This window comes from Pleurodeles waltl, chromosome 5 (genome assembly GCF_031143425.1).
Source record: "Pleurodeles waltl isolate 20211129_DDA chromosome 5, aPleWal1.hap1.20221129, whole genome shotgun sequence".
Classification (NCBI taxonomy): domain Eukaryota; kingdom Metazoa; phylum Chordata; class Amphibia; order Caudata; family Salamandridae; genus Pleurodeles; species Pleurodeles waltl.
The window spans coordinates 905399206-906479881 of record NC_090444.1 but is presented as its reverse complement, the minus strand read 5'-3'; the positions used below and the strand labels follow the sequence as shown (position 1 = coordinate 906479881).

Genomic DNA, 1080676 nt, shown 5'->3' with positions numbered 1-1080676 from the left:
GGTGTGATTTTGTATTGGAAAGGGACCTTTGATAGTTGTGGCAAATGGAAGTGGATGTACTGCGGGTATGGCTGTTGAAGTGCTCAGTTTCCTGTTTAGTCTGGATATGCGTTAAGAGCCTTGAGGAAGAAGATGTAACATAGCATCGATTTTCCAAGCTGTATAGCCTACTTTGGAGAGTTTAGAGGCTAATGTAAGGAGAGATGGATTTCCATCCACGTCCGGTGATTGTACTAATATGGCTTTAAGTTTCAAAAAGTCATAGACGTTATTGCCCATATATTGAACACTAACAATGGCCCAGTCGATCATCGTGACCGTATTAGAGAGGGCTAGCGGCATACTGGTTGCACAGCTCTCACTTTTCCATGGTCCTTGCATCTTGCATGAGTACCTCCTTATTTTGTGACTTCTAGTCCCGGTAGTCTTATTAAAAATTATAGGCACAAGACCCAGAATTCAAAGAAACAAACAGTGCAAATGCCAACAGGTCTGGTTTTAAAGGAATGTTGTATGGTAATGTAAAGTATTACAAAATAACATGGCAATGGATATGTATTTGTGTGGAAGCAAAGAACTGTAGAGTAATATTGGTGTAATTGAAAAGATCAAGCGACAGTTGTACTGTCAAGCCAGACTTAACAATCCATGTAGGTTAATGGCTGCCCCACCTCCAATCTGTGCTTCTGCCAGGGAAAGACAAACACAATAATTTATCTAGTTATCTTAAGACACATTATTAATATTACAATACCATGTGTGTGCCCCTGAAAGTTCAACCTCAGGCTCCTTGAAACATAAACAAAACGATCACAGCTGTGAGGAGAGCAAGCACTGTTTTTTGTGGAAACACACAACTTCTGCCCAATCAAAACATGTACTACTGACTCCCAACATGTTGGGGAAGCCAATGCACTTCTATATTGATGCTCACGTAACTGTCTGATGACAGCTGCACTGTCATGCCAGACCATAAAGATCTTGACCTAATGAGGTACTCATGAATGGACCTGGGAAACTTGAGAGCTCGGTGGCTAGGCTTGTAATCTCAGAGTGTCAGGTAGACCGGGTTCCATTTCTAGCTTTCTCAATTGATTCTTTCCATCATCACCCTGCACGACCCCCTCCTCCCAAAAAACAGCAGATTAATGTTCACAGTCAATACACATGTACTAGTGCCCCACATTCCATCATCTACACAAGCTCATGCTCACCATCCCATGCTAGTGTGCAATCACAACAACTCAGTTTCCCACTATCACATATCAGGTGTCGGTGCCCTCAGTTACCATCGCTACCCTTTGACCTCACATACCAGTGTTCCCTGACAAGGGAGTTGCCTCACGCTCTCAGTAAGTACCACTCTGCATCCACTGGATGACAACATGTTTTAATTTTTAGAATTTGCTTCTTTCAAAAACATGTTGCGTCAAGTGTTTGAAGATTTCTATGGCCTGCAAACACCGATCCTTTGACAGTGCCCTATCTCAGCCTCTTGTCGATATTAACAATTTATCCTACTGAGTGAGTGCATTACTCTTTCTAGTTCCATTCAAGGGCACATTACTGCTGTATGATTTATTCCATTGATTTATCCTATTTGGTTTTTACTAGCTCATAATGCAAACATGACATTTTTTCCTCTTCATTTTGGCTGGCCTCTCGACGTAACCCGTCCTGGTGGTAGAGCTTCACAAGGTTTCCAGTTGGCTGTTGCAGTAGTTTATTTTTGTCCTCAGTGGGTTAGCTTTCCACTCCGTTGTTTGACCAAGAATCCTTTGCTTTCTTTTTTTAAGGACTGAATTATAGTCTTCATGGTATTCGACAGGGGGTCGGCCTTCACTACCTAACATTTACGGTGGATCAGCCTTTGCAGGGATGTGACTTTGTAAAGACCAGGTATCAGTTTCTTCCTAGATCTAACCTCACAGTATCCTCACACTAGGGGGCCTAGATTACAACCATAATCTATACTGATTTATCTGGCAACACTTGTATAATTATAACCACAATCCACTGTTAAGTCATTTAAACACATTGAACTAAGGGGAATGCTAATTAGTTTGACTCATTTTCTCTTTTTACGTTGCTACTTCATTTTGGTCCTGATGATGGCCCTGTTTAAAATTGTTTTAGTAGGGTTGAAACATTGACAACTGCACTAGTGGTCTGATATCAGTTATGATAATTTACACACTGTACTCCTATTCTGAGTCATATTGGTGAAAATATACCTTAATATCAGCCCCTAGTATTGTATCACTGGTGTCACTACTCACTTTCACAGCACAGTTTTGTTGGAGCAGTATGAGAACAAATTGCATCATAACAAATATGATGCAATGTGTTCTCATACTAATGAAATGACCATACAGTGAATACATTTAACTGCATTTTATCAAATCATTGGATATCAACATCTGAGTACTCAAGGAAGTCTAGGCTTACACTTTCTCCACGAGACCATTGTCTGTATTGCCCGTTTAGATGGTGGCATGCTTTATTTTTGATCTTTGTTTTGGTGGCATAGACGTACAAGTCACTTACTTGGCTCATTTGGCAGCAGTCTGGTCACGCTTGTCACCTCTGTCATGCTACACTCCTAAAGTGTTATTTGTCAGCTTTAGTCTGCTGACGTGAGCCATTGGTCCCTAAATCAGTTGCCAGCACATCTATCACTCTGCTGGTGCTCATAGTCAACATGTGTTCCCCAACAAGTAATCTTAGTCTTATGAGATTATGTTTCCTACAGTCTAGAAGAATGGTGGAAATAGAAGAAATACTCCAGGAAGCCAAAAACTGGGAGCATGAATACTCTGTCAGATAGCGAATGGCATCATGAGGTGCTGTTAACTAACTCATCCAATTGTTTTACAAAGTGAAACCCCAAAGAAATTATCAACAAAAGTAGTAATAAAGATAGTCTGGCTTTCTTAATTGGTTACAATTACACTGCATTTAAGATATCTAAGAAGATTACTGTACCTGGAGAACAGAGCTTAGTTGTACGGTATGACATTGGCAAGATAATTAAGGTGGTTAACGCACTTGCTAGAGAAATTTGTGTGTAATCTCGTCATAAATCTGATTAATTAAATAGCTATATAGTCCAAGAGTTCTAGTTTATAGAAGGTAGCTCAATGGGATAATTATTTTGTTGCAGAAAACCTTTTTAGCCTACAAGGAATGGGTTTCAATTAGGTGAAATTGTTCAGTTATGGAACCACTGAAAATGTCTGAACGTCAACTAAAAGGCAGGGTTTTCAAAACACTTATTAAGTGTGGAAAGCATTCACTTTGTATTCTGAGCTATATAAGTGATTTGGAAATCACACACTCAGAAAAACGTACCCGACATTCCCGGAAAAATACCAATAAGATGAGTCAAGAGCATGTTTATAAATCATTTGCGTCTTAGAAATGCGTGACGTGACGCCCCAGTGTGCCACCGCTTGCTGAGGAATCTCCGAATCTGGAGGCAAGGTTCCTGATGTGCTGTACTGTTTGAAACTCAACTCGGACAAAACAAATCAGTAATGTCCGCAGATGTGAGACATTTATTGCTGGGTTGCACCCTTCTGGAGACTGCAGCTTCGCGTGGCGAAGTGAACTGAATATGTGTGTGAACCCCAAAATATTTCCTGATGTCAGCACGCTCCGCCAATATATATGTAGGAAGATTTAGTAAGTTTGGCCCTGTTTCAGGTCAGTAATAGCTCGCTCGTGGGACCGCATTCCTGCTGATGTCCACTGTGTGCCGCTGTAGGCACGGAACCTGCGTCAGTAGCCTTGAATGAATGATGGGCTCGCATTGACCACAAGTTGAAAACTGTCTAGTACAATAAATAAAAAAGCCCAGTATACACCGAGAAAAATAAGAAAAACAGCAGAATTTTGGAATAATAGATGGATGCTGTTGCACATGTTCTCCAAAGTACACAGTAGACTGGCTATCTCTAAGAAATTAAAATCTGCGTGTGTGCGACTGGATTGACGGTTTGCAAAGTTCAGCTTTAACTGTAGAAGGAATACTATCGACCACAGGCCTGCCCAGTCCTTTCATGTGTTGATGGGATAAGCCGCCCGTAGGCTTTCCTTTTCAAACAGCACACCTCCTGCAGACTAAGAATGCATCTATCTATTGTCTTTCGTGGCTATCTCAAATCAAGGCATCTGTGAACAGAGTTCTTGAGATAAGGTTGCTTGTTCAAACGGTTACCATGGAATGTGCTGCAAACATTCACTGATAAACAAGGTTGGCTTTTAGAAAATGTATATACACACTGAAATGGGTCATGCACAAGTTTCGACTCAATAACATATTTTGTTTACACGTACCAACTCACAAATGCACATCCGCACAGTCCACCCAACAGCATCCCATGAAAAAAGGCAAGCAGGTTTACCATCAGGCACGCACTGATCGTTTACGCACACCCAGCCTAACACAGAGTCACCCACAAATTAACAGACAAGCAGCTACCAAAACACACAGATTAGCGTCCAACGACACAAAGACAGACCCTTCAACCTGCAGAAAACTTCACTGTGTAAAAGGAGGGAACTTGGAGGGGCGAGACACAAATGAAGAAAGGTACTGTTCCTATAGACAAGAAATCCACAGATGGGACACAGGACACAAGAACTCAAGAGGGAATCCTGTGGATCATATTGTGGTGCCCTCACACACCCAAAGGGATGTCATGCTTCATCATACAGCATGCTCCTTGTAGGACTGTCGCTGCAATGTCCTACGGGACACTGAAGGGTCGCTTTGACAGAGGTCTTTTTAGTAGATGCCATATCATGAGAGATGTTCAAGTGTGAAGGTGTCCATAAGGGGCGGGGTAAGTGTGTAAGGTTTCTATGTGCAAAAACTGAGAAAACTGTCTAAGGGACCCCCTATATTCTTTACTATTGGGGTGCTGCTGACAGGATTAAAATACCATAGAAATGGTTGGGGCTGCTGTGGGGAATCAATGTATCCAAGTAACCTAAATGGCAAAATAAAAAGTGATATTGGGTCAGTATGTTTCGGCCTCTTAGGCCCAAGAAATATGGATGGTAGCCCCCACACCTAAAAAAAAACCCTCTGCGGTAGTGAAGGTAACCCCCTAAAAGGTAATACTTGTAATCTCATGGAATGGTAACGTATATTAGTGTCCCATCTGCAACAGAAAAAAGAAAAAAATACAAGTGATAAAAAGGTGACAGTGGAAGCTCTAATAATGTATTCCTGCATCAGCTTGATAGAATATTCAATATATCATACCAGAATAACAGGCATGCACACGCTGCAAGAAACGGTGCTAATCAGTCACCTTTTGTTGAGGTCAAGTGACCATATGACAGTATACACATCAATTATATAACAAAATGGCCATCCGTTAGCTTAGACACACAGTGGTGTACAAATATCACACAGTGATTAATTGGTGCCGTCAGCAGTTTTTTAGGTTAGAGGGTTCTTACACAATGTTTCAAAGAATTATGCCCCATAGGTTGAGGCTAGCGCTCAGCTGCTAGCTAAAAGAAGACATACAAACACATCATTACATCGGCTCTCATATATTGGGTACGTCATGTGGGAATGGCAGCACTCACAAATCTGTGGCGTTGGGACTGCAGTTAATCTACCCGCCTCTGCTCTCCTGGAATGGAGACGGAGCAGGGAGGGCGGTCCGTTTTTAACCCCTTCGCTGCCAGGCCTTTTCCACCTCCTTTGCCAGGCCTTTTTTTGCCTATTTGGAATAGTTCACGCCTAGGCCCTCATAACTTTTTGTCCACATAAGCTACCCACGCCAAATTTGCGTCCTTTTTTTCCAACATCCTAGGGATTCTAGAGGTACCCAGACGTTGTGGGTTCCCTTGAAGGAAACCAAGAAATTAGCCAAAATACAGTGAAAATTTCGTTTTTAAAAAAAAAATTGGAAAAAAGGGACGCAGAAGAAGGCTTGTGGTTTTTTCCCTGAAATTGGCATCAACAAAGGGTTTGCAGTGCTAAAATCACCAGCTTCCCAGCTTTCACGAACAGGCAGACTTGAATCAGAAAACCCAATTTTTCAACACAATTTTGGCATTTTACTGGGACATACCCCATTTTAACGATTTTTTGTGCTTTCAGCCTCCTTCCAGTCAGTGACAGGAATGGGTGTGAAACCAATGCTGGATCCCAGAAACCTAAACATTTCTGAAAAGTAGACAAAATGTTGAATTCAGCAATGGGTATTTTGTGTAGATCCTACACGGGTTTCCTACAGAAAATAACAACTGAAATAAAAAAATATTGAAATTGAGGTGAAAAAAACAAAATTTTTTCTCTACGTTTTACTCTGTAACTTTTTCCTGCGATGTCAGATTTTTTAAAGCAATATACCGTTACGTCTGCTGGACTCTTCTGCTTGCAGGGATATATAGGGCTTGTAGGTTCATCAAGAATCCTATGTACCCAGAGCCAATAAATGAGCTGCACCTTGCAGTGGGTTTTCATTCTATACCAGATATACAGCAATTCATTTGCTGAAATATAAAGAGTCAAAAACAGGTATCAAGAAAGCCTTTGTATTTCCAAAATGAGCACAAGAGAAGGTGTTGAGGAGCAGTGGTTATTTGCACATCTCTGAATTCTGGGGTGCCCATACTAGCATGTGAATTACAGGGCATTTCTCAAATAGACCTCTTTTTTTACACACTGTCTTATATTTGGAAGGAAAAAATGTAGAGAAAGACAAGGGGCAATAACACTTGTTTTGCTATTCTATGTTCCCCCAAGTGTCCCGATAAAAATAGTACCTCACTTGTGTGGGTAGTCCTAGTGCCCGCGACAGGAAATGCCCCAAAACACAAAGTAGACACATCACATTTTCTCAAAGAAAACAGAGGTGTTTTTTGCAAAGTGCCTACCTGTGGATTTTGGCCTCTAGCTCAGCCGCCACTTAGGGAAATCTACCAAACCTGTGCATTTTTGAAAACTAGAGACCTAGGGGAATCCAAGATGGGTGACTTGTAGGGCTCTCACAAGGTTCTGTTATCCAGAATCCTTTGCAAACCTCAAAATATGGCTCAAAAAACACTTTTTCCTCACATTTCGGTGACAGAAAGTTCTGGAATCTAAGAGGAGCCACAAATTTCCTTCCACCCAGCATTCCCCCAAGTCTCCCGATAAAAATGGTACCTCACTTGTGTGGGTAGGCCTAGTGCCCGCGACAGGAAATGCCCCAAAACACAAAGTGGACACATCACATTTTCTCAAAGAAAACAGTGGTGTTTTTTGCAAAGTGCCTACCTGTGGATATTGGCCTCTAGCTCAGCCGTCACCTAGGTAAACCTACCAAACCTGTGCATTTTTGAAAACTAGAGACCTAGGGGAATCCAAGTGTGATGCTATTAATTGTGTTTGACCAATGACTTTGTGTTTCACCACTGCGCATATTAGTTGCTCAATGTTCACCAATAGCACATTATGGTGGTCATTACAACCCTAGCGGACGGTGTTAAAGCGGCGGTAAGACCGCCAACAGGCCGGCGGTAAAAAAATAGCAATTACGACCGTGGCGGAAACCGCCAACAAAGACAGCCACTTTAACACTCCGACCGCCACGGCGGTACAAACAAACAGCTTGGCGGTCACCGCCAACAGACAGGCGGGAGAAAATGTACCGCCCACACTATTATGACAGGCCAATCCGCCAACTTTTCCGGGGCGGATTCACCGCGGATAAAAACACGGTGGAAACAGGAATTCCGAAGGGAAAACGTTCACCTCTACACACCCCACGAGGACACCATGGAACCGGAACTCCAAATTCTACCTGCGATAGTCTTCCTGCTCCTCTACCAGGAGCACGAACGCCGGCGGAGAAGACCACAGTGAGTACTGCACCTACGACACAGGGGAGGAGGAGGCAAAAAACAGGGACACACACACGCAACACCCCACCCTCACCCTCACCCACTACAACACACACACTAATACATGTTGATACATTACAGTTACACCCCCCAAGCCCACCGGAAGAATGCAAAGACAAAAGGAAATGAGTGTAACCATTGTAATCTATTAAAATACAGTACTCAAAAATATATATACACTATAAACAAATATATATACACCAATAATACAAGTCCAGGTATTGCACCATTTATAGCCCGTGGACCACTGGGCCCAAAATGCATGGGCGAGGCCCACACTCAATACCCGATCAAAACAGAGAGAACATTGGAGGGGCATCAGATAGAAATACAACAGGCACCGAAGGGGGAAGGGAAGGGGGGGGGGGCACCTCAGCCGGATGAGTGCACGACGCCAGATCCACGAGGGGGCTCAATGCCCACTGTTCAATCCTGGGGAGTGCAAAGCCACAGTCTCTCAAGTCTCACAAGTGGGTGGTTTGCCCACTGCCATATCCTGGGGAGTGCAAAGCCACAGTCTCTCAAGTCTCTAAAGTGGGTGGTTTGCCCACTGCCATATCCTGGGGAGTGCAAAGCCACAGTCTCTCAAGTCTCTCCAGTGGGTGGTTTGCCCACTGCATTATCCTGGGGAGTGCAAAGCCACAGTCTCTCAAGTCTCTACAGTGGGTGGGTTGCCCACTGTTCAATCCTGGGGAGTGCAAAGCCACAGTCTCTCAAGTCTCTACAGTGGGTGGGTTGCCCACTGTTCAATCCTGGGGAGTGCAAAGCCACAGTCTCTCAAGTCTCACAAGTGGGTGGTTTGCCCACTGCCATATCCTGGGGAGTGCAAAGCCACAGTCTCTCAAGTGGATAACAGTCTCCACTGGTTCTGGAGGGGGACTGGTGCCCAGAGTGCTTCATCCTGTGAAGGACAGAGGTAGTGGATGGATCTCTCCACTGGTTCTGGAAGGGGACTGGTGCCCAGAGTGCTTCATCCTGTGAAGGACAGAGGTAGTGGATGGATCTCTCCACTGGTTCTGGAGGGGGCCCGGGCCAGCGGTGCCCAGAGTGCTTCATCCTGTGAAGGACAGAGGTAGTGGATGGATCTCTCCACTGGTTCTGGAGGGGGCCCGGCCCAGCGGTGCCCAGAGTGCTTCATCCTCTGAAGGACAGAGGTAGTGGATGGATCTCTCCACTGGTTCTGGAAGGGGACTGGTGCCCAAAGTGCTTCATCCTGTGAAGGACAGAGGTAGTGGATGGATCTCTCCACTGGTTCTGGAGGGGGCCCGGCCCAGCGGTGCCCAGAGTGCTTCATCCTGTGAAGCACAGAGGTAGTGGATGGATCTCTCCACTGGTTCTGGAGGGGGACTGGTGCCCAGAGTGCATCACTAACCCCGTGACGGACCCAGTTGCGTCAGTGCCCCTGCCGCTCATGGGCTAGCGGTGCTTGAGTTGGTGGTGCCCTGTTCAGCAGTGCTTGAGTTGGCGGTGCCCTGTGCAGTGGTGCTTGAGTTGGCGGTGCCCGGCCCAGCGGTGCTTGAGTTGGCGGTGCCCGGCCCAGCGGTGCTTGAGTTGGCGGTGCCCTGTTCAGCGGTGCTTGAGTTGGCGGTGCCCGGCCCAGCGGTGCTTCAGTTGGCGGTGCCCTGTGCAGCGGTGCTTGAGTTGGCGGTGCCCTGTTCAGCGGTGTTTGAGTTGACGGTACCCTGTGCAGCGGTGCTTGAGTTGGCGGTGCCCTGTGCAGTGGTGCTTGAGTTGGCGGTGCCCGGCCCAGCGGTGCTTGAGTTGGCGGTGCCCTGTTCAGCGGTGCATGAGTTGGCGGTGCCCTGTGCAGCGGAGCTTGAGTTGGCGGTGCCCTGTTCAGTGGTGCTTGAGTTGGCGGTGTCCTGTGCAGCGTTGCTTGAGTTGGCGTTGCCCTGTGCAGCGTTGGTTGAGTTGGCGGTGCCCTGTGCAGCGGTGCTTGAGTTGGCGGTGCCCTGTGCAGTGGTGCTTGAGTTGACGGTGCCCTGTGCAGCGGTGCTTGAGTTGGCGGTGCCCGGCCCAGCGGTGTTTGAGTTGGCGGTGCTTGAGTTGGCGATGCCCTGTTCAGCGGTGCTTGAGTTGGCGGTGCCAGGCCCAGCGGTGCTTGAGTTGGCGGTGCCCTGTGCAGCGGTGCTTGATTTGGCGGTGCCCGGCCCAGCAGTGCCTGTGCTGGCGGTCCTTCATGGCCCAGCGGTGCTTGTGCTGGCGGTCCTTCATGGCCCAGTGGGGCTTGTGCTGGCGGTGGCCTCCTTGGCAGCTGGGCTGGGGCTGGCGGGGCCCTCCTGGGCAGCTGGGCTGTGGGGGCCCTCCTGGCTAGCTGGGCTGGGGCTGGCGGGGCCCTCCTGGCTAGCTGGGCTGGGGCTGGCGGGGCCCTCCTGGGCAGCTGGGATGGGGCTGGTGGGGCCCTCCTGGGCAGCTGGGATGGGGCTGGCGGTGGCCTCCTGGGCAGCTGGGATGGGGGTGGCGGTGGCCTCCTGGGCAGCTGGGATGGGGCTGGCGGGGCCCTCCTGGGCAGCTGGGCTGGGGCTGGTGGGGCCCTTCTGGGCAGCTGGGCTGGGGCTGGCGTTGGCCTCCTGGGCAGCGGGGATGATGGCGGTCTTCTCCGCCGTGCAGCTCTTCCCAGACTTTCCGGGTTTCTTGTGGCTCTTCCCCACCTTGGGAGGTGTAACAGCTGACTCCACACTCCCACCGGGACCCCTGGGAGCGACTTTGGTGGCTGGAGTCTTCCCCCTCTCCCGCCGGGCACTGGCCAACTTCTGATGCTTCACAGGGGGGGACTGGCTGTGCTGTGGCTCCGTGCCACACTGGCTGTCCTGGTGGCCGGTGCACTCCACATACCTGTGACAACAGGCACCACTGGTCCCATAGATGTTGTGGCTGAGCTGCTACTTCGGGACCTATGAGATGGACGGGGTGGGGGAGGTGTGGGAAAAAGGTCAAGGCTGGACAGGAAAATTCTTTTGGACACACTGGGACGGGTAGCTGGAGGGGGTTTGGGAGTGGAGGAAGAGGTGGTGGTAGTAGGAGGTATAAGTTTGGTGACTTTGGGTGCAGGTGCATGCGCTGAAGGCTGTCGTGAGGTGGATGGCTCTTGGGTGGGTGGGTGCCTGCGTTTGTGTATCTTCAGAGGGGGCATCACAGACACACTGGGAGAGGACTCAGGGGACATGTGAATGGTAGTGGGGGTGGTGACTGCACGTGAGCGGGGTGTGCTGGTGGGTGTGCTGGTGAGGGACGTAGTGACTGTAGAGGTAGTGCATGCAGGTGTGAGTGTAGACGAGACTGGGAGGGAGACGACGAGGAAGGGGATACAGTGGAGGGAGTGGAGGTTGGTGTGTCTGCATGTGTGTGTTGCTTGCGTGAGTGCCTGTGGGATGTGTGGTGCTTATGTTTGCCTGAGCTTCCCTTGTGTGGTGAGGTGTGTGCAGGCTGGTCTGATGGTGTTCTTGGGATAAGCAGAGGTACAGGGGATTGGGTCTGGGTGGATGAAGTTGGAGGGGGGAGGCTAGAGATGGGGACAATGGCTGCTATCAGTGCTGAGGCCAGAGTTTGAAAAGCTCGGTGAAGGGCCGCCTGACCAGAATGAGAACATTAGTTTGTTGCAACTGCCTTTCTACACCCTGGATGGCATTCAAAATGGTAGACTGCCCAACAGTGAGTGACCTCAGGAGGTAAATGGCCTCCTCACTGAGGGCAGCAGGGGTGACTGGGGCAGGGCCTGAGGTGCCTGGGGCGAAGGTGATGCCCACCCTCCTGGGTGAGCGGGCACGGGGCGAAGGCTGAGGGGCTGCTGGGAGGGCGGTGCTGGTAGGGGGGGTGGCGTCTGTACCTGTAGATGCGGGGGGCACAGATGTTGCTGCCACCACAAGGGAGCTCCCATCAGAGGACGAGTCCGTGTCGCTGGTGTCAGCTCCTGTCCCCGCCGTGGAGCTACCCTCGCTCTCCGTCCCACTGGTGAATTCCAAGTCTGTAGTCTCGCCCTCCAGGGCCCTTTGGGATGCTGCTCCCTCGTGCTCCGGTGCCACTGCTCCTCCGCCTGATGATGCTAATGCACACAAGAACAGGAAGACCACAAAAAGGGGGGGGAACAGAAGAAAGACATGTTCAGTGCATGGATTACCGCTACCGTTGGCAGACAAGACAGACACAGAGGCCCCCTGCACTACGCCGCACTCTTGGGCTCCACAGTGCAATTCCTGGGAAATGGCCTACAAGGCTATGGATGACATCTGCACACATAGATGACACAGGGGCATGAATAGTTGTACTTGGCACTCTACACAGGTGGGCTGGGGGGCCACAGGGCCATGCCTTACGGAGGGGCCCAGCCTACGGAACTCGCCCTGGCCTAGGGAAACCCACAGCCCTCCTCCCCCACCCAGACAACTCCACTGCGCGCAAAGTCAGCAGAATGAGAGTGTACTCACCCCCTTGTGTCTGCTGTGATGCCCTCAAGCGCCCATCCAACTCCGGGTAGGCCACCACCAGGATCCTGAACATCAGGGGGGTCATGGTTCGACAGGCACCCCTCCCACGTTGGGAGGCCATCCCCAGCTGAGCCTCCGCCGTCTTCTTGCTCCAGCGGCGAATGTCCTCCCATCTTTTCCGGCAGTGGGTGCTCCGTCGATGGCACGCCAAATATCTTTCTTCTGGTGGGCGCTGACCTACATGAAATGTACAGGGGAAGAAGAGAAGTAATTACCAACTGCACCGTCAAAGTGAGTGGCCCCCATCCCTACCCTTGCCATGTGGCACATGCACTCACGGTCTTACATGCACGCAGCACTCTGCCCCCTTCCTTCTTACATCCAGCCCTCTCCACACAGGCATAGCCCATACAACATGCTCCCTGTGTACTTACCTGTTTGTCTGGAGGACCGTAGAGTAGCGTGTACTGGGGGAGGACCCCATCAACGAGCTTCTCCAACTCCTCCGATGTGAAGGCAGGGGCCCTTTCCCCAGACGCACGAGCCATTGTCTCTTCCAGACTGAGGTCACAGCAGCACTTGCAGTGTAGGTCCTCTCCTGTCGAAGATCAGGTATCGAGTGATTGAAGTGATAGAAAATGGCGGTCACGTCCGCGGCGGTGCGTACCATCACCGCCGGCGTACATCGTCATTGGCTCCTGGGACCCATAGGGTCCAATGTTAACCAATGCAGCATTGTGCCGTGGTCTCCGACCGCATACTGCGATGGTGTACAACGCCAGCACAGTTACCTCACATCCCATTGTCCCACTTTAGAGGTCAGGCAGCCGCCATTTCAGGGGCCCACATGGCCTCATTTTCAACTGCGTCACACATACCTAGGCCTAGTCTCAATACACATACAGGCCACCTTTTGTGTATGATTGGTGTTCTGTGTAAACTGTGGGTACGTACCTCTGAGTTGTTTTACTCTGTGGTCGCTGTTGTCCTTCATAGGCACCGTCTGCTGGGACATGTGAGGAGATGGCGGCATCCTCCGGTGTACCGACCGTTGGTGGACCTGTCGACAATGGAGGAGCGACATTTGATAATCACCTACAGGTTTGACCGTGCCACAATCCAAGAACTGTGTACCCAGTTGGAGCCAGACCTGGGCGGTCATTCTGACCCTGGCGGTTGAAAACCGCCAGGGCAGAGTGCCGCGGAAGCACCGCCAACAGGCTGGTGGTGCTTCATGGGCAATTCTGACCGCGGCGGTAAAGCCGCGGTCAGAAAAGGGCAACCGGCGGTTTCCCGCCGGTTTAACCCTGCCCCAAAGAATCCTCCATGGCGGTGCTGCTCGCAGCACCGCCATGGGGATTCCGACCCCCTTCCCGCCATCCTGGTCCTGGCGGTAAAAACCGCCAGGAACAGGATGGCGGGAACGGGTGTCGTGGGGCCCATGGGGGCCCCTGCACTGCCCATGCCACAGGCATGGGCAGTGCAGGGGCCCCCTAACAGGGCCCCATAATGATTTTCAGTGTCTGCCTAGCAGACACTGAAAATTGCGACGGGTGCCACTGCACCCGTCGCACACCAGCAACTCCGCCGGCTCCATTCGGAGACAGCTTCATCGTTGCTGGGGCTTTCCCGCTGGGTGGGCGGGCGGCCTTTTGGCGGTCGCCCGCCCGCCCAGCGGGAAAGTCAGAATGACCGCCGCGGTCATTTGACCACAGTGCGGTCTTCTGGCGGTCTTCGGAATGACCCCCCTGTTGTCAGCAATCCGCCATCCCACAGGAATCCCCCCTCAAGTGCAGGTGCTGTCAGTGCTCCATTTCCTTGCAAGTGGGTCTTTTCAAACAACTGTGGCCATGGCATCAGGGATGTCCCAGCCTATGTTTTCCAACATATTGTCCAGAGTGTTGTCTGCCCTTCTGAAACACATGCAGAGCTACATTGTTTTCCCTCAGGTGGAGGATTTGCCTACAGTGAAAGGTGATTTCTATGCCCTGGGACATATCCCCAACATCATAGGTGCCATTGATGGGACCCATGTGGCTTTGGTTCCCCCCCCACAGGAGTGAACAGGTGTACAGAAACCGGAAGAGTTATCATTCGATGAATGTACAGATGGTATGTTTGGCAGACCAGTACATCTCCCATGTGAATGCCATGTTCCCTGGCTCAGTGCATGACGCCTACATCCTGCGGAACCGTGTGTGGCTATTAGGTGAGCCCCTGGAAGCAAGACAGTGGGAATGGTTGTCTGGGGTTATCCCTACAGGTTAGTGTGTGTCTAACAGTTGTCCCTCGCCATTTGCAGGTGACTCTGGTTACCCCAACCTGTCATGGCTACTGACCCCAGTGAGGAATCCCAGGACAAGGGCAGAGGAACGCTACAATGAGGCCCATGGGCGAACTAGGAGGGTGATCGAGCGGACTTTCGGCCTCCTGAAGGGCAGGTTCAGGTGCCTCCACATGACAGGTGGATCCCTATTCTACTCACCAAAGAAGGTGTGCCAGATCATCGTGGCCTGCTGTATGCTTCACAACTTGGCTTTGCGACAACAGGTGCCTTTTCTGCAGGAGGATGGTCCAGATGGCGGTGTTGTGGCAGCTGTGGAGCCTGTGGACAGTGATGAGGATGAAGCAGAGGAAGAAGACATGCAGAACAGGGACTCAGTGATCCAGCAATAGTTCCAGTGAAACACAGGTGAGAATACAATCCTGCCTACTACATGTACTTTTACACTACTACCTCTATCCTGTCTGTCGTTTTCACCCAGTGTATGGTCACTGAGTTGTCACTTTCCCTTAGGGTTTCACAGATGTGGGTCCCACTGTGTGTCATCTGCTTAAATTCTTCATGGACTAGAGCTGTGTGACATAGGTATGTTGACATTACTATTTCAAAAACATTTTTTCACTGTAATTGCAAATACACTATTTCGAAATCACAGAAAGACTCCAGATCATTTTGTGCTTTAGGTGTGTTTATTTAAATGCAAAATATTGGAGGGGAAGTTAAATGGTGAGGGGTGATGGCGGAGGAGTTTCCATGGCAGAGTCCAGTCTATTAGTCTCACAGGTGCATTGCCCATATGGGCATAGGAAGTGGAGCTGGGGCAGTTTAATTATGGACAGGGTGACAAAGTGGGACAGTAGAATGACAATCAGGGTGGTCTCATTTCTTGCCGGGGGTCTTGGCATCGTTCTCTGTCTTGTTCCTGGATCTCAGGGACCGTTTGCGGGGTGGCTCTCCCTCTGCAGGTTGTGGGGTGCTGGTGTGGTGGTCCTGTGGCGGGGCGTCCTGTCCACTAGCGCCGGCGGAGGTGGTGGGCAGTTCATCGTCCATGCTAGTGTCAGGGGCCACTTGTAGTGCCACAGTGTCCCTCCTGGTGTTGAGTACTTCCTTCAGCACCCCTACGATGGTGCCCAGGGTGGAGCTGATGGTTCTGAGTTCCTCCCTGAAGCCCAAATACTGTTCCTCCTTCATGCGCTGGGTCTCCTGAAACTTGGCCAGTACCGTTGCCATCGTCTCCTGGGAGTGGTGGTATGCTCCCATGATGGAGGAGAGGGCCTCGTGGAGAGTGGGTTCCCTTGGCCTGTCCGCCCCCTGTCGCACGGGAGCCCTCCCAGTTCCCCTTTGTTCCTGGGCCTCCGTCCCCTGGACCGTGTGCCCACTGCCCCCAGGTCCCTGCTGTTGTTGGGGTGGTGGGTTAGCCTGGGTTCCCTGTAGTGGTGGACACACAGCTGATTGACGTGTACTGGGGACAGAGGTATGGGCCCGCAGGGTGGGTGCTGTGCTGGTGTTTCCAGAGGGGGGAAGGTCTGTGGTGGCATGTGCCTGTGTGAGGGGAACCGACTGTCCAGAGGTCCCCGATGGTCCGGGCTGGTCATCTAGATCCAGTTGGACAGAGCTGCTGTCATCACTGTGGGCCTCTTCTGTGGGTGGAGTGGACATGTCTGGACCCTCCTGTCCAGTGACGTTGGTTAGGGGTCCTGCAGGGGTGGAAAGGCATGATTATTGCATCTGTGTGTGCCATGTTGTGCAATGGGTGGGTGACCGTGTACCCCAGTGCTGGCATTCCTGTGTGGGAGCTTGTGTGATGATGGTTTAGGGGGGTGTATGGCTATGTGCAGTGTGCATGCTTTGGTGATGGGTGTCCATGCTTTGCTGTTGCATGCAGGGCATGGTGTTGGGATGGGTGGTTTGTGATATTGGTACATTTGTGAGGAGTTGGTGTGATGGGGGTGAGGGCGAGGGTGGGGGTATGTGATAGCATGCAGGTAGGGTGGGGAATGTAATAGTAAAGCTTTGACTTACCAGAGTCCATTCCTCCAGCTACTCCTGCGAGGCCCTCAGGATGCAGAATCGCCAAGACCTGCTCCTCCCATGTTGTTAGTTGTGGGGGAGGAGGTGGGGTCCGCCGCCTGTCCGCTGGACCGCCAGGTGGTGTCTTGAGACCACGGAACGCACCTTCCCCCGTAGGTCGTTCCACCTTTTCCTGATGTCCTCCCGATTTCTTGGGTGCTGTCCCACTGCCTTGACCCTGTCCACTATTCTTCGCCAAAGCTCCATCTTCCTTGCAATTGAGGTGTGCTGCACCTGCGCTCCGAATAGCTGTGGCTCTACCCGGACGATTTCCTCCACCATGACCCTGAGCTCCTCCTCCGAGAACCTGGGGTGTCTTTGCCATGCCATGGGGTGGTGTAGGTGATGTGTGGGGTGGAGTGTGTGGTGATAAGTGTGATGATATGTAGTGGTGTGTTGTGTGAGGTGCGTGGAAGTTGTGTGGGTGATGGTGTTATGTGCCTGTGGATGCTGTTGTACTTGCTGGTGGTGTCTCTCTCTGGCCTTCTTTCTGTATTTTTTGTCGTGGGGGTTTGTGGGTGATGTGGGTGTGTGTTTTATATTGTAATGGGTGTGTGGGAGTGGTGTGTGTATGTGTGTCAGGTGTATGTATTTTGAATCGTCCAATGTGGGGATGTTTTGTAGAAGTGTGTGTATTTTGAGCGCGGCGGTGTGTACCGCCAATGGAATACCGCGGTTGAAAGACCGCCGCGTGGATTCGTGTGTCGTGATAGTGTGGGCGTATATCTGTTGGCGTGACGGTGGAGGTTTTGTTTTCGCCAGTTTATCACTGACTTTTGGTGTGGCGGACTTGTGTGGGTGTCTGAATTTTGGTGGATTCCGAGATGTGGGTCATAATAGCTGTGGCCGAATTCCGCCGCGGTGTGTTGGCGGTCTTCTGCACGGCGGTAAGCGTCTTTTAGCGCCAATGTTGTAATGAGGGCCTATATGTTTTGTTCAGTTTAGCGGCCTATTGGCTTTGACATGGCCTTAGCCATTACATTTTGTATTCAGTTCAGCTGCCTATTGGCTTTGACATGGCATTAGACATTACATTTGGTATTTAGGTTAGCTGTCTATTGGCATTAACGTGGGCTTAGACATTGCAGTTGAGACATTGCAGATGAGCTGTGTTTTTCCAAGCTGTGTTTTTCCACAAGATGGACCAAGCTGTTTTCTTCACACCAGACCTTAGCTGATAAGAGCACGTAGATTTTCTGTTTACCTTGCAATCCAGTCTGAGAGAGCGGGGGCTCGGGAGAATTGGCCACTCTCCAAGGTTCTTCGGCTCTCACACTGAGTTTGCTTTTAAGGATGACTCTGGGCTTCAGGAGGGTAGATTGAATCTGCTTGACCTCAGACAGGAGCTAGACGTCAGTTGCCTGTCTCCCGTTTGGGTAGAAAATCTCTTTCTCGCAGTTGACCGGAGTCATCAACTTGCAGACCCCAGAAAGATTAAGCTGAATATAGGCACTACAGCCTTGCCCATACGGTGATGAATTTTGACTTTTATGCTTTGCTTTGAAGTTATGCTATAATATAATCACATATATTTGCTGTGTACATTGCAACTGAGAAGTACTTTGATGTATTTTGCTTTCATTGCTGCAACTACTTTTGAGCGTGTGCTTCCAATCTACTAATTTTGTCTCTCAGGAACCTCGTGGTGGGGAATTATTAACAATAAATGTCTTCTTTAAACTCAGATGTGCATTCCAGAGAGGTTCTGTAAGCTCGGTTATGAGATAAGAGGGAAAGCAGAACATTTTGTCGTTAGTCGGCAGTCTGGGAGTGAAATTGGAGTTTTGAAGTGCACTATTTAAAAGTGTAATTGTTTTTTTTGTTTAGAGAATTACAGAAGCACGGCAGACCATGTTTGAAAATGCATGTGAAGTTAAACTGCCTTATGAGTGCTGTGATGAAGCATATTTAGAAAATGTGCCTTTTGAAGGAAATTATGTCCCTTTTGTTTTTGACAGAAGGGTTTGGATACTTTTATCTGCTTACAGAAAAATGCAGGACAGATGTAGGCAGTTAGAACATGAAAATAAGAATTTACGTGAGCAAATTAGCCAGAACACATTAATGCAAGATAATGCTGAAATCTATAAAACTGCTGTTTTAGAAGAATCTGGCTTTTCCCATTCCAGTAATGAGGGGGTTAAGACAGCTGTGAGCCAGTCTGAGCCTCCGTGTGAGCAGAGCATAGAGCAAAACACCCCGCATTCCTTAACTGATAACACTGAGAACAGAGCTCAGAATGTTATTTATAGACCGCTTCTGCAAAGAAGAATAAATTACATGGCAGAAGAACCGTCGCAAAATGTGCAGTTACTGGCACAAGTAAAACAAAAGATTTTAGAGTTTCTTACTGTTTGGACTACACCGAGTTTCATTAGTTTGTTTGATTTTTGGAAACAGTATAGCCCTCATCTGAGTGAAATCTTAACACTTTGGTATAAAGTATCTAGGAAAAAATATAAGCAGCTGCGCGCTTTTAATTTGGCAAATGAAATAATTCAGACTTTATGTTTCTGCGCAGTGCAAGAGGGAAACACTGATTTACATGTAAATCAGGAACAGGGGAAGTCAAGAGTGCCCGTGGAACTTTGGAGTATGGAAACCGAAATATCAAGCAAGCAGTGGGTGATGAGTTCACCTAAATCTCACAGTTTAGGACAGGTACAGGAAGCTAGTATCATACACTGGATCTGGTACATGCAAGACAGGGCTAGAGTCACTGCAGCCCCACATGAACAGGTGTCACAAGCCCCTTTTCAGGATGTGGAGAGGGTGCAGGGAGTACCACATGTAAAAGAGTCACCAGTGAAAATGAGTGCACCATTTGAATTTGTGTCCCCTGAGGATAAAAAGCATGTTTGTTTGACTAATGATTCATTGACTGAAAAGTGGTTTTCTAGCACAGGAGAAGGAACAGTGTTGTCAATGTGTGTCAGACTGTAAAGCAAGAGCTGCTTGAGATATGTCATTTTTACACTGATTCTTGGTTCACTGCCAATGGTTTAGCTGTTTGGTTTTCCACATGGCTTGTACATAACTGGTTCAATTGCCTTGCAGATGTTAAAGAGAAATATTCAGAGTCTGAAGTGTGCACCCAGAATTCTGACTTACTGGGGATGGCTAAGTGGGTGCACCAGAAATGTGGACAGCTGGGAGAAACAGCCACTTACAGGGGGGCAGAGATGAGAGAGATGCACATTCCCCTAGATTTGATAAAAACTGTGCAGCACGCACGAGAGCAATCTGTCTCACAAACAGTCAGAGATCAATTGGAGAGAGGAAAGTTACCAGGACAGATATGGCAAATTGATCAGGTTTTAGGGGGAGTGATTGCTGCAGATTACTAAGGAGAAATTACAATTATGCTGATACCTAGAAAATAATCTGATTCATTCATACAAATTGGAGACAGAATGGCCCAACATGTCAAAAGTGAAGTGAATGGAGGTTTGGTAAAGAAGGAGTCTGCCCCAGCCCTTCTGACAGTGCAAGAAAAGGGAAGCTGTAGTGCAGCAGATAAAAACCTCAGTGCTGAGGTGTGGGTTGAAGCCCCAAGTGACCCTCCAGAACCTGCAGAAATCATAACAAAAACGTCCTGCTGATTATAAAATAGGGAAAGGAAGAGGAAGGGCACATTTCAGATGACAAATGTTATTTGCAAGAAAAGTCATACTTTTTTCTTTTGCAGATCCTACCACGTTTCACCACTGACCATGAGTGTGCTGTGTGGTCTCCCTTCGGGTGTGTGCATGTGGGGTCAGGAAGGGACCAAACCCCCAACCTGAACCTGATTGAGTAAAGTACAAGCACCATGGATCCATTTTGCGCAATTGGCGCCTTCAGTTCAAGTTCAACTTGTTTGATTACGTTCTTCCACTGGAACTAAGCAACCTTAACAGTTAACTGTCTGTGTTTTTTGTATGGAACTTACATTCCAGCAAACCTTTCAGGTGGACCGTGCACCTTTACATGAGTATAACTCATGCTACATCAAATTGCTGTTTTAGAGACACTGTTCAATCAGCTGTTATCCCAATCAGAGTATATAAGTTTCAGTCTCTTCTGTGTAGATGTATCTGGTGTGAAAGGTTATGAGATCAATATGTTAATGCACTTCCATTGCTTTACAGTGATTGCTTTTATCATTCAAATCTGATTTGCTTATAATGGTTTTTTTGTGTTGATATTAGTTGTTTTTGTTTGAAATAAGAGGTATGAAACAAAAATTCATTGGTTATAGGGTGGAATGTGATGCTATTAATTGTGTTTGACCAATGACTTTGTGTTTCACCACTGCGCATATTAGTTGCTCAATGTTCACCAGTAGCACATTATGGGGGTAATTTTGCGGGACCGCCGTGCAGAAGACCGCCAGTGCAGGCGGTTTGCCGCTCGGCCTATTATGACCGTTGGCAGCTCTCCGTCCCTTTACGGACGGAGAGCCGCCAACAGCCATACTGGCGGGAGGCGGGGAAGTGGCGGTTGCTCCACCTCCACCGCCACGCCAACAAAACACCGCCCAGCGAATCACGTCTTGTGATTCACCGTGGCGGTGTTCTGTTGGCGGTGTGGTGTCGGCGGGGCTGCCCCCATGGCTCCCGTCCCCTTCCGGAGGATCGACGGACCAGGTAAGTTGATCGTCCGTTAGCGGAGGGGGTGTTGTGTGCTGTGTGCGTGCATGGGGGTGTGCGTCTGAGTATGTAGAGGGGGTGTGTGAGTGCGTGTATGCTTGTGGGGGTGATGCGTGTTTGGGAATGAGTGTGTGTATGTCTGTGGGTATGTCTGTATGGATGTGTGCTTGTATGTTTGAATGTGGGTGTGCATGTCTGACTGTGTGTGTGGATGTTGGCATGTATGTCAGTGTGTGTGCGTGTGTGTGTTGGTGGTGCCTGCATGCGTGTTGGGTGTGTGTGAGTTATGTGATGTTGGGGGTCGGGGTGGGGAGGGGGGACCTGCCACCTTTGGGGGTGGCAGGGGTGGTGGGGGGTGTAGGGGAGGGAGCCGGGGTGGGGGAGACCCCTATCAGTGCCAGGGAAGGAATTTCCTGGCACTGATAGTGCTTACCGCCATGGATTTCATGGCGGTTCAAACCGCTGGAAATCCACAGCGGTAAGCTGGGTCCAAATACCGCTGGCGGTATTGTGACGGCCGCCGGGCTGGAGACCCAGGTCTCCAGCCCGGCGGTCGTCTCCGCCCTGGCGGGCGGAACGGAGAGCCGGCGGATGACCATGGCGGTAACCGCCAGGGTCATAATTCCACAAGGTAAGTCCGCCAGCCTGTTGGCGGTCTTACCGCCGGTTCTCTGCCTTCCGCCAGGGTCGTAATGACCCCCTATATGTTTTGTTCAGTTTAGCTGCCTATTGGCTTTAACATGGCATTAGCCATTACATTTTGTATTCAGTTCAGCTGTCTATTGGCTTTGACATGGCATTAGACATTACATTCTGCATTCAGTTTAGCTGCCTATTGGCTTTGACATGACATTACATTTGCTATTTAGGTTAGCTGCCTATTGACTTTAACGTGGGGTTAGACATTTCAGTTGAGACATTGCAGATGAGCTGTGTTTTTCCAAGCTGTGTTTTTCCACAAGATGGACCAAGAGACCTTAGCTGATAAGAGCACGTAGATTTTGTGTTTACCTCGCAATCCAGTATGAGAGAGCGGCCACTCTCCAAGGTTCTTCGGCTCTCACACTGAGTTTGCTTTTAAGGATGACTCTGGGCTTCAGGAAGGTAGATTGAATCTGCTTGACTTCAGACAGGAGCTAGACGTCCGTTGCCTGTCTCCCGTTTGGGTAGAAAATCTCTTTCTCGCAGTTGACCGGAGTCATCAACTTGCAGACCCCAGAAAGATGAAGCTGAATATAGGCCCTACAGCCTTGCCCATACGGTGATGAAAATGGACTTTTATGCTTTACTTTGAAGTTATGCTATAATATATTCACATATATTTGCTGTGTACATTGCAACTGAGAAGTACTTTGATATATTTTGCTTTCATTGCTGCGACTACTTTTGAACGTGTGCTTCCAATCTACTAATTTCGTCTCTCAGGAACCTCGTGGTGGGGAATTAATAACAATAAATGTCTTCTTTAAACTCAGAAGTGCATTCCGGAGAGGTTCTGTAAGCTCGGTTATGAGATAAGAGGAAAAGCAGAACACCAAGATGGGGTGACTTGTCGGGCTCTCGCCAGGTTCTATTATCCAGAATCCTTTGCAAACCTCAAAATGTGGCTAAAAAAACACTTTTTCCTCACATTTCGGTGACAGAAAGTTCTGGAATTTCAGAAGAGCCACAAATTTCCTTCCACCCAGCATTCCCCCAAGTCTCCCGATAAAAATGGTACCTCACTTGTGTGGGTAGGCCTAGTGCCTGCAACAGGAAATGCCCCAAAACACGAAGTGGACACATCACATTTTCTCAAAGAAAACAGAGGTGTTTTTTGCAAAGTGCCTACCTGTGGATTTTGGCCTCTAGCTCAGCCGCCACCTAGGGAAACCTACCAAACCTGTGCCTTTTTGAAAACTAGAGACCTAGGGGAATCCAAGACAGGGTGACTTGTTGGGCTCTCACCAGGTTCTGTTACCCAGAATCCTTTCCAAACCTCAAAATGTGGCTAAAAAAACACTTTTTCCTCACATTTCGATGACAGAAAGTTGTTGAATCTGAGAGGAGCCACAAATTTCCTTCCACCCAGTGTTCCCCCAAGTCTCCCGATAAAAATGGTACCTCACTTGTGTGGGTAGGCCTAGTGCCCGCGACAGGAAATGCCCCAAAACACGAAGTGGACACATCAAATTTTCTCAAAGAAAACAGAGGTGTTTTTTGTAAAGTGCCTATCTGTGGATGTTGGCCTCTAGCTCAGCCGTCACCCAGGGAAACCTACCAAACCTGTGCATTTTTTAAAACTAGAGACCTTGGGGAATCCAAGATGGGGTGACTTGTAGGGCTCTCACCACGTTCTGTTTTCCATAATCCTTCGCATACCTCAAAATGTGGCTAAAAAAATACTTTTTCCTCACATTTCGGTGACAGAAAGTTCTGGAATCTGAGAGGAGCCACAAATTACCTTCCACCCAGCATTCCCCCAAGTCTCCCGATAAAAATGGTACCTCACTTGTGTGGGTAGGCCTAGTGCCCGCAACAGGAAATGCCCCAAAACACAAAGTGGATACATCACATTTTCTCAAAGAAAACAGAGGTGTTTTTTGCAAAGTGCCTACCTGTGGATTTTGGCCTCTAGCTCAGCCGGCACCTAGGGAAACCTACCAAACCTGTGCGTTTGTGAAAACTAGAGACCTAGGGGAATCCAAGATGGGTTGACTTGTTGGGCTCTCACCAGGTTTGGTTACCCAGAATCCTTTGCAAACCTCAAAATGTGGCTAAAAAACCCTTTTTCCTTACATTTCGGTGACAGAAAGTTCTGGAATCTGAGAGGAGCCACAAATTTCCTTCCACCCAGCATTCCCCCAAGTCTCCCGATAAAAATGGTACCTCACTTGTGTGGGTAGGCCTAGTGCCCGCGGCAGGAAATGCCCCAAAACATAAAATGGACACATCACATTTTCTCAAAGAAAACAGAGGTGTTTTTTGCAAAGTGTCTACCTGTGGATTTTGGCCTTTAGCTCAGCCGCCACCTAGGGAAACCTACCAAACATGTGCATTTTTGAAAACTAGAGACCTAGGGGAATCCAAGATGGGGTGACTTATCGGGTTCTCACCAGGTTCCGTTACCCAGAATCCTTTACAAACCTCAAAATGTGGCTAAAAAACCACTTTTTCCTCACATTTCGGTGACAGAAGGTTCTGGAATCTGAGAGGTGCCACGAATTTCCTTCCACCCAGCGTTCCTCCAAGTCTCCCAATAAAAATGGTACCTCACTTGTGTGGGTAGGCCTTGTGCTCGCAACAGAAAATGCCCCAACACACTATCTAGACACATCAAAATTATCAAATAGAAAACTACCAGTTTTTTGCCGGGGGAGGGGCACCTACATTTTTGGTCCTGGGCTCAGCAGCCATCTAGGGAAACCAACCAAACCCAGACATTTCTGAAAACTAGACACCCGAGGAAGTCAAGTGAGGTGTGACTTGCGTGGATCCCCCAATATTTTCTTACCCAGAATCCTCAGCAAACTGCAAATTTAGCTAAAAAATCACATTTTCCCCACATTTCTGTGTGGGATCACTGCACCGGGACAAATTTCCTACCACCCAACATTCCCCTCAGTCTCCCGGTAAAAATGATACCTCATTTGTGTAGGTGGGCCAAGTGTTTGTGACAGGGAAGAGCCAAAAACACGTCGAAATTGAGGGGGGACCAAAGTGGGTCCAAAAGGGCAGTTTGAAAAAAAATTTAGGCTGACAAGTGCAGCAGAAATATTATCGGTATAGATGAGACAATGCTGGGTGGTAGGAATTTTGTGGATTACTGCAGATTCCAGAAGGTTCCATCACAAAAATGTGGGAAAAATGTGTGCTTTCCAGCAAAGTTGCAGGTTTGCAGGGCATTGTGGGTAAGGAAAGGTGCTGGGTGCATATGAACACACCACCCTGGAATCAACTAGATGTTTTGTTTTCAGATGTGTCTAGGTCTTGTGGATTTTTCTACACGGCAGCGTCCCAAAGTAAAAAAAAGTGCAGCCCTCACCATTCCAAGTGGGACGATTTTGAGAGTTACCAAGCTCTCATGACCCAAATGTAAAACAAAACCCAAAATAATCAAATGTCCTCTTGCATGCCATGGGGTAAGATGTTTTAGTGTGCGGGGAAAGCTGAAAGACTGTTAGCCCCTTCAGTTCGGGTGGGGGCATAACAAGGCCCATACTGGTTGGTAGCCACCACCCCACTATTTTTTTTAATTTTTTGTATTCCCTGGCATCTAGTAGACTTTCTACTTTCTTCTAGGGGGCAGTTATGGCCAACAGTAATGTGCCCCCATGGTGAGAGACCCTTGCTCTTTTGGGGGCAGATTGGCCTAACAAAAATAGGCTGATCTGCCCCCAAGGGGGGCAGAAATGACCTAAATACAATTTGCCCCCCAGGGGAGCGACCCGTGTCTAAGGGGTCGCTCCCCATACATAAAAACATAAAGTAAATATTTTTTTTTTAAAAATATATCCCAGGTGTCTAGTGGTTTCTGCCCCCCCGGGGGGCGGGGGCAGAAATGGCCTAATAATGATTTGCCCCACCGATCGACCCTTGCCCAAGGGGTCGCTCCCCAAACATAAAAAAATACAAGTAAACAATTTTTTTTTATCCCTGGTGCCTAGTGGTTTTCTGCCCTGGGGGGTAGAAATGGTCTAGAAATAATTTGCCCCCTGAAGGAGCGGCCCTTACTTGAAATAGCCCACACAAAAAATATTCCCTGGCGTCTAGTGGTTTCTGCCGATCTGCCACCAGGGGGTGCAGAAATGGCCTAATAATCATTCCCCCCCCCCCCCCCCCCCAGAGCGACCCTTGCCCAAGGGGTCGCTCCCCAAACATAAAAAAAAAAAAAATTATCCCTGGTTTCTGGTGGATTTCTGCCCCACCCTGGGGGCAGAAATGGCCTAGAAATAATTTGCCCCTCAGGAGCAGCCCTTGCACAAGGTGCTGCTCTCCTTACTTCAAATAGCCCACCAAAAAATATATTCTCTGATGTCTCGTGGTTTCTGCCCCCCCGGGGGCAGATCGCAAGGCCGATCGGCCCCCTGTGGGGGGCAGAAATGGCCTAATAATAATTCCCCCCCCCCCCCGGAGCGACCCTTGCCCAAGGGGTCGCTCCCCAAACATAAAAAAACAATAAATAACATTTTCCCTGGTGTCTAGTGGATTTCTGACCCCCCTGGGGGCAGATCGGCCTAATATTTCTAGGCCGATCTGCCCCCAAGGGGGGCAGAAATGGCAAGAAATAAATTGCCCCCGAGAAGCGGCCCTTGCCCAAGGGGCCGCGCTCCCCTTATTTGAAATAACAAAAAAAAAAAAGCCCTGGTGTCTAGTGGCATTTCTGCTGCCTGATCGCATCGCGCAGCAGAAATGCTCAGAGAAGCCTGAAAGGAGAGGAAAGGCCTTTCCTCTCCTTTCAGGCTTCTCTGCCCCCTCCACGTGATTGGAGGAGAAATGCTTTGCATTTCTCCTTCGATCGGGCACTGGAAGCTGAGTTTCCAGCGCCGAGGGGAAGGCCTCTGATGACGTCATCAGACACCACGGGGGTGGCGGGGGTGGAAGGGGAAGTGATTCCCCTTCCATCCCTGCCCAGGGGAGGGGGGTGCCTGGCCATCGGGGGGAGCCCTAGCGCTCCCCCCGTGGGCCTATAGCAGGACGAGGTGGTCTCGTCCTCGGCACCTGGGAACCGGCGCCGAGGACGAGATCACCTCGTCCTTGGCACCCAAGGGGTTTAAGGTCAGCTAATGCAGTAATGCAGTAATCCTTATCAGGTGTGTTAGGAGCTCAGTCAAACTCCCCCCATCATGAACATAAAGGTAGGACTAGTATCAGTGTCAAGCTCCCCTCATCATGAACATAAAGGTAGGACTGGTGTTAGTGGGCAAGTCTCTGTAAAACAGCAGCGGCCATCTTAAGATGGAGGGGGAAGCGTTATATGAGAGACCAAATGTTGCAGACGGAGTTGTTTGAGGTGGGTAGTGTGCAATCCACAGCTACATAATGTCAGACGTGAGCTGTGTCAGCGAATTCAGTGACGTGCCCCTGCTAATAAACATGGGACTCATATGGATGTGAAATACAGTTACAAAGGACGACAGCGGCTGTCTTTTCCCCTTCTGTGTCGTGGACGTAATGGTTACACAGTGCTCATGTGCTGAGGACATAATCATTACATCCTCAGCACTGAGCTCAGAGGGAGCGCAAGCACTCCCTCTGAGGGCTCCCCTCCCACCCCCTCAAAGCAGGGATGGAAGGAGAAGCCCTTCCCCTTCCACCCTCGCCCCTCCCTAATGACATCAGTGCGAGATTGCGCCCTGACATTACAGGGTGCCGGTCACACTGGAAGCCATTTGCTTCCAGTGCAATCTAGGAGAAAGAGGTGAGTTTCTCCTCCGGCAGGTGGGGAGTTTCAAGCAAAGAGGCAGCAGGGGAAAGAAAAGTGTTTTCCTTTCCCCAATTCCCACTAGACACTAGGGATTTTTCTTCTTTTTTTATGTATTTTTGTCCGGGAGCGGCCCCTTGGGCAAGGGTCGCTCCCATTTGGGGGGCACATTTGCTGTGGCCATTTAGACCGACCTATTATTTTTAAGCTGATCTGCCCCCAAGGGGGGGGCAGAAACCACTAGAACACCTGGGATTTTTGTTTAAATGTTTATTTATGTGGGGGGGGGCATTGAACTGTTGGCCATTTCTGCGCCCCTTGGGGGCAGATGGGCCTATTTTGTTTAGGTCCATCTGCCCCCAAGGGGGGCAGAAGCCACTTAGACACCAGGGAAAGTGTGTGTGTGTTAGTGGATGGTGGGCGGCCCCTTGGGCAAGGGTCGCCGTCCCTTTGGGGGCATGTGTACCAAGGCCATTTCTGCCCCCCTTGGGGGCAGATCGGCCTATTAATTTTAGGCTGATCTGCCCCCAAAGAGGGGCAAAAACCACTAGAACGCTAGGGAGTTTTTAAATATGTTTATTTATGTGGGAGGGGCACCCCCCCAAGGGGGGCATTGAACTGTTGGCCATTTCTGCCCAACTTGGGGGCAAATTAGCCTATTTTTTTTAGGCCCATCTGCCCCCCAAGGGGGACAGAAGCCACTTAAACACCACGGATAGTGTGTGTGTGTGTGTTAGTGGATGGGGGGGGCGGCCCCTTGGGCAAGGGTCACCTCCCTTTGGGGGCACATGTACCAAGGCCATTTCTGCCCCCCTTGGGGGCAGATCGGCCTATTATTTTTAGACTGATCTGCCCCAAAGGGAGGCAGAAACCAATGGAACGCCAGGGATGTTTTTTTATTTTTTTATTTATGTGGGGGGGGCACCCCCTTGGGCAGGGGTCGACCCCCAAGGCAGCATAGAACTGTTGGCCATTTCTGCACTGGCCTATTTTTGTTTTAGGCCCATTGCCCCCAAGGGGGGCAAAAACACTTAGGCACCAGGGATAGTGTGTGTGTTTTTTGTTTGGGGGGTGGCCCCTTGGGCAAGGGTCTCTCCCCTGGGGACACACTACTAAAGGTATTTTCTGCCCCCATTGGGGCAGATAGGCCTATTTTTTAATAGGCCCATCTGCCGCCATGGGGGCAGAATCCACTTAGGCACCAATTTCTAAATGCTTGATGGTGGGGTGTTTGTCAACTGGCGAAGTATTTGCATTTGTGATAAATTTGTTTCTCCTTTTTGTTCTAGTTCAAAGCTTTTGCTTTCTTTGCTGTGGCTCCTTGTGGTTTTGGTGGTGGTTGACCTGCGGTTTGCATAGTTGCATGTTTTAGGTGAGTAAAAACAATTTACTCCAAAGAAGTATTGTTGCCAGCATGAATGACATGTTTGTAGGTGGTGTACTAAATGCAGGATTTGTGTGAAATTTTCCTTAGATTTGTGCACAATGATATTTGTGTTGTCTTATTTCTAATTTGCTTTTCTTTCTTTCTTTCTTTTTAGTGGGATATCATTGGTGATTGCTATGTCTGTGCAGAGTAGTTGCTGGGGAGTCAAGCTTTTTCAGGCAAGTGAGCGCTATAGTTTTTGAGTTTATAACTCTTACTGATAAAGCTACACTTTATTACTTAACTTACACTGTGCTTGTTGTTGGTGGTGCATTTGTCCAGTTACTTTTCGTAGGAAAGATCATGGCTAGCCACAGGATGACCGCTCAGCAGGTGGTTGGTATGCTTTTTGAGTCATTGTCTGATCATGATTATGAGACAGAATCTGCATCTGAGGCAGAGGAGGAAGTGAGAGATTCTGGCAGTGAAGTTTCTGTCGGAGAGGAATCTTCTGATGAGGAAGCCACTCTCAGTGCAGATGAAGGGCCTGTTTTAGAGGAGGACACTGATGTGCCATTAGTGCAGCAACCTGGGGCTGAAAGGTTTCCCATTAGAAGACCTGAACTCTGGGTTGCCCCAAACATGGAGCAGCCAGAGTTGCCTGCCTTTACCGGTCTCCCGGGGTGTAGAGTCAATACAGAGAACTTTTTACCTATCAATTTCTTTGAGTTATTTGTGGGTGATGTGTTTTTGGAAGAGACTGTTGAGCAGACTAATTTGTATGTGGGGCAGTATTTGAGGGCCAACGCTGCTGCACTTAGGCCACACTCTAGAGCTACCCAGTGGATTCCCACAAATTTGGAGGAGATTAAAAGGTTTTTGGGTTTGACTCTTTTGATGGGGTTGATAAGGAAGCCGTCACTGGCTTCTTTTTGGTCTACTAGTCCCTTGATGGCAACAGCTATATTTCCTGCAACCATGAGTCGTAATCAGTATTTGCTTCTTCTTAGGATGCTGCATTTTGATGACAATGCATTTGCCTTGCTACGAGATCACCCTGATTCTGACTGTCTTTTTAAGATTAGGCCTGTCCTTGATCATTTTGTAGATCGGTTTTCAGAGGTCTATGTTCCAGGCAAAGAAATAGCTGTGGACGAGTCTTTGGTCCGCTTCAAGGGTAGCTCGGTTTTTAGGCAGTACATTCCTAGCAAGAGGGCCTGATATGGAATTAAATTGTATATGCCTTCTGAGTACAGGATATATGTATAGTTTCCATGTCTACACTGGTAGGGATTCCATTATTGACCCCCATGGTTGTCATCTCACGTTTGGAGTTACTGAGAAAATTGTGTGGGAACTTGGTGGACGGCTGTTCAACAAAGGTCTCCATTTGTATGTAGATAACTTCTACACTGGAGTGCAGTTGTTCAAGGAATTGTTTAGAGTGGACACTGTTGCTTGTGGCATAATTTGTTGTAACCGGAAAGGCTATCCAAGGGAGCTTGTCTGTAAAAAACTTGAGAGGGGACAGTACAGTGCCTTGCGGAATGATGAGCTGCTAGCTTTGACATTTTCAGACAAGAGGGATGTCTACATGGTAAGTACCATCCATTATGAGAGTACTTCCCCATGACTGTTTGGGGCCAGGTTGCTGAAGTGCACAAACCTGTGTGCATTTTAGATTATAATAAGCACATGGGAGGTGTAGATAGTTGATCAGAGGTTGGAACCTTATACTGCTATTCGTAAGTCTTACGTTTGGTATAAGAAGTTAGCAATTCACCTCTTCCACTTGACAACTTTTAATGCTTTTATTGTGTTTAAGGATAGGTCTCCAGAGACAAAAATTACATTTGTGAAATTTCAGGAGTCAGTGATAGAGAGCCTTATTGTGGTGGAACAGGCCAGAGTTCCTAGAGAAGCAGTGGTGGAGGATGTGGCTAAATTGAAAGATTGCCACTTTGCTGAGCACACCCAAAAAATATTTTCCAGCTAAGAAATGTAGAGTGTGTGCTCGAAGAGGTATCCGGAGGGAGACTCGAATGTACTGCCCAGATTCTCCTTCAAAGCCTGGGCTGTGTGTGGGTGGTTGTTTCAAGAATTACCACACCCAGAAGAATTACTGGGAACTACCATGAGTGTAAACTGCCTGTTTTATATTTTCATGTGTTCAGTTTCATGGTTGGCATTTCTGTGATGTACTTAATTAGATTTTTGTGTTAGTAGTTTTGTAATTATTTCTAATTAGTTAGTGGTTTCTTTGTTTTTAAAACAAAAAAATTAAGTGATGCCATTGTGTGTTGAGTGGTGCTTGGCTGACGGTGTACATATTTACTTGCTGTTGGCTACTGCAACACACTGCCAGCCAAATGCCAGGCCACACACTCCCTTCAGCTGGTGTGATTGCTCTATCAGACATGTGGGCATATGCAAGTGTTGGGCCCTTGAGTGGCGCTGTCTGTCGATGCGAGTGTTGTGATGTGCTGGGCCCTTGGCTGGCAGCGTGAATGGTCCTATGCATGTCATGTATGAAAGGTGTGTGAATGGACTGTAAAGCTGTTGGTGCCTTGCCGTGGCTTTGCAGCTCACGAGCTGTGAGTCATTGGTTCAGTTTTTTGGCCTTTCAGTTATTAATAGTGCATTTCATTTTTGTGAAGTCTCTTGTTAATAGAATTTGATCCACTGAACCTGATCTCACCCTCATGCCAAATCCAACCAGTATGTGTGGTAAAAATGACAAAACCTGCTCCGCTGTAATCAGGTGTCGCAGCACACCTGTGACACGCTAGGTGTCTAGGGTGGGACCCCGATGATGAAGCATGCCACCAACTTGGTTGGTGGGTGAGGGGTCTTTTTAACATAACCTAAGTGTGTTTCTTCTCACAATTTTAGTGTTTGGAACATCACATAAGTATGTGGACACACCAAAATGATCTATTGGAAAACTACCTGAGTTTGGGGGGAGGCACATATGTTTTTGATCCCGGGTGCAGCCTTCATCTACGGAAACCTACCAAACCCAGACGTGTTTTAAAAATAGACACCCCAAGGAGTCCAAGGAGGTGTGGCTTGCCTGGATCCCACAACATTTTCTTACCCAGACTCCTCGGCAAACCTCAAAATGTGCTTAAAAAATCATATTTCCCTCACTTTTCTTTGTAGAATCACCGCTGCGGCACAAATTCAGTCTCCCAAGTAAAATGATACCTCACTTGCGTAGGTCCCCAAAGCAGAGTCAGCCTAAAAGATGTATAAAAAAAAATTTGTGATTATCAACTTGCTGTGCTATCCCTTCAATCTCTACAGGTTGCATTTTTCTGTTGCAGGTACCTGGGCCACCCACACAAGTGAGGTATCATTTTTATCGGGAGAGTTGGGGGAGCGCTGGGTGGAAGGAAATTTGTGGCTCCTCTCAGATTCCAGAACTTTCTGTCACAGAAATGAGAGGAAAAAGTGTTTTTTGGGCAAATTTTGAGGTTTGCAAAGGATTCTGGGTAACAGAACCTGGTCAGAGCCCCACAAGTCACCTCATCTTAGATTCCCCTAGGTGTCTAGTTTTAAAAAATGAGCAGGTTTGCTAGGTTTCCCCAGGTGCCGGCTAAGCTAGAGGCCAAAATCCACAGCTAGGCACTTTGTAAAAAAAACAGCTCTGTCTTCTTTGTGAAAATGTGATGTGTCCAAGTTGTGTTTTGGGGTATTTCCTGTTGCGTGCGCTAGGACAAGTGAGGTACCATTTTGATTGGGAGACTTGGGGGAACGCTGGGTGGAAGGAAATTGTGGCTCCTCTCAGATTCCAGAACTTTCTGTCACCGAAATGAGAGGAAAAAAGTGTTTTTTGGCCATATTTTGAAGTTTGCAAAGGATTCTGGGTAACAGAACCTGGTCAGAGCCCCACAAGTCACCCCATCTTGGATTCCCCTAGGTGTCCAGTTTTAAAAAATGCGCAGGTTTGCTAGGTTTCCCCCCAGTGCCGGCTGAGCTAGAGGCCAAAATCCACAGCTAGACACTTTGTAAAAAACAGCTCTGTTTTCTTTCAGAAAATGTGATGTGTCCACGTTGTATTTTGGGGCATTTCCTGTCGTTGGCGCTAGGCCTACCCACACAAGTGAGGTACCATTTTTACCAGGAGACCTGGGGGAACGCTGGGCAGAAGGAAATGTGTGGCTCCTCTCAGATTCCAGAGCTTTCTGTCACCGAAATAAGAGGAAAAAGTGTTTTTGGCCAAATTTTGAGGTTTGCAAAGGATTCTGGGTAACAAAACCTGGTCAGAGCCCCACAAGTCACCCCATCTTGGATTTCCCTAGGTGTCTAGTTTTCAAAAATGTGCAGGTTTGCTAGGTTTCCCCCGGTGTCGGATGAGCTAGAGGCCAAAATCCACAGATAGGCACTTTGTAAAAAACAGCTCTGTTTTCTTTGTGAAGATGTGCTGTGTCCATGTTGTGTTTTGGGGCATTTCCTGTCGCGGGCGCTAGGCTTACCCACACAATTGAGGTACCATTTTTATCGGGAGACTTGGGGGAACGCTGGGCAGAAGGAAATTTGTGGCTCCTCTCAGATTCCAGAACTTTTTGTCACTAAAATGAGAAGAAAAAGTGTTTTTTTGGCCAAATTTTTAAATTTGCAAAGGATTCTGGGTAACAAAACCTGGTCAGAGCCCCACAAGTCACTCCTTCTTGGATTCCCGTAGGTGTCTAGTTTTAAAAAATGCGCAGGTTTGCTATGTTTCCCCAGGTGCCGGCTGAGTTAGAGGCCAAAACCTACAGCTAGGCACTTTGTAAAAAACAGCTCTGTTTTCTTTGTGAAAATGTGATGTGTCCATTTTGTGTTTCCTGACGCGGGCGATAGGCTTGCCCACACAAGTGAGGTACCATTTTTATCAGGAGACTTGGGGGAACGCTGGGTGGAAGAAAATTTGTGGCTCCTCTCAGATTCCAGAACTTTCTGTCACCAAAATGAGAGGAAAAAGTGTTTTTTGGGCCAAATTTTGAGGTTTGCAAAGGATTCTAGGTAACAGAACCTGGTCAGAGCCCCACAAGTCATGCCATCTTGGATTCCTCTAGCTGTCTAGTTTTCAAAACTGTGCAGGTTTGCTAGGTTTCCCGAGGTGCCTGCTGAGCCAGAGGACAAAATTCACAGCTAGGCACTTTGCAAAAAACAGCTATGTTTTATTTGTGAAAATGTGATGTGTCCATTTTGTGTTTCCTGTCGCGGGCGATAGGCCTACCCACACAAGTGAGGTACCATTTTATCAGGAGACTTGGGGGAACACAGGATAGCAAAACAAGTGCTATTGCCCCTTGTCTTTCTCTACATTTTTCCCTTCGAAATGTAAGACAGTGTGTAAAAAAGACATCTATTTGAGAAATGCCCTGTAATTCACATGCTAGTATGGGCAGCCCGGAATTCAGAGAAGTGCAAATAACCACTGCTTCTCAACACCTTATCTTGTGGCCATTTTGGAAATGCAAAGGTTTTCTTGATACCTATTTTTCACTTTTTATATTTCAGCAAATTAATTGTTGCATGCCCGGTATAGAATGAAAACCCACTGCAAGGTGCAGCTCATTTATTGGCTCTGGATACCTAGGGTTCTTGATGAACCTACAAACCCTATATATCCCCGCAACCAAAAGAGTCCAGCTGACGTAATGGTATATTGCTTTAAAAAATCTGACATCGCAGGAAAAAGTTACAGAGTAAAAGGTGCAGAAAAATGGCTTGTTTTTTCACCTCAATTTCAATATTCTTTTATTTCAGCTTTTATTTTCTGTAGGAAACACTTGTAGGATCTACACAAATGACCCCTTGCTAAATTCAGAATTTTGTCTACTTTTCAGAAATGTTTAGCTTTCTAGGATCCAGCATTAGTTTCTCACCCATTTCGGTCACTAAATGGAAGGCGGTTAAAAGCACAAAAAATAGTAAAAATGAAGTATGTCCCAGTAAAATGTCAAAATTGTGCTGAAAAATTTGGTTTTCTAATTCAAGTCTGCCTCTTCCTGAAAGCTGGGAAGATGGTGATTTTACCACCGCAAACCCTTTGTTGATGCTATTTTCAAGGGAAAAAACAACGAGCCTTCTTCTGCAGCTCTTTTTTCCCATTTTTAAAAAAACAAAACAGATTTTCGCTGTATTTTGGCTAATTTCTTGGTCTTCTTCAGGGAAACCCACAAAGTCTGGGTATCTCTAGAATCCCTAGGATGTTGGAAAAAAAGGACGCAAATTTGGCATGGGTAGATTATGTGAAAAAAAAGTTATGAGGGCCTAAGTGCAAACTGCCCCAAATAGCCAAAAAAAGGCTTGGCATAGGAGGGGAAAAGGTCTGGCAGCGAAGGGGTTAAAGTGGGGGAGAGATTGTCATAACAGTCGTGATGGCAGGTGTGTGTGTCGAAAAATCAAGTAGGATCTGTCTGGTCCCTAAGACAAACTCAAAAATGGACTATAGATATTAAGAAACATACTAGAGTAGAGTTTAAGTACTTGATGGCAATCCAATAAGAGTGGTGAAGTGTAAAGAGCTCCTTGGTACCGTGGGTAACAGATACCTAGGATGCCTGCAGGTACCAACTGGCGATATTGGCCTTTCTAGTATTTTATGTGTAAAAAGGACAAGTCCTGAGAGCAGTCTGAAAGTTTGTGAGTAGGATCAACATTTGTCACAAAGTATGAGCCAAGATAACTGTCATGAGATATGTTGTCAAGAGGAATAACGCGCCCTAAGAGCTGGTCAAGGGCAAATAACATTATTACTTTAGGACCTACTCTAAGAGGCGAGGGCTCTCATACTTCATACCAGGGGATGTCATTGTTCAACCCCAATTTATTAGAAGAGAGCCGGAAAGTCCATTGTTGTTCTCTCCTAAAGAGACTGGCATTGCTTCAACATTGGTTGGCTTCCACAATAGCCATCATAATTTTTTAGAAGAGTGTTTTGCGGTTTGGAAATGTTTGCACATCCTGGTCGCATCTAGTCTGCAGCGAATAGTGCTACAGTGTTCCATTATTCTAATTTTTGCTGCTCTGGTGGTCATCCCTATATAGTGAAGTCCACAGGGACAGGTGATGGTGTAAATACAATTCTTGGATTTGCAGTTCGTATGATATTTTTGTCTCCAGACAAGTCTGGAATTCAGAGTGACTTCTTTAGAGTGTTGTGTAAATGAGCAAACGCTACATGATCCAGAAGGGGAAGGTCCCATATTGTTCTCTGCGTTTGGACTCCTTTAGTGTTGGGTCTGGTATAGACAAGAAGATCTCTTAAATTTTATGTGTTTGAATGCAAAAGGAGGGTGGGGAATCTCCAAAATGCCAGCATTGAGGATAGCCCAAAGTTTGTTAATTCTGCATTTGATCTTCTTGGAGCTGGGTGTAAAGGTGGTGACACATGTTATAACATCACTGGTAGGTTTCTCTACCGTCTCCAACAGGGCATCCCTATGGTTATTCCGTGCTCTCTTTTTGGCTTGTTTGGTTATGTTAGATGGGTAATTTCTCAGAATCAAATTCTTACATATTGTTTTTGGTTGTGTATCATAGTCTTGTAAGGTGCTAAATTTCTCCTTGACCGAAGGAATTGTCCTTATAGTACATTCTCCAGTAAGGCTCTCAGGTGATGGCTGTCAAATCACAGTAAGCTGTTGCGGTCAGTAGTCTTCTTGTATGTCTTTGTATTGATGTGTCCATCTTCAAGCCTGATAAGCAGGTCCAGAAAAGGTATCTCCTTGTCAGACGCAGATAAAATGAATTTCAAATATGAATTCAAGGTGTTAATCCTCCTGTTCAATTCCTAGCAGATGGTGTACTGCCCTTTCCAGAACACCAAGGGTTTCATACTTGAAAAAGTTGTTCTTGAGTGCCTTACTAGCACACCCCATAATGAAATCAACTGGGATTGCAGAGGATCAAGGCGTGGTCCTGAGTAGGGCCTCTGTGAGTTTCAGCGTGGTATCCTGGACGATACTGGTGTACAGTGCCTCCACATCTAAAGTTATCAAAAGGTTGCTCTCCTGTTGGTCATTAGAATTGGTAGTCAAGTTGAGGATATTCCTGGTGTTTTAAAAAAAGCTTGGTGTCTGTGGAACCAAGGGTTGGAGATAGCGGCCACAGAATCTGCTGAGTGGTTCCAGGAGTGACCCAATGCCCAAGAATATGGGCCGACCAGGTGGCAGGTTGATCCCTATTTTTGGTAAAATATAAAATTAAGGGATCTTAGGAGAATTATTGACTAAAGATTCTGCTTCATGACTTGAAATCCATTTGAGTGCCTCAGTAGTTGCCACCATAGACAGAATCTGTTTTGACAAGGTAGCAGTTGGATCCTCCTGCAAGGGACAATAATATCTGTCATTAGCTAGTTGGCAGAGGCACTTGGTATCATAGTCCGTGGAATTCATCACCACAATTGCTCTGCCCTTTTCTGCTGATTTTAAAATGATGGAGTTGTCATCATTTAGAGAAGTGATGGCTTCTCGTGTTTTTAAGGCCAAATCATTGTATGTTTTAGGCTTCCCCCCAACACATTGTCTCCTTGAGTATGGCCTTCTCAAAAGTTAGGATCTCGCTTGGTATTATGGCAGCACTGGGGGTGAACCTTGATGGACGTCTCACTGCAGTCTTTTGGATCTGGGATACTCTTATCCTGAAAAATGGCCTGTAGGCGGATCTTATGGAAGAACTGATAGAATTCCCTATTGTTAGACCTGACAACCTTAGGGTGGAAATCCCCCAACATTTTGCCTGCCTCCCTCCATTTTTCTGATCTTGTTTTTGCTGGTTTTAGGACTCTACTCACATTACCACTGCTGAGCTTTGCTAAAGTGCTGGTGCTCTCTCCCATAAACATGGTAAAAATGGCTTCTACAAAATTAACATGTTTAATTTACTTATAAGTCCCTAGTAAAGTCCAATAAATGTGTCCAGGGCCTTTAAATTAAATGCTACTAGTGGGCCTCCAGCACAGATTGTGCCACCCACATAAGTAGCCCCTTAGCCATGTCTCAGGCCTGCCATTGCAAGGCCTGTGTGTGCAGTTTCACTAACACATCGACTTGGCATTTAAAAATATTTGCCAAGCCTTAAATTCCCCTTTTCTTCCATATATGTCACCGCTAAGGTAGGCTCTAGGTAACCCTTAGGGCAGGGTGCTATGTAGGTAAAAGGCAGGACACGGACTTATAACTTTTGCATGTCCTATTAGTGAAAAAACCTCCCAGTCATTTTTCACTGTTGTGAAGTCTGCTCCTCTCCTAGACCAGCATTGAAAATGCCCTTACATACTTTTAAGTGGTAAATTCTGATCTGAGTGGAGCAGACGTGTCATATTTGGTATGGTTGGAATGGTAGTAAGAAATCTGACTTACTGATAACGTTGGATTTTACATTACTATTTCAGAAATGCCACTTTTAGAAAGTAGGTATTTCTCTGTACTTACTGCCAATTGTGCCTTACAGCCTGTCTCCAATACACGTCTGGTCTGTGCTGGTTGACATCTCCCCTTGTGTATTCCACCCAGACAACCATAAACACAGGACACTCAGCTGCATCTGCATTCATCTGCTTATAGATGGGTTTCCCTGGGCAGGAAGGGTGGAGGGGCTCTTACGTACACATCAAAGGCCAGTGGCCTGTCCTCACACAAAGGACTGATAACCCCCCACAGGGCTCCTGGCAGACAGGGCTGGGTTAAATGGGGAACTTGTGCACTTCCAAACCACTCTTTGAAGTTTCCCCCACTTTAAAGCCACTTATAGGTGTATATATACTTTGTCAGTGACCCCCACCACATCAGACACTTCTGGATCTACAACTGGACTCTGTCAGAAGGACTGCCTGGCTGCCCAAAGGACTCATCTGGACTGCTTTGCTGGAAGAACTGCTGCCCTGCTTGTTGCCCTTTTTCCTGCTGGCCCCTGACTCTGGTGGAAGGACTCTGACTTCCCTTCAAGAGCTTAGATTGAGCTTGCCTCCTGTTCTGAAGTCTCACGACCACAAAGACTTCACCAAAGAGAAGAAAATCCATGTGCATCAGAAAATCGACGCAGCGCCTGCCTCACAGCTGAAAAATCGCTTCATCGCCTACCGGATCGAAGCAGCGCCTGCTCCTTCTTACCAGCGCATCAAGGATCTTCAACACATTGTCCCTGGGTGTAGGAAAGTACCATCTTGCCTGGCATGTTACCCCCATCTTTCACTGTATATATGTTGTTTTAGTTGTATGTGTCACTGGGACCCTGGTAACCCAGGGCCCCAGTGCTCATAAGTGTGCCTGAATGTGTTACCTGTGTAGTGACTAACTGTCTCACTGAGGCTCTGCTAATCAGAACCTCAGTGGTTATGCTCTCTCATTTCTTTCCAAATTGTCACTAACAGGCTAGGGACCATTTTTACCAATTTACATTGGCTTACTGGAACACCCTTATAATTCCCTAGTATATGGTACTGAGGTACCCAGGGTATTGGGGTTCCAGGAGATCCCTTTGGGCTGCAGCATTTCTTTTGCCACCCATAGGGAGCTCTGACAATTCTTACACAGGCCTGCCACTGCAGCCTGAGTGAAATAACGTCCACGTTATTTCACAGCCATTTGACACTGCACTTAAGTAACTTATAAGTCACCTATATGTCTAACCTTTACCTGGTAAAGGTTAGGTGCAAAGTTACTTAGTGTGAGGGCACCCTGGCACTAGCCAAGGTGCCCCCACATTGTTCAGAGCCAATTCCCTGAACTTTGTGAGTGCGGGGACACCATTACACGCGTGCACTACATATAGGTCACTACCTATATGTAGCTTCACAATGGTAACTCCGAATATGGCCATGTAACATGTCTATGATCATGGAATTGCCCCCTCTATGCCATCCTGGCATAGTTGGCACAATCCCATGATCCCAGTGGTCTGTAGCACAGACCCTGGTACTGCCAAACTGCCCTTCCTGGGGTTTCACTGCAGCTGCTGCTGCTGCCAACCCCTCAGACAGGCATCTGCCCTCCTGGGGTCCAGCCAGGCCTGGCCCAGGATGGCAGAACAAAGAACTTCCTCTGAGAGAGGGTGTGACACCCTCTCCCTTTGGAAAATGGTGTGAAGGCAGGGGAGGAGTAGCCTCCCCCAGCCTCTGGAAATGCTTTCTTGGGCACAGATGTGCCCAATTCTGCATAAGCCAGTCTACACCGGTTCAGGGGACCCCTTAGCCCTGCTCTGGCGCGAAACTGGACAAAGGAAAGGGGAGTGACCACTCCCCTGACCTGCACCTCCCCTGGGAGGTGTCCAGAGCTCCTCCAGTGTGCTCCAGACCTCTGCCATCTTGGAAACAGAGGTGCTGCTGGCACACTGGACTGCTCTGAGTGGCCAGTGCCACCAGGTGACGTCAGAGACTCCTTGTGATAGGCTCCTTCAGGTGTTGCTAGCCTATCCTCTCTCCTAGGTAGTCAAACCCTCTTTTCTGGCTATTTAGGGTCTCTGTCTCTGGGGAAACTTTAGATAACGAATGCAAGAGCTCAGCCGAGTTCCTCTGCATCTCTCTCTTTACCTTCTGATAAGGAATCGACTGCTGACCGCGCTGGAAGCCTGCAAAACTGCAACAAAGTAGCTAAGACGACTACTGCAACTCTGTAACGCTGATCCTGCCGCCTTCTCGACTGTTTTCCTGTTTGTGCATGCTGTGGGGGTAGTCTGCCTCCTCTCTGCACCAGAAGCTCCGAAGAAATCTCCCGTGGGTCGACGGAATCTTCCCCCTGGAACCGCAGGCACCAAAAAGCTGCATTACCGGTCCCTTGGGCATCCTCTCAGCACGACGAGCGACGTCCCTCGAATCCAGCAACTCTGTCCAAGTGGCCCCCACAGTCCAGTGACTCTTCAGTCCAAGTTTGGTGGAGGTAAGTCCTTGCCTCACCTCGCTAGACTGCATTGCTGGGAACCGCGACTTTTGCAGCTACTCCGGCCTCCGTGCACTTCCGGCGGAAATCCTTTGTGCACAGTCCAGCCTGGGTCCACGGCACTCTAACCTGCATTGCACAACCTCCTAAGTTGTTCTCCGGCGACGTGGGACTTCTTTGTGCGACTTCGGGTGAGCACCGTTTCACGCATCCTCGTAGTGCCTGTTTCTGGCACTTCTCCGGGTGCTACCTGCTGCTGAGAGGGCTCCTTGTCTTGCTCGATGTCCCCTCTCTCTCCTGGTCCAATTTGCGACCTCCTGGTCCCTCCAGGGCCACAGCAGCGTCCAAAAACGCTAACTGCACAATTTGCAGCTAGCAAGGCTTGTTGGCGTTCTTTCGGCGGGAAAACACCTCTGCACGACTCTCCACGGCGAGAGGGATCCGTCCACCAAAGGGGAAGTCTCTAGCCCTTTTCGTTCCTGCAGAAACCTCAGCTTCTTCTGTCCAGTAGAAGCTTCTTTGCACCCGCAGCTGGCATTTCCTGGGCATCTGCCCATCTCCGACTTGCTTGTGACTTTTGGACTTGGTCCCCTTGTTCCACAGGTACCCTAGATTGGAAATCCACAGTTGTTGCATTGTTGGTTTGTGACTTTCCTGCATTATTCCTCTAACACGACTTCTTTGTCCTTAGGGGAACTTTAGTGCACTTTGCACTCACTTTTCAGGGTCTTGGGGAGGGTTATTTTTCTAACTCTCACTATTTTCTAATAGTCCCAGCGACCCTCTACAAGGTCACATAGGTTTGGGGTCCATTCGTGGTTCGCATTCCACTTTTGGAGTATATGGTTTGTGTTGCCCCTATCCCTATGTTTCCCCATTGCATCCTATTGTAACTATACATTGTTTGCACTGTTTTCTAAGACTATACTGCATATTTTTGCTATTGTGTATATATATCTTATGTATATTTTCTATCCTCTCACTGAGGGTACACTCTAAGATACTTTGGCATATTGTCATAAAAATAAAGTACCTTTATTTTTAGTATAACTGTGTATTGTGTTTTCTTATGATATTGTGCATATGACACTAAGTGGTACTGTAGTAGCTTCACACGTCTCCTAGTTCAGCCTAAGCTGCTCTGCTAAGCTACCATTATCTATCAGCCTAAGCTGCTAGACACCCTATACACTAATAAGGGATAACTGGACCTGGTGCAAGGTGCAAGTACCCCTTGGTACTCACTACAAGCCAGTCCAGCCTCCTACATTGGTTGTGCAGCGGTGGGATAAGTGCTTTGAGACTACTTACCACTCTTGTCATTGTACTTTTCATAAGAGAAAAATATACAAAACAAGGTCAGTGTATATACACATAGCCAAAAAGTTTTGCATTTCCTCTTTTCACTCTTTTCTAAGTGCTGAAAAGTACTTCTAAACTTTCAAAAAGTTCTTAAAAGTTTAAAAAGTTTTTTTTCTGTCTTTCTAAAAAGTTCTGAAAACTTTTTTCTCTTTTTCTATCACTTTAACTCTCTCTAAAAATGTCTGGCACAGGCCAAAATGTTGATCTGTCCAAACTTGCATATGGTCACCTTAGCTGGAAAGGAGCAAGGAGTCTCTGCATAGAGAGAGGTTTGAGTGTAGGGAAGAATCCTTCCTTGGAACTGTTACTTAACATGCTTAGAGAACAAGATAAGGCTATAGGTGCCCCATCTGTTGAAAAAGTACCTAATAGTTCCCAATCTGATTCAGGGACTCCCCCAGGAAAAGATTCAGGAAAGAAACTTCCTAGCCTGCCCATTACTAGACAGTCTAGCATAGTTGGTAATGATGATGAGCAACACCATACAAATAGTGTTGTCTCACATCATAGCAAAAGCATTTATTCTCACCATACTGGTAGTAATGTTTCTGTTAGCCAAGCTGTTAGGGTGGCTTCTGTAACGGACAGGTCTCCTTCTGTTCATTCCCATCATACCTCTGTATCTAGGAATGTCCCTCCCACCAACCCTGATGACAGAATGTTAGAGAGGGAACTCAATAAGTTGAGGGTGGAACAAACCAGACTGAAGCTTAAAAAGCAACAGCTGGATTTGGATAGACAGTCTTTTGAACTAGAGAAGGAAAGACAGAAGTTGGGTTTAGAAACCCATGGTGGCAGCAGCAGTATTCCCCATAGTCATCCTGCAAAAGAGCATGATTCCAGGAATCTGCACAAGATAGTTCCCCCTTATAAGGAGGGGGATGACATTAACAAGTGTTTTGCTGCACTTGAGAGGGCCTGTGTTGTACAGGATGTCCCTCAAAGGCAGTGGGCTGCTATCCTATGGCTATCATTTAGTAGAAAAGGTAGGGATAGTCTCCTTACTGTGAAAGAAAATGATGCTAATAATTTCCAAGTTCTTAAGAATGCACTCCTGGATGGTTATGGCTCAACCACTGAACAATACAGGATAAAGTTCAGAGAGACCAAAAAGGAGTCTTCACAAGACTGGGTTGATTTCATTGACCATTCAGTGAAGGCCTTGGAGGGGTGGTTACATGGCAGTAAAGTTACTGATTATGACAGCCTGTATAACTTGATCCTGAGAGAGCATATTCTTAATAATTGTGTGTCTGATTTGTTGCACCAGTACTTGGTGGACTCTGATCTGACCTCTCCCCAAGAATTGGGAAAGAAGGCAGACAAATGGGTCAGAACAAGGGTGAACAGAAAAGTTCATACAGGGGGTGACAAAGATGGCAACAAAAAGAAGGATGGTAAGTCTTCTGACAAGGGTGGGGACAAATCTAAAAATTAGTCTTCATCAGGCCCACAAAAACACTCTGGTGGGGGTGGTGGGCCCAAATCCTCTTTTAATCAGAACAAGGAAAAGAAACCATGGTGCTATTTATGTAAAATAAAAGGCCATTGGACAACAGATCCCAGTTGTCCAAAGAAAAGCACCAATGCTCCTACCACTACAACCCCTACTGCTACCCCTAGTGTCCCTACTAATAGCAGTGGTGGTGGGAGCAAACCTACTAATAGCCAATCCAAGGGAGTAGCTGGGCTCACTATTGGTAACTTAGTTGGGGTTGGCCTTGTTAGGGAGGCCACAGAGGCTGTGTTAGTCTCTGAGGGGGCTATTTATTTAGCCACCTTAGTTGCTTGTCCCCTTAATATGGATAAGTACAAGCAGCTACCCCTAATAAATGGTGTTGAGGTTCAGGCCTACAGGGACACTGGAGCCAGTGTGACTATGGTCATAGAGAAACTGGTCCACCCTGAACAACACCTACTTGGTCACCAGTACCAAGTAACCGATGCTCACAACAACACACTTAGCCACCCCATGGCTGTTGTTAATCTCAACTGGGGGGGGGTTACTGGTCCAAAGAAAGTTGTGGTAGCTTTAGATTTACCTGTAGACTGTCTATTAGGGGATGATTTGGAGACATCAGCTTGGTCAGATGTGGAGTTGGAGGCCCATGCAGCAATGCTGGGCATCCCAGGGCATATTTTTGCTTTGACAAGGGCTCAGGCCAAAAAGCAAAAAGGACAGGGAAGCTTGGATCCTGGAACAATGGACCAAGTGCTCCCTAAAGCTAGGGCTAGTAGAAGCAAACCACTTCCTACTATCCCTCCCTCTACAGTGGATTCAACTTCTGAGGAAGAAGAATTCCCTCCCTGTGCAGAACCTACACCAGAGGAGCTGGAAGCAGACACTGCTGAGCTTTTGGGTGAAGGGGGGCCTGCCAGGGAGGAGCTGAGTGTGGCACAGCAAACCTGTCCCACATTAGAGGGTCTCAGACAGCAAGCTGTCAAACAGGCTAATGGGGATGTCAGTGACTCTCACAGAGTTTACTGGGAGGACAACCTCTTGTACACTGAGCATAGGGATCCTAAACCTGGAGCTGCCAGGAGATTAGTGATTCCTCAGGAGTACAGAAAGTTCCTCCTAACACTGGCACATGACATTCCCCTAGCTGGGCATCTAGGACAAATGAAAACTTGGGACAGGCTTGTTCCCCTGTTTCATTGGCCTAGAATGTCTGAGGACACAAAGGAATTTTGTAAGTCCTGTGACACCTGTCAAGCCAGTGGCAAGACAGGTGGCACCCCAAAGGCACCCCTTATCCCACTGCCTGTGGTTGGGGTTCCCTTTGAAAGGGTAGGGGTTGACATAGTTGGCCCCCTTGACCCTCCTACTGCTTCAGGCAATAGGTTTATCTTGGTGGTAGTGGACCATGCCACAAGATATCCTGAAGCTATTCCTTTAAGGACCACTACAGCACCTGCAGTGGCAAAGGCCCTCCTGGGAATATTTTCCAGGGTGGGCTTCCCAAAGGAAGTGGTATCAGACAGGGGAAGCAATTTCATGTCTGCATACTTAAAGGCCATGTGGAAGGAGTGTGGTGTAACGTACAAGTTCACAACACCCTATCATCCACAAACAAATGGACTGGTGGAGAGATTTAATAAAACTCTCAAAGGCATGATTATGGGTCTCCCAGAAAAACTCCGCAGGAGATGGGATATCCTTCTACCATGCCTCCTTTTTGCCTACAGGGAGGTACCCCAGAAAGGAGTGGGCTTCAGCCCCTTTGAACTTCTTTTTGGACACCCTGTTAGGGGTCCACTCACACTTGTAAAGGAGGGTTGGGAACAACCTTTAAAAGCTCCTAAGCAGGATATTGTGGATTATGTACTTGGCCTCAGATCAAGGATGGCTGAGTACATGAAAAAGGCCAGCAAAAACCTTCAGGCCAGCCAAGAGCTCCAGAAGCAATGGCATGATCAGAAGGCTGTTTTGGTTCAGTACCAACCAGGGCAGAAAGTGTGAGTCTTGGAGCCTGTGGCCCCAAGAGCACTCCAAGATAAATGGAGTGGACCCCACACAATTGTTGAAAAGAAGGGAGAAGTCACCTATTTAGTTGACTTAGGCACTGCCAGGAGTCCCCTTAGGGTGCTCCATGTCAACCGCCTGAAACCCTACTATGACAGGGCTGATCTCACCCTGCTCATGGCAACTGATGAGGGACAGGAAGAAGACAGTGATCCTCTACCTGATCTCTTCTCTTCCATAGAACAAGATGCTCTTGTGGAAGGTGTAGTTTTGGCTGATTGTCTTACTGCTGAGCAGAAAGACCATTGCATAAATCTCCTAGATCAATTCTCTGAACTCTTCTCTACTGTGCCAGGTACCACTTCTTGGTGTGAGCACACTATAGATACTGGAGACAGTTTACCTGTCAAAAGTAAGATCTATAGGCAGCCTGACCATGTCAGGGACTGCATAAAGCAAGAGGTCCAGAAAATGTTAGAACTAGGAGTGGTTGAGCACTCTGAAAGTCCATGGGCTTCTCCTGTGGTACTTGTACCAAAACCCCATTCCAAAGATGGAAAGAAAGAAATGCGGTTTTGTGTAGACTATAGAGGTCTCAACTTGGTAACCAAAACTGATGCTCACCCTATACCCAGGGCAGATGAGCTCATAGATACACTGGCATCTGCCAAGTATCTAAGCACTTTTGATTTGACTGCAGGGTATTGGCAGATCAAATTGTCAGAAGATGCTAAACCTAAGACTGCATTTTCAACCATTGGAGGACATTACCAGTTCACTGAATGCCTTTTGGTTTGAAAAATGCACCTGCCACTTTTCAGAGGTTGGTGAACACAGTCCTGCAAGGGCTGGAAGCTTTCAGTGCAGCATATTTGGACGATATAGCTGTCTTTAGCTCCAGCTGGGATGATCACCTGGTCCACCTATGGAAAGTTTTGGAGGCCCTGCAAAAGGCAGGCCTCACTATCAAGGCTTCAAAGTGCCAGATAGGGCAGGGTAAGGTGGTTTATCTGGGACACCTTGTTGGTGGGGAACAGATTGCACCACTACAGGGGAAAATCCAAACAATTATTGATTGGGTTCCCCCTACTACACAGACTCAGGTGAGAGCCTTCCTAGGCCTACCTGGGTATTACAGGAGGTTCATTAAGAACTATGGCTCCATTGCAGCCCCTCTTAATGACCTCACTTCCAAAAAGATGCCTAAAAAGGTATTATGGACAGCAAACTGTCAGAAAGCTTTTGAGGAGCTGAAGCAGGCCATGTGCTCTGCACCTGTCCTGAAAAGCCCTTGTTACTCTAAAAAATTCTATGTCCAAACTGATGCATCTGAATTAGGAGTAGGGGCAGTCCTATCACAACTTAATTCTGAGGGCCAGGATCAACCTGTTGCTTTTATTAGTAGGAGGTTGAGCCCTAGAGAAAAGCGTTGGTCTGCCATTGAGAGGGAGGCCTTTGCTGTGGTCTGGGCTCTGAAGAAGTTGAGGCCATACCTGTTTGGCACTCACTTCATTGTTCAGACAGACCACAAACCTCTACTTTGGCTAAAACAAATGAAAGGTGAAAATCCTAAATTGTTGAGGTGGTCCATATCCCTACAGGGAATGGACTATACAGTGGAACATAGGCCTGGGAGTAGCCACTCCAATGCAGATGGACTCTCCAGATATTTCCACTTAGACAATGAAGACTCATCAGGTCATGGCTAGTCTTATTGTCCTTCGTTTGGGGGGGGGTTGTGTAGGAAAGTACCATCTTGCCTGCCATGTTACCCCCATCTTTCACTGTATATATGTTGTTTTAGTTGTATGTGTCACTGGGACCCTGGTAACCCAGGGCCCCAGTGCTCATAAGTGTGCCTGAATGTGTTACCTGTGTAGTGACTAACTGTCTCACTGAGGCTCTGCTAATCAGAACCTCAGTGGTTATGCTCTCTCATTTCTTTCCAAATTGTCACTAACAGGCTAGGGACCATTTTTACCAATTTACATTGGCTTACTGGAACACCCTTATAATTCCCTAGTATATGGTACTGAGGTACCCAGGGTATTGGGGTTCCAGGAGATCCCTATGGGCTGCAGCATTTCTTTTGCCACCCATAGGGAGCTCTGACAATTCTTACACAGGCCTGCCACTGCAGCCTGAGTGAAATAACGTCCACGTTATTTCACAGCCATTTTACACTGCACTTAAGTAACTTATAAGTCACCTATATGTCTAACCTTTACCTGGTAAAGGTTAGGTGCAAAGTTACTTAGTGTGAGGGCACCCTGGCACTAGCCAAGGTGCCCCCACATTGTTCAGAGCCAATTCCCTGAACTTTGTGAGTGCGGGGACACCATTACACGCGTGCACTACATATAGGTCACTACCTATATGTAGCTTCACAATGGTAACTCCGAATATGGCCATGTAACATGTCTATGATCATGGAATTGCCCCCTCTATGCCATCCTGGCATAGTTGGCACAATCCCATGATCCCAGTGGTCTGTAGCACAGACCCTGGTACTGCCAAACTGCCCTTCCTGGGGTTTCACTGCAGCTGCTGCTGCTGCTGCCAACCCCTCAGACAGGCATCTGCCCTCCTGGGGTCCAGCCAGGCCTGGCCCAGGATGGCAGAACAAAGAACTTCCTCTGAGAGAGGGTGTGACACCCTCTCCCTTTGGAAAATGGTGTGAAGGCAGGGGAGGAGTAGCCTCCCCCAGCCTCTGGAAATGCTTTCTTGGGCACATATGTGCCCAATTCTGCATAAGCCAGTCTACACCGGTTCAGGGGACCCCTTAGCCCTGCTCTGGCGCGAAACTCGACAAAGGAAAGGGGAGTGACCACTCCCCTGACCTGCACCTCCCCTGGGAGGTGTCCAGAGCTCCTCCAGTGTGCTCCAGACCTCTGCCATCTTGGAAACAGAGGTGCTGCTGGCACACTGGACTGCTCTGAGTGGCCAGTGCCACCAGGTGACGTCAGAGACTCCTTGTGATAGGCTCCTTCAGGTGTTGCTAGCCTATCCTCTCTCCTAGGTAGCCAAACCCTCTTTTCTGGCTATTTAGGGTCTCTGTCTCTGGGGAAACTTTAGATAACGAATGCAAGAGCTCAGCCGAGTTCCTCTGCATCTCTCTCTTCACCTTCTGATAAGGAATCGACTGCTGACCGCGCTGGAAGCCTGCAAAACTGCAACAAAGTAGCTAAGACGACTACTGCAACTCTGTAACGCTGATCCTGCCGCCTTCTCGACTGTTTTCCTGTTTGTGCATGCTGTGGGGGTAGTCTGCCTCCTCTCTGCACCAGAAGCTCCGAAGAAATCTCCCGTGGGTCGACGGAATCTTCCCCCTGCAACCGCAGGCACCAAAAAGCTGCATTACCGGTCCCTTGGGTCTCCTCTCAGCACGACGAGCGACGTCCCTCGAATCCAGCAACTCTGTCCAAGTGGCCCCCACAGTCCAGTGACTCTTCAGTCCAAGTTTGGTGGAGGTAAGTCCTTGCCTCACCTCGCTAGACTGCATTGCTGGGAACCGCGACTTTTGCAGCTACTCCGGCCTCCGTGCACTTCCGGAGGAAATCCTTTGTGCACAGTCCAGCCTGGGTCCACGGCACTCTAACCTGCATTGGACGACCTCCTAAGTTGTTCTCCGGCGACGTGGGACTTCTTTGTGCGACTTCGGGTGAGCACCGTTTCACGCATCCTCGTAGTGCCTGTTTCTGGCACTTCTCCGGGTGCTACCTGCTGCTGAGAGGGCTCCTTGTCTTGCTCGACGTCCCCTCTCTCTCCTGGTCCAATTTGCGACCTCCTGGTCCCTCCAGGGCCACAGCAGCGTCCAAAAACGCTAACCGCACAATTTGCAGCTAGCAAGGCTTGTTGGCGTTCTTTCGGCGGGAAAACACCTCTGCACGACTCTCCACGGCGAGAGGGATCCGTCCACCAAAGGGGAAGTCTCTAGCCCTTTTCGTTCCTGCAGAAACCTCAGCTTCTTCTGTCCAGTAGAAGCTTCTTTGCACCCGCAGCTGGCATTTCCTGGGCATCTGCCCATCTCCGACTTGCTTGTGACTTTTGGACTTGGTCCCCTTGTTCCACAGGTAACCTAGATTGGAAATCCACAGTTGTTGCATTGTTGGTTTGTGACTTTCCTGCATTATTCCTCTAACACGACTTCTTTGTCCTTAGGGGAACTTTAGTGCACTTTGCACTCACTTTTCAGGGTCTTGGGGAGGGTTATTTTTCTAACTCTCACTATTTTCTAATAGTCCCAGCGACCCTCTACAAGGTCACATAGGTTTGGGGTCCATTCGTGGTTCGCATTCCACTTTTGGAGTATATGGTTTGTGTTGCCCCTATCCCTATGTTTCCCCATTGCATCCTATTGTAACTATACATTGTTTGCACTGTTTTCTAAGACTATACTGCATATTTTTGCTATTGTGTATATATATCTTGTGTATATTTCCTATCCTCTCACTGAGGGTACACTCTAAGATACTTTGGCATATTGTCATAAAAATAAAGTACCTTTATTTTTAGTATAACTGTGTATTGTGTTTTCTTATGAGATTGTGCATATGACACTAAGTGGTACTGTAGTAGCTTCACACGTCTCCTAGTTCAGCCTAAGCTGCTCTGCTAAGCTACCATTATCTATCAGCCTAAGCTGCTAGACACCCTATACACTAATAAGGGATAACTGGGCCTGGTGCAAGGTGCAAGTACCCCTTGGTACTCACTACAAGCCAGTCCAGCCTCCTACACTGGGTGTCAAAATATCCCTGTATCGCAATGAGGAACCAAGCTGAGCTCCTGGAAATCAACGCATCACTGTGCAACGTGGAAAAAAACTACCCATCGTCTGTGCCACGCTGGAAAATCTGATGCAGCACCTTATTTTTCAAAGCATCTCCTCCTCTGCGGGCCCAGAGCGGCAACATTTTTTACGCATCCCAGGTACTGTGTGTTACAATGGTACAACCACTGATTCATAAGGACTGAAACTCATTTAAACCTTTAAAATGTAATAATTAGACTTGTGCTTCTTGGATTTTTGTTGTTTTGGTCATATTTAATTCAAATAAATATGATCTATTTTACTAAACAACTGTGGAGTACTTTTTGTGGTGTTTTCACTTTGTTATTATATGAGTTATTGCACAAATACTTTACACATTGCCTTCTGATTTAAGCCTGCCTGCTCTGTGCCAAGCTCCCAGAGGGTGAGCACAGGATCATTTAGGTTGTGTAGTGACTTCCCCTGTCTAGGATTGTGGTCCCTACTTGGACAAGGGTGTATAACTCTGCTAACTAGAGACCCAATTTCTAACACCTCTGAAGTCGAAAGAGGTCTTTATGGTGTGTTGGTACAAAGGTTTCAAAGTTTTACTAGGTAGGTTGACCTCTACCTTTTCTTGGTCTTCTGTCTTCTGGTTTGCATTTGGGTCTCCTCCTGTTGACAGTGTACCTGTTTGTTCCATCCTCTTCTTCAGCCTCTGCCCCAATCTCTGTCCCAAACAATTTGCGGAGCTGACTGTTGGTAGTAGGCTTGCATGGGTTGTGGGGGTCCCTGAAGCCCTGCTTGCCATATCAGTGCTGGACCTGGAAAGGTATGCATGGAGTAGCTGAACATGAGAGATTGCAGGGTTACAGCTATTATTACTTGACATACTCCTAGAGGAGTTAGAAAATCTTCATGATTTATTAGAACTCTCATCTGAGGATATTGCAATACAATCCACAGGATTCTCTCTTGAGTTCTTGTGTCCTGTGTCCCATCTGTGTAATTCTTTGGAGCTGAGGTACTGCACCTTTCATTTTGGTTCTTAGTCCCTTACTCTTTCTTTTTGATTTATACTGATGTATTCAGCTAACACACAAGAGTTGGAAACCAGCTCTCTGCAGTGGTATCTAACTCATGTTGTCTGCTGATATCAGCTTCTCACTCTGGTGACCATGTAAAATGAGTCAATGTTGTGTGACACACAGCATCACCGCCTGAGTTGGAAGGTTTGCAAAGAAGTATCTACCAGAAACAGAATTATCAAAGTTATGGATATGTCTAACAGCAGAGTCCTCACCTTAGAGCAGGAGTCTTCAAACTGGGGGGTGGGGCCTCCTAAGGGGACCTCAAGTGATCCCAGGAGAGTCACCAGGCTCTGGCCAAAAGAAGCATTACACAGATAACAGTGTTTTGTTTTAAGAGGAAACATGTTATTGCATTTTTAAAAAGGCAACAGTACCTACCTGCAATGTTTAAATATGTCTAGACATATTTAAACATTGCCATCTTTATAAAATAATTGTGAAAAATTCTGAAGGGGGGGCGATGATTTTTATTTTTCAACTGGGGGGCATGGCATCAAAATGTTTGGAGACCACTGCCTTAGAGGATATCCCAAAACAGCATCTCCCCAAGATGGATGGTCTGCGTAGTGGGATTAGACCAAAAAAGTCTTGCAGAATTAATCAGGTGAAATGTCCTTCCCGTCAAACCTGGCTGTCAAACAGTAGTGCTTTATGAAGCTATGCACAGACACCAATGTCACAGTCTGGCAGATATTAAGGACAGGCACTCCTCTTGCCAGGACAGTGATACTGGCCCCTCCGACCTTGCACTGCTCTTTGAGCAGTGTTTAGCAGATCTTAAAGCAGAGGACTATCCAGGCTGAGAGAGTCATCTTCTTATTGCTTTTTTTTTCTTTGCGCCAGAAAGACCCACCAAAAGTTGATCTTCTAGTCGATGGTCCTTAGTATGATCAATGTAAAAGCTTAAAGCTTGTTTTAGGTCCAACTGATTGAGCCTCTCCTGCTCTTTCAAGAGGCGAGGATAAGCAAAGAACGCCAGTAGAGTGATTAATTGCTGAGCATGGAAAGGAGACACAACTTTTGGTAAGAAGGCCTTCGGGGTACTCAGTACCAATTTGTACTGCTGCACTGAAAGTGCCTGTAGCATGAGACGAAAAGTTGATGTAATCGCAATAAGGAAGACAGTTTTCAAGGCCACGAGATGCAGCTATCAGCTAAGCATAGGCTTGGAAGGAATACACATGAGGAATGTCAAGACCACGTTAAGGTCCCACCGTGGCATCACACATGTGTTGGGATGGAACATGTGTGTCAAATCTTTAATAAACCTCTTCACAACAGATGATCTAAGCAAAGATGGATGGTGCAGCAAATGCAGAAAGGCTCAACAAACTTTTACAGTTCCCGCTGCAAGATCTTGCTGGGCTAAAGCCAAACCGTCAAAAGACCACATGACTGCTTTTGTCTGTAAGGGGTCAGTGTCCAGGCACCACACCTGGTTAGAAATGTATTCCACCATCCAGCATAATAGATTTTGTGGAGGGTTGTCTTGCAGGGAGGAAGACACTAACCACTTCAGGTGGCAAATTAAATGCAGCTAATTGCTCACGCTCAGGGGTCAAAGGAACCACACTCTCCTGAATGAAACAAGGCCCACTGGAATGATTTGGTCCTGGTTGTTACTGATCATCTTCAGAATTTGGGTGAGGTTAGGTGGTAGTGGGAAGGCATACAGGAGTCATTTGTTTAATTCCAACTGGAATATAACTCTTAACAAAACACTCACACACAAACATGCTGACACTGTGCTTTCTTGACATAATGAAATGGTCTAGCTAGGGCTTTTCCTGCTGGAGAAACACACCCTACTGTATGGTATCTCTGGAAGTACAAGCCATATGTGATCTGCCAAACGTCTGCTCAAGCATTCAGTGACCTTGCCAGGTGGTTGGAGACCAGGAAGATGTGCTGGTCCTTTACCCACCTCCAGAGATGCAAAGCGTCTTGGCACAGGTTCCAGGACTCCAAACTGCCCAGCTTGTTGCAGTCCCACATGGCCATGGTATTGTCCATGAGAACCTGCACCTGGCCCCCCCAGTGGATTTCAGGAAAACTTCAGGATTAGACGAATAGCATGTAGCTCTAAAGCACTGATGTAGAGCCGCCTGTCCATTAGAGATGAAAGGACTCTGACCCTCACTACTACCAGAAGACCTCCAAACCCAGCAGTGATGCATCCATCAATACTGTCAGTTTTGGGTGAGGAAGGGAGTGTCACCTGATGCAATACAGATTGTGACCAGTCAGCCGACATTAAAGATCATGGGCCATCTCCTTGGGACATGGATAGTGTCACAAAGGTGGCTTTGATGCTCAGTCCACTGGGACCCTAAGTTCCCCTGCTTGACTCGCAAATGGCACCTAGCATAGTTGATGAGGAGGATTCATGAGGCTAAGAGGCCAAGAAAACTCAGAGCCATCCTCACTGGGATCCAGGAGAGAGCCTGAAACATCAAGATCATAACCCTTATGTTCTGGAATCATGGCGGAGGAGGAAAGCCTTGAACTCCAGTGTGTTCATAACTGCCCCACTTAAATGAAGCCACTGTGAGGGAATTAGGCGAGACATTGGCTGGTTTGTGGTCAACCTCAATGATGATAAGAGTTCTGCTGCTGTGTGAAGGTGGTTCTCATCTAACTGCCGCAAGCCCTCCTTCAACAACAATCCAGTTATGTAGCTACAGGAATACAAGAACTCCCAACTTCTTAAGATGGGCAGCAATCACACCCATCACTTTTGAAAACACCCAAGGGACGCTGTTTAGGTTAAAGGGGAGCACAGCAAACTGGAAATGGTCCTGGTTCATCAGGAACAGCAATTAGAACCAGTGGGGCTGCAGGATGGGTTTAAGAAAATACCTTTCCTGCAAGTACAAGGACACTATCCAGTCTAGAAGATCCAGAGTAAAAAGAATATGAGCCAATGTGAGCATTTTGAATTTCTCCCTCTGCAGGAAGCCATTCAGGGACAGAGGCCCTTCTAGCTCCCACTGCTGCCAGCCTCACTGCCAGCCTTTCCTCCTGAGAGGTTTTTGACAGCCCCAGCCAGCGCACGCTCAAGGGTTAAGTTCTAGTCCCCAGGGCCACTTCCCCGCTGCTTTCCTCATCACTGCCCAGCCCCGCCATGTCCAGCTTTCTTGCCTCCCATGCTTCCCACCTCCCCTACGCCCCTCCTAGGCCTATTTCATGGAGGCCGCAGCTGAGCCCCTGTGAGCAGGTCCTTCCACCTTTCTCCGCTGCCAGTCTCACTGTCAGGCCTTTGCTCCTCAGACGTTTTTGATAGCCCCCCTCAGTGCAAGCTTAAGGCCCAGGTTCCTGTCCCCAGGGCTACCTTCCCACTGCTTCCCTCCTCGCCACCCAGTCCCGCCAAGTCCTGCTTTCCTGCCTTCCAGCGCTTCCCACCTCCCCTACGCCCCTCCCAGGCCTATATTATGGAGGCCGAAGTGCGGCCCCTGTGAGCTGATCTTTCCAGCTTTCCTCACTGTCAGTATGTAAATTTATCGCTATAATACTTTAGACTCCCCACCTGTGGTGTAGAAAAGTGTTCCCACTGTGTGTAGTTCAGGAGAGGCCTATATCTAGTGGCACGGTGTAGATAGTGATGTCCCCAATTGTTATAGCAGAACATTTCCCCATAATTCATTGTATAATCATATACATCATCACTTTCAAAAGCGGAATAGTCCTTCATTTCAGTTAGCATGGAATCAACTGTTTGGACATCCCAATCATCAGAGACAACATTAGGTGTAACAACATCAGACATTGAAATTTTGAACACGTATGGTATTTGAATAATCTCTGTAGGCCCGTATATATTGAATGGAACTTTGTCCCACACAATCCCATCAGTAATTGGTATTGCTGTAATATTGACAGGGGACAAATCTCTTCGGACCTTATGTGAAGAATGATGTGGTGTTAAAATTTCATCAACAGGCTCCACTGAGGAGCGATCAGGAATATAGTGACCATTTATGAGCAAAAGAAAACAGTCACAAAACCAATCCATAAAAATAATGCAATAAATGTCAAACAGAACCATAGATAGTTCCATGGGTAGATCAAATATGTCTTTTTTTTTTTTATAACCAAATTTGATTGTTTTCAGAGAATTATGGCAACAACAGTTTAGCACAGGTACAACCGAACAATTCAATTGTGGTACATTTACTATGTACATGTTTTTCTTTTCCTTTCGGGGGAAGGCATAGATAGTTCCTTGATCACGTTCGGTGAGGAGGAGGAGGGTGGTTCGATCTAGTCTATGACAGTGTTTCGAGCCCTGGGCCCCATATTTGTTCATATTTCCGGGGACATCCTCTCGATTCATATATTTGTTTCTCTTGGATTGCGCACCAGTCTACTCCCTTTCTCCATTTCTGCAGGGATGGGCCGGTAGGCGAAGTCCACGCCGCGGATATGTCTCTTTTGGCTACCAGCAGAGCCGTTCCGATGAATGCTCGATTGGTTCGTGATCTTAATCTCTCCTCCATGATTCCTAGTAACACCATGGAGGCGGAGAGTTGGAGGTTCGTTCCTATTGTCTCGTTTAGTTCGTTTAGCACTTTTTCCCAGTAGATCTGCAATGTCGGACAAGACCAGACCATATGGAAGAAGTCTGCGTGTTCCATGTCGCAGCGGGGGCAGCGGCTGTTCGGCCATATTCCCGCCTGTGAAAGCCTTTTGGGCGCCAAGTATGCTTTGTGTAGGTAGTAAAATTGTATGGTACGCAGTTTTGCTGATATGGCTAGGGTTTTTGGGGCTTCTAAAGCTTCTGCCCATTCCGAGTCCTCTAAAGCTCCGGTCCAGGTCTCCCACCCCGTCCTCATCGAGCTCGCGTCTCCTGGTGTATTGTTAATCAACATTCTATATAGTTGTGATATCCCTTTCCCTCCCATGTTTCCCATTAAAGTTTTGGCTTCAAGGGGGTTAAATTCCGGTAGTCGGTTTTTGGGGAGCTGCGTTCCTATGGCATGTCTGAGTTGAAGGTATTTAAAAAATTGTGTTCGGGATAGTTGGAACTCTGTCTGTAGTTCCTGAAAGGATTTAAGTGTTTCTCCCTTCCATATGTCTCCCACCAGTGAAATCCCTAGTTTATCCCATTCTGTAAATCCCTCCAGTGTGGCGGTGGCGTTCATCCATTTCCCTCTCCATAGCGGGGTCTGTAGGGTGATTACTGCATTCCATTGGGTGTGTCTCAGTGCAGCCCGCCATGCCAGGAGGGTGGCTCTGGTTGTCTCGCCCATACATTGGGGAAGAGGTGTACCGTACAGCGCATCCAAGATGCGCGGGAAGCTTAGGGTGTTTAATTCCATTTGGTATGCCGGGTCTGACCACCCTCCGTTGAACCAGTCATGTATTGTTAAGATTTGTGTCGCCAAATAGTATAGGTATGGGTCAGACATCCCCAGGCCTCCCTCGTGCGTTCCCTTCTTGCAGTGTTTTGTGGCTACCCGGTGTCTGTTCCCGCCCCAAAGGAATTGTAGTGTCGCTGTTTCTAGAGTTCGAAACCATGAACGTGAGATGGGGAGGGGAAAGTTCTGAAAGGCATATGTTAGTCTGGGTAGAATCATCATTTTATATAAGGCTGTCCGCCCCACTATGTTTAATGGTAGTGTCTGCCATTTTTGTAGGTCTGTCTTGACTCGTGTTAACAGCGAGTCTACGTTCTTTGCCCAGGTTAGTTCCGGTAGAAGGGTTACCCAGACACCCAGGTATTTAAAGCTCAGTCTGCGGAGGGGAATTGTGTCCTGCCAGTCAAAGCAGTCTCGAGTATGTGCCAGAGGGACCAAAGCCGCTTTGGCTGGGTTCATCTTCAGGCCTGAGGCTGTTGCAAAGCTCTTAAGGAGTTGGAGACTGCGTGGGCCAGATGTGCTTGGGGTACCCATATAAAGTAATACATCGTCTGCGTATAGAGCTATTTTGTCTTCTGTGGCGTGTTTCCATTTCCAGCCACAATATTCCGGGTCTGTTCGGAACATCTGGGCCAGGGGTTCTATAGTTAGGGCAAAGAGAAGGGGGGATAGCGGACATCCTTGTCTTGTTCCCCTTCTGACTTCAAAGAGTGATGATAGGGTTCCATTGATTTGTACTCGGGCCGAGGGGTCCGCATATAACGCTCGAGTTAGTTGACAGAATCTTGGTCCCAATCCCGCCCTCTGTAACACCATGAATAGGAAGTTCCAGTCTACGGAGTCAAAAGCCTTCTCAAAGTCAATAAAGAGCAGCGCTAAGTCTCGGGGTAGTTTATGTCTTTCATCGAGGGCCACATGGAGGCGGCGAATACAGTGACGGGTGCTGCGGGCTGTCATAAACCCACATTGGTCTGCGTGTATCAGTTGCGCTAGTACTCTTTTGAGACGTGTTGCGAGTATGTTGGCTAGGATCTTGACCTCGCAGTTGATCAATGAGATCGGTCTATAGTCTGCACAGTGTGGTGATGGAGGGTTAGATTTGGGAATCACCACTATGGTGGCCTCATCTAGCCCTCTCGGGAAACACCCCTGTTGTTCTACTTCTGCGAAAAGGGCCATTAGATGTGGCATCAGCTCCTTCTTGTATTTCTTGTAGTATTCTGCTGGGAAGCCATCAGGGCCTGGGGTTTTTCCAGCTCTCAGTCCCGAGATGGCATTGCTTATCTCTTCTTCTTGCAAAGGTTCATCTAAGATCTGCGTTTCTGGAGGGGGCAGACTGGGCAGGGGGATTGTGTCTAGTAGTCTACGGCCCTGGGCTGGGTCGATGGAGTCTGAGGCCTTATACAATGTTTTGTAATATCGGGCAAAGGCCTCTGCTATATCTTGGCGTTTCTCGACTTTGCCCTTTTCTCCATCCCGTATTTCGGAAATAATGGCTGAGGCTCTGTGATGGGAGATCAGCCAGTGTAGTAATTTCCCTGTTTTGTCCCCCCATCCATATATTCTGGCTGTGCTTGCTCGCCAGAGAGCTTTTGCTGCTTCTAGGGACAGATCTCTGATTTCCTCTCGTATCAGGGACAGCTGTCTTGCGCCCCTTCCGTTGGGGTTCTCTTCTTGCGTTAGTTCTAGCTCTGCTGCTTGTTTCTCTAATGACTCAATATTTTGAGTTTTTTGACGTTCTATCTTTCTTATCAGGCCTCTGGCTGACCCTCTCAGGACAGCCTTGCCTGCCGCCCATAAAATGCCAGGTGAGGACACCGATCCCTCGTTCAGGCCAAAATATTCATTTTGTGCCTCTTGTAGCTGTTCTACGAATTCTTCGTCTTGTAGGTACCAAGCATTTAATCTCCACATGGGTCGGTTTGCCCGTCGGGCCTGACCCAGATCTATGCGTATTGGTGCGTGGTCAGATATGCCTCTTGCCAGTATTTCAATATGTGATGTGGCACCGCAGTCTGCACTGGGTAGTAGTATCAAGTCTATTCGGGATTGCGAGCCGTGCGTTGCTGAGGTGTGAGTGTATTGTCTGTGTCGTGGGTGTCTCAATCGCCAGATGTCACTGAGTCCCATTGCTGTCATCCAGTTCGTAAAGCCCATTGCCATTTCCCATCTGTGAGCGGTTATTGGGCCTTCCACGTCTAATTTAGGGTTTGGGACTGCGTTAAAGTCGCCTCCCAAAACAGTCAGTCCTGAGGGTAGGTCTAGGAGGATTTGTGTTAGTTCCTTAATAGTTCCTCGTTGTAAGGTTGGGGGAATATATGTACTAATTATGTTGATTGTCATTCCCTCTATTGTCCCAGTAATGGCCACGAATCGCCTTGTTTGTCTTTCCAGGTCTGTATCACCTTCAGGGGGAAGGAACGTTGTAAAAGGATCGCTACTCCTCTCGAACCCCTCATGAACCCGGCGTGATATACTCTATCAAATCCCCGTCTCGATAGGAAGGGGCAGTGTTCTCCGGCTAGGTGTGTTTCTTGCAAGAGAAGTATCTCAGGTTTGTGTCTATGTGCGAAAGTGAACACTGCTGTGCGTTTAATCTTATCTAGCAGCCCGTTTACATTCCACGAGATGGCCTGTGTTGGGTGCATCAGGGTTTGATTGTGAGATTGTCTTGGCTCTGCCTTGCGGGCGTGGTTGTTTTAGATACAGGGTGCCTCCCTCCCCGGTCTCCCCACGTGTCTTCGAGAGCTGTTTTACCTTTTCCCCATTTGTTTGTTGGTTGTCCTGTGTTTCTGCCATTTTTAAAATCAACAAGTTTGTCAACGTGACAATGAACAGTGTCTTACCCTTTGCTACTACGTGTAGCGTTTGAATCCCCCCAACTCCCTCCCCACCCCATACTTCCCCCCAGAAGCATCTGTCGCCCTGACCATCGCGCCTTTAACCCAGCGAGATGGTTTTTCAAACTTAAACTAAACTAACTAGCTGGTTGAGCAGTGGTGGACCCCTCCATAGTGTCGGATCAGTGCATTGAAGGCGTTTGCTGGTGTTATTTGTCGGCAGTATTAGTGTTTTGATTTGCTCGCCTTTCTCCCTCTCCTCTCTCTCCCCTTCTAAAGACCCCTCTCAGGCCCCTTGTTATATAGTCGGGCTGCAGGATAGGTCCGTGGTTCCCGGCGAGTCGGCCCCGGCCCGGGGCGGGCTCTGTTGTTTCGAGTCTCTTCCATTAGCTGTCTGTGGTGATCTGTGGCCTCTCGGGCTAGTAGGCGTGGGAGCCGCCGTCGTCGGCGGGGAGTGCGAGCGGGAACTCCGTCCCCCTCTGCGTCTTCTCGACCTCGTGCGGTGTCCCTTAGTGATTGTACGTTTTGGCCGATGGTTGAGTTTGTTTCTGTTCAGTGCCCAATCAGTTTGTTCTCCAGTCTGTCTGAGTGGCAACTCTTCTGTTAGCCATGTCCATGCTGCGGTTGGCTGTTCGAAGAAGTGTGTTCTGTTGCCATAGACTACCCTCAGTTTCGCAGGGAATAGTAGTCGGTATTGGATGTTCATTGTTCTTAGTTTTTGCTTGACTTCTAGAAAGGAGCGTCTCTTTTGTTGTACATCTCGTGTGTAGTCAGGGAAGAGGAGGATTTTATCTCCATTGCAGAGGATATCTCCTCTGTGCGTGCTTCCTGTAGGATCATGTCTCTGTCTTTAAAATTGAAGAAGCGGAGAATTACCGGTCTTGGCGGGGATCCTGGTGGAGGTCTCATCTGAAGGGCTCTGTGTGCCCGCTCAATAGCGAACCACGGGGTAAGACAGTCCTTCGGAATCCAGGAACAAAACCATTCCTCCAGATACTTGGTAAGAGACGCTGTGGCTGTGTCTTCTGGGAGCCCAACCAGTCTGAGGTTGTTCCGCCTTGATCTGTTTTCAGCATCTTCTGCCCTTCGGTGCAGCTCTGCCGTTCGAGATATGAGTGCGGACACTTGTGTTTTAAGGGTCTTTACCTCGTCCTCCACCGTGGATATTCTGGTCTCTGCCTCTGTGATGCGGGCTGTGGCATTGCGTAGGTCTTGGCGCACTAGAGTCACTTCTTCCCTGACCTCTCCGACTCTGGCCTCCACTGCGGCATGGGACGTGTGGATGGCCTGAAGGATTGTTTCTAGGTCTCTGGAGGTTGGTGCTTGATTGTCTCTTTCACCCGGGGTATGGGCCTCTGTTCGGGGCCCCGTTGCGTTTGTGGCATATTGTTCTATCTTTGTCTGGGCTGTTGATTGTCTTGATGTTTTATCTTTGCCCATGGTTTTGTTACGTTGCCAGGATCAGAAGTCGCCCTTGTTTAAGTTCTTGTTGCCTCTGTATATCTAGTTATGGCTGTTTTTTTTACTTTGATCTCCCTGGTTTCACACGCAGTGGGAGGTTGATCGATCTTTTATGACTGGTGTTTGGCTCTGTGTCCCTTCTTCCTCGTGGCCTCAGATTGTAGTGCATGAGCTGTAGATACAAGAGCCCGAGGGGCAACCCAGGTGTTGTGCGTTTTCTTCCCCTCTTCTTTCCGGGGGGAGAGGAGGATGAGGGCCCGATGATGGCAGAAGCAGCGAGGAGGCGAAGGATTGTTTATTCAGAAGAGAGGGGGCTTTTCCGTCAGAGTGTCAGTGCTCCTCCCCGGGTTTCAGTCACAATGGAGACCCCGCGGCCCAGTACCTCTGTTTGTGGTCGTCTCGGTGATGGAACTCTTCCCTCCGATCCACCGCCGCGATCTGGGCCGATCTCCACGTCCCGGCCCTGGGCTTCGGCTTTCCGGCCGGGGAGGGGGGATGCAGGAGAGAAGACGGGGGATACGGCCCCCCCCCCCCAGGATCTACTGCAGCGGGTTCTGCTTTTTTCCGGGGCTTTCGCGCCTCCGGCGCTCTCGGCTTTTCTTCGTGGCCGGACGCGGGTCGCAAACCCTCAGGTCCGCTCGGGCCCTCTGGCCCTCTTACGCTCGCGGCCCGGGCCGCTCTCTCCCCCGCCGTGCGCGCCGACTCTGGGCCTCGTCCTCTGCGTTGGGGAGATGGGGGGGACGCAGGAGAGCAGGTAGGAGGCAGTGGGCCAGAGGCGGCCTCGGCCCCTCTCCCCGGGTCTGTCCCGGTGGGTCTCGCCCCCGTCCGAGGCCTCCGATGTTCCCGGCCACCCCTCGCGGCCGCAACTCCGTGATTCTGCCTGAGCCTCTGGATCGGACTCGGGCCGCGCTTTTTTTTCTCCCGTCTCGGGGCAGGAGGTCTTGGTGTCCCCTCGATGGGAGGGAGACGTCCAGGGGAGGAGGATTCCGGGCGGATTCAAGGCGGATGACGGAGGGGTCCGGAGCACTATGAAAGTGCGTCCGCCATCTTGACGCCTTGGCTATAACCCAAATAGGTCTTTTTAAGCCATCCATACAGCTTACTACTTTTTGAAATATTGTCAATCACTGTAGAGGATGAATCCGAGGAAAAATCATCAATGTCAATGAAATAGCCCGAGGTAGTTCCTGCAAACACAGGAGCCGCTGTATTCTGATCCACCGCTCGTGGAGGCTCTTGATAGACAACGTCATTAGTCGTGGAAGTGTTCGTGTGAAATACAGCCAAATCTTGAAGCGGGGTGGTCACTGAAGATGTGACTGGAACCACCAAAAGTTCATTTTCCGCCCTCCCCATGGTCGAGGAAGTGTCTGGAACAACAGTTGACATAGTTGAATAATCATTAGTAGTGTTATTCATCCTACTATGTAGATGGATGTCCTGTTGGGTAGTGAGAGGGGATCGGGAACCAACCAAGGGACCTCCTGGTCTTCTGTGAAGGATCGGCCACATAGTGTAATTTGATGTCATCAATGGAGATGAATCTGTTCGACTTTGAACCAGACAGTGGTGGTAAGATGACAGTCCTGGTGCCTTTTATTCCCAAGACTGGTACAGGTGCTCTGTATGATGGACCAAACTCCTTTTTCACAGCGATCTTCTCACGAACCAGATCCCCAATGTTAAGAATCCAGCCAGTCGAAGTTTTCACCAATTCCCTTATTCCTAAGGTGGCAGCACTTGCAGATGATTTATCATCCCGAAATTGTTGAAGCTCCTGTAAAACAGTGAGATGTTCTTTTATGTCAAATGGGGTTTCTGCTGCCACCATACCAGGGGCATCAAGATCTGGGACATACATAGGTATCCCAAAGATAACCTCATGTGGAGAGCGTCCCCCCAAGGACCGTCTTGCAGATTATTCAGTGCTCTCTGGACCCCATATAGGTGGTGTAACCAACTGCGGCCTGAACCTAATACTCAAGCTGTTAAGGACTGCTTTAGATCACGATTCCGCCTCTCCACAAGCGAATTTCCCCGGGATGGTATGGTGAGGAGTAATGGAGTTCAACACCCATCGTCCCCATGGTGTCCCTGAATGCTTTATAAGCAAATGCAGGGCCCTGGTCCGAATGGTATGCTGCAACCGCATATGTACCGATAAAGATCAGCAAATCTTTTATAACAGTCCGGGCATCAGTCGACCGCTGTGGCCATACCCACAGGAATCTAGAACAGGAATCCACAGCCACTAAAGTGTATTTGTATGCACCATCAGGCTGTAAAGGACCACAATGGTCTAAGTACACACACTGAAGTGGCTTGTCTGACACTAAGAGGGATGTCTGCGGAGGGCGTTTGATATTCGAGCCCTTAATCTGCTGGCAAATGTCACAGCAAAGGACATACTGCTTAGTTTGTCTGCATAGACCAGGCCACCAGTATCGTTGCTGTAGAATTGTTATCATGGCTTGTATACCAGCATGTGCAGAAGCAACATCCTTATGTGCGGCTGTAATCAGCTCTAATCGCTGGTCTTCATTGGGGATCACTCGATCACCAACCCCAGGAATCGTAGTGTAAGCAACATTCTGTGCACTGATATGGTAAGTATAGTTTGTAGGGTATCCTTTCGGAAGGGGCTTGCCTGCAGCCGAAGCTCTAACGGCAATCAGTATTTCATTATCCAATCTCGTCCGAGAACGAGTCACTGCAGCCACAGAAGCCGTAGCTACTGATGCTTTGGCCGCTTCATCAGCCAATGTATTACCGGCAACGTGTATTCCTACATGTTGGTATCCTAATGTATGACCTACATGGACACATGGCAGCTTATCCTTAAGATCAGCCACCCTTCCCGACAATATTTTGTTTTTAATGGTGTTCCCTTTAGAATCCCTAAACCTGTTCACCTTCCAATGATTGAGATATTCATTGTATGACTGGACGCAGTAATATGAGTCACAGACTATCAAAGTCTGGCTTCCTGTCTCAGTGTGTTCAAGCGCTAGAATAAGAGCTTTAAGCTCAGCCAACTGTGCCGTGCAGTCCCCTAAGGTCTGCGTGTAGGTATTGTGAGGGTGGAAAACTCCATCTTCCATCACTCCGCACACAGCTGTGCAAGCTGCCGAGTATTGATGTTTAGTACCTACAGCCAGTTGTGCTGATCCGTCAGTATAAATGATAGCATTATAACTGTCTAGTGGTAAAATATTTAGAGGAGTGGGGTACTCTTGTTCATACTGGAGAGATTCTTGTGTTTGAAGTCTTGGATCGAATATATAATCGACATCAGTGACGGTCAGAGACGTTGCCCATTGAATCCAACGTGGATGTAATGCCTTAGCGTTTGGAACGCTCGCTTTAGTGACAGCCTCTAAAGCCGGCACCGGGGAGACAACAATAATGCGTTTCCCCCGGGCGAGTGGCCTCTCCTTTATGACAGCCATCTTATCTGCTGTCAGAATTCTTTCTGTAGGTGCAAAACGTTGTTCAGCATTCGAATATAAATGTGATTTATATGCTATCGGCACCGTGTCATCCTCATTAAAGGTGACATAAGTAAATCCAAGGGCACCAGCAATTATTCTGATGACCAAGTTTCTTTTATTGTCACGTGTGTGTAAGTGTTTGGCTTCTAGCATGTCCTGTTGCATGTCCTAAGGATGTGTGTGTGTTCAATCGTCCATCGTCTGCTAGAAAAATTGGGCTGAACTAAGTCATAAAGTGGCTTGATGCGTTCTGCATAATCTGTAATGTATGTTCTGCCAAAATTGAAGAAACTCAGTAATGACTGTAATTTCTTAAGTGTGTTCGAAGGCTGTAGTTGAGCTCACTTTTCTAGGAAGTGCGGGGCCAGGCTCTTTCCCTCGTTTGATAGCTCATATCCCAGGAACAATACACTAAGAAAGGCTATCTTGCTTTTCTTAAAATTAAATTTATAACCGAGGTCTGCAAATCCCAAAATGATCCGATCGACCCTCGCAAGATGAATGTCGAGGGCGTCGTCCGTGAGATAGATATCATCCACATAGGACAATGCATTGGAATCAAGCTCGTGCAAAATTGATGTTACACGGGCTGAAAACAGGCCTGGGCTATTTTTATAGCCATGAGGTAAACGACAAAAGCGTTTCTGAGAGCCAAATGAAAATGCACTTAGGTCCCGACTTTCATGTGCTAAATTCTGGCAGAAAAATCCCTTAGATATATCTAATGTAGTTTTATATTTTTTACGCACTATATTGTTTATCAGTGCAGTGCTGTGTGAATTTTGTATAGCATACGTGCGTGTATGACTATTTAAGTGTCTATAATCCACCACTATTCTATATGAATGATCTGGCTTTGCAATGGGGAATAATGGGTTATTCATTGCGGATGTACAGGGCTCAATTACTCCCTGGTACTCAAGTTGTAATAGTATCTCCTTCACCGGAGCTTTCGCTTCATGTTTAAAAGGGTATTGTGGCTGCGGTTGGGGTGTAGACCTAACGGGAATAATATGCAAAGGGGACTCCTTGTCCCAACCTACATGATTACGGTATAGTGCAGGTGCCTGCGCTAAAGCACATTCAGCAGCATAGGTTTCTTTTGCTGCTTCTGGAACAAGATCGGAGAAAGAAGGCAAAATGACATCTTCCCCATGCGGGAGCTTGCGGACGTGTTCAGGTGGCCAGTCTCTCTCGGCCAATAGGATATCACTAGTAAGTTCATCCCAAAATATTACACTAATAGTGGGATTCATGTCTCCCTCTATCTGAATTGTTAAATCATAAACCCTATCGGGGTGAAGAACACGGCCATCCGCTATTTCAACCGCGATGTAATCGCTAGTTGCTGTCGCATCCAGATGATCTTTCAGACTCCGGCGACATATCGTGACCTCTGCTGCGCTGTCCAACAGAGTCACTGCCCACCTCTTGTTCCTCAACAGTGTTCTCAATACTACTGGCACAGTGCTGCCACCTTCTTCTTTTTAAACTGTGGCTTTTGCTGAGGAGTCTTTTCTTCTTTTTTAATGGTAGACTCTGGTGAGTCTTTCCTTTCTTTCACTTATTCCGGACATCGATCTTGACGGCCCCCTCTCTCGCTACGTCTATCCGGTGCGTCCTGAAAGGAATGAGAGGGACGTGAATCAGTATATCTGTCTGGAGTTCTAATGTGATCCCTATTTCTGAGATTATACCTCCTTTCGTAGTTCTCTGGGTGTGGAGAATCAGCTCTCTTATTTCTTCTTTCTTTGAAATCTTTTTGTTTGTCCCAATGCTTCTTAGAGCCCTCTTGTGCCTGCTTAGTACCCTCCTTATGGGCGGTACTTTGTAGCTCCAATTTTTTAGGTTTGGCTCCCAAACTATCCCGTCCTATACTAGTATAGGTATCGGAAATTATTTTCGGTAGCTGTCTCTCCTGCTCCTGATTTGGAGTTTCCCAGAGACGCTGGCGAATTGCCAGTGCTACCGCTTCCCCTTTAATATTACTCAGTATTATTGAGGAGACAGCGTCAAAGTTACGCATTCATTTCATCCCCAGATCCAGGGCTGGTGCAGCCCCATGCTCATTTTGTATTTGTTTTAACACTTCCGGTAAATTGGCAAGTGTCGGGGTACCATGTGTGGTAGTATAAACGGCAGCAAAGACTGTACCCCATGTGGCACAGTCATCCACCGAGGGAACCATCCCAAACTGCAAGCACATAGTGAGCAATCTATGTTTTTCCTGTGGTCCCGTATGGGGAAACACAGCTTCCAGCTGATTAGTTTTCTGGGCTATCCAGAACGGTATTTTTTCCCGTTCCGTGGGCACTTTACCCATAACAGTATGCACTGTTTGTGGATTGATCCCAGTAGCCAATTGATAACCACCAGCTACTGGCGGTGCTGGACGCGCTGGTGTTGTGTTCAATGTTCGCATTACGAACTGAACCAATCGTCTGTATAATGCCACTAATTCATTATATAAAACTCGTAAATCTGCTATCGGCATATTCTGTATGCCTGGGTGAGGTGTATATGTGGCGAACATAGGCCAGGTAGGTCCCTCATTACTCAAAGGATCTAACCTCACCCTTCGTAGTACATGTGGTAGGGCGCCTTCAAACCAGTTCTGATGCTCTTGATATGTGAGCGATATTTCATGATACTGGTATGCTTCGTACCATACAGGTACGTTCGCATTTTCATATGTGTGAAATGTGTGCGTTCTTTGGTCAACCTCAGGAAAGGTGACCCAACAGTAAAACGTTTTTGTTTGGTATGCTTCAGTTGCTTCTATTATCAGATTAACATCTCCGCCCTCGTCTGGAAGGCTATGCGCTAATAAATGTTGTGTTAGTGCATGTCTAGCATTTGCAGGAATGTCTATGGTATTAGCCATAGTGGTTTAGAGAAACGGAACACCAGATAGGGGAAGTATTTTCCTTTTTATGAGTTCGAGCTCAAACAACCTACAGCTTAATTAGGTGTTACCTGTTCAGCTGAGGAGGATTCTCCCTAGGACCACGGACGTCTCCGTATAACAGTACTTAGGGTACCTGTTGTTTGTGAGACAGTGATAGTCAGGGTATCCGTAAATTAGTGCCTAAACACCATCGTTGGTGGCGCCATGTCGTAGTTTGGACTCTTGCTCTGGGCAAGACTGCTGGTTTAAGGATGACAGTGCTTTTGTTTGTCGGCGCCTGCGTCTTTCCTACAACAAGTCGCAACTGTTATCCCAACCTTACCAGCTCACTAGCAGCACCTCACCAGAAACACAATAGTAAAAGGTGATTTATCGCAGCCGTTTACCCATGGACTTAAAAATAAGACATCTCAGGGAGTGTCGTGGTTAAACAGAGATTACCCTTTTCTCACAGATATATTATCATACAAACACAGGCAATGACACAGATGCAGTAAAGTTATAATAGCTTTTTATTTAACATAACTGCAATTTGCGATAAGTTGCATGGACTGCAATGATTAGGATAATGAATATAGCCAGTAACAGTATTGTGAAGACAAGAGTCATTGTTACGAAGACCCCCACCATTTTGCAATACATAGAAAAGATATATGAGATGTAAGATTCCCTACTATCCTAAGAAAAAGGCCTAACCTCCTACCTAAAGGAGAGCTGGGTTCGTTAAACCTAATCTGCCAATGCCGTGTCCATGAGAGGATCCCCTGACCCTCGTTATCTTGGAATGAGGTCTCTATCTCAGACTCTGCAGGGACACGAAGACTGGGTCAGCGTCAAGACGACTGCAGCATCGGTATCAGCGATGGTGGCGATGCCCTCTGGTCGGAATCCCTCTGGTTATCTGTCTAAAGTGTGATGTATTTATACAGATCTACAAGGTCCCCTGACGTAGGTGTATTCCTGAACAATAGATAACAGGCATGCTTGGGACGGCAATTAATATCAACAATCCCTCGAAAGTATAGAGAGGGAAAATCCCTAAGTGTGAACACTTACTGTTTGTTTGTCTTTGGTGCTTGATCTTGACGCCTTGGCGCGGTGACACTGATAATGTAACTCATAACAAGTGGCCTAACTATAAACAAGGCAGCCATCTTAGAAGAAATAAATAATTAAATGGGCTAATACAGAGCAAGCTAAGTAGGTTAAAAGTCACTAAGTGACGGGGGCACGAGTCTACAAGCCAGAGGCTAAGCTAACTCCTGCTATCCCATTAAAACGAACTAGGATTCACTACACTGTCAGCCTTTGCTCTTGAGAAGTTTTTGACAACCCCCGCCAGGGCTCACTCAAGGCCAAGGTTTCTGTCCCCAGGGCCACCTCCCCGCTGCTTCCCATTTCGCCACCCAGTCCCGCCAAGTCCCGCTTTCTCGCCCACCCAATGCTTCCCGCCTCCCTTTTGCCCCTTCGCCCTCCCAGGCCTATTTCATGGAGGCCGCAGCATAACCGCACAGCGGACACATGTAGTGGGCGTGCCGCTGGTGCGCTGAAGAAGTGTCAGAGGAAAGCCCACCTGCGCCCAGGTCGCGCCCAGCACCAGGAACCATGGCCACAGGTACTCCACCGCGTTCTCCGCTCCCTGGACCCCAGTCACAAAAACAACTCCTGCCTCACATCTTCTCACCTCACAACAGGTCCGTTCATCTGTCTCCGCTTCAGCTTCACTCCAAGACCTACCACCACCACTGGACCTCGCACAACGCCACTTGCGCCGACCAAGAATCCGCCACTCATGCTGACCCCACCTGATCAACTCAGATGCCTCTTGCTCAACGCCAGATCACTCTGCAAACACTCCACCGAAATGTGAGACACAATCTCCACTAGCGCCCCCGACGTAACCATCATCATGGAGACATGGCTCATCCCAGCATTGACCCCAGACATTGCTACAGCAACACTCAGCAGCGATAAGATCAAACACCGGGACCGTGCAAACAGACACAGAGGCGGCATAGCCATTATACACAATGAGACAATCACCTGCACCATCCCAGACGACAAAACCACACCAATCATGAAACAAATTAACTTCCAGCACTGTACCAACAGCAACACCACCATCAAAGGCACCCACACCTACAGACCACGAGGACCACACACCGGACTAGGCAATTCCATTGCTGATTTCATCATTCCTTTCGCTATCGAATCCGAACACTACGTCTTCCTGGAAGATGTCAATTTTTCCACCGACACCAACTCCATTGACCTCCTGGAGAGACTGGGCAACATCAGCCTCAAGCAACTAGTCACTGACCCCATGCACAAAGCAGGACACACGCTGGAACCCATCTTCACGTCTAGGAGCTGAATCCAATACAACCAAACCTTGGAACTCACAAAGTAGGACCACAGCATTGTACACTTCATCATTGCCAGACATGCCTGCCTCACCCCTAAAGAACACGGTACCACCTTCCACAGTTGGTCCAAGGTCACTCAGCAACAATGAATGCATGCCCTCGACAGTACACAGCCTGTAGGAACCACCAACCTGGACCTTGCAGTTCAGAACTTCAACAACTGGATCACCAATTCCACCAACCAAGTGGTCCCCACCAAATCAGCCAAAACACACAGACTCGCCAAACAAGCCAACTGGTGCATCCAGCAACTCAGCACATCAAAACGCAAGTGTAAAAAGCTCAAAAGAAGACGGTGCACTAGCAAGAACTGCACCAACAGTGCCACTTTCAAATCATCCCTCAACAAATACCACCAACAGATCAAAGCAGCAAAGAGAGAGGCCCTGACCCATCGCATCGACACCAACACCAACTAAACCAAGTAACTCTTCACCATTTGTCAGAGAGTTCAACTGGCCATCAGCCACTGAAAATGCGACCCCACTCGCAAGATCTCTGCGTCGTCCTCGCCGACCACTTCCACAACAAGATAGCAACCATCTACAAGAAATTCGATGCCCAACCCTCCAAGCCCGCAGCCCCTGATTGACCACCTCTGCCGACTACCCGCTCAACACATGGGGTCAGCTCAGTGCACAAAACACAGCCACCCTTATCCACTCAGGAGCACCAACTGACCCCTGTTCCCATCAACTCTTCAACCTAGGAAAAGACGAGATCAGCCCCCAACTCACTTCAATCATCAATGCCTCGCTAACCTCTGCCACCTTCCCCGATTTCTAGAAACACGCAGAGGTTAGACCTCTCCTGAAGGAATCCGTGGCTGACCCCAGCGAACTATAGAACTACCGTCCCATCTCACTGCTCCCATTCCCTGCCAAGGTACTAGAAAAAGCCATTAACCTACAACTCATTGACCAACTGGAAAGAAACAACTTGCTAGACCCCTCCCAATCAGGATTCAGAACCAATCACAGCACAGAAACAGCTTTGATCACCACAACCAATGACAGCCACACAGTACTTGTCAGAGGAGAATCAGCTGACCTGATCCTGCTAGACCTTTCCGCCACCTTCAACATGGCCTCCCACCACACTCTTATTAATTGCCTATGCCAGAAAACATGCTCAGATTGATGCCACCCTTTTTCACTGTGCGCACTCAGAAACTCTGCCTCCCCCCTTTACAAAGCAATCCAAGCACATCATATGCAGCGTGCCCCAAGGCTCATCACTCAGCCCCACACTCTTCAACATCTACATGACTCGCAGACATCGTCAGAATGCATGACATCAACATCATCTCCTACGCCGATGACACTCAGCTAGTCCTTTCGCTCTCCGCAATGAAGGTCTACTTCCACAACTGCATGAAGGACGTCTCAGTATGGATGTGGGAAAATTGCCTAAAACTCAACAAGGACAAGACAGAAGTTCTCATCTTTGGCAAACACACTACCCTGTGGAACAAATCCTGGTGGATTTCGGAACTCTGACCCACCCCCACACCAAAAGACCACTCCTGCAACCTCAGCATCATCCTAGACTAAACACTTCATGAAACGACAGGTCAGTGCCTTCTCTGCGTTCAGCTTCCACACATTACGCAAAATCTTCAAATGGCTCCCCATCGACACCAGGAAGACAGTAATTCATACCCTCATCACCAGCTGACTGGACTATAGCAATGCACTCTGAAGGCACCTCCACTGAACTCAGGCAAAGACTACAGTTGACCCACAGCACAGCCGCCAGACTGATCCTCAAACTACCCATGACAACCCACATCTCCCAGCACCTGAAAGACCTCCACTGGCTCCTGGTCCAGAAGAGATGCCAATTCAAACTCCTGACCCATGCCTACAAAGCCCTCTGCGACCAGGGATCTGCCTACATGAACCACCAGCGACACTTCCAACACCCCCCTAGGAACCTCGCTCCACACACCTTGCCCTTGCACAGATCCCCCGGGTATGCCACTGCTGCTCCGTAGGACGCTCCTTCTCCTATCTTGCCGCCAAAGCTAGAACACCAACCACCGCCGCAACTCGCCATCACTGACCAACTTTAGAAAGGAGTTGAAGACCTGGCTCTTTGATTGAGACCTGCAGCAAAGCACCTGGATACCCTCGCGGGTGATAAGCCGCGTTCTATCAATATGACTGGATTGATTGATTGATTGATGGATGTCCAAGACTGGCCTGAGGTCCCAGACTGGCCTGAGGTCCCAGTCCTTTTTCAGGATGAGGAAGTAGCAAAATAACTCCTGCCTTCTTTCAGTCCTGTACCCGCTCTATTGCTTATTCTGAGAGCAACAGACATTACTCCTGTAATATATTTTTGGATGGGGAAGAAGGAGAAGGCTGAGAATAGCCTTTTTGAACAATTTGCAAGACCCATCTGTTGGGCGTGTTGGAATGCCAACCCAGGATTAAGTACCGGGTACTGCCTCCTATTGGTTGGGCATGCTGACCTGAGGGCAAACTAAAGTAGTTTGCTAGTCACTGTAGCAGAGAAAAAGCAGTCCGAGGACTCAAGCCATGGCTGACCTGCATGCTGTCTGCTGGTTCTGCATCTGTCGCCACCCAAAAGAACTGAAGTATACAAAAAGTGATGGACAAATGTTTGAATTAAATTCAGCCACCAGTAATTACTAGGGACCGCATCCCAGTCCATTGTAATTTTGCACACCATGACACCTCAGTTTGGACCCACTTATATGCAAATCAGTCTTGACGCTGCTCAAATGGAAACAGCCCAGCCTTAACTGCCAAGCCAGGTTCTCCCTGAACCGGAACACAAGCAACCCTGGACCGGTTTCCTCATTGTTTTGGGCTTATCAGCAGGTTATAGCTGAGTACCAATGACACAGTGAGTACTGGACCCACATTTGGGCATACCCATCCAACTTAGGGCATGCTAAAGCATACAAAATGTGATGGATGTAATGCTTAAATTAATCTCAGTCACTGGTAATTACTCGGGGCTGCATCCTAGTCCATTGTTTAGACCCAGAAGCCATCACATCGTTAAAATGGAATAAGGGCTCAGATGTTGCTGGCCCAGGGTGCAGAATGCCTATCATTCTGTTTGTTTCGTGGCAGTATCTAGTACACTGGTGTTCCTTAAATTGAGGAGTACAGAATCATATTTATAATAATGTGGTGGGAGTAAGGTACTTCCCTCACTATCATAATCATCATGAATATTCTGGGGTGCACCTTGCTCTGGCACAGATCAGTCAGAACCAAAAACATAATGGAGCCTCTGCTGATAGCTATGTCACTATAGAGACACTGGGTTAGAGGTAGGTTGCATAAGAAGTGGATGCAGATTTGCTATTTCTTAGCACAACATGGGCATTGGCACTAGATCATCCACCAGCACCAGTGGCACCAGGAACAGGCATTGATCGCTAAGTCAGACAGACAGTATGCACGGGAGTCGGTAAAGGCACAGAAACTGATCCTAAGAGGACAGTTGGTGCCGTGGAGTGATCTATTAGCAATAATTAGACTGGAGACCCCTGTGTTTCTTTATGGAGAGATCCAGAAGCACACAGGAGAGTTGTAGAATGGCCTCTTTGAAGGCTTTAATCTGATGAATAGTTGAGAGCAGTCCAGGGAACTAGTTGCTTATCGAGACCAACTGAGAAATTGGTTTGTGGCCAGTGATCTCAATGGAGTGTCATGATTGCCTCATGCCTTCTCTTTGGAAAGAGAGTGGCAGGAGCAAGTCGAGTCCTGCTTTTCTTTGTTATGCTTGGGCTTATCTGAGGATTCTGAGTGGGAAGTAGAGAGGTCGCGGAAAAAGGTCTGTGACTGGAATCGGACCCTCAACTTGGAGCGGAATTTGTGCAATGAAAGCAACTTGTGCCTGTGTTTACTGACACAGTTTAGCCTAACGGTTTGGAATCAACTTTAGGTACATGGAGACACATTTATTACACAACTTAGGGCCAGATGTAGCAAACCATTTGCGACTCGCAAACGGCGAAAATCGCCGTTTGCGAGTCGCAAACGTGGGTTTGCTATGCAGAAATGCATATTGCGAGTCGTTACCGACTCGCAATATGCATTTCCGACTCGCAAATAGGAAGGGGTGTTCCCTTCCTATTTGCGAGTCGCAGTGGGATGCAATACCATTCGCAAATGGCATCGCAGTTACCATCCACTTCAAGTGGATGGTAACCCACTCGCAAATTGGAAGGGGTCCCCATGGGACCCCTTCCAGTTTGTGACTGGACCCAAAAATATTTTTTCAGGGCAGGGAGTGGTCCAAGGGACCACTCCCTGCCCTGAAAAAATACCAAAACTAAAGGTTTCGTTTTTTTTAAAGTGCAGCTCGTTTTCCTGTAAGGAAAACGGGTTACACTTAAAAAAAAAAAAAAATGCTTTATTTAAAAGCAGGTCACGAACATGGAGGTCTGCTGACGTCAGCAGGCCTCCATGTTAGCGAGTGCCTATACTCGCTATGGGGCCACAATTTGCGACACACCTCATGAATATTCATGAGGTGGGTCATTGCGACCCCATAGCGAATTGCAGTCGGTGTCTGAGACACCGTACTGCATACGAATTTGCGAGTTGCAAATTGCGAGTCGCATGGACTCGCACTTTGCAACTCGCAAATTCGTCAGTTGCTACATCTGGCCCTTAGAGTTGTGTCCAGAGCCCAAGCACCAAAGGCATGCATTGTGCGGGTCCATGACAGACGTTGGCTTTCTGCAGACGTTGCACAGTTTTGAATCCTGTTGTTCTCTAGCTCAATGTGGAAAGGTCAGGGAGTCAACGGAAGAACAACAAAGTCAGGAGCAGAGTGGCAAGACTCAACAAATACCTCAAAGTGCTCAATCCTACACAAGCGACAGAAGGAAAGAAGGGAAACAAAGACTGGATCCAATGTCCCCTTTCATAGAACCTGCACTCAACAATTCACACTTATGGTGCAGACTCACAAACAGGGTAAAGGAGAATGGGTTAAGGGAAAAAAAACACAGTGCTGTCTGTTTGCCGGTGGTACTCTGTACTCTCTTGTTCGGACTTCCCTTTGGCCTGGAAAGCTTTCTGCATACAAATTGACAGGTTTTCAATTGATAACCTCTCTGCAACCCTCCCCCTTCCTTGGTTTGAACTCTTATGTTCTTACCATAAAGTGTTACTTAAATAACAACGGAACAGTATCTTCACAAAAGGTGGCATATGACTCTTCTTTGCAGGCAATACTGCATCATTCACACAAAAGGAAAACAGTCACAATATTATTTTTGATTTTCAGGATACTGCTTACCTTATAATGAGTAATTTCCCAAGCACTTTCATAACTCTTTCCCTGGCTTATCACTTGCCAAATAATTCCAGAAACAAAGGATAACCTTAACATAAATGTAGGTGCCAAAAAAGAAAAGAAAGGCAAAGCACGCCACGAAAACCATGGTGGTTGGCCCTACTGGTGACAGGGAATTTCTTCCCTATCACCGATAGGCGGCTCCCCCACCCCCACAACACACACCTGACACCCCCCATCCCATTCCCCCTCCATCCAAACTCCCCACACCCCCTCCGATCCTCACAGACACACCCGCACCCCATCTGATTCTCACACTGCCCCCACCCCCATACACGCACACAGACACGCACCACACATACACCCAATCACACACACTTGCATTCACACAAGCATTCTTCCAGACATGCTCATACACATTTTTAAAAATGATCATACTGACATGCAGACACGCACTCACTTCACCATTCTTACACGTATTCACGCACGCATACAACCACGCAAACACAACACACACACACACTCACACATTCATGCACACACTCAGATGCACACCGGCAGGGAACGGGAAGGGGCGCTGCTACCGCCGGCAGCGCCCTGCCACCAGAACACCGCCAGGCAGTATCACAGGTCATGATACGGCTGGCGGCGTTCAACTGGCGTGGCGGTGCTGGTGGTAGCAGCGCCAGCTTACCCCCATCCGCAAGTATGATCACTGACGGATTTCCGCCCTTCTTGTGGCGGGAGTCTGACAGTGATCATAATATGGTTGACAGATGGTAGCCGCGGTGATGGTATTTTTATTAACAGTTCTTAAAAATAATGTCTTAAGGATAATGTCAATTAAAATGTGCCTAGAGTAGCAGTGCATTCCTAGCCCACAGTTACAAATCTCCTCCCCATTTTCTACATGCCCAGAAAAAACTGGGGGGCATATGTATAAGAGGCTTGTGCCAGCCTTGTGCCACATGGTGTGATGCATGTGTGGCTCATGCAGTAAGTCATATTTGCAGTAACAATGCATCTTTGAGTGAGGCAAAAGCTGCACTGTATTGAACTGCATCACAACTTATTTCATATATGAATCGTAGGCATTCCCCGCAAAATCCAACACAAATGTAATGCAGTGATGGTAATGGGTGTAGCACTGCACCACAGTTCATGTGGAAGCACAACACAAAGCTAGAAATGCGACTGAATTGCTTTGCATCGTCAAACCAGGAATACGAAATGACTCAGTGGCCGTAGTATAAAAAATCAATCTCACAAAACACTTTGGCATGCTCAACTACACCATGGAGGTAATCCTACTGTAACTAAGAGTAGCTATGAGACCACCACCACGTAGACAGTGAAGGAGGAAGCAACATATTTCCTGCCAATGCATATCCCTCAGTGATGACCTCAGGGAGGAGGAGGTGGTCAGACAGTTTTACAGGTTGAAGAGGGAGTAAATCATTGACCTGCTAGAGAAGATAGGGCCAAGTCTCCAGACAGCAACTGCAAGGACCCATACCATTCCAGCATACAGCAAATTGATGTGTGTGCTACACACCTTGGTCTCGCTATCATTCAAAACTACAAGACTGGTAGGCATATCACAGGGAGCATTACCTGCCTTTCTCCCATCTGTGTTGGATGCCATAATTAAATCAACCCTACAGTACCTACTCTTCCCAAAACTAATCAACAGCAATTGGAGATCAAGCAAGGGTTCTGCATTATTGCAGGATTCCCACGTGCTTGGTACCATAGATTGCACACATGTGCAATTTGTGCCACCTGTAGCCACTGCACACCTATACAGGAGCCGGAAACATAATTATTCAATAAATTCTCAGGCAAAAGTGGACCATCAGGTACTCTTCGTAAACATTCTGGCAAAATACCCTGGAAGTGCCCATGATGGCTACATTTTCTGCCACCGTCTCATCAATGAGCGGTTCGAGAATGGCCATTTCAGGAATGGCCTACTCATTGGCAAGGAATGCAGAATTACCAATACTTTTGCCTATTTTAAAAAGAATGACTGAATACCCATCTGTGTTTGGATCATTTGTGATGTGCACCTAGTGGTACTATGCCACTCAAACATGTAGCCAATGATGTTCCAATGTGTGATTACCTCACAGATTCAGCATTTGAAGGTTGAAAAAATACATAGTGCTATGTGTTGTGACCTGTCATGCTGTATGAGCTGGCAGAATCACAAGTGGTGAAATTGCGCTGACAGCAAATGACAAACAGTGTGCCCCACAATTGTTTTGATGCTAACATAGAAAAAACAACCTCTAAAATATGTGCAAAGTTTGTGTGTGCAATGGTGAATCTAGGTGGGAATTTCTTAGGACCACAAAAGTTGAGGGGGCTTCAAATAGCAATGACTGACATGCACTGAAAATGTTGGTTCAAATAATGCAACAAATATGTACTGTAGGTACACAAGTCACACTAAAAGAGCAAATGACAGGTAAATACACCAGCCATTACAACATACAAAGTCATATAATACAATTACATCTTTCACCAAAGTAATAGATGATTATATACATGGTGCAAGTTGCCTACGTTTTCTGCATCTCACTTAATCAAGGTAACTGTCAAACATTGCTTACATAGGCCAGTACAGAAGCCATGCACTAGGAAGAAACTCAGGTCACATAGGGATAAAATAAAGGTATCACAGTGTAATTACCACCAACAAATCATCATACTTATGATCAATAAATAGTACAAGAATCAAGGCCTATAAGTACAAATTAAACAACATTGAAAGTTCACAAACATACATTTTCTGACAGAAACGAACAAGTTACCTACCTTTGGTAATGCCTTATCTGGTAGAGACTATGGAACTCATTTCGGCCATTTGACCGCCAGTGCAGTCAAGTCCCCGCCAGCCCTATTTGAGTTTCCCGTTGTGTCGGCAGGCGCAAACAGTTTTTCCGCCCGCCGTCCCAGCGGGAAACGGGGCCTTAACATTGTAGGAGCCGGCGCCAATGTGGCGGTGTGCCGGGTGCAGCAGCGCGCATTTCACTGCTTGTAATTCGGGCAGTGAAATGATGACAGAGCTGTGCATGGGGGCCCGAGTCCCCCATTCTGCCAGCCTTTCCATGGCGGTGTTAACCGCCATGGAAAGGCTGGCGGAATGGGACTCATAATCCCCAGGGCAGGGCTGCTTGCAGCACTGCCCTGGCGGATTTGAAACGCCGAGACCACCAGGCTGCCTGGTGGCAGCAGCCTGGCGGTGGAAGGGTTTCGACCGTGGATGCTCCGCCACTATCATACTATGGCAGGCGGACGGCTACTACTGCGGCGGCCCACCTTCCACTGTGAGTCTGGCGGTCCATGGACCGCCAGACTCATAATGAGGGCCTATATCTAGCTGCAGATTCCTTACCTTTCAAGTCTCCCCACGCATCAGACTGGATCCGGAAGATTTTTCATGAGCAGTACTCCTGTGGGCCAGTAGGTGGCGTTGAATGGCTCCACATCCGTCCTCGGTGTCATCCAAGCTAGAAATGACGTTGCAGTTCCTATATAGACGCCACTTACATGCTGACTCAGTTTCTTTTCACGAGTTTCTATACCAGAAGCGCAGAGCCATGAAGAACACTGACCACTGGCATGTCAAAACTAGGACCAAAGGAAAGTCCCTGCCTATAAAAATCTATTCGCAGAGCAGGTAGAATCATTGGGTCAGTAAAGAATCTGCAGCTAGATATAGGCCCTCATTACAACCCTGGCAGTTGGTGATAAAGCGGTAGTAATACTGCCAACAGCCTGGCAGTAAATTGTTTTTTAATTATGACCACAACGGTAACCGCCCAGACAGACAGCCACTTTAACACACCGCCCGCCACGGCGGTAGCAACAAGCACTGCAGCTGTAACTGCCAACAGCCAGGTGGAAGACAATGTTCCGCCCACTGTATTACAACAGGCCTATCTGCCACCTTTTCCGGGGCGGTACCAACAACATCAAATGCACGGCGGAAACAGTACACAGAAGGCAAAGGACTCACCTTTGGAGACGCATGTAAGAACCACAACACCATGGAGCCCGAGTTGCACATCTTCCCCATGCTTGTACACCTCCTAATGCACTACGAACAGCAATGGCAGCAAAGACGACCACAGTGAGTACTGCCGCCTAGCACACAAGGGAGGGGGAAGGAAAAAGAGAGTGACACACACATGCAACATCCCCACCCCAACACCATACACCGAAACAGATGCAGTAACATTACATATTTACCCCATACCTCTCAGGGATAATACAAGGACAAAAGGAATTGATTAAAGTGAGTGTAATAAGATATAATACTAGAAAATTGTGCTTCAAAATCAAAACAGTATATACATATATACAAATGGAGGGACACTGCCCAGTCCTCAATGTCCGTGGGCCACAGAGCCACATCACATGGGCCAAGGCCCCACTTGACTCCTGCAACAACACGGAGATAACACTGCCGGGGCATCAGGTCGAAAAAACACAGGCACCTCAGGGGGACGGGGAACGGGGGGCACCTCAGCCGGAAGATGGTACAACACCACTGGTCCTGGAGGGGGCTACATGCCCTGTGCAATGTCCTGGGGAGTGCAAAACTACAGTCTCTCAAGTGGGTGGTTTGCCCACTGCTTGGTCCTGGGGAGTGCAAAGCTACAGTCTCTCTAGTGGGTGGTTTGCCCACTGATTGGTCCTGGGGAGTGCAAAGCCACAGTCTCTCTAGTGGGTGGTTTGCCCACTGCTTGGTCCTGGGGAGTGCAAAGCCACAGTCTGACTAGTGGGTGGTTTGCCCACTGGTTCTGGAGTGTGCTTCATCCTGGGAAGGAGGGGGTGAGTGGATGGCTTCTCAACTGGTTCTGGAGGGGGCCTTGTGCCCAGTGTGCTTCATCCTGGCAAGGAGGGGGTGAGTGGATGGCTTCTGTACTGGTTCTAAAGGGGGCCTTGTGCCCTGTAATGCAGCACTTGGGGAGTGCAAGGTCACAGTCTTTCACCTGGGTTTTACACCTACATGATTTGCAGGGTCCAGGACGCACTACAGCCCATGGAGGCAGGACTACACACTGCCCGCGGGCGGTGATGGCTGCTCAGTAGTGGCAGTGGCGGTGCTGGTGTTGGGGATGCCATTGGTGGGGGGAGGCTCCAGCCCTTCCCCTGCAGCCTCAGACGGCTGCCTACGGGGGCTGCTGCTGCTGGCAGTGGTGATGGTGGCAGTGCTGGTGTCGGGGATGCCAGTGGTGGGGTGAGGGTCCAGCCCTTCCCCGCAGCCTCGGACGGCTGCCCACTGGACCTGCTGCTGCTGGCAGTGGTGCTGGTGAAGGTGCTGGTGGCGGTGCTAGTAGTGGTGCTGGTGGCAGTGCTGATGTCGGGTATGCCAGTGGTGGGGGGGGGGGGCTCCAGTCCTTACCCTTCAGCCTCGGATGGCTGCCCAATGGGGCTGCTGCTGCTGGCAGTGGTGCTGGTGGCAGTGCAGGCAGTGGTGGGGGGAGGCTCCAGCCATTCCCCTTCAGCCTCGGACGGCTGAACCACCATGGTTGGTGGTTGGGGCTCCGAATCAGTCCCAGCACCAGGCCTCCTGTCCTTCCTGCCTGCAGGTGCAGGCCCTTTGCCCTTCACCTTGGCAGCTGGTGGTGCCTCCTTGCCCTTCCCATTGGCAGCTGGTGGTGCCTCCTTGCCCTCCCCCTTGGCAGCTGGTGGTGCCTCCTTGCCCTTCCCCTTGGCAGCTGGTGCAGGCACACTGTCAGTGCTAATGGCTGGTTCTCTGGAACCTCTCACACCTGCAGTAGCTGCCGACACTACTGTGGCCGTGTACTGGGTGGCTGAGGTGCTCGCCTGGATTCTGACCACCCTGGCCCGACATTAAGAACGGGGGGTAGGAAAGAGGTCAACGGCAGAGAGGAAAAGCTTCTTAGGGACACTGGGGTGGGAAGAGGGTGAAGGTTTGGGAGTGGGGGGAAGAGGGAGTGGCTGTAGGAGGTGTCTGTCTGCTATGTTTGGGTGCAGGTGCATGGGCTGGATGCTGTTGTGAGGTGGATGGCTGTTGGGTGTCTGAGTGCTTGCGTTTGTGTACTTTGGGAAGAGGGAGCACAGACACAGTGAGAGAGGACACAGGGGACGTGTGCATGGATGTAGGGGTGGTGACTGCTAGTGAGGGATATGTAATGATAGGTGTGATGGTGATGGAGGTAGTAGATGAGGATGTAGTGCCTGCACGTGTGAGTGTAGACGCTACAGGGAGGGTGGTGGACAAGGAGGAGGAGGGGGACACAGTGGAGGCAGTGGATGTTGGTATGTCTGCATCTGGATGGTGTTTTTGTGAGTGCCTGTGGGATGATGTGTGGTGGTTGTGTTTGCCTGAGCCACTCCTGTGTGTTGTCTTGGGTGCATGCTGGTCTGAATGTGTGCTTGGGATAGGTTGGTGTTGAGGGGAATGGGACTGGGTAGAGGAAGTTGGAGGAGGGGGGCTAGAGACAGGGACAATGGCTGCCATCAGGGAGGAGGCCAGAGCCTGGATTGATCTCTGTTGGGCTGCCATGCCAGAGTGAATTTCCCCCAGGAATGCATTTGTTGTTGCAAATGGCCTGCCAGCCCCTGGATGGCATTCACTATGGTTGACTGTCCAACAGAGATGGATCGCAGGAGGTCAATAGTCTCCTCACTCAGGGCAGCAGGGCTCACTGGAGCAGGGCCTGAGGTGCCTGGGGCGAAGGAGATGCCCACCCTCCTGGGCGAGTGGGGACAGGAAACTCGCTGAGGGGCTGTTGGGAGGGCAGTGCTGGTACGGAGGGCCAGCAGGGAGCTTCCATCGGAGGAGGTATCACTGTCAGAACAGTCCCCTCCTGTCTCCGCCATGGTGCTCCCCTCGCCCCCCGTCCCACTGGTGCCCTCACCGTCAGTGGATTTGGCCTCATGGGCCCTGTGGGATGCAGCTTCCTCCGTCACCAGTGCCCCTGCTCCTCCGCCAGATGATGCTAATGCACATAAGGACAGGGTGACAAAACAAAAAGGTGGGGGAAGAGACAAAGGATACACTTGGTCAATGGCAGCAACAACACCACTGTTGGCGTACACGAGACACACACACACAGGCAATGCACTGCTAGTCACAGTGCTAGTTACCAGCCCATGGACAGAAATACCTAACGCCAATAGCTGCATACCTGACACTCACAGACCCCTACCCAGCAGTGGATGCCTACTAGCTTGTTTGGAGGTGGTTCACATCATACCCTGCCCAACACGGGACCTACACTGCAATGTCCGGCCTGGCCTAGGGGCACCCACAGGCCCACATCCCCCACCCGGAGACCACCCCCTCATAGGCAAGTAGTATATTGGAAAACTGTACTCACCCCCTTGTGGCTGCTGTGATGCCCTCAAGTGCCCATCTTGTTCCGGATAGGCCACCGCCAGTATGCAGACCATCAGGGGGGTTCGACGGGCACCCCTTCCTCGTTGGGAGGCCATCCCCTGCTGGGACTCTGTCATCTTCCTTGCTCAGCGTCTTAGGTCCTCCCACCGGTTCCGACAGTGGGTGCTCCGCTTGCCGTAGACCCCCAGGGTCCGCAAGTCCTTGGCAATGGTCCACCATAAAACCTTTTTCTGATGGGCGCTGACCTGCAGAAAAAGAAACATAGAAAAAGGTATCAGTCATGCCGTCCGGCCTGTTACACTCATGGCCCACCATAGCCCTCACATCCCCTTATGCACAGACATTGCACACCATACACGCAGCACACTGCCCAGAACCCTTCCACCAACCCTCCCCACTACACAAGGCCCTCACACACAGCACTCCATGAATCCATGCCCCTTGCATCCTGCTCACAGTGTACTCACCTGTTGGTCTGAAGGCTCACACAGCATTCGGTACTGGGGTAGGACCCCATCCACCAGTCTCTCCATCTCCACAGCGGTGAAGGCAGTGGCCCTTTTCCCAGTGACACGAGCCATGGTCGGTTCCAGGCACAGGTCACAGCAGCACTTGCAGTGTAGGTCCTCTCCTGTTGAAGGTCAGGTAGCAAGTGAGTGAACAGCTAGAAAATGGCAGTCACGTCTACGGCGGTGCGTACCATCACCACCGGCGTACATCACCATTGGCCACTGTAACCCATAGGGCCCAATGACAACCAATGAGGAACTGCACAGCGGAACTAGACTGCCCCCCGCAACGGCGCACAACGTCAGGGGCATTACATCATTTCCACATGTCCATCCACACAGGACAGGCGGACGCCATTTTGGGAGGGGGAGGGTCAGGCCATGATACCTAACTGCATCACAGTACACATAGGCACCATTTGGGTCTATACAACAACATACTGGTACAGTCACAACATGCAATGCAGTGTAGTGTTTGGAAATGTGGTATACTGACCAGCTGCTCCCCGTTTTGTCCCCTAGTTTACAACCACTGCGGATAAATAGGAGATGGAGACACCCCTCGTGTACAAACCCCTGTTGGACTTGGCAACAATGGAGGACAGGCACATCATCCTCACCTATAGACTGGACAGGGCCACCATCACAGAGCTGTGGGCCCAATTGGAGCCAGACCTGATACCTGATATCTGATATCTGTCAGCCTACCGGGATCCCCCTCTTGTGCACGTCCTATCTGTGCTCCATTTCTTGGCAAGTGGCTCCTTCCAAGTGACAGTGGGCTTGGCAGCTGGAATGTCTCAGCCAATGTTCTCAATAGTGCAGACCAGAGTGTTGTCTGCCCTGATAAAACACATGCGCAGCTACGTTGTTTTCCCCCAGGTGTAGGATTTGGCCACAGTGAAAGCTGACTTCTATGCAATGGGACATATCCCCAATATTATTGGGGCTATTGATGGTACACATATTGCATTTGTCCCCCCCCCCGGAGAAATGAACAGAAATCGAAAGAGCTTTCACTCGATGAATATGCAGAGAGTGTGCCTGGCGGACCAGTACATCTCCCATGTCAATACAAAGTATCCTGACTCTGTGCATGATGCCTATATCCTGAGGAATATCAGCATCCCATATGTGATGGCTCAACTCCAGAGGCACCGGGTGTGGATAATAGGTGAGCCCTGGTTCCCAACAAGTGTATGTTGGTGTATGGGTATGGGGTGGGCCCTAAGGGTTAGTGTGTGTCTAACAGTTGTCTCTCGATATTTGCAGGTGACTCTGGTTACCCCAACCTCTCATGGCCACTGCCCCTGTGAGGATTCCCAGGACAATGGCAGAGGAACATTACAATGAGGCACATGGGCGAACAAGGAGAATTATAGAGAGGACATTTGGCCTCCTGAAGGCCAGGTTTCGTTGCCTCCATCTAACAGGTGGATCCCTGTACTACTCACCAAAGAAGGTGTGCCAGATAATCGTGGCATGCTGCATGTTGCAACACCTTGCCTTGAGACGCCAGGTGCCTTTTCTGCAGGAGGATGAGGCTAGAGATGGGCGTGTGGCAGTAGTGGACCCTGTGGACAGTGAAGATGAGGAGGCAGAGGATGAGGACAACAGCACAGCTATTATACGACAGTACTTCCAGTGACACACAGGTAAGACACTATAACTTCACTTTGCATTGACAGTTTTGTATTTGACATTGTACATGGCAGGCAGATTCTCCCAATTCTATGGCCACTTACTGAACCCTTTGGCATCTCTATTTTCAGATATCTATGCCCCACTCTGGCACCTGTTGTGTTGCAGCCAACTACAGGTCATTCCTCTGTATACGTTACTGTACAGTTGTATTGCAGTGTTTAAACCTTGTTAAACAAATACGTAGTAAAATCATTTGACATACTCCATACTTCTATTTTTTCAAAGGGTGTTTATTTAAGTGCTAATAAGTAGAGGGGTATGTGCAATGGGCTGGGGTGATGGTGGAGGAAAGTCCAGGATAGAGTCCAGTCTATTTGTATCACAGGTGCATTGCCTAAGGGGGCATAGGAAGGGGAGCAATGGTAGTTCAAGGTGGAGAGGGTGACAGAGTGGGACACAAGGGTGACAATCAGGAGAGTCTTATTTCCTGGAGGGGGTCTTGGCAATGTTCTCTGGCTTCTGCCTGGATCGCAGGGACCGTTTGCGGGATGTTTCTCCTTCTGCAGGGGAAGGGGTGCTGGTGGCCTGCTGTTCCTGTGGCGGGGGCCTCCTGTCCACAAGCGGCAGCGGAGTTGGAGGGCTGTTCATCAGTGTGGCTAGTGTCAGGGGCCCGGTGGTGTGCCACTGCCTCCCTCATGGTGTTGGCGATGTCTGCCAGCACCCCTGCAATGGTGACCAGGGTGGTGTGGATGTCCTTCAGGTCCTCCCTGATCCCCAGGTACTGTCCCTCCTGTAGCCGCTGGGTCTCCTGCAACTTGTACAGTATTCACGTCGTCTCCTGGGAATGGAGGTATGCTCCCAGGATGTTGGTGAGTGCCTCCTGTAGAGTCGGTTCCCTGGGTCTGTCCTCCCCCTGTCGCACAGCGGTCCTCCCAGCTTCCCTGTTGTCTTGTTCCTCTGTCCCCTGAACTGTGTGCCCACTGCCACTGACCCCAGGTCCCTGATCGTCCTGTGTTTGTGGGGTAGCCTGGGGTCCCTGTAGTGTTGGACACACAGCTGATTGACGTGTCCCATGGGGCAGAGGTATGGGCCCGCTGGGTGGGTGCTGTGGTGGTGTTTCCTGAGGGGGAGGCTCTGTGGTGGTATGGGAATGTGCCTGGGTAACCGACTGTCAAGAGATCCCTGATGGGCCAGGTTGGTCATCCAGATCCAGGTGCCCAGAGCTGCTGTCATCACTGTAGGCCTCTTCTGCGGGGGGACTGGATGTTGCTGGCACCTCCTCTCCGGTGACGTTGTGTGGGGGACCTATGGGGATGTAAATGCAGTGTTATTGTTTCTGCGTGTGACATCTTGTGCATGGGTGTGTTGCCCTCTATGGTTGTGATTGCCCTGCCAGCATTGCTTGTGTGAGTAGTGATTTTGTGGGCTAGGTGATTGTCTCTAATGTGCATGCTTTAGTGATAGGTGTCCAGGCAGGGCTGTGATTGATGTTCATACATTGGTGGTGCATGCAGGGCTTGGTATTGGGATGGGTGGGTTGTGACGGTGGTGTGTATGTGAGGTGGTGGAGTGATGGGGGTGAGGGTAGGGGAGGGGATATGTGATGGCATGCAGGTAGCGGGGGTGATAGTAATAGAGATTTGACTTACCAGTCCAGTCCTCCTGCTATTACTGCCAGGCCTTCAGGATGCAGTATTGCCAAGATTTGCTCCTTCCATGTTGTTATTTGTGGGGGAGGAGGTGGGGGTCCACCGCCAGTCCTCTGTACAGCCATCTGTTTTTTGCAACCACAGAACGCAACTTCCCCCATAGGTCATTCCACCTCTTCCTGATGTCATCCGTTGTTCTGGGGTGCTGTCCCACGGCGTTGACCCTTTCCACGATTCTCCGCCATAACTCCATCTTCCTAGCAATGGACGTCTGCTGCACCTGTGATCCGAATAGCTGTGGCTCTTCTCGGATGATTGCCTCCACCATGACCCTTAGCACCTCCACTGAGAACCTGGGGTGTCTTTGTGGTGCCATAGGTGTAGTGTGAGTGGTGTGTGTGGGGTGATGTGCTTGGGTGTGTGCTGTAAGGTGCGTGGGTGATGTATAGGTGATGGTGTTCTGTGGCTCTGGTTCTGTGGGTGCTGTTGGTGTGTGTCTCTCTCAGTTGTCAATTTGTTTAAGTCGCAAAGGGTTGTGGGTAATGTGTGTGTGTTTTATAGTGGTGTGGGTGTGTGGGTGTGGTGTGTGTATGTGTGTCAGGTGTTTGTAATTTGAATTGTCCAATGTGGTGTTGTTTTGTATGTGTGTGTGTTTTTTTAGCGCAGCGGTATGTACCGCCAATGGTTTACTGCGGTTGCATGTCCGCTGCGGTGATTCGTGAGTCATAATGAGATGGGCGTAGTTCTGTTGGCGTAACGGTGTGGGTTTTGCTACCGCCAGTTTATCACTGACCTTTGGGCTGGCAGACTTGTGTGTGTGTCTGTATAGTGACGGATTGCTATGTGCGGGTCATAATATAGGTAGCAGTAAACTGCTGCGGCGGCGGTATGTTGGCGGCAGTCGGCATGGCGGATGGCGGTAAGCGGGACTTACTGCCAATGTCATAATGAGGGCCATAGTCTCTACCAGATAAGGCATTACTAAAGGTAAGTAAGTTGTTTATCCGATAGAGACTTCTAGCTGCAAATTCCTTACCTTTGAAGAGATGCCCAAGCAATACCATCTCTAGAGGTGGGTCTGCAAACCAATTTCAAATGAGAAAGTACTGCAGGACCGAACTGGCAAAGATTCCTTCCCTATGTGACCTGACTGTCCAGGCAGTAGTGTTTGGTAAACTTGTGCAGAGATGCCCACTTCAGATGTCCAGGACGAGAACTCTTCATGCTAACGCAGTGGCCTCAGTTTTAGCTCTGTCAGAATGAGCTCACAAGCCATCAGGAGGTTGCTTTTTGGTCAGTGCATAGCAGATCTTAATGCAGAGTACGATCTATTTGGAGATGGTCCCCTTCTGACGGCCCAACCTTTCTTCGCACCCATATATCCCACAAAGAGTTGGTCAATCACCCAGGACTCTTTTGTACGATCAAGGTAGAACACCAACACTCTTTTTGGTTCCAGGCGGTGGAGTCTCTCCTCTTCCTTAGAAGGATATGGTGGAGCATAAAAAGTAGGCAAGGTGATAGATTGGCCTACATGAAGCTGCATGACCACTTTTGACAGAAAAGACGCCCTAGTGCGAAGCACCACTTTGTCAGGATAGATAGAGAGGTAAGACAACTTAGATGATAAGGCCTGCAGCTCACTTACTCTGAGGGCAGTTGTGATTGCCACAAGAAAGGCTGTTTTTAATGTGAGAAGCCTGACAGGAAAGTTTGAAGAGGCTCGAAGGGAGCGCATATCAAAAATGTTAGAACCAAAGTGAGATCCCACTGGGGAATAATGATTGGGTATGGAAGGAAGAGATGAGTAGGACCTTTGAGGAACCTATGTACAATAGGAGACTTGAACAAGGGGGGTTGATCAGGCAACCGCAAAAAAGCAGAAAAACCTCAGAAAGAGGGACAAAAAGGGGATCAACAGAATTTTGTGCACCATGCCACAAATTTCTTCCAACAGGTAAATACCATTTTGAGGGAGGGACACCTGGCTGCCAAGATGACATTACAGACTTCAGGAGAAAGGTCAAAATCTGTCAGTTGCCACCGCTCAATCACAACGCAAGATGGTGGGGAGTGGACAGGTTTGGGTGAAGAACCCTCCCATGCTGTTGTGACAGAAGATCTTTCAAAAGAGGCAGACTGATCAGAGGATCAATGGACAATCTCAGCAGCTCGGGATACCAGACTCTCTGTGCCCAATCCACAGCCATAAGGGTTACTTGGGCCTGGTCATCTATGGGCAGAAGTGATATGGGCAGAAAGACATAAAGGAGGCCTGAATTCCACTCGAGACAAAAAGCGTGTCAGAGCGAGTTTCGCCTTGGACACCCCAGCATGCAAAACTGCTGACATAGCACGTTTTCGGCGGAGGCAAACAGATGTAACTAAGGCTCTCCCCACTGCTGAAGGAGACCCTGTGCCACCTTTGGATAGAGACACCATTTGTGATCTGCTAGGCATTTTTGCTGAGTTCGTCCACTCTGGCATTCAGAGAGCCCACCAGATGTTAAGCCACCAAGGTTATGCCGTGCTGTTCCAGCCATGTCTAGAGGCGAAGAGCCTCTTGACAAAGGGTCCATGACACCACCTCACCCTGCTTGTTTCAGTAACACATGGTGGTGGTGTTGTCCATAAACTCTTGCACTACCTTTCCGTTGGTAGGCAGAAGAAAGGCTTTCAATGCCAGTCGGATCGCACGTGGCTCTAGCATGTTGATGTGGAGTCCTTCTACCACCGGAGACCAGATTCCTCTTATCTCCAGCTCTCCTAGATGGCTGCCGTTAGACCTAACAGCCTTGGGGTTGTCATCCCCCAACTTTTTGCCTGACTCTCTCCATTTTTCTGACCCTGTTTTTGCTGGTTTTAAGACTCTGCTGTCCAGTGGTAAAGTGCATATGCTGTCTCCCCTAAACATGGTAACATTGGTTCCAATCCAATAGGCACATTTAATTTACTTCTGAGTCCCTAGTAAAGTGCACTACATGTGCCCAGGCCTGTAAATTAAATGCTACTAGTGGGGCTGCAACACTGATTTTGCCACCCTCATAAGTAGCCCCTTTAACCATGTCTCCGGCCTGTCATTGCAAGGCCTGTGTGTGCACTTTCATTGCCACTTCGACTTGCCATTTAAAACTACTTGTTAAGCCTTGAACTCCCCATTTTCTATGAATGTCACCCTAAGGTAGGCCCTAGGTAATCCATAGGATAGGGTGCTATGTAGGTAAAAGGCAGGGCATGTACCTATGTGTTTTACATGTCCTGGTATTGAAAAACTCATACATTTGTTTTCAACTACTGTGAGGTCTGCTCCTCTCATAGACTAACATTAAAACTGCCCTCATATACTCTTAAGTGGTAGATTCTGATCTGGAAGGAGTAGCCATGTCTTGTTTGGTATTGCCAGAATGGTAATAGCAACTCCTGCTTACTGGTGAAGTTGGATCTCATATTACTATTTTAGAAATGCCACTTTTAGAAAGTGGTCATTTCTCTTCACTTACTGCCATCTGTTCCTTGCAGCCTGTCTCCAATCCATGTCTGGTCTATGTTGGTTGACAGCTCCCCTTGTACATTCCACTCAGACAACCATAAACATAGGACATTCAGTCGCATCTGCATACTAAATGGGTCTTCCTTGACAGGACGAGTGGAGGGGCTCACACTTACATTTCAAAGGCTTGTGGCCTGCCCTCATACAAAGGACTGATAAACCCCCCATCAGGGATCCTGGCAGACAGGACTGGGCTGAAAGGGGAAATTGTGCACTTCAAAACCACTCTTTGAAGTTTCCCCGACTTCAAAGGCATTTTTGGTAATATAAAATGGGTCTCTGACCCCACCAAATCAGTCATTTCTGGACCTACACATGCACTCTGTCAGAGGAACAGCCTGACTGCCCAAAGGACTCATGTGGACTGCTTTGCTAAGAAAGAATGCTGCCCTACTTGTTGCCCTACTGGCCTCTGACTCTGCTGAAAGGACTCTGCCTTCCTCCTGAAGTGCTTGGATTGAGCTTGCCTCCGGTTTCTGAAGTTTCAGGGCTAACAAAGACTTCACCTCCCCAAGAAAATCCTTGCGTTTTGAAAATCGACGCAACAACTGTAGAAATCAATGCAATGCCTGCAGAAATCAAACCAAAGCCTACATCGTGGCTGAAAAGTTGTGGCACTGCCGACCGGAACGACGCAGCACTGACTTCCTGACTGAAAATTCGACTCAGCACCTGTCTTGTGACGGAAAATTTGACGCATCACCTACCAGATCGATGCAGTGCCTGCTCCTTCTTCCAGCATGTCAATGATTTTCAGTGCATTGTTCCTGTGTGTCAAAATATCCCCCCATCGCAGGAAGGAACCAAGACTGCGCTCCTGAAAAACAACATAACCCCTTGCAGCGTGGAAAGAAGCGAAACGTGTGTGCTGCAAGGAAAATCCGACTCAACACCTTACTTTTCTACGCATCTCCTCCTCTGCGGTCTGCATGCGTAACAAAGAAACAACTTTTGATTTCTAAGGATTGAGACTTTTTTAACCCTTGTGATATTTTAACTTACACTTTTTAGATCTTTGTCGTTATGACCTTATTATATTCAGATAAATGTTATCTATTTTTCTTAACCTGTGTGGTGTATTTTTGTGATGTTTTTACTGTGTTACTGTATGATTTATTGCACAAATGCTTTGCACATTGCCTTCTAAGTTAAGCCTGACTGCTCAGTGCCAAGCTACTAGAGGGTGGGCACAGGATAATTTGGATTGTGTTGTGACTTATCCTGATTAGGATTGTGGTCCCTACTTGGACAAGGGTGTATATCTCTGCCAACTAGAGACTCCCTTTCTAACAGCCGCTCCATCCTAGGAGTGATGTATCTGTCACTACTGTCAGATATAATAGGGAATAGGAGAGGGATCTGTCTCTGGCCCAGTTGCGTCTGAGATCTGGACCCCGTCTGAGAGATTTCCCTGATCCTGTGCCTTCTTGAATTTCAGGTCAAACTGCAGAGACCCTATAGTCCATCAGGCATGCATCACCAGCAGGATGCAGGAGCCTGAGAGTCAGTATCACCGAAATCCAGGCTACAGGCTGAAACATCAGTTTCATAGCCTGAATATCCTGGACTTGCCACTCCGGAGGATAAGTCCAAAACTGCACCATGTCCAAAACAGCTCTAACAAAAAGGAGCACCTGAGAGGGAGTCAGGTGTGACTTTGGCACACTTATACTGAACCCTTAGAGAATGCATGAGGTTCCCCATAGTCTGAAGGTGGAAGACGGCAGCCTGAGGTGAGCCTGCCTTCAACAGCCAGTCATCGAGGTAGGGAAAGACTGATACCCCTGATCTCCACAGATGAGCTGCAACCACCGCCATCACCTTGATGAACACCCGAGGAGAGCTGGTAAGGTCACAATATAGCATGGTAAACTGAAAGTGCTCGTGGCCTACCCTGAACCGCAAGTAACATCTATGGGCAGGCAAGACGGGGGTGTGAAAATAAGCGTCCTTCAAGTCCAACGCCAGCATCCAGTCTGGGTGTCCATGGTGGTAAAGAGGCAGACTAGGAGGGTTAAGAGGTTGCTGTGGAGGATGGCACGACAGACTGACCAGATCACTGGCCACCTGACCTACGAGGTTGGTGGGTCCCACGCCCTCGGCCACGCAGAGGCTGGGCAGCATATGCCGCACTATGGCTGGATGGGAATTGGCACAATTGGAAGCCCCTTCCGTAGTCCAAAATTCAACAGGGGTGTTGATAGGAATGGCGCTCACAAACATCCCACTCCAAATTTTGGAAAGAATGTGAAGCGTATTACACGGTGCACCTGGAAGGAGGATCCACCCCACTCCTCCATAAAATTTAATAGAAGAAAAAGCAATACACAGTCCAAAGCACTCATGTCAAATTAATTGATCATTGTCCATATTCCTGTGTTCACCAAAACAATTATTGTTTGTTTTGATATCTTCAATTCCAACCAATCCAGCCAAGCATTCTTCAATTCCAACAAATTCAGCCAACACGTGTTTCGTCATGCGAACAGTACTCGCTTTGACTTCATCAAGGCTGAAAATCAATATAATTTGAGCACATTATAAATCAAACCAAATTTAAGTTTAAAAATACAGGTCACCCATAACCATTTAAAATAACCAAAGTTTTGTGGTAGTTAATTGACACTCAAAAAACCCTACCGTAGCCATGAAAGGAGTGAAAGGCAAATAGGGGGGTACGAAGGCCGCAGCAAGGCCCAAGGACCTGGCCGTAGCACGAGAATCCTTGAAGCACTTGAGTGACAGTTCTTCCTTTTCTTTGAAGAGATTCAGCCATCGAAGAGCATGTCCATCAGGAAAGCTTGAACATCCTCTGAAAAGCTAGATGTTTTCTGCTGGGGGTGACACCTCAGGGCCACTGTCGTTGAAACCTCTCTGCCTAGCGAGTCAGTCGGGTCCAGTCCGCAACAGACTGTGAGCTTTGCTGCATCCCTCCTGTTGGCACTAGCCTGAGAGAGTACAGGTCGGGCCCTCTGAGAACTGTGGCAGCACTTGCGCAATTGTGTCCCACAGGGTGTGGGAATAACAGCCCAAAAGACATGCAATATTCACAGACTGCAATGCAAGGCTGGTGGAAGAAAACATCTTCGTCCCAAATTATTAGAACTTCATGGATTCCTTATCCAGAGGAGGGGTAGGGAACGGGCCATGGGAAGTAGAGGCTTGGGCTCCCAAGCTCTCAGTGGTGGGGTGTTGCATATGGAAACTTGAGTCCCGAGATGCGGGGCAATGGAGGCGGGCAATCATCCTGTTTACAGGAGGCCCTGTGTTCGGTTTGGACCTGGTACCCAGTAGGACGTAGGAGTAATCTCAAGAAGAATTTGACCAAAAAATCAAAAAAAGACCAGTCAAAAAATGACTGAAGAATAGCTCTCTCTCGGATCAGCGCAGGCTGACGCGGAAAGAAAAGAACTGACGTCGGTGTGCCTGGCTGGCACCTATTTTGGAACCGCGACATAATTTCTGGCGAGGACGATGCTGATGCTGGATGCAGAGCCAATCAACACCACCTACCGACAAACAGGGGTACGGCTCATGAAAAATCTTCTGAATCCATTCTGTTGTCAATTAAAATGAAATATATTTCATAATTCCTGCATACCAATGATACATAGGTAGTAATGTTGAATGCACAAAGAATACAATCTTTGAATTGTGATATTGTCTATTTTGAGGTGACCAGGGATATGGCTTGCAGCTATGGCTGATTACCCCATTCACTAATCCAAAGACACATGGGCAGAAGAAGTACAACACAGCTCTGTCCAAAACCAACAATGTGGTAGAATGAGTGTTTTGGGGTACTAAAGTCACGCTTCATGTGCCTCAACAAGTCAGGTGGCAGATTGCTCTGTTCAACTGCTGTGTTGCACAAAATACCATTAGGTTGTGCAATTCTGCACAATATATGTGTAAGGACGAATGTCTCATGGGACTATGAGGGGACCATCCCACATGAGCAAGAGGAGGCAGATGACTCAGGGCGAGATTGTCCACACAATGGCAGGTCCATGGAGATGGGACCAAATTGTGAAAAATATTTTTGAACAGTAAAATGGAAATTGCATCAATAACGACAGAAACTATTTCAACTTCCCAACCAATAAATATTTGTTTTGAACTCATCCACTGTGTAGTCTATATGTGACTGTGAATGTACATGTATAGTCACTCACATCTTGTCAACTAGATGTGGGCCTCAACATGTATAGATTGTATTTTGTAGCTGTTTTTAAAAACAGGGGCATTGCTCCAACTCAGAACAAATCAAAGCAGCAAGTCAACTGTCTTGCTGTGTTTTGATGCATTAAAGTGTGTTAAGTGTGGCACTCAGTGTATGGTGGATCACAAGTCTCCTAATAGGTCAGTTCCTGAGGCAATCTTAAAATTGATGTGTTTCACACATGGACTAGCATGCAGAGTGATAGCACTTTGGTGGAATATATGTTTCAGCAGATACCATCACAGCTCATGGGAGACATCCTTCATGGCCAAAGGCCTAATCTCAGGTGTAGCTGTCAAAATGTCTTTTGTAAAAAAAAAATGCATTCCTGCACGTTTGGGAATCCACAAAATAGCACTCATGTAACACCTTTCCAGGGCATGCTCTAAATACTACATTTGCCAATACTTGATACTATACACAATTACCATGTTTTGCACAGCAATGCAAGGAGGCTCAAAGGCTGATAACAAAACATAATTAACTGCTAAAGTAGCATTGCATGGCTGTGAAGAGACCCCCTCCTTAACTAGTAATCTGGCCATGATTCCCCATCTCCCCTCCTCCACAGTGTGCGGGCAGGAACAGCTGAAAGGGAAGAAGGACAAAGTGTTAGGGAATGGGAAGCCAATGCAAGAAAGGTCATCAATACTAATGAGGGGCTTGCCCTTTCAGGAAATACAGGGCAGAGTCTAAAAAGAAGAACAGGTCAGCTGGGAAAAGAGACCGCACCCTTGGTTTCGTTGTAGGTGAAGCCGTGCGGGGAACCGGACATGTAAAGAAGAAGCCAGGAAGACACAGAGGAGGCCAGTGGGGAGCGACGTGTGAAAGCCGAGTCCAGAGTGGGGCATGAGCAGGAGGAAGAGGAAGCGAGTCACCTTACAACCCCCAGGACAGGGAAATCGAGACTGAGACAGAAAATCAGGAGTTACTCGAAATCTAGTGTGAGGACTGGTAGACACCACCAGTGAAAACCCCAGAGCCCACCACTACTCTGGAGAGTTGTGGCTAGTGTGGTGAGTGGGGAAGGGGCGGGATCCCAAGGATTTTGTAAAATAAGGAAATGCAAGGGGGGGAGAGACTTGAACTTATACAAAGTAGGAGTATCTTATGTTTTTTTTTTTTTTCTGCACAACCCTGAGGGCATGAAGCACCCCTTTTTCTTAAAACTCTACCTCCCTGATCCTGAACACTATTTGTCGGCTTTTTAACACCACCCACAGAAGCTGGGAAACAGCCCTCATGGAAAACCACTGGGAAACACCTGCAATAAGAAGGAAACAACCTCATCATTTCAGATCCAAGAAAGAGGAGAACAAAGACATTAGATGCATACCAATAGAGACCCTCCCCCAGGGAACTTGGTTGACAATTTTGTTGTTGTAGCTCAATAAAGAAACCAAGATTAAAAAATCAGCCAAGCCTCCAAAGCCATATTTCCGCCCATCCCTCTTACATGTGGTGTAAGAAGTGGGATCGGAAAAAATGGAGGGTATGGTACCCAAAATGGCAGAAAGCCATCAAACACTTGAAAAGCTCATGGAATGCTTCCTTACTGCCGCCATGGAGGTCAGGGAGAATGTCCATGAAGTCATCACCAGTCAGGCTGAGAAATTAGACAGTAACTCAATCCGAGGACAAAGCCACTGGGAAGTTAACAGATGTATTGGGACACCAGCCTATACACACTGCTCTCCCTTCTGCGGTACTCCAGAAATATGTAGAAGGAGAGGATCCGGATTTTATTCAACAACTTCCAACGGGTAGCCAGGCCGCTGCATGGCCTACGGACCATTGGGGACAGCACCATGGGCCACTACTTACAGGGGAGCTACAGATGGCATATCAGGTCGCAAATCTGCAGGACACAAACCCTTATAATGACATTAAGAAGAGTATTTTGGAGAGATTGGGAGTGGACAGTGAAACATATCAGATTAGGCTTGGACAGATCGATCTATGAAGGTCCTCATGAAACCCCCAGAGTACTGTATTACAAGGTGAAGGATATGACAGATAGGTGGCTTAGTCCTGAATCGGCTACCAAAGAGTAGATGATGGAGAAGATATATTTAGAACAATTTTTCCCCTCCCTACACCTATCCAAAAGTAGGTCAGACAGCATAGTACTCTCACACTACAAACTACCATTGAGATCGCCAGTGCTTATAGCCATGCACAGGAATCCTGCAAAGGACGAGAGGATAGTGGGTGGAAAGGTAAGAGTGTAGGCAATGTATGCCCAACCAAACCTACTGTATTGGGGGAGGTGGAAGCAGTCCCTATAATACCAGGGCCTCTTCCCAGACCCCTGCAATCGAGACCCTAATGTTTCATTTGTGGAGAAATATGACGCATAGCTAGGCACTGTCCCCATAAAGAAGAACCAATGGAGATTTGAATAGGATACTCCTATTACACTACAAAATGAGTTAGGCCCACTTACCACTGCCTGAACCATTAGACACAAGATGTCACCAAAGTGTGATAAGGCCACAATGTGTACCGGGAGGGCCTCCGAAGCCTAGTGGGGAAGTGAATATGGGGACAAAAAAGAAAAATCCAGTCTCAGAGATAGTCTTCTATCACAAGGATAATCCAATCCTTCCCCTCCAAGTAGGGATGATACCTCGACTCCCTGACCCGCTCATTGTAGAAACTGATTACCCTAATCTGGGGAGTTGGTTCAGGAATCATGGAAGGGGAGGGTCTTCTGGTGAGGGACAGCCCCGTTTGAACAAGTAGAAGATGAGGAAGAGCCTCTTCCCAAGAACCGCAACAGTTAAAAAAAGAGAATAGTCATCAAGAATAAGGGGCCCAGTGCTATCTAACAGGAAGAATATGTCTGGGAATCAGATAGGAGCTTCCAAGTTGCCTAGAGGGAGGACCCTTAGTTCCAAGAAGCCTGGAGAACGGCAATAGATGAAGAGAACTCTCATGTGGTAGGTCCCCACTTTGTTCTACATCAAGGGCTGCTGTATAGGAAATGGGGGCTAAACAGCCTAAACATTTGCTAATTCCTACTCCCTTTAGGGACAAAGTCTTGCTTTTAGCCCATAATCACCTTTTGGGTGGTTATTTTGGCCCAGAGAAAACTGAAAAAGCCATTATAGACCATTTCTATTGGCCCAGCATATATACCCATATTAAGAAGTACTGCAGAGTGTGTTCTATATGCCGAAACCAGTTCCAGGATGCTTGAATCCTGTCGAGGGAGGACCTAGCTTGGCAGTTTGGGCTGGACTGCTTCCATTGGGAGCAGGGTCAAGACTGATTTGCTTATAGCTGGGTCCGAACTGGGGTGACGTGGCAAGCAAAATAACAATGGATTAAACCCAGATCTGTGACTGGAGTGAGTGTTTGAAAAGTTTCAACACTCAGTCCATCATTTTATTTTGTGATATTGCCTATATGCCGAAGGAACAGCCAGAAAATCCCAAGGAAAGCTCCCTTGCGAACATTACCCACTATCGAAGAATCATTTTCTAGGGTGGAAAAGGACATACAAGGCCCTTGATCCCCTCTAAAATTAGATATCAATAGGTACTGGTGGTTGTGGACTATGCCACCTTATATCCGGAAGCCATACCACTGCACCACCCTACTGATACCCTCATAGCAAAAGCAATGATTAAGATATTTTCCAGGGTGAGGTTTCCCCGAGAAATATTAACAGACCAGGGATACTGCCGCATATCATCTTCAGACAGATGATTTAGCAGAAAGGTACAATGCAACCACATTAAAAAAAAATTATTGGACTGAGAGGCAAGGAAGAGGGAACAAATGCTTCCACTGGCGCTATTCGCTATTAGTTGTAAGGAACAAAGCAGCACAGGATTCTCTCCTTTTGAGCTCGTATTTGGATGTAAACCCCGTACCCTATTAGACACTGCCAGGGAGTCCTAGGAGCTGGAAATGGAAGATTCAAAACCCTTTTTAGAATATGCGACAAGATTAAAAACGCATGTGAACCAGATCAGGGAGATAACCAAGCCAAATCTCGAGAATGCACAGTGGACTCAAAAAGATCAGTATGATACACAAGCTGCCATATGGGAATTCAAGATAGGAGACTGGGTGTTACTAATGCACCCTTCTTCCAGTCACAAAATGCTGTGCCAATGGCAGGGACTCTTTAGGGTCTTGGAGCGAGTGACTCCTGTTACCTATAAATTGTAGATCAACAAAAATAAAAAGGAGACCCAGAACTATCACATAAACCTATTAAAGAGATGGGAGGGATCATACCTGGTCCTTTGTAATCCTCTCTTTGGAGGATGGGACCTACTATGGAACCTACTCAAAATGTGTGTTGATCCGGACCAAGACAAAAAACCTTGGAGAAGAACTGTTTAACCAGTTCAATCCTTATCGAAAAGTGTTTTATTGCGCTCCAGGGAGGACCCGTATGATATTCCACTCGATTAAGACCCAACCAGGAAAAAAGTTGGACTAAAGCCCTATAGAATATTGGAAGCCCGAAGACAGGCTGTTGAGGAGGAAGTACAGTCCATGTTGAAACTAGGAATTATTGAGCTGTCAGTGAGTGAATGCAACTCTCCTATTGGATTAGTTCCAAAGCCTGATGGATCCATACATTTTTGTATTGACTTCAAGGGGATAAACAAGATCTCAAAATTTGACACCTACCCTATTCCTCGGGTAGACGAATGATTGAGGGGCGGAGTCATGTGCCTAAAAAGAGTAATAGGTCAGCTGGGAAAAGAGACCAGGCCATTGGAATTGTTGTAACCGAAGCTGTGTGGGAAAACCGATGCAGAAAGAAGACGCGAAGGAGCCCAGCGGGGAGCAACGCATGAAAGCCAAGTCCAGAGCGGGCCACGAGCAAGAGGAAGAGGAAATGAGTCGCTTGCACTACCCCCAGGACGGGAAAGCCGACACTGGGACAGAGAATGAGGAAGTGCCTGAAATCTGCTGCGAGGACTGGTGGAATTCACCAGTGGAAGTCCCAGAGCCCGCCAGAACTCTGGAGAGGTATGGCGAGTGGGGAAGAGGTGGCATGCTTCAGGCATGTGATGTTAGATACCTCTTTTACCTCCAGCCAGGTGAGCCCTGCAATGTGGCTAGCTGCAATCCATAATCATATAATGTATACATATGTTTGTCAAGAGTGTAGAGTTTTAGAAATACACTGGAATGTCATAGTAGTCATTATAGATTTTGAACTGTGTGTTGTTTCACTATTTACAACGCAATGTCTAAATCTTTGGCTTGTAGGTGGACATAACCCATTCACACGGGGAAAAGTGGACAGCTTCCAAAAATCAAATGCAACCATCAAGCACAAAGAGAACATGGTTGTAGCTCTATGCCATCTGTGTGTGACCCATGATAGTTGTAACATTGTGATGTGTATGGGGAAGTTTTCATCACCTGCAACCAAATTACAGTCAGTGTGCCAACACAACTGAACATGTCCACAGAATCATTTAGAATTGACACGGAGGCATGTTATTGTGAATGTAGGGGCAATATAAGCAGGCCCAAAGGATTTATGCATTTTTGCATCTGTGGTGATGTTTGCAAATCTATAGTTTTGACGCATTTGGCACATGAACCATCAATCTGGTGCTTAATCTGCAGATGTTCTACACAAACAAATGTGGTCGTACTACAAATGGCACTAATATAAGAAACAATGTTTCAACAGATGTTGTAGCAAAGCTTGTCTGGGCAAGTTTCTGTTGCCTATGTCCATATATGAGTATGAAATTGGTGCTAGTGAGGGGCAAACAATTCCTAGCCAGTGTTATCAAGTTTAAACATGTAGGTATTATAAAATCAGAATATTACAAATTAATCAGAATATTACAAAATGTGCGTCATTATGACACATATTTAGCTTTAGCTTGCAGCACACTATGCTCAAGCATGCTGCATAAGTTTAACCACTCCTACTACATAATTCCAGTGTGACTGAATATAGGTGTGGGTAAAGATTCCTGCTGATCAACACTTAAACAAATTGGGGATTCATACCTCTCCCTGTACCTGGTTGTCAGTTCAAAAGCCAAACTGTATAAACACAGAGGACAGTTTCAGCTGGGTAGCCATTACATTCCAACCATTTTTCCAATGGTAGATTCTGGAAGTGTGACACAGGAACAATTACACTGATGCCCTCGAGGCTGCAGGGATGTAGGATGTAGGCCTGCCACTCTATTGATCCATGGTGTTGTACAAATCATTATCAGACTGTCTGACTGTTACATATTGTGTGTTTAGATGTCTATATATCAGGGTTCTAGTCATATGGCTTAGCAGGTGTAAACTAGATTTCAGGCTGCATATCTCAGTGCAATGTGTATTTTTGGAGCACAGTGTGCAAATATCATTGTTGTTAAACCTATGGTACGCCAGTAGGCCTCCATGCATCAATACAGTGTAATTGGCATGAGTGTGCCAACTTGACAAACGCAGTAGTCTGCACATGGATTGGCATTGAAATGCCAGGCTTATGTCTCATGTATCCCCTTTGTGCCATTTCTGTGAGGCATTCATACAATGCAAGATATATAGTCATGTTGCAGCATTGTTTAAAAGTTCACATGCAGGAATGCACAGTGTTAGCAGCATATGGTGCATTATGGTGCTCACCTACTAGTGAGGTGGAATTGCTAGCACCAAAGCAGACACCCATGCATCATGGTGCAAGGGGCCCTGCATTATACGAAACAAAGACCTTGTACAGGCGAGTACTCCTGAATGCATATACACACTCCTGAGATGCATTTTCATATTTTATTTGTGCGCAGATTAATGCAGTTCAGGGACAATGAGTGTACAGAAAAGTAAAAAAATGAAGGTTATCATGGTTTTGGTAAACTCCATGCCAGATGCTTCATGTCATATTTTAATGTAATTGCCTGAGGCTAAATTGGTGAGGTGTTCAATATTAAAGTCTTGCAGGGAGGAGGCCCACACCCTCCATCTATGGAGTGGCTTCCTACCGCAGGGTAAGTCAAGTCAGCAATTTGTGCAGCCTTGTGTAACCCCAGATGATTTATGTAGTGAAGAAGCACACTATAATTACTTACTTTATCACCGCTCACATATGTTTGTGATCAACTTTGCCCCCCCTGCAAGATGCTTTATCAACAGTAACAGTGTACATATCTGGATCATGTCTACAATTTCCTATTGACACATCGAATCACTGTTATTAGTGATATGTTTGTTATCATATTATGACTAACTTTACATATTGTACACCTACACTGACTTGATTTCGGTCAGTTTAATGTGTTGTATTCAGAGATGTCTTCGTACTAATGATGTATTATTTCTATCTCAGTATTTGGTGTAGGCCTGGACTTGCAATTATGATAGCATGACAATGTCATCCAAAGTTTTGAAACATCATGTACATTTGCAACTTGATGTGATATGTGTTTACTTTTATTCCGTAGATAACATGACAGCAGACATGGCAAGGACCTTTGAGGGAAGAAGGGACCTATATAGATACATCCACAGTATTAGAAAGACCTATAGGAAGGTGGGTTGCATATACTAAAGGCAAGTGGAATCTGATAGACTGGAAGCAGGTCGAAACCCAAGACAACAGCAGCAAAACCAAAAACTGAGGGTGACAGGCAGCAGCCACATGTCAGCACACAAGCCATAGCGGGACCCTCAAGTGTATCACACATGCAACCAATGATGCCCAGCTTTGCACATCCATCAGCATACAATTATCTATTGGTTAGAAAAATTCAGAGCTTGATCAGGAGGATCACTGGAATCGAAAAGAAGCAGGCCAGAATTTGACAGATTCTGTTAACTTGCCAGGAGGCCCTGGAATGTATTGCAAGCCAAATATGACTCTCCCCCTCTTATCATTCACTATCCCAGTTGTTTTTTGTATTATATGTTATAGTTAGTAGGCATAGTGTTAGTTCGGGTTTAGTATGGGTGTAGGTTTAGTGTAGTTACTCAATATGTCTGTAGGTAGTAGTTTTTAAGTCAGGTTTATAATGGTATTCTTTTAAGTGAGGGGTTAATGTTTTGTGAGTATAAAAAAACTAAAAATATAAAACAGAAAATACAAAAATATATATATTTGTTTAGGATTACATGTATAGTTAGTATATGTTTAGGATGTAGTTACTGTTTGGATTGTACTGTATGAGTATAAGGGGGTGGGAGATGTATGTTTAACTTGCCTTGTGTGTATCGTGCTCAAGCGAAGTTTGGATTAGCTAAGTTAGTATAGGATAGTCTTAAAGTTAGTTAGTGTAGGGTGGGTAGGCGCAGGTAGTTTTCATAGGTAAATGTTACTTAACATTACATTTTGTTTCATTGTTCTCTAGTTGGTTGGCATTTAATTTAAAAGAGTTGGTACCATTGTGTATACGTCGCTGTCACAGAAGCCTATGGACAACTGTAATTTGTCCTCAGATTTGATTTCTTTAAAGAACCATTTCAATACTTGATCCACAATAAGTGTGACTCAGAAATTGATCTGACACAGCACAAGTATTCACCCACTGAAACACCCTATGAGAAAGTGAGTGGGTATGTGCAAGGATATCTGCATTGTAGTGTAGAATTTACTTGGTCATGAAGTTACACAGGCCTGGGCAACATCCAACTCAAATCAATTTCCATGCTTGCTTTGTGTTCCACATCATGCACCTCACATATCAAAAGACAACCCTGATTTATTTATTAGCATATGTCTCACATTTACCCGTCGTCTTTGGGGGGGGGGGCTGTATCATTAAGGCAGACTCACTGGCATCTCACCAATTGAAAAATGGTAAGGTAAAATGGTGAGATATGTGGATGCACTCACACTCAAGGCATGTGAGGCCACTCTGTGGCAGAGTAACAGCAGACATATATTTAAGCTGAGGTTCAATTACTCAACACTTATGAGTATACACAGGGGAGGCAAGGTGCCCTTGCATGTCTAGGGCACTCTCAAATAGAATATTACCTTGACTTTTCACATTCTTCTGTGGCTTAAGTACAATGCTAAGACATGTTGAAGATGGGCATAGCAATTTGGCTAGTAAGGTACAACAATCAAGACGTTGGTGTTGTTTAGTATTACTTTGTAGACCAGTGCTATTTACTAGTTACTAAATAACGTAGTACTCTTAACATTGCTACATTATTGTTGACACCAGTTACACTGTTTTAACCTCACATGCTTCACACACCTCATGTATATATGGAAATATTGTGTGTAGTTTGTTGATATGTTCTCACTGTGTATCTGTCCAGAAAATGCATGTTATTGATACGGTCTGACATGACATTGCTAAAGTACACATTGTTAATCATGACATCGCAATAGGTGAAATTGGTGAACATGCACCATGTCAAAATCAGTTTAGTTCAATCTTCTTTACATTCACAGAAGGGATATTGCTGTTTATATTTCCAATTTGTTAGTAGATCTTTGGGGCACAACCACACAAAACTTGATATGGTTACTGAAAAACAACTGATGTATTATCTTGTGATGTTCCTAACCTCACATTACATCCTGTGATAGATTTGGCCTCATAGTGTAGCATATACACATAGTTAAAAAAAGACAATTATTGGGTCTAGTTACAATTACATTTTACCACTGGAATAAAAACATTACATTTGTGTCATAACTTCAGTGAGAAGGAGAACATTGCCATTAGGGGATGTTGCTTTGGATTTAGGGGCCCAAGTGGACCGAAACACCACTGAACAAAGAGTACTGTCTGGGGTTCACAAGATGGTTGCATGATGTACTATAGAAAGCAGATTTGAAAACTGACCTTGGGTAGTCACAAATGTTCATTGGGGCGTTCTCTTTTAAAAATTGGGAAATCAACATCTTTTTCCCCTGATGCATGTTCGGCCTCCTCTGGATATTGTGCGGTCTAGATGGAAGGCACACTCACATCAGACATTGAAGATGTGACTCCCCTGTTAGCAACACAAAAGGATGATGGACGGAGTGCTGACAATACAAACACTCACCCCCAGTCACAGATCTGGGTTTAATCCATCGTTTTTTTGCTGCCCATGCCATTCCAGTTTGGACCCAGCCATATGCAAATCAGTCTTGACCCTGTTCCCCATGGGAACAGTCCAGCCCGAATTGCCATGCTAGGTCTTCCCTGGACTGGAAACAAGCATCCTAGGACCGGTTTCGGGGTTTCACCCCTCATCAGCCAGGCTAGCTTGAATCCAGTGGCATGGGAAGCACGGGACCCACGTCTGGGCATACCCTTCCCACTTAGGGCAACATTAGCAACACAGAAGGATGATGGACGGAGTGCTGACAATGCAAACACTCACCCCCAGTCACAGATCTGGGTTTAATCCATCGTTTTTTTGCTGCCCATGCCATTCCAGTTTGGACCCAGCCATATGCAAATCAGTCTAGACCCTGTTCCCCATGGGAACAGTTCAGCCCGAATTGCCAGGCCAGGTCTTCCCTGGACTGGAAACAAGCATCCTAGGACCGGTTTCGGGGTTTCACCCCTCATCAGCCAGGCTAGCTTGAATCCAGTGGCATGGGAAGCACGGGACCCACGTCTGGGCATACCCTTCCCACTTAGGGCGACATTAGCAACACAAAAGGATGATGGACGGAGTGCTAACAATGCAAACACTCACCCCCAGTCACAGATCTTGGTTTAATCCATCGTTTTTTTGCTGCCCATGCCATTCCAGTTTGGACCCAGCCATATGCAAATCAGTCTTGACCCTGTTCCCCATGGGAACAGTCCAGCCCGAATTGCCAGGCCAGGTCTTCCCTGGACTGGAAACAAGCAACCTAGGACCGGTTTCGGGGTTTCACCCCTCATCAGCCAGGCTAGCTTGAATCCAGTGGCATGGGAAGCACAGGACCCACGTCTGGGCATACCCTTCTCACTTAGGGCGACATTAGCAACACAAAAGGATGATGGACAGAGTGCTGACAATGTAAACACTCACCCCCAGTCACAGATCTGGGTTTAATCCATCGTTTTTTTGCTGCCCATGCCATTCCAGTTTGGACCCAGCCATATTCAAATCAGTCTTGACCCTGTTCCCCATGGGAACAGTCCAGCCCGAATTGCCAGGCCAGGTCTTCCCTGGACTGGAAACAAGCATCCTAGGACCGGTTTCGGGGTTTCACCTCTCATCAGCCAGGCTAGCTTGAATCCAGTGGCATGGGAAGCACGGGACCCACATCTGGGCATACCTTCCCACTTAGGACGACATTAGCAACACAAAAGGATGATGGATGGAGTGCTGACAATGCAAACACTCACCCCCAGTCACAGATCTGGGTTTAATCCATCGTTTTTTTGCTGCCCATGCCATCCCCAGATGGGTCATACACACCATAATATACCCTGAAACAGTTGCTCAACACAGACAACCACATTATACATATCTTACCTCTGTGTCAATAAAAAACATTAACCCCCTATCTTATTTGTGCATCAATATTACTTTCAAACCAACAACACAATTCATAAAACCAAATAATTCCCACTGTTATTCATAATGAAGTAAATAAACACCCTTCATAAGTGTGCAATACAACAGTCAGATTGCAGGACATATTTTAGACCTCAAATTTCGTTAAATCTTGTTAAACTTATGTAGAAGCTAAAAAGGTATATAACTTCTCTTCAATACTCAGTCCATTTGGTATCTTAGTGTCCAATTTTATTATATTCCTACTTTTCAGTTGCCTGAACCTGATCTCTCCGTTGCCACCTTTGTCAACTGGTAATTTTGTGCTGCCTACATACCACTGGCCACATTGACATCTCAGTACATAAACTGCAAAATCTGTTCTACAGTGGCATCAGGAGGCCAGCCCAACCACTGTCTTACCACCCAGAACAAGGATCTCCAAATGAAGAATGAAAGTCAGATGACTGGAAGATCAAATAGGCCACCGGGACAGGAGCTCAGGAAGTAGCTGCTGCTCTGCACCGTGATATCTGAATAGTGAGCACTTGGAGCTGGGCTGGCTCCTTTTTATAGAGTCTCGGCCCAGCCCACAACCAGACCCAGGCATGTTGCAGGGAAAGTCTCTAGAAGGCCCTGGAAAGGGACCACACCCTAACACACTCTGAAAGCCTGCAGCAATACATGGCAAATGAACAGCATTTGTAAGCACATTAAAAATAAGTCTTCAGGATTGAACTCTGCAATGCAAAATGTTAAACAACAACATATCAGCACAATGCATAAATTACGTTGTTTTGAGAATACTAGGGCCCGTATTTATACTTTTTGACGCTAAACTGCGCTAACGCAGTTTAGCGTCAAAAAGTTTAGCGCCGGCTAACGCCATTCTGAAGCGCCATGCGGGCGCCGTATTTATTGAATGGCGTTAGCCGGCGCTAGCAGACCGGCGCTGCCTGGTGTGCGTGGAAAAAAACCACGTACACCAGGCAGCGCCGGCGTTGGGGAAAATGGCGTTAGGGCGTCTTAAAAATGGTGCAAGTCAGGTTGACGCTAAAAAATCGCCTCCACCCGTTTTGCGCCATTTTTAACGACGCCCAGACGCCATTTACATGACTCCTGTCTTAGTAAAGACAGGAGTCATGCCCCCTTGCCCAATGGCCATGCCCAGGGGACTTATGTCCCCTGGGCATGGTCATTGGGCATTGAGGCATGTAGGGGGGCACAAATCAGGCCCCCCTGTGCCAAAAAAAAATATAAAAAAAATAAAAATTTATACTTACCTGAACTTACCTGAATGTCCCTGGGATGGGTCCCTCCATCCTTGGGTGTCCTCCTGGGGTGGGCAAGGGTGGCAGGGGTGGTCCCTGGGGGCATGGGAGGGCAGCTGTGGGCTCATTTTGAGCCCACAGGTCCCTTAACGCCTGCCCTGACCCAGGCGTTAAAAAGAGGCGCAAATGCGGGGTTTTTTGCCCCGCCTACTCCCGGGCGTGATTTTTGCCCGGGAGTATAAATACAACGCATTTGTGTCGCAGTAATTTTTTTGGACGGGAACGCCTACCTTGCATCTCATTAACGCAAGGAAGGCGTTCACGCAAAAAAATGACGCTCTTTCCTCATACTTTTGCGCTAGACGCGTCTAACGCCAAAGTATAAATATGGCGTTAGTTTTGCGCCGAATTTGCATCGAAAAAAACGACTCTAATTCGGCGCAAACGGAGTATAAATATGCCCCTAGGTTTTTTCATTCTAGTCGCCAACAGAGCGCGCACTGCCCTGGTGTTGACACTTGCCTTTTTTCTTTCCAGAAAACCCCACAAAGGGCTGATTGTCTACCCGGTGTTCTCTTGTACAATCTATGTAGAAGCTCAGTGCTCTCTTGGGCTCCAAGCAATAACACCGCTCCTCCACATAAGGGTTACAACTTTTGTAAGGAAGAGTTCCCACATCCGCAGAACTAATTTGTCTGGGAAGAAGGAAGTATAGGGTGGATTAACGCAAAGGCCTGAAGCTCACTTGCAACTTGTGTTGAGGTGATTGCAGTGAGAAACACAGTCTTGATGGAGAGGAGCTGTAAGGGACATCCGTGAAGGGGCTCGAACAGAGTGCACATCAGATAAGTCAGGACTAGATTAAGGTCCAAAAGGAGCATGACAAAAGGAGAAGGGGGAAAAGTGCTGCAGCCCTTTTAATAATTGCATCACAACTGGAGACTTAAACAAAGACAGCTGATGTGGCAACCGTAGAAAGGCTGAAATGGTCAAAGGATAACCCTTAACTGTTCCCAAAGCAAAGCCTTGCTCAGCCAGAGACAGAAGGAATAACAGAAGTGCAGACAATTTGGCCTGAAGGGATTCAATCTGTTGAGTTCAGCACCAAGACAAATATATCCCAACAACAGGTGGATACAATTTTCTTTGAGTGATACCTGGCTGCCAAGATGACATCAACCACCTCTGGCAGAAGCCCAATTGTGTTCAGTCATTGGGACATAATCTACATGCACAAGATTGTGATGTCCCAGGTGTAGAACCCTTCCCTGCTGCTATGACACCAGGTCCCCCCAGAGGGGGAGCCTGATTGGAGGTGTTGTAGTCTCCCGTCATAATAATGAGACTGCTGGATTTTGGGTGTCAGCACCACTGACTGTGGATGACTGAGCCTGTTCCCAGACCGTGTGACAGCTCTTGGCCTAACCTTTTCCAGCTAGATTTGTGGAAGCCTATCGCATGACACTCAGACTCCTCATGGAAGTCGTGGTGAAACAAATCTTTTCCCTTTCTTTTAGTTCTACAAGACTCATACATGCAAAGACAAAACAGAAGCCTTTTCTTGGTTCAATAGGTTTTATTGAAGCAACTGCCTTCTATTGAGAAAGTCATGAATTGCGATTATGAGGATAATGAAACCGAGCGTTATTACAACAGCGACCAAAAAAGTGAAACACAAGAAGAGTCCCACCATATTGTCATAATAGTGTGCTTAACATTCTTACTTACACTACTAAGTTTCTACATGAGAGCAAGTAGCAGTGGTAGCCCTAATCTGCTGTTCTGGTCCCGGGAAGGAAGCCAACCCCCATACCTATGCAGACATAACAAAGAGATTAGTCTGCTGAGAGCCCTCCCATGTAGATGAAGAGTAAACAAAAGGTTTCAGCAGAAACTGTGACAGTGTGCAGCATAAGATGGCAAATTGGCTGGAATGTCCTCTCTAAGATGAACAATGTGATGTTTTATAATAATATATCTGTTGTTCTAAGAACTGCCCTGATGTGACAACACATATTTTTCTACGTAGAGTAGACAATGTTCCCTTTGGACCGGCAATACTCGGTAAACATCGTGTACAGCCTTGGGTTGAGCACAGGATAAAAATGTTGTGCAAAGTAATGAATGACAGATTCTGCAAAGAAGGACAACTGATAAAAAGAATAAAACACATGTCCACTAAAATGAAGCTTTGCTATAATAATAAAAGAAACAAAAGTGAAATGTATCTAGGTAAAAAGGCACAGGCCTTAGGCCCAGAGCTAAATAACGTGTCAGTGTAAAATGCTAAAATAACCTCACGACACACTCCCCATTGTCGGTTCAAAGGTACAGAGGTCTATATAAAAACCTGATACTAAAATCACCTATACTAGATTGATTAGTAAAAGCAGCTAAATATAGTGAATGAGATGAATTGTCCATGTCGACAAGCAAAACATACCAAAATATAAAGGTCACATTAAAAAGTTTGCAAAATTCAAACATCAATTGAGGCCAAATGTCAGCAAATCAACAATAATCATGGTCTTTTAGAAAATCCCCAATGTCACCAATTTGTATTGAATCCAGGAAAACCCCACTTCAGCAGAGGGTAAAGAAACCAATTTGTTGACAAGGAAAGCGAGGGAGCACTCATGTTCCGTTGTCTCAGCCATAGTTCCAGCTAAGGCGGCAGCATCCCATGCAGTGCCAGGTGTTGCAGCACAAAGAGCCACTTGATATACAAATGGCAGCTCGTGGCAAGCTTCCCGTAGCAATCGCAATCTCAATGTGCATGTCTGGTAATGAACCCTCATCGAGAACACCAACAGACCAGCATCCAGAGAAGGTATGCGCTGCATGGTGAGGTGCACTTTCAGTGCATGTTCAAAGGGGCACCACAAACATTGAAATACAGGCTGTGTGCAATTCAGAGCCGGTCAGAATGATAAAGACCAGTTGTACTCCAGTTCTTCCAGGAGTGGTGCTCTGAAATATTGCATCATGCATTGATGATACAGCTGGGATGGTGAAAACACTCCTTGTTGAGATGGGGCAGCAATTGCAAAGAAATAATAGCATCAGCAGAATGCTGCCAATTAATGGCAAAGTAACAGGGACCCCCCCCAACCAAAACACTCAAAATAATAGAGTGTATGGCTGAAGGTGTTATGCCAAATATAGAGAAGCAGGTGCTGACAAAAGCAGAACCAACAACCTCAAAGAAGTGTTCAATTCCAGCAGTGTTAGAAAATGTTAAAAATATGACCTACGAGTACACTGAAGTGTCTTGGAAAGTTCGCATTTTAAAGGGACTCCATCTCTGCAGATGACCTCGCCATTTGGAGAGTATGGTCTCGAGGGCAGATGTAAGCACCACATGTTTTTGAAACAAAAGAACCTTTAGTCTGCTGAGCCTGTCAAAATGTAGATTTGAAGTAGCAATACCAGTACAAATTTCTGCTATTTTTATCTCTTGTGTGCAGAAGAAAAACACATTTCTACAACATGTAACAATCTGGGAGATCGAAACTACATAGGCAATTTCATCTTGCATTCCACAACAGCTGATTTAGTTTAGTATCACATAACTCCCACTCGAGAGTACCTGGAACTCTGGATGAATCGAAGGCACAGGACCACCCTTCAGATAATACAGTCAATTTGCAGCTGAAGCATTACACGCTCCATGCAAGGACAGCTGTTTACAAATCATCTAATGACTTTCAGAAGTCCCGCATTTCCTCCCGCTAAGAAAGACCTCTTTCATGCCATTGAAACATTTGTATGTAAATGGTAGCTCCCACACCTCATGGAGCTTTTCAAATCTGCCAACAGGAATGTGCTTCAAGCACGAGGTGAATTGAAGTATTGAAATGGGCAGATTTATAACCCAGTGTATTAACAAAATTGCATATGGTATTTCCTCCACAGTGAAAGGCAACATTTCTAACTTTTCGATGATTAACAAAACATACATTGCTTCTTTCTTAGCCATTATTTGTAGCTGTTGCGTCAAAATAAACACAGCAAACAATTCCCTGGAGCTGATGTATTGCCAGGGCACGCAACCACTTTTCAGAACTTGTAACATCCAACCTAACTGCATAATGGACCTAAGCTGACCCTGTCCATGTTGTAAAAATGACATGCCATTTTGTATGATGTCAATTGCTGATGAAACAATGTTATTCAGAGTGTAAATGTGGTTGGGTAAAGTTTCCATACCATTATCTACAACAGCTACAGCTTTCTGTGTGTTTACATGATCTATTTTCCTGTTCCCATTGTATATAATTATAAACAGTTCTTGGGGTGCTGGCTTTATGTATAAAGTGGTGTCCATATTTATGTTAATGGAACACTTCCCCAAAATTAGCTGTTTTTGGTAAACATCTTCACTTTCAAACATAGTATAATATTCAAGCTCAGAAAGTATCAAATCAACTGTTTTCACATACCAATTATCCAAAACCACCCCAGCTGTTATTATATCATCATAGAGACTTTGAATATATATGGGATTTGAATAATTTGCTTTGTTCCGAATATCTCAAATGATACTTCATTCCAAATGATTCCATCAGGAATCAGTATAGCTGAAATGTTCACTAGGGACAAGTCTCTGCAAACCTTATGGGAGGACAGGTGAGGCTTCAAAACCTCATCCACCAGTTCAACCGCAGAGCGTTTAGGAAGATTATGACTATGTATCAGTAAAAAGAAAACCGATGACAAAACCCATCCAGAGAAGGAAGGTAAGTACCATCAACAAGACCCATAGATAATTTAATGGACGAATCAGATAGTTTTAAGCCATTGAATAGCTTACATGCTTTTGATACAGATGTAGCTGAAGAAGTTGAAGAATTTGAAAAAGAATTATTGATGTTGGCAAAATATTCAAAAGCAGTTTCTGCAAACACTAGAGCCGGTGTAGGAGAAGGAGGACTGTCAGATGTGTCCCTTGGTGGTTCGTAGTAAACAATTTCAACCATTTGTGTTGAATTTGAGTAATATTGTTCAGAACTTTGGACATTTCTTGTCATAGATGTGGTGACCAGTACTAATGAAAGTTCATGTTCCACCCTCCCCAAGCTCAGGGCAGTTTAGTCACTGGTGGTCAAATTTTGAAGAAGCACATCCTGACTGGCAGTGAGAGGGGTTTCGGAACTGCTCAGGATTCCTCATGATCTACTTTGTAGGACTGGCCACGTGGTGTAACTTGAAATTATCAATTGAAACACAGCAACTTTCTTTGGAACCAGGCAGCAGTGGTAGGATGACAGTTCTAGTACCGTGTAGTCCCAGGACTGGAACCAGTGCTCCATATACAGGGCCAAATTCCTTTTTTACAGCAATCTTTTCCCGCACTAGATCCCCAACTTCTGGAATACAGCCAGTAAATGTTGAATCCCTCATTCCCAAGGTGGCGCACATACAGATGAGTTGTCATCACTGAACTGTTGTAATTCCTGCAAGACAGTAACACATTCTTTTATGTCAAAAGGTGTATCCGCTGCCAGGGCCACCAAGATGTGGGACAAACATAGGTATGCCAAACAGAACCTCATATGGGGTGCACCCTCCCATGGACCTTCTGGGCAGAATAGTTAGTGCTCTCTGTACTCCATACAGGTGGTTAAGCCAACTACAACCTGAACCTAATAGTCTAGCTGTTAAGGAATGCTTTAAGTCTTGGTTCTTCCACTCCACAATAGCGTTTCTCTCAGGATGATATGGAGACGAGAAATGTAGTTGGACCTCCATTGTCGCCATGGTGTCCCTAAAATGCCCTGAAGGCAAAGGAATGGCCCTGGTCTGAATGGAAAGCCATAACTGCATGTGTCCCAATAAAGACATGTACATCTTTAATAACAGCTTGAGCGTCAGCTGATCGCTGTGGCCATACCCATAGAAATCTGGAGCAAGAATCAACAGCTACTAAGATGTATTTGTATCCACCGTCAGGTGTTAGTTGGACCACAATGGTCCAGGTATACACATTGTAATGGTTTGTTGGAAATTAGGAGGGGCTGACTGTCGTGGGTGTTTGACGGTGGATTATTTTATTTGTTGACAGATCTCACAACAAAGTACATACTGTTTGTATAGATATGGCCACCAATAGTGTTTTTGCAACATTGTAATTGTAGCCGCCACACCTGTATGGGCAGAAGCAACCCCTTCCTGCGCTGCTTTTATTAAATCTAATCTTTGGTCTTGGTTGGGGATCACGTGATCACCCACCCCTGCTATTGTTATGAATGCAACATTTTGGGCCGTGGGATGGTAGGAATCTTTAGCAGGGTACACCGTTGGCAAGGGCTTGCTGTCAGCCGAAGCTTTCACAGCAGCCGTGTTCCATGATCCATCCTTATCTTGGAACAAGTAATCACAGCAACAGAAGTCGTGACTACTGCTGACTTCGCTGCTTTATCAGCATAGGTGTTTCCTGCAACGTGTATTCTTATATGTTGATGGCCCATTGTATGTACTACATAGGTATTTGGTAGAGTCTCCTTTACATCTGCTACCTTCCCACACCGGAGTCTGTTTGATGGTGTTCCCTTTTGAATCTCTGAATCCATTTTGCACCCGTAAAGCAAGTATTAATTAAAGCACTGGTCACAATAGTACAAATTGCACATAATGAGTGTCAGATGGTCAGGATCCATATGTTCCAGTGCCAATAATAGAGCCTTAAGCTCTGGCAATTGTGCGGTGCAGTCCTCAGAGGTCTGCGTGTATGAGTTCTGAGGGTGGAATTTGCCATCCCTCATGAATCTGCTCACAGCAGCGCAAGTGACGGAGTATTGACGTTTGGCATCTAATGCTGGTTGTGCTAAACCATCAGTATACTTTATCATTTGGTACTGATCAAGAGGCAAAATGTTTGTAGATGTTGGGTATTCAAGTTCATAGTGGAGGAACCCTTGTGTCTGAAGTTTTGGATCAATAACATAATCAACATCAGTGGCAGTCAGAGAGGTGGCCCACTGGATCCATCGTGGATGTAGTGCTTTTGCACTTGGAATGCTGTTTTGTCACAGCCTCTAAGGCTGGTATTGGGATCATGACAACAATGCGCTTTCCCTGGGCTAGAGGCCTCTCTTTTATGACAGCCATCTGAACAGCAGTGGGAGCGAAGCTTTGTTCAGCTATTGAATACAAATGTAATTTGTATGCCATGGGGACAGTATCACCTTCATTAAATGTTATGTAGGTGAACCCAATGGCACCAGCAATTACTCTGATGACCAAGTTTGTTTTGTTATCATGTGTGTAAGTAGCTTGCTTCAAGCATGTCCTGCTGTAATGCTCTGAGAATGCGTGTGTGTTCAACTGTCCAATATTTACTTGAAAACTGCGGATGCATCTAGTCAAAGTGGTTTTATGCGTTGTGCATAATCTGGATTGTAAATTCTGCCAAAATTGTAAAAATCCCAATAATGACTGTAGCTTTTTGATGATGTTTGGTGGTTGTAATTGTGCACACTTTTCTAGAAAGTGCAGCACCAGGATCTTTCCTTCGTCTGATAACTCCCATACCAAGAACAGTACACTAAGAAAGGCAATTTTTGCTTTCTTGAAATAAAATTTGTAGCCTATTTCCGCGAAACCCACCACAATGCGGTCCACCCTTCTTAGGTGTGTGACCTGGTCGTCATCTGTCCGGTAGGTGTCATCTACATAGGATAAACCCTCAGGGTCAATGTCATGTAATATAGATGTTTCGCGTGCTGAGACCAGTCCAGGACTGTTCTTATAACCTTGTGGAAGTCAAGAACATATCCTTGACGAGCCTAATGTGCTGAAGGCGGTCAAATCCCTGCTTTCAGGTGCTATATTTTGGCAGAAAAACCCATTGGAAATATCCAGGGTTTTTTGTATTTTTTGCACACTAGATTGGTAACGAGTGCTGTGCTGTGTGCATTTTATATAGCAAATGTGCGATTGTGACTGTTTAAGTGCCTGTAGCCTAAATCTATTCCATAAGAATGGTCCGGCTTGACTACAGGAAACAAAGTGTTCATTGGTGATATACAGGGTTCTATTATACCCTGGTACTCAAGTAGTGTGAGTATTGCTCTCACTAGTGCTTTAGCCTCATGTTTAATGGGGTTTTGTGGTTGTGGAAGTGGTGTTGATCTAAGTGCTATGATATGGTAGGGTAAGTCTTTGTCCCATCCTACATGGTTGCAATAGAGTGCCAAGGCTTGTGCCAATACCCAATCTACTGTGTAAGCCTGTCTTAGTTCTTCAGAAACCAAGACTGAGACATCTTCTTCTAGCGGGAGTTACGGCCAAATTATGGTGGCCAATCCTTTTCTGCCAATAGGATGTGATAACATAACATCAATTTTTCCCCAGAATATAACTTTAATTGTGCGCTCTATGTCTCCCTCAATTTGTATTTTCACTTTGTAAACCCTATCTTTTATGGGGGTCGACCCGCAAGTCCACTGTTTTAACTTCTAAAAAGTTGTAAGTTGGTGTCACCTCCAGCAGCTCCTGAAGATTCAGACAAACTATTGTGACCTCTGCCACACTGTCTAGCAGAGTAAGTGCCCACTTCCTGTTCTTCAATAAAATTATCACTATGCATGGCATTTCTAGTTGAGACTGATGCCACCTTTTTCTTTTTGAATTGTGCTTTCCATTGGGGTAGTTTCTATTCCATTTTTATAGAAGGTTCAGAGGAGCGCAGTGGATCTTTTCTTTGTTTCTCATACTTGTTTTGTTGTTTGGAAGGCCTACGTCTTACACTGCATTTATCTGGTAAGTCCAAAAAGGAATAAGACTGGTATCCATATGTTGGTATCTATTAGGAGTTTCTAAACTATCTCTATTTCTCAAATTGTAGCGTTTCTCAGAGATCTCCGAATGTGAAGATTCTCTTCTTTGTTATGCACTATATATTTATTTTTTTGTTTATCCCAGTGTTTATTTTTTTTAGAACCGTCTGCCGCTTGCTTGGTAGAATCCTTATTGGATCTACCTTGTAGTCGTGGTTTACTTGGTTTGGTCCCCAGGCTATCCCGACCTATACTTGAATAGGTCTCAGTGATAATCTTTGGCAGTTTGCGCTCCTGATCCTGTACTAACCAAAATAGAATCTCTTCATGTTTGGTGGGTACTTTACCCATAACTAAATGCACAATAGCAGGATTAATTCCTGCTGCATCCACAAGTGGTTGAGCTGGAGCAGTCCTTGGTGAGGCAGTGTTTAAAATCTGCCTTACAAATTGTATTAATCGTCTATATAGTTCTACTAAATTAGTGTATAGGCCTGTATGTCCACCACCGCCATTGTACCCTCATTAGGGTGTGGTGTATGTATAGATAGCCTATTCTGGCTATGTAGGTCCGTCATTACTCAAACGACCTAGTCTAACATTCTGTGGAACATGGGGAAGGGCGCCATCATGCCAATTTTGGTGTTCTTTTTAAGATGGTGTTATCTGTAAATACGCATAAAGTCCATATTGTGCGGGTGCATTTTCTGTAGTGTAATGATGAAATGTATGCGTGTTCCCATCTGCTACTGCAAAGATGACCCAACAGTACAAATATTCTGTTCTGCTCACTGCATGTACTTCAACGACAAATGTAACTTCTCCTTTCTCATCTGTGGGGACATTATTCCTTAAGTGTGTTGTTTGGGGAAGTTTTGGGCCATATTTATACTCCGTTTGCGCCAGATTTGCATCGTTTTTTTTAACGCAAAACGAACTCCATATTTATACTCTGGCGTTAGACGCGTCTAGCGCCAAAGTCCATGGAGTTTGCGTCATTTTTTAGTGTGGACACCTACTTTGCGTTAATGATATGCAAGGTAGGCGTTCCCGTCTAAAAAATTTACTCTGAGGCATGTGCGCCGTATTTACACTCCCGGGCAAAAATGACGCCCGGGAGTGGGCGGGTCAAAAAAAATGACGTCCAGCCGCTTTTGCGTCGTTTTTTAGCGCCTGGTCAGGGCAGGCGTTAAGGGACCTGTGGGCTCGGAAGGAGCCCAGAGGTGCCCTCCCATGCCCCCAGGGACCCCCCCTGTCACCCTTGCCCACCCCAGGAGGACGCCTAAGGATGGAGGGACCCATCGCAGGGAACTTAAGGTAAGTTCAGGTAAGTATATATATATATTTTTTTTGTGGCATAGGGGGGCCTGATTTGTGCCCCCCTACATGCCATTATGCCCAATGACCATGCCCAGGGGACATAAGTCCCCTGGGCATGGCCATTGGGCAAGGGGGCATGACTCCTGTCTTTGCTAAGACAGGAGTCATTTCAATGGGGGTCAAAAAAAATGGTGCAAATCGGGTTGAGGCGAAAATTTTGCCTCAGCCTGACTTGCCCCATTTTTTGGCGCCCAAGCTCCATATTCCCCCACGCCGGCGCTGCCTGGTGTACGTCATTTTTTTTGACGCACACCAGGCAGCTCCGCCGGCTAACGCCGGCTAACGTCATTGAATAAATACGGCGCCCGCATGGCGCTTCAGAATGGCGTTAGCCGGCGTTAGATTTTTTGACGCACAACTGCGTTGCCGCAGTTGTGCGTCGAAAAGTATAAATATGGCCCTTTGTGTTTGCTGCAAATATGACCCTCTTTTGGTCTGCCATTTTTTAAAATGGAATTTAATCGTTCAGAGACAGAAACACCAACTGTGGATTCATTTTAAAAGGTTCAAGCTTGAACAACCTGCAGTGGCAAAGAGGTACTAGCTGAGGAGGATATTCCCTAATACCGCTGATGTCTCCATATAAGGTAATTAGGGTGTCTTTTGCACGAAAAGAGACAGAGATACTTGGGAGATCCGCAAAGTTAGTGCCTAACCAATGTTGGTGGTGCCATGTCTTAGACTCCAGCCAAGGTAACTAGACTGCTGGATGGTGGTCTGACAACATGACCGACAGGACGTTAGCTCCAGAGCTCTCTTCCTGTGCAGTTTTTACTCTGTAAATCCTGCAGAATCCTGCCTTCACAGCAACAATCTGTTAAAGGCACATGATTAGTAAGTGCTGGCGAATACAAATGTGCCTGAAGCAAGCCAATTAAGATAGCCACCGCCAGCGGATCTATTTCGGTGGCCAGGGGGGCGAGGCAACTTGGATCGGTCTCCCAGAGGCCCAGGAGGCTAGCCTGAGCCCACAGTGCAAGCCTGGGTTCCCCCCCTGGACCCGGCGAGCTGGACTGCGGGCCGCGGGCATAGAGGAGCCGGCAGCCCGTCCTTGGTGAGCATGGCGGTCAGGGACTGCTGGTGGGGAGCCGTCGGCCTAATTGGCCCTGAAGGCGAGGGCCGAAGAGATGGTGGCAGCGCCACAAGTGGTCCGGTGAGTGGGGGAGCAGAGCGGCGGAGATTTATCTCCAGCTGTTGGGCCGGAGAAAACTAAGTGGACCCTGCGGGAGAGAGCGGTGAATCATGCTGAACATTGTCGGGAGCGGCTTTGGCAGACCGGCCTTCATGAGTGCACTCCCCACAGGAAGGGAACCCAGATATCCTTCGTAGTGCACAGTGCAGCAGGTGGTGGAGACACGGAGAGGGTTTGGGCTGCCGCTGGAAACCCAACACTCGGAGGTGGAGGACCAGAGAGGTAGGAGCGGACCCTACAGGATTACTTGGCGCATGGTGAGCCGGCCCTGGAGAGAGTAGCTGTCGGGGCCTACGGGCAGTGAATGGAGGGGATGACTGTGATGGCGCTGAAGGAGGCCTGGTGATTTGGGGACCAGGGTGGCCTCTCAGGAGTGGCCTTGTCTGGTAGGACCTGCTGGGTGAATTCCCTTTTTGGTGGGGGGGGGGGGGGGGGGTGCGGCAGGGGGTGTCCCAGCTGTCCTGCAGGAGAGGCACTGAAAGCCCTTTGAGGTGCACAGCTCTGCGGAGGTGGAGAGCCTGGACTGAGAACCAACACCTAACAAAAGGCTTGAGACACTCGGAACACTGTGAATATGGGGAAAGACAGAGCAGCTTGGGCAATGGGGTCGCACTCTATTACACAATATACCACCCGAGGCAGCCCACCCAAAGGCTTATGAGACAGTCTGGTGGGGTTGACAGAAAGGACCCCGGGGAGGGCACAGCGGATCCGCCCCACCAAAGGCTTTTATTGCCAAGGTTCTTAACTATAGGGACAGGGACTGCATATTGAAAGCGGCCCGGGAACAAGAAGTGCCACAATATGAGAACTGTAACATTGCTATTTTCCAGACTATACTAAAAAGTTCCAAGAAAAACGTGAATCCTTCCTGGCCGCAAAACACAAGCTGAGGGCTATGGGACTCAACTATATGCTACTGTACACTGCTAAACTGAAAGTCATACACGATGACAAAATGCATTTATTTGACAGGCCGGAGGAGGTCTAGAAATGGCTCGAGCTTGGGCTCCTGAAGATTGCAGGACGGAACGCCGCTGGAGGAAAGGGAGGGAAGCTCGAGCACCAATAAACACAGATGTCGGCAGAGCTAGTCAGGATCGAACCTCCTCGGCTCCCAATAGAAAACGCATAGGGGAAGGTGGAGCCATGCACTCGACACAGCCGGTTTCGCTGAAGAGAGCCGACAAATCCCCAGGGCAGACACCCTTGACAGAGATTGTGCCATGCTCCCCGAGCCCTACATCGGAGATTATTCCTATTACGGCACTTATTGAGAATGGGCTTCTAGAGGGTTGAGCCACATTTCTGCAGAACGGGGAGAGGCCCCATTTGTTCGGACCCCCTAAGTATTACCCCCTCAGGTGTGAACGTTTCTACATCCGATTGGATCCTCAGACTGATCCTGATTAGATAATTTAAGATGGATGGAGACAGAAAACAATGCTGGTTGGACTCAGCAAAATGATGGTTGTTTCTTTTTGCAATGAATGATCTACTTACAGTATTAAGGCACTTGCTTACAGGTGAAGGTAATAGAGGTGGCAAGCTGGGGGAGAAGCTAGTTTGTGGTTCATGGGTCCTGGTTGGATCAGAGGAGTGGTTGCGAACATCCTGACACAACAGTGGGTGGGCTCCGATAGATATATGATAATACTACAGTATTTCTTGGGTGAGGGGAGAACACAGGGGAAGTTCAGGTTTCTGTTATCTACTTTTAATGCATCAGTTTGTTCTGTACATAATATGGCCGCGATAGCCCAGGGACAATTCTGCAGGGGAGAACCTCAGTATATCTTACACAATGGTAGTTTGCAATACTTATACACTTCTCTCTTGAAATGTGAGAGGACTTGGTACTGCTATGAAATGATATAGGGTGTTGTCATTGCTGAAGCATAGAGCGATGGATATAGCGTGTCTCCAGGAAACCCACTTGACCGATACAGAAGCACAGAGACTAGTTAAAAAATGGAGGGGACAAACCTACTCTGCTCCTCTCTTTTTTTTTTCACCAGGCGGGGTATCGATCTGCATAACCCTGGGGGTGCCTTTTGCCCTGCAATATATATGGAGGCAAATATTGCGGGTAGACTATGATCAGCGGTACATTGGGTGGTCAGGAATGGTAAGTACTGAATTCCTATGCCCCTAAGACAGATGACGACTCATTTTACCCCATGTAAACTAGTGTAATCTCCAGGGTCATGGGGACTGACACGTTCTTGGTGGGAGATTTTAATTGTGTTATAGATTGAGAGTTGGATGGATGCCCCCCTAGACAGGGCACTAAACCCAAAATGACCACAAGTCTGAGAGACATGTCACAGCTGGGGTTTGGCAATGTGAGGAGGGACACACATCCGAGGCACCGGGAATACACCTGCTACTCGACAACACATGGCACATTCAGCAGACTTGATTGCATCAGGCAGCATACAGCTCCCAGGATACAAGAAATAACCCACCTATTTTCAGACCATGCCGCAGTGGCAAGTATATTCCAGTGAGGTGGCAACCTCCCAACCCTATATAAATGGAGATTCCCATTGGAGATTCTCCAAGACCAAGTTGGCAGGGAGACAATAGAACAACCACTAACTGACTACATGGAGGGGAACTGGATGACTACACAATGGCGGGCTACAGAATAGGTGGCCCTTAAGGCTGTGCTCCGGAGCAGCTGAATAGGATTTACATGTGGAGTACCGTGAACATTACAGCCAGAACTGCGCCAAGAGGGAAAACATCTAAGCAGCATGGCAGAGATGACCAGTGGGTGAGGGCAAAAGACAGGGGGATGAAATGGAGCCTCTCAGACAATTGACAGACACCAGAGACAGATTAGAGTATTACACTTTGAACACTTATTGACAACTCCTACATCGCGAGGGGGATAGATCGGGAAAGCTTCTGGCGTGGCTTCTCCAAAGGGAGAAGCTGCACATCCTGGTACTCCACCTCACAAACCCACAGGGGGAGAGGCGCAAACACAGAGAGATATACTGGCAGTGTCCAGGGACCATCTTGAGGCGGTCTATGCCAACCCAAGAGACCCAAGCGGGACCAGTTGTTGGAATACTTGGAGGGAGTGCCAGTGCCCCAACTGGGAGGGGCAGCAGCACAGGCCTTGGACTCAGACATTACTTTGGAGGAGATCGGGGTGGCCATTAAATTCCTCAAATCAGGTAAAAGCCCTGGCAGTGATGGATTTACAGCAGAGTTTTACCAGGCCTTTGCAGTGGAGCTGGCCCCTCACCTTTTTGAAGTGTATAAAGAAGCATTCCCTGCCAAAGTACTCCCATTGTCAATGCATGAACGGGTCATTGCTACAGTCCCAAAGCAAGGTGCTGCTTCCTCCGATCCAGCATCCTATTGCCCCATTACAATGATTAACCTTGACGTGAAGATTCTGTGTAAGATGCTTGCAACCCAGCCGGGCCCGGAGATGAGTCGGTTGGTTCACCCCGACCAATGCGGGTTTATACCTGGAAGGAATATGACCCTGAATATTCGTAGACTGATGCATGTTCTTCATGAGGACAGGGACGAAGAATTGGCACTGGTCTCGGTAGATATTGCTAAGGCATTTGACACTGTGAACCGGAATTACCTATACCTGGGCCTGGCAGTCATGGGGTTTGGACCGCAATTCCAAAAGTGGCTCAGACTTCTGTATACAGCACCTATAGCCAGGATAAGCATGAGTGAGCTATGTTCTGAAGTGCTTCAGAGAGAGAGGAGCCCATGCCAGGGGTGTCCCTTATTGCCACTGCTCTTCGCTATGGCCTTAGAGACATTTTCGCAGTGCCTTTGCCGGTACATGGGAGGGTAGGGCAGAGGTGAAGCACTTAATATCATTATATGCCGATCATACGCCTTTCTATCTGAAAGAGTCAAAATCCTCCCTCCCCATGTTATTGAAAGAGCTGGACACGTTTAGGAGCTTATCTGGCCTACGTATTAATGTGAATAAATCGCTAATATTTCTACTGGGATGCCTGGTTTCGCTCCTGCCTGATGGGCTCCCGAATTTGTGCTTAAGATGGGAAACCAGTCACTTCAGATATCATGGAATAGTGGTGGCCCACATGGTTAGGCAGCGAAACCAACACAATATAGTGCAAGTAAAAATTCAAGAGCCTGATCTCCAGGAATTAATGCAGACCAATGTCCTTCTTGAGGACCAGGAAGTACAGAGAATAGCACCCTCCTCCGGTTCCTGCTCTGGGACTGATAACGCGTCCAGCCCTTATAAATTTCCTGTACCTGGACACGTTGGAGGTCGGTGAATCTTTTAACCGAGTCGGGCTCTCCTCATCCTCAATAGTCGAGTCACTCAGATCAATAATCAATAACTGTTGTAATCGGTAATCAGTACTCAATTAATAGGTCAGTATAACACATCTGAAATCAATAACAGTTGGTATTTCGGCGCACCATGACCTTTCAGTCATGAATAACCACACCAGCTTATTAAAAGTTAGTGAATTTATTTCCCTATATTAACAAAGCTAGCACGATATATATATATATGTCTCAAGACCAATTGATATATGTATATGAACATTACTAGCTGTCCATAACGGCGGAAGATACGCAATCTACGTAAAATCTGGATAATGATACACTCTGTTATAGCAATGCAAATCACCAATGTGACCAACTGTATTTGACTCATTGCATACATTCGGTCAGCATAACAAGATTTCAATTCTTCATGATACATTGAACGAATACCTCGACTAACCTCTAATTAGCATTGGCATGTGGGACTTCATGCAAAACGAATTTAGTCAACACAAATTTGGAAAACTTCTAGCTAGGACCCTATCAAAATAGCAGTTGGTACCTAAAAGGAAAAACACAATGCATAATACATTTATCCTTTCATATTTACCAAATACAATCAGCATTCAAGAAAAGTCTTTGTCCTTCAGGTACCGGTTGATCAGCATGGGGCAAATTTCAAAGGCAAGTTTCCTTGCAGCGGCAAGGAGAATGGGGCAAAGTTACTGCATGGGCAAGACGGGGGCAAATCAAAGTTAAAGTCTCTAGGGTGAGAATTCTTAAAGTCTCTTTCTCTCAGATAGAGAAAAGGGCATCAGGGTGTCGTCCAAAATGGAGTCTGGCATCAGGCTTCAATCTGGCATCGAGGAAAATGGCTGACTTCTCTTTGTCCGGTGGGTTTAAGTAAGAAACATTCCAAATTCTGCAGGGTCTTCCATTGGAGAGTTCATAGGTTGGCTTCAAATTGTCCAATCAAAAATTGTCTTTTACTAGCGCCCATTTATGCATACACTGTCCTTGGAGCCTTGGAACACAAATTGTATCATGGTTTGCCAATTATTTTACTATCTGTACCTTCATTGTCCGCACCTGCAGAGACTGACCTTGTATCAAAGGGGATGTAACCGGCCTAGCACGAAACCTTGGAGATAAGTGTACCAGCCAGTTTCTACTGGAAAAATACAACTTCAAGCAAGAATATATGTTTCATTAGTTCAAGGAAAAAAATCACGCAGTTAGAATTTGAAACCAAGCAACTAGGCCAAAGCCTGTACTAAATTTAAGCTAAGCAAAACAGTATTCAAACAAAAAATCATGGCATACATTTGCGATTATGACGGATTAGTACAATTTTAATACTTCGTGATTAATAAAGCTTGTTTATAATGATGGCGAACTACCCCGAGGGCACAATTTCCCTCGTACATTATTTCTTTTACTAAAATCACACTTCATTATGTATTGATCACACGGTATACATGAATATATGTCGGACCTTCTTTTTCTGCGTCATCAATCCCTCCTCTGATGACTAATTATGTCATCACATCAAATCTACCCACAAATGTTATTCCATTAAAATTCTGTATAGTAATTTGGCACTTCAGTCAATTCCCTTTTTCTTTTAGTCCCTTTTGACTTCTCCCTATATATTTCCACCATTTTGTTCTCTATTTTCTCTTCTCTTTTTCTTTTGTTCCTTGCTTTTAACATTTTGAAAGCTTTCCATGTTCCCCAAGAGCCTAATAAACAAATTAATATTATCAATATTCCCTTTACTATTTTTAGTAACAATCCGTTCCAAACGTTGCTGAGCCAATTTCCCACAGAGGCAAATCCTTTTCCAACTTTCTCCCAAACTCCGGGTTCTTTCAATTCCTTTAAATCTACACTTTCTTTAGTTAAATTTGTAAGCATCGTTCTAATTTTTCCACTGTTGTCTGGTATATATGTACAACAGTGACGCGTGCCAAGCATTTTGCAAACGCCGACATCCTTTGCTAAAAGAATGTCTAAGGCAAGCCGATTTTGAAGAGTCATAGCTCTTTCTGCAGCGAGTTCAGCATCCATCAGGATTATAGCTCCTGAAAACTTTGTCAGCATGTTATCCACAATAGTAGACAACTTTCGTATTTTGATTGAATTCAATATGACTCCTACTGAAGGAATCAATGCTCCAAATATATCTCCTACCACACCAGAAGCTGTCTCCCTTTTCTGAACACAATGTGATTCAGACAGCCTCGGAAATTTCTTTAAGTCGTCTAGTTGGTAAACCTTTGGGAACACTATTCCCAAATAACACCTTCCATACCATCCTTTAGGAAGACGATAATAGGCGTTGAGTCCACAAATATAATATACTCCAGGAATAACTGGGTCTTGTCCATTTAGCATGAACGTCCACTTAGATTGAAATGCATAAGTATGTTTACATTCACTCGTTCCCACAAAAACTGTGTCATAATATGATGGAAATCTATGTATACAAAATCTTCCTACATGCAATGTATCTAAAGCTATTTTCCCTTGTGTCTTTATTGCAGCAAAAGCATAATTATCTACAGACGTCCTTTCGTGTAATTCCCTCTCTAATTTCTCCTTCATTTCATTCTTCCTATCATCAGTGCGGTCTAAAAATTATATTTCTACTGGTGAAAGCAAGCATGTAAGGTTCTCTCTATGTGCGTGAGCTGTGTGAAAAGGTGACATTGGTTCGAAGAATTCCCTCATTAATTTGGCATAATAATCTCGAGCTATCTTACTTAAATGCCCTATTATGGGGACATATGCAAAGGTAACATCGTAATTAGTATAGAAATAGTGAATGTCTTTTTGAGCATAAAATCTGGAAGCTACTATACTACATGTAATTCCATACGTAAGAGGCATGCTGTGATACGTTACCCCCTCCACTACTGAGGTAGGTATTTGTGTACACACATAACAATCTTTCGCATCCATGGTCTCAACATACTCACTCAGTAAGCGATAGAAAACGTTAGATGAAAGTTCCTTCTTATCATGCAAGTGTATCTCGTCTTGCTCGAGTCTCTTCAGAGCTGTTAGTTCAGTAACGATAATAGGTTTAGAAGTAGAAGCATCATTCGTCTCACTCTCACTTTTACCATGCATTCCAAGAACTATTGCTACGATTATTAGTACACATGCTGTTATTAAGCCTATACACATGTATTTACAATACTTCATTTTACGCCCCTGTGTAGTGAAGCTAGTCATGATCTGTATAGAATCAGAAAGCTGAAGACACTTTATCAAAGCGTGTTTGCAGGTATTTACAAAGCTGAACGAGTTCAATGTTCACACAGTTTCTTTGGCAGCTTAGTCTCTTATCGGTTAGCAGCGTTGTCTCAAAATCGGTTTCAAAGTCAATCAAGTTAGCAATGTCTTAGCCGGTTGAAAAATCAATCAAGTGATCAATGGTTTCAATCAACAGAGTCCATAAAGTTTTTACTTCCAAAATGAAGTTCTGCCTCCTCGTTCTCAAGACTGAGGGATACAAATTCGTCTGACCAATCGTTATTGGCTACGTACGCCCACTCCGGACCGGAATACCTCCTGCTTGGTATCCTTTTTCTTTTCAATTTTGCATCTCTCTTTGATTCTTTCTCACTGGTACTTTCCTCTTTGGCCAAGTCCTTTTCTTCACTTGGTGTTGGTACTACAACAGACACTTCCTTTCTTTTCTCCTTCACTCTTGGCCCTTCACTGTCGTTCAACGTTTCTCTAGTTCTTAGTTTTACTGGCGATATGCTTGGTCTTCTTTTTGCACTGTGTCCACTTGATGGACCTGCAATCTCTTCTGAAGGAGCTTGAGCAGCTTCGTTCTGTTCTGCCTTGTCCCCTCCTTCTGGGGAGTCAATCAGGTTTTCCTTTTCTTTTTCTGTATCGTCTGCTTCTGGGAAAGCCCTCCTCTGATCAGGCTCTCCTGCTTCTTCACCTGTTTCGAGCCCTTTGTCACAGTTACTTTCTTCAGGCTCTTTGTCACTTTCAGCTGCTTCAGGCTTTTTGTTACCTTCAGCTGCTTCGTCGCTGTCTGAGGCTCCTCCTTGGTCTTCCCCAAGTGAATCAGTGGCTTCGTCCTCAGAAAATATTTCTCCCTCCTCTATTTCAGCTTGTTCGCTTCTGGTTCTGTTTCGCTCTGCCTCGGCGCTTAGTACTTTGTTATCAGGTACTGGTAACTTCAGCGCTTCAACTTCCTCATCTGTGGGACACAACACCCTCTTTGTGTGACTGGCGTGAATCCAGTTGGGAACTCCCGCACACTTCACAGCGGTGGTAGTCGTCAAAATCACTTGGAAAGGTCCTTTCCAACGGGGTTCCAAACATGACTTCCTCACGTGCTTCTTTATCACGACCCAGTCACCTGCTTTCAGGGCGTGTCCTGGACCTTGGATCGGTGGCAAGGTGGTTGCCTCCACCTGGTGAGAGAAAGATCGAACCACATCAGCTAGACCTTTGCAGTAGTCTAACACCATATCATCTGTAATATTCAAAAGCGCATTTGCAGGAACTGCTGGAAGTCTCATAGCTCTGCCCATGAGAATCTTGTGTGGGGACAGTCCAGTCTTTCTGTCAGGGGTGTTTCTCATTGACATTAGTACCAAAGGCAATGCGTCAGGCCATTTCAAGTTTGTCGATGCACATATTTTTGCCATTCTCAATTTCAATGTGCCATTCATCTGCTCCACTAGACCTGATGCTTCAGGGCGGTAGCTACAATGCAGCTTTTGCTCAATGTTCAGTGCTGCACAAAGCAATTTTATTACTTCATTATTGAAGTGACTTCCCCTATCTGATTCTAAAGAGATCGGGAATCCGAAACGTGGTATTAACTCTCTCAAGAGTAGTTTTGCAACTGTGAGACTGTCATTTCTGCGTGTAGGGTATGCTTCAATCCAGTGACTAAAAATGCACACAACCACCAACACATACTTCAAGCCTCCATGCACAGGCATCTCAATGAAGTCCATTTGCATCCTGCTGAATGGACCCCCTGCTCTTCCAATGTGGCTCAAATTTACTACTGTTCCCTTCCCTACGTTCATCTGTTGGCAAATGACGCAACAGTGGCAAACTGCTTCAGCAACTTGACGGAATTTGGGGTTAAACCAATCAGTTTTAAACAACCTAATCATGGCATCCCTCCCAAGATGAGCTTGTCCATGGTAAAATCTGGCTATCTGTGTCAAAAGGCTATTTGGAAGAACGAATTTCCCTTCACTTGAAACCCACAATTCATCTAGTCTCTTTACACATTGTGATTTGGTCCACGAAAGTTTCTCATCCTCACTGACATCATTCTGTAGGGATTTCAATTCGTCCATCGTATCTATCACCTTTAGAGCAAATATTTCGCTTGGTTCAAGTTCTGGTTCACTTATCAAATTCCATTCATCCCTAAGCAATATACAGTTCAATGCGCAAAACCTTGCGACTTGATCCGCATATCCATTTCCCAGAGAAACATAATCTTGTCCCTTCGAATGTGCACTGCATTTTACCACTGCTACTTCTCCTGGTAGTTGGATGGCATGTAACAATTCCTTTATTCTTTCGCCATTTTTCACTGGCGATCCTGAAGAGGTCATGAAGCCTCTCTGTGACCACAATTGTCCGAAATCATGCACTATTCCAAACCCGTACTGACTGTCAGAGTAAATGGTAACTTTCATTAATGCAGAGAGTTGGCACGCTCTGGTAAGGGCTACCAATTCTGCTACTTGTGCAGAGTAAACTCCTTGAAGCCAAGATGCTTCCAAAACACCTGTTACCGTGCATACAGCGTACCCTGCTTTCAGTACACCCAGTGCATCTCTTTAACATGAACCGTCAACAAAAATAATTTGATCATTTTCTTCCAATCGGGTATCTTTGATATCAGGTCTTGGTTTGGTGCAAAATTCAGTCACCTGAAGACAGTCGTGCTCGATGTCTTCAGCGTTCTCAATTTCAGCATTTTCACTGGGAAACAAGGTTGCTGGATTCAACGTAGTGCACCTTTTCAGCTGCACATTAGGTGATCCCAGAATTATTGTTTCGTACCTTGTGAGTCTAGCACCAGTCATGTGCTGTGTTCGGGAACGTGTCAAAAGTATCTCAACTGAGTGGGGGACCATGACTGTTAAAGGGTGTCCCATCACTATTCCTTCACTCTGTGTGAGGCTGATACCAACTGCGGCTACGGCGCGCAAGCACCCTGGCAGTGCTGCTGCGACCGGATCCAAAGTAGCTGAAAAATACACTACTGGTCTGTTTACGCCACCATGGGCTTGGGTCAAGACAGACAAGGAACATGCATCACGTTCATGACAAAACAATGTGAAAGGCTTTGTGTAGTCAGGCATACCTAAAGCTGGAGCCCTGCACATGCATTCTTTCAATTCAATAAAAGCATCCATCTCTTCTCCTTTCAGTTCAATTTCATCCAATGCATCCTTCTGGGTCAGTTTCAGTAAAGGTTTTGCTAGGGTTGAGAAGTTGGGAATCCATTGGCGACAGTAACTCACCATTCCCAAAAACTTCCTCACCTCCCTCCTCGTCTTTGGGGGACTCATTTGAAGTACACTTGTTATTCTTTCCTTCATTATTCTCCGTGACCCTTTCTCTATTTGGTGACCCAAATATTTCACTTTCTTCTGACAGAACTGTAATTTTGAAGGAGACACCTTGTGTCCATTCCTTCCCAAATGGTTCAATAGGGCAATGGTGTCGGCTGTGCAGTCACTTTCTGTCTTGGATGCAATCAGTAAGTCATCAATGTACTGTACTAGGGTTGACTCGAATGGCAATTCTAACGCTTCCAAGTCTTTCTTTAGAATCTGATTGAAAATTGACGGTGACTCCGAAAACCCTTGAGGAATTCGACACCAACTGTAAACTCTGTCTAAGAATTTGAAACAAAAGAGAAATTGGCTGTCCTCATGAAGAGGCACCGAAAAGAATGCTTGTGACAATTCGATGACTGAGAACCACTCGGCATCGCAAGGGACTTGAAACATTATCACAGCTGAATTTGGTACTACAGGGCAGCATTTAATTATTATGTCATTTATTTTCCTCAAGTCCTGCACAATTCGTACCTTTCCACTTGGCTTTATTAGTCCCATAATCGGTGAATTACATGGACTGCTTAACACTTCTTTCAGTACTCCCTGCTTTACAAACTCATCAATAAGTTGGGCGACTTTCATGAGGGTGTCTTGTGCCATATGGTACTGTGGGGTCTGGGGAAAGGTTACATTGGGTTTTACAGTCACTTTCACTGGTTCCACTCCTTTCACCAATCCCACCTCTTTTCCTGTCATATCCCACACTTCTTTTCCAACTGTTTCCTGTAACTCAGCTGGAATATCTGCTTCAGTGATCATCGGAAAAAGGGTAATCAGAGGATACTCTTCATCGACAGTCTCCATCTCATCCCCTTCTACACTGTCCTCTTCTTCCCCATCACTGCTCGTCTGAATTCTAATTCCATCGTTCGAACACATAATCGAACATCCCAATTTGCACAATAGGTCTCTCCCTAACAGTGATATCGGGCTTGAGTCACATACCACAAAATTATGTGACCCTTGATAGTTACCAATTCTGACTTGTACTGGATCTGTGATTGGGTTCGTCAGGTACCTGTTTGCTACTCCCACTACTTGAACTGTTCTCCCTGAAAGTGGCAAATTTGGCACTTCAATGCTCCTAACAGTGGAACGTGTAGCTCCTGTGTCAACCAAGAATGAAACGCGATGACCCATGACTCTTCCCTCCACATACGGACCCTTTTGATCAACTTCCAAAGATGCTGCAAGCACACAATTTCCCTCCTCATCTGAACTTCCGCTCTCCCATACATCGTTTATTCCATTCTCGCTGTGTAGTGGGAATTGGTGTACTGTGTCATTTTGACTCATTGCCTGACCCGTGACCTGTTGAGGAAGCATTGCTTGCTGCTGATTCATTGGTGCTAAGGGTATTTGCATTTGCTGATTAGGTACCATAGGAAACTGCTGTTGCATTGGCTGCAATTGTGTCATTTGCACACGAGGCATTTGCACCTGTTGCGGTTGCATGGGTTGTAGACCCTGCATCTGGTTTATATTGTTTTGAAAATTTGGGTTCGGACCTCTCAGTTTCGGTCCTCTCATAGTCTGAAATGCATTGACATCATTGTTTTGCTGACCTACACCTTCCTGCACCATCATTGGGCACTCCCGTTTCCAATGCCCGACAATTCCGCACGTGTGACATGGCAACACCTTCTTCATTGCCTGTATACCATTTGGAATCATAACGGTATTCAAATCAGGACCATTATTCACAAAACCTCCTCGACCTCTGCCTCTCATCTGCGGCTGAAACATAACATTTCCCTGTTGCTGCTGCTGCAGCATCTGTTGTTGAAACCCTTGTAAACCTTGTAAACCTGTCTGAGCTGCTCTGAGCTGCATCACCATCACCTTTTCCTTCAATCTTTTCTGCTTTGTCTCAGTCTCATCACTGCAGTATTTTGCATAATTCAACACTTCATCGATTGACTTTGACTGCCAACAAATCAAATGCGATTTAATCATCTGGCTAATTTCGGGTCTCAGCCCTTCTACAAACCTGAACACAAAATGGAGCATGTCCTTTGGCTCAATTGTTTCCGTGCCACTGTAATTTTTGAACACTTTCAACAATCTCTCGTAGTACGCATGTATAGACTCTTTAACCTCTTGAGCGGTCCTGTCAATCCTTTGCCAATCCACATTTTTCGACGCAACCTTGGTTTTCAAGTGCTCGATCACCTTATGGTATAAACTCATTACCATAGGTGATGGCGCACCTGTGTCCCTATCTCTCTCTGGTTCACTCGTCGGCCAACCTACAGCCCTTTTACAATCTTCCCACAAATCAGCCGGAACCACAATTTCAAATAAGGTATTCAGGTCTTCCCAGAGACACTTTGCGAGTTTCACAAATCTATCCGTTTGTTGATACCACTCAATCGGTTTCTCTCTTAGTTTGGGAAAGTCATCCGTAAAGGATTGAATATCGCACCTGTGCCATGGTACATGCACAAGTTTTCCCCCTGCAGTCTCTCTCATTGGTAACATGGTTATCAGATCGTCATTCTGTTGTTTTTTCTCACTTCGTTCTGAAGTATTTTCCTTCTTTTTATCCTTTTTCTTGACCCACCTGCTTTCCCACTTGTCTAAACATCTCCAAACCTGTGCGCTCTGCAGTATCTCTTTAAGGTGTGTTTTCATCCCTGCGGATCTCATGTGTTCAAAATCTTTTGTCTCAAAGTCTAACCTGTAACTTCTGCTTAGGTGTTTGGTCTTACCTATATCGATCTCGTTTCTGTCTGCAATTTCTTGTAATTTCTTATGTATGTTGCTCACTTCTCTTGTAATCCTAGGGCACATGTATCTTAGTTCTTCTTCTGTGTATGATTCTAATCTGTTCAAACCCATTGTTCCCTCTACCAGTTCATCTGCCTCCATACCCAACCTTATTTTATTCAGGTATTCTTCTCCCTTCCCGCTTGATGTACTCTGTGGGGAGTTCAGGCTGTTGAACCATTGTGTTAACTGTTGCGCGTTCAGTCCCATCAATGTGGCAGTTACATCAACTGCCATTGACGGTTTCTGTAATGTTTCAGTCTGTGAAGTTAACGGTACTAATAGTGGTGGATGTGACCTTACCACGGTTGACGGAGCACAAATTGGAATTGGACTGAATTCCGACAAGGACCCAGATCCATTTGGCAGTGCCGCTATCAGAGTTGTCTCTGGAGTAGTTTCTATGCATCTCCTCCCTGTCCCATTCTGCATCATTAACCCTTGGTCGCTGGTGCTTGAATTTGCCTGTATGTACAGTGGTACTGGTGGACCTACAGTGATAGGTAGAGATATTGCATCTGGATTCTGTCTGTTCCCCGAATTCTGTGGCATGTTAATCCCCACATTGCGGTTCATCATTGCTGGCATACCTAACTGGCTTTCTACTACTCGCGCTTCTTGCGTTTGCTTTTGGGGCATCGAGAACTGTGTTGATTCAGCTTGAATCAATGTCGGTCTCTGATAGTTTTGTCCTCCCTGCGCCATTGAATCGGAAGTCATTCCCACATTATGCTCATCACAACAGTGCCTTTGAACCTGTGGCTGATAGTTATCAGCAGGTTTCAATGTTGGCACGTCTGGGTACATTCTCTGAATCCGTGGTATTCGTGGTGAGAAAGGCATGTCAGAGCTGCTCGGCCTCTGAGATCTTCTCAAATTTGGTGTTACATTACCCTGTATTGGTTCTGGAGGGGCAGTACTAATGCTTGAGCCTTTTTCGCTTTCCACATATGGCGGTGGGCGATCATTCAGCAATTGTATAATGAACTCCTCATCATCTGACTCGTCTCCCCTTTTCGAATTTCTATTGCCCTCTCCCTCTCTGGACTGACTCCTGTTTGTCTTACAGGTGGCTTTCCTTCCTTCCGTCTCCGCTTCCTCGGCAATCGCTGGAAACAATTTAATTCCCTGCAATACGTCTGATCTCCAAACCTTTTGTGTGCTGTCCCATCTAGCATCCGCTAGTGTCTTTTGTACTTTTCTTATTCTTGTCTCAAATTTCTTTTGTTGTTGGTTTCTAGCTATTAGCTCCCAAATTGCTAATGCCTCAAACTGTGCTGGCCTTGGGGGTACTTTCATGTCGTATAGCGCAAATCTCAGATTTTCTAAAACCCTTAGGTTAAACGACCCGTGGATAGGGAACGCTACACTTCCATGTTTTTCTGTTAATTTGCACCATTGCTTTAGCCATAGACATGGCGCTACACTCTTTTCTTCAATGACGATGTAAGCTGGTGTACCCTCAGGCGGTGTTTCTTCTCCTACATTTGCTTTAATATAAACGTCTCCCCTCATGGCACTCTTAAATGCTTTGAAAAATTTCATCTTTCCGTCTTTTGTTTTTCGAAAATATGTAATCAATAAGTGACTTTAATTCCCGGAATACTCTTCGCTTGCCTTTCCCCTTCCGATTGCGCTTCACGGACTGCGTCCAATCCGTGCGCGACCCTTCTCACCAACGGACCTATCCCAGCGCGGCTCCTAGTGACGTCACACTCACACACTGCGGCTGACAAAGTCCCGCGGCTTGTCCTCTTTTCATTCGGCTTCACTCATAAACTGATTTTTGCAATATAACGCGAGCACTTAACCAAAAGAATAAAACAGATCTGTCGGTTTACTACAGGAAAGGTAATACAATCGCTTCAGAAACCTTAGGGATTTTTCACTAGCCTCGGCAGTTATTCCATCTTTCTCGGTTTCCCACTTTCGCAAGCAAAATTTGACCCGCAAACTTTACTCTCAACTGATCAATGAACTATTCTAGTGCACTTTAGAATTCGTCAAATCTCAAAGTCGAAATTTTCTTTCACTCTGCAACCTTCATACCGACTTGTTGACCACGCCCGATCAACCTATTAAACCGACCAGATCACAACATCAAACAAGTGTCACATACACTTTTCAACATACTCCGGAGTCTCTTGACCTCGCAGGGCCCGTCTCAACAACAACAACCACGTGGACAATTTTTTTTTCTGCTCAAAGCGCTACACACACGTGAAGTTCGACGACTTCCCTACTCTCACACCTTTGGAGGAACACTCCTCTAATATCTTTTAACCCCTTAAATCCTCACAAACTTCTCAATTAATCTGCGGCGATAAGCTGTGCAAGCGCGAAACCCTAACTTCACTCATACCGTCACTAGAAATGCTGAGACCATTCTCATACCTCCATGTTTCTCATTCGCAAGCTCCGAGATCCCGGGAAAGTCATTGGGGACTTAGGGCATCATCATCTCTCCAACTTGTTTTATCAAAGAAAATTCTAACTTAACTCTGTCTATTGTTCGGATGGGGTCCCAAAGGGCTAAACCATCAATCTCTGCTACCATCTACTGATAACGCGTCCAGCCCTTATAAATTTCCTGTACCTGGACACGTTGGAGGTCGGTGAATCTTTTAACCGAGTCGGGCTCTCCTCATCCTCAATAGTCGAGTCACTCAGATCAATAATCAATAACTGTTGTAATCGGTAATCAGTACTCAATTAATAGGTCAGTATAACACATCTGAAATCAATAACAGTTGGTATTTCGGCGCACCATGACCTTTCAGTCATGAATAACCACACCAGCTTATTAAAAGTTAGTGAATTTATTTCCCTATATTAACAAAGCTAGCACGATATATATATGTCTCAAGACCAATTGATATATGTATATGAACATTACTAGCTGTCCATAACGGCGGAAGAAACGCAATCTACGTAAAATCTGGATAATGATACACTCTGTTATAGCAATGCAAATCACCAATGTGACTAACTGTATTTGACTAATTGCATACATTCGGTCAGCATAACAAGATTTCAATTCTTCATGATACATTGAACAAATACCTTGACTAACCTCTAATTAGCATTGGCATGTGGGACTTCATGCAAAACGAATTTAGTCAACACAAATTTGGAAAACTTCTAGCTAGGACCCTATCAAAATAGCAGTTGGTACCTAAAAGGAAAAACACAATGCATAATACATTTATCCTTTCATATTTACCAAATACAATCAGCATTCAAGAAAAGTCTTCGTCCTTCAGGTACCGGTTGATCAGCATGGGGCAAATTTCAAAGGCAAGTTTCCTTGCAGCGGCAAGGAGAATGGGGCAAAGTTACTGCATGGGCAAGACGGGGGCAAATCAAAGTTAAAGTCTCTAGGGTGAGAATTCTTAAAGTCTCTTTCTCTCAGATAGAGAAAAGGGCATCAGGGTGTCGTCCAAAATGGAGTCTGGCATCAGGCTTCAAACTGGCATTGAGGAAAATGGCTGACTTCTCTTTGTCCGGTGGGTTTAAGTAAGAAACATTCCAAATTCTGCAGGGTCTTCCATTGGAGAGTTCATAGGTTGGCTTCAAATTGTCCAATCAAAAATTGTCTTTTACTAGCGCCCATTTATGCATACACTGTCCTTGGAGCCTTGGAACACAAATTGTATCATGGTTTGCCAATTATTTTACTATCTGTACCTTCATTGTCCGCACCTGCAGAGACTGACCTTGTATCAAAGGGGATGTAACCGGCCTAGCACGAAACCTTGGAGATAAGTGTACCAGCCAGTTTCTACTGGAAAAATACAACTTCAAGCAAGAATATATGTTTCATTAGTTCAAGGAAAAAAATCACGCAGTTAGAATTTGAAACCAAGTAACTAGGCCAAAGCCTGTACTAAATTTAAGCTAAGCAAAACAGTATTCAAACAAAAAATCATGGCATACATTTGCGATTATGACGGATTAGTACAATTTTAATACTTCGTGATTAATAAAGCTCGTTTATAATGATGGCGAACTACCCCGAGGGCACAATTTCCCTCGTACATTATTTCTTTTACTAAATTCACACTTCATTATGTATTGATCACACGGTATACATGAATATATGTCGGACCTTCTTTTTCTGCGTCATCAGGACCAAGTACAGCACTTTCTGCAGTTGTGCTGCCACCTCCTGCTGCAGTATCCACAAATGATCCTCCATTTAAGGGACAGAGAAGGCAATGTGTGGAGGAGCCTTTTCCAGAAGTTAAGGGAAGGGAGTACCCCGGTTCTATTATCTGTATGACCCATTGATCTTAAGTTAAGGCTTTCCCATCCTACAGCAAGAAAGGTAGCTTCCCTCCAACCTACCACACGTGATACTTTAAGGAGGAGCTAAAGCAGCTTTCCAGGAGGTGCTTGGGATAACTCAGCTAGACTGCCTACGCCCATGTAAAGTAGCAGAAGTTGATTTGTCTGCTGAACTAGCGGGGGCTGATTCAAATCCTATGATGAAGCAATTAAAGTTTTGCTATTGCCTGTAGTACTGTGCTGGGGGCTGAAGGCCCAAAGATTCAGTGGTTGCTGTCTGTACAGGTGTGTTTTATTGAAGGGCATTTCCATCAGTGTCACCACCACATCACGGAGAACCAAGTCAACCTTAGCCACACACACAGCTCTGCAGAGCTACTGAAGGACCAGTGGGGCCTTGATTCTAGAATCCAATGTATGCAGGCCCTCTTACAATCTGACTGATAGCATCAAGGACATTTCTTAATACCACACTGAGATGTTCCTTGAGGTAGGCTGGCAAATTTGGTACTACTATGACCACCATATCCACACAAAGCATGAGTATTCCTGGCAAGCTGATAACTGTCATTCATTGACCTAAGAGTTAAACAACCTGCCAGAGACCTGGACCACCAAACAGGCAACTGCTTTAAAGAATGAGAGAAAAGCTTGGTCTCCAGGAGATGGCGAAACACAGTTTTGCTAAGATATGTTTCATGACTGGGGCAGAGGTAGGCTTGTCCCAGGTCACCTTAATAGTGCCTTGTGAAAAGGAAGCAAAGGTTTTGACACACCCAAAATTAAGTAGGATGTCAAGACCTCCGTCAATATGTTAGACCTGTTTTCCACGGTTGGTAAATGTACTTCCAGCATTTCTGCCATCCTTCCTCAGATGACATGGAAATAGGCCATCTCTCTTGAGGGGATGTGGGGACCTGAGTGACACTCCATCTCCAGGGATTTTTCTTGTACACTAACATTCTGTGATGCCTGGTAGTCAATTGTGTCCGAGGATTAGGGCAGCAACAAGGTAGCTGCCTCACTGCTGTCATCCTCATCATAAAACACACCTGACTGCTGAATATGGACTGTCAGAATAAAAAAGCTCCTCTAGGGTCTGTTCCTCCCTATACTTGGCCTTCTTGGCTATGCTTCCCTTCTTTACCTCATCAGGATCGGTATGAGATTTGAGGGTTGTGTTTGTGGAGGTGCTAACACCAGTGGCTGCACCAGTGCCTGCAAAAATAAAAGGACTACTGTTGAGGGCTTAGGTGTGGGGGTTGCTCCAGCTGGAATCGAGGTGCTCCCGGGGGCCGCCAGTGCACTAAACAGGGACCAAAGCTTGCCTAAATAACACCATTATGGTGTTGAGGAATTGATCCCAATTGGCCACAGATATTAGAACATACCAGATAGGCAGGCAATGGTGCAAGCATCAGGGATTGTAGAGGCAAACGCAGGCCCGGAACAGGTCGGTGGCGGATGCTGGATTTGGTGGAGCCACTGGGAAGAGATCCTCAAGCTAAATTATGTTGACAAGCTCTGGCTCCAAAGACACCTGGGGAGTTGGAGTGTATCGGCAAAACTTACTGCAAGATCTTTAGTGATGTCGGCAGGTATCATCCTCCTGTCTCTTCCTCTCCTTGTGTTTCCTCTTTTCTTCTTACAGAATGTCAAGGAACATGACTTCAAGGAAGACTGCAATCACCATCAGTTCCATTGCTCGTCCCATGCAGAGGCCATAAAAAGTGTATTTGCATTCCTTAATGGCCTTTGGTTGAATGAGTGTGTCTCTGTCACATGCATTCGAGTCATGCTTTGGCCCGAGGAAAACCTTGTGTGGGGCACATATGCACATCTATCCACTGCAAGAATGGCAGGGTTTAGGCATTCCTACATAGTGCACTTGAATTGTGAAATATGTTGAAAGAAAACTTTGAAGAAACTTGAAATGTTACAAGGGCGTGGAAAAAAGGGAAATGATGTTGGTGCAATTGGCAGGTGCAATATAACAACAATAATGTATTATCTTACTTATGGCGGGGGCGTGGATTGCAGCTAGCAAGATGGCAGCCTAAAAGGGTAGCTCCAGTCTCTGTGAATGTTATCCTTCACCAACCACCTGTTTGTTCGCCTAGCAGGCACTGGCTACATGACCCCAGAGCCCCTGCCTCCAACTGAGTGTCCAGAAAGAAACTATACCAGTGTATGACCCTCTGTTCCCCTCTGATGCCTCTGGCACGGAGTGGTGCAGCATCTGGGACCTGTACTAGACTTGTGCATGGTGGCTGTGGCGCATGAGCATACTCCCTACTTGTAACCCCCAAACTGCTACATACCACATTCGGAAAGGTGCGGCTGTGTAGCGTAAAGGGATGATGATGCTGGCTGGTGCGCCAACGAAGTGATGGGGTGGCTAATCAGAGGCCACAACCGCCCGGAGAGCAGAAAATACGAATGAGGGACAGACCCAGCCCCCGATGGTTCCTACAGAATGCCAAATGGGCAATCCGTCGCGGTCTGATTTGATGGCAGCCATTCAAGGGTCCCAAACGGAACTGGTCATAAAAAAATGACTCAGTGCCAATAGATATAAATCTACTCAGAACAGACCTCTGAGGAGTCGCAGATCGTGTAAAAACAGTGGAGGGACACGTGGAGGAACTACAGCAGTAGGTGGCTACTTTCCAGGAAACGGTATCCTCACTGCAGACGTTATTGGTGAGACGTGAGGACGGGGTCGAAGATGCTGGAGGAAGATCCAGGAGAAATAACCTGCGATTCATGGAATTCCCTGAGAAATCGGAGGGACAGTCTGCAAAGTGTTCCTAGAACAGTTGCTTGACAAAATTATGCACCCACAGAAGCTGTCCAGGTTCTTCACGGTGGAAAGGGCGCATACAGAGTGCAACAAGTATGGATACGTTGAAGTACTTTGCTGAGCATTATTTTGATGGAACTGTGTGATGGGAGTCCTTGCCTTGAAATGATGTTATTATATGTAGTCAAGTACCCTGGGTTGGTGGACTGATGCTCTGGTGCCAGGAACATACTGTGGGACGGCCTCTACTGTAAGGACATCCATACTTCTCCTGCTTGTTCTCCTTTTTATAGTATTCTTCTTTTAGTTTACTTTGTGGAAGGGGTGTGGGGGAGGGACACTGAGATTATTGATTTCTCCTTAGTCATTATATGGGAAGAGGTGGGTAGGCAGGGGAAATAGGGACCAAGGGTCTGGGAGCGGGGGTTCCAACGGTGAGGAGTTGCCTCGCAGGCGCTACAGGGCACTGCTCTCTAGCGAAGCATGTAGCTACCGGTTATTTGTATTTATGATGTGATAAACCTACAGAATATTGGTGTGAGTGGGGACTACAGGTTCATGTGCTGCCTGGTACTAGGCAGGTTGAGTTACTGCCCAGGGGGTGGGGAAAAGCTGGGGGGGAATGATGTTATGTTGCCTACATTGTTTAGAAGGGGGAAAGTTATTCATTTTTTTGGGTTGCACAAGGAAAGAGATGATGGTATATGACATGTGGACGGGATTGTGCAGGAGCCTGGACCCTGCAATGTGGCAGCAAGCTGTGAATGATGACGGATGAGGTATTTAAAATTCTGACCTGGAATGTCAGGGGACTGGCACGATTGGAAAAAAGATGAAGAGTGTTTGCATACCTCAAATTATATTGTACATCTGTGGCCCTTTTACAGGAAACGTGTGGGGAGCCAGAGTAAAGGTTGCGAGGGCAACTGTATGCTACATTCTACTCTGCCTATGCACAAAGTGTCCTCATTTGGGTGGCTCCGGAGGTATCTTTTCAACATTGGGGACATTTGTTGGATCCGGAGGACCATTTTGTTATACTCAGGGGTCTTCTTGATGGGCGTGAGGTATGCTTTTTGAATGTATATGCCACCAATGCTGACAGTACACAAATCTTTATTGATGGGGCAGCAGCTGCTGAGACTAAGATTATATTAATGGTCATTTGAAATTGTGTGCTTGATGGCATGCTGGACCGTGAACCCTCCTGGGAGAATATGAAACCAAACATTACAGGACAACTGTAAGAAATGATACAAGGCTTCGGCCTCCTTAGAGTACAGAGAGAAAGACACCCGAACATGCAACTGCTTTCCTGCTATATCCCAGCAACAGGGACATATAGTCGACTAGATTACTGTTTGATCACCCCTGGGCTGGCTCAATGAACTCGGGAGGTTTCCTAACTGGCGAGATATATTTCTGACCACTGCCCACTCATGGGGAGCCTGGCAAAGGCCACAAACACCCCGCAGTGCCATATTGGTGCTTGCAACTGAGGCTCTGACAGACCCACAGTTCGCAACCAAGTTACTAGAGGAACTTGATAATTATTTCCAGGAGAACAGGGGAACTTCGAGGAGAAGAACCCATGGCTGGGATGCAATGAAAGTGGTACTTAGAGAGGTCTGCCTGAGAACTAGTAATGGAGTTCTAAAACAGTTAGTTCATGACCAGGCTGACAATGAGACACGCCCGCGTGACAAAAAACATGTGCTCCCCTCCCACCCTCAGAGGCTTGAGGAATGGCGACGTATCCCTAGTGACGTGCTGGAAGACTGCCGGAGGCTGAAAAAGTATAGTTATACTATATACAGACAGAGGTTGCATCTGGAGGGAGATAGGCTAGGTGGCCCTGCCGACACATTTGGTGAGACAGCAGGAGTCCATGGATCCTATAATGGTGCTGCGAGATAGAAATGGTGCTTTGGTAACTCCCAGATGGCCAGAAACAAGGTGATGAAGGTTCACATTGAGGAAGTGTATTCAGAAAGGGGGTCAGGACCCGAGCGACTGCAGGGAGACCTTACTAGCAGGTGTAGATCCCTAGGCTAGCAGAAAGGATGACTCTTGATGAGGACATAACTAGGGAGGAGGTTTTGGCAGCAATACAATGCCAGAAATCAGCAAAAATGCCAGGAAGCAATGGCCTACAGGCAGAATTTTATCATAAATATGCTGAGGTGATGGTTGATAGACTTCTGGAGGTGTATCAAGATGCACACCACCGGGCAAAGACCAGATGGAGGCATCGTAATATAGGCCACTCTCACTACTGAATGTAGATGTCAAAATACTGAGTGATCTTTTAGCTGCAATGTTGCTTCCATATTTGCCAACTCCGATACATGATGAACAGTGTGGCTTACTTCCTCAAAGAAACACCAGGTATAATTTGCATTGACTGTTTCACTTTATCCGTACATCAAGCCTGCAGAAGGGTGTGTGTTGGCATTCCATGATATTGAACAAGTGTTTACTTGGTAGCTTGGACATAACTATGGTGTGTACTGGAGAGAGTGTGCTTTGGGCCCAAATATATCACATGGATTCAGCTATTCTATGCGGACCGGAGATCTAGGATTCGAACGGGAGGTCTAGTATCAGCGGGGTTTTGGCTGCGTCCTGATACTCGGTATGGTTGTCCCTTATCGCCCCTATTGTTTGCCCTTGCAATGGAACCCCTCGTGGCATTCTTGCTCCGTTGCCTGGAACCCTAGGGGAGCTGAGTTAAGGATTCTATTCAGGTGTTGTCTCTAAGTGGATGACACCCTTGTGTACTTGCGAAACCTGGAGGAGTCGACACCAGTGCTACTGAGCGCTTGGAGAGTGTTTGGTGAGGTGTCTATGCGTGAATCCTGGCAAGTACCATTCCTTGCCGCTAGGGGGCCTGTCTGAGATAGACCCTATGTTACTCCTAGAGGTTGGACTGCTGCGGGGTGAAGAAGGCATAAGATATTTGGGCATTAGATCTGCCTATGGGAAACAACGCTTACTAGCTCTTAATATTGGGAGTGTACTTGAGAACTTACGTGAGTTGATACGGTTCTGGAGAGACCTGCCACTTTCACTGAAGGTCAGGGCTTCCCTGGTTAAAATGATAGTACTGCCATGGTGTTTATATATATTGCAGGGCACATTGTATGAGATCTCCAGGAGATACTTCAAAGAGCTAGACAGTTTGATTATAGAACTCTTATGGGCTGATGAACAAAAGTACCTACTTAAAGGTGAAATATTTAAAAATTAATGGAGTTCGTTTTTTGAAGATACTACATCTACCATGATGCAATGGGGCATGGCGCTCCTAACTGTTTGTGACTTTAAAGGCTCCCTTGAGCTATTGGGCTGACGAGCTCTGGAGCAGGCACCAGCAGGCCAGGGAAGAGGTACTGAAACCGGGTGATTTATGGCAGCATTCCCAGCACCCCGCAAATATGTTCTCTGCTGAAGAAGGGACTAACCCAGAAACACATGTGTCCAGAGATGCACAGTAAAGGCTGTACCTACTTAAAGGTGAAATATTTAAAAATTAATGGAGTTCGTTTTTTGAAGATACTACATCTACCATGATGCAATGGGGCAGATTAATTGCTGGGATGTCAGGCAGGTGCGCTCCTAACTGTTTGTGACTTTAAAGGCTCCCTTGAGCTATTGGGCTGACGAGCTCTGGAGCAGGCACCAGCAGGCCAGGGAAGAGGTACTGAAACCGGGTGATTTATGGCAGCATTCCCAGCACCCCGCAAATATGTTCTCTGCTGAAGAAGGGACTAACCCAGAAACACATGTGTCCAGAGATGCACAGTAAAGGCTGTACCTACTTAAAGGTGAAATATTTAAAAATTAATGGAGTTCGTTTTTTGAAGATACTACATCTACCATGATGCAATGGGGCAGATTAATTGCTGGGATGTCAGGCAGGTGCGCTCCTAACTGTTTGTGACTTTAAAGGCTCCCTTGAGCTATTGGGCTGACGAGCTCTGGAGCAGGCACCAGCAGGCCAGGGAAGAGGTACTGAAACCGGGTGATTTATGGCAGCATTCCCAGCACCCCGCAAATATGTTCTCTGCTGAAGAAGGGACTAACCCAGAAACACATGTGTCCAGAGATGCACAGTAAAGGCTGTACCTACTTAAAGGTGAAATATTTAAAAATTAATGGAGTTCGTTTTTTGAAGATACTACATCTACCATGATGCAATGGGGCAGATTAATTGCTGGGATGTCAGGCAGGTGTGCTCCTAACTGTTTGTGACTTTAAAGGCTCCCTTGAGCTATTGGGCTGACGAGCTCTGGAGCAGGCACCAGCAGGCCAGGGAAGAGGTACTGAAACCGGGTGATTTATGGCAGCATTCCCAGCACCCCGCAAATATGTTCTCTGCTGAAGAAGGGACTAACCCAGAAACACATGTGTCCAGAGATGCACAGTAAAGGCTGTACCTACTTAAAGGTGAAATATTTAAAAATTAATGGAGTTCGTTTTTTGAAGATACTACATCTACCATGATGCAATGGGGCAGATTAATTGCTGGGATGTCAGGCAGGTGCGCTCCTAACTGTTTGTGACTTTAAAGGCTCCCTTGAGCTATTGGGCTGACGAGCTCTGGAGCAGGCACCAGCAGGCCAGGGAAGAGGTACTGAAACCGGGTGATTTATGGCAGCATTCCCAGCACCCCGCAAATATGTTCTCTGCTGAAGAAGGGACTAACCCAGAAACACATGTGTCCAGAGATGCACAGTAAAGGCTGTACCTACTTAAAGGTGAAATATTTAAAAATTAATGGAGTTCGTTTTTTGAAGATACTACATCTACCATGATGCAATGGGGCAGATTAATTGCTGGGATGTCAGGCAGGTGCGCTCCTAACTGTTTGTTCTGTGTAACCCACAGGAGATGTTATTTGCCCTGATCCCCACCCCACCTAAGAAGAAGCTTAGCTGTAAGTTTCTGATGCTCGGTTTAGTACTGGCTAAACGACAAATCACTATCAGAGCAATGATTGCATGCCCCCCGGAATACAATGAGTGGTTGTGTGATATGTCTGAGTGGGCAGGCATGATGAGCGGCTGGAAGATGATTTAGCAGCGTGGAGACAGATGATGACAGAGCTCCAGAACGGGATAGAGACTGAATCTGGAGTTCTGCTTGAGCCATAGGAAACTACCATGGAGGTATAATGGATGGCTAGAGCTAAGCTACATTGATACGTTTCTGTTCTGGAGAGAACAGTGTGTCCATAACAGCGACATTGGGGTGACGGGCGACTGGGCCAACAACGCCCACACAATGATGTGAGATATGTTATTTACCCTACATTATTCATAATCTATAAATAAGTGACAAAAATCAAGATTACAATATTTATAACACTAGCAGACAATGGGGCGGGTGGAGTTGGGGATTAAATTAATTTATATGATATTTTGATCAGATCCTGTAATTGTACACTTGTCATAATGCTACAGAAATCGATGTGATGTATATGATGTAATACAACTGATGTTGCACTGTACAAATTTGACAAAATTAATTAAACATATGTAAGATTTTTTTTTAATATGGAGCCAGCTTCTCCTACCAGTGTAGGAGAGATACAAAAAGTTTCCGGATCAAGCCTGGCACCTGGTGATATTCAGAAGGTGAGGAATCTGCAGGTAGAAGCATCCATCAGAAGAGGTACAAGCTGCCTGTCTTCGCACCATATGATAAATTTACATGAGCGGCCATTGCAGTTGGGATGTGTGGATGGGTGGTGAGCTGCAAAAATCACATTCACCACTTCTAGAGGGAAGTAAAAGCCACTCATCTGGTTCAGCTTAAAATCCATGCATAGGCCTGCTGCTTGTGGCAGTTCAGGTGCTCACCTCCAATTTGGGATAGCAGATCATCCCTAAAAAGCATCCAAAATGGATGACAGTCGCGAGAGGTCTGAGTACCAATGTCATTAAGGAAATGGGCCCCGCCCCTCCTGGCCTTCTATAACACCTGTGGAATCATTGACAGAGGCTGAAATGCATAGGAAAGCAAAGTCCACCTCCGATGGAACAAGTTTCTGAGAGAGCCCCTTGGAGGGACCTCCAGGGCACACAAGGATAGACAATGATTGTTCTTGGTGGTAATGAACAGATCTACTAAGCACATGCTCCACTGCACAATATGCCTAAGCCGATGAGCAGACTCCACTTGTGATTGGCAAGAGTTTGTCCACCTTGATCTTTAGGGAAGCCGCAAGGTGTCTGACCACTAGGATAGTCTCTGTGGGCCGAGCCACATGCTCAGAGCCTCTAGATTTGGGGCAGAGCACCCCAGTCCGCCCTGCTTGTTGCAGTACTATATGGTAGTTGCATTGTTTCTCAGTACTGTGAGTAATTTGTTCTTGATGGAAGCCAAAAATGCCTTGTGAGCCAGGTGAATGGCGTGCAGTTCCAGAAACTTGATATGGTGACACTGCTCCACTGAAAACCAGAGGTCTCTCATCTACACGACATCCTGGTGACTTCCCCAGCCCAAAGAAGATGGGTCTGTCCCTACTCTGAGCTCTTGATGGGTAGGCAGAATGGTTTGCTGCCCATCAGACTGGCATCCATTATTCACCATTGAAGGTGTTGGACTGCAACTTCCAATATGAGCATGTTGTCTGAGAAACATCCACAAGGTGAAGGTTACACTACTGTGCCTGCACGTGCCAGCGGCATGAGGTTCAAGCAGTATATACAAGGCCAGATAACAAGAAAGCTCATAATCATCCAAGCCAGACGCAAGGCACCAGTTCTAAAGATTGGGATCATAGCCTGATTGTCACAGATTCATTGAGGAGGTGAAAAAGACCTCTTAAGCCACTATTTCCAGGAAGGCCTCTATAAACATTAAAGTGACATTATAGTTAGGTATGGTAATATTATCTAAGTTTACTTTTTTTTTTTTACTCAGAAATTCACTGAAAAACTACAAAGGTTTACATTTCGTAATAGGTGAAAATGTCAGTTAAAACGTTACATTTTAAATTCCAAATAAAAAACGGAATTCACCAGTTATATTTAAAGAAACTGTACACTTGTGCCCTTGGCATGCACTGCTCAAGACCTCACATATTACATCACTCATGACATGTTTTATGATATCACTGATAGCATGAATTCATTAATTGCCTTTTGTATAGCGCATTACAAGGAAACTGGCGCTGGACATCACTGAAGATATCTAAAATTTCATTTTCACCTAACTATAACGTCACTTTAACCTTTGTTTTGTTCCAAGAGATAGTTATAGTTAGGACAAGAAGAAAGTTATAGTTAGGACCAACTTTTGCCATAGACAAAGAGTTTTTTGTTTTGAGGAATCTTTACCAAAATTTCAAAACTGGTACGCCAGTTAGTTCAGTTGGTGTCTGAAAAGTTTCAGGCTGATTTGTCAAGGGGGGGTTGTGAAAAAGGGGGGCCCCAAACCCTTTTTACCCATGCAGTGTCACTGCCGGTCCTGCAAACCCGCATATGCTCCAGAACCCACATCTAGAGCTTAGTAAAATGTGTCTCTAAGCAAATCACCTGCCCTTGCACGGGCTAATGATTGTTGTTGCCTTTGAGAAATGTTTACTTGAGCAAATGCTTGTTTTAGTACTCGTGTAGGAATCTGGGGCACATGTCAACTCGTTGCCTGTGCTTGTGGCATCCTCATGATTCAGACTGGGTGTGGCCAGGTGACTCAGACTGGGTGTGGCCAGGTGCAGCAGGTGTTTGAAGCAACACCAGGTCTTGAGGCGATTGCTTGCTGTCAGAGGGCTTCAGATGTAGAGTGGGATTCTCTGCTCCTTCAAGCTTGTTCCTGGATTATCTATTCCAATGGATCCCAACCCTTTAACTACTGTGGACCCCCACTTTATGAGTACTGGAACCCAGGGACCCCCACTGTATCATTATTGGAATCCAGCCCCCCCCCCACCAATAAGTCATTACTGAAAGCTGAGGACCTAATCTGTTATTATTATTACATTTTCTAAGCAATCACAGAACCCCGGAGGAGGCTTTGCGGACCCCCAGGGGTCCCCTGACCACAGGTTGGGAATCACAAGTCTATTCCACAGCCCAGCGCCGCAGATGCAAATCCTAGAAAAAAAAGAGAACAAGAAGATTACCATCATAAAAAGTGGTAAAGCGCTGCACACTCTTGAAAGGCTTCTTACTGGTTACCATTGATAGTTGGTGGCCAGATGTTCAGAAAGACAGTGAGCACTAGAAGGGCATGTTATCAGTGTCCTGGTTACTTGAATATCGGCTGTCTGCTGAATTATGCTCATTGTTGTTAGCTTGCAATGACAGTACAGATTTCAGCGTGTGTTGCAAAATTATTTTTTTAACGATGAACTATGCGCATGTTTCTTATAGTTGAGGTTTATGTAGCATTTTTGTGATACCAATCATTGCCAAAAATACATACACTCAGTGCTTGGCACAGACTAGTTTCAAAACGTGAATCAAAAGTCTGTTATTTCCATGCTCAACTGTCACTGTGATGTAACAGTGATGACATCAATTACATACGAAAGTGAGCTTTAGTATATTAACCCTATGCTCTCAGAGTGGTTAAAACAATGAACTGTGTTCTTTTCTATACTATCACGCTGCACTGATTAATCCCTGAATATTTGAGAAATCAAAATACTTAAGAATTGATTTTCATTCTTTATCGCCTATTATGAGTGTGACTGTGTTTTAGAAAGTCTCATCAAGCTTCAATGAGCAAGACGTACACTGAATTTCTGGAACACTTTAGGTAGGTCTTCGAGTGGGGCCACACTGACTTGGGAACAAGGTGCGAATACATGTAGATAGTATTTCAAGCTAGACATTGTGTCTGGTTGCAGGTTCCATACTGTTTCTTGAAGAACCCGAGAGAGAGAGAGGGGAGAGCCATCAAAAGTGGGAAAGGGGACTCTGACAGGTCCACCTAGTTTGTGGGAATTGGTGAAGAGTAGTTTTAGTACATCAATTACAAGAAAGTGTCATTTCAATAAAAGTTTAATACATCATAGGAGATATCTGCTCTTTGTAGACCACTGCTAGCCAACCTGATCCTGCCAGGCTAAATCAGTGTTTTTTTCTCTCTCTCTCTCTCTCATCCCCTTTCTCTTGGAACATTCCTGTGCTGATCACGTACAAGTAAGTGGAAGGCATGCAACGTCTAGGTGAAGTCAAGAACAAGCAACTTGGGTCAGCATTGTGTCTCCGTGGGATAAACAGGTTAGTGCTTGAGAGTCTATGGGGATTCTGCAGTTTTTAGACACAACTACAGCCCAAAGTGCTCAAGGGAATGACACCACATTTGGCAGAAAGCTAGACCTTGGTCTAAAAAAAAAAGAGCCCTTTTTGTAATTTCGTGTAAATCTATTCAGTAGTTCTGATGTAATAAAATGAAAAAAAATATAGATAGCTAGGGATGCTGATCTGTCGCAGAGCACAGGGCATCTGCAGATCCTGACGAAAAGCAAGGAAAAGCAAGACTCTGATTGGCTGGCTAAAACCTGAAAGGAAAGTTGCTGCCACGATTTTGTTTCTCGGCTGGGCACCAAATGAGAAAACTGTTATAAATAAGAACAAATGCAGGTTCCAGTAGTTCAGCCTTTATTCACATTTCCACTGCTCCACCTTGGTCCTTCAGACTCGAGCCCTTCCTTCATCAACATTCTAAGGTAGGCTCCCTGGACAACTGATGGAATGTACTAACATTCTAAAGGTTGGGGGAGTAGGACACACTAACTATAAGGTACAGTTCATGTACTACTGAACGTAAGTGTTCACTTCTAAAGGTCAAGGTGATAAGAAATAGACTACTATTTTTATTATATCATAAGCTACTATATTACAACACATCTTCCCTCCTATAACACCATGAATTAAATATTAAAATATAAAACACCATAATAATTTCCAATAAAATAACTATGGGAGACATGAGAACTGAAAATACGTTTACAAACTCCTAGTGGAACTAAAAGTTATATACGATTTCAACAAAGGCTTTTAGAAGAATTTACCTGCTCATTTTGTATGAGCTTGGATTTTTCTTCTATGTGTTTCTTCCCTGTAAGGCTCACTTTCTGCTTGTTTTGGTGTGACTTTCTCAAGAGAATAAGTTCTTGATTTATCCTCCTCTCTGGATGATGGATTCTGTTTTACCAGTCTATCCATGCTCCAACAAATGGCCATTACAAGCACATTCTGCTTAACTGTAGCGATACACACGGGTTCATAGTATTTTGAATTAGCTCCATATTCCCCTAATGTTTTTTAGACAAATACTCAGTCACCCACCTTCCAGTGTTGATGCATTGTACCATGTTTGATGTCCCATAACGATTTTTATAATTAGCTTAGTGTAGCCAGATTTTGTCTCTAAGCAATGCAGCGTTTTTCCTTACTCTGTCCCCTCCTCCCAATCACAAGGGAAATAGTTTGATACTAGGTTTTCTGCACTTTAAGGCTGAGAAAAGAGATGTCTTAGTAAAAGTACTTGGTGTAGTGTGGTAAGACCATAGATTATCTTGGATAGCATTTTCCACATTCAGGTGATTTATGCTAGCTGGATACACTCTTTGATCATGTGTTTAATTCTTTCTACTAAGCCATTGGCCCATGGGCAGTACACAACTGTTTTGAAATGTGATAGAAAGTCTTCCATAGCCACTGAAGTTAGCTGTACACCACTGTCTGTCACATTGGTAGCTGGTATGCATTCTGATGAAAACGTATCCTTTAGGAATTTAACAAGGGACTCTGTTGTAATTTGAGGAACCATTCTCACAACCACCCGATGTGAATGGTAATCCACTAAAACGAAAGCAAAGCGTTTCATCACCTCCAAGCGATTAATTGGACCATTTATATTGAGGGCCAGTTTTTTCCAGGGATTGGGTGGAATAGTTAGAGGACAAATAGGGACCTTTTGGACAATTCTGGATTCATCACTAGATGCACATAAAGAGCAATCCTTAACCTTGACCTCTATCATAGAATCGATATGAGGGAACCAATAGCGCTCTCTCACACATGTCTTTGTTAAGCTCCTTCCCAAATGACCTTCAGGGCAGGGTCAATAGTCATATTTCCTAACTTTGCGGGCGTACAATTTTGTCATTTCTTAGTATGAAGTGTTTATTCTAATTTATTTCATATCTGACTTCCCAATAACTTTTGATGTTGTCATCTACTTCATTTCTACTGTAGGGCCAACCTTCTATAGCAAACAATTTGAGTTTGTTAAATGATACATCCTCGAGATTAGCTGCCTTCCGTTCCTCACTAGTAATAGCAGAATTATTAATTAAATGTAGGTACACATGGCAGGACAATTTACATGTTTTTACCTGAAATGGTAATACCTCCGGTGGGAAAGGTGAATATAAAATCAAATATCTTATATGAGAAGCTCAATTCGGGGATAAAATTAATATTGTTTTGGAATGCCATAAGTTTTTCTGTCACACTCATGGTAAGCAGGAAAGTGTAACTAACTATGTAGCTGCCCTTAGATGGTTCAGTACTTTGTGTAACTTTGGGTATTTGAACAACTGTCTTATTCGGGATCAATTAGTACGGTGTACTAATAACATAAGAATCCAAGAAAAGTTATTACACAAACGACTGGATTTGCATAAGGCTGTAGAGCTAGCCCAGGAAATTGAGCATGCAGCAATTTGCATGAAGGATATAAGATCACAACCCTCCTTGGAACAGGTGCCAGAAATTAGAAAAGAGAAATCAGATATGGAAGTATTGAAAATAAAGAACTCTAATAATTCCCGTCAGAAAGCAAATATGGGAAATACCCAATTAAAGTGCTACAGTTGTGGAAGTAGCAATCACCTTGCCAATTCTACCCTATTTCAAGCCAGAACAGCTACATGTAGAAAGTGTGATAAAAGAGCCCATAAGACAGCAACAGTGTGGAGTACATCAAAGGGGAGGAGATGTGTTGCCCCCCTTATGCAACTCACTCATCATCAGTGTTATAAATAAGAAAAAATGCAGGTTCCAGTAGTTCAGCCTTTTTTCACATCTACACTGCTCCACCTTGATCCTTCAGACTCTAGCCCTTCCTTTACCAACATACAAAGGTAGACTTCTTGGACAACTGATTGAACGTACTAACATTCTAAAGGTTGGGGGAGTAAGAACATACAAACCGTAAGGTATAGATCATGTACAACTAAATGTAAGTGTTAATTTCTAAAGGTGATAAGAGATAGACTACTCTATTTTTATTATATGATGACCTACTATATTACAACACAAACATAAGAAATATACACATAAGGGGTCAGGCTAGAGATATCCTGACCCCATAAGAGGTTTCTGAGGGACCACTTATAGCCAGGAAATTGCCAAATTTGTTTTCTTCCCAATCCACGGATGCACCACAGTGTGATTCCCAGTGCAAATCTAAGATGGATCGATGGATTCGAAGCCCAATGGGAAAAAAAACCTCACACACCATACCCCCGCTGCATACACCACAGGCTGTGCGCAATGTGGGGTTTGGTACATGTGGGGGTGGGGTTGGCTGACCACCCTGCTGCAAACCCCTGCTGCTCATGGGCAAAAGCTTTGCGTGGCAGTAGTTTACTAACGTGCCGTAATTATATATTACTTCACGTTTAAAAAAACATAGAAAATTACTGAAAAAACAAATGTTACAGGGACATTATAGTTAGATTCATGTTTTACCCACACAAAACCATAGAAATTCAGCCATTATAGTTATAATTATACTTATTTAAAGAAACTATAACTCGTGCTGTTAAGTAACTTGTGGCCATGAGTTATAGTTATACTTAGGTTAAGAAACTATAACTCTAAACACCCGTATCCACATTTGCCAAAGGTCCAGGCACAGACCCACTTCAGTAGAAAATCAAATGTTTATTTGCTGCTCCAATCCGCCATTATGCGTTTCGGCCCTAAACCAGGCCTTGGTCACATGACACGTTGCATCCTCTATACCACATTTAAAGTACAACCCACGTGATATCCACACAATAACTGACATGAAAAATAGACTATCACAACTAAACACACAGATAACTTTGGGGCTATATTTCATTTTAGGGAAATACATACTTTCGTTACTGAATTCAATTCAAATACTTAATTCCCATCAGTAATCACACTATTCGATTGGGTGTTATGATTTTATGCTCTGCATATGGGATAAATAAATAGTATTTCAGCATATCCATAAAGCATATAACTGACATACTCCTCTGTGCGCTTTAATGCTGTCCACCCTAGGCAACTGTTAATAAAATGTCACATTCTGAGTATTCCACAAGGCAGCTCCAACCTCTCTTAGAATCATTTGCAATATATATGTTTGCATGATAATATCAGAAACACTCAATGAGCAATTAAAATATGGTTTACCCCTTTTTTACCAATTCATCAGGCACTAATTTTGATTGAATGAACCATGCATACAATTGTGGTCTCAACCTTGTTGTCTCTTCACAATCATATCCAAGTGGGTTGCAGCCTCACCAAATTGTCACGTAAAACCTAATTTGTTTTTAACTCTCGCCTAAATTATGTTTCCATCAATATTTAACCACCATGCGATCATGCCCAGATGGGTCATACACACCATAATATACCCTGAAACAGTTGCTCAACACACTCAACCACATTATACATATCTTACCTGTGTGTCAATAAAAAACATTAACCCCCTATCTTATTTGTGCATCAATATTACTTTTAAACCAACAACACAATTCATAAAACCAAATAATTCCCATTGTTATTCATAATGAAGTAAATAAACACCCTTCATAAGTGTGCAATACAACAGTCAGATTGCAGGACATATTTTAGACCTCAAATTTCGTTAAATCTTGTTAAACTTATGTAGAAGCTAAAAAGGTATATAACTTCTCTTCAATACTCAGTCCATTTGGTATCTTAGTGTCCAATTTTATTATATTCCTACTTTTCAGTTGCCTGAACCTGATCTCTCCGTTGCCAGCTCTTTGCAGGATGGAAACTGCATCTATTACAAAGTACTGCAGTCCCTCCATGTCACCCATATGTATCTCAGCAATATATCTTGCCACAGAATATGTACTATCTCTATTTGTGATGGCTATTAAATGCTGTAATATTCCTTTGTCAACTGGTAATTTTGTGCTGCCTACATACCACTGGCCACATTGACATCTCAGTACATAAACTGCAAAATCTGTTCTACAGTGGTAGGGTCCCTTAATTTTTATAAATGTACTGCGGAAGGGTGACCTTATTTCATCCATATCAACCCCATATTTGCAGGCTTTACATCTATGACAACTGTGAAAGCCTTTGCTCTTCAACCATGAATGGGATGCTCTCCTTTCTGGACTACCGAAGACTTAAGAGCCTTTCATCGAACGTGCCCTCCTAAAAGTGATTTGAAGACAATTAGGTAGGATGGGGCCTAGTGTGGAATCAGCTTTCAGTAAATGCCAGTATTTGCTCAGGATAGCATGTAGATTTCTATTTTCAGTGCTATAAGTTGCAATGAATCTAGCTTGGGAGTAATAGGTAGTTTTCTGATTCTCTGGAGTGAAAAGTAAAGATTCCCTACTTTTCTCCTCAAACTTCACCACTGCTGCATCAATTATACTCTGACTGTATCCTCTCTAACAGAATCTTTCTATAGTCTCCTTTTTACTCCTCTCCCAGTCAACTCCCTCACTGGTGTTTCTCTTCATTCTCAATAACTCCTCATATGGGATGTTATTAATTGTATGTTTGGGTTGGAAGCTATAAGCGTGCAGTAATGAATTTCCTGCTGTAGGCTTCCTGAATAATTTGGATTGCACTCTTTTCTCACGCACATAAACCTGTCAATCCAAATATTCCACTTGGTTCTTGCTAATCTGTTTAAAAAAATGTAGATTGAGATCATTTTGATTCATCTTCTTTACAGAGTCTGCTGCTTACCCAATGGTGCCATTCCAAACTACAAAGACATATTCAATAAAATGTAACCAGCATACAAGCTTATCAGAATTGCAACAAAACGTTGTCACCCATGAGCAACTGCTCCTCCCACCAGCTCATATGCAAAAAAGCGTAGCTGGGGCGAAGCAGGTGCCCATCGCGGTCCCATGCACTTGCCTGTACATCTTGTTTTGAAATAAAAAGAAGTTATTCTCAGACAACGTTGTATCACTGTTAACAACATTCTAGTATGTCAATACATCTGCAGTGGTCGATTTCTGAGAATATTTAACAGCTCTAAGTCCTTGTTCATGACGTATGCTGGTGTATAAAGAGTTGACATCCAATGTCATCACAGTGTAATCATGACCCCATGGGCTATCATAAATCCTTTTAAGGAAGTCACCCATGTCTCTTACATTCGATGAAACATTGCACATGTACTCCTGAAGGAAATAGTCCAGATATTTTGACGTTTTCTCAAAGAGACCATTTTTGGCAGAAATAATTGGTCTCCCAGGTGGTTGCAAAGCATTCTTATGAATCTTGGGTATTAAGGGCCATATTTATACTTTTTGACGCAAAACTGCGCTAACGCAGTTTTGCGTCAAAAAAATTAGCGCCAGCTAACGCCATTCTGAAGCGCCATGCGGGCGCCGTATTTATTCAATGACGTTAGCGCTGCCTGGTGTGCGTGAAAAAAAATGACGTACACGAGGCAGCGCCGGCGTAGGGGAATATGGAGCTTGGGCGCCAAAAAATGGGGCAAGTCAGGCTGAGGCAAATTTTTCGCCTCAACCCGATTTGCGCCATTTTTTTCTACTCCCAACCCCCATTGAAATGACTCCTGTCTTAGCAAAGACAGGAGTCATGCCCCCTTGCCCAATGGCCATGCCCAGGGGACTTCCGTCCCCTGGGCATGGTCATTGGGCATAGTGGCATGTAGGGGGCACAAATCAGGCCCCCCTATGCCACAAAAAAAAATATATATATTACTTACCTGAACTTACCTTATGTTCCCTGGGATGGGTCCCTCCATTCTTAGGCGTCCTCCTGGGGTGGGCAAGGGTGACAGGGGGTGTCCCTGGGGGCATGGGAGGGCACCTCTGGGCTCCTTCCGAGCCCACAGGTCCCTTAACGCCTGCCCTGACCAGGCGCTAAAAAACGACGCAAAAGCGGCTGGACGTCATTTTTTTTTACCTGCCCACTCCCGGGCGTGAGTTTTGCCCGGGAGTGTAAATACGGCGCACATGCCTCGGAGTCAATTTTTTAGACGGGAACGCCTACCTTGCATATCATTAACGCAAAGTAGGTGTCCAAGCTAAAAAATGACGCAAACTCCATGGACTTTGGCGCTAGACGCGTCTAACGCCAAAGTATAAATATGGAGTTAGTTTTGCGTCGGAATTGCGTAAAAAAAAAACTATGCAATTCCGGCACAAACAGAGTATAAATATGGCCCTAAATACATAGCAGGAATTCATTGATAATCATTCCTGAGGAACAAATATTCCTCCTGACTCAACAAGCTATCATCTCTCCACTTCATAAGCTCTAAATGGTATTGATATTTTACCACCCCCAATGGCCTCTATCACATTCAATGTAGCAGTCAAGGTCTATCAATTGACGGTTAGCTTCAGCTATATACATCTGACAAGGCCATAGAACTACATTACCGCCTTTATCAGAATTACTGACTATTATTTGATTGCCTGATCCAATCTTTCCCATCAAATCATGATAACCTCTATTGACCTCACTATGCCACTTGTTGAACTTCTTCGCAGATTGTGAGAACAACACCTACAAATCTCCTATTACCATTTCATTGAAGACGTCTATAGCATCTCTAGGTTAGGCAGGCACAAATGCTGATACTGGCTTTAACAGTGTTTTACCCACTCCATATACCTTCAAGCCCATTTGATTCAATGACTTGCTGCTCTGATGTGGGGCCTAACACGCCACTGTTCTCATTTTCAAGGTCATGTAGTTCCATTAATACTTGCAAATCAATTGCAAGCAATTTAAAGCCCCCTTTGATGTCTAGGATCTCTTGCAATTGTTTTTCAGAGCAAGGCTTTTTAGGTATCTGTAAATAAAGGTAGTCTACTTTGATCTCCTGATAAACTTGCGAAAATCTACACGAGTTTGACTGTAGTTGGTATTGCTCAAATGGGCAATAAGATAAATCAAGCAAGAAAATCCTTTTATCTTTACCATTTAGTTCTATATCTGATAGATTGATTACGGCTATTCCAATTTGCTGACTTACTTTGTCATCCACATCCTCTGTTTCTGTGTCTTTGTTTCTCCTGTGGGCTATCCTACGTTCCTGCCTTCTCCGATTCCTCCTTTGTCTTGGGGGTATTTTTGCACTTGTGGTCTCAACGACTGCAGACAATCTGCTCTTAAAAAATCCAATTCATCCAAAATGGTGGGTTTGTGAGAGGAAGATATACCACTTGCACCAGCAGTTAGAATTCTCATTCCTCGCTGTACACGTCCCACCTCCATGTATTTCACCATTGATTTCTTTTCGCACCATTTTGCTGTTTCGCTTTTCATTAGCTTCTCAGATGTGCGTAATTTTAAATTCCAATCATCACTTTTCAGAACATTTGGTCCTTGTCCATTACTGATGCTGCTTGCACTGGCCCCATAGTTATTCAAAAGTTAATCTGCAGCTGCCTCACGATCTCGCAGTGCATCGGCGAACATAGCTGCACCAGTGATTATTGCCGCCTGCTTTCAAACTATATAGCTGCGACACAGTCTCTATCCCAACCCGTAAGCTCACAACTTATTCACCGTCACTATCGGGACCAACGATGCCGGTCCTCTGACTCGTCTCAGGATCCCTCCTACTTCTAGGCATGTGGGCAGTGCAGTTACTTCTCCAAAGTGTCTCTTTTGTTTCCAACGGTCGATATACCACGCGCCTCTTCTGGGGAAGGGGTCTGTCACCGGAGTCGACCACTCAGTATATATAACTCCAAACACCCGTATCCACACACACACACACACACACACACATATATATATATATACATATATATACACACACATATATATATATATACAGTGCTTTAAATGGGCTGGTACTCTCCGGTACTGAGTACCAGCACTTTTTTATTTTGAGAGGGAGAGTACCGGCATATCTCAAGGAAAACGTAATACTTTTAATTGGAGAGTACCGGCACTTCTTAGAAACAAGCAGGTACTCTATTACAGAGTACCTGCACTTCTATTTTTCCATTTAAAGCACTGTATATATATATATATATATATACATATACATACATACATACATGCACACACAAACTTACATCTCCTAAGTGAGAGTTACTTAAATTATAAAACAAAAATGAAACTTTTAATATATACTTAAATCTAAGGCTAGGATGTAAAATAAAAATATAATTAAATTAGTAAAACACAATTACAAAGTTGATTAAAGTAACGGTAAGGACAATAAATGTGGGTTATAAACATGTCAGGACATCATGCAGAGAAATGGCTGACATTTGGCCTAAATGGCATTGCTTTGTCAACCTGACGCAGTACTACTGTACACAAGCAGAAGGAAAAGTGAGATAGAAGCGGCTGGCTGCTGACGCTTAATAAGCACAAGTCAAGTACCATGTTCAGTGCTGTTGTGCTGAATGGAAGACTGACTGGCAGCACACTGTTTCCTGGCTGTTTATTCCTCTTTGCCATGCCTGGCTGGTCGGCCATGGTGCCCAGGTGGGGTCCTGGTAAGGGAGGACCCGGACGTTCCCAGCTGGTGCAGTGTCCAGCCAGTACGGCTTCGGCTTATTCCCCTCTGGGGGTGCCGCAGACCCAATGTGCAGCTCCACCACTAGGCGACTCCCAGTAAGCTAGGGCTTCATTGCAAGGTTGGACTGGCTGTACCGGGCATCAGTCGTTTTCCCAGGAGGCTGGAAGGATGGGGGGTGGGGGGGGTGGGGGTACTTTTGTTACTGGGGAACCGGCCTTGTAGCAGTGCAGCAGTTTTAAAAGCACTGCAAGGTTTCCTGTATATCCAACATTTTTCAAATAAAAATAAAAGTGCCAAGATAATTCTGGTGATGAAAGTACTTACTGGAGAGAGAGTGTATTGTTAACTGGCAGCTTAGACTCCTGTAAGATAGCGCAGAAGGTTAATATGCCTGCTGCAAAAAACGTGTACTGTGCAGATCACAGAGCAGTATTTTATGTGCAATGCTCGGTCGAATACTACTTTTGTCACAGAGATCCTTTTGTAAATGTGCAGTTCATATATTCATAATCTAGCATAGTGAGCTATGAACTGCCATCAAAGAACTGCGTGCAAACTGCATGGTACAGGTTAGAAAGTTATGGTTTTTCCCCAGTCTTTGACTATGCTATTTTTGCTAAAAAGGGTTTATTTGGGTGGAAATAAATTATTAGTAAAGTGAACCCCTACTACTGTGCTACGCTCTGAATTCTGAGTTTATGCTTCCCAAGACCAAGCACTCTTTAAAAATGGCTACCAGTATAGATAACATGTGAACACTACACCTTGTAGTATTTTTTGTCTTATGTAAAATTTTCTATACACCGATTTACACACATATGATTCATTGTCTCTGTATGTGTGTGTGATGGAAAGTACTTCAACACCGTACGCTGGTGTAAGAGAGGCGCTGTAAAACAAATAAAATAAATGAGAGAGGCGCTATGGAGAGATGAGAGGCACTGTTAGAGGGCGATGACAAGGGAATTATTGAAGAGGCCCAGTAAAGAGTGCCACATCCTGGTGCACTGTAAGGTCATCATTTACTACGGAGGAACGACTCAGCCTGGTTTGTTTCCTTGTAGGCACACCTGTGCCATGTTAGAAATTGCCTGGCTCCTTAGGTTGGGTGCCAAATATTGTAGTGGGTCTTGTACCCTTTTATTCATTTTATGTTTAATTTTCCTCACAATTGTTTCAGTTTTCACTTATGTTACCAGCATCAAGCCGGCCTGGAGGCTTGAGGGGTTGCTGGACCCGTTTGTGATTCTAGTTTTTCCCACCTGTTCTCGCAGCTATTTGCTTATCGGTGCGGACGCTACAGAGTCTGATCATACCCCTTGGGCAAACACCCCCTCGCCCCTGCTTGGCGGGCTATATCTTGGTAATGACAGCCCATCCACGCAGGGGACGCACACAGTAGGCGTGCCACAGGTAAACCTGTCTGGGCCAGTCCGCAACCAGACTGCTCCATGAGACAGGACCCCTGGCCCATCTCACAAGTATTCAAGGGACTTCTTACTATCTTTAAACAATGAGGGTAAGCGCTTAGCATGCAACGAGTTTGTTTTTGATCTTTTATTGGATAACTATTGTTGTGATACTTGCCAGTTTAGATGTTGGCTTGATCTTGTTCAAGGCACTAACCGAGAAGCGCCTAGAGCTTCCTTGGGGCCCTCTAATAACCAGCCGCACAAGCTTAATTGTGTAATGCTAAATAATGCATCGATGATTAAGCATAAATATGAGCTGTACAACTTTTCAGACTCCCATAGTCCTGACATTTCTTTTTTAACAGAAACCTGGGCTGACACTTTTTCAGCACCAGAAGTATTACCTACTGGCTATGTAATTAGCAGGCTAAATAGAGAAGGTAAGCACGGTGGTGGGCTGGCAATTTCTCAAGCCCACTTAAGTATTACCTCAAATCTGGAAATCATTGCCGATTCCAAATCACTCTTCTTCTGCTTTAAAATAAACTGTAACCACACACTTTAGGGCTTTTGGTTTCTAGAACTCCTGGCCCTAGATCAAAGTTTTTAAAATTCCTTTGTGATTTCCTGGAAGGCAGGGTGCACTTTGGAAACGTTACAGTTTTGAGGGATTTCAATTTTCATTTAGAGTATTTCGATAATAAAGACACACTAGCACTTGGTAATATTCTTAAGGTCTTTGGCCTAAACCAGTTGGTGAAGGCACCGACACATTTAGCTGACCATTCACTTGACAGAAGCTACTCTATTTACCCAGGGCTCGAGTTAAAAACAATTGTTCAGGTTACATGGTCTGATCAAATGGCAGTGCGCTTTGCTTTTAAAGTCTTTCTAAACACATCCTGGATCCAGACATCTCAGGCAAAATGGGTCAGGTCCTGGAGCAAGCTAAAAAGCACAGAGCGGTCAGGAATCCTTGAGGTTTCTCAACTGTCCTTTTCCGGCAATATAAATTCATTGGCCTATTGCTACTTTAACTGGATAAAAAAAGCAGCAAATAAGCTTTCTCCAATAAAAAAAATTAATAATCACATATCCCGCCCCTCCGTTCCTTAGTTCCCTCCCAAGCGAGGGATATATAAAGGAGAGGAAGACAGGAAAGATTCTGGAGGAACAGTTATGCACCAGAAGAAAAAATGAAATACAAATTTATTATTCAGGGATTAAAAAAAGTTGATAATATCCGAAAAAATACAAGCTGTTTCACAGATAAGATCCACTCCGTCATTAATTTGCCCAGAGAATTGCTTCAAACAGTTCGGACATTCTCCACTCCCCCAGCTGCCCAGACCCTACCCCCCCACTCATCAGCATTGTGAAAGTCTAACAGATGTTTTCAGAAATAAAGTTGAAGCAGTGCACTTCAATGTTAACAGCTGTGCTGATTCCCCTCCCATTCTAGATGTCCCAGCGGACTCCGCTACCTGTTTTTTTGTGACTATCCACCTCTCACAACTTAGCGTGTGGTTGAGCTTATGCGTCGCACTAAAACTGAATCTCCAACTGGTCCGTGTCCCGTGAAGGTGCTCCAAAATACAGCTGGTGTTATTGCCCCTTCCCCCTGGCGTTACTTAACAATATTTTGAAAATTGGGTTTTTTCCAGCAGATTGGAACAAAAGCCTCCATTCTTCCCCTACCTAAAAAAGCAACTTTAAATCCTCTGGAAGATAAGAATCACCATCCTATCTCCCGGTTTCCGCTGGCAGCAAAGGTCTTAGAAATGCACCTAAATATTTCCAATCAGAACATTTAGATCATAATGATATTGTGGATGTTGCCCAGTTTAGCTTTTGGAAAGTCCACTGTACGGAAACTGTTTTGGTAGCAGTTACCGAGGAGGTCAGGGATATTTTGGATGAGGGCGGAAAAGCTGTGGTGGTCCTTTTGGACTTATCCACAGAGTTTTACATGGTGAGTCATTCAATTCTAAACCATCGGCTGGTCGAGATTGGAATTCGGGGCCCTGCTGTCAGTTTATTCTCTTTTCTTGAGCAATGGGAGCATTCAGTTTCCCTGGGAGAATTTACCTCCCAGCCTTTCTCCTTACCTTGTGGTGTTCCGCTGAGACTTCCAGTTAGATAACCAAATGATACAAATCCAAAACAGGATAGGTGCCCTATACACTACACCGACGCTTTTGGCACGGTACAACTATTCTTTATTCAGCAGGCTTATCATAGCCCTCGTTGTTACCTGCACTACAATTGATTTACTCTTCTTGAGCCACATTTGTGCTTCATCCTCTACATGAACCTTCAGGACTCATTTGTTTCTCTTCATCCTCATGGGTCCATTTAGCTAAAGCCTTGACAAAGTCTTAAAGACGAAACACGTGTCGGATTTTTTGCTGTTTTGCATTTGTATCATTTGGTCATCTAACTGGAAGTCTGACCTTTTGCTTTCACCTACAATAAATATCCTGTGACACCTACTTACCTGGACTACGACTCAATCCTTGAATACTACATGAACACTATACGTTGGGTGTGCCCTGGCCCGTTTGCTCTGTTTGTTTAGGTATCCACTCACTTTCTTGTGTGTGAACTTTTTACACCTGAGGTGGCAGGTGTTTGGCTAGCCTGGCACCCATTACGAACATTTGCGCAAGAAAAGGACTACTACTGTTGGACATTTATTAAAACATCTATTGATGTGCAAGCACCTTTGGCATTCTCCACCTGTTTTCGTTTTCATTTCAGATTAAGTAGGATTATCAAAGATAGTCAAAGTAAGCCTGACCTTCAAGGGAAGAGGGAACAGCATTTGGGCATGGCTTCCGGCAGTTTTAACAATCAATACATCTGCTCAAAGGGAAACAACTGACTTGAAATGTAGGGAGGGGGGTTGGGCAGCATAACATTTCCCTCTAGTGCATTCAGTCAAGGGAGAGTTTATCGATTAGATCAATAGGGAAAAGAAATTCCAACACACAGAGTTATTAGTTGGAATGTGTGTGGTTTATCAAACAAAATTCACTACATGCTGACGTGAACTTTAAAATTGATTCCTCAAGAGTATCCAGAAAAGGTTTACCTCTGCTCCTCCTCCCTGGAGGTATATAGACATCCAAGATATCCACAGCCATTCCATTAAAAGGGTTCCACCCAATCTAATATACACTATATTGTTCATAATGCATATGGGGACGATAAGACTCGCAAGACAAGGCAATTTAGAGGACACCCATACCCTTGAGTTGCTTAATGGCTGCTCATGGTTTGCCTAATTGCAGAAGCATACTACATATTATGACCCCCCCCAAAGGTATTGCCGTAATTTCCTATGTCTCCTGAAAGCAACATATATAATTGGATCACATCTGCGCCCGTCACTCCTTAACCTTAATTATCACAGCATAATATATTACTTTGCGGAGATTTTAATATTCCAGTGATAGGCAACACAGAAGGTAGTGCACTCCCCGTGGAAGATCTTGTGCAGGGTTTGGCTGAAGCATTTATTGGGAAATATTAGGGTGAGCAACCCCCCACGGGACGGTATAGCCTCAAGTCAATATACCTGTCTTGCAAGGTAAGACAAATGAATAGTAGTACCCTTCCGATATCCCTGCAAATGAGACCTTCTATGGTACTAGAGGATCGTCCATTATTGATTCTATCTGAATTAATATCAAATCATGGCCAGTGGAGAGGGATATGTGGGTTGTGCCCCAGATATTAGCCATAACCCACTTGTTATATCCCTTTATGTCTGACTTATTTTTGAAGCTTGCACGTCCGAAAGAGCAGCCAAGGAAGGAAGGTTTTAGAAGGGCCATTAGGAAGAATCCTGAAAAATATATCTATTTTGAGCAGGATTTGCGGAATTTAATCCAGTCTAGCCTTGAGGAGTTGTTCATGAAAGGGGACATAAGACTTGATGACAAATGGGTATTGCCCTCATTTGAGCAAACAATTGAGAAGATTACACACTTTATGATGACTTGTCAGAGTGTGGAATATTTGAGTATCAATAATCACATTGGTAATTCTTTTGACCATGAATGTAGGACACAAAAGAAGGAGTTATACACCTTGGTGAGGCACCATGACAGTGCCACTTCTGACTGCATATTTATTAGAATGTGAAGGGAATATACAAAATTGCTTAGTCACCTTCCAACATAAGCTTAACAAAGCCATGGGCCCTGATTTTGTTCCCACAGACGTATATAAGGCTGATCTTTCATTATGGTGTTATAACAGATTAATCCAATTACAGCTCAATTTTATTATTAGATGAGACAGGTAAGATCTATGGGAGAGTGCTTTCCAACCGCGTCCAAGCTTGGGCTAAAGACAGGAAAATATTAGCAGACAAGCAAGTAGACTTCAGAAGGGGTATTGGAACGGTGGAACACGCTATGCGATTATATCCTATATGTGTAAAATATACGAGACAAAAAAGGTCCCTTTTTTTTAATTTATTGATTTGAAATTAGCTTTTGATTTGGTAGGCAGGGACTTACTTTAGCTAGCTGTACAACAGCACAGTCTGCATCAGTATCCGATTATAGCCTTTCAGATCTTGCTCAGAGGCACATTTGGTGAAGTGCGTTATGGGTCCAGGTGAGAATACATAGAGAGTTTACAGAAAACTGCTAGTGAAAGGCAAGGGTGTGTGCTGCCCCCCCCTGCTCTTTTCATTATTTTTTTATGATGTTGGACCTTACATAGTCTGAATTTAGACTGCTCGGATATCATCAATTTGTGGATTTCTGTTTTATTGTAGGCTGACAACACAGTTTTGCTTTCTGTTATCGAGCTTTCTATGCATAAACTGATTAAGGGTTTCTGGACTACTGTGCAAGGAAACATTTGACCATCAATGTTTCCAAAACGTAATCTATGATACTGCAGCCAAGGATTGAGTTAAAGTGCTCTTTTTCAGTAAAAAAGTGAGATCTTGGAACAGGTAAATTATTTTGATATCGTGGGTTTGGTGCAACACTAAGCTGACTTAGAAACAACAAAGAGAAAAAGGAGCTACAATTGTAAAGCAGGCAGCAGCCAGTCATGAAATGTAAGCAAAGAATAGGGTGGCAGTCATTACGTACACTACTACATGTTTATAGACCAAAGGCAGTTACAGTAGCTGGAGCAGAAATCTGGGTTTATACAGATTCTTCTTTACTCCAGAAAATTGAAAACAGGTTTCGGTGAGCAATATTGCTGTTGGGTGGGGGCACGTCTTAAGCAGCACTATTGTTGTAACCGGGCATTACACCTATTTTCAACATTATTGCCTTTGCTCCAATAATTTACTGGATTCGCCTACAGAGAAATAGACTAGCAGGAATTTATTTGGATGCCATAAGGGAGGTAGCCCATTATCCCAGACTGCCCGGGATGCCCTGGTGGAACCATGTTCACAGCACGTTAAAGCTACAGAACCTCAATATAACTTGTGAGGACCTCACGCTGATTAATGGGGAAATGGCAACTAACATTAAGAAGGCTTATTGGCAATACAAATGATTTATGAGTCTAGTAGGAGTGGGACCCTGGTACATGGAGTTCTAATGCACACATTTGTTGTTTGCCTTGAACCCTATCTGGATGACATCTAATCTGAGGGCTCACTGTACATAAAATTCAACCTGGGGACACCTTCATTGAAGGCCATTGTTGCCAAATGAAGCAAGGCTGCGGTGACTGTTGAATTGTGCAATTGTGCCAGTGGGGAAATTGAAACTATCACCCATTTAATGCTATTCTGTCCAAATGCAGTGAGCGTAGGTAAGAAGTGGCTTATTCCCTTATTTTCCACCTACAGCCTTTCAAATGATATGGATACCTTAGCTCTCCATCATAGGACATACCATCCAGAGATCTATTGTACATTTTTATGAATATATCTGTATTGCTTGGATTGTACGTGTGAAGTGCAAAAATAATTAATTTTTACCCCTGCATTATTTTAATATCTATTTTTCAATGTTTTTTTTAAATATTATTATCCTAGCAGAAAAAGGCTGGTCGCCTGGTTAGGTTGTTTATGCTGCCCTTGTTTCAAAGAGGATTTTAATGATGTGAACTATTATCTCTCTTGAATTATGTTTGTGCGTTCCATTTTGTTATGGCTAATTCTGAGAACAAATAATACAACGAACTGGCATTGCTTTGCCTTCTTTAGGGCCAGCAAGTACCTCATTTGCAAAAGCATGTAAATAGGACCAGGGTGTTGAACTGTACATATCACAAGAACCTCTATCAACAAAGAGGCAAAACACGCTGTACCTGTAGTGGAACACACAACATCTCTACTAGTTATTTCATAGCACTGCTCACAGCACCAAACAACTGAGCAACAGCTTTTTGTTTCTTCACCACTTTGTCATTTCTCACATATGAGCATCTGCCTCTCAACTAAATTCTTCTGTTCTTGAGGGTGTAGAGCCCTTCTTGGATCCAGGTGGTCTAACTCTTCTTCCCTAGAAGAGCCAAAAGGTAAGAAAAAAAAAATAACTTATTCAGTCTTTCTGATATGTCAGAACTTGTTGGGGTAGGTGGGGGGAGGGAGGGGCGAAGGAGGGGCCAGAGGGCATTTAGGGACTACACAGCCTCAACTGTGGTGGTTGGGACTGTCTAAGACTAGTGTCCTGAGGTCTGTCCTATGACAATACAACAAACTAGGCTAAATACACCCCTACCACATTTAACTCTAAGGGTAGCGATGGCAAGCAGTCCAGGGTGCCTCAGGAAGGAGGTGGTGGGGGTAAAGACTTGAAACTCAAATAGGGGCAATAAGAGAAATGTCCAACACTGCTCTTTTCTTTTAGAAAGGAAAATACTTTTATCACACCGAAGCATTATACAGTACAAAAAGAACAAGTAGCACTCTTGGGATGCACACTATGAGGTTTACTACACAGAGAAACAGACACTCGGACTTAAGAGCAGGTGCAAGCACACTATGGCAAAGTGCAGCAACATTCCTCACATCTGTGATGCATAGACCAGTGCGTAATCCTTGACTAGGCAGTTCTTGTATGTATTTTGCAGTGATCTTTCACAGTCTCATCAAAGTCTTTATAGCCAATTTAAAGTTCATTTCTTTCAGGTATTGTTGCATTACCTGATCATGGTGCGCAAGTGGAACGTTCATGCATGAGTATGCAGTTGTTCACACTGGGATCACTGGAGCTCATTTCAGTGACTCCATCTCCACCTTTCCGCATCAATCACTAAAGGACTGCAGCATCTCGCTAAGGCACACTGAACAGTGGTTCAAACCCTCGTGCTGAGTAATCCTTTCCTCTGGTCCATGCACTGGAGAGAGGTCTACAGGTATTGCATCTCAGTCAGTGCTTAATTTGTGCTTGTTGTAACCGGTGCTAAGCACCGGCACTTATTTTAGATGGCCGGCGCTTATTGTTCTGTCTCAAGCATTTACAGAAAGCAAAAGACACTTTTGGGAAAGACGGAGGAAGAGAAACGCGAAAAAGCTTTACAATGGGAGAAAGCAGAAAGCTGCAAGAGTGAGCTGAAGGCACAAGGAGGGGCTTTAAATGGATTGAAGAGGCCCGAGATGGCTTCGGGATTACGCTGCCTCAGTATTCCGTGTTTGCACATTTAAATGCAGCAGCCGCATGTGTAAGAGAAGGGCTTTGAGCACCGGCACGTTTTTATTTACAAATTAAGCACTGATCTCAGTCTTCCTCTGTGGTGGTCGCTGTAGTGGAAACCACGGTGGATCGTCACTTACAATCTTGGTCAGGCAAGAGGGCCAGGAGTCCCTCGATTTCATGTAGGTTGGCTCAGGGCAATATCCTTGGGTAATTTATTTCTTCAGGGTCACTGCTCTCCCTGGACTTGGCAGCTGAGCTTTCAACCCCACGCAGACAGCTCCTGCTTGATAAGGCACTTCCTTCTCCCCTCTAAGCAGGATTCCGCAAGAAGCTGAAGACCAGGCTTTTGGAGTAGTCCCACTAGGCCACAGATTTGGTTATACGCACACCTGCTCAGCGCACTGATACCCTACTTAGTTGAAAATGCACTGTACAAATCTACATAACATATACCATAACATTACGTAACATAACAGAAAGGCTCCCAGATCTCTGTAAGACTGCCGCTTCTCTAGCAAGATGTTTCAGATGATATCCTCTCACTACTGGGAGCCTAGCTATAAGACATACCATCCCCAGATTACTGAAGTTTTGTGAGTTATCTGCGTATTACCTGCGTCCTTGGTCAGCGAACCTGAACAAAGAGGAAACTTTGGGTCCTACTTTTCCACACAGTTTCCAGGCATGGAATGTGGATCCACGGTCTACAGTTCAGCAACCTGCTTAATGTATAACTTCTTTTAGCTGTGCAGACAAATCTTTGTGTAAGGAGATTACTCTCACAACAAGTAGTGAGGATGCAAGTTCCAAGCTTGAATGCCTGCCCTGCTTCTGGCTTTCATCCGTCTTTCTTGATGAGCCTCTCAAGTAAAGACACGCTCTGCTGTCTAACACAAGCACTTGCTGACACACAATATTTCCCTAACATTAACCAAGTACCAATGCTCAGGAAGGACTAAGTAGGTCGTATAGAATTGCCAAAGCAGCACGGCCTCCTTCCCTCCCACACAAGAGATCCTACAGCTACATTCTCCAGCCTCTGAATGGAGGCAACATACTTCCATTCTCTCGAAAGGCTGTATCAATACCAACAGACACTAAAGAGGAATCTCCTACAAAGAGAGGAGAGACCGCCAGGAAAGGAGGAGAGACCTTCTAAAGATTATTATGGAGGACACAGATATGTTCTCCCACAACATTAACCAAAACAAATAAGTATCCGTATGCCAATACCACAAGACCTCTACACCTAAATAGTTTAGCGTCTAGGATTTCTAAGGGAAAAGCAAATTTGTTCTGGGAGAACAGACAAGAGTCTTCCATAAAAATCTTTAGCAGGTCTGTCCTCCCTTGCTGGCGGTCACTCCTTCCTTTGAAGGGGATTCCTCTTTTGTATCAGTTGGTTTAGAGCAGCACACAGCTCTAAGGACGGGTTTTTTCCAGTGTTTTCTACTGCACTCTTCAACCCTACAGGAGCTTTGGAGGTAAGCTCCTGGTAGGTGTTCACTGCAACATGGCTGAGCAAACAGGCCTGGCGTTCACAGACGAGACGGCATCATTGATCTTAGCAGCACCATAACTATTACAAGATAAGAACGTAACACAGTGTTTGGCCCAATCTCAAAACTGGGACTAGTTTGAAGAATTAAAAACAGCACAGGTGAAAACACTCCTAGATTAAGCCATCTTGACAGTACATGCCGGCAAATGTTGCACAATGAGCCCGGGATTTTTCTTGAGGACCAGCAGTTCAAGGTGGAACAGTCACTCATTGTCTGGCACAGTTTGAGGAATTGGCGGATCCTAATAATAAATACAGTCAAACTTGCATCAGAATCTATGCTGAGCAACATTAAGACAAGTGCGGACTTCCTCAGTGCTCAGTTGAAGATCTGTGTTTAAAAATAAACGTGATGAAGTCAATAACAAAATCACTGAACAGAAAGATTTCTTAATGCAGAGTAAAATACATAAACTCCAAAAAGATATTAAAAAGTTCCCGCACGAGAGAGTTTATCCAAATATGAGGGTAGACTACAAACGACATAAGTCAGATCAGGACTCTATGAAAGGAAGAGGATCCGCATCCTGAAATTCAGATACAAAGGGGTGGTCAAGTGACAATTCCAGTCACAGCAAGAGGGCAATGCAGACCATTCAGAGGGATGGGGACCTTCAACCCCAACTTTAACCCACACCAGATGTTTTCTTGGCAGGGTCCATATGGCTCCCAGGCTTCCTCATGTCCACCATTGTTTCTAGAAGCACAGTTTTTTTCAGGCTAATTGCTCTTTTTAGAGAGAGAAGGGTGACGAGGCATACGAGGAACACGAGGAGGCAAGAAACTACAGTGGACTCCCCTAGAGCAAGAGAAGATGAACACAAGGAGTCAGACGAGGGGACCCCAACCAAAGAAGAGCAGCCTATACGTGGAGTGGTCAATCTCACTACAGAGGTTTTTACAGATTAAGAAATGGCGGTCCTAAACAAGGGATTAGGCTTTGTGCCCATGACACACATGGATAAGTTACAAAGCAGATGCAAACTCGCTGAGTTTTTTGGGGGGAAAATCAGTGTCAAGGTATTTTTTCAGAATGTGCCTATAGGGGAGGCACAGTACGGGTATACAACATGAAGGAGTAAGTCCCACTTCAACCCCTACCCTTGGCCATTCCAGTGGAGGTAGCGGCCTTTAAAAAAGCAGTTAACAAAGAGATCGAATTTATTAATCCCAACAAGAGCACCTACCAGAATCTTTTAAAAAAGGAAAGGGAAGCATTTGGAATCCCTAAGAAATAAGACACACCTGGTTAATAAACCTGCAGCCAAAGGGGGCGCCATTGTTGTGCAAGGTAAGGAAGCCCACAAGAAAGAATTCCTCAGGCTCCTACGGGACAAGAAGAACTACATAGCCCTCAGAGATGACTCTACCAAGCGATTACAAGAAGTCATAAATACCCAACTAGAGGAAGCTAAAGAGAATGGATGGATTTTAAGGAAGGAACAGGACTTCCTGACACCAGTAGAACCATGAATGGCACTATTTTATACCATCCCAAAGATTCTAGAAGGGAGAATACCACCACCGGGAAGACCCATTGTGTCCGGGATCTGATCCATTCTGGAGCCTCTTTCTCAATATACTGATTAATTTCTGTGCCCTCTGTTAACAAGGACAAGGTCTTATATCAAAGACACAAAGCACCTCTTGAACATACTTGAGGATATCGAATACGACCCACCTTGTGAGAATTTGCTATGCCATGATGTTGAGGTGCTCTACATGAGCATTCCCCAAGAGGTAACTCTACGTGTCATGTCAGGCCTCCTACACTCCCAAGAATGGGGCTGGGTGGCTCCTGTTGAAATTGTAATGGATTTGGCACAGCTGGTGCATACAGAAAATGTCTTTAATTGTGAGGATACCATCCACTGCCAATGCCACAGGACACACATGGGTAGCACTTTTCCCCTGAGCCTGGCACGTCTTTACATGCACTGGTTTGAGGAAAATAATGTATGGAATAATAACTCATTTACTGATAAGATACGTTTGTGACAATGGCATATAGATGACATCCTGGTCATATAGCAAAACGAGGACAGAAAGATCGAACAGTTCATGGAGTGGCTCAACGGTATAAACCCACACCTGAATTTTCCCCGACAGGGGATTGACATGTGGTGTCCTTTTTGGATACTACCATAAAGGCCAATGATGGAGAACTTGTGACGACATTATTCACTAAACCTACAGACCGCACTAGTCTCCTCAATTTTAACAGTCCTCACCCATGGTCTCTCAGAGAAAATGTGTCGGTGGGACAATTCCTTTGCATTTAAATGAACTGCTCTGAAGTACAGGATTTTAAAAACAAGACACAGCCATCCTTCCAACTGGAAGATACAGAGCATCAAGGGAAGTTCATTTTGAAAGCCAAAAAATGAGCACGTAATATTCCTAGGCAGGCCTTAATTGTCATGCCTACCGAGCAAACTTCGGAAGCCTTGATCTGTGTCAGTACAAATAATTCCTCCTTGAATGAGATTAGAAAATCATTAATAAGAACTGGAGTACTTTGGCATCTAATAAATTATCCTTTGAGAAACCTTTATTTTGTTTTAAAAGGAACAGGGATATTAGAGACATTCTGGTCCACACAAAAACCATTGATTGAAACACTGACTGCCAGGACACATTATAGAGGATACTTCCAGTGGTAGGGCATTTTCCCTATAGAAACTGCTCCATTTGCAACCTTATAAAACACTTGAATACCCTAGACTTGGGACTAAGGACCCCTTCAGAGCAAAGAGCCCATATTCACTATAATACTGACCATGTGGTGTATCTCATCATGTGTCCATGTGGGTTACAGTGTGTAGTTATGAAGTCCCGAAAAATCAGGAACAGAACAAGTGAGCATAGGAGTACAATTCAGAGTAAAAAGGCCTCCACAAGATTGAAGACCCATTATCTTGAGAAAAATTACTACAACAGCAACCTTTTTTAGGGTATAATTGATAAACTCCAACACCCAACTAAGACGACCCAAGTCCTCTTTGAGAAAGAACAAAAATGGGTATATACGTTAGAGTCCAATAAAGTGAGACTCAAAGAAGGCATCCCCTTCACCAACTAAACTCCTAGATATCCCCATTTTTCTTCTATTAAAACAGCATCAGTAGGCCTGTGATGGCTCTATGCCCCTATACATGAGGAAAACTTGGCTGTGATCGCTCGGATGGATACAGATATAAATATATCTCTTAAGTACCAGGCAGAGGTTTACTTTGTTCAAAATCGACCTCATTACACCCCAAAAGAATTCTGGAGAAAAAAAAGTGGGTTTTTGGTGGTTGTAAGCTTTTACTTCTCTCTAGCCCCCCTTTCTTACACAAGGAAGTTCCTTGTATTTTTATAGGGGCATGTAAACATTCTGTATACATTTATTCAAGTCAGCCTGTACATATATATGAGAGGATGGTCCCCCCCCCATCATTTCACATTGTTGTGTGCACAAAAGATGCATAAATCAAATCTTGCTTTTGTATATACACAGAGTGGCTCTTTTGTTTCTATTGGTGTTGGCGCTCATCGACCTGATGCACACCTTGTTCCGAGTTGTGGTAGCAAGTGGGGGAATACAATCCTCATGATGCCCTCTCGATGTTGATCTCGCCAGAGACGTCATCAAGACGCCCCAGTCACATGAGATGCGTTACATGCTCACCAATATAAACTCCGCCCTCTGGCACCTTTTCGTGCAGCAAGCCAGGACTTGGGGTTTGGCGGTGTGAAACCCTTGGCATTGTAAGTAGACTTTCGCCTGTGATTACATAAGTACTTGGAGCCCTGGGGTAGTGCCCTTGTAAAACATTGATCTTTGCCTCATACCGGCCCGGGTTACCCTGTTTCCCTGAATTGACTATAGCCCATCGAGCAATATGAAGATCCATGACTACTTTAGACGTGATCATCTGTTTTTTGGGCATCAAGCATATAAATGAATGCTGTATGTTTTATTTTTGTTGTGTACATTTCTTATATGGCACATATCCATTGTGAACCCAGTGTGTGACTTCAGGGCAGAACCTGTGTTCCACACCCTGGGGAGATTCACTAATTACACCCATATGGTGAGAGAACATACGGTTGAGTGTGTGTTCGGTTAAAATGCATAGTTTTCCTCAGTTTGGTCTGTTTAGTAATAACGGCTATCAAAAAGCATTAATTACATATATTCCTTCAGTTGTCATGCTTCACAATGAACCATTTTTTGTCTGTGATTTTACATCAGTATGTTTTTTATATCTACAGATTCAGTGACTGTGAAGTGGGCTGCAACACCCAGACAGGCAAGTTGCCTTTGTTGAAGAATGCCATTAATATATACTCATGTTTGCTTCATTTTCGAAGCCTGTATCAACACCTTCATTTTGTGCTATGTGAAAACCATGGGCAATCCGAATTGGAACCCAATGGCTACACCATACATGCGCTTGCACATAACATGGAGTTCTGCTAACAGGCCCCGTACAGCCAATACACACTCAACATACACATGTGCAGGGACTGAGCTTGATTTTACCAAAGCAAACTAGTGGCTTTCCATCAACAAGGAAAAATACCATAAAAGCTCCACCACTAATCGCTGTACATGTGACAAGGATGCAGTCTGCAATGTTATGCCAGATTAGGGGTACTCTTGACACATTATACTTGACTTCAGAGTCAGGATTTTCATGTCTTGGTCAACGTTGGGCCTAGATTTCAGCACACATGCATGATTTTGTGGGGGCAGAGCCACAATTATGTCAGGATACAAGGGTCACTTGCAGTTAGGTAACTCGGGGTCGGGATGCACATCCATCTACCAAGCAGGAAACTTTCCTTTCCCAACATGGCTGAATTAGGCATTGCCAGGCACAGCTTGAGGAGATGGAGATGAAGTGGCTCATAAGGATTAGCCTTTACAAACGTCAGCAAATGAATGTCCGAATGAACATGAACCAAAATGTTTGTCTGAAACAAGGGCACTAAGAGCTTCTAATGTCCAAATAACATTCTACAGTGAATAAAGATAAGAATGCCTTCAGAGCCCAGTAAACTTTGACTGCATTTAAATTAGGGTACTCGTTGGGCCAGTGAACATTTTAGGATCCAAGCTACGAAGACATGAAAAGTTATCGTTTTCGCAACAAATTGAGAATCTGTTCAGTGACTCATACATGTTGCCTTAATAGAAGGCCAGCTTTCCGTAAACACTACATCTATCACATCATCTAGCTAGGTCACGTTTGAAGGGACTAATCTAACACTCTCTGACGGTGAGGGGTCTGAAGCTTTGGATTTAAAATAGGTCCACCTTGCCATGACATCTGGCTAGTCCAGTGCAATTCATCACCTGCAGTAACCTGTGCACTTGAGAGATGAGAAACACACAGTACAACCAGAACTTTAATGAAACATAACACATACAGAAGTTTCAAGCAGAAACTACCTTAAGTACCATCTGGTACTTTGGAGTTTCTAGTGGTCATGAATAAGTCCATTTGAGCGGTTCACCTTCAAAAGCACATATTATGCCATTAGTTGTTAGCCGTAGCTAGGCAGCTCAGATAGTCCTCCTGTAAATTGTTCTTTCCTGGCAAGTGGGCTGTCGACAAAGATCTTATAGTCCATTGCCTGACGTTGAGTCATTTTCATACCCATGCATAGGCATTTGGAGCCACATGTCCCCTCCTGTTCAGATGAGCATGGTAGTGGTTTTTATCTGCTTGAACGTGACCTAATTTACCCAAGAAGAATAGAAGGAAGGACAGGCTCTATAGGCATTAGCCCACTATGGTGGTCTTTTGTGAAGATTTGCCTGTGGCATTTGTCATTGCCATAATGGATTTGAGTACTGTGCACTTCAGAAACCCATCACAAAGCTGATGATAAGGAGGAAAACTCCAGAAGGTCCAATGTCAGGGTCAGAACATTCGATTTTCGGGCAAGTGTTTAGTTACTTGCATTTTGCAAAATCATAAACACAAAACAGTTTTCAGCAAGAGAAGAAGTATCCCTCCCTCATCTGTTGCAGTATTGAGAGGGTCTACCAATTCCAAACAGTCCTTCTTGTACTCTACACAACCTTCATAATACATTAAGCCTAGAGACTTTCTTACCGTGGTTTAGTCAGAAGTGGAAAAGTGGCCAACTCATCTCCAATCTGCTTTAATTCCTAAATAGGGGGCGAGGCTGGTTGTAAGTCAAGATGGTTGTGTTATTTTGAACATCTGTTTTTCGATCCTCTTGGCCACTTCTGAGCCCCGTTAAAGTGGAGCAGCCTTGGAATAACCCCTGCTAGGTGATAAGCCCCAAGAAGAGTCCATATGTGGTGGAAGGGAAGCCTTTGACCCACCATGGTACTCCACAAGTGAACTGCCTGAGCCGGTGGTGGCACTCTTTTTGGCACCCTCCCAGTGTGAGATGTGGAGTGGCTCTGGAGGCACCAGCTATCCTAAGACCAGAGGAGGAAGCAAGATTTTCATGGAGATACCGTAGCATAACTGGCACCCTGCAGAGGATGCCCTCACTGGAGAGAGAGCTTGTAGGCCCAGGAGCTGAGCTGGGGAAGTAAGGTATTTACATCCACAGATGTAGGTTGAGGCCCACATCTGAGCCCTGAATTCAGGCCTCAGCTGGGCCAAGGACCTAGCCTTGTGAGTAGCCCACTGGTGTTGAAAGCTTAGGCCTTAAATGGTTGCATCACTCAGACTGCAGAGCAAGGACTTTGTGGGAGAAATGGAGTAACTCAGTTGTGATCTTTGAGTTGACCTTGAGACTAGTGATTTGAGGAGGCCATGTATGGGGAAGAAAAGGTAGAAATTATTCCTTTTCTTTTTAGAGAGTTGCAATGAAGATTGCACAGGGGACACCCTCTTACAATCAACAAAGGAGGTGGTCATTGTGCAAGAGGAGAGGACTCTCTTGGCCCTACATAATATCTCAAAAGGAAAACAGTCTCTATTAGCTGGATTTGAAGGACTTGGAGAAACAAATGATTGGACTGTCCAGCAGGATGCTAACAGTGGAACAATAAATGTTATATGCCTTAGAGGGTCAAATCTTGAGTAGGCGAAAGCAGTTAACATGAATACCATTGGTCATTACTGGCCCTCAAGGTGAGAACTGAAGTGCTGGATGACCTGCAAATGTACATCACATCAGGATTTTGGGGATCTGTTGGGATTTGTGCAGAGCTACTGAGTATTCCAAAAAATGAGGGCCGATGAATTGTAGTGAAGGCTTTCAGGTTGTACGGTAGGTTGAATCAACACAGAGGAAAAGCTAGTGCCACAGTAATAGTGGTGATGAAATCATCTGAATTGAGGGATCCGATTCTGAGGGCAGGGATGTCGAAAAAGTAGTGAGTGGGTTGGGGTGTGGGGGAGGGTTGCAATGTCAACCAGCAAAGGAATAGTGGAGGCTCTAGGAAGAGAGAGTGTCGTGCCTCAACAGCTATAGCATAGATGTCATGAACTTCAAACTAAGCTGTTACCTAAACTCTCAAGGTGATTTCCACTCATCATGAGTCTGGTCGCTAGCCTGAGAGGTGCTTGAGTCAAGAGAGTGCATTTGAAAGTAATCTCTAACTCCTATTCCTGTGATGCTCCCCTGACTTTGTGATGCCTGGGCTCTGACTTTTGAAAACCAGAAATTATTCAAGGCATACCCTCCTTCAAAGCAACCTGCAAGAGTGATTTTGTCTATTAAGAGCGAGGAAAAAAGACACTTCCCTTTAGATGCATGCTTACATATAACTTACAAACATCAAAAAGTTGTGATCCGGACCGCACAGTCAGTTGGTCGGACACAGTCAACTTGCACTGCAACACTGAACCCAATCTTGAGAACTAAGAATGCTCAAACACGGACATAATTCAAGGATTAAGGTTTTAGAAAACACAGTAGAGCTGTGGAAGACATTTATAATTGGTGTGTGGTGAAAAAGGAACTAATACCACAGATATATGTGGCATCTGTACAGAGCACCAACTTCACTTCTGGGTGACAAAAGCACAGGTTTGCTAAGAAAATGCTTAGGCACATTTCAGTAATTCCTGGACATGTTTGTGAATGTGCAAGAAGAGGTATCAGAAACGAAAACTGTCACCATAAAATGTTCCTGTATTAAAACTAATAATGTTACTGTGAGAGAAGATATTCAAATAAGCATTGCATCCACAATCAGTAAGTGCACAACAGAAACTTACATTTGATTCCATTGCCAATTTATTCACCATATTTCCATTATTTAAATCAACAGCTTATGTTTCAAATTGTGAGCAAAATATCAAGTCATCAATGGGGACTTTGGGTACTTGTACTGGCTGTTTTGATACAGATTTAAAATATCAAGAAACAAAAAGTAAAACTATCCAATTTCAAAACTGTTCATACAATTAAAAGGTTCTGCTGAAACTCCCCAAAACCTATTCTACATATGGCATTTAGGTTTTCACAGATATTCTAGTCCACCCACAGGATTCTCTTAAAACATTAAAAAGCGCGAGACTGTCATTTCAAAGTGAGTCAGTCATTTGTAGTCCTTCACAGACATGCTAAATGTGCTTGATGTCAATGTTCCCTTTACCAAGAAAAGTACAAAACAGAGTTGGATATCAAAGTGAATTTGCAATGCAATGATGCGAGTAAGCTTATTCACAATTTGTAAACATATAAAGAGCCTTTCAACAGGTTTCCTACCAGTCAGATGTTTAGCACATTGTCAACAGATCTCTTGCCACTAACAACTATACTCACCACGATTTGGAAGATTCAGGCGTACTTAGCTGAAGTAGCCTGATACCAGACTGGTCTCTATTTCATACTTATATGTTCCCTTCGCTTTCAGATCTAATTGAACAACTGCCAAAGCTTAAACTAACCTCAGGTAGCTAAATAAAGCAGATATGGTTCAACATTTCAGTGATTCATACACTTTTAGCATCGTTAACAAAACGAAACTGAATGAAAAATGTTCACAGTTAAAACACAAGAATAATTTAAAGGCCCAGAAAACCTTGATTGTGACAAACAAAACAGAGGTATTGCATTTTAAAAGTGCATTCGGAAAATAAACCTGAAAAAGAATTGGCACCTGCAACAGGCAGCTCAATTTAATTTTACTTCATTATTTTGATATCACTGAACATGATTTGCTGGTCTATTTCAAGGAAAGCCTTGGAATTCACGAAGTATAAAAGCAGATTTTTAATGGAAGCCCAAAAATTGCAGTAACCAAAAATGATTCAAGTACTCCATCACTTACTTTTTATTTTAAAAAGTATCAAAAGTAATAAACAACCTGATTTCCTATTACAGTTCACCTTTTTATAAATAAAAAAAGCAAGGCGTCCTGCCCTTCTCTTCTAAAATTACACTAATTGTTATAGTTTCTTTTCACAGCGAGCTGATGCGTCTGTGTTTAGCACCTCAATCATTGTGCGCAATGTAGGAAAGGTCTCCGATATGGAAGGGAGGCTCTTGTAAGACGCAGGAAGTCTATAAAGGAAAAATAAAAGGTCAATGTTTACTTCTTTGAATAATGTACATTTTTTTTTTTTATTACAAATGTTTACTGCTCGGAGTGTGAACAATAGATACGCAGGTAATTACGTTGTGTATCAAAAAGGAATGTGTGTTTTTTTTCTGAACTGTAGCTCATCAAGATTAAAACGTATTAATACAACTACATCAACTGTTGACTAGTCTACTAAAAGATTTATTAGGAAAATACACTCGAAACACTAAGACGGTTACGTTTTAGACTGAGCTTCACCCATCCTTTTATATGTAAGTTAAAACACATCAGTTTTAATCACATTGTTATTTTCACTGTAAAAATGGACAACCTTCTAATAGTTTGAATATTTAAACACAGAAAATAATCCCTGCCTACAAACGAAAAGTGCTTTTATTTGTTATTAAAAATCTGAAATACAGTTAATCATGTTTTAAAATAACTTGCAAATTTAAACGGTTTTGCTTTATGGATCTGGGTTGACACAGGTTTACCTGCTTGCAAGACCTCATGTAAACAAACAAAAATTGGACATTTAGATCAGCTCCCTTCTGTCACTGGTTGCTCTAGGTCAGCTCTCTTGAGCAACTGTTTGGTTGATGTGTTCTTCACTTCTTAGGAGTATTGTGCAGGTTTAGAATTTGCAGTGGTGATTAGCAAAGATGGTAATATCTGGGGCTAAGCTCATGAGAAGACAGCCTTCAGTCCGACAGAGGAGAGTCTCTTTGGATCTTTCCTTTAAAGTGATCTTCTCAACATTTGATAATGCGAGCTCAGTGCAACACTCTGCAACACCTATATAGTCGGCTTCGGACAATAGTGATGAGTAGGGCTCTAGATCAGGTCTTTGCCACCTGGTTACTTGCTTTTGTGAGCTGTGGGTTCCACAGGACTGGATGACAAGGGCATCTGACCCAAAAAGTGTATTTTGTTCTCTCCAGAGAGTACTGGGAGATAGTTTTCCTGGTGGTTGTGGTTAGTGCAATCCTTTTGTTTAGACTATTACACCTGGGTGAACCATACAGGATACATGATTGAGAGGTTTGAGAGTCTCTTTGGGCTCAATACACATATGCAGGAGGGTCACGAGCTCACATAACACTTTTTACTTATTTCCTCATGTGTCTTTTCTCTCAGTCTTATATGTTTCTGGGATACATACGTGTGTAGAGCACCTAGCAGTACAGGGCAATGGAGCAGGCGTTTCCCCCACTGCCTTCCTTAGGGACTATGGAGGTCCGTCATTATGGCAGAGTGAGATAAATCTTGCCCCAGTCAATTACTGAGGTTTTCAGTTCACAAGTTCGAATTCATGCTAGCCCAATTCCGTTTGTCATGTATGGGTTTGTTACCAGCTTTCTGTACGATATGAATGGAAGAAAAATGTCTGTCAATGAAATGTACAAGTGGCTGTCACCTTGAAAGGGTTTAAGTGCAAGAGACTGAGGTCAGCATTACAATCATAACGAAGTGGATGTGGACACATAAAAGCAAAGTTTGTTGTTTTCAGATTACTCTGGTGCTTCTTGATACAGAGTGTGAAGGGGATTTTGGCAGGGAATTTTTAGGAACCCACAACTTATTGACAAATTAATCTGTGAATTTGTGGTGTTATGGAGGAGCGAGTAGATAAATAAAATAAATAGTCAATAAATGGATATGTGACTTAGATATGTGAATTTGCAAGGATAAATTACACAGTGCATGCATGATGACTGAATGCCTAAAGTCAATAATCAATGAAGCTGCGTTTTCAGACCGAATTGTCTTGCTTTACCAATGCATTTTTGGATATATTTTACAGAATGTATACAATATACTTAGCAACATTATACTGCCAGAGAATGTGCACATAATGGTGTGTAAGAAAGCTACTAACCTGGATAATAATTGTTATCCAGGCTACTGTATCTATCTGCATATGCTTAATTTTTTTATTAGCTTTTGAACATTTACTGAAAGCATTGGGAAACTATTGCTCTCCTTCACCAGCAGGTGGCACTGGCTTTTTCCTGGCACTGGACGTACCACAGGTCTTGCAACACTTGAGCCTTATGGCACTCCCTCTATGCCCCGAAGTTCCTCGTCTATTAGTTTCAAGCCCTTAGAGGCAGAGGCAAGGACAGCATCACATCCAACATGAGCGTGTAACGCAAACTAAGAGGGAACATTATTACTTTCAGAAGTGTATGACGATTCTATGGGACCGAGTGCAGGATCAGTGAGGAATTCTGCAGGAAGACGCAGTATTCACCGGAAGAACAAGTTACTTCAGTAATGCTTTATCTGGTAGAGACTATGTAGCCACAGATTTCTTACCTTAGAATTATCCCCAGGAGTCAATCTAGATCGAGAAACTTTTCTGAGCAGTTCTTCCTTCAGTCAGCACCATAACTTCAACATCTCCAGAGAGAAGGCTCAAAAACCCATATCACTTTCCTTGTTACAGTACTAAATTGAAGCCATGTTGTCCATCAGAACCTGAAATTCACCTGCCTTTGATGGAAGGCAAAAAGGTAATGAGAGCCAATAAACTAGCACATCGATTTGAACAGGCTTATGTATTGGCACACATCTGCTGGAGACCGTAGGATCCTGGTCGCCACATCGTCCAGGGGAGCTACTCAGCTAAGAGAGAATACATCCATTAACATTGTAATTTATGATTGGTCTGCAGCAATGTCTTCTTTGCCCCCCTCCATTGGATCCAGATGCCAACTGACAGGCAAAATGAAGGGTTTTGAAGACTGAAGATGAAGATGACTGGTGCTGCTGCTGATCTTGAAATTTGACACTGCCTATGCCTTTGACAGTATGAAACGTCTATGTGGGATGCTGGAGAGCCACAGATTGAGGAAGGAAAGGCCCCTGGAGTAACCACAAAACATTATGTACCACTGGTGCAATTGGTAGTCCCAAGGCAGAGCTGAAGCCTGGCTGTATTTGACATATTCCAGACACCATTCTTTCTTTGATCAAGTGTAGCCTAATAAAACAGCATATTCATTAACAATAAATGGCCCCCTCCTGATACCCAAAGGAGCACATCCAGGTATGTTTTCTGATAATTACACTGGAACCAAAAGCACAAACTAATTCTGTGGGGTCCAGGCCAAAACTTAAATCTCCTTCAATCATTTCTGTGAAGGCATTACATAAGTTCTTTGGCAGTGAAAGAAGAAACTTGTGCACCATATACTAGAGGAGCTCACTGTTGCCATTCAAAAGGCACACAGCATTCAAAGAGCCCAGTACCAGGTTGACTAAAGAAAAAACTTTCCTGCCCATTGTGTCTCTTGGATTCCACGTCTGGAGAAGATCCAGGAAAACAGAGTTACCTTACAAGTGGAGATGTACCACAAAGCTCTCTGGAGTGGGATGTGGAGACAAACATATTGGATTACCAGAACCCAGTTAATGTCATCTACAAACGGGGTGAATCACCATCAGTCAAAAATGATATGATTGGGTCAACCACAGCCTTGTTAAAAGGCAACAGAGGTCCTGCCATAGAAAGTCCAGGTTGCAAAATCTTTGTAAGAAGTCTTGTTAGTGGTGAGGGGTAATTAATTTGTGCACTTTTATCACCCTCCAAACCGCAACAACCTAAAAAAGTACATTTTAGAGCAGTTGGCAGCCTCAAAGGGGAATCAAGGACAGATTCCGGAGCAGTATCCAAAACACTCAGATTCTGTAAACAGAGATATAAGCCTGTAACGAGAAGTAAGGTATCTACCTTATCATTGTCAACATGTTGTGCAGGGTGAAGACACTGTACTGCACCAGACTCATCCTCCCACAGTGTCAGAAAAATTACATGGAATGACTGCGCATCATTGCACCTAAGAGTCCATTGCTGGATTATTGCATTGATACAACAAATAAGGAAGAAACGATAACCCATTGAAAATACTGAAAGGTAGCACTTTCACTTATCTTTATACGTTTTCTTAGCCTTGAGGAAGGGGCATGGCCCTGAAACAGGTGTTGGCTGTAAAGAATTGTGAATAATGAAAGAAATGTGTGGATCTGCCGCAACAATGGAATCTGATGTTTTTTTTTAGTTTTTTTTTTAAGAAGACTTTTGGAGAAATAAAGTGGAATGTTTACTAAGAAAATGGCATTAAGACGTTTTTCAATTCTGTTCAACTCCTAAAAAGTAAAGAGATATCTATATGTATGTATGTGTGTGTGTGGTGTGTGTGTGTGGTGTGTGTGTGTGTGTGTGGTGTGTGTGTGGTGTGTGTGTGTGGTGTGTGTGTGTGTGGTGTGTGTGTGTGGTGTGTGGTGTGTGTGTGTGGTGTGTGTGGTGTGTGTGGTGTGTGTGGTGTGTGTGGTGTGTGTGGTGTGTGTGGTGTGTGTGGTGTGTGTGGTGTGTGGTGTGTGTGCGTGTGTGTGTAATCTTACCTACTGGAGGTCGTCACTAGGTAGTTTTAGTCAGGACCTGGTTTCCAAAGATGGATTTTTTGTTTTGTTACTAACTTTTGCAGTTTCACAAATCTTCGCAAAATTTTCAAAACTATTTTGCCACTCACTCCAGCTCCTGTCTTGAAAGTTTTGGGTGATTCATCAATCTGGGGCCAAGAAAAATGAGGGGGCGGGGTCTCAAAACATGTTTTTCCCATGCAGTTTCCACACAGGGAATCTGAACATGACTACAGCCAGACCACTGAATGGAATTACAATAAACTTGGCAGAAAGCTACAACTTGGTCCAGAAAGAGTGCCTTTTGTAATTTTGTCCAAATCCTTTCAGCCAGAGTCCGAAATAAATTACAAAAAAGTTAAGGAGCCAGGGTAGGAATACCCTGACCTCCTAGGCCTGATGGTGGGGTCCTACAGGGCCAAAAATGTTTTTTTTTTTCTCCATTTTTGCTGCAAATTTGCAGTGGATCCACAAATCCGCAGCAAACATTTAAAAAAAGAACAAGCATGGTCTCCTGTGCTTATTTTTGTCTAAAGCCCCCCCAGGTGGGGGTCATGTCACGGGGGAAATACAAATATATATATTTGGGAGGGGGTGCATGCATCCCCCCCCCAGTCCCCGACCGTGCTTGTTTATGATGAGGTTGGGCCACCTGATCCCCATTATGGAGCCATTAATAGCCCTGGAAGACCCCATCGCCCCCTGGGCCGGCTCCAGCTATGTCCTGGGGTGCCTAACCCCAGGACATAGTGGTTTCCCTGCCTGCACTGTTGAGGGCAGGGAAACCTCTATTTGCTCTTGCTTGGCCAGAGCAATTTTGAAGTTCCAGCCAAGCAAGAACAAACAGTAAGTTCACTAAGAAAGGACTTTTCTCCTGCCCCTAGATGAAAAAATTGATCCACCATGCAGGGACGAGCATTTTTTTTGCTGCTCCTTGCATGCTGGAGCAATGCTGGCTGCCACTGGAGGCGAGGAACTGGCTGGGACCGCAGGGGCATTGGTGCTCCCCTGCCGTCCCCAACAGCCACACACTGCGTGAGGCCAGGGCACCCACCATTGACTGGCTGGGCCCTGGGGCTGAATTCTGCTCGGGGAGGTGGCCCAGCAGGCCCCTTCCTCTTGCTATAATTGGCCGGGCCTCAGGGAATGGGGTCCCCAGGGCTGAAATCGTTCCAGCCCCCTTCCCCAATCAAGAATTGGTGGTCCCGGGTGTTTGAGTCCCCTGGGCTGAAATCAGCCCATGACTTGTTCATAATTTTGCCACATTTTTTTGAATCTGCATGAACCGAGCTTAAAGTGCTTACAATGTGCCGTATTACAGAGATTATTACATTTTTTTATTTATTTTTTTACAGTTTAAAGTGTTAGAGTGGAGTCAAAATTTCATATGTTAAACTTTGACATCCACCCTTCATTTTAGGAGCAAATGACTCCCGCAACAAATGAAAAGCAAGCACTTGATTTGTCTTCTAATCCTGAGAACAAAGTGAAAGAAGGGAAGGAAGCCACCGAGATTGGGAGGAGCCCAATTCCAGGCACAAGGGGTAGAGTGAGGAAACCATGTAGACACAGAACTGAGAATAACGGAAGTCATTCATTTAGGATTACTTTTCACAATCCAAATCTCAAATTTGTAAAATAACAAAATGAATGCAAATACCACTTTTAGACATTTTCCTTGTCTTTATTTTTATTCATGAATGTCCAAAATGTGCTCTCAACACTGTGACACCTTCTTGAAAGCAACATTTTGTTTTTTTGTATATACTCTCTTTAGCCAAAATAAATAATCGGCAAAAAATTGACAGGGGGTTGTTTAGGCGAGCCTGGCTGGCAAGATGGGTGAGCAGTTGCACTTAACCAGTGCTCCCGACCCGCCAAATGCATCCCACATCACCCTCACTACCCAGACGAGCGTCCGAGCCCCAGATGCCCTGCACTCGGTAGCTGAAATCGATAGACACAGCCACTGAACATTTTTGTGGCCCTTAACGCCTCTTTGTAAGTCATCGGCAGGGAGGAGGGCGGAGGACTACAGGCACTGGGCCGAAGACACGGGGTTTCGCTGGGCCTGCCTGGAACCACTGGACGGGACCAGCTGGAGAAGCGGCTGAGGGAGGGACTCTCCGAGAGTTGAGGGTGCTGAGAGCACTACACTTGGGCCGCTGACTGTATCCAGTCCAGGACGGAATACATATCGGGCCAACAGTGGGGAGGGCCCTCTGAGCACTCAGCAGTGCACCGGCTTGGGCCAACAAGGTGAAGCGCTGCGCTGTGGCCACAGAGGCGCTTCACTTGCCACAACCCACTAGCTGAAGCCGAAGGAAGGTGGTGAGCCTGGGCCCCCGGAGATGCCACAAGTCTACTGGCAAGGTGAGTGGCCTGGAGACCTTCTCTGACAAGTGCAGAGACTTGGTGGCGCTCAAGTGATCCCAGGCGGAGCTCCAGGCTCCGGCCAAAAGAAGCATTATACAGATAACAGGGTTTTGTTTTAAGCAGAAGCATGTTATTGCATTTGTTTTCTAAAAAAGGTAACAGTACTTAAGGGGCAATGTTTAAATAGGTCTAGACATATTTAAACATTGCCATCTTTATAAAATAATTGTGAAAAATTCTGAGGGGGGCCCAATGATTTTCATTTTTTAACTGGGGGGGGAAGGGGGTGCGGCATTAGAAAGTTTGGAGACCACTGCTCTAGAGGGAGGGGGACAAGCACCTATAGTGTTGAGGGGGTGACGCTCTCCCGCTCGCCTGGCCTTCTTCTCCTGGGACAAAGCTGACTGCATGTCTGAGCAGCGAAGATAAGGCCCTATGGTGTGACAGGGCCCTTAATTTCATGAAATGAGGGGTGCAGAGGTGCATGTGGCTTGTGGTACTGCTGGGGGCAGAGTGGAGGCCTGTGGAGCAGTGAAATGTGATCCCACACTGAAATATGTAGTACGGAGTACCTGCACGTCGTGGTGAGTGTTCGGGGCACTGAGACTAGACCTGCTTGGTGGCTGGGTCTACGCTCCCCTATGCCCCCCCCAAACGGCCCTGTGAGATCTTCTTTGCACTGAGTCCTGAGGGTTAAGACATTCCCCACCACCATAATTGGAGAACCGCAGGCGAGGCAGATGAACTGTGACCCTTAACATCTGTACTGCTCACATTGCTGGTTGCCCGTGCCAGGAGCTGGTGACCCCCTCCAGCTTGGACTCACCCATAGAGACATTGCAGCTGACCTCGGGGGTGACATTCCTCCCATGGATCGTGATGGTCCGACATAAATAAAAAAAAGAACATACTGCCCAAAAAACCACCATGGACCAGTCTGCTGCCCAAACCTCTACGGAAGTCCTACAGATGGTGAACCATGGTGACCTGCAGTCTCCACAGGTGCCCAAATTCTGGCAGCCATTGAAGCATTCAGTGCCGCAACACAAAGTAAAACTGATGCAATAGCTCTTGATGTGAATTTGCTGCGTGCAGATGTCCAGGAAGTGACGGAAATGTCAGTCGAAAATGAGAAGCAAGTCAGTGAACTTCAATCAGAAATGCAGTCGCTTAAAGCTACAATGGCAGTGCTGGAAACCCAGACACGGAAGATGGAACTACGGGCAGAGGATGCGGAACGAAGTGCCCGTAGATGCAATCTGACATTGGTTTGTCCCAATGTTTTGTGGCAGGACGAGCCCATGGATCCCCCGCCTCCTCCTAAAACCATCAGTGCCAAGATACTTTACTACAGAGACCGTGATGACTACAGTGTGTGTGCAGAAGTGGAGATCCCACCTTTGATAATCATGTCATCTGGATTATCCCAGGACAAACCACATCTGTTCAGCAACAACAGCAGACCTTTGGTGGGGGAAAGAAGAAAAGTTGAGGGTGGTGGGACTCCAATATATGCTATTGTACCTGGCTAAACTCAAAGTGCTCCACGATGGCAGTGCACATTTCCTCACATCGCCGGAAGACGCATGGGATTGCCAGGAGATTCACAGGGTGGCAGGACTGAGCTGAGGGGAGGGGGCAGGGAGGTGCCAAAGGCAGATCAGGAGGTGGCTGGGGGATGACACCGAGACACAGAAGGAAATGCAGATGGAGGTGACAGTCTGGTTCTGGGTCTTGGGTGGTGGTCTGAAAAGATGGCACACTGGACTTGGAGCAACACAACAGGAATGTGGACAAGCCAGGGCCCTGGTGGAGTCGGTCACATCTGCTGAGTCAGCCAGGACAGGCTCTTAATGACTGGAAGATTCACTGCCTACCAATGCTGAACTTGCATGGAATTCACATTATCATTGAGGCCTTTCCTGTCTGGGGGCGGGCCGAGAGGAAACTTCCAGTCAGAGCTGTCTCCTTTATGACTAATGTCCACAGCACTGATAAGACTGCACAGCTGAATTTCACCATACATGCTAGGGTTCTATGTCTAGGCCCTAATTGACAAGTTTAACAACTTATCAAGACGTTTTACTGTGCGGTGATGTCTACGGGGCTCGGCCCCTGGGGAGGGGTCACTCTGCAAGCTGGGTTTTCTACGCATGTTAGATTGTCGGCGCTACCCCCACCCCAAGTACCCCTACCCCTTAGTGTGAGTGATACCCTTCCCTGAGAGTGCCTGGGGTGGTGATTAGTGCTGTTGTGTGGGCATGGGACTGTTATGTATGCAAGTATGTAGGGACACCATAGAGGTAAACCTGGAGCGGAGGCCTGCAGTTGCGACCTGGGTCATTGTTTTGCCTTTCGGAGACAACACAGTTTATAGTGAGAGATTGTTCTCAATATTTTCGCACAAAAGTTCATGTTAAAGCCCTTTTGGGAGGATGCAGTGTGACATACTAGGGAAAACGGTATTAGGGAATAGAGTGTTTAACCGGGAGGGAGGCAGGAGTTTAGTTATTTAAGTAAAGTGGGGGACTTCACTTGTTTTCTCACGTGGAATGTGAGAGGCCTGGGCACTTTCATAAAAAGTTATAGGATACACACCTACTCGAGAAGCACATGGACCCAAATAGCCAAGTTGCAGGAGACACACTTGACAGAATGGCAAGCTCAGAAATGACTAAAAAAGGTAGAGGGGGAAGTTGTATTCATCAACTTATTCTTCCTATGCTAGGTGAGTTACTAGATGGGTGGTACCTGGGTGCCCGTTGCAGCAGCTCAGTTACATACCCAACATTGAAGAGAGATACATTGTGCCTACTTAATGTCTACACCCTCAATACAGATGACGGAGACCTTTTTCCATCTTTACAGAACAAACTCTTACATTATGTGCACAAGGCCATTATATGAGGAGGAGAGTTTAACTGCGTGCTTGACAGTAGGCTAGACTGACACCTGCCAAGATTGGGTGCCAAACCCACCATGACTGCCAGTTTAACTCAGACTATGCATAGACTACAATATAGAGCTATATGGCGAGAACTTCATTTGATGGCGGCAGAGTTGTCCTATTACTCCTCGACTCAATGCTCAAAGCAGACTGGAACAGTTCCTTACTACAACAGGTGGGGTGCTGAATATGCAGGGGGTAAGCTACCAGGTCCAGTTCCTCTTGGACCATGCCGCCTTGCTCCTGGATTGCGATGTGAGCAGGCATGGCCTTCGAGTGTCACTGTGGAGAATCAGACTGAAGGCACTGTGGGACGCAGAGTTCAAGGTGGACATACAGTTGGCCCTACAGGGCTATTTTGCGTTCAACTGGACCTCCATGAAGTCACAGGGTATTGAATGGGGTGCATGCAAGGTAGTGATTGGTGGGGAATGCCTTGGAAAAAGATATGGGACACAGAGAAAAAAGGGCTTACTGAAGGGCAGCGAGGCCCAACTGACCCAACTCCAGCAACAGTCAAGAGGACTCTGTGATAATCTCCTTGACAAAGGCGGGTGGTCAGGTAGTAGTGGGTCAGACTGCTATCAATTTGACACTGTGGGACCATCTGATGGAGGTCTACACGGAGCCCTTCAACAGGTCACAGGACACGGATGCATTTCTAGAGGAAATTGAAATCCCCCGTTTGAGGGCGGAGGACAGGGAAGACTTAGAGGGAGATATTCAACTTGATGAGCTCAGGGCGGCACTCCCAGATATGGAAAGGGGGAAGTCCCCAGGCCCAAGGCCTCCCCAGTAGAGTTTTACCAGGCATACACCACTGACCTCTTGCCCAAGCTCCTGGACAGACTCCAAGAGACAAAAACAGTTGGGGGTTTTGCCTGATCATATGCGGGAAGCGCTTATAATCATGTCGCTGAAACCCAGTAGAGACCCCTGTGAACCGGGATCATACACATCACTGTCCATGCTTAACATTGATGTCAAGCTATTGGCGAAGGTCCTAGCAACACGGATATGTGAGGTGGTCTCCAGAATGGTCTATACAGATCAGTGTGGGGTCATGTCAGGCAAAGGGCACGCACATGTACCTAAGGAGACTTTCTCACGTCTTGCATGCCACCAGAGATACAAGAATAGAGGCACACTGGTGGCTTCAGACATAGAAAAAGCCTTTGAAAGTCTATCCTGGATGTACCTCTGGGAAGTGCTCCAAAGAATTGGATTTGCCTGTTATACTTGGCACCCAGGGCACAAGTGCGCCCAGGCCATGTAGTATCAGAGGCTTTCAACACTGGGATAGGCACAAGACAAGTGTGCCCCCTGTCACCACTCCTTTTTGCCCTCGCCATGGGGTCCCTGGCAATTTATCTGAGGGACAAACTGGGAGACACCACCCATGTAGTATCCATGTATGTGGGCGACACTCTCCTTTATGTGACTGACCCCATCCACACTGTTGCGTAACTACTACAACTTATAATGCACTTTGGAAACGTCTCAGATCTCCAGGTTAACTGCCACAAAACAGTGCTGTTTCCCATGGCAGCATTAGCCTCGTGCTAGGTTACGGATCTCCCAACAGTGGGCCTCCCTTGGGAACCATTTTTGATTCCTGGGAATCCAGGTGACGCATGACGACCTTATGCAATACGATCTGAATATGGGCCGCATGGTGTGGGATCTCACTTGTGCCATGAAATTTTGGAGGACTTTGCCGTTGTCGGTCATGGGACGGGTGGCCCTGGGCAAAATGATTCAGAGTCCTGACGGGTACACCGTTTATAGTATCACAGGCAGCGCATGCCTGGGAGAAGGCGGTGATGCATGTTTTCAAACATGCACTGTAGGCAAAAATGTTCCCCCTCTGGTCACTCTGGTAGCTCACTCCTTTTTTGTGACAGAGAGACTCCATGAATGTAATGCCCTGGATAGCAGGAAACTTCTAAAACCCAGGTGGTCTATACCTGAACAACACATTTATAACATTAGCCGAATATGGTGAGCTGTTTCTTGTTGGCCAGGGACAGTTTTTACAGCATGCAGCCATGGCATGCACGGCCCCTGATGTATGGATTAGTTACCCTGATTAGACAGAGGGATTCCAGGTGCTGAGTGTTATGTTAGACCCAGGTTCACATAGGGGCCTTATTTCTCTCATTTAGGAAGCCCTGAAGGGAGGCAGTCAAATCGATATTACTAAGGCCCTTATTATGAACATAGCGGTAAATACCATTCCCCACCATGACGACTCTGAACAGAATCCCGCCATTGGCGGTGAACAGAAACCCGCCATATAAAGATGCAAAAATCGGAATCCGCCAAAATTTTCACAGCCACCAGTCACCGCCAGGACATTGTCGGCGGAAATGCAGGACATCCCACCCTGCCACAGCCGAGCACACAAACTCCCCGCCCTCTAAATAATGATGCACAAATCAACGCGGCGGTCAGTGGAAGTTGAACGACCATTGGCGGTACAGACCACCACGGCCAGCAATTGAACCCAACAGTAAGAATTGCACACATTGGCAAGTTTGAAACCCACACACCTGACACACATCCACAACATTATAAAACACTCATAGACACACCCCACAATCCTTTGCATAGCGAATAAGACAACTGCGAAAGAGAACACCACAAGCAGACACTGAACGTCACAATACACAAATCACACACCCAACCACACAACAGCACCCTCACCTAGATCCACACAACACACCACTCAACACGCACCATGGCACCCCCAAACACCCGTGCTTTACAGAAAAGGAGCTAAGGACCCTGGTGGGCGAGATACTGAAGGTCAAGCCACAATTATTCGGGGCACAGGTCCAGCACACACCCATCGCAAGAAAGATGGAGTTATGGCAGACAATAGTGAACATGGTCAACACAGTGGGACACCATCCACGCACGAGGGACGGCATACGTAAGAGATGGAATGACCTGCGTGGGAAGGTGAGATCCATGGCATCGAAGCACAACATTGCAGTCCAGAAGACTGGGGGAGAACCTCCACCAAAACCACCCGACTACACTGACTGGGAGGAAAAGGTACTGGCCACCGTGCACCCTGAAGGCCTCACTGGACTCACTGGAGGAATGGACTCGGGTAAGTCGTCTACAATTACCAATTACACACCACACCTGTAATGCATGCACCACCCCACCCTTCCAACATACACCAGGTCCACTACCCCACCCAGGCCATAATCAGTACAGCCAGTCACCCTGCATGCCCACAAATCCATCAACAGGCCCACATACCTCCCCCTGTGCACAGCCACCCACCCCTGCAAGGAATCACAAAGGCACTACACCACCCACAATGCACCACCACATCCTAAGCAAAATGCAATGGCAATCTCAGAAAGGCACCCTGCATTGTCAAAAAGTGAAATTCCTGCACAAAACAGCCCAGCCCTGTTCCCCCACCCGATTATGCAACTGTAGCAGACATGTCCATTCCCCCCAACAGGCACCACCACCCATGCCACCCTGACGGACAGGACAAGGAGTGGCAGTGCCCCTCATGGAGACAGAGGCACCACCCAGGGCACTGGAGAGGGAACCCTGGACAGTGAGGAATGCCCTGGCCCCTCACACAGTCCTGGACTGTCACCATCCAGCAGCCCCACCCAGGACACCACTGACACCCCTACCACCCAGCCACCAACATCAGGCCAAGGCAACCGGCCCCACACCTGTGTATTCAGGCCACAAACTGGTGGAACACCCCCTACCAACAGGCAGGAAGACGATGGCCTCAGTACAAGTGGTACCGCCAGACCTGTGCAGGGGACACAGGCACAGGGGGCTAGGCCCAGTGGGAGGGCATCAGTGGCCCAGGGGGGAGGTCACAGGATGGATGCTGCAGCCCAGGACGTGATCTCCGAGGTCCTGGGAGCATACCACCATACCCAGGACAGATTAGCCCAGATTGTTGCCACCCTGAAGCAGAGCGAGAGGCTGCTGAGAGCCAAACACCAAGAGACCATGGAAACTGCACAATGCCACCATGGCCACCATAGCAGGTGCGCTGCTGCACCTTGTCCCAACCCAGCCTGAGACCCCCACAGACCAGGAAGCCCCTACTACAGGCCAAGATACTGACTGGCCAACAACGGCATCAGCAGTAGCAAATGGACTTGTGCCACCATCCCAGGACAGACAGGAGACCTGCACCTCAACCCGTAGAGGCCAACACCAGGCACCCAAACAGTCCCTCAGGCCCAGCTATGGCACTGGAACGCCTGCCAAGACCAAGGCCCCCTCTAAGAAGTGACTGACAAGAACTGTCCTACAAGTGTGCCACTGAACCACCGTCCACACCTTGCAATAACAATCCCAAAAACTTTAAATAACAGATGGACTTATTACCACTGCCAACAATCGCTGAGACCATGTTGCCAATATGGACATCCACCAGTAGCCAACTTCCATTACTGTAAAGAGCACCATAGCATCCCTGGCACCAAATAAAAAAAAAAACTGTTCACCAATGTAAATGTCCCCCGTCATTATGTTGAATGAAAATGAAGTGTGCATGCAATTGTCCCTGAAATCATTTATCCATATCATAATAGCAGGAACGTCACCCCACGCATAACGTGGTTGTGCCAACAGAATTGTCAAACAAGTTGTCCATAATGTCACATGTTCCATGCAAACCTGGTCACAGGGACAATGTCTATAGACCCAACACCCCCATAGAGGATAAGGCATACTGACAGTATGCTGCACAGACAGCAACAACATCAAATAGTACCACTTAGTTACTGGAAGTACAGTTGCATCAGTTGGTTCCTGGAGTGTACATCTTCCCCCTCCTCATCATCACAGTCACTCTCATCCCCTCTCTGAGGAAGCTGGTCTGGATATACAGCACCCTCCTCCTCCTCCAAGAGGGGAATAGATTTCCTCACAGCCACGTTGTGCAGCATACAACCACTATTCTACACGCCTTTTCAGGCTCATAGGCCAGGGACCCCCCAGATATATGGAGGCAACAGAATCTAGCCTTCAGGAGACCTATTGTGCGCTCTATCACCCTGCTAGTACGTCCATGAGCCTCATTGAAATTCCACTCTGCATCTATCCTAGGATTCCTCACTGGTGTCACGAGCCAACGCATGTTGGGGTATCCAGAATCATCAAAAGGGGGCAAAACAGGACTGTCACTGACAACCCTCATTTACAGACAGCCTGGCTGTCTGCTATGTGCCAAAAAGTGTCAGAAACACTTACCTATGATCCATCCTCTGTCCCCTTGTAGTTGTTCCATCATGTGTGGCACACTGCTGTTCCTCAGCACAAAGGAATCATGGACTGATCCAGGGACATGGCATTCACATGTGAGATGTACTGGTCTGCAGTACACACCAATTGAATGTTCATGGAGAGAAAGTTCTTCCTGTTTCTGTACACCTGTTCACTTACTCGTGGGGGGATGAGAGCTATGTGAGTTCCAGTGATGGCACCCATCACATGGGGCATGTTGGCATAGGAGTCTGACTTGATGGCAGGGAGGTCAGCACTTTGGAGAAACCTCACGTGTCTGCAGGTGTCGTACAAATACATTCAGAAATCTGGATAGTATAATGCTAAACACTGGCTGTGAAAAACCTGCGCCCATGCACACTTTCACTTGAAATGAGCCTGTGGCCAGGAAATGGAGTGCAGAGAGCACTTGCACTTCAGTAGGGATGCCATGCTGTTTCAGATTAGCCAGTCTCCAGTAATGCACAAAGTTCATGAATAGTAGCACAGGTGAATCCGTAATTGATAATGATGTGACGCTCCACCATGGTCCCCAAATCAACAAGTGGTCTATACACCGATGGGGCCCTCCCACGCCACATGGGTCTGTACCTAGGAGTGGAGAACACATGTGAGGAACACACATACATCTGACCACAATGTTAAATGTTCAGCACTGCTGGCATACCAGTCGACGACACATATGCATAGTAGTATGTGACATGTCCTCAATGATACAGGAGGACTGTAGTGGTGAATACATTTATATTTATTAAAGCCTATGGGGGTTGGGGACAATAGGGTCTGCATGGGGCAAATGAGGAAATAATAACTTCGTAGTAATGACCAAAATGTCTGCCCCCTGTAATCTAGAAATGCTGCAGTGGAAGTGACCTCGTACCGCTAGCGGTTGTCGTAATAGCGTAAGGCGGTGTTCACCGCCGTGCGATCATTCATTGGTTAACATGGTTGTCAATGGGGATTTTTAGCGTATCATGATCGCCACCGGTGGTGACGGTGCACACCGCCACGGAGTGTACGCCATCTCGTCACCCAAACTTCACTTGACTCCTGGATTACGTGCATGCAGGTACTCCACTGAGTGTGCTGCTGTGTCCTGCCTCTGGTCCTGGAAATGGCACGAGAAGCAGGGTAAGGGCTCCGTCCTTCACCAGCGAGGAACTGGACAAACTTGTGGACGGGGTCCTGCCCCTGTAAGCCAAGCTCAACGGTCGACCAGAGGTACAGGTGAGTAGGTGGATTTGGGGGCATGGATGTGTGTAATGTTTGTAGATGGCTGTAGATGTGTGCACATATGACACTATACAGTCGTGGGATTCATGACATACTGCGTGTGTGAGGTCGTGTTATGCTGTTGTAGGTGTCCGTTGCATAGGGAGGTATAGCCAGCTGTATCTAATGAGCATTGTCAGACCTCGGTGTTACTTTTTCTGTGTCACCCATATAGGTCAGCGCCCATCAGAAGAGGGGACTCTGGCATGCCATTGCCAGGGAGGTGCGGACCCTGCGGGTCTACAACCGGCGGAGCACCCACTGCTGTGGGAGGAGGACCTGCGGCGATGGGCAAGGAAGACCTACGAAACCCAGCTGGGAAAGTCCTCCCAACGAGGAAGGGGTGCCCGTAGGGCACTGACCACCCTAATGAGGCGGATTCTGGCGGTGGCTTATCTGGACCTGGATGGGCGCTTGAAGACTGCACAGCAGGCACAAGGGGGTGAGTACAGAAACCATTGTATGCCTCCTTGATGGATGTGTGAGTTGGCTGGGGTATGTATGCTGTCCCCCGTGGGGAGTTGGATTGTAAGTGTCAGGTCTGCAGTACTTCAGGTCCTTCAGTGATGTTGGAAATGGCTGTAGAGCAGGGTTGTGGCCACTAGTCAGGTGCATAGCCATGTGTATAGCGGTAGGTGCTGCATGGTGGAATATTTGCAGGGTGGGTGTATGTGTGAACCAGTTATGTACCTCCATTCAGCTATTAACAAGTGTCTCTCCTGTTTTGTCTCCCCATCCCTGTTCTCTTGTGTTGTCTGTGTACCTCAGCATTATCTGGCGAGGGAGCTGAGGCACTGGCGAGTGGGGATGCAGCGGCCCACCGTTCCACGGAGGCAGAGTCGAGCAATGCCAAGGGGACCAGTGGGTTGGAGGGCGAGGGGAGTACCACGGGGGAGGCAACTACCACTGGAGGTAGTGACTCTGATACCTCCTCCGATGGGAGCTCCCTGACAGTGGCGGACCCTAGTGGGCCCACCCATTCTGTGTCATCTTCCGCCACCCCCCATACCATCACCACCCTCCCATTTGCTCTCCACTGAGTTGCCCGTGCCCGCTCACCCAGAAGGGTGGGCGTCTCCTTTGCCCCAGGCACCTCATCCCCTGCCCCAGTCAGCCCTGCTGCCCTCACAGAGGAGGCTATTGACCTCCTGAGGAACATCTCTGTAGAGAAGACAACCATCGTCAATGCCATCCAGGGGCTAGCATCAGAGGTGCAGCAGACCAATGCCTACCTGGATGGCATTTACAGTGCCATGTCTGGCCTACAGAGATCTTTTCTGGCCTCCTCTTTGGTGGCAGCCAGTGTCCCTGGTCATTTCTTCCCCCCTCCAACCACCTCTACCCCTTCCAGGACCCCATTCCCTTCACCCGTCCCAAGCACACATTCTGACAGCCATGCACACACCTCAATACACAAGAAGCACACTGCAAAACACAAGCACCACACTTCCCACCACACGCATACACACAGCCAACATACAAAGGCACACACAACAACATCCACCTCCCCCAGTGTGTCCACCTCTCCCACCTCCCTGTCTGTCACCTCTACATGCACACTCACAGGCACTGCACCCTCATTCACTGTTGCTGACCCCATTCTTGCAGTCACCACAAAATCAGACATACATTCATGCACCCCAGATACCACACCTGCACTCACGACTTTAGATGATACGTGCAGCACACTCACTAAACTTACAGACACACACACAACATACATTTCCACTGGCAGCCTGTTTTGTCCCACTGTGTCCAAGCCCCTCCCCCCAAGACACTCAAACGCTCCAAGACACCTACCCAACACACATCCACCACACTGTAGTCACCTGCACCCACGTCACACACACCTAAACCTGTCACAACCACTCCCTCTACTTCCACTCCCACACCTTCCTCCAAGTCCACCCCGATTGCCCCTAAAAAACTTTTCCTATCCTGTGTTGACCTATTTGAACCCAATGGCCCACCCCCTATCATCCCTAAACGTGCCCACCTTCTTGCCCTGTCCACTCCTCCCACATCACAGCCTGCCCCTGTCCGCCCTTCCTATTCCCGTGCTACCTCACCTGTGAGCAAGAGACCCCGTGCTGGCCCAGGAACATCTGCCGCACCCCAGTCCCAGCCTCCTCCACCAGCTTCTAAAACCAGACCCAAGCCCCCTCCACCTTCCAAACGTAAAGCCAAGCCCCACCTCCCAGTCGTAAGTTCCCACCACCCCCTGCCCCTGTTCCCTGAGGTGCCTGGATGCCCAACTGTTGCCCCTATGAGGTGGAGTACCTTTGCACTTGTGGGATTCAAGTTGGGGCCATTTGGGCCCATCGGACTTCGGAGTACGGACTGGCCATTGGCCTTCTGTTGGACTTCTGTTGCTCATGGAGCTTCATTAAAGTTTGTGTGGGCAGTGTTGGTTTTGGCACACTAAGGATCCGTGGTTCATCATTTCTTTGTGTGGGGGTGTTGTGCACGTGTGTACTTTGGGCAGGTTTAATTTGCCTTGTGTCAGGTTAGTACATCTTGCTGTGGGGTGTATGGCTTGTGCTGTTGTGAGGGGTTGTGGGTGCGTTGCGGGTGGGTGGAGTGGGTAGGATATGTAACTGTGCCCTTTCTTTCCTTGTTAAGTAGGTTGCGGTACTTACCGCCATCGTCTTCGTCGGTGGTTTCGGTCGTGGAGGTATATGGCAAGGAGCTGGACTGGCATGATTTGCAACTCTCTATCCATGTCTGCTTCGGCGTGTTGTGTGTGCCTCCAGTGAGTGTTTCCTTTTATTTGGTTTGTTTCCGCCTGGCTTTGCGTGGCGGTGGTTCCCGCCCCAGACCTGACGGCGGTCTAGTGCTTCATTATTTGATGGGCGGGTAGGGCCTTTCCGTCGGCCTGTGGGCGGCCTCCTCTGTTGGCGGTGAGTGGTTTTTCAGGCTGCCTGTTTTTCATGTGGTTCTTTATTCGGCGGTCCAGACCGCTTGACTGTTGGCTGTAGTTATCGCCACCGCCGGCGGAGCAGTGTTTACCGACATGTTCATAATGAGGGCCTATGTCTCCTCTTCAGTGGGACGGAGACTTGGATACTCCATTAACCGATGGTGAGGAGAGCTAGAGCACAGGTGCGGGAGTCTGCAAGTAAAGCCAGATTTAAGCTAATGCAATGATAATACCTTCATAGAGCGCACCTGACTCCACAGCGCCTTGGCAGGATCTATCCAATGCACGCAGCCGTCTGTGCGCTATGTAATGTCCCCTGTCAGATTTATCCATGTTATGGAGCTGCAGGGCTCTACAGCCATACTGGATGTAGGTCACGGAATCAGTGACCCAGATAACGGGGGTCCATCTGGACTGGAGAGTTCGACACTGCCTTGTAAGCCTTATACCACTCTCTAAAAAAGGCTGAAAAATTAATCATAAATTTTGCTCTCCTGTGTCTACCTCTGGCCCGACGCCATACAGCCATACATTGGGCACAGACAACCCCGCAACTCATGACAGATGGCAAATGGATGTACTAGAATGGGCGGTCCCAGAGAGGGTACGCCTCAGCGGTGTCCGCACAGATGACTATGTGGAGAGAGACCTTGTGCAATGGGATGAGATGGTGGACAGGTGGGGAGGGGGAGGTGGTGACTGAGAGGCGTGTGCAGAGGCCTCCAATGAGCGCCCCCCCCCCTTAGTTTACGTAGATTTTCTCTCGCTCCATACGGCTGAATTGAAGACCAACTGGCGCAGTGGGAGGACTGTATCCCCTGGAGCCAAGAGTACAGTTAGCAGTGGCTAAGAGTAACGTGCCTGTGAGTGAGTGAGGGTGGGTCGAGGAAGGCATTTCCACCCTCTCTGCCATGGTGGGAGCTAAGAGTTTTTCTGGGCCTTTGCCCTCACTCCAGCCTTTATTCTTAGACCCATCCCCCCCAGATTATACAAATTGCGCCTCATTAGATACCCTCGAAGTGCTGTCACTTCCTTCCCTATACCCCCAATGTTCTGTAATTGAATGTCCAAAATAATGTGTTAATTGTAATTATCATTGTGCATGGAACATAGAGCTACTATAGGACACTACAGCATGTTCTTTTGTTTAATATAAAAAAAATGTTAATATAAACATTATTAAATAATAAAAAATAAACAGGGTGATATAATAAGCATTAAAATAGTTAGTATAGCTCTACTGTACACACAAAAGATAGAAATTTGTTTGATCACATTTGCTGAATACCAGGAAAACATGCACAATGTACATCACAGCAAGAAAGACTCAGGCTCCATGTCATACATTAAAATGTAAATGAAGCCTTGATTTACAAAGATTTGTTTGTGAGTAGCCAGCACTAATTACTGACTTACTTCTGAGGTAGTCTGAATTTCCAAGAGTAAGTTACATCGTCTCATGGACAACATATTTGTAAGTCAGGCCTTGTTCAAAGACCTTAGTGTTTTCGTTTCCTGAACAAAGAATCACTGCGAACACAATTACAAAATTGTTTCCTGTTTCATGTGAATATAACTACAATTTGCCCAATAGGATTTTATTCCGTAGCATTTAGAAACAAACTAACTGACAAGTTGCATTAAAATTGGTGCAAATATTTCTGCCACCCATATGAATAATTAAAACATTTTTATTTTACACGATGGAACGCGGGTCAAATACAGGGACCAAGTTAGTCCAGCTGAAAGAGTTACCTTCAAGTCCAGTGCAATGAGTTTTTTTCACAGCGAAAGAGGCAGGAAGAGCATAGCTGATGGCGTTCAAATTAGCGCAAAGAGCAGGCTGGGCATCACGGACTGTCGTTGCTGTAGTGAAAAGTTCCTGTTGACATCAAGGATGGGTCTTGCTGGCACTTTGCGCTGGTGGTCCCCAAGAGCAATTGATGCTGTAGCGCAAAGAGTTCACCAGAACTTCACATTGGTGGCTGGAGCAGGTGGCAACGGTTTGGCACCAATGGGCCTGTTAGCGAATAACCCAAATCTTCAGGAAAGCTCAACTGCGGCCACACCAAAGATTATGGGACTATAGCTCTAAATAGGAGGTCAGCTGGCTGACCATTGGAGTCACTTCAGCCTAGGATGAAGGATGCAGGTCCAATCTTCCTTCTCATCAAGCAGGGCAGCAGAGTAGTAGGGAAGCAGAATGACAGTCTTTTTGGCAGCAAAGCACCTCAGCAGTTTTTTCTCTGTATTATCCACAGTTTCAGGAGTGTTCTGAAATGCTGGTTTCTGAGGTCCAACGTTTTTACCTGGTGCCCCCTTTGAAGTGGGAGAAGCTTCTGGAGGACACCCTTAGAAATACACATAACCCCCCCCTTTTCAGGCTCCAGCCTAACTACTAACTACAGGGGATATGTAATCCTTTGTGTGAAAGTAGGACACAGCCTTTTCAGGTGTAAGTGGGGCTATTGCCTAACTACGCCCTCCCATCCTGTCACAACTAAGCTCTATGTGTGTGGCTTTCTAGGAGGAATACACAAAGGTCGACTGCCAATTGCACCTAGTCATGTGACTCAGTGAAATGCCGCAGGGCACTAAACGGTTAAGGGAGGAAAATACCAATCTTCTAAAAAGGGCATTTTCAAAATTGTAATCAAAAATCCAACTTCACCATAAAAGAGGATTTTTCATTACAATTCCATAGACACCAACCATGAAATGTTTATCTGTTCCCAGTTGGAAGTAACAGCTTATTAAATGTAACAAGGTAACTCCAATGTTATCCTATGGGAACGGTAGGCCCTTTAATAGTTTGCACCACCAGGACAAGTACAACTTAAAATTACATGTCCTGCAATTTAAATACTGTTATTACTGGGGTGTCTAGTTAGCAGACAGTTTACACCCTATCTAAGTAGGAGCCTCACACTATTCAGGATAAGGGAGTCACACACATAAGATAACTCCTGCTCACCCCTTTGGTAGCTTGGCTCAAGCAGTCAGGCTTACCTCAGAGGCAATGTCTAAAGTATTTGTACCCAAACACACACAGTAACACAGAGAAAAAAACACAATAGTACTCCTTACCAGTTTAGACAAATAGCAAACATTTATCTAAGTTAAACAAGACCAAAATAACAAAAATCCAAACTACATATTGTAAAATGCTGGCTCTGTATATACTATATCAAAGTGTGATATAGTGTGTACACAGTCCAGGTGTTTTACACACACAGACAATAGAAGAAACACACACTCAATGACTTAACTCCAGACCAATGGTTTTTATATAGCAAAAATATATTTTCCGAATTTATTTTTAGAACCACAAGATTCAAGTTGCAGGTAAGTACTTCAATTGATTTGTATTTCACACATGTATCAACAGTACTTTGTAATCAATAAGTTATACAGTTTTTTAAATATTGGCAATAATCTGTTGTAAAACTTGACAGTGCCATTTTCAGAAACAGTTCCTGGGGGGGGAAAAAGTTAGATCGATTTGCAGGTAAGTACAACACTTACAGTTCCAGTCTCGAGGGGTTAGGAAGTCCACAGGTTGGGGTTCAGGTTAACAATAAACAACTAGCAGCACGAGGCCGGCTGGGTGCAGAGGTCAAGTGTAGGCAAAATTAACATGGGCTCCTAAGGAGACTGGGTGCACTCAGTTTCAGATTTGCAGGCAGAGAAGTACCTGCGTCTTCAGAGGGCAGACCTGGGGGATTTAGAGGAGCACTTGGGGGTGGGCGGGGGCGCACAAGTAGCACCAAACATACAATCTCAGTGGCGCTGGGGCAGCCGGATGCAGGGTGCAAACAAGGTGTTGGATCTCTAAAGATTCCCAATGAGGGGACCCCGGCGGTCACTTAGATGCTGCAGGTGAGGTCCAGGAGGTTGTCTCGGGCAAACCACAGGCTGGACGGAGGAGGGTCACCTGCTGAATGTTGCTTCACCAGGGGTAGGTTTCTCCAAAGCCTGGGGGCTGCGGGTGCAGTGTGTCTTTAGGCGTCAGAAATCTTCATCTGGAGCTTTCGCTGTTAGGGGGGTCCTCAGGATTCCCTCTACTGGCATCATCGTGAAGGGGTGGAGAGGTCAGCCCAGGGTGGGCACTTGCTCAGAATCGCCTGGGGATCCTCTCTAGCTAGTTGGGCCACTTGGATACGGGCCACGGGCATCGGGTGCAGGATGGTCAGGACTCACACATTTGGAGTGGGGTTGGAGTCCTTAGTTATTGTTTCTTCTATTGGACAGGGCCGCTGTCCACTGGAGTTCTTGGTCCTTTTGGGTGCAGGGCAGTCCTCTGTAGCTTGGGAGGGGTCGCTGGTTGCGCTGGATGAGTTGCTGTTCTTGGGCAGGTTCTATGAAGCAGGAGACAGGCCGGTAGCACTGGGGCCAAGTCAGTTGTCGTCTTTCTTCTTTTCTGCTGGGGGTTTCAGCTATGCAGCCCGTCTTCTTGTCCTGTCACCAGAAATTTGGTGAGCTGGGTTCAGGGAGGCCCTGAAATCCTGGATTTAGGGGCGTTACAGGGGTCAGAGGGTAGTAGCCAATGGCTACTGTCCCTGAGGGTGGCTACGCCCTCCTTGTGCCCACTCCCTATTGGGAGGCAGGCACAACCCTAACCCTTTTGGTCCCTGTCCTCCGAACCAAGATGGAGGATGCTGCAGGGACAGGGTCCCCTCAGCTCTGGACACCTTACGTGTGGTCCTGGCTGGGGTGGTCAATCATCCCTGTTTTCCCTAATTTTCCTGCTGGAGTTCCCGCCAAAAGTGGGGCTTTGTCCGGGGGTCGGGCAACTCCACTAGCTAGAGCGCCGTGGGGTACTTTAATCTGAGGCTTAAAGTGCACAAAGCCTCTCACCCCATGTGGTCAAAAACTTGTCTGAAAGTGGCAGGCTGGCACAGACCAGCAGTCCTGCACTAGCAGGTTGGCCAACATACAGGGAGAATCTCTGAGATGCCCTCTGGGTGCATTTTTTAATAAATCCCACACTGGCATCAGTGGGGGTTTATTGTGCTGAGAAGTTTGATATCAAACTTCCCAGTATTCAGTGAAGTCATTATGGAACTGTGGAGTTTGTAATGACAAACTCCCAGACCACATACTCAATATGGCAACACTGCACTTACAAGGTCTAAGAATGGACTAAGACACTGTAGGGGCATATTGCTCATGCAGCTATGCCCTCACCTGTGGTATAGTGCACCCTGCCTTAGGGCTATAATTCCTGCTAAAGGTAGACTTACCTATGCCACAGGCAGTTGTTTGTGGGCATGGCACCCTGAGAGGGGTGCCAGGTCGACATTGCCTTTTTCTTCCCACCAGCACATACAACCTGCATAGGTAGTGTAAATGTGGGTGGCATAATACATACTGCAGCTTTTGGGGACCTTTCCAGGCCACAGGGCCCTTGGTACCATGGGTACCTTATACAAGGGACTTAACTATGTGCCAGGGGTGTGCCAATTGTGGAAACAAAGGTACAAATTTTGGGAAACAGGATTCCAGCACATTTTTAATCAACACTAGGCAAAAAGTGTGTGTGTGTGTGTGTGTGTGTGGGGGGGCAGAAGGGGGGGGGGGGAAACAATGCGAACAGTGGAACTTTCCTACACAAATGAAATTTTTAAAGTTAAGAGGCTTACTCCATAGAAATCAATAGATGTGTTGTTTTAGCACAAATTACCTGGTATGTGTCACAAATAAAGCAGCAAGCACTGGGTAGGCGACGCGCCAATTCTTTCCCTGCAGGAAGACAATGCATCTATTTCCAGCCATGCAGCCTTGGTTCCTTGAGCTGATGTTGAAGCTTTGACACCCAGAGAGGATGCGTGGAAAATCCAGATGCACAGCAACAATGGATCCATGCTGAAGCAGGCAATGCGTCAATTTCACCGACGCTGTGTCGATTTTTCAGCCACGGTGCAGGCGCTGCATTGATTTTTCGGCTGCAATGGCCGCTGTGCATGGATTTTTCTTTGGATTACCCACTTCCACTTCCAAGGGACTGGATTTGGCACCACTTGGCAAGTCAGGACTCTCAGCAGAAGAGTCCACTCAGTGGCAGATGAAGTCTTTGATGTCCCTCAGATTTCACAACAGGCAAGCTCAGTTCAAGCTCTTGGAGAACGTTGGAAAGCAGGATGTAAAAAGCAAAGTCCTGTACTTTCCCTCCCAGTGCAGAAGTAGCAGCAGCAGGCCAGCACAGCAAAGTAACAGGCAGAGTGGCAGGTCTTTCTCAAGCATTCAACTCTTCTCCCTGGCAGAATGTCCTCAGCCTAAAAGTGGTCTGAAGTTGTCAGGTCAGCAGTCCAATACGTATACTCATTTCTGCCTTTGAAGTAGGCAAACTTAAAGAGAAAGTCTTTGTAGTGCACAAGACCATGCCTCTCACTGTCCTGGCCCCAGACACAGCCCAGGGAGTTGGAGACTCCTTTATGTAAGGACAGGAACAGCCATATTCAGGTGAAGTGTCAGCTCCTCCCTACACTCTAGCCCAGAAAGACCCATCAGGATATGCAGGACACACCTCAGCTCCTTTTGTGTGACCGTATACAGTGAATTCTATGACAGGACTGGAAGCAAGGATTAGCCTTTTCTTTCCTCACTTTATTTCTCACAGCAGCCTTAACCTATTTAGAAAAACTAAAACAAACTACATTTCCCATTAGTCCATGGGGAACAACTCATCCAATCTGATCCGTATAAGCACCATTGCAGGCCGTCTAGCTTACTCTTTCTTCGCTGCTCACAGCAGCTCGAGATAAGTACCTTTCCTTTTCTCTTATGAATGTTTATTGCACACAACGAGTTCGCAGGGTCACTGAGCAGGCGATATGGTTTGTCTTGGTGTCCCCTCAAAGTCGTTGATAAACCTAATTTGTCTTCACAGTGGTAGCCACGGGAACAGTTTTACTCCTACGTGGCCGCCTTTTTTGCTCAGTCAGCCTGGCTCTGTTGTGCAGTGTTCATACCCCTAGGGGGCCCTCACACATTCCCGACGCACTTTGAGCATCTTAACTCCCCGGCGGCCACCATGTCAGTTTCACGCATTCAATGCAGTGAATGGCATCCGGCCACGAATATTCACGGGGGAAGAATCGATTTAGGCTAATAGTAATTTTTATTCAGCCCGGAGCTGAACACCCACGATGTGGGTAAGATTAACCCTGCAGGGCTTGTAGTGTGGGACACCATTCCAGGTGACAAATAGACCAAAATAATTAGGGTCATCACAGGCCTCTTGCCGCCTACCTACCTGTGGTGCCAGTGGGTGCCCAAGATATATTCTTTAGGGCCTCATCCTTCAATATTGTCCCTGTGCACCTACATATATAGATTGATTGGTCTCTTCCCCATACCCTGATCTAGGAGATTGCCTTTAAGTCTGGGGCTACTACAAGGGTTATTCCTAGTACTTGTCATTATGGAGGGATATGAAGAATCTGATTCCTACTTGGAGGAAGAGGGGATTACTTACCTCCCCGTTGATGACCAGTTTTGTCATGTCATGGATGCCTCTATATTTAGAGTGGTCACTCAATTGGTGGCGCCCTTGGAGAAGAAAATTACATAATTACAGGCATACTGGCAGAAACCCCTTAGCCCAAGTGAAGACATAAATAGGCCCTTGGCCCCTCAAACCTCCATGGCAGCCAACTTCAGCCAAATCCGCCACTAAACACAAGCACATAGAGGATTCCGGAGTGGATATTGATGCCTCTGCGCATTTAAAAAAGGGCTTTATGTCCTCTTTAAATATAGACACTCCTAGTACCTCCCTCCCTACCCCAGTTGACGCAGGTGATGAATATGATTCCTCTAACGCTTAGAATGGGGACATGAATCCCATCAGACCTTGGCGCCCATCCTTTAATCCTATATCAATATCTACTGACCCAGCAGCACCTGACTCAGATATACTAAATCCAGATGAACTGGTACACCCCCATTCTTCGGAATGGTGCCCGGTGTAAAAGCTGGCCTCCTATATAGTGGGCAGGCTGTACAAACCCCTTGACAAGGCTCCAGGCGGTTGTGCCAAGATAAGCTCCTGGATATCGCAGGACCCCGGCAAAGATCCTGGACATGGCTGAGGACGCCAAAACATCTGGGACCCTCATTTAACCAGAGGCCTTATCCAATAGGGCTCAGAGAACCATTATTTTCTTGGGGAACGCCAACTGCGCGATCTCCACTCAAAGAAGGAGGTCGCTGTTAATCAAAAGTGACTGCAAGCTCGGGGAGTTGCTTACTTCCGAGGCTGGGCCAGTGGCCCGGAGCAATTTATTGGGGGAACCATTTGTGCAAGAATTGGGGAATTTTGTAAACACATTAAATTCCATCGACAAAGCCCAGTCTTCCATTAATCATATTTTTACCACCCCATGTTTTAGCCACAGCAGGGAGGGAGGGAGGGGGGGGCGCGACCAGACAAACCTCTCATCCAGTCCCTGCTCACAGTGCAGACATAAGAAGGGGGCAGTGGCAAGATTCCTCCAGGTTTGGGGATTTCTACCCCACAAGACGTTTTCCCTGACGTTGAGGTGCCAGAGGTGGTTCCAGGAACACAGGGACCTACAACAACCCTCAAGGTAAGAATACAGATTTACAAGGAGTTAAAGGTCGGGGCAGTTTGGCTCTCTTTCAGCACAATCGGGAGGTTATCGCATCAGATGCGCGGGTCCTCCAAATCGTCAAAGGTTTCCAGATCAAATTTTATGGGGCCCTGTTCAATCACAGAAGCCAAAGTGTCCGGCTCCCCTTGCCACGGCAACCAACACATATCTCTAGGATTGGATCCCTCAGTTTGCGATGATCATGAGATTGTCCAGGCAGTTCCATCGGCAGAAGGCAAATTTAGTGGTGATCACCCCAATATGGAAGTCTCAAGTTTGGTTTTCAGCTCTGATGGCACTTTCTTGGGATTTTTCCGATCCAGCTACCACTATGTCTGGATCTGCTCAAGGATCCCCAGGGCAATCTTCATCCCTTAGTCCTCTCAGGGGCTCTGGGTCTCATGACTTGGCAGATTACCAGCATCGTTGGAAGGTCCCGGGACTTTCGAACGAGGCTGCCTCCCTACTCGTCAAAACATGGGCAGATAGCACCTCCAAGCGATACCAATCTGCCTGGTCTAGATGGTTGGGTTGGTGCCGCCAAAGGCAATTGGATCCCATGGGGACAGACCTTGTTCATGTCCTGAATTTCTTGGCATCTCTCGCCACAGACAATATGGCTTACAGATCACTTAAAACTTTTCGGTCAGTCATCTCGGTCGGTCATGTGCCAGTGGATGGCCATCCAGTTGGGGAACACCCATTGGGCTACAAACTTCTACAGGGCATTTGACTGTCCAACCCGCCAGCTCCTAGATATTCCACCTTGTGGGATGTGAAAAAGGTCTTGCATCTTTTTAAATCATGACCCTCTAACAAGTATCTGTCGAGAAAACAGAAGTGTCTGCTAAGTTAGCTCCCTTGCTATGTCTAGTGTCCTGTAGGAGAGTTTCGGACGTGACAGCGCTGGATTTAAGAGGGAAAGTGCTTACTCCTGAAGGGGTTACTTTCCATTTTTTTCACTGTACTAAAAATAATTCTAGAAATGTTATGTATCATACGTTTCCTAATGTTCCTAAGTTGTGTGTGGTGAAAGCAATCAATGCTTAAGAGGTTATGAGGGAGGAACTTCGCCCTCCGGGAGAGCGACAGTTGTTGATTGCTCTTACCAAACCGCGCAAAGCGGTTTCTTCTCCCACTTTTGCCAGATGGGTTAGAATGATCCTTCAGGAAACAGATACTGATATGTCCTGTTGTGGGGCCCATTCTGTAAGGGTAGCCATGCCATTGAAAGCTTTCTCTTTTAGAGCTAGATTAGAAGACATACTCAAAGCAGCAGATTGGTCTTCCGATTCTACTGTCAAAAGGTTTTACTTTAAGCCAATCTCAAATTTGGCAACTTTGGTGGTGGTCAAGCTTTAAACTAGCCTAATCCTTGCCTCCCGTCGCCATAAAATAAAAAATGTCCTAGTTACCGTACTGGAAAGTTTAAATTCTATTAAGGACACAGAGGCGATGATTAGCCCACCCTTTGATGGCATGGTTTTGATTCCCACCTACTGGATCTGATTTGATGTTTACTTGAAAGTTATTGTGTTTGTTGACATATTCATCAGTAAATGGTATACGTTTTACATATGCATCAATAAATGGTGTAAGTTTAATTGATAAATAATTGCTGTATCTTTATGTAGAGTTGCTTATGTGGAGGGAAAGCTTAGACTTTGAATTTCTTGGGGACTCCAACAAACAAGAAGGATGAGGTTCGCCAGCTGTGTTAGCATGAAGAAAGTTGAGGCGAGATGGGCTGCCTGCAGTGGTGCGTATACAGCGTATAGGGATTAGATTGGATGAGTTGTTCCCCATGGACTCATGAGAAATGTAGTGTTTGAGTATTTCTAAAGTAAGTTAAGTCTGCTGTGAGAAATAAATTAAGGAAAGAGCAGCCTTTTCCTCGCCTCCGTGTCCTTAATAGAATTGAAACTTTCTGTTATGGGAAATTTTTTATTCACAAACAGCCCAACTGTCAGACTGACCCATATGTGTATTCTACAGCCAGGCAGAGGCACAGAATGGTTAAGCAAGAAAATGCTGACTTTCTAAAAGTGGCATTTTGAAACGTACAATCTAAAAAACAACTTCACAAAAAGATATATTTTAAAATATTAAATTCAGAGACCCCAAACTCCTATCGCTATCTGCTCCCAATGGGAAACTGCTCTTAAAAGATATTTCAAGGAAATCCCCATGTTACCATGTGAGAGGTAGGCCTTGCAATAATGAAAAACAAATTTAGCAGTATTTCACTATCAGTACATGTAAAACACACTAGTGCATGTCCTACCTTTTAAATACACTGCACCATACCCATGGGGTTGCCTGGAGCATAAGTTAGGGTTGATGTGCATTTAGTAAAATTAAAGGTTTGGGCCTGGCAGGTGGGTGCACTTGCCAGGTCAAAATACCAGTTTAAAACTGCACACACAGACACTGCAGTGACAGGTCTGAGGTATGTTTACAGGGTTACCCATGTGGATGGCACAATTAGTGCTGCAGGCCCACTAGCAACATTTGAGTTACAGGCCCTGGGCACCTCTAGTGCACTTTACTAGGGACTTACTACTAAATCAAATATGCCAGTCATGGGAAAAAAAAAGAATCACCAACCCAATTCAGACAGAGATCACTTGCACTTTAGCACTGGTTAGCAGTGGTAAAGTGCCCAGAGTCCTAAAGCCAGCAAAACGAATTTCAGCACAGGATTATAACAGGTCAGAAGTCAAAAAGACAGGGGAAACCACAACAAGAGTTGACAGGTTTAACAAATACATTGCAACCTGCCTTAATGGCTACTTGGGGCCGAATCTAGAGAAGTGACATAAGTATTAACAAGGCAGGGTGGATTCTGGCAAAAGCTTTATTTGGCCAGGTCAAAATGGCAATTTAAAACTGCACACAGAGGTTGCAATGGCAGGCCTGCGATAGGTTTGCAAGTCTAGTAAAGTGGGTGGCACAAAAAGTGCTACGTGGCCACTGGTATCATTTAATTTAAGGCCCTGGGTAAATGTAGTACTATTTTACTAGTGATTCATAAGTGACTCATATGCACATTCATTATGCCAAATGGGGATAACCCAATGTTACCATGTTTTTAAATAGTGAGCACACACATTAGCACAGAACCCTTGGGCCAACAAAAACACGATCAGAAAAATATGGAAAAGTAAGTCTAAATGTTCGGGGAAAGACCCTCCTAAGGCTGACCGGTTGAACAACTTCTCATTGATTTTGAAAAAAAGCATTTGATAACTTATATTTTATCTTAATAATCAAGATCTGCATTTCAATTTCCATCCTCTTGAGGTGAAACTTACCCCTTTCAGAACCTTAGCAGAGTAAAGAAATATCACAGGTCTACAAGCCCCTAGTGATAGGTACTACAGTGACCTTTCATGTACCTCAATAAGCTTGGGAGACAGGTAGAGGTCCCGTTGAAGATGAGGACAAGGGACAACACAAACAGCAGGCGGTCAGATGCCTTCCAACCCTTGCTATAAGGCAAACTTGGCCTTAGACAAACCTATCTTTAGACAAAAGTAGCCCAACCACCGGTGTAGATTCTTTTGTTGTCAGGCTTCCAGGCCTCCAGGATTACATTTGGGTTTTTAAGGGAAATATAAAAAGAGCTCTAATAGGCACTTCTCAATCTATGCTCGTGGAACTGCAGTATTTTAGAATTAGGGAGACAGACTTTTCAATCCTATGACAGGAGGTCTTTTTGCACAGGAGAGAAAGTGACAGCTGCATATCACATTCTCCAAATCCAGTATGGGATGATCAGAATCAACTATGCTTAACACTTCTCTACCTTCAACAGTACTGTTGACAGAAGTGGAATGGGTGGAAATACATACAGCATGCCTTGAGACCAAATTAACTTGAATGCATTCCACAGGCAATCTTTCAAAGGGAGGTGCACGCCGCAAAACTGAAGACACTTCCTGTTCTGGGCTGTGGCAAGAAGATGCATGAATTGAAACTCCAATCTGGAGCAAATCATCTCTATCAGTTCAGAATGTATTTCCAACTCATGATCCTCCAGTGAGAGACAAGCAAGAGCATCTGCCCTCACATCGAATGAATGTATGAAATGCTAGAATCATCTCTTGAATATACAAGATTCTCTGAATATGAGGAAACTGCTTCATGTGATTCGTGTCCAGTACCACGCCTATGAACGTTAGATACTGCAAAGGAAAAAGGTGCAACTTTTTGCCACTAGTAGTAAAGCTCAAGTCATACAGGAGAGTTATCTCCGCTGACAGTGACCACTGAACAGCACTGGGCCTCTGCTTTAACTAGCCAGCTATCCAAATACAGAAATACATTGATCACTGACAGCTAAGGTGAAGCTGCTACAACCCGCCAGACCTTTTATAACGCTCCATGGAGCAGTCTCAAGCACGAAAGCAGGGAGGACGGTCCGGAGGAAGTAAGAAATAGGTGTAGACCTTGCAGATTAGCTGGGTGACCAAGCGATCTACTGTGAGAGCACCCCAATGGAACATGATGGCTTGGTGGGGTTTTGAGGCAGCATGGCAGGAGAGGATAATTGAGATTATGGCCCTCATTATGAACATGGCGGCACGAACCGCCATGCTGGCGGTGGTGGAAATTGCCACCATATAATGTACACGGGGAGACCACCACAGGCGGAACTCCCCCACCGCCAGGCTTCCGCTGCCAGGCAGCCTAATGATGGCTGAGTTCATTATCTGACAGGGCAGCGCTGCCCGCCAGATAATGAACCTGTGTTCCTCAGCCTTTCCCTGGTGGGTTAGGCCACCAGGGAAAGGGTGGCGGAATGGGTGCCTTGGGGGCCCCTGCACTTGGCATGGGCAGTGCAGGGGCCCCCGTGCACAGCCCCATCGCACGTCACTGCCTGATTTAGAGGCAGTGATATGCGCGACGGGTGCTGCTGCACCCGCCGCACTGCTACATTGACGACGGCTCCATGTGGAGCTGTCGGCAATGTATAGGCCCAACATTCTGCTGAGCTGGCTAGCGGAAACACTGTTTCTGCCCGCCGGCCTAGCAGAATGTTGTTTATTGGGCCGGTGGGGTCTTCAACGTGCTGGCGGTCATTGTTCCTACCGGCAGAACCTAACTCTGCAGGATTTCCTGCCGAGTTCGTAATGAAGGCCTATATCTGTACATGTTGGTTTTGTCCACTGGATCTGATCAATCCTGCCTCAAAAAGTGCTGTATAGCTGTTGGGGTATTTAGACATGCTGAGAACATGGTTTTTGCCTGGACTGTACAGCCCTCAAGTAGCCATGAAACTTTCTACATTGTTGGTGTGAAGCTAGGCTCAGCGGACAAGCTGCCACTCTACAGTTTTGAAGCATTCCAGGGAGGAGCAGACTTTCCCTCCAAACAGCCGGTCGCCATTAATGGGCATGAGTGTGACTTGCAACTCCCTAGAGAAGCCAGTGAGACTCATTTAAGTGTGTTGGAACAGTGTGACAGACGTAGCCATGAGTAGAGCAACTGTCTGCAGAATGAAGGCTGCGCTCTTTGTGTCAGTGTGAATGTATCAGATTCATTATTGTGATGGGGTCTGGCATGCTGACCACTGTAAGTTTTGTACATTTCCACAAAGCAGGAACATAACCAGGAGGTTGGTGGCATTTGAAGTGTACAGGGCCAGGCTCTCAGAAGCAAACACTTTCCAGCCCACAAAGATAAGCTTGTTGGCTCTCTATCAGGAGGTGCCATGAAGGAGGCATTCAAGTTCTGCTTCAAGGAGGACGTTTAGACAAACAAACTTCCTGTGATGAGTGAGAGGAGAGTGGGGGTTACCAGAGCAGGCATCTGGCTATCTATCTACATTGTTGGGTCAGAGAAGGCTTTCTCTCCTTCAGCAATATGGGGGCTCAATGGGGCCTCACTGAAAGGAAGTAAGGGCTTCTCCAATGCTGAGGCTGTGCTGGAATAGTAATGTCCCCTTCCATGGTACACAGGCTTTTCCCCTGTCCAGAGTGCCTGACTGCGCTTGACCAGACCAATTTATCTGTGTGAATCATTGGGTAGCCAACTGAACCCGCTTGTGTAAACTTCGACTGTTATGGGTCACCCAGAACCTTATGCTGACATCATATATGTATACAAAGTGTTTGTGCATGAATATTGCGTCTGCAAAACGTGTGTCTGTAGGACTCTTTGTGTGTTTGTCAGTATGAGTACTGACACCAGTGGGATCCATATTGGCTGCTTCTGGTTTATGACGCACAAGATGCAGGCTGCTAAAAGCTTCTTCAGACAGTGGAAGGGTGTAGGCCTCATTTCTGTGGCTGGAGGGCGGAGATCCCAACACTTAAGTGAGGAGGATGGACACTGGGCTATTGTTTGAAAATTTCATGACCACTGTGTTAGAGAGGGACAGCTGATTAGTTCTTCCTAAGCCTAAGCACTGTCATTTGGTAGATGCTAGATGAACAGCAGTACTGCAGTTTCTGTTCATTCAAATTGAAGAAGCTTCTAGGCCAGGGGTGCTCTATTGTCTGTTTATTAATGTCTTTAGAAAGGCTATTGGCAGCCAGTGTAGAGATCTTGCATTTCATTGTTCCAAAGTGTTGGGTGTTTTTGTTCTGAGTCAGCCCGAATGTTACCTGCTGTGAGAAGCATCACTTTAAGCAAAAGCTGTGCCTGGAGTGAATCTGAGAACTACATGAAAGAAAACTACTTCAAAAAGCTTCTGAAATTTGAGACAGTGGATCCACATTCCCGGTTTAGAAAAGGTGTATAGCTAAAGATCTTCTTCATCTAAGCAAATCTCTGTGCCCTATTGAAGTGCTTTGTTAAAGGAACATCACTAAAGTTTGGCCTAATGCGAGATACCATACGCAGTTGCCTTATCAATCAATCAAAGAAACTTATAGAGCGCGCTACTCACCCGTGAGGGTCTCAAGGCGCTGGGGGGGGACGGACAGGACAGGGGAACGGGAGATCACTGTTCGAAAAGACAGGTTTTAAGGCCCTTCCTGAAGAGTAGGAGGTCCTGGGTCTTGCAGAGGTTGGTGGGGAGGGAGTTCCAGGCTTTGGGGGCCCAGATAGGAGAAAGATCTGCCTCCAGTGGTGGTGTGTTTGATGCGGGGAACTGTGGCGAGAGAGAGGTCGGTGGAGCGGAGGTGGCGTGTGGAAGGTCACTCTTTCGTTGAGGTAGGTTGGGCCGGTGTTTTGGAGGGATTTGTGTGCGTGGATGAGGATCTTAAAGGTGATCCTTTTGTCTATGGGGAGCCAGTGGAGGGATTTGAGGTGTGGTGAGATGTGTTCATGGCGGGGGAGGTCGAGGATGAGGTGTGTTGCTGAGTTCTGGATTCCCTGTGGTTTGCGCTTGAGTTTGAGTGTGGTGCCGGCATAGAGGGCGTTGCCATAGTCTAGCCTGCTGCTGCTGAGTGCGTGGGTGACGGTCTTTCTGGTTTCTGTGGGGAACCATTTGAATGTTTTTTTCAGTGTGCGGAGTGTGTTAAAACATGAGGAGGTGACGGCGTTGATTTGTTGGGCCATTGAGAGGGAGGGATCCAGGATGATGCCGAGGTTGCGTGCGTGGTTTGCAGGGGTGGGTGCGGGGCCTAACGTGGTGGGCCACCAGGAGGAGTCCCAAGTTTTTTTGTGTGGGCCAAAAATGATTATCTCGGTTTTGTTGGAGTTGAGTTTGAGGTGATTGGCTGTCATCCAGGCAGCGGTGTCAAGGAGTGCAGCGTGTAGGTTCGTTTTGGCGGTGGTGGGGTTGCGGGTGAGGGAGAAGATGAGTTGTGTGTCATCAGCGTATGAGAGGATGGTGATACCGTGAGGTTTGAGGATGTTGGCTAGTGGGGTCATGTAAATGTTGAAGAGTATGGGGCTGAGGGAGGAGCCTTGTGGGACTCCGCAGGTGATTTTGGTGGTGGAGGATTGGATGGGTGGGAGACTGACTTTTTGGGTTCTGTCGGTGAGGAAGGAGGTGAGCCAGTCTAGGGCTTTGTGGCGGATGCCAGCGTTGTGAAGGCGTGTGCGGAGTGTGTGGTGGCAGACAGTGTCAAAGGCTGCGGAAAGGTCCAGGAGTATGAGTGCAACGTTCTCGCCCATGTCGACTCTGGATCTGATTTCATCGGTACATGCAATGAGAGCGGTTTCCGTGCTGTGGTTCTTGCAGAACCCAGATTGGGAGGGGTCGAGTGTGTGGTTTGCCTCGAGGAAGTGGGATAGGCTGGAGTTGACTAGTTTCTCCGTGACCTTGGCTGGGGAAGGGAGGAGGGAGATGGGGCGGTAGTTGGAGAGGTCGTCTGGGTCGGCTTTGGGCTTTTTTAGGAGAGCAGTGACTTCCGCGTGTTTCCAGGGGTCTGGGAAGGTGGCGGTTTCGAATGAGCTGTTGATTATGGCTCGGAGTTTGGGGGCGATGGTGGGCCTGGCCTTGTTATATATTCGATGGGGGCAGGGGTCGGAGGGGGAGCCAGAGTGAATGGAGTTCATTGTCTTTTCAGTTTCTTCGTCAGTGGTGGGGGCCCAGGTGGTGAGTAGGTTGGGGTGTGTGTGTGTGGTGGGTTTGTGTTGGGCGGGTGGAGGTTGCGTGTGGAGGGTGTGTGTGGTAGGAAGCTGTTGTGTATGTCCTGGATTTTGTGGTGAAAATGATTTGAGAGGGAGTTGCAGAGGGTTTGTGTGTGCGCGGGGTCTATGTTGCTGGCTTTGGGTTTGGAGAGCTCTTTGATGATGGTAAAGAATTCTTTGCTGTTTTGGGAGTTGTTGTCAATACGTTCCTTGTAGTGTGCTCTTTTGGTGGTGCGTATGAGTTGGTGGTGGTTGCGTGTGGTGGTTTTGAGGGTGGAGAAGTTTGTGGTGGAGGGTTCTTGTCTCCAAGTTTTCTCTGCTTTGCGGCATTTGGACTCGGAGTTCAGCAGTGAACCATGGGGCGTTCTTCATGTTGTGGGTGGTGATGTTTTTTCTGAGGGGCGCTAGAGAGTCTGCGCAGGTGGTGATCCATTTGTTGAGGTTGTGTGCGGCGGTGTTGGGGTCGGTGGTGTTGGGGGGGTTTGTGTCAGTTGGGAGTTCAGGCGCTCTGTAGGGATCTTGTCCCACATGCGGTAGGGGGTGGTGGGTTGGTGGTGGTGTGTGGGTGGTTTGTTGTAGGAGAAGTGGACGCAATGGGGGTCCGTCCATTGGAGTTTGGTGGTGTGGGTGACGTGTTGGCTTGAGGTGAAAATTGCATCGAGTGTGTGTCCAGCCGAGTGGGTGGGGGCTGTGACTAGTTGTTTGAGTCCAAGGTTGGTGAGGTTGTCTAGGAGGGAGGAGGAGTTGTGGTCATGAGGGTTTTCCAGGTGAAAGTTGAAGTCGCCAAGGAGTATGTAGTCTGTGGAGATGAGAGCGTGTGTGCTGATGGTGTCAGCGATGGTGTCACAGAAGGGGGGGGCGTGGTCCTGGGGGTCTGTATATGAGTGTGCCTCTGACGGTGGTGGTGTCGTTGATGTGGATAAGGAAGTGCATGTGTTCTGCGTTGTTGAGGGTGTCGAGGGTGTTGGAGGTGACCTTGATGGTGTCTCTGTTTAGCATGGCGATGCTGCCTCCTGGTTTGTTAAGGCGGTCTTTGCGTTGCAGTTTGTAGCCCTCCGGGGTGGCTGTGGCTATATCTGGCTCGGATGAGAGGTTTGTCCAGGTTTCTGTGAGGAAAACGATGTCAGGTGAGTGTGATGTGATGAGGTCCCAGAGTTCTATGGCATGTTTGTGTAGGGAACGGGTGTTTAGTAGCAACTGAGATGGTTGCGAGTGGTGTGGTTGTTGTGATGTGTGATTGTGTTGGCGGGGGTGCTTGTGGTGTTGCTGTGGGTTGAGGTGGTATTGGCGTGGGGCGTGTGCAGGTTGTGGGGTTTTTTGGTGGGTGCGGATGTTGTGTGGAGGCTGTTGCGTTTGGTGTTGGTGTGGGGTGCGTGGGAGGTGGAGCAGGAGAATAGGAAGGTGCGGCAGGTGAAGGGGCCTTGTGTGTGTGTGTGTGTGTGTGGGGATGGTTTGCATGCAGGTGGGGCAAGCTCCGGGGGTTGAGGGAGTGGGGGTGGTAGTGTTGTCTGGGGGGGGGGGTTTGGCTAGGTGGGCCAGGGGGACTGGCGCTGGGCGCGGTCCAGGCGTGGACGGGCGCAGACGGGCTCGCCTCCGGCGCGCCAGTGGCACGGCCGCGCAACGACCGCCATTAAGAGGGGGAGGTGGCTGGGAGGAGCAGCTGGGTGGCGGGAGACGGGCGGGAACGGGAGAGCGAATGGGGGCGGGAGGGGGGCGGGGCCACAGGGACGCAGCAGCAGGGAAAGCAGAAGCCGGGGGAGCGCACAAGGGTCAAAATGGCCCAAAATACGGCAAACAGATGAGAATAGATATGGTGAAAAACAGTAGAAGACGCACAAATACAAATCCAGTACAATGCACAGTCTAGTAATGCTTACCAGCGCCCACTGGACACCAGGGATGAGGCGCAGGCGGGTGCCTGCGGGTGGAGGAGGGCCTCGAACACGCAATACATCCTTATGGATCCAAAAGAGTCATCTACTTATGACTTCTGGAAAAAAAAATACTTGCAGCATCTGGAAAAAGGCTTGAAAGCTAAATGTTTTGCAGGAAACTTTGCACTATTTGCATTCTAATGATGAGGAATTTTGTCAGACAGAGAGGGCACCAGACTTGCATTGATGAAGGGCACAAACCAGTAATCAATGCCAGTGTGAATTTACTCGGGGGGCATCGTGTTCAGAGGCGGAGACTCAAATGAAGCTGCATGGTGTTAACTGGTGGCTCTAGAGAGCATTTGATGTGGTCTGAAGCCTGGAGGAATACTTCTTAAGGTGGGGAATCTGCTGAAAGATGTATCAATCAGAATCAGTTATGATCAAGGCTCGGTGTAATGCCCACAAGCAAGGGTGGCTTTAAATAGGGTGTTTTCTAGGCATTTATTTGAAATAGAGGAACTCACCAGGGACATCAGATATCACTGTACATGTTGTTCTATTTAGTGCCCCTTTGGACCTATGAGTTAAAACAACAACTACAATCAAATGTATAGGGCTGGGAGACATCGAACATAAAATCTCACTAGCTGCAAACTATGCGATAATGTCAGTTGAAGACACACAGACATCTCCTTTAGTCACCACTGATAGTACTGAGAAAATTCAGCAAGATCTGCTGATATAAAGTTATTTTGGACAATCCAGTGCCTTAACCAGCCCTGAGGAACACAATGTAGAGTTGTCTCTTTCATTCAGGCTGTAAAGCAAAGCTGGAAATTATTGGGGGGGTGGTGTACCTAATGCAGAAGACTGATTACCTCTACACTATATTGTCAACATACCATGACTCCCAAGTCAGAATAGGAGGGAACTCCTCAAATGTAGAAACCTTTAAAGATGAATAGTCTCTCAAAATTGTACTACACTTTTCAAATGCTCCCAAGACTAGATAGAGCAACCAGCTTTCCAGGGGGTAAAAAGATACTTTTTACAATCTATATGGCAGTGTAATTTCTGGTGAGTATATACCAAAGTAGTTACACATTGGTTGGAGGCTGAGTTTCACTTGAGATAGGACTGTACTACTTGATGGCACAACTCCAGAATATAAGAAAAGTGTCACAGGGCACCTTACCTAAACATTGGACACATATAAACCACTGATTAGTGGGCTAATCACTTTGGCATACAGTGTGGCTCTATACAAGATAGAGGCCCCCAAAACTATGCTACTGACAGTTGAACATGGACCACTTGAGCCTAGATAGCTACGATGGGAGTCCTCACAATGTTTCAACTATACAATTATGCTTGCTCATTATAAGAAAATAAGTGACCTGTAACTGTAGTTCTCCAGTACTGAAATCTCTCATAGATTCACATGCTTGAATCATTCCCTGTTGTCAAAATGGGAGTCCCCCAGTACCTTATAATAGCAATGTAATACTAAGTATAGTGAATGAAGGCCTTAGGCCCTTCACTTTAGTAGTATGTCCTGGTCTATTTAAAGAGAAGAGACCAAACATAGGTTACAGCCAATCAGGCTGTTTTGCCCTCTAGAACACTCCTGTGAGAAACTCCAGTCCCTCAGATTTTCCAAAGCATGAGTGCTGGAGAACCAAAGATAGAGAGAATGGTGAGCCTCTCAGGGGAGGTGGAAGGGTCACATATGAATCTATGAAAGATTCCAATACTGGAGAAGTACATCTACAGGTAACGTATTTTCTTAATCCAGTATTGGAACTTTCATAGATTCACGTGCTTGAATAAGAGAAGCTAGCAGTAGTGAAGCACATTGTAATCTTAAGCATACATAGAGCAATCATTAACGTACAAGTTACTTACCTTCGGTAATGATATATCTAGTAGAGATATATTCTAGTTGCTGATTCCTTACCTTAGAATTTTCCCCGTGGCGTCAGACTGGATCTGGAGATTTTTTTCTTCGAGCAATACCCTTGCGCGTCGTTAGGTGGTGTTGGTCGACTCCGCGGGCGTCGTTGGTGTCTTAGTCGCCGTGATGATGTCGGGAGTAGTACATAGATGCCGCCTCAGCACAGTGACGTCAGTTTCTTTTCACGACTTTCAACGCCAAAGCGCAGAGCCAGAAAGAACACTGAGATTGGTGCGCCAGAGCTAAGGTCCTGAATGGGGAATCCCTGTCCCTAGAAATCAGTTTGCAAGCGTGGAGGATGGGTGGGCCAGTAAGGAATCTGCAATTAGAATATGTCTCTACCAGATATATTGTTCCTGAAGGTAAGTAACTTATACATCTGATAGAGACTTCTAGTTGCAGATTCCTTACCTTAGATTAGATACCCAATCAATGCCATCCTCAGAGGTGGGCTGTGAACCAAGATCATACTAGATAGTCCTGCAGGACCGAATAACCAAAGTAGCCATCACGATGGACCGGACTGTCAAGGCAGTAATGTTTAGCAAAAGTGTGCAGGGATGCCCACGTAGCTGCCTGGCAGATATCCAGGACAGGAACTCCGCATGCTAACGCAGTGGAAGCAGCAGTTGCTCTGGTGGAATGAGCACACAAATCCTCAGGGGGTTGCTTCTAGGCCAAAGCGTAGCACATCTTGATCCAAAGAAGTACCCATCGAAAGATGGTATGTTTTAGCACTGCCTTCCCTTTTGTCGCACCCACATATCCAACAAAGAGTAGATCGTCCACCCGGAAATCTTTACTACGATTGAGACAGAACGCCAATGCTCTTTTTGGGTCCAGACGGTGGAGTGTCTCCTTCTCATGAGAAGGATGTGGGGGCGCGGAAAAACTAGGCACGGTGATGGACTGGCCTACATGAAAAGGCGTAACAACCTTGGGAAGGAAGGAAGCCTTAGTGCCCAACACCACTTTGTCAGGGTGCACAGACAAGTATGGGGTCTTTCACTCTGCAAGCACAAGTGATAGCAACAAGAAAAACAGTCTTGAAAGTGAGGTGCCGTGAAGGGCAATTGTGCATCGGTTCGAATGGAGAACACAATAAGAAAGTAAGGACAAGATTGAGGTCCCACTGAGGCATGATAAATGGAGTGGGAGGAAATAAATGGGCGAGACCTTTAAGGAATCGATTGACAATAGGAGACTTAAAGAGTGAGGGCCGATCAGATAACCTAAGAAAGGCCAAAATAGCCGAAAAATACTCTTTAAGGGTGTCCAAAGCAGAGCCCTGCTGGGCTAAAGAAAGGCTGAACAGAAGAGCCTCAGAAACAGGAGCAGAGAGGGGATCAACAGATTCATTGGTACATCCTGCCACATATTTATACCAATGACAGGTGTATAACGTTTTGGTGGAGGGATGCCTGGTTACCAAGGTAATGTCAAAGACTTCGGGTGGAAGGTCAAAAGCCGTCAACTGCCACCGCTCAATCTCCACGCATGAAGGCAGTGACTGGACAAGTTTGGGTGGAGAACCGTCCCCTGCTGCTGCGACAGAAGATCCTAAAGAGGCAGTCTGAGTGGAGGATCCGTGGCCATGCTCAATAGCTCAGGGATACCATAATCTCCATGGCTAGTCCGGTGCCACCAAGATAACTTGGGCACGGTCGTTCCTGAGAACTTTGGGCAGAAGTGGCATAGGTGTAAAGGAGGCCAGAGTTCCACTGGAGATGAAAAGCGTCTCTGAGCGAGTGCCACCTTGGAAACTCCAACACAAAAAACCAGCTGACATTGCGTGTTCTCTGTGGAGGCGAACAGATCTAACCAAGGCTCTCCCCACTGCTGAAAGAGACCTTGCGCCACCTACGGTGTTAGTTCGTCTGCTCTGATGTTCAGAGTGCCCGCCAGATGTTGAACCACCAGGGTAATGTCCTGATGTTCCAGCCAGGTCTAGAGGTGTAGTGCTTCCTGACAAAGGGTCCTGGACCCTACTCCGCCCACTTTGTTGCAGTATCAATGGCGGTAGTGTTGTCCGTGAACACTTGCACTACTTTCCCTTTGAGAGAGGAAAGAAATGCTTTCAACGCAAGCTTGATCGCCCAGAGCTCCAGAAGACTGATATGGAGCCCAGATTCGGCTGGAGACCAGAGGCCTCTGATCTCCGCCTCTCACATGTGGCAGCCCCATCCCAAAAGTGACACATCTGTCACTATGGATAGATCTGGCTGGGGAAGGGAGAGGGATCTGCCGTGGACCCAATGCAGATTTGAAAGCCACCGCTGCAGGTCTTTCGCAGTCCCCTTCGAGATCTGGACCATGTCAGAGAGATTTCCCTGAAGCTGCGCCCACTGGAACTTCCCACTGCAGAGCCCGCATATGCCATTTGGCATGTGTCACTAGCAGGATGCACGTGGCCATGAGGCCCAGCAGCCTTAGAGTCAGTCTCACCGAAACCCAAGACAGAGACTGAAAGATCCCAATCATAGCCTGAATATCTTGGACTCACTTTCCGGGAGGATAAGCCCGAAACTGCACTGCGTCTGATGAAAGGGAGCATCTGAGAAGGAGTCAGGCGTGACTTCAGCAGGTTTGTAGTAAACACCAGCGTGTGCAGGAGGTTCGCCATAGTCTGAAGGTGGGAGACGACTTTCTGGGGCGAGTCTCCCTTCAACAGCCAGTCGTCGAGGTAGGGGAGGACTAAAACCCCTAACCTGCGCAGATGAGCTGCAACCACCGCCATCACTTTTGTGAACACCTGAGGGGCGCTAGTAATACCAAAGGGGAGCACAGTAAATTGAAAGTTCTCGTGACCTACCGCGAATCATAGGTAACATATGTGGGCAGGCAGGATGGGAATATGGAAATAAGCATCCTGTAAGTCCAACACTACCATCCAGTCTCCTGGGTCCAAGGCAGACAGGACCTGAGCCAGGGTGAGCATTTTTTTTTTCTCCTTCTTGAGGAAGTAATTGAGGTCTCAAAGGTCTAGGATAGGACATAAGCCCTTGTCCTTTTTGAGCACCAGAAAGTAGCGGGAATAACTACCACAACCTACTTCTGGCGCAGGGACCTTCTCTATGGCTCCTTTGGCCAAGACAGTCTCAATTTCCTGGCGGAGAAGTGGCAAATGATCCTATGGAATATGGCTGACTGATGGAGGCCTGGCTGGTGGGGCATTTCGAAGGGGAGGGCGTAGCCCCTTCGAACGAGCTGTAAAATCCACCTGTCTGTAGTGATGGATTCCCAGTGGGGCAGACAATGGCAAATCCTGCCGCCAACTGGATCGGAGTGAGGGGACGGACTAGGAGGGTTTGGAGGCTGCAGCGGGGGCAGGAGTGGACTGGACAGACCCCTGGTTCCCTGTCCCACGTGGAATTCCACGTCCCTGGCCATGCTGTGGCTGAACAGCATGGATGGTGCAGTGGCTGCGATGGGGACGGACAGGGAGCCCAATCTGTGTCCGCGAAAGGAAGACTGTTGGGGGCAAGGGGCAGCAAAAAGGCCGAGGGATTGAGCCGTACCCCGGGAGTCCTTGAACCTTTCTAAAGCCGAGTCTGCGCTGTCTCCAAAGAGACTGGAGCCATCAAAGGGCATGTCCATAACAGTCTGTTGGACATCTACCGAAAAACCAGATGTACGCAACCAGGTGTGGCGCCTCAAGGCCACTGTTGTTGCAACCGATCTACCTAGAGAGTCGGTCGTGTCCAGCCCACATCTGATTGTGAACTTAGCCGCATCGCTCCCATCAGTGACAGCTTGGGAGATGATAGCACGGGCCTTCTCCGGTATAAGCAGCAGAACCTGCACAACAGTATCCCACAGAGAGTGGGTATAGCGGTCCAAAAGGCATGCGGTGTTCACGGACCACAGCGCAAGACTGGAGGAGGAAAACCTCTTCTTCTCTAATTGTTCCAGCCTTTTGATTCCTTATCCAGGGGTGCGGAAGGGATTGCGGCCGAGGGAGGGGATGCCTGTATGACAAGGCTCTCAGGCGTGGGGTGTTGGGACAGGAATTTAGGGTCGTTCGGGGCGGACCGATGGCGGCGTGCGATAGTTCTGTTCACAGGAGCCCTGTGTTGGGTCTGGACCAAGTACCCAATAGGACATTGGTGAGGGCTTCATTGAATGGCAGAAGGGGCTCAGATGTGAAAGCCCCTGGCTGAAGCAGCTCCATCAGGCGATTTGACCTGACCTGACCAGACCAGTAGGCAGTGCAAGGCCAAGGATCTAAGCCACTCTACTGATCACATAGAATAAGTCGCTCCCTCCGCCGTAGACACAGTAGGAGGAAACAGCATGCCAGAGTCTGGAGAAGTGTCCAGGATACTGGCCTTGCCCAACTCCAGTGCCCAGTCCAAATTAGGGTCATCCTGGGATTAATAAGGGTCTAGGGACCCCCCCTCCAATGCTTCCCTGAATTAATACCCATAAGAAAAAGTGTCAGAAACCGACCTGGGGTGAATAGGCCCCATCGAAGATAGAGTCGGCGTCAGCCAAAGCCGTTCCGACTCAGAGTCGTCGGGGATGAGAATTGGGTCGACGTCGATGGTTGGCACCACCGATGTCGGGAGCGTAGACAATCGGAACAGCACCAGGGAAGGTCTCAATGGTTTGACCGGCGCCAATGCTGATCTGAAAGCGGATCCAGAGGGGACTTCGGTAGCCAGAGCCGAAGCCGTCACCGTGGAACCTGAAGGCCCCCAACTGAACCTTTGGGCCCAACGGCGCCGTATAGGGAACGCTCCAGCTACCGGAAACTGGGGGAATCGCGGAATGGACCCAGAAGCAGGCTCTGACGACAGTGGCCTCCAGCATCGATGCTCCTCCCGTGTCGCATCAGCCAAGCGACAGGGTGAAGTCGAAGGGTGACGGGATCTCTTCAACTTCTTCTTCTTACCTTGTCCCAAAGACTTTGAGGAAGAAGAATGATGGTGGCTCTGCGAGTGGTCTCAAGACTTTCCCCTCGAGCGAGACCGGGACCTACGCGGAGTCGAGCGCCGGACCGCCATAAGTTTGAGGGACCGCTCCCTCAAGGCCTTCGGATGCATGGCCCGGCACTGGGAGCACGACTTCAGGTCATGGCCAGGCTCCAGGCACCACAAACAGACCCGATGTGGTTTGAAACCGGTCTTCGGGGACATACTCGACGCAAAAAGCTCAACAAAAGGGTCGAAATCGGTCGAAAAGAGATTAGGGTAGCTCTCTCTGGATCAGCGCATGTCGCAGAAAGAAAAGAACTGACACTACTGTGCTCTATGTAATATTATTCCCGATGTCATCACAGCGACTACGATGCCAACGACGGCCGCCGAGTCTACCGACGCTACCTACCGACGTGCAAGGGTATTGCTCGAAGAAAAAAATCTCTGGATCCAGTCTGACGCCTGGGCTAAAATTCTAAGGTAAGGAATCTGCAACTAGAAGTCTCTATCAGATACATGTAAATAATTGTGTGGAAAAAAATGGAGTCTTATGTATACAGCAAAAGATGCATATATTTGAATGTTGTTATGACAAACCAATATTAAGTAACTAATACTGGGATGTGGGAGGAAAAAAAAAGGAGATAGCTCACTGTTACTGGAACACGTCTCAGTACTGCTTGACTCACTGCGACATCACCTTAAGGCGCTGCATCTGGCAGTAGTGCTTTGTAACGGTATGCGTGTTCTTCCAGGTGACTGCTCTGCAAATGTCTTGAAGAGGCACATCTGCAAACAGTGCTGATGAGGTCGCTATAGCTCTAGTTGAATGAGCATGTGTTGGTGTCCGTAAAGGCTTTCCTGCTGTTCGACGGCAAAAATGAATTGTGCTAAATATCCACATAACAATACCTTGTTTGGAGAGAGGATGACCTTTTCTACAAGTGCTAAATGCCACAATCAACTGGTTAGATTTTCTAAAACCTTTGGGTTTGTCTGGATAAAATTTGAGGCATCTTTTGATGTCTAGAGAGTGAAGAGCCTGTTCAGAAAGAACTACTTAAATATACCTGGTTGACTAATGTGAAAGTCCGATGGGACTTTGGGGATAAAGTTTCAATTTGTCGGAAGGATTGCTCTATCCTCCTTAAACTGTAGAAAGGGATCCTGTATGGTAAAAGCTTGAATCTCTCTGACTCTTCTACCTGAGGTAAGAGCCAGAAGAGCGACCTTCCACAAAAGGAACTTTAAAACTGTCTTGTGAGTAGATTCAAATGGATTCTTTATCAACTGCGATAACAGTGTTCAGCTGCCAAGATGGAAGAGGAGGTCTTACTGGTGAGAAAGCTAGAAAAACACCTTTGTCGGAAATGCTTGATATTTCTAACAAACCATAAAGACGATGACTTTAGATACAGGAGGACCCGTTCAGGTAATGACGATAATGAATGAACGTGAGCTTATTGGCACCATAAACAAAATCTCTTCCACTTATGATGGTAGGTTTTGTTTGTGCTGTCCGATCTGGCTTTGGCGAGTATATCTCTACAGTCAGGAGAGATGTCTAGGTGGTCGGATTCATTGTGTTCAGGAGCCAAGCCGACAAGTAAAGAGACTCTGGATCCGGGTGGAGAACTTGACCTTTGTTCATCGTCAAGAAGAAAGGTGTTGCCTGTAATAGAATGTGGGGGCTCTCTGAGAGAAGAAGTGGCTCTGTCAACAAATGCTGAAGCAACCACACCGGGGCTATCAGGGGTATCCTGCAGTGCTCGGTCTTGATCTTCGATAGAACTCTTGGAATGAGGGGAATGGGTGGAAAAGTGTAAGCAAATATTCCAGACCATGCCATCAAAAATGCATTCCCCCCCATGATCCCGGAAGGTGATCCTGACTTGCAAGAGTCAGCATTTGGTATTCTGATTTCAAATATGATGTGATTCTTGAGATAGGAGAAGATACCTGGTCCTGCCTCCTTGTTGATATAGTGCATCGATCTTGTGCTGCCTGTCTGTAATAGGAATGAGGAATTCTTTATTCTTAGAAGGTAAGCCTGTTTTCCATTTGCTGCAGACCTTCAGGTCTTGAAGGTAGGCTTCCCATTCCTCCAGGGAGGGGTCACTAGTGATTACCCCTGGAGAGGGTGGAGCTAGGAATGATGGACTGACTGACAGATGTAGACTCTGAGTCCACCAAGATGGAGCCATGACGATTGCCTTTGTAACTGTGATGGTATTGAAGGAACCTCTGGCCTGCGCCCACTGGCTGTCCTGTTCCTCCTGGAAGTCGGCAGAGTGGAATGAGAGGCATGCAAGATGACATCATTCCTTAGAGAGAGTTGAAAAGGTGAACTGAAAGACTTTTTTCTTTTAATTGATTTTGCTAAGGTTATTAGTTTTAGTTGTCTTTCCATTGTATGAAATGCTTTGTTGACCAAAAGTGTCCAGTCTTGCATCCAGGAAAGAGATGTTCTTTGAGGACTGAAAATGTGATTTTTCATGTTGGTTGTGAGACCTAGTTCTATGAACAGTGTCACGCAGGCTGTTGCTGATCTCTGCACTTCCATCTTGGACAGAGCTTTGATTAATCAGTCATCCAAATATGGGAATACCTGATGTTTCTGTTTCCTCAGGAATGCTGCGACTGGGGCTAAACATTTTGTGAATATCATGGGGGCTGACTTGATTCCAAATGGGAGAACCCCATGTTGAAAATGGCTTCTGGCTACTGTGAATCTGAAACATTTCCTGTGGGGCGGGTGAATGAGGATGTGAAAGTATGTATCATGAAGGTCAATAGTAGACATATAATCTCCAGGGTCTAGGAGTGGGAGGATATCTTGCAGTGTTATAATACGGAATGACTGCTTCTTGAGATATGTATTTAACTTTGAGGTCTATAATTGGAGACCATTCCTTCTACTTCTTGCGGACTATAAAGAAGAGGGAATAAAACTCTTTCCCTTTGTCTGAAACAGGAACTCTTTAGATTGATCCCTTCTTAAGCATGGTCAATACTTCCTGTTTGAGTAGATGGAGATGCTTTTGATTATGGGTATGAGGAGGTCTTGCTGGTGTAATCTCAAGGAACTTGAGGTTTGACCAAATTGGACAAGAGTCAGGACCCACTGGTTCGAAGTAATGTCTTGCCAGCGCCAAATATAATGGGAAATCCTTCTTCCTAGTATGGAAGTGGAGGAAACACTGGTAACCGAAGTCTGGGGAAAGTCATTGTCTATGACTTGTGTCCTTTCATTGGCGTCTTGCTCTACCCTTAGGTATCGGTCTACTGTAGGCATCCGGTGGAGGTTGTTTTTGAGGGTATTGTGGTCAAAATGGTTGGTAAGAAGAGGAGTAAGCGGGATATCTATACTGCTGAAAATCCTCCCCTGTACAATGGACATTGCCCTCTGGCACCTTGAAAAGACTGCTTCCTGAATTGAAGGATCCTGAGGGATTTTGCTGTATCTGTATCAGTTTTTATTGCTTGCCGTGTGCTGTCTACATATTTGCCACACAAGGCCTCCCCATTGAATGGGAGATCCTGGATCTTGTGTTGGACTTCCAGCCTGAACAAAGTTGCTCGAAGCCAACTCTGTCTCTGAAGAACGGCAGCTCCAGCAATTTGACAAAGGGCTGTAGTAGCGCTATCCATTGCACAGTCAATGACCACTGCTGAAGCACGTTCTGCCTCCTGCATGATTTTTTGCCTCTGCTTTGGCATCCTCTGGCAGTTGCTCTAAGTATGGGGTGATGTCAGCCCATGGTTTTCTGTCATACCTGCTTATAACAGCCAAGGAATTAGGTCCCCTGACCGTTAGAGCTGTCACTGAAGAAACATTTTTACTAATGTTGTCCAGTTGCCTACCCTCCTTGTCAGGGGGCGCTGATATTGGAGACAAGGGATTTTCCGATCTTCGCTAGGCTGCCTGAGTGATTCCCAAGTCTGGTCTAGGGGGACCAGTTAGAAAGACTGGAGCATCCTCTGGAGCCTTGTATTTTTTTGTCCAGACATGGAAGGCCAGTGGTCACTGTGACTGGATTTTTCATCCCTTTAAGAACCTCGTCCCAAATATAGGCCCTCATTACAACCCTGGAGGTCGGTGTTAAAGTGGCGGTAATACCGCAAACAGGCCGGCGAAAAAAAAAAAATGGGATTAAGACCGTGGTGGAAACCACCAACATAGACAGCCACTCAAACACTCCGACCGCCACAGTGGTAGAAACAAACACCGTGGCGTTAACCACCAACAGACAGGCGGAAGACAAAGTACCGCCCACTGTATTTCAAGACGCCTATCTGCCACCTTTTCCGGGGCAGAACCAACGCTATCAAAAGCATGGCGGAAACAGTACACAGAAGGGAAACCTCTCACCTTGCGACACCCAACGAGGAACCAGGACGCCATGGAGCCCGGACTTCAGGTGTTACCTATTTTGGTTTACCTCCTCTTCTACCAGAAGTACGAACGGCGGTGGCGACTACGGTGAGTACTGCACCTACAACACAGGCGAGGGGGGGAGGAAAGAGAGTGACACACACACGCAACACCTTCACCCTCACACATAACATACACACAAATACATGCATCAACATTACATATACATCCCCTGGAAGAACGCAAGGACAAAAGGAAATGATTGTAACAATTGTAATCATGAAAAATCCATTAGTCAAAAGTCAAAATTCAGTATATACAAATATGTACACCAACTACACAAGTCCGGATAGTGTACCAATCATTGTCTGTGGACCACTGGGCCCAAAATGCATGGGCGAAGCCCACACATGATACCTGACTGGAAACGGAGAGAACACTGCTTGGGCATCAGATCGAAAATACACAGGCACCTCAGGGGGAGTGGAGGGCACCTCAGCCTGATGAACGCACGCCACTGCTGCACGAGGGGGCTCCATGCCCACTGCTCTATCCTGGGAGTGCAAAGCCGCAGTCTCTCAAGTCTCTCCAGTGGGTGGTTAGCCCACTGCTCTATCCCGGGGAGTTCAAAGCCAGTCTCTCAAGTGGATAACAGTCTCCACCGGTTCTGGAGTGCTTCATCCTGCCAAGGACTGAGGTAGGGGATGTGATACTCCACTGGTTTTTGGAGGGGGCATGGTGCCCAGAGTGCTCCATGTGCAGTGTGGCCGGTACAATTCCCTCACCTGGGTGTGCGTGCCACGAGATTGGCGAGGTTCAGGTAGCATGATACGCGATGGAGGCAGCGACATACCCCTCACTGCTGCGGTTTCGCCTTCCACCTGCAGATGCAAACAGTGATGGAAGTCAGGCCTCATGGAAGCTGCCCAGGGTCCAGGAACTCTCCTCCAGCCTTAGATGACTGACCACTGGGGATGGTAGCCATGTCAGCGGTGGTGCCAGTGTCTGAGGACGCCGCGGGCCGGTGGAGGAGCTTGCGGCGGTGTCTGTGGCGGCGGTGGATGGGTCAGTACCTGCTGAGGGACAAAGCAGGACGTTTCCTGCAGCCTCGGACGGCTGCCCACTGGGGAAGAGACTGGGGACTGTCGCTGAGGCTGTAGACGTGCCGGGGGCGGTGCAGGTTGTGGTGGCGGGGCAGCTAGCGGTGTTCGCCACCGTACAGGTTGGCAAAGTCATGGACAGAAGGTGTGACACTGGTCCCTCAGTCGGTGCCACCATGCCCTCTCCTGACCTGCTCTTCTGCTTTTGGCCCTACCCCACCTTTGATGGTGCCGCAGTTGTCTTGCCACTATCCCCTTTTGTTTTAGCTGAGCCCTTGGTGGCTGAGCTGGTAGTTTTGGCTTCTCCCTCCGGGATGTGGGCACCTTTTTCACCTTGACAGGTGGCGGAATGTCCTTGCCCTCACTACGTGGCACACTGGCAGCCCTGATGGGTGGCACACTCGATGACCCCGCAGTTGCTGGTAGGGAAGAGGTCAATGTTAGCCAGGAAGAGTTTTTTAGACACACTGGGACGGGAAGATGGAGGGGGTTTGGGAGTGGAGGTAGAGGTAGACGTAGTGGTTGTAGGAGGTGTACGGCTGCTGAATTTGGGTGAAGGTGCATGGGCCGGAGGCTGTTGTGAGGTGGATGGCTGTTGGATGGGTGTGTGCCTGCGTTTGTGTACTTTGGGAGGAGGGCTCACTGACACACTGGGAGAGGACACTGGGGATGTGTGAATGGTAGTGGGGGCGGTGAGAGCACGTGAGCGGTATGTTGAGATGGGTGTGCTGGTGATGGAGGTAGTGGCTGAGGATGTAGTGCATGCAGGTCTGAGTGGAGACGAGACAGGGAGGGAGGAGGAGGACGTGGAGGAGGGGGACACAGTGGAGGCAGTGGATGTTGCTGTGTCTGCATGGGGATGGTGCTTGTGTGAGTGCCTGTGGGATGTGTAGTGCTTTTGTTTACCATGTCCACTCTTGTGTGTTGATGTGTGTGCATGCTGGTCTGATGGTGTGCTTGGGATAGGCTGAGGTACAGGGGATTGGGTCTGGGTGGAGGAAGTTGGAGGGGGGAGGCTGGACACAGGGACAATGGCTGCCATCAGTGCTGAGGCCAGAGCCTGAAATGCTCTCTGTTGGGCTGCCTGCCCAGAATGAATGCCCTTAAGGTATGCATTTGTTTGTTGCAAATGCCTCCCAACACCCTGGATGGCATTCAAAATGGTAGATTGCCCAACAGTGAGGGATCTCAGGAGGTCAATAGCCTCCTCACTGAGGGCAGCAGGGCTGACTGGGGCAGGGCCTGAGGTGCCTGGGGCGAAGGAGATGCCCACCCTCCTGGGTGAGTGGGCACGGGACACACGCGGAGGGGCTGCTGGGAGGGCGGTGCTGGTGGGGGGGGTGGCAGCTGTACCTGTTGATGAGGTGGGCACAGAGGGGGGAAGACAGAAGAATGACATGTTCAGTGCATGCAACACCACTACCGTTGGCGGACACAACACACATGGAGGAGCCCTCTGCACTACGCCATGCACTTGCAGTTCCTAGAAATTTCAGCTGACCATAGGGTACAAGGCCTAAGACCAATTGCTGCACACCTGGAAGTCACAGGAGCCTGACTAGGTGTAGACGTCTCTTACCACTGGTGGGGTTGAGGTGTCACATAGCCTGCCTGATAAGGGACCTTGCCTACCAAGTTCGCCCTGGCCTAGGGGAACCCACTGCCCACCTCTCCCACCCCAACACGTCATAATGCGCGCAGAGTCAGCTGAATGAGAGTGTACTCACCCCTTTGTGGCTGCTGTGATGCCCTCAAGCGCCCATCGAACTCCGAATAGGCCACCGCCAGGATCCGGAAGATCAGGGGGGTCATGGTGCGACGAGCACCCCTCCCACGTTGGGAGGCCATCCCCAGCTGGGCCTCCGCCGTCTTCTTGCTCCAGCGCCACAGGTCCTCCCATCTTTTACGTCAGTGGGTGCTCCATCTGTGGTAGACCCCCAGGGTCCGTACGTCCTTGGCGATGGCACGCCAAATACCCTTCTTCTGGTGGGCCCTGACCTAGAGGAATGGTACAGGGGGAAAGGAAATTACCTACCCGTCCGGACCGTCATACTCATTGCCCACCAGTTCCCACCCATGCCCTGATGCACATACACTCACCATCCGCACATGCAGGCCTTAGCCCCCCCACATGTATTTTCCATCCACACCACTCAAAACAGGCATTGCCCATGCAGCATGCTCACAGTGTACTCACCTGTTTGTCTGGAGGACCGTACAGTTGCATGTACTGGGTGAGGACCCCATCCATTAGTTTCTCCAACTCCTCTGAAGTGAAGGCAGGGGCCCTTTCCACAGACACTCGAGCCATCGTCGCTTCCAGACACAGGTCACAGCAGCCCTTGCAGTGTAGGTCCTCTCCTGTTGAAGGTCAAGTATCAAGTGAGGGAACCGACAGAAAATGCATACCGTCACTGCCGGCGTACATCGTCACTGGCTCCTGGGACCCATAGGGCCCAATGTTAACCAATGCAGAATTGCACCGCGGCCCAACGAGACTGTGTACAACGCCAGCGCAGTTACCTCATATCCCCTTGTCCCACCTTACAGGTCAGGCAGCCATCATTTCAGGAGGCCACATGGGATGAATGTTAACTGCGTCACACCTATCTAGGCCGGGAATATAGACAGATACCGGCACATTGCGGATTAATAACGTTTCTGCAAATAACAAATTGTGATACCTCAGTGTTGGATGACTCTCTGCTCGCTGTTCTTCTCCATAGGGCATGTCTGCTGGGGCAGGTGATGGGATGGCGGTATCCTCCGGTGTACAGACCCTGGTGGACCCGCCAACAATGGAAGAGAGACACATCCTAGTCACATACAGACTTAATCGTGCAACAATCCAGGAACTATGTGCCCATTTGGAGCCAGACCTAATTTCATCTATCCGCCATCCCACAGGAATCCCCCCCTCTAGTGCAGGTCCTGTCTGTACTCCATTTCCTGGCTAGTGGGTCTTTTCAAACAGTGGCCATGGCATCAGGGATGTCCCAGCCAATGTTCTCGAACGTGTTGTCCAGAGTGTTGTCTGCCCTGCTGAAACACATGCGCAGCGACATCGTGTTCCCTCAGGTGGAGGATTTGCCCACAGTGAAAGGTGATTTCATTGGTGCCATTGATGGGACATGTGGCATTTGTACCCCCCCCGCAGGAATGAACAGATGTATAGTAACCGGAGGAGCTACCATTTGATGAATGTGCAGATGGTGTGTTTGGCAGACCAGTACATCTCTCCCATGTCAATGCCAAGTATCCTGGCTCTGTGCATGACGCTTACATTTTGAGAAATATCATTATCCCTTATGTGATGGGGCAACTCCTAAGGCATCGTGTGTGGCTAATAGGTAAGGGCAAGGTCCCAATACAGTTGACATAAGTGTCTGGGTATGGGGCTGTCCCTAAGGGTTAGTGTGTGTCTAACAGTTGTCCCTCGACATTTGCAGGTGACTCTGGTTACCCCAACCTGTCATGGCTACTGACCCCAGTGAGGAATCCCAGGACAAGGGCAGAGGAACAATACAATGAGGCACATGGGCGAACTAGGAGGGTGATCGAACGCACCTTCAGACTCCTGAAGGCCAGATTCCGGTGCCTCCATCTGACAGGTGGCTCCATATACTACTCACCGAGGAAGGTGTGCCAGATAATCGTGGCCTGCTGTATGCTGCACAACCTGGCTTTGCAATGGCAGGTGCCTTTTCTGCAGGAGGATGGGCTAGATGGTGGTCTTGTGGCAGCTGTGGAGCCTGTGGACAGTGAAGAAGAGGAGGAAGAAGAAGAGGATATCGACAACCGAAACAACATCATGCAATACTTCCAGTGAGACACAGGTAAGAAGATGTCACAGCTTCCCACATCTCATACTATTGTCTGAGCTAGCATAAGTCTGTCATTTTCACTCAGTCTATGGACCCTGACTTGCCACTTTGACTTTCCATTTCACAGATCTGGGTCCCACTTTGTGCCCTCTGCTCTGTTTACTCCTGGCCTACAGCTGTTTTACATTGGTATGTGAACAAGTAAATTGACATTGCTATATTCCATAGTTATTGAAATTACACATTTGTGAAAGCACAGGCTGACTCCAAATTGTTTTGTGATTGAAGTGTGTTTATTCCTGCGCAAATAAGAGGAGGGGGTTGTAAAATGGGCTGGGGTGATGGTGGAGGAATGTCCATGGCAGAGTCCAGTCTATTTGTTTCACAGGTGCATTGTCCAAAGGGGCATAGGAAGTGGAGCAATGGCAGTGTAAGGATGGACAGGGTGACATAGTGGGACAGAAGGGTGACATTCAGGGGGGTCTCATTTCCTGGCGGGGGTCTTGGCAATGTTCTCTGTCTTGTTCCTGGATCTCAGGGACCGTTTGTAGGGTGGTTCTCCATCTGCAGGGGGTGGGGTGCTGGTGTCCTGTTGTTCCTGTGGCTGTGCCTCCTGTCCACTAGCACCGGCGGAGGTGGAGGGCTGTTCATCATCCAGGCTAGTGTCAGGGGCCCCTTGTTGTGCCACTGTGTCCGTCCTGGTGTTGAGAAGGTCTGCCAGCACCCCTGCAATGGTGACCAAGGTGGTGTTAATGGACTTCAAGTCCTCCCTGATCCCAAGGTAGTGTTCCTCCTGCAGCCGCTGGGTCTCCTGAAACTTGGCCTGTACCGTTGCCATGGTCTCCTGGGAATGATGGTAAGCTCCCATGATGTTGGAGAGTGCCTCGTGGAGTGTCGGTTCCCTGGGCCTGTCCCCCCCCCGTCGCACAGCAGTCCTCCCAATTTCCCTGTTATCCTGTGCCTCTGTCCCCTGAACTGTGTGCCCACTGCCACTGCCCCCAGGTCCCTGATCGTCCTGTGTTAGTGGGTTTGCCTGGGTTCCCTGTAGTGGTGGACACACTGCTGATTGACGTGTCCTGGGGACAGAGGGATGGGCCCGCTAGGTGGGTGCTGTGCTGGTGTTTCCTGAGGGGGAGGCTCTGTGGTGGCTGGTGACAGTGGCAGGGGAACCGACTGTCCCGAGGTCCCAGATGGGCCGGGCTGGTCATCCTGATCCAGGCGTGCGGAGCTGCTGTCATCACTGTGGGCCTCTTCTGTGGGGGGACTCGATATGTCAGGCACCTCCTGTCCGGTGACTTAGGTTAGGGGTCCTGTTGGGGTGTAAATGCATGGTTATTGAATCTGTGTGTGCCATCGTGTGCAATGGGTGAGTGACCCTCTACTCCTGTGCTTGCATTATTGGATTGGTCCTTGTGTGATTGGTGATTTTGGGGCATGAGTTAGTCTCTCTACTGGACACGCTTGGGTGATGGGTGTCCATGCATTGGTGTTACATGAAGGGCTTGGTTTTGGGATGTGTGGGATGTGTTGGTGAGGTATCTGTGGGTTGTTGGGGTTATGGGTGTGAGGGTAAGGGTGGGAGTATGTGATGGCATGCAGGTGGGGTGGGGGGGGATAAGGTAGTAAAGATTTGCCTTACCAGAGTCCAGTCCTCCTGCTACTCCTGCGAGGCCTTCAGGATGCAGTATTGCCAAGACCTGCTCCTCCCATGTTGTTAGTTGTGGGGGAGAAGGAAGGGGTCCACCGCCAGTCCTCTGTACAGCAATCTGGTGTCTGGATACCACGGAACACATCTTCCCCCGTATGTTGTTCCACCTCTTCCTGATGTCATCCCGTGTTCTCGGGTGCTGTCCCACTGCGTTTACGCTGTTGACAATTCTGTGCCAGAGCTCCATCTTCCTTGCAATGGATGTCTGCTGCACCCGTGATCCGAATAGCTGTGGCTCTACCCGGACGATTTCCTCCACCATGACCCTGAGCTCCTCCTCAGAGAACCTGGGGTGTCTTTGAGGTGCCATGATGTGGTGTGGGTAATATGTGAGGTGGGGTCTGTTGTGATGTGTGAGGGAATATGTTGGTGTGTGTTTTTTGAGGTGCGTGGATGTTGTGTAAGTGATGGTGTTGTGTGTCTGTGGATGCTGGTGTTGTTTTAGGTAGGGTCTCTCTCTGGCCTGCTTTCAAATTTCTGGTAGTAAGGGACTGAGGGTAATGTGGGTGTGTGTTTTATAGTGGTCTGAGTGTGTGGTGTGTGTATGTGTATCAGGTGTGTGTATTTTGAATTGTCCAATGTGGTTGTGTTTTGTAAATGTGTGTGTACCGCCAATGGTTTACCGCAGTTGAAAGACTGCCGCGTTGATTCGGTGGTCGTGATAGTGTGGGCGTATTGTTGTTGGCGTGTCAGTGTCGGTTTTGTTATCGCCAGTTTATCACTGACCTTTGGTGTGGCGGACTTGTGTGGGTGTCTGTATTGTGGCGGATTCCGAGCTGTGGGTTGTAATACCTGTAGCGGAATTCCGCGGCCGCAGCGGTATGTTGACAGTCTTCTGCACGGCGGTAAGCAGGATTTACCGCCGGGGTTGTAATGAGGGCCATAGTCTACTGTGGGCATGGATCTTACGTTTTTTTGGAAGGGCTTTTTAAAGTCGTAAAGGAAGCAGTCCGTCTGCTTCATGGGCATAGGAAGTGCAAATCTTTTTGCCGCTCTTTCCAATAAACTATTGAACCCCCACCCCCCGATGTCCTCTGGTGGGGAATCCCAGAGAAGGAGAGGATGGTATGGGTATGAGATAATCATCCCATTCTGTGTTGCTGTCTTTGAGTTCTCCTTCCTCCCTGTCCTCATCAGAAGTTGCTGGGTCTTGAAGGAGGGCTGCCCGAGGTGCATGCCTGTCAGACACAGGTAGTCTCTATATTTGTGTAGAAGGTGGTAGTACTGGTGACCTTGATGGCGTAGCTACTTGCTGCCCAGGGGTAGATGTAGGCGGAAATCGTTTCCTGTAATCTGCAAAAATGAGCTGTAGGTCTGAGATGAGTGACCCAGGTACAGGAACCATTTCCTCTTGGTATAAGTACTGCTCTTGAGAAGTAAAGTATGCTTGAGGAACATAAACAAGTGTTTCATACTCATACTGGGGCCTCGACGTACCATTTCTCCTTCAGGATAGCGGATCCCGCCTCCTGCTGGCCGGGCGGCGCAGCTGAGACACTGGTGCGGCTGGCGGTGGCGGTGAAAGTGGCCCCCCTGCTGCCGCCGTGAAGAGCTGGCGGCGGAGGGGAAGGGCCTGGCCGGGAGACACGTGGCATTCGGCCGCCGGCCCTTCTTGCCTGATCAACGACCCAGCGGCGGGATTGACGCCGCCATCGGTGGAGACGCACTGGTGACTTCCGCGGGTTAGTGGCGGGGGCCGACTTGGCGGTAGCATCGTACCGCGGCCCCCGTGGTTTTTGGCTGCTGACGACCGGGTGCTCCTGGAGCTGTGAGGGTCTGGTGGTGGCCCTGGGCACCGGGGCCTACCCAGGGGCGGGCCTGGTGTGCCCTGAAGGATCTGGCAGCCGGTGGTGGAGGAGGACGGCCAGGCCCCAGCTGTGAGCTGGGAGACAGCATTTTTGGAGTGGCGGTGGGGCCCCTGCTGTACATAGTGGAGCTGTGGACCCTGGTGGCTGGTTGGCGGCTCGCTGGTCATGCGTCGGTGGAGACCCAGGCGGCCTGGTGAGAGGAGCTGCGACGGCTGGGTTGGGTCTGGTGGATGCCTGAAGGTGTACATTGGAACCAGCGGTGCGCATTTCTGGCCTGGTGGGCCGGCTAGAGGAGAACTGCGCAATTGCTGGGCCGGCTTCCCGCCTCGGATTCTGGCACCTTGGCTGGTTGGTGCTGGGCTAGGACTGGGACTGCCGGGCCCAGGCTGGAGGGGGCCCGCTGGCCGGAGGACGCTTGCGTTGGAGGAAGAATCGATGGCTGGCCCTGGGAATTCGACTGTGGCCTTTGCTGCTCGAGCTTAGCATTCTGGCCGAAGTCCCAGGTGTTGCAGGACGGGCAAGGCAGAACAGCAGCAAGCGAAGATTTCTTTTGAAGGGGGGCGGAGGAAGTGGGGGACCCCTTCGGCACAACTGGGAGACGAAGCGTTGGAGGCCGTGTCAACTGGCATGTCGGTCAGGGCCATGTTTTTGGATTTGAAGTCCAGTCTGACAGGAATTGACGCCAAGCTCGACCATCTAACGGAGCAGCTTGATTGTATTAAGACAAGGTTAGATGACAATGACTCTAGGTTGGAACGGTTAGAGGCGCCTACTCCGGATATAGAGGACCAGCGTCAGGGCCAGTGTGCACAATTGTTGCAAATGGAGAAGGTGTTAGAGGTAATACGTAATAAGAATGAAGATTTGGAAGCTCGCTCGCGCCGCAACAACCTCAGACTGACTGGCCTTCCTGAATATACTGACATGGGCAGAATGGAAGACTTTATTGAAAGTATGCTCTCTGAACTCTTTCCTGGTCAGCTCTCCCATTTGTTGGTGGTGGAGAGGGCGCATAGGTCTCTGGGCCCTCGGCCTCCGCCTGGCAACCCCCCTCACCCCATCATTATTCGACTACTGAATTATTGAGATCGAGACACTATCCTCCGGCTGGCTAGGGAGCAGCAGCGGGTGCTGTATAAAAATACTGAGCTGCAGTTTTTTCCGGACTATACCCCGGGGGTGCAGGATGCGCGCAGGGCCTTTTTTCTCTATCAAGCACTCGCTAGGCCAGATGGACGCCAAGTTTTCCCTTATCTATCCCCCGAAACTGAAGGTGCAGCATGGAGGGAAACTGCACTTTTTTACGGACCCAAAGCTGGCGGCAAAGTTTGTTAAGGCTCTCCCTCGAAGACCTGCGGATGTGGATTTGGGCGGGCCGGGTGCGGAGCGTGAGACACTCAGCGATAGTGATTTATGGTACTACTGCGGATGCATAAACTAATCGCACGGTTACATTGATATAGAACAGTTTGTCGTCCTGATGTTTATTCGCCTTTTGGCCCCATGCCTCCCATTCCCGATCTACTTCTGGGTTTGGGTTGGGTGGCTAGCTGTTCGCCCCGTGGATGAGTCTTGTGGGACAGTTATCGTGTTCTTTCTTAGTTTTCTGGGTTAAGGGGGAGGGTTATTTGACTTGACCCAGTTGGGGGGTCTGCGTGGGAGGAGGGTGGGTTTATGTGCTTTTATGTTAGTTCCAGTATATTGGATGTTTTCGTCCCTTTTGCTGTGTTTGCGTTGGCTGGTGGGGGCAGCGGCATGTTCTGGCAACTTGATAGGAGTGTTTGGATGAAGCAGAAAGGGGTGACAATGGTCCGTTGCCTCACCTGGAATGTGCGTGGCCTGAACAATGGATGTAAGGTGCGGCTCATGTCTGCGTACGTTAAGCGCCAGAATGTAGATATTTCTATGTTGCAAGAAACTCATTTGGTGGCGGACACAATGCATCGCTTGAAGGCTGGATGGGTTGGGGAATGCCACGGAGTGGTATATTTGAGGTATGCCAGAGGAGTGGCAATTCTGCTGCGTAGGGGACTGCAATGGCCCACTTGGTGAACTATAGTAGATCCCAACAGGCGCTATGTGCTGATGAGTGGTGTGTTGCTGGAGAGGCCTTGCAGATTAGTGGCTGTGTATGGTCCTAACACTGACGACCCAGATTTATTTAACAAGCTCTGGCGGCTGGCTGAGTCGTTGGGAGGTAACGTAATTCTAGATGCGGAGCGAGACAGGGAGAGTTTGGCCAGGATACAGCATGTGGCAGCGGCTCGAGCTCTTACTGCAGTTATGGAAGATGGTGCATTGGTAGACATCTGGCAAATGAAACATGAAGGCTCTAGAGAGGGCACGTGTCAACTATGTGCATAGCAGTTGGTCTCGCATTGATCGCTGGTTGGGCTCGAGGGACGTGGCGACGTGGACGCGTTTGGTGGAGCACATGGTGCGTAGGCTGTCGGACCATTCACCGGTAAAGCTCTATCTGGCAATTTCGGGCAGACCGGGACGTGCATTTATGTGGCGTTTGCCCCAAGGGGCCTTAAGGGACGAGATGTTCCGGGAGGAGATTCGTGGGGATATTGAGGAGAACGGTGGCTCTGTGAGCTCAGCGGGCATGCTGCGGGAGGCCTTTAAAGTGGTTATCCGCTGGAGCTGTATTTCAAAGCAACCTGGCGTGCTGCAAGGGTTGCGCTGGGAGTTGGCAGATCTGGAGGCACGGATTGCAGAACTGGAGGCCCGGTTGGTGGTGGATTGGTCTGGCGACACTGGCGGAAATCAGGCATATGATTTCCTTGAATGAGGAGGCTTCGGAGAGAGAGGTATGCTTCTTGGGAGGCTTTGGCAGGGCTAGGCGCTACGGAGAGGAAGGGAGGGCTGGACGCACTTTAGCTAACTTGCTGCACAAGCCTTGGGCCAGTAGTTATGTAACTGAAATAGATAATCCGAAAGGTGAACGTGTGATGGGACAGATGGAGTCATGCAAGTGTTTAAAAAGTTTTTTCCGGATTTGTACTCTGCTCCTGACCTCTGGCAAGCCGAGGTTATACAGGCTTACTTTTCAGAGATTAGCTTACTCCGGTTTGAGGCTGCCCATAGGGCATATTTCGATGCACCTTTTTCGCTGGAGGAGGTGAAGGCTGCGATTCAAGCCCTGCCTGGAGATAAGTCCTCTGACCTTGATGGCCTGACCCCAGCGTTTTATAAAGAATACTCTGATATACTAGCACCTCATCTGTTGAAGGTATATGCAGAAGCTATGGAGAATGGGATTCTTCCAGCCTCTCTTCGGGAGGCAATGATTGTTACGATCCCTAAGTTGTGACTCCTATCGCCCACTCTCTATGATTAATGTGGATAACAAGATTTTGGCCAAGATGAGAGCGGCGTGGTTGCAGCCGCTGATGACAAGGTTGGTGCTTCCTGATCAGTCTGGGTTTGTCCCAGGGCGGTCCACGGTGCACAATTTGCAGACGTTCTTTGCAGTTGCTGGGTGGACTGCTGCTGCTGATGATGCTGCAGCAGTGTTTTTAGACAACACAAAGGCCTTTGAATCGCTGATAAGGGAATATCTGTTTGCACTTTTGAGTCGGGTGGGCTTAAGCTTGCGTTTCGTGGGCTGGATCCGCCTGCTGTACACTGAGCCTGTTGCTCGACTTCGTCTGAATGGAGGTATATCCACCCCATTTCTGGGTAGCCAGAGGGACACAGCAAGGATGTCCTTTGTCCCCGTTACTGTTCGCGATCGCGATGGAGCCACTTGCGGCCTGTTTGCATCAGCATTATGGTTTCGGCAGCTGCCCATCTTGATCTCCATGTACGCTGATGACATTGCGTTGTATGTCAAAGAGCCCAGGAAGAATCTGGATTTTTTGTTGAATGAGATTGTACGGTTTGGTGAATTTTCGGGTATAGCGATCAACTGGTCTAAATCTGGTCAACTAGGAGGGTGCGGCTTTTTGTTCCGAAATCCTATTGCGTGGGCTGATGGCCCGGTGAGGTACTTGGGAGTCTGGCTGAGCTGTGATGCTGAGACGCTTTGGATAGCTAACTACGGTACAGTCATGTCCTGGCTAGAAGATACAATTGAGATGTGGCGCCCCTTGCCACTGTTGCTGATGGGACGAATAGCCATTGCCAAAATGATTGTGCTACCCAAAATACTGTACTTGTTTGTAAATCTCCCCCTGGTCCTTACAGCGTGTTTTTGGAGGCGTCTCCGCTCTGCCATGATTCGTCTGGTCTGGGCAGGTCGCCAACCCAGAAATGCATGGGAGAAGCTAATGCTGCCGTTTGAACTGGGCGGACTTGGCGCTCCAGAAATGGAGCTTTATTACTACTGTGCACAAGCCCATTTTACATATTATTGGATCCGCCCTGTTCATTATATGCCGCACCTCACTCCTGGGAATGATGCGGTTTGACCGGATGACTTGATGCGAGTGTTCGGGGGTCTGTCTCGGCCTCGACCTCGGGGGTGGATACTGTGGTGTGCACTGTTGGGACATGGCGGGTACTTTTGAAACGATCTGGTGTGTGTGAGCCATTTGCGCCATCAATGGAGGTGGCTGCTGTAGCGGACGAGCGGCTGTTTTGCAACTTGCGGCTGCAGACCTACCTTCGCAACTCGGCTTTGTGGATGGACGGTTGATCTCTCCGGAGGTGGCACTGAGGGATGGTTCTAATGGTGCCCAGCATCGACTATATGTGCTGTGGGTGTGCGCGATGCTCCGGGCGCGATATTCAGGGTCTCCGGCATCCCCAGAGCTGTGTCGAGTATTGGAGGTAGTATGGAGTGCACAGACGCCAAGGAAGCTAGTCACCAAGCTATATGGATGCATGCAGGATCAGAGGGCTGCGTTCGCAGTGTCTGCTAAAGTTAAATGGGAGGCGGATGTGGGAATGGCAATCTCTGATGAGACATGGAAGAAGTGTTGTGCACATATGAGGGCGCTCTCGCCAAACTATAGTCTGCGATTAATCAACTTCAAGTTTCTGAAGCGTCTTTATTACACCCCCCGGGGCTTGTGTGCTATGGGGTTGCAGACGGATGCTTCCTGTGAGAGATGTCATGCCCCAGATGCTGACCTTTTCCACCTGGCGTGGCAATGTGGTGAAGTGCATGATTTCTGGCTGGAAGTTGTGCATGTGATTGGTGAAATGACTGGGCTTAAGCTGGCTCTCTCCCCTGTGCTGGCGCTGCTGGGCAGTGTGGACTCGGTGGGCATGCTGCTGCTTTTAGCGAAGCGCAGAGTTGTGATATGCTGGGGGCGTGGCCGCCCTCCTCGGGTCACTGACTGGCTGCGTGATGCTGCTTATTGCCGAGAACAGTTGGAGACATTCTGGGAGTTGGCGCTTGAGGGCTCTAGACCGCAAGATATCTGGGTGCCTTTGCGTGAGTACCTCGAGACGGCTTATTGAGTGACATGTGCTAGAGCCCATTGCAACACACTTTGGGAATGGTTGTGTGACCCTGACTGAAAGAAGATGCGAATTGTGTACGTTTGCGGGTGTCACCTTGCCTGTTCCAGCCACCTTGCTACATTAATGTTGGTTGTATTCGTTCATTCCCCGAATGCAAACAGCTGTGGTTCATGGCCCCTACAGTTTACCTATTGTGGCTTGTTGGTTTATAACATTGCTGAATTCTGCTGCACTAGAGTCGGGGTCTTTGATGATAATGTTGTTATAGAACAGGGGATTGTTATTCTTGTTGTACTTCCAAATGTATAAATAAATAAATAAAAAAACTGTAGCCACACCAAGGTCTTGATGGGCTAGAGCAGTGATTCAAGGAATCCCAGGGGTCCGTGACCTATTCCCAGGGGGTCCGCAGGCCTGGGCCGGAAGGAAGGCACTTCTTCAGCTGGAGCCTCTGACAAACGTGTGTTTTCATATTTATTACTTCCTTTGTGCTGCACTTTTGAAAGCACTGCACGATCAGGAAGATGCCCTCACAATTTAGCCAGTTCTAGTGGCATACAGCCTCTTTGCATAGGACTCATGACGTCATCCAGCTCGGCTTGTTGCAGTACTACTTGGCAGTGGAATTGTCTGCAAGAACCTCCACTCTTACCCCCTTGATGGATGGAAGGAAGGAAAGCCTTTAGTGCCAAGATGTATGTCCACAACTCCAACAGGTTGAAGTAGAGGCAGGTTTCCACCAGAGATCATAGTCCCCTGATCTCCACATCCCCAACACACCCCTTCCCAACCCAGCAACAATCCCTCCACCATGTTGTGGGTGTGGTAGGGAGAGGAGTATGGTTCCTGTTCACCTGCAGTCCAACAGGCACCACTGCAAAACTTTCACAATCTTCTCTGACACTTGGATGGAAAATGAGAGGTTTCCTTGTAACAAAGCCCAATGAGGATTTATGTCCAACTGTACAACTTGAAGGTGCCACCTGGCATAGTCCATAAGCAGGATGCAGGAGACCAAGGAGCCTCAAAACTACTCTCACTGAGACCTAAAACAAGGGATGAAACTTTGGAATCATAGCCCAAAAGTCTCTGACTCGTTGAGTTGAAGGGAAGCCTCGAAAGAGCACTGTGTCTCGGTTGGCACCAATGAAAGGGAACCTCTGCAGGTTCCTCTGACTTTGGCACACCAATGACTGTTTGCGGTGAGCCCAGCTTCAGTAACCAGTTGTCGAGGTAGGGAGAAGATCAGTATTTCCAACCTCCAAAGATGGGAAATGACTATTACCACTATTTTAGGGAACACTAAGGGCCACTGGGAAGCTTGAAGAAAAGCACCAACATCTTGAAATGCTTGTGGTCTACTTGGAACTACAGGCAGTGTCTGTGGGACTTCAGGACGGCAATGCACAAAAACAGGTGTCCTCAGGTCCGACACCCTATCTAGTGTCATGGTTCCAGGGCAGACAGAACTTGGGTCAGAGTGAGCATCTTGAACTTTTCCTTCTTGAGTAAGAAGTTCAGGGAATAAAGATCTAAAATGGGGAGGAGCCCACCATCCTTCGGCACCAGAAAGTAATAGGAGTAGCAACTAGCTCCGAATTCTGCAGCTGGCATTCCCTGTATTGTTCCCTGCTCTCGACTTCTTGTCAGGGAATGGACAAGTGGTCCTCCGGAAGTGGTTGTGGTGTAGGTGGCATGTTTGGTGGGGTGGAGAGGAATGGTAGGGTGTAGCCATTCTGGTCAATATGAAGCACCTTATCTTTCCGATGTGATACCTTGGTACTGTGAGAGCGTAGCTCTTATAATGAAAATTAACATGAGATGTTTATGAACTAATGCATAATAATGTCACATAGAAAATGTATTAATGTGTTTTTGCTAAACGTGTGCTCAAAATGTGCCCACGGGGAGTGGCCACCAATGTAAACGATGATTAATGAAATTGACTAATAATGAGGAATTAATGTATTAATGTATGATTTTGAACTAGTATTAGAGATATATGTTAAGGTTTTGCTAATAAATCACTAGGCCTTAGTTAGCCTGAGTTGAGACATAGCTGCCCGGTTTCATATTAAATGTGCTTTTCTAACGTAGAGTGTGCTGACATGCTGAAGGACATTTACTCATACTTTTCCAAAGCTAGAGGATGTATGTAACCGTAGTGGATCCGTTCTCATGAAATTAGACTTGCTCAAAGAAACATTCTGACTGAACGCAACAGTGTAGACTTGCAACAGGTACAAGGTCGCCTAAACTGTTATAGACAATGGAACCACTGACTGGGGATGCGAGAGGACCACGAGAACATGAAATCATACCGGACATTCTACCCGTTGGAGACGTCAATCACAAGAACCAATTAACTACGTGAGAACTGTTATGAGGTGACAATTTTGATGGGACAAGCAGTAGACTATTGGACGGAGATAGTGGTGCCAAACCTGCCCAATTAGAAATTAGGGGACTGTACAACAATAAAGAGATAAAACCTTTGACACAAGGAGAAAAGAGAGCCTTACGAGCCATTCTTGCTATTACCCAGCCACTTTGTCTAAAGACTTTGCTGTATGATTCTTTGAATCATTTTTACCCTACTTTGCTTAGCCCGTCTTATACTTTACCTCCTTATGATGGAAGTACCCCCTTTTACCAGACATTGCTGAGTTTCCTGGCTGATGGCGAATCATGTCCTGAGGACGAAGATTGATTCTGTATGCTGACCCATTACGGAGGGTAATTATATGATGATGAAAATGTAATTGTCTGTTTGCCTTTCCTTTCTAGGTACCAATTGCTTATTTTGACAGAGACCATATTTAGATGTTTTCTAAATTTGTGTTACCAAATTGTTTTGCATGAAGCCCAACATGCCAATGCTAATTCGAGGTTAGCTAAGAAGTTCACTAAACAGACGCAAATAGACAAATGACTGAATCTATGCTTTGTTGAATATTGCGTTTATGATACTCTGCTAAGGTTAACCCATGTTGACGTTGTGCTATGTTCTAATGTTTATGATCTTTGCTTTGATGAAATCTTATTCCAGTTGCCATATGACAATGTTGATGTGTTTCATGGTCTTGAGACTAATAAACTTACTAGTAGAATTGTAATCAATAGGGAATAAACTTCATAAAATCGTACTAAACTGGTGTGGTTATTCATGATTGAAAGGTCATGGTGGTTTCCAAGTCTTATTAATGTTATTGATTCGTTTAATTGATTTGTTATGGTGAACATTGATGACGTTATTGACTTACTGATTGACATGTTGATTAGTTATCTTGTCTTAAGGTGTCTTCAATCAGGGTCAAAAGATTCATCGGCCTAAAACGAGTCCCAGAGTGAATAAATGACCTAGTAAGGGACGCGTTAACAGTACCAGTGGAGGTAATAACTTATCAAGCCATCAACTGGTTGACAGTGCTCCACTGAGGAAAAACTGAAGGGGTTTTGCAGTGGTGGGGGGACGGGGGATTGGGTAGTTTGTTGCCCCAGGGGGCCTAGATGTTGTCAGTCACATCCCAACCTCTGCCTTGAAAGGCTTGGGAAGCCTGCAGTTGCTGAAGCAAGGTCTGATAGGCATGATCTGATTTTGTACTTTGCTGCACCCTGGCCATCCTGAATGATCTGTTGAAGGTTTGCCTGAAGGTCATGTGGGACCACTGGCAGTAAGTCAGCCACCATGTCACACAACACCTTTGAATAATGCCCCAGACGGCAACTAGACCTAAGGGCAAGACTATTATCTCGAAAAGGATGCAGTGGGGTACCCAAAATTTGCACAATGGCCTCCTTGGAAGGGATATGCTGCAGTGTCACTGATGAACCTGGGAATTCTGCCTGGATTGGGATTAGGGCCGGAATAAGTTTGAGTTAGGAGACCAAGACCATGACCTTGAGGTACACCCTAATGTCCATGTGACCTTTCTTAGTGGGAGTGGCGGGAAGAATGGAAGTCAGGTGGGACTTCCTGGGCTTCTTATTTAACTACTTACCTTAGGACTTTGAGTGTTATGATGACCTCATGGTCCGGAACTGGACCTTATGAGCCTTTCCAGGTTACTCAGCAACGTAGAGCTTGGCCATGCAGTCCCAGGTGGCCTACGAAGCCATCTAAGTGCAGTCTTTGAATTATGTGAGGGTATCATGAGAGTCCGTCACTGACAACTGTTTCTGGCAATCTCTTCAGGGCTTAAAGCCTGCCATTTTAGGGAGAAAACATTCCCCTTGTACACTGGAAAAGTTTTGAAATGTAACAGAAGGCAGAGTTTGAGTCACGTATTGCTGCAATCACAGGGACCAAAGGCATCCTTTCAGGACCATGCAAACAAATATCCACAGCTCTGAGACACATAAAATTAAAGTACATAGAGAGATGGGAGAAAGCTGTGGGAACAACCATACCTAGGAAAGTTTAGGAGTCACTTTTAGAGGATCTCATTACGAATAATACATCAGTCCTAGACAGGGTACTGTCAATTAAACATTGATAGAATGGTACTTTTCTACAGACTTGTTGGCCAAGATGTAGTCAGGAAAATCTGACAAATGTTGGAGAGACTAGGATATAGTGGCACCCGTAACTATATACAGTGGTTGTGTCCAAGCCTGATGTTGACACATACTGGAAAGTCATCTTATCAGAGATTACAGACATAATGGGAGTTCTGGTGCCTGAGACCCCATGTATCAAGCTACTGGGAGTCAAGCCAAACACAAGGGTAAAGAAGGGATCTAGAGAATTGAAACTGGCATTTCAATTTGTAGTCACAGCAAGCATAACTATTCTGGGAACCATTGGACCGGGCGTGAACCTGTGCCTAAGGTAAGTGTGAGAGACTATGACTATGGAGGAATGGGGGCTCACCTGATGAAACACAGGGATAACGGTACTAGGACCAGTGTTGCATTCTATGGTGAGGGATGCCTAGGAGCATGCATGTCCTTCTAAGCTGCAGGTATTGCTCTTGTTCAGACTGTTTGTTGATATATAATATTCTTTATAAATCTTTGTAAAGGAGACTAGTAAAACACTTCAAATGTAACTCTGATTTCCCCATATAAATTTCAACAATCTAAGTTGGGTCATTTTCAGAGGGGCGACTGAAAATCTAACTGGCAAGATTTGTACTACATGGAAAAACTACAGCAAGAGGTTCATCTTGATGGAGTTCATCCTGTCAAAAAATACGTATTTATTGTATTATAGTCCCTTATATTTCCAATGACTTAGTATAACAAACACAACTGTCCTCATTCTGATCCTAACCCCATCAGCCTACAAAAGAACGGATTTAGGGGGTCATTCTGACCCTGGCGGCCGGTGGCCGCCAGGGCCACCGACCACGGGAGCACCGCCAACAGGCTGGCGGTGCTCCCACGAGCATTCTGACCGCGGCGGTTCAGCCGCGGTCAGAAGCGGAAAGTTGGCGGTCTCCCGCCGACTTCCCGCTGCTCGGGGGAATCCTCCATGGCGGCGGAGCGCGCTCCGCCGCCATGGGGATTCTGACACCCCCTACCGCCATCCTGTTCCTGGCGGGTCTCCCGCCAGGAACAGGATGGCGGTAGGGGGTGCCGCAGGGCCCCTGGGGGCCCCTGCAGTGCCCATGCCAATGGCAATGGCACTGCAGGGGCCCCCGTAAGAGGGCCCCACTGTGTATTTCAGTGTCTGCAATGCAGACACTGAAATATGCGACGGGTGCAAACTGCACCCGTCGCACCCCTGCAACTACGCCGGCTCAATTCTGAGCCGGCGTCCTCGTTGCAGGGGCATTTCCTCTGGGCCGGTGGGCGCTCTTTTGGAGAGCACCCGCCGGCCCAGAGGAAATGTCTGAATGGCCGCCGCGGTCTTTTGGTGTGGTCATTTGGCGGCTCCCTCCAGGCGGGCGGCTTCCGCCGCCCGTCGGGCTCAGAATGAGCCCCTTAGTTTTTTCAAGCAATTTAGAATCATGCTAAGTGTTTGATATTTGCAAAAAATATTGTTTTCTTTAGAAATAGGAGATTCAGAAATGAAAGCCACATTTTTGGCCTCGCGTTCACTGCCATTCTGATGCCAAAAACGTCAAGATAGATTTACCTTTTCAGATTCATCCAGCTTCGTGCAATTTTGCTAAAGGCCTCTGCGCCTGGTGCGGTCATAGCTTCAAAATCAACCAACTGCAAAACAGATCATCAATTAAAAATGGATAATATATATACATTTTACAATATGACAAACAACCTTTGCAAAGGTTACTCAAAGAAAAATCAAAATTTGTATTTCGGTGCTCATCACTGAAATTAAACGGACTGAGAAGTAGACATACTTCAAACCTGCCTGAATCAGTGCGTGACACATTTTTACTTGGGACTAGCTGAACTTGTTGACCTTGTTCATACATTTGAGTTCTGGAATTAATCTTTTAAACACCAAAGCAGTGTATGGAAATCCAACACTGAATGTAAACTTAGGTGAAAATAAGTAGTAAAGTACGCAGTAAAGGCTACACAAATCAATCTAGGATGAGATTACTCCATTACTTTTATTCTGCATGCAGGTTTGCAACATTTGGTATAATGCACATTTCTCTTAGCAACTCAAGAGTGCTTTCCATTGTTATTTCGCTGGTCATTAATGCAGGCAGTGTAGATTTAATGAAAAACTAGAGAAACAATGTTTTTTTATTTTTTTTAAAGAGCTTTAATTCCAGTTTGTGTGACTAATGTGGAGTTAATCTTTACCGTTTACTACCATTCACCAAGTGTTGGACACCTCTAATCATTATAGAGAACTTTTATGATTAATGTAGATTTTCCTAGACTATGACGGAAAGTCTTAATTTAAAAAAAGACACGGAGGCGAGTATTATGCGTTTCTTTTCTTACTTTAATAAACAGCAGCAGTCAAGAAACGTACTACAAATCCCAAGAGGCGAAGAACAAAGAGCCAATGGGATTGAAAACGTAGTCCTAACAAATGAACCAATGAGGATGGACACATACCATTATGACATCACTTGACTGCGAACAGCCCTCTTTTCTTGCGAAACAAATCAAGCAGAATTAAATAGAAGAAAAATGGAAAAAGAATAAAAATAGCCAAAATAAAGGCAAATAAGTCAGAGCAAAAGTCCAACAATCCGTTGAGTTGAGGAAGATCCGGCAAGACAGGAACTGTAGACCATCGAACTGTAGAGGAAGACGATGCACCATGAAGTCTGGTATTCCAGGCGAAGGATGATGGATTAGGAGGAAGTTTGATTGGTGGATGATGGTGCTAAAAGAGGGAGGGAGAAAATGATTAAACAAGAGGTGGGATAATACTCGCCTCCGTGTCTTTAATAAAATTAAGACTTTCTGTCATAGACTAGGAAAATCTACATTTTATGTCAAGACCAGAGGCTCCTATTATGCGAGTTTAAAGCATATTAATTACATTAAGTGAAACATTATCAACAGGTTTGCAATAAAAAACTTTAAATACATTATCATTTGACCAGTCTGCAGGTTTAAGAATATCGTCTACACGGGAACCAGCCCAGAAAGCTTTGGACGCCATAGCTCCTCTAGAAGAATGAGCCCCAAACATGGAAGTGTCAATACCCGCCAAGGACATAATTCATTTGACCCAACGAGCCAAAGTGGCGGCGGAAACAGGGTTGTAAGGTTTTCTGAAGGAGATCAGAAGTTGGGATACAGAGGGTGTTCTCAAATCTGCAGTCTTTTATTTGTATATTTTTAAGCATTGTCCAACACATAACTTTGGGTGCTGTGGAAAATAAGGATAGAAAAACGAAGTTAGATTGGTCTTAGTTTGACGAACCACTGTAAATAACACTCCAGATGGAGTGAATTGGCGATTAGAAATGTCTAAAGCTTTGACATCAGAAAGACGTTTAAAAGAAATAAGACATAACAACATTGTCAGCTTAGCGGATAACATTTTCAAGGAAAGCATTAAATTATCAGGAAATAACAAAAGGAATTTTAAAACTACATTGACATCCCAAAATTGACTGTATTTGGGCATAGGAGGATTAGAAAACTTTACTTCCTTCAAAAGTCGGCAGACAAGAGGATGTTCTCCCACTGGTTTTCCATTCACATAGGCATGGTTGGAAGATATAGCTGATCTGTAAATGTTAATGGTGCGAAAACCTTTGCCTTTGCTGGCTTCTGCAGCAAGGAAGTTGACGAAAAAAATCACATCTGTTGAAAAGGAATCGATGTGTTTTCCCAAACACCAGCTGTGCCATAAAGACCAGGCTGATTTATAAGCTTTCTTGGTGCCTGGGGCCCAGGATTGTGAGATGTAGTGTGAAGCTTCCGGCGAAATGAGAGGGAGAGTCTGGGGGTTCCTGAGATTTTCCATGCCGATAAGGTCAGGAGATGTCTAAAATGAGGGTGAGGGGACGGGGAAGCGGGTCTAACAAGAGATTCGGGGAAGAAGGAAAGGGAAGTCCACAGAAAGTTCCAAAAGAGTAGGAAACCAGATTTGGGATTGACAGAATGGGACTATGAGAACCAAGGTGGCTTACTGACGTCTGAGTTGTGCAAGCACCCTGCTGATCTTGAGAAAAAGAGGGAAAGCGTAATTGAGGTAGAGAGACCAATCTCGTAAAAAGGCATCGGATGCCAAGGCCAACGGATCTGGGCGCTAACTGTAAAATTGAGGAAGCTGAGTGTTTAGGCGGGATGCAAACAGATCTATTACAAAAGGGCCCCATTTGTTCTGAATTTTTGGGAAAATTGAGGAATGAAGCTTCCAATCGCTGGAGTCTCGGAGATGGCGCGAATGCCAATCTGCTACTGAGCTGAGAGAACCTGGAAGATATTCTGCATGAACTGAAAGATGGTATGAAAGGCAAAATTCCCAAAAGCTCTTGGCTAGTTCTGCCAAGGGTTTGGATTTTGTGCACCCGAGGTGATTTATATATCGGACCGCTGAAATATTGTCCATCCTGAGAAGGATAGCACAGTGAACTTTGTTCTTTGCTAGGCTTCTGATTACAAAGGAGCCAGCAAGCATCTCTAAACAATTGATATGCAATTTGGACTCCTCTGAAGACCAAGTACCTCCAGCAGTCGAGACTGGTCCATATCGAGTCCCCCAGCCTAAGCGGCTTGCATCTGATTCTAACACAAGATCTGGGGCTGATGCAAAGATACTTCTTCCGTTCCAAGCATCTAAATTGTCTATCCACCATTGAAGCTCTGTACGCAAATCGAGATCTAGCGGGATAGTGTCTGAATAGGAAAGGCCTTTTCTCAAATGCTGAATCTTTAGTCTTTCGAGAGCCCGATAATGCAGGGGACCTGGGAATATTGCCTGAATGGAGGAAGAAAGAAGGCCTACTATTCGAGCCAGAGATCTGAGGGAGATGAGTGAGCTACGTAAAATCTGAAGGATCTCTGAATTTATGGATTTTATATTTTGCAGCCTGGAGAGGGAGGGTGGCCAAAAGTGAGTTTATTTGGAAGCCTAAAAATTCTATAAGTTTAGTCGGAATGAGAATGGATTTTTCTCTGTTGATGATAAAGCCTAAGTCGGCTAAGAGAGAACAAGTCAGGGTTAAGTGAGATAGAAAAGACTGAGGAGACTGGCTCAATATGAGAATGTCGTCTAAATAAATGATGAGTCTCACACCTTGAGCTCTCAGAAAAGCTACCACTGGTTTCATAAGCTTGGTGAAGCACCATGGAGCTTATGATAGACCGAAGGGCGAAGGGTAGAGAGGTAAAATGAAATAGTTGTTCTATCCACTGGAATTGGAGAAATTTCCTGAAGTATGGATGAATTGGAACCACTAGGTATGCATCTTGAAGGTCTAGACGAACCATCCAATCTTTTTGGAGGAGCGTATCTCTGAGGTGAAGGATGGTTTCCATTTTGAAGTGTTGACATACCACAAACTGACTGAAATGTTTGCAATTGATTACGGGCCTCATCTTCTTGTTCTTCTTTTGAACTAAGAAAATGGGGCTGGTAAATCCTGAAGGATGGGGTTGTGTAAGAGAAATGGCTTGTTTTTGCATAAGAGAATGGACTTCTAGAGAAATGAGATCAGACATTTCTGTGGAAAAACGAGGAAGGGGAGGTAACTCTTTTTGAACAGGACTTGAATCAAGATCGATCATATAACCTTGAACCGTGTTCAGAATCCAAGGATCTGAAGTGATTGACAACCAGTTTTGAAGAAAATAACGAAGATGACCCCCTATCGGAAAGGATCCGAAAGGTGGGCTTACCTGATTGGTTGGAGGATCTGGGATTCCAGTAGCCTCTGGAACGGATGCCTCTGCCCCTCTGCGGATAGAATTGGGGCCTGTATTCCTGGTAGGATGGATTGTAGAATCCACGGGAACCTTGGTTAGAGTAACCGCGGCCGGCAAAGCGCTTCCTGTCTCTGCCGGCCCTGGCAAAAAAAACGTTGAGTGAACATTTTCCTTAAGGATTGCTGAGCCTTGTCTACAGAAGTGAAGGTGGCCACATATTTGCTTAGTTCTTTAATGAACGACTCTCCAAAAAGTAAACCTTCGGTTTTGATGTGAGGATGTACAGTCGCTAAGTTAACCAATTTCGGGTACAGTTTCAGTAGAAGGCCTTTCCTCCTTTCATGGGTAAGGGCGGAATTGGCATTTCTGAGGAGGCAGAAAGAGCGCTGAACCCACAGAGAGAGTTCCTCAGGGTCGATGATGGTACCATCAATTATGGCTGCCTCAGCCAAATCAAAAATGCGAGTAAGGGGACTGACCACATCTAAAAGTTTGTCCTGGCAGAAAGACCATGCCTTGTCAACTCCTTTCGGAGGATCTTTACCAAGTTTTGTTAAAAATGTGAGTAAAGGTTGATCAATTGAGGGTGTAATAGTGGATTTATCAGAAAGGGAAGGACGTGGCCATTCAGATTTAAACTTGGCCCTGGTCTGCTTATCCAAAGGGGAAAACAATTTGGCAGCAACATATTCGCCCACGTGGTCCGCAGGAGTCCACTCAGTAGAGTTGGGATGAAGGATGTGACAAGCGTCAAACACAGGTAAACCTTCAGAGTCGAAAAGGGTCATGGGCTTGGAAGAGTCAAAGGACGATATCCTAGGTTTCTTTGAAGGGGGAGGGGGAGGGGGTAGGTAAGGAACTGGTGTCGTCCCTGTCAGATAAATAGATATCTGAATCAAGGTCAGGCATGTCATCATCCGTATCAGGGATGGAAGAAATTAGGATAGGAGGTATAATATTTTTTGATTTACGTTTTAAAGACGTTTTGACATTATCCAAATTTTTATTCTCCTTGGAAGGAGCCTTGTGAAGAACCGCGTCCTCTGCCATGTGTGAGTAACCTCACTCTCCTTTTGCGCCATTTTGTAAAATTTGTTGAGTTGTTTAGAGGGTGAAAGGCGATGACTGCATTACCCCGCAGTTTGGGCCAAAATCGTTTTAGAAATTATGTTAGAAAAAGAAAATTCCACATTTTTAGATAATTTTTGGATGGAACAAGAAACAGCCTGTTGAACAAAGCTTTTGATAAAGGAGTTAAACTCTTGTCTAATTCGATTAAAATCATGAGGGACATCCTGTCCCAAAGGAGAACCATCTATCTGTCTCCAAATCAAGCGGTATTGAAGCTTCAAGGGAAACCAGCAAAAAAGGGGTTAAATCAGTGGCGGGAGGGCTGAAAACGAAACCTCTGTCTGTGGGCGGTATGTAATTTTTTGTGTGAAAAAGTACAGGAAGGAAAAGGCTGTCAACACTGCTCTTGTTTCCTCAGACGAGGATTAAAATGGCAACCGCTGTCTGAGGCGATGAGAGGAACGTTGAAAACACCAAGCGCGAGGAGCAGCGCTCCGATATCGAGTGCGGCAACTTGCCGACTAGGAAATAAAACGAAACGCACCACCGAGCGGCATGAAAACAGTACAACAAAATATTGCAATAAATACACAATTATAGTAATAACAATAGTAATAATACATGGGGGAAAAAGGTGTAAAGGTACTTAACTTGACTGCGAGCAGCAAGAAATGAGGGCTGTTCGCAGTCAAGTGATGTCATAATGCTATGTGTACATCCTCATTGGTTCATTTGTTAGGACTACGTTTTCAATCCCATTGGCTCTGTTCTTCGCCTCTTGGGATTTGTAGTACGTTTCTTGACTGCTGCTGTTTATTAAAGTAAGAAAAGAAACGCATAATAGGAGCCTCAGGTCTTGACATAAAATTAAAGAAATCTAGCAACAAACTGCAGATGCCTTCGTAGAGATGAACAAGGGATACTGGGACCTTGTGGAAGAAACTTATTTACGGAAACAAAAATGGCTTGAAGAGGTCAACAAAACAGAAAACCAACCAACCTAATGGTACATTATAGTTGTGTGAATTCAGTAGGTTTTTAAAAGTGGTCATCTGTCTTTTGTTCCTTGTCACTTCCAAGCAATCAATCCTACAGATATTGAAGGAATCCTATTCAAACAATACTGTAGAACACTAGCAGTGGAGCCACTATTTTCAGTTTTGCAAAAAATGTGAAGAACAGATGAATATACCAGTGAGGCTACCTTTTCTCAGGGGTCAGGACACCTTTTAAGATAAAAACACAGGGATTCCTGGGTAATCTCCTGCTTGGCTGTTACTATCCAACAAGACTACAGTTTGGTGATGCAATGTCGGATGGAGTTTGCACTGTGCACATTTTTGGTGCAAATCCAAGTAGAAGCTGGACTTGAGTGGATGGACCCTTGTATCGAGCGGAGGCATAAAATCAGCAAATCAGTTATGCACAAATAACAATGAAGGCCATTTGGTGCTGCACGGATGACAGAGTAGTAGATTTGCAAACTATGAAGGTTTGTTAGCAAGGTTACCAACTCAAACATTCAAGTTCATTATAAACCAATAAAACAAGGGCCAGATGTAGCAACCCTTTTGCGAGTCGCAAACGGCGAAAATCGCCGTTTGCGACACGCAAACGTGGGTTTGCAATGCACAAATGCATATTGCGAGTCGTTACCGACTCGCAATATGCATGTGCGACTCGCAAATAGGAAGGGGTGTTCCCTTCCTATTTGCGACTCGCAATGGTATGCAATACCATTTGCGACCGCATATGCGGTCGCAAATGGCATCGCAGTTACCATCCACTTCAAGTGGATGGTAACACAATCGCAAATTGGAAGGGGTCCCCATGGGACCCCTTCCAGTTTGTGATTGCACCCAAAAATAGTTTTTCAGGGCAGGGAGTGGTCCAAGGGACCACTCCCTGCCCTGAAAAAACCGAAACAAAAGGTTTCGGATTTTTTTTAAATGCAGCTCGTTTTCCCTTAGGGAAAACGGGCTACATTTAAAAAAAAAAAAAAACTGCTTTATTGAGCAGCAGGTCGCTAACATGGAGGCCTGCTGACGTCAGCAGGCCTCCATGTTAGCGAGTGCCCATAGTCGCTATGGGGCCGCAATTTGCGACCCACCTCATTAATATTAATGAGGTGGGTCTTTGCGACCCCATAGCGACTTGCAGAAGGTGTCTGAGACACCTTTCTGCATCCCAAATTGCGACTTGCAATTTGCGAGTCGCAGAGACTCGCAAATTGCAAATCGCAATTTGGTTTTTTCGTACATCTGGCCCATAGTTACTTATCTTCAGAAACGCCTTATCTAGTGGAGACAATTTCTAGTTGCACATTCCTTACCTTTGAATTCTCCCCAGATGTCAGTCTGGATCCGGAAGATTTTCATGAGCAGTACCCTGCATGCTGTTGGATGGGGTCGATCATCTCCGTCATCAGAATCGTTCGTGCTGGATATGACGTTTCGGTTCCTATATAGGGGCCACCACTGTGCGCTTTCAGTTTCTTTTTATGGCTTCCTACCTCAGAAGCGCAAAGCCATAAAGACATTGACTACTGCGGTGTCAAAACTAAGGCAGTGAAAAAGGATTCCCTGCCCCTAGAAATCAGTTTGCAGAGCAGGGAGGATGGGTGGGCCGGTAAGGAATCTACAACTAGATATTGTCTCTACCAGATAAGGGATTACCAAAGGTAAGCAACTTGTTAATCTGATAGAGACTTCTAGTAGCAGATTCCTTACCTTTAAATAGATACTCAACAAATACCATGCCCAGAGGGTGGGTCTGCAAATCAAGTTCTTGCACAAAAATCCTGGAGGACTGGACGGGCAAAGGGCCCATCCCTACAGACCCAACTGTCCAGGCAGTAGTGTTCGGTAAACGTGTCCTGAGATACCCATGTTGCCGTCTGACAGATGTTAAGGATTGGAACTCCGCATGCTAATACAGTAGTCGCAGCTTTATCTCATGTAGAATGAGCATGCAAACCCTCCGGGGGTTGCTTCTTGGACAGTGTGTAGCAGGTCTTAATAGAGTATGACCCATCTGGAGATGGTCCTCTTCTGCACTGCCCGACCTTTCTTCGCACCCACATAACCGACAAAGAATTGATCTTGCATCCAGAACTCCTTTGTAGGATCAAGGTACAATGCCAACGATCTTTTTGGTTCCAGGCACGTGGCAGGAGTCTCTCCTCTTCTTTAGAATGTCATGGGGTGCATAAAAAGTAGGCAACGTGATGGTTTGGCCAACATGAAAGGGCATAACCACTTTTAGCAGAAAGGAGGCCCTAGTGTGAAGCACCACTTTGTCAGCAAACATGGAAAGGTAGGGTACTTACGTGACAATGCCTGCAGCACACCCTTCGGCAGATGTTATGGCCACAAGGAAGGAAGGCTATTTTCAAAGTGAGAAGCCTGAGAGAACAATTGTGCAGCGGCTCAAAAGGAGCGCACATCAGAAAGGTAAAAACCAAACTCAGATCTTATTGGGGCATAAGGAATGGGGATGGAGAAAAGAGATAAGAAAGACCTTTGAGTAACCTATGAAAAATAGGAGACTTAAATAAGGTTGATCAGGCAACCTCAAAAAAGCAGAAATAGCAGGCAAAAATCCTGTATGAGTGCCCATTCCAGAGCCCTGCTGGGACAGGGAAAGGAGGAACAACAGAACCTCAGAGAGAGGGGCAGAAAGAGGGTCAACAGACACGTCTGTGCACCAGTTTCTTCTAACGACAAGCGTATACCGTTTTGTTGGAGGGATGCCTGGCTGGCAAGATAAAGTTACAGTCTTCAGGCACAAGTTCAAAAGCTGTTAAGTTCTGCTGCTCAAACTCCATGTAAGAAAGAGGAGAGTGGACAGGTTCGGGTACAGAACCCTCCCCTGCTGCTGCAACAGAAGATCCTCCTGAAGGGGCAGTCAGATCAGAGAATCAATGGAGATGCTCAACAGCCTGGAATACCAGACTCTCCATGTACAGTTCGAAGCCACAAGTATTAACTTGGATCCAGTCGTTCTTGATCTTCTTGAGAAATCTGGGCAGAAATGGCATGGGCAGAAAGACATACAGGAGGCCTGAGCTCCACACGAGACAAAAAGCGTCTCCGAGCAATTGTCGCCTTGGAAACTTCAATGTGCAAAACTGCTGACATTGTGGGTTCTCTGCAGACACGAACAGATCAAACCAAGACTCACCCCACTGCTGAAGGGGACCTTGTGCCACCTCCAGATGGAGATGCCATTCGTGACCCAGTAGACATTTTCGTCTCAGTTTGTCTGCTCTGGCTTTCAGAGAGCCCGCCAGATGTTGAACCACCAGGGAATTGACCTGCTGTTCCAGTCACGTCCAGAGGTGCAGTGACTCTCAACAAAAGGTACACGGCCCCACCCCACCCCTGCTTGTTGCAGTACATGGCAATGTGCTGTACGTGAACACCTGCACCAACTCCCCCCTGACAGAGGGAAGAAATGCTTTTGGTGCTAGTCGGATCGCACATAGCTCCAAAAGGTTAATGTGGAGTCCAGACTCAGCCAGAGGCCAGATGCCTCCGATCTCCACCTCTCCCAGATGGCCGCCCCTTTCCAGGAGTGAAGCATCTGTCACTATTGTTAGATCTCGTTAAGGAAGGGAGAGGGATCTGTCTCTGACCCAATTACGGTTCGTTAACCACCACTGCAGATCTTGAGCAGTTCCCTTTGAGAACTGGACTTTGCGATTTAGATTGCCACTGATGCTGCTGCATACACTGGAACTTCAGGTCCCACTGCAGAGCCCGCATATGCCATCTGGCATGTGTCAACAGCCGGATGCATGAGGCCTAGCAGCTTTAGAGTCATCCTCACCGAAATCCAGGATAGAGGCTAGAACATCGGTATTATGGCTTGAATAGCCTGGACTCGCTGTTTGGGAGGATAAGCCCATAACTGCACTGTGCCCAGAACAACTCTAATGAAAGGAAGTCTCTGAAAGGGAGTCAGATGTGACTTCGACACGTTTATAGTGAGCCCCAGCGGATGCAGGATGGCCACCGTAGTCTGGAGGTGGGAGAAGACAGCCTCCACTATACTGGGTCCAGGGCAGATAAAACCTAAGCCAGAGTGAGCATCTTGAACTTCTACCACTTGAGGAAGACATTGAGGGATCGAAGGTCTACAATAGAGCAAAGGCCCTTGTCATTTTTGGGTACCAGAAGTAGCAGGAATAGCAACCACAACCTATTTCTGCCACGAGAACCCTCTCTATGGCTCCCTTGGCCAGGAGACCCCTAACTTTCTCGCGGAGAAGGGACATGTGATCCCGTAGAAGGGGTGAAAGGCAGACTGAGGGTGGGGGGTGGAATCAGTGGTAAGGATAAGGGGCCGTTGCGAGGTCCAAGGGGCTAGCTGTAGCACAAGAATCCTTGAAGCGCTTGAGCGCCGAGTCTGCCATCTCTCTTAAGAGATGGTTGCCATCAAAGGGCATGTCCATCACAGTAGGCCTATACATCCCCTAAGAAGTCATACATCCTCAACCAGTCATGGCGCCACAAGGACACTGTACATGAAACTGCTCTTCCTACTAAGTCAGTCGTGTCCAGTTCACAACAAACAGGAAACTTTGCTGTGTCTCTCCCAATGGCATCTGCCAGAGAGAGTACAGCCCAGGCCTCCTTCGGGATCAGTGGCAACACTTGTGCAACTGTATCTCAACATGTGGGAATTACAGCCCTAAAGACATTTGGTGTTCACGGACCGCAATGCTAAGCGGTAGGAAGAAGAAAAAATCTTCTTCTAGTGAATCCAACCTTTTGGATTCCCTTTCCGGGAGGGCAGAATGGAACGTGCCCTGGGTTGGATGACCAAGCTCTCAGGTGTGGGGTGTTGGTTCAGAAAGCCCCCAGAGCAGGGTAATGTTGGCAGGTAATCATACTGTTCACAGGAGCCCCTGTACTGGGTTTGGACCAGGTACCATGAAGGACATCCGTAGGGGCTTCATTAAAGGGAAGCATGGGTTCAGAGAAGGAAACCCCAGGCTGAAGCACCTCTGCCATGAGATTAGTCCTGACTACCACCAAAGGCAACACAAGGTCCAAAACCTCAGCTGGTCTTCTCACCACCATTGAATAGGAAACCTTCTCCTCCATAGCTGCAGTAGGAGGAGAAAGCATGCCAGTATCTGGAGAAGTATCCAGTCTGCTGGTCTCACCCAAGAGTCTTGGAGCTGGTATTCTACAGGGTTTAGCAACCCCTCCCATTCCTAACAATAACCTCGCCCTCAGGGGCTCAGGATCTGACACAGGAGGCAAGTCTCTGGCTAGCATCAGAGTCAGCGTCGCACAACTCCCATCCAACTCTGTGTCAGAGTCAGCAATCAGAATGGGGATGACAACACTCGTCGGGGTGGAACGACCAACACCAATCCGGATCTCAAACTGGATCCATGAGTGCCCCTCAGCGTCGAGGCTGAAGCTGCCGGTGTGAAACCCTCGTCTTGTCTGCCAACGGATGAGGAAACGTCAAGAAATGCTTTGACTTCATGCATTCCTTCTTGTTGCTTCACTTACCTGATCGCCCCAAGGACTTTGAGTGGGAAGACAATGATGAAGGACTCTGTGACCGTTTCTGGGACCTTCCTCTCGACTAGAACCTTGACTTGGGGGCCGACATCCGTTTCAGGGACAGCTCCCTCAAAGTATTTGGATGCATGGCCTGACACTCCGAGCACGACTTTGGGTCTTGGTTGTGCTCCAGGCATCAAAGATACACAAGGTGCGGATCCATCACAGACATCGTCCGATGACGGGAAACGCAGGGCTTAAACATGGCCTTCCTCGATGACATCCTTGCCACAGCAGGAGCAGAAAACTTGAAAAATCTTCAACAAAAAGTCAAAAAAAGACCAATTAAAAAGGGACTGAGGGGTAGCTCTTTTTAGACTGGTTCTAGCTGACATAGAAAGAAAAGAACTGACGTCAACATGCCTGGGTGGCACCTATATAGAACCCCGGCTGACATATTCGGCACGGACAATGCAAACGATGGATGCAGAGCTGATCAACACCACCTAAAGGCGCACAGGGGTACTGCTCAGAAAATTGTCTGGATCCAGCTGACACTTGGTGGAAAATCACAGATAAGGAATCTGCAACCAGAAGTCTCTATCAGATACTAAGCATCAGCAACCAGTTTGCAGGAAGCCAAAAATAAGCATTCTTCCCCCACACATTAAACTTTAGGCAAGACGCAATCTCTTCCATCAAATAACTGCTATCCCCAAACTACAAATCTCTGCAGACATTCACTCCAACCCAACATCTGAGGATTTCTAATCTTTTCCTTTGTTTTCATAAAACAAAATGATCTTGCTCTTCCTAATCCAAAGTCAAATTTGCACGTATCCCCGTATCCTTCCCTTTAATTTTTCTTCCTTCTTTGCCCACTCAGCCTGAGATCCTCTCTTTGCCTTATATTCAAGTCTTTGGCTTCTGCCCTCCAAATCTTCAATAAACTCTCAGATGCAGCCACCTTACATGGCAAACCTTCTGTTTGAGCACAGAAAACATGAGTCTTTGTCAGAGACCTAAAGAAAAGTCATACTGCAGCCGTATATCTAGTATTGTATTGAGGGTTCAAATGCTTGTACAAATTTACTTGTTCATGGACCAAGTCAAAGTTTGAGAAATAATATTCAAAACGACCCTGATGATAAAGAGGACTGAGCATTATACTACACGACAAGTAAGTGAGAGGCAACTGATAGTAGGTCACTCGCTCTCAAGTGAATACAGTTAATAAAGTGCAGATATTGCAATCATGTGATTGCATGACCCTGGAATACTCATGCAATAGGTTAAAGAAGACATTGTTGGTGTAGTTCCCTTGGGAATCATCTCCGTGTAAAATCATCATATTAAATCTATACTGCTGTCGTAAGTGAGTTGGATTAGGTTTAACTATGGTGGGTCATGCACAACAGGAGAATTCAAGCCCATTACTAGGCAGTCGATGAAAAAGACCAAGACAACTGCCAACACAAATATTATCACTCTACGTGCTTTTTGGCCGAAATAAACACCATGGCTTCTTCAGAGTCTGAATTTTAAAAACACAGAACAATCCTAAGGATGGTGGATGAACACACTATGGCAAGCTGGGACTTCAACATCCTGTTGATCTGTTTGATAATACCTAATGCTTTGTGCATGTATCTATAATAAGACTCAGATCCACTTTCAGGACTACATACAACATCTTCATCACCTCATTATTTAAATTAGCACCTCGATCTGACACCAAAGAAATTGGAAAGCCGAACCGAGGGACGAACTCTATCAAGAACAGCTTGGTGACAGTGATTCTGTCATTTCGCCTGGTCACTCACCCAAAGTGAAAATTTACACTCCACTATTAAGATGCAGCGAAGCCCATTGCACACACGCATTGCACAAAATCACATTGCATGCAATGGAAGGGGCCACATGATTTCTGTATATGACTCAAGGTTACTACAGTTTTCCTGCACTGCATTTATCTTCTGACAGATGACACTTGCTTGACATAAGTTCCTGGCATTAACAAGGAAACAGGAATTTAACTTGTGTGTCGGAAACAGGCACACTATTGCATCCCTCCATATGTAGGTAGGGCCATGAAAGTGTCTAGCCAAAGGGGACAACAAGGCATCCGGCAAGACAGATTTTTGTTGAAAATCAAATCTCATTCTGATTCTTCACACACCCTCCTCTGACCCATCCCCCCAGTTCACTTTTTGGGACTTCTTCCTGCAACGGCTTGACCTTTTCCCAAATATCAGCAACAGTCAACAAGAGGCATTTAGCAACATAATTTTCAGACTAATTGAAAGAGTCTCCATTGAATGTAAAAGACACAGGGACACAGTTATCTTGCTACTTCCTCCACAAAGCAGTCGCAAAATTACATCAGCTTTTGTGTGCTGCACATTTTGCAAACACTATTTCAGTGGGCAATAGCAAAGCATGAAGTAGGTCCATAACAATTTCCGTTTCAGATGGGGGAGCCAGAGGAGGTCATGAAACCACTAGTGGGGCTACAACTTTCCGAAATTGTGGACCACAGCAAACCCGTATTGGCCCTCATTGCAGACTGTGACTTATATTATTAGAGATACAACAGGCTCTAATAAGTGCAATCAGTCCGGCCACCTTTGTAAACATTACATTAGGCAAACAGGTTAGGCTTGCACTACAACTTCTAAGGTGCAGACAGTACAATCTGCCTTCAAAGTCCCTCATTCATCTCTTAAACAGGAGACGTCCACAAACAATATATAATCAGGCTCTTCCAGAGGGATATCTTGGTCTCAACCTTGGGTCACAATTCTGTAACATCAAGACAGCTGTGGTCAACCCAGTCATCACTGTCATCAGTAACAAGTAAAGGTAACAGAGACAGGATTGAGACAGACCATTTCTGTAGAGTGATGTTCTCCGCAGCAAGGATATCCTGCTTATAATGGGTCAATCTACTGTGATACGATGACTGTGAACCACTCAGCATTGCAGGATATTTGGAAGAGTACCACAGCAGGTTGAATACCACAGGACGACATTGGATAAGAATATTATTGATCTTTCGCAGGTCTCGAACAATTCTCCATTTCTTGTTTCATTTCTGCAAGCCCATTATAGGAGTATTGGAGGGACGCTATTCTCTCTTAAGATGTCCTGCTGTAACATGGACTCAATTATGGACGTAGTTCCAGCCACTGCTTCTGGTGCGAGGTTGTACTGGGTTGTTTAAGGATACTCTGCATTCGGTTTGATTGTTATTCTCACAGGCTCAACATCTTTGATCAGGCCAATATCTTTGCCAGTGTAATCCCAGATTTCCTCCTTCATGGAGTCCTCTAAATCAGGGAGTAAATCTTTCTCTGTTAACACCTGGAAAAATCCAAAGGCTGACTTTTGTGTGTTCAGTTTAAAGTCTGCATCCTTATCGGGTGCCCGGAGATTGACTCCATTCAGTATAAAATAGAACACACTCTTATGTTTGCAGAGACTATCCATGGCTGATAAGGTGACTGGACTCAAATCACATTATATAAACTGATGGTCCTCTTCAAGGGGGCACTACCTTTAAATGGATTAGAGTTTAAACAGGATTGAGAATGGACTTGCCAATAACTTTGAAATGTTTTCCAGAGAGCAGTAGGTATGGAACTTACTGTAGAGCGTGCATTTGTCAATAAGGAATTTTACAAAGAAATGGCCATTCACCTTTCCATCCGCATATGGGCCACTCTAGTCTACCACAAAGGCTATGCCAGGCACACAATCTGCCTCCCCCTCTCAGGCATTGTCATTGTGACTGATCTCCGAAACTGGTAAAGATTTGGAACTGTTTGCTGAACTCTGGGGTATTTATACTGTGCTGCATTAATGGAGCTTGAGGAACGCATGGGTTCTGTGATTTTTGTATTTGCATATTCTGAATTGGCATTGCATTCATAGTTGGCATTTGACCATCAATATGCTCTCAATTTGGATTCAACCTACATTCCTGTTTCCAATAGCCCACCTCATTACAATAGTAACATGGGAGGGTATTTTTCAACTTGGCTATGTCCATCCCCGAATTCGGGTCAAGTGTTATTTCTCGTCCCCTACCTGTGGAACTCTATTCCCATTCTGCAACATTTGAACACCACTTTGATAGCCAACTCCCTGCATTCCTGCGCCATCACCAACCACTATAACCACAACTTGAATTGCTTCCATAAGGGCCATTCTGAAATCCTTTGAGCCAACATGGATCCTCTACTGTCTTACTTCCAAAGCATTACTGCTTTCCTTTGAGTACTGGAGATTTCCATCCAAAGGCTCAAATTGCCAACAAATAACATCTTCTGACAATGGAAGCTAATCTTCGGGTGCAAACCAAGAATGAACTGAGTCACAAAATTTCCAAGGTTTCTCCTTTCTGGTTGCTCGATACCACCATGCTGATGGAAAGCCTGCATCAAAATTCCACAAGGCTCTTTAGACTTTTGAGTGGTTCTTGCTATTTTCAACCACTCAATCTCTTTCCGCAACACCTTGGTTTTCAAAACATTCATCATCTGATTATATTTATCCATAATGGTAGGAGAAAGAGCATTAGTCTCAGCTATTCTTGGTGGCGCCGCAGTCAGCCATTGCACTGACACTTTGCACTCCTCACACCAATCACTAGGAACGATATTATCAAAGAATGTGTTCAAATTCTCCCAAAGCACCTTTGAAAGTTTCACAAACCAGTCAGTCAGTCAGTCAGTCAGTCAAAATAACTTTATTCGGCGTTTTGCCATAAAAGTATACATGCATACATAAAAGTCAACATAAAATACAATACTTATAGTATTCATAAAAAGCAAATCTATTAAATCTAAGCTTATCACCCAAGCTTACTAAAACAGTATAAGATAATGAACACTTATAAAAGCGTATATAATGATAAGACAATGTAGTAATAAGACAATGCATAATTTCTCTTAATAAATAGTCACATTACCAGTTCATATCGGTTTCTAATGGTGATAGCGGATTTAATAAAACTAAGAATAGAAATGCCCATTTGTTTGGATGAGAGGCTTTGGATGCCAGTCAGTCCTTCTTTGTAGGAAGAAGTGTGCAAGTTACGCAAAATGGGTAATAAAAAGGATTTCCTGGGAACTGAATAAAGTTTACAAAATAAAATAAAGTGGCAAGTGCTTTGTTTCGAAAAGTTATCACAAGGGCATGGCGGTAGTGTTTTTTCCCACACGCATTTTTATCGGGAACGCCACTCTAAAGTGGATCAGGTTAAATCTAAAAAGTACGAGTAAAGAGTATAAGGAAGGGGTCGGGAACCAGACAAAATAAGGTTCTATCAAGTCTGATGATAGAATTTGTATGTATGAATTAAAATAACTCCATTTCTCTGCCACTTGGTATCTAAGATTCATAACATGCTCTTTATGTCGAAGTTTAACAATTTCTTTCGCATTAGCTGGTAGGAGCTCTGGTTTGAGATACATATACTCCAAGTCCAACTTTCGGAAGCCATTGTGAACAAAATTTAGCCATGGAATTTTGTTACAGTTTGTCAATGAAATACAATCTTTTACGCAATTGTGTGTTAAAGTAGCCGCCGGGTTTAACCATACTTTTATCCATAGCAAAAGTGGGGCAATATCTATCAAATCTGTAATGTAGCGGAATCCCAGTTCCTCATGGCATAAAATGTTCGCTATGTTCTTAGGTACAATAAGTAACCGATGAAGGAATTTATTCTCTGCAAGCTGTAGAATGCTTGGACTGGTATATCCCCAGAGGCCGCCCCATAAATCGCCGCCGAAACACATTTAGAGTTATAGAGCGTGAGGATCTGGTGGACCGGTCTATGCCCTAGTCTGCGGGCAAAACAAAAGATTGCCTCAACATTTCTTGCCAGTTGTTGAAACTTAAAATTCAAATGGAATTTCCAAGACAGAGTGGAACTTAGATACAGACCTAGATAGCAAAAATCTTTTACTTTTGTCAAAGTGTTCCCCCCCATTCTAAAACATTTGGTACGAGTATTTTTAGGACCGCAGGTCATAACGTGTGATTTTTTAAAATTAACTTTCAAATCAAGCTCTCGCGTGTGTGTTAAAAAAAGATCCAGGAGAGTCTGTAGACCATTGGCCGTGCGGGCAATTAAAACAGCATCATCGACATATAATAAAATTGGCAATTGTCTAAAACTCATCCTTGGGAAATCCTTACCATTTTGAACGAAACAATTATACAAGCCGTTTATGTACAGTAGAAACAAAAATGGTGCCAGTGTGCAGCCCTGTCTAACGCCTCGATTGGAAACAAGGGGGTTGGACCTTTCGCCGTGTTGTCCAAACTGAATTAAAATGGAGAGGTCCGAGTATAGGCGTTTGATCAAATCCAGCAAATCTTGCTCAATCCCCATTGTATCCATTATGTCCCACAGTTTTGCTCTGTTCACCATATCAAATGCACTGGACAGATCTATAAATGCTAAGTGGATAGGTTCCCTTTTGGCAATAACATATTTACTGAGGATAGGATGTAAATTTAGGGCCTGATCCACTGTGCCTAATCCAGGCCTAAACCCATATTGAATTGGCGATAAAATGTATGTCCTTACAACCCAATCCTCGAGCCGGGTCAGAATGACACTCCCCAGTATCTTTGCCGTGGAGTCTATTAAAGAGATGGGTCTATAGCAGAAAGGGTCAAGCCTATTACCCTTTTTGAAAACCGGGACGATTATTGCCATTAACCATGAGGAGGGGATGGCACTTTGAATAGCACTGTTCAGAACATTTGTGATTAATGGAACCCACAGATCAGGTAGAGATTTAAATAGGTCCACCGGTATCCCATCGGGGCCAGGAGCTTTCCTTAGTTTCATTTTAGTTATTGCTGCACTGATCTTGTGTGCCTCAAGTAAAATGCCGCTCTTAGTTGGATTTAGAGTAGCCGAACATGGGAGGCCACATACCTCTCCTCCATCATTAGGATTATTTGCAGATTGAAATACAGATGAAAAATGGTCTACCCAAACCCCCTCTGGTATCAAACAGTCGTTGTCCCTATTTTCCTTTCCTGAGAAATATGGGTGATTAACCACCTTCCAAAATTGAGAGGGATCCCGTAGTTCTGTCGCAGCCATAAGGTCTTCCCAAGCGCTAGTGCGTATTTCATTCTTTCTCTCTTCAAGGGCGGATTTGTATCGGCCCCTGGCCTGTTTAATTAAATACCGATTACATGGAATAGTTTTGATCGCTGACTTTAGATCTCTATGGGATGCCGTACAGGCAGAATTGAACCACCGTTGAGGTTTTGCACCTTTGGGATATTGGGTACACATCAGTGCCTCAGAAATAGCACAGCTTAAAGATTCAAAGGCAGTTATAAGGTGGAATGGAGTGGATTGCAGGGACAAGCAAGTGTTGAAGTCAGCCTTATTTTGAGTTATAGGGTTCGCATGAAAAGTGTTAGGGTTTACCCTCTCCCACCTCATGCGAGGGCCAGAATTTCTTTTAAACACCTCTTTCCCTTTATATGCAGTCCTAGGTAAGATTACTCTAGTTTTAAAAGATAATTTTATACTCAAAGGGTTATGGTCACTGGCACAGTGAGATTTAATTTTAAAATCCACTATTGAACGTAAAAGTGAGGAATTGATAAGAATAAAGTCAATAATGCTGCCATTAGTACTCCCTGTATAGGTGGGTATTTCTCTTATCTGACTGTTTGCCATATCCCTTGCAAAAGCAAGGTCAAATTTATAGATGAGGGTATTCAAGGCACTTCCTAAATTAGAGTGAATAAAATGAGTGAGTGACTCTCTGCCTTCTGTAGCGGCACCACATAAGTGGGGTAATTCATACTTGCATAACTGAACATTAAAATCTCCAACCCAGATCGTATCAAATTCCCTGTCCTGGAGTTTCCCGGCTGAGTCTAGTTGGTCTGTAAGCTCTTCGAGACTTCCTGGCAGGGCAACACTTGGAATGTTATTGTAAAAGTTTAAGAGTAAAATGTCTTTCCGTCCAGATATTGATAATAAAACTACCAAAAAAAAAAAGCAGAAGACCAAATCAATGAAACCTCAATTTTTGGGACTAATAATGACACAAGTACCAGAAGACCACCGCTTGCTCTGCCTGCTCTAGATGGAGTAGCTGGCTGAGACACGGAGTAGTAGCCGTCTAAATGGAAAGGTGCCGTAAGCCAAGTTTCTTGAAAACAAATGATATCAAAAGTGGATATAAACTCCAGCCATTCCAAATTTTCAACTTTAGAACGAAGCCCAGCAATATTCCAACTGATTAAAGATAACAATGCATTACTTTGCTGGGGCATTTTCCCAGACTCCTCAGTTATGGCCGTGTCTGTTATAAGATGTGGAAAGCTAACTAGCTCATCAGACCCTATGGGTGATTCCAAAAGTGTATGCACTCCCATCAGCTCTAGTTCCTGTAAACAATCATTTGGGAGCCCCAAGCCCTCCAATTGTCAATCAATTGCATCAAGGGAAGAGTGATTTTGGGTACCCCCAGGATCAAGGGTAGGATTCTGTAAGGGTGCCTTTGTTCAAATATTTTTACCATGGGAAGCCCTAATAGGAGGAAGTGATGAAGTGGGCGGCCTGTAGAAAAAGCTTAATGGATAGACTTTGATCCCACCTTCCCCTTTTGGACTCGATGGTAGAGACGCCAACAGATAATTAACACAATGAGAATTTGCTAAATTAATCACTATACAATCGCCTTCATATACTTTTTTAGACAAGCCTAACCACTTCACCCTTCTAGCCATAATTATTCTATTATTTAGATCATCTTGGTGTCTACGTTTTTGGCTCATCCAATGTGCACATTTCCTTATTAGCGCATGAGTATCTTCCTTCTGGGTACAATCAAGAGGAGGAACGTTTGCTAAGACTAAAACATATGGCACGCTATCCGGAGGAAGCTGTAGAACCTCCTTTGTACTAGTGGAAGATCTAGGTTTAGAAGCAGTTTCAGGCTTCAGTAAGGCAGTCGCACCACCAGCCAAAGTAGACAGAGAAGCAGATAATAAGTCGTCATGGGAATCGCGGGTAGATATGCGATGAAGCGGGGTTGGTTGCAATTCATTAAACAGTTAGCCTGCTGAGAGGCATTGGGATCAGACACCAGTTTCGGAGTAGAGGGAGGGGAATTTATACTAGTTTTTAAAGTGGACTGCTGAGGCAGATATTTAAGAATAGTTTCTTGTAACTGCTCAAATTTGGAATCAATGAGTAATGTTAGCTTCTCCTCTAAAGCCAAAAGAAAGGGTTTGAGGATCAAATCTAAGTTGGTCAAATGATTGTCTCTTAAAATCCTGCAGTCTGAGCCTAGTTCGCCCAATAATGTAGTTTCCTTTGGAAAAGGATCGGCCGGGGTATCCAATGGTGTTAAAATACATTCCTTGCCCTTCGTTGGATACTTAAGTAGCTTATTACACTTACGGAGTCCTCCAGCTTTCTTTTTTTTAGGAGGGGGGGGGGGGAAGTGTCGGCTAAATGTTCGATGTTAGCTGCGTTAAAGGGCTGTAAGGAATGCAAGGTATTAACATCATTTTCAGGCAGAGGCGAATTGAATTCACGGGGAGCAGTTGAAGAGACTGCAGACTTTATGCAAGTCGTGGATTCTAAAGAAGTTCTTTGAGTCAAGTTATTTGCCACCCCCATTCTTTCTTCCACTTGGACAATTTCAGTTTCAATGGCCCCGATAACTGAAGATAAGTAGCTAGTTATTGATGATTGGACGGGCACGGCGTGTACTCCATCGGCCCCAGGTGTGGTGGTCTTTCTTTTACCCATCGTCTTGCAAATAATAGTGGGGCAAAACACCAATCTAAGCCGATATGAGTAATATGCAGGGAAGCTATGGCAGTGTGAAAATAGTAAATAAATGAGTGGAACTGCTCTATTAGCAGGTCTTACTTAAGTGCCAATTACTTAGGACCTCCCAAGCCGTGAAACCCAAAAGAAGGGGGTTATGAAAGAACAGTCACAGGAGAGAAAAATGCAGTACCTTTTAGGAGTCCAATGAGCCTGACCCTGAAATCCCGAACACATGATTATAATGAGTAACGTGCCCCAGTTAGGGAAAGAAACCAGCTGCAAGCCTATGGTGTGGAACCAGGCTTATTTTACTTAAACAAATATACATAAGATAACATACGTGATAGACAGTGCGTTCAGAGAGGAAAAAGCTCAAACTTACACGTGTTAAAAGAAACAAATCAATTCAAAATGGATTCTAACAGTGCCCCAGCCCAGCCTCTTCCGGGCGCTGACGGGCGAAGGACGGGCCTGCCCTTGGCCCGGTCGCGTCCCGCGACAGTGGGAGCGCAAATTCAAATTAAAGGGCTCCTGCCCTGTAGACTGCCTCCTCCTCTGCTTTCAAACGCGCTTCCCGCGGGAGCGCGAATTCAAATTAAAGGGCTCCTGCCCTGTAGACTGCCTCCTCCTCTGCCTTCAAACGCGATTCCCGCGGCAGCGCAAATTCAAGTTAAAGGGCTCCTGCCCTGTAGACTGCCTCCTCCTCTGCCTTCAAACGCGCTTCCAGCGGCAGCAGGAGCGCGAATTCAAATTAAAGGGCTCCTGCCCTGTAGACTGCCTCCTCCTCTGCCTTCAAACGCGCTTCCCAAACCAAACCAGTCTATCTGTGGACACCTGTAGGAAAGTACCATCTTTTCTTGGCATGGTTACCCCCATTATCTGCCTTTTGTCAGTGTGTTTGACTGTGTTCACTGGGATCCTGCTAACCAGGACCTCAGTGATTATGCTCTCTCCCTTCAAACATGGTTACTTGGCATACTGGTGCCCCCATGTAAGTCCCTAGCATATGGTACCCAGGGAACTGGGGCACCAGGGGATCCCCATGGGCTGCAGCATGTATTATGCCACCCATGAGGAGCACATTCAAAGTGTTTCTGCAGGCCTGTGATGGCAGCCTGCGTGAAAGGGTGCATGCACCCTTTTCACTACAGGTCACTCTAAGTCACCCCCATGGCAGGCCCTCCAAGCCCAGAGGGCTGTGTGAGGGCACCACTGCACTAGCAGAGGTGCCCCCATGAACTCCAGTTTAATTTTTCTTGACTTCGTTAGTGCAGGGATGCAATTTTATGCATGTACTGGACATGGGTCACTACCTATGCCCAGCTACATAAAGGTAACTCCGAACCTAGGCATGTTTGGTATCAAACATGTCAGAATCATACCCCAATTCTGTTGCCAGCATTGGAAGTATGATTCAATACAATCTGGGGGCACCTTAGAAGACCCCAGCATTGCTTCTACCAACCTTCTGGGGTTTTCCAGGCAGCCCAAGCTGCTGCCACCCCTCACACAGGTTTCTGCCCTCCTGCTGCTTGAACAGCTCAAGCCCAGGAAGGCAGAACAAAGGATTTCCTTTGGGAGAAGGGGGGGGGGAGGGGGACACCCTTTCCCTTTGGAAATAGGCATTACATGACTTGGGAGGGATAGCCTCCCCAAGCCACTCGTATGCTTTGAAGGAACATTTGGTGCCCTCTGTACATAAACCAGTCTACACCGGAAACAGGGACCCTCAGTCCCTGCTCTAGCTGGAAACTGGACAATGGAAAGGGGAAAGACCACTCCCCTGTCCATCACCACCCCCAGTGGTGGTGCCCAGAGCTCTTCTAGAGGTGGGTTCTGCCATCTTGAATCCAAGGTTGCAAGGACCTCTGGGAGCATATGAGTGGCCAGGTAAGGCAAGTGACGTTAGAGCTCCCTCCTGATAGGAGGTCACCTGGCAAGGTGACTAATCCCCCTTTCAGGGCAATTTAGGGTATCTCTCTTGGGTGGGTCCTCAGATTCGGCTTGCAAGATTCCAGCAGGTGTCCTCTGCAAACTCCTCTTTGACTTCTAGCCACTGGAACTGCAACTGGACCCTCCAGGAACCGACAATTTGCATCCACAACAATGACTCTGCTTGCAACATTGTTTCCACGGCTCCTTCCAGCTTCTGCAAGATTTCCCTGGCTAGGGCGGCAAGTCTTCAGTCTGCATGAGAAGGAAGAAGGAGTCTCCCTTGGAGTGAAGGAGTCACTCCCCTGCATCCGCAAGCACCAACTGCAACAACGACCGGCTGCATGGATCTCCTCATCCTGAGCTGCATGGATCCTGCTTCAACGGTGGTGGTCCAGAGTAGTCCTCTTGGTCCTCTCTGCCAGCTGTCCAACTTTGGTGGAGGTAAGCCTTTGCCTTCCCATGCAGAACAGCACGCCCTGTGCACCGCGTCTCTTGCAGCTACCAAGGCATCTCCTCCAAGAGATGTTCAGGCTCAGTGTAGCCCCATCCCCCAGCACTCCTTTCTGCGAAGCACATCCCTCTGCGTGCTTCTCCTGCGGCGCGGGACCCTTCTCCAGTTGTGGTGCATGGGCTCCTCTGCGACTGGTTCCTCGTCCAGTGGGTCTCCTGTGGGGGCTGCCTCTTCTTCTGTGGACTCTCTGCCTTGCTGAGGGTTCCCCTAGGACTCCCTCCGCCCCCCCATGCATTGAGTCCTCCTGGACCTTGCTGGTCCCCAGCAGCTCTACTTTTGCTTCACTTCAACTTCTGCCTTTGCCAAGGCTGGTTGGGGGCTTATCCACACCAGTGACAAACTGCAATCATCCATCCGGAGTGGGATGTCGACTGCACCATCCAGGAACTCTTCTCCTGCTCCAGAGCTGCATACCTGACCGCCTTTGTCATCATCATCAACACAAGCTTTAGTCGGTCAACATAACCATCAAAGCATCATAGTACAATTAAATTACAATTTACATTTTAAAAAAGAAAAAAAAGGAGAAAAACATAACAATATGAAACATAAACCAGTAAAGTACATTCATAAACCTCACAAATATTAAAATATTTTCATGCCTAAAATTTAATTAATGAGAAGGTTATTTAAGAAACGACTTTGTGTATGCCATGCAGCCACAAGGAACTTGCTAACTGCAAGAATTAAAGGTTTAGAAGTGTCACTCTTTAAAATCCTCATTGCTGTACAACAGTGGTTCAAGCCCAGATCTCGAGAAATTGTACAGATCCATTTTGATCGTGGAATAGAGTAGGCAGGACATAAAAACATTAAGTGCTCCACCGTTTCCGGGCTACCATAACAAGCTGGGCAGAGATCAGATGATGGAATAGACCCCCAGCTTCTTGATAAAGATAACGGTAGACTCCCGAGCTGAAACATGCATATAACCCCTTCCCCAGTAAATCAGGTATAAGATCTAAATATGATTCATACTGAGGAAGCCACCTGAAATCAATAAATGAATTAGTTAATCGACCGTGGGATTTGCAGCAGATTGACTCAATTCTTACATAAGACCAGTAAGTTGTTTTCAAAACGTGCTATGTTTTTTTCCAAGCATTATGGATTTTTCCAGAAACTTACCAGTCCCAGAATATGAAACCAATTTGACATGTGTTTAACCCATAGAATGGAAGTCACATTTGGTCTTTTAAAAAAAAATAAAAAATCAAGAAAAGAGTCCCTATATACAACAAGTTTGCGGACAGTACAAATCCTTATCCAATAAAGTAATGGTCTTAGGACTATCGTATCCATTATACGATTGAACCCAAGATCCAAAAACATTGGAATCAAAGGTGTACTACGCAGGCATGCTATTACTGCCCTGGCAAAATTAATTTCTCCCACGGATAAACTTTTGCAATCAGAAAAAACCCATATTTCAGCACCAAAGGCAGCCGCTCCCTGCACCTTTGCCAGATAAATTTTAATAGCTGGAGATACAGCTTTGGAAACAGAACTTTTATAAAAGCACAGGATAGCGGCTGCTCTATTCTGGAGAAGCCCCACAGTTTTGCTAATCTGATCTTCCCAATGCAAATTACTTGATATCCTCACATCTAGATAGTCTATTGAGCTAACCCGATTTAATGGGGTCCCATCTAAATTAATGGTACATCTCCTGCAAGAACCTGGGCTAAACACCATTAATTTGGGTTTGTTAACATTCAGCTCCAAGGCACAGTCCATGCAAAAAGATTGAAATCGATCAACAAGAATTTGAAGTCCCATAGTGGTCTTAGAAATGGGGAGTGAATCGTCAGCAAAAAGTAGAATAGAGATCTTCTGAGCATTCAATGTCAGAGCATCATTTTGTCAGGAAGACAATATGGCCCTCATTCTGACCCTGGCGGTCGGCGGAGAGACGGCGGTCGGACCGCGAACAGACCGGCGGTATTAAAAATGGCATTCTGACCGCGGCGGTCCCCGCCGCGACCGACCGCCACTTCTCCACTCCGACCGCCACGGCGGTCATGACCGCCGGGCTGGAGTTTGCGCACTCCGGCCCGGCGGTCGTCCCAAGACCGCCAAGGGTATTATGACCCTGCCTACCGCCGCGGTTTCTTGCGGGCGGGAACCGCCGTGCGAACCATGGCGGTAGGCACTATCGGGGCCAGGGAATTCCTTCCCTGGCACTGATAGGGGTCTCCCCCACCCCCCACTACCCACCCGAGTCCTCCCCCACACCCTCCACCCCCCTGCCACCCCCCAGAGGTGGTACGAACCCCCTCCCCACCCCCACCCCGACATGCACATACATGCACCCCGACATGCACACACCCCCAACATGCACATATACACACCCCCTACACACACATACACAACGGGGACACATACCCGCACACATACATGCAGACATGCGCACCTGCCGAACAGCACACATTACCCATAGACACAGCAGCACCCCCCGCCCGCATACACGCACTCACACACCCCCTCTACACACTCACACGCACACCCCCATGCACGCCCACATCACACAACACCCCCCCTCCCCCTCCCCTCACGGACGGTCAACTTACCTTGTGCGTTGGTCCTCCGGGAGGCGACGGGAGCCATGGGGAGGTGACCGCCAACAGAAGACCGCCAACAGAAGACCGCCACACAGAAATGTGGGTCGTAATTCTGTGGGCGGTGTTCTGCTGGCGTGGCGGTGGAGGTTGACCAGTCTCCACTTTCCCGCCGTCCGCCAGTGTGGCTGCTGGCGGTTTTCCGGCGGAACGCTCCCAGCGGTCAGAATGCGCACAGCGGCATACCGCCGCGGTCGGCGGTCTTCACCGCGGCGGTAACTCGGCGGTCTTGCGAAAAGACCGCCAAGGTCAGAATGAGGGCCTATGTGTACAATATGTGTACCACCTCATTAATAAATAAGGTGAATAAAATGGGGGCCAAGACACAACACAACCCTGACGTACTCCCCTCAGAATGAGGATTGTTTCTGTCAACTCTCCTTGGCACCCCATCTCACTTGCGCATAAGTGTTCTCACGTAGCCGCCGTAAGAGATAAACTGTATTAGATGGAATTTTCAACCTATATAGTACTTCCCATAGTTTCTCTCTCGTAACCAGATCAAAAGCTGATCGTAGGTCCACAAATACAACGTATAAGTGTTGCTTGCAAGGACTATATACTGCCAATATAGAAGCATCAGTATGAACACCTGATCTATCGTGCTAGTTTTGGGGCGAAAGTCCGCCTGCAGTGGGAAAAGAACCTGTTGATCTTGTACCCAACTTAATAGTCTCTTCAGGAGCTGTTTGGCAAACATTTTCTGTAAATTATCAATAGGTCTATAATTCGCGGGCAGATTTGCATAGCCTTTTTTTTTTTTATAAATGGGGATTATTTCAGCACCTTTCCAAGTACTCTGGATTGCACCGCCTGCGGCAATTTTATTTGAAATCAAATTTATGTACCAGGACCAAATAACTGGTTCAGATTTACACAAATCTCCCGGTATCTTGTCCGGGCCCGGGAGCCTTACCAGATTTTAGGGAGTTGACCGCGGCTAATGTTTCCTCTAAGGAGAAGAAAATACAACCCACAGGGGTATGAGTGTCCAAGCTAAATACGTCTGAGCAATCACTGAAGCTTGATGGTAATAAAGGAGCTAAATCACCAATACGGCAATAACAAGTTGAAGAATTAGGGGGAGCAGCATAAAGTTCAGTGAAATGGGTCACCCAAGTCTCAGAATGCTGCTCTAACTCCCTCTTTGTCTTGTAGATAGTAGCTCCAAGAATAGTGAGCTCTTATTAGATTTAGTTGCAGCAAGCAAATCCTGCCAAATAGAATCTTCCCATAACTTTTTTCCTTACATTATGGCCTTCTTGTATATACACCTAGTGAATTGGATCTCCCTCGGAGAACCATTCATGATTGCAATTTTTAACGCAGACTTAGCCTTTGCACAATACTCATTAAACCATACATTGATAGTCGTCGTATTAACAATTAAAGATTTAGAGGAGGTATTTTTATAGAAGAAACTCTGCAGTTTCTTCAGCAGTAGTTTATGAATACTAAGAATGGGAATGTTATTAAATTCATATTCTTCATAAACTGCTACCTCATCAATGAATGATTTTTAAATATTACTTATTAGATAGGGGTTGGACAATACCTTCGGCCAACACACTCTTGTAAGGTTATTACTCAACAGTGGGGTAGGGACTTCTGTGCGTTGATCATGCAGTGATCTCCTAAATACATCCCCACACAAGGTGAGAATCAAGGGATTACGGTCGCTCTCGTAACAAGGTTCCACCTTCATGTCTTTTAATAAGGGCCACAATTTAACATCCACTAGAAAATAATCACTAGTACTAGAGGAAATACCTCTTTTAAATGTGGGTGCCATGTTTAAATCAGAAGGCTCACGTCCATTGCAGGCCCTAAGTCCGTGTTTTAAGCATAATGTGGCCAACTGAGAGGCCACACGAGAACGGTTACGTTGACAATTATTCATTAATTGCGGGATTCCCCACAGTTCATCTTCTTCATCCGTTAATCCATTATTCAGAATAGTGGGTTCAAAGGTGCAATTCAGATCACCTGCTATTACTAGCAGGATTGAAGGGTGTAAGGAATCAAAAAATTCAAGCAATTGGGTTAAAGTCTGAGACTCAGATCCCCAGGGGACAGAACGAGCATAGACATTAATTAAAACAATCTTAAAATCCCGGTGGAATGTTAGTTGGACTCCCAATATATCCACTGAGTCTATTTTTAATGGCGAATAGACACATTGTAAGTTCTTATTTAATATCATCAGTAAACCTCCTTTTGCATGACCTAAACCCTTCTCTGAAGGTTGGGCTGGGATGCTATACGTCGTATACCCTTGCATATAGATCTGTTCCTCAACCCAAGTTTCCTGGAAAAAACTAACATCCTGGCAATTGATTTATGTAATCCACTCTAGGTCTCCCAGTTTCCTACCAAGTCCCGCTAAATTCCATGACATTAAAGATATCTCAGCATTAGCTGACTCAGTTCCAGAGGTGGAAGTAACAGTCCCCTCAGAGTGTATAACCCCATTGGATACCCCCAGACACACTCCCCGTTCAGCATTTAGTCATTCAGTAACTATCGGTGTAGGAGGGGTTTTAAATTCCACATGCGATTCACAATCTAAAATGGGGACTGGGTTTCCCATAGAACAAATACAACGAGGTTATAAAGCAAGACTAATGCCAGCCCCTCTCAAAGGTCTTAGATAATGGGTGCGTGCTTCAAAATCCATAAGTTGCTCCACCAAACCCCTATCAGCGAAACAAACCGAAATAAAATCAAAATGTGACCCCGGAACACTACATCTATCCACCTTAAGATTGTCAGAGCAAAAGACTGAAAGGCAGTTACGTTGGGTGCGTAGCCAATGAATGGCTTTATTGGTCAGAGACTCATGAATCTCAAAAGCACCTGGCGATACTTTAGGCACATCAATCATATAAATTGTACTATCTTTACTTCCCATTCCCAGACTCTGATCATACTGAGAAATAATATCAATATGAGGTTTGGGAAGATGGGTAGAAGATATAGGGAGACTAACCACCTTACCAGGGAGTTGGGAGATAACTTCCCTTCTGGGCCCATCAACGATAATATCTGGCTGAGCAACAGTATATACATAAGTTCCCTGGTGATCCCTATTATTGGAAGCTCCATTATGCTCCCACCTTGCGTTAGCACGTACTGGCAGATTATCCTCAATGCAGAGTTTAAGTGGATTATCTGAAGGCGGGGGCAGAGCTGTCACTAAAGGAGAGATATTGGTTTCCAGCCCTAAACCTGACGAGACAATAATCCCATCACCTCTTGCCTCCCATTGGGCTGCTGACATCTACAGCTGCTCTTCTGCATTAATTTCTCCTTCATAATTTCCATTAAGAGTGACACCATGGTCTTTACTTCATCCACTTTCTGGAGGACAAGAGCTAAATCAATCCCCTTGCTCAGCTGACGCGGGCTATCTAGATCAGGGGGAAAGGAGGTCGAAATATTGTTATCAGTAGCAACTCCAGATAAAGGATATATAGTACAAGCGGAAGGATCTCCTTCCTCTGCTAGTGGCCCAAACCGGTTTGAACACAGAATATTGGGGACCACCCTAATAATTGGGCTTAGCGGAGGGGGAAAAATCTCAGAGCCCTTGGGTAAAACATCCCTCTGACATGCCGAAGTGCCCAAGGCGCTACAAGGTATTACAGGAAGAGAGTGCGAGGGATTTCCCCCAGGGGCATAAAGGGCCTCGCTCGTGATAGTCTCAGCAGGAGGATGAATTATTTGTGTCCTCTTCCTCTTTGTAAATATATCAGGAATTTGCTCCTTCTTGGATACTCCACTGCTAGTAGTCAATGAATGAGGGTTACTCTTGTAATAGCCTCGACCTCTTCAAATAGTAAGTAAATTCCTTGTAAGGTGTTCAAGTCTTTAATTGTTCCCGAACTTACTTGATTACTAGATCGTTTTTTAAGTTTTTTTATCCCACTCAGAGGGCCAGGGACATCTGTAGCTTTCAGTTTCCCCATTATAGGCAATACGAAAGAAATAATATAATAGATCCTAAAGCACCAGTTAGAAATCCTCAATACACTCAATTCTCCCGAACAGGGGTGGGCCCTGCCCGGCCTCTGTCGGGCAAAGACGGGCCCGTCTTGGCCACGTCTTCGCCCCGGCGCGTCCCGCGCAGCGTGAGGGGCGCACTCCTCTTATGGGCCAATATTAATGAAGAGGAGCCTGGGGGATGTAGTCCCTCCCCGGGCTAGTTGTTGACAAGGGGCCTCTCCCCTCACGTTCACCTCAGCGTCCCGCGCAGCGTGAGGGGCGCACTACTCTTAGGGGCCAAGATTAATGAAGAGGAGCCTGGGGGATGGAGTCCCACCCCGGGCTAGTTGTTGACAAGGGGCCTCTCACCTCACGTTCACCTCAGCATCCCCGCCTTTGTCATACCGTTGACCAACTCCTGCATCCACAGCTGGGTGGATATTAGCTTCTGCTCTTCCTGGACTCTTCTGTGACTTCTGAACTTGGTCCCCTTCTCCCACAGGTCTTCCTCTTCAGGAATCCACTGCTGCTTTCTTGCTGTCTTGACTATGTGTTGCATTTTCTTAATTTCCTTCCTTTTGGGTAGTTTGGGGAAAAAACAGTAACATGCTTCTTTCTTCCTGTTCGCTAGGGGGCACTGTGATACTTACCTTCGGTGTTTCCTAGTACCCCCAGCTCCCCTCTACACATTCCACTTACCTAGGTGGGGGGTCCTGCAGTCACATTCCATTTTTTTACTATATGGTTTGGGCTCCCCCTAGGGTCACTATTGTCTATTCGCATCTGCACTGCTTCTATCACTTTTTATGCCTAATTCTGATAACTTGTGTACATATTTAGTGTGTTTACTTACCTCCTATTGGAGGGTTGCCTATCTAGTTTGTTGGTACTGTGTTACTGTAATAAAGACCCTTTATTTTAGTAGCACTGAGTGTTTTCTTTCTCGTGTCTAAGTGCTGTGTGACTACAGTGGTATTGCATGAACTTTGCATGTCTCCTAGATAAGCCTTGGCTGCTCATCCACAGCTACCTCTAGAAAGCCTGACTTCTAGACACTGTCTACACTATACTAATAGGAAATAACTGGACCTGGTATAAGTACCTTAGGTGCCCACCAAATACCAGGCCAGCATCCTACAATACCAAAGGTCAAGATTTTCTCTACATTTTAGAAATTCGTCAGTAAATGTGAATACATCACCACAATTCCATGGTACGTGCACATATCGACCCCCACCCCACATACTTCTCTCAACAGGTAAGCCCTAAAATCTGAGACACTTTTGCTGTTTTCATCATCTTAGCCCTCCAGCATTATCATCCTTTTTCTTCTTTAATTTCTGAGCCTATCAATCTGTAATCCTTTGAGTACCACACCAGTTTTGGGTTTGGTAGTTCGCAGATGCTTGAGAAGTTTTTCCCTCATGAAAGTCTTGAATTTCTTCTTCAGATTCTGGCTCTTGCGGAAGCCACTCCCAATTTCTGCTGCTATTCCGTCTAGAACCTCATGAGCTTTACAGACACATCTAGCATCTTCTCTGAACAGGAACAAAACTTCCTCTTTGTTGTACCAATCTATAAATCCTAGGTCCAGATTTCCTTTAATAATTTCTTCAAATTCTGTCTTCATTCTCAAAACATCTAACACTCTTATTGGAACATCCTCCTCTGAGGTATCTGACTCAATGCTTTCCATCATCTACAAAAGTCCCACTCACAATGGGAACTGTTCCCACTCTGAGCCTCGCTCCTGAATTTAGGATAGTACCGGTGCTTGGTATAATGAGAACTGTTGTGATTGGGAATGCAACTGGGTCTGGGGTAACAATAGTAGTATTCAGAGCTCCTGATGAAGGAGCTGGTATGACAGGGGGTAAACCTTTTACAGGGAGACCTTGATTCGTGGGAGCACTGCACTCACATCTAGATTGACAGGAGAGGGGTGATTTAATGTCCTGTAGAAAATCATTAGTACAATCACCATCTCTCATCTCATCTTTCTTCTACTGAATTCGACTCCCTTTAGTGCTTGCTTTCTCATTGTTCAGTCTCTTTTCAATGCATGATACATCCTAATATCCCCAATTACACTCTCTCTCTCCAATCTTGCTGTTCTGCATCTATTGCTTCCATCCAACTATGGACTTTATTCTTCATTCTTGTCTGATATTTCGCCTTATCTTTGACATGTGCTGCCTTTTTCTATGCATTCAAAGCTTCATTCTAAGATGGTCTAGGTGGGGATTACATCTTATGAAACATGCGCTGCAAGTTCTCAATTATTCTCAGATTAAAGTTACAATGCGGGGAAAAAGAACCCATCATTTATATTGATTTTATTTCATTGTTTGATCCAGATACACATGTGTAAACCGCATTTCGTTGTCATGTATTGTGCAGGCATGCTCTTGGAAGGGTCCTCCTGGCCCTCACGAACAGGTATTGTCAAACCATCCCTAGGCAAAGCTCTCAGTTTCTTGAAAAATATCATCTTTTCTCTATGTATGGCGCAACACAATCAATAAACTCCAACTGAAATAACCATCTGCTCTCTGCAAATCACAATGAAACAACAGCAGCACTAACATCAGATCTCAGAGCAAGACCACTAAACTGACCACTCACAGCACAGCACTTAATGACCAATCCCAGCGTAACACCACAGTGATCGACAAATACCCAACAGACACACACAGACCGATCAATAAATATGTGGCACCCCATGACCTAACTCACAGCACCATTACATCTCGCACGCGATCAGCTTTACAATAGCAAAGTAACAAAAAAAAAAAAAAAAAAACTCTTGGAAGTTCACTAAAAGACAACTTCAAGGTCCAGAGTCACTCTAGGGGACCAGGTAATAGAGCTGTCCTGGGGCTGATTGGTGTGGTCTCCTCTGTGCAATATTATTAACCAAACACCAAGCTCAGTTAGAATGTCCTCGCCATAGTCGTTTAATAAGTCCATATCTTTTGTGTAGCTGAAGGTGCTCCATGGCTCATCACTACCAACCTTAACAGACCGGTTACAACATCAGATCCTCAATATATAATCTAGGATGTTAGACTACGATGAGTCTGATAATACTCATGAAACAGCATTTCACATCTCAGCTTCAACACAAAGCCTCTCTGGAACCAAATGGACGTCACACTGCTAAACTCACTAACTCATCAAAACCTGCAAAGACTACAATACTCAAGAACATACAATCAAATATACATAACTCTACTATGCTCACACTCCTAGGACAGCTAAACTGGTTCATGAACATTAAATGAATTTGAGTTAACTTTGCTTAGGTTAGACAGACATTATTTGTCTAACATTTCCATCATTCTTTAAAGGTATTATTTTGGTGAACGTAAACAAAATGATGATGAATCTATTGAAGATTTTGTGACAGCTTTACATAAATTAGCTGTTCTGTGCAATTTTGGTGAGAATGTTGATGAGCATATTCGTGATCAGTTTATGCTTGAGTGTAAAAGCAATAAAGTCAGAGAAGCTTTTTGGTCAAAAATTGACCCTAATTTAGATGAAGTATTGACAGTAGCCAAACAAGTTGAACACTCAATGTCATGCATTGAAGACTTAAAGAAGTCTAAAGGTAATCTCATTCAACTCTAGATACCAAGTCTAAAAAGAAAAGTCAAGTAAGCACTACAACAAAATTATTATGTTTTAGATGCAGATCTTCTACTCACCTTGCAAATAGCAAAGAATGTTCCTCACTTAATGTGGTTTATAACAAGTATGTCAATCATTTGCAAAATCTAAGTTCAAAATTCATGAAGTTGATTGTGATGAAGATCATGATTTCAATCTTCAAATTGTAAATGATGTTAACTGTGTTTTCCAGTATTCATTGTGAATATCCTGCTCATTCAATTGATGTGAATGGTATAACAATCTCTATGATGATGGATTCTGGAGCTAAATTATCTCTTGTGTCTGAAACGGATTATGCTAAATGCTTTCAAGGGAACATTTTGCTTCAAGATCCCGATGTTACACCCTATAGTTATGGAAGCAAACCTATAGAACTAAAAGGGTACTTTGATGCGACTATTGTGTTTAAAGAAACAAAATGTTTGGTAAAGTTTATGTCCTTGTTATTGGTGATACCATTTTAAGCTGGCCACATCAGAAAATGCTTGGTATTATTTTGAATCCTAATTCAGTTCCACAAGTGCAAGTACAGAAGGTTGAAAAGTTTGGTAGAGAACTCATGAATGAATTTCCTGATGCATTTGACTCTGAAGTAGGATGTATAACTGGTTACAAACACCGCATTTGTATGAAAGAAGGTTCTGAACCAGTAGCATGTAAAGTCAGAAGCATTACTTTTAGTTTGCAGGGAAAAGTAAAGCTAGAGCTTCAAAAGTTACAATCTGAAGGCATAATTGAGGAATTTGAAGTAGCACAATGGATTGCCCCAATTGTGGTTGCTACAAAGAAATCTGGGGACATTAGGTTGTGTGTTGATCTCAGACATCTCAATATAGCTGTCATTGAAGATAAATTTCCATTGTCAAATATAAACGAAATGGTTAGCTCGCTGGGTAATGCCAAGTACTTTACTATTTTAGACCAGAGCTCTGCATATCACCAGGTTCAATTGTGTGAGCAATCAAAATTTTTAACCTCCTTTATCACAGCTTTTGGTGTTTATAAGTTTACTAGGATGCCTTTTGGGGCTATGTTCTGCAGCTTCTGTTTTTCAGAGACTTATGAACGAGATCCTTTGCAAATTAGATGGTGTCAAGTTCTTTCAGGATGATGTGCTTATCTTCACGGACACTCTTGAACAACACATTTTGAAGATCAGAGAGGTTCTGCAAATATTTCATTCAAAGGGAATCACATTAAAAGGAGAAAAATTAAAATTTGCTTGTCTGGAGATTTCATATCTTGGACATGTCATTTCTGGTGATGGTGTGAAGCCGAAGGATGATTTGGTCAAAGCGATAATTAATTTAACAGATCCTGAGAAAAAAGAAGGTGTTCAAGCCTTTATAGACATGACTGAGTTTTACGCTAAGTATGTTCCCAATTTTGCTAGTAGGTCCTGCTGTATCAGAGGTCTGCTTAAGAAGGGGGCAGAGTTTGTTTGGTCGGACAAATGTATGAGATAATTTATTGACTTAAAGGATGCATTATCTTCTGCTCAGTGCCTCAGCAGCTTTCAGCCAAGTGTACCGTGCTGCATTATCACTGATGCTTCAGATAAAGGATTGGGTTGTGTGCTTAAACAAATAAATGGGGGTAAGGAAGTTACTATTGCGTTTGCTTCCAGAGCTCTGAGAGGGGCTTAATCCAGATATTCTACCACTGAAAAAGAGGCGTTAGCTATTTATTGGGCAGTCAAGAAGTTTAAGAAATTTCTTTGGGATCATGTTTTGTTGTGCAGTCTGATCATAAGCCATTACAGGATATTTTTGATGAAAAGGGGTTGGATTGAATTTCTTCTCGCATTTGCAAGTGGATTGTGAGAATAAAACCGCTGATTGTTTGTCTAGGTTGAGGTCTGTGAGTTGGGATGTGAATGATGAACTGACTTTCTGGGGGGGTTGATGATGATGTCAAAGTTTGTAGTGTGACTGATGGTTGCATTTTTGAAAAAGAATGGTTGGAGGAATTACACAAAGATGAAGAGTTGGTAAATATTAGAGATTTGTTTTTATCTGGCAATACCTTGGTATGTCGTGAGAATGGGGTAGTGCTATACCAGAAAGTCTGGAACAAGTTCTCGGTAGAGAATGGCTTAGTATTGAGAGCTGGTAGATTAATACCTCCTTCTGGTCTGCACGAACGCTTGATGTGTCTTGCACATTCAGGTCATCATGGCATATGCAAGACCCAAGAAAGGTTGAGGAGTGCATACTGGTGGCCAGGTATGGAATTAGTTCTGGAGAGATAGTTCAGAGACTGTGTTGAATACAAAAACGGCTGATAAAACTTTGAAGAGGAGGACGCATCCCATGGAACTGAGGAAGATTCCAAAAGAAGTGTGGGAAGAGGTTACGTTAGACATTATGGGTCCTGTAAGTTGTGGTTCAATTTCCAACTATGTTGTAGTCTTGATGGATCTTTCATCCTGTTGGCCTGAGGTTTTGATTACTTCAGATGTTACGTCAATGACTATCATAAAGTTTCTTATTGATGTGTTTGCCAGAGAAGGGAATCCCAAGTGTATTCTAACAGACAATGGGGTTCAATTTACGTCCAAGTTCATGTATGATTTTTTGGTATCAAGAGATATTGTACATAAAAAGTATGCATTGTACCATCCTGAATCGAATGTTATGGTTGAGCGTTTCAACAAGACGTTAAAAGAAATAATTCAGTTGGCTAAGCAGATGGAGGTGAGCTGGATGGATGCTTTCAGAGCAAAGGTGGAGAATTATAGGTATACTCCACACTCCAGTACTGGTCAATCTCTGTTTGTATTATTTAGGAAAAGAGTTCCACACACAAAAGTTAGTCCGCAGTGGGTCAAGGGGTATGTTAAAGATTTGAAGAACTGTGAAGATGTAAAAAAATATTGCCTTGGCAGAAGAGAAAGTGGTGCTACAAAAAAGGAAACACACATATGATGTTCTCAAATCTGTGCAAGAAGTAGTAGTGGCAGTGGGTGATCCCGTTAAAATAAAATTGCCTGGTAGGGTGAACAGAGGACAATCACATTAAAGTAGGATCTTCAAGGTTATTAGAGTGTTCAAAGGAGCCATCAACGTCGACGATGGACATATTTGGAATTTGAACAGAGTTGTTAAACTCAAGACTGATTAGTGTTTTTCTTGTTAAATTTATTGTATTCTTTTCCTTCTGCTTATTTACTTTTGTTTTTTAATTGTGTTGTTACCAAGGGGGGTTAGTGTGGCATTGTGTATTATTTTACTAATAGTTGTTTTCTTATTGTAGTTAATGTTTCTCTATTTACATTGTATATGTTGGTATGTTCCTTCTCCCCCTTTTCTGCTACTTTTTTCAGTAGCTTGGAATGTTCCTCACATTCCAGCCTTCCTCAGACAGTAGTTGGAGAGTGGACTTTGCTGTTCTGGATGGAGTTTCCTTTTCCCGGATTTAAACTCAAATAAACACAATTCTGTTTTCAATCCATGCAATTTGAACTTCCATTCTTTTGGATTAACGAGTACCTCATTACAATTGGCCTATATGAAAAGGTGTCACCACTTTGGGAAGGAAGGAAGCTCTGGTATGAAGCACCACCTTGTCAGGATGTACTGCTAGGAATGGTGGCTTCGAAGAGAGAGCCTGGAGCTCACTTACTCTGCGAGCGGAGGTGATGGCAATCAAGAAGGCAGTTTTAAGGGTCAAGAGCCATAGAGGACAGTTGTGGAGTGGCTCAAAAGGAGCACACATGAGGTACGTGAGGACCAAGTTCAAATCCCACTGGGGCATTATGAACGGGATAGGAGGAAACATACGTGTGAGTCTCTTGAGAAACCTTCCAACAATGGGAGATTTGAACAGAGAAGGTTGGTCTGTTAGCCTTAAAAAGGCAGAGATGGCAGACAAATAGCCCTTGAGGGTGCCCAGAGCAGAGCCCTGCTGGGCAAGAGAGAGAATAAAGAGGAGAACCTCTGAGAGAGGTGCAGAGAGTGGAGCAACAGACTAGATACACCATGTCACAGATTTCTTCCATGACAGGCGTATACCGTTTTGGTGGAGGGATGCCTGGCTGCCAAGATAACATCACAGACTTCGGGCGGATGGTCGAAAGCTGTCAACTGCTGCCACTCAATCTCCACACAACTAGGCAGAGACTGGACAGGTTTGGGTGAATGACTGTTCCCTGCTGCTGCCACAGAAGATCCTCCCGAAGGGGCAGCCTGATCGAAGGATCGATGGTCATGCTCAATAGCTCAGGATACAAGACTCTTCGTGCCCAGTCTGGAACCACGAGGATTACTTGGGCCTGATCACGTCTGATCTTCTTCAGAAATCTGGGCAGAAGTGGTATTGGTGGGAAGGCGTACAGGAGGCCTGAGCTCCATTCATGACGAAAAGCGTTGCTGAGCTAGTGCCACCTTGGAAACTCCAACGCACTAAACAGCTGACAATGTGCGTTCTCTTTGGAGGCAAACAGATCTAACCAAGGCTCTCTCCACTGCTGAAAGAGACCTTGCGCCACCTCTGGATGGAGACACCTTTCGTGATCGACTTTGCATAGACGACTGAGTTCGTCTGCTCTGATGTTCAGAAAGCCCGCCCTATGTTGAACCACCAGTAAAATGCACTGGCGTTCCAGTCAACTCCAGATGCAAAAAAACTCTTGACAAAGAGTCCACAAACCTACTCCGCCTTGCTTGTTGCAGTCCCACATGGCAGTGGTGTTGTCGGTGAACACCTGCACCACTTTCCCTTTGAGAGAGGGAAGGACTGCTTTCAAAGCAAGTCGGATTGCCTGAAGCTCCAATAGGTTGATGTGGAGCCCGGACTCTGCTGGAGACCAGAGGCCTCTGATCTCCACCTCTCCCATGAGGCCGCCCATCCCGGGAGTGTCGCATTTGTCACTACTGTGAGATCTGGTTAGGGAAGGGAGAGGGATCTGCTGTTGACCCAATCTTGATTCGACAACCACCACTGCAGGTCTTTCGCAGTTCCCTCCGAGATCTGGACCATGGTTGGAGAGATTCCCCTGATGCTGCTCCCACTGGAACTTCAAGGCCCACTGCAGAGCCAGCATATGCCATCTGGCATGGTGGACAAGCAGGATGCAGGAGGCCATGAGGCCCAGCAGCCTCAGAGTCATTCTCACTGAAATCCAGGATAGAGGCTGGAACCATAGCCTGAATATCCTGGACCCGCTTTTCGGGAGGATAAGCCTGAAACCGAACTGTGTCCAGAAGAGCTCCGATGAAAGAGTGTCTGAGAGAGAGTTAGGTGTGGCTTTGGCATGTCTATAGTGCCGCTCCAGCGAATGCAGGAGGTTCACCGTAGTCTGGAGGTGGGAGGCGACTTTCTGGGGCTCGTCCGCCTATAACAGCTAGTCGTCGAGGTAGGGGAAGACTGAAACCCCTAATCTTAGCTGCAACCACTACCATCACTTTCGTGAACACCCGAGGGGCACTGGTAAGGCCAAAGGGGAGCATAGTGAACTGAAAGTGCTCGTGACCTACCATAAATCGCAAATGACGTCAGTGGGGCGGCAGAGCAGGAATATGAAAATAGGCATCCTGTAAGTCCAACGCTACCATCCAGTCTCTAGGACAGAAAGGACCTGAGGTAGGGTAAGCATTTTGAATTTCTTCTTGAGGAACAGAAGCCTTTTCGGGAACCAGAAAGTAGCGAGAATAATAGCCACGACTTACTTCTGGAGCAGGGACCCTCTCTATGGCTCCCTAGGCCAAGAGAGCCATGACGTCCTTGCAGAGAAGTGCCAAATGATCCTCCGATAGATGATCGTATGGTGGTGGAGTGGTCGGAGAAGTCTCGAAGGGGAGGGAGTAGCCCCTTCGGACAATTTGTAACACCCACCAGTCCGTGGTAATGGATTCCCAGAGGGGTAGGTGATGGCGGATCCTCCCGCCACTGGTCCCGGACGTTCAGACAGACTAGGAAGGCTTGGAGGTAGAGGAGGGGGCGGGGTGGACTGGGTGGACCGATGGCTACCTGATCCATGAGATTGTGAGGTCCTGTGTCCGTGCCCGCTCAGAGGCTGTACAGCATGCGTGTGTTGGGGGCCAGGTGGAAAGGAAAGCGGTTGGGACCTCTTCCAAAGCCAGGAAAGAAGCGAAAAGCCAACTGTGGGAGGCAAGGAGCAGCTACGAGGTCAAGGGACTGAGCTGTATCCCGGAAATCCTTAAAGCGTTCGAGCGCTGAGTCCGCTTTTTCTCCGAAGAGACGGGTGCCATTAAACGGCATATCCATCAAGGACTGCTGAACATCCCCTGAAAAGCCAGACGTCCTCAACCAGGCATTGAGCCTCAAAGGCCACCTTTGATATAACCGAGCTATCAAGTAAGTCGGTCTTATCCAGTCCACAACAAATCATGAACTTTGCTGCATCCGGCACTTGTATGACCATATCCCAGAGACTATGCAAGTATTGGCCTAAAAGGCATGCAGTGTTCAAGGACCACAGCACCAGACTGGCAGAAGAAAATATTTTCTTCCCCAAGTTATCCAGTCTTTTTGATTCCCTGTCCAGGGGAGCGGTAGAGAATGCGTCAGAGGATGACGAAGCCTGGATGACAAAGCTCTCATGCGTAGAGTGTTAGGTCAGGAATTTTGGGTTGGTCAGCGCAGGCCGATGGCGGCGGGCAACAGTCCTATTCACAGGAGCCCCTGTGCTGGGTTTGGAACAGGGACCCATAAAGATGTCCGTAAGGGCTTCATTGAAAGGAAGGAGGGGTTCCGAACTGGAGGCCCCAGGCTGAAGCACCTCGGTCAGGATGTTAGTCCTGACCTCCAAAGAAGGAAGCTCGAGGTCCAAAGCCTCAGCAGCCCTTCTCACCACCATGGAGTTTGACGCTCCCTCCCCCGTAGGCACGGTAGGGAGAGAAAGCATGCCAGCGTCCGGGGAAGTGTCTAACCCGCTGGTATCGCCCAAATCCTGAACCCAGTCCATGTCAGGGTCAAGCTGGTATTCTAAAGGGTCCAGTGACCCCTCTACACTATACCCATATCCATACCTATAGCTATAGGGGTAAAGATCCACCCTGCGCCCAGAAGAGCCCATGGAAAATGGAATCGACGTCGAGTGACCCAGTTCCGTCTCTGGGTCTCCGTGGATCAGTATAGGATTGACGTTGATTGTAGGCCCAACCAACATTGGGCGCGTCAATGTCTGTCCTGATGCCGGGGAAGGTCGCGTTGGCACGACCGGTGCCGGGACAGATTTGGGAACAGATCCAGAGGTGACATCTGGAGTCGGGGCCAAAACTGACGACTTGGAACTCGAGGGGGCCCTCACCGACTCATCTGGGCCCGAAGGCACCGAGGGTTGGTCGGTCTGCCCAAAGATGAGGCGCATGGCCTCATAAAATTCTTTACGTTGGACAGGGATGGCACGGGCTCCCGGAAAGTCGGGGAGGTGTGGAGCCGACCCAGAAGGAGGCTTCAAAGACTGAGGCCTAGAGTGTTGATGCTCTTCCTGTGTCGCTTTGTCCAAGCAACGGGGAGAAGGCGAAGGATGTTTGGCCTTCTTCTTCTTGTGACCCGACCGTCCAGATGACTTGGACAAGGAGTGGTGATGACTCTGCGACCGGCCTCCTGACCTTTCTCTCAAACGAGAACAGGAGCGATGCGGAGTCACGTGTTGGCCACCATGAGTTTCAGGGACCGCTCCCTCAAAACCTTTAGGTTCATGGCCCGACACTCGGAGCATGACTTCGGGTCGTGGTCACACTCCAGACATCAGAGGCCGACGTGGACCCATCACCAACATCATTCGGTGACAGGAGTCGCAGGGCTTGAATCCGGTCTTTTGGGACATCCCTCGACGCATCCAAAACTTGTCAAAAAGGATCAACAAAAGTGTTGCAGTTAGTCAAAAAATGACAAGGGGTAGCTCTTCTCCGGATCTGCACGTAGGTTGGCGTGGAAAGAAAAGAACTGACGTCATGCCGGGGTGGCGCCTATATCTAACCGTGACATCATCACGGCGACCACGATGCTAATGACACCCACAGAGTCGACTGACAATAGCTAACAGCGCGCAGGGGTACTGCTTGAAGAAAAATCTCCTGATCCAGTCTGACGCCTAGGGGAAATTCTAAGGTAAGGAATCTGCATGCAACTAGAAGTCTCTTTCAGATTTTGTAAACAGTTTAGAGTTGAATAATAAGCGCTGTATGAAAGAACGTCTGCTATGTGGGCGCTGACCATGGAACAGGATAAAAAAATGTTAGTTTAATGGAAAAAAAAAAAAACGTCTTGACCACAATTCATAACTCCACTGAACCTTCAGGATTCTAATGTACACCATAAACTGATACCTTTTGCAGACAGTTAGACAATACAGCAAATAAGTGTTGTTTACCAGTTAAAGGAGGAAGAATTCACACGCATGGTTCTCAAATTAAAACAAGTGGCACAAGAAAATAAACTACCTTTTACTATTTTAATTTACATACAGATTATTAAGTTAGTTAAGGTGCAATGACAAAGCTAGCAGTATCCTATTCATTTTGTATGGCTTGATCCAAGTTGAAAAATTACAAAAATTAAAAGTAACGTTCTTCTAATAGATACTTCTAACTGCAGATTCCAGAGCAGTACCTACCCAGGTAGAGGGCGTGTTGAGTGGAGTCAGACCAAAAAGTCTTGCAGGACAGAGCGGGTGAAATATCCTTCCCTTCAAGATGCTGTCAAGGTAGTACTGATTGCAAATGTAAGCACTGACTCTTGCGTTGTAGATGTGGAGGAGATACAATGTGCACGTAGACACGCAGTGGGAGCGGCTTTAGCTTTGGTGGAATGGCCTCTTAGGCCTTCCAGCGGCTGGTTCTTGGTCACTGAATAGCAGATCTCAATGCAGAAGACTAGCCACTTCAACAGGACACTCTTATGCACAGCTTTCCCTTTCTTTGCCTCAGAGAACCCCACAAAAGAACAAGTTACTTACCTTTGATAACCCTCTCTCTGGACAGATGTATCAAAATGGACCCGAAAACTCAAAAGCAATACTCCTGCATGTCGTAGATGGTGCTGGGTTGCTCCCAACTGAAGTCTTTCTGTTCTGCAAGTGATGAATGGGCCATATATAAAAGCCACAAGGCGTTCTGAGGTCAGTTGCTTTCTAAAACTTGTTCAAGCCTTCCAATGCAGAGCTCATCAGCAAACTGGCTTGACCAGTGTGCTGATCTGTAGAGTGGAATCTTTTTTGGTGGGGAGAAAAAGCCCATTCAACAGAATGGAGCAGTGAAAAGGTTTGTAAGGAACTTGCGGTTAGTATCCAACAAAAAACGTTACCAAAAGTAAGTAACTTCCTTTTTTTCTGACTGCAGATTCCTCATCCTATAGCATTTAACAGTGTCCAAAACAAGTCCTTACTGGGCCAATGACAAAACAAACAGAAACACTTCAAACAGCGTAGCTTGAAGCAGGTCAACCCAGCAGATGCCACACCAAGCCACAAACGTGTCCCACCACCTGGCATATACCGATTTTGTAGATGGATGTGTGACTGCCAGAATCACATCAACAACCTTGGGAGGAAGATCAAACGAGACTACATAATGCTCAATTCCCACATGGAAGTGCAGAAACCCGGGTGTAGGACCCTGCCATAAAGCTACAAAAGTAGATCCTCCCAAACCAGCAACTTGATCGGAGGACAGATGCTCAATACTTAGGTGTTCTGGATACCACAGCATCCTGGCCCAGACCGGAGACACCAGGATGACTTGGGCCAAATCAATCTTGATCTTCTTTAGAACCCAGTATTGATGTATCCGTGACAACCATCGACTCCGGATGAGGTAAGTAGAGGAGTCTGCCACTGGCCATATCAGGGGTCTAGCGGTCACCAGTTCTGATCTTTTGCTGTCTCTTTCAAACACTAGATGTAACCAAATAGGTTTCCCTGGTGCTGTACTCGGTGGGAAGTAAGCACTGCCAGGGGAAGGCATGAAAAGGGAACCATATCAGGGACAGCTCTGATGAATGAGAACATCTGTAATGGAGTAAGGTGTCACTTTGGCATCTTGATTGTAAACCCCAACAAATTGAGGAGGTTTGCCATATTCTGCAGATGGTTTACGACTACCTGTAGTGAGCCCACCATTAGCAGCCAGTTGCCAACATATGGGAACACTGGTATTCCTGGCCTCCAAATATGAGCTGTGACAATCGTCATCACTTTTGTGAACACTGGATGGGGGCTGGAAGGTTCAAAGAGGAGCAGCACAAACTTAATTCTAAGTTTGCACCACAGGTAACTCCTGTGGGCCTGCAGGATAGGAATATGGAAATCTGTGCCCTGCAGATCCACTGCCACTATTTAGTGTCAAGAATCCAGGGCAGACAAGACAATCTAAGGATGAAGGCCTCTGATCTTCTGCGCAATGAATTAGCTAGAGTTACATCCAGTTCCTACTTTGAAAGGCTGTAATATTCTCTATAGCTGCTTTGGTCAGAAGTACCTGCACTTCCTGCTGCCAAACGGACATGTGTACCTTTGTCCTTGGCATTGATGGGGATGGCAAGTGCAATCAACTTGAAAGGAATGGGAGGGCATTGGCAATTTGGAGGACCGAAAGTCCCAGACAAAGCACTGTGGCACCACTCTCCCTCCTTAAATTGTTCCAGGGCCTAATCCGCTTTCAAAAAAGGTGAGAGCCATCAAACAACATGTCCATCAAAGATACCTTGACACCCCCCAGAGAAGCAGACAGACCTCATCTAGGCGATGCGCCAAAGCACCACACTTGTACCCACTGCTCAACCCAAGCAGTCAGATCCAGACCATGAAATGAATTTAGCCACATCCTGGCCATCTTATATGATGTAGGCTAAATACACTAGTAGGTCCCTCAGACTGCCGGCCGTATTTGACGAACTGCATCCCATAAAGCAACTTAGAAGGCAGCTGCCACTGACTGAGCAGAATGCAAGACTAGCCAAATAAACATGTGCTTGCCAAACGTTTCCATGCGCTTAGATTCACGGTCAGGAGTTGACGCAGGAAAAGCCTCAGAGTTGACCCTGCTGGTGGACTACCAAGCTCTCAGGCAAAAAGTCAGGATCTCTAGGTTGCAGTCTGTAGTGATCAACTACCTGTCTATTAACTGGGGGTGGAGGAGAGGGCAGAACATGGCTTCCCTGAAGAGGGTGTCTATTAAAGCCTCAAAGAATGGCAAGAGAGGTTCAATAGGTGCTTGGCCAGATTGAGGAAGCTCTGTTAAGACATTAGCTAAGACCTCCATTGTAGGGAACTGCAGATCAAGGACCTCTGCAGCCCACTTTAAGACCATAGCAAAAGAGAGACTCAGTGCCAGGGCCGGCGGAGAGACAAGTACAGTTTCTGGAAGGTGTTGATACCATTGGCATCCTTGCAGTTCAGTATTCCACTTGTCCTCACTGTACTGAGGGGTACATGTATACCCTTAATCATAGCCTGAAGGATTGGTTATAGCCTTGGCTCCAATGGAAGTGGGATAGAATCTGGCTCTGAATGGTCTAACCGCTCCTCCTCCGGGGCTCTCAGCGGCAGCACCACCATCAGTGAGAAAGGAAATGTCATGGGGAGTGGCCTTGGAATGGAAGTCGCCACCAAAGCCAGTGTATTATCTGATGCAGGAGTACTGTTTTGGAGTTTCCAGATCCACTCAGCTGCCAGGGGGAATATTCATAATAAGAGAAATCTGCAGTTAGAAGCATCCATCAGAAAGTTGATCACCCACACAGTGTTGTTTGGTACAATCAATATAAAAGCTTAATGCCCTTTTGGGGTCCAGCTGATGAAAGTTTTTCTCTTTCGAAGGGTGGAAGGTCGAGGAGAGGAGTGCAAACAATGCTGCTGATGGTCTGCCCAACGTGGAAGGTAGTCATAACTTTAGGAAAGAAGGCTGCTACAGACCCTAGCACAGGTTTGTCAGGAAAAACGCAGTACAGTGTGGTTGCACCAACAGTGTCTGAAGTTCACTCAGGTGCTGAGCTAAAGTAATCATAATGAGGAAGACTGTCTAGAAAGTCAGGAGATGCATCGGCTCGAAGGACATACACATGAGAAAAGGCAAGATCAAATTAAGGTCCCATAGTAAAATCACATACACTTTTGGGAGGAAATGTGGTTCAAACCTTTTATAAACCTCATCACAACAGACAATTTGCATAAGTACAGTTGTCCCAACAAACAGAAAAGCAAAATGGGCTGAAAATAACTTTTAATAGTGTCCACTGTGAGGCTTTGCTAAGCCAAAGAGAAAATGAACAAAAGAAAACCCCGACAGCTTGGCTTGAAAATGCCAGTCTTGCGGATATCAAACCCAGCCACAAACCTGTCTCAGCACCCAGCATAAATGAGTTGAATGGAAATGTGCCTGGTGAAAAGGATGACATCCACCATCTGAGGTGGCAGATCAAATGCAGTCATCCACCATTTCTCAATCCTTACACATGGGGGTGTAGATTGAGCATTCAGTTGAAGGACCCAGTCCTGCTGCTGCAATAGAAGATCTTCCAGAAGTGGTAGCTTGATTAACGGATAGATAACCAGAAGATCCAGCTAGCACACATTTATGGCCCAATCCAGAGCCAACAGGATGACTAGCCCAGTTGTTCCTGATCTTTTAAAAAACTTGGGTAAGGAGAGACTTGGTGAGAAAGGCATACAACTGTCATCATGTTCCATTCCAGCTGGACTACATCTCCCAGTATCCCAGCGATTGTCCATGCAGAAACTCCAATGTGTGAAATGTTTGACACTCCAGGTTTGACAGTGGTGAAAAGATCTACCCTGGGCTCTTATCACTGTTGAAAAAAGCCTTAAGCCACCTCAGGATATAGACACTACTCATGATCTGCCAGACGCCAACAGCAATGCTCATCCACACAAGCATTCAAAGACACTGCCAAGTGGTTCACGATCAGGAAAATACCCTGACACTACAATCATCTCCAGAAAAAGTATTTGGGCACAGGACTCTAGATTGCTCTCCACCCTAATGCTGTACAACCATACAGCAGTGGTATTGTTTGTGAGAACCTGCACCAGCCTTTCTTTGATGGATGGCAGGAGGTCTTCAGAGCCAGATGAATGGTCCTCAACTCCAACAAATTCACCCAGAGAGTTCTATAATATCCGCATTTGCCAGATAACCTCCTCAGCCTAGCAGAGACACATCTGTCACCACCGTTAGCTCTGGGTGGTGGGGAAGACAAGGGCCTGCCATGGACCAACTTTGTTCAATCAGCCACCACTGCAGATCGTGAGCAGCCTACTCCCAGATCTGGATAACATCTGTCAAATTTCCTTGATGCCGGCCCTCTGGAACTTCAGATTCTAATTTAGAGTCTCCATATGCCACTTGGCATACTCAACAAAGAGGCTGCAGGAGGCTGGGCATCCTCAGAGCTGCTCCCACTGTCACCAAGGACTGAGCCTGAAACACTGGGATCATACCCCCACATGTCCTGGGCTAATTGCAGCAGAGGGAACGCCCTGAAATTCACTGTGTCTAGGACTGCCCCAATAAATGGAAGCCTCAGTGAAGGAGTCAAGATGGGACCACGCTGTGTTGATAGTGGACCTCAACGATGCAAAGAAGTCTACTGTCATCTGGAGCTGGTCCACGAGTGGCTGTGCTCAGCTTACTTTCAACACCCAGTTGTCAAGGTATGGGAATACTGTGTATCCCTGACCTCTGCACGTGGGCAGTGATCACCGCCATAACTTTTCGTGAACACAAGGGACACTGGTGAGGGAAAAGAGGAGCACAGAAAAATGAAAAGGTTCCTGGCCTACCTTGAACTACAGATAACGTCTTTGGGACGGCAGGATGGGTATATGAAAATATGCATCCTGCATGTCCAAGGACACCATCCAGTCACCCGGGTGCAGATCAGACAGTATCCAGGCAAGTAAGAGCATTTTAAAAATGACCTTCTGCAGGATGAAATTCACCTTCTCAACGGCACTCTTGGAGAGCAACAGCTATACCCCTGTAGCAGAATCAACAGGTGCTCATCTGAAAATTTGCTATGGTGTGGGAGGAATAGTGGGTGGTGTGGAGAGGAAAAGCAGAGCCTAGCCATTTTGAACAATCTGTAATACGTATATACTGAAAGAAATGGAGGAAATGGTTGGCAATCAACCACATGAACCCCCCTTCCCCCCAATTGGCTGGACTTGCCCCACGACAGGCTAACTAATCTAGTCTGGTGATCAATATAGCAGAAGAGGAGTTGGAGGATTACTACCTCTCCTGACCTGCAAGCTGCCAGACAGACTCCCGTCCACGGCTTCAAAATGACTGGATTGTCTGCTGCCTCACTGGTTGGGTAGGAAATCTCAACCCATATGCCATCCTGAGGAATAGTCTCTAAGCTTTTGGAATTGATGCGTACATGGTTTGCCTGGGGGCCAATAGTCCCATGCAGAGTGCTGTCGCTGTGCTATCTTTAAAAGGTTCCAATGCAGAGTCCGGCTTCTCAAAGAAAATGTGGGACCCATCAAAAGGCATATTCATGAAGGAGGCTTCTACATTACCAGAGAACCCTTAGGATCACATCCATGTGGAATGACAAAGGACAGCAAAGGCACAAACTGCTCAAGTAGGCAATCTGTAGTACCCAGATCTAAGCTGGATTAAGTATTTGTCCACATCCTGTCCTTTGTGAACTCTTTGGTCCAAAGAGGTCCTAAAGTTTTCTAGGACTACCTGTAACCTCCTGCTGCTCATGTCCCAAAGGACAATTAAGTAACGGCCCAGCACCCAAACAGCAGTCACAGATGTAGTGCTAGGCTGGGAGGGAGAAATACGTGCTTGCAAAAGGCATCAATCATCTTGTACTCCCTATCCGTCTAGATTCACCTTACTGACCAAGGCCAGAACAATACGGCTCTCTGAGCTGGGTGCAATGACTGATCTCCTACCTGTTACTGACTGGCAAGAAGAACAAGTTACTTACCTTCGGTAACGCTGTATCTGGTAGAGACAATCTAGCTGCAGATTCATTACCTTAGAATTGTCTCCAAGCGTCAAAATGGATCCGGATATGTTTCATGAGCAGTACCCAGTGCACCAGTAGATGGTGTCAAACGACTCCACATGGCATCATCTGCGTCGTCCGCACTGGAAAGGACGTTGCGGTTCCTATGTAGGCACCACTCTGGTGTGCTGACGTCTGTTTCTTTTCATGACTTTCCACGCCAGAAGCGCAGAGCTATGAAGATACTGACTACCCTCGTCAAAACTAAGGCCGTGAAAATGGAGTCTCTGCCCTAGAAATCAGACTGCAGTGGGTCTGCGACCCCAGTTCATATTTGAAGTTTGCAGGACTGAACAGGCAAAGTGCCCGTCCCTACGGACCTGATTGTCCAGGCAATAGTGTTTGGTAAATGTGTGCAGAGATTCCCATGCTTCCTCCTGACAGATGTCAAGGACTGGAACTCTGCATGCTATAGCAGTGTTCGCAGCTTTAGCTTGGGTAGAATGAGCACACAGACCCTCAGGGGGTTGCTTTTTGGCCAGTGTGTATTAGATCTTAATGCAGAGTACAACTCATCTGGAGATGGTCCGCTTCTGCACTGTTCGACCTTTCTTCGCACCCACATACCCTACAAGGAGTTGGTCATCCACCCGGAACTCTTTAGTATGACCAAGGCAGAACACCAACACTTTTATTCTGGGTCCAGGCGGTGAAGTCTTTCTTCTTCCTTGGAAGTATGTGGGGGGTGCATAAAAAGTAGGCAAGGTGATGGATTGGCTTCCATTGAAGAGTGTAACCACTTTCAAAAGAAAGGAAGCCCTAGTGCAAAGCACCACTTCGTCAGGATAGATGGAAAGGTAGGTCGACTTAGATGACAATGACCAGGAAGGCTGTTTTCAAAGTGAGAAGCCTGAGAGAACAACTGTGGAGAGGCTCAAAAGGAGCACACATCAGCAAAGGCAAAACCAAATTCAGGTTCCATTGGGGCACAATGAATGAGGACAGAGGAAACATATGAGTAAGACCTTTAAGGAACCTATTTACAATAGTTGATTTAAACAAAGAAGATTGATCAGGCAACAGTAAGTAAGCAGAGACTGCAGACAAATAACCTTTGAGAGTGCCCTGCAGGGCCAACGAAAGTATAAAAAACAGAACCTCAGAAAAAGGGCAGAAAAAGGGTCAACAGACTTGCACTGTGCACCATGCCACAAATTTCTTCCGACAGGCTTGTATTGTTTTGGTGGAGGGACCACTGGTTGTCAAGATAACATTACAGACTTTGGTAAGGCCAAAAGGGAGCACGGTTACCTGAAAGTGCTCATAGTCCACAGTGAACCACATATAACGTCTGTGGGCAGGCAGGTTGGGAATATTGAACCTGCAAGTTCAGTTCTCACATCCAGTTTCCTGGGTCTAGGGCAGATCAAACCTATGCCAGAGTGAGCACTGTGAACATCTCCTTCTTGAGGAAGAGACTGATGGACCGAAGGTCTAGAATAGGGGCAGAGGCCCTTGTCCTTTTTGGGCACCAAAAAAAGCAGAGGAATAAAAACAAGCACAACCTACTTCTGGCACAGGGACCCTCTCTGTGACTTCCTTAGCCAAGAGTGCCATAACCTCCTCGCAGAGAAGTCACAAGTGATCCTCCGTCATCTGATCGTAGGATGGTGGCATGGATGGAGAGAACATCAGATTATGGTCTAGATATATAGACGATGTGTTTTTTATCTGGTCAGGATATGAAGAACAATTGAATGAATTCTGTGAATGGATCAATCTATGTGATTCTAACCTTAAATTTTCCATTCACAGAAGTAGGGATCAAATTGAGTTCCTTGATATTTGGATAAAAAATCATAACTCTCACCTAGAAGTTTCATTATACACCAAATCTACAGCAAAGAACACCATTCTACATTTTGATAGCTAACATCCAAGATGCCAGAAACAGGGTGTTCCGTTCAGTCAATTTCTCCGGATCCGCAGAAATTGTACAGAACTTAGCGAATACAACATACATGCGGATGTTCTCCAGAAAAAATTGTTGCTGAGGGGTTATCCCAAGAGATTGATCAGGGAATCATATAAACGTGCAAAATATTTTAATAGAGAGAGCATGTTTCAACAACGTACAAAAGAAGTGAAAGCACAACTTGTTTGTGTTATTCAACATTCCAACATGAATGACAGAATCAGGAAAATTATCAACAGTAATTGGCAAATCCTGAATAGTGATCAAACTATTACTCCTCTAGATAGACCTATTTTGGCTTTTAAGAAAAACCAGAACATCCGCAATAAACTGGTTAAGGCAGCCCTACCGAGAGACAGTGAATTCAGTCAAAAGTCCATAACTGGACTAGCTCCGGTTAGGGGAAACCACAAGTGTGGAACTTGTAAAGCATGTCCTAAAGCTGTGGTGGGTGACTTACTAGTATGGAATCAAAGGAAGTATAAGTTGAATGATATGACTAATTGTAAAACATCAAATTGTATTTATTTGATTACCTGTCCCTGCCCAGCTGGGTATGTGGGAGAGACTGGACGTGAAATGAGAGTTAGAATTTCGGAACATCTATCCAATATTCGTAATAAGAGGGAGGAAGCTCCCTTGGTACAACACTGGTTGAAAGAAAAACACTGTCTGGATGAATTGTCTTGGACGATTCTGGAAAAAATTAAGGACATACCAGGGAAAGAAAAGGAGAACATTAGAAAAAAGCAGGAGGTTTTTTGGATCTTTATCTTGGATACACATGGTAATGGGCTTAATGAATGTATGCCTTGGGAAAATGCTTTAGTTTGAATCCCTTTAGGTATTTAGTATTTTGTTGATCTAAATTTAGAAGTTTTTTATTTAGTTCTGTGAGAATATGATCATTCTGTCTATGATCAATAGTCTTCTGTTCTATTTTCAAGCTTTCCCCTCTGTTTTTTTAAGAGCTGATTGATCCTCGATGGCCACTATAATATATCTGTTAGTTCGTGTGGTCATTTTTAGACTGTAAGTGATTAGACCGAATATAAGTGGTGGTGGCCTAATGATTGTCAATGCGAGGCAAGTATGTGACCTGTTTTGGTTTGATGTCCCTGAGGAAGTCCATTACTATAAGAATGAATTATTAATTCTGGGGTTATTGGTGTCCGTATTTGGAGTGCATCCTTGCTTTGGTACTATTAGAACTAAGGGATATTTGTACCCAAAGACATATAAGTTTTGCTTTGATGTCCCTGAGGAAGCTCATCACCGTATAAATGAATCATTAGTATTGGCGCTACTGGTGTACGTATTGGAGTGCATTCCTGCTCTGGTACTATCAGAACCTAGTGATATCTGTACCCAAAGCCATTACAAGATGGCCGACACTGTTTCCTGTGTGAATCGGCAATTTAACACTCACGCGAGGAGTCTCGCGTTTTTTTGAAGTAAGAACAAGGTTTTTTGTGCCTGACTTTATAATGGAGTCAGCACCATCGGACAATATGTTCTTCGGACGCTAGAGATCGGCGCCGTTTATAAGAATTAGCGAGAGTTCAGGTATGTTTGCTAATATGAATACTAGCCCGTATCTAGGTGTAGCGCTATCTTTTTATTTTTTTGTAAAAATCTGTAGAGTGATTTAGATTGCTGCATATGCGTAGTGTCTCATACCAATAGTGAGAACACGAGGTTCTGTTATGGTCCGATTCTGGGTGAGCGGATTTTTTTACTGAAATAAACGTGGAAAGACAGATTACCTCGTGAAAGATTAGAAGGGATTAGCTATTGTTGACAAATTTCTCTATTTTGTGTCTTTGTTGCTCTATGCAGCTAGAGGAGGTGCGTGGATCATTTTGATGAACCCCCAGAGAAGTTTTCTACTTTAAACGACCATTCAGGTAGGTAGAGGAATCTGCTCTTGGTCTTGTGGTTGAGACATGAGGTATTTCACCTTTTGTAGTGAATTGGTGGGTTTTTGGCAAACCAAGTGAGATAATTTTGTCTATATGGCTATGTGTCCTTACAAGGTTTCACTTACGAATGGAAGTAGGAATTACAAAACTGAACCCTGTTTGTATTATAATCGAGGAAACTCTGCAACAACATCGCCGGGTATTTATTTAATTACTTATTTATCTATTTAGTATTCTAAGAATGTGGTTATTAGTGACTTTATACACAAGGGAGACGGTGTTGTGTGGAATTTCGTACTTATTTCACTTCTATGGGAGATTTCTTCACTTTTTACTCTTTATTAGATTACTTTTTATATTTTTTATGTTATTCTTTATTTTTATGTATTATTTTTATTATTTTTTCAAAATTTATTTTTTGGTTTTGGTATCAGGTATTTCGTGTTTTCACAATATTTATTTATTGGTGGGTTATCCTGTTGGTAATAATCACTGGTGGTTAGTTGAATCTCAAGAATTTGGATCAAAATGTATCTTGTTCTATTTTTTGCCTATCAGGTTTTATGGTAATGGGAAAGAAGAGAACCCACTTAATCTGCCATATTATGCAGTAATGACGGGAAAGGTTTGGCCCTGAAGAAGGCGTTTTTTTTAATTTGGTGGTTACCGCTGAAACGCGCGTAGGCTTTGTTCCTACTACTGCTTGTTGTTTACATGAACTTTGAATTAATGAAGTCAAGATACAATGTTTTTTCTTTTTCCTAGTAAGATGGAGACACAATCAGGAATTGAATAATAATATGGTACTTATGTGAATATCATTTCAGTTCCAGAAAAAGAAAGTGTAAAAAATGTGTTTTCTGTATTCTATTACATAAAAAAATTGTTTTGTATATGTCTGTGTTTTGTTATGGTTGGATCAGTTTTACTGTCTTGTCTGATGTGTCAGTTCGTCTTTGTCTATTTATTTGTATATAGGTGTAAATATGTATAGAAATATTTCTTGCGTTTTCCCAGCTTTACCTCTATATAATTGTATATTTGCATATTGAGATGTGTTTTTGTTTGACATACATTTGTAATAAATAGCTTTTGTCTTTAAATTTTGTTGCAGTTAAATTGTTTTTTCCTATGTTGGATAAAAGTGAACATTATTTGTAGCTCATTTGTCTTTGCTTGTATACAAGTATTATTCCCTGGATGGGCTACTTATCATACCAGGGACCCTCGATAGTCTTTTTCCTATGGATGGAGGGGTAGTCTTGAAGGAGAGGGAGTAGTCCCTTCGGATTATCTGCAAAACCCACCTGTCTGGCGTGACAGATTGCAAGTAGAGCAGGTGATGGCGAATCCTGCCTCCGACTGATCCTGGGGGGTGGGGAGGGAGGGGGAGAGGGACAGTCAGACTTGGAAGGTTTGGAGGGCGGGGGGGGGGGGGGAAGGACTGGTAATGAGGGCAGTGTATCCCACGTCCCCGACCATGCAGTGACTGTGCAGCATGCATGCATGAACTGGAACAGATGTGATGGAACACCCCTTACATACCCACAAAATGGGCAAGAAGCAGACTGGGGGAGGGGGGGGGCGGGAATTGGAGGAGGCGCAGCTGAGAGGCCAAAGGACCTGGCTGTAGTACAAGAATCCTTGAAGCACTCGAGCGCCGATTCTGCTTTCTATCCGAAGAGACAGGTGCCATCAAAGAGCATGTCCATAAGGTTAAATTGGACATCACCCGAAAAGCGAGACTTCCTCAACCAGGCGTGGCGCCTCAGGGCCACCATTGATCCAACCGCTCTGCCCAGTGAGTCGGTTGTGTCCAGTCTACATCAGACGGTGAACTTTGCTGCGTCTCTCTGATCAGCAGCTCCTTCAAAGAGCACATCCCAGACCTCCTCCGAGACCTGTGGCACCACTTGTGCAACTGTATCCCACAGCGTGTGAGAGTAACTGCTCAAAAAGCTCTCCGAGTGGGGCAGGGGTCACTCCCATAATCCCTGGGAGGTGTGGAGCCGATCCAAACACAGACTCCGCAGATGAAGGCCTAGAATGACAATGATCCTTTTCCCTCGTCTTGCCCAACTGGCAGGATGAAGTCGAAAACATTTATTCTTCTTGTGCTTTGACTTATCTGATCGTCCTGAGGACTTGGATTAAGACAATGACAAGAGGAGGGGACTCTGTGACCGATCCCAGGACCTTCCTCTCGACCAAAATAGGGACCTATGTAGAGCCAAGTGCCGGGCCGCCAGGAGCATTAGGGACCGGCTTCCCTACAGCTTCCGGATTCATGGCCTGGCACACAGAGCACAACTTCAGGTCGTGGTCTCACTCCATACACCACACGCCGACAAGGTGCTGATCCATCACTGACATCCCCTGATGACAGGATCCGCAGGGCTTGACCTGGTCTTACGTGAAGACATCCTCGACGCACCAGTAGTGCAGCACTCAAAAAAAGACAACGCAAAATGTGACAGAGGGGTAGCTCTTTTTTTGGACCCGCACTGGCTGGCGCAGAAAGAAAATAATTGATGTCAGAGCACCAGGGTGGTGCCTATCAGGCGTGCCCACTAACGGATGCGGAGCTGATCGATGCCATCTAATGACGGACAGGGGTAGTGCTTGAGAAAAATCTCTGTATCTAGACCGACGCCTAGGGGACATTCTAAGGTAAGGAATATTCAACTAGATGTCTCTATCAGGTAAAATTTTCAAGCCACAAAGTGTAGTCATATAACCCACCACTGGGGGTCAAAGCATTCCAGCTGAATAAACAGCTCCTGATTGGAGTGCTTTAAAGAACATGGTATGCTCCCTTGGGGTCTTGGATTCAAGGACTCAGAATACGTACTTTTTTTTTTTTTTTTAATATTGGTGTGCTCCCTGCAGCCCTCACAACATTAACAAAATGCCTTGTGGTGACTGTGCCACTTCTAGGGGCATCACAAAGATCACAAAATACAACTTAAAAGCCAAAAGTCCTCACAGGGCTTTATGTTCACTGCCTGTAGCAAGCAGCTCCTGCCTCTCATTTATTATTCTTGTTTTTTTATTATATTTAATTTTCAATTATTTTGTGGGTGCCCTAGTGTCCACACAAGTTGTGAGCCGAGGGATCCCCAGCCAGTACCCATTGTGGTGCCCGCTGAAGCTGGCTATGTTGTTTTCCACCTGCCTGGGGTGGAGAGGACGGTAGCAGCTTTTTTCTCTGCCACCGCCAGGGGAGGAGCAAAGCTGTGTTCCATGAATGGTACAGTGCAGACAGGGAATAATATTTCTATTGCCTGACTGCACTTTCTAGGACAGGGAGCACAGCAGTGTCCTGGGCAATGGAGTCCTCAGCAAACTGCACTCATAGGGCCAGGTAGGGGGAGAGGTCTTCAGGGCTGGTATTTGGTTTGGAGAGGCCAGCCACAAGTTTGCCTCTGCCAAAATGTAATACACAGCCCTGTGGTATGGGATCTCCGGGGCATCTATGAGGCTCGGTGGGGGGCATACACCACCCCATCCTAAATCCAAAACTTGGCAGGGATGGAGTTCCCAGGTCCTTCTAAAGTATTAATTTTAGTAACCACCAGGGCTCTGGTCCACCCCAGGGGGTTATTTTTAAGAAGCACAGGAGGCTGCACTTTTTTAAACCAGGATCGCAGATCTGGGGATCCCCAATCCCCTTAAAAAATATATGATTTTGCCAAGACCCCACACTAGGCCTATCCCTGCACTTCTCCACTATATGTTTTCCTGTTTTACAGGACAGGGGACTGAGTCCCCGAGTCCTAAAATAGCTGCCACCACATCTTTGCTTAAGTGATGACAGCCAATCAGATCTTATTTTTAGCTCTGTCAGCTCCATGGATCCTCTAAGGCATGAGATATGCATGCCATTTTAAACCTTCATTTCTCAAAAGCTTCTGAATGGATTTAAACCACATCACAAAAAGCACACTTTTTGGAACAAGATCTAGCTTTCAGACAAATTTGCTGTAATTCCTTTGAAAACCTGGATGGGAAAAACACATTTTGGGAACCCCCTCCTTTTTTACTTGGCCCCCAATCTTGTATTTCACAGAAAGCAGATCTTCACAGTGAATTATTTGACATTACTCACAGTGCTAAATTAATTTGCAGGATATTTTCTTCCTTAAACAAATAAAATTAAATGGAGAGTTAACCCAATATTTCTTATATTTTCCAGTGCTGGTGAAAATAAATAATCACAATGAGAGTACGGCTTTCGGAGCACACCTGACAAGCTCACCTTCCCAGACTCATCCTTGATGAAAACATTTATCAATGGATTCTCCCCAGATTTTGAAAACCAACACTGTAAATACAGCACCCTCTCAGCAATAAATTACACAGTTTCATACTGCACTTTTTTCTTTCTTTATATATGTTTTTTGAAACATATACTATAGTGTCAGTCAGTGCCTAATTTGTGCTTGTTGTTTCCGGTGCTGAGCACCGGCACTTATTTTTGAGGGCCGGGGCTTAGTCTTCTGCCTCAAGCATTTTCAGTGAGCAAAAGACACATATGGGAAAGCCGGAGGAAGGGAAAAACGAAAAAGCGTCACAATGAGAGAAAGCAGAAAACTGCAGGAGTGAGCTGAAGAGGCAGGGAGTGGTTTTAAATGGATGAAAGGGGCCCGAGATGGCTTCGGGATTACAGTGCCTCAGTATACCGTGTTCGCACATTTCATTGCAGCAGCCACGAAGGGCTTTGAGCACCGGCACCTTTTTATCTACAAATTAAGCACTGGTGTCAGTGTACTACAACAAATGGCCATCCCTGTAAACTTCAGAGTTGAGGCAACTATGCCTGGTGATACTAAGTACCAAAGCCCAAGTTGCAGCTCAGCTGATATCCAGAACAAAACACCCCTGGACATTGCTGAAGAAGTGTCTGACACCCACGTGGAATCGGCTCAGATGCCTAACGAGGTGGTGATCCTCCTCACCAATGCCCTGTTTCTCAGGTGAAATGAGACAACTAACTTTGGCAGAATGGAAGCCTTATTATAAAGGGCCATTAGTCTGGAAAAAATGATGTCAAAGGAGGATGGACAGAAGAATCCCTAAGCTTGCTAATCTGTCAAGCTGAGATAATGGCAAATCATGGACACGGTATTCAAGGTTTAGAATAGCAAAGGACAACTGTGTATATGCACAACACATCATATAAATTCATCTTGATAGGATCAAATTCCAGATTTTCACACAGAAATAATGCAGGACCAACGACTAAACATATTTGTTAGAGGGGTGATGAGCTGATATGATGATGCCCACCATCTGTGCAGGCAGGTCAAATGAACTTAGATTGCTGTGCTTGCTCTACAGGCGTGAAGATGAAGGCTTTGGAGGTTTGGTGCAGAACAGGCCACTCCCATTGTGAGAGGAGGCCCAAGGTGAGTGGAAGTAGAAGAGGATGGCAGATAGTGAAAATCCAGTTACCACATTGTTAGTGGCCAGTACAGCATGATTAAGATCTTTTGTGCACGGTCCTGACGCAGTCAGAAGGAAAACACATATGGGAGATGGAAGACCCAAGTCAGATGGAACACTTCTCCCAAGGTTCCCTGCATTCTGAACTATAGGGCACAGAACTGCAAATTGTGTGTCTTCTCACAGACATCAAAAATACATATTGGAGGGTTTCCCCAGATTAATAATTGAACCACGCCCAGGTTAAGGCGCCACTTGATTTTGAAGATGACCTTGACGGAGGTAATTGGACTTAATGTTCAGGAAGCCCGCAATGTGGTACAGGACTAGCAAGACACTGTGTAGCTGAACCCAAGACACAGCTTCAATGACTCCAGGCCTGCCCATTAGTGGGGTGGGTACCTCCGGGGAGGTGGGAGCAAGCCCATGCCATCCTCCTTGCTGGCAAAGCAAGTCACGACGTGGACCAACTGACTGCAGATATAAGCCAGGAAAGCCTTGAGAGCCAGGCAACTTGCCTGAAGCTCAAGCACGTTAATCTGTGATTTCTGCTCCACGGGAGACAACAGACGTCTGATCTCCAATGTATCAGGAGGGCCACCACTACTTAGGGGAAGGCATCAGTAACCACCGTAACCACTGCCGATGAGGGTTGTAAGGACTTCCTGCATGCAAGGAGGTCTGTTACCAGCCACCACAGCAGCTTTTTAACCCTGTACAGCACTTCGTTGTCTTTAAGCTAAGTTCAGGCTTACAAATACCACATATGTACATGCATACAAAGATAAACATAAAGAGTTAAAACAGAGCTTGGCATGGAACAGAAATAACTGAAGGGAAACAAAAGGATTGTTGGTTAAAGGGGGCATTGTGAATAGATTAATTAAGGAAAGCTTTCTGACAAGAGAGTACATTAATAAAATTGTTCCTTTGTAAAATGTGAGTTTAGTTTATAAAAGTAAGTATCAAACTAGTTAAGCATCTCTGCATGCATTTTCACTGAACATGTTCTCAGTAGGGATGTGCAAAAGTGCCTAATTTCCTTCAAGCAATTTCACAACTACACTTGTACTGGGAAATGTGTTTATGTATCTCACATGAATTTATTTTATGTGAGGCTATGCTTCACATTTAAAAGAAAAATCACGCAAGATACCAGCAGGACACTGATGTAAGCAGAAAATGTTTCTCATTTAGATACTTTCTGCTCAAGCCATGGGTGAAAATAATGCACACCGTATTATGCAATATGTCAGGAAATTTCACGAATTACTCATAATACTAAATTCTGGAACTTTGCAATATTTTTCTAGTCTAATTTCAATTTCACCCAAAGCTAGCTTTCAGCATAGCTCATCCCAAATAATTTAGACTAATGCATCAATAATAGTGGGTGCAAAATAATATTTGTTGGTGTGAAAAACATATATTTAATAAGTTGTGCATTTTGTTCAACACTTATATACTCCTCATAACACAACTAAAGAAGAACAAAGTGATGTTTAAAGAATATTTTGAAAAAAGACAGAGAAAACTGATGAGTAAATGTTTGCATAACCCCTTCTTTAATATCCTGAGCACAGCTGTAAAGTTGGCATACATGCACTGAAAAAATATTACTTTTGGTAAAGATCTTTATGGTAGACATTGTACCTACCAGATTCCTTGTCTGTTAAATATACCTAGGTTTCAGTCAGAATCCGGGAGCTTTTCCATATCTCCCCGCATAAGCGGGGGCTAGCTCTATCTCAGAGCTGGAAACAATGACGCAGTGATGTCATTGGAGCCATAAAGAGCCTGCCCTGCACACTGACGTTAGTTTCATATTCACTTTTTCTTTGTCCTTTGAGGCAGAGATGAGGAAATGACACTCAATGTCAGGAAGTGCAGTGCAACAATTTAGACTGGAACCATTTTAATGGGGCTTAAGACTAGCCTTCAGAATGGGAAAAGGGGTGCGACTGGTGAGGAATCTGCAGGTACAGTATCCACTAGAAAGGCAGTTACTGAAGTGATGTAACTCTTTCTTCAGATGAAAACTTCTAACTGCAGATTTCTCACCTGTTGAAAAGATTCAAAAGCAGTCTCCCTACCAGGGCATGGGTCTGAAGCAATGGTCATGTGAGGAAAAACTGGAGCACTGAGAAGGCGAAACAGCCATCACTTATCTCCTCTGAATGCAAACAATAATACTTGGGAAAGGAACTGCACTACACGTCTCAGCCACAGGAAGTACATCTGGCCAGTGATGAGGCAAAATTGATTACCGTAGTGGAGTGGGCCTAGACTCCCTTTGGTGACCCTTCTTAGCAAAAGTGTAGCACATCCTTTGACACAGTATTATCCCTCTTGCTAAAGCCCTCTACTGGTCTTTTAGACAGACCTGCCTTTCTTGTTTCCGGTGTACCTCACAAAGACCCGGTCATCAGACTATCTTCTTGGTGTTGTCAATGTCAAAACTAACTGCTCTCTAGAGTCCAAAAGGTGTGATCTCTTTGGTGGGATGAGTGATGTGGGGTGCAAGTAGGAAAGTTAAGGGATTGGCTGAGACTGAATGTGGTCACCAAACTGAGAAGAAAAATCACTTTAGTTCTGCTAAGCAATTTGTCTGGGAAGAGACTTGCATTAGTCGGGTGGAAGGTAAATGTATACACCTAACTGATACTCCTCACCAAATTATTGGGCACGCAAAAACGTTTTTAAAAGTCAATATCCAGAATTGGCAACTGCGGAGGGGCTCAATAGTTCTCGTGCAGAAAGTCAAAACAAGATTCAAATGCCAGTGGGGCATGATAAACAAAAAGGTTGGTTGAAACATGTTAATCTGTTCGTTCAAAAACCTTATCATGATCAGGGATTTTAACTTGGAAGACTGGTCTGGGAGGCAAAGAAATGCCAACAAGGTCACAATGTAGCCACTGTAGGTGACCACAATGCAGCTTTGTTAGGCCTGCAAAGGCTCAAATGGAAAGACCTATGACAGCCAAAACATCAAGGGATCCACTCTCTATCCCACACACCAAATCTATTCCACCTTCTAAGGTAGACCTTCTTGGTGTTGGGAGTATCCCTTTATACAATTTGAAGGACCCTTTAGTCTGATGTTATGGCCTTGCAGGCCTACAGAAGGGAGGGTGCCTGTCCTTCCACAAGTGCACATGCTACCTTAGGAAGGAGTGTTGCTCAGTGTAAGTAATCCTACCTTTGCCTCTGCCAGGGTACTGATGGAGCAACCAATTCTGTTTCTGGATCAGCTGGGAGGGTTTGCATTGTGAAAAATGGAATCCCTTTGAGAATCCTCAACATTTTTTAAACTGCCTATAATCCTTTGTGGGCGACCGGAGGCCAAAAGGTCAAGCCATTGCATTTTCAGCCTTGAACCTCTCCAAGGATGCAACAGCTTTGTACCAGTAGAGATGGGCTCCATCACAGGTCATATCAGGCAACACCTGTTGGACGTCTCCTCAAAAGACCTTCAATGGGAGCGAAGGCTACTGAAGAGCCCATGGCTCTAGCCACAAGTCTAAAGTGACCAGTGCAGCACTGATGACCTGCACAGATGCATCATGTCAGTCATAGACCACCTCTGCAAAACAATCCGTCCAGTGGTCTGGGACAACCATTGCAGCGATGGCCCCACAGAGCATGAGTACACCTTCCTAGGCGTCTGATTGCATTAAGGGAATGAGTTTAAAGACAGCTTGCTGAGAATATCCTTTTTCCCCATTGCCTCCTGTTTTTCGAGGTTCCTTGTCAGGCAGTTGTATCAGGATGGCTCCTGGATATATTTGACATAAATGGTGAATAACATGGCACGGCTATATCTTCATGACACCACGCAAGCTTACTGCAGGAGCAGATGTGGGCTTTTCCATGTATTTCTTACCAGTTCCATGAGTCACTCAATAAAGGACAGTAGCAGGGCAGTTGAGGTAGTAGCAGGATTAAGGACTTACGTGAGTATATTTGACCAGGATTTTACAATAGGTAGAGGAGTTCTAGTAAGTCAGCTGCCTTCCTCAGGTCGTCATGAAAAGAAGATACTTCTGCTGGTAGCAGCCCTGATGGTGGGGTGGGGGAAGGGGTGTCAATGTCTCCATCAGCTAAAGTTTCAGTGCACTTACATTTTGCAGTGCTAAATAATGTGCAGTGTCAGATTAAGAGGGTGGCAGTAAATTGGTTGCCTCACTGCTATCAGAAGTACTGTGGTGTACTCCTTCTAGCATATGTAATGGGTCGGAGTAAGAGCCCATGACATCACTTGCCAATCAAGCTGGTGAGGGGAGGCACTTCTCTGTTCTCTGTCCTCCTTTACTATCCTCTGGGCTTCTCCTGGATTTAATAGGATCATTGCCCATGTCTGTGCCAGCCTTTCAGAAGGAGGCATTAGCGGGACAGGCAAAGGGTCTACTGGTGAGGGTCTCGGCACTGGTGTGTTCAATGCAGAGCGTGATGGTTTGGTGGGATACTAAGGGAGGACCCACAAGCTTAAAGACACACCAGACAAGGCAGGTGCATGCCAGAACATCTCTATACTACGTGGAAAAGAAGCAATGGATCAGCCTGGGGTGCTCAAAACTCTGAATAGGCTGGCAGTGGCACCATGAACGGCAGCAGGGGTGGAGGGATCGCCAAGTGCCCTGGAAATAGTGTCTGCCACGCCTCCATAGTCAGAAGTTCAGGCAGAGGGATGTCAACTAACTCCGCTCAGAGGAAGACTGGTGGAGGTGGAGTAGCTTGAGGTGGCTGACTTTGATACCTCAACCAGCACTGAGAGAAATCCCCTCTGTTCTTCCTCTTTGTCTTACATTTCCTCTGTTTTGCCCTGGGGGACTTTTAAGGAAGGCATGGAATGATACTGGAAGAGAGAACTATGGGGGTCATTATGAACCCTGGCAGTTCAGCCTGCCATGTTGGCGGCGGGTGAAAAGCCCACCACCAGCATGGCGGGCTGAACCGCCATATAATGAACACATGGCTCCACCGCCAGGCTGCCTCCGACAGGCAGCCTGACGGTGGAAGGAATCATTATCCGACAGGGCAGCGCTGCTGCCCTTCAGATAATGATCCCTACTGCCCCCAGCCTTTCCCTGGCGGGTTCCCCCGGGGCCCCCTGCACTTGGCATGGGCAGTGCAGGGGCCCCTGTGCAGTGCCCCATCGCGCAGGTCACTGCCCGATTTACGGGCAGTGATCTGCGCGACGGGTGCAGCTGCACCCGCTGCACAGAGGCATGGACAACGGCAGCGGCGGCAATGTCCCGGCCCAGCAAAATGTTCATAATGCGGCCGGCGGAGTCCCAGGGGGGCTGGCGGTCAGCAGAATGACTACCGGCCTGAACACTGCGGTGAAAACTGGCGTGTTCATAATGAGGGCCTATATCTGGAACATGACCAATATCGAACCTGATGGTCGCTGTGGGAATGGACCATAACATTTTTGCTCTGCATTCTTTAACAGCTTTGGAGTGCCTGAGGCTGAAATGCTGACACAACCTGATATTGATACTGAGGTGATATTTTCCTTAAGCACTTCTCTGGAAACATTTTCTAGAGAACATCTCTGAAAATAATCACTGAAGTTAGAGGAGCAACAAGAAGAGTCCTGATCCACATCAAAGAACATGGCAAAAAAGTATCTGATGTTGATGCGCAAGGGGGGGTGCTTTATGGCTCCAAAGACATCACTGTGGTGTCTCTTCCTGCACTGAGATAGAGCCAGCACCCCTACCAACAGTGCAGAACTACTGAAGGTTCCAGTCTCAGTTTGGTGCCTAAGGATATTCAAAAGGTAAGGAATCTGTGAGTAAGAGTTTCCGTTTGAAAAGTGGGCTGGCATTTCCTACAATTTGCAATGGGGCATGGCAACTTGCAAATCACAGAAAACCTGTGACGTATTACAGAAGGAGGCACATGGGCAAAAAAGTTATTGGAGAAGTGTGCTAACTGAGTGCTTCTCGTGTTGATGAACAGGCTTACCTACATCCCTGGTGTCCTTTGGGAGATATGCTAAACATTCTTAAGGTTAGGATAGTTCAGTCGAACACTCCAATCCCAGTAGATGAATTGGAGCGCTCCTGCTCAAACACTTTTTGGGAAGGGCTGTAGCAGCAGTGTTTGTGCCAGGGCACCTTGCATCTGAGTCCATGACAGGGACCCCAACAGTCCACAACAAACATGGGTTCATCTGTGTCTGCATTCTCTATTAGGGGGTACTTCAGGGTCCTCCTCAAGGGTAGGGGCACACATGAACATAAACACAGCAACTGTTGCTCTCTGTATTTTCATCCTGCACTGTGTGCAGCACATGTTTTTTCTTAATGGCGTGCAAGGTCTGTGTTTTGACCAGGACCACCCAGTGGGGGGGGAGAACTGGTGCACATCAGGACTGTTTGGCCCTACTGAAGTACAGAACCAGTTCTTCAGCTCCTCACAAAATTTCAGGTGGTTACTCTGACTGACAATGATTCAAATTTCAGTGTTTCAATTACAACAACAATTTGCCCACTCTCTCTGTTAAAGGGACAAAGTATCTTCCAGATAATGGAACAATAAAAATTTACATAAATACTCAATAAAGACAAATACAATTATCAATGATTCTAATAATTTTGTAACAAACATACCTTTCCCTTTGGAATTCTTCCTGTTACTTCTTTCCCACTCGCCATAAGCGCTCCCATGATTACAGAATATGCTACCACACTAACAAAAGAAAAACATGGGCATCAGTCACCACAGACATCCCCTATTTTTCAGAAGAACACTTTTTTGGGGGGCAGGGTTACATACAAACTATATATAAAAAGAAACCTAAGTTAATGTAATCCTTCTATTTTAAATGTAATTGTAATTTTAAACCAAAGGGATATTGAAAGATATACAAACATTAAAATTGTGGATTAATTAACAAAAGAAAAGAAAGTAATGTACTAAAAGTTCAGAGGTGATATGGGTTTGCAGTTCAGATAAGCTTTGCCTTTTTCCCCCATTCAAGGTGCAGTCCAGCGCGACTGACACAAAATCGGTCTTTCTCTGCAGTGGCACAGAGAGGTTGAATACTGCCCATGGTTATGATAAATCAAATCCTGTTTTTTCAGTAAAACACTACAACAGGCATGGTTCTGAAGGCATGTGGCTCCTGTAACTCATCGAGCCTCGGGTAATTAAGCTGCACCCCAATGATGAGGCCAAACAAGACCAAAAGTCTGTAGTTGCTTTTGGGGGCAGAGGGAGTGCGGCGACGAGGGGACTAGCGTGGGCTAGGAGTTTCCGATGGACAAGTTAATTGCCTTCTGTAACGCCTTATCTGGTAGACACAATATCTAGTTCCATATTACTTATCTTATCAGTTCGCAGAGCAGGGAGGATGGGTGGATCGGTAAGGAATCTACAACTAGATATTTTCTCTACCAGGTAAAGCGTTACCGAACTTAAGTGACTTGTCCATCTGATAGGGATGTCTAGCTGCAGATTCCTTACGTTAGAACAGATACCTAAGTAATACCATTCCAGAGATGGGTTTGCAAACTAAAATCACACTAGAAAGTTCAGCAAGACTAAACGGCTAGGTGCCCATCCCTTTGGATCCGACTGTACAGGCAGTAGTGTTTAGTATTTATGTGCAGAGATTCTCACGTTGCCGCCAGACATATTTCAAGGACTGGAACTCTGCAAGCTAACACAGTGGTTGCAGCTTTTGCTCGGGTAGAATGAGCATGCAAATGCTCAGGGGATTGCTTTTTGGGCAGTGCGTAGCAGATCTTAATTCAAGGGACAACTCATATGGAGATAGTCTGCTTCTGCACTGCCCTACCTTTCATCGCACCCACATAACTAACAAAGAGTTGATCATCCACCTGGAACTTTTGTACGATCAAGGTAGAAGGACAACGCTCTTTTTGGGTCCAGCTGGTGGGTCCTCTCCTCTTCATTAGAAGGATGTGGGGGTGCATAAAAAGTAGGCAAGGTGCTGGATTAGCCTACATGAAAAGGCATGGCCACTTCTGCAAAAAGTAGGCCCTTGTGCAAAGCACCACTTTTTCCGGATGGTGCTAGAGCAGCTTAGACGACAATGCCTGCAGCAAAAGTAATGGCAACAAGAAAGACTATTTTCTAAGTGAGAAGCTTGAGAGGACAATTGTGGAGAGGCTGGAAAGGAGCACACATCAAAACCACATTAAAATCGCGTTGGGGAATAATGAATAAGGGATAGAGGAAACATATGGTTAAGACCTTTGAAGAACCGATTTTCCATAGGAGACTTAAACAAAAAAGGTTGATCAGGCAAACTCAAAAAAACACAGAAATTGCAGACAAATAACTTTTAAGAGTGCCCATGGCAAAGTCCTGCTGGGCCAAAGAAAGTGTAAACAGAACCTCAGAGAGAAGGTCAGAAAGGGGCTCAAAAAACATGTCTGTGCACCATGTCACAAATTTCTTCCAACAACAAGCGTATACTGTTTTAGTGGAGAGATGCCTGGCTGCCAAGATAACGTTACAGACTTCGGGCAGCAGGTCAAAAGCTGTCAACTGCTGCCACTCAATCTCCATGCACGAAGGTGGAGAATGGACAGGTTTGGGTGCAGAACCCTCCCTTGCTGCAGAAGATCTTCCCGAAGGGGCAGTTTTATCAGAGGATCGATGGCCAAGCTCAAAAGCTTGGGATACCAAACTCTCCATGACCAGTGCAGAGCCACAAGGAATTTAACAATGGAAGCACTCAAGCCTTATATGTAAAACAATGAATTCACAAGTCCATTATTCCATTCAGAACGTTTGTCCTCTTCTTTATTTGTTCTTATTTAGTAGCCACAGCCACGCCAACACGTGTTTCATCTGGGTACATATCTTCCCATAGACTTCTTCAGGGCTTCTCTCAGCTGTCAATAATGTACAATATTTATTCAGTCAAGTACTTAGATAATTAATATCCCTAAATGTGCTTGATTATCTTATTAAACAAATATATCCCATAATGTGTAATTTACTTTAACGTGATGGAAATCTCTTATAAAATGTGTTCTCCTAGTTGCCCTTAGTGATTATTCTATCAATTTGAATTATACCTAATCCCACGTGCACCAAAGAGTGACTCACCCTACACCAGAAAACACCAAATTGTGTCCATCCAATTGGGCCACAAATAGGTAAACTACTACTTTTACCTGATGTAAGTGACTCCGTTTATTGTTATGAAATATGTTCTAGATTTGAATGGTCTATAAGAAAAATATAATGAAATTGGGAAAGATTTTATCGCTCTCTCCATTCTTATCTATACACAATAATAGGCACTTTAAATTTTACATATCCTCTGACATACTCACACTATGGAGTTGAAATGTAACGTTCAATGTTAATTCCAAAATCAGTCTCCTTCCTTCCTCTATAGAGAGAAAGAGATACTTTTTTACATAATCAACCAAAGTGAAAAAATATCGCTTCACTTTGCGTTATCACGCCTGTTGAATATGAGCTCACCTGTCTTGTAAGAGAGTGTCGTGTAATTCGACTTGCCGTCTTCGTTTTCTGAAATGTCTCAGGCAACAGAGTGTTTCAGCAAGTAACCACTCGCAAGCACGCGAAAGGAAACCAGTGTTATAAGTTACCATATTTAAATCCTATCTTCCATCAACATTAAAAACGGACCTCCAGTTTCACTACACAGAATAATCGCAGTAGAAAGAGGACTACTGTTCCTTTGGATACTCGTACTCTAATGCAAGTCAATAAACATAAAAATAGGACTCAACTCAATGTTCCCTTTTGGGAAATATAACCCGAATAGTCGTTATTTTACTCTCCTCTATTTTGTAACTAAATACGAACTCATCATATTTATGTTATTCATTTACTCTCCACTAAAATTTTCTTGTGAACTAGAAAAAAAGAGAACAGAAAAAATAGTTACATATAAGAATAATAAATATAGCCTTGTTGCTACGTAAATATTATATAGTTGGTCTCTGGTATAGAGGCCTCACTCTTCCGTGCACGTGATTCGCTGTTATCCAAAGTAATGACCATTTATTTATTTATTTAGTCCCCCAGAAAATATTCAAGTTTGTAGTCAGAATTCAAACCATATTCGACTGCCATTAGATGATCCAGCATGATTCCCTCCTTCTTACAGCAAGTTCTCTATTCCCTCCTCTTGGATCTACTTTAACATGGTCAAATCCAAAAAATTGAAATTCTTTCTGTGTTTCTTGCATGTCACAATCTCTCATATGTACCGCAATAGGAAATCTATCATCGTTATGTTTAATGGCTCTCCAATGTTCTCCAATCCTTATTTTTAGTGGGCGGATGGTGCTCCCTACATATATACGCTTACATTTACAAATCAACATATAAATAACATAGCTCGTATTTACAATTGATAAACGTTTGAATTGGATATCTCTTATTGCCTATCATTCCTCCAAAGTCTCTTTTTCCTTGGCATGCCCATCTACATACGTTACAGCTGCCACACTTAAAAAAACCTCTGCATTCCTGATCTAACCAACTGATATTGGTTTGAACATCTGGATAAGTAGGACATAGTATATGGCTAAGAGTCTTGCCTTTACGATAAACAACTGCTGGCCTTTTATCAAGGTATTTTTTAGGAATTTCATCCTGCATCACAATATGCCAATACTTTTTCATACTTTTCAATAATAGTGTGGAACTGTCTGTATAGTCTACAATTATCCGCATCTGTTGTTCCTGTGGCTCTCTTTTCTGTCTATCTTTAAGTGTACTCTCACAAGATATCTTTCGTATTCTTCGCACAGTCATCGACGATTTTATTCTGATAACCTCTACTCAAAAACCTACTTCTTGTATCGTTAATACATGATTCAAAGTGTTCATCCAAACTGCAGCTCCTCCTTGCACGAATCATTTCCCCAAATGGTATTGCTCTTATCTAACTAGCTGAGTGAGCACTTGTAGCGTGTAATAATGAGTAACATGACGTCGATTTTCTAAATAATTTACTCTCTATTTTATTCTCCTTTACGAATAATTCAACGTCTAAAAATTCAATGTTAGTGTCACTAAAGTGATAAGTGAATCTCATATTAACATTATTACTGTTAAGATAGTTACAAAATGCATGTAAACTATTCACAGTACCCATCCATAATAGAAGCAACCGTTTATATATCTCCCCCAATAGAGGATATGAGTTTGCCATTCCGATGCTCCAGATCCCCACAACCATGTTTCCTCGAACCATCCCATGAATAAATTTGCGTATGATGGCGAGAATTTAGACCCCATAGCCACGCCTTGTTTCTGTCGAAACCATTCATTCTTAAAAAGAAAAAAATTGTATTGCAAGATTATATCCATCATCTCAATCAGCATCTTAGTATGTTCTGTTAGACTTGCCGATCTTTTGCTTAATGTGTGCGTTATGGCATGTAATCCTGAATCATGTTTAATATTAGTATAAAGAGCTTCCACATCTAAAGTTACTAAGTATGTATTAGGTTCCCATATTATATCATTCAACATACCTAGTAGATGTTTTGTATTCCTAATATACGAGGGCATATTAAATACCAATGGCTGCAAAAATACATCAACAAATTCTGCTAATTTCTTGGTAGGGCCTCTGATCCCGGAAACAATAGGTCTCCCTGGTGGAAAAGCAAGATTCTTGTGTATTTTTGGTAAAGTATAGATACATGGAAACCTCGGATGGTTTAGACGTAAATATTTATGTTCATCTATGTCAATAATGCCTTTCTCAAACCACACACGAAGTCTCTGGTTAATCAAGTTAGTTAAAGAATATATAGGATTCATGCTTACTTTCTCATAATACAATTCATTGTTTAATTGTGTATAGATTTCGTTTTCATATTCATATCTATTGAGGATCACCACATTTCCCCCATTATCAGCTCTTTGATGGTTATATCCTTCTCTGTCTGAAGGGATTTTAGCGCCTGATATTGTCCATAATTCAAATTTTAGTTTCTCTTATGTTTTTTTATCTACTGAGGATTTATTATTCAAATCCTCATTAACTAGTCTATAAAATACATCTATATTATTGTCCATGGATGTCCTCTGTATCCAAGTTGATTTTTGCTTTAAACCACTACTTATATGAGTATCTGCTAAAATATTTAGGTCCTGTAAAACTCTAGACATAATAGCATGAGATTCTTCTTGATCCGTAATTGATAAGATCGCCGCTGTATCTCTAATATCTTGTATAAAAAATGTACTCATAGCTCTAGTCGGTTGTTGATTTATTCCGATATTTAAATTCATAGGATTAAACTCAAAGTGTTTTTTTTACTTCAATTTCCTCACAAACTTAAAAAGATCCATCTTGGATTGACAAATGTCTCTCTGGCTTTTAGGGCAAAATCCTAATCCTTTATTTAAAAGGCTCAATTCATCATTAGTCAGTTGTTTGTTAGATTTATTTATGACAATATTTGTAAGATTAGAGTCTGTGTTTATGTCTTCCTGTGCCACGATCTTGTCTTCATACCCGTATCTTTTTCGGGTATGTTTTCCCCGCTGGCCTCTCCTTGTTTTCTATCTCAATTTTTTCTCATAGTTTGATCCCTGTTTCCTTGTTGAATTCTCCACATTTCTTGTAAAAAAGAACTCTTTCTGTGCTGGTAGTCGGTATTGGTCTTTCTATACTTCCCCGCTTCCTTTCACTATCACTTGAAGAGGGTATGCTTCTTCCTGAGTTGTTTGAATTAACTGAAGAGTTTGATTGCGTCCTCTGGAGCTTATCCTGAACTAAATGATCATTTCTCTTAGAAAATGTAAATACTCTGACCTTAGCATTATCCTGTTCATCCCTTTTGAGTTTCCTTGCCTTTCTTTCTTTAATATTATCCTGAAATTTCTTTATAATATCGTTATGAATTTCATAGTTCTTATCTGTAGCTGTTTTGAGATCTAAATCTCGAATTTCTTTCTCAAGTATACTGATCTCTGATTGTAATTTCGAAACTTGTCTTTCAGCATTTTCTATCAGGATATCCACAAGTTTAAATTAGCTCACATTGAGTTCTTCTTCCCATCTAGCCAGTAAATCAGAGTCTAGATTATCATATGTAGGAAAAATGTTAGATCTTAGACCTCTCGGTATCCTATTCAATTTCTTGTATTGTTTCAAAGTCGCACCATCCCACCACCTGGACATTTCATTCTTTTTTAATCTTTCCAATCTAATACATTTTGTCTCAAACCTTCCTTAGGTTGCTGATTTCCACCCGTAATTGCTTGTCTCACCGTTTGTCCATGGTTCAAATGTTCAAATAGATCCTCTGCCATTTTCTCCACATTGTTTACAGAGCCACAAGGATTAACTAGACCCAGTCGTTCTTGATCTTTTTGAGTACTCTGGGTAGAAGTAGCATGGGCGGAAAGGTGTACAGGAAGTCTGAGTTCCACTCGGGAAGAAAAGCATCTCCATGCAATTGCCGCCTTGGAAACTCTAACTCGCCATACTGCTGACATTGCATGTTCTTTGTGGAGGCGAACTGATTTAACCAAAGCTCTCCGCACTTCTGAAAGAGACCTTGTGCCACCTCTGGATGGAGACACAATTCGTGATCGAATGAGCAGTGCTGGCTGAATTCATCCGCTCGGACGTTCATGGATCCTGCCACATGTTGAATCACCAGGGATATGCCCAGCTCTTTCATCCACATCCAGAGACGCAGAGCCTCCTGACCTGACAAAGGGTCCACGACCACACCCCGCCCTCCTTGTTGCAGTACCACATGACAGTGGTGTTGTCTGTGAACACCTGCACTGTCTTCCCCTTGAAAGAGGGAAGAAATGCTTTCAGTGCCAGCCAGATCGCCCAGAGCTCCAAAAGGTTGAAGTGGAGTCCAGACTCCACCGGAGAGTAGATGTCTCTGATCTTCACCTTTCCCAGGTGGCTGCCCCATCCCAGGAGTGACGCATCTGTCACTACCAACAGATCTGATTGGGGAAGGGAGAGGGATCTGCCTCTGATCCAATTGTGGTTTGTTAACCACCACTGCAGATTTTGTGATGTTCCCTCGGAGTTCTAGACCATGTCAGAGATTCCCCTGATGCTGCGCCCTCTGGAACTTCAGGTCCCACTGTAGGGCCTGCTTATACCATCTGCCAAGCGTCACTAGCAGGATGCAGCAGGCCATGAGGCCCATCAGCTTCAGAGTTATTCTCATCAAAATCCAGAATAGAGGCTGAAACATCAATATCATAGCCTGAATATCCTGGACTCACCACTTGGGAGGATAAGCCAGAACTGCACTGTGTCCAGAACAGCTCTGATGAAAGGCAGCATCTGAGAAAGAGTCAGGTGTGACTTTGGCACATTTATAGTGAATGCAGAAGGTCCACCGTTGTCTGAAGGTGGGAGACAACAGCCTGGGGTGAGCTCGCCTTCAACAGCCAGTTGTCAAGATAGTGGAAGACGGAAACCCCTGATCTGTGCAGATGAGCTGCAACCACCACCATTACCTTGGTGAACACCCAAAGGCGCTAGTAAGGCCAAAGGCGAGCACAGTGAACTGATAGTGCTTGTGTCCTACTGTGAACTGCAAGTAACATCTATAAGCAGGCAAGATGTGAATATGGAAACATCCATCCAGTCTCCTGGGTCCAGGGCAGCTACATCACGAGCCAGAGTGAGCATTTTGAACGCTCTTTCTTGAGGAAGAGATTGAAGGACCAGAGGTTTAAAATAGGGTGAAGGCCCTTGTCCATTTTGGGTACCAGAAGTTAGCAGGAATAGCAACCACAACCTACTTCTTTCACAGGGACCTCTATATGACTCCCTTGGCCAATAGAGCCATAACTTCCTCTTGGAGAAGCACCAAGTCTCCGGCCACACAGAGGCTGGGCAGCATGCGCAGCACAGTGGCTGGTCAGGAACAGATGTGGATGTAGCCATGAAAGGGACAAAAGGCAGACAGAGGAACAAGGGGCTGCCGCGAGGTCCAAGGACCTGGGCATAGCAAGAGAATCCTTGCAGTGCTCCACCACAGAGTCTGCCTTGTCTCTGAAGAGGCAAGTGCAATCAAAGAGCATGTCCACCAGATTGGCTTGGACATCCCCTGAAAAGTCGGACGTCCTAAACTAGGCATCGTGTCTCAAGGCCACTGTCCACAAAACTGCTCTGCCCAGTGAGTCGGTGGTGTCCAGTTCAAATTAGATCATGAACTTAGCTGCATGTTTCCCATCAGCAACTGCTTGAAAGAGTACAGCCCGGACCTCTTCTGGGACCTGTGGCAGCACTTGCGCAACTGTATCCCAGCACCGTGTGGAAATAATGGCCCAAAAGGGATGCAGTGTTTGCAGACTGAACTGCAAGACTGATTAAAGAAAGCATCTTCTTCCCAAGTGTGTAATGCCTTTTGGATGAGGTCAATACTGTAGCAACATTGTCCGCTGGTTGAGATTAAATAGGTTAACACCTTGGGAGTCAATTCAATAACAACAGTTTTAATCACTAGATCTCATGGCAATAAAGATGCTTATACATTTCTTGGTGGAATAAGTCTAATGAGGTATCACAAGCATTAACAAATGCCAAAGGATTTTGGCATATCTTATGTGACACAATGCATGTACCTACAAGAGATTAATTCTGGAGAAAGTTAAAGGGGTCAGCCTACACCATGTTCTACGCACATACAAGGGAAGACCTAATTGCGGAGAGAGCGGAGGATCCCATCTGAAGAGAATCAAATCATTTCTGATCTTAAAGTTAAATTTAAGGTTCTTGTGGGATGAATGGCTGGAGACCCAGTTTGCTTGATGAATGTCTCTGACGTACACTCTGGAAATGCTTTCCCCTTGAAAATGGTCCACAGTGGCCGATGAAACATCATTACTGGAGCAGTGAGGGAAATTTTAATGTATGTCTGATTGTGTGACAGATAATCAATTTCCACCTGTCAATCCTAACCTGATCCCGAAAAGCTCCCAAAGTGCTCTTCTGAAACAGTGTGAGCTAAGAGTTGTTTTGCAAGCTATCCATCCTAAGAAGAAAAAGTACTCCTAGTTGTTAGACATGACATCCTGGACCGGGTGTTTCCCTAAACCTTTTGCCTACACTCCCTGATTTTGGCTAAACTAATTTTTGTTGGCATTTGGACTTGGTGCACTTCACCACTGCTAATCAGTGCTAAAGTGCTTGTGCTCTCTACTTTAAGCAAGACAACTCTGGTCTACACCTAACTGATATGTTTACTTTTCTTCTGAGTCCCTAGTAAATTGTACTACCTGTACCTAGGGCCTGTGAATTAAATGCTACTAGGGGCAGAAACATCCACTGTGCAAGCCACTAAAGTAGCACTATACAACTTGTCTCAGGCCTGCCACTGTAGCCTTTAGTGTTATTTTAAATTGCCATCTCAACCTGGCAAAATAAACATTTTGCCAGACCTATACCTTCCATTTTACTACTTGTAGGTCAACCCTAAGGCAGGCAGGCCTTAAGCACTCTAAGGCTGTATGCATGTATGTATGTAAAAAGTAGGACATATGGGTTTAACTTTTACATGTTCTAACAGTGAAGAATTCCTAAAGTTGTTTTTCACTGTTGTACGGCCTATCTTCCCATTGACTATCACTGGGTTAACATATGCCACTTAAGGATTCACATCAGTTTGAGGACAGATAGAAACATGCTGTTCCAACTCAAATGAACTGTAATTAAATTCCTCTTCAATAGTAAAGGCAGATTTTAAGTTACAATTTGGAAATACCACTTGCAGAAATTTGGCTTTATTCTGCCCATACAACCTATGCCTTGCTGCCAGTGGTCTGAGCCACACAACTGGAAATGGCTCTCCTGTTGTGGGTTGTGTACTGCTTTGAGACATTGAGACAAAAGGAGCCTAGGTGTGAGACGAGAGGGTCTTTGGGAGAGGATGGCTGGGGAGGAGCTGAGCCAAGCCCTGATTACATTTCAAAGGGCCCTGCCTGAGGTACACAAATGAACCTGACACCAGGTTTGCCCGTGCCTTTTTCACCCTAGACTGTTTGTGGCCAGGAACAGGGGAAGGTGAATAAATGACCAAAACCAGTTATGGGGGTATGTCAGGGAATTCCCCCAAACAAAGGCTGGCACCAGGTATAAAAATGGGACCTTCACAACCTTTCACCAGAACACTCCAGGACCTGACGAAGATTCAGAAGGAGGACTGTCCTGGTGCCTGAGATAAAGGGATTGCCCTGTTGTTTTTTTTAAGAAGGATTAGACTTGATTTTTTGAACCCAGTCTATACAGAGTGACTTCAAGGGTCAGATTGCTGATCTGTGTGAGCTACAGGAACACAACAAGCTTCCTTAGGCATCCCTGCAACCGCCAATCTGACCAGTACTAACTGGATCAAAACCAAATGAAACTTCGAAGGCCTGCCTGGGCACTTCTGCTGGCCTCTGCTGAAGTAAGTCGTGTTCTCTCAGAGGTGTCCCCAGGTCGTGGATCCTTGGTAGGCATCAGTGTGAACTCTTCCTGAAGAAAAGTGGAAGAAACAGAGGTTTTGGGGTCCTCGGGCCACAAAGTGACCTCTTTGCATCGAGAATCAATTGTCAAGGATGACCGTCAAGGCAAAGCTCCAGCGGGACATGCTCTTCGCGCAGACAGCTATTGCCTGTGATGACTGGCAAAGCAAGACCTGCACTCTGCAGTGACATTGACCATATGCAATGATCAACCAACTTGAAATTCCAGCGGCAACAGCCTCTTCGCTCTACAGCAATTCCAGTCTGTGATGCCTGACCTGCTTCTTGCGCCCAAAGCCTCCTCCCCGTGGCCCCCAAAAACGTGAAGAGCACCCTTCACGCCGTTCTTTGAAGGTAACATTTCATCAGAACTAATCTGGTTCCTGTGTCCGACCCATGTTCCATTGTTGTTGGCCTGATGTTATGACTTTCCCATGGTTTAACAAGACCAGATAATCACATGAAGTGCTTTGTGCTTATTGGCGCTTTTACCTAATACTTTTCACGTTGCCTCTAAGTTATGCCCGACTGTCCTGTGCCAAAATCCCAGAGGGTTAGGCACAGTTCAATATAGTGACTTTTGTGGTTCACCTTGACAAGGATTGTGTTTATTATTTGAGTGGGGCTTCCATCACTCAAATAATACCCTAATTTCTTACACTAGTGTTCTCCAGCCCATCATTTAGACAAAACATGTTTCTAACAGGAGCAGGACCTGCCATGGTAGTCAATTAGAAGTGCAAGGGCAAGACTTTTTCAGATAATTACCCACTTTTTCTGATACTGAACTGGGTAGAATAAAAACTTAACTACTGAGTTCCAGAAAAAAAAAGTGATGGGTGTAATGCTTGAATTAATCTCAGCCACTGGTAACTACTCTGACCACATTGTTGCCTCTTGTTTTTGCAAACGATTCTATTCCACAGACCATTAACACACATATCAGACTTGGTTCTGCTCCCACAGTAACAGTCCAGGCTGAACTACCACACCAGGGCCCCTCTAGATAGAAACACATATAACTCCAAACTATTTTTGGCCATCTTGGCCTCATCAAGGAGATGCAGCTTGAATGGCACAAGGCACAAGGGACCCATGTCTGGTCAAACCAGTCACTGATAGGCCGTTTCAACTAGAAAAATTAAAAAATGACATTTGGAATGCTTGAATGGAGAACAAAATCAAGGATTGGGAGGTAAGAATCACAACCGTGGGTCACTTCACTGCTGGTTATAAGGGCACTGCATATTACAACAAAGGGTAGGTTGAATAAGTCAGTCATAAATACTTAATTTGGCATATATGCCATCAAAGTACACACGGACACACACAATAAAAATAAATAAAATACATGTTTTCAAACAAGCCATCAATAAAACGTCATTCATGCTTAAAATGTACATTCCATAATAACACAAAATACAAATACAAGATAAGACCATAAATGGAAGCTAAAAGAATAAAATAAGGATGCTACCCAATTGCTGATAAAACTTCGTTTTACTTTGTACAGGAGCTGAAAATCATAAAGCCATCAACCCATTTGTAAACAGTAGATCATAAGGTGTGGAAATGTGCAGCCACAGCTGTGGCTACTCATTACCTTTAAATGGTACCAGTTGAGTGTCTTAATGTATCCAATATAATAATCCAGCACCAATGAAGGAATTTGGCAACTGCATAAACTATATGCTCCTCTGTCTCAGCTCTCAAAGTCCTCAGGGCCACCACACATTGCCTAACCCCCAAATGCCTACAAATGGGCAAGATCCATTGTGACCTCAGTTTGGAGTAGCCCAGGCAAAAGAGCAATAGGTTCTCCTTACTGTGCTGACATATCAGATAATTCACGGTCTGATAAGATTTCCAGTTCACACAGAAGGAGTTGAGTGGAAGTGTGCCATGCCTAAATTTTACATAAAGTGACCTCGCTTTGGAACCGTTATGTATCAAAGAGCCATGTCTACTACTTCTCACTCGAGGGCCCAATTATGCAGCCAAAAGGCTTCTTTGATCGCGTTCTTGGCACGATTTAAAGGACAGACTGGATTATGCCAATAGTTTCCCAGGCCGATTTCAAATAAGGAGTCCTTAACAAAGTGTAACCATCCAATCTTTAGATTCCTGGCATCATTGAAAGCAGCCATGGCAAGTGTTGACATCAGCCTCCTCCAAAACATCAGCTGTGTTAATTAGGCCTTGTGGATGATAGATTTTACTGCCAGGTTCCACCACATGGATAGCAATGGTGTACTTTTAAGAAGGCCTACCAAGGACCTCAGAAAGGTGTTTTCAGTTTCCCCAGGGACAATAATTCTGCAGAGCCCCATAGTTCCTCTCCATACCAGACCTATGGGGAATTGGGACACCAATAGGGTGTTGTCCGCAAACAGAAGCAGGGGAATTTTTTCACCTGCAATTTTCGGGGCATCGCTGTCACAGTATTGAAGGGTGACCACCACATCATTTAGGTATAGGGAGAACAAGGTAGGTGCAAGCACACAACCCTGTTGCACCCCTTTTGGGCTTGCTATGCAGCCTATTAATTCTTCTGAGAGGCCCCAGGGTACCTGCGCATAGGTATCCAGGTTCAGTCTCACCAGGATACTTAATATGTTCTCATGTGCACCATTATTCTTTAGGACAGCCCACAAGATGGAGCACGGGATGAGGTCGATGCAGACTTTCGGTCTACAAAGACCAAATATGAATGCAATTTTCCAATAGATCTTCCAATAGATGGACAAAAATCTAAAGAACTGGCCAATAGCTCTGATGTCTGTTCGAAAACCAGCTTGCAAACTTGATAGGGCACCCACTTCATCTATCCAACTCTTCAGCCTATCCAAGACAGATGCCTGCAAAAAAAACGTTCTGAATGACACTAATGAGGCTAAAAGGTCTGTTGTTTAGAATGGTGTCTCTTTGAGCCTTTTTGTGGATTGGAACAATCTCAGTTGCCTTCCAACTATCCAGGATCTCAGCCCCTCCAAAGATTGCATTTGATAGCAAGTTCATATAAGTTGCCCAGGTCTCGGGATCATGTTGAAAAAGGTTCCCTGAGACCCCTTCCAGCCCTGCCACTTTCCCCAAAGCAACACAGCTAATAGCAGATACCATTTCCTCTCTTTCGAATCTTAGTGATGAAGAGAGTACCTGAAGGCCCAAATCCTCTGGTCCACACGTTTGGTGGGAGAGCCAGGAGCAAGCTGGAACAAGTCTGAGAAATACTTAAACCAAGGTTCTGGCTGGATGGAACTAAAAAGAGAACGCCTGCCACGCTTGCCCCATTGGCTACAAGGTTCCAAAACCGTTTGGAGTCTCTAGATACCCCACTTTCAAAGAGCTCCTCCTAAATCTGGCTTTCCGAATTGATACAGGCTTTTGCCTGGATCATATTGTTTGCCTTCCTCTGCAGCCTAACACGCACAGGATCCCCAGTCTTCACCACTAGTCCTAAGTTCCGTTTGGCAATCAGGCAAAACCTAGTGAACCATCTTGCAGTAACTTATGCATTCCCCCGTCGTTTGTGTTGTCAGTGTCTCTGTACAAAACTCCCCCCACCACCCACCTCCAAAAACACACAAAAAAGATTGTTATGAATCGCCATAATATCCTGGGATTGGCTCCGCCCGGGAGAATACATTTCCCAGGTTTTCGATGGCCTTTATAAAGGCCTGGTCAATCTCCATCCTGAGCACCGGCCTGGATGAGATACTATCCCATCTAAGCCTACGCCTGTCATTGATAGATTCAAGGTAATAGAACGAGATAATAAAACTTTACCTTGGTGCCCCAACAGGATTATCAGTTTACATTCAACAACATTGTGATTGCCATTTATAATCACACTGTCATCAACATATTTCCGGAGAGGCAGAGTGACCAAAATATATTCAATTCTACTTGAACAATTCGGATGGTTATACGTGAGAGATGCATGCAAATCAAACCTGTTGCGCCCATTACAAGCTGTCAACCTATGTGCTAGTGTAAAGAAGAGCATTTGATACACAGCTTCTGTTCATCTTTTCACCAGTGTAAGGTCAAGAGAGAGAACCCCCCCCATTCCTCGTCCTCCTCCTCAGTCAGTTCATGATCATCAAATTCCATGGGGTCAAAGGTGATATTAAAGTCCCATGCAATAATCACAGCATCATAAGAGGCATATTGCTCTGTATGTGCTATCAGTTGCTTGTGGATAATTGTCCCTCTACCAGCTCTGACCACCCTATTATACATATTGTTCAGTAATACCTCTGTGTTATTTGCCCCAGTTATTTTAATACACTGAATATCCGTAGATAGAGCGTGTGTAGAACTCGTTACTGCATTAAGGAAAGTATGAGTCCATCCCACCAAACCCCCCCAAGGGGCGTCCCTTTCCCGCTGTAGTTGCTGGCTCCAAAAAGTTGGCATAACCAGGTCTGTGGATGGGATCTATTCTCCATGTCTTTTGCAGCAAACAAATATCAAAAGATACCCACTCTGTCACTCATTTTAGAGCTCATCCCTGCCATGTTTTAGGATAAAATACTAATATCACCTTAGGCCTTGGCCTGGGGATCTTTTGCCACCCTATCCTTCTCTTTGCACATAAATAGGGGGATATCACATAGGTTGGAACCACTACCACGGATACATTGCCTGGTGCATTCATCTAGAGGGAGAGCCTTACAATTCTTGGGTGGGAAATGATGACCGGCCCTGAGTTAATCAACCTGCAACAACCCAGAATCACATTTTAAGCTGCATTATAACAGCGCCAGCATCACAGGGTGGATGGGGTACTTGTGTTGGGTTTACTTTTAACTTAAACTGCATAAATGTACTTTTTGGGGGGATTTTCTGCAGGTCCAATCCCACAAGCCCTTCCACTAGCTTGGGACTTTTCAAACCAAGCTCAATACAATTGGTTTGGCCACCTGAGTGGGATGGATCAGGAAATCTTTTGGCATATATAATGTCTACCCTGATTACAGGATAACAGTTCCTAATACATAATATATGGTGGATGCACCTATTGGTTAAGGACGTCTCGTTCTACTCTATCCCTTGTGCAAGCTCTGGAACATTTTTCAGAAGGAAGCTATTCAAACCTCTTCCGTCCTAGTACATATCACTCACACACGACTCCTGTTAGCCTCCAATAGAAGGCAGATGCTCATCACTATGCCACTCCCTTTCGTTTTTACCATTAGTCTTGCGGCCCTCAGATTCAACATAAGCCCTATTAGGACTAGCTGAGGGTACCACCTACCCCACCACACACACCAATTGAGCCCTGAGCTCCACTACTTTGTCATGTAGCCTCTTAACCAAGGATATAAGTTGAAATGGGTCCACCCCCTCGTTAGGGCCTGCCTCTGCACCTGGCACCATAGAACCACGATAGAACCACCACAGACCTCTTCAGCTGTGCATCCCCCCCTATGGACCTCCTTAGATTCTCCTTCATCTGCAGAACTTTGTTGCATGCCAGTCAGAGCTGCAAATCTGTTGGAACAGACAATAACTGGCTCTACAGGAACGTGACCATGATTGGAAGTGCCATTTGTGAAGCCTCCAGGAGTTACCTTCGGTAGACTTGACTGTGTGGTATTAGCCCTGTCTCAGTTTGGGAAGTAACGCTGGTGATGAATTTCCTGTCCACATTACAATTATTCCCACCTTCCCCACTTTTAGAGCCCCCCCCCTAACTGAGCCTCGACCTCTTCAATACGAGTGTCAATGTCTTCCAGCATTACGCTAGATGTAGGCTTGAAAACACCCCCAGAAGGGTCAGTCATTGAGCTTTTTTTTGGTTTCCCAGGGGAAGATCCACCGCTTTGCACTTACCCATACTGGTGGATTCTCTGTCCAGAGAACCTCTGAGGAATGCGGGCCAACTTCCAGCTACCTCTGCATAGGGTAATTGTAGCAATCCAGCAGTGCCAAAGTCTCAGAGGGTTTTAAGAGGCCAGAGCCAAGAGGGATGGCCCTGCCTCTTCCGGACGCTGACGGGTGTAGAGCAGGCCTTCTCTTTGCCCATGTTATAACTTGGTGTGAAGCTGTGCTGGAACTCCCTGGAATTCCAATGACTAACACTCACCTTCTTACCAACACTCTTGATGTCAATATGTGTCACTGTTTGGCTCTGTGGTGATGGTGGGGTCTCTATGCCTAATGGCTTGGAAGATTTCGGGAGCTGCTGGACAATTCCAGGTATTTTAGATGAAGCTGCTTGCCTCATCCATCAGGATGAGTGTAGGGCCAAACTATTTTAGTCCTCCTGGAGTAGGTGGATCTGCTGGTGTCTGAAATGGGGTCTGAATCATGTGGGGGTAGCTGCTGTTGTACCCTACATTTTCTAGTGGATTGTGCAGAAAATATATTGGCTTGCAGGACAATCAATTCCTCCAGATCAGCAATTTTGGCAGACCATGTAATGGTAGATTGTGGCCTGGTGTTGGTACACTTGTTGATGCGTAGACTATTGAAGGGCATTCATCATTCGGTCTCATCACCCAGACCCCAAAATGGACAGAGAATACAATGTGATTAGAGTGCTGAAACTATTTCTTTCCGGACAATGAATGAGGATCTGTCCATGAAATCAGTGTTTGCCAAGCAAACTAGGCTGTTCTTCCTGCTGCCATGTAAGAGGATGTTGGACATTAGAGCTCTTGGCCTTTCAGACAGAATGTTTACTCTGTTAGGCTCTACATTCACAAAAGCAAGGAGAACAAAGAGCAATACCCATTCTATTTCCTACTACTCAATTTTAGTTGGTCAGCCAAAGCTGTGTGTTGTAAAATACCTTAGAAAATATGAAAATGTTAAAATGGCCCTGCAGTCTTGGGGTACTTTGCAGCTTTTAATTTCCTTCAGGAAACTGTTTGGCCCAGACTCTCCATCTACTCTGGCTAGGTTGGTTAAAGGGATGACGAAGGAAGCCGGTATTTATTTTGTTGGGTTTATTAGACTACAGTGCCATGGGTTGAAAGTCCTTTTCGGTGGTGAGCCACATGAAGGATATGATATGCCCAACAAATTGAACACATATTTTGATTAGCGTCTTTCTCTAAAAAAACAACAAAAAACCATTATTCTCCAACAAAGAGCAGTATAAGCAAAGGCCAATATGCATTGGCAACGCAGAAACGTCACCAGGAAACAATGCAGAGTTTACATTATCATGTGTTGGTTATTATCTCATAGATGCAACATTGAGCATTAGTCCTGAGAGATAGGCTAGGAGCGCCCTGACAGGATCCTCAAGTAGACCATAAATCAGCATGTGGGGACATTGTGTCTGCTAATTATTGTTTGCAAAGCCCAAGAATTATGGACAATATAGTCCAGCTAGACCAAAAATGTCTATAGCGGGTCCCTCTGCAAGTACATTTGTTTCCTAATAATTTATCCGGATCACAATCTTCCCTGGTCATTTAAGCCTGCATCCTTTGTGTAGAGCAGCAGATATGACTTAAAATACTGCTAAATATCTTTAGGCCTGGAAAAGGGAAGCAACAGTTCAGCTTACAAGTCCAGCTGTTCCTTACAGTAAACTAAGTCATCAAGCCATTTTTAGGTTGAGCATAGCAGTGCGCAAGAGCTGCTTTTCCGACCTTTTGATATGTATCTGGGCTTTTAACAACGCCCACCTCACTCCAATCATTACCACTCATTTGTGGGCTTGCCCTTCAAAAATCCTTTGATGGCATTGGTAACTGCTTTACGTTTGCCCCCTCCTTGGGGAGGTTTTGTTACCGCCTTGGTCATCATCCCTGTTACATGGCTAATTGCACTTCTGCCGATGTGTTTGACTGCGAGCAAACTTATTTTTCCTTTTGTGTCTCCTCACGCTGATGCTCATGGCGGCCATGGCGCTGTGAATGGGCTCGCTTATGTGAAACTGTTACTTTTCATTTTCAATTTATGTGGCAAGAAAAGTCCAGTTAGGTGTTTACAACGCTAATAGCTTTATGCGAGACACAATGCATTACAAATGCTTGTTTGATCTTGGGAGCTCTCCCGCTGCCACATTTGCAAGCAACCTATCGTTTAGTCATCAGCAGTGCCAGGGCCACAAGTTTCTTCAGCAAAGCTGCTATTTCTTTTATGTAGCCTAAAAGGGCAACCACGGGGCCTGTTAAACCACATACTCTATCACACGTGACAAAGCAGCCATAATTGCCATACAATACGAATGTGCTCAATCACAGGGACATGCTAAATGAAGAAAACCTGCCCCAGGTAACCCATATCTGGCATATCAATCGTTTTCCCTCAGACCAAATCTATAAAGGCTAAAGGGTATAAGGATAGTAGATACACTGCAAAAACTTGCAATGTATAATCCTTACCCGATACTGGGGGTGGGGTCAGTGCCATTGGAGCACAGCTGAACTTCCACAGTTCTTCTGGAATATCATGCCTTAGCTTATTTTCCCACACAGCCTTGCGCTCACCAGTACCTCTGATGTGTCCTCATGTGCGCCTTGACAGAACGTTTAGATGTTTGGTGGTTGTAACATCAAGCAACCTACCGACAACAGTCAAGAACGGTGGCTCCATAGGGAATCCCATGATACCATGGCTACAACTGCTTCCAAGTCTGTAATACGTGAAAATTTCTAAAGGAGAGCCAGATGTTCTTCCTATGCATTTTGCTAATGAGAGGAATTTGCCTGGGTGATATAGCCCCCCCCCCCATTGTGACAATCTTCCTCCGAAGCTGGGATCTTATAAGTTGTTTGTGTGAAGCTGGCCTCAGAGGGTGGTAGCTCAGCGGGAGTCAGGGGCAATAAATTAAATGAATCCTACCCCACTCTCCTGCAGTGTCTCCCATGCCCTGGTTGTACATTCAACAGTGGATGGGTCCCCAGCAAATTTGGTGGAGGGAACTCCAATACAGGATGGAGACCTGAGGCCCTCTGTAACAGCCAAATGGTGAAAGTATTGTATTGACTGGCAGCAATAGATGGCGAAGTGTGCCTGGGCGCAGAGATAATACAGTTCAATGACAGACGCCTCAAATCCCTCCCCGACGGAATAGCAATATTAGTGTCTCCCATTTTATTTGGGGTTGTTTCCCTGTCCATGATGAACAGTCCAGTTGCGTTTTGAGTGCACAGAAAAATGCAGCTGCAAACCAGAGCAGAATATTAAAAAAATATATACAACATTTTTGGAAGCAGGACCATCTTAATTAATCCTATGTGCCCTGCTATTGACAGTGTGAATTAAATCAAATGGATTACCTGACCTGTCCTGTGATATTGCTAAGTGTGGTGTCATAATTGTTAAGCATCCCCACTTTACTTTCTGGTGTACCCGAAATTCCAAATATTTAAGCTCGTCTGCACACCAGTGTAGAGGGAAGTCCGGAACAAACTGTGGTGTTTTGGAAGTTAGAGGGACATTTTAGAGTTTCCCCCCCAGTTTATCTGCACAACAGAGAGCGCAGAAAATGTGATTAATTCCGACAGTGCAGCATTCAGTCTTACTCTAGCTTCCCGTAAGTAAAGGCTTGTCATCAGGACAGAGGAAATAATGGGGAACCTGTTTGTGTAGCGAATGTCATAGCTGCTATAGTCCTGCCTGAGTTTGGTAGCCTGGGGCTCCACAGCCAATGTAAATGAAGACAGTGGACAGCCCTGCCTAGTGGCCCTTGATAAACCAAAGTATTCAGACAGCACCCCACTGAGCAGTACTCTGGCCGCTGGGTAGGTGTACAGTAGACGTATCCAATTCAGGAAGGACTGAGGAAGCCACATCCTGTGCAGTATGATGAATAGTCTCTTTTTAGGGAATCAAATCCCTTAGTGGCATCTAAGAAAACAGCTGAAGTATCCAGATCGAAGTCTAGATCCTGTAGAAGGGCACAAATTGTGAGCGGTCAACCGTCCAGGGATAAACCAGACTGGCCTGCAGGAATGGGTATGAAACTAATGCTGGATCCCGGAAAACAAGGTTGGCCTACAGAAAATAACAGCTGAAATAAAGAAAATATTGAAATTGAGATGAAAAAAAATAAATACAAAAAACAGCAATTTTTTCTCCATGTTTTACTCTGTAACTTCTTTCTGCGATGTCAGAATTTTGAAAGCAATATACGGTTACGTCTTCTGGACTCTACTGGTTGCGGGGATATATAGGGCTTGTAGGTTCATCAAGATCCCTAGGTACCCAGAGCCAATAAATGAGCTGCACATAGCAATGGATTTTTATTCAATACCAGGTACACAGCAATTCATTTGCTGAAATATAAAGAATAAAACATAGGTATCAAGAAAACCTTTGTATTTCCACAATGACACAAGATAAGATGTTGAGAAGCAGTGGTTATTTGCACATCTCTGAATTACGGGGTGCCCATACATGTGAATTACAGGGCATTTCTCAAATAGACGTCTTTTTTACACACTTGCTAACATTTGGAAGGAAAAAATTTAGAGAAAGACGGGGGCAATAACACTTGTTCTGCTATTCTGTGTTGCCCCAAGTCTCCTGATAAAAATGGTACCTCACTTACGTGGGTAGGCCTAATGCCCGCAACAGTAAATGCAACATGGACACATCACATTTTCTCAAAAAAATAACAGAGCTGTTTTTTCCAAAGTGCCAGCTGTGGATTTTGGCCTCTAGCTCAGCTGGCACCTAAGGAAACCTACCAAACCTGTGCATTTTTTAAAACTAGACACCCAGAGGATTCCAAGATGGGGTGACTTGTGGGGCTCTCACCAGGTCCTGTTACCCAGAATCCTTTGCAAACCTCAAAATTTGGCCAAAAAAACTATTTTTCCTCACATTTCGGTGACAGAAAGTTCTGGAATCAAAGAGGAGCCACGAATTCCCTTCCACCGTGCATTCCCCCAACTCTCCCGATAGCGATATAAATGGTACCTCACTTGTGTGGGTAGGCCTAGTGCCCGCAAGAGGAATAGATCAAACAATGGTCAATGTAGGTCCTTACATGAGGGCAACTGTTGACCCTGGCGTGATCCATTCCTGACGCAGGCACTAGGTACAGGCACTCAAGTGGGGTAGTGTTTTATCAGGACAGGTGGGGAAACACTGGATGGTAGCAATTTTGTGGATCCCAGAATATTCCTGTAGTTTGTGTGACAGAAAAGCAAGAAAAAAATTGAGTTTTTATTCAACATTTCAGCTTTGCAGGGTATTCTGGGTAAGAACACTTTAGGGAATTCACACAAGTCACACCTCTGTGGACTCCCCAGGATGTCTAGTTTCCAGAAATGTCTGGGTTTGGTATGTTTCCCTATAAGGCCGCCGAGCCCAGGACCAAAAACACAGGTGCCTGCCTTACAAAATCAGGTTGTTTTGTGATAGATAATTTTCATGCCTCCACAATACGATTTGGGCAGTGGAATTTGGGGCTGAACTAAATTGGGGAGCTCCCAAGAGAACACTCTCTGTGCTTGCCTCTGCATGCAACTTGCTCTCTGGATTGGGTTAAACCACTATTGTCTGTTGCACAGACTGTGCTTGCAAAGGGACAGCAGGACTGTCCTCATCACCTCCCTCATAATCACTGGAAGAGAAGTTATTGAATGGGACTCCTCCGACAGAAAAATCACTCCGAGTCTACGCCACTGTCCTGTGCCTCTGATGCTGCCTCAGTCTCTGATCCTACGTCAGAGCTGCCCTCTATAACCCGAGTGAGGGCTTGAGGAGCAGTCATCCAACGAGATGGCATCTCTGCTACTGGCTAAACTGTTGCTCTAAAACAATAGCCTACGTAGACAGTCCCAAAATTTTCTAGTGTGTGTGTGATACGTGCAACAGTAGAGGTCACCTTACCTTTGCTTTTTCCCCTCTATCAGCACGTTCTTTCAAGGCACTCAAAAAACACCTTGTTGGGAGAGCCAGACCATACCATCTATGCAGTACTGTCCTCAGGTGTTGACGGCCTTGCGGGTAGCAATCAGGACTATTGTCTGAGACCGGTGCATCATACAAATCCCATGCATCCGGGTCATCTTGGCTCATCCCTGTGTGTGTTGGTGACTGCTTCATTGAGGGTGTTGCTACTGGGGACAGATGTGGCGAATGTGTTGGAGATTGCTGTGGCGAGAACCGTGGTGGTGTCTTTTCTTTAGCCACTTTCGCTTTTGGCTGCATTTCCGCCTCTTGGAATGCGAGCTTGCGCTTCATCTTTACTGAGGAAGAGTTCTGATTCTCCCCATGTCTTTTTGTATATGCAGCCTCCTCTGGGTATGGTCTGGCTCTCCCATGCCCAGTTCTTGTTTAAATCTGTGACCTTGTAACTGTGTTGAAAGGCCTTGTTCCTCTGTATAGGAGCCATGTTTCGGCTCCGAGGCTGCGTGTTTCAGCACCAAAATATTTTCGACAGTCTTTTTCGGCTCCGATGAAACCTTTTTTACTTTTGGGGTGCCGAACTCTCGGTGCCGAGTCTGGTCGGAGCCGGTATCTCGACCGGAGTCAGATTTCGGCTGCTGGGAGGCCTTTTTCGGTGCCGATGTTTGGTCACCTTGTTTTCGGGTTAAGCCATGGCCTGTTGGCGGTGGCGTCCCCTTCGCCTTCATTATTTTTGTGTGTTTTTTTACCGGGGCTGGTTTACTCACGGTTTGTTGCATCTTCGGCTGCTCACTCTCGGACTCGTCCGAGCCAGAATCTCGAATGGAGAATCTCTCCTCTTCTTCGACGTCGATGTGCCCGGCCGGTGTTGACGCCATCTGGAGTCTTCGAGCTCTTTGATCCTGCAGTGTTTTCTTGGATCGAAATGCCCAACAGGCCTCGCAAGTATCCTCTTTGTGTTCGGGAGACAAACACAGATTACAGACCAAGTGTTGGGTGTATAAGGATACTTTGCGTGGCAGTTGGGGCAGAAGCGGAAGGGGGTCCGGTCCATGAGGTTTGAAGATGGACGCGGTCGGGCCGACCAGGCCTCGCCGAGGAGTGGAAGCCCCAAAGGGCCGCCGGAGCGCTTCTTTTTTCGGTGTCGATGTGCTAGCACTAACCTGGTACCGAGCGCAAACAATACAGTCAAATTTTCCGATAGCTAACTAACTTTTCCGAACCAAAATATGGAGCGAATAGGAACACGTCCGAACACGATGGCGGAAAGAAAACAATCTAAGATGGAGTCGACGTCCATGCGCAATGGAGCCGAAAGGGAGGAGTCCCTCGGTCTTGTGACTCGAAAAGGCTTCTTTGAAGAAAAACAACTTGTAACACTCCGAGCCCAACACTAGATGGCAGGATAATGCACAGCATGTGTATCTGCAGCTACACATGCCATCGAACATATATATATATAGATAGATAGAGAGCAGGAGAGATCACTTTTATATGTTATGTGGGTCCGGTTTCGCAGCCCCCCCGGGAAACCACACACACATTGCCAAAAGTGATCTATATATAGATCTATATATATTTGTTTAGTAGTTGGATGGTTTTCTTAGGGGCCATAGTGGCCCCCAGTGAAACCATACAACTACTAAAAAAATTATAGCCCCCACAGGGGGTCGCCCTACCCAAGAGAGAGTCCTGGTCAAAATATTTATTTTTATTAAATTTAGCCCTTGGGGGACACCTACCTTTTTTGTGTGTAAAATATGCTGGGGGGGGGGGGGGTTTGGGGAAGGTCAGCCCGTTTGCCAAGGGGGCTGACCCCCCCAATTGAAATCCCTGGTGTCTAGTGGGGCCAGGAAACTGGTTCATGAAGGCCTCATTTGAAATGGGAGAGGCCGTTTGGGGTGGTTGTCCCTGTCGGAGCAGGAAGCGGCTTGCAGGGAGGGGGGGGGGGGGGAGGGGGAATCGGCAACATCGAAGATATTCCTGGTCTCCCAGGGTATTTTTAGAAAAAAAAAAATCCTCAGGTGCGATGCACCCGAGGATTTTTTAACCCCCTCCCTGGTGTTGGCCACTGGTTGCGACCCACACCAGGGAGGTAGTGTGGGCGTTGGACAGTTGCCGACGCCCGCACTATAGGGGTTAATCATAGCTACCAATGTATTCCAAGGTCACTCCACCTCCCCATATGCCCTATTTTATTTTGTATTTACCCCTATACTTACTCTCCCTCGTAGTCACTTCATTACACTCCGTGAGCTTAGATCTGATCTGCTTTAGCAAAACATTTTCATTCCCTTGCACCACCATCTGTTCTAGAGATTTCAGGCCTCTCTCCAAACGTGACAGATGTTCGCAGAGCCACCATGCTTAGCAATACAGCTACCTCAGATGGTGACCATAAATGCCTTTCACATCGCCCCTACCAAACTAACTTAGCCTTCATTACGTTCAAAGAACTCTCAATTTCAACCCCAACTCATCAGCAAACATCCTATCAATAACGTGTCAGGTGAGGAACGCAAAATGAAAGTTGTCGGGACCATACCAGGGAATACAAGGCACAGCTGTACAGGAGAGTGGTCTGAAATGGTGCATGCTAGACGCCCACCCTCTCGCACCCATGAACCTAAATCCTTTGATAGCAACCAATAGTTCAGCCTCGACCGACTACTAAGCATCCCAAAGGAATACGTGACCTCCCAGCTGTGTAGATGGGTAGCCTTGCAAAAGTCCCCAGAATAATGCTTCTGCATTGTTGCTAGCAAGTGGCTTGAAGTTAGGACCCTATGACTGGGAGAACATGGGACCTAACAAGGCTTTCCTCAATGATACAGTTAAAATATCCTCCCCAAATTTAAGATTGAGGGTCAGTGGAGAGGACCTTCCCACAAAGATAATCAAGGAATCCGGGATCATTCACTCTGGGCCTGTAACAATTCATTTAATTGTATCCATCTTTCCTTAGGCTATCTATAGCATATCGTCCCTGTTCGTCAGCAGGGGAGACCAGAGAGTAGACGGGAACCCCGTTCTTTATCAACATTGGTACTCTATGAGGAATATTACTATAGAAGCCTATATGCGACCCACTTTAATGCAAAGTAACAGCCTGAGCGCGGGGAAAAATTAGTCTCCTGTACTAGGAGCACATTCACCTGGTGGTAATCAAGATATGAGAGGACCTGTCTAATCTTAAGGGAGTTTACTAAGACACCTTACATTCCAAATCATACAGACCAATGTGTTCAATCCAGGGGTGGCTCCTCCATGAGGGCAGAGGAGCGTCGACCCCCCACCCCCCCACCGCCAGCAGCGGCAGCTGCGGAAACCTTTACAAGGAAAAGATAATAAACACTGTTTATTATCTTTTCCTTGTAAACGGGCGGGCCATAGGGGTGACCAGTAGTGAAGGGGAGAGCTCAGCGCTTCCCTTCAAAGCGCATGTGTGTTTGGCCATCTGTCTCGGGCCAGCCAAACACACATGCGCACAGGGCTCTCTCCAGCCCAGCAACATGGTTGTTGGGCAGGAGAGAGCCTGCACAGTCTCCCAGTCTGCCTGGGAGCACCCTGGCTGGGCCCTCCCAGCCAATCCTGAGGCTGCTCTGAGCAGCCTCAGGATTGGCCACAGGGCAGGCTGGGAGCCTGTGCCTTCCTGCAGCCAGTAGAGGAACGGGGTGTGGCGCGACGGCAGGTACGTTTATTTTTATTAAATTTTAATTAACACTGCAAGCCACTTCGTTAGTACCTGCAAAACGTTAGAATGTGCGTCATGAACACATGGATGACCAGCGCGTTTGGAAGTGCATTTTGGAACTCACCATAACATGTTCAATGTGCAATGCCATAATACACAGCAGACTGTGGCAATAACATTCCCCCAAACCAATACCCCTCCCCACCCACACTGGCACCCCGATAACACAAGGATCATGATCCCGCCCACCAACATCCAAGTAACGAAGATAGGAATCCACAAGGACAACTCCCACGCGTCCTCATCAACGTGGGGGGGGACCTAGAGGGTAGGACCAGCGAGTCGTTGAGATGCCCAATGACTGATGTCAAAGGCGCCATTAGTATCCTTCCCTTCCTCCTAGAGAACCAGCGGTCCACATGTGCTTCATTGTAAATGGAAGCTCTACCACTGGTATAACTATTTATGCCAACAACTGGAAAACTGAACATTCGAAAACTCAAAGCATTATTGGATAAGTTACTTACCTTCGGTAATGCCTTATCTCGTAGAGACAATATCTAGTTGCTGATTCCTTACCTTAGAATTTCCCCAGGCGTCAGTCTGGATCCTGAGATTTTTCTCAAGCAGTATCACCAGTGCACCGTTAGGTGGCATTGATCGACTCCACATCAGTCGTCTGCGCCGGATAAGATGTCGCAGGTCCTATGTAGGTGTCACCCCAGTGCACTGGCGTCAATTTCTTTTTGCAACTTTCTGCGACAGAAGCGCAGAGCTATGAAGAACATTGACCACTGGTGCAACAAAATTAGGACTCTGAATGGAGAGTCCCTATCCCACCAAATCAATTTGCAGAGCGGGGAGAAGGGGGGGGGGGGGGGGGGACGGGAGTCGATAAGGGATATGCAACTAGATATTTTCTCTACCAGGTAAAACGTTGCCGAAGGTAAGCAACTTGTTCATCTGATAGAGACTTCTAGTTGCAGATTCCTTACTGGTGAATACATACCCAAGCAATACGATCCCCAGAGGTGGGTCTGAGAACCAAGATCAAACTAGAAAGTCCTGCAGGATTGATCTCTATAGACCTAGCTGTCCAGGTAGTAATGTTTGGCAAATGTGTGCAAAAACGGCCACGTTGCTGCCTAACAGATATTAAGGACTGGAACTCTGTGTGCTAACTTCAAATGGTCACAGCTGTAGCTTGAGTAAAATTAACACACAAGCCCTCAGGGGGTTGCTTTTTGGCCAGGGCATTCCAGATCTTTATGCAGAGTACGACCTATCTGGAGATAGTCCACTTCTGCACTGCCTGACCTTTCTTTGCACCCACATAGCCGACAAAGAGTTGCTTTTCCACCCGGAACTCTTATACGATCAAGGTAGAACGCCAATGCCCTTTTCGGATCGAAGGGGTAGTCTATCTCCTCTCCCTTAGAAGGATGTTGGGCATGCGTGAAAAGTAATCAAGGTGATGGACTGGCCTACCTGAAGGGGCATAACCACTTTTGGCAGAAAAGAGGTCCTAATGTGAAGCATCACTTTGTCAGGGTAGATGGAAGGGTAGGGCAGCTTAGATGACAATGCCTGCAACTCACTCACCCTGTGGGCAGATGGAATGGCCACAAAGAAAACTGTATTCAAAGTGAGAATACTGCAAGGACACTTATGGAGAGGCCTGAAAGGAGCCCACATCAGAAAGGTCAAAAACAAATTCATATCCCACTGGGGCATAATGAATCGGGGTGGAGGAAATGTATGTGTAAGACATTTAAGGAACCTATGTACAATAGAGGACGTAAACAAAGGTTGATTAGGCAACCTCAAAAATGCATAAATTGCAGACAAATAACCTTTGAGAGTGTCGTAGCACAGTCCCTCTGGGCCAGAGAAAGTATGAACAACAGACCCTCAGAGAGAGGGGCAGAAAGGGGGTCAACAGACTTGTATGTGGACCATGCCACACATGTCTTCAACCGACAGGCATATACCATTTTGCTGCTGTGACAGAAGATCCTCCAGAAGGGGTAATCTGATCGGATGACTGAAGAACATGCTCAATAGCTTGGGATACCAGACTCTCTGTGCCCAGTCTGGAGCCACAAGGATTACTTGGGCCCGGTCGTTTTTGATCTTCTTGAGAATTCTGGGTAGAGGCGGTATGGGCAGGAAAGGTGTACACGAGGCCTGAGTTCCACTCAAGACGAAAAGTGTCTCTGAGTGATTGCCACCTTGGTAACTCCAACACGTTAAACTGCAGACATTGTGTGTTCTCTGCAGAGGCAAACAGATCTAACCAAGTCCCCTACTGCTAAAAGAGACCTTGCACTACCTCCGGATGGAGCCCCGATTTGTGACCCATTAGACATTTTTGGCTGAGTTTGTCCGCTCTAGTGTGTAGAGAGCCCACCAGATGCTGATCCACCAGGGATACGCCCTGCTGTTCCAGTTACTTTCAGAGGAGGGAGCAGAGCCTCTTAGCAATGGGTTCATGACTCCCACCCCCTGCTTTTTTGCAGTACCACATGGTGGTGGTGTTGTCCGTGAACACCTAGAGTAACTTCACTTTGAGAGAGGGAAGAAACGCTTTCAATGCTAGTCTAATCACACTGAGCTTCAACAGGTTGATGTGGAGTCCGGACTCTGCCAGAGACCAGATGCCTCTGGTCTCGTCCTCTCCCAGGTGGCTGCCCCATCCCAGGAGTAATGCATCCGTCCGAACTTTCAGGTCTGGTTGGAGAAAGAAGAGGGATGTGCCTCTGACCCATTGTAGGTTTGTTAGCCACCACTGCAGATCTTGCTCAGTTCCCGCAGGGATCTGGCCCATGTCAGAGAGATTCCCCTGATGCTGTGCTCACTGGAACAGCAGGTCTCACTGCAATCTGGCATGTGTCACAAAACAATATCTGGACTCGCCATACAGAAGAATAGCCCTGAAACTGCACCGTGACCAGGACAGCTCTGATGAAAGGGAGCATCTGAGAGGGAGTCAGATGTTACTTCTGCATGTTGATAGTGAACCCCAGAGAGGGCAGGAGGTCCACCATAGTAAGCAGGTAGGAGATGAGTGTCTGAGGCGAGCCCATCATTGAGATAGGGGAAAACTGGCACCCTGGATCTTCAGAGATGAGCTGCAATCACAGCTAACACCTTGGTGAACTTCAGAGAGGCACAAGTAAGGCCAAAAGGATACACAGCAGACTGAACATGCTTGTAGCCTACTGTGAACCATAGGTAATGCCTTGGCGAGACAGAAAGGGAATGTGGAAGTATGCATCCTGCAAACCCAACGCTACCACCCAGCGTGAACATTTTGAACTTATCCTTTTTGAGGAAGAAATTGAGAGGGTACAGGTCTAGGATACGACAAAGGCATCCATCTTTCCTAGGCATCAGAAAGCAGCTGGAATGGAAATAATGACCTACTTCTGGTGTCAGCTCCCTCTATATGGCTCCCTTGGCCAAGACAGCCATCACTGCCTGGCGGAGTAAAGCAAGATGGTCCTCTGTCAGCCTGTTGTAAGTGGGTGGCATGGGTGGAGGGGAAGTCTTGGAGGGGCGGGAGTAGCCCCTTTGAACAATATGAAGAACCTATTGGTCTGATTTTATAGAACTCCTTGGGGACAGGTGATGGTGCATCCTGCCTCCCACTGGTTGATCATGATGGTAAGAGGGCAAACTAAAGGGATTTGGAGGCTGTAGATGCCAGGGGGCAGGGATGGTTTTCTTGCACAAACTCTGGCTCCCTGACACACAGGGTCTGTGGGTAATGCGTCTTCAGTCATGTAGAGGCTGGGAAGCTTGTACATTGTGGTGGGTGGGCGGGTAAAGACGAGGGGGCAAAGAAGCCACACCCATGACCACAAAATACTGACCTGGGTTGGCGAGGGGCCACTGAAAAGCCCAAGGCACTGGCCATAGCTCTGCTATCCTTGAAGCGCTCCAATGCTGAGTTCGCCTTGTCTCCAAAGAGATGAGTCATCAAAGGACATCCCCATGAGCAATGGTGTGACATCCTCGAAAAAGACAGCTGTTCTCAGCCAGACATGGAGCTTTAAGGCCACCGTTGATTAAACCACTCTACCTAGAAAGTTGGTGGTATCCAGTTCATTTCTGATCCTGAACTTAGCTGCATCTCTCCCATTACAAACAACTTAGGAAACCATGGGTAGCATCTGTGCAACCGAGTCCCATAGAGCATAGGAGTAACAGTCCAAAAGGCATGCGGTGTTCACAGACCACAGTGCCAGGCTGATGGAAGAAAACATTTTCTTACCTAAGGTGTTCAGCCTCTTTGATTTCCAACTCTGTGTGCCGGTAGGAAATGCACCACAATTTACACAGGACATGGAGGCTTGGACGACCAAGCTCTCCGGGGCAGAGTGTTGCATGAGGAACTGGTGGTCCCCTGGAGCAGGATGGCGGCAGAGAGCAACTGTTGTGTTCACAGGAGCCCCTGTTGTGGACTTGGACCAAGTTCCAAGCAGGATGTCTCTAAGGGTTTCATTAAAAGGGACAAGTGGTTCAGAGGCGGTTGCTTCTGGCTGAAGCACCTGTCAAGACGCTGGTCTTGACTGCCACGGAAGGCAACTGAAGGTCCAGGACCTCAGTTGCCCTTTGCACCACCATAGCAAATGATGCTCCCTCCTTCATAGCCACAGTATGGGGAGAAAGCATGACAGTGTCTGAGGAGGTGTCCAGTCCACTGGCCTCCAAGTCCTCACACCAGTCTGCATTTGGGTTTAAGGCCTGGTATTCCTCAGGGTCCAGTGACCCCTCCGAATCCTCCCCAAGTCCTAGACCACAGGAATAGAGTTTAGGCTCTGGCCTGGAAGGCATGGCTCCAGTCAGCATTCAACGATGCTCCTCCGGCTCTGTGTCAGAGTTGGGGACGTGAATGGGGATGGCACCGGCAGTGCTGGAAGCATTGAGACTAGTGCCAGGGAAGATTGAGGTGGTACGAATGGTGTCAGTCCGGACCCAACTGTGGATCCAAGGGGCCAGACTGGTGCCGGGGGATGAAGCTGCCGGTAGGTAGCTAATAAGGGGCCCTCTGAAACCTGCGGGCCCGAAGGTGTACCAGCGGTAACAGTCCACCCAAATATGAGGTGCATGACCTCATAGGACTCACAGAGTTGGGCGGGGGTTGCTCCAGCTCCCTGAAAGTCACAGAAGTGCAGAGTCGGCCCAAGCACAGGCTCAACCGCAGAGCCAGGCCATAAATGACAATGCTTCCTTGTCTCAAGACCACAACTAACGGGACAAAGACCTCTTTGACTTCTCGTTCTTCTTTTTTTGCGAGACTTACCTGAAAGCCCAGGCGGGTACTGCTCACTAAAAATGCCCAGATCCAGTCTGACGTCTGGAGACAATTCTAAAGTAAGGAATCTGTGGCTAGGAGTCTAGTTCAGATCAGATTTACGTAAAGACGTGGTCTTGTCGATGTAATATGCAAGAGCGCTTTTGAAATCTTGTGTGTGAAATGCCCTTTCTATGACCAAATGTGGTTCAGAGAAGAAGACTGCAAGATCTGTGGTTTAGTTAAGAGGCAATACCAACGTAGGAGGAAGTCCCAGTTCTAAAAATAACTCTGTCCTTGTGGGCCTGAATGAAGGGTCCTTCATTACTTACTTGCAATTCACTAAAGTGTTTGAGTGAAGTAATGGTCATCATGAAGTCTACCTTCCAGGAAAGGAACTGAAGGGGGTATGAGGGCAGAGGTTCAAAGGGAGGTGCCACAAGACTTGTGATGACCATATTGAGATTCCACATGGGAGAAAGAGGCATTCGAGGGGGTATGACCCTCTTTGAGACCCTCCATTAAAATCTCAACAAATGGAATCTTAAAGAGGGGATGTATATTTCCTACTTTGTATGTAGGCTGCAATTGCAGCCAAGTGTGAGAGAATAGAGGAGTAGGTGAGGCCCGCTTGTTGAAGATGCAAGAAGTAGCCGATGATGTCCTGGCAGGTAGGTTTTAGAGAGTCCAGGTTTTTAGAAATGCACTTGTGAAAAACCTTTTACATTTTGCAGCATAATAGGTCTGTCTAGTGGCTGTCAAGCTTCCCTTAAGATAGGTATACATTTGTGGGGAAGACTGAGAGGTTGAAGTACTTGAATTCTAGGACCTCAGGTGCAAAACTTCCAGGTTGAGCTTTCAGGGGTCTGACTGCCTGACTCGACCTTGTCTCTGTTTGTGAGAAGGCCCAACATGAGTGGGAGACTCTTGTAAACACTGATGTACCTCTCCAGAAGTGTGGAGCACCAAGGTTGTCTTGCCCAGGAAGGAGCTACGAGGGTGAGCGTTAGAGTATTGTCCACGGACAAGGGGCGAGGGTACCTGGTGGCAAAGTGTGGGCCTTTTCCATTTTCTGGGGTGGTGAAAAAGTTGATCAGTGTGATGCTCCAGTGCTGGAAGTCTGTTGTGTAGGACATGCAGATTAGTTCCCGGTCTGAAAAATTGTTCTCCACTCCCAAAGATGTTCCACCATGAGGTGAATGTTGTATCGAAGTACCCAATGGCAAATCCCCAGCGCTAAGACAGATGGAGTGTGTTTTTCCCTGTTTCTGTACATAATACATAGCAGTCAGGCTGTCTGTTTTGAGGAGGACTACTTGGCCCAAATGACATGGAGGAAGACTTTGAGAGCTAGGCAAATGGCTAGCAGCTCCAGGTAGTTGATGTGGTAACCCTTTTGTTGAGTCTGCCACATTCTGCGCACAGTGCTGATGTTGAGATGCACAGCCCATCATATGAGAGAGGGGTCTGTTGTAATGGTTGCCTGAGGTAAGGGGTCTGGTAAAGGCATGCCTTACAACAAGCTGTTCCACCACTGCAGATGATGAGCCTTGGTCTGACCCAACACTAGATGTTCTCAACGAGCACCTGCTTGGGACCACTGAACCATGAGGCACTTTTACACTGGGAACATATGAAGTCTTGTAAGGGGTGGATTGGCGAACATGAGGCAATCATCCCTAGAAGGTGCATGAATATTCTCACTGTGACGGGCTGAAAAGAATTAGCAGCAGCTACTAAAAGGCTACCACTCTGCTGGTTATGGTGAGCCTTCCCCGTAACTGCATCCAACACAGAACTGGGACCCGAGGGTGTTTATGGTGAGCACCATGCTTTAGAGCAGGGATAATGCCACCTGTGTGTGGGCTAGACACAGTAGCCAGCTTCTGCTCTTGAGCAGCCAATCATTAAGGTAGGGAAAGACATGAAAGCCCTCTTCTGCAAATGCGCAGCCACTACTGTGAGGCACTTTGTGAACACCGCTGGAACTGAGGGGACTCTGAAAAGAAGTACTTTGAATTGGTAGTGTTGTCCACTTACCAAAAAACAAAGGACCTTCAGCAGGGTGGACGGGTATATGGAAATAGCCATCTTTGAGATCACACACCGTCATATAATCAATCTGTTGTAGGCGGGGATGACATCTGGCAGAGATGCCAGACAAAAATATTCTGTTCAGGTGTAGCAGTTGAGAGGTCTGAGGTTGACGACAGGCCAAAGGGAGTCATCCTTTTTGAGGATGAGAAATCAGAGAGAATAAATACTGACGAGGCACCCTCACTCCATGGTGCCCTACTAAAGGAGAGTGTGCACTTCTTCCGGCAGGAGGGAGAGGTGTCACTTGCTGATAGCATATATACATGATGGAATGTTGGGAAGGGCTGAGTGTGGTTTTGATTTATTAGCAGTGTTGAACCAGAGTAAGTTCCCACTGATCGGACATGATTTCTTCCCACCATCATGTGACATGTCATCGGTTGGTTGGGTGGGAGGGAGGGAGGCAGGCAGGGCACATCACTGTGTGTGGGTGCCAGCTCCATTACTGGAGCCACCTTCGCTCTTACCTCTGTTGATACCCTTGTAGAAACCTTTGTGTACTGCTTCCCAGTTTGCTGGTGGAAGGACTAACGTTACCCGAGCAGTGCAGCTGCTCATGTGAGGATATTTTTGCTCCCTCAAAGGCTGTTGTTTATGGAAGGAGCCCCTGTACATTATAGTTTGCTGCACACCCATAGATGTGGCTTTTTTCCAGCACCTCATCAACCTGTCTGAGAGGTCACCTGTCAAAACAGGAGGTTGAGGAGCAGTTGCTGGACTTCAGGTTTGAACCTGGAGATACAGATCCAGGCATAGGGCTAGAGGATAATGCTGGTATTGACATGCCCAGATACTGTCTGCCGCATCTAATGCACAGCAAATACTGGTGAGCAAGATAATCTTGCCCTTGGATACTATTTCCTCCCCTGTTTTTTATATTCTTCTGCACGTTGTTTAAGGAGTTTCTGCATCACGTCCCACTGGACCCTATTATGTCTTGAAAGGAGTGCCAAGGAATAGGCTAGGCACCAATGCATTGCCATGTCAATCCTTTTTCTCTATTTGTTGGGAGAAAGAGCATCCACTGTGGCCTGGGGAGGGGCGTGCTACGGGCAATGTGGATCACTTAACAGTTTGGAGGAACCTGGCTCTTGATATCCACTAAGGGGAAAGGGGTGTAAACGTTTCCTAGACCCTTGGCTTCACTACCCTTACCTTGACAGTCTCCTTTAAATTATCAGAAGACTTTAGCATGCCCTATAGTACTAGCAAAAAATTAATGGTACGCTCAGATTCTGAGAGCGTCTCCAACAAGGAAGTCATCCTCCTTGTGGGTGACATGAATATCAACCTTACAATAGGCTGCTGCCTTTTGAATATCCTCATGACATGCTGTTGTGTCATCAGGAGAGGTGTCCTTTATCACGTAGTGCTTGAAGAGAGGATAACCTAGGGTGTGGGGGTTCATTCTAATCATTTTTTTTTTTAAATGAGGACCTGGCGTTGCAATTTGGTCTTGACTGTTTCTATTGGAGCAGTGTCAAGACTAATTTGCATATGACTGAGTTCAAACTGAGGTGGCATGTTGGGCGAAATAACAATGGGTTGGATTCCTACCCTGAGCAATTGCCAGTTGTCAGAATTACTGTAAACATTTCTCCCAGCACTTTTTAAGGATTATCATTATAATCCTTCTCTGCATCATTAGTGGTTCTTGGACCTGAGGGCTGGACATAGTGGTCGAAAGGACCATACGGGGTACCTGGCTCTGAATAGGAAAGGAGGACCCCCTCTGATGACTGTGTGGAGGCAGTGGGGTGGTATGCGTGATGGTAGTGGAAGACCTGGGGCTTGTGGCAGAGGAAGAATACTAGTGGCTCTGTCCTTCTGCTGCTTCCTTGTCGACTCACGGGAGGGGTAACATGGAAGAAGGTTCTCCCCTGAAGGCCAGTCTCCTCTTTCAAGGAAGGGATCTGGAAGTGCGACAGAGGTGGCTTGGGTGAAATCTTGCCCATAAATGGGTAAATGAACACTGTTGTGTGGCATTTAGTTCCTGATGCAGTGTTTTGAGGATTGGAGCTTTGACATCCTTTCTGAGTACTGACAGACTGCAAGGATGACTTGGGTGTCGAAGACTTTTGCACCAATGAAGTCTGTGCAAGGGCAAGGGTGGAGCCTTTGTTGCTAGCTCCAGGTGGAACTGGTGGCAATGTAGTGGCTTGGAATTGACAGTTAATGGGGCTGATGCCCTTGAATGAAGGCTTGCTCAGCTCTGAAGGTTTTTTCTGGTTCCCACTGAAGCCTGAAGGCAGTGGGGGCCCTTGTGCTGGCTTTTGTTTGCAAACTTGTTCTGGCTCAATACCAGACTCCCAATGGAGCTGTGGTCTACCTGAGAGGGGACATCTTTTGGGGCCCAGGCTAGTTGGTTTGGGTCTTGTGGGCCGATGGCATGCTCACTATCCAGGCGTGGTGTCACAAGGAGAAGGAGGACAATGAGCTGAGGCAGAAGATCAGTGACCCTCACACCAATGACTACAAGACATTGTCTCTAGGCTGTATGCAGATTGCACTACCAGGAGAACAGATAAGACAGCGTCCTTCTGTTCTTCATCACCAAAGGGATCTTCTCCCCAAATATGTTCTGATAAGGTCTGTTGGCACATCTTCTGGTGTGAAAAGCGCTGTTCCTTTCGGTACCTTAGAGTCTTTTTGGACAGGAAGGCAAGACGCGAGCAACAGGAGGCAGCATTGAGGTCAGGAGATATTTCTATTTTCTATTCTATTTAGGATTTTATAAAGCGCATGGCTGCCAACAGGCTTCCCAGCGCTACTGCAGAACCAAACAGAAAAGAAACAACCATCAAGAGCCCTATAAAGGAAAAATAATGTTTTTTAGAGATTTCCGAAAGAAGAGTTCAGAGTCTATTGATCAAACTTCGGCCGGGAGAGAATTCCACAGTTGGGCTGCCCTGAGAGCAAAGGATCTACCTTCCCATCTCGATCCTTTATACCGAGATACATTAATTCAGGGATGCAGAAGAGGATCTGAGCAAACGTTGGGGAAAATAGGGAGTTATAATCTGTTTAAGAAAGGCCGGACCTCTGTTGTGGAGGGCTCGATGAACCAAGCAGGCTGCTTTAAACTTTATATGCTGTTCTACAGGTAACCAATGAAGGGTGGCCAGGGAAGGTTTTGCTGAAGTATTATTCGGGGTTCCCAGCAGAAGACGTGCAGCAGCATTCTGTATTACCTGTAGACTCCACAGGACATATTTAGGGGAGCTCATAAACAAAACATTGCCATAATCCAAACGAGAAAGAATTAAGGCCTGAACAATAAGCCTTAGGATTAAAAACAGGAGGAAAGGGAACATTTTCCTACAGGTTCTCAGTGCACCAAAAGCAAGAGGAGGCTAGTTTCTTTGCATTGCATTCCATTGTAAGTTGAGTGTCCAGCCAAAAACCCGAGCTCTTAATATTGTCTTTTGATGGGGGAAAGAGTATTTAGTCCTAATGACGCAAGTAAGGAGGGCTGGGAGGAAAGAGAATGTCCCATCAGCAACACCTCAGTTTTCCCATCATTTAATTTCAATTTGCTTTCCAGCATCCAACCCGCAATGTCAGAGAGACACGAAGAGAGGACAGCTGATTGTGAGTTGTTATTAGAGCAGAAAGAAAAGACCAACTGAGTATCGTCCGCATAGGAGATAAGAGATAGGTTCAACAGTCTTTGCCAAAGAGGCCATATAGATATTAAATAACATAGGACTCAACAAGCAGCCCTGTGGAACACCACGTTAAGGAAAAAGTATCTGAATAATGTGACTGATTTACAACTTGAAATGTCCTATGCAAGAGGAAACTTGTCAGCCATTTAAGGCATTTGTCCTCAAAGCCCATTTGAACGACTCTGTGCAGCAGAATCTCATGATCCATTGTGTCAAATGCTACACTCAGATCAAGAATAATAATAGCTGCTTAGCCGCCTCCATCTAGACGGCATCTAGCATCTTCAGTAACAGCTAGGAGGGCAGATTCTGTACTATGAAAAGGTCTGAAACCCATCTGGGTATCGTGAAGGCGGTTGTACTTTTCCAAGAAACCTGACACCTGGGAATTCACATGTTTCACAATAACTTTAGAGGCAATGGGAAGAAGGGCAATAGGTCTAAGATTCTCAAATAAAGCAGGGTCAAGAGTAGGTTTTTTCAGCAATGGCTTGATCACAGCACGCTTCCATCGATGGAGAATGCAACCAGAAGACAAAATATCATTAATAATCCTGGTTAGAACAGGCATTACAGCTTTTGAACCCATGGCCAGTGTAGAAGGAGGGGAAGGGTCTAGAGGGGAGCCCGATTTAATTGAAACGAGGTATTGATGTACCTCCTCTTCCTCAATAGGCGGAAATACTGACAGAGATGCACAGGGGACTGGTCCATCCGAGCTCAGGATTTTATTATCCCTATGAGCCGAATTAGACTGACTGACCGAAAGGGAGGCTTGAATGTTAAGTATCTTTTGCAAGAAAAAGCAGGCTAATTCATTGCTGTGCTCCTTTGAGCCTTCAGTTGAAATTATCCCTGATGGAAGATTTCTTATTTCTCTAACAATAGAGAAGATTTCTTTAGGGGAGCCGAACGACTGTTCAATCTTCGCCGTATAATAGGCGGCCTGGGCCGCTTTATGTTCTAGATGGAAGGAACGGGTTTGGTTTCTCTAAACTTTTTTTTAACTCGGGATCATAGGATTTCCTCCATCTTCTTACATTCCTTTTTTAAACATACCAGATGAGGAAAGAACAAGGGGAGTTTTTTGGTCGAATAATCTTAGTTATAGTCTTGGTTGGTTAGTACTATATCTAAGGATTGAGTAATCCAATTATCAAAATTATCGGCGGTGTAGGACCTGTCAGGAAATACAGTGGTCTGCTGATCATTAAGGGTATATATCCAATCATTTTTATTTAACTTTGACAACTGACGAAATGTAAGGTGGCCTTGCGGTTGATAAACTAGAGGGACCGGGGTCTGGGGAGATAATGTAATTAAAAAATGGTCAGTCCATGTTAAAGGAAGGGGGGAATCTGCTACAATATTGGAGTAATTACTGAAAACTAGATCAAGCGTATGCCCTTTGCAATGAGTGGGACCGGAAATGAGATGTGAGAACTCTAGTGCTGCTAAATCTCCTAATAATCTCGTACCAGGACCACTGGCAGAGTCATCTACGTGTATATTAAAATCCCCTAAAATGGTGCAGTTAGAGTATTTACAGGCATAGGCTGCTACAATCTCTGGAAAGGCCTGAAGAAACTTCCCATATGAACCCGGGGGCCGATATATCAGGATACCCAAGAGAGTTAAGGTGGCATTTAATGCCAGAGAAAAGGCTAGACTTTCACAGTCTGGGATGGATAGGGCATTTTTGGAACACTGAATTGAGTTTTTATAAATAATTCCAATTCTGCCTCCTCTGCCAAATGGTCTATCAAGATGGAGGAATAAATAGTTAGGGGGCAAAGACAATCACGTCAGGGGTAGAACCCTCTAGCAGCCAGGTTTCTGTTAGAAACCGAACATCTGGGTTACACTCATCAAGTAGCGAATAGATGTGCAGTTTATGGGCTGAGAGGGAGCTAGAGTTTAAGAACATAAGCTTGTAGGTGTGTTCCTTCTTCCTTCCTGTTTTTGGAGAAGGGATATGATGACAGATAGTTTTACAGGGATTGTGGCTGGTGATAAATGTACTTGAATCAAGCAGGCAGTTATCTATGATCCCTGTTGATTTATTACAGCTTAAAAGCACAACCCTTGAATAAACCAATCTAACAGGGGTTACATCCAGGGTGCTACTGTCCCCTGGACCCTGCCGGACGCAGACGGGCACAGACGGGTTTGCCTTTGGCGCACCAGCTGCACGCGTCCACTTGCAGTGTCTCATTTGTAGTGTGGGCCACTAGATTGCTGCCCCGTGAAAAATGGCGTCTCAAAATGGCAACCCCCGAGCCATCGGGAGGAAAAATGGCTGCCGGGAGCCTAAGGATGCCAGAAACAAACCTCGCCGAGTGGCGAGAACAAAAGTAAAACCCTTGTTAGGGACTACCGGCTCTACCCAACACGGGGGCCGGAGTCCAGCTAATTAATAAAAAACGATCTACAAACCTTTATATTTAATTATTAAAAGAGCTAAACAGTAATTGAAGAAGTTATATACTTGCGGTGATCTGCCCATGATTATTTTTAATTACAGCAAGGGAAATTTTGAAAGGGTGCCCACTCCAATAACTGTACAGCATTCTCTGGCAAGGAATGACTGGAGACGCCATTCTGCACTCAACACTCAGTGCACCAATAATAGCCTTTGGTGCTGTTAAAGATATTTATGGATTGGAAAGATGAGGTTAGTCTAATCCAACACAGTGGGATCAGAAAGGAACCGTAGAGGGCTGAGGAAATCTGTTTAGCACACAATCAACTCTGAGCCCACTTACTATATGTGTGAGCCCGATGTGCGCACGTATACAGAGAGGATTATCATACTGCATTTTGAAAGTCTTCTTAAATCAATTTGCGAACATTTGGGCACAACACTAGATAGCAGGAGTATACTAAGCATATGCATCTACAATGCTGTATGTGAGTTTACAGTTAACGTCCATATGGTTTGAATTAGGCTGTTTTTTTTTTTCTTTCAAAATTAAGGACACTGAACTGGCTTTTTATGTATTTAAAAAAATGCCTTTCAAGTGTACTAGTATGTTAGTTTGCGTCTTTATTTCCAGATGGAGAGCTTCTGCATGTTGTGGTCTTATTGGGCATTAAGAAAGATGAACAGCTTGGTCTTTTGAGACTGCATTAAGAATGTGATTCACTGAATATACTCAAACATGACACCCGCCCGTTCATTGGAAATAAAAAGATTTTGTCATGTTGTGGCTGCTGTGTAGTGCCTAAAAAGAAAACGCACAGTCCTCAACTCTGAGTCCTAAATTTTCCTTCACAATAGTTAAGAAATGGAACATGCATCTCATGTTCATGCAAATTTACACCTGGACCCTCAAACATTTTCAGTAAATCTCCGATATATGATCCTGAAAGGTTCTTGCAACAGTGAGTCAAATAAAGATCAATCCACCAAAGATGGTTTTAACATCAAAAACAGGAATAATCTGCACGTTGCAAGAATTCATTATGGGGTTGCAAAAATTAATTGTGAGGTAATTACAGAGGCACAATCTTAGATGTGACCATGAGCCCTTAAGATGGTGCCGAACAAGGTTGAGGGTAAGCGGATGGGTTTTCATCTTGCAATATAAAGCTTTCTTTCATGACCTGAGGATGACCATCATGGTTAGTTACCGCCACATGGCGAGGCATGCAAGTCACTCTTGACATAGTCTGAATACCAAGATGTTAGGAATGACCATTTGTTTGTGTGGTGTTCACACAGATTTTTGCCTTCTGTAGCTGAACCCATTTGTGTTGGTATTGGCCCTTCTGTGGACTTTACCCGTGCTAACCAGTGGTAAAGTGTGTGAGCTTTTCCCTTTAAACATGGTAAAATTGGCATGTACATGAGTGGCATACTTAATTTACTTGCTAGTCCCTAGTATATGGTACTATATGTTCCAAAGACCTGTACATAAAAAGCTACTAGTGGTCTCCAGCACTTGTGCTACCCACTAAAGTGAAGCATCTCAGGCCTGCCATTGTTTTAAACTGCCATTTCACCTTGGCAAAATAACCTCTTTGTCAACCTTAAACTTACCTTTTTTTTTTTTAAAAACTCTTATAAGTAACCCCTAAGGTAGGCCCTAAAAGCTCATGGGCAGGGTGCACGGTATTAAAATTGAGTACATGTATATTTATTGTTTTATATGTCCTACAACAGATCCTCCACCCCCCCCCCCCCACACTTTTTCCAGACAAAAGTAGTTTTGCGGTTTGGCAAGGCTGGCTTCACACTGGTTGACATTTATTAAGTGCTAAATTCAGTTTGGGGACACCTAGAAAAGAAGTACTTCTGCCATGCGTAAAAATCCTCTTTAATGGTAAACTTAAATTTAAATTATTATTTTGGAAATGCCAGTATTAGAAAGTTGGTATTTACCTGCCTAAGATTTCTGGGGCCTTTCTGGGAGTGGAAAGCGGCCTTGGACTGTTGATGGCTTACTCACTGGGAAAGGTGTATTGGAGCTAGCCCGTGGACACAGGACCTGGGAGGAGAGGGCAGTCAGTCTTCCTGATAGGACAGCTGCGGAGAAGCGGTGCCCTGCCCTGATTACATGTCAAAGGGAACTGCTGCAGCATGCAGAGAGACTTGACACCTGGCATGCATCTGCATTTTGCTTCACTAGCCAAGCTGGAACCAAACCCACTGGCCAAACCCACAGTTTTGGGAGTAGAGAAAGAATTGCCCCCCAACCACAGACTGGCTCTGGGCATAAAAGTGGCAACCCCAGAACCTGAAAGCAGAACACCCCTGGACCTGTGAAGACTCAGAAGAAGGGCTGCCCTGTCTGAAACCTGAAGGCAGACTGGACTTCCTTTCTTTGAACCCAGGAACCCCCAAAAAACTCTCAGCCTCAGTTGGCTGACCGCCTGTGTGCTACAGGGACACAACATGCTTTCAGAGGCCATGTTCTGCAACGTTCCTGCTTTCTCTGCTGACCAATTTCAACTGGAACTACTGTGGACTCTGCTGGAGTGAGTCCTAACCCCCTGGAGGAACTCCCATATTCTGGACCCTTGGTTGGTTTTAGAGGTATCCCTCCAGTCCCAAAAAACTACAAAATCGATGCAGAGCAACTTTTTCCCCCATGAGGATACCATTGGTCCACTGATGAGCCGCAGCCTCTAAATCGCCATTCAGATTCAACTTGATGGTTTGCCCCTTGAAGGGATATGAACAGCCAGAAAAGTTTCCAAGTCTGAACGCAAAGGATTTCACTGGGACCAAAGCTTAGCATCAACCTGCGGCACCCTTCCTAGGACTGGTCTTTGCCCACTCGCAGCTTCCCCCCGTTGATGTTGAGAGCCTTGAACTACCCTCTGGACCCAAGGCTCTCACCGAGGTCCTGCTCTTCAGCTCGCTGCAGTTGATGAGATTCTTCGGATCCAGCCTGCAGCCCGACTAGCTGAAGATCCCATAGACAAGCACTTTTCTCCCAAAAAGTTTCTAAGTGCACAGACAAACTTTTCACCAAGCTGAACCTGTCCCTGTATCTGTCCTGCACTCCATTGCAGTTGGAATTAACGTTCAACTTGGACCAGGTCTAGTATGACAAGACAATCACAGAAACTTTTGGCACTACTTTTTAAATACATTTTAATAATTTCTAACTTCGGTCCTACTTACTGAATTTGTGTAGTCTTTGTGCAAATTATTTATTAAAATACTCCTTATTTTTGTTGAAACTGTATTGGGTTTTTTCTTGTGTTGCGTTTTCACTTTATTACTGTTTGAGAGTTGCAAAGATAATTTACACATTGCCTGCAAGTTAAGGCTGACTGCTATATGCCAAGCTTCCAGAGGGTTACACATGAGTTTATTTATTGATATTTGTGGTCCACCCTGAAAAGGATTATGATTTCTTGAAGTGGGTTTCTTACACAAGTCACACTGGGATATCTTGTTAAAAGACATTATATGAGAAGCAGGACATTAGGGGCTTAAGAGGCATTGGAAAGAGAGAGGAGGGTAGGCTTGTTAGGGGCACTTAAACAACAGATATTTCAAATTAACCCACATTTATTAAGGCCTTTGAACAGAGAGGAGAGATGTATGTGTGTGTTTTTGTCAGTGTGGGCATATAAAAATCCCATGTGAAATCCGACACATACTTCCTCATACCAGACTGAAAGCCCTTGTACCCAACCATTTACAACAGAATTGAATTTTTTTTTGGGGGGGTAACACCCCAATTGTCCCCACCACATGACCTCCCCTCCCCCACAAACTACGCCCCTGCTCAGAGTTTGAAACACAAACTAGGAAACATTATATTACATGCTGAGGTACCCAGAGGTTTGTTTTTGATAATACCCTGATAAACTTACAGTTCTGCTTCTGATAATATGCACAGTCACTCAGATCTTCGCTTTAGACAATATTCTATATCACAGAGAGCGTAATTCCCTGAAATGCTCTCTGACCTGTTTCTAATCATACACAGGGTTATTGAGCGTTCATCTAGATAATATGAAGATTCACTAACGGTTTCTTATTGATGTGATCCTAAAAACATGAGACTCCCTCAGAGCTCTCATCATTCTATCCCGACTCATTTGAAGCTTTGAACTTACTAATATGCAGACTAATTCAGAGTCTACATGTCTCCACTGCTCATGATAACACAATGATTCATTCACCCAGGCATTTGTTTTTGATAATACCTAGAACAACTGAAAGGCTTACCCTGGAACATTCTTTTGTTAATACCAGGAGACACACAATCTCTTTTCAACAATATCTAAATCCTTTCAGAGCTTGACAGGTAAAATCACAGAGTAGGAACTAGGTTATTTTCCAGTGGGCCTTTTAGTAAATTTTCTGGTTCATTGTGGATTGGTGGGGTTCAGGGGTCAATTGACTCCCAATCATAGTATTATTTGGATTCCCTTTGGCATACTGTGTAGGTCCATGCGCGGATGACCACTTCGTTGGGTGAAGGGTAGAATGTTTTAAAGACAAATAAAACAGCTACATGTGTGAGATTGGATATGGTCAGTAGTGACATTTCAATACTTGCATGATCCTCCTGGGAGAATTAAGAGTGAAAACAGAAAGACAGAGCTAAGCCATCCAAAACAGTCAGTTGGTAATAGTCTGCTTTCAGGCAGAGAACTCATGTAAAGTAAGAAAAGCTACTTGACATGGGGTACTTGGAAAAGATGAATCAAGCCCTTGTAGAACGTAAGGATGTAGCTGATAGTTCTGAAATTTGCATTGGTAAGCATTCCAGAATAATAAGCCCTAAAAGAGAAAGCAGGTTTTGAGTGTGGTGACTTCAAGAATTAACTCTTCAGTCTATGCTTACATTGTGGATATTGTTTTTCTCATAATCAGTGTTGTTGTGGGCTATTACACAAAGCCCTTTAAACAGAAACCTCACCAAGCATGCATTACTACACTTAAGTCAGAGTTGATAACTAACTATGCTGGGGTCAGGCTACAGGCCAGAGGCAGATCCACTGCACAGGGAACATGGCCTGACCAAAGCCTGTCCTACAATACTATTTAAAATAGTCAATTGAGCAAAATGCTGATTAATAAATATATATGGAATAAAGTACCTCTTCCATATATTGTAAGGATGTTACAAGACACCAAGGTTGCATGAAAAGAGGATCTTGAAAGGAAACCGATCTCGTTTTGGGACCCACGGATTAAACTGAGTTTTTAGTGGTGTTTTCTTTCGCAATATTAATGACATTATAGAAGTTTACCATTTAAGAGCTTTTCTAGCTTCTGGAGTAAGAAGAATAAAAGAGATAGTGGTTAATCCTTGCTACTGTGTCCTTAACAGGTGTAGCATTTTCCATCAGAAAGACATAACATTTTACATTCTCCTATCTATATTGCAGACTGAAACAGTGCATGTTCAGTTAAGATTAGGACAGAGTACTCATTCCAAAACTCTTCTTTTTGTTTTCTTAATAATGTTGACAACATTCAACTAATTTGCATAAAACTTTTCAATAAAAGGTTTGCCATTGTAAGAAGTCTAGTGCACTTCTGTCAAGCTGGGGCATGGTAGGGATGAAGTCAATAAAAGGGGGAGTGTGTGTGTGGGGGGGGGGGGGTAGTCAAAAAAGTGATATTCTCTATTTTAACTCTTTTGGGACATAAAAGTCCTCTGCTGGGTAATGGACATGCACCCATGCCCTGAATGCCCAACTGTACAGATGTCAGGATCCCCAATGCTGATTTTTGCTTTCACATGCAAACACAAATCATGCATGTGTGCATTGTCACAGGCTTGTCTCACGGACTGCGATCTTATTGGATTGGCAGGAGGCTTGAAGCACTACGCTCATAGTGGTGGAAGGCTACTGCCTTCACCACGAGCTAAGGATCACAAACATGGTTGTGGCAACATACAATGTAGTGATCAGTAGAAGTGAACAGGTCCTTTATAACCTGTGTCTCTGGAGTGAGGCCTGCAGACTCACTTCTTTTAAAGTTACTTTTAAACTGCTGTGTCCTTAATTCACCCTTGGTCTACATCAGATTGGCATGAAGTGCTGCACAGCATAGAGGTGGTGTATCTGCAGTGAGTGTATGTGTGCCTGGAATGGGGACTATACAGTGGTAATGCAGTATTGAGCAGTGTATGCATGGTGAATGCATGTGCTGGATGTAAATGTGTTTAGAAGTGGTACAGTACCTGAAGGATGTAGCGCTGCACAGTGCATGCAGGACAAATGCATGTGCTAGGTGTAGGTGTGCCTAGGAGATGTACCATACTGGAAAGGTTCAAGGTGCGCATATTTAAATGCATATGCTGGATGTGTGTGTGCCTATGAGTGGTACAATACATAAAGGATGCACTGCTAGCCAGAGCGTGCATGTTAAATACAGGTGCTGGATGTATTTGTGCCTATGATTGGTAGAGTACATAGAAGATACAGTACTGCGTGGTGCATATATGCTGTATACCTGTATTGGGTGGTTGTGTGCCTGTGGATGGTACAATACACAGAGTGTCCTGTGTTCCATTTGCTGAGAACTAGGCCTGCATGCTGACACATGGGAAGGAGATAAAGATATCCCCCTAGACAGATTTATGTATTGCTGCATTCCTGCAGGATGGGTGGGACACACACTGGGGAGGGCAAAGCGAGGCTTCCCCTGTACACTTGAAAGTTTGCTCTTTGATTCAGTAAAACATCACAAGGAAGGGGCATGGGCGCACCTCAAGAAGGAAATAAAGATAAGGGAATCATAAAGAGTAGGGCTGGGTGTCCCCTGAGCTAACCTTTTGAGGAACATATCACTGTGGCTGACATCCAGGTGTGAACTTTAGTTACTCCCATTGACAGCTTTGGAGACACTCCTGCTTTTCAAGAGGAAGAGGGAGCACAGGAATGGACTCCTCAACGAAGCAGAACCCCAACATAACATGTGAAAGACTTATAAGCTAAATTATGTTTGGTGTCTGGAAATGGACTATAAGAAGGGGAGTTTGAGGCTCCAAATACTGTCATCTGTCAAACAGTGAGAGGACATCTACCTGTGAAAAGGACTGGGGTCTAAGGCCTGCTAATCTCACTTCTGGGTGGGCTAACATCACCCAGGAAATCCAAGACCACCTACCTTGGAGCCTGAAGCACCAGCGCCTGCCTGCCTGCTTGCCAAGACCAGCATGCCCTGTGAGGAAGAGATCATCGCTGCCCCTGTTGAGGGGACTTCCTGTATGAGGAGTGAGGAATAGGCTGCTGCACCAATCGGGCCATTACCCATGTGCAGGGCAGAGTCGGTGACCCTCATATGCCGCGAGAGGACTGACGTGAATTTAGCCATGTCTTGTGCTGTGCTCATCAGTCCCGAGCCTGTGCATAGTAGCTCAGTGGCAAACCAGTATGCCAGGAGGGGCTGCCATGGAAAAGACTGCCATGCCATAAGGGCTGTAGGTTTGTGCAGTAGTGAGGCAGCAACCCTGGATGCCTGAAGGGGCCATCGTTGAGAATATCGCAGTGCTGATCAGGCTGGAGACTGTAGACTGAGATGCGGTGACCCCGCATGTCTGAAGCGGTCACCAGGAGCACCAAGGACTGGGACTTGTTCTGCCACTTGTCCCAGCAGTGAGGACGCCATGGGAGCACCTGTGCATGATCACCCAGGTGAGGGTCCCAAGCCAGAATCAACAGACTTCTCCAACTCCCACCCATGGAAGACAAACTGAACACTTACTCCGCAGGAGGATCTGTAGAGAGCAGCCAGTCACATGACCGTGAGTGAGAGACTCTGCACCCACTGAGCACACCCACCAGGGTATTGTGTGGCCTACTCACCTGGACTCCGCTGCAGCGAGCTTGAGTGTTTGCGGATAGGGCGCACTCAGGTACTCTGAATGCTTCTCACCTGCCAATGTGAGTAATACTGGTTTTAGGGATTTCAGTACCAGGGAAACTTGCTGCTAGAAGCGCTATGGCACTGGAACACTGTTGACTGTAACTTTGAGTCAAAGTGGACTCTTGAGACTCGGTCCACTAGTCTGCATACACAGATTTTGTAAATTGCTACCTGGCTGCCAGAATGACATCAAGGACTTTGGGAGGAAGATCGAAGGAGGTGAGCTGCCATTGCTCAATCTCCACGCATGGAGGTGGAGGGTTTGGAGGCCCAGGTGCAGGATCTTGCCCCGTTTCTGTGACAATAGATCCTCCTGAAGCAGCAGTTTTATTAGAGGACGGATCTCAAACCCAGGAGTTCTGGATACCATATCTTCCTTGCCCAATTTGGACCCACTGCGATGACTTGGGCCCAGTCAGTCTTAATCTTCTTCTGAACTGGAACCAAGAGGATTACAGGAGGGAAGCCATACAGGAGCACTGAGCTCCACACTAGATGGAATGCGTCTACAAGAGAGCACAATCCTTGGTAACTTCCAGGTCTCAGCGGTGGTGAAAAGAAGAAACTAGGGTTCTTCTAAATGCTGGAAAACCTTGTGCGCCACTCTGGGTGTAATGGGCATTCGTGATCCGCTAGGCGTCGGAAATGGAGTTTGTCTGCCCTGGCATTAGATATCCCTTCAGGTGGTTGACAACCAGAGAAATGCCCTGGTGAGTCAGCCACTGCCAGAGGGACAGAGCTGCCTGGCACAAGACCAAAGACCCCACTCCGGCTTGCTTGTTACAGCACCACATGGCGAAGCGTTGCCTGCTTGTTACAGTACCACATGGCGGAAGCATTGTCTGTGAGAACCTGTATTAGCCTCTCCTTGATGGATGGAAGGAAGGCTTTCATAACCAAGCAGATTGCTCACAACACTGACAAATTAATGTAGAGGTGAGATTCCACCGGAGACTAGAGTCCTCTGACACCATCTCTCTCATATGTCCTCCCCAGCCTATTAGTGATGTATCCGTCACCACCATCAACTCTAGGAGGGGTAAGGAGAGGGGCATACCACTGGTCCAATTGTAGTCAAGCAGGCACCACTTAAGATATTTTTGCTGTCTCCTCTAAAATCTGGAAAAAATCATATAGGTTTCCCAGGTTCTGTGCCCACTGAGACTTCAGAACTCACTGCAGAGGGTGCATGTGCCCAGTGGTGTAAAAAAGTCCCTCATAGCCAGTGCAGTGGGGCTCCAGGGGACCCCGTCAGCACAGTACTATGTGCACGGGTGGCAGGCCCCTGACTGGTGGTCCAGCAGCCCCCCCCCCTCCAGGTACATTGCAGGGGGGGGGGGGCTCCTTCAAGTTTCATTATGCCACTGCATGTGCCATCTGTAGTGGTTGACCAACAGGATGCAGGAGGCCAATAGCCCCAGCAGCCTAAAGACCATCTTACTGAGATCCAGGGCAGAGCTAGAAACATCAGGATCACACCTGAACACCATCTTACTTAGATCCAGGGCAGAGCTAGAAACGTCCGATGTTATGGACTCTCTGCTCCAGGAGGGTGGGGCGGGGAAAGCACAAAACTGCACCATATCCAGGATAGCTCCAATGATTGGGAGCATCTGCGAAGGAGTGTGACTTTGGCAAGCTGACAGTGAACCCCAATGACATTAGACGGTTCACCATTATTTAGAGGTGGTCTATGACTGCCAGGGGCAAGCCCATCTTCATCAGCCAACCTTCAAGTTATGGGAACACTGGTACAACACCTATGATGGTGTGCTGTGACCACCACCAATAATTTCAAAAACATACAAAGGGCACTGGTAAGGCCAAAGGGGAGCATCGCAAACTCAAAATGCTCCCAGCCACTGTGAGCCACAGATAAAGCTTGTGGGCCTGCATAATGGGAATATTGAAATATGTGTCCTGCAGTCCTGTCACAATCCAGTCTCCAGGATCCAGGGAAGACAACGCCCTGGCCAGTTAAAGCTTTTGGAATTTGTCTCTCCACAGGAAGGAGTGAGAGAGTGGAGGCTCTAAAATAGGGTGAACGTCTCCTTACATCTTTGGCACAAGGAAGTAGCAGGAGTAACACCCAGTTCCTACTTCAGAGGAACGAACCATCTCTGTAACACTTTTGGCCTAAAGGACCTGCACTTCTTGCTGCAAAACAGACAAGTTGGAGGACCCATAAGTCCAAAGAGATGTCTTGCCACCTCGGAGGAAATGTCTGATTATGCCTCCTACAGGGTGGGTGGGTGTCAAAAAGGATATACTAAAGCAGTTTTGCAGTTGTGTTTGCGAGAGGATTGGGAGACTGGGCTGCACACTGTCCCTGATGCCCTGAACATCGCCTCTGGAAGGCACAGCCTCAGCCACAAAATGGCTGAGAAGGTTGTTGTGCCAGTGGTGGGGTGTGAAAATGGCACTATTGGAAACCTTTAGTGTAACCATGAAAGGGGAGAAACTATTGAATAAATTGTCTGGTAGGGGTAGGCAGCCCCAGGGAACATGCTATGGTGCAAATTTCCTTGAAGAGTTCCAAGGATGAGTCTGCTCTCTCATTGAAAAGGCAAGAGACATCAAATGGCATTTCCCTTACAGATGCCTGAACATTCCCAGAGAAGCCTATAGACCTCATCCAGACGTGGCTCTGAAGCGCCACACTCATGCCCATTGCTGGACCCAAGCAGTCGGTTGTGCTGAGGCCAGACCACAAAATGAATTTAGTGCATCCTGGCCATCTTGTATGGTTTGGGGTAAAGTTGTCTGTAGCTCCATCAGAATTGCCATCAGGATTTGACCAACTACATCCCACAGGCATGACTGAAGTGTTCAATAAGCGTTCTTCATTTGAATTCTAGTTTCCATTCAGCGGTCCTGTATTCAGTGTTTTTTGCCTTCTAATACAGCCATTGTCTGGGGTGCTGTGTCACTAATTCCATGGGACAATGGCAGGGACAGGGTAGATATTCAACTGGATCCAGCTTCCAGGCTTGTCTGGCTTATCCATCTCTAAGTGGGAAGGTGCTCACAGTGATGGTTTCTACAGCACCATCAAATCACTAATGGAAGGAAGATAATGCCTGCTGGGATCCTACAGCAATGGCAGCAGGGCGGGGGCTCTCAGTGCTATGGTGACAGTGCTGACAGGGAACTGCTGATAGAAAGCTCACACTACTGAATCTTATATCAAAGTAAAGCTGCTTGAGGTAGCGAACATTCCTGGGGTCCCATGGGGTACAGAGCAGAGAGAGGTCACTGTGACAAACTTGGCACTCACAAGGCATGCTGGTGAAAGGTTATATTACTTGAAAGTGTCCTATGCTCCATGCATTCTACACCACAAGCAATGCCTGCCCTTCATTCAGAAGTGGGAGTTCAGCACCAAATGGGCTGTTATTTGCCAAGAAAAACAAACAATAACTAGTTCAAGCCTGAGTCGGTGGCATGAATAGGGACCAAATCAGACCCAACTTTCACTCAATATCAAGTTACTTGGTTTCACCCTGGGCAACAACCTCTGTCTCAAGGACCATACTGCCAAAAAAACAAGGACAGCCTCGAACTATCAGACTGGTGGCAATATTGTGAAACAAAATAAAAATACTATGCGACTATTAGGCAGACTCAGACCATCTCTATCACTGCACCCAACTTCCTGTATCTATTAGGGTCTTACAAACCCTGTGCAGGAACGAGCTAAAGACACACCTCCTTAAAAAGCAATACATCACAATCCAGAAACAGGTCACTTCTCCAAGAACCCCGTGTCCCTCCAATCAGTCGCTGACACTGCATGGGGCTCCGCAGTGGATAAGACATGATTACACTGATGATAAAATATGACCACACCTTAGTTAGACCTCACTAACTAAAGGACCAACAGAGGCGCTCAGAGGAGGGAGACTAGGTGTAAAATGAAAGATTGACTTGCCACATAAAGTACTCAGAACTGAATCAGACAGTAAATACAGTACTTCCAAACAAAGTTACATTTTCTCAGGTCTCATCAGTACATTATGACCTTTTAGCAAGAAAACAGATTTGGTCCTGGACAGTTATAAGATGGCCCTTAAACATATTTTTCAGTTGGGAAAAAAAACATAGCTGATTTCAATCTTTCTATGCCATGTTCCATATACCATGCACTTTCCCAATAAAGCACCCAGCACAATTTCTTGAAGCTTGAAGTAAATTAAAGCATTCTATACAATCAGCTAGCCAAGTCCACGTTATGCAGCTTGATCAAAAGTCCACAGAAAAAAAAAATGTCTATGAAATACATGTCTGTAATATTTAACATGAGATGTCGTTTTAAAGAAAATACTACTGACCTGGATCCTCGTGACAGCGGCATTAAATTATAAAAGTAATAAACTAGAGACAAGATTAAGTTACACACAGCATCTGTCTCCTAAAAAAAAAAAAAAAGGAACATATTTAGCACTTAAATATTATGCAAATTCCAGAATGTACTGCTTGTACACTATATTAGTTAGTGACGGAAATGTTATCTTTACTTTACAACTGTGTTCCTTATTAGTGGTTTAATACTTCAGTTTGTAAAGGGTCATAATGAGCAAGTTACTTACCTTCAGTAAGGATTTATCTGGTAGAGACATGTTCTAGCTGCAGACTGCTTACCTTAAAATTCCCACCCAGGTGTCAGACTGGATCTGGAGATTTTTCTTTGAGCAGTGCCCTTGCACTTTAGGTGGTGTCTGTCGACTCTGCGTTTGTCGTTGGCGTTGTGGCCGCTGTGATGACGCCCAGGTGCGCTGACGTCAGTTTCTTTTCATGACTTTCCACACCAGCAGCGCAGAGCCATGAAGAACACTGAAATTGGTGTGCCAGAGCTAAGGGCCTGAAAGGGAAATCGCTGTCCCTAGAAATTGGTTCACAATGGAAGAGGATGGGTAGGTCGGAAAGGAATCTGCAACTAGAGCATGGCTCTACCAGATTAATCGCTACCAAAGGTAAGTAACTTGTTCATCTGATAGAGACTTCTAGTTGCAGATTCCTTACCTTAGAATAGATACTCAAACAATACCATCCTCGGTGGTGGGCTGCAAACCAAGATCATACTAAAACTTGCAGGACTGAACAACTAAAGTAGCCGTCTCTTCAGACCTGACTTTCCAGGCAGCAATGTCTTGTGAACGTGTGTAGGGATGCCCAAGTTGCTGCTTGGCAGATGTCCAGGACAGGAACTCTGCGTGCTAACGCAGTGATAGCAGCAGTTGCTCTGGTGGAGTGAGCACGCAACCCCTGAGAGGGTTGCTTCTTTGTCAAAGAGTAGCACATTTAGATGCAGAGCAGTACTGAATGTGAGATGGTACGCTTCTGCACCGTCTTCCCTTTTTTCTCACCCAGCCAACAAAGAGTTGATCGTCCACCAGGAAAGTGCGATTGAGGTAGAACGCTGTACGAGGTGTGGGTGTAGCGGGGCGCGGACAGAATAGAAACAGGTCGGGATATCAGAAATTTTAGGTGAATTTCTTTTATTTTCTTTAAGGGCTTCTTTTTATGTTGTTTGGTAGGTCCAAGTCCCAACAGTTCTTGTACTTAATGTCCTTTCTCTTCTTCGTCCCAGGTCCGTCCTGCCAGGTAAAGGCCTCTGTGATCTCCGACCAGGTGAAGATCCGGTAGACAGTCGGCGTAGGCGGCAGGAAAGAGAAAAGGAAAGGTAAGTCCCGGAATTTGAGGTCTTGGAGTGGGGTTAGAAAGGGAAGAGTGCGGTGAGGTGGGAGGGGTCTTGGGGTATACACCAGTCCTATGTACGCTCTACCCGATAAGGTTGAGCTCCCCGTGATCCAGAGTACTTTTATATACCAACAAGGGCAGTCCAAATACAAAGAAAGAGAAAGAAGGAAAAAAAACAAAGATATCTCTATTAATATAGTGAGTGTTATCACAGTCCACCTCATGATGACATGCAGTGAGTTAGAGGGGCAACTTCTCTTCTTTGATGCCACTAATTAATTTTATTGAGGAGGGATAGAGAAAAAAACAGAAGAAAAGGAAAGAATACTCATGCATTTATATGCAGGGCAGGCTCTTCTATCTATTTTTATCCCCCTACCCAGCTGTGAAGTCGTCCCCGCCTAACCCTTCCCTCCTCCCGCTCCCTCCTCCCTCCCACGAAGTGTCCGGTAGCCGGGTTGGAGGCAGGAACGTACCTGCCTTAGCCACGCCTCTCCAGGGACGTGGCGGTCAGTGGGTCTCCCGGGGCTTCTGTGCCCTGTGCCGTCGGATGTCCCTGGCTCGCGTTGCTTGGTTCCTCCATCTCTGGAAGGAATTTCTCGCCTCTCTGCGTCCTCGTCCGGCTTCTAATTCTCCTCTCCCGACGTGGGGCGTGTCGGTTGTCCGTCTTTTATGCTTATGGCAACCCGGACTTCCGGGTTTCCGATGGCTTCCTCTTCCTGGTTGAAATCTGCAGTGTCCCCGGGGTACCCTTTCCTCCCGTCGTCGTGGCCATGAATAGCCGGGCTGGGAAGCACCCGGCTACAAACTGCAATGCACTTTTTGGGTCAAAACAATGGAGTCTCTCCTTTTCATGATAGGGATATGAGTGTGCGTAAAAAGTAGGCAAAGTGATGAATTGGCCAACTTGAAAAAGCATAAAAACCTTAGGAAGGAAGGAGGCCATTGTACGGAGCATCACTTTGTCAGGGTGGACAGACAAAAGTGGTGGCATGGAAGAAAGAGCTTGAAGCTCACTCACTCCGTGAGCAGAGGCGATGGCAATAAGAAAAGCAGCCTTGATTGTTAGGAGTCACAGGGGACAATTGCGCAGTGGCTCCAAGGGGGCACACTTTAGGTAAGTTAGAACCAAGTTCAAGTCCCAGTGGGGCATAATGAACGGAGTCGGAGGAAATAAATGGGCAAGTCCCTTAAGGAACCTTCCAACAATGGGAGACTTGAATAAGGAAGGTTGGTCTGGCAATCTAAGAAAGGTTGAAATGGCCGATAAGTAACCTTTTAGGGTGCCCATAGCAGAGCCCTGCTGGGCCAAAGAAAGGATGAACAAGAAAACTTCAGAGAGATGCAAAAAGGGGATCAACAGACTTGTTGGTACACTATGCCACAAATGTATGCCAACGCCAGGCATATACAGTTTCAGTGGAGGGACGCCTGGCTGCCAGAATACCATCACAGACTTCGGTCTGAAGGTCGAAAGATGTCAACTGCTGCCGCGCAATCTGCACGCAAGAAGGCAATGACTGGACAGGTTTGGGTGGAGAACCGTGCCCTGCTGCTGCGACAGAAGATCAAGGTTCTCCAGGCGAAGTCTAGGAGATTCTTCTTTTCTTGATTGGTCCTGAAGAAAAGCCAAATGATCTCTAGGTGACGATATGGGCGTGAAACATGTCAACCACTTATGAGGGTTAAAGGACGACTTCCCTGTACAGGTTGAGTGGAGGAACATTATAACCTTGGTCACTCCCCCTGTTTTTAACCTTTCCCTAGACCCCTAGCAATAATAAAAGGATCAACGGTTAGGCCTAGAGTCAATTTGAATACACCACCTCCAGAACTTCACTTCTCCTCGTAGGTTTGCATCTATTCCTACTGCTGACTACAGCACTTATAAAAAGATTCCTGGCAAAGAGTCCCCTAGAAGGGCCTGTCGGGCATTGTAGAGCCAGCCCGAGGGGCAGACCCAATAATAAAGCCTGACACCCACTGGGTGCATGAGGGTTCTTGCTTCTATTCATAGGAGTGCCTAGTTGACCCGAGGGAGCTCCCGTGGAACAGAGCACCTAATGTTTTTATATCTGGTTATTGGGCGGATGTGAACTGGACCAATAAAAAATCTCCACGTCCCTCTATTTTACTCTTCATCTCCTTCTACTCTGTTTCTTTAAAATCATAATTCACCTAGGCATGTTTTTAGTAACGCCGAGTATATCTAGATACTGTAGTAAGTAAGTGATCTAAAGAGATTTTAATCTGTGCAGAGGTAAAATGTATTAGTAACTTTCAACATCAAAACCTATTTAGAATTTCAGTGTAAGCACAAGGGTGTTACACATATTCTATTATTTTATTTATTTAAGTTGACATAGCAGATGCCGGGTAGCCGATAAAATGGTTTTCTTGTTAAAGACAGTAGACAAAATATTATTTAAAACTGGATGGTAAAGGAAAAATATTTAAATGTATAAAGAAGGGTTCTCAGCCAGAGTAGAATCCTCAGGCAAAATGACCTCACTCAAGCAAGTCTAAATCATATCCAAGGTGAAAGATTAATCTTAGTTTTCAACTCCTGCTTCAAAATAATCGAATAGAAAAAAACAAATGCTTCTTAAGTTTGGGAGTATCAGTCTCTGAGTAAATGCTGTTCAATCTACCTGATGTACTTTAGTGCTTTATGGGCCTGGGGCCTAAACCACTGTTATTGCTCTATACTCCCTCACAGGATCGGTTGTCTGAGGGCTTCGTGGGGACAGAAGTCCTGCATGGGTGGAACCCTCCCAGCACTTGGTTGCTATTTCACCCTGCCCAAAATGAATCCTGAAAACACAAGGTTACTGTTGAAAGAAATCATTTAACACTTCCAAACTATAAAAAAATGCAATCCCTCCTTTCTGTCAATTGCGAACTAAGGGTGTGCTGAGTCACCAAATATTTCATTTAATACATAACATCATAAATGGTGAGCTAACATAGGGAAACAGTCAAAGTGTGTTTACACATAATCCAACCTTTACTTCATGCTCTAGAGAATTCAACATGTCACTAAAAGTAAAATGCACTGTTTACAAAACATATTTAAATTTACAAGACGGTGGATCTGTGCAGTACTGTACATGGGGTGAATGAACACAGCCCCCAACAATGTCAACCACAAGGTCATTTCAACATTTCTTAAAATCGATTTTGGGCTTGTACACAAGTTGGGGGAAATTTAATGTCTCAACAAGAATACACACTTGAATGCAATTGTGAAAGAACGCAATCCTCTAGAAGGGCGAGCATTAGGCACAAACAGTCATAACCCGGCTGTGGTGTGGGCCTGTTTACAGTAGTGCCAAGACAATGTCCTGCTTCCCCCACCACCACTCCACCTTCCCACAACCACCACATCTTCAGTTCTGCACAATGACGACAGGGCAAAAGAAACATGTGGAGGACTCAGGAAGGGAAGAAACATAAGTAAAGACCAAAAAGTGCACCAAAAACATGCAAATGGAGAGCTACAGTGAGATGGTGATGGATGGGAATGGGGAAAGTGAACTCAGGGGTGCACATGGTCCTCACGGTACATATGGTCCACTTAGGGACAAACTGGCAGCAGGGTCCTTTGCCCAATTGGCTTATGAAGAGGCTGGCAATCTTTGAATGGGCCAACCAAGACAGGAGGGGGTAAACAGAAAAGATGCCTGCAGATCCCCAGGCAAGTCAATATACTTCAGGATCCCACTTTAATTCGAAAGTCAGCACAACAAGGACCAGCATGATGAACCTAGCCACTACCACGATTATAGAGGAGACAGACAGGGTTGGGAACAAGGCAACCTGAGCACCATGAGCAGATAACACGTGCTTTAGCTCCGTGCTAACACTGTTAAGCAAAGGTAGAGGGATAGCCAGCACACACCCATCTTTGCCAGTGATGCTGCCCATAGGAAGGGAGAACTGCAGCCTCCAGCTTTGCAAAGGAACAAGAAATTAATGTTGAGGATCATCAGGCTTCGCCTGCCAGATTGGCGACATGCCACGCTGGGAAACATGGACTAATTCATCTACAAAGCTGAAGAAGAACAGGGACCACAGAAACAAAGGCAGAGCAATCTCCAGGCAGCACCCGAGGGGGCCAGATACACAATCCCATCGAGGATAAGGACCAGCATGCACCCAGAGGCAAAATGGTGCAACAAAGGTGGGGGATAGCAGGCTAACTTCCCCTTAGCCAGAAACACGCCAGCAAAGGTACACAGCACACTTAACCAACAAGAGGTGGGGGTTGGCTGTAGCAAACACCCTTGGATAGTGACGTAACCCAGCTCAAGTGCACCAGAGTTCAAAAGTGCACAAGCGAAGTAGAAAGTTATCGAACACCAGCAAGAGTCATAGTGCTACCCAGGCACTTTACAAGTGGGTAGCCAAGAGAATGAAATTGCAAACCAGTCAATGCTAAATCACAAAAGTGCAAAAGCAAATTGCTGCAGGTAAGTAACTTGTACATCTGATAGAGACTTCTAGTTGCAGATTCCTTACCTTAGAATACATACCCAAGCAATACCATTCCCGGAGGTTGGCTGTGAACTAAGATCACACCAAAAAGTCCTGCAGGACTGAAAGGCCAAAGTAGCCGTCTCTGCGGACCTGACTGTCCAGGCAGTAATGTTTAGTGAACGTGTGCAGGGATGCTCACGTCGCTGCCTGGCAGTTATATAGGACTGGAACTCTGCATGCTAAATGCTGTTGTAGCAGCACTTGCTCTGGTAGAATGAGCATGCAAACCCTCAGGAGGTTGCTTTTTCGCTAAAGCATAGCACATGTTGATGCAGAGGACTACCCATTGTGAGATGGTCCTCTTCTGCCCCACCCTTCCTTTCTTCAAACCCACATAGCCCACAAAGAGTTGATCGTCCACCTGGAAATCTTTGGTACGTTTTAGATAGAACACTACTGCTCTTTTTGGATCCATGTGGTGGAGTCTCTCCTCCTCAAGAGAGGGATGTGGGGGTACATAAAAAGTAGGCAAGGTGATTGATTGGCCTACACATAAAGGTATCACCACTTTGAGATAAAAGGAAGCACTGGTATGAAGCACCATCTTGTCAGGATGGACCGCTAGAAATAGTGGCTTCAGAGAGAGAGCCTGGATCTCACTCACTCTGCGAGCAGAGGTGACAGCAATGACTAAGGTAGTCTTAAGAGTCAAGAGCCGCAGGGGACAGTTGAGGAGCGGCTCGAGAGGAGCACACATAAGATATGTGAGGACCAAGTTCAAATCCCACTGGAGCATTATGAACAGGATAGGAGGAAACATATGGGTGAGCCCTTTAAGAAACCCCCCAACAATGGGAGATTTGAACAGAGAAGGTTGGTCAGGCAGTTTAAAAAAAAGCAGAGGTGGCAGACAAATAACCCTGGAGGGTGCCCAGAGCAGAGCCCTGCTGGCAAGAGAAAGAATAAAGAGGAGAACCTCCAAGAGAGATGCAGAAAGGGGATCACACCATGCCACAAATTTGTTCCGACAGGCGTATACCGTTTTGGTGGAGGGACACCTGGCTGCCAAAATAACATCACAGACTTCGAACGGAAGGTCGCAAGCTGTCAACTGCTGCCACTTAATCTCCACACAGGGAGGCGGAGCCCGGACAGGTTTGGGTGAATGATAGTCCCCTGTTGCTGCGACAGAAGATCCTCCCTAAGGGGCAGTCTGATCAGAGGATCGAGGGCCAGCTCAACAGCTCAAGATACCAGATTTTTTGTGCCCAGTCCACAGCCACCAGGATTACTTGGGCCCAGTCGTGCCTGATGTTCTTCAGATCTCTGGGCAGAAGTGGTACTGGCAGTAAGGCGTACAGGAGGCCTGAGCTCCACTGGTGATAAAAAGCGCTGCCAAGCAAATGTCCTCTTGGAGACTAGAACACACAAAACAGCTGACATTGAGCGTTTGCTGCGGAGGTGAAAAGATCTAACCAAGACTCTCCCAACTGCTAAAAGAGACCCTGCACCACCTCCGGATGGAGACGCCATTCGTGACCGACTATGCATTGACGGCTGAATTAGTCGCCTCTAGCGTTCAGAGCCCGCCAGATGTTGAACCACCAATGAAATGCCCTGGCATTCCAGCCACGTTCAGAAGCGAAGAACCTCTAGAAAAAGGGTCCTTGACCCCACTCATCCCTGTTTGTTGTAGTACCACATGGCAGTGGTGTTGTCGGTGAACACCTGCACCACTTTCCCTTTGAGAGAGAGAAGGAATGCTTTCAATGCAAGTCGGATCACCCGGAGCTCCAAAAGGTTGATGTGGAGCCCTGACTCTGCGGAGACCAGAGGCCTCTGATCTCCGTCTCTCCCATGTGGCCGCCCCATCCCAGGAGTGATGCTTCTGGCACTACTATGAGATCTGGTTGGGGAAGAGAGAAGGAACTGCTGTTGCCCCAATCTAGATTCAATAGCTACCACTGCAGATCTAGTGCAGTCCCCTTCGAGATCTGGACCATGTCAGAGAGATTCCTCTGATGCTGCACCCACTGGAATTTCAGTTCCCACTACAGAGCCTGTATATGCCATATGGCATGTTGGGCCAGCAGGATGCTGGAGGCCATGAGGCCCAGGAGCCTCAGAGTCATTTTCACCGAAATCCAGGACAGAGGCTGAAAAAGCGGGATCATAGCCCGAATATCATGGACTGGATTTTTTCGGGAGGATAAGCCCGAAACTGCACTGTGTTCAGAACAGCTCAGATGAATGGGAGCATCCAAGAGGGAGTCAGGTGTGACTTCAGCATGGTTAAGGTGAACCCCGGCAAATGCAGGAGATTCATCGTAGTCTGGAGGTGGGAGATTACTTTCTGGGGTGTCTGCCTTCAACAGCCAGTCATCCAGGTAGGGGAAAGACTAAAACCCCTAACCTGCAGAGTCGAGCAGCAACCACCACCATCACTTTTGTGAACACCCGGGGGGTGCTGGTAAAGTCGAAGAGGAGCATGGTGAACTGAAAGTGCTTGTGACCTACCAGGAATGGCAAGTAACGTCTATGGGCCGGCACAATGGAAATGTGGAAATAGTCGTCCTGCAAGTCCAATGCTACCATCAAGTCTCCATGGTCCAGGGCAGAAAGGACCTGAGCTAGAGTTAGCATTTTGAACTTCTCCTGTTTCCTGTTTGAGGAAGAGATTGAGGGACTGGAGATCTAAGACAGGGCGAAGGCCCTTGTCTTTTTTGGGCACCAGAAAGTAGTGGGAATAACAACCACGACCTACTTCTGGCGCAGGGACCCTCTGCCTTGGGCAAGAGAGCCTTGACCTCCTCATGGGAAAGTACCAAATGATCCTCCGACAGATGATCGAATGATGGTGGCATGGCCGGAGGGGAATTCTCGAAGGGGAGGGAGTAGCACCTTCGGACAATTTGTAACACCCACCTGTTCGTGGTGACAGATTCCCAGTGGGGGAGGTGATGGCAGATCCTGCTGCCAACTGGTCCCGGATGTTCCAATAGACTAGGAAGGCTTGGAGGCAGAGGAGGGGTGGGGTGGGGTAGACTGGGTGGACAGCTAGCTCCCTGATCCACGAGCACATTGGATCCCGCGTCTGCGCAAAGGCTGTGAAGCATGTGCAGGTCGGTGGCTGGGTGGAAAGGAATGTGGTTGGGTGCCCCTTCCGTAGCCACGAAATGGGCAAAAAGAGGACTGTGGGGGGTGAGGAACAGCTACGAGGCCAAGGGACTGAGCCTTAGCCTGGGAATCCTTAAAGGGCTCGAGCACTGGGTCCGCTTTGTCTCCCAAAAGACGAGTACCAAAAAAAAAGGGCATGTCCATTAAAGATTACTGGACATCTCCTGAAAAGTCAGACATCCTCAACCAGACGTGGCGCCTCAAGGCCACTGTTGTTGCAACCAATCTACCTAGTGAGTCGGTTGTGTCCAGACCACAACGAATCACAACTTTGTGGCATCTCTCCCATCTGTAACGGCTTGGGAGAGAACCATCCGGACCTCCTCCCAAACTCGAGGCAGCACTTCTGCGACTGTATCCCAGAGAGGATGGGAGTATCAGCCCAAAAGGCATGCAGTGTTCAGAGGCCGCAGTGCTAGACTGGTGGAAGAAAACATTTTCTTCCCAAAGTTATCCAGTCTTTTGGACTCTCTATCCGGGGGAGCAGTAGGCAATGTGCCAGATGATGAATAAGCCCGGATCACAAGGCTTTCAGGCGTAGGATGTTGAGTCAGGAATTTTGGGTCGGTCGGCACAGGCCAATGGCGGCGGGCAACTGTGCTATTAACAGGAGTCTCTGTGCTGAGTTTGGACCAGGTACCCAGTAGGGCGTCCGTAAGGGCTTCATTAAAGGGAAGAAGGGGTTCTGAACTGGAAGCCCCAGGCTGGAGCACCTTGGTCAGGAGGTTAGTCCTGACCTCTACAGAAGGAAGCTCGAGGTCCAAAACCTCAGCAGCCCTTCTCGCCACCATTAAGTATGAAGCTACCTGCTCTGTAGCCACGGTAGGGGAAGAAAGCATGCCAGCAACAGGAGAGCTATCTAGCCTGCTGGCGTCACCCAAAGCCAGAACCCAATCCATGTCAGGGTCAAGCTGGTGTTCTATAGGGTCCAGCGACCCCTTTACACTATCCCCGTATCCATATCCATATCCATAGAAAGAAGGGTCTGGATCCGCCCTGGGCCCAGTAGCGCCCATGGAAAATGGAATTGGCATTGATTCTGGCTCCAGGTCGCAGGGCATAAGTATAGGATCGATGTCAACTGTGGGCCCAACCGATGTCGGGAACGTCAACATCTCTCCTGACGCCGGGGAAGGTTGCATTGGCACGACCGGTGTCAGGACTGATCCAGAAATGGATCCGAAGGTGGCTCCCGGAGCCGGGGCAGAAGCTGCCGATGTGGAATCCGAGGGGGCCCTCGCCGACTCTCCTGGGCCCGAAGGCACCAAGGTTGGGTCAGTCTGCCCAAAGATGAGGCGCATGGCTTCATAGAATTCTTTAAACTGGGCAGGGGTGACACCGGATCCTGGAAAATCAAGGAGGTGCGGAGTCAACCCTGACGCAGGCTCCAAAAGTGGAGGACCACAGTGTCCTCATCAGGCACCTGCACGAGACTGGCATTCAAGGACCCATTCTCCGCTGGATCTGCTCCTTCTTGGTACATAAGCTTTAACTGTGGCACCTCACTCCTTGGAAGTCAACAAGCTCATCTGTTGGGTGCCTTAAGGTTCATCGCTCAGCCCCACCCTTTTGAACACATGTATGACCCCTCTGGCCACCATCTGCGTACACGACACCAACATCCTCTCCTACGCAGACAACACACAACTCATGAGCTCCCTCTCGGACAAGACACCCAACACAAGATAAAAGTTCAATAACTGGTTAAAAGCCAGTTGCCTCAAGCTCATCACCAAGAAGACAGAAGTAGTAATCTTCGGCAAGAACACCTCATGAAGGGACTCCAATTGGTAGAGGTCGAACTCTGAATTACACCCAGAAACCATGTCAGGAATCCTCAGAATAATCATCAACAGCACAATGGACATGACCGCACAAATCAATGAAATCACTGCACGCTGCTCGCTGCTTCCACACCCTGAAGATGCTGAGGAAGATCTTCAAGTGGTTCCCAAGCAACACTAGAAAACCTGACACTCCCACCCTAGTCACTAGCAAGTTGGACCCTGGGAACACTGTGTACGCCAGAATCATCAAGCAACTCACAAGAAGACTACAACCCATCCGGAACTCTGCAGCCAGAATCATCCTCCACACAGAACTTACCGCACACCACAGCTTAAGGAGCTACACCGGCTCTCGATACACAAACATGCTCAATTAAACTGTTCATGCACACACACAATCAAAGCACTACTCAGTTCACGTCCCACCTACCTAAACAGCAGCATCTCCTTCCACAACCACCCAGACACCTCTGCTTGGCAGGACTCCTGCTTGCACACACCCTAGGCATACACAGAACCAGATCAGGAAGACAAGCACTCTCTTAGATCACTCCTAAAGCACGGAATGGCCTTCCACTCCACATCAGAGCCTCATCCCTCTTCTTGAATTCCACAGGAAGCTGAAGACCTAGCTTTTCAATTACCCAACCTAACGTAGTCAGGGCTCAACACACACAATTGCTCAGTGGTGATAGTGCGCTTTAAAAATACATATAACATAACATCCAACACAATGCTATTCCTTGCATCACTTAACACGATCATTGCACCTCAGTAGTTGTCATGCACAACATGGAAACACTCCCCACTAGGATCACAAAACAAAGACAACACCCTTCTTACCACACACCCTACATGACATAGCTTGCTGCGCATGTGGGTAAGTACTTCAGTGCTCCCACACAGGGGTAGTAAGCCTCAAGTAAATGCCGCAATAGAACACCCATCATTAAATGGATTTGTCTTTCAGCAGCGCACAAGGTTAATTTTCATGCTGTTTGTGACAGCCCTTAGATTGGGTTGAACGCATTATGGCCAGTATTTCTCTTTCATTGGATCATGAAGACAAATGTGCACTGCACTGGTCTTCAGAATCTCTGAATGGGAAATCTTGGTGGGCTTACAGCTCATTGCAAATATCTTTTTGCTGATAAAACACAAACATTCCACTCTCCACTGCCTTGTCTGAACCGTTATCGTTCCAACAGGAATGCCCCTTAGAGAGTGAAATGCATGAGAAGGCCCTGATATCAAATGCATTGTAGAGGTGAAACAGGAGTTAACCCTTTCTAGACTCTGGAAACTACCATGTTTAAAAAGTATTTCTAAAAAGAAAACACACTTTGGTGAATAGTAATTAAGTATTCTTTATTGCTTGATTATCTAAAGCCAGTACAATGTGGATATTTGTGGGTCACTAGTACAAGCAAAATTAACAAACATTACATAAAAGGCTAGGATGAATCATAAATATGTTAACCAATAGAATACAAATTTTGGGGTGAAGACACAACCAAAGTCTTAGACAGTTCTATGGCATAAATATAGGAAAGAAATTAGCCCACATGTTGCTAAGTCAAACCCTGCTAGAGGCTGCCCCCCCCAACCAATTGGTCAATATCAATGTCAATATCAGCGTTTTTCCAGCTGTTTTGCTGCATGGATGAGGAACCTCACTGCCTTTATTGACGATTGAATTGAAGTCCCATTCAGAAGGGTTTTCACTGCTGGATGGCATGATGTAACTTGGAGGGCTCTTAAGGTAGGACACATGATTGTTTACCTTTGGTCTATGAGGGTGGGGGACACACAAAGCAGGTGCAGTTTCCTTTTTGTATCCAGGAAGCAACACTCGTCATTGGGCTAAATCTGCTTCCATACGGGAACCAGGCCGTTTGCAGGATAAACACCAAGACGTATGTGCAGCAAGGGTATATTTCATGGCTGCAGAAAAGTGAGCAGTTAGGTATGGCTGTGGGCTGCAAGTGGCATATGGTGATAAGATCACAAATGCATGATGTTTGTGTGGAAATTCTGCCTTATCAAGAGTTTGTGATAAAAGCTTGACAGCTCTATTGGTGATCCTCTTAAAGGCAGCATATTCCATGAGTGTCTCCTAGGCATCATCTAACTTTAAAGCTTTGGTCGATTTTTTTTATTTTATTTTTTAAACAGAGCGCCAAGAGACCTCACGACTGGGCTGCTTCCCTGATTTTTGCCAACACAGGTGAGCCACTGCATCAGCTTATGTGGATTACAGCTTCCAGCATAATTTTTCTAGGGCCCTATTCCTTGACAGGCCCTGGCAGGGGAGGCCAAACTCTAGCCTGACTTGGGATTGTGAAACATACTGTTGTGTCCTAAACAGCTTTTTGAAAAGGTTTGACTGTATTCAATTTAGGGTGACCATGTCTTTCCTCTGCATTAGTTCAGGACCATAGGTGACTATCCACTCATTTGGTCAATTTGGGACTCTACAGTCTTATCAGCGTTTTGCTGAGCAGGACGATGTTGTCTGCATATTGGAGACAACATAGCTGTTCCTGGTCCAACCTGAGGGAGAGGGTGCCACTCACCACGTGGGCCAGGTGACTGTCAGTGTCGGCCATGTAGATATTAAATAGATATGGGGCTACAACACAATCCTGTTCCAGGCCCATGTTGGTACTAATCTTACTTGTGTCCTCCAACCTTGATTTGTGCCCAAGTGTGAGTGTATAAGTTAATAATTGCATCCAATAGCTTTGACAGCACTCCCCAGCAGGTCATTTTGTCCCACAGCATTTCTCCCTGAACCTTGTTGAAGGCAGATTTCAGATCAAAAAAGCAGACGAATGGCTTGCGTGATCTCACCTTAACTTGTTCTACAAGGAGTATAACTCCCAGCAGGTTTGTTATGGTGCTCATACCTGCTCTAAAGCCAGTCTGTATCTTTGGAATGATGTTTGCCTGGTCAACCCAGGCCTCCAGGTCTAAGAGCAATTTTGAGACATATAATTTAGCATTTATGTCGGCTAGGGCAATTGGTCAATAGATTGCTGGATTTGTTTGAATGAGCGCCTGATTTATGAACAGGGCGAGGTATACTGCTGCACCAAGATTCCAGGGTGGTATTTGTTAGATATGCATAGTTGAAAAGCTATGTAAAATGGGTGGTCCAAAATGAAGAAACTTTTTTGAATAAGGTATTGGGTATTTTCTTCAAGATGGCTACCTTGTATGTGATATTGTGAATTGTCACAACCGTTTGGCAACCAGAGCCCCTCCATTTTTCTTGCTTTTCAGAGATGATTGCGCTTCCTCTTTGAGAGGGATCTTCGTTGGTCACTTCGAGAAAGAACTGAATCATGTGTTTTTGTGTAGATGATTGCTTACCAGCTAGGGTGCCTTGACACTGGTTGAGTTGTGCCCTCTTTGGCAGTTTATGCTCATGCATACAGTCCTGATCTTGGGGGTTGCTTTTCTTTAGCTCATGTTCTTTGGGACACAGGGTCATTGAGCCCATGGGTGGACAATCTTCTGGGTTTAGCTTATAGCATTCCTCGGGCTTGAGTTCTTTGGGTGAAGGACCAGTAAGGCTACAGTAGAGTGCTCGTATTGTTGGAAATCCACCAAAGTCACAATGGATACCTGGTGGTTTTTGTGCAAGAGCGTGAGGTTTTGAGACTTTCACTTCGTTCAGCAACTCAGATAGAATTGTGGGAACAGTTGAGAGCATGTTCAACTTTGATGTACACTGGCAAGAGTGATAAGCCGTGGCAGGATCTTGTTGAACTCTCTCATGTCACTTAACACTTGCAACATAGGTCAATGCCCTGAACTGCAAGAGCATTTTGGAGGTCCAATTGTATTTCCAGTTTGTCTGCATGAAAAGGTAGTGCGGATGACATCACCTCCATGGTGTTAAGCACGGGTGACCAACTGGTCATAGGTGGAGGGGACTTTGCTATGACTAAAACGTGGCTTTCCATTGTGACATGTGGCCTACCAGGTGAATTGACTTGGGGCTCCTTGGACACTAGTGGCATTGTAGATGTAGGCACTGTAGACAGGTATGGTGTTTTCATTGATGCGCCCTCGTTGTTGGACCTGATGCTTGGACTTGTTACCATCTGAGTGATTGGCGTCCCAAGTGGTAATTTTATTATTGAAAGCAAAGTGTTATAATCATGCTTTGGTCCAGATATATAGGGTAAGCTATGCTGCTCGCTTGGAACTTCATTGGACTGATCAAACGGAATTTGAAGCATATCCTCCCACAGAGCGAAGTATTCAGCAGCCTCTTCCAGCAAGCTGTGGTTTAAGCTGTTGTGGGACTGACCTGTTGGGCCTATCCGTGACAACCACTGAGGCCCTTTCTGTTAGATAAGACCGTCCGGAAGCTCACCATGTGGCCTCGTGCTGGGGGGCTTGGGCTCCCTCCTAATATGCTTTGATGGTTTGATGCCAGCTCTGAAAAATGTACCTGGGCCTGTACCACGAACCAAGTCTTAAGATATGTATCACAGGTTGTCTGTTTTGCAAGTTTGGTAGGACTTGAAGGTTGCTGTGCAGGGTCTTGCTCATAACCCTTCTTGTGCTCCAACTCAAGGACAGTAGAGCCTGTGATGCGGTCTGCACAGTTATTGCCTTAGGAATGTGGCAATGGATTATAATTCCAAAGTTATACAGAGTTTGGGGACTGTTCAGAACTTGGTGCCCCTGCTCTTGTTCCTCACCAAATGAATGCACTGACCTGAGGTGAAGACTCATAGATTTCTTCTGGTCGATCCATCGACAGGTGAGGAACAATTATGCGCTTCCGCAGCAGGTTTAAAAAAAGTCAGTTATTTGTAAAAAAATTTAGCCATGTGATTGATACTATTAATTATTGCTGGCAAACTGTCTGTCCCGCTTACCCCCTGTACTGTCTGTAATGAACAAGCCTCGCGGTTAGACATGTGTTTTGCCTTCACTCTAACCCTGTGTCTTTTGGCTAGCTTCATTTCCCTGCGGATTTTTCCTGACCTCATGGTAGATAAGGTGGGGGAGTGAAGTTGGAGAAACAAAAAGGCTGAAGGTCTGAGTAGCTGGTTGGTCAGATGGAACATGGTGGAGGGAAGGCGGAAAGGGGGAGGGCTGGGGGAGCATTTCAGGTAGATGCAAGCCGCACCCAGACCTAGCCGGGCCGCTTCTGTTACCTAATTCCGGCTCAACCTTCGGCTACTGCCACAAATGCTGTGCCACACCCAACAGCCTAGTGGGTCATACTGCACCATGACACACTGATTGCCTCCCGCCACCAGCACCGAGATGTGCTACGTACCACAGCCAGGCCTTTCTCATCCTCTGCCTGAGGAGCTCCACAATACTTGCTCTCCCCTTTACTGTCCCCTACACATGCACCATTCACCACTCACCATTCCGATCCTCGTACTCCTGATGGCTGTGGGTAAAAGAAGCAGGAGCGGTGAACAATAAAATAATTTCTATGTTTAAGACCAAATTTATTTTTTGGGGAGCTGGTAAGTTCAGGGGCTACACTCAAGCATTGAGAGAGACAAATCTCAATGGAACTAACCAATATCATGAACCTGGGCTGGACTACATTGGAAGGTATCAGTGTTAATGGCTGGATTTGGCTAATTTTGAGTAAGGTTAGATGTGTCTAGGGATAAATTTCATACAGACAAAACAGATACAAATGTTTAATATTGCAACCTTGAGAAGTTACAGTTGCTGTGGTTGGCAACTGTCAAAGGCTGGATGCACCAGGTTGTGCCTTCTTAAAAGAGACAGAGTGGGAAGTTAAATGCAGGTCTGGCTGATTTAGACTGGGCACTCATGGTCTTGAGGGGCAAGGTGTTAGCTGTTTTGAATTCTCATAATAACATACGCAAGTACAGTGAACCACTTAAGTACCCAACGTCAGCTAACAACACAAAAGGCCTTTAGAGACAACAGCTGTTGTGAGGCATTAAAGGAAGTGCTGCATCGTGCTCAACTGCCCCACCTTCCCAGATGTGGGACGTGACACTGGTCTCAATTTTGAAAGAAGTATCACTGGTCCATGTCAGTTTTGAAAGAAGTATCACTGGTCCAGTTGTTTTTTCAATCATAGATGAGAAAATTGTAAAACTATCAGGAGAAATGTAGTCGCTAAGATCAGACCTTGCTACATTTCACCAACAACTGGAGAAATCAAAGAAACATTTGGAGGACCTAGAAGAGACTCAATAACACAGCCAACTTGGAGCATGAGCTGAGGCACCTCTATGGTAAGAATTTTGAATTAGAAGAAAGGTCACAGAGAGATAAGGCATGTTTCTTTGGTGTGCCAGGAAAAAATGGATAAACTTGAATGATGGATTTCCAGATCGAGCTTCTGCCTAATTGCTGCGAACTGAGTTGTCTCCTCCGTACAGTTCCAAAGTGCACCCAGGAATCATCAATATAATCCGAACAACTCCTCTTGACTCAGGGCAACAGCATCTTGTTTTCTTAGACACTTGCAAGTGAGCTAGGTGGCGATGATGGCAAAATAAAATAGAAGCTCTTAATATGAGGACCACACATTTCATATTTCGGAGGACTGTAGACTACTTTAAATGGAAAAAATTATTGGCACTTAGTCCCAGACAGAAACATAAGGCATTAAATATGGTCTGATCACCAAGAGCCATGCTTATTATGACAGACAGTAGGTCCAAACATATTCTGACCTCATCTCCTTAAAACCTTTGTGGACTCACTAGAAACCACAGAAAAAGGACAATCACCTATAAGGGGATGGGTTACAGGGACCAACTCCATAGAAGGCACAAGAGATATCCCAACCGGTCACTGTCAATGACCCATCAACAACGACCAACCCACATGCCCGCATTGGAACTAGGAGGGTCTGAACCAGTTAATGGAAATCCTGGCTAAATATATAGATAAGTCCTGATCAGTGTTTAAATCCACAGACAAGGTTGTTGCCTACTTGGTGGCTTGAACCACTTGCCACTGTCAGGTGCGCTAGGACCAAACAACCCAGTGAAGGTGAGCCACTGATACCAAGCTGCCCAGTTTGTACTTGGTTATCAGATCTGTGACCATCTATAAATTATGATATTTTCATATTACTTTCTCAATTTTGGACGGCTGGTTGGAGTAGCAGAAAAAATGGGTACACCTAATGACATATTTTAAAAGACAGTGCTCTGAGAACATTGGAAGATCTTCTCTGGGAAGTTGTTATATGCATCCACCCAATCATCCACGCATACATCCGTCCATCCATCCTTTGACTTATCCATCCACACTCTCTAAATTCCCTTTATGCTGCCATCCTTTCACCTGTCCATCCACCTCCACTCGCTCTTCCTTTCAGCCACTCATCCATCTTCCACACTCCCACGTCTGGCATTATAGGCAATTGATTCATTATGTTAAGAGCCCTCCAATGTTGCATATCTTCATTACTTATTCCCACATAATATTAAATGGTGTTGGGACAAAAGGGTGGCTATAGATGGCTGTAAAATGCTAATAACCATTTTTTAAAAAGAAAATAGAAGATGAGCTACATCTGTACTGGTAAGAATGACCATCACTTGGCTATATGGACGGAGATTGGTTCACCCTGTTACTTAGTCATAATAAATGCCTGAGGTAACTTAGACTCAAATTCTCTTAATTTACAGTACTGCAGAATTTGTATTGGTTATCAAACAGGTCAAAGAAAGCTGGGTTGCACCATGACCCTTCATGCTGCATATTATGGAGTTGCTCTCGACTGACTGCTACTAGTCAAAGATCTGGACAGACTCTCTTAGCAGGTATTTTGACAGTCTTATAAACTAGCTATCCTACACAAGATCAATGACATAGCACGACACAGCACATTGGCACAGATAAATTGCTACTTTCTTGGCGACTGCAAAAGTCTATATCATGCAATCCTTCACAAGAGAGTAGCCATAAAATTTAAATGCCCCCTAAGTTTTTACCAAAACTCCGATGACACCAAGCAAGAGAAGCAAGTGAGTCCGACCCTTCTAGAAGAGTTTCCTTGTCTCTTCCATCCAAGCATCTATTCATTCATTCAGTCACCCTTCCATCTACCCGATGTGATCCTTTAATTCACCTTTACATGCTGTCATCCATTTGTTCTTCAGACATCATTCAATCTTTCCCCATTGCACTGATCGGCATTGCATCCACAAGCTCATTCACACATCCATCATCAATATATGCATCCACCCATACATCCGCCCATACATCCATCCACCCATGCATCCGTCCTTTGACTTATCCATCCACACTCTCTAAATTCCCTTTATTCTGCCATCCTTTCACTTGTACATCCACCTCCACTAGCTCTTCCGTTCACCCACTCATCCATCTACTCACTCATCCACCCACTTATCATTTATCCTCCCCATCTCTCTTCCTAACTTTCTTTCATCCTTCCCCCCCATTGAATATTTCTTTCCTTTTTCTATTTAACCATCTTTTGTTCTTTCTCGCTCCCATATGCTCTCCTATCAACTCTGGTATTCCTTTACAGGGTTAAATTTGAGCTTTTATCAGCTAATTTGCAAACAGATGAGGCCTATAAAGAACCCTACATCTGCTGAAGCTGCTAAAGCATGGGGTTCACGACGTCCTAAAACTGCTGATTTGCTGCAGTACCCATGATAAATGACTGGTCAACAAAACTATACCACATAGCCTACTGCGAACAGAAACATATAAAGTGCATGAATGTCTACCAATAATTTTTTATCAACTTATCCACTAGCTGGATTGTAACTGGAAGGGGACAGTGTAACGAAAATAACTGTTGAGACTACTGCCCCACTATTTGACTAACGTTATTTGTCACCTTTTTTCTTTGCATATATTCTCTCCCCTGACATGGATGAATAGACATACAGACATACCTATGAGCACACAATGTGCTGCATAACATTTAATATCAAGACATAACATTTAATCCCAAGAACTCCAGCATTTTCTAGAAGTTCTCCAACCCCTCAGCGACTGGAAACAGCATCACTTCCTCCCAAGACCTCTGAGACTCCCTTGCCGACTACTTCCAGAGCAAGATATCCACCATCTACAGAAACTTCTCACCCCAAACTGCCACTGCTGAAACCCTCAGTGGTCTAGACCCCACAAAAAACCACTGCAGCAACAGGATCACCATCTGGAACCAGCTCACCAATCAATCAATCATTCATTTGTAGAGCGCGCTACTCACCCGCGAATGTCTCAAGGTGCTGAAGGGAGAGGGGTGGGGGGGGGGGGGAGGAGGAGTATGGGGGGAGATGCTACTGCTCGAACAGCCAGCTCTTGAGGTGTCTCCTGAAGGTCAGTATGTCCCATGTTTGTAGTAGGTGGATGGGGAGGGTGTTCCAGGTCTTGGCGGCGAGGTGGGAGAACGATCTGCTGCCGGCTGTAGTCCTGTGGATGCGGGGAACGGTGGCGAGGGTGAGGTTGGTGGAGCGGAGTTGACGGTTAGGGGTGTAGAAGGTGAGTTGTTCGTTGAGGTAAGCTGGGCTGGCGTTGTGGAGTGCTTTGTGGGCGTGGGTGAGGAGCTTGAAGGTGATCCTCTTGTTGACAGGGAGCCAGTGTAGGTCTCTCAGGTGGGCTGAGATGTTGTTGAGGCGTGGGATGTCGAGGATGAGGCGTGAGGAGGCGTTCTGTATAAGTTGCAGTCTTTTCTGGAGTTTGGCCGTGGTTCCCGCGTAGAGAGCGTTGCCGTAGTCCAGTCTGCTGCTGACAAGGGCCTGGGTGACCTTCCTTCTGGTTTCTGTGGGGGTCCACCTGAAGATCTTGCGGAGCATGGGGAGGGTACTGAAGCAGGATGATGAGACGGCGTTGACTTGCTGGGTCATGGAGAGCAATAAGTCCAGGATGAATCCCAGCCACACATGAATCCCAGCCACACAGAACACCGCCAACATCATGCACTCCATCCACTCAGGATCTCCTGCAGACTCCTGTTCACACCACATGTTCAACCTCGGCAACAGCACCATCAGCAGCAAGCTCACTCACATCTGCAACATGTCCATCACCTCAGCCATCTACCCAGTTGGCTGGAAACATGCAGAGATCAAACCCCTCCTTAAGACACATTGAGTCGGCCCTAGTGAGCTCAAAAACTGCTGTTCGATCTCCCTGCTCTTTTGTTCTGCCAAAGTCCTTGAAAATGCTATCAACCAGCTACTTATGAAATACCTAGAGAACAATGATCTTCTGGATGCAACCCAATCTGGATTCTGCTCCAACCACAGCACCAAAACCACCCTGATCGCTGCCACGGACGACATCAGGACCCTCCTGGACCAAGGAAACTCAGCCTCCCTGATCCTCCTTGTACTCTCAGCGGCATTCAACACTGTCTCCCGCCACACCCTGATCAAGACACTTAACGAGATCGGCATCCAAGACGGCTCCCTCAAATGGATCACATCCTTCCTATTCGGAAGAACTCACAGATTCCTCCTCCTTCCTTTCACATCGGAGCCTAAGAACATCATCAGTGGCATCCCTCAAGGCTCATTCCTCTGCCACATCCTTTTCAAAATCTATATCAACACTTTAGCCAACATCGTCAGAAACTACGGACTGAACAACATCTCCTATGCGGAAAACACCCAGCTCATGCTCCCACTATCCAAACACCCCTCCACCATGAAGGCCAACTTCCACCTCTGCAGGACCAGCGTTGCTAACTGGGTGCAAGACTACTCTCCCAGACTCAACATAGACAAAATGGAAGTTCTGATCCTCAGGAATACTGCCTCACCGTGGACGGCTCCTGGAGGCCTGACGACCTGGGACCTCTCCCCCTTTGCCCCCACGGACCAAGCCTGAAACCTAAGCATCATCCTGAACGAACTCACCATGAAGAGCCAGATCAATGCAGTCGCCTCTACCTGCTTTCTCACTCTTCAAATGCTCCTTAAGATCTTCAATTGGCTCCAGGTCTCCACCAGATGAACCGTCATGCAAGCCCTCGTCACCAGCCACCTGGACTTTGGCAATGCCCTGTATGCCAGAATCACGTCACACTTCACAAATAGACTTCAAATCATCCAGAACTCAGAGGCCAGACTCATCCAGGGCCTCCCAAGACAGACCTACATCACCCCGCACATAAGGAAACTCCACTAGCTCTCCATACACAAAAGATGCCAATTTAAGAATCTGACAAATGCCTACAAAGCCTTCACAACCAAGGACCAGAATACCTTAATCCTCCCCCGAGCTACCACCTACCCTCCAGACCCTGCGCTACGCCTTTCTCTCTCCCTCGCTCACCCTTCTCCCCTGCATCCACGCAGCAACAGTGGAGATCATTCCTTCTTCAACCTCACTGCGAACAGCCTCCCCATCCACTTCAGGGCATCCCCCTCCCTCCAGGAATTCAGAAGGGGGCTTAAGACTTGGCGCTTTGACTGAAGCCCCCAGACTGCCTGGACCTACTGTAGCACCTGGATACCCCCATGGGTGATTAGGGCGCTCTACAAATCCGGACCGATTGATTGAAGCAGAAAGATCTTTGCAAAGTAGAAAGAAAAGAAATCCAAAGCTGACTTTTGAACAACAAACAATACAATTATCAAGATGAAGTGAAAGGCATTTCAAGCAGACTACCACAGCACAACAAACTAACAATGGAGATAAGAATTTTGAAGTATTCTACTTGGTGCAGAAGATCATTAAAAATGTGGTTGGTATTAGCATGGCTAGATGTCTGTACTTTTTTAGGATTTGAGAAGAAGCAGTGACACCTCACTTTTTTACCCCAGCATGTATACCATTTCCCCGCCCAATACCATTACTGGGGTACAGCTCAGCCCCAAATGCCTTTGCCAAAAATACTTACAACTCAATGTCAATGGTCCTTCAAACTTAGAACTACTTTCCTTTCTAGCCACGGTTTAAATGATCTTTGGTGTGCCAGGTATAACAATTTCCTGCTGTGCCAGATGTGACAGTTCCCTATTTTGTTCCTTTGTGAATACATTTTTCATCTGATGTAAGCAATGTGTGCTGTGTAACTATGACATTGCTTCCAGTGCCTCATATTTATAAGGGGGTGTCCTCGTTTTCTAAACTGCAGAGAAGTGAATTTGGATTAATTAAAAATTCATTATTTGGGGGTGAGGACTGGGGCCCAAAATTCATTATTTAGGGGTGAGGACTGGGGCCCAAAACTGGAGGGTTTACTTTTTCACCTCCAGGAAAGAAGCTCAGCTCAGATTTTTTATTCGGCGATTCTTGCCATGAAAAGTAAAAAAAAAAAAAAAAAAGCAAACAAATACATATATAAATGACAGATCAAAATGAAAGAGAATAAAAATCCATGACATACTAAAATATGATAAAATGGAATAAAACATACTAAAAAATAACAATTATGCAATAAGGTGCACCCAAAAATGTTAAAACCAAATATTATCAGAGGGCTACCTATCAAGTGCATTGCAGTGTCAACACTAAACTGTTCTTTGCCTAATGCACCACATCGTCATCAAAAAGCTCGACACTGCGAAAACAACAAATTGCCGGGTGTCGGATTGCAAAATTCTTAAGGCTTCTTTACATTCTCTTCAGTCAAAACTACGACGTGGGGGGGGCAACCCATTTCATCCTAATGCTATGGTGTATAGGCCAGAAGAATAAAATGTGTTCAATGGTTAACTGCCATGAGTTGCAAAATGAGCAGTGGCCGTTTGTCTGGTTAGCCAGTCGACCCCACCTGACAGTATATGATGCAAGGGAAAGGGTCCCATACCCAAACTGGAGATAAAGCTTTCTTGCAATTCTAGGCTCTATTTCGTCCATAGACTGATCCAGTAAGAAATCCACTTTGTGTATAAGAAAGGCATGCGTCTTTGAGGTCAAATTTGGCCAACTACACAATAAGCCATGTTAGAAATGGGGTTTCTGGTTGGCTAGGGTATGCACCTCAGCCAGGCAGAACTTACCCACTCTAGTCAGGGCAAGGGAGTTACACATCCAAGATAACCCCTGCTCACCCCCTTGGTAGCTTGGCACGAGCAGTCAGGCTTAACCCGGAGGCAATGTGTAAAGCGCTTGCACAACACACACACACATGTGACGCAATATCCCCACCACAAAGGAAACACAACACCAGATTATATGAAAATATACTGTATTGTACACAACGTAATTATCAGACCAACGTCACATAATAGTACTATCCTGCTACCTTAGCAGTTGTCAGAACGTTACACATTAGTTACTCTGCAAACTAGCAGTAGTCACACATAACACACAGGTTACTCAGTATTCTGCAACATAAGCAGTAGTCGGGAAACACGTTATCACATTAGAACACTTGTCATAAGAATATCATAAAACTCCCATAGTAGGAACATTAGAAAACCTATGGCAAGTTAGGGAAACATATTAGCAAGTCATGTCCATAAAAGGAACATGTACACACATATGTAAAAGCATCATGTAACAGGTAGGCAATATATCACAATTAGAAAAGTCTGTAACAAGAACTTCAATTATGATCCTATTGGTCCATTTAAAAGTACCTGGTAGATGGTAGAGGCACCTCCAGTGCCTAAGACAAAGAAGAAAGGGGCCCCCAGCGCTCCTCTGCGCAATGAGGGGGCCTGCTTAAAGTCCTGGGGAAGAGGGGGGCGGCACGCACCCCCTCTGTACTGCTGACGGGCCTCTCCTGGGGCCCGCGATCACTGGGGGCCCCCCCGGGCCTCCACCGGCCCTCCTGTGGGGGGCCAAGGTCACCCAAGACTTTTAAAGGGGGAGGGGGGCACCTCGCACCCCCTCCTTGTTGCGACACGGGCCCCTCCGGGGAACCCGCTACCCTCTGGGGTCTCCCTGGGCATCCGTGGCCCTTCCTCGAAGGGAGACCCCTAACTAAAAGACTCCTGGCCCGCGAGGGGGCCAACAAGGGAGCCGGGGGCCAGGGCGAGCCTCCGGCGAGGCTGCCGCCCGGCCCGGGCTAGCAGGGGAGTCCTCCAGGACTCCGGCACGCGAGGGAGAAGCGTCCTCCTCTCCCTCGCCGTCCGGAAGACGTCGCGGCCCAAGGTGGGGCCTGTTGGTGCCCCGGGGGCGCTCTGAGAAGCGCGCGTCCCCCGGGAGCACGATAGGAGCGTGCCAGCTCCTTCCTTCACTTCTTTCAGTGCCCCGGGGGCACTAGAGCCGGCGCAAACCTCGCGCCTGGAACCAGATGCTCTGCCTGGGCTGCGGCGGTGATTTCTTTCAAGAAAATGCGCCATAGAGAGCGCAAAGGCACCATGATGCTCCCGGGTTGCGGCGGTGATTTTCCATCAATCGCTTTTCATAGCGCTAGGACAATTAGGCAGCCTGGGGTGCGGCGGTGATTTCCATCAAGCGCTTTTCACAGCGCTAAGACAATCATGCAGCCTGGGCTGCGGCGGTGATTTCCCTGGGCACAAGAAAGGCGCTTTCAAAGCGCTAAGACACTTATGCTGCCTGGGCTGCGGCGGTGATCTTCTGCAGCATTTCCACAAGAGCGCTTTTCCCCTAAGCGCTAAGGCGATATTATAGAAGATCGGTGCAGGGGTCAGGGGCCACAGCACCCTGCCCCTGGGAACAATAATCAAGGAAAAGTTACAGGGCTGGTGGGCCCAGCTACAGGCCAGCACAAGGGGTGCAGATGGTGGCAATTCCTCCTAGTGACCAGGCAGGTCACAGGTCAGCACAGCAGCAGCAGTCCAAGGCGGTTTCCTGGTGAGTCCATTCATCAGCGTTCTGTGTCCAGTTTCAAGTTCCAAGAATGTTCAAATTGTGGGGAAAATTCCCCTGTACTTACAGTCCTGTTTTTACAGTGTTTTACAATGATAGGCAGAGGAGGTTCCAGCCAGTTACAACTGGTTCTGGGAGTGCCCCCTCTCTCCTTTCAGCACAGGCTCCAAACATCAGTGGGGGGTTAACGACCCTATTGTGTGAGGCCAGGGCACAGCCTTTACAAATGTAGGTGTGCCCCGCCTCTCCCTTCTCTCAGCCCAGGAAGACTATTCAGTATGTAGATGCACCTCGGTGACACCTCCACCCTCCCTGTGTACAGGCTGTCTGAAAAGTATGCACAAAGCCCCAACTGTCACTCTGCCCAGACGTGGATTGGAGTCAAGCTGCAAAACACCAGAATCATAAGCACAGGTAAATGCGCACTTTCTAGAAGTGGCATTTCTGTGATAGTAATAAAAAATACACCCACACCAGTAAGCAGTATTTATTATCCCCATCACAACCATACCAAACACGCCTACGCTACCCCTCATAAATCAGACAATACCCCTTAGACATAAGGCAGGGCATTTCTAATGCAATCCTATGAGAAGGCAGCACTCACAGCAGTGAGACACCAAGTTAGGCTGTTTGTCACTACCAGGACAGGCCATGCAATATGGCACATGTCCTGCCTTTCTACATATATGGCACCCTGTCCATAGGGCTAGCTAGGGCGTACTTTAGGGGTGACTTACATGTAGTAAAAGGGGAGTTCTGGGCCTGGCAAGGAAATTTAGATGCCAGGTCCCTGTGGCAGAAAACTGCGCACACAGGCCCTGCGCTAGCAGGCCTGAGACAGGTTTGAAAGTGTACTCCAGTGGGTGGCGCAAGCAGCGCTGCAGGCCCAGTAGTAGTATTTAATTTACAGGCCCTGGGTATAGAGATACCACTGTACAAGGGACTTATAGGTAAATTAAATATGCCAATTAGGTATAAGCCAATCATACCAACTTTAGATGGGAGAGCACCTGCACTTTAGCACTGGTCAGCAGTGATAAAGTGCTCAGAGTCCTAGAGCCAACAGCGAGAGGTCAGAAAAAACAGGAGGAAGGAGGCAAAAAGACTAGGGATGACCATGCGTATGGCCAAAAGTCCAACACAACCCCCTACCAGCCAAAATCCAGGGGAGAACAATCAATACCTTGATGTACTTCCCTGATTGGGGCGATAGAACAAGGACCCAGGCCCACAACAGCAGGGGCATGTTCCAGTTCTACGCCTTCCTGACTCCACTGGGATCTCTCTGTCAATGCGTCCCAGGCAGCCTAGACCAACCCACGGGGATTCTCTAGCTGCCAATGGCCAGAACCAGGCCCCAGGCCATCTAGGGGCCTCTGGTCTCTGAAACCATAATGAGTGGGGGGCGGTAGCCCCAGGTGCAAAGCAACCTGTCTCCACTCCATTTCCGATCAGTTCAGGGGCTCTACCCTGCCACTGATTCACCAACCTAGGGTCCTCACCCACAGGTTCTACAGGGGCTAGAGGCGAGGCTCTCCTCCCTCTACCCCTCCTTCTAGGATCCCGCCCTCCTCTCCTAGGAGGGGTATCACCAGAATCCACACTTGCCAGGGTGCTGGGTACAGCAGCCCTGCACAACTTTCTCGCCAGCCCAGGATCACTACCTGGCGACTGACCACCCAACCTAGGGACGACACCCTTGGGTTGCACCGGGGTCCGGGGCGGGCTTCCCCCTCCCTGAACCCCACTTCCAGAGTCCTGCGTCTCCCCACCTCGGGAGAAGCCACCAGAAGTTTCACACGGGGGGGGTGAGCACACTAACCGCCCCCCCAACCAGATCAGAGTTTACCCCCTGAACCTGTCTATCTAGTCCAGGGACGACACCCTTAGACTGGACCATTGCCCTGCGAACCAGGACTTCCTTGGGAGCACACCTACCCCCTACCAGATCAGAGCTTACCCCCTGAATCTGGCAATCCAACCCAGAGTCACTACCCTGCGGTTGAACCACTGTCTGGCGCACCAGGACTTCCTTGGGAGCACACGTACTCCCCATCAGGTCAGAGTTTACCCCCTGAACCTGATCATCCAACCCAGAGTCACCACCCTGCGGTTGAATCCTTGCCTGCCGCACCAGGACTTCCTGGGGGGCACACCTACCCCCCACCAGGGAAACACCTTCCCCAAGGGCCACACAAGAGTCTGGCAGGCGCAGGTCTCCTGACCTCTGCCCATCTGACAGAGTCTGGATTCCCCCCAGCCCAGAAATGGTCTCACCAAGGTCATTCCTGGGGGGCTCTGCTCTCAGACCTGACCCCTGACCCTCCATGTTCTCCACTGGGGCCCGCAGCCCCCTCTCAACCCTATGCCTGGATTTCCGCCTCCTCCGCTGTAGAGCGAGACTACCAGACACCAGGACCGGCGGAACGCTATCACCAGCCACCCGCCTAAGTCCTAATGACAAAATGGGATCCTTCTGAACAGCTGGCCCTACGGCACATGTTAGACTCACCTCCTGGCGTTCACTCATGGAACCTTCAGGGGCCTGGGACGGGATCTCGGGCACCTTGGGCCTCAGCCCAGCCCCATTCCCTCTCCTCGGAGACGGGACATGGGGTGCCTCACCGACCCCAGTCCACTGGGACCTACCTGGGACACTCCATTCCTTTCCCACCACACCTTGTCGGGAAACACCTAGACCACTCTCATTAGGAACACCCCCTAATGCCACACCAGACCCTCTGGTACGCAACCAGAAGTCTGCCTCCTTTGCGAGCTCCCTGGGGTCAGAGAGCTCACACACTGACAAGTGTTGGCGTAACTCTGAAAAACAACAACGAAACAGGTGCTCTCTGAGAATCAGATTAAACAGCCCTTCAAAATTGTTTACTGTGCTACCCTTCACCCATCCATCTAGTGCAATGCAGCAATCCTCCACAAACTCCTCCCAAGACTGGTGGGACAGTTTCTTACCACCCCTAAACCTTTTTCTGTATTCCTCAGGGGAAAAACCATACTTCACAATCAGTGCGTTCTTCACAGCGGAGTACCCCTCCCTGTCACTCTCTTCTAGAGTCAGTAGGGCATCCCTCCCCTCCTCAGGAATAAAACTCCCTCGGCCAGTTCCCCAATCCTTCTCAGGGATCATGCGCTCTACCAGAGCCCTCTCATATTCCTTTAACCACTGACGTATGTCACCCCCCTCTTGGAACCTAGGTACCAGATCTATGGGTATGTGAGGAACATCTTTGCTACAGCACTGTACATTGCTGCCACCACTGGACTCCACCTGCAGCACTGGTGAGTCCAGAACCTTCAGACTGCGCTCTAGAGCGAGTCTTTCTCTGGCAAAGGCCCTCTCTGCCTCTGCCATTCTCTCCTGTACTAAGGCCTTCTCTACCTCAGCCCTTCTCTCCTCAACAGCTAGGCGCGCTAACTGCAACTTCAGGTCCCTCTCTTCCCGCCCATCTCTTAGCTCATCAGGCGTCAAGGAATGAGAGGTAGCCCTGCTTCTTACACTGGACCCAGCAAGGGACTCCCTATCACTGGGGCCTTCCCTGTCAACTGGCGTCCCCAACCGGTCATTCTCACCCTCCTGATCAGTCTCTCTACCACTCTCCAGGGATGAGGTCTGGGAGCCCTCCCATTGGGAATCCTCGCTACACTCAGGATCCTCTGGGTACCCCCTAAGCACACTCCCTCCCTGGGTAAATGTCACAAACCTTTCAAAGAAATTCAGAGATCTCCTGAGGTCCCCTTCTACAGGCAGCCCTCTCTCTCTACAGAACCCCTCTAATTCCCCCTGCGTGTAAAACGGCAGGTCCTCTAAATCAAAGGTAAGCCCCATCTTGAAAAGGTACAAATAACTCAACTGTGACAACCACAATAACCAAGCGTGAGAACTGAAAACAGGAAAAATTACCAAAGAGAGAAAGTTAAGAAGCCAAACATGTGATGGTCTAAACGCAATCCTTGTAGTGAAATAATGAGTCACAATGGTATTGTGCAAGCGCAAGTCCTATCCTCACCGCTGACTTCCAATGTTAGAAATGGGGTTTCTGGTTGGCTAGGGTATGCACCTCAGCCAGGCAGAACTTACCCACTCTAGTCAGGGCAAGGGAGTTACACGTCCAAGATAACCCCTGCTCACCCCCTTGGTAGCTTGGCACGAGCATTCAGGCTTAACCCGGAGGCAATGTGTAAAGCGCTTGCACAACACACACACACATGTGACGCAATATCCCCACCACAAAGGAAACACAACACCAGATTATATGAAAATATACTGCATTGTACACAACGTAATTATCAGACCAACGTCACATAATAGTACTATCCTGCTACCTTAGCAGTTGTCAGAACGTTACACATTAGTTACTCTGCAAACTAGCAGTAGTCACACATAACACACAGGTTACTCAGTATCCTGCAACATAAGCAGTAGTCAGGAAACACGTTATCACATTAGAACACTTGTCATAAGAATATCATAAAACGCCCATAGTAGGAACATTAGAAAACCTATGGCAAGTTAGGGAAACATATTAGCAAGTCTTGTCCATAAAAGGAACATGTGCACACATATGTAAAAGCATCATGTAACAGGTAGGCAATATATCACAATTAGAAAAGTCTGTAACAAGAACTTCAATTATGATCCTATTGGTCAATTTAAAAGTACCTGGTAGATGGTAGAGGCACCTCCAGTGCCTAAGACAAAGAAGAAAGGGGCCCCCAGCGCTCCTCTGCGCAATGAGGGGGCCTCCTTAAAGTCCTGGGGAAGAGGGGGCGGCACGCACCCCCTCTGTACTGCTGATGGGCCCCTCATGGGGCCCGTGATCACTGGGGGCCCCCAGGGCCTCCACCGGCCCTCCTGTGGGGGGCCAAGGTCACCCAAGACTTTTAAAGGGGGAGGGGGGCACCTCGCACCCCCTCCTTGTTGCGACACGGGCCCCTCCGGGGAACACGCTACCCTCTGAGGTCTCCCTGGGCCTCCGTGCCCCTTCCTCGAAGGGAGACCCCTAACTAAAAGACTCCTGGCCCGCGAGGGGGCCAACAAGGGAGCCGGGGGCCAGGGCGAGCCTCCGGCGAGGCTGCCGCCCGGCCCGGACTAACAGGGGAGTCCTCCGGGACTCCGGCACGCGAGGGAGAGGCGTTCTCCTCTCCCTCGCCGTCCGGAAGACGTCGCGGCCCAAGGTGGGGCCTGTTGGTGCCCCGGGGGCGCTCTGAGAAGCGCGCGTCCCCCGGGAGCACGATAGGAGCGTGCCAGCTCCTTCCTTCACTTCTTTCAGTGCCCCGGGGGCACTAGAGCCGGCGCAAACCTCGCACCTGGAACCAGATGCTCTGCCCGGGCTGCGGCGGTGATTTATTTCAAGAAAATGCGCCGTAGAGAGCGCAAAGGCACCATGAGGCTCCCGGGTTGCGGCGGTGATTTTCCATCAAGCGCTTTTCATAGCGCTAGGACAATTAGGCAGCCTGGGCTGCGGCGGTGATTTCCATCAAGCGCTTTTCACAGCGCTAAGACAATCATGCAGCCTGGGCTGCGGCAGTGATTTCCCTGGGCACAAGAAAGGCGCTTTCAAAGCGCTAAGACACTTATGCTGCCTGGGCTGCGGCGGTGATCTTCTGCAGCATTTCCACAAGAGCGCTTTTCCCCTAAGCGCTAAGGCGATATTATAGAAGATCGGTGCAGGGGTCAGGTGCCACAGCACCCTGCCCCTGGGAACAATAATCAAGGAAAAGGTACAGGGCTGGTGGGCCCAGCTACAGGCCAGCACAAGGGGTGCAGATGGTGGCAATTCCTCCTAGTGACCAGGCAGGTCACAGGTCAGCAGCAGCAGTCCAAGGCGGTTTCCTGGTGAGTCCATTCATCAGCGTTCTGTGTCCAGTTTCAAGTTCCAAGAATGTTCAAATTGTGGGGAAAATTCCCCTGTACTTATAGTCCTGTTTTTACAGTGTTTTACAATGATAGGGAGAGGAGGTTCCAGCCAGTTACAACTGGTTCTGGGAGTGCCCCCTCTCTCCTTTCAGCACAGGCTCCAAACATCAGTGGGGGGTTAACGACCCTATTGTGTGAGGCCAGGGCACAGCCTTTACAAATGTAGGAGTGCCCCGCCTCTCCCTTCTCTCAGCCCAGGAAGACTATTCAGTATGTAGATGCACCTCAGTGACACCTCCACCCTCCCTGTGTACAGGCTGTCTGAGAAGTATGCACAAAGCCCCAACTGTCACTCTGCCCAGACGTGGATTGGAGTCAAGCTGCAAAACACAAGAATCATAAGCACAGGTAAATGCGCACTTTCTAGAAGTGGCATTTCTGTGATAGTAATAAAAAATACACCCACACCAGTAAGCAGTATTTATTATCCCCATCACAACCATACCAAACACGCCTACGCTACCCCTCATAAATCAGACAATACCCCTTACACATAAGGCAGGGCATTTCTAATGCAATCCTATGAGAAGGCAGCACTCACAGCAGTGAGACACCAAGTTAGGCTGTTTGTCACTACCAGGACAGGCCATGCAATATGGCACATGTCCTGCCTTTCTACATACATGGCACCCTGCCCATAGGGCTAGCTAGGGCGTACTTTAGGGGTGACTTACATGTAGTAAAAGGGGAGTTCTGGGCCTGGCAAGGAAATTTAGATGCCAGGTCCCTGTGGCAGAAAACTGCGCACACAGGCCCTGCGCTAGCAGGCCTGAGACAGGTTTGAAAGTGTACTCCAGTGGGTGGCGCAAGCAGCGCTGCAGGCCCACTAGTAGTATTTAATTTACAGGACCAGGGTATAGAGATACCACTGTACAAGGGACTTATAGGTAAATTAAATATGCCAATTAGGTATAAGCCAATCATACCAACTTTAGATGGGAGAGCACCTGCACTTTAGCACTGGTCAGCAGTGATAAAGTGCTCAGAGTCCTAGAGCCAACAGCGAGAGGTCAGAAAAAACAGGAGGAAGGAGGCAAAAAGACTAGGGATGACCATGCGTATGGCCAAAAGTCCAACAAAGCCCTTTTGGTATGACCAATATGTCCTCTTGACTTGATCTTTAGGCATCATACATGCCTTTTCACAAGTGGTCCGTAAGCGTTCAAGACCAATAGTCAATAATATGGTACTCACAATACTTTACCTGTGGGAGGTTGCCTCCTGGAAAGAACAATAATAGTTTTTAACAGGGTCTATGGCCAGCTAAACTCAAACTGTGGCTTGCCAAGAAGAGTTAACTGTGTACTCCTCCCTGTCTTGACTGTAGATGATGGGAGCCCGAGTCCCATTGTAAAAGCAGCACCAGTGGTGAAAATATAGTCCACATGTCCTGGTATGTAAGCAAGAGATCTAGGTGGCACTCGAGTATGTGTGAGTAGCCGTGAAGTGTGCTGGAGTCATTCTGGAGTTTACTGGGCCATAACTGAACAAGGCTATGAACAGGAAGCCACATACCCTATTGAATCTAGCCACTAGAGAGATACAGCAGTGAGGCAGTGATCATTGACAATAACCAAGGCTTTTCTGGAAGTAGCTGGAGTCTGCTTCTGTCCGAAAGTGCCAGAACTTTTTCCATTAGCGTGGACACTGGTGTTGACGTCCCTGTTGCAAAGGTGAAGCTGTGCAGGGACCCTTCCCTCTCCACTACAAAACTTTTAGGGTTACAGTCCCTCACAAGTTCAGAATATACCATATTGTGCCTTATTCAATGCTTCCACAGGGTTAATGATAGACAAGGAAAAAGAGGAATGAAGATCCCAAGGTACAAGAGGACCAGAAACTGGGGGACTGTATTCTTCTCAAGATGATCAATACACTTTGACAGACAAAGTTGAACATCACAAGGGATGATAAAGGGACGAGGAAAGTTGAGGAAAAAATTGAGAGAGTAGCTAATTGGGTGTGACAGGTAAAACAAATATCTGCCTCATACACTGCAGCAAACAAGCAGCTGGAGGTGCAATCCTGCAGACTTTAAAGATTGTGCAATAAAAAATACTGTGAAACTGAAGCAATAAAGGAAGCTAGATAACATAATCAAGGGCTACCAGCTTGTAGTCCAAGAAACGAATAGAGTGGTGGATGCAGACTTTCTGACGGCAGCAATGGAAGGATGTTTTGTTGCATGAGAGGACATTCAGAACGAGAGACTAGTTGGGCTATAGACAAGGAGTTCAGAATTCCAGCAAATCCACACTAGAGCATTCTCTCTCCCTAGCTCAGAATCACTGCAGCCTCAAACGGAGAAAGAGGTGACACTGCTCAGCTCCTTGGTCTTCCTGGCTCAACTGAATGAAAAAAAAGCAGTTCAGCCAACCTGGGGAGACGTAGAGGCTGACTTTAACATTCACAGCAAGAGCTGTGAAAGGGGCTAAACAGCTAACAGCAGTGGCCCTGAGCATGGCTGTTAGCTGTTGAACAATCACCGCAACGGCTGTGAATCAAAGGTGTCAGAGGTTCGGGGATTTCAACCCCGTTGAGGCCCAATGCTTTTGTTTTTATAATTAGGACATTCTTCCCACTAGAGGGGGAATACTCTAATAGAATTACAGTCCAGCGAAGCTGGACTATACCGGCCATTAAAGGCTGGAGCGGGCCTTTAATAGCCAGTATAGCCAGCTACAGCAGACTATAAGGCTATATTACAACACTGGAATGTTGACAGCTGCACAGAAGATAATGGAGTAGTTCTGGCCTTATAATGGCTGGTATAAGACCGGAGCTCCAACATTCCAATGTTTGTCTTCATGTTTTTCCCTTTCTAATTTAGAACATTCTACCCTTATTGGATGGAATGCTCTAGTAGTCTTATAGACCTTTTACCTCAGGCTATACTGGTTGATAAAATCCCTCAATCATCTTTTAGGCCCTCGCCTGCAGATCGGGCCTTCAACTCGGGCTCAGTGCCTCTAACAACCGGTGTAGTGCGGGCTGTAAGGCTATATAGGATCGCTCGACAAGACAATGAAAGCCAGCAACAGTGTCATTACCAGGTGATAAAGTGAACAGAGGCACAGTAAGAGAGAAGGACTGTTCAAGCCACCCAAAGTAGGAAAGATGAAACAAGCAGGAAGTAGGGACAGAGACCAGTTTTAACAGTGTTAGTTGAACGTTCCCAGACTTAAGATTCCTACATTTCGCTAACTACATTTTTCTCACCAATATCTTTCATTTGCAGTTCCAGAAGTACAGGATTCCCTACCTGCTGAAATCCAACTTTTTTTTTTAAATGACTCTCGAGTCCTTGAAATATGAAAAAGACCTTTGTACTTTAATGTGACCATTCTCTTTGTGTGGTCATCCTTTCTGTATTTTAATTATATTTTATTTTTTCCTTTTACAATGCATTATAATTTGATGTACCAGATTTAAATCTGTCATATCTGGTTTCATTTGCTTCTTATATACTCTTATTAACGAATCATAAGTTCCTGTTAGACTCCAGTTTTAGGTGTTGAAATGAACAAAAAAATAAACAGATATTAAATTAAGCAACCCAAATATAAGCCCTTGTCATATTACCCTAGAGATATGTAAAAAGTACACAGATGTAAAGAAGAAGCATATTTAGTGTTGTCTTTTTCGGTTATCTTTGAAGAAGGAATTGCAATGTTTCGTTATGTGGTGCTTATTTAACAACATTTGTTAGGGCATTGTACTAGCCGGTGGTGTACCGAGAAATACATTAAATGAGAAATGAGTCATCAAGGAAGAGTCCTAAAACTAACTGGAGACCTTGTGAAGGGCTGTGACCAACACTAAGTAGAGGATGTCAACCTTCAAAACAGCAGAAAAGAATGCCACATCTTTCAAAAATATGATCTTATATCTAGGCAGTGCCTTAGGTTAAAAAAATGGCAGCATCTCTTTGAATGGCAATGACTAAGCCCTTTACCACCTGCTTGATTCCCTCCAGTTTTAGGTTTCACCTGAACAGTGCTTCCGCTCTGCTTGTGAAATGTCTTGTAATTAAAAAAAAAAAAAAAAAAAAAAAAACTTGACAGGAGCTTACAGCACGCCCTTTACATACTATTTGTAGACTTCTGTATTTCTCTCTTCCCTGTTCAGCAGCATCAGGGTCACATCATCAGGATTCACTTACTTTTTCTTCAACTGTTCCTTGGAGTTTGGACCCATTACAGTTGCCGGCTGATGGCAAGTGCCCTTCCACTGGCCGCCTGCTACTTGAGGCACTTTTTGGAACAGAATGAAAATAAATCTCACTAAGTCTAGTGGATATGTTGCGATAATTGCCTGATGTGATGAATCCTGTTATTCACTTTCAAAAGAGTGATCTAAATCCGTTAGGCTCTTCACAAAGTTTTGGCGCATTGACAATGTCTTTCTTAAATTCATGTAGTAACAACTGGGTGTCTTCATTTGATGGGTTTTGGAAGCCTGAGCTGTCAGATAGAGGCTACTTCTTGGTCCATGGTGGGGTCCGTGGGTTCAGTGCCATTGACGTGCACCTTTTTGGGAATTCACCAACTCCTTTATGTATTGCATTTTCAGGGGTTTGGCGCTCGATCATGCCTTTTCAGGAGCCAACTAAGAATATCAATGATACTGCATTATTTAACTCCTCAAGGATGTCCAGGTGCAAAGGATTCCCAACCTGCCCAGATTCGGATGGACACTATTCTTCTCAACCCAGCACCTCTGTTCTGGGCAGTCCTTGTACTGCTCCTGGGCTTCCACTCACTCCAAACTATGTTCGACTCCTCGGGTCAGGACATTGCCCGCTTTCAGTCTGTGCAGGGGGATCACCGCTCCACCCATAGACCTCAATTCTCATTCCATCATTGAAATGGGCTGCTTCTAACCTCACTGGCTCATATTAAGCTCAACCACCCCTAACATCACTTCACTTTGCATATACTTCAATCATTCTCTAATCTCCGCTCCAGCCACTTCACGTTCTCAATTGTTCAGTCTTCCATGAAACAGGCCATTTAATTTCCTTGAGAATGGGACTGGTTGATCTTCAGTAAAGCTTGACACTGACTCACTTCTTGGCTGTCCCCACTGTCCCATCTCCAATCAAGAACCAGCAGCAGGGCTCCCTGGGACCCTACTCTTTGAAACAAGGGTGTGAACTGTCCACTCTAGGTCTGACTGATGGCTTCCTTTCTTCCATTACGGAATACGAAGCCCCTTGACCCCAAGGCTCATTAGCTCGGTCTCCTGCAGCAGCCTTTTGCATTCAATTGCAGCACAAACTACACTTTTCAGGAGCAAATCTCTCCCACTGCACCATATGCAGTCCTGGTAATTCCCACCTCTTTGGTAAGTATTTACCTGTGCGATATTACAAATTTGGATACTCTCAGAGGTGGAAAGGAGTTAGTACTTTAAAATAAGCAAGTCACAGTGTCGGCCAACTTCAACACATAGGCAGATCATTACCTATTCATTGATCCAAAGCTATTTAGTTACCCTAGTGTCTAGATCTCTCTCATTTGGAAAAAGGTGTTAGTGAAACTCAAGGCACGCCTTTTACTTCTTAGCTCATTGTTGCACTTTTGTTTTGAAATCTTTACATTGTACTAATATTACGTATAGAATGCAAAAAAATTACACTTTTACATTCTTTTAATTAGACTTTTATATTAGACTATTCTAATACTAATCACATTACATAACCAAAGCATCCAAACAAATCTCCACCAATTGTTTTAAAACTATAAACTTTTAGGTCTACTGTCTTAACAGTTTTGAAGTAGCAAGCAGCCCAAGCTTGAGACAGGCATACAGATATAACTTAGGAGTATATACTTTTCAGAACAATTGGAATTGATACTAACACAGTATGACTTCTGTGCTAGTTTCCTATACAGCAGGGAATAGTTACTAATGTATTTCATTCAAACGAGACTCATCAGCCCTTTCTTCACTCCTGAGGGAACCTGACCAATGTCCTGGGGGGTGATAGCAAGGGTGCTTGGCCATGCTTCTAAACATGCAGAAACACAAACTTTAGAGAGCAGCATAATAGCAAAATACTCTCCTTCACTGACACCTTTCCCAAGGTTGGAACTAGTAATCTGTGTTGTGAGTTTACATGAGCAGCCACATGATTCCTTGACCAGAACTGTCCCTCCTGGACTGAAAATCATAGGCATGCTTCAACTTCTTTCCTACCCATAATGCATTAGTCCAAAAAAGGAGAACTATTCATCTCTTATCCTAACACTGACATAAACATCTGGTCTCCTTTCCACCTCTCGCAACAAGAAGACTCTACCTTGCTCCTACAATCCTAATGTCCCCTTCCTCCATTGCTCCTGACTGAAATCAAGCATCTAATGCCAATTCCTACTGACTCTTTCACATACTGCCACAAATCACTTTCCAACCACGAGAATCCCTCACAAATTAAGGGGCAAGTACAACAGTCCAGAGACAACTAGTCTCTCCCTAACCACACTGGTCGTCATAAACCTAATCAGACAGGTGACAACAAGACACAGCTCACCTAGACAACACATAAAAGCTAACTCCACCTCACACCACATAGAACTAACCTGCAACACATCTGAATATATATTATCTAGTGGCAGTCGCCGCAAGGTAGTTATAGTTAAGACCATGTTTCCATGAAAAAAGAGGTTTTTGACTTGCTCACTTCTTTGGCACTGTTTGACGAATTTTCACAAAACTTTCCAAAAAAAAGTGCACTGATGATTCTTGTTGCACACGGAAAGTTTCGGAGTGATCCATCAAGCAGTGGCTGACAATACGTTTCCCAGGTTAATTCCCATAAAAGGTTTGAACAAGACAACAGCCTGAACACCAAGTTTGACAGAAAGCTAGCTTTCGGTATGCAGAGTGTGCTTTTGGTTATTTGGTGTAAATCTGTTTAGTAGTTTTTGAGATATTAAAAGGAAAATACATTTGAATATCTAGGGCCATGAATCCGTAGCAATGTTTTTGTGGCAATTGCGGAATATTCATGAATGAGCATGCAAACGGGAATGCTGTGATTGGCCGACTCCAAGCTGACTAGAAAGTTGTGGCCACCATTTTAGGGAATGGGACACGGTCCCCGGGGCTGAAAAATTAAATGTGAAGTGTGATAAGGGGTCAGGGTGGAGTTACCCTGACCACAGGGCTGCGATATAGGAGTCTTTGTAAGTCAAATTATGACCTTACAATATATCGCAACATCAAAAAAATAATCAGAGAGTCATTCATACACTAATTAATTTACTCATAGTAGCGCTCAGACACTCATGCACTCACTCACAGACACACTCAGGGGTTTAGGGGGTTTGCCAAAGGGACTGGCTGCAGACCAAGCCCTGTGGCCAACCCTGCAAGGTTGGATGGTTATCTGGGGTTGGCTGCAGGGAAGCCCACCTGCCAACCAACGCCATGCACGGCTGAAGGAAATGTGCGGCGGTGGTTGGATCAACATATAGTAATAAAAATTATCATACGTTAAACAAAACCCCATAGAAAATCACTGAAAAAAAACCAAGGTTACAGGGGGCGGTATAGATAGGGAATAGAATTTAAAAAACAGAGAAACCCACCTATTAAACAAACGGTGAAAAGGACGTTATAGTCAGGTTCACATTTCAAACATACAAAACCATAGAAATTCACCTGTTACCTCAAGTAACTATAACTCGTGCCCTAAGGTAACTGTAACCCGCACCCTCTCCATGCACTGCTAATTACCCCACAGATGGGGACACTCATGACATCTTTGATAACATCATTGATAATATCAATGTAATATTTGCAGTAAAATATCTGAGGAAAAACTGTGCATGGCGGGGGTGAGTTCTAGTTACCTTAGGGCATGAGTTATAGTCAATTGAGATAACTCTAACTCTAATGGGTGACTTTGTATGGTTTTGTACATTTAAAATGTGAGCCTAACTATAATATCCCTGTAAACTTTGTATTTTTAAGTGAAAAAAAATGTATATATATATATATAGATAGCTCGGCGAGGATAGCACTGTGCTGATCCTATGCTTAAAAACTTTGCTAGATAAGCAGACATTTGAGGTGAGCAAATCTAGAGTGTCGCTGGTGTTGCAGGGTGTTCCTTATTAGAGCAGCTCTCCACCTAAAATAGGGAACTTCCCACAGTTCTCCTTTGTTTTTTGCATAATTTATGCGTCACTCTAACCCTGATAGGGCCTTGGTTTGACATATATATATATATATATATATATATATATATAAATATAATGCAGAAGAGCACTGTATAGGGTCATAAGCAAACAAAGATGGAAGATCTCCATGAGGCAGAGTTAGCTGAAGCCAGACTGATAGCTGTAAAGGAAAAGGCTGGTGATGATGTGATCTTAGAGTTAAAACATGGATTGCTTTATCAATGATCCTGTAACTGAATGGCAGGCTTGTAGTTGGTGAGGTCATCAGGGTCTAGTGTAGGTTACTGTAGGAGTTGCAGGACCTGGCCAGACTAGACAGCTTCAGAGAAGATGCCTTGAGTGAAGGAGGCACAGACAATGATGATCGACAGAAAGAAAAATGGCAATGACTCTTTCCCATAACGATCTACACATGATGTAGGAAGCTGGCTCTGTATATACTATATCAAAATGAGATATAGTGTGCACAGAGTACAGAGGTTCCACAGAGGCTTAACAAAGGCTAAAGTAGATAATACTAATGCTCTGTTTTGTGGTGGTGTGGTCGAGCAGTTGGGCTTATCAGAGAGTAGTGCAAAACATTTGTTGTACACACACAGACAATAGAAGAAGCACACACTCAATGACTTCACTCCCGACCAATGTTTTTAAATACAGCAAAAACATATTTTCTTAATGTATTTTTAGAACCACAAGATTCAAGTTGCAGGTAAGTACTTCAAAAGATTCTTATTTCGCACATGTATCAACAGTACTTTGTTTGAAACTGATAAGTCATACAGTTTTTTAAATATTGGCAATAATCGGTTTTAAAAATGGATAAAAGGCAATTTTCAAAAACAGTTCCGTGGGGGGTGGGTAGAAACGTTACATTGTTTTACAGGTAAGTATTCGACAATACTAGTTGCTGGGTTTTAGGAAGTCCACCGGTTGGGGTTCAAATTAACCCCAAACGCCCATCACCAGCACCATGACGCCAGCTGGGTGCAGAGGTCAAAGATGAGCAAATTTAACGTGGGCTCCTATGGTGCAGGGGGTATTCTGAATCAGGCCTGGCTGCAGGTACTTACCCGCAGCTTGGAGGGCAGACCAGGGGGGGGGATCAGAGGAGCACAGGGTCGGGGGGCACAAGTAGGCACTAAACACACACCCTCGGCGGCACAGGGGCGGCAGGGTGCAAACAGGGCGTCGGGCTGGTCCAGAATGCTGGTCTATAAGGAGACCCCATGGGTCACTCAGAGGCTACAGGTGAGGGCCAGAGGGGTGTCTCAGGCACACCACTGGTCAGACAGGCAGGAGGGCTGCCTGCTGAACGTGCTGCACCGGGTGTCGGCCTGCGGGCTGCAGATGCAGTGTGTCTTTAGGCGTCAGATATATTTCCCCAGAACTTTTTGGACAGGGGTGGTCCTCGGGATTCCCTCTCCCGGATTCGTCGTGGAGGGGTGGAGAGGTCAACCCAGGGTGGGTACTTGCTCGTAATCGCCTGGGAACCCTCTCTTGCTGGGTGGACCACCTAGACATGGGCCATGGGCGTCGGATGCACAGGGGTCAGGACTCACGCATCCGGAGTGAGGGTGGAGTCCTTGGTTGTTGGTTTTTTCTTGGACAGGGCTGCTGTCCTTGAGAGTTCTTGGTCTTTTTGGGTGCAGGGCATTCCTTTGGTGCTTGGCAGAGGTCACTGGACGTGTCAGGCTTTTGCAGGTTCTTTGAAGCAGGAGACAGGCCAGTAAGGCTGGGGCCAAAGCAGTTGCCTTCCTTCTTATCTGCTGGGGGTTTCAGCTAAGCAGTCCTTCTTGTCAGGTCGGCAGGAATCTGGTGAGCTGGATTCAGGGAGACCCTTAAATCCTAGATTAAGGGGCATTTTAGGGGTCAGAGGAGGCTACTCCCCCGAGGGTGGCTACACCCTCTTTGTGCCCACTCCCTTTGGGAAGGGGGGCACAAACTTAATACTATTGGTCCCTGTCCTCCAAACCAAGATGGAGGATTCTGTAGGGAGGGGGTCACCTCAGCTCTGGACACCTTAAGGGTGGTCCTGGCAGGGATGGTCACTCCTCCCTGTTTTCCCTAATATTGCTGCCAAAAGAGGGGCTTTGTCTGGGGGTGGGGTGCCCTGAAGCAGTGTAATCCGAGGCTTGAGCCTTTTAGGCTCACCGCCAAGTATTACAGTTCCTGTAGGGGGGAGGTGTGAAGTACCTCCACCCAGGACAAGCTTTGTATCTGACCACAGAGTGCACAAAGGAACTCACCCAATGTGGATAGAAACGTGTCTGAATGTGGCAGGTTGGCACAGACCGGTCCGTCCTACACTAGCAGTTTGGCTAACATACAGGGGGTATCTCTAAAATGCCCTCTGTGTGTATTGTTCAATAAACACCATACTGGCATCATTGTGGGTTTATTGTGCTGAGAAGTTTGTTACCAAACTTCCCAGTATTCAGTGAAGCCATTACGGAGCTGTGGAGTTCGTAATGACCAACTCCCAGACCATATACTCAATATGGCTACACTGCACTCATAATGTCTAAGAATAGACTGAGACACTGTAGGAGCATATTGCTCATGCAGCTATGCCCTCACCTGTGATATAGTGCACCCCGCCTTAAGGCTGTAAGACCTGCTAGTGGGGTGATGTAACTATACCAGAGGCAGTGGTTTGGGGGCATGGTACCCTGAGAGGGGTGACATGTTTACTTTGTCTTTTTCTCCCCACCAGCACACACAGGCTGCAAAGGCAGTGTACAAGTGCTGGGTGATGGGTCCCCTAGGGTGGCACAATACATGCTGCAGCCCTTAGAGACCTTCCCTAGCCACAGGGCCCTTGGTACCAGGGGTACCTTTTACAAGGGACTTAACTGTGTGCCAGGGTTGTGCCAATTGTGGAAACAAAGGTACAGTTTTTGGGAAAGAACACTAGTGCTGGGGCCTGGTTAGCAGGATCCCAGCACATTTTCTATCAAAGTTGACATCAACACTAGGCAAAAAGTGGTGGGTAACCATGCCAACAGTGGCACTTTCCTACAAGAGCCTTATAAACCTTCAACTTATATCATCCAATGACTGTGGTTGATGTACAGGTGCATGATTTCATTGCAGCCTTTTGGAAAACTTTTCTATCTGTTTTCCTTGGACTTCCATCTACAGCCATAACTAATTGTTCAACTTTTTAGAGAAAGACTAACGTACAAATTACTTACCTTCGGAAATTATATATCTGGTAGAGACATTTTCTAGTTGCAGATTTATTACCTTAGAATTTTCCCCCAGGAGTCAGACTGGATCCGGAGATTTTTTCTTCGAGCAATAGCCTTGCACGTTGGTAGGTGGTGTCGATTGACACCACAGGAGTCGCTGGCATCGTAGTCGCCGTGATGACATCGGGAGTAGTACATAGACGCCGCCTCAGCACAGTGACATCAGTTTCTTTTCACGACTTTCCACGCCAAAGTGCGAAGCCGCAAAGAACACTGAAATTGGTGCATCAGAGCTAAGACCTTGAATGGGGAAGCCCTGTCCCTAGAAATCAGTTCACAACCGGGGAGGATGGGTGGGTCGGTAAGGAATCTGTACCTAGAATATGTCTCTACCAGATATATCATTACCGAAGGTAAGTAACTTGTACATCTGATAGAGACTTCTAGTAGCAGATTCCTTACCTTAAAATAGATACCCAGGCAATGCCATCCTCGGAGGTGGGCTCCGAACTAAGATCACACTAGAAAGTCCAGCAGGACCGAACAACCAAAGTAGCCATCGCGATGGACCCGACTGTCCAGGCAGTAATGTTTAGTAAATATGTGCAAGGATGCCCACATAGCTGCCAGGCAGGAAAACTGCATGCTAACATAGTGCAAGCAGCAGTTGTTCTGGTTGAATGAGCGTGCAAGCCCTCAGGAGGTTGTTTCTTTGCCAAAGGGTCGCACATCTTGTTGCAAAGAAGCACCCATCAAGAGACTGTACGTTTTTTGCACCCCTTTCCTTTCTTTGTACCCACATATCCAACAAAGAGTTGAACGTCCAACCGTAAATCTTTAGTACGATTGAGATAGAACGCCAATGCTCTTTTTGCATCCAGATGGTGGAGTCTCTCTTCCTCATGAAAAGGATGTGGAGGTGCGTAAAAATTAGGCAAGGTGATGGACTGGCCTACATGAAAAGGTGTAACGACTCTGGGAAGGAAGGAAGCTTTAGTGCGTAACACCACTTTGTCAGGGTGCACAGACAAATTTGGGGGCTTGAAAGAAAGAGCCTAAAGCTCAAGTAATGTCAACAAGAAAAACAGTCTTGAAAGTAAGGAGCTGTAAGGGACAATTATACATTAGCTCAAAGGGAGTCCACATTAAGTAAATAAGCACAAGACTGATGTCCCACTGACGCATGATAAACGGAGTGGGAGGAAACAAATGGGTGGGACCCTTAAGGAATCGAATAACAACAGGAGACTCAAAGAGTGAAGGCTGATCAGGCAACCTAAGAAAGGCTGAAATAGCCGATAAATAACCTTTAAGGGTGCCCAAAGCAGAGCCCTGCTGGGCTAAAGAGAGAATGAACAAAAGAACCTCAGAAAGAGGGGCAGAGGGGATCAACAGATTTGTTGATACACCATGCCACAAATTTATGCCAACGACAGGCGTATAACGTTTTGGTGGAGGGACGCCTGGCTGGCTGCCACATTGTATTTTCAGTGGGTCCAGCTTTAAGGCAATACGAACAGATGTCCCATCCTCATTTAGCCCATTCCATTATTCCGGGACAGGAGTCTTTGCTAAGAAACTACCTAGTTTACTTCAGGACAATCATGTATCCCCAACCAGTCATTCCATGTGCCAAGCGGTGTGTAGTATTCAATTAGTTAGTTCAGGGTGCTATTCACAATGGCACATTTGAAGATAAATGTCATCTGTCAGATCTCCTGTTTTCCTGAGAAGCAGTCCAAGTTTTTAATATAGCCCCTTTTAGAAATGGGGTCTCTAGTTAGCAGTGGTTTGCATCACGTCCAAGTAGGGACCCTCACTAGTCAGGGTAGGGGAGTCACACAGCTAAGATAACACCTGGTCACCCCCTTGGTAGCTTGGCACAAACTGTCTCGTTTATCTCAGAGGAAATGTGTAAAGTATTTGTACACATACACACACGGACACACACAGACACATGCACACACAGACACACACATGCACACACAGACACACACAAACACAGAGTAACACAGTGAAAACACCACAGAAGGACTCCATACCAGGTTAGAAAAATAGGCATTATTTATCCGAGTATAACAAGACCAAAATGACAAAAATCCAAACTACACAAATAAAGATATGATTTTTTTAAAGATTAAACCTTAGTAAAGAGCTTAGAAAACACAATTGTTCCAACTGGGGCTATCACAAAGTCTTGTCTGAGTTGTTCCCGACAGTCTGACGTCATTTGTGAGGGAGTGTGGGCCGGTCATGGAGTCGCACAGACCCCAGGTACAGTACTTTTGAAAACGACGAGGAAACAAAGACATTGCACTGAGTCGGGGAGGTGAGGCTTGGCTGGAGCTGGTGTGGTGTCGGTTCGTTACTGCTATAACGTTTTGGTGGAGGGATGCCTGGCTGCTAAGATAGCATAAGAGACCTGGAAGGTCAAAAGCGATCAAGTGCCACCGCTGAATATTCAAGCATGAAGGCAGAGATTGGACAGGTTTGGGTGGAGAACCGTCCCCTGCTGCTGCAACAGAAGATCCTCCTGAAGGGGCAGTCTGAGTGGAGGATCGGTGGCGTGCTCAATAGGTCTGCATACCATACTCTCCGTGCCCAGTCCGGAGCCACCATGATGACTTGGGCCAGGTCATTCCTGATCTTCTTGAGAACTCTGGGCAGAAGTGGTATAGGCATAAAGGAGGCTGGAGTTCCACTCGAAATGAAGAGTCTCCGAGCGAGTGCCGCCTTGGAAACTCCAGTGCGCGAAACAGCTGACATTGCACATTCTCTACAGAGGCGAACAGATCTAACCAAGGATCCCCCACTGCTGAAAAAGACCTTGCTCCACCTCCAGATGGAGACCCCACAAGTGATTGGCTATGCATCGACGGGTGAGTTTGTCTGCTCTCGCGTTCAGAGAGCCCGCCAGATGTTGAACCAACAGGGTAATGTCCTGATGAGTCAGCCATGTCCAAAGGCGCAGTGCCTCCTGACAAAGGGTTCAGGACCCTACTCCGTCCTGTTTGTTGCAGTACCACATGGCGGTAGTGTTGTACGTGAACACTTGCACTACTTTCCCTTTGAGAGAGGGAAGAAATGCTTTCAACCAAAGTACGATTGCCTCGAGCTTCAGAAGATTGATATGGAGCCCAGACACCGCTGGAGACCAGAGGCCTCTGATCTCTGCCTCTCCCATGTGGTCAACCAATCCCAGAAGTGATGCATCCGTTACTATGGATAGAACTGGTTGGGGAAGGGAGAGAGATCTGCCGTTGACCCAATGCTGATTCAAAAGTCACCACTGCTGGACTTTCGCAGACCCCTCAGAGATCTGGACCATGTCAGAGAGAACTCCCTGATGCTGTACCTCCTGGAACTTCAGGTTCCACTGCAGAGCCCGCATATGTCATCTCGCACTAGTAGGATGCAGGAGGCAATGAGGCCCAGCAGCCTCAGAGTCAGTCTCACTGAAACCCAAGATAGAGGCTGAAAGATCGGAGTCATAGCCTGAATATCCTGGACTCGCTTTTCAGGAGGATAGGCCCGATACTGCACTGTGTCCAGAACATCTCCGATGAAAGGGAGCATCTGAGAGGGAGTCTGGTGTGACTTCAGCACGTTTATAGAGAACCTCAGCATGTGCAGGAGTTTTGCTGTAGTCTAAAGGTGGGAGACAACTTTCTGGGGTGAGTCCGCCTCTTCAACAGCCAGTCGTCGAGGTAGGGGAAGACAAACCCAGATGGGCTGCAACCACAGCCATCACTTTCGTGAACACACCAGGTGCGCTGGTAACGAAGAAGGGGAGCGCGGTAAATTGAAAATGCTCGTGACTTACCACGAATCGTAGGTAACGTCTGTGGGCGGGTAGGATGGGAATATGGAAATAAGCATCCTGCAAGTTCAACGCTACCATCTAGTCTTCTGGGTCTAGGGCAGACAGGATCTGAGGCAGGGTGAGCATTTTGAATTTCTCCTTCTTGAGGAAGAGACTGAGGTCCAGAAGGTCTAGGCTAGGTCGTAGCCCTTGTCTTTTTTGGGCACCAGATAGTAGCAGATAGTAGCAGGAATAACAACCACAACCTACTGGCTGCCACATTGTATTTTCAGTGGGTCCAGCTTTAAGGCAATACGAACAGATGTCCTATCCTCATTTAGCCCATTCCATTATTCCGGGACAGGAGTCTTTGCTAAGAAACTGCCTAGTTTACTTCAGGACAATCATGTATCCCCAACCAGTCATTCCATGTGCCAAGCGGCGTGTAGTATTCAATTAGTTAGTTCAGGGTGCTATTCACAATGGCACATTTGAAGATAAATGTCATCTGTCAGATCTCCCGTTTTCCTGAGAAGCAGTCCAAGTTTTTAATATAGCCCCTTTTAGAAATGGGGTCTCTAGTTAGCAGTGGTTTGCAACACATCCAAGTAGGGACCCACACTCTAGTCAGGGTAGGGGAGTCACACAGCTAAGATAACACCTGGTCACCCCCTTGGTAGCTTGGCACGAACCTGTCTCGTTTATCTCAGAGGAAATGTGTAAAGTATTTGTACACATACACACACACACGGACACACACAGACACATGCGCACACACACACACACACACACACACACAGAGTAACACAGTGAAAACACCACAGAAGGACTCCATACCAGGTTTGAAAAATAGCCATTATTTATCTGAGTATAACAAGACCAAAATGACAAAAATCCAAACTACACAATTAAAGATATGATTTTTTTAAAGATTAAACCTTAGTAAAAAGCTTAGAAAACACAATTGTTCCAACTGGGGCTATCACAAAGTCATCTCTGAGTTGTTCCCAACAGTCTGACGTCATTTGTGAGGGAGTGTGGGCCGGTCACGGAGTCGCACAGACCCCAGGTACAGTACTTTTGAAAACGATGAGGAAACAAAGACATTGCACTGAGTCAGGGAGGTGAGGCTTGGCTGGAGCTGGTGCGGTGTCGGTTCGTTACTGCTACCAGGGAGGTGAGGCGTCTGCTCCTTTAAGGCTAGGGAGGGGAGGTGATGCATCGGTTCCTTACTGTTGCAAAGGAGGTGATGTGGCATTGGTGGCGAGGCATTGGTTCATTACGACCCGGCAGGGTCAATGAATCCAGCAGGTCTAGATGCAAGGCGTCAACTCTGCACTGTTGCAATCATACCATGGGGCCCAGGTGCTCAGGCGGAATCGGGTGTCATGGGCTTCAGTGACACGGCACTCGGGACTCACACTGGCAGAGGCGCTGCGCTAACATTGGGCCTGCATCCATCGGTCGTTGCACTCAGCGAAGGCCACGGCTCTGGTGCAGGCAGTGGTGCAGATTTGGATAAAGACGCCGGTTCCAAAGTCTCTCTGGAGTCGATGTACTTGGTTTCTTCTTGGTTGCACCCAAACTCCCACCTAAGGGCCCAGGAACTGGATTTGGCACCACTTGACAATTCAGGACTCTGTAAGAGAGCCCAGGTGCTGGCAGATTTCTCTGATGTCCCTGAGACTTCTCAACAGGTGGCAAGCTCCGTCCAAGCCCTTGGAGAATCTTCACAAGCAGGATGTAGAATGCAAAATCCACCCCTTTCACTCCCAGGACAGAAGCAGCAAGCAGCTAGCTAGCACAGCAAAGCACCAGACAGACCAGCAGTCCTCCTTACAGCATCCACCTCTTCTTCCTCGCAAAATGTCCTCAGTGCAGAAGGATTCTAACTCTGTGGTGTCAGCGGTCCATTACTTATACCCATTTATTCTTTGAAGCAGGCAAACATCAAAGAGAAGTCTTTGTAGTGCACAAGATCCTGCCTTTCCCTGCCCTGACCTAGAGACACTCCAAGAGGTTGGAGATTGCTTTGTGTGAGGACAGGCAACGCCTTATTCAAGTGCAAGTGCCAGCTCCTCCCACCACTATAGCATTAAATGCAGGGTACACCTCAGCTCTCTTTGGATGACTGTCTAGTGTGAATTCACAAACAGCCCAACTGTCCTCCAAACATGTATTCCACAGACAGGCATAGGCACAGAGTGGTTAAGCAAGAAAATGCCCACTTTCTAAAAGTGGCATTTTCAAACTTACAATTCAAAAAACAACCTCACCAAAAGTTTTATTTTTAAACTGTGAGTTCAGAGACCCCAAACTCCACATCTCTATCTCCCCTCAATGGGAAAATACACTTAAGATATTTCAAGGCATCCCCAATGTTACCCTATGGGAGAGATAGTGCTTGCAATCATGAAAACGGAATTTAGCAGTATTTCACTATCAGGGCACGTAAAACACAATAGTACATGTCCTACCTTTTAAATACACTGCACCCTGCCCATGAGGTTGCCTTGGGTCTACTTTAGAGGTGACTTAAATGTAGTAAAAGGGAAGGTCTGGGACTGGCAACTGGGTACACTTGCCAGGTCGAACAGGCAGTTCAAAACTGCCCACACAGACACTGCAGTGATAGGTCTGAGGCATGTTTGCAGGGCTAGTCATGTGGGTGGCACACTCAGTGCTGCAGGCCCACTAGTAGCAATTGATATACAGGCCCTGTGCATGCATATTGCACTTTAGTAGGGGCTTTCTAGTAAATCAAATATGCCAATCATGGACAAACCAATCGCCAATAAAATTTAGACAGGGAGCACTTGCACTTTAGCACTGGTCAGCAGTGGTAAAGTGTCCTGAGTCCTAAAGCCAACAAGAAAAGGTCAGAAAAATAGGAGGACAAAGGAAAAAAAGTTTGGGGGTAACCATGCAAAACGGTCCAGATCCAACAGCCCCAAGTGTGTTGTACCAGCCCCAGTCTCTTTGGAAATGTTGGTGAAATATCTACCTTGAAGATATTTCACACTTTTAGAAAACTCAATAAAGAGATGGCATTCTTGTAAAAGCAGCTTGATGTTTTGCAGTTGTGAAAACACGTTACCTCTATCTGCACATTACTTCTTATGGGCTTAGCAAATGGACTTACAACACAGCATTATCTGAGGTTTAAACAGACAGTGGTCCAATGGCATGCAACTAAATAAGATGCAATTAGAAATGAAAAGCAATGGCTTCCTCGAGGCCAGGAATATTTTGTGTGGAATGGTGTGCCATGAACTGTGTGTAGTAGCAGTAGAACTCCTTTTTGTACAGAAAGCTTTTGCCCAAGCCAGCCAACAAAACACAAGAATCCTATCAGTTCTACAACTACATGTGAGGCTTTCTGAAGTAATTTGTGAGTTGCAGATCTGCCGAAGGGTAGTGTCACAGTCTCCCACAAAGACAAGAGACATTAATCCTATGACTGATTTGGACTGACCTCTTCCAGACGGCAGTGGCACAGTACAATATTACAGACTGAAAATGGGAACATTCCCACTTTTGCAAGATACAAGTTGTGTTCCTACCTGAAAGAAACAATGATGAGAAAAACGTTAGGTAATGGGAGCTAAATTGGATTTAATATTTTCAGTAGATTTTAAAAACAAACTAGGTTTTGCTAGTCACCTCCTCTTCCGAGAAATAGGAGTATATGTTCTGTGGCACCAACAGTACTTCAACAAAAACAAAGGAAGCCTCATAAAGCTTCACTAACACGTAAGCATCTACATTATGTAGCTCCTAATGCAGAAGGAGAATGTGCTTCTCTGGAATACTAACTGCCTTTGGCTTCAAAATAGGAACTTGAATAGTGTTCTCATACGTTATAGATGGAAACTACTCCCATGTATCAGAGCTTAGAATCAAAGGTGCTACTATATCCCATGACTGGGAGCTGTCTGCTGACCAACAGTCTGTTTTGAAATCTCCTGCATGTGCTCAAGCATTTCTAGTATCAAGACACCTGGGACAGGAAATTGTTTCTTCATAAAATCAGGCAGGTACTGGCTGGATGCTAAAAAATGACCTTCTTTCTTCTTTGAATAAAAAAAGAACTAAAAGGGTGATGGGGACATTTAATGAAGTTCAATTAAGATATTAGTCAGACGTTGTGTTTTTGAGACTGACTACGGGGTCTAAGGCATCCTTTCTGGACAATTTTGATTACGCCTTCAAAGCATTTGGAAACTATTTTATTATTATTTCTGACCGTTAAATGTAGCTGGGCCTTAGAGAAAGGTAATTCCAAAAAAGCTGGCCCATGAAGTATTTACGATTATCAAACACTGGAGAATGTGGAGTTGACTCTAATCATGGAAGACAGCTGGAACTTAATGTCCAATCTATAGTTCTCCTTCATTGATTTGATTTAAATTTATAAAGCACAACAATTACCCATAGGCATCAAGGCGCTGTAGTCCTGAGCCTCCAGTAATAAATTAGTGTCATAAACTATAATTTGATTATAGAATGAGCTACTTAAAATGCAAAAAGCCAGATCTTAAGTTCCCTTCTAAAAGGTAAATGCTCAGAGATCGCAGTCAGAAACTAGGGAAGCGATTGAAAAGGCTCGGTCTCCCTATCCCTTCTTCCCAACTCTGGGCACGGTGACCAAACTGATATGTCCCGAGTAGGGGTTTCCACCTGGTATATACCGGTGAAACATATCTTTAATCCCAGCACGACTGTCATGGTAGAGCGCTTTATGCACAATACAAGTAAGTCTTGAACATAACCTGCTTTCCGACAGAGAGCCAGTGCAACTCACCCAGCTCAGCGGCAGCTAACTGGTACTTGGGAATATCCATAACCATTTTTGCAAGTGCATTATGTACAATCTACAGCTTTGAAAAGGTTCTAGTGCTGGAATCCAAGTAAAGGGAGTTACAATAATCCAATCTAGGCATGACTAAATCTAGCGCAACCTGTGTTTGCGCTGGTACAGAAAGGAATGGAAAAACGTTCTTTAGCCTCCTTGTAAGCCAAAAGCCGGTTGCCACACTGCAATTGGCCTGATCATTCACAGATAGCTCAGTGTCCGTTCCTACGTTCCTCCCAGGTCACCCTTGAAGCAGTCCCCAAGATTCGGAAAATTACAGGAGGAGGAAGATCCTTCTCCTACCTAGCAGCCCGGACATGGAACACACTTCCCCTCTAGCTCAGACAGGCTGCATCACTAAAGCAGTTCAAGACCTGGCTTTTAGACTGAGTAGCACACCTTCTTTCAGCGCCTTGAGACCCTATGGGTGATTAGCCGAGCTTTACAAACCCTTGATTGATTGTCTCATTGATTAGATGCATCACACTTCGATGCTGCGATAAGAAAGAGTACATCCAATTCTTGATTTAATCACTTCAACATGGTGGTATTTTTGTCCCCAAGCAAAAAATAAATCTGGCCAAGGTAGATTCTGGGCATGCCTTCAATGGGTAGAATTTTTAGCTGTTTAGAGGCTCAAAATTCTACAAACATAACAAAATGTCAGAAATATAGACAATACAAAGCAAATAACAATTTACCAAATTTGCAATCCAAAGTTGGAAGTTTCTAAAACAATAAACAAATAAAATAGGTGAAATGGGGGAAATCGGCATTAGTTAACTGAAGGCTACAGCTGCAAAAACAGAGACCAGAGACTCGACTGAGACGTTTATTTAGAGGGTTGCTTTACTATGTAAGAAGGCTATTATGAAGACCACACCTACCCAGATCCAACTGCATTTTTGCATTAATTGATCAAGGCCCTAACTTCTCAGAGTGGCCACTGATACACAGTGTCTAGGTTTGTGTTAGAAAGTTTTTGTTTCTATTATGTCTTTTGTTTGATACCCACTTAGCCATGATTTATTATTTAGATACTCATTATAATATTGTTTTGCTTTTCAGATATTACAAGAAGTTGAAAAATTGTGCTCCATTATATTTATTCTCATTGTAGTTTGCGTGTGACATTGTTTTTATTGGTACTTGTTATTACTGGTCTACTTAATTCATTTCATATTTTCTTCCTATGATTTGGAAGATTTTGTTGCTTTATTTTTTCTTGTAACCTTTTATCAATCTAAATTAAAGTATTAAACTAAAAATAAAAGGTGTGAGAGCACAGCAAACAAGGTAACACGTATTGCTTCGTTATGACTTAATGCCATGGGCCAATTACAGTAATGCAATGTCAATATACAATTTTAAACCAAACGTACTCACAAGTAGTAGTCACTGAAGAATGTGTAGAAATTAACTGTATTTTATCAAATGCTTACAATAGCATGCCTCAAGCAGAAAGGAATTCATGCCTCAAAGAATAGTTTAGTCAAGTACCTACCCCTAATTCAGTAGACAAGATTAAAACTTTTCCTTTTGCAGTTAAATCCTTATAAAGCGCTTCAATTTCAGCATGGTAAAGCTGTGTTCTCTCTTCTGTTGTTTGCGTCTCAACTGAAAACAGTATATTTCCAACTCTGAAAAAAATAATCATTAAACATTTAACAGTTTTCGAAGAAAAATTTAGCTCTCTTCAATACCAGTCTTTCTAGTGGAAACTCTATGTAGCTGCAGATTCCTCACCTTTTCAGTATTCCCCAGGCATCAGATTGGATCCAGAAACTTTTCAATAGTACATTGGCACGCATTCAGGATGATGCCGTGGGGCTCCGCACTGATGGTATTGCACTACAGAAATGATGAGCCGGGCCCATATAGGCATCATTCTTGTATGCTCATTTCAGTTGCATAAGTGGCTGTCTGCCATAGGCAGTGGAAGTAGGGGTGCTGGAGCACCCAAAGAATAAAAATGCTGGAGAAACATGAAGGTGAGTAATACAGATGCCTTTAAATTTTGTTTTTATCTTCTCACATTTGCTATGCGTTTAACAACAGAGGTCAAATGCCAGTGTATGTCTTTTGTCAATTTGCTGCTTATTTTTTTTAATATGGAGACTGGAGTTTACTTTTCTTTCTCCAGCTGCAAAGTTAGCACATTTTGTATGGTGAACTATCTGATAATGTTCCTGGCTACAGGGAGTGTGAAAGGAAAGGCTGTAGGATATCAGTGTTTTCTGCTAACAAATAGCAACATTTAAATATCTATAAATGGACCTTACAAATATTTCAAAACATAGTGTGCAAAATAACAATTGACTGGGATGTGACCGTGAGCAATTACTAATGGGTGAGATTAATTTAAGATTTCGTGGTTCACTTTTTGCATATTTTAGCCAAAGCCTAGCAGATCCTAATGCAGGGTATGGTTCACCAGTAGATGGTTCTCCTCTGCACAGCCTTGCTTTGTTTGGCTTGGGTGAACACCAATAAGAGCTGATCATCCATTTAGTTTTCGTCGGTACAATCTATGGAGAAAATCAGTGCAATGAAATCTCTCCTCCTCCTTAGTGGGGTGAGGCAGGGCATAGTACACCGGCAGGGTGATCATTTGGCAGACGTGGAACAGTGTCACAACTTTAGGAAGAAAGGATGCCCTAGTCCGCAGAAGTTAGGAAAGCACAAAACAAGCATTTGTTTTATACTTCTGAAGCATGATGGAAATAAAAATTTTAATAGGATCATAACAGATCAAGGAACTTTACTTGGTGATAGGCAAATGATAAATATTTAATGAAACAACCCCGACACATTATCGTTTGTGCATTGTACACTTTTATAAGTAGAACTGCATATCTGTGCAAGTTTAGTGACCATTTCAATGGAAAATGTCCTTTCTGTATAGGACAGTACTGTGATACATCATTAGTAATATATTTGCACCAGTGTGCTACAAAATGCACCAGAAAGTACATACTACACTTTTACCTCTCTCCTGAATGGGCTGACTAATTTGTTATACTTGTTCTTTGTGTGAGGCTTGACATTTTCACAGTCCCCGACTTTGATGGCAGGACCCCCAACTCTGATAATTTGTCTAGCATCACTGCTGTCTGGACCCAGGTACACAGCCACAAGAGTGAATTGGTCAAGAGCAGTGTGCAGATTCCTAGAGTGGGGATCTTATTAAACAGCCAATCAAAGAACAGGGAGGATTGGAGGGTTTGTGAGGAATCCGTGGCTATACAGTTTCTCTACCAGAAAAAGCGTTACAGAACGTAAATAACTTGTTCTTCTAATAGACACTTCTAGTTGCAGATTCTTTAACTTTTGAATAGATACCAAAGCAGGGTGGACCTATAATGGACTCAAACCAGAACGTCCTGCAGAGCTGAGCAGCCAAAGTGCCCTTCTCGGCGAACCTGGTTATCCAGGAAATAGTGCTTCATGAACTTCTGGAGGGATGCCCAAGTAGCTGTCCAGCATAGACAGGCACTCGGCACGCTATTGCAGTGGTAGCAGCTTTGATCCAGGCAGAATAAGCACATAGTCCTAGTAGACGCTGCTTTTTAGCTAAAGCGGACAAACTGAGGAGACATGATGTGCAAAATAACAATGGATTGGGATGCGACTGTGAGCAATTACTAATAGATTAGATTAATTCAAGCATTTCATGGTTTACTTTTTGCATATTTTTGCCAAAGCCTAGCAGAGTACGGTTCAGCAGTGGATGGTTCTTTTCTGCACAGCTTTGCTTTTTTTTTTTTTTTTTGCTTTGGTGAACACCACAAAAAAACTAATCATCCACCCACTTTTCTGTTGGGATCCAAGCAATGAAGTCTCTCCTCCTCCTAAGAGGCCTTGGAGGGGTTAGGCAGAGCATAGCACACTAGCAGGGTGATGATTTGGCATTCTTGGAACAGTGTCACAACTTTAGGAAGAAAGGATGCCCTAGTCTGCAAAATTAGTTTGCCTGGGAAAAAGGAAGTGTATGGTGGATCAATACAAAGAGCTGGTAGCTCACCTACAAGCTGTGCCAAGGTGTTTGTGACAAGCAACTCTGTCTTGATAGTAAGAAGCTTTAAATGGCAGCTGTGAAGCAGCTGCACTGCACATCAAATAGGTAAGGTCCGGATTAAGGTCCCATTGAGGCATCACAAAAAGAGATGGGGAAACATATGTTTGAGCCCTTTAAAAAAAACACATCACAACTGGTGACTTAAACAAGGAGGGCTGATCTGGCAACTGCAAGAAGGCTGAAACCAGTCTTGGCAGGCAAGAGACAAAACAAACAATAAATCAACAGATAACATGGTCTGCAGGGGGACAATCTGATATGTGCCGCACCAAACCACAAATCTGTCCTAACAACAGGTGTACACATTTTTCGTCAGAGGACGCCTGGCTGCCAAAATGATATCAACCCCCTCCAGGGGAAGGTCGAAGGTGGTCAGCTGTCACTGCTTGGTATCCAAGCATTAAGGCTCAGATTGAGAAGGAATGGGTGCAGAACCATGCCCTGCTGTTGAAACCGCAGGTCCTCCTGGAAGGGCAGCCTGATCTGAGGACAGATGCTCAAGCTCTGGATATCAAACTCTTCCTGCCCAAACTGAAGCCACTAGGATGACTTGGGTTCGGTCTGGCTTAGTCTTCTTGAGAACCTGGTGAAGGAGTGGTATTGGCGGGAAGGCATACAGGAGTCCAGAGTTCCTATCGAGGTTGAACATGTCTCCAAGAGAAAGATGCATTGGAAACTCAAACTCGCAAAAGTACTGACAATGCGCCTTCTTGGCTATTGCCAGCAGATCTAGCCAAGATTCTCCCCATTTGTTGAAGAGACTTTACACTACTGCCAGGTGTAGTTGCCACTCATGCTCAGTTAGGTGTCAACAGCTGAGCTCGTAAGCCCTGGCCTTCAAAGATCCTGTCAGGTGGTTCACCACCAGGAAAGTCCCTTGGTGATCTAGCCATTTCAGGAGGCACAAGGGCTGCACAAACAGGGTCCATGACCTCTCCTGATCCTGTGGTTGCAATACCAGATGGCGGTGGGGTTGTCCGTGAGCACCTCTGCACCAACCTCCCTTTGATGGGCGGAGGAAGGCTTTCCACGTCAACCACATAGCCCTCAGCTCCAGAAGACTGATATGGCGCTGAGACTGCCGAGACTGGAAACCAAATGTCCCTGATCATCACCACTCCCAAGTAGTTGCACCAAGCCAAAAGTGAGACATCCTTTACCACTGTCAGCTCTGTGTGTGGAAGGGAGAGGGGTCTGCCACTGACTTAATCGGGGACTAGCAACCTCCATTGTAGATCTTTTGCAGTCTCCTTCAAAATCTGAACAGGATCGGAGATATTCCCTTGATGTTAGGCCCACTGCGACTTCAGATCCAACTGCAGAGCCCTAATATGCTACGACATGCCATCAGCACCAGTAGCCTTAGAGTCTACCTCAAGAAAATCCAGGACCAGTTCTAAAAGATTGGGCTCATTGCCTGCATGTCCTGCACAGTGCCCAAACTGTCTAAAATGAAAGGGAGAGTCTGAAAAGGAGTCAGGTGTGATTTCGGCACATTGGTACTGAAACTCAAGATGACAGGAGGTTTGCCGTAGTCTGGAAATGGCTGATAAAAGCCTGGCCTGGACCCACCTGCAACAGCTTGTCACAGTGGTAAGGGAAGAATGGCACCCTGACCTCCAACAACTTTCGTGAACACCTGAGAGGCGCTGCTCCTGCCCCACCACAAACCACAGGTAGCACCAGTGGGCCTTGGTTGGTAAACAGGCGAACATTTCAAGTTCTTCTTTTCTGAGGGCATTTTAAGGGCAAAGGTCTAAAATAGGCTGCACAGTTCTATTTTTCTTGGGCACCAGAAAGTAGCAGGGATAACAACCACCCTCTCTATAACTCCTTTGGCTTGCCGCAATATGGAGAGCTGGTCCTCTGTCAGTCGCTGGGGAGATGGCAGAAGGTGCACCAGGAATGAAAGGAAGGGTAACCCATGCAGATGATCTGTAGAACCCACCTGTCCAAAGTTATGTCCTGACATCCCAAGTGAGTCTGTGAATTCTGCCTTCTGCAGGGTGGCTGTGCTCCCATAACGACATGCTAAAGAGGTCTGGGAGATGGGGCTGTAGGGGAAGTGGTAGACTGGACAGCCCATTTACCTTGGTCACAGGGGTGGTGGGCGTCTCAGCCCTAATGATGAAACCGGATAGGACACCTCAGCCAAACCCATGAAAGGAGCAGTGGAATTGCTACGGTTGCTAAGGTGTGGCAGGAAGGTTCAAAGAGCAAGCAATAGCCCTGCTCCTCTTAAAACGCTCTACAGCAGATTCAGCCTTGAACCTGAACTGGCAAGTCCCGCCAAAGGGCATGTCCATTAGGGAGGACTGGACTTCGCCAGAGAACCCAGTCTAAATCAGCCACTTATGGCAGGGAATAGCAACACTAATGCTAATGGCCCGCACAATGGAATCAGTGGTGTTCAAGCCATAACGAATCTGGCTGCATCATGACCATTCTGAAGCATCTGAGCTAACAGGTCGGAGGTAATCTGGCACACCAAGGAGGACCTGTGCTACCAAATCCCAAAGAGTGTGGCAGTTACGTCAAAACAAGCAGCTGGCGTGAACAGATCATAGAGCTAGACTGGTTGACGAAGAAAACATGTTTGCCAAATGGTTCCACCCACTTAGATTCCCTGTTGAGTGAGTGGTAGGAAATGTGTTGCCATTATATTCGCCCATGGAGGCTTGCACCACTAAGCTCAGGGGTGAAGAGTGGTGCAAGAGAAAAGCAGCATCATCTGGAGTGGGGCAATGGCACCTGGCAATTTGTCGACTGATTGCGAGGTCAGAACAAGGCCCAAACCCCAATGAGGTATCCATTAATGACTTGTTAAATGGAAGAAGAGTCTCAGAAGATGTATACCCTGCTTGGAGGACTTCGGTCAATACATTTGTTTTATCCTTCAAGGTGCAGTCTAGAAATGAAGTACTTCAGCCACCCTATGCATTACCATGGTGTAGGAAGTGTTTCTGGGGAGGCACTGAGACCACTAGCTTCTTGTAAGTCCTTGTACCAATTATCATCCTGGTAGGGCTCGGTGAGCTCATCACCAGGTCACAGTCATTGACAGAGTCCGTTCCAAAAAGGCAATGCAGTGTATGCTGCCTCTTGTGGATGTGTGGAGCTGGTAAATTTAGTGAAAGAAGTGGTGCCTTAATCACAATCTGGTGCAAACTTTGTTGTGGTCAGATCGGTGTTGATGTTGAAGAAAACTATCAGCTCCTCCTCCTCTTCCTCCAGCGCTGATGGTGTCGGTATCAGTGTCAAAGTACACAGGGTTAGTAGCATAGTTCATGGAGGCAGAAGTGGGGTCAGAACTTGAGCCAGAGGCAAGATGGGCTTCGAGGGCCCAACTGTTGCGGAGGTGAAACAGCTGGAGGTATTGCAGATGGGAAGCCTCTAGCCTACTTGAGACCTGAAGGAGCGCCAGAGGGAGTCTGTAAGGATCTGAAGAGCTGAAGCATGGCTGTTCAGAACTCTATGATCTAACAAGGCATGGCCTTCAGCCCTGGAAACTCAAGCTAAGCCAGGACAGTTGCGGGATCAGGTCCGACTTCGGAAGCGAGACAGAGAAGAGTGGCCCCACCCCAGCAACTGCTCATGCAAATGCGAGTGACATGAGGGAAAGGAATCACCGTTCAATTTCTTATGCTTCCATGTGATTTACTGGAGGATTTGGTTTATGAGGAAGACCGGCTTCTTTAGTGACTCCGGGAGTGGGAACAGGACTGGCACTGAACTTTGGATGCAGCAGAGACTTAAAACAGCCAACATGAGTGGTCTTTTTGTGCCTGCCCATGTAAAGTTTCACCTTGTGGTCTCTGATGGTCTTCGGGTTCAGCAATGCACAGTTGCTGTAGGCTGTGGTCCCATCCCAGACACTACAGATGTATCTGGTGGGGATCTGTCAAAGACATTTGTTTGCGAGAGTCACTACAGTGCTTGAAACCTGTTTTTTGGGGGGGCAACATGCATTGCACACTGAAGAAATTTCGAGGTAAATGTATCCGAGACACACAAACAGAGCTCTGGATCTTCGCCTGGAGAGTAGAAGCGGAAAAAAAGGAACTGATGTCAATGTGTAGAGGTGGTGCGCTTATGTGCCCCACATGTTTCTATAGTGGAATGCAGTCAGTGTGAAGCTGCACAGCGCCTCCTGACAGCGTGCCGAGGTACTGCTGAAATGTTTCTGGATCCAGTCTGATGCCTGGAGAATATTCAAAAGGTAAGGAATATGCTAAAATAAGTCTCTACCGGAAACTATATTTATTGTGCATATGCTTTATATACATAAAACAATTGTAAACATTTACAGTATAGAGTACTTCCTAAAGAAAACATTACAATGAACCCCTAAAATAATTGATACTCATACCAAAATGTCATGCACATTAATAACTTTCAGCCTAAAAATCATCTTCACTAAATGGAAATTGTTTTTAAACTAATCTTTTATAATGAGATCTGTGACAAGAAGACTACATAGCAAGTTTGTTTCTAAATAGAACGAATTTTAAACATGAGTTTTTGAAGAATATACGAAATGTACAAAAACCAATTGTAAACATGTACAAGCAGAAATAAAGACGAAGACAGCCTTTTGGAGAATCTAATTTATTAGCCCTTTAATGTAGGAACGGACCAACTCCAAGAAGTGACGGGGTGCTTTTCATGGGAACATGTAACAAGTAACAGTGCTAGGAAATACAGACAAATACGACAATTCAATAAAGGGCAGCTATAAAACAAAATTGCATTACATACTAACAGCTATAAGTATTCAATCAAAAGAAATAGGCATTTAATTACAAAATCCCTCTGAAATTGTTGTGTGTTGTTACAATCACTTAGTCCTAGATATTTTTGTGGACCCTTTCAAAGGAGAATGTGTTGCTCGTGCTCTTCATGAAAAGAGCTGTTAAATTGCATTTGTGTTCTTAAATGCTAGAATTTTTCAAGCACTCCAAGGATACAGTTGGCTTCATGAGATGACCAGTTTGTGGACAAGATAATTTGGAGTTAGTGGGTTAGTTTGAACAGGCCGCTGGACTTTTCTTGCCAAATAAATTGAAAATGAAACGTAAAACATTAATTGATAAAAGCGAACCGATTCAAAGCGCCATGGCTGCCATGATCGTGAAGCAGAGGCACAAAAGGAAAAAGAAGTTCACTCACAGTCAAACATACCTGCAATAGTGCAATTATCCATGTAACAGGGTAAGTCTGCAAGGCGGTAACAAAACCTCGACAAGGAGGGACAAACGTAAAGCATTTACCAATGATAAAAAAGGATTTTTGAAAGGCAAGCCCACATTACTTACAACAGGTCAAAGCGCTTGAGCGCTCAACCTAAAAATGGAGAAAGACTTCAGCAACAAGGGTGTAGGAAACAGAAAAGGACAGACAGGAAAAAGGAGCAGAGAAAAGTGGACAGAGACACAGAAAAGAAGGCTAATTGTAGGGAGAGTGGAAAAGAGCAACAAACGACAGACACTAAATTAGGTGAGGTGCAGCAGAGAAAGAAAAGTAACTGTTTAAGCAGGGAAAGGGGTGGAGAAAGGCTGGAGGGATGATCCAGAAGGTAAAGGTATGGGAGAAAAAGATGGAGAACTATTGGTAGTAGAAATTCAGTATGAAAGAGGAGAATGATAGAGCCGATGGAGGCGGGGGAGAGTGGGTGGGAGGCTAAGAAAACAGAGTTGGTTCAGTCTAGGGTCTCCAAAGCAGGTACCCCGTCTACCCGGGATCTAAGAGCATGTTACAAGTATCTGCTTGATACAGAACATTCAATACTACACCAAAATTAAGTATAGTGAGAAATGCCCGTCACATGCAGTGCATGAGCGTCTGCCCACATTTTACAGACAGTGCAATCTCTGTCTGCCTACACAATGCACAAGGTAAAAACACCAGTTTCTTATAGACGCCAATCAAAAGCACTCAGTTAAGCACAGTGCAGTATCTTCTCCTAGTGTGCTTGTCTGACTAAGCCCATGGTGCAAACTGTGCACTGCCTTCTTCGGTCCATTATATCTGCAGATAAAAGCTCTGTGCACACAGAGCAGTGTTTCTTCCCTCTGTGCCTGTCTGACTAAGCCCATGGCGTAACCTGTGCACTGCCTCCTTCAGTCCATCTTACCTGCTAATAATAACATAGTGCGCATAGTGCAGTGTTTTCTCCCTTTGTCCACACTAAGCAATACGGTGCAAGCTGTGCAGCCTATGCTGCTTTTCATTGCGCCTGTTCACATTATGACCATGGTGGAAACAGTGCAGTGCCTCCTCAGTTTCTGTGTGTCAGGTTGTATTAAGCACACAATACAAGTAGTGAAGAGCTTGTGGACAGTGCTTTTTCCCCTCCGTGTCTTCCCAGTGTTTACAGTCTCTGTCACAATAAGCACCATACAATAGTCCAGCGTTTCTGCCTGTGATGTGGCACCTCACACTAAACACACTGTACAAACAGGCAGTGTTTCCCCAAGTGCTGTCTTGCATCACTAACCATGAGACAGACAGAGCTCTATTTTTAACCTGCTTGACTATGTGAAGCCTTTGAAACATATGCAGTGTTTACCATTTTAGCTGGCCAATCACTGTGAATAACTTAATGAAAAGCAGCACTTGCGCGTTGCTATGCTCAAACTAAAAAGAGTGATGTGCTTATACTCTCTTGGCTCAGTGGTCAGCATGGCCTAATGCTTTGAAAAGGACCAGCAGCTTTGGAATTCCTGTAAATAAATAGATGTCATTGCCTAATCATGTTAACACGAGGGACTGTATCATTTGCTTAAATTTCTTTATAGTATAAAAGATTTTATTGCAAACAGGAATCAAAGCTGGTACACCATGCTCCTATGGACAGAGATTCAAATTCCTGTCCTATAAAAAACCTGAAGATTCAGCTCACTGAACAACAGACAGATGTTTGCAGTCTAGAACAATAAATGCAATGAGTGATGACTGTACAGGAGAGAAGGATGAACTCCATTTTGACGGGGGAGAGCTTGGCACAATGAAGGGACAAGCCAAGGACTGAATATCCCTCAGAATCTGGCCAGGACATTTTTATATGGGAAAAAGAGAACATTTCCACAGACAAGGCACGGCTGTAAACTACATTTAGACACAGTATCCACCAGAAAGAGCCTCACTGAAGTTAGGTATCATGTTCTTCTGATGGCTACTTCTAACTGCAGAATCCTTACCACTAGAATAGATATCAAAGGAGCACCTCTCCCCATGATGGTGGGTCTGTGGAGTGGCTAAAAAGTCCTGCAGGACTAAATGAGTGAGTGGTGCTTTGCAAGCATGTGCACCAATATTCAAGTTGCAGCCTAATAGAAATCAACACAGGCACTCCACGTGCCAACTCAGTTGTTGCAGCCATCATGTCCCTAGTGGAATGGACCTTCAGCCCTTCTGGAGGCTGCTTCTTGGCTAATGTGTAGCAGAGCTTAATGCAGAGGACTGTGCACAACGACAAAGTCCTTTTCTTAATTGCTGTGCCATTCTTTGCTCAGAGAACCACAAAAAATAGGGATCCACTCAATATCTTTGGTGCAATTGATTTAAGAGTTTAAGGCTCTTTGGGGTCCACCTGATGAAGTCTTTACTTATCCTTTGAGGAGTGAGGCAGAGAAAAGAATGCTAGGAGAGAGATGGACTGCCAAATGTGAAAAGGAGACAAAAAGCCTACCCTGGCCCTCAACACCACTTTATCTAGGGAAAAAGGCAGTGTAAGGAAGCTGCACTGAGAAACCTTGAAGTTAACTCACACACAGCGCTAATATTACCGTGATCAGGAATACAGCCTTCAGAGTCAGGAGACGCATCGGGAAGCTGTGCTGCGGTTCAAAGTGAGTGCAAATGAGGAAAGTGATGACCAAACTGAAATTACGCTGTGGCACAACAAAAGATGTGGGAGGAAATAGATGTGTCAAACCCTTTATATACCTCATAAAAACAGGTGATTTGAACAAGAACAGTTGGTCCCGCAGACCCAAAAAGGCAGAAGGGGTTTAAAAATAACCTTTATTGATGTCCACTACAAGCCCTCGCTGGGCCAATACCCGTATCAATCACATATTCAAATGAAAAACCAAATCTTCAAGCAGGGCACAACTTGGTAAAATTCGACTTCTCATATTTTGCAGAGCTTTTGCCTAACATAACATTACAATCAAAGATCCGCATAGAGTAAAAGATGCAGCCCCAGTTTCAGTGCAGTTTGTAGCATGAGTGATGACCACAGCAATTAAATGATGAAACAACAGAAAAAGACTCTGAAGAAGTGAGAAGTTTAATGAAGACTAATTTGAATGAAGCAGTGTACTGATGTTACGTGTACACGGTCAGATGACATTATGACATTTTTACACAATAATTCTTTATTTACATCCTTGGGTTATTACCGCCCTTCAGTCTAACAGGTCCTTAAAGGGACACTGAAGACAGTGTGTATGTGTACAGTAAAGTGGCAGTCATACATGGAAACACAACAAACACAAAAAGCACAGATTGTTAATGCCTATATTCCGGTTTGCCTAGCCTTTCCCTAAAGAAAGGGACCCTATCACAAGCAGCAAAGAATCAATATTCCAAAATACAAGCAGAAATGTAGAGTAGTGTGCCACAGAGCAGGCAGAGGTTGTAGAGAAACAATCACGGAGACTATGCATAAGTCACATTCTTCTACACAAAAATCTGAAGTTCAGACAATGTGTTTTATCATGGGTTTTCTCTCTGGATCCATGAACAGTAGAGTTGTCCAAACATTATTTGGAGAATGCATTTCACAATATAATTTTAATTAAAAAAAATACATAAAATAGAGAAAACATGCCTACGAAAGGCAATATTTCCTATACTCCTTAGCATTTTGAAATACACAATCAGCAAGTCAGAAATATATATAACTGAAAACACCACTATTTAAATATTTATTCTACAAAATAAAAGGGGAATGTGCCCAAATATAAAAAAGTGTAAAATAGACCCTGCTCCATTAAGTATTCCTTCAGCTAACAATTTGGAGCATGCCCTGCAGTGCCAATCAAGTAGTTTGTTATTGAAGGAGAAGAGATCTGAAGTAATAAAGACTCCGTATACCTTTAGCCTACAGGGAGGTGGGGGACAGCCTTTACAACATTGTCTTTACAAAGGGATGTCTTTATTATGCATTCTTTTCCAAGCATGACAACGAAGGGTAAGTATTTTTAAGGGGAAAAAAAAATATATATATATATATATATATATATGAAACACCTACTGGGGTCATAGGAAACGGAGGACCTAGTTTCCATAGGAAAATCATTGTTTTGCCAATAACTTTGGAGCCGTTTGAGGAATATTCATGAAATTTTCAAAACTAGTTTACCGCTCACTTCAGCATCTGTCTTTAAAGGACCATGGGGGCCCATTCCCCCGGCCATGACTTTAAAAAAGAAGCTGGGGGAGCCACAAGGTCCCCCTACCTGAGCCTTTAATGGCCCCAGGGACCCCATCACTCAGGTCTGGCTCACTTGCTGTATCCTGGTGTGCCCACCAAGGGAACACAGTGCTTTCCCTGCCCACACCGGCATGGGTAGGGAAAAATGTGTTTGCTCCCATCTGAAGTGAGCATTTTCAGATCCCCCATCAAACAAGAGTAAATAAGAGTAAATATAAAGCTCGCTCCCAGCAGGCAGGAACTCTAAAAATGCCTTCGCCACCTGGGAGCAGCCTTGTATTCTGTTTCACTCTTCAGTAAAAAGTCTATGGAGTACAGTGGTGCCTCATCTGCAGTAAATACTTACAGAAAATTATAAATACACTTCTCTACCTATTAACACTGTAATAAAGTGATAATAGGGAGGGAAGAACAATAAATCCTACTACTTACCTAGATCTAAGACCCTAACTCAGAACGCAGCAAGACGCAGGAGGCAGACCAAATGTGCTTAAAAAGACATGTCTGCCTTTTACCTTTGGTAAACACTGCCATAGTCAATCACATACTGCCTTATCATGGACATGTATCAAAGTATACCGTGAACGTACTGCAGTATACCATGGCACAATATATAGCTAAGTATTTTAAAAGTTGTAACTGTAAAACTAATTACAATGTTCACACATTAAGAAAAATTACAGTTCACACCAAATAATATAGTTTCCGGTCACATTAAATCTACATCTGCCGCTCTACAACACTCCACTTTTATACTGTATGCCACTACACTCAACCCCACTAGCCACTACACTGTACCCAGCTTCATTCTACAACACTTAAGTCCACGGTATTCCACTCTACAACACTACCACTCTCCACTGTATGTCACTCCACTCTATGCCACTCCAGTCTATTCCAGTATATGCCACCACACTGTACCTCACTCAACTCTTTGCCAGTCCTCTCTACACACTTTACTGTACACCACTCTACTGTGTATCTCCACTCTAACACACTCCAGTTTATTCCACTGCACTGTAGACCCATCCACTGTATGCTGTTCAACCGTACAACACTCCAGTTCTGCCACTCCACTGTATGCTACTACACTATATACCAATACAGTGTACACTATTCCACTGTACGACACTCCACTCTAATATATGCCATTTCACTGTATTCCACTACACTCTGCACCACTCCACTATAGAACAATACACTGTATGCTATTACATTGTATATCACTCCATTCTTTGCAATTCCACTCTATGACACTCCACTCTACCCTATTGTACTCCATTCTATGCCAATCTACTGTATGCTAATCCACCATATGCATCTCCACTCAACAGTACGCTACTAACAGTCAACGTTATCCTACTCCACACCATTCCACTATATACCATTGCACTGTATGCTACTCCACTGTATGGGGAAAGACTGTATCTCTGGGGACTCTGCGTCCCAGAAGCCTACCGGAGCAAGAGGGGGCGGAGCAAACCATCGCAGGTGCTTCAAAGCACAGAAGGATTCCTCACAGAGTGGGAAAGACTATCTCTGGGGACTCTGCGTCCCAGAAGCCTACCAGAGCAAGGGGGCGGAGCAAACAATTGCGGGCACTTCAAAGCGCCAAAGGATTCCCCGCAGCGCGGGCCACGCCCAGACGAAGCTCGGGCCAAGGGCAGGCCCGTCCTTTGCCCGTCAGTGACCGGAAGAGGCCGGGCTGGGCCACCCCTCTGAGTACTGGGAAAGTAGAGGTATGTGAAGCAAGCAGTTTTCGGCGGGGACGGATTCAAAGCCCCAGGCAGTAACGAGCAGTGCAGAGGAGGAGACAGGTATACAGGGAGTGCAGAATTATTAGGCAAGTTGTATTTTTGAGGATTAATTTTATTATTGAACAACAACCATGTTCTCAATGAACCCAAAAAACTCATTAATATCAAAGCTGAATATTTTTGGAAGTAGTTTTAGTTTGTTTTTAGTTTTAGCTATGTTAGGGGGATATCTGTGTGTGCAGGTGACTATTACTGTGCATAATTATTAGGCAACTTAACAAAAAACAAATATATACCCATTTCAATTATTTATTATTACCAGTGAAACCAATATAACATCTCAACATTCACAAATATACATTTCTGACATTCAAAAACAAAACAAAAACAAATCAGTGACCAATATAGCCACCTTTCTTTGCAAGGACACTCAAAAGCCTGCCATCCATGGATTCTGTCAGTGTTTTGATCTGTTCACCATCAACATTGCGTGCAGCAGCAACCACAGCCTCCCAGACACTGTTCAGAGAGGTGTACTGTTTTCCCTCCTTGTAAATCTCACATTTGATGATGGACCACAGGTTCTCAATGGGGTTCAGATCAGGTGAACAAGGAGGCCATGTCATTAGATTTCCTTCTTTTATACCCTTTCTTGCCAGCCACGCTGTGGAGTACTTGGACGGGTGTGATGGAGCATTGCCCTGCATGAAAATCATGTTTTTCTTGAAGGATGCAGACTTCTTCCTGTACCACTGCTTGAAGAAGGTGTCTTCCAGGAACTGGCAGTAGGACTGGGAGTTGAGCTTGACTCCATCCTCAACCCGAAAAGGCCCCACAAGCTCATCTTTGATGATACCAGCCCAAACCAGTACTCCACCTCCACCTTGCTGGCGTCTGAGTCGGACTGGAGCTCTCTGCCCTTTACCAATCCAGCCACGGGCCCATCCATCTGGCCCATCAAGACTCACTCTCATTTCATCAGTCCATAAAACCTTAGAAAAATCAGTCTTGAGATATTTCTTGGCCCAGTCTTGACGTTTCAGCTTGTGTGTCTTGTTCAGTGGTGGTCGTCTTTCAGCCTTTCTTACCTTGGCCATGTCTCTGAGTATTGCACACCTTGTGCTTTTGGGCACTCCAGTGATGTTGCAGCTCTGAAATATGGCCAAACTGGTGGCAAGTGGCATCGTGGCAGCTGCACGCTTGACTTTTCTCAGTTCATGGGCAGTTATTTTGCGCCTTGGTTTTTCCACACGCTTCTTGCGACCCTGTTGACTATTTTGAATGCAACGCTTGATTGTTCGATGATCACGCTTCAGAAGCTTTGCAATTTTAAGAGTGCTGCATTCCTCTGCAAGATATCTCACTATTTTTGACTTTTCGGAGCCTGTCAAGTCCTTCTTTTGACCCATTTTGCCAAAGGAAAGGAAGTTGCCTAATAATTATGCACACCTGATATAGGGTGTTGATGTCATTAGACCACACCCCTTCTCATTACAGAGATGCACATCACCTAATATGCTTAATTGGTAGTAGGCTTTCGAGCCTATACAGCTTGGAGTAAGACAACATGCATAAAGAGGATGATGTGGTCAAAATACTCATTTGCCTAATAATTCTGCACTCCCTGTAGGCCTGTCCACAAAAAGTCTTAGCATTCCCGCAGCGCCTGGGTGAAGACAGGGCCTAGACTGGGCCCCCTCTCTTAGAGAAGTGGTTATTGCCTTGCTATATGTTGAATCCTTAAGGTATGTGAATTACTGACTACAATGGGGGAAAAGGAAAAATAGCACACAAAATGGGGAATGTGAACCAGGCCCTTTAGCTCAACCGTCTATTACTTGCGACTTATCTTCCATAGGGGCCATAGAGTCCGAACTAGAACAAGTAGAGGAAAAGATTGGGGCCTTTCAGAAATCTACTCATAGGCCGCCCCTGGAGCCTACTTTTTTCATTAAGCCCATGCAAGGGGCTCAGTCATCCTTGAAGGCCCCCACTTCTGACATCCCACAATTTGGAATTTGCGCTACCCCTGTGCAAGTCTCAAATGAACGTAAGGTACTAAATATAGATCGCTCGCAGGTGGATTCTCCACCTCTGAAAAAGAGAAAAGAGGGAGGAAAGGCCAAAAACACAAAACGAGTTCAAGGGACTAAAAGGAAAAGTTATATTAATCCGGGAAAACCTGTTAGCCAATTAGTAGCTCTTGACACAACAAGCGAATGTAGAGAGAAGGAAGCTCTTTTCAATGATCCTACCTATATAATTGACTCTATATTCAAACCTTTTTGCGTAGCCTTGGAGGAGAAACTCATTAATCTGATAACTGAGAGATTGGATCATTTTCATACTGGTATGATCTTAATCAATCAAAGGATCATTTAATCCTGGGAAGTCCCATAATCAAGACCCTGTGTATAAAAACGGAAATGTATCACTTAACCTTTCATCCAGTGATATTGGTTCATCCCTGGTTCAATTTTCAGATGGTCCTGGATCCGCATATACGGAGTCTAAGCCATGTCCGGAGAATCGAAAGGGAGCAAGCTCTGGGTGCCTAATTCCTCCTTCTATTAATTCTAATAATACCCGAGAAGAGACACTGCAACTACCTCCTGAATGTACGCCGTATGTTTTGGTTTTAGCAAATGTGCCCCCTCCGCCCCCCAGATGCCTGCCATAATGAAGATACCTAAGCCTTAATGAGGAAGTCTGCCCACTGGTTGAGGATTAAATCTAGATATCAAGGAGACCTATATAATAAGATTCTTATGGCACGTACAGTGAAATGGGTTGGCCCATCAAAGAAAGTATATGAGGGTGATTGTGTTGTGATTCATTTTGCTAATCCTTATCTAGTCAAGCACTTGTTGGCTAACCTGGGCCATCGTGTCAGGACCAAAGAAGGGATTCAAACCTACCCATTAAGCCACTCCTATGTCCCTACTACTTTTCCTGCTTGCTCTACAGTAGTTCAGTGTGAACATAATCCAGGGTTGCTTCTGTCAAGTTCGGACAAACGCTCCCATCACCAATTGTTGTCAGGTCCTTCATCCCTTAGACAAGAATGATTGACTCACAGATATAGATCGGTTTATGAGGGTTGATTTGGTGGGGGTAATGGAAGGAGATGGGCATGATACATTCTTATCAGAGGAAGGGCTTCATGAGACAGGTACTTCCCCTAGTGTTTCTTTACCTATTACCACTAGGAAAGAACTGGCGGCAGGTTTAGGTTTTAAACCTTTAACATTAATCAGCTGGAATGTTGCAAGGCTTCGGTCTAAGATCAAAAAAATCCAGATTGGCTGAAATTCATATCTATATACAATATAATTTGTTTCCAGGAGACTTGGTCAAGGGACCCTCCTTTAATGGATGGTTATTTATCCTTACATCGACCAGCAACTGCCTCCACAGCGGGAAGGGCATGAGGGGGTCTTTTGGTTTTTGTTTCATTACAACTACCAAAAATGGAGGCAACTCTAATCTGGTCTTCATCCTATTTTATGATTGTTTTATTGTCGATTGAGGGAAGTAAAGGTATCCTGTTAATAAATTTTTAAAATAATATACAATGTGGTCTCCTTAAGGGAAGCCTTGAGGAGGTAATAGATTTTCTTGACTCATTCACTCTTCAGGATAAAGAGCTAATCATGATATGGGTAGGAGATTGCCTGATCTCAGAAGCTGTCTGGGTGAATCACTTAACGAGTTTATTTCAGCCTGGAAACGACTTTCAACTGGAGGGGGCTAATAGTATTAACCAGATGTCCGTGGAATCTAACTTGAATATAATAGATATATATCTTTTGAGCATCATGAGATCATCACAGCAATCAACCGTTCGTGACTAGAAAAGGCTCCCGGTCCTGATGGAGTCCCTGTTGACCTTTTTAAATCTAGCCAAATCTCTGGGGCCCTCTAGTTACAAATGTTCTAAGAAGTGTAGTAAAGAGCAATATTACTTCCTCATGGAAGTTGGCCATAATTATCCCTATATTTAAAAAGGGTAATAGACAAGACTCAACCTGCTATAGGCCAATCTCCCTTATAGACTCTACTGCCAAGATTTTGGGGAGTGTGATCCTGTCACAGATGGAGGATTGGGTGACTAAGGCAAAGATTCTTTCCTCGCTTCAATATGGTTTTAGACCTGGTATAGGTACTGTAGAACAAGCACTAAATTTGCACCTTATTCTTAGTAATTGTCACAGTTAGAAAATAATCTGTCCATATCGCATTTGTTGATCTCTCAAGTGCCTTTGCTCTGGTAAACAGAGGAAAACTTTGGCAAATTATGGATACCATGGGGATCGATTTGAACTTGCTGGAGTTAATAAATCGCTTACATACTGACCTAATGGTTTCAGTGCAGTTTGGTACGCATGGCGAGATAACTCACCCTTTTCCATCAAGGTGAGGAGTAAGACAGGGATGTATCCTAGCGACATTCCTATTTCTGTTATAAATGAATGGGCTTTATGACTTCCTAGTAAAAAATGGGAAGGATTTCCCTAGGATGGGACAGATTCTTATTAAAAACCACGTCGTCAGTCTTATTGTATGCTGATGACGTGGTTTTAATTGCATGCACAGCCACTGGTCTTCAAGGCATGTTGGACCTTTTTTTTAACTTTCATACAGGATCTTGATTTGAAACTAAACTTCACAAAGAAGTATGTTATGACTTGCGGCCCTCAAAACACAAGGTCAAAACGATTTAGCATGGGAGGAAATACCATTAACAAAGTGAGAGACTTCTGTTATTTAGGTATGCATGTAAGTTTCTCCATGTTATGGAATTATCATTTTAAAATTAAGACTCAGCAAATGGTGAGAAACGCTCACAAACTGGGTCATAGACCAATACACCAGATCATTATGGTTTATAACTCTAAATGTGTATCAGAGGCCATATATGGGGTGGGTCTGTGGGGTTATGCTAAAGTAGACCTGCTTCAACGTGTTGAGAACAAATTTGCTCATAGATAATTGCAGGTACCTAAGAATGTAGCAAATATCATCTGCCATGAGGAATTGGGTTTTCGGCACATAGAGGACTTGATTGCTGTTGCCCCTTTTTTTTATTGTGGCTTAGATGTTGGAGTAACCCTGAGGCTAGCTTGGTACAAGATTGTATGACTAATTGTATACAAATGGCTAAAACAAATAGAATTACTTGGTTTTCATATTTGAAAACATCTTTCCGAAACCTGGGGCTTGAGAATATGTTCACTGATCCAAAGTCCCTAAATGCAAAGGAGCTGGTGAAAAAAAAGCACACTGAGTATATTTTGAATCTTAGACTCCATGGGGCTTTGAAATTAAAAACTTTTGACCCCTATGCCCAAATTTCAACTACGGTTACTATGGAACCCTGTTTATCTTGGTTCTCGAGTCCACTATTATGCTCTTTCTTGTCCTCATTTAGATTAAATTTAATACATTTTAGAGTGGCCTTCCCTAAACAATGTATTTGGCAAAAAGAGCTTCCAAATTGCCCCCGTGATGCCAGATCTAGACAGAGCACATGCCACTTTTTTCTATTTTGTATGCTATATGCTGTCCCTAGACATGTTTTTATACTGCTCTGTCTACGCAAATTAAAATTTATACTCTATAAGGATGCATTGACTTATGTTCAAAAACTGCAAACAATTCAAATCTGTTTTTCTGTATTAAATTTTATTAGGTCTGCCATTGCTATCAGGAAACAATATGAACTGATTGACGCAGCTATATATTAGCTCAACTTGGATACGGATAAGATTTCAAAATGAACTTGTGTTTTTTTTGTTTTTTTTTTTACATATACGCAAATGTCATATTTTATCTTTTTACATATTTATAATGGTTTTAAAATCTGTTTGTTACGATATTGTTAGTAGGAATTAATATGAATCTGTAGAGCACCGACATAGTAACGTAATTAGGTTTAGATTAGGGTTACGTCTATAAAAAGTAATGTAATTAATCTATATATTCTGTAATGTATTGTAATCATTTATATCTGTATAAAATGGACTTGTGCTTTTGCGGCAATTTGCTGAATAAAGAATTTTCTGACTGACTACTACAGTCTACCCCACCACACTGCACCCCGCTCCAATCTACAACACTGCACTCTACGGTACTCCACTCTACTCTATTTTATTGTACTCCACTCTAACACACTCCAGTGTACACCACTACACTGTACACCACTCCACTATACGCCAATACACCCTACGCTTTTACACTGTACTCAACTACACTTTATGATACTCCATTCTATCCCACTCCACCTTACGCCACTCTAATACACGCTATTACACTGTATGCCACTCTACTCTAGCCCACTCCGGTCCACGCCACTGCACTGTACACCAAGCCACTATATGACAATCAATTGTACGCTACTACACTCTATACTCCATTTTACACCTTTCCACTCTATCCTACTACACTGTAGTACACTCCATCCTATGCCACTCTACTGTATGTTATTTTACTATGTCACACCACTCTATGTCACTACACTGTAAGCCTGTAACAATCACTATTACACTCCACACCACTGTATGCAACTCCACTCTATGCTATTACACTGTTCGCCATTACAGTCTACTCCACTACACTCTTTAACACTCCACTGTATGGTATTGCACTCTACAACACTCCATAGTACGCCACTACACTCGACAGTGCTCCGGTCTACACTATTCCACTGTATACCACTACCATGTACCTCACTCCACTCTAATGCCACTATTCTACTGCACGCTATTCTACTCTATGTCACTCCATCCCACTCCAGTGTTCCCTATTCCACTGGATGCCACCACACTGTACACCAGTACACTATAACTCACTCCACTCTTCAGCTGTCAACTCTACAACACTCCATTTTATGCCACTCCTCTGTACGCTATTCCACTCTATGACATTCCACTCTGACACACGTCACTCTACGCCACTGCACTGTACGCCAATCCATTCTACTGTACGCAACTCTACTGCAGGGCACACCACTCTATGCTATTCCACTGTATGCTACTCTACTATATGGTATTCCACTGTATGCCACCCACTGCACTCTAACCCACTAGACTCTTCATCACTCTATACCACTGTGCTCTACGCTAGCCCACTCTACACTATTCCACTGTACGTAGCTCAACTCTCGCCATGACACTCAATGCTATTCCACTCTACGTCAATCCACTGTACCACAATCCACTATACGCTGTTCCACTCTACTTCTATGACACCCCACTCTAAGATATTGTACAGTATGCTATGGTAACGTACCTCACTCCACTGTAAGCTACTGTTCTTCATGCCACTGCACTCTAGGATATTCTATTTCACGCTATTGAGCTCTAAGACACTACACTCCACCCCCACTCATCAATCCATTCTAGGGCTACTCTGCCATACACACTCTACATTATTCCACTATATGCCACTCCACGCTATTCCAATATAAGCCACTCCATTGTGTCACCCTGCACAATACTCCACACCACTCCACTGTACATTATGCTACTCCACTGTACCACATTCCACACTACAACACTGTACTCTACAACAGTACATTTTACAACTGCCCTCCACTGTACTGTGCCACACTTCACTTAACATTCCACTTAATGACAGTAAACTCTACGATTTCAAACATGTTTTTATTAAAAAGAAAAACAAAATAATGAAATGAAAAAAACAAAGGATAAACTATAGTTCAAACAAATCTATTCTTTCTATACAAACCAAACTTATAATACATAAACATGAGAAATTCTTCAGTTACAGTTATACTTTGAATTTATAGTTTACACACCCTCATTTAATTTATATAACTTTTGTTATTGTTTAGCTACAAACAAATGTTAAAGTACAAAAAATGTACATTTCTAAACTTATACCTTTAATAGTTTATGCAAAGTCAAATTATTAAAAATTATTCAAATTCTAATTATTAAACTCACGCACCACCATACACAGTATTTTCAACTCAGCAGCCACACTACATTAAATATAACTTGCCACTCTACCATGCACTGTGATCTCACAAAATACATGATTTGCGATGGCATATTTATTATTGTAAAAAACATTAATTTACATGGTATAACTGATATAAAATTAAAGGGCGTAAGCCGTGTATGTAGAAGGAATGAATTAAAGTTAATGTACTGTGTATGGAGGTGCACGAGTTATAACAACTTGAAGGTGTTGGATAAATTATAATTTACATTTCTCTATTTATGTTTATACTTTTGATTTAAAATGTAAAGATATAATTTAAAGGTACGCATATACATTTAGAAATTTTACATTTTTGTGTACTTTAACTTTTGTTTGTATCTAAGCAATAAAGTTGTATGTTTACCTCTCCGCAGCCTTTGACACTGTCTGCCACCACACACTCCGCACACGCCTCCACAACATAGGAAATCGCCACAAAGCCTTAGACTGGCTCACCTCCTTCCTCACCGACCGGACCCAGAGAGTCCGCCTTCCACCTTCCCACTCCACTGCTACCAAGATCATCTGCAGAGTCCCCCAAGGGACCTCCCTCAGCCCCACACTCTTCAACATTTACATGATCCCCCTAGCCAACATCCTCTGACCACACAGAATCACTATCCTCTCCTACGCAGATGACACCCAACTCATCCTCTCCCTCACCCGCAACCCCACCACTGCCAAAACCAACCTACACGCTGCTTTCCTCGCCAACGCCAATTGGATGACAAGTAACCACCTCAAGCTTAACTCCAACAAAATCGAGATCATCATCTTCGGCCCCAACAAAACCATATGGGACGACTCCTGGTGGCCCACCGCCCTAGGCCCCGCACCCACCCCCGCAAACCACGCACGCAACCTCGGCATCATCCTGGACCCCTCCCCTCTCCATGACACAACAAATCAATGCACTAACCTCCTCCTGCTTCCACACACTCCGCACTCTAAAAAAAAAATCCTTCAAATGGATTCACCCAGAGACCAGGAAGACAGTCACCCATGCACTCATCAGCAGCAGACTTAACTACGGTAACGCCCTCTACGCCGGCACCATACTCAAAGTCAAACGCAAACTCCAGAGAATCCAGAACACAGCCGCACGCCTTGTCCTTGGCCTCCCCCGCCACAAACGAATCTCACCACACCTCAAATCCCTTCACTGGCTCCCCATAGACAAGAGAATCACTTTCAAGATCCTCATCCACGCACACATATCCCTCCACAACACCAGCCCGACCTACCTCAACGAAAGAGTGAACTTCTACACTCCCACTTGCAACCTCCGATCAGCCGACCTCACACTAGCTAGAGTCCCTCGCATCCATCGAACCACCACAGGAGGCAGGGCCTTCTCCTACCTCGCCCCCCACAACCTGGAACTCCCTTCTCACCAACCTCTGCAAAACCAAAGACCTCCTACTCTTCAGACAAATCCTCAAGACATGGCTGTTCGAACAGTAACACCCCCCCCCCCACCCACCCACTAGCGCCTTGAGACCCTCACGGGTGAGTAGCGCACTCTATACATTTTTTGATTGATCGATGTATGTAGTTAAGGATGGTGCACATATTATGAATTTTAGATAGAACTATACCTGAAGATTTTCTAATGTTTATTTATTTTAATATATATCTTTCAAGAAAGGAGGTGTTTTGCTTACATTATATATACTTATCCTATATTGCAAAGGCATGCAGTTTTAAAGGTATATGCACGCATGCAACACATTGCGTCGTAAAGGCATGCAGTGTAATGTCATACAACATCATGAAACGTAATGGGATATTTAAGGAGTCAGAGAGAAAACCCATGATGCACCCGAAGCAGAAAAAAGGTCCTACTATGTTTTAAAGTTCAAAGGGGGGTGGGTGGCAAAATGTATGGATTAATGAATATATCCATGATAGGAATAGACAAGGTTTATTAATGATGGTTTCTTCATCAAGTGAGTGCCTATAGTAGAGTGGAGTGGCATGCTGAAAATCTCAGGAGGTATGGGATGAGAACAATATTATGCAGAGGAAAAAAGTCAAATTTACACAAGCAGATTACAAAGGGAGGCCTGTGCAACTAGAGTATCTCTGTAAGCGTGCAGTGGTGCTTAAGAATGGTGTGAACGGACCTCAAAGTGGTTGTTCCTACAAATACTAAAACATCCTTCATCAAAGCAGATAGGGGTATATTATTCCTGGTAAAATGTGCACTCCAAGTAAGGTCTGATTACTTTATAGTAGCATATTACGATACAAGAGTGTATCAAGGAACAGGGAGTGAATTGCCATGAAGCAACATGGATGCAGATTTTGGGAGCTCCTGAGCCTGAAGAATAAGCTGATTGGTGAACATGCCTTGTCTTCGACACATTGTGGTGATATAGCTGGTGTGAGAGAACTCTAGTTACTGTGGGGTCAATGTGGGACATGGCTTTGGACTGAAGTGACAAGCGCACCCAAGTATCTTAATTCTTGCCACATCTGGGCTCCCGGGTCTTTATGACCCTCAAAGCATACGTTATTGGAGATGTTCCAGAAATTAGTAATAGCTATATCTGAAATAGAACCAAAGTTAGACCGCCTGACTGAGTCGATTATACAACTTGAACTGGCATAATTTGTTTAGGCGATGAGGAAAAGCAAAGTGTGCTCATGATAGAAAACAAATCATGGGCCAGACTCTTGGAGCAGTGGAACAATAACCCAAGGGTAGATCACTTCCTTCCCCATTGATGTTGAAAGGTCAAATCATAAAGGTTTTTTTAGAGACCAGCTTGGGCTAACATTATGGTTTCTTAAGGAAGGCCTGGAGCTGGATTAGGTGGTCTGCCATCATATTCAGTCACACACTTGGAAAACTCACAGAGGGTAGACACTTGATAATCATTAAGTTTGTTACCAAGCTGGCTCAGGATCAGTTTCTGAAAAATGCTAAGAGGAAGGGGAGATTAATGTCTGGTGGCTCCTCAGATTGTTATATTCCCTGATGTGAGCAGCAGGAAGGAAAGGAGGAGGAAGGTAGGGCTGGGATAACAATCATAGCCAAAATTAAAATTGTGCATGGTGACAGGCAGTCTTCTGAGAAGCCAAGAAGGCTCAGGCTGTATTACGAGACTGGTTAAATAGTTAGAGACCGGGCTCTGTGGAGAATCAGGAGGGGGTTGGGAAGATTATGTGTGGTTCTTTGTCTTGTCATCATGCAGAGTAGTGGTGTATTTTTATCCTATTTATTCTTTGTGATAATGTATTCTGGATACTTGGTCACTTGTGGGAGTGCAGATTGGAAGTTGCTAGAGAGATTGCATTGTGGCAAAATAAAAATAAACCTCTTGGCTTTGGACTGTGGCTGGTAAAATGTTACATTGTTCTGTTGATCTTACAGGTGTACCCACGTGCTTCTGGGCTTAACTTGATATTTGTTAAAAAATTAAGTTGCTATCTAAAAAAAATTTATGTTTTAATGCAGGAAAAGCCAAAGTCTTGAAGATGTTATGAAACAGCAGGGGTAGTTTATTCATTTTACATCTAGTGTCAATGAACAAAACAGCAAGAGGTTGGACAGAACTACCACCTCTGATGACAAACTAGAATAAAGTATATGTCAGGGTACAAATTTCTTACAGAAAGACTGACTCTTGCTTGGAGCATACATTTGAGGCAACAAACACGTTTGTGGGCCATAATAAAAAAATTTAAGGGATAATCCAAGGTCTTTTGACCTATTTACGTGAAAGCCAAACCTAAAGCTTGGGTTGATTACAAAAGTCTTGTGAAATTATTCAAATGCAATTTATTGTCAAGCAACAGGTTCCATTGTAGTAATACTAAGCTTGCAGTTAAAAACAGTCCTTTCTGTTCATCCCAACAAAAATTTGGTATCTAGGCTAAGAAACACTACCCCATTGATGCTGCCAGAGGACCCAGAGTGTTTGTATCAGTTAAGGCTAAATAACGTAGGAGCACATTTCCTCAGATAATCAGGACAAAGGAAAATAAAAAAAAGAGGCATGTCCAACATTTATTTTTATTTTTTTATTTTTTACGAAAGAAGACAGAACTCAAACTCAGCCCTGCTCATGACATCAGAAGACAAAACAACATTTTCATTATCCTTTCTAAATGCTCTGTAATCTAAACTACAGTTTAAGCCCTGGAACACAGTTAGCACACAGCAAAGACAAAATAAGAAAAAAAATATACCATGTAAAATGTGTTGTGCTTTTTTACATCAACATAATTTTCATTACAATACATGAAGTAAAATGTAATCTACCTATATTGTTCTTATTCGTCTCCATAGAATGCCCCTCCTCAAGTACTGCCACAACACAGATTATGGGGGTCATTGGGACCCCAGCGGTCGGCGATAAAGTGGCGGTAGTACCGCCACATTATGACATTGGCGGGTTGGCTGAAGCCAATCAGCCAACCCGCCAATGTAACACTCCGACCGCCATGGCAGTAACAGCCGCCGGGCTGGAGATAACCATCTCCAGCCTGGCGGCCGCCATTGTCTCACCTGCGGGATTATGACCCCACCTACCGCCATGGTTTTTGTGGCATTAGTATCGCCACAAAACCATGGCGATAGGCCCTATCAGTGACAGGAAATTAGTTCCCTGTCACTGATAGGTGGCCCCCACCCACCTACCTCTCCAAAGACCCCCCCCCACACCCCTTCATCCACGCCCCCTTCTCACACATACACCGACACACACTCATTCACACATACATACATACACGCATGCATCCAATCACACACACACACTTCAAAACATACACGCACATGCATTACGATTACTATACATACACGCACTCACACTTCCATACATTCACGCAGTCAACATTAAATGCATAGCCACAATCACGCACCCACATACATGCACACACCCCCACACACACAACACCCCCCCACCCCCGTCGGAGACCTGACTTACCTGCATCCAGGGGGTCGTCCAGCAGGAGACAGGACGGGGCGCTGCTACCGCCAGCAGAACACCTCCAGGCCTTATGATTTCTCATAATACGTCTGGCGGCGGTCCACCTTACCGCCATCCGCCTGTATGGCCACAGCCAGACTTCGGCCCTTCTTGTGGCAGAAATCCGGCTGTGGTCATAATATGGCGGACGGCTGGTATGTATATATATATATATATATATATATATATATATATATATATATATATGTCACTTACCCAGTGTACATCTGTTCGTGGCATGAGACGCTGCAGATTCACATGCTGTGCATTATCCTGCCATCTAGTGTTGGGCTCGGAGTGTTACAAGTTGTTTTTCTTCTAAGAAGTCTTTTCGAGTCACGAGACCAAGGGACTCCTCCCTTTCGGCTCCACTGTGCATGGGCGTCGACTCCATCTTAGATTGTTTTCCCCGCAGAGGGTGAGGTAGGAGTTGTGTATATAGTAAAGGTGCCCATGGAATGGAGTAAGTATGTTTGTACATAATGTGTATAAGAATATTATCTATTTACAAATTTACCAATTTCATTCAACTGATAACGGCTACAGGCTCCCAGGGAGGCGGGAGGGCGCATGTGAATCTGCAGCGTCTCACGCCACAAACAGATGTACACTGGGTAAGTGACATTTTCCGTTAGATGGCATGTGTAGCTGCAGATACACATGCTGTGCATAGACTAGTAAGCAGTAATCTCCCTAAAAAGCGGTGGCTTAGCCTGTAGGAGTTGAAGTTGTCTGAAATAATGTTCGTAATACAGCCTGTCCTACTGTGGCTTGTTGTGTTGTTAACACATCTACACAGTAATGTTTTGTGAATGTATGAGGTGTAGACCATGTGGCTGCCCTACAGATTTCTGTCATAGGTATATTCCCTAGAAAAGCCATTGTGGCGCCTTTTTTCCTAATGGAGTGCCCCTTTGGTGTAATAGGTAGATCTCTTTATGCTTTGATATAGCAGGTCTGAATACATTTCACTATCCATCTGGCAATGCCTTGTTTGGATATTGGATTTCCTGCATGAGGTCTTTGGAAGGCTACAAACAATTGTTTTGTTTTGCGAAACTGTTTTGTTCTATCAATGTAATACATTAGTCTAATGTATGTAAGGCTCTTTCGGCTACTGAGTCTGGTTGTGGAAAAAAGACAGAGTTCCACTGTTTGGTTTAGGTGGAACGGTTATATAACTTTTGGAAAGAATTTGGGATTTGTACGGAGAACGACTTTATGTTTATGTATTTGTATAAAGGGTTCTTGTATAGTAAATGCTTGTATTTCACTTACTCTTCTAAGAGATGTGATAGCTATTAGGAAGGCTACTTTCCAAGTTAAGTATTGCATCTCACAAGAGTGCATGGGTTCAAATGGGGGTCCCATGAGTCGTGTTAACACAATATTGAGGTTCCACGAGGGAACTGGTGGTGTTCTCGGGGGTATGATTCTTGTTAATCCCTCCATAAATGCTTTGAAGACTGGGATTCTAAAAAGTGATGTTGAATGTGTAATCTGCAGATAGGCAGATATTGCTGTGAGATGTATTGTAATAGAAGAAAAAGCTAGTTTAGATTTTTGTAAGTGTAATAAGTAGCTTGCAATGTTTTTGGCGGAAGCACGTAGTGGTTGAATTTGATTATTATGGCAATAATAAACAGATCTTTTCCATTTGTTTGCGTAACAATGTCTTGTAGTAGGTTTTCTAGCTTGTTTAATGACCTCCATACATTTTTGTGTGAGGTCTAAGGGGGTCATTCCGACCCTGGCAGTCCGGGGACGGAGGAAGCACCGCCAACAGGCTGGCGGTGCTTCAGGGGCAATTCTGACCGCGGCGGCAAAGCCGCGGTCAGAAAAGGGAAACCGGCGGTTTCCCGCCGGTTTTCCCCTGCCCCAGGGAATACTCCACGGCGCCGCTGATTCCGACCCCCTTCCCGCCAGCCTGTAAACCGCCAGGAAGAGGCTGGCGGGAACGGGTGTCGTGGGGCCCCTTGGGGCCCCTGCAGTGCCCATGCCACCGGCATGGGCACTGCAGGGGCCCCCTAACAGGGCCCCATTAAGATTTTCAGTGTCTGCAAAGCAGACACTGAAAATCGCGACGGGTGCCACTGCACCCGTCGCACACCAGCAACTCCGCCGGCTCCATTCGGAGCCGGCTTCATCGTTGCTGGGGCTTTCCCGCTGGGCGGGCGGGCGGCCTTTTGGCGGTCGCCCGCCCACACAGCGGGAAAGTCAAAATGACCGCTGCGGTCATTTGACCGCGGTACGGTCTTTTGGCGGTCTCGCTGCCCGCCGGGGTCGGAATGACCCCCTAAATATCCAAATTCTAAGACTTCAGGAGCCAGATTGCTAGATTGAGCGATGCTAGATTCGGGCGTCTGATCTGTTGTTTGTGTTGAGTTAACAGATCTGGTCTGTTTGGTAGTTTGATATGAGGTACTACTGACAGGTCCAGTAGTGTTGTGTACCACGGTTGGCGAGCCCAGGTTGGTGCTATTAGTATTAGTTTGAGTCTGTTTTGACTCAATTTGTTTACCAGATAAGGAAGGAGTGGGAGAGGGGGAAAAGCGTAAGCAAATATCCCTGACCAACTCATCCATAACGCATTGCCCTTGGAATGAGGGTGTTGATACCTGGACGCGAAGTCTTGGCATTTTGCGTTTTCTTTTGTTGCAAATAGGTCTATTTCTGGTGTTCCCCAGCGTAGAAAGGAAGTTTGTAGTATCTGGGGATGAATTTCCCATTCGTGTGTTTGTTGGTGAGCTCGACTGAGGTTGTCTGCCAACTGGTTTTGAATCCCTGGGATGTACTGTGCTATTAGGCGAATGTGATTGTGAATTGCCCAATGCCAAATCTTTTGTGCTAAGAGGCAAAGCTGTGATGAGTGTGTGCCTCCTTGTTTGTTTAGGTAATACATTGTTGTCAGGTTGTCTGTTTTGACAAGAATGTGTTTGTGGGCTATTAGTGGTTGTAATGCTTTCAATGCTAGAAGCACTGCTAACAGTTCAAAATGAATTATATGCAGTTGTTTTTGGTGAACGTCCCATTGTCCCTGTATATTGTGCTGGTTGAGGTGTGCCCCCCACCCAATCATGGAAGCATCTGTTGTGATCACGTATTGAGGCACTGGGTCTTGGAATGGCCGCCCTTGGTTTAAATTTATAGGATTCCACCATTGAAGCGAGAAGTGTGTCTGGCGGTCTATCAACAGTAGATCTTGAAGTTGACCCTGTGCTTGTGTCCATTGTGTTGCTAGGCACTGTTGTAAGGGCCACATGCGCAGTCTTGCGTTTGGGACAATGGCTATGCATGAAGACATCATGCCTAGAAGTTTCATTACAAACCTCACTTGGTAGTGCTGGTTTGGGTACATGTTTAATATTATATTTTAGAAGGCCTGTACTCTTTGTGGACTTGGAGTGGCAATCGCCTTTTGTGTGTCGAGTGTTGCTCCCAAGTATTGTTGAATTTGGCAAGGTTGTAGATGTGATTTTTGGTAGTTTAGCGAGAACCCTAGTTTGTGTAGGGTTTCTATGACGTATTGTGTGTGTAGAAGACACTGTTGCTGAGTGCTGGTTTTTATTAACCAATCATCCAAGTAAGGGAATACGTGCATTTGCTGTCTCCTGATGTGAGCAGCTACTACTGCAAGGCATTTTGTGAATACCCTTGGGGCTGTTGTTATACCGAATGGTAACACTTTGAATTGGTAATGCACGCCTTGGATTACAAACCTTAAGTATTTCCTGTGGGAAGGATGTATGGGTATGTGGAAATATGCATCTTTGAGATCTAATGTTGACATGTAGTCCTGTTTTTTGAGCAAGGGAATCACGCCTTGAAGTGTTACCATGTGAAAGTGATCTGATGTAAAGATTCAGTGTTCTGAGGTCTAATATAGGTCTCAGCGTTTTGTCTTTCTTTGGGATTAGGAAATACAGGGAGTAGACACTGGTTCCTGTTTGATGGTTGGGTACTAGTTCTATTGCTTGTTTTTGTAACAATGCTTGGACTTCTAGTTGTAACAGGTCTAAGTGTTGTTTGGACATATTGTGTGCTCTCTGAGGCACATCTGGTGGCAACTGGAGGAATTCTATGCAATAACCATGTTGGATATTGGCTAGGACCCATGCGTCCGTAGTTATGTTTTCCCAGTTGTGGTAGTATGCGGTAAGTCTCCCCCCCACTGGTGTTGAGTGGTGGGGGTTTGTGACATTGAAGTCACTGTTTGGTTTGCGGGGTTTTTGGGTTTTCAGTCTCCTGGAATGCTAGCTTTCGCTTGATTTTTATTGGAGGAAGAGTTTGGATTTTCCCCGTGTCCTTCTGTATGTGCAGCCTCCTCTGGGTATGGTCTGGCTCTCCCATGCCCAGTTCTTGTTCAAATCTGTGCCCTTGCATTTGACTTGAAAGGCCTTGCTCTTCCGTATAGGAGCCTGTTTTCGGCTCCGAGGCTGCATGTTTCGGCACCGAAGCTTTCTGTACAGTCTTTTTCGGCTCAGAGGAAACCTTCTTGACTTTAGGGGTGTCGAACTCTCGGTGCCGAGATGGTTCGGAGCCGGTATCTCGACCGGAGTCAGATGTCTTCGGCTGCTGGGAGGCCTTTTTCGGTGCCGATGTCTGGCTACCGTGTTTTCGGGTTAAGCCATGGCCTGTTGGCGGTGGCATCCCCTTGGCCTTTATTATTTTCGAGTGAGTCTTTGCCGGGGCTGGTTTACTCACAGTTTGTTGCTGCGCCTTCGGCTGCTCACTTTCGGACACGTCCGAGTCCGAATCTTGAATGGAGAATCTCTCCTCTTCTTCGACGTCGATCCGCTTGGCCGGTGTCACCGCCATCTGGAGTCTTCTAGCTCTTCGATCACGTAGGGTCTTCTTCGATCGAAAAGCCCGACAGGCCTCGCAAGTATCCTCCCTGTGTTTCGGAGATAAACACAGATTACAGACCAAGTGTTGGTCTGTATAAGGATACTTTGCGTGGCAATTCGGACAGAAACGGAGGGGGGTCCGGTTCTTGAGGTTTGAAGATGGACGCGGTCGACCCGACCAAGCCCCGCTGAAGAGTGGAAGCCCCGAAGGGCCGCCGGAGCTCTTCTTTATTTCGGTGTCGATATGCTAACACTAAACCGGTACCGAGCGCGAACAATACCGTCAAATTTTCCGTTAACTAGCTAACTTTCCCGATTTAAAATACGGAGCGAAGAGGAAGACATCCGAACCCGATGGCGGATAGAAAACAATCTAAGATGGAGTTGACGCCCATGCGCAATGGAGCCAAAAGGGAGGAGCCCCTCGGTCTCATGACTCGAAAAGACTTCTTCGAAGAAAAACAACTTGTAACACTCCGAGCCCAACACTAGATGGCAGAATAATGCACAGCATGTGTATCTTCAGCTACACATGCCATAGAACATATAGATATATATATATATATGGAAAATGTCACTTACCCAGTGTACATCTGTTCGTGGCAAGTTCCGCTGCAGATTCACATGCTGTGCATTATACTTCTGCCATCTAGTGTTGGGCTCGGAGTGTCACAAGTTGTTTTTCTCCTTCCGGTGCTACAATGGCTTTTTTACGAAATATTCCAATGGATGAAATATGCAAAGCAGCTACTTGGTCAACACCACATACATTCACTAAACACTACTGTGTGGCTGTTTTAGCAAGACAACAAGCCACAGTAGGTCAAGCTGTACTCAGAACATTATTTCAAACAATGAAAGAAGAGTGGCCAGGGCACACCAATAGCATGAATCCTGATAATGTTCAAGAATAAATAGAAAGTTCGTTCTTGAAAGATGATGTGTAGATATTTATTATAAGTGCAGGTAGAAAGTAGAAATCTCACTCAAAAGACTGCGTTGTACAAAATGACTATGTGTCCAGAGCAGCCAGATGGTGATAAATGGTCAAAGTTACAATAGGATGTTCGAATGTAACAATAAGTCCATACAGCAAAACAGCCAACACGTGTTTCGTCTTCAAGACTTTGTCAAGGCTTCAGATGTATATAAAACATAATATGTAAACACGAAAGGTACATAGATCAAGCTGCTGGTAGTCATGAGTCCTTGGGAGAAATCAAATAGTACAGGCAAATGATGGCCATGATAAGCCTCAAGTATTTGTGGAGCGAATAAACCTGTGCCGTGCGCGTCGGGGTTTTGGCAGAGTGTTTGGTGTGCACTGGCCACTCTTCTTTCAATACTTAGGCAACCACCCACTCTTCAGTGTGTGGCCCTCCGACACCTGTGGTGGCAGGTGTTAGGGCTAGTCTGGCACCCAACACCATATTGTTTAAATTTTATGACTTCGCTCGGATTTCACTATTGACATACGCTTTGCAGATGTGCAAGCACTCTCTGGCATCCGCCACCTTCTTCGCCTGACATTATTTCAAACAACTTCAACTCCTTCAGGCTGACCACCGCTATTTTTTATAGGAGGACAAACCACTTTGTAGTCTATGCACAGCATGTGTATCTGCAGCTACTCATGCCACTGAACAGAAAATGTCACTTACCCAGTGTGCATCTGTTCATGGCATGTTCTGCTGCAGATTCACATGCATCCTCCCACCTACCCAGGAACCTGTAGTCGTTTAAGTTAAAAACATTTGTGCATATGTGTATATATATATCTGCATTAGTATGGACAGCTCTTTTCTTTTCACCTATATACACTATCACTCCTACCTTACCCTCTGCGGGAAAAACAATCTAACATGGAGTCGATGTCCATGCGCAATGGAACCGAAGAGGAGGAGTCACTCGATCTCGTGACTCGAAAACACTTCTTCGAAGAAAAACAACTTGTAACACTCCGAGCCCAACACTAGATGGCAGAATTATAATGCACAGCATGTGTATCTGCAGCTACACATGCCACTGAATATATTATATATATACATATATATATATATATATATATACATATATATTCAACACTATCTCCACACACAGTGAAGCGCCGTACTCAGGTTCACAGGGAAAAGAGGCACTTTATTTTCATTTTCCATCACAGAGGCAAGAGTTATTTCATTCCTCAGGAGTAAATTATTTCATTTTCTTTCAAAGTATCTCACATTTTTCTGACGCGTTTCGGCTGCTGATGTCAGCCTTAATCATAGGTCTCTCCTGATAAGAAGAACAACCACGTGTTCAGCCTTCCATTTATATCATGGCTTTAAAGCCACAGAGTCTCTCTTCACGCTTTTCAAAGTTTCACAGCTGCAGTACATTAATTGATTGCGTAGGTCAAAGAACACTTGTACACAATATTATATTCAAGATATTGCTTCTAATATTAGCTTCTCTTAATCATCACTGTATTTTCATACACAATGTTTATATCCGTTTAAGTGCTTTAAGCAATATGCATTTTCCTCTTTACAAAACGTGTCTTTGAATATCCTTTCCTTTCATTTGCATTGCAGCTGACCATGTTTGAAATGTCTCGTGAATACTTTTGAGTTTCTGCGCTGTGCCTTCAGTGCCTCATAAATCACCGTGAACCAGTGAGACATTCACTTCCCTTGCCCGATTTCATAAATACTACAATGTTATAATTATTTCCATGGTCGGTCTTTTATCCCCGTACCTTTATATTCCTGTGTTGAAAACGGGCGGATCCGGCTCCTTTAGTCAAAAACTAAAGCGCAGAAACTCAAAAGTATTCACGAGACATTTCAAACATGGTCAGCTGCAACCTCTGGGAACAGATTTATTCTTGTGGTGGTGGACCATGCCACCAGGTACCTAGAAGCTATTCCCGTTAGCTCCGCTACAGCACATGTAGTGGCCAAAGCCCTCTTAGGAATCTCTTTCAGAGTGGGTTTTCCTAAGGGGTGATGTCAGACAGAGATGCACACTTCATGTCTGGCTACCTGAAAGAAATGTCGAAAAAGTGTGGGGTAACTTATAAATTCACCACCCCCTACCATCCACAAAGTAACTGTTTAGTTGAAAAATTCAACAAAACCCTCAAAGGTATGACTAAGGGACTCTCTGAAATACTCGGAAGGTGCTGGACATTGCATTCTATTTGTCTACAGAGAGGTTCCACAGAAGGGAGAAGGGTACTCTCGATTTGACTTTCTGTTTGGGCACCCAGTTAGAGGTCCTCTTTGTCTTGTGAAGGAGGGATGGGAGCAGTCTCTCAAACCTCCCAAACAGGACATTGTGGACCAAGTACTAGGCCTATGTACCTGATGGCTACATTAAGAAGGCCAAAAAAAACCATGAGGCCAGCCAATAACTGCAAAAGTTAAGCACTGACCAAAAGGCTGTGCTGACTGTTTATCAGCCAGGGCAGAAAATGTAGGTTTTGGAGCCAGTGGCCCCAAGAGCACTCCAACACAAATGGAGTGGCCCTCACACAACTGTTGAAAAGAAGGGTGAGGTCACCTACCTGGTGGACGCGGGCACTCCAAGAAGCCCCAGCAGGGTGCTACATGTGATCGCCTGAAACCTTATTTTGACAGGGCTGACATGAGCTTGCTCATGGCCACTGATGAGGGACAGGATAAGAGAGTGACCTTCTCCCTGACCTCCTCTCGCACAACCTTGTTGATGGTTTACTAGATGGGGTAGTCTTTGCTGACAGCCTCACTAAACAACAACAAGGTGACTGCAGGCACGTCCTCAGTCAGTTTTCAGAACTCTTTTCCCTGACACCCAGGCAGACTACCTGGTGTGCCTGTGATGTGGACACAGGTGACAGTCTGTCCGTTAAAAATATAATTTACAGGCAGCCTGACCATGTCAGAGATTGCATCAGAGCAGAGGTCCATAAGATGCTAGAGTTGAGGGTTATTGAATCTTCAGACAGCCCTTGGGCTAGTCCTGTAGTACTTGTGCCCAAACCTCATTCCCAGGGCAAAAAGAAAGAAATGAGGTTTTGTGCAGACTACAGAGGCCTCGATGCAGTCACTAAGACTGATGCCCATCCTACCCCCAGGGCAGGTGAGCTAGTTGATAATCTGGCTGCAGCCAGGTATCTCAGCACTTTTGATCTGACTGCGGGTTACTGGCAGATCAGATTAACAGATGTGCCAAATCGAAAACAGTATTTTCCAATCTTGGTGGGCATTATCACTTCACTGTGATGCCCTCTGGTCTGAAAAATGCACCAGTCACATTCCAGAGGTTGGTGGATCAAGTTCTGGCAGGCCTTGAAGACTTTAGAGCAGCATATTTATATGATATTGATGTCTTTAGCTCCAATTGGTCCACTTCAGGAGAGTACTTGAGGCCTTGAAATAGGCAGACCACACTATCGAGGCTACCAAATGACAGAGAGCAGAGCAAAGTTGTTTACTTAGCCCACCTGGTAGATGGAGGCCAAGTTGAACCCTTACAGAGCAAAATCCAAAACGTTACCCAGACTCAGGTCACAGTTTTTCTAGGCCAAACTGGGTATTACAGGAGTTTTGTAAAGGGGTATAGGTCCATTGCCTTGCCCCCCGCAAAAAATATCTCACATGCAAGAAAATGCCTAAAATGGTAAACTGGACATTAAGCTGCCAAAAGGAATTTGATGCCCTGAAGAAGTTCATGTGCTGCTCAACATGAGATGTTCAACTACATAATGGCTTCACTGAACCTAGGCATGTTTGGTGTCACACATGTTGGAACCATGCAACTACACCAATTCCAGTGCTGGTAGCATGATACCATGTACTCTGGGGTTCCCAAGGGGATCCCCATATCTGCCTGTACAGCCCTGCAGAGTCTGGATGCAAGCCTGTGCAGCTGCCGACCCCAAACACTGTTCTGCCCTCCTGCTGCTGAGCCCAACTCGGGCAGGGGAAGGCAGAACAAAGGATTTCCTGTAGAGGAGGTGCGTTACTAACTCTCATTTTGAAAAAGGTGTCTCTGGGCTGGGGTGGGGGTGCCTCTGAGCACCACCAGACTGCTTTGAAGGGCACATATGGTGCCCTCTTTGCATAAACTGGTTTACCACAGTGCAGGAGCCCCTAACTCCCGCTCAGGCGCGAAACCACACAAAAGACAGGGGAGCGACCACCGCCCCTGTCCAGCCCCTCCCCTAGGGAGGTGCACAGAGGTCTGCCAGGTGGCCCCTTGATTCTGCCATTTTGAAGAAAAGATGAGCAGAGGCCCTTGGGAGCATCTGACTGGTTAGACCAGCTAGGTAATGTCCCCGACCCCCACCCTGATAGGTAAGTCACTGCAGAAAGTGTCCAACCCCCTTCCTGGGTTACCCAAGGGCTCCCCAGAGGCTGGGACCCTAGATTTGTCTGTGGATTTATCTCTGGAACTGTCTGAAGACTCTCTGCAAGACATTTCTGCAACATGGACACCGGAACCGCTGCTGTTCTTCGCTGGGAACTGAGAAGAAGACCGACGTAGAAGGGCTCCTACTGCAACTTTGTTTCTGTAATCTCCATGGTTGTGCATCCTCCAGAGTACCAAGATCCCTGCTTTCAGTTAAGAAAGCAACAAGTAATCTCCCTTGAAGTGAAGGAGTCACTACCCAGCATCCACATGCTCCTCATCAACGATTGGTTTATGGATTCTGCTGTCTCATGGACTCTTCAAAGCTCTGTAACATAGTCGGTAGTTCTGTGGCTCTCCAGAGGTCTGACCTCTCTTCTCTGAAATTGCCAAGAGTGTGGTCCCTTGTTGGAGCTGCTAGGCTCGAAGCCTCTTCAGACCGCAGACCTCCTAGCTCTCAAGAAGCCCCAGCCTCCGCCACTCTTCAGGTACAAGAACGGCATCCTCTCTGCAACTTCTGCGACATGGGCATTCCTCTTTGCTGTGCTGCTGAAGTCTCCCTGTGACTCTGTGCCTGCTGCCAGAGGGTCCACCGGGAGGCTCCAATGATTCCTGTTGCCTTGCCTCTCCTGCTTGCTAAGGGCTGACGCGACTTACCTGCAAAGGCTGAATCGCCTGGACCTTGCTGGTTCTCAAAACCTGCAACACTCCGCGCAACCCTTTCTTGTATTTGCCAAGGCTTGTGGCTGGCCCTGCTGATCACATAACCCCTCTGCAATCCGACAACCAGCACGCGACAGCTTGTGGATGACTCCTGGGATCTTTCTGCATTGCCTGGGCTCCACAGCTGCCATTACTTGACAACCGTCCATCAGGAAAGCATCTCTAAGAAGGGGGGGCATTGGCATCCTGCACTGCTTGGGCACCTCCAGGTGGTCTGGACTCTGTCCCCTTTCTCCTTAGGTCCTCTTCATCTGGAATCCACGCCTGGGTTCCACCAACCTAGTCCATGGGTCACACGAGCAGCTGGACAACTGAGATCCCCACTGAGAGCAGCTGGACAACCGATATCCCAACTGACTTCAAGAGGAGGTTCCAACACTAATTCACCCCTGTGCACCTGGGCTCCCTGGTATAGGTACTCCACTTCTCTGGGTGAAGGGCACTCTCAAACCTTCATTGTTCAAACTGGATTTTTCGGGGTCCTCTGGGAAGGGTCCAAAAGCACGTAAACTCCAACCGCGACTTCCCCATGTTAACCTAACCCGGGGTAACATCTCTGCACACGGGCACCTGGGGAATCCTATCTACTTTTCTTTGGTGGTCTATTACTCCTCCAGTCCTGAGGGTCCTTGTGTGGTAGATTGGGTTGGTAGTGATTTTCGCATTCCATTTTCTTAGTATATCGTTTGCCCCCCTGTCCCCCCGCCCCCCACCCTTAGACCTCCATGTTGTTTTATGCCTGGACTAACCTGTTACTTAGTATATATTTGTGTGTACATATCACCACATTGGAGATATACCAAAGTTGGTTTAGAGGTTGACTCGAAACACAGTGCCTCACCTATAGGGGTACCCCATATACTAAGCTAGCCTCTTACATACCCCAATGGCAACTGCTTGGGAAAGTACAGCTCAGGCTTCCTCCGGGACCTGTGGCAGCACGTGCGCAACCGTATCCCACAGCGTTTGGGAATAATGGCCCAAAAGGCATGTGGTGTTCACGGTCCGCAATGCCAGGCTGGTGGAAGAAAACATCTTCTTCTCAAGTGTGTCCAGCCTCTTGGATTCCCTATCTGGGGGTGCGGAAGGGAACTTGCCCTGGTGAGTGGAGGCTATGATAACCAAGCTCTCTTTGGGGGTGGAGGGTTGTATTGTGTTAGAAAACCTGAATCACCTGGTGCAGGGTGTTGGGAATAGCCCCTGTGCTGTGTTTGAACCAAGTACCCAGAAGGACATCCATGAGGGCTTCATTAGAGGGGAGCAGGGGTTTCGAGGATGCCGCCCCAGGCGGAAGCACTTCTATCAGGAGGTTAGTCATGAACTTCACCGAAGGCAGCTCAAGGTCCAGGAATGGATCCATGGGTGCCCCTCACAGCCAAGGCCAAAGGCGCCAGCACAAAACCCAAAGGGGACCCTTCTGACTCCGCAGGTCCAAAGGAGTGCCAGCGGAGTCAGACTGCCCAAAAATGAGTTGGATGGCCTTATAAAGCTCTTTTAGCTGGGCAGGGGTTGCTCCGACTCCCGGAAATTCAGGAGAGCGTAAAGTCGGCCCCAGACGTAGGCTCTGCAAATGGAGACTTTGATCGACGATGCTCCTTCTCCTGGGATGAAGTCGACTTCTTCTTATGCCTCGACTTTCTCGAAAGTCCCAAGGACCCGAAGAAGATGGGTGGGTGGGGGGGGGGCGCTCCGCGACCAATCCCGAGACCTTCCTCCCAACCGAGATTGGGACTTACGTGGAACCGAGCTCCAGCCAGCCATCAGCTTTAGGGACCACTCCCTCAAAGCCTTAGGCCTCATGACCTTGGACTTGGAGCACGACTTCGGGTTTTGGTCGTGCTGCCGACACCAAAGGCACACAAGGTGCACATCTGTCATTGATATTGCCCGACAACAGGACCAACAGGGCTTGAACCCGGACTCCCTAAAGGATATCCTCAATGCACCAGGAGTTATACAACTCGAAAAACCCTCAACCAAAAGTTGAAAAAGGCCAGTCAAAATAAAGACTAAGGGAGAGTTCTCTCTGGATCAGTGCAGGCTGGCACGGAAAGAAAAGAACTGATGTCAGAATGCCGGGGTGGCACCTATATAGGACCCACCACATCCTATCTGATGATGGACACAGAGCCAATCAACGCCACCTAATAGCGTGCAGGGGTACATCACAAGAAAAATCTCCAGATCCAGACTGACGCCTTGGAAAATTCACAAGGTAGGAATCTGCAACTAGAAGTCTCTATCAGATTGAGAGAAATATTTAATGGCCCGCAGTGGACAGGGATGTTGGACAATGGACTGAAAGATGTATGGTGTGTAGTGTTAATGATAATGGCTTACTTTGCCCATGGGGAGTGTAGAGTGCTCAAGTGATGTATGGGAAAGACTGTGTTGATATTCTTGGCCCTTTTCAGACTTTAACGCACAACAACAATATGCCATTTTCATGGTAGATTAAGTCACAAAATGGTTCGAGGTGAGATTTCTGAGGAAACCCAATACAAGGTGTAATTGAGTTTTTCCACAGATATCATTTTTTTTAGGGAAGGGTTCCCATAGGAAATTTTCTCTGATAATGGTGTGTAATTCACATCTTATTAAATGACAGATTTCTTGCTGGATGCTGGTATTCAGCATAAGTGTAGCCTGTATCACCCTCTGGGCAATGGCCATGTTGAAAGGATGAATAAGTTAGTCAGTGATCAGAGGTGCTGTTAGGTCAGATACTCTTGTCAAAAATGTTTTAAGAGCAATGTTGTAGACACACCGTCACACATCTAAGTCACTGGAGTCACACCGTTTATAGCTCTGAGGAGACGTAGTATGCGTGATATGGTTTTTCCTAAATGGTAGACTACAATTAATGGAGTGGTGAGTATCTTGCTGAATTCTTAATAAAGCAAGGAACAACATTACGAGTAGTAACACTTCAAGCTAGGACAGGTACGATATTTTGAAGAGCACCAAGAAGCGAAATAGGGTGATGGGTGATTCTGTAAGAGTCAAATTACCCAGGGGTCAGGTTCTGAAAGGACATCAGAAATTCGGTGGCGAACACAAAGTGGTTGAAATAAATGACAATGGCAACAAAGGTCAGTGGTAGAATGGTGAACTTGTGGCAAAAGTGAAGCAGATCAATGACAATTCGGGTAACGAGAATGGGTGTGCTCAGCACAATGATACAGGAAGTGATACCAGAGTTACCAATGATCACACTTTTCAATACAAAGATGAACCACAGAAGAATGTGTCCTTTTTTCAAGAGAGACAAGTTCAGCAGAGAAGTTATAGTCTACCATTAAAATACAAGGGCTATGTTTTACCAAGACGTATTTTCATTTATTGACTTTATCCAAGTTTGATTTTTTATTTTCAATAATATGTTATTGTTTTTTTCTGGATTGTTGCATTTCACTTTGTTGGTTCTGCAGGAAGGAAGGAAGGAGATGTGTTATGTCCAGTGCCTGTCCATCATTCCGGAACCCGGTGTTGTGCATCAGTTCTGGAATGCTCAGAGTGTGCAGTTGATGAATATTGTGTCAGAAGCTTCTGTGTAGAAGGTGGTCCTACCAGCAAAGATGGGAATCAGATTGGGGAGGCAGCTATCTACTGATTCATATACTGCAATTGGGACTGATCTCACTAAGGTCTCCAGTTGCATTTTGTATAGGGACTTGGCATATAAAATAACATCATTGGTACACTGCAACTGTATCTTACCAGCAACGACTGAAGCATGCTGGATATATATTAGTAAGCGGGGCATCGCTCTAAGTCTCGTAGGGCTATTCAGCCTTTGAGATGTATAGGAAAAAGTTATTGTATCACACAACAGTGGTTGTGTGCTTTCCATCTCCGAGGGAGTGAATGCTCACTTTCTTGGGCATATGACTTGCCCATCTGGAGGTTGGACTGCACAAAACTTCGAGCTACTCATACACTTTCAGGGAGTGGCAAAACAGCAAACTGCTTTATACTAGAAGAAACAAGTGCCCCCATCCAAAGCCCCCAGGTTTTGCTAATTATAGAAACTCTTGGCAATAGAGTTACTGACCATATCACAGAGCACAAACTTACAGGAAGGTGGTTGCCAATAATTCCCTACTTCTCTAGGCTGGAGCATTTCTGCTTCATAGATCCCATCAAAGAGTAATCTATGCACCCCGAAGACCATATGTGTACCTTTCAACAAAACCAATAAAGAGAAATTTAAGTAAAAGTAGTAAGCAATGGCTGTTGTGTGAGTTGATCTGAAGACGAATCAGGGAGAAAGGATCTATAACATTAAAGTGATTCAAAGGAAATTAGAGCCTACCAAAAAACTAAAGTAAATTTGGCTAATGAAAGAAATATTGAGAATTAAACGAGAGGTATAGAAATCGCAATGGCATCATTCACTTCATAGGTATAAGGACACATTATTTGCGCACTGTGCAGAATAAAACACTTGCCTTTTTTTAAGTGCTAGTGCAAACAATGTCCAAAGATGGCTGTCACCCACTTTCACCACTGGCCCCATTGTCCACTTTCCAGTACTGGCCAACTTCCACCACTGGCGGTACCACTCTCTCTTTCATGCACAACTGCTCTGCTCTTTAGCCCCTCTACCTTGCACTACTTTCTACACTCACTCTGACCTTTCTTATCTCATTTGTTCTCTCTTCATGCAAACCATACTCTTCCTCCCCTTCCTTTCTATACAGGCTCTGCATTTGCTCGCCTTCAATATGACTGTTTTTTCTCTTTTCCCTTGTCTTCATCAACTTATTCTGATCCTCTCTCTCTAATTCTTATACTTCTTTTTCACTCACTCATCCTCTTCAACCCAGCCTTTTATCTCTCTCCATATATATATATATATATATATGCTTAAACATGATGGAATAAAATGCTATGCAGCACTGGACTTGGGCTTCATAATCTCTGTTCTTTTGTTTGTGAATTTATGGGTTGCTCCGTACCCATATGATGAGGCCGCCCTGCAGAGTTGGGGGCTCCCTTTTTCGGAGGTTATTTTTGGAATTAACTTTGGGAGCATGACTCGCTTGCCTTCACGCAGTGAAAAGGATTTACCCTGTGATTGATAGCGTGGAGGTGAGAAAGGGAATGAGAGGAGAATATTCTCTTTTCAACTTTTCCAGGCTGCTAGCATTCCGAGATATTACATTTGCAGCATTTTACCTAATAGACTGAGAAAATGTTTTAACCGGACTGTTTATTTATGAAATCACGAGATGCATCTACCACATATTGGTGCACTGAACAATATGAAACTTTTACATCATGCAGGATGTTGAAACGCAATAATGCTGTATTTAAAATCTATTCTGCCTTCAAAGATATATCCGATTATGCTTGGCAGTGCACTATGGGAGATGTATGCTTTAATACTACTATCACGTGACAGTTTGGTTACCAGCACGCAATCACTTTATAAAAATAGAATCACCTGTGAACAAGGCTCTACGGAGCTGAAACGCGTCAGGAAATAAGATAATAAGATTGGAAATGAAACGTGCTGTTTGATAAAAGGATACAGAGAATGCTGCTTAAACATGATGGAATAAAATGCTATGCAGCACTGGACTTGGGCTTCATAATCTCTGTTCTTTTGTTTGTGAATTTATGGGTTGCTCCGTACCCATATGATGAGGCCGCCCTGCAGAGTTGGGGGCTCCCTTTTTCGGAGGTTATTTTTGGAATTAACTTTGGGAGCATGACTCGCTTGCCTTCACGCAGTGAAAAGGATTTACCCTGTGATTGATAGCGTGGAGGTGAGAAAGGGAATGAGAGGAGAATATTCTCTTTTCAACTTTTCCAGGCTGCTAGCATTCCGAGATATTACATTTGCAGCATTTTACCTAATAGACTGAGAAAATGTTTTAACCGGACTGTTTATTTATGAAATCACGAGATGCATCTACCACATATTGGTGCACTGAACAATATGAAACTTTTACATCATGCAGGATGTTGAAACGCAATAATGCTGTATTTAAAATCTATTCTGCCTTCAAAGATATATCCGATTATGCTTGGCAGTGCACTATGGGAGATGTATGCTTTAATATTACTATCACGTGACAGTTTGGTTACCAGCACGCAATCACTTTATAAAAATAGAATCACCTGTGAACAAGGCTCTACGGAGCTGAAACGCGTCAGGAAATAAGATAATAAGATTGGAAATGAAACGTGCTGTTTGATAAAAGGATACAGAGAATGCTGCTTAAACATGATGGAATAAAATGCTATGCAGCACTGGACTTGGGCTTCATAATCTCTGTTCTTTTGTTTGTGAATTTATGGGTTGCTCCGTACCCATATGATGAGGCCGCCCTGCAGAGTTGGGGGCTCCCTTTTTCGGAGGTTATTTTTGGAATTAACTTTGGGAGCATGACTCGCTTGCCTTCACGCAGTGAAAAGGATTTACCCTGTGATTGATAGCGTGGAGGTGAGAAAGGGAATGAGAGGAGAATATTCTCTTTTCAACTTTTCCAGGCTGCTAGCATTCCGAGATATTACATTTGCAGCATTTTACCTAATAGACTGAGAAAATGTTTTAACCGGACTGTTTATTTATGAAATCACGAGATGCATCTACCACATATTGGTGCACTGAACAATATGAAACTTTTACATCATGCAGGATGTTGAAACGCAATAATGCTGTATTTAAAATCTATTCTGCCTTCAAAGATATATCCGATTATGCTTGGCAGTGCACTATGGGAGATGTATGCTTTAATATTACTATCACGTGACAGTTTGGTTACCAGCACGCAATCACTTTATAAAAATAGAATCACCTGTGAACAAGGCTCTACGGAGCTGAAACGCGTCAGGAAATAAGATAATAAGATTGGAAATGAAACGTGCTGTTTGATAAAAGGATACAGAGAATGCTGCTTAAACATGATGGAATAAAATGCTATGCAGCACTGGACTTGGGCTTCATAATCTCTGTTCTTTTGTTTGTGAATTTATGGGTTGCTCCGTACCCATATGATGAGGCCGCCCTGCAGAGTTGGGGGCTCCCTTTTTCGGAGGTTATTTTTGGAATTAACTTTGGGAGCATGACTCGCTTGCCTTCACGCAGTGAAAAGGATTTACCCTGTGATTGATAGCGTGGAGGTGAGAAAGGGAATGAGAGGAGAATATTCTCTTTTCAACTTTTCCAGGCTGCTAGCATTCCGAGATATTACATTTGCAGCATTTTACCTAATAGACTGAGAAAATGTTTTAACCGGACTGTTTATTTATGAAATCACGAGATGCATCTACCACATATTGGTGCACTGAACAATATGAAACTTTTACATCATGCAGGATGTTGAAACGCAATAATGCTGTATTTAAAATCTATTCTGCCTTCAAAGATATATCCGATTATGCTTGGCAGTGCACTATGGGAGATGTATGCTTTAATATTACTATCACGTGACAGTTTGGTTACCAGCACGCAATCACTTTATAAAAATAGAATCACCTGTGAACAAGGCTCTACGGAGCTGAAACGCGTCAGGAAATAAGATAATAAGATTGGAAATGAAACGTGCTGTTTGATAAAAGGATACAGAGAATGCTGCTTAAACATGATGGAATAAAATGCTATGCAGCACTGGACTTGGGCTTCATAATCTCTGTTCTTTTGTTTGTGAATTTATGGGTTGCTCCGTACCCATATGATGAGGCCGCCCTGCAGAGTTGGGGGCTCCCTTTTTCGGAGGTTATTTTTGGAATATATATATATATATATATATATATATATATATAGATAGAGAGAGAGAGAGATAGATAGATAGATAGATATTACCTTCTGGAATCTATTTAACAAGGCACTGAAAGGAAAGCAGGCCTAAAGCAGCTGACTTTAGGCACGCTCTTACTCTACACATGCTCTCGACTCTCACACCTATACTGCACATGCATTCCAGGTCACTAAATCAGAGCTTGTGCACTAAAGGCAGAGTCATTCAGTGGATATACACACTTACACTGCTTGTGTAGGAGGGAAGAGGATAACCAGAGGTGTGTACTCTTTTCATATACATAGTTCAAAAGCTTTATTTCAGTTAAAAACCATAAAAACACTTGAATTTAAAAATAATAAACCAGATAAACATAATATCTACGAACCCCATAAATCAAGGGTTTCGACAGGTCTGTGTGTAAAACCATTAACGCTTCTACATACACTCTGTAGCCCAGGTTTAAACAAATAGGTTGTATCCATTTTGCTCTAGCAATGGCGTAAGCTGAGCTGAAAAACGTGACATGAGCAATATTCTCAACTGCATTCTGGGGACACAAAGTGCAGTCAGTGTATGTTCTTTCACCCTCAAGCTCCCCCCTCCCCCCCCCCATTTTGATGTAAATCGAAATCTAATATACAAAGTTTTAGCCATTGATGGTAATACTTCATCCAGGTATGGTTCAAAACAGGGAATGGGTTTGATGGACAAGAATCATTTGGTAAGCTTCCATGCGCCCAAATTCAGCAGAAGCTCTTAGAGCAGGAACGACCAATAAGTCTGCTTAAGCAGACCCTTGGACTGAATAGCCAATCGATCTGGTCTGTCCCAAAAATAATTCAGACCTAGTTTCCCAAGCCAATTTTTGACATAACGCAAGCACGGAAGGGAGTTACATCTATCCATTTCTCATCAGTTTAAGGAAGCCCTCCCTGTAATGGGCCAGATCTTGCGTTGCCCAAATCCTGATCCAAAAAGTCAAAGGTCTTAAGGAATTTAGATCTTTTAAATTCTTGATTCCCAGATCTTGTAAAACTGGAATCAGAGGAGTACTCTTTAGAAAATGCAATAGGGGCAGCATACACTTATTTTCCTAATTTTTGAGGATCCCTAATCTATTTATTCCCCACAATTCTGCTCCATACGGAGCCGCTGTTTGCACTTTTACTTTATATATCTCAAGTACAGGTGAAACCGCTTTGCATAGTGAAGTTCGATGTTTTTTATGATAGCCCATGAATCCTGCCTTGGATTTATTTATCTGCGGAGACCAAGACATCCAGTAATTTAGCGTTACACCCAAATAATTAAAGTTTTCTACAAACTCCAAGCTGCACCCATTCACAGACAGATTCTTGTTCAAAACTGTGTGGTTTAATCACCATACACTTAGTCTTCGATGTGCTAATCACCAATCCATTATTTTTATAGTAACTGCTAAATGAGCTTAAAAGATTTTGAAGCCCCTTCAACTTCTGTGACACTAAAATAGTGTCATCAGCAAATAATAGTGTTAGAATGGGAGAGCCACATAACTTTGTAGAATTGTGGATATACTTCAGAAGGGGATTTACTTCATCATTCACATAAAGAGAGAATAACGTGGGGGCTTATACTCAGCCCTGTCTTACCGGTATAGGATCAGTTACTTCGCCTTGGGGTCCCCATCAAACGCTAGCAAAACTGGCCTGGTGCAGCCTAATGATTTGTAATAGAAGATCCAAGGGTCATTTAGTTCCTTTAGTGAGGCCTACAACAATCCCCTAGCCTAGGGACTAAACTAAAAGCTGTTTTTAGATCAATGACAGCAATATATAGATGCCCCGATCTTAGCTTGACATACTTCTAAACCACCTGATCTATTGTGCTTACATGAGACCTAAAGTCAGCCTGGTGCTGTGTAAATACCTTATGCTCATCCATCCAAATGGTTACTCGATTTAGGATTTGCTTGGCACAGACTTTCTGTAGGACATCTACCAGGCTAACTGGCCTATAACTTACAGGGTCCTGCTTATTTTCATTTTTATACAATGGAACTACTTCAGCTACTCTCCACGGGTCAGGAATTGGTGCTCCCAAAGCAACTGCTTTGTACATAAGATTAACATATGGAGCCCAAACTTCCTTGGTGTGTTTTAACAGGTCCCCCGGATTTTATTGAGGCCAGGTGCTTTGTTGGATTTGATTGCCTCCAGTGCCTTCAATGTTTCTTCTATGGTAAAGGGTTGAATGCTTGATTGACCACTGTCTTCCCCGCCTTGACTGCAGACCAAACTCTCTACCCCATCATCTGCTACCACTGCAAATCTATCTTCTGTTCTATAGTGGCTATTAGCATCTGGATCCGCCTATAGATGCGAGAAATGCCTGACCCAAGCCTAAAGATATATTTAGTGGTCAGTATGTACACAAGCAGCTTTGCTATCATGAGTTACAATTTTACAAAACATTTCCCTTTGCCTGCTTCAATTAGGTCTTTCCAGTTACAATACTCCAATTCCTTTGTGCTTCCAATAATATGCTCTTGTATTCTGCCCTCGCTCCTCTAATTCCCCCCTACCATTCTTGCTCTTAAGTGCTAATAGGAGCTGTTTTTTGCCTGTTTAAATTTTACTGAATACCACAGATTTGTCCCAGTCTTTCCACTGGGGTTCGGGTTGTTTTTGTTGGTGGTAAATTTCGTTAAAGTTCCCCTGTGTACTCTGAGTGGGCCAAAGATATTGTGGAATGGGCGACAGCTGAAGGAATCCGTATGAAACACACCCGAAAGGATGAAAAACTAGAAGACAATATGAGAGGCTGGGCAGCAATGCTTTCAGACTTGACAACAACCCCATCTCAAGATGGAACGATATAAGAGTCTGGTGAAAATAATGTTTAACTTGTTACACAATGAACTTTGTCTTGAAGAAAAGAATGCTACCTTTTTCCATGATACAATCCGAGTCGAACATAGTGTTTATACAAGCGCCCTTATGTACAGTAGGGGGGACAGTTACAATGTTAAGTCGATCTACTTGATCAATTCACAATATATGCATCACTAAACAATTTGCTGAAATATCCACTGGTTACGACTGAAAACAATAAAGATCTCTGACAAAAAAAAGTTTTGTTAAGTTATTCCTCATCTCCTCAGCAAAATGGGACTGAATGGGATTTTAGAGGGTGACCAGCCAATATAAGGTGACAGCATGTCTGCAAATGCTGTATATACCCTTGCCAATGTATCTGTTCTAGACAATACAGAAGGCCAACTAAGCATTCTCCGAATATTTCCAACTAATAGTTGGACTTGAATTATTTCCTTAGATATAGAACGTAGGCCAATGAATCCTTTACTTAGGGACAAGCAAAGGGGGTTATGATCACTATCTTCCCTAATGTCCACTACAAAGTCTTAAACCAATTCCCATTCACTTGCACTCAGCAAAATGTACTCTATTCTCAAGCGTGCGGTCCCCTTCGCATATGTAAATGCATTGGGGCAATCGGACTCTGTCCTACCATTGCATGCTCGAAGGTTATGTCCTACTGCTGGCCTAAATAGTTGCACAGAGGCTATGGTGTATAGTTCAGCAGGACCTTCATCAAGCAAGGGAATACCTCTGGCCCCATCCTCCTCCTCCAACACAGTTTCTAGCCCCCTAATTGGCTCATATTTGCAATTAAAATACCCACCCACAATGACTTTTGGATTTAGTGTACTTAAAATTCTGTCGAGGTCCTCAACCACCGAAGATTCCATGCTAAGCCTTGGCGGCCTAATGTAAACATTTAACAAGCATACTCCCCGCCCGCACTTCACCTATATCCTGATCCCTAGAATATCTTTAGAATCTATCTCGATCCGATCTACCAAGGCAGAAAGAGAAATGTTTGTCCCTTCCCAACAAACCCTCTGATGCCCTACCTTTCATAGATGGAGAGGCATTAATATAAAAGGTTCTGTAATCTGGCTTGTATGTTGGTTCTAATAGCCACGTCTCCTGGAAGAGATTAAAATGAAATTGATCAATGTATCCCTGCCATTCTGGGTCCATAATTTTACTTTTTAAACCTACAATATTCCAGGAGATCAAGGACACGTTTGGACCGAGTTTCTGTGGGAACACTATGGATGGACTGTTTCCCAGTCACTATAACTTGGTGACCCTCCCAGTGCTCCTTGCGATAGTGAATCCCCTTCAATCTCATGATTCAAATTTAATTTCCCAAACAACCTGAAGGAACTTGACCTAGAAACAGGGCTAGCAAATGCTTGATTTTCCAATTGCAGAGGGTTACAACATCAACAACATTGTCGACAATAGCATCATCATATAGTCAATCATTATCCTCCTAGTTAGATAGTACTGTAAATCTATTGTTGGACATAACAGTCGCAACAGGGGGACCATGCCTGGAATGCCACCCGACCTCAGCCCTGCCCATACCTGGGGAGTCTAACAGACTCAGAGCCACTCTGGACTGTGAATGCTTGTAGAAAACCCCTAATGGAACCAAATAAATACCTTCAGACAGTTTAGGATGAGATAGAAGAAATCAGCTATCGTGCTAACTCAGGGTAACAACAGTTAATTACCCCACAGTCCCCCTTCAACAATTTTTCCTGTGGACCGACCCATCTAATTCTTCTGACAAATAAGATGTCATCCGACTTGGCCACACGAAAATCTGAGTTTCATTATAGGCAGTGACACACAGTTCTTTAGTTGAACCATGGGTTCCTCCACTCGAGGTGGCAGGTAGGGGACATTAATGAGAGTAGCAACATACGGACAACACTCCGGTGGGAGCTCTTCTCTCTTACAGACGATTTAGTACTTGCTGATGAGATGGGGCAGGGCGACTGCAGAGAACTGTGATGGGTAATGGGTTGCCTAACATCCCGGCGAACTCCACTGGCAGCACCGTCGGAGCCACCTGAAGAAACTTGAAGGGACTCCGAAGATAGCTTCTCTCTCCCCCTTGAAATCATATATGTTTGACCAGCACGATTTATTTCTTGAGGCCTTGCGGTAACAGCATTACTGGTAGTGCAACCAATGTGTGCAGGGTGGCCAAATTTGCCACCTTCGCCTCGATTGCCTGTACCCTACCCTTTAGAGGGATCAAGCAAGCTTCAACAGTTTCTCTCACTTGCAACAGCAAGTCTGACATATTAGTTTTCATAAATTCAGTAATTTCTAACTTGACAGAATGAATTGCGGCTTGGAGCTCAGTGTCACTGTGCAAACATGAAACCGTACTTAAATTCCTGGTTTGCCGTTTTCTTTTCACAGGGGGTTGAACTATTATATCCATGAAGGAGGTAGTTCTCCCAGTTAAATTAGAACCCTACCCCTGATCAACTAACTGAACATTCTTTTTCACATACTCCGGGCCAGTGTTCCTCATTCGTTCCCCCATTGGCTCCAATTCTTTCAGTGGCGCCTCAGAGGTTACAAAACTAGCTTGGCGCTCGCACAAATCAAAGGACAAATGGCGCTCAGCTTGATCAATTTCCTTTTAAACCACCCCAACTGCCCTTGCTAAAACCAGAGTGGTGCTGAGCGTTCCCTGGGCACCCTCCTTTATCCCTTGATTCTTCCTTTTGACCATGACGATTTATGATGTATAATATATAATGTATAAACAATCAGTTAAATACTGAGAGTACAACTTACATGGAAATACCTTCTTGTCCTAATGGGGAGAGGCCAGGAGATTGGGTCCAACCCAGCCTCTTCCAGGCAATGTTGGGCAAAGTCGGGCCTGGTCTTTGCATGGGCACGTCGCGTGCAGCGAGGCCAAATAGTCAATGCAGGGAGTTGTGGTCCTGGGAACCCCCATCTGAATCTTTGCGTCCCATGCAGCAGGGCCAAATAGTCAATTTTATGCGCCTCCTAGCGCAGGTGAAATTTCTGGTGGCCCTCCCTCCACACTGCTATGCTGGGAGTTATGGTTCCGGCATCCCCCATCACCCAAGAAGATTAACCTTTGTATCTTTTTACCTCAATACTCCTGCATCTCATATGCCGTCGACAATGAACACTCCTGTTCTTTTCTTTCTGGGTTCCTCTGACCGGCCCTGTCCACCATAGAAGTTGGATGCCCCTGGGCTATCCACACTCCACCTGGTGGGGCAGTCTGCTTTGGCTGTGGTCTCTCGTCTTCTCCTTCGATTCTGCAGCGCTGGTCCTCTCCTCTTTGGCGAGCATTTCCTCGGTCTCCGCGTCTTCCGGTTCCCAAATGCTCAGGTCCTCAGAGTATGCATAATGGCTGATCTCCAAAACTGCCAGTTGTATCCACCAATCTTTGACATCGAATCGCAGATTGATCACCTTTTTAATTTCTCCAGGCACCAGACTTGATCCAGAACTTTTCAAAGCAATTGCACTAGTGCCCCGATAGGTGGCGCTACTGGATTCCGGGAAGCCTCACATGAACTTTGGAAGTGACGGCATAAAGCCAAATATATGTATCACAACCGTCTGCTGATGTCAGTATTCCACAGAAGCTCTTCCATGCCCTCAGAAGAGGCTCACCATGGTGAAATTGCAAGTGTGACAGTGTGTGGATTCTAATAAAAGGTCTACTCCACAGAATGGGAAGGAGGGATATCGGTGATGAAGCTGCAGTTAATGTATCCACCAGGAAGCTGGTTGACATTTCTAACTAAACATTCTTCACCTTTTGAATGGATACCAAAGCAGTACTACTCAAATGTTGCAGGGTTTGAGACGTGGACTTACAATACCAAGCCCTGCAGGACCAAGCAGGCAAAATATTCTCCCCATGGACATAGTTGAAGAGGGAATGCCCGGTGAAGATATACACCGAAGCCTAGGTAGCTGCCTACTAGATGTGAAGCACTAGGACACCCCTGGCCAATGCCATAGTGGTGACTTTGACTCTTGTAGAATGAACATGAAGTCTCTCAGGAAGCTCATTTTTTGACAGAGAATAGCATGTTTTATACACAGGATGATACATTTGGACTCAACATTAGCAAAGCCAAGAAAAAGCTGGTCATCCACCATTTACTTTTTTGTGCATCTGATATAAAAGATAAGTGCTCTTCTGGATCCAAATGGGGCAAGACAGAGCTAAAAAGGTAGATAGTGCTGGACTGACCCATATGGAAGGAGAATAGCACCTTTGGCACAAAGTAAGCATCAGTTTCCAACAGCAATTACACAAAGTAGTTGGTATATAAAGGTTATACTGACATTGCCTGTATCTCATTTACCACACCAAGTGCCAGATTAACTTAAATGAGGAGTATTGTCTCTTTGGTCAGCAGTCTCAGTGAACTACTGTGTAGAGGTTTGTATGGCATGCACCTCAAAACCTGAGGACCGAATTAAGATCCTAGTGAGGAATAATAAGAGGCACACAAGAAAACATATAATAAGCAAGCCCTTTTTATGAAATGTATTATAACCAGTAACTTGGAAAAATGAAGGTTGGGTAGGCCAACACAGAAAGTTTGAAGGACCTATGAGTAACCTTTAAAGGTGTCCACCTTAAAGCCAGGTGAGTGATAAAACAAACATAAAAACATTAGACAATCTGTCCAGCAGAAAATCAACTTTACAGTTTCCCTACCAGACTAATAACTTGTCCCAGTGACCAGAGTAAACAGATTTGGTTGATTAAGCAAGAAGAATAATGTGCACTTCTTCTGCAAGACCATCAAATCCACCGAGTGGTACCACAACTTGTCCATGCCTGAAAGTGTAGGTTGGGGAGGTTTGGGAGCAAGACCCTGTCTTGATGGTTAGACAAGAAGTCCTCCAAAAGAGGTAGAAGGATATGAGGGCAAATGGTCAGGCTCAGCTATTTGGACTGTCTCCTGGCCCAATCTGGAACAAATAGGATCAGTTGAGTTCAGTCCCTCCAGACCTTCTCATAGGGGACACGAGTGGCACTGTGGGTGGAATGCATCTTCCGGGGAGCCACAAGGCAGAAATTACACCATGCAGTAAAGCACAACACTGCACATTTCCATTGGCAGCAAAATGATCAAACCAGGTCACGCTTCAATGGGAAAACAAGCCTTTAACCAGCTCAGATGTAGTGACCATTCGTCATCAGCCAGAAGACGTCTGCTTGCCTAATACACCTTGGCATACAACCAGCCCACCAAATGTTTGGTTATCACTGTTTCTTAGCACAGGACCCATAACCACAGACCTCTGTGGGTTTGCAGTCCCACAGAGTGCTTGCTTTGACTGTTAAGACCTGAACCAGGTTCCCCTTGATGGGTTGAAGTAAGGCAATCAGGACCAACCAAATGGCACAAAACATCCTGAAGGTTGATATAGTGCCTCTGCTCAACTGGGAATTAAAGGCTCTTTGTCACCTCTTCAATGAGACCCTCCCGGCTCAGTCCAGGGATGCTGCATCTGTTACCGTGAGTTCTTAATGGTGAATGGAGACTGGTGTGTCACAAGTACCGGGCTGTCTCGTCTGCGATACTGATATTGTATAGGGTGCAGCCCCAGTTCTGTGCACACCGCTGGCAGAGGCTCCACTGTAAGTCCAACATGTGCCAACAGGCAAGAGGGACCAACAAGATACATAAGAGCATCAAGCCTTGGAAACATCTGCACCAGAACCAAGGAATGAGCCCGAAATATCGTAGATCATAACTTGAATGTCCTGGATGTACTGCACTGGTGGAAAGTCCTTGAATGTGACAATGCCGGGATAGCACCCATTAAAGTAAACTGATGAAGAGTGGGATTTCAGCTTGTTGATGGGAAATCCTATAGATGACAGAATGTTTACAGTAGGCCGAGTGTAGTCTGCAACAGACTGTGATGAGTCAGCCTTCAAGAGTCAATCGTCGGGATACACGTATCCCTGACCTGCACAGATAGGCCATAACCAACACTTTTGTAAATACCTGAGGGGCTGTGGTTAGGTCGCAGGGCTAGCTGAACTAATACTGACTCCTAATGCAAACTCGCAACACAAACAAACACAAACAAAATACTCTGGTCTGTTCCCTTGCATTGTACACTATGTCAGCTACAGAAAAATACCGTCTATATGTTTCCAGGGGTCAAGTCATTTTAGGACGAAAACCCTCACATATCCCTGGATGGCAAGCTTTATCATATGGTCACCCTTACACCACAACCAAATGGTATGGAGTGCGCTACAACTCCTTGACTCATGAGAGGCTCTTTCAGATGGATGGTCTCTGGGTAAGGTGTGGGTGATGGCGCAGAGTGCAGAAGGAAGGTAATGTGAATTAAAACTACCTCTTGGAGGAACTCTACCATATTATTATGTCCCCAAGGGAATAGGATTAAAACCTCAAAAAGTGGCAAAGAACTTAGGGCCTGATTTAGATCTTGGCTGTCGCACTGCTAAGCCGTGTCAGCTGTGGACCAGAGAGGACTGCCAAGTTGGTCCGCTGTATATAGATGTTACAGACCTCAGGCGCTGTACTGGCGGCAGTTCTCTGATGGAGGGAGGACATCGCGGGACCCAATGGACAGAGGACAATGGCAATGGCTAAGAAATAGAGTTAAGTCTTATACATTCACACACACACACACACACACACATTCTACCTTTGCCACAACTCCCCTGCATCACACAACACAACATACACACTTGTATCCATTGCCATTCAACCACAACGCAACGCAGACATGCCGCAAACACACATTGACGATTAGACAGGACACAACATACACACAACTTTGGCACTGCACCCACACATGACAACAACCAACACAACTACACACTCATCTACACAAACACATGCACACACAAGAACAACTACACACATCACAACAACGACTGCCACACAACACCACTCACCTGAATGTTGGATGCAGCAACAAAACACAACATACACAACATCAATGCCATATGAAAGTGGTGCACATGCTAACACAACCACATCACCCACTCCAGCTCCATCAACCTCCCCAGCCAATCGCATCGCACTGACACATACATAAATGTACTGACTCAAACACACAACTTGCAGCCCAACAAGACAGGTACAGATCCCCTAGCTATGTGCACAGTTGACAAGTATGAATGTACCGTCATTGAGACGGCAGCATTCATCCTCTAATAAATACTGGCACCATAATGACAGTTCTGAATGTGTGCGATGTGTGTTGTGTACTAGTGTGTCCCACCCACTTGTGTCCTCGACATATGCATGTCACAGTAACTTAAAAAAGGTTATTGTAACATGTATATGTCTTCAGTGGTCCTGTGCTCATGTGCAGTGATCCCCTAATACCACCCCACCCAAACACACACCGCCAATGTGAGTTTCCTATGTTCATGTCCAGCGACGGGAGTTTTGTTTTCTCTGTGGTTCTGTGGCAGCCGCGACTGAGGGTGTAGTCCAGTCATGTCCAGTCAAAAACAGCAGTGGAATGGGGAAAAACGGTGGGATTTTACCCCTTGCCCCCAACTTCTCCTAAACTGCCAACTCAGATTTGGAGGTCAGACCACCACTTTTTCCTTGGCAGAAAGCAGATCCAAATCTGCTTGGCGGTAACTGTGGCTGGAGTCATGTCATTAACCACTATTTCCTTTGGCGCCATCGACGGTGGATGTCATTCATTGGAGGAGTCCGCGGGACACGGGCTGTCTTTCGCCTACACGACTGCCAACATCTAAATCTGGTGGGCAGACTGCCAAGGTGGCAGGCGGGTTTTCAGTTGGAAAATCAACAGCGGACCATTACCGCCAAGATCTAAATCGGGCCCCAAAACCAGAAAGACAGAGAGTGAGAGAGAAAGAACGAGCGAGACAGTGAGAGAGATTGAGCGAGAGAGAGTGTGAGAGAGTGAGAGTGTGAGCGAGAGAGAATGAGCGTGAGTGTGAGAGAGAGAGATAGATCAACATGTTTCTGACCTGTTAAAACCCCATGTCAGCTGCCATGGGCAGTTGTCAGATTTGTGAAAACATCACACTGCCAATATGATTAAAACAGTGTCAAAAGAAAGCAAGAATAGTGAAAGTGCATCCTATGGTCCTGGGAAATTAGGAAAGGATCCAACTGTATCCATACCCGCTGTTCTCGGGTTAAGAGCCTTAACTTGAGGCTCAAAGGTAGGCCTAAACCAGGCTGATGACTATGAGTGGCTCATGGGCCACGAGCACCCGCCAGACTCTAGGACCTCAACCTCTCCTCATTTTCATTTGAGAATCAAGGTAACTACCAACTGGAAAGCTAGAAAGAGCCCCAGCTCCGAGAACTGAGAACTGGTGATGGCAGACGGCACAAACTGCACACTGGAACAAAAGGTGTGAAAATTGGGACAGTTGGTATTCCTCACTAAATTATAAGAAAGTGGACAAGGTGGTTGCAAAGCTGTGTAGCCTAGACGGCCCCAATTCAATGCAAAGATTTTTTTTTTTAACTACTAGGAACTACTTTGTGCACAGCTATTTGTACACAAAAAACCTCTGGTGCTTCTCGAGGCAAATGGGGCAAGGGCTGGTACCACTAAGCAACTGGCCACCCAGTACCCAAATGAAATCCCTGGAGTTCCAGATAGATTAGGCATTTGCACCACCGAAAACCCTCTCAGGAGATTTCCAGCTGGCCTGTAATCAAAACAATCCTCCCTGTTTCACGGCACACCTTGCCTTTCACCCTTAATCCCAGCTTTAGCATGGTCCCCTTCCTTCTCCAGAGACATCTATACATAGGAAATGACAAGATTGTTTTCCATATATGTACAGGAAATGGAACTAACATCAGGTACTATTCATAGTCAATATTTGTCTCAAGTAGATGTATAATTGTAACTATATTTGTGGAAACTGGATCTCCATGTAGATTGATATGAAATTAAAAGGATCTTACAAACTTCAAATATTCAACCAGGCAACAAAAGTACACACATGGATGAATTTTGAATTCAAGGTTAGAGAAGCTAATGGTAAAATATATACACAACAGCAAAAGGAATCTGCTTAAGAGCCGTATATAAATTAACCCCAATATAGAGGTAGTGATATCTCTGTTATTCAGTGATATATAGCGTGTTTACTTCAGGAATATTCATATGTTTGACTGAGAAGATGGCAATATTACAAGTATTTCAGGTGCAGATAATTTTCAAAAATTGGGCAAGACTTGCACTTCACAAAGTAATAAAAGTTTATAATCCAAAGAGCAGCTAAGAGAGGACTTGAATAAGCTATGTTCTGTGGACAAAATGAAACTCGTTGTATTCTCAGAATTGTTGAGTACAATTGCAATTTCAGACTAGGCAGATAAAACATGTACTCCTGAATTAACTTTTGAGATTCCCAAAAAACATCTAGACTTCCACTGGTTAACAAAATATGAGGAAATGCTCTTGAATTTTGAGTTATCGAATGTCCAGATATTTATTTATTTTATTTAAGTTCATTCGGTCTAAGAATTTAGACCATTAAAAATTCAAATATAACAGTCTTACATAATAAATTAAAACCGTTGGAATTCATAATAACAATCATACATAATACTAATAGGACCTAATAGCCAACAGTCGGATAAAATGTTACAATAAAATCCTCAGAACTGAGGCTATGATCATACTTAAAATGCAGTAAGTAAGACATAAATAAGATAAAAAAGCTATGATAAAAAACTTATATCTATCATGCAAATGTATACAGCTATTACATTCCGTAAAACTTTACTCAGTATTTTAGCCGATTTATGAGCTGGTAAGATTCTTTTCCATATATAAAATGTTTTGTCAGGTAGCGTGGCAAATTTCGGGTGGAAGATCATCTCTATAAACGGTCTCCGTTACTCATAAAAGAGGCCACGAGTTCCTGATAGAATTCCTAAGGATACCACATAGAAGTTCAGAAAATTCACATCAATATCAAATTGCATGGCACGTCTAAAAGGTAGGAGACAGAGAAAAATATGTCTTGTTAAAGTCTCCCTCTGTGGACAGGTGCCTGACCAACTTAAAGACCCTTGGCTGAGATATACCTACAACAGATAGACCAGGCCTCCGATAGATATTTGGTGACTGAGGTAGCTACCAGTGTGGATGTGTCATATTTACATATTCTGGTGGCGTTGGCTCTGTCCTGCAGTGATAAATTTTTACAGAGGGGAATAATCCACTTCCCTCTGGGGCTCTTGTATGAGGGGCAAAAAAACAACATATGCTCAGTTGTTTCTTTACAATGAAGGCAGACTATACATCTATCAGTTGAAAGGTTACTTGGTGACCAGCGAGCCGTATAGCTGTTGATAGGCAGGGTACCATATCTTAGCTGGAGATATAAGGCACAAGCATATGGGGGCATAGGAAAATTCATAAAGTTCTCGGGCCAGGGTTCATGTTTGAGTTGATTAATTCTGTTGTTAAAACAACAAGTGATGGACGGAATGCTGAACATTGTCAAACACTCACCCCCAGTCATAGATCTGGGTTTAATCCATCGTTCTTTTGCTCACCATGCCGCCCCAGTTTGGACCCAGCCATATGCAAATCAGTCTTGACCCTGTTCCTCATGGGAACAGTCCAGACCGAACTGCCAAGCCAGGTCCTCACTGGACCGGAAACAAGCATCCTGGGACCGGTTTCGGGGTTTCACCCCTCATCAGCCAGGCTAGCTTGAATCCAGTGGCATGGGAAGCACGGGACCCACGTCTGGGCATACCCTTCCCACTTAGGGCGACAAAGCAAAAACAACAAGTGATGGACGGAATGCTGAACATTGTCAAACACTCACCCCCAGTCATAGATCTGGGTTTAATCCATCGTTCTTTTGCTCACCATGCCACCCCAGTTTGGACCCATCCATATGCAAATCAGTCTTGACCCTGTTCCTCATGGGAACAGTCCAGACCGAACTGCCAAGCCAGGTCCTCACTGGACCGGAAACAAGCATCCTGGGACCGGTTTCGGGGTTTCACCCCTCATCAGCCAGGCTAGCCTGAATCCAGTGGCATGGGAAGCACGGGACCCACGTCTGGGCATACCCTTCCCACTTAGGGCGACAAAGCAAAAACAACAAGTGATGGACGGAATGCTGAACATAGTCAAACACTCACTCCCAGTCATAGATCTGGGTTTAATCCATCGTTCTTTTGCTCACCATGCCACCCCAGTTTGGACCCAGCCATATGCAAATCAGTCTTGACCCTGTTCCTCATGGGAACAGTCCAGACCGAACTGCCAAGCCAGGTCCTCACTGGACCGGAAACAAGCATCCTGGGACCGGTTTCGGGGTTTCACCCCTCATCAGCCAGGCTAGCTTGAATCCAGTGGCATGGGAAGCACGGGACCCATGTCTGGGCATACCCTTCCCACTTAGGGCGACAAAGCAAAAACAACAAGTGATGGACGGAATGCTGAACATTGTCAAACACTCACCCCCAGTCATAGATCTGGGTTTAATCCATCGTTCTTTTGCTCACCATGCCACCCCAGTTTGGACCCAGCCATATGCAAATCAGTCTTGACCCTGTTCCTCATGGGAACAGTCCAGACCGAACTGCCAAGCCAGGTCCTCACTGGACCGGAAACAAGCATCCTGGGACCGGTTTCGGGGTTTCACCCCTCATCAGCCAGGCTAGCTTGAATCCAGTGGCATGGGAAGCACGGGACCCACGTCTGGGCATACCCTTCCCACTTAGGGCGACAAAGCAAAAACAACAAGTGATGGACGGAATGCTGAACATTGTCAAACACTCACCCCCAGTCATAGATCTGGGTTTAATCCATCGTTCAATAATTCTGTTGTTAGCCTGCCCACCCCATCATGGTGCAGGGAATCTTCATTGATTTTCTCCCAATATCTTCTTTTAACAAGTTGCCTTGCGTTATTGGGGATCGATTCAGGGTATTTCCAATAATGGGGAAAACCTATTTTGTGCCAGGCAGATTTCATCTCCTTCAGCCAAAGGATTTTTTCCGGTCCCTGGGGAGAAGCTATGAGTTCTCTTATCGCCACCCTGAATGGTTCAAGTTCGATAGTTTTCCAAAGACGGATCCAGTAAGAGAGTGGTCTCAGGCCTGCTGTAGTTTTGATGCTATTTAATCCTAAATCGAGCCTAAGAGGGACCATTGGTGTGCCCATCCCTAACCGGGAAACCTGTCTGAGGAAATGGTTTTCTTTGGTTTGTAGAATGTCCAATTTTCTATGCAAACCCCATAGTTCCGCTCCATACAGAGCTGCCGCACGGATTTGGACATTATAGATCTCCGCAATTGTATTCAGGGGGGGGGACTCTGAGCCTTTCTAGACCTGCGTACTAGGGCCCCAACTCTTTGGCTTATAATAAGTGCCCCTTTGTCAATAGCTGCCTCCCATTTACCTGTGGTCAATAGTCTGATGCCCAGGTAATCAAACTCTTCCACTTTTTCCAGCGGGTTTGAGTTCATTTAACACCTACAATACCAGGATTTAATGTTAAAAGATGTATGCATGTTACCATTATTTTATTTTTTTGGTAGGGAGGTGGAGATGCAAAGAAAAAACCACCCCCCCAAAAAAAACAACAAGCATTGGGGGCAAATCGAAAGGCAGGATTGACAATTAAAGACACTGAACTTAGGGGTGTACCCCCCGGGCCACAGCAAGATTTTGGGGCCTCTCGACCTTTGTGGCGACGAAACAGGGATGAGTCCAGAGACACTCTGACAGTTAGCCAGTGAGTCCTCTAGGTGCCAATGAGTGATAAAGGGGACTAGAAGGGGACCCATCGGAAGCTCCCTCAAACCCCTCCTTCCCAAGTACAAAAACTGAAAAAAGCGGCCTGAGCAGCAGCTGGTCTAATGGAGGACCCTGGGGGATGGTGACGGCGTGCACAATGAGACTATGATGCAGGGGGAGAGAAGAGTGGACACTGCTCGCGTCCTCCTCCAGGACCATTGCACCCACCTCACGAAGGTGGTTCTCTTGAGGCACAGGGTGACCGAACATTTAAGCACAGTCCCAGTTGGAGGGGGTGTGGCACTCAGCCTGGTCAAAGGGAGGAGCTGATGGATGGCGGTGACTGAGTCTAGCCGGAGAGAATAGGAGCGGGGAAACCGACAAGGGTGTTTGTGCCTGGGGTGATGCGATTGTAGAAGAGATGTGCGACACTGACTCGAGTGGAGCCTGCAAAGCCCACTGTAAGTGGGCCAAGAGAACTTTGCCCAGGGACTCACGGACTACCCAGACAGGGGGTGTGCTGGGTGCAGACACGGTGCATACCAAGCCAACTGCATCACTGAAGATGGAGGAGGAGGTGGTGAGAGAAGCCAAAGCACTTGCCGAGATACCACCAGTGCTGATGGATCAGGGTTTGAAGGCCCACACCGCAACTATCCTCGCAGCCACCATTAAGGACACAAAAGAGTCGCTGAAAAAGAGAATCAAAACGGTGGCCCATGATGTGAACCTACCAAGGGAAGACCATAAGAAATGAGTGGATGGGGGGCAGACTCCGCATCGACTTTGACCCAGATTCACCAGACGGTGCTGGAAGATGAAAGCTAACAGTTGGAAAAGGAATGGGTGATACTGAGGGGAAAGGTTAACTATGAGGAAGGACGTTCACGTCAAACCAATGCTAGGTTGGTGGGACAACCCAAGAAGACAGAAGGCCCATCAATGGAACTGTTTCTTGAGGAGTAGCTGCCCACAAAGGTCTTGGAGGGTAAGATCCCTAAATGACTCACAGTGGAACGGGTTCATAGGATCCCGGGTAAGCCCCCGATCCCAAAGGCTTTGCCAAAAACAGTAGTGGCACAGTTGCCAATCATCAAGACAGGGATGCGATACTGCAAAGAGAGTACAGACCCTGGCAGGCGGAGGGGACACTTGTATCTACCCAGGGTACATAGGTTGTGATTCTAATATATTTATTGATTTATTCTGTGATGTACAATCTTTAAAGGCTTAACGGTTGTACACTAAACACAGCAGACACGTGTTATACTAGGCTATTCCAATATGGCGCCGAAATAAGACGCCGATTCGGCAGCTCCGTGATGATTTCTTTTCTGACATTGCAAACGTACATCACCGAACAATAAATATATTAGAATCACAACCTATGGACTGGAGGATTTTTGATTTGCGGATAAAACTTGCATTATGCAGTACTATTCTTACAACATTATTTAAGTGGGCCCTCAAACTCAATATCTAATAACATGTAAGGATAGTGTTTGAAATGCTGGTGCCATAGCTGGCTATGACGGAACTGAGGCATCCACGAAGGGTGGTGGGCGTGAGCAGAAGGATGGTAAACTCTGGAGGAGAGGAGTGGGAAGGGAGGGGATGAGAGTTGCTGGTTGAACATAACCACACATGCCTGAACCACGCATGGGGGAACAACGTGGTCGGAACAACGATTGTGTCTTTACCATGCATGCCTATACCACGCATGACTTTACAACGAATTTTGTTGTAAAAGCATGCTTAGGAAAGGTATATGTGGTAAACACATGTTTGGTTCTGTCATACCACCCCCCCCAACATAAAAAAATTCCCAACCACCCACCCACACTGAGGCCTAAAACTACCTCTCACCCGTAAAAACCTCCACCCCCACAACCTAAGCCCCTGCCCCTCCCCAAGCACTAAAACCCTGCCCCCGCAAATCCCTCCCACGCCCACCCTATAGCCTCAGTCCTTACCCCACACTAAAAACTAAGTTACCCCGCTACCCCACACCCACCCTCGCATCTAAAATATTCCCCTAACCTGAAAAACTTCACTCCCCCCAAAAACTTGCCCCTGACCCTCCCCGCCCTCAGCCCTCCAACTCGACACCTCTTGCCCACCCTGAGCCCTAAAAATACCCTCAAAAATTACATTTACAGCCTGCACATTTTCCATGGAAATGGCTACTAACTTTGCATAGACATACTGTACCTATATAGCACACAAATGATAATGTGTGGAGATCGGGTCTCTGTGAATATTTATCAATTGTGCCTCACCAAGTAAAGTTCTTTTTTTTAATTTTTTTTAAATCTCTTTATAAAATTTTACAGTTAGCAGCTCTTACATTGATTTAATAAACAGTGTATTTTTTATGCAATTGTGAGTTTCTTTTTTTTTTTCCATTATTTTGCTTCTGATCATTTTATACAACTTGTTCTACATACTTTGCAGTTAGAATCTTTACTGCATTTGGTTCAAAGAGCATTGTAAAAGTAATGAGAAAACTGGAAAGAGGAAAACAAAAGATAAAGAAGCCAGAATGGGGCTGTGAAGACAAGGTTATATATATAATGGGTTGGGGGGAGGTGAGAAAGATGCTAGTGATGAAGATGCGTTGGTAGGGGAGTTGACGGTTTCTTTGTGGATGTTTTGTTAGGCTGGCGAGGTCTGTGTGGGGTTTGGGGGGGTTCTATATTACAGTCTTGTGTGTTTCTTTTAGAGGAGTATTGCGAGTACTTGTATATGGTTGTAATGTCTTGTTGCTGCAGTCATTTGCCGTTATCTTGCAATATTTTTCTAAGGTGGGCGGGTATCATCCTTTTCGAGTAACTGCTCTAGGAAGGTGTCACATGTCTCCGCATTTTTTACTACAATCCCTATATCTTTTAATAAGTCCAATACATGTTTTTCTGCGTTGGTCCAGTGTATTAGGTCTTTATGGCATCTGTTTATATCCGGGGTGCCAGGAGACTTCCATTGTGTTGCGATGAGGCGTTTAAAGATAATAAACGCTAGATCTGCGCATCTATGTTTTTTCCTATCTTTATTGCGTCTGTGTCGTATGCCCAATATGCAGGATTCGGGTGTAGGATTCAGCTTTAGTCCCGTCCATTTATTTGTCTGTTGTGTGACAGTGTGCCATGTACGAAGTAGTGGTGGGCAGCTCCAGGTCATGTGACAAAAATCTGCTTCCATGGTTCCGCAACGTGGACATTCAGATGTTGCTTGTGGGAACATGCGTTTTATGCAAAGTGGGGTTAAATATGTCTGGTGTAAATAATTTAGTTGGGTGTATCTGAAGCGGGCGTTGCGAGAAATTTCTCACGTGGTCGTTAGGGCCATGGTCCATTGTTGCTCTGTGAGAGGTGTTTGCAGAGCCTTATCCCAGTGTGATTTGGCTTGTGTTTGTGTTTTTGCAGGGTAAGCTTGTAGTATGTGGTATATTTGAAATATACTTGGTGGCGTGTTAATATCTGCTAGTAGGGCGGGGGCTGTTGGTGGTTCTGAGTTGCCTTGGCCCTATACTTTGCGTATCAGTCCTTTGATTGCTCCCTATGTTAAAATCCCCCTGGTCCTAAGTTGTATGTCTCTGCCAATTTTGTATATGTTATCTATTGCTCGTCTACATATAGGTCGCCGACCTGCTGTATATCTTTTGTTATCCATGACGCTAGATACAATGTTTCGTGCAATTTATTTATTCCTGGTATGGCTAGTAGGGGAATCTTTGGTGAGTATTGTGGTGCGCGGGTTCCCTGAGATACATATCGATTCCAGGTGCGTACGGCTACTGTCAGTGCATTTTTGTGATGTGAGGTGTGTGTCCCTCCTATGAGCCAATCTAGTATCTTTATTTTCCCTAATTGTGTTCTCACTTTATGTCCCTCCGGACTTGGGGGGTCTTGTAGCCAGGTCATGATCCAATGTAACTGTGCTGCTGCATAATAATGCTCGAGGTGCGGTACCCCCATTCCTCCCTTTTCCATTGGGAGGTAGAGTTTATCAATAGCTACCCTTCTATGACCATTCGCCTATATCAGTTCAATCAATAGTTTGGTTAATTGTGTGAAGAGTGATTTTGCTAATATTAGTGGTAGTGCTGTGAAGTAATAGAGTAGTCGAGGTAGTACTATCATTTTGGCCAGAGCCACTCTTCCCATAGGTGAGAGGGGTAGTGAGCACCAGAAGGGTATTGAGCTTTTGATTGATCTGAGGGCTCTGTCCAGGTTGCCTTCCTTTAGGTCTGTAGCACTATGATAGATGTGGACTCCTAAGTATTTAAAAGTGGTGTGTTCCCATTGTAATGCATCATCAATTGACATTTCGGCGTGTGGTGTTGGGGACGGGCGCATGGGGAATATGCATGATTTGAACCAGTTGACACGCAGACCAGATAAGTCTCCGAACGTGTTAAGTAGTTGTAATATATGTGGTAGAGATTCTGTATGGTTGCGTAAATATATTCGTGCATCGTCTGCGTATAGTGATATTATGCGGAATTCTTTGCCATCTGGGATACCCCATTGTACTGTTTCATTGCGTAGTCTTGCAGCGAGTGGTTCTATTGCGAGTGCAAATAGTAGTGGTGATAGCGGGCAGCCTTGTCGCGTTCCTCTTCCTATGTCGAATTTCTCTGAGATGATTGCGCCGGTTTTAATCCGTGCTTTGGGGTTAGTGTATATTATGGATATCCAGCGTGTAAAGCCAGCACCAAATCTCATTTTTTGTAACATTGTCATCAGAAATGGCCAGCCCAGAGTGTCAAAGGCTTTTCCCACATCCAGTGATACCGCCACGCTGGATTGATCCTGTTCCTGAGTTATGGACATAATGCGTACTAAGTTTCTTATATTAATAGCGGTATTTCGCCCTGGTATAAAGCCAGATTGATCTGGGTGTATTAGGGTAGTCATTAGCGGCAGGAGGCGATTGGCTAGGATTTTCCCCAGAATTTTATAATCCGAATTTAATAAAGATAAGGGTCTGTAGGAGCGGCCTTTCAAAGGGTCACAACCTTTTTTGTGTAGGACTACAATTGTCGCTTCCCTTTGTGTTTCTGTGAGTTGTAGCATATTTTGGAGTGATGTGATTATCTGTGGTGTGAAAGTTTGGTAGTATTCAATGGGGAGACCATCTGTTCCTGGAGTCTTATTGTGTGCCAACTGTTTTAATGCCTGTAGTATCTCTTCCCTTTCGATTGGTCTATCAAGGTTGGTTATTTGTTCTGCATTTAGTCTTTTCATTGGGGCTTGTTGAAAGAACTTTGCCAGTTGTGTTGGATGTGGGGGAGGTTCAGCTGTGTACAGTGTGCTATAGTATTGTTTGAATGTGTCGTTAATCTCTTGTGTGTTTATCATTGTGCCTGTGTCTTGGCGTATAGCGTTTTTGGGAGTGACTTTGTGTCTCTTTTGCTAGCCACGCTAACAATCTGCTAGAGCGGTCGCCTTCAGCGTGTAGACGTGCTATGTAGTGTTTATGATCGAATTTACGTAATCGTGTCTCGGTTGCGTTCCATTGATTTTTTGAGGTTCGCTAGTTTGTTACTATTGCCTCTCCCCAAAGCCATTTCACATTCTGTGTTGCAAATTTTGCTTTCTGTTTCTTGTAGTTCTGCACTTAATGCTCGGCAGACCCCTCCTGCTGTTGCTATACACATGCCCCTTATAACTACCTTGTGACCATCCCATTCTACAGCACGTGATGTTGTTGTCTTTGTATTAATTGTGAAGTATGTTTCTATTTCTTCTGCTATTTTAGCGCGGAAAGGGGGATCTCGTAATTGGGTGTGTTGTAGGCGCCATGTTGATATGTATGTTGTGTGTCTGCCCCATTTTAATGTTACTAGTAGCGGGCAGTGGTCTGATAGGGTTTTGGCGAGGTATGTTGCCTTATGTATCATAATTGCTAGCCCGTTAGTGCATAATAATAAATCTATTTTCATATGGAGATGGTGTACTGGTGAGTAGAAAGAGTATTCTCTATCTGTGGGGTTTAAGCGTCGCCATATGTCTTGTAGTTCTCTTTCTTGTATCCATTTATTGAATGCACAGGACAGTGTCTTGCATTGGGTGTCTCTCATTGGGGTGTGTGATCTGTCTAATGACATCTCAATTACACTATTAAAGTCACCTCCCCAAATCATACGGGTCATATGGGATTTGCGTGGTAATAGTTCGGAGGAATTCTCCCTGTCCCATGTTGGGTGCATATAGTCCGATTATCGTTAGTTGCTTTCCGTCTAACTTTCCATCTAGACTAGTGTATCTTCCATTGTTGTCTGTATGTACATTTTTGATTGTGTACGGTACACCCGGAGCTATCCATATTAATACTCCCTTCGCATTTGTTGAGGTTTTGGTTCTGTGTGTTATTTCCGACCATTTTTTGTCTATTTCACGCAGTTCGTGTGCTGTGGCATGCGTCTCTTGTAGGATAGCTATATGTATTTTGTGTCGTTTAAGGTATGAGTGTATCTTATGTCTTTTAGTTATATTTGCTAGTCCCCTAACATTCCAGGTTACTATATTATATACCATCATTTTGTGTGGTTTGCTTAATATAGTGTGTTTCACGTGTCCCGGTTCCCATGCCGTAACACCCGCCATGCCCCAAATCTCCTTTGTGTGGGATATTAAGCATCTTGTGGGAAAGAATAAAAGTAAAAGAGAGAGTAGAACTTACATTGGTTAATCTTACTGGGGGCTGCAAGGCACATCTGGTGCAACTTTTTACATTTGCTACTGCAAGGTCCTTTCGGTTACCCATTGGGCTGGGGGGAGGGGCGTTGTTCTTTTTCCCCAGAGTGTCTCCGATTTCCAGCCCGGTTGTTTGTACTTGCATCCCCTCACGTGTTCTATTTGTGTCAAGTCTGGTTGTTGCTTACTTGATTTTTGGGGGAAGAGTTTCTGTGATATTTTCATTGTTCTGCTTTTGTTCCTTGAGTTCTCGAGTGCGAACTAAGGAAGTCTCACTATTACAGAGTTAAAGGTCGTCCACCGAGCGTGGGGTAATCGTTGGTCCCGCGGTTAGTCCTTGTTGACTGTTCGTTGAGTCTGAATCTGAATTGTTTGTGTCTTGGCTGGATCGTGTTTGAATGGAGGAAAACCTGTTCGCCAGTTTTAAGACTTGGAGTTGTTCCGCCTCTACTTGTGATTTCGTTGGACCCAATTCTGTCTTACGTGTTGATTTTCTTTTGCGTCGCGGTTGTGGAGTCAGCCACTCTTTGTTTTCGGGTCTCAGCTGTAGGGTCTATCAGTCCTTTCGCGTGTATCCAAGTCCATGCATCTACTGATGTTGGGAATATATGTGACCTTTCACCGTACACTACCCACAGTTTAGCTGGGTACATCAATGAGTATGAATAGTTTTTATCTCTCAATATTTGTTTTGCTGCGTTGAAGGTAGCGCGTTTGCGTTGGACTTCAGCTGTGTAGTCTGGGTAGGCCGTGATTTTTGTATTCTCTATATCAATTGGGCCTGTTGTGCAGAAGTTTCTTAGTATCTGGTCCCTGTCTCTGTAGTTGAGAAGTCTCGCGATTAGTGGTCTCGGTGGGGCTCCCGGACGGGGAGGGCCCCCTGGAACTCGGTGTGCTCGTTCCACTATTAACAGTGGTGGGGGGTCGTTTGTAAATATGTTTTCACTAAGCCAGCGCTCCAGGACTAGTTCTGCGTTTGGGAGTTCGATCTTCTCCGGGAAACCGAGGAATCTCACATTATTGCGGCGAGAGTGTCCTTCCGCCTCGTCGGCCCGTTTGTTTAGGCGTAGTATTTCAGTTTCCTGTTGTTGAAGCCGTTGTTTTAGGTCGGTTATGTCTGGTTGCGTCGATTTAAGGGTTATTTCAGTTGTTGCGACCCTTTCTGTGAGTTTTTGTTGTTCCATTCGAAGCGTGTTGACTTCAGCCACTACGGTGTCTATTTTTCCTTCTAACAATGTTTTGGTGTCAAGTATTGCTTGGAGTACCTTTTCCATTTGCACGGAGTGGGTGGCTAGGGTCTCTGTTACTCTGTGTAGGACATTTGGGTGAGGTTCTATGTCCATTTCTGAGGCTGATGAGGGTCCAGTTTCAGTTTGTGTTTTTTGTGCTTTCGGTTTCACCATTTTTATATGAACCTTAAGTTCAAGTGTATCAGATTTTAAATTTATGCGGATTGTCCTCCCCGGTAGCAACCCGTCTCAGGACCGTTGATTAACGGTGGTCTTGATTTTATACTTGTGACTGCTCGTGTGCTTGGTGCAATGTCCCGATTTTGGGGATAGATGAGGTCGAGATCCCCGCCACTCTGCGCGTGCATGCAGTGGTCACTCCGCGGGTCATCCAGCTCCCCTCTCAGCCATGTCTATCCTGTGGCATCCGGCCCGTGCCCCTCGACAACTTCCACACTAGTGAGCCTCTCCGTGTCGGCCGTAGAACTGCAGAAATGCGCAACTATAGTGTAGCGGCGCCGCGCGCCTCGTCCGATTTATCGGGTTGATTTAAGCATTGGTGCTTATTGCGCACGACCACCGATGTCGGTGTCGTCTACGGGTATCAGCGCATTCAGCGGCCGGGGCTCGATCTCACCTCTATCGTTTCTTTAGGCCCTTTGCTCCGTACCACCCCGCCGATCACGTCCATGTTTAAGCGATTTTGAGCCCTTGTCGCTAGGTGTTTCCGCTCGCCCAGGGCCTAGCTCCGCAAGTGGTCTCGGCGTTGGTAGTGGCGTTAGCAGCGGCGTGAGTCAGGGCCCCGATATATGTCTTGGGGTCGTGCGCTCCTCACCTCCGTCTCGTCCCGCTCCGGCGGCTGGATTTCTCCCGATTCGAGTAGGCCCGCGTGTGGGCACCGCCACGGCTCTTTTGCGGGTCGTCCGGTCTGCGCTCACTGTGTCGTGGGTTTCCGTTGTACGGTCTTACTTATTGTGTTTTCCATATTGCACTCATTTACAGCAGTTTTCATGTGCAATATCTGGGATTTCGTTGCTTTATCAGGATCTTTTGCCGGCTGTGGAAGGAGCTCTCTTTAGAGCGTCCTTTCACGTCGCCATCTTGGCCACGCCCCCCCAAGTAAAGTTGTTCTGATCCTATTCAAATCTCTGTTTCCAGTACACTTCAAAATTAAACAAATGTGGCTCACTGTTGCTTTTCCAGCTGCTGAATGCATACAGTTTATTTACAGGTATTTACATTTTGTAGTGGGGCGCAAAAAAACAACATTCTACCACTTTTCTTTTCAACACTCCCTGTACTCCAGAAAGATTGTCTCATAATTTACTTTAAAAACTCCTCTCCCTCTGCAGTCAGAGAAAGAAAAGCAAATACTAATTCCCATGTTAAAAATAAGCAGCAATAAGTCAGAAGGCACAGTTTGATATTTGACCACTGTCTTTGAAGCACCGCCAAACGCGACAAGATAAACACTGAATTGAAAGGGATCTTAAGTGATAGCTCGGACTTTCCCAACCTATCAAAAATTAGCTTGCAACCTACCAGTGGGTCACGACCTACAGTCTGGGAAACGCTGGTCTACACATCGTCCACCCCAAGGAAGAATTAGGGAATGCTATAAAATGTACAGAACCAAAGAACAAAGATGAATTGGGACTTAAAGGATCCTGCATCACAACTGCATAGATTATGACAAACAAAATGGGACTTTTGAGAAGACGTCTTAAAACAAGCTTTGGCAAAGTCAATAGGCCTGGCATTGACACTTTTTTTTTAATGGAGTTTGTAAACAAGCAACATGCAAACGAAAGGCAAATTTAACATTATATGAAGGTAAAGAAGAGTTTCAGCTAATTCTTTACCCTGCTGGAATCCTGGCCACTTGCGTCAGTCATAGTACCCTTCACACCAGTGTGACCACGGGGACTTGCCTTCTGTGCTTTCCTATGGAGCACAATGGTGCATTTCCTATACTGCGGCAAGTAGGCCTACCTGTATTTTTGTGTTGTATTTGTCTATTTACAATGTGTCTGGCTGACATCTAGTGAGTTTTAACTAACTTCAAAGGGGTTTTAAGGTCTTTCCCGGTTAAAGCCAAGGAAGCTAGAGAGAGTTTACACCAGGGCTGAAATCTGTCAACAAAAAAGAGTAGGGTGTTGGAGGATTAAGTACCCTAAAGCACTCAAATAAAACAACAGCTTTTAGCCATATTCAAGACTCATGTTATAAAGGGATACAGGTTATTCCTGGTGTATTTTTATACAACTAGTCCCTATTAGATAATATTCTTAGGTGCTCCTTGGAATAAAGTTGAGCCCATCGTGGTTTGTAGGGAGCAGGATGAATGGGTGAGAGTTTTTAAAATAAACAGATAAGAATTACTCAAAGACATGTTCAACACCTATACTCTGTCTGGAGACAGATGGGGATACAGGATGCCTTTGTTAGCAGTAAAATGTACCTAGGGAGAATGTACCCTATGCTCCTGATGGAGGGTCTTCTCTCCTCTCCCTCACCCCCCGACAGGTGTGCCAAATTACAGGGGATTTTGAGCGACTTTAGAAATGAGGTAAAACAGGATTAATGAAAGAAGATTTAAAAGCTATAAGAAAAGGACATGAACATGCAACAAACCAGATATGCAGCAGAGCATCAAATGTCAGCCAAACATGCAGCACATTGAGGTAATACCAGGCGACAGGCAAATTTTCAGCATATTATGATAAATATTTGATTTTAGTTCCCTTCTAAAGAAGAACTGTAAGACTGTAATATGGTTCAATAATATTTTTATACCATGTGCACTTACCTTATAACTTCTTCAATGGCAAGCGCTTTCAAACGTTGTGTTTAATGGTTGAGCGACATCTCAGAAAGGGAGAAGAGCCTTTCTTTTTAATCAAGGTTTAGTGCCCCTTATCGTACGCACATATACACTTAATGGATTGTGAGTCTACATCTCTTTCATATACTGAGGCAGTGTTTGGGTAATCCTGATGGATACAAGGATGTTGTTCCACATCCTGGGTGCATAGATGGAAAGGGCCTGCCTTTTTTTTTTTTTTTACACTTCTTAGCCTGCAGTCTGATCATATGCTTACTGCAAGTATGCTGAGAACCACCAAAAATGTTGAGCTTGTTTGCAAGATAAGCGAGAGTGCTGGCAGTAGTGGCTTTGTAAATGACACAGCTAGTTTTGAAGATGGTGAAGGCTTGCAAAGGGAATCAATGGAGTTCCATCAGTGCACAGTTGATGTCATCATATTTCTTCACAGTCTGGATGAGATGTGCTGCAGCGTGTGGGATGCGCGTAAGGGGTGCCAGTGTGGAGTTTAGGAGGCCATGGTGTAGGGCACTACTACTATCCAGATGCAAGAGTGGGCCTGAACAGCAGTTCTGAAGTAGCTTTCTGGAACAAATTGTTTGACTTCTTTAGAAGAGAGATTTTGTAAGGGGTTGTCTGTTTTTTTGGCACTGTGTTCCTTGAGGCATAGGCTGGTGTCCAGGGTGAATCCAAGTGGTTTTACATTTGGTAAGAGCTGAATTTCAAAACCATCAAGGCTTAAGTCACAGGGCCAAGGATAGTATGTAATCTTATTTGTTGTTCTAGGCAAATAACAGAAATTCTGTCTTAGTGGAGTTGAGCTTCACAGACGCTGGAGAGCCAGGTTTGGATGATGTGCCAGCAGTGTGTGCAGCATTGGATGTCTGAGGCAAAGGACACATTCAAGTAAAGTTGTGTGTCATCCGAATAGTGTAAATGTTGATGCTGTAGTGGCTTCATGAAAAGGGTGAAGAACAGTAGCTCCATTTAAAGGATGAAGATAACAGGAGACAGTATGGAACCATGGGGGACTAGTCTCCGTGCTGCATCATGATCTGAAGCCATACTGGCAGTCGTGCAGGAGTTGGTTAGTACGGAGGTGAAGTTAGAGTTGAACATACACTGCTTTTTCAATGACTTTGCCAATGAATGGAAGGTGAGTGATGGGTTGGTAGTTGTCAAAGTCATCAGGGTCTAGTGTAGATTTCTTAAAGGAAGAATCTGATCAGTCTTGAGTGTGTCTGGAAGTTGTCTTGAGGAATTAAGTCATTGACAATGTTAAGTAGTGATAAGACAGCCTCCCTGAGAGAACTTTGAAGAAGGACGATGGGATGGCATCATCTTCATAAGAAGCGGCTCTGTGGGACTTGAGTTTGTCAGCAAGATCTGGGAGACAGGGGCTTTGAATGCTTACCATTGCAAGAGTGTATGCGAAAGGGTGGATGTGATAAAAGAAGCAGGCTTGTCACCATCGATGTGCTGTTGGATCATCTGTATTTATTTTTTACTGAAGAAGAGGATGATGGCATTGCACTTTTCTATGGAATGATGAATAGGTGTGTTTGTCAGTGTGTTAATGCAGGGCGTCACTGTGGTGATAGTGTAGTACTTAGCTTTGGCGGAGCTGTCTGCATGTTGCAAGGCAGGCCTTCAGTATCAAAAGGTCCTATGGGGTTTGTTTTTTTTCAATTTTTTTCCTGTCTGTGAATGACTCATTTATTTACAGCAAGGTCTGAATTCTAGCATTAGGTTGTGTATGGATAAGTCTTTGAAGAACCTGAAGGTTTGGTCTTTTCTTTTGTGTTGACCTTGGTTTCTTGGCCGTATGCTGAGCAGGTAGATAGGGATGGCAGAGCGGTCAGTCCAGTCCAAGGGTATGGGTTGTCTGCACTGATTAGTTGGTGATATGGAGAAGACAAGATAGAGAATGTGCTTTTTGAGTGTGTTGGTTGTGTGACATGCTGGACCACATTGAATGTATCGATGAGGTTGAAGAGCATGTTTTTTTTTTTTTTTTTGCTGGTGTTGCCTGGGAGGTTGAAGTCACCCAAGAGGGTTGTGTGGCCATGTCTGAGGGCCGATAAAGATTTAATAAAGTTTGCTCAGGGCAGTCCACTTTTCCAAAGGCTGCATGATCACCGGTGGAGATTTTAATGCAATTCTACAACAGGCAAAAGATACATCGCCAAAAAGGCCTACCTGCCCAAAAGCTCCTGCATCACTAATTCAAGCCATATTCCATTTGAATCTCATAGATATATGAAGGCAGCAACACCTTGAAGATAAGGATTATACATTATCCTCCAATGTATAAGGTCTTAGACCCGGAATCAATATTTTTATGGTCTCAAATTCCATTGATGGAAATTGGGCCTACGATCTTATCAGACCACGCAGCAGTGTGGTTGACCCTGGACCCAATTGTACTGCAGACTCCCACATGAAGGCCCTGGCTGGTAAATGATGTGGATTTGATGGACCCAGTGGTAAGGCAAAAGATTAGGGGAGTTGATAGAGCACTATTTTCAGGAAAATTACAATAGAGAGGTTATTTAGAATGTTGTGTGGGACGCAGTACAAGCGGCGATGAGAGGAATTCATCTTCCAAACAGCACTCTGAAATGATGGGGAAGCAGAGGAAGTAGAGATTGACTTAAAACAGTTAGAAGCCTTAGCTATGGGAGACAACTTGCTAAGAACATATTTACAGCAGCAGAAGGTGAGGCGTGAGCTGGAACAAGAACTGATGTGTGATACCGCCAGGAAATTGTAACACGTAAGCCAATCACATTATGAAAAGCGTGACAGAGTGGATAGGCTGCTGGCCTACTAGTCTGAGCAAATACAAACTGGAAATCATATTCAGAAAACAAGGGGCAAAGGGGGCATCCTTAATACTAGCATTAAGACCCTATTGGATACTTTCACCTCCTACTATAGCATCCTATTCACTGTGGATGATCTGCAGCAAGATCAGCTAAAGTCTTACAAGAGAATTTCACATGCACATCAAAATGGGTCAGTTGCACTTCACTGGAAGAGGACATCTCAAAAGAAGGCATTAGGGCAGCCATAAAGCGGTTACCGGGTCCATACAGGCCTGATGGCTTTCCGATGTCTTTCTATAAGGCTTTCGTAGATCTCCTAGTGGAAGCACTTGCAAAATGTTTTCAATCACATACTGGCAAATAGAAAAGTGACAGACACAATATTAGAATTGTTATGCACCTTACTGGTAGAACCAGAGTTGGACCTAACACTTTGCTCCTCATGTAGACCCATTGTCTTGTAAATACCGATGTGAAAGTATTTGCATCAGTACTAGTTACACATTTGCATACATTGTGGCCTGGTTTGATCTCCCCTCAACACTCGGGATTTGCAGAGGCCTGTAATTTCCAAGCTAACACCAGATTATTGGTCACCCTTATGGACGCGGCAGGGAGAACTAAGCAGTCAATGGTTCTTCTCTCGCTGGACGCAGAGACGGTCTTTGACAGGGTGAATAGCCTTACATTGTTAAAGCTCTAGGTAAGACCCTCTTGGACCCAAAAATGAACAACTAAACTTAGCTAATTACAAGAGGCAGGTTGCCAAGATCAAAGTAAAGTGGGAACATTGTCCTACAATTCCCATTTTTAAGGGGACAAGGCTAGAGTGCTCTTATCCACTCTAACATTATCCCTTTCTGTGGAACCCTTTATTGAGAAAGTCCAAAATATTCTGAACATAAAATGCATGGTTATTGATAATCTGGAGTTTAAAAAGGCTTTATATGCTGCTGATGGTCTTTGTTTTTAGACAAAGCCAGAGGTTTCTCTCTGGGTGTTGAAGGATGAGATATCTCTTTCTCAACAGCCTCCTTCTTTAAATGTAATTATATTAAATGATTTGGAGTGGGAATTGCAGATAATCAACAAAAAGCCTGTGAGGGCGTGGATAACGGTGGCTTCACTTGGACACAGGACCACATCAAATATTTAGGAATGAATTCACTGCAGAATACAAAGTGGTGTAACATTCACCCTCTGTTGCAGGTCTTATGTAAGGATCTTTAGAGCTGCAATAAAGTGAAGTATCCTGGTTGAGTAGGAATATTTGTATAAGATGAACGTCCTTCCTCGGTTGCTGTAAGTATCGCTAACTCTGCCACTTAGGTCCCTTAAAATATTAGGAAACTAACATTTTTTAAATGGACGGGCTCTGTGCCTCTTGAGTATTAAGAGACACTGTTCTAGAGCACCTTGGAGGGTGGGCTGAAATTTTCAAATATTGCAGCTTACATTCAAGCAACTCAAATTCACCCTGCATTGAATTGGAACTCAACTCAGGGAGTAAATGATGAGTTATACTAGGGCAGTATTTCTCTCCTGTCCTCCTATCTTATATACTAGGAATACCACAAACAGCGCCACCAGGGACAGGAATGCTTCTGACAACACCCTGCATACTATTAGGGCATGCACAGTTTTCACATCAATAATTTTAATGCAAATGTTGCAGTGATTTTATCAATGATGTCATGACTGATGTAATATGTGGGCTATTAGCAGTGCACGGCGGAGGCACGATATATAGTTACTTTAGGGCATCAGTTATAGTTTCTTCAGATAACTAACTGATGAGTTTCTATGGTTTCATATCTGTAAGTTCTGAATTAAACTATAACGTCCCTGTAACCTTTGTTTTTATCAGCAAATTTTAGAAGGATTTTTTAAAATTCTATTTCCTAACTATAACGTCCCTGTAACCTTTGGTTTCTACTGTGAAGTTCAAAGTTTTTTTTTTTTTTTAATACAATGGGGAGTTGGCCACAGAGCATAGCTTGTAGCCAGGCCCTCGCAGGCAGCCAAATTCACGTAAATGAGGAGGGAGACATGCGTCTCCCCCTATCCAGGCCATTATTGGCCCCAGGGACCTCATCTCTTAGGCCCCGGCCTTATTATAAAGGGGTAGAGGGGCATGCAGCCCTTCCCTGAGACAATATTGACCCTGGGGACATCACCCCCCTGGGCCTGCCCAGTAAATGGAGGGTGCTCTGCAGTTCACCCAGGCCACTCACTGCATATTGAAAACATAGGAAGGGGGCACAAAGACCCTCTCCCAGGGCCAATATTGGTCACAGGGACTTCACCCCTTGGGGCCTATGTAACTAATTATTGGGGGTCACGTGTTGTCCCCCTTCTCCGTGGGCCAATTTGGCTCCAGGGACCCCATCCCTTGGAGCCTGGCCAGTGAAATGTGGGTGCCCTGGGGCCCACCCAGGGCACCCACGACCTCTTTGTTGGAAGCCGTGGGGGGAACCAGTGTCCCACGTCCCCAGCCAGCTCCCTGCCTCCTGCGGGAGCCGACAATGCTCCCGTCAGCAGGGAACAGCAAACATGCTGCTCCCTGTGGCCAAGAGAAATGTTTTCATCTAGTTCTCTGTCCGCTTCACAGCAGATATACATATCCTCCTATGGGAGAGGGAACTGGGGACTATGTCAGAGAGCAATCAAGTCTTCGATATGCGAACTTCATTTTAAAAAATACGAACGAATTATTTCAAAGATGGAACTTGTTCCCAAGATTACACACCACGTTCAGCAGCCCCGAGACCTGTTGGAGGATTTGTGGGGACAGGGGTACTTTTTCCATGTGGTGGTCCTGTATGCATGTTCACACACAGTGGACTGAAATCCTATCTCTATTTAGAAATATAGTGGGAATCGCATTGCCCTTACAGACCCTGACAGTGTTGTCAGAGAAGAGCATATTCCCAATGACCACACTGAATGGCAAACTACTCTCGCATCTGCTACTACCAGTCAGACTGGAATAAGCGTAGGTCTGGAAACAGAAAATTACTCCACAAATATGTGGTGGAATGAGATTTGGAATATTTGTGCAACAGAAAAAATGTCCACAAGCCTGCAAGATGGAATACACAAATTTATGTCACCCTGGTTGCCATTCAAACGTGCATGAAGAGGGTACAATTGGATGGAAGTGGATTTGGCCACGATGTTAAAGTTGTTACAAAAACCATGATGGCATCTTTATCGACTAATGTCTCTGATAAAAAGGGACAACAACAGAATCTCCCAAATTCGTATACCACTAATATATGACGAAATGTATGTGTTTTACTTGAATTTTCTTGTGGGGCATAATGTGACTAACAAATGTAGAATGTGTGAACTTTACGGTGCTGTTTTTTTCCCACTGCAGTAATTGCAATGTTATAAATAAAATGGTTAAAAAAACATGGCAAAAAATGTAAGGCATGAAAAACCAAGTGAGGGACCTGCTTTAGGAGTCACTTGGTGCAAGGTTAGCAAGTTTTGACCCACAGAGCAGCATGGGAAAATTGAATTGGCAATGGTGTGCAGCTGCACAGAGGAATGCTACATGCTAGATTGTGACATACAGCCATGTGTTGTAAGTAGCATAAACATTCATAGTGGTATTTTCTAGTTAGGCCTCTAGCCAGGATGGTAGCCTCATGTTCAGAATGCAAGAGAGTCAGGGCATAGAAACACACTAAAGGAAAAAAGTAAAACCTACTCAGATGTAAACTTTAACAACAAAGAATCTCATACATGCAATCTCAAAATGATGGACTGTAATGTGGACTTGCGCAATCACCAATGGCTAAGATGAATGTAAGCATTCCATCTGTCACCTTATTGATTGCTGCACTTGAAATCTGGTGGACATCATGGGCATATTAGTGTCTATATCTGATAGATTTTGATTCACAGGAACACAGCATTTCACCGAAATAAAAAAAACTGGAATTTGATAGCAACACTATTTTCGAAATCTGTCAAATTGAAGTGTGTGAACAAAATATATTTCAAGCTAATATTTGAGTGTTAATAGCTGCTGATTTTTGGACATATTAGTGTTATTTCCCTCAGTGCCTGAGGGCTCACGTTACAAAGGCTAACTCATCAACTAAACTGGAAACACTTCTTTAGGCCTTATCACTGTTGCTGTTTGAGGTCTGAGGCACTTCAATGTTTCTCATGTCTAAACTTGTAGAATCTCCGTAGCCTCTTAGAGGCATCACAGTGACATTTTAGTATTTGTCTATGTACTGTTAATGATCTGAGATTATAACGTTTACATAGTTTTTTTTTTTTCATAGTGCCCCTCTGAACTAAATTAACACTCATAATATCCCACAAAATCTATTCACATGGGCCAGTATGGAAAAATCTAAGAAAGGAAAAATGGGAATGAAGAAAGATGATATATACATTTTTTTAAAATGATAACACACCAATATTGCAGATCAAATTTTTTTGGGCAGTTTCTGGCATACTGTGCTGAGAAATTAACTGTTTTTCGAGCACATTTTGGTGGGGATAGTGAAGGTTTAACACTCTTCTGAAAGGACAGAATATTTCTTGAGTGTCCATCCTTAACTGGTGACATTTTTACCAATTTATCGAATTTTGTGCGATATAATCGCCTGGCACAAACTTTTCTACATTTTCTTAAGTGGTTTTAAGGGGTCATTACCCAGGGAAGCACAGTGGAATCTGCTTTGTTAACATCTCACTGCTCTTGCTTTGTTGTGATTACGTAGATCCCACTACTTTTAAAGATCACAAGCCACCATTGATGCACTGAGAGAACTCCACAGATGCTTCATTGGTAGGCAAGGTCTGTCTATTTCAGGTCGGACTAGAAATGCAGTTACTAGAGTTCTGAAAATGCTTCAGTACTGGGATGGTCCTGCAATGAGCAATACAAAATACATGAGAACTGATGAAGCAACACAGATGTCTCAGTATTGAAACAGCCCTATTTACGTCCAATGTTCTTACAGAACAGGGTATCCTCTGTTAAGATGGCGCAAACGTTTATTTTTTCCCCTAAGAATGCTGAAATTTGCACACAAATTTATATTAATGCATTCTTTTTTAACTGTAAAGGGAATTATAAATGTATACATTCTGACAAGTGTTTGTTGTTAGGAGGGGAAGGGTTCCCATGTTTACATCTATGGCCTGCTGTTGGACTAGGCGGAGCTTTTTATGGGAGAATTATGGGTGTGACAGTCTCTCTGTTCTGATGACTGTTGTAATTTGTACAAGAACCTTCATTTATAGGGATTTATGAATTTATATTACTGTGGTTTTGCTGCTATGCTGGGCGGGGAAGTATTTGTTTGTTGCTAGGAGGGGGATTCCTTTATTTATATCAATAGTGTGTGGCTGCTTTAGAAGGAGCCCATCATGGGAAATGATGGGAGTGTGTACAGTATTTATATTATCTTCCATGTTGCACTTTAATTCTCTCTGAACCATGTATACGTTTTACCTAGGATTTGAACTGTCATAACATTTCCGAGGAGTTTTAACAGTTGATAATTGATAGGGAACCGAGGGATGTTTGGTTTTATGAATTATTTATTATTATTATGTTTTATGTGGGTGTTTTTAAATGTAATGATTATTTTGGCTTCGTTTAATTTTATGCTTTGAATCACGAAGACCTTATTGAGTTCCAAATCATGAATATAGATTGATATGAATAGAATTTACATAGCTGTGGATGCTACAGGTTAGATTAAAGGTACATTCCAGTTGTGTATCAGATAGCCACCACTGTCTCTTAGCACAATGCATCAGCCTACTACGTACCAAGGCTTCTGAATGAGGAGCACAGCCAGTACTTAATTTGTAAAGGAAAAAGGGCTGGGCCCGCTGCCAGTGCTATCCAATGTCGGGGGTGTTGAATTCCAAGACTGTATGCTCTTGATTCCACCCCATGCTTCTTTTAGTCACCAGACACTCCATCCCCTTTATTTTACTCTTGCAGATTCTTCCTTATCCCTGCTTTCTCCCTCTCTCTCTTTTTTCCTTTCTTATCTCTCGCCTCCCCCCACCATTGGTATTTTTCTCTCTTTTGTTCTGGGTCAAAGCCTAATGAGAAAAAAATAAGTGCTGGTCCCCAAAAATTAGAGCCAGTGGGTGTCACCTGCAACCACTGGTTCAAATTCAGCACTGAGCACATCCTTTTCCGCACACGTAAGCACAATTCACTTATAGATAAACAGTGCACCTAGAACTATGAACAACACTGAGATGTAGGAACAGATAATTAGTCCTTCCTTGAGAACTTCATGTAACCCCTATTTAACCAAAGAATTGGAAAACTGTGCTGCAAAATGCATTGATTAGCCACCATGGTGTTTGATGGGAAGAAAACACTCTTGATACCTTAACCCTCTGTGTGGAGCGAGCTTTTCCCCGTTCAGTACACTTGCTCGTTATAGTGTGGGACAAGAATGAAATTTTGTGCAAGAGCTGCACGTAGGATTTGCCTTTATATACAGACCTAATCATTTTTCTATCAACAGAAACATATTAGGATAAACATGACCAGTAGGATGCTTGTCATTATGGCTGCTCTAAAACTTATTTACCAAAATACAAAAATGCATGATATCCCATATTTCAGGAAGGCTGGATTACGTTAAGAGGTGAAAAACAAGAAGCAGGGAAAGTGGGCCGCTGGTATCCAGGAACACTTAAGTAGCTGAGAAAGAACTTTTAAACTTTTGCTTGAAAATGCCCTTCCCCTAAGAATAGACAGCTACGCTCCAAAACCATACCAAGCTCTGACTTATGTTGTCCACGCAACCAAACCTGGAGGTACAGGCCTGGGGGCTCCAGAGAGGCCTGAATGAGTGGGCTATTTACACTTATCGAGAGCCCATAGGCGCTTCAGAAAGGGGGAAAAAGAGGACTGTAATCACGGTCTGTGGTGCATGACAGGAATTGTGTAGCTCACAGTTCTGCCAAGTCGGTCCTGGAGAGCCGGGTCCATGCCAAGTTTTTGGCATATCCATATTTTTAAAAAAAGATGTTTCAGAAATCTACATTCTTCTAAATGTGGATATGCTAAAAACCTGGCATGGACCGGGCTCTCCAGGACCGACTTTGCAGAACTCTGGTCTAGCTAATGCAAAGCAGCAGACTTATTCATTTTGGTGACAAATAGTGTACTTGATGCCTAGTGTCGGTTAAGTCTGTGGAGAGAATGCATACCAAAGAAAAAATACACAAGATTTCAGAAATTATAAATTTAAAACATCCTTAGTCAAGAATACAAATAGAAAGAGGAAAACTGCTGTGCACAAGTCAGTGTACATTCAAAGTACAACATAGGTTTAAATACATTCTCAACCAATGAAAGATCAGTTCAGAATTTGTTTTTAAAATGAATGCCTTTGAGGGGAAAAAAGGACTTTTGAAAAGATGTGTAGTTGTTTTAAGAGGTCCACATACTTATCTCCTGTTATAGTAAATGTGAATCCATCATATTCCTTCCCTTGATCTTTGAGGCTGGGAACCTTTGTGTTCACTGTGAACCCATCTCTTGTTTTGCTGTTATACTGCTTTCAAAATGCAAGATAGAATATTATAAATGCACGATATGAGTAACAATAAAGCCTCAAATATGCAACACTAATTAATGTACGATTACCCCAAGAGATGTTTATTCATATTTAGGGGATAGACATAGTCTCACAAAATAATTGCAAAGTACTTATTAATCAAGAAAAGAATGTTCAGGTGTATTGGCGTTAAATGGTTTCTTTCATTTGCATTTCACATACATATCCCAGTCCTTAAAATGCATACAGTTGCCGAGGAGTGTAACATACTATTTATACCCTACAACAAGATAAAATGTCATTAAGCAGGCCGTTGGAGTGGATGCTCAGCTGCTTTCTGCTGTAAGGGACAGTAACAGGTTATAAGCGAGGCAATTAGCATGGATTTCCATTGGCAGTTAGTTAGCATTAAAACAATTTTATGGACTTTGCATTGTGCTCGGAGGTTGGTAATCAATGTGCAAATGTTTCTTCAACAGTCAATTCTGGTACAAATTAAATGTTTTATAGCACATGTTCGAAATTGGTTTCTGGTTGGCAGAGGTATGCACCCTGTCCAAGCAGGAATTACAATCCCTGTCAGAGTAAGTCAGATACACACCCTAAATTAACCTTTGCTCATCCTCTGGTAGCTTGGCACATCCAGGTAGACTTAACTTAAAAGTCAATGTGTAAAGTATTTGTGCAATACTTCAAACAGTAACAGTGGAAACACAACAAAAATACTCCACAACAGGTTAGAAAAATATGTCATATTTTCATGACCTAAACACCACATATCCAGTACGTAGAAGTCCAGATACAGATTTTTAAAGAATAAACATGGTTGTAGTACTTACAAGCATAAAGTGTCAAATGGGGCTATCTGGTCGCCCTAGATCGGGTCTTAAAAGTCAGGCCGATCGTGATAGATGGTGGTCAAATAGATGCCTTGACGTCTAGAACAAGATGCAAGGAGAAAGGGAGGCGATGCGTTGGCATAGATACCGAAGACGTAGGTAATGCATTGGCTTCGAGCTGCGCAAAGTCAAGAATGCGTCGGGAACAGAGGAGATGTGTTGCACAGTCATCAATGCACTGTTCCCGATCCTCGCCAATGGAGATAAGCTGGTTATGGTCAGTGCAACCGTGTTGATGCACAGGTTCTGGCATTTGCAGCACTTTATAACCACTTTCAAGGGCCCAGGACGGCATTAGCACCATTTAGCATGGCACGACTTGCAGCAAGTTAAGGTCTAGGTGCTGTTGATGAGCTGGGAGTCTTTTGTGCCCCTGAGACTTCAGAAGAACAGGAAGCAAGCCAGCAAGCCCTTGGAGTCACTCTGGGTTCAAGTGAGATGAGTCCAGTCCTTCCTCAGCAGGAAAGAGGCAGCAGGGCAGCACAGCAGAAAAGTAGTTCTTCAACAGCAGCAGTCCAGGGTGGCAAATCCCTGTAGCAGCACAGCAGGCCTTCTTCCTGGCAGAGTTCTTCACAGATCCAGCAGTGTACTGAGTTGGTAGGTTCAGCAATGCATGTGCTTATATCCAGTTGTGCCTATAAACTGGGGGTGATTTCAAAGAAGTGACCTTGAAGTGCACAAAGGTCCTTTCTTCCTGTCCTGGCTCCAGACTCACTACAGGGGGTTATGCAGTCCTTTGTGTTCAAGCAGGAGAGTGTAAGTGTCAGCTCCTCCCTCCCATCCTTGCCCAGGGAGGTCCATCAGGATGTTGATGGCCCATCAGTCACACCTAAGCTCCTTTTTTGTGTGGCTGTCTAGAAGAAATGCACTAAGTCCAGCTGACACCCAGCCCAGACAGGTATTGGAGACAGGCTGCAAACACACAGGGCTAAGTGCAGGAAAATGCAAACTTCCTAGAAGTGGCATTTTCAAAATTGTAACAAATTCAACTTTACCATTAAAGAGGGTTTAGCATTACAATTCCGTAGGTAATAAACATGACATATCTACTCCCCAATTAGAAATTACAGCTTACTAAATGTAATAATAACATTAACCTATGAGAGGAATAGGCCTCACAGTAGTGAAAAACAAATTTGGGAGTTTTTCACTACCAGGACAGGTAAAACGTAAGTGTACATATATAACACCCTGCCCAATGAGCTACCTAGTGCTTACCTTAGGGGTGACTTATGTGTAATAAAAGAGGGGAGTTTAAGATTGGGCCAGAGGTTTTAAATAAGTCGCCATGGCAGTGTAACTGCACATACAGGCTCTGCAATTGCAAGCCTGACACATGTTTAAGAGCTACTTGAGTGGGTGGCACAAATAATGCTGCAGTCCCACTAGTAGCATTTAATGTGAGGCAAAGTGCAAAAAGTTCGGAGGAAGACCACCCTAAGGCTGTCAGGTCTAACATTACCACTTTAGCTATTACTGGCATGGAAACCTTAAATGAATAGTTAACTTATTTTCAAACAAAAAGAAATATTAAGTTTGATAGTTTTTGTTGAGATCATCTTAAAGTCTTGTTAAGACGCTGAAACGTTGCGAGCTTCAATATAGACATTGGGCTGACAAAGGGCTAATAAAGGCTACTATCTCCATCCATCAATCCTAATGTTCCAATGCTCGTCTATCTGTTTCTCATTTTCAGATTACAGCATTCTACTGTCAGTGGGTGAGCATGATCTCATAGCATGTTTTGTTTCGATGAAGGTCCCCTCCCTCATCATAGGCCATCACCTGCAGCTCCTGTCTAAAACGCAGGTAAAGGGTCTTTAACAGAAGATGCAGAACTAAGCATTAGTCAGTAATGCTATCATAAAACACTGAAAATGGACAGTTTTGGATACACACAACACGTCCAACCTAATGTACTCCAAATATAAGGTATTTCAACTGAAACATGACCATGGGTGTGTAAGGGGTCCAGTTGTTACCATAACAATAAGAGGACATCTTCAGTGTTTAGGAGTTTAATTTTATATCAATCATAACACTATTTTAGGAGTAATTTTCTAGTGTATGATACTCATTTTCTTTAAATCATCATTATCACTGCAGTGGTGAAAGCACGCTGCAGACAGCAGGTGAAGTCCGCTGTAGCATCTGCGGCCTACATATGAACTCTATTGGCTTCATACGATCACAACATGCATGTGGCCACTGTGAATCTCTGTACACTGAAAATCGTACCTGCAGAGAAGTGTGGGTCAAAAGGGCACCTTGAGAAAGAAAAGGGGTGCTTCCCATTATTCTAAAGACTGAACTCTTTCACCAACGGCTCCTGTGTGGCTATGACTGCTGAACCAGAAGTATCACCAGACCTTTTGCAGAGTTCACAGATCCAATATGGCTAGAGGAGAAATTGTGGTGGTTTAAGGGTCTTAAAAGATGCCAACCTATCAAGATTGTTGAAAATGTGGCTTCCGGTCCAAGAGGCGATTCTATTGATAGACAAATGAATTTAACCCCTTGCACACACAAAAATATGAATTCTTGGAAATTACCAATCACTTGATCTTTGGTTCAATAAGTCAAAAGAACCCTTGAATGGTGTGGCTGGCAGTGATGAAGTAAACACATGCCTTTGGGAACGGCTTCTATCATGGCTGACATTTAAACCTATTAACTGATTCACCTGCTTCAACGAACAAGTTACATACCTTTGGTAACAATTTATCTGGTAGAGGCATATTATAGTTGCAGATTCCTTACCTTAGAATTTCCCCCAAGCATCAGACTGGATACGGAGATTTTTCTTCAAGCAGTACCCTCGCACGCCATTAGGTGGCGACGGTCGAGTCCACGTTCATCGTTGGCATATGGTCACCTTGATGACGTTTGGCCGTACACATGTGCCACCTCGGCTCCGTGGCGTCAGTTTCTTTTCACAACTTTCCACGCCAAATCGGGGAGCCATGAAAAACACTGAAAATGGTGCGCCAGAGCTAAGGCCCTGAAAAGTGAATCCCTGTCCCTAGAAATCAGTTTGCAAGCGGGAAGGATCATTAGGTCGATAAGAAATCTGCAAGCAACTAGAATATGTCTCTACCAGGTAAATCGGTACCGAAGGTAAGTAACTTGTTCATCTGATAGAGACTTCTAGTTGCTAATTCCTTGCTTTAGAATAGATACTCAAGCAATACCATCCTCGGTGGTGGGCTGCGAACCAAGATCATACTAAAAAGTCCTGCTGGAGCACACAGCAAAAGTAGCCGTCTCTGCAGATCTGACTGTCCAGGCAGTAATGTTTTGTGAACGTGTGCAGAGATGCCCCCGTAGCTGCCTGGCAGACACAGGACAGGAACTCTGCGTGCTAACGCTGTGGAAGCAGCATTTGCTCTTGTGGAGTGAGCGTGCAAGCCCTCAGTGGGTTGCAAAGCACAGCACAGTTTGATGCAAAGTAGTACCCATGGTGAGATGGTAAGCTTCTGCACTGCCTTCCCTTCCACATACCCAACAAAGAGTTGATCATCCATCTGGAAATCTTTAGTACGATTGAGGTAGAATGTCAACTCTGTTTTTCGGATCCAAACGGTGGAGTCTCTCCTCCTGATAGGAAGGATTTGGGGGTGCGTGATAAGTAGACAAAGTGATGGATTGGTCTATATGAATAAGTGTAACAACCTTGGGAAGAACGGAGGCCCTCGTACGAAGCACCACTTTATCAGGGTGAATAGACAAAAATAGGGGGTTTAGAAGAAAGAGCTTGAAGCTCACTCACTCTGTGAGCAGAGTTGATAGCAACAAGAAATGCAGTTTTAAGAGTAAGGAGCCGCAAGGGGCAATTATGTAACAGATCAAAAGGAGCACACATCAAGTAAGGGAGGACTAGACTGAGGTCCCACTGGAACATAATAAACGGACTGGGAGGAAACAAATGGGTGAGTCCCTTAGGGATTTACCAACTATAGGAGATTTGAAAAGGGACAGTTGATCTGGCAATCTAAGAAAGGCTGAGATAGCTGATGAGTAACCTTTAAGGTTGCCCAATGAAGAACCCTGCTGGGCTAAAGAAATGATGAACAAATGAACCTCAGAGAGAGGAGCAGACTTGTTGGTACCCCATGCCACAGACTTATGCCAATGAGAGGCTTAAACCATTTTGGGGGATGGACGCCTGGCTGGCTGCGGGGCCACAAGGATTACTTGGACCCAGTCATTCTTGATCTTCTTCAGAACTCTGAACAAATGTGGTATAGGCTGGAACGTGTAAAGGAGGCCTGAGTTCTACTCAAGACGAAAAGCGTTGCTGATGAGTGCTGCCTTGGAAACTCTGATGCGCAAAAGAGCTGACATTGTGCGTTCTCTGCAGAGGTGACCACATCTATCCAAGGTTCTTGTGATCGACTATCCATCGACGGCTGAGGTTGTCGGCTATGGCGTTCAGAGAGCCTGCCAGATGTTAAACCACCAGGGTAATGCCCTGATGAGCCAGCCATGTCCGGAGGCGCAGAGGTTCTTGACAAATGGTCCAGGACCCCACTTCGCCCTGTTTGTTGCAGTACCACATGGCGATACTGTTGTCTGTGAACACCTGCATCACCTTCCCTTTGATAGAGGGAAGGAATGCTTTCAATGCAAGCCTAATTGCCTGGAGCTCCAGAAGATTGATGTGGAGTCCCGACATCTCTGATTTCCTCCTCTACCATGTGGCCATTGCAGGGGTGACATGCCTGTCACAACTGTAAGATCTGGTTGAGGAACGGAGAGGGATCTGCCGTTGACCCAATTTGCAGTACCCTCCGAGATCTGGACCATGCCGGAGGATATGCCTGAAACTGCACTGTGTCCAGAACAGCTCCGATGAAAGGGAGCATCTTAGAGGGAGTCAGGTGTGACTTCGGCATGTTTATAGTGAACCCCAGCATGTGCAGAAGGTTCGCCGTAGTCTGAAGGTGGGAGACGACTCTCTGGGGAGTGTCAGCTTTCAACAGCCAGTTGTCAAGGTAGGGAAAGACTGAAATATCTACCCTACGCAAATAAGCTGCAACCACCGCCATCACTTTTGTGAACAACCGAGGGGTGCTGGTAAGGCTGAAGGGGAGCACGGTAAATTGAATATGCTTGTGACCTACCACAAATGGCAAGTAGCACCTGTGAGCAGGCAAGATGGGTATATGGAAGTAAGTATCCTGCAAGTCCAGTGCTACCGTCCAGTCTCCTGGGTCCAAGGCAGACAGGACCTGAGCCACAGTAAGCATCTTGAACTTCTTCTTCAGGAAGAGATTGAGGGCTCTAGGGTTTAGGATAGGACATAAGCACCAGAAAGTAGTGGGAATAAAACCACAACCTACTCTCTATGGCTCCCTTGGCCAAGAGAGCCGTGACTTCCTTGCGGAGAAGTGTCAGATGATCCTCGGGTAAGTGGCCTTAGGATGGAGGCATGGCCGGAAAGGCAGCAGCCCCTTCGGACTATCTGCAAAACCCACCTGTCCGTGGTGATGGATGCCCAGTGGGGCAGGTGGCTGCGAATCCAACCAGTCTGAGATGGGGAACGGACTAATAAGGCTGCAGCAGAATTGGGGATGGACTGGGCAGACCTCTGATTCTCTGTCCCACAAGCCCGTGGGATTCCAATTCCCCGGCCACGTGTGGGCTGAGTAGCGTGGGTGGCACGGAGGCTGGGAAAGATACGTGACTGGGAGCCCCGTTTGTGGCCACGAAAGGTGCGAAAGGAGGACTGTTGGGGCGAAGGGCAGTCGAAAGGCCAAGGGACCCAGCCGTAGCCCGGGACTCCTTGAACTTCTCAAGCGCCGAGTCTGCCTTGTCTCCGAAAAGATGAGTGCCATCAAAAGGCATGTCCATAAGGGTCTGCTAGACAGCCCCCAAAAAAACAGATGTCCTCAAATAGGTGTGGTGCCTCAAGGCCACTGTTGATGCAACCGATCTACCCAGAGAGTCAGTCGTATCCAGTCCACAGCGTATAGTGAACTTCACCACGACTCTCCGAGCAGCAACAGCTTAAGAGATGATAGCCAGGGCCTCCTCTGAGATCTAAGGAAAGATTTGCACAACTGTATCCCACAATAGATGATGAGTGGGTATAGCGGCCCAAAAGTCATGTGGTGTTCACTGACCACAATGTCAGACTGGAGGAAGAAAACATATTTTTCCCAAGTTGGTCCAGTCTCTTTAATTCCCCATCCGGAGGAGCAGAGGGGAATGCACCAGAAGAAGACGAAGCCTGAATCACAAGACATTCAGGCGTGGGTTGTTGGGACAGTAATTTAGGATTGTTCGGGGTGGGCCGATGGCAGTAGGCGATTGTTCTGTTCACAGGAGCCCATGTGCTGGGTCTGATCCAAGTACCCAGAAGGACACTGGTGAGGGCTTAATTGAATGTGAGTACAGGCTCTTAAGGGGAAGCCCCAGGCTGAAGCACCTCCGTCAGGAGATTAGTCCTGACTGCTACAGTGGGCAGTTCGAGGCCAAGGACCTCAGCCACCCTTACTGAACACCACTGAATAGGAGGCTTCCTCTATTGTAGCCATGGTAGGAGGAGAAAGCATGCCAGCATCTGAAGAAGTATCTAGAACTCTGGCCTAACCCAATTCCTGTGCCCAGCCCATGTTAGGGTCATCTAGCTGGTCCAGCGACCCCCTCCAATCCCTCCTCATAGTCGTACCCATAGGAAAAAGTGTCTGAATCTGACCTGGGGTGAGAAGGCCCCATTGAAGTCGAAAGTGGTGTCAGCCAACGCCATTCCAGCTCCAGGAGGTCGGGAATCAAGACTGGGTCGACGTCACTCATGGGCACAACTGACAGCGAGAGCACGACTTAGCCGGCGCCAGGCCAGGTCGCAATGGCACGACCGGCGTCAACGCGGGTCCGATAGTGGATTTGGAGGGGCCCTTGGAGGCCGAAGCCGCCAGCGCAGAACCTAAGGGGCCCCCAGCCAAACCCCCAGGCCCAGATGGTGCTGCGGAGGGGAGGGGTAGACTGCCCAAATATGAGAGGCATGGCTTCACAGAACTCCTTTAGTTGGGCAGGGGTCACTCTGGCTCCCGGAAACTCGGGGAGGCACAGAGCGGACACAGTAGTAGGCTTCGCGGAGAGAGACCTGAAGCATCAACGCTCCTTCTGCATTGCGTCAGCTGAGCGACGGGGTGAAGTCAAAGAATGCCTAGCCTTTTTCGACTTCTTCTTACTCGAGTGACCCGAAGATTTGGAAGAAGACGAGTGGTGGTAACTTCCTCTCAAACGAGACCGGGAGCGATGCGGAGTCGAGCGCCGGGCCACCATGAGCTTTAGAGACCGCTCCCTCAAAGCCTTCGAATGCATGGCCCTGACTCTGAGCACGACTCTGGGTTATGGTCGTGCTCTGAACACCATAAACAGACCCGGTCCAGATCCATCACCGACATCATGTGGTAACAGTCCTCACATGGTTTGAACCTGGTCTTCGGGGACATCCTCGATGCACCAAAAGTCACCAAAAACATGTCACAAGTGTCAAATTGGTCAAAAAACGACCAAGGTAGCTCTATCCAGATCAGCGTGTGGAGTGAAAAGAAAAGAACTGACATCGCGGAGGCAGAGCCGTTGTACAACCCCGGCATCATCACGGTGACCACGACACCAATGACGAACGCTGAGTCGACCGATGCCACCTGACAGCGCACAAGGGTACTGCTCGAAGAAAAATCTCCACATGCAGTCTGATGCTTGGGGGAAATTCTAAGGCAAGGAGTCTGCAACCAAGGTCTCTACCAGATATATCTATACATAAGATCAGACATCGCCGTCGGTCAATGGTAAAGCCACAGGTTAAAATGTAAACTGGACAATAGGGGCAGCCTTGGGGTGTTTTTGTATAGTGGAAACCACTAACCAACTTGGAGGTTAGAGGAGCCCAGAAATTAGGCTGAAGCTTGGATTCAGTCTGCCAGTGCACCACACTAAATCAGACTGAGGATCTGAGGCCTGTTCGCAGGACACCTCCTCTGTCACTACCATGCAGAAAACAACATGTTTGGGAAGAGGCAAGAAGAAATATGTCCACAAAACTGAATTAACTGCTCGTGGTCCCTAGAGCTTGCCACTGATGCAGCACTCACCTGAGGCATGTTTACCTTCCCCCATTTCATCAGAAAGGCACAATTGACAAACCATGGCAATTAGTGGCCTCTATCAAAGCTCCTTACTGGAGATCTTATCAAGGAATAAAATGAGCTGTGCAGGGACTGGTTAAGTGAGTTTACACATTGGACTGGGCTGAACAGTTAATAGTATATTGTCCGGAGCATGACTGACTGCATATACACAACCAGGAGGGAAAAGTACATGCAGCTCCTTCCTGGTTCAATTGCTAATTGCACAAGTGAAGTGCTAACTGAACCTGGACCAGATTAAACAGAAGCAGAACACATCACAATTCCTGAGCTGGCGATCCCATATTGCTTTATAACAATGTGGGTCTCGCTGCACCACAATCTTTGGTGATTATACTCATGGGGAAGCTCAAAAACACATGCAGAACCGAAAGTGAGGCCACTTCAGTTGTCAGTGCTGAGAGATCCTGGTTCTACAGCGGATGAAGAAACATACTGCCCCAATTAATGAAAAAAAGAATGAAAAAATTGACAAAATCCATCTGGCAACGCAAGATTCAAGAAATTCTATCAAATAAAAACAGAGATGCAGTTGGTATAGAAATGAAATGAGCAGATCAAAGCTAAGCCTCTATAAGACACCATTCAGGCAGGCTTTATTTAAAAACGGTTTCCCTTCCTTAGCTTCTTTATGTTCCTTTTGAAATACCAATCACAGTCTTTCAATCATTACAATAAGTGATAAGTACATTTTTTGCGGACCAGGGTCCCCCTTGAATCGCATATTATAAATTTATATAGAATCCTTATGAACGGGGCTTGAGAGACTGGGCTAGCCATAGTGTGCCAATTAATGAATTGGAGTTTTCAGATAGAATTGACCTGGTAGTAGCTACAGAATTGGTTTTAGAAAAATACTGGCATACTCAATTCACTGAAGTGCACCATATGACATGGACAGAACACAAATGTATCACCATTTTCAAATATGTCACACACTGGAGACATGTCAAGAACCGCAGGCCTTCCTGGACTATAACCCATCAGAGGGAACAATCAGAACGGCAGAGCTGGAAGATAAGGGGACATTCTACCCAAATGCAAACATTAAAAGAATGGTGGGAGCGGGAGGCAGGCCTGCTACAAGATGAGGGTCGGGTAGAAGAGAAGATGGCTCCCAGAGTGTAAGAGGTCTCTATGAAGATGAGGCTAATTCAGCTTATGGCATACTATAGTCCCACATGGCTAAGCAAAATGAAACACAGTTTAAATCCTCGCTGCCTGAGATGTAAAGTGGATTTGGGAACGTTCTTTCACGTGATATGGAGGTGACCTATACTACAATATTGGAGGTGTATTTGAGACATTTTCACTCAGGTGGTGGGATGGCCAGTTTTACCATAGCTGAAACTTGTATTATTGGGTTTGGTGGATGAAAGGAGGATCAGTAGGCGGACCACTTGTCTTCTGGTTGGCATGGGTTTGCTTGTTGCATAACTGGAGGTCGCAACTGTTTACCTCCGTGACAGAATGGGCACATGGAATGGACTATTGTGTTAAAGCAGAGAAATTTGTGTATAGTTGAGGGGATGCCCGGACAAGCAACATAAAATATGGGGCAACTGGTGCATGCAGTCCCCTAAAATGAATGTATGACACATCACGGTTATTATATAATCTAGATATTTCATACACAGAGAGGCAAAGAACGCTGTATTGTATGTTTGAGTATTTTTTGGTTCCCATAAGTTTTTCTGATTTAACAAAAGCAAAAAAAGAGTTTAAAAAAAAAAAAAAAAAAAAAAAAAAATCACATCTGCTTGTAAAGGTTTTTAAATTAGCTCACCTCATTAACATGGCCAGAGAAGCTACACACACAATAATAATGTGGCATGTCAGCAGCATGGAAGGCCCAACTAAGAGAGAATAATACTTTCATATCTAAAATGAAAAAGTTCACCAAGATATAGTACAAGAAACTCATGTAAGAGGTGGGCACAGACAAAAAAGTCTGAGGCGTTAGAGAGGACAGATATTCCACATTTGTAATTTGCGTTTGCCAGAGTTGTTACCATGGCTGAGTCTGGGTGTTTCATCTGAATGCACCAATTATCTGGTGTAGCCATACATCTTCTGGTACGAGGCACACTAGATGGGCCTCCATTACAATGATATAACTATACATCCCCAATATAGCCCCAGTGCTATTTTTTTATTTTTTTTTTAAACTAAACATGCTTGTAACAATCTCTGAACGCTCAGACACAACTTGTGTGCGGAAGGAACTATGTGTGACCGTCTCAGATTTGGATAGGTTATTTCCTCTTTACAATGAGAATCTTGCATCAAAATGGCCAAGGATTTCACCAGCTGGAGCATTAATTGGGGCCTTCGAGATGCCTATAGGAATGCATGTACAGACAACAGAGAACATTCATTGTAATCCCTTACATATCCGATTGGGCAGACAACTAATAATGAATATCTATGTAAAACATTACTGGACCATTCCCCCTTGCTGTATGTACACTTTTACACATGGGAGTGGACAGCAGGTCCAGTATAACAATGTGGAAATGACTTACCCCGATACTTCAGGACGCAATGTTTAGGACCACAATCGAAGACCCTATTACAAATAATTTTATGGGCAACCTGGGTCAGTCACTGACTATAGTCTTATGGTAGGCATTCAAGGTAGTGATAAGAGAAAGGTGCATCAAGACAGTGTGTAGAGTCAGACCAATACTCAACAATGAACTGGTGTCTCTGGAATTAGATTTCAGAGTGCGTGAAAACAGGTAAGATAGATAGTTCCAAAACACCTGAATAATTTGCTATCAAAGAAACATATTCAACGGTGCTGGGGACTGTGATATAGCTGAAGAATACACTGCTGTAACACACACAAACAAAATACAACCAAACCAACTTTTATTAGCATATTTAGTGAAAAAAGAATACACCAGGGGTCTCCAACCTTTTCTGTAGTAAGAGCTACTTCTGATTAGTGAATATCATTGTGAGATACCAAAGGCTAAACAACTTGTGCATTATTACTACACTCTCCCGTGGCCCAGCTTCCTTGACTTTAAGCCTAATGTCCATAAAGCCAGATACTATGGTTTGAAAAAAATACTTTTACTAGGGGTAGAGACATACCTTTCACCATAAGTGGCACCATTACATGTATAACACAAACATACAATCATGTTTTTAAATGGGAGAAATTTAAAGTGCAAAAATGTTAATATTGTGCAACATTTTTCCGTAAATTAAATTTCTCTCATTAAAAAAATTACTGTATTTTTCAGTTATATATATGGCACAGTGTTCTACTGTGAGCAAGAGTCCTGCTGTTTCTAAACACAACACTTTGAAAAAAATGAGAATATTAAAATGAAAAGTCAACTTAATCATTAACCTTCTCAGATTTAAAATTATTGAAAAACATCATTTTGTTATTTTGCTCCAATGTGGAGTTGAAAAGGACTTTTAGTTAAGATTTAAATACTACTTCAGTTCTTTACCTCTGTGCCCAGGGTCATAAATCTGACTCCAGCATAGCTCCTCATCAGGCCCTGCTATCTGCAGCCTGATGATAATAAGGTAAAATCAACACACTCTTCCCTTAACTTTCAAAGGAAAAATATGACCCTGTATTTTTTTTTTTTTAAAGGAACTCCGGGCTGTGAGCTACTCTGAAAGGGTCTGGGAATTACTGGTAGCTCGTGATGGACTGGTTGGAGACACTTAGAATAGACAGAGACCACCACTGACAGAATACAAGATAGAGCAGGAGTTATTACATACATATAAATAAATGGAGGTTAACATGGTTTTTCTTTTTTTGCCCACATACCATTCTATACTGCCCTTATAGCATGCAGCACAGAGGACGTAATTACCCTCCCTCTTACTGGAGAACAGGAAAATGCTAGAAGCACTTATGTTTACAGATATAAAATACGATCACTTAATAATGGGAAAACACGGTCTATCAGGTGAATTGTAAGCCACATATGCAGAGATTCTCAAACCTCATTTGCTGAAAGTCATAAAAACTCATGCCATAGTGCATGTTCACTACTCCTGCACTTAAGAAGCACTGATCGTGGTGCTCCTGAAGCAAGATAGAAACGAACTAGGGGTCTCCTTCAGGCCACCCATTGTCTATTCAGAATATGGATTATGAAATATTGCGCAAGATATTGGTGACCAGACTCCCCTCGGTCCTCATGAACCTGGTGCACCTGCATCAACGGGGTTTATACTTAGCTGAAGTGCCTCTTACAATCTGCAAAACTTCTTTCATATAATTTACAGTCCCCCTAAACATGAGGGACAACTTATGTTGGCCTCAACAGATCTAGAAAATAAATCCTATACCATTAGTTGGCAGCTTATACAAGCAACCATAAAACATTTTAACTTTGGAGTGCAGGTTTTAAAATGGGCGATTATTGCACATCTCACCATTGACAATGGTGAGTACTGCGCAAACAATATCAGACAGGTGGATGGTGAAACAAGGCACTCGTCAAAGGTACTGTGCGTATTTTTGAATTAGCAAATTCTAGAGTGGTGGGTTACCAGACGCCCAGGCTGTACAGTAATTAGGAAATAATATAACACACAGAATATCGTTATATGCAGATGATATTCTCCTATTTATGTCTGACACGTAGAAAGAAAACTTCGAGCCTCAAAGTATGGCTGCCTATCATCATTAAATTGAATACAGAAAAATCCTTAAAATTCATACTTAGACACGACATAGCCCTCATTATATCACTACAAGCACTGGGTTACAATGGACGCCGGACACAGTTAAATACCAGGGTGTCAGAATATGTAGAGGAGCCCAAAACGAAAGTGATGATAATCACAATAGATTGTTGTTGTTTCCTTAGATTTTTTTTAAGTGAATACACTGCTTTTATATATTACTTAAAGAAAAGAGAAAAAAGAGGGTTACACTTGTGAAAAAAATGGCCTATTGATGAGAGTAGTCTTGGGATAATGGATATGGAGACCTACTAACTGGCTCTCTAATTCTAAAGGGCATCAAGAATGATGGTGGTCTTGAAAAAGCTGCAACAAAGAGAGGAAAAAGAGGTTTTCCCGCGAGGTGTGGAGACAACTGTATGCAGAGTTATATTCACTAGAAGTAAACCTTTGGCTTGGTTGCTAGTGGGTGCTGGGCACATTATCCGAAAAAAATCACAACTGTTCGCAGCTAGTATCCAGAAACTGCCATTGTGGCGGTCTCGCATGTTTAATATAATTGTGAGAGTGCGGGTCCCGAACACTGGTTCCACAAGTGGTGTACTTACATAGGTCTACTGAATGAAGGATTATTAGAACATTGGAATGTTAAGAGCTCTATTGAAGACAATGGCTTATAATGACCGGTATAAGCCTTGTGCTCCAACATTCCAATGTTTGTCTTTATGTTTCTCTGTTTGTAATTCAGAATATTCCACCCTAGTGGGTGGAATGTTCTACCAGCCTCATAGCCGTTCTGCCTCAGGGTATACTGGTTGTTAAAAGCCCTCTTCCTCGTTACAGACCCTTGCCTGCAGCTTGGGCCTAAAACTCTGATTTAGGGCCTTAATAACATGTATAGCTCTCAGCAGTGGGCTAAAAGGCTCTATTATATTGTTCCTGATCAGATCCTAACCAACACTTGCCTAACACAAGATCTAAATGACATGTGGCTTTGAAAATGATAAACTGCCCATAGCCAGGGTGTTTCAATCTCTGCTGGTCCTTGGCTCATAGTGAACGGCGGTTACTCAATTGTTCGAGTGGGATCTGACAGATTACCCTCCAAAATATTTGACAGCATTAGATCCTGATGGACAGCAACCTACATCTGCCTTTTTTCAGACAAAGACATATCAAACATATCTGACTACTAAACTCTTAGTTAAACTTTATTCAAATATGTTGGGTATTTGTCTTTGATGGTGTCTCAGATGCTGAGGTCATACATATAGCCTGTTCTACATTTAGTGGGGCAACGTTTTTAAAGCACTATCTGACTAAACTAGCAAAGAGGGATTTTACAGCTAGGAAACATCTCTGTTATGTTCCAAATAGATGAACGTTGAATGTAAATTTATTGATCGTGCAGTTGAAAGACAAATTGCTTATTCTTGGAAAGTGGACTAGGCTCCAAATCTCAAGAATGAAGGTCTTATGTCAAAAACTTTTGAGATTGCAAACCAGTCGCAAACTGGTTTGCAACCGCTAAAACATTCTATCGGTATGTTCAAAGTGTTTCATTTTAAGCATTCTTAATTTAGATCCGCAAACAAAATATTTACTGATTCTCATTTTTGCGATGTCAACATTTTCTGATTCACAAAACCAATTCAGTAATTTGGTATTTACATGTTCAAACGATTTGCAATTTGTTGCAAAACAAGCGTTTTACACTCACAATTTACCACTCAATGGATGCAGGTGGTAATGAGATGCAAACTATAAAAAGGGGCCCGAATGCTTTAAATATTATCACAATGACTGCCTTTAGACCTGGCCTCCTTGGCGTGGTTTTCCCTTAAATTTTTGCCTTCAGACCTTCTGTTTTTGCAGACTTCACTTTTACTGGCCTTAGGGGTCTGTGCAGTTTACCACTGATAATCAGTCCAAATGTGCTTGTGTTCTCAGCTTAAAACGTGGTAACATTGGCTTATACTTAATTGTCATAATCAATGTACTTTTAAATCCCTAGGCAAGGGCGCTACATGTACCCAGGGCCTGCAAATTAAAGGCTACTAGTGGGCCTGGAACACAGATTATGCCACCCACCTAAGTAGTCCTTTGAACATGTCTCAGGCCTGCCACTGCAGAGCCTGTGTGTGCAGTTTTAAACTGCCATGTCGACATGGAAAAATAAACCTTTTGCCAGGCCCAACCCTTCCCTTTTTATACATTTAGGGCAGCCCTAAGGGAGGCCCTGGCCAGCCCAGAGGACAAGGTGCAGTGTTTTCAAAAGGTCAGGCATGTACTTTTGAGTTTTACATGTCCTGGTAGTGAAAAAAGCTTAGATTTGTTTTTCAATACTGCAAGGCCTATCACTCCTAAAGGATAATATTGGGCTTACTGTATTACATTTTATATATGTAATTGCCAAATGAGTAGAAGGACCCCCTTGGGTTTGGTGTCTCTGGAGTCACAATTTAAAATCGTAACTTATTGGGGAGTGGATTTTAGATTGCAAGTCTGAAAATACCACTTTTGGCATGTTGGCATTTTCCTGCCTTAGTCATCTGGTGACTGCAACCTGTCTCTAATCACATGATTGGGTGTAGTAAGCAGTTAGGCTTTGTGTATTCCTCCTAGATAACCACACCCAATTGGAACTTAGGGTTGGCCTGGATGGGCCACTGCTGACAGGATGGGAGGGTGGAACTGATCCCAACCTCACTTATTCTTGAGTAGGCTGTGTCCTGTCTCCGCATAAAGGGCTTAACAACCCTGCATTGTTACTTCAACCCGCTTGGCACCACGGCAGGGGAGGTAGGGAATCCCATGCAGTTCCAATACACTGTCTAGAAGCTTTTTCCACCTTTCAGAACCAGGGCACCAGTGTATAAAAGGACCGCAGACACCACCACTTCAGTATACTTCTGGATTTGTGGATCATCTGTCAGGAAGAAGAACTGCTGCACTACTGGAAGGACTGCCATTCTGCTGGACTGCTACTTTGAAGGAGCTGCTGCCTTACTGTGCAGACCTCCTGCCTGGTGCCCGCTGGCCTGGTGAAAACCTGTAACCCATCTTGAACCCAGGTTCCCAGAGTGACTCAAAGGGCTAGTTTGCTGGCCTCCTAATCTGAGCCACAGGGACATGACAGGCTCCCAACAGCTCCTGGACACGTCTTCAACAAGATCCTGATCCCCAAAAGATGCCTCCCAGGTCCTGGACCCTTGGTGTGGCTCTTGAGCCCTTAAATTCAAGCTTTTGGGCTCTTCTTAACAGTTCACACTGGAATTGCGCTGCTTGCACTGAAAATCAGAGCAAGACACCAAAAGCATGTCTCTTCACACAGCAGCATCGACCTCTCTGAGGGACTGCCAGCGAGAAGCATCAGCTCGCCTGTCCATGGTGGCAGGCCTTTTCACGTACCATGCTGGTCACAGCCCGCAACACTCTCCTTGCTCCCTGTGATCCTCTCCAACATGAACAGGACACTTGGCACAAAACTGGAGAAGGTAAACTTCAGCAAGACTAAACTGGGACTGTATCTGACCCACACTCCATTGCGGTCAGCCTGAACTTTTGACTTTAACCCGGTCCAGTGCAAATGGATAGCTGCAGTTGATGCTTTATGCTTTTAGGCATTACATTACAGTTTATCCGGCTCTACTGATTGGATTTTTGTTGTTTTGGTCTTGTTTCATTTATTAAATGTTGCTCTATTTTTCTAACTTGGTGTGGGATAATTTTTGTGTGGTGTGTTCACTGTTTGAAGGGTTTCACAAATACTTTACACATTGCCTCAAGGTAAACCTTAGTGCCCTGTGCCAAGTTACGAGAGTGTGAGCACAGGTTTATTTGGAGCTTGCTTTGCCTTACCCTGACTAGGAATATGTTTGCTGCTTGACAAGGGTTCACACCCCAGTCAACCAGTAACCCAATTTCTAACAGCTGCGTTGTATGCTGTAGTGTGGAGGAGGCACATTTCAGCAGCAGTACAGAGAAGGAACAGGCAAGAGAGGATTTATAGTGTCAGAGTTACACTCTTTGACCAAACAGAGGAGGACATTTAAACAAAGTACAGGCTTACCAGTAGTGCTTTTTTAGATTTAATAAATTAAATGAGCGTAATTTTTTGTTTTTGTTTTTAGAAATAGACACATGTAGAGCCCAGGCCATTCCCTCAAACACTCAAATGCTGTGTTTTTACATCTTTTGGCATCAGGGAGATACCAAGCCATATTGGCTGAGGCATGAGGCATTTCACAGGGTTTTTAGAAATGTTCTTGAAGGCATGTTGCTAAACATTAGTACTTGCTTTGTGTTTCCGTAAGATGGCCTACTAGACAACAAGGCTGCATTTTTCAGAGAAGCACAATTTCCTCAGGTAACTGGCTACATTTATGAAATACATATTGCTATTTGTCCACCATTCCGATCTGAATTTTTAGAAAGAAATATGAAAATTACTATTCTTTAAGTAGTGTGTAATACTGAGTGTGTATTACCTGAGCCTGAAGCACACTATCCAGGCAGTACCCATGATTCATATATCCTCCGCCACTGTGGTCTCTACACCCATCTGGTTACAGGACAGTTTGGAGAGAAGGTTTTCTTTTGGGTATGCAATAAAATTTAGTACAAATAAAACATATATGCCTTTTATTTTTTCAATATATTTGCAGGATTTCTTGTAATGTTTAATGTACTTGGATATTTCCCCCCCTGAAAAGACCCTTCGGATGCCTACACAAGAGTAAGGGACCATTGCAGTAAACACCAGACATCTCTTGTAAAGTCATGGCATGTTGTGGTATGCTGCATAATGTAACAACACAAAGAGGCCTTCCTATAGGGAGGTTAGAGTACAATAGTGATGATGAAAAAATACCCCCCCTTGTGGACAACATCAAAATGGGGATGACTACAGAGACATTGATGGAAAGAATGTCAACACAAATCACACACAACTATTTTTAAAGTGGGATTTTTATCATTGAGATTTTTCGATTTGCACAAAGCATCATGGTTAAATTGTCAATTTGTTTTTCACAAGCCACTGAAAAACAAAGTTATGTTTTCTTTTCAAGTAGCGTTTTGAAAATTAAAATTTAACTATAAACATATCTTGTACACATTTATTTTGTGTTTAAATTGTAAAAAATAAAAATAAAAATAAACAAAGAGGTAATGCAACAACAGAACTTTACTGCCTTGATTCTTTTCCTTTTATTCCTTTAACTCTATCACTAGATATTGGTGTATTACTTGCATGTACATTTGGGGTTTCTCCAGAACTGCAGGGGAATTGGGAGGCAATTTAGACCATGGGGTCATTTGTCTTTTTCAGGAACCCGTGCATCTCCTAGTTTCATGTACAAAAGGTACTGAGTAACCATGCACTGCTTACCAGTAAACGTGACCAGAGCCATAGCTACTTTCTTGGCACTGACATCTTTTATGAAAAAATACAGACCAAAATCCAGGATTTCCTTGACCAAGAATAGAGTGAACAAAGTGGGAATAAAAAAAACAAAAAAACTTGATAGCACATATTTGGGCAAACAAGTATGCAAATTTCTAAAGCATAACTCTTCCATACGTATGAAAAATGAATAAGCACCTAAACGAACTTCAGATATACAAACAATGGCCTTGGCTAGGGAGGAACAACTCTTGACAGGTAAACTGTACTCCTTGAATTGAACATAACACATACACTTCTGGCCTCCACCCTCATTTTTCTCCTATTTTATGTGTATATTTGCAGACTATTGAGGATGAAACCATCTTTACTCAATCAATTTGTGTATTTTCACAAATTCCCCAAATCCATCTTTCAAAACTGAGAAGGATATCCAATTAAAGAAGCTACATTATCTAATTGAGAAAAAAACATTATGGGCCTCCTAGTAAAGTTCTGCATGCAGGTTTAGCTCCAGCCAAGCTCAAAACAGCAGGACATTTGTTCTCACTTTGGTAGTCTGGTACTATACCAGTTTTAGCTCTAAGATGATGCTTGACAGGACAAACCATCATGTACTTAGGGAAAGCTAGGCAAAGTTGTTTTTTGAGCTGAGGACCATCTTGAGACAGCTCACAATTACATAAAGGCACAATTTCTGTAATGTTTAACAAAGGAGCCACATCTATCCATGTCCTGATACAGAAGCATGCCACTTTTCATAAAATCATCAATAAATGACAGCTGTTCGTGAAAACAATCAATCTTCCAACATGAGTGCATGGTGCTCTGTTGGATCCCTTGCACCATTTTCAAGTAACATGATGTTTGCACTTAAGGGGGTAAAGAAACAGAAACCTCCACCCAAATCTTAACTAGTCATCAACTGATCAGTAGCTTTCTTGAATGGCACAACGTATAGGTAAATTCAGTTGGGTACTGTCTATTTCTTTGGTATTCCAAGCAATTTAAGAAAAATGCTGGTGGACCGAGTAAATTTTGAACCAAGCCAGTCTTAATGGCCTTTTAAAACCACCACCAATTAGTGTACCAGGCACTGGTCGCTCCGACAGAGTTTTAGTTTTATATGTTCCCCCCAGAACCACTTTTTTCTGGAACCACATATGTTCTAAACATGTTCAAGCTCGACACCATAATTTGTACTTTTCGGGATTCAGTTTAAACATACTCCTCCAACTTAAGCATAGATTTATATTTTTCCAGAGTTGAATACACATGCCAGGACGCTCACATTAAACTAGAACAATGTAACATGCAAGATCCTTCACATTAGAGTGAGGAGACTATATAAAATGGTGAAAGGTATTACATAGGTCACCAACAATCCTCTCCAAAGAAGACAATTGCTTTGACTTCAACTGTGGAAAGAACTTTTGTGAGGCAAAGGTGATCATCTTTTTCGATTACTACTTTTAATTTTCTATAATCACAACTGTCAGTGTTTGGGAAATACAAAAGTAATGGATCATCCACTGACTGGGTGGCGCTTCCCATCATGTTAAGCTTGGTGTCACTGCATTTTGAATCCTAATTTTCTCATGAAATACTATTGAAATATGTAAAAACTTGAACTACTCTTCTGACCTGGCAACGTAATGTCACTAAAACAGGAGTCAATACACTGCAGGTCACCGATTTGGGCTTGGGTCCCCCTTGCAGCATTGGAACTAAGCCTGATTAATGCCTGTGGCTACTTAAGCTAGGGAATTGAAATTTCAAACAAGAAACGCTAAAAAAATACAAATAATCCTTAGTTAAAGCGGATGAGAGAACCACCTTGGCTACAGCACAAACACTGAAAAAGCCTACTTCCCACATCCACTATAAACTCTTCATATCATCACACATACAATAAAAAACACAAAACACTGTCTATAATAATGAGATCATTGATGTTGATACCTGAAGATAATCACAGTTTAAAATGAAAATAAAGTGGAACATCAGCATACAATCAAAAACAACAGTCATGTGGTGTAAGGACTATTTAATCACATAGCTTGATCAGAATACAAACCTATATCATCCTCAATATAACAATTCCAGTACATAAGAATAATTAAGCAGAAAACAAAATGATTGCACATTCACAAATTCACTTAACCTCTATCTCTAAGAGCTTATTCACTAGATCGCTAAAATTCTTTCACACTCACTTACTCGCTTCAGTTAAGTTTAACCTATTACCTGAACTGATAACGGTCGCCTCTGGGTAGTTATAGTAAGGGCCAAGTTAAAACAGAAAATTGACTTTTTGTTTTGCTAATAACTATGGTGCTGTTTGATTACTCTTCAGGAAACATCTAAAAAAATAAAATGTTCATTCACCTCTGCTTCCTCCTAGAAATTTACAGGGTGATCCGCCAAGCTGGGGCCTCGATAAAAGGGAGCCCTAAGATGCAATTTCCACATGACATTTTCATGGGAAAGTCTGAACAGTGCTACAGCCCAAACGTCTAAAAATAACAACACCAAATTTGGCTGAAATCTAGATCTTTACTGGGAAATCTGGCTTTTTTTGATTTGGTGTAATTATTTTAAGTAGTTCTTTAGAAAATTAAGGTTAAAATGTCTAAATATCTGGACTGTTGGGCTGAAAATAAAAAATTAAAGCCTCCTGTTTGGCTGAGGAGATTCATTTATTATTCACTACTCATGGGTAGGGACATCCTCATAATGCAATTTGTAGGTTAATTTGCATAATTTCGCCTGCTTGTGGTGCCGCAGTCTAGGAAGAGGCACCACTAGCATGTTACAAAAGTATTGCTGGGGACTGCAGGGAGAGCAGCATTCCCCTCAGAAATCATTCATTAAAAGTAACCATTTGTTTTCTGAGGGGTATACAATGTGGATCCAAGAAAAAAATAAACTCTAAGCATTCCCTAAGATGGAGCTTCGCTTTTCAGTTAAAGACCGCAGGTTTCCCTTAGTGGTTGGTGTTATGGCCAATAACATTGTCTTCACATAATGAAGTTGTGACCCCTTGACAAATAAATTACTTACCTTTGAGAAAGAGGTAATTCTCTTTTTGGTGGGGAGTATCTAACAGCAGATCTAACTGCAGATTCTTCATCTTCTGAATTATTTTCGGGCACCAGACAGGATGTGTAAACCTTTTCAGTAGTACCTGTGCACGGTGGTAGGTGGCACTGTGCAACTCCGCCCTGACACTGCTTCACTCCAGAAATGGCATGCAGAGCCTATACAGGCACGGCCCAAACAGCAAACTGACTCCAAGCAGTGTGCAGATTCGCAGTCCTGGGATCTTATTATTAGGAAGAAGCCAATCAACAGAATGGGGAGGATCAGTGAGGAATCTATTTAGATAGAATCTCACCAGAAAGGGACTTTCTGAAGCTAGGCAAGTTGTTCATCTGTTAGAGACTTATAACTGCAGATTCCAAAGCCATACCTATTAGGAGGTATTGCTGTGAATGTACTCAAACCAAAAACATCCTGTAGAACTGAGCGAGTAAAATGCCTCTCTAGGCGAATGTTGGAAAATGGGTTATTGGAAAGGGCAAGTAAGTACCTACACTTAGCAATAGGCCACTAACCTCCACTTAGGTCTAGTTAGGTCTCAGTAAATTAAACCCAGCTCAACCCTTGGTAGCATGGCAACGAGCGACAAAGCTTAACTTAGGAGACAGAGTGTAAAGCATTCAAATATCACGAAACAGTAATTAAATAAAACACAGGAGACAGTTTAAAAATCCAAAACCAATTTATAAAAATAGAATATATGTTTATCTTTTAAAATGACATAAAAATGACTAAAATCGGATAAGGGGAACCGGAAATATGAATTTTTTAAGAATTATTGTTTTCTAGCGCCTAGAAATAAAAAGCGCCAATCTGGTCATCTGCTCGCACCTCGACCAGGGCAAAGTCAAAGTTTAAGGCCGATCGTGATGGAGCCCGGCTCGGCTACAGCCTGCGGGAGGCCACGGTCAAAATTTTACCTTCACACTTAGTCGTTTTTCTGAAGATTTTCTTCAGCGGGACGAACCTGCCAGTCCAATCCGACCTCCTGGTACTCTTCTCTGGATATGCGTTGTGGGAGCCCTCGGTGGAGATTTTTACCTTCGGACTTAGTCGTTTTTTTCAAGGTGAAAATCCTTCGACCGGGGTAAACCTGGATCTTGATCTGACGTCCCTGGAGCCGTCCTCGGCTACGCTGGCTGGGAGGTCCCGGTCAACTTTCTATGTTCGGACTTAGTCTCTTTTTTGGAGATTTTCTTCACCGGGACAAACCTGCAAGTCAGGTCGGATCGCGGTTGAGGCAAGCCGGCTAGAGTTTTTCAAAAGTTCTTCAAACTTCTGGATCTTCTTCCAGATGTTCATTTAAGGTTCTTTTGGGGTCCACAGCTCACCCCAAGGTTCCAGAAGCTCTGAGATGATCCTTATGGGTGTGGACTACAACTCCCGGAATGCACCTGGCGCAAACTCCTTTTTGGCCACTGGTCAGCTGATTGGTTTCTTCAGATGTGGGTGCAGGGGACTCTGGTTTGCAATTTTTCACCTGTAGCAAACAGGGAGTCCCTCCTTGAACCAGTTGAAGCCAGGCAAAGTCCTTCTTGTGGTGAAGCCAAAGTGTGCAGCTGGTGTAGTCCTTCGTAGTGCAGGGTCCAGGTGCAGGCCAGGGTCCAGAGGGGCAGTCCTTCTCCTGTAGTTCTTCCTTGTTGGAATCTGATTGGGATCTGAGGTGTGGGTGCAGGTCTGCCAGTTTTATCCTTGCTCCTGGGTGAAAAACAGAGGGGTCCTGGTTCTCCTTTAACCCACTGCACGCTGTTTGCTGCAGTACCACATGGCAGTGATGTCAGTGAGCACCTGCACCAATTGCCTTTGATGGATGGCAGGAAGGCTTTCAATGCCAAGCTGATGGCCCTTAGGTTTAGAAGGCTGATATGGATCTGAGACTCTGCTGGACAGAGACCAGAGTCCTACAATCTCCACTTCTCCCAGCCTATAAGTTGCCGCCCCAACCTATAAGTGGCACATTGGTCATCACTTTTAGCTCTGGGTGAGGTAGAGAGAAAGGGCTGCCACTGGCCCAACCATGGTCCAGCAGCCACCTCTGCAGACCTTTGCAGTCTCTTCTAAAACCCGGATGAGGTCGCAGAGGTGCCCTTGATGTTTGGCACACTGAGACTCACCCACTGTATAGTCCACATATGTCACCTATTGTGGTTGACATGCAAGATGCAGGAAGCAAGAGTAAACCTCATGGAAATCCCAGACAGAGGCTGAAAGATCAGGATCACAGCCTGAATGTCTGGGACTCTCCTTTCCAGGAGAAAGGCAGAAAAACCATATCATGCCCAGAAAATTTCAGATGAAGGGGACTGTCAGACAAGGAGTCAGGTGCGACTTCAGCACAATGATAGTGAATCCTGAAGATGAGAGGAAAGTTGCAGTAATCTGGAAATGGTTGATGACTGCCTGGGGTGAGCTCAACTTCAACAGCCAGTCATCAAGGAGGGGGAAAACTGGAACTCCTGACCTCCGAAGATGTGCTGCTGCCACCACCATCACTTTTGCGAACACCAGAGAGGAACAGTGAGACTAAAGCGGTACGCAGCAATCTGAAAATGCTCCTGTAGCAGCACGAACCACAGGTAGCTAATGTAGGCCTGAAGGAGGGATACATGGAAATAGGGGTCCTGCAGATCCAACTCCACCATCCAGCCTCCAGTGTCGAAGGCAGAGAAGACTTGGCCCAGGGTGAGCATCCTGAATTTGTCATTTGGAAGAAGGTGTTGTGAGGATGCAGGACAAAGACCTCCATCCTTCTTTTGCTCTAGAAAGTAGTAGGAATAACAATCACAATTCACTTCTGCGTGATGTAGCATCTTGATCGAAATAGTAATACTTTTTTGGTTTTGTGAAAATTATCTGTGATTTTTTGTGTGTAAATAAAATAAAAGCTATAGTGCCAGAATATTGATCAAAAAGTTTGAAAAAATGGTCCAATGTATAGAGCCACAGACTCTCCAGAGATAGTCTAATGTGTCAGTAAAAAGATCATGCACAGATGGTCTGGGTGGGGTGGAGCTAGGCACAGGGCCTGACCTGAGGATAATTCCTCCAGCCAGAGCAGGTTGCGTAGGACCAAAGGCAACTGGTATGGGTGAAATAGGGGCTGGTGCAGACCTGAGCTCAGAGGCCTCTGCATACACCTGGCTGGGTGAGAGGCCTCTGAGAAAAGTAAAGAGATGATTTATCATGCCAATGACATCAGTGATATTATCAGTGATGATACTGAGAAGTCATCAGCCATATCAACACTAATGCATACATTTTATTTCTGTGGTTTTTAGGTTTTACTTTGTAACCACAACACTTTTGGTATGTTTTTGAGGAGAAAAAATATAATTATATACAAATACATACATGTTATTAAGAGCACCTTTACAACAGAGAGAGCTAACAAACATATGCAACGTTACCTTCATTATTGGGAGGAGATCTTCCACTTTGTGGACTTTTGCAAGAGCTTCCCGAACTTCTAAAAGGCCTTTTGGGTTGTTGGCACTGCAAGCGTGAAAAATATAAAAAGAATACATTTTACTGTTTAGGCATAGAAAACTGAATGTCATAAGTTTGATCATTACAGTCATGTTCACAAACATTGCTGCTCAACCAGAAATATTCAATGGTAATAGCAAAAATGCATGAGAATGATGTTGTAGTATTGATTGACGAAATATATATGTTCCTGTCTGACGAAGTAGAATTAAGTCGGTTATCTGTCATTATTGGGAATTCTGGCAATGGGACACATGCAGCTTCAGGAATTCCAATCTTCTGCTACCCCAACATTAGGCATATTGTGCCTTTCCAAACCAGAGAGTGGTTCAGAAAAGGGAAGTTGACTAGCTAGCTATTCTACCTTGATATACTGGAATTAATCAGAATGGACACATGCAGCTTCAGGAATCCCAGTCTTCTGCTACCACCACATTAGCCATATTGTGCCTTTCCAAACCAGAGAGGGGTTCAGAAAAGGGAAGTTGACTAGCTAGCTATTCTCCCTCGATACACTGGAATTAATCAGAATGGTCTAAACATAAAAACCGATTATAAATGACCAAAGGGCGGCCAAACGGAATGGATGAAATAAGGCACGTTCCCTAATGCTCCACTGAATAGGGATTCTAAAAGGTTGGATTAATGTGGGGAAAATATGTTTTTTTTTCACCAGCCTTGCATTGCGATCAGTGAAGACTGCATGCCTTTAGGGCCATTATTCACACTTGCTGTGCACAAGTGCTGCCACAGGTCACGGATGAGGCCCGGGCTGTACTCTCCCAGGCTGTTGCCAATGGGAGAGATGCAGCAAAGTTCACAATTCATTGCGTACTTGTCACAACCAACTTGCTATGCAGAATGGTTTCCACAACAGTGGCCCTGAGGTGTCATGCCTGACTGAGGAAATCTGGCTTTTCAGGGGATGTCCAGGCTTATTTGAAGGACATGCACTTCGATGGCACCCTTCTCTTCGGTGATAAGGTAGACTCAGTGCTAGGGGCTTCAAGGACTCTTGTGCTATGGCCAGGTCCTCGCGGCAGCCCCTCACCCCGTTAGTCTGCCTTCCACCCCTTTCGTGGCTGCAGAAGGGGTTACCAACCTCGCCATTTCCCATCTAGCTACCATGCTACAAAAGCTGCTGACCCTCTGCATGGCCGAGGGCGCAGGATCTATTGACCTTGTGGTTCAGGTGGCCAGAGGTCTTGCCAGTAAACCCCTCAGCAGCAGCCTCTAAACCTTCCTAGTCTGCCTCCAACCTACCAAGAACCAGTTGGTGGTAGGATTCGCCATCACCTGTCCCACTGGCAAGCCAATGCTTCAGACAGGTGGCTTTTGCAGATAGTCTGAAGGGGCTTCTCCCTCCCCTTCAAAACTATCCCTCCATCTATGCCACCATCTTACAATCGGATGAAAGATGATCATATGTCCCTTCTCTGCAAGGAAGTCACAGCTTTCTTGGCCAAGGGAGCCATAAAGAGGGCTCATGTGCCAGAAGTAGGCTGTGGTTAGTATTCTTGCTACTTTCCGGTCCCCAAAAAGGACAAGGGTCTTCACCCTGTCCTAGACCTTCAATTTTTTCACCCTGTCCTAGACCTTCGATCACTCAATCTCGTCCTCAAGAAGAAATTCAAGATGCTCAAGATTGCTCAGGTCTTGTCTGCCCTGGACCAAAGAGATTGCACAGTAGTACTAGGCTCCCAGGACGCTTACTTCCACATCCCTGTCCTGCCTGCCCGAGGCATTACTTGTGGTTTACAGTAGGTCACAAGAACTTCAGTTTACCGTGCTCCCCTTTGGTCTTACCAGCACCCCTTTTGTGTTCACCAAGGTGATGGTAATGGTTGCAGTTCATCTACCGGCATCATGGGTTTCAGCCTTACCCTATTTTGATGACTGACTGTTGAAGGCAAGCTCGCCCCAGGCTATCGCCTCCCGCTTCCCACCTCCAAACTATGGCAGACCTCTTGCATTCACTGAGATTTACTATCAACGTGCGAAGTCACACCTGACTACCTCTCCGGCGCTCCCTTTCATCGGAGCTCTTCTGGGCACACTACAGTTCCGGTCTTAGAATCCTCCAAAGCTGCGAGTCCAGGATATTCAGGCAATGATGCCAATATTTCAGTCTCTATCCTGGGATTCGTTGAGACAGACTCTGAGGCTGCTGGGACTCATGGCCTCCTGCATCTTGCCGGTGACACATGCCAGATGGCATATGCGGGCCCTGCAGGGGGACCTGAAATTAATTTGGGCGCATCACCAGGTGAATCTCTCAACATAGTCCAGATCATGGCGGGAACTGCAAAAGAGCTGAAGTAGTGGTTAATGAAAAATGATTGGGCCAGAAGTTGACCCCCAGATCTGACAGTAGTGACAGAGGCATCACTCCTGTGATGAGGCAGCTACCTGGGAGAGGTGGAGATCAGAGGCATCTGGTCTCCGGTGGAGCTGGGACTCCACATCAACATGCTGGAGCTCCATGCAATCCATGCAAAGCATTTCTTCCACATATGAAGGGAAAGATGGTGGAGGTGTTCACGGACAACACCACGGCAATGGGGTACTGCAATAAGCAGGACAGGGTTTGGGTCATGTACCTTTTGTCAGGAGGCTCTGCACCTCTGGACATGACTGAAACAACAGGGCATATCCCTGGTGACTCCAAATGTGGTGGGCCCTCTGAAAGCCAGCCAGAGCAGACAAACTCAGCCAAAAATACCTAGTGGATCACAAATAGTATCTCCATCTGTAGGTGGTGAAAGGTCTCCTTCAGCAGTGGAGACAGCCTTGATTAGATCGGTTTGCCTCCGCCAAGAACGTGCATTGTCAGCAGTTTTGGGCATTGGAATTTCCAAGGCAGCAATCACTTGGAGAAGTCATTTATCTTGAGTGGAATTCAGGCATCTCATACACCTTATCCACCAATACCACTCCTGCCCAGAGTTCTAAAAAAGATCAGGGTGACCGGGCCCAAGTAATCCTTGTGGCTCTTGACTGGGCACAGTGAGTCTGGTATGCTGAGCATGTCCATCAATCCTCTTATCAGACTGCCCCTTCGGAAGGATTTTCTGCCATAGCAGCAGGTGAGGGTTCTTCACCAAACCTGTCCACTCTGCCTTCTTGAGTGGAGATTGAGCAGTGGCAGTTGACAACTTTTGAGCTTCTTCCCCAAATCTGTAACAATCTTGGCAGCCAGACGTCCCTCCACCAGAATGGTATACGCCTGCTGTTTGTGGCATAGTGCAGAGATAAGTCTGTTGATCCCCTTTCTGCCCCTCTCTCTGAGATCCTACGGTAATCCTTCCTGCTGCCCAGCGGGGCTCTGCTCTGGGCACACTTAAGGGATATTTGTCTGCTATTTCTGCTTTTTTGAGGTTGCCAGATTAACCTTCCTTGTTTGAGTCTCCTATTGCTCCTCAAAGGTCTTGCACATCTCTTTCCTCTACCCCCATTCATTATGCCCCAGTGAGATCTGAATTTGATTCTAACTTTTTTGATGTGCGTTCCTTTCAAGCCTCTCCACAATTGTCCTCTCAGGCTTCTCACATTGAAAGCAGCTTCTTTGTGGCAATTACATCTGCTCGCAAAGTGAGTGAGCTGCAGGGCTTATCTAAGCTGTTGTACCTTTCTATCTATCCTGACAAAGTGGTGCTTCACATTAAGGCCTTTTTTTCTGCCTCAAGTGGTCATGCCCTTTCATGTAGGGCAATCCATCACCTTGACTACCTTTTACGCACCCAGACATACTTCTAAACAAGAGGAGAGACTCCCCTGCTGGAACCAAATACGTGTTGGCGTTCTACCTTAATCGTACAAAGGCATTCCAGGGACTGACCAACTCTTTGTAAGATATATGGGTGCAAACAAAGCAGTGCAAAAGATTGTCCTCTGCATTAAGATCTGCTATGCACTGGCCAAAAAGAAACCTCCTGTGGGTTTGCACGCTCATTCTACCTGAGCTAAAGCTACAACCACTTTGTCAGCACGTGGAGTTCCAGTCCTTGACATCTGTCAGGCGGCAATGTAGGCATCTCTGCACACATTTACCAAATGCTACTGCCTGGACAGTCAGGTCCGTAGAGATGGGCACTTTGCCTGTTGGGTCCTGCAGGACTTTCTTGTTTGAAATTAGTCCATAAAGCTACCTCCGGGAATGGTATTGCTTGAGTCTTTTCAAAGGTAAGGAACCTGCAGCTCGAAGTCTCTATCAAATGGAGAAGTTACTTACCTTCAGTAATACCTCATCTGGTAGAGACCATAACTAACTGCAGATTCCTTCCTCACCCACCCATCCTCTCAGCTCCGCAAACTGATTTCTAGGGGCAGGGACTCCCCTTTCTGGGCCTTATTGTTGACACACCACTGGTCAGTGTTCCTCGTGGCTCTGTGCTTCTGGAGTGGAAAGTCCTGAAAAGAAACTGATGTCGGCACGCGTGGGGGACGCCTATATAGGACCTGCGATGTCACATCTGGCATAGATGACGCCAATGACCAAGGTGGAGCCAATCAATGCCCCCTACCAGCATGCAGTGGTACTGCTCACGAAAATCTTCCGGATCCACCCTGATGCCTGGGAAGAATTCAAAGGTAAAGAATCTGTGCCAGATATCTTCTCTACCAGAAAAGGCATTACCGAAGGTAAGTAACTTGTCCATTTAGACCATGGCAGGTAATGAAAGGCAGCCATTTACAATAGCTAGGACAACCGGTATCATGGAGAATCATTTTGTGGTTCAGCAAAGGGCAGACAGCCTGCACATGGAGGCTTTTCCACAAAGTAATTTGTACTGTTCCAGAGGGAAAAACTGCTCCATAGGCAAGTAAAAAAAAACAAGTGATTTCCACTAGATTTTGACAGATTTATCTGCCCAATATTAGTCTTAGGACAGTATGAACATCAGAAAGCTCATTTTTTAGCTAAATTGTGCAATAAAAAGAAGTGACTAATTCACAGATGGGAAAGATGGAGAAGTTTATACAACGTATCGAGAAAAAAAAAAAATATATATTTTACATAGATGTCCTTGTCCTACGCGCATTTCTTCACCACTGATTCCCAAATGTTAACTTTTTTTGACAAAGCCTGTTTCTGGGGACACCCTGCTTTTCCTGAGGATTTTTGATCTCTTGACATATGCTCACATACAAAATCAGATCTAGGAAAATTTAATTTCTCTAGCTTAAAAAACCCACATGCCTGAAAAAGAGCTACATTAACATATAGCACATTCAGAGTCCCCCAGCGACACTGCTCTGAGAAAAACACAAGTGATATATGCAGCCTTTACACACACACACACACACACACACACACACACACACACACAGAATCAGAAGCAACTTGAGTTTTATTAACCAGCAGTGAGGGAAAGTGATTAATAACACATTCATCAGATCTTTTTTTTTTTTAAATAGTTGGTGGTGCAATTTTTAATGGATACTTCCTGCGGCAGTGCCATCCCCACAAAAGTGCTTACTGACACATCAACTCAGGGTTTGCAAGTTTGCAAAATGTGTGCTACATCACATTTTCATCCTGCAGAAATTACTGAGCCCTCTCTGCAAACATTTCGTAAAGGCATGCTTCTGTTTCCAAAAATCCTCAATTCTTTAAATATTTTTGTTTGGCCATAATGGAAATGTTTTACAACTCTTTTTCGATGTCAGAGGGTACAGGGCATAAAATTAGGATACTATATAGTGCAGTCAATTTCGTGAACTGTCACATGGTTGAACTACAGTAATACCACATGCTGCCTTAATGCTCCATTAACCTGCTGCCCTGTGGAGGACACAAACATTTACTGAGAACATTAGTTTTTCTCAGCTTTGGAAATGCACCAGTTAGCAAGTTCTACATTGGCAGCCTCTAGTCCCTGGTTTCCTTGTATCTGCTCAAGTTTTCCTGCAGAGCAGCTCCTTAATTATCTACTTTCATCATTACGAGGATGTTTTGCTGATAGAGACTTCTAACCCCAGTTTACTCACCTTAGAATATTCCTCCAGGGGTCAGACTGGATGTTAAAAATCCAGAGCAGTACATCTGCGGCGTGTCAACGTCATCCATGTTGAAAGTAATGTAGTGGTGCCACTAAATAAGCCACCCTAACGCACTCACATCAGTTCTTTCCGCACCAATAGTGCAGATAGGGAGAGCTATCTTGGTCACCTTTTTTTACCACTTTTTTAGATTTGTTGTCAAACCTTTTTTGAGCAACTACTCCCAGTGTGATAGGGATTTGTCCCCTAACAAACCTACGAGTTTTAAACCTTGTGGGGAATGTCACAGACAAATGCTTGCATCTGATCCCCACTTGGTCTGTCTCTGGCGCCTGGACTTACACCTCAATTTCAAGGCCTGCAACAAGTTCAAGTCAATGCACCCCAATGCGATCTGCAACCTGGTGGTCTGGCACAAGAAAGCTCTGCGTTATTTCTAATCCAGCTCCAGAAAGAGATCTGAGGCTGCTATTGGAGCTGCTTCCACGAACGGTCGTCTTCCCACTCCAAAATATCTTGCTCAATGTTGGATGAGTCCAAGAAGCACAAGAAGTAGTAGTCTAAGCACTCTTCAGCTTCCCTGTTCAGATGTTATGCTTAGGGACCCCTTTCCCACAATTCAGCCGCTACACGCTTCTCCGAGTTCTCTGAACCGGAGCGATCCCTGCCCAACTGATAGACTTTTATGATGCAATGCTTGCCATCTCTGGGTCACCAACTCCATCTGGTGAACTTTCAAGCCCCACAGAGCCAAGAGGTGCCTCTGCTGGGTTGCCGTAGATGCCTTTGCCCCTGATGCTAGCCGGGCTCTCTGGATCCATCCCCAGATCCAGTCTGATTCAGACATGGGTACTTCCCACACTGGCCATAATCTGACCAACTCAATACCAGATACCGGTGGTGCCACAGGACCATGAGCCTATCCCATTTTCTGACTTTGAGACCACACCACAATCCCTGGAATTGCCACCCTTGGACAGGCCCTTCCTACCTGAAGGCGGGGATAAAGAACAGGAGTATGAACCCTTTAAGGAGGATCCAGATGAAAAAGAAAACTAGTTGAAGATCTCTGTGACATCAGTGGCCTGACCCCCCCTCCCCCCTATATTCTGGCATGCTTTCTCCTCCTGGCCCAGTTTCAGAGTTAACCACATCTTTTTCCACAGTGATGCATAGGGCATGCGTCCGGGACCTTCAAATGTCATAGAGGTCAAGATCATGACTCCTTTAATAAGGCTCTCACAGATGTTTTTCTGGGGACCTGGACTAAACTCAGCAAAGGGGCTCCTGTGCATCATTTTACTGCCCGTTGCCTTCGCCCCTCACCAATAGACCCAGCCTTCCTCTCCCAGCATCCCTCCTGACACAGTCTGGTGTTGCACGCCTCAACAGGTAATGTCAACAGAAGTACATTCCATTCCAACCCACCGGACAGGGAATCCAAGAGGCTGGATACTTTTGGGAAGCAAATTGTCTTTTCCACCAGCTTGGCCAAATGGTCGGTGAACACCACATGACTCTTGGCTGATATTCCCATGCTCTATGGGATTCAGCTGCACAGCTAGTGCCCATCTTCTCTGAAGAAGATGGAGCTATCCTGAGCCAAGCCCTGGGGGACAATTTGGATACAGCTAAGTTTGCCATCAGGTGAAGACATCACACCATGGACTCCCTAGGCAAGCCCATGGCCTTTAGGGTGGCACTTCACGGTCCACTGGGTTTTCAGGGGATGTTCAATCATCCATGACCGACATGTCTTTTGATGTCTACTGCCCATTTGGCAACAAAGCTGACATGGCACTCAAGCGTTTTAATGAATGTGGGCTACTGCCAGATTCCTGGGCGTCTCTCTGGCTTCCTGATCACAGCAACAGTCCTTTCATCTCTTCCGTGGTTGCGGCCAGGACTCCTAGGGATGTTGCAATACCAGCCTTACCCTCCAGCCCAATGGTCTTCCCAGCCTTTTTGTAGCTGAGTCACAGGTCCCATAGAGGACGCAGAAGCCAAACCCAGTGCACTGCTAGTCCCCAGCCCCTTCAGCTAACACAGCACCTTAGGTAAGCCCTCTAACCAACACAACCATCCCGTCAGCAGCAGGATCAGGGGCCACTTGCCCCAATAGAGAGAAATAGCTTCTGACAAGTGGGTGCTACAAATTTTGGAGAGTGGGGTTATGCCCTTTCATTTATGGAAACACCTCCACTTTTGCCACCATTCCCACAACAGCTGCTGAAGGACCATCTCTGCTTTCTCCACCATGAAGCACAGGTTCTTTTGGCTAAAAGAGCCAGTTAGAGGGTGGCAACACCAGCCACAGGATGTGGTTCTTACTTCTGCTACTTTCTGGTGCCAAAAAGGGGCAAAGGCCTCCATCCCCTACTAAATTTGTGCCCTCTCAATGCCTTTCTGAAAAAAGACAAATTCAAGATGCTCACCTTGGATCAGGTTTTGTCTGACATTTTCCCTGGAGACTGGTTAGTAGCGATACACTTGCAGGATATATTTCCACATCCCTTTCCTGCAGGCTCACAAGCATTATCTACAATTAACAGTAGACCACGACAATTTCGAGTTCACTGTGCTCCCCTTCAGTCATACCAGTGCCCCACAGGATTTCACAAAAGTGAATGTTGTGGTTGCATGACACCTACAGATGTTCCAGTTTTCCCTTACCTCCACAACTGGTTGCTGAGGGTAGGCTTGCTCCAAGCAGTTGTCAACCACCTCCAGACTATGGTGAACATCCTGCACTTGCTCTGGTTCACTATCAACATGTGAAAGTTACACCAGACTCCTCAGACACTCCCTTTCATCTGCCCTATTCTAGACATTGTGCAGTTCCACGCCTATCCTCCAGTGCAAAGAGTCAGGACATTCGGCCCTCCGGCCTGGATTATGGTGAGACTGACTTTAAAGCTGCTGGTGCTGATGGCCTACTGCATCCTGGTGGTGAGGAATACCCAATGGCACATGCTTGCTCTGCAGTGGGATTTGAAGTCCCAGTGGGCGCAGCATCAGGGGAATTTGTCAAACTTAGTCCAGATTTTGAAACAGACTGCAGAAGTTCAGCAGTCAGGCTAGCAAATAGCGACTGGGTCAGCGGCAGTCCTCTCTCCGTTCCTCACCTGGAGACAATAGTGATCGATACTTATCTTCTAGGAAATGGCATTCACCTCTTCCAGATGAACATCTTCCTGCTCCAGCAAGACACCTGGCAGGATCTCTGACCGCCAGTGCAGAAGAACTTGATGCCTCACAAAGGGTAATTACATCCAGAGGTGGCACAAAGTCTCTTTCGAGAATTGGGCTCAATTCATTCGCAAGCACAAGAACACGCATTGCCAGCAAGTTTGTGCATTGGAGTTTCCAAACCAGCTCCTGCTAGGAGACACGATCTACTTAGACCGTAATATGAGACTCCTGTACACCTTTCCGCCAATGCTCCTGCCCCAACGGATCAGGCCTAAGTCATTCTAGTGGTTCTGAATTGTGCACACAGAGTGTGATATTCTGAACCCTGAGCATGAGCACCCGTCCTCCAATCAGGCTGCCCCTTCAAGAGGATCTTCTGTCATATCAAGAGGACAGGGTCCTGCATGGAGATTGAGCCGAGACAGTTGAGAGACTTTGATCTGCTTCCTAAGGTCGGTGATGTCATCCTGGCAGCTTTGTGTTCCTCAACAAAAACTACATACATCTGCCGTTGGGAAACATTAGTAGCTTGGTGCTCCTCACAACAAGTGGACTCCCCTTCTGCATCTCTTTCGGAGGTGCTGCTGTTTGTGTTGTTGTTAGCCCAGCAAGGCCTCACCCTGGGCATTGTTAAGGGTTACTTTTTGGCTATTTTAACTTTGCGGCTGCTGGATCAACCCCTTCCTGTTCAAGTCACCAGTTGTGACACTTTTTTCAGAAGTTTGAAACATTTTTTCCCTCCTACCCCTCTTTTGGTATTCTCCAATGGGATCTGAATTTAGGTTTGACATACCTCATGTGTTCTTCGTTTCAGCACTTGCATGTATGAGGACTACAAAGACAGTTTTCCTAGTGGTCATTATATCAACCAGTAGGGTCAGCAAGCTTCAAGCTCTCTTGGCTCATGGTCAGTACATCAGCTTTTACCAAGACAAACCAGTTCTTCGGACACGTGCCTCTTTTCTGATGAAGGTGGTCACTTCATTTCATGTCAGCCAGAACATTATGCTGCCAACATTTTTCACCCCACTTTCTAAGGAGTAGGAGAGACTCCACCACCTGGATCCAAAGAGAGCTCTCTCTTTTAACATCGATCTCACCAAAGCACATTGGATGGACGTTCAGCTCTTCACTGAGTTTTACTGCAGTGAAAAAGGACAAGGTGGTGAAGAACTGGACCATCTCGCAATGGATTGTACTCTGTATTAAGATATGCTATGCAATACCAAAAAATCTGTCTCCTGATGGTATGTGGGCCCATTCCACAAGGGCTGAGGCCCGACTACTGAGTTACGCACGGGGTACCTGTCCTGCATACCTGCCAAGCAGCCACATGAGCTTACCTCCACATGTACACAGGGCACTCCTGCCTAGACAGTCAGGTCCACTGGGATAAGCATTTTGCCCGTTCAGTCCTCTAGGACTTTTTGGTCTGAACTAGTTTGCAGCCTCAGCTCTGGGGAGGTATTGCTTTGGTATTAGTCTAAGGTGAGGAATCTGCAGTTAGAAGGCTCTATCAGAAGAGCAAGTTACTTGCCTTCCATAACGTTTTTTCTGTCAGAGACCATTAACCACAAATTCCTCATCGATCCTCCCCATTCTGCAAACTGGGCTCTTCACCTAAAAGATGCCAATAGATGGTGCACACTAGTCAAACATGCTTATGTGGCTATTTGTTTTTGGTGAAGAAACAGCCACGTGTGACTTTGATGAGGAGCTAATCGACTCACTTACTGGTGCTGAGAGGTACTGCTGAAGATTTTCCAGATCCTGGGGAATATTCTAAGGTGAAGAATCCAGGGTTAGATAGAGTCTGCGCCAGAAAAGTGTTACTGACGGTAACTTGTCTGCTTGGCTCACAAGCATCTCATGTTTTTGTGAGAACCTTAATATGTATCATGTGTTATGGACTGGGTGAAGTTGAGGGTCCATCTCTAACAGTCTTCAACACTGAGATGCACATGCATGACTCCTGCCCCCTGGGTACTTAATACAAGTACCTAAGCATCTATTCCACAGCTAATGTCTTGCCTTAGTACAAACAATACTTCTGGTACCACAGACAGAGAAGAAGCCATGATGGCAGGAAAGCTGCTTCTCAATAATGCGTGTGTAAGAATGATTGAGCTCAAGACCTTTCTTTTCTGTAACTTTGTTTTCATATTTTGTTCTCTCGCCACAGCTTCAGCCCACATGTCGCCCTTCTGTTTCGGGTGGATTCTACAGATCCACCTTAGCGGTCCTGACACTCTTCAACACTGCTATCTGGAACATTAGCAAATTACAGAGTTCCTACCTTTTTAGTGGTTTAGCACTCACATTTTTAGGCTTCTGCAACATAATAGCTTAGGTGGGTGGGTGCTGTGAAACGCTAAAATTGTACACCCCAAAATTATGTCAACAATGTGCCCAAGGGTGCATTAATCGGAGAGTGTTAAACCTCAGTTTCAATAGTCAATGTGCCACAGAGATAAGGTACCGCAAAGCGCAAAAAAACACAGTCAATTAAGTAAGGACAGGCCTCAATAAGTGAGTTTCAGCACAGAAACAGCTAATTTGGGAAGATTTATAAAAAAAATTCAAAAGGTACTATACAGAAGTTATAAAGGAAAATGTAATAAATCATTGTCATGAAAGCTCTAGTATAGGGCAATAAGGAAAAATATTTTAAGTTCCAAATGAGCAGCAAGATCAATAATAAATCTGACAGCATCCCTAGCATCACCCAAGAGAATCGGCAAAAACGCTGGCTCGCCCCCCAATTTGAGGGTTTATATATAAGTAGGAAATCTTCTCATAGAACAAAACTAAGGACCTCATTATGACCCTGGCAGTCTGAAGACCACCAGAGCCACAGTGGTGGTCTCACTGCCGACGAGTCAGTGGTGAAGGCCACCAAATTACGAATTTGGCAGTATGGCTGAACCCAAAAAAAAGAGTGTGCATTACCAGCACAAAAAGATAAAAGGATATGCTAGAGTCCAGCACATTGCTACGAAATAAAACTTAATTTTGAAAAGCACTAACCTTCCGATTAAAATGTTGATTTTCTCAATGTTTTGTTAGTGAATTAGTTAAAATATTTCATAATGTGTGTATTTGTTTGATATATAATGTTTGCTGAATTTGTGTGTATTGTTTTGAGGTTGAAACAGTAGTAATTGCTTAGGTGGAGCTCCCCAGCCTCCAGCAGTGAGTCAGAGGGGTTCCTAAGAAGTCAAAATGGTAAAACATCTACTCAAAGTCATTTCACGGTATGACGTCTGACAAGCTCAGGCATGACGCCACTTAGCGCAATAAATAAATAAAATAAATAAATAATAAAATTCCTTTTTCAGTCTCCTTGGAGATACCCCAAGATGAGGAATCGGTTGGGAAAAGCACCTGTTATAATCAACTGGGCAGGAGTTTCTAGGAAGCTATGTAATTTACAAATAATTTTAACTGGTTCTTACTACAAATTCCTCAAGTGCAGAGACTACACTTCAGTAGAGTCGTTTTATGGTTCAGCTCTTTTCAGGGGGGCATGCATTAAAACTATGAAAAAATTTCCGACTGCTGCAACAGTTTGATTGCCCAGGGTGGCTGGTTAATAAGCCTTTTGGGTTAAAGAGTATAAATTCACCAGTCTCCACTCTTTTTCCTGCATGTTTCCGGGTTTGTAGGAGTGAGGCAACAAAAGATAACCTGTAGCGAAATAAGATTGCAAAACGTAGCTTTTCTGCTTCTGGAGACCATTAAAGTTAAGGTCAAAGTTCAGCAGCTAAAGATGATTTTGCAGGAGGACATCACATCAGCACGTCACTGTAGCTTAAGTTAAATTAAGCCATTGCGTGTGTTTTGAAATGTGAGGTAGGGACTTTCGAAGACTCCAGGTGTAGCAAGTGTGCACCGACCATAGGGTTGCACAACTTTGATTATTTCAAGTTTAAGAGATAGTTTTTCCATGTTTCTATCATGAACAATGTGAATTTCTTAAGCTTGGTATTACAATACAATACAGGTAACGTTAAAAAGAACTAGGTACTTACCATCCGTGCCGCCTTATCTAGTATAGACTATCTAGCCAAGCCTCACACTGGATCCAGAAAGTTTTTATGAGCAGTACCACTGCCCACCAGTAGGTAGCATCCTGGTGATGTGCATGGTGCCTATATAGGCGCCAACCCAGCATGGGGACCCCAGCTTCTTTTCGCAACTTCCCATCATAGAAGAGCAGAGCCACGAGGAGCCACTGGTGTGCAAAGCTAGGGCCCTTAAAAGGGTAAATCCCCTTATGCTAAAATCTGTTCACAGAACAGGGAGGATGGGTCGGTAAGGAACCTGTTGCTAGATACTGTCTCTACCAGATAAAACGTTACTGAAGACGAGTAACTTGTTCATCTGATAGAGACTTCTAGTGGCAGATTCCTTTCCTTAGAATAGATACCATAGGGGGCTGCGGAGGTGAGGCTGCGATACAGATTTGACTAGAAAGTCCTGAAGGACCAAACAGGCAAAATGACTGTCACGCCGGACCTGACTGTCCCGACAGTAGTGCTCTGTAAAAATGTGCAAAGAAGCCCACGTTGCTACCTGACAGATATTAAGGACAGGATTGACTAAAGCGGTGGTCGCAGCCTTGGCTCTGGTAGAGTGAGCGAGAAAACCCTCAGGGACTTGTTTTTTGGTCAATGCATTGAAGATTTTGATGCAGAGCACAAACCATCACAAGATGGTCTGCTTCTGAACTGCCTTCCCTTTCTTGGTTCTGACATACCCCACAGGAGTTGAACGTACAAGTGCGATCAAGGTAGAATGACAACAGACTTTTTGGTTCCAGCCAGTGGAGTCTCCCTTCTTTAAAGGGGTAAGGCGGAGCGTGAAAGGGAGGCAGTGTGATGGACTAGCCTACATGGAAAGGAGTTACTACCTTTGGTAAGAAGAATGCTTGTGTTTGAAGGACTAGTTTGTCTGGGAAGAAGGTAAAGTATAGAGGATTTGCAGTCGGTGCCTGTAATTCACTGACCCTCTAGGAAAATGTTATTGCCACTAGAGTGGCTGTTTTGATGGTTAGAAGTCTGAGTAGGCAGTGGTGGAATGGCTCAAAGAGAGCGCACTTCATGAATCTAAAAACCAGGTTAAGGTCCCACTGGGGCACAATAAAAGATTCTGGTAGGAACATACACTGGAGACCTTTCAGGAACCTATGTACAAAAGGAGATTTGAAAAGGGGCAGCAGATCTGGCAACCGCAGAAACACAGAAATGGCATAAAGATAACCCTTCAATGTGCCCAAAGCAGAGCCCAGCTGGGCTAAGGAAAGAATGAACAGAAGAACTTGAGAAAGTGGCACAGAGAGGATCAATATGTTTATCTGTACTCTATGTCGCAAACTTTAAACTTGTTACAAAGGCAGGTGTACAGTCTTGGTGGAGGGATAACTGGCTTCCAAAATAACATTGCAAACTTTGGTGGAAAGTCGAAAACTGTCAACTGTCACTGCTCAATCTCCTTGCATGAAGGCAAAGCATTTTTTAGGTTCAGGTGCAGAACCCTGCCTTGTTGCTGTGACAGAAGATCCTTCCAAAGAGTCAGCCGGATTAGAGGATGCTCATGCTCAACAGCCCGGGATACCAGACCCTACGTGCCAAATCCAGAGCCACAAGAATCACGTACAGGTGTGGCAAGAGCGCCACTCAAGATGAAAATCATCTCTCAACTAGAGCTGCCTTGGAAACTCCAGTGCGCCAAACCACTGACATTGCGTGTTTTCGTCAATGGTCAACAAATCTAGGCAAGACTCTCCCCATTCTTGAAAGAGGCCTTGCACCACCTTCGGATGGATACGCCATTCATGATTCGCTAGGCATCAGTGGCAAAGTTCGTCCATTCTGACGTTCAGAGAGCTGCCAGATGTTGAACCACTAGGGATATGTCCTGGTGTTCCAGCCACGTCCAGAGGCACAGCGGCTTCTGACAAAAGGTCCACAACCCCATCCTGCCTTGTTTGTTGCAGTACCACATGGGAGTGGTGCTGTTCATGAACACCTGCATCAGAATTGAATTAAGAAAGAAAGGCTTTTAATGGCAATAGAATTGCCTGAAGCTTCAAGAGGTTGATGTGGAGCTTGAATTACAATGGAGACCGGAGTCCTCTTATCTCCTTCCCTCCCAAATGGCTGCCCCAAAACAGGTGTAACGCATCTGTCACTACAGTCAGCTCTAGTTGGGGACAGGAGAAGGGTCTGCCAATGACCTGATCTCAGTTTGTCAGCCACCATTGCAGGTCTTTTGAAGTTCCCTCCGAGATCTGGAATATGTCAGACAGATTCCCCTGATGCTGTGCCCACTGGAACTTCAGGTTCAACTGCAGAGCCTGCATATGCCAACGGACATGCGTCACAAGCTGCTCGGGAGGAGAGGCCCGTAACTGCATTGTGTCCAGAACAGGTCCGATGAAGGGAAGCCTAGGGGAAGGATTTGGGTGTGGCTTCAACATGTTGATCGTGAAACCCAGCAAGTGCAGAAAGTTTGCTGTAGTCTGGAGGTGGCAGAAGAGCTGCCTGGGGCAAGCTTGCCTTCAACAGCCAATCCTCGAGAAGACTGGAAGTCCTAATTTCCACAGATGTGCTGTAACCACCACCATCACCTTGGTAAACACCCAAGGGGAGTTAGTAAGGCCAAAGGGGAATACAGCAAACTGAAAGTGCTCTTGGCCTTTGGTGAAACTGTGGTAACGCCTGTGGGCAGGCAGGACCGGGATGTGAAAACATGTGTCCCGCAAGTCCATCGCTACCATCATGGTCATAAAGGGGAGAGTGTAACCCCTTTGGATGAGCTGCAAAACCCAATGGTCTGATGTTATTGACATCCAGTGGTGCAGGTGATGGCCCCTCGTGCTCCCCACTGGATGCCCATGGATCTTTAGATGAAATTTAAAGGGGTTTGGAGACCGCAGGTGCTGGGGGGGGGGAGGGGGTAGTGGTGAACTGCCTGACTTCTGGCAACCTGTCTCACATGGTTTGTCCTCTGCCAAGAAAAGGTTGGGCAACCTGTTGGCCGTGGTGGCTCGGAGGTTGGATGGTCAGGTGAAAGCCCCTTTGGTGACCATGAAACTAGGGTTGGTGAGGGGCCCTAGAAAGTCCCAATTACCTGGCCGTAGCCTTGCTGTCCTTAAAGCACTCAGTGCTGAGTGTGCCTCCTCTCTTCTCTAAACAGGCTGCAGGGAATACCATGTGCAAGGCTTGGACATCTCTCGAAAAGCCAGTGGTTCTCCATCAGGTCCACCGATGATTAAACTGTTCTGCCCAGCAAGTCTGTCGTATTCAGCCCACATCATATGGCGAACATAGTTGTGTCCCTCCCATCAGCGGTTATCAATGTTGGCTAAAAGCATACAACTCAGTATGCAGGAGAAAGGGAAATGGTCACCTATGAGGGATGACATGCTTGATGATGACTGCCTTCTCTTCAAGGTTGTCTGTTGGTTCTTTCAATCCAACTAAAAAATAAACAAGGCTGCCCAGTAATCCATAAAGGGAATCCGGGTATAATGCAGCCAAAGAGATTGTTCTTGTGAGAATATTTTTTTTGCCATGCTGGATATTAAATGTAAGGCCAAACGTACAAGAAACAATTGTATCCTAAATTTCTTAAATAAAACTGCAAGTTAGAAATAGGAACAAGTTTATATCAATAAAATCTTGTTTGTCAGAGACTATATCTAGTCACGGGTTTCTTATCTTAGAAATACCCCCAGGCATCAGAGTAGATCCAGAAGATTTTTTTGAAGCAGAACCCCTGCACGCCAGTTGGTGGCATCGCTCGGCTCCACGTGGCGTTGTCGGAGTTGTCCATGCCAGAAGTTGCGTTCACAGTACCTTTATAGGCGCCACCCAGACGAATTGTCATCAGTTTCTTTTCATGACTTTCCATGCCAGAAGCAAAGAACCATGAAGAAAACTGCCCACTGGTGTAGAGAACTAGGGCTGAAAAGGAACAGTCCTGTCCCTAGAAACCCATTGCAGAGCAGGGATGGGTGGATCGAAAAGGAATCTGTGGCTAAATATATAGTGTCTACCAGATAAGTAGTAGCACTGAAATTAAGTAATTTGTTCATCTAATAGAGCCTTCTAGTCGTAGATTTTTCGTCTTGAATAGATACCAAAGCAATACCATCCCTAGCGGTGGGTCTGTGGACCAGTTTCAGACGAGTAAGTCCTACAGGACCGAACATGTGAAGTGCCCATCCAGACGGACCAGACTGTCCAGGAAGTAGTGCTTTCTGAATGTGTGCAAGGAAAGGCCCTCGTTGCTGCTTTGCAGATGTCATGCACCAGAACTTCGCATGCAAACACAGTGGTCGCAGCTTTAGCTCTAGTGAACTGAGCTTGCATGCCCTCACGGGGATGCTTTTTGTCCAGTGAGTAGCAGATTTTAATACAAAGTACAACACACCAGGATATGGTCAGCTTCTGCGCGTCCTGTCCTTTCTTTATTCCAACATACCCTATGAAGAATGGATTGTCCACCCACAGCTCCTTTTATCCATCAAGGTAGAACAACGCCCTTTTTGGGTCCAGGTGGTGGAGTTGCTCCTCATCTTTAGAGGGCTGTGGAGGAGTGTAAAAAGTAGGCAAAGTGATGGATTGGCCTACGTGAAATGAAGTGACCACTTTCAGGAGAAAGAATGGCCTACTACTAAGCACCAGTTTTTCAGGATGAACAGAAAGATATAGAGGCTTGGACAATAAACAGTGAATCTCACTTACTGTTCAGACAGATGTGATGGCCACGAGGAAGGCTGTTTTGATCATGAGGAACTTGAGGGGGCAACTACAGACTGGCTCAAAGGGAGCACACATCAAAAATGTTAAAGGAAGATTAAGGTCCCACTGAAGCATGATAAATGGCGAAGGATGAAGATGATGAACACGACCTTTTGGAAACCTATGTATATTAGCAGCTTTGAAAAGGGATGGCTGCTCAGGCAGCTGCAAAAAAACAGATATAGCAGAGAGATAGCCTCTAAGAGTACCCAGAGCAGTGCCCTGCTGGACAGAAGAAAGAATGAAAAGCAAAACTTGAGAGAGGGGGCAGTGAGGGCATCATTTTTTTTTCTTTGTTCATACCATGCCACAAATTTATTACAACTGCCTGCGTATACTGCATTGGTGGAGGGACACCTGGCTGCCAAGATGACATCACAGACTTCAGGAGAAAGGTCGAAAGGTATGTACTGTTACCACTAAATCCCCAGGAAAGAAGACAGAGACTGGACAGGTTCAGGTGAAGGATCATCCCCTGCTGCTGCAATAGAAGATCGTACTGAACTGGCACCCTGATCGGAGGTTTGATGGCTATGCTCAAAAGCCTGGAATACCAGCCTCTCCGTGGCAAATACAGAGCCACAAGGATGTCTTGGGCCTGGTTGTTACTGATCTTCTTGAGAAATCAGGGCAGTAGTGGTTTTGAAGGAAAGGCAAAAAGGAGGCCTACGCTCCACTAGAGAGGAAAAGATTCTCAGAGCAAGAGTCACCTTGGAAACTCCAGCATGCAAAACTGCTGACATTACACATGGAGATGCCATTTGTGATCCACTAGGCATTGATGGCAGAGTTCGTCCACCCTGACATTCAGTGAACCTGCCAGGTGTTGAACCATCAGGGATATGCCCTGATGTTTCAGACAAGTCCATAAGTGCAGGGCCTCTTGACAAAGGTTCCACAACCTCACCCAGCCTTGTTTGTTGCAGTATCACATGGTGGTGGTCTTATCTGTGAATACCTGCACTTGCCTTCCTTTGATGGAAGGTAGAAAGGCTTTCAATACCAATCTGATTACCCAGATCTCCAAAAGGTGGATGTGGAATCCAGTTTCTACTGGAGACCAGAGTGTTCTGATCTCCACCTTTCCCAGATGGCCGCCCCATCCTAGGAGTGACACATCTGTCCCTACTGTCAGATCTGAATGGGGAAGGGAGAGGAGAATGCTGCTGACCCAATCGCGGTTCGTTAGCCACCATCTGAGATCTAGATCATGTTGGAGAGATTCCCCTGACACTGCCTATTGGAACTTCAGGTCCCATTGCAGAGCCTGCATATGCCAGTGGGCATGTGTCGCCAGCAAGATGCAGAAGCCCACCTTCGACAGCCAGTCATTGAGAAAGAGTGAAGACTGGCATCCCTGATAATTGCAGATGAGCTGCAACCACTGCCATTACAATGAACACCTGGGGTGTGCTGGTAAGGTCAAAAGGCAGTACGGTGAAACTGAAAATGCTCTTGGCCTACACTGAACTGCAGGTAATACCTGTAGGCAGGCAGGACGGTAATGTGGAATTATGCGTTCTGCAAGTCCAACACTAGCATCCGTCTCCTGGGCAGACAGGACCTGATCTAGCATGAGCATTTTGAACTTCTCCCTCTTGAGGATGTAATTAAAGGGACGAAAATCTAGGATAGGACAAAGGTCTCTGTCTTTTTTCGGCACAGTACCGGCAATAGCAACCATGAACCACTTCTTGCGTCGGCACCCTCTCTATGGCTCCCCTGGCCAAGAGAGCTCTGACCTCTTGGGGGAGAAGAGTTGGGTGATCCTTCGTCAGCCTGGTGCAAGACTGTGGCATGTGGGAGGGGTGGTAACAAAGAGGAAGGAGTAGCCCATTCAGACAATCTGCCGATGTTATGGACTGCCAGTGGGGCAGGTGATGTTATGTTATGAAATAAAGATCTATAGAGCGCATAGCTACCCTAAGACCTCCCAGCGCTATCCGGAAATCCATCAACTACTAAGCATTGGCAAGTTTTTAACAGCCACCGAAAAGATAATTTGTGCCCGGTTTGTCGACGGGAGCTGGGCAGAGTTCCAAAGTTTGGTTCCGAGGTAGGCCAAAGATATTCACCCCACCTTGTAGCTTTTTTTATTGGGGGGATTACTACCAATGAAGCTGAAGATGACCCGAGGAGTCTCACAGGCTTATGGAAGATGGCTAAGGTCTGCAGAAGCTGGGGACCCTTAGCGTGGGGGGCTCTGTGGATACAGCAAAGGGCTTTGAACTTCACTCGCTGTTCCACGGGGAGCCAGTGTAAGGCCAACAGCGTCGGTTTTGCTGAATGGTGCCTGGGCATGTTGAAGAGAAGGTGGGCGCCCGCGTTTTGGACAACCTGCAAAAAAAAAAATCTACATAATTTGAAGAGCCTAGGAAAAGGGCGTTCCCGTATTCCAGGCGTGAAATGATTAGCGCTTGTACAATGAGTTTCTTAGCAATGAAAGGGAGTACTTTAAAGACTTTCCTAAGGAGTCTAAGTATCCAGACACAGGTGGAGGAGCTTTTCTTTGTCTGATGGTCCATGGTAAGACCTGGATCTAACTATGTGCCTAGGCTCTTGATGTGACTCTTGGGCTGAGGAAGATCTTTTAATGTATGCAGAATGGGTATCAATAGGTGCGGATGGGCGTGGGGGCCCATAACCATAACCTTTGTTTTGTCCCCATTCAACTTAAGTTTGCATTCCGTCATCCAATTGGAGACTGCTTGCAGGAAGGGGCCCAGCCAATAGTCGACCGGGTTATCCAAGGTGGTAAAGGAGACTACCAACTGGGTGTCGTCTGCATAAGATATCAGAGAGAGGCCGAATGGTTGTACTATCTTCGCCAGTAGTAGCATATATATGTTAAAAAGTGTAGGGCTTGAAGATGAGCCCTATGGTACTCCCCAGAGGCTTTTGAAGGAATCTGAATTGAAGGCCCGGTCAAGCACCTGGAAGAATCTTGGGTCTAAAAACTCTGTGAGCTACTTTAAGGCCTGCCCTGTCACTCCGATTTCACTCATTCTACGGAGTAAGATACTGTGGTCTACTGTGTCAAAAGCGGAGCTAAGATCGAGGAGCACAATTGCAGAGACCATTCCCTTGTCTAGTCTCTTCCTGATTTCTTCCGTGGCTCCAATCAGGGCTTCCACTATGGGGTCAAAAGAACTGCTGGTCAGTGACCGATTAAGTTGTTCGGTCACAATGGGGACTGTTGTTGGCGCTCCTTGGACCAGAATGGATGGGGGCGCCGGATCTAAAGGTGATCCAGATTTGAGCTTTCTCATTAATGAAAGTGTTATTGCTGGGGAGAGAGGGGGAAAGCTTGCCAAGTTCGCTGTCTCCCCAGCCCTTTGCCGGCTAACCTCCTGCAGGCTGGAAGGTTGTGCAGGAAAGGCTGAATAGATTTCTGCTATTTGTTTTTCTGAAAAATGAGCCTAGCTCATTACTGTGTTTGGCAGAGGCGACTACTACTTCGACTTGCACATGAGGACCTACAATTTCTTTTAATATACAGAAACTTTCTTTGGGGAATAGGCTGTCTGTTGTATTTTGACCGTGTAGCAGGCGCTTTGGGCTATTTTAATTTCCTCATGGAACCTTCTGATGGCCGCCCTATACTCTTCCATTGATGGGGTATCATAGAATTTCCTCCATTTCCTTTCTAGGCATCTACCTGCTCTCTTTAGTGCCTTCACACTCATGGAAAACCAGGGAGCCCTTTTCTTCCGGTTGCCAGCCTGCCTTGAGGTACAGGGGAGCATGGCATCCAGGCTATTAGTAATCCACTTATTAAACATTTCTACTGAATCCGCCGTGTTTCCACTGAGGGCTGGTTTGGAGTTTTCTAAGACGCTAATCCATTCCTTGGTGTTTAGTGACTTCCAGCGCCTGAATGATTGCCTTAAAGTTTGGATGGCATGGTGGCTGAGAGGGTAAAGGCGCAGCTTGAACTCCCTTCCATGGCCACAAAAGGAACGAAAGGCAGACTAAGGGCAATGAGGGGCCATAGAAAGGCCCAAGGACATGGCAGTAGCACGACTGTCCTGAAAGCACTTCAGCGTCAAACACGACCTGTCTCTGAAGAGACAGAAGCCATCAAAGGACATGTCCATCAGAGATGACTGAACCTTCCCCAAAAAGCCAGTCATCCTCAACCAGGGGTGGCGCCTCACGGTCACTGTTGATTAAACCACTCTGCCCAAGGAGTCAGTTGGGTCATGCTCACAACATATGGTGACCTTCTCTGCATCTCTCCCATCTGCAACAACCTGAGAGAGTACAGCCCGGGCCTCCTCCAAAACCACAGGCAGCACCTGCAGAGCTGTGTCCCATAAGATGTGGGTATAGCAGCCCAAAAAGGATGCGGTGTTTACGGGCCACAATGCCAGGCTGGCGGAAGGAAACCTCTTGTCCAGCCTCTTGGATATCCTGTCCAGGGGTGTGGTAGGGAATGTGCCAGGATTTACAGGGGACATAGAGACTTGGACCACCTAGCTCTCTGGGGTAGGGTGTTGGATGAGGAAGTTTGGGTCTCCATAGCCATGGTACGAAAAGAAAGCATACCAGTATCTTTAAGTTTCTTCATAGTACTGGTATTCTTCAGGGTCAAGCTACCCCTCCCATTCCACGCCGTATCATAGCCCATAGGAATAGGGCTCAGGCTCCGGCCTGGAAGGCATGGCTCCCCATGGTGTCAGATATGGGAGAGTAAGCATCAGGATGCCAACAGGAAAGGCTGGGGTAGTATTACCGGCGCTGGTTCAGATCCAGGAATGGTTCCTTGAGGCCCAACTGGAGCTGAGGCAGGAGTTGCCAATGCAGAACCCAAGGCCCGAGGGCGCACCTGAGGGGTCAGGCTGTACAACTATGAGGTGCATGGCCTCACAGAATTCTTCAAGTTGGGGGTCCGCTCCGGCTCCCGGAAAATTGGGGAGGCATTGAGACTGCCCAGGCACAGGCTCCACCGCAGAGGCAGGCCTCGAATGCTGACGCTCCTGTGTCTCATCAGCCGACAGACGCAGTAAAGTCGAGGACCTCTTTGACTTCTTCTTGAGGTGGAACTTATCCGAGTGGCCGTAGGACTTGGAGTGTAATGAAGATCTTGGACTTCACAACCACTTCCAGGACCTTTCTCTCGATAGGAACCTCGATTGTCATGGTCCACCAGGAGCTTGAGGGACAACGCACCCAAGGCCTTCAACTTCATGGCGCAGCAGTCAGAGCAGACCTTGGGGTTCCTGGTCGTGCCTGAGGCAACATCAGTCAATGACAGGCACCACAGGGCTTGAAGCCGGACTTTTAGATGACATTCCTGCCACACCAGGAGGAAAACCTCTAGTTTTTTTATGTTTTGTCATGTTCATTTTGTCAAAAAATGGCTAGGGGGTAGCTCTTCTCTGGATCTGCCCTGGCTGGCGTTGAACTAAAAGAACCAACATCAGCGAGCCTGCTTGGCATCTATAAAGGCACGAGGAACATTACTTCTGCCCCAGAAGATCTTAAATGACAGTTTACAGAGGACATTAGAGCCCAATTAAGAATAATAATATACTAACCTTCAGAGATCTTGGTGGATATTTAAACTGAACACTATTAAGACAGGCCTCAAGGCAGTCTTTGAGTAGCAGAAATTGCAAATATTGAACATCACGTTATTTTATGTCAGCCTTTCCTTTGCCATGATTTGCATCCCTCTTCAATGATGAAATTGTACATCCTTGTGGCCCTATTATATTCCACTCCATTCTGAAGATATCCTTATCTATCTCTTTTGCATTCAGTCTGATATCTCAAATCAGCTATTGTTATACTACAGTATATCTCCTTGATCTATCACATTTTGTGATTTATAAAGTTATACTGGTTCAGTTATCCAAACATATGGTACTTCTTTATCCGTGGCTTCAATTGCTAATTTCTAATTGTTTTTTTTCTCTTCATTAATAAAATGTCCTAAACCATTTGTAACTTAATTAATACTTTCACTATGTTTGTTTTCTGTGCATATGTGGTGGTCGGATTGTTCCTATAAGTGTATACAACCTGCTACACACACCTTATCCTCTGTGCATATGATGCTACCAAATAATTTTTCCCACTAAAATTACTCTCTTACGATTTGTTTTCTTTTTGTTTCTTTTTATTGGTGCCTTAACCAAAATTTAATTTAACAATTAACTATTCAAAATTCTACCCTAGACTTGTATGCAAATAATCATATGCTCATGTTTTCCCCTCTCTGTGTCAACATTTTATTATGCTGGTTCACACTTGACTGTCCCCTTGTAATTTGTTTAGCTGGCACTGCAATGGAAACTGACTCCTATTTATTGTTGTTTGCATTGTACAGAATGTGGCACCACCCTTGTCATTTTGTGACTCTTGCTTCGTTCTCTTACTGGTGATTGTTTGCCTTTTCTTGTAATGGAAGTTCTTTTCCACACTTCAGTACAGCAAAAAAAAAACACTGATTACTGTGTAGTTGTATTCACAGTGCTCCTTATTGATAATGTATTTCAGACACTTCAGCATTATCTCTTTCTCTTTTTTTCTACCATAATCTAACATAGGTTAAGTATTTATAAAGGTGAGGGGGTTCTCTCTCCCCCCCCCTTTTTAGGTCACAGCCCGCCAGGCAGCAAAGCTGTCTGTGTGCTGTCTGGTTTGCTAAAGACATCTTGGGGACTTTCAGAAAAATGATCTAGGAATGCATTCCTCCTGTTGATTACCAATGGCTTTGAGGTTTGTAACTCATTTTGTAGCTTTCTATTTGCTGGCTTCATTTGCTTTAGGCTCTCCAGGTTCAGCTTGTCATCCCCGTTGCCTAAATAGTGTTTACTGTATCCTTCCAGTAACTCTCTTTCTGAAAACACACCTTTAAATCTTCTTTTTGTCTTGTCACATTTACTGTGCATTCAAAGGCCAAGGTCACATATCAGGCGCTGTCTTCCGAGGGCGCACGTTTACTTTTCTTCCTCTGACTTCAAAGTGAGAGGATTTATGTGAAAATATTGCTGGATACCGGGGGTAGGAAAGAGGTTTTTTCTAGTACATGACAAATTTAAATTAACTTTGTAAGTATTGCAGAATATATCAGAATTAGGAACACAATTGAAGCACATTTTATGCTATTTCTGAAGTGTGTTGGAACCAAATACTTTAATATGATTAAAACAAATCATTACACCAGGTAATGCAATTTCCGCACATTTTTCGCCCACTGTGCACTGTAGTAAACCTGTATGTCTGTGCAAATGTGATGGTCATTTCAATTGAAGATGCGTTGTCCGTAATGGCAGTGTGCTACCATACCATGCATACTCTGTGTTATGCCACTCCACTCGGCACCACTCCGATTTACACCACCCAACGGAAATGCACTCTGCACCACTCCACCCTACAACACAACACACTATGCCACTTAATGCTACCACTCTCTATTCTACCATGTACCACTCTACGCCAATGCACTCTTCATCACTCACTCTACACTACTGCACTCCTCGCCACTGTACTGTACATCACTCCAAGGTAGGCCACACCAATCTACTCTGCACAACTCCATTCTACGCCACTCTGCAACACTGCACTCTATGCCAATACACTCTCGGCCAATGCACTTTATTCTGTAACTCAATTTTATGCCCTTGCACTATAAGCCAATCAACTGTACGCCACTCTAATCTACTCTGCACCATTGCACTGTATTCCACTGCACTCTACACCACTTTACTACATGCCATTACACTCTGTCACTCTACACAACTGCACTCTGCCCTGCCCCACTCCACTTATGCCACTTCACTCTACTCAGAAGCAATCTACTTTACACCACTGCACTCTATGTGACTCTACACCACTCTATTCTTAACCACTGCACTCTATGCCAATGTACTCTACATATCTGCACTCTCGTTCGTTCGCTTTATTTCGGTAAAAATAAATACCATAAAAGCACACCACAATTCACAAATTCATAATTTTTCAGAATGACAAGCTATATATAAAAACCCTCAAATGTAAAACATTGGACTACATAAAAAACTTTAAACATAAACAATATCTCTATGGAAATTCGTGCCATATTATAGAATCGTGCAAAAATGCTAAAAGATATATATATTTTTTTATAAATATCAAACGTCAAATGCATACCTAACTAAACGCAATAAATAAGGTAAGAATAAGGCATTTCTATTTAAAAGATGTAAAAATAAAAAAACATAAAAAGTTTGTTAAACAGTGAGAAGTTGATAAATGCATGCATTAAAATTCACGAATAAGTTCATCAGTGACCACTCCCAACGTCAATTGTTAGATTTTCCCCTGTTGTTTTTAGCATATTCAATCTACAATGCCAGATAGATTCTAGATATTTTGCCAAGCAGCAAGCCACTAAAAGAGATGAATGAGATTTAAAAACTCTCAAAGCCAATAGGCAATTCCTAAAACCCATTTTTCTGCATAATGGAATGATCCAAAAAGCCCTCTGTTTATGATATGCAGAACATTGATAGAGGACAAGGGTTATAGATTCTTCCCTGGCACAACCCATCGGGCACATCTTAGAGGTACGACTAGTATTAGTCCATTTGTACGTTAGGGTGTGCGCAAGGGAAGAGAGCCTTTCCGAAATCTAGTATACAATGCACGTGTACGTGGAGAAAGTACTGTGTCCATGTATTGCTCAGATTCGTATTGGCATTTGATTTTTAAGAAGCTCCCAGTCATAGATGATGATGAGACTGCAGACAATTGTTTAAGTTGGGCATTAAGCCAAAATGCATCCTTCAGAATCTGTGTTTCATTTTTTAGAATGGATAACGGATCCTTCCAGTATGACCCAAACCAAGTTGTGCAAAGGTCCGTTCTACATACGCACTTGATTTTTGAACTAATGTTATTGTCCATCAGGTTGGCTAGCCCACATCTATAGGGAATAAGAGAATCTAGTGACCATAGACGAATCCAAAACAACAAAGGCCTGAGAGCAGCGATCTGGCTAATTGGAGGCAACTTTAGATCCATTCGAATAGGAAGCATTGGAGTACTGGAGGGAACTCTTAACAACATCTTTAAGAAAGAGTTTTCCACCCTTGTCAAATCATCTAAATTGCAATGGCCCCACAATTCAGCTCCATAAAGGTAACCCCCCCCACCCGCTTGCGTTTTTATATATTTCGATAGCGGGCGTCATGGCGAAGCTAGGGGATCTAGCTGCAAATCTTACGATACCACTCGCCCGTTGTTTCAAGCTGAGGTTTGCTTTCTGGAGATGAGTGCCACTTATGAGAATCTTCTAGTTTCAGACATAAATAGTCGAAATCACCAACTCTTTCCAGCGTGGCACCCTCCAAGTAAATAGGTCGCCGCATCCTGCCTCTTTTATCCCCAAACACCATACATTTAGTTTTTAGTTGATTAATTTCCAGACCAAGCAGGGTTGAAAGGCCTGTAGCTGTTTGGGATATCAGCAAGGTGTCATCGGCAAATAGGAGGCAAGGAATATTCTTCCCTCCTATTTTGGGGGCATCACTGGAACACTTCATTAAGATAGGGAATGCATGCATTTATAAATAGGAGGAATAAAGTGGGGGCGAGTACACAACCTTGTCTCACGCCGCATGCAGTGGGAAATTCTTCAGTTAGTTCGCCATGCAGACCCCATCTGATTCTGGCATAATTACCAGTATAGAGATCTCTAATAATATTTAAAACAGAGCAAGGGACTCCCAGTTTGATCAAAACCTCCCACAATTTGTAGCGGGGTACTAAATCGAAAGCTGATTTTAAAATCGACAAATGCTACAAATAGGGGACCTGAGTCCACATCAACAATTTTCCATTTAATGGACATAAAGCAACAAAATCTGATCAATTGTGCTGACTTTTTCCCTGAAGCCCGCTTGAAGGTGGCTTAAAATTGGGTTTTCCACCATCAATTTCCTCAGCCTGCTCAACAATTGATGGCAAAATATTTTTTGGAGGTTGTCAAGAAGGCTGATAGGTCTACAGTTTCCCGGGGAATTCCTCTCTCCTTTCTTATAAATGGGCACAATGATTGCCTCTTTCCATGAGTCGGGATAGGATCTAGCAATCAGAATAGCGTTAGAAAGCCTATTGATATACAGACTCCAGTTGTTCTGGTCCGCTTTGAACATATCTGAGGGGATCCCATCTGACCCCGGGGCCTTCGCTGCTTTTTGGGCAGCGATGGCCAGCACAGTTTCATTCAATGTAAAGGGAGGGAGGGGGGGGCATAGGCGAGTGAGATGCTGTCAACTCTCAAAAGCTTAATACATCACAGGCCAATGGGGAGCCATACAGTTCCTTAAAATGAGAAAGCCAGGCGTCAGGATTAATATGTGACTCCAGATTGGGTGCTCGATTCTGGTCGCTACGAGAGACCAGGAGCCAGAACCGTTTGGAGTCGTGGAACCTAGCTGCCTCAATTCGCCCCTCTTCATACTCATATTTGCTCTTATTACATGTTGATACATAGTGGTGCCTAGCGTTGATAATTCCTAGTCTATCTTTTGTCCTTAACACTTTTGTCCTTAACACTTTTACCAAGGTATTTTTAGCCTCTCTACACCTCTTGTTAAACCATTTGCTGCAGGGTTGGGCACAGGAATTAGTCGATGGCCCAACACTTTTGGAGAACAGCTCTTTCAAGATTGCAAAGAGGTCCAAATGTAAAGACGTGACTTCAGATGGGGCAAATGTAAGACTATCGTCGAATAACTGATGAGTAGAAATTAAAACGCACAGTTTATCTCAAAGCTTGTTCGATCTCTGAAAGGAGTCCCATCTTACCGTGCGCCTATTGCTACACAATTCCATGTCGCCAAAAGGAGCAGAAGGGAATACAGCTCCTACTAAAAGAGATCTCTTATACGTGATCTGAAAAGGGGCATGGTCACTGGTATATGGATTGCCCACTTCCACATCAGATATATAGTGCCAGACTCTTAAATCGAAAAAAATGTAATCCAGTGTGTTACTATATAAGCCCCTAAAAAAAGTTGGCCTGGCAGGAGTGTCAGCTGGAAAGCGGCCATTGCCAAGACGGAGACCGTGAAGCATCATAAAATCTATCATCTGCATAGCCCTAATACAGGGTTTATGTGCAGTTTGTTGTGTAAGATAGGGGGGTATATTCCATATGCTGTCTTCAGGCTGCATAACCTCTATGAGGTCTGTATTAAGTTCAAGCTGGACATTAAAATCCCCTGCTATTATGATATGATATTTTAAACGGAGGTCTGGGATTAAAGTATTCAATAGCTCAATAGTAGTTGAATGGTGGTTGGAAGGACCCGGCCTACTATAGATATTTATGCATAGAACAGGGGAGCCTGAACTTGGTTGGATAGCAATGGCCAAGATATCAGGGGAATCTACATGTACCTCTTTAATTCCTCCCACCTCTGACTATTTTACCCAGGTACATAAGCCCCCTGCTGCCCTACCTGCTATGGATTGCTTGGCTGGTTTAAAAAAAGAGTTAAACCCCGGTCTGTACGTGCAGTGTGTTGCCAAAGTTTCCTGAAACATACAGATATTAAAGTTTTCAACATATGCCCCCCATTCAATGTCAACAAGTTTACCATTGATGCCAGCCACGTTCCAGGACAGGAGTTTTGCGGTCGCTTGGGCAGTGGAACAAGTTGGATTGCTAAGAATATTGTCTAGGGCATGGCTATCAATGAGCTCTGTAGAAGGTAGATTTGTAGAATTATTGGTACTATCAGATTGTGATTTCAGTGGTGATGCGACACCTGGATTGGGTGGATTGGGAAAGGAACCTGCACTCTATGTAACTGCACACTGTGCCACTGCACTCTACTCTGCAACATTGTACTCTCTGCCACTGAACTTTAATCCACTGTACTCAGCACTATTCCACTCTATGCCACCACTCTACTCTGCACCACTCTATGCCACTGCACTCTATGCCACTTGATTCTACTCTGCAACACAGCCCCCTGCATCACTCATCTCCACTTTGCACCACTATATTCCACTCCACTCTACATCACTCTAATCTATGCCACTGCATTCTACGATGCTGCATTGTAAGTCGCTGAATTCAATGCCACTGCACTCTGTGCTACTAAACTCTGCACCATTCTACGCCGATGCACTCTACACCAGTCCACTCTACTCTATGTCACTCCAGTGTATGCCACTCTGTGCGACTCAACTCTATGCCATTCAAATGTACGACACTCTCTGCCAACCCACTCCACTCCAATCTACGCCAATCCATCCTACAACACTCCACACAGCTCTCCTCTATCTCATTAACTTTTACCCATACTGAACAGCGGCCGTGCTAGTGTACAACATGACTAAAAAGCATTGGCAAAGCCAACAGCTCTTCAGTAGGTGAGACCCATTGGCTTTGCCAATGCTTTTCTTCTTTTTTTTTTTTTTAATTGAACGGTGTACTATACCACATCTTCAATTAGATGTGCAAGAATATTCATCTGCCCTTCAACTGCTTGTTTACTATGAACAGTGTGTAACACCAGAGTGAGCAGTGTTTAATAATACATCAGCATTAATGAATTTCCTGTTTATTAGGTCTTGCCTAAGACAGTGTATATACTGTCTGTTGTGAGACCTTTTGTTATGTTACAGGAGGTTAGGAGACCACCCTCTGTTTATCAATCGTTGACTTTATGGTCACTCTCATTTGCTTGCTTCTTATTAGTCAACTGCCATAGGCTTCGTTCTTCTTCATGTGCTTGTACTTCCAGTGGAGCATATATGTATTACTTGTGTCCCTACCCTGCTCATTTTATTGGGTACTACCAGTTGCGGCTGGAGCTTCAAGCAAGAGGGGTTTTGGGGGGCATGCAGGCCACACAAGCATACACTCACCCATCTACAGGCACACTCACTCACACCCCCAAGCATTCACAAGCGTGCACACATACACCCACCATTCACAGACACACACATGCACACATATGTTCACAGCTCAGACTCAAATACACACACATTCTTACATATACACATGCACACATACATCAAACATTAAAACAAAAATTACTCACCAGTTTCAGCAGTGATCTTGCCTTCGAGGTTCCTGCAGGATTGGGACAGTCACTGCCTCTCAGTGGCAGACCTTAGGTTATCACAGAGTGAGATGGCGTCACTGAGATTTGCTGACCCCACCCTACATTGTGACGGGCATAACTGATAGACACTAGGCCCTGGGCACTTCAGGGCTTAAAACTGAAGCAACCAGGTCCCATGCTCTCAGTGATGCTCCCCCTTATCATGAGGTAGAGGTCCTCCAAGTGATTTGCAATGCTGAATAGGTCACACCCACAGGAGCTCTGCCCAGCAAAGTTCAGGTCAGGCCACCAGGTGCATTTAAAGGGGAAGTGGGGGGGAGTCTGTCTGTCTGTCTGTCTGTCTGTCTGTGTCCGTCCGTCCGTCCGTCCGTCCGTCCGTCCGTCCCCTGCTGGGTACTACTTTAGTTGTCTTCATCATGAATTTCTCCCCTCTCTACGTTTCACCTCCTTATCGTCCATCTGTCGTCTGTATTATCCCCACCAACTGTCCCTACTTGGCTGTGTGGCCCCCAACACGGCCCTCCCTCCTTTGTCCGTTCCCCCCTCATGCCATTGTCTCTGTCACTCTGCACCCATCCTGCTTCCGTTATCTGTGTTGCCCTATACCAACCTCCCTCCACTGTCCTTGTTTCCCCTCCTTTGTCCATGCTACCCCAACACCCACCCCCGTTGTCCAGGGAAGCCTTCACCCGCCCTCCCTCCATTATCCTACTTGCCCCTGCCACCCAACCTCCTTCCATTGTTTGGGTTGTCCCAGCCACCCGCCTTCCCTCTTCTGTCTGTTCCCACCCTACGACCATAACAAAAAGAAAGCACAGTGACACAGTCAGCGTTTTTCCACATCCTCTGTTTTCCATGTTGCCCCTCCACAAGCCATCTCTACATCCCTTAGTGCTGCATCGTCATAGCGCTTTTTTTTTTTTTTTTTTAAGGTTTCAGCCATGCTGCACATCATCCGTGCTTCTGTGTAACATGGCGTAAAACAGTGGCAAAACCAATATCTTGAGTAGGCAATACGTACTGGCTTTGCTAATGCTAGTTTTGGAAAGGTGCTCTCCGATTAGTAAACTTTCCTTTCAGCCATTATTTACTGCATGGTCTGCAGCTGCTTACCTGCACTTGTTTTTATATTCCGATTGCACGTTTGACACTAACAGTTTAGCATGATTCTTCTGTATGCTTTTCTTCCTCTCGGTTTGTAGTGTCACTCGGTTCATTTGATGAAGCACCAGAGTTAGTAGTCTCAGTAATAAGATGTTCATACATGAAGTCTGCCCCAAAGCTGTGGTGTCAAAGGGTCGTAAATGTGTGCCTTCTTACGTTTCTATCATAGATCAGGGCACAGTCTGATGGATGACGCCTGCAGAAGGGTGTCTCCTGAGCAAGAATTTAAATTTAAATAACTGGATTCCCCTTATTCTGCTGACAGGTTGCCAATTTCGTGCCGACGTCAGAATCATGCAAATACACTTTCAATTCCTAGATGAAAGCTGCACGTACTTTCTGATTTGTATCGATCTCCAGATTTCATCTATACTTGTAGAAAGTGCTTCTGGAATTTAAGGATCCATTTTGTCTAATTTCATGATTTTTACTGAGCTTTGCACATTAGCGAAGATAGGAAGAATAGATAGATGTTATTCACCATACATTTTATAGACTTCGCGAAGGTGGCATAATTTGTGAATTATTTTAAGGATGCACATTTCATAACAAAACGCATCAGGCTTTTTTTTTTATTTACCCATGATAAACAAGGATCCTGTCTTTGATAAAATGAAGTATTTTTTCAAAGTATTCCTGGTATCTCATGTTTATAACTTGGCCCCTGTGGGTGAAAAAAGAAAAAACACGTTACATATTTAAACATTAGATATTGTGTGTGCCAATATAATGAAAAATGCAAAGGAGAAGGGCAAACGTGAGAAAATTTGAAAAGTAAGAGACTCAATTCGCAATCGTATAAGTAGCAGGATAATTCACACTACAGCAATGGAAAAAACAATATTAAACCATGCACATAAGATAATTATACATTGCGCCATTACTTACTTTACGAAACGGCAGTGGATGCATTCAAAGGGACTAGTCACCCGCTGGCTAGGCAACTGGTACACCACAGGTCACTGAATCGAACAGTAGTTTGTAGTCATGGTCGTCACCGAGTGTACCACATGCGACAGAGAATCTGCTGCTGCCCGGGCTCCGAACTATGGACCACGACCACAAACTCCAGTCACAAGCACAGCCAAATGATCTAGGTTTAATGGTCTGATGGATACAGAGTAAAGCCATATAGAAAATCAAAAATTAGTACTATATTGAAGGCAAAATGCTACCCCAAGAGATCACCAGTTCTCACACTCATTGCAAACATTCCTTCCATCACCTTTTGTGTGTGTGATGTCCTAAGTGAATGTGCCCAGATGCGAGTCCTGTGCTCAATGTGCCACTGGAATCAAACTTACACCCGACCGAAGAGCCTTAATCAGGGTAAAACTGATACTGGGTTGCTTGTGATCCCATCTGGAGATGACCCGGCTTGGCAGTTCAGCCTGGACTGTTCCTATTGGAGTAGGAAGAAGACTCATTTTCATATGGCTGGGTCTAATCTGAGGTAGTCTGATGGACAAAATAACGAGGGGTTGGAATGCTACCCGAATGCTTGTCAGTAGTTAGACTTAGTGCATGCATTCCTCCCAGCACCTTTTGTATATCTGAAGCAAATTAAATTCATAGAGGCTTTTCATGATCTTCATGTGTCGGATGTGCACCCGATCTATTATCTATTTAAGAGTATTCCCACTGTCAGTTTTCTCAGTTTTGTAAATTTCATGCACAGGCTTCAGGGATTGATTTAAGATCAATAGGTGTTTTTTTGTATCTGTAGTTGCTCTTTTGCGGCATAAACATAGTGTGGTAGGACGTATTCCTAGCTTGAAACGTTTCATAGGGTTCTTCTCACTACACCACCTGGATCCATGGGCCTCACATACTATAATAATGATAGTATATAGTGCAAACGGGCACAGAACAACGTTTCCCATCTTGGTTTAAGCCTTGCTGGAAATTCAAAAAGAAAAATACACTCACCACCGTGAAACCATACATGCTCAACCAGTCATTAACAGAACCCCTCGCCACGTACACGTGTTTCCTCCATGTATATTATCTGATTTTGCTCAAACTAATTGTTCAATGATTTAAGTGGGGGGTAACAAAAGAGGAAATGAGCGGTGGGTTCCTAAGAAAAATACTTTTTTCAAAGCTTAGCGCTACAGAGCATGAGATGCAATCTAAAATGTGATTAAGGGGCCAACCAAAAGCTCTTATCCTCAATCTATCAACCTCAGAAAGAAGAACAGCTCAATTTGGCCGTAATGAAGTGCGTAGCAGAATGAGTCTGGGTAGAAGCTCTACATGCTGAGTTTTCTTATAAAATTTGAAAAAGCCAGAAGGAAAACGAACACATGAAAACTAAGCACGCACGTCAGTTCACTTCAGTCCTCCCCAACCGTAGCATCACTGCTCGGTCATGGGTTATAAAATGTACTGTGTCAGAAAATGGGAAATTTTCCACAACACCACTCACTGCAGGGTTGTGAAACTGAAGTATGTAACTGTAGGTTCTAAATAAATTTAGTGCCATTATACTTCTAATACTCCAGCACTGATGTGGTAAAAGTCATGGCACACACAACATATCTAAGTGCAGGTGAGTTTCCACATATTTAAACAAGTATTGACAAAGCAAAAACGACTGGCGTCTTCACATGTGAAAGTGTATGTAGTTGGGTGTATTGATTAGAGGGTGAATGCAAGAATGAACAAAACTTCTCACGAAGAAGGCCGAGGCATAGAATCGATACTACTAGAATTTTGAATACTCAACAAGAGCCCAACATCTCTGTGATGAGCAAGGTGGAGGCTGTCAAACCTTGAATCTTATTCCTCTGAAAATCTAGGTTTGGCCATTTAGCGCATTTGAATTCAAGCGGAACAGTTCTTCCATACATGGAACGTTTGGCCTGCGGGAAGACAGTGATCAAGAGGCTTGTCTCAAAGGAAGCTTTCATCTTTTCTGTAGCCACCCGAATCATTTCTGCAGACTTTAGGGGCTAAGAAGGTATTGAAGGCAGCTCCAAGCGAGGCACCAGGGAAGATGTCAGATTCGGTGTTGAAGACATTCATGATGTCACCTTCAGTGGCAGTGACTTAAATGGAACCAGTGCAAGGCCAGAGTCTTTGGGGATGCAGCATGAAGTCATCTTGAAGCCATTCGTTGGAGCCACAGAAATCACTAAGCCCACATGATTTGGAGGACCCTGTGGAACTAATCCATGGGTTGAGGGTCAGTCCTGAGGATGTCTGAAATGGGCTTTTGAAAGGCCTTGAACTGAGACAAGGTAGCAGATGGGGAACTCCTATATAAATTTCTTAAGAACTAGTATTAACTTCAAAGAGGACAAGGAAGAGACTAGCATCCATGAACACCACCACCAACGGTCTCAATATTCCCAGGAGCTTGACTGGTTCCTTAAGGAAGAAGATGGCTTCACTTTGCCTTTTTCAATTCCTATGCTTTTGTAGGACGAGCACCAAGGGGATCTCTCCCTGTCAAGAGACTTAGTTAAAGGAGGGAAGAGGGACAATCTAATGGGCCCTTAAAGGTCTGAGGCAGAGATACTTTGGCTTCTCGCTAGATGATAAAACTTCTGGGTGCCTGTAAGTGCAAAAGGACCACGGCCACATCACAGGCACCACATGTAATGGAAACAGACAGCAACATCTTGCTTCAATAACCTCAACATTCGACCTAAACTGATGTTGATTAAATATATTGGAGTCAAGTAAAGAATGAAGAGCTCCAGACCGTACTGTTAAGGCTTGGGAAAACAGGAACTGAAGCCCGCCAGCCACGTGGCACAGTATACAAATCGGTTTTCATCACATTTTGCGCAGCCATATGACTGGAGTTGTGTGCTACTGCTAGAGAATGTTTACTGACCCATTCTGGTGCCTGGGGATCTTGTAAAGCTGATAAATCTGCAGGGAGACGTATCAGACTGCCCACACATGATTAATATACGATTGTCTCATCACTCACTTATCCTGAATGCAGTACAGATTTGAATTCTTTCAGTGCCAGCCCTGATATGCACCATGGGCAAGACACCTTCGTTGCATGGCCAAGTTTCTATCTAGAACGGAAAACAGTGTGAAAAAAGAAGAAGGCCTGGAAAATAACGCCGAGTGTTCACACGTGGTTCAGATTAATTCAGGCATTTTTTCCATCATTTTGTTCTTTATTTAAGTAGATGTCCTAAGTGGGACGGGTAGGTTCAAATTTGGTCTGTGCCACAGGGCTCGAGCTAAACTTCGCGGAAGAGGGCTACGTAGACTGCAACCGGTCTGGTGCTGCTTGTGCTCTCATCAGGAGGGTACCTCCTGTTCCCTTTGGAACAGAAACAGAACTGATTTACAAATAGCTAGTCTCTCACTAGAGTGGCATTGTGGGTTAACAACAATGGCCTGAAATGTTTACCACAGATTTTGCCAGTGACTAAGATTAAATACAAACATTCTTTCCAACACTTAGTTATTTAATGCAGTTGATGTATGTCTAGACATCGGTCTCTTACTCACTGTGCCACAGCTATACCTCAGTGACAAGGCCCAAGTAGGCCAATGCTGGTTTAAGGTTGCTAATAATCAGCAGGAGACATGGCAAGGCAGTTGTAGCTGCACAGATCGTGCTGGAGCAGGGCCAGGACTGACACTCCAACTGTAAATCACTGTTCTGCCTTGAGTGCCATGTTGGGAGAAACAATACTCTGGAATGCGGTCCTTAGTGTCCGCAAGTAACTGAGATTAATTCTAGCATTCCTTTCATCACACTGTTGAATGTTGGCTGCATGGCCACATTTGCATCACCACTCATTAATCCTTAGTAGAGAGCCAGATTGGCACAATCGATCAATGATCATCACAGTAAAGTCAAATGTGTGCCACCATCTACTAATCCTCAGTAAATATCCACACTGCCACTATGAATGAGCAATAATTAGTGCATGCTATTTCTAACAACATTCCAAACTTTTGAATGCATGGCAGTTCAGATGTGCCCCACTGCTCCCTAATTCTTAGTGAACGTTCTTATTTGCCCGTTCAACCATTAAGCTTTAATGAATATATACACACCATTACTCCGCAACCTTATCACATGTTCAGATGTTCTGCATCACTCTAAAATCCTTACAGCATGTTCAGGTTTGCATAATGGCTCACTGATCTTATGATTGTTTAGATTGGCTTCAGCAATCAGTGAATCCTCAATACACCATCATTCAGCATTGCACCTTCATTCAGTAATACTCTTTGTAGATTGATATCTGCATCATCAATTTAAGGAGATGACAATGCTTAAAAGATCATCAGGTAAATGAGGCTGCAATATGTCATCTAACAAAGCAACACACTACCAAGTTTAATGCTGGCAACTGCTAGTGATGCGGGAATAAGTAAGTAGCATAGTTTTTTCTCTTTACTGGATCTCCCCTTAATAGGGACATAGAGATTGGGCACATTTTACTTCCTTTACGATTATAACATTAAAGATGATGAGCTATACTGGGAACATTATTATTATTCCAAGATGTCTGCCACACAGGATTAGAAGCTGCTGTGGGCTTTGGAATTGCTACAACAACCAGTGGTGTCTCAATAAGGGCGGCTCTATAGAGTTCTCTGCCTGGTTGTTATGCTTCCTCTGTGGCAACATGGGGCTCTACTCTTGAAAGCACAGTGGGACAAGGGAGGCGGCATCAGCCAACCTGATTTTGCCATGCCTCAATCATTCACCGCATTAGCTGTGCTCCCTTGCATGTCCTTACAGTATACACAAACCAACATGACACACTGCTCCTACTCCTGACGGTTGTTGCATGGGCTGATCTAAAATGCCATTGACATCAGCTACAGTCAATGGATCTAACACAATGCTGCTCTCTTTATGTATAGTATACTGACAGCTAGAACTATCTCAGCCAGACACACAAGACAGGAGGTAAGGTGTTTTCCATTTTAGAAGCAGAAAACCTATTGCTTATCAAGAGAAAAAAGAATATTGCCGAATGTCTTGCAGTCACATTTCTACACACATGCACGTCTTAGAAAACATGAACTAGCCACGCAGGCATATTACCTGATAAGATTGATGTGGTTGTTAAAACCCCTACTAAGACTTCGAGCTGGCATTTGGTCCAACCATAGCACAGGCTGGTCTGGGTCAGATAACCTACGAAAACACACAAAGCTTACTTAGTAAAGGCACAAACTTGCAGAAAAATTATAATTTAAAAAGTAAAGAGAAATAGCACATTTTTGCCAGAAGAAAAATAAGTTTTGAATAAATGAATGTTTAAAATACTTTCAAAAACATAGATATTTTTCTTCAGGAAGGGGATTGGTTTTTCTCATTACAATTATCCTAACATTAAATGACTGTATGTTTGTCTCACACGTGAGTAAAGTGCTGACTCCAGGGTGTTAGTTTTTCACTTAGGTGAGAAGGTACACCTTAACAAATAATTATAATTTCTACACTAGGATTTGCATGTAATTTAGGTTTTGGAGAAGAGCGCGGCGTAAATGGGGCGAAACATGTTGACACGAATATTAAAAGCACGTGTTTAGACTGATATTTGCATCATCAAGGAGATTTCAATGCTTAAAAGATCATCAGGGAAATGATTCTGTGATATGTCATCCAACAAAGCAACATTCTAGCAAGTTTAATGCTGGCAATTGCTAGTAACGCGAGACTAAGTAAACGGAATTGTTTTATTCTCTTTACTGGATGTCCCTTTAACAGTGGCATACAGATTGGGTTTTTTACTGTTATTTGTACACAGCACACACAGTAAAAGACGCTCATTAACATATATTTAGTAAACGTTAGTACACATTGCATGGGGATTGAAGTGGTCTATGCGTGGCATTTGTAGTAAATTATGCATGTAGAAGTCAGAGGATGGTGCGTGACTAATTTAAAGCAAGTATGTTGAGGCAAATATTCGAACGATGTTCGTGAGCTTGAGTAATGCTCACGAGCAGCTGCTCATGGGTAACAGTAGCTGCTGTCATTTTCCCACACATGGGGATGTTTCACTGCAGCTACACACGGGCCAGCTTTCTGTCTGTGAGAATGGCTACGCCGCTGCCACGTGTCCTGCAAGTATTCGTGTTTTAGCAAAGCATGCAATGTTACTGCCCACGATGCAGATAAGAAAGCATCAAGGAAACATGACACTCCACATCATTCTGCTGCAGGCGCCGCCGCCATTTTGCATTACGCTACTAACACATTTAACAGTGAAGTGCAAGAAGGGAGCCAAAGGTGTAAGTGGGAGTGCAGGGTTCAAACTTCCTTTGAACAAACACAATATGAATAGCACAGGCATCCACGGCGCTTGCTTCTCCACCACACAGAACAGATTTAGCTAAGGCAGCAAGCGTTCAAGCCCCCCCAAAACAAACCCAATGCACACAGGAGGTAACACACAAATATCAGTGCGCACAAATACATTAATGCAGTATGGGTGTTGTATACGATGTTCGGACGCGTGTGTGCATGGAAGCCTGTAACTGTCTTGCTCCAGTGCTTTAAATGGGCCGGTACTGTCCGGCACGGAGTACCGGCACTTTTTTATTTTGCGAGGGAGAGTACCTGCACTTTTCAAGAAAAACGTAATACTTTTCATTGGCGAGTACCGGCACTTCTCAAAAACTGCAGGTACTCCGAACCAGAGTACCTGCACTTCTATTTTCCCATTTCAAGCACTGTCAGTTGCTCTGTCTGCATATATGCAGTTATCCCTCTGTTCCCACCTTCCTGACTTAGAAACCTTTTAGATGTGACCAAGAGACAACTCCACAGAAGGAGGTGTGAGGGCAATGTGGAATCTGTGGATAGATAGAGCACCCACCAGAAAGAGCATTAACAAAGGTAAGTAACTTGTTCTTCTGATGGATAATCTCTAACCGCAGATACCTCACCGTAGAATAGATATCAAAACAGAATCTCCCCAAGGTGGAGGGTCAGTGGAGTGAACTCAGACCAAAAGGTCCCTCAGGATGTAATGGGCAAAACATCCTTCCAGACGGACCTGGTTATCAAAGCAGTACTGCTTCGTGAACGTGTGCACAGACACCCATGTCACAGATATCAAGGACAGGCACTCCACCAACCAATGCAGTCTTGATACTCCTGGAACTTGCTCTCAGACATTTCAGAGGCTGCTTCTAGGCCACTGCATAGAAGTTATTTATGTAGAGGACTATTTACCTCAGCAGAGTCCTCTTCTGCACCACCTTCCCTTAATTCACCCTGAAGAACTCCACAAAAAGTTGATCATCCTCTTGTGTTCTTTGGTAAGATCAATAGAAAAGTTTAATGTTCTTTCGGGGTCCAGCCTATGAAGCCTCTCCTCCTCTTTCGAGGGATGAAGAGCATTGTGGATCACTGGCAGGGTGATGGATTCTACAACATAGAGAGGTCTTGCGCTTTATGCAGGAAGGACGCCCCAATTCTCAGCACCACTTTGTCTGGAAAAATGATGGTGTACAGCGGTTGGGACGACAGTGCCTTAAGTTCACTCACATGATGAGCTGAAGTAATTGCAGTCTTTTGTCAGGAGACGCAATGCGTTTCTGTGCATTGGCTCAAACGGCATACACAAGAGAAACATCAAAACTAAGTTAAGGCTCTGTTGTGGCATTATAAACCGCTTGGGAGGAAACGTGTTAGACAAATCTATAACAAACCTCCTCGGAACAGGTGATTTAATCAAGGATGTCTGGACCAACAAAAACAGAAATGCCTAAATGGCAGACAAGTAACATTTAATAGGGTCCACCTCAAGGCCATGCTGGGTTAAAGACAAAAACAAAACTGAATAACATCCAACAGCTGGGCTTGCAAAGGATCGATCTGGCAAAATCCACACCAGCTACAAATTTGTCCCAATGCCTGTCACAATTGGATTTCGTGGAAGGCTGCCTGGTGGCAAGGACGATGTCCACCATTTCAGGTGGCAGATAAAATACAATTAACTGCCAGCTATCCACTCCACGCACAGAGGTGTAGATTGAGCAGGCTTCGGTGAAGGACACTGCCCTGTTGTTGGGTCAGAAGATCCCCTGGGACTGGTAGCCTGATCGGAGGATAGATGTTCATGACCAGAAGTTGCTGGTACCACACTTTATGGGCCCAATTTAGTGCCACTATGATGACTTTGGCTCAGTTATTCCTTGTCTTTTTCAAAACTTGGTGCATGGGAGGCAGAGGCAAGTAGGCATATAGGAGTCCCAGTGTCTTTGTGGAAACTCCAACATGCAAAACATTGGACACTGTGCGTTTGAAGGTGGTGAAAATATCTAGCCAGGATTCTCCCCATTGTTGAAAGATGCCCTGCTAGAGCTCAGGAAGTAGACTCAATTCATGATTCGCCAGAAGCCGCCAGCTGAGCTGGTCTGCTCTGGCATTAAGGAACCCACCAGTGGTTCCTGATCAGGGAAATGTCCTAACACTCCAGAGGCACGGAGCCAACAGGCACAGGACCCCACTCAGTTCTACTTGCTGCAGTACCACATGGGGGTGATGAAGTCCTTGAGAACTTGCACTAACCTCCCCATGATGCATGGCAGAAAGGTCTTCAAGTCAGACAAATGCCCATCATCACCAACAGAATGTTATGGAATTAGGTTTTCACCAAAGACCAGAGTCTTCTGATCTCCACTTCCCCTAGATGAACTCCCCAGCCCAGTGGTGGAGCATCCGTCACCAAAGAAGCTCGGGGGGGGGGGGGGAAGGAAAGGAAGAGAGGCCTGCCACTGTAAATTGTGAGCTGGTTATTCTGAAACCTGGATAGTATCAGTCAGATTTCCTTGGGGTTGAAGCTGGGCCCACTGAAACTTCAACTTCCAATGAAGAACCTGCATGTGCCTCCTGATGCAGTTGATCAAGGAGATGCAGGAAGCTAGGAAACAGAGAAGTCCCAGATCTACTCTTACCAAGATCCCCCCCCCGCCCCACAGGATGGGCTTGTGCCCTAAAGAAACTAAAGCGGTTTAGAATTGTTGGCACAACGGAGGGGGATTGGGAAAATTGGTGCCCTTGCTGGCCTGCATGATGCCCCAGACCTTTAAAGGGCTGAGGTGACTGCTGCAAGGATAGGAGTGATTGATGTATGTAAGCCAGCTCACCAGAGTAGCTCCTGAATTAACTAAACTGAATGGGGTACTGCTAGGGCGGGAGTCACCAGTCCCAGGGAGCATACTGTAGCTCTTATGTCCTTAAAACTTTCAAGGGCCAAATCAGCTGTTTCCCCAAACAGACATGCGCCATCGAAGGGCACATTCACAAGGGAGGCTTGCCTATCTAAGAAAAGCCTGTGTAACACATGTACATGTGAAAGTGGAGCACAACTCCTTCACCATTCGCCCTCCTAAGCAGTCAGTACTACCTACGTCAGCACAAATCATGTACTTGCCATGTCCTCGCCAACATGAAAACTTTGGGCCAGAGAGGCCCTAAGGTATTCCAGGACCACCAGCAAGATCACATTATCCAGGTCCTAGAGAGCATTGATAGGTCAACCTAGCAAATACACTGCACTGATCGATCTCAGTGCTAAACAGTTTGAAGAGAACATTTGTTTTCCAAACGCCTCAATCCTCTTATACTTATTATCTAGAGGAAAAGAAGCAGGGTTAACTTTATTGTTAAAGCCTGCACAACCAGGCTCTTTGTAGTAGGATGTTTGGTGAAAAAAATCAGGGTCGTGAGGCACTGGTCTGAGACACCTGCCCCCTGCCTATCCACTGGTGTACAGTAACAAGGCTTTAACCAAAAGTCTGTGAGTGTTAGTGAGGGGCCCTGTTGAAGGGGGAGCAAGGGCTCAGACTTTGCAGGGGCAGACTGCAGAATTCCTTTAAGGACACTGGCCTTGGTCACGACAGAGAGCAGCCACAATTCAAGATCTCAGTGGCCGATCATAACCGAACCACAAGGTACCAAAAAAATAATGGAGCCTCTTAAGGTGCACCCACCCTAGTGGAGGCATCAGAGCAGAATCGGGCTGCATAAACAATGGTTGCAGTTTAGTGATTTTGAAGTGCGACATCAGTTGAGATCAGGTTGAAGTCTGTTTGATGTCAGACATCTGCATCAGAATCCGATCCTCTTCTGGTGTCAGAAATTATCTGCTCAGAATTCACTGGGTTGATAGAACATTAACATACACGTCTGGCATATCATTATGTTCCAAATTGAATGAGTTAATTCTGGAAGACTGGCAGTCCCCTAACTTGATAAAACACTAACAAAACAGTGATATAATACACCAAGTAGATTTACTTTGCCACTTTCAAGAGGGTCTATGTTGCAGCTTAGGTGGGAGTCCATGTATCTGGGCTATGCTGGGAAACAAGGGAACTGAGGCCTGATGATGGTTAGCTGCTGTTTTTGTCCAGAGTAGAAGTTGTAAGGTTTACAGAAGACCACAATGAGAATTGAATTTTAGGGGAGGTTGCATAAAGGTATTCTCTAATGGCTTTGACAATTAATGGTTCGATCCTCCCGGTGCAGGCTTAAGGGGTGATGGAGTATGAGACAAACATTTCTGTCTGCCCAGCACAGCTGACAAATTTATCATTATGGAGTCAACACACAAAGTATAATAATAATCTAGGATGTCAGAGATTTTAATGATTACACAGAGGTAGTGGGTCGGATTTTACCTTTGAAGTTACAGTAAATACTACAAGCTCCTAAAGGAAATGCACCTTTTCAATCAGGAAATTATTAAACCAAGAAATTGGGAGATTATTTCTATCAAATGCTATCCCTACATTTTACCGGATAGCAGGTAGCTAGACGACACCTGGAACCCTCTTGACAGTCACTCACAGATCCTTGAACTCTAAGGCCAGAAATCTACTATTACTTGATAATACTATCAAATGAGAAGACACTATGGCTCAATAAGTGGAACAGTTCCCCAACTTTGTGCTGCCTGGGCCCAAATGCCATATATTTAGTACGTTAAGCTAACATGATGGATACATTTGAAATTATATAAAAAGTATCATACCAACAGCCCCTTCAACAGGTAAGGTAATAAATAGGACAGAATGGTGGTAGGATTACTGAAGAGGGAACAGTCTGCTTCCATGAAACTCGCACCACGGCCAGTTAGAGAAAATCAAGAAGACAAACACAGACGAGAATTTTGGGATTACTTAAAAAAGAGCTGTACATGAAGTCCCTCCCTGTGTGAAAACTGTATGTTCTGTTCATATAAATTACTCTAGTGGACAGAAAAAAAGCCAAATACCCTACCAATAAAGGAGAAGGTGCAGAGAACCATCAAAGTCATAAGGAGGGTGACCAACCCAGGAAGAGATGGGCTGCCAGACATATTTTATGCAGCCTAGGGGGGGCACCACTGGCAGACAAACTGTTAGCGATGCTATATAAAGTGACCTGCAATGTGGTACTCCAGGCTTAACCTTCGATTACATTAAAACTCAGGCCATTGAACAGGTTTTAATTCGATGTTGTGTCTATACTTTTTTGCAAACCTTTGTGTATATTGAAGAATATGGCCACAGCCTCCGCATATATAAGAAAGTGTGTTATGTATAATTCTAAATCCAATTTCATCAATTGGTGCCACGGCTACAGGTAAATCAGAGGAAGTATTAAATAAGGAGCCAAAGGGCAATCTTGCTTCAAGACCCTCACGGGCACTAATGCTTGCACACCAGAAAAATAAGTATTCTATTCTCCTTATGTTTGTAGCATGGCAATTAAGTTTTAATATTAAGCACATACTTCAAAAGAAACTTTTGGTGTGAACCCCACTCACCGTTTGCGAATACGAAGATTCACAAAGGGCCCAAATTCTGTAGATATAACAGCAAACATTTTCTAACAAACATATAACTGCAGACATGCAATACTTCAGCCCTTTATGATCTCAGGGCTCGTGTCTTTGGAAATAAACTGATTAAATAGCCCAGAGGGTACATTGGTTACCCATTTCACATTAGTCTTAAGAAGAAATATAACAATACCACCCAGTCAAGATGAAAAGGAATGCAATATATTTTATATTAAATTGTAGATTTCAGCTCATGACCCTAAAGGACCCCTATAAAAACGTTTCTACAGTCGTAGCAGAGGTCTAGTGGCTAGCTGTCTAATTTGTCCATTTTTGACCCATATAGCTCCCACCTGCTGGGCACAATGTCCTCTGAACCTTTAGGAATCAATTGCCAACAACTGTAAACTCTTCTGTGTAGGAGGCTGGTCTGGTTTGCAGTGAGTACCTATGGTATTTACACCTTATACCAGGTCCAGTTATCCCTTATTAGTGAAATGTACGCAGTGTCTAGAAGCCAGGCTCTCTAGAGGTAGCTGTGGACGAGCAACCAAGGCTTATCTAGGAGACATGCAAAGTTACTGCAATACCACTGTAGTCACACAGTACTCACACACATGAAAGAAAACACTCAGTGTTACAAAATTATATACACTAGCAGGCAGAAATAGACATAAAAACAGTTAGAATACAGTGCAATTAGTGAAAATCACAATAGTTAGAAATGGGCCAAAGGGAAGCACTAACCATATACTAAGAAAGTGGAATGCGAAAGTCGGTCTCCCACCTAGGCAAGTGTAGTGTGTAGAGGGGATCTGGGAGTACTAGAAAACCCCAAAGCAAAGTACTAGAACCCGCCCCAGTGACCAGGAAAGCAGGAGTAAATCACAGTAAGTTGCCTAGAACACACACAGAAACTAAAAGAAGGATTATGCAAGAACCAGAAGAGACTGCAAGACACTAACAGTAAATTCCTGGACCAGAGGACCTGTGGAAGAAGGGGACCAAGTCCAAGAAGCACAGAAGAGTCCAGGAAGACCAGGAGCCCCTGCTAACCCAGATGAAGGTGCAAAAGGAGAACCACCGGTGAAGAAAAACAGTCAGTACTCCACCCAAGAAGACGGAGTCGGGTTCCTGGAGGATGCAAGTGATGTCCCATGCCGGATGGAGGATTGCAGTCTGGTTTGTGTCGCTGGATTCCGCCAACAAGCCTTGGCACACGCAAAGCTCGCGTGAGCGGAAAATGGCGCTACCAGGAAGGACAAGGGAGACTCTCCCCAGGAAGAGGAGACAGAGGGGGCTCTCAGCAACTCAGGGAGCCCACAGAAGACCAGGCAGCTTGCACCGGAGTCCCAGAGCACGGGGACAAGGAAGGTGCAAAAGAGGCCCACACAACACGACAAAAGCTCCCAAACCACCGGAGAACAACCCAGGAAGCTGTGCGTCGCTGGATAGACTGGTGGGGACCAGAGCAACAAGATGCACAAAGAACTTAGAGGAAGGATGCCAACAAGCCTTGGCAGCTGCAAAACACACTGTGCAGGAGTACTATCTTGCGTGGGAAAGCAAGCTCTTACCTCCACCAAAGTTGGACGTGAGGATCGTTGGGACCACTTCAGTCCACCACCCGTGATGCAGGATACATGCAGCTCAGCGGGAGAGAGGATCCACGCAGCCAGTCGTCGTTGCAGCTAGTGCCTGCTGAAGCAGGGAAGAGACTCCTTCACCCCCAAGGGAGGCTCCTCCGCTCTTCTGGTGCAGGCTGAAAACGAGCTGTCCTCAGAGGATGCACGACTGGAAACATTTGCAGTTGCTGGGAGGAGCCGGAGATACGATGTTGAAGGCGTCTTGCTTCTTTGTTGCAGCTTGTAGAGATCCTGGAGGGTCCAGATGCAGTTTCTTCAGTGAGAAATCGAAGTGGAGGATGCAGAGGATTCCTGCTGGAGTCTTGCAATCCAAATCTGAGGAACCATCCAAAGGAGAGACCCTAAATAGCCCTGAAAGGGGGATTGGTCACCTAACCAGGTAAGCACGTATCAGGGGAGGGGTGTAATGTCACTGGCCACTCAGAAGCTCCCAGAGTTCCCTGCCACCTTGAATCCAAGATGGCAAAATCCAGGGACCCTCTGGAGGAGCTCTGAGCACCACCCCTGGGGTGGTGATGGACCGGGGAGTGGTCACTCCCCTTTCCTTTGTCCAGTTTCCTGCCAGAGCAGGGACTGGGGATCCCTGAACCGGTGTAGACTGGTTTATGCAAAGAGGGCAACAAATGTGCTCTTCAAAGCATTTCTAGTGGCCTGGGGATGCTACCCCTCCCAAGCCTGTAACACCTATTTCCAAAGGGAGAGGGTGTAACACCCCTCTCCCAAAGGTAATCCTTTGTTCTGCCTTCCTGGGCTCTTGCTTTTCAAGCAACAGGAGGGCAGAAATCTGTCTGTGAGGTGACAGCAGCTAGGGCTGCCTGGAAAACCTCAGAAAGTTGGAATAGCAATACTGGGGGTCGACTAAGGAGCCCCCAGAGTGCATGGAAACATACAACCAATGCTTGCAAAACCCTTGGGGTATGATTCCAACATGTTTGATACCAAACATGCCTATGTTCGGAGTTACCATTATGTAGCTGGACATACGTAGTGACCTATGTCCAGTACATGCTTAAAATGGTGTCCGCGCACTCACCAAGTCCAGGTAAAAGGTCCTGGAGGCCGTGAGGGCACCTCTGCTAGTGCAGGGGTGCCCTCACACACAGGTACTTTGCACCCTGCCCTCAGGACTGGAGGGCCTGCTATAGGGGTATCTTATAGGTGATATGGTGCCGAGTAAATGACAGTGAATGGGTGCTTGCACCTTTTCACGCAGGCTGCAATGGCAGTCCTGCAGAACCCTTTGCATGGGCTCCCTATGAGTGGCAAAATATATGCTGCAGCCCAAAGGAACCCCAATGCCCTTGGTACCTAGGTAGCATATATTACAGACTTATAAAGGGGCACCAGTATGCCAATTTTGTGTGAAATACTGTGTTAACAGTAGCCAACAATCCAATTTAAAGGAGAGAGAGCATATTCACTGGGGTCCTGGTTAGCAGGATCCCAGTGAACATAGTCAAGCACACTGACATCAGATAGAAAATGGGGGTAACCATGCCAAGAAAAGGGGTACTTTCCTACATTATGCTTCTATAATAGAGAGTTTTCATACATGTATGCCTTAATGCTTTTCTTGTCGTACGATTTTCTTCACTTTCTCAACTGCCCTCTGGGACTTATACGACTAAAAACACTCTTGCAAAAGATTTACCAAGTTTAATATTCTTTATTGAAGTACATGTTTATCCTCATACATTGGTCGCTTACTACGACCCTCTGGCATTTGAAGAATCTTTAAGTTTGTACATGTTACATTTTCATGTAAATTGCAAGATTTACCAAGTTGTGACGGCAGCTCTCATAATTACTAGTGGAATTGGAGATTTCTTGCATCAGCCCATAAAAGCATTTGTCTGGCAAGGTCCAGTGGGCAACCCTCACAACCTTCAGTAGTCAAAAGAAGGCAAAACCAACATCCAAAAAGCCCTCACTACCTCTCCAACAGTGACTGTTTTCATCTCATAGTGCCACTATTAGGCACACGGCAGTAATGGTGGCGCGATGAGATTGGGGGAAGCCCTGTAGCATTTCCAACTAGAGGGACTTCAAAGTGATAGCTGAATCATTTGACTCACTGTGGCTTGCTTTCTCTAACAGTTTAATTCTCCCATATTTCTACTGGCAGAGGCCTTCAGCTCATATTGCAAGCCCTGGCTTTTCTACTGCAGTCTGCGGAGTGGTAACAAGAAGTACCAGCTTCAAGGTAAGAAAGATGTACTTTGCCATATTCTGCAGCAGGCTTAGGGCCTGGTAGGTGACAACACTGCCTGCCTCCACATTGTATTCCATTTTAAATATCAATCTCCAACATCACTGTCATGGACAATAGCTGGGCTGTTGCCAGCTATTCTCAACCACATGCCTGGTGGTGCCAAAACTGTGTAGTGACATACTTACCCACAGAATTAACCCCCCCCCCCCAACACCCTCTTGTCTTTCTGTTCTTTGTTGCCCCCATATGCCCCAGACGGGATGTACTCCAGTAGAAAAATCAAGGGTCAGTGGATGTGGAAAGAGATGAGGAGGCTTAGACACTCCCCTCAAATATAGACTGAACTCTGCAGCAAACTTTGACCGTGGTGTGTGCATTGTGGTGGGGGCTCATCCGGCCATCCATGATTACTTTTGCTGTCACCAACTACTTAAAATTCTCGAAGGTTCGCATTCATAGCAGTTCCCCTCCCAGAGGTCTAAAATTAAGGTCCTCGAGGGGAACTCACATTATACTTCATGCTCGAGAGACTACAGGGATTTGACACAGAAACTGTCCTCTGGTACACCCAGCGTTCCATAATTTTTAGGATAATTAACTATGTGGACAGCAAGGCCACTGTCAGAGCAGCTCAACAAAAACAGACTTCAGGCTTGAATCCTCAAGGGTCCTGGTTTTTCCTCACTATACATCCTATGTTCAGCAACAGAGGAAATCCGCCATAGAGGTCAGGTAGAAGATTAAGTGAATCAACTTAAGTATACACTGATACCCGGCTAAGCTAAAAGTGACGCGTAGTTTATCAAAATCACGAAACTGCCTGGGACTGAGCAGAAGAGAAACTTTAAAAATAAGCAGGAGGCCTTGCAGACGCCAAGCCATCAACAAGGTTTCAAAGTTTTGCCTCCCTCCAAAGAGCGAAGAACAAATAGAAGACAATCAATTCTGTGAGGCGAGAAAGACACCAGAGAGAAGAATTCTTTACATTTTAGTTAGTAGTCGGGGTAAAAATACAGGCCAACACACAAAACATAGTAGGCCGGGGATTCATTCATATATGTAAGTGGTATTTCTATAGCACGGACATCAGTAACGGGCAGATAAGAGATGTACAGAGTCAAAGACAAGCAGTCTGAGTAGGGTGTGGGAAATTGGGGAATGGTGTTTGCTAAAGTTCAGCAGTTAGTAAACTCATTGCATCCGAATGAAGGTGCACAGATAGCTAAATCTTACACATTGCATCCCACATGAACACACAAGAAACCTGATGAGTACTGCCTGATAGTAAACAATGGCCTTAAAGAAAGTTGAAAGAGGGGCAGTCTTACCGTACGCCAAACAGTACCCCCTTGATGAGCCTTTCTGTAGGAGATAGGGCGCACATTTTGGTGTTTACCTTGGGAATACTAGAGTTTTCAATTCTGGCTTCACAAAGGGTTAGAGGGTGGACAGCCGTACTCATACATAAATCTGTCCTGATAACTGTTACAGTACAAGCATACTGAGAAACCTAGGCACTTCGTAATGGCAACGGAAATATTTGAGGATCGGATATGGACAGTAATTAGTGCATATGTCCACCCCAATTCTAATTAATAATAGCTTACACACCTTGGTGGGCTTGGTGACAGCCTCCCTGCCCGCAATGACAGTGGACAGGGGTAGTTTTAATTCAGTCGTGGACACTCAACAAATGGACTCTAAGGGGCCAAGTTTGACCTATAGCCCTTACAAAATGGATAGTCTCACTGGGACAGAATGGCGCATGGGATACTTAAGGGACAGGGAATTCACTTATTATACAGCTGCACACTGCTCATTGTACCAAACAAAACAATTTTTTAAATTTTTTTGTTTCCCGCCATTGAGCTGGAGAGAAAACCTGCATTCTCTTAAGGTGTCTTTTTCATCACTCTCCAACTGAGATGACCTTGAGACATCCCCAAAGTGGCCCATGTAACCTGCCACCTAAATACCTGGTGCTAACTCTACGACTTTTCAGACTTTCTCATCTAAGTGCAGGTGTTAAAAGAGGCGCCCATTGTGAAGCCACTTTTCATAAATCTGGGCCATAATGCTTTAAGCAGTGCTGTGTTTTAGTAAAGGAAAACCGAATGGGCCAGAAAGCCTATCGATAATAGGCCATCAGTAAAGTCTTTTCACTAACCTCCTCCCTTTAAGTAGATGTCAACGGTGGGTGGAGGCTCCAAATAACCCTGAAACTCCCCCATGTATGATAGTTTTACACTTTTATGAAATTGAGGCTGCCTCAACAATCAAGCATTTGAATGTATTTTTAAAGGAGAAACTGACGAATCCAGTAATTTTTTAATTGCTAAATTTGTTACAAGTTGTTAGTTTTATAACATAATGACAGCAAAGTAATGTTTGTATTCCAATGCAACTACGGTAATAAAAGGCCATAAGAAAAAATGTTGCAAAAAAACGAATTCAAAATAAATGTTTCGATTACACCTTTAGAGATCTGATTAGCGGAAAGGAGTTGCTGATCAGTCTTCCGGTAGCACTGCTATTTGGCAGATAGCAGTGGTGAAGGGTAGACTGCAGCCTCTTTTTCAAGGTGAAAGGGACCCCCCCCCGGCTGGGCAAGGCTGATCTTTCATCCTTCCCCTAATCACTATTCAGTGTGATTGATAACAGTCAGGTGCACAAACCTCAAATCCTTTTGTGCCTCTGTTGTGGGTACTCCAGGCTGGACTATTGTGTTGTGAAGATCATCACTCCATGCAAAAGCTTGACTTTAAAGTAGCCTGAAGAAGATACTAAAAGAAGAACCGACCACAACCTGTTCTGACAGTGCAGATAGTGGATCCACATCTCCAATATGCTTTGGCTGTATTGGAAGCCACTGACCAACATGTTGTTCCTGTGAAAGTTCTTTTTGCTCAAGAAGGAGTACTCGGAGTACTGCAGTGCAACCACAGGTGGTGTATACCTGTCAGTCTGCTTCCCAAAGATGAGGGGACATCACCTGGAATCTTGCCCAACTGGAAAGAGCTGTCCATCAGAACTGAATCGCCTAGAAGCCAGCCTGTTTGCAGAGAGAGGGAAGGAGCCTATCAACTTTGCAGGAGGTGTGACCGTCCACAGAGGGCCAGAAGCAGCAAGACACTGTCACTAATGGGGTAAGCAAAGACAAGGAAGATGAAGGAGAGCAATGGAAAGATCCACAAATGGTGGATGCCAGTCTCTCTAGTTTTGTGGTTCTGGGCTGGAATCTTAAATCTGCGGGCAAACTGGCCACTATGTCAAGAAGTGCAACTGTGGCTGGCCTTACTTCTGTGCTAGGAAATTCAACTGTGGCCGAACACACCTTTATGACCAAGAACTGTTATCAAGGCTTTCTTTGTCACAGTAATCAAGAAGTGAGTACAGCTGCCTTAAGCATTGAGGCTGTCTTGTCCTCCAGGCCCCTGTAACTCCAAATACCTGTTTGCATAGGAGAACCTTGGTTGGCAGCCACCAGAAACGCTGCTCCTGAAAACAGCATGCTTCATATCAGAAGTGAGAACAGGTGAAGACATGTGCTGCCAGTTCCAAGCCAGCCGTGATGTGAACACTGAGATCTGTAATGAGTGAGGCTTTCAAAGGACTGCACTGAACTGAGTGCTGCTTAATCTGCAAAAGAGGCTTGATTTGTGCTGCATGGAAACTCTAACCCTAGGAGGAACTTGTCTAGCTTTACAAGAGAAAGGACACCTGGGCAAAGGAAGGGGTGGGCGTCATCCCAAGGCAGAAGCCCTAGCGCTGGTTCCTTTAGTTGTGCATGGTGATATTTTCTGTCCATTATTCAATTTTTAAGTGTGCGTAGTAAAGTACTTTTCTTTTACAAAGTAAAGCTCTCGCTTAGACAATTAGCACTGCTCTATGACTGCTGAGTTCTGAGTTTTCACATTACATTCTTTGAGAAGCATGTGACTACTCACGCTTGCAAACTCTAAGAGTAAAGACAGTAAAGAGCTGAAGGAGCAGCACCTGGCCCAGTTTGCAGAGCTATATTAGGATAGGCCCGGAATGTCAGAGGCAAATAACCCCTGCCCCAAGGCTGGGCCCCACTAGCTCCTGCTTGCCACTTGACCCTAAACGGGGTCTGAAAGGAGTCATCAACAATCAGATCCTTGCTCAACTGGTCTAAATCTACCCTGGCACCCATCCGGTGAGCAGTCCAGAGAGACTGGGTGTATCCTCGGCTAAGAACAGCAGGAGATAGTTTCTGTTATTTGGGCATGTCAGTTGCCCTTTCTCAGCCTAGGTACTGGGATCTTAATATTCTCCCCTTGGTAGCCCAGACACAGAGAGACATGACTGAGTGCTCAAAGCTGCCACTATCGATTGCGGGCCGGAGGTCCCTGTTTCGGATGGGGGCTGCAGTATTACCCCTAAGCGATACCGATCACATTCTTCTCCGAACTGCAGTTGCATAGCACCACCTTTCTTTGGGCAGGGAAGACCCCTAGAGTATCTTTAGAGAATTGTCGCTGCTCACCTTTTGATGCTGGGCTGAGTGGATATTCGTCTATATTACTGAGCCTCACAGCTGGTCATCACTGATGAATGGTTCCCGGCAGACAGAGGGGCGCAGGCTCATAGGCTGGAGATCACGCTCATCCAGCTTCATGGTTTGTTCTCCTTGCTATATGGTCGGGGGCCCCCCACGGTCTCTTCTGCCAGTTAGCCAGGTTCCTATTAGCTGCTGGCACTCTGTGCTCCACTACATGCAGTATCATGGTGCACTCATGGGGCCACCACACTGTCATGGGACTTGTTTGGATGAAAATGCAGGGCTGGATGTATTTTGACTGTGGGACAATCAGCATCTCCACATTGGGAGATGCCCGGAGAGATGGCCACATGTGGTCCTTTCAAGCGTTAGCGGGCAACTAAAACCTTTATCCCTCACAGTTCTACTGCTACCTACAACTGCAGCATGCCTTAGAACGCAAAAAAGACAGGCTGATGACACTCCCTGAATTCCAGCTGCTTGAGTGCAGGTTAGTGACTTGTGAGCTGGGGAGGGTTGTTATATCTAGGCTGTACAAATCCTTGGTCACAAACACGCCCGAGCCTCTGGGAGCACTGAGGTCCAAGTAGAAGGCGGCTGTGGGGGACCTAGACGACAAAGACTGTGCCAAGGCTAATATGGCCCAGAGGACATTAGCGATATCAATGCGTCTTAGCTTGGTCCAATTCAAATACCTCCATAGGATTTATTATTATCCTGAACACCTTTGGCGTATGGCCAGACTCACAACCCAGGATGTCTACTGGTGTGGGTCCATCCCAGTAACCCTTTACCACGTCCAGGGGCGCAGGCCTACTGGTTGGCAGTCAATAGGCACATGGGGTGGGTGGTGGGTTTCCCTTTGGCGCTTGACCCGAAAATTATACTATTAGGGATAATGGACTCTGTGGGGTATTCTAGAACGAGTCAGTTCCCTCCTTGCGACGGCATTTATGGTGGCTAAGACACACCTTGCTAAATAATGGAGAGACGAGCAGGCCCCATCCACACACAAGTGGTTTTGAGGAATTTATTCCTGTGCAGCACTTGAAAAATTGATTTACAAGGCCAGAGGCATCCAAACAGAAATTCAACTGAATCTAGGGGGCATGGACCGAGAACTACATGTCTGTCTGTTGAGACTATGGTTATTCATAGTTGTGGTACGTATTCCTGTTACGACATCAGTGATGGCTGTCATCTTTGATACTGTGAATGACTTACCGCAATTTATCTGAGTTGCTCAACGTTTTAACTGTGACCTTCGTGGCTTGAGCCTGATGTTTGTATTGGTTGTGTTGATTTATCATAAGTGCAATAAAATGTGTTATATAACACAATCTGATTCTGGGAGGCCCTTAAAACTGTCTTTTAAGGGAAGACTCTATCTTTTTTGATTGTTCAAGCTAGAGAAGGAGGCCAGGAGGTATTATCCCTTGAGCAGCCAATTAACACTCTAGAACAGAAATGGACACCAAGTTACAAGGAAGTCGCCTACTGCCAATTAAAACTGCTATATTTTCCCTTAAATAGCATATGCTAGACCTCTCTAGAATAGCCTGTGCAGTATCCCAATATAGAATATATGATGCAGGGGATAATACAGGTAAATTATTATACTGGCTGGCCAATCGATAAATTACATGAGAAGAATATTCCAAGTCTGTGATCGGTCAAAGGACTTAGTAACCAACTCTGGAAAAATAACATACATTTTGTGAGAAAATGAGTTGTTGGTTGAGTGGGATGTGAGCTCTTCTCAAACAACAACTACAATTCTTCTCAAGGTGAACCACAAACAGTAACTAAGTTAACCTGCATTTAAGTCTCTAGTAGTGTGGCACAAATGTAGTAAACACTTAACTTTGAGGCAATGTGTAAAGTATTTAGTAGCACACAAATAGCAATAAAGTGAAAACATAACAGAAGAAAAATCACACACCAAATGAGAAAAATAGAGTAAAAGCTGATAAATTATCGACAATAAAAATCGAATCAGTAGAACCAGACATATACCATTTTCAAGATTTTAGGTACATATAGTGCCTAAAGGTGCAGATCGCCACTTGCTTTTATCTGGCTATGTGAAAGTCACAAGTTCAGGCCATCTGCGACGAAGCAAGTGCCAGATACAGGGACCAGGTTATTCACACTGAAAAAGTTCTCTTTTAAGTCTAGCTCAAAGCGTACAGTTCAAGATGGAGGCCATGAAAAGCAGGCAAGGTGTCAATGGCGGTCGTCACTGTATCGGGAAGATTCTGTTGGGTGCCGCAGAGGGTCATTGCTGGAGATTCAAGTTGGTGGTCACTGCGTGCTGTCGATGCTGTAGCACAAAGTGTATATCTCATGTTGTCGCTGGCAGTTGCTGTAACCCGAAGAGCTGGGTTCACTGGAGATTTGTGTTGGCAGTTGGTGCAGGTAGGAAGATCTTTGTATGAACGGGCCAGTCAGTGTCGAAAAGGGCCCAAAACATTAAAGGATTTTTCCTTTTCTTCAAGGAGGTGCTCAACTGATGACACACCAAGGGTCCAGGATCCGAGGGGCACCACTTAGTGATTAAAAACTCACTCCAGCAGATCTCTGGCAGGTCCAGGTAGGTCCAGTTGCAGCTTATCAGCTGGCCAGCTACAGAGAGTCTCCCGGAGCTTGTTGGGTCCCTGTAGCTCAGAACAGGAGGTCCAATCAGCTGACCCTTGTAGTCATTTCAGCCTGGGATGAAGGGTGCAGGTCCACTCTTTCTCCTCAGCAAGCAGGGAAGACCTCAAGCAGCAGGGCAGCAGGGCATCCTTCTTCAGTAGTATCCACAGTTCCAGAAGTGTACTGAAGAGTAGGTCCGATGGTCTCCTTTTTATACCTGGTGCCCACTTTGTAGTGGGAGAAGCTTCTGGACCACTACAGAGGTGTCTTGAATTTCCGGCCTTCCTGCGCTGGCCCCAGTATGTCGGCTAAAGTGAAGTCATTTGTGTGCAAGCTTGACCAGTGCCTTTGGAGTACAAGTATGATGGGTAATAGCTCTGCTCCACGTCCCGCCAGAGATGGTCCTTCATGTCAACACTCAGACTCCCTCTTATAATGCTTTGTGTGAGGAATACACAAAGGTCAACCGCCAACTACAGCTAATCATGTGACTCAGGAACAGGCTGCAGGCACCAAATGATTAGGAAAAGAAAATGTCTTCTTTCCAAAAATGGCATTTTCAGAATTGGGACTTGAAATCCAATTTTACAATCAAAGAGGGTTTTAAAATGTCATGAGGCCTATTTATGGACTCACCATAATTATGCCTCATTTCTTAACACTAATGAAACCACAATGTCTTTGCTGTGCACTGTCGCACATTGCACATCTTTTCTTTTATGTCATTGCTTTGAAACACACTGCAATGTCACTTGTTGTGCAGCCAACTTGCTTGGGATTCTGTCTGTAAATTCTCCGACTGCTCAGTGGGCACAACAAGGGCCCAGTCGTCGTTTTCTGTTCATCCAGCAATCGTTCCCAGGCTCCTAAAGACATAAGAACCTATAACTGAATTAAGATGCACTGTTCCAAAAGAACAGACTCCATTCCACCAATTAGGGTAGGGGTCTTCTCAGTCACCACACGCATTAGTCCTACAGGAACGGTAGCACTCACTCACCACTGGGTGATATGCTTCATCATCGGGCCATGCTTCTTGTCAGGCTGGCACTGCAATGCCTGATGGGACCTACTAGAGGGTTTGCCAGAGATCTTTTTAAAAAGAGAATGCCAGTAGTGAGTGGATGTGAGAGGGGCTGTCAAAAACTGCTAAAACTGGCTAATGGTGCCCAAGAAAACTATCTTTAATACAACCGGACACCCCTGACAAAGTTAAAAACAAAAAAGCGGGGGGAAGTGCAGAAAACAATGATCTGGTTTCCTATCTGACAACTAAATGTGTGTCTACTACACTAATTAGAGATTGAGATATTATGGAACTGTGTGGGTATTCCCTACACTACAGAACTGCTAGTCATGGTCAACATGTTTCTCACCTAATACAGTCACACGGATCAGGTGGCAATTCTTCAGGACCTTTTGTTGTGCCTAACCTTCACTAAGTGTGTAAAAACACTCTACACACTAATTGCTTTTGTAAGAAATCTCTGAAATCTTATGTTGGAATCATAAACTTCTGAATGTGGAGACCCTCCTAGGTGAGGTACATGGGTGCCTTGGGGATCGCATGGATGCTGGCCACTCTTCTATCAAGACAATTTAAGTGATAAACAGCATGGTCAGTCTGACCTACTCTGTCGGCCAAGCTCCTATAGACATAACACAGTAGCTTTTTACTGTATCAAGCTATTATTATTAATTAGGTCTCATAATGTTTGGTTTTAGAGAGGAGGATTCTAGCAGAGCTGACTTGTCTGTGGAACAGATTCCCTCCATGCCATGCAGCCTTTGCAAACTGGGTTTATGCTCCCTTATGAGGGCTGCTTGACTACGCAAACTGAGGTATGGGGTTCTCCGCTTCCAGAGATCACAAATAATAATAATAGTCTTCCTGCGCATACAATTACAGGATAGGCTCAGGCCACTAGATTTGCATTATGGTGGCACTATTTGTGTAATACAGTTTTCTAACTGCGGTTACATAATTATTGCCAGTATTGTAATCAGTCTAATTTGCTTCATAATAGGCTACGTTAGTTGCAATAAATATAATGTGTACTTTCATTGTGTCTTTGTTTTACTGTTGCTATGGATATGTGTGACTGAGATAAAGTACGAAAAGTACTGACCTGTTTTTCCACTGATCCCTGAGATGGGGCTAGAGTGTCATGCCTTTTGGGTTGCCACAATTACTTATCACTCTGAAACATTAGGGGGCAAGTAAAGCACTGTGAGGTCAGGTATTTTGGTATGACAGTACTAATTTGACAGAAGTGCTACAGCCCCTGCATTCTGACATTCTGATGTCCCAGGGCACAGTTCAGTAAAAGCAGACTCTGCAAAAAAATTACAATTCCTTAGAAACCAAACATGACTTTCCGACCTGCTCCTAGTCAAAAGTTATCACTTATTAAATGCAATAAGGTAACCCAAGGTTATCCTATGGGAGAGGTAGGCCTCATTGTAGTGAAACTATTTTAAGAATTTTTCACTACTAGAACATGTAAAACTTAAAGGTACATGTCCAACTTTTTAAATACAATGCAACCTGCCCTATGGGATGTTTGGGGCTTATCCTAGAGGGTGATTTATACATATTAAAAAGCGAAGTTTAAGCCTGGCAAAAGGTTTATTTTGCCAGGTCGAAATAGTTTAAAACTGCACACACAGCTGCAACAGCAGACCAGAGACAAGTTTAAAAAGGCTAGTTAAGTGGACATCATAATAAGTGCTGCAGGCCTGCTAGTAGTATTTAACTTTATTAATTTACAGGCCCTGCGTACATGTAGTACCACTTTACTAGGAACACACAAGTAAATGAATTGTGCCAACTGGGTGTAAGCCAATTCTTTCAGCTGTTTACAGGAGGAAGCACATTAGCACTGGTTAGCAGTGGTGAAGTGCACAGAGTCCTAAAAGTCAATAAAAGTGGGTTTTTAAAACCGGAGGGTAAAGGCAAAAAGTTTGAGGATGACCCTGCTGAGATGGCTAAGTCCAACAATTTGGTAATTACTATAAACAACTAGATTCCATTAGAAACACACCAAATATTAAGATTAAAAACCCTATAACAACGACTGAATAGTGACAAAACTACAAGCATCTGACAAATATGATCTGCTTTCCAGGTACAAGCAGAACTCCTCCAGGGTATAGTAAGTGGAGTGCTTTCAGGGAAAATGCCTGGCCTTAATGGGTTCCCCCAATATTCATAAAACATGCTTCGGTATTAACTCCTCATTTGTTTGCTATATTCAAGGAGGCCCTACAAACTGGTATTTTGTCTTATGATCTCTGTTGTGCAATTATCACTGACATAATTAAAATACAAAAGCCTCCTTGTGAATTTGCTGCATGCTAGTCCATACCCCAGATCAATGTTGAAATTAAAATATGCACCATGGTCCTGGCCAACAGGTATATTACCCTAATATGCCAACTATAAAATGGCTTCCGGTCTGGCTGTAGTACAAAGCACTGTGCTAGGCACCTACAAGTAGCACAGACACATACAGATGAGCTCTCATGCTCCACCAAGCTGGTCAGGATTTATTTCAGAAACACTTTTGACTCTAATTGGCCTTTTTGTTCTCCAACTCTTGAGAAAAATGAATTCTGGCCTCCACTTCCTGTTATAAACAAAAATCATGTAAAAGGACACCTTGGCCTAAGTCCAGGTTAACTGAGTCCTCTTCCGTTCCAGAACAATGGAGCACAAGCCAGGGATGTTCTATACAGCTCTTATGTTTATGATAGTCACTCTCTGAGTGGATTAGATGTGGCACAAAGATCTGGGGGTTTAACTGGGTAGTGGGACATGAGGGCTATGCAGTCCTATATGCAGACAATGCTTCTCTATAGTCATAAATCTTACAATATTATCCAGAGGGTGATGCCAAACTCCGAGGTGTAAAGGGATGCTTCAGGACATAAGGTTGAGTGGAGAAAAATCTACATACATTATGATCAATAATACCCATAATCCAAACCCACATACTTCCCAGCTGCAAAAATAATTTAACCACTTCAATTATCTAAGAATACACTGCAAGAAATTCAGAGCAGAGCTGGGATATAAACATAACCATACTACTATGCTGAGTAAAGAGGGACCCTGAAACTATCTTGTTGGGTTTACTAAAAAAGATATGCTGTCCATAATATGGTGGTATTCAGGATGTATGGTGTCACTGTTAATGTGTATATATAGGGTATTGAGTAATGGATGATGATATAAGAATGCATCAGTGGACATTTAAACCATTAAAAAAAACAAAGAATCAGGTGGGTCTAGTCACTCTTCGAAAAGAAAGTACCAGCATGTGGAGATGATGATAAACCACTGAAGATCACTCATACTTATACTGGACATTTGAAAATCTGACAGATTTTTAGGAATCTGAAGTACAACAACTGATGCCAGGTCAGCTTCTACTTACGTACATCTATTATTTTGTACATTGTAAGATAACCCATTGATTAACCGTTACAGAACCTTGTAAAAGGTGACAGAAAGATGGAAACACAGGTAGAAGACCAAGCCTACTTAGGCTACCGTTTTTTACACTTTCCAGTGTCCTACTGATTCCACAGATGAGAATGATCTCCACTGTGTCCATACTTTCTATTGCAGCCCTCTGTTTCAGCAAACCAATTCTTGAAGATATTAACCACTTTTCTGAGTCGTGCCATTTATTGCCTTTTTTATTAAAAAAACATTGTGTGTGATTGACGTGTGCCCTATGTGTTACTCCACATCATACACCCTAGGGTGCAGCTTCTACCCCATTCACCAAGAAGCTGTCACTGTTTCACTCCTGCCTCAATGCATGACCCCGAAAAAGCTTTGACCACAAAGTCACTATTATAGGTTTTGTCAATGCTTATTTTAACTGCCTAGGTCTGCAAAAATTGAGACTTTTTTGGGTACACTAGCTTGTGGAAGGCATTGGTGAGTCATCAGGAAGCGTCTTGCAGATGGCATTAACTACAGGGCCCTACATCCTTGTTGGGTCAAGCAGGTCATATAGAGAACTGACCATGGCCAAGGTGGAGTATGTACCATGTCCAGCAAACACAACACAGAGGCAAAAAGCGGTCACCACGTTTCTAGTTTTTCATCATGTGTAGCTGAGGACTATATAGAAAATACTCTTTAAGATGGGTGGGTAAGCCTCAAAGCAAGAGAGAACACAGGAAGATGGCCACACAGTAGTGCAGCTCTGTCGGCTGGGCACATAAATCCGTAGATTATCCTACCATCTTGTGTAATAAATACTGAAAAAGATGTTGGAGAGCATCAGGGGAGGCAGGGTGCCACTGGAGCTGCTGAAATGACGACTGGATCCTACCACGACGCTGTTTTAACCCACTCCAGCTGAACAACCTATGGCTGTGTGAGGCTTTGGAATGGGCAGGCACAGCATGGTGAATGCTCGCATGTCCCAGACATGGTGAATTGCGTTTCCTAGAGGGTGAAGGAGCCACCATTGTTGCCGCTGCTGGGCCTGCAGGACAGAAGCGCCAAGCAGGCAGAAACCGGGCTGTTACAGGAGGAGGAGAATCAACCCAAACTGTCATCAGGGCCTACGTGGGAGGAGACGGGCGTTGCAGATGCGGCCTGAGACTAGCAAACCAGCTGTGCTGGGTGGGGTGTGGCCCGGAGGACACCGTGGTAAAGGATCAGAGGTAATTTGAAGCTACACAGGCAGAGAGAGGCCTTGAAGCGGGGTAGCTGACTGTTGAGCAGGCGCGAGCCTGAGAGGGCGCAGAAGCCCACCTGTGGAGCCAGGACAGGACATGTGAAGAGAGGCGGTGAGAGACTTCGAGAGTGGGTTAGCAGTCCTAATAAAGCTGGTTGCGAGGGGATGGAAAGAGAGGATTGCTGCGTTTGAGTAATTAATATACCAGCAGCACAGACAATTGATTGCCTGCTGGAACTCCTTGGGGCCAGTGGGGGACACAACCTGTGAGACAGCTGTTGAAGACATGCAGGGCAGATAGTGTGGCAATGTGGGAAGGCTGTGTGACATGTCAGGACTGATAACATGCACCATGTGGTGACCTCTGGATAAACTGTAAAGTGAGTTTGGCAGACATAACAATCACTGTTGCACCACTGTGATTGGACAACCAGATGGCTGTGAGGTTGATCTGCGCAGTGGAGGGTGCTGGAAGATAGCATACGCAAGTTCCATTCTCGCTACAGTTGGGGTGAGGTCCCCCTACTGGACTGCTTCCAGTGCCCCGCCTACACCTCTACCTGTAAAAGCACATATACAATCACATATATCCTTGCAATATGAGGAAAACAGAATTTCAAGCTAGTCTCATGTTTGAGGCCTGGCACCGAGCAAAGAAAGTGCACCATCAGACACTCAATAGTGAAACGGAGGAAGCAGAGCAAAAGCCTTCCTCCCTTGAAACTATGCTGCAAGCTAGGCAGCACAGTTTGCAATCTATAGATGGAAAAATCGACTTGCTGAACCTCCGCATGGATCACCGAGCGTCAAAGCTGGATAAGCAGGCATCTAGGCTTACGTCGGTGGAGCAACGCAAATCCACTGCTGAGGATGAGCTACAGTCAGTCAGCTCCAAGTGCCTGGCAACGGAGAAGGTTCTGGTGGTGATCCAGGCAAAAAACAAGGACTCGGAGGCACGCTCCCGCAAAAACAATGTTCGAATCACTGGAGTACTTGAGTTGACTAACACTGGGAGGATGGAACAATATGTTGAGCAGATGATAACTACCTTATTCAGCACTGAGAATCTGTCAAACATGCTAGTGGTCGAACGAGTACACCGGTCATTAATAGCGCATCCTCTGCCCAGTGCACTCCACGCCCCATAATCGCACGCCTCTTGAATTACCGTGACAGTGAAGCGGTGCTCAGGTTGTCACGAGAACAGGGGCACTCACCTATCAGGGAAACCAAGTCTCTGTCTATCCAGACTTCACAGTATTGGTACAGGCGGATTGAAGAGAATTTCTATCAGTGAAACGGCAGCTGCACAAACAAGGCCTTAAATATTCCCTGTTATGTGCAGCAAGGCTCCGCGTAGAACTCGACGGGACCCACAACATTTATACCACACCAAAGGCAGCACAAGAATGCCTCAATTCCTTTCAGCGTAAAGGAAAAAAAGTTAATGGAGACGATGACAACGAAGAGAACGATGACTAAGGATTCAATGGACTGGTACAGATGGAGCACACTTCCACCTGACAAAAGACAACCAAGGTGAGCATTCTCTGGGCGGCGTCTGGGCAATATGATCCTCTCCTGATGACCACCCAGATAACATGGGGTGCACTAAATAACTATCCCAGCCACCTACGTCTGTAGGGAGATCTGGGTATCTGGCAGCCCCTCGAGGGAACACCACTTAAGATGTCGATGAGTACATGGAGTGACTATACGTTATATTGTTATCTGACGTTCAGGATGGGGGGACATGTTATGATGGGGAATGTCTTTAGCAAGTTAAGGTTGCTGAAGTGGGGGGATGGTGGCTGGTTGCACAGTCATCATACAAATGCATTCATTTTGCACTACCTACTGCTCAAGTGGTCTTTACATTGGATATGCAGGTATCTCATACTTGATTTTTATACTCCATATTGACAAACACAGACAGCACATCACCCTCCTAACATAGAAAGTGGTGGGTCTAAATAATTCCCCGAAGACCAGAATGATACTCTCCTACCTCAACAGGCATCACATAATAATATTTCTGAAGGAAAAGCACCTTACACGTGCAAATGAGCGGGCTGTGGGAGGTCTGTGGGCAGTGTACAAATTAGCTTCTTCCTATTTGTCCTATTCAAAGGGGGGGAGGGGTTCTCATCCTGGTCAAGAACGGAGTGCCTTCAACTATAACAAACTCAGTGGTGGACGAGCAGGGCAGGACAGTGATTGCTGTGGCCAGGTTGTGGAATACCCCGGTGATACTGAACAGCACCTATGCCCATAATGTGGATGACGCAGATTTTAACCGCGCTGTGGGTCAGCATATTTGTAAGGTGGGGTTGGAGTATGTAATATAGGTTGAGGATTTAAATACATATCTTGACCTGACTTGGATAGATCAGCATCAACTGACTGGCATAGTAAGCAGTCGGCGGCGGTGATTCGGGCTGAGATGGAGAACTATGATATGGTAGATGCCTGGAGATTGAGGATCCCCGGACGGTTGAGGAAATTGAGGAGAGCAGTCAAAGGAAGGGTTCACGCTGTATGCGGCATTGAATAAACTCGGTAAATCAGCTTGAAATTGGAGTAGTTCTTCATAACATTCTTTTGGAGAGGATTGGAGGTGAGCATCAAACCTACATAAAAGTGCTGCTGATTTTTAGTAGCCACCTGAGCTGCACTGAACTAGTATTGCCAGCAGCGGTGATATTACTAGATGCTGCTACGGCATTTGATTCTATTGAATGGGGATATAGGATCGCTGTCTTGACAAACATGGGGATTTCGGAGATAATCCTGCATTGGATCAAACTTTCATATACTGAGCCAACAGCTAGGCTATAATAATGGGCATACATCGGAGGCCTTCCCCGTCGGCAGGGGGACACAACAGGGGTGTCCCTTATCACCACTGCTTTTCGCGCTTGAACCGCTGGCATGTATAGTACGGTACAGACAATCTGAATCCGCCCTGAAGTTCCGACTGCATCCTATACTAATCTCCCTCTACGCAGACGATATGGTCATACATGTCCAAGATCCACATGTCCATCTCTGACCAGTAATCAGAGAATATATCAGATTCAAGTGATACACTGGACTAAGTATCAACTGGGCAAAGTTGGTTATAGTCTCCCTCATGCCCGGCTCTACGGAGTGCCCACTGAAGTATCCTTTAAAGTGGCAGAGTGACCCAGTGAAATATTTGGGGGGGTGGGGCACATAGAAACCCTGCCCTGGCGATTCATCAGAACTATGGCAGAGCGATATCTACTCTAGAAGACCACGTTGTGAGATGGCAGCGCTTCCGTTGTCACTGGCAGACAGATTGGCGATTAGTAAAATGGTGGTGTTGCCAAAATGTTTATATTTATTTATAAACACACCTATTGTTTTACCACTAACTTTCTTCTGCAAACTTAAAACGCACCCCTTGGCTTTGATTTGGGCTTCGACACAGTCAGGTTATATAAATATGGGCTACAGGATAATGGCAAATGCATGCGTTGCGGGGGGCAGGAGATGACTTGATGCATCTCGCCTGGCATTGTAAACTTGTGGGCCGATATAGGGTACAAGTTACAGAAGCTCTTGCAGAAATGATTTTAGAACCAGTTAAACTCAATCCCAGGATATGCCTTCTCGGATGGGTGAAAGATTTTTGCCCACTCCATTGTAAATTTGTGGCAATAGCGCTGCTCCTGGCAAAGAAGAGAGTTGCACTACATGGGGGGCTCCTGAGCGGCGCTGGAACAAAGAAACTGGTTACGTATCATGTCATATTGCCAATCCCAGTTGAGCTGTATGGGCTACCAGGGTTCCTGAAGTATTGAGTTGTAAAATGTAATCCTGTATATCAATTAATGCATGGTGCATTTGGAAATGTTTGATGACTTATGTGCAATTTACACTGTTTTTCATATTTCCTGCAATGTTTGCTTTAATAAAATATAAAAAATTAAATTAAAAAAAAGGTGACATCATACACAATGTACACCACTTCAAATGTGTGACCAAGAAGATAAGAGGCAAAACAGAGAGTAATTTTACTCACTTCTACATCCAAGTCACCTCCTCCAGCCTTGCGGGAATATTTTAGAGCACCTCAACTCAGATATGAGGGAGGCTGCTGGTAGAGGTCCAGTTGGATTTTTCTTTTTGTACCTTTTTTTTCTAATCCTTATTTACCTTCCGTTGCTTTACTTCAAAGGGAGGGGGGGGAGAGGGGGGAGGAGCTAGAGATCTTACCAACTGCTCGCAGCCCGTCTCCAATATATCACCCCTATCTAAGAATTTATACCGCCTACAATGAGTTATGAATTATAGCGGCAACCTTGGAAGTATATATAATCATAGGATCATACCGAGCCTTACCTATCCATACCTTCACCAATCCCCAACCATCGTTTCAATGGATTCCAAAACCTCTTTTTCTTACAATCCCTACCCGTGTCTAACTTAAAAGTATATCTTAAGCAATCTTTCCAATCTGCAAAGGTAGGGGGAACAGTACTAATCCATTTCCTACATATCTCCCTTCTTGCAACAAGCATCATATAAAATAGCAGTTTTGATGAGGTCCAGTTGTATTGAAAATATTCTCAAGAGGGCTTGGTCAACCCAGGTATTAGGCTGTTATCTTGACTTTAAGAGTGATATTCCTAAAGAACACACCAGATGTGACCTAAATTGCTGCACAGCAGGTAATATCCAAAGGAACATCTTGTTGAAAGATTACATAAAGCAAAATCTTTCAAACAAGAAACATTTAGCAAAAGTAAAACAGAGTAAAATTATTAACTATTTACTCAGACAACAATAAAATAAAATTAAATAATAGGTTAATAGGTTAACTTATATGTCTTCAATGAAAAGAAACAAAAACATTATTTTTTGTTTTGGGTAGTCATTTGGTGCCAAGGCAGATGGTGAGCTCCGACGAGAAGGTGAGGGGGTCCAAAAAAAAGCATCATTACAGATTAAGGAATGGTGCAGCTCACAATGTACACAGAGCAAGATATTTGTTACTGTCGAGGAGTACTTGACTCCAGAAGCAGAACTGAGTTGCTATCCCCAACTGAGTTCAACCTCTCCAACTGACCAACAATTCAGAGGCATGAGGATTCTCTCTTATGGGTAAGAAAAGTAAGGTCCAAGAAACATAAGAGTTACAGGCCAAGGATATTCATGAATATCTGGCACGAAAAAATGCTACATATAAAATTATCTATGCACAGCTCTCTTAATGTTACATGACACTAACCTTACAGAGTGTGCTCCAAAACAGTAACCCACTACCACAAAGTAACACAAGAAAGAAAACTAAACCGTGGTGTGATAAGTAATCCTTTACCAAATGCCCAACAATTCATGGAACATAATACAAATTAATCAGTAAGATAATTACATATATTGATCTACTCTACTATGATGCACAGAAGACCTCTGGCATAGATCTAGGGCAGCAACATTAAAGAACATCTAAAAATGTGCCCTCAATATTCCCAGTTGCCATGGGACGTTCGTCCCGGTCACAGCCTAAGAAGCATTAGGTGGTCACAGTGTTCTTTGGTGCAGTACTGTTTCAGGCTGTAGTTTATATCTGGCAATGGTCATGCCGAGATTCCATTGTGGTTGAGTCTCATAAACTGGTATTGTCAGGTGTTTGCTCGCCAAAGGCTGTAACAGGTACCCAGAACAGCACTAAAAATCCCCTATTTCTGTAGTCTTGTATGAATTATGAACTATATGTGTTTAGAGTCAATAAATATTATCATTTTGAATATTAGTTTTTTTAGACTTTTTTTTGCACAGTCTGCACGTTATTCAGCTTTATATCCTATGACGGGAATATCTAGTGTTGGTCTGTCTTCTTGACCCGGTCCCCTTGGTGCGCTTAGGTGTATCTCTCACTATTGTTTTTTTGTTGTTGCAGGAACCATGCCTAAAATATGGCTGATACTTCACTAATGGAAGTTATGGTGGAGTGGAGGGTCATAGTGTGCAAAGGAACCAGACTAGGTACATTTCAACTGGGTCACGATCGGTTTTACCGAAGTAAAGGTGTGACAACTTACAGATACTCTCTAGGGCTGGATGATTGGCTAGACTCGGGGACTATTTTGGGGCAGTCTCCTGGGTACTGACTGTCTCCTGGGGAACTAGCAAGGTGGATTCCAAACTAACAGTGATAGAGACAAACGTTTGTCAACTTCACCAATTTGGGGAAGGTTCTGCAGATATAATTTCCCATAAATATTTTGTGAAGCTGACAACCTCTGCATCTTTACTACAGGAGTAATAATATTCCAGATCTTACCAATCATGTGCACTCACTCCTAGGTCCCCTCCTGGTCTTGTTGAGCCCACAGTCAACCCAGTAAGCCCCTTCAGCCAGGAATCATGCATGGTGAAAGCCCTTCTGGGACATGGTACACCAATTCCCATCCCCAAGAGAGAAACCCCGCTATCATTGGACGGGGGTGGAGGGGCAAGGTCAAACTGGATCCTGGTATGGTACACTAGATTTGTAGACTCCACTTAAGACCAAACAAACCAAGTCAGTCAAATACTCCTGCACACAATTCAAGAATCATTTTCAGAATTAGTCGCATTCTCGCTGATCTCAAGCCTGCCCTGCTCACATGGCGCACGGAGGCCAGCATCCAGCACATGATTGTCGCTTGACAGGTAGACTAGTTAAGGTTGGTGGCAAAGGATTAAGCACCAGCCAGGCTAAAATCAAACTAAAACAAGACCCATTATTTGAATATAAAGAATCCATGTACATAAGACTTCAGCTATAATGTGATTTATCTAGTGCAAAACTCTGCTATGAAGCACTTAACTGATTTACAACTGGGTCTGCACTATATACACCTTTGACTCATCCAAAACTCTTCCTGCTACTATGATCTCCCTAACCCTTTCCACAGACTCTTCCCTCCTCCATCTCTCCTTTAGTCATCCCAAGCTTCATCCTATTACTATAACCTCCCAACTAACACTTCTGGATTCTTCCCTCCTCTATCCCTCCATTATTCTAGTCAATCCAACTAACAAACTCACATATCCTCTGCTCAAATTGACTCATAATAATACTAAAACTGTACTCATATTTCCCTATACTAATCCACCACTAATTCCTCTTGGGTTCCAGAGTAACGTGGTAGTCGCCAAAAAGCGCTTTTGACGCCTTGTCAGGAGTAGTAAGTGCCATATAAATACTATTACAATACAATATTACAATACAATATAATTCCATAATACACATTTATGTTATCTCAATGAAGACAATCGGCCTACATAAATTTTTTAAGTTTCTACGGTGACCACATACTAAGCTGATGCATAGTCATTTTAATACATTCAAGACTATTTTCCTATCTTTCTGGTACATAGGTTATCAGAGAACTCTGAAAATGTGTTGGTTGTTACCTTCTCCATTTCACTGCTATATCAAACATATCTCTCCACTGCATAAGCCTGGTTTTTCCATTCATTCGAACTTTAGAATTCATCCATGTTCGCTGCAGGGCTTGCATTATTTCCAATGTTGCAAGACCCATTGCTAAAAAACAAACAGAATTAAAATAGATCTGCGTGCCCTTATATATTGACTGTACAACACGTGCCAAGCTTAGCAGATGAATGTGTTTAAAAATTAGCATAAAAATGGCAGGTCTAAAATGTATTTAATGCACCACACAAATATTTAAAGAGATTATAATGCTTAACGGAGTATTCTTCTGAGGATCTCGACTGAAGAATGGACTGATATGCATGCCACCAATGTCCAATAGGGGAATGTCTACACCCAGATACCAAGATAGGCAAATGAGGGTGGGGGATTGCCATGCGGCTAGAAATAACATCTCCAGGCAGTATTACTGTACCTATATCCAGTTTATACAAGTGAATCGCAGAAGAATCAAGAATAAAAGAGGAATAGTCTCTCAGGGCTACAATCTGCATGGAGCTACGCTCTCATTTATCACCTGCCTCTCGGGGGAGATCTTCAGGGTGCAGAAGAGTTTGTAGGCTAGCGGACCGCAAAGTTTTACACTTCCCCCATGTCGCAGGAGTCAGAGGCAGGCTGCAATTGCAGCCAAGCCTCACACAAATTTACTGGCTGGATTGTCAGGCTGCTAGAATGGGGCCCAGTGTTTCTGCACCTGGGACATCTGTGTTGCCGAGCAGAGTGGTATTCCGCCCTAGGACACCACTCTAGCTAACTGGCTTTCAGGGCATAATAAGGCGTTTAAGGCTCAATTAAGTCTGAATACTTGATTTAATAACATCTCCTCACTGAATGGATACTACGTTTGGGAGTTATGCTGAGGGGTTCAATATTTAACATTTTTATTCTGCAATATGATACAGTTTAAGCAGATATGGGCAGATTCAGAAATATAATCTTTTTTTCAAAACAATTTTGCCATTTAAGGAACCTTTGTATTTCTCAAATATTAGAATATAATGCTGCCTGTTTTATTGCAGCAGGCACGGGTAAGAAGACTGAAACTATTGACAAGCAACCTTTATCAAAAAAGGACCATCCCTTCATTTTAGATGACCGGGAAATTAAATGTGATCAGAATGTAAGTGTTGTGCTCATAAGACTGCAAATGTTTCTATGGTACTTTACAATGTGTATTTAACTGACAAAAAATATTTTATATTTGTTTTAGATTCCAATTAAACACTACTCTAAAGATGTACCCTTCTAATAATGTTCGGCTTATGGATGATTTAAATGCCTGACTTGGGAGAGGCAGGTGGGAGGTAGAGATATACCAGTCTTTTAAAATAAAAAGCAACAGTATAGGACTTCCTGCCTCACTGCATTACAAACTAAAAGGAGGCCATTTAATTGTTCTCATGACAACATATGGCCTCATCTGTAGTAAAGATAGGTCGTCCATTCATAAAATTAAAGCCATTAAGTTTCAGTCTGAGCTCAACTACTGACTATTTTCTATTGTGTTATACGTGTTAACGGTGGATGGTTTCAAGTCTTTAGTGTGGCTTCAAAGTGATCATTAACACTTGATGTCAAGGACAAGCCTGAATGTGATTTCCAGGCAGACAATTATGATTATCAGCCGATGACTACAGGTGAGGTCACCGGCACTCATTTTTTGGGGACCAGCACTTACTTTTCGTCATTAGACTTTGACCTAAAACAAGAGAGAGAAAAACAAAAGTAGAAACTGGGAAAGAAGAGAGAGACTGAAAAAGGTGACATAGGAAGAAAACTGGGATGAAAAGGAAACAAAAGTAGTGAAACAAAGGGTCAATAAGGGTATGCCAGTGGAATTAAGAGTCATGATGTGGAATAAAGATTACACACCGTTGGTATACCATAATCAAGACATCCACCAGGACCAGCTGTGGTAGCTTCTGAGAAACATATTGGGCAGGGTGCCCTTATTAGCTTACAAACTAAGCACAGATGTTGATTAGAAAAAGAGATCAGGTTTGCAACGGTTCTAAACTGCAAAGCAAAATCAATTTTACTTATTCGGTATTGAAGACATCATCAATTCCAGAATAGTATAAGATTTTACTGTTTATTAACTTAAACCACTCTGTACAAAAGGGGATTATAGGTGGTTTGTTAATCAGGGTATCAAGATCCCTCTGCAATTAATAAAATAAAATACACTTTTTGCTTAGTAAGGACATCATATGTTTGTAGCCAAACATAAATGTAAATTTTGTCCATGTGGGTGGGATTTATGCATGACAGATTTGTTTCAGATTTGCTTGCCTACTGGTCTTATGTGAATTTGAAATTTTGTTGGCCTACCGGTATCTTACCAAATTCACAACCAGTATTACAATCCTGATCTGTAAAAAGTCATTCAAACATTCTCCAGTATCTTTTCGTATATGCACATTTTACTAGAATGTATAGGGCAACAGTTACATAGGTTTCAGTAACTCTCAACTATTTTTTAAATACAATTCAAGTACGATGTAGCACAAGATTTCCTATTTACATCTCTTAAAAGTGTTTAATTGGCATTTTTGTCTCTAAACGAGAGTGCAAAATGATCTCCAAAGCCGTTTCAAGGAAGGGCAGTCTTTTTTTTTTTTGAAGAATGTCATCTTTTCAGTAAGGCAAGCTGAGAAAGTTATTTAACCTGTTTGTTAACTTTTGTAAAACCTTCCAATTCTGCAGGCTTTGTTTCCCTAGCAGTAGGTTCCTTTCAGAATCCAAAGTCTAATAAGAGTTTCTTTGAGCATTTACATTCTCAAAATATCATTGAAAATCTCATTTTTTTCATCCACTTCTATTGGTTCTCACAGAATCAGTGTAACTTTACTTGCCACTATGTGTAAAAAAAAAAAATATATATATATTTTAGGACATCTGAATAACATATGATCGTAGCCACCCATGTTTCTACTACAATTCAAACATGTATTCGAGGACACTGATTTCATTTACTTCATTTTATGGGTGTCTAGTAAAGGCTCTATCGCGTTTTTTACTGGGCTAGTCTACTATGCATGTCTACCAATATAGCAATGCTTTACTTGCTGGGAGACAAGAGGGTTTGCTTATTATTTTCTCTGTGATTTGGAAAAGTAAGCAATACATTGCGAGGGGAAGCTTAGCTAGAAATTGTTCTACTATGAGCCAGTCTTTCTAATTGCCTTACTGCATAGAGCACACTAAACATCAAAAACAATACTACTATGTCCATTACAGCTTAAACAGGGTCGCTATTTGACCCAGTATCAATGAATTTTAGCACATCACCCCAAAATAATAATTCACTGTTAAAAGGATTATCTTCAGATACTGAGCGAAGCAAACCCTTTTCTGAATTACAAGGATGATCTGGTCACAATACCTCCACCCTCACCCCCCCACCACAGGTCTATAAAAGGCTAATTCTATTTTAGGACTGAAGCGAGGATTATGCTATATTTTCCGTCCTTCATTTTGACTCCAGCAGCTTCAACATTTCACCCAAAAAAAAAAAAAACTATCTTTCTCAAGAACCACCGGGAAAGGAAGTCAACCAATTCAACCAAGTAGCACACTTAATGTCCTTAACAGTCCTTGTCTGTCCTCTATGTTGCACTTTAGTGCTCCAATCGCAGCGTTTCGCTGTAATAGGACCGCTGTAGCACAGTATTGACAGCCACACAATAGTGGGCACTCCAGGGCAACTTTTCACTTGCGAGCACACAAAGCACATCTCGCTGCTCCCGACAGGCGCTTGGTACTGGTTATAACAAGTTCCAGGGCGGCCTAGGTGCATCAGCCCTGCCTCCTGTCCAGCCTGCAAGCCTATACACCCCCACAGGGGGCTGTAAAATCTATATTTGCGGTGCAGACACCCAATGCAGTCAAGCCAGTACCATTAAGTTTGTGGTCTCACTTGCAGATTTTTTCTGGTTGCCCAATCCTTTTCTCTTGGAGTATGCTTGGTGACGCAAGGGCAAGGCTCAGGCCTATTACCCTCCAATACTTCCAGTCAGGGTGTACTTGCCCCCGGGCTTGACCCAACTAGTGTTTCTGACATGCCAAATCCCAGTTGGTTGTACTCCAGCGCTACATTTACACTACATCCAGTAGTATCTTCATTTCGCCTGACTCACAATGCAGGAGATTGACCAGGAGTACGTGGAGGAGGAGAAGTCTATTTCCATCTTTTGCCTGGATGATGATCTTTGTGAAGCAGTGGACGATTCCATCCGCCAGGCTGTGGCCTCTGCCAGTGAGCCCCTGGGGAGGAGTCTTACGGAGCTAGCCTGTGCAGGCCCGATGCCCTTTAACGTGTGACCTTGACTTGTCCTGCGCTCGAGGCCCACTTCAACTGGTGCGCCACAGTGCCCCTATCCTGCCCCAGCGGCCACCAAAGTGCAAGCAGTCATTAAGGGTTGATCTCGGTGCCTCTAAAGGCCTTTTTGCCCCGCTCATGTCCTAACATGGGAGAAAGGCGACCTCTTGGCTGCTTCGGGGTCCACCCTGAGCATTCCTCTTTTGTCTCCCGATTCTCCTGGGGATGGTGACTATTCCCACATGGACTCCAACGAGGAGGTGGGTAAGTCTATGTCAGGCTTCACCTTTTCGCAGGAGTGAAATGGACACAATATCATTTCCTGTTTCCCTGCAAATCAAGCAGACCCCCACCGGACGAAGGGATGAAGCTTGATCAAGGCAGACACAAGCCTCCTACTTGAGACATCCGGGTTGTCTTTCAGCTTCTAGAAAATAACTAACATGACGTTAGAGGTTAGAACATTTTCAAATATGGTTTTCCATAATTATATGACCCACCCCTGCATACTTTACATCCCTTCCTCCTGGCAGGTAGATGATTCCTTGTTGGCTGAAAATTTACTATTTCTATGAAACAGAACTGTAATTTCAGGAGAACTTATTAATAGGGTGTATCAGATCCCAATTATTGAAACAGAATCATATCCAGCAAGCTCAAATTCAGTTCATTGAATGTATTTCTTATGCGGGTAACACAGAGTCCTAAGATAAGATGTCAACGCGTTTCGCCTTCTACTGGACAAAAAGTATATATATATTGGGTTTTTTCCACATACATACATATGGAAAATGTCACTTACCCAGTGTACATGTGTTTGTGGCATGTTCTGCTGCAGATTCGCATGTTGTGCATTAGTCCACCATCTAGTGTTGGGCTCGGAGTGTTGCAAGTTGTTTTACTTCAAAGAAGTGTTTTTCGGGTCACAGGATCGAGTGACTCCTCCTCTTCGGTTCCACTGCGCATGGGCATCGACTCCATTGTTAGATTGTTTTCCCGCAGAGGGTAAAGGAAAGAGCGATAGAGTATATAGGTATTAAGTAAGAGATTTCCATGCAAATGTAAATGTATATGCATATGTACAAATGTTTGTAACTTAAACTACAGGCTACCGGGGAGGTGGGAGGGTGCATGTGAATCTGCAGCGGAACATGCCACGAACAGATGTACACTGGGTAAATGACATTTTCCGTTCGATGGCATGTGTAGCTGCAGATACACATACTGTGCATAGACTACAAAGCAGTTTGTCCTCTTAATTAGCGATGGTCAGCCTGTAGGAGTTGAAGTTGTTTGAAATAATGTTCTTAGAACAGCTTGACCTACTGTGGCTTGTTGTTGTGATAATATGTCTACACAGTAGTGTTTTGTGAATGTATGTGGTGTTGACCATGTAGCTGCTTTACATATTTGAGCTATTGGTATATTCCCTAAGAAAGCCATTGTTACACCTTTCTTCATGTAGAATGTGCTTTGGGAGTAACTAAAAGCTGTCTTTTTGCTTTAATATAGCATGTTTGGATGCACCTTACAATCCATCATGCTAACCCTTGTTTTGATATAGGATTGCATGTATGTGGTTTTTAGAAAGCTACAAATAGTTGTTTAGTCTTTCTGAACAGTTGTGTTCTGTCTATATAGTACATTAAAGCTCTCTTGATGTCTAATATATGTAGAGGTCTTTCTGCCCCACAATCTGGCTGCGGGAAGAAGGCTGGCAGTTCCACTGTTTGATTTATATGAAATGGTGATACAACTTTTGGTAGACATTTTGAATTAGTTCTTAGTACAACTTTATGTTTGTGTACTTAGAAGAATGGTTCCTCAAGAGTAAAAGCTTGGATTTCCCTTACTCTTCGTAAAGAAGTAATTGCCACTAGGAAGGCAACTTTCAATGTTAGAAATTGAATTTGACACGAGTGCATAGGTTCAAATGGTGGTCCCATAAGTCTTGTAAGCACTATATTTAGATTCCAAGAAGGAACTGGTAGTGTTCTGGGTGGAATGATGAGTTGTAAGCCTTACATGAAAGCTTTAATGACAGGAACTCTAAATAAAGAGCTATGTTGTATATTTTGTAAATATGCTGAAATTGCATTAAGATGTATTTTTATTGAAGACAATGCTAAATTTGATTTTTGTAAATTAAGCAAATAACATACAATATCTTGTATTGATGCTGTAAGAGGGTCTATATTTTTAGATTGACAGTAATATACAAATCGTTTCCATTTGTTTGCATAGCACTGCTAGTAGTGGGTTTTCTTGCTTGTTTAATAACTTCCATACATTCTGATGGGAGTTGTAAATATCCAAACTCTATTACCTCAGGAGCCAAATTGCTAGATTGAGTGTCTTGGGATTTGGATGCCTGATTTGACCTCTGTTTTATTTCAACAGATCTGGTCTGGATGGGAGTTTGGAGTGTGGTACTACCGACAGATCTAATAATGTTGTGTACCACGGTTGACGTGCCCATGTTGGTGCTATGAGTATCATGTTGAGTGAAGTTTGACGCAACTTGTTGACTAGAAACGGAAGGAGTGGGAGAGGGGGAAAAGCATATGCAAATATCCCTGACCAATTGATCCATACAGCATTGCCCTTGGATAGGTGATGTGGGTGTCTGGATGCGAAGTTTTGGCATTTTGTGTTTTCGCTTGTTGCGAACAGGTCTATGTTTGGTGTTCCCCACTTTATAAAGTATTTTTGAAGTAGTTGAGGATGAATCTCCGATTCGTGAGTTTGTTGGTGATTTCTGCTGAGGATATCTGCCAACTGATTGTCTATCCCTGGAATGTATTGTGCCAATAGATACATTTGGTTGTGGATTGCCCATTTCCACATTTTCTAGGCTAGAAGGGACAGTAGGGATGAATGTGTCCCTCCCTGTTTGTTGAGATAATACATGGTTGTCATGTTGTCTTTTTTGATAAGAACATTCTTCTGTGTGAAAAGAGGCTGAAAAGCTTTGAGTGCTAGAAAGACAGCTAATAGCTCCAAGTGGTTTATGGGTAGCTGTTTGTGTTTGACATCCCATTGCCCTCGACTGTTGTGATTGTTTAGGTGAGCTCCCTAACCAATCAATGATGCATCTGTTGTAATTATGGTCTGAGGCACAGGGTCTTGAAAAGGCCACCCTTTGTTTAGATTTGTGGAATTCCACCACTGAAGGGACATGGATATTTGGCGGTCTATCAACACTAGATCTTGGAGTTGACCATGTGCCTGTGACCATTGTTGTGCAAGGCACTGTTGTAAGGGCCGCATGTTTAGTCTTGCATGTGGAACAATTGCAATACATAATGACACCATTCCTAAAATGTTCATGACAAATCTGACAGTGTATTGTTGATTTGTTTGTATTTGTGTGACTATATTTTGGAAAGCTTGTATCCTTTGTGTATTTGGATGTGCTAGAGCTTGTTGAGTATTTAGTATTGCACCCAAATACTGTTGTATTTGTGAAGGCTGAAGGTGTGATGTTTGGTAGTTTATTGAGTAGCCTAGTGTGTGTAAGGTTTGTATCACATAATGCATATGATTTTGGCATTGTGTATGACTGCTTGATTTTATTAGCCAACCGTCTAGATATGGAAAGACATGTATATGGTGTCTTCTTATGTAGGCTGCCACTACTGCCAAGCACTTTGTGAATACCCTTGGCGCTGTTGTTATTCCAAAGGGTAACACTTTGAATTGGTAGTTTTTCCCTGAATGACAAACCTGAGGTATTTTCTGTGTGCAGGATGGATGGGTATGTGAAAATACGTATCCTTGAGGTCTAAGGCTGTCATGAAATCTTGTTGTGTAGTAGTGGGATGACATCCTGTAAAGTTACCATGTAAAAATGGTCTGACAGGACGTAAAGATTGAGGGGCCTGAGGTCTAATATTGGCCTGAGGGTGGCATCTTATTTTGGGAATTAGAAAGTATAGTGAATAAACTCCTGTTCCTATTGAGACTGTGGAACCAATTCTATTCCTTGTTTGAGTAGTAGAGATTGGACCTCTTCTTGTAACAGAATTGTGTGTTCTGTGGATAGTTTGTATAACCTTGGTGGAATATTTGGAAGAGTGTTTATCAATTCTAGGCAATAGCCATTGCGGATAATTGATAGAACCCAGTTGTCTGTGGTAATATTTTGCCAATTTGTGTGGAACTGCTGTAGTCTTCCCCCCACAGGAGAGGTGTGGAGTGGAATGGAATGAGGGAAGTCACTGTTTTGGGTGCTGTGGAGGCTGCTTAGATGCCTGGAATTTCCCTCTATTTTGGGGGTATTGTCCTCTATATGTGCCCCTAAAACTAACACGTTGGTACTGTGGTTGGGTAGGTTTGGTTTTGTCTGAGAGGTTGATGCTTCTGAGGGCTGTGTTCTGAAACCACCTTGAGACTGAGGTTTACGAAATGACGCACTTTATGGTGCAGAGTAGAGTGCGCCCATTGCTTTTGATGTGTCAGAGTCTTTTCGTAATTTTCAATCACTGTGTCCACTTCTGGCCCAAAAAGATGTTTTTTGACGAATGGCATGTTCAACACAGCCTGCTGTATTTCTGTCTTGAATCCAGAAGATCGGAGCCATGCATGTCTACTTTTAGTGACTGCTGTGTTGACACTCCCAGCAGCGGTATCTGCTGCATCTAGGGCTGATCTTATTTGGTTGTTTGTAATGGTTTGCCCTTCCCCCACTACCTGTTGTGCCCTTTTCTGGTGTTCTTTGGGGAGATGCTGTATTATATCCTGCATCTCGTTCCAATGGGCTCTGTCATAGTGAGCAAATAATGCTTGTGAGTTGGCTACCCTCCACTGATTTGCTGCCTGGGACTCAACTCTTTTCCCAGCAGCAGCGAATTTCCTGCTTTCTTTATCAGGAGGGGGTGCATCTCCTGATGATGGACTATTTGCCCCCTTCCTGGCAGGCAACAGAATCCGGTGGTACCTGATGGGTGATATAATCAGGGTCAGAGGGTGCAGGTTTGTATTTCTTCTCTATTCTAGGTGTTATGATGTGTGCCTTTTCCGGTTTGTTAAAGACCTGATCTGCATGTTTTACCATGCCTGGGAGCATTGGTACCTAAAATGAGTTGAGGATAATGTGTTGAATTAAAAAATCCTCTTCTAGTGACTCTGTATGCATGGTAACCCCATGATATGCTGCAGCCTTAGCTATAACCTGGGTATAGACACTACTATTCTCAGGTGGTGATGGTTTAGAGGGGTAGCTGTCTGGATCATTACGTGAAATGGGATCAGGGTCATAAAGATCCCATGGATCAACAGTGTCATGTTGTGAGTCATATGAATGAGTGGGCAAATACATTGGTGTAGGGCTGGTGGAAGGAGAGGTAGGAAGGTGGGGAGAATGAGGAGGAGAAGACTGAGGAGGTGGATGGATTCTCCTTCTGCTTTGGCACTTTAGCTGGAGGCTGCATGGTGTCCAATTCCTCGTAGAAAGCTAGCTTCCTCTTTGTTTTTAAAGGAGGTGCTGTAAGAATTCTTCCTGTTTCTTTATGGATGTGGATCCTAGATTGCCTTTCATCCATAATTTCTAGAATTGGTTCTACCTCCAACTCATCTTCAGAGGTTTTGTGGCTTTCTTTAAGTCTGTTCGAAAGTTCATATTCCTCTGTGTACGTTGGTCTTTTCGGCTCCGAAGCATGCTTTTTTGGGATCGAAAAAGATGAGGCGGACGAAGGTTTTAGCTCTGAAACTGGCTTTCTTATTTTCAACTCCGAAAATTGATGTCTACTGGAGTTGGAAACTGAGCTTTTTGTTGTCTCCGAGGTTTTCGGGGGAGTGGCCTTTTTTGGTGCCGAACTGGGAGGTCGGTGACCGACAGTCTTTTTTCGGGCCGAGCCATGACCTTCCGGTAGTGGCGTACCCAAGGCCTTTTGTGCGGGTGCTGGGGCAGATGTACTCACATGCTGTCCGGCTGTGACTGGTCTGTCTTAATCTGATCCCTGCTCAGACTCCGAATCTTGAACTGAGACCGCTGTTTGCATCAGTTCTTCCTCTTCTATGTCAAGGTGTTCCCCGCTCTTTGACGCCATTTTGAGCCTTCTTGCTCTTCGGTCTCCAAGAGTCTTTTTCGATCGGAAGGATCGTCAGGCCTCGCATTTTTCTTACCGATGGTCTGGGGAAAAGCAGAGGTTGCAAACCAGATGCTGGTCTGTGTATGGGTACTTCGCGTGGCACCGAGGACAGAATCGGAAAGGAGTCTGATCCATGAGGCTTTCCATGCGGTCGGCCCAAATAGGCCAGAGTTGGGCGCCTGCGCCCAGAAGGGCAAAGAAAGTTGTTTTCCCGACGGTACTGCTGTGTCTATGGAAGAATATTAACCCAATCGATACAATACCGATGAAAAGAGAGTTTTACAAAGTTTTCCAAATCGAAATCTCGGAGCAAGAGGAAACACGTCCGAACCCGACGGCGGAAAGAAAACAATCTAACAATGGAGTCGATGCCCATGCGAAATGGAACCGAAGAGGAGGAGTCACTCGATCCCGTGACTCGAAAAACACTTCTTCGAAGAAAAACAACTTGTAACACTGCGAGCCCAATACTAGATGGTGGACTAATGCACAGCATGTTTATCTGCAGCTACACATGCCATCAAACATATATACATACATACATATATGGAAAATGTCACTTACCCAGTGTACATCTGTTCGTGGCATGAGACGCTGCAGATTCACATGCTGTGCATATCCCGCCATCTAGTGTTGGGCTCAGAGTGTTACAAGTTGTTTTTCTTCGAAGAAGTCTTTTCGAGTCACAAGATCGAGGGACTCCTCCCATTTCGGCTCCATTGCGCATGGGCATCGACTCCATCTTAGATTGTTTTCCCCGCAGAGGGTGAGGTAGGAGTTGTGTATATAGTAATAGTGCCCATGCAATGGAGTAAGTATGTGTGTACATAATGTGACTAAAAGTCTTTTATTTACAAATTTACAAATGTACAAGTTTAATTTTAATCAACTTATAACGGCTACAGGCTCCCGGGGAGGTGGGAGGGCCCATGTGAATCTGCAGCATCTCATGCCACGAACAGATGTACCGTGGGTAAGTGACATTTTCCGTTCGATGGCATGTGTAGCTGCAGATACACATGCTGTGCATAGACAAGTAAGCAGTTATCTCCCCAAAAGCGGTGGTTTAGCCTGTAGGAGTTGAAGTTGTTTGAAATAATGTTCTTAGTACTGCTTGTCCTACTGTGGCTTGTTGTGTTGTTAACACATCCACGCAGTAATGTTTAGTGAATGTATGAGGCGTAGACCATGTGGCTGCCTTACAGATTTCTGTCATTGGTATATTCCCTAGAAAGGCCTTTGTGGCGCCTTTCTTTCTAGTGGAGTGTGCCTTCGGTGTAATAGGCAGTTCTCTCTTAGCTTTAACATAACAGGTTTGAATACATTTAACTATCCATCTGGCAATGCCTTGTTTGGATATTGGATTTCCTGTATGAGGTTTTTGGTAAGCTACAAACAATTGTTTTGTTTTGCGAAACTGTTTGGTTCTATCAATGTAGTACATTAGAGCTCTTTTTATGTCTAATGTATGGAATGCTCTTTCAGCTACAGAGTCTGGTTGTGGAAAAAACACTGGGAGTTCCACAGTTTGGTTTAAGTGGAACGGTGATATAACTTTTGGCAAAAATTTGGGATTTGTGCGTAGAACCACTTTATGTTTGTGTATTTGTATAAAGGGTTCTTGTATGGTAAAGGCTTGTATTTCACTTACTCTTCTGAGAGATGTGATAGCTATTAGGAAGGCTACTTTCCAAGTTAAGTATTGCATTTCACAAGAGTGCATGGGTTCGAATGGTGGACCCATGAGTCGCATTAATACAATATTGAGGTTCCACGAAGGAACTGGTGGTGTTCTCGGTGGTATGATCCTTTTTAGACCCTCCATAAATGCATTTATGACTGGGATTCTAAATAGTGAAGTTGAATGTGTAATTTGCAGATAAGCAGAAATTGCTGTGAGATGTATTTTAATGGATGAAAAAGCTAACTTCGATTTTTGTAAGTGTAGTAAGTAGCTTACAATGTGTTTAACGGACGTATGTAATGGTTGAATTTGATTATTATGACAGTAATAAACAAATCGTTTCCATTTATTTGCGTAGCAATGTCTTGTAGTAGGTTTTCTAGCCTGTTTGATGACCTCCATACATTCCTGTGTAAGGTCTAGGTGTCTGAATTCTAAGATTTCAGGAGCCAGATTGCTAGATTGAGTGATGCTGGATTCAGGTGTCTGATCTGCTGTTTGTGTTGAGTTAACAGATCTGGTCTGTTTGGTAGTTTGATATGAGGCACTACTGACAGGTCTAGTAGTGTTGTGTACCAAGGTTGTCGTGCCCAAGTTGGTGCTATTAGTATTAGTTTGTTTACTAGATACGGAATGAGTGGGAGAGGGGGAAAAGCGTAAGCAAATATCCCTGACCAACTCATCCATAACGCATTGCCTTTGGAGTGAGGCTGTGGGTACCTGGATGCGAAGTTTTGGCATTTCGTGTTTTCTTTTGTTGCGAATAGGTCTATTTGCGGTGTTCCCCATTTTTGGAAGTAGGTTTGTAGTATCTGGGGATGAATCTCCCATTTGTGGATCTGTTGGTGATCTCGACTGAGATTGTCTGCCAACTGGTTTTGAATTCCTGGGATGTATTGCGCTATTAGGCGTATGTGATTGTGAATCGCCCAATGCCAAATCTTCTGTGCTAAGAGACACAGTTGTGATGAGTGTGTGCCTCCCTGTTTGTTTAAGTAATACATTGTTGTCATGTTGTCTGTTTTGACAAGAATGTGTTTGTGGGCTATTAGCGGTTGAAATGCTTTCAACGCTAGAAACACTGCTAGTAGTTCTAGCTGATTTATATGAAGTTGTTTCTGCTGAATGTCCCATTGTCCCTGGATGCTGTGTTGCTTGAGGTGTGCTCCCCACCCTACCATGGAAGCATCTGTTGTGATTACGTATTGAGGCACTGGGTCCTGGAAAGGCCGCCCTTGATTTAAATTTACATGATTCCACCATTGTAGCGAGGTGTGTGTTTGGTGGTCTATCAACACTAGATCTTGAAGTTGACCCTGTGCTTGTGTCCATTGTGTTGCTAGGCACTGTTGTGAGGGTCGCATGTGTAATCTTGCGTTTGGGACAATGGCTATGCATGAGGACATCATGCCTAGTAGTTTCATCACTAATTTTACCTGATACTTCTGGTTTGGGTGTATGCTTTGTATTACGTTTCGGAATGCTTGTACCCTTTGTGGACTTGGGAGTGGCAATCCCTTTTTTTGTGTTGATTGTTGCTCCTAAGTATTGTTGCATTTGACACAGCTGTAGGTGTGATTTTTGGGAGTTTAGTGAGAAACCCAGTTTGTGAAGGGTTTCTATGACGTATTTTGTGTGTTGAAGACACTGTTCCTGAGTGTTGGTTTTGATTAACCAATCGTCTAGATACGGGAATACGTGTATGTGCTGTCTTCTGATATGTGCAGCTGCTACTGTAAGGCATTTTGTAAATACCTTTGGTGCTGTTGTTAGCCCGAATGGTAACACTTTGAACTGGTAATGTACTCCTTGGATTACAAACGTTAAGTATTTCCTGTGTGAAGGATGTATGGGTATATGGAAGTACGCATCTTTGAGATCCAAAGTTGACATGTAGTCTTGTTGTTTGAGCAAGGGGATTACATCTTGAAGTGTCACCATGTGAAAGTGATCTGATTTGATGTAAAGATTTAGTGTTCTGAGTTCTAAGATGGGTCTCAGAGTTTTGTCCTTTTTGGGTATTAGAAAATACAGGGAATAAACACCTGTTCCTTTCTGATGGTTGGGTACTAGTTCTATTGCGTCTTTTTGTAACAACGCTTGGACTTCTATGTGTAGTAGATCTAAGTGCTGTTTGGACATGTTGTGTGTTCTTGGAGGCACATTTGGTGGTAATTGTAGGAATTCTATGCAATAACCATGCTGGATAATGGCTAGGACCCAAGAGTCTGTTGTTATTTCCTCCCAAATCTGGTAATAATCTGTTAGTCTCCCCCCCACTGGTGTTATGTGTTGGGGATTTGTGACACTGAAGTCACTGTTTGTTTTGAGGGGTCTTTGGAACTTCCTTCTAGTTTTAGGGAACTGTCCACCTCTGTATTGTCCCCGAAAGCCTCCTCTTTGATACTGGCTCTGGTATGTGGGTCTGGTCTGTGAGGTTGAGGGTTCTGTGGTTTGGCAACGAAACCCTCCTCTAAATTGTGTCTTCCTAAAAGTGCCTCTGCTTTGTGGGGAGTAGAGCGCGCCCATGGCCTTGGCCGTATCTGTATCCTTTTTCAGCTTCCCGATAGCTGTGTCCACTTCCGGCCCAAACAACTGCTGTCCATTAAAAGGCATATTAAGCACAGCCTGTTGGATTTCGGGCTTGAATCCTGAGGTGCGTAGCCATGCGTGTCTCCGAATTGTGACCGCTGTATTTACAGTTCTTGCAGCTGTGTCTGCTGCGTCCATTGCCGATCGTATCTGGTTATTCGAGATAATTTGGCCCTCTTCCACCACTTGTTGTGCACGCTTTTGGAATTCTTTGGGCAGATGTTCAATAAAGTGCTGCATTTCATCCCAGTGGGCTCTGTCATATCTTGACAGCAAAGCCTGTGAATTGGCAGTGCGCCATTGATTGGCTGCTTGTGCTGCCACTCTTTTCCCCGCTGCGTCGAACTTGTGACTTTCTTTGTCGGGTGGTGGTGCATCTCCGGAGGTGTGTGAATTCGCCCTTTTACGTGCTGCGCCTACTACTACTGAGTCAGGTGTCAGTTGCTGCGTGATGTACATAGGGTCTGTTGGGGGAGGCTTGTACTTTTTCTCCACCCTAGGAGTGATGGCCCTGCCTTTTACGGGTTCTTGAAATACTTGCTTTGCGTGTTTCAACATTCCCGGTAACATCGGAAGACTCTGGTACTGACTGTGTGTGGACGACAGAGTATTAAATAAAGTCATCTTCAATCGGTTCAGCGTACAGTGTCACGTTGTGAAAAGCAGCAGCTCTGGACACCACCTGTGTGTAAGCAGTACTGTCTTCAGGTGGTGATGGTCTTGCTGGGTAACAGTCGGGACTATTATCTGACACAGGCGCATCATAAAGATCCCATGCATCTGGGTCATCTTGGCTCTTGCCTGTGTGCGTTGGAGACTGCATCATAGGTGGGCTAGCAATTGGTGATGGTTGCGGTGAGCGTTGTGGTGGAGTTACTTGTTTTGCCACCTTTGCCTGTGGTTGTTTATCTTTATCTTGGAAAGCAAGTTTCATTTTCATCCTTATAGGAGGAAGAGTTCTTATCTTTCCTGTCTCTTTTTGGATATGGAGCCTTCTCTGTGTATAATCTGGCTCCCCTGCTTCTAGCTCTTGTCTGAATTTATGGCTTTGCATTTGTGTGGAAAGCCCTTGTTCCTCGGTGTAGGAACTTGTCTTCGGCTCCAAAGCCGGATGTTTCGGTATCGAAACCTTTTCAACAGTCTTTTTCAGCTCTGAAGCCACTTTTTTGAGTTTCGGTGTTCCGATCTCTCGGTGCCGACTCATCTCGGTGCCGGTATCTCGATATCGAGATTGTTCTGAACCAGTGTCTCCGGGCAGAGCGTGTTCTGTGCTGGTATCTCGACCGGAGTCGGATGACTTCGACACATGTGTGCCCTTTTTCGGTGCCGACGGTCACCGATTTTTGGGGTTAAGCCATGGCCTGCCGGCGGTGGCGTCCCCTGGGCTTTGATGATTTTTACGTGAGTTTTGGCCAGAGCTGTTTTACTCACGGTTTTCGACGTCTGTTCTGTTTCGGCCTCGTCCGAGTCAGCAATGGAGAAGGTTTCTTCTTCCTCCAAGTCGTGGTGTCCTGACGGCGCCAACGCCATTTGAAGCCTTCTTGCTCTCCGGTCCCTCAGCGTTTTCCTCGACCGAAACGCTCGACAGGCCTCACAGGTATCCTCTTTGTGTTCGGGAGACAAACACAAATTACAGACCAAATGTTGATCTGTGTAAGGGTACTTGTTGTGGCATTCGGGGCAGAAGCGGAATGGGGTCCGTTCCATTAGTCCTGTAGACGCACGTGGTCGGGCCGACCAGGCCCTGCCGGAGAATCGAAACCCCGAAGGGCCACCGGAGCTCTTCAAAATTCGGTGTTGATCTGCGTTAACTAACCCGATACCGAACGCAAACAATATTGTCAATATTCCGATATCTAACTAACTTTCCGAACCGAAACACGGAGCGAAGAGGAACACGTCCGAACCCGATGGCGGAAAGAAAACAATCTAAGATGGAGTCGACACCCATGCGCAATGGAGCCGAAATGGGAGGAGTCCCTCGATCTCGTGACTCGGAAATACTTCTTCAAAGAAAACCAACTTGTAACACTCGGAGCCCAACACTAGATGGCAGGATATGCACAGCATGTGTATCTGCAGCTACACATGCCATCGAGAACACACACACACACACACACACACACACACACACACACACACACACCTATCTGAGCAAGGGTCAGTAGCCACCTAACACCCACCTAGAATGTCTGATTCTGGGGTTGTAAGTAGCATAATCCTAACTTAAATGACAGTCCTTCTGGAAAACGTAACACCAGATCATAATTCCGTATTAATACCATACATAGTGTTAACTCAATGTTCATCTCTAGGGGTATCATTGTGCAACATTTCAACAGATGTATTACCTTTCAGAGTTTTAAATCAATGTTCATCTCCTGGTATTATCAATGTTTATAAGTTTAACAAGCTTAATCCATATACAGTTTTACATCAATGTCCATCTCCTTGTATATAAGGTTTATCAATTCACCAGATCTTGAGCAACTAGACGGTTGAATTCACAATACCTTAAACAAAAATCCATCACTTTGGTATACTTATATCTGATCAGGAGTCTGTACTATGTTACCCAATATTAAGAGATTGCCGCTTATTGTACATCTCCTTCTGTATTTGCTGTGAGGAAGTAGTGAGCACCACCAGACAAAAGAAAACCCGACGCCAAGAGACGAACCCGCCACGATCAGGAGGGACAGAGAACACTGAGCACCTGGTACAAAGACTGAAGAGGAAAGCAGGAGGACGCAGACGGGAGTAGCACAAAAACGTCAATGTGGATGCCACAGGTAGGTATGAATAGGTGAGTACAGGGGGAGGGAACATGCAGATGAGGAGCACAGTCGGGACACTGTGAAGGAAGTACACTCTACAGTCTAGACCCTGTCCCCTCAATTTGGGATCCGATTCCCAGATTCCTCCATCGAAGCCACAAGATGAGAGGGTTGCAACTTCAGATATGTTGGACCCTGAGGATGTAAATTCACCCCCACTCTGCTGAATGGGTGTCAACTGATAAGATGGCTACATACCTGGCTGGTACATTACATAAGCCCTTGGAGAAGGAAGTAAGGACAGGTGTCCAGCGGAATGCCCTTGCCCCTCATGGCCAGGAAGGTCGCTCTTACTCTGGAAACAGTCTCTCGAATGGCTACATTCTTGAGAAAGTATACGTGATCCAAAAAAGGGCATCAATAGATCGTGGCACTCTTGTCAGGATAAACTCCGCTATGTCATTGGGCTCCTCACAGAAATCCTTAACATGGTGGAGGAAGCTAGGCAGTCTGGGGCCTTCGCTCTCCTGAAGAGAAGCTGCTTGTATGGATGAGGATAGGAGACCTACTACTTGGGCAATCTGTCTGAGTTGTTGACAGCCATTTAACAGCCAACAGAGTAGAGGATTGGTGCTCCAAGGAATGGAAGGACATGAGCCTGTAGAAATTGGACCTAAATATCTTCTCAGTGCTTTAGACCAGATGGGGTCCCTTCACAGTGGATCTCTTTGTGTCACGGCTGGACCATCAGGTGGCCTGCTTCTTCACCTGGAAATTAGATCCCTTGGCGGCAGTGACAAATGCATTTCTACAGTACGGTCAAATGAACAGGGATACACATTTCCCTCCTTTACAATGATAATGAGATTGTCAGCCCACGTCAGGAGGCAACAAGCAAGCTTAGCCCTCTTTACACCAATATGTAGGTTACAAGTTTGGTTTCCAGTTCATCTGGAACTTTCTTAGGAATCTCCAATCTGTCTACCCCAATCTTAGTTTCTTCTCAGGGCCAATGGGTAGTGATCTTCTTGAGTAATGCCAATTGCGCCCTTTCAACAGAGGCGCCGTTCTCTTATGAAACTGGACTCCAAGCTGGATGATTCGGCTTCTGTGGATTCAGGCACGGTGGCGCAAGGGGGCTTTTTGGAAATCCATCTGTCAAGGAACTGGGGAAGTTTGTCTCCAATTTCACATCCATTGATAAAGCCCAGGCTTCCATGTAGAAAATTTTCAACCATAGAATTTTTGACGGGACCAGCCATGGCAGAGGCCGTTCGACTGGCTGAGTTGCCTACCAAGGCCCTCCCAGATGTCAAGACACACCAGAAACCCCAGCAGTATCAGTCCCGGTATAGGGATTTGTTTTCCCTCCAGTGTATTACAGAAGAACAGAGGTGGCTCACGAGGACAGTTCAAAAGAAATAATCCAGGTGAGAATTCTCCCCACTCAGGGGTCGGGGGTCATTTGGCCCCGTTTATCCACAACTGGAGGTCCCTCACCTCAGACGCCTGGGTCCTGCAGATGGTCCAAAGTTGTCATATCAATTTCAGCATTGCCAGCATCATCTGCCCAGGTTCTCCGAGGCGCAATGCTCTCTTACTGACCAAGAGGTTGTGGACCTATTACAAAAAAATGTGCTTGCACTTACTCATCCTCACTCGTCTGGTTTTTTGAGCAACATATTCTTGGTGTACAAACGGGATGGAGGTCAGCACCCGGTTGTAAATCTTTGGAAATTCAACAAGTGGTTGATTTACTCACCACTTCAAGATGGAAGGCATCCATCTCTTGAGAGATCTCCTGCATCCAGATGATTGGATGGTGAGGCTAGATCTCAAAGATGATTACCTCAGTTCCGATATTTGCACCTCATTGTAGATTCCTACATTTCCAAAGAAGAGATCGGGTGTTTGAATTGAAGACTCTTCCCTCTGGCCTCTCGTCAGCTCCATGGTGCTTCAGAAAAGTGCTGAAACCTGGGGTGGAACACCTTTGAGCTCAGGGGTTTTGCCTAACTGTCTATCCTGATGACATCCTATTAATGATTCTGTGTCCCAAAACGCTGATGAAACACCTTCACATAACAGTGCATCTGCTTGAGAGCTTAGGCTTCGTTATGAATGAGAATAAGTCACTGCTGATTCCGACCAGAAAGACAACCTTTCTAGGGTTTGTAATCAACGTGTCAGAAAAGACATTGAGCCTCTCTTCCCACAAGGTAGTGAAGATCTATCAGGAGCAGCAGAAACCCTTGTCAAGACCATTAACAACTCAGACAGATTGCCTGGGTAGTAGGTTTCCTATCCTCATCCATATAAGCAGTTTTTCCGGGTCCACTCCATTACAGTGCGCTTCAGAGACTCAAGGCTCTCTATCTGCACAAGGGTCTAAAATACTCAGATGTGGTGCCTTTAACAGACGAAGTGAGGCAGGAAATGGTGTCTCAGGAATATGGAGGCATGAAACAGAAAGGCGATTTTTGGATCAAACCCAGATTTAGATGTAGAATCCGCCATCAGCAAATCTGGCAGGGGTGCTCAGTGTGGGGATTCTTCACAGGAGGAAAATGGTCCGTGCAAGAACGTCAACTTCACATCAACTAACTGGAGCTCATGGCCAGGTCCTTCGCCATTCAATGGCCAACAGGGTGGAGGACTGGTGTTCCAAGAAATGGAACGACATGAGCCTGTGGAAATTGGACCCGAAGATCTTCTCAGTGCTTTAGACCAGATGGGGTACCCTCACAGTGGATCTGTTTGCATCATGGCAGGACCATTAGGTGGCCTGCTTCTTCACCTGGAAATTGGATACCTTGGCAGCAGCGACAAATGCATTTCTACAGTACCAGACAAAGGAACAGGGATACACATTTCCCCCCTTTGCAATGATAATGAGATTGTCAGCCAACGTCAAGAGGCAACAAGCAAGGTTAGCCCTAGTTACACCAATATGGAGGTTGCAAGTTTGGTTTCCAGTTCATCTGGAACTTTCTTAGGATTCCCCAATCAGTCTACATCAATTTCAGTTCCTTCTCATGGATCCTCTAGGCAATCCCCATCCACTGTTTCTCCAAGTTAGAAATGTCCCTCATGATGTGGCGGATTACAGGGAGAGAGGGAGAATCCCTGGCCTTTCCCAGGATGCTGAAAGACTTCCGGCTAAAGCATTGGCAGAGGGTACAGTCAAATGTTATTAATCTGGATGGTCAAGATGGGTGTGTTGGTGTCTGCAACAAGGTGAAGATCCTGTGGGGTCCAAAGTTGTCCCTGTCATGAATTTCTTGTCATCTTTGGTCTACTGGGCGGTCAAAGCTTTTAGGTTTGCCATCTCTGCTGGTTACAATGTTTGCGAGGGTATTCGGATGAAGAACATACAATGGTGAATAAAATAATTAGAGGTATCAGACTCTCTCTTCCCTCACAAATTAAATATTCACCATTATGGGATGCCATTAAAGTTCTTAATATGTTCCTGACACGGCAAATTGATGAGTTACTTTCTTGCAAAGAACTTTCTGACGCTGTTATACCTAGTGCCTTGTCGCAGAGTATCAGATGTCCGGGCTTTGGACATTTCAGGTAAAGTATTTAACACAGATGGGGTTACTTTTCATATTGCTAGAAGAACAAAATGCGATTCAAAAATGGTGTCTTACCCGGTTTTCAATAATGTTCTCAAATGTGTGTGGTTTGTTGTCCCAAGGCCTACGAGACTATGACAGATGAGTTTCATCCTCTTGAGGAGCAACAACTGCTTATATCTATTACCAAACCTTTCAAGGCGGCGTCCTCTCCTACCATTACCAGATGGGCATGATGGAAAATGCAAGAGGCAGGTATTGAAGTGTCTCATTTTGGAGCCCATTCAGTTAGAGGGGTCATGGCGTCTAAAGCCTTCTCTTTAGGCAGCACGGCTAGAAGACATCATCAATGCGGTGGACTGGTCTTCAGATTCTATGTTAGAAATTTTATTTTAAAACCAGTCCAAGATATGGCCTCCCTGGTGGTGGACAAGCTTTGAATAAGCATAATCCTTGCCTCCGGGCCTGACATAGAATGTAAAATGTCCTACCTTTTGTAACTGAAAGTTTCAATTAAATTAAAGACACAAGGGCGTGGATTATTCGCACCCAGGTTTGGGGACTACAAACGTGTTTTCCCTACCCTCAAGTTATAGAACTATTTGCCGAAGCTCAGATTCATTACATATACAGATGTCTCTATCTGGTATAAGTATTAGGAGATTTATTTGTTTTCTTGAGGGTTGTGGATTTACTTGTTAACATTGTTCTGGTTATTATGCAAAACGTTGGTTGAAAAATAAGGTTGTGTGCTCCTTACTTGTAATGAAATATTGACTTCGAGGTAAGCAGGTGATGTACCTCTTTTTTGTCTTTTACCTGGCTAGGATAACAGCAAAATGGAATCAAAAAGCAGTAATCTGGGGCCACTGTCGCATGAAGAAAGAGGAAGCACAGAGGATAGACAAGGACTGCTACAGGACTTTAGGGGCCTGATTTAGATTTTGGCTGAATTGTTTTCTCCATCACAAATATCCTGTCCGCAGTATTACGATTCCATAATACCCCATTGAAATCGTAAAATGGAGGCCGGGAAATCTGTCACGTTTGTGACAGAAGAACCCGTACACCAAACTCTAAGTGAGGCCCTAAGTGTGCTGACTGGGTGAATTTGCCAACTTCCTTCTCCAGTGGTTCTTGTGAAAGATAGTTTTTGGTGAAATGTTGAAGCTGTTAGTGTTAAAATAAAGGAAGAAAGTTAAAGCAGAATTCTTGTCTCAGTGTCCTTCATAGAATTTAAACTTTTTGTTACAAAAGCTAGGAAATTTGACATTCTGTTTGAAAAAAAAATCTATTGATATCGCAAACATGTATGCAAAACACCCATCTTGACCCTACTAACCTAAAAATGGAAAATACCTGGGGCAGTATTCTTATGAAACCGGTTTTTGTAAATATATTTTGAAATTACAGTAAAGAGGTCCCCATACATAACTGGATGAAACAATATCTGCATTCAGCATCATAACTGGCAAATATTTAGTATTATAGCAATAAAGTTCCTTCACCTGAATACTTTGGGGTATTTCCATATAACATGTTATTTTGTGATGTTAGTAAAGCACCACAATTTCCTATAAACTAAATTTTGCAAGGTGTTTTTCTGTTTTTGGTTTATTATTTTGCCACAGGCTTCTGTAGCCACTGTGCAACAGTATTGGGGCAAGCCTGACGAGTTCTGGTCACACAGTTCTATATTAAAAGCTACAGAAAGTATAGCAGCACTCACAAAATGACTGAGAAAGAGCCAGAGAGTAAAAGCTGAAGACGTGAACATATTAATTTTAATAAAGACAAAATCCAAGTGGCGATGTGGGAAACTGACTTTAAAGAGCACTGTAAAGGTAACTGTTAAAAGTTTAGGTGTTTGGCAGTTTGGCCAGATCATGGTACAAGATTAAAACAACTGCAAATGTAGTATGAGGAAGCATTCGAAATTAAATATGGGTGCAGCTAAATATTTGTCCGAAAACAGAATGTTTTTGTTATGGCCTTCACTCACTTTTGTGATCAGAGTCAAGAAAGTTATCTTTGCTTTCAAATTCATTCACTTTACTGATTATCCAAGCAATAAACGTCTCATTACCATGGTATGGTTGAAAGCATACTTCAGCAAAACTATGCACCTTGAGAGATATATTGTAAAGGAGGCCAGATTAATACATGCACAGGAGATGTATTCTTCCGACTTTTTTTGGGCTCTGTGTAAGGTAACCTTGTATGCAAGCAATGGAGTGGCCAGTTGGTCTCACCTTCAGGGTGCCAATGGAAACCCCTATTGGCTTGCCAGTCCTTCTCGTGTGCTATTCGGCATCGGCTTAAAGATAAAAACATAGTTTATCCAAGCTGTTGGCAAAAAAAACCAAAGGATGATGCATACATGCGCACTTGTCATCAACATCACGCATGTGCACATTTACATCATACCCCACAGTGACCCAGCATCACCAGGCACGCTCATGGATGCATCATGACACAGTAGCAGTTTTTATTTTAATTTACTGTTCCGAGATGGAGGATGCTGATTTTGCAGAGATAAAGTAAAAAATATAAAAGTGTGCCAAAGTGCACTTTCTGGAAAGAACCCGTCTGGTAGAAAATTGAAGCTTTTGGGTACGACTAAGACAGGAAGGAAGGAGGCAGCAGCAGTGGAGCTGGGGTGTGTGTAAAATAAACCTAAAAAAGAACTGAGAAAACCAAGAGGGATTGGCTAACAGACAAGATGGAGCAGGAGCAATATGGACAGTATGAGAGGCCCAGGTGAATGGGGAAACAGCACAGGAGACAGACACCAAGAAAACAAATGCACTCCCATGAAGTGCTCAAAGTAAAACAGAAAAGAAGTTCCCGGATATTTAACAGTGAAATGACGAAAGCATCCAATCAGAAGAATGGTTAAGAAGCTATGATCCAGGGTGTGTAGAAACACAAGAATGGTAAGAAAAGCTACTGAAGAAGGAGCGAAACTGGCAAGAAAGTCAATCAATGATCCGAAATGGGCTGATCCAAAGTCCTTTTAAGTATTGGTATTGTGCCCAAAAACAAAATGGTGAATGTAGGCAAAGATTAAACACAAAATCTCCCTCTACAAATGGGTGCCAAAGCACAAAGAAGAGCAGAAAAAGAATTTGAATAGAGTAACATACTGAGGCACTCATTAAGCAGCACACGCGGACTATGATTATGTTTGAGTGGGTGCAACTGCTTTGACAACGCTGAACCAATAAAACATAGATACATTTTAGTTTTCTTTAATCCATACCAAGTCAAAAAGTGAGTTATTTCTTGTATTTTCATATCTTTTTTAAATCAGCACTAAAATGCAAAATGTTGTATGGTTGTTGTGGTTAAAGTTTGTATCATACCTCGGTGTATTCTTTTGTTTGGCAGGAAACCAGGTGTTTCATACTGCATCAACGAGCCAAGACGATCAGCAACACAAACCAGCTCCTGCACCTCTGGCTTATAGCTTTCAAAATTTTGAAGCAGCACATCCCTTAGCGAAAAATGAAAAGCACATTATTAAAACACCGGAAAGGACCTTATGACGATATCCTACAGAGTTGCATTCTTCAACTAGGCCTCAAATGCTACGGAAACAGGAGGATCTGAACTCAGTGGCATGTGTAGTTTTTCATCTTCATTTTGTTTCACTCTATGAATCATTTTACATGTGTCAAAAATAAGTTTTTTATGATTTTGTTTTTGGGGCAAGGACGAACAATAAGGCAAGTCATTTGAACCACAATTGCTTCTGCTGGGCATACACAAATCTATGGTAAATATAAATGTAAGAAAAGCATTAGTATAGGTAAGCCACATTTTGTTTTATTTAAGGTGGGATTCTTCTATATATTAAAAAGCTTATATAAAATACCAAGGAGACAAAAGAAAAATAAGGAACTAAAAGAACAACCTAGCCATAAAATATTTTTGAGGGCAGATTAGCATGTTCTATTGCTCCTTGTAACTGCGCTAAGAAAAGGTATCAATGTAGTGCTTTGAATGGTTGAGAAAACATAAAAGAACAGCACCTATATGGCGAGATAGACAACTGCAAGAAACCAGTCACTTTGAGGTTTTAAAAAAGCTTTATCCTTTAAGATGTAAATGTGGAGTCCCCTCTGAGGAACATTTCTCCATCCAAAACATACAAACAACTTTAAAGATTATGGTTATGTGAAAATGTAAAAAAGAAATGAACAAGCAAACCAGAACGAACTTGCATCAAAAAGTTGGTTTAAAGTACAACTGCATTAATTTACAAATCATTATTGCACCGTTTCCAGAAGCAACTAGAAGCAAAACCAAAGATACTTCGGAGGTAACAATGTCACATCGTAATAGCATTCTTTGACAGAACCCCTCTGCTCCCTCCCAAAACCTCCATATGAATAGCTGGACTACGGACTACACAGGTAGCAGCCATGAGGCTAGTGGAGGACTTTTTCAGCCCTTAAGAAAGCCAGAGGGCCTCTTCTACCCAGAACTTTCTCTAGTAGTGAACCTTACCTTACTTCCAAAATTAACGCTCAGCCCTTGTACTGTTGCACCTTTCCCCACCAAACCAGTCTTCGAGCCTCCTACTGACATATCCCAGGACCCAACTTCTTAAATCTAATCTCTATCTCAACTGTAAATACACCATAGCATCAACGGATTACCATCTTCTAGAACATTCCCTTTCTTTGGCTGACACTTATTTCGTGGCTAGCTGTCACTTCGTCATAATAATGAAACTGCAGTGAGCTACATAGATCATAAATGATTCACTAACCACTGTACGCCCTCAAATCACTGGCTTTATTATGTATATTAGTAAGTCACCTATTACTTTCGCCATAGTCGAAACATAGCAGCTTCATTACGTTAGCACTACTTAAATCTAGGCCTGATTAATGGACCTCAAGATCCCCCACTCACCACAAGAAACATTTAAATGATCTCTAATGCCATCTGTGTCTGACTGTCATTCAAGACCCATTCGACTTGACAATGAGGAACTCTCAGCTCACCATAAAGCTTATAATCTAGAATAAACATATAACTGCAACCTTGCAGTACACAGTGATGTGGTTTTACCTAAAGACTGATCTTTCCGATAACCAGTATTATCGCCAATTGCTAACGATTGCCTCCAGCCAAAATTACTTCTAGTTCCTACCAGATTCGTGCATCAATCTCAATACAACTGCTCTATTCAAAAATCATAAAAGGATTGCATTTTATCTCCTTAAAACATGACATGAACAGCAAATTGTTACTCCAAACTGTAGGACAAGATGCTGGAAAGGTGGGTTTATCTGTTAAATGCGTGCAGGATGAATATTTGAATCCTGACAAAGGTAAATCACACTACAATGTTTTAGGTGACTGTAAGAAATTTGCAACACTCAGAAACAGATTTCTGGTGTATAAAACCCATGTAGAAATAACGAGTTATAATAACACATTGCACTTAATAGCTCAATAAAAGTCCTATAGTAGTGAAACGATTATTTCTGCCAAGCCAATTGGCTGTTTGCCTGGTGAACCTTATCCTATTCGTTGTTAAAGGACAGTACAGATTTTTTGTCCCAATCAATAATTCATGCAATCCTCAAAAGTTGAAAAAACATTTTCGGCCATATGATCAAGCACTTCTTTTCTTTAACCTTTCTCCTTACTAAGACACTGTTCCGTCTGAAAAAACATACTTGAAAGGTATCAACAGCTTATAACTACAACCTTTATCGAAAGGTACCACTAGATTCAGCTTCTTTATTACCTGTTCTGAAAAAGTAGCCACCCTATACCCTACAAAAGCAAAATTCTGCCACTGGTTATGTAGTAATGACTAGTTCAATAGGATACGTCCTGGTACATGGATTTAATCAAGCATGCAATTTCTGGTAAACAAAATATACACACAAAAATACACACACACGAACAAAATACATACAGACACAGGTATTTCATTCCTTTATTTTCTTTTCTTAGGCCAGTGGCAGTCCAGTTTAGGTGTACATGAGTCATTAAACCAACTCTCTTTAAATTAATCAAATCAGTTCATAAGATCGAAGCATAATCACTTTCCGACAGCGTCTGATATCGACTCACGCTGATCATTGGAAAGAATTAGAGGCTCAAAAGAAAACACAAGTACATCCCTTACCTATTCTGCTTGAATATACTAATTGTTGTGACAAAACCTGTATGGCGTGTGCGGCAACAACCTCCTGCAAATAAGCTTATACCTTAACCCGCTCACCGATGCATATTAACTCCAATGTCAAGCCATATTCTTCCAAGACCTCACTTTACATCACTCATGCCATCTCAAATGACATCACTGATGAGATCACGGATGACATCATCCAAAATACTGCTCTTCATATTACTCTATTACATGCTAGATCATTCTGGAAAAGAAACTAGGTAGTAAAGTGACCACAAATATATATAGCATAGATTGAGCACGTGTACATGTGTGTATGTAAAGAATAAACATAGGGTAGAACAGGAGACAAGTTAGATTCACTATGGTAAAAGTTATAGGACGAACATTTGAACTAACAGCAAAGTTTTAGGTGGAAAAGTACTTCATTTAAACAAGGTACAGACTTAGCGCAACTAGTATAAGTTGCAGACGTACATTACAAACAGGTAGTGGCTAAAATCAGTCTTGTTGCCAAAATATGAGAAAAAAAATCAAAGCTCATCATAACATTTCATTATTCACCTGTGAATCTCTGCGCTCATGCTGACCCTAAAGAGTTGTCATGTAGTGCTATGGACAATTTCATTATAAAATGGAGATTTGTGAAGAAATTTAATTCCAAACGTTCAGTGAAAATTCCAAGACAGTTCACATTGTTGAAGAATGTATAACGTATGGGTGACTCAAACGGTTCAAGACGCAGTGTGATTGTAAGCCTTTTTCTAAAGATGTACACCATTCAGCTCAATCCAAGAATATGTGCAAGGCATTTGTACAAACTATGGAGGGCTGCACATAGGATCTGGCTGTGCATGCCTTATCTCTGATTAATGCATAGATGTAGTCACTGACTTACAAATCTATAACCTGTGAGGTATTTAACAGGGACATCTCATTAAGGAAAATAGTGATCAAACACTCTTTTGAACAGTATTCCAGTCACTTTACCCTTTGATTTTTTCCAGTGAATTTCTAGGGATTCTTTAACATAAAGTAAGATTTCATTACAATAACCAATCCCCAGTGGGCAGCCAAGCCCCGATGCGGACAGCCTTCAGCCGTGCAGGTTATGACGTTAGGTGCAGTGTGCAGCCACAGACCAGGGCCTGCGCCCACACTCTGTGGGCAGCCGACTCTCCACCCACAGGGCACACCCTTCCCTTTTTTATGTTTTCCTCTTCCTGAGGGACGCCCTCAAGACTCCAGAGGGAGCCTCAATGGAGTCTCACTGGATCGTCGAAAATCTCCCCTTTTTTGTTTTTAAATTTTAGACCTTGTATTAAGGGCACCCTGGCACATTTTCTCCCTACAACAACAAGGGGGTCAGATTATCCATATCCTGCCTCTTTTTCAGGATACACAACCAAGTCCTCAAGCCCTGTAATGACTGCAGTAACATTTGTTTATGTTTTAGCCAGTTAATCAGAGTGCTCGCTATGAAAAAGTCCCATCAGCCAATCAGAAGAGTTGAATTTCAACCAACGGTCCAGGTATCTCTATATTTTGAACCTTACCTTCTCAAATCCTACAGAACGGATTACACCAAATTACAAAAAAACACATTTTCTGGTTAAAGAGCCAGCATTCTACCAGATATGGTCTAATTCAGTTCAGCCAATTCAGGTGCCCTTAGAGCTGATAAAAAATCCCTTTGGAAATGCATGGGAAAAGTGAGTTTTGAGAACGCCCCCCCCCCCGGCACCAAAGTTATGATGAGGAAGAGAGACTAAGCAGAACACTCTCAGGGCTACTAATTAAGGCCTGCTGCATCATACACTCTCTGAGGCTGGTCTGTAGGGAAATTTGTGGGGACAATTATACTATCTCGCAGGAATTCACAAATGTTTATGAAAATGTATATACCTCTAAGGCAACCGTAAACACCTGCCAGATAGAAGAGTATTTAAACGATTTTGCTTTGGCCTAGATCAAGGGTGGTTCACAGTTCTACCTGTCAGAACAGTTTGGTGTGCAGGAAATTATGAATGCTACTGAAGGCCTTCCAGGAAGTGAATATCTGGTTCTGTTGGGCTGACAGCTGAATTTCATAAAGAATTTAAATCAGTGCTGGCTCTGTGCCTGACTGACTTGTTTCAAGAAGCTCTCAAGACAGGTAAACGCCAGCAAACACTCGAGACGCCCTCATTACATTAATATTAAAATGCAGAAGCAAATAGGAAGACGAAGGGCCAGATGTACCAAATGCAATTTTGCATTTCTTAAATAGAGACATCATAGAAATCGCTATTTAAAAAATGCAAAATGCAATGTATTAAGATAATGATTTCCTAAAAGTGATTCCTACAAAGTAGCAATCGCTTTTAGGAAATCGATATTAAGAAATCTCATTGGATTTGAGTCAATGGGCCGGTTTCCCAATTCCTAAATAGTGATTTCTCTTTAGGAAATTGTTATTTAGGAAATGCAAAACCAAGGATGGCAATGGGCAAAAGGCCCTCCTTGGTGCACCCCAAAACTATGGGTGCACCTGTACAGCACACATTTTCCTAAGGGGCATGTGTGCGTGTTCTATTGCAATTTAAAAAAAACACTTTGGGGTGCTTTTTTGAAATTGCACCTTGTTACCATTAACTTCAAGCCGATGGTAATCGCATCTCCTAAATGCCCTTTAGTAAATGCATGGTACATCAGAATAGGAATCACAAATAGGCAATCCCTAGTTGCAATTTCCTATTCTGGGAATCGCAAATTGCGATTCCTTAAAGGACTTTGTACATAAAACAAGTCCTGGTTAGCATTTCTTAATGGCCCAAAATAGTGATTCGTAGCCCTAAGTCCTATAGGCCACTATCTCTTATGAATCTAGACAATAACATTCTTGCTTGGGTTAATGATAATTGGCTAAACCACCTAATGGAAAAATTGGTACTACCTGAACAATCTAGGTTTATGCCAGACAAAGCAACTTCTAATAACCTTGTTATTTTCCTTAATGCATCAAATTCAGCCACATATTGTGCTGCCTCAGTGTTTTTTTGATGTCGAGAAGGCCTTTGACTAGCTGGAATGGGCTTTTCTATTAGTAGGGCTTCACAGAATGGAAGTCAGCCCCAACATGACAGGCAGTCAAATCACTTTTTTTATTGTAAGGCTTGAGTGCTCAGTAACTGCTACACATAATTTCAAATCAACAGAGGCAACAGGCGGGGATGCCCACTCTCCCTTCTTCAATTTCCCCATGATGTCACTAGCCTCCTGGGTTAGACAGAGCTATTTACAAAGAGGCATCACATTTCTCTGCAAACAAATTTTTCTTTCAGTATAAGTGAATGAAATTAAGCTTTTTGCGAAGAATGCCAAGGCCAACTTGAAAGCTATTAGGAAGAACAAGTTGCCTTCCGTAAAGCTCTATCTGGGAGAGAATCTATCTAACAGCAATTTCCTCACCTTTTGAATATTCCCCTAGGAGTCAGACTGGTTCCAGCACAATCTGAGTAATACCCTTGCACGTTGATCAGTAGCTTTGTGTGGCTCCGCGGTGATGGTGCTCCACTCTAAAAGTGGGATGCAGCTCCAAATATTGGCAACACCCAAGCACCCAGACGCTTTTGCTTTCTGTACTGTTTGCAGTCTCAGACAAGGAGCTCAATCTTCAGATTGGTGGTGTGCAGATCATTAATTTGGGATCTTTTTAGATGCAAGAGTCAAGCCGACAGAACAGGGAGGCAGGAGAGTCTGTGAGGAAGCTGCTGTCAGAGTCTACCAGAGGGTTACCGAAGTTAAGTAACTTGTTTTTCTAATGGAGACTTCTAATTGCAGATTCCTCATCTTATGAACAGATTCCCAAGCAGTACCTCCTAGTAGGTAGGTCTCTGAACTGGCTCAAACCAAAAAGTCCTACAAGATCGAGCGGGGCAAAAAATGAATTATTCAGAACAAAGAAGGTCAAGAGGGTGATGTTTTTCTCAAACGTGAAATAGAGTCACTACTTTTAGAAAAAAGGATGCTCGAGTCCGTAAAACCAGTTTGTCCCAGTAAAATGTGGTAAACAGTGGGTTGACTGAGCTAGTAGCTCGCTCACCCACCACAACGCTAATGGTGACAAGAAACCCAGATTTGAGGTTAATCAGCCATAGAGGACAGCTTTACAGAGTTTGAAAGGAGCACATATGAGAAATATTAGAACAAAATTTAAGCCCCAGTGGGGCATAACAAAAGAAGAAGGGGGAAACAAATGTTGTAAATCCCTAAGAAAATACATCACAACAGGTGACATAAAAATCAAGGCTGATCCAGCAACAGTAGAAAACTGAAAAAGCCAGCAGGTACCCTTTAACAGTGCCAAAGCAAAGCCTTAATGGGTGAAGGACAACACAAACAATACTTAAGACAGCTTGACATGGAGTGGCTCAATCTATTTAGTAGTGCACCAGGCCACAAACTTATCCCAACGACAGGCGCACATTGATTTGGTTTTGGAACGCCTGGCTGCTAAGATGAATAACAATTTCAGGAAGGAGATCAAATGCACTCAACTGTTGCCGTTTAATATTCGATCATGGAGGTGGGGGTGCCCAGACCAGGTGCAGCACCCTGCCCTGCTGCTATGACAGAAGATCCTCCCAAAATTGGAAAACAGGATTCCATACTCTTCCAGCCTGATACGAGGCCACTAGAATGCTTTGAGCCTGGTTGGTCCTGATCTTCTTCAGAACTCAGGGCAGGAACGGTACCTGCGAAAAGGTGTACAGGTGTCCAGAGTTCGACTCTACGCGGAATACATCTCCGAGTGAGAGAGAGCTTCGAAACTCCAACGTACAAAAGTGCTAATATTGTATGTTCTCATCATTGGCAAGGAGACTGAGCCAAAGTTCTTCCCATTCACAGAAGAAAACATGCGCTACCTCCGGATGTAATTGCCATTCATGATCCGCATGCCATTGATAACCGAGTTGGTTCGCTCCGAAATTCAAGGAACCTGCAAGGTGGTGGGCCACATGAAAAATCACTTAAAGGTCAAGCCAAACCCAGAGGCGCAAAACATGTTAACACCAGGTCAATGGCCCCCCATGCTCCACCCTGCTGGATGTAGCACTTAATGCGGTAGTGTTGGCTGCGAGCACCTGCACAAGCCTCTCCCTTTGATGGATGGCAAGAAAGCTTTTCACACCAAGATGATGGCTTGCAGTTCCAAAAGACTGATGGAGCCATGGCTTCACCACAAACCAGACGACTCTGATCTTCACCTTTCCCAAGAGACCGCTCCAAGACCAAAGAGATGCATCAATAACCACGGCCAGCTCTGGATGGGGAAAGGAAAGGAGTATGCCGCTGAATAAAAAGCAGTCCTGCAACCACAAATGTTGATCTTTCTCACTCTACCCTGAATGTTGGACCTGACTGGAGCGATCCCTCTGATGCTGTGTCCACTGGAACTCCAGATACCACTGCAGAGCCCGCACCTGCCAGATGATATGCTTCACCAGCAGGATGCAGTGGGTCATCGTTCCCAGTAGCCTTGGATTTAATCTTACTGAAATCAAGGACAGAGGTTGAAGCATCAGGATAATAGCCCAAATGCCTTGGACCCTCCGCTCCTGGGAGTTTGTACAAAACAGCACAAAGTCCAGGATGACTCCAATGAAAGGGAGCATCTGCAAAGGAGTCAGGTGCGACTTCAGCATGTTGATAGTAAACCCCACCAATGTTATGAGGTTTGATGTCATATAGAGGTGGGGGGAATCCTGGTTTGGGCTTGCCTCCAAGAGCCAGTTGTCAATGAAGGGGAAGACAGGAAGACTAACCTTTGAAGATGTGCTGCAACCACCACCATCACATTCAAGAACACCCAAGGGGTGCTTATGAGGCCAAAGTGGATCACAGAGAACTGAAAATGCTCCTTGTCCACCGCTACTTGTAGAAAGCACCTGTGAGCATGCAGGAAGAGGATGTGGAAATAAGGGTCCTACAGGTTCAACGCTACTAGCCAGTCTTCAGGGTCGAGGGATGACAAGACCTGGGCCAGAGTGAGCTTTTTGAATGTGTCCTTTCCTTACACAGGAAGGCACTGAGAGAGTGGAGATCTGAAACAGGATGGAGGCCTCCGTCCTCCTATGGCACCAGGAAGTAGATGGTATAACAACCACAAACACCTTCCAGTGCCAACACTCCCTCTATGGTGGCTCCGGCAGCTGAAAGGGTGGAAGACTGGGCTGCACGCTGCCCATGTTGTCCACGTGGTCTGTGAGTAATGCAGCTCAGCCACAAAAGGACTATGGGAACTGCTGTACTAGCTACATCTTTGTATGTACTGAAAACGCCTACTATAGCTACAGAGGGGGCGAGACTGTTGGTGCGGTTGGCGTGGATGTGTAGACAGGTCCAGGGAGTGCACTGTGGCCTTGCAATTTGTGGAGTGCCCCAGGCCACAGCCAACTGTATCCTCAAAAAAGTTGTGAACCATTGAAAGGCATGTCCATTGCTCAAAAAAACAGTGGACTGCATCCAAGCATGCATGCAAAGGGCTATGCTGGTGCCTATGGCTCTACCAAGAGTCCAAAATAGTCCATGGTTTACAGGTCACAGCAGATTGCAAATTTGGCTGCATCACAACCGTCCTGCATAGCCTGAGAAAAGACTGCACTTGCTTCCTCCGGTACACCAAGGCCACTGAATCCCACAGAGCATGGTTGCGGCATCCTAAAAGCCAGCTGCCATTCACAAAAAAGGGCCACACCTGTAGATGAGAATACACGATTTCCAAAGGTCTCTATTCTCTTTAATTCCCTGTCAGGAAGAGCAGATGGGAACAAATTTGGGTTTGCCCTTGCAGGCCGAATCCTACACCACAAGGCTCTCAGGAAAGGAGTGATGAATGAGGAAGTCTGGGTTGTCTGGAGTCAGACAATGGTGCCTGGCAATTTTCCAGTTAACAGGAGGTCCTGAACATGGTTTAGCCCACGTCCCCAAAAGAGTGTCCGTAAGAGCTTTTTGAAGGGGAGTAGGGGATCTGAACTTCTCTGACCCAGCTGAAGCATCACAGTAAAGACTTTGGCCTTAACGTCCTGAGTAGCAAGTTGAGGATTAAGGACCTCTGCTGTCCTCAGCACAATCATCATAAAGGATGCACTTTCCTCATTGGGAGGGCCAAAGGTGAATTCAACATAGTGTCCAGAGAAGTACCCAGACTGCTGGCATCCTGGAGGTCTTCCTACCAACCGTCCACTGGAGAATGCTGGGCAAATGCAACCCCAGCATCATAGCCACAATTATCCAAATCAGTACTAAACAACTCATGTAGAAAATGAGCTCTTCTGAGGGGCAGAAGGGCTAGTCAACAGGCTGTGGCTTCATGAGAGAAGCATGGAGACTTGGACGAGGTTGAGGGTGGCACAGTCTCAGCATTGGATAGCACAATGGATTGACCATCATCGCCTGGTGTCAATGGAGCAGGTGTTAATGGATCTCGTTCTTGCATGGGATGTGGTGCTAGAAAGTGAACTGGTACAGATGTCTGTCCGGCACCCAGAACAAAGCCAGAGGCCCAAATGGTGCTGAAGGAGGATCAACAAGCAGAAACCATGTTCTGAGACCTCTTGGATACTTGGAGCCCAGAGGCATGTCAGAGGAAGCCGGTAATGTGACAAAAGGCAGCAGATTGGCATCTCGGAATGGCTCAATCTGCTGCAGCGTCATAGAGTTACTTCGGTATGAGGGTGGTTGGAATTGTCTGAGAGGGGAGACAGCTTGAGGAGGGAGTCCAGGAGGCATTTTGACACCCTACAGCCTTCCTCTGAAGATTGAAAGTGGCAGGAAGAGGTCGAAGCCTGCTTTAACTTTTTGTGTTTTTTACTTTAACTTACCCTAAGATAAGGATTAAGTCACGAGGCCGACCTTGGGACAGGGACTTTGTTTGGACCTCAACTGGTCATGATGTGGAGTCTTGTGGTGCTTTGCAATACACAGCTTCGCTGTCGGGTGGCCTTGGGGTAAATCAAGGCGCAGTTACTGCAGGCCTTAGGAATGTGTTTCTACCCCTGGCATCACAGAAAACCACAAGCTGCTCTGTCACAGACCTTTGCAACATTCCCCACAAGGTTTAAACTCTGTAGATTTAGGTACTTACATTTCCTTTGTACAGAGTGGGAAAATTATTTTGAAAAATAGTTTAAATTTCAGTCTAGAAGAGATATGGGGTAGCTCCGGCAATGCGTCTGCAGGAGCACAAAGAATGGAACTAATGTCAGTGAGCCTGGGGGTGAGAGAGCATCTATATGGGGTGCAGTGCATCAATTCCAGAGTGAAGTGATGTGACCGCAGAGCCGCAAGATGCCATCTCTCAGGGCATGCAGGGATCCTGCTCATGATTTTGATTCACTCTGACACCTGGGGGGCGGGAATTCAAAAGGTGAGGAATCAGCATTTAGACATCTATAACAGAAATAATAGGATGTGGCAGGCTTTCTTCTATTCAAATTAACTGGAGGGGAGGGAGGGAAGGGGTAGTCTGAAATATTCCCCATACAAACAACATGATCAGGCTTGCTCTCGAGTGCCTGATCCGCTGGTGCAAAGATTGTGTGAAAAAAATGGGCATTTTCATTAACAGTGATAGACAATTAGTAATCTGGGACAATTACAGACTGGTGCTGTAAAAATTAATAAAACAATAAAGAGAAGGATACAACTGCAATATGTATATCTCTTCACTAACTTTCAAGTTCCCCTTAGTAAGCACTACTTAGCTAGACTGCAAACATTACTAATCATGCTGTTTTGGGGTGGGAAGAATCTTGAAGTGAAATCTGAGGTGTTCACAAAACCACATGAAAGAGTTGGCTTAAGGGGTGTGGCCTAGACGTCAAACATGGAGGACTTCTGAGCGACAAACTCTCTGGGCCCGCAAATATGCCGAACCTTCTGGAGGCTCCCATTTCGTGAAGGCTCACAGTGCTGCGACCAGGAGCTGCTCTGGGGCATTGGACCTCTACGGTGCGTTTGCCTGGAGGCCAGAGCGGGACACTGGGCCGCGTGGCCTCGCAGGCTATATTAGAGGCGCTCCTCACCGGGACTGCAATTTAACCCCTGCTGCACCACCGCCAAGCCCCTGATGAGGACTGTTGCAGAGGTGGGAAATCAGTAAGAGCAGTCATTTTTTTATTTTCCCTGTGGCCCATCGTGCTGGGCCAGGGCCACAGGCAGAGCCAAGGTGGAATGTCGTCCCCACCTTCCTCGCGGCTGCTTGCTGGCATAACGGGTCCAACGCCAGGATAGATCCTGGTCTGGAGGGGTCATGCTGTTGCCTGCACCGGACAGGGAAGATCCTACAGGAGAGCATTTTACCTAAGACGCCTGCAGGTTAGAGCACAGCACTCAATGCAGTCAGAAATCCTCCTTTCCCACTATGTTTCATCGGAGGAGATGCAGCTCAAGTGGGGCACTGTTGCGGCACAGTGACCCCACTAAATGGTCCTCTACATTACTGTTCAGGCAAGGGGATGCACTAGGCAGTATGGAACACTAGGACACAACGTTCTGGAGTGGCCCCTCCCATTATCTTGGTGGCTCTGGATTGCGACTTCTCTCTCCCCCCATGTGTTGCATGTTTGGAGTTGGTTCCCTCTCGTCCTCCTGCATGTCTGGTACCCATCAACACTTAACCCTCTTCTGGTGCTACAGTACTGTCTGCATGGAGACTACCTTCTGCAAGGGCACTTGGATTACGTAGCAGGAGGTATTGCTCTTCATGAGGGTCTATGGACCTAAGCTCGGTGTAACAGAGTGCAGCCTCATTTTGACTGATGATCTACATGCTTTGATACTCCCCATGTCCCAGTGAGGCTGTGTGTGCCCCTGTGTGCATCGTTTGCTGTCAGACATAGGTGAGGAGGGTCTCCTTTGCCGCAAACCTGCACTGGCCCCCCCACCAAAATAAAGGACACTGTTTCAACACAATGGCTTGGTAGCTTCATGGGGGTCTCCTTGTATGTATGGGGGGACGAAGGGACATACGCAGGCAGCGCAAAGGGCTATCAACAGGAGTGATTACTCAGGAGATGCAGCCCTCATCTTAACCTGGGGGGCACAGAGTGACATGTTGGCCTCTAAACTGGATCTCTCTGTGGGGTCGGACTCTCTCACATGGCAACAAATGCCCCAGCCGATAAGCTAGACACACTTCTTATAGTCATTTCAGAGTCCAGAGAAGCCTTTGAGGCCAAATTTGATTCCTTCACTAATGACCTGGCGATTCTTCGTGAAAATCAACATAAGCGTTCAGAGAGGGTCACCTCAAACACGCAAGCTATAGCAAAGCTTCAGCACTCTATGCATGCAGTCGCTGAACAAACCAGATGATCATGGAACAGCTGCACACTGCTGAAAGTAAGCTTGACGAGTCAGAGGGTCTTTTCCACTGCATTAACAGCCACATCAGTGGACTGCTGAAGAATCCAGAGGGAGCAGATCCTGTAGCATTTCTAGAGCAGTGATTAAAACGGATACTGCCCCACTACGCTCTCCCCTCACTTTGTAATTGAATGGGCTCTGAGTGTCCCTGCTTGGCGTCCTCCTCCTGGTGCAACACCCAGACCTCTGGTAAGTTGATTATTGAATTAAAATGACCGAGACGTGGTCCTGCTGGTGGCCTGGGACAAGGGTACGGTTTGTGTTGATAATGCAACAGTGATGCTGTTCCCGGATTAAATGCTAACAGTCCAGAGCCAGCAGGGCTCCTTCCCTCCAGGTTAAGAGAAAGCTGCAGAAGGGTGGGCTTAAATAAAATTCTCAGATGACCAGCACACACATTTCTTTTATCAGCAGGAGACTGAGACTGGGAGGAGATGTTAACCAAGCAGGTCTGCAGCCACTCGTACTCCCTTTCCTGCTTGGCGCTTAGGATGGCCCAGATAATTTAAGCAAAAGGACTGACAGAACAACAAATATAGGTCCTCAACAAAGGCCTGGGATCTATACTCACCCCAGAAGGGATTCTTTTAAACTATGCGCTGAAGCTGCTGAGTTCTTTAGAAAAATCAGGCTGCATGTGTTTTTAAAGAACCAAGAGCCACAGGGGGAAGAAGAAAGAAACACTGGCCTCAGGGCAAAGTCAACTTTTTTCCCACCAACTCAGACAATGCGACTGGGGATTCTGGCATTTATAGAAGCAGTGATCTCCGACAGAACAATTAAAAGGAGCCAACACAAGCCACTTACATAACACATTGGATGAAGAACAACAAGCCATCAAGGAACTTCGCGAGACCAAGGGCATCACTATTAAGCCCATGATTACGGGTGGTGTCCGTGTTATCCTACCATTTGACCTATAGAGAGGAATGCATGAAACTACTAAGAGTGGAGAGGAACTATAAGAAGCTCTCCAAGGATCCTACTAGAGATGGATGACATTAGGTTCTTGGTAAAGAAAGAACATGAAAATGACTGAATAACAAAAAAGGAGGCCGAATTTCTACTTAATACAAACCCTCATATTCTTTATCTGTACATCCTTCCCAAGGTTCATAGGGGAGTACACCCCCACCAGACAGACCTATAGTCTCTGGCATTGGATCAGCTCTGGAACCACTATCAACATTTTCGGACTGGTTCCTTCGGCCAGTTATGGAAAAAACTCCCACATATCTAAAAGACACGAAGAGGTTTTGGAACATTCTAACAGACCTGAGTTACAAACCTGACTTCAAACCTATTATTGTCATGGACATAGAAGCCCTAAATACCAGCATCCCACAAGAAGAAATCCTCAAGTTGGTAGATTCAATTGTTACAGAATCTCAACTGGGAATACATGACTCCTAGAGAATTTGTAATGGACTGTGCCCACCTCGCCCTGAAGATGAACTATTTTTAATTTGAAAAATACTATTTACAGACCCACAGATAAATGTATGTGAAGCATGCTTGCCCTTAGGCCCAGCCTGCCTATATGTCCATAACTTTGAGTCTCAAGAGATCTTCAGTTGTAATAATTAATTCAGAAAAACGATTAGATTCTGGAAACTGTACTTAGATTATGTTTTATTTATCTGCCAAAGGACTAGGAAAGAAGCTGAGTGATTTGCCAACTGAAACAATTGCCTGGACAGATGTCTAAAGTTCACCTTTTCTATCAATGAGACAGAGCTCAATTTCTTAGACCTGAGAATCTTTGACAAGGAGGTTATATTAAAATCTGAAGTGTCCTACAAACCAACCGTTACGATTTGAGAGGTCCCACCCAATAAGTCTACATGAAAACCTTCCCATGGGACAGTTTATGCGACTATGACAGAATTACACAGAAAAAGGCAACTACAAGAAATACGTCAAAACACTGCCAGACAAGGCAAGAGAATCCCCCAAAAGGACTACTTTCAGGCCAAAGAAAAGGGCTCGAAATAAGGAATGCAGCCCACTCCTTCAAGACAGAATGAAAGAACCTTGCAATAAATTGACCTGTCTCACCAAATATGTGACCCCATATTCAACAGAGTTAAGAAGGTGACATAAAACACTGGTGGATCCTTAGCACAAGACCCTTGAACTTAGAACAACAAATGACTGTGTTTAGGAGGACAAGAAGTGTAAACGACCTGGTGGGGCATAAAATACCTAAAAAACAGAATATGGCCCCATAACAAGAGGACATTATTGAGTATCTTGTCAGTTATAGGACAATTGACATGTGGAGAATGCAATCTATGCCCACTCAAAAAAAAAACAACAATGATGATTGAGCTAAGCCTAGCAACATTTTGGATAATCAGACACCATTCAAACTGCAACGCCAACAATGTGATTTATATCATAGTCTGTGAATGCAGATTACGGGTTATGGTATGACCATAAGAAAAGTCAGAAACCAAATTAACGAACATCGAAGCATATTTGGATGTAGGAAGACAGACAAAAATTATGCAGAACTCTGTCACGAAAGGACATAATGGAAATGATTTTAAAGGGTGCGTACAGGATAAGTTAAAACCTACACCTATAGACATGACCAAGACCCTATTATGGTTTTAACAAAGATTGGTCTACATGCTTCAAGCAGAGGGTGTGAATGATGCAATACCATGGTCATCTGTGTAATGACTCTTGGGAATCTTATGGTGTTACACACCAGAGACTGTTGCTGTGTCGGTCAGAGGTTATCTGACAGTGATGATGATCATTGTCAGAAAACCTCTGACCCACACAGCAACAGTCTCTGGTGTGTAACACCATAAGATTCTCAAGAATAAGTTCTTAATAAAGGACTCAAAAAGGATATATATTTAGACATCATAGAGTGACCATTCCATTTATCTGTCTGAGTCATAGGGCAATATATATCTAAGAAGGATTCTGATTAAAGATTCTTCGTATGAAAGATTTTTTCTCTTTTATGAAAGTGCTATAAGCTTTTCTTGACATGGGCACGAGATTATTCCCAGTAGGTGTTTTCGGCACATTCAGGATGTGTGGGCAATAGACATCTAAAGAGGATTCTGATTAAAGGTTCTTCATGCAAAATATATATTTTTTCTTTTATAAAAATGTCATAAGCTTTTCTCAACACAGGCGCAAGATTAATCCCAGGAGGTGTTTTTGGCAGATTTACATACCTCACAGGAACATAGTTACATGAATTTTTATCATGTGTTGGAGTATGGCATTATATGAGGCTTCATCTCCTAGTGTTCTTGTGGCTCACACTGTGAAGAAGGGTGGCCCACATTATGGTTACTTCATCAAAAAATCAAGGCTAGCAGAGGTGAGGCCAATATGGAGTTTTCAACAGAGGATGACACGGTGGGCAACTACATCCCCCAGAAATTCAGCGGACCTCATTGCGGGCAACTACTTCCCCAGAGATTCAGTGGACGGCATTGTGACACGCGGCAGCCCACATTAAGATATTCTTAACATACAAACAATGTAAGCCCCATCAGGACTGCACAAGAGTCGATTCAGACTATATTTCCCAACGGCCATGGGTACAGCTCCTGGTGATGACCCAGCCGGCTCTGTAATGCAATAGCAGCCATCACCTCCAAAATAAAACGGTGGTTGCTGTGTAATGCACAGACCAGTGAGCACTGGTGGCTGTCTTGGATGGTAGGAACCTGGACCTTAAAGGAACATGGACCTTGACGAAGTAGGGAGGGGTGTGGGAGGCCTAATAATTACATGCCCCCCCCCCAACAACTCTCTTTATCTTTACATCATGTATTACACTGAGTACTGGTACACTAGGAGACACTGTGTGTATGGTATCTGATCATAGCTGGGGCTAAAAATACTTATATAATACAACAAAGTTTGATGCATCTAGCACTGTTCAAAGTGATGATTGATTGAAACACACCACGAGTATCAACCAGAGTGATGATCAGGAGTTTCTGAGTGTAAAATAAACACTTGCCCTTGAGATCAGTTTAACTTGATATCTATGACTATTACTAAGCATGGTACGCCTACAACTTTATATCACTACGAATGCATGATAGTATATGTATGGAAGTATTTCCCTTTAGGGGAGACCATTGCAGCAGTTGTACAAGCAGAAATACACATGGTGATGTAGAGAAAGGCTGAAGAGTCACAAGGAAATTACCCTACATTAATGGCATTGCTATGTATACAGAAATACCTATACATACATGCATGTATAATATTAATATAAAATTAAAATAATAAAGTATGCATAGAAGACTGAAGTTGTGTGTGGTATACACCAACACTGAATCTTTTTTATTTTTTATTTTTTTACATAGGAGTTCATTATGACCTATATTTCTGAACAATCAAGTTACTTACCTTCAGTAACGATTTATCTGGTAGAGACATATTCTAGTTGCAGTTTTCTTACCTTAGAATTTCCCCCAGGTGTCAGACTGGATCCGGATATTTTTCTTCAAGCAGTACACTTGCGCGCCGTCATGTGGCGTTGGTCGACTCTTCAACCATCCTTGGCATCGTGGTCACTGTGTGGACATCAGGGTAGTACACAAGCGCTGCCTTGGCTATGTCAGTTCTTTATTTTCCCGTGCCAAGCAACATGAACAACCGCTACTTTTTATAAATTTGTCACATAAAACGTGACATCACATGTATATATAGACAAACATTCTGATTATGTCTCAAGATGCTGTTGCACACTTGGACTTTGAAGGTTTTTTACTTCTGCCTCTCGTCTCACACAAGTGTGTGACTACAGGAGAGGTTCCTTCCCGGTGTGTCTGCATGGCATAACACCCAAATAATGTAGCTAAGTGCCTGAATGTACTGTTCATGATTAACTGCTTTGTTTTACACGTAGATTTGACTGTGCTCTGATATCACATGTGCATCACAGTAGGTGTTTTGCATGTGCAATACAGAGAAGAACTGTCTCTGACAGAGTTGAGCATGTTTACAGCAGAGATACTACTCCACTATGATTCAAATGGTAAAGCTCACAGTGTATCTACTGCATACCATAATTCTCATACTGTTTATGTTCCCAGGTGAAGTCGACAGACTAACAGGTAAGACCTATTCTTACCTAGCATCCACTTGAGGAATGCAGGAGTGGCTGACTTTAGGGGTACCTGGGCTGCCTTGACAAAGCCCTGAAACCCTCCTTGAAGGATCTAATTGTGGCTGAAACAGGTTGGCGATTTGACTGCGATGTGATGCTTGAGACAAACTCTCTACAGCATCCCTACACGTTAATTCAGCCAAGTGTAACCCACCATAAAGAGAATCCTTGGGTTTAAAATTAGGTTGTTTTAAGACTAACTGGATCCCGATGAGGGCCAGAACAGTAATCCTCTGATTTCCTTCCCAGACGAGGTTGAGACCACTGTCTTGGTATTATTCTAACACTGTGGGACAGACTGGCCGATGAGTGAGTGAGGCCTTTCCAACCAATACTTTTTTGCTCTGTTATGGTAACTGTCCTATAGCACAGAAGTTGTTTTTGTGTGCATGACAAAATAAATGGAAATTACCCCTGTCATTCCAGTTGTGTGTTATGTGTTTGGTACAGGCTACTCACCCTTTGCAGGAGGGATGGTACAGTGGATTAGGTTCAGGATGCCATTTAGGGTAGACAGGACACACACTTGTATGGATAAGTCTATTTCTACTTGTAGGAGGTGCCTTAAATGGCCTCCCACTGAGCCTTGGAGTAATTTACTCCCCACATACCGATCATTTGCCCTTTTGGTCCCATATAACATCTGTCATGAATAATTAGGCTAGCGCTACCTGGATTTTCTGGGGATTTCAGCACGATCCTTGATGCCTCCCTTGATCGCTCAAAACCTCTGCTCTATCAATCCCCTATACTGCTGAGTTTGGTTTATCTACGACGATAGCTGGCCCATCGCTCACCAGATGATACGTGATGAGCCAAGCATCCAAGGCGCACCGCAAAATTTCATTCTATTCCACGGTGCACAAATTACATTCTCGACTAGACAGGTTTGTTTGTTCCACGCCTATGCATACCGCAGTATCTGCCATACTTTAGCACCCTCAAACTCTCTCTCAGATCACAGCCCTTTGACTAGGAATTAGACTGAGGGGAGCCGCGTTCCCCAAAACCCACATGTGGCTTTCGCCATTGAGGCTAGAAGGCACAGTCTGCCATCAAATGCTGCATGACTACATAGACTGCTTCTTTCAGGATAACACCGGTGTTAGAAATGGGGTCTTTGGTTGACAGTCAGGTTACCCCCTGTTCAAGCAAGGACCCTCACTCTAGTCAGGGTAAAAGAGAATCACCCTCAGCTAACCCCTGCTTACCCCCTTGGTAGCTTGGCAGAGCAGTAGGCTTAACTTCAGAGTGCTAGGTGTAAAGTATTTGTACCAACACACACAGTAACTTAATGAAAACACTACAAAATGACACAACACCGGTTTAGAAAAATAGGAAATATTTATCTAAACAAAACAAGACCAAAACGTCAAAAATCGGACATACACAAGTCAAGTTATGAATTTTTAAAGATTAAACTCAAAAATAGCGCTTAGAAACAAAAATGCTTCGATGAGATGTTAACACAGCATCGTGACGGAGTCGTTCCCAACAAGCCGACACCAGCGGCGCCGGACATGGAGTCGTGTAGACCCCCAAGTACAGTACCTTTGGTGAAGAGTGAAAACAAGCCGATGCGTGAAGTCGGGGATCGCGGCGTCTGTGCGAAACGTTGAATCCGCGCACTTTGAGCAGCGGCGGTCACGATGTGGTGTGGCGACTTCCACGGAGTCGCGGACTTCAGCGGGGCTGCTGCGGCGTCGGGCCTGTGAAGAGCGTCACGTTCCAGCGAAGGTCACGGCATCAGATGCAGGCGGTGTTACCGGATTCAGCAGCGGCATCGGTCCGAAGTCGTCCGAAGTCTATTTCCTTGGATTCCACCAGCTTTCCTTTCAAGGGCCCAGGGACTGGATAGGGCACCACTTGTCGGGCAGGAGTCTCTCCAGGGACTCCAGGTGCTGGCAGAGAGAAGTATTTGCTGTCCCTGAAACTTCAAACAACAGGAGGCAAGCTCTAACTCAAGCCCTTGGAGATTTCTTCACAAGATGGAAGGCACACAAAGTCCAGTCTTTGCCCTCTTACTCTGGCAGAAGCAGCACTGCAGGAAAGCTCCACAAAGCACAGTCACAGGTAGGGCAGCACTTCTTCCTCAGCTATCAGCTCTTCTCCAGGTAGAGGTTCCTCTTGGTTCCAGAAGTGTTTCTAAAGTCTGTAGGTTTGGGTGACCTTCTTATACCCATTTTAGTCTTTGAAGTCACCTTTCTTCAAAGGGGACTCACACCTACTTGTGAAATCCTGCCTTGCCCAGGCAAGGCCTCAGACACACACCAGGGGGTTGGAGCCGGCATTGTCAGAGGCAGGCACAGTCCTTTCAGATTAGAGTGACCACTCCACCCCTCCCTCCTAGCAGAGATGGCTAATCAGGAAATGCAGGTTACACCCCAGCCCCCTTTGTGTCACTGTCTAGTGCGAGGTGAAAAACAACCCAACTGTCAAACTGACCCAGACAGGGAATCCACAAACAAGACAGAATAGTTTAAGCCAGAAAAATGCTCACTTTCTAAAAGTGGCATTTTCAAACGCACAATCTTAAAATCAACTTTACTAAAAGATGTATTTTTTAATTGTGAGTCCAGGGACCCCAAACTCCACATGTCCATCTACTCTCTAGGGGAATCTACACTTTAATCATATTTAAAGGTAGCCCCCATATTATCCTATGAGAGAGACAGGCCTTGCAACAGTGAAAAACGAAGTTGGCAGTATTTCACTGTCAGGACATATAAATCACATTACTATATGTCCTACCTTATCCATACACTGCACCCTGCCCTTGGGGCTACCTAGGGCCTACCTTAGGGGTGCCTTACATGTAAGAAAAGGGAAGGTTTAGGCCTGGCAAGTGGGTACACTTGCCAAGTCGAATTTACAGTGTAAAAATACACACACAGACACTGCAGTGGCAGGTCTGGGACATGATTACAGAGCTACTTATGTGGGTGGCACAATCAGTGCTGCAGGCTCACTAGTAGCATTTGATTTACAGGCCCTGGCACCTCTAGTGCACCTTACTAGGGACTTACTAGTAAATCAAATATGCCAATCATGGATAAACCAATTACATACAATTTACACGGAGAGTATATGCACTTTAGCACTGGTTAGCAGTGGTAAAGTGCTCAGAGTTGAAAAGCCAACAGCAACAGGTCAGAAGAAAATAGGAGGCAGGAGGCAAAAAGACTGGGGATGACCCTGCATAAGCAAAAGTCCAACAACCGGGTTCTCCCTCCTCCTCGTTGATCGAGTGGGAAGCTTTTAAACTAGTCACAAGGGGACTTTTTATTAAAACCACTGTAAGGCTTCTCAGGGTACGGGCTAGAAACATTATGGAGGCAGAAACCTCCATACTATGGTTGGAACAGTCAGTGGTTATCTCCTGGATGCGTTGGACAATATTCGAGTAATGCGTAACAGTCCGATGCCACAATCACTTCATACTATGATAGAACTCTTAAAAACTGTGAAAAAGTGAGCCGCTTGCTAGCATGGCTGGTCTCAGCTTGCCACAACTTCACCAGCTAATTCTTAACCCCCACCATTCTGGGTATACCATTTACACTCAACAATCCATCTGCTTCGCTTCCCATGAATACTATAGAACATTTTATGCACCCCACACTGCTGCTCCTGCTTACTGTGTTTCTGTATTTTGCTGCGAATGTCCCTGTCCCCATCTCTCAAGGCACCTGGGTGGCCCTAGATGACAATCACAACCCAGGAGATTAACTCCATTCTGCAAGAACTGCCATGAGGGAAAGTCCTGGGAATGGATGGCTTGAGTTCTAAGCTCAATTTGCTCAAACTCTGGTGCCCACATTACAGTTACTCTATTAATATATTTATACATCTGGTTCTCTTCCTCCATCTTTAAACACTGCACTTATTTATACTCTGCTGAAACCTCATAAGGATTAAAATGAGTTAGGGTTGTATCACCCACTCTCCTTCTTAAATGCTGATCATAAAATTCTCAGTAAGATTCTGTCTACTCCCGACACTGCCCGACATAATACATGACGATTAGCCGGGTGTTGTTCTTGATCGTAACACGCTTAGTCCCTTCTGCCTTTGGCAAGTTGAAAATGAATCTGCATCTTTGTACCCCAATGCGGTGTGCATTGCTCTCAACTTGGAGAAGGCATTTGACTCCCTACATTGGGATTACATGCAAAGAGTGTTACAACTGTTTGTAATAGGTCCCTTTGGGGAAAATGGATTCAAATAGTGTATTCTGTTCCTACAGCTTAAGTGAAAACCAGCAGGTGTATTTCCACTACATGGCCAGCATGCAGGGGCACCAGATAGGGATGCCCCCTATCACCCCTGTTGTTCACCATGGCAATGGAACCTTTGGCTGCACGCAGTCACTTACACAGGCTGAGTGGGGGATCCTAATAAAAGGTAGGACATACATAATTTCACTATACGCATATGATATTCTCTTTTATATCCAAGATGCAAATATGGACCTATTTTCTATATCTTGGATTTTTTCGGATTTTACAAATATTTCTGGTCTCAAGGTGAACTGGGCTAAATCTTGCAGCAAACTTGCAGATTTCATCTTCGGCTGAGGCTAGACCCCGGACTGCAGAAGGAAATTAATACATTCAGACATTTTGGAATCAACAATTATCATTCCCTGCAGATTTCTGTGATGGTAGCCTAGGCAAAGCGTTGGGAGCTCTACACTCACAGAAGACGTTCTGGGCTTCTTTACTTATTTTGGTGATTGAGGGGGCGGCCTTGGTGAAGAAGGTGGTCCTGTCTTGATTTCTCTATGTTGCTAACCTTCCTCTCCTACTCCCTTGCTCCTCTCTGACAGCCTTTCTCTGGGGGAGCGGACATCACCAAGTGGTCCTAGCCACACTGAAGCTGCACATTTAGGCGAGAGGACTGGCCCTCCCATATTGCAAACACTACTACATAGTAGCTCAGTTACAGTAAGTAGCATTGTAGTTCTGTTGACGCTCCTTCCATGAAACAGACTTTAAGGTTGGACTGGTACATTGCCTTCTGGTTCCTCCTGCACGCTTCAACCATTCACCTAAGGTTTTGCTCCATATTGCTATGTCTTGTTTATCCAGAATAAATCGGGTTACTGTAAAGCAAATTTCCTTTGTCCCTGCTATTCCTCTGGTGGGTCTACCCACCTCAACAGGCTGCTTGAGACTGGGACATTTACGGTCTTGGCAGGCAGCTGGCCTCTCCACAATAAGTGTTTTTTTTCCTTAATTGGAGAGCTGATGGCCTTCCCCACGCTAATGGCTGAACATAATCTTCCGCCAGGGCCATTTGTTGACTACGAACGCATCAAACAATCTCTTTGTAAACCTGATATGTGAAGTGTACCAAACCCTCAACATAGCTGGCACATGGGGCAAACTCATCTGGTGGTTTTACAGGGCATTTTTGCAGCAGATGGCAGCTGAGTCATACATCACTCGGATTGACGGAAGACAGGCAAGGATCGCTAAGACCTTTCCTGGTGCAGCCGCTGGCAGTCCCTGTTGTTCCCTGGCCAAAGCAGACTTTATTCATGTTATGAGCAAATCTTTCATTAATTATTGGAGAAATATCTTGTGAATACTAGTGGATACAATTAGCCACTCTATATAGCACAAGCCTGCAGAAGTAGTGCTCGCCTGCCCTTGAGACCACGTGTTGTTCATCACAATAATGATGGAAAAATTACAGTACCCCTATAGCTCAATGATTACACAGGGGCAAGCTGAGAGCACATTACTACACTAAGAGAAACAAACAGGATAAACAAAGTATTTCATATCAAAAGCATAGAACACACTTTGAGCAGTCTAAAGGCATTACCAAAGATGACACCCACCCGCCATGACATGCCCCTGAAGTACATGTATATCTATATTGCTCTTTCTTTCTGTAGCAGTTTGTTAGCAACCATTATCCATTACTGGGTTGAGAAAGGCAACGGGTAAATTCTCCTTTAATTAATATTCCTTGAGCATTTGGAAGAAGTTATAAAACTTTGATAATGCTCACTGGCTGGGAATATTGTATAGGCACTGTTATATCGGGTACCGGTGGGAGAGGGGCGGGGGAAAGATCAAACAGACGCAGGAGACCGAAAAACAAATAGACAAAGGTGACCTAAAAACAATCCTTGCTCAAGCCTCTTAAGCATAGACAAAAGCCCAATGCATGCAACTAGTCGATATGGACTATGGGTAGAGCGGCTGGCTAGGTAAAGATCTATCCCCAGTTCTCCATCTACCTAAAAATCCGGCACTTCCCCCAACGCCTGACAAAGGGGTGATAAACATCATGAAGAAGGCAGGTGTGCAGCTGATAGGCCATATATTTTCCAATGGAAGGTTGATGTCCTTTGAATAGCTTCAAAGCAGCCACACTGTGACTGCATTAGACATGCTTTCCTTCCTCCTAACTGGCCTCCATTCCTCTACTAACACCAGGACTTTTTTTCCCCTGACCCTCCTGACCAGACCATCAGGAGGGAGGGAGGATACCGGTCTCCAGACTGTACAATTATATACAGAACACTCTGCAACAGTGGACATAGAGCGCTTCAAAAATGGGAATTGGGCAAAAAGAGTAAACAGAAGAAAAGATTTGGAAATACTGCTGTGCCCAAACAAATACGGTGCCAATTAACCACATACATAAACTGCTACATTTTAAGTTTCTGACTAGGCTAGAGTGCCCACTAGCTTTCTACACTAAATTGATCCCTCCACACCTTCACAATGTACCAGATGCATGCATGAACCTCCTGAATTTTACCATTAAACTTAGAACAGACCCCTAATCAGAAGTTGTGGGCAGAAATAATGAAAATAATTGAGGGAACAGTACAAATATGCATTGAATGTAAGACACTGACACAGAACCTGAAACCACGTTTTGGGTTATGCTGAGCTATTCCTTAACTCGCTCAGAAGATTAACTGCAGTACTGATATTACTGGTGATATTACTGGTGCAAGATGTGGCAGTGGTGGACGAAAGGACTGGCCCAAAAGTCAAAGTTTTGCTAAAAGAAGCTGAAGTAGTTATTGGTTGTTTGTTGAACATTAAAAGTATTGGTATTTTGTCATGCTCATAACCCACTGCTGTGCCTAAAGATACACGGAGTATGTACAGTTAAGTACTGGTAATACAGCTGACGTAAGAATATCATATCTAACTGAATAAGCTTACTACAGGACACCTTTCTGAATACCAGGAATTTGTAAATTTGCATTTAAACAAAAGCGTAAACATACCAGATCACATTTTCCAATTTATTTGATAATCTGGCATAAAATTAAAGGCTTTATGCTGGGTAAATTTTAGAACTACATCATGGCAGAGATCTGCTAAAAACTGCCCATTCAAGAAATGCCCTTTGTGGGGAACCCATACTGGTGGGCATAGCTGTGGATGCGGCTGTCAGATGGATCATTTTCAGGGGTGAACACAGTGCTAACTTTGTAAATTAAAATGTGCCGGTGCCCAAAACTCTCCATCCTAAACATGCGGCTGCTGCAGTTAAATGTCCAAGCATGGAATAAGGAGGCAGCGTCACCCTGAAGCCATCTCAGGCCTCTTCAATCCATTTACAGCCACTCCCTGTCCCTTCAGCTCACTCTTGCAGATTTCTCCTATTGGGACGTGTTTTCGTTTCTCGCTTCCTCAGTCTTTCCCATGTGTCTTCTGCTTGCAGTAAATGCTTGCGGCAGAAAAATAAGTGCCGGCCCTTAAAAATAAGTGCTGGTGCCCCATACTGGAAACAACAAGCACAAAGGGTGAACAGTATACAGGATATTATCAGCCAGCCAATACGAACAAGATCAATGGTAGCAGAGTGTTTTGAGAAAATTAATAAGTGAATCCCATACTGAATTGGCACCTCGGGACATGTTTAAAGCTTCCTATCTGAATCAGGATAAAAGTCACACACGCATGAGTAACAATTTTAGCATGCACAGCTCAATAGTCTAACAATCTCTTTACTCAAATCCAGTTTTCAAATGATAAAATATAGGTATGTATATTAAATGTTTTTTTTTTAAACTGTCCCACACTCAGCATTCACTATAATGTATGGTATATATATATATATATATATATATATATATTTTTTTTTTTTTACTTCTGACCCCGGCAATCCCCGGAGGAAGGGGCATGGTTAGGCCTGACACATATTTATTGGTTTGAAGTTATGTAACAATGAACTAATCTTGGGATTTTGATTTTTGTAAAAGAATAAAGATGGATTTTTAACTTCAATCCTTGAAACAAGTGTACATAATAATTGTAGCATTATGAACTACTGGTGATAGGACTGGTGTTGGCTGGATGTCCATGGCAAATGCATTGAAATAAATGGCATCTTTAAAATGATCCTAATAATATTACTTTTTTCGAGGATAGTTATTAAAATATTAGAAAGCACCTTTGATATAACTACAATGGAAACTTTAGACTGCAATCAGCAACTGAATATCTGGAGTAGAAACGTCTATTCCAAACTCGTATACACCTGTTAATGCTGCCTTTACAGAAATTAACTGCCCTACTGCAGGTAAAATAGCACATGCAAGAACCATGCGATATAAAACATGCATTAAGTGTGCAGTTTCCAAAGAGAACTGATGATTCAACATGCATTGCAAGCGTATTTAAAAAAAAAAGTATAATACAGTGTTTATACGTCTAGGAACACCCAGTAAGATCGATTTTAAATTTGAAGAAAATATTTAAAGAGGAAACTCACTTTATGTGTGGCTGCAGTCCTGGTTGTTCTTCATAATCTTCAATTAGGAAAGGAAGATTTTTTGCCCAATGGTCCTTAAAGTTTCCAGGAAGATCAGTGTCTATATTATATTCAGTAACTGTAGTATCAAGATGTGCATGCATATAACGAGAATATTCTGTTGGGCCAAAAAGGAAGGAGTCACATATTGGTATTTGCACAGTATTTACAGAAACACAATTTTTTCTTGAAAGTAGGTTGTTTAGCTGGCAGACAAACATTAAGGTAAACATGTTTAAGCCTTTCCTCTTTGTGCTTTGATTCAATCTTACAAGTATAAGAACTGATTCCTTGGCAGTACGATGTTATCTGTAATGTATTCCTTTCACTGAGACATAAATGTAGTCCTGACATATTAAAGTTAGAACAAAGGAGCAAGGATTCAGAGTAAACGTGAGTAACTTTCTTTTCTTTCTCAGCAATACAGTTAGAGAAAATTGCAAAGTACATCTTTCAAAAACTATGATTGACCAACAGAAATAGTTACAGGGTACTAGGTCCATACGATTCACCTGTGTGGTATTCTACAATTAACTACAATATCGGCACTACAGACCCTTAGGTTTAGAAATAACAAAATATACAGGGTACTAAAAAGGATGCTTTGAAAATTAGGATGCTTTGACAATCATCACTATAGCAAACAATTTATCGGAAAACGCCCTTTTGCACCCCACTTGTAGTTCTTGTTATTCTACAAAGCTAACCGTTTGCAAGGGATTATCAAAAGTGAATGTTATTTACCTGTGCCAATGGCCTTCAAGATGGATAATGGCTACAGATCCATGTCACTAAGAATATCTGAATATTGTTTCGAATAAAGACTACCAAAGCAGCTGCCTTTCGAAAATATTTTACTTCTCAGTCTAAATAAAGTTCTTGGGACTAGGAGAGGCAATACATACATAAACGCCAAACAGATCCACAAATATGGAATCACTGGTAGTGCAATGGAAGACGTAAAGCAAAGCACTGTGCTTTTCAATACATTTCAAAGAATAACTTAATCAAGAGAATAAACATTAAATGGAATTAACTTACTTGAATGGAATATTAAGGGTGGATTAAGAGTTGTGTCTGCTTTAGAATGTGTGTACAAAGAAAATAATATATGAAGGTGAGAGGAAGGTTAAGGCAAGGTAAAGTAAATGGGCAAAGGAAAATCAACAGCACCCATTCAGGGGGTAGGGAGACTGGACAGTAACATCTGTAATTCATTTTCAATTCTTGACATTTAACAGTGCTAAATAAATACCTATGCATAAGTAGCATTTTGTCATTTAGTTCAAACAAGCAGCATTCCACTTTTATGCAGGGACGGACGGATTCTTACTGGTTATTTGGTGAGTAACTTTTTTTGCCTTCTGGTATTTTTAGTTCAATATTCACAATGAAAAATAAATGATAAGATTCAAAGTTCAATAAAAACCATGACTTGTTAGCTGGATGGGATTCTTGTCTGGTAGGAGTTATCTGGAGCGCTCCATTTGTTTTCCGGCTAGGGCTCTAAATAAACAAATGGACAGGCAGTCTTAAATTGCTGGACGGCTCCGCAAAAAGAACGCAGAAAGAAGTGCTTGTTTGGTCCATCTTGGCTCACCTCAGCCAACTGGAGAGAGCGGTGCTATTCTCAAAAAACATAAATGGGTGTATAGCTTTCAGTTAGCAATGTATTAAAAAATTAAAGGACCTCAAATAAGAAGCTAATGCCTAAAAATGACATCAGTACTAAGCTCGAACAAACACTAGCTCAAAATAAGTTGAGCACTGGTCTAGACACTTGGGGCACAATGAAGTAGCGCCACTAAACCTCCCGATTAGTCAGCCCATTTACAATAATTATGGGACCGAGCAGTATTGAGGCCCAAGTACTGATGCATCTTTTTGAATAATAGTCCCGAGCCAAAGACATGTATGTGTAGGCCAGAAACATGACTGAAATTCTCTTTTGTAGCAATCAACTGGGATACAAGTCTCTCTGATGTGGAGGATAGAATAAAGTACAACTTTAAAAGGACAAGCTAAAAAAAAACAAGCATTTGCAATGCAACGGGTCTCGCATTTCTCTGAGTTATAGCTATTAGTAGTTCTAAATTCCCAACCGGACTTTTCTTGCCTCTTTAAATGTAAAAAAAAACGAGCACAATCGTGCTGCTAAACAAGCGAGATCGCGCTGCGAAAAAAGAGAAAAAGTAGTCCACAAACCGGACGTAAAACAGCGAGCCTTGTATGTTTTCAGTACTTGATCGCTGCGCTCGAGGAGGGCTAACCACCGGAAAAGGCATGACGCATGCACGCCTTCCACTAATGAAAGCAAGCAGATTTTAAAAGGCAGGCCCACGAACCAATGAAAAACACTGACGTGACATGGGAGGGGCTCCGAGCCCTTTTCTAACTAGTACACCGTCTCGCAAGCGATACGCATGGGCAAAGCACAAGCTACGCAGGCTCGACCCTAAAAAAGATACTCAGACTTGAGTGTATTTTAAAATGTTCAGGCGTTTTTACTGAACGACTACATGGCAGTGACCATGATTATGTAAAAATATCATAGAGATAGAGAAACAAAGGGCTAGGTCCATCACGTTACCTTATCAGAGTCTAGCTTTGTGTTTAGACAATGCTGTGATGCAACTCGACAAGTTCTTGGCAGTGACCGGATGTCATAACCCGCAATTGTGCAATGGGTTGCACATGTTCCACTCATTAATATTCATCGGGAGGAATTTGCTTATGTGACTTTTTGCTAACAGCTGCAAAGGCGCAAATATGAGCATGCAGTCGTCAAGAGGCCAGCTCTTGGTGCCCTCTGCTAGCATCTCCCTCTTCCAATGTGGAAAGTTTCCAAAATCGTCAGTTTTCTCTCTGCAAAAGGTTATCATCTATATTGATAAGCCCATAACAAATTACCAACAGGAACGTAGGCTGCACCTGCCAGCTGTTTGTAGCATAGATAGGTAGTCTGGTCCTAGTGGTGGCAGGCATGGAAAATAAAAGACACACAGTAAATATGGCCATACAGAACAAGCATCTGCAATGCAATGGCTCTCGAATTAGCTTGAGTTAGAGCTATTGGTGCTGTAAATTCATAACTGGACTTTTCTTGCTGTATAAATTGGTGAACCCTGCCTCACAATTTGTCCTGCCACATAATTCTAGTGGTCCTGCTTATAACTAAAGCACTTCAATTACCGTCTTCCTCTATCTGCAGCCAAAAATGAAAATGCTGCCATTTAGGATCCTAATTTAAATGTGCAATGTTAATTTCAATAGAGTACCACTTTCGCCACCCCACCATCAGAGTTGCTAGCTGGCTAACACAATTCCCAAAACAAGAAAGCCACAGAGGAGTAACGAGAGAAATAAACTAGAACAGTCACCCAAACATATCAAGAGTGTTCAGTCATAGTATAATAAGGTTGTTAAGTTGGTCTGAATCATGGTCATAACTGCAATAAGGAGAGATTAATGAAACATATACAATTATCATATAAACCCAATAAAAACCTTTATCAGAAAAAAATGTTTGGCATAAGACTGTAAAGCTCAGAACAGCCCCTAGAGGACACCACAATGAAAATAGCATTTGTAAGAAACATGGTCATGTTACCATATACTTAGCTCCTACAGGGCATAACCACATGAAAAGAAAATGACTGAAAGTATTGCAGCGTAACCATATATTTAGCCCCTAGAGGGCGTAGTGCATTGTACATTGTTATGGCTAGCAGGCCTACTGCAACAATATTATAAACAAGACCCTTACAACAAAGTACTCTCAGCTGTAAAAAGTTCCAGCCATAAGAAAGGTTAAAAAGGCACTGGATGGAGAGAGAGGTTATTATTTTTGGGTCACCACTAACCTAGTGTGGGGACCCAGAGAGGATCCAGACAGAAACAGCAGGTTGTGGTGAACGTTTTGGAGGGGCCCCATTGTCCCCGGACCATCACAGGTCGAGTTATGAGCAAAAATGTTTTGTAAAAGAATGCCCTGCAAAGCATTATGGGATGACCAAGTGTAGCAAATATTGTAGTATGTTGACTGTAATGCTCAAAACAGCCCCTACAGGACACCACAGTAAAAGTAGCATTTGTAAGAAACTGGTCACGTAACCATATACTTAGCCCCTGGAGGGCATAACCACATGAAAACAGAATGGCACAAAGTAATGTAGTGCAACAAATTATTAGCCCCTAGAGGGCTTAGTGCCTTACACATTTTCAAGCCTACCAGACTTACTGCAACACTAAGACCCTTAGAACACAAACTACTCCAAGCTGTAAAACAAAAGTTCCAGCCATAAGAGAGCTTGAAAAGGGACTGAATGGTGGGAGGGGTTATTATTTTGGGGTCCTCTAGCCTAGTGCGGGGACCCTGATATGACCTAAACAGAAAGAATGTGTCATGATGAACATGTTGGTGGTGGTCCCACTGCCCTAGGACCACCACAGGCTGAGGTAAGGGCAAAAATGTTTTAAAAAAGAATGCTTGCAAAGCATTATGGGGCAACTTTTCTAGAGGGCAGTGACTATTGTAGTATCTGCTCTTCTGCAGTGCCGGGAGAGGCCGTTGCAGATTTCTGTATTTTTAGTAAAGCATTTATCAATTCTAAGTGTTTTTAGGAAAGCTACGAAGCATGAAGGGAAGAGCCAAAATAAATGACTGATTAGGTGACAGTGTGAACAATGTGACCAGCGCTCGAATACCACCGATGGAGTTTGGGCTGTTGGTGCTGAGGGCCATGGCTGCCATGAAGCACAAAGGGGAGAGACAAAAGAAACAAGCGTTTACAATGCAATAGGTCTCACATTTATTTGAGTTAGAGCTATTGACATTGTAAATTCATAACTAGACTTCTCTTGAAACATAAATTGGCCAACCCTGCTTCATAATGTCGTCTTTTCCTGCCATATAATTGTAGTGACCCCGCATTTAACTAAAGCACTTACATTTACCTTCTGCCTCTATCTTAAAACAAATACAATTATCATATAATCCTTTATCAGAAACAAACTTTTGGCATTAGAGTGTAATGCTCAAAACACCAAAACAAAATATAATTTTGGATGTATTGGCGGGTGAGAGGAAAGAGGGAGTCCGGAGTAAAGATAGAGAGGACAAGTGGCGTAGTAACTGTGTCATGGGCCATGGAGTAACAAAGGAAAATGGCTGACTGGAATTTTGGTAGGAAAATAGAGCAATAATTAGAGTTCAGTGAGGTCCGTAGGTCTCTTGACTCCGGTACCACTGCACCTGTAGCTCCATTAATAACTAGGCCTCAGGAGAGACAGCGATTGGGCAGAAAAAGAGAAGCGAAAGGAATACAACAGACAAAAGGAAGAAAGAGAAGGGGTCGCAAAGAAATAAAAGAAAGAAGGGAAAGAAAGAACAAGAAAATGAAAACACAACTAAAAGAAGAAATAGAGCAAATGTGTGAGACAAAAGAAAAAAGGGAAGGAAGTAGCGAACTAAAGATAAAGAGTAAAAAATAATGAAAAAAGTGTGAAAAGAAAGAGAAAAATGAACATTCGAGAAAAAACAGAGATGGTGAGAGAAACATGTAGGGACAAAAACCAGGGCATGTATGCACGGACACATTTCCTACAGACAGAATGGGAAAACCACTTTGACACTTCGGGTCCTGACAAGTAACTTGTGGCTTCACCATACAGATGGGAAAAAGATGGATTTATATTAAAACGTGAATTGACAGAGAAAGATAAGAAAAACACCAGAGAAAAGAAGGAAGAAAGATCTAAACAAAAAAAAAAGTAAAAGGACCCATACTGAGTCAAAGGAAAGAGCAAATAAAAAAAGACAAAGAAAGAATGAAGGGAAGAGAAATAAATAGTGAAAGAATGAACACGTAATGAAGAAAAAAGAGGAACGAAACAAGGAAAAAATAACCATGTTTTTGCAAGTTTGAATGAGGAGGTAGGAAGAGGGAAATAAAAAAAATAAAAAAAATAAAGGGCGAGGAGTAAAAATAAACAGTTGAAAGAAAGAGCTAAACTGTTAACTGTGTGGATTTTAAGAGCTGGAAAGAGAAAAGTGGGGGAGAAAGAAAACAATGACTGTAAACAGAGTAAAGGAAAGAACAGAGTGAGATAGGTGAAACAGACCCTCCCAAATAAAGATGGAAGCTAAGAATAGATATAATTGGCTCCCCTATGTCCTCATACAGAAGTCAGAGTGTGGAACGGCAGGGGGACTCCAGAACAGCAGGTGGTGCATTAGCAGAGTTGTATGTGAAACCCAATACAGCAATATTGGGGCGCTTCAGATCAGGATTGACTGTATAGACAGAGCTGTGTCCTGGCCCAGGGCTGGAATAACAGAAAAGCAGTGGGTGAGGAATGAAAAACAGATTGCTGTGTTTGGAATAATAGGGCACTGCAGGTTAAGGTTGAGGTGCACTGACAGAGTTGTGTGTGGGCTGCAGTACTGGAACAGTAACGGGCACACAAGGTCAGAAATGAGGTGTGTTAATGGAACTATGTGGGGAACCTAGTATTGGCATGCCAGTGTTGCAGAGTGTTAGCCTGGTGAAGCTGCAAGTGGATCCCAGCATAGGAGAGGCTTTAGTATTTTGCTCTTTTGGGTCCAGTATCGGCTTGGCAGTGGGGCTGAATATTAGAATTGAGCTGCGGGGCCCAGTATAGGAAAGGAGGTGGCTGGGCCGGGGTAGAACTGAGGTGCACTGATGGAGCTGCGCCTGAGGTCCCAGTACAGGAACCACAGAGTGTACAGACTGTAAGAACTAAAGTGCTCTGGCAGACCGTGTGTGTGGTGTTTTGGCAAGGGCAGAGCTGAGGGTTTGGAGTGTGAGAATTCAGGTGCACTGATGGAGCTGCACCTGAGGTCTCAGTACTGGAAAAGCAGTGTGTACTGACTGTAAGAACTAAAGTGCTCTGACAGACAGACTGTGTGGGGTTCTGGCATGGCTGAGGGGCTTGGAGTGTGTGAACTGAGGTGCACTGATGGAGCTGCGCCCAAGGGCACAGTACTAGAACAGCAGTGTTCACTGACTAAGAACTGAGGTGCTCTGGCAGACAGCATGGGTGGGGTTCTGGCACAGGCACAGCTGAGGGGCTTGGAGTGTTTGAATTGAGGTGCACTGACGGAGCTGCGAGTGGAATCCCAGTATGGAGAAGAAGTGGGCACTGTCTCTAACTATTGCGGAGCCCTGGTAGAGATCGGTGCCTAAGCTATAAGCAATTACAAACAATCATCCACCTTGGGGACCACAGGCAGGCACACTTGGTTTAGAAAATCCAAGCCAAGGAAGGGCGGAGCTAGGCAGCTGAGAGAGAGTACAGGGAGCCCAAAAGGAAAAAATTTGACCAAGATTATAAAAAACCGATTTATTGCCTCATTTACAACTAAGCTCAGAGCAAGAATGCTCTGCAAATGAAAAGGGAAGCTTCTCTGGACAGGAGCAGGAAACAAAGTTAAAAAAGTCCCCTACAGACCAGATAAACAGGACAAAGCGTAAATATACAGTAGTTGGTCCCTGCTCTCATACAGAAGGTGGGACAAAGAGACATTACCGACACTAGCAAGCAAGGATTTTTAAATGACAATGAAACTAATAAATTAAATAGCTGGAAGCCCACAGAAGAAGTATACTTAAAAGTATACAAGAGGTCTTAGGCTTATGCTCGACCTAAAAAAAAATAGTTCACTCAAGTTTAAGTATTTCTGCAATTGTCCATGTAACAGGGTCAGTCTGCAAGACGGTAACAAAACCGCCCTAAGGCAGGGCAAATGTAATGCAATTACCAATTACATAGGGGATTTTTTAAAGGCAAGGCCTACAAACGAGTGAAGGTGATGGGCACGAGGTGAGCGTGGTTAAAAGCCCACAATACTTACAACATGTCAAAGCGTTTGCGCGCTCGACCTAAACGTTTATCAACTGAGGGCAAGTTTAATGTAAGACACTGGCTTGTTGCGCAACGAGATATACCCTCAGTCCAGACACTAGATTTGTTAGAGCAAAAATGATCTAAAATATTATAACATAACTAAGCACTTTCAAAAGAGTTAAAGATCAAAATGCAACAACACTTTGAAGGCCTACAAACGAGCTCATCTTTGACCAAAAGTGTTAAAAATGACAATGAACGGCCATCAAAGTCAGGTTAAACAACAACTAGATTTGCGTTTCCTGCCCGAAAATATTTTTTCGGGTGATCGCTGTTTTTCTTGATCACGTATCTTTCCTGCAAATACAAAGTTTACATTCTAGTAGTCACACCCAGAGTAAAGCTGTACATTGGCAATCATATTTTTGTCAAAATTGTTCCTTGCCACCAGATCAGATTTCCTCACTTTGAAACCCTGCGTGATACTGGAGTCTGTGTATCCGTCTCCAGCTGTATGTCGCACCTGGCGCTTAGACTTTTAGGGTTATATTCAGCTAAGAACGCGCAGGACATGCAGCTGCTAACGCATCCCAATCTGATTAATTTATTCACTCTGGGACTCGTTTTAGGCCAATGAATCTTTTGACCCTGATTGAAGACACCTCAGAACGAGATAACTAATCAACATGTCAATCAATATGTCAATAACGTCATCAATAAGACTCAGGAACCACCATGACCTTGCAGTCATGAATAACCACACCAGTTTAGTACAATTATATGGAGTTTATTCCCTATTGATTACAATTCTACTAGCAAGTTTATTAGTCTCAGAACCATAAAGCACATTAGCATTGTCATATTATGGCAACTCGAATAAGATTTCGTCAAAGCAAAGATCACAAACATTAGTACATAGCACGACGTCAACATAGGCTAACCTTAGCAGAGTAACATTAGCGCATCATTTAACAAAGCATTGAACCAGTAATTTGTCTGATTTCATCCGTTTTAGTGAACCCCTTATCTAACCTCGAATTAGCATTGGCATGTTGGGCTTCATGAAAAACAATTTGGTAACATCAATTTGAAAAACATCTAACTATGGTCTCTGTCAAAAGAAGCAGTTGGTACCTAGAAAGAAAAGGCAATCAGACAATTACAGTTCATCATCATATAGTTACCCTCCGTATTGGGTCAGCATACAGATTCAGTCTTCATCCTCAGGACATCAGTTGATTCGCCATCAGCCAGGGAATTCAGCAAGAATGGGTAAGAAGGGACACTTCCCTCATAAGGAGGAAAAGTATATAATGGGCAAGGCAAGAGCAAGGTTGGTTTGGGAAACCAAACTGCAAAGTCCCTATGCAGAGTGACAAAATGTCTGGGTCATATCAAAGTTCGCAACGGCATCTCCTCTAATAGCTCCTTGTGTCATAGGTTTTTATCCCTTTTCTGTTGTACAGTCCCCTAATTTTCGATTGGTTGGGGTTGGCACCCCACTGTCTCCTTCCAATAGGTTTGCAATGAGTTCATAAAAATTGTCACCCCATAACAGTTCTCACGTAGTTTATTGGTTCTTATGATTGACGTCTCCAGCGGGCAGAATGTCCGGTATGATTTCATACTCTCGTGGTCCTCTCGCATCTTCAGTCAGTAGGTGCATTGTTTGTACCGGTTCAGGCGACCTTGTACCTGCTATCAGTCTACAGTGTTGCATTCAGCAAAAATGTTTCTTCTAACAAGTCGAATTTCATGAGAATGGATCTTCTACGGTTATATTCATCCTTTAGCTTTGGAAAAGTACAAGTACATGTCCTTCAGCAAGTCAGCATACTGCACGTTAGAAAATCACATTTAATATGAAAACTGGGCAGCTAGGCCTCGACTCATGCTAACTAAAGCCTATTGATTTATTAACAAAACCTTAACATATAACTTTTAATATTAGTGTAAAACTTATATTTTAACATATCATCTTTCATTATTAGCTAGTTTCATTAGTCATTGTATATATTGGCAGCCACTCCCCGTGGGCACATTTCAAGCGCACGTTTAGCAAAAACACATTAATACATTTTCTATGCGGCATTATTACGCATTAGTTCATAAACATTTCATGTTAAATTTTGAGTAAGTGCTACACTCTCTCAGTCCCTCCTCTGATGACACTTGTCATCACACAGAACCTTTCCCTTCACAACCTTTCATTTTTCTTAGTACACAAATTTCAACTTCTTCCCCCCTGTGTTATTTTTCCCAAATTTCTTGGAACATTTTCTCCTTTTCCTCTTTACTTTTATTGCGTTTTGCCAAATTTCTTTTAAACCTTTTACTAATTTTGCATGATAACCATAGTCCGAATAAACAAGTTAGAACAATCAATATACCCCCTAATATTTTTGCAAGTACCCCATTCCAAATACTACTAAACCAATTCCCTACTTTAGTGATTCCTTTTCCAACCTTTTCCCAGACTCCAGGTTCCTTCAGCTCCTTCAAATCTGCACTATCTTTTGTTAGGTTAGTAAGCATATGTAGGAAGTTGGATTTCAAAGTAAGGAATAGTATGCACAGAGTCCAAGGGTTCCCCTTAGAGGTAAGATAGTGGCAAAAAGAGATAATACTAATGCTCTATTTTGTGGTAGTGTGGTCGAGCAGTAGGCTTATCAAAGGAGTAGTGTTAAGCATTTGTTGTACATACACACAGGCAATAAATGAGGAACACACACTCAGAGACAAATCCAGGCCAATAGGTTTTGTTATAGAAAAATATATTTTCTTAGTTTATTTTAAGAACCACAGGTTCACATTCTACATGTAATATCTCATTTGAAAGGTATTGCAGGTAAGTACTTTAGGAACTTTGAATAATTACAGTAGCATATATACTTTTCACATAAAACACAAATAGCTGTTTTAAAAGTGGACACAGTGCAATTTTCACAGTTCCTGGGGAGGTAAAGTATTGTTAGGTTTTGCAGGTAAGTAAACCACCTACAGGGTTAAGATTGGGGTCCAAGGTAGCCCACTGTTGGGGGTTCAGAGCAACCCCAAAGTTACCACACCAGCAGCTCAGGGCCGGTCAGGTGCAGAGTTCAAAGCGGTGCCCAAAACGCATAGGCTTCAATGGAGAGAAGGGGGTGCCCCGGTTCCAGTCTGCCAGCAGGTAAAGTACCCGCGTCTTCGGAGGGCAGACCAGGGGGGTTTTGTAGGGCACCGGGGGGGGACACAAGTTCACACAAAAAGTACACCCTCAGCGGCACTGGGGCGGCCGGGTGCAGTGTAGAAACAAGCGTCGGGTTTCCAATGTAAATCAATGGGAGACCAAGGGGTCTCTTCAGCGATGCAGGCAGGCAAGGGGGGGGCTCCTCGGGGTAGCCACCACCTGGGCAAGGGAGAGGGCCTCCTGGGGGTCACTCCTGCACTGAAGTTCCGATCCTTCAGGTGCTGGGGGCTGCGGGTGCAGGGTCTTTTCCAGCCGTCGGGATTTTAGAGTCAGGCAGTCGCGGTCCGGGGGAGCCTGGGGATTCCCTCTGCAGGCGTCGCTGTGGGGGCTCAGGGGGGACAACTTTGGTTACTCACAGTCTCGGAGTCACCGGAGGGTCCTCCCTGAGGTGTTGCTTCTCCACCAGTCGAGTCGGGGTCGCCGGGTGCAGTGTTGCAAGTCTCACGCTTCTTGCGGGGATTGCAGGGGTCTTTAAATCTGCTCCTCTGTAACAAAGTTGCAGTCTTTTTGGAGCAGGTCCGCTGTCCTCGGAAGTTTCTTGTTCCTCTTGAAGCAGGGCAGTCCTCTGAGGATTCAGAGGTCGCTGGTCCTTGAGAAAGCATCGCTGGAGCAGGTTTCTTTAGAAGGCAGGAGACAGGCCGGTAGGACTGGGGCCAAAGCAGTTGTTGTCTTCTTTCTTCTTCTGCAGGGGTTTTCAGCTCAGCAGTCTTCTTCTTCGGTAAGTTGCAGGAATCTAAATTCTTAGGTTCAGGGGAGCCCTTAAATACTAAATTTAAGGGCGTGTTTAGGTCTGGGGGGTTAGTAGCCAATGGCTACTAGCCCTGAGGGTGGGTACACCCTCTTTGTGCCTCCTCCCAAGGGGAGGGGGTCACATTCCTATCCCTATTGGGGGAATCCTCCTTCTACAAGATGGAGGATTTCTAAAAGTCAGAGTCACCTCAGCTCAGGACACCTTAGGGGCTGTCCTGACTGGCCAGTGACTCCTTGTTTTTCTCATTATCTCTCCTGGACTTGCCGCCAAAAGTGGGGGCTGGGTCCAGGAGGCGGGCATCTCCACTAGCTGGAGTGCCCTGGGGCATTGTAACACGAAGCTTGAGCCCTTGAAGCTCACTGCTAGGTGTTACAGTTCCTGCAGGGGGGAGGTGTGAAGCACCTCCACCCAGAGCAGGCTTTGTTTCTGTCCCCAGAGAGCACAAAGGCTCTCACCGCATGGGGTCAGAAACTCGTCTCTCAGCAGCAGGCTGGCAGAGACCAGTCAGTCCTGCACTGAACAATTGGGTAAAATACAGGGGGCATCTCTAAGCTGCCCTCTGTGTGCATTTTTTAATAAATCCAACACTGGCATCAGTGTGGGTTTATTATTCTGAGAAGTTTGATACTAAACTTCCCAGTATTCAGTGTAGCCATTATGGAGCTGTGGAGTTCGTTTTTGACAGACTCCCAGACCATATATTCTTATGGCTACCCTGCACTTACAATGTCTAAGGTTTTGCTTAGACACTGTAGGGGCATAGTGCTCATGCACATATGCCCTCACCTGTGGTATAGTGCACCCTGCCTTAGGGCTGTAAGGCTTACTAGAGGGGTGACTTACCTATGCCACAGGCAGTGGGAGGTTGGCATGGCACCCTGAGGGGAGTGCCATGTCGACTTAGTCATTTTCTCCCCACCAGCACACACAAGCTGGCAAGCAGTGTGTCTGTGCTGAGTGAGGGGTCCCCAGGGTGGCATAAGACATGCTGCAGCCCTTAGAGACCTTCCCTAGCATCAGGGCCCTTGCTACCAGTTACAAGGGACTTACCTGGGTGCCAGGGTTGTGCCAATTGTGGAGACAATGGTACATTTTAGGTGAAAGAACACTGGTGCTGGGGCCTGGTTAGCAGGGTCCCAGCACACTTCTCAGTCAAGTCAGCATCAGTATCAGGCAAAAAATGGGGGGTAACTGCAACAGGGAGCCATTTCTTTACAGCATACCTCTAATCTTTTTACTATTATCAGGAATGAATGCACAACAATGGCGCTCATTAAGCATCTTACAGACTCCGCCACTCTTCGCTAAAAGAAGGTTTAAAGCAAGCCGGTTTTGAAGAGTCACAACCCTCTCCGCAGAAAGTTCAGTATCCATCAGGAGTATAGCCCCTGTGAAGTTTGTCAGCATGTTATCCACAACAGTAGACAACTTTCGAATCTTTATGGAGTTTAAGATAACCCCTACTGAAGGAATTATGGCTCCAAATATGTCACCAACGACAGCAGCCGCCGTCTCTCTCTTTTGTTTAGTGTGATGTAATTCAGACATTTTAGGAAGTTGTTTTAAGTCGTCAATCTGGTAGATCTTTGGAAAAACTATTCCCAAATAACATGTCCCATACCATCCCTTTGGAAGACGGTAATAAGCATTAAGTACACATATATAATAGATCCCAGGGATCGCTGGATCCTGTCCATTTAACATGAACGTCCATTTACTCTAAAAACAAAAACACATGCCTGCACTCACTCGTTCCCACAAATAAAGTGTCATGCTCAGATTTCGGCCTATATATACAAAGCCTTTCTATGTGTAATGCATCTATAGCTAATTTGCCTTGTGTCTTTATTGCACTATAAGCATAATAATTTGCAAATGTTTGTTTTTCTAATCCCTTTTCTAACCTTTCCTTTAATGCCTTTCGTCTATCATCAGTGTGATCTAAGAAGCTCTTTTCTACAGGTGTTAGTAAGCAAGTTAGATTATTGCGGTGCACATAAGCTGTTCCAAATGTCAGTTTCGGCTCAAAGAAACCACTAACTAATTTTATGCTGTGTTCCTTAGCTAATTTATTTAGAAAATCAATCACAGGCACAAAAGAAAACACTATGTCTAAGTTAGAATAGAAGTATTGAACATGTTCTTGATCATAGAATTTCGTTAATAGCAAACTACAGCTTATCCCGTAGGTAAGTGGCAGACTATGGTAAGTAACCCCTTCTTGTACTGACGAAGAAATGTTTGTGCACACATAGCAATTCTTCGCATCCATTGTGTCAACATACTCATTCAGCAAGCGATAGAAGACAACAGTAGATAGTTCCACCTTTGAATTAGTTCCCTCATGCAAGTACTTAGTATCCTGCTCAACCCTCTCCAATGGTGTTAGTGTAGTAGTAGTTTCAGGAGTTGGAGCATTATTAGTTGCATTCTTACCCACCAATGGCATTCCCACAATCACACCTATAATTATTACTGCACATACAATACCCAAGATAACAATCAACCAACCAAGCATCCTACCCTTATCATTATTTCTAAGGTTACTCATGATCTGAAAAGAATCAGAAAGCAGAATAGGATAAAACAAATAATCAACTTTGAGGTAGACTAAAAGCTTTTTTCTTTTTTTTTTCTCTTTTTGTGCCAAATCTCTTTCTTTCAGCAAGTATTTACAGCGTTTCACTCACTCCCAGGACCCTTTGTCAAATCAGGTTAGCAGCTTGTCATAATTGATTTTTCAAAGTCAATTCAGGTTATCAGTGTCACATCCGGTAATTTATCAGTCTCTTTTCTCAGATTTCTCTTCTCTTTAACTTCAACTTTTACCACAGTCTCTTTCTATGGTTGAATTCAGGTGCCGTAGTATTGACCTGGAATTTCTCGATCAAAACAGAACGCCAAGAATTCCTGTTGCCATTCAGCTGTTGTTGCATACGCCAATTCAGGACCTGCGTATCTTCTGTTTGCAACTCTTTTTCTTTTCAGTTTGCGATCCCCCTGTAACTCTCCTTCACTGAGATCTTCTTTCCTGGTTGTGTCAACTTCTTCCTCTATTGTTTCATTAGGGATCACTCGCTCCCTTTCAGCTTGTGGCTTCGGCCAGTTATCTCCTGTAAGTGTTTTCTTTCTGCTCGATCCTTCAGGTTGTTGAACAGTGCCCTCCTCTTGTACTATGGTGTTTTCTCTTGATGGATTTGCAAGTGGCTCAGGAGGAGTCCGAACACCTTGACCTCCTTCTGCCTCACCCCCTTCGCCTTCAGGGTCAGTTATGGGCTCAACTTCAAACCTGTATCCGTCTACTTCTGGGAGAACTTCTCTTTGTGTCGGTTCCCCTGTTGCCTCAGCTGAGATAGGCTCACTGTCACTCCTCTGGATCTCGTTTACTGTTTGAGTGATTAAGCCGTCCTCAGCAGGCTCTCCTTCAGTCTCAGTTCCCCTTTGAATACTCTCCGGCCCTGAGACTTCCTTCTCTGCTGCTGTTGTTGTTTTGGACACTTCAAGTTCCTGATCAGTTGGACACGTCACCTTCTTTGTGTGACTGGCATGCATCCAATTTGGAAAGACCTGCACATTTCACAGCAGTAGTAGTTGTCAGTATTACTTGGTATGGCCCCTTCCAACGTGGTTCCAAACACAACTTCCTCACGTGTTTCTTGACAACAACCCTGTCACCGGCTTTCAGGGTGTGACCTGGATCACTTATCGGTGGCAATGTGGTAGCCTCCACCTGGTGAGAGAAAGAGCAGACCACGTCAGCCAGACCCTTGCAGTAGTCCAACACCATATCATCTGTGATATTCACAAGAACATTTGCAGGCACTGCGGGCAATCTCATAGCTCGGCCCATAAGAATTTCATGAGGAGACAGTCCTGTTTTCTTGTTGGGTGTGTTTCTCATTGACATCAACACTAAAGGCAATGCATCTGGCCATTTCAAATTGGTAGCTGCGCACATTTTTGCCATTCTCGACTTTAAGGTACCATTCATCTGCTCCACTAGTCCTGATGCTTCAGGGCGATAGCTACAATGCAGCTTCTGTTCAATGTTCAATGCAGCACATAAGAGCTTAATCACCTCATTGTCGAAGTGTCTTCCCCTATCTGATTCTAAAGAGATCGGGAACCCGAAAGTATTAACTCCCTAAGCAGCAGTTTTGCTACTGTGAGACTGTCATTCCTACGTGTAGGGTAGGCTTCAATCCAATAACTGAAAATGCACACAAACACCAACACGTATCTCAGACCTCCACACACAGGCATCTCAATAAAATACATCTGCATTCTGCTAAATGGACCTCCTGCTCTTCCAACGTGGCTCATATTCACCACAGTCCCTTTCCCCGCATTCATCTGCTGACAGATGATGCAACTGTGACAGATGACTTCTGCCGCTTGTCTGAATTTTGGATTGAACCAATCGATTTTGAATAACCTGATCATTGCGTTTCTCCCAACATGTGCTTGACCATGGTAAAACCTCGTAAATTGTGACAAAAGACTGTTTGGCAAAACCATTTTCCCCTCCTCTGAAACCCATAAGTCATCAGATCTCTGTACGCATTGCATTCTCTGCCAGGAACGTTTCTCCTCTTTACTAGCACGTCCCTGTGATGATTTTTAACTCATCTAGTGTGTCAACCACCCTTAATGCATAATTTGAGCATGTTTCATTTTCAGGTAACAACTCCAATTGGTCTTGAAACGATATACAGTTCAATGCACAGAACCTTGCGACTTGATCTGCATACCCATTTCCCACTGACACAAAGTCTTGTGACTTAACATGAGCATTGCATTTCACCGCAGCAATTTCAAGAGGTAACTGAATCGCATGCAACAAGTCCTTAATTTTCTCGCCATTTTTAACTGGTGAACCAGAAGAGGTCAGGAAACCCCTCTGTGACCATAGTTGGCCAAAATCATGTACAATTCCAAATCCGTATCTGCTGTCAGTATAGATAGTGACTTTCAGGTTTTCAACTGCGTGGCATGCCCTAGTAAGAGCAATTAATTCAGCCACTTGAGCAGAGTATACTCTTTCGAGCCAGGAAGCTTCTAAGATACCAGTGATTGCACAGACGACATATCCAGCTCTCAGTACTCCTACTGCGTCTGTCAGGCATGAACCATCAACAAATATAATGTAATCATTCTCTTCCAATTGGGATCTTTAATGTCAGGTCTCGGTTTGGTGCACAGATCTGTTACCTCAAGACAATCATGTTCTACCTCCTCAGCATCATCAATGTCTGCATTATCAAAAGGAAGTAAAGTTGCCGGGTTCAATACAGTACATCTCTTCAGAGACACATTTGGTGATCGCAGTATAATAGCTTTGTACTTTGTCAATCTCGCATTTGTCATATGCTGAGTCTTTGTTCAGGTCAACAGAATTTCAACTGAATGTGGGACCATTACTGTTAAAGGATGTCCCATCACTATACCTTCACACTGTGTGAGGCTTTGACCAACTGCTGCAACTGCACGCAAACAACCTGGTAAGGCTGCTGCGACTGGGTCCAAAGTAGCTGAAAAATATGCTACTGGGCGGTTTGCACCACCATGGACCTGTATCAGGACAGACAAAGAACAAGCATCACGTTCATGACAAAACAGTATAAAAGGCTTTGTGTAATCAGGCATACCTAAAGCTGGTGCCCTGCACATGCTTTCCCTCAATTCCATGAATGCCTTCATCCCTTTCTCAGACATGGTTATGGCACCCGGGCCATTCTGAACTTCTTTAACAGTCAGTCTCACCAAAGGTTTAGAGATAATCGAGAAGTTGGGAATCCACTGGCGACAGCAGCCCACCATTCCCAAAAACATCCTGACGTCTCTTATTTGTCGGGGGATTCATCTGCAATATGGCTGTCACCCTTTCTTTGGATATTTTTCTCGACCCTTTCTCAATCAGGTGACCTAAGTACTTCACCTCTTTCTGACAGTACTGCAGCTTCTTTGGGGACACTTTATGTCCATGCTTTCCCAAATGGTTCAGTAAGGCAATTGTGTCATACTTGCAGTCATCTTTTGTTCTGGACGCAATTAACAAATCATCAATATACTGTACTAGAGTCGAACTGAAAGGCAGTTCTAATGATTCCAAATCCTTCTTCAGTATCTGATTGAAGATGGAAAGTGATTCGGAAAACCCTTGAGGAATTCGACACCAACTGTAAACCTTGTCCAGGAATTTGAAACTAAAAAGAAATTGGCTGTCCTCATGAAGAAGCACCGAAAAGAATGCTTGAGACAGGTCCACAACTGTGAACCACTCTGCATCACACGGAACCTGAAACATGATCACGGCTGGATTTGGCACTATGGGGCAACATTTCACCACAATCTCATTCATTTTCCTCAAGTCTTGAACAATCCAAACTTTACCACAAGGCTTTTTCAGACCCATTATTGGTGAATTATATGGGCTGCTCATCACTTCTTTTATAACACCTTGCTTTATAAAGTCTGCTATTATCTGCATCACCTGTATAAGGACGTCGTGTGCCATGTGGTACTGCGGTACCTGGGGAAATACTACATTTGGCTTTACCTCTACTTTGACCGGTTCTACTCCCTTTATTAGTCCCACTTCTTTTCCTGTCAGGTCCCACACCTTCTCCGTCACTGTTCCCTGTAATTCGGGTGGTAAGTCAGTCACTGTGAACATCGGGAATAAAGTTATCAAAGGGTATTCTTCATTTGCGGTCTCCGTCTCTAACTCTGAGAACTGACCATCGTCCCCTTCATCATCACTATTTGTCTGCACTTCAATCCCTTCATTGGAACAGGTAATCGAACACCTTGTTTTGCACAGTAAGTCTCTTCCCAATAGGGATACAGGACTCGAGTCACAGACTACAAATCTATGTAATCCCTGGAAAGTACCGATCTCGACTTGGACTGGATCTGTAATCGGATTTGTCAGGATCTGATTTGCTACTCCTACCACCCTTATGGTATGCCCCGAAAGTGGCAATTTCGGAACCTCTGCACTTCTGACTGTAGAGAGTGTAGCTCCTGTAACAACTAAGAATGAAACCTTATGACCCATCACCTTTCCTTCCACATAAGGTCCCCTCTGATCTACTTCTAGGGACGCTGCAAGCCTGCACTCCTCACTGTCTGAACAATCATCCGACCATTCATAGTTTATTCCATCCTCACCACGCAATGGGAATTGCTGTACTGTGTTATTTTGAATCACTGCTTGACCTGTGACCTGTTGAGGAAGCATCACCTGTGGCTGTCCCATTGGAGCGAATGGTATTTGCATTTGCTGTCTAGGTACCATGGCAATCTGCTGTTGTGCCTGCTGCATTTGTGCTGGTTGAACACGTGGCAATTGTATTTGTTGCACAGGTTGGAGACCCTGCATCTGCACCATGTTATTCTGGAAATTCGAGTTTTGGCCCCTAATTTTTGGACCCCTCACGTTTTGAAATGTACCGGTATCATTGCTTTGTTGAACAGCACCATCATGCACCATCATTGGGCATTCCCGCTTCCAATGCCCCACGCCCCGCACGCGTGACATGGTGACATCTTTTTCATCCCTGGCACATCATTTTGAACCACAACAGTATTCATATCTGGACCGCGGTTCACAAAACCTCCTCGACCTGAACCTCTAGGTTGTGCCTGAAACATGCCAGTTCCCTGCGGTTGTTACTGTACCATCTGCTGTATTCCATTTTCCTGCATCCCTGCTTGTGCTGCCTTAATTTGCATCACCATCACCTTCTCCTTCAACTTTCTTTGGTTCAACCCAATCTCGTCACTACAGTATTTTGCATACTGTAACACCTCATCAATCGGTTTTGCTTGCCAACAGATCAAATGATTCTTAATCATCTGGCTAATCTCTGGTCTTCGCCCTTCAACAAACCTGAACACAAGGTGATTCATGTCTTTCGGTTCTATGACCTTCGTGCCACTGTAATGTTTGAATGCCTTCAACAAACTCTCATAGTAAGCATGTATCGATTCTTTGCCCTCCTGTGAGGTTCGATCAATTTTCAGCCAATCAGTCACTTTCGGCGACACTTTCTGCTTCAAAAACTCAATCACTTAATGATAGTACCTCATCACCTCAGAAGATGGTGCTCCAGTAACCTTGTCCCTTGCCGGTTCCTCTGTTGGCCAATCCACGCCCCTTTTACACTCAAGCCATAAGTCAGCAGGAACTATAATCTCAAACAGGGTATTCAAGTCTTCCCAGAGACATTTCGCAAGCTTCACAAACCTGTCTGTCTGCTGATACCATTCTATCGGCTTCTCCCTCAAACTGGGACAATCATTTGTGAATGACAGGATGTCACCCCTAGACCATGGTACATGGACTAGAACCCCTCCACCTGTCTCTCTTATTGGTAACATCTTTATTGTCCCCGTGTCCGGTGCAGCTTTCGCCTGTTTTGGTTCCGGACCAACACCTTTCTCTTTATCTCGCTTCTTTGCCCATCTGCCTTCCCATTTCTCTAATGCTCCCCAAATTTGAGCACTCTGTAGTATCTCTTTGAGGTGTGCCTTCATTCCAGTATATCTCATGTGATCGAAATCTTTAGGTTCAAAGTCTAACCTATAGCTCCTTTTCAAATGCTTAGTACTTTCTATGTCTATGCCGTATTTGTCCGCCAGGTTTGCCAACCTCTGATGCACCTCGCTCACTTCTTTGGTTATTTTGGGGCACAAATACCTCAATTCTGCTTCCGTGTATGACTCTAACCTGTTCACCCCCATTGTTCCTTCCACTAGTTCAGTGGCTTCTACACCTAGTCTCACAAAATTCAGGTATTCCTCCCTTTCTGACCTCTCTGCGGTCGCTGTAGTAGTCTGCGGAGTGTTGAGCTTGTCTAACCACTCGTTCAATTGTTGCGCTGTTAAGCCTTGCAACGAGACATTTCTAGACTGCATCATTGGTGTCTGTGTTGTATTTGTACTCATTACCTGTGGGGTTAGTGTTCCCAACCCTGCTTGCCTCATCGTCTCCAAAGGAACCCCAATCGAACTAAAGTATAACAAAGATTCAGACCTTTCGACTGTCTGTTCTCCCTGCAAGTATCCAGTGGACCCTCCTCTTATTGCCTCTTGGGTCATTACTCCCTGGTCACATACGCCAGGCTTACCTTGCGCATACAGCGATACTGGTGGACCAACAGTAATTGGCAATGATATAACAGCTGGTGACTGGCCAAGTCCCAAACCCTGTGGAGCATTAACTCCCATAGCTTGATTCATCATAGGTGCTGTAGCTACTGACTGTGGTCCTGCAACAGAAGTGTAACTCTGAACCACCTGTTGCTGCAGCTGGGGCAGCAATTGCGGAGTTGGCTCTATCTGCACTAACTTTGATCTCGTGTATACCGGATCAGGCGCACCATCAGACTCGTAGTTGTTTCTAATACAGCAACATCAGGAAAAAAACTCTGAATCTGTGGTGGCTGCAACTGTATCTGTGTATCTGGCGCAGTGGGTACACCAACACCATTCTGTATCAAAGCTGTATCACTTGTCTGCACTGTACTTGTGTTGCCCTTATATTTTGTGCCGGGTCTTCAGAACCCACACTAGTGCTCGGTACATTATAATTTATGGCATATGGTGGTGGGCGATCATGTAACAACTTATTAAGAAACTCTTCATCGTCTGAATCATCTTCATCTACCCAGGACCTCTGAGTCTCTTTTGTCTTACTAGAGCCCTTGTCTGTCTTACAAGTGGCATTCTTTCCCTGTGACTCGTCCTCTTGGGTTATTGCCGGAAACATCTTAAGTCCGGCAACTATTCCCCTTCTCCACATCTTGGTCTCATTATCCCATCTAGCCTCAGCTTAAGTCTTGTCTGCTTTTTTAATTCTCCTTTCAAATTTCTGCTGTCTGTCGTATGGCCATCAAATCCCAGATTGATAATGCCTTATACTGAGCTGCTCTCGGGGCGGTTTTTGTACACTTAACATCATTTGTAAATTTTCCAAAATTCTTACATTAAACAGTCCGTATTCTGGAAACGCTAAACATCCCTCCTTCTCTGTCAGTTTGCACCACTGCTTTAACCAAAGACATGGCGCGACTCCCTTCTCCTCCATTATGATATAAGCTGGAGTACCCTCAGGCGGTGTAGGCTCCCCCACACTCGCAGTAATGTATGTATCTCCCCTCAAAGCACTCTTTAGAGCCTTGAAAAACTTCATTTTTGCATCTTTTATTTTGTTTTCAATCTAATCAGGAAGTGACTTTAATTCCCAAAACACTCTTCGCCTACCTTCTCAACCAATTGCCTCTCACGGACGGCTGCCAATCCGTGTGCGACCCCTCTCTGCAACTGACTTATCCCAGCGTGGCTCAAATGACGTCACACTCACACACACTGCGGCTGACAAAGTCTTGCGGCTTGTCCTCCTCACACAAAACTAATGCAATATATTGCGAGCGCCTTTAACAACAAAAACCCAAATTTGCCAGTTTACTACAGGAAGGGTAACACAATCGCTTCAGAACTTAACAGTGATTTCACTTGAAGCCTCGGCCGCTACTCTCTCCTTCTCAGCTCCCGCACTCGCAAGCAGAATTCGACCCGCAAATCCTACTCTCGACTTGTCAGTCGTTCATTCTAGTGCACTTTAGAACTTGCCAAGTCTCCATCGAAGGTTTCACTCACACAATTTGACTCAAACTCGACTTGTCAACCACGCCCGATTGACCTATTAAACCGCACAAATTACAACATAAACCAAGTGTCTCCTACACTTGTCAATATACTCCGGAGTCTTAGACCACGCCGGGTCCGTACATCACCAACAACCACGAGGATAATTTTGAGCACAAAGTGCCACACACATTAAGTTCGCCGAATTCCCTACTCTCATACTGCGGAGTACACCCACTCCTACTAAAACAACATTACCTGGCCTAAATCCACACAAATTTCACAAATCACCTGCAATATGCATAAGCTGACCAAGCGCAAATTCTACACCATGCATACTAAAACGCCGAGAACATACCCAACTCACTTAGGCAAGCTCCGAGATTCCGGGAAAGTCATGGGGAATTTAGAGACACATCATTCCTCCAATTTGCATTATTTCGAAAAACACTTTTAAACAACAATGGTCCCTCGTCCTGGGGCCCCAAAGGTCCTAAACCGTGGCTCTGCTACCAGAACTGCTAACGCGTCCCAATCTGATTAATTTATTCACTCTGGGACTCGTTTTAGGCCAATGAATCTTTTGACCCTGATTGAAGACACCCCAGAACGAGATAACTAATCAATATGTCAATAACGTCATCAATAAGACTCAGGAACCACCATGACCTTGCAGTCATGAATAACCACACCAGTTTAGTACGATTATATGGAGTTTATTCCCTATTGATTACAATTCAAGCAAAGCAAGTTTATTTGTCTCAGAACCATAAAGCACATTAGCATTGTCATAATATGGCAACTCGAATAAGATTTCATCAAAGCAAAGATCACAAACATTAGTACATAGCATGACGTCAACATAGGCTAACCTTAGCAGAGTAACATTAGCGCATCATTCAACAAAGCATTGAACCAGTCATTTGTCTGATTTTTTCAGTTTTAGTGAACCCCTTATCTAACCTCGAATTAGCATTGGCATGTTGGGCTTCATGCAAAACAATTTGGTAACACCAATTTGGAAAACATCTAACTATGGTCTCTGTCAAAAGAAGCAGTTGGTACCTAGAAAGAAAAGGCAAGCAGACAATTACAGTTCATCATCATATAGTTACCCTCCGTATTGGGTCAGCATACAGATTCAGTCTTCGTCCTCAGGACATCAGTTGATTCGCCATCAGCCAGGGAATTCAGCAAGAACGGGTAAGAAGGGACACTTCCCTCATAAGGAGGAAAAGTATATAATGGGCAAGGCAAGAGCAAGGTTGGTTTGGGAAACCAAACTGCAAAGTCTCTATGCAGAGTGACAAAATGTCTGGGTCATATCAAAGTTCGCAACGGCATCTCCTCTAATAGCTCCTTGTGTCATAGGTTTTTATCCCTCTTCTGTTGTACAGTCCCCTAATTTTCGATTGGTTGGGGTTGGCACCCCACTATCTCCATCCAATAGGTTTGCAATGAGTTCATCAAAATTGTCACCCCATAACAGTTCTCACGTAGTTTATTGGTTCTTATGATGGACGTCTCCAGCGGGCAGAATGTCCGGTATGATTTCATACTCTCGTGGTCCTCTCGCATCTTCAATCAGTAGGTCCATTGTTTGTACCGGTTCAGGCGACCTTGTACCTGCTATCAGTCTACAGTGTTGCATTCAGCAAAAATGTTTCTTCTAACAAGTCGAATTTCATGAGAACGGATCTACTATGGTTACATTCATCCTTTAGCTTTGGAAAAGTACGAAACATGTCCTTCAGCAAGTCAGCATACTGCACTTTAGAAAATCACATTTAATATGAAAAAAGGGCAGCTAGGCCTAGACTCATGCTAACTAAAGCCTACTTGATTTATTAGCAAAACCTTAACATATAACTTTTAATGTCAGTGTAACACTTATATTTTAACATATCTTCTTTCATTATTAGTCAGTTTCATTAGTCATTGTATATATTGGCGGCCACTCCCCGTGGGCACGTTTCAAGCGCACGTTTAGCAAAAACACAAATACATTTTCTATGCGGCATTATTACGCATTCGTTCATAAACATTTCATGTTAACTTTTTAGTATAAGTGCTACGCTCTCTCACAGCCAATGTTTAACAAAGACTTCTTTGAGTGCATCATGGGCAAGCTGGACATAAGGTCCTAGGAATTCATCAAACTATGCTTCACGTGCGAACGTTCAGCAAAGACGACACCAACTCAAAGTGCTGGAAAGAAGTGGTTTGAGGGTTGATTTCAGAGATGGGCAGATTTACTTTAATCTCCAGTTTGTGTCGATCCGAAGAAAAAGAAACATAATAAAAAGCACTGCAATGCGGCAAAGAGGGGAAAAAACAATAAGTAAAGATCAGATTACAAACTCCACTAAATGTAAGGCAACATCGATATTAAATACTAGAAGACAAAGGGTACAGGGAATATGGTCTTAAAACCTAGAATTATTATACATGAAATGGCGATGGGGCAAGGCTGCCTCAGAGTGAAAAAGAGGATGCGCCCCTTGAGACCGAAGAGATGATCACTGAACTACCAATCCTGACTTTCTCTTCGAGATTTACTACTTGTTAAATGGTATCAACATGTGAACAAAGAGTGCATGCGGATGAAGGGGTAAACCTATATTCACCGAATATCGACCAGAGAACTGTAAAGTACAATGCACTGCAGCGCCACTGACTTTCTTGCAGTAATATCGTGATCACAGCGTGATTTATGGCACAGCTAGACTTTACTTTGTATATGTGCAGCTTCACGTGGGTAGAATAGTTATGGTTCCCACCTAAGTGGAAGGAACCAAATGCTCACGAGTTACCAGTGCACTGAGGTTTTAGAGTACTCTCAAGAAAAAAGCGAAGGTTAGGTCCTTGTGGAATTCGCCTGTGCCAAGCAACATTTACTGTAGAAAACTACAGAAGCGTGATGGAAAGCAGGAAAGACTGCAATCTACAGGTAGGTCAATAAATTTAAAAAAAAAAACTTCAACCTATCTTATACCAGTGTTTACGGAAAACAAGCACTGGCAAAGCCAATAGGTCTGGACTGCATTTAAAGTCTTCAATAAAACATTTATAAAAAGCTTTTTGCAGTGAAAAGACAAACAAACTATTATTCCTTTATACAAAGCACACGAGGTGAACAATTTTGTGTGTGATGGTTCCGAACCATATACCTAACAGCGAATAGCATGAGGAAAGAGAAATACTATGGGTACAGCCAAAACACAATCCATTCCAAAGAACTGTAAACAATACGTACATGACAACTCTGCTGTCAAAGCAGAACTAATAAAGGGGAGAGGAATAGATTAAAGAGTGATTGAAGCTCATCTTCACGTGTCGAAATAGGTTTTCACTCTGTGGTAGCAAAACAGCTACACAGGAAAACTTGTCTGAACAGACAACCACGACTTTTCATGGTAAAGAACTTAGCCGTGATCCAGACAACAACAGGTTCAGGTCCCACGAGCCAACAAGGCCTGCAGTTCAGGAAATGAATCCCACCTTTAAAAATGCGCGTGAACGGTCCCTTCAATAGGCAGGTCAACAGTTACTCCTAGTCAGCTGTTAGAAGATTAATGGTCGAGCACAGACTTAAGGCACTGTTAAACATACACGTTAGCAAATGGATTATATCAACCGATAAAAAGAGAGACCTTTAAAACATGCATCAGGCAGGGCACGGGTTCAGGGAAAGTTAGCTAATGCTAGAGATTCTGACACTGGAGGGCTTGTCAACAACAAAGGCCTCAAGCGAAATGAAGCATCAGACCCTCACGAGAGCAGAAGAAAACGGTGGAAATACCGCTCACACGGCTTTCTCAACCAGAAAATGAAAAGTAAAACAGTTGACACGAGCGAGCCGATTCAAAGAGCCTTGGCCGCCATGAGCATGAGCGCGAAAGAGACACAAAAAGAAAAAGAAGTTTGCTCACAGTCAAACATATCAGCAATCGAGCAATTATCCATGTAACAGAGTCAGTCTGCAAGGAAGTAACAAAACCTCGTCCAAGGCGGGACAAATGTATAAAGCATTTAGCAATGATATCAAAGGATTTTTGAAAGGCAAGCCCAAAGTGATGTGTGTGAGGTGGGCATGGTTAAAAGCCCACAATACTTACAAGAGGTCAAAGCGCTTGCGCGCTCGACCTAAAAGATAAGAGGCCATTCCTGTGATGAGACATCCTGTTCACTGCACAGTGATGTGAAAAGCCATAGCGCAAAGAATGCAGTTAATTCAGTAGGGAAAATTTACCCTGAAGTAAAGTCACTTGCATCCTATTTAGAGGGAAAGATGAGTGGGCAAGGCTTTGAATCAAGAACTGAAACCTAAACTGCTAAGCACTGGTAAGTGATAGGAGGGCATCAATGATCAGCTATTAATAGCGTTTGCAAGAGCAAATGTTTTTTGCAGATCTCATGATGGGGTCTCTAATGATATCCATAGGATGATAAACAACATCTCCAGGCTATGGAAGGATACAACCTTATTTATTAGTTTATTGTGGGTGCGTTACGAAATATGTGAACCTACAGAGGTGACTGATTAAAGAGGGGCTCATACTGTATTATTATATATTATCAAAAGATGAGTGCGCAGTTGAGGAGCCCAAACAAATCTCTGGTGAGTAGTTTAGAAAGTAAGTAGCCTACAGGACGCCCTTGAGGAGTAAATCTCCAGACTAGGAGTTGTCACTTGCACTTGTTATTCCATATTGCACCATTTCAACAAATCCTAAGATGCTTCTGAGTGTTACTCATTGATTCAGTACAAAGTGAGCACTAGGCATGGTATGGAGTCCTGATGCTGTTTTCTTGGCTCTAGTGGACACTTTGCTGAACGAAAATTTAGACTGTTTCAGGTACGATAAGTTTAAGAAGCTGTAATGCTTGTATCATAAGACACTTTGTTATGGACCAATACTCTGTGCTGCATAGGCCACAGAACACATTATTTCTGCTGCTGTTATTACCTAAAACGTAGGTGACTGAAATGGGTGTCCTTGAAGCTCTAATTTGTAGCTTTGGAGAATTGCCTCACCCTGGTCCCCACTGTTTGTAACGCGGGCTCTAAGTCTGACTCATAGTTACGAGTGGACAAAGTTGCCCATCCAGCTTTATTAAACCTAAGTAAATTTTGTTCTAATTCATTTCCTCTTACAGAATTTTAGCAATATATGCCGCAGAAGCTATGACAATGCCCTTAAGCATAGATTTTCAAAAACGCATAATATTTAGCATGCAAGTTATTCAAAATTCAGCTTTCCCTGCAGTTAAGTTCGATCTTTCAAGGCCCCTTCCGGGAAAGCTTCACAGGCCACTGGTCCTGTCTCATTAAATTCAAGGTACTGTGCATTACTTATGATGCTGTTTAGAAACCAAGGGCTGTACCATAAAGGCGCACCTCCTGTCTTGCAAGCCAAATGATCCCTCCTCTAACATCAGCAAATCTTCCAAAACTGGCAGGAATAGAGCAGATGCTCCTCAGTATTTCCTTACACATTGTGAAAATGTCCGCCGGTGGCACTTTAGTGCTCATTTCGTTTTTCTATTTATCACAAAAAATTAAAAAGCAAGCTGTTACTCCTCTCAATGTGTCTTGCTGGTGTAGTTCAGCTGTTCTTAACGTATGGCCCCTGCCTACTCTGGCAGCCTGCGGACCCATGAGACCTCTCACCATTATTGTCTATCAAGAATCATAGGCATTTTAAGCTATATAACTGTACAAACGTTGCATATAAGTAAAATAGTTCCATCAATTAACAATAATACTAACTTGACAGCTCCTGTATTGCTCCCCAATTTTTTGGATATGTGTATTATTAAAATGAATAAATATATGTTTAAATAGTCATATGCATTTTTAAAACCTTTTTTAGTCAGAAGCTGATTGCCACTTCGTCCAGGCTAGAGCATGTGTTACTACACACAGTCCTTGTTCACTTTCGAACAAGCTCTGACTTGAACTTTTGAAATGCATATGGTTTTGTAGAAAAACATTTGCATCTGTACACTTGACGCGCCAGTAGTATAACCACTGAATTATCTCTATGCTTTTATACATAGAGAGACTGCCCAAAAGGTCCTTTCAGGCTGCACTTTCTCACATCCGATGCTTTACATGGGCAAGCACTTGCAAACTGTAAGCACCTACACTTCTTGTATTGCAAAGGGGAGAAGCCTGTACTTTTAAGCAGAACTGAAATACTTTCAAAGGTACATTCAACCTTACCAGTAGGCAGCCGGTACTCTGGCACGGTGAGTCCCTGGTCTGTCTAGCTTTTATGCAATCATTGCATTTGCCGCCTTTGACACAGAGGCCCTGTCTATCCATGACAACTGATGGGTGCACTGTGTAATCCCAAGACCAATGTCAATCCAGTTACTTCTCTCCTGCCACTTCTGCTGACAGCTCTGATTTCAAATGGTCATCTCCTGACATGTGTATATGACTTGTGTTTTAGTGTGTAGTCGCTCTCATACTTAAACATGCATCGAAAGAAGACAGTAGATGTGCTGAGTTCACAGTGTGTACCTGCTTGTTTATTTTCTGTATGTTTCTGTTGAGGTAAACTTGTGGAAATTCCTTGGGGATGCAGTAAATAGTCACCAGTCCATGATAGTCCCACCATATCTTCCATACTTTATCATATTTGCAAGGGCATCCCCGGGCCTCATAGACTGTTTTTTCCATCTCACCACATCAATCCATCCCTTTAATCCATACCTCCATTTAAGGGGCTGTTGGGGATGTCCAATTGCGAGTAATATCGTGCTTAGTTAGTAGCGTGCCCAGGCCCACCAGGGTACTATCCCACCGCCCAACCCCCAAGCCCACCCAAATGGTCTAAAATTCCAGGCAAAGCCATTTTTGGATCACGGTGTAGGCATGCCCACCACCGCAGACACAGAAGTTTTGGTCTGCAATGATAACTCTTTTATCACGGGACACTGCCACACAATACGAAAGAAATCCCCTTTAGGGTTTTTACATCTATGACATGCCTAGGAATCCATCAGCCATGTTCGCTACATGCAAAGAGGGGTAAAGTAGGCTTGGAAGTATTTAAACTGAATCTGGCTGAAATAGCTAAAGTGCGATGAGCCATGCATGCACCACAACAATCCGCCTCGTCCAGGGACCCCAACTAGCCTTCCCACCGTTCTTTCAGTAGAAGCAATGAGACTGGGGAGTGTAGCACTAGTGATTTATAAAACTGGGATACCCCTCCTTTGCCCAGGCGGCCCATGAGAATTTTATGTTCTAGGGGACTATAGTGTGTGGAATCTTGGAGCTCGTCACTCTAGGCCTGCAGGGCATCACGGAGTTGCAAATAATGATAGAACTGAGAAGAAGGCATGTGAAATTCCATCTGGACTTCCCAGACACACCAAGTAGTGACAGTCCAGTAGAGCCCCAGGCTTTAAATCCATCTAGAGAGGACACCTAAGACAACCATCTGTCCGTTCAAAGTCTCCAAGGTACATCTACAGTCCCATCATAAAGGGCAGACGGCCGCCCTCCACACCTTAAAGACCATCTAGGTGATGTCCGGAATACCAGAGAGAATTGGGCCACCGTACAAGATGTGGAGTACATTGTCAAGTCCTAGTAGGGCGATTCGGTCCCTGTAGGCCAGATACTCCCACCCCCGTGTACCCAGTCATTAATGGGAAGCAGCTGGGCCACCCAATAATATAAATAAATGTCTGCCATGGCCAAGCCACTGTCATACTTTGTTCTGGTACCCTTCCCAAAGGCCACTCTGGGGGTGCCTTTCTTTCAGTTTTTAAGGTGTTTTCACTCCACCTCCTCTTCAACACGAAAAGTCCTAAATGTGAACAGAGAGCTATATTTATTTTTACGTACATTGTTGTCAGAATTATTTTCAGAATAACTAAAGGGTAAGAGTGCAAGGTGACTGAGTACCGTGCTCTGCCTATAGATTGCAATGCTCTGCTGAGCCAGCCAGTTAGTCCTGGTTTACTCCTAGTGGGTATACCTAGGGGCCCTCAGCATTACCTTTTGTGTTCATAAACTCAATAAACCCATTATTGCTGCAGCTAAAAAGCCATTCAAGACAAAGTGAATATGAAACTACACTGCCAAGACAAATACTAACATGAAAAAACATTTACAATGTGATTCAAAACTGAAAAAAAACAAAATCTAAAGTGTATGATGAAACGTCATGAACATGAAACAATCCCAATGTTTGTACTGAAACTACCCATATGTATTGGGTTACCCAACAATAAATTAGCGCTGCACCTAACCTGTACTATAAAGGCACGATATCTCTAACATTCTTGGTACCATAATGCCTAAAAAAGCACCAAAACGCTATTATGCTGCTCTCTAGTTTTTGAGCATGAAAGCATAAAACGGGTAATGCTTTCTATCCTACACTCTTCAGAATCCCAATACCCACTGCCCTGATGATAACACTGTGCAGTAAAGGTGAGCATGGAAATATACCAGGCCTGAAATTTACATTCTAAACGCATCACAAATCAGACAAGACCTCATCCAGTTAGGATTTTTATCTTGAAGGACATCTAGGCCATTATCAAAGATCTGCCACTGGAATTTTGAAGTGAAGCCTTAGAGGTGCTAGCGGGGTTCCTGGGCACCACCTAAAAAGAGATTTTAAAAAACAGTTTGACTCCTTAGATGGTAGTGGATTAAGGGACCTCCACACTCCTGCCCAATAGGCAGAAATGGCAACTGCCTTCACTCTTTAGACATGAAGAAGAGAACTAAAGAAGACAAAACCAAATTTACTTTTACATCTCACGACTTTGTCAACACTCTGGCTAAGGGTGTACATCACTTTCTCTTTTTTTTTATCCAATCTATACTTTAGCCTATCATAATAACCAATCGAAATAGCCAACTCTGTCAAGGGGGAATACCCTTTCAAGAAAAAAAGCATTTCAGCAGGTGTTTCTCATTCAAAAATACATACATACATTTGAATTTACTCATGTTAACTATCAATTCCTTTTCGCAGACATCATTTGCAGCCCTTTGGCAAGTAGAGTAGCAATATTTCTGTTAGAGATTACACAGCACCATCCTTATACAATATTCTAACTAATGAGGCAAAAGCATGAGGTTTGAAACATGCACATCTTGCACTTAAAATTCACAAATGTGTTAAATGCATGGGTTGAGGTGTGGTTTGTGATGTACACTTGAGTAAAGGCACTTAGGTACATATTTTAGTATTGGAATTCTGATCAGGTGGTGGAAGCATAAGTTGGGCTTGTCGATGACTCTGAAGACGTATTCAACCATTGCCACAGGAATAGAGACTGATTTGCTCTGTTTCATTACAAAGGCTGAGAAAGTAGAGTTTGCATCTGCAGATTTATTTTTAGGTTTTCTTTGCTTTGCACCCTCATATCCTCGTACAACAGTTCTATATTTGTTTCTAAGCTGCCTCCTTCCCCATCTGTTTCCAGAGATCTTCCTGCTTGTTCTGGACATCACATGTAGTGAACTAGTAATATCAGTGGATAAACCTTTTAGGCAGAAATTATGGAGACCTGTAAAATTAGTGAATTGTTCAGAAAGATCAACTTTACAGGGTTTTGTATATTCAAGCTCGACCACTGGATGCAGTGTCTGCATAATTTGACCTAAGACAAAATCAGCTTGATCAGACAATTAGGAGGTAGAGTACCAACTTCTTGAAGGTATTTCTCCTTCCTGCTACTATCCAGCAGGGACTGGATCCTCTACTGAATCTATCCTCTCTCTAGAGATTGTTGAACTAAGATTATATGTCCCAGTTGGGATGCTTCCCTCTTTCTTCTTCCCTGACCTCCTTCTACAATGAGCACACCCGTGACTTGCATAGTAGTTCGACTTTGACATCTAAGCATCCATCTGTTCTTCATAGCTTAATCTGAAGCTTCCTCTAGTTGTTGCAAGGGGCCTGGTTGGAAAATGCTTGAGGCACTTTATCTTTATTTATTGCCAGCAGTTCTTCACTTTGTCTCTTGCTTTAGTGCTGGACATTTATTAACTGTTATTTTTTAGGCCCCTTTGTTAACTTTGCTGTAGTAGTTGTTTCTGCAGGCTGTTAAATACGCTGAGCTGCCTTGGGTCAACTGAGAAGCTGTAAACAGAGGCTTTTATACTTACAGTGTGGTGATTTTGTGATTGAGGAGTGACAGGCGAGTGCACATAGTAGTTTTAGTGAGTTACAATCGTAAAGGATGAATGCACATGTAAGGCTTATAGTGTAGTACTTCTAGTTGAGCATGCTCTCAGCATCTGAAACTGCATTAACAGTCTACCGTTTTAGGAGGAGCATCAGCTGAGCCTTAACCTGGCTCTTGGAACGATAACAGCCCCTAGCCCATTCAATATTTTCAGTTATGTGCAGTAAAACAATTTGTGACTTTTAAAGAAGGTATTTAACAGAAAATTATGTGACATGGGTATTTGAGAAATGCACGCAACCACATGCCCCCAACCCACTTTGTCTTATGTCTTCGCTGTTGCTGTCCACTGAAACTCAATATTTTTCTCCATCTTCCACCTAATCTGACTGCCTACCGGTGCAAGGGAAATAGACAAAAGCTTTGACAACCTGAAAGGAGGGGTCTGAAGGCTAGACCTGTGATAGGACCTACTTATTTGAACCACTTCACGCTACCAGTTCAATTGCTGTCTCAACCAGTCTCTTGTGTCAAATATGAAGCTCATTCGGAAACAAAACAAAAGTACAGACCACAAACCTTGCAAACACAGGACTGTTAGCTCAGTATGCTCCATCAATACTGCATGTGTGCACACATGCTTTCTGCACACACTTTTTCCTGACCACCACTGGCCCCTTGAAAACACTGTTCTGAAATGCCATACCCATAAGTCTCCTAAATCAAATGGCTATTCCTTTAATAATGTGACCAGTTCACTGAAGCCAATTAACTGTTTTCTGTAGATCCATGCTTAACATTTTGTGGACACACTTTCAGAAATAGGTAACCAATTATCTCTCTAGAGCACATACTTTCATAACCTAATTGAGTTTCTACACTTCCAGCATACATCATCTTGCCAAACACCTGCTTTAAAGCTTTTGGAAGGGTTCCATATATGTGTGCCACAGGTATTTGATATAGCATTGAAAGTTATTATCCTGAGGTAAGCGACTTATATTTGGTGTTAGGCCTACCCGTTCTAATCTCTGAAAATTCAGCTTTCTGCATGCTATGTTTGATAGGTTGCATGGTCATCACTAGAATGTTGTGTCTTTCGGTGTCCCTCCACCAATCTCAACGGTGGCTTGACTGAAGATAAAGACTAATTGAAGTTATCGTTCACCAACATTGTGTCAAAAGGCATTGGGGAAAACATCCAATCAGTATAACCCAAGGAAAACAAGATATGAATTAAACATGTGCAGTAAAATAGGTAGAATTAAAATTGCTTAACTTAAAACAAATGTCGTTTAAAACACATCTAGTGACCACAAACAATGTGAATTATTCAAAACCATAACAAGTGTCTGGGTCACACAGATTTAGAAGTCAGTACCTTCTTGTTAGAAACATTCTCTTTTTAGTCACTTCATTTTTTTCTAATCCTTCCCACTGAAGTCAGGATAGTAATGAGAGTGAAAACCAGAGTTCATATTCCACGATGAGCTTAGGGTAAATAACCAATTTCCTGTCTAGCAGCGCACCAAAATAAGAATAAATACTATGTAAACGTTTAAAGCGAACAAGTAATGAAAGCTTGAGCTTTGCAGCAACTTACCTCTTAGATATTTCACCTTTAAAAATTCCGGGCTTGCTTTCTGACCAGGGAGAGGGTCATTTAACATAACTTTAGTCTGAGATCGTATCCCTTCATAATAGTGGCCCATAGATGCGTGACTGAGTCCTTTCATATATTGGCATACTTCATTGTAAGGTTCGAGCTGCAGGCATCTCTGCAACAAAGGCAAAGTGGAAATAAGTAAAGGGTTCAGGTTTAACCACACTTCACTTCCGAATATAGTGTGGGGGTTGGTTCTTCTGATGAAGAAAAGGTGGTTATACTTTTACTGCTGAAAAAGATGCCCATCAAACTTCAGAAATGCCAACTGCAAGCCCAGTGACATCTTACATCTGTTAGTTATACAAACAAATATCACCTATCAAGTCTGAAGTCACTTGGAGGACGCAGGGTTGCATGATGAAAAGGCAAGTTTTCATATGGATCAAGGAATTTTTTTATCCTAATTTTGTATAGATTACCAAATCAGGTGGGCTGGGCGACACTGTTGGGCTTAAATAACCAGCTGCAGAGCACAACCTAATGTGGCACCATAGTCATTATCATGACAACTGACCTTCTGCAGGAACGGAATTCACAGGGCTAACAAAGCAACAGTTCATCACCCTATCGCAACCCATACAATGTGACTTATGTCCCTGAGATATCCGTGAATTCTACCAATCCTAGAGGCACCAAGGCTAGACATCTTGCGCTCTTCTGGCGGAAGTGGCTGAAGAAGCACACGCTGACCTTGTGCACGTGTCAGCATTCCTGCGCCCAGGGCCCATGCTCTAGTGCCGAGTCCAGTAGGGAAACTACGCTGAGTAAAGAAAAAAGAAGAGGAGACCGGACATTGGTCACACCACAGAGGGCAATGCACGGCCTATAGGCTTTATCAAACGGTCCCTGGTGTATAGCCAGTGTTACATCAGAATGCCGGTGAGTGGGGAAGAAGCATAATAGTAAGCTTGTGGCCCTAATGGGGTGCTTATGTACAACTGCAACTCCAAGGGGTGGGGGGGGGGGGGGGTGTAAGAAGTAGCTAGCACGGCCTTCTATGCTCAATTTAAATCATGGAAACTTTTACAATATATGCAGATATCATATTATTAGAGTAACTGCTGACTATTGCTCTTTGTTTCTTTTTTTTGTTTCTCTTTCTGTAACAGATCTTCGGGAGGTTTGGAATTAAAGTGCCCTGGCCCTAATGTACTTAGATGGTTCATGAAACACTGAGATTGGGCAGAGAGAAGTGATCCCTAAATGTCTCAACAGCCTCATTAGAAGGAGAAGCAGAATGTTTTTGATATGTGGATGCGTGTGCACGACTTTTCCGCACCCCCACCTAATTTAATAGATTTCAATTAATTCCTCCATTAATGTACATTGCAGACAACTGGGTTGTATGTTTTTTTTAAAAAATTGGAACGCTTTTATCTAAATGTTTTGTACTTATTTCTACAGTAAGATTTGAAATACATTTTGTTAGGCAATCTAATTAGAATCACAATGTACAGAAATTAATTGAAAGGAAGCAGTCTCCTATCTTTAAATACTGAAAATGAAATACAACCCACTTTCGGCTCCTCACATGCTTCGTAAGGGCGTTACTGTAATATGCCTTGAAAGAAAGATTAAAGACGAGAAAAATTCAAACAGAGCAAAGAAATGGCAATTAGCGAGTCAAAAAAAGCAAATTGGCCAACATTTTGGTAGCCCTCTCAAGGGACATCTCTGGACTGGAGTACTTACCTTCAGAAACAACTCTACTGATAGAGACTATATCTAACCGCAGATTCCTCACCTTAGAACGCTCCCCAGGCATCAGACTGGATCTGGAAAGTCTTGAGCAGTACTTCTGCTTGCCGGTAGTTGGTATCGCTCAGCTCTGTGTTGTCTGCATCCCAGTACCTATATAGGCTGAGAGGACATTGCAAAATTTGGAAGGAATTAAAAAAAAAAAACACACCACTCACTCTCCATGCAAGAAGGAGGAGTGTGCACAGGTTCAGGTGCAGGACTCTGCCCTTTTGTTGTGACAGGAGTTCCTCCTGAAGAGGCACTCTGACCGAAGGACAGATGCTCAGTTTAGGACACAATACTCTTCGTGGCCAATCCAGAGCCACCAGGAGGACTGGGGCCCAGTTGGGCCTGATCTTCTTGAGAACTTAAGTCAGGAGTGGTATGAGCAAAAAGGCGCACAGGAGCCCCGAATTCCACTCTAGAAATGCATCTCCAAGCGAGAACTGCTTTGGGATCAAAAACGCACAGAAAAGCTGACAGTGCGCGTTTTTGGAAATGGCAAATAGGTTTAACCAAGGTTCTCCAAAATCTCGGAAGAGACCTTGCGCCACCTCCGGATATAGAAATCATTTGTGATTGCAAGGCATCAAAGGCTAACTTTGTCTGCCATGGCATTCAGAGACCACACCAGGTGTTGTATGACAAGTGTTCTGATGTTTCCGCCAAGTCCAGAGGCACAGAGCCTCTTGGCACAGGGTCCTTGATCCCCACCCCACACAGTTTGTTTGCACAAGGAAGTGGTGTTGTCCATCACCACCTGAACCAGCCTACCTTAGACAAACAGATGGAAGGCATTCAATGGCATGCAAATCACTCTCAGCTCCTGGCAATTGATGTGGAGTGGGTCCTCTGGCAGAGGCCGGAGTCCTCTAAACTCCTCCTCTCCCTCATGGCCGCTCCAACCCAGAAGTTACCCATTTGTCACCACTCTGATTTATGGGGTGGGGAAGGGGGAGGGATCTGCTGCTAACCCAATCGAGGAATGTCTGACACCACTGCAGATTGTTTGCAGTATCCTCCGATATTAGAAGCAGGTCGGAGAGATTCCCTGGATATTGTAATCACTGGGACTTCAGCTCCCACGGCAGAACCTTCATATGCCACTCGGCCTGCTTTACCAGCAGGATGCAGAAGGCCATGAGCCACAGCAGCCTCAGTCAGTTTCACCGAAATCCAGGATACAGGCTGAAACATCAGAATCATAGCCTGCATCTCCCAGACTCGCTGCTTTACAAGATATGCACAAACCTGCACGTTGTCCAGAATGGCTCCAATTAAAGAGAATGTCTGAAAGGAAGTCAGGTTCATCCTAGGCATGTTGGTAGCGAAACAAAGCAAATGCAGGTCTACCATATTCTGGAGGTGGACAACAATGGCCTGGGGCAAGCCCAGTTGTTAAGGTAGAGGAAGACTGGCACACAAAACATCCGCAGATAGGCTTCAACCACCGCTATCACTTTCATGAACACCCAAAGGGGCGCTGGTGAGGCCAATGGGGAGCACAGCAAACTGAAAATTCTCAAAGCCAATCATGAACCACAAGTAACACCTGCGGGCCAGCAGGACGGGGATGTGGAAATATACTTCATGCATGTCCAGCACTACCATTCAGGCTCCAAGATTCATGGCAGACAGGACCTGAGTCAATGGGAGCCTCCTGAATTTCCAAGAAGTGGTTGAGAGGGGATAGGTCTAGTATAGGGCGAAAGCCTCTGTCCTTTTTTGGCAACATGAAGTAGATGGAATAACAACCACACCCTACCTCTTGTGCTGGCACACTCATCTTCTTTGGCCAAAAGAGCCTGCTCTTTCAGACGAAGCAAGAAGAGATGGGTCCCATATCAGCCACTCTTTGCATGATGGGAATGGTTGAGGAGTTTCCAAAAATGCTTGGCTCCGAGGCCCTGTCCTTGAAAGGAATGGGCAGGCTGCTGGACTGGGTAAGCCTGAAAGTGCTGCCACCCAAAGTATCCTCTTCCACATCCACAGTAAGGTGTGGACTGGTCAGGAGAGAAAGGTCAAGGGATCTGGCAGTGATCCTGCTCTTGCAAAACCACTCCGTGTCAGCGAGCTGGCAAGGTGGTTGTCAGCCATTCACAGCTCTTCTTGGTGCTCCCATGACCGTCTCTCAGCCCTTTGTAAATGAAGGTGAGATCCCACTCCTTTCTTGCTTGTTCATGTACCACATTTTTATCATCCTGTCAATTAAGATGAGACTGATTGAGCGTGAAGGAAAAGGGAGAAAGGCCTTGAGTACTAGCTGAACTGTCTGGTTTGAGCACACTGATGTGTAATCTCTGATTACCTAGAGCCCAACGACCTCTGATCGCCAGATCCCCATTATGCACATCCCATCCGAAGGTAGAGGGGTGTGTCATTATAATGGCCACTGTAGGAGTGGGACTAAAGAACCTCCCTCACAAGAGGTCGTCTTCTGTTTCCCACAAGGCTAAATTCACTGCAGTTTCCCTGGAGATCGAAAAGGAGTGAGTTAGATCGCTCTGCAGTTGGCATCACTGCCTTTGGAGTCACAACTGGAGAGTCCTCATGTGCCAGCATGCATAAGTGACAAGAAAATGCAGAAGGTCAACAGCCTAAGCAATCAGACAGCAAAAAGAACTGGAACCTGAGCACCCAGTAGAATCATCTGAATCATGTTCCAAATATCATGAATCTTTTGTTGAGGAGGGAATCTCAGAGAAAGGTGGTATTTAGTGCTACGTTGGTGAATGAGGTACTGGGAGGTCGCCAGGTGAGACTTAATCAATTTTTTTTAAACATCCTAAAACAAACAACAAATGTTGTCTTTGGTGGTGCGACATTTTATGTTGTGAACAGGCTTTCAGCAGTGAGTTGTTGCGCGATGGCAATACTGCTGTTCCCAACCTCCTGTGATGAGCCGCTATCTCCGCCTTTACCTTGGTGAACATTTGTGGTGCAAATGTCAGGCCAACGGGAAGAACTGCAAACTGGTAGAGAGTGAACCCCCACCACAAATCGCATATACTTCCTGTGCGATTACAAGATTGGGATGTAAAAGTGAACACCTTACAAGTCCATAGACACCATCTAGTCTTCGGCATCCAGTGCCATAAGAGCCTGAGCCACAGACAGCATCTTGAACTTTTTGCAATTAAGAATAAATTCAAAAGACTGAGATCTAGGATCAGACGAAGGCCCTTGTCCTTCTTGGAAATCAAGAAGTACAGAAAGTAGAAACCCTGCACATTTTCCTGGTCAGGCACCAACTGCATTGTTCTCGTCTGCAGCATGGCTGCCAGCCCCTGCTGCACGATGTGCAAATGTTCTTTGGACTGAAGGGTGGGGGTTTCTGTTGAAAGACTAAGGTAGACCCCATTTCGGGTACTTGTAAGGCTGATTGGTTGAAAGTAGTGACCTTCTAGGGCTATAGAAAAGAGGTAACCCACCAGCTGTATATGTTACTCATGGTCAACCTACTTTGGGTTCCCCGGTGGTGCAGGAGAGAAGGAAGTAGATTGAAGCTGTTTTGCGCTACCCTTTCCTCTGTCACATGTTGTGAACCATATTTCAGTATGAGGGGATTGGGCTATTGTTGCTGGGTGGCATTGGAAAGCTGGTGCTGCCTGTAGGTCTTGGTTTATGAAAGGTGTCTCAAGAGGATGCTTGGAAACATAAGGACCTAGCTGTAGCTCTTTCCAATCTGTCTAAAGTGGAGCCTGTTTTTTTGGCCAAAAATGGCTCTTACCATTATAAGGAAAAGTCGGAAGAATGAGACAACGGGTCTCCTCAGGAACACTGACGAGCTCATAGAACGAGCGATGGAATCAGTTGTGTCTAATCTTGTTCTTGTTCTGAGACGAGCTGCATCCTATCCACCATGGACTACTTCAGCAAAATTGGGTGCAAACTGATCAGGCAGGCTGGGAGTACTGCATATACCCTAGGGCATGCGTGTAGCAGCCAAGGTGGCATGTCGTGTTAAGGGGCCTTAGTCCTACACTTCTTGAGGAAACCTTTCCTGCCTATTCACACTAGTTGTTTGGACTCCCTAACTGGACAAGGAGGTGATTGGAGAAGGAACAAGAATTTATCTTAGTTGCAGAAGATGCCTGAAAAAATTAGCTTTTGGAAGAAGGATGAAGGCAAAGAAAAGCAGGATCATTAGGAACTGGAACTTTATATATATGTTGCAGCTCAGTTAACCGCTGGAATAGTCATCGGACACGACCAGGGTTTCCTTGCTTCCTCGATGTATGTTTACTTCATGAAAAGAAGGGGCTCATTAAATGGAGTGGGCACTTGCAGAACATCTGTCAGGATGTTGGGAAAACATTCTACTGAGGGAAGTGGAAGCTGTTTCTGTTAACCTTTTCATAACCAAGTGTAAAGAAGCCATTTCTGGCAGGGGTGGATCGTTACTGATTTCGAGAGAAGTATCCATCCTATTGGCGCCCTGAAGAGCTGTAAGGTCTGAGGAGCCAGTAGAAGAGAGAAAGCAAAAGGGCATTTAATGTGTGCCAGGCCTCATCTTGATCCGAGTCCAATACAAACAGGTTGTGAATACTCTCTAATAGGCACTGTGTATGTTATCTTCTCTATATTGTTCCTTTTAAAGGAGCCCTTGTATATCCCATCTCGTCCATTCATTTTTGACTGGGGAGTAGGGGTGGCTTGAGCACTGGTGGTGTCAATGGTGGTATCAACTACACCGGTGCTGAGGTTAAAGTCAGCATCAGTACTGGAGCTGGATAGTCACCAGGAGGGAAACCAGCATCTGAATAATGCCAGCCTGTGCCATTGGAGCCATGGTGCCAATGGAACATTCTGCACCGGAAAAGAGCCAGATGAAGCCCCATATGGACCCATGGGGCCTTGTGGCGTGCCACAGAAGACCGATGACCTATAACGTATCTCCAGCATTGCTTGGAGAAAGGATCCTGGATCTGTGCTCAGTGTCAGAAACAGGGTATACCAGCGTCCTCACTGAGAAAAGCAGAGGCTGTGGAGGCATAGACATTGGAGTCCTCAGCAAAGCCAGTTGAAGGGACAGCACCAGTACCTCACGTTTCAGCACAGACTGGGGTTGGTGAGAAGGTGTCCTACCATTAGATTTGAATCTCAAAAATGAAAAGTGCTTATTCTTGTTATGGGGACACCTTTACTCCCCTGCAAAGATTTTAATTATGGAGATGGGGGGAACCTTGATCCTGTCCTGGCCCTCAAATGAGATTTAGTGTAACAATGGCTTCTTCAATCGTCTTTCACCCTAGCCATTAAGGGTATGGCTTCTCATTCCTGTATTGCTTAAGGATTCACTTTAAGGCAAAGATCACACATCGACAAGTCATGTCTTGAGCCGAGATACCACCGACAGTTGTTGTGTGGAGCTGTAATGGGCTTTTGTCCATCGTGTTTTCGAGGGGGTTTGAACCCTGATTTTTAAGGTGGTGACATTATCATATGCACTTCAAATTACTTTCCTCTAATGAGAAGAAGATTGACGCCCTAGACCTGCGTAGAAAGGAGTGGGAAAACCGAATTAAGATTGAGGCAGAGAGGTGGTCATTTTATGGCTCCAGTGATATCACAATGACTCCACTTCTAGCATAGAGAAGGAGCTAGCACCAACTATCCGTGATAAAGAGCTATTGCAAAAGTTTCCTGATACAGTCTGCGCATGGGATATTCAAAAGGTGAGCAACCTGCAGGTAAAATTATCTAACAGGAATTTATTTCAGGGCAAGAACGACTGCATGGGCTAAAGGACCAGATAAAGACCTTAGGGCCTCATGTAGGTAGCTTTTTACACATCATAAATAGCGAATTTCGCTGTTTGCGACGTGCAAAAAGCACATCACGATGTACAATCCCCGTTTTGCGATTCGGTAACCTGGTTACCAAATCGCAAAACAGGTTTGAGACTCGCAATTCGGAAGGGGTGTTCCTTTCCTATTTGAGACTCGCAGTGCAATGTAGGATTGTTTTGTGACCGCGGTCGCAAACCAATCGCATTTTGCACCCATTTCAAATGGGTGCTTGTGGTATAGTGTTTAGAAAATGTATTGATGTATTAACGTATGTAAAATTTATCACATTAGTTAGGTCATGTTATCTTTGCTATCTATGTTTTTTATTTACATTAGATATGTAACTTTGTACTTTCCAGCTACCTCTGCTCCAACGAAGGTGCTTTGGGAGGCGTGTTGCGCTTTGCCGATTGCCAACGCTTTAATCATTGTTCTCTGGCGGCGCAATGAAGAAAGAATCAGCGCTTACACTATTGAAGATTTAATCCTCCTTTGAAACCGTGGTGTGTCTGAGCTCTTGCCAACACTTTTATCCTCGCGCGTTGACGCTTTGGTTGGCAGGCAACTCCTTGGCTATGTCGTTTCAGGACAGGGGGAGTTAATGAGTGCGCATTAGAAGATTTCTAAGCCGCATTTTGGCCCCTTACACGTATCGAAGCGCTCCTGAGAAAAAAAACTAAAAAATAAACCTTCTGCTACTATTAAATATTCAGACTTTCACAAGACTTTCCAACCCTGCTAATTGGAACGGTGGCTGAGCTATATACTCTTTCATCCTTCATTACAGTGCTCTGTTCCTGTCTATTCTTGAAGACTGTTGTATATAATTATAATAGACTTGCATTTTATGGAACAAGTCAGTAAGTAATATCTGTGTTAAAGGAAATGGTTTTAAATATTTAGAGACCCACCCTTTATATTGTTTTTTGGAAAATGCAGAATATTACACCGCCTCCATTTTTTTTCGTCTTTGCCTGGTGAGCCACTTATACCGTGGAGTAAATGGAAGAAAGTTTTCCTTACGTACATTCGAGTTTGTGGCAGTAATTTATCTGCGGATCGGAAAACTTCTATTCTCCAACAATGTCTGGGCGCAGAAGGTCAGGAAATTTTGGAAAATGTACCCGTCATCAGTTCCCCAGATGGAGCAGAAGGTGACACGAACTTGAATGAATTTGAGTTAACTCTTCTTAGGTTGGATATACATTTTTTACCGAAGGTGTCAACTATTCTTCAGAGATATTACTTTGGTAAATGCAAGCAAAGTGAAACTGAAACTGTAGAGGATTTCGTAACGAATTTGTGAAAATTAGCTGCCCAATGTAAGTTTGGTGACTCTGTAGAGGAACGTATTAGAGACCAATTTATGTTGGAATGTAGAAGCGACAAGATAAGAGAAGCTTTGTGGTCCAAACGTGATCCCACTTTGGATTACGTTATAATGGTGGCAAAACAAATTGAGCATTCCTAACTTTGCATGGAAGACTTAAAGTCCAAGGATGCCTCAAAATATGTCCATTTGGTTCAAGCAAAGACCACAACAAAAAGACACACAGAGTCACCTAAACCTAAACTGTTATGCTATAGATGCAATTCGTCGTCACATTTAGCTAATAGCAAGGATTGCCCAGCGTTTAGTGTTTTATGTAAAAAGTGTGGTAAGAAAGGGCACTTTGCCAGGTGTTGCAAGTCAGAAGAGAGAAAAGTTGTTAAGGTGAATGAAATTGAGTATGGTTGCAGTGATGATGATGAAGAGAGATCCTTTGTTTTACAAGTTGTCAATGATGTAAACTGCCTTACTAATATATGCTGTTGTTGAGGTGAATGGGGTAAAGGTTTCCATGATGATGTATTCGGGTGCAAAATTGACTCTGATTTCGGAATCTGATTACTTAAAATTTTTTGTCAACAAGGTAACTATTCAACCACCAGATGTTATGCCTTTTAGTTATGGAGGAAAACCTATTGAGTTAAAAGGGTGTTTTGAGGCTAAGATCACGTTAAAAGGAAACACGATAGAAGGGAAACTTTATATCCCGGTAGTGGGAGATAGAATTCTAGTTTGGCCCCATCAGAAATTACTTAATATTGTATTGAACCCAAATGCAGTTCCTCAAGTTCAAGTTCAGAATGTCTGTGCTGTGGGTGAAGATCTCAAGAATGAATTTCCTGATGTTTTTTCGAGTAAAATTGGGTGTGTGAAAGGATATAAGCACCGTATGTGCTGAAGAAAGGAGCCATACCAATAGCATGTCGAGTTAGAAACATTCCTTTTAGTATAAGGGACAAAGTTAGAGGGGAACTTCAGAGACTAGAATTGGAGAACATTATTGAGAAAGTTGAGGCTGCAGAGTGTATTGCGCCAATTGTTGTTGCTTCTAAAGCCAATGGAGATATAGGTGATCAGTATAGGGAAAGGTGCGGAAGACACTGTGACGCGAAGGGTTAATTAGCTTGAGCAGTGTAGATGAGTGTGATGCCTGCTGAAACACCCCCCAAACAACGTGGAAAAGTTCATAATATTATTTTCAAGCTTGTTTGTGTAGAAGACTCCGTCTCAACCTTGAGAACGAGAGTATAGGGAGAAGGTGGAAAGAAAACAAAGGCTGAAGAAGGGCAGAGCAGCCAAGTACTGATAACATTAGCTAGAAATGCCAGAAAGATGTAGAATCCAAGCTTTGAGTTATTTAAGCACTTAAGTGTGGGTGAGGAACTGGAAGCTCGCAGATGGAGTTGTGAAAGCTGCCATGGCCCAGCGCTGCCTCCCTGTTTTGCTGACCGTGATGCTTGAGGGGGAGAGAGGTCCAAGCAGGCGGTAGAGGTCTTCCCAGCATTTCGTGGACTAAGTTAAGTTCCACACAGGGATGAAAGGCCTTTGTTTCTCTGCTCTATTATTATGACTGATTATTTATGCTTGCACTGTGTTTATAACCTGAAGTATTCAGCTTGTTTATATTTTGTTTGCTAAACCTCGTAGTGTGAACCTGCTACAGTAACTGAAACATGCATTTTGGTGTGCAGTAAATCAAAGCTTATCTGAAGTATTCAGTGTGAGAAAGTAGCCTCTTTCTAGCCTCGTTACCCCCACTTTTGGCCTGTTTGTGAGTATATGTCAGGGTGTTTTCACTGTCTCACTGGGATCCTGCTAGCCAGGGCCTAGTGCTCATAGTGAAAACCCTATGTTTTCAGTATGTTTGTTATGTGTCACTGGGGCCCTGCTAGCCAGGACCCCAGTGCTCATACGTTTGTGGCCTATATGTATGTGTTCCCTGTGTGATGTCTAACTGTCTCACTGAGGATCTGCTAACCAGAACCTCAGTGGTTATGCTCTCTCTGCTTTCCAAATTGTCACTAACAGGCTAGTGACCAATTTCACCAATTCACATTGGCATACTGGAACACCCTTATAATTCCCTAGTATATGGTACTGAGGTACCCAGGGTATTGGGGTTCCAGGAGATCTCTATGGGCTGCAGTATTTCTTTTGCCACCCATAGGGAGCTCTGACAATTCTTACACAGGCCTGCCACTGCAGCCTGAGTGAAATAACGTCCACGTTATTTCACAGCCATTCACCACTGCACTTAAGTAACTTATAAGTCACCTATATGTCTAAACTTCACCTGGTGAAGGTTGGGTGCAAAGTTACTTAGTGTGTGGGCACCCTGGCACTAGCCAAGGTGCCCCCACATCGTTCAGGGCAAATTACCCGGACTTTGTGAGTGCGGGGACACCATTTCACGCGTGCACTACACATAGGTCACTACCTATGTATAGCGTCACAATGGTAACTCCGAACATGGCCATGTAACATGTCTAAGATCATGGAATTGTCACCCCAATGCCATTCTGGCATTGGGGAGACAATTCCATGATCCCCCGAGTCTCTAGCACAGACCCGGGTACTGCCAAACTACCTTTCCCGGGGTTTCACTGCAGCTGCTGCTGCCAACCCCTCAGACAGGTTTCTGCATTCCTGTGGTCCAGCCAGGCCTGGCCCAGGAAGGCAGAACAAAGGACTTCCTCAGAGAGATGGTGTTACACCCTCTCCCTTTGGAAAAAGTTGTCAGGGCTGGGGAGGAGTAGCCTCCCCCAGCCTCTGGAAATGCTTTGATGGGCACAGATGGTGCCCATCTCTGCATAAGCCAGTCTACACCGGTTCAGGGATCCCCCAGCCCTGCTCTGGCGCGAAACTGGACAAAGGAAAGGGGAGTGACCACTCCCATGACCTGCACCTCCCAGGGGAGGTGCCCAGAGCTCCTCCAGTGTGCTCCAGACCTCTGCCATCTTGGAAACGGAGGTGTTGCTGGCACACTGGACTGCTCTGAGTGGCCAGTGCCATCAGGTGACGTCAGAGACTCCTTCTGATAGGCTCTTACCTGTGTTACTAGCCTATCCTCCTTCCTAGGTAGCCAAACCTCCTTTTCTGGCTATTTAGGGTCTCTGCTCTGGGGAATTCTTCAGATACCGAATGCAAGAGGTCACCAGAGTTTCTCTGCATCTCCCTCTTCACCTTCTGCCAAAGGATCGACAGCTGACTGCTCAGGACGCCTGCAAAACCGCAACAAAGTAGCAAAGATGACTACTGCAACCTTGTATCGCTTCATCCTGCCGGCTTTCTCAACTGTTTCCTGGTGGTGCATGCTCTGGGGGTAGCCTGCCTCCTTCTTGCACCAGGAGCTCTGAAGAAACCTCCTGTGGGTCGACGGAATCTTCCCCCTGCAACCGCAGGCAACAAAAGACTGCATCATCGGTCGTCTGGGTCCCCTCTCAGCACGACGAGCGTGGTCCCTTTAACTCAGCAACTCTGTCCAAGTGACTCCCACAGTCCAGTGACTCTTCAGTCCAAGTTTGGTGAAGGTAAGTCCTTGCCTCCCCATGCTAACCGGCATTGCTGGGTACCGCGTGATTTGGAGCTGCTCCGGCTCCTGTGCACTCTTCCAGGATTTCCTTCGTGCACAGCCAAGCCTGGGTCCCCGACACTCTAACCTGCAGTGCACAACCTTGTGAGTTGTCCTCCGGCGTCGTGGGACTCCCTTTTCTGACTTCGGGTGGACTCCGGTTCACTCCTCTCCCAAGTGCCTGTTCCGGTACTTCTGCGGGTGCTGCCTGCTTCTGTGAGGGCTCCCTGACTTGCTGGGCACCCTCTCTGTCTCCTCATCCAAGTGTCGACATCCTGGTCCCTCCTGGGCCACAACAGCATCCAAAAACCCTAACCGCGACCCTTGCAGCTAGCAAGGCTTGTTTGCGGTCATTCTGCGTGGGAACACCTCTGCAAGCTTCTTCACAACGTGGGACATCTATCCTCCAAAGGGGAAGTTCCTAGTCCTCTTCGTTCTTGCAAAACACCAAGCTTCTTCCATCCGGTGGCAGCTCCTTTGCACCCTCAGCTGGCATTTCCTGGGCATCTGCCCACTCTCGACACTGTCGCGACTCTTGGACTTGGTCCCCTTGTCTTACAGGTACTCAGGTCCGGAAATCCACTGTTGTTGCATTGCTGGTGTTGGTCTTCCTTGCAGAATTCCCCTATCACGACTTCTGTGCTCTCTGGGGGTTGTAGGTGCACTTTACACCTACCTTACAGGGTCTTGGGGTGGGCTATTTTTCTAACCCTCACTGTTTTCTTACAGTCCCAGCGACCATCTACAAGCTCACATAGGTTTGGGGTCCATTCGTGGTTCGCATTCCACTTTTGGAGTATATGGTTTGTGTTGCCCCTATACCTATGTGCTCCTATTGCAATCTATTGTAACTTTACACTGCTTGCATTACTTCCCTTTGCTATTACTGCATATTTTTGGTATTGTGTACATATATCTTGTGTATATTTGTCATCCTCATGCTGAGGGTACTCACTGAGATACTTTTGGCATATTGTTATAAAAATAAAGTACCTTTATTTTTAGTATATCTGTGTATTGTGTTTTCTTATGATATTGTGCATATGACACCGGTGGTATAGTAGGAGCTTTGCATGTCTCCTAGTTCAGCCTAAGCTGCTCTGCTATAGCTACCTTCTATCAGCCTAAGCTGCTAGAAACACCTCTTCTACACTAATAAGGGATAACTGGACCTGGTACAGAGTGTAAGTACCCTTTGGTACCCACTACAAGCCAGGCCAGCCTCCTACATTCAGTTTGTTTATATTTTGCTTCCTGAACATGGTAGTGAGAGCCTGCTGCAGTAATTGGAACATGCATTTCGGTGTGCAGTGAATCAAAGCTTATCTGAAGTATTCAACTAATTTATATTCTGCTTCCGGAACATCGTAGTGTGATGCATTTTGGTATACAGTTAATCAAAACTTATATCTGTCAATTAACTATTTGCTTATATATATGCATAGATGCTCTTTGTAGTGTACTTATATATAAATAGATGCTTTTCATTGCTATTCTTATTCTACTATTGTTAATGTGCTAAATGCCTACATTTATCTGCAATTCTAGTAAAGCTAAATTGTATTTATAATTGGCGTGTGGTCCTTCATTGAGCGGCCTTATTGACTTATACCGAACAGGTGTCAACCAGTCACCTGGATAAGACATAAGGTTATGTGTGGACTTGTGCAATTTGAACAGAGAAGTAGTTGAGGACAGGTTTCCTCTACCAAACATCACCGAAATTATTAGTTCCTTGGGTAATGCTAGATTCTTCACCACCTTAGATCTCAGCTCGGCTTATCACCAAGTACAACTATGTGAAGAATCTAAATTGGTAACTTCCTTTATCACTCCTTTTGGTGTTTACAAATTCAACAGGATGCCGTTTGGGTTGTGTTCGGCAGCTTCCGTTTTCCAAAGAATGATGCATGAGTTACTAGGGGAATTGCCATTTGTGAAATTTTTTCAGGATGATGTTCTTATTTTTTCGAATACTCTTGAGCAAAACAAAATGGCTGTCAGGAATGTGCTTAAAATTTTCCGAAGCAAAGGTATAACTCTAAAGGGAGGAAAATGTAAATTTTTTAAAACAGAGATCTCTTACCTTGGTCATACGATTACAGCTGACGGCGTAAAGCCGAGAGAGGAACTAGTAAAATCCATTGTAAATCTTGCAGCGCCGGAAATTAAGTCTGATGTGCAGACTTTCTTGGGGATGGTGGAGTTTTATGCTAGATTTGTTCCTGATTTGGCTAAGAGAACCTGTGCTATTAGGAACTTACTTAAGAACCGGTCTGACTTTATTTGGAACTCCGAATGTCAAAGAGAATTTGATGATTTAAAAATAGGTTTATCTTCAGCGCAATCCCTTAACAGCTTACAACAGGGGTTACCTTGCTCCATTACCACTGATACATCTGAGAAAGGATTAGGTTGTGTCTTGAGACAAGTTAATGGTGATATGATCAATACCATTGCTTTTGCGTCACGCAGTTTACGTGGCGCAAAGAGAAATATTCTACAATTGAGAAAGAGGCTTTAGCAATTTTCTGGGCGATAAGGAAATTTAAGCAATTTCTGTGGGGAACTAAGTTTGTGGTATGCACAGATCATAAACCCCTACGTGAAATTTTCGAGAAGAAGGGGTTGGATAATGTTTCAGGTCGTATTTGTAAGTGGATAGTTGGACTACAGGATTACCATTTTGATGTGAAGTATGTTCCGGGTTGCGAGAATAAAGCTGCAGACTGTTTATCTAGACTAAGGAATAAGGTTTTGTGGGATAACAACACTGATGATTCTTGGTGGGTTGCCGAGGAGGTTAAAGTCTGCGCTGTCACTGATGGATGTGTCACGGAGGATGAATGGAAACAAGGAGTGGGTGATGATGCCGATCTTTCCCGCGTCAGAGACTTACTTGTTGCTGGAAAAGTGTTAAGCAACAAGGAGAACATAGGAGAGAGTTATAGGAAAATTTGGCATGAATTGGCAGTTCAAAACGGTATAGTGTTAAGAGGGGAGATTGATTCCTCCATGTAATTTGTGTGACCGTATTATGGATCTTGCTCACAGTGGTCATCATGGGATTTGCAAAACTAAAGAAATGCTAAGGTGTGTGTATTGGTGGCCAGGGATGGATTTATCCATTGAAAGGAAAGTGCGAGATTGTGTGGAATGTAATGTTGCGGACAAGTCATTGAAAATCAGAACACAACCTATGATACTCAAAGAAATTCCTGGAGAAGTGTGGGATTCGGTCTCCATTGACATTTTAGGACCGTTAAACCATAAATCTCATTCAAAATATGTGGTGGTTCTCATGGATGAGTTATCTAGATGGCCGGAAGTCATGATCTCCACTGAAGTGTCCTCTTTGTCTGTTGTAGAATTTCTCACAGATGTATTTAGTAGAGAGGGTAATCCTAGATCTATCTTGACGGATAATGGTGTTCAATTCACGTCTAAACTTCTGTGTAAGTTTTTGAGGAAAAGAGGAATTATACACAAAAAGAGTGCCTTATATCATCCAGAAACCAATGGCATGGTGGAACGTTTTAACAGAACGTTAAAGGAGACCATCCAGCTGGCAAATCACTTAGGGTATGATTGGGAATTCATGATTAGGAAAAAGTTTGAGGAATATAGGTTTACATCACACACTAGCACTGGCCAATCCCCATTTGTCATGTTTAAGAAGCGTATTCCCCACACAGTGGTAAATCCTACGTGGGTTAAGGGATATACCAAAGAACAACTCAATTATGAAAGTCGGAGAGAACTGGCAGTGAGTAAACACTTGTCTTGTCAGGAGAAAAGGAAACAGGTGTATGATGTGAGGACATCTGTGAAACAGTTGCACTTTGGTGTGGGTGATTTGGTTAAAGTAAAGTTACCTGGAAGAACAAGTGGAGGGCAGTCTCATTTTAGTAGGATCTTTAAGATTATAAAAACTTTCAGAGGTGCTGTTGAATTGGATGATGGACGTGTGTGGAATCTCAATAGGATTGTCAAAATTAAGTAATGTATATATGTATATATTTATTTGTTTGAAGGGGAAAGATGGTGTGGTATAGTGTTTAGAAAATGTATTAATGTATTAACGTATGTAAAATTGATCACATTAGTTAGGTCATGTTATCTTTGCTATCTACGTTTTTTATTTACATTAGATATGTAACTTGGTACTTTCCAGCTACCCCTGCTCCAACAAAGGTACTGCTGGAATGTTGGGGACTTGGCAGTTGGTGGAGGAGCAGAGCAGGAGTGGCTGGAGTTTCTCTTGTCATCTTAAAAAAATAAATGTGGAGTTCTGCTTAACAAACTTGGCCTTTTCATCTACTTCTTACTTCAGTGCTAACCCATTCGCAAAAGGGAAGGGGTCCTCTTGGGATCCCTTCCCCGTTGTGAATGTCACTTTAAACATTCTTTCAGAGCAGGCAGTGGTCCTACGGACCACTGCCTGCTCTGAAAAAATGAAACGTAAACGTTTCATTTTTTGTTTTTGTAATACATCTCATTTTCAAGCATTGTTCATGAGGTGTGCATTTGCGACCCCCTTGCGAATCGCAGATGGTGTCATGGACACCATCCTACATTCGGATTTGCGACTCGCAACTTGCGGGTCGCAAATCTAAAATTTGCAACATGCGGCCCTTAGTCCCAAAGAACTCAAAGAATGTAATTAAAAGCTGCCAACCTGTGAAGTGAAAATATCAGATTACAGAATTTCACGGAAAACAAAGGAGCTCAGGTCCCAGCACTCTGTATGATGTTAACAAAATCTTTAAGGCCGGTGAGCTAATTCTGAGAATGTGGCTCAAACAATGGAAGGACCCAAAGCCACACCATCCTTCAAACTCATTTCTGAATTAAACTCACGTTTTAGAATCATGACCAAATAAATAGTAAGTACACTGGACAAATTCTTTCTGTATGTTATTTGTACATATCAGAGGCTGTATGAGGGAAAGCATGCGATGGGACAATATGAGATTTATACTAATGATACAAAATCCCTGTTGGACACTAAAAAGGAAAATGCACCGGTAATGGGAATAGAAGTTTATAAAGCATTTGACTGAGTTATCTATCTACCTATAGGTCTATTTGTCAAGCACAACAATCACCATAAGTGTTATCTTGCCACTGCAGAAGGACATATGGCCTGGGGGAAAGCCTCATATTGCTAAAAGGGACTACTGCGTAAAAAGCCAGATTTTAAGACCTTTGCAGAGAGTAAAATGCCCTCGCTCATCATCACAGGTATAAAAGAGGCGACTCATATTGAAATAAGGCTTCAAATGTGACTTTGAGACAACATCATCAGTCCAGCGAGAGAAAGAATGCGAGCTAGGGAGGGCAGAGAACACACCCACGCATCTTTAAATTTTGCAATTCGTAACTGAGTCGTTAGTTTGAAGGTTACGCCACAGGATGGATTTACACTACACTGAATACTGTTGAACAAGAGGTTGAAAAATCATACACCAAAATGCCTTCTAGCGAAAAATGTAACCACAGGAGTTTACAATTTACAAAATATAAAAAACAAAAGAGGACTAATGCAGCTCACCTGTGGAGAAAAAATAAACTCGTATTGCAATCAAGAAAACAACGTGCACAATCATTCCCTAGTGGTACGCAGGAAGAAAACACATTTCCATTATCTGATATCTACACGGTTTACTGCAGAAATACAATAATGTAAATGTGATTATTTTTCTTTCCTTTAATCCTAATGTCACCTAACAACACAACTAACATTTAAAGCGCATATCTAAAAAGAAAGTTTGTGTCTTGGAACACATGTAATCCCATGCAGATTTAATTGCTAAAGCGCCAGCTTTGTGTGGCATTATCAGGCTTTTGCTGCTGATGAAGATGAAGTGACTGATAGAATGTTAATATTGGAGGATTTACATACTTTGAAATTCTGCAGTGCTTCCTGCAAGCTTCCGTGGTGATATAACATCATTCCCCTGAGTTGAAGTGTCTGGACATGATTCTGGTCCAGCATTAAAGCCTTCTGGAAGCTCTCTGTTGCTGCATCAAAATTTCCAAGTTCTCTGTAGGTGACAAAAATCGTCTGAATATTTTAGAATTCTACATGCAATTACAACAGAATGCTATGTAACTTCAAAAATCATGAATCATTCATCTTTACCTGCACAGCACCCTCTAGAGCACAGAGTTAAGAAAGGTTAACCCTGCTTCCCAAAATGTAAACTACGAACATTCCTTGCCATTATTGCAATTAATGTACTTATTTCCTAGCATGAATGGAAAGTGCAAGCTGATAAAAGAGGAGATGCTGATCTTACTCTTATGTCCATTTACCTCAAACTATGTTTGGGACAAGGCATATGTTCTGCTTTTCATATTTTTCAGCTGATAAGCTGTGCCTGGGCAAAGAAGCAATCAACAGACTGAATCAGAAATTAGGCATCATGGATAGAGAGAACACTCTATTCACTCTGCACCAAGTCTAAAATGAGCAGATACTCTCATGAACAGAACTAAAATAGGTATTGAGTACCTGACCTTTTTTAATCTGAAAGGGAGAACACCAGTACCTATCAACATTGGTGCAATACTCTGTGATAAGGAAGGTCGTCACTTATATACCTGGATTCCACGCACTGTCCTGTTTAGTAACATACCCATAGGTTCGAAAACCCTCCATTCAGAAAAGTGAGTATGCAGCAATATAGTAGGCACTCCACAAAATAATACAGACGTGAAGTGGTCAGAAATAGCATTTTCAGGTCTACTGTTCATGCGCGTCCTCTGTCAACCTCATCCTTCTTTTCCTTTTCAAGCAATGACCATTAACCATGGGTTGCTCTGAGTGACGCTGACTTACAACAAACCATAGCTTAGCTGCTGCATAAGATTAGTAACTTATGCTTGTTCACACTTTTAGCTCTTCCATGCTCAGGCTGTGGGAACTGGAATGCAAATGACAAATCTGAAAATGTGCCTGTGATTCCAGGACTGCAGCAGGGGGAAGTTACCTCCTCAGGTAGGTTGCAGTTGTTAGTATGCTGTGGGGCAAGGCAAGATTTTGGAAGTTTCTGCAGTTGTTGTTTGGTGTGCATAGGGTTGGGGGTGGTTTAGGTTTCTCTTTCCAACATGACACATACTCTCAACTCTCAAGGAGATACAGACCAAGATGTTAGGCCAAAGTATGAACCACAGCCAAACCAGCAAACACATTGAATCCTTTTACAGCAGTAAGAACAGTGGCACCATAAACGTCAGTGTGACACAGAACTGGTTTAACCTGCAACATTATCGGTTGTGTGACTTACTGTTAGACCTGGTAGGGTCTCCCCTGTCTTTTTTGCCTCTGATTCCCATGGTTTGACTGTGTGCTGGACTCTGTTTTTGCTGCTTTTGATACTCTAGGCACTTTACCACTGCTGACCAGTGCTAGAGTGCAAGCGCTCCTGTGTAAATTATATGTGTAATTGGCTTTTCCATGATTGGCATATTTGATTTACTACTAAGTCCCTAGTAATGTGCACTAGAGTTGCCCAGGGCCTGTAAATCAAATGCTACTAGAGGGCCTGCAGCACTGGTTGTGCCACCCACATTAGTAGCCCTGTAAACATGGTTCAGACCTGCCACTTCAGTGTCTGTGTGAGCAGCTTTAAACTGCCAATTCGACTTGGCAAGTGTACCCACTTGCCAGGCCTAAACCTTCCCTTTTTATATGTGTAATGCACCCCTAAGGTAGGCACTGCACCCTACCCATGGGCAGGGTGCAGTGTATGTTAAGTGTGGGACATGTACTGATGTGTTTTACATGTCCTAACTGTGAAATAATGCTACATTCGGTTTTCACTGTTGAAAGGCCTATTCCTCTCACAGGTTAACATAGGGGCTGCCTTTAAATATCCTTAAAATTTAGTTATTCTTTGAGAGCAGATAGACATGGGAAGTTTGGTGTCTCTGAACTCACAATTTAAAAACACATCTGTTAGTGAAGTTGATTTTTAGATCGTTAGTTTGAAAATGCCACTTTTAGAAAGTAGGCATTTTCTTGCTTAAACCATTCTGTGACTCTTCCTGTTTGTGGATTCCCTGTCTGGGTCAGACTGACAGTTGGGCTGTATGTGAATCTCCTCTAGACAGTGACACAAAGGGAGCTGGGGTGTAGCCTGCAAATCCTGATGAGCCATCTGAGCTGGAGTGGAGGGATGAGTGGTCACTTACACCTGAATGGGCTGTGCCTGCCCTTACACAATGCAGTCTCAACCCCCTGGAGTGTCTGGGGCCTGGCATGGGCAAGACAGGAGCTTGTGAACAGAGACTTTCCTTTTAAGTTTGCCTACTTCAAAGGCAGTAAGGGGTATAAGTAGTGGACACAAAACCCCAGTCTTTTAGATCACTTCTGGATTCAGGAGGAACCTCTGCCAAGGAGAAGAGCTGAAGAGAAGAGCTGAATAGAAGTGCTGCCCCTGCCTGTGACTATGCTTGGTCGGGCTATTCTACAGTTGCTGCTTCTGCATGTCAAAAAGGGGACAAAGGCTGGACTTTGTGGTATATTCCTGCTTGAGAAGAATATCCAAGGCCTTGGACTGAGCTTGCTCCCTGTTCTGAAGTCTCAGGGCCATCAAAGACTTTCTCTGCCAGCACCTAGACTCTCTGCCAAGTGGTGCCTAATCCAGTCCCTGGGCCCTTGAAAGGAGGAGCTGGTGGGCAACCAAGAAGATCCAAGAAAACCGACTTCAGACACCTCCGGACCAACGCCGCTGCCAAATCTGCCACCTGCAACCGAAGCTGTGGTCCTCGCTGGAGTGGGACGACCTCACAGGCCCCACACCCCTGCAGCCTCGGTAAAGTCTGCAACTCCGTGGAAGTCGCCGCACCACGTCGTGACCACCTGACATCACCGGAAGTGCGCGGATCCAACATTTTGCACTGACGCTGCCTCACCGCCTCCGCTCCACAGCAAGGACCGGATGCCTTCTCATGACGCCTCCGGTTCTTCGCTCTGCAGCACCGGAACCACCACCGCCTTGGATCCAGCGACGCCCCAATCCCAGACTGTGCACCGGCTTGATTTCCTCATTTTTCACAAGGTACTGTACCTGGGGGTCTGGGTGACTCCGTGACAGGCGTCATTGGCGTCGGATTGTTGGGAATGACTCCGTCACAACGCTGTGATATAACCTAATCAAAGCATTTGTGTTTATAAGCGCTAATTTTGTGTTTAATCTTAACTTGACATCTATTTGTTGGACTTTTGTCGTTTTGGTCTTGTTTTGTTCAGATAATAATTGACTATTGTTCTAACCTGGTGTTGAGTCATTTTGTAGTGTTTTCACTGTATTACTGTGTGTGCTGGTACAAATACTTTACACATTGTCTCTGGGTTAAGCCTTTCTGTTCATGCCAAGCTACCAAGGGGGTGAGCGGGTGTTAACCGGGTGTGTTTCTCCTTTACCCTGACTAGAATGAGGGTCCTTGCTTGGACAGGGAGTAGCCTGACTGCCAACCAAAGAGCCCATTTTAACACTTACCTTCCATGAGAATCTTCAAAGTCATCTCCCTTCTACCAGCATGTTTTCTGTGGCTCAGACCTTCAGTCTGGGTATTACTTATTCTCTTGCGTTGCCAGGATAGTTGAGACGCAATTCCGTAACTTTCATCTTAATTTACACTTTTTTTGTCGAGCGCTTTAATGTCACTATACAGTGACTTCAAATGGCTCGAAATACATAGAAATTGCTAAAGATGAACAGCACAATTACTTGAAGCCTGGTGGGGTACAGTATAGCCATATTCAAGGCGGTGCCCAGTATTGTTCAGACTGGACAATTTAATGAAGTTCTTAATAAAATGTCAGTGTGACAACTCTAGTAACAGTTTTCAGAAATGCAGTAGATGATTTCTACCTTCAGGAAGGGGACGCTTGCACCCCCAAAGACCTGCTTGCACGTTTGAGCCGCATGAAATCACGTTAGGCTTGGCTGATAAGACATCTAGCAAGAGTATAATGAGATTCCAGTTTTTCTAAGCATCCCGGGGCTCTAACCAGAGCAGGACTTGTGCTTGGTACTGAGGACCTAGAATATGATTCTTGATTCCACCCGGAGCCAGAGAAGTGGTTTGATACAGAGAGCTTCATCTTCTGCGGCTGAGACTGAGCCAAGGAATCTGCATCTGCATTCTCTACCGTGCAGCTATGTGCGTCTTCAGAGAGCCAGTGCATACAATGTTGCCATAATCAATTAGTTTGATTGCCAAAGCCCTGGATACTTTTACTCTGTATTGAGTCTGTAATAGCTAATAGTAAATTGTACCTGAATAGTAAGTGTTCACTGGTAAACCAAGACTTGCTGCTCTTTCAAAGGTAAGTGCTATTTGGTCTGTTTTCAGCATCCTGGGATCAGGTGTGTGGTTGACAAGTAGAGCACAGACGTATAGTCAGAGCTCCCAAGATGTCCTTTTGCCTATGAGTGGCATTCCATGCTTTCAGCTTGCAAATGTGTAAGTTTTCAATTTTATGTCTTAGGTTTGACCCCTATCAGTGACAGTTTCTACCAACTAAGACTGGTGCATATATACATGTAATATTGGTTATTTTATAAGCTACCCACGTCGTTTGCGCTATAAATATCGAAATATTCTAATAATCCCAAATACTGCATATAACACACACAAATTAACACCTCCTTACCTATGCATACAACCTGGGCAAATGCTTGTGTAACATGCTTGCACAAGACAATCAGCAGCAAAAGTGCAGCATTAGAGATGAGTGAACACTGACGCAGAGGCTCCCCTCGTACCTACCAGCTTATGGATGTTCTTCAAGTGGACTTACATTTTCCAAGGACATCACCCAATAAAGAACACTATGGATTATTGCCTACTTAGCATACTTTGGATGACCTTTTGCCCAGTATATAGACGGTTAGATTCACCTGCCTTGCACGTGTTGTGCACCAAAGATTCCAAAGACGTGCCTTCTGGGCAATTATTTCCATCAGATGACTCTAGTTCCACTTAAAAAATAAAATATATGACCTAACGATTGACTGTTAAAAAGAGTGGTTGTTCTCTTCTGTCCTGTGCATACTCTTGTGATGCCTCAACAATCCTAATGCATTATCTGCCCTCGCTTTTCTCTTTGTAGTCTTCAGAGATTCCTCTACTTTGCTCCTGAATTAACCTACTATTTTTTTCTATATGCTTCCTAGTGTCTGTTCTCTCACTACTTCCCTCATTGTTCTCCTTTTTCATCTTTAGTGTTCCCTCGCTTATTCACAGTTTTGTCTCTCATCAGTGCAGCCTGTTTTTGGCTTCTCGCCACGCCATTGTTCCTTTTCTTTCACCTTTAATGCAGGCTAATTCCAGTGCTCCTTTTCTGATCCTTTATCAAAGATCCCTAGCATTCTTCTCAGGACCCCATGTTTCCCCGAGCACAGCCAATTCTCCTCAGCACTTTCTATTGTGCTTTCAGTGTATTCTTTCCCTTGTCAACATGCTCTCTCATGCTCTCCATGCCTTATCTAATTTATTTTACAGTTCTAGCTTTTAACAATATGGCCTGTCACTGTCTCCTCAGTGCCTATTCTCTCTTCTCTTCATTGATAATGGTCCGTTTTTCATTCTAGGTCTCGTTTGCCTGGTCTTTTCTCTTCTTACTCAACAGTGTTCTATATATTTTCTCTTTCCAATACGTGATCCACTTTTTTTTCTCTTGCCCTCAATTAACACACTCAGAGAGCAAAGCTTTTTTCCTTACTTCTTCTTGTATTTACTCTCAGTTACTCACTTGCCTTCAGGATCTGTTGTCTATCTCTCTCGCAGACTCCTCATCTTGTCTATTTTCTCCCAACCTTTTAACTTTTCCTCTTTTTAAGTACTTCTTTCATACCTATTGTTTCTCCTAAACAGTCTCTACCTGCCTCTCTTTCACACTCACCAATCTGAGCATTTCCTCCTTTCCTGTTTTATTTTTTATTTTTTACATTGTCTCTATTGTTTCCTGTTTTCAGTGTACTTCCTATTTTCATTCTCCTCCTTTTGGTGGCTGCCCCTTTTTATTTAGCTCCCTGGTGTCTCTTTCCTCTGCATCTCGGTCTAGTATCTCTCTTTCTGCTCCTCTAGTCAGTCTTTTTTTATTCTCTTCTATTCGTCCACCATCTGCTTATTCTCCTCTTTTTCCTAATAGCGTTCCTCATTTCTTTGCATTGCTTCTTTCCTCTCCAATGTGTTTTTGTCCTTCTCCTACCTCTAGTCTTGCGGCCCTTTCAATCCTCCTCTGCTAGGAGTATTTCTAATTTTCTAGGTCTTTTCCTCTTACTATTTATAATTTCTGCACCCTCTCTACAACCTGCCTGCCTCTTTGTTCACCATTTGTAACATCTTTCTTCATCTTCTCGCCAGTGTATCTTTCTTTTTATCTTCCGGTGTGTCTCTCTCTCTCTCTTAACATCACTTTCTCTCATTTCTCCAGCACTGCTCCATCTTTCTCATGGTTTCTTTCTCGTGTATCTAATTTCCATCTTTTTATCCCGCTCTCCAATGTTTATTACCTCGTTTCTCCATAGTATCACTTTTTTGCTTGATCTCCCTTTAGTGTTTCTCTTCCACACTTGCTTCTACAGTCCCTCTTTCTCCTCATAACCTTACTGCAGCAGCTTGCTAAAACTAACACTTTTTAAAGATGAATTTATATACAGTTACTTGCACCTTTTCCTTCCACTTCTCTTGCTTTATTTTCCCAGTGGTGCTCACAGATAAGAGAGCTTACGACAATGACAAAGGAGTAGCTGGGCTCCAGTTTGATCTTGTATCTATCCCACTCGTTTCATATCCCGACCTGCTTCTGCAACGCTCTCTGGCCTGGCCATGACTCCGGACATGGCAGCCTTCATTAAAGACTGTTGAACATTCGTGCATCAAAGGCAAGGCCAGCTGCCCAATTCCCATCATCTCTCACTCCATTAAGGATTTACTCTGACGTCACTCTCCTTATTCAACAGCATCTTGCCATGCCTGCGGCTATATTATTAAATGAAATAATGTCAATCAATCGTCTACCACTTCCCCGGTGGAACCAAACAGCACAAGTCTTTCTAGCACCATGACCAACATGTTATTGGTCAACACAAGATCTCTTCCTAAACATAGCCTTAACATCTTCGAGTTTATTCACACTTACAGACCTGATACAATGTTCTAGCAGAAACGTGGTTGGAAGATATTTCAGGGCATAGTTTTGCCCCGGCTATCCCACATGACTATTCCAGAGCTCACCAGCGGTTTAGCTACTGAACACTGCTCCAGTCTCACTTGTTTCCTGAGCAAAAATATAAACCTGCCAGGAGGAAAAAAATATGTTGTTTCGTCTAATCTAACAGTCACTATCTCTTTTTCTGGTGCCCCAATCCATCGTTCAACTAGACTTTTAGGAACTTTTACCAACTTATTAGCGGAAACGTCTTCCCCTTTTCTTCTCAAATTTTCTAATTTCTCTATCTTGGTTGATTTAAACATTCACGTACATTCAAGTAGACACTATGACTCATCCAAACTTTACAGAGCTTTCCTGACCTTAAATGCTTTGCAACTCTCCCATAGAGTATCGTCACCCACACAAAGGGCAGGCCACACCCTGGATCCCATTTTTATACCTTCTAAACAGTTATTGGTCTCCGCCCCCTTCCTAAGACTTGACTGATCATTTTGCAGTACTGTTCTCGATTTCTTACATTCATTCTGTTACCTCCAATGTTCATTCTTCTAAGTGCCCTTCAACTTTGTCAAAGATCGATACGGATAATTTTGCTAAAGCACTAGACTAAGCTTCTATGACCCTTACATCTGATGCTGAAAATGTGGCAGCTAATTTGAACAGGTGGATCACATCTGCTTTAGACTTGTTCATTTCTCTGAAACTTATCCATGCCTGGGTCACTGAATTTCTTATCTTAGCCAAATGTCAATGCAATACACTTCAATGCAAATGGCGGTTTCTCTATGATGAAAACGCTAAAAAGGCTTACAAAGCTTCTATGAAAAACTATCAATGACAAATCCACTGTTCTCAAACTGCTCCCTGTACAGAAATCATTGACACGTTGAACATATCTACACTGGAAAATGTGCTTTTTGATCGATCTTTAATGAATCCTACCACGCTCAGCCAAAAGGTGGCTTCTTACAATAAGCTGTGCAAGGAATTAGCCTAATGCTAACAAAATCTCTTAAGTTCCTGAAAGTTTCCATCCCTGAAAGTTTCCAGCTTAGCCATCTCTGGACTCACTAACTTCATGTGCTATGGTTACTACAGCCCCTTCTGGACCATCGCTCACTGACTTTGCTCCAATTACCACTGCTAAGACTCAATCTGCCTTTCTGTCTGTCAAATTGGGACTGCCTGTTGATTCCTACTCTCCTCATATTTTTGGACTAAGCACTGAAGTAGTTAGTCCTACCCTCATTAGTTTGAACTTTTCCCTTACATTCACAATGGTCTGTTCAATTTTAGAAGCAACGTGTTGTACTTTCTCCAATTAAAAATCCACTGCTTACCCCAACACTATATGTAACTACTGTCCCATATCCCTTTTCTCAATACAGGCAAAAACTATTGAAAAAACATGTCAGTACCCAACTTGTTCATTTCCTTCTAATCAAATGCTCTACTTTACAATACCAAATCAGGATGTTGCCCTCAATGTAGTACTGCAGTAGCATTGCTGGCCGTTAGGGAAGACCACAGATCCATTTTTATAAACCATTTTATTGCCATTTTGAAATATGAACAAAAGTAAAATTAAAAACAATCAAATGGCGTTGTACCTCAATATTCATCACTTAAAGTCAAATGTGACTTAGGATGACAACTCTCACATACTTTCACTCAACAGGGATATAATCATTATTCGGAGTTTCAAACATATCTACTCATATACCCCATACAGGTTCATGTTTCTTGGAACATCCACTTATTCCGTAGATCTGTTTTTTTCCAGGATCCTGCAGCAATCTAGACCTCCTTTCCCTTTAGCAATTACAGGGGTCTAGGGTCACAGTCCAAATCTCTTTTGGCAACAACCAACTCTACACCTACAAAACCTTTTTGTAACTGTTGATTTCAATCTCATCTAGTATATTCAGCAATGCTACTTTTGGAAGAGAGTAACACTATACTGGACATTCAGATGAGATTTCTCCCATCACTTTATAGTACCTTTACAGTAACCCACAATTCCAAGCTGAGAGCAGAAGATAATATATTTATTCTTGACATATTGTGCACAAGGGAATTGTTCTCTGCCTAGTCTCCGCAATGTCTGTCTTGTACAATAAAGCCTGTCTATATACTTAACATGCAGTAGTCTATAACGAGCCAAAATTCTTATCTCTCGAGGTTCCATCAATGAAACCTGTCACTCTGTATCATCCGTCTGTCTCACATCTGCCTCCTTAGCACCATTGTCTTCTGGGTCTATAGCCAGAGTGTTAATTATCAGTGTTATCATTTTGATATCTTCTTTATCAGGGAGAAGGGCCATTCTGACTTTTGCCTTGAGAGGACTAAATTCTGGGATGTCTTCAATATCAATATGCCAGCAGGGTATGCCTAAGCTGTAAATAGTGATAACCTTTAGTATGTAATGATTCAAACTCTTCTTGTGGAGTTATGAATGTTTTAATTTCCGTATTAGTTGCTAAATTACCCAAAAACAATTCTCAGGGTGTCCCATCCTGTGAATCTCTCATTGTCTGCTGCCCCTGGTAATCTTGGCCCCAGCCCACACGGAAATTTGCTGTTTGAGTATTTTGTTCTTTCCTAAACATCAAGATGCATCTTCCCAGATGTTAATTTCCATACTATTACCATACTTAGTGATGCAACAAATTAAAGATTTTCTTGCAGCCCAAGGACAATTTCTCACTATCATAGGCAGGATCCTTCCCGTTTCAAATATCCATTTGTTCCTTGTAGCCATTCTTCACCAAAAGGAATCTGTTGCTTTGCACACTATTAGACCAATCTGCAGCATTAAATAAGGTTTCACACGCTACTCTAATAAATTATCTTCTCAGGTTAGACATCAGCAGATCTGCTCTGAACTAGCTTCTTTTTATGAAATATGTCAGAGTATGTCTCCTTGCCACCTTCCATTTCACCTCCACTGCCCCTATGCAAGGTGTACCTGGGAATCCTCATTAAGCCCTACCCTCTTCATTAAACTCTCTTATCCGCCTGTTCAGCTTTAACATCATTTCCAAGGCCGATGGCATTCAACTCATCATATCAGCCTTTGACAACTAGGTTTACACTCAAGATCATTTCTGTGCCTGCATGTCAACAGTGGCCAATGGATGAATGACAGTTGTCTTAAACTGACCAGTAACAAGATGGATATCCTTTTGTTTGGAAGTTAACCCTTCTTTTGGTCGCATCAGTGGTGGTTGGTAGAGCTCGGCCAAGCCCCACTACACTCCCTGCATGCCTGGAGCTTGGGCGTCAGATTCCATCAAAATTTCCTTTTGACTCCCAAGTCTCCTCAGTAACAGCCACCTACTTTCTCTTTTTAGAACTCTTAGGAAAGCTCATCTACATCCAGATTCCACAAGAAAAATAGCTGTGCATGTTACACATATCCAGGGCACATTGTAGCAATTCCTAAACTTCCAGGGTACCTCATATCAGCTTCAAGTGATTCAGAACTCCATGACAAGTATTCTTCTTAACCTCCCTCCCCAGCATTATGTCTCTGCTCACACAAAAGAGCTTCAATGGGTCACCATGAACTAAAGCTGCATTTTCAAAGCCCTCTCTATCGTGTTTAAAACACTTTCCAGTAGAGGCCCTACTTACACTAAAAAGGTGAATCAACCTTATCATGCTCCTCATCTCTTGAGCTCTAATCTTATCTGCTCCTAAAGGTCCAACCGATCCTGCAGAGGTGAATGCTATTTTGTTTTTCTGGCATATAAACATTGTCATTCTCTCCAACTTGATCTATGACTCACGTCTCTAAAATCCACTTACAGGAAGCAATTAAAAACATTCCTATTTAATTTGTAGCTTCTTTCACCTTCTTTTGAGGCTTCCTCGCTTTCAACCCAGGATCCATCGCCAGGAAGTATGAGTTGTACTTTATTAATCTATTACTTCATTTACTATAAACCTGTCTCATCTCCATCCATTTTCTTTGATCCAGCACCTTCTTCCCTTCTCCTTTCCACAGTGTATTCTTCTCAAGTACCCTGTGCTCACTCTCTCCCCTAGTCTCTGTCTCAATACTGAAGCTCTGGAGTCATACGTTTGATGCCTGGGTGTGCATCTGTAGAACTATACTGTAGTAAGAAGGGGCTTGGGCAGAATCATCCTGGTGATGACAGCAGAGAAGTCCACAGCTGAAGTATGAGAAATCAGTACTTCTTAGTTGTACGGCTTCAGATATAGGCAGCGAGGCAGACAATGCAGTAAAGACATTTGACAAAGAAAACATGTCTTAGACCATCAGTAATAACTTTCTTTAAATTATTTATTGCTCATGTTTAGCATTTCATAAATACATATTTTCCTCTGCTAGCTGGTATAAAGTAAAGTGCAATAAATATGTTACTGTCAGAGGTGATATGTAACACCTGGCACATCTGGATATTTGAATATAATGTGTGAACCCACCTACATTTGTAAAGTATGATTGTTCTCTTATAGTGATCCAACCTCTCTATACCTCACACGTTTTTAGGTACAGCCTACTAGATAAGGCATGAGCTGTATGTGGGAAGGCATAGTGTGGGTTACCAAGAACACAAAGGGGCAGGGTGTCCAACTATTGCTTACCATTAGTTGGCTTTCCTGACACCTTACTATTTGTGTCCAAGCTTGTCAATCTTGTATTTGTCCCTGCCATGGAGCATAGCCTCTTTTCCATTTCTTTGATGCGCTGGCCTCTCCGCTTCTGGCGCTTGGTTTTCAAGCCCTACTGTTTTCTTGTGTGTTAAGAACTCTATGAGAATGCATGTATTTAAGAGTGTCACCCTTGTGCACTTCTCCCCCTCTGCATTTGTGTTGCTCTCTGTCACCCGTGTGTTTCTCTTTGGGCCCCATCACACTTGCAAATGTGCGTTTCCACACTGCCTCCAAGATCCCTCTATGTTGCTTCCCCCACCCACACTCTCATCTCTCCCAATTGCTCCTTCTGCCTACAAATGCCCTCTAAGTTCGCAGCCTTCCCTGTGTTGCTTACACCTCCCTCCCAGCCTTCTCCATGCTGCTTACGTCTAAATCCCACCCACCGCATGTGGCTTAAACATTCCCATCTCCTGCCCCACGTTGGTCCAGTATCCACACTGATTCAATTTCCCCAGTTGCTTAACCCCTTCGATGCTAAGCCTTTGCCCCCTCCTGTGTGAAGCCATTTTTTGGCTATTTGGGTTAGTTTGCACTTAGGCACCCAAAACCTTTTTTTCCACATATGCTACCCATGTCAAATTTGTGTCCTTTTTCCAGCATCCTGTGAATTCTAAAGGTACTCAGGGTTTAGCTACATTTTGGTTTTTTTGGAGAAAACGGGAAAAAAGTGCTACAGAAGAAAGCATCTGTTATTCCCTGCAAATGCCATCAACAAAGAGTTTGCAGTGATAAAAACACTATCTTCCCAGCCTTCAGAAACAGGCAGATTAGAATGAGAAAATCAATTTTTTCAACAGTTATGGCATTTTACTGGGACATACCATATTTTTCCTATTGTTTGTGCTTTCAACCTCTTTCCAGTTAGTGACAGAAATGAGTGTGAAACCAATGGTGGATCCCAGAAATGTATACACTTCTGAAAAGCAGGCAAAATTCTGCATTCAGCAAGGGATCATTTGTGTAGACCCTTCAAGGTTTTCCTATAGAATGTAACTCTTGACATAAAACAAATATTAAAATTGAGCTGAAAAAGAGCTATTCATGTCAGGTTTTCACCTGCAACTTTTTCTTAGTATGGCAGATTTTTAAAAACAATATATTGTTAAGTTAACTTGGACCTTCTGGTTCCAAGGATATATGTGGCTTGTGGGTTTTCCGTGAACCCAAGCTACCCAGAGCCGATAACTGAGCTGCATCTTGCAATGGTTTTTCATTGTGTACCGGGTATACAGCAATTCACATGGTAAAATATCAAAAGTGAAAAATAGGTATCAAGGAAACCTATATATTTGTGGAATGAGCACAAGATATAGAGTTTAGAAGCAGTAGTTATTTGTGCATCTCTGAATTTGTGGGTACCCATACTAGCAAATGAAACAGAGGGCATTCCTCAAAATGACTTCTTTCTTACACATGGTCCTACATTAGGAAAGCACAAATACAGATAAAGACAATTGGTAATAACACTTGGTCTACTATTCTGTGTTCCCCTATGTCTCCCAATAAGAATGGCACCTCACTTGTGTGGGTAGGCCTAGTGCACGCGACGGGAAACAGTCCAAAACGCAAAGTGGACACAGCACATTTTTCCTCTCTAAACTGACCCTTTTCTTCGCAATGTGCCCAGCTGTGGATTTTGGGCCCTAGCTCAGCTGGCACCTAGGGAAACCTAGCAAACCACTTTTTTTTAAACTAGACACCTGGGGAAATCCAGGATGTGGTGACTTGTGTAGTTCTCACTGGGTTTTGTCACCTAGGATCCCCTGTAAACCTCTACATTTACCTAACCAAACACATTTTCCTCACATTTCTCTGATGGAAGGTCTGGACTCTGAGGGGAGCCACAAACATGTTTCCACTCAGCATTCCCCCCATGTCTCCCAATAAAAATGGTACCTCACTTGTGTGGTAGGCCTAGTGTCTGTGACACAAAACGGCTCAAAACACAACAAGGACACCTCACATTTTTCCATCCAAAACTGACCCTTTTTTTTGCAATGTGCATAGCTGTGGATTTTGGGCCCTAGCTCAGCCGGCACCTAGGTAAACCAAGCAAACCTCTACATTTTTAAAAAACAGACACCGAGGGGAATCCAGGATGGGGTGACGTGTGTGGCTCTCACCAGGTTCTGTCTAAAAAACACATTTCCCTCACATTTTTGTGATGGAAAGTTCTGGAATCTGAGAGGAGCCACAAACGTCCTTCTTCCCAGCATTACCTAAGTCTCCCGATAAAATGGTACCTCACTTGTGTGGATAGGCCGAGTGCCCGCGACACGAAACAGCCGAAAACGCAATGTGGACACATCACATTTTTCCATCCAAAACTGACTTTTTTTTTTTTTCTTTCAATTTGACTAACTAGGGATTTTGGGCCCTAGCTCCGATGGCACCTAGTAAATTCTCGCAAACCTGTACATTTTTAAAAACTTGACACCCAGAGGAATCCAAGATGAGGTGACTTGTGCTACCCAGAATCCCTTGAAAACCTCAAAATTTGTCTAAAAAACACTTTTTTCCTCACATTTCTGTGATGGAAAGTTCTGCTATCGGAGGGGAGCCACAAACCTCCATCCTCCCAGCATTTCCCCAAGTCTCCCGATAAAAATGGTACCTCACTTGTGTGGATAGGCCTAGTGCTTGCGACAGGGAAGGGCACAAAATGTACTGTGGAGACCTCAACATTATTTATCACAAAATTACCTGTTTTTGCAAGGGGGCACCTACGTTTTCAGAGCCAGACTTGGCAACCAACTAGGGAAAACTACCAAACCCAGATATTTCTGAAAATTAGACATCCGAGGGAGTTCAGGGAGGTGTGGCTTGCATGGATTCCCCCAGCCTTTTCTTACCCAGAATTCCCTGCAAACATCAAATTTAGCTAAAATAAAAATATAATTTTCCTCACATTTCTGTGTGGGATCACCGAAACGGCACAAATTTGCTACCATCTAGCATTCCCCTCAGTTTATCGATAAAAATGATACCTCACTTGTGTAGGTGGGTCAAGTGCCTGCGAGAGGGAAGGGCCAAAAACGTGTAGAAATTGAGAGGGAACCAATGCGGGTCAAAAGGGCAGTTTTCTTTTTCACACTTTTTAGGCTGAGACTGCTCCCACCAGGGTATGACCGCACTCTCCCAGGCAGGGGACCACAGTGTCCTAGGGGAAGGATCATTGTGAATATATATATATATATATATATATATATATATATATATATATATATATATATATATATATACACACACACACACACACACACATATATATTATATACCATATTACAGCATTATTGTACACATGTATAGTAGAGATATTTAGTGATATATTTCATAAACAAATATAAATGTCAGTTCATATTGGTTTGCGGTAGCTACTGACCTCTAATATGCTTGATACGTTTCATGACTGCAGTAAGCCCATAAGTGAAGTTATTCAATGGTGTAAACTTTGCCATTTTGCAAACCATAACCTCATTTTCGGTTCTGGGAATTTCAGAGGTGGGAAAATTGTGGGAGAATAAGGAGTTCAGTATTGTATTTATAAATTACACCTTCTCAAGGAAGCCCTGAGCTTCTTCGAGGAGACAATCCTGCCATCTAATCATTAGATACGTTTTAGCTGAAAGTAACAGGTTTCTGATGTGACTAGGTTCCATGGTCGTGTACTGAAAGAAGGGATACATAACTGGTCTTATATTTAATCCACCTTAGCACTATGTTCCAAAAGAACCTTTCTTAGCGAGAGCTCTGGTCAGTTGAAATGACAGTTGTCTTTGAATTGTTTTCCTGTGCTGATTACTATTTTCTTTCAATGCAGTTTAGACTTTGGCCTTCACAACGTCTTTTGTTTTATTCTTAACACATCTAACAGGCAAACAAAACAACAGAATTTTCAAAAAAAGGAGACCAGGATTACTAAAAAGAAGATATTTGCCCAATACTAAGATGATGTTGTCAAGAATCAGCTGACAGGGCTAGATGACTACAGATAGGTGCACAAGCCTCACATACAGGAACAATCATTACCTCTATTACATGTGATGTGGATTAGAGATACGTTTCACAAAACTGTGGGCCGTGACTCAGTAGTGGGTAGCCAGCCTACTGCTGGTGGGTCTCGAAAGAGCAATAAAGAAAGATGCTGTTGCTTCAAAGGCAGACGTCAAATGTCAGGCCATGTCTTCTGACAAATTTCCCCTTATTTTCTGAACATGGGAATTGGTGTTTACGTCTTTCTTTTTTGCAACACCAACAAACTTTAAATACCTGTAAAAAACTGTACAGATGTTTTTAGACTATATCAGCAGGAGAGCAAAAATTAAGCACATTTTTTTGTAATTCTGAAGCGTGCTGTTATCAGGGATTTTAATAGCATCAAAACAAATCAAGTCACTTTTACTTGGTGATGCACAAATGATGACTGTTCACTGAAACACAATTTCCAAACGTTATACTTTGTGTTCTATATAGTTTATCAGTAAAACTGTATGTCTTTGCAAATTAAGTGGGCATTTCAACGGAAAATGTGCTGTCTGTAAATGACAGTGTGCTATTGCACAATGCTCTAGTAATGTATTTGAGATAATGTGCTCCACAATCTAGCTACATGCTTACCACTCTCTTTCTGGATACATTTGCTACACTTTATATGAAGGTAGGATTTTTCACAATTAACTTTGGTGATGTAATATTAATTTCAGCACCTCACTCTCAAAATTGTTCCAGCACCACTGCCAAGGCGCTGAACTATATCCCTAGGTCCAGTTTTAAAAGAAACCCTTGCAAGTATTCTCAAGCAAGACTCCTTGAGAACCTTTCAGAATTTTTGCTACTTTTGTACTTCACAAAGCCATTTCAACAGAGAATGTGCTCACTATGTGTGATCATACACAATCATCCCACTTGTGTATGACTTTCATACATAAATTGAGAAAAATGGATGTGACCTAACGGCCAGAGCTGCGAACTTTGGATCTGTGGAACCAGGTTTGAGTCCCATCATTGGCTCTGGACATATCATGCAATGAAAATAAAATGAATCTGACCTTATGTGGTGTAATCTAGTGTTCAAGTAAGTGCTCCAATACCCTTGGGCAGTGTTCACAGTTAGTATTACTGGCACTTTTAAGGGCAAATAATATCTTGGCCACAGTCTCCAATAAAGACAAATTAAGGGGAATGGCCAAGATTGTGACTTCTGCAAACAATTGCTGTTGGAGAGGAACACCAAAAATTGTATAGTATGTTAGTTTGGATAATTCACAGCATCTTGAAAGCACGTCTACTAATACATTAAAAAAAAATTGCCCCACCTCATGTCCGTTAATAAAAGGTGGGTCGCAGAAGCTTGTCATTCTAAAAACTGGGTCGTGGTTCTAAACGTTTGGGAAGCACTAGATTAGAGTTTATGGACACAGGGTGCGTTTATGTTATTTTCACTTGTATAGCTGTAACTATGTGTAACTATTGACTGCACAAATAATGTAATAAAAATAAAACTTTCTGGCCTACATGCAGCTAATCAGAATTATCGCACGCTTTGTGGACAATCTATATATGACTTTGAGGGGCAAGATTCTATGCCAAAGTCTTCTTGTCTAGGCCAGGGTTAATGTAGGCCTGACGATTCTTAAACATCCAAGATGTGAACATCAGCACAAGAAGTGTAGAGCTGTCAATAGGTCAAGCTGTGTTAATTCCCATCAGCTGTACATCTAGTTCCTAATCATAGGAGTTTATTGCAATTGTACATGGGTTAATACAGCATATCTCTCTCCAGGTTGCTCATTCTAGGTAGGTTTACATTGTTCAGAGAGGGATTCTATTAAAAAAATTGAATAAAATGTCAGAGGTATAGGTGGACCAACTGGATTGTTTCCACTTGCTCAGGTGTAACAATGCAATGGTAATGACATCAAAAACAAGATCCATCATCTCTTAGAGGAGCAGATTAAAGGAAACTACTCAATGACCACTTTGAGCTCAAAGCATGAAAGTGGAGTAAACCATCCATAAATTATTGCTTTCTAGGGGACCCAAAGAGTCAGCTATGAATGGAAACTCTGGTTTGTGACTTTTAAATAGATTTTGTCAGAAGAATTTTATCAAGGCCACAAAGATTGCAAAGCCAGAAGTTTCCCTACTATTAGACAAATGTTCTTGTGTAGTTCACTTTCTCATCATGAAACCAGATGTGGGTGCGAGAGTTTCATGAGCCCTGCTTGTAATATTGCCAAAATACAATAGGCCATCAAACAGAGATTTGGAATAATTTACCCATGGTATCAGGTTTCAAAACAGAAGCAGAACACAGCAGTCATGACGGGACCTGACATGCTTTGTCCAATGTAGCACCAATAAAGATTTTGGATACAGGAAGTGCTTTGGTTGCCTGGTTAGTGAAGTGGCCACTTGAGCCACAGTGACTGCTATTACCATAACTATAACCTCTGCAAACTTTCTGCGTGTAGCACATTTAGACTGAAGTAAAGGCCCTTGCATCAATGGCAATGGTGAAACAGAGAAAGCATATAAAAGTAATCCCCCACTAGGATGAAAATGAATATATATGGCAGATTGATTACACAACACAAGTTTGCATCCTTGACAGATTTATTTGAATTTGTGCTAATACTTTTTTGAGATCAATGGAATGAAATGTGCAGTTTCCAGCAGATGGCTTCCACTTGCTTGAATATGTCTTCATTCCTACATGTATGAGAGCATCAGAACATCTATCCCCCACTGAAGTAATGCAGTGTTTTAGAGTGGTTGCTGAATCCGCTAAGGATGTCGCTAAATGTCTGCGTCTTTTAATGCAGGCATCACAACCTCTCTCACAACCCCACCAGGAAAGGTTCATCCAGAGGAGGCTGTAACTGTAGAATGCTCCTCTAGGATCTTGTGTTACACTGTGACTAACTCAGTAAAAGCTTACACACTCTAATTTCAGTCGCAGCACACATAAAGGAAAATAATGTGCTCAGAGTGCATCTCTGTCCATAAGAAGGATACTGGGAGGAAGAAGCTGTATCTGTGAACCAGACGCTGCCTGGATTATTTCTTAATTAATGTCTGGAGATCCAGCAAAACTAAAACATTCCTAAGGATTACGATCTTTGAGATTATCCACTATCAAATTCAAACAGTCATGGTGGAATTATATCAAATTGTTTCTGCTGGCTCAGTACTGAGGGTCTGTAAAACAGTTTACATAGTGTGAAGGTGGTGGAAGGCTCTGACAGGACAATTTCTCCCCTCTGCCTCCTTAGCTTTCCTATGGCAGGAAGGGCCAGGCTTTTTGTCTAGAGAATAGGTATTCACAAGGCAAGAAGGCAATTATCACACTGGACCTGGAAGCCGGATCTATGTGAATTTTTGTAGCAACTATTTACACTGGCATGTAATGTAGTGTTGATTTTAATGGTGTGCCAAACAGCCCAACAAACTTTACAGGGGGACATACCAAAATAATTGCTTTCTCCAATAAAAAAAAGATAGTATGTTCACAAATAGGTTGTTTGTATTTTTCATTGAGATTGATAAATGGGGAGGGTCCCCACTAAAGCACTTTCAAAGTGAATTTAAAGCCCCAGCAGTAGCAGCCGTAAGCAAGGTATTGGTCATCACAAGAACATTTATGGAGTCCTTCAACAGAACCCAATAGGACTCATCCAAAGGATGGCACACAATTTTAAAAAAGATATCAGTGTATTGGCACTAATACCTCTTCTGCCCAGAAAACCCAGCCTCCTCTGAAAGTAGGTAAAAGTGAGTTAAAATGTATTTTGTGTGTTATGAAAGAGGCAGAAATAGGTAATTTGTGATTTCAAAATCCATAGGCCTCACAAATAATAGTGAGAGTTGACACTACCAATGAACATGTAGACTAAGTGGTGTAAAAGTTGGGTAAATGGGCCGAATAGCCAACTGACATTGTATATTAGTTCATGTAAACTGAGAATGCTTTTGAGTATCTCACGTGCATACTTTTGGGTCACGTCCTTCTTACAACCTTTGAAGCTAGAAGATCAGTTTCCAGTGAATCCTTTTCGATCCAAATCACATACAACTACAACAAGGGTTTGCCCTACACAATGCTTACTTGCTTACTTTTATGTACTCTATTCTGTCCTATAGTCTTCTTTGGCATGTGTGATGCAAGTTGGAATCTAAGTGTGTGGGGTTCCCCCAGGGACTTTAGGAAGCCTCAGAGTAGCAGGTATTCAGCACAGGAAGAAAAACTCCTGGTTTGGTGCTACACTGAACAGAAATGAAACATCTCAAAAGGCCACTGAATAAATCAACCTAAAGCAACATTTCTGGACTTGACATTACTTGTTTTAACACTTGCCTTTGGAAGAATAAAAACATAAAAAGTCAAATCTTATTCTCTTTTACCTGTAGGCTTGTCCAAGGCTTTTGTATGCATCTATAAAGTCTGCTTTCTGCTTCAAAGCTTCTTTGAATGTTTCAATAGCTTCCTGTGAAATATTCAAAAGATCCACACTCAGAATTTTGTTATTTTGAATACATTAGAAAAACACTTCACATACTTTGCTCACCTCAGCACATGAAGTAGGTATGTAACATAAAGGAGAATTATGCACAGTATGTACCAATTAAGTACTGTGAGTTGGAGGGCCTCATTCCAAATGCACTGAAGTTTGGACCAGAATCTAAAATTCTACCCCCCAACCAAGAAGTATCAGCCAATACAAATTGAATTCCTCAACATAAGATATCATCCAGACCTCCTGTTCAATAAACCACCATCCAGATACTACACTCTACTAAGAATAGTTCTTGTTCCCTAACCTGCATACTCCTTAACTGCAGATCAGCAGTGAAACACACCACAGAAATAGCCGAAAACATACTTGCTGACGAAATCGACATTGCTTCCCTAACAGAAACCTGGCTTAATGATCACTGAACCCCTATACTAGACTTGTTCACACCACCTGGCTATTCCATCATTAGATGGGACAGACTAGGACAAATAGGGGGTAGGCTTGCGATCATCCACAAAGAAGAAACCCACCTTAACCCCCGGGAGACCACAAACTACTCAACCTTCAAATATCTGAGACGAAATCAAAGGTCAAAGTACCATATCCACCAAACTCCACACCATCCATCACCCACTTAGTGAACGCACACTCTCCATCGAAGAGCTAACCAACCTAAAAACACGGTTCTCCGTAACTGACACCAATGATGTGTTCCTAGGTGACTTCCACATGCACTGGAACGACACAGATTACAGACTGTGGCATCTTCTAATAAACTTTCTTGAAATCAACAACCTCAAGCAACTCTGTAACAAACAGACCCACAATAAATGCGATAATTACCAGAAGTAAGCTTGTCTCCCTTTATTGAATCATGTCGATCGACTGGTCAAACCACCATCCAATATTATTTTCATATAATATTGTTCAATCTCAATACTCACCCTATAACCTACCCAGCCCCATCAAACAAACTCATACACTGGGCAAGGAACATCAAGCAAATCCCACCAACGGAGTTGGAATCCAGGATCCGTGCCCAATTACATTTGCCACCTCACCTTCACAGTGTAGATGACTTCAACGTCCACTACAGCTCAGCGATGACAGATATTCTAGACCAACTGGCACCGCTTAAACTAAAGCGTTCTAGAAAAATCCAACCTAGATCTTGGTTCAACGTAGACCTTAACGAGAGGAGGCAACTAAGACAGTTGGAAAGATTATGGAGATAGAACCCCTCACTCACACACCTCTCACTCCTAAGATCTGAATGGCTCTCCTAAAAGAAAGACATCTTCAGGGAAAAAGACACTTTCTTTCACAATCAACTTGAGCATGCGACAAACTAAAGGAGCTCTTCAGCATAATAAAATAACAAACTACCCTTACCTCCCAACATGAAACAATAGCCACCAATGATCGCTGCGAAGACATAGCCAACTTCTTCACTGACAAAGCTGCAAAAATTTAACAATCTCTGATTCTTTACACTAGTCTGAGATCACAGCCCGCCTGCTCCACTGACACACACGTAACCACGAAAACTCCCTCACAAGACGTAACTAAAGACGGGAGTGACCCTAGAAAAAATACTCTCCTACAACTGAAAAACAATGCAAATTGGACAGACTTCAAACATATGACAGAAGGAGAAGTCTTCAAAATAGTCACAAACTTGAAGCCCACATCCCACATTACCGATCTCCTCCTCATCACCCTAATCCAGAACATCACCCACATCTCATCATTTTGGACCAAAATCATCAATGCCTCACTCTCTTCAGGCCCGTATCTGACTTACTCGAATTAGGCCAAATCACCACCATTCTCAAAAAACAGGGGCGGACCCCAATGACCTCAATAACCTCACAGATATTACCAACCTTCCTTTCCTAGCCGAAACATTGGAGAAGTGTATTAAACAACAAAAGATACCACAGTACCCAAAAGTCAAAGAAAAACAAAGTCCATAAAGTAAGGATTTGTGTTGATGATGTTTTAATTATATGGTTTACTGAAGAGAGAAGAGTTCTGTAATCTTCAGTACATTCGGAATTGGACAACAGCCTTGACATGATATGTGAAGGTCAGGTTATATGTATTGTTATTAAGATGTTCAAAGAGCTTAGTGAATTGTGTAGTGTTCTCAGTCCAGATGAGAAAAATGTCATCTATGTATCTCCCCCTGTACAGTATATGTTCAGAGAAGTACAACAAACAGAACACAAATGGAAGAAAACAAGAGGCAGGGACGGCAGTAAAAAGAAGAACACACAAGAAAGGATGACAACCAGGCCTGTATCCCCCAATCAGAGGAAATTAATGTAATACCCAATATCGTACCCAATACTAATGATGTACATAAACCTACAAAGAATGTGTCAATCGTTAATATGTACAACTATATATTGTCTAAGAATCAGATTGATGTCCTGTGTAGAGGACTGGGCTTTTGTCCAACATCTATGCTAGATTTTACAAAGGGTGATAGGGTGGGGGAAAACTAGTGGGACAGTATGAGTGAGTCTTCACACATGGTCTGTGTACCATAAAACTATATTTATATAGAACACTCCCGGCATTCCTCTGGTTTCACTGTGGACCTGCAAGTAGTACAGGAGCTGACATGGTGTATCCATGAAGTGAAATCAAACATTTGTAATACCTAAAGGAGCTCATTCTTTTTGGAATAGTGTTTTCCTGCAGAATGTGATGCATGTGCATGGACTGCTGTAAATCAACATCTGAGATTTAGATCTACATTCTATATCCAGATATGGGCTGGCATTCACTGCTGCAATAGACATGGATGTCAATTTATCCTCTTGGTACTATCAGGACATAGATGACCAACGTGAGAGTCAACCAGATGAAGCAATAGCACCCGCCCTGATTCCAACAAAGAACTAATGGAATCAATCAAGCTGAAGTTCATTTTCTCATAACAATGCCAAGTAATTCTGATGCACATAAGAAATTTAGTGATCACTAATTTCTTCCCACTCCTACTTTCTGGTTATGAGGTGCTACTTCACATGCATGTTAATTACCTCCAAGGCTACCACAAGTTATTGCCTCAGTTTATTGAACCATATATGAATGACAAAGTTTAGAATCCAATATATGTGTGTGAGGTACAACGTTTGTAACAAGGGGGTTGTACAAACGTAGCCAAAGACTAGATTCAAAATGAAGACACTGGCGCACTTAGAGAGAAGTATCCCCATAAGGGATCAACCCAGACCTGAAACCCACTTTGCTCCAGAGTCCAACAGTCCCCAAGGCAGGCAAAGGGACACAGCCTATGAGGGTATTTGGACAAAATAATGAGTTGTAAATAGCAGCACACTGAAATATCAGAAAGAAATATTGTGACACAAAAATATTGTGATGCAGAAATACTGTTAGGCATATTGTTTTTTTCAGGTAAATACTATAATTTTCATGAACACCGTTGTTACTATCGTTTTTAATACTATAGTTGTAAAAATATTGTATTATAATTTTAATGTGTTCTAGTTCACATATTAGCATGGTTTGTAATTTTAAGTGATTTAGAACTTTAATGCCATTGTTAATAGTAATTTATAGTGTCATACCTGGTTGTTGGGTTTGTGGAGGATAGTGTGGTAAGTTAATTAAGTAATAATTAAGAATTAATTAATCTGTAAGCAAGTACATGATTGATATTACTTATGTATAGTAAGCAATTGATTGAATTAATTATGTGTTAGGTTGCTATGTTTGTATGGGTATAGGGTGGGAAGTTAATTATGTAATTATTACTAACTTAGTCATTTAATTGATTATCAATTATGCAAATTGTGTTATATTTATATATTTTATTTATGGGTTGCTAGGCATGTAGGGATATGGGGGAAAGCTCAGTAATTATATAACCATTATTTTTAAATTGGAAAGAAATTATTACATTGTTTATTAATTTTGTAAAGTGGTTAATGAGATATATATATGTATATATATATATATGCTGAACCAACAACTCCAAACGGGACCCAGACAGGGGTGGCACGTCGTATGGCGGTGAAAACAGTAAATAACCAATACCGGCAGCCAAAGGAGTAACTGAAAGACGCGCACTCGGGCGTGCTGTGTACATCATGGAAAGTTTATTGCAATAAGACGTGTTTCGACTTAAACTATACTGAAACAATATATATTAGAATAATGAACAACAAAATAGGATTAATCCACCTGAAAGGAAAAAAAAATAAGAAGACGAAAAAAAATAAGAAGACAAAAAAAATGGCAGCACCATATTTGAATGTAATGTGCTTCTTCTGTATGACATAATATCACACAGAGTACTGATATTTTATATATATATATATATATATATACACATATATATACACACACACACACACACACCAACACACACACACACACACACACACGGGTTCTAGGTCAAGAAAGAGTAGGAGTAAGAAAAAAACGTCAAGTACTTTGATGTTCTCTTTATTGAGAACAGGAGATTTGGGGGCCAAACAGAGGAAATCGGGAAAAAAGGTTCTGTCTTGGCATTTGGGTTACGGTCCCTCCACATAACACCTAAAGGCCCCATGATCACGCCAATCCTGCAGGTAGGTCAAGCAAATGTCTTCCCAACTCTAGCTTGAGGAAGTAAGGCCCTAAGATGCTGCAACAGCATTATTCTGGACAAAATGTTACTTAAAATGTATAAGCATATCTTTCAGTTACCTGCTCATTCATCCCCTGCACAAATCAGGATGGAGTCAGCATTATCAAGCAGTCAATCGCTTGAACTGCGGCCGTTGTGATGTGCTGCCATAAATTCAAACTGGCAAAGGAAGGTTCACTTGGTTCCTCTCTTTGGTCCGAATTGGAAACAAATACCCGTTCTCCAGCCAGGGACTACTTGCTGCAGGCCCGGGACACTCTCAGCCTAATAAAAGCTAGGGATCTTCCCCTAAATCATCAGCAGTATAAAACCCTGACAAAACCAAGTTCATGAATGCTCTCGCTGCTAGATGACAAGGACTACCTGTCCCGACGATGCTATGGTTGGATGACGCTCCAAAGCTACACGAGGTTGAAACCACAGAGGTACCTAAGCAAACCTTTCAACGACTGGACCAAGGCCTAGTTTATGAAATATAGGTTGTGTCTATTGCGGATCTTAAACCACCTGCCTGTATGGAAAAGACCAGGGGCGCGTGTGGCCTGTCAGTTATGTCTCCAGAGCCAGGAAGATATTGTTCATGTACTCTGCCTGTGCCCTCCTCTCATGGGAAATTGGCACAAGCTCCTATGGAACACACATGGCATCAGGTTATGCAGGGGGTCAGTGATGGCCTGTTTTGATCCAACTGATTCAAGGCTGAACAGCGCTCTGATGCAATTGTTCTTGAGACTTAAGACAAAATTGGGCTTAGGCTTATGAGGTGGGAAAGGGTTCGGGGTGATAATACGCTGTGAGTACATTAATATTTACCACACCTTCACCTAATAAATGGTTAACCCCTTTAGATGCCCTGTCTGTTGTATCAGCACCCTTTGTGACAACTAAACCTAGTCTTTTATTATATTTTGCATTTCTTGCACCAATACTTTTGCACTTCACAACATCGTTATTGGATGCAGGCTCAATCTGTGTTTTTAACTTGACCGAATTTTAAATCTGATGCTTTTACAGACCATTTGCTAATGACTTATTGACTGCAACGTGATTGAGCACAACACTAGTAATTTTTGCCTCTCCAGTCATCTAGTCACATCACTTTTTTCAGGGCTGATTATGTCTATTGCTATAATATAGGAACCATGTCTGCCTTGGGCAAACGTGTCTTTTTCTTTTCTAATTTCTCTTCTTTAGTATCTTACTGAGTACTGTATTGCATTGCAAATTATTATTATTTTTAAAATATAAATCACGCAATAAAGATTAATAATAAATATTATATGTATATTATGTTAAGTAATATTTATAGTAAGCATTTTATATTTTTTCTAAAATAACGTGGTTATGCACGTAAGTAATGTGTGAAGTGAAGGAGTTTACCTACTGTAGCTTATATTGGAGTGGGAATAGTAAATCTTACTCCTCAGAAGTCCAAACTTTTCCCTACTGTTGAGCAGACTGGAGTGGGAATAGTAAATGTTACCCTCTGACGTCCAACACTATCCCTCCGGTTGCTCAGACTGTAGCATGAATAGTAATTTTAACACCTCTGATGACTAACAAGTTCCCTACTGTTGCACAGGCAGGAATGGAAATAGTAAATTTTACCCCTCCGAAGTCCAATACTTTCTCTACTGTTGCACAGACTAGAGTGGGAATAGGACATCTTGCCCCTCCAAAGTCCAATACTTTCCCTACTGTTGCTTAGACTAGAGTGGGGATAGTAATTGTAACCCCTTCAAAGTCCAGTCCTTCCCCTACTGTTGCACAGACTGGAGTCAGAACAGGAAATTTTACACCTCCAAAGTCTAATGTTTATTCTACTGTTGAATAAACTGGAGTGGGAATAGTGTATCTATCATTCCCAGATTTAAATACATTTCCTAATATTGTTTAAATATATTCATTATTAATATTTATCATTTTAGTTGCATAGCATATATTTTTATTAGTTTCTAAATTTTTATAATATTTTTTGTAAAAGTCTTAATTTTTTACTTTTTATTTCATTTGTTGAGTAATTTATATGTTTTGGAATTTAATTATTAGTATTTGTGATGTGTTACGCAAAAAATATATATGCTTTTTATAATAGTACATTTAAACTAACAAATAAAATTAAAATTATGTACAATATAATTTTTTAATAATTGTGCTTTATATATACATATAAACATACACACATATATGCATGTGTTTGTATAAGTACATATTTTTATACAGTATTAAATATTAGTGAGATTTATTTACCCAACATTATATTAATGGTGTATATTACAATATTTAAGATTTACTACTTTAAACTATGTGTGTGTGTGTGTGTATGTTTGTATAACTAATATATTTGTATGCCTTTAAGGATATTTGTGTGAAACAATTCTTTTAAAAATATTTGTGTACTTACCATTATAAGTACAGGAACACAATATTTTTGTTTACAGTATTTGACATTTGTAATGCACAATATTGTTTGTTTCGATATTATATCAGTGATCCCAGCAAACTAGATCAATGCACCAGAGACACTTACAGGAGAGGTGAGAATGCTCAAGTGCCCCAGGGCACTGCTCCTGGGTATGGAGGTGGTTCAGCCCCAAAGTGTGAGAAAATGGTCGATGAGAAGTAAAAAAGGACCTCTTCACCTCATGAGCACAAACCTCTAGATGACACTGTGAAGGAGTTCCAGGGACAACTGAGGGCACATAGCCCTAACCACACAAAACCAAATAATAAATCTGAAAGAGTCAATGGTCATACTTCAAATACAGGGCAGGATGTTGGTGAACTAAACCACTAAGTGTCAGTGGTTGACAAGGCACAAGAGAGAAATGAAGACACAATCTAGAGTTTCCAGAGTTTTGAATCCTGGGCACTAGCATCTATTGTCAATTTGTAGTCCAGAAGTGAAGATGCTGGTAAGACTGATTGTACAATTGGCCTGGAACTAAAATTCAGTTTCTGTGAGATGTGTGTGAGTCAACAGCTGTGTATTCCACAGCAGCAGATTGGTGCTAAATCCCAATGCCAAACCTACTAGTGCAATTGCTTCAAATGTTTTGGTGGAGGGGCAGTCAGGATGATTGGATAATGAAGAGACTGCTATGGTCTTCTGAAACTTTTTCCCTATAGCCAACTGGATTAGTTGGTCTTCTCTTTCAGCTCTCCTATCTTCGCTTCTCGTCTTTGAATTAAGAGAGAAACTTTTATACATGCAAATATATGTTAACAACCTTCTGATTTTCTTTCACCACTAAATGCACTTTATTTAATTTGTAATAACCACTCATACTCCAAAACATACCTGAAGACCAACAGACATTCACCTCTCTTCTGAAGTCATTAACTGGTTGAATAATAATCATGTGTGTAATGCTATCTGTGACCACTGAGTCCATTTTGTGCTTAGCTTAGCTTCAAACACCGTCATATTGGTGGTGCAGGTATTTTTTTCCATGCACAACTCATGCAACATGTTTTTCGCTCCTCTTACTCTCTTTCTCACAAAGGTAGGGACATAACACAGAAGACTGAGGGATGTACCAGAGAATGTTTATGGTATGGAGGGGAACAGTTTGGTTTTGTGAGCGCACCTTGGGATGTGCCCAATCTCTAAGCGTGCTCTAGCAACACGGACAGGTACAGCCAGCGTTTGAATAACAACTTACAGCATGGGAGGGGGGAGTTACTAGAATTCTTCTCTCCAGCTAGTTTAAGGTATTTAAGAGGGAAGCTTGATGACTGGGGTTAGACAGAACTCATTCCGGGAGGGGACACCTTTGCCCGGATTCCCATTGAGGGTGGTTCTCTCTTTCCGCAGTCGTCTGGGTTCTCGACTTGAAGGTGGCAAAGAGATGTCACTGTCAAGCCCCATGGTGATGTATTTTTAATTCATATTTTTAGCTTTGCATTGTGCATGGATATATAATCACCATATATAGATATATTTTACTTTCATTGCTTGTTTCTATGATCATTATTATTCTACTGCTGTGATTATTTTCAGAAGTGTATTTTTGTTGCTGCATTTGACCTGAATTTTTCCCTGTATGAACCTTGAGAAGTACCTTAATGAACAAGTTACTTACCTTTGGTAATGAATTAGCTGGTAGAGACATATTATATTTGCGGATTCCTTACCTTAGAATTTCCCAAGGTGTCAGACTGGATCCGGAGACTTTTCTTAGAGCAGTAGCCTTCCGCGCCATTAGGTGGCATCGGTTGACTCCGGGTCAGTCATCGGCGTCGTGGTCGCAGTGATGACGTCAGGTCAAATATAGGTGCTCCTTCGGCATGGTGACGTCAGTTTCTTTTCACGACTTTCTACATCAAAGCACAGAGCCATGAAGAACACTGAACTGGCGCACAAGAGCTAAGGCCCTAAAAGGGGAATCCCTGTCCCTAGAAATCAGTTCGCAAGCGGGGAGGATGGGTGGGTCGGTAAGGAATCTACAACTAGAATATGTCTCTACCAGATAATTTTTTACCGAAGGTAAGCAACTTGTTCATCTGATAGAGACTTCTAGTTGCAGATTCCTTACCTTAGAATAGATAGCCAAGCAATACCATCCTTGGAGGAGGGCTGCAAACCAAAAATCATACTAAAATGTCCTGCAGGACAGAACGACCACAGCAGCCGTCTCTGAGGACCTGACTGTCCAGGCAGTAATGCTTTATAAACGTGTGCAGAGATGCCCATGTTGCTGCCTGACAGATTTCCAGGACAGGAACTCTGTGTGCTAAACCTGCGGTAGCAGCAGTTGCGATGGTGAAGTGAGCACTCAAACCCTCTGGAGGTTGCTTCTTTGCCAAAGCGTAGCACATTTTGATGCACAGAAGCACCCATTGTGAGATGGTATGCTTCTGCACCGCCTTCCCTTTCTTTTCACCCACATACCCAACAAAGAGTTGATCGTCCATCCGGAAATCACGCAAATAAGATAGAACACCAATGCTCTTTTTGGATCCAGAAGGTGGATTGGCTCCTCCTCATGAGAAGAATGTAGGGTGTGTAAAAAGTAGGCAAAGTGATGGATAGGCCCACCTAAAAAGGTGAGAAAACCTTGGGAAGGAACGATGCACTCATGCATAGCACTACTTTGTCAGTATGTACAGACAAGAATGGAGGCTTCGACGAAAGAGCTTGGAGCTCACTCACTCCGTGAGCAGAGGTGACAGCCTCCAGAAAGACTGTCTTGAGGGTAAGGAGCCACGGAGGACAATTATATAATGGCTCAAATGGAGCACACATCAAGTAAGTGAGAACAAGACTTAGGTCCCAGTGAGGCATAAATAAATGGAGTGGGGAGATACAGATGAGTAAGACGTTTGAGGAATCTCCCCACAATAAGGGATTTGAAAAGAGAAGGTTGCTCTGGTAATCTCAGAAAAGCCGAGACAGCCAATAGGTAGCTTTTAAGTGTGTCCAAAGCAGAACCCTGATGAGCTAAGGAAAGAATGAACAATAGAACCTCAGAAAGAGGGGTAGAGAGAGGATCAACTGTTTTGTCCGTGCACCATGCCACAAATTTATGCCAACGACAGGAGTAAACCATTTTGGTGGAGGGACACCTGGCTGCCAAGATAACATCGTTGACTTTGGACGGAAGGTCAAAAGCCATCAACTGCCGCCGCTCAATCTCCACGCAAGAAGGCAGAGACTGGACAGGTTTGGGTGAAGAACCGTCCTCTGCTGCTGAGATCGAAGATCCTCCCAAAGGGGCAGTCTGATCGGAGGATCTGTGGTCATGCTCAATAGCGCTGGATACCATACTCTTCGTGCCCAGTCTGGAGCCACAAGGATGACTTGTCCCCAGTCGTTCTTGATCTTCTTTAGTTCTCTGGGAAGAAGTGGTATTGGTGGAAAGATGAACAGGAGGCCTGAGCTCCACTTGAGACGAAAGGCGTTGCCATGCGAGAACCTCCTTGGAAACTCCAACGCGCAAAACTGCCGGCATTGCACGTTCTCTGCAAAGGTCAACAGATCTAACTAAGGCTCTCCCCACTGCTGAAGGAGGCCCTGCGCCGAGACGCCATTCGTGATCGACTATGCATCGACAGCTGAGTTTGTCTGCTCTGGCGTTCACAGAAACTGCCAGATGTTGAACCACCAGAGAAATGCCCTGATGTGCCAGCCACGTCCCAAGGCTTTACAAGGCTCCAGGACCCCACACCACCCTGTTTATTGCAGTACCACAAGGCGGTGGTGTTGTCCAGGAACACCTGCACCACTTTCCCCTTCATAGAGGAAAGAAATGCTTTCAACACAATTTTGATCGCCTGGAGCTCCAGCAGGTTGATGTGAAATCCGGACTTCGCTGGAGACCAGAGGCCTCTGATCTTCGCCTCTCCCATGTGGCCACCTCAGCCCAGAAGTGATGAGTCTGTCAATACTGTAATCTCTGGCTGAGGAAAGGAGAGAGATCTTCCCTTGACCCAATCCTGATTCGAAAACCACCACTGCAGATCTTTAGCAGTTCCCTCCGAGATCTGGGCCATGTCTGAGAGATTCCTCCGCAGCATCTACTGGAACTTCAGGTCCCACTGCAGAGCCCACATATGCCATCTGGCATGTGTCACTAGCAGGATGCTGGAGGCCATGAGGCCCAGCAGCCTCAGAGTCATTCTCACTGAAACCCAGGACAGAGGCTTAAACATTGGAATCATAGCCTGAATATCCTGGACTGGCGGATCGGGAGGATAGGCCCAAAACTGCGCTGTATCCAAAACAGCTCAGATGAAAGGAAGCACCTGAGAGGGGATCAAGAGTGACTTTGGCATGTTTATAGTGAACCCCCGCATGTGGAGGAGGTTTGCCGTAGTCTGAAGGTGGGAGACGACTTTCTGGGGCGAATCCGCCTTCAACAGCCAGTCATCCAGGTAGGGGGAAGACAGAAATCCTTGTTCTGCGTAGATAAGCTGCAACCACGGCCATCACTTTTGTGAACACCCACATAGCGCTGGTAAGGCCGAAGGGGTGCACGGTAAACTGTAAGAGCTCGTGACCTACCACAAATCATAGGTAACTCCTGTGGGCAGGCAAGATGAGGATATGAAAATAAGCGTCTTGCAAATCCAACGCCACTATCCAGTCTCTTGGGTCCCAGGCAGAAAAAACCTGAGCCAAGGTGAGCATTTTGAACTTCTCCTTCTTGTTGAAGAGATTGAGGGTCCTTAGGTCGAGGATAGGACGTAAGCCCTTGTCCTTGTCTTTTTGGGCACCAGAAAGTAGCGGGAATAACAACTACAGTCTACTTCTGGTGCAGGGACCCTGCCTAAGACCCCCTTGGCCAAGAGAGCCGCAACTTCATCGCGGAGAAGTGCCAAATGATCCTCTGTCAGGTGGCCAAAAGATGGAGGCATGCCCAGGGAGGTGGGGAGGGGGGTCTCAAACGGAAGGGAGTAGCTCCTTCGGACGATCTGCAAAACCCACCTGTCCATTGTGATGGAATCCCAGTGGGGCATATCCTGCTGCCAACTGGCTGAAGTGGGGGAACGGGCTAGGAAGGCTTGGTGGCTGCAGCGGGGGCAGGGTGAACTGGGCAGACCTCTGATTCCCTGTCTCACAAGCACATGGGATTCCGTGTGAAGAGGCTGAACAGCATGCGTGGCACATGGATGGGGAAGGGACACGACAGAGAGCCCCTCCTGTGGCCACGAAAGGGGCGAAAGGTGGACTGTTGGGGGAGAGGGGTAGTGGAAAGTCCATGAGACTGAGCCGTAGCTGGGGAGTCCTTAAATCTCTCCAGCGCCGAGTCCGCCTTATCTCAAAGAGATGAGAGCCATCAAAGGGCATTTCCATGAGGGTCTGCTGGATATCCCCTGAAAAACAGAAGTTCTCAACCAGGTGTGGTGTCATAATGCCTCTGTCAATGCAACCGATCTACCTAAAGAGTCAGTCGTGTCCAGCCCACATTGTATGGTGAACTTGGGTGCGTCTCTCCCATTGGCAACAGCCTGGGAGACGATAGCACGGGCCTCCTCCTGGATCTACGGCAGAACTTGCATGACCATGTCCCACAAAGAGTGGGTATAACGGCACAAGAGGCACGCGGTGTTCACTGACTGCAATGCCAGACTGGAGGAAGAAAACATCTTCTTCCCAAAATGGTCCAGTCTTTTTGATTCCCTATATGGGGGAGTGGAAGGGGATGTGCCAGATGACGAAGATGCCCAAAAATGAGGTCCTTGGCCCCATATAATTCCTTTAGTTGGGCAAGGGTCACTCCAGCTCCCAGAAAGTTGGAGAGGCGCATAGCGGACCAAGTAGTAGGCTCCATGAATGGAGGCCTAGAGCGTTAATGCTCTTCCCACATTGCATCGTCTGAGCAACGGAGTGAAGTCGAAGAAAGCCTGGCCTTCTTCGACGACTACTTTTTCTTACCCAAATGTCCTGATGATTTCAAGGATGACAGTGATGGTGGACTCCGCGGCTGGTCGAGACCTTCCTCTTGAGCGAGACCGAGAACAATGCGGAGTCCAGCACCGGGCCACCATGAGCTTTAGGGACCGCTCCCTCGAAGCCTTTGGGTGCATGGCCTGGCACTCTGAGCACGACTTCGGGTTGTGTTCGCGCTCCAGACACCACACACAGACCCGCTGCGGATTCATCACCGATATCATTCGGTGACAATCCTCGCAAGACTTGAACCCGATCTTCGGAACATCCTTAGATGCACCAACAGCCACCACAAAATTCGACAAAAGTGTTTAAGTTGGTCAAAAAGTAACCAGGGTAGCTCTTCTCCGGATCAGCGCATGGCGTGGAAAGAAAATAACTGATGTCACTGCGCTGAGGCAGTGCCTATATTTAACCCAGATGTTATCAGGGCGACCACGATGTCAAACACAGACGTGGAGTCTCATGACGCCATCTAACTGTGCACAAGGGTACTGCTTGAAGAAAAGTCTCTGGGTCTAGTCTGACGCCTGGGGAAATTGTGAGGTAAGTAATCTGCAACTAGAAGTCTCTATCAGATCAATTTACTACTCATACTAAGAGTGCTGCATTGTTGGTATTCCTTTCATTTTGCCTTTTCTCAGTCTGAAGTATAGCAAAACAATGTGGTACCAGGATAAAACATGGAAAGTACATAATGACAGTAGTGCTTGAATTCTTATTAACAGACTCTGAGAATGTGACCTCTATCCTCAGGAATTCAAAAAGGCAGTCCTTCTTGCCGCCCAAGGTAAGAATCTCACCTCTTTCTTGTTTCACAAAAAGAACAGGATACCAGTTGACAGTGCCACTTCTCCAGAAGTTTCAACTGTCCACTGAACTATTTCTTTGGGAGATGCTCATCAATAGGGAAATGAAAACAGGACTCAAATGCCAGAAGAAAGTTGTGAGAGAAGAGAGGGGGAAAAATAAGAAGCAAAGTCTCAACGAAATGGGGAACCACCACTGCAACTCTGAAGAGATGTGGCGCAAATGCGAGACAGTATTCAGTCCGGAGACATGGTCAGTTGAACAACACATTATTTGCACACACAAGACATTCAATTCATCAGCATTGTAAGCTGTTGCTCCTAAAGCTCACAACCTTGTAAAGGATAGCCCAATGCCATCACGGAAGAGCATTCTGTATCTTCTTTTCCACAGATATCTCCATTGGTTTGCAGCATGACTTGTTGATCTTAGCCCTGGACTTAATCGTTGACCTAAACATTTGTTTTAGAGAATACTAAGACTATTACTCTCACTCCTGACACAGAGTATTCTTATTTTGCTAATTAAGTTAATTGCAGTCATTGAGATGCTGACACACTACATTTTTTTTGTTTTTGTAAGACCTGGCATGGCAGTGATATTAGTATTAAAACAGACTCATGCCAGCCAAACTTACTTTTTTAAGACTGCCTTTTTAATAATCATCATATGTTAGACTTAATTAAAATGTCATAGTTGCATATGTTAGATGAAGTGTACATATTAAGGTTGTGTAATCATTTAGCATGAAGTCACTGCCCTCTGCTGGTAAAAGGTAGTGAGAATGGCATATTCATCCAGTGACTGAATAACAGAATGTATAAATAGGAACCCTGGGTTCAAATGACAGCTCCCCAGCTTGACCAAATTTTGTGATTCGATGCAAATCACTTAACTTCAATGTGTTGCCTTTGGACCAAGTATCAAATCTGAGGCATGTTGAAGGAATCAGTAGAGGTTGTGAGCTATGCAAAAACTAAAATTCATCAGTGTATGTTTTAATAACCCACAGGTTGCTCATCAAACATTAATATTGGCCAAATATATAGCACATGATGAACTGTCATCTCTTGGTTCACTCCTGAAAGAGTCACCACAACATTGGTTATGGGGAAACATTCATGTTGAAGATGCACTTTTTTAACACATGTCATTGCAATGATCTAATCAAATGTGCCAAGTGAAACAAAAGTGTTCAAGAAATAACCTGACATCAGATGGCAAATAGAAATGTTTCTTTCAGGCACTGAACTGCTTTGTTCAATGTAGCTCTTTTTTAACACTTAAATCACAGACTTGATTGTTACAGCAAGTAGGTGTGTTTTACTAGCAAAAAATAATAACATGCACCTGAATTTAGATGAAACCACCAGAAAGGCTTAAAACCTCCAAATGCATGAAAGGAATGAGAACTAGCATACGATCTTTAAAGCCCTTCTCAACAAGAGGCATTTGAAATATATTAATATATAATATTTGGATAAGGAAAGACAAACAAAGAAAGTAATCATTTCACAAGGAAACAGCCACCACAAAATATGACACATGTTTGAGACGATAGATCGACTGCAAGAAATGAGAGGATAGATTTAGAGTAATAAATGGAGTGCAACTGGAAAGCAAGGTAAATATTGGAAAGAAGAGGATGGGATAACTCAAAGATTTAACTTTATCAAAAACACGTACTGGTGAGGTCTGAGTGACACCTCCATATTGGTAAATAAACAATGGCCTGTATTTATACTTTTTAGCGCCGCATTTGCACCGCTTTTTGATACAAATACAAGTGTATTTTGTAAGTTTGCACCACTTTTGAGTCAAAAATTACGCAAATGCGGCGCTAAAAAAGTATAAATATGGGCCAATGTTTCATAATATGTGTCATGGAAAATATTGCGGCCGAAAATAAATTTACAGTGACACAATTACCTTAAGCAGACCTCTATGGAAGAAGGTTAACCCTTTGTATAACAAAGCAATTGGTTGATTTCTGTGAAGTTCTAAGGAGCTCTGGAAGTCTTCATGTGCAGTTGAATAGTCCTGTATTTTAACAGAGGAATTAAAATAAACAGATTGTGGATTTTTGGAAAGCATATAAAAGATGAAACTGAGATGCAAATTATAGTTTTCAAAACAGAAAACAAATCTAATAGACTTGAGTGATTAAGAAAGCTTTCATACTGGTACACCTGTAATATGAAAACAATACAATGTTATTCAAAAGGAGAAAGAGGTTGGGTGACTGCTTTAGAGGGATAATGAACAAGTTACTTACCTTCCGTAACGCTTTTTCTGGTGGACACAATAGCTACCTGTGGATTCCTCACCTTATGAATTTTCCCAATGCGCCAGCATTCAACGGAAAATCTTCTTCCCAGCTCTCCACGTCGACGTAGGACGTCACAATTGCATGGCTTCACGCAACTCCGTCTGACGTCACTGTGCCAATAAGAGGTCCTCGCCGGCGTGCTGACGTCAGTTTCCTCATTTTTTACGTGTCTTTGAGGCGAACAGGTGAAAACCAACCTCACAATAGCTCAAACGAATACACACGTAAGACCATAATGATGTAATACAATTATAACCATCATTTATACATACATAATGTTACCAAAACATATATACACTTGTAAAACAAAAGCCTTGGCATGACCAGACAGGCAACGGGGAGGCAGGTGGGACTGTGAGGAATCCATAGGTAGCTAATGTATCTACCAGGAAAAGCATTACGTCTGGTAAGTAACTTGTTCATTTGATGGATACAACTACCTCTGGATTCCTCACCTTATGAATAGAGTTCCAAAGCAGTACCGCACTCGGAGGTGGGTGCCTGACTGGTCACACCAAGAAATCCTGCAATACAGAACGTGCAAAATGGCCGTCCCTCCTAACCTCCGAATCCAAGCAATAATGCTTTGCTAAGGTGTGGAGGGATGCCCAAGTTGCTGCCTTGCAAATATCCACCACCGGAACCCCTCTAGCCAGGGCCAAAGTGGCAGACTTAGCCCTGGTCGAATGGACTCTAATACCCTCAGGGAGAACCTTCTTTGTCAACGAGTAACAGACCTTGATACAAAGAATGACCCACCTGGATATAGTTCTTTTATGGACCGCTCTGCCCTTCCTCTTTCCTACATATTCCGTGAATAGCTGGTCCTCCAACCGAAAGTCCTTTGTCCTCTCAATATAAAAACTGAGAGCCCTTCTGGGGTCCAAACGATGGAGTCTGTCTTCCTCCTTTGAGGGATGAGGAGGTGGGTAGAAAGATGGAAGGGTAATGGTCTGTCCAATATGGAAAGGAGTGACAACTTTAGGTAGGAAAGCCGCCCTGGTTTTCAGCACCACTTTGTCAGGAAAGAATAAAGTAAAGGGAGGTTTAACACTAAGGGCCTGAAGCTCACCGAGACGTCTAGCTGATGTAATAGCTATCAGGAAAACCTTAACGGACAAGAATGCATGGGTTCAAACGGTGAACCTATTAAAAAAGTTACAACGAGATTCGAATCCCACTGAGGCATACGAAAGGGAGTGGGAGGAAATGTATTTGTTAAACCCTTTAAGAACCTAATAACAAGGAGGGTTGATCCGGAAGACAAAGAAAGGCTGACAGTGCCGCCAAACAGCCTTTAACTGTAGCAACTGCACAACCCTTGTGTGCTAAAGCTAATGCAAACAACAGAACATCAGACAGATGGGCCCTCAAGGGATCCATTTGTTTCTCTCCACACCAAGACACAAATTTTGCTCACCTGCCGGCATAAACAGTCTTAGAGGAGTGTCGCCTGGCCGATAAAATAACATCCACTACCTCTGGAGGGAGAGAGAAAGCACTCAGATTGCCCCGTTCAATCTCCAGACATGTAGGTGCAGGCTCTGGAGGTGGGGATGTAGAACCTGCCCCTGCGACTGTGAGAGGAGATCTGCCCTGAGAGGGAGGCGGAGGGCACAGTGAGAGTTGGAGAAGTTCCATGTACCACACCCTTCTCGGCCAATCCGGAGCTACTAAAAGGACCTGAGCCCAATCTTGGTGAATCTTCCTCAGAACCTGAGGAATCAAGGGTATGGGGGTAACACATAAATCAACTGGTCGCACCAGGACATCTGAAACATGTCCCCCAAAGCTCCTTGCACCGGATACTGGAGGCTGCAGAACGACGGACAGTGCACGTTCTCCCGAGTGGCAAACAGATCTATCCGCGGAGAACCCCACCTCTGAAAGATGTGACAGACCAGATCCGGATGGAGACGCCACTCATGATCAGCCGATAAATGTCGACAGAGTGTCTGCACGTACGTTGAGCACTCTGGCCAGATGAATCACTACCAAGCAAGTCCGATGGTTCTGAGCCCAGGACCAGAGCCGCAGAGCTTCTCTGCAGAGAAGGTAAGACCCTGCTCCTCCCTGCTTGTTGATGTACCACATCGCGGTAGTGTTGTCTGTCAAGACTTGAACTGACTGACTGCGAAGGGACAGGAGGAAGGCCTTGAGAGCCAGACGTATCGCCCGCAATTCTAACAGATTGATATGAAAAGTCTGTTCCACTGGAGACCAAAGACCTTTGATCTCCAGGTCCCCCTAGATGAGTTCCCCACCCTAGAGTGGAAGCATCCGTTATGACCGTGGCCACTGGAGGAGGCAGTGAAAACAGCCTGCCAAGAGAGAGGTTGCCCTCCACAGCCCATCATCGTAGATCCGCTGCAGCGTCTCTGGAGATCGATATCGACTCCTTGAGATTCCCCTTGTGTTGAAACCACTGCCTGCGGAGGCACCATTGGAGAGCCCTCATGTGCCAACGTGCATGAGTGACCAACAGAATGCAAGAAGCTAATAGACCGAGCAGGCGTAGGACCTTGAGGACTGGAACAACCGCTCCATTTTGAAACACTGGAATCAACGCCTGGATGTCCTGAATCTGCTGAGGCGGAGGATAGGCCCGATTCAATTCTGTATCCAGTACTGCCTCTATGAACAGGTTGCGCTGCGAGGGCTCCAGGTGAGACTTGGGCACGTTTATCGAAAAGCCCAGACTGAACAACAACTGAGTTGTCATTTGCAAGTGATGCAGCACAAGCTCCGGAGACTTGGCTTTGATCAACCAATCGTCCAGGTAAGGAAATACAGATATTCCCTTCCTTCTGAGACTTGCTCCAACCACCGCCATCACCTTCGTGAAGACTCGAGGTGCTGAAGTAAGAACAAACGGAAGATCCGCAAACTGGTAATGTTGCGAGCCCAACACAAACCGGAGATACCTCCTGTGCGACTTGAGAATAGGGATATGAAAGTCGACAGACACCATCCAATCCTCTTTGTTCAACGCCAGAAGTACCTGCGCTAGAGTCAGCATCTTGAATTTCTCCTCTTTGAGGAACCAATTCAAAATCCTCAGGTCCAGGATTGGTCTCAATCGACCATCCTTCTTGGGAATCAGGAAATATCTTGAATACCAACCCTGACCCCTTTCCTGCTCTGGAACCAACTCCAATGCACATATTGATAACAGGATTTGAACCTCCTGCTGCAACAACAGAAGATGGTCTTCGGAACAAAACGAGGGACGGGGAGGGATGGTAGGGGGGGAAACTCCTGAAAAGGAAGAGCATATCCTTTCCTCACAATATTCAGAACCCAGGAGTCTGATGTGATTAACTCCCACTCGTGGAGAAAAAGACGTAATCTTTACCTTACAGGAGAAGTATGGCTAAAAATGGGCAGAAAACTAGGGCTGCTTCCCTTGTTGTTGTCCTCCAGAGGAAGAGGATGATGCAGGGAGCTGCTGGGGGGCCCCTCTTAACCGAACCCTCCCCTGCCCTTTAAAGGACCTATATGGGAGGCTGGTAGGCTGCTGGACTGTGGACTGGGGTCTCCCACGATAAACGGCTCCACGCCCAAACCCCCTGAACCTCCGAAAGGACCTGAAAGGGGTAGTAGTGGAAGCCCGCAGATCCAAAGACTTTGCTGTGGCCCTACTGTCCTTAAAGCGCTCTAAGGCAGAGTCAGGTTTAGCACCAAAAAGCTTTTCCCCATCAAAAGGCAAGTCCAAGAGAGTATTCTGGACATCCGAAGAAAAGCCAGAGGACCTCAACCATGCATGCCTCCTGGTAGCGATAGAGGTACCCATTGTCCTGGCCACCGAATCTGTAGAATCCAGACCAGACTGGATAATCTGTTTAACCACCGCCTGAGCGTCGGAGAGGAGTTCACTAAATTGTCCTTGAATTTCCTGCAGCAGGTCTGGAACCATCGATTTAGCTGTGTCCATCAGGGCGTGCACATATCTACCTAGTACACAGGTAGTGTTTGCTGCTTTGAGGGCCATACTACAGGAAGAAAAAGCCATCTTTGCCGACTGCTCCATTCTCTTGGACTCCCTGTCTGAAGGAATCACAGGGAAGGAGCCTGGTGCAGACCGTGTGGAAAATGAGGCTTGAACTACTAGACTCTCCGGAGTAGGATGTTTCGACAAAAATCCCGGAACTCCAGGAGCCACCCTATACCTTCCTGCCACAGATCTGTTGACAGCTGGGGATGACACAGGCTTCCTCCATACCTCTAAAATAGGCTCCATAAGAGCATCATTAAATGGCAGCAATGGTTCTGCTGAAGCCAAAGAAGGATGCAGGACCTCAGTTAGAATATTAGTTTTCACCTCCGCAGCCGGCAACGGAAGATCCAAAAAGATTGCCGCATTCCTGACCACAGAATGGAAAGAGGCCTCCATAAACACCCCTGGAGAAGAAAGGTCCCACCCTGGGGAATTGTACAGCCCACTGGCTGAATCAAGTCCTTCATATTCCCCCAAGGGTCCCGCAATCTCTCCTTCCTCCAGCAGCTGCCTTTGGTACTCCTGCTGCTCCAAAAGCCTTAAAGCTTTTTAGTGCGACCTCAGCCTGGCCTCTAACCTTGGCATCAACATGGAATTAGACAACATCGATGACCCCGGCTTCAGGACTGAAAGACGCGGACCAGGAGAAGGCGGCTGACTACGGTCCAATCCGGAGCCATCCAACGCCGGAGCGGATCCCATCGGCGCCACGGTCACCTGAGGCTCCGTCATCGGCGTCGACTGATAAGGTGATGTCATCGGCGCCGCAGGTCTATAAGGTGATGTCATCAGCGCCGCAGGTCTTTGAGGCGACATCATCGGTGCCGAACTGGAACCCTCAGCCGGATAAAAGAGCATAAACGGCGCCACCTTGTAAGGAGACGGGGAGCCCAACGCAAATGCCAAAGGACCCGTGGGAAAAGCCAGTGCACCAGCAGGGGCCATAGCATTAAACATACTAAACATGGCATTTAAAAATGCCTCCGGATCCGCTACCGGAGGCGGGAAGGCAGGATACTGCTGGCCTCCATGCAGCACTTGTGTCAGCTGAGCATCCGAATCCTGCGCCGCAGGTGAAAAGCGAGGACTCTCTGGAGGCGCGACCACCTCAAAGGCCCATGGCGCATGAGAAGCCCGAGGGCTTTCAGGCTGTGGAGTCGGAGTAGGACTAACCTCCCACGTCGCCATCTAGATGGAGACCTGGACCTTGAACAGCTTTGAGCCACACAACGCTGAGAGTCGTGCCGACGTAGTTTCTTATGTCTTTTCGACAAAGTGTGAGAAGACAATCTATGCTGGCTTTTATGTCCTTTCTTCGCCTTAGCCAAGAAGAGTTTGGCTTCTCTCTCCTTCAGCGCCTTTGGATTTATGCTCTGGCAGGATACACACTCCTCAACGTCATGCTCAGAACTTAAGCACCAAAGGCAATCATCATGAGGGTCAGTAATCGACTTGCGACCCCCGCACTCTTGACAAGGCTTAAACCCCGACTTCCTAGGAGGAGAAATTGTAGCCAGAAACAAGGTGGAACACCTTCAACAGTAGCAAGAGCTAGGAGAAAACCGTTAGCGTCGAAGGCACGGAAAAAAGGGAACTGACATCAGCACGCCAGCGAGGACCTCTTATTGGCACGGTGACGTCAGACGGAGTAGCGTGCAATTGTGACGTCCTCGTCGACGTGGAGAGCTGGGAAGAAGATTTTCAGTTGAATGCTGGCGCATTGGGAGAATTCATAAGGTGAGGAATCCACAGGTAGTTGTATCCATCAGAAATGCAAATCGTTATTCGGAGAAGTGGTTATTTGGCAGGTTCTTTGTCAATTGAATGTCTGTCCTACTGGCAATACTTAAATGCTGCTGGATATATTAAAACAATGTGATGTTCTCGTGAGAAGGAAGTAGTGCAAGGTTATGTCAGATGATGACAATGTACTTTAGTATTAGAGATAGATTTGGTACTGCCAGTTCTTGGTAAATTCAACAGACAGCGAACTTCGAAGCAGACAGACAGCTGCACTGGCCAACTGTGGCCAGTTGTACTATAAGGTGTTGAAGGTTGTCAAATACAGTTAATTTGTTTTGTTGAAAACTTTAGGTGCAGGGTAACCTTGACCTTGAGTATTATGTTAAGTCAGCTGTGGCATATTCTAACCTAGACATATCCTTAATAGCTGTTGGAAAGACCTGTTTCTGAAGGGCCATCCCCAGCCATTTTGCCTTCCTCCTTTTTTTCTGACCCTGTTTTTGCTGGCTTTAGGACAAGTGCTCTGTATCTAAAATATGGTGAAATTGGCATATTTGGGTTACTGGTAAGTCCCTAGCAGAGTACACCGTGAGCCAAGGCCTGAAAATCAAATGCTACTAGTGGGCCTGCCGCACTGGTTGTGCCACCCACTACATTATCCTTTTAAACATGCCTCAGGCCTGCCATTGTAGAGCAGGTGTGTGCAGTTTAAACTGTTATTTCGACCTGTCAAACGTACCCACCTCCCAGGCGCAAAACCTCCTTTTTATTACATGTAAGACACCCGTAGGGTAGGCCTGGTTAGTCCCAAGGGCAGGGTGCAGTGTATTTAAAAAGTTGGCCATGTACGTTTAAGTATAACATGTCCAGGTAGTGAATAACCAATTTATTTGTCACTATTGCAAGGAATACCTCTCCCATTAGCGACTATGGGGATTGCCTTAAAACATCTTTTAAGTGTAATTTCCAATTGGGAAAAGATAGAAAATTGAGTTTGGTGTCTCAGGACTCACAGTTTAAAAACACATCTTTTGGTAAAGGTAAATTGCAGGTTCGAAAATACCACTTTTAGAAAGTTGGCATTTTCTTACTTCAACCATCCTATGCCTCAGCCTGCCTCCAATCCACATGTGGCCTGTGTAAGGATAGGTGGCAGCTACCTTTTGGACATTCCATCCAGATAGCCATAAATACAGGACACTCAACTGCCTCTGCATTCAAGCTGCATACTGATGGGTCTTCCTGGGCAGGAAGTGTGGAGGGGCTCTCACTTCCACTTCAAAGTGTAGTGGCCTGACCCCACACAAAGGACTGATAACCCCCCACAGACATCGTAGCAGACTAGTCTCGGCTGAAAAGGAACTGGGGCACTTCAAAACCATTCTCTGAAATCTTCCCCACTTCAAAGGCACATTTGAGTATAAGTACTGGGCCTCTGATACCACATACTCTGAACACTTCTGGTCTGAGGACATTCTACCAGGAAGAAGGTCTGCGGTATTGTCAGGGGGGACTGCCACTTTGCTGTTTGCTCTGCATTTTTGGCCTGCTTCCTGCTACTTCTTGCCTGGCCGAGAGAGGATTGGATGTAACTCTATATACTGCAATCTAAAGTTTCTCCAGGGGTCTGACTGAGCATGCGTCCGGTTTCTAAAATCTCAGGGATTTCCAATACTTTACCTGCATCCTGCAACCAATACATGGGTTCCTCTGCTGTAAGTCCTGCTCTGCCAAGTGTTGCTAAATCCAATTGCGGGCCCTTGGAGGCGAGTGTGGTGCTGCAAAAACTGACACAACAACACCTGCGCGTCACTTGGAACCAACGCATCCCGCTGCAGTAACAATGCTTTTGCCGCTGCCTGCACCGAAGACGCAGACACTGCTTCACGATGGTGTGATGCAATGACACGACTTACAACGCAGCCCCAGCTTTGCCAATGCAGCACCGGTGCATCAGAACCAGTACTCATTGCTTCTGGACTTGGGCACACCAACGATGCTGCCCAATCAGGTATGGTGGTGCTAGGACAATGGGGCCACCTTCAAAACATCCACCACAACATGTTCTTTCTGTCTAATCATCTCTGGGTCCCCACACCAGGTTAGTGGGGAACCCAAAATAATAACCCCTCCCTCCATTCAGTGTCTTTATAGCTTCTCTCATGGTTGGAACTTTTATTTTACAGCTGAGAGTAGTATGTGTTTTAAGGGTCTTGTTTGTAGTAATATTGCAGTAGGCTTGCTAGCTCAGAAAATGTGTAATGTACTACACCCTCTAGGGGCTAAATATATGGTTACACTGCAATACATTCAGTCATTTTCTTTTCATGTGTTTATGTCCTCTAGGGGCTAACTAAATGGTAACATGACCATGTTTCTTACAAATGCTATTTTCATTGTGGTGCCCTCTAGGGGCTGTTCTGGGCATTACAGTCTAATGGCAAATGCTTATCTCTGATAAATGTTTTTATTGGGTTTATATTATAATTGTATATGTTTTATTAATCGCTCCTTGTTGCAATTAGGATCATGCTTCAGGCCAACTTAACATCCTCATTACACTATGACTGTTTAAACACTCTTGATATGTTTGAGTGACCCTTCTAGTTTATTTCTCTCGTTATTCCTCCATGGCTGTCTTGTTTTAGGAACTGTGTTAGCAAACCAGCAACTCTGATGATGCAGATTTAAATCAGGTTGTTAAATGGCAGCATTTTAATTTTTGGCTGCAGATAGAGGAAGAAGGTAAATGGAAGTGCTTTAGTTATATGCATGGCCACTGGAGGGATGTGGCAGGAAAAGCCCAAATTATGAGGCAGGGATGATCAATTTATATGGCAAGAAAAGTCCAGTTATGAATTTACAACGCCAATAGCTCTAACTCAAGCAAAAGTGAGACCCATTGAATTGCAAATGCTTGTTTTTGTTTTGAATTCAGGGAAAATGGGACTAGAACCTGAGTTTAGGAAAGGGGTAAGGCTAACATACCAAAGATCAGTGGCAAAGGCAAACGGTGAACAGAATAATATAGAATTAATTCAAATGGAGGGACACCCTTACTTAAAACTTGTGTTTCCACTGGTAGTCAAACTGCATGAAGTATTTAACAGGATATAAAGTTCTATAATGTTTATGCCTTTAATGCTCAAGAATACCAGTTCTGACACTTTCAAAAGTCTAAAAGTATTCCTTAGCCTTTCGTCCATCAACGCATTACACCTACACACATTTTCCTGCACTCTAAACTGTAATGCCTAATTCATAAAACAACTTAACTGAAAGCTGCATGCTTTACTCAAATAAAGAATTCCATAGGAGGTGTAAATCTCTACTGTCAAAACCCCAAATGCAAATACTTCACCGCTGTAAAATGTTTAGTGAAAATGTTTAGCCTCTGTCAACCCATTGCTCATTCCACAAAAGAAAAACAAAATGATTGACATTCACATGTAAGGCCCAGTGCCACATCAACTGTTTACCCAGTCATCAACATCCACTGGTCAGGCTAATTTCAAATATCTTTCACATATTCATAGCCTCTCCTGTTCTTTTTTCCACTGTCCTAAATCCCTGCTCAGGGAAAACGGACTCAGATGCTGAAAATAGATCTTGTCTTCTGCCCTTCTACATTTTGTTATCCCACAAATGTAACCGCTACACCTCTCACAAAACAGTGATAAGCCAGCAAATATAAAAATATAATTACTATATCACTGAATGTGCTAGCTCCAATACAACTCAAAATATGCTGAAAAAAAAACCAACTAAAGGAGTGCCATTATCCCAATGGGATCATTTGAGAAAAAATGGATGGAAACGTCTCACCCACATAATTGTGGCGTGCATCATCATAGACGATTCCGTCCCACCCAGGCAGGATATTAACAGTAAGGTGGTCTCAACCTAGAGGTGCAGGATATCAAAATAATCTGTTCTGGATAGAACGGAGATCCAGATCAAGTGTTAAAACTACCTTGGTGTAAGCACAAATATATCTCTTTATTCAGTGGGTACACCAAGCACCGTTAAAAAAAAACAGCTGAATGTAGCCAGAGATATAAAGTCTTGGTCATCCTGCCTACCAACATGTTTCAGCTCCTATCTCTAGGCCAAAAGAGTCAGGGTAAATAGGATCCTGTGGATGTCAAAGTACTACCTAGAACTGTTTGATATGGTTGTCAATGCTCATTGATCTGTCTTAAATGTTAGACAATAGATTCTGACTATTGAAATCATATCATCAATATGATACCACTATTAAATTAAATCAGACAATGGGTGTTGAAAATCAAAGAAAGAAATATTTTTTTTTAAAAACTTATTACTGGCAAAAATATACTTCTACCTTGGCATCTACACAGTACACCATCCATGTTTGGCAGTTCCACTGGTGGTTTTGCTCCCTCACCAAGCGGAGCCCCACCTAACTCCAGGCCTCAGGTGAGGTGAGTGACTGTGCAAAAGGGTGATTAGCAATTGACTGGACTTCAAGTCCTACAAGTCCAAACATGCACCTACCACCAAGGTGGGCCCTTCATCCCTACTCCAGTGACAGTTGGGGCCTGATCACTTAAAACATCACAGGAAGAGGAGGGTTGATCCTTATCCACACCAAAACAAGGTTGGACACACTCCTGACATCGTACCTGAAACAGGTACTATAATTAAGACTGTTAATATTCCCTACAGTAACGCAAACATGAATTCCACACAAGACCGCAGACTAACTTTAACAATGTGTATTGATGTAATTTGTTTCAAGTGGGATTTTAGAAGAACAATTCTTTTGTGCCTTACATCCTCTCAACTAGAAACAATAAAAACCCCAAAACACTTGGATTCAGGCCTTCAGCAAAAAACAGGCCAGAAAACAGTTTATAAATCAAGGGAGTGAAAATGAAAACTTGCAGGCCGTCAATTGTGTTGCTGATCTCCCACGCCATGCTGCTAGTATCTGATAGAGCACCTGTGGTGTACAAGCAGTTTAGGAAGTTGGACTTACTTTTAGGATCTTGTCTAGTAGCACATACAATTAAACTGGTCTCCTCTGATGATCTAACATGGACAAACTAATCTCAGATCAAGCTCTGCCAGGGAAGCTTGTACAAATTGAAAATCAACTTCTGTATGCAAATATGTTCAAACCTCTCTAAGCAGCCATGTTAAGTATATGAAATATGAGTCCCCATGTTTGATCCTTTTACCTTCCAGCAGATGCTACAACTGAAATGCTCTTCTGTACCTGGCACTGATTGGTGAGGGAATAGCCATGATAACTTGAGTTGTGTTACAAGCCATTACTGAGGTACTAATAATGGCCAACAAAGACTCTCTAATGCATCGCTCTCTCCTGCAACTGTAAGACTGTTAGAGCTATTAGGCATTAAGGAGCTAACACCCCTGAGGGGCTTAATTGAGGCTCAACGAGAACTGATTGGTAGAATGCAAACTGTGAGCTGTGTGCTTAAACTTTCAGTAGGAGACAGGGGCGTAAGATGTAAATTTTGTGTACTGTTCAGACTCCAAAGATAAACAGAATGAGAATTCAGAAACCAGAACAATTTCCTCCTTAAACACAGGCTTTAAACTTAATACTGTTCCGACTATAATCCAATCCAAGAGGTGGATTCATTTGAACTAAAGTATATTAAAGAAAAAGTTACTTATCCTCTTTCTGGAAGAGACTCAATATAGCTGAAATTCCTCACCTTTTGAATTATTCCCAGCCATCAGGCTGGACCAGAAGCTTTTCAGCAGTACCTCTTAGTGCCAGAAGGTGGTGTCTTGTGGCTCTGCACCGATGACATTCGACTCCAGAAATGACATGGGGAGGCTATATAAATGGCACTACTACACACCTACATCCGTTGCTTTCGAGACTATGCCCGTCAAGATGCAGTGCCCCAAAACCAAATTAGCAGACAGTGTACATATACCTAGACTTGGGATTATATTAACAGTTAGAGTCCAACCACAGAACCTAGAGGATTGGAAGGTTGGTTAGGAATCTGCAGCTAGATAGAGTCTCTACCAGAAAGAGCATTACTGAAGGTAAGTAACTTGTTCTGCTGATAGAGACGTTTTGCCGCATAGTCCTCAGCTTTTCAATATATGCCAAAGCAAGATCTGCTCAGAGGATGATCTGTGGATGGGCTCAAGCCAAAAAGACCCTATAAACGAGCCTGACTATCCAGACAATAATGCTTGATGAAAGTATGGAGAGATGTCTAAGTAGCCACCTGGCACATTTCTAGGACAGGGACCTGGAAGAGTGAACATGCAGTCATTCCAGAGGAGGTTTCTTTTCCAACCCATAGCAGACCTTAATGCATACTACAATCCAGCAGGAGATATCTTTCTTCTGCACTGGCTTGCCTTTATTCGCTGACATAAAAGCTGAGTGCTCTCTTGGGGTCCAAGTGATAAAGCCTGTCCTTCTCCTTACAGGGATGAGGGGGTGCACAGAACGCCAATAGGGCCATAGACAGACTGACATGGAACCTTTTACATTATATCTGGTGGCTTCTCAGAGGTCTTGAGGGACTCGGGGGCAGGGGGGGGTTCCTCAGCCAATAAACAAATGCTGTATTTCTAGGGAGAAGACTACTTTTTATTAGTTTTAGTAATGAAAATAACATATTTATAAAAGTCAAAAAAGAGATGCTCATGACCATATTGAGAAACTATTAGCAGAAGGCTTGGCTTCTAGAATTCCTGAAAGGCTGTCTGGGGATGCTTGTCAGAGTCAAGCAGTGTTGAAGGGATTACTGCAACAAATCTCAATTTAGTATACTAAAGGGCCTTTTAGTTCAGCAGGCTCCTGTGCTTACACTTTTTAAGGCCTCCACACTTTATGGTCAATACTGAGGCATGACACATTGGTAAATAAGAGCAGGCTAGACAGTGAATTTGATAACCTGCTTATCAGTAGAGGTATTGGAAGGCTGGCAACCCTGTGTTTGGGATTTGGATCTACTAATTAGGATGTTTCCTAAATTATGAGCTTTAAATTGGCAGTGTTCAACCAAGACCTTGTCCTCCTAATTCCATTTTAAATATTCTTGTTCCCTGGAATTTTGGTCCCAGAAGCTGATTCTGACCTAATACTGTCATCTTATTATAAAATTTAAAATAAAGAAGCATTCACACATACTTCTGAAGATTTTTGGTCTCTTGAAGCATGGAGTCTGAGAGGTTGGATTCCTGGGGTAAGTGACTGTGACAATTTCAGCGTATTAATCATTAGTCGAGACTGTTCATATATAATGGGAAGCGCAATTAAACCTCTCTACCCCAACAGACTTTACCTGCTATGTGCCTATTCACACTTGTCAAAGTTGGAAGGGCTTGAAAGATCAGATTATTTCACCATGAACTTGTATGAAACCAAATTGCAAATACTGTTCCACACATTATGCATCATATTTAACGTTTTACTGAGTAATTGAATTCCCTCCTCCTAGGACGGTTCTGATGTCATGTCTATATTTTAAAAAGTACTGGCAAAGCAAAGGTCTGAATTTTCCAAGCTGGTATGATGGTGTTGTGGCAAAATGCGTGCAATTAAAAAAGTACCTAAAAATAACCATTACATCTAACTTTAACAGAACAGGGTGCTTCCGAAAACGGTGGTGCATGGGTGTAGAAATATATTTTTGGTTGTAATTCACATCATAAGGATATTAGATTCTTAGTGACAGAAAGAAAAGGTACTACTAGCTTTGGATTATTGTACACTGACTACACAATTTAGGCACAAAAGGATGAAGGAAAAAAAGGGTAAAAAATGAAATAAAAAAATAATGGAAAAGTAAAATACTGGCCTACCAGCCCTGGCACTGGAGTGTGTTTCTTTTTAGCAGAGTGTGGGCATGATCAAGAAAAATGTTTTCACTCATGGTGCAACAAAGCCAATAGCTGAAGTGGATAAATCCATTGTTGCCTAATTTATGCTGTGGTAGGAGCACACTTTTAAGGTCAGTTGAACAGACCAACAGATGAATCAAAGTACCTATATGCATGTATAGGTTTTTTACTTAAGATTTTTTTTTATTACATGAGGCCGGGACAATGGTGAAATGTATCCATAGGCCAGAGTTGACAAGCATTTGCAAAGTTAATTGGTCTCACCTTTGGTTTTTAGCAATGTTGTGTAATATGGCAAAAAAAAAAAAAGTGCTATCAAGCCTTTGCCTTTCCCTTTTTGTAGGTGTGTGCATCACAAGTGTGCTCCAAAAAATGGCACTAGTGCTTTTTTCTTTTAACCGATACAAGTTGGATTAGTAAATAAAGAATAAAAAAACAGCAAATTAGTCAACTTTCTGTTTTTTGAGGTGCGGGTGGGGGATGACAACACAAATGATACAGATGGGGAAGCGATGCAGTGTGGCTAGGGAAGGAGGCAAAAGAGGGAACGAACCAACACACAGGACAGATGATACACAGATGGGGGAAGCTACGTAGAGGTTGCGGTTGGAGAAAGCAATACAGACGGCCTGAGGAAGTAACACGGAGGGTTGGAGGAAAACAACACAGGCTAGAGCGGGGGGAGAGACAACAAGAAATTAGAGAGAGGAACACTGAGCTTTTGGGGCAAGCAAGAAAGTAATGTGGAGGAGAGAAGTACACGAGGGCGAGCACAACACATACATTGGGGGAAAAGAAGCACACAGGTGATAAAGAGCAACACAGTGAGAGAGGGAGGAAAGATCAGCACATAGGGAGACAGCTGGAAAAAACGTGCACTCTAGTGGAGTGCTTAAACAACCAGAAAAAAACATTACTAGAAAGTGAACAGACCAAGGATAGAAGTAGTGAGTCAATGCTCCACAGAAGGAACTAACACAAGACAAAGCTCACACAAGCTGACAAATGCAAGAAAACAAGAGTGACAATAAGCAAATCAATGATAAGAAATGGATGGCTCTCTAAACCCAGAGTAAGTACACCATAGGTCTTTATGCCAACAGTCAGCCTGCTCTATCTGGCAGTCAGAACGTAAAAAGGAGATCAATGTCAATGATAAATATGTCAAGATAAAATACTAGAATGGCTGCTCCTCTCTTCCTCCACAACCTCCTTGATGGAGAAAAAAAAAATTCCCCTCTCCAAAAGGATTCTGATGTAGGACTGGCATCGCCAAACAATGTTTCACGTTACACCTATTTTACTTTCAATATGACAGGCTTAAGAAGGGTTTCGTTGATTGGAGAGTACCCTTTAATTCAATCAATACGTATCTTCTATGGGAGTTTCTTCAGAACACTGGGAAAAAGATCAAACCATGGTTGAGCTGCGGCAGGGCTTCATAATGTAAATCTTGCTTCAAAACTGGGCAACAAAATGGCAAACACTCAAACTACATAAAGCTGAATTAAGGATCCATCTAGGTTGACTACGGGTACCAACCAACGTAAGCATATTTAAAAAAAAATATTCCTAATAGGCTGCCTTTGGTATCTCAGGAGGTTTTTCGAGCGGGACACTGAACAGTTATTAGACTGCAATTTGAAGACGATGCAATACTGCAAATATATTACATGTACTAACTTATGCTGCATCAGACTACTGTTGCAAGACACTGCTTACCAGCAATTCAAAGAACATTGTTATGGCTAGGCTTTTGTAATATACTCCAAAGCAACCCTTCGAAATTGAAGCTAAAAATGAGAACATGACCCCTACTGAGTCTGCTCTTCAGCCTTGTGCAACTCAAAAGCTATAAAGCAAGCTAGTGTGAACTCAAAGTCTCTCGACTCAGCTACCATGGTGCCTGGAACCACCTGGCTGTTTACCAGGTAAAATTGGAACAAGCTGTCTCTTGACAGCCCAATCAATTGTCGGAACATAGGGATTGTGGCTAGGTGGTTAGTTCTGAGGAGACCGCTCCAATGGGAGCGGCTATTCAAGTTGCCCTTATGAGGGCTGTATAATACTGGAATAGTAGCTGTTGTCACATCCCTTTTACTCTCAGTGAGACACTGATCAAATCCATTTGGGCTCAGTTTATAAATGTCATCTGGCCAAAAATGTGCAGGTTAAAGAAGATCAGACTGCCCTTGTTTCTGTTACATTAACTCAAACATGGATGATCATGATGTAAGATATATCTGGTCTCATTCAGAATACATACCTATTGTGGATTTGCCAATTTGGAAATAACTGCACTGGGGGGAAGAAAACTAATTTGTCTTTTTGAGAGGGTATGTTCTACTAGACTGGGAAAACTCCCACATGCAGGCAGGCTCTATGTGTTGGTGGTCTGCAGCACTGGATTGCAATATAGTGCATATCCTGTGGGACTGTATGGTGTTTGAACATTACTGGGCAGCTGTCTGGGAAATGCTAAAGGGCTAACTCGGCAAAGCTGCCCGAATAATGAGCAGTCTGGCTTTGCTGCATGTTTTGTCAGTTTTCCTGGAATTGTCTCACCTGGAGAGACAGTGGTTGTCCACGGCCTTGGCAGTGGCTAAAGTAGAGATCCTAAGTCACTGACAGAATGTCACACCACCATCTCTTAATACTTGGCTGTCTGATATGCATGACAGGGCCTCTTATGAAAATTATACAAACTGAAAGGCCAGCTGCATAAACTTGTGGAGCATGGCAGGGGACAACAGGATCTGTGAGCCAATTCCTCAGCAAATACCAGCAAGCATTCACACGCCATGGGCTCGATGTGTTAGAATATTGGCAATTGCTCATGCCCTCAGGAAGCACTCCGAACACTGCCCTATTACACCTGGGTCCACTTGACCCTCACGCTTTTTACAATCCTGCGCAGGGGGTGGTGTCTCTCTCTCTCTTTCCATTGCTGCTCTGCAGGCAGCCCACTATGCATGGCTTAGGCACTTTGTATTAGGTCTTTGCGGTGGTAGGGTTGAGGTGGTTTTCCACTGCGATTAGGAGGAAGGGAGCCCTACATCTGCTTCTCTCCACTCCATCCCCCTCATGTCAGCACCTTTTTCGACCCCCCCTTTTTGTCTTCCCCCAACTGTTGTGTATGCTGTGCATTACTTACAGGCAGAGACTTCTGTTTCACACCATCAGTATTATGACCCTTTCCTCAACAATACTGTTACTATTGTTGTTCTTGTATACCTTTCTGTATATAGTATAACTGGATTCCTTCAGCAACGTTAACACCCAATAAAGAATCCTAACATATGCAGGAAAAATTGTTTGGGGGTAAAGTCATGGTGGTAATAAGAAAGCTACTTGGACGCAATGTACTCTCTAGCTAGGAAGTAATTTGTAATGTCTTGGGCTTGGGGTACTCCCATTTGTATCTTTCAAAGCGCATTAGCAACATAACACCAATTCCCAATCAGCCATGACCAGCAAATCTAATAGCTGATCTAATAATACTATGATACAATTATTTTGGTTTTATTCTGCATGATGCTCATTTGAGAAGACAAAGGTTGAGGCAAATCTGTTTGATGTACAACACAAGGAGGGTCACAAATGTGCTACCTTTTCAGTGCACTAATCAAAGAGAAGATAGTATGATCTGATAGATGATCAGCGTATTTCTATATAAGGATAGGAGCAACTGAACACAGTCTCAGTTTGGTCTTTCATGATTCAAATATCAACAGCTACTTCAATGGTTTGTAGCCATCAAAATATGTCTGGAGCTGGAAGTCATGTGAATGATACAGAAACACCCATACATGCCAACCCTCTTGATTCAGACGGGACACTACTGATTTCAAGGCTAGTCTCCCGCCTCCCAATTCCATGCATGTAAAAATCTGATTCCTCTGTGGGCTTCAGCTGATAGGGCCTGGTCTTGTGTAACTCGGAGTATGCACTGCCAGTAGCCTGCTCCTGCAGGTCAGTGCACAGCACTTGCATCACACTCTCTCTGCCTGCCACAACGCTTTCTCCATGCTCCTGACAGGTAAGGAAAAAATGTACATTTGTCTATCTAATCTCCGATCCTGCAGCAGCAGACTTGCAAATCCCATACATAACTGAACCTGATTCAGGCCCCAATAGAAGTCAATGGGGGAAATTATATTCTCCCATTTTTTTTTTAAAGAAATCTCCCCCTTTTCTCTTCTAAAATGTTGGCATGCATGAATACCCTAATTAATGCACTAGGATACCCAGTGAAATATTGATCCTGTGCAGTTGTTTTCTGGAGACTGAAGGGCATATGATGGCTCCTCCTTAGATGCAGTGGGAGGAGCGGTTTCTGGATGACGACTGAGCAGATATATATTGCATGTATGTATTTGTATCCTATACTGTATTGTTCAGTGTGTTAAGGTGGTCCCCCAGAATGAGAATGCCTGCACAAGACGTCAAGCTTTCTCAGTAAACGATCCAGGGACCAGCCTTAATTTCCTTTTGGAAGGTGACAGATACCATACTTAATGAAATGACTTGCCACCAGGTACATGAGATTTGACCCAGCCATATGCAACTCACCCTCAATCTTTCTCCAGTAAGAAAAGTTCTGCTCTGAACAGAACCACAGGCAACCCAAGAACTGTGTTGGGCTGCTCAGCTGCATGGAGCTTAGTTCGAGATGCAGAGTTAGCACAGGGCCCACATTTGGCTATATCCTTGGTGCAGTACATCTAACACATGGGCTGTACTGTTCCTAATGGAGCAGGACCAAGACTGATTTCATATGGCTGGGTCTAATCTGAAGTGGCATGGTGGGCAAAAGACCGATAGGCTTGAATGCTACCCCGAGTGAATGTCAGTGGTTGGACAAATTTCAAGCATTTCTGCCATCACATACCTTTCCATACAGCCAAAAAACGGTTTATTATAACAGAATGGGGAGGCAGGCAAATTGACATGCAGAAAGAAATCCCAAAGAATCACCCATGAAACATTTAAAAGATATGCCTCGGAAGAGGAACCTGGGATTTACAAACATAACAGAGTAGCACCAGGCATGGCAGGTAATTATATTATTCACTTTGATTTTGCACATAGTAATTACTCCAAAATTAGAATGGAATTAGACTTTATGCACATGCTTAAGAGCTCCCAGGTGAATTGCAGGATCAATCCCAAAAATGACTTTCAATTACATCATAACCAGCAGTTAATATGTGACCATCCCAGGGTAGTGTAACAAAGGTAAACTTCTGACCCTTTTGCGGAATTAAGTGAGGAGCTGAGGTTTTTCGAGCATTATCGATGGGCCAAAAGTGGGCACAGGAATGGACATGCCAGTTCCCCTTGTACTTCTCCTTCCAAATTCCACATCTTGCACCTAAAAGAACTATGGTAGTAATTTGGGAACCAGACACAATCGCATCCCTTGCACGCAATGGCCAGAGGGCAGCCTCAAACCCAATAGCTTGTGATTTTGTTAATGTTATCAAAAGTGTGCATCAGTTTATTTTAAGGGAAGGACTAGCATATACATAGTAAGAAAAATACACCTTAGAGCGTAGGCTCATTCCCTATAAAATATCATGGTACAAACCTTATTGCACTTTCTGGAAAAGACTAATCTGTATTTCCCCAACCAAAAAAGATAAGAGTTGATCCCACTTGCACAACTTTACTTGAATATCAAAGGAGTCAACTCCCTGAATTACTTCATGAAATAGTGCAGTGTTCAGCCTGCGGATGTGAAACTGAAGTTCTGCAAAGAATGCCATGCTGAACAGTTGTACAAAGGTGGACACAGATAGCCACAAATATATGCAGTATAGCGCATTCAAAACGAGGGGTGATCTGTTCAAAATTAATAACAAAACATATTTGTGCTCTTGCAAGCTCCAACAGTTCAACTTCATTGGTCACTGCTGACACTCTAGCTCACTTACATTTTTTCCATTCCTGTAAAACTTCACTGCAGCCCTACTATAATGATGTGAGGTTGTGAACCCTGTTCTCCAACCATCACTGGCTGAAGAGATTCAAGCTTTGCAATACTTACATTAGGTTAACCTGTCAAGGGAAGTGCATTCAATAACCTCACTTGCTGAATTGTCACTGAAAGTACCTATATTAAACTTGGAAACTTGGAACATTGCACAGCTCTCCAACTGGAGACAGCCCTGCAACATCATTACTGAAGAGGATCAAGTTTGGAGATTCATTTGGAACCCAAAAGAATCTATTTCCAGGAGACTAAGGGCCTCAGAGTTTCCATCCGCCGGACCAGCGGGGATGTCGGCCGCAACATGGGAGCCGGCGGTGTTGCGGCCGTGCGACGGGTGCAGTTGCACCCGTCGCGCTTTTCACTGTCTGCCGTGCAAGTGCATGGGCAGTGCAGGGGCCCCCAGGGGCCCTGCGACTCCCCTTCCTGCCAGCCTTTCCATGGCGGTTCCTACCGCCATGGAAAGGCTGGCGGGAAGGGGACTCGTAATCCCCTGGGCAGCGCTGTAAGCAGTGCTGCCCTAGCGGATTAAAACCACCGGGACAACCATGGCAGTAAACTGCCGGTCCCTGCGGTTTGACCACGGCGCTTCTGCCGCGGTCGTAATCCACAAGTTTGTACTGCCAGCCTGTTGGCGGTACAACCTCCAAAACAGCTCTGGCGATCTTTGACCGGCAGGGTTGTAATGAGGGCCTAAATGTCTGAACCCTAGTACGAACATACTCAAATGGGATTCAACTTTAAACATAGCTCCCATTAAAAAGGTCTGTAGCAATACAGATTTTCTGACTTTTGTACCATTTCCCCCATTGGCTTACACTGACTCCCAACATCGTCTACATGTGCAGTTCATCCCAGTGACTTCAAATGAAAACTAATTAACATTTTTTATCTATTTTGAGGTTTCCCCAAAGTTAACGGGAACTGTTAGAAAAGTTTGCTTACTGAATTGTAGCACAATGCACACAGATCTTGAAACATTGTTAAACAAGCTCAAGCAATAATGCTAAGAATGGACTACAAATAAATCCAAAATACACTAAAATATTTTGACTATTGTAATATTATTGGTTTGATCCTAATATCCTTTACTTTTTTTTTTAATGTATTCCACTTTGAAATGTCGATGCTTACACCACCCCAGTATTAATGCTGGTCAATGTTACAATTAAGCAATGATAGTTCAAGAAGCTCTATTCACTCTGCAAAAGAATTACCAGTTTTACAGACGGACAACTATTATAATTAAATAGGCAAGTACTGGCTTAAAAAATGGCCCAGTTCTCACTGATTATAAGGTACCTTTATTATAAGGATCGGTACAGATACATGAGGAAGCAGTTATTAGTGAAGCAGCAGCATCAAAGGAAAACTGAGTCAATGCCATGCTCAATTTGTATAGAAAATAAAAATAAGTGAACCCCTGCATTAGAATTCATGCATTTAATTTTCACTTTGAGCATGTTTTCTTTCATCTTATGTCCGTTACTATCCAAATTAATAAACATTAAGAAAAAAATAACCATGCTGATCCACCCGATAAGGTTTCTGAAGACCTACAAACGACATCTGTCTAATTATGCAACGATCTCAGGTTAGATCTAGGTGATCCTGATTAAAAATATCATGACACAATGTCAACCTTGTTAAACCAGGTAAATTAAAAGACCAAAATTTAAATTTGACATCTACTACATTATCTTGATGAATGTTGAAGTGATACAATTTCCTGGAGTAAGGGCATGAGAGTGAAGGTAGGGGAAAGAAGGACCCATGTGCATGTACATTTAGCTCTCCCAGCTACCAGTGCTACTCCTGATTTTCCTTCCTCCTTTGGGTTTTATATGGGAGACTCTGCCTTAACATGTTCCTTCCCCCATCTTTTTAGCCTCTCTTCCTCATGTCCCTACAACATGGTACCCAAATTGCATTTTCTTTAATTTGACTTTCTTCTCAACCCTGGCAACCATTTTGCTTCTCCCTACGAAGTCTCTCTCTTCTTGGCTGCTTTGTTCTGCACCACTTGATGCTCTTTCTGCAACTCTCTGTTTCCAGAACCAATTTTAAACTTCTTGATTCTATTAGTTTAGGGCTTGCTGATTGCTCAGGTGCAATCTTGGTTTTTCATCACTCTGACTTTCATCACGTTAAAGATCTTTCAGTCACGGTTTGCCAGAGCGAATTTCTACAAGTTGACGATTTATCAGGTTGGCAAGACAATATATAAAATATGGGTTAAAAATCAATTCTAAGTTTGACAACACCTCATCAGCCTTAGTGTGCTCATTGTGGCTTTGAAAGCGTATTTATAAATAATATTTTAGTAGGCAATTCAGAATCAATTAAGAGGTAATGAGACTATACCATATTGTCACTTCTAAAGCATATTAACAGTACAATGGTCTAGAAGTAGTTTTAAAGACTGTCAGAATAGTGTTAACTAACCTCTGATATGAAGTGAAGTGTACCTCTATGCCTGTACAGCCGTGCGGTTGGCTGGAGTTCAATAGCCTTGGAAAGATCGATCAGTGCTTCACTAATTCGTCCTAGAGGAGAAAGAATCTGCAACAATATAGAGGTTATCAGCATGGAAATATCTAAAAAATGTTCAATCTATGCTTGACATACCAATCACAGCTACCCTGCCCTTCATCACAAGTTTCCTTGCTGACTTAGGCCGGTATACTTTCATTGGCGCCACAGAAATCATGAAGAAAATAGTTCACAAAAAGTTACTAGTGCACACATTAACAGACAGGCAATAAGAGTCACTGTTTTAATGAAAGCGTAATGGTCTCTACAGATAGGTGTATGTTGTTATGCAGATATCTAAGTTTCCCAAACTTACCATTTCTAACTGCTGAGCATTACTGAAGAGGACTCAATCACTGTCTCTTTAACTCTTTTACCAGCTAGTCAAAAGGCTCGGACATTTGAGTCTTTTCTTTATGGCAGGACACATTGACTGGTGACTAGGTTGTTTTGGAATCAGACCTGCATGGACCTGCCCGAATGAGGGCTCCTCTTATTGTGATCTCACTTTCCATGAAATTAAACCGCCTTGTCATCAACTTATTTAAACTGAGAGGTAGCTTCCCAACAAGAGGCTTTTGAATATGACTTGGGAAAGCCAGTATATACCCATTCTATTTGAGTGTGCTGGTGCTTGGAATGTGTAATGTCTGTGTGTGGAATGTTTAGTCTCACCTACATCCATTAGTGAATGTTAGTCCTGACAGGGTAGACCATGAAGCTGATCATCCTGGAGGCCGACCAACATACATATAGTAACTGATGGGGTTTCTATCGCTAACATATACTTCAACTGGAACACTGGAATTAAGAGTTCCATTGAAGACAACGGAGTGGTAAAGGAACAACAGTGGCTGGAACACACCTACTGCTTCAAGATTTTAATAGATTTCTTTCGGCTTCATTCCCCCTGTTTAATTTGAACACTTTCATCTCCGTCACTCAAAAGTTCTGATTATGCTGCTTCTCTTCTTCCTCAGGTTGTAGAGTCAGTTAAAGACTTTTCCTCATTATAGGCCCCTGAATCTGTTGCCCATGTCTTTACCGCAAATGCAGTTTCGTTAATGACTAGTTAATCCTTGACAGAAAGTGATAATGCTATGGTAAACAAACTAAAGTAACCCTACGCCTATGCATCCACCATGTGCCTCCCAGTAACACCTATAACAACAGTATGGGTGTCATTTAGAAGCTTGTGGACGGTCCTCCTATGTCAAGATTCCCACATAACTGTCTGGGATCTCTGTTCGCCCTCCAGCACTCTGTCTGAATGACAGGAACCTCAACTCTTGGACCATCAAAAAGAGCTCTGCTTATTTGCTTTTTTCTAAGCTGTCTTCGCACCAACAGTTTGCCTGCAACACTCACCTCCTCTCCATGGCCTTGGCAGACTCAGCACTTTTTCTCTCTAAGCCTCTTCTCCTCCATGACTTCAAGCTTCTCTGCCCTGTCCTTTTTATTTTTCTCTGCTCTGCCCTCTTTCTGTTGGCTAAACAACGTTAGTACCTGTAAACAATATTCAAAACTACTGCTTGAAAGTGCCTGGTAATAAAATATTGTAAATGCAATCTTGTTTTGGAACTTTCTGGTAGTCTAATCCATAAGCTGTGGATCAGCAGATGAGTGCATTTTCCTTTGGGCCACTAAATATCTATGAAGATAAAACACAACACTCTCAACAGCTTTCAGCAAACAATTGCAGTCTATCAACATCACGAAATTCTTAAGAAATGCCAGTGTTTTCCTGGGTGGGAACATGGGAGCGCAATATTATTGGTTTGTTGTACGTGGACCAAAGCAACTAGTCTTTGTAACCTTCTCTGTGGGTCATGGCTCATCTCCATAGCTCATAGTAGTTTCAGCAGCTTCTCTGCCAGAAGCTTTGGCTTCCCGATTCAAGGCAGTTCCACTAGCTTTTCTGCACCCCCCACCTCTTTTGTTGGCTACCAACATTTAATCCAAAGAAAATAATATTCAAAACTACCACTTGAATGTGCTTGTTAAAACCAAATATATATATATATATTTTTTTTTTTAACTCCCTCTGGTACTGAAACCTAGAATAAACTGGGGAGGCTGCAGTCGCAGGCGTGAGGGAAGCTCCTTATCTGATACCTTCAGAGAAAACTGAAGATTTTACTGCCTGCTCTCCTACACAGCTTACACCAAAATGCCGGCGGCGCCATGATTCGGCCTGACACGGCGGCACAGTGCCTAACACTGGTGGTGCCCGAGACTCCCTCCCCCTTCTGCTTTTCATCTTTACATGCAGCAGGGACAGCGAGATTACAGCAGGGGCTCCGTTTCTGCAATGTGGCAGCCCGATTTCCCCAGAGCTCTACACAAGGCCGTAGGCAGACAGACGATCAGCCTAACGGGGGATCCGAGTAACAGAATTGCTCACAAACTAACCCACCCACCCCCCCTTCCTTTCTTGAAAGTACTGCCGCCGGAACCAACCGCTCATTCTTTATTATATAATATAACAGGGGAAATCGGAAAGGAAAAGAATTGATGGGGGCCCTCCGCTGCCTGATCAAGGCTGATGCCTAATTTTAACATGGCACCCACCACGGGTGAAAACGGATGGGTGCTGCTGCTTCCCGCAAGGAGTGTCTTCCAGATGTGCTTGCTGCAATGTCCCAGCCACATCTAATCACATTTCTGGACACCCAGGAGCAGGGGGCAGAGCTGCTATATAATCTCATTTGAAAAGGGGAAAAACACTTGATACGGAGATCTAGCCCAAGAGTTCGGGAGGCTGTGTGACTCCAACAACTCTCTGGACTACATAGTACCGGTAATCCTTCTACAGAGACACAGAGGGGGGTTGGGGACTGAGGTGTTGCAGCAGTGTCCCCAGGGCCGGGGAGATGAGGTAGGCCTGCCAACAAACCCCTGCTCCATGCAACGTTTCACTATTGTTATCGATTACTCTTAGGCTCTCTCCCCAGCCGTCTTTATGCTGCCCAAGAAATCACAAAGTAACAAGGTTTCAAGCTACTTTGCTCCTACTTCTGACTAGGTCCTAGCTGCTCACACCTTCTGACACCACAATGGCTTTGACCAAAGACGAGCTCCTACCTTCTCTATGCACTTTTCAAAACCGAACTGAGAGAGGAACTCAAGGCAGACATAGCGGCCTCTTTTAGTGCCTTTAAGTCGGAATTTAAATCTGGTCTGACCTCTCTCCAATCAGATATCAATTCGGTGGGCACATGAATGCTAGATCTCGAGAATAAACACCACAAGTTGGAACAACGTCTGGCTCCAGTTGCAGTGGCCTCTGAACATCTGGAACTACAGCTACAGTCCACCATTCGGAAATGTGAAGACCTTGAAACCAGGTCTAGAAGGGACAATATTTGCATAAGAGGCGTGAAGGAGGGCACAGAAGAGCCTGACTTAGAGACTTTTGTTACTGGCCTCTTTTCATAAATTGTGGGAGGACACCAATAAGAAATTCAAATTAAACAGGTACACCAAGTGGGCCCTCACCAACTGGGAGAAAGCAGGAGACCCAGAGACATATTAGCAAAAATGCACTCCTTCAAAACAAACAAATCAATCCTCCAAGCAGCTCAGAAGCTGGAACAGATCTCCTTCTAAGGAGCAACATGCACCCTCTACCAAGATATGGCACCCACCACACTGGAGTGCAGGCTGCAATTTTGACCGGTAACAAAGGCCCTGGGGTAAAACCCAGGTTGAATACAGGTGGACATACCCGTTTGGTAATGCTTTCAAGCGCCACAGCAAATCCCATCACTTCACAACCATGAAAGATGCAGCAGCATTACTTGATCTCACAATACCAGAATCAACAGACCCCAATAGTCGCTTCCCAAATCCCCAGGCCGAGCCCAGACTAGGATATTGGTAGCCTTACAAAAGGGGACGACAGAAAAAGATGAAGACCTCTCCTGATATTTCTACACCTGAGTCACAACAGTGATGAACAAGAAAATAGGGTGTGAGTTGGCTCACTGCTTGTATACTTGCCCACAGATTGTACCATAGATGGGGCGCTGCATCCGCCATGAACGATTAACCATGAATGTTTAACCAGCCCATTGCTTTGGACACATACTTGTAATCATCTGCCCGAGCCCCGGTAGCCGAGAAACCTGGCCTGGGACACCCTAAGATTCTAAGTATGCACGACGTCAGATTGTGGGGTGCCTGTTCCAAGCACTGAGTCGCATTATGTTGACTTCTCACTGTACAACACAAGTGAGCCACTTATACACTTATCTATTGTTTAATTTGTTAGTTGTTATTCTATGGTTTGGATGGGTGCTACTGCCTGGGTGGAGGGATGCATCCTAAGAGACAATTGTTACGCCTAAGGGGAACCTACTATACTATACAAAAGGTGGGCTTACTAAAAGTACTACTCTTGCTGCAAGAGCTACTATAGATCTTTCTACTCTTATGACACTCCATGGTTCTTAACACGCTCTCCTGGAATGTTAAAGGCCTTAACTCCCCTGATAAAAGGCAACAACTTTGGAAATATATACTGGATAAATGGTTCAATATATTAGCCATCCAAAAAATCCATTTGATAAGGGCTGAGGATCACAGGCTACGTCATAAAAAGTACCCTCTATGCTACACATCTTCTGCCACCAGGAAACATAATGGAGTCACCCCCTTTTTCCACTTTTCACTACACTTCCAATTCCAGGGCAGCAAACATGATAGAGAAGGCCTCTACGTAATGTCAAAGGACTCCTACATTGCCCCCAATGCACCATAGTTACAGTTTAGCTCCCAACACGAATCAAGCCACATTAATTCGCACATTCCTGTCATTTCTGGGAGGCTTTGCAGTAGGGGATATAGTCTTAGTGGGAGATTTCAACCTTATATGGGACCCCACCCTGGATTGTTACCATCAGCATCGGACACAGGCAGGCACATTTCCTAAAAATACGAAATCTCTACCCTGGGGTTAATTGACGTCTGGCACATCACTAACTCCACCACCCATGACTACACATTTTTCTCCCGTTCTCACCGAACCTACGCTACAACTGACTACACAATCACAAGTCACACTCTACATCACGCTATCCGTAGCGCCACCACACAACTCATTGCTCTTTCAGATCATACACCATTGGAGGTGGTGTTCGACTGGAGTGTTCCACAATCTGGCTATTGGAGATAGTACGTAATGAGAGACTACTCCCGCTAGGACTGAAATACGAAAAAACTATAAAATAATTCTTCATCCTAATTAAACGCTAACACATGTCCTATGCTACATATTGGGACACACTCAAGGCAGTCCTGAAGGGGAAATGCACATCGCTGTTATTCACATTGACACAACAAAAATTAAAAGAATGTCTACTCCTAGAAGCTGAACTTTCTACTTACAAATAGCCCATAAAGTAGCCCCTTCTCTTCCTCTCCAAAGACAGGTGACAGCCCTTAGGGGCAAACCTAAAGCCATTTATGCCAACAGAGCTGAGTTACCTCACCTATGTCTCAAAAAGACCACTTACGAGCACAGTAATAAAGTGGGTTCTTTTTAAGCATGCCAGTTACTAGTTAAAAAAAGAAAAAGACTATATCCCCACCACTACAATGTCATGGCATTATTTCACATATGATTGAGAAAGGTAAATATGTTCAGAGATTTTTATAAGCAGCTCTATAATGCTGCTCCTACAGACACAGACACTCAAAAGGCATACCTTGATGGAATCTCTCTTCCCCAGCTCCCCCCAGATATTCAGGAGACGCTTAATGACCCCCATCACCAGGGAAGAGATTCTGACTGCCATTTCCACACTTAATCCCTGTAAGGCTCCCGATCCAGTTGGGTTGACTGTTCTCTTTTACAAATCTTTCAGCTTGATCCCCCCCATTGAACAACACTGTTTAATTATATAACAGACTTTCAAACTGTTACCACCTCAATTGGAGAAGCACTTATTACAGTACTTCCCAAGCCCGGAAAGATCCCTCAAGCATGTTTCGCCTACCGGCTGCCCTCTATCACCGTTACTTTTTGCGTTTGGCGTAGAAACCCTTGCTACCAAAATATATATGCTTCCAACTCCATTTCTGGTCTTCAGTTTGGCCAGAGTGCACACAAAATGGCTTTATTTGCCAACAATGTCCTTTTAACTATTACATTGCCTAACACCTCTCTGTCAGCTTTGCAGGAAAGCCTTCAGCTCTTTGAATTAGTTGCAGGCTTTAAGGTCAATCTCCAAAAATCATATATGCTTAATCTGACAGTTCCCCCCCCCAAACACATGGAGAGACTGGTGGCCTCCCTCCCTTTCCAATGGGTGCAAAAAGAGATCCCTTATCTTGACATGAAAATCACCCCCAGACTGACGGTTCTCTATGCAGCAAGCTACCGCCCCCACCCAACTTAGACTGGATTTTAAACGCTGGGCCCCAATGTTCCTGTCTTGGCAGGGACACATCAATGGGGTCAAAATGACAATACTTTTGCGCATCTTATACCTCTTTCAGGGCCTACCTACAGAACCTCACAGAGACTTATCTCTTCGCACTCTAGTAACAAACTTATTATGGCAGGGACATAGAGCCCACAATTCCCATAAACTCCTGACTTTACATAACGAAGATGGGGGCTAGGACCTACCAAACCTTATTTCCTACTACAGGGCGGCCCAGCTGTGTTGTTTCTCAAAGTGGTTACTTTGACAGTTCGACAAATTGTGGCCACACATGGAAAGGGCAGTAATGGGCAGAACTATATGAGACATTTTATGGAAGCCCAGGAACGCTTGTCCTGATAAATGATAAAGCCCATCTCAGTACTCTGACCCTCTCTACTCTAAACATATGGGACAAAGTGACTAGGTCGCTCAGCATCCCCACATTCCCTACACCGTACACTCCCATACAAGGGAAAGGTAATTTCCCACCTGCACTTTTTCCTGAACCCTTTGATCATTGGCGTGAGGGTGGGTGCTTGCCATTCTCAGACTTGTACTATGGTAACAATATTTTAACCTTTGAAAACTGCTGCAGAGATTGCAATCTACCCTCTACTGAACACTTTTGATTTAAACATTTGAAACACTGGGTCATGCAACCCATGCCGCGCCTAGCGACCACTCAATACCTGCTTCCCATTGAGAAATTCGTACAACAGGCAGGCTTCACCCAGGGAACTATCTCCTTTTCAAATTCCTTGTTAATGTCAACCAGAGGTACCTATTTTCCCCCCACATTTCTTTATGGGAATGCACCCTTTCACTGTCAATCACAGATAAACAATGGCAGACCCTTTGGCAAGGCATTTCCAGGTTTAACCACTCACTGGGACTTCAGGAGGCTCATTTGTCATCTACGACTGGTACATACACCCTGTGAAACTCAAAAAGATATTCCGTAGCAACTTAGACTTATGCTGGTGAGGTTGTGGTCTACAGGAAGACTTTTGACACATTTGGTGGGACTGTCAGACCATCAGAACTTATTGGACTTAAATCTTAGCAGGAATCAAGGAGATCCTCAGTTATCCTATACCCGAGACTCCTGAACAGGGCCGGCTTTTGGGCGGTGCGAGCGGTGCAACCGCACCGGGCACCGACCTCTGGGGGGCGCTGTGTTTATCAATAACTTCTGAAACCTGCGATTTAAAAGCACCTGCTGAAAGGTTTCTTGGCATCCAGCCTTCAAGAAACACTTAAAATGTCCAGATACCTCTTGTGATTAATGTTCCTGCTAGAGAGAAAGATTGGAGTTTTGCCTAGTGGCAGCTTTGACTCAACATAAAGTAGCATAGAGGGTTAATATTCCTACTGTAAAAAACAGAACTATAGGGCTTTTTTAAGAAAAGTGGCGCTGCACACAGTGCTACCCCACTTTTCTTGCACCCCTTAGCGCCCCCCTAACGCCACCATATGTGCTTCATATTTAAAATACGGTGCACCATGGCGGTAGTTTGGGGACTAGCGTCAGAATTTTTTTTATGATAGTCTTGCGCTTTGCAGAACTGGCATAAAAAATGTTGACGCTAATCCTGCAAAACACCTAGATGCCCATTGTAACCAATGGAAGCCTCCTTTTAATGCCTGCTGTTTGAAAACTGCTGGAAAAAAATGACGCAAAGAAATCTGTCAGATCTCTTTGCGCCACTTATTTGCCTCCCCCCCCCCAACGGGGGATGCCCCCTTTGCATACATTATGCCTGGCGCAGGCATAATGTAGTGCAAAAGGTTACAAAGTGGCGCAATGCATGTATTGCGACACTTTGTAAATATAGTGCAGCGTTTTTGGCCTTCTAACACCACATTACCTTCAATAAATTACACTAATGTGGCGTTAGAAAGGCACTACTTTTCTTGTGCCCCTTAGCGCTCCCGTAACGCCACCATGGGTGCGCCCTATTTACATTATTAGCCGCAAGTTTAAGAGGAGCGCTTTGGGCACAGGCACCTTTTTATTTACAAATTAAGCACTGCCCTATGGGGCATATTTGAAAAAAGTGGTGCTGCACCCTTTAGCACCCCCACCCCCTAACGCCACCATGTGTGAGTCATATTTAAAATACCGCGCACCATGGCAGTAGTTTGGGGACTAGCGTCAGAATTTTTTATGCTAGTCTGGTGCTTTGCAGGATTAGCATAAAAAATATTGACGCTAATCCTGCATAACACCCAGAGGCCCATTGCAACCAATGGAAGCCTCCTTTTAGTGCCTGCTGTGAGCAGGCATTAAAAGTGCTGGAAAAAGATGACGCAAAGAAATCTGTCAGATTTCTTTGCGCCATTTTTTGGTCCTTCCTAATGGAGGAATGTAACCTTTGCATACATTATGCCTGGCGGTGGCATAATGTAGCGCAAAGGGATACAAAGTGGCGCAGGGCATGCACTGCGCCACGTTGTAAATATGGCACGGTGTTTTTGGCCTTCTAACGCCACATTAGCTTAAAAAAATGACGCTGATGTGGCGTTACAATGGCGCTAGGGGCTCTTAAATATGCCCCTTATATTTTATGTGGCTAGCCGAGTGGATTAGTAAAGCCAGCCTTTACAAGTGCTTTAAAAACACATTAATGCATGTGGAAGGTGAGCGATGGGGAGATGAGGGGCACATTTGCCAGGTGGTAGTGAATGAAACCGAGGAGGAGGTTACGGTGTGGGGGGCACCACAATGAACTGTCGCACAGGGCGCTACCAGTCCTAAAGCCGGCCTTGCTCCTGAATGTATTTTATTAGGGACTTCGGGACCCCTGACTCCATCTACAGACCTGAAGCGCACGCTCCGTCATGTGGCTTTGCCTGGGAGCAGCCAAGTTGGCGGTAGCTGCAATGTGGAAAAAAACCCAGAGGCACAGTCTATCACACAATGGCACACTCGACTTTGGCATGGCTTGACCATGGAATATATGTCTGATATTCTAATGGACACCAGATCGGCTTTCAATACATTTGGGGACCCCGGGTCCATTTCTTATCCCACGGCCTCCCTTTTTTCTTATGTCCCATACGAACTAGAGCGCTACATCGTTTTCAGATATGAGTAATGCCCACAATTTTCCAAACACCACCACCATTATACCCCTTTTGTTTGCAAGCTGTTTTCTCATCACCCACCACCCTCCTAGCTCTAGCATTTTCTAACTTTATCAGCCCACCCGAACCTTTATTCCTTATAATGATCATGTTCTTTTCTCATGATTATTTAGTTCTGAGATGACCACAGTTGGTATGGTTAAAACTATTTTGATTATGTCATAGCTATTACCTATTTGAGCTACTGTTTCTTTGTCATCCTTCTTTCCCTTTACCATGTTGCCTCTCTCCTTCCCTCTCTACACCTACCTACCTTAGCAATTGATAGGCCATGTCTTATTTTTTGATGCTGTACCCTTCAATTGCTCTAGTTGTATACTTCGGCCTTGATGATAATGTTTCAAAGTGCTATTGTAATATCTATCCTTGAAAGTGTCAATAAAAACAATTTGACAAAAAACAATAGTCCTTGTATTATTTTTCTACCTGTCCCCAAGCCAAAATTAGCATCATTGAATCTAGTAATGAAACTCGGTCCCTTACAGAGTAGCGGCCCTTGCAGTACTGAAAATAGCTTATGGGCTTTTTTCATTTTAAGGATATGTGGAACTTTTACATACCCTAGTTTGAACTACTGTGTACCCTGCCTTATGGGCAATAAGACCTACGTAGGGGTTAATTAATAATATCGAAAAGGAAGATTATGGGCTGTCAAAAAGGGTTTATTTTGACATGAAATTGGCAGCTTAAAACTGGACAGTTGTGGACAGCTACAATGGTATGCTTGGAGAAAGCGTTGCTGGACCGCTGCAGTGGGTGGCAAAGTGGGTGTTGCAGATAGCTAGTGATAGTTAAATTACAGGACCTTGGAACATCCAGTACCATATACTGGGGACCCAAATTAAATATGCTGATTAGGTGTATGCCAATTACAACATGCTAAAAGAGGGAAACATAAGCACTGTACTACTGGTTAGCCGGAGTAAAGTGTCCAGAGTACTATGGCCAACAAAAGTAGGATTCTGAAAAACGCAAAAAAAACAAGGGTGACCACGATGTAAGGGCAAAATTCCAACACCCATTATCACCTTTTTTATTTGTATTGGCAGTGAAGCCATTTGTAGAGGAGTTGAGAGTGGATGGAACAAACGGGGGTGTCCACCATGCGTAACAGAGTCAATTCAGTTTCTATGTGGTAGATAACATGGTAACCTTCTTTCAGCACCTTGTAAAGGATAATAAGCACTTTATAATAGCAAATGCAAAGCTGTAACCTGGATTCAATGTTTGCAATACTTCAGAAAATGGAGTCACTAGCAGGGTGAAGGTGAAATTATCCAAATCTTGAAAACAGTGATTCTGGAAGGAAACCTGGGAGATGCAATTGCATCCCTAAGGAAGTACGTAGCCTTTTGGAAGTGTTTACCGCTGGCCCCGATAGGCTGTGTACAAAAATGGAGATGTTCCTCAGGCTCTTTTACCAACTGGTGAATTTACCCATGCTGGTTTACATAAATACATTTTAAGACTTGGATAGCTTTGTAGGGGTGCAGATCTTAGGGCAAGGCAGGAGACATTTTTCATTGGCTAAATTAAAGGCACCTACGGATAAACCAGGGATGGAAGTTCCTGATAAGGAATTTTACTACCTGGCATCCAAGATTCAGTGGCTGATGCATTAGCTTGCTGGGCGCAATACAGTTGGAACTGGATATCCATTAGCGGTCATACAGGACGGTAAGCTATTTAATATGTTGTTGGATAGGTGTAACTCTGCTTGTTCGCTTTCTTACTTCCCAAACTCCTGAAGGTAGCATTGCATTGCCTTACAACTGTTATACATAAGACACAAAAAGAAATCTAATAAGCCCCACTTGTACTGTTAAGGGAGCTACCTAAAAAAGGGTTTTTTTCCAACAGTAAAAACTCTGGACATTGGAACGAAGCAGGCATCTTTGCTGTAGGCGACCTGTTTGGAAATAGGCAGTTGCTTTCATTCTACTCACTCATGAAAAAATTTGGTTTACACAGGGGAACATTTTTAACATAGAACGGCTTACATACTTAAGGCACGCTGGAACATTTCCGAACTGAACCAACAGCTCTAGGTTATATTCAAACCGCTTACAGGATGGGTGATGGGAGACCCCTGGTAATTTGGTTACACAGGGCCCTACAAAAGATTATGAGCGATTCTAAAGTTAAAATTAGATACAGATGTAATGTATTCCTGGGGAGATGGTTCAATGATAAAGAATGGAACAAAACTACAGCCTATCCCGTAATGTCAGTGGGAAGGCCCATTTTAAACATATTCAAGTTAACATCCTTCACAGAGCATATGTGGTCCCCACAATACTACACAACGTGTATCCTGTTGCCACAGAGATATTCACAAGAAGGACTGGCTTCTGTCATATGCTCTTGGACTGCCTGTTATAGTTGAATATTGAACGTGGGTTACAAGTACACTTACGTCAATAACTAAAATTGTCAACCGATAAAACCATGAATGCTCTCTACTGGGCCAGTTCCCCCGACCTGTGGTTTGCCAGGGCTATTTCTGGGTTTTACACCTTGCCCTCCTGTTAGCAAAGCATCTGATAACTAAGAAACGGAAGGCTGTAGTGGCCCCGACTATAAAGAGCTGGTCACTTGAGCTTCATACATGGGCTGAAGCTTAAACTAAACTGTGGCACCTTGAAGACTTTAAACTTTAAGGGCCCGAGGAAGGTACCCATGTCAGATCAGTGGGATGAACTGTCAGACAAAGTTGAGCCCTAAATAAAGATGCACTGCCCCGCTGAACTGCTAAGTGCAACCAGCAAGTAATATGGTGGATTGCACTGGTAAAACGATCCCCATAATTGATGGAAACAGGTACATATGAATGGCAGAGCCTGCATACTGTGAAAATGAATGTTCTAAATTAAGCATTACATGGCATTCCCGGCATCATGGAGCCACTGAAAAACAACACCTATTACACTGTATCCATTTTTAAAAGTAAAACACAAAAAGGAGCAGGTGGGCCCATGACCAGGATGTGAAACCATGATCGGCTTCTGTGGCATGCTCCCTGTTTTTTGTTTCTTCTGCCTTCCAAAGAGCTGAATATCCACAAAAAAATAAATAACACTTCAAAGGAAAGCAGCATAATCTTTTAAACTAAGGCAAAAAAGGTATACGTTGTAGCTAGAAGATGATGCAGGGGAGCAGAGTGGAATGTCACAAGACTGTTACAGGAGTGCACCGTGCACTGATGACTTTCTAGCAGTGAAGTGTCCTAGAATTGTAACTATGCCAGCGTCAGGTGGTGGTAGATTTTGGACACGCTGGTTGTCTTCGAAGTTGCAGGCATATCATTACACCATGGAAGAGGTTCTTGTAAGAACGGGTGGTTGGGCTGTCGAGTTTGCTTTTGATGCTTGATGGTAACAGAGCTGCGTCAAAGGAGGAGCAGTGTGAGGTGGCAGTTAATTATGAGTAAGAAACCGTAAAAAGACGTGGGGGCTCAGCACAGACAGAAGTCAGATGAATAACGTAAGAAAAGTATATATTTTTAGTGGATGAGAAGCATTATTTGTTAAAAGAATAGCCTGAAGAAAAAAGTACTTTTATGGTGACTGCAGAGTTTTTGCTAAGATTTAAGTTAGAGGTAACAAGATTACACTACCAAAAGGTTTGCATAAGAAGATTGTGCCATGAGGGACACTGTGGAATGTCAAGCATAAAAAGAAAGGCAAAATAGTATTTTTGGTGGTTTAGTTTGGATGCCATGATTGACAGGTGAATGGGAAATTATGAGATTTGCTGCAGAAGTGACAAAACAGCCAAAGCATGTATTATTCCTTTGGGTTTAGTGGAACGGTCCCTGAAGGAAGTTGGCAATGGATCTAGCAGGTCCACTTCATATTCTTTCCCAAAAAAAGCCACATACAATTGAGATTACATATTGCTACCTTAAGCAGGTAGAAATATGTTTGATATATTGCATAACCACAGAAGCGGTGATTATTTTTCCTGGAAGTATTATTTTGATGTGAAAGTATTTCTAAGGAGGTGGTATCAGACAAGAGTAAAGTGCATACCAGCAACAATTCAGGTGTTTTTGAGGAATAGCAGAATTAAACATTGGTATCTAGTGCTATGCACTCACAAGACCAATTGTCAGGTGGAGTGTATTACTAGAGTAGTTAAGGAGTCAATACTGTTGCCTTTGAATTTTGGGTTGCATTTACGGAAAATGATGTAGGCTACGGTGTTGTCATCTAGGATTATTTGGGTGTGGCAACTGTTAAGCCACTCTGAGTTATTAAAAGGACCAGAACTAACTACCAAGTTGGTACCATATTGGGTGATTTGGAGGGAGGAAGGGAAGAACAAGTTGGATGAAGATGTAAAAGTGAGGGATAAAGTGAAATGATATCAAGAAATGGGGAGGAGATATGCCAACCGCAACAGAGGTATTGATGAGTCTGGGTAGCTGGATATCTAGGTAGGTCAGCTTTGGTTTATAAAATGTGTGTTGGTTGGATATATACAGGGTGGTATAGGTTTTCATGTCAGCAATTACAGGTGGAAAATATCAGAACTTGGAATTTTAAGAGATTTTTGGCTCATCTAGAGTGGTTGTTTAAGAGGATAACAAATGAAGGCAGAAGTGTATTTCTGAATGCGTAGGTGTAAGGAAGTAGTGTTACAGTATGAGAACCGGTGGGGGTGAGGGCAGGTGTAGATAGAAGGTTTTTAAGGTTCGGAACATTTTCTCGTTTGTGGATGCACGTTAGAAAAGATTAGGTTCTGGAAAGGATCAAGGACTTTGTTAGATATTGTTTTGTTTTCCTTTCGGTTGTTTGTGTGGCATGTGCTTAGTGTGAATGGACTAGTACTGATGGTGGAATGTGGAGGCAGAATGCTTGATGCAGGACTGGATAAATGTCTGGTGTGGGGGTTTGAATCAGTGATTCAGTTGGTGACTCACTGCGTTTCTGATAAGAAGCTGTTGTGTGCTATTATGTGCTATGGAGCTTTGAAATAAAATAAAGTGCCTTTCCAATCCTTTGTTTCCCCCCCCCCCCCCAAAGAGCCTACAATAATATCTTTTGATTGTGGTTTGCGATCAAACTATCCCAGTGTGGAAGGCTGTATAGGGTGTTGTCATGCATGTATAGGGCGTAGAGTCATGAGATAGAATGTTGTAAGCACTTAGTAGTAGGTCCTGGATTTTGCAGGCAACTAACCATTTCAGGGTCAAAATTATAGAATTACATACCTGTCTGCCTGAAGTTAGTACTTTACTCTGTCTCTGAGTGGAAATGAGCAATGGCTAAAGAGCAAGGGGGGCTCTTAGACACTGAAAATATATTTTGCCCTGTTGCAGCAGTTATTGTGTTGTTGTTAGACACTCTCCAAGACACCGAATCACTGTCACTTTGAAGAGGGAACATTTTAAAAGTCACTACAGCAAATTAGAAATCTACATCATCATAATGTTCTTAGTGAGTATTTGAGCCTGAAAATCCTGCTGACAGTCCTAATCTTGCACATGAGTAAATTGATAACATGAAAATGCCACACACTAGCAAATATGACACCTATGTATATAAATGCAAGGATATGGCCAGTCAAAAGGTTTTTAGATTACATCTGGCATACTGAAATCCTCCTACCGGCCAAACATCAACTTGAAATGGTGACAACAAGATATGGGTCAATAGCTTACCTCTGCTCGTTGCTCATATACTTCTGGATGATTTGGTTCCATGCTTATAACTCGACCAAGTTCAAATAAGGCAAGATCAGCATTCTTAATGTCCTACAAAAGTGTGAAAATGAAGGTATACTTACTACTATAAATAAACATTTCAGAATGCTGGACAATAGATGCAGAATGAAAATTACTAAAGTAATTGTTCCATTTTCAAAATATAATTATCGTTCTCCACTATTAAATCAACAGAAAGGGACTAAACTACCCAAAGTCTGCAACGCTTTAAGTTTGGCTTTCTTCTTCTGTAGAGAACTGCAAAGAAATTAAATGAATGTCAGTATTCAACCTGCCTGGTTCCCTTCATTTCTTACCTCATTTTGGCCTGCTGTGATCTTTGCATTTTCTTTTTATGTACACGCACTGCATTTTATATATTTGTAAACTCATGCAGCTGAGTGTACATTTTTCATTTATAGTCATGTGCTGTATTGGCTGTACATGTACAATACATGTTTGCTTTATTATAGTTTGATAATGTATCAATTATTCATACTTATTCATTAATGTGATTTATAAAGTGTGATAGGATTTAGTGAAGGTGCAACAGAATTCAGATACCAATTCTTGCAATTTACCTTCATCATAATGGGTCCTCTTTTCAAAATAATCAGAGAAGCGTATTTAGTCTAAGACATGTATTAGGCACGGAAGAATCTTCAGCTTCCTGATATATTGATTTATGAGCTTTCAAACATCCCTAGTGAAGTCAACCAGCTCAAACGAAGTCATACCCGAGGTATAGAGCGAGGGTCTTCAAGTACAGAATCCAACTAAACTACAAGCCTATTGTTCAAAGTATACGGGGTAGAGGCCACCTAAAGACACCCAGAAGGATAATTTTGGTGCTAGGAAAGCTTAGCTAGGGCCTAGAAGGGAGGGAGGGGCTGGTTACCAAAGACTGATTTAATAATTTCATGCAAGGGATAATTGAAATAATCATCATAATGTTGCATTCATGTTTAATATTGTGTGCAAAAATCACTTCCACTGCCAATATTGGGTTTATTTTTGTAGGTAAATAAATAAACATTATATGCAATACACTCGGACATTAATTTCAATAAAGTTTGTAAAATATATACGATGGATTCTTGTATGCATCCATGGCGAAAGAAGCTTTGGAACTCACTAATGCAACAAACAATTATGCAGTCTTTCAGAACTGGTCGATGCCCAGAATGCACCATCCTTTCGTAAGCCTAGGTGGCCCGTGAGTTCTAGTCTACTAGATTCCCTAGCTCAGCCTGCACTTTCCCAGAGGATTTTTAGAAACTGGGCTTTGTTTAGCAAAAGTGCAAAAAAAGAATCAAGCCTTTTACCTCTTAGTAGGTAAAATGTCTATTAATGATTTACTCCGGATAATCATGAGGATGCTTGCAGGGCAAGGCTTTTCACTAATATGTCTGAGCTTTTGTGTGGCACAAGACTCACTGGTCATGTAAAGGGGCTGTAGGAGTGAGGTATACACTTTATTACTAAGGGGCATGAATTGGTGTTACGCCTCTATGCTGCAGCGGTAAAAAACAAAACAAAAAACAATAGGTTGTTAAAAATAATAAAGGGTGGGGCCAACCAGAGCAAGCGATGGTGGTGACACTTGTATCTCCAAGTTAAAGTCCAGCACATCACCTGTTTTTAAGGCTTGTATTTGAAGCAAGCATAGAAAAGCACCTTTCAATACGAACATATGGGATTTGTACCACATTTTTATATAATGCAGGTATTAAGTGCAATTACTGCTAAAACACCAGAAGAGGGGAGGTACGATATATCATATTTTCTAGGTTCAACTGGACTGGGGACTGAACATAAGCTGTCTTTAACAGTCAGAGATAAAAAGATAAGTTCACAGGCATGTGCAACTGATGTATCCATAATCTGATTTCTTAAACTCTGAAGATGCGATTATTGTCATTACATTTAAGTTAATAAGATGCTTGAGAGTGTTCATTTCAACGGGACGAGTGGTTTTGATTCTGGCATAAGCTCTTCCTTGTTAAACAGGGATCTGTGGGGACTCCTCGGTGGATGGATTTTATGGTAGATCATGGTGACCTTGGGGGGAGAAGGTTCCAGGTGGTTAGTCTGTAGTTCGTTTTGGTTGTGGTCATGGCAACTGTCGCTGAAGCCCATAGGTGTAGGTTGTGGTTCAAAGTTCCTGTACATGGTTGCAATCTTGTGAAAGTAATCAGCAAGGTTGTTGCACAACTCCTGTGAGGGTGTGATGTTGTTTTCATTAGCTGCCGGGTTGGATATTTCCTTAACAATGTTAAAGAGTTCTAATTAATGACAAATATAATATCTTCATTTTTGTTCCTTATTTTGTTTTGTTTCAAATTACTACAATATGTATTATGTTGAATGCTATAATACATCCGGTGTTACAGAAACTGCCTAGCATTTCCAAAGTTGGTGGTAATGACAATGTAACTAATATCACTGGGTGCATCTATCCCTACTTTTTTTGGGTCTAAGGATCTCTCCATAATAATCTGTGAGTACCAGGCAGCTGAAATGTCTTGGCCAAATGACCATGCATAATCAATGAATGCATGCCAAAAAATACCTGTGAGGTTTGCTTTCCTTATTTTCTAGAATAGCTGTCAATGGCGACCATTTTTCTTCGGCTAAGAAATCCAGCCTTTTTTTCCAGTGGAATTATCTAGGGTAAGAGGGGGTCACGACAAAATGTTTGGGATGCACTGTTAATATGATAATTGATGTCAAACCCAGGACTATATAGAAAGTATAAAAAAATATATATTTTCTAATTCTGCAATTTTCTTTCCAAAACATGGAGATTCTTTCCAGACTCCCTCAGCCAGGAACAAATCCCTGTCAAGGATTGACATCCATCTTTGTTTCTTTGTGTCTGTAAAAACATGGAACACCAGACACGTACGTGTTTTCTATGGATTCAAAGTGCCCAGGGGTTGACAAATTTGGTGCAGTGCATTTAGAAACTTCGACAAAACAAATATCAGGTTAGGCTATCTGTCTTTTGATCGGAGGTATCACTGCTAGGCGGTATGGAAACAAACTACAAACAAACATTTTTAACATCTACACACAATACTAAGTTTAATATTGCTGGGTGCCTGATTGGCTGGCATGCTGAACATGACTTTTGCTGGATTTTTACAAAACATGTACCCCTAGTATCCTCCAACAGGAGAATATTCATAATAAGACTTAACCCCAATTTAGTTTTTCTTGGTCTCCCGAGTGTGGCTGTGCCACAAATCTATTAGTTTTCCCTGGGTTTAGGGTGCCCACAAAGGCAGTAAAAGGGGTGCACATTATTCAGGAAGCAAATGAAAGTGAAAACCTAGTTTAGGCTGTCTGTCTTTTGGTCACACGTGTCACTCTAGGACAGAAGCTAAATCTATCACAACTCTCTATTGTCAAGATCTACAGATCATAAGATTTCAATTGTTGGGTTCCATGCTACCCTTGTCCTGTCTGTCTGGTTAGTACAATGTGCAGAACAGCACATTTGTCGGATTTTCAACATCTTCACCCAAAACACGCAGTTTCCCTCAATCTTTCTCATTCAGGAATATAGCCCTGTCATCACTTGAGCCATGTCTGTGTACCTCAGGTCTTCTGAATGTGGTGTTAGGTGAAACATGTGGATTTTCCATGGGTACAAGCTGGGTACCACACTCTAGACACCAGGAAATGTTTTTGATGGGGTGCATTCCATAAGGAGTGGCTGCAGTATTTGTGGTCAGAACCAAGAGACATCAATCAAACCTAGGCACTTTTGAAATTTAGAGACCAGGGGAATCTAGGATTATGTGACTTGCATGAATCTCAACATGTCTTATTACCCAGAATCTTCTGTAAATGTCAAAAGCGTGGAAAAACCATACTTCCCTTCTCGGTGAAAAATAACTCTAGAACTCTATTCTTGGTTGGGACTACTGGGTCTAAGAAATTGGGTTTTTAGTTGAATGGTGAGAGTCCAACTCAAACACAATTATTATCAGGGTGAGCCACAAAAGTCACTATATAAATCTGTGTTTAACCCTCTGGTAGCTTGGCACAAAGTAGTCAGGCTTGACTTAAAGGTACTGTGTACAGTGTTTATGCAGCAAACATTAACAAGGTGAAAACATGACACAAGAAAAATTCAAAACCCGTTTATAAAAACAGAATAGATTGTATTAAACAAAATGACTTAAAAACAACAAAACCCAAAAAGTAGAACTGGAGTAAGACATTTTTAAACTTTCAGGTGAAAATAGAGGCAAAAAGTGCTACTCGCATTTATCCACTCGTGCTGGACCGGGTGAGAGTCACAAGTTCAGACTAATGGTCATGGAGCGTGGGTCAGTCCCAAGGACCAGGCTTGTCTTAATGAAGGCTTTACCTTTTAACAGTCCAATAGGAGGAGCCTCAGCCAGAGTTTGGGACTGGTGGGAGCAGTGAGGAGGGCGTTGTCGGAGCAAAGAGTAGGTAGGTGCTAGAACTTCGCAATGGCTGGAGGTGCAGGCAGTCACTGTTGGCATGAAAAGCAGGTTGCAGTCAAATTTCCTGCTGACTGGAGATGTGGGAGGTTGATGCTGACACAAAGTCTGCTCGCAGGCATGAAAAGCCCAAACGTTCAGTCTTTGCCATCTTGAGGTAGGAGGAGTACGGCCAAGATTACAAGATCTGGTGTAGCACCTTTTGTGATAAGGACTCACTCCAGCAGAGGCCAGAAGGAGGGCTCATGCATGTCTAATTGGTGCTAGTCAGATAGGCAGTTGCAGGGAAGTATTGGGAAGCTTGTTGTGTCCCGGTAGATCCAATAAGAGATCAGCCAACTGACTGTGGGAGTCATTTCTGGGAATCCTGGCTTCAAGGCAAGCCAAGCAGGACCTGTCTTCCTTCTTCAGACTGCAGGGCAGTCCTTCTTCTGAATCTTCCACAGGTCCAGGAGGGATCTGATGAGAGGTTCTAAGGGGGCCATTCTTATACTCTAGCCATCTTCCTTTCCTGGGTTCGGCTCCAAACTGTCTAAGGAGTGGACGAACACCGGAGAGATTAGGAGTAAGCTACATTTATCAGTTGCAGGGCAGGCAACATTAGAAGTCAGGAAGGGGTGGGCACATCCCTCAGGCTACCCTCTGAATCTTAAGGGCTGAGTACAACACCTCTAGGCCATCCTGCTGAAGAGAGTAACAAACTGCCCCGCACACAAGGCCCTTTTGTCCCCATGTCTAAGAGGAATACACATCCCACCAGAGGAGAGACATTCTCAGTCATGGGACCCCGGATACTGGCAGAAAGGCACACTTGTTTAGGCAGAAAAATGCCAACTTTCTAAAATGGCATTATCAGAATAGTAACTTAAAATCCAGCTTCACCATTAAAGAGGATTTTAAATTACATTTCAAATGAGTGGAGGACGTATTCCCCTATTTGCTCTCAAATTGCAGTTATCACTTATTAAGAATAATAAGGTAACCTAGTATTAGTCTATGGGAGAGATAGCCCTGCTACAGTGAAAAACGACTGAGGGTCTATCTTAAGGGGATATTTGTAAGTATTAAAAAGGAAGGTTTGGCCTGGCAAAATGTTCATTATGCCAGGTCAAAATGGCAGTTTAAAACTGCATTACAATATGCAGTGGCAGGCCTGAAGCATGTTTTACTGTGCTACTTTAGTGTGTGGCACAATGAGTGCTGCAGCCCATTTGTAACATTTAATTTACAGACCCTAGGTACATGATGTACCATATACTCAAGACTTTTAAGTAAATTAAACTAAAAAATAATTTTGTCTTTCTAATATGCATCAGTGTATACAAAAAACAATTTGGAATCTCGACTAACACATGAACTAGGGTGAGGTTGGGTTTGGGTGCATCAGTTCAAGAAAAATCTTCACACGCAATGGTTTAAAACAAGGATGCATCTTATTGCCATTCTTGTTCAATCTGTATTTGGCGGAGTTGACACCTATACTCAATGTCAACTCGCATCCTCCTAAACTGTGTGGGTTTAGAGCCTCAAATATGCTGTAAGCCGACTAAGCGGTCTTGATCAGCCACACAAAGGCTAGCCTGCAGTGCCTTATCAACACACAGCAACATATGCAGCTGAGCACAGGGTCCAAGTCAATCTCAGAAAAACTAAGACCAGGTTAGTCAACACAAGAAGATAATCACCGCCCACGCTTTACCTGGACTGTTCAGCTCTGAAACATGTGACAGAAAGTATTTAGGTGTAATTTTCGAACCCAGCTGTGCCTTTAACAAGCAGTGCAGCTCGATGTAGAGGAAAACAACTCCCTTACATCTGACATCTGCCTTTCTATTCCTTAAAGAGCTGGGGGCGTGGCCTGTTGAGCAGCGAGATGGCCGCTCTCTGAGTGAGCTCCGCCGGCCGGACCGAAATCCTGCAATTATCCTTCACACCGGGGTGAGCCTGAGCTGCCAAGACCGGCAGAAAACGTACAGGTGGCGGTGAGGCATAAGCGGAGGTACGATATTCCCGCCTTCCATCGCCTTGGAGGAGCTCGGGACCCGCACAGCCTGTGGGCGGACCTGGCGGAAGCGCCTGCTGGAGCTCGTTTGGGGGTGAGCCATGACTCGAGCCCGGGGCGTGCGCTGACGGCGGGGCCTGGGCTGGAGTGGCAACGCGTTGTGGAGGAGGCTGGGGGCCTTTGCTGGTGGTTAACGGCGGGACCCGGTGGGTCTCTCTTCACCATGGGTAAACATGATTCTAAGCAGCCGAAGCTGAACTTTGATCATAAGCGCTCCACGCGCCAGGGAGAGTTGGAGCAGGGGCCCCAGGCGGCGGAGGGGCGAGACCTGGCCGCAGACGATCATGGCGAAGATTTACGCACGCTGATGCTTGAGATGCGTTCTAGCCTCCGCAATATTGACACTAAACTGGACAACCTCACCAGTCAGTTAGACTCAGTGAAAACACAGGTGGCGAAGCACGAGACGAGGTTGGACACGCTTTAGGCTCGCCAATCTGAGTTTCATGAGTTCCAAGTGGAAACGAAGGACCGGCTCCTGCATATGGACAAATTATTGGAAATAATCCGTGCAAAGAATGAGGACTTAGAAGCGCGGTCCCGGCGCAATAATCTACGCGTCACGGGGGTCCCGGAGACCACTGCCATAATTAAAATGGAAACCTATGTCACTGAACTCCTACACAAATTGTTTGACCCTAGTCTCTCAGCGGTATTTGCGGTAGAGAGGGCGCATAGGTCGCTGGGTCAGAGGCCCCCTGTTGGAGCGCCACCCCGGCCCATAATTGTGAGAATCTTGAACTACCAAGACCGAGATTTGATTCTTAAACTGGCAAGGGAAAGAGGTACCATCACGCACAAGGGCAATAACATCTCCTTCTACCCTGACTTCACCCCGGCTGTCCAGGCTGCCCGCCGGGAGTTTCTGCCTGCAAAGCGACTTCTTCTGCAGGCGCAGATTCCGTACTCGCTCCTCTATCCGGCTAAGTTAAAGGTGTCCTTTGAGGGGTCTGCCCACATATTCACTGATGCCAAGGAGACGATGAAGTTCGCCAAACATGTGGGACGCAAATCCGCACAACGACCCAAGGATGCTGCGGAGGCAATGGATAGCAAGCTCTGCGACAATGAGTAAACGCGGGTCCCATCTACTATATCCTGAGGGGAATGGCTCCTTTTTGTCTGTGGACTTTTATCCGCTGGAAGGGGTAGTGCACTTGTGATGCCCGGTGTTCAATCGTTGACATCTGCTATCCTAGATAGATCTAAATTATTAGGTTTTGAGTGGCTAGGATCCCCTGCAGATCTTCCGGCCACCCCGTTTCACACGGGGGAGTAGCCGGCATCGCCACACCCCCTCAGGAATGTTCCCTTGTTTATTTAAATGTCGCTTTGGGGATAGCATGGGGATGGCTACTCTACGACCCGGTTGGGGGGTTGGAGTGGGTGGGGGGCGGTTGGTTTGGGTTTTTGTTTTGTTGTTTACTGCCAACTTTTATTGTATGCTATCTGCGTGGTGTCCTGAGCGTACAGCCTGGTCATTGTCAGCATGTCTTACTGCACTTTACATAATGTGTGTGGGGAATGCCCAGAGTGGATAAAACTTTGAACTGTCTTACCTGGAATGTTCGGGGGCTCAACGACCACAGGAAGGCTAGGTTGGTACATGTATATTTGGTGCAGCACTGTGTGGATGTCTGCCTGTTGCAGGAAACTCATTTGAACACCGCCCCTGCCCAAAGACTGCGTCACACCAGATGGGGGCACGTTTATTCAGCTATCTATTCCAACTATGCCCGGGGGGTGGCGATACTGATACGTCGCGGGTTGGATTGGCGGGAGGGCTCTGTTCAATGCGACCCAGAGGGTAGATATGTTTTGGTACAGGGCATTGTGTGCGGAGTTTCGGTGGTATTCGTGGCTGTGTATGGGCCTAATGTTGACTCCCCAGGTTTCTTCCATAAGCTCTGGGGGCAAGTGAAAGCCACTGGATGCAATACAATTGTATGAGGAGGTGATTTCAATGCAGTACTGGATGACAAAGCAGATAGGAAGGGGGTAGCTCGCACATTGAATCCGTTGGCGAGTTCCGCGCTGCGGGAAATACTGCTGGATGGTGCGCTGGTTGATGTGTGGCGGGGTAGGCATGGGGACCTGAGGGAGGGCACCTGTATATCGGCTTATAGCGGCGCGTGGTCCCGTCTTGACTTCTGGCTGGTGTCGCGGGACGTTGCACTGTGGATGGCGCAGGTAGAGCACATGCCCCGTTCGTTGTCCGACCATGCACCCTGTATGTTGAGGTTACTACTCCCTGGTGGTCCTTTCCCGGCGTTCTCGTGGCGGCTTCCGCCTCACGCATTACTTGATGATGCGTTCAAAGAGGAGATACGGACTGATATCACTGACTACTTTGAGCGCAATGTGGGATCGGTGGAAACGGAGGCGACTTTGTGGGAGGCCTTCAAGGTAGTCATCAGGGGCCTGTGTATAGCCCGACAGGCGGGTGTACTGAGGGCGATACGGGGCACCCTGGTAGCACTGGAAGCCGATATAAAACGACTCAAACGCACTTTCTTAGAGGCTGGAGAGTCAGGGGTGGCGGGGCTGCTGAAAACCAAATTATTGGGAGTACGACGAGGAGGCGATGCAGGAGGTTAAATTTCTAGGGAAATATGCGGAGGCGAGGCGGTACGGCGAGGGTGGGAGACCGGGGAAGGTCCTGGCAAATATGATTAGGCCGCCGTGTCCCGCGACGTATATTCATGAACTGCACACGACGGCTGGCGAGCTGCTTCATGACAAGGAGGACATTGTAGGAGCATTCTCCGAGTTTTACTCTCGTTTATATACCAACACCCAGGATGAGTGTCCGGAGGGGCTTGCATCCTTCCTGGATTCCATTGCGTTGGTGTGGTTCAATAATAACCACAGAGAATATATGGACCTACCGATAGATGCCGGAGAGGTGGCACAAGTCATCATGAGCTTGCCGCCTGACAAGGCGCCGGGACCTGATGGTCTGACAACAGCTTTCTATAAGGCGTACGTGGATGAGCTGTCGCCCCGGTTATTGGCAGTGTACGAGGAGGCCTTAGAAAGGGGGGTGTTGCCTGCCACCATGCGCGAGGCGCTGATCATCACGTTGCTGAAGCCGGATAAACCTGCTGACGATCTAAACTCCTATCGGCCCTTATCTCTGATTAATGTAGATGTGAAAATCTTGGCCAAGCTGCTCGCGAACCGGGTGCAGCCAATGTTGCCGATGATCGCACTCCCAGACCAATCCGGTTTTATACCGGGAAGAGTGACCTCCCACAACCTGCTAACGATCTTCGCCGCATTGCATTACCTACACCCTGAGGTCAGGGCTGCTGTGGTGTTTTTAGATGCCACTAAGGCCTTTGATACTCTTGAATGGCCCTATTTATTCCATATATTGGAAAGGATGGGTTTCAGTGCGCTGCTGCTTAGGAAAATTCGCCTGCTTTACACTTTGCCTACAGCCAGAGTGCGGGTAGATGGCCTGGTGTCTGAACCGTTCCCTGTCTTGCGTGGTACTAGGCAGGGGTGTCCTCTCTCCCCGCTGCTGTTTGCCATAGCTATGGAGCCGTTGGCAGCTAGGATTAGACAACATCATACTGCGAGAGGTATAGGCTTCAGTTCTAGAAACCTTCTAATATCACTATACGCGGACAATGTGACCCTTTATCTTATCAATCCTGCGGACAACTTGGATCCCATTTTGCGGGAATTTGTCCGATTTGAGGGCTTCGCGGGCATCTCCATCAACTGGTCTAAATCGGTAATCTTTCCCCTCACGGACAGCACTGCGGAGGTGTCCTCCGAATACCCCCTGCGCTGGGAGGCGGAGGAAGTCAAATATTTGGGGATTTGGATTAGCCGGAACCTTTAGGAGATCTGGAGACTTGACTTTGGCAGGGCTATGATGTGGCTGAGCGAGAAAGTGAAATTATGGGCTTCCCTGCCTCTGTCGCTAACTGGGCGGATTGCGTTGACAAAAAATGATAGTGCTACCCAAATTCCTTTATTTATTCGTCAATATACCTATACCGCTTACGTCGCACTTCTTTGCCACTCTGCGGTCCTGCCTGGTGGCGCTGGTGTGGGCAGGTGGACAGGCCAGGGTAGCGTGGGACACGCTGGCACTACCACTGCGACAGGGAGGTCTGGGTGCCTCAGATATGAAATTGTATGCCCTATGTGCTCAGGCTCAGTTCCTGCATTTTTGGACCCACCCTGTCCCTTTTCAGCCTCACATGGCAGTGGAACGAGATGTGGTGGCGCCCCTTCCACTTGGTGTGGCGATATGCGCCAAGGCACGGCGCCCTAGAGCAGATGTAGACACAGCTGGGACGCTGCAATGGGTGTGGGAGGAGTTGCGCAGGAGGGCGGGGGTCCCATTGTTGTATGCTCCATCGCTCCCTCTGTTGCATAACCCGATGCTGCCTTGTGTGGCTGATGGGATAGCCGGTCATCTAATCGTCAAGCTGCATCTTCGCACCTTTGCGGACCTCTTTCCCAATGGCAAGTTCATGCCTCCGCCGGCGCCGGAGGAGGGGGGTACGGTGCCTTTTTCCGAATTATTTTTGTACCATAAACTATGTGCGGCGTGCCGGGCACTATCCAGTGAGTTCCCTGACGCGCCGCCAGTCTTTACAGCTTTAGAGGCGGTGGTGGGCTCCCCGTCTCCCCGTAAGCTGGTAACTCGTATTTATCGCCATATGCAAAACATGGCACCGGGGGTGGCGCCTAAATCTATGCTGTATTGGAACGAGGAGCTCCAACCTGAGATATCTGAGGAACAGTGGGAATTCTGCTGTGGGCAGCTTACTGAGCTTTCGCCAAACTACAAGTTGCGTTTAATACATTTTAAATACCTGCATAGGTTCTACAGAACCCCCATCAGCCTGAAAAGAATGGGGCTTAGAGAGACGGATGAATGTTGGCGATGTGGGTCGGCCTCGGCCTCTTTTCTACATATAGCATGGTCCTGCCCGAGGTTGGAGGGTTATTGGTCTCAGGTTTTTGTATTGGTAAACCAGATTGTGGGCCGCTCGGACGTCCCTTCCCCTCTGCTTGGGCTACTAGGATATGTCAGAGACACTCCGCCACCATCGCGCAAGCTGCATGCATTGCTTCTACTGTTTGCTAAGCGACGGGTGGCGATCCACTGGGGTAGACGGAGGGTGCCCGAGGTGAGGGACTGGCTAGGGGATGTAACTTATGGGCACACGCAGCTAACCACGTTCTGGGAGTTACTGCCGGCTGCATCCAGGCCCCGAGACATCTGGGATCCGTTTGTGAGTTGGGCTCGGGAACATCAGAGCAGGGAATCAGAAGGAGATATTTTGAGTGAATGATCCCTGGGAGGTGGGTGGTGGTAGGGGTACATCGCACTCTTTTCCTCTCACATCACGGAGGCAATGCCTGTAACACTGGCATGTACCAGATCGCTGCCCCGGTCTTCCTCCACGGCTGCCCTCTTTATGCACTAAGGCAGAGCGTTGTGGTCCTCTGAGCTCCTGTATTCAGTCTAGTGGCTTGTAATTCCTATTGATATGGACATGATGACTATTGCTGTATGTTCCTTTCTGTATGACACCTAATAGCATACTGTATGCAACACACTAATGATGATGACTGGCAGGTTTGTTGGTTGTATTTTTCTGTATCGCAAAATGTGTAATAAACAAAAAAAAAAAATAAAAAAAAAAAAAGGAACTAAAGACTAATCTACACATTATCTCAAAATGAGAAGAAATAACGTCTATACATGAGATATATGTCCTTTTAAGAACAACCATCACTATTTCGTGGATTTATGTGTAAATTAAATCTTTTGGAGAGCAACGACACTGTTAGTCATATAGACTAATGTCATTTCAATCTACGTTTTTGTGCATAAACTGATATATGTATTTTAGCTGTTGAAGGAAACAGTATGTTTGTTTTCAATGTTTTCGCGCATTATTATTTTCTGTGACAAAGCTGAATAAATTATGAAATTAAAAAAAAAAAAAAGGAGCTCTCTAAAAAGCCTGTCACTCTAACTGCTTCTACAAGTCATAGCTGACAAACATGTTCCTTCCATAGCACATGGTGTGGGGGCCATCAGCAGGAAAGCTGACAAAATAATAGGCAATGCCATAGTTGCCACTTATCAGTGGGTGTTCAATCTCCCACGTCATGCCTCTTCAGCTCAAATACTCCTTAAGTTTGGCCTTCGAAGACAGAACATAGATAGCCTTGGTGTGTTTTTAAAAACCTGCTACAAGTTGAACAAGCATTTGCAATGCAAATGGTCTCGCGTTTGCTTGATCTCGAGCAATTAGCATTGTAAACTCCTAACCGGACTTTTCTTGCCACATAAATTGAAAATAAAACAGTTTCACATAACTAACTGGACTTTTCTTGCCATATAAACTGAAAAGTAAAAGTTTCACATAAGCGAGCTGACGGCCGGCATCAGTGCAAAGCAGACACACAATCGGAAATAACAGTTCACTCGTAGTGAAACCTATCAGCAAAAGAGCAATTATCTACATAACCGGCAAAAGTGCAATTAACTATGTAACAGGGTCAATGTCATGCAAAGCGCTCGAATTCTGCCAAGCGAGATCGCGCTGCAAAAAAAGAGAAAAAGTAGTCCACAAACCAGACGGAAAACAGCAAGTCTCGTATGTTTTCAGTACTTGGTTGCTGCGCTCCAGGAGGGCTAACCACCAGAAAAGGCATGACTTATCCATGCCTTCCTCTAATGAAAGCACGCAGGTTTTAAAAGGCAAGACCACGAACCAATGAAAGACACTGATGTGACATAGGCGTGGTTTGAAGCCCAAAGAGAGATAACAACATGGACAGGAGTGCTTTGCGCTCGCCCGTAAAAATGAGACAAGATCTACTCTCAGCTGCCTTGTGTGGAAAGTCATCTCTGACCCAGGAAACACCCAGGCAAATAACTATTTAAATCTAGTGTAAACGACGTTCCAGGCAGAGGTTCCTTGAACTTTAACTCTTACCAAGTCAACCTTCAATAAAGCCATAAATTTAACAGCGAAAAAGCTCTCATCTCTTGACGCCAAAACACAGTTGTCAAGAAGATCACATGCCTGGATGACAATGTGCTCTTATGGTTTTTTAAAGCCTCAACCGTACCCTGGGCAACTGTTTGGCCTAAAAGCAAAACTCAGTCTGTTGAACTATTGGCTAGGCAGCTTCTTCACTAGGCAGCTTCTGCACACTTTGCAACCTCTCAGCTTGGAGAAGAAATGATATGGAGACCGATTGCCTGCTCTATCACTACCCAAAGGAAAACATTTGTCACATCGCCTGTACTTGTTCCACCATAATGCCAGAGCGGAGGGGGCTACTGGAAAAGCACTTTATAAAGGTCGGAAGTCGCACATTCAGACAGGCTATCCTAGCCTGCCTACAAGGAGCGGATCTAATGTTCTGGAGGAAATTGCTGAAATGTATGACCCTTGCTGAATCAAAACCAATTGTACTGACCCCTAAGAGTACAGGTGCATAGTAACTGTTCATTCCTGCTGCATTCCGTCCACAAAATGACCCGGGGCTATTTATGTCTAGTGACTCAGCTTCTTTCTTGCTTTTATTTTTCTATATACTTTCCTAGTTAGCAACCTCAATTTTTTTGTTTTTTACTTGACTAACTATTTGTAGTCACAGTGTAACATTGGTTATTCCCACTGGTGTTTTCAATTATAAGTTTTACCTGAATAATAAAGATACATTCGTTCAATTTGGAAAAACTTCCTTTCTTGAAATCCCTGACCCAGAATTTGAGGTAGTAAAATGTCCCCTAACCTTGAACTCAGATTCTTGGTACATTTGAAAAAAAAAAATAATTATATATATATATATATATATATATATATATATGTATGGAAAATGTCACTTACCCAGTGTACATCTGTTCGTGGCATGTAGTGCTGTAGATTCACATGTTAAGCATATTCTGCCATCTAGTGTTGGGCTTGGAGTGTTACAAGTTGTTTTGCTTCGAAGAAGTCTTTTCTCGAGTCACAAGATCGAGTGACTCCTCCTCTCAGTAATAGTGCGCATGGGTATCGACTCCTTTGTTAGATTGTTTTCCCGCAGAATGGTATAGGAAGGAGTGACAGAGTGAAAGAATGTAAATGTACAACTAAATGTAATAAGTAAATAAGATGTCCATGCAAATGTAAATATATATACATATGTACAAATAAGTACTGCAACGACTACAGGCTTCCGGGGAGGGCACATGTGAATCTGCAGCACTACATGCCACTAACAGGTGTACACTGGTTAAGTGACATTTTCCGTTCGGTGGCATGTGTAGCTGCAGATAGACATCCTGTGCATAGACTAAAAAGCAGTCCTTCTCCCAATAAAGAGGTGGATAGCCTGTAGGGGTTGAAGTGGTTTGAAATAGTGTTTTTAGTACTGCTTGACCAACATTGGCCTGTTGCTTTGATAACACATCAACACAGTAATGTTTTGTGAAGGTATGTGATGTGGACCATGTGGCAGCTTTGCATTTGTCTGCCCTTGGTATGTTTCCTAAAAATGCCATAGAAAAACCTTTTTTCCTAGTTGAATGTGCTTTAGGAGTTATCAAAAGTTGCCTTTTTGCTTTAATGTAACATGTATGAATACATCTCACAATCAATCTAGCTAATCCTTGTTTTGAGATAGGATTACCTTTATGTGGTTGTTGGAAAGCAACAGCAATCTGTTTACTTTTCCTAAACTCTTTTATTTTGTCAACATAATACATTAGAGCTCTTTTAAGGTCAAGATTGTGAAAAGCTCTTTCAGCAGTTGAGTCTGGCTGTGGAAAGAAGACTGGCAATTCCACTGATTGGTTAATGTGAAAAGGAGAAACTACTTCTGGCAAAAAGTTTGGATTTGTCCTAAGTACAACTTTATGTTTGTGTACTTGGACAAATGGTTCCTCTAGAGTGAATGCTTGTATTTCACTCATTCTTTTTAATGAAGTAATTACTATTAGGAAAGCAACTTTCCATGTGAGAAATTGAATATCACATGAATGCATGGGCTCGAATGGTGGTCCCATTAATCTTGTGAGTACAATATTGAGATTCCATGCAGGAACTGGTGGAGTTCTTGGTTGAATAATATGTTTAAGTCCTTCCATAAAGGCTTTTAAGACAGGAACTCTGAAGAGAGAAGTATGTTGTATGGTTTGTAAGTACGCTGATATAAACGTGAGATGAATCTTAATAGAGGAAAAGCTAAATTTGCTTTTTGTAAATAAATCAGGTAACATACAATATATTGTATTGATGCTTTAAGTGGATCCATATTTTTGGGTTGACAGTAGTAAACAAACTGTTTCCACTTGTTTGCCCAGCATTGCCTAGTTGTTAGTTTGTGTGCTTGTTTTAGAACTTCCATACTTTCTAATGGAAGGTGTAAATATCCAAACTCTATGACCTCAGGAGCCAAATCGCTAAGTTGGGTACACTGGGATTGGGATGCCTGATTTTACCTTTGTTCTGTGTTAACAGATCTGTTCTGTTTGGAAGTTTGTGATAGGGTACTACTTAAAAAAATCCAGAAGTGTTGTGTGCCAGTGTTGACGTGCCCACGTAGGAGCTATCAGTATCATGGTGAGAGAGGAGTGATGCAGTTTGTTGACCAGCAATGGAATTACTGGGAGGGGGGGAAAGCGTAAGCAAATATCCCTGACCAATTGATCCATAGAGCATTGCCCTTGGACAGAGAGTGTGGGAGTCTGGATGCAAAGCTTTGGCATTTTGGCTTGTTGAGAAAAGGTCTATGTCTGGTGTTCCACACATTTGAAAGTACTGTTGAAGTACCTGTGAGTGAATTTCCCATTCGTGTATTTGTTGCTGCGTCCTGCTTACTAGGTATGCTAAGTGGTTGTGCATCCCTGGGATATATTCTGCTAGCAAGTAAATCTGATTGTGAATTGCCCATTTCCATATTGTTTAGGCTAGAAGGGACAATTGGGATGAATGTGTTCCCCCCTGTTTTTTTCAGATAATACATTGTTTTCATTGTCTGTTTTTATTAAGACTGTTTTGTGCCTGATCTGAGGTTGAAAAGCTTTTAGGGCCAGGAACACAGCTAACAATTCTAAATGGTTTAGGTGATAAGTTAACTGTGTTGAGTTCCATTCCCTTTGTATGGTTAGGTTGTTGAGATGAGTGCCCCAACCTGTCATTGACGCATCTGTTGTGATTATGGTCTGAGGCACTGGGTCCTGAAACAACCGCCCTTTTATTAAGTTGTTGTGATTCCACCATTGCAGAGATTTGTAAGTTAGGCAGCCTAACAACACTAGATCCTGTAATTGACCGTGTGCTTGAGACCATTGTTGTGCCAGACACTATTGCAGTGGTCTCATGTTTAGTCTAGCATTCGATACTATTGCTATGCATGATTACCTTCATTCCCAACAGTTTCATGATAAATCTTACTGTGTAATTCTGACTGGGCTGTATTTGTGATATGAGGATTTGAAAAGCCTGTATGTATCCTCTGTGGATTTGGATATGCTAATGCTTTTTGGGTATTGAGAATTGTACCTAGGTAAGGTTGAACCTGTGCTGGTTGAAGATGAGAGTTTTGGTAATTGATTGTGAACCCTAATGTGTGTAGGGTATCTACTGTGCATTGAGTGTGTTGTTGGCACTGTAGAATATTGCTTGATTTTATTAGCCAATCGTCTAGATAAGGGAAGACATGTATGTGTTGTCTTCTGAGGTGAGCTGCTACTACAGCTAGACATTTTATGAAAAACCTTAGATCTGTTGTTATGCCAAAGGGAAGTACTTTGAATTGGTAGTGTTTGCCCACTATTACTAATCTTAATTATTTGCGGTGAGCTGGATGTATGGGAATATAGAAGTAAGCATCTTTGAGGTCTAAAGCAGTCATGTAATTGTGTTTTTGTAGTAGGGGAATTACATCCTGTAGAGTGACCATGTGAAAATGTTCTGACAGGATGTATAGATTAAGGTCTGAGATCTAGAGTGGGTCTGAGAGTACCATCCTTTTTTTGGTATAAGGAAATACAGTCAATATGCTCCTGTTCCCGGTTGTGATATTGGAACCCTTTCTATTGCTCCTTTTAGTAACAGAGATTGTACCTCTTGTTTTAGCAGAACATTGTGTCTTGGAGGAAGTCTGTGAGAACGAGGGGGAATGTTTGGTGGGGTAGAAATGAGTTCTAGGCAGTAACCATTGCGGATAATTGAAAGTACCCGCTGATCTGTGGTGATGTTTGGGCAGTGAGAGTGGAATTTTTGCGGTCTTCCTCCCACAGAAGACGTGTGAGATTGTGGGATGTTGAGGAAGTCATTGTTTTTGGGGAGTGGTGACACTCTTTGAGGTATTAAACTTTCCTCTGGCTCTAAAGTGTTGGCCCCAGCAAGAGCCTTTAAATGACCCTCTTGGATAATATTGCTGCGTTTGTTTAGGATGGGAGATGGAAGCCTCTGTAGTTTGGGGTTTGAAGCCTCACCTAAACTTGTTTCCGAAAGGAAACCGAAAAGGTGTGGTATATATAGCGCTCCCATGGCTTTTGCAGTGTAAGAATCCTTTCAGAGTTTTGCGAGAGTTGTATCTACTTCAGGTCCGAATAGATGTTCTTTATCGAAAGGCATGTTAAGCACTGCCTGCTGGATTTCAGGTTTAAACCCTGAGGATCTTAGCCATGCATGTCTACCAACTGTTATGCTAGTGTTGATACTTCAAGCTGCAGTGTCAGCTGTGTCAAGGGCAGATCTAATTTTATTATCAGTGATTGCTTGTCCCTCTTCAACAATTTGTTGTGCTCTCTTCTGATGCTCTTTGGGTAAATACTGCAAGAACTCTTGCATTTCATCCCAGTGTGCCCTGTCATACCTTGCTAACAGGGCTCGGGAATTGGTAATACGCCATTGGTTAGCTGCTTATGTAACTACCCTTTTACCTGCAGCATCAAACTTCCTACTTTATTTGTGAGGGGAGGAGTATCCCCTGAAGACTGGCTATTAGCCCTTTTCCTTGCAGCACTAACTACAAAAGAGTCTGGTGGTACTTGTTGGGAAATGTAGACTGGGTCAGTTGGTGCAGGCTTATATTTTTGTATCTAGTCTTGGGGTTCAAACTCTAGCCTTGACTGGTTCCTTAAATATATCTTCAGCATGTCTTAGCATAACAGGCAGCATTGGTAAACACTGTTAGCGTGAGTTGGTGGAGGATAATGTATTAAAAAGAAAATCCTCCTACAATGGTTCTGCATGCTTCTGAACCCCATGGTATGCAGCTGCCCTGGAAATTACCTGAGTGTAAACTGTACTATCCTTTGGTGGTGAAGGTTTGGTAGGATAGTGATCTGGGTCATTTGACGGTAAAGGATCTGGGTCTGACAAGTCCCAGTGGTCCACTGTGTCTCCCTGTGAGTAGGTGTGGGAGTGATGGTGAGGGCAGTGGTAGTGGGGTAGTAGGTGGTGGAGAAAAAGAAAGCTGTGGCAAATGTGGTGGAGAGAACTGTAGAGGTGATGGCTTCTCCTTTCTCTTAAATATTTTTGCTGGTGATGGAGCAGTGTCAAGGGTCCCTTGAAACGCCAGCTTCCTTTTGGTCTGTGGGGGAGGTGAAGCAATAATTTTTCCCGTCTTCTTATGGATATGTATCCTTCTCTGTCTACTGTCCATAACCTCCAAAATTGGCTTCATATCAGAGTCCTCAGATTGATATTCAGATGGTTCTATGCCTTTAGAGGATTATTCACAATTTGTCTTTGATATGTGCTTTAGACAGCTCGAAAGTCCTGTCTCTTTTCTGTACGATTTTTTCGGCTTTGAAATGGTACCTAATTTTTTCGGTCCCGAAGATACCAGCTGAGATTTCGGTTCTGAAGTCGGACATTGTATTTTCGACTCCGAAGAGTGTAGACGTCGGCTTGGTCTGGAGGTGGAGCTTTTCATCTGTTTGCTAGACTCCGGCACCGAAACAAGCGTGGCCTGTTGATGGGGTGACTTGGCATTTTTCGGCGCCGAACCCAAGGGTCGGTCACCGACAAATTTCTTTCGGGTGGAACCATGGCTTTTTGCCAGTAGTGCACCCAAGGCCCTAATAGGTTTCTTGGTAGTGGTCGTAGGGGCAGGTGTACTCACATGCTGAGCCGCTGTGATAGGTTGGCTGTCTTCATTTGAATCTGCTTCGGAGTTGGTGTCCTGGATCGAAACAGCCACCTGTGCCTGCTCCTCCTCTAAGGTGTCGGTGGACTCTGTATACATCAACGCCATTTCGAGTCTTCTTGCGCTCTGGTCACGCAATGTCTTTTTCAATCAAAACAACTGACAGGCTTCACAATCTTCCTCTCGATGTTCTGGAGAAAGGCAAAGATTACATACCACGTGATGATCAGTGTAAGGGAATTTTGCGTGGCATCGAGGACAAAATCGGAATGGAGTCCGATCCATCACGCTATGGCATGGTAGGCCTTAACAGGCCCAAGTAGGGCGCAAGCGCTCAAAAGGGTGTTTTCTTGATCCTGACGGTACTATCGGATAGATTGCAGATGAAAACGTGATCGAAACAATACCGACGGTAGAATAAAGTTAATGTAAAGTTTCTGAATTGAAAGTCTCGGAGCGAGAGGAAACACGTCTGAACCCGATGGCGGAAAGAAAACTATCTAAAAAAGGAGTCTATACCCATGAGCACTATCACCGAGAGGAGAAGTCAAACGATCCCGTGACTCAAGAAAAGACTTCTTCGAAGAAAAACAACTTGTAACACTCTGAGCCCAACACTAGATGGCGGAATATGCACAGCATGTGTATCTGCAGCTAAACATTCCACCTAACACATATATATATATATATATATATATATATATATATATATATATATATATATATATATATACACACACACACATATATATATATATATATATATATATATATATATATATATATATATATATATATATATATATATATATATATATATCTTTTGCCCCCCCCCAAATTTGTATTTATTACATTTTTTATCATCTATGCATGTTTCATAACACTCTGAAAAAACACTGTAAACCACAGTTCTGCGAGATCTGAGTATCGTACTTTTGAACAAACTACAAAGAGTATATATGTCTATTGTAAGAAGAATATGTATTAATGTATTACAGAATGACTATATATTTTTGAAGAACTTACTACTGTGAGGAAAAGGTGTTGTACAGACTTATTTCACCCTCCAATTTTGAGCACTAGCAAGGAGTAAGAAACTGCATGGATTTTATCTTACCATATGAAAAGATCCAACAGGGACTGGCTCTGTGCTGGGTCATAGACCATTGTGTATGTGCCCCAGAAAGGAGCAAGAAACTGTTTGGATTTTTCACATACTGCCATTACAGGATGTACAGAGCAGAGTGCAAGATATAATCTGACACAGCAGGGATTGAAATTATCAGGTAAGGTAGTAAGGTAAACACCAACAATTAACATAAATATTCCTCTAATAATATCAATAGTATGCAGAGTTAAGGCTTCCCACACCAAAATCCCATTACTTTCTGGGTATTTTCCACATTATGTTTTTGAAGGTTTGTCTTTTTGGAATTTACCTGGGGAAAACTGCAGGGGCTGGGAGATTATGATGCTTTCTGTACAATGTGTAATTCTGATATGTGCTGTAACAAGATTTATAGCACATATCTGAATTAAGTGGGACAGCCATAATCGGGGACTATGTGTTTCAGATTTCCCGTATGATTTTAGACTTGGATAATTCACACAGAAAGTGAGCTTTCCCTTTGCACTTCATTAGTTACTCAAGCTATAATGGAACCATATAATTGACAATCATATGTCTCAGATCAGTGCAGTGGATGTTACTGGTTATGATCTAAATCTGTTACAATGCATGCATGTTATTTCAAAACATGCATTACATGGCTGATTTATTATAACTCCAACTATGAAGCATGGTACACTGCTAATTCAAAATATATTAAAAACGTACCTGAAGTCCTTTCTTTCCATACGCTATGCCTCGTCCATAAATGGCACTAATCAGCTCTGGATCCTCCTGCCCAAAAAAAGCCAACAGCAAATATTCAAAAAAATAAAATAAAGATAGTTATGCTATACAAAAACAGCTAAATAAGAAAGAAACCTGACACAAAGAAAATCTGACAACAATTTATAAAAATAGCTCTTATATTTATGACCATTAGACACCAAAACAAACTAAATACACCAGAGGATTCCGGAGATATAAATTGTTACACAAATAATAAATCACTGCTTTACATTCAAATTACAAACAAGCATTGGCAACTACCACAGTGAGCAGTTACTTTGAAAACTTTTGTAAAGTTATAATCAGTTATTCCAGCCCGCTTTGGGCAACCAACAACAACAAGGAGCAAGTCAAGGGGGCAAATAAGGTATGGCTGGACAGATACCTTCCAAAGTAGTCTCTTGTCCAGTTCCATGTTCTATGGGTGAATCAGCACAGGCACCAATGGAGTGGCACACGCAAAAGATTCAGGATGCTGAAGGATGCTGTGAATGCTGATGCGGTTGGACAGAGTAGTGTCTGGGGCTACCCCTCGGTCTACAAACACAGTGGGGCAACTTTGGCCACAGAGGTCCCTCGAAGTCCTGTTAAAGTCCAGTCAAAACCAGTTGCCACTGGTCTACTAGTCTCCATTTACAGTAAAACCAGCGGTTTCTTTCAACTGAGGCTAGTGTCTGGCCTTTGGTGGCGAAACTGTAGACTCTCCAGGGTCCAGAAGACTCAGGTGTAACTTTTGAGCATCAAACAGCAGTTTCCCAGGCTGCACTTCAGCAGTTAGTGGCATTCAAGCGATTGTAGCCAACAACTCATTAAGGCAGGCTTCTGATGCTTTTGTGGCCCTGGAGTAGTAACAGAAAGTCAGCAAACCGACTCTTGGAGTCACTTCTTCTGCCTGGAACTCCGGGATGCCTTTTTCTCTAAGAGGGCACTACAGCACAGTCCTTTTTTGCTAGCCCAGGGAGCAGCAGGTGCAGTCCAGTCTTTTGTGCAGCTTTTCTCTGCAGGGGACAAGGAACAGCAGGCCGGTAAAAGAATGGGGAGTGGGCCATTCTCATGTTGCCCTTTCAGAGTGGGGACAACAACCATGATAATGACAAATGTGGTTGTTATTCCTGTACATAAGAATGGTGGACCAGCTGTTTGTAGAAGTTTTCACTCTTGGTTGTACAGATGCATGTAAGCACGAGCATTGCGTCGTTGATGTTCATCAGGAGCCATTTATTTTATTCATGGTCATCACCTTTAAATGAGCTGTATGGATTTACGACTACAGTGTAGACTGGTAAATTATTCTAAGGAATACATGAGTTCATTTTATTTATTTTTTGGCGTCTTTGGTTATTATTTTGAACGCAGGCACACGGTGAGCACCTGTACCATTTGAGTGTGATAGTCTTCATCACTATTGGTAGTACGGAGGCACAGCCCACCACTTTTCTTGTTTTTTTGCATAGACTGCATAGAGCACAAGCACTGGCTTGGATTTCTTTTGTTGGAATTACCACTACTCTTTTGGTTTTCGTTTAGGGTATACACAGCATGTTGCTTATTCCCCCCCAAAAAAATGTTAGTGGAATTTTTAGGAAATAGTTCCCCTGATGAAGGGGCTTTGCCCGAAATGCATTGGGTTATCAACCCTAACAGTATAAAGAATATTTGAGTTGTGAAGGTGTAATGAAATAAGATTTCTTTAGCACGGAATTGAGTAGGATTATTGTTCCTACTGTGAGATATTGTTGAACGCAATGAAGGAGAGGAAAAACGTTGCAAAGCAATCAATGCGACAGCAAAGACAACAGCTTAAAGATGAATGCCGGGGCAGTGATGAACTGGTGGATCGGTTTTTCGAATTCTTGGCTCCAACAATCTCCATTTTTTGCCGAGGGATCTTCAAAGTCGTATAAAATCTGTATTCATGCACGTAGCTTTCCAAGGATAATGACAACACTCTTCTACAGTTTCGAGAATATGCTGTTCGTTACAGTTAAGTGATCTTTAAAGTCTTTTTTTTTTTTTTTTTACATTCTGACATTTTCACGAAAGCACTATGCAATGTATATATAAACTAACAGAATATACAAATGAATGGATATAAATAGCCAATAAGATGCTAAAAACACCTCGTTGATTGGTCCCGGCCTGTAACCTTGTGGTGGAGATAGGCAATTCCCACTGCCGTCGCCACCTTCACTGTCCTGAGGCATGCAGCTAGCCGTAGTGCAACCTTGCCTTGCCTGTGCAATGCGGGGATTCTCTGCACCCCCTTACCCCACCACCTCCAGGGTGAAGAGACTGCTGGAGCTGGCGTCTGTAGCGACCGAGGCTTGTCGCTGCCTTGTGAAGGCCACCTTCGTTTGGAGATGGGGAGGTACCGATAGCTGGCCCGTGAACACAAGTGGCAGGTGAGCCCGGGATCTGTTCCATGCTGGGGAGGCTGCGACGCTGCTGCTAGGATCAGGCCACGGGGATCTGGACACTCTTATTGGTCCCGCGCAGCCTCATAACGGATGCCTGCCACTATCTAGCATTGTTCTTACCACATGGGTTGTGCACTGCTGTCTGAGGCCAGGATGGGTACAACTAAGTCGCAAAGCCTGGGTGGAGTCTGGGAGTCATGACCAACATGAGATAGAGTTGGAGAAAGCAGCATATGTGACCACCCTAGATTGCCTTCTGCTTGCCTACCCTCCAACCCAGTACACGCTCTCCCTATATAATATATGCCTCCTGAGCACAGAGTGCAACGACACAGCACTGACTCTCCAGTAACAAAGCGCTTTGCTTAATAACCGCTGCACTTCTACATACAAGAGAGAAATAGGCATAATGTTCGGAGCTACCCCCTTTCCAGACACACACCAACAGTCCATTCATTTGAACTACCAAATGATTTCCATGCACCCTGGCATTGTGGACAAGAGCAGTTGGTCGTCCCAGTTGTGGACTGAACTCTTCATGTGCGTATGAACACTGCCTCCTCAAATCAAAGGCCAGTGCTCCATGTATTGTGCTGCTTCTCGATCCTCTGTATTATCCAGTAGTACCACTATCCGGATGTTATTTCCCTTTGATCTCCCTTCAACGTAGATAGTCTATTTATTCATACCTCTGGAGGCATGCTATAAATGTCGCCGTATTGCAGGAATCCCACCTGACACATCAAGAAGCCGCAAGGTTGCAGAGGCGTTGATGTGGCCAGGTATACATTACGGTTTCTTCCTCTAATTCCTGTGGGGTGCTGTTCTGAATTAAACCGGGAACTCCCTTTGCCTCGGATGAAGGGATCATTGATCCAGAGGGTCGATACGTATTTGTTAGGGGCAGGGTAGATGGGCGTCATATCCTGCTGGGTAGCGTCTACAGCCCTAACGGGGAGCAAGCGGCATTCGCTTTCTCAAGTCAACTGCTACAGCAATTGCTGAAAATGTTGACATTAGTATTGACACTAGTGCAACACGCTCTACAGAATGGGATGCATCTAAGGTCACACTGAGGGGACACTGCATGGGGGTTCACTACAACATATGGCAGCAACTAGACACAGAAATTCTTTGCATTGAACGGAAGCTGATGCAGTTGGAGATCAAGACAGTAACCAACCTCTCCAGGTGTCACAAGCTGATTAAGGTGCAGGGCGAATGCCTCAACCCTGCTTTAACACTTGGCCTAGGGCATGTTGTCTAGTCCTTGAATTGGAGCAGGCATTCAACTCCTTGGAGTGGGTGTACTTGTTCACTGTTCTGCCTCCCTACTGGTTTGAAGAACAATTCTTAAACCTTATTTGCCTACTGTACACGCTTCCAACAGCCAGGGTGAAGACTGGCTCCCTCTTTTCAGACCCGATTTGCATGGGAAGGGGCACGCATCATTGATGTCCATTGTCTCCACTGCTGTTTTCCTTAGCGGTGGAGCCAATGGTGACTCACTTCCATGTGCTGGATCATGATCGGGGTATTCTTCTTAGAGACGGCAGCCACACTGTCTCACTTTATGCTGATACCACTTGTATACTTAAAAGATATATCATCCATTCCTGAGTCGATCACTCACACCCTCAACCAGCCTGCAGATCTATCAGTCCTCAATGTTAATTGGGCTAAATCCTGCTTATTCCCGCTTCCAAATCCTGGAGTAACTCCTTCAACACCTCTTCTGGTCTGGCAGTCTTACAAGTTTAGGTATCTAAGGCTACAGATATACCATACATCAGCAGACCTGCTGGAGGGCAACCAACTAATGCGTGCCCAGGTGGCCCTTCTGGCAGACTTTGCCCTTATCCGTAGCACGTAGAGTGGCTCTACTGAAAATGGTGGCTCTCCCTCGGCTCCCATATTATTTTGCCAACCTGCTGCTATGTATTTGTATTTAATTTTTTCGATCCCTTGAGGGGGTCAGCAGATGGTTTGTGTGAGGCAACTCCAGGTGTCACCTGGCAAATAGTTACAGGGGTCCAGCTATCCCTAACTTTGAGCACTATTATTTAGCATCCCAACTCCAATGGATTGCGAAATGGCTTGCTGCACAGCAGCTTGCAGACACCACTACGTTACTACCAGCCTGGACCCAAGCTAGTATATTTCGGCTTACACCCCTGTAACTTACCTCCAACACCCTAGTTGACCCTTTTACTAGTAGCACACTGGTGCTATAGGCGTAGCCTCTACCTTACCAAATAGATAACGCCTATGCCCCAGCTTTGGCCCTATAGGGTATGCCGCGTGGGAATGGTTTCCCTACTGTATCAGATCTAGCCTCATGGGCGGCAGCGGGAGTACTGACAGTGGGTGATCAGTATAGTGACGCAGCACTCTTATCCTATGCTGCACTGGCAGAGGGACAGGTCTCCCCCTGGACAATTCTTACTACACGCAACCCTTATTATCGCACTAAGGTAGCAATGGGGAAAGATATCCAGTGAACCATCTATGCACTTAATCATACAATAGCTTCATGTTATGGGCCTGGTTCAACATTTCGTATGCTAGCTGGCTAGCTCTCTGCGTGCACACACTCCACCACCACTTGCATCCCTATGCGAGAGGTAGGAGTCAAATCCTGCTTGCTCCTTCTCAGACAAAGAATGGTCTATTGTACTAGAGAGTCATATTTTTATCCCACAGAACGAACAGTTTCAATTAATTCAGCGTACATTGTGCACTGTGCATACCTCACCCCTCTAACATAAACAGGTACTTCCACTCCTTGAACGCCGCATGTCTGTGCTGTGAGCTGGTTGATGCAGATATAGTGCATATGCTCTGGGCCTGTCCACGCTTACAATTAAACTGGGATGAGGTAATGTGCTATCTAACGCATTGTACAGATAGCATTAGCTCTAACACATGGGAGGTGAGTATATTCGAACTTCACCGAAGAAGCACAAAGCACAAACTCACATCTTGCTTCTGTGATCTGGGATTGATCCTAGCCAAACGCTTGATCACATGCAGTTGGAGATCACATGCAGGTGGAGATCACATGCAGGTGGAAATCACCTGACCGTCCACACCCGATCGTCCACACCCGATCGCCTGAATTAATTCCATCACAAATTGGGCACATGCTGATAGTGTGGCACTACGTTGTGAGGATGTCATGGGTTTACGGAGCCTGCCTATGGCCAGCGGTTGGCATGCTATAATGCCAAACCTCCTGCCACAGATCTTCCTGAGGTATATACACCCTGTGACTCACAGCCATCCCCTGCAGTTACAGTTTGAAGGGGGTATTGGTCTAAGTAACACCTTATGCACCACCCTTGTACTCTGATACATAATGGAATTTCCTGCATTACATTTGCAGTGCTTCTGGCTGTGTTGTGATTAGATGATGTGCGTCTGTTCCTATTTTAAAACAGAGGGTGGAAATGCACCGAAATGTGAATTAGGATGTTAGTTAATGCTTTAATTCCTACTCATATTTTGAATAGCTTGTTTGTAATGTTTTTGTTATACACACACTATACTGCACAGCGTTGCTATAGCCAGTTGACATGCACCTACGCCCTCTCTGGTGCATCCGTTTGTAACTATTGTAACAATGCTACATCATGCTGCCACCTCCTAACACTTGTGATCAAGCAGGTGCAGCTTTGTGAACGCTTATGCCCTTATTTGTCGCTCAGTGCCTCGCAACTCACTTTGTGGTGTTGTTGCTCACCAATGAATGGGGAAAGCATGTCAAATTACGAGACAACATTGTATGTTCCGTATGATACAAATAGGACTGTATTTAAGATTCTTTACTAAAAGTAACAATTAACAGATTTAAACAAAAAGATGCTAAAAACACCTCATGAACCCTACTGGCAGGAGGAAGGAGAATGTCTAACCTTAGGAGCAAGAAGAGAAGAAGAATGAGGAAACTAATTAGCGAAAAATCACTGCTGGAAAATTACCATGAATGGAAGCAGATAGACTGAGAAACAAAATTTGGAAAACTTAAAAGAAAAAACAATGAAAGCAATGTTTTACCTAAAGAATATAAGGTAGCCAATAAGCGGTAACAGACATGGGGACATATGAGCAGTTGGAAAAAGTGTTAAAGCAGACCCGCATCTGAAGGCAGATAGGCACCTGAACTAAAGATTTAATACTATATCTTTGTGGTCACTCATAAGTGATTATATTAACAATGCTTTGTGATCCTTTTTACATTTATGCTACGTAAATCCATGCACTTCTCTCCTATTCCATCTACTTCGCTTTTTCCACTACGCAAAATTTAATGTCTTTGTACTCTCATTTATCATAGACCATAATTTTTAATACAATATCCTAAATAAAATATTTTTTACTTAAAAAAGAAAGTGTCATTCACATCTTAGATCATCCCTCAGGAATATTTCTCACTCACCAAAGTGCAATACTCCCCCTTCTAGTGAGTACTGCCATTGAAAGGCGTTATGTGCATTGCTATCAGAAACCATCCTACATTAAAAGTAACACATTTAGAGTGATAAACGATCAGATTTACATGTTTATTTAAAGGTACCATAACACTGGCATGTTATTTTTCGACAAAATCATTTTTTGCCCCGCAAAACAATCCTAAATGAAAAACATGCAACTTTATTGAAAAATGGCATGAGGCTTAAATTAGTAAATCTACATATTAGTCCAGATAATCAAATCAATCAATCAATCAGGATTTATAAAGCACGGCTAATCACCCAATAGGGATTCCAGGTGCTTGCAGGTCCTGGAGGCCTATTCGAACAGCCCGGTCTAGAGGGCCATTCGGAATTCAGGAAGTGAGGTGATGGTCCGGAGGTGCGTGGGGAGGCTGTTCCAGGTTTTTGCTGAGATGTGAGAGAAGGAGCATCCTCCACTTCTGCTTCGGCAGATGCGGGGAGTATGGGAAATTGAAAGGGAGGCAGAGGGCAACCTTCTCGAAGGTTGGTGAAAGTTCAGGCGGTGGTTAATGTATGCAGGTCCTTGGATGTATTGTATTGTATTGTAATCTTATTTATATAGCGCTTACTACCCCTGACGAGGCGTCGAAGCGCTTTTCGATGAGTAGCACGCTACTCCGGAACCCAACAAGAATTAGTGATGGATTAGTATCATTTAATAATGAGTACAGTTTTAGTATTATTATGAGTTAATTTGAGCCGCGGATATGAGAGTTTGTTAGTTAGATTGACTGGAGTAATGGAGGGGTGGAGGAGGAAAGAAATCCAGAAGTGTTAATTGGGAGTATATCCTTCATTTACTCAATCCAAAGGCTTGGGATGAATAAAGGGGGGTGGAGGGGGAAGAGTATGTGGAAGGGTTAGGGAGAGCATAGTAGCAGGGTGAGATGAATGCAGGAGAATTTAGTAGGGTTGTGTGGGAGGTCACAGAGTTAGAGTGAGGTTTGGTGAGTTAGATGTGGAGGTGGAGGGAAGAGCTTAGGCAGAGATATTTAGGAGATGAAAGTGGTCGAAGGGATTGGGGATGAGTCAGAGTGAGAATGGAGGATAGTTTGATAGAGACATGACATAAGAGTGATGAGTAGATAAGTGTGATAAAATGAGAGCAGAAATTCATAGATATCTAGTATAACAACCCAAAAACCAGGAACCATGCAATGATCCACAAACATTCCAAGCACAGAAACATATACACATATATATATATATTTATACACACACACATGAATACACACACATATGCACATACAATACATAATTAGAATCATGGGTAAAAAATACTTAGACAGGTTTAAAAGAGTGTGTGTGTATTTTATTGTTATGACAGTAGCAATACATATTTTCCAAAGAAACTATAAATAAATAGAAATACATATTTTCCAAATAAACTATAAATAAATAGAAATATACATATAATCTGAAAAACATATTTATCCACATAGGCATATGCAGTTCATAGTTGTTTGAAAAAGGTGGTTATGAAGGAAAGAGCCAACTCTTGAGAAGTTTTCTGAAAACAAGAAAGTTATCTGTGGCTCTTATAGTTGGGGGTAATGAATTCCATAGTTTGGCTGCTTGGATGGAGAAGGATGTACCACCGACAGTCTTTTTCTTGTATGGTGGTGTTCTAAGGCGGGGTGCCAGTCTTGAGCGGAGGGTTCTTTGTTGGATGTATTTGGTAATTTTCTTTCTGATAAAAAGCGGTCCTGTTCCATGTATAGCTTTGTGGGTGATACAAAGCAGTTTGAAAGTGCATCTTCTGGCAACGGGTAACCAGTGTAGTGCTCTCAAGGCAGGGGAGATGTGGGCTTGAGGCTTTATATGTAGTAGTAGCCTGGCTGCGGAATTCTGGATACGTTGTAGTTTTTTCATAACAGATAGAGATGATCCATGGTAGAGGCTATTGGCATAATCCAGTTTGGATAATACAAGTGAGATAGTAGCTTGCACCTTGTGTGGAAATCCGAGGTGGGGGAAGATGCGTCGTAAAGTCTTTAAGGTGATGAAGCTTGTGCGTGCTAATTTGTCTCCTTGGGCATTCATAGTTAGCTTGCAATCCATGGTGATTCCTAGGTTTTTAACTTCCTTGGATAATTGAGGAGGTGGTCCGAGATCGTCAGGCCAGACGCACAGAGGGTCATAATTTTTCCAGTCACCACATATGAGTATTTCTGTTTTGGAGGTATTTAGTTTGAGATGGCTCCAGGTCATCCACTGATCAACGGCTCTGAGGCAACTGAAGATTTGTGAGTTTTCAATGTTTTTGGGGTCTTCTAATTGAAGTAGTATTTGTGTGTCATCTGCATAGTTGTAGCAAGTGAGATGGAAATCATTGATCAGTTCTGGTAAAGATATCATGTAGATGTTAAAAAGCAAAGGTGAGATGATTTACCCTTGGGGGACCCCTGTTTTTGTGAGGTAGGGTTCGGATGAGAAGGGGGGTGAGTGGATGATATTCGCTCTTTTTTGGAGATAGGAAGTAATCCAGTCGAGAGCAATCCCTTGTATGCCGGCTTCGTGGAGTCTTTGAGTTAGGGTGTCATGGTCAACCATATCAAAGGCAGCGGAGAGGAATGGAGAAAGTCTCCTCTTCTTCGACATCGTGGTGTCCTGCTGGCGTCGACGCCATTTGAAGCCTTCGTCCTCTCCGGTCCCGTAGCGTTTTCTTCGACGAAATGCCCAACAGGCATCGCGGGTATCCTCTGTGTTCGGGGGACAAACACAAATTACAGACCAAATGCTGGTCTGTATAAGGATACTTATTGTGGCATTTGGGGCAGAAGCGGAATGGGGTCCGTTCCATGAGCCTTTTAGACGCACGCAGTCGGGCCGACCAGGCCACGCCGGGGAGTGAAGCCCGAAGGGCTACCGGAGCTCTTCTTTTCTTCGGTGTCTATCTGCTATTACTAACCCTTTACTGAACGCAAACAATACCGTCAAATTTTCTGAGATTTATCTAACTTTCCGAACCGAAACAAAGAGCGAAGAGGAACACGTCCGAACCCGATGGCGGAAAGAAAACAATCCAAGATGGAGTCAACTCCCATGCGCAACGGAGCCGAAATGGGAGGAGTCACCCGGTCCCGCGACTCGAAAAGACCTCTCTGAAGAAAAACAACCCGCAACACCCCGAGCCCAACACTAGACGGCAGGATAATGCACAGCATGTGCATCTGCAGCTACACACGCCATCGAACATATATGGAAAATGTCACTTACGCAGTGTACATCTGTTCGTGGCATGAGACGCTGCAGACCCACATGCATGGCACATCACGCCATCCAGTGCTGGGCCCGGAGTGCCACAAGCGGTTCCTCCTCCAAGAAGTCCCCCCGAGCCACGAGATCGAGGGACCCCTCCCCCCTCGGCTCCACCGCGCATGGGCATCAACTCCATCCTAGACTGTTTTCCCCGCAGAGGGTGAGGTAGGAGTTGTGTATTATAGTAATAGTGCCCATGCAATGGAGTAAATATGTATGTACATAATGGTGTTTAAAGTGATATTTACAAATTTACAAATGTTCAAGATCAACTTCGAAACGGCTACAGGCTTCCGGGGAGGCGGGTGGGTGCATGTGAATCTGCAGCGTCTCATGCCACGAACAGATGTACACTGGGTAAGTGACATTTTCAATTCGATGGCATGTGTAGCTGCAGATACACATGCTTTGCATAGACTAGTAAGCAGTTATCTCCCCAAAAGCAGTAGCTCAGCCTGTAGGAGTTGAAGTTGTTTGAAATAAAGTTCGTAGTACTGCATGTCCTACTGTGGCTTGTTGTGTTGTTAACACATCCACGCAGTAATGTTTGGTGAATGTATGAGGCGTAGACCATGTGGCTGCCTTACATATTTCAGTCATTGGAATGTTCCCTAGAAAGGCCATAGTAGCACCTTTCTTCCTAGTTGAATGTGCCTTTGGTGTTATAGGCAGTTCTCTTTTTGCTTTGAGATAACACGTTTGAATACATTTAACTATCCATCTGGCAATGCCTTGTTTGGATATTGGATTCCCTGTATGAGGTTTTTGAAAAGCAATGAACAGTTGTTTTGTTTTTCTTATTTGTTTTGTTCTATCAATGTAGTACATTAAAGATCTTTTGATGTCTAATGTATGTAGTGCTCTTTCAGCTACAGAATCTGGTTCTGGAAAAAACACTGGTAGTTCTACTGTTTGATTTAAGTGAAACTGTGATATGACTTTTGGTAAGAATTTTGGGTTAGTTCGTAAAACTACTTTATGGTTGTGTATCTGAATAAAGGGTTCTTGTATGGTAAATGCCTGTATTTCACTTACTCGTCTTAGAGATGTGATGGCAATGAGAAACGCTACTTTCCATGTTAAATATTGTATCTCACATGAGTGCATGGGTTCAAAAGGTGGGCCATGAGTCGTGTTAAGACAATGTTAAGGTTCCACGAAGGAACTGGTGGCGTTCTTGGTGGAATAATTCTCTTTAGGCCCTCCATAAATGCTTTTATGACTGGGATCCTAAATAATGAGGTGGAGTGCGTAATTTGCAGATAAGCTGAAATTGCGGTAAGATGTATTTCAATGGATGAAAAAGCTAGCTTTGACTTTTGTAAATGCAGTAAGTAGCTTACGATGTCTTCAGCAGATGCGTGTAATGGTTGAATTTGATTATTATGGCAATAATAAACAAATCTTTTCCACTTATTTGCATAGCAATGTCTTGTGGTTGGTTTCCTTGCTTGTTTTATGACCCCCATACATTCCTGTGTAAGGTCTAGATGTCCGAATTCTAAGACTTCAGGAGCCAAATTGTTAGATTCAGTGATGCTGGATTTGGATGCCTGATCTGTTGTTTGTGTTGAGTTAACAGATCTGGTCTGTTTGGAAGCTTGATATGAGGCACTACTGAGAGGTCTAGTAGTGTTGTGTACCAAGGTTGTCTTGCCCAGGTTGGTGCTATTAGTATGAGTTTGAGTTCTTTTGACTCAATTTGTTTACTAGATACGGAAGGAGTGGGAGAGGGGGGAAAAGCGTATGCAAATATCCCTGACCAGCTCATCCATAACGCATTGCCCTGAGATTGATCTTGTGGGTACCTGGATGCGAAGTTTTGGCATTTTGCGTTTTCTTTTGTTGCAAATAGGTCTATTTGTGGTGTTCCCCATCTTTGGAAGTAAGTGTTTAGTATTTGGGGGTGAATCTCCCGTTCGTGGATTTGTTGGTAATCCCGAGAGAGATTGTCTGCTAACTGATTCTGAATCCCTGGAATAAACTGTGCTATTAGACGAATGTGGTTGTGAATCGCCCAATGCCATATTCTCTGTGCCAGGAGACACAACTGTGTCGAGTGTGTTCCTCCCTGTTTGTTCAGATAATACATCGTTGTCATGTTGTCTGTTTTGACAAGAATGTGTTTGTGTCTTATTATGGGTTGAAATGCCTTCAACGCTAGAAATACTGCCAGTAGTTCTAAGTGATTTATGTGAAACTGTCTCTGCTGAGTGTCCCATTGTCCTTGGATGCTGTGTTGATTGAGGTGTGCTCCCCCCCCTATCATGGAGGCATCTATCGTTATTACGTATTGAGGCACTGGGTCTTGGAAAGGCCGCCCTTGGTTTAAATTTATATTGGTCCACCATTGAAGCGAGGTGTATGTTTGGCGGTTTATCAACACTAGATCTAGAAGTTGACCCTGTGCCTGTGACCATTGTCATGCTAGGCACTGTTGTAAGGGCTGCATGTGCAACCTTGCGTTTGGGACAATGGCTATGCATGAGGACATCATGCCTAGTAGTTTCATCACCATCTTGACTTGTATCTTCTGTTTTGGCTCCTTGGCCTGTATTACATTGTGAAATGCCTGTACCCTTTGTGGACTTGGAGTGGCAATCCCTTTTGTTGTGTTGATTGTCGCTCCTACGTATTGCTGTGTTTGACACGGCTGAAGGTGTGACTTTGTGTAGTTGAGTGAGAAACCTAGTTTGTGGAGGGTTTCTATGACATTTTGTGTGTTGTGAACACCGTTCTTGCGTGTTGGTTTTGATTAACCAATCATCTAGGTACGGGAACACATGTATTTGCTGCCTCCTGATATGTGCAGCCACTATTGCCAGGCATTTTGTAAAAACTCTTGGCGCAGTTGTTATCCTGAATGGCAACACTTTGAATTGGTAATGTACCCCTTGGAATACAAACCTTAAGTACTTTCTGTGTGAAGGATGTATCGGTATATGGAAGTATGCATCCTTTAGGTCTAGTGTTGTCATGTAGTCTTGTTGTTTGAGCAATGGGATTACGTCCTGTAATGTCACCATGTGAAAGTGATCTGATTTGATGTAGGTATTTAATGTTCTGAGATCTAATATAGGTCTTAGAGTTTTGTCCTTTTTGGGTATGGTATGAGAAAGTACAGTGAGTAAACTCCTGTTCCTCTCTGATGAATTGGTACCAGTTCTATTGCATCTTTTTGTAACAACGCTTGGATTTCTAGTTCTAGAAGATCCATGTGTTTTGACATATTGTGTGTTTTTGGTGGGACATTTGGAGGGAATTTGAGAAATTCTATGCAATAACTATGCTGGATAATTGCTAGGAACCAAGTGTGTCTGTTGTTATTTCCTCCCAATGTTTGTAGAACTTGGTTAATCTCCCCCCCCCACATGTGTTATGTGTTGGGGATTTGTGACGTCGAAGTCACTGCTTGTTTTGAGGAGTTTTGGGACTTTGGAACTTCCCTCTACTCTTTTGGAATTGGCTCCCTCTATATTGTCCCCGAAAACTTCCCCGCTGATATTGGCTCTGATAAGTGGGCCTTGTTTGTGAGGTTGAGGGTTCTGTGCTTTGTCCTCGAAACCCCCCTCAAAACTGTGTTTTACGAAATGTGCCTCTGCTCTGTGGGGAGTAGAGTGCGCCCATGGCTTTGGCCGTATCAGTGTCCTTTTTAAGTTTTTCGATAGCAGTGTCCACCTCCGGCCCAAACAACTGCTGTCCGTTAAATGGCATATTCAGCACGGCTTGTTGTATTTCCGGCTTGAATCCTGATGTACGCAGCCATGCGTGTCTCCTTATGGTCACTGCTGTATTTACTGTTCTAGCAGCTGTGTCTGCTGCATCCATTGCCGAGCGTATCTGATTGTTCGAGATACTCTGTCTTTCCTCCACCACCTGTTGTGCCCTTTTTTGGAGCTCTTTGGGTAAGTGTTCAATGAAATGTTGCATTTCGTCCCAATGAGCCCTATCATATCTCGCCAGCAATGCCTGTGAGTTGGCAATGCGCCATTGGTTGGCCGCTTGTGCTGCAACCCTTTTCCCCGCAGCGTCGAACTTGCGACTCTCCTTGTCTGGAGGTGGTGCGTCTCCCGAGGAGTGTGAGTTCGCTCTCTTGCGAGCTGCCCCTACTACCACAGAGTCTGGTGTTAAATGCTGCGTGATGTATACAGGGTCTGTTGGTGGCGGCTTGTATTTCTTCTCCACCCTTGGAGTTATGGCCCTGCCCTTCACAGGCTCCTGAAACACCTGTTTGGAGTGTTTTAGCATTCCAGGTAGCATAGGGAGACTTTGGTATTGGCTATGTGTGGAGGATATAGTGTTAAATAAAAAGTCATCCTCAATAGGCTCTGCATTCAGGGTGACATTATGAAAAGCCGCTGCTCTTGACACCACCTGTGTGTAGGCTGTACTGTCCTCAGGTGGCGACGGTCTCGCTGGATAACAGTCTGGGCTGTTATCCGATACTGGCGCATCATAAAGATCCCATGCGTCGGGATCATCCTGACTCATTCCAGGATGAGTTGGGGACTGCATCAGTGGTGGAGTGGCTACCGGTGATGTGTGTGTTGAGCGTGGTGGCGGTGTTACTTGTCTTGCCACCTTTGCCTGTGGCCGCTTGTCTTTCTTGAAAGGCAAGTCTTCTTTTCATCCTAATTGGGAGAAGAGTACTTATCTTCCATGTGTCCTTTTGGATGTGGAGCCTTCTCTGAGTGTAGTCTGGCTCCATTGACTCTAGTTCTTGTCCGAACCTATGTCATTGCATTTGTGAGGACAGTCCCTGTTCCTCTGTGTAGGAACCCGTTTTCGGTTCCGACGACACTTTTTTAATTTTCGGCGTTCCGGTCTCTCGGTGCCGACTCGTTTCGGTGCCGCCCTCTCGGTGCTGAACTTGCTCTGACCCGCTGTCTCGGGGTCGAGTCTGCTCTGTGCCGGTATCCCGACCGGAGTCTGATGTCTTAGACACATGCGTGCCCTTTTTCGGTGCCGATGATCGGTCACCTATTTTTCGGGTTAAGCCATGGCCTGGTGGCGGTGGCGTCCCCTGGGCTTTAGTGGTCTTTCCGTGAGTTGTGTGTCGACGTCTTACTCAGTTTTCGGCGTCTGTTTGGGATCGACCTCGTCCGAGTCCGAATCCTCAATGGAGAAGGTTTCTTCTTCCGCCTCTAAGTGTTTTTGTCCTGTCGGCACCGACGCCATCTGTAGTCTTCTTGCTCTTCGGTCTCTTAATGTCTTCCTCGACCGAAACACTCAACAGGCTTCACAAGTATCTTCTTTGTGTTCTGGAGACAAACACAAGTTACAGACCAGATGCTGATCTGTATAAGGATACTTGTTGTGACATTTGGGGCAGAAGCGGAATGGGGTCCGTTCCATTAGCCTTGAAGAGACGTGGTCGGGCCGACCAGGCCCCGACGGGGGATCGAAAACCCCGAAGGGCCACGAGGCTCTTCAAAATTCGGTGTTGATCTGCTGTAACTAACCCGATACCGAACGCAAACAATACCGTCGAATTTTCCGAGATTCTAACTATCTTTCCGAACCGAAACGCGGAGCGAAAAGGAACACGTCCGAACCCGATGGCGGAAAGAAAACAATCTAAGATGGAGTCGACGCCCATGCGCAATGGAGCCGTAAGGGGAGAAGTCCCTCGATCTCGTGACTCGAAAAGACTTCTTCGAAGAAAAACAACTTGTAACACTCCAAGCCCAACACTAGATGGCAGGATGTGCAAAGCATGTGTATCTGCAGCTACACATGCCATCGAACATATATATATATATGATGCAATTTTGACTGAACGTGCATTGGTTCCTGTTACCCAGGTCCCCAGTGCCAGATCACTTTCCTTAAAACTATCCAATTGTTCCCCAACTGGCAATTCTTTTGGCACCCCTGTAAGGCCATAGGAAGTGATACCTATAGCATGGGAGCCAACAAGGTTTCCTTAGGGCTATAGCATGTTATTGTGCCATCCTCAGGGACCCCTCACCTAGCTCATGCAAACTGCCATTGCAGGCTGCGTGTCTTGGTGCAGCTAAAAGTGAAAACCAGACATGACAACCTGTGTGCCATGTCCTGTAACACTGCATACAATATGGGTAAGTAACCCCTGAAGCAGGGCTTACAGCCCTTTGGCAGGGTGCATTATGTTACATATATGGACATATCTGCAAAAGCCGCTATTTCCCTGCTATGTCTTTTTCGATTCTCAGACATAGTTTGTGACCAGGGAAGCCATTTTAAATACATGCGCTGGACACTAGCCCATGCAAGCTTCCCAGCTACATGATGGCTTCACTGAAAATAGGGATATTTGGTATCAAACATCTCATATTAATAAACCCACACTGATTCCAGTGATGGATTTATTAATACATCCACTTAGAGGGCACCTTAGAAGTGTCCCCTGAAACCCCACCAGCTACCTTTGAGCTGGTTGACTAGTTTCAACTAGCCTGCCACCATCAAGGGTGAGAGAGCCTCTGCTATCAGGAAGCCTTTCTGGCAGGGCTGTTAACGCACCCCACCCAACAGGATGACCTGCAAATCTGCATTCGAAGGAAGGGGGCATCAAAGAGCCCACAGTCTTTGGTATGAAGATCTGGCTTCCCTCAGAAGGGAGTTGCCAAGCCTTGGGAAACATGAGCCCACTTGTTGGTTCTGTCACACCCCAGTCCCCACCTGCAATCTCTTTCTGCAAGTCCCCCCTACTGCAACTGCTCTGATGACAGAAACCCAACATCTAAGGACACGCCTGCACCTGGCCGCTCTGGCCCCTGAAGAAGACCGAAGGTGTCCCCAAGTAACACGAAAAAACAGATATTACTGTTGAGGCTGGGCCTGACTAGATTCCTGCTCTTCAATTTCCTGGTCTGGTGGAGTCACAGGAGAGAATTGCGCACAGGACTTGCATGTGACACCGAAATTTCAACCAAAGACGGCACCAGTGACATCTCAGGTGACTTCGGTTGTGTGTGTGTGTGTGTGTGTGTGGGGGGGAGGGCGGGGGCTAGGGTAGAACTCACCTCCCAGGTCGAAAGGCGCAGAGTCTTGGAAGCTGGCGACAAAGACCTTGGGCTAGCATCCCAGGCAGAGCAACGCCAAGAGATGTAGAGATGCTGCCTTTTGTGCAACCTCGAAGACCTGTGGGACGACTCCTCTCGAGGCCTGGATCTTCAGCTGCCTGCTTTTTTTCTTTTCTTTTTTTAGCCTTCGCCAGGAACAGTTTCACCTCCCTTTCCTTCAGTACCTTTGGGTTCATACTCTGGCAAGAAGAGCAACCCACAAAGTCGTGGTCGGAACTCAGGCACCAGAGGCTATTTTCGTGCAGGTCAGTAACTGACATATGACCTCCACTCTACAAGGCATAAAGTCTGACTTCTTCGGTGGAGACATTGTTACACAAAGAAACTTGTTACAAAGAAGATCCCTTGACAGTGTAACATCTGGAGAGGTAGAAAAACCGATAAGAGAGTCAAAAGTGCGGTAAAAAGGGAACAGACATCAGCACGCCTGCAAGGACTTCTTATGGCTCTGATGATGTTAGACGGAGTCGCGGGTGGAGCCGTTCAATTGTGACGTCCTTGTCAACATGGAGAGCTAGAAGGAAAAATAATTCGATTGAATGCTGGCACATTGGAAGTATTTAATAGGTGGGGTATCCTCAGGTAGATGTATCCATCAGAATACCTCATTTCAATATACCATATCGAGAGCCTGATTCCTAGAATATCACCTCTTGCTCAGCTTTTTTAGTCCTATCTAGACCAAAGATTCTTAACCCTTCAACTTCAAAGGACCCCTAAAGAATCACTACTGGAAGCTAGAGAATGCCCACCTAAGCAATGTCTATAAGTTAAGGAAAATCTGAGATTGAACGAGCCCTGTGGAACACGACAATTTAGCTCCTTGGGCTCTGAGCTATATGGACACAGTTGATAATGGCGACGCTTTGTCTAAAGGTCTTGCCTAATGGATTATACTTGGCACAAGTCCTTGGGCAGGCCCATTCTTGAGAGTGTTCAAGCATATTCTACCAGAGGAATTGCAGGCACATAAGTCCTTTTTGCTGAAGAAGATATGCAAAGCACCAGCAAGGATATCCATGCACATGTTCGTTAAGTATTACTGCACTGGCATGAAGTTTAAGACTACCAGCGGTTGGACAGACTACACTTTGGAAGCTTAGTTGAAAGACCAATTCCCTAACTCTGCTTTGTACATGTATGCGTATTAAAGTTTGATAATCTGTACTGTGATGAAAGAAGGAATGCTAAAAAGGAAAAGTTTCTTACCTATAACTGCAGTTATTAACTTTGGGATCTGCCATACATTCACATGTGTCGCAGAGTCATTTCCTCTGCAAAGAGTCTCCACTGTACATGGATACCAATACCCAAGTTCTCAGAAAATCTGACAGCTCAGGTCTCTAATGGGAGCAGAAATCACTACTTAAAAAATAAATTAAGGCTTCTCTGGGAATCTTCCTGACATATGGAATGCTATCCCACCTGTAATGAGGACCATCCCTTCTCATGAGGTCTTCAAGAGAAGCCTTAAAAAAATAATAATAATAATAATAATCTTCTTTTCAAACAACATCTTCCACTAATTAATAGTTTGGAGTCTTTCTCCTGGTTTTCCCCCAGGAATGCTAAGACTTATCCTTTCAATTATGTTGTTTGGTAAATTATTGTTTTCAGATTTCTCTTGCCTTCATATTCTATTGATTTTTACACCTTTATGTTGCCCTTGGACTCCCACATTATTACTACTATTCAGTTTATCAAGCGTAAAGCACTGAGACACCCTTAGTTGTTTACGGTAAACAAGACTACAAATTAAAAGCAGACAACCTCAGAGCCTAATTCAGTCAAAATATATTTACAAACGCAAGAACATTTGAGAATCTAAACAAAAAACAAAGAGTAATTTGCCTTAAATAGGCAAGATCAGTGTGCCTGTGAATAAAGTAAACAGTGTTATATTGCAGCAATTTGTCAAAACTGGAAGAAATATAATTAAAAAGGATGCTGCTAAATGTCACTTGTCAGCAGAAGCATATGTGGAAGTTCATGCAGTTGAGGTAGACAAGTAAAGGATACTATCAGGAACTTTGATAACATGGCCGATTCCTTTCCACAGAGGTGCCAAATCTCCTTTGTAGCGCAGGCAGATCTCATCACCTTGCATAAGCCGCATATCGGAGTGTAGATCCTTGTGTGTGAGTGGGTAAGCAGCTTGAATTTGCATCTCTTCTGTACGGGGAGCAAGTGGAGATGCCTGAGGTGGAGTGTGTTGTGGGTTCGTTGGGGACGGCTGAGGATGAGTCTGGCTGCGGCATTCTGTATGGTCTAAAGTCTCTATAGGAGGTGTTCGGCGATTCCTACATAGAGAGCGTTGCCGTAGTTCAGTCCACTGGTGATGAGGGCCTGTGTCACAGTGCACCTCGTGTGTAGGGATAGCCATTTGAAGATCTTACGTAGCATGCGCAAAGTGAGGGAGCAGGCATAAGAGACTGAGTTGATCTGTGATTTCATGTTGAGCTTGTTGTCAATGATGATTCTGTGGTTTCTAGGGTGTTCGGAGGGAGTGTGTGCTGGGCCTAGGTCTGATGGCCACCTGTTGACTATGTGTTGCTGCTGTTGCCAAAGTTGAGTACTTCTGTCCAGTCTGTGTTCAGATGCAGGCAGGTGTTCTTCATCCAGTAAGCGACTCTTGTCATGCATCTGTGGTAGTTGGTTCTGGTGGTTGAGGGGTCGTCGTTGAGTGAGAGGATGAGTTGGGTGCCTTATGCGTAGGAAATTATGTTGAGATCGTGGGATCTGACGACGTTGGCTAGCGTGGTCATGTATGCGCTGAAAAATGTGGGGCTGATGGATGGGCCCTGGGGGACACCACAGGTGATCTCCTTGGGTTCTGAGGTAAAATGTGGCATGTGGATCCTCTGGCTTCTTCCGGTGAGGAAGGAGGTGATCCATCTGAGTGTGTCTCCGTGGGTCAGTAAATCAATCAATCAATGGGTTTGTAAAGCGCAGCGTATCACCCCAAGGGGTATCTAGGCGCTCTGGATTTGGCTGTACATTCGTAGCTACTCCTCAAAGAGATATGTTTTGAGCTTTTTCCTGACGTTGAAGAGGGTGTGTGATGGGGAGAGGTGGAGTGGAAGGTCAATCCAGGTCTTGGTGGCGAGGTAGGAGAAAGAGTGACGTCTGCTGTGACTGTGTCAGACTCCCAGGACATGCAAGAGTTGTAGAATGAAGCTGACTGCTGGAAGGAGTCTCTGTGGTAGATTAGATTGGGTCTGATGTTGAGGAGGGATTTGTTTTTGAGGGTGAGAACCTTGAATTTGCATCTCTTGTGCACCAGCAGCTAGTGTAGATCTGAGGTGGTGGGTGAAGTCGGTCCTTCTGGGGAGGTCCAGAACTAGTCTCGCTGCTGAGTTCTATATGGTCTGGAGGCCTTGGAGGAGCTGGGTGGGGAGTCCGACGTAGAGGGCGGTTCCGTAGTCCAGTATGCTGGTGATGATGGCTTGGATGACCGTCTTTCTAGTTTCGATGGGGATCCATCTGAAAATCTTCCATAGAATGCGGAGCTTTTGGAAGCTGGAGGAGGCAACTGCGTTTATCTGCTGTTTGAAGGTGAGTTTGCTGTTGATGATGATGCCAAGGTTGTGTGCATAGTCCAAAATGGTTGGTGGATGGCCACCAGGAAACGTCCCAGGGGAGGGGTTGCTGCTGATGCAGATGTGGTGGAGTCTTTCTATCAGCATGAGGTGGGATATGGGGTCGAAGGCTGCTGAGAAGTCGAGGAAGATCAAAGCTGCTGTTTCTTAGTCAAGAAGGGTTTGGATGTTGTTCGTGGCTGCAATTAGGATAGTTTTGCTGCTGTGATTGCTGTGGTAGTTGGATTGGGAGGCGTGGAATAGCTGCTTCTGCTCAAGGTATGTCATGAGTTGCTTGTTGATGGTCTTTTCAAACACCTTCGCTGGGAATGGGAGAAGGGAGATTGGTTGGTAGTTTTTGGGTTTGCAGGTGTCAGCGGAGGTTTTTTTTGAGTAGTGGTCTGACTTCAGCGTGTTTCCAGGCATCAGGAAATGTTGCAGTGGTGATACAGGTGTTGAGCAGGGTGGGGAGTTTCTGGCTGATCCTTTGGTATCCAAGGTTGAAGATGTGGGGTGGGGCAAGGGCCTGTGGGAGCTCCCGACTGGATGGATTTCATGGTGGAGGTGATGTCCTGGGTGGAGAGGATGTTCCAGGTGTTCAGTGTATTATTCATGTCAGGTACAGTGGAGGAGTAAGTCCACAGGTGTGGGTTGAGGTTAGAATTTTCAGTATATGGTTGCAATCTTGTGGAATGAGCGGGCGAGGTTGTTGCACAGCTCCTGATGTGATGTTGTTTTCACTGGAAGCCGGGTTGGAGAATTCCTTTATGACATTGAAAAGTTCCTTGGTGTTGTTGACTCTGGATTTGATGCGTGCAGCAAGGGATGTCTTCTTTGTTGCCCTTAGCAGGCGGTGATAGAAGTTGAGGGTGGTCTTGAAAGCTACTCTGGCGGATGTGTCCTTGCTGGCGCGCCATCTCCTCTCAGGCTGTTTGTTGTCTTGTTTCGCTGTTCTGAGTTCTTGGGTGTACCAGCTGGCCTTTTTGGAGGATTTTCTCTTGATGTTGCTCTAGATGGAGACGATGCTGTTGGTGCAACTGGTGATCCTAGCATTGAAGTTTTCACTCCCTATTTGAGGTTGTTGGTGGTGGCAGGGTTGGGGGTGTTGAGGGCGCTCGTCCAGCTGGTTTCTGAGCTTTTTGTTCCACCTTCGGTGGGGGGGCACTGGTCATCTAGGGGATGGCGGTGTGTGGGCTGGAGATGCTGATGTGGACGATGTAGTGATCATTACATGTGAGTTCTTTGACATGGCTGTATTTGACGTGGCTGCTGGAGGTGAAAATGGGGTCCAGTGTGTGCCCTGCAGTGTGTGTAGGGTCGTGGACGATCTTGGTCAATCAGAGGCAGTTCATATTGTCCAGGAGGTGTGCAGTGTTGGCATTGATGTGGAAATTTAGGTTGCTGAGGAAGATGTAGTCCTTGGAGTCTAAGGCTAGGGGCACAATGAAGTCTGAGATGGTGCTTCAGAACCTGGAGTACGGTCCTGGGGGGTCAGTATGCAAGGGTGCATCTGATGATTGTTTTGTCATCTGTGTGGAGCTTGAAGTTGAGATGTTGCATGGGGGAAGTTGTGTTGTCGGTGGTGCAATCTATGGTCTCTTTGTGGATGATAACAGTTCCTCCTCCCGGCTTGCTAGTGTGGTCCTGGTGAGTGATTTTATATTCGTCACGGATTACTGGGGCAATGTCTGGGGCGGATGTGCATTTCTATCCTAGGAATCTTGTAGTGCTTTGTACATGTATCAATGTTCATAAACATTTTCTAGTTCTCACTGCATGTTCACTAGAGCAGTCTTAGTACCCCTTTTGGGGCAAGTATACTAGACCGAGCATTTGCTGTTGAGAGGTATACTGTGGCTTACCAAGTAAATAGAGGGGCTTAGAGCCTGCCGATTGCTTACCATCGGTTAGCTATCCTTGTTACTCTCAATTGCCTGCGTCTTATTGGTGCCCCAGCTTGTCAATCTTGTGCTTGTCCCCCCCATGAAGCATTGGCCCTGCACCACTGCCTTAATTGGCTGCCATTGCTGCTTTCACTGCTTGCTTTTGAAGCTTGCCTTTCTTCTTCTATGTGAAGCTCTCCATAAAAGTGTATTTTTTTATTTTATTTACCTCATTAACTTCTTTAGGTTGTTCTATGTCATCGGAGTGCTTCTCCCCATCCCTCCCTGTTGTGCTCACCTGTGTGCTTCTCCCCACTGCCTCCCGGCACCCTCCGTGTTGAACTCACCAACCCTACTCTCTGTGCTGCTTTCTTTTCCCTCTCACTCTCTTTGTTGATCTTTCCCACCCCTCCCGCCCTCTGTATATTAAAAGCACTGGCTAAGAGTCACGAGTGATGAGCACCACTTTGCAACTATGCAGTATAGGCCTGTATGAGTATGAAACTCATTCCCAAACACTATGAAGAAATGACTGTGTACCCGAGTCAGGCCTTTCTGGCTGGACACAACGGAGTCCCTTAGAGAATCTGCTCTGCTTTGCTTTTCCACTCATAGCGCATGCAGCTCCATGCCGTTTGCTAGTGCAGCAGTGTTTGCAGTGTTGGTCTCATACCTTCCCATTGGTCTGGGCCTTCTGGATAAAAATACACTGCTTATGTCTCACTGCTGGTCACCAGTCCATCCTTCTACGTGCCTTCCACAGAGGTATCTAGGATTATAGAAGTTGTGTTTTCCTGTGCACTGCATCAGTGGGACACAGCCAGGCCACGGCAGCACACAGGTCCACTTGTGCCTCATGCCGATTCAAAAGCAAGGCGTCTCTCACTGCAATTAGGCCCACAGGAGGGGGCCCGTTCCCCTCGGGCTCGCAGCCAAGATGCAGCACGGCAAGGCATAGGAGAAGAGGATGTCTCATCTGATCCCAATTGCAAGGAGTCATATTTTGCTCATCCTACAATAAGGCCTCCTGCCCGGGTACCTATTTAGAGGCACCACGGGACACCCATTGTCCAGCAGTTTAGTTCCCTTACAGTTTTAACACCCCCAGTCTACAAGCAAGTCTCATACTTTCAGGCCTTAATGAGCTGCAAAAGAGATGCCTGTAGGTGGCTGAGAGGAAGGCACTGCAGGCTGAAAGCAAATTACAGGACCCCATTCATTCCCTTTCTCCCTTGGGGCCCAAAAATACTAGAACGGCCACTGCTTGATTGGGTGGTTAGGTGAAACTCAAGGACCGATAACATGTATGTATAGGTCATGGAATCATCTTGGCTGAAGACTTTCTTCTACCATGCTTTAGGGTAACACATGAAAACGAACAGGAAAATGGGTGCTCCCAATGACATGGCAATCTATTAAGACAGTTAAGGGTCTCTCAGGTGCGAGTAGATAATGTGGCTTAGACGTCTGCACAGAAAAAAGGTGTGCCCTTGACATTTAGGAATGGGAAAGGAGCAGGAGGGTTTGTAAAGTGCATGAATTAGATAGTTTTATGAGTAGTGTACAAAACGGGAATCAAAAAGCAAGATTGAGAAGAGAGGTTGATGCATGGCTTTTTTTTTCCCTCTCGCACAAAAAGATGATTAAAAATATAGGTACCCTCTTATTGAAAGTATGGAGATACTTTCTGTTGGCAGGAGATAAACAGAGAGGCATTTCATATTTGTGGAGCATTACATGTAAGAATTAACTGGCATTTAGAAAACAAGCAACAGAAATAGGAAATAATTGCATCAAGGCAGATTTAGAAGTAAGGTGAGTAAAAATACAGTGAATCTTGCTAGCACTATTATGCACAGTAGGAAGAAAATGGTGCCTGTGATCATCCATATCACTTCTCTAAGTAGCATCTCTCAGAGCTCCAGGCAGATTGGAGGATACAACTTGGAAGGGCCTAATTTGTGCCACTATCAGCTTACAGTAGGCTTAGAGCCAGCCTACTGCTTACCATTGGTTGACTTTCTTGTCACTCATATTTGCTTCTCTTCTATCTATTAACGTGTTTGGGCTTTACTTCCCCTTCTTAGGTTTATCCCTTTCCAGGAATATGGTCACATTACTGGTGCCCTTCCACTGCTCACTTTTCTGGTACTGCTTATTCTTCTTTTTAGTGAAGCATTCCATGACAGTGCATGTGTTTTCTAGCGGTCTCGCTCATGTACCTCACTTCCCTCAGCCACTCTCCATGTTGCAGTCTCTCGCTTTCTCCCCTGGCCTCTTCTGTGATGCGCTCACCCATGTAAACTTCTTCGCCCAGTTCCATGGTGCTCTCTCTTGTCCTATGTCCTCTGTGTTGCTTCCTCCCACTCGCACCCTCAGTGCTGTTTCCCCCACTTGCTTAAAAAAATATGTATTACTTCTTTTTTAAAAGCTCTAGCATCATTATGTAGGAGCAGACGCGTCTTTTTACATCACAGCTTCTTTCCATCTCTTCAGCGACGCTGTGCAGCATGGCTAAACAATATTGTCAATGACCGTCCCAAAGGCAAGACCTATTGGCTTCGCTAATGCTCGTTTCATTTTCTCTCCTGGGTGTTGGGTTCCCTCCTCTGTGTACACACAGCAAAATCACAAATGAATTGGTGATGTTACACCTTTAGCAGGCATCTTGAAATTGTGCCAAACACTGCTTGATGCAGACTTACATATGTATGGTTCAATTGTAACACTTTTTTCTTTTGCCCACACTAACAGCCTACAAAATAAATGTTTCCACTCTACAGTATTTCAAATGTCACACCAGGTAGAGTGTTTTGCAAATGTAGGTGACCTTAGAAGGTTCCCTATCAAAGGACATCCTAAAATCTCAGCTAAGCACAGCAACAAAGACAGAGGCCAAAAATGAGTTAACACCTCCTCACTTCATTGGCCACAAAATATGAAGAAATATTAACAAAGCCATTAGCTCTGGCCTTGTTAAGTGTGCCCAGCTTTTTTTTCAAACATATGTAACAAGCAAAAAACAAAATTGGCAAAAATATAAAAAATAAAGAAGCAGTGCAGCAGCCCAGGCATACCATGCTTGGCAATGAAGGACAATTTGAGCAGCTGTACACATGGATTCAAGCAAACTGCTATCACTCGCTTTCAAGGCATCAAATATATGAAGCGGGCTGATCTATGGCTCGACATTTTTGTGAGCAGAAGCAAATTGTGAATGACATGACCAGACCAGTGGATGAAAAGTACTGAAAGAAATCCCTTGTTTGGATATATCTATGTATTTTATTAAGATTAGATTTGGAAAACGTAAGGCAGTGAAACAACTAAAGCTATCGCTAGGGCAGACCTTAAAAGATATGAACGATAGTCGTGACTGGGGCTGGACAAGAAGATGAACTGGTTGTTAAAGGAAAATGGAAACACTTGTCTCTGACCATAGGCCTATTAGCATTAAGGCACATAGGAGGACTTTACAAGCCTCATAATATGTCATACGAGTATATACCTGAACTTCCTGCCTCCCTGTGGCTACCCGCTTCAAATAACCACAAATCTTAGTAAACAAATGCTAAAAAAGAAATTATCCTGATGTAATTAAAAGTTTTGTAGAGACCCTCGTGTCACAAAGGTCATCAAAATGTGAGTTTATGCCTTAAATTAATCAAAGTATTAATGTACAACTTACTTACCTTTGGTAACGAAATATCTGGTAGAGACATATTCTAGTTGCAGATTCCTTACCTTAGAATTTTCCCCCAGGCGTCAGACTGGATCCGGAGATTTTTCTTCGAGCAATACCCTTGCAAGTCGGCAGGTGGCATCGGTCGACTCCGGGGGCGTCGTTGGCGTCATGGTCACTGTGATGATGTCGGGAGTAGCATATAGACACCGCCCTCGCGCAGTGACGTCAGTTTCTTTTAACGACTTTCCACGCTAAAGCGCAGAGCCGCTAAGAACACTGAGATTGGTGCGCCAGAGCTAAGGACCTGAAAGGGGGAATCCCTGTCCCTATAAATCAGTTCGCAAGCGGGGAGAATGGGTTGGCGGTAAGGAACCTGGAACTAGAATATGTCTCTACCAGATATTTAGTTACCGAAGGTAAGTAACTTGTACATCTGATAGAAACTTCTAGTTGCAGATTACTTACCTTGCAATAGATACCCAAGCAATGCCATCCTCGGAGGTGGGCTGCGAACCAAGATCATACTAGGAAGTCCGAACGACTAAAATAGCCATCCCGACGGTCCTGACTGTCCAGTAGTGCTTAGCAAACGTGTGCAGGGACGCCCACGTAGCTCCCTGGCAGATATCTAGGACAGAAACTCCACGCGCTAACACAGTGGAAGCAGTTGCTCTGGTGGAATGAGCACACAAGCCTTCAGGAGGTTGCTTTTTGGCCAAGGTGTAGCACATTTTGATGCAAAGAAGCACCCATCGAGAGATGGTACGCTTTTGCACTGCCTTCCCTTTTTTCGCACCCACATACCCAACGAAGAGTTGATTGTCCACCCGGAAACTTTTGGTACGATTGAGATAGAACGCCAACACTCTTTTTGGGTCCAGACGGTGGAGTCTCTCCTCCGCATGGGAAGGATGTGGGGGTGCGTAGAAAATAGGCAGAGTGATGGACTGGCCTACATGAAACGGTGTAACCACCTTAGGAAGGAAGGAACCCCTAGTGCACAACACTACTTTGTTAGGGTGCACAGATAAGTATGGAGGTGTCGAGGAAAGGGCCTGAAGCTCACTCACCCTGTCAGCAGAGGCGATAGCGACCAGAAAGACAGTTTTGAAGGTGAGGAGCCGCAAGGGACAATTATGCATTGGCTCAAAGGGGGTACACATCAAATAAGTAAGTACAAGATTAAGATCCCACTGAGACATGATAAATGGAGTGGGAGGAAATAAATGGGTGAGCCTTTTTAGGAATCTACTCACAATAGGAGATTTCAAGAGTGAGGGCTGATCAGGTAGCCTAAGAAAGGCCGAAATGGCAGATAAATACCCTTTAAGGGTGCCCAAAGCAGAGCCCTGCTGGGCCAAAGAAAGAATGAACAGAAGAACCTCCGATAGAGGGGCGGGAAGGGGATCAACAGATTTGTTAGTACACCATGCCACAAATTTATTCCAACAACAGGAGTATACAGTTTTGGTTGATGGACGCCTGGCTGCCAAGAAAACACTGCAGACTTCGGGTGGAAGGGCAAAATCCGTCAATGTGTGCCGCTCAATCTCCACGCATGAAGGAGGAGGGTGTAGAAGTTGGGTGAAGAACCATCCCCTGTTGCTGCGACAGTAGATCCGCCCGAAGAGCCGGTCTGAGTGGAGGATCGATGGACATGCTCAATAGTTCTGGATACCATACTCTCCGTGCCCAGTCCGGAGCCACCAAGATGACTTGGGCCCAGTCGTTCCTGATTTTCTTGCGAAGTCTGGGCAGAAGAGGTATAGGCGGAAAGGAGGCCGGAGTTCCACTCGAGATGAAAACCGTCTCTGAGCGAGTGCTCCCTTGGAAACTCCAACGCGTAAAACAGTTGACATTGCATGTTCTCTGTAGAGGCGAACAGATCTAACCAAGGTTCTCTCCCATCGTTCACAGCTTTGGAGACGATAGCACGGGCCTCCTCCGGTATCTGCTGCAGGACTTGCACATCCGTATCCCACAAAGAGTGGGTATAGCGGCCCAAAAGGCTTGCAGTGTTCACAGACCTCAGCGCGAGACTGAAGGAAGAAAATAGCTTCTTGCCAAACTGTTCCAGTCTTTTGGATTCCCTATCCGGGGGTGCGGAAGGGAATGTGCCTGACGAAGGGGACGCCTGGATAGCAAGACTCGCTGGCATGGGGTGTTGGGACAGGAATTTAGGGTTGTTCAGGGCGGGCCGATGGCGGCGTGCGATAGTCCTATTCACAGGAACCCCTGTGTTGGGTTTGGACCACGTACCCAAAAGGACATGGGTGAGGGCTTCATTAAATGGCAAAAGGGATTCTAAAGTAGAAGACCCAGGCTGAAGCACGTCCGTCAGGAGATTAGACCTGACCTCAACAGTGGGAAGCTCGAAACCAAGGACCTCAGCTGTCCTACTGACCACCATACCATAAGTTGCTCCCTCCACAATAGCCACAGTAGGAGGAGACAGCATGCCAGCGTCAGGAGAAGTATCCAGACCACTGGCTTCTCCCAATTCCTGAGCCCAGTCCATAGAAGGGTCATCCAGGTATTCATAAGGGTCCAGGGACCCCTCTAATCCCTCCCCATATTCGTACCCATAAGAAAAAGGGTCCGAATCCGACCTGGGGTGAATAGGCCCCATCGAAGTCAAAGACGGCATCAGCCAACGCCGCTCCGACTCGTCAGGGATAAGAATTGGGTCGACGACGATAGTGGGCACTACCGACGTCGGGAGCGTCGATAATTGACCCGGCGCCAGGGAAGGTCTCAAGTTTGCGACGCCGCACCCAAAGGCCTCTCAGCCGAACCCCTTGGACCCAAAGGCGCCATATCGGGGTCGAACCGTCCAAATAGGAGGCGCATGGCCTCACAAAACTCTGTAAGCTGGGCGGGGGTCGCTCCCCCTCCGGGAAACTTGGGGAAGCGTGGAGCCGACCCAGACGCAGGATCCGAGGACAGAGGGCTTGTGCGTGGACACTCCTCCCACGTCGTGTCTGCCAAGCGACGGGGCGAAGTCGGAGAGCAATGGGACTTCGACTTCTTCTTCTTACCTTGACCCGAGGATTAGGAAGAAGACAAGTGGTGATGACTCCGCGACCGATCTCAAGACCTTCCTCTCGAGCAAGACCGGCACCTACGAGGAGTCGAGTGCCAGGCCGCCATAAGCTTTAGGGACCGCTCCCTCAAAGCCTTCGGGTGCATGGCCCGGCACTCGGAGCATGACTTCGGGTTGTGATTGCGCTCGAGACACCACAGACAAACCAGATGAGGATCCATCACCAACATCGTACGATGACAGACCTCGCATGGCTTGAACCCGGTCTTTGGGGACATCCTCGACGCACCAAAGTTTCACAGAAAAACTCGACAAAACGGTCGAATTCGGCCAAAAAATAGCCAGGGTAGCTCTTCTCAGGATCAGCGCATGGCGCGGAAAGAAAAGAACTGACGTCACTGCGCGATGGCGGCGTCTATATATTACACCCAATGTCATCATGGCACCAACGAGGCCTGCGGAGTTGACAGACGCCACCTACCGACGTGCAAGGGTATTGCTTGAAGAAAAATCTCCGGATCCAGTCTGACGCCTGGGGCAAAATTCTAAGGTAAGGAATCTGCAACTAGAAGTCTCTATCAGATAGTAAAATGTAGCTGCACCGACAGGCAATTTAAATGTGCATTTGCTTGTATTGAAGAGTTTGACTTAGGTCTTTAGATTAAATTACGTTTTAGAAGGATTAAATTGATGTTCCATTGTAACAGACTTTAAACAGTACATATTGAAACAATATTGAAATTTTAATGATTAAGGAATTTAAAATGAGTGCAAAAATGAGAGAAATGCAAGTCTCTGTTAAACTTAATGAAATGCATTAAAGTTTTCTCATTTAAAATGAAATGTATTATTCACATTAATGAAGTCTTATTAATGTTGAATTCATAAGTTTGCATAGTACATGTGTTTTATTAAAAAGTATTAATTAATTGAATGTAATGTCATAATTTCTTGCCTTAGCATAATTTAGGCCTGCAGAATTAACATTTTGTGATCGTGTTAGAATGTCGATTTATTTCCTAGTGTGAACTTTCTTTTGGGTTATGTTCCCATGAGAAGCCTAGAATTTGTAACATACCCCATTGTTTAATCATAGAGAGAATGTATCTTATCACCTTCGGGAACGGAACATTGTGGAACATGGACTGACATTGTATACAATTGCTTCAAACTTGTGTGGAGTCATACAAATGAAAGATGTTTTCATAGAAAGCTTGGGAATGCACAGGTTTCAATATGGAGTTGAGTGATTGATTATTATTGGATGATACCCCTTCAACATGACATGGACTGATACATTTGGCAAATCACAATGCTTTGTGACTTTTGATATGGCAGTGCCCAGTAGGGACTTTGGTCAGAGAGGCGAGGAGATGCTGCTTTGATTCCTGTCCCAGATGCTTTACTGATGAAGAGTCCCTGAATGCTGAGCCCTTGGAGAGCTCTCTTCTTCTCTGCTTGTGCCCTTTGAGACTTAGAAATCCTTTTTAATCCCCTCCAGAAGACTCTTGATCAAGCTTCTGATATGCTGATGCTTTCCCTTTTTATCTATCTTTTGCCTATCTTAGTTAGTAGTTTACAGTCCAAAATATTTTTTTTGTGAATTATTTTTGCCCCTTTTGTATTTTGCCAGCATGTGTTCTGTCGCACACATGTATTTCCCTAATTTGGTTAGTTGTAGGGTTTTCACTGCCGAGCCTAAATTTATGACTTTGCTAAACTGAATTTACTGATGATTGCTAACCCTAAGCAACGCTGCATTTCTATAGCTCAGATATTCCTTGTACTATTATGTATTGTTTTTCTTGAAAGCTTAGTTTTGTTCATGTTAGTATGCCTAAATCTATTTCATTGCCTTGGGCAAGCCTTGGTGATTATGTATCTGTATCATTTGGAACTGCGAATAATCTATGTAGGAAGTTGGCTCTGTGTATACTATCCCAAAGTAAGAGATAGTGTGCACAGAGTCCAAGGGTTCCCCTTAGGGGTAAGATAGTGGCAAAATTAGATAATTCTAATGCTCTATTTTGTGGTAGTGTGGTCGAGCAGTAGGCTTATCAGAGGGTAGTGTTAAGCATTTGGTGTACACACACAGGCAATAAATGAGGAACACACACTCAAAAACCTAACTCCAGGCCAATAGTTTTTATATAGAAAAATATATTTTCTTAATTTATTTTAGAACCACAAGATTTGAAGTAAATACATAAAATGCAAGATACTCCACACAGGTAAGTAAGGCTGCGGGTGCAGTGCTTGGTCCAGGCGTCGGGTTCTTTGTTCCAGTCAGTCGTGGTCAGGGGGAGCCTCTGGATCCTCTCTGCATGCGTTGCTGTGGGGATCCAAGGGGGTCATCTCAGGATAATCACGAGGTCGCAGTCGCCTGGGGGTCCTCCCTGCAGTGTTGGTTCTCTGGAGCTCGATCAGGGGGCGTCGGGTGCAGAGAGTGAAGTCTCATGCTTCCGGCGGGAAGAGTGAAGTCTTTGAAAGTTGCAAAGTTGTTGCTGTTTTTAAACAGTGCCACTGTTCTCTGGAGTTTCTTGGTCCTTCGGTCCAGGGCAGTCCTCTGAGGCCTCAGAGGTCGCTGGTCCCTGTCTGATGCGTCACTGTGCAGGTTCTTTGAGTCTGGAGACAGACCGGTAGAGCTAGGGCCAAGTCAGTTGTCGTCTCCGTCGTCTGTGCAGGGCTTTCAGGTCAGCAGTCCTTCTTATTTGTGTAGGTTGCAGGAATCTGATTTCATGGGTTCTGGGTCGCCCCTAAATACTAGATTTAGGCTTGTGTTTAGGTCAGGAGGGCAGTAGCCAATGGCTACTGTCTTAGAGGTTGGCTACACCCTCTTTGTGCCTCCTCCCTGAGGGGAGGTGGCACATCCCTAATCCTATTGGGGGAATTCTCCAATCTCAAGATGGAGGATTTCTAAAGGCAGGGGTCATCCCGGCTCAGGGCACCTTAGGGGCTGTCCTGACTGGTGGGTGACTCCTTGTTTTTCTCATTAACTCCTCCAGCCTTTCCGCCAAACGTAGGGGCAGTGGCCGGAGGGGCAGGCATCTCTACTAACTGGGATACCCTGGGATGCTGTAACAAAAGGCATGAGCCTTTGAGGCTCACCACCAGGTGTTACAGTTCCTGCAGGGGGAGGTGAGAAGCACCTCCACCTAGTACAGGTTTTGTTCCTGGCCACAGTGACAAAGGCACTCTCCCCATGTGGCCAGAAACTCGTCTGGTTGTGGGAGGCTGGCAGAAACTGGTCAGCCTAGCACTAGGAGTCGGACTGGTATTCAGGGGGCATCTCTAATATGCCCTCTGGGTGTATTTTACAATAAATTCCACACTGGCATCAGTGTGCATTTATTGTGCTGAGAAGTTTGATACCAAACTTCCCAGATTTCAGTGCAGCCATTATGGAACTGTGGAGTTCGTAAATGACAAACTCCCAGACCATATACTCTTTATGGCTACCCTGCACTTACAATGTCTAAGGTTTTGCTTAGACACTGTAGGGGCAGAGTGCTCATGCACATATGCCCTCACCTGTGGTATAGTGCACCCTGCCTTAGGGCTGTAAGGCCTGCTAGAGGGGTGACCTACCTGTGCCAGAGGCAGTGTGAGGGGAGTGCCATGTCGACTTAGTCATTTTCTCCTCTCCAGTACACACAAGCTGTGAGGTAATGTGCATGTGCTGAGTGAGGGGTCTCCAGGGTGGCATAAGACATGCTTCAGCCCTTAGAGACCCTTGCTGGCATCAGGGCCCTTGGTACCAGGGGTACCATTTACAAGGGACTTATCTGGGTGCCAGGGCTGTGCCAATTGTGGGAACAAAGGTAGAGTTTAGGGAAAGAACACTGGTGCTGGCGCCTGGTTAGAAGGGTCCCAGCACACTTTCAATCATACCTGGCATCAACAAAAGGCAAAAAGTCAGGGGGTAACCATGCCAAGGAGGCATTTCCTTACAATCTACATGACTTTGAGCTTGTGTTTGTAATAAACTTGATTTAGGAGTTGAGTTTTCCTTCCGTGGCCACATTGGTCTTGGTGTTTAAATTGATTGGGTTGTGTTGAACTTTTGTTAGCGGTTCTACCACACCACTTACTGGGTTCCAAAGATCCATTCACGATCCTCAATGAGCACGGATTCCTGCTAAGGATGAAAATGCTCCAGCTATTCTTTTTGACCGAAATATCTAGCTTTCCTTTGTAAATACATAAGACAACATAGCTAAGAAGCAGTTTTATCTCCAGGACTAAGCCTCCCAAATAAATAATTAAATAAACTGTACAATTAACTGTTCCTTTTAGTTAGCATAGGTAAGCAGATACATCCACTTGCAAAAATGTAGCTATACAATTTACTAGGGTACGGTCACGCATAGCAAGTCACGGTTACATCAATAAAACTTAATGGAAAGAAATACAGAACAACAGAAATAAACTTATGTGCGATTGTACCATACCTGAAGCATTGATGAAAAATGGCTTACTGCTTCATCGGGAAGGCCACTGCCTATTAATACATATCCAATTGCTAATAAAACATAACAAAAGAAAACAAAGTTATTAGTGCTTTCACTAACCCTCATTGTCATTTAATTTAAAAAAGTTCATTAGTGGGAGATTTCGAAAACAATCCCACTTAGCTTCAACACCTGTATTAACTTTTCTGATTACAATAAAGCAATACACTTTCAAGAGGTAGTGTGCCATCAATGGCCATTCCCTGTTTAGATATCCCATTGTTTCAATCAGTGGAGACTATACATGACAGCCAATGTTTAAGGCAAGGTTCTACAACTAAACTAAGGAGAGATAACTTTTGTGTGCTTAGATACAAGCTTCCGGTGTGATGAAATGTAACATGTACGGTCTCCATTTTCTTTTCATTTATTTGATGTCCTATCTTGTCATTTGGTATATACAGTGAACACAGTTCCCAAGAAAAGTGGACTATTTTCAGAGAAAGTTATTGTAATAGAAAAAGGATCTCATACACAAGGTTCTGCAAAGAGGATGAGGCAGACAAGGAAGAGATGAAGGAAAGGGAGCAGAATGAGGGGCTAAGGCGGCGGTGGGTTTGTGCATGTGTGAGTGAGATGGCTGAGCCTGGATTATAGAAACCAGAATGTGATGGGGCAATCATTGCAATCTGACTAATACTGGAGAACACAATATATGCCTTTTTTCACATATTTGCTTTGCATGCATTTACATTTGTTACACGGGGAGACAAGTAATTTGCAAAGAACAACACTATTCATTTTAGTCAAATGTCAAGGCCCACATTATAAATGAGATCTCTTGATTTCCTGGTAAGAAACGTTTCATCTTAGAACAGCAGTGCACACACGCAAAAACGCGTCCACATAAGGCATTTGGACAGATAAGCAAGCATACAAATTAGACAAGTTTGCAGTCTAAAATACATAACCTTTAACCCCACAGAAAAAAGTTAATCAGAGTAATTTCTTTTGGATCTCCCCTTCACTCTCCATAACTTACACAAAAACACTTCGAATTGATAAATGCTTTAAATAAAAAACACAGATATCCTCAAAGAGGCTCTCCAGACAGCAGGAGAGCCGATACTACAATATTCACTGCACTCAGGAAACTCGCACAATAATGCTTTACAAGCATTCTTTTACAAAACATTTTTGGCCATAACTCAGCCTGTGTATTCCTAGGACAATGTGACCACCATCAAAACGTTCACAACAATGTGCTCTTTCGGTCTACATCATCTCTGGGTCTAATTAAAAGGCCTGCTAGCCTTGAAAATGTGGTATGCACTACGCCCACTAGGGGCAAAATATATGGTTGCACTGAGTTATTTTCTGCCATTCTGTTTTCATGTAGTTATGTCCTCTGGGGGCTAACTATACAGTTACATGACAATTTTTCTTGAAAATGCTATTTTTATTGTGGTGTCCTCTAGAGGCTGCTCGGTCAACATACTACAATATTTGCTGCACTCGGAAACTTGCCCCAATATGCTTTGCAGGGCATTCCTTTTACAAAACATTTTTGCTCATAACTCTGCCTATGGTGGCCCTAGGGCAATGGGACCATCTTCAAAATGTGTTCACCACAACATGCTCTCTCTGCCTAGATCAACTCTGGGTCCCACATACTAGGTTAGTGAAGACCCCAAAATAATAGCCCATCCCACCATTCAGTGTATTTGTAACCTCTCTTATGGCTGGAACTTCTGTTTTGAACCTGGGAGTAGTTTGTGTTTTAGGGGCCTCGTTGAAAAAATATTCAAGTAGGTCTATTAGCCCTTTAGTTATAAGCAGGGCCACTGGAATTATGTAGCAGAAAGGACCAAAATATGTGGCAGAGTTTACTAATTAAAGTGGTAAAAGAAGTCTAGCTATAAATTTACAATGCCAATAGCTCCCACCCAAAAACGTGAGAGTCCTACTGCTTTGCAAAAGCTTGTTTTTCTTTTCTACAGTGGTAACATATTTATAATAGACTGACATTACTAGAATGCAAGGTTGAGCAGTAGACAACTGGATATAAACAGGGTCAGGCACAACTGTTGACACAAATGTACTCAAAAATAGAAGTGGGGCTACTCAGCTGCACCTCCAACCCCCTTCGTGGCTTGCACAATGTGCAGGTCATAGCGGAGCGAATGAGCTGTCACCCACTGGATCTAATCTCCCAATTGAGAACAGCGGACTGGAGTGGACGGCAGCTCATCTACTCCTCATATTTTAAGGGCCCCCTACTCCCACGTTTGCAAAGCAATTAGGTGACGGGGTCATTTCAATATCCTATCCACCCTTCCACAAGGCTTAGGGGTAGATGCCTCTAATGTTTACCCTCTGCTAAGTAGGAGACCTCTTGTTAGGGGGGGACTGGAGGAGGTGAGCGTCATATTAAAATTTCTTCCCCAGCAGCAATTTTTTTAAATACCTGCCCAAGATTCTGAACATCATAAGAAATGTCTTTTTTTTTTTTAACTGTGTCTAGAGACTGGTGATAAAAAAAGACCCCACCAGTTCCTGGGCTCTATTTAAGTAATTAAAGAAAAAAACAAAGACATCTTGCCTCATATTTACTTACAACATGAGAGATCTGGAAAACAAACATTGGTATAGCCAGTACGTTTGTCTTGCATTTTAAATAACAAGTCAGACTTACTGGTTTCGCCAATGTTGCATCATGGGCAGCTCAAGCAGGAGCTGCAGGGGGAGGGGACCATAAAGAGCGGCTGATGGTGCGGAGAGGGGCACACTACTGGCTGTGTGGGCAGGAACATACAGAGGTTGCATACAAGCTGGGTCACACAGAGGGGCAGCAAGAGAAATCTGCAACAACGGGCATCCAAGTGGGTTGGAGTAGAAGGTTGGGTACACACAGAGCCAGCAGTGGACGAGGCATGTTGGTAAATAGGGGCTTTAAGGAAGATTCAGGCAAACAAAGGGACTGCAGAGGGTGGAGGCACAAAGCGGATGGATTCCAGGTGAAGGACAAAAAGGAGCTGCAGTTGAACATAAAGTGGTTGCAGGGGCATATCATGGTAACATGCCAGATGGGGCGTAGCACTCACAGGGGCTGCGGGAGGCCAGAGGACACAAATAGAGGATGCAGGGAAGGTGCATATTGGGACTGCAGTGGGGCAAGGAAGTGCACAGAGGAATTACAGGGAGGGCAAAACAGGACACCTAAAGGGGCGACAGGTAGCCAGTAGAACACCAGGGAAGTGGAGGGCCACAAAGGGGTTGTCGGTGAGAAAGTGGACACAAAGGGCCTTTCACATACTAAGGGGTTGCATGGCAGGTGAAATCAAATCATAAATATTTATAAAGCGCGCTACTCACCCGTGCGGGTCTCAAGGCGCTAGGGGGAAGGGGTTACTGCTGCTCGAAGAGCCAGGTCTTGAGTAGTCTCCGGAAAGCGGAGTGGTCCTGGGTGGTCCTAAGGATGGTGGGGAGGGAGTTCCATGTCTTGGCCGCCAGGTAGGAGAAGGACCTCCCACCCGCCGTGGTGCGGCGGATGCGAGGGTCGGCGGCGAGAGCGAGGTTGGCGGAGCGAAGAGGACGGGTGGGAGTGTAGAAGCTGAGGCGGCGGTTGAGGAGTTCGGGTCCCTTGTTGTGGAGGGCTTTGTGTGCGTGGGTGAGGAGTCGGAAGGTGATCCTTTTGTTGACGGGAAGCCAGTGCAGGTGTCTCAGGTGGGCGGAGATGTGGCTGTTGCGGGGTATGTTGAGGATGAGGCGGGCGGAGGCGTTTTGAATTCGTTGCAGACGTTACTGGAGTTTAGCGGTGGTTCCTGCGTATAGTGTGTTGCCGTAGTCCAGGCGGCTCGTGACAAGGGTGTGGGTCACGGTCTTTCTGGTGTCGGCAGGGATCCAACGGAAGATCTTTCGGAGCATGCGGAGGGCGAGGAAGCAGGAGGATGATACGGCATTGACTTGTTTGGTCATGGTGAGAAGTGGGTCCAAGATGAAACCGAGGTTGCGTGCGTGGTCTGAGGGGGTCGGTGCGGTGCCAAGGGCCGTGGGCCACCAGGAGTCGTCCCAGGCGGTCGGGGTGTTTCCGAGGATGAGGACTTCTGTTTTGTCTGAGTTCAACTTTCAGTTGAAAGGGCACACAGAAGCTCCATAGGTCGGAGTTGGCCACTGAGGCCAGCTGGGGTGCAGCAGAGGGTATTCAGTGGACTTATGAGAACAGGGCCACACAGGGTGAGTCAAGGGACCAGGAGCACACAGAGGTTAGGCAGAAGACACAGGACAGCAGCAGTGTAGTGGGGCACACCATTCCTACATATACACAAAATCACTGATCATCCTAGGCTAACACCCTCTCATTCATCTATCCCCACAACATAGAACACTCCCACTTTCATACATCCACACAACCAACATCATACATCTGCAAACCCACTATCATACAGCCAAACATACAGCATCCTAAACCACCATATCCAAAATCATATGTCCACACAACCATTATATGACATAGCCCCTTTCTTACATCCATACAACCAACATCATACACCAATTAGACCCATAAGGAAAGTCACGTGGTTATATTACTACATTAACAACATGTGATGTAGATGTAGTTTAAAACAACTTGTATAGACTAGGGTGCTAACCCACTAAAACCCCTCAGTAACCTAGGATGATAAGTGTTTACCAAAGGGTGGGAACTAAATCAACCCCCGCCCACAATGGGACACAGATACAATAAAGAATAGCGAAAGCACCAAAAAGCATTTAAAGTATATATTAGAAACAAACTCAGTGCAGCATAACAATGGATTATGTGACATAGTAAACGCAGTTCAGAAAATTAAATTCAGATCAGTTATTCAATAGGTACATTTGTTCATCCAAGATGTTTAATTATCTAGCAATTTACACTGACAGAATGGAATAACCAAATTTAATCCAGTGTGGATAAAAAGTCTTGCTTCAAGTGTGTTCCCAGGAGATTACTGCCTGTAGTCTAAAGGATTTTGACCCTTTCTTCTTGATCTGATGTGAAAAATACCCAGGCCAAATCAATCGGATCAGTGTGTTCTGTTCGCAAAATAAATTCTTCAAGGCTTGATGTTTAATCTAGCTGTAATATGTATTCATACAAAGAGTGAGTCAATAAAGTGAGTGAATTTAATGGGTGAAAGGGATTCCCCCAAAGCAAAACTTTTCATCAAACAAAACAAATTTAAAAAAAATAATATGTAGGGAGATGTTACAAATGGGATTTCTGGTTGGTTACGCTATGCACCTAAGCCAGGCAGAACCCACCACTCTAGTTAGGGCAAGTAAGTTACACACCAAAGATAACCTGTGCTCACCCCGAGGTGGCCTGGCATAGAGAGGTCAGGCTTATCCCCAGAGGCAATGTGTAAAGCGTTTGCACCACACACTCACGCCAGTGGCACAATAAGGTTACCACAAAAGGGACACCACACTGGATTGTATAAAAATATATCTTTTATTGTAATTGTATCATAAACCATAAATACTGTGCATGTTACACCACTACTGAATAGTACTCATTTTCCTGATGGTGCAAGTATCTACACAACATACAAGCTACACAACATACAGACTAACCTTAGGACCTGGCATGTAGCATCATAAGAACCAAAATGACCACAGATCACTTTAATTGTTGTGACAACAATGCAATACATTGGAGGCCCTCATGTATGATGCAACCACTTTGCCAACAATAGTACGATTTAGTCAGATCATTGTTAATCTCACTCATTGTGCCACCATTGCATCGATGATCTCTGGGTCAAAGCTACATGAAACAGTCTACCACCATAGGGCCTAGAGCACCAGGGCTATTAGACTTTTTATGGGGATTTTCAATCCCCCTCTGTTGAGGCTTACCCCCATGTGGAGGGATCCAAGGCACAACAAATTCTGGTGAGAGTTTCGATGCAATCAATTGGTCTCCCCGGACCAGGCTGTAAAAGGGGCCAGCTCCGCTGTGAGCGCTCGACTTGGGCACACCATACCTGCCTCTGGACGGAACAACGCTGGTTGTCCCCTGACGATCGGGGCTGACTCAGCAGTGATCAGACGCTCAGGAGGACTCCTTCCCTCCACGTTGGATGGCCAGCAGGTTGAAGGGGCTCCTCTATGTGTGATGCAGCATCTATGCTAGTCCAGCTGATGGACCCTGTGGAGGGGGGTTCTCGCACTGCAGGCGGCAATAGGCGGTTCAATCATCACGCACTGAAGAGAAAAGATGCAGCACTCACTATGCGCTCTATTGTGCCTGCACTCTTTGGTCTGCATGGGGGAACGTGCTCACCATGCACCACTCTGCTCTAGGGGCAAAACGTTCCACATGCTCTCCTTGTTGCAGGTGATAGAGCGCTGACCACACTGTCCTTGGCAAATGCCCACAGCCAGGACAGCCTAGAAGAAGAGCTCAGCGTGCACTACTTTTTGGAGAGAGGGTAAATAAAAATGCAGCTCTCACCACAAGCTGAACAGGAGAAGCCAGGGGCATTACACAGTGCTCCCAATGCTCCAATTGGAGTTTGACTGCAAAACACTAGAGTTATAAGCACAGAGAAATGCCCACTTTCTAAAAGTAGTATTTCTAAAATAGAAATGCAAAATTCAACCACACCAGTAAGCAGGATTTCTCACTACCATTCCAAACATGGCAATGCTACTCCGTTCAGATCAGGAACTACCACTTAAAAGTATATACGGGAATTCCCAGAGCTAACTATGAGAGGAGCAATCATCACAGTAGTGAAAACTGAAATATACTGTTTGTCACTACTAGGACATGCAACACATTACAGTACATGGCCTACCTTTTACATACACGGCACCCTGCCCATAGAGCTATCTACGGCCTACCTTAGGGGTGATTTAGGTGTAGTGAAAACGAAGTTTAGGCCTTGGTAAATACTGTCACCTCAGTGTGACTGTAAACTGCGCATGCACGCCCTGCAGTGGCAGGCCTGAGGCAGGTTTGAAAGGCTACGTCTGTGGGTGGTGCAATCAGCGTTGCAGGCCCACTAGTAGCATTTAATTTACAGGCCCTGGGTACATGGTATACCAATTTAAAAGGGACTTACAGGTAAATTAAGTATGCCAAACAGGTGTAAGACAATCATACCAACTTCTAGGGGAGAGAGCACATGCACTTTAGCACTGATTAGCAGTGCTAAAGTGCACAGAGTCCTAAAGCCAACAAAGAGAGGGTCAGAGAAATAGGAGGAGGAAGGCAAAAAGTTTGGAGATACCATGCAGGAAGGGCCTTTTCCAACAGTAGAGCTGACTGTAACCAGGGTCTGAGAAGTGTTGTAGCCTTAACTGTGAAATGCTAACTTAGAAAAACATTTATTAAGACTGCCCAAGGTCAAATTCATGTTATTACTGTAGCACAGGAAAATAGTTGCAATTGAATACTCTGTGCATCACAGATAGCATGTTATGTTTCTCAGAATGGGATATCACATTAAGCCATAGAAACTCAATAATACAGAATAAAACTCAGATTAAATTAAAAAAATTACATTAACATTAAACTAATCCTGATAATGTTCTTTGCGAGCTACTCTGAACCCAACGTCACCAGCAGCCTTTCCTGGGAGAGGAGTTTCCTAACCCCCCCTAATACAGTACCCCTTCTAATACACTGGTGTTTGTATGAATCTGCTGGATGCTGATTCGGGCCTCTTCTTTTCTGGCCTCCACCTGAGATCTCTCTCCTCAACACTCTATTCTGGAAGGGTGACCAGACGTCCCGGATTTCCCCAGACAGTCCTGGTTTTCCGAGGACTGTCCCAGCGCTTTTCTTAATTTTCAATAAATGTCCTGTTTTTTTGGGAGGAGGACAAAGTCATTCTGCAAAGCAGAAATTAAACTATGATTTCCTTTCAAGAGACCCTAAAGTGATTTAATTTATTATGAGTTTTTTCAGGCAGCACAGGAGGAGGGTGGCTGCGTGCTGACAGCAGAGGGAAGATAGAGAGGGGAGGTGGGCAGGGAATCCAGGGTAGCGGGCCTTCCACATCTAATGTTATATAATATAGCCTTGTAAATGCGTGTGTCCAGTTCTTGTGTAGCCACGTAAATATATGTATGTGTGTGTGTGTGTATAAAAATATATACATATATATATATTTAAATATATATGTATATATTTGTGTATATATATATATATATAGACACACACACACACACACACACACACACACATATATACACTGGACAGGCCGGACATAAAAATAACAACACTTTAGTCCTATTTTTATGTCTGACCCGGTTTTGCCTTCTCAAAATCTGGTCATTCTATATTCTGGCTCTCACACCTGTGTTGAGATGTTTTGTGATACTATGCATATATTTCATCTTCTATTGTTGAAGACAAACAATGGCAGCAATATGTAACACCAGCTGAGTGAACTATGCAACTTGAAGGGCTTGGGTTGATGGGGACTAGTAGGCATCAATTGTATGGGTGACATATGGAGGAGTGCGGCACTTGTGTCCTTTGAAGAACTAAAACAAGAGTTCTCCATGAAGAAATTGGAGAGTTATAGATACCTCCAGTTAGGACATGCACTTAGATGACTCATACAAGAGGGTAACCAGCTCCCAGACTCGACCCCGTTGGACGACAGGCTGTTACTAGATCATGGCTGTTACTAGATCATATGCCAGGGAAGGCAATATCCTTGACTTATAAGAAAATAATGGATAATTCCCCGGATCCCTGGCACTCTCTTCTTGAGGCATGGGAGGGTGACATGGGCCTCATAGAAGACGGTGACTGGCAAAAAGCCCTACAAAGTCCCCGAAATCACTCCTTCACCGCACTGCCACATGGATTCAAACCTTTGCACAACGGGATGTGGTCTGGTTGGATCATTTTTGCCCTATTCTTTGGCGCTGCCCCATAATCTAACACTTTTGGTCACATATAGTACATGTAATGAAACGGGTAACATGCCTAGAAATACCACTAAATTCTAGATGTCTCCTGCTACACATAACAAGAGGAAACTTGGCCAGACATCAGCAAATATGGTTGAGACTAGCAGCAGGAGTGGCCTAAAGGGACGTTGCTAGAACATGTGGAGCAAATGGACCTCCTACGATCCAAGGCTGGGAACATAATAAAGATTGGTGTCAACAGGCGGAACTTGTGGTCTATCACGGACGAGGCTGCCTCAAAAAGTAAAAAAAAATCTGGGCCCAATGGAGCACAAACAGAAACTTGTGAACTTGTAAGCAACTGGAACCAGAAGAGTGGGGAGAGTCTAGAACAGGTCATGGGTGGGGGGTGGGAAGAAACTTGTGAAGTTATAAGCAACTGGGACCAGATGAGTGGGGGCGAGGGTGGGAGTCTAGACCATGGTCTTGGGTGGCGGGAGGGGGAGGTGTATATACACTGTCTAAGGGTAATGCATATTCCAGGTACTATATGTTGGGTGTGTAATGGTCTGATGTCTTGAATTTATTCCCCCTTGGGACACTAATGGAAATCCGTGGTTGTATTGTGGTAATTATTATGTACCTAGCGCTTGTGTGATATTAACTAAAGGTTTTTATTAAAAAAATGGCAGCAAGATTAAGAGAGCTCTGCCCCCAACCCAGCTAGCTGTGAATACAAAAGAGGGAAGCTACCCAGTTGAACTCAGATAAACATGTAATTTGTAGGTCGTGTCTTCCACACAGATTTTAGCTGCCTATAGGCAAAAAGCTTGCTGTGGACATTACCACAAACTTAGGCCCTCATTACAACATTGGTGGTAAAAGCCGCTTACCGCCGTGCAGAAGACCGCCAACACACCGCCGCACCCACGGAAATCTGCCACAGCTATTATGACCCACAGCACGGAATCCGCCAAAATTCAGACACCCACACAAGTCCGCCACACCAAAGGTCAGTGATAAACTGGCGAAAACAAAACCTCCACCGTCACGCCAACAGAAATACGCCCACACTATCACGAAACACGTATCCACGCGGCGGTCTTTCAACCGCGGTATTCAATTGGCGGTACACACCGCCGCGCTCAAAATACACACACACATACAAAACACAGCCACATTGGACAATTCAAAATACACACACCTGATACACATACACACACCACTCCCACACACCCAATACAATATAAAACACACACCCACAAACCCTTACGACCACAACTGAGAAAGAAGTACAGAGAGAGACACCACCATCAACAATACTTGCATCCACAGGCACACCAGACCATCACCCACATAACTTCCACGCACCTCACACAACACCCCACTACATATCAGCCCACTTATCGCCACACACACCACCCCACACATCACCCACCCCACCCCATGGCACGGCAAAGACACCCCAGGTTCTCAGAGGATGAGCTCAGGGTCATGGTGGAGGAAATCGTCCGGGTAGAACCACAGCTATTCGGATCACAGGTGCAGCACACCTCCATTGCAGGGAAGATGGAGCTATGGCGAAGAATATGGGACAGGGTCAACGCAGTGGGACAGCACCCAAGAAATCGGGATGACATTAGGAAGAGGTGGAACTACCTACGGGGGAAGGTGCGTTCCGTGGTCTCAAGACACCACCTTGCGGTTCAGCGGACTGGCGGCGGACCTCCACTTCCTCCCCCACAACTAACAACATGGGAGGAGCAGGTCTTAGCGATTCTGCATCCTGAGGGCCTCGCAGGAGGAGATGGAGGAATGGACTCTGGTAAGTCAAATCTTAACTATTACATCCCTCACCCTACCTGCATGCCATCACATACCCTCACCCCCATCACTCCGACTCCTCACAATGTCCCAACATCACAAACCACACATCCCAACACCAAGCCCTGCATGCAACACCAAAGCATGGGACACCCACCTCCAAAGCATGCCCACTGCACAAACCCATACACCCCCCTAAACCATCATCACACAAGGTCCCACACAGGAATGCAAGCAATGGGGTACACGGTCAGCCACCCATGGCACACACAGATGTAATAAACATCCTTTTATACCCCTGCAAGACCCCTACCCAACGTCACTGGACAGGAGGGTCCACACATATCCACACCACCAACAGAAGAGGCCCACAGTGATGACAGCAGCTCTGTCCAACTGGATCTAGATGACCAGCCCGGCCCATCGGGGACCTCGGGACAGTCGGTTCCCATCACACAGCCACAGGCCACCTCAGAGCTTCCCCCCTCTGGAAACACCAGCACAGCACCCACACCTCTGTCCCCAGGACACGTCAATCATCAGTGTGTCCACCACTACAGGGAACCCAGGCTAACCCACCACCCCAACAACAGGGACCTGGGGGCAGTGGCAGTGGGCACACGGTTCAGGGGACGGAGGCCCAGGAACACAGGGGAACTGGGAGGGCTGCTGTGTGACAGGGGGAGGACAAGCCAAGGGAACCCACTCTCCACGAGGCCCTCTCCAACATCATGGGAGCCTACCAACACTCCCAGGAGACGATGGCAACGGTACTGGACAAGTTTCAGAAGCCCCAGCGCCTGCAGGAGGAACAGTATTTGGGCTTCAGGGAGGAACTCAGAGCCATCAATTCCACCCTGAGCACCATCGTAGGGGTGCTGAAGGAAGTACTCAACACCAGGAGGGACACTGTGGCACAACAAGGGGCCCCTGACACTAGCATGGACGGTGAACTGCCCACCACCTCCGCCGGTGCTAGTGGACAGGAGGCACCGCCACAGGACCACCACACCAGCACCCCACCCCCTGCAGAGGGAGAACCACCCTGCAAACGGTCCCTGAGATCCAGGACAAAGACAGAGAACAATGCCAAAACCCCCGCCAAGAAATGAGACCACCCTGAATGTCATCCTTCTGTCCCACTTTGTCACCCTGTCCATCCTTAAACTGCCCCAGCTCCACTTCCTATGCCCATTTGGGCAATGCACCTGTGAGACTAATACACTGGACTCTGCCATGGACATTACTCCATCAACCACCCCTCACCATTTTGCAACCCCCTCCAATATTGAGTACTTAAATAAACACCCTTGAAGCACAAAACAATCTGGAGTCAGTCTGTGATTTCGGAATAGTGTATTAGCAATTACTGTGGCAAAAAGCTCTTTCAATTGTAATGTCAACATACCTATGTCACGCAGCTCTAGTCCATGAGGAAACAAAGCAGATGTCACACAGTGGGACCCACATCTGTGAAATAGTAAGGGAAAGTGACAACTCAGTGACCATACACTGGGTGAAAACGACAGACAGTAGAGAGGTAGTAGTGTTAAAGTACATGTAGTAGGCAGGTTTGTATTCTTACCTGTGTCTCACGGAAATATTGCAGGATCACTGAGTCCCTGCTGTCCATGTCCTCTTCTTCTGCTTCCTCGTCTTCACTGTCCACAGGCTCCACAGCTGCAACAACACTGCTATCTGGACCATCCTCCTGCAGAAAGGGCACCCGTCGTCGCAAAGCTAAGTTGTGAAGCATACAGCAGGCCACGATGATCTGGCACACCTACTTTGGTGAGTAGAATAGGGATCCACCTGTCATATGGAGGCACCTCAACCTGGCCTTCAGGAGGCCGAAGGTCCGCTCGATTATCCGCCGTGTTCACCCATGGGCCTCATTGTAGCGTTCCTCTGCCCTTGTCCTGGGATTCCTCACTGGGGTCAGTAGCCATGACAGGTTGGGGTAACCAGAGTCACCTGCAAATGGCAAGGGACAACTGTTAGACACACTAACCTGTAGGGATAACCCCAGACCCAGACAAACATTCCCACTGTCTTGCTTCCAGGTGCTCACCTAATAGCCACACACGGTGCCTCTGGAGTTGACCCATCACATAAGGGATGCTGCTATTCCGCAGGATGTAGGCGTCATGCACTGAGCCAGGGAACTTGGCATTAGCATGAGAGATGTACTGGTCTGCCAAACATACCATCTGTACATTCATCAAATGATAACTCTTCCGGTTTCTGTACACCTGTTCACTCCTGCGGGGGGGGGACCAAAGCCACATGTGTCCCATCAATGGCACCTATGATGTTGGGGATATGTCCCAGGGCATAGAAATCACCTTTCACTGTAGGCAAATCCTCAACCTGAGGGAAAACGATGTAGCTCCGCATGTGTTTCAGCAGGGCAGACAACACTCTGGACAACACGTTGGAAAACACAAACTGGGACATCCCTGATGCTATGGCCACTTTTGTTTGAAATGACCCACTTGCAAGGAAATGGAGCACTGACAGCACCTGCACTTGATGGGGGATTCCTGTGGGATGGCGGATAGCTGACATCAGGTGTGGCTCCAGCTGGGTACACAGTTCCTGGATTGTGGCACGGTCAAGCCTGTATGTGATGATCACATGTCTTTCCTCCATTGTCGACAGGTCCACCAGCGGTCTGTACACCGGAGGATGCCGCCATCTCCTCACATGTCCCAGCGGACGGTGCCTATGAAGGACAACTGCGAGCACAGAGTCAACCAACTCAGAGGTACGTACCCACAGCTTACACAGAACACGAATCATAATCCGAAAAGTGGCTTGTATGTGTGTTGAGTCTAGGCCTAGGTATGTGTGACGCAGTTAAAAATGAAGCCATGTGGGACCCTGAAATGGCGGCAGTCTGACCTCTAAAGTGGGACAATGGGATGTGAGGTAACCCCTATGGGTCCCAGGAGCCAATGACGATGTATGCTGGCGGTGACGGTACGCACCGCCGCGGATGTGACTGCCATTTTCTATCTGTTCAATCACTCGATACCTGATCGTCGACAGGAGAGGACCTACACTGCAAGTGCTGCTGTGATCTCGGTCTGGAAGAGACAAAGGCTCGAGTGTCTGGGGAAAGGGCCCCTGCCTTCACATCGGAGGAGTTGGAGAAACTCGTGGACAGGGTCCTCCCTCAGTACACGCTACTCTACGGTCCTCCAGACAAACAGGGAAGTACACTGGGAGCAAGCTGTATGGGCTATGCCAGTGTGCAGTGGGGTGGATGTAAGGGGGGGGGGGTTAGACTGCGGCGTGCATGAAACGACGGTGAGTGCATTTGCCACATGGCAAGGGTAGGGATGGGGGCCAATGACTGTGATGGTGCAGTTGGTAATAAGTTTCTCGTCCCCCTGTACAATTCATGTAGGTCAGCGCCCACCAGAAAACATATATTTGGCGTGCCATCGCCAAGGGCGTCCGGACCCTGGGGGTCTACCACAGACGGAGCACCCACTGACGGAAAAGATGGGAGGACATTCGCCGCTGGAGCAAGAAGACGGCGGAGGCTCAGCTGAGGATGGCCTCCCAACGTGGGAGGGGTGCCCGTCGCACCATGACCCCCATGATGTTCAGGATCCTGGCTGTGGCGTACCCGGAGTTGGATGAGAGCTTGAGGGCATCACAGCAGCCACAAGGGGGTGAGTACACTCTCATCCTGCTGATTTTGCGTGCAGAGGAAGGGTCTGGGTGGGGGAGGTGGGCTGTGGGATTCCCTAGGCCAGGGCGAGTTTAATAGGCAAGGTCCCTCCGTAAGGCAGGCCATGTGGCACCCCACCCCACCTCTGTAGAGTGCCAAGTACACCTAGTCATGCCCGTGGGTCATCCATGTGTGCAGATGTCGTCCATAGCCTAGTAGGCCATTTCCCAGGGTTTGAACAGTGGAGCCCAAGAGCACGGCGTAGTGCAGGGGGCTTCTGTGTCTGTCGTGTCTGCCAACGGTAGCGGTAATGCATGCACTGAACAGGTCTTTCTTCTGTCGTACCCCCCCCCTTTTTGTGGTCTACCTGTTCTTGTGTGCATTAGCATCATCAGGCAGAAGAGCAGTGGCACCGGAGCACGAGGGAGCTGCATCCCACATGGCCATGGAGGGCGACACTACGGACTCGGAGTTCACCAGTGGGACGGAGGGCGAGGGGAGCTCCACGGCGGGGACAGGAGCTGACACCAGCGACACAGACTCGTCCTCTGATGACAGCTCCCTTGTGGTGGCCGCAACATCTGTGCCCCCCGCATCTACAGGTACAGCTGCCACCCCCTCTACCAGCACCGCCCTCCCAGCAGCCCCCCAGCCTATGCCCGGTGCCCGCTCACCCAGGAGGGTGGGCATCACCTTCGCCCCAGGCACCTCAGCCCCTGCCCCTATCACCCCTGCTGCCCTCAGTGAGGAGGCCATTGACCTCCTCAGGTCCCTCACGGTTGGGCAGTCTACCATTTTGAATGCCATCCAGGGTGTCGAAAGGCAGTTGCAACAAACAAATGCATTCCTGGAGGGTATTCATTCTGGTCAGGCGGCCCTTCGCCGAGCTTTTCAGGCTCTGGCCTCAGCACTGATGGCAGCCATTGTCCCTGTGTCTAGCCTCCCCCCTCCAACTTCCTCCACCCAGACCCAATCCCCTGTACCCCAGCCTATCCCAAGCACACCTTCAGACCAGCATGCACACACCTCAACACACAAGGGAAGCTCTGGCTAACATAAGCACCACACATCCCACAGGCACTCGCGCAAGCATCACACACATGCAGACACACCAACATCCACTGCCTCCACTGTGTCCCCCTCCTCCTAGTCTCCCTCCTACCTCCCAGTCTCGTCTACACTCACACCTGCATGCACTACATCTACAGCCACTACTGCCATCACCAGCACACCCGATCACGTGCAGTCACCACCCCCACTACCATTCACACGTCCCCTGTGTCCTCTCCCAGTGTGTCTGTGACGCCACCTCCCAAGATACACAAACGCAGGCACACACCCACCCAACAGTCATCCACCTCACGACAGCCTCCAGCACATGCACCTTCACCCAAAGTCACCAAACGAACACCTCCTACAACCACAACCTCTTCCTCCACTCCCAAACCCCCTCCAGCTACCAGTCCCAGTGTCTCCCAAAAACTTTTCCTGTCCAACCTTGACCTCTTTCCCACACCTCCCCCACCCCGTCCGTCTCCTAGGGCCTGACTCTCCAGGTCCCAACCTAGCACCTCAGCCACAACATCTCCGGGACCAGTGGTGCCTGTAGTCACCGGAATCTGGAGTGCACCGGCCACCAGGGCAGCCAGTGTGGCACGGAGCCACAGCACGGACAGTCCCCCCACCTGTCAAGCATCAAAAGTTGGCCAGTGCCCGGCGGGAGAGGGGGAAGACTCCAGCCACCAAAGCCGCTCCCAGGGGTCCCAGTGGGAGTGTGGAGTCAGCTGCGACACTTTCCAAGGTGGGGAAGGAAAGTCTCGGAAGAGCAGTACGGCGGAGGAGACCACCATCATCCCCGCTGCCCAGGAGGCCACCGCCATCATCCCCGCTGCCCAGGAGGCCACCGCCATCATCCCCGCTGGGACAGACAGAACCGCCAGCAGCTAAGTCACTGCAAAGGAGCCCACCGCCTCAAGCACCGCTGAACAAGGCACCGCCGCCACAAGCACTGCTGAACAGGGCACCGCCGCCACAAGCACCGCTGAACAGGGCACCGCCGCCACAAGCACTGCTGAACAGGGCACCACCGCCACAAGCACCGCTGAACAGGGCACTGCCGCTACAAGCACCGCTGAAAAGGGCACCGCCGCCACAAGCACCGCTGGCCCATGAGCGCCAAGGGCACTGACGCTACTGAGTCCGTCACGAGCAGGATGAAGCACTTTGGGCACAAGGCCCCCTCCAGAACCAGTGGAGAAAGGCATCCACTACCTCTGTACTTAGCAGGATGAAGCACTCTGGGCACAAAGCCCCCTCCAGAACCAGTGGAGAGGTACATCCACTACCACTGTCCTTAACAGGATGAAGCACTCTGGGCACAAGGCCCCCTCCAAAACCAGTGGAGAAAGGCATCCACTACCTCTGTCCTAAGCAGGATGAAGCACTCTGTGGCACCATGCCCCCTCCAGGACCAGTGGAGAAAGGCATCCACTACCTCTGTCCTAAGCAGGATGAAGCACTCTGGCCACAAGGCCCCCTCCAGAACCAGTGTAGAAAGGCATCCACTACCTCTGTCCTTAGCAGGATGAAGCACTCTGGGCACCATGCCCCCTCCAGAACCAGTGGAGAAAGGCATCCACTACCTCTGTCCTTAGCAGGATGAAGCACTCTGGGCACCATGCCCCCTCCAGAACCAGTGAAGAAAGGCATCCACTACCTCTGTCCTTAGCAGGATGAAGCACTCTGGGCACTATGCCCCCTCCAGAACCAGTGAAGAAAGGCATCCACTACCTCTGTCTTTAGCAGGATGAAGCACTCTGGGCACAAGGCCCCCTCCAGAACCAGTGGAGAAAGGCATCCACTTGAGACTGTGGCTTTGCACTCCCCAGGATGGAACAGTGGGCAACCCGCACACTGTAGAGACTTGAGAGACTGTGGCTTTGCACTCCCCAAGGTAAAGCAGTGGGCAACCCACCCACTGTAGAGACTTGAGAGACTGTGGCTTTGCACTCCCCAGGATGGAACAGTGGGCAAACCACCCACTGTAGAGACTTTGGCTTTGCACTCCCCAGGATGGAACAGTGGGCAAACCACCCACTGTAGAGACTTGAGAGATTGTGGCTTTGCACTCCCCAGGATGGAACAGTGGGCAACCCACCCACTGTAGAGACGAGAGATTGTGGCTTTGCACTCCCCAGGATGGAACAGTGGGCAAACCACCCACTGTAGAGACTTGAGAGACTGTGGCTTTGCACTCCCCATGATGGAACAGTGGGCAACCTACCCACTGTAGAGACTTGAGAGACTGTGGCTTTGCACTCCCCAGGATGGAACAGTGGGCAACCTACCCACTGTAGAGACTTGAGAGACTGTGGCTTTGCACTCCCCAGGATGGAACAGTGGGCAAACCACCCACTGTAGAGACTTGAGACTGTGGCTTTGCACTCCCCAGGATGGAACAGTGGGCAAACCACCCACTGTAGAGACTTGAGAGACTGTGGCTTTGCACTCCCGAGGATGGAACAGTGGGCAAACCACCCACTGTAGAGACTTGAGAGACTGTGGCTTTGCACTCCCCAGCATGGAACAGTGGGCAACCCACCCACGGTAGAGACGAGAGACTGTGGCTTTGCACTCCCCAAGATAAAGCAGTGGGCAACCCACCCACTGTAGAGACTGTGGCTTTGCACTCCCCAGGACTGAACAGTGGGCATGTGGCCCCCTCGTGGATTTGGCGTTGTGCACTCAACCGGCTGAGGTGCCCCCCCTTTCCCTCCCCCTGAGGTGCCTGTTTTCTTGCTCTCTGATGCCCCTGCAGTGTCCTCTCCGTCATGGTCGGGGATCTTGTGTGGGCCTCGCCCATACCGTGTGGGCCCAGTGTTCCACGGACTTCATTGGAGCACTACCTGGACTACTAAGCTTGGTGTATATTTTGTTTATGGTGTATATATATATTTTTGCGTACTTGATTTTAATATATTACAATGGTTACACTCATTTCCTTTTGTCTTTGCATTCTTCCGGGGGGGTTAGGGGGTATAACTATGATGTATAAATATGTATTAGTGTGTGTGTTGTAGTGGGTGGGGGTGGGGTTGTTGCGTGTGTGTCCCCCTGTTTTTCCCTCCCCCCTCCCCTGTGTCGTAGGTGCAGTACTCACCGTGGTCTTCGCCGCCGGCATTCGTGCTCCTGGTAGAGGAGCTAGAAGATGAGGGCTGGCAGGATGTGTAGCTCTGGTTCCATGGCGTCCGGATTCCTTGTGGGGTGTGTAGAGGTGAGCGTTTTCCCTTCGAAGTCCTGTTTCCGCCGTGTTTTTGTCCGCGGTGAATCCGCCCCGGAAAAGGTGGCGGGTTGGTAGGTTGTGATACTGTGGGCGGTACTTTGTCTTGCGCCTGTCTGTTGGCGGTGACCGCCAAGCTGTTTGTCTGTACTGCCGTGGCGGTCGGAGTATTAAAGTGGCTGTCTTTGTTGGCGGTTTCTGCCACGGTCGTAATTCAAATTTTTAAACCGCCGGCCTGTTGGCGGTCTTACCGCCGCTTTAACACCGTCCGCCAGGGTTGTAATGACCACCTTAGTCTGCTACTACCCATACATTGCTTCCCATTGACTAGCATTGCCACTTTCATTTGCTTGCTACGAATTTGATGGGTTGTGATCCTTTTGTGTTTGTGCCTCCCCTGATCACACACTCATTACCATTGTTTTTGCTGACTGACTTGTATGCTTACACCGCACACATTTATGAAACAACTTTTTTCTTATTAAGCACTACATTGGAATACATGTGTTTTCTTGCTCTCTCTTGTGCTGCTTCCCTTGTAACACCAGGCCAACCTAGTTTATTTTCTTCAAACTCCACTGTTCCCCCTACCTTTTGTGGCTAAACTAAATTACCTAATTTTTCCTTATGTTTTTGTTCTTTGAGGGCACAGTCACTCCACAGATCATTGAGTGCTACTACGTGCAACCATTTTTCCCCATAACCAGAAAATTCCCTGTAGTCTACCTCCACACCGCACCCACGCCTCCATGGCTCACTCATCCGATCAGTCCTCCATCTTGGATCAGTAAATAAAGAAAACAGAAACAAATGGTGCAGGCCTCTTTTCTCTGATGGACGTACATGTCATCACGCATGCGCGTCAGCAGAATTACATGGTTGCCAATATCATTGCAGTTTTTTTTTTTTTTTACTGAATGCTGTACAGCACTGACAAAAAGCATCTGTTTTTTGCTGATACTATGGCAAAGCTAGCACGTCAACAAGGATGCCCTATTAGATTTGCCAATGTTTTTTTTTTGACTGACAATATTAGATGCAGATACATTTAACAACTAGGGAGTATGAAAAATAATTTGGCTCTAGTGAGCTTGACAATATGGAATTTACACTATCGCTCTCGACTTAGGCCCAGTAATGTTTTTTGATTAAGACAACAGTAGACAGCGAGCTAGGAGAAGGGTCTAACAATACATTAATCAGTCGTAGGGCATGAAACATATTCATTGTGTGAGATATCCATCATAGTGAGCTGGCATTGAAATATTTTAGCATTTACAGCAATATGACTTGAAACACCTTTGCATCAATGTTAGCACATGGTCTAGTCCACAAAAGAGCATTTTTTTAAATAGCAAATACTTCAGATTTCAATAATTTCATTGGATTGGACGGAATTAGTCTATATTATATCCTTGGGAATGGATCCTGGCCTTTAAACAATGTTACCACTTGGATGCCCACATAACTCACATCATTAAAGTTAACTTGCTATTTTCGTTCTATATAATTCTAAAGGTGAACAGAGTGGTCTAGTCCCCAATTTCGTAACCTGGCATTGGTTATTCTACCTATTTGGACTTTTGCTTACTTGGGAGGATGATAAACATTCCTAACAAAAACGGCAAAGTAAACCAAGGTCTTTACCTACTCCAGTTAAATCTTGTTTACCAAAAAGTGACTCTTTTGATCATACCTGCAGCCTGTTATCATCACCACAAATTGCAGATTTGACTGTAATCTTTTAAGTTGCTAGTATGCCTTAAATGCAGCAAAAAGATAATATAATACATTCTCTGCATGGGCGACAGGAATAGTGCTGTATGTAAAGGATAAGCATTTTCGATGTACAACATTAACAGCCCAGGCAGTCGCCACTGGTATCTCATAGGTGGTCATTCAAATCGTTAACAAATGTATTGACCAAAAAAGCAGGACAGGAGTCACTGTTGCCTAATTGTTTACTGGGAATAATTCAGTTATTTCACCCCCTGAACCATAATGAACATTGGTATTATGAGCTGAATGCAGCTGAAAAATAAATCTCATCAGAGACCTGAACTGTAACCAGGGACTCAATTCCAATGATATATCAAAAGCTACCCCTTGATCAAAAAAGCTACATAAACCTTCATATTCCTCAGGCCAATACACTTCATAACAAAGCAAAAAAAAATCTGAAGCCTTGCTCTAATGTACCTAACTTAAGTTCTAACCTTACCTGACAACCCTTCAAGATATTATTGGAAGCAAAAGGCATACTGTAGTCTCACAATTAAAATCTTCCTTAATAGCTTAGTCATGTCACCAGGGAGTGGAATTGGCCTTTAGTTAGGGAGTGGCTGGGCATAACAGAGGCTCCCACAGTCCCAACAGTGCGCAGGGGCCCCCAGACTTACCTATACTGGAGGAGGCCACCTCAGCCCAAACTGTTGTGACTATGGTGGGCCCCTCCAGCATATCTTGCAGGGGGGATGGGGCTCACATTTTCTTATGCCACTGGGGAGTGTCGAGCAGTTGCTCTTTTTATATATTGATATTATGATGCAAACTGCCTAGAATAAGGGGTTGAGCACATTTGACTTATTAAACAGCAGGGACAAAGGTAGTACCTAATTTAATTGTTTTAGAGGAAACTGTCCATAAGATTCAGATCTGGACCTGACACGTTGCCTCTCTCTTGGCCCTAATGTCAACTACAACATACTCAAATCTAAAAGGAGGCAGTGTATCAATTCCTTTCCCAGATGGATCATATCAGGGAGGGCTTGCAGAGTACTTTGGAATAAGGGACAACTTATTTTCACAAAAGATACAGAAGTGGGTGAGCCAAAGACCATTAAATATACTGCATTTAGACTTCAGTTCATGACCTTGGAAGGCTTTATCCATAAATAGGCAAAATAATTGAGTATGGACAATTTCACTTTCAAGCTCCACCCCCAGATTCAATATGTTAGACCAGTGGGATACCTCTATGAAAATAGTCCGATCTGGTTCCAATAATTCTTCTTTCAAGGATGAACGCAGTTGTGCTGTGAGGAGGGAATCCTCCCCATTTGCTGCCCGGAAACTACAATTTAACATGAAATTCACAAGCTGAGACTAATTTTGGCTTACAGGCTTTGTTCTGATCTAGAAGCGATTGAAAGACAAATGCATTACCAGCCATAATGATCTTTGTGGTTAGCTGTACACCATTTACCAAACTGGAATTACAATAACTCAAAATAATAGTCAAACACTCTGAATTCCAACAGTCTAAAGATATGACCCAAGTCAAAATTAATTCTTAATCTGTAAAAACTCTGTATCCCTACTTAAATTGCAGCAGGGCCAGTTAAGGTCTGCAGTAGAGATTCATGCATCTAATCTTTATCCCAGACTCACCTCATGTCAGCCATCTGAATGTCCCAATTATGCAGAATATGCATGGAGTTATGGAAGCCATGTTTTTCAGTTCATATTACCAAACTTCCGGAGGCCCAATGTTGGATATTTAGAACGTGGGAACAAAGAAAATCATAGTATTCCTTTAAAGGAGGCCCCAAACTGTGGGATCTAGCTTTCCTACACCTATCATAGTTTCTTAGACCAGAGATGCTCCATGAAATAATTTGTTTTATAGCAACACTTTATTGCAATTCACACAGTAGCAGCAAAACAAATGCCTTATCAAACATATATATCAACCAACATTGTAGCACAGTCATCACATGATCCCAAAGTCAGTTTAATGTTGTATCCCACAAATGCCACATTCTTTCCCCAGAGTCACCCAATCGACAGGCTGGTGTAGGTCCACCATTTCTCCCAGATTTTGTTTTATTTGCAGGGACAACCCCGAGTTTTATAAATGTTTTCCTCTAATCTGCCACACCAGCCCATATCCAGAGTCCAGGCCGCTATTGAAGGAGCTATTGGGGAGATCCAGTTACGAGCGATGTCTCTTTTGGCTAATAATATATCTATTCCCATCAACATCCTGCCCCCATATCGTCAAATATACCAAGCAGAGCAATTCAGGGATCTGCCTCCACTGTGCCACTCACTACAGCAGTCAACACGGTGAAAATGGCATTCTAATAGGCTTCAATTACAGGATACTGCCAGACACTATGAACGACGTCTGCTCAGGGATCCCTGCACCGAAGGCAAGCTGGAGAAGAGGCCAGGCCCGCATTCTGCATCAGGACGGGAGTCATATAGGCTTGATGTCAGTACTTAAACAGTGTGAAAAAGCATCTAGCAGAGACTGATAAAGTGTGATGAGCCATGCAGGCATCGCTCCAATCCGCCTCATTCAGCTCCCCCAAATGACCCTCCCACATTTCTCTCAATGGGTTCAGGGATGTAGGTGAATTGGTCACTAAGGCATTATACATTTGAGATACTCTCCCCTTTTTAAAGGGTCTGTATTTGGGGAGGTTCTGAAGTGTGTCATGCTATGAATGTAGTGCGTGACGTAACTGAAGGTAGGAAAAGAACTGGGAATTGGGCATATGGAATTTGGCCTGAAGCTCCTGGAATGCTTCCAAGTGGCTAACACTAACCACATCGCCTAGCTTTTATATTCCAATGGAATCCCACCCTTTGAACCCATCCAGGATGGACACCTGATCCATCCACCTGCCCTCCCACAATGGGATTTCCCCGGTCAGCTTGCAGTTCCATCACAGCCACCGTAGCACAGCCTACCACACTCAGAATGCTATGTCTGGAATGTCAGATAGAATGAGAGCGCTGTACAGAATGTAAAGGACGTTGCCCAACCTAGAGCTCCTTGGGTTTGTGCATGACTGGGACAAGGTTCAGGTGTCATGTCAGGTTTGGTTCAATCAATCAGTAATTTTTAAAGCATGGCTAACCTCCCGTAGGGATTCAAGGCACAAGATATGTATATTTCAAGGTACTAAAAACTAACCCAGTGCACCAGGATCTGGGATTGCCAGGTCTCATCCCGATGGTCTCCCCGCAGGACCAGTAGGTATTTGCCCCAATTAACTCGGAGTCCCAAAGCATCCCCAAAGACGTTCAGGATCTGAAGGTGCCTAGGCCCAGTTTAGACATGAATAAAGTGCAATGCGGTCCTCCTGCGCCAAGCCCCAGTCAAAGGCCCAAACCTCTGCATCGGATCCACACTGCAAGGGGGTCGACAGCAAGCACAAATAAGAGGGGTGACAAAGGACACCCCTGTCTGGTGCCTCATGTCACTTGAAAGTCTTCTGACAGCACTCCACTGACCCTCACCCGGGCCCCCACAGAAAGAGCCCTAATAAATACCCAGAAGCAGGATCAAGGGCCCATACCCTCAGGCACCTCAGCAAGATAAAATCACTTGACCGTGTTGAATGCCTTTTCAAGTCAATGAACATAAGGGCAGCTGGGCCGCCCAGAGCCTTGATACGGGACAATGAGATGTGTTCTTTGGGGGATGCACTGTCTAGTGCTGCGTCTAGGGATGAACCCACATTGGTTGGGATGGACCAATCTGTGAAGAACCGTCAACAGGCGGTTTCTCAAGAGCAAGAGCTTCGAATACAGCTTGAGATGACAGTTAATGAGGGATAAAAGTCTGAAGGATGCACATGCCAGGAGGCGGCCAGGCTTGGGAAGGACCACAATCGTGACCTGGTCTATCTCTGGGGAAAATTGGACCATAGCCACGGTCTCAGTATATAATCGAAGCAGGGGAGGAATAATGTTGAGACAGAGCTTTCAATAAAACTATATGGGTTAGCCGCCGGGACCCGGTGCTTTGCCCGTGTTACGGTCTGCCAGAGCTGCTCCTATTCCTTCTACAGCAATGTCAATGCAGTCCTTTCCTGCAGGGGAACATGGGGCAAGGGGAGCTCCCTCACTATTGGAGATAACATTTCAAAATCTGGACGCCTGGAGCCTGCACAGAGCTCGCCATAATATTGAGCAAATGTAGCCACTATTCCAGAGGAACCCTCCGTCCACTCTCCTGATCCACTCAGGATGCAGGAAATCACCCTATTTATAGACCAATGTGTGGCGAGCAGGTATAATAATTTGCTAGATTTGTCGCCCCATTCACAGACCCTACAATTAGACAACATTCAATATTTGCGGGCCTCATGCAGGTTTAATTGGCAGAGTGTAACGTGGTCTAGCTTGAGCTGTCTAGATCCAATTCATCCAATAATCCCCGTGCCCAATGGTTCTGAAGGGAAATTGAGTGTTCAAAGTCGACCAGCGGGCAAAGCCTTTCGTGCTCTGCTCCCTTCAGGTAGGAGTGAGTTATGCCCCTCATGTAGGCCTTGCTTGCCTCCCAAAGAGTCCCAGCAGAGTTAATTGCTGGGACTCTTTGGGACCAAGGAATGATTTTAATTCGCCCTGTAAGTCTTCCATAACCTTATCGTCTTGCAGGAACCATGCATTAAGGAGCCACATCGGGCAGGTGACACAAGGGGGCACCTCAAATCGAAGCAGGACTGGAGCATGATCAGAGATCCCTTAAGGCAGGATCTGGGATCCTATACTCTGTAGGAGATCTGAGGCTTGCTGAAACAAGTGATCAATATGGGATAGTGAGCCGTGTGCAGCCGATACATGGGCAAAGCCCAGGTTCTTCTGGTGCCACAACCAACACACATCACTGGGGCCGGCCCAGCCCCTGAGACTAGTCAACCATACCCACGCCACATCTGGGGGCCCGCCCCGCCCCCGTGTCCGTACCAGTCGCTCTGCCCCATTATGTCACTGAAGTCATCCCCACAACACACCACTAAATATCACCCCACACATCACAACACACACCACCCCACACATCACCCACACCACCCCATGGCACGGCAAAGACACCCAAGTTCTCTGAGGAGGAGCTCAGGGTCATGGTGGAGGAAATCATCTGGGTAGAGCCACAGCTATTCAGGTCACAGGTGCAGCACACCTCCATAGCTAGGAAGATGGAGCTATGGCGAAGAATCGTGGACAGGGTCAACGCAGTGGGACAGCACCCAAGAAATAGGGATGACATCAGGAAGAGGTGGAATGACCTACGGGGGAAGGTGCGTTCCGTGGTCTCAAGACACCACATCGTGGTACAGAGGACTGGCGGCGGACCCCTACCTCCTCCCCCACAACTAACAACATGGGAGGAGCAGGTCTTGACTATTCTGCATCCTGAGGGCCTCGCAAGAGTAGCTGGAGGAATGGACTTCGGTAAGGCAAATCTTTACTATTACATCCCCCACCCTACCTGCATGCCAACACATACCCCCACCCTCGCCCTCACCCCCATCACTCCTACTCCTCACACATGTCCCAATATCACAAACCACCCATCCCAACACCAAGCCCTGCATGCAACACCAAAGCATAGACATCCATCACCAAAGCATGGCCACTGCACATACCCATACACCCCCCTAAACCATCATCACAGAAGGTCCTATACAGGAATGCAAGCACTGGGGTACACGGTCACCCACCCATTGCACACCATGGAACATACAGATGCAATAATCATGCCTTTACACCCCTGCAGGACCCCTACCCAACGTCACCGGACAGGAGGGTCCAGATATGTCCACTCCACCCACAGAAGAGGCCCAGTGATGACAGCAGCTCTGTCCAACTGGATCTAGATGACCAGCCCGGCCCATCTGGGACCTCGGGACAGTCGGTTCCCCTCACACTGGCACAGGCCACTACATAGCTTGCCCCCTCTGGAAACACCAGCGCAGCACCCACCCAGCGGGCCCATACCTCTGACCCCAGGACACGTCAATCAGCAGTGTGTCCACCACTACAGGGAACCCAGGCTAACCCACCACCCCAACAACAACAGGGACCTGGGGCAGTGGCAGTGGGCACACGGTTCAGGGCACAAAGGCCCAGGAACACACAGGAACTGGGAGGGCTGCTGTGCGACAGGTGGAGGACAGGCCAAGGGAACCCACTCTCCACGAGGCCCTCTCCAACATCATGGGAGCCTACCACCATTCCCAGGAGATGATGGCAATGGTACTGGCCAAGTTTCAGGAGACCCAGCGGCTGCAAGAGGAACAGTATTTGGGCTTCAGGGAGGAACTCAAATCCATCAATTCCACCCTGGCCACCATTGTAGGGGTGCTGAAGGAACTCGTGAACACCAGGAGGGACACTGTGGAACAACAAGGGGCCCCTGACACTAGCCTGGACAATGAACTGCCCACCACCTCCACCGGCGCTAGTGGAAAGGAGGCACAGCCACAGGACCACCACACCAGCACCCCACCCCTCTGCAGAGGGAGAACCACCCCGCGAACAGTCCCTGAGATCCAGGACAAAGACAGAGAACGATGCCAAGACCCCTGCAAGAAATGAGACCACCCTGATTGTCATCCTTTTGTCCCACTTTGTCACCCTGTCCATCCTTAAACTGTCCCAGCTCCACTTCCTATGCCCCTTTGGACAATGCACCTGTGAGACAAATAGACTGGACTCTGCCATGGACATTCCTCCACCATCACCCCTTACCATTTTACAATCCCCTCCAAAATTGAGCACTTTATTAAACACCCTTAAAGCACAAAACAATCTGAGTCTGTCTGTGATTTAGAAATAGTGTATTAGCAATTACAGTGGCAAAATGCTCTTTCAAATATAATGTCAACATACCTATGTCACACAGCTCTAGTCCATGAGGAAACAAAGCAGATGTCACACAGTGGGACCCACATCTGTGAAATCGTAAGGGAAAGTGACAACTCAGTGACCATACACTGGGTGAAAATGACAGACAGTAGAGAGGTAGTAGTGTAAAGTCAGATGTAGCAGGCAGTGTTGTCTTCTTACCTGTGTCTCACTGGAAGTATTGCAGGATCATTGTGTTCCTGTTGTCGATGTCCTCTTCTTCTGCTTCTTCGTCTTCACTGTCCACAGGCTCCACAGCTGCCACAACACCTCCATCTGGACCATCCTCCAGCAGAAAAGGCACCTGTTGTCGCAAAGCCAAGTTGTGAAGCATATAGCACGCCACGATGATCTGGCACACCTTCTTTGGTGAGTAGAATAGGGAACCACCTGTCATATGGAGACACCGGAACCTGGCCTTCGGGAGGCTGAATGTCCGCTCTATAATCCTCCTAGTTCGCCCATGGGCCTCATTGTAGCGTTCCTCTGCCCTTGTCCTGGGATTCCTCACTGGGGTCAGTAGCCATGACAGGTTGGGGTAACCAGAGTCACCTGCAAATGGCGAGGGACAACTATTAGACACACACTGACTCATAGGGACATCCACAGACCCAGACAACTATTCCCACAGATTTGGGTCCAGGTGCTCACCTAATAGCCACACACGGTGCCTCTGGAGCTGCCCCATCACATAAGGGATGCTGCTATTCCGCAGGATGTAAGCGTCATGCACTGAGCCAGGGAACTTTGCATTAACATGGGAGATGTACTGGTCTGCCAAACACACCATCTGCACATTCATCGAATGGTAACTCTTCCGGTTTCTGTACACCTGTTCACTCCTGCGTGGGGGGACCAAGACCACATGTGTACCATCAATGGCACCTATGATGTTGGGGATATGTCCCAGGGCATAGAAGTCACCTTTCACTGTAGGCAAATCCTCAACCTGAGGGAAAACGATGTAGCTCCGCATGTGTTTCAGCAGGGCAGACAACACTCTGGACAACACGTTGGAAAACATAGGCTGGGACATCCCTGATGCTATGGCCACTGTTGTTTGAAAAGAGCCACTTGCTAGGAAATGGAGTACTGACAGCACCTGCACTTGAGGGGGGATTCCTGTGGGATGGCGGATAGCGGACATCAGGTCTGGCTCCAACTGGGCACACAGTTCCTGGATTGTGGCACGATCAAGCCTGTAGGTGATGATCACATGTCTTTCCTCCATTGTCGATAATTCCACCAGCGGTCTTTACAAAAGAGAATACCGCCATCTCCTCACATGCCCCAGCGGACGGTGCCTATGGAGGAGAACAGCGAGCAGAGAGTCAACCTACTCTGAGGTACGTAAACACAGCTTACTCTGAAAATATTCATAAATCTAAATTTGCCTGTATGAGTGGTTAGGCAAGGCCTAGGTATGTGTGACGCAGTCAAAAATAAAGCCATGTGGGCCCCTGAAATGGCGGCTGCCTGGCCTGTAAGGTGGGACAAGGGGATATGAGGTAACTGCGCTGGCGTTGTACATTGTCGCGGTAGGCGGTCGAAGACCGCGGCGCAATTCTGCATTGGTAACATTGGACCCTATGGGTCCCAGGAGCCAATGACTATGTACGCCAGCGGTGACGGTACGCACCGCAGCTGACGTGACAGCCATTTTCTCTCTGTTCAATCACTCGATACCTGATCTTCGACAGGAGAGGAACTACACTGCACGTGCTGCTGTGACCTCAGTCTGGAAGAGACAATGACTCGAGTGTCTGGGGAAAGGGCCCCTGCCTTCAGCACGGAGGAGTTGGAGAAACTCGTGGATGGGGTCCTCCCCCAGTACACGCTACTCTACGGTCCTCCAGACAAACAGGTAAGTACACTGGGAGCATGCTGTATGGGCAATGCCTGTGTGGAGTGGGGTGGATGAAAGATAGGGGGGGTGAGAATGAGGCGTGCATGAAACAACGGTGAGTGCATGTGCGTCATGGCAAGGGTAGGGATGCGGGCCAATGACTGACGGTGCAGTTGGTAATTACTTCTCTTTTCCCCTGTACAATTCCTGTGGGTCAGCGCCCACCAGAAGAAGGACATCTGGTGTGCCATCGCCAAGGAAGTCCGGACCCTGGGGGTCTACCATAGACGGAGCACCCACTGCTGGAAAAGATGGGAGGACATTCGCCGCTGGAGCAAGAAGACGGCGGAGGCCCAGCTGGGGATGGCCTCACAACGTGGGAGGGGTGCCCGTCACACCATGACCCCCCCGATGTTCAGGATCCTGGCGGTGGCGTATCCGGACTTGGATGGGTGCTTGAGGGCATCACAGCAGCCACAAGGGGGTGAGTACACTCATTCTGCTGATTCAGCACGCATTTTAGGTGTCTGCGTGGGGAGGTGAGCTGTGGGTTCCCCTATGCCAGGGCGAGTTTGGTAGTTAAGTTCCCTTCTTCAGGTAGGCCCTGTGGCACCCCACCCCACCTGTGTACAGTGCCAACTACACCTAGTCAGGCTCCTGTGACATCCATGTGTGCAGAAATCGGGCAAAGCCTTGTAAGCCATGTCCCAGGGATTGAATAGTGTGGACCCCAAGTGCGCGGCGTACTGCAAGAGGCTTCTGTGTCTGTCGTGTCCGCCAACGGTAGTGGTATTGCATGCACTGAACATGGCTTTCTTCTGTCTCCCCCCACCCCCTTTTTGTGGTCTCCCTGTACTTGTGTGCATTAGCATCATCAGGCGGAGGAGCAGTGGCACCGGAGCAGGAGGGAGCTGCATCCCACATGGCCCTGGAGGGCGAGACTACGGACTCCAAATTCACCAGTGGGACGGAGGGCGAGGGGAGCTCCACGGCAGGGACAGGAGCTGACACCAGCGAGACAGACTCCTCCTCTGATGGGAGCTCCCTTGCGGTGGCGGCCCCATCTGTGCCCCCCACATCTACAAGTACAGCCGCCACCCCCCTACCAGCACCGCCCTCCCAGCAGCCCCTCAGCCTTTGCCCCATGCCCACTCACCCAGGAGGATGGGCATTACCTTCGCCCCAGGCACCTCAGCCCCTGTCACCCCTGCTGCCCACAGTGAGGAGGCCATTGACCTCCTCAGGTCCCTCACTGTTGGGCAGTCTACAATTTTGAATGCCATCCAGGGTGTAAAGAGGCAGTTGCAACAAACCAATGCATTCCTGGAGGGCATTCACTCTGGTCAGGCAGCCCTTCAGCGAGCTTTTCAGACTCTGGCAACAGCACTGATGGCAGCCATTGTCCCTGTCTCTAGCCTCCCCCCTCCAACTTCCTCCACCCAGACCCACACCCCTGTACCTCAGCCTATCCCAAGCACACCATCAGACCAGCATGCACACACCTCAACAAACAAGGGAAGCTCTAGCAAACATAAGCACCAAACATCCCACAGGCACCCACGCAAGCATCACACACATGCAGACACACCAACATCCACTGCCTCCACTGTGTCCCCTCCTCCTCGTCTCCCTTCTCCCTCCCTGTCTTGTCTCCACTCACACCTGCATGCACTACAACCTCAGCCACTACGTCCATCACCAGCACACCCACCACCACACCCCGCTCACGTGCAGTCACCACCCCCACTACCATTCCCACATCCCCTGTGTCCTCTCCCAGTGTGTCTATGAGGCCACCTCCCAAGGTACACAAACGCAGCCACACACCCACCCAACAGCCATCCACCTCACAACAGCCTCCAGCCCATGCACCTTCACCCAAAGTCAGCAAATGCACACCTCATACAACCACAACCTCTTCCTCCACTCCCAAACTTTGAGAAAGTAGCCTCTTTCTAGCCTTGTTACCCCCACTTTCGGCCTGTTTGTGAGTATATGTCAGGGTGTTTTCACTGTCTCACTGGGATCCTGCAAGCCAGGGCCCAGTGCTCATAGTGAAAACCCTATGTTGTCAGTGTGTTTGTTATGTGTCACTGGGACCCTGCTAGCCAGGACCCCAGTGCTCATAAGTTTGTGGCCTATATGTATGTGTTCCCTGTGTGATGCCTAACTGTCTCACTGTGGCTCTGCTAACCAGAACCTCAGTGGTTATGCTCTCTCCAGGCTAGTGACCAATTTCACCAATTCACATTGGCATACTGGAACACCCTTATAATTCCCTAGTATATGGTACTGAGGTACCCACGGTATTGAGGTTCCAGGAGATCCCTATGTGCTGCAGCATTTCTTTTGCCACCTATAGGGAGCTCTGACAATTCTTACACAGGCCTGCCACTACAGCCTGAGTGAAATAATGCCCACGTTATTTCACAGCCATTTACCACTGCACTTAAGTAACTTATAAGTCACCTATATGTCTAACCTTCACCTGGTGAAGGTTGGGTGCAAAGTTACTTAGTGTGTGGGCACCCTGGCACTAGCCAAGGTGCCCCCACATCGTTCAGGGCAAATTCCCCGGACTTTGTGAGTGCGGAGACACCATTTCACACGTGCACTATACATAGGTCACTACCTATGTATAGCGTCACAATGGTAACTCCGAACATGGCCATGTAACATGTCTAAGAATTCCATGATCCCCCGAGTCTCTAGCACAGACCCGGGTACTGCTAAACTACCTTTCCTGGGGTTTCACTGCAGCTGCTGCTGCTGCCAACCCCTCAGACAGGTTTCTGCCCTCCTGGGGTCCAGCCAGGCCTGGCCCAGGAAGGCAGAACAAAGGACTTCCTCAGAGAGAGGGTGTTACACCCTCTCCCTTTGGAAAAAGGTGTCAGGGCTGGGGAGGAGTAGCCTCCCCCAGCCTCTGGAAATGCTTTGATGGGCACAGATGGTGCCCATCTCTGCCTAAGCCAGTCTACACCGGTTCAGGTATCCCCCAGCCCTGCTCTGGCGTGAAACTGGACAAAGGAAAGGGGGAGTGACTACTCCCCTGACCTGCACCCAAAAACCCAAAAACCCTAACCGCGACCCTTGCAGCTAGCAAGGCTTGTTTGCGGTCTCTCTGCGTGGGAACACCTCTGCAAGCTTCTTCATGACGTGGGACATCCATCCTCCAAAGGGGAAGTTCCTACTCCTCTTCGTTCTTGCAAAAACCAAAGCTTCTTCCATCCGGTGGCAGCTTCCTTGCACCCTCAGCTGGCATTTCCTGGGCATCTGCCATCTCTCGACATTGTCGCGACTCTTGGACTTGGTCCCCTTGTTTCACAGGTACTCAGGTCCGGAAATCCACTGTTGTTGCTTTGCTGGTGTTGGTCTTCCTTGCAGAATCCCCCTATCACGACTTCTGTGCTCTCTGGGGGTTATAGGTGCACTTTACACCTACTTTTCAGGGTCTTGGGGTGGGCTATTTTACTAACCCTCACTGTTTTCTTACAGTCCCAGCGACCCTCTACAAGCTCACATAGGTTTGGGGTCCATTCGTGGTTCGCATTCCACTTTTGGAGTATATGGTTTGTGTTGCCCCTATACCTATGTGCTCCTATTGCAATCTACTGTAACTTTACATTGCTTGCATTACTTCCTTTTGCTATTACTGCATATTTTTGGTATTGTGTACATATATCTTGTGTATATTCGGCATCCTCATACTGAGGGTACTCACTGAGATACTTTTGGCATATTGTCATAAAAATAAAGTACCTTTATTTTGAGTATATCTGTGTATTGTGTTTTATGATATTGTGCATATGACACCAGTGGTATAGTAGGAGCTTTGCATGTCTCCTAGTTCAGCCTAAGCTGCTCTGCTATAGCTACCTTCTATCAGCCTAAGCTGCTAGAAACACCTCTTCTACACTAATAAGGGATAACTGGACCTTGTACAGAGTGTAAGTACCCCTTGGTACCCACTACAAACCAGGCCAGCCTCCTACACAAACCCCCTCCAGCTACCCGTCCCAGTGTTCCTAAGAAACGTTTCCTGGCCAGCCTTGACCTCTTTCCCTCACCTCCCCCACCCCGTCAGTCTCCTAGGGCCCGACTCTCCAGGTCCCAACCTAGCACCTCAGCCACAACATCGGCGGGACCAGTGGTGCCAGTCTTCACTGGATTATGGAGTGCACCAGGCAGCAGGGCAGGCAGTGTGGCAAGGAGCCAGAGCACGGACAGTCCCCCACCTGTCAAGCATAAAAAATTGGACAGTGCCCGGCGGGCGAGGGGAAGGAAACCAGCCACCAAAGCCGCTCCCATGGGTACAGTTGGGTGTATGGAGACAGCTGCGACACCATCCAAGGTGGGAAAGGAACACAGTAAAACCGGCAAGTCCGGGAAGATCAGCACAGCGGACAAGACCGCCACCAGCCACACTGCACAGGAGGCGACCACCACCAGCCACACTGCCCAGGAAGCGACCACCAGCAGCCCCGCTGCCACAGACAGGACCGCCAGCAGCCACACTGCCCAGGAAGCGACCGCCAGCAGCCCCGCTGCCACAGACAGGACCGGCTGCAGCCACACTGCACAGGAGGCGACCGCCACCAGCCACACTGCCCACGAAGCGACCGCCACCAGCCCCGCTGCCACAGACAGGACCGCCAGCAGCCACACTGCCCAGGAAGCGACCGCCAGCAGCAGCCCCGCTTCCACAGACTGGACCGCCAGCAGCCACACTGCCCAGGAAACGACCGCCAGCAGCCCCACTGCCACAGACCAGACCGCCAGCAGCAGCCCCGCTGCCCAGGAAGCGACCGCCAGCAGCCCGGCTGCCACAGACAGGACCGCCAGCAGCAGCTCGGCTGCCCAGGAAGCGACCGCCAGCAGCAGCCACGCTGCCACAGACAGGACTGCCAGCAGCTGAACCGCTGCCCAGGACACCGCCGCCAGCAGCCCCGCAGGCCAGGACAAGACCGCCACCAGCTGAACCGCTGCCCAGGACACCGCCGCCAGCAGCCGCGCAGGCCAGTCAGCGCAAATGATTCCGACGCTACGGAGTCCGCCACGGGCAGAATGAAGCACTCTGGGCACAAGGCCCCCTCCAGAAACCAGTGGTGACTGTTATCCACTTGAGAGACTGTGGCTTTGCACTCCCCAGGATTGAACAGTGGGCAACCCACCCACTGTAGAGACTTGAGAGACTGTGGCTTTGCACTCCCCAGGATTGAACAGTGAGCATGGAGCCCCCTCGTGGATCTGGCGTCGTGCACACAACCAGCTGAGGTGCCCCCCCCTTAGGTGCCTGTTTTATTTCTCTCTGATGCCCCTGAAGGTGTTCTCTCCGTTTTGATCGGGTATTGTGTGTGGGCCTCCCCCATGCCTTTTGGGCCTAGTGATCCACAGACTATGATGGTGGAATCCCTTGGACTTGTGTTCTTGGTGTATATAATTGTATATAGTGCAAATGTCTGTGTTTGTAAAATATGTTTGATGTATGTAATTGAATATATCACAATAATTCAACTCATTTCCTTTCGTCCTTGCATTATTCCGGGGGGGTGGGGGTGTAACTGTTATGTATCAATGTGTATTAGCGTGTGTGTTGTAGTAGGTGAGGGTGGGGGTGTTGCATGCGTGTGTCACTCTCTTTTCCCTCCCCCCTCCCCTGTGTCGTAGGTGCAGTACTCACCGTTGTCTTCGCCGCTGGCGTTCGTGCTCCTGGTAGAGGAGCAGGAAGATAAAGGCTGGCAGAATCTGGAGCTCGGGTTCCATGGCGTCCTGATTCCTCGTGGGTTGTGTAGAGGTGAGCGTTTTCCCTTCGAAGTCCTGTTTCCGCCGTGGTTTTGTTCGCAGTGAATTTGCCCCGGAAAAGGTGGCGGATTGGTGGATTGTAATAGTGTGGGCGGTACATTGTCTTCCGCCTGTCTGTTGGCGGTTACCGCCGTGGTGTTTGTTTGTACCGCCGTGGCGGTCGGAGTGTTAAAGTGGCTGTCTATGTTGGCGGTTTCCGCCACGGTCGTAATTCCATTTTTTTTACCGCTGGCCTGTTGGCGGTTTTAGCGCGGCTTTAACACCGACCACCAGGGTTGTAATGACCGTCTAAGTCTCTAAGGCTGTGTGGCATAGGCTGATGGTGTCAAGGAGATATAAACACCGAAAATGTGGTGCAGGACGCCTCCATAGTGCCTTCCACTAGGATATATCTACCCTGGGTGCCTCTAGTGACCTTGGCCATGGTAGGTTTTGTGCAGGAGGATGGCCACCCCTCTTAAGCTCCGAGTGTAGCCTGCGTGAAACACCTTGTCGTATCCTTTGTGTGCAAGGAAGTGGCAGTTAACACGCTGAAGAGGAGTCTCCTGCAACAGCACTAATTTGGGGGAGTGACATTGGATGAACTGAAGAATGGCCCCTCTCTTAATATTGTCCAGGAGGCCATTACCATTCCAAGTCAGGACCGCAAAAGAGTGTGCCATGTTGGTGTTAAGAGAGCAAGATGATACTCGGTGGATCAGGTGTGGTACTGTGTGACTGAATAGGGGAGAGTGCATGCTTAAGAAATCAGCTATAGGGGGCTCGTTAGAGGGGCTACATGTCCAGCACTCCCCCAGTGGTCAATGTGCAAGGCAAAACAAAAGGCAATACCAACTGAACAAAATATAAAAAAAAAAACAAGCACCACCAACTTCCCCCTTCCTATACTTTCCACCCTAAAGAAGCATATGTCTCCCCATCCCAACATAGTGTACAACAAACTATTTAATGAAGGGGGAAGGTTGAACCGTACAGGTTCAAAAGTGCCCTACCTCTCCTATCTACCTTGGAGTAGTTCCATATCAGGATGCTGTGGTGCTGAAGTGCAATCAATTACGGAAATCAGTAGGTGGAAGAGTGTTCCATGGTCAAGAGGAGAGCGAGCTAGGATCAGGGAGAGGTTGCAGATTGCTGTCTGCTGTTGGATGTCCCCTCTCTCCCTTGAGTCCGAAGCCATGTCCGAGTCACGGTGTCCCGCTGGATGCCATTGCAAGTTTTCCTGCTGACGTTTAGGCTTTGGCTTGGCGGCGGCTTGGGTAGTATCCAAATGGGAATTTGAAGAACCCCACTGTTCAGCGATCCAAGTCCATGCCTACCTGAGCTATAAAAAATAAAAAAAAGAAGTGTGTTTTGGAGTTGTAAACCACACGTAACTTAGCAGGGAACAAATAATAAGATTGGTAGGGAAGCTCCGTGGCGAATCGTGCGCCCTTTAAAATGGCATCTCGGTCTTTAGAGTTCAGGAAGCGTGCAATGAGGGACCTCTGCGGCACCCAGAGTAGGGGCCTCTGGGCAAGGGAGGCATGGGACTGCTCTATGACAAAATGGATGGACAAGTTGGAGGAGTCCATCCAGGTCCAGTACGGCGAAGCGCCCCTCTCCTGGGCTCCCCAAAGCCTTCCTGGGCATCAATGGTGCTCTTATGTTGACTGGGGGAGGGGGATCCGACCCGCTTGCACCGGGGTGGGGGCAATAGTCAGCTCCACTCCGACTACCCAAAGTCCCAAGCTGTCCCCACAACTCCTCCAGAAGCCACTCAGTGTAGGTCACGGAGCTGGATGTAGGGTGTGATTTCAGTTGGAGGGCCATCAAGAGCTTTGTGAGTCGTCGCCTTCATGGGTGCCAGGAACCACAGAGTAACGGACTGAGAGTCACTCTCCCAGTGCCACGTGCCCGGGGAAAGGTCCCTAGACGCTCTAGGTGCAAGGGTCAAGCGCGGCAAAGTCCCCGTGCCCAACCGTGTACCAAAGTCCCCAAGCGGCAGACTCAGGCAGGGAGCAGGCTAAGTCCGTGAACAGCACAAAAGATTGCTCGTCTCAGCCCTCTGCCGTTTTCTGGGTCACCCTGTCAGCCGCTCTCCATACAGGTCGACAGAGCTGACCCCAGCAGCCACAAAGAGGGCTGCCAATTGCGCTTGCAGGCTCGTCGAGACATTGGGTCTGCGGCGCCTTCCCTCTGGAGGACGCCAGCACCCAGGGAAGCCTGTGTGGAAAGCACCAGGCCCCACTGCGGTGACCTCTGTATGTCGGGGGGGGGAAATCACCTGTGAACTGATTTTAGGCCAGGAAGCCCAGGACTTGGACTACCGGAAATGGTGATTCCGTATGCCAGGAGGATCCACAGTAGAGGGTGATTGCACAAAGAAAGCCTGTGTCGGGATCGCGAATACAGAGGCAACCCTATATTCTGGGAGGGGCTGCCATTACCACTTTGGACAAGGGTTCAGATCATAGTCAAGACCGAAGGAGTAAAGCAGTCACCAGATGTTGAAGCCTTATACACCAACATACCCCAGGGGGCGACACTCCAAGTAATTGAGGATGCTCTGCTTAAAAGTTCATCGGACGCTTCGACTCCAGTACATTTTATTATGCAACTCGCTACCACTGCAATGACTGAGAATTTTTTCCAATTTGAAGACCGCCTTTTTCATCAGAAAAGGGGGACATCTATGGGGAGTACATTTGCTCCTAGTCTGGCCTGCCTCTATATGTTCGACTTTCAGAAACTTCATATACTTCCTCCCGCCAATCCTTTCTATACTAATATCAAGTTATGGCGATGCTATATTGACGATATTTTGATTGTCTGGCAAGGGTCAACTACCTTTTATCAACTGGATCAACAGTCTCGACCTCTATCTTAAGTTTACCTCCACGGTCTCTTCAACACAGATTCATTTTCTGGACCTGATAATCACCATTGACAAGGGCAAACTGACCACATGTACATATCACAAAACAACAGATTGTAACAGCCTGCTACTTTTTGACAGTCATTTCCCTTGAGAACTATGAGAAAATTTACCTTATGGACAATTTTTACGATTACGACGTAACTGCAGTAACATCCAACTTTTCGAAGAACAGGCAGATGACCTTGCCATGAAGTTATGAGAGCGACTTTATCCTCTTCAGGTTGTCAACACTGCACGCAAGAGAGCCAGGAACAATAACAGAGATGCACTCCTGACAACCATTCCCAAAACACCTGATAACCGACTGACTTGTGTGTCCACCTTCACCTCATTGTCTAACAACTTTAAGAAACTGATTAATAAGAGATGGTCGATCTTAGAGAGTGGAGGCACACCTATTCCTAAACCTCTGTTTGCTTTTAAAAGGACAAGCAATATTAGAGATATAGAAGTACATACTCATCCTCGTATACATTCAGGAGATATGAAACAAACAACCTTGTGGGGCTTACTGTCCGTTACAGGCCACTACCCCTGTGGTCAGTGTAATGTCTGCCCTTTGACCCAATGGTTGCACACCTTAGAACTGGAACCACTGGGCACATGGCAACTTGTCAAACATACCAATTGTAACACGCGTAACTGTATTTAGATGATTACGTGCCCTTGTGGCTTACGTTACTTTAGTATGACCACCAGACCTGTCAAATTAATGATCAATGAACACCACAGTAACATCAGGTGCGGTCGTATTACCACTAAATAGAGTGCACACTTTTTGGAACTCCACCATAGCCCAGATGATATGTGGTGGGTAGTCCTTTACTCCCCGAGGCATGTCAGCAGTAATCCCAGTTCTCTTTTCGAATCCGAGCAACGTTGGATATTTAAATTGGGGACCTATATCCACAGGCTCAATGATGACATTTCTTGGCTGCAGTTTACCCGTTGATCACCTTCCCGACTATGACTGGGAGGAATAAGTGATTGACACCTTTCTGACTGGGCTAACTTTCATCTTAGGACCACCTGTTTATTTATTGCTTACTTTTAGAGCCCTAACGTCATTCCTTTAAACTCCCACACCTGCCTTGCATTTATTTAAACAAACAACTCCCTCTTTTTTCTGACGGATTGTTGCAGGGGTAGCGCTGACTTTTGGATTGAATACACAGCACCCCCTATTATGAATTTGTTTTCCATTACCCACACTGTAATTCCCAGTTGCCCAGGGACTAAGTTTAGTATTTTCTTTCCAAGCCTTGAATCATCATGTTCTTACAAGTAATTTGGACATTCTTCCCTAATTGAGACAGTCTGTTTTATGGGCATTGTTATTAGCAACATTAATGTGGCAGCTAGCCTTCACTCTCTATTTATTGTGACATCAGGGTGTACACGGTTTCCCTGTAGTCTGTTTTTAGTGCCTATTACGGTACTTGGGCTTTCTTAGTCTGTCTTTACTTTCAAGGCACACGTGACCGTGTACATCCAATGGTAGCCGCTGCCCCTTTGTTGCCTTCTGGGTTGCGCCGGCTTTTTCACCCAGCCAGTCGCGTCCCTGATTGTCAATTCAGGAACACGGCCGCGGGTAGGACCTGGGCAGAGGATCGCCAATTTAGAAGTAAGTTCGGCTCTGAGCGAGAGCCGCTGATGTACGCGCACGGAGCCTCGTTGATATCTTGCTCATATGAGCTGCCGTACATTCTTTGTTTGTCTTTCTACATATAATGATACCCGTTCAGCGCCTTTACAATACCATTTAGTTTATTTCCATACGCTGCATAGTTTAATTGGTATTACTTGATTAATTTTTAAATGCAGGCATTTTTCACTGACATGATTAGACTATAGTTCTCTTATTTTGGGATGTAATTTACACCTTTACTAGAGACACTAGCAGGAAGTGGAGGCTGGCCCCTGTTTTCTTTTAATACATGGGGCTGGATACTAAGGGGATGTGCATGTCCACCTCTGTGAATATCTAGAGTATTTGACCCTACTAATCTTGTGCTATATCATTCTAGTGATATGGCTCTCCTCTGGGCTCGTGTTTTCCTATGGTGCCTGATCCTTTTAATGGGACGGTAAGCGCATGTACCTTGGTTCCATACACTACCACAAGGCATGATACCACTGCGTGTTCACTGCGTGCCACCTATACTTTACATGTGCACTGATGGAGTTAATTACAATTGATACCACATGTATGCTTTTTTTTTTTTCCTAACAGGTTGACCCTTACACTAGTCTAGCCTGACGTGCAGCCTTTTTTGTAAGTGACTGGAGTTTAATATGACTGTCTGTTTAGGACACATTGTGCCCCTGAGTTATATTCTATAGGAGAAGTATTTAGTTATGCTTTTTGGTCCTGATAAAGTGTCGGTGGATCCTTTTGGACCGTTGAGACACGAAACATGTTGAACTCATCTTTAGGGTTTAATACAGTTTCTTAACCCCTATCTCCAGGTGTAGTGTGAGTGTTTTGTGCATTACTTCATTCTTCACTCTCCTTTTTGTTTTTATTACTTTGGCCATCACCCTTTCCTGTTCATTAAAATTTGGTGTCCCGTTTGGGTTTTGAGTCAATTTTATCTCTTTTTTCCCTCCCTCCTTACTTGTGTAGTGCCTGTAATCGGGCATCATTCACTTTACCCTTTTTCATTATGGTAGTGTTACTGAGAAAAGGTCTCCGGCAAAGAGCCCCCTTAGAGGGGTGCCCGTCAGACACTGCAGTGCCAGTCTGACGAGGAGCTTGCCCGATGATGAAGCATGACATCCGACTGGGTGTGTGAGGGCCCTTGCTTCTAACTTAAGGGTTGCCCTGTGATCCTCTTTCTATTATTGTCTTTTTCTATTAGGAACAGTGTATTTGCATTTGTATTGAAAATGCCGTGATCTGCATCTGACGGATTTTGATGTTGCTGAGCATGTCCCACCCTTGTTACAGCCCTGTTCAGGAGCCAAAAAATCACCACCCCACTCCCACCTCCCGTTAGGGAGAAGAGCAACTTACCTTTGTGTGGACCAAGCATAAGCAGCTTCGATTTCTTTAACAAACCGGCAGCATTACTTGACAGAGATTGTGACACCAGGTGCTGCTGTGTACACCGCGAGCTGCCCCACTCTGCCGTACAGCATCCAGACTTATGGGCACCAGAGAAAAGGGCACTCCCTGCACCGCGAATACTGCCATATTGCCAGAGCAGGTAAGACTTGAATTGGGCATTTGGGGACCCGGGGGCTTGCTGCTAACAGCGACGCAGCACCATAGACACTTTTGACTAATTCCTAAGAGTATAAGTGAGACCTTTTGAGTAAGGCCTAATAGTTTGCCATCCCTGGATACAGCCACCAGTGAATTCGGAATAACCTTGAACACATTACACGAAGGAGGATGGGACAGAGGCATCTGCCTAACAACTACAAGAGTCCCAACCTCAAGGGGTATTGTGCTATTGCTTCTGAATGTCATATACATTTGCTTGTGTAAAATTTGAAATAAAATACTTCTTTTTTTCCTATAAAAGTCAGTATTGGACCGAATGTTGATGTTGATGTATTGATCTACTGTTTGCATTTCAAGTTATGAGTCATGTTCACTAACCTGTATCTACATCCACCCTGATAGAGCCTTGACTGCTCGACCAAGTGCAGAAGAGGTACTTTGCTCAGTTCCTCAGGATCCATAGTAGATTGGGCCCTGGGACATCAGGAGTAAAAGGACTCAACCACCATGGTTGGACCCAGTAACCCCTGTGTGCCACATGGCCACCTGTAAGCATTTCTGACAGCTAACTACTTTGGCCTTGTCACTATTGGCACATGTATAACATCCTCAACTACATCATCCGTCAGGGGCCACAAAATGACTGCATTACTCTTTTTCTAGTCATGTTTGTGTCCTGGATGTGCTTCATGCACTATATGGAAAATGGGCTTATGAAGGTTCAATGGTGGAATTATCTGACCTCTTCCTTCACATAAGCTCAATTAATCCTTTACTTTATAATATGCATTGATTTCTTTATTTGGATTCAATTCACTGCTCCAAACTGCAGCAAAGAGTCCTTCTCCATGGCAACTTCCCATTCTTCTTTCCAGAGTGCTACTTCTTCATGACCATCGAAAACTCCTTCACTCCTTTACAGTTTGTTCTATTTCCTCTGTAGGCAATCGTGACAACCAACTGCCACATCATTCTTCAGTCCTTTCACTTACTCGATCTCAAAATTGTATTCCATCACAGGTAACATCTATCTCAATGGTCTAGGTGCCACATTTCCTTTCAAACCCTTTCTACATTTGAACAAATGTATCAATGTCTTGTGGTCAGTTTTAACTCTAAATGGGACCCCCCATGTAAAGTACTTGAAATGTTTGATACCCCAACAATACGAGAGAGCCTCTCTATTATTGAATAAAAGGTCTCTGCCTTTTGTAACCGCCTTGATGAAAATCCAGCTGTACATTCCTGCCCATCTTTCACTTGTGTCAACACTGCTCCAATCCCCACATTGCTTGCATCTATTGTTATAGATGTTGTAGCAGTTATGTGAAAGCATCCTAAAGTTGGAGCCTGCAATACGCCTTCCCTCACTACTACAAAAGCTTTCTCACACTCATTATACTATTCAAAGACAGTATTTTTTCATCAGTACCCTGAGAAGCTCCACATCTTCAATGAAATGAACTACAAATCTTGAATAATACTCCGCTAGTCCTAATAATGACACAAGTTGATACTTGTTTTCTTTTATGGCCATCTGTAGGAATGTGCCCTTGTTGGCATGATTACCCCTCCACCTTTTACCTGATATTAATTCCAACTTTGATTGAGAGTGTGCTGGGATCCCGCTAACCAGCCCACAGCACCAATGTTCTTTCCCAAAATCTGTACCTTTGTTGCACAATTGGCACACCCCGGGCCACCAGTTAAGAATCCCTTGTAAAAGGTACCCAGGATACCAAGGGCCCTGTGACCAGGGAAGGTCCCCAAGGGCTGCAGCATTTATTATGCCACCCTGGGGGACCCCTCACCAAGCATATGCACACTGCCTTGCCATAGGTAAGTCACCTCTCTAGCTGGCCTTACAGCCCTAAGGCAGGGTGCAGTATACCACAAGTGAGGGCATGGCTGCATGAGCAATATGCCCCTACAGTGTCTAAGTCCATTCTTATACATTGTAAGTGCAGTGTAGCCATTGTGAGTATATTGTCTGGGAGTTTGTCATTACGAACTCCACAGCTCCATTATGGCTTCACTGAATACTGGGAAGTTTGGTATCAACCCTCTCAGCACAATAAACCCAAACTGATGCCAGTGTGGGATTTATTACAAAATTCGCCCAGAGGACATCTTAGAGATGCCCCCTGTATGTTAGCCAAAATGCTAGTGCATGACTCACCAGTCTGTGCCAGCATGCTACTTTCAGACGAGTTTCTGACCACATGAGGTGGGAGCCATTGTGCTCTCCATGGCGAGAAACAAAGCCTATCCTGGGTGCAGGTGCTTCACACCTCCCCCCTGCATGCACTGTAGCACGTGGCAGTGAGCCTCAAAGGCGCAAGCCTCTTGTTACAGTGCCACAGGGTACTCCAGCTAGTGGAAGTGCCATCTCCCCCCCCCACCCCCCCCCAGGACAAATCCCCACTTTTGGTGGCACGTCCAGCAGGAAAATTAGGGAAAGCAGGGAGGAGTGACCACATCAGCTGGGACCACCCCTAAGGTGTCCAGCGCTGAGGTGACCCCCTCCTTGCAGAATCCTCCATCTTAGTTTGGGGGACAGGTACCAATACGGTTACGTTTGTGCTCCCCCCCCCCCCTAAAGGAAGTGGACACAGGAAGGGTGCAGCCACCCTCAAGGACAGTAGCCATTGGCTACTGTCCTCTGACCCCCTGAAACGCCCCTAAAATCAGATTCCTGGCTACCTCACAAGAAAGAAGAAAGACTGCTTAGTTGAAACCCCAGAAGAGAAGGAAGACGAAAACTGACTTGGCCCCTAACCCTACCGGCCTGACTCCTGCTTCAAAGAACCCTCAAAAGAAGGTGATGCATCCTACGGGTCCCGCAACCTCTGCCAAGACCCCAGAAGACTGCCTTCATCACAGAGGTCCAAGAACTCTGTCCATGAAGAAACTACATCTAAGGACTCCAGAGCCTCCCCGGATCTGCAAGTCGTGACCACTCTGTACCTGACGTCCACGCCCCGTGGCCACATGGCCCAACCGACTAGAAAGGTTCCTCAGGTGATTCTGAACAAGTGCCTACCCTGGGTTACCTCTCTTGTCCTCCACATCGACGCCTACAGTGTGAATCCAGAGGACCGCCCTGACTGCGAAAGCTCCGGACGAAGATACCCGTCGCCAAAAGGTTCACTGAACCCGCAGCCCTCTGGCCTTGGGGAAACCGACCTCAGGTGCAGCAGCGTTCAGCAGGCAGCCCTCCTACTTGTACAGCCTGTGGTTTTCCAGAACCGACCCCCTGGACCCAAACCTGCAGTATTTAAGTGACCCCTGGGGTCCCCTTATAAGAAAGCATTGAGAGCCCGATGCTGTGTTTGCACTCTACAGGCTACCCCTGAGCCGCTGAGGGTGTGTGTTTGGTGCTTACCTGTGCCCACTCCCCACTCCCTGGTGGTCCTCAAAACCCCCCAGGTCTGCCCTCTGAAGACGCAGGTACTTACCTGCAAACAAATCTGAAACCGAGTGCCCCCAGTCTCCATAGAAGCACATGTTAAATTTGCCTCAACTCTGACCTCTGCACCCGGCCGGCCTCGTGTTGCTGGTGGATGCTTGGAGTTAACTTAACCCCCAACCTGTGGACTTCCTAACGCCCAGAGACTGGAACTATAAGTCGTGTACTTACCTTCAAAACGTAATAACATTTCTTCCCCCCAGGAACTATTTCTGGAAACTGCAGTATCAACTTTTAAAACAGATTGTTGCCATTTATTCAAAAACTGTATGATTTGCGAATTCTGATCTAAGTAATAATGATACATATGTGAAATACTTATTTATTAATGTACTTACCTGCAACTTGAATCTTGTGGTTCTAGAAATAAATTAACAAAGATATATAAAAACAATCGGTCCGGAGTCAAGTCATTGAGTGTGTGCTTCTTCTATTGTCTGTGTGTGCACAACAAATGCTTTGCACTACCCTCTGTTAAGCGTAACTGTTCAACCACACTACCACAAAGGAGAGCATTAGTATTATCTACTTTAGCCTCTGTTAAGCCTCTGAGGAACCCCTGGAGTCTGTGCACACTATATCTCATTTTGATATAGTATATACATTGCAAGCTTCCTAACTCCTTCCACAAAGGCGCTCTCCTCAGATGTGAGACATTTCTAACTTTATAAACTACCGGTACAGCATTACCGTTCAACATATAGTAACTAAAACCTCTCAGTGTACCTAACTCTTCTGTGAATACCTCCGGATATATTTTCATTATTGATTTCCCATACAATTCTGTTTCTTTGGCAGATGTGCCCTCTAACACTTCATCAGTTGCTGTAGGTTTTTTAAGTATTTGAGTTTAAGACTATTCTCATGTCCTTCCGATGCCGCCGACCCGATATGTTAGATCCACAGGGTATTATGTAAATTAGACTGTACACTGCTTCATCTTCGAATCTAAATCGCCATCCATTTCATTTACTAGAAGTTCACTGCTTTTTGCTCCATAACCCAGAGCTCTTATATCTGGTGGATTCCATTTGTCTTTTTCCTCCCTTTCTCATAGTAAGTATGTTTAGACAACAAAGCATACATGCTACAAAAATCTACCTACATTGTCATGAACTGATCATCAAGATAAAGGTCACAGTGGGGTTTCTCCAGTATGTCTGTGCTTTCCTTTCTTAACTCCTTCATAGCATGGATAGAAGTTGCAACCTGTTCCACTTTGTGAAGTCCTCTGTGGCCAATACTATTTAACTGTATGCTTTCCCAAGCATTGGCAACTTCTTTCATTTTTACTGTTTGGTTCTTTGCTCTACAAATCTAAGCGAAATGTCCTCTTTTCGGAGAGCTGACACATATGGCATTTTTTGCTGCAAACTTTGTTCTAGACCCAATGTGGCCAGGTGCCCCACAATGATAAAAATTTTTCTCCCTGGATACTATTCTTTGATTTGGATTTTCTCATTAGGATTCATTTTCCTTACTTCTTCCACAGGTGAGTTTATTTCCGACACCTTGGACATCTGAAACATTTTTTCATCACTGTAATGTTTCCTTCTTCTACACTATTTTGGCATAGATAGCAATGAGAAACACCATTTAAGTTTCAATTTAATGACGAGGCACACTTTACCCTTATCAATTATAAAAATAACGAAGATGCTTATTTTCTTTAAAATGTGCTCCTTTTCTGGGGTGAAGGAACTTCACTGTCTGTCCCCCATACAAACTGCCAACTCATAGCCAGTTTATGCTAGATGCACCATTTACTTGGGAGTCGAAAACAATCTATTTTTCTCCAAGTTACCTCAAGGTTTTTTCAGCTTTCCCTGGTTACTGGCCCTTCTCATTTCATAACACATTCCCCAATTGCATTCTACTTTCCTTTTCAGTCTGACATAGTTAACATTATAGTAAGTAAGGGGGTTCTGATTGTCTAGGGTATGCACTTAAGCCTGGCAAAAATCACTACTCTAGTCAGGCCAAATCAGTTATACCCAAATATAACCTGTGCTCACCCTCTGGCAGCTTGACGTAGAGCAGAAAGGCTTAACTTCATAGGCAATGTGTAAAACGTTTGTGTAACACACTCATACAATAACACAATGAGTACACCACAAAAGAGACTCCACACAGGATTATATAAAAGTAAATGTAGTACATTATACATAAACTAAAACCACATGGATCATAAATACTGTGCACAAATGCAGATAGTACTCGTTATCCACAATAACCCAAGAATCAAAACGACATACATCATTAAATACTTGGCAAGTTATGTAGAAGGCTCGTAGGGTGCAAGACAACATGAATCATAAGCATACTTATAGAATTATCCTAATATCCCACATGGGTATGCAATGGTAATGCATTACAATAAATGCATCCAATAAATGTTGTATATTACAGAAGACAAAAGATAACGCCATGAATCAATACACTCCTTGCAAGTTATGCAATTGTCAAGGATCATAGCAAAAGCCTTTAAAAAATATATCACCTTAGTGCATAGGAACATTACATGAGTGCAGGGAGAGCACTCTGTTCTAGGGCTAGGACTGGTCTTTCAACCACGGGGACTTTATGGAAGAGCCGAGGAGGTATGACCCTTGTACCATGCAGATGCCAGTCCCCATAATCACAGTGATATCGCAAGCCCCTCGGTGCCGTCAAACAAGTGTATACCTCTGAGGGATGACTGGGCTTGTTTAAGAGGCACGCTACCTTTTATCTTGCACAGCACTTCAGGGTAGAGTTGCCTGTGAAGAAGTGCAAACAGCAGGGTTTCCTCAACAAACCTTTAGTGCTGAATGCAACAGGGAGAACCTCCAACACAGCCCTCATGAACAGCTTCCACTCCTCGGTATGACGGCTTGAGAGCCCGGCTCTCTCTGTCTCTCATGGCAGAGGGGCCTCATTAGGACGATTCCTAACAGCCGGTTTTGTCACTTCCAGGCAGGGATATGCTGCCAAGGGGCAGTACTTCTCTCTCCAACATTGCACGTTGTGTTCCCCTTGCTGGAGGGCTGTGCTTAGAAAACACACGCCACTTCTCCTTAGGAAGTAAGGAGCACACGCCATGCGCTCCTCGAAACCAGACACAGCTCTCTTAGTGCGCTGATTGTGGTTCAAGAGCCCGTTCTGCAGCTGGTGCAAAAAAGGCATGTAACTTAAAATCAGACACCACCCTCGATCCCAAGCAGCACCAGCTGGCAACAAGGAATGCTCCCACAAGGCAGAACGCTGGCCCTGGGAAAGCGGTGGGATGAACTGGGTTCAGGCAGGACATGAGGACTTTGGTGTCCCTGGGACCTCAAGTAGAAAAAGGGGGCCAAACCAACATGCCCTTGGAGAACACTGGGGAGCACAAAGAGTAGCAGGTAGGCCAGCACATAAAGTTACTTTTAGCAGAGTGGCAGTCTCTCCAGCAGCCCGGCACCAACAGGCCAGTACACAAAGCAAGTATTCCAAATTGTGGTTCCTCCTCGTATCACAGCAGTTCTCTGACAATATGCAGTTTATAGAGCCAGTAGCATCTGGTTACAAGTCCCACGCAGTGTCTAAAAACAAGGGGCCAGAAACACATCACTTATACTCAAAAATGTTTTGGATGAAGGGGTGACTTCAAAGGAACCCTTGGAAGTGCACAACAATTCCTTTCAGCCCAGCCCCAGATGATCAGTAGGGGGTAAATCAGCCCTTTGTGTGAGGGCAGACCAAAGCCTATGGACATGCAAGTGTGAACCACCTCTCCCTCTCCCACTCTAGGAAAACTATCAGTATGCAGATGAATGCAAATGTCACACTCCCCCCTTCCTGTGTTGTGGCTGTCTAAAGAGTATGCACAAAGTGTAGCTGTCACCCAGGTCAGACGTGTACTGGAGACAGACTGCAAAGCACACAGGCTTATAAGCAAAGAGAAAGGCCCATTTTCTAAAAGTGGCATTTCTAAAATAGTAATGTGAAATCCAACTTCACAAGTAGATAGGATTTATCACTACCATTTTAAAACATACCGAACATGACAAAGCTACTCCTTACTGATCAGGAATTACCACTTAAAAGTGTATAAGGGAATTTCCAACGTGAGTCTATAAGAGGAGCAGACCTCAAAGTAGTGAAAAACGAAATAGGCTGTTTGTCACTACTAGGACATACAAAACATAAAAGTACTTGTCCTACCTTTTACTTACATAGCACTTTGCCAATAGGGATACCTAGGGCCTACCTTAGGAGTGAACTATGTATAGTAAAAGGGGAGTTTAAGGTTTGGCAAGTAGTTTTAAATCCCAAGTCAAAGTGGCAGTAAACTGCGCACACAGGCTCTGCAGTGGCAGCCCTGAGACCGGTTTGAAAGGCTACTTCTGTGGGTGGCATAATCGGCGCTACAGGCCCACTAGTATAATTTAATTTATAGGGCCTGGATATATGGTGTACCTCTTTACAAGGCACTTACAAGTAAATCAAATAAGCCAAACAGGTATAAATCAATCATACCTTGTTTAGAGGAGAGAGCATATGCACCTTAGCCCTGAGCAGCAGTTGTAAAGTGCCCAGAGGCTTAAAGCCATCAAAAAGTAGGTCAGAAATATAGGAGGAGGAAGGCAATAAGTAGAGGGTAACCCTGCTAAAAAGACCAGGGCAAACAATTATATTCTCTCTACAATAAGTTAATGAAGCAACTTACCCAACTCTTCATTTATGCGGTAATTCTCAGTGGCAAAAGGGAACTTCTTCTGTTCGGCAAGTGACTTTGCCTGGCTCTGAAAAACAAAAAGTGGGTAAAGTGAACTTGCCTCAAAAGAATCTAAGAAAATCACTGGTGAAATGGGTTCCAGGCAAACAAATAAGGAAGGTAGACACAGGGCTTTGTGTCAAAGCAAACAGTGGATATATATATATATATATATATATATATATATATATATATATATATATAAATATAAAAATAAATATATATAAATCATCTTATTCACAAAAATTCACATTAGCTGTCACCCAGAAATTAAAGTGGAAGTTCAAGTCAGTTCATGAAAGATCTTATTAGTGCTCGGAATGGTTTACAAAACTAGGTTCTTGGTTTAGATCTTCATACTAATATTCCCAGGAAGGAAAAGTCTAAATTAATCAGAATTAACATTAGAGCAAACTTCTCAGTAGAAGTGTTAACGTACAGGTATTAACACAATAAAAAATATATAATTTTCACACACCTATGAAAATACATTAGAAACGTAACTAGAAACTTATCCTTCCTAATTTAGTTTCACTGGTCAAATGGTTTTGTAGATTTATGTTCAAAGTTTAGGTAGAGATTTCTTTTCAGTATACATGAGACACAATTTTAGACAACAGACTTGCCTCTGTTCTTATTTCTTCATTTCAATGGTTCCTAAGGAATTTGACAATTATCCCAGAGTTATACTATGGGCTAAATATACAGAAATATTCCTGCGGTAGCAAGCCTACAAAAGACTTTGTTTTGTCAGAACAACTTAACAAAAATAGAAGTTTGGTAGATTAGCATAGCTTCATTTTACTGGGTGAAGCGAATGAAGAATTATAAAATGGATTAAAAAAAACATTTCCTTGAAAGATGTGGTGTCCACTCGGCTGTGCATCAGTCCCGGCAGTGGTGCTCCATTCTAGTGATGCTTCTCGACTTGAGCATGGAGGTCACATGAGCCGACAAGGAGGTCAGCTCATGTATTAACTGGATCTTGTGGACCTATTTTCAGAGGTTCACCATGCCAGTAATGAAGGTCTGCAACTGTAAGCTCAGACCAGGACAGGATTTTATGCTCCAGTAACGATTTTTCAAAACAGTTGTTGCTGCACTTTAGACGATTACTCTATCACAATCCAACATGATCACAGTGCGTCATTCAGGTAAAATAAAGTTATTTTTGCTTTTGAGCTGGTGTCAATTTGTTTTTGTTTAAAAAAGTTTTTTGAGTCACAAGATATAGTGACTCCGCTCTTAGGTGGCAATGTGTAATAGCATCAACTCCATGTTAGGTTGTTTTTTCTGCCATCAGATTCGGATGTGTACTGACTTGTCTCTGTGCCCCGTGCCTGTAGCTCTTTGCTTTGGGCTCTTTCCAGCCATTTCTTGACCCGGCAGCACCAGCAAACTGTCTGCTGCTTCAACCACTTTGTTTCTTCAACTACACCCAGAGGTATCTTCAATGTCTCACCTCCGGGGCCTCAGGCCCTCTTTGGGGTTTATGCCTCTCACCCATAAACTTCAATGACGACATTGAATGTAATGAAAAGGATGCTCTTCCAATACTGCTCCCAGTGCAATTACAAATTCCTGTGGACTGACCACTATCAGGTATGCAACCCTTTGCCTCTTCCCATAGCATGATGAAACCAGATGCAAGCCCTGCCTAACTCTGCAGTCTAAGAAGACACTTCAGAAACAAAGTGAGAAGGCCTGGGTCCATTACAGGATTCAGAGGCAGGAGCTGGAAGATACCTCCGATCACTTTGAGGAGTAGCACATCGAGGCAGAGGATAAAAACTGCATGGTCCTTCAGGGGCACAGCTCGCCCAACAGTTGCATCGCAGCATGTAGTGCAAAACCTATAGAGAAAGACTGGCTTTCTCGAGATCTCAAAGTTTGGGTGCAATGAGGATTAGAACTCCAGTGTTCCACAGGTAAAGTCAAGTTTTCCTTTTCACATTAACAAGAAAGTAATTTATTGTTGATTACTTAAAATCACAACAAAATAAAGCAAAAAAAGCAGGGACGATGCCCTAAAAGTACAGAAGCTAATATACAGTCCATTACTGCAGTGAATCAAATCCATTCAAATACAATGCCTGATAGCCAACACCACTGGTAATATTTAACAATCGAGCAGCAACCAAAATAATTTAAAAGCTCTTCTATAACCTGAGATGTGGGTGATTGGAACTTTAATTAATATAGATTTTTAACATCCGAACCATGGCAGCGCCGAACGTTGGTTTCAACAGGCGGTGGGGTTTCCAGCATCAGGATGGCCTGGCAGTTCAGGCTGGACTATTCCCATGAGGAACAGGGTCAAGACTGATTGGCATATGGCTGGGTCCGAACTGGGGTGGCATGGTGAGCAAAAGAACGATGGATTAAACCCAGATTTGAGACTGGGGGTGAGTGTTTGCATTCTCAGCACTAAGTCCATCAGCCTTTTGTGTTACTAATGTTGCCCTAAGTGGGAAGGGCATGCCCAGACGTGGGTCCCTTGCTCACTGTGCCACTGGAATCAAGCTAGCCTGGCTGAAGAAGGGTGATACCCTGAAACCGGTCCCAGGATGCTTGTTTCCGGTCCAGGGAGGACCAGGCCTGGCAGTTCGGGCTGGACTGTTCCCATGAGGAACAGGGTCAAGACTGATTTGCATATGGCTGGGTCCAAACTGGGGTGGCATGGTGAGCAAAAGAACGATGGATTAAACCCAGATCTGTTACTGGGGGCGAGTGTTTGCATTGTCAGCACTCCGTCCATCATCCTTTTGTGTTACTAATGTCAGCCATTACGACACAGACACAATGAATTGTGGGATCTCCGTACCTAGCTGGCATTAACATTTCTGAAGGAGCCATTAGGGACAGACAAAGGGCAGGCCAGGCTTAGAAACATCCTCACATTGAATCAACAGAGTGCACTCCCACACCTCACACCTACTGTCAACCTAGCATCTCTGCTCAGGAACAAACTATTTAGCAGCACCTTGCTAATCAATGTCACAGAGTTGCTAAACGTAGCCCTAAATCTTGCTCTTTTCATTGTTTTGGTCTACACTCTCCAGATAGGAATATAAGCAAACCACTTACACTCTGTGCCATGCTACAGCCAGGGGCATCCCACTCATTTTGTAATTAATACTCTAAGCTAAACATTTAAGGGTGAACTTCAGAAAACATCCACTCATTTACAGAATCACCTTTTCGATGTATGCATTATTAACCTGATATACCCTCTGACATTGCTATGATTATGTGGTTACCTTTGAGTGATGCCTAAACCTTTACATATTTTCCTGTATTTGCTGTCAGCCATTACTTTAAGCTTAAATGTTCTTAAGTTGATCAGCTGTTCTTTCTGAAGCTGTGGGCTAGCAATAGCCTTTCAGGCAATAGAATGTTTGCTTGACAGTAGGGTGTATCACAGTTTCAATCACAAATAAGGTTTAATTTTACAGTTTTTGGATGCAGTCTCAAAAAAGCTTCCTCTATATTCACAGAAAAAATTACCTTGCCTTAAAACTTAAAATTATTGCCTGTCCTTTTCTTTTAAAATTACTCTCTACTTACTTTCCATTTTCTGCCTGCCTCTTCTTTGTGAACATAGCTTACTTTAAGTCACAGGCATGTCTGCCTTGGTCCCTATTATTGCATTTCTGCAAAGTGCCCGCACATCATTACAAAGACCATAAAAAAAATAAAAAATAAGTCATACCCTGCAACCGAAAAGTAGCTAACCCTCTGCTACTCCTCCGTTAGTACCGCCAACCATGTGCATGAAATTACACCCACTGTTAGACCTGGCATTCTTGGCGTGGTTTCCCCTCTCTTTTTGCCTCTGCTTCCTGTATTCTTGACTGTGTACTGGACTTCGTTTTTGCTGTTTTGTGGTACTCTGTACACTTTATAACTGGTCAGCAGTGATTAAGTGCAAGTGCTCCCTGTATAAATTCTGATTATGATTGATTATCCCTAACTGACATATCTGATTTACTTGTAAATCCCCTCTCAGGTGCACTAGAGGTGCCCAGGACCTGTACATCAAATGCTACTGGTGGGCCTGCAGCACTGATTGTGCCACCCACATAAGTAGCCCTGTAAACATGCCTCAGACCTACAAGGCAGTGTCTGTGTGTGAAGTTTTGCACTGCCAATTCGACCTGGCAAGTGTACCCACTTGCCAGGCCACAACCTTCCCTTTTACTGCATGTAAGTCACCACCAAGGTAGGCCCTAGGTAGCCCTATGGGCAGAGTGCAGTGTATTTAAGAAGTAGGACATGTGCTGGTGTGTTTAACCTGTCCTGATAGTGAAATACTGCTAAATTCGGTGTTTACTATTCCAAGACCTATCTCTCCTATTAACACAAGGACTGCCTTTAAATGCCTTTTAAGTGCAGTTTCCCATTGGGAGCAGATAGAGATGTGGGGTTTCCTTTGAAGTTTACCTACTTCAAAGGCAGAAATGGGTATAAGTAGAGGACCTAAAACCCCAGACTTTTAGAACACTTCTAGATCAAGAGGATCCTCTGTAAAGGAGAAGAGCTGGAGGAGGAGTACTGCCCCTTTGCTGTGTGTGCTTTGCTGAGTTGGCCTGCAGTTGCTGCTTTTGCCTTAAAGAGGACAAAGACTAGACTTTGCTGTGTATCCTGTTTGTGAAGTTTCTCCAAGGGCTCAGACTGAGCTTGCCTCCTGTTAACAAGTCTCAGGGAAATCAAAGACTTCACCTACCAGCCTCTAGGTTTGTTTGCTGTGGACCGTAACTGCCAAGGTGGTGCCCATTCCAATTTCTGGGCCCTTAGGAGTGAAAGCTGGTCTAAAAACAAGAAGATCTATGTTCACCGACTCCAGACGACTCCAGGACCGGCGCCGCTGCCAGACTCTGCGACTCCATCTATACCTGAAGCTGTGGTGCCTGCTGGAGTGCGATGACCGCGACTGACACCACAGGCCCGATGCTGCCGCAGCCTCGCTGACATCCCTTGATTCCGTGAGTCCCAAGTGGTGTGTCACCGATGTCCGTGACACCAGAGTCCGCAGCGGGGCCTGTAGCCCCTTGGCATGACCCCGAGAGGTCACCATCACTTCTTGACCCGCCGGATTCATCAACCCCACCGGATCGTCAGGAACCGACACCTCGCACTGACGCTGCATCACCCCACCTGCTCTTCAGTAAGGAACCAACGCCGCACCGGATCCAGGGACACCTCACCTCCTGCGACTCCGTGAGCCCGAGTGCAGGCTGACACAGAGAGCTTGAAGCTCATTCACCTGGCTTCCAGAACCCTCCACACCCATTTACAATCTCTTGCACAAGGGGGAGAGAGTCCTTTTTGTTGGATTTGGACACTGGAACTGGACGGCAGCCGCAGCCATGGACAACTGGAAAGACAAGCCCCTATTTACCTGCCATGCCAATGTAATGGTGATGAGCGACACCTTCTTAAGGGTAAGAAGCTGTAAAGGGTAGCTGTGGAGTAGATCAAATGACTGCACATTAGACACATAAGGACCAACTTAAGCTCCCACTGAGGTATGACAAAGGGAGAGGGAGGCTCCCAGAGGAGATGTGACCAGTAACGTCTGGATGGCCTCATCTTGACTGTCCCAGCACTCTGTGCTGGAGAGTTGGGACAGGGGTGGTGGGGTGATGTGGCACCCTAAGACTGGCTAGGGTGCCAGGCTTCTACAACCTTCCACCCCATCTAAAAACTCTTACACAAAGGAGAGCGGGCGCCTTTTTCTGGATTTGGACACTGGACTGGACGACGCCAGAAGTCATGGACAAATGGAAGGACAAGCCCCATTCACCTGTTGGGCCAATGTAATGATGATGAGGAACACCTTCTTAAAGGTAAGAAGCTGTAAAGGGCAGCTGTGGAGCAGATAAATGGATTGCACGTTAGACACATAAGGACCAACTTAAGGTCCCATTGTGGCATGACAAAGGGAGAGGGACGCTTTCAAAGGAGATGTGACCAGTAACTTCTGGACAGCCTGATCTTGAGCTGTCCCAACATTCAGTGCTGGAGGGTTGGGACAGGGGTGAAGGGGTGATGTGGCACCCTAAGAATAACCAGTGGTGCCTGGCTTCTAGAACCTTCCACACCCATTTAAAAACTCTTGCACAAAGGGGGGTGCTTTTTTGTCAGATTTTAACACAGGAACTGGATGGCTGCCACAGCCATGAAAAACTGGAAGGGCAAGCCCCCTGATGCCCTACTGGACTAAGGACTCTGCCTAGGACCAAGGAAACTGGTTCCCTTACACTCCCTAAGGATCAGTTGGTGGAAGATCTGGACTTCTGTCTCTAGTGCTCCTCTCCTCCTAATAAGGCACACAGGACAGGAGGAGAGATGGCACAGTGACCTAGGAAAACCAACTCACTGCACAAAGTGTGATCTTGGAGGTGAGCAGGTCTGATGAAACTGCTCCTGAAGGCTAGAGCTCACCAACAGAACAATGAACCCAAGATAGTCCTAAACAGTCATATGGGGCCCAAAATACTTACATTTAAAGCGCTTTACCTCTGATCCCCCTACGAGGAATGAACCATGTGATGCTTTATGGCAAATGGTAACCTTACCCCTAGGGTAGGCCAGTGTCTGGGGGTCTACGCAACATTACTTACCCTTAGAGGAGAGGGATGTAAATGGGGCCCCACTCCCCAGAGTCCTCCTAAGCCTGGAGGGCCCATCCCCCAGTGACCGTATTCATCAATGGGCCCCAGGACCCCATTCCCAGGCCAGGAAGAATAGTTGGCTCCAGCGAACAGTTCAAGTCAAGGCTCTCCCCATTTGTGGAAAAGACCTCACACCACCTCAGACTGTAACTGTCACTTGTGATCTGCTAGGTACTAACGGCTGGGCTTATCCACCCTAGTATTAAATAATACTGCCAGGTGGTTCACCACCAGGAAAATTCCTTGGTGGTCCATCCACTTTCAGAGGTGCAAGGCCTCATAGCAAAGGGTCTGTGATCCATCCATGTCCTTTCTGTTGCAGTAAAACATGGTGGTGGTGTAGTCTATGAGCACCTGTACCAGCCTCTCTTTGATGGACGGAAGGAAGGCTTTCAGCGCCAAGCGGATGGCCTCCAGCTTCAGAAAACTGATATGGAGTTGGGACTCTTGCCAGAGAAGAGAGACCTCTGATCTTCACCCCTCCCAGGTGAGGCCCCCCATACCAGAAGTGACACATGGGTAACCACTGTCAACTCTGGGTGAGGTAGGGAGAGCGGTGTGTCGCTGACCCAACTGCGGTCCAGTAATCACCACTGCAGGTCTTTTTCAGTCTCCTTCGAGATATGGACATGGTCAGAGTGGTCCCCTTAATGTTACATTCACTGAAGCTTCAGGTCCTACTGCAGAGCCCACATATTTTTGTGTTGCAGGAGGCCATCAATCCCAACAGCCTCAGATATTACCTCTCTAAAATCCAGGATAGAGGTCGAACAATCTGGATCGCTCAAGGCTAGTCCCATTTAGGGCCCATCTATAAGGGAGGACTCAACATCACCTGAGAACCCACAGATCACTGCCAAGCATGGTGGCAAATGGCAACACTGGTGCCAATGGCACCAGTGGTGTCCAGGCCACAATGTATCATGAACATTGCCGGACCCAGGGCTTAAAGTGGGATGAAAAAAAAGTGTGGGGGGGGTGGGCTTTTTAAAGGGGCTTGGGCTATGTAGTGAAGGCTTAAACATGTAAACTAAATTTCTGTGATTTCCACTGTGTGCCACCCGACTGGTATTTTGGTGCCTCTCTCAGCTTTCCGTTATTGCAGCCAGATCCATACACCTAAAACTAGCCATAGCTATTGGCTTTGTCAATGATTTTGTTGAATTACTATTGAAAATGTTTTAATTATGAGACTGTGAATTATACATTATTGAGGCTGTGGAAGGGGTAGTGGTCTCCAGATTGTCTCAATCACATATATTCACTCAATGTTGGACATATGCACCCTTTTCCTCTCCATATTTTCTCCATCCATGTGTTACATGTTGTTTCTTTCCTCTTCAGCACCCTCATTTCACTCTCTTCAAAGGGGTATTTCTTGCATCTCCACTTCACTACCCCCAAAAATCCCAACATACCCACTCACCCATAAGCACTGCAATTTTTTTTACTTTCACCTAGTCACCATTTTATCAACTTTGAACCTCCTTCACTCATATTTGTACAGGATCAAAATTTAACCTAGAATACATGTTCATTGCACTGTGCGCTCAGCAGAGAGGCCATGGATTGGATAAACACCTATTCTGAACACCTTTCTTACCCACTGGTAGGCACTGTGAGAAACTCTTGCTGCCTTCAGCATCAACTACATAGCTCTCAATTGAGGCTCATTTAAAGCACCTGGAGGTAGCACAGGTCAAAATATGTGCTATACAAGTGTAATATGCTACATGAAACAAATGCAAAGTCACATCGTCCTGGAAAAAGCTAATACTTTTAGGGAATTTAATATTAAGTAAAACATGAGAAACAAACAAATTATATTGCCGACATGGATTACCTTAATGTTTTTCACATTCAATATTCAGAAAACACTCAGTGTTGTTGCATCTAAGGTTCAGGACCTCAATGTTGGACCTGATGTGGGTTCTATTTCAATGTCTGTGTTAATTAATACTGGGTCTGAGACCCGGATGGACCTGGCCCACTTAATGCCCACTGGACGACAACTGTCTTATATAACCTGAGCAACAACAGACTGGAGATCTTCAGGGACACCACGGAGGATTTGAGCCAAAGAGTCCCAGAAATTGAGGGAATTGCGTTCCAGGAGGAAGCTGGTGATTACTGATCATGGAGCGAGGCTGCTGGGGAAAAAACATGCTTTCTGAATGTTTCTACCAATTTAGATAGCTTATTGGAGAGAGTAGTAGGAAAAATGTTGGGGTTAGACCTGCTCATGGCCACTTGCAGCACTAAGCTTTCAGGGGACGGGTGCTGAGAGAGGAACGCAAGTTCAGGTGGAAAGGGCAATGTCATCTTGCAATTTGTCTGTTGACTGGAGTGCAGAACCAAAGTTTGGCCCAAGCTCCCAATAATGTATCTGTTAAAGGAGGTCAGAAAAGGTGTTCCCGGCTGGAGAACTGTCAACACGTTAATTTTGATCTTCAAGGTGGGGAGCTGGATTTCTCATTACCATGGTGTAGGAAGCAGATTTCTCTGTGGGTGGTCCAAGAGGTGAGAAACGGGCAGTGTTAGGGACGGTATCAAGATCACTAGCCACCTGCAAATCATCATACAAACTGTCTTCTCGGTATGGCTGAGCAAATTCATCACCTGCGCCCTAATCACTGTACGAGTCCATGCCACAAGTGAGTGTAGGGTGTTTTGCCTTATCTTGTTGAGGTGGCAGATCAAGTGGAAGGAGCAGGGCCTCAACTGGTATTAGGTGCACTTTGGTCAAGGTCTAACGGCACTGATTCTGAGTCGGACAGAACTGTGGGTACCTCCTCCTCCAATATCGATGGGTTTCGAAAGTAACAAAGTTTCTTTATGCCGGACTATGTAATGTTTTGCCTTGCAGTTCCAGATGGCCTTTGGGTTTATCGCCACAAAGTCACCGCAGGCATTGATGTTGTGACTAGACACAAGACACCACAGGAACACCTGATGGGGATCTGTCACAGACTTTTGAATTGCAACAGTCCCTGCAAGTTTTTAAACCTGTTTTAGGGAGTGACATCCCTTGCACACTGAAAAAAGTTTTTGGGAAATATCGAGGTAAGTGTCTCTGAGCAATGAGATTGAGAGTTCCAGATCCATGTCAGTGGCGCGGAAAATAAAGAAATGACAATGCGCAGGAGTGGTGCCTACATAAGCTCTGCAAGTCAAGTCCTAAGCGGCACGGCATTAGTGCTGAGCCACATACTGCCATCTGTCAGTATGCAAAGGTATTGCTGAAGAGATCCCGGATCCAGTCTGATGCCTGGGAAATATTCAAAAGATGAGGACTTTGTAACTGAAAGTCCTTGAATAATAAAGAGTTCTTCCAACTGCTGCTGGCCAATGGAGGACTTTAATTTAGTCCACCACTGTAGATCCTGACAAGCTACACACTACAACTGCTTCCTGGCTCCTCACAATGACAACCAAATAAAGGATGACATTAAGAAAGTCAATCCCCTATGTCTGCCTCCGACCTATGCCTGCTCAGGACCATAATCTATAAACAAAACATCAATGAATGGACTTAGCGAAGTTACCATCTAAGTGGACTATGATCACAGGAAGTACCATAGACATACTTGCGCAGCTACTAAAAGCTGCCAGTTTACTGAAAAGCATTAACTGTGCACCTGTTTTGCATAAACCTTCATTTATCACACTGCTGAGTGCTGGCCCTCATAACACGATAACTGCACCTCAGATGTCATCATGCACAACATGGAGACACTTCCCACACAGGACCAACACTAAGACAACACTTTTCCAATCACACATGGAAGCACTATACAATACAATACAATACAATACTGAGTACCTGGCATGAATCCACCAAGAGCCCCATTAAAATGCGGGAAGAAGGTCCTCTAACTTACAAGAGTAGCAGAGAGTCACTCAAGGTGAACAGTTTCAACCAAACAAATAGATGGGAAGCATCTTGAGTACTAACTGTGCCATTCTGGCATTTTCACACCAAGAGACACCAATATAATCCTTACTGCTTTTGGAATGGGCAATGGGACAAGAGTAGATCTCAGTCACACTACAGACATGGAGGCTATAATAAAACAGGCTTTTTACAGGTTTTACCCCAACTCTTTGTCCCATTTTGGACTATTATCTGCTGGTTTTTAGCTTTGAGAGTGCACTGAGGCCTGCTGTCCAGACCTCAGTGACAGTGTTTTTTCCTTTACAAAAGGTATTTTAATTGGGTGATCCCAATTGGCATGTGCTGACTGACTTATCAGTCCCTAGTATATTGTGCCCAGGGCATGTAAGCCTGGCTGTTAATACAAGAGCTGCAGCACTGATTGTGCCACTCTGTGTGTGACAATGTGAAAACATGATTTTTAGCTCCCACTGCAGACCAAAGAGACTGTGTATGCACTGCACACCCAACCTTGCCATTACCTCTAATGTCAAAGTGCACCGTCCCATATATATATATATATATATACCTAGTGACAGTCACCACTAAGTAGTTTTAGTTAGGACCATGTTTCCACAGGACATGAGTTTTTTTTGACTTGCTCATATCTTTGGCACCGTTTGACAAATCTTCACAAACTTTTTTTTTTTAAAAGGGTTCCGGTGATTCTGGTTGCGCACAGAAAGTTTTGGGGTGATCTGTCAAGCAGGGGCCGTGAAAACAGGGGGTAAAAAAACATGTGTTTCCCATGTTAATTCCCGTAGGAGTTTTGAACAAGACTACAGCTCGAGTCGCTTGACGGAATTATATGAAATTTGGCAGTAAGGTAGGTTTTGGTACATAGATTAAGTTCTTGTATATTTTATGTAAATCCGTTCAGTAGTTTTTGAGAAATTATAGGAAAAATGAATTTGTATATTTAGGGCCGCAGATCCACTGCAGTGTTTTTGCAGTGATTGCGGCATATTCGCTAATGCACGTGCCACCAGGAATGCTGTGATTGGCTGGCCACAACCTGAGCAGAAACTTGAAGCTGCCAATTTAGGTAATGGGACACAGTTCCCAGGGGTGCAAAATAAAATGAGATGTGGCATAATGGGTCAAGGTGGAGGTACTCTGAACGCAGGGATGTGATACAGTCTTTAAGACTCAAAATATGCCCTAATTTTTTTTTTATGCCACGCAATATTCGCGAATATGTCGCAATGCTCAGCACACCCCCCTCCCAGTGTAACGTTGCAACGAATTTTCGAATATCGGCGACAACAAAAAAAATTTGAGTCTTTCATACCATTCATTAATTCATTCACTCACTCACTCTCACACTTGTGCATCCACTCACAGACCCACTCAGATCTCATATACTCACTCACAGACCCACTCATGCACCCACTCACAGCCCCATTGAGACACTGATGCACCCACTCACAGACCACCACAGACACCCACATACTCAGTCACAGACCCACTCAGACACTACTGAACCCATTCACAGACCCACTTTCACACTAACATACCCACTCACGGACCCACTCTCAACAGCTGCAATATATAATTAAGGAATAGATTCCAAAAAAACATTGAAATTCACTGAAAAAAACAAAGGCTATAGGAACGTTATGGTTAGGAAAAAGAATTAAAAAAACTGTAGAAATTCACTGAAAAAAACAAAGGTTGCATGGATGCTATAGTTAGGAAATAGAGTTTAAAAAAACTTTTAAATTCCCCGAAATAAACAAAGGTGACAGGGATGTTTTAGTTAGGTTCTGAATTTACTCGTAGAAAACCATAAAAATTCAGCAGTTATAGTTACCAGAGCTAACTATAACTTGCACCCCCCGTAATGCACTGCCTATGACCTCACATTACATCACTGATGACATCATCCACAGAACCACTCACACACCCACTCATACCATCGTAGAAACTATCATAGATCCAAACAAACAACTACTCACATACTCATTCACAAACCCATAAAAGAACTGACAAACATCCATACAATCATTTACACATCCACTAACACAACCAGCCATTCACACAAGTCAGAGACCAGTATGATCAAGCACACATCCACTCATACAACCATACAGCCACTCACATACCCACTTTCACACCCACACAGCCACCGATACACCCATTACTCTCCCATATAACCCCACACACACCCACATACTACACCAGCAATTCACTGACACTTTACTTACTCACTCACCCATCCACTATCACAGCCACTCAGAAAGTCATACGCCCAATCTCACACTCATATAGTCATTGAGATAAAGATTAACTCACATATCCAGGCACTCTCACACCCACTGACTCACCCACTAACAGATCCAGTAACTCATCGATACAGCTATTCCAACATTCACTCACTCTCTGAAACAGTTACTAACAAAGCCACTCACTTATGCATACTGCCACTCATGTAACCACACACTCACCCATATAGTCACTAACTCACCAACTCACTGAACAATATAGTCTCTAATACACCAAATCAGTCACCCATTCAACCACTCACACACTCACACAGCCAACCAATCCAGCAATTCACAGAGCCACTTGGTCACCCATACAGATACTTACACTTCCAATCACTCTCCCATCCAACAACTTACTCAACCACTCACTCACCCACAGATCCACTCACACACCCACTAACACATCCATACAACCAGTTACACTCACTGAAGATGTCAGTGATGTCATCAGTGATGGCACTGACCAGGTCATCAGCGATATAATATGTGAGGTCATAAGCAGTGCATTAAGAGCGCGCTAGTTGTAGTTAGCTAAGGTAAGTGCTGAACGTCTAATGGTTTTGTACAAGTACATTCAGAACCTAACTATAACATTCATGTAACCTTTGTTTTTTTCACTGAATTGCTACGTTTTTTTAAATTCTATTTCCAAACTATAATGTCCCTGCAAACTGTCTTTTTTTTTCCAGTGACTATATATATATATATATATATATCAAAATTTCAGTCAGAGTCCTGTTTTTAGCCGATTACAACCACCAAATGGGTCGGTGCTTGACCAGCGGGTGCAAGACCCACTCACATGTAGAAAAACACTAGTTCGGCACATAAATACCGAAAACACAGAGAAAAAGCCCGCACTTCAGGATAAAGTAATCTTGGCAAGAGCTTTCTACGACTGGCTCACGCGTATCGACCCTAAGTCTCCTTTAAGGAAAACCTATGAGGCCCTACGGCAAGTAGCAGTATATGGTTAAGGCAGACATATATTTTGTATATGTCTGCACAGCAAATCCCTAGTGTGGTGTTTGCGGAGGACTATTAAGTAGCCTTACAGGGTAATTCCAGGATTAACAGTGGGCACCCCAATGTGTCTAACTCCTCACAGAGGCTACCTAACTGTGCCAAGTAAGGAATCAAATTAAAGGGACATTAAATGCGACTCAACAGTGAAGTCGACATGTGTGTCAAATTTAATGCTGGCAACCTTTGCAAAAGTTGCCATTCTTTGACCCAGCTGGTCCAGTGGCTTTGCAGAAGCACTGGGACCGAAACAGGTTTCTGCCCACCTGGGAAGAAGTGTGAATGACTTCCATGCAGTGAACAAAGGCAGTTTCCACACTGTAGGTGTGCCCCCTCCCACAGGATGAGTTGCAAAGAGTTTTAGACCAAAAGGCTGGCTTCAAAGGGGATGTCACTTTTGAAGGTCTGCTGCACCAACACTCCAACAAAGGAACCTTTTGTTTCCCCTAGACAAGGTAGAATCAGGGCCAAGGAAGGGAAAACTGGTTTCAGAACTAGTTTTATGTGGGTGTGCAGCCCATGGTAGCCACACCTCCGGAAATGGGCTACCAAGATCTTAACAGTCGAGAAGAATTCAGCCATGTTGTTTGTGGCATGCAAGTTTGCCACTGAGATAGCCAAATGCCACACATCACCTGAACTGTGTCACCAGATAGGAGGGGACATACAAGCATATTGGCTAGTGATCATGCACTTAAAGAGGATATATTGGGCACCCCTGGCACCTGAGACTTCTGTACTCCCTGGATTTGGATCAAAGGCAAGAAGAAGACCACTTTGCACCCATTGGAAGTGCATAAAAAAGGCTGCGAGGTTGGAGAGACTGCACCTGCTGCATTTTGGGCTAGCGGAGTTTAGACCCTATTCTGCATGCCTGGCTCAGGGAAAAGTTGATTCTCAGCCCGAAGCAGAGACATCAAGGGTCAGTTGGCTGCCCCCCCCAAGAATGGCACTGGAGACATCAAAGCTGGAAGAGCCCAAACCTCATCTGTAGCCACTGCAGCTGTTTTGCTGTTACAGGATGCCAGACGCAATTTGGAAATAGCCAGAAGTTGCACAAGAGTCTGCTGGACCTGTGGCTGTTGGTTGTGACTGGATTCATCCACCCCAAGGGACACTAGCCCCCACCCAAGATTTGCATTGTGATCAATGTGTTGCAAGCAGCCCTTTGACCCCTGCATACAGGATTTTGTGGGACCACAAGATCCGTGGCTGGAGATGCCCCCCACTCACTTGTGGACCGAGGACTCAACCAGACTTCACCCCTGTGGCCGGCACAGCATCTGGAGCATCTGTAAGTCTGCATCCCTTAGCATTAGGATAACTCCATAGAAGTCAAAGGCTGTTGTCCTATAAAGTTTGGAACACACTCTAAAAACGCTCTGGTTGCTTAGTAACTGTTCAAAAAATTATTTTAGGCCTCCGATACCTTCATGATGTTTGATGCAGTCGCCCAACCCAGGTTGGAGTCGCCAAACTCAGTGTTACAAACTCATACAAAGTTTTCAAAGTTTTGACTTGCCAATGCTGGTTTGTGGTTGATGTCAAAGTTTTTAAATGCTTTAAAAATTCATGTCTACTGAATTCTACGGTGGATTGTGGTCAACAAGGAATATAAAAATTCAAAAAAATATGCTCTATTTTTTATAAATTGTTGTATCTCTTTCTGGTTTGGGAACGTTCTTATTCCATTGTTTGGTGCTGGTAAATTCTTTAAACATTGGTCCTTTGCTGAGCCTTGCTTCTTTGTGCAATAGCTACCAAAGTGTTGAGGTGAAGGTTAAGTAAATAACTTTTACTGGACCAAAGGAGACAAATGCGAGTGTGCTACACTAAAAGCCCCCCACTCTATCATATGGTACACCCAGCTCCATATCACAAGAGAAACAAGTTCTGAGCTCCTGCAGGCACGCCTATACTCCAAACCGCAGGCCGGACTTGCAGCTGTCACAAATAAAGTCTAATTCATATAGTCAGGAGGTATGCTGTCAACAACTTAAAAGCCGTCTCCAATTGAAAGAATGGATGAGTAGAAGTAACCTACAACCTAATGGCACAAGGACTGAAATCTTCATCACACACACGCATGCACCACCAACCGCTAAAGCATGCAGCAAAATGCACGTTTTTGCCTTTTATTAGTACTAAAGTATATATAACAAACAGAAACATCAAAATAGGCTCAATTTAAAAATCTTAAATCCACACAACAAATTTGCATTTTTTAACTTACAAAAACAGTCCGATATCACATTATAAATACGTGGCATCTGATAAAAATATTAGCACTTGACAAGTCATAGAAACGAATTCAGAATTTTCCTGTGAGCATCATTAAACATTAGAGAATACTATAACAAATTAATCAATTTGCTAGAGCTCCTCAAGGGGTCCGCGACTGCTTAGAAAAATAAATAATATTAGTAGATTAGGTCCCCAGCTTTCAGTAATAACTTAATGGGGGGTCCCCGGATTCCAATAATGATTCAGTGGGGGTCCTCGGGTTCCAGTAATGATAAAGTGGGGGTCCACAGAAGTCAAAAGGTTGGGAACCACTGGTCTACACAACCAAAATTCCTCAGGCAGGGAGGGGCCTCTTTGTGTACCAATTCATGGAACTATGACAACATGGTGTCCCAGGCTGCAGCTAAGGGTCTCTTTCGGAGGTGCTGAGCCTCCTCTTGGTGTAGGTTGACATTTTCGGCTTCTCCCCACCGGAGGAATGTCTTATGCCATACAGTTGCCGCGGGAGCCTGGTCAGCCCTCCACTGCAGTACGAGTGTCCGTTTGGCTAACAGTAGTAACGCGTTTGTGAATCGGTCTCATAGTTTGATCAGTGATTTAAATAGGCCGGTACTGAGTACCGGCACTTTTTTATTTTGAGAGGGAGAGTACCGGCACATCTCAAGAAAAACATAATACTTTGAATTGGAGAGTACTGGCACTTCTCAGAAACAAGCAGGTACTCTGGCACAGAGTACCTGCACTTTAATTTTTCCATTTCAAGAACTGCTTATGATCTCTCCCCGTTTTGTAGATACACAAGGCAGTTGCCGCACAAGTGTTCTGACTGGGGAGTGCGCCTGGGTGGGAAAGTGCCAAAGCATATGTTTTAAGTCAGCACGTTAGATTGACATCTGGGTCATGTGCGGTGTGCCCCCGGGAAGAACCTGTTCAGTTTAATGGCTGTTAAATAAGCTCTGTGGAGTATAGTGTACTGTATGTTTTTTAATCTCGAGTCGCCCGAGACAGTGCTGGGAGTCCCGTGCTGTATTCCATTAAGAATTGTGTAATGGACGTGCAATGTTTCCTCCCATGCTGTGCTGGGGGACACAAGTGATGCACCCGTGTGTCCTCTGACAGCTTTATAGAGCCATCTGGCAAAAGTGGGGCCCAGTGCCCACGGTGTACAAAGCTTGCACGACGAGCTGAGATCACTCATGATACACAAATGTGGGAAACAAATTAACGTAGGCTCTGAACGTACACCTACAAGGCAGTAGCATAACATATTTTTTCAGGTGAGTAGATGCATGGGGGAGTATTTCTGACGTGATAAACTGGAGAGAGTTCAGAAGAGCTGAGGCAGACTGAATCCCTAAGTAACAACTATTACACAAGTACTTCTGGCAGTTTCTATTTCAAGGTGTTTTAGGTTGATCCCTGTGCATGAAAACACGCAGAGTGCTGCGAGGTGTGAAAAATATTTCAATCATGAATCCAACATTCACAATGCACAACTGAAACGCAGACTTCTTATGGCAAGAACTGTGGCAAAGCCTGCACACAAAATACCCAATCCTCGAATGTCTCAGTAAAACACTTCACAACCTGCACTACCATATCCTGTAACAGAACAATTTAAGACAGAACTCTGAACAAAGAGCAAATCCAACCAGTATACATGACCTGGCTACTATACACTCAGCAGCCCATGCTATCACCGCCTGCCTTCCATACACATACATCTGCTGGGCCAGAAAGTGAGGGTGTAAATGCAGCAGATTTAGGACAGAGAGTACTAACTCTTGAGAGAACAATTACATAATCACACATTGAGGACCCTAGAAAAGACAACATACTTTGGAAACAAAGTGGGAAAAGGATTAATAACAGAGGGATATGGCAAGGAAAACTGACTACAGTGGAGTAAAAGTAATACAGACATGGTTGTGGTAAATGAGGATCCCTGTAGAGGGAGGTCGATACAGTTGATGTTATTTAGGGAAAGAGGCACACTATGGGCAGCAGTATAATGGCAGACAACAAACACAAAAATACACTTTAGGATGGCATGCGGGGAAACACTCTGGATAAAGCGAGCTGGGGCAGGTTTGATTTTCCCACAGGTGTGCATCTACGCATGTTGGAATATGGTTAAAAAACACAAATCAGACATCCCCATATACATATATGCAATAAGTTCACGATAAAGCTGAGACTGAACTCAAGTTTTTACATCACAACTATTTGAATAAAAGGTGAAAATATACCAAAATCTTTTCAGTGTTGAGTGCAAGCAGAGATTCGCAGACTGGGGATCCGGGTGGCTCACAATCCACGTTTGGAAAGTTTAAAAAAGGTGAATCTGCAAAGCAAAACGGTCTTATTTAATTAACACAGAGGCACAGGGAGCAGTTGAAGCAAAGTAAAACATAAGTCCGCATTCATAATTTAAATTGTCATAGGAATCTGCTTTGAAAAGACGCATGATCAAGCACGATAAGCTGGGCTAATAACAAAGTGCGCAAGGTGTGGGTGAATAAATGCCAGAATGAGGCTACTGATTGAGTGCACTGATGGATGAAGAGATGTGCTGCGGTGTAAATAAATGGCTGCTTGAGGTCAAGTGCTGGTCGAATGCATGGAACTTGTTAAACATTTACATTGTCTGAGGGTCTGGCCTGCTACCAATATCCAAGAAAGCCTATTCGAAAATCCATCAAATGTTGTTTGTACTCAACATTTACAGTTTTGCTTGCATGCAACCTGTAGTGTCTGAGAAGGGATTTCCAAATACGCTAACGTCCTGCCACAATGACGCAAGGGCAGCATTATGACTGATGTAGGTACCATTGTGCCATGGATGTCAGGGGTGGTCTCCATCAGGACAATAAAATGGGAGGAATTACCGTCATTATGCCAGGGTCAGCATCCATCATAGGTGCATATCATCACCTCACGGTTGCCCATATCATGCAAAGATTTAACATTCAAGGCACCAGAAATTCCAGTGTGAGCAGAAATGAAATTTTTTTGGCGGACATCAGGTGTGTCAAATCCGATTCCCCTGCAAAAGCACCCATTCAGTGATGGTCCCAGAGTCCAACTTGAGGTGGGGTAGTAAAAAAGTAACATGTATCTGGGCAACATCATCAAATCGGTGGACCTCTACAGTATATGTAACAATTATCTCAAGCATTACATCAGTGGCTCTAACGCTAATGTGCCTTAATGGCTCCAGCCACTGATGTATCCCGGTGGCCTCAAGCATCAATACAGATTGATAGCAACAGAAAGTAAAATCTTGAATGGTTCAAGGATATAACAAGCGTCACTGGCCCACGGCTATTGACGGCCGCAAACAGTCTAAGCCATAGCAGTGCCAGACAGTCTAAGCCACAGTAGCTCTAAACAGTCTAATCCACAGTCATCCAATCCCGTAACGTTCACCAGTATCCCAAGCCAGTTATCAGCAGGCCATACTGTACATCTATGGCCACAAATCGTAATGTGCATCAGACATTATAAGGATTAATGACCCCAGATGTTAATGTCATAGATGACCCAACTACTAAGCTACATCAATGGCCGAAGAAAATAAAGAGTATCATTCCCAGCAGAGAGGAACTATGATCAATGGGTCAATGAGTAGCAAAGATCAATGGTCCAAGACAATGACAAGTATCAACGGTCCCAGGAAAAACAGGCATGTTTGGCCTCAGGCAGTATAACAAGTAATGCACAGGAAGTTTAAGGCTCAATGGCCTCAGGCAGTATAACCATCAGTGATGCCAGCCAGTAATGTCCATCAGTGGCTTAAAGCATGATGTGTATCAATGACACGAAGTTGAAATCAGCAGTAAAAGTGGCAAGATGCAATGTGCACTTATGGTTGCCGATTGAGGATCTCATTCAGAGTTTGCAAAAGCAAGACACCTACATCTACCAGAAATTAGCAGATATCCCATCTACCAAACTTGTGGGTTCCCCCATTCTATTTAGAGTTTGGGAAGAGTCATGATTCCACTGGCCAGGACAATGGAAGTCTTCAACCTATAATACTTGTAACATTCGTCCCTTCGTCAATGTACGCTAGACAATACGCTCCATTTAGAGCGGATGTTCTGACCACCTGGCCTGAAAAGAATACCAAGAGTCAACATACATATGCTGGAAAAGGAATCTCAGTGTTTCAGGACCATTTCGTTTTTTGTTTTTCAATGAATGAAATCCTGTTTGGGAGTTTGTTTTTCAAAAAGGAAAAAAAAACCTATACTGAGGCAGTGCAATCAGGGAAGGACATCATTCCGGAGAGCGTTGGACTGGATGCCTACTTTAAGGTCCAGTATACAAAATTCATGGTCCAGGACCTTAACAAGCATTCAGAGCACAAGCCTGTACAGCCCCAGCTTGCAACACGCCTGCGCGGCCCCAAGCTGCAACAAGCCTAAGTGGTCCCAGGCTGCAACAAGCATTCACTGACAAAGCAACGAGGATGGAATCTCTAGACCTAACAGAATGGACTGAAAGGTGAACCTATGTCTTTGGTCACTGAAGCTCTGAACCTCAAGAATTACCTGCCTTGACCAGAGTTGCTGGTATCAAGACTCGAGGCCACCCAACAGGAGTTTCAATGCCATCCTTCGATATGGAATGCTAGCTTTCGGTATTCATGGATGCAGTCATAGTGCATCTTGGCACAGGACTGTTTCTCTGAAGCTGCTGTGTGGTAGACTCAAGTCTTGAGAACTAAATTCTTTGGTGAACAGCTGCAGTGTAGGGTGGAGGCAATACAAGAAAGCAGTAATATGCAATAAAGGGTAATGCCACATAACTGGACTTTCCAGGAAAAACCTTGATTTAACTCATCAAAGCAATTTCTCCAAGGAAAAGGGGATCTCACAATCCCTTAGAAAAGATGAAAGGACGCATTTCTAATATACCTGGTAGCAATTGAAGCTACTATAAATTAATAAAGATAGGGAAAAGTGTATTTTGCAGCATTATTCAGGGTCAGAAGGACAAGAAATATTTAGACCTTCATCCAGAGTAGTGTCAGCCCATGGGGACATAGATTTTGATGACTTTGACAAAGCGATAACAGAGATTCATACATGTACCCTTAAAAGATACTACATTCACACTTGTGTGTACTTGTAGCACTAAGGCGCTTAGCTAACTTCCATATCTGTGGAGTATCTGTGGATGAGATGATCAGTGATAAACTCAAAATAATACACAAAATGCTGTGGAATTTAAAGCAACCAAAGTTAGACCAGGTATTTGCCAGTATTAAGGTTACTGAATAATCTGTCTTGTTGGTTAAGGAAATCAATCAAGACAGACATGAAAGGTACTATTGGGCTTGTGACCAGCAGGCAGTTAACAACTGGGCATTCGCCCCTAGAGATGTCCTAGCAACCAAACTAGAAAGGTCCATGTTGGAAACAAAGCACACAGTTTCATGCCCCTGGAAGATGATGAAGACCTAGAGGCATGGGACAAAGTATAAGATACGTGGCATGGCACCATAGGTGCTCTTGGGCAATCGTCCCTCAAAAGGTATACATACAAACACCGAAACACACAAATAGCTCAGATCAGAATAGTTGATGAATTCAACAATAACTTCCAAGATGTATGTGTAAATGAGCTGTGTTTTTATTTTCCAAATCTCTTCTTCAAGTCATCATACAAATCAAAACAAAGAAGAGCAGAAGACGCGTTTCATCACTTGTACTTTTTCAGGGCTGCAAACAATATATAAAAAGCATCCATGTCAGTTTCAGGATTGAAGATGAAATTAGAGAAATGTGCGCTCCTATGGTGAGCAGTTGCCAAATGGAAACATGTGCAAAGAACGAAAATAAATCACACCGATATAAGACCCCTGTGAACATTCCGTTAACTAAAGAAGATCGCAAAGCCCATGAACGAATGAAAAAAAAAAAACACAAAGAGTGAACGTAAAGGGGGGGGGGGGGGGGGTCGGGGAGTTGCAGGAGAAAATGTACCCAGATAAGGGACCAATAGCTCAATGTGTGCCCTGCACTGGGACCAAAGTGTCTGAAACCAAGGGGGGTAAAGAAATAGAAAATGAGTACCTGACAATTCATGATAGGCAGTATACTTCAGAGTAAGAATACCCCAAAAGGCTGGTCCGCAATCTATGTAAACAACGTAATCCCAAGGTTATAAGGGGAATGGCACAAAATGTGAGCTGAAACAATATTTCTATATGTATGATGCGATGTACCAACTTAACAAGTTATTGCTTAGATAAGTGCCTCAACATGCATGGTTAAATACATCAATAAAATAGTCCAGGTTTAAGACAAGGAGTGGTCCTAGACGTACGTATAGTACAACTACCTAGTTGTAATTTCAAGTATTTGGGCAGTTTAGTGAAACCAAGAAAAGCACCATATAAGTTCACTATATGCTATCCCTACGTATGTCAAGTATATGTTTTGGAAATGTATAAATCACCAAACAAAATACAATAGGTTACCTTAACATAACCAATGCACTGAAAACTCATTACAACAGTCTTCTGTACAGTATGTTCGAGATGAAAACAGGGCCAGTATTGAATATCTTATGTCTGACCCCACAGAGTTGAGTTTTTTCTACAGATGAGGGCTTATGCATGCGTACAATGCTTGTTCTTTGCACTTGGTTTCTACAACTCACCTCCGGGGAGATGTTGATCTGCTAAGGAAGCAATTCCTCTTTTGCCCACTGGGGTTCATGCTGGCAAAAAAGGACAAGGCTCAGAGATTAGGGTGGGGGTAGTCCCCTGGTGCTCACTAAACATGTGGATAAAAGGCATGCCACATAGCATGGAGGCAGAATGAATGATGGATGAAGCTAGGGAAAGCCCCAGAAAGTTTGGGAAAGTGTGGGGTGGCTGGTTATCTTACTATGGGTTTGATTGGGAAGTGGGACCAACCACAGGATCTCCCCAGTTGGGAACTGACTCACACCTGGATGGCGAGGACCATGCAGGCAGAGACCCGCTTGCCACTCCCTTTGACGAACTGCCCCTCCTGCACCAGAGACATTGATGGACAATGTGTATGCATTGTTCGATATCATGACCCGCACAGGGGAATGTATTGTACAGTGTAAAAATGTACAATTAATGTTGGTCAGTTGTGAGTTGTGTGATGGAAAAACCATTAAATCTGATTAAAAAAAAGACAGACATGAAAGGTTAAGGTTAGGTGTGTGTGGTGGATAGTAGCCAGTGCACATTGCAAGAAAAAGAGTGTGTCTGCAACCAATAAAACATGTAACAACTATGAAATAAGAAGACCGCTTTATTAAGTACGCTGAGAAAAGAAGCAAGCCAATAAGGACAATGTACCTTAGATTTGCCAAGGCGAAGAACCGAACCTGATGGGGTACCGACATAAGCCCGAAGAGGCTATATTTGTAGTGAAAAATTTTGACAGTCCTATGGGAAATGACGGGGGGAAAGAAGAAGAAGAAGAAAGAGAGGGAGAGCGAGAGAGAGAGATTAGAACCAGAGGCAGTGATTTAGAAGTCATGGCTGACTCAGGTTCCTCTGTTAGCATCATCACTAAAGAATATTTTGATTGCAAGTTTAAGGATCTAGTTAAATTAAAATATAAACTGCCATCAAAAGGGCTATAAGTTCTGCAGATGGAGTCCATCGTAGGTCAGGGATGCCCCTTAACCCTTTTCCCTCCCAAACAAATCTTGACTAATGAATAGGAAGCTATGAAGAACCTGGTGCAGATATCAAACAGAAATTTCAAGATGTGTTTTCAGATGTGTTAGGAATGGTTAAGGGTTACTGGCACAGGATTATTCATAAAACAAAACACACTGTTCCTATAAAATCTACTTATGTAAGACTTGAAATGCAGGACATATTGGCTGAAATGGTGAAATTCAATATTATTGAAGAAGTAGAATTGTCTCAGTGGGATTCTCCTGGTGTACTTAACAATGGGGTGGAAAGTTATGAGTATGCATTGATTTAAGAGCTTTCGATAACTGTCTTGCGGTTGATAATCGCCCATTACACAAAATCAATGAGATAATATTGATAGATAGAGCATCAGAGTTCTCCACCCTAGGCTGTAAAAGTGGCAAACCATCAAGCGGAGTTTGCTCCTGAATCCAAGTTAATTACCACTTTCATAAGACATTTGGCAATTATGGCAGCAATCTCATTATATAAGAGCTCTGATAATAACCTCTCTGATTATGCCAGGGCTACTACCATAGTAGGGCTTGAATACTTGCAGTTTCAATCCCTACTGTAGCAATTTCATTATTTTGCCACCTTTCTGCAGATCTGCATACTGGGGCTGGAGGAAGCAGTAAGCAATAGTTCCAGGGCTGGAATGCCTTTGAGTCTGCAAACCTACTAACCTGCATGTTTTAAAGATTTTCACCAGCTTCTCTCTAATATTTTCCCATAATAAGAAAGGTTGGACATTTACTCCTGACAATGGCAGAATTAGAACTTCTTCAAGGGTTGGGAAGAAAGTGGCTGGAGGGAAAATGAACTTGCAAATGCTCAATAGATTTTCACATGAGCAAATCTACACAGGCGTATTTACCCATGCTAAAATACAGTTCACAAATATTTTATAGGGGTACGACATATACCATGGGTGCACTTTTGTGACTTTCTTTAAGAATCTGGGGCCACATGTAGGTAGGTTCAGATTTGCGACCCGCAAATTGTGAGTCAGAGCGAGTCGCAAATCCGAATGTAGGATGGTGTCCCTGACACCATCCTACATTCGCAAGGGCTTCGCAAATGCCCACCTCATGAATAATCATGAGGTGGGTCGCAATTTGCGACCCCCTTGCGAATGGCAGCCCTCACAGGGATGGTGGCCTGCTGGAGACATCAGACCACCATGTCTGTGACTGCTTTTCAATAAAGCAGTTTTTTTTTTTTTTTGTAATGCAGCCTGTTTTCCTTAAAGGAAAACGAGATGCATTACAAAAACGAAAAATGAAACGTTTTTGTTTCATTTTTTCAGAGCAGGCAGTGGTCCTTAGGACCACTGCCTGCTCTGAATTTTTTTTTACAGTGACATTCACAATGGGGAAGGGGTCCCATGGGGACCCCTTCCCTTTTTGCGAAAGTGTTAGCACCCATTTGAAATGGGTGCAAACTGCGATTGGTTTGCGCCCGCGTTCGCAGAACAATCCTACATTGCACTGCAAGTCGCAATTAGGAAGGGAACACCCCTTCCTAATTGCGAGTCGCAAACCCGTTTTGCGATTCGGTAACCAGGTTACCGAATCGCAAAACTGGGTTTGTGCATCGCAATGTGCTTTTTGCACGTCGCACACAGCGAAAGTCGCTGTTTGTGACATGCAAAAAGCTACCTACATGTGGGTCTTGGTCCCTAATTAGGTCTGGTGTTAACAAAGACATTTTGTTTTTATTAAACTTCTATTTCTCTCTCTTTTGGCTGGCTTTACTGTGAGTGATTGCATTCTGCTCTTCCACAAGGAGCATATTGGCACACAAAGTAGTTTTGTTCAGTGTCAGGAACTACAGTGGCAATCAGTGACGTTACGAAACTGGAGGGTCCCCATTTGCAAAGAACATGGAGGAGCCCCCTATCCAGACTCACTCAGGGCAGGTGCTGTGCTGAAGGGGCCCCCTGGAGGGCGGCTGCGGGGCCTTTGTTATGCCACTGGTGGCAACGTGTGCTTTTAGAGTTCAAAAACGTTTTGGTTTTTTTTTGCCAGTGTTTGTTACAATGTTGAGGGCCTGGTAGCTCCCACAACAATAAAGTGTTACAAAAGCCATGTCAAAACAAGACACGCATTGATGAAACTAAAAGACTTATAAAAATATGTCAGATCAGTTGGCTTTGTCAGTGTTTGTTTATTTTCATGCTTCCCATAATCGTGTTGAAAATGGTTACACTGATTTTCCAATAGAAATATTTTTGGGAAATACTAGCATGCATCAAAACATTTTACTAAATGACACTTCATTTGCATCTAATCAGAGAGCATTCTGGGAGCATTATACTTAGCCTCATAGCCTAAACTTTTCAAACAAGTGTATACACGTTTTGTTTTTTTGTACTGGAACCAACGTCAGTAGTGAAGTGTGACCTTAAAACATTTATTTACAGCACTCACCCTAATAATGAAGGCTTTCAAATAATGAACCATAAATACAAGTTCGAACAGCATTATCTATTGGAAACACATTACCTCAACTGCAGAGAGTTCCACTCTCTGTAAACAGGCAACCAAAGGGTTTGTGCTGCAGAGGGTTGGGCCTACTTGTCCCAAGGACAAAGTAAACCTAAAAACTTGTTGCCCTTGACCCCAAACAAGATGTCCCGGGCGATAGGAATTCCACATCCCTGCTAATGTTCCTACTATCAAGCCATTCCACTCTGATAAGACATTCATGATCACCATACGTACAAGTGCATATGTTTTAGGGGCTGTGTTATGCTAGAGTTCCAGCAAAAGAGTGATGTTGCTTTTGCCTGTAGGACACGTAGAGCCACTGACCTTAAACATTTGGTAATTGAGAGGGAGCCAACAACATGTGTTTTAGGCCATGGACTATTTCTGGTACTATCTGTAGGGTCATTTTGGCGTTTTTTTTTATCTTTACCAGCCTTTCATTTCACTTGACAAGTTAATTATTGTGAGCTCAGATCGCAAGCCACTGATAAACATCTTGCCTCGATGTGTGCAAAGAAATAGCCAGAATGGCTTATGTTCAAAACTACAAAAACACTATTTTGAGATCTGTTTTGTTCCAGGTAAAAAGAATGCCATTGCTGAACATCTGTCTAGGACCCTTTATTAGTATATCCTTCGCCCAATGAGGATGATGATGAGATTGATGTAATATCTTACATATGGAAGAGAGTAGACCAAGAATTTTACAATGTCTCTGAGAAAGATTAGCTTGTGGCTTATATCGAGGAGCCTCAAAATGATCTGGAAGTATTTTGCAGAGGCCCTCAACCTGGATACTGCACAAAAACGTATATTCATTTAGTCATGTGGCTATGGAACTAGGATAAAAAGGTTCTTTGTTATTATGAAATAGAATGTAGGTACCACTTGAAGGAGTCCAATCTAATTTGCTACTGAATGGATACCAAGGAGACGTAGACATGTTAGTGTTGAAGAACTTACTTAGATCACACTTATGGTGGGTCAGAATAGATTATGAAGCAGACAGGTAGGTGAGAGATTGTGAAATCTGAGCCAGTTATGTCAAATTTGCTAAGACCTCTACCATGCTTATGTTCTATGTTATATGACCTACTTCTGCCTTGCAGAGGTTTGCTTTATAAATTGCTGAGCATTTCAAAGTGCTACCTAGTGTGAAGTGAAATTTGTTAAACATCCTAATATCCACGCTGTCTTCGAATTTCTCAGGGGTGTACTCCATAGGGAAATTCTCCCAGAAACCTTGAATATAGATTATGCCAGTAGTTCCCAAACTTTTTCGACCTGCGGCTACCTTAACCAATCGGCCATTGCCCGCGGCTCCCCATTACATTACATTTATTTGGCAGGCGGGAGTGGGGGATCCAGTGTGCACTGTAATTCTCATTCATCATCCTTCTAGCAGAGACGTTGAATAATGATGGCTAATGCAGCATCAGTTCACAGTGCAGGAAAAGAGAATACATTAAAGTGCCAAATGCAATCCTGGCAGCTTGTTGTTTCTGTACACCATCAGACACTGAAAGAGGATATGTGTAAATTCCTACTGCATACATTCTGGAATCAAAATTATATCAATTTGTTGCAGGGGTAAGCCTGAGAATCTATGCTAATTTAAAGGCCCGACTGACTGTTACTAACACAGGAATGTAGAAAAACATGTTAACACCAGCATGTTTCACTATTTCAGAGTAAAATATCAGCAGTATTCCAGCAAAGCTGAGAGAATGCAACAATGAAAACAAAACTTAGTCACCTTGAGTGTGTAGGGCAGGGGTACCATTCTTCTGAAAACCTGCTCTTTTTGTCTGGATGAGGTGGCTTACAAAAGTGGAAACACGGATAAGTAGAACTAAAGCTGTCCTTCAACAATAAAAATGATGCAACTAGAGCTGCTGTTCCGAAGTCTGGAAATCTGTGCTCATACTGGCATCTGGTGGCTCTTACAGGAACTGCAGTTCATTGAAATGATTGGCAAAGGTTCACTGCTGAACAATGTGTGCAGCATTGATAGTTTTGAAGTGACTGTGGCACCCCTGGCTGAGATTGGTGGCGCACTGGGGTGCCACGGCACACAGTTTGGGAACCACTGGATTATGCAGTAGAACCATGATCAGCTGAAAGACTTTTTGAGAATGTATTTCATTTAGCACTTCACTTCATCGTTATATGATCCCCAATGTGATGGACAACTTGAATGATTCAATTGGTATTTGATGGAAAGTACTGCATTGCCCTGTGAAAGTCATGAAAGTCAATTAAGGATAAGTGGTGACCTACAATGCTACAAGCAGGAAAGCTAGATTGCTGTCAAAGGGGAATGGGAACAAGGTTTTAAATCAGGTGGGGTGGGGAACACATTCAGGGACCATGAAAGCAACATTTTATTGGGGTACAAACATGTGATTCAACCTCATGCAGAGATGTGAATTTTTCCCAGGAAAATGGGTTGTAATTTCTCAGATTTAGGCATCTGGGTAATTCAAATCAGGTTCAATTGGTACATGGGAATACTGACGAAGGGATACAAAAACAAATTTGTATATCTGGGTACGCAAAGGATTCGTGACCCCTAGCGATCTTGTGCTGACATCTGATTGGCTGATAACACTTCCACAACAGAAGCTGTTGAAGTGTTATCAGCCATCAGGGGGCTCTCCTTCAGCTGGGTCTCCTGCCCCCCCCCCGCCCTGGGGACGACCACCTCCCCAGGGCTCATTTTATTTTGTCCTTGGGACCACTACCTCCCCAGGACATTATTGTAATATGGGGAGGGGTCCCTCCTGGCCCCCTCCCGTTGCCCAGGAGACCACCACCTCCCCTGGGCAAAACTGTAGTTGGAGCGGGGGGCATGTGGATCTCCTGGAACCCCAGGGACCCCCCTCACACCCTGGGGACCACCACCCCCGGGGTTAAGATCTAGTAGGAGGGGGCCGTGCGGCCCCCCTCAAGGAGCCTCTGATGGCCCTGGGGACCGCCACCCCCCAGGGCCAGCTCCTGCTATGTCCCAGCTGCAGCACTGCAGCTGCAGTCAAGTCACAGCAAATACTTTGGCTTTTGACAGTGAGACTATTAAAGCAGGTCCCACTGTCAAAATCCGAAGCTTTCATCTCTGTCCCCGGCGACAGAGATGAAATGCTTCAGCAAGCAGGGAGCAGCTGTCAAAGCATCTCCCTGCTTGCTGAAGCATGGGCACTGCAGGGGAAGACTTAAGGCTTCCCCTGCAGTGCTAGGTAGCCTGTAAGAGCATTGTTCTAAAAATATATTTTTTTAATTTTAAAGTAGGGACTGCAGGGGAGCCCTCAAGGGCTCGCTAGCGGTCCCACATTGTCCATAAAGGGCTTTATAATAAAAATTGAATACATTTGAAAAAAAAAACAGGGTCCGCGGGAGAGCCCTAAAGGGCTCCCCGTGTGGTCCCTACTTTTTTATATGCTTTTCACTACAAAGCCCACAAAGGGCTAAAAAAATAAAAATAAATTTAAAAAAATAGAAAAACGCCATAGCTTAGTGTGAAGGTCGCAGGGTTAGAGTCCAGCTAGACTAATTTTTCTATTTTCAAATTAAAAATGTTTTACTTTTTAAAATATATTAACTATTTTTTTTGTTAAATCTAACAAAAATCTCATTCTAAGTGCGAGATATTAAAACCTAAAAAAAACCTCTCTCTCACTTTCTCTTTCATTCAACTTCTCACACACCTACTTAGACACTTACGCACCAACTCATGCACCAACTGACACCCTCATGCAGCCAGTCATCAGTGATGTCACTGACCATGTCATGTGTGATGTAATATGTGAGGTCACAAGCAGTGCATTACGGGAGCGCCAGTTATAGTTAGCTGAGGTACCTATAGCTGCAGAATTTCCACAGTTGCGTATGAGTAAATTCAGAACCTAACTATAACGTCCATGTAACCTTTGTTTTTTTCAGTGATTATATATATATATATATATATATATATATATATATATATATAAAGATTTACCAAAGAGCAGGGCATTCCAAGATTATTGAAGTGACAAAACCAGCTGCTACACAGGTCTGTATGATTGAAACACATTGACGTTTTCAATTGTTCCTTTAAGTTATTTAATAAAATAAGCAGAACTTCAATACCCTTGGAGTAGCACCACGAGCTCTTTCTAGCTGAACAGAGAGTGATGGTTTACAGGCTTTTACAAACAGGGCTACTTTCAATGAGAACTTGACAGAGCTGTTCAACGCGCCAGCTGAAATCCAGAGAAGTCATTTTACATGGTGCCAGCAAAAACGTGAAACTCAAAACGGAGACCGTTGGCCTGGTTAGGATGATCACTACTAACAATAGTGAGTCTGTTGCAGTTAATTAGATCCTAAGAAAACCTGGGCCCTGTTGAAGTGTGATTCTATCATAGAGGATTTGTTGAGTGACAAGCCTGTTGTCACTTACCGAAAAAGTAGGTCACTGAGAGATATTTTAGTATGCAGTGATATAACTGTAGGAAGTAGTGAACACAGCAAAAAATATTAAAAACCCTGCTGGTTTTTATATTTATAGCAAGCATAAGGCATTCATGAATTAGAAGAACAAAAAACCAATAAGATGTACCAGGCAATGAAAACTGAGATATCCCAATTCATTACATGTGGTACAAACTTGGTAATGTATTTCCTGTAATGCCTGTATGCTCTTAAGTATGAGGTTAGTACGATTCATCCTGTACGCAAACGAGTACTACAACATATGCATGCTATCACCAATCATGACAAACATTATATGGTGGCCAAACATTCTCAGCAGCTTCATTACAGTGACCAAAATCTGTTGAGCTATATCAGTAGTGAAAAAATGGATGTCGACCCTAGATGGGGTGACTGAATTTTGATATTGAGTAAAAGGGAATCATGACTTATAACTGATCTAAACACAAAACCCCCACGGCCTTAATTCTGATGAGGAATTGTTTGTTCATTTAAATGGAGAATCATTTAGGACGTTACATGAAACTGTTACAGTTTCATGTAAGGGTAGGTACCCTTGTTGTTTGATGATGAACTGTGTTGTAAGTGTGAGTGTTCTGTAAGTCTGAACTTATTCTCTTATTTTACAGGGAGGAGAGAAAGGGACTGGCATTGCTGTGGAAATGAGAAAATGCACCAGCTAGGCACGCTACCCTACTCTTCTGACTATAAAGTCTTGGTGAATTTCGGATAATGTGAGGTTTCCAACATTTGTTTTTCCTTTTTTTTCCCCCCACTTATTGTGTTTAATCATTTGCTATTTTCACTGAAAGAGACTAGCATTTAGGGTGCCTATTTGGGTTGTATTAGATATACATAGATGGCTGCTATCAATTTTATTTGGAGACAACAGTATTCCCACTTGGGATTTATGAATACTTTGCGAAATTGGATAATATGAGTTATGAGGCGTTTACATCAATACTTTCATGTGTGTTTTTTGCTATTTCCCACTTGGGCTGTGTTCTGGTTGACCAAGGCAATACTGCATTGATAATCTGCACTGAGAAACTATATTGCTACTTGAAATGTACTGCAAGCTAAGTCCATAACAGGCAAAAACATTGCTATGTTAATTTTAATTTTAATAATGTATTTTGAATTTTAACATGCATTTATTTACTGTTGAATGTTTACTCATATTTGTTGTTTCTTTACCTGTATCAAATCTAACAGTCACTGAACCGTCACTGAGAAATGAAGTTGATATGAGTACAAAAGTGGGTACTGTTAACAGTGTTTACTGTATGGAGAGTTTACTTTGTACCACACTGTTTGCAGACAGTGAAAGTCTCATGAGAAATACACTACAGAGTATTAAAAAGTATATACTAAGCGCAGTGTACACTTTATGTAAAACGTGTTCAAAGAGTGACTATTCACTTAAAATAACCAAGGTCTGAAGGTGCTAATGACCATACCACCTCCAGCCCTCATATTGTGGTGATAGCTTACATCTAGTCCATCTTCTGAAGCAAAACAAGCACATACACATATGCAAGGATTAGTTCCTGGTGCACACAGTATTTTATGTTAAGTAGAAACCTTTAGACTGACACCATTCTGTCTAATAACTCCAAAGCTACTTACAATACTTACAATGTAGTATATAGAATATTTGCCCTGCTGGAAATATTTGCTACAGTACCAAAAAACCTGTGTGGAAAGTAATGAGCAAACGTAGCCTGCACACAGTTACTCTTCAATACAAACATTTATAATGTGTTCAATACCTCTATGCACCTATGGTACACATGAGTTTTGCAAATACTTCTACTGATTAGCTGTATACAGGCTGTACAAAAGTAGGTAGAAAAGTAATATGGAAACTACCTGCCACTATGTAAACTATAAAAACAAACTAGCACACTCATGGGATGATGTCATCAGCGATATCATCAATGATACAATTTGAGATGTTATGAATTATGTCATAAAATATGTCACAGAACATGTCATGAGTGATGTCATATGCAGTGCATTGCGGAGGCACAGGTTAGTGCTGCTAACTAATTATAACTGGTGAATTTCTGTGTATTTTTTTTTTTTTAGTTCAAAACAATGTTGTCACTGACAAATTCACCTAACTATAATGTTACTATAACCTTTGGCTCTTTCAGTGCATTTCTAAGAATTAACAAAAACAGGTCTTTTTAATCACACTTACCTAGAACATTACTTTACACTTAGTTTTTTTCGGTGCATTTCTAGAGTTTTTTTTATTTTTAAACACAGTGTAATATTTTGTTACCATATGTAAATCTAAAGCCTGCAGCCAATCCCTCACATGCAGGCAACCCCAAGTTGGGCATGGCCTTTGGCTGTGCGAAGTGGACAGTTGGCCACAAGGCCTTGTCTGCAGCCAGGCCCTGTGGCCAACCCCAGTAAATGCAGCCAATCCCACATTACAATATGTAATGGTCTTTTATTTTATTAAGGGTAGGGAGCAAGCGGTCCCCTCCCCGAGCCGGTTTAGTAGACTCTGTGAACTCCATTCCCAAGGGCCTTTTTTTAAAAAAAATTATGAAAGGGGCAGGGAGACAGATGGTCTTCCTCCCTGAGCCTTATAAGGCCCTTGGGACACCACTGTGCAGGGAATTATTATTATTTTTTTTTTTTAGGAGGAGGGGAGATCAGGGAGCTCCCCTCCCCAAGCCTTATTAGGCCCTAGGGACCTAATCCCCCAGGGCATTTTAAAAAAATGTATTCATTTTTATTAAAGGGGAGGGGGCTGCACCCCCCCCCCCGAGCCTTCCTAGGCCGTGGAGAACCCATCCACCAGGGCCCTTTTATATATATTTTTTAAAGTAAAGTAAAGGGGAAGGGGCCACATAGCCACCCTCCCTGAGCCTTGCTAGGACCGCAGGACCTTCATTCCCCATGGCCACCCCTTTAAAAAAAAGTGGGAAGAGGGGTCATGCTGGTCCCCCATTCCCCCCCCAGAGCCATGTTAGACCCTGGGGACCCCATTCCCCAAGGCCTTTTCTTTCCCTTTCCCCAAAGGGATGGGGGCCAGCCCCCCCCCCCCCCCAAGAGCCTTATTACGTCCTGGGGACTCCATCCCCCAAGGGCTGTTTATCTTTAGCTAAGGGGACCGCATGCCCCCCCCCCTGCCCACCCGCCCCCTTCCCGAGCCCTGTTAGTACCTGGAGACCCCATTCCCCGGGGCTATCCTTTGAATAAAGGGGAGGAGGGGCACGATACCCCCTCCCCCCCAGAGTCTTATTAGGCCTTGTGGACCCATCAGCCAAGGCCTTTTTTGTATTTCTGGGTTTTCATAGGACCTAGGGACCCCATCCCCCAGGGTGGCTCCCCTTCCCAGGCCAATCTGGGGCTTAGGGACCACATCCCCTGGAGCCTAGCGCTGTTAAAGGTGGGTGCCCAATCAAATAGTCTCACTGGGGGCCGCAGGCAGAGACCCAAGGTTCCCCGGTTCCAGCTGGCTCCCCACATACAGTGGGAGATGGTTCTGCTCCCACCCAAATGGAGCAGTTCCTAATACTGCCCTGTCCTGGTTGGTGCAATATTTTGATCTGTTTCCCTGCCTGCTTCACTGCAGCCAGAAAGACAGATCAAAAGTCCTCTCCCAGAGGGTGGGAGCATTTTCAAAGCTCCTGCCTGCTGAGAGCAGACTTGGTGCTTGCTCTCACTAGGCGTATGTTTTGAAAATGCTCCCACCAAGTGAGAGCAAACACAGATTTCCCTGCATGTGCTGTTGTGTGAAGGGAAACCGCTATGTCCTGTGGACAGGCTCCCCGGGACATAGCTGCTGAGTCAGCATTGGGGGTAGTTTACCCAGGGCCTTTTGTGACACGAGGAGGGAGGCCATGTGCCCCCCCCACCTCCCTTAATAAAATAATGGTGAACCCAAAAGTGGGCTCCACAGAGCCTCTGGAGGCATGGCGGGACTGCATGGACCCCTCCCCATATAAGCTATTTTCAGCCCCTTGGTTGGGCTCCCTGGAGCCTCTGGAGGCAGAGAGAGGGGGTTGTGTGCCTCCCCCCCCGCCTTCGCATATACACTATTTTCTGCCCCAGGGATGGGCTTCCCAGAGTCTCTGGTGGCTCGGGAAGGCGGGGGAGGCACACGTCCACCCCTCCCTATATAAACAATTTTCGGCCCCAGGGGTGGGGTCCCCAGGGCCTTTGGAGGCTCAGGGAGGGGGTGACACACAGCTATCATCCCCTTTATTAAACCAACCCCATTGGTAGGCCCCCGCAGCATAGATATAACAGACACTGTCTGGCAGCCATTTTGTGCTTTTTTTTTGTTGCCCTAGTTCTGATAGGATCGCATCATTTACTTTTTTGGCTTCTGATTCCCCCGCTTGGGGCCTAGGATCATCCCAAAACGTTCCAGGAAGGAGCTGAGGTGGATGAACTTTTTTCGGGAAAGTTTTAGAAGAGTCGTCAAATGGGGTCAAACTTAATAGCAAACCAAAAAACGCTCTTTCTGTGAAAAAACAGATCTAACTCTAACTACCTTTGGGCAACCACCAATATTTCTGAGTGTATGTATTTGTAAAAATCTAGGACAGCAAGTTGTCTTCCAGAGTGTTTGCTTTTTTCCAGTTTCTTGCAACAACTGAAATGCTTTGACTAGCATGCCTCTCCTGCCTGGAGCACAACCCCGCAGAGTTTGAGAGTGAACGGGAGCTTTCGGAAGATATATCCAATTTATGATGTGATGCTTTTTCTACCGGGATATCACCTTCTATTGACTTGTTAGTGCCAGTGCAAGGTGATGCAGCAGAGTAAACAGGTGGGTAATGGGGCAGCACCTACATATCAATGTTTGTAAGGGCATAGGCTCAGTATTATCCTTTTCCAATGCTAAGCGTGGTTTGAATGACTGAGGGTGAAAGTAATGGTAAGCAAAATGTGCTTGCGAACATACGTAGTACAACTTCAAATCTGGGGCCAAGTCCACGTGGTGATATGGCAAGGCCGGTGTCTTTCAAGCCAGACAGGGCTACCTCCCAGTCTAGGCCAGTCTGACCATCAGGAACCTCAACATGCGGAATAATTACTTATTAAACTATATAGGGATGTACACTAAAAAGATAAAATAGTTTTTAGGGTTGGGGACCACCATCTTTGTGAATGAGATGTGTCCTTCCTGCCATTGAAAACAACATGCCTACACACATTCCGATCCATTCTTCCAATATGGCAATAATCTTTCCATTATTTTGTGTTGCCTTCACCTCTAATCTGTGGTCAGCCCAAACTCTAAGTTCTCAAACCACTCACGGGGAAAGTCCAGGTGGAATCTTCTACTACTTGGGGTATGAGGAAAGGTGAATGACTTACTCCAATTCATCAATAACCCTAATAATGTCCCAAAAACTCTCCAATGATCGTTTCATGATAATCCTGGTTCGCTCATAGAGAGCGCCACGTCATCTGAGTATAGTAAAATTAAAAGGGGGGCCTTGATTTGCATATCAGGGCGAACATCAAGTGTTGTTGTCTCAATGACGCTGTAACACTTTGTGTTACAGGATGCCAGTATGCAAGAAAGCAGTCAAAGGAAAATAAACTCAGAAGTGATATTTACAGCTCACAGTAATTTGATGAAAACTGGAAGGCCAGAAGGTACGTGTTCTGTAAAACTAGAAGGATGAATCAAGAAACGAGGATCAACAGGGCTGATCCATGAATGGTAGGCTGTGAGTAATAAGGTTTGAATAGAAGTGGAGGTATTTTTGGGGGCATTGGAGGTAAAAAAAAAAAAGTGGGTGGGTTGATTTGTTTAGAGACTTGAAGGAGTTATACTTGTTTCATGGTAAGAATATATTAGTGAGTATGGTTCAAGAGAGGCTGGGATGCATACTGTAAGAACTACTCTACCGCTACATAAAATGCAACTTTTATACAACAGTATGAGTGTGTCCTTGTGTATGTTGCCTGGTCCCCAAAGTCTCAATCTAGAGGTTTACATTGCTCACAACAGCCTTATGTCTGCCACTATTTAAGAACTCAGACCGAGAATGTCAAAAACATCAAGGATATTTATTTATCTATTTTCAAGTGCCATAAGCTTGAAAATAATCGGAGGAAGCCAAAATTAAGAAAGGGCTCACACTGAAAGATGGCTAACAACCCGGGATTGCTTCCTGCAGGATAATCTTCTTTGCAGACTTGTAACTGTGAAATTAAATGTGTGTGCACAAGTTAATTAAATAGTACTGTTCTGAGGAATTTAAATATCTAAACGAGTTTGGCAGTGCTGTACCAAAAGAAATATGCTACTCTGAACAGTTAAGGGAAACAATCATATGCTGCCCGATGTGTTTGACAATCTTCTTTCTATTTGATTCAAAGAGGTGTTCCCCTTCATTCCCACCAACCACATCACACTGCAACCTACCTACAAGGGCCTAAGATTCCTTAATTACTGGTCAGATCCACGCCGTTCTCGTTTCCCATTGTCAGGGATGACAGGCTGAAGGGCCAATTCCAGATCTGAGCTTCTGCAACTAAGGTTCTTCCAAGTCCCTACAGAACCTCCCTCATAATTTTGTTATAGAGGGGAGATATAGGGATTATCAAGCAGAATGTGGTCTTCAATTGCTAACGGACACTAGCTGGGCAGCAGTAACATTGAAGGTAGTTTCTCTTTATGACCTTACTGCCCATCCAATGCTAGAGCAGTGATGTGCGTAGGGTTTTCCCTGTTCTGCCTCTGCCTACTTCTATCGCCCAAGTTCCAAAATAGCACCCCGCCTCAGGACCACATCAGAATCATTGGGTATCTGTATCAACTAAAGGGAAAATAGCTTTTTTTTATTTTTATTAGGCCTGGGCAAAATTGTAATCACGCCAGCATAACTGGCCTAATTTTGTTTAACAAAGTTTACGCATAATTACAGAGATTACATCCTAAAGCCACATTGAGTAATTTTGTGGAAAATGTGTAACATGAGATGCACAATTCGGGTAGTTTGGTAAAGTGAGCAGCATTTCAGGTATATTTTTTTACCCAAGCCGAAGTTCAGGTAATTTTTGCGTGCTAAACTATTAATCTGAACATGAAATGCAGTGTTCGGATGAATGGGTGGCAGTACCTTTAAGGTGGTCAGTCACCAGACATTTATGGTAGATATTTTACCTCAGCAAACCATTCAAGTAATTTTGTTTTTCAAAAAGTATTTATTTTGAATGCATAACAACAAACTTATACAAAAATACTTACAAAGATAAGCAAAACGTCTTAGCACAAAGTTAGTTTAAATGGCAGTTTCTATACATAAACACACAATTAAAAGCAAGTAGGTTGAGGGGAAAATGATTGTACTTAATGTAACATGAAACAGAGATGCACAAGATATCTCTGTCCACGTATCAGTATGGTTATTCACGGAAGCAATGGGGTTGCGGGCATAAATAAGAAGACCACAACAGTAAGACTGGTTCTCAATAGACATTGCTTACCAGAGGAAACTGAAAAGGAAGACCAAACATAAGAGACAGGAAACAGAAATAAGAGTATTCAGAATGGAATAAAGGCCTGAGGACACCATACCAGAGTTGTGGTAGTGAGAACAGCAAAGAGTGTATATATGTGTGTGTACACATGTATATATATATATATATATACATACATATACACACACATATATCTGAGGGGCAGAGAGTGACGTCAAGCGGGTTTTGTGTTTAGTGCAATATCAAGGTGGTTTGATTTTTTTGAGCTATTCATCTAATTTGCTCCATTAGGGACAGCTTGCTGAGAGCCAAGGGTATTGTTGAGCCACAATCTGCTCTGCCCCCTGTGATATATCTTCACCATTCCCACCATATATGGCTTGAAACATTGTAGAAGTTCTTCCAAGTACTTAAGATAGTTTTATGTGCTAACGTAAATTTTAGATCTGTTAAACAGAAGTCATGCTTCTTCATATCAGTCACCCTGTTGTCAAGGGAGGAGCCTACATCAGTAAAAGTAAAGTTCTCAAGGGGTGTAAGAAGAAAACTTTTGTTTAGGTGTGAATGTATCATATTCCAAAATGGAAGTAGTAGAAGGCATTTAAATAACTTATGCAAGAGATCACCAAGACTTCTTTTACAACTTCAGCAATTTTTATTTGTTGTTAAACCCATCCCACGCAGCCTTTCAGATGTCGGAAATACTCTTATGAAGGAGAAGATATTTGGTCTGAGCCAGACTGGGAATAATTGTTTTGCAGAAAGTGCTTGGCTAAATCTTAGATTACAGATCCTCTAGGAGGCATGCGTTCTTCTCCACTTCCCAATCAGCTGCCTATTTCAGTAAGTTGGAGGATGAGGGTTTCAAGAATTTGTAGATTTTAGAGGCAACATACCCACTGTTCTTCATTTTTATTAATTAGAGCATGACTGAATGTTTGCGTTCAGTAAAGGTATGTTGTTTGGATATAGCCACCTTCAATTTTATAGGAAATTATAAAACTCAATATTCTTCAGACCATAAATTTGTTGTAAATTAGCGAAGGGCCTGATATTCTCTCTAGATCTTAACTGTTGAGAGTTTGGCATCAATATTTGCAATTATTCTTTTGGTGGTAGTAATATATCAGATTTTGAGCAACTGGATTGTTTTCATTGATAGTAAGAATGAATATGAAAAATAGATCTTCCACCAGTAATTTCTACTGAATAATCCAGGAAGGAATATAGTTCCCATCATTTTCAAACCAGTATGTACCCTTATCAAATAAGGAAGTTTGTGATTGCCTTGATATCATTTGCTCCGACATCCTGCATGCCAAACATTTGCATGACCCCTGTGATTTTTCAGGGATCTTTGATTATATAGGATAAAATTGCAGTTCAAACTCTTGCTGGAGGGTTTGGCGAGTTTTGAGATGTGCAGGAAAACCCCACCGGCACTCTTACTTGGCTCAACCTCAATCCACCTTCTGCCTACAATTTACAAGATCTTTAGAATGAAATACCTTGGAATCGGACGGAGACTTTGGGCACATCCACAATAGAATGACTGGGAATCCTGGACCCTTTATGTGCTAATGGGGAGAGGGGCTATTCACCTGAACTTGAGGAACCTCGGCCTAACAGTGATCCTGTGCACCTGAACACAATAGACGATGATCAACTTAAGAACCTGCACTATTATTGACATCTTGTCATGGAATGTTGCAGACGTGAAATCCACGCTAAGTGATCTGGCCTGCCTTCCTTGACCAGTTCGACATACGTCTTCTCCAGGAAACCTGGAGCCTTGACTCTGTCCATAGATCAGGCTGCGTGTCTTATCATACTCCGGCTCGCTGTGTTGGAAGTGGCCATCCTTCTGGCACCCTTCTTATCTAGGTATTTGTATAATGTCTATATTCGGTGGGGTTGAGGTATGGGTGACACCACATTCCAGCGACTAGACAATGACAGCATTTCTTCCATTGTTGCCGAAGATGAGGAATGAGGTATTCCTATGCCAGTGAAACGCTGGACAGGTGCTACTTACCAGCTTCGGTTCTTTACACTATCCTATGCCCTGAGATCATGTAATGACCACACACTATACAATCCACAGGCTGCCCACACTTTTAATGGAACTGGTTATACACACAGAATCTGTTTTTTTAACTACCCTTTCCCTCTGGGGCAATCTGGTTGATATGAAGGACCTCAATAGGGTAGACAGTGATCATAGCACTGTTCACCGCTCACCAAGGGGTTTATTTAACCACTTAATGTCCCAGTGTCACTTACTAACAATGTGCTTCCCTCAAATGACGGATGTAAGGTCAAGTAGGGCAGCTTTGCCGTGCTTACGGACCTCAAGAATAAAATGAACCAGGCTCTGATGGATGCTACACACGGATTAGACAACCTTTTTTCCACCTCAGGATTGAAATTCCGCAACTGAACAGATACATGGGAACATGTTTAAGGTCCTAGGGGAATGTTTTACTGTACGTCATGAGCCCACTCATGTGCCTGTTAAATCTGGCTACACTTGGTTTAATAAAGACTACCGCCATAGGAAGAATGGGCTCCACTGAGCTTGAGTGTGGTGACATCAGTCTTATTAAAGTTAGGAGGAAAGAGAATAAACTGGCTGAAATCGAAGCACATCAGGAGTGGGACACAAAAGTCTGGGAAGACATTTATGAGAGAGCAATTCATAAAGATACTAGAAAGTGTTGGATGTTGGTGCCAATGGAGAGAATCGACCACTGAAGCTTCTAGATGACTCCATCCAGCTGAAATATGGCATAAACATTGTTCTGCTCTTTATGACCACTCGTTGGGGCAGGTATTTCATGTGGGGTCCTGCCAACCCCTAAGAGTCAACTTTCTTCCCAATCATTTAAGATTTAGATGAGTGAGACACTGTGACCAATATAGGCCATAGCGGCTGGTATGATGGCTTATCGGGCGATCTCTTTCTATTAGACATTGATGGTTGGACTCGGTGTCTGAATAAACTGTCAAATTGTATTCTGGAGGGAGCAAGTATAATGTGTAGTTCAAAGGTAGAAATTGTTCCCATCTATAAAAAGGATCTGCAGGATTCATCCTTAAACTAGAGACCAATAAACCTCACTGATGTAGCCCAAAAGGTCTTCTCCAGACAGATCTTAGGAAAACTGGAGTCTTGGGTTGAGGACCCGCTCATATTTGCAAGCAGGTTTCAGGAGATGAGTAAGACCTATTGACGAGGTTTTTAGGCTCCTAACCATTTACTTGAAACAAAAGTCCTCTAGAAGACCCACTTGTACTTAGTCTTTGTGGATTTAGAATATGCATATAACTATGTCCCTCGAGGCAAATGGTGGGAGGTCCTGAAGGAAAATGTGACAACCTCCCCAACCCCCCAAATGTCCTGGATATTCTGGTATGCCTGAATCAGGACACATTTGTTCAAGCTAGGTGGGGCCCGACAGGTGAGCTAACCGAACAAATAGGAGATTACAAAGGTGTTCACCAAGGGGTATGTCCTCGCACCAACCTTATCTTATATCTTAATGATGTGGTCCGCTATGCTGGAGAATGGGGTGAGCGACGCCCCCAAGGTAGCTGGCTACACGATTCCCCTTCTGCTTTTTAAAGATGACACCTTTTTGGTGGTGAAAATGTTGAGTAGCCTGCAACACCAGGTGGACAGGTTTGTGGCTTTTTGTGCTGACCGAGGGTTAGTGATTAACCTTCCCAAAACAAAGTTTATGATCATCAGCCTGCATAGGTCATTCAGGGGTGTGATAATGCTTGAGGACAAACCTTTTGAACAAGGTCGCCAAGTTTGATTACTTGGGAATCAAATTAACCAAGCCCATATTATGGTCGCCCCAGGTAAAAAAAAAAAAAAGAAAGCAACGTGAACCTAACCCAGCCCGCTGCAGCTATTCTAAGACTGTAATTCTTCTCGAGCCAGGCACATATCTCCTGCGTTAAAGGTATACAGGGCAGAGGAGAGTGCACTGGATAGGGCACCGCTTGTTCAACTCCACTTGGGGTAGTTGAGTTCACCTTTTTGAGAGCCCTAGTTTACCTCCCTAAAAATACTCCACTAGTACCATTACACTGGTATATGGGCATCAAACCAATGGTCCACATGGCCCAGCTTAGACCGTTATTTATACTGGCATAGGCTGAAATATACCCCAGCTCTAGATGACTACTATAAAGCTTTTCAAGAAGTGGTGTCACTGGATTCATTTGGTAATATCAGGTGGATAAGCTATGTCAAGTATTCTTTAACCCAGCTTGGAATTCTGGTCCACTACCCCACGAAAAATTTACCTGGGATACTCTTAAGGATGACTTTTGGGGGTATATGCAGGACAATGAAATGAAGAATACCAACACAGGGTCTTTAACCTGCAACTTCCTAGATTTTAAGCCTGATACAGAGATTCAACCGTTCTCAGACTACATTTATCCACTTGTAGCAAAACAATCTAAAAACAGTATCTTAAATTTTGCTATGGCATGTTACTCCTCTTTTCTTCACAAAAAAAATGGAATACACAACCTATTCTGAGTATCATATGCCTGTCATGCCGGCAGGCAGAAGAATCTCTGGTCCACTTCATTTTCTTCTGCCCCAGCTATGAACAGCCCACAAAATCCTGGATTATCCCAATTTGTAAACAACGTGGGTGTAGACAGCTCCATGTAGCACTTAGGCTCTTTTGCACAGAGCAACTTCAGTCAGTTATTTGCGCAGTTGCTAAATATCTTCACTGGAGAATTAGAAGTAAAATGTTGGGGCAAGTACCTTTCTGGGCTTCCCTTTACGCTTTCTCTTGTGACGGTGTGCATATGAATATGATTCCTAGGGCTTTATTATTAGATATTGCCTGCAACTGTCCTATTGCACTTTTGTTCCATTTGAGCCTTGGCAGAATAGCAATGACAGTAGACGGTTCTTAGATTTTTTTAACATAAGCTACCACAGGTTTCAATCTCTGTGATTGTATTGTCTGTAGATAGTATTAAGTAATCCCCTAAAGTTTAGGCATAGTTCTTTCAGACTGTAGAATGTCTTTATGATATTTGTTTGTGAGAACTGTTGTGGGTCTCAATCTTTGTGACACCATAATATTTGTGCTGTATTGTGTATGTATTTTGTTATGTTTTTATTGAATCTTAAGTATATGCTTTATAATTACAGTTTCTATGATTTTTCACACTAGCACTTTTTTGGCATATATCATTAAGCATGTCTTTTTGAATCCCTTGCAAGGGTTGCTATGGGTTCCAATTATTGTGATCACATTCTATATACATATGCACTGTTGCATACAGTGGAATGTCATGATTTGTGTAGAACTACTACCCATATGCAAGATACACTGTTTTATCTCTGTCGGCTATATTTCTTTATTTATTCACTATGACGTTTGACCCACTGACATCTATGAGTGTAGGCAAACCTGTAAACCTTATAGTATGCTATTTATTATTACCACAAAGGCTGCTATGGATTTCTTGCTCTTATGATTTTACAGTGGGTTTTATTCTCCATATGGTATAGATGGTTTTTAAATGTTTTGTATGGCTGATCACCTACATGAGTCGAGTTTTTTTTTTTTTAATGCTTTTTCAACTACGTCTGTCTGTTATATATGTTACATGTACTTTTATGATTGTAAAAACAGAAAGTATTGACTGACAATAAGGAAGCAGATTTGAATCTTGTGAAATCTGTCAAATTAATGCTACCTTCTTTCCGAAGACTTTATTTCTTTATAGCAACATGTGGTTTCTTTCCATTACACAGAAATCTGTTGATCATTTTGTCTAAAGAGAGAAAAAACATTCCCCCAATCAAGTGATAGGAATCATGCTTAACAAATAGTTGAATATTGTAGCAATAATCATTTTAATTGATTGTATCTGGCCCCACCAGTAAAGAAATTTAGATGACCAGGACTCTATTATGGATTTATTTTTGTTTTTTAAATCACTAATTTCGAATTAGGGGCTTGTGACTCCTAAAGATCAACATTAAAATCTATTCCGAAATATTTTAGGCAGTCTTTTTGCCAGGGTAGGCCAAATTTCCCAGGATGGATTTATTATAGTGAATATTAAGAGGACAAATCTTGGTTTATCCGTATTTAGGGAGTAACCTACTACTAAGACATAGTCACATATGGTTTTAATAAGTACTGGTATAGCTATAGCCACTTGTTCTGAGAAAGCCATGATATCATCTGCCTATGCAGATGTTTTAAAGGAACTATGATTAAAAAGAATGCCAGTCATCTTCGGATACTGATTAAGTGATGCCAGAAGTGGCTCAATGGCTAACAGAAACAAAGCTTATGAGAGTGGGCACCCTTGACTCGTTTCGCTTTAACAAAATTCAGAAAGGATGTTTCTGACCTTAACTCTGGCTTCAGGGCTGTGATAAAGTGCCATGACCATCTTAATAACACTGGCCCCCAATTCAAATGTTTTAAGTACACTTAGCAAAAAAGGCCATGCCACCCTGTCAAAGGCCTTTTCGGCATCAAGTGTTATCATCAACACCACCAAGGAATATTTCTGCAAAGCTGTTTCAAGGGTGTGACAGATCTTGTATTATCACTCGCAAGATGGCGTTTCATAAAGCCTGCCTGATATGATCCAATTAAGGTAAAACATTTTCCAATCTCTTAGCTAATACCTCTGCATAAATCTTGCAGTCATGATTGATCAGGAATACTGATCTAAAATTTGTGGGTCTGTGGACCCTAAAAGTGAAGAGAGACTAGGGGCAGCACAAAAGATTTGGCCCACGAGGACGAGCAGCCTGTGAGAACGAGCAGCCTGACGAGCTGCATGTGAGGCTTGTGGCAAAGATGGCTGCAGAATAACCTACTGCAACAAGGGGTCACTCAGCTAAGTGTGTTTGTTGCTCCTGTACCAGTCCCCCCGCTGGAGCCCATCATTGGGGGATGTGCTGCTGCCGGGGACCGCGGGAGAAGCAATGCCGAGACTTTGGTGACATGCAGTGCAGAAGCGCCCTGGAGACATTGTTGGATGCGAGAGGGTCACTGTGGTGATGAAGAGGTGCTGCGGAAGCCAGCGTCACTTGACTGTTCTGCCTGGGTCCGTGAGCTCCTCCCTAAGACTGCAGGTATGGGGGTACTGATGTGAGCCCTAGGGGCATCTGTGTAGACGAGCTGCGTTGATCAGGCTGGGGAAGCCTATGGTACAAGATCAAGTGTAACTGACAGAGGGAGCAAAGTGCCCTGGGGCCTAGGGAACTGGATGGCACTGCCTAGCAGACACCATTTGGAGGTGTGACCTATGCCGTACTTTGCTAGGACTGCAGTGGTGAAGGGTGCCGCTCGACTGAGGTTACCTGAAGTGGCCAGGAAGTGCGCTTATTATTGTGCTTCACCCTGCATACCCGCCAAACAGAGTGGCCTTCTGGGTGGGGCGTGCTTTAGGTCCTGGCGCCGCCTTGTGCTGTACGACTAACTGTGGGTATTTGATCTGGATCACTTCTTGCTTTGGAGACTGATGGGCTGGTTGTTAGGGGATGCGACGAACGGTGTCAAAGTGTGCCCCACTCAATAGATGGGACTTTGGTCTCTCTGCGAACAGTAAGGGACATCCCTCATGCAGCACGACCCCACATGCTCCCCTCTGCTATTTTATAGGATCTGAAGCAGAGATGGGCAAAGCAGACAGGAGCCAAGCCCGCCTTACATTTCAGCGTGACACCAAATCTCAACATGAAGCCATCTCGGACCATAAGAGGGACTCTCAATCCCAGGGCGCAATGGCACTGGAGAGCACACTTTTAACCATGCAACAGAGTCTACATTCCACAGATTGCAAGATCAATACCCTAAATTTGCACATGGACCACATGGCAGCCAAGCTAGACAAACGGCACGCATAAGGGCGGCAGAGCAGCGCATGTCAACTGCTGAGGTCGACCTGCAGTCAGTGTCCATGAAGTATCTGAACATGGAAAAGGTGCTGGCGGTCATACAGGCCAAAAATGAGGACCTGGAGGTGTGCTCCTGCCATAACAACTTGCACCTCACCCTTCCTGGAATCCACCAACACCGGCACACTTTGTAGAAATCATGCTATTTGAGTTATTTGCAACAGAGAACTTGTCAAACATGCTGGTGGAGCACACACGTCTCATGGCTCGGCCGCCTCTGGGGACAACTCCATGACTCAATTGATGGAACTGGGATACGGTGCTCTGTATATTCAGAGAAAAGGCGAACATACAATATCAGGGTGTGTCATTGCATTATTTCCCGATTTCACAGCAGAGGTGCAGGCCACCCATAAAGAATTTCTCCCGATCAAAAAGACTTCAGCAGGCAGGAATACTATACGCCATACTCTGCCCAGCAAGACTGGGCATAGAGCACTGTGGGACACTGAAAATATTTGCACACCTAAATCAGCATCCAACTTAGTTAGGAAACTTGCCTTGAAGCCTCAACAGCATTCAAGATCGGAACTGAATGACCTTGGCAACTAACTCACCACAATGATATTGACACTGGAACGGACTGGGGAATGGCCGCACCTGTCTCAATGGGCGTGGACAAACTTGGGGGATTATACATTTAACGGAGGGCCATCCCCCCCTTGCAACATAAAGGTTACCTAGTACACTTAAGTCACAACTCCTATGGCCTTCCTGTGGCTCTATGGTTTGCACACTCCACTGTTTGTAGACTATAGACTGCCCGAGCGGCCTGCATGGATGTCCGGTCCCGGTCTGCATAGCTGGTCTTGCACCCAATAGATGACATGAAACTCCATAGACGCACTGTTATTCCTGGCCACCTTTGTCCACCTGGAGAGGTTCTGAGCCTCTAGCTGCCCCATGAGGGTATACCTATGCCTTTATATTGTCATATAACCCAGGTTGATATATGCTGTGTTGTTATGTTCGTTCATACATCTTTTTTTATTTCAGGATATGGAGATGTCTTTGACACGATTGGGATGCTGAAGTTGGGGGTGGGGGAAATTCTTGTTCACTGATTTTGTTACCACAAATGTCCTACAACTTACTATTTTCATGGGGGGTGCGTGTATTGCCTGTGAGGATGTTGGGCTCAGTAAATGATTGTGTGATGTTGCAATGAGTCCCATCCCCAGGTCACTTATCTTTACTAACATGCAATATCCGGAGGCTGAACAACCCCAGGAAAATACGCCACGTACTTGCATACTTAGGCATCAGCAAATAGCTTCCTGCATTGACTTGCAGTGCACTGGGTCCAGTAGATTTTCAGGGTCCAAACACCAGCTCATGGCCTTTGTTGTAGATGTATCCCAGTCAAGCGACAGAGTGGCAGCCAAGTGATCAAAAATGACTCTAGTTTTGATGGCTCCCAGCCATGTTTTTAGAACCTAGGAGATAATCAATTCTAGAGTGTATTTGGTGAGGGTGGGAGAAAAAGCTATGATCTTTTTCATCCAAATGCTCTAGTCTCCAGGCATCTCAGAGAATATTTATCAAAGATTTTCTGTATTACTTTATGTGGTGTAGGTAGGTGTGCTTTATAGCTGCATAATCTATCTAAGGTCATCCAGAGAGACTGAAGTCCTCTCTGAACAGTATGATAGCGTGTTTGAGGACTATGTTTAGAAATGAGGATGTTCAAAAACTTTAAGTCACATATATTGGGAGCATATATATGTGTGTGTAAAATTATTGTCCTGCCTTGGTCAGTTTGTTGAAAATACATCTCCCTTCTTTGTCCTTATAAGTTTCTAAAATGGAAATATCAGGTTTCTGTCAGGACTGTAGGTACAACATTCTTTTTATTAATTGCAAGAGAACATATAACATCACCCACCCAGCATCCAATCACCCACCCAGCATCCATAGAAAACAGTATTTCCTTTCCAGTAATTTTAGTTTATTCTGGAAAACAGCATATCCCTTTTAAATCTGTGAAAGTACCATGAGATTGTTCTTCTTTTTACAGGATGGTTAATCCCTTTGACGTTTAAGGATACTACCTGTAAACTATCACCTTATTACAGGCCATGAGAAAACACCAGAAAGAGTAGTAATGGTAAAGTATAATAAGTAGAAATATCATTAGGGAATGTGTCAGCATTATAAGGAATATAAAAGTCGACAGTTTGCACCTCAAAAAGCCATAGCAGAGTTAGATTGTGAGTATTGGCAGATAAAAAAAAAAAGATAGCGCATGGGTCAGATAACGCCTTAGAAGGAAGGAGAGAAAAAGAAAAAGGAAAGAAAAAATTGCATATAGCAAAAATAAGCTAGCAGTTCCTCTATACCCTTCTATACCACCCTTTACCCACACCAAGCATCCACCACGCCTCTGAAATGGGTAACACCTGGTAGGAACAAGGAGAGAACCACAACAGAGAGAACCACAACAGAGACAACCCCCTCAGACATCCCCCCATCAGCAAAAGAACATGTCGACCACTGTTTAACAGAAGGTGACCAAAACGTGAACCACAAAACATAGGTTTCAGGGAGCAATAAACACACATCAACAAAGAACCCATATTACTTTATACCCACGTAACCAGTAAGTAATGCAAGTAAGTAATGTCAAACGTTCTGTAACTAAAACAATGACCTCGTTAATACAAAAACAATTGAACTACTGTGAACCAGTAAAGTTCTTCATGTTCTATTTCCATCAGATAAGAATAGATAGGTCAGACATCTGGTGAGAGAATAACATAAAGCAATGCAAGTTTTAAAGTTCTGAAGCAATACTGCATAGCACTCCAGGGTGTAGATAGGTGGAAATGCAGGGTGCCACTCTTGTGCAGGTCTTGGAAGTATGACCACTAACAGGCAGGTAATGGTAATATCTAAATTTCCATTAGAAGACGCCAAGACTTTTCTAAGTTTCAAGGAAGTACATACCAAGTACATTTCAAGTACACCACAAGAATACTCCGAATAGAAGAAACAACAAAAGGAAATGTGACCCAAGGTTTATTTCATCTCATACCACATGAACCATACTCAAAGATGTTTAGAGTTTGAGGTATCCATTTCTGAATCTTGAACATGTTCTAAAGAAATTAAAGCACGTCTTGGCACGCATAGAAAATCGGTGCCTTGGCCTTGTAAAGGATTATAAAGTGAGCTCCACCCACAAAGGAAAAAAGGAAGTTCATGTTATGCAATCTTGACCTTAGAGGCAAAAATCCTTTTCAAATCTGCATGGTGTCTTTAGAGTAATCCTGCCAGTTGTTGATCTTCTTGCCTGATAAATCTACGTTTGAGCATGAAGTCAACTGTTAGTTCAACATGCTGATAATGAAGTGGGTTACATGCAATCGGTCTGGGAGATGTGAAGGACGATGGCTATGTGGAGGTGAAGTTACCTGACAAACTCTGTTCAGTTCAAAGTTGTGGACATGGGTAATACTTGTTTGTTTCAGAATCCCTCAGGAAAACAAAAACGCTACTGGAGCCCACTTGATCTTCAGCTCCTTCTGATATTCCAAAGAAGCGAAAGTTCCCTCTCCTGTTTCTGTCTTCCAGTTCAGTCAGCTCCTTATATTTCTTCCTACTATGAGCTACAGTGGCGTTCTGGTTGTTCTTCATTTTGGTAGCAGGGAGCTTAACCTCATCTCAGCATTTGAAATTCTTTTGGACATTTGCTTAAGGTCTAATCTCAGACTGGCAATGCCCTGCTGCATGTCTTTATTCATCCTTGTGCTTTGAGCAAGTTCCAGAACAGAGAGTTTTAAAAGAAATTGTGGTCAGATTTCCCTTCAATCAGTAAGTCTGTATTGTGAGGTTCTGCCTTGGACGTTTAGGAATAACTGGGCTCTTATTCCGGCATTTTGGTAACAGCTAACCAGCGCAAATAAGGGTTGGCAAAAAGGTACAAAGTGTGTGCGTTACGATACAAGGAGAAGTGCAAGTGTGTGACACGACATGGGGTGTAAACACTCCTACTGTGTCATTCTAACCAAGTAAATGCACCGATTTGGCTTTATTTATACTGTCAGTGAACAACACCCTTGTAATTTACAGAGAGTAAGTATCAGCCGCCATCTTATCAAATTTCAAGGCAAGATGGATATCTTAATTTTAATCAGGGTGATGTTTGCAGAGATGAAACAAAGTGGAAAAACAGGGATTTTCATTCTGTGTTCTTCACTGAGAACTAAACAGCATGGTAGACTTTCATTCTGCTATGTATTAGAGCAGTGAGCTAGTGATTTTTCCAAAACCCTGGGCATTGTGAGCAGAGACCGAGCAAAGAGAAAATTGGGGGAAGCAAAACCTTTACATAGCGAACTAAAGTGGTACATCTATAGGTGTGATTGTGCAAATGGGGGTATCACAGTCCACTGTAGCTCATTGTAAACAGGTGAATGCAGGCCTCACACAAGTCTCCCACAGGTACCGACTTAATCTTATGACCTGTACACCTATAAAAGCTTAATAACACAGTTCTGCTTTGTGCCACTCCAGGCTGGAATGCCGGCAAGGGAGAGCCAGCCCTACCTTACAGGCTGCAATGCACAGTGGGTAAATTCATATGGTGTAGAGCTCCAAAACTGCCTTGGTCCACAGGGTGTTCCAATGCTGGTCTAACTGTGGCACCATTAGACGGAATTGGATCACTACTGATGAAGCCTCCTTATTAAGCTACCATCTTCCTTCTAGGTTGGCTACATTGTTCGGGAATCAAACAAACCAACATCTACTTTGATGAACATTTTTAACAACAGCAACACATACTTCAAGAGCAACACAGCTTGCCAGCAGGCTCCCTACCTCTGCACTCAACAGCGGTGTATAAGGCTATGATAGCAGTATCCAGGAAGTTACACACAGATTCTGGTGGGGGTAGAAATGATTCTTAGTTTTGGCAATTATAGGTTAAGCTTCATCCCGTACTCCAGCACAAACTTTTCAAAAAGAACATCCAGGGTTCCATTCTCATTCAGTCGCTCTCTCCATCGCAGTCCCATCCTCTACTCTATACTCTGTCTCCGTGCAGAGCACTGCTTGTTGTGTTTCCATCATTTTGCTCTCTCCCGGAGCCTTGAGCTCTTTAAACGTCTTGGGTGGCTTTTCCCAGCTCTCAAGACACTCCTGTTGGCACAAATTAATGGGCCTCTACCTGTTCCAGTACCTTGAGCTTTGCCAGGAAGAAGAGCATATATTTCAGAACTAAATCTTGCATATTCTGTTTCACTTATTGCTCCTATGTGTTATATTGTGTCTTCCCTTGCAACCACAGTATAATACAAGATTTTGGTAGCTTTTGCACTTTGCATCAGTTTGTCTTTAATCACTGTGCACAATTGGTTCTTTTCCCACCTCTCAGTTTGCAATATTTGTTTCACAATTTTTTATCTGTTTTGGATGCCAGTAATTAATATTGCAACAACTCACTCACTGTGTCAACATTATATTCTGACATTCTGACCAGTTTAACTCATCGTAGGCATTAACTTTAACTTTGTTGCTGGCATCTTACTTATGTAGATAGCACTCAATCCTACAGTCATTCAATATTGCTTCTGATAAGCAGGTCTCATTCAGTCCTCATCAGCACATTTAGCTTTCTGGTTAACTATTTCCCACCTTTACATTTCGCATTATTTCAGTTTTCTCCCAACAGGCCCAGAATCATATTTAAGACTGGGGTCACCCAGCACCCTGAGGCTCCTTCCCTTGTTATGTCTCAGCCCCTTCTGGCCCAATCTTCCTTGTAGTATCAATACTACCATCCCAGTGTTTTGATCCCGGATCTCTGACCGCTAGGCAGCTGTCACTCCCACAGGGGAACCTTTCTGCAGACTGCTGCACCATTCTGCAAGTCTAGGCCTTAGTATTCCTGGGGAGGCCCTGATTTTCGTGATGCTCTCCCTCTGACAAAGCGGTCATCTTGCAATGAGGCCAGTCTTCCTATTTTGTTGTCGGGAGATATTTAAATCATAGTAGTGGTTCATATTCACATGTGATGGACTCCGCAAATAGTGTTTTGCCAATATTTCCTGTGGATGATATACTTGAGGCAGGTCTCTTAGCTACCTGCATGTTGCCATCTTGCCGGCCATGATCCACATGTAGCTTTTAACTTAACGCATTTCGGTATCAGTAGCGAGTGAAACTGTTGCAAATGGGCGGAGATGCCACTATTTGATCCCGTTTTACTCTTCATGGGATTGTGCGCCTCCTCATACACATCGCCCTAAGCATTTGAATCACTATATTCAAAGTGCCTCCACCACAACAGGTCATACTTCTCATCGCAACAAAGACTGGGGTTTGTGACACTGACCCGACTGCACTGCAGTCGCGAATATCCTATGGAACAAGTGATCTGGACATTGTCATCTGAGCCATTTGCATCCTCATGGGGAAAATGTGGCCTGCAAAAACTGGGCCTGTTGCGACAGCGATGGGCGATCCCACTCAGCCTGTGTCGTCCTTAACCATGGACACCTTTCAATATCTTGAATCCATGCGAAATAAATACTCAGAACAGTTTGAGAAGGTCCTCTGTGCCTTCCTTGATACCCAAACCTCACTAGAAGCAAAAATGGACTCAGTATCTCTCGACATGAGCATTCTTGAAGCACACCATCACAAACTGGCCAAAAGAGTTAATGTAACGGAGTTGACAATTCATACCATCGCCCCAAATGTGCAAGACCTACAGTCTAAACTCACGGCAATACAGCAGGAGATCTCCTCTTTGCATCCTAGGGCGGAGGACGCGAGGGGTGCTCACGGCACAACAACATCCGATTTGTTGGATTACCTGAGAGATCAGAACTTCCTAGTGCTGAACTTTTTCCTGAGAAATGGCTGATGGATACTGTGCTGAAAGATAAAATTCCTACTATGTTATCGGTGGAAAGGGCACATCGAATACCAGGACGTCCACCTAAGGCAGTCCCACAACCGCACCCTTGCATAGCCCAATTTCTAAACTTCAGAGACCGGGGCCTAATCCTTGAATTATTTCTCACCAAGAGGCCCTAGCACTTTGAAAACGCCACCATTTCAGCCTACCAGGATTTCACTTTAGAAGTCCAGCGTAAACGAGCCTCGTACATGAGTGTCAAGCAACGACTATGAGAACTCCAACTCCGGTATGTCCTCCTCTTCCCGATAAAGCTCAGGGCTATTTGAGATGAAACCTCCCATGTCCTGCCTACCCCGGAAGATGTTTGGACTTGGCTCCATGCCAAAGTGCTTGCTACATCACATGAAGCGGAGGACACAGAGGGGACATGGGTGACTGAGGTCAGCTTTAAGAATAATCTTCCCATCCAACCCCTGATTGACTCTAAAATCAATGCAAGTCTAAGGCTGATTTGGAATGTTTAGTTTTAACATTTGCAACTAATTGTGTACCATCTGCAGGCAGGTAAACTGCATACTAATATTCAAGCAACAAAGCCAACAGTGGTCAAAGATGAATGCTTAAAATAGGAGGGGGGAGCCCTTAGAAACACACCATCTTTTGGCCAACAGTAGCCCAGATGATACAGAATGAAGGTTTACACCAGTTGTTCTTAGCCTGTGGTCGGCGGACCCCTGTGGGTGTTTGAAGCTTAGTCAGGGGAAAAAGGGGGGTCCGTGACTGCTCAGAAAAATAAAGAGTATAAACAGATTATTAAAGTGCATATAAGAAAAAAAACAGACCACCAAAAATGTTAATATGTTTTGTAAATGTGAAGGATGAAACTGGAGGCTAGAAATTAAGTTAGTATCCTCAGACTGATTTGTGGGAGCAGTGCAAGTGCATAAAACAGAATTCAGTATGCACGATAAGTGGACTCAATTGAATTTATAAACACTAAAACTTTCCTATTTAAATAAAAATATATGTATATTTTCAAATTTGCCTGTGAATTAAATAAAGTATATCATTTTGTGTATTTGTTTGATGAATGATTGTTTCTGAATTTGTGTACATTGTTTTGCAGTTCAAATCACTGAAAACTAATGGGGGCCCCAGCTTCCAGTAATGAGCAAGTGGGGGTCCCCGGATTCCAATAATGATTCAATGTGGGGTCCATGCATTAAAGTAATGATTAAAAGGGGATCCTCAGAAGTCAAAATGTTAAGAACCACTGTTTCAAGCTATACATCAGTGACGCCCCTTCTCCTAGAAATTCACAGGGATTTCAGGACAAAGCACCTGTCTGAATATGGTGCTGCACTGATTGTGGGTTAATGCAGTCCCTCAATGGAATGAAAGTCCACATACTGCTAAAGTGATCTGCTGGTCAAGGTCAGAGGCCCTTATTGTAGCCAGAAGACCTCCCTTTCCTTCTTGTCCAGATAAGAAGGGTGAGAAATCTGTGTGTCATCCTTAACATACACAGATTTCATACTTTGCTGTCCCGAGCACACTGTGCCTCTTAAAACAAGCCATTCTCAAATGATGAGCCCAAATAAGGGTGAAATTGTTCTTGAGCTGCTGGTGTCCCAGTTCAAGGAGGACTTGGCCTGGCATCTTCGGATGAACTGGTCCCTTTGGAGCAGCCTAAAGAGTGATTTGCATATGGCTGGGTCCAAACCGTGGCGCATAGTGTGGAAAATAATAATGGACTGGGACGCAGCCCTGAATAATTACCAGTGGCTGAGATTAATTTAAACATTTCATCCATCATCTTTTAGTATACTTCAGTGTGGCCAGCCCACCTCAGATCATGACATCTCTACATTTAAACGTTCAACAAAAAGCATTTCCCCACAACACAATCTCTTGGTGAATGGATGGTGACAGTGACTCGAGGCACTCAGCCCTCTGTGGAAGCAGGCTGAGCCCCCAGTCAGCTCTCTCATGTTTAAGGGGCAGTTGCGGCCTCATTCTTCTGCAGACAGTGCTGCCCATCTGCATTCTCCTGTACCTTTTCCTTGTGACAACAAACATTGCTACACCATACACTAGCATCTCCAATTTGCCCTGGCCAGAACCTGTGGTAAAGACAGACTGTCACTTTTTATAACAGTGATACAAATACTGGCATTGGTCTTGAAAAGCCTGTATCAGCGCTGACTTCACTCCTACAACTCAACTGTCGTCCTCCTCCACAATCCACCTGCAACTCTACCCTGTTGGGATTCCCTCTTGAATTATAATGTAATGCAAGTCAGATTTCAACTGCATGTTTGACTAAAAAACACATCTTGACCACTGTGCATTTCAAACAATTAGAGTGGAAGTCAAGCTGCTTTTCATTAGTATTTTGTCTCCTAGTATATCTGACTGAGTGACATACGTCAACGAAATTCTCTGAGAAAGAATACAATTTTAAGCATTATTAGGCATAGGGGACGCTGTGCTAGAAGGCACCCCTACCTTTTCTAATACTGTCTGACCAAATATAATTTCAATTGGGAATAAACTCTGCATGATGGACAACAACCTTTGTACTGTAATTTCACTGCTGCCTAGTTGGGCAGCATCGCTAGTGCTGCACATAAATAAGCTTTCCTTTATTAAAGTTATATTTCAGAGAGGAGCAGGGAAGGAAGAACTGCTTGGCAGCAGGAGTGATACTCTCTCTGACTCAGCGAAACAGCGAACTGTTTTACTACATAGTTGTCAGTCACGAAAAAATGCCCATTTCAATTTTGTCCAAGACCTATTTTGTTACAAACGGAATATCTTATTGTAGTATTGGTCAATTTCTAGCTTTCTAAACAACTGGCTAGCAGCTGTGCTTGGAATGAAGGCACTGCTCAGTTCTGTTGCCCCTTATGCCCCAACTAAACCCCAAATCCTGCTATGCAATTCACTCAACACAAAGTGTCCTTTCTTTCTCACAAGTGTAATTGCCATCCTTAAGGTTTTGCATAAAATCGATTAAGGTTTCTTAATTGGGAGTTACTGTTCTCCAACTTCCTTTCCTTCTGTATCCCTAGAGTAACACTTCTCAATATGGGCTGGAGAAGGGCAGCAAATGGGTATCTCATTTCAGCTAAAGAGTTTACACAATCACCACTGTGAACCTAGGCTTGAAAAAGCTAAATTGCTACTCTTAATAAGTTGTCTGGGTTATACTGTCAACAACTTAGAAGGATTTACAGAAAGATGAGAAGACAGTAGCTTTGGTCATAGTAGAACGATAGCAAAAATGGTACTAGGGGATAAGGAGGTCATAAAAAGCACTATAGCCTTCCTTTTTAGGTCTCACTTGCAACAGTGCTTCTGCAGCAGGCACTCTCGCTTGCGAGATATTGTATACAAAAAGCAGATTGTAGCCCACCCACTCCTTAACATTTGTTGGCTTCCTTATCACTATTTTTTACTACCTTCGAATTGGCCAGCAATTGCAGTCATCACTTCCTCTTCTTTCAGCTGAAGCAAGTATTGATGGCTTCAGCCTGATTGCTGTCCTTCCACTGATCGTACTGTGACTGAGGTACTGCTTTTACCTTTGCTTCTTCTGTTAAACTTCTTGCCATTTGCTGTTTTACTATGCCACGCACACTTCAAAGAAGTCCCTTTTTCCTCTGAAATAGATGTTTATTGTGACAACAGATGTTATCTGCTTTTAGTGTGACAACAGATGCTACCTACTTACAAATGTATTTTCACTAAGACATGGGCGTTTTGGTTTCTTTGTGTGATAGGATTTTTTGCCAAATGTCAATTCTTTTTTCTTTTTCACATATGGGGAGATTAACTGATCTGCTCAGAACCACAGGGGTGTTTTGCCGAGACCTAACAAGCATTGGCAAACCAACAGATCTTACCTTTGGCGAGATCTGTTTTGTTTGATCTGCCTTTTGTTCATGTTGTTCAGCATGGGCATTGCAGACTTCAGCAATGATGTATGCCACGTTATATACCAGCCTGGCTGCGGTGCATCATGGCTAAAAAATAATAAACAAGCATTTGCAACGAGGTAGGTCTCGCATTTGTGAGAGCTGGAGCTATTGGCTTTGTAAATGACAATGTATTTTACCTATGTGTTTTAGTTTGGAGTGTAGTGGATGCATGCCAGATGCCACAGCACCCCCCCCCCCCAGTTCTGTTGCTGCAGGAGAAATGACACCACAAGGCTGTAATCTTGGGAGTGTTTTTGCCTCATTCTTACAGACTGGCTGTGATACCTTAGAGATGCAACCCTTTCTAGCGTGGTTGCATAAACTTTTACAGCACCAAACAAGCCACAATCAGGCACCTATGAGGCATTTAACCTAGAGAATGAGGGGGTCAAAAGAGTTAGGAGCAAAGAAAAGCGGGGCAGCCATATATTTCTGTGTGTTAAGCTTTTAAAGGAATTATTCCTCTACATTGGGAACACCAGCCTAACTTTTGAAAACAATGACTGTATACAAAGAGAATAACAGAAGAAGCAGCTTTTCTGTAAATTATTCACAGCAATTTTGATAAGAATGGTACCTGCTTTACAGTGCTATGAAATGGCATATATAAAATGTATTACCAGACTGTCCCCACATACACCAGACAAAAAAACCCTAGGGGAGATGATGTGGCGTAAGGGCAAGAGTTGCCGCCCCTGGAGCTGGGGAACATGGTTTGAGTCTCATCACCGGCTCAACATCCTGTGATTCTGGGCAAATCACTTAATCTCCCCCTGCTAACAAAAATGAATGATTTCTTTTGTAATGTAACTGGTGCTCATGGAAATCGCTGTGATACCTTTGTATTGAGTTTGCACTAACTGAACTCTATTTGGAGACACCCAACTTAGATGCAAAGGCTAGATGTCTTTTGCTATCAAGTAAGAGGCCGTGAAGTGCCTGGGTCAGGAGTCATGACTTCTTTTCCACCATTTTTGAGACAACACATTTTGCCATCTTACCTAGAAATAACCTATGTGCTTGGTCGGTGACCCTCAAGAGGTTACCAGGAGCATGTGCTATTGCCTATTAAGCTGTATTCAAGTCAGTTGGTTAATGCGCCCACCGCAGACGTCTTGACAGAATGAGAATGTCACAGATTACAATCCTGACATAGCTTTTTCACCTCTTCATCCCTACAAAGTTGATGCAAATTAATTATAGGAGTTTGTTAAGAATGGCACCTGCTTTGCAGAGCTATGAAATGGCAGAACTGCATTACCAAGCGCTATATTTAAAAGAGTTATTGCCAGACTGCCCCAACACGAACCAGACAAAGCTGGGGAAGACGGTTCGGGTCTCTGCATCAGCTCACCATCTTGTGATTCTGGGCAAATCATTTAATCTCCCCTTGCTACCAAAAAATGTAATGTGTTCTTGTGTAATATAACTGGTGCTCATGTAAAGCGCTGCAATACCTTTGTATTGAGTTTGAGCTTTATAAAACTGCAAAATAGAAAAATAAATTGCTCCAATACCTTCATGTCCAGTTTGCGCTAAATATCACTGGAAAAAAAAATACAACTGAATAAATAATCCTGACATAGCTTCTTTATCTCTGCAAGGTGATGCAAATCAATTATAGCAATTTTGTTAAGAATGGCACCTGTTTTGCAGTGCTATGAAATGGAAGAACCTTTATTGCCAAGAGCTATATACAAAAAAAAACAAGTTATTCCCAGACTGCCCCAACACGCACCAGACAAACAACCCTATGGGAGAGGATGTGGCATAATGGTCAGAGCTGCTGACCTTGAAGCTGGGGAACATGGTTCGAGTCTCGGCGCCGGCTTTAACATCCTGTGATTTTGGGCAAATGGCTTAATATCCCCTTGCTACCAAAAATGAATGTGCTCTTGTGTAATGTAACCGGTGCCCATGTAAAGCGCTGTAATACATTTGTATCAAGTTCGCGCTACGTAAAACTGCAAAAAAATAAAGCAATCCAAGACCTTAGTGTCGAGTAGGCGCTACATAAAACTGCAAAAAAAAAAAATGAATAAAAAAAGACCCTGCACACAGCGCAAAGAAACAGCAAGATGCCCGAAACAAAGGAAGAGGAAGAAACAACATACCGCCATGAGCGACAAAGCTGCGAGGCAAAAGAAAAAATAGTGCGCCGACACGAAGCTATCCGGCCGATCATGAAATAATTCATGTAACAAGGTCAGTCTCCAAGGCCACAAGGGGCGAGGGGGTGGGGAGGAGAAACGGGACAAATGTGAAGGTTTTACCAACAACATCAAGGGATTTTTGAAACGCAGGCCCAGGAACAAATGAAAGTGATGGGTGTGGTTAAAGCCCACAGAATAGATTACAACAGGTAGAAAAGCAGGGCTTGCGTGTTGCTATGCTCAACCCGAAAAAGGTCCATGATCCATCCAGCGCTAATGCACTTCTTTAAAAACAAAAAAAAGTGTGTTACCCCTGGCTGCATCATAGTACTATTTTAAATTAGTTTTAGCCATACTAGAAAGCATCAGTGCTGCTGTACAGTATGGCTACGAAACATTTCCAAAGCAAACAGGCCTCATAGGGAGACCTTTTGATGTGCCAATGATTGTTCCCTTTTGCATGTTGCACAGGGTGGATAAAAAAAGACCAAACCCGTTAAAGGGTTTAGATTACCATTAAAGAGTACTGTAGTGGGGCAGTATCCAACTACAAAGGACATTTACCCTTTTATTATTTTCTTGTATGGACAATGTCCACCTTTGAGGGGTTTTGTTAGGGCTACTGCTTGTCAGCAGCAAGCTCCAGTCTTTGGGGAGTTAGGTTTAAAGCTCAGTTGTTGGAGGCTATAAGGAATTACGCATCAGGCCTGAGCCTGATCAAATGTGTAGAAAGATTTTCGGGAAACAATAGGACCCCAGAGCATTACCTGCAGGTCCAGGTAATGGTCCTGTAATTCCTTCTTGACCTTACCGAATTGCTCAGTCACCTCCCATTTCATATACAGTAATACGGAAGTCATGCTTGAAAAGGCTGTATATCTCTTGAGAAATGGTACATCTGCCTTTAAGGCAGTAGCTTAACAAAGGCCCCCGCAGCACCTGAGGTTCAGGGGACACCCTTTGCACAGCACCTGGCTTGAGTGAGTCCGGAGGAGGGCCCTACATGTTCTTTGCAGGGGTGGGGGCACACTTTAGTTTTGTTATGCCACTCCTTTAAGTTGAATCAGATTCAGCTCATGAATCTCTGCACACAAACCTAGAGCTGGCAGCAACTTGATGGCTATACTTGGCTTAACCTTGAGGTGGTGGCGTAATGATGAATAACTGCTGCAAAAAGGCACCTGCTGACTATATGTGGAGTGAACTTCGACAGTCGTGGCATGCAACACTAAAAACATTGAGGAATAGAAATTAAGACTCTGCACTACATTCAAATTTTATATATATATATATATATATATATATATATATATATATATATATATATATTTTTTTATTTTTTTTTATGAATAAGTGTGTAAGGGACTGGTGCATGAATATGGCAGAAATAACGATTCCTCAAAAAAATAAGTCATCATCCGCTGACAGAAAGAAGTAACTTTCTAGGAGCAACACATTAGAGGACCTTTGCAGTCAGTCAAAGAAAAGAAAGACATGCACATACAGTAATGCCTATGTTCTAAATTTGTTTTGGATATTTGAGATGGCCCGGAACTAAGAATTAAGGGTTCACATTCAGATTCGGGCATAAGAAAATAACTCAAGTAGCAGTAACTAAATTAGGGACGAACCAAGGAGATGAAAAAGGTGAGGCCTCAAATACAGCCAACATGGCCGTCTGGAAGGCCTCAATTTTACAACGCTTGTGCGCTCGACCCTAAACATGAAGGAACAATTATTTTTACAAAAATTCAAAGCCGTTAAGCAGTCAAAGGGCCCATTTACCAGTCCTATATTATGTACCTCTTAACAGCACACCAGAGGCGGCCAGCATCACAGAGGGGATGGGACTGTCCTAGAAAACAGCACCACTCCTATACCACATCATTTTCAAGTGTGTCAAAACACTATTCCAATTTCGGGATTTTTAAAGTTTCGAAAGGAGGAAATTATGGATCAGAAAAAAGTTGGAGTTCTCTAAATTCTGATGCTTAATAGAAAGCAATTTGAAGACCACTATCCGTATAGCCAGAGTAGTAATGGCTTACTGTTAACATTAAATCACTTTAACACTACTATGAAAACAGTGGTCCTGGCGGGTGCCAAATCATGTTACTACGTAAAAATGTATTTGTGCATAGAAAAAGTAGATAAAGGATTTTGTTACCTTTCTCAAAGTTTGTAATACCTAGATGCCAACCATCATTCTTCCCCAATCATGTCCACTCTCTGCTCATACTAACCAACAACACTATCCGCTGTTTACTCCACACAGACCACCTGTCATCATAACAATGCCCAAACCCTGCCTTCAAACACACCATCTACAAGCACTCTTCCCCTCTCTTCACCAATTACACACAAACATACAATCCCCACATTTCACTCCACCACACATATTACCTCCTCCAGTCATCGCAACTAATACTAACTCCCCTGACACACACCCATCACCTCTTACACACCTCGTACATTCATCTCCAAAACACAACACCCCATCTAACACTCAAATTCCACTTACCAGCACTAACTCGCATACAAAGCCCTCACCAAAAACAACTACACCAATATCCCCTCTCACTATTCCACAAAAACAATACCGACCACAAACATCAGCACATCAAAGCAACACAAACATACATTACACCTATTGTCATACCAACTCCCACCCTCAGGACTACACAAAGAATACAAATTCCATCCTATCTCCACCTCTACTTTCTCACTCTTCACAAACACCTACCACAAGCACCCCAACCCAGCAACTTTCATTCACTCTCCTCTCCTCCATTGCACAATTTAGAGCCTTACATCATGATCCACATGCTCCTCCACCACCCTTAACCCATACTCCATCCACACTAAACAAACGCAAACAAAAGAAAAAACATGCCACTCATAGCAACCTCACATCCCCTTGTCTGTTACATAATAAAACTACCCTACAAAAAACACTACACTCCTCATGGCTCTCTCAGCCACCAAGTCCACCACCCACACACACAGACCCAACAAAATGCCTTCTTAACCTGCTGGAAGAGGAACACTATATTGAAAAGCAAAACTATTGTGAGCCTCAAACAGTTATCACAACTAGCAGCACTCCTGCTTCAAGCTCACATTATACTACTTACCCTTCTCCTAAACAAAACAACACTACCACTAACACACCTTTTCTAAACTGCCGGCTCATAAATGCTCGATCACTCTAAAAAAACAAGCACCACATTTACGACCTGCTCACAGACACACAACCTGACTTAATATTCATAAGTGAATCCTGGTTGGGAGATGACATGGCACCAGTGTTGCACGAAGCCGTTCCTCTGGGCTATCAAACCATCACTCAAAACCATATATGCAAGAGAGGAGGTGGACTAGCTATTATATTCAAACAGGCAATGAACCTCAGTAAAACAGACAACATCTCCATACAAGGTTGTGAAGCCCTCCTTACCAGATGCCACCCTACTCCAACTTCCTCCTGTAACTTTCTCCTCCTTTACAGACCTCCACCTAACAACTCAACATTCCCAGACGCTTTTCTAGACACAGTCTCAAACCTTATTACACTATACTCCAATCTATGCATTCTTGGGGATCTAAACATTTGGTTTGACAAACCCAATATGCCCCATCCAAAAGCTATCACCACTGGTCTAGCCGCATTGAACCTACATCAGATTATACACAATCCCACACACATCACTGGTCACATCCTAGATGTCATTTTTGCTAAGCCTGAACTAGTTACTATTCATAGCATCACGCCAATCACTTGGTCGGACCACCATATGATAACTTTCCGATATACAACTCCACAAATCAACACACCCCACAACTACTTACATACATACACCTATCGACCATGGAGCAAACTCAATTTGGATCACTTAGAAACACAACTAATAGCAAACACAGATCTTGATACAATTAATTCTGTGCCAAAACTTTATGAGTGGCTACAGGAAGCTTTTGATATCCTAATACCACTCAGAAAAACTAAACACGACAAAAGAAAACCAACACCTTGGAGAAACACCGAACTTAAAAAGATAAAGCAACAAATCAGAAAGTTGCAGTGGACCTGGCTCAAAACAAACAACAGTCAAGACAAACTGCAGCTACACAAACTTAACCGGATATACAAATCATCAATCAAAAAAGCTAAAAAAAGATACTACTCAGACAGAATTCAAAATGCTCAGTCTACAACCAAGGAATTTTATAACATTCTCAATGAATTTCGAAAACCTACTTGCATGGAAGGAAGTCATCCCACTACTCAAGATTTCACAAACAAATTGGCAACTCACTACACAACCAAGGCAGACACATTGGACTCCTATTTAAAACAGAAGAAAACCATCAGCACCAACTCCTTTCCTAAAATACCCTTTAAGAATAAACCTACCCAACCTCTACAGTCCTTCAAACAAATATCCCAGGATGAATTTATGGATTTGGTCAAAGCAAGCAGACCTTCTGGTTGCCCTTCTGACCCTTGCCCACCACAAATCTTCAAGAACATTCTTCTATCTACTTCTGCTGCCACACCTGTAAGAAGAATCATCAACAACTCTTTAACTTCAGGAACTTTTCCTGTAGACCTGAAAAAGGCATACATACGACCTTTATTAAAGAAAACAAACCTAGACCCCCAAGACCCCAACAACTACAGACCAATCACAAATGGACCTTTCCTGGGCAAATTGATAGAAAGAGCAGCATTCGCCCAGATGTCACAATTCATTGAAGACAATTCTATACTTTCCGACTTCCAAACTGGATTCCGCCCAGGAAGAAGCACTGAATCGGCACTCATAGCAATCTGGGATGATCTTAAAAACACAGTCGACCGAAATGGAGTTGCTGCACTACTTCTCTTGGACCTCTCAGCTGCCTTTGATACGGTTGACCATGGCACCTTAACTCAAAGACTCCACGAAGCCGGCATACAAGGAATTGCTCTCGACTGGATTACTTCCTATCTTCAAAAAAGATCTGATATCATCCACTCGCCCCCCTTCTTGTCTGAATCCTACCTCACAAAAGCAGGGGTCCCCCAAGGGTCAATCATCTCACCTTTGCTATTCAACATCTACATGATATCTTTACCAGAACTGATCAATGATTTCCATCTCACATGCTACAACTATGCAGATGACACACAAATACTACTTAAATTAGAATGCCCCAAAAACATTGAAAACTCACAAATCTTCAGTTGCCTCAGAGCCGTTGATCAGTGGATGACCTGGAGCCATCTCAAACTAAATACCTCCAAAACAGAAATACTCATATGTGGTGACTGGAAAAATTATGACCCTCTGTGCGACTGGCCTGACGATATCGGACCACCTCCTCAATTATCCAAGGAAGTTAAAAACCTAGGAATCACCATGGATTCAAGTTAACTATGAATGCCCAAGTGGACAAATTAGCACGAACAAGCTTCATCACCTTGAAGACTTTACAACGCATCTTCCCCCACCTCGGATTTCCACACAAGGTGCAAGCTACTATCTCGCTTGTACTATCCAAACTGGATTATGCCAATGGCCTCTACCATGGATCATCTCTATCCGTTATGAAAAAACTACAACGTATCCAGAATTCCGCAGCCAGGCTACTTTTACATGTAAAGCTGCAAGCCCACATCTCCCCTGCCTTGAGAGCACTACACTGGTTACCCGTTGCCAGAAGATGCACTTTCAAGCTGCTTTGTATCACCCACAAAGCTATACATGGAACAGGACCACTTTTTATCAGAGAGAAAATTACCAAATACATCCAACAAAGAAACCTCCGCTCAAGATTGGCACCCCGCCTTAGACCACCACCATACAAGAAAAAGACTATAGGTGGTACATCCTTCTCCGGCCAAGCAGCCAAACTGTGGAATTCATTACCCCCAACTATAAGAGCCACAGATAACTTTCTTGTCTTCAGAAAACTACTCAAGAGTTGGCTCTTTCCTTCATAACCACCATATTCAAACAACTATGAACTGTATATGCCTATGTTGATAAATATTTTTTCAGATTATGTGTATATTTCTATTTATTTATAGTTCCTTTAGAAAATATGTATCGCTACTACGTCATAACAATAAAATACACACACACTCTTTAAACCTGTTTGACTAAGTATTTTTTACCCATGGTTCTAATTATGTATTGTATGTGCATATGTGTGTGTATTCATGTGTGTGTGTGTATATATATATATATGTATGTATATATGTTGTTTCTGTGCTTGGCATGTTCGTGGATCATTGCATGGCTCCTGGGTGGGTTGTTATACTAGATATCTATGAATTCCTGCTCTCATCTTATCACACTTATCTACTCATCATCATATGTCATGTCTCTATCAAACTATCCTCCATTCTCACTCTGACTCATCCCAAATCCCTTCTACTACTTTCATCTCCTAAATAACTCTGCCTAAGCTCTTCCCTCCGCTTCCACATCTAACTCACCAAACCTCACTCTACTACTGTGACCTCCCACACAACCCTACTAAATTCTCCCACATTTATCTCACCCTGCTACTATGCTCTCCCTAACCGTTCCACATACTCTTTCCTCCTCCACCCCCCCTTTACTCATCCCAAGCCTTTGGGAGTATATCCTTCATTTACTCAACCCAATTAACACTTCTGGATTGCTTTCCTCCTCCACCCCTCCATTACTCCAGTCAATCTAACTAATAAACTCTCATATCCGCGGCTCAAATTAACTCATAATAATACTAAAACTTTACTCATTATTTCCCCATACTAATCCATCACTAATTCTTGTTGGGTTCCAGAGTAGCGTGCTACTCATCGAAAAAAGCTTTGACGCCTCGTCAGGGGTAGTAAGCGCTATATAAATACGATTACAATACAATACAAATATGTTTCTATGCATCAATGTACTGCACTCTGTAAGCAACAGGTAGTTTATAGGACTTGAACTAACATATTTGAAATGTCACCACAAAGAAATTGCCTAAAAAGAATGGGTGGAAAACTGTGAAAGGCTCTAGAAGTAAATCAATGATCTGCACTCTGTAAATGTGGATTTCTTTTATTGTACTTATATAGACATTGAACTTGAAGCACATACAAGAGGCTTAGCATACTTGAAATATTGACTTGACAAAAAAACAACTAAAGAAAGAGCCAATTAATGTAATGGCTAGAGAGTGGATGCATGAGACAGCAACATTAACACATTGAAAGTGTGGTATAGACGTTGGTTGGACCACCTAGACTTTCAAAATGGCAGGAAAATAAATAGAGAAATCTGGAAAGTGCAAGTGAGCACAGGTGCAGGTTTTATAGCAGTATTTTCTACTTCGAAACGAGGGCAGAGGAACAAGGGAGTGAACACTATTGAAGTGAACTGCACTCAATTTGGAAGTAACAGGACTTTTGAAACCAAATGCATTTGTAATATTTAGGGGCCAGGTGTACTAAAATTAGGAATACCAATTTACTGATAGCGATTCTTAATTACAAAATTGGTATTCCTAATGTATGAACCTCTTGAGTTTTAGTACCAATTCCTAGTGTGTCACAGACCTAGCTCATGCATATTGATGAGGTAAGTGTCAATTTGCGACCCATTAGGGTGTCACAGACATCACAAGGATGGTGGCCTGCTAAGGTCAGTAGACCACCGTGTCTGTGATTGCTTTTTGATAAACTTTTTTTTTTTTAAATGCCATCCATGTTCTTTAAAGAAAAATGGGATGTTTTTAAAAAGAAAAAAATGGAATTTTTCAGTTTCGTTTTTAGGTTTCAGCCTACAGACAGCCTGATAAAGACATTTCGGGGATATTCAAAAAGTTGACCTGGGAATTCATTCTGGCCATTCCTTACCATTGGATTTGTGGTTTGCAACTCACATTTTCTGACTTTCTAATTGGTGGCTTTATTTGCTTTAGGCTATCCAGCTCGAGTTTCTCCCTCTCACTGTCTAAACCTTGTTTACTGGTTTCTTCCATAAACTCGCTTCCACAAACTCGCTTTCTTGCATTCCAAGCCAAAGGTCAAATGTCAAGTTGACTTGAAAGTGGAAACGTTTATAGGAAGGAGGAATATAGATTCCTCTTGTGCCTCTCCTATTCTCCATTTACGAGGCTGTAACATAACACTTAAATTGCACATCATGTAACATGAAGAGGACAGATTTTCTTTTAGCTAGATAGGTAAGTGGGTTAGTGCTTTCAACACAGAGATCCTTTTGTTACTTGCAGTTAATAAAGTGTAATCCTTTTAATATAGCACAGTGAACTATGAAGGACATGTGGCTCCTACACCTTGTCCCCCTCACTGTTTTATGCAACAAACATCCTGTACATTGATTTACATAATTACATGATTTATTGTCAATGAATAGTATGTATGTTATGTAAACCACTGACACACTATACTGGGACAAGCTGCAATGTAAAATATATAAAATAGTGGAATTTACATTGTTATTTGTGCAAATACTGGGACAGGCGAACACATCTGACATTCTTACAGTGCATGCATTTCTCTCATAAACAGACACTAAACAAAGTCAAAAGCATGCAGGTCTTAAACACCTGTGAGGTGATATCTAGCTGCGAGCCTTTCTTTTCTCTCCTTTCCATTTGCATCTAAGCATCAGCATCCAGGCTGCACCCAGCCAGGACCAGATTGGAACAAAACTAGGCCCGATAGCCCCTTCACTCTGGCCTTTATCTTTGGCCCAGCTGGAGGTGAAAATACATTTAAAAAAGCCCCCTCAGCATGTTACTGCTAAGAATGAAAACAGACAACAGTACAGGCGCTGGTAAACCTGTCCCGGGGTCTGAAAATTACACTGGGGCAAGTTCAGCATAGGCAAAAACAACAACACCCACCACACTACTCTAAGCACCTCAACCCCCTCTTCATTTCCTATCCTTTGAACACAAACTCTCAGGAGCTTACTTTATGTTCAAACAGCAAGTGCAGTGACACCAGGACAATAATCATGGAAATGTTCAACCTACACTAATGCTACAGTTTACATTTTAAACAGATGAAAGGAACACCAGTCCTTCACCTCCCCCTATGATACCACACACTGCCTACACCAGAATATACAGTTTAACATTGCTCCATGTTAAAATACAAAGTATGGCTGTTATTTACTGACACTATAACTATTCTCCTTACTTTGGGGCTAACCCACCAACAACCCACCTCTCTCTATCAGTCATTCTGAACTACACTTACCAGACCGGACATTACAGTTGTGCGCAAGGTACAGTTGCAGCATGTCCAACACAAATACAATTAACATAAACCGCAGCTTCATTTCACCCATCTACATTTTCTCTTCTGTCCCTAGACTCACCTCAACCCTTCCCCACTCCTCCATGATTTTACAAAGTCCTAACTTTCATTCAGGCAGCAAGTCTACTGGCTCCAGGATGGTAATTTCACTCCTTTGTGTTTTTATCCAAAAATATGCAACTTGTAACATTAACCTTCCTGCTACCTATAAACAAACAGACAGCACAATCTAAGAGCCACTCTGAGAATCCCTCCTCCACCCACCCACAAGTCTAAGCACCCCCAAGCTTCTCTCCCTCTACCTTTCCAAATTCAAAGTGTCACAATCTGTCTTTAAGATCTTTTAACCCTGCAACTGAAAATATGCTTTGTATATCTGGCCCTAAGTGACAGTCCTGAACAGACGTTATGATCACACAGATTACGGGCTGGGTCGGATTGGGAAGACAGACATTCGGCCAGTGCCTGAGGCCACCTATGCTTTTTTTTTCCCGTGAACTTTTTGTCAGGGTTGGAGCCAGTTCACAATGCTCTTCTAGACTTGAGAGGCTGCAGCAGTCCTTCCACAACCTACCACCCACTGTCGGCTGGCCCAATGTCACATATTGAATGACAATGTCCCATACCGAACAGGCACAGCATGTGGTGAGCCTCCTCAGCCCATCTGTGGGTTATGACAGAGATGGCTCGCCGAGGGACATGCATCTTCTGCACAGTAGACCTGGTGCACACCTCACAAAGGGGAGTGGCGGAGGCAATTGAAAGAGTTTTGTTTTGTTGTCACAGTAGGTGGCCACACCTCAATTCACAGTAGCCAAGCAGGGTATCCTTTCTACACGAATAATTTCAAATTAAAAAATAATGGACAAGCAAACCTGTTATTTGCCGTTTTGCCACTTAATAAGCATGCTTTGTCGTAGGTGCGATCAACAAGGTATGTGCTCTCAGCTAATTTTCAATTTGCTCTTGTTAGAAATAGGGTTTCTGGTTGACAGTGGTTTGCACCCTATGCAAGTAGGGACCCTCACTCTTTTCAGGGTCAGGGAGCAACACAGCTAAGATAGTCCTTGCTCACCCCCTTGGTAGCTCACACAAGCAGTCAGGCTCATCTCCGAGGCAATGTCTAAATTATTTACACACACACACACACCTATACAAAACGCGTTGAAAACACTGCACAAGGACACCACACTCGTTTGGGAAAATAACCAATATTTATCTGTGTTAATAAAGACCAAAATGGCCAAAATCCAACATACGCAAGCAAAGATACAAATTTTCAAAGATTAAATCTTAGTAAAGTGCTTAGAAACACAACAGTTCCAACTAGAGCTAGCAGGTCTTGACTGAGTCGTTCCTGACAGCCCAACGCAACTTGCAAAGGAGTGCGGGATGGACACAGAGTTGCAAGGACCCCAGGTACAGTACCATGGAAAGTGAGGAAACAAAGACGTTGCACAGAGTAGGGTGGGTGGGGTGTCGCTGGAGTAGGTGCAGCATTGGTTCCTTAAAGCTAGTGGGGTTTGAGGTGTTTGTTCTTTACTGCTGGGCAGCGGAGATGAGGCGAGGCGTTGGTTCCTTACAAGGTGGGGATGATGAATCCAGCAGGTCAAGACGCAAGGCGTCGACTTCGCAGTGTCTTGATTACACCACAGGGCCCTGAAACTGGATTTGGCGCCACTTGGCAAGTCAGAACTCTCAGCAAGAGAGCCCAGGCGCTGGCATATGAAGTCTTTGATGTCCCTGAGACTTCTTAACAGGAGGCAAGCTCAGACCAAATCCTTGGAGAACATTTAGAAGCAGGATATAGAAAGCAAAGTCCAATCCTTTGAATCCCAGGACAGAAGGAGCAGGCAAGCACAGCAAAGCAGTGGGTAGAGTGGCAGTCCCTCCTACAGCATCCAGCTCTTCTTTCTGGCAGAATGTCCTCAGTCCAAAAGAATTCTATCTTTGTGGGGTCAGATGTCCAGTACTTGTAACCATTTCAGTCTCGGAAGTAGGCAAGCTTCAAAGAAAAGTCTTTGTAGTGCACAAGACCCTGCCTTTCCTGCCCTGGCCCCAGACACACTCCAGGTGGTTGGAGACAGATTTGTGCAATGACAGGCACAGCCCTATTCAGGTGCAAGCGTCAGCTCCTCCCACCACTCTAGCATAGGAAGACCCATCAGGAAATGAGGGGCACACCTCAGCTCCGGTGTGTGACTCTCTAGTATGATTTCACAAACAGCCCAACCTTCATCCGGACCCAGACGTGTATTCCACAAATAGGCAGAGGCAAAAAATGGTTACACAACAAAATGTCTGCTTTCTAAAAGAGGCATTTTCAAACTTACAATTTAAAAACCAACTTCACCAAAATATGTATTTTTAAATTGTGAGTTCAGAGACCCCAAACTCCAGATCTACATCTGCTCCCAATAGGAAATAACACTTAAAAGATATTTCAAGGCAATCTCCATGTTACTGTAGGAAAGTACCATCTTGCCTGGCATGTTACCCCCATTTTTCACTGTATATATGTTGTTTTAGTTGTATGCGTCACTGGGACCCTGCCAGCCAGGGCCCCAGTGCTCATAAGTGTGCCTGAATGTGTTACCTGTGTTATGACTAACTGTCTCACTGAGGCTCTGCTAATCAGAACCTCAGTGGTTATCATCTCTAATTTCTTTCAAATTGTCACTAACAGGCTAGTGACCAATTTTACCAATTTACATTGGCTTACTGGAACACCCTTATTATTCCCTAGTATATGGTACTGAGGTACCCAGGGTATTGGGGTTCCAGGAGATCCCTATGGGCTGCAGCATTTCTTTTGCCACCCATAGGGAGCTCTGACAATTCTTACACAGGCCTGCCACTGCAGCCTGAGTGAAATAACGTCCACGTTATTTCACAGCCATTTTACACTGCACTTAAGTAACTTATAAGTCACCTATATGTCTAACCTTTACCTGGTAAAGGTTGGGTGCTAAGTTACTTAGTGTGTGGGCACCCTGGCACTAGCCAAGGTGCCCCCACATTGTTCAGGGCCAATTCCCCGGACTTTGTGAGTGCGGGGACACTATTACACGCGTGCACTACATATAGGTCACTACCTATATGTAGCTTCACAATGGTAACTCCGAATATGGCCATGTAACATGTCTATGATCATGGAATTACCCCCTCTATGCCATCCTGGCATAGTTGGCACAATCCCATGATCCCAGTGGTCTGTAGCACAGACCCTGGTACTGCCAAACTGCCTTTCCCGGGGTTTCACCGCAGCTGCTGCTGCTGCCAGCCCCTCAGACAGGCTTCTGCCCTCCTGGGGTCCAGCCAGGCCTGGCCCAGGATGGCAGAACAAAGGACTTCCTCTGAGAGAGGGTGTTACACCCTTTCCCTTTGGAAAATGGTGTGAAGGCAGGGGAGGAGTAGCCTCCCCCAGCCTCTGGAAATGCTTTCATGGGCACACATGGTGCCCATTTCTGCATAAGCCAGTCTACACCCGTTCAGGGACCCCTTAGCCCTGCTCTGGCGCAAAACTGGACAAAGGAAAGGGGAGTGACCACTCCCCTGACCTGTACCTCCCCTGGGAGGTGCCCAGAGCTCCTCCAGTGTGCTCCAGACCACTGGAAACATAGGTGCTGCTGGCACACTGGACTGCTCTGAGTGGCCAGTGCCAGCAGGTGACGTCAGAGACTCCTTCTGATAGGCTCCTTCAGGTGTTGCTAGCCTATCTTCTCTCCTAAGTAGCCAAACCCTCTTTTCTGGCTATTTAGGGTCTCTGCTTTGGGGATTTCCTTAGATAACGAATGCAAGAGCTCATCCGAGTTCCTCTGCATCTCTCTCTTCATCTTCTGCCAAGGAATCGACTGCTGACCGCGCTGGAAGCCTGCAAAACTGCAACAAAGTAGCAAAGACGACTACTGCAACTCTGTAACGCTGATCCTGCCGCCTTCTTGACTGTTTTCCTGGTGGTGCATGCTGTGGGGGTAGTCTGCCTCCTCTCTGCACTAGAAGCTCCGAAGAAATCTCCAGTGGGTCGACGGAATCATCCCCCTGCAACCGCAGGCACCAAAGAACTGCATCACCGGTACCCTGGGTCTCCTCTCAGCACGACGAGCGAGGTCCCTTGAATCCAGCAACTCTGTCCAAGTGACTCCCACAGTCCAGTGACTCTTCAGTCCAAGTTTGGTGGAGGTAAGTCCTTGCCTCCCCACGCCAGACTGCATTGCTGGGAACCGCGACTTTTGCAGCTACTCCGGCCTCCGTGCACTTCCGGCGGAAATCCTTTGTGCACAGTCCAGCCTGGGTCCACGGCACTCTAACCTGCATTGCACGACCTCCTAAGATGTCCTCCGGCAGCGTGGGACTCCTTTGTGCAACTTCGGGTGAGCACCGTTTCACTCCACTCCGTAGTGCCTGTTCTGGCACTTCTGCGGGTGCTGCCTGCTTCTGAGAGGGCTCCTTGTCTTGCTCGACGCCCCCTCTGTCCCCAGACGCAATTGGCGACATCCTGGTCCCTCCTGGGCCACAGCAGCATCCAAAAACCCTAACCGCACGATTTGCAGCTAGCAAGGCTCGTTGGCGGTCTTTCTTCAGGAAAACACTTCTGCACGACTCTCCACAGTGTGGGGGATCCATTCTCCAAAGGGGAAGTCTCTAGCCCTTGTCGTTCCTGCAGAACCTTCAGCTTCTACTGTCCAATAGCAGCTTCTTTGCATCCACAGCTGGCATTTCCTGGGCATCTGCCCATCTCCGACTTGCTTGTGACTTTTGGACTTGGTCCCCTTGTTCCACAGGTACCCTCGACTGGAAATCCCTCGTTGTTGCATTGCTGGTTTGTGTCTTTCCTGCAGAATTCCCCCATCACGACTTCTATGTCCTTTGGGAAACTTTAGTGCACTTTGCACTCACTTTTCAGGGTCTTGGGGTGGGCTATTTTTCTAACCCTTACTATTTTCTAATAGTCCCAGCGACCCTCTACAAGGTCACATAGGTTTGGGGTCCATTCGTGGTTCGCATTCCACTTTTGGAGTATATGGTTTGTGTTGCCCCTATCCCTATGTGTCCCCATTGCATCCTATTGTAACTATACATTGTTTGCACTGTTTTCGAATACTATTACTGCATATTTTGGTATTGTGTACATATATCTTGTGTATATTTGCTATCCTCATACTGAGGGTACTCACTGAGATACTTTTGGCATATTGTCATAAAAATAAAGTACCTTTATTTTTAGTATATCTGTGTATTGTGTTTTCTTATGATATTGTGCATATGACACTAGTGGTACTGTAGGAGCTTCACTCGTCTCCTAGTTCAGCCTAAGCTGCTCTGCTAAGCTACCATTATCTATCAGCCTATGCTGCTAGACACCCTATACACTAATAAGGGATAACTGGGCCTGGTGCAAGGTGTAAGTACCCCATGGTACTCACTACAAGCCAGTCCAGCCTCCTACAGTTACCCTTTGGCAAAGATAGTCCTTGCAATAGCGAAAACAGAGTTTAGCAGTATTTCACTATCAGGACACGTAAAACACACCAGTACATGGCCTACCTTTTAAATACACTGCACCCTGCCCATAGGGCTGCCTTGGGCCTACCTAAGGGGTGACTTACACGTAGTATTGGGCCTGGCAAGTGGGTGCACTTGCCAGGTCAAAATGCTAGGTTACAACTGCCCACAGAGACAATGCATGGGCAGGTCTGAAACATGTTTACTGGACTACTCATGTGGGTGGCACAATCAGTACTGCAGGCCTACTAGTAGTTTTTGATTTACAGGCCATGGGCAAACTTGGTGCACTATACTAAGGACTTACTAGTACATCAAATATGCCAATCATGGAAAAAAACAGTCACCAATACCATATAGACAGCGAGCACATGCACTTTAGCACTGGTCAGCAGTGGTAAAGTGGTCAGAGTCCTAATGCTAGCAAAAACTAAATTCAGCCCAGATCACAAACAGGAGCTCAGAAGCAAAAAGACAGGGGAAACCACAACAAGAGCTGACAAGTTTAAGAGCTCTTTATATTTTTTTAACTGAGTACAGCAATGAAGACATTAATAACACAGCAGCATTCATGTGGTTGCTGGTCACGGCCCTTGCATGTTTCATTCTCAATAGGATAGACTCAATTACTCATCTCTCTGAGATCATCAAATGGAGCATGAAAGTAAAAGAAAATGCTGCAGTATAACAAAATGAGAGAAAAATATGCAGATACATGTTATAAGAACTCAAATTTTATAACCTTACCTTTCTTTTTTGCCTTTTCCGGCAATATTCTGACTTTTGGCTCAATTGCACCTATGCTTGTAGTTCACTTCATTCTTCCTCACCCAACACATTACTATCCCTTTTTTTTTTTTTTTTATCACAACTCAAACATACAGTGCTTAAAGTGTTCATTTGGTTGCAGTGGTTTGCACCAGCACCAATTCTGGAGACTAAGGGCCTGATTATTATGACCTTGGTGGAGGGGATTACTCCATCCCAAATGTGACGGATATCCCGCCCGCCGTATTACAAGTTCCATTATATCCTATGGAACTTGTAATATGGCGGACGGATATCCGTCACATTTGGGACGGAGTAATCCCCTCTACCAAGGTCGTAATCAGGCCCTAAGTCTTTATTTTTCCTATTTAAATTTTGCCTAGAGCAAGAGAGAGAATGGTAGAACACCAGGACAGAAGGAACAACTGAATGATAGATAAGCAGTGACAAAGGGATAATGAGACAGGAGGTGTATGGTGGTGGAACGAAGAGGCACGAGGGGAAGCTAAGACTAGGTTGTCTTGTTATTGATCATCACTGCACTCTTTGAAGCCGACCAAGAGATTTTACCAGTTCCAATCCAATTTTACTGCATGTTGATTAAACAAGCTAGGACTCTCCTTCCCCATCTGTTTAAAATCTTAACACAGCCCCTCTTTTTGCTCCTCTGTTCCTCAATTTGCTGATTCTAAAGTAAATATGTATACATGGTGTCCTCACCAAAATCGAGAAGGACAGTCTATGAACAGCGATTGCACTGTCAAAATGAAATAATCAGATCATATTTGCCAATAATCACTCCGTATCAACTTTCATTTTTTTAATATGGGGGAATATAAATACATTACATTGAAAATCCTTCTTCTGGGGTTGACAGAAGCAGAATAGTACCTACAACACAAAATAGGAAATACTACACTGAAACCATAAGAACATGAGAGCAGACCAGACCCATACAAGGAAAGGGCCTGGGAACTGTAAGTACCTGAGGGGCAGATTAGAACCACAAGAAGAAATTAGACAAAGGAGAGATGGTGGCCCTTAGCAGGATTTGGCTAATAAGCATTGGCAAGACCAATAAGTATCACTTTTGAGGCCTACTGGTTTTTCCAACAGTTTTAGCAATATGTTACTGTATATACAGGATATATTTTAGATAAGTAAAAAACTATGAATTTGTTAACATTTGTAAACTCGCTTTGCTTTAGTGCATTTTTGTATTGTATTTGACTTTACTAAATGTTGGTAAAGAGATACTCCTTTTAGAGAACCCATGCCGCAAAACCTTAAATACCCCCCTCAAAGCGATATGGTTCACAATAGTCTTTTGCTTATACACAGCAAAAAGGTGTCTGCTATGTGAGAATTAAAAATTGTGATTATGTAAAGCTGGCATCCTTGTAATCAAATCGAAAAATAGTGGAGCACAAAGGAGGAGCAATCATTTTGCTCCTCTACACCACTCTGCACTGTCTCTAGGAGGGTAGGAGCACAGCTGGGGTTACGCGTCAGAGGGCCAGTCATCGTATTCAGTGAGAGCCGAGGGCCTGACCTCTTTCACAAGGACACCTCAGGCCGCAACTGCAGGTGTTGGGCACTTGGTGTTACTGCTTCTCTACAGAAAATAAGCTGCAGTATTTGTCATCCAATAAAGTTGATCCAAAAGTTGAGAAGATCATTTGCTCCCTGACAAAGCTAATCGAAATATGATTGGCTTTTCTGGGTGTCAAATGCAAATGGAGAAACATAGGCGAGAGACCACAATGTACAGCGGTATGGGGGAGGGGGGGGGCACGTGACTTACGGAGGATGGAAATGGGTTAAGGCAACAAGAGGTGGGTGGGGCGGAAGCAACTACTGGGGAAGCAAATTAACATCGAAGGAGCATAATGTGTAGTGCGGTGGGTTGGAATCAACAAGGGGGCAGGTGGTGAGGAAGCAACACAGGGAGCGAGGGGAGTGGGGAGCAAACTAATGTGAAGAGAGCAATGTGGAGCGGATTGAGAAAAAGTAAATAAAAAGCGATGGGAGACGATGAGGGAGAAGCACAAGACAAGGGGAAGTGTAACAACTCTCCAGTTTTCTTAAAGTCAATAAGCTGCTACATACTAGTCAGTCAAGGTTCAGACCCAGGTATAGTACTGAAACAGCACTTCTGGAGATTAGTGAATACATTAAAGGCACACTGGATGGAGACGGAAGGGCATTACTGATTATGGTAAATCTATCAATCACCTTCTGACACGGTTCCTCATGCCAGCCTCCTGATGTGTATCTTCAGTGGGAATTTTTGGCCAGGCTCTAAAATTGTTGGCCTCCTTTTTAGAGGGTCGCAGTCAGCAGTTTTGGCTCTCGGCTTTTTCATTTGAGTCACAAAATTTGTCAGTAGGAGTCCCGCAAGACTCAGCTTTGAGGTCTACGTTTTTAACATATACTTGACTCCTCTCGCTGGTCTCGCAGAATCTGTTGGCGCTAAGGTTATTTCCTAAGCTGATGACACGCAGCTCTTGTTTTCTTGTGAGAAGGGCTACAAGCTTCCCAAGAGCCAGGTCAGCAGTTGTTTGACAGTGGTATTTTATTGGATGTCCACACACCAACTAAAATGTAATGCTGAAAAGACAGACATTCTTGTGTTTGGTGACTTACCTTCCAACTGCTGGTTAACCTTCCAGCCAAATAACGCTCCTCCCCCCTGGTTCTCAGAGTGACGTTGTTAGGAATTTGGGAGTAAAATTTGATGACCAGCTTTTGTTTAATCGTCAAATGAAAGCAGTGTTTGGCACTTTTTTTGGTATTTTGTGTACGGAGGTTTTTTGACCTTTTGTGCATGCCAGTAAAAAAAATAAAAAAAAAAAGTTATTCAGACTCTTATAACATCTAGGCTTCATTATGGGAATGCACTTTATCTGGGTCTTCCTGAATATCTTTTGGATAAACTTCAGATGGTACAAAATGCCGCAGCTTGCCTACTTTTGCATCTTCCGCTAAAAGCACATCTTTCCCGTCACTTATACGAGCTTCATTGGCTGCCAATTAGGCAAAGGATCTTGTTTAAAGCTTTACTATTGACACATGCAGCTCTTCATTCTTCTGGGGCCCGACTTTCTCAGTCTCAGTTTTTTTTTTCCATCTTCCCTCCAGTAATTTGGCAGTTGTCCCAAAAGTTCAGAAGGCTAGAACAGGAAGCAGGTCTGCCTCCTTTTCAGGGGGATTGGAATGGAACAGACTCCCTCTCGACTTGCGATTGTTTCTTAAAAACAGGTAGACTGGTTAGCAATTAAAAACTTGGATTTTTAAAATCAGTAATACTATGGACGGTTCTTGGACCTTGCCTTGTGTGCCGGGACACTCAAATAGACTTATATTGTGCTCAGCTACTCAAACATAACATATCAACATAACACAGAGCATGGAAAGACGTAGAGAAGCACCTTAGAGAGACAGCTGGAAAACAAACGCACCCTTGTGGAGTGCTCAATCAAAAATTAAACAACTAGAGCCTGGAAAGTGAACAGTGGAAGGACATAAGTAATGCATTTGTTATTCAGGGAAAGGGCAAACCCAAGAAGAGGAATTTAGGCCTACACATGCTAACATACTAGAAGCAAGCAATGAGAGCGACAATGAAGCCAGACACTGGCAAAAAATGGGTGGACTTAAGCTCACTGTAATTTAAATGTCTTGTAACAGACAGCACATCCGCTGTCTTCGGCGAGATCTGAATGTAGAAATGAGAGACTAATTGTAAAGCACAAACAGCTGCTTCCTACGGAAGCATTCCAGCGCTAAGTTTACAGCATAATCACAATAAGCACAAATACAACTCCTGAAGAGAATGGTTTTCTAGACGGATTTAAATGAAGATTCCACGCGAATGTCTTGCAAAACTTTCTGTAGCGAGTTCCACAACCTGGCTGCCAAAAGGGAGAAGGATAACCCTCTTGATCTGGCTTTGAGAACCCTGGGGACACATAGGAGGCCATAATTGAAGAAACAGAGGGCCAGATGTAGCAAACAGTTTTGCCCATTCTGTGTCTATGGGAAAATGTGTTTGTACATATGGCCCAGAGTTCCCTACATGGTCTCTCTAAATTTTTTCTGAACTTACAAAAGGCATTTTTATGCAATACTCTAAAAGTAATCAGCAAAGGATTCAAATTAACTTTTTAACTGATTGGCAAGCAGTGCAGTGTTTTCAGGCCACAAGAGTTGGACTGTCTTTTGGGCAATTCAGAGTTAAACGAGCTGCCGTGTTCTGCACTCGCTGTAGCCTATTTAATAGTCCCAGAGGAGCCCCTAAATACATTTGCATTGTCTAATCTTGCCATCACCGAAGATCCTTCACTATCTTTCTGCTCGTCAGCTTGTAGAAATGTCAGGGTCTTTGTTAGAGACTTGAGAACCGCAAAACATGTCGCTATGATGGCCCTCGCTTGCAGTTTAAAATGTTACGTCTTTATAAAATTTTATCATAGATATTTGGCAACCAATGTGGGGCTTGACAATATCTTTCGGCCATGGTCTCTCCGGATCCAGAGGTGTTGAGTTAAGAAAAACTACAATCTCAGAATTGCCTGAAATCAGTTTGAAACTAAATTAAGGGGTCCCTGGAACAATACTGAGAGAGGGAGAGCCAGGGAATGAAATATATTCTTAATAGAAAATGCCTCTCTTTTTTTCAAATGCAAAAGAACTCTACACGTCTGAGGAAAAAATAAGAAAAAAGATTTTCAATAGAAAACTAGAATTTTTTTTATTATTATTTTTTATAATAATGAAAATAGAAGAAAACCTATATAAACTAAACATAAGGCATGAAATAACAACCAAACAAAGACACCACATAAAGACTCAAGACAAATCACATAGGACAACAGATAAAGCAAATTCAAACCCTAACACAATATTTACATAATACATCAAATGCAATGCTTACAAAATCATACGAATAATATCAAATTCAAAATAAATAGTTCCTAAAATGGTATATCAGCCCTCAAACAGTATATTTATGAATCTTCCTTCATCCGTAATATCAGCTCACTCTACTTTTCGGAGTCTTTAAATTGTCATTCAATCATTCAAGTCCTTTATCTCAATATACTTCCATAAATTCCAATTAAATTTAGTTATAATTTCCTATGCCAGCTGTGATAGTGATAGCCACGTAGTTTGGATGTAATTTGCTATGCCAGCCTTGGTATTACTTGCCGACGCGCGTTACGGTGGATCCCACAAAATACTGGTATTTTAAGCCACCTTCCTCAGGGTTGCACACAATAGTGCATCAATGGGCTGGAATAATCTCTACAAGGAATAAATATAACAAAATAAGAGGATATTTAACCTGAATGTTGTCATTATACATGTCTTACCCATACTTTCAAATCAATTCATGCCACCGAGTGGTCATAGCTATAATGTTATGGAGGTGCCTCCCAGTGAATAAAGAGCAAATAGAACCCTTCACCTTGAAGTTACTAAAAACAAAATTACGACAAAACCAAACCAAACATCAAATTACCCCTTTACAAATCAACCCAATATGTGCCCAACTAAATGCCTAAAACTTCCTTTTTTCTTGCAAAGAAGGAGTATTAGCATGTGACCAAAATTGGCTTTAAAACTCAAAATGAGAGGCACCATGATCAAAACTAAATTACCTCTCTTAAAATGACTATACGCCATTCCCCAGAGTATGGTCCATCTCCAAAATTGAAAACCTATTTATCAGAAAATTACTACAAACAATCCAATTAGACATTTCAAGAAAAATTGGATTGGACATCTAAGAAGATAGTTACTTTTTCCGATACTTCAGACTCGGAAGGAGAAGGCAGCTCACATCAATTTGACACCTATGGGAATAGGCATAATCGAGGTGATCAATCCTATCCGAATACCCAATTTTTAGGGAACAGGAGAAACAACTACAGAGCGAGACCCCGCTTCAATCGGGGAAACAGATTTGTAAGTTCAGAACAACCAGCTCAGTTCTTACAAACGAGACGAAATCAATATTGGTGGGATTAGAGAACATTCCAGTATTCAATTTAAGTGCAGAAACCCTTGATATCTCTACTAAAAAAGTCCTTACTAAAGGACTTTCTTTTGCCCCATGTTCGCATGTTAATAAATTTGAATTGCTGACAGATATACATGCTTTTTTTTTTTTTTTTTTAAGAAGAATACGCCTTAAAAAATGTTTTGAAACAAGGCCTTCCCAAAGAGATGAGAACTTATCGGGCTTACGACCAGTATCACAATTTACTCCGGAGATAGAATCTTTGGGCCCAGAAGTCCAAATCTTTGAAAAAGCAGTGTTAAACAAACTGACTCACATGCTGAGATTTATTCCGAAGCCACGCTATAATTTAGAGAGTGATGAGAAACTGGCTTTGAAAATATTACAAGACAATAGACAGATCATTATCAAACCCTGTGATAAGGGAGGTGGTATCACGATTTTTGATACGGACCAATATATTGAAAAAATGTCTAGTATGCTTCAATGTAAAGAATTTTATAAAAAGTTATCTTGCAATGCAGAAACACAAATTAAAAACATGATCATGGAAAGAAACTATAGAGCTTTACAAGAGGTTTTTTGCAAGAAAGAATTCGATTTCCTTACTCCAAAAAATACTCGACTTCCAGTTATTTATGGTCTACCTAGGATCCATAAGGATACCATAAATCCTCCTATGAGACCTATTGTTTCTATGAAAGGTTCAGCAATCGAACCACTGTCAAAATATGTGGATTTGTTTTTAAACCATTGGTCATGGAACTTCCCTCCTATATTAGGGATACAAGTCACATTATTTCGAAAATAGAAGGCAGACAATTTAATCCTGACACTGAATTTCTGGTCACTATGGACCTAGAGGCACTATACAGTAACATTCCACAAGAGCAAGCTTTAGAATGTGTGAAACAAAGCCTACAAAATATGCAATCCAAACCTCTTAAACAATTTATTGAGGACTGTCTTGAGACAGTCATCTACAACCAATTTTTGGAGTTTAATCGCCACTATTTCCCATCAAGTGAAAGGAGTTAGCATGGGAGCAGCATTCACACCAAGTGTAGCTAACCTGTATGTGGGACTATTTGAAGCAAAATTCATCTACAATGAAGTTGCCCCTTTCTATGAGAATATTACATGATGGTCAAGATATATTGACGACGTGTTTTATGTCTGGAATGGGGAATTAGAACAACTCCAGGAGTTTTTAACTTGGTTAAATCTATGTGATACCAATTAAAAATTTACTATGAAATATGATCGCAACCAGGTAGAATTCTTAGACATATGTATTGCTCACAAAGAGGGAGTTCTTTCAATGTCACTCTACGTCAAACCCACGGCCAGAAACACACAAGGAAAGGGGTCCCAAAAGGTCCTTTGGGACCCCGTCCCCTTTGTGAATGGTAGCAAAAATATCTTTTCAGAGCAGGCAGTGGTCCCATGGACCACTGCCTACTCTGAAAAACTGAAAATACATCTTTGCATTTTTATTATTGAAATGCATCCCATTTTCCTTTAAGGAAAACAAGCTGCATTTAAACAAAAAAAAAAAACTGCTTTATTTAAAAAGCAGTCACAGACATGGTGGTCTGCTGTCCCCAGCAGGCCATCATCCCTGTGAGTGCAGCCATTCTCAATGGAGTCGCAAACTGCGACCTACCTCATGAATATGGATGAGGCAGGCCATTTGCAATCCCATTGGGAATCGCAAACAGTGTACTTAACACTGTTGTACATTTTGTTTGGCGACTTGCAATTTGTGGTTCTCAAACGGATTGCAAATTGCGAGACGCAAAACAAAAGGTCTTACATCTGGCCCTAAGTCTCTTGCATCTAAACATACCGACGTGTAGAAAAGGTTGTAATATATCTGTAGCTTTCTTCAAGTTCTAATTGATGATAACCTTTATTCAAATCAAGTCAAGAAAAAGCCTTGGCACCATTCAATTATGTTATGTCAGCAAAGTGTTGTCCTGGATGTCGCTCTCATTCAACTGCTTTGTTCACCTGGCGCATGTCAACGCATATGTGCACAGCTCCTTCATAAGTGTATTTTAGGCAATACTATTATAGAAGAAATCCATGGCATTGGACCAGTGGAACGTTCAAAAAATGTCACGCTTAAATAATGATTCAAGTTCTTTTTCAACAGCTTCTTTGTCTATGTCTCAGAGCAACAGGATGGACATCCTCATTAATCTGCAGCTTTACGTTCATAGTTTTGAACTTTCCTAACCCATGAAACAATTAAGGGAATTGACTTGCAATCTTGTGATGAGCATTTAGGTTGTAATTCACAGAAATCAGTCCCATATGAGCAGCTATGTTGAAAATGAGCAAACAAGCACTTGCTGCTGTATCCTGAAGCACATGGCTAGGTGCTTGCACTTCTTTTTCTTTCTTATGTTTCACTGTTGCTATAAATGAAACTCAAACCTACATGGGCAATGATGCAGCCCAAGTACACGCTTTGGTCTTTGACGGCTTAAGCCGTGGGAACATAGACATTTCATTGTACTTTTCTTCAGGCATTATATTTATCGATGCACCGCTATTGATAATGAAAGGTATTGAACGTCCATTTATTTTAAATGTAATCGTTGGACAGAGCACATTTTATGGACTTTTAAAACATTTGACTGTTGTACAGTATTTTAAGAAGCATAAAAGTACTGTAATATGAAATGACTTTCAGATTTATGTTCACATTTAGACATTGATAACAAAAAGTGTAGTTTTTAACAACAAAACAAGTAAAAGAAACATTCCTGCTCGCGTCCATCCCCAAACTATCCCAGTTCAACATTCCAGATGTCAACCTAGTTTACAAACAACAAAAGAAGTGTGCCAAATTGTAGAATGTAATCTCAACCAATTATGTGTCAATAAGAACTGTAATCAGAGACACTTTAAGAGCCCAGCATTGGGTGGAGGGGGGAAACGGGCACAATGGGACACGAGGCATAATAGGGAGAGTCTAGGTTGACCCAAGGGTAGGTCGCTCCCCCTGCCGCTGCAGCTCCTCCAGGTTCCTGAGTTCCTGAGACCCACCTCACAGTAAGTACCCCCCCCCTCCCAGCCCCTCGCTCTGCCCCGCGCTACTCACCCTCTCTCCTGCTCCTGCTTCTTTTCTTCTTTTCTTCTTCTCTGTTCTTCTGTTCTTCCTCCTCGCTCCTCGTCTGTAATCTTCTTCTGTACTCTTCTTTCCCCCGTCTTCACTCTTCTTCTCTTCTTCCTCATCTTCTTCTGTGGTCTTCTGCCTTCTGTTCTTCGTTTTTCTGTATCTTCTTCTGTGTTCTTCTGGTCTTCCTTTCTTCTCTCCTTCTGGTCTTCTGTTCCTCCTTTCTTCTCTCCTTCCGGTCTTCTGTTCTTCTTGTCTTCTGTTCTTCTTGTCTTCGGCTCTTCTGCCTCCTCCGTCCTCTTCTCCCCGCACCTGCCCTCCTGCCTCATCCCCCTCCCCCACTCGCATCCCCCTCTCTATCTCTCCTATCTAACCCGTTCACTATCTACCTCCCTCACTCCTCCTATCTATCTATCTCTCTATCTCTCTATCCCACTATCTAACTCCCTCACTCTCCACCTCCTCCTATCTCTCTATCTATTTCCCTATCTATCGATTTCCCTATCTATTTTCTCTATCTATTTCTCTATCTCTCCCCCCCTCCCTCACCCCCTCTATTACCTATCTTCCTATCCTCTCACTCTACCTCTCACCCTCACCCACCTCTACAACCCCCCCCTCCCCTATCTTCTCAACCCTACTCCTATCTTTCTCCCTTATCTCCTAAACCTCCTAACACTCACCCCCCTCCACCCTTAAACACCCCTCCCCCAGCTCTTCTCACTCTACCTGTCCCCCCCCTCCCTCGCGCTTTCCCGCCGCGACCTCCTGCATGCCCCCGCCCCCCAGCTCCCATTCGCCCCCACCTGACCCCTCCCCCCCTCCTACCTCATATGGCGGCCGCTGCGCGACAGTGGTAGCGACCCTTGACCCAAGGGTAGGTCGCTCCCCCTGCCGCTGCAGCTCCTCCAGGTTCCTGAGTTCCTGAGACCCACCTCACAGTAAGTACCCCCCCCCCCAGCCCCTCGCTCTGCCCCGCGCTACTCACCCTCTCTCCTGCTCCTGCTTCTTTTCTTCTTTTCTGTTCTTCTGTTCTTCCTCCTCGCTCCTCGTCTGTAATCTTCTTCTGTACTCTTCTTTCCCCCGTCTTCACTCTTCTTCTCTTCTTCCTCATCTTCTTCTGTGGTCTTCTGCCCTCTGTTCTTCGTTTTTCTGTATCTTCTTCTGTGTTCTTCTGTGTTCTTCTGTGTTCTTCCGGTCTTCCTTTCTTCTCTCCTTCCGGTCTTCTGTTCCTCCTTTCTTCTCTCCTTCCGGTCTTCTGTTCTTCTTGTCTTCTGTTCTTCTTGTCTTCTGTTCTTCTTGTCTTCTGTTCTTCTTGTCTTCTGTTCTTCTTGTCTTCGGCCCTTCTGCCTCCTCCGTCCTCTTCTCCCCGCGCCTGCCCTCCTGCTCCTGCCTCATCCCCCTCCCCCACTCGCATCCCCCTCTCTATCTCTCCTATCTAACCCGTTCACTATCTACCTCCCTCACTCCTCCTATCTCTCTATCCCACTATCTAACTCCCTCACTCTCCACCTCCTCCTATCTCTCTATCTAGTTCCCTATCTATCGATTTCCCTATCTATTTTCTCTATCTATTTCTCTCTCTCTCCCCCCTCCCTCACCCCCTCTATTACCTATCTTCCTATCCTCTCACTCTACCTCTCACCCTCACCCACCTCTACAACCCCCCCCTCCCCTATCTTCTCAACCCTACTCCTATCTTTCTCCCTTATCTCCTAAACCTCCTAACACTCACCCCCCTCCAACCTTAAACCCCCCTCCCCCAGCTCTTCTCACTCTACCTGTCCCCCCTCCCTCACGCTTTCCCGCCGCGACCTCTTGTACACCCCGCCCCCCAGCTCCCATTCGCCCCCACCTGACCCCTCCCCCCCCCTCTGACCTCATATGGCGGCCGCTGCGTGACCGCGCCACTGGCGCGCCGGAGGCGCGCCAGAGGCAAGCCAGTCTGCGCCCGTCCGCGCCTGGCCCACGCCCAGCGCCACGACCCCTGGTCCCCAGCTCTCCCAAGCCCCGCTGACCCGATACGACCCCACCACCCTCCACGCCCTCAACCCAGGACGCTCCAACACCTGCTTCCAAGCTCACCCCAAACGCACCCATGGACCCTTCGCCTGCAACTCCTGCAAACGCACCTTCCACCACGCAACAACCACGACCACAAGCCCACGCGCCATCAACCACCTCAAGTGCATCCTAGTCAACGCTCGCTCCGTCCACAAACACGCCATTGAACTCTGGGACCTCCTGGACTCCATAGCACCGGACGTCGCCTTCATCACGGAGACCTGGATGAACGCCTCCTCGGCCCCTGACATCGCCACTGCCATCCCCGAAGGCTACAAGATCTCCAGAAAAGACCGCACCAACCAGATAGGAGGAGGTATCGCCATCGTCTTCAAAGACTCCATCAGCGTCACCACCTCCACCGAAGACACCCCTCTCGCCGCTGAACACCTGCATTTTCAGATTCACACCGATCCGAGGACCACCCTCAGAGGATCCCTCGTCTACCGTCCTCCCGGCCCACGTGCCCCTTTCAGCGACGCCATCGCCGACTTCATCTCCCCGCACACCCTCGCCGGACTATATCCTCCTAGGTGACCTCAACTTCCATCTGGAACAAAACAACGACCCCAACACCACCACCCTGCTCGACAACCTCGCCAACCTCGGCCTCAAACAACTGGTGAACACCGCCACCCACATCGCCGGACACACGCTTGACCCCATCTTCTCCGCCAGCAAACACGTCCTTCAGCCACGCCTCCGCCCTACACTGGACCGACCACAGCTGCGTCCACTTCACATTCCGACGCGAGACCCGCCACCTCCGCACCCAACCCATCCCTCGTCGACAGTGGAACAAGATCCCCGAAGAGCAACTCTTCTCCGCACTCGCCGCCAACCAACCCACCCTCACCACCGACCCCAACGACGCAGCCCTCAACCTCACAAACTGGATCTCCAACTGCGCAGACATCCTTGCTCCCCTCAAACGCACGCATCGACAGACCAACACCAAAAAACCTCTCTGGTTCTCGGACACCCTCAAAGAATCAAAGAAAACTTGTCGCGCCCTTAAGAAAGCCTGGCGCAAGGACCGCACCGCTGACAACATGACCGCCCTCAAGAACGCTACCCGCGAACACCACCACCTGATCCGCGCTGCCAAAAAGAACTTTTTCACCGACAGACTGGACAAAAACAGACACAACAGCAGAGAACTCTTCAGCATCGTCAAGGAGTTCTCCAACCCCAGCGCCAACGCCAACGCCGTCACGCCCTCACAGGATCTGTGCGAATCCCTCGCCACTTTCTTCCATCGCAAGATTAGCGACCTCCACGACAGCTTCGGACACCAGACCCAACCATACACCACCGAACCGGCATCCACGGCCATCACCCTCAACAACTGGTCCCACATCAACACGGAAGAAACCAAATCCATCATGAACTCTATCCACTCCAGCGCCCCTTCGGACCCCTGCCCGCACTTCATCTTTAACAAAGCCGACGACATCATCGCCCCGCACCTCCAGACCGTCATCAACTCTTCTTTTTCTTCTGCTACCTTCCCCGAATGCTGGAAACACGCCGAAGTCAACGCCCTACTAAAGAAACCTACGGCTGACCCGAGCGACCTAAAAAACTTCCGCCCCATCTCTCTTCTGCCTTTCCCAGCCAAAGTAATAGAGAAGACCGTCAACAAACAGCTGACCACCTTCCTGAAAGACAACAACCTGCTCGACCCCTCATAAACCGGATTCCGAACCAACCACAGCACTGAAACCGCGCTCATCTCAGTCACAGACGACATCAGAACCCTGATGGACAACGGTGAAACAGTCGCCCTTATTCTGCTCGACCTCTCGGCTGCCTTTGACACCGTCTGTCACCGTACCCTAATCACACGCCTCCGCTCCACCGGGATCCAAGGCCAGGCCCTGGACTGGATCGCCTCCTTCCTCTCAAACCGTTCCCAAAGAGTTTACCTCCCTCTGTTTCGCTCAGAACCCACCGAGATCATCTGCGGCGTACCCCAAGGCTCATCACTCAGCCCGACACTCTTCAATGTCTACATGAGCCCCCTCGCCAACATCGTACGCAAGCACGACATCATCATCACCTCCTACGCCGACGACACCCAACTTATACTATCCCTCACCAAGGACCCCGCCAGCGCCAAGACCAACCTACAAGAGGGTATGAAGGACGTCGCAGATTGGATGAGGCTCAGCCGCCTAAAGATGAACTCTGAAAAAACTGAAGTCCTCATCCTCGGCAACAACCCGTCCGCCTGGGACGACTCCTGGTGGCCCACGGCCCTCGGCACCGCACCGACCCCCACAGACCACGCCCGCAACCTCGGCTTCATCTTGGACCCTCTTCTCACCATGACCAAGCAAGTCAACGCCGTGTCCTCCGCCTGCTTCCTCACCCTCCGCATGATCTTCCGCTGGATCCCCGCCGACACCAGAAAAACCGTGACCCACGCCCTCGTCACGAGCCGCCTGGACTACGGCAACACCCTCTACGCTGGGACCACAGCCAAACTCCAAAATCACCTGCAACGCATTCAAAACGCCTCGACCCGCCTTATCCTCGACATACCCCGCAGCAGCCACATCTCCGCACACCTGAGACACCTGCATTGGCTCCCTGTCAGCAAAAGGATCACCTTCCGACTTCTCACCCACGCACACAAAGCCCTCTACGACAAGGGACCGGAATACCTCAACAGACGCCTCAGCTTCTACGTCCCCACCCGCCTCCTCCGCTCCTCTGGCCTCGCACTCGCTGCTGTCCCTCGCATCCGCCGCTCCACGGCGGGTGGGAGATCTTTCTCCTTCCTGGCGGCCAAGACCTGGAACTCCCTCCCCACCAGCCTCAGGACCACCCAGGACCACTCCGCTTTCCGGAGACTCCTAAAGACCTGGCTGTTCGAACAGCGATAACCCCCCCCCTTTTTCCCCTAGCGCCTTGAGACCCGCACGGGTGAGTAGCGCGCTTTATAAATGTTAATGATTTGATTTGAGGGGGGTAGGGAGGAGTCTTTTTCTTCTGCCTGGAACTGTTCCAACACGGTATCCCATAGCCGGGCTATAGAGTATTTACTCTGGCCCTTGTATTACTCCTTCCGTATGGCCATAGCTTCACCAGCCCCCCCCCCCCCGTGGCAGACCTCCTCCCACCATCCCAGAATTGAGGGCAAAACCAAGATTTCCAATGGCAAGTTATCTGCCTTTTGGCCAGAGAAGCACCCGGTCAATGAAGCAGGATTGTGTCTTGCATGATCTGGGCTGAGGATATAACCCTAATATGCAGTGTGCCATAATGTTGAAGTACATGCATTCAGTGAGAGTTCGGAGTATATCACGTATGCCTTTCCAGGATCCATATAATCGGAGGCACCCTTCCTCCTGCATGGCACCTCGAACAATGTGATGAAGATGAGGGAAATATCTTCTGTAGAGTAGATGGCATCAGGTATGCTCTATGAAAGAGTGTATACTGTATAAATTTAAATTTTGTATTCCAAGGTATCTTGCTAGGGTATGGTAGCATAAACTGCCATTCTTTAACATGGAGGAGACGGTCTAAGTCATCCTCCCAACGTTCTCCAAGTTCATCCAGATTTATAAGTAAATGGGATCTGACCCCTTTGTATAACCATTTGACTAAGTGTCTACTTGTGCCCATCTCATGTACTGCCTGTATAAGTGCATGTATCTTTGGTTCAGTGCTCTGTGGGGGCCAATGAGGACGTATAAATCTCAATATGGAGGAGTGTGAAAAAAAGAGCCCCTGGGAGGTCATGGGATTCAATAAAATCACAGTGTGGAACTAACTGTCCATCAGTAAAGAGATCGCCCACTATAGAAACAACTGCTGTCTCCCAGGGGGCCAGTCTAAAAAAGGAGAGAGTTTCTGTAGGAGAGGGCAGGCCACATAATGGGATGTTCAGAGAATAGGCAGGAGCAGGCCTTGCAGGAGGCGGAGCCAGTCCACGAAAGGGCAGGAGCCCTTTAAATTCATCTTGCGCTCCCGCCGTCACGGGTAGCGCGTTGCAGGAGGCGGAGCCAGTCCACAGAAAGGGCAGGAGCCCTTAAATTCATCTTGCGCTCCCACCGTCGCGGGTAGCGCGTTGCAGGAGGCGGAGCCAGTCCACAGAAAGGGCAGGAGCCCTTTAAATTCATCTTGCGCTCCCGCCGTCGCGGGACGCATACGGGCGGCGCCCGGGCCAAGGGCGGGCCCGTCCTTCACCCGTCAACGCCCGGAAGAGGCTGGGCTGGGCCATACATCTTAATTTTTTGTTTTCGTGCTGTGCTGACCAGCGGTAACCAGTGGTGCTGAGTAAGTCTTCTTTTTACTACCCTACTCTTTTTTTAGTATGGGGAAGCGTAAGGTTCGTTCTAGTCCCGACCCAGCTACAGCCAAATCTAAAAGCTCCAAATCCAATAGAGTAACGCAAATCCATTCTAACTGCGTCTCCAGAGAAATTGACAACTTAATTAAGGAAGTGGAATCTATTCTTAAGGAAAAAGAGGGCAATGCCCGTAAGAGACTGAAATCAGGATCTTTACTTCCATTTTTAACGACTGGCTCCACTAACCCTACTGATATACAGCCTCAGAAAACTTTAATCCATGTTTCTGTCCCTCCCAGCTCGCCTTGTTTGGCCAATTCTTCGCTCTTGCCTGGTATAGGATCCAATTTGGACGCAATCCCTACTGTTTCCATTCTTAATGAGATCCCATGTACAAATCGGTTCTCTGCTTTGGATCAACCAGATTTGGCGTGTGCCAAACCGTCTTCGCCTTTGGTTCCTTCTAAATCCAATTGTGATCCATCCAGCGATGATGTTTTAATATTGGTATCTAGTCTCAGACGTGAAGTCGGGGAATTGAAGAGTCTCTTATTTGAGGTCCTTAAACTCCTAAAAAAAAAAATCTGACTTAACTCCCCAGTGTACCCCGAATCCAGCGCCAGCACAAGCTCCTCGGCGTTCGGCTCCTGTTGCTCTGCCAGTAGACTGTCCTCTGTTACGGGAAACAGTTAAGAGTCCCAGTTATAGATCTCAATATGGAAATCACCCGACCTCAGTTCAAGCAAATTCATCATCCTTTCTTTTTAATTCGGGTCAATATGCGGCCCATCTCACTCATGCGCCCAACCAAAATTGCACCGACATGTGTAATGTCCCTCAACTTTCACCTCATACATGGGAAGACACTTCTTCTCTTATCAACAAGGTGTCGTACTGGATTCGCCATTCTAGGGGCTGTGGCTCTATCATCCACGCTGACATTGTGTCTGCTTCTCGTGTGCAAGACCCTGGTGGTCGGGACATTATCAAACTTTATCTCGCCAGCCCCGCTTTAGTCAAGGGAATTTTGCAGATGGAAGCTCGTAACTTATCAAGAACAGACTCTGATATATTTTTTAGAGAAAGTTTGTTTGTTACAGGTCACAAGATTACATCTTCTCGAGTCAACCCAATTTTTCGTAATGCTCCTGTTTCTGTTTCATTGTTCCCTATGGCGCGTTGCCTCTTCCTGGCGATGGGGCTGCTTTGGTCTGCAATAACAAAAGCACTTTCCCACGGGACCCCGTCACCTCAGGGGACACATCAGATGTGGATTGACTACGCCATCCTAATCTATGCAAATATAATGTCCCACATGCTCGGGTAGCCACACCCGTAGGATCATCATTTGGTTTGGGTGCTAATACTATAAGGGCTCCATTTTGTATTACTAACGGGACTTCAAATTCAGCTCCTGTTGTTTCTCGTATGCCAGTTTGCAGCTCTACATCAAGGAGATTATTGTCTTGGAATGTGGCTGGTATCAAGAGCAAGTTATCTGATCCAGACTGGGGGGCTTATGTTGAATCTTTTTCCATATGTATGTTTCAGGAAACTTGGTCTACGGATTGTGTGTATAAGCAAGGCTATTGTTGTTACACTAAAAAGGCGACTCAGTCCTCTAGGGGAAGGGCGATTGGGGGTTTATGCACTTGGGTCAAGCTGTCTGAGGTGGGCAGAGTCAAGGAAATTGCTATTGACTCTTGTGACATTCTTGCAACAGCAATATGGCCTATCTCAGGCACCCCGGTGTTATGTATTAATATTTATAACAGGCCAGGTCCTTCTAGCCATCAGTCTGAGACTATTCAACTGTTGCACAATTTTTTATCTGATCTTCATTTTAAATATTGTGTTATTATTGCAGGTGATTGTAACGCCCAAATTGAATTTGATTCAGCTTTCGCTGAGTCTACTCAGGCTGAAGACGAAGTATGGAATCTCCCCCCGCTTTTAACCCAGCCAGTCCTATGTACTCCTTCCCCTAGGGTGGTGCAGATAACAGATCTTGCAGTAACATATGGCCTTCATTTTGGAAATGGACGATTTTCAAACGATAACCCTGTTAGATCCACCTTTTACAGAGGCCACTATAGCAGCACCCTGGATTACGTTATTTTTGATCTGCGTGTCTGGCACTTTATAATCAATGTAGAGGTGGGTTCTCGGTGTACTAGCGACCATGCCCCTCTACAAATTGAATACAATGCAACTCTTTTTTTAGGGCCAACTTTACCTCTTGTTCCGGATGCTCCCAATGACTGCCTGCAATTATCCAGCAATAGGCGTGTTGTGAGATGGTCCTCGTTTTCGAAATCCAATCTGCTTAATGATAAGCTCAGCGACTTAGTTTCCTGCCACCAACTCTTTGATGACTGTATTGTCCTACCTCCTTCAGAAGTTATGTCCTCTCATGTGGCTCTTTTTGAGGGCCTCAAGGAGCTTTTTACTAAACCTCCCTCAACCCAAAACAATTCTCCTCTGTCTAATTATAAGTGGTTTGATAAGGAGTGTCGGGAGGCTAAGAGCCTTTTGTCTAAAGCCTTAAAGTCAAAGAGCCGGGATGCCATTTCATTTGTGAGAAAAAACTATGTTTCCATTTGCAAGTCATCCAAACTCAAATATGAGGAAAAATTATGGAAGTGTTTGGCGGAGGCGGATAGCGCCCGTGACTCCAAACTTTTCTGGACCTTGGTCTCACGCAGAGACCCCGCCCTCTCAACTATCCCTGAATGTCATATTGACGCAGAAACTTGGCTTTCCCACTTTCGGGAACTTTATGGGTCCTGCCCCGACTCGAATAACACTCCTTTTGATTCCTCATTGTGTCGCCCCCCTGTGCCGCCCTTTACCCTAAAGGAAACAGAGCTGGCAATTTGTGCTCAAAGAACAGGGAAGGCTCCTGGCTTAGACAGCGTTCCAACGGACTTGTATAAATCAGACTTATTTTTGTGGACACGGTACATCAATAGGTTATCAAATATTGTTCTGACAACTCGATCTTACCCAGACTCGTGGAAGGTGGCTATTATTGTCCCCATACACAAAAAAGGAGATAAGAGTTCCCCTGGGAACTATAGAACGATCAGTGTATTAGATAACTTGCAAAAAATATTCTCCTTCCAGTTGTTATCCAGATTAAAATACTGGATAACAAAAAACCAGGCCCTAAGCCATCTCCAGGCTGGATTTCGGGACAAGGTTAGTACTATTGATCAGGTCTTCCGATTTACTACCATCAAGTGGAAGACCGTAGACGCAGACAAAGGCCACTTATTTGTGGCCTTTGTTGATTTGAAATCTGCGTTCGACCTTGTACTGCGTGTGAAGCTTTGGGAGGTCTTGAGCAATATTGGAGTTCCGTGTTCTCTGATCAACATTATTAAAGATCTTTATTCTGATAACTATGCCAGAGTTCGCTGGGGTTCGGCTGGTGACCTGACCCCAGCTTTTTCTACAACACGAGGTGTGAGGCAGGGGTGCGTTCTTGCGCCCACCCTATTCTTATTGTTTATCAATGCATGTATCCCATATCTTTTTGATTGGTATGGTGATGCCCCGACTTTGGGTGGGCAGAGGTTCCCCTGTCTTTTGTTTGCGGATGACACCCTGCTACTCTCACGAACTGGCATGGGCCTCTCCAGACTGCTCTCCCGATTTTTTGAGTTTTGCAAGGATCATGGGTTGGAAATTAATTCAGCAAAAACTAAATATATGGTCTTTGGGGACAATAGGTGCAAAATGAAGAGGCCGGTATATCTAGATGGCGTTCTCTTGGAAAGAGTGGGCACCATTGACTATTTAGGTATCAAACTGGAAGATTCACACCTTTGGCATGCACACCGCCAGAAATCTTTATTATGTCTGAAGCAAAGAGCGGGTGGCATCGTAAGATTTGCTTCTAGATCTCCCAAATTTGCAATGTCTCCCGCCCTCGAAATATATAAATCTCAAGCCCGGGGGGGGGGGCCTATACGGTGCTGAACTTTGGGGCCATTGCAACTTGGTGGATATGGCAAGGGCGGAAAACCAATTTTTGAAACTGTTGTTAAGGGTTCCCTCCAGTACACCATCTCTGCCCATCCATATGGATTTAAATCTTTTTTCTATCTCGCAGATTGCCGCCTTAAGGCCCTTGCTATATTGGATTCAACTTTGGTCAACAGATGCCCTTTATCCATTTCACTATGGGCTTCTCAAACTGGTGGGCAGTAACACTATTAGCAAAACGAAATGGTGTGCTTATGTCAAAGGGTCCTTAATCCATCTAGGTCTAGCGTCCTACTGGTTGGACCCACTTTCTATTCCTAAAAATGCTGTGCAATTACTGAAGGATGCTTTTTGGCATAACGTTCAGATTGCGCAATTTACCAAGATTGCCCCACTGTCTATGTCCGATTGTTATTTATCAATTAAATGCCATTACGAATTTGAACCTTATATGGATACAGCACTATCCCCATCTGCGCGAGCTCTTTTTGTTAGGTTTAGAATAGGCTCTCTTCCTCTGCGCTCTTTAACGTATAAATGGCTCTGTTCTACCAATAGTTCCAAGCTTTGTCCGATGGGTTGTCAACTTGAAGAGTCTATTTCACATGTTCTCTTCTTTTGCTATGCATATCATAAACAAAGAGCTTTGTGGATTATTCCGCTTTGCAAATCTATAGGCGCCAGGTATTATCTTCATGTCGAGAGAATTTTAAAATCTGATTCATCTGTCCAGGTAGTTTTACCAGTGGCAAAATTCCTCGAATCAATCTGGCGTCTTAGATTAGCAATTTTAAAGAATAAGACTGGATATCCAATTTTTAGATCTATGTATGTATATTTATTGATCTTGATGTCTGATTTTAGTATTTAATTCTTAAGTATAAAGTCATTGTCCTATTGTATTACTGAAACACTTATGGGTGTAGGGAATAGGGTCTTTGTTGAGTAGAATATTCAATTTTTTTTTAGGAGATATTCATTTTGATTATTCTCTTTGCATCTTAACTCTCTTTTATCTTTTCAAAATTTTTTTTTTTGTGCCTACACTTTTACTGTTTTATTAATCTTAAAAATCAAACATTTTGATGTTTGTATTGTACTTTTATGGTATGTTTTCTACTTACCGAAATAAAGTTGAATGATGATGAATCTCAACCAATTATGTGTCAATAAGAACTGTAATCAGAGACACTTTAAGAGCCCAGCATTGGGTGTAGGGGGGAAACAGGCACAATGGGACACGAGGCATAATAGGGAGAGTCTAGGTTATCTGAGGGGGGTAGGGAGGAGTCTTGTTCTTCTGCCTGGAACTGTTCCAACACGGTATCCCATAGCTGGGCTATAGAGTATTTACTCGGGCCCTTGTATTACTCCTTCCGTATGGCCATAGCTTCACCAGCCCCCCCTCCGTGGCAGACCTCCTCCCACCATCCCAGAATTGAGGGCAAAACCAAGATTTCCAATGGCAAGTTATCTGCCTTTTGGCCAGAGAAGCACCCGGTCAATGAAGCAGGATTGTGTCTTGCATGATCTGGGCTGAGGATATAACCCTAATATGCAGTGTGCCATAATGTTGAAGTACATACATCCAGTGAGAGTTCGGAGTATATCACGTATGCCTTTCCAGGATCCATATAATCGGAGGCACCTCGAACAATGTGATGAAGATGAGGGAAATATCTTCTGTAAAGTGGATGGCATCAGGTATGCTCTATGAAAGAGTGTATACTGTATAAATTTAAATTTTGTATTCCGAGGTATCTTGCTAGGGTATGGTAGCATAAACTGCCATTCTTTATCATGGAGGAGACGGTCTAAGTCATCCTCCCAACGTTCTCCAAGTTCATCCAGATTTATAAGTAAATGGGATCTGACCCCTTTGTATAACCATTTGACTAAGTGTCTACTTGTGCCCATCTCATGTACTGCCTGTATAAGTGCATGTATCTTTGGTTCAGTGCTCTGTGGGGGCCAATGATGACGTATAAATCTCAATATGGAGGAGTGTGAAAATAAGAGCCCCTGGGAGGTCATGGGATTCAATAAAATCACAGTGTGGAACTAACTGTCCATCAGTAAAGAGATTGCCCACTATAGAAACAACTGCTGTCTCCCAGGGGGCCAGTCTAAAAAAGGAGAGAGTTTCTGTAGGAGAGGGCAGGCCACATAATGGGATGTTCAGAGAATAGGCAGGAGCAGGCCTCATAATACGAAGTGCAAAACACCAGTAACTGATAGCATGAAGTAGAAGTAAAGGTGAAGTAGATGGGGGAGTTTGCTTCCTGGTATGAGTAAAGATTGTAATGTCTCAGAATGCAAATCGGGAAGTGTGTAGTTTATTTCCTATAGGTTCAGACCCGAAAGCCATTGCAGTTGGGCAGCTATGCAATATGAATGGAAATCCGGGGCCCCGGGCCGCTGACATCTGTAGTTTGCAAAGTCCAATGCGGCGACAGTCTGAACCCCCATATAAATTCTACTAAGAGCATGTAAAGAGAGTTAAATACTTTTAATGAAATTATCACCGGGAGGTTGGCAAAGTAATATCGCAATTTAGGGTGCACAACCATTTTGACAAGCGCCAGTCTGCCCATCACCGATAGAGGTAGTGTTGTCCAGAACCTAACCTGGGCTCTCAGTGCGGAAATGGCCTTAAGTAGGTTGCAGTCAAGGAGATCCATATGCGTATGATATACCTGGATTCCAAAGTAACAAAAATAATGGTGCACTATGGAAAGCTCATGGTTTCCTAGGGTAATATCTCTCAACATTGGCCTTTGAAAGGAAAAAATGTAGGACTTGGCATGGTTCACACATGGGCCGGATAGATCAGCAAAACGCTGGAGAGTAATAGAAATGGGAGTAAGGTAACTTTCGATACTGCGGACATATGCAAGCATACCATCAGCATACAGAGTGATCGAATGTGAAAGTGGTCCGTGTGGTTATGTCCCACGTTCCTGCCTCTTGGCCGAGCCTCTGTGCTAAAGGCTCCATTGCCAAAACAAATAGTAATGGCAACAGAGGACCCTGGTGTTTGCCTCGTAATACAGTGCATGGCTCTGAGACATGGGCACCTGTTGTGGCTCGGGCAGTTGGTTCCCAGTGTATAGTACCTGGACCCACGTTACGAAGATCGTAGGAAAACCAACTTTCCGCAGCACTGCAAACAAGAATTCCCAATCAAGGGAATCAAATGCTTACTGAAGATCAAGCAAAAGGCAGCCTGCATTCGGGAAGCCGTCTGGTGCCGACTCCATGACTGGGTAGACCCATCTAATATTCAATGAGGTACTTCTGCGAGGTACAAAGCCATACTGGTCTATAGGGACCAATTTTCTCAGTAATGATAATAGTCTTAGAGCCAAAACCTTGCTAAGAATCTTAAAGTCAGTAGTTAAGAAAGAGAGAGAGAGAGCGCGAGAGAGCGAGAGAGAGGTCTATTTAATGCCAGATCTTCTGGGTCTCATCTAAGCTGTAGCACGGAGGTGGCCCAGGCCTGTCTAGTTGAAGGGGGTAGTATCTTGGCCTCCAAACCTTTGTAAAGCTTCTCCAATCAAGGCACCAACCTTGCAGAGAGAGTAAAGTAAAACTCAATAAGCAAGCCTTCTACACTCAGTGATTTATTAAGGGCAATTCCATGAATGGCAGTGCGAATTTCATTAGAGGTGAGGGGTGCCGCCAACGACTCAAAACCCTCTACTGAAAAACTCACAGGAGATGTAACGAATTCAAAAAAATCCTCTAGTTTCTCGGAACAGGAGGGAACACGCCTTATAAAACTGTGTATAATAGGAGCGAAAGGCTTTGTTAATGGCTACTTGAGTGTTAGCATGTGTCTTCAGATGACTTTATGAATAATACTGATGTGGGTGAGAGCTGTGGCCAAATCATGTGGGCGAGTAGGATGCCTGCTTTATCTCCCTCTGAATGTAACTTTACTGTGTATGTTTTGTAGTTGAACAGTGTAAGTTGTTCCAGGAGCTCTGCATGTTGTATCCTAGCCTCTTGGAATGCTGTATGACGTGTAGGATCAATAACTGACTCATGCTCTACTCTGCTCTTTTGACAGTGTTTGTATGGTTTTGTTGTTCTGACATGTCAACTTTTCTCCTTACATCCAGTCTGACGTGCACGTTTTTCTGAGGTAAGCATTGACGTGGAACAATCACTTTCTTCATTTTCAGTTTGATGATGATTTAGATGATGATCAGCTTTGTTCAGTGTCTATTTGCCTCAACTGATGATGCCGCTTGGCCATTTGGGGGTTCGTCGTACACTGCTTCTGGAACGTTCTAGCGGTCATTTTGTCTTCGTGCTGAGACACACTTATTTTTCCCTTTGCTTTGCACATCATCACAAAATTGTTCTTTTTACCAGCGCCTTTGCATATTTGACCAATGGCGGGACACTTTCCTTCAAGAGGAAACGCAAATCTGCATATGAAATACCACTTCTTTTTGAGTGTACACATCACTTTGTGTCGTTCAATCTTTTGTTTCAAATTACTTTTCTCACTTATGACACTCTCTGTGCACCTAGGCCTTCATATCGGCAGCTTGTCTTTCAGCACATTCCTCAGCTCTGGCAGCCATCAAAACTCGCTCCACGCTAAGAGTTTCTCTCAGCATTCATCGTCTGAAGGAATCTGACAAACATCCATCTACAATTCTAAGCCACATGGCTTCTTAATCATTACATTCATTATACCTGTAGTGTTTGACAAGTGTGTGGAGTCTTTCTGCAAAATTGATTGTTTAACCAATTCTTTGACGTTCTTGACTTAAAACATTTCATAATCAATGTTTTGTACTAGATTGAACCTGAGATTCAATGCATTCTTAACCTGATGGTATGTGGCTTCATTTTCACTTTTTGGTATTTTCTTTATGACTTCTTTGACACCATCGCCAGCAAGATCTTAGAGATATTTGATAATCTTCCTGTTATCAGTCTCTTAAAGTGCATCTATGAATTTTTCAAATGTTTCTATCCAGGCAGTCTATCTATCGCCAGTGTTTTGATTTTTGGCAGTGTCAAATGATGGTGGTTTTAGGAAGGCGGCAGCACTGTTCATGTGCGTGGTTGACATAGAGGGTGGAACTCTGTCAAATGCTGTTGATTGTCCCTTGGAATCTCAGGGATGTGGAATTCCTATCACCCGGGACATATTGTTTGGGGTCAAGGGCCATACGTTTTCATGTTTATTGTGTCCTTGGGACAAGTAAGCCCAACCTCCTGCCGCACAAACCCTTTGGCTGCCAGTTTACAGAGAAGGGAACTGTCTGCAGTTGCGGTAATATGTGTGTCCATTTGTAAATCCTGTTTGAACTTATATTTAAGGGTCATTAATGAAAAGCCTTCATTATCAGGGTGAGCACTATAAATAAACGTTTTAAGGTCACACAGCACTACTGACAGTGGTACCAGTATTAAACACATTTTTTTAAAAAGCGTATACACACATTTCAAAAGTTTAACAATATGAGGCTAAGTATAATGCTCCCAGAACGTGCTTTGATTAGCTGCAAATGTTTGTGATTCTTTGCTTTCAAAATAAAATGGTCAGAAAAAAATGCAAGTAGTAAATTTTAGGTGCTATTTCTTTGAAGTGTCACTTAGTTAAATGTGTTGATGCATGCTAGTATTTCCCAAATATATTCCTAATGGAAAATCAGAGTAACCATTTTCAACAAGATTATGGGAAGCATGAAAATAAACAAGCACTGGCAAAGCCAACTGATCCGAAATTTCTTGTGAGTCTTTTGATTTCGTCAATGCGTGTCTTGTTTTAACATGGCTTTTGTAACACTTTATTGTTGTGGGAGCTGCCAGGCCCTCACCATTGTAACAAGCCCTGGCAAAAAGAAAAAAAGTTTTTGGTCTAAAAAAGCACACATTCCCACCAGTGTCGTAACAAAGGCCCCGCGGCCCCCCCTCAAAGGGACCCCCCTCAGCACAGCACCTGTCCTGAGTGAATCGGGGGGGGAGGGTGGAAGGGCTCTATGTTCTCTGCAGGGGGTCCCCCTCCAGTTTCAGTATGCCACTGATTGCTACAGTAGTTCCTTGCACTGATCAAAACTACTTTGTGTGCCAATATGCCCCTTGTGGAAGAGTGAATGCAATCACTCAAAGTAAAGCCAGCCGATAGAGAAATAGATGTTTAATAAAAACAAATGTCTTTGTTAATGCCAGACCTAATTAGGGACCCTATTCTTGAAGAAAATCACAAAAGTGTACCCATGCTATATGTCTTTGAATTAGTGGCTTTCATAATTTCACAAGAATTTACAAAAGTAGACCAGGAAATTGCACTTCTAGAAAATATTTGTGAACTGTATTTAAGCACAAGCAAATATGCATGTGTTGATTTGCTCATGTGAAAATCTATTGAGCGTTTACAAGTTCACTTTCCCTCCAACCACTTTTTTCCCAACCCTGAAAGAACTTCTACTTCTGCCACTGTCAGGAGTAAATTTCCAACCTTTCTCATTATGCGAAAAGATTAGAGAACAGCTGGTGAAAGTCCTTAAAACATGCAAGTTAGTAGGTTTGCAGACTTAAAGGCATTCCAGCCCTGGAACTATTGCTTACTGCTTCCTCGAACCTCAGTATGTAGATCTAAGGAAAGGTGGCAAAATAAGAAAATTGCTATAGTAGGGATTGAAAATGTAAGTATTCAAGCCATACAATAGTAGTAGCTCTGCCATAATCAGAGAGGCTATTATCAGAGCTCTTACATAAAGAGATTGATGTCATAATTTGATGCTGCACTACTTGGCACCAAAGGGACAAGTACATTTCTTTTTACAGGACAAGCAGAATTTAAGAAGCAACCTGTCCAATGGACAAGTAGATATTTTATTACATTCCAAACCCCTGAATCTGCATCCTCACTGAGGGCTGATGATGTTTCAGCCTCCAGATCATCAAAGACAGTGTTTGGAGTTTTGGCTTTAATCTTGTTCTCCATCAGAGCCCCTTTACTCATGGGGACCTCTGAAGTTGTTCTGAGCCCGCACCAGGCGGCTTTGATGGTATGTCGCTTCAGGTATGGGACAGCTCACTAAGCACAACCCCAGTACTTCTTCTTGGGGCTCCCTGCCCAGTGCTGAGGTAATATTACACTTATCAAGACTCAGGTAAGAGTAATAGCAGTATGCTTCTTTATTTGCTTGTTCTCTCAGCCTGCATTAATATGCGTAGCAATATACAGCAACTCATTATTGTTTATGTGTTCTTTATAGGCATAGTTGTATGTGCCTTCAGCGTTAACGCTCCGTACAATGTATTATTCTGCGTGGCAGCAAAGTACCTTTTCGATGATCTTGGTTGTGGCTTCTTGACTAATGAAGCATAGACTTTTCCGTGAAGCTCTCTTTCCATTCACAAACTTCACACCGGCTGGATTTGTGCTTTGACTCCACATAAGCCAGCCAACAACTCTGCACTTCGGCAAAGGCACATGTGGCACACACGAGCAGTTTGCTTGCACCACAGTAAACTCTCCAGGAGAGCATTTTCCTCTTTAGGTTACTTATCCTTTATCTTGTCACCAGTTGTAGCAACTCTACCAAAGCCAGCCATCAACTCAGCACTTCGGCAAAGGCATATGTGGCACACACAAGCAGCTTGCTTGCACCACAGTAAACTCTCCAGGAGAGCATTTTCTTCTTTGGGTTACTTGTCCTTTCTCTTGTCACCAGTCGTAGCAACTCCAACAACTTGGTACCTGATAAATCACTAGGCCACACACAGAGCTGTAAATCACAAATCTGTATTCCTCTGTGTGTAAATGTGAACCTACCATTCTAAACAAGCTTTCATAACATTCTATTCTAGCGATGGCGTCACACTGATACAAAGTCTTCAGGGAGCCAGAAAGGTTCCATTCTAAACCCTGAAAGACACTACGAACACCATCACTGCCTCATGCTTCCACACCTTGAAGATGCTGAAGAAGATTTTCAAATGGCTACCAGACAACACCTGGAAGATCATCACCCATACTCTGCTCACCAGCAAACTAGACTACAAGAACACCCTCTATGCCAGGATCAATAAACATCTCATCAGGAGGCTGCAGAGCATCCAGAATTCAGCTGCCAGAATCACTCTCAGCGTCAAATAAATAAGCGTTCGGCAAATTGCAAGAAATAAAGAGCCAGGCTTCATAGTGCGAAGATGTGAAGGATTGGGAGTGGTAACTGGGACTTCCTTAAGCTTATACTACTATTACAATTGGCTTTGTATCTGAAAATTATTAAGGTTGAGGCTGACGAGTGTAGACTTTAGCTCTTACCCTCAAATTATTCTCTATATGCTCTGTATACCGTTGAGGAAGAAGGTATGATGTAAATCTAGGGCTTGTAGGCTACTGTAGGAGGCTGGCCTGGCTTATAATGGGTACCTGATGGTACTTACACCTTGTGCCAGGTCCAGTTATCCCTTATTAGTAGATTAGTAGTGTTCTAATAGCTTAGGCTGATAGAGGTAGCTATAGCAGAGCAGCATAGGCTGAACTAGGAGACATGCAAAGCTCCTACTATACCACTTATATCACTTAGCACTATGTCATAAGAAAACACAATGCTCAGAGTTACTAAAAATAAAAGGTACTTTATTTTAGTGACAATATGCCAAAAGTATCTCAGAGGATATACTCCCTTAGGAGGTAAATAATATACACAAAATATACACACACAAACCAAATCAGGTAATTAAACAGTTAGAAAAGTAGTGCAAATACTGTAGAACACAAGAGAATGCAAAAGGAGACAATAGGCCTAGGGGCAACACAAACCATATACTCCAAAAGTGGAATGCGAACCACGAATGGACCCCAGGCCTAGTGTAGTGTGTAGAGGGTCACTGGGAGTGTAAGAAAACACTAAGGGTGTCCAAGATACCCCACCCCAAGACCCTGAAAAGTAGGAGTAAAATTACCCTACTACCCCAGAAAGACAGTCAAGTCGGGATAGGGGATTCTGCAAGGACAACAACTGACTGCAAAGCACTGAAGACGGATTCCTGGCCCTGATGACCTGTAAAGGAAGGTGACCAAGAGTCACGCAAGTGTCCTGGGGGGGGCAGGAGCCCACTAAACCCCAGATGAAGGTGCAAAAGGGCTGCCTCCGGGTGGAAGAAGCCGAAGATTCTGCAACAACGGAAGGTGCCAGGAACTTCTCCTTTGGTCAGAAGATGTCCCATGGCGTGCTGGAGGATGCAGAGTTGTTTCCACGCAGAAAGACCACAAACAAACCTTGCTAGCTACGGTTGAGGATTTTGGGTGCTGCCAGGGCCCAGGAAGGACCAGGAGGTCGTCCCTTGGAGGAGGAGACAGAGGGGGCGCTCAGCAACACAGAGAGCCCACGCAGAAGCAGGCAGCACCCGCAGAAGCACCTGAACAGGCACTTGGAAGATCTGAGGACGACGGTTGACTCAGAGCAACAAAGGGGGGTCCCCCGACATCGGAGTCCAACTCAGAGAGTTGGGCAATGCAGGACGGAGTGCTGGGGACCTGGGCTAGGCTGTGCACAAAGGAAGTCTTGCAAAAGGGCACAGAAGCCCAAGCAGCTGCAGTTCACACAGTACACAGGATTACTGTCTGGCGTGGGGAGGCAAGGACTTACCTCCACCAAATTTGGACAGAAGGGCCACTGGACTGTCGGAGACACTTGGACCCAGCTCCTGTGTTCCAGGGACCACGCTCGTCAGGATGAGAGGGGACCCAGAGGACTGGTGATGCAGAAGTTTGGTGCCTGCGTTGGCAAGGGGAAGATTCCATCGACCCACTGGAGATTTTTTCTTGGCTTCCAGTGCACGGTGAAGGCAGACAGCCCTCAGAGCATGCACCACCAGGAAACAGTCGAGAAAGCCGTCAGGATGAGGCGCTACAATGTTGCTGGTAGTCTTCTTGCTACCTTGTTGCGGTTATGCAGGCATCCTGGAGCAGTCAGCGGTCGATCCTTGACAGAAGTCGAAGAGGGAAGTGCAGAGGAACTCTGGTGAGCTCTTGCATTCGTTATCTGGTGAGATACCCACAGGAGAGACCCTAAATAGCCCACAGAGGAGGATTGGCTACAGAGAAAGGTAAGCACCTATCAGGGGGGGTCTCTGACGTCACCTGCTGGCACTGGCCACTCAGAGCTGTCCATTGTGCCCTCACACCTCTGCATCCAAGATGGCAGAGGTCTGGGACACACTGGAGGAGCTATGGGCACCTCCCTTGGGAGGTGCTGGTCAGGGGAGTGGTCACTCCCCTTTCCTTTGTCCAGTTTCGTGCCAGAGCAGGGCTGGGGGGATCCCTGAACCTGTGTAGACTGGCTTATGCAAGGAGGGCACCATCTGTGCCCTTCAAAGCATTTCCAGAGGGCAGGAGAGGCTACTCCTCCCAGGCCCTTCACACCTATTTCCAAAGGGAGAGGGAGTAACACCCTCTCTCAGAGGAAATCCTTTGTTCTGCCTTCCTTGGACTGGGCTGCCCAGGCCCCAGGGGGGCAGAAACCTGTCTGAGGGTTGGCAGCAGCAGTAGCTGCAGAGAAAACCCCGGAAAGTTAGTTTGGCAGTACCCGGGCTCTATGCTGGAGACCCGGTGATGCATGGAATTGTCCCTCCAATACCAGAATGGTATTGGGGTGACAATTCCATGATCCTAGACATGTTACATGGCCATGTTCGGAGTTACCATTGTGACGCTACATATAGGTGTTGACCTATATGTATTGCACGCGTGTAATGGTGCCCCCGCACTCACAAAGTCTGGGGAATTTGCCCTGAACAATGTGGGGGCACCTTGGCTAGTACCAGGGTGCTCACACACTAAGTAACTTTGCACCTAACCTTCACTAAGTGAGGGTTAGACATATAGGAGACTTATAAGTTACTTAAGTGCAGTGTAAAATGGCTGTGAAATAACGTGGACGCTATTTCACTCAGGCTGCAGTGGCAGTCCTGTGTAAGAATTGTCTGAGCTCCCTATGGGTGGCAAAAGAAATGCTGCAGCCCATAGGGATCTCCTGGAACCCCAATACCCTGGGTACCTAGGTACATATACTAGGGAAATATAAGGGTGTTCCAGTGTGCCAATGAGAATTGGTAAAATTAGTCACTAGCCTGCAGTGACACTTTTAAAAGCAGAGAGAGCATAAACACTGAGGTTCTGATTAGCAGAGTCTCAGTGATACAGTTAGGCACCACACAGGACACATATAGGCCACAAACTTATGAGCACTGGGGTCCTGGCTAGCAGGATCCCAGTGACACATATCAAACACACTGACAAAGTAGGGTTTTCACTATGAGCACTGGGTCCTGGCTAGCAGGATCCCAGTGAGACAGTAAAAACACCCTGACATATACTCACAAACAGGCCAAAAGTGGGGGTAACAAGGCAAGAAAGAGGCTACCTTCCTACAGCTACCTCCAGAATTGACAAAAATTGTGCCACACTGGCTCACTCAAACGCACCTTTGACCCATCCAGATAAAAATTCCTAGAACGGGCCTAGGTAACAGGGAGGCCAAGTTAATAACATTTAGTAGAGGTTTCCTGGTGCAGGGTAACTAGATAGTAGTCTAAATATCTACTGAAGGGAATAAAATACTGTTAAAGATATGAACCAGAGATAAAAGAAAGGGAAGTGACAACAACAGTATGCAAGGGTTCATAATGCTTTGGCAGGAAACGTGATTACCATGACATAAGGAGACAGTTAGGGCAAACTGCATAAATGGTATAAATGGTAAGTGACCTTGACACCTCTGATGGTGCTAGAGGTTAAGCCCAGTGCAGTCAGATAAGGAGAGGGGAGTTAGTTTAACAATTCTCTAGGTGGCTAGAGGCCTTTGCTCATTAACAGAGCATAGGGAAGTCAGTTGGACTAATTATGGAACCTACCAGGACAGTCATGTGACCAACAACTGCATGTCTACATGGGTGGTGTGTGGGGTGCTTGTAACATGTGATAGGGCAAGGGAATGCTCTGTGGTCACGTTATAGACATAGTGGGGTCAATGGGTAGGGCTTTCAATGTTGAAAGTTTTCCAGGTTTGACACAGAGGGTCATCATTGCATAGAGGGCCTCACATCAAGAAAGTGGAAGCAGAGGGTCTTAAGGAGAATAGAATTGTCACTTCATATTTAGGACGGCGGCATGATTATAAATATTCATGCAATAGTTTGCCTAATTTAGGTAGTTTTATACACCACCAAGACAAGAATAACAATGTGTGTGGGCTGAAATATGTCACATTAAAGAAGCCCTTATTGATCTATTAGGGTGCCTTAGGTCTTTTGCAAAGTTTTCCAAAGCTCAGACCAGAAGGATATTGGCGACTGCCAGAACAGAAGTGTGTTAAGATGTAGAGAGGGTTAAGGCAGACATGAAGATGCATGCAAGAATCCAGGGGCTTGACCCAAACAGGAAAAAAACAGCCATCCTACAACCGGGAATAAAACGCAGAGGTGTTATCTGAATTCTATAACTATACAGTACCGAGAAACTCATACAGAATTTGTGAGAGGGCAGGGCAAACGTCATTCCTATGGAAATTTGGTTTAAAGATCACCTTACTAGTGCTCCTGAACAGTCAAACCAAACAACAAAACTACATTAGCAACTGTGAAAGCTGCATTTTTTCTAATAAATATTAATGTATTCTGAATGTTGAATCTGCATAGAATTTGATTTCATATAGAAAACAAGGCACTACTTGAAAAATGTGCCTACTTGAGTGGCCGCCATTTGTCACAAAGTGTCCTTATTAATTGCTTATTAAAATGAATTGAGGTGCCCATGTTTAGAATAATGTAGTAGTATGTTATATTAATGATTACTTATTATGTATTTGCTTTATTAATTGTAGGCCTTAAATTAGCAAGGTTTTGGGCCTAGTTGCACAGTCTCATGTTAAACTGTACGGTTAAGATAATGCTGTGAGAAAGTGTTTGCTTGAAGAAATTAATATGTGAATTATCCTCTTCCACTGCGTTCACCAATGGCTAGCAAATGTTTTCCTTTTCCCATGAGAACTGCTTGTTAGAAAATCATGAAACAGTTATTGATACAATGTAACGTTTAGTGTGTGTGAAAGCGATGTTCCTAGGAGCTAACAACGGATGCAATGACAGAGAGATACAAAATTGTTACTTGACAAGTCCGACGATGGAAACAGGAGAAGAGGAGCCAATCATCGACATGTGAAAGACAGTTTAGTTATATCTTGGATATGAAGTTCTGCTTTCATTGGACTAAATGTAAACGTACGATTGTTTGACCAAGGGCAACGTGGGAAGTGTTTTAGATGATTTTTCACTTTGCCCAAGTGTACAGAGGAAAGCTCGCATTTCGATCACTCTCACCTTCTGTGCTCATTCCTATTTTATTTCTCTTACTTAGAGAATTCTATCTTTAACTTTATTGCTTCAACTTTTGCTGCTTAATGCTGATCCTTAGACTATGTTTTAACCTCTTAACTGCTGGGACTTTCCCCCCCCCACCCTCAGTGCTGAGCCCTTTTTGGGCTATTTGGGGTATTTCGCGCTTAGTCCTTCATAACTTTTTGTCCACATAAGCTATCCACGCCAAATTTGCGTCCTTTTTTTCCAACATCCTAGGGATTCTAACGGTACCCAGAGTTTGTGGTTTCCCCTGGAGGAGACCAAGAAATTAGCCAAAATACAGTGAAAATCTCGTTTTTTTCAAAGAATGGGAAGAAAGGGGTGCCGAAGAAGGCTTGTGTTTTTTTCCCTGAAAATGGCATCAACAAAGGGTTTCTGGTGCTAAAATCACCATCTTCCGACCTTTCAGGAATGGGCAGACTTGAATCAGAAAACCAAATTTTTCAACACAATTTTGGCATTTTACTGGGACATACCCCATTTTTCCTATTTTTGGTGCTTTCAGCCTCCTTCCAGTTAGTGACAGGAATGGGTGTGAAACCAATGCTGGATCCCGGAAAGCTAAACATTTCTGAAAAGTGGACAAAATTCTGAATTCAGCAAGGGGTCATTTGTGTAGATCCTACAAGGTTTTCCTACAGAAAATAACAGCTGAAATAAAAAAAAAATTGAAAGTGAGCTGAAAAAAAAAAAAAGCCATTTTTCTCCACGTTTTATACTCTGTAACTTTTTCTTGCAATGTCAAATTTTTTTAAGCAATATACCGTTACGTGTGCTGGACTCTTCCGGTTGCGAGGATATATAGGGCTTGTAGGTTCATCAAGATCCCTAGGTACCCAAAGCCAATAAATGAGGTGCACCTTGCAATGGGTTTTCATTCTATACCAGGTATACAGCAATTCATTTGCTGAAATATAAAGAGTGAAAAATAGGTATCAAGAAAACCTTTGTATTTCTAAAATGGGCATAAGATAAGGTGTTGAGAAGCAGTGGTTATTTGCACGTCTCTGAATTCCGGGGTGCCCATACTAGCATGTGAATTATAGGCCATTTCTCAAATAGACGTCTTTTTTACACACTGTCTTACATTTGGAAGGAAAAAATGTATAGAAAGACAAGGGGCAATAACACTTGTTTTATTATTCTGTGTTCCCCCAAGTCTCCCGATAAAAATGGTACCTCACTTGCGTGGGTAGGCCTAATGCTCGCGACAGGAAACGCAACATGGACACACCACATTTTTACATTGAAATCGGACGTGTTTTTTGCAAAGTGCCTAGCTGTAGATTTTGGCCTCTAGCTCAGCCGGCACCTAGGGAAACCTAGCAAACCTTGGCATTTTTGAAAACTAGACACCTGGGGGAATCCAAGATGGGGTGCCTTTTGGGGTTCTGACCAGGTTCTGTTACCCAGAATCATTTGCAAACCTTAACATTTGGCTAAAAAACAAAAAAAAAACATTTCCTCATATTTCAGTGACACAAAGTTCTGGAATCTGAGAGGAGCCACAAATTTCCTTCCACCCAGCGTTCCCCCGAGTCTCCCGATAAAATTGATACCTCACTTGTGTGGGTAGGCCTAGCGCCCGCGACAGGAAATGCCCCAAAACACAATGTGGACACATGCCATTTTTTGACAGAAAACACAGGTGTTTTTTGCAAAGTGCCTACCTGTAGATTTTGGCCTCTAGCTCAGTCGGCACCTAGGGAAACCTACCAAACCTGTGCATTTTTTAAAACTAGAGACCTAGGGAACTCCAAGATGGGGTGACTTGTGGGGCTCTGACCAGGTTATGTTACCCAGAACCCCTTGCAAACCTCAAAATGTGGCTAAAAAAAACACTTTTTCCTCACATTTCGGTGACAGAAAGTTCTGGAATCTGAGAGGAGCCGCAAATTTCCTTCCACCCAGCGTTCCCGCAAGTCTCCCGATAAAAATGGTACCTCACTTGTGTGGGTAGGCCTGGTGCCCGCGACAGGAATAGATCACACAACGGTCAATGTTGGTCCTTACATGAGGCAGCTGTTGACCCTGGGGTGATCCATTCCTGACGCAGGCACTAGGTGTAGGCACTCAAGTGGGGTAGTGTTTTTATCAGGACAGGTGAGGAATCACTGGGTGGTAGGAATTTTGTGGATCCCAGCCTATTCCTGTAGTTTGTGTGACAGAAATGCGAGAAAAATTGAGTTTTTATTCAACATTTCAGCTTTGCAGGGTATTCTGGGTAAGAAAACTTTGGGGAATCCACACAAGTCACACCTCTGTGGACTCCCCCGAACGTCTAGTTTCCAGAAATGTTTGGGTTTAGTGTGTTTCTCTATATGGCCGCCGAACCCAGGACCAAAAACACAGGTGCCTGCCTTACAAAACCAGATTGTTTTGTGATAGATAATTTTGATGTCTCCACAATACGATTTGGGCGGTGGAATTTGGGGCTGAACTAAATTGGGGAGCTCCCAAGAGAGCACTCTCTCTCTCTCTGCTTGCCGCCGCATTCACCTGCTCTCTGGGTTGGGCTAACCCACTATTACCCCGTTGCACAGACTGTGCTTGCGAAGGGACAGCAGGACTGCCCTCATCACCTCCCTCATAATTTACTGGAAGAGGAGTTATCGAATGGGACCCCTCCGACTGAAAAATCACTCCCAGAGTCTGCGCCACTGTCCTATCCCTCAGATGCTCTCTCAGTATCTGATGTCTCAGTCTCTGATCCTATGTCAGAGCTGTCCTCTATAACCCGAGTGACGGCAGCAGTCATCCATCAAGATGCCATCTCTGCTATTGGCTAAACTGTTGCTCTAAAACACTAGCCTACGTAGACAGTCACAAAATCAATGGTGTGTGTGAGATACGTGCAACAGTAGAGGCCACCTTACCTGCGCTTCTTCCCTCAATCAGCACGTTCTTTCAAGACACTCAAAAAACACCTTGTCACATACCATTCGTCACAGTCTTTAGCACCTCCTGCACCCAGTCCAACAATCATTATTGGTGCTCCCACTCCCTCCTCCTCGGATTCCCTCATTACCACCCAGCAAAAGTGCCCTTCATCTCTCCATAGCCGCCCTCCACCCCGCACATACATTTCATATGTATTATAGCACAGGTAATGGCTGACTTTACTAATGTACTCAGCTATTTACATAAAATACAGATTTGCTCTTTGCAGTAGGCATATAAACCTTCTGCGCTTCTTTATGGCACTAAAACTGTCACTAGACAAAAGTCTGACCCTTTTGTAGCAGAAACATAATCACAATACTTACTTGACTTTTTTATTGCTGCCTAAAAGCTACAGTTGAAATGCGTCAGTTGAAGTATGTGCATTGCTTTGAAGACGCAAGCTGCAACTGCAAGACAACTGGTGGCAAATGTATATATATATATATATATATATATATATATCACTTTTATATGTGGGTCTGGTTTTCCTGGGGGCCGATCGCAGCCCCCAGGGAAACCACACACGTATTGACAAAAGTGATATATATAGATCTATCTCTATATATATCTATCTACATGGATATATCTATAGATATAGAGAGATCTATATATATAGATCTCTCTATATCTATAGATATATCTATGTAGATATATCTATCTACATGGATATATCTATAGATCTATAGATATATCCATGCAGATAGATATATCTACATAGATATATCTATCTATCTATCTATCTATATATATATAGAGAGAGAGAGAGAGAGAGCTATATATATAGATCTATATTTTTTTTTTTAGTAGTTGTATGGTTTCCTTGGGGGCCACTAAAAAAAATATTGCCCACACAGTAGGTCGCCCTGCCCATTTCTTTTTTTTCTTTTATTTTTTTTTTAAATAAAATTTAGCGATCGCGCCCCCCCCTCCCCCCCCCCAGGGGACACCTACCTTTTCTTTTTTTTTTTTTAAATATGCCCCCGGGGGGGACCCGGCCCGTTTTCCGAGGGGGCCGACCTCCCCCAAGTGAAATCCCTGGTGTCTAGTGGCGTTTCCTGGCCCCCGATCGCAGCTGTGCTGCGATCGGGGGCCAGGAAACACTTTCAGGCAGGCCTCGTAAGAAAGGGGAGAGTCTCCCCTTTCTTACGAGGCCTTCCCGAATGTGGGGAAGGCCGTTTGGGGCCGTTTTCCCCATTGGAGCAGGAAGCGGCCCCTAGGCCGCTTCCTGCTCCGATAGGGAAATCAACAAAGTGACGTCAGCGCGCCTCGCTGTGCGCTGACGTCACAAAGGGGCGGGTGGGGGGCGGGAGGAGACACGGAAAAGCTTCTGTGTCTCCCGGGGAGAAAAAAATAAATAAATAAATCCGATTTATTAACACCCTCCCTGGTGTCGCCCACTAGTCGTGACCCGCACTAGGGAGGTAGTGCGGGCGTCGGCCACTGGCCGACGCCCACACCCAAGGGATTAAAAATGGTATAGATAGTATAGAGTCTCCTGTTCTGAACCATTCCCTTTCGTTGTCAGATGCTGATGGTGACCGAACAGATGTCCAATCCACGAAGACAGTCACAGCTTGCTGATCCATACCGAGGTATACTAAAACGTTATTGTTTTGAGGTAATTTGTCTTTTGTTTCTAGGTACCAACTGCTAATTTTGACAGAGCCATTGCTAGATGTTTTTCCAAATTTATGTTGACTAAATTGTTTTGCAAGTCCAAACATGCTATTCTAATCAGAAGGTTAGTGAGGGAAGACCCTAAACGCTAGTAGGTTGCTATTGATAAATAACTGATGTTACTCAGTTAACAATCTAAATGTATGCTATTTCTATTGCGCAGTTGTTCTTGCTATTGATTTGTACTGTGACTCTAGAGTGCATAATAATTAATGCTTTGGCTACATTGAGATTCTATAGAAGATTTGGTCAACCAGTGTTATTTCTGTATGTAAACCATTTGATTTTGAGACTAGGTTACGTGATACTAGCATTGTTATTACAGGGAAATAAACATTCTAACTTTTACATAAAGGTGTGGTTTTTCATGACAAAAGGGGGTCATGGTGTGTGAAATTACTATCTCTGAAGATTATTGCTACTGTTGATTGAAGTTGTTAATGATTTGTATTGAAATTGAGTCCTTTGGTGGGATTTACTTTAAGCGCAGTCAAAAGGTCCATTGAACCTCTAACGCGTACCCTTATTAAAGATAAGAAACCAATTAAAGTCAGACGCGCTAACACAACCAGGATGATTTCTGAACATCTAAACAACAGAAGCTCCATATTATTCCTAAATCCATCTGGGGCCAACAGTCAAGATGACAGAAGGTAGTAGTGACCAACCTCAAACTGGAATCAGAGTGGGCTGCATATCCTTTTTAGTAAAATGGGCTTAAAGGTACACAATTCGGAGCGTAAGACAACTATTCTCTGCTTCCTGGTCACACCCATCAGAGTCGCAGTGAACAGACTGTGTAATACACTGTCCCTGGGGGATGATGAGATGTCATGAGAATAGCAGAACCAATAAGTGAGTCTGGCACTTGAATGCAACGCAAGCAAGGTCTTGGAGTGCCCACGAGCGTTCGTCAAACGGACTCTGCAGACTTGTGTTCAATGCACCTTGATGTACATGACAACAGAGAACAACGTTAAGTACAGGAAGCAATCCTATGCGCGGTTAAGGTTGCAATTTGGATACACTGTCTACTAATGGACGCAATGTTTGAATTAGTTTGTAGTTCCTGGTTACGATTACCGATTCAGTGCTAGACACAACAGGGTTCTGAGCTTTAGTCTTCGCGGGAGCACCACCTGTACATTTTAACCCCGATGTCCACTATTATTTGACCCAAAAAATGACCCAGAACCTTCTGTGGCCCTATGTTACCGGATCCCAATTCAAACAGCAGAAACCTCAAGTTGGATCGGCACTACAATCTCAAAGGCACGCGTGTAGCACTGTAAATGCTCAAACACTATGAACGTGCGAATTGCACTTCCGCAGCAGGGTCCTATGCACGCTGTCACTACATGCGGAAGTGGTGGCTCTTACAAGGACGTGGCGCTCGGCTACTGTGACCCCCTCGCCGGGTTGTACTCACCGCACTCCGGCTGCTCCTCCCAGGGCTCTGCTCGCTGCCCGCAACCCGGACCTCGGTGGTGCTGTGGGTTAAGGAGAGGTAGACGAACTGATTCCGACTCCCATCCCAGCGTCGGGCCACACATCCATGCCAGCAGCAGACACCCACAGGCGACTGTCATCCTAGCTAGACCACTCCGCACCCCGTGGCCGCAGCCTGCTCAAGCTCCGAGGCGAGCCGAGCGCCGGTTCACCAGAGAACTAGCAAGAGACGTTCGTGTTTTCACTGTTTTTGTTCCTCTTCCCCATCCGTCGCAGGTAGTTTGGCAGATGCAGCGGGGTCACATGGGTATTGTAGTTTTCAGGTTTTTCACACCTCCGCGGGACATTAGGTTGCAAGGTCACTACGTATCTTTGTAGTGTGACGCCTGTTGCAACATCTTCGTATTACTACAAACCACTTGATGAGCTTATCCAATGCAATTACATCGATATTGTACAAAGTCTAGAAGTACTGCCAAATGTTGTTTGTGAAATAAAAGGGTGCTAGTTTATTTTTAGAGAAAAACCTCGGCTATTTTTTCATGTTTCGAGTTTCTGGGTGTGCTATGATCTTGTGCTTGAATAAGCATTTGTGTAGAATCTTTGGTGTTCTTTTTGTTGTCTCAGCCCTTTCTGAAAGAAAAATGAAGGCCGATTACCCATATTGCCGGATTGTAAAGGGACAGGAGGCGGAGCTAAGACTTCAATACGATTTTATGTAACAATATTATTGTTTACCCAAGCAGTTCATTCTCTGTGTACATTCGCAATCGTTTAAAAAATAGTTAAACCAGCGCTAAAGTACTTCTAAATTAATATTTTAAAGTATCTGCTAATTTAAGTATACATTTGAAACCTGAAACTTTTTAAGGGTTTTGGGGGCCCTGGGCCAAACGTACTTTAGGGGCCCCTAGTTAGAGCAGCTTGAATTTATGATCCAACTTCATTCTTTGATACCCTTGTTGGTGCACAAACTTGTCCTAAATGATCATACCAAAGGCACACCAGCGGCTAGGACTGGGAGCGGTGTAGTCCCAATACAGACTTTGGTGCTCCCTGATTGGACCCGTTGCTAATATAATTATGATCGAGGTCAGTAATCAATGCTGAAACATTGGCATAAAGATAACAGACAAGAGTTGTCTTTTGAAATTGTATGTAAAGAAGTAATGGAGCATATACATGAAATATGTTATCTGTAAGTTTGGCAGCAAAGCATAGAGGTCATAAGTACAAATTAGTACAGTTCTACATGCAATCTGACATAGATTCACCTTCTGTAGTTAGGGAATAAGGTTTCCGGGGTACTGAAAACTACAAGTCCTTTTATAGGGCTTTTGGAAAAGACTTTTATACAATTCTACACAAGTACATTGTTCTCAGGATAAGCACCAATAGGAAACGGGCAAGAAGAAACATTTGGAGATTCTCTCATATTAATCTTACATTTTATTTCATTTTATTCAAGTGTGCTAGTTGATACATTATAAGTCAATAGCCTGAGACAGTTGGGATGTCCTTGGTAAGTTACACTGCTGGAAAGTCTCTGGGCGCGCTTTCTGTGTATTAGTGTAAACTCAAAATTATTTATTTAGAACAAGAAACAACAGTAGTAGTCATCATGTGATGTATTGTGACAACAGTTTAAGATGGACAGTGTAAACACAATTTAGAATAGCGTAAGCTCAGTTCATATTGCATTAAAATGAAAAAAGCAACCCCTAAAACCTCCCTCAATGATTTCTAAACTATCACTTCATTTTTTATTACAACACACCATTCATTAACTTTGAGTACCTCTCCTTAGACTTTCCCAAATCTTTCAAGGCATCATAGAGTTCACTTTGCATTTCTTCAACTTTATCGGCAAGTGTTTTTCTCTTTCTTCCTCTTGTTGCTGACAGTTTCTTGTACCTACCATCCATTCCATTCTGTGATGAAATTCTCTTGCAAAATTTCAGTCAAATAAGCAGACATGCAATGCCAATTAATATACCCAAAAGAGGGGTCAAAAGCAATTTTAGAATTCCCCTCCCTACACCGCAAAGCCATTCTCCTACCTTAGCAAGGCCTCTTCCAATGGACCCAAATCTAGATCCTAATTCTTCCCAGGCTCCGGAACGCTCCAGCTCTTTTAGTTATTGTGCTATATTCATGATGTTATCAACGTAGCCATACAATCAATAGACAAGGGGTTGCGCTGTAACCCTCCAAGCCTTGGGTCATCAAATAGTACAGCAACTGCTGGGTGGCCTGCCAGGGATTAATCTGCAGAATCAACCCATCAACAATAATACCTGAATTATTACTGGGAAATACATTGTATTTTTATCTTATGTTATTTATGATCAATTGAACTCCCACGCTCTCTTACAGATAGGGGGAGCAGGTTTGCACATCATCACACACACACACACACACACACACACACACACACACACACACACACACACACACATATACATATATACACACCACTACATTATAAGACAAATCCATACACACTTTTGTCAAATTTAAAAAGCAAAAATGAGGTGCACACTCCTCAAAGTCTTTTTTATGATTTGGGTGGTCTAGTCGAACTTTTGTTATCTATATCCACCCCAAGGTAGTCCAAAAAAATAAATACCAGATATAAAGTTGACAATCTTAATGTAGTGTAGGCAAAGGCAAAAATCTTGTAGTGGGCCAAATCTAGCTACCTCTATGAGAAAAACAATTGTATGAATCCTTCTATGCTATGATGAGGGGATGTCATCCTCCTCTTAAGCCATCCCACTTACTAGCTTAGTAGATCCCTCAGAGGAAGGGGCACATCTCTAGTCCTCTAGTGGTTCACCTCCTCCCCGCAATCACAACCTAGCCGTCGCCTGGCTCATGTCTGGGGAAATAATACTCTAAATCCTAATGTTTCCACACGCAGTGCCATCAACACATTCCCCTAAAGGCCATCTATATAACGTCAGGTGGAGGCCATCTCACAGGAGAAAAGCATCATGGGAACCCGGGGCAATCATGGCAGCCATCTTGTATTTTCTGTTGTTTTTTATAAAAATATTGACTTATGCAGGAATCCTTCCTTATTTTGGTCTCCGAAAGACACCTATTATGAACAAATCCTATTTGTGCCATATCCAATCCATGCTAGGTGGCATATTTAAATCACAGATATCTACTTAATATATGCAAGATATGTCCAATGTGGGCCAGAATATTCCTGTTTGATCTTTCTCTCTCTTTTGGGTGGTTTGGTACTTATCAAGTCTAGTCTTTCATCCACAAAGTCAGTCTGGTCAACATGCTCTAGTTCCTCTAACTCACTATATTCCCTGATCATCTTTGGTCTTTTCCTAGCCTTCAACAGTCTCTTTTGGGTGGTTGTAGTTCTCAGCCAGCTTTCCTCAGTTGTGCATAGATTCTTAGAGATACTTGAGATCTCTGGTTCCGACAAAACTGATCTGCTGTCCGAGGTGGAACTTTCTTGTTTTGTACCGACCTCTGCTTCTTGCAACTTTGGCTGGGGCAGGTTAGTTTCAGCCTTCCAGGAGGTTTCACAGTCCCTGTGAATGCCTATTCTCAAACGAGTGGTCACTGGAATTACTGCACTTTCATCTGCTCTCGTCCTGGCTGATGCTCATTTGACAGAGACTGTGCACCCTCAGACTGGTCTTCCGCTTCTTCTGAAGCATTGAACATTTCATACATGGGGCGACTCGAGGAATTAGTGGATGTTGAATCCACTTCTTCCTCTTTGCGTCTTGTATGAGGCATGTATCCATTTCAGCAGACTAGCACAACTGACCACAGTGTTGGTGACCAGAATCACCTGATAGGGCCCTCTCCAGTGCTCCTCCAAGCAAGATTTGTGGACATGTTTCTTGACATGAACCCAATCGCCACGGTTCAAATCATGTCCTGATGACTCTCATACAGCCTGAGTAGAAGCACTGACCTGATGAGAAACAGAATGAACCACATCAGATAATCCCTTTCAGTACTGAAGATCAATGTAAGCTGTCATATTCACAAGACTGGCTGCTGGACAGAAGGAATTTGTATGGCTCTCCCCAATCAGCACCTCATGAGGAGTCAATCCTGTTCTCCTACAGGGGGTAATTTATATTCATTTGCACCAAAGGAAGAGCATCAAGCCATTTGAGCGATGTAGAGACACAGGTTTTAGTCAGTTTAGCTTTGATTGTCCTGTTCAATCTCTCTTTGATACCTGATGCCTCAGGCCTGTAGCTACAGCAGAATCTCTGATCAATACCTAAGGCTCTACACAACAACTGCATTACCTCACTCTTAAAGTGTGTTCCTTGATCCGATTCAAGATGAACAGGCATCCCACATCACTGTAGCAATCAATGGAGCATTTACTGATGAGATATGCCTCAACCCACAGTGAAAACAAACACACAATGAAGACGAAGTACCTGACTTGGTACAACGGGGCATAGCCACAAAGTTGATCTGGAGTCGGTTGAAGGGACCATCAGGCTTCCCAATGTGGCTCATTGTCTCTGCAACCCTTTTGCCCACATTTTGTTTCTGGCAAGTGGTGCATGCTGGCATAAGTATCTGCAATCAATCGGAAATGGGGGTTATATCAGTAGAGCTTGAATGTGGACTACAGACTACACATTGGTCTGTGCATGTGCCACTCTGTTAGAAATGGGGTTTCTGGTTGGCTAGGTACACACCTAAGCCAGGCAGAGCCCACCACACTAGTCAGGGTAAGTCAGATACACACCCTAAATTAACCTGTGGTCACCCTCTTGTAGCTTGGCGCAGAACAGTCAGGCTTAACTTACGAGGCAATGTGTAAAGTATTTTTTGCACCAATCAGGTAATAATTATAGTGAAAACACTGCAGAAGAAAAATACTCCATTCAGGGGTATAGTACAAAAATAGAACAATTTTATCATCTTTCAGTACGACCCCAAAAGATAATGCCATTACTTAAATAAAGCACATTTTGGGGTTAGAACATTTGCTGCAAAGTTCTCAGACTATTAGTTATAAAGTTTATCGAGGTACTCATGGACAAAGATGTGTTTCTGACAGGCCTCACGCTATCCCTGTTGTGCAAGGCGGGCAGTCAAGGTATTTACTGAAATCTGCGGGCGCCACTTTTAGGAGCATTTTGGCCTAGCCTCTAGTGGTCCTCCGGCTGCAGCTGCAGTGCTCTGGATCGCGTAGGAGCAGCAGTCCTAAGGTGGGGAGTCCCAGCAGCATCTTGAGGTTGTTGGGGTACCTAGCCCCATTCCAGGTACGTGGGGGATAGAGGGGGCCAACTGACACTAGGCGCTGCCCCGGCCGGTCTGAGTTAGTTGTGGAGCGGCTAGGCCGGACGGGTTAAGACGCACCCTGCGGCGGACTGTGAGGCGAAGAGGAGAGGCACGATTCACCTCCTGCTGGCACTCCGGGTTGCTTCAGTCACGCTGCAGTGCCCTCCATGATGTCTGCCGCAGGTACCAATCAGCGGCCTGAAGCAGCTGCCGCTGTGGGGTTTTGGTCAAGCTGGTGCTTGAGCAGCGCACAGCGAAGAGCACTGGTTGATTTGAAGTGCAGCAAATACAGCCGTGTGGTCGCAGAGTGGACGTTTCATGGACTCTTGAGATTCCCCAGCAGGAAGGGCAATCAAGTAGGTTGTTGTGGGGGGGCATGGTCTGGCCGTCCCACATGATGGCCGACACTCTGTGAGGCTTGCGGGGCAGGAGGATTAATCCTGCTGTTATCCGAACACGGGGGCCGCCTGGAATGCCATCCTGAAGGGTAACTGACTACCGACCTGCTGGAGCTCCGGGGCAGATGCACGTGGGACCAGCATCCACCCGGGAATAATGAGGAGGCCCTGCCGGCAGGCAACCCGCGCTGCTGCCGTGGGAGGCACTAGGGCGCTGGCTCGGGCTGGCGGTGTTGCCCTCGCCTGTCGATATGGCAGCTGCCGGGGGAGATGGCGGGCCTCGCCGCCTGCGGGTGGACTCTGAGGCACAGGATGGATGACCGGCTGGCCCACGAGGCAGAATACAAAGAACTTGGTTGGCACTGGTGAGGAAGCAGGGTTGTGGTGCCCAGCTTGGGGGTGTGGGGCCCGGCCGTGCCTGTCGTTGCCCTGGGTGGGCATTCCCAGCGGTCGGGGGGACTGGGGAGTCCCTGAGAGACTCCGAGATCTGCTGAGCAGGCGATGTGGAGGGCAGTGAATCCTGGGCCTGACCGGATGGAGAGGCGAGGAGTGAACGGTGAGGAGTGAACGGGCTGACCTGTGGTGACAAGGTGCGTTGATGGCGGAGCATCGGTGCAACACACGGTGTGCTGTGACACTCGGGCAGCGTGCCGTAGTAGCGGGCAGCACAAGTGAGGGGAGGTGAGATCTGGGGCCACAGTGTGCTGAGGTGACTGGTGGGGCCGAGTTGGGGACAGGCAACAGCGGTTACATCACTGGGCCAGTAATTGTTCGAGTGGTGGTCCGGGCCTCGCTCCTCTGGCATGTGACGACAAAATGGCGGCATTGGGAAAGCAGAACATAAGCAAGCCAACCTGTCCTTCGGGGGTAAGAGAAAGATCAGCCATGCAAGCAAACAGGTGGAAGAGATGGTTGACACTGAGCAGCCCCAGGAAAATGAGTCCCAGTCGACCTCCATAAAAGCCGTGTTTATGGATCTTAAGTAAAGCCTGGCAGGCATAGATGCCAAACTACACCACCTCACGGACCGCATAGATCGCTTGAAGGACAGGGTGGATGATCACGACACCCGCCTAGATCAGGTGGAATCCTGCACCTCAGACTTGGAGGATGGGCAGCGCAGGGAGGGCGAACGCCTTCGCCGAATGGGGCAAGTGCTGGAATTGATCCGCAACAAGAATGAAGATCCCGAAGCCCACTCACGTAGGAACAACCTCCACATCCTAGGGGTCCCCGAATTAATAGATATGGGCAGCATGGAGGACTATGTGGACACAATGCTAACAGCGCTCTTTCTGGGCGAGCTCCTCCTGGTTTTGGTGGTGGAGCAGGCTCATAGATCGATTGACCCAAGGCCACCCCCTGGCACGCTGGCGTGCCCCATCATCGCATGCTTGCTCAATTACAGGGACAGAGACACTGTATTGCATCTTGCCCATGACTGCGAACCCATTGTTTACAAAAGTAACACTCTCAGGGCCATATGCATGAACACATTTTCCCATAGACACAGAATGGGCAAAACTGCTTGCTACATCTGGCCGTCAGTATCTTCCCGGACTACACCACTGGGGTACAGGCGGCTCGCCATGCGTTTCTCCCGGTCAAGCGCACCCTCAGTCTAACAGAAGCAAAATACTCTCTCAAATACCCAGCTAAGTTGAGAATCAAGCACAAAGGTAAACTGCACTTCTTCACAGACCGGAAACAGGCAGCTAAGATTGTGAAAACTCTTCGTAAGAAATTGGACCCAGCCTGAGCGCAGGAGAATGGAGGTGTTGGGGTCCATCTTAGTGACAATGACTGACACAATTCATTATTGTTGATTGCATACCAGTTCAGGCCGGATCCCGGTATTTGAACTGCGCTGCTCTTGGATCAAAGTTGGGTGACTCACGGCCCAAATGTTACATTATGTTGCTGCAGCTCCTGCCCACCCATTTAAAATGGGGTGGGTCTTGCAGCCATATCAATGCCTCTTTGGATGAGTCCAAGTGAATGGTTGTGCTTTTGGGGTTGGGATTTGCTCATGTCGTTGTTTAGGGTGGGGAAGGGTTGTCCAGCCCATTTCAGGGGCCAGAGTGGGTGATCGGTGGGTTGTGTAGCATTGGTTAGTAAGTTTGCAGATGATCCCCTGTATTTTCTTTCCTTTCCTGCACCCACATCCAACATTGATAGGAGTCGCGCTGGTGGTAACGGCTGCAGGGTTGAGTTGGAGGCTGGCATACTATGACACAGGGTAGGTCTGCCACAGTGAGATGTTTGTCATGGAATGTACGGGGCTGAAGGATGCTCGGAAGATGAGGCTGTTGTCAGCATATTTACAGCTCAGCGTGCTGTTTCAAGATGGCCGCCAAGACGGACGCACCTCCCGGAGCTCCGGAGGGACAGGATCGCAATTTGTGAAAATCACAGTATTTTCCCTTTGCCATCCCCGGCAATTGCCGCACCGACATAACCAGTGACGAGGAGACGTCAGGGATTAGCCATTCTTAAGGTTGCATGCTGGCAGGAAGCAGACCTTACCTGCACAGAACTACAACAGGCTCCAGGCAACAGGATTTGCCTGAACCTCGCCCCAGGCTCCAGCCGCCTGCCTGCTGCACAGCCGCACCCTCGACTCCCGGATATGGAGCCCAGCTGTGTTTTCAGACTCCCGGAGCTGACCCCCGTCGACGAGACGAGAGCCTCCGCTCCCTACGGGCTGGAGGGCTTACATCCATGCCGGATTCCTCGCTTGCAGGCCGCCGGAATCCTCGCCTCCCTGCCGCCAAGCTGAGGTCCGGACTCCCAGCTCTGGAACCCCTGTGAGGTGAGACCCCCCCTCTCCCTCTTCTCCCTCCTGGGTTGGATAAGCAGCTATTTCTCAGCTGCTTGCTTTTCTAGCTGGACAGGCTCTGCGGGCCCTCTTCTGTTGTGCTTTTTCTGGCCAGGGGCTACTCCCTGCCCTGTCCCCCCCTCCTGCTCTTGGAGCGCTTGGTGGTCGTGCGACGGCCATCCCCTGCCCTCCCCTCCCCCCAATCGGACTACGGACAGGTGCCGAGGCGGTTTGGTGAGGCATTCTTTCAGGCCTCGACTTTCTCCCAACAAGCACCTTGCTCCTTATAAGTTATAGCTTTGAATATTGCCTGACTGTTGTGAGGGAAAAGTTTAACTTGCCTCAGGGTAGCGTGCCCTTCTCAATGCTCCCTGCATTTGGGGCTGCCCTCCCCCTGGGGCCATCCTCCTCCCCTGGATTCACGACAGAGGGGCCGGAGGTCTGTTTATTCTGATCCCCCCTGGAACTGACTACGGACAAACGCTGAGGCGGTTTGGTGAGGCATTCTTTCAGGCCTCGACTTCCTCCCGCCAAGCTCCTTGCTCCTTATAAGTTATTGTTTTTGATGCGTTTCCCCCCCCCCAACCCCCGAAGTCCCCCATTTTTTTTGCCCCCTCTGCTGGTGACCATTTTAATCCCAAAGCGACTACCGACAATATAGCAGGATTTTTCAATTATTCTCCTACCAACAACCAACACAATTAGTAGGACCACCCAATCCTTTTACTAGCAGCAACACCAAGGTAAGATTAACACAACCAGGAACCCCCTGCCCAGGATCCCCAGCCCGACCCCCACCAGCCCACCTTTAACCCCAACCCCAAACCTCATAATCCCATGATGTTGATCCCTGCAGGACCCGCAATCTCACCCATTTCCACCTTCCTAAAACCCCGCGGGCCCTACTCTTTCTCCATATCTCCCCCAACAACCTCTCCTCCACTGTGCTTAAAAACTTTAAGCGCAAACTAATCAGGCAACACCCGGAGCTACTTATTGCCGACACCTACTTCAATGCCCATAAAGGCCCACAAAGGACAGATCTTATCTTCTTCACCAAACGCCCAGCTAGATGGAACACTTTCCTCACCAGCTACCTCCTCACCTCCAAAACTACTAACATCCCATATGGCTGCAAACTCTCAATCTCCAGCTCGCCCCCGTTCCAGGGAAATGCCATCATCTCCATTTTCAGAAACGGAACCATCATGATTCAAGCTAACAACACTAACCTCCGAGCTTTCAAATCCACATTACCTTCAATAAAGTCAGCCATCGCACTACCTCAACCCCCCAACACACGAGCCCCCCCTAAGATCCCCAGCCCCATAGAACTTCACTCTACCCCCACGACCAACCCCCCAACACTACCCCAGCTCCCCCACCGTTCCCACAGACACTATCCACAACCTGAGCGACTCACCCATCCCCATCAACCCCTCTCCCCCTGACCCAGCCCCCAACTCCCTAAACCCTACAACCTTCAATCACAGCATCCTTAAAGGCTGTCCAGCCCACACCACCACTATCCTCTCGCACAATACCACTGTCGCGTAGGCTCTCATTATTCCAATGAGACTACTGGATTTTGAACAGCAAGATCGTCCACAGTGTGGGAGACTGAGTCTGACCCACGGTGGGTAACACCTGTCGCTCCAAATCTGGGTTTTGCTCCGGCTAACTAGCAGTGCCTCATCTCTCCCGAAAGGTAGAGATGGTTGGGCAGCCGAGCGCATGACATATCATACTTCTCATGTAAGTCGTGGTCACTCAGGTCCCGTCCGGTTCTCTCATTCACAATTCGGTCTCATATATAAATGACAATGAAAGCAGTATAAGTTTTAAAGACTGGTTTAATAAAACAACTGCAGTTTAGATAGCAAAGCGTGAGCTGCAATAACCAGAACAACACAACATAACAATGTTAAAATGGTAACGATGAGACTAAAGCATAAGAATAATGCTATCATATTGCCAATAAAGTCAATGGACTATTTTCTATCTGTATCATAATTTGAGCACGGCATGTTAAGCTCTAATCGTGCCTTTCAGGTTCCCCCGGGAGGACCTCAACCCTCATACCTGAGCAAAGGCCTGTATTCAGCGTTAGCATCTGCAGCGAAGCATTCAGCATACAGTTGTAGTTCCCTGGCTGGAATCTCCCTCTTAACGTGTAATGGGACCAGGAAGTGTTTTTATAATAACACAGCTAATGTTCTAAGAAAATGTCCCTACGTAAGGATGTGTATTTTCTACGAATGTTGGAGACTAAACTTCTACCACGTTCACCAGCAATGTACCAAACTGTAGCCTTGACTGAAGGACAAAGTGATCAAGAATGTGTTGTTTGAGAACACAGTGCTGGGCTAAGCAAAACAGTTAGATAGAAGAAATTAAAACAAGACCGTAAAACTGGTTATTTTAAAAATAACAATGCAAAGCTGAATAAAATATATGTAGGTCATGGTGCACAGCGGCCTAGTGTATTAAACTAACGTGCATGGAGCTATAACTAAAATGGCTACACAACACCCTACCCTTGTCGGTTGAAAGTGGTTCAAGCCAAAACTAAAATTTCTAAGCCTAAGATATATATAAAACCCTAGTCAATTTTGACAAGTTAAAAGGACACACAAGCACACTACTTGGCAATTTAAAACATGAGCATGTGGCTTATAACCGAATTCAATGATAAAGTCAATTTAGAAAAGTTCCAAATTAACTACGAGTCATGGAAAGTAGGAGATCTTCCACTTCGGCAGATGACAGAACCGGAAAGTCTGTGCCAAAAATGATCGAGGAGCAAGTGTGTTCCATAGCCCCAGTATCAACCAAGACGGCGTCCCGTGGAGTGCCCATTGATGAGTTGATGGCAACTTCCTCCAGGAAGGGTAACTCATAATTAGCTTCACGTAGCAAACGCAGCCTCAGTACGCATGTCTGGTAATGAACCCTCAGCGAGAACATCAACAGATCAGCATCTATTGCTGAGGGGCGCTGCTGTGAAAGACAAACTTCCAGCACATGTTCAAAAGAGCACCAAAGGCACCGGAACATGGGCTGCACACAATACAAAACCAGTCTGAATGGCAAAGACCAGTCACACTCCAAATGCTCCAGGAGTGTTGCTCCAAAATGCTGCATCATACGTTCATGATACAGCTGCGCTGATGGGAGCGCCATCATTTGCCCTTGTTGCGGCAGTACAGCCAAGTACAGGTATACACGCCCCTGTGTCATCTATGTGTGCAGATGTCCACCATAGCCATGTAGGCCATATCACAGGAACTGCATCTGTCGAGCCCAAGAGCGCGACGCAGTGCAGGGGGCTGCTGTGTCTGTATTGTCCGCCAACGGTAGCGGTAAGCCATGCACTCAACCTGTCTTTCTTCTGTTTCCCCCCCCCCTTTTTGTGCTCTCCCTGTTCTTTTGTGCATCAGCATCATCAGGCAGAGGTACAGTGGCACCGGAGCACGAGGGGGCTGCATCCCACATGGGCATGGAGGGCCACACCACGGACTCCGAATACACCAGTGGGACGGAGGGGAGCTTCACAGCGGTCACCGGATCAGCAACCAGCGACACGGACTCGTCCTCCGACGGGAGCTCCCTTGTGCTGGCGGCACCATCTGTGCTCCCACTTCTGCAGGTACAGCCGCCACCCCCCTACCAGCACCGCCCTCCCAGCAGCCCCTCAGCCTTCGCCCCGTGCCCGCTCACCCAGGAGGGTGGGCATCACCTTCGCCCCAGGCACCTCAGCCCCTGCCCATGTCACCCCTGCTGCCCTCAGTGAGGAGGCCATTGACCTCCGCAGGTCCCTCACTGTTGGGCAGTCTACCATTGTGAATGCCATCCAGGGTGTAGAAAGGGAGTTGCAACACACTAATGCATTCCTGGAGGGCATTCATTCTGGTCAGGCTGCCCATCATCGAACCCTGCAATCTCTGGCCTCAGCACTGATGGCAGCCATTGTCCCTGTGTCTAGCCTCCCCCCTCCAACTTCCTCCACCCAGACCCAATCCCCTGTACCTCAGCCTATCCCAAGCACACCATCAGACGAGCCTGTACACACCTCAACACACAAGGGCAGCTCAGGCAAACATAGGCACCACACATCCCACATGCACTCACACAAGCATCACCCACATACAGACACAGCAACATCCACTGCCTCCACTGTGTCCCCCTCCTCGTCGTCTCCCTCCTCCCTCCCAGTGTCATCTACACTCTCACCTGCATGCACTACCACTACAGCCACTAGAACACGCACCAGAACACCCAGCACCACACCCCGCTCACCTGCACTCACCACCCCCACTACCTTTTACACGTCCCCTGTGTCCTCTTCCAGTGTGTCTGTGATGCCCCCTCCCTCGCCCCCTCCCAAAGTTCACAAACGCGGGCACACACACACACACCCAACATCCATCCACCTCACAACAGCCTCCAGAACATGCACCTGCACCCAAATCATCAAAAGTTACACCTCCTACAACCACCTCCTCTTCCTCCACTCCCAGACCCCCTCCAGCTACCCGTCCCAGTGTTCGTCAGAAACTTTTCCTGAGCAACATTGACCTCATTCCTCCCCCCCCTCCAATTCATAGGTCCCGTAGTAGCACCTCAGCCAAAAAAAGTCTGGTACCAGTGGTGTCTGTTAGAGGTATGTGGAGTGCACCGGGCACCAGGGCAGCCAGTGTGACACGGAGCCAAAGCACAGCCAGTCCCCCCCCTGTGAAGCACCAGAAGTTGGACAGTGCCCGACGGGAGAGGGTGAAGACTCCTGCCGGCAAAGCCGCTCACAAGGGTCCCGGGGGGAGTGTCGAGTCAGCTGTGACTCCTCCCAAGGTGGGGAAGGGGCAGAAGAAAGCGCCAAAGTCTGGGAAGAGCAGCACGGCGGAGAAGGCCGCCATCATCCCCGCTGCCCATGACGCGACCGCCAGCCCCATCGTCACTGGTCAGGAGACCACCGCCAGAGTCAGTGCCCAGGAGGGCAGCACAATCGTCACAGGTCAGGAGACCCCCGCCAGAGTCAGTGCCCAGGAGGGCAGCACAATCGTCACTGGTCAGGAGACCACCGCCAGAGTCAGTGCCCAGGAGGGCCCCGGTAGCCACAGCCCCGCTGGGCAATGAGGGACCGCCATGGCACACACCGCTGCACAGGGCAAGCACCGCTGAACAGTGCAAAGACCGCCATGGCAAGCACTGCTGAACAGGGCAAGCACCGCTGAACAGGTCAGAAACTGCAAAGTCAAGCACCGCAAAACAGGGCAAAGAATGCCATGGCAAGCACCGCTGAACAGGGCAAGCACCGCTGAACAGGTCAGAAACTGAAAAGTCAAGCACCGCTGAACAGGGCAAGCACCGCTGAACAGGGCAAAGACCGCCATGGCAAGCACCGCTGAACAGGGCAAGCACCGCCAACTCAAGCAACGCTAGCACATGTGCGGCAGGGGCAGTGACGGAACTGGGACCGTCACGGGGAGAGTGATGCACTCTGGGCACCAGTCCCCCTCCAGAACCAGTGGAGAACAGCAGCCACTACCTCAGTCCTTAACAGGATGAAGCACTCTGGGCACCAGTCCCCCTCCAGAACCAGTGGAGACTGTTATCCACTTGAGAGTCTGTGGCTTTGCACTCCCCAGGATGGTACAGTGGGCAAACCACCCACTGCAAAGACTTGTGAGACTGTGGCTTTGCACTCCCCAGGATGGTACAGTGGGCAAACCACCCACTGCAAAGACTTGTGAGACTGTGGCTTTGCACTCCCCAGGATACATCAATGGGCATGGAGCCCCGTCGTGGATCTGGCGTGGTGCTGTCATCCGGCTGAGGTGCCCCCCCTTCCCTTCCCCCTGAGGTGCCTGTTGTATTTCTATCTGATGCCCCTGCACTGTTCTCTCCGTTTCTGGACAGGTATCGTGTGTGGGCCTCGCCCATGGATTTTGGGCCCAGTGGTCCACGGACATTGAATGGTGCATACGTGCACTACTAATCGTGATGTATATTTTTGGAATGTGCATATATTTCTGTATATATTAGCTTACTGTATTTTGATACATTACAATGGTTGTACTCATTTCCTTTTGTCTTCGCATTCTTCCGGGGGGGTTGGGGGTTGTTACTGTGATGTTTGGAAATGCATTGGTGTGTGTGTTGTAGTGTGCGAGGGTCGGGGTGGGGGTGGGGGTGTTGCGTGTGTGTGTCCGTGACTTTTGCCTCTCCCCTCCCCTATGTCGTAGGTGCAGTACTCACCGTTGTCTTCGGCGCCGGCGTTGCTGATGTTCGTAGAGGAGCAGGAACACTATCGCAGGGAGTATTTGGAGTTCCGGCTCCATGGTGCCCTCCTTCCTTGTGGAGTGTGTTAAGGTGAGCGTTTTCCCATTGAAATGGCTGTTTCCGCCGTGTTTTTATCCACGAAGAATCCGCCCCGGAAAAGGTGGCGAATTGGCCTGTTGTAATACTGTGGGCGGTACTTTGTCTTCCGCCTGTCTGTTGGCGGTGACCGCCGCGCTGCTTGTCAGTACAGCCGTGGCGGTCGGAGTCTTAAAGTGGCTGTCTATGTTGGCGGTTTCCGCCACGGTCATAATTCCCTTTTTTTTCCGCCGGCCTGTTTGCGGCATTAACGCCGCTTTAACACCGTCCACCAGGGTTGTAATGACCCCCTATATGTTGTAATCATATCTGCATGTTCTGGAGATATATAGCGAGGGTCTGGCCTACTCGTCCTAAAACCCCCGAGGAGTTAATAAAACATTGATGACACCCATTGGTATCTATTGGCCACAAAAACCACCCGCCTGGACGTGTCAGTGAAGCATTAAACATACCATTCTGGACCCACTCATCAAGCTCATCTTTAGTTGCATTCGTGTATTTTTGCCATTTGTAAAATTTTGCAGGGGCAGGTATACTGGGCATCTTTAATTCTCTGATTGTTGCTAAGCCTAAACAACTCGTTTGTTGCACAGTTTCATTTAAGAAGATCATCTGAACAGGAATAAGACATGCTCTAAACAATGTTTCTTTTCCCTTAATTTGTGAATTTTTTTTCCCCAGACACTTTTCAGATCAATTGATTTGGACCAATATTCATAGCCTTCTATTGATAACCAGGAAACAAAGGATTCCAAATATATAAATTTCGAATTAGTCAATAGCGTGTATATCCTTAGTAGGTGGTACCTTAAAGTAATACGACTCAGCATTCTTTTGATTGTGCCCAGAAAAATATGCAAACTTTTCAGAATATGTTTTAGAACTCCCTTGCGGTGGAGTTGGACAATGTTCCCATTGCGTGTAATTAAATACCATTTTGGGACTGCTTGCTCTATGTATGAAGTGGTGCCCATAATAATTATAGCAAAACATATCACCATAATTTTCTTTGAATTGGTAAACATCTTTGTTTTCAAAGACAGTATAATAATGCAATTCTGTCATCATAGAATCAACTGTTTTCACATCCCAATCATCAGATACAATGCCTGGTATTACTATATCATTCATTGATAATTTGAACACATACGGGATTTGAATAATTTCCGTGGGACCATATATATCAAACACTACTTTGTTCCAAACAATCCCATCAGGAATTGGCACTGCGGAAATGTTCACAAAGGATAAATCTCTTCGGACTTTGTTTGATGAAAAGTGTGGTTTCAAAACCTCCTCCACCGGTTCAACTGCTGATCTTTCAGGAAGAAAATGACCATGTATTAATAAGAAAAAGGTAATAACAAAACCAATCCAAAGTAGAAAGGCTAGGACAGTCAAAGAAAGCCATATATAGTTCCATGGAAAAATGAAATATGTTTCTTTAAGCCAGTTTGTTAGCTTACGTGTACTTGACAGATCAGCTGTTGAAGAGGCGAATGAGTCTGAGAAATCATCGTTGAAGTCGGCAAAATAACCAGAGGCAGTTTGTGCAAATGGCATAGGTTGGGTTGAGTAGGTTGAGTAGGTGTTTCCTGTGATAGCACACTATAGACAGCACCATCCGTTTGGCTTGTAGTCGAGTTGACTTGGTCAAATGTTTCTAAGTTAGTTGATGTTAGTGGAACTAATGCAAGATCATCTTCCACCCTCCCCAAGCTCGGAGAGGTATCAGTGTTGGTATAAACAACTTGTAGTGGAACTTCTTCGCCAGTAGTGAGAGGGATTGGGGAACTACTGGATGTTCCTCTTGGTCGGTTGCGCAGGATCGGCCACATGGTGTAATTTGACATTGTCAACTGAGACAAAACGATTTTCTTTGGCACCTGCCAACGGTGGTAGAATAACAGTTCTGGTACTGTGTATCCCTAGTACAGGGACTGGTGCTCGATAAGAAGGGCCAAATTCCTTTTTCACTGCAACTTTTTCTTGTACAAGATCCCCAACTCTTGGGAATCCAGCCGGTAGATGTTACTGGCACATCCTTAATTCCTGTGGAGGCGGCACTTTTGGAAGAATTATTATCACAGAACTGTTGCAATTCCTGTAAGACAGTGACACGTTCATTTATGTCAAAAGGTGTTTCTGCTGCCTCCACGCCAGGACCATCAAGATCCGTAACATACATTCGAGTTCCGAAAAGGCACTCATATGAAGTACGACCCCCCAGGGACCTTCTAGGCAGATTATTTAGGGCTCTCTGGACTCCTTACAGGTGATTAAGCCAACTATGACCCGTACCCAAGACTCTGGCTGTTAAGGATTGCTTTAAATCGCGGTTTAATTGCTCCACAACACTATTTCCCTCGGGATGAAATGGAGACGAGTACTGTAGTTGGACCCCCAACTAAGCCATGGTGTCCCTGAATGCCTTTGAGGCGAAAGCAGGGCCCTGGCCCGATGGAAGGCTGCAACTGCATATGTACCGACAAAGACTTGCAAATCTTTAATAACAGTCCGAGCGTCAGCCGAACGTTGTGGCCACACCCATACAAATCTGGAGCATGAATCAACAGCGACTAATATGTATTTGTATGCACTATCAGGTGATAGGGGACCGCAGTGGTCCAAGTACACACACTGTAATGGTTTGCTTGAAATTAAGAGAGGTGTCTGCGGCGGGCGCTTGGCCGTGGAAACTTTTATTTGTTGACAGATGTCAAACAAAGGACATACTGCTTAGTCTCTTTGTAGAGACCTGGCCACCAATAACGGGTCTGTAAGATTGAAATTGTAGCCGCCACACCTGCATGTGCAGATGCCACTCCCTCATGCGCTGCTTTAATCAATTGTGGTCTTACATCTTTGTTAGGGATGTCTCGTACGCCTACGCCTGGTATCTTAACTTCAGAGTTCAGCATACTTCCCATATGATAATGATATTTGTTAGGAAATCCTTTAGGATGGGTCGTACCATCAGCTGTAGCTTTCACGGCAGTCAATATGTCTGTGTCTGGTTTAGAACTCGAGCGAGTCACTGCAGCTACAGTGGCTACTGCCACTGCTGACTTTGCGGCTTCATCAGCCAATGTATTTCCAGCAACATGTATTCCAACGCGCTGGTGTCCAAGTGTATGTACAACATGGACATTCGGTAGCGTCTCTTTCAGGTCAGCTACTTTCTCCCACAGTAGTCTGTGTTTAATGGTGTTGCCTTTGGAGTCTCTGAACCCATTCTGGTGCCAATAATGCAGGTATTCATTAAAGGACTGGACACGATAATATGAATCACAAACAATCAGCGTAGGCTGTGCCAAATCCGTGTGTTCCAGTGCCATCAGCAGAGCTTTTAGCTCAGCCAATTGTGCTGTACCATCCCCTAGGGTCTGTGTAACGGTATGTAGAGGACAAAATGTATCCCCTTCCATATAGCCACTTACGACTGCGCAAGCAGCAGAATATTGATGTTTAGTTCCAATTGCAGGTTGTGCAGAGCCATCGGTGTACATGACTCTATGATACTGATCAATAGGCAAGGTATTTGCTGGAACTGGATATTCTACTTCATAGTGTAGGAATTCCTGAGTTTGTAACTTTGGGTAAAAAATGTAGTCTACATCAGTGGCTGTTAGAGACGTAGCCCATTGTATCCAACGTGGATGTAGTGTTTTTGCGTTCGGAACGCTAGCTTTTGTAACAGCCTCTAGGGCTGGGTTTGGAGAAACGGAAATAATGCGTTTTCCTTAGGCAAGAGGTCTTTCTTTTATTACAGCCATCTGTACGGCAGGGAGAATTTTCTCTGTGGGAGCAAAGCGTTGTTCAGCTGCTGAATACAAATGTGATTTGTATGCAATCAGGACTGTCTCACCTTCATTAAATGTCACATAGGTGAAACCGATGGCCCCAGCTATTACCCTGATGACCAAATGTGTTTTGTTGTCCCTTGTGTGTAAATGTTGTGCTGCAAGCATGTCTGTCTGCAATTTTCTAAGGATGCGTGTATGTTCAGTTGTCCCACGCTGGGCGCCATGTCACGTAGGCTCTCATTATTCTAATGAGACTACTGGATTTTGAGCAGCAAGATCGTCCACAGTGTGGGAGACTGAGTCTGACCCACAGTGGGTGACACCTGTCGCTCCAAATCTGTGTTTTGCTCCTGCTAACTAGCAGTGCCTCATCTCTCCCGAAAGGTAGAGATGATTGGGCAGCCGAGCGCATGACATATCATACTTCTCAGGGAAGTCGTGGTCACTCAGGTCGCATCCGGTTCTCTCATTCACAATTCGGTCTCATATATAAATGACAATGAAAGCAGTATAAGATTTAAAGACTGGTTTAATAAAACGACTGCAGTTTAGATAGCAAAGCGTGAGCTGCAATAACCAGAACGACACAACATAACAATATTAAAATGGTAACGATGAGAGTGAAGCATAAGAATAATGCTATCATATTGCCACTAAAGTCAATAGACTATTTTCTATCTGAATCATAATTTGAGCACGGCATGTTAAGCTCTAATCGTGCCTTTCAGGTTCCCCCGGGAGGACATCAACCCTCATACCTGAGCAAAGGCCTGTAGTCTGCGTTAGCATCTGCAGCGAAGCATTCAGCATACAGTTGTGGTTCCCTGGCTGGAATCTCCCTCTTAACGTGTAATGGGACTAGGAAGTGATTTTATAATAACACAGCTAATGTTCTAAGAAAATGTCCCTACGTAAGGATATGTATTTTCTACGAATGTTGGAGACTAAACTTCTACCACGTTCACCGGCAATGTACCAAACTGTAGCCTTGACTGAAGCACAAAGTGATCAAGAATGTGTTGTTTGAGAACACAGTGCTGGGCTAAGCAAAACAGTTAGATAGAAGAAATTAAAACAAGACCGTAAAACTGGTTATTGTAAAAATAACAATGCGAAGCTGAATAAAATATATCTAGGTCAAGGTGCACAACGGCCTAGTGTATTAAACTAACGTGCATGGAGCTATAACTAAAATGGCTACACAACACCACCCCACTCCCCGAACCTCTCCAAGATTCCCCCAGCACAGTTACCTCTCCCAACCCCCCTCTCCTACCTCCCACAAACAGACTAGACTCTACGAATCAAAGAGACACTCATGTCCCACCCACTTCCTATGTCACCTCTAACGCACCCCCTGATACCAATCCCAAACACTCTACTACTGTCTCCTCCCACATACTACCCAGGGATCTAGAGAACCATCAGAAACAGTCGCATCAGACCCCACTGCCAGACATGACTAATGCTCCATTGTCACACAATGAAGCAATTAAACTTGCCCAATCCTACAACTCGCTCTTCCCCATCCCGAACCCCCATCCAACATCCAGGTCATCACGGGCCTAGGTCGTCATCTCATACCTCCATCCTCACCCAGACCCCGAGCTCATCTCATCAATATCCCCCTGATCCCTTCCATTCCAGACCCCAAGATCTATCAGCATACAAACTGCATGCTCATTAACTGCAGATCGGCGGTCAAACATGCTGTGGATCTAGCTGATGCCACCCTTAATCATAACATTGACATTGCCTTCATCACAGAAACGTGGCTGACTGAACACTTGCAACCGATCATGGATATCCTCGTCCCTCCTGGTTTCTCAATTACCAACCAAGATAGAAAAGACCACCTTGGGGGATGCATTGCCATCATTCACAAAAATGATATTGAAATAGAGATAAAAGACTAATTCAACTACAACTCTTGTGAACACCTTAATGCCTCCATCAGGACGAGTGACAATTCCAAGGTGACCTTCCACCTTCTCTACCACCCCCCAGGTAACACGCTACCTTTCGGTGATCACCTAGCTGACCTAATAACGCACTGCTCCCTCTCATGCCCCAACTCCATAATTTTGGGCGACCTCAACCTCCGATGGAATGACGATAACAATGCTCTTATCCAATCCTTAAATGACCTTCTACACAGCAAAGACCTTGCCCAGCACTGCAAGGGCCAAACCCACATCAAAGGAGCTACACTAGATGCGATTATAACTCATAAAGACTCACTCACGATTGACGATATTCTTCCTGTCGACTGGTCAGACCATCACATCATTCTATTCCATCTCAACTATACTCCCCAACACACTACCCAATCTCAAAAGACACTTAAATGGAAAAGAAACATTGACCAAATCCCATTAACTACTCTTGAAGAAAAAATCAGCTCCCTACTACCGCCCCCTTCGACCAACCTCTCAACTACTGAGTTAACCACCCACTACAACTCAACTATTACTAGCATACGTGATCAATTAGCCCCTATGAAACTGAAAAGAGTGAGAAACACACCACCAGAGCCTGGTTTAACAATTATCTCAATTTAGAAAGAAGAAAACTGAGAGCAGCCGAAAGACTCTGGAGATCTGACCCTTCCACTACCCACCTTGAACAACTCAGAAGGGAACGGAGAAACTACAAAAAACACATAACCAACGAAAAAAACACCTTCTTCCACAATGCTCTAGACAGAGCCAAAAACCACCCTAAGGAACTCTTCAACATCATCAAACAACAAACTACTAAACCTCCCCCTAGACCCATACCTGCAACCAAAGACACTTGTGTCAATTTCGCTAACTTCTTCAACGATAAAATCACAGAGATTGAGCTTTCCCTGGTACCAGATACTCCACCAAACACAGAGCCCCCGCCTACCACTAACAATAATATTCATTGCCCATCCCCCTTTGACAACCCGCCCCTTAGAACTGAAGTCTATCTCCCTAACCACAGTCAACAGCCTACCCCTGCAAGCTGGGTAACCTTCCACCCTCTCCTGACGACGGACATCTCCAAACTTGTGTCCACCTCCAAAACATCCTCTCACCTAGCTGACCCATCCTCCCATCCTTCCTGGCAAAAAACTCCACCAGTCCCTCACCCCGATCTGGACCAAGATCATCAACAGCTCCCTACAAACCAGTGTGATTCCTGACTGCCTCAAACTAGGCCAAATCACGCGATTCTTAAGAAACCAGGAGCTGACCCTAACATCCTACATAACTACAGACCAGTCTCCAACCTACCCTTCCTTGCCAAAACTCTTGAGAAATGTGTTCTCCGTCAACTAACACAACACATTGATAACAACAACCTACTTAACCCTCTACAATCAGGCTTCCGAAAAGGCTGTAGTACAGAAACAGCAATTCTCAACATAGTAGAAGACCTCCGCAACTCCCTTGACACTGACCGATGTTGCCTTCTGATTCTCCTAGACCTAACAGCGGCTTTCAACACAGTCGACCACAAGCTCCTTCTGGACTCTCTCCAAAAGAGAGTTGGCATAAAAGGCACAGTCCTTCACTGGTTCTCTTCCTTCCTACAAAACCGAACGCAACAAGTAAAAATACATAACATGAGCTCGCCCACCTCATTAATCACCAGAGGAGTCCCCCAAGGATCTGTCCTCTCTCCCACACTCTTTAACATCTATAGACCACCATCCTCACTCAAGCCAACGTCCCCTTCCATCTCTATGCTGACGACACTCAACTTTACATTGAAATATCCTCTTTAGAAGACATCCACCACCTGAACAACACCCTCAAAGAAGCTCACTGTTGGCTATCCCACAACCATCTCAAACTCAACCAGGATAAGACGGAAATACTTCTCCTTTCGAAATCGAACCAGCTCCCTCAGATGCAAGAATGGCTGAAATCCATGGACGTTCTCAAAAGCAATCTCACCCCTACGGTCAAGTCACTGGGAACCACTCTGGACTCCAACCTGACTATGCAGGACCACATCAAGAAGAACACCAACAATGCTTTCCGCAGCCTTAAACTGCTGAACAAAATCAAATCTTTCATTCCCCAAAACGATCTCAAACAGGCCACACAAGCACTGGTGCTCTCGCGACTAGACTGTGGGATCTCCATCCTTACTGGCAGGGCCAAATCCCAACTTGCCCCCATGAGGTCCACCCTCCATACAGCTGCCAGACTGGTGACTGGGATTAAAAAATATGACCACATCTCCCCTGCCCTGAAGAGTCTAAAATGGCTCACAATTGAAGCCCGCTGCTCGTTCTGAACTGCCTGCCTAACACACAAAGCCCTTCACAATGGGAAACCAGAATACCTCGCCAATAAACTCTTGAAAGGAGGTCAAACAAGATCACTAAGAAGCTCAAACACCTTCCACCTCATCCTGCCCAAAACCCAGAAGCAAAAAACTCGGACATGTCCCTTCTCAAGCAACCCCCCGAGAATATGGAACTCCATACCAATTCACAACAGATCTAAAAAGAAAAAGAATCTCTCACCCCCCACCCCACCACTGCCGGATTTTTATCTTCTTGACCATGTGAAAACTACTGTATAACTGTTCTCTTTGAATTTATGCGTTTAATATCCTGTTGTAAAGCGCTCTGATACCCTTTGGGTCTTGCCAGCGCTATAGAAAACTATCTAAATAAATAAAATAAATAAATACAGCATGATGTGATAGATATATGTATGCTGCAAGAATCTCACCTGGCTACCGATACCAAACACAGGGGGAGAGCAGGCTGGATTGAGGAGTGCCACATGGCCACGTACTCGAGCTATGCACGGGGGTAAAATGCAGAGGGAAAAGCTGTTGCAGTATGAGGAAGCAGCACTGCGTGAGGTTTGCTTTTTGGGGAGAGAGGCTAAGGCGAGGAGGTACAGGGAGGGCGAGAGAGCTGGTAAAACACTTGCAGCAATTCTGCGCAAACCATGGGCAGGGGATTATATTGTTGAGCTCACTGATACAGACGGCATGCGTCTGAACGGCGGAGGTTCAGAGAGTGATGACAGACTTTTATACCTCTTTATATACTGAGCCGGCGACGCCGGACCAGGTGACCTACACAGAGTATTTTGAAGACATTAGTCTGCTTTGGTTGGAAACTCACATAGAGAATATCTAGACTCCCCATTCTCAGTTGAAGATTTCACTGAGGTTATACGTGGATTGCTGGGTGACAAAGCACCAGGATTGGATGGGCTTAAGGCCGCTTTTTATAAAGAGTATGCAGATTTGTTACCACCACACTTGTAAGAAATGTACACAGAGGCACTGGAGGAAGGGATTCTCCCACCCTCGCTCCTTGAAGCCCTTATTGTCACTATATTGAAACCCGGCAAAGACGCTTGTCTATGTGATTCATACAGACCGCTGTCGCCCATAAATGTTGATAAGATCCTAGCGAAGCTGAGTGCAGCCCGACTACAGCCACTGCTCTTGACCTTGGGTCTCCTGGACCAATCTGGCTTTGTGCCTGGTCATTCAACCCTATACAAGCTCCGTACATTCTTTGCAGCTACCCAGATGATGGATCCACAAGACCGAGCTGCAGTAGTATTCCTTGATGCCACAAAGGTTTTCAATTCCCTACATGGCGTAACATGTTCGGCCTACTGGCCAGGTTGGCAATGAGTCCCAGGTTTATCCAATTAATTCACTTACTTTACACAAACCCAACAGCCAGATTGAGAATTAATAGGACTGTCACTAGCCCCTTCTAGGTGGCCATAGGCACTAGGCAGGGCTGCCCTCTCTCGCCACTGCTGTTTGCGGTGGCGATGGAGCCGCTGGCGGCGTTTCTGAGGCAACATCATCATAACTGGGGGCTCGCATTCCGGCAACGTCCAATTTTGGCGTCAATGTATGCAGACAATGTCACCCTGTATGTATGAGATCCACAGGTCCATTTGGACACTATTGTGGAGGAGTTTGTGCACTTTGGTAAGCTTTCAGGTATGACAATAAACTGGGCCAAGTCAGTGGTTTATCCTTTGTCGGATGTTACAGTCCCATATCAGTCGGACTTCCCCGTAAACTGGGCGTCTAAACCGGTTCGTTACTTGGGTATCTGGCTCAGTAGAGGGGTGGATAAGCTGTGGACTGTAAACTATGGATGGGCCTCTGCGTGGCTGGAAGTTAAAGTCGCTGTCTGGCATTCCCTGCCGCTCTCGCTGACTGGCTGCATAGCAATAACTAAGATGATAATCTTGCCCAAATTTTTATACCTGTTTATTGCTATTCCCTTCACCCTTATAGCTAGCTTCCTAAAGCGGCTCAGATCGCTACTTCTAACACTTATCTGGGCGGGTAAGCAGCCAAGAATCTCATGGGAAATGCTAAATCAACCCCTCGAGATGGGTGGTCTGGCAGCCCCAGACCTGGAATTATATTATAATTGTGCCCAGGCACATTTTGCACATTTCTGGATTCATCCCATTAGATATTTGGTGCACCTGGCTCCGAAACATGACTCCATATGGCCGTGCAGGACTCCCGGGTGCTACTTATTGCCCGCCAAAGCCGCACGGGGTAAGCGCTGATACGGTCACATGCACAGCACAGGCCTTGCGGGCGCTCTTTCGCAGGACCAGGGCTGCGGAGATGTATGCGCCTTCGATGCCGGTGCTAGAACTTCTGAGTCCGCAGTTGTCGGAGGGGGGAGAGATCCACGTGCAGCTCCGCAACATGCAACTGACAACCCTGCGGTCATGGTACCCAGAAGGCTTTTTTATCTCCCTGGAGGCCACGCTTCGCGAACCCCATAATACCGCCCTACATAGCTTGAAGCAGAGGTGCTTGCGCGCTATCCGGATTTCCCTGCTGTGCCACCGGCATTCCAGGCCCTAGAATTATTGTACAGGGCCCCAACGCCCCATAGGCTCATCACTGGTCTGTATGCTAGTATGCAGGCATCTGCACCCTCGGCGAGCCCCAGGTCTGGGTCGCAATGGAAGACAGACCTGGGCGAGGCCCTCCCAGATGAGATCTGGCGATACTGCTGTGCGCATATGCAAGATATTTCCCCAATTACAGGCTGTGCTTAATCCATTTTAAGTTCCTGAACAGGATATACTGTTCGCCGAAGTGCCTTTGGAGGATGGGTGTTAGAGCGGATGCAAGCTGCATTAGATGTTCGGTGCCGGATGCGGATTTCCTGCACGCGGCATGGAGCTGCGGTGGGATGAGGGGCTATTGGAATGAGGTGCTAGGCTGAAATTAGGAAATGACTGGCACAAAGGTACCATGCACCCCCAAGTTCGCTCTCCTAGGGTATGTAAAGGAGATCCAGCCTGCGTTTAGGAAGTTAGTGGGATCACTATTGGTGCTGGCAAAGCGCAGAATGGCTATGTGCTGGGGAAGGAGGCAGGCGCCTTGCAGGATGGATTGGTTGAGGGATGCAGCGTACTGTCAGGAGCAACTGACGGCCTACTGGGAAATGATGCAATCTGGCTCCCATCCAGTAGATGTGTGGGCACCCCTCCAGATATACCTTATGACTTTAACTTAAGCCTGTGATTTGGCTGTCGGTGCAGAGATGTACAGCCCTGCCGCACTGGATCTTCCCTAAGAAATGGACTAATGGTACACCCCTTGATGGATGTTGCTGGCGATGCAGGATTCTGCCACACCCCCTCTCCTTCCTTCCCCTTTTCCTGGTTTTATCTCCACAGGATGACCTACACGGGTTGAGTTGCTAGATTAATCCCTTTTTTATTGCCCTGTGCCATTTGGAGAATTGTTGTCTGAGCGCCCAGGTTATGGGCCAGATCGGAAGTACAATGTAACTTGAAGTACAGGGTGCTCTGCTACAGTGTTTATGACAATGTAAACTTGCCGGTGTATGTTGGTCATGTGTTGTTGTTTACTCTACAAAAACGTAATTAAACAAATTGGTAAAAAAATAAAAATAAAAGAAGGTAGGTCGTTGTGGACTCACGCTGTCCCAGGGAGAAGATCCATGGATCCTGGGAGTGCAGGATAGAGATCAGGAGGCAGCAGGAAGGCACAACAGGGCAGAGCAGAGGTTCCTGGGAACAGTCAAATGTGGCAAATTGGTGATCCTAGCACTCAGCAGTCTTTACTCCAGCAGAGTCTCCTGGTATCCAGAAGTGTACTAATGAGTGGGTCTAGAGACCCAATACTTATACAAGGAAGGGCCTTTGATGTGGGGGATGACCACAAAAGAGTCCTTGTGAAGTGCACAGGTCCCCCTTTCAGGTGAGTCCCGGCTCCAGGCAGCCAGTGGGAGGTAATCAGCCCCTTTGTGTGAACTCTAGTCCTTACTCTATGAAATGTAAGTGTGAGCCCTTCCCAACCTCCTCCCCAGGAAGACCCATTAGTATGCAGATGATTGTAGATGTGGCTGAGCACCCTGTGTTGTGGGTATCTGAAGGGAATGCACAAGTGTAACCGTCACCTGGCCCAAGTCAGACGTATATTGGAGATAGGCTCTAAGCACACAGGGCAGAGAATGCACAGAAATGTCCCCCTTCTAAAAGTTGCATTTCTAAAACAGGAGATAGGGTCTAGGCACATAGGGCAGAGAGTGCACAGAAATGTCCCCCTTCTAAAAGTTGCATTTCTAAAACAGTAATAATAGATCAAACTTTACCAGTAAAGAGGATTTTTTATTCCCATTCCAAAGGTACTAAACATGATGCAGCTACTCCTCTCAGTTTGTCCCTCTGCCTCACATGGTTCATCCAAATGGATTGTGCTGGACTCGAGAGTGCAATATCGAGCAATTTCATCCGCATAACAGTTGCCTCTGGTGACAAAATCACTGCCACTCTTGTGTGCAGCACACTTTACCACAGCAATTCCCTTGGCAATTGCAAAGCATCCAACAAATCTGAAATATACAAACCATTCCGGATGGGTGAACCAGTCTCGGCTATAATACCTTGTTGTGACCACAACTTGCCGAAGATGTGCACCACCCCAAAATCATCCTGCTATCAGTATAAATAGTGACTTCCAAGCCTTCGGAAGTGCAGCAGGCTCTGTTAAGTACACAGCAGGCTCTGTGTACTTGCATAAAAGTTACACAGCACAAGTAAGACACTTCCACAAAGCTGCTCAGTATACACACTGCATAATCATCTTTTAAAATATTGTGTCAGTCTCTCAAGCAGGACTTATCAACAGAAAGGGTATGGTCAGATTCAGGAAGGGTACATCCAATATGTCAGTTTTGTGCAGAAGCCAAATTCACTCTTATCATCTCCCTCCAGGGTTGGTAACAGGTAAACAGGGTTTCCAGAAGGAAGCATTTTCCACTGCCAAAATGATTCTCTCGTAGTGGGTTAAAGAGCTATTTATCAAATGTTGGGTTTGGGTATGGGTCAGAAGAACTTTGATGAAGTGAGGTACCATTACAATTCGGGGTAACCTGGCATACTCATCTCAGTTTGGTGAAAGCTAAGGCTCACCATTGCAACTGCTTTGAGACAATCAGGCAATGCTGTTGCCTCTGGATCAAGAATAGCTCAGAAGTACCTGTCAAAGCGCAGCTCACCTGAGTCCTTGTTCAGTTCTGATGGAGGTTGAAGACAATCCGACCCCACCCTGAAACTGCTTGTTCCAGCACACTAGTTTTTAAAACAGTGCACTAAGAACAGAAGCTCAAGGGAAGGGGGGAAGTGGATAAAATAAAATAAAGAGACAACAGCGTTCTTGCGTTTCCACTGTTGAAGTGCTGCACAAATCTGCGGCCCTCTCTGACTTCTGTAGAAACTGGTGCCTAATGAAACATAAACAAAGAACAGATAAGTACATCCTATTCCTAACTGGGTTCCTGACTATCCCTTTATTTATTAGAAACTTTCTTCTAAAAGTACCTCTTGGATCCTGGTCTCTAGTTTCCAGGTTTGGAATGTGTTACTGCTCTGGGATGTGCTTTCTATTACTCTAAAGCTTCTAAAACATTAAACAAATACCGTTATCAGAATTATCAATATCAAACATTCATCTTAATATAACTAAAGCCTAAATTGCCAATAGCAGACTCACTTTTCCCATATTTCCAGAATCTTTTATAAAACAAATACTGTACTTTTACGTCAAAATACAGCATGTAATTTGTGCAAGTCCTTGATTTACTGTTTGCCTTGCTGTTAATGGTTTCCACGGTTCGATTCTTAAAAGTTCTATAAAAAAATGTTTGCTTCACAAAGTTCCGCAAAGTATTGTTGTAACAAAGAGTTTGAATCACAATGTTCGTGGAAGGTATCTTGTTTCAAATTGTCTATACACGAATCCAGAAATTGTTGTCAAAGTTCTTTCAGGTAATAAAAGTTTTGCACTTACTTGTCGCTGGCAAGAGATACTGATCAGTCTAACCTTGTCTTCTTTCTCTTTTGCAGGTTGCTTGTAGGAGAGAGGCTGAGGCAAGGAGGAACCGGAAACCGGAAGAAGGAAGAGCCAGCAGCTGCGCCCATTGAAGCCAATGAAAGTCTGTAGAGAGCAGGAGTGCCAGCGCCGAGGGATCTGTCCTCAGGTAAGCGGGAGGTAGACGAGCACAAGCACTGGGCGAGGCTCGGGGCTGCCTTTTATAGACAGGGCTGGGTGTGTTCCTCACATGCTGCACATGTTCTTGAAAGGTGTGCAGAGCTGGGTGTGGTTTGAAGAGCTGGGTGTGGTCCTCACATGCTGCACATGTTCTTGAAAGGTGTGCAGAGTTTCAGTTATTATGCAAATGAGTTAAATTAACACATGGCCTAGAGAGGAGTGTTTTAAAGAAGCCTTGGTAAAAGCAAGGCCCAATGTGTAAACAAAACAGCACATTAAACAACATACACAGAAGCCTAGGGGGGGGGGAAGGTGAGATAACAAGAAAGGCTTTCAATAGTAAGTTTAAAAGGGAGCTATTACAGAACCCACTAGTGCAGTGAGAGGGGACATGCTCTTTGCTGTGCACAAACCCTAACAGTTGCCCCCCTCAAAGGCCCTCCTACAGGACGGGGTTTTCCTGGATTTTTTAAAATAAAACCGTCTAATCAGCTGTGGGGCATGTACATATGATGCTGGTTCCCATGAATTCTCAGATTCATCATATCCTTTCCATTCTACTAAATAAAACAGTCGTCCACTAATTCTTTTTGTGTCTTTTATGCTTTTCACTTCATATTCTAGATTTCCCTTAATTGGTATGGGTGGAGGTGGTGGTTCAGGTCGGGTTTTTGGATTGTACGGCTTAAGCAAGGACACATGGAATGCAGTATGTACTGGATATTCTTTTGGTAAATCTAATTTTACTGTTACCGGGTTTACTATGGCAGTTATACTAAAGGGTCCAATGAAACGTGGTTGCAGCTTTCGGGATCCCTCTATGTTTAGGTTCTTTGTGGAGAGCCATACCTTGTCACCGATTTTATACATTGGGGCATCAGATCTGTGTTTGTCTGCTTGTCTTTTCATGCTTTCCTTGTACTTTAATAAATGTTTCCTGGCTTTGTCTTGTATGTCACCTAACCTTGTTAGTCTATCCGTTACTGTAGGTAACAGAGAATCTTCTAACAAAATGGGTATAGCTCTTGGATGATACCCCTGCAAGAAATAGAATGGTGAGCAAAGTAGAGCTGAATGCTCAGTATTATTATAAACAAACTCCGCTACAGGGAGAGCTTCCAACCATTCACTAGAATAATCAGCCAATAAACAACGTAGCGTTTGAAGTAAGGTTTGGTTCAGTCGTTCAGTCTGTCCATCTGTCTCTGGGTGGAAAGCAGTGGATAATGCCACATCTATTTTCAGTTTTTTACATAATTTTTTCCAAAATTTAGAGTTGAACTGGCTCCCTCGGTCTGACACCACTTTGCTTGGCAAACCATGTAAACGCACAATTTCCCTTATAAAAATATCGGCAAATTCTGCCGCAGTGGGTAATTTCCGTAATGGTACAAAATGTGCCATTTTACATAAAAAATCCACTATAACCAACACTGTTGTGAAAGATTTTACAGGTGGTAAACCTACAATAAAGTCTACGCTCACAGTGTGCCAAGGTTGCTTGGGTGTTGGCATTGGTATTAACAAACCGTCAGGGGCCTTATGAGAAGATTTATGTCTTGCACAAATTGGACAGGTAGTGACAAATTGCTTAATGTCCTTTCTTATAGTGTCCCACCAAAAGTGTTTTTGCACATTTTCAAGGGTTTTTACCCAACCAGGATGACCTGCCAACGGTGAGGCGTGATGCCAAATTATCGCCTGTGTTTGTAATTCAGAGGTGGGCACTAACAGCATGTTGTCGTGATACAATAAACCTCGTTGTATTGTGTTATGGGAATCCTTTAACCAATCCTGAGGTGCTATTTGCATGTGTGCATTATATAGATCTGTGATGAAATCCTTCTGTTGTACTGGTGCCAAAAACTTTTGGGGAGGAATAATGGGTTCTCCTATTTTATCTTGTTTCATGTCTGAAGTATGTCCGTATCTAGATAACACATCAGATTGAATTTGTTGTGCACCTGGTCTATAGGTTATTACAAAGTCAAATGTGCTAAAAAAAATTAACCAGCGCATCTGACGTGGTGTTAGTGCTTTAAGTGATCCAAAAAACTGTAGGTTCCTATGGTCAGAAAAGATTGTAAGTGGGTACTTGGCTCCCATTAAATGGTGCCTCCATTCTGAAAAGGCTACTTTGATAGCTAGTAGTTCCCTTTCAGCCACAGTGTAATTTTGTTCAGCTGGTAATAACTTTTTGGAATAGAAGGCTATAGGATGTAACTGGCCATCTACTGCATCTCGTTGAGAGAGAACTCCTCCTAAAGCTACTTGTGAAGCATCTGCTTCAACAAAAAAAGGCAAGTCAGGATCAGGATGTTTCAGAATTGGGGCTGAAGTGAACTTTTGTTTTAGGAGTTGAAAGGCGTGTGCCGCCTCATCAGTCCAAAGAAATCGTTGCCCTTTCCTCAACAAGGTAGTTATTGGGGCCGCAATGTCTGCAAAATGTGCAATAAACCTCCTATAAAAATTGGCGAAACCCAGAAATTTCTGAATATCTTTTACAGAGGATGGTTCTGGCCAATCAGCAATAGCACTGATTTTCTTTACATCCATAGTTATTCCTTGAGGTGACAGGCAGTATCCTAAAAAGTCCACCTTGCTGACATTAAAAGTACACGTTTCTAACTTAGCAAAAAGATGATTTTCTTTTAACTTTGATAATACTGCACGATCATGTTGGGTATGTTCTTCTGAGTTCTTAGAGTAAATGAGGATGTCGTCTATGTATACTATGACACAAACGTCCAGGAATTCGTGTAGGACCTCATTTATAAAGAACTGAAAGGCCGCAGGGGCATTACATAACCCAAAGGGCATTACTGTGTACTCAAATAAACCAAACTTTGTCTTGAAAGCTGTCTTCCACTCATCCCCCTCTTTTACTCGGACCAGGTGGTAAGCTCCCCGCAGATCTAGTTTAGTGTATACAGTAGAATGTCTTAACTGATCCAACAACACAGGTATTAGAGGAAGAGGATATTTATTCTTTATTGTAGCCTTATTTAGTCCTCTATAATCGATACACGCGCGCAGGGATTTATCCGGCTTCGGGATAAAAAAGAGTGCAGATGACACCGGAGATGTGGAATGACGGATGAACCCAGACTGTAGTAGGTCATCTAGGTAGGTTCTTAAGTATTTGGTTTCTTCGTCAGTCAAAGCATATACTCTGTTATTAGGTAAAGGGGCCCCTGGGATAAGATCTATACGACAGTCATAAGACCTATGTGGGGGCAGCACACTAGCCTTTACTGGATCAAAGACGTCTTTAAAGTCAGAATATTCAGGAGGGAGACTTGGTTCATCTTGTATAACACTAGCACAGTGTAATACTGTGCTCTGTTCTGTACCTGCTTCTTGATAGCAATTGGTTCTACAGAAAGAGGAATCCAAAGTAACATTTCTATTCACCCAATCAATTTTTGGGTTATGAGTTGTTAACCAGGGTACCCCGAGAATCAAACCAAAATTAGGAGTATCTATCAGATCAAAGCTAATCACCTCTGTGTGCCCGTTCTGACAGACCATAACAAGTGAACTTGTTTGTTTTGTGATTAATCCAGAGGTCAATTCTGACCCATCCACTGCACATACTGCTTCTGGACAAGGCTTTAGGCACATAGGAAGTCCTAAGTTTTCAGCTAACTTATTATCCACAAAATTTCCTGTCGCGCCTGAGTCCAGTAGGACAGGGAGAGAATGCCTCACTTGGGTAGTAACAATTAAAACGACCTGAATTATGAAATGTCTAGGTATGTGCGGTACCATGAAGGCTGCAGCATTAGAGGTTTGATTAAGATGTTTTCTCGAACAAGTAACCTCTCCCCTTGTCGAACTTAATCGTTTCCCGATTCAGTTGAGGAGGTGGAGGAAACAGCACCCTTTCGTGGATTTTTAGGCTTTACTGGACATTCTCTGGCAAAGTGACCTGCCCTTCCACAATATAAACATAATTGAAGTTTTCTCCTTCTTTCTTTTTCCTCTGATGTGAGTGAACCTCTGAGTGTCCCTATTTGCATAGGCTCAGGTTCAGGGAGTTTATTATCTGGGTCTTTCTTCTCGTGTCTAATAAAAGTTAACCGTGATTCCAGTTTGTATTTATCTCCCTTTCTTTCTCCTAGTCTATGTTCTAATTTCACAACTAAATCTACAAAGTCCGAATAGTCTTCTGGCAAATCAACGATATGAGCCAGCGCATCTTTTAACTCGTCTCTCAAACCTTTATAGAAAAGGGAGACACGCTTTTCTTCTGGCCAGTGTGTCTCGGTGAGTAAACGATTAAAACTAGTGAGATAGGTCAATAAATCCTTGTTACCTTGTTTAAGATTTAAAAGCTCATTATCACTTGCCTGCATGAAAGTGTGTTTTGCAAAAAGGCTGGTCATGGTACGTTTAAATTGATTCCAATTATGGAGGATGGGATCATCTCTCTCCACGAAAGGAATTGACCAATTGGCTGCTGTGCCACCCAAATAAGACAAGACGAATGCCACTTTCGTAGCATCAGTAGGGAACTGTTGTGGCTTACAAACGAAGTGTAATTGACATTGATTGATAAAAACATGGAATTTGTTACTATCTCCATGAAAACGTTCAGGTGCTGCTAAGGGCACAGCATTAGGAACATTAACAGTGACCTCAACTGGGGGAGGCAAAGTTGTATGTTTTGATGGCGCCCCTGTCTCTGAGGAGGTTTTAAACAAAGGCGTAAAAGCTGTGTTCCACTGAGATACCCTAAATTTATACCTGCTTAAATCCTGTTTTAAAGAGGTATTCTCCATCTTTAATCTCTCTATTTCCTCTTGCATATGTTGCAAGATGCCAGACACTGATTCATTATGAGCCAAGTCCTCATTTAGGGCCTGCGCCATATCCGTGACGTCAATGCCCTCTATTTCTTCCCCGATATTCATCGTCCACCAGAACTGACATTTTTAATTTTTTTATTTAAGGCTTGTGCTTCTGTCAAAGCCCAGCTCACCTGAGTCCTTGTTCAATTCTGATGGAGGTTGAAGACAATCCGACCCCACCCTGAAACTGCTTGTTCCAGCACACTAGTTTTTAAAACAGTGCACTAAGAACAGAAGCTCAAGGGAAGGGGGGAAGTGGATAAAATAAAATAAAGAGACAACAGCGTTCTTGCGTTTCCACTGTTGAAGTGCTGCACAAATCTGCGGCCCTCTCTGACTTCTGTAGAAACTGGTGCCTAATGAAACATAAACAAAGAACAGATAAGTACATCCTATTCCTAACTGGGTTCCTGACTATCCCTTTATTTATTAGAAACTTTCTTCTAAAAGTACCTCTTGGATCCTGGTCTCTAGTTTCCAGGTGTGGAATGTGTTACTGCTCTGGGATGTGCTTTCTATTACTCTAAAGCTTCTAAAACATTAAACAAATACCGTTATCAGAATTATCAATATCAAACATTCATCTTAATATAACTAAAGCCTAAATTGCCAACAGCAGACTCACTTTTCCCATATTTCCAGAATCTTTTATAAAACAAATACTGTACTTTTACGTCAAAATACAGCATGTAATTTGTGCAAGTCCTTGATTTACTGTTTGCCTTGCTGTTAATGGTTTCCACGGTTCGATTCTTAAAAGTTCTATAAAAAAATGTTTGCTTCACAAAGTTCTGCAAAGTATTGTTGTAACAAAGAGTTTGAATCACAATGTTCGTGGAAGGTATCTTGTTTCAAATTGTCTATACACGAATCCAGAAATTGTTGTCAAAGTTCTTTCAGGTAATAAAAATTTTGCACTTACTTGTCGCTGGCAAGAGATACTGATCAGTCTAACCTTGTCTTCTTTCTCTTTTGCAGGTTGCTTGTAGGAGAGAGGCTGAGGCAAGGAGGAACCGGAAACCGGAAGAAGGAAGAGCCAGCAGCTGCGCCCATTGAAGCCAATGAAAGTCTGTAGAGAGCAGGAGTGCCAGCGCCGAGGGATCTGTCCTCAGGTAAGCGGGAGGTAGACGAGCACAAGCACTGGGCGAGGCTCGGGGGCTGCCTTTTATAGACAGGGCTGGGTGTGGTCCTCACATGCTGCACATGTTCTTGAAAGGTGTGCAGAGCTGGGTGTGGTTTGAAGAGCTGGGTGTGGTCCTCACATGCTGCACATGTTCTTGAAAGGTGTGCAGAGTTTCAGTTATTATGCAAATGAGTTAAATTAACACATGGCCTAGAGAGGAGTGTTTTAAAGAAGCCTTGGTAAAAGCAAGGCCCAATGTGTAAACAAAACAGCACATTAAACAACATACACAGAAGCCTGGGGGGGGGGGAAGGTGAGATAACAAGAAAGGCTTTCAATAGTAAGTTTAGAAGGGAGCTATTACAGAACCCACTAGTGCAGTGAGAGGGGACATGCTCTTTGCTGTACACAAACCCTAACAGTACCCAATGAGGTGCTCAGTCTCCCAGGGGATTGTGTTAGTACAGACAATGCACACCAATCTGTTTCATGACAAAAGTGTACAAAATAATTTGTATAGTCTGGCATTCCAAGAGCGTGTGCGCTACAGAATAGGTTTTTAAGTGCCAGAAAAGCTCCATGCTTTTGTCATTCTTTGGTACCAGGTCACTGACATTGGTATGTATCGGCCTCCGTAAATGCTTTGCCACAAAGAAACTTTGGGATCCATTGTCAGCAGTAGCCAACCATGCCCAAGAACATTTACACTTTTCACTGTTTGGTTGGGAACGTCATCCTAAGAACTGTCTCCATGCATTTATAAGACACTCCTCTCACCCCCTTTTCTACCTGATGCCCCAGGTAAATACCTTGCTTTTGGCAGCATTGTAATTTCTGAAGAGAGACCTTATGACCGTTCTCAGTCAAATGGTTGAGCAGAGCAATTACATCTTGCTAGCAAGCTTCCTTGGTCATCAAAGCAATTAAAAGATCACCAATGTACTGTTTTAATGTCAAACTACATGGCAGATGCAGAGACTCTACATTCTTTTTAAGTATCTGATTGAGATGAGATGGGCTTACAGAATACCCTTGAGTGCAACACCACACAAGGGTCTTCTCTTGGAACAGAAATGTGAAGAAAAACTGTCTCTCTTTATGCAATGGAACCAAGAAGAAAGCTTGACAAAGGTCAATGAATGTAAACCAGTCAGCCTCTGGGGGGACTTGGACCAGGATTACAGCAGGGTTTGGTACCATAGGATAGCATGGAATAACAATGTTGTTAATCTTTCAAGGGTCTTGAACAATCTTCCACTTTTTGCTTTGTTTCTGTAAGGCCATGATCAGTGAATTGCAATGAATCCTGATAACTTCCTTCAAAATGCCTTGTTCTATCATGCTCTCAATGACAGGGGTGTTCCTTGCGAAGGCTTCTCTAGTCATTTTATAAGTGTGGGTCTGCGGAAAAACAGCATTGGGTCAAAGGGTGATCTTTAGGGGTTTGGCATCTTTGAGCAATCCAATCTCTCTTCCTGTGAAATCCCAGACATCCTCCCTTACAGGCTCTCAAATGAACTGGTAAGTCCTCCTTTGTAATGACTATGTATAACCTGACGACAGGTACCGGCAATTGTAATTTATATTTGACATCAGCTGCTTAGGTTTCAATTCTGACCCCCTTCCTGCGTGCAATAGATGATGCACTTGAGTTTACAGAGAAGTTATTGTCCTAACAAGTTTACCGGGCTAGAATCACAAATCACAAACTGATGATGTTCTTAGATGTCACCTGTTTTTACTGCAACAGGAGTAGTAATTTGGTTGGCATGCTGTTGATTACCTACAATTTGGACTTCTTTTCTGGAGAGGGGAAGGTTTGGGACCTCAACTGTTCTAACCGTTGAACAAGTGGTTCCTGTGTCTCTTAGGAGAGAAATGGGATGTCCGTTAACCTCTCCATCTCCATACGGTCCACTCTGGTCCACTTCCAAGACTGCACCAAGTGTACACTCATCCACCTCCCTTAGGCACCGTCATTGGTCCTCGTTAAAATCTGTGGAACCCTCAAACAACATGGGGACTGGAATATTTTGAGACACATCAGATTTTGGAGTACTCTGTGGATCAGCTGGGAATGTGGAATTCCTCCCTGCATCGGCATTGGGTTGAAGGAATTCAACAGCATACCAGACTCAGGCACTTTTTGGGCTGACATAGGAGGTCTAGATATTAGGGGAAGCTCCCCCTGACCTGCTAGATTCACAGCTTGGGATTTGGTCATGATTTAGTCCAGATTATAGCAGCATTCCCTCTTCTAATGCCACACCTTACTGCGAAAGTGACAAGGAGTAAGCTTCTTTAGATCACTTACTCTAGCCCCTGATACGTTACCTTGATCTCTTCCCACACCTGGGAGATTCCCACTGGAAGTCATGGTGTCTCCTTGAACTACCATCCTATAGCTGGAGTCTACCTTGGGTCCTTGGAATGGAACTTTAAGGGGCATATTTATACTCCGTTTGCGCCGAATGTGCGTCAAAAATTTTGACGCACAATCAGCGCAAACGTTGCCCCATATTTAAACCCTGACGCCCGAGGCCGCGCACGAGAAAAAACCACAGTGTGCGCCATTTTCTGGAAGCGGCAACCCGCCCTGCGTTAATGATATGCAGGGTAGGCGTTCCCGTCCAAAAAACGACACACACACCCGTGCGCCCTATTTATGCTTCCGGGCAAAAAGGACTCTCGCCCGGTAGGCCGAGCAAAAAAATGACGCAAACCCCGATGTGCGCCAACATTTAACGCCTGGGTCAGGGCAGGCGTTAAAACGGGGCAAACACACCTGTATTTAATCAGAACACACAGAACAAACAACAGAGCAGCAGAGCAGCAACAGGGAGACATGGAGGTGATTGTTATTCAGCGTGCACGTAGGCGCAGAGCCCTGCAGCAACAACAGCAGCTACAACAACAACAGCAGGGACCCCAATGGCAGCGCAGAAGGCAGGAGAGGATATTTCGCCCAAGAACAACCCTGCATGGCCTCAGGGAACACGACATCATACAGAGGTACCGGTTGAACTGGCAGGCCATTCAGCAGCTTCTGAGAAATATTGAACAGCAGTTTGCCCCCACTTTGGTGACACCCCACACCATACCAACAGAAACAAAGCTGCTTGCCGTACTTTACCTGCTGGCAAGTGGCTCGTTTCAGACAACTGGTGCCCTGGTTGGTGGAATATCACAACCATCATTCTCCGCATTCCTGCCAAAAGTCCTGGATGCCATCATTCGCCTGACACCCCGCCACATACTGTATGCTTCCCTAACACTCTGCAGAAGCAGCAGGAAACTAAACAGGGGTTCTACGCCATCAGTGGCTTCCCACACGTCCTTGGTGCAATCGACTGCACACACGTACGCCTTGTGCCACCTGCTGCAACAGAACACCTCTACCGCAACAGGAAGCACACACATTCAATCAACGTGCAGGCCATAGTCGATCACCAAGGATTGTTCAGCAACATCGTGGCAAAATATCCTGGGAGTGTACATGACGCATTCATCTTCCATCACAGCACCATCAACCAACACTTCCAGGATGAACGGTATGGCAATGGACTACTTGTTGGTAAGTACAAAAATCAAACTTATATACACACTGCACAGCAACCCTCTAGGACAAACAACACCTACACCACAATAGCAACACCTAGCCAGGAACACACTGAGGTCCTCACATCACTAGCCATGTTTCTGAAGTCACCATTGAACCTGTCACACATTGGAATTTACTCCACAGCTTAATGTGAAGACATTAATGAGTGTGGTTGCCTAAATGTAACCTTGCAAATTGGAAGTGTCACAATAACCTGTACATTAACACATTGCATAAGTCTTAAGGTATGGGATGTCCAGGGTACTTTCATATGAACGTGTTAACTACACTTTCATGTTTTAACTCTGCATGGAACTATCATCTCACCCCCAGTGAAGACACACGGACACGTGTATCACAAGTCACAATGCAAGGGAGGGCACACTGTTCTGAAAATCCAAATACATACTGCTGACAAACGGTTAGCTAACAAACACTTGCTCAGCCAAGGAAAAAACTCAATGCAAAACATTTCTCCTACAAGTATAGGTTGTCACATTAGTACACAAAAGAGTCACAGACAACACAACTACTGCCATCAAAGGTCTGTACAAGAGTGCCTCCTACATCTAATTGATCCCTATCTGTGTTTCTCTTTCAGCTGATCAGGGGTATGGCATCCAGCCTTGGTTAATGACACCATTTGGGAACCCGACTACTGCTGCAGAGCGGGCATACAATGACGCCCATAAGAGGACACGCAGCATTGTTGAGCGGACCTTTGGGATCCTAAAGTCAAGGTTCCGCTGCCTTGACATCACTGGCGGTAGCCTACTATATTCCCCAGAGATGGTCTGTAGGATCATACTCACTTGTGCCATATTGCACAATATTTGTGTAACAAGGAACACTCCCCTCCTTGAACCAGACCCAGACATGCCGGAAGACGACGAAGAGGAGGATGCTGGCCTGCAACAGGAGGGCGAACAACCAAACACGGCTGCTGGAGTGTGTAGGCACCAACAGCTTGTAAATAATTTATTTTCATAATTTCTTATATCAACACGTATTGCACAATTGTAAATAAACACAGATAACAAACACCACATCATGCTTTGGCCTATTCATTTCTGCCCACCTTTAGTTTGAATTTGCTGAAGAAGAATGTCGTCTCATTGTGCAATAATGACATAACACTCATCACACAAAAAATATACACCACAAATGTATGCACAGAGGCTATGATGTTTCATGATACATTACCATCCACAGAGGCCAACAGGAGTACAAATGTGGCAATGACACATGCCGGATCCAGACACCTGAGACAGTCTCTCACTCAGCACAAAAATGTAGCTCATTTGAAAGTCTCATTACACGTGTTCAGTGACAGGGTGGGACCATCCATGTGTACGTGACCATGTCCTCAATGGCATGTATCAATTTTTGATATAGACAATACCCAATTGCAACAAGATTAGCTGCCACTAACTCATGAGGAGACCTTGAAGTTACAGTGACAACATACACCCAGACAGTTGATAGTGGATCCACATTCGCCCACACATATAAACATATGTCATCCATTCAACCAAATATTTGCAAGCAGCCGATCACAGTAGTGTCCCAGTTCGAACCTAGCAGGAAGAATGTAACATGCCACTAAACCAGGTAATGCATGAAGGGCCACATACATCAACAACCTATTTGTCATCAGCACATGAGGAACGCCGAGATTTAGCAAACATAGTCAGTGCAAAATGGTATGTCAGATTGCTCCAAATAATCAATAGGGCAAACATCAAATGGGCTAATGGGATGATTGAATGGCTAACAGTGATTCATACCCTATGGCCTTCCATTAGCCTGCTGCTGCAGGTTTAGCATAACAGCATAAATGAAAGACCTGGATAAATTAGCAAATCTGGAAGGGCAAAACCTAGGGTGCTGGGGGCCTAAGTCCACCTCTACCACCCCCCAAATATACAAGAATTAGGTAGATGTGAAGTAAACACATGCACAAGGCGCATGTGTGGCCTACATGTCAAAAGTCAAACACAAATCAGATACACAAAATCATTATTAGGACATGGTTAGCCCCATAAAAAGTGTAAGTGACTATTGCACTCCCTGTTTGGACTATAGATAAATGCATTACCGTGATAAATGTGGACACATTTTTGAGAAGGAATACATCCTGGTATCCCATTCATCATTTCCAAATAGCCATCAGCAATTACCCAAAATATGTGTACAAATATGGTTAATAAACATTTTGAGCAATCATAAATATTACAGTGTGAATGCCTTCTATACATCCAATAAGGGACATGTGTCATAGCTAACCACAAATGTGTATCACATAGCACCGTTTGGCCATGACAAAGTTCCTTTCACAACTTGAAAAAATGTAGACATTTTTGTCAAAATGCGTCATTTTTTCACGAATACAGCATGGGCGTCATAATTTTTTGACGTACAGGAGTGCACAGAATGCCGAGTCAAAAAATATTATATGAAAAATAATAAAATAATAAGGTACATTACATGTACACCATATTATCTATGAAGCGTCATATTTCCACGCATACAGCATGGGCGTCATAATTTTTTGACGTACAGGAGTGCCCAGAATGCAGAGTCAAAAAATATTATATGAAAAATAATAAAATAATAAGGTACTTTACATGTACACCATATTGTCTATGAAGCGTCATATTTCCACGTGTACAGCATGGGCGTCATAATTTTTTGACGTACAGGAGTGCACAGAATGCCGAGTCAAAAAATATTATATGAAAAATAATAAAATAATAAGGTACATTACATGTACACCATATTGTCTATGAAGCGTCATATTTCCACGCATACAGCATGGGCGTCATAATTTTTTGACGTACAGGAGTGCACAGAATGCAGAGTCAAATATAATTTTCATATTTGGTTCTCATATTTGCCAGCAAATTACAATTCTACTGTAGAACTGTAAACTCAGCCTCACACAAATGTAAGGGAACAATGAAGAAATTAGTTTTGACTCTGCATTATGTGCAATGTTATGCGTCAAAAAATATGACGCACAATCTGTATGCGAGAAAATATGACGCATAACAGAAAAATAAAAACGGCGGCCATTTTCTGCAGGAAGTGATGTAATAGGATATCCTGTTTACATAATCTGTACTGTGAGTTTACTTTCACTTTCACTTTGCAGTCTCAGATTCTTCTAGACTGTGTGGCTGTGTGAAAAGTGTTGTCCTGTGTTTTACTGCTTTTGTGTCCTGTGTACCTTGTATATTGTGCTTTTGTGATCATAGTCTTGTTGTCTAATATTGTCTTAGTCTGTTTTGTATACTTTTGTCAAATCCTGTGTTTGTTTGTTTTGTCTGTGGGAGTCTGTTCTGGGTAGTTTAGGGTTGGGGTTAGTTGGGCTATTTTTCTTAAGTTTTCTTTTTCTTTCACTACTCTACCTTTCCCCATTTCCCAATTTTTCTTTTTTGTCTAATTTTTCACCTTTCAATTTGTAAATATGTCAGGTAGGCCTCGGCTTGCCAGGATGGGTGAGGAGGAATTGGGGGGATTCATTTGGCTTGTTTGCCATTTCCTCCCACTCATGCTGGAGGTTGGGGGCCGTGTGATACAGGGGTATCACACGGAGGCATGTAAAGTCCGGTGGGGGAAGGTGCGGCATCACTTGGGCCGGGTCTACGGTAGCATTAGGAATGAGCATCAACTCAAGCACCGCTGGGCTGATCTGATATCCAGGGAGCAGGATCTGCTGGACCACCTGGGGATCAGGATTGGTGGCCATGTTGGTGAGTACAAATCAATTACATGTGAATAATTGAAAGCTCTGTGGGGACATGTGATGATTGTTACCCAATCTGCTAGATAAGTAGCTGACTGTGTGTAATGCTAGGGAAACCTAATGTGTATTTGTTGCACAATGTGTAGGAAGACCAATGCTAGCAGTCAGATGGCTCATGTTTTCAACACATACCGGATGCCTGTAGCTGTATGTAATGTGTTGTTGCCTTTGTGTCAGACAAGCGACACGTTAATGCCTCTATTTGAACTCTACAGGTCATAATTGCCAGTGAAAAAGTGATGTTGAAACATCATACCTACATATGTAGACGCCATGGCTAGACAGAAAATTGTAAACCCATGATGATGCTATAAATGTGTGGTGCCTTCACGTCACATGAAGTTAGCTATGTTGTCCACACATATGTCACATGTGTGTCTGGTTGGTGTGTGTTGAAAATGTCCACATAGCCTGTTTGAGTTTGAGGGGTCATGCAGTCCTCAAGTAACCAGCTTTTGGATGTCTCTCTGGGATGCACATGATGAGATGAATGCAACCCTATATTGTTGGGGCATACTAATGGAGATGTATCTTTGACACCACATGACTGTCCTGGCCACTGCATGTGTGTAGTAGGGTGTGTAACTGTAGCAGGAGACTCATCCAATGTAAATGTTGCTTAAAAATACATCCATGCAGTATGAGCATGTGTGAAAGTGTATCATTACGCATGTCATATTCACACAGTGTCATAGTAACTGCAATTATTTGTCAGTGCACGGAGTCTGAGTATATTCTTCCTTTCATGCTTTACAGGTGGACCTGCACCGTACACCGTGGGAGAGGTGGCACATTTTGAGGACCCCGATACCTACAGTGAGTGCGGCCTGAGTGCTATTTTATTGTTTGCTAGTGATGCATGATGGACTACTGTGTGTTCAATATAATTCAAGATTTGATGCGCTGCCCGTTCATTGGCATTGTTGCTTTAGTGGGATTTCAAATATCATTTCTGTTTCTGTAGACCAATACTTAGCCATCTCTCAGATTTAGGGGCTGCAGGTCATTCCAGTTGGCCCGCTATGGGGAGTGGGATGAGTCATGTGGAATACACTGGTTAATGTAAGAGTTGCTCTGGGACTTGGCTTGGACTGAGTCTGCATATCAGACTGACATTCTCCCAGATAGCTTTGGCAAAAGGCTTGTAGAAAATATGCAGCTTCCTAGTTGAGGATGGACTGTGTACACTGTAGGTTGGATCTTCCGGGGGCATGTACTTCCACAAGTTGAACTAGAAGTGTGTGTGACTAGAGTGCAATGGCCTAGGTGTTCAGTCGACTCATGATCATGGGTGTTCTTGCTCCTCTGTATGTGTGGTAAAACATGCCTCACTGGTAGTATGTGATGTTGGCCTGAGTCAGTGCATTTTGACATGTGTGGACCTTGGATAGGACAATGTTTGGCTTACTCCAAAGTGTTGCTAGCCCTTCATTGGTGTTGTGTGTGGAGCCAAATACTTGTTGACCTTTCTATACACTCCTGGGTGTGCATTGAATCTGGGATTGTTGGTTGATCTTCCCACCCCACCCTCAAAGAGTGCCATGTGATTGGGAATAGGGTACCTAGGACTGTAGCAACCAGTATGTTACACATACTTGTGACCTTTTGCAACTTTGCTTAGAACCTAGTGTACACATTCGGTTATGGCCCATGGGTTCAATATTTGCAAACAACAATTTACAAATGGCATTGAGTGAGGGTTGTGATAGTTATCACATAGAGTGACATATGTAGTGAAGTCAGTATGCGGAAGAGGTTCAGCCATAATGTCAGCTGCATTAGGCATTATTTGGATGAGAAGTTTAGGCTGATGTCACCCATCATGAAGAGACATGGATATGCTAGGTGTGAGATGGCCTTATGTATTCAGGCTTCACATGTACTTCCTCTGAGACTTTCAATGAACTATGTTGTGACAATTGCTGGAACAAATACAGTACAAGTAATGTGCAAATGACCCATTGTGCTATTCCACCCAATGCATTTCCCATGGTAAATATTTGCCATATCTCTTCACAGCTGCAAACATGAGTGCTGCAGATAGACACCAGTTTGAGAGGCGTGCCATGCGATACCGGCACATCCTGCAGGTGCAGTCGGGGTACAGGAGGATGGCCCGCAAATACCAAGCAGATCGGGCCTCCGGGGTACGGTGGGCCTCACCACAGGGTGGCCCTACATTGCCCACAACAGCCACCACCACCACATCCACCAGGTCTCCCCAAGTGGACCCAGCAACGGCGGGGACAGTTGACCCTGCCTCGTCATCAAGACCTGGACCCAGCCATGTTCAACACCCAGGACAGTCCAGTGGGCATTCAACTACTGGCACAAGGTCCACCTCGGCCAGCACACAGACTGCAGCAGCCCCTCCTGTGGACCCAGCCGCATTCCTGGCATTAAGCCGTAAAATGGACAAAGTTTTTACAAAGGTGGACAAGCTAAGCCAGGATGTGGCATATATCAAGTAAAGGGTTCGGTCCATCAGGCGGACCCTACGGAGGGCCAACCTCTAGGACTTTTGCCATGTTTTACTTTTACCCCTCCCCTCTCTCCTCTTTCCTATTTTGTACTGATAGTTGGGTTTTGGGGATTAGTATTAGGTTAGTATAGGTTGTTAGCTTAGTTAGTGTTAGGGAAGAGGGTGGGGGGGGTCCTTATTCTTTCTATTTTTCTTTTTTGTGTGGGTGGGTGGGGGTCAATGTTGTGATTCCTGTTTGTTTAAAAAAAAAAAAAATTTTTTTTTTTAAATACAAAAAAATATATGATTGTTTAGGATAGTATAGTATGTGTGTAGGTTAGTATGTGTTGTTCTGCATGTGTCCTGTCTCATAATGGTGGGTGGGGGGTTGATGTTTAGATCGTTTCGTTATATGTGTAGAGTAAGTTTAGCTTAGGTTAGTTAGGGACAGTTGTGGGTTAGTAGTAGTCAGGTTAGATTAGTGTAGGTATTACTTTTCCCTTAGTTGCCTCTTGTGTGAATAAATAGTAATAAATATATAGTTAACCCTTTGCATGATGCGTTAGGTGCTACTTTATCATGGCCTTGACATCAGTGTAGGTGAATGTTTTTCTATGACATTAGTGTCCTATGCTACCCACCACAGAAAATTGAGGTTTAACATGCCAGCTACCCGTGTGCTAACTTGGTAAGTATCCACCATTTGGGAGACCCACCATTGGTAGTTTGCATCGATCACCAAGGTTTTGTGTTGATGAGTAGGTATTCTACTTCACAAAGTGTGCTTCCAGACTTCTTATTGTGGGTAATTTAATAGGTCGGACTGCAGTGTGATGTTCAGGGAGATCTTTGTAGATGAGGTGTTGTTAACACTCTTGTCTTGTTGCCTTCATTGCTGACCTAGATCATGTGTGTAATAATTCAGCATGACTTTCCTTCATGGAAGTATACTCAGAAAGGGTGATTGATGCAGTGTTTTCTTTTTTTGTTTGCTTAGATTTTGCTGCATAATTTCATGTTTTAGTATTGCATGGTGCCTACCTTTCTCAGCCACCATTAGTTGACTAGAATTGCTATAGATGGAGCATTATTCTGTCCAACACAGCATGATTGTGTGTGGTTTGTCCCTTCATCAGTTATTCTCCTCAGGAGGGTAAGGCTATGATGCAATCCTGGCCACTGCACAGATGTATCAGACTACATGATGTCAGGACAGTTGTATTGACAAGCTACATGGTTGCCACACAGGCACTTTAGAGTTATCTACTGCACAGTTGATGTGTCAAATCACACAGAGACATATTAGGTGTGCAAGTGCTATTTATTGATAGGTGCTGTAGTGCAAAATGTCCATTGTCCATGTTTGCTGAGTCCGTTCTGGTGCATTCTTACATGGTGATCCTACAGAAGGGGTGTTGATGATGCTCCTGACATGCTGGGGTGATGTCACAGACAGTGCAGAGGGACAGGAATTGGCAAATAGTAGGAGAGAGACATTCACTGGCAATGGTGACAAGTCATACAGTGGATTGCAGAACAGTCATTGAGTGTAGTTGTACTGAGACTGGCATTTGACAAAACATAGGACCTTGGTCAAAGTAGGCCATGGTGCAGGGACTAGTGCTTCCGGGTACTCTTCCGTGAGAATGTGATCTGTTCCATGTCTTCTTCTTCTGATGTGTGTGTTGCCTGGTTTGTCCTTGTTGTTGTTGGTTGTGAAGGGGCAACACACACCTCAGTGTTAGAAGACGTGGAGGCAGACTCCCTGTGAAGTTCTTAAGGGCAGTACTGCTGCAAGGAGGGCCTGCTGGTTTTTGAGAATGGCAGCCACATCACGATGGTAGGCAGCCAGGTCGGCCCTGAGGGGTTCAATGTTGCATTCGTGCACACGTTGACTGGATTGCAGTTGTAGGTGTTGTGTCAACTGGATGACAGCTGTGCTGATTTCCTTCTGTGTTTTAGCAAGTTCCTGCAAGAGAGATGTTAGGGCTTGCATTGCAGCTGCCTGATCTGCAAATGACGTCATGCACGAACGCACCCCCTCAAGCCTGGCTGCCATGTTTTGCATCCCCACCCGCACCTTCTTGGCCAGCTCACGCTGGACACCAACTACAGTTCTTTCAAAGCTGGTGCCAGTGTCGTCAGAGTCCTCAGCTGTGTAGGAGCTGGCAGGTCTTACAATTGGGGTGGTGGGTGGGTCTTCTGTGATGGCTGCTTGTTCTCTGCTCCTCCTTGTGACTGAAGGTGGGGTCTGGAGGGTTTCAAGGACCTTTTGGATGGTCTCCTGGGAAATGTTTATGGGCTAGTCATCCATGTCATCAGGGAAATCAGGGACAGGCATATCGGCAGGAGATCCATGTTCCTCTGCAATGAAACAGGGTACAATTAGTGTGTCTGTGTTGTGACAATTTTGCCATAACATGCAAGCCTTTTGCTGAGTTTACTTTGTGCTCTGGTTTGGTATTGGTATCTGCTGTCCTTCATATGAGCATTGTTATAGGCCTATGGCCCACCTGTGTGTCACATGTATGATATATAGTTATCAGACTTGTCTGCCTAATCGCCTCTAGGTGTTGCTTTGTACCAATTAGGGAATTGCCATCTTTTTGTCCTACTCGTCCCTCCGTGTATATCTATTCTTATGGAGAGACATTTTGTTGCGTGGGCTCTCATTATCCTAAATGAGACTACTGGATTTCTAGGCAGCAGGATCGATAACGGTGTGGGGGCCTGAGTCTGACCCACTTGTAAAGAACTCTGTCACTCTAAATCTTTTTTATGGCTCTGGCTAACTAGCAGTGCCTCATGTCTCCCATGGGGAATAAATGATTAGGCAGCCGAGCGCATGACATTTTTGCAACTTCTCAGGGAAGTGGTGGTCACTCAGATCCAAACCAACTCTCTAATTTCCAGTATGATCTCATATACAAATGACAAAGACAGTATGAGTTTTATATGATGATTTCATTAAACAACTGTATTTTAGATAATAAGGCGTGAGCCGCAATAACCAGAACAATACAACATAGTAGAATTGAAATAGTCACCAGGAGAGTAAAACTTAAGAACAACGCTATCATAGTGCCTAACAGTTTCTACTCTCCCTCTGCTTGTTCTATTTAGAGCACAGCATGTTCCGCTTCTAGCTTGCCTTTCCGAATCACTGGGGAGACATCAGCCCTCATACCTGAGCAAAGGCCTGTGATCTGGTTCAGCATCTGCAACAAGGCAGGCAGCGTCTAGTTGTGCTTCTCTGTTCGGAAACTCCCTCTTGTGTGTATTGGGACAAGGAAGTGTTTTTATAACTAACATGTCATCGTGATCACAAAATGTCCCTACGCAGGAATGCGACATCGAAACTCCTACCACGTCTATCGGCAATGTACCAGACTGTATCCTTGACTGAAACACAGAGTGAATATGTTATGGAGAACTCCAGTGCTGAAGTAGGCAAAACAGTGTGAAATGAATACAAAACAAGAGCGTAGAACTGGCTATTTGAAAATAACAGTACGATGCCTAATAAAAAGCATTTAGTGCAAAGTGCACAGAGGCTCCAAGCTGTCAGCAAATGAATAAAATACATTCAGGGCAAAGTGCACAAAGGCCTAAAGCCTGAAGCTAATGCGCAAAGGATAGGTAAAACTTACCACAGTACACTTTCACTGGCTGTGGGTGTTGTGATTGCCCTGCCAGCACACTTGTCTCTCAGGACCTGCCCCAAAATCTTTTTATTCACATTGACCTAAATGTAATTGTTATGTGACATATCCTATGCATGGCAATGTTAGGATGTGATATGGATTTAAACATTGTTGATGTTTCCAGCTGATGTTGGGTAATGTGTGTTTAATTGGATTGCCCTGTTTATCGTATCAATGTCCTATTTGGTTCTCAGACTGTGCAGGTGTGTTTCAGTGACCAGTTGCATGTGTCCCCTCCTCAATGTTGTTGTCTGAGCAGTATGACATTAGTGATGTTGCCTTGTTAGCCAGGCACGTGAGGGACCCTGACGTATGCAGCATGTGTGTGTCCTTAGTGCTGTGTGGCTCCTATTGCTGTTTACTTTGGCTGATGTATGTGTCAACTATGGGCATTGGCATTTGAGTGTACTGGTGCCTTTGTCTTATTTCTGGAAATAGTTGCAGAAATCATCCTCACCCCCTAATTTAGGTAGGTATGTTCCATGGGGAGGTTCCTGCCATTTGCTACTATAGCTGCACAGAGATCAGAGGTGTTAGTGTCAACTGTTGTTGCAGTTACATTGCAGTTGTTGTTTTGGCTACTGGATTACTGATAGGGACCTAGTTGATGTAGGATACATTTTGACTGTCGAGTGCCTGGATGTAAGTTTGACGTAGTGGCCTTCCCACCTGTCGCTGCTTTCCCTTAGCTCCATTGTTGTCATGACAGGATGGCCCCATGGGACTGGTGTTGGTGCTGTGTTTTGTCGTGCCCCAGCTTCTGTCTGTGCTGGGCATGCCCCCCTGCCATGCCCCTTTACCCATGCCACTTCATATATATGCTGACTTACATGCATTGTGTAGTTGGTATTCCCCACCCTGGTTGCAGTTATCATTATTGCATTATAATTCCCCATGTGACTTACCCTGCATGTGCGTTGTGTCCTGGTACTCTGCGCTGTCCTTGAATCCCTGTGACGATCTCCTCAGGGATGACGGCTGCGACCATCTCCTCCATGTGGTCCAGGGCCTCCTGTTGTGCTGGACTCCCCCCTCCAGTCTGCAGTGCTGCCTTCCTGTTCCTGGCCATTTTTTCCTTTGTCCTACGTTTGCAGTCATGCCAGCGTTTCTTACACTCGGTGACTGTTCTGCGTTCTTCAGCCACACTGTTGATCTTGTCCACAATTTGTTTCCACATGGCCTCTCTCCTGCTGATTGGCAACTTAGAGGTGATGAACAGTTGGTGCTGGTGTTCCGTCACCTCTTTAACCAGGATTTCCTGCTCCTCTGCACTGAAGCAACACTTTCTTTTTTTTCTAAAAATGTCCTGGTTCCTGTATGGATTATCCTGGCTGGTTCCTGGTCTGCTGTCATCTTCCTGGGGTATGTTGGGGCATCTGGGATCCATTTTGGCTCTCCTCTGCTGAAAGGGCAGTGTTCGCGGGTCAATTTGACGCTATTGTGTCAACATTTACGGCGCTTTCCGGGTTGCGCTGTCGTAAATCGACCCACAGTCATTTGCGTCGTGTTAACGTTGGTTTCCTTTACGACTTGACGCCGCTGTGTGCGTCATGAAATAATGACTCCCAGCTGTTGGTTGCGCCGCCATGCGTCAAAGTATAAATTTGACGCCCGCATGGTGCATCGAAATGGCGTTAGCCGGCGGTAATTTTTTTGATGCAAAACTGCGACGGCGCAGCTTTGCGTCAAGAAGTATAAATATGGCCCTAAGTTCCTTTGCCCCTCCATTATGTGCCAACTATGTCTGGGCTATCATGTACTTTTCCTTGAGCCCCTTTCGCTTTGCCTCCAGCATGTTGCTACAGTATTTTGTATACTGTAAGATCTCCTCAACAGATATGCTGTGCCATCAGAGGACACCTTGGACGATCTCTGGTTTTAGTCCCTGCATGGAGGAGGAGAGGAATCCTCCAATACTATACCCCAGTGGGTCATTCATACTGCTATGCTCCCTGTATACCTGCATCAAGCTCTCAAAGTAAGCGTGTACTGACTCTTTTGGTTCTTGAAAAGTTCAGAAAATCTTAGGACAATTCATCTCTTTTTGGATAACCTTTGCCTTTAGATGTTTTATAACTTTGTGGTATTTGTTTTTTTAAATGGGCTAAGGGGCATTCGATCATGCCTCCCGCAGAGGCTCTTGTGCTGGCCAATCAACTACCCTCTCACGTTCTGCCCAAATGTCTTTTGGGACAACCATCTCAAATAGCACATCTAAATCTTCCCACAGAATCTTGGAGAAAGTCACAATCTGTTCGACCTTTGAGTACTTCTTACCAGGATTTTTTCTCTGAGTTTAGGAAGGGAGTTTTTAAAATAGAAAAGATCTGATCATGACCATGGGATATTGTATTGTATTGTATTGTAATCGTATTTATATAGCGCTTACTACCCCTGACGAGGCGTCAAAGTGCTTTTCGGTGAGTAGCACGCTCCTCTGGAACCCAACAAGAATTAGTGATGGATTAGTGTTGGGAAATAATGAGTACAGTTTTAGTATTATTATGAGTTAATTTGAGCCGCGGATATGAGAGTTTGTAGATTGACTGGAGTAATGGAGGGGTGGAGGAGGAAAGAAATCCAGAAGTGTTAATTGGGAGTATATGCTTAATTTACTCAACCCAAAGGCTTGGGATGAGTAAAGGGGGATGGAGGAGGGAAGAGTATGTGGAAGGGTTAGGGAGAGCATAGTAGCAGGGTGAGATAAATGCGGGAGAATTTAGTAGGGTTGTGTGGGAGGTCACGGTAGTAGAGTGAGGTTTGGTGCGTTAGATGTGGAAGCGGAGGGAAGAGCTTAGGCAGAGTTATTTAGGAGATGAAAGTAGTAGAAAGGATTTGGGATGAGTCAGAGTGAGAATGGAGGATAGTTTGATAGAGACATGACATATGATGATGGGTAGATAAGTGTGATAAGATGAGAGCAGGAATTCATAGATATCTAGTATAACAACCCACCCAGGAGCCATGCAATGACCCACGAACATGCCAAGCACAGAAACAACATATACACATACATACATACATATATTTATACATACACACACACACACACATACAATACATAGTTAGAACCATGGGTAAAAAATATACTTAGTCAAACAGGTTTAAAGAGTGTGTGTGTATTTTATTGTTATGATATAGTAGCGATACATATTTTCTGAAGAAACTATGCATAATTAGAAATATACACATAATCTGATTTTTTTTTATCAACATAGGCATATGCAGTTTATAGTTGTTTTAATATGGTGGTTATGAAGGAAAGAGCCAACTCTTGAGTAGTTTTCTGAAGACAAGAAAGTTATCTGTGGCTCTTATAGTTGGGGGTAATGAATTCCATAGTTTGGCTGCTTGAACGGAGAAGGTTGTACCACCTATAGTCTTTTTCTTATATGGTGGTGTTCTAAGGCGGTATGCCAATCTTGAGCGGAGGTTTCTTTGTTGGATGTATTTGGTTATTTTGTTTCTGATAAAAAGCGGTCCTGTTCCATGTATAGCTTTGTGGGTGATACAAAGCAGCTTGAAAGTGCATCTTCTGGCAACGGGTAACCAGTCTAGTGCTCTCAAGGCAGGGGAGATGTGGGCTTGCGGCTTTACATGTAATAGTAGCCTGGCTGCGGAATTCTGGATACGTTGTAGTTTTTTCATAACAGATAGATATGATCCATGGTAGAGGTCATTTGCATAATCCAGTTTGGATAGTACAAGTGAGATAGTAGCTTGCACCTTGTGTAAATCCGAGGTGGGGGAAGATGCGTTGTAAAGTCTTCAAGGTGATGAAGCTTGTTCGTGCTAATTTGTCCACTTGGGCATTCATAGTTAACTTGGAGTCCATGGTGATTCCTAGGTTTTTATCTTCCTTGGATAATTGAGCAGGTGGTCCGAGATCTTCAGGCCAGACGCACAGAGGGTCATAACTTTTCCAGTCACCACATATGAGTATTTCTGTTTTGGAGGTATTTAGTTTGAGATGGCTCCAGATCATCCACTGATCAACAGCTCTGAGGCAACTGAAGATTTGTGAGTTTTAAGTAGTATTTGTGTGTCATCTGCAAAGTTGTAGCATGTGAGATGGAAATCATTGATCAGTTCTGGTAAAGATATCATGTAGATGTTGAAAAGCAAAGGTGAGAGGATTGACCCTTGGGGGACCCCTGCTTTTGTGAGGTAGGGTTCGGACGAGAAGCGGGGCGAATGGATGATATTAGATCTTTTTTGAAGATAGGAAGTAATCCAGTCGAGAGCAATCCCTAGTATGCCGGCTTCGTGTACATAGGCTCCTTCCTTTACATCTTGCAGAGGACACATCTATACTGGCTATCCTACAGCTCCGTCCCCTGCTTCCTTTGAACCAAACCTCTTTTGCTTCACCTTGACCTTTTCAATCTTGGACCACAACGCCATAAACTTTTTCTGTCTCACTCCATTGTGTAATGTTCTCAATCAGTTCCCTTACATGTGTTCTCAGCCCCCTCCGTTTCAACAGTTTTAGCTCCTTCTCACCCATTGTGATCCAAGATTTCTTATGCAATTTATTTTGCTGGGCTAAATCAATTCTGCATTCCTCCGCCACCTTTTCCATTCTTACATATCCCTCTCTTGCCACTCTTGCTTCGTCCTTGCACATGCAAAAGCAACTCTTCTCACATTAATGTCCTAAGTAGTCAATTCCCTTATTTCCCTTAACAATTTGTTTGTCAAACTGTACACATTAAGTCACAGTGGGGTTTGCACTGTGCTTAACTTCTTAAGTGGTGAAGCTGTACTAATTGTTTGAGCATGCAATCCGCTGCTATAGAACCCCTCTTTTTGTGGAAACCCTAGTGCCATTACTTCAGGCCTTGATGCGGAGTCCTGAGGTATGCTTGGGATAGGTTGACTCACTAGAGCACTGACAAGTGTCTCAACCAGAGAAGCAATTATGTTGCTTGGTGAAGACAGTGTGCTCACTGCAGGGGCTACAGGGATCTCATCATGGAGTGTGACAGTGGTTTCTGTATAGCTCAGAGGTTCACAAGTGTCTATACGGAAGTCTGCACATGTCCCAGTCTCAGTTACTGCCAAGGCTGTGGCACTTGGTGCAGTAGCTGCTGCAGTAGTATCAGGCTGGTCTTATGCTGAGGAGCTCATCTATGAAGGTGTCTTTCTCCTCACTCTCTTTATTCTCTGTTAAGGGATAGGCACCAACAGTCTCAATGACTTTCTCCCTTCACTTTCTGTGCCTCTCCTCGTCCTGCGCACATCTCCATGCATGAGCCATATTGCAGATCTTTAATTCAAATTTCCTCCTTTTTTTTCACTTGCCATTTTCTCCCAAAGATTTAGGGCTTCAAATTGTGTGTGCCTAGGCTGTGGTTTTAAGTCTTACATCTTGATCCTAAAATTCTCTAATCAAGGTATATGGAAGGTCCCGCTCAATGGGAATCACAGTTCCCCATCTTTGGATGGGTATTCGTGCCATTGGCTAAGCCACATGCATGTATGTAACCCTTTCTTGGCTGCCATCTCCCTAGCTAGGGTACCTTCAGGGGGAAACTTTTTTCTCCTTATTTACATCTTTTTTCTTCTTTGACACAGGATTTCCCATTCTGTCAAGCTCTTAGTCACCCTCTATTCCAATCACTCACTTCCTCCAGGCTACTGGGTTCAGGATCCATCCTAAAATACACCTTTCTCTAAGGTTATCCTGTCACAGCGCAGATATGGCATTCACCAGCAAATCTTTGCATGCCACTTTGATTACACCATGGTCGAATATTGCCAGACTGCTTCTGAACCACCTTTTCACAATTTGCCTGCTTCAACAAAACAGAAAATCTTCTACATCCATAATAATACTGCCTACTGTCATTGAACAGTGAGCCCTCGACCTTCGAAAGTCACTATACTGGGTGCTTTCACTCCTGTGCTCTAAAGAACAAGCCTCCACAGAATTCAATTAATATATCTGTGCAAGGGGGTGTGGCCAAAAAGATGGCCGACCGGACGTACTAGGCGAGTGCTCCCAGCCCCGGTGTTCAAGTCCTGCACCACCCTGCCACCTGAGGCTCTGCAGACCCAGTGATCCTTTGGGTGAAAGGTGGGGGACTGTGGTGATAGCAGGGTGAAGGGCAAAGATGCCACAAACAAGCTGCGCATGCGATGAGTGCCTGACTCCAACATGGTGGCCGTGATGGTGATTGTGGGCTGGGCCGTCAGCGTCTGATGCCTGGTCCCAAAACAGGTGCACTGATTTGAAGGAGTCTGGCAGGGGAAACCTGAAGCAAGGGAAGCGACCCGCTTTGTTTGTCGCTTCCTACCTCCCCCTGTGCACAGCACCAATGCAAGCTTCAAGGGCTTGGGCCTGGAAGACCACTGAGTGCAGCCTAGTGAACTACAGTGAGAAGTGTGGTGAAGGTGAGGGGGGCCCAGCAGAGAGACAGTGGTGCTGAGAACGGCGCAGTTGAGGCAGTGTAAGGCACCCTATTTGGCATTTTGGCCCAGTGGAGTATACCAGAGTCTGGTGAGATATCGTGCTGAGCTAGGGGAGGGGCGGACGAGCACTGGAGGTAGCCAAGGCCCTGTAATCGGGCCGGTTGCATTGGACGCGGTTGCCTTAATTTCACTCCACCCCCTGATGGTGCCAACACCAGGAGAGTACCTGGGGAGGTGACAGAGTACGGGCCTCAGGTGTGGGCTGGACGTGCAGGCTGTTTGGCACGCACACAATGGAATTGCTTTCTTGCAGGCTGTGACACGACAAAACAAGACTACCAGTGCCCTCTGGGACCGGCAGAGGCCGTGTTGTGAACTTTGCACAATATGGGCAAGGACAGATCAAACAAAGGCACACAGCAAACCAGGATGGACCAGTATACCACCCAGAGTGTAGGAGGGAGCCTGCAGAAAGACTTGCCTGCGCCCACGGATAAGGCAGATGAGCCCACCGGAGCACAGATCTAGGCAGCTATTGAGGCGTCCGGACAGGCGGTGCAGGCGCAAACTGCTCCTATGGCGGTAGACGTTAACTTATTGAGAGCAGATTTAAGGGTGGTGCCAGAACCCTCAGTGGCCACTGAGCAGCAAATCACCTGCCTACAGATGGACATAGATAGGCTGAAAGCCACAGTGGCCATCCTTGAGGCTAAAATGTGCAAGCTGGAGGCGCAGGCTGAAGATGCAGAGGGGAGGGTGAGGAGATGCAACTTACGAATAGTGGGTTTCCCAGAAGGAGTGGAAGGGAAGGCCCCAGAGCCCTTTCAAGAAGAGTGGATCAAAAAAATGATGCCCACTGTGCCCTTATCGTCCGTGTTCGTGGTTGAACGGGTGCACAGGATACTGGCCCCCTTCCACTGCCGGGAGCTCCCCCTAGTACGATTGTTGCCAAGATTCTCAATTATAGGGATCAAGACATTATCTTACAGGAAGTGCACAAACTCGGAGACCCAACCTATAAGAATCAACTATACACTTGTTTCCGGATTTCACTAGGGCGGCACAGCTCCAAAAGCAATCGTACATAGATGTCAAACAAAAACTGAAAGAACTGGGCTACACTTATGTGCTCCTATACCCTGCCAAGCTGAAGGTCCTACATGCAGGCCGCTCGCATTTCTTCCAGACACCCGAAGCAGTGTGGGACTGGCTGGAACTGAGAACCGGTGAGGGGCCACTGGAAATCCTGCACGGGGAGCAGTGAGAGGGACCGAGGGCAGGTGACTCGCAGGCCACTGCACGCAGAAACAATAGACGCCGCCGCACCAGCCGAGGAGACAGGGTAAGTGTGCACCCGGTGGCACCCTGAGTCTGAAACGGAAGAGACAGGAACATGAGGAGGCCAGATTATTAGTGAAATCAATCACCTCGGAGGCATCTTTGCACTCTGGATCACCGCGCGGTGAGGGTGGCCTGACACCAGACTCGGACATTGCAGCTAACGAGAGATGCTACCAAAACGCCCTGATGGACTACTAGAACTGGACCTATACAAGGCCTGGAAATATCGACCTTTATTTTCTGCCCTCCTCTCTCTTGCTCTTCCACCCCTTCTTTCCTATTATGCTACCTACCGGTGCTAGGGGAGATGGGGACTCGCGATGGCTACAATGTAAGGGGTGGGGGCGATCTAACAGGCATGCTCCTATCTCTTTTCCTGCGGCTGGCCGTGCCCTGTACCTTGTTGTTTGTAATCTTTTTTGCAGTAATAAGTTATTTATTATATTAGGCGAAGTGTGTGCGGGGTTTGGATGGTTGTGTGAGGAGTCTTGCAGAATTACATGCGCGTTGAACAGTTCCTTGCTATCGAGTGGGGTTAGTGATTCACTCTCCATCTCCTCTGGATTCTAGAGTGGATAGCGGGCGGACACATGGATCGGACAGACACTAGTTGTGGGAGTTGTGTTTACCTGGGAAGGGTTGGGGATGTTGAATGTGATTTTGAGTTGCAGTTGGTGTTCTGTTTCATACACATAGGGTACTGTATGCACTGTGAGGAAGAGAGGACAAGGTGTTACATTAATGAGCACGTGTTGGAGCAGAATATAAGATTGGGGCAGGCATGCGTGGGGTGGGGAGAGGTGGTCGGGATGGGGAGCTGCGACTGTTGGAAGACTTAGCTCAGGATGAGTACCTTAATGCCAATTATTACATGGAATGTAAGGGGGCTGAACTCTTTTGTAAAGCGTTATAGAGTGCTCACCTACCTTAGACGAATAGGCGGACAAATTGCCCTCCTCCAGGAGATGCACTTGATGGATAGTGAAGCACAAAAGCTACAGAAAAAGTGGTGGGGCAGTTGTACTTGGCGCCATATTCCTCCTATGCTACGGGGGTCTCTGTCTGGGTTGCCCCTGGGTGCCTTGGCACTTCAAAAGCCTAGCAGCAGACGTACTAGGCCGCTATATAGTCTTACATGGAGAATTGGATGGCCGCGAACTCTGCATCCTTTTTTTTATACCCCCCAACTCAGATGATGCGGATTTCTTTAAAACACTGCAACAGGAATTAGTACCCTATATGGGAATGCCCGTCATCTGGGCAAGAGACTTTAATTGTGTTCTGGATGGCACTTTAGATAGGAACTCACCAAAACTGGGCACTAAATCGCATATGACAGCTAAACTTCACAAGGTCATGAGTAGCCTGCATTTTGTAAACATATGGCGGAAACTACACCCCACCTCCGCAGTATATTCCTACTACATGCCCACGCATGAGACGCATGGCAGCCTGGACAGATTTTTGCTGGCAAACATCGGAACACTGGATGTTCTTCGTCAGATCATGCCCCCTTGTTATTAGAATGCAAGACCCATACACCTAGACCGACAATCCCTCTGTGGAGAATACGGCCTGAGCTACTCGGGGACCCTGAATATAAGGGAAATATACAGGGGACACTAGATGGTTATTTTAGTGTGAATTGGTCTAAAACTCGGACACACAGCATAGAATGGGAGGCCTTAAAGGTAGTTATTAGGGGCGACAGCATTGGTAAATCCTATGGTATTAGGAAAAAACTGGAGCAGGAGCTCACGCAGCAAGAGGACGTGCTGACTGCTCTCCAGTTCTGAGTGGCCAGAGAAGTTGTCTCTGAGACTGGGCACTAAATCGCATATGACAGCTAAACTTCACAAGGTCATGAGTAGCCTGCACTTTGTAAACATATGGCGGAAACTACACCCCACCTCCACAGTATATTCCTACTACATGCCCACGCATGAGACGCATGGCAGCCTGGACAGATTTTTGCTGGCAAACATCGGAACACTGGATGTTCTTCGTCAGATCATGCCCCCTTGTTATTAGAATGCAAGACCCATACACCTAGACCGACAATCCCTCTGTGGAGAATACGGCCTGAGCTACTCGGGGACCCTGAATATAAGGGAAATATACAGGGGACACTAGATGGTTATTTTAGTGTGAATTGGTCTAAAACTCGGACACACAGCATAGAATGGGAGGCCTTAAAGGTAGTTATTAGGGGCGACAGCATTGGTAAATCCTATGGTATTAGGAAAAAACTGGAGCAGGAGCTCACGCAGCAAGAGGACGTGCTGACTGCTCTCCAGTTCTGAGTGGCCAGAGAAGTTGTCTCTGAGACAGATTGTCATGAGACCCACACAAAAATAGAAGCTATTTGGAATAGGCTGGATAGTTATATACGTATGGATTACAGACAGTGGTTGTACATCGAGGGAGACTGCTCGGAGCGTATGCTGGCCTGACTCCTTAAGTGCGAACGTCTTTTACCAATAATCCTGTCACTTCAAGGACCAACCAGGGAGAGGTATTTGGGACAAGTATGTGTGAATCTACTTTAACTGGATCACCTGAAACACATATACACTTCGCTGAAGAATAAGAACGGAGGCCAGAATCACAGGTATCTTGACGGGCTCCAAATTCCCCGACCTATTGAGGCACAGACTGAGGAGCTAGAGGGGGAAGTAACGCTAGAGGAGCTACTGGAAGCTTTGGGAGCTATGGCGCATGGTAAAACGCTAGGCCCCAATGGTATACCAACCGAGTTTTACTGTGCATATTCTGCAACGGTTCCTCCCCGATTATTAGTAACATTCTGCGAAACTCACGGAGAAGGCTCTCTGCCAATAGACATGATGGAAGCACTGATAGTTATGCTCAATGTCGATGTAAAAATACTTGCAAAAGTACTGGCATCCCGCCTTCGGCGAGTTGTAACCCATCTGGTACAGGATGATCAATGCGGATTCATTCCGGGAAAGGGAACCCATGTGAATTTGCAGAGGTTATTGCATGTAATACATGAGACGTCCGACTCTGCAACCATCGCCACATTAGTGGCCCTCGACATAGAAAAGGCATTTAATACTTTGTCCTGGTACTACCTGTGGGAAGTGCTACGCAGAATGGGCATTGAACTAAACTTCCTGTCATGGGTGCGTCTGCTGTACACAGCGCTGCAGGCACAGGTGCGAACAGGGATGATAGTATCGGACCCCTTTGATATTGAACGGGGCACACAGCAGGGCCCACTGTCACTACTGCTGTTCGCCTTGGCTATGGAGCCTCTAGCTATACAATTGAGGGCAGACTTAAAAAGGTGGGGCATAAGGGTGGGGACCAAAACACATGCCGTATCGCTGTATGCAGACGACACCCTGGTTTATGTTACTGACCCGGAAAGATCGATCCCGCTTTTGTTACAAATGATGGCTGACTTTGGCGGGATATCTGGCCTCCAGGTCAATCGTCGGAAGATGGTAGTGTACCCCATGGCGGGGCTGACAAGAGTTTAGGCGACAGCTTTGCCGCAGGTGGAGTTGACATGGTAGACCAAGTCCTTTCAGTACTTGGGTATGCAAATAGCCCACTCTCCTCAGCTTCAATATGAATTGAACATGGGTAGAGTAATGAATGGCATCCGAGCCTCTGTTCAATTTTGGATCACCCTCCCACTGTTGGTAATGGGCAGAATAGCACTTAGTAAAATGGTTTTACTCCAGCGATGTCTGTATGTTATGCAAAACTCGTTTTGTGAATTGCTTTCTTCTCTGTTTCGACAGATTGATAAACTACTGCAATCTTTAATCTGGGCAGGTAAGAGATGCAGAGTCCGCCTCGAGGTCTTGAAGTTAGACTTAGCTGATGGGGGATTGGGGCTACCCGACCTCCACCTATACTACATGGCAGGCTTGCTGCAGTATGCAACCATGTGGTGCAGTGATACCCCCAACTGGGAAGAAGAGTTACTAGAAGGTTCTGTATGTACATCTCGACTACCAGGCCTGCTCATGTGCGGAGCTAGACTACTGCAAGATATCCCCTTGCTAGTGTTGCAGGTGGCGAGCATGTGGTAGAGCGCTGTCACACGGGCTTTGCAGAGGGCGCCATATGCGCGCCTACTTCCGCTCTAGTGGATTTGCCCTTTTGCTAGAGTCACCGAAACACTGGATTTTTCAAAATTGCGAGCGGGCAGATGTAACAATGCTGGTGATTTATATCCACAGATTGGGTTTGGCTGACCCAGCTGAGGGTCTAAGCTGACGAGATATTGTTGATCTAGTGGTGTGCGGCAGCTGTTCTCTCTTCATGTTTGTATCTGGTAATATGCACTACAGTATCACAGTTTAATTGTTAAAAGTTAGTATACTATGCACTGTATTTGATATGGGCAGGCTAGCCCATCACTCCTGTATCCCACTGTTATGTAGTCGCGCCGAAACGTTGTATAAGTAATATTGTATTGACGACCATATATATTGTATGTAACATACCGGAATGCGATTCTCATACGGTGCAAATATGTATGAATTGTTATACATGCATAAATAAAACTGTAAAAATATATATATATATATATATCTGTGCAAGAAGAGATTACATCCACATCTTGGTGTAACTGACAGCACCTAACAGTACATTTCTCATTAGGAGGCAAGTTTAACAGTTCAAAACTCTAACTTGAGGTACCTCTCTTTAGCTCCATATCATGTGTATAACAACTTATACATTTACCAATTTAAAAAATCAAAGAATATCATGAAGAATGCAATAATTATCATCCCCACAAATCCAAAGATCGAAGCCACATTATAATTATTCTCAAAATCTGTCGACTACATTCTGCCACAGTGCGCCTAATACAACTTCCAACATGCACTGCTCTGTTACTGATTAATTTTTCACATGCATGTAATCTCTATTGATATTCACGTTGTTCTTCTTTGGCCATGTTGTCCTTCCGTAACCAGGATTGGGTTGGGAGTGGGTCAATGTAAATCTTAGGGGAAACCGTCAGGACCATGAAAGTGCGTTACTCGGTTCTATAGCCAATTAGTTTGTCAATCGCTGGCCGGCTCCATTCAGAACAATCACCTATGCTACTAGATTTTTTGGTGCGCAACTTTGTCCTAAATGATCATACCAAAGGTACACCTACGGCTAGGACTGGGAGCAATGTAGTCCCAATATGCAGTTTGTTGCCCCCCGATTGGACTCTTCACTAATATAGTTATGATAAAGGTCCATAATTAGTGTTGAAACATTCCCATAAGGATGACAGGCAAGAGTTGTTGTTTGACATTTTATGTAAAGAATTAATAGGCAATATACATCAAATATACCATCCGTAAGTTTGGCCCACAAATGTACAGGTCACAAGTACAAAGAACTTCGTACAGTTCTACATGCAATCTGACATAGATTCCCCTTCTAAAAGTGGGGTATAGGGGTTACGGAGTACAGAAAACTACACATCCTCTTTTTGGGGCTTTAGACAAAGACTTTCTTTCAATTCAATACAAGTCCATGGTTCTCAGGATAAGCACCAATAGGGAACGAGCAAGAAGAACATTTTTACTACGGAATGCATTAGTAGATTCTCTTATGGTAACATTACATTGGATTTCAGTCATTGCCCCAGTTTATTTGGGTGTGCTAGTTGATATTAGAACATTGGAATGCTGGGGGCTCCATTGAAAACAATGGAGTGCTGTGGGCTTTTACTGGCCGGTAAAAGCCCGCAGCGCCAACATTCCAATGTTCGCTTTGTTCACAGCAACAGCTGTGAACAAAGCCTCACGGAGCCCGAGGGGATTTCAATCCCCTCGGGCTCCGTGAATTTTTTTTTTTTTTATAGAACATTCTGCCCTGAGTGGCAGAATGTTCTAATAGCCTTAGAACCCGCCGTAGCGGGCTCTACCGGTTATTAAAGTCCCTTTCCCTTGTTAAATGCCCTCGCCTTCGGCTCGGGCATTTAACGCGGGGAGCGGGCCTTTAATAGCCGGTAGAGCCCTCTACGGCGGGTTCTAAGGCTATATTTTGTACCTCAATACCTGATACAGTTGGGATGTCTCTCGATATGTACACTGCAGGAAAGCCTCTGGCAATGCTCTCTATTAATGTAAACTCAAAATTATTTATTTAGAACAAGAAACAATAGTAGTAATCCTCTTGTGATGTATTGTGACATCTATGCATAATGGAGGATAGTGTAAATACAGTTCAGGTTAGCGTACGCTCAGTTCATAATGCATGAAAATGAAACAAGTGAAACAGTACAACTCCCATGCCCTAATTTGCCAAGTCACTGACATTGCACAGCACACCGGTCCAAATCTGAAAAAAGTTTTAATCTAATATTCAGGGATAGGGATGTGTGTTTTCAATATTGGAACACAGAAGCAGCTCACCAATATTACTGCAAATAATCTCTGTGACCCCCTGCCATTTCTTATATGTGAGGTCCTGTTTTGATCTAAAAATATTTGCATGGATGTTGCATGAAACATAAACATCACCACGTTTAAAATAAGTGAAAGGAAAGCGGTATTTAAAGCAAACTGTTTAAGTATTATTCAAGGTCATCAGGGTCAAAATTATCTGAAGAACAAAGTTGGCTCTATCAGGAGTCCCACTGAAAGACTGGGGCCCTTGGCGAGTGCCCACTTTGCCCATCCCTTAAAACGTCTGTTTGAAATATGGAAAAATACTTGGCCTTTTTTATTTTCCACTTTTGTTTTACTGGGCTTGATCTAAAAATCTTGGCTTTGACCGCTCTAAAACACTTTTAAAGCAATTTTTCTTGTATTTGCTGTTTTAAGGTTGCATTGCTTCGGCTAACTGTCCCACTTTTGTATTGGCAATAATCTGGAAATACCAGCTGTGCAAATAAAATACTAGCCATGTCTCAAACCTAGGTGTGCATAAAAACGTCTTTTTATATCCCTAGTTTATCAGCGAATTGGATATACACCATGAATGACAGGGAGAATATTATATTGCATCAATATTTTTGTATCGTTGTATGGTTGTCAGAATTCCTTTGTCAGTGATTGCTCTGAATAGATTCTTGAACAGCTGTTCCATGGGGTTAATGCTATGTAGAATGGACTTACAAGTTCTAGGCGTGGCCTTTTATGCCTTTTTTACAAGGGACATATGAAATCCTTCGCCTCACTTTTATCCTTTATTTTGACAATAATTTTCGTAAAGTGTTTTTTGCGAAAACGTATAATAGTATTAACACAGTGTGAGTAACATAATGAACTTCGGATATTTTACAGTGTTTATTTAACATCAAAACCGTAGGCCTCTATTTCAAAATGTTTTTTTCTGGCTTCAGCCATCTTATTTTTATACATACCCAGCTCTATGTCCTTTCCACACCATGCACTCAACAGACAATAGTTATTGATTGCTAATTTGTAAATAATGTGAGAAACACGTCATTCTCTCATGTAGAACATGATGCTTCGCACTCAAGCCTCATTCTCATGCTGTGTCAGCAAAGTGAACACTTTCTCAAGCTCACACCTATTTGGCCTACAGTATGATCCTCAAACGAGCTTAACCTTGATTTGCAGCAGAATTTGTACCAATTGGAAGTGGTCCCTGTGACACGGGGGATTGGAACTGTATTGTATAAGCCTGTGCTGTGGGATAGTCCTGACAAATGTGATTTGAAACTGTATCATTCTGATTGGGTGTGATGTATGAGCCTTTGCACGTTCACACCAAGGACCTCATTATGATATTGGCAGTAAATCCCACTTACTGCCACATTGACTGCCGCCAACTTACCACCGCGGCGGCAGATATCGGTTCACCATATTATGACACACACACACCAGTCTGTCAGTATTCAGCCACATACACAAATCCGCCAGACCAAAGGTCAGTGAAAAACTGGCGGTATCAAAACCCACATCGTTACGTCAACAGAACAATGCCCACCACATTATGACCCACGAATCACCACGGCGGACATTCAATGGCGGTAAACCATTGGCGTTACATAACGCCACGCTCACAATCGACACACACACAAACAAAACAACACCATATTGGACAATTCAAACAACACACACCCACATTACCCACAACCCTTTACCATTTCAAACCATTGCCAGCAGAGAGACATAAAGACCACTGACACAACTAGAGCCACACACTATTCACACATATACACCACTCACGCTTCCCACATCACACACCCCAACACATTACCCCACACACCCTCACCTACACACCTCACACAATACCAATGGCACCACAAAGACACCCCCATTTGACGGAGGAGCTAAGGGTCATGGTGGAGGAAATTATCAGGGTAGACCCACAGTTATTTGGAGCACAGGTGCAGCAGATATCGATAGCTAGGAAGCTGGAGCTATGGCGGAGAATCGTGGACAGGGTCAATGCCGTGGGACAGCACCTAAGAACTAGGGATGACGTCAGGAAGAGGTGGAACGACCTACGGGGAAGGTACGTTCCATTGCAGCAAAACACCAGCTCGCTGTACAGCGGACTGGCGGTGGAACCCCACCTCCTCCTTGGCAATACTGCATCCTGAGGGCCTGGCCGGAGTAGGAGGAGGACTGGACTCTGGTAAGTCAACTCTCTACTACTATCAACCCCCTACCTGCATGCCATCACATAACCCCACCCTCACTCCCATCACTCCACTCCATCCCACTCACCCCACCATCACATCTCACTCATCCCAATGCTAAGCCCTGCAGGCTCTACCAGTGCATGGACACCACTCACAGCCCTGCACTAAAGCATGCACACTATAGAGAACTACTCATCCCAACAATATACACAAGTGAAAGCTGCCTGGGCAAATGCAACCAAAGAGGGCAAGCCACGGATGCACAATATGTCAGACACAGAAACCATAACACATCATTTACATCCCCACCGGTACCCCAGCCAATGTCAGCAGGGAGGAGGTGCCAGCAATATCCAGTCCCCCAACTGACGAGGCCCACAGTGATGACAGTAACTCTGGACTTCAGGATCTGGATGATCTACCTGGCCTATCAGGAACCTCTGGACAGGTGGTTACCCAAGCCCAGTCACAGACCACCACAGAGCCTCCCCCATCAGGAAACAACACCACAGCACCCACTGTGCGTCCCCAAACTTCAGTCCCCAGGGCACGTCAATCAGCAGTGTGCCCACCTGTACAGGGACCCCAGGCCACACCTTGCACCCAAGACGGTTACCCAGGCCCAGTCACACACCACCACAGAGCCTCTCCTATCAGGAAACACCACCACAGCACCCACCTAGCGTACCCACACCTCTGTCCCCAGGACACGTCAATCAGCAGTGTGTCCATCTCTACAGGGACCCCAGGCCACACCTCATACCCAAGACATTCAGGGACCTGGGGTCAGTGGCAGTGGATACTCGGTTCAGGGGACAGAGGCACAGGCCAACAGGGAAACTGAGAGGAGTGCTTTGTGCCAGGGGGAGGATAGGCCCAGGGAACCAACACTCCAAGAGGCTCTTGCAGAGATCCTAGGAGCCTATCAACATTCCAAGGACACGATGGGCCAGATCCTGGACAATGTGCAGGAGAACAGGTGGCTGCAGAAGGGACAGTACCAGGGAATCAGGGAGGACTTGCAGGCCATTAACAACATCCTGATCTCCATAGCAGGGGTGCTGGCAGACATGGCCAACATTATGAGGGACCTTGCCACTAGCCAGACATCTGAACAGCCTTCCATCTCCGCTACTGCTAGTGGACAGGAGGCCCTGCCACAGGACTCACAGGCCATCAGCACCCCCTCCCCCCTGCAGAAGGAGAACCACCCCGCAAACGTTCCCTGCGATCCAGACAGAAGCCAGAGACACTTGCCAAAACCCCGCCAGGAAATTATACTCTTCTGATTGTCACCCTTGTGACCCACCCTGTCACCCTGTCCCCCTTGAACTGCCATTGCTCCCCATCCTAGGTTCCCTTAGACAATGCACCTGTGCTACAAACAGACTGGAACAATACCCTGGACTTTCCTCCATCATCACCCCATCCCATTGCACTTGCCCCTCTATATTTTAGCACTTCAATAAACACCCTTGGAAAAAAAAGAAGTTTGGAGTATGTCATGTATATCAAATATGTATTAATTTAAACAGGTACAAACATTGCAAATCAACTGTACATAAAATGAGCATAGATTAATGACCTGTAGCTGGCTGCAGTGATCAGACCAGGAGTATATGTGAGGACACCAACATCTGCAAAATGAATTGCAAGACGGAACAGTAAGTGGGCCATAGAAGTGGGAAATATCAGCATGCCAGTGCCACAGAAATTCAAACAAATGTCATTGAAATGTGAAGTAACACTGTCCTATCTGTGTGTCATTGGAAGTATTGACAGATCATAGATGTTCTGTTGTCCTCATCCCCTGCCTCCTCATCCTCAATGTCCACAGGGTCCACTGCTGCCACACGGGCACATCCAGCCTCCTCCTCCTGCAGGAATGGGACATGGCGTCTGAGGGCCAGGTTATGCAACATGCAGCATGCCACCACTATCTGGCAGACCTTCCTGGGTGAGTAGCACAGGGGTCCACCTGTCAAATGGAGGCACCGGACCCTGGCCTTCAGGAGGCCAAAGGTCCTTTTAATTATCCTTCTGGTTCGCTCATGGGCCTCATTATAATATTCTCCCCTTGTCCTGGCATTCCTCACAGGGGTCAGCAGCCATGATAGGTTGGGGTAACCAGAGTCACCTGAAATATTGAGGGGCAACATTTAGCCACACACTATCCCATATGGCCCACATCATACCCATACACCAACATATACTGGGTGGGAACCAGGGCTCACCTATTAGCCACACCCTGTGCCTCTGTAGTTGGGCCATCACATTTGGGATGCTGCTATTCCTCAGGACAAAGGCATCATGCACCGACCCAGGATACTTAGCATTGACGTGGGAGATGTACTGGTCCACAAGGCACACCATCTGTACATTTATAGAGTGGAAACTCTTACGATTCCTGTACACCTGTTCATTCTGGCGGGGAGGGAGAAATGCAATATGTGTTCCATCAATCCCCCCAATTATGTTGGGGATGTGTCCCACTGCATAGAACTCAGCCTTCACTGTGGCCAAATCTTCAATCTGGGGGAAAACAATGTAGCTGCACATGTGCTTAATCAGGGCAGACAATACTCTTGTCAGCACTATTGAGAACATTGGCTGTGACATTCCTGCTGCCAAGCCCACTGTCACTTGGAAAGAACCAGTTGCCAGGAAATGGAGCACTGATAGCACTTGCACAAGAGGGGGGATCCCAGTGGGGTGATGGATAGCAGATATCAGGTCAGGCTCCAATTGGGCACACAGCTCTGTGATTGTGGCCCTGTCCAGTCTATAGGTGAGGATAATGTGCCTGTCTTCCAGTGTTGCCAAGTCCACCAGGGGTCTGTACATGGGGTGTGTCTCAATCTCCTATTCATCCGTAGCGGTAGGAATCTAAGGGACACAATAGTGAGGAGTCGGTCACAAACTGAACAATGGAGCTACAACAGAACTTTGTATCCTGTAAACTTGTAATGGGTCAGAGTGATTTGTCCAGCATGTCCTAATATCACCAGTGAAGCAGCATTTTTCCAGGGTCTGCCCCCCTCACCCCCTCCCCCAGAAATGGCGTCCGCCTGTCCTCTGTGGAGGGACAGGTGGAAGTGAGGTAATTCCGCTGACGTTGTGCTCTGTTGCGGGAGGCGGTCAGGAACTGCCATGCAACTCCTCATTGGTTATAATTGGGCCCTATGGGGTACAGTGGCCAATGGTGATCTACGCCGGCGGTGACGGTATGCACCGCCGCGGACGTGACCTTCATTTTCTATCTGATTCCTCACTTGCTACCTGACCTTCCACAGGAGAGGACCTACACTGCATGTGCTGCTGTGACCTGTGTCTGGAACCTACCATGGCCCGTGTGACCGGGGAAAGGGCCCCAGCCTTCACTTCAGAGGAGTTGGAGAGACTGGTGGATGGGATCCTACCCCAGTACGGACTGCTGTATGGCCTCCAGACAAACAGGTGAGTACACTGTGGGCACGATGCATGTGGTATGAATGCATGGAGTGGTGTGTGTGAAGGCCTCGTGTAAGGGGGTGGGTGGATGTCCTCTGGGCAGCGTACAATTTGTGTGCTGGGCCATGTGTGTGTAAATGGTGATGGAAACGGGTATGGTGGGCCATATGTTTAACAGGCAGGACTGTTTGTCTAAATCTATTTTCCTGTGTGCATTGCCTCTGAAGGTCAGCATTCATCAAAAGAAGGGTATACGGCGTGCCATCGCCAAGGAGGTGCAGACCCTGGAGGTCTGTGGCTGGCAAAGCACCCACTGTCGCAAACGGTGGGAGGACCTGAGACGCTGGGCACGGAAGACGGCGGAGGCCCAGCTGGGGATGGCCTCCCAATGAGGAAGGGGTGCCCATCGAACCCTGACCCCCTGATGTCCCGCATACTGGCGGTGGCCTATCCTGAGCTGGATGGGCGCTTGAGGGCATCACAGCAGCCACAAGGGGGTGAGTACAGTACCCATCATTACAACTTACGCATGATAGGGTGGTATCCGGGTGGGGGCTGTGGATCAGTGGGTGCCCCTAGGCCAGGCCTGACATTGCAGCATAGGTCCCCTGGTGGCTAGGGTTGAGAAGGTGTGATGCTATTAATTGTGTTTGACCAATGACTTTGTGTTTCACCACTGCGCATATTAGTTGCTCAATGTTCACCAGTAGCACATTATGGTGGTCATTCCAACATTGACGGTAAAAGGTGCATACCGCTGTCAGAAGACCGCCAACATACCGCCACGGTCATTCTGACCCACAACACGGAAACCGCCAAAATACAGACACCCACAAAAGTCCGCCACACCAAAGGCCAGCGAGAAACTGGCGATAATCAAACCGACACCGTCACACCAACAGAAATACGCCCACACTATCACGACCCACGAATCCACGCGGCGGTCTTTCAAACGCGGTATTCCATTGGCGGTACACACCGCCGCGCTCAAAATACACACACACTTACAAAACACAGCCAAATTGGACAATTCCAAATACACACACCTGATACACATACGCACACCACTCCCACACACCCAATTAAATATAAAACACACATCCACATCACCCACAAACCCCCACTCCTAAAAAAACGGGACCACGCACAGAGAAATAGAGAACCGAGCACCCAGACGTGCATATTACCATCACCCAGCACTATTACCACGCACTTCACACAACACACCAATACACATCACCACACTTAGCACCACACAATCTACCCCACACATCACCTACACCACCCCATGGCACCGCAAAGACACCCCAGGTTTTCTGAGGAGGAACTCAGGGTCATGGTGGAGGAAATCATCCGGGTAGAGCCACAGCTATTCGGAACACAGGTGCAGCAGACGTCCATTGCCAGGAAGATGGAGCTATGGAGCAGAATAGTCGACAGGGTCAACGCTGTGGGACAGCACCCAAGAAATCGGGATGACATCAGGAAGCGGTGGAACGACCTACGGGGGAAGGTGCGTTCCGTGGTATCCAGACACCGCCTTGCAGTGCAGAGGACTGGCAGCGGACCCCCACCTCCTCCCCCAGAATTTACAACATGGGGGGAGCAGGTCTTGGCGATCCTGCATCCTGAGGGCCTCGGCGGAGTATCTGGAGGAATGGACTCTGGTAAGTCTCATCTTCACTACTTCATCCCCCCCACCCCACCAGCATGCCAACTCATATCCCCACCCTCACCCCCATCACTCCTACTCCTTGCAAATGTCTCACCATCACAACCCACCCATCCCAACACCAAGCCCTGCATGCGACCACAAAGCATGGACACCCATCACCAAAGCATGCCCACTGCACATACCCATCCCCCCACCCCCCCAACCACCATCACAAAAGCCCCCACACAGGAATGCAAGCACTGGGGTACACGGGCACCCACCCATTGCACACCATGGCACACACAGATGCAATAATCATGGTTTTATACCCCAGCAGGACCCCAACGCAACGTCACCGCGCAGGAGGGTCCACAAATGTCCACTCCACCCCCAGAAGAGGCCCACAGTGATGACAGCAGCTCTGTCGACCTGGATCTAGATGACCAGCCCGGCCCATCGGGGACCTCGGGACAGTCGGTTCCCCTCAGACAGCCACAGGCCACAGCAGACCTTCCCCCCTCTGGGAACACCAGCACAGCACCCACCCAGCGGACCCATACCTCTGTCCCCAGGACACGTCAATCAGCGGTGTGTCCACCACTACAGGGCACCCAGGTTAACCCACCACCCCAACAACAACAGGGACCTGGGGGCAGTGGCAGTGGGCACACGGTCCAGGGGACAGAGGCCCAGGGAAACAGGGGAACTGGGAGGGCTGCTGTGCGACAGGGGGGGGACAGGCCCAGGGAACCCACTCTCCATGAGGCCCTCTCCAACATCATGGGAGCGTACCATCATTCCCAGGAGACGATGGCGACAGTACTGGCCAGGTTTCAGGAGACCCAGCACCTGCAGGAGGACCAGTATTTGGGGTTCAGGGAGGAACTACGAACCATCAGTTCCGCCCTGGGTACCATCGTAGGGATTCTGAATCTGGTAGTCACCACATTGCGGGACACTGTGGCACCACAAAGGGCCCCTGACACTAGCATGGACCAAGAACTGCCTACCACCTCTGCCGGCGCTAGTGGACAGGAGGCCCCGCCACAGGACCAACAGGCCACCAGCACCCCACCCCTTGCAGAAGGAGAACCACCCCGCAAGCGGTCCCTGAGATCCAGGAAGAAGACAGAGTAAGATGCCAAGACCCCTGCCAGGAAAGGATACCACCCTGATTGTCATCCCACTGTCCCACATTGTCACCCTGTCCATCCTTAAACTGCCCCAGCTCCACTTTCCACAGGCATTTGGACAATGCACCTGTGATACTAATAGTCTGGACTCTGCCATGGACATTCCTCCACCATCACCCCTCACCAATTTGCAACCACCCACCAATATGGAGCACTTTAATAAACACAGTTATTGCACAAACAAATCTGGAGTCTGGCTGTGATTTTGAACAAATGTATTAGACATTACCGTGCCAAAATGCTTATTTACATTGTGGTGCCAACATAGCAATGTCACACAGCTGTAGTCCATGGGGAAACAAAGCAGATGTCACACAGTGGGGCCCACATCTCTGAAATCGGAAGGGAAAGTCACAACTCAGTTACCATACACTGGGTGAAAACGACAGACAGTTGAGAGGTAGTAGTGTTTAAGTACATGTAGTATGCCGGTGTGTATTCTTACCTGTGTGTCATTGGAAATATTTCTGTATTACTGTGTCCCTGTTGTCTATGTCGTCTTCTTCGGCTTCCTCGTCTTCACTCTCCACAGGCTCCACAGCAGCTACAACACCACCATACCGCATACAGCAGGCCACGATGATCTGGCACACCTTCTTTGGTGAGTAGAATATGGATCCACCTGTCATATGGAGGCAGCGGAACCTGGCCTTCAGGAGGCCGAAGGTCCGCTCGATCACCCTCCTAGTTCGCCCATGGGCCTCATTGTAGCGTTCCTCTGCCCTTGTCTTGGGATTCCTCACTGGGGTCAGTAGCCATGACAGGTTGGGGTAACCAGAGTCACCAATTAGCCACACACGGTGCCTCTGGAGTTGCCCCATCACGTAAGGGATGCTGCTATTCCGCATGATGTACGCATCATGCACTGAGCCAGGGAACTTGCCATTAACATGGGAGATGTACTGGTGTGCCAAACATACCATCTGGACATTCATGGAATGATAGCTCTTCTGGTTTCTGTACACCTGTTCACTCCTGTGGGGGGGGGACCAAAGCCACATGGGTCCCATCAATGGCACCTATGATGTTGGGTATATGTCCAAGGGCATAGAAATCACCCTTCACTGTAGGCAAATCCCCCACCTCAGGGAAAACGATGTAGCTCCGCATGTGTTTCAGCAGGGCAGACAACACTCTGGACAACACCTTGGAAAACATAGGCTGGGACATCCCTGATGATATGGCCACTGTTGTTTGAAATGACCCACTTGCAAGGAAATGGAGCACTGACAGCACCTACAGTTCCTGAATAGTGGCACGGTCAAGCCTGTATGTCAGTATGATATGTCTTTCCTCCATTGTCGACAGGTCCACCAGCGGTCTGTACACCGGAGGATGCCTCCATCTCCTCCCATGTCCCAGCGGACGGTGCCTATGAAGGACAACAGCGAGCACAGAGTCAATCAACCCACAGGTACGTCACCACAGCTTGCACAGAACAAGATTCTTCATCCATAGAATGGCTTGTATGAGTGTTGATGCAAGGCCTAGGTATGTGTGACGCAGTAAAAAGTAAGCCATGTGGGCCCATGAAATGGCGGCTGCCTGACCTGTAAAGTGCGACGATGGGATGTGAGGTAACTGCGCTGGCGTTGCACACCGTGGCGGTAGGCGGTCGAAGACCGCGGCGCAATGCAGCATTGGTTAACATTGAACCCTATGGGTCTCAGGGGCCAATGACGATGTGCGCCGGCGGTCGCGGTGCGCACCGCCGCGGACGTGACCGCCATTTTCTATCTGCTTAATCACTCGATACCTGATCTTCGACAGGAGAGGACCTACACTGCAAGTGCTGCTGTGACCTCGGTCTGGAAGAGACAATGGCTCATGCGACTGGGGAAAGGGCCCCTGCCTTCACTGCGGAGGAGTTGGATAAACTTGTGGATGGGGTCCTCCCCCAGTATGCGCTACTCTACGGTCCTCCAGACCAACAGGTAAGTACACAGGGAGCATGCTATATGGGCAATGCCTGTGTGGAGTGGATGAAAGATAGGGGGGGGTGAGAATGAGGCGTGCATCAAACGACGGTGAGAGCATGTGCCACATGGCAAGGGTAGGGATGGGGGGCCACTCACATTGAGGGTGCAGAAGGTAATGACTATTCTTCTCCCCCTGTACATTTCATATAGGTCAGCGCCCACCAGAAGATCGATATTTGGCGTGCCATCGCCAAGGACGTCCGGACCCTGGGGGTCCACCACAGACGGGGCACCCACTGCCGGAAGAGATGGGAGGACATCCGCCGCTGGAGCAGGAAGACGGCGGAGGCTCAGCTAGGGATGGCCTCCCAACGTGGGAGGGGTGCCAGTCGGACTTTGACCCCCCTGATGTCCCGGATCCTGGCGGTAGCCTACCCCGATTTGGATGGGCGCGTGAGGGCATCACAGCAGACACAAGGGGGTGAGTACACTCTCATTCTGCTGACTTTGCGCACAGTGGAGGTGTCTGGGTGGGGGAGGAGGGCTGTGGGTATCCCTAGGCCAGGGCGATTTCTGTAGGCTAGGCCCCTCCGTAAGGCATGGCCCTGTGCCCCCGCCCCCCACCTCTGTAGGGTGCCAAGTACAGCTATTCATGGCCCTGTGTCATCTATGTGTGCAGATGTCGTCCATAGGCTTGTAGGCCATGTCCCAGGGATTGAGTAGTCGACCCCAAGTGCGCGGCGTAGTGCAGGGGGCTTCTGTGTCTGTCCTGTCCGCCAACGGTGTCGCCAATGCATGCACCCAACATTTCTATATTCTGTTTCCCCCACCCCTTTTTTGTGGTCTTCCTGTTCATGTGTGCATTAGCATCATCAGGCGGAGGAGAAGTGGCATCGGAGCACGAGGGAGCTGCATCCCACATGGCCATGGAGGGCCACGCAACGGACTCCGAATTCACCAGTGGGACGGATGGCGAGGGGAGCTCCACAGCGGGGACTCGGGCAGACATCAGTGACACCGACTCGTCCTCTGAAGGGAGCTCCCTTGTGGTGGCGGCAACATCTGTGCCCCCGCAACAACAGGTACAGCCGCCACCCACAGCACCAGCACCGCCCTCCCAGCAGCCCCTCAGCATTTGGCCCGTGCCCGCTCACCCAGGAAGGTGGGCATCTCCTTTGCCCAGGCACCTCAGGCCCTGCCCCAGTCACCCCTGCTGCCCTCAGTGAGGAGGTCATTGACCTCCTGAGGACGCTCACTGTTGGGCAGTCTACCATTTTGAATGCCATCCAGGGTGTAGAAAGGGAGGTGCACCAGAGTAATGCATACCTGGAGGGCATTCACTCTGGTCAGGTGGCCCTTCAGCGATCGTGATCAGACTCTGGCCTCGGCACTGATGGCAGCCATTGTCCCTGTCTTTAGCCTCCCCCCTCCAACTTCCTCCACCCATACCCTATCACCTGTACCTCTGCCTATCCCAGACACACCATCAGACCAGCCTGCACACACCTCAACACCCAAGGGAAGCTCAGCCAGACATAAGCACCACACATCCCACAGGCAGTCACACAAGCAACATCCGCATACAGACATACCAACACCCACTGCCTCCACTGTGTCCCCCTCCTCCACGTCTCCCTCCTCCCTCCCTGTCACCTCTCCGTTCACACCTGCATGCACAACATCTTCAGCCACTACGTCCCTCAGCAGCACACACACCAGAACACCCCGCACACGTGCAGTCACCACCCCCACTGCCATTTACACGTCCCCTGTGTATTCTCCCAGTGTGTCTGTGCCCCCCCCTTCCAAGATACACAAACGCAGGCAGCCACCCACCCAACAGCCATCCACCTCACGACAGCTTCCAGCCCAAGCACCTGCACCCAAAGCCACCAGACTTACAACTCCTACAACCACAACCTCTTCCTCCACTCCCATACCCACTACACCTACCCATCCCACTGCTCCAAAAAAGTTTTTCCTGTCAAAACTCAACCTCTTTCCACCAACTCCCCCACCCCGTCCATGTCATAGGACTACAGTCAGCACCTCAGCCACGACAAAATCGGCCCCTGTCATCACAGTCTACCATGGACAGTGGAGTGCCCCACCCACCAGGGCAGCCAGTTTGGTGCGAAGCCAAGGCACTGGCAGCCCACCCCCGGAGAAACATCCCAAGATAGGCAGTGGCCGGCGGGAGAGGGTGAAAACACCAGGGACTAAAACCCCTACCAGGGCTCCGGCAGGGAGTGTGGAGACAGCTGGCACACCGCCCAAGGTGGGAAAGGGCCACAGGCGATCAGGGAAGGCTGGGAAGGGCAGCACGCCCGACAATACCGCCATCAGCCCAGCTGGCCAGGAGGGCCCCGCCAGCCCCATCCCAGGTGGGCAGGAGGCCACCAACAGCCCCGGCACAGCTGCCCAGGAGGGCCCCGCCTGCCACAGGACAGATGGGCAGGAGGGCCCCGCCAGCCACAGGACAGGTGGCAAATGAGCACCCCGCCATGACCGGGACCGCTGAACTGGGCACCGCCGTCTCAAGCACAGCTGAACTGGGCCCTTCATCTGAAGCACCGCTGAACTGGGCACCGCCGTCTCAAGCGCCGCTGAACTGGGCACTGCCATCTCAAGCACCGCTGAACTGGGCACCGCCGTCTCAAGCACAGCTGAACTGGGCCCTTCATCTCAAGCACCGCTGAACTGGGCACCGCCGTCTCAAGCACCGCTGAACTGGGCACCGCCGTCTCAAGCACCGCTGAACTGGGCACTGCCGTCTCAAGCACCGCTGAACTGGCACCGCTGTCTCAAGCGCCGCTGAACTGGGCACCGCCGTCTCAAGCACCGCTGAACTGGGCACCGCCGTCTCAAGCACCGCTGCACTGGGCCCTTCATCTCAAGCACCGCTGAACTGGGCCCTTCATCTCAAGCACCGCTGAACTGGGCACCGCCGTCTCATGCACAGCTGAACTGGGCCCTTCATCTCAAGCACTGCTGAACTGGGCACCGCCGTCTCAAGCACCGCTGAACTGGGCACTGCCGTCTCAAGCACCGCTGCACTGGGCCCTTCATCTCAAGCACCGCTGCACTGGGCCCTTCATCTCAAGCACCGCTGAACTGGGCCCTTCATCTCAAGCACCGCTGAACTGGGCCCTTCATCTCAAGCACCGCTGAACTGGGCACTGTCGTCTCATGCACCGCTGAACTGGGCCCTTCATCTCAAGCACCGCTGAACTGGGCACCGCCGTCTCATGCACCGCTGAACTGGGCCCTTCATCTCAAGCACCGCTGAACTGGGCACCGCCGTCTCAAGCACCGCTGAACTGGCCACTCCATTGCAGGCACCGCTGGCCCATGAGCGGAAGGGGCTGGGCCGCATCTGTGTCGGGCAGGTCTGCATGAGGCACTCTGGGCACCAGGCCCCCTCCAGAACCAGTGGAGACTGTTATCCACTTGTGAGACTGTGGCTTTGCACTCCCCAGGATTGAACAGTGGGCAGCCCACCCACTGTCTGGACTTGTGAGATTGTGGCTTTGCACTCCCCAGGATTGAACAGTGGGCAGCCCACCCACTGTCTGGACTTGTGAGACTGTGGCTTTGCACTCCCCAGGATTGAACAGTGGGCATGGAGGCCCCTCGTGGATCTGGCGTCGTGCACTCATCTGGCTGAGGTGCCCCCCCTTCCCTTCCCCCTGAGGTGCCTGTAGTTTTGCTATCTGATGCCCTTGCAGTGTTCTCTCCGTTAGAGTCAGGTATCCTGTGTGGGCTTTGCCCATGTGACTTGGGCCCAGTGGTCCACGGACAATGCCTGCTACAATGCTCGGACTTGTACATTTCTGTATATAAGAGTTTTTGATGTGTATATATATTTTTTGGCAGTATTGCAATATATTTCAATGTTTAAAATCATTTCCTTTTGTCTTTGCATTCTTCTGGGGGGTTTGGGGGGTGTAACTGTGATGTATTGCTATGCATTGATGTGTGTGTTGTAGTGGGTGAGGGTGTGGGTGGGTGTGTCGCGTATGTGTGTCCCCGTAATTTTTTCCCTCCCCCCTCCCCTGTGTCGTAGGTGCAGTACTCACCGTTGTCTTCTGCGCCGGCGTTCGTGCTCCTGGTAGAGGAGCAGGAAGACTATTGCTGGGAGTATGTGGAGTTCGGGTTCCATGCTGTCCTGATTCCTCGTGGGGTGTATGGAGGTGAGTGTTTTCCCTTCGAAATGGCTGTTTCCGCCGTGTTTTTATCGGCGGGGCTACCGCCCCGGAAAAGGTGGCGGATTGGTAGGTTGTGATACTGTGGGCGGTACATTGACTCCCGTCTGTCTGTTGGCGGTGACCGCCGCGCTGTTTGTTTGTACCGCCGTGGCGGTCGGTGTGTTAAAGTGGCGGTCTCTGTTGGCGGTTACCGCCTCGGTTGGAATTCCATTTTTTTTACCGCCAGCCTGTTGGCGGTTTTGCCGCCGCTTTAACACCGACCGCCAGGGTTGGAATGACCACCTATATGTTTTGTTCAGTTTAGCTGCCTATTGGCTTTGACATGGCGTTAGCCATAACATTCTGTATTCAGTTCAACTGGTCAGGGCTGCGTGGGTCCCAGGTGTGCTGCATTTGGCGGTGTGTGCCCCTCCCCATGCCTTGGCCGGCAATTATTTCTCTGGTAGTGCAATGGCACATTGCGTAGGGCTGTTCCCTGTGTGTGAGGGTGCTGTGTACGCCAACTGTGGTGTTGGTGCAGCCATTGACCAAGTGTATCCTTTGTCTATCCCCCCCGTTTTTGTTTTGTCATCCTGTCCTTATGTGCATTAGCATAATCTGGCAGAGGAGCAGAGGCATGGCGATGGAGGGAGCTGCAGCCCAAAGGACCCAGGAGGCAGAGTCCACCGACGCTGAGGGCACCAGTGGGACGGAGGGCGAGGGGAACACCACGGCAGAGACTGGAGGGGACAGTTCTGACACAGATACCTCCTCCGATGGAAGCCCCCTAGTGGTGGCGGACATTTCTGTGACCACCCCAGCTACAGGTACAGCCGCCACCCCCTGTACCAGCACCGCCCTCCCAGCAGCCCCTCATCGAGTTGCCCGTCCCCGCTCACCCAGGAGGGTGGGCATCTCCTTCGCCCCAGGCACCCAAGGCCCTGCCCCAGTGAGCCCTGTTGCCCTTAATGAGAAGGCTATTGACCTCCAGAGATCCATCTCTGTACGGCAGTCAACCATTGTGAATGCCATCCAGGGGCTGGCAGCCCAGATGCAACAATCTAATGCATTCCTGGAGGGCATTCACACTGGATTGACGGCCCAACAGAGATCAATCCATGCTCTGGCCTCCTCTCTGATGGCAGCCATTGTCCCTGTTTCTACCGCCCCCCCTCGAACTTCCAATTCCAATTCCCAGTCCCATTCTCCTCAACCCCAACCCATCCCAAGCACACAGGCAGATGAGCGTGCACACAAGACAACACACAAGAGTGGCACAGGCAAACACAAGCACCACACTTCATCCCACAGGCACTCACACAAACACCATCCAGTTGCAGACACACCAACATCAACTATTTCCACTGTCTACCCCTCCTCTTCCTCCTCCACCTCCCACCCAGTTCCATCCACACTCACACCTGCATGCACTACATCATCATCCACTACCAGCATCACCACACCAAGCAGAACACACACCTCACTGGCAGACACCTCCACAACAACCATGCACACGTCCCTTGTGTTCCATCCCACTGTGTCTGTCGCCCACTCCTAAAGTACACAAACGCAAGCACTCAGACACTCAACAGCCATCCACCTCACAACAGCATACAGCCCATGCACCTGCACCCAAAAGCAGCAGACAGACACCTCCAACAACCACTCCCTCATCCTCCACTCCCATTCCTTCTCCCTCTTCCGCCCAATGTCCCTAAAAAACTGTTCCTATCTACCATTGACCTCTTCCCTACCCCTACCCCCATCTTGCACGTATGGGCAGGGTAGGAAGAACCCAGCCAAGCACCTCAACCACTGTCCACGGGCCCGGTCGTCACCACACCCACTCGTGGTGGAAAGGGATCCAGGCCACACGTCCTGAAGGTGAAGGAGCCTGCACCCGGTGGCATAAAGGGAAAGGAGCCTGCCCCAGCAGCCAGGAAGACCAAGGAGCCTGCACCAGCAGACAAGAAGGGAAAGGAGCTTGCCCCAGCAGCCAGGAAGACCAAGGAGCCAGCACCAGAAGGCAAGAAGGGAAAGGAGGCTGCTCCAGCAGGCATGAAGACCAAAGAGCCTGCACCAGCAGGCAAGAAGACCAAGGGGCCTGGGTCAGGAACTGTGACGGAGCCCCCACCACCAACCATGGTTGTGCAGCCATCCGAGGTTGCAGGGGATGGGCAGGAGCCTCCCCCCACCAGCAGCACCACCACTGTGCAGCCATCTGAGGTTGCAGGGGATGGGGAGGAGCCTCCCCCCACCAACGGCACCACCACTGTGCAGCCGTCACCGCCGGCGGACAGTATGTAATCGTGCCTCCACGGGCTGCTGTGTGGCCTGCCCCCTCAAAGCCAGTGGGTATGACACCCACTTGAGAGACTGTGGCCTTGCACTCCCTGGGATCAAGCACAGGGCATGTTGCCCCCTCCAGAACCAGTCGGTATGACACACAGCTGAGAAACGGTGGCCCATCACTCCTCAGGATCAAGCACAGGGCATGTTGCCCCTCAAGGACCAGTGGTCTTGTTACATCTCCCGGCTGAGGTGCCCCCACCGTCCCCTGTACCCCTGAGGTGCCTGCCTATTTACCAACTGATGCCCCTGCAGTGTTCTCTCTGAGTTGAAGCAGGTGAAATGTGTGGCCTTGGACTTTGGCCTGTGGCCATGTGGCCTACGAACATTGTGGACTGGGCTGTGTCCTTTTTTCTGTACATATGTATATATCTGTTGTCTTGCCTGTAGTAATCACTGCAGTCTTATTTTGATGTAGGTTCTTTATTTAGCAGCCCCAGACAACATTGTACAGACAGAGGATCCTTCTCTACCAGCTTCCTCCACTCCAACCGCCACCCATAGAATTCCCCACACCAAAGGTTCTAATGTTACATCATAGCACAAGACTGTGCTAATCTATCAATATACATAAGTGTAAAGAATTACATACATTACCTACGTTACAACACATCTTCCCTTTTTATATTTAAAAAAAAAAATAATAATAATAATAGTAGAACTTCCAGACACGTATATCTTATCACATAAATACACTACAAGCAAGTTACACATTTTCTTTTTAAATTCATGCATGTTGATAAAAACAGAAATGTAAAAAAAAATCTAACAGAAACAAACATCATATTTTTCCATTAAACTGTATTAACACATACAAAGTCATCAAACCTCTTTGGTTTGGAAAGAATCCTACCAAACCTTCCAGTGTTGATTTGACTGTCATTGTTTGTACTGTTTTGTAAGTTTTGTGTACCTGTCGCTTCACTTTCACGCAGCGAATGCTGAATACTATAATGAATTGGTGTTTCAAGCGCACGCGTTTTACTGTCACTCCTCACTAATCTACTGTATAAATTTACCTCTTCACTACTCGCCTTTTCATCTGTTTCCAACCAATCATAACTCTTGACATTCTCTGTTTCAGCTTGTTTAACATTCCTATACTTGGAAACCCTGCCCAAATGCCACACTTTCCCATCACTTAATTTAACTGAGTTACGGAATACTTCATATACTTTCAGAGGCTCTGAATATCTGCTTTCTCCTTTTCGAACTTTTCTCTCTTTTCTCACTTTAACCCAATCTCCACATTTTACTTTGGATTCTCTTGTTCCGATTTTCTTGTCATACCACTCCTTATATGCTTGTTGGGCCTTGTTGATTTTCAATCTTACTTGATCAGGTGACCATTCGACTCGCTTACCAGACGATAGCCAACCAAGATCCTTGCTGATAGGTTCACGACCTTTCATCAAGGAAAATGGACTTTCCTCAGTGACGCTACTGGGAGTAATTCTGTAAGCCCAAATTAACTTACATAGCTCACTTTCCCAATTCAAACCATTACTCTTGGCCAACTGGATACTCCCTTTGATGACCCTGTTGAATCGTTCCACTAAACCGTTTCCTTCTGGATGGTATAATGAGGTAGTGATGTGGATTACACCATTTCTTTTTTTTTTAAATTAGAATTTCTCAGCCACAAATTGAGGACCATTGTCCGTAATCATAGTTTTAGGTAGACCTTCTCTTGTAAATATTTGGTCTAAAAATGTAAGAATTCTTTCACATTCTGCCTTATTAACTATTTTAATCTCTGGCCATTTTGAAAAATGGTCCACTGCGACTAGAATACATTTGTATTCACCATTATTGCATTCCACCGGTCCCACCACATCCAAACCTATCTTTTCCCAGGGCATATTGGGACAAGCAATGGGTAATAAAGGTGGTTTAAATGTTTTCTGACACTATTGCATTCTATGCAGTCTCTTATTTTTTTTCTTCAATTTGCTTATCAAGACCAGGCCACCAATACCTGCTTTTGACTCTTTGCTTAGTTTTGGATATTCCAAGATGTCCTTCATGACATAAATCTAGGATCTTTCTCCTAAGAGAAACTGGAGGTACAGCTCTTCCACCTCTGTACATCATATTGTTTTCTAAATAAAGTTCATTTCTCACCTCCCAGAAAACTTTTCCATCTGCCCCAAGATTTTTTTTTTCAGGCCAACCTCCATTTATGTAACCAGCTATTCTTTTTAAACTGTCATCCTTAATCCATCCTTCCTTCCATTCCATAATATCAATATATCAATACCTTCCATCCCCTCATCAAATAATCCAGCCACACAACTCTCCTGACCCATTAGTTCATCTACATTTTTAATTGGTAATCACATTCTACTTAGAAAATCAGCTACTTTGTTCTTGACTCCAGGCCAATACTGTACATCATAAGTAAAATCCAACAATTTTACCGACATCCTGCTCAATCTCGGAGATGCATTTTGTAATCCAGCAGTCGTCAAAAACTTTGTTAAAGGTTTATGATCAGACCTCAATAAGACATGCAGTCCCCACACAAATTGACGAAAATGGTTCAATGCCCACACACAAGCTAATGTTTCTCGCTCTATGACTGAGTATCTCTCTTCAGCTGGGGTCAAAGACTGTGATGCAAAGGCAACAACCCATTCATTGTTCTCATCATCACACTGTGTTAGTACCGCCCCCAACCCTTTATTACTTGCATCTTTTGTCACAATGGATTTGCATTTGGGATCAAATCCCTTCAGAAATGGTGCTTTACAAATTTCAGTTTTTAAATCCTGAAACGCCCTTTGACACTCATCTGACCAAATAAATTTGGATTTGTTCTTGAGTAATTGTCGTATATGATAAGTTTTTTCAGAAAAGTTCCTAATGAACTTGGAATAAAATTCAATTAAACCTAGAAAAGCTCTCACATTCTCTTTCCCAGCAGGACAAGGAGCCTCTTTGATAGCTTCCACTAAAGCTTGCTTCGGTTTAATGCCATTCTTGCTGATGCTATGACCCAAGTAAACCACTTCTTCTTGAGCCAATTTACATTTACTATACTCTATTGTCAAACGTTTCCTCTTAAGGATTTCTAGAACCTGTTTCAACTTATTGTCATGTTCCTCTCTATTTTTACCCATGACTAGGATGTCATCTTGGAAAAACATCACCCCAGAGATTCCACTAAATATATTACTCATAATCCTTTGAAACATGGCTGCTGCTGATGCTAGTCCAAAAGGCACTCGGGTATATTGATAACATCCAAAAGGTGTTATGAACGTTGTGTATTTCTTACTATCCTGGTGTAATCGCACCTGATGGTAAGCAGATTTTAGGTCAATAGTAGAAAACCAACACATATTCTTTGTTGCGGAAAACATTTCATTTATGCGTGGTAATGGATACTGGTCAATTAAGATGTTTTTATTCAGCTCCCTAAGGTCCACACATAATCTTACTTTACCATTGGAACGCCTTACCACTACTAATGGAGAAACCCATTCTGCTGACTCAACTTGCTCAATAATGCCACCCTCCACCAGTTTTTTCAATTCATTATGAACCTCCTCCTTAATAGAGATAGGTATGTGTCTAACCTTATGAATACATGGAAGTGCTGAAGATTTTAATTCTATTTTGTGCTGAAAATCATTCAACAGCCCCACGTTACCAGAACATAATTCTGGGTAAGAATCCAATATTTCTTCGTTTCCCTCACAATTTTCTTTAATTGTCAACACTGGATCTGGACTGTTGGGGTTCAAAATTATTCCTAAATCACCCTGGTCCGTCCAACCTAAGACTGAGGGTCCTTTTTTAGAAACGTACAATTTGCACTGTGCTTTCCTTTCTTTAAACTGAAATTCTAACTCCCGGAAACCCACAAATTCAATTTTGTCTCCAGTATAGCTCTTGGCAACAACCTCAGATTTGTCAAGATGTGTGCCTAATTTTTCCACCAATTTATCCTTCCATACATCTTCATTCACTATAGTAAAGGGTGAACCTGAATCTGCAATCTCCTTAATCATCACCCCTCCTACCACCAATTCACACCATGGTTTCATCCTTTGAACTTGATCTACACCTAAAATGTCGTAATCTATACAAAACACCTGATGAACATTCGTATTCTCCAAATCATCGGAATTAGAGTCACTGTCCTCTCTAATGTATTTAACATTCACTTTTGAGTTAACAGATTTCCTCCTGCAAACCTTTGCATAATGACCTACAACACCACAATGAGAACACTTTTGATTCCTTGCGGGGCATTTTTTGAAAAATGCTAAGTGGTCAGCGCTCCCACACCTATAACACTTCTTTTGTTCCACACTTATGGGTTTGCAATTATAATCCGTTGCTTCTTGAAGCTTTTTTTTAGTTTCACCACCTTTCCAGTATTTTGCATTAGATATTTTGTTAACTTCTTTTACTTCTTGTACTTCATCCATTACCGCTTTGGCACATCTACCTGTAAGTTCTGCTTTCTTTACTAGAGCAATCACTTCCTTTAGAGGTGCTTCACCGTTGACCCACAGTTTATCCTGAATATTTGGGTTGCTCGCATGCATAATAATTTGATCACGAATAAGTTCTTCTTGGAGTGGGCCAAAACGGCATGTTAACGCCAGAGCACGAAGTGCAGCAACGTAGTCATCAACATTCTCAGTTTTTCCTTGTTTCCTCTGGAAAAACTTATACCTATCTACAGCAACACACACAATAGGTGAAAAATGTGCATCAAGATCCTCCAAAGCATTCGTAAATACATTCCCTCCTTCTCTGGGTTTCTTTTCAATCTGATTGTATGTTTTAAGCCCTCCTGGACCTAAGCAATACAGAAGTATCTTTTTTTTTTCTCCGGTGAGAAATCCTCTTCCTCAAAAGTGTCTATATAATTACAAAAGTACTCTTTCCATTCCTTCCAAGGCATAGTGGGCTCTCCTTTCGCAGGAATAAATGGTTGAGGATTGGATAAGTTCAATGAGTGTAATGCACACATGTTTCACTGCTTGTAATGAGATGGCAGAAACAAAGAAAATAACACAAGTGCACAATATATCAGTTACATTTGATAATAAACAGCAATGTGTTAGTAATAGAGATCAACTAACATGTGAACAGTTGATTGTAATAATACAATTGTGTAAAATGCTGTTATTACATGAAAGCCCAGTAGGTGGCGCAGTTGTATAACATTTTAATGATATAAAACTCTCCAAATTGATTCCACATTCAAAATGTTCGAACGTTCGTGTTCGTAATCAGCTGTGATGATCAGCAGAGAATGATTGACTCATATGTCAACAATATAAGCTGTGCTGATCAGCGAATCTTTGTAATGCTGAAATTTAACTAACAAGCTGTGTGGAACAGCAACTTGTACCAGAAATATGTCTGCCACGAGGAGACACTGTGGGTAAATTCACAGTGCAGTTATATCATATGGTAATGAGGATAGACAATCCTCGAGATCCGGCAGTTGAGGACTGGCTGGGAGACGCATAAAGTAGGTAATGGATTTTAAATGTACTCAAGTTCGTGCTGAATTAAGCGTATACTTGCCACAGCTGAATCCGTCCTCTGAGACTGTCGAAGTGCATTCCTTGTATGTTTAGAGGACTCATGTGGGAACGAACAAGTATTTTGTGGCTCACTAATTAACAGTTTCCTTGGTCCTCTTCAATCCTGTACTGCGTCCCATTCACCTGCCAAGCTTGATTACTGTAGGGCCTACAGTATCATTGCAACAGGCATAGTAGTGTCACTGCCTCTTCATCAACACAATCTGCTTCATCACGTCCAGGGCTGCGCCACTCTCGTCGCCAATTTCTGTAGTAATCACTGCAGTCTTATTTTGATGTAGGTTCTTTATTTAGCAGCCCCAGACAACATTGTACAGGCAGAGGATCCTTCACCACCAGCTTCCTCCACTCCAACCGCCACCCATAGAATTCCCCACACCAAAGGTTCTAATGTTACATCATAGCACAAGAGTGTGCTAATCTATCAATATACATAAGTGTAAAGAATTACATACATTACCTACGTTACAACATTGCCTAACTTATTTTTCATACTTTTGCGAAATTGTTTTGTCCTTGCATTATTCAGCCGAGTGACGGGGTAAAATTGTTTTTATAATGCATCTGGTTGTGTGTAGGGTGTGTGTGTGTGTGTGGGGGGGGGGGTGTTGTGCGTGTGTGTGTGTCACTCTCTTTTCCTCCCACCCTCCATTGTGTGTTAGGCGGCTGTACTCACCGTCGTCTTCGCCGGCATTGGTGTTCGTGGTGGAGCAGAACATAGAAGCTCATCGGGAAGACAAGCAGTTCAGGTTCCATGGCGTCGTGGTTCTTCCCTGTGCCTCCAATGGTGAGTCCTTTCCCTTCTGAGCTCTGTTTCCGCCATGCTTTTGATGCTGTTAGTACCGCCCCAGAAAAGGTGGCGGTTTGGCATGTCATAATATGGTGGGCGGAACTTTGATTTCCGCCTGGCTGTAGGTGGCTACCGCTGTGGTGGCTATTGTTTCCGCCCTGGCGGTCAGTGTGAAACATTGGCTGTGTATCAGAGATCTTTCCGCCATGGTCATAATTTGGCGGTAGTTACCGCTAGCCTGTTGGCGGCATTACCTCCAATTTATCACCGACCGCCAGGGTCGTAATGAGGGCCCAAATGTATAAGTCTTAATGTATTTTACAAAATGAGCATCTCCTGTACGGTGCAGGGTTTACTCTCCCATGATCTCTAGAGGGTGACAATCTGTATGATCTCTGAGTCTTGACTTATTTATTAAGCTGAATTTTGTTCTGTTCTGTATGTCATGATTTGCATTGTTTCTTGTTTTTATATGGAAAATGACTGTCTTTGCATTTATTAGCTTTCTGTATTGGCTTTAACTTTTAATAAACCTTCATGGTTTCCCTTATAATACTTGTCAGTCTTTATTGTGAAGTCTAATGTGCCTTACAGTTAATTTAAAATGTTATGTGATATTGATTTTATATCTTGACCACGTCCAGTTATGAAGCAACAAAACCCTTAGGGGATTCACACTGCTCCTGATTCATCTGTAGCGTTTCCGATTGGGGACCAGAAAGAAAGTGCTACATCTCTTTTCTTGTGGCAGAGGATGATTACAGACTGGATTTGGCTGATTGCAACTGGATCTGGATAGGTTTATTGGATTTGGAAGGACCTTTATGGTTCACCAACTTAGATCCCAAAACTAAATTATCCCTACTTCCCTCCATGAATTCCAGTTGTTACAGGTTGAATATTGGCAGTGTTTCGGTGTTCCTGAAGCTGGTCAGCAAATTGGAAAGAAGTGAATATAAGTAGGGTGAATCCCTGTGATAAAGTGTATCACTGAAATCACTGTATTTCACATTTTGATTTCCTCATTGTGGGGTTTGTAGTTTGCTTTGTGGTGTCAATGCAACATAAATGCAGGTTGGAAGGGCTTTGACTATGCAGCTATAATTTGTGGAATTGTAGGGACCTTGATTATTGTGATAGTGATGCTTCTGTGTTATTTTTGAATTATGGTATTGTGGTGTCCAAATCATGTGTAACATGGCTATGTATGTGTGATGAATTTCAGGTGTTCATTCATGGTTATTGAATGTGCTTATTGTGATTAATGGGATTAATGTACTAAATGTTAAGGTTTGGCTTTCAGATTTTATTGAAAAACCAAGATCTTGAGATGTAGACTTGTTGGTACTTGTAAGATGAGGTGTGTCTTGTGAGATGCCACATTCACATCATGGCAGGGATTTACTGAAGGTTGAGTTGTGAATGTGTAATAATTTAGGTTGTTGTTTATTCCTTGGAGTATAGATGTAAATGCATTAAACCAAAGAGAGTTACCGATGGCCATGGACTCGCTTAAAGAGATTGTTAGAGCTACAAGAGTACTGATCCCCTCCTTAAAACAATTTTGAGTTTTCCCATTTAGGTAAAGTAAACAAACATTATTGTCATTATTTGTTTTTATGTTCACGTTAAATAATAATACTTCCAAATCTGCCCTGTGATTGTTTAATCTTTGAACTGGGTGCACTACAGTTGGTTGATTGTGTAGTAATTCATGCTGTGACTGGTTGGTTGCATCATCAGGTGTCGCACTAGGATTGGCTCCCTCACAGACGTGCACCCCAAGGTGACAGACGTGCACCCCTGCCCCGAGTACTCAAGTTGCACAGATGTCTGGATCCGAGGTGCTGATTTTTATTGTCATGGGTACACACATCCACAAATAAAGAGGTGCCCTGTAATCCACAGAACAAGGGTAATACAATCAAAACAACAAAGCATTCTGCCAGGAAGACTCATCAAATGAAAACAGTCCTGTATGGTCATGGGAAATTAAATAACAAATAATTCACAACAACAACATTGTGAATTTCCAGAAGACTCACAAGAGCTTGTTTTAGATACTGAAATGAGGTGTATTTCAACCAAACAATGTTCTATGTGAACAGAATCTGATCTGTCATACAAAACGGTTCTCCAAGTGGCCACGCAGTGCAAAATGAAATACAGTATGCCAAACCAAAGTGAATTAAATGAAACAACATGAATACATACAACATGAACACATTGAAGGTCAAGCCCAAATATAGGAACTTGATATGAATAAAACAATCAAGTGTCCAATTGAAGCAACAGGAATTGACCATATGAAAGTCAATGTCTCGACCCCTATTGGACTGAATAGTCTGGGGTCTTCATTAGGACAAACAATTATA

General features: G+C 45.2%; 1 protein-coding gene across 3 annotated transcripts; it reads right to left on the bottom strand.

Annotated features, from left to right (window-relative positions):
* Positions 1–176754: 176754 nt before the first annotated feature.
* Positions 176755–992323, bottom strand: TTC13 (tetratricopeptide repeat domain 13). 3 transcript variants are annotated; one of them, XM_069235032.1, is made up of 23 exons: positions 992041–992323; positions 896653–896747; positions 878211–878286; positions 828914–828984; positions 794973–795038; positions 773414–773506; positions 758084–758200; positions 735641–735751; positions 719728–719810; positions 699346–699487; positions 680945–681119; positions 646631–646787; positions 619517–619647; positions 595062–595194; positions 564170–564262; positions 558710–558793; positions 525809–525893; positions 500057–500163; positions 417913–418048; positions 364868–364947; positions 312747–312825; positions 247496–247575; positions 176755–178044 (listed from the first exon to the last, which is right to left on the bottom strand). In XM_069235032.1, the coding sequence occupies exons 1-23, from the start codon at positions 992198–992200 to the stop codon at positions 177930–177932; spliced, it is 2469 nt and encodes an 822-aa protein (XP_069091133.1). In that variant the 5' UTR covers positions 992201–992323; the 3' UTR covers positions 176755–177929. The 3 variants fall into 3 exon arrangements, with proteins under 3 accessions (XP_069091133.1, XP_069091131.1, XP_069091132.1); XM_069235030.1 differs by having other exon boundaries at positions 177786–178044; positions 500057–500166; positions 699346–699493; positions 719734–719810; XM_069235031.1 differs by having other exon boundaries at positions 177786–178044; positions 699346–699493; positions 719734–719810.
* Positions 992324–1080676: the final 88353 nt, after the last annotated feature.

Coding starts and splice junctions, on each gene's coding strand:
- TTC13 (XM_069235030.1), bottom strand. CDS start 992,200: ATGACAGTCGCCTGTGGGTGTCTGCTGCTGGCATGGATGTGTGGCCCG. Junction 646,788..680,944: donor AAAGGTGAAATATCTAAGAG/GTAAGTTGCTGC, acceptor TTGGCCCAACAG/AATATTCTCGTTATATGCAT. Junction 178,045..247,495: donor AGCTGGATGAATCTGAAAAG/GTAAATCTATCT, acceptor TTTCCTTTATAG/ACTTCCTGCGTCTTACAAGA.